We start from the raw sequence: 1099831 nt of genomic DNA, 5'->3' as shown, positions 1-1099831 counted from the left end.
AAGGAGGAGCCTGGCAGTGGTGTGCTGCTGATGGGGCCAGAGAGAGGGGAGTACATGTGGGGGAGGAGGTGGCACCTTGTGGGGCAATCCCTGCCCTGGCAGCGACACCAAGCAGGGACAGAGGGTGGAGCCTTTTGTGGTGTCTCTGATGGACCAGAGAGTCCATCCCCTCCTGTGTGTGTCTCTGAATCACAGAATCCACACACAGAGGGCTCCTCTGAGCCTTTGGGAGAGCTGAGCTCTCATCCTCTCCCACCTCGTGTGAGTTCTTGTGGGAGCTGTGTCAGTCTGGGCCCTTTGGCAACCAACAGCATGTCTGCAAAGCACTTCAGTGTCCTCACCCACAGGCATTCCCTCTGTCCTCAGAGCCAGGTCACCCTGGTGTCTGCATGAGCTGCTTTGGAGCTGCTGAGAGCATGCAGGACAGCCAGGCTGCCGAGGAACAGGGACACTGGGCCAGTTCCCATTGGTTCTGGCACCAGCACCTGCAGGTTTCAATGGCAAGTCTGAGTCCTCTCAAGTGCAGAAGTGGATCCCTTACAAAAGTTCTGGATAATTAGAGGATTGGTTTTCCCAGAATACAAGCAGAGTACTGTGGAGGGGAAGAATTAGGGAGTCTGCACTTCAGAAGCAGCTTAAAGAAGGAAACACTTCTCTGACAGCTCCTGCATGGTCCCACGGGGCAGTATCAGCTGCAGGGGTCTCTTGGCTCTGTACTCTGGCTCACAGGCAGCTGTGAGTACAGCACAAGCTGCACATGAACACACACACTGCCCCTCCTCTGATTGCACCAAGGAGCTCCTAACTGGGACACTTGGAAAGGCAAAGGAGATCAGTGGATGGGAGGGTGGAAGAGTCAGAAAGAGCATCTGTCTTCATCTCTGTAAGAGAGCTGAACCAAAGAGCTACAGCAGACAGAGAAAAGGTATTGCAAACTCTGTGTGTGTGTTCCAGTTTGGTGAGGGCTGTAGAATGAGGTTACTTTTAGAGAACATCTTGTTTTCCCCTAGCAGTGCATAAGCCAAATCCCATTTGTCTCCCAGTTCCAGTGCTATCCCAGCGCTGTTCCCAGTTCAGCTCGTACCAAGGCAGAGGGCAGCCCTTAGGTGGCAGAGTGACAATCTAAAGGGGTGACACAGACCCTGAGGAGCAACAGGGAGCTCATGAGAGCCCATGCTCAGGAAAAGCAGCATCTCCCCACACCCTGCAGCTCCGCAAAGGCCAAATCTGAGTGTGCCCCCCTACAACACTGCCCTGTCTGTGGAGGCTGGGGGTGACTTTCTTAAAGCAGTCACCCTGGGAAGGTAAACGTCATTCCAGTTTGCAAATGGGTTCCCTGCACAATGCTTAAAATGTCCTAAATAACCAAACCATATGTGTCCAACTGAATAAAATAAAATTCTATCAGTTAGTTAAGTTCTATTATTTGCAATCAATTATATTTTGATATCCTTAACTTAGCATAGACTGGGATATATTATGAGCTGGCTGACATGCAATTTAGGTTGAATGATTGTATCAAACAATTTAATAAATAAGTATACATTGCATCAAACCATTAAATAACTTTGTGTTGCAACAAAATAATTATAGATTTGTCACACAGCATAAATAAATATTTTTCATGTAATATCCTTCAAATTACCCTAGGATATTCCATTAAATATGGATATTGGATTTGGAAGGCAACAGAAATCTAAATGAAGAGCTGTGCTTTATGTTGAAATCCTTCTGGATTTCTCAGTTGGTGCCTTTGTAATTGAGACTGCTTCTCAACACAATCCCATTAAGCTGTGAAATTCTCTGTTCAGAAAGGCTTTATTTAGTAATACCCCTTGGCCACTGCTTATCCCTGGTTTCCTGCTTATATTCTTCACCTGCTTTTAATTAGTGCCTTGGGCTTTGCCTGCCTGTCTCTGTAGGATATGAAAAAATACTGAGGGAAATAATGAGGGAATTAGTAAGCAAGTTTATAACAGTATAATTAATAATGGACTGTGACTACAAGGGGACATTTTGTTACACAGAACTGCATTCATGAGAAGCAAATTGGAAATTAAAACATAATCTGAGTAATACACAAAATTGTGCTATAGAGGATGTTTGTGCTTTAGCCAGGTGATGGATTGGACAATTTCATCATTCCTGCAGATTATAGCTTCTGTTATTCAGATAAGTACCAAAATCGTATGGCCTGTTTCAAAAAACACTTAACTTGACCTTATTACTCAACAACAAGAACATGAAGAAAAACAGCGTTTCCCTCAAACACACAACATCTTTTAAAAATCATTTTAATTTTGCCTTTGAAGGCCATAACATCCTGTTTCTTAAGTTAGGATAATTTATCAATTTAGACACTCAAAAGTACCTTTTTGTCATTAAGCATATGGAATTAATATTTTTAATAAGTAGGGTTTTTTTAAAAAACCTCTTAAAAGCCCAGCATATACCTTGATCAATGTATAGCTCTGGTTGCTTGTCCTGATGCCCCAAACATGAGCTGAGAGCAGCTTGAAAGACACAGGGAATATTGGGGTTTTTTATCATTGAGGCTTAGTCCATTTCTGTATGACTTGAAACATCTCAGTTAAGGGTTTTATTTATAATTTTTATTTATAATTAAATTTATTTATAATTTTTGACTGAATGCAAGGCTAAAACCCCAGCCCAAGCACTGCTCCTGCCTCTTGGATATTCCATGCCCTGCCCCAGAGGAGCCTATGAGGGGACAGTCCCATGTCCCCACAGAGGGTTCAGCAAGGCTGCTGCTGCCCCTCACACAGAATTTCCCTCTCACTGCTGCTCTGTCAGGGCTGTGTCATAGACTTGGTGAAGTTTTCCCACTCTTTCAGCAGCTTACAAATTCTGAATCTTAATTTAAACCATGGGATCCCTGATTTTATTGATCCACTCTCATGATATCCAGCAGAAAAATACTTTACAACCCTTTCTGGCTTCACTGCAGTGAAATATTTAATTTAGAGCAATGCTTTCAAATATAATAATGATTTAAAGGATTAAAGTTGAATTACAACTGTTCTTGAATGCACAAAAATAAGCAGCAGGTATTTTTATGGTTCTGGTTCCTATACAAATTTACATGTAAGTCAAATATTGACTGGCATCACATAAACTGAGGCTGGAAGCTAGAAAGTTATTTGCAATAAGCAGAGGAGTGAGGTTTTGAAAAATCTTCATGGCATCTCTGGAAAATTCCACTTTTAGATTCCTTTTCATATGCCTTAGAAGGAGTCACATGTTAGAGTCTAAAGAAACAGGGAATTAGACTTCATGGCCCATACACTTGAACTTCCTCCACTCCCATCAGGCTATGGAATCTTAACTGCATTAATATGTCCAAAGTTTTGGAAAGAAACAGGAAAAGTTGGAAAAAGCATTATAAACCTATACAAATCAGAGATTTAAGACAGATGAACTAGTCACAAAAATCATTATGTTTTGATCTGTTGTCAACTGCTATTACAAAAATCACTATTAAAGCCCTTTCAGCTGTAGATTCAGCCTGGTGCTGCTCCATTGTGCCTGCATGAATGGAAGCTGCTGTGACGTAGATGCTTTGGAAGAAATGTGAGCACTACAAAGAGACTTTTAGTCTCAGTTCATCTTCTCCCTCTATTGTGCTCTGTATTCATCACAAGCCTGGAAAAGTTCTTCCAATTTCCTATTCATATAATGATCCATGAATAGTACAACTGTACTGCTATATATGTTCTCCAAATGTCTGGGCTGAATAGTTTATTTCCTCTGAGTTGTAATTATTCATCTCAGCATTTGGCAATGTTTTCAAGTGGTTTTAACTTTCCTCATGCAATGTGTCATCAGGCTTCAAAAATAGTAATTTCTTTGGACAATCTGGATACTGAAGTACTTGGTTGGCTCATAGGGTGGAAAATGGCTTCTGACCTTCACAACCAACTTCTGGTTGCCTGGATTTTCACTGCTTTAAAACATTTGGAAAATGTATATTTTCATATTAGTGAAAAATGGTAAATTAGAAGAAAACAGCAAGAAAAAGGATGTAAAGTTGGGGAAAAACATCAAGAAAAAGGATGTAAAGTTGGATGTAAACTGAGGTAAAAGCTAGGATCTAACTTTGAGGAAATACAGTTATGTTCTGGGACAGTGGAAGTGGAAAAGGAGGGTTGGTTTGGGGAGGCTACATGTAGCACAAAGTGGGGCAAAATGTTGTGATGGGAAGTGAGGAGCTGTGCTGAAGATCCCTTTTGAGTCATTCACTACTTGAGGACCATGTCATGAGGAACTGTGAATGATCTTGCTAAATATTTTACATTCTGTGTGTGTGAAGTTAAGTAGAACCTAAATTTTCAGAAACATACACTGCATATAAAACCTCTCCAGTTTTCCTCCAATTTGCTGTAAAGATACACAGTTTGAAAAACTCAGATGTTCAGGTACAATCCACCTATCAACAGATGGTCTACATTCCTGTTCTTTTACATAGAAATTTTACACATTTTAGATTACATGAAGGCCATTATTTAGCTCTCTACATATGAAAAAAATTAAAACTTTTCTGAGTAAATTAGAGAATTGGAAAGCACTGATTCACCTTCTAAGACAAAAAAGGCAAAAACCTTTTACACCACCAGACCAAGAAAACATTTTTTGCACCAATAAGCTAATAAGGCAGTACATTTTGGGGCATTAAACATAAATCATGAATCTTTGATCTCATTAACAAACTTAAACACTGTGACATTAACTGTGTCAGCTGATGGATTTAGTGTGCTGTGATTTCCACAGCCAAAGTCCCTAATGAAAAAATAATGTTCTCTAGACTTTCATATGTCTTGAATATTTATTTTATGATTCTCTCAAACTAAAAAACAATTATTTTGGCTTTCATTCTTCCACTAGTATCCAGTTTGTAGCTATTTAATTTCAAATGCTTCACTAAAGGTGCAATCCCAGTAGCCAGCAGGCTGCCAAGTATCAAAGCATAGCTCAACACCAGCCAAGTAGGAAGTCAATTTTTGAGCACAACTGATAATTTGCCCTTCCATTTTCTACTTGAAAATGGTTAGCATTTGGTTTTGTTATTAATACAGCTTAAAGTCTGCCATCTGCCTTTGTAAAACCATGAATTTTGGACATCCTGAGTCAAATTCCTGCAAGATGACCTGTGACCTATCCCAGCCTTAACTCTGTCTCTGCTGTTCCTGACATATTTATTCAATCTGTACTTCATGTATTTATATTCTTATCATATTAAATACTTCATATTTATTCAATCTGTACTTCATGTCCCTCAGCAACAGGCACTGAACAACTTAAGAGGGCAGAAACCCTCTCAGGGAAGATCTTTGTCACAAGCTTTGGCTGGACAAACACCTGTGTACAATTCCTCCAATGAGATCCACAGGTGTCACTGCATATATCAGTCGTTTGAAGGGAATTAATTGCTGCTCCAAAATAAGTCTCTTCTGCAATATGTTTTAGTTCATCTTCTGCAATGAGCCAAACCCACGTCAACTACATATTTGTTTACCATAAATTTTTATTGCTTTTAAGTATTCAAGTTTTCAGCTACTGTATTGTTGTTCTGTTGGGGGTACAAGCGACACATTGATACCAGCTAGGAATACGTGCCTGTCGCAGACGTATTTTATGAAAAATGCTTTTGTTAGGATCTTTTCTCCTGAGAAGCTGAGAGGCCTCAGAAACTAAATGTAAACAATGATTATCTGCTGCTGTGGAATGCAACAGGTGCATCTGTGATTGGTCTCATGGGGTTGTTTCTAATTAATGGCCAATCACAGTCAGCTGGCTCGGACTCTCGGGTCAGTCACAAGATTTTATTATCATTCCATTCCATTCCTTTCCTTTCTATTCCTTGCTAGCCTTCTGATGAAATCCTTTCTTCTATTCTTTTAGTAATGTTTCAATATATCATTTTCTTTTAATATAATATATATCATAAAATAATAAAGCAGCCTTCTGAAACATGGAGTCAAGATTCTCGTCCCTTCCTTCGTCCTGGGACCCCTGTGAACACCACCACAACATGCCCATTTCCTACAAAAGAACCACGTTCTCTCAGGCTTACTCAGGTCTCCAGCTGCACACATCTCAAGCTTTAAGCCTAAACTTAAGTCCTGAAACATCAGCAGAACTTAGGATGCTGATCTGGTGTTTTGCTGGTCATAAACACCCTTTAGAGCAACAGTGCTTGCTCATCCCTGCCTATGCTTTATGATTTCCATTGTGTAAATTATACATGATCTTGAGAATCCCTTATCAATACTTACCCATCTTACAGCATATTTGTAACTCATCTTTTGCACTTCACCAAGGAAACAATTTCTTCTTTTTGCAATATTGTGAATACTTTATGATGTTGTACATATTTCCCTTTAATTTATATGGACATGTTTGCTGACATTGTTATCTGGATACAATATTTATTGTCTCTTGTTGTTTTTTTCAGAATTGTTATGGCAGGAGGAAAACAAAATCACAGCCACAGCTGAGACAAGGCAGTCATGACACCCTTCAGGGAAGAAAGAGATTGGAGCACCGAGCCAAGAGTGCCAGGGCAGGGAGCTGGAGACCAAAGCAGTGTCAGTGTGCAGCAGGAGTGAGCCTTGAGCACCCATCCTCCAGGGGCAGCCAAGGAGGGGCCACAGGGGGCTCTGAAACCCCACAGAGGCTCTGAAACCCCACAGAGGGCTCTGAAACACTACAGAGAACTCTGAAACCCCACAGAGGGCTCTGAAACACTACAGAGAACTCTGAAACCCCACAGAGAGCTCTGAAACCCCACAGAGAACTCTGAAACCCCACAGAGGGCTCTGAAACCCCACAGAGGGCTCTGAACCCTCTCCTGAGTGATCCTGGTGCTGACATAAATTGACAGCCCACTAGAAGAGCATCAGGGGGGAGCTTGGATCAGCTGCTGCAGGGCTGAGGGAGCTCTTTGAAGGCTTTAGCTGATTTTTTTCCAGTGAGTGATTAAATCACCCTAATCTTGTCTGGGGCCATTGGACAGCAGAGCAGACAGCCCCAGACTTGCAGTGTGACCTCCCAGCTGTGGCTTCCATCAGGATCTCTGGCTCACACATCAGAGGGTCTCACTGTCTTTGCTCAAATTTTCTGTTTATTCTTTCAGATATCTCCTCACAAATGTTTGCTTTAATTTCATGGCAGTTACTTAAATCAAGATGGCTTTTATCATAGTTAATTACTAATAACTGGAACTTAGGAGATACTTTGAATACTCCTACCAGGCCTATGACTTTGTTACTGTAGAAGGAGAGATACTGAGTAAATTGAAAGCAGTCTCAGAGTTTGAGGATACAGAACCAGCAAAGATGCAGACAGGCATTAGACCCAATGCTATTTCTTCTTTTCTTCTTTTCTTGGTGAATAATAACTTGAAGCAAGCTTCTAGCTGAATTTAAATTGAGTAAGCAAGTAAACACTTAGACAAGTCCATCTAGGTCACAGTATCACTTAACATTCTTTAAAAATCAGACACTGTAATGTAGATGAGGAGTTCAAACAACTGGAGAGAGAAGCCCACTAGATTTTCCTTGCAACCTGCAATGCAAACCTACTTTTAAAATGTTTGTATGCTATGGATGGACAATAAGAACAGCAATCTATAGCACTATTTGTACAGAATGGTAATCCTGAATGACATTTGATATTAATTCCTGCTTTTTTTTCTAAGCTTTATTTCCAATATATAATATTTCTTTTGTCTTTTTTTGTGGCCCCCCACTACCCAGCAATATTTTTTGTGATTTATGACATGACGTTTTAGTACCAAATTAACAAACCCCAGAGATGATGCCTGAACACTGAAAAATAGGATTTAAACCACTGACACAAGACACTGAATTCATGCAGAAGTTTCTGTGCAATTAATGAGTGCACTCGAGAATGTTCAGTGTATTTAAAGTACTCAAGGATCTCCACTAAGTCATACAATCCAAATCCAATAATTGTTACTAAATCCATGTCTTGGACAGGGAAAATTAAGAAAGTTTGGACTTCACTTTCTCAAGTCAGCAGTGATGGAAATACATAGATTTGCTTTCAGATAAAATTAGTGTTCCAGAAATAGACAACACTATGGGCCTAAAAGTGAGGCTTTCTCTTTATCTGTACACTGTTCAGATTCTCATAAATTTACTTCTAATACCATTTTACTCAGAGAATCATTCAACTGGGTTCTATGAGATATCCCTGCAAAGAGAAACAATTGGTGTAAAATGACTACAACTGCCTTTTATAAACTGAGTATAAACTGTGTGTAGGTCTGCTAGTTTTCAAGAGGGTTTTTGTCAAGGTCATATTTTCTGAAAAATCCCTTCACCAGGATTCCTTCTCCTGGGAAGCTGGGAAGACTCAGAGAAAAATGAAAATAATAAATATCTGATTGCTTCTCCTGTGTTTTGCTGCTTTGGAATGTGGTTGGAGATTGTTTATACAACAGGTGGTTGTTTGATTGGTTTAATGTGAATTGTTTTGTGAATTTGATTGGTTTCATGTGAATTGCTTTTACTTAGTGACCAATCACCATCAAGCTGTGTCAGGACTGTGGAAGGAGTCACGAGTTTTCATGATCATTTTTTGTAACCTGCTGTCTGTATCCTTTCTCTATTCTTTAGTATAGTTTTTAGTATAGCATTCTTTAATATAATATAAGTACTTAAAATGATAAATTAGCCTTCTAAGAACATGGAGTCAGAGTCATCAATTCCTCCTTTGTCCTGGGGACCCAGCAAATACCACAGGATTTTCTGGTTTTTTATCTATTTGGAAACATTTCTGAATGCATTGCTGTATCATAGAGAGTACAGCATACCATCAAATCCACGGCCACATACAGCAAAATCTTCAGGAAAAACCCATCAAGATTTTTCCTGATCAACGTCTGCTTGGTCTCTTTCTAACCCAGAGGAGCTCCTGACTCAGACCCAGACACGCGAGACACCTTTCAGCTCTTTAACACTCTCCTGAGACTGATTCTCTGCTTGCCAATCCCACCCACTGTAGATTGTCCTTTCTAAAGGGGACCTTTCCTTTCAGCTCTGTTTGCTGAGCTGATCAGTGCATTCTCTAAGTTCAATAGTTCCTTGCTGTATAAGGCAAGAGTTGCATTAGTTTGAAGTCTCCAAATTAAGGTATTGCATTTCCTTATTGAATTCTGGGCTGAAGCATTTCCTGCACACCAAGACATTTTCTTTCCATTGCTGATGGCTGGAAAGTGCCCTTTGCCCTCCCCATCCCTAAGGATAGCAGTTCCCAGGCTGCTTACACAGATGAAATGAATCCCATGTACTGATGATTTTGTTCAGGATTTCCACTCCCAGAAAAATAAAAAGCTTCATCACACATCAAATGTCTCAGACTTTACTTTTTCAGAAACCTTACATGTTTGCAAGAACAAATAATATTGCAAATTAATATTATAATTAAATGTATTTAATTATAAAGATTTCTTCGGCCCCTTCATCCCAATGTCATTTAAGGTGGAATTAACTTTGGAAGTTAAGATGAAGTTTGAAGATTCCTGCCTTCTCTTGCTTTTTGCTCTCTATATAAACAGGACCAAAAACCAGAATTTTCTTTCATTCGTGCAAGCTAGAAAGCCTTGTTGTACCCATTTGTCTGCTACAAAACCTTGCTTGTTTGTTTCTGGCTGCTGTCTTATGATACTTATTTTCCCAATAAGGAAAATTTTCTCTTTGAAACTGTGTAATAGTTCCCATTTTATGCTTTTATTCACCTTTTTTTTTTTTTTGCTTTCATATATCATGTCCTTTTGAAAATGGTTAGTAAAACTTTTTGTAGCATCATATGAATAATTTTCAAAGCACTTTTTTTTTGCCAGATTCAAAGCTGTTTTCTGCCTGTGAGGCTGTAAAAAGATCTAAAGATACCACAGGTGGTGAAATTGAAACAAAGCTACTTAATTTGACTAATATTCCTTTCCCTAATACATGATGTTTAGGATTGCATTCATATCCTGTTCCATTCATGAATAAATCATGGGCATGTTGGCTGTGGTTGTGGGTTGCAGCTCTCAGGATTTATTTCTGAGGGTGACATCCAGAATTCAAATAGTGTGGCATACCCCAGGTATTGGCAGCTCTGGGTGGTTTTGTGGAAAGACCAGCTTACTTCTGTGTGGAGCTGGAAGGGACAATTGAACTGCTTTTGTTGGAAAGGAGCAAGACTGATCAGGCAGTTAATTAAGCAGTCAAACTCGTTGGTTAATGATCCTGCAGGGGCTGTCGATTCCCATTAGGTGTGAGATCAGTTTCACTGAAGTGGAGCTGAAAGCTGAGGTTGGTTTCTGCCTCTCCCTTCCCTTCAAGAGCAGGAGCAGGGAGGTGGAGCAGAGAAACCTTCACCAGACCCTGGGCCAGCAGGGGAGGGAAGGGAATGGCAGTGAGATTTAGCACAGTGAGTTTTGGCACAGGCACAAGATCTGCTGCTGACCAGTTCACCTTCTCTCTGGTACCTTGGCCAAGGCAGCATTCTGTCTGTGCATGTCTATCCCAAAAGAAAATCACCCTGAAAAATATGGGGTTTTTTATCTTAGAGCATCTCCTGGCTCTGTTTCATCATGTGCAGTGGGTAATTTGGCACACTGAGAGTTGTCCACAAAGGAAAGGGGATGGAAACAGGAGGCCAGAAGCTGCTGAAGCCAAAAATAAAGACTTGTCACCCTGTGCCCATGTGTGGGGACAATATAAAGTCCTACCTGTGGCCTTTCAGAGGAGCTGCAAGTTGAACCTCCATAGAATAAAAGTAATTGGTGAAGTATGAATATAGGGAAAATTTAGTAGCTTCAAGAGAAAGGGCTAGAAAATGGATGATGAAGAGACAAATCAAAGAGCCTTAATTTTACCAAGTGAGAGATAAGAATATACTAATATTTAATGGTTAAAATGTGGAGTGCATTAATAATTTAGACTCCTGCCAAGAGAATAAGTTCCAGGTGTAGATGCCCTGTTATGCACAGTGATGAAATATAATTTATATCCATTTTTTATGGCTCTATACTGTCTCAAACAAATATGTCAGTGTACTTGAAAAATATCAGTTAATAAATTCTCCCAGTTTATTACCTTGATAGAACTAATCACATTTTTCCTAGGAGAAAACTGAATATTTCTCATATGCTAGGATCATACAGGAAGTCTGTGGCAGTCCAGGATATAATCCAGATCTTCTGAATATCAGCTCTGTATTTGGCTATAAATTCAGCTTTCCTTAGACTTGAGTCATATTTTGTAATCCAAAAGAGCTTCCTTCTCCTGCCTCCTTCCTACCACTGCAACAACAAAAAAAAAAAAAAAAAAAACAAAAAAAAAAAAAAACCACTCCAAAATAAAACAACAAAAAATTATTCAAAATAAGAGTAACAGCATGAATTTTTTAAGATATTGGTGAAAATTTGCATGGACATGACCCCAAATCTAACAGCAGACCATCTGGCTTGACACTGAAAATGGAGAGAGAATGCAGAAACTTCAAGAACTACACAGACATTTTTGAAAGCTTTAAATGGACATGTTGCAGGGTTGCCTGCAAACCAATCAGCCATTGGTTTGATGGTTTTCACCTGTTCATGAATTATGTGCTAGTTTACTTAAACTTTTGTAGTCTAACTTGGACTATTCTGGTGAAATCTTTCTGGAGGAGAGATAGTCTCTGTAACCTGCTTTTCTTGAAAGAGGAAAATTTTTACTCTCTATTCTTTCCTTACCTGCCATCAGTTTATCAGCATGCTGGAATCTCTCAAATCCAAAATTATTCAGAGCTTGGAAGAAAAGTAAAAAGCAAAACATTGCAACTTCTCCTACAGTGCAGACTGGAGCCACCCCAGAATCCCTTCAAAATTGGGTTTCTTGATATTTCACTTCTAACTTATTTTCTAAAAATATTAATTTGTTAAAATTATTTTCCACTGGATCTTGAAATTTAGTTGAAAACCCTCCAAATTAGTTTTTGTTTTATGACACTTTCTACAATTCAAAGATCTAGGTAGGTGTATCCCAAATCCTGGCTGACTCCTAGTCCTATCCTGCCCTTCTAGCACATTTTTAAGTTAAAGCTCCTGAGCACATCACTACAGCAGCACGTCTCATTTGGAAACCCACATTTTCTGAAATCACTGCACCAGTGTTTGGACAGTGCTCCTGGGGCTGGTTTTGTGCAGGGCCAGGAGCTGGACTCAATAATCCTTGTGGGTCCTTGCAGCTCAGCAGATTCTGTGACTCTGTGATCAGCTGCTGTCTGAGCTCATCAAGGCATCACCCAGAACTGTCATATTTTATGAAAAATCCCCTCACCAGGAGTTTTCTCCTGAGAAGCTGAGAAGCCTCAGAAAGTAAATGATTATCTGATTCCTTGGAATGTGGTCTGGAGGTTGCTTACCAACAGGTGCATCTTTGATTGGTTCCATGTGAATTGTTTTAACTTAATGACCAATCCTAGTCCAGCTGTGTCAGGACTCTGGTTTTTACACACTCACAGGTTTTTATTCTTCATTCTTTTCTAGCCTTCTGATGTCTCCTTTCACTTTCCTTAGTATAGTTTTATTTTATCATTTTTTTATATATAATATCATAATATAATAAATCAGCCTTCTAAGAACTTGAAGTCATCTCTCACCTCATCATGGGACCCACAACACCACAACAATTAATAACCACACAGAAGCTCCTGTGCCTTTCTGCTCCCAGTGTCTTTTCTCCTTGATCACAGCTGCCTTTCCCTGTTGTGCTGGACTGGAAGTGCAGTGCGGAAGATATGGCAAGCTGTCTGTGAGAGGGATGCATTCCACCCTAAGGAAAGCAGGAGTTTATCATTAAAGCCTTCATAAATAATGATTTGCTCATAAAGAGCAAAAATGGAAGCAGAAACTCATGAACATTTGAAATGGCAGAAGCCATGTTACCAGCATCTGAATTACATTTAAATTGCTGTAAATGTTGAGGATCAAGGATCACTAAATTGCATACTGGAAGAAAGCTAGTGATATAAAAAGTAATGAAAAGAGCCAGAACTGAACATTAGTAATTTTCTTCATAAAAAGCAAGTTTCCATGACTCATTCATATACTATCAATTACATGTGTTTAGAGGCTGAATTTTAAGATTAAAATAGTCTACTAAATTTAACTGAGCTGTTATCTTTATGTTTTTGCAGCAATGTTTTCCCCTGGCAATTGCAGAGAATAGCAAGGTGGTTGTGAGCTTGGGTTATGATAACATCCTCCCATAATCTGCATTTACTGCTTACATAAATATGTGGAAAACAATGAGGATTTTTCCATTCTTCCAAATATTTGCTTGCGAAGGTGACACTGTTTAATTGCCATCTCCAAAGAGCTTTAGTTTTACAGATGCATTTTCAGTCTTTTCATGGAGATGTTATTTATGTGCAGTGTGAACTGAGCTTCCTGATGTCCTGGAGTGGGATGTTTCAAGGTGGTTGCAGCCACACCAGCACGTCTGAGACATGATGATTCTCCCTCCCTCAGTCTTGATTTGTGCTTACCTGTTAAAAACTTTGTGGAGTATAAGAACATAAATGCAATATTGTATTGACCCAGTGATCAGCCCAGGTGATTATTCTGCCTCTGGCAGGAACGTGTGGTGAATGAAGAAGGAAAAGGAATGGGAAGAATAGTATGAGTAAATGTATTCTTTCCTGAGTCCCTTCTCCCAGTTTCCATCTTATTATAAGCATGGAAACATCCTGAGTCAGAGTTGCATCCAGTGTTAGTCCTCAGTGTTAAACTTGTCCTCCATTACCTGAACTGAACACAATTACATCTTGACTGCCACAGCATCCTCAAAATCTGAGTACGACAATTCTGCTATGTATTGTCAGAAAAAAACAATTATTTTTATTTTAACACTGTAACTTAATTATCCAATTGTGTGTCCCTAAATTTTTCTGTTATGGGAAGTCATGAATAACTCTTCGCTTGTTGCCCCACTCACGAGCTGGCTCCAGAGTGATGAGTGCCTCTCTTCTAAACCAAGTGGTGCCTCTCAGCCCTCCTGGGTTTGGCTGAGACTGAATTAATTCTCTTCATGGCAGTCTGTAGGGTGCTGTTTTGGATTTGTGACCAGAGCAGTGTTGATAACACAGGAATGTTTCCGCTGATGCTGAGCAGCCCATGCACAGCACCAAGGCCCTCTCCAGTTCTCACACTGCCTCACCAGCAAGGGCTGGCAGTGCACAACTGGCTGGGATGGGACTCAGCCAGAACAGGCGACCCCAGTGACCAAAGGGATGTCCCACAGTCATATCTCAGTAATAAAATATGATATCTCAGTAATAAGAGCTGAGGGCAGAAGGAGGAAGGGGGTACATCTGGAATGATTGTCTTGCCAAGTCACTGTTATGTGTGATGAAACTTTGCTTTCTGGGTATGGCTGAACACCTGCTGCCTGTGGGAAAGGGGGAATGAATTCCTTGTTTTACTTTGCTTGTGTGTGTATGGTTTTATTCTGCCTGTTAAACTGCCTTTATCTGAACCCATAAGTTTTCTCCCTTTCACTCTTCTGTTTCTGTCTCCTTCCTGCTGAGGGGGATCCAGTGCCTGGGGCTGAGCTGCCTCTTGGGACCAATCCATGACAACTCTTCAATACATTCCAGTGCAGTGGATGCTCTGTGCCTCTGACCCTGCCCTTCTGCCCTCTCGGTATCATCTCTAGTTTTGCTGCATCTCCTTCCCAAAGGGAATCAGAGCGGCACACTGATAAAGAAATGGCTCCACCACTGATTTCTGTGACTTAGTTATGATTACTGTTTGTTAAGAAATACATACTAAGGGATCTTAATTGAAGATCCGTTTTTAATATTCTCTTTGGCTTTTGACCATTACTAAGCAGCAAGACAGCATTTTTACAAAATTATCTAAAGGCACCTTTTTGAGTGAACATCTTTGCCATATTTGTGACTCATTTTATGCCATGTAGATTTACAGCTGAGGGTTTTACTTCTTATCTTTTGACAGGCATACCTTCCAGAACAGAACTGACTTAAAGCAAAATGAACTTCAGAAGAGAATGCATCAGGAATCTCTGAATCTTGTTCATAATGTGTTCAATTTCTTCTCTTCAGAACATGCTACCTTGGAAGTTTTAGAGCACAGAAGTCCCATGAATTTACATGAAATATCTGAGCAAAAGGAATTACTGAACATGAATCTGAATCTCTCAGTCAGTAGAATATTCTTTTCTGCAACATTTGGTTTCTCTTTTCATTACATGACATAGCAGAAGTATTTTGAGTTGACTGAAAAGTCATTTACAATAAGTAGAAAACAGAATGTAAAAAGTTGTATATAATAATACATTTCTTTTTACATCTGTCTTTCTATGAGCCCCTCATTTTTTTTCTTATGTGGTTTTGCCCCCGTCTTAGGAAATACTGCAATTACAGTCAAGTAAAATCAATGCACCCCTTAATTAGAGTAATACGATTCTTAAGGATATTTAAAAAAAAAAAACCCTCACAACCCACAATCCAAGGCAAAACAAAACAAAAACCAACAAAACAAAAAAACCCAACCAAAAAAATAAAAAAACCCCAAACCAAACCCAATTACTGAAAACAGTTACTTGAACCACAGAGTTTTAGTGTGGTTGTATTTGCAGAGGTTGTAACAGAAAGCCTTTTCCTCTAATAGAAATTGTTTTATTTCAATAAATTAAACCAGAAATTTGAATTCTCAAATACTAGCCATAACTCCTATTCATTAGGAGTTCATTCATTATGATCAGAAATATTTAAGAGACCATGAGAGGAATTTCAGTGAAAAGCAATTCACGCTTATTAGATTATCAGGGATTATCAGAATAGTTTAGAAATGGAAAAAATATGAGCAGGAGAATAATCTCATAGAATTCTTTTTGGTTACATCAAAGTAAGAAAAATATCTAATGAAGGACTTTTCTAGAGAGACACGTGGTCAATGGTAGCTATGTGTTTTAAACCCAACAGAAACCCCACTATTTTTCTGTTTGCAAATACATAATAATTAATAATAAGTAAAAAGATAAGGCAATGCCCTATTTCAGTTTAACTGAGTGCCATTATCAGTTTGAAAATATTGTGGCAACTGAGTGTCTGTGGTTGTTTCCCCTCTCTGCCCAGTCTCAATAATCTTGAGGCACAGCTGCTTTTGGAGGCACTGACCTGCCAGAGCAATGATGTGGTGAGGAGAGACCTCTTTAATCACTGTTATTTTGACAATAAGCCAGTATTCACCTTGCCAAGTCCTCCCAAATTCTGCCTTAATCATGAAAACACTGGGTTTTTCCATTCTGTTTTTGTCTTCACTTTTATTTCCATATTACAGGTTCTTTCCTTGCTATTTGTTTTTTTCCATATATCTATGACTGATGATCTTTCCCACACACACTTCTATAGCTTTCTGATTTTGGCTTTCTCATAATTGCAGTTCAGGTACAGTTATGACATTCCATAATTTCAGAACTTGCAGGAAACAAATCTTGCACTAATGGAAAGGTCATTTTCTGCAGGAACAATGAGAAGGAGGAATACAGACTTTATTATTCCCTCTTTCTATAACTGGCTTAAAAAATTACATTATTTTATTCAGGGGCACTTCAGTCATTTGTTGCTGATGTTTAACTAGTTCTTGTGTATTTTGCCATTGCACTTACAATGATTCAACTTTTAAGAGAGTTTAGTACCATACACTCAAGTGAATTTAAATTCTCTGACGCAATAAAATTTATTTCTCCTTCTGTTCTTTTGTGCTTTTGTGCTTTTGCAATAAATATTTCTTGCAAAACCTTCGCTTATGGAAATAATGGGCTACTTTTCTCTAGCGTATTTCCCAGTACAGGAAGCATGACATTCAGATAAGCATTTCTCAGAAGAAGCATACCACACTATTGCCATGGAAGTGTCTGGCATCAGGCTCATGTCAGTTATAAATGATTTGTTACTTTTGATAAAGCAGGATTGTGATTTTCCCACCTTCACCTTTTTAATGAAAATCCCCAAATCAACCTTAAATTTGCAGTTTTCATTTGTATCTTTTAGCCACTTGACTATTTGAGGTATTTCTCTCATTTCTGCAGGGTTAGGCAGTGATTGAATTATTTGCAAAACAAATCTTAATGCCATATTAATATCTTAAATAAAATGTGGTGATCTGGAATTCCTCTGGCACTCTTAGTCTTTTCCACAGAATCGGGGGATTGCACAATTTTGTGAGTTGGACCCAAGGATCATTGAGTCAAACTCCTGGCCCTGCACAGGACACCCAAGAGTCACTTCCTGTGCCTTGTCCAAAGAGCATTGTCCAAATGCTCCTTGATCTCTGCCAGGCTGCTACTGTGACCACTTGTAGGGGGATAGAATATAAGTAAATAAAGGTAGTATAGAAAGTAATTTTACCCCTCTAAAGAGTTGCAGCTGAGCCAATTATTAGAGATTGGGAACAGGCCTGATTTTAACAGGCCACAGCTGTAGCCAGTAAGAAGAGTGTTATAAAAGAGTGGATGGGTTGGTTGAGGGAACTGGAGTCAGTTGGCTGCTGTGGGGACACGGAAGAGTCAGTGCCTGGAGGAGCTGCCTACAAGAAACATCAAGGAGGTGTGAAACTCCAGCAGTATGGAACCCTTGCAATATAAAGACAACAGCCACTGCCCTGGGGTGTCACAGACGTCTTTTCTGAAATAATCCTTTCCTTAGGATTTTTTTTCTCCTGAGAAGCCTCGGGAACAAAATGTAAACAATTATTATCTGCTGCTGTGGAATGTAACAGGTGGCTCTGTGACTGGTCTCATGTGGCCATTTCTAATTAATGGCCAATCACAGTCCACTTGGCTTGGACACTTTGTCTGAGACACAAGCTTCTGTTTTCATTCTTTCTTTTTCTATTCTTAACTGGCCTTCTGATGAAATCCTTTCTTCTATTCTTTTAGTATAGTTTTAATATAATATAAATAATAAATCAGCCTTCTGAAACATGGAGTCAGATCCTCTTCTCTTCCCTCATCCTCAGACCCCTGTGAACACGGTCACACTGGGGAGCCTGTTCCTTTTCCCAGCCACCTTCTGGGGGAAGAACCTTTTTCTAATATCCAACCTAAACCTGCCCTGACACAACTTCAGGCCATTCCCTTGGGTTCTGTTGCTATCAGCACAGAGCAGAGATCAGTGCCTGCCCCTCCTCTTCCCCTCATGAGGAGCTGTGACAGCACTGAGGTCTCCCCTCAGCCTCCTCTTCTCCAGGTTGAACAGACCAAGTGCCCTCAGCCACTTCTTGGTTCTCCTTCAAGGCCCTCCCCATCTTCATGTCCTTCCTTTGGACAATTTCTAATAGTTTTTCCTTCTTATATTGTACTGCCCAAAACTTCACACAATGCTCCAGGTTAGGCCACAGCAGAGCAGAGCAGGACAATCTCCTCCTTGGACCATGGACCTTGTGCCTGTATTCCCAAAGTCTGTTTGGTCCTTTTGGCCAATTTGAATCTAATTCTTAAATAGAGTCTTTAAATCTTCACTGATTGCTCCTGTCTGCCCACGCAGGCTCCGTTTGCAGGCACAGGGTCAGTGCCTTGAGGTCTGGCTCTCAGAGCCATGGCAGCCTGTTCTTTCAGGATTTAGTAAGGATTATTCCTGAACAATGCCAGATAATAAATTTCCTTCTTAATATGAATTTTTGTAGCCTTTTTCATTAAGAGCCCCTCACAGATCAAGGCTCATCCTCAGCTCCCCATTAATCATGTGTTATGCCATAGCAACAGCTCCCATGAGTGGGTTTGCTTCATTAAGGTTTCCATCAAAATGCAACTTGAACATGTTTTTAGCAGGCATTTATCTATAAATATTAGCACATGCTTACTCCAAAAGTAATCCATGAAATGTCTCATCTGCTGAGTGCATCAGTAAGTCAAGGCATAAGTTTCAAAGTAAATATATGTCTTCAGATTAATCCAAGCCTGCCTGCTCTGACAGTTTTTAAACAAAACCTGTAATTGTGCAATGTCTTGTGGTCTGCAGTTGTGTTTGCTGTGTGCAATTTGTAAAACAGGTAATTAAATTGCTTCTTGGACAGTCTCAAAATTTGCTCAATGAGTTTAAAGCAAAGTTTGGTTTTATAACCATTTCATATCTCAGCATTAAGAAGATAATTGTGAGATCAAACACCAAGAGAAGAAAAAACATAATTGATTTTTAAAAATAATTTCATTTACTGCCCCAGGAAAACAAGTGGAATATTTGGACTGTTAATCTCTCATTCAGTAACTCCAGTAAAAGACATCAAATTGTGGGGACACTATGGAAAATAAATGATGATAAAGATATTTGCAATACCAGCTGAATTGCTGCTGAGTTACCCAAAAGATATTTAAGTTAATTTCATGGCAAAATATCCAAGGTTTAGTGTATTCAATGAGTTAGTATTGAATTAGTTCAAGTTATAAGGAAGTGCCTCAGAAGCCCAGCAGCACAAAATAATTATCATGATGTGCTGACATGATAATCTGGTTTTTTTCACAGACCTTGACCAAGCAACTCACTCGTGCTTGATTTGCTGGGAAAACACATTTGATTATGAATCCCATGAACATGAAGCATGTGCCCAAGATACAGTATAAGCAATCATCACCTGGTTTTTCAAGAGATTTAAATAGACTTTGGAGCAAGTCCCAGACTGCAGTGGTCTACTTCCTTACAACAAACATTATCTTAACTAGCAAGAGCTTGAAAAGGTCCTGACATTTCATTTTATAGAAGCTACATAACTCAACAGAGTAAAGAGAGGGCATAAAACACTCTGTATGGTTAGTTATTAGAGGTCCTGAAAATAATATTATATACTGTTAAAATGTTACCTTCTGTTGGTTTTCTCTTCCAATTATTTGAGCTTGTGGTTTGACACTAAAAGTAACATTCAAGACCAGGCTGAGGTGTTCATTGTGTGCAAATATTCAGTGTACACCTCTCAAGCTGTATTTTTTTCAAGCAAACTGGATAAATCTTATAACTATAACTCATACTTTCATGCGTGCTAGAGCACAGTTCAATTATGCAAATATTAATTTGCATCATTTACATGACTCAGTGGTGAAGACTCTTAAAAATATCACCTACACAGAGCCTAAAATGAAAGTATCAGAGACTTACAGAATGACATCAGTAACTTTTCACAGTAACTGTGTATTGTATTTCTACCACAGCCAAATAACTCATGCAAGAACTGTTTCCTTTTTTATCCTTCATGTGAGATTTTCTGTGAATACAACACTGAGTGGATACATTAAAAAAAAATCAAGTAATTTCACAGAGAGCAGTCATTTAAGTGTTCATTTATTTGATCTTATTAAGAAGTACAACCCATATCCTTCCAGTGGTGAATTAAATTGATCTCTTTTGCCTGTTTATCTTGCTGCTTTTATGTTTGAGCTCTCTGACATCAAAGGGATGGATGTCTTTAGGCAAGAGACACTGGTGTTCTGCAGCTAAATAGCTGTGACCTACAAATATGTCAGCACTAGCATAAGGATCACTGTACAAACAATAGCAGAAGTTAATTTCCTCCAAATTTTGTTTAAAGAGTAATTTTTAAATGTTTGATACACGGGTGGCAAAGGCTTATATGTATGGTAAATTCTTCTTTAGTCAATTCTGGTCTTTTTTATGCTCCCTATGAGACTGTCAGCTCTCATTAACATCAACACTAAAGCTTTGTATGTCTTAGTTTTGAAGTTTAACAGTTTACAGGGAAAACAAACCTTTGGCATTTGTTTCTACAGAATAGACTATAACAAAATGAGATGGGCAGTAGACTTTTATAGAATAGAGCTATATTCAGCATTGAATGCCTTTTGGCTAATATGCTAACAAGCACTCCATGCAGTCTCAGAACCCTGAGAGAGGGAAGTATTACAGCGACCTGAGGAGGTCGCTTGGAGGTGAGAGGAAAGGACGAGAATCTTGTTTCTTGATCAGAAGGCTGGATTTATTGATATATGATATATAATACATTATTACTATACTAAAAGAATAAAGAGGAGAAGTTGCAGAGGCTTGCTAAGCTAAGAATAAGAAAAGAAAGAATCTAAAAACAAGAGAATTCTCTGTCCCTGTGTTCCAGGGAGCTTGCCCTGTGATTGGCTCTTAATGGTACACATGGAGCATGAACCAATCACAGGTGCACCCTATTGCATTTCACAGCAGCTGATAATCATTGTTTACATTCTCTTCTGGGGCCTCTGCTTCCCAGAAGATGGACAAATCTGAAAGAAAGTATTTCTGTGAAAAAATGTCTGCGACAAGGGAAGATCCTTGTATCCATAGCAGCAATTCACAGTAACCAGTCTATTTCTTTTTTACTCTCTATTGTGAGCAAACTGCATAAAATGATCTGCTCAGTAGGGAGGAAGGAAACCAGCATCCCATTTGCTGCTTTGTTAATAGGAAAGTGGAGAGATTAATCATTAAAGAACAAAATGCAGTATATTTTGTGGGAATGGTGATGCTATCAGTAAGAGCAACACAAAGAGCACCTACAAGAGTAACAAATCCACGTCAAACAGTGTTGGGGATTACAGCATTTGGGATAAAAGTCAAGATTGAATTCCTAGTAGTTTTCAGAATAATTAGCATGTTTCAAATTTCTATCTGTCTCAACGTAAAGAAAACATTTTCTACAACCTCTGCAATCAAGCTTTTAAATATTTTTAGGAATATTTATTCCCTCATTAGAAGAGTAGTTTAAACCTGCTAAATCTCAATGTTCAAATATCCCAGGCTCCCTCAAAAGAAATGGGATCTTTTGGGGCATGAGAGATGAAGCAGCCCTCACATGGACATATGTTGAGAGAGTTGGGGTTGTTCAACCTGGAGAAAAGAAGCCTCTAGAGAGACCTTAAAACACCTTACAGTACCTGAAGGGGCTGCTTGTGAGAACTGGAGATGGACTTTTTACAAGAGCATGGAAGGATAGGGCAAGAGGCAATGGTTTTAAACTGAAAGGAAGTAGATTCATATTAAATATTAGTTGTAAATTCTCCTCTGTGAGGGTGGTGAGGCCCTGGCCCAGGCTGGCCAGAGAAGCTGTGGCCCCATCCCTGGGAGTGTTCAAGGCTGGGTTGGATGGGGCTTTGACAAGCCTGGTCTAGGGAAAGGTGTTCATGGTAGGGGGGTTGAAATGAGATGGTTTGTAAGGTCCCTTCCACCCCAGCCTCTTCTATGTTCAGTCCTAGAAGAGTATTTCAATACCCCACTGTTAATGCATCTTTTGGGTTTCCTCTTGTGAGTTGTTTCCATCAGATCAGGTGTTCTGTGGTTACTGCTACAACGGCAGACCAAGCACACAAAGCCAACTCAGAGAAGAAGCAGATGACATGCCAAGATGCTAACACTCAGAACCAGAACCCAGGTTGTTAGTTCAGTACTTCAGGGTGGAATCATGATGATAAGCTAATGTTCCCTTATCCTTTGAACTGAACTGGAGACTGGGATGTTATTCACCTCCAGAAAAGCTGCTCTCAAAAAAACCTGTAGAGAGAGGAGACTGCTTCTTTTCTCATTCTCTGCAAAAGAATTTTCTCATTTTCTTTTGCAAGGCACAAATATAGAAATGGAGGTAATAAGATGAACACCAATGTCAGAATCACAGGAATACTGTGACTCTGGAACTATGGCCTTTGTCTCATCCTCATGAGTACAGGAATCCCTGGACCTCTCTTTTTCTTCGGGGAGGATTTTACATCTTCAAAGAAATTCTGAGTTTATAATATCCACAGATTTAATATTAGTAAGAAATTCTTCTCTGTGTGGGTGGTGAGGCCCTGGCCCAGGCTGGCCGGAGAAGCTGTGGCTGGCCCATCCCTGAAGTGTTCAAGGCCAGGTGGGATGGAGCTTCTTTTCTCTATAAAAAAAAAAAAAAAAAAAAAGCCAAAAGAAGCCAGAGACTTCTTTTCTCCAGGCTGAACAACCCCAACTCCATCCTCCAATTTTACTCTCAGGAGCACCATGTCCTTGAGTACCAACATCTGAAGGTTAATAGGACAAATCACAGGGTTTGGACCAGGTACAGGTTTGGCAGGGATTCTTCCTTTCCTAGAAACCATTGGCTCTGGAGTCTCCATAGCATGAGAAGACATCAGGGATATCTATTCACTACATTGCTCTGGTGCATGCTTAAGAGATGAGTTTAAATTATAGCAGCCTGGGAACTGCTCGTGTTATCTATCTGGAAAGACAGAGTTGTGTCAGTGACTTTACAAAGGAACAGACATAGTTGTAATATTCCCTGGAAAAGCGCTTCAAAGAGAGAATTCCTGGAAGAAGATCATGAAATCACAGGCGATAAATCCAACTAATGTTTTTAAAATATGTAGTTATGAAACTACTGAATGAAAAATGCTCTCAGAAGATCAAACACAAAGAAGACCTTTTGTTCTTGGCCTTGGGATTGTTTGGCAGTCCAAATGAAGTGTGGGGTGAGGGACATTCCCACTGTACCAAGGGCAGGAGGTAAACAGGTCATCAGTGTAGGAATGGGGTGCCCAGAGCCATGGCTAGGCTATGAAGCACAAAGAACATGAACAGTGAATACTTTGGTTTCTTTGCTGAGGCCCACAGCATTTCTCGCCAGTCCTGAGTAAGTAATTATGAACCAGATCCTTTCTGAAGATGCAGATATTACGAAGGGTTTTCTGTTAATCAAAGTTCAGAGCAAAATTTTCCACATTGGGTCTAGCTGAGAACTGGGATATCCCTCTCTGCCCATGTACAATTGCAGACTGAACATGGCCAGTCCAAAAGGTTCTGCCCACTGAACCAAGGCTTGCTAGATGAGAGGAGTGCTAAAACAGTTTTTTCTCAATTTGTCTAAAATACTTCTGTATTGGATGTATGGGACACAGGGGACTGGGGACATGACTGTAAGATACTGGCCAGGGGAAATGCTTTCCTTTGCAACCTCATGTGGGGACCTTCTTCCTGAAGGTCTTTATCTGTTGTTGATTCTGGGGATGTTAGGAAGTGGTCAGGTTTTGAAATCACTGCTTTTTATTTGGTTAGCTGGTTTTCAACTGAAAAAATTTTATGCTTGTTCATGGCTTGAAAATAAAAATTGAGTTTAGACCCTACCAGAAAAGTCACATCACCCGGTGAGAAGCTGTGCCTTCTCAGCAACTCTAAACTGCAGCACTCCACTCCCTGCCACCTCTTTTTCCCAGAACACTCACCAGGTAACTCACATGCTCTGCCTGTATCAGGAATCCCACACTCAGCAAGGATGTTGCAGTGCATTCCATTAGTGATAGGATAAAGTCTGTTTTTAATTAAGGCCATGCAGATTTCTGTGCATTGAAGCAAAGTATTAATATATCAAATATAATTTCCATTATCAGCTACAGAAACCTCAGCTTTTAAGCTGCTGATACAGAATGCTTTTTTACTTTCATTTATATATATGGATGTTGTATATTCACAATACACACACATATACACTACCTTAACAATGGAAAAACACTACCTACATCCAACAGGCGGTTTCTTAATTCTATTTTGTTTTGTTAGTAAAATATCTATTTAAACAAATAGTAAAGCCATAATTTCTTCAAGATAAAAAAGTTGCATGATAGTCTCTATAAATTAATGGAAATATTAACAAAATATTGCAGCCTCATTAATGGCAGAAAAAGAATTGAACATAATAACCAGTTGTAATTGAATGGAGGGCCACACATTCCAAGATTTTGTCTTGGAAATAACTTTTACATGAAAAACAGAATAATTCAAGAAATCAGAAGAAAGAAAAACACTACACTGCTCACAATTCAAGAATATTTTCTGCAGGAATCAGTGATAAATGTTTCTTCAGAGCTATTTCTGCCTGCAGGAGGGAAAAAATATCTAATGAAATACAAGCTTCTGCATAGGAAATTAATGAGTGAATTCATTGAGTAGAGAACATGGCATATACAAAAATGAATCAGATACAGATCAGCATTATGATATTTGCATTATTGTTTATATACAAGAAAAGAAAGAGAACTTCTCAGTGATATACACACCAAACCTAAAGAAAAAAAACACAGAAAGAATATTAGAAAATCTATTCTAGTTCTGAAGACTTCTGTCTTGTCCTTTTTTAAATCTTAATTTGACTGGTTTTTTTAAAAAGATCAGAGAATCAAGGAATCCTCTGTAGAAGACCGCATGAAAATAACTGACTTGCCACTCCTGTCCTCAAGGATCAGCTCAATCTATGTCATTAGTTCATCATCTTTGTGGAGTAAAGACTGAAGGACCTCTCCTGATAAGCTATATTAAACAATTTCTGAAACATATAGCTTCATCTGTATTAAAAATTTTCCATTAACAGAAATTCATAGAATCACTGAACAAAATTCTTATCAGGCTATTTCTTTTTATTTTGAAATATTCAATGACATTCCAGTGAGTAGTCCCCTGATAAACTATTTTCTGCTCTAATGGATATAGCAGTTTACACTCAGAAGTGAATGCATGCCATTAAATTACTTTAGGGATCCAGTGTACAGTTCATTTTTACTTCATTCTGAATTTTTTACAGAAATACCAAGCATCAACTGCAATGGAGATGGAAAACCTTCCTTAAATCATGTCATATGATTATCTCATAATATTTCCCAGGACATTTTAGTTCTGCTCATTTTTAAAATCTCCACAGAAGAGGGGAAAATGAAACAAATTACACCTTCTTAAATTTCTCACTGCTTAATTACTTTCCCTGACATTTGCATGGCAATACTTTTCATATATTTCAGTTTATTCAGTGCAGGACTGTTTGAAAAAATTACTTAAATAATCATTAGATCATTATCTCCATTCAGAGAGAAAGCATTTAAAATGTCATCACACCACTTATCCCATAAATAAAGCACTCCAAAACTGAGTACAGTTTTATGAGGGCCAAGCAGTATTCTGCAGTTAGTAACTTTTGTGACAATGAAATATAAAGGGGCATCTCTGTAAGGGTCAGAGATAGGGTTGTGTTTTATAGGAATATGATCTGTATCGCTGCCATAGCTTGACTATTCTCTAATTTAAACTAACCTGGTGCCTTGTTAATGGCTGCTCTCCATTTCTTGCATTTACAGCTTGCTCTTGGCTGTAACATTCATGCCATATATCTCCCATGGCACCTGAAGGCGTGCTACTCTTCCTGGGCACTTTTCCAGAGCACTCTGTAGCCAGGAGCCAAGGACAAACACATTTTGTCTTTTGGTTTGCTTCCCTGGGTTTTGAGGGTTTCTCTACAGAGACAGAGCTCAGCCAGTCAGGACAACCAACTCCTCCTCTGGCTCCTCCTGTCCCTGAAGTCACTCCATGCCTCTGCTGTCCCTGGCTCATTATAATTGCATTTCACAGTAATCGTCAACTCAGCAAGTTAGGCAGTGAAAAATTGCTCTCATGGGCAGCCTTTACTGTCATATCAAGTAATATTGAGTACTAATTTCTCCATTGTGAATGTTAAAGGAGACTGGGCTTTAGACCAGGTCTGGATACACATTTAACCAATGGTGTATTTCTATGGGAGAGGAAGAAGAGCAGAAAGTCTAGTCTGAGTGAGTTTGACCATAATGTCAATAAGATGGTGCAGTTTGGAATGAGAAAACATTAAAGAATTTATTTTTTTTTAGACATTGAGTTATCCTCAAATGCTTTGACTTGTGTTTCCCTTTCATCTACCAAGGTGATAATTACTTGGGATGGCTGTCAGAAGTGCAGCAGTGATTGCTTTTAAACAGTGTTCCTTTCTCAGATTAAGATCCCTAAAGTAGCAGCATCCATCCCCAGAGCACACTCCATGTCACTAAGGACAAGGCTCAGTGAGAAATGACTGCTCTGCCTGGTAGAAAATCTTCCATTTCCTTTGTTATGCAGGCACTGTGGCCAAGGACTGTGTGTTCAGCCATGGACACACACTGCAGGCCTGCAGGAAGGGGAAGATCCATAATTTATGCTGTGAGCCAGGACAGTGTCTCGCGCACTTTAAAACAAGCACTTCCTATTTCATGACTTTGGCCAATTCCACAGCTTCTATCCTGCTGCACATAAGCCTCCTGTGCATTTCAAAGTCTCAGCACTAGAGCAGAATTTCTATACTTTAATGGAAATAAAAGTCATCCATCTCAAGCTAAATGGGTTTTTTTTCTCTTTCAGGCAGCTGCAGAGAATAAGTGCTAGCACAGAAAGGGGAGGATACAGCCCTTGGTCCAGGTAAAAATTCAAATAATTGGACAGATTCTATTCTCTTCTTCAACACCAATTAATCTCATCTTCAAAATCAATTAACTTGATTTTCCTGGTTGCTCTGTCAGACCAGGTACCCCAGCTGCAAGAGAGGGTAAGTGTAACCCTCTCTTGCCACCCAGTGAAGTTAGTCAGGACAGAAGCCTAATCACTCAGTGGAAGACATGCAGGTATTCAAATGCATTCTGTGGCATTTCAATTTGTCTTTGCAAAGCCACAAAACTTGAAATTTTATGTCAGGACTTAAGGTAGAAAATAAATCAGGATTAAATGGTAGCCAGCATAACCGAAAGACTGGTCCATTTTTTCCTCTGCAGGGGCCAAATGGCACCACCCAAACTGATGCCATGAAAGTGTCTTGCTGGATGGGAGCAGTAAGAAAACAGAGAAAAAGGACAAATATTTTTGAATTGTCTTTTAAATAGCAACGTATAAAGGGGTCCTGTATTACTGGGAGCAGGTCAATCAATGACAGATTTGCTTTGCTCAGTGAGAATTGTGATAGAAATAGTTAATGGCTATTTGAAATAATTTTATTTTTTAGTGCAAGTCATTCTATATTTACATTCCCTTTAAACAGCTCAATTTATTTCACAGTGTTGTTACTGTAGTACAGCAATTTGCCCTGGATATTTCACTTAATACTCTAGAAAAATGAGAAGCACAAGAGGAAAAAAATAAAAAAAACCATAAACACTTAACTGAAAACTGTCTGCAACAATTCCATCATTTTCAGCTGTGTGGGAACACAACCCGCATTTAAACTAAATGAATAATCTGACTCTCTGTAGTCTGTAAAAGCTCATCTGACCAGACATGACAGCTGTGAACTATTTTCACTGCTTGATATAAGGCATACTGGGCTTGTGCACCATACCTTCACGTCCTTGTTTGGAATATAAGCAAGCTGCCAGTCTTTGTTGGCAGTGGCTGCATTTGGAGAAACTTCACAAAGTCAGTGGGAGCGAGAAGTCCCTGGAGATTCTCCTTAGTTCCCTTACTGGCCTTTAATATGCTCATTAAAATGGCAGAGCAGCCCTGTGCAGGTTTGTACACTCCTCTCATTTCCCAGCTCCTGCATCTCCCCACTGCAGAGTCAGCCCTGCCAAATGGCCCAGCCTGGATCTCATCCACCCCACACACACAGCAAGCACTGAAGGAGTGACATGAGATGCCACACCTGCCACCAGCACACCCCTGCCACCAGCACACACCTGCCCCAGCAGCGCAGCCCTGCCTGCCTTACCTGTGTGAGCTGGTGACACAGCCCAAGACAGAGGCAGTTTCCATCCCTGGATATACATTTGTTTGGTCAGTCTTGAATACAAAACCTGCTCCTTGGAGCTAATTATCCCAATGGCCTTTAATTCTCTACCTGGCAGTCTTTACAGGATTTCACCCACCATTTTCCCTTCTTACCAATTCCAGATGTCCCAGAGTTTGAAAACAAGTGGGATTTCCAAAATGTGCAGCTTGATCAAACAGGTTTGGAGACTAAAGAAAACTGTTTTATTCACCTCACTGACCTGCTCACTCTCAAACCCTCCTAAGGATCTGGCATCACAAGCCATGTGTTCCCTTCAGTTGCATGCAGCCAGTCAGGAAGTACCTACAAACTGTAGTGAGAGTCCTATGTATTGGATAAGTGGGTCCTAGCTATTCCAAATGAGCTACAGCTGCAAAGTCCACAGTTGGGCAGCAGCTGTAGCTCGTGAAGATAACTGGGATAAAAGGGGTGGGCTGAGAGCCCTGGTGGAGTCATGAAGAACTGTGCAACAGAGAAGAGGGACATGGTAGAAAACCAGCAAGAAGGTATGGACTTTAGATATGATTGCAACAGTATGGGACTCTAGAAATATGAAATACAATAAGATAACAAGCGGTGACCCCGACGTGATGGAGGTATGCAGCCTGAGGGCTGTAGCAGCCTGAGGAGCTGTGGAAGATAAGACAGCCTAAGAGCTGTGGGACAGCCTAGAGCTGTAGAGAAGAATATAGCTATTGAATCAAGGAGCTGTGGCAGCCAGGAGCTGTGAGAAATATGGCCTTTGAGTCAAGAAGCTGTGTGTGTTGTACATGACCTTTGAGTCATGGGGGAATGTGTGTATTGTACTTGTGTGGTGTATGAGGCCATTGAGTCTCGGGATAAAACATGTATTGTAAGGAAATGAATATATTGTACTTGAATAGAAAAAAGGGGGGAAATGAAGTGAGAGTCCTATGTATTGGATAAGTGGGTCCTAGCTATTCCAAACGAGCTACAGCTGTGAAGTCCACAGCTGGGAAGCAGCTGTAGCTCGTGAGGATAACTGGGATAAAAGGGGGTGGGTCGAGAGCCCAGGAGGCACCCCTGTGAAGCCATGAGGAACTGCACAGCAGAGAAGAGTGGCATGGTAGAAAACCAGCGAGACGGTATGGACTTTAGATATGATTGCAACAGTATGGGACTCTAGAAATATGAAATATAATAAGATAACAACAACAAACCTCTTTTAATCCACCCCAGCATGGTGTAAAAAGGAATATTTGAAAAGCCTGTTCTCTAAGGCTCCTCAAAATGCTCTGAGATGCTCAGACTAACGTTTTCTTTCACATTCTTGGGTATGTTTTACTGACTCCTTTTCACTTTTAATCTTTCTATTGTCTTTCTTTCATATTCTGAGCTCTTGACTTCTGCCTAAACTGATAGGTCTGCACACAGTGATGTAAACCTCAATTATTCTAACTTTCCAATACTTACTGTTGTGTATTAATACATTCAAAACCTCTGCATTATTCTCTTAAATCAATTTTTTTTCAAGTCTACTCCACTATTATCACTACAGATAATTTAACTAGAGTCATATGAAAGGGTTTCCCAAACCTTATTTATGAATTTCTGTTCTAATAATTTGAGGTACAGACTCTTAACAAGGTAGGAGATGCTAATTTTTATAATTAGCTATAATAAATATGCAAAGGGCAGCTTGGCTAAATTGTGTCTTGATGACGGAAATTACTAAATAGAAATACATTAAATCCAACATAGAAAATTAAGATAAAATTGTAAACAGCAGTTTGGCATATAAAAATAACCTTCCAGGCCTGTAGAAGATACATCAATAGTAGAACAAAATAAGGTAAGTAGAAACTGAGCCGAGTTAATAGGAAAACATTGTCTGTATTTTTAAAATAGTCAAACAAAAGAATAGTGGAGAAAGGATTTTTCATTTTATAAGTGGTTACTGCACTTTTGAATTATAAAATACTGGGAAGAAAAAGTCCTAGAGAAAGATATTGCAGGACCCATATGAGTTATGAGGTCAACTGGTTCTTAATCAAAACCTGTGAATTCCAGAAAATATGCAAACACATACAAAAAAATTGAACTAGCTTTCCAATCTCTTTGCTGCAACAAAAATTGAATCAGTAGGGGGAAAAGTTGTCGAATTTGCACACTCAGGTGTTTCATATTTCTCTGCTTGACTTTCCTTCATTATCCTCTGGAATATTCTGTAACCACCAGAAACTGAGCTACAGCTGCTTGGCTCTCCATCCATCTCCATTGCTGAGCCAACATTTGCTTTTTACTTCCCTTAACTGCAAGGTGAAATGAGTTAGCTTATACCACCTGACTTGTCACAGGACCTTTGGGACAGTCCCAGATTCAGAAATCAAGCCACTCCAGAAGCCAAAATTTGCTGTGCTGTCTGCACATGCAATGTGACTTGTTCTGATGCAAGGACCATCCTTGCTCAGCATTCGTATCTTCTCCTACCCATTTGACAAGAAGCAGATGCTTAGAATAATTTTTTATCTGAGTTCCTTTGTTTTGAACTCTCTGGCCCATCTGTGACAGTGTTGTTCCTCCTGGGAGCAGTTCACACAAACTGCCACCATGGCTATGAACATAAGATAAAGAGAGGAAGCTTATCAGCAGACTTTAGCATGTGCAAAATTATACAGAGAAAACTGGTCTGTTCTGTCATGGTGAGGCACAGTCAGTTTTGCAGCAAGATCTGTCCTCTTTCCTCACTGTTCATGCAAATATGAGCTGGTTCACCTTCAGGCTCCTCCCTGAAAGAGGTCAGGCAGCTCCAGGCAGGGAAATGCAGCTGGAACTGAAGGCTGGATCATTCAGAGGTTTCTGTTCTACATGTAGGATGTGTGTGAGTGGTGACCAATGCACAAGGTAAGTTATTCCCTCTTGAGCAGAGAAAAGGCTTAAAGCCACCTAGAAGAGACCCAGAGATCTGGTTGAGGTTTGGTTCTTTAATAGAGACCAAGCAATGATTCAGTCAGGCACTGCAGCTCATACTTGCTTTCCAGGGAATTCTGAAATTTACGCTTAACCAACAAACCTGAGTTCACCAAGGGTTTGGTGATCCTAAGCTAAATTAATGTCAAAGGGAGCTAACTTGGCTCTGAGGACTCAGAAGGAGCTAGAGAAAAATGTGTTTTCCCTTGCTTTTACCCAAACCAAGTTTTGTGTGCACTAATGAACTGTACCTTCAAAAAGCAATTGAAGGGTTGTACAGGGCAATCCCAGCCAGGCACTGATTGTGAAAACAAACACTGATGTACAGATATTCAGGATTCAGTTTATATTTACACTTGCAACAATGATCAGTGATGTTATCAAGCACACAAAAAAAAGCCCTCTTGAAATGATCTCTGTGCCACACAAAACAAAGGCAGCTTAACTTCCCTCCCTGAGTCTGCAGTGAGTTCATCCTTAATAATTGGTGCTGAGCTTATGTAGTTTTTCTTTCTCGTACCATGTGACCAGTCTCCAAAGGCAGCTGATGGGATCTGAACTTTGCTGGTGTGTTTGGGATATTCTGTTCCACAGGCATACACAGGATCCAGGACAGTTCCCACCTCCTGGGGCTCTGTGGGCCAGTGGAAGAAAATTTACAGAAGTTCAAACACCAGCAACAAGCAGAGGCACCAAGCTGTGCTCTTAGTAGCAAGTGTCAAAAGACATTTAAATGATGTTTCATCACAGCTTGTACTGCACGGTGGTGAAAAGCTGTGAGCTGAAAACAAGTGGGCTGACCTCTGTGTTATTTTTGCAGAGGGAAGAATTTCAGCACTCAGCAGAGCATCATGCAGCAGTTCTGTGTGATAGGTGGGTGCAGCACTATCATGGCCAGGAGGGGTGGTGGTGACATGCAAAATAAATGCATTTATGGCTTCAGGCTATCAACAAGCGCTATTCTCAGAGACAAGCAAAGGCCACACTTGCTGGCAGCAAACTGTGTACGTGCAAGCAGAGGTTACTCACTCCACTTAACCCCACTTCCCCAAAGGAAAAAACATTCCTGAGTTTCAATGGACCTGAATAAGGAGCCATGATTAGCCTGGCTGAGGAGGATTTGGGTGTGAGGACTCAGATTAGCTGAGTTCAGCCCCCACATTCTAAAAGGGAACTCCTTTCCTGTGCTCAGTTCCAGAGCTGCATCCCCTTGAGCCGGGTCAGGTCCTGCCCCTCACCATCCTCTGTCCCTTGGGCAGAAGTTTCAGAGAAACAAACCAAATCACAATCTCACAGCTGGAAAACTCCCATGATGCTGATGGAAGTATCTGGAATTTACTTCAAATTGTGCCCATGCATTTCAGAGGTCTTTCCAGCACTACTTACCAGCACCTGTTTTGCCGCATTTGTATGAAAACTGAAAAAGTCCTTCCTGTAGTTTTTCCCTTCATGTTGATGTTCATTTAAGGAGACTCTTATCAGCTACATTTTCCAGCCTCTCTGAAGATGTTACATAGCATTTTTTCAATTTAGGAACACATCTTCATTCTTCTTTGTATTATCTTGGCATTTTGGTTTCCAGGAGGTATTGAAAAATGAAAAGAAATGTAATTTTTACTTAAAATGTTGCCCATACTTTCACAGATGCAACCTGGCCTCTGGAGGAGACACTCTGATTTCAGCCTTCTGAGACAAAAGGCACAGGAACTTTTGATAGTTATCATGGAGATATGAAGGAACAGTTTATTCCATCTTAAAACAGATTTTGAAGGATGCCTCATTCCTTCCTTGCTAGACTTAATAGGATCAGCATTTATCTGCTCTAAAATTCTTTTTGCTTTTTTCCATCTGACAGTGGATCTTCTCCAGGTGTATATTTTGGAATATTACAGTTTATTTAGGATTATTACTGCTTTTGCATGCGTCTCCCCCCTTTATTTATAGTGATATCTTCAGGCACAGTCCATATAATAGGCACCATTCTCTGGGATTTGGTTCACCCTGGCATGCAGTCTCTCCCCTCTGGTTATGATGCTCAGAGGAAGGTCCTGTACCCCTCAGTGTCTGACATGTGACACTGCATGGTGTCACATGTCAGGGTGCAGGGATGATGTGGGTAAAGGAGGGCAAATCTCAGAATTCTCCTAAGTAACACCAGAATCAGTTACTGAGTTTGGTTTTTTTCATATTTTAGCACTTCTTGGCTTTGCAGAAGGCTGAGGGACGCATGATTTCTCCCACTGAGCTTTGGGGCAAGGTGACTGCAACCACTGTTGCTTTGCTGATGTCAGTGGACACCACAATCCCTGTGACTCCTCTTAGCAAACTTTCAGCCCTAAACTTCTTGTTCCAAATGTCAGACAGCTTTCACCACGAGACAGGTGCAGCCAAGATATCACACAGCAACATTTGGTGTGCAAAAGCAACTTTAACTAAAAGCTTTGAAAGTGAAACTTCAAGAGAAACCAGAAGGAGGGAGTTGTACAGTTCCAGTAGAAAATGTCAGTCAGGTTACTGTTCACAACTTGACACTTCTCACAATCTTCTAAGTATTGGTAGCACCTTTAAAATGGCGCAAAATTCACTGAAATGCTTTTGAAATTCCCACCTGCCTTTATCTGCCCATGTCTGTCACCCTGATTTTTTAAGATTTTCTAAGCCTTCTGATGTTGACATTCTTGTAGCGAACTTTCTCACACACTTTTTGTAAACAACTCATTGTTTTCCATTCTTTTATGGAGGAGAAGAAATTTGATGGGCTGTTGGTTTGTCCAGTGTCATTGGAGAGGTGGCACTGTCACCCTCCAATCCACTGTCACTTTTGGAAATCTATAAATGTTGGAGTCAGAAACTAAACTTCCTTTTTCTCCACCTTGAGAACAGCAGTGTGTGCGCTTGTGTTTTGTGTCCTGTAGCAACACATGTCTTCTGCTTATCCACACTTAAGGAAAATGGTTTTTTCCTATCTTTCTCCAATTTATCATTTTTTCATTCTCAAGGTCATTAAATGTAGGATAGTTGTTTTAAATATTGAATTGCAAACATGTTCTGCTGTCCCTGCTGTCAACAGCTGCTCCAGAGCTGCACTCAGTGCTCTTGCTGAAACAGAAGGAGATGGCAATAATCCAAGCAAAGTCACTGCAGGAGGCACCACAGGGAGCTGGCATCCACCCATTCCCAGGGAATGGCTCCTCTGCCAGCAGGCACCGTGCTGGCCCCTCTGCCCACTCCAAACACCTCCGTTCCTGAGCATTTGAAAGTCACATAATAAACATCAATGAATATTGTCAACCAGCTTCCTTCCTCCTCAAGATCAGCTTGCATAGGATTGAAAATATTTTGAGGTAATTTCATTATAACAACACGTTTAATTACTTCAGACATTTCGGAGTGTGGGTTTCAGCACAATTAATTGCTTTACATTATTCCACTTATTCATGACAATGACACAATATTTTGGTGATAAAAGGCTCTTAATCACAATTACTTGGTAGGTAAATGCAAAGGAAGAGCAGCTGACATCAGAAAGAAAAACAGCACAAATCCTGGCTGTCTGGGACTGCAGATGAAGGAAGCCACATGTCTGAAACCAGACCATGAAGCAGCCCCTCTCCACCTGCACATGCTGCTTCTTCCCTGTGCTCCACCTGCAGAGGCTGGGAGGAGGAGAACACCCATCCAAGGGGAGTTTTCCTGCATGCAGCTCCTTCCCTGTGTGCTCTCTGAGTGTTGAACCAGTGCTGGCCCCAGGAGCTAAGGACAGGAGTGTGGTGAGAGCAGATAAAGGATAAAAGCATTCTTTAACAATGCTGAAGTTAAAAGCAGGTTATGAGTACCAGGGTAAGCCAGGGCTGGTGCTTTGAATAGATGGTGCCCATTTCTCTGCAGAGCTCTTCATCCTGACCCTGGGAACTGCTCCTCAGCTCCCTCTGAGCTGCCTCCATGGTCCTTTCTTGTCTCCTCTCCTGATCCTGACTGGTCACAGACTGAGCCTTCACACTGAGCAGCAGCTGAGCCTGAGATGCTGCCCTCCATCCATAATGTGCACTTTTCCCACACTCCAGGTTTCTCCATACTGCATACTAACAATTCTTCTTTCCAGGAACTTTATTAGCTGGGACATAGAAGCACAAACTATTTTAATGAAGGATTGATGATTAGGCTTTCTTGACTCTTGATCTGTAATGTAATGAATTGGATCCAAGAACACAGCCATGTGCCAGTTCCGATTTTAGTTTAGTTAGAGCCTGACAGGACCCAGGTTCTCATAATAAGTTTCATGTTCCCCCTAGTTGAACTTATTCCTTATGTTTTTTTTACTAGAATATTTCTTTCCAGCAGTTCACATCAGTATTCTTTGACTGCTTCAATTACCAGTAAGTGTCCATCTCTAAAGTGTGCATTTGCTCTTTGATTGTGGATTTCCCTGTTTCTTACAGATAGAAAGCTGAACTGATCACCTTATCCCAAACAAAACTGACAAAGGAATGTGAAATTCAATCCCTGTGACTGTCTCTTGTCCCTGAAAATCCTGCAGGGATACACAAGAAAGGATGGCCGTGGAATTGGGGTCAAGTTAGTACCACAGGTATTTCTATCCCCTCCTAGAAAGGGCACTGCCCCCCAAAATCTCACATCCTTTGCAGCAGCCCAGATGTGCAGCCAAAGTTGGCATGCTCCACCATCCAAAGATATCTGCATGGGTGATGGAGTACCTGTGGGTTCTTCTGTGCAAGCTGAGTGGAAAAAGTTCCAGGAGAGCTGCACCACTGACAAGCCATTGGATGGTGGCTTTTTTGCAGCTATTCCAATGCCTCTGACCCTTTCTTAGCATTTTATAAATGGAAATAATGCAAGCACAGAAAAACTCAGAGGTGAGAGACGAGTTTTTTTTATCTGTGCTCTTTCATGGAACCAGCCCTCACTCCTGAAGATATCTGTGTGTTATCCATAATGTATTTACCTCCTAAGGCTGCAGCACTGAGCTGAGCAGCACAGTGCTTTGCAGGAGGTACCCATCACTTACCCTTTCCTACCGAGGCTGAAGTATCCCAGCAGGAGCTTTCCCCTGGCAGAGCAGCAGCCCATGCCAGCCTTCACTCAGTGCTCTCCCATTTTTTTGGGAGAGAATGAACAGGAAATATTGTGAACTTCCAACGAAAGTCATGCTCAAGCTTTGCTCCATGCCCCAGATGCAAAAGGCTGCCAGCACTGATAGCCCAGAGATAAAGCTTCAGGCTTGAGGCACAGGTAAATCTGCAGATCTGAGGAGGACATCTCTTTCATTCCACAGGTGGAGGCTTGTGAGCTTGGGTGGATGCCTGAAAGTTAAATATCTGTAACCTGAGGGCAAAAGCAAAAAGGTATTTAAAACCGTAACAGAGTAATGTTTGGAAAATTCTGGATTTGCTGATGGTGGAAAAGCACTGAATACCCATTATGGAATTCAGCAGCAGGCTGAAACATCAGCTTTTCATTGAGGTGAAAAAACCATAAATTTTCCATGTGCCATTTGCAAATCAGAATGTCAAATTCTGATTTACCTCACAAATGTTGCATCATCCAAATTCTCAGGAACACTTTTTATCTCTTTGGACAACTTAATTTATTCATCTACTTATTTTCATTGATGTGAAAGCAATGGGAACTGAAATAGGCAAGATCCAAAATGGTGAGAGGATAGATTGTAGTCACTGTAGCTGTATGGAAGGATTACTCTTTAGGGAAGCATTATATCTTAGAGGGTGTCTTAGATTATATCTTAGAGGGTTGTTGGCCTCATTTAGAGTACCTTGAGGATGGTTGGAGGATGCTGTGGAAAGACAACTGGCAGATCTGGGACCAGCCTGACAGGCTGTATGGTTGTACACAATGTGCTGGTGCAAGAAGGTGGACAAGGGAGTGAAAGCTGGAATGAAGACAAAACAAGGAGGAAAAACCATGAGTGTGAACAAAGAAAACTGCTGTCCAGATGAGAGAATTCCACTCAGCTGTCCAGAATATGCTGAGAAAATAGGCAAAGAGCTGAATCCTGCCAAGCCCATAAGCCCTGATCTGTCAGTGCCCACTTTGTCTTGGCCCTTTCATTCCTGTAGAACTAGAGGAAGGGAGATTGATAAAATTTTATGCTTATTTTCTACTTATTTGCAGGTATTTTATACTTATTTTTCACAGGTGTGTGAAAAATACCTTTACAGCACCATTACAGCAGCACATTTATATAGCTCAAACACCTGGGCTTAATTATTTTCACAGGCTCCCAACTTAGTGCTTGGAAAGGTAGATTCAATGAGCAGGGATGACTGTGCTGTTCTGGATAAGGCTTTTGAGGCAGCTGTTTCCATGGTGTTTAAGCATTAAATACAGTGAGTGACATTTCTGAAGCTCCTTGCAGGGTGACTGGGCTGTCACTGCAGTTAGGAGTTGGAAACAGAAGAACTTTTATTCAGATGTTGGTCAGAAGTTTATCAGGCAGATGGAGGACAAAGAATAGCAATTCCATGATGTCCTTCTGCATCATCCAGCCCTGCAATATTTTAGTTTATGTGTCTGTCAACACACGTCACTGAACTCTAAAACTCTCTATGGGCAACTTTTTATATTTGGATATATCTGCCTATCCTTGAAGAAACTTGCATAAAATATTTCCCCTTCCTTTCCTTCCTGCTGTGAATGATCTTACTCTGTGTTAGTGGCATTCTTTAACTAGCAATGGTAGCAATGCTATTGCTACTATTGCAAATTGATAGATGTGCTCTAATGCAGACAGCTTGTGAGACAATCCCTGTGCCTTCAACAACATTTTGAAGGCATCACAGTAATTGTTAACTAGTCCATTAGGGATGTTCTAGTTCTTAAAATTTATTGATTTAAATTATGTATGTTAATGTACCTATCAACATTACAAATGTAGTTTGCAGCAAACTGCTGATAATATATGAATGATAAGCCATAAATAATAACTGGGGCTGTAAATTAAATTACTTGATTAAGCTGCAAAGATTCACTCTAATTTGGAACAGAAAATTACTTTGAAGTGATTTCAGCAGTTGATAATTCTTTTAGAGTAGCTGAGTTTTAGGAGCCATAGTCTTCTTCATGTCAGGCATCAAACTTTCTGATGGATTTTGTCCACTAACATGGTTAGTTGGGTATTGCTATGCCTTGAATGCAACAGACTGACAAAATAATGAGTGACAACTATTTTAACCAAAATATGAAAGTGCTTGAAATCAAACACATTAATTCTTTTCTGATAGAATGTGAATAACCTTGGGTTGGGTGTCAGCAACAGCAAAGCCCCTAGAAGAGCCTTAATTTTGAAACACAGCAGTGGCAGCATATAAAAGGGTTGCAGTTAGTTTGGAATTTTTTAATAGGCACAAATAAATAATGGTATTGTAAAACCCCCAAAATCTTCAGCATAATTTAATATGAGGCTCTGAAATACAAGCTGAGCAGAAATGCAATGCTTGATCTCTTCTCACAACACGTCTTACATTGCTGGTACAGTAGATTAGATTCTGGATGAGTTTCAATAGATAGAATAACTAAAAATAACTTACCAAACATGGACTTCTGTACCCAAACCCGCCTTGATAGCTTGCACGTATCTAAGTGGAGAGGGATGAAGTTGTGGGAAAGTACTGGAGAGCTTGTGTTCCAGGAGCAGAGAGCCTTTTCTGGATATCCCAAGAGGAGTACTGCACCTCCTCAGAGCCACGGAGTAAAGCTGGCTCTGTAAGGCACAGCTCACTGCTCAGGGCTTGCCTGGAGCTCAGGGCAGGGGCAGCACTGCTGTGTATCCATCAGGAGACTCCTTCTCAAACCTCCTTTGCCCAAGGACACCCCAGACACGTGCTGGGGCACCTAGATTCCTTGGGGATTGTTACACAGTGCAATAGTGGGGTTTGAATTTGTGGGTTTCTCAGTTAGGGTCACCTTTAGCACATCCAAAGCAAGGTCACACCAGCAATGGTTCAGATGGGCTGGATGAGCAGTCAGATTCCTCATTACAAAGTGACAAAAAAAAGACACTGATAAATGAAATATAAACCCAATTCAACTTTAAGACTGGTGGGTACTTCCAGTTGTCTGGGTGCGATTTTTGAATAATCCAGTATTTCCAAATGTCCCAGCTATCTGAGGCTTGGGGTCCATCTCCCTCTTCTGAGTTCTTCCACTAGATTTCAGCTCATACATTTCTTGCTCTGAAAGCCAATTTCTAGGCACTTCAAGTGTGGGTTGTTTTTTTTCCCCTTTAATAAATGCAAATGATGGAAGATGGTGTGACCATGCATCACAGGACGATGAAGGACTCAAAGTGCTTTCAAGTAAATGAGACTTGTTTGAGTTCTCAACCTGATATTACAAATCATTCAACAGCAAAATTTGTTTTTTAAATTATAGTTTGATTTCTGCTCTTCTAGATCTGCTTGGGCAGAGGTGTCTAAGAGGTAGATACAGAGAAATATTTTTTTGTTTGTTTTATATATTTATATTTTCAAGTAGTATTAATATTTAAAACTTCCATTGATTGATATAATTAGCTCAAGGCTAATTTCAACACACATCTACTTTCCTTATCTAAACAAGTGTCTTTGGAGCAGGGTCTGATGCAATTTACTGGTATTCCCAGGCATGACTGTTACAGGAAACACCTTTGTAGCTGAAAGAGAGGTATTTGAGCTTAAATCATGGTTTAAATGAAACTCCTCTCAACAGAGAGGTGAATTTGGAAAAGTTTCTCGATAAGAAAATCAGAATAGACTTTTTAAAAGCAGATAAATAGACAGAGAAACTATGAGAAATAACAATATTCCTACTTATTTCCTGGTTACAATTTTCCTTTTCAGATAATACAAGATGTAGGACGTAGTTAGTGAACTGATCAGCCAGCAGGCTTGAAACAGAAGTAGTTATTTACACAGTCTAATGATTTGGTGGAATGTATTGCCACAAAATATTCTCAGGAAAACTCGTTTTTAAAAGCTATTGGATGAATCACTGGGAAAAAAATTCCTCCCTTAAGCACAGTGATCTGCTACCATCTGAGTCAGAAAATTCCTCTGCCGCCAAGGAATTGATTTCCAGATTGCCAGAAGCTTGGAAGACACACCAAACTTGGAAGAAAAGTGTAATTGCATGTTCCTCTGGCTTCCACTGTTACTCTGTTTTTCCTTCAGCATTTGCTTTTGGCCCCTGTGGGTGGGGTAAGATCAACCTGTTGTCTGAATACAGCTATTTTCATGTATGGATAGATTTTTCAGAAAGACATAAACTTCAGAGATTAGTAAAGACATTAAAGAAATGAAGTTTTTGGTTTTAAAGACATGGATGCAATGATATGAAGAAATGCAGTATATTGTGAAATCCTTATCTTCGTAAAGTATGAAAAGAATGCAAATCAGAACTTAAACAAATGTAAACTACGCTGGATGCCTTTGAAGATTGTGGATAGGTAGCTTTCCATTGGACCCCATGCAACACCCACATAATTAGTAATGAATTTGCTTAATGAACAAACCTTACAGAACTGCCAAAATGCTAAGTATGGAGCAAGTAAAGCAAAAGCCTCAGGGAATTTAGGGAATCTATAGTAATGCAGTGCCTAACCTATGTCCTGCATTCCACAGCACCAATAGAGAAATTTTCTTCTACTCAATGTGAATTTCATCATTTTGGGTGACTTAATCTTTAAATGAGGCCCTTTGACACTGTCTCATAATGTCAAAAATAGCTGGATATCTAAAGTAACCTAAGTAATTGTTAATTTTCTAAGTTAAGGTTAGAAGGGCAGTTTCACGTGCATTTTTTCCTTTATCCTACTTTTCTGGTGTTAATCAGCCTGTCCTTTGGCTCAACTGCATGGGCATTAAGAGAATCCTATCACCATTGCAAACAAATGGAGTTATCAAAAAAAAATCTTTTCCACCTACCTCATATAAACTCTGTGAGGCAGACTTTGCTTGGTCACTTATTTGAATACTGCAATAGAACTTGACTCCCAAATGATTGATAAAAGTTATTCTAGATGAGGAAAGTTTATTAAATTTTTCTCTTAATTCTTTGCCTTTGCCTTTAAGATATGGCCTTAGAAATCTGGAGTTCTGACTGCAGTCAGGGTAATGCACAACTTCATTTAACTCCCTGTAAACATTCACTGTTTGACTCTGCTATTTCAAAACTACAGCAAATGTCTGATTGTGGACTTATGGATTGTTCTCTAAACTCTGGAAGAATTCCCTATCTCCCTAAACAAAACTTTTTTACCCAGCTCTTATTTTCTCTTCCCCAAGAAGTACCAAGCAGATTAAAAACGTGACTTTTAAACTATGTGCCTAATGAACTGCTGTGTTATGCCTCTCTTTCTTCTATAACAGAGACAAAACATTGCAGTTGGAGTTTGAGGAAAGTTATGAAATCCCCGATATGAAACAATTGTGGGGTGGATGAGTTGAATGGTTTTTCCTGGTCACAAGACAGACAACATAAAAGAGGAACAGCAGTGAAATAATCAGCTGGTAGAGCAGTGCTTTTAGCTAAGAAAGGCCTCTTAAGAACACTGCAGCACTTCAAAGCCTGACTAAAAAGACTAATAATATATTCAACCTGCTTTTTATTTACTGTATTGAACCTATTCAGCAACAACAGATTGTCTGACCTGTGCATGGGATTAGTTTCCAGTGGAGCTGTTATATTTCAGACTGCTAAAAGTAAAACCCACTTGACATCTGGGAGAAAAGGGCAGCAAATATATCACAAAATTTAATGAATCCAAGGGAAGCAAAGGTTCAACTAAAGGTGAAAAATAATCACGTTTTAAATGTCAATGGGTAGTATAGGCTATTACTGTATCGCTTTACTCCTGCTTTTAATGGGGTATCATTGCAATTTTCAATTGGGTTGCACTAGGGTAAAACTAAGAAACAGAGCCCTTAGGCTACTTTAATTTATAATAGGATATAAATTGTTAGGAGCTGAAATTCCATCAGTTTAGTGGCACAGTGTTAAAAAGTTTAAGCTGCATCCATGAAAAATACAGATTTTTCTAACTATGTGCAAATGTTAGTCCTTTTGAGCCTGTATTTGACACTATGTCAGTAACCAATATGACGAAAAAAGCAGAGATTTCCTTGTGCTCAAAATCGAGCCCATCAATGCCATCAAACAATTTCAGTCTTACCTGCCTCCCTCCTCACAGCTGAGGAGGCTCAGAAACACAGACAAACAAGCAACTGTATGTAAATAGAATATAATAGAAGCTAATAATGAAAATATGTCTCATTGGCCATTTCCTTGTCCTGGTATCTTCACAACTTTTCCTGGTTTGCATTTCATGACTGATGGCCACGCTCTGGTTACATCCCAAGTGAATTCTGCATGGGCCTATTCCAACAGTCTCTGCAATTTAATGACACTTCAGTATTTGCTTTAGTCCTGCCAATTTCTACACCTAACACAGACCTAGATGGGCTTTCCAACTCCTCAGAAGAAAGCTTCTATTTTTACAATTTAAATGTGTTCTGGTAAAAATATTCCAGGTTGCAGAATATTCCCTTCCTTTGGAAGCTACAGAGCACCTGTATCCTTCAATATGACTTAATTAATTGACAGCTATACTTAATTAAGGCAAAATTGCATTGGGTAGGATGGTCACTTTCAGTACAAATAAAAATAAATGTTCTGGGACTAAAGAAGAGTCATTCTATTCCTGTTCCCCCAAGCTCTGCTGGAAATATAGGCTGACAGGTTAATAGAAGCATTTCCAAACAGTTGTGAGAAATCAGCCATCTGATTCAAGTACTCTGTTCCTTGGGTAACTTACTATTCAGCTACTGAAAACTTGATTTTCCCATCTGTGAGTTGACAAAATGGAATAAAAACAGTATTAATATTTATGTTCCAAATAGAAAAGGCTTTCGAAGCATGTTCATAAAGTGGAAAATAAAAGCAGCAGTTTATCCAAAACTTTCTGGCCTTTTGCAAATTTAAAATTTATCAGCCTTGCTGCCAGGATTTGCTGGTTTAAGAGCAAGTAATCATATTTTATAGAAGCTGTTAATATAGGTGAACTTCTATATCATTTTAATGCTCTCTATTATGTGGATCAATTTCAACTAGAGTTCATACTGTTATGAGTGTTTATTCCAAAATTGCCCACAGGTGGGAAAAAATGTTTACTGGGTCTGGTTGAAATGTTTTGTGATAGCAATGTTTATATTCTGCATAAAGATTGTTCAACTGAATATGTGTGCATAAGAACCAGAGGTACCAGTAAAATTATATCCAAATGAAAATACAGTGAACTTTTTTTTCTTTCACAAGATTCTCATTTCTAATTAATCATGTTGCCTTCTTATGAATAAAGTCCAGTATCTTATATAACTTGACAATGATTAGAAGTAGCTGATGGAAAATTAAATGTTTTGTTTGAAACAATTTCTTAAATCCTTATGCATGGAATTGATTTCTTTGTACTGTGGCCTGCCAATACTTCCCACTTTGCTGATATGTGCTCCAAAATGGTTTTCTCCAAATGTTCAGCTGCTAACACTGCATGGCCTGCACTCTTTACCCACTGAGAGCATGCAAAAAAGGACAAAATTTTTTCCTCACATTCTTGTACCAGCAACTCTTAGCCCAGGATGATTTTATTATTGCTGATATTCTTGCATTGGTTTCCAGTTCAAGAGAGGAAAATCCTTTAGGCAAGAAGCACAGGCCCACTGCAGGAACTGACTCTCCAAGAAGTACAAGCATAAGATAATAAAGTATGTTTGGATGTTTGAATTCAAGCATACCTAACAACAGCTGCTCAAAAGCAGTGACAGGTACTTCTGTGCAAAACCTGACACTATTTTTTTCCTTTATGCATATTGAAAAAACCCACCACAACTGCACACAGCACAAGGCAGAAAAATCCCAACACTTTTCTTACAGGTTCCATGTACAGAATTGGCTACAGTAGAGAAAATTCAGGATGGCAAGTCCTGAAAATGATGAAATTATATTGGATTTCTTTCAGAAGACTGATCTGGGAGAAAGGAGTGGTGGAGTGTGTGTCTCTCACTTTGGGATGCAAAGAGTGAGAGATTTGGGTTTGACTTTTTTATGATAGGTGTCATCAGAGATGCTCTGATATCTTATTGGAAAAACTACCTGCCCTTTCTTCATCTGGATTACTAAAGTTATTCTTATTTAACTTGTAATATATTGCCAGCAATGAAGATAAGGGTCACTTGTGTTTATGGACATTAAAAACAAAGCTCATGACTAATGAAGGACCTAGGATTTGCATAAATGGTCTCTAAAATATTAATTTCTCATCAGTTCTTTGGGCTCTCTGGATTTGTGCAATGGACAACAACAGACTCACTGCCCAAGTGGTGGATGTTGTTTTTATAAAGAACTCATTTTTTACTGCTGTGACTTGGCACCATCATGTGGCCACTTTGAGTTTTCTCAACTTTAGTAAAAATTTACTTAGAAAAACGTTTGCAATTAATTAATTTAAACTTAGAAATATTTCAATCTATTTCAGAAGGAGAAGGTACATACCTGAAATATATCTGTTTACTGAATACTGAATGCATTGTTTGTGAATTCTGCTTTTTTCACTAAATCTGAGCTTGTTTAATCAAGGTTTAACTCATGTTCTCTAAGCTGGCTTTTCTTAAGTTACAAAAGACATTTTCAGTCCTTCATCTTGGTCCAATCCTTACCAATAGCATACAAAAATTAGCATATTATAGACAGCTGTCCTCGTCCTCACTACAAGAGCTGTGGAAATTATGTGCAGAATTAAACAGGTAAGTACTTTCTGTTTTATGTCAGAAATCCCAACAGATTTAGAAGTTCAGTAAATCTCCCAGGCATATTTTTCACATAGCTTGATCCAAACAGGGAGTGTACATCTCAGAACCTGAGTTAGTCAGGTATTCCTTTTGCACAGTTTCAGGGTGAAAATCAGAAGATAGATATGTGTGATGTAATTTGTGTTTTGACATGTTTGCATTTGGTCTTTAGGTAGACACAAGGAAGTTTTACCAAGCATTAATGTTGAGGCCCAGAGGTGGAAATCTCCTCACATTCAGGTTGTACAGAAACACAACTTTATGTTGGCCAAAGAATTGCTGTGATTTATTTCACAGTGAAATAAAGAGAAACAACAGTGCAATTTATAGGAATGTATTTTTGCTATTTTTAAAAATATATATACATCTAGAGTACCTTCAATAATGAAACACAGCCATCACATTTTTAGTGCAATAATGGTAAATTTGATTCTGTCATTTTTATGATAAAATATATTGTTTCACTTGAAATATTGTATTGATAGTCTTTAAAATATACACAAATAGTTATATACAAATTACATTAAAATTTTTAATTGAAGTAAAAAATAAACTACACATTTTGCAATAAATTGTACAACCCTGTTTCTAAAAAGACTGCAATAAAATAGAATACAGTTTTTCAGATTCCTCAGGCCGAGGTAATGCCCATTTCTTCTTTACATACTGAATGTCTATGTGTCCAGATTCCTTGGCCAGCACAATGCCTAACAATCCATTTGCTTTTTCTGGCTCTCCCAGAAGAGTCATAGTTACAACCCTGAAATCAAAAGAACAAAGGAATGTTTTTTAAATGAGGCAAAATAAATAGAAATTGGTGATTTCAAACATGTTTGTATCAGGTTACTTACAGTCAACTAAATGATTCTTATTTTCTTCTCAAACACCATCATGTTCTTTAGCTTTTCACCAGTTGCAACCATTTAATGTAAATATAACATTCAATTCTTCCCCCATGCAATTCATCATCAATTTCTAATCATGGTTGTAAATTATTTCAAGCTTGTAGAAATGATCAATGTTTGACTGCATTTTACAGTACAGTGTAATAACTTAAAAAGTTAAATAATTTAAAATTTAAAAAAATTTAAAATTGTAGTAATTTCTCCAAAAACTAGCAATGTGTTGCTACAGTTAACAAGGATACAAGGAAAACTTTTAGTTAGAGGGATATTCAGTAAGACTAATTTCAGCCTAGGGAAGACAGTCAAAATTTAGCTCACTGTAGTTTGTTTCCACACCTTCAGCAGTTCACAGAATAAGAGTTAGAAAAGCAAATTCTAATGATAATTTAAAATCAAGCAAAAAACCCATGCAGCAATATTAATATTTTGTTAAAAAAAGAGCACACACCTCTCTGATGGCATAGTCTGCTTGGCCACAGGCAACAAATCATTTTCCAGAAGATCCCAAATGTAAATATTGGATGATGCATCCAGGGCAAAGAACACAGCAGGTCTTGTCAAAGCCCACTGCAGGGCAATAATTGGCTGGCCCTTTGTGCTGCCATTCCACTGCATGAGGGGATGCTCTGATGTCATCTGGTGTAGTCTAATGCTTCCATCTGAACAGCCAACCTACAACACAGAGAAAAAGAAAATGCCTTTTGGAACAAATGAACAAACAAACCAAACTAAACAAGATATAAAAAGTGGTGTTTAGGTACATGGCTTACTGGTGGACTTGGCAGTGATAGGTTAAAGGTGGATTTGATGATCTTGGGGGTCTTTTCCAACCTAAATTATCCTATTATTCTATGATTTTTTTTGTCACCCTTCATGGCAGATTTGAATTAGTGAAGTAAATCTACTAACACATGTAGTTAAATATATCAAATTAGAAATACTCCCTCAGCCAGTAATTAAAAAATGAAACTTCTATAAAATGTTTTCATACCAAAAACAGTGGCTTTCCAAAAGGGAAGAAATCAATTGCAGTGATGCTTATTGATCTCAGTCTGCTCTCCTGGGGCCTGAATAGCTTTGGAACAACTTTTAAATCATGTCTTGTACCATGGCCTACCAGACCCTGTGAACAATATAAAGAAAATTAATTAAACAAAACAACAAAAAAAGTTGCATTATTGGTATTACAGAAAAGAGTTAAATAATTCATGAGCTGATACTTAAAAGATCCTTAATAGCTAACAAAATTTAATAATATAGGCTCAAATTATAAATTTCATACAGTCTACTGGTAAAATTCCAACTAAATAAGGCAGCTTCCAAACCAAAAAACTAACAATGAGATGAATCCCAGGATGGTACTCACAATGTTGGTTCCAACAATGAAGTGATTGGGATTAGAAGACAGAAATTTAATAGTCAGTGTCTGTGGCATTCTCTGGCTAATATCCTTTGGGAAAAGGCTGAGGAAAATGGCAAAGGCAAAAGATGCATTAACACAGAGAATTCACTCCTAAAGCTGTGCAAGTACATAGAGAAACTCTTCATCTAAAATGTCTATGATTAGATCTAGGAAGCAATTTGTATTAAAAAAAAAACACAAACAGAAAATAATGTTAAATATATCTTATGCAACAGCAAATTAGTAAAGTATAGGAAAAATTAGCTTTGTGAAATAACATGTAAAATTGTAATGCCCCAGTTCTCCTACCTGTTACTCAATTCCATAGTTGAGCTATGTACTAACTTCACTTTCCCTCCAGGAACTAAACCTAAAATTATAAAAAATTATTATTTGAACTGATTTAAGCACTTTGCATTAAAAAAGTGCAAGCAATAAATTAAATTGTAAGGTAATAAATAAAAGGATGTTTCATAATTAGGTTACTGCAAATACAACCTTTGACATGTAAGAATCTCACATCATTTACAACTGTTTGCTTCAGAATTGAAATCTGAATAGTTACAGTCTTTGACAGAAATAGAAACATAGTTATACTTTTCTTTTTCTGCACTCTCTAAGACTCAATTGTAGAAATGGTTAAGATGCACATTTATGTTACTTGGATCTTTGACAATGAATTATAGGTATGAGATAGTGCAATAATGCATCCACAAAGTTGGTCTATGTTACTTGTTAGCAGAGAACAACATAAATAATGCAAATCCTTTAAAGACAAAACTTTTTTGCAGAGGAAAAGGTTTTACTGCTGGTTGCAGTAAAAATGTATCAACACATGACCACAGCTTTAAAATGCACCTCTCCACAGACATAATACCCAGCTTTAGCAGCTTAATATAGCCTGACATTGCACATGGGCTTGTAGAAACTAATCAAAAATTCTAGTTTGCTGCCATTACTTCATTGTTTATTTATGTATTTTCAAATGTAAAAGGATTTTAGTCACAGCCTTTTCCAGTTAGGTAAGCATGTAAGTGTAAATTTGTTTAAAGAACAAAGAATGTAATTTTCTTCATTTACATAACTCAAAAAGGGCTGAATGGACTTGGTTTTTCAGTGTTTCCACAGAAAACTCCTCATGCTAAATTAAGTATCTTACCTAAAAAAAAGCTTTCAGGACAATTCTCAAAATGGAGACACAGGCAACAGCAAAAGCACTTTAACGGGTTTGGTTAAAACTAAAGTACAAAGAGGAGGACCAAAGCCATAGAATTGCACATTCTTGGGAAAAAAACCCTACTGCTGACAACTCAAAAAACTACTCTGACATTGCAAAAATGTGTCTGTCTAGTGCCAATTACCAATACAGAATTAGCAGATGAGATTTCGATAGCAGTGAAAATTATTCTCCTACCTAACCAATAACCCCAAACATCAGCTATGAATTATTCAGAGTAAATCTTTTCCTCAGTAATTTTGCCTTCTTCTAAACTACTTCTTGGCATCACTGACTGTTCCTCTCTCTTTTAACTTCATAGTCTCAAAACTGGAGCATTTTATTCTACCTCTAACAGTAGTACAGTACTCACCTAAGTCAGTTTGTGAACCAGCTAGATCTGCTTTCTGCAATTCAACAACCACCTGAAAAATCAATATTTAACATTAATAAACAATCAATATTTACCAGAATTCAAAGTTATAATAGTAAGTAAAACTCTAAAGGGGTATTTGGAGAGGCAGGTCTAACATTACAATGACCACAGGTCGATTCTCTACTCCTTGTCAATGTCTGCAATTCTAAAAATATCTTCACATGCCTGCTTGATGCTCCTGATGGAAAGCACAATATGGAAAGCTACATTCTACACTTAATTGCTAGTTAGCATCTTGTTGGCTTGGTCAGTCACCAAAAAACCCACTTTAAACAACATTTCCTGTGCTTTCCTATACATGAATAAAATGAACTGTACATTAAATAAAAAGGGTAGATCATTTGGCCTGAATCTGTTGCTACTTAAGTTACTAAAGTAAGTTAAGGAACTTGATTACTGACACAGAGGTGAAATACTTTTATCCCTTTTTATTCACAGGTTCAGCAGCTGAACCAAAGCTGCACCAGGTAAAAAAAATGTGTAAAACATATGATAGAAGAGTTATCAGGACAACAATTAAGAGCAATAGACCTAGTACTTTCCTAACCATTATATTTTAGGCAAGGAAATCTTATCCTCTGATTTTCACTTTTTATCTCTTTAACATTTGTTTTATAGAAATTAGGAATTTAATTTCTCCCCTATATTCAGTATCATCTCTGACACCACAGTGATTTTAAAATTAAAGTAAGTGGGTGAAAGATAACTGAGGACTATTAATGGAGTACTGGAAATATTTTACCATATTTTTATTAAGTAATGCAATTTATTGCCTTTTTTCATGAATTCATGTACCTGTTAATACTTTTGCCAAAAGATAACATTAGGGGTCAGATCAAAACTTTTAAGGAGAATTCCAACAGAATGGTTAGTGTTGCTGTACTTTTCAGGGAGGCAATTCTCCTAAGAAATTCTGAATTTGGGTTATTGTATTTGAAGTATTTTATTATACATTATACTCTCTCCTTTCATGCATACTCACCCACATATTGAGGATTCCATTTTCATCCATTGAAGCTATCTGGAATGGAGGGCTTGACATTTCTATGGATGGAATAGCAACAATTTTTTATTCATACACTGACCTCCCTCCTGAACAATAGCAAAGGATTTGAAACATTTCCTACATTAAAACATCCTCTGAAACTTCTACAATCCTCTCATTTGCATAAAAAGGGAAAGTGCTCTAATTCTACCAAAGGAAAAAAAAGGCATGAAACTTTCTTTACTGACAGGGTGGTCAAATATTGGAGCAGGTTTCCTAGAGAGGTGATCAATGCCCCAGGCCTGTCAGTGTTGAGGAGGCATTTGCACAATGCCCTTAACACATTTTAACTTGGTCAGCCCCAAACTGATCAGGCAGTTGGACTGGGTGATCCTTGTAGGTCCCTTCCAACTCAAACAGTCTGTTCTATACCTCTGTCTATTCCAGTATGTGCAGCTTGTCCTACCAGAAAGGCAAATGATCTCAGTCTGCATCTTTTTTAAAATGTCTGGATTCTGTGTGGACTTTGGAAGGGAACATAAAGTGAAACAGATGGAATCTTGTAAAACCTGCAATAGGCAGCACATTTCTTCAAACCACTATGGATTTCAAAGTACAAATCTGCAATGGAAGTGATAATGTCTTCCCTAGCACACTGTCTGAGCATTTGAGGATCTGAGGATTAGAGTTTCTTTGCAAAGGTTGGTCATAAAAAGAACAGGCAAAAGGCACAGGAAAAGCCACCAATTACAGCCACATATTTTAAGTGCTTTCAGCTATAAGCAAGTTGCTCCACTGACTCAGACAGGGATTTTTTTTGGACATTAGAAAAGCACTAAGACTCTTCCAAACACAGTTTTTGAGTGATAACTTGTTTTATCATGGAAATTCTGCTTTCTTCTCTCTAGAAATCAGAATTTATAACAAGCACACAGCCACATCTGATGTGAAGCTGCACTGAATGAACACTACATAAAAATGAGAGCAGAAAACAAACTGCAATTGATACTACAGACAACTTAAGAAGCAGACTGGATTATAAACTGGATTTTGGCTATGCTAAATTTGTTTCACTAGATACATAAAGAAAGGCTCAGATGCTTAGAAGAGCAGTTTTGATGCTTAGAAGAGCAGTTTACATACCCTCCTGATAAGAGAGGCTTGAGAGCCCATAACTGTGGTCACTGCTGAGACAAGTTGAGACAGGTTCCACTGCCAGTATGGGAGAGGTGTGGTTTACTGAGTTTAGAATGCCATCTGGAAATGAGGATAATGACAGTTAAACATAGTACTTTCCACAAAAAAAACACAAACAAACAACAACAACAACAAAATCAGAAAAAATGGTAAATAATGAACTTTGCACAAGTCTCAAACACAATATGCAAACTGCTAAATTACCAAAATACTACTAGATAAATCAGTGTTCCAATATTTCTATTCACTTCTCATTTTCCAAATGACTGATGCACCATTTATGCCACTGTACCAGATATTTCATTAAAATCTGCCATTTCAGGGTTGGCATGGAAAGAATTATTTCAAGCTCCATAAACAATAGGGGTAGAAATAAATCACTGTTTACTATAAAAGAAGACAAAATTGAATAAAAATTACTCTTAGTAGAAAGTATCCTGAAAAATCCTGAAACAGTATTCACCACAAGAGAATATGTATTTGCCCTTTAATAACATTTTAAGGCTAATGTGTGTTTAGAGTAATTTCAATGTGTGTTCTTTGTCAGATACCCATGATTTCTGGACTTGCCCTTTGCAATGAACTTAATCTCATTTAAGACTGAAGGCATTAAAGCTTCCTAAGTACCCAGCATTAAACCTGCCTGCTTACATAAGCAACTACATGAAACTGTACACATCCATTTGACCACCAGCTTGCAACAGAAGACCAAGCATCTTTGACCTACTAAAAAAAAATTAAAAGTCTATCTATAACCAACTACTGTTTACTTTTACATGGCTGCTGCAATTAGAAACACTTGTGAAGAAAAGAGGATTTTGTAAATGTGTGTAGTGGGGTGTTTTAGAAAACTGGTAGTACTACAGCCAAAGTTAAATCAGAAAATCACAGCATGGTTTGGACTGGAAGGGATATTAAAGATCATCTCATTCCAGCCACCAGCCATGGGCAGGGACACCTTGTTCTAGACCAGGTTGCTCAGAGACCCATCCAGCCTGGCCTAGAACACTTCCAGGGATGGGGCATCCACAGCTTCTGTGGGCAACCTGTGCCAGGGCCACACCAATCCCACAGGAAAAAATGTCTTCCTAATAGCTAACCTAAACCTACACTCCCAATAAAACTATTTACAAAACTATTGCTGTATGCTATTCCTCACTCTAGGATATCTTGCATGAACATTACAGAAACATCAAGACTTAGGTGACAATTTCACTGTGCACAAAGTGCCTGACCAGCATGCACAGATGCTCACCTGTGGAAAATGTGGGAACTCTAAATGTCCACTCAGTTTCTGAGATCATCATACAAGGGTGCATTCTTGAGTCTTCGCGAAGATCCCACACCAACAATGAACCATCTGCTGTTCCAGCAAAAACTAATGTTGCTTTACTGGGACTAAAGCAGCAACACATCACCTGTAAAACAGTAAAAGCATGCAGGGTTGATATTATGATAAAGATCAATGGTTTGATGAGCCTGAAATAGGTTTATGAACATGGAAACCCAGGAAATACAGATCACACATGTTTATGGCACAAAGGAAATCTATTTTAAAAGGGAAGTAGGATATAAAACCTTCAGCAGGCCTCCCCTTTTCAAAACAATCACTGTGTAAGCTGAAAGCTGAAAGAAGTGACTCAACTGTATGGAGATGATGAGTAGAGAGAAGTCCTAACAATATCTGAACCAGATGTTTTACTTCTATTCATTCTTCAGCCATGAAATAGAGTCAAAATTAAACAATCCAAACAACCAACAAAACACCATGACCATCACTACAATCTGGTTCTGAAGCACAGAATAGAACAAGAACAGTCTTTGTTCACTAGGCTCAAATGTGCTTCTCAGAAGATAGAAGATGGCATATTTTGAAGCAACACAAAAAAAGTCCTCATGTAAAAATAAAATCTTTAAATAAAGTCTTGTATATTGATGGACAATATACATTGTATATTGATGGACAATATACAACGTTATTAAAACATACCTCTGAATCACATATTAAAACTTTCTGAGGACTGGAGGGCTGCCAGATGTTCCAAACACATATAAGGCTCTTTCTGCTCAGCAAACCCACACCTGCCTTTTCAGGTAATCCATGAGCAGAGAGCATTGTCTGCCTCTGAACTTGGGAGACATACAAGCAGGAGATTTTTCGGCCTAAAGCATTAAAGAAAAAAGCCAAGAAAGAAAAGCAATAAATGAAAAAGCATATTCACTGCAGATGAAAAAGCATATTCAGCTACTATAGCAACAAACAAACTAAGATGCAATTATGAAGAATATTTCTAATAACATTGTGTTGCTTTTGAAACTATACAATAAAAAAGTAGGGACTAGAGAAGGAATTCAAAATACTACAAGTAGGAAGCAAAAAGGAAGAGTCAAGAAATTAATAGAATAATTATTCTGGGCATAAGCAAGCCAATCTGATCTGATGCCAGTATTTATACTGAAAATTAATCTGAGTCTCAAACAGGAAACAGCACAGGCCAGGCTTTTCTAGTTTTATCTCCATCTAACATGTTCCTGTTAGATGATGTAGGGTTCTGTGTTATAATAGGCTTTCCTACCATAATTACAGATGCTCTATTTTTCACTTTTCATCTCAACAGCTATCGTTTATATGGATAAGATATAATTGCTTTACAAATATATCAGGCCACAGTATCCCTGTTGAATAATCTGCCTTTATTTGTAACTGTCAGCATAAAGAGCCCAAACAAAATTACATCCCTTGGGATGGTCCTTCAACAACAGGAATAAGAAATTACAAAATTACACCCATCATGTTAATTGCTGGCTTTATTTCTGGTAGGAAGAGATGAAATATATTTCTTGTAAGATGCTCTGATGTTCCCTATGTGAAACCAATCTGATTAGTGCAATGAAAAAGAAAGTGGGGTTTACATCATCTGTATATCCTGATATGTGCTGTTTGCACAGTAATGACAAAGAACATGGCACTTTGCATAAGAAAGAAGAGATCACTCTGTACACTAAAAGGTGTAGAATAAAGTTCCCTTACCATGGAGGAATGGCTGGTTAGTATTTAACTGGAAACAGCTATCACTAATAGACAGACTGGTTTGTCGAGATCTTAGTTTCCTGGGTTGTGTTGCAACTTGATCTTCCTCTAGCAAAACAGCAATCACCTTTCAAACATAATTACATTTATAGAAATAAAAGGGTCATCTTATCTTCCAGCTTTGCTATTTGTAGCTTTCTAAAGTTACATGGAATAATTTCATAAAACTTTTATCAACTGTCTTGTTAATTTTGTAACTTTGCAAATACAGCTTTACAGACATAAAAGTTGCACAGCCCTGATTCCATTCCTTTGCAGAGAGATTTTTCTCTTTGATAACAACTATTATTTAAGTAATTCATTTAAATTAGTCAGAACAAGAACTGTAAGTGATTTATCACACTGTATATTTATGCAACCAGCTGAAAGGGATATTAAGGATGTAAGTGTACCTGGCATGCAGACCGGAGAAAATTTGCTAATCTTTGTGAATCAATTTTAGGTGTTGGAGCTCCATTCACTGATGTATTCTGGTTGTTTATGGGACCTATGAAAAACAGAAAACAAAAAACCAAACCTGAGGCTTCAAAAGAGAATCAGTTAGGAAAAGTGTAAGGAGAATTTTTTTTTTGAGCAAGAGGAGAGTGGCAGGAATCCACTTATCTTCAGAAAGAATATAGAAAGAATAGCGTTTAAGGACAAGATCTGTTGAAGACTCATTTCTGCTGCCAATAAAAACATCAAGCCAGAAGGAAAAATTATTTGTGCCACTTATTTTTCATACTTTCCACATGAGGATTCAGAGTGCCTATGTCAGCTTGCTACCATTGCAGCCTGCCACTGTACAGATTCTCACAAGTAATGGATAGCAAAGAGAAAGTTTATATAACATGCACTCCTCTGTTAGTAAGGTTAAAATGTTCTTCACCTCCAGATACAAGAGCACTTTCTCCTGGATGCTGTGTCCATTTCTCCAGTGTCTCAACTTCCTCAGTCTGAATGTCTCTGTCAAGGTTGTCCTCATTACACTGAACATATGCCTAAAGTAGAAAGATTAAATTATCAATATATGGGGTGATACAGCTAAGACTGACAGCACATAACTGAATAGAACTTAGTAATTTTAAAACTGAAATTTAAAGCTTAGCCTCTTCTGTTTGTGAATTCAGATCTGAGCATACTAACACACTGTCACTATTTCATGCATGCACATTTTACCACATTTCACACCAGAGTGCTAAATAAATAATATTACAAAAATACAGAATGTCTTCCTAGGCATGTAAACACCAAACCCAGCATATCTGGGGACAGTGAGCCACAGACAGGTGAAAAGCTCTTCAGGAAATGGGGAAGGAAAATGAGAGAATTGTCTTCTAATACAGAAAGGAAATTGCCTGTCAGGCCAAAAGTTTTGAGATCATTGCTTTATAGTAATTAAAGCTGAGAGATCAATATGATTAATTTATTACCTTATGTGCTGGTAGCTTTAGAAACTTTATTTTTTAAGGGAAATTCTTTTCCAGAAGGAAAATCAGCCCTTTGAGAATTGAAACATTACTAGGTATTTGTTACACACCTGCTTAGTGTTCATTTTGCCAAAATTCCTGATATACATGTCGTACTCATTGACAGGGGGCAAATCCAGTAGTGAAAAACTAACTGAGAAATCCAGGTCAATTAGCGGGAGAAGTTCTGAAGTCCGTTTTCTTCAGGATAAATTACAAGAGAGAAACATAAAAATGGTTAAGAACAAATATTTGGTAATCCTAAAGAATGACAACCTGATTTTATATCTAACAATGCTTTAATCTATGGGAATTGAAGTTGTACCAAAATTAATTAGCAGATAAAAATGTAACTATAGAAATACATAGACTATTGTTTAGAGTTTTCATTTAATGGTACATTGAGATAATGATCATATTTGAAAATGCAGTACTAATTGCAAATGGCAAATGTCAAATGGTTTATTACTAAAGACAAACTATCAAAAGCTCAGCAGACCATCTTGCCTAAGTATTCCAAAGCTCTTCTGTGAGGTAACAGATGAATGTCTCTTTCTTCTATAGTTAGGACAGTGGCTAATTCTCCTAAACTCATTTCATTAACTCACATCACTCATATGTGCACATGCTTTATAAAGATCTTGTATGACATCCTAGCTTTGTTACATATTTGTAGTAAAAGACTGACAGTCCTTGTCACAATTCACACAACTATCTATCTACTTTAATGCCATAAAGCTGTTAAGATATTTCATTTCTAGAGTGAACTGCATGAATTACACAAAGATGTCTGCTTGCAAGTCAATTACAGGCTCTTGCTGTTATACAGTCTTTGATAATTAGACAATTTTTGCAGTCTCCCTTTCTCTCTCCTGCACTTGCAGGTTTTTAATGTACTTAAAAGTGATACATAAATACAAATCAGATAAAATTATGCATCTATAGCAATTCCATATCTAAACACTCTTGCAGATGCATTTTCTAGTTACAGCTTCTTGCTGAGGCAAGATGTCATTTGAAAAGAGACAAGACTAGAGGAACAAGAGCTAGAATTTCATCAGTATTTTAAAGTGAATTTTTCTTTATGCATAAGGACAATTTTCACATCTCCTTTTTGCTACTTGATGACATCTATTGCATATTCTTAGCCACATTTTACTTTAACTTGTGCTTCATAATGTATGAAGCTCTCTTCACAAACATGGGCATAGATTGCTGAGATATAACTCAAACATATAAAATTTTCTTACTAGTTTCAAAACTTAATGATACATGCAGATAAATCCTAAAAATAAACTAATGAGTTTGTATTTATAATTTACAACTCCCAAGTTCCAAAAATTATTTATGGGATGCTTTCAATCTATTTACTGGTAGTAATGTATTATCACAACATTGAATTCCACAACCCCTTCCTCTTCCCATGAAAATGCTCATTATCTTCAGGCTGTGTCTGCTGTCAGCATGCACAAAGAGTTATAAACATAGTCATAATCAGTCATGGAACCTAATCAGCAGAGGCTGACAAACATTCCAGAAGGCAATTCTCCAGAGATGCCTTTGTGAGTTTCTTAATCTGTCTCTACAGTCCAGAGAGGAAGCCTAGACAATGAACTTGTGTAAAATTTGAGCCTATAATTTTAGGCAATGTGAATTAAATAACTTAGACAATAAAATCTCCCTTATGTGAAAATTAGCCACTGATGTGAAGCCATGAAACAGTGGAGTCTGGCATTAACAATAACATTTAATAATGTTGCTTTATCATCCAAACATTGTAACAGAAAACTGGAGATATACAGAGTGCTTCTGACAAATCTGGAGCTCCTGTCAAGTTCCACAAAAAGCAGGCATCAATTTGTTTCTTTAAAATAAAGATATGCCTTAAGGTATCTCAAATCTAGATCAATTTTAGACCAGCAATAACATGTATTTACAGCAATTGATGTTATTCCTGAAAGGGAATGTGCTATTTAAGCAACTATATGCACCATATATTCTTGATTATTTCAATAAGTTACAGTTCTGCAGAGATCTGATGGTAGATAAAAGGATTGCTTTTTAGTACTTTAAGTCAGTATCTAATTAAATGACTGAAGCACTAAACAAAGAAATTACAATCCTGGCAACACGTTCTGTAATAAAATGATGCACATAAACTGATATATAGATACATTTCTCTTACAAAATGACATGTAGCAATATCTGCAAATTATATATGCTTAAAAACTAATTACTGCTAGTTAATAAAGTATTTGATTCAATAAGACTCAAGTTTATAAAAGTCACATACTTTAAACATAATGAAAACAACTGCATCTTACATAGTGAGCTGCCATTTTTTGTGGATTATTTAAAATACACTTACTTCTGCTTACTGGCCAAACTTCGGCTGCTTTGTCTTTGGTTTGCCATTTGGAAATCCATGAATATTCCACAAAAAGAGCTTCTGACAGAAGAATCTTGCCTTTCTGTGATATTGTAAAACAAAGTGTTACAGTTCACACTTAAAAGTGTATGAAAATGTTAAGCAGTAAGTCTAAAAAGCAGCAGATTTGTTACAACACAGCTACTGAAAGTCCCTGGTTCACATGTTACACAAAGGGCTCTGCCACCATTTTCAGTTTAACATCAGTAATGGGCCAGCATATACAATGGTTCTTTAGCAATCAATTCAAAATGACTGACCATTGTAACTTTTACTTTAGAAGACTTATGCAGAAAGTGTCTCTCTCTTTCTCTTGCCATCAGCAGGTGCTTTGTTCCCCAGTGTACAGCAAAACCCTCTGTGATCAGTCCTAAAGATTGCATTCAAGTCACACAGACTTCACCATGTGCATACTACACCTCTGAGTAACAGCTCAGGTAGAGGAGAACCTCACCAACACAGGCTTAACTAATATCCTGAAATGAATAAGGAAAACATTGGAAACTTCCTTGAAAAGCCACAGTTAACAGACCAACTACAACAACTGATGTCACATCTCTCTTACTCCCTTTCCTGGCTAGGTTGCAGCTAATTGACCTAAAGAGCCAACTTCCAGTCAGGACTAGTGGTGCTTCTCTTCCTCAAAGAATGTAGGCAATACTTGTAAAATGCTTTTTAACTTATAAAAATAATTGCCAGACTGATCAACCACCATTTTAGGCAAATGAGATCAAAAGTTCATCAAAAAAAGAATGTGTTGTGCAATTAAGAATAAACCACCAAGTGTTACAATTTTGAAATTTAAAAATCTCTATTGATTCTGTATTGTTGACTAGATAAATAATAATTGCCTAAATCTTCTGCAAGAAGAAATTCACATTACAGTATGCTGGTTCCTGCTGCAATGACCATTAACTGAAATCTATTGACAGAGACTCTTCTAGGCTGGAAAAGACCTTTAAGGTTTACTGTAAAGACTTACAGGAGCTTCATGTTATTCTTCCTTTCTGTAATAACTTTGTACCAGACTAAAAAGCTATTTAATATTCTTTTGCACAATGATTCTATGTGGTTGTTCACTTCAGTGCAGACTGCAAAGGAGAACAACAACTGTACTTAAATAAGCAGCTCTGGCACTCACAAGAGTGAGATCAACTGAATTCCAGACATTTCAGAAAGAGCTTGCATTTAAAAGTGATAAAGTGCTATATATTTGAGTAGTATTGATATTTTTCTAGCCTTCCCTCCAGAACAGTTGCTTCAACTTTGCTTAAAAGAAAAAGGTGAATTTAATGCCAGCGGAAGCCCCAAACTGTTCCAGCACTCCTCAAGTTTTCAAAATCCAGACTCTCATATGCTCCTCTTACCCAAAATAAGATGCATTAAATGTCACTCTGTACTTTTTATTTTTCACAATTTAAATGATTAGTAATGCCTGTGAATCGTTTAGTAATATGGACGTTACAGTGCTTACCACAAATGTACATGATTCATCCTGAGGACCAGATTTTGGTCGTTAGGCAGACTGTTAGAAAAAGTGGCCAGCTGACTTGTAAGTTGTATGTGTTACTCATACATTTAATATAAAAAGGCTGCTATCTAGTCACATACCCATGACTGGCTCCTTTTTTTCATTTTCCAGTTTCTTTGGCAATGGATTAAAAATTCTATCATTTTCTTCAGTAATTGCTCTTTGAATTTCTTCAATTTCTGATGTTCTGGAAAACTGAACCTCTCTTAGATTTTCTTCTGCATCTTCTACTTCACTACTTTTGTCTTCATCATCTTCAAAATCATCTTCATAGACCTTTGAAAGTAACAGAACTTCCAATACTTGGTAAACACAAACTATAGATACACTTTTCAAGATCTTTTACAGAAATTATAAAACGTCAAAATAAAAACCTCGTGCAGATATCTATAAATCCTCTGATTGAAAGGCATTCTAAAATAACTGATGGAAAGAAAATAGCATCTTTTCATTCTGCAGTACAGAACAATCTGATCAATTCTAAAGATTATCTTCTAATTATTCATAATTACCTTTAACTATTAAAATTACTGCAGTAATTTTAATCAAGAGAAGATAATCTCAGTGTTGTTCTACAGTGCCTAAAATAGTTTTTATTTAATATCCTAAAGCAGGCACTATAAGTTTAGGTGAATTATGTGTTCTTTAAAGAAATAATATAACAGTGTTCAGTGGCATAAATGTGTGGGCATGAATGAAGTTGTTGATTTGACAGTTTTACTTCAAGCTGTCCTTTAATGGCAGGCTCACATTTACTAAACTGCCATACTCCCTGTCTATGCCTAAGGGTCGTCCTTTAACAAATTCTCAAACTAAGACAATTCATGTCATGCTAAAATAACCATCTAACATGTATGAACAAGTCTTAAATGTGCTTATTTCTCTTCACTGAATGGTCAAGAGCTACTGCAGTGACCAGCTCAATAGTGGAAATCATCACTCCTGACATGAGTGGAGATGAATTCTACCCTCACTGAACAAAGATGATTTTAGTTCAGCTCACAATGAAAGCACATCCCACACACTCCTGTGTCTTAATAACTTTAAAGTAGACAAAATAGAGCTAAAAATAGGGAATTCAATGAAACAAATTAGTAAAGTGAATGCTGTGTGTCAATACCTTTTTCCTATGATAAATGAGCAGGCTTTTTTATATTTTTTATCTGAAATTATTAGCTTTGATTATTTAATTAATTCAGCATTCTTCACAGAAAGTCATTTAAATAATTGAAATCCACAAAGGCAGAGAAAACATTTTGTGAACACTTCAACTGAAAAAACAAAACTTGACTCCCAACCTCTGATGAAAACTAACTAAATATATAGCAGAGAGTCTCTACATAACATTTTAATTACTCACTATCTACTGTTAGCCACATTAAGGTCACTGTCACCAAAAAGTAACTAAAAGCCATGTAACATCCTGTTTATTTCTGTGAACAAAGTTACTCTCTTTTTTGATACTTAAGAATTACTTCAGACAGACAGCTGTATACTTTTACTTACTTCAAAGTCATCTTCATAATTGAGGGAAAAATCCTTAAATTCTGTGTCTGGATTAGAGATGTGTGTATCTTTCATTTCCTAAATCCAAAAAACAAATGAAACCATTAAATAATATTCCTCCTAAAAAATCTCTTATCTGACAAATCTTAGCATACAATAGATTAATAGTTGCTATTCTCAAATATTTTTACATTTTCAAGCAAATATATAGCATGAAGTTTATAGATAGTTTACAGATAATTATATTATCAAGCACTAATTGCTGAATTAAACTAATAGTACAGGAAGAAAAACAGAACTCAACTTTATCTTAGGAAGATCAAGTGTTTTTCTAACAGTATTTTTATTGGAAAAGATATAAAAACTGCTGTGCTGCCTACAACTTCTTTGATGGTGCTAACAACAATTAAGATTGCCCTACCCTTTTGAGGACTAGACAAAATTATCCCTACACCTAAGTTATACTGGAGGACTCACTCTTAATAAAATAGTGCAAATGTTGAAACCAGGAAAGCAGAGACATGGATGTAACAGGAGAACAAGATAATTTCTATATGTAAATAATTTTGCTAACCTTGAACCTTCTACTTTGTTTACATGGAATAAGATTTATGGTATCCCTGCAAGAACTTCCAATACATTTCCTTTCCCTAGATTATTAATTTGATTAAAATAATGCCATTTACTTATGGCAACTTTCCTGGTTTCAACATTTGTAGTGTTTAATTAACAGACTGAATCCCCCAGTATAACTTTAGTTGTGAGAAATTTCTCTGATTTCTTCTGCCTGCAAGATTGTAGCAACTAATTCATATAGTTTAATTTATACAATTTTTAAATAAATCCTTATTCCATTTAGTCAGACCCCTTTAGTAACACACTCAACAAAGGTAAGTGTTTATTAGCTTTTAGGCTACTTTGTATTTTTTATTACCTATGATCATCTCAGAAAATGTCTACAGAGCTGTCAGCTTTATTAATAACACAGAAGCATCTGGTACAAATGTGGTTTTTACACACTAAAAACCTCCAACTGTCAGTACTGTCTGGGTTCCTACTTTCAAGAATTTATAGAGAAAATCTATATATTGTCAATACAAAACAGGATTGGGAAATTATGCTGGAATATTTTGAAGGCTGTGGCATTTGGAGCAACAAATATACAAAAAAAACCCAACAACATAGAATGCAAATCCCTGGAATTTCAGTGTCCTTGTTGAGTCAGGTCTTGAGTAGGAATTTCTCCCTCCTGTGTTGCCTCCTATTGCCAATGAAGACAGAGAAGATAATGGAAAAGGAGACCAAAGATAAGAGGACTGAACTGCCTATTTCTCTCCACAAACTAGAAATGAAATTTAGGTCCTTACCACAGAAATTCAATTAAAGATGAGCTGAATCAATAAGTTGAAAACAACACAAAACTTTTTTAAATTGTTATGGTGGAGTTAGGCTGTATCTGCACAGACAGTCCCAAATAAGCCCAAGCTTATACAGCTTCAGACTTGCTGAAAATTTGGCTCTGTCTGCACATGTCCATTTAAAAATATTAAAATAAATAATTTCAAACTATAAAAATCATTTCCTCTTCTTTAGTTTTACCTCTTGTCTTGTGTCCATGTCCTCTGTTTCAATGAGTTTTCCTTTATCTTTTACAGTCCTGTTCATAGAGAGAACAACAATTTTATTGGTTAACTTATAAGAAAGCACTTCTGTTTCAGTTTTGGGTTTTGGGGATTTTTTTTGTTTTAGTTTAAAAAAAAAAAAAGGTTTTTTTTCCTGAACAGGAAAGAACAGTTGGAAATGTTCCACTTAACTGGAATATTTCTACAAGTATTTTTATAGATCTCTATGATACAAAAGGATAATGAAAGAACCAAGTGATTAACTGGCAAAGAATTGAGAAACTAATTTAACACCTATAATTGCATCAAAAGGCAAGAAAAAGTAGTGAGGAAAAAAAATTCATAACCCTACACATTTATCACTTGTATTAATATCTGCAGCAAAGCAGAGATGAAGATCAGGTTGGTGCAATATGTTCAAAATCCATAAATCAAAGACTGATTTCAAATCTGATTTTCATTCAGGGGTTTTATTTATGGGGACAATACAATCAGGGTCAGAGAGCAGGAGCAAGTCAACAACAAGCTTTGCTCCTCAATAATCTATTTGATTATTTTATACATAGAGAGTAAGTAGAGACTATCAAACTTCTAGAAGAAAATATTTTTACTTCTTATGCGGGTATTTGTATCTACTGCTGTTGGGATTGACAAACATAGGAAAAGGCAACAATAAAAATGAAAAATTGGCTGGATTGTGTCATAACATATTGGAGTGATTGAACATTAACAGTGCCTGAAGCTGAACCAGGGTTTCATGACTTCTCACCAAACCATACTGCCTTCCCTGCCACCCAGGAATGGCTAAACTCTCCTTCCCAGCAATGCACAAGCAATGACTCAGCCACAGCCCCAGCAGCAACAGCTCCAAAACATTGCCTGAATACTCAGCACTGCTGACACAGCTGAGTGCTGCTGCCAGGTAGCACCTCAAAGTGTGTATTCTGAAATATTTCATTTTTCAGTTTGGCATAGGATCACACTTCCACAAATTCACTTCAGCCAAAGTGGTTTGTCCCATGCTGAACATTAACAATACTCAGCCACTGGTGGTGACTTCACTGCCTGTGTCCCCAGAAGCAAACAACCCAGATTGTATTGAGCCAGCAAGATAAACTAGGGTTTAAAAGTGAGAATTGCAACCAACCATGGACCCAGAGAATTAGACTCCAGAAAGAATTTTGCAAGGCTCAAGAAATAAAGAATTCTAAGTACTAGAATATACAGGAAACTTGTCTGAGAGTTCTATTTGCTAGTACTAAAACTTAGAAATATAATCCTGAAATTAATTTAACTGATCCTACTGAGGGTATCTAGAATATTTCCTTTCATATTCAACTGCAAACTTGCTATATATATATATATATATATATATATATATATATATATATATATATATATATATATATATATGTATGTGTATATATATATATATATATATATATGTATACATATGTATATATATATATATATATATATATATATATGTATGTATGTATATATATATAAAATGTTTCAGATATCATCTAGGATAGGAGCTGAATATTGATACTCAAATTAAACTAAACAACAAAATAGAGTCCTGTGTAGTTAATCATGAACCTTACATGTGCCCACATGACTACATAGTGAATTTCCAAATGCTAAAATTCAGCATTTCTGTCTCTGAAACTAAGTGCCCAGATTAATATATACATGACTAAAAAAAATCTCTTGCTACCCTGATGAAGAAAAATAATCAAAGGAATACAAATACATCTTTTTTCTATCTGAATCATCTTAGAGGCAACACAGATTTTTTGCTGTACTATTGGGCCTATGAAAAAACATTATCCCCAGATATGTGAGATTAAGAATTTATGCTCATTGCTTTGGTGGTGACTGAATCTTAGTAGACACCATCTAGTATATAATTATTTTAAATCTCTGAATTTACCTTACAAGCTGATGGCTCATTTCTTCTTGAATCCTCTCCTCCTTTTTATATTCACTGCTCTGTGAAAGAAGTCACAATATTCATGAGTCAGAAAAGCTGGCAGGGAATATATATATGATCCTGTGTTAGTAGTACTTTCATCAAACAACAAAAAAGGTTGTTAATGAATTGTTTCAATTACAGATTATTTTTTATTTCAGTCATTGCTTGTAAGATGCTCTCAAAAACTGGTAGAGCCTAAGGGCTGACCTTGGAAGGCTGTGGCCAGCCTGTTCCAAAAAATTACAGTATGAGACTTTAACAGTATGTACTACAATTCACACAAACTGGACAGAGGGGACACAGAACAGTCTCAGACACTTGTAATCCCCAGTAGAGGGACTTGGATTTTAAATTCTGTATTATGCAGGTTTGCTTAAGTTTGGAAATGTATTCAATAGGTTGTTTAAGATAAAGGTCTTTGTCTCTATCCAGAAACACAAACCAAAATATAACTCTGGGACAGAGGCATCAGTGTGTGTGTTCTCTAACAGCAACCTGAGTACATTTCCAAGGAAGTCACACACTGAGCAAGCCCCTGATAGACTTTTGTTTTCTGCTGCAGTCAGTCAGTTACAGGAATCACTTATGGAGGGCCCCTGCACTGAAAATGACTCATTGTCACTAGAAAATATATTTCTGAATTTCTATTTCAGAAGATTGTACATCTTCACTCTTTAGGCAGCAGAAGAAACTACCTGAGACCATCTCAGCTGTTGTATGTCTATATGTCTATAGAAAATTCATTTGATTCTAAGAGCTACAAATTGCTAGAGATTCCTTCTCTCAGTTTTCTTGAATCAGTAATTATGAAACATCAGTTAAAAATTACAAATTAATGATTAAGTCTCTAGGATATAACATAATATTAAGTGTCTAGGATATAACATCATGCTCTGTATTAGAAACATAAAAGATATTCTATGGCTTCAGAAGTAGAGGCAAACCCCACAAATATAAAGGGTCTATATTCACCTGCATAGTTATGACTTGGATTGATGTGTTCCCTTCACATACAACATAAAAGTAGCATCTATTAAAATCTTTTTTGTTATAAAGGCAGCCAATAAATTTAATGGACCTAAAGCCTTATGACATCTTCACTTCAAAGTGTTTGCAAAAACTTCAAAAGTCATAAAAAGAAAGAATTTTGTGAATAAAAGATGTTTCTAACACATAGGCAATTTTTTTTGTTTAAATTTTAAGGAAGGAATCAATTCTGAATTAGCATATTTAAATGCAGATGTAGTGTTTTCATCTACCACTTTAGCCTCAAATTTTAGAAAATGTTGACTTAAAATCCTAGCATTTTTATCATTCCCCTATTGACAATATATTAATAATAAAGTAAGTGATAAGGTAATGTTTTAGCAAAACCTACCTTTAGATCATATTTCCTTCTTTCCTTTTCTCTACTTTTTACTCTCTCATCAGCTTCTGCCTCTGACCCTTCTCTGTCTCCATGGGAAGATTTTTCTTTAGATCTCTTTGTTTTATGTTTTTCCTCCTCTTCCTTTCCATAATGTTTATAACTTTTCTCTGTAGAAAGCCTCTCTTTTTCTGTCCCAGAAGAATGTTCTTTTTTTTCTCTGTATTTTCTTTCTCTCTCTTTATCCAACTCTTGATGTTTCTCTAACTTGCGCACACGTTCACCTTCTTCAATTTTGTAGGCCAAAAATTTTTCAATTTGCTTTCTTAAATCATTATCCTGCAAAGAGGAAAATAATATTAAATGTTTAAAAACTTCTCCAAGACAGTTCTATCTTCACAAATCTATCCAGATTTGACCATTAAAATGATTGAATTTTAAGTACCTAATCTTTGTGTCCCATGGATCTTCCAGCCACTTTTTTCATTTCCTATGATAACAAGTTTTAAATTATGAGATTCTGGTGTTTCTTCTAGGACACTGCACACTTTGCTACAGAAAATTCTTTGAATTATATGTTCTTCACACAAAAAATTAATTCTTGTCTACTAGGTGGTCTAAAGTAGGATGTACACTCATCAATTACCCTTGCAATAAGGGCATAAATAGTAGATGGAAACTTTTGATGTAGCTGTACCAAAACCAAGCATTTTTGCATGAAAATTTTATTTCATGTTTACTTAAAAAAAGAGAATAAAATATGTCCTTAAATTTGAGTAGCTGAGATATATTTTGGTTTTGTTTTGTACACTTGTCATCACCTTACTATCTATGCATCTCTTGGATTTCTTGGGAAACACAGTCTGATCCAGTTTCCTCATTATTCTAAAATTTTATCTTATTCTGGTAAGGAGACACTTCACTAACTTCCTTTACCTTCTGTACTTTATGTCTTCTTTCTCTCTCTTCAGCTCTTGTTTTCTCCTCCTCTAGAAAACAGATGTATAAATTAGAGAACAGATTTTATAATATTCAAACTCTGTACGTAATTAATTCTAGCAAGTAGAAAATTGTATTTTAGCAATGTGTTTTCTCTTACATAAGCTCTTTCTAAAAAGGAATTCTGTTGAAATTCTCTCTCCAAAGCTGGTTACTCCTTCTTCTCTCCTAATGAATCCCTCCAGTCTTGTGTCATGGTAAGAGTAATGACACGTGCTACTGATTTCAGCAACCACCCTGCAAGTGAAGGGATCACTCAGGACAGTGTCCAGGCACTGACCAACCAAACCAGTGACATCCATCCTCTCCTCAGAGGAAGTGAAACAAGCATCAGAATGTTTTTAAAAGCATCAAAATAGAACATGCCAGCAGGTACTCACACCTGCCTGTTTTATTCTCTCTGCACAGATGGGGTATGGTTTCAGAACATTCCTATATAAATATAAAATATTTCCAAGTTCAACAGCAACCCAAAGTTACTTACCCAAATGATGCCTGATTTCTCTTCTTCTGTGATGCTCTGTATCTCTTCCTTCAAATGATTTCAGATAATTTCGGGGATCTATTATCTCATATGTCCTGTGCTTTTTGTCTCGTTCTCTATCAGTGTCCCTGTCTCTGTATTTCAGTGCACTGTGTCTCTCCTCCAGCCATGACTCTGGCACCTTATCTTTGTGTCTCTCTCGGTCTTCTCTCTGCTGTTCTTTTTCCCTTTCTCTCCTTTTATCCCTGTCCCTTTCACTGGATTTAAACCTCTCTCTCTCTCTTGTTCTCTCCTTGCTCTTCTCTCTGCCTCTGTATTCATGTCTGTAAGGGTTTATGTCATGAACACTCCTCTCTCTTGGCAATTTCTTCTCTCTAGGTTTTTGGTCTTCATTTTGACTCTCTAGTAGTGCTGCCTGAAATAAAATTTAAAAAATTATCATTATAATTCAGCAATCTATTTTGATAGGAGTATATTCATGTGAAAAAAAAAGCTGGATTACTAAATATGTATTTAATTTCCCAAATAATTGTTAATTTCCCATTTAACAATTAAAATGCTGATATAGTTCTAGGCTTACTTTGTAAATACTAACATTATGCCTGTGCTTATTGAAAAAAACCTAGCAAACTGAATAATAATAACATATATTGGAAAACAGCTTTTAAAAAATACAACACAATTTCAATGTAAACATTAATGATGTAACTGACTGCAGCCTATTTGAATGCCTGTTTGACCAGGGGACAATGTAATTAACCAGTATAAAAACAAAAAACAAACATGATAGATGATGATAATAAATACAATACATAATATATATTTTAGGAAAGTGAATAATATATATAAAGCAGAGCTGTCACTTGGATTTGGGTGACCAGAAAATCAGATCCCACTGACTGCTGTGTGCTTACTGTAACAATGCATTATTTCCATTTATCTAATTTAGAACAAAGAGTTAACTCTTTACATTTAGACCACCAATAAAGTCTAGTGCTGTAAGGCATCTTAACATCAAGACTAGCAGAAATAAAATAAATCCACCTTTAGATGTTTCCTAAGTTCTTCTGCTTTCCAAGTGTCTTCTTTAGTTCTTTTCTAGAAGAGAAAATGCAGAAAAGACTGAGTAATCAATTTGCAGAGAGAAGTAAATCATTCAACAATGAATCATATTTCTAAGGAAAGGATCAAGGTACACATGGCAAGTCTCAGTGAAAGGATCATGCAAACAATAATTTGATTTAGCTATAATACCTATTTGCAGTTAATCTCACCTTCCTGGACCTGGAAGAAGCCTGAAGCTCAGACTGCATGTGTAAGTTGACTGCACATGAAATATTAGTATGTAACACTGAAGGTAAAAAGCAAAAAGATAATGAAACCAATCAAAGTACACATGGTTTCAGTAGAGTGCTCCCCAGTAAAATAAATTCTATTTCTTCTATCTGCATTTGCAGAGCTCCTTCACTTGGCTGCTTGACTGCTGTTACAAAAACTAAATAAAAATTCATATTCTTTGAGATCACTGAGGGAAAGGAGGAATTTTAATCTATTGAATATTTAATTAGTTCATTGCAGGATGATGACCATATCCAAAGTGACATGATCAGGCTATCCTTATTCTCAAATTTAGACTTGGCAAAAGCTACTGAAGATTAACAAAATAATCACTGATAAATATGGTAATGATAAGCTGCACTGGTGGAACAAAATAAATACATGGTGCCCATTTTTTTTCTTCTTTTTGGTAATTCATTGTATGGGAGCAGTATTTTAACAGTATATATATATTTTTAAATCATTCTACATGAAAAAAAATCATGGATGTTATAGAAGACTGTAATGGACTGTGACTTCTAAAGTTAATCAGAAGTCCCAAGAAGATAGAATTTGTTACAAACAGAAAGTGCCCTTTCAGTTTTATTTTCTTCTGATATTTAAAACAGGCAAAAAACCAAAGAATGCAAATATTTACTACTGCAGAAAGTCAGATGAGAAAGTAAAAACAAAGCTGATAATTTTCTTAAGTCAAGATTTAACAAAGCCTAAGAAACTCAACAGAACTTGTATGAATGTTAAGCTGAAAGGACGGATATTGATGGGAAGAGAGCAGAATAGTCCAAAAGTAACATATTTAAAATCATGTTTTGGATTTAGACAATATTTAGGCATGTATCAGCAAACAAAGAATGTTAATGATGTGATAGCATAAAATCAGCATGACCAACAGACAACATCAGATGAGGCTGCTTCAGTTTTATTTCAAAGCTGAGGCAAAAAGCACACAGCACACACAGGGGGTTCTCTGGCACCCAGTAATGTGCATCTGTCACTTTTCTGGGATCTGCAGTTTCCACCTCCCCACCACAACCAGAAGCTGTTGCTTTTGTGTATGATTTTCCACTTAAATCTCTGCTTTTGCAGAAGTATAATAAATAAACAGGGAAAATTAGATATTTTATAAAGGATTGAGTCCTTTGTCCCTCTGTAAGTAAATGTCCACACAATAATGTTTCAAACAAACTTTCAAAGGATTTATTGAATTGTCTCACCTGTCTGCTAACTTAGAAGTACTAATATACTCATTTAAATCCAGATTAAGATTTGTTACTTAAATGACACTGGGGTTAACTTAATTCATCCACCTAGAGCATTCAGCACACATGAAATGCCACACATTTACTGAACTCAAAAAGTTCTGCGAACATTTTTACCAGTTAAGAATCTGTCCTTTAATCTAAAGATAAAGCAGTCAGTGGAAAAAGAAACCTTGTTGCTTTAGATAAACTTTGAAAGAGATCGACAGGGGGTTGTTTCATCACTCATAACTAGAAAGATAAGAGGTTTTCAGAACATAATGTTTTTAACCAATTTAAGAACTCAGTTAAATGTGATTCTAAAGAAACAGAAGAGCAGTAAGACAAAATTCTGTCTTTAATTTTTAAGCCAGAGAAAAGTACTTTATTTTTTGCATGTAAACGTTTATCGTTCTTATTTCCAGTATGAGAAATAAGAAAGCTATGAGAGCTCTCAAATAGGCAAGAGCAGGATGACAGAAGCAGCCAAAAGAGGGTTCCTCACTCCGTGTGGCTGCTCCTGCCTCTGGCTCTCTGGCACTCCCACAGCGACACACCTGAGATATTTCGGATCAAAGTTGAACTTTTCCATCACAGCTCGCTGCCTTGGCACGCCTACTTCAGCCAGTGAAAACGTCGCCCAGTCATTGCTGCTAGCACGCCATGTGGTTTTGTTTCCTTTATTCCGCACTCGTACAAACCTTCAATAATTTAACACCTTAATGCAGAAGTTACGTGTGTTCCCGAAGAACTAAAGCTCGGCAATTAGCGGTTACAGGAGCATCAATTATTAAACACGCTTTTATCTAGAAGGTGAAACAAGGGGTATTTCCGTAACCAGCTGTCCCCTTCAGCAGGGGAACGAGGGGCGGTACAGCCTCCCCTCAGCCTCGGGATAAGGATTCCCTCTTGTGGGGGGATTCACCGCCGTGCCGACCAAACAAAGCGCCCCGGCCGGCCCCAGCAGAGCCGCGGGGGTTCTCGGGGGCAGCAGCCGAGGCTGCGGCGCTGTCCCCCGGCCCTGCCGCGCTCTCCGGCGCTGCCGCTCACCTTGTCCCCGTCCATGGGGCCGGGAGGCCGCGTCCGCCGCCGCGGGCCGGGATCGGCGCTGCGTGCGGGCCCGCCCGGCAACCAGGGCCGGCAGCCGCGCGCCGAGCGATGGATGCGCCAGCGCCGCCTGAGGGGCGGCATGGCCGCGGGAGGGGCGGCCCGCTCCGGCTGTCCCTGTGGCCGAGGACAGGGGAGTGCAGCAGGGAGGGTACTGCTAGCAAATCCTGCTCCTCTCGTCCGCTCTACTGAGGGACATTTGGGGTCTGTGTCCTGCTCTGGGCTCCTCAGTGCAAGGGAGACAAGGAGCGGGTGCAGCGGAAGGCAGCGAAGGGGATAAGGGAGCATCTCTCCTTTGAAAAAAGGCTGAGGGAGCATCTCTCCTTTGAGAAAAGGCTGAGGGAGCATATCTCCTTTGAGAAAAGGCTGAGGGAGCTGCCTCTGCTCGGCCTCAACTAGAGACAAGTGACAGGGGACCTCGTTAATGTATAGATATCTATGGGTGGTGCCAAAAGGATGGGCCAGGCTCTGCTCTGTGGTGCCCAGCAACAGGAGATGAGGCAATGGGCAGAAACTGGGGCACAGAAGCTACACCTGAACATGAGGAAGAATTTCTTTACTGGGCAGGTGATCATGCACTGGAACAGATTGCCCAGAGAGGTTGTGGAGTGTCCCTCGCCGGATATTTCAGAACCATCTGAACACAGTTCTGTGCTGTGTGCTCTGGGGTGACCCTCCTTGAGCAGGGAGGTTGGACCAGATGACCCACTGGACATATTCTAATTTCACTAACTGCAGTACATCAATCACCTTTTTTTGCTGAAAAAGGATGAGTTAATGATTTGTGATGGAAAGAGCAGGTGACCCACTGTGCTCCCTTCCAGCCTGGCCCATTCTGTGATTCTGAGCTGCTGCCCAGCTGGGTTTCTGCTCTCAGACCCTGTGAGCTGGGGATGGGGACACATCCCCACAGCCCTCAAGCACTGTTGTTCTCTGCAGCACTCACCTATTCCCGGTGAAGTGTATTATGAAACCATCCCTCGTCATGGCTGACTCACTTTTAATAAAGTTGTGCATAATTACTGCAGGGCAAAAAAACTGTGAGAAGGGTGTTATGCTTAATCTGCCACTTATACAGGTGCTGGGTAGAGGTAGGTATGAAGAAGAGTTGTATAAATTAAAATGCTAATAATATTCCCCCAGTGACAAGTACAAGAGCTGATCTCTGCAACAAAGCACAAGTGGCAGCTCACCAAGCACACCTGGAATGAGCTCGATGGTTGCCTGCAGGAAAGGCAAAAATATTCACACAAATATTTACAACCCATTAACACGTGCAATTTAAAAGGCCAAAAGAAAATTTGTCTAGGTTCTTTTAACTTTGTTCCCTATTTTCAGAGTGTGAAAAAAAAAAAGTTAATATGTAGCAGCTACTGCTAATATTGATGATTGTAGGAAACTGACTACTGGGGGCGGAAAGCAAAGAAAGATACATTTTTGCATTTTAGAAACATTCTTGACATAGTTCAATGGGAGTTTGTGGCTGACTTCAGAGATAAAATTTAACCCTTTATACTTGGCCTTAAATAGTCAGTTGACACGTAGGTACAAACCCATGATATCTCGCCTTGTGTTCATATTTCCAGAATAAATAAAAATTTTGTAAAAGTTTCTACTTGTCCAAACTGTGAAATATTTTCCTTTATCATATAGCAGAAAAGTAAATCAAGGATGCAATTATGAGGGAAAAAAAACCAAAAAAATTTTGATATTTTCTTGGAAATAACAAAAGCAAAAAAAACCACACAAAAATCCAACCAAAAAAAAAAAAAAAAAAAGCCCAAACACACCATTAAATGTAAGTATGACTTTTAAGGGCTAAATTGTATCCACTAAATATAAATATCTATGGATACTAAAATATTTATAACCTTTCTAATGGATTATTTATCTGGTTGTAGCAGAACAATAATAATCTATAAGCACCTGGTTTGGGGAAACCCCAATTTCAATCCAGGCTGTGGGTGAGCAGATTGGGAGCAGCCCTGGCCAGAAGGATTTGGGGGTGCTGTGGGTGAGAGGCTGGACATGACCCAGCCATGGCACTCACAGCCCAGAGAGCCAAACGTGTCCTGGGCTGCAGCCAAAGCCCCGTGGGCAGCAGGGCAGGGAGGGGATTCTGTCCCTCTTCTCCTCTCTGGTAGAGAATATTGCAACCAGAATATTGCATCCAACCCTGGGATGCCCAGAAGAAAGACATGGACCTCTTGTAGACAGTCCAAAGATGATCAGAGGGATGGAGCACCTCTCCTACAAGGAAAGGTTGAGAGAATTGCAATTGTTCATCCTGGAGAAGAGAAGGCTTTGGGGTGACCTTGTTGTGGCCTTCCAGTACCTGAGGGGAGCCTGCAAGGAAGGTGGAGAGGAGCTTTTTACCAGGTCCTGTGGGGACAGGACAAGGGGGAGTGCATGTAAACTAAAAGGAAGTAGGTTTAGATTAGATATTGGGATAAAATTCTTTACAGTGAGGGTGGTGAGGCCCTGGCACAGGCTGCCCAGAGAAGCTGTGGGTGCCCCATCCCTGGCAGGGTTCAGGGCCAGGTTGGATGGAGCTCTGAGCCACCTGGACTAGGGGAAGATGTCCCTGCCCATGGCAAGAGACTTGGAGCTAGATCTTAAATGGCCCTTCCAACCCAAACTTTCCTGTAATTCTATAATTTTATATTTTTCTTCCTTGAACATATAAAAATGGGCACAAAAGCCATCTTGGATTATCTCAGAGAGCTCTTTAGCTGTAGTGGTGACATTGTATAATATGGAACTGGGCATCTGCTTAGGAAGAGATCTCTACAGAAATGCTGTCCTATGTATAGACACTGAAGGACAAAACAACCTTCAACTGGATTTTTTTTAAACAACAATATAGCAAATACATATAACTAAATAAGCAAATGTGACAGTGATGCCAAAAACTGAAAAGAAGAAGCAGTTTTTTTTTCAAGTTCTGTTTCTCTTGTCTACTCTTTAGAACATGCACATGTATTTACTAGTAAAAAAAATAATAAAATACCAGTTTTGGCTGCTAATAAGTTTTCTTCTTAGCCTTATGATAGCATACTAGTCAGGCATCTCTCAGACAAGAAAAAATACAGATGTGGGAAAGTGCCACTAGAGGGTTTGGAAAGAACTTTTCAAACCTTAAATCTAGGGATCAAACAGAAGTTTATCTGCTGCATGAGAATACAAGGTAGAATAGCATGTTTGGAATAACAATACTAAAATTTGTGCATGCTTAAATGTATCCACCATATATTAAAATAAACTACAGTGTGTCACCAATGTAGTGGAGAAAATGAATACATCAGTGGTTTGACTGTTCTTATAAAATGTGTGTTAGACTCAAGTGAATACAAGCAATAAAATTTAAAAAAGCCATCATAAAAGGATGCCCTAGATTTTCTTTGTAAGAAAAGTGTTGCAAAACAGGGGTTTGGTAGCCCTGAGAATTTTATTACCATTTTAGCATCTACAGGTTTTTCTCTTGCCTGGCTTGGTACATATATCTCCTTCTTCACCCGCACTGTTATCTGAAAAACAGGGAGATAAAATAGCACAGCTTTTTATATTCTGCAGTAATAAACTTTTTTTATTTGTTTGTTTATATCTGCTGATGTTCCTCTAAGCCTGTGAAGCATTATTGCATATTTCTTCGCCTCTGTGGAATGACACATCACAGTATTATACCAAAAAGTTGCTGGAAATATTACCCCTCAGAGGGACAAATGGCAACTTTACACCAGGCTTGAAAATCAAGACTCTTCTGTTATTAGGAAAAAAACCACTTTTTAATTTTTTTTTAAATTTCATGAAGAAATGAACTTGTTAGGACCTAGGCTTTGTAGGGTTCCTCCCCCCCACCTTTTTTTAACCACATTTTGCTGAAGTCTTTTGAAGATCAGAAGAAAATTAAAATATTTCTATCAGCAGACATGCATAAATGATCTGCAAAATATCAAAATACTTTTGTTTGTCCTTCAGGTTCATAAATAGAAACAGAAAAATGTGGATTACTGCAGTAAAGTTTGTGTCTGTAGTTTTGAACTCCTAAGAATCCAATGAGGGGGAAAAAAGGAGACTATAATTATTGTGAAAACTTGTTAAGAAACACATCTCAGTGGAAAGTATTTCTGTCTTCAGTAACAATAAATATTTGAGGATCTTGTCATGAGAGTACAATTTATGCATTCAGTGAAACTGAAGCCAGCCTGGGTGATAGCAGGGATCAGACACACATGGTTTTTCTCCAAACAGAAGCTCAGGTATGTTAGAGTTTTTTGGCTCTTCTTTGTGCTATATATTAGATAAATTGAAGCAGGTAAAAAATATTTATGGTCTAGGGTAGATAACTTGGAGCAGGCTGTAACAGCTGCATAAAATCAAACACAGAAGTAGAGAGTATTCCATCATGAGAATCTACTAGGATAAAATTTCATGTAAATTATATTTTCATTAATAATTCAATTTTTTTAAGGATTATGTTCCTCAGCAAAAATTCTCAGATTTCTACTCAATAAAGATTTCTCTTCAATAGCAAAGTAGTCTTATTAGACTGAAATAATGCTGTTGGGTAAAATTAGGTGTAATACCATATATTATCCTTCAGGGAAATAAACTGTTACTGTAAATGGTCATGGAGTAACAATTAAAATTGCTTCCAAAACATGTTTTCTTGTGTAAACTCCAAAGAAGTTGGGAAGATTAGGTTTTCTTTTTTACCACATAAACTGAATTTTCCCAGTTTTTCTCATGGTCAAAAATGATGTGCAAACAAGATCTTTTGGGAAGTTATTTGGGAGAGTAGTGATGGTATTTACTGGCAAACAAATCATCATGGCAAGAGAGGCAAACACATATGGCTGAGAATGGGTATAAAGGGATGTTGCTAACAAAAAGTATGAACTGAAATTCTAATAATGTAACAGGCCTAAAAAAGGCAGGATATGGAAAGAATAAATATCATCTAAATGAAATAAATATAATCAGCTGTGCAGCTGATACAATTGACTAGAGGATACTTGAGAAGAAGCCAGAGCAATCTCTGGGCCATAAATTATTATCTTCAGGAGTCCCTAATGCACAAAAGACTACCTTTTAAAATTATATATTTTAAAATTTTACTTTTTTTAAATTTTTACATTTTTAAAATATTAAAGTATAGTATCAGGAAATATGTGAATTAACATTTCCAAGATTCTTGAGCAAATCATTAAACTCTTTATCCACACCAAAAGATTCAAATAAACAAATAACTACTGTTTATCTAGAACATTTTATTATAAATTTTATAATTAAGTAACTAACCCTAATTTATCACCTAGCAGCAGAGTTTATATCTTGATTTTAACAAGACTCTTTTGTCTCTATACAACAATGGCTATGCTAATTTCCTACCATCCAGTTTCTTCATCAAAATATTGTGTGGGCCCAAGTGAGTTATCTACAAAGGTTCTTAGAAGTCAGTGGTAAACTCCTTATCAGAACTTCCCCTTGATGTTACAGATAAACATTATCAAATTCGTGCTACAAGATCTTACTTCTGTTTTCCTCTTCGATTAGCACACAATCACCCACTTTTAGTTCTGATTAATCAAACTTCCACATTGATTAATTACTCTGTGCAGGACCAATGCTAGGCTGCCTGGTCTACAGTTATATTATGTTTGTCATTCTAAATGCTACTACAAGTTTATTTTTTATTTCCTGTTTTCTTTCTCCATTTTATTAAATTTGACTGCATGGGGAACTTCTCTAAATTCTATATCCAGCTCATTTTCAAAATACATGCTGGACATACATGAGAGCAGAATAATATGTAGCTTGTGGTAAAGTGTTACTTGCCAAATATCACATTAATTCAATCACTGTTTTCCCTTCATTTTGAATTTTCATTTTAATTTGTGGTACAGTTGTTTTCTGACTCAGACACTGTAAGGCCGGATAGGGAAATTAAGTGGACAATGGAGTCCAAGGCTGAGAACAAAAGACTTGAAAAAATGAGAGTATTAATAGTGTTGGTTGTAATGGAGGGAGCCAACAAACAATGTGGCCATTTGTACTAGGTGTTACTGAAACTCAGGAGTGAGTTACATTAAAGCCACATTATAAGCAGAGTAAATAATTAGAAGAGGAATTCCATAAATGACAAAAATCACTCAAATTTACTGTAGTTAATTTCACTGGTGTCCAAAGGGTGCACAGCATCATATTTGATACCCTCAGTTTAAGGTCACAAGCTTTCCTGGAGCCTTATGGTGCTCTTCAGTTCCTTCACAGTTACAGCCTGCAGGTGTTTTGAGTTCTCTAGAAGACCCAAACTAAATTATAATTTCAAAGCTTGGATTACCACCTAGTTGTAAATCACTGATTTTGTTACATCTTTTTGTATCATTTGGTTGTTCTGAATATTCATCCCGAGTAATCTAAATACACAGATGGAGTAAATTCAGTGTCTGTGGTAAAGAGAAAGTAAAGAACAGCAGGAGTCCATGGCCAGAAATTGTTTTAACTTCGAGTGCTCCATTGAGTCTGATGGCTGGCATGGAGGGATTTTGGAAAGATGAGAAAACACTACACCACATTCAGTTGTCAAAACATGGATTCTTTTTCCAATTCTGTTGTGCCACACTAACTCTAAAAAGCAAACAACTTTTCCTCTGATGCCATTGCTTTTTTGACTTTCTCTGGATAATTGAGATGAGGTTGCTTTCACTTCCTAAGAAAATGAAGCTTTTATTTAGCTTTTCTATTTATCCACTTGTATGTGTTTTCATAACTTTTCAGCCTATTGGCTAAAGTGATTCTCCCCTCTTTACTGCCTGCAAATTTGAAGTCTCAAAGTCCTACACACTTTGTGAAAATTGGCATCTGAAGAGAGGAGAAAGGATCCGCATTCCCACTAAGTGAAAGGTTAGCTATTTAAAGCCAAAAAAGGCCAAAAAAAAAAAAGCAAAAAACCCTCAAAACAAATAAAACCCACAAACTTCTGGTAAATGCTGAGTTTAATCTGTGTGTACCAGCAAACTGATTAGGACCTGATAGCTAAGGAAAAGCAACAGCTGCCTCTTACGAAACTCGTGACTATATCAAAGTTATTTGAAAAGGTAAAGAAATGGTAGGAGGAATGGTGCAAGAACCAGGTGTTAAAGGGATACAGGACACAAGCCTGTTATAAAATCAGATTTTTCGGTTTAACAAATCCCAAGACAGTGGATGCCACCTTCGGTACTCGTGTGTGTTAACAGGATGACAGAAGAGGCAGCTTTATGTGAGGATGTGTGAGCCAAACTTCAGGAAACACCTGTTGTAACTCAGGCGCGGAGTGACCAGCGTCTGGTTCCTCCGAGACATCGATCAGTCTCTCCTTTAATAACACCCATCAACAGCGAACACAGCGAGACAAGAAGGTTGTCATCGAAGGGCGTAACAGGTAGAAACATCCAGCCGCGAAAGTGACCGAAGAGAACGGGAGACGGAGTGGTTTGCCCGTGAGGAAGCGCACACACGCCTCGGCACGCTCTTTGTGCTCCGGCCACCCACCGAGAGCCCCTTTCCTGCGGTGTCCCCCAGAGCGGCGCTCCCCTTCCCGCATTCCCCATGGCCGTGGCCCCGAGCGGCCGCGGGTCCCGGGCAGGCCTGCGAGGGAGGGATGAGCGAGCGGCGGAGGGGAGGGGAAGAGGCTGCCCGGGGCGGGGGAGGCGGCGAGCAGAGGCGTTCGTGCGGCGGCCGGGCGCCAATAGCGGCGGTCGGGGCCGAGTCGCCTCCTCCCGGCGGCAGCGGCGGTCGGAGCGGGGCCAGCCGGGCCCGGAAGCGGCGGCGGGTGGTGCCGGAGCGCGGTGAGCGGGGCCGGGCGCGGGATGCGAGGAGGCGCCGCCGCCGCCCTGCCCCCTGCCCGCTCGCAGCCAGCGCCCCAGGAGGAGGAGCAGCGGGAGGAGCGGCAGCAGCAGTAGGAGCCGCCGCTGCGGTAGCATGAGCGGGGCAGCCGCTAAGCAGCCCCCCGGCGCGGGGTCCGCCGCCGAGCCCGCCGCGGAGAACGCGCCGGCTGCGGACCCCGTGCCGGAGTCGCCTCCGCCGCTGCTGAGCGTGGACGTGACGGGATTGGTGTCGCAGTTTGCGAGGAGCTTCGTGCTGATCTTCCCCGTGTATGTGCTGGGCTACCTGGGGCTGAGCTTCAGCTGGGTGCTTATCGCCCTGTGCGGGCTCTTCTGGATCCGCAGGCACCGCGGCGGCAAGAGCTCCCGCCTGGGCCGGGCGCTCGCCTTCCTGGAGGACGAGGAGGAGGCGGTGCGGCTCAGCGTCTCCTCCGCGGATCTGCCTGCGTGGGTGAGTGGCCAACACCCTTCGGCGCTGCCGCGAGCACCCGCGCCCGGCGGGCCGGGCCTGGTACCTCCCCGGGACCTGCGTGACACCCGGCCCCGCCGCGCTGCCCCTCCGCAGGCCGGAGCCCCGGAGCCGGCCTGGCGGGAGCGGTGAGGGCACTGCACCCCCCGCGCCCCATGGCTGCTTGTCCCGGTTCTCCAGCCCCTTCCGAGACGGTGCAGCGGCGGGAGCGGGCGGGCAGCCTGTCCCTTCCCCGCCGCCCTCCTTCCGCCGGGGTGGCCTCTCCGTGTCCCCGCCGGCCGCTCCGCTGCGCCCGCGGCGCTGACGGCGGTGACAGCCTGAGCCTGCCGCGGCCGGGGTTCCCCTGGGCAGGAATAAACTTTGCTGCAGGGTTTGGGTTTCCTTCCCCTCAGGTGCCAGTGGCGCGCACGGCTCGGTTCTAGCGCGGTCTCTGCAGACAGAACGCGGATGTCGCGGCTTGGGCCGTTCCTTGCAAAGTTGAGATGAGAGGGAAATAGAATCGGGCTCTTAATGCTGGCTGGTCTCTCAGTAGAGTGCTGCCAAACGTGGGATGAACCAGAGGTGAGGTGGTGTTTCTGAGTGGTTTCAGGGCTGTGACATGAGGACTAAGGGACAGGGGCCGTGGTGGCTTTATTTGTGCATTGATATGGTGGGGGTTTTTAAAGGCTTTCTCTAAATCTTCCTTTGGAAGTTTTAGGCTTTCTACAAGGTCTTCAGAACTAACACTACTTACTGTTTTCTGTTTTAGCTTAAATCTGGCTTCAAAGTTGAATACCTTTCGTTTGTAATTTCTGCTTTGGAGGATGAATGATGTTTTTGATGCAGCTGCCAGTGCCAGTGTGCATCCAGGCCTGCCTGTGCCCCACTCTGCCCCGTGATGCGCTGGGCAGAGCTCGCTGCTCTCTGTGCCCACACCCCAAATCCTGAGGGTTTCTGCTGATTCTTTCCGTGTGATTCCTTTATTGGCTCTCTCTGCTGCTGACCTACAGTCACCCACATCTCCCCTGGGGACTCTTTGCAGTGACTGTGCATCCAGCAGTACTGAGATGATAAGAGTGCAAGCAGCTGTTTTCATGGCATCAGATTGCAATACCTGATGTGACCTGTTCTAGCTCTACTGAGGAAATTATAGCAGAGAATAGAGTGGGTAGGTGTGAGACTGGAGGCTTTTACTCCTCTTCCATCATATCTTTTGCCAAAGTTCTGATGGAAGATCATTATAAAAATAAGTGCAGTGTACAGGAGAGATTAAATGTTTTTACCTCTTGAAGCAGAGATGTGAGTCTCAAATAATGTAGCAAATAGCTCTTACTTTACCTGTAATGTGTGTTGTGTTTGGTTTTTCCTGTAATCACACAGCAATATAATGGAAATGTTCTGACACTGCATTTAGAATGAATTAATTGAAGCTAGATTGGTAGTGGAGGCTTGTATATAGTAACAGTCTGCTGGTAACTAAGATGTAGATACTCAAACTTATTGCTGTGTGTAAGTTTTATTTTAAGTTGCAATTTGTTACCTTTGATAAAATGGCAATTAATTTCTGCGTGGAGTTGTCCAAATAACTAAAGATTTGGAAAGGGGCCTCCTGTTTGAAGTCAGAGGCAAAAAAAAAAAGTTGAGTGGTGGCTGCAAGCACCTGTATATATCCTATGGCATTGTGAGACAGCAACTGATCAAAATGCAGAGTCCCAAAAGTGTGACCCTCTCAGACACCAGCTGGCAAATGGATGTAGATTTTTTTTTGTTATTTTTTTCCTTCTTCTTTATCCATATTCTTAAATTTTAAAGGTCTTGGTTCTTTTCTTTTTGTTGATGTATTTGCTATGTTCTGGAAGCATCCTTCTTTCAAATCAAAGTAGCTTCCAGAATAAACATAATCTGGAAAAGAGAAGACTTCTGAAAAGCTGCTTAAATCAAAAGTGGTCTTCAATGTCTGCTGTCATAGTCCTTAATGCTGCTTCCATAAAGCATCTTGAAAAACTGCTGTTGTTCTTCCTTCTGCATTATGTGCATTTTCCTGGAGGTTTGTGAATTTCAGTCATATTTGAAGTAACAGCTAGTGGGTGGAACCTGACATTGCTGGTAGGGATGAGCTTTATCCATCTCAGTATGAACTCCAAACTGAAGGATTTTCCATTGGTTTCTGTTATGGAAATAAATTTTAAATTGCTTGAGTAGGACAGTGCTGTGGTTTAAATATAGGAAACTTTTTACTCTTCTGGGACTGATGCTGAGGTGTAATAAACAATCTTTCAACTAAAATTATTTTGAAAGACTTACTTGGTACTTGAAAGACTTACTTGACATGTGGTATCTTTCTGTGCCCTTGATTGGAGAAGAGCTTTAGCTTGGTGTGTTAGGTGTGATTCCCTTTCCCCACACACCTTGGTATTGTCTGTTGCTTTAGTGGTTCATATTAAGTACTCAGTAATACTGCATTGAGTTATTTATTTTTGAGAAAGTGATTATTTCAAGAGAATGTTTTTCTGCTGGCAATATGCTCAGTTGCAGTTTGGAAATGATACAGTTGTGCCACCACACTAGATAGCATTTGTAATGTTAATTATTAGTTTCCTAAATTAGACTTACTTCTTCCATGAGCAGGTGGTTATACATCAGGAATATTCTGTACTGTGCATATAAAATGAATAAATTCAACATGAATACAAGTTATGTCACTTAAAATGTCAACACAGGATTAACTACAAATAAGTATGCATTGAAAAATACCACATTTACTGTCTTAAAAAAATAAGATCTGTACTCATAGACTTGCTAAGTTGTAGTTATAGCTGTGCTGTGTGTTTGAAAGGTGTCATGGATTATATGGGGTAGGAGGGAGCAGAGATGGGTGCTCATTCAAATAATTTAGAACTAGGCAGCAGAACTTACAATGAGAAAGAACTGGAGATCAAAGTTGTCTTTAAATAGAGACATTTTAAGACATGAACAAGTCTTTACAGAAAGACATTTTCTCTTTATTTGCAGCATTTTATGCACCAGATGTATTTTACACTGGAATGAATGTAATTTAGTTACAAACATGTATATAGTGAAAATGGCAGTTTAGGTATCAGTACACAGAGGAGCAAAAGTAGGAAACTTAAAGGCAGGACTCTTGTTTTTAAAGGCCAGGTATCATGTTGCCTTTTATTTTAAAAATGGTAATGGAATTTAGTAATCTAATAATAAAAAATTTACTTTGTTCTTTCTTAGATCAGCCGAAAAAGTTAATCTAATTTTTCCATTTTAGCAGTGGTTCTTGTTGCTTAGTGCCACTTTCATAACATGCCAACATGTTCAACATGTTTTGGTTTAGTGAAACTTTGGCTCCTGTTTTCTTCAACATACAGATAAAAAGCCATGCTGAATTTGTTTTCCCCAGATTAAATGTAAATTTGGCCTGGTACCAGGAGCTGTATCTATGTGCAGTCTGTCAACAATCAGCAGGTGACCGAAATAGGAACAAATCTTAGCATTTTAAAAGAATTTATTCTGAAAACAGATTTAGACATTTTTTGGTAAGCCTAAGTATATATTATACAGAAACTGAAATACTGTATGTGATTGTAGTAAATGTAGTGGCATGGTAGAACATTAATTACAAGTCTGCTGTGCCATTTTGGGTCCTACACACTTAAATTTCTGCTCTAGTTTGGAGTGATTTTATGTTCTTTTTTTTTTTTTTTCTCTTATTTTATTTTCTCATCTACTTAAAAAAAAGGAAAAAGCCTGCCTAAATCTAAATAGTTGTCATCACCTTTTAATTTAAAGCTTACTTGAAGTACCATTTTAAAGAAAATGGTAGGTCTTCTTTCTCATGGGAAGCTGTATGACGTTTTTGCAGGTTGTGAGTATTGTGGGTCACCACTGAACTGCTGTGCCACTGCTTCACCTAGAGAAAGGAGATAATGTCTAATGATATGGTTAGAGCAACAAAGACTTTGGTTTTCACTGGTATTTATTGGAAAGGCAGAGCCAGTGCTTGTGGAAGAAAAGTGGTTTGGTAGCTCTAACTGCAGGATCACACCTGTACTGAGTGACATTTGCAGAGAAGGTTAAAGTGGTTCTGCTCTTGTGTGTAGCTGATAGGAAGATTTCTTGATGATACAGAATCAAACTTGCTATCTAAATCTCAGATAGATGTTTCAGGACAGGAATCTCCAAAGAATCCCTTGCTGATGGATGTTATGTACTCAGTAAACCTGATAAACAGGTGAACACCAATGCAATGTGTGCTACTTGCTATAGAAGAAAAAGATGTTCCTCCTCTCATACCTTTGGTTGCTGCTGCAGCTGCAGGAACTGTAGGAGGGTTTTTCTGCAGCATATGAAATTTGAAGCCACTGAGACATTGACACATTTTTCTGATCTGTTCTCCAGCGTAGCTGAGTACGTGGGATGGAATTTACCAAGGGGTGATTTATAAGAAAAATGACTCCCATGTACAGTGTTAGGCAAGATCTCATCAGTTTGGGTGGTGAGTACTGCAGGTGGCCATGGCTCTGGGCTGCCAGCCTGCATCTGGAAAGGGTGAAGAGGTGTAGTAATATAGAGTAGTAACATGTGAGTACTTAACACCTGAACTCTGTGTCCTTCTTCTGCCTGATTATTTTTCATTTTAAACTGTGCTCTGTTCTAGCTGATTCATAGTATATGAATATGCACATCTGTGTGTTGTGGGTTGTGTGTGTGTTTGTGGTTGGGCTTTCTTCTTAAAGGAAGAAGTTTAAGTTGTTTCGGTATTACTTCTTGAATTTAGGTAACTTGAGTGACATCCTAAGAGTACCCCATAGTTAGGAGAAATGTAAATGATGGGTTTGGGAATGGAGAACTAAAGGGAAAAAAAAAAGATATTAGACAATTGATCCTATCTCCCTGTTTCTCAGAGTTTTCAATTTGAGTGTGTTAAAGCTATGCTGAGACCATGTCTGTCCCAAAACACCTTCTCTCATGTAGTAATGTGGTGAGCCTCACTAGGTGATTCATTTATAAAGATCAATTTCCAAAATATTTATGGTAGAAACCCACATGTTGAGTTGCTGTTTTTGAACATGATATCAAACGACTAAAGGAAAACATCAACCTGAAAGTATTAGTACACCTCTTGAACTCTTTGTAGGTGACACAGGCTTTACATAATTTTTTAATCCAAGAAATTATTATTATTATGTAGAAATTACTACTGTGTTTTGGGACTACTGTAAATTTCAATAAGCAGTTTGTCTGAATAACTAAGGAAGATGTGTACATGTCTCTAGTTTTTTTTTGTTTGCTCATTTGGTATTTTTTTTATTTTGCATTTTAGTCTGCTAGTGTCATTTCCATGCCTAAGTGCCTTTGCATATAAGGACTGGCCCATCTTAAATCATATTTGAGATTGCAGGAGTCAGAAAGATCTTGTCTGTAGGGACTGAGATTTGTGGAAGAGAAAGAAACCTGGGATAACAGTCAACCTTTTCTGCATCTTCTACAAGATTCTTCTCATTTTAAATTACAACTGCTTTTTGAGATTGTTGGCATATCACAGTGTGGTGGGGTATGCCATCTAAGATTTTTTTTTTGTTTATTTTTTAACATGAGAACTTTCTGGGAAATAAAGTTGAATCAGGATTATTGTCAAAACATTTTCATTGCAGTTTATAGTAATGAAAGCCTGTTTTATACATGTGAAGTGTTCTTTGGTGTCCTGTTCTTTTTCTTCAAAAGAAAAGAAGAGTGGGCATGTTGTTTCTGTAAGATAAATTTCTTTGACTTAAACTTTAATACAAACCAAATTATTTATCTCCCATTTATCAATTCATCACTAGTTCTCTAGTGGTTGAAATTGCCTTTGGCATAGCTTCTTTTGAGCTTTGCTGCCCATATACCCATACTGAATATGTTTATTTTTAAAAAACCTTTCTTTTGAATAATAGCAAGTTTTAAAAGAACACTTATTTCTAAATATCCTCTGTAGTGTTTGAAATGAGCTTGTCACAGTCTTATAACTGTGTATAAGGTTCTGAAGGCAAAAGTTAATGATTATTAATTAATCTATCTATACCACTGATTTGGTATGTTCTGATATGTAGATAAAAGGAAATCAGTAAAAAGAATCATATTCTGGTCATGCTACATAAATAATAGATTTGGTGTCAAACACTGCTAGTTTAGGTACAGAGTTGTTTGACCTGTGGTATCTTATCTTTGTCTTTGCTTTTCTCTACTATTGGAAAGGATAAATTAAATCTGATCCTCCCCTTTCCTAAGGAGGTGGAGAGGGGACACCCCACCAGCAGCTTTGGAGCTTTCCTGTGGCCTAGCAGGGTTCTAAGGGTTATGTACCCAGCTTGAAAGGGCTGCAGAATTTCAAATGTAGGATGTGTAGGGCTGCTTTGGCACACTCAGGGTAAATACTGTGCCACTTCAAAGAAGAAAATTAAATCCTTATCTTTCACTGCTGTTTGTGAACACTTAATGGAAATAAAGGTTATACAGAGTAGGTGTGTTCAACGTAGATTGAGATGTGAATAACACTGGGGAAACAGTGTTTTGATAAGAATAGGGCAAGAGTGGTTTTATTTGAAACAACTGTTTGAATTCAGTAAATTCTGGAACTGAACTGTTTAGAGAAGTCTGACACTTTATCATTTGTATAGCTTTTAGATCATATGGTACTTTGATTCTGGGTAAGACTTTATTCAGTTGAACGAGGAGAGAGTTCTGTGAAGTTGAGAAAGAAAATGTTTGATAAGAAACAAGAGGGAGGAATTAAACCAAGCATTTGCTAAAAGTGTGTGAAATGGTGAAACCCAGTTGCCAGATTTGTGTTTTTTTTCTGGCATATGCCACATTCTCTCTGTTTCTGAGCTGGCAATAGTGGATCATCAAGAGTGGAAAGAGGGGTTGTACAAACTTGCCCCATCAGCTAGGGACATATCTGATAGTAGGCTTCTACTCCATTGACTGGAATTAATTCAGATTTAACTTGTTTTGTAAGGACCTCGTTACAAAAGCAAGGTTCAAGAGTTAGGAGTAATTTCCTGGCTTTAGGGGCCTGTGTTAGACCAGCACATCAGCCTTGGGAAGTGTGTTCCATTTACCTCAGCTCTGAAAGATACTCTTTGATCCCTTGTTCCTTTATAAAGACCTTAAAATTTCCATCCTAATGTCAGGGTTCAGGTAAGAAGCTGTGTCCCATCTCTTGAATCCCATTAATGGGGTGTCTGGGAGAGGGAGGAAAAGAGGTGTTCCTGAGCCTTCTTGCACATCATTTGATCCCCATCCCCAGTGTTTAATTCCCAAAAGCTTTACCAAGCTTCATGTACCAGTCTTTTTGTTGCATTGATGGAGTTTTAATTTCCTTTCATTTTAAATGGCACAGGGTTTTTTTTGGTTGGTTGATTTGGCTTAGTTCTCTTTCTGCGCTTCCTGTGATACAGTTAAAAGTTAGAGCAACAGCAAGAATATTAAAGCTTTTTTGACTTAGTCCTTATTTAGGATAATTTGAATTTTATTTGTAGGATCTTCTCTGCATTCCTGCTTGAGGCAGAGAGAATCAGCGGGGTCAGTAAAGGGACTCATTCTGCAGTTTCAAAATGAAGTAAATGTGCACTCTCCTGACAAAAAGAATGTTCTGCATCCAAATGCACTTTCCCAGTGCCACCTTGTGCCAACATTAGAATTTACTTGGCCAACTAATTGTGAGTTTTCTGCCAAGCTGGGTGTTCAGCTGGATGAGTTTCATGAGTTTACTATGAGGCCACAAAAGTGCCAGTGCCTGCAGAAGGGAAGGGGCGGAAGCCTGTGCTCAGGTTTAAAGTGAGATGGAGCAATGGCCTGCACAAAGAGGCTGTTCTTAGCCAAAGGGTGGAAAATAATGCTGCTGACATGTCTTTGTGGAGAAGCAAAGTTTGAATGGGAGCTGTTTATAAAGTCAATTTGCACATCTAACTTCTTTTATAACATTTTTTTATCATTTTGTCTAATTATCAGGGATATAAACTCTCAATATTTTGATTCAGCTTAATTAGTTTTTATCATGTTTTTAGTGCATGATTAGATTGGATCAACTCCAGAAGTCTCTTCATACCTGAATTATTCTATCATTTTCCTTTTTGTTTTAAGCTGTCATTTAAATTAGCTTTCAGTCTCTAATTATGGCTTACAAATGGTAAGAAATCTTTTCTGCATAAAATACAAGTATTTGCTTAAATATTAAGAAAAGAAATTAAAAAGAGGCTGTTTTTAGAAAGGTGTTTCGTTGGATGTAATGATGACACCTTTTGAAGGATTTGGATGCCTGTCAGCTAAGTAGATAGTATTAAAGGTTCTGTGCAGCAAATGTTAAAACACACTATTTTTCAAATGGAACTCCTGTTATATAAATAACCTTTGTAAGACCAACGTTCCCATATAATGAGTCATTGCACAAAGTTTTGTCTGCTACACCCTGATGTGACTACAGAGTTTTCCTTAAGACCTGACAATCTGAAAGAGGACTAATGGTTTTCAGCTGAAGCAGCCTGGATTTATGTGCCATGGAGTTGTTACTATACTAGAAACACGAAACTAGTTTTACTTGGCTGAAAATAACTGTCATATGACAGACAAGAATTGCATTGTCATTTGGCTGTCCTTATCGTATAGCAGCCTGGGTCGAGTTTACATTAGTTCAGTTGCTGCACTTTTACCTGGGAGATTTACATTTGCAGTGTAAATTGCATAACTTTTGGCATCTGTTTATGTGAAAACTTCAGTTGGAGTCTAGTAACAGACTACACTATTGTTTTCATAACCTTTGTTTGCATTCCTTTAGTTAGATACTGGCTCAGTGAATTATCCAAGCGGACTGAAATAGTTTCCTCTGAGAAAATTTTGAAAGATGCAACACAGAATGTAAAAATTCAATGTATTGACAATCCATTGTGTTGTGTTCTGTCATTGTCAGTCCTTAGTGGGAAGATGGGAAGAAGGTGAATGTCTAAGAATGCAGTGCTTTCCTGGTTCATTTTTAAAAGTAAAAACAGGCTATGCTGAAGCATGAAGGTAGCTGTAAAACCTCGCTTGCTCAGATTTGAATTCACTATGCCGTGTTATGATCCACAAATTCTGCTCTTAAAGCTTGTGGGTGATCTTTTTAAAAATAGCTTACTAAAAACAAATGAATTGTGTGGAGGAAAACTTTGCAGGGAGAGCTGAAATGGAACTTCACAGCTCAGAGAGCTCACAGCTTGCTTTATTTGCAAGCATTATTACTGCTTCTTTGTATTTTGTAGTTTTTCATGCCTTACTTCAGATCTGCATAGCTTGATAGAAAAAAACCCACGTGTCTGTGCTTTCTCAGATGCCCTTCTTCACTTAGCACACTCTGCAGACCAGTGAATAAGTTTACAGCTTCATATCCAAAAGCTCAACAAAAACTCCTGTGATTTGTTTTATTCTGCAGGGAAGAGTATGAGAAGACATGCTCTGAGCTGTGAGGTTTTGTGCAGACTTACGGGCAAACTCTCAGGACTTCTTGGTATTTAGGATGTTTGGGCTCTCTGCATGTTTCAAGCTGACTGTTAATGTAATGAATGTAATTATACAAATGATTCAAATGAGGAAATGTCTTCTCTTCATTTGTTAATATTTCCTAATGCAGTAAGCTTGCTGGTCCAGAATTTTGAAAAATTGTAATTTGTTTTGAGGCAAGTCTTCCCTCCTCCCCCAGGCTGTTGATTCATCTTGCTAATTGTTGAACTAGAATGCTAAATTCTCTCTTGTGTGTGGCTAGGAAGTTGCCTTAGTCTAGTGATAAATTTTATGATGCAGGCTAAATTTGTATCCTAAAATGTGGTGTTCCTCACTCAATGACTTTCTCCTAAAATACTTGAACTAGAAAAAGAATTCTTTTCCACCCACCCACCCTCTGCCAGTTAAATATCAAATGGCAGCCAGGAAATGATAAGAGAGTGTTTCATGGGGGGAACAGAAAACCAGTCCTCAGTCATCTGACTTGTATGTGTTAAAAGAATATTCAATAGAGATTGATATTAGATTAAATTGTGGTAATTTCTTGTTCTCTATTTGTTCATGATAATCTTAATATTGGTTTATATTTTAGGGGAGATATTTGGGCTTCTGAAAGTGTTTGGGTTTTTTTTTTTCTTTTAAGAGTGTGCTAGGTATGAGTACAGTGTTGATGTGAATGTGCCTAAGCTGTCTATGTGCATTTGATAAAATCACTTATTTCTGTCATGTTCATGTAAGTGTTTATAATGGGAATTATTTTTCTGGTACATTTGGCTATATATAAAGCTTTATAAGAAGTTGCATATAATATATGCTTGTTTTCAGATGTCTAATAACAGAAAACATATTTGCCAACAATTGTTTCTCAGGTCTTTTGTGTTTTGAAAGTTTGAAAGTTTTGCAGTTATAGTTGACTTTCCCTTGTGTCCTATCTTTTGTGTATTCAAGTGAATAACCAAAATGTTACCAATATGTTATTTTTGTTACTTTTGATTAACCAAAAGAAAAGCTCTAATGAAGTTTTCTCTTGTGAGTTCATTAAGATAATTCATTACACACAGAACCATAGTGACAGCCTGACAGCAGATCTGATTTGGAGGTTGCTTAGTTTACAAATAAAGTTCATTTAAGATTGGGTACTTTAATTTTGCTATTTGAGAGCTGAGGAATTACAAAAGTGTTCTTTTAAAGAATATTTCAGTGTTCTGTGATTCACTTCCAGTGCACACAAGTTGTTACTGTTCTGCCTGCTGCCTTTATGCTGAACTCCTTGGTTTTCTGGCACAGCCAGTGAGGAAGTCTGACAAAGTAAACCTGACAAAGTGCTTGAACCTCTGTAGGCACTGGGGAGAGGATCTGCACATTGGTGTTCTGGATACCATGCAGGAGTGGCAGGCAATTGTATGTGGCAGTTCTTGTTTGGGAATAAGTGTAGACAGGCCCATTGAGGACTAATGGGTAATTTTAGATGATATTAAAACATTTGCCAAGGGAAATGGGCGATAGGAAGACTTGAAGGGATACTGGAAAGCAGTCTGTATTGGCTCTGGTGGGAGACACCTAAACTTTCATTTTCATTCACTTTGAATGAGTTTGTATTTGCAATGTAAAATATTTAGCAGATATTTTGTAAAACTTTTTTAGTGTAAGTGGAGGTATTTGTGCTTGAAGTGAACTCTGCTACAGGGATGGAAGTGATTGGAGCTTTAAAGAATTTATCCTTGACTGAAATAAGATTGATTCACATCTCTGTCCTCAGGGAGAAGGTGGTAAACTGTAGGTTCAGTTTATTGGAGAGCAGTAGAATATATTCACTTGCCAGAGAGAGAAGATTAGTTCATCAGTGTTCCTAAAATTAATGGGTTTTAAGCTCTGACAAATCACTCTGGAATTTCCTTTGCTGTCAAGTTCTGAGTCTTGATTCCCATGTAACACATAAGATTCTAGTTTAGTTTTAACATGTAAGAACTTACAAGGTCATTTGCTTTCTTGCTGGCGACTTGCAGTGCTTGGGGAAATGGTTGAAAAGCCCAGTCGTCTGGAGGGTTTTCATTTGTTCTAGTTTTCTTTTCCAGCAAAGTTACGAACTCCAGCTCTGCTTTCTGCCACTGTGGTTGTTTGCATTGTCAGCCACATGGAAATAACATTCCTGTCATGTTCCAGTGGAGAAGGCAATGTGTAAGTAAAGCTCTTACACTGTGATATCCCACTGAATAAGTAAAATAGAAAAAGCTCTTGACTTGAAGCAGTCCAGGTTAGTTAACGACAAGGGCTTTGAGATGTCACTATTTTAAAAGAAACTAACTTGCTTGTGGCAATTGAAATAAATACATTTCCCAACATAATTTACAAGTTAATTTCAGTTGTTGTGGTTTGACCCTGGCTGGATGCCAAATGCCCACCAAAGTTGTTCTGTCACTCCTCTCCTCAGCTGGATGGGGAGAAAAGTGCAATGGAAAAGTTTGAGGGTTGAAATAAGGATAGGGAAAGACATCATTCACCATTGCCAGTATGGGCAAAACAGACTCAAATTGGAGAAATCAACAGAGATTTTTAGCAGTCCAATCAGAGTAGGATAATGAAAAGTAAATATTAGAAACACCTTCTCCCTACCCCTCCCTTCTTTCTGAGCTTCAATTTCTTCCTGATTCACGACCTCCTCCTCCATGGACTGCAGGGGAATCTCAGCTCTGGAACCTGGGGCACCTCTTCCCCTCCTTCTTCACTGACCTTGCTGTGTGCAGAGTTGTTTCTCTCATGTTCTCACTTTTCCCTGGACAGAACTACTTTTGTGAAATAATTTTTTGTTTTTCTTCTGAAGTAAGGTATCCCGCAGTTGCTGCTGGGCTCTGCCTTGTCCAGCAGTGAGTCCATCTTGGAGCTGGCTGGCATTTGCTCTATTGGGAGGGAAATAGGGAAATTTCTCTGTAGGGAAAGCTTCTGGCAACTTCCCACAGAAGCCACTGACCCTCCACCTGCTCTGAAAACCTTGCCACATACACCCAATACAATTTTAAACTGTTCAGTTAAAAGAGAACTCTTTAATGTATTTTTAAAAAATGAGAAGTTTGGCAGCTGAGTATTCACGTTGTAATGATTTCTCAAATACCTTGAGCAGTCAGGACTGTATCAGATAAGGAAAATCATATGGTAACAAGGGTTGTGGACCTGACTTCAGCATCCCTTGATGTTGTAAAGAAATAAAAGACTTGGTTGTTTGTTTTCTTCTCAGAGCCTAGTTGTACATGGAAAAGACTTTATCAAATTCTTGAAAATACTTTTTTGAGTTGGGAGGATATAGTTGCAAATTAGCTGCTATTTATGCAGATCTCTGAATATAACTATGGTATTTTACTCAAGGGGGTTGGTTTCATTTTAACTGTCATCACTGCATTCTTCTAACTCAAGTGATGTCTTTTGCAAGAAAGTTATTACATGTGATTAAAAGCTGAGTACAGATCTAAGACTGCTGAGAATATCTGGTAGCTGTACAGGGCAGGCAGTCAGGCCTGGAACAGCACAATGAACAGTAAAACCTGGAAGAGAATCTGTTGCCAGTTAGTACACACAGTCACACTTCTGTAGCAAACTGAAATTTAGGTTCCATACATGGGCACCTCATTCCAGAGACGAAGGTCTGTCCCTGGAACCTGCCTTTGATGAATGGGAAGGGGTGAACAGAGCTCTTTGCAGGAGGTCCCTTTTCTCTATATAATAAGAACCTACAATAATGAGGTCCTAACTACACTGCTGCTTTTTACATGCTTAAATTTATCAAGGAATAATTTGGGCCACAACTGTTAGATTTTAATTAATACGTGTAGTAAATATTCTGTGGTAGAACTTCTAAAAAAACTACTAGCATCTGTTACAAAATCTGCTGAGACTTTCAGAGCTGACAGTGACTTGGCTGCACATATTTTTCTCTGCATGGGCACAAAGATTAACCTGTCCAAGAGAAATTCAGCATAAGGAAAGCTCTGCTTTGGAGCTGTAAAATAAATAGGCATTGCCATGGGCAATATTTCTTGGAGCTAGATTTTAGACAACTGACTTACTAGGTGGTTGTTGGCAGTTCAGTCAGTTGTCTTAGAATCAACAGAAATTTATTTTTATTTACAGAGTTATTACTAAGTTGGGTTTTAGGCACTAGGTGTTTGGTTTCCCCTTAAGCTAGAATCTGCTGAACTTAAATTTAAACATATAGGTGCAAATTAGTTGGAGTTTATCTTTATGGTCAGTATACACATCTCCAGAGGACTGTACTGATAATAAGGAAATCTTCAACATGTCAGATACATCTCTCCAGAGGCCTTTATTTCTCTTTTATTGATGATAAAGCAGGTGTAGAGTGACTTGTTTATTCTTGAACATATAAAAGAATTTTGAGAATTAGAGAAAAGTAATTCATCAGTTGAAATTGCCTACTGATTAACAATATTTGAATCTTAAAATCTGGAAATCATTGAAATTGCTGTGAAACCATATATAGGTAAAAGCATTGCTGAGATGTAAAAAGTTTTTTTCATCTTTTTTTTGTCATGAACTGCAACCAAGATCTAGTGGGTATGATCTGATTATCACAGTTCCAGCTATGGATTGTACAAATACACAAAGTGGGACAGTAGATGCAGATTAAAATACAGAAACTGTGAGCTTAAGTATCAGTTATAAACTGCTCAGTCTTAAAAGACTCTTAGATGTGTAATGTTATGATTAATTGGAGGCAGTGTCTCTATAACATGACACAGCCTACTGCTGTCATTAATTAAAATGGTATTGATTTATAATGGCTACTTTTGCTGCTAAATGGCAAAGTGAAAGAACATTGTTTGTAAGAGTTGAGCCAGGAGTAAAGAATATTCAAGAGATCCCCAAATCCTTGGCTTATCTTCAGCATTGATGATAATCAGTAACAGGAGAGCTGACTGTTCTGTGTTGTATTTATAAGGGGGATAATGTATCCAATTCCCTTTTTTTCACTCTTGCTACCTCCCCATCCTGTCTGTCAAACACCCAACAATTCTAATGCTGGAACATTGCTCCTCCTAGGCCAAGGAGATGTTGAATCTAAATCACTCAGCTGCTTGCTGCCCATGGTTAGTTTGCAGGGCAGAAGTTGCCTTTATATAAGGGCTGTTTTCAGGTGTGGGTAAAACATAAGTGGTGCTGACCATAGGCAGTGGCTGTGTGTGTAGAAGCAAAGTTATGTCATTCAGGCCAGCACTGCACACTTGACTGCCCATTCTAGAGGTGAACTGATGGCATTATTGAAAGCCTTAGCTACAGACTCTAGATAGTAGTTTGTCTACAGTCTGTGCTTCCACTGAAGGGCTGCTTTTGTAACTGCTTCTGCGAAAATCAGATTACAGTCTCTCAAAAAAACTCAGGAACTCCTCTACAAAAATATGCAAATAAAATAAATGAATTTACATTAGAAGCAGAGAAATTTAAATGGAGTGTCATTTAAAGCATATATGGCCAAATGCTAAACTTCCCAAAACACTGGAGAAAGCAAATTCTTTGGTTTCCAGCATTGTTTTAAAAAGAGCTTAATTTAGAAAGAGGATTTACATTTTTTAGAATTTATGATCACTAACTTTGCATGCTTTTTTTAAGATGGAAAAGCTTTTTAACAGAGTCTGAAGAATGTTTTGATGCAGAGCATTGCAAGACAGCTACGTCAAAAGACTGTATCAGTGATGGTTTGCAGTCCTGACATGAGAGAGTCCTGTGTATGCTGGGAGCTGGAATCTTAGGAGATGTTTCCTGGAAGTAGGGCCTGGAGGAATTTTGGTAGGGTGAATGGGAGCATTGCAAACTGACTGAACTTTTAATTTCTGTTTAGTGTTTTGTATTTTTGTATTTACTACTGATGTCTTAAAAGATGACACCATCTTGAAACTTAATCACTGTTTTTCCTTTTTTTCCTCCAAAAGATGAAATGTTGGTTTCAAAGTCCAGATTTCCTACATATTAGCAGTATTTCTTTTCCCTTGGCTTTATTGATTTGTAAAGACGTGTGTGGTTGGGGTAAGTGACTGAACAAATGTTGCTGTATACACAAGTCCAAGGATCAACAGGACTGTCCAATATCCAGGTGTGTTTTAACTAAAATACTAAAACATGTAATACTGTGTTGTTGGAAAAAGGCACAGGCCAGCCTTGGGTGCTCATTTACTGCAGTTCCACTTGAGGGGCTTTATCTTCCTTTTTGCTAACTGTGAACTTCAATATGTTGCAGACTGTGATGTGTCTGCCAGGTAGTGTCCATCTGTTTGTGGATGAACAAAAATCTCCTAGTGCTGTGGATGGTGTACTTTGGTACTAAATGTACTTTGTGATGAAAATTATTGTACAGTTGTAGAGAGACATTGCAGGCCCAGGAGCTTTGCAACTTGCTGCATGTTCCACTGTGCAGATGCTGTATGTGCCAGCCTAGTAACATAAGCACATGAATTTTCCTCAGAGGATGCAGTTTCAGTAGCAGCCTGTCCTTGTGCAGGTTTGATTTAAGTACACTTACTCTGCTTTTTCTAAAATAGCTTCTTGGATAAGAGGTGCTAAGCTCAGTCATGGGATAGATACTCAGCTGGAAGATAGGCTGTCCAAATGTGATTTGTGTGAATTAAAGGCCATGGGTGCAAATTTAAAAATCTTTCTATGTCTTTGTAAAATCTTTTCAATAAATAATGAAAATACATTTTCTGTTTCAAAGCAAAAAAGCAAAATGGGGATTTCCTGGGTGGGGATTTTTGTTTATGTTGAACATTAGCTTCTGTCATTTTTGAGGATTTTTTTTCCTCTAAAGTACCTTTTGTTAACATATAGAGTCAAAATAGTAAGACTGATATTTAAGGATAAGGATAATAGTTAATTTAGCTGGGGAGGCAGTCTGGGTTTTGATTCCACCTTGTAGCTCAAACATATGATGTAGCATTCCTTAGTTTAGAAACTTGATTTAGCAGGGAGTGCTTTCACTGTCTTTCCTTAGCAACCCAGCCTACCAAAACACACCAGAGCTGCCCTTCCTGCTCTGTTCTGAGGAACAGTAGCAAACTCCATGGTTTTAAGGTGGAGTTTATAAACAAAAATAGGATAATGAGTCCTGCAATTGTAGGGGATTGGAATTCAGTGGTCAGAGTATTTTCCAATTACATATTTTGTTGGTCTTGTATTTTCAGTATGAATCTGTATGAGGTTAAGGGCTGCACTAAAACTTTTAAGTATACTTACCTGAAGAGTATTCATTAAATGGAATTGCTTGTGGGTTCTTTTTGCTTGTTTTCTTTGGTAGGGGCTAAGCATGCCTCAAGGCAGAAGGGGTGCTGGAGGATGCCAGCAGCTGCTAAGGGTTACAGCCATCCTTTGCACAAGCTGAGAGGGCATTCAGGGAAGGATAACTCCATAGTACTCTTTTAGTTTTGATTTTTCCTTGGACATCACTTCTGATTGCTGTGTTAGCTGAATGTTTGATCTTGCTTAGTGCAGAATTTGCAATGTAATATGTTGCCAGTGAAATGGCAATAGTTCTGTTACAGAACAGTGCTATACACACTGTTGAGGGGTGCTGATACACAGCCCATTGAAGGGGACAAAATTGTTCTAGAGAGAAAGGAGAACAAATCTTATAAACCTTAAAAATTTTAGCATCTACTTAGTTATTAGAAATACTGAGCTTTGTATGTGAACCTGGTATAAGAATTTGGTTAAAGGCTTGAATGAAAGAGCCAGGAGTTACACATGTAAGTTTGTCATCTGATGCCTGGTGCTGTCAGGTTAACTGGGGCTTTCCTCCCCTCCATTTGTCACTGCATTAACTGAGACCTGATTTAAACACTGCAGCTCTTTTTGCTTTCACTTTATTGGAATGCTCTGCTTTCTGTTACTTTGTCAGCAGAGTTTTTATAGTTTCAGAGACGGCTAATCTCTGATTATTTACAGGTTGCACAGAACTCCTGGTCTATTGCTCTGCATTCTTTATACTCTCTGAATTTTACATAGTGGGTTTCTAGTGTTTTGACTAGAAATGAAACAGGGAGTTTTAAATGCCTGTTATATCTTACATGATTTCTGATTATATTTCAAAAGTGTTTTAACATTAAGAATAAGCTCTAGCTGGATAATACTGGATTCAGTGCAGTATGTAGAAGTTAAACATCTTTGCTGCTGTTGGGTCAGAGTCAGTCAAAACAAGCATTAACTACTGAGTGTATTCTACAGACTTGTTTGACTTCTTAGGACTTCTAGGTTAACCTAGCTTGAATTTTTATGTCATGATGCTGCATTTTTTTGGATACCACCAAAAAAATAAAAATCCAAGTTCTCCATTTTGCTCTTTTGTATTTTCAAATACAAATTTGCAGTTTGCTTATTCCCAACAAATTCAAAGCTAATTATACTTGTCATAGATCACATAGATTTGTTTCAAATGTCTTGTGAATTATAGATTACATTAGAAAGAATAGAAGGTAGGGCTTCATCATGGAGATGTTTCAGGCTAAAGTCAGGGAAGAAGATTTAATCTGCCTGAGAAAGAGGAGTCTAGCAGGAGGTGATCACGGCTTCTTAACACCTGCCATTTCTGAAAGCTGATGCCCATTTTAGCTCTCACAGAACACCTGCCTGGCTCCCTTAGGGAGATGAACTGTGCAACCCAGTGAGTGCTGAAGGAATGAGCTCTCCCTGCTGCAGGAATCAGTCTCTGGGTCAGAGCTGACTGCAGGCTCAGGGAATGGGGCAGCAGGTCAGTGGAGTAAAAGGTGAAGAAACCTTCAATGTTTTATTGTAGATACCAGCAACAAGGCTGGCTGGCAATTGGTGCAGAGCCCAGCACTTCTTTTCACAGCTGTAGACAGTTCAAAGAATAGTGAGCTGTGCTGTGACACTGGTTGTATAAGCTGTTTTGAAAGCTAATGTTTAGCAGTCCAGAGAGGAAAATTTGTCTTCTGTTGACTGTCAAGAGAATAAGACACTCTGGCATGCAGTGGGGTGGGAATATGCCTGGATTCTCAAGGGAATTGAAAAGGAATTTGTTATAGAGACTTGAAAGTACAAAAGAGGTCATGTTTTTGAAATGTGGCAAATTGAAAATATCGTGCTAATGCTTTAATAATTTTATTTTAAAAAGCAAAAGCTTGAATTTCAAGGTGTTAAGACTTTATTTGTAGAAGGAGAAGAAGAAATTAAATTACTCCTGGGAATACAAGGGTAAAGTCAATAATGTCAAAAAAGAGTACTCTGCAAGACTTTTTTAAGCAGTAAAATTTGGTGAGTCCTGAGAGCTGTGGTTCATCCTATGCCTTTTAGCAGTTTAAACATTTAAAATCTGGGTCTTTGCTTTCAGTAATTGCAATGCTTGTGGGAATTTGGAGATGTGCTAATGCAGGCTTATGAAACATTAAATGTTTCATTTTGTAAACCTTGGTTGCACTACTTCTCTGTAACAGGCTGTGAGAGCAAGACTATGGTCAGTATAAATCCAGTTTTTGATATTTTGCTTGTATAGAGTCTTATGCTACTATTTTTTTTTAACTGTGCTTGTCCTGGCCCTCTGTTGGACATCAGCATTTATAAAATACAATTGTAATTGTTACTGCTGTAAATGCTTATAGAGGTGAGATTGGAAAAGGGGCATCCTGTTGTCCTAAGAGTTCATGTTGGCTTCTGGTCTTCTGAATGAGGAAGTGATATAGACAAAAACTTTTGTAAATGTGCATAGTAAACAGGTAAAATGTTAAACCTAAACTCCTATGTTTCTTCACTTCAAGATGTGCTCAAGAGGTGTGCTACATGTGAAAAATGTCTCCTCCTGTGTTAGGTTATCAGTCTGCTGTCAGAGGTTCTGCATGTCAGTCCCTCAGAACTGGAAACCATTAAAAGGTTCCTGCAACCTATTCCCCTCATACGCCTTCTACTCCTTTATTATTATTTTTACTGTCCTGTCTCACTCCAGACTAAGCACTGAAAACTTGCCTTTGTTCTTTTTGAGGTGGAAAGAGAAAAACAAATGTGAGCATGGCAATCCAGGAAAAATTACAAGATATTAAACTGCAGTGAAAATAAAGCAGTTTGGCTACAGAGTTGATGTAATCTCTATATTGAAGCCTGAGCTAGGCTATAATATTAGTAATATACAAGTACTTGAGGATAACTCTGAAATTAGGCTGTGAATTAGAAGGTGAATCTGTAGTAGGGGACTAAAAGCTTCAAGCTTTCTGTTCTGAAAGAGGTAACAGCTGAGCAAAGCAAACCCATGTGGTTCCTCTGACAGACATCCTGTGCTGTGTTTAGGGTAGATTCTGCACCCAGATAGCAGAGAAAACCATGCCAATGTACTTCCACCTATTTGGAAGGAAACTCTGACCTTTACTGGTGGAGAAGGAGATTTTTGTTTCATGTTGTTTGTGAGGTGATTAAGCCTGGTTGCTTCTGGAAGCTAATGATGATTGGTTTTTAATTTCTAGGCTGGAGCTCTTGCCTACAGCTGGGGCTGCAGAGGCTGAGTGTGAGGCTAGAAGCAGGATTTTCCAGTTCCCTTACTAGCAGACTTCTGTTCTGTCATTCTTCCAGAGCAGCTGCTTCTAATGCCTATCCCAGAGGATTTTGTTAGAGCAAGCTGCTGCTAAGTAGGAGGTCTCTGGGTAACTTTCTATTATGGCATGCTTGCTCCATCTCTGCAAAAATAGCAGCACTTAGGCAAATTGTATCTAGTTTTGGTATTGGTGAGTTGAATTGCTGAAAAGTAATGCAGCTTTTGACAAGTCACACTGCCACTGAGTGAAACATATTTAATAGATGTTGAAGTGAAAGATGTGCATAAAAAAAATGAAACTGCTGTGCTTTGAAATGGCTCAGCATCCTTCACTTCTGAATTGCAGCACTTAGTTCTGGGCTGCCTTTTCAGTCATATCAGAGCTCTGGAGCCTCTTTTTAGGCAGGGTTAATATTTTTCAAATATTAGCATTATTTTGCATTGCCAAAGACATTTTTTGCCATAGAAATTGGGGAGAATATCCAGGTGAGAATATTCTGGTGGTGTTGCAGGGCTGCATAAGGATGGATTTTGAATCCTCAGCTATAAGCTGATTAGGCTTTTGATGGGCTGCTAGCAGAAATTGGAGGATTGCTGATTTTCCAAATGCTGTTCCAATGAATTCTGCAATGAGAAGGAAAACAGAGAGACAACACTCTCAATTACAGTCCTGTATTTGTATTTAATATATAATATATTTTAAAAATAATCTTAGCAAAGTAGCATATTTTTATTATTTAAATGAGAAATACAGATACATTTCTGGCTATTGATAAAATGTAAAAAAAGGCATTTTATAGTTTGAATTAATGGCATGTGTTAATTTTAGCACAGCAGACAGGTTGGATATGGGATCCCTCTGTGGAGTTTGGGCTCTAGTGAGGTTCAGTGGGTGTGTGTATGGGCAGTGGTGGCTCTTGGCAGCGTTTTGGGAAGGTCTGGTTTAGCCTGACTTTACAAGACACAGCCTGTATGCTGCTAGTTGTTTTCCTTGTCCCCCAGATATGGTACTTATGAATGTATATTAAGAAATAATGTCCTTCAGGCCATACCAGGATGCTGAAATGTCCTGTTTATTCCAGGTTTGAACTACTCTGTATGTTAGGCTTTTCTTTAGACCTTTAAGAAAGGGAAGAGGAACAAAGATAACAAGGAAGGTTGTAAGGAAATAAAAATTTCTATACCTTACAAAGAATGTCAGTTTTGTTACTTGAGGTGTATGAATTCTATTGTAGCAGCTTTCCTGTGTTACCATTGAACCCTGGAGGTGTTGAAAAGCTGTTTGTTTCAATTTCTCCAAGCACCAGCGTGTTTTGTCTTTAATTGCTGTGTTGTTGAAGAAATTACTTTCCACCCTAGTGCTCACAGTGCCTGAAGCAGATAGCTCAGGGTCGGGGGGGATACAGAGATCACCCTGTTAAACTCGTGCTGAACAGCTGTCTGCAATTCACTGTGGCACCTCACAGGACTTGAACTGATAGAGGCAGCTCACGTGGGGTGACAGAGTTTGTGCTGGTACAGTGTTTTGGGAACATTTGGTGGGGTACCAAGTATGTGTTTCTAAAGCCACTCTTGTCTTATAGGTGCAAATCTGACTCAAAGGCCATGTAATTGCTTCTTACATAAAGGTTTATTTTGTTTTCCAATGTATTGTCCAAGCACTTAAATGGCTTATGTTCCAGTTTATAAATAAATGCAGTCCTTAACCTTGCTTGGTATTACAGCTGTTTCTTTCATTTAAGTATGTTTCCACTTTTTCCATTATTTCTGTTTTACTGTGAGGTTTTATCATGATCATAGAGGCATGGCAAAAATTTTAGGCTCCTTTCCCACCTCCTTTATATCTTACTCTCCGTGTGTACTCTCTGTGTGGAGGGGAGTCATTTTATTTTTTCCTCTACCCTTAATTCTCTTATGTTTGACTTTTTTAAAACTTTTTTTTTCTTTGTTTGTTTATGGGCCATTATTGTCAAAACCTCTGCTGCTTATTTTGTAACACTTTTAGGTTACTTGATACTGATTTATGTGGCTCTTTCTAGCTGGAATTCTGTGAAGTGTCCTATGGACATAAATAGTGTGCTTGACAAAACTGATTTTCTATATTCAGTCTGCTTCTGCACCTTGCAGAAGTTTCTGTTGAAAGATGGGGCACATGCAGCTCATCTGTAATGATTCTCAGGGAAACTGTTTTGAGAGTCTTGGCTTAATCTCAAACTTGCAAACACACCACATTTGTAGTCCTGAGCATGAATTTTGCTGTGCAAAGGCTGATCATTTTAAAACTGCGAACACAAAATCCATCCCAAGGCATGCTAAACAGAAACTGAATCTGATTAGCAGAAGTAATGTGACTAACAGTTGATTGTTGGTTTAGTAACGAGGGCCTGCAGGATTTCTAAGGTACCCTCACTATTAGAATTTAACCTTTCCTTTCAGAAATACTGCATCCTGCAGTTCTGCAACAGTAAATATTTTGTGGGATTTCCTTAGAAGAAGAGAGAGCCAGGGTATTTCTGGTATTGCTGGAAGCTGGGAGAATTGCTCAGTTAACCCCAGAGGTGAATCACTGAAGTGACAGAGCCTGGCTTTCCCTCCCAGTCCCCTTCTTTAGCTCCTGTCAGAAAGGAGGGGTCCTCCCTTCAGCCTGGCTGTGAGGAGGAGCCTCTCCAGGCTGTGGCAAGTGGCAAAAGTGGAAGGGAGCAAATCATTCACCTACTGCTGCTCCTTGTTGCTTCAGAGACTGAGAGGGGATTGCTGGCTGGAATACATGGGATTAAGCTATTAGCCCTGCTCAGCTCTATTTTACCTAACATGTCCTTAGGCCAGCCTGCTTTGCCAACTGGAAAACACTGGAGTGAATAGCTGTTAAATTGAGCTTGAATATCACTATATGACATGATTTATTCTATCTGTGCTGGGCTTCTTCTTTTATTTACTTTGTCTGGCCTTTTTGACTTACATGTGCAGTGAGTTTAGACAAACTGTCAGCTATAATTCAAAGGAAAATTTAATTTTAGTGTGTTTTGGTTTTTTGCCACACCACTGGCTTTAGGCTTAATGGTTAAATAACTGCTTATGCTGTACATTCAGAAGGTTTTAGAGCACCTAATTTGGGCTTCTGTCCTGAATCTCCTTCTGTGGTATGGTCTCTCCCTACCCACAGATTATGTATGAAGAGACTATGAAAACTTACTGTGATACCCTCATACGTTTTTACATTTAAACAAGACAAATGTACTTTTGCTAGAGAGGAGGATGGAGGATTTTTATATGTAATTTTAGCTTTCCAAAATAAGCAGAAGGGATCAGCATCTACTAGAAGAGATATTTGTGAAATAGCTGGAAAAGTGCTCAAGAATATTTTGCTGCTTTGTAACTATATAAAGAAACTTGGTTATACTGTGTGACCTTAAAGTGACTGGTATAGTTTCTTTAAGATTTACATCTGGAACAACAAATGATCAGTGCAAAGGGAAGGAACTAAGCTTAAGTAAAGTAATGCTGACTCAGATAAGTATCTGTTAAACATAGCTATCATAGTGCATTATGTTTTATGTAGAATATTCTACAGTGTGTGGAAGTGACTCATCAGGATTGTTGAGGCCAACTCCTGAACCTATGGAGAGCACCCCAAGAATCTCAAATGTGTCTGAGAGCATTTGAATTCTTACTTTTAATCTTTGAATGTAAAATGGAAGAAACTCAAAATTTTGGGGGATTTTGTTTGGGGTTTTTTATTTATTGTTGCTGGAGTTTTTTCCCTTTAAATATAATCTGCTTTTATTGCTTCCATTTCTTCCATTGCTGTAATACACAATTCATGAAACGTGGTTGGTTTGTAGCAAATTAAATTTTCAGTTTTTGGAACTCTGGTCAATACCTGTAGTTTTGTACTTTCAGTGTAGGTCCTCAGATTTTTGGTTGAATTATGTAGATAATATTTAGAGCCTATGTGTTAATCATAATCATCAAATAAATGTTACATTTAACTAGGGTTGTCTCATAAATACCTTTAAGGATGGAGAAAAAAAAAAAGATAATTTTTAAAAGAAAAATGTTTTACAATGAGGGTATCAGTGAATAGTAACAACTATTATGAAATTTATGTTTTAAAGTAGATTATTAGTACCTGTGACTGTGTTGAGAACAATTCAACATTACTTACAGAGGGGTATTGTCATGTCTTTCCTTCTGAATTTCTTGTCAATGCTTGCTTTTAAGGACATTTATGTAGATAAGTGAAACTTCCTTTATGTGAATGAAAAAATATATTTAAGGCATTAATATTATTTGCACTTTGAACCTCATTTCATGTTATTTGCTGGTTGCTATTTGACTCTTCAGAATTTCCCACCAATCCTTAGTCCATGGCATTTGAGTGTAATAGTTACTATTCTGTGTCTTGCCTTGTTTTCTTGGAAAGATGCAGATGATAGTCTGGCCAGAAAACTGAGTCAATTTAGCCAGTATGAAGAGAGTTTGAAAAATAAAATAATAAGAAATGTTTCTGCTGGTTTTACTGTTATTGTAAGTGTGGTTTTTTTTGTCCTTTTTTTCTTTTACTGTCTTCTAGGACAATAGAACTACATTCCTTGGGCTTTTTCTGCTCATTTATTGATCATTACAAAAAATACTGTGTTCTGAATTGAGTTTTTGAAAGTGCAGATCAGAAGTAGAAAGTAAATATGAAAGTTATTTAGAGCTAAGCACAAGCAGTTGTGTGAGAAAGCCGGATAGTGTCTTTTTAATTGTACAGAAATGCATCTTTTGAGCACTTCCAAATATTTTGCAAGATAACATTTAATAATAGAACTTTCCTGGAACATGAAATATTATGATGTTTTTGGAGTTGAATGTGGTCATTGGGGCATTTATTCCATCAGTTCTCTCTTGTTATACTTTGCTTTGAATAATGAATTGCTACACCAAGTGGTTGAAATGACGCTACTTGCCAAACCTGCATGAGTAATTTAACAACAGAAGCCAAGAGGGAAATGCTTTTAGTCATTAACTGTCTTAGCTGAAATCTTGACTTCTGTCTCTTTCTGTCGTGCTTGTCAATAGATTTTTATAAAAGAATTAACAGATTTTGCACATCACTTAGTCTGATTCTTGCTTCTGGCCATAAAAATGTCTGTGCAGTTGCTTCAATGTTCTTGTGTCAGTCCTGACTGATCCAGTGTACCAACTTCTATCCCTCAGGCTTTTTCCTGTTGTCTATGCATAGAATTGTATTTGAAGTCAAAAAGTCTTAGAGCAAAAAATAATTTTGCCACTAGTATTGCAGTCTCATATAGCAGGCTGAAAACATATGGGATTGGTAGATGGATAAATATTTTATTCTTTGTTTTCAGACAGCCTGGGTTTGGAGCATCTAAGGATTAAGCAAAGCCCAGCTTTTGATTCAAGGTTGGCTTGAGTGAAAATTTCAGAGTCTTGAAGAAAAAGGTTCTCTGCTTTCTGTTTTGAGTGTCAGAACAGGCACCAAACTGAACTATATTAAAATAGGAGTGAGCAAGCAGAAAAGCAAGAATGGAAAAGAGATGAGAAACAGGAATGGAAGATACTGTATTATTTGTTGCCTATTATCACATGCAACTGCAGGAGTAAACTAGGCTTACATAAATGAGGAGCAGGCTTAGTGCCAACTCATGTAACTGTAGGAGCATGATAGGTGTGGCACACCAAAGGACAAGGAATTATTAAATCTGTGGAAATATTAAGAGTCCTGTCCTGTTAAGCAAGGTCCTAATGAAGACTGCAGAGTAGATAAAATAAAAAATTAATAAATTAGCATATATGGGTAGATTTGAGTATCTGTGGCCTCTTTTTTGTTTCCCAAACTGTCTCAAGTGTTTCTGCATAAATTGGGACTGAATGTGAAGAGTGCTTGATAGGTGCAAGAGAGATGCTTCCTCTTTTCCTCATTGCTGTCAGCTGTGTGCATGGTGCAGGGGATGTGGCCTGTGCCTTCAGAAGTCTATACTCTGAGGCTGGGAAGTTGGATCACCCTTTGGAGGAAGGTGAATTTCATCTGGGCTGAGGTTATATTTAGAGCAGGAAGCCTCTCTCAAGTCTAGTGTGCCTTTTCTGTTGAATGTCAACTGGATACTTGTACAGAAGACTAAAAATGAATCGTGAACATGACAACTGTTATATCTTGCATTACTCACAGCAAACAGGTTTGCTTTTGGTATTTCCATGAATATTCTTTTCCTTTCCTCATCTGTATGTTAATTTGTTGTTTCTATTTATTTTACTTTGTTGCTGTTCATTGCAATGCCTGTAGAATCATAGAATTCAGGAAAAGACCTCTAAGATCATCAAGTCCATCTATTAGTCTGACACTGCCAGATCTACCACTAAACACTGACCCTAAATGCCACAGCTGCAATACATCCAGCACTGGTGACTCTACTACCTCCTTAGGCAGCCTGTTCCAATGCTTAACAACTCTTTCCATGAAAGAAGATTTTTCTTAAATGCATTTTAAACCTCCCTGGTGCAACTTGAGGCTATTTCCTCTTATCTTCTCTTTTTCACATGGGAGAAGAGAGTGACTCTCATGTGGCTACAACCTCCTTTCAGATAATTGTAGGGAACAAGAAGGTCTCCTCTGAGTTTCCTTTTCTCCAGGCTAAGCAACTCCAGCTCCATCAAGTGCCCCAGCTAAGTCTTGACCATTTCCAGCTCCACTGTCCTTCTCTGGACATGCTCCAGCACCTCAATGTCCTTCTTGTATTGAGGGGCCCAAAACTGAACACAGGATTCCAGGTGCAGCCTCACCAGTGCCCAGGACAGGGGGACAATCAGTGCCCTGGTCCTGCTGGCCACACCATTTCTGATTCAGGCCAGGATGCCTTTGGCTTTCTTGGCCACCTGGGCACACCTGGCTCATGTTCAGCTGCTGTCAACCAGCACCCCCAGGTCCTTTCCCCAGGGCCACTTTCCAGCCACTCTGTCCCCAGCCTGTAGCCCTGCCTGGGGTTGTTGTGACCCCAATGCAGGACCCAGCACTTGGCCTTGTTGAACCTCAAACCTCTGGTCTTTGTCCATCAGTCCAGCCTATCCAGATCCCTCTGCAGACCCTTCCTGCCCTCCAGCAGATCAACACTCTCACCCAACTTGGTGTCACCAAGACTGAGGGTGCTGTCAATGCCTTCACACAGATCATTGATAATGGCAGTAAACAGGAGTGTCCCCAGCACTGAGCCCTGTGGAACACACTTGTGACTGGCCAGAGTTACAGCCATGGATGTAGCTCCATTCCCCCCACTCTCCCTGGGCCTGGCCATGCAGCCAGATTTTTACCCAGCTGATTTACACTGATCCAAGCCATGACCATCCAGTTTCTGCAGGAGAATGCTCTGGGAAAACGTGTCAGGCTTCACTGAAGTCCAGGTCAGCACATTGACAGCCTTTCCCTCATCCACTAAGTCATGCTGTAATAACAGGAGATCAGCTCCACGGCCTTTGCTGGCACCAAGGTCAGGGTGACAGGCCTGTAGTTTCCCAGGCCCTTGTGGATGGATGGGGTTACATTTGCTGACCTCCAGTCACCTGGGACCTCCCCAGTTCGTCAGGACTGCTGGTAAATGATGGGGAAGTGGCTCTGGGAGCTCTTCTGCCAGCTGCCCCAGTACCACTGGGTAGATCCCTTCCAGCCTCAGAGACTTGTGCTTGTCTAAGTGGTGTAGCAGGCTGCTGAGCATTTCCTCTTGGATTACTTTGGTGTCCCCTGTGTGGAACAGCTGTGCAGCTCTCACCCTGTGAAACTGAACATCACTGATCTCCTCCTAAATCAGAAGGAAGCATGTTGATCCAGCATCATGCACAAGTCATTGCTGAGAATTGGCATTTTTCTGTTTCCAGACTCAGAGGCAAATATTTAAAGGAAAGATCTAAGTGTTATTTATTAGTGTTGGGGTTAACAGTGTTCATTCTTTCTGTTCGTTTAACTTCTTTACCATTGGAAGCAACATGAGAACCCTACAAGACAAAAACTGAGTGTAAACTCTGTTCAGCTCTAAGTTCATGCACATACTTGTAACTGCTTGTGTTGCAAAAGTAAAAAAAAAAAAAAAGTATTTTTTGTTTTCAAAAAGTGGACACCATCCCCAAGCCTCTTAAGTTCAGAGTCATGACATTCTACCCACCATAATTTTCTAGGAAATTAATTCTAAGCAAATAAAATTACATCGTTTCCAAATTGTTCCATCTGCTATTAATAATTCTATTCTTTTAACTTTAGTAAAATAAATGATGATATTTTTTCTCAGTCAAACAGATCACTGGACTTTAGTATCACTTGTAAAGCTTTTGAGAGATGTGATATACTTGAAAAAAATGCTGAGAACCTTTCTTGACAGCGGAAGACAGCAGCATTTGTAATTCTCTAGGTATCTGTAGAAACATGGGGCTTACCTTTGTTATTGACCTGGGATTGTTGAAAAATAAACAGACTGGAGAGATAACTCTGACACTGTTTATTATGCTGCTGATGGGCAGCATAGCAAAACCTATATAGCAAAAGTTTGGGGGTTTAGATGAAAATAAGGACTGCTCTGAGGGTAGATTGAGTATATGAAGAATATGTTAGTGCTGATTATTAATGCAAGAAGTGAATAAAAACTGAAAGAAGTCATTAATGGGCCTTGCTTTCAAATTCATCTTGTTGAAAATACGGTTTAGAGTAGTTCTTTCACTGACTCCTCACATCTGGGATATGCATAATAAAAATAACTGCTGTTGAGGCCGTGGTGCAATCTGTTATGCTATGAAGAGATTAAGACTTGGCAGTTCAGTTCAGTAGAGACACTGCTTCACAAAAGTCACCATATGTAGGTCACAGTTTTTTAGTGTGTTCAAAGGCTCTTTGTGTTTGGGAAGTGTGATCTGCATCTTGTTCTACAGCCTGTGAGTTTCTAAGGAAAGTCTTGTTAGCTCTGCTTATTCAGGGCTTTATTTTTGTGTGGAGGGGATTTTTGTTTGGGGCTTTTCTGGTGTGTGTATTTGTAAAAGGTAAAGCTACCACCTGTGCTCTCCTATGTCTGGAAAACTGTGTCTGTTCATCCAGCATTTAATTGATGTTTTCCTATTGCCATGGGCACTTTCTGCCCTGTATATAAACTATCACTCTGTCTCTGACTGGTTTCTGCAGTTGTTTAAAGAAAGAAATCACTAGAAATGTCTTTCAAAGGACTTTTGGCCAGACTTAAATCCATATTCCTGAGCTTCAACTTCACTGATTAAATATGTATAGCCATGATTTATTGCCATTGAAGAAGATTTGGCATGAATGAAAGGAAGTAGAAGTGCAGTCGGGACTCTGGCAGTCGTGTGTGTCGTGTTAATATTGGCTGACACAAGCTGGGTTGGCTGTGCTGGTTTTTTAGTTTGTCCATGGTGTTACAGCATTACTTTATTCCAGGTGCTGCTACTAGAAACAAGCCCAAGCATATATTTATTTAGTTCATAAATGAATTTGTATTTTAATTTGCTTGTATTTTAATTCTCTTGTCAGGATTGTTGACTGCTCAATATGTTGTCCACTGTCTAGAGAGATCCCTAAGCTTTCTGGCATTATAAATGACTGGACGCAATTAACTACAAAGTGTTTTGTATTTGTATTAATTTTTTGTTTTGTGTTTTTGGTTTTTTTTAGGTGCATTTTCCAGACACAGAGAGAGCAGAATGGCTCAACAAGGTAAGGAGAAGCATTGCACCTAAATGGGAAGGGGCAGGAGGGAGGGCTGAGATGAGAATAAAAGATGAGGCAAGAATCTGAGAAGAGAATAGTTTTGACTTCATGCTTTATACACTTCAAGTCTCTGGTTGTTGATCCAGTTAGTCACAAGAAAGATTAAATTTAGTTTCATGGTCCTGAAAATGTGAGTTTCATGAATGATTTAAAGTGGCATAACAGTAATGAGAGCTATAATTGCATAGAAGTCATAGCAGCTGTAAACACAATCTTTAATTTTCTACTTGTCTGGGATACTTTCCAGTTACTGTAGGTTCCTGACCTACAATCTAAAAATAAGTGAAATTTGCAGTTTTGATTTGTGTGTGTGATAATCTAAGACATAAATCTATGTAGCTTACTTTTTAAAAAATATCTTTCATTCAAAGAGCATAGAAGAACATGAATTAATGAGAAAATAGTAAGAAAAAAAGCAATATAGAATTTTCAGATAGAAAATTCAGATGCAGTGAAGTTCTGATTTTTACATTTATAACTTATTCGTGTATTTTAGAACTGTACTTCCATGCAGATTTTTTTTTTCTCTTTAGACTGTAAAACAGATGTGGCCTTTTATTTGTCAATTCATTGAGAAACTCTTCCGAGAAACCATAGAGCCAGCAGTGAGAGGAGCAAACAACCACCTCAGTACCTTCAGCTTTACAAAGATTGATATTGGTCATCAGGTCAGTGTCTGGGGAGGTTTTTTAAGAGACCCTCTTTTACACAACATTTTCATGTAGCCTGTTCAAATCTGCACAGAAATATTTCTCTGTGACACTTGGTCGTAAGCCTGACTCTGATTTCTGTTGTTACATTAAAATAAAAAATGTGTGGGTTTTTTAGCAGAGGCTTTATTGCATTTCCTGGGATCTATGCTTCACAAACTTGACTGAGAATTTGGAGATGACTCAGTGTAGCAATGCCTGGTCACATGAAGAGCTCACAGCAGTGTAATTTTAATATTGTTCATGTGAGCATGTTAGTGAGCAGGGACCATTATCCTTTTGGCAGAGGGTCCAAGTGCAGTTCTCTTGTCACAGATGCACTTCTGATCATGTTATGTGTGGGGTCAGTGACAAGGCTGCTGGCCTGGCTTCTCAAGGGCTGCACAAATCACAGTATAAAGGGGCATACAGATACTTGTCTTCTGTTCCAGCCCATGAAAGAAGGGGTCTCATGCCTGCAGGAGAGCCTCTTTGACCAGTGCAAGCTGAGAATGATCCCCTCTGCTTGCAGCAACTTCAGCACAACTCAATCATCCCTACGTTAACCAGAGCTTTACTGCTTTGAGATGCAGTTCAACAGCTTTTGTTTGAAGTTGTCTTTTGTGTTTCTATTGCTTGTCATAAATTGAATTTCAAATAAGGATTTAAAAATCAACACCCCCACACCCCACCCTCAAATGTTAGGAAACCTAAAATTAATTTTCAGGTGTGATAGAGGGGAATTGTTTTTCCTCTCTTTGTGACTATTTCATGTAGGTTAAAGTTCATTATGCTTTACTCCACCTTTTGTGTGTTTGGTTTATTATTTATTAAATTGTAAAACCTTGCACATGGGGCCTCTGTTCTGCCCTAGATATATTTGTATTATAGACTGAAGCATTCCTTTTAAGTAAGTTTTTAGATTAGCTCCCAGACCTCTTTGTGGTTCTGCAGCTGAATTGAGTAACCTTGGACATGACAAAGAGCTATTCTTACTTTATATTGCAGCCTTGATTGAGTTGGTTGAACTGCACAGCCCCAACACAGCAGTGAGATTTTGATTTTACAGAAATTATCAAAAAGGTGTAAATAGAAATATGAAAATTTTTCAAGGAAGGAAAAACTCAAATGTGAGGTTGTTAGTCATCCTCTCCTGCCTAGTGTTTGATGAATATTTGAGGCTTGAGTGTGTGATTGATATGTGTTAATTCTGTGTGAGGGAGAGAGGGGAGAGACTGAACAATGATTTAGAGAGACAGCACAGAGTGGTTGACACAACTTTTATGGGAATTACAGATTCTTTTCCATCTATTCTCACTAAATTCCACTTAAGGCAATTTTTTGTGAGCTAAATTTAGCTTGTTGTTGTAGTTACACAGAAAAGAATGCTTTGGGAATGTTAGACACCTCTACAGAGAAATCAGATATTTATGCAGGGGAGAGAGAAAGCTTGATATTAAATATTTTTTAAATCTTGAAGTTTAGTGGTCCATACCCAGGGTAATTCTGGAAGGATTGTGGTTAACTGGATCCCAGCGAGGTAATTTTTACCCTTGAAATAAGAGTTTGGACTAAATTGTGATAGTCTTACTTCACACCTTTTAATGTTTATAGTAAGTTCTTAACTTCAGACATGAATATGTCTATATTCACCTTTAATTCAAAGTTAAGAGTTTAATGTACTTCTGTAGAAGAATCCAACTTTTACTTGCTTCATTGTTCCAGCCTCTGAGGATAAATGGTGTAAAAGTGTACACTGAAAATGTGGACAAAAGGCAGATCATTTTGGACCTTCAAATCAGGTAAACTTTATTAATATATTACTATGGGGTCCCTCCTCTATAATTTGCACATTGTTTGATTTGGCAGTTACATTGGCCTGAAAGGAGAATTGCTTCATTATGCAAATATAGTTAGTTCTATATATGCAAATATAGTTAGTTCTAATTGTCTATGACTGGAGGAAGAAGATGCATGCTGTAAACAGCTTTTATCTGAGGGAGATGGAATATCAGCTCTGTGTGGTTTCATCATTAAAGTCATGTTCGTTAATAAAAAAATACTTTCCAAAGATAAAGCACTATCTTTGACTTTTTCTTTGATGTATTAATACTTTGCCATTACATGTAGTCTGAAATCTAAGATTTTGGGTATTTGACTTTTCTCAGTTACTTATTATTTTATAAGCGTAGTATTAGGAAAAATAGTGATAGGTACAGAAGAAATTGTGTTTACTTTACCAGAGTAAATCTGTGTGTTATAAAATGCCAAAACGACACTGCTCCATTGCTTCAGCTTTCTTTGCTATTTCATCATGACTCCTTTTATATAGGTTACTCAGTAGGTCTACCCTACATTTACCCAAGTCATTCTCAGCACAATCTGCAGTTGCAGAGGTTTTTGGAAGTTCAGTCAGTGAACCCAGCAATGTTTTTGCATTTGATCATCTTAGGTCTGTGTTACTGTGGCTACTTTTGCCTGTTTGTGGGTTATGGAAAGGCCAAATTTGTCAGTCACTGACAGTCCAGCAAGGAACAGCCTTCTGTGCTCCTCACTGCTTCCCTGCAGCAGCCAGGAGGGTCATCAGGCATCTCAGCTTCAGAGGCACCTCCAAAATTTGAACGTGGTTATTCTTAAATTTGAATTATTTGTGTAAAGCTCAGCTATGCTGAAGCCTTTGCTGCTTTGGCAGAGCTGGGCAGGCCCCAGAGTGATGAGAGAAAAGGCTGCTGTCTCCTTCCCTGGGTTCCAGAGCAGCTGGGGGCTGCATTTGTGAGCAGAGCCCAGCCTGTATTGAATTGAATCACTTTATTTCTGTAGGGAAAAGACAGCTGTTCAAACCAGGGATTGGTGTTGCTGGACAAAGTACAGCAGGATTGGCTCTTGAGAGCTTATTGCACTGGGTGAATGTGTTAGTCCTAATGGAGATACTTCCTGCAGTTTTCTCTTTGTTGCCACTTCTGACAGCAGCTGGGAGAGCAGCCTCACCTCTTCAGAGATAAGCCCTCAGGAAAACAATCTAATCTGACCAAACAGTCCATAGAAATTGTTTTTAAGAAGCTCTTTCTGTTCCAAAACCACTTCTTCCCTTTAAGGCAGAACTATTCACAGGAAGACAGAGTAAATCTAGTTTTGCTTTTTTTTTTTCATTTCTGCTCATCCTCATGAAGCAGATAAAAGTGAAAAGGCCAGTAGGTTTGTACAAAAATTTCAGGAATAATGTCCTGTTACACAGACCTGAAGGAAATCTGTCTTATTGCATTATCTTGCAATCTGCTTAGATGAGTGGTAGACAGCTGCAATAGAATCCAGTCTAAAAGGCTGAAATAAATTCCTTGAAGTGGTTTAAATAACAATAATTGTGCTGGGTCAGTTGGGTGCCTGTTGAGCCCAGCATCCTGTCCCTAATGCAGGTGGCACAGGCTTCCAGGAAGTAAATGGAAACGAGAGCTCTGGAGTGGCTATCACAGCTTCTAGGAATTAAGGCTTAGACAAAACCATCATCAAAGGAGTCCTGTTTCATATTTAAGACTTGTCCTTGTCACCTCATTCAGAAAGGGCTCTTTTTCAAAGGCTTTTAGTATGCAAGTTAAAACAGAGAGCCCCCCTGGCCCCCTGTAGCAGTTGTTACTGTTTGAATGTTGTTTGCTTTTTAGTAGCTTGATTTATATGTCCTCTGAGAGTCTTATCACTGGGATTGTCTCAGTCCTAACAGGAAGAATAGGTGCCTCTTGATACATTTAGATACAGAGTTAAATACAGATACCAACTTTAAATTATGTCTTCTATTGCAGTTTTGCAGGATTATAAAGAGCAGTCTCACTGCTGGAGAAAAGTCCATCCTTTGGAGTATTTATCCCTCTAGATTTTAATATCCAGTTAAATTAGTTTGTTATAACTTCAATTTATTTCTAAGTTTAAAATTAGGAGCTTCTATAAACCCTTGATTCTCTAAATACAGTTGAGCAGGACCTCTCAAACAATCTCTCTAAACATTCATAAGAATAGTTGTAGGAAGCCAAGCCCTGTGGGGTGTGTGGTGAGGGAAGGAAGGAAAGATTTTATTTATGTTTTTTTCAGTTTAAAGTACATTAATTCTTTTAAGAATCCCCTTTTATCCTGCAGTTCCACTATTGTGGCTTCTTTTAGCCCTTTCTGCTGTCAGTTGTTTGTGGTGGGGTGTGTGCATTTGCTTTGGACCTTCCATAGTGCATTTAAAAGTTTCAATGTGTCTCCAAAACTCAAGAGTATTTTTTTGCATCATCCTTGAGGTTTTTTTTTTTTTTTGTCTGCTTTTAATTTAAATTGCAAAAGGAGTGTGTTTTGGTTTAGTTTTTATTGTTTCTGCAAAGATAATGAGTGCATTATGATCACTGCTTCAGAGTATTTTTCAGAACTCTTTGGAGCACATTTTGTGCATCACTCAGGATCCAATTAAGAACTTCACTCTAAGTAGCTTGAATAACTAATCCACAAAGCACTGGAGAATGTATTTAAAGGTTCAGTTTGAGAACCATATTTGTGAAGGGAATGCTTTGCCTTTCCCTTAATTTGGAGTTTATGTTTAAAAAAATTATTAAAACTCATTACAGTTTAAAAGTCTAGTTCTTGATGACAAATATGGGCAAGGGAAAAATTTCAACCACTTAAGCAAATGAAGATAAAATCTAGAGAAATTGTTAATAAGAAATCTTACATTTGCTAAAGTGTGTGAATGTAGTAAATACTTGGGTAAAGGTTATGGATCAACAGAAAACAAGTTAAAGCCAGTTAACATTCAAATGTTAACTGTAGCAAAGAAAGCAAGAAGATGGAGAGATTGAAGTAGTTGTTAATAGCCTGAGTTCTTTCAATTTCTCATGACACAAAAAATTGATGCACTGAAAGAGTTTTAGGCTGCAGATTAAAACACATGGCAAATTTTTTCAAACGTGGAATACTTGAATGGGGAGACTCACTACATTATGCTGGCAGAGGACAAATGTAAAAATAGGAAATAAAGACTTTCTAAAAACAATTTAGATAGTCCAGTATACAGAGCCACATATCACTGTAATATAGGAAATATTTTTGCTATAACATCTTCTTTTTTCTTCTTTTTATTCTGGGTATCTCCCATGGGCTACAGTGACCACATGCAGTACATCACGCTTCTCTTTTGATTCAGTACAGCTGCTGTTAATATTCTTACAAGAGTGTCCTCATTAAACTGTGATCTACCTCAGTGTTCTGTACCTTAAAGGGATCATAAATATTTCTGGGATGTTATGATCTGAATGTATGGAATTTGCTTACTAAATGAGCTTTCAAGTTGTATGGTGTGTTACAGTGGAATTGTGTAGGCATCAGCTGTTAATGGACCCAGCCAAATATCTTGGGGGATAAAACCATATTTAGCTTTATTATAAAGTTAAATGTTGTTGACTTAGTCCCCTCAAATGCAGTTTGTTACTATTTTTACTTCAGTTTGTCATCATGTTGTTATGGATTTTCAAACAAGCATATTGCTTCCCAGTCTTCATAACACAAATAGTTCTGGTGCTGCAGAGTGCTGAGATTGAGGTTTCAGTTGCAGGTTTTAATTGACCTTGCTTCTCTGTGTCATGTTGTTATGCAATTATATATATATATATATGTGTGGGAGTGTATTTATATATATCTCTACTATCTCTATATATAGTTAGATAGATTAAAAATAGAAATTACATCGTTTAAAATTGTGTATTAAAAGTTACATACCTATTTTTAAACTGTACAGTCACACTACATTCTTTCCAAGGAAAGCAACTGTCACCTTCCTTTGACATAGACCCCATCATGTTGTTGTCTTCCAGTTCTCCAAACTAGCCATTAAACAAAAAAGATTCTGCAAAGTCTTTTCTTTTGAATAATTGAAAATAAATTCCAATGGTGGATGTTTACAGGAAAGTCTTGGTACTATTGTTTATTTCTGTTTAAGGGATTGATAAGAATTGCATTTGTTGGAATCCCAAAGACAGCACCACCACACTCAGAGCAGAGGAGGATACAGATGATTTGGATAATGGATATGTGGAATGCAGCAGCTCTCACCTTGTTTTTTTCCTTTGGTAGTTCTTTGTGCCCCTCAGGCTCAGGAGAAGGGAACAGCAATCCTGCTGTTCTGCTCTTACTGTAAAAGTAATTTATTCTATATTGACTTGAGCCTGGAATAGCCAATGAAGAGAGCAATTCCATTTGTTCACAATTCCCCAAACATTTTTGTAATAAGATTACTTCATACTCCCAAACACAGCTAACACTGTACAGGCCAGGTCTGAGGAACGAATGTGCAGAAACCTGGGCTCTGCTGCAGAACCTGGAACAGGATGCGCTGCAGAGGGAACAATTTCCCCCTCCTTTCAGCAGTGTCTGGCTTTAATCTGGCTCATCTCCATCCCTCTTGGCTCCTTCTTCCATTTTCTTTACCTGGGCAGTCTGTTCAGAAAGCTTTTCAGATTTCATTTTTGCTTCTGTTACAGCCTCTATCTTCTTAGAGAGTGTCCTAGTCCAGCTCATCTCTCCCTACCTGGAGAGATGATGGTACTCAACTGCTGGGTTTTGCTTTTAGCTCTCATTCTACAGAATCATTGAACAATTCCATGCTAAATCAGAGTTTCAAGCTTTCTTCCTGAATTCCTTGTTGGGTCTCAAAATTAGTTTGTTTTCAGAACCAATGTGTCTCACAGCAGTACCAGAACTTGGGAAAAGTTGCTCAGCTCTGCTGGTATATGGTTGAGGGAAAGCAGTTATAAATCCAAGCCTGAGTTGTGTGTGAATAATCTTGTAGCCTTGTAATATGGGAAAAATAGATGGGACTTCTTTTTACCAACTTTGACAAATCTGAAATACAGGGCAGCATCTGGAAAATTTCAATCACTTGACCTTTCATCCCCAAAAATGGGATGCAAGAACAGTTCAAGGAAAAATATGCATGATTTTTAATATACTCTCTAATTTGCTTCCTGCCTTCTCTCCCTTCAGAAAGGGCTCAACTGTTTTTGGCTTAGAACTTGCTTAGAAGATCATTCAGCTCAGCATGCCCTGCTTATTGAAATTCTAAACACAACTGGCTTTGCAAGTCTATGAATATTTCAGACAAGTTTCATTTTTAGCATAACTACCATCTCTGTCTAGTGCTTCTCATGATTATGTTAGATGAGAGTGGATTTGGGTGCATTTACTATCAATGAGATCTGTGGAGAGCTTTCCTGAAATGGAGTATGAGTTCTGTGTCCATTTTTTCCCAAAAGTAGGGCCTCTGGCTTGTTTCCTATTAGGCATCCTTCTGGAGATGGTAGCAAACCTAGGTATTAATTTGAGTGATTTTGATGACAATGATGTTTTGAAAGGGATGTTTAAGCAAACTGGCATTGTTTTATGTTCTAATATTTTAACATGCATTTTTTGTGCATATACTGGGAAACAAAATATGTCGTCATGACACTGCAAAACAGAACTAACAGTTTATTGCAATTTAGGTCATAAAAGTGAAATGTGTACTTTCTTTTTTGGTTTAGTTTTGTTGGAAACTGTGAAATTGATTTGGAGATCAAGAGATACTTCTGCAGAGCTGGTGTGAAAAGCATACAGGTGAAATTCAGTTTTTTTTCTTTTGATTTTCATATCACTAAATCACTATTTTCTGATTAAATAATCTATAAGAAATGAACAGTAATTGTGTAGTTTTCTAGCTTATTTTTTTTCTCATTTGAATAGTATTGATACTGCATTAGAATTTCAGTTGTATGACTTAACATAAGAAAAAAATTCCTTTAATATGTAGAACAAATATGTAACATTTACTACAGGAAGAGCTGCAGATAATTTCATATCAAGCTGATGTTTAAGTGATGTATCAGTTTATAAAGGCAGCACAGAGCTTAAAACTTTATTTCATGTAGTATCTAAGCATCAGATAGAATTACTGATGCAATTACTCTTAGTAGCCTTATCTTCTGATATTGTTTCTGAGATTTCCTGAACTTCCTGATAACAGATCTCTCCCTAAGGAGCAGAATTAGCTCTTTTACATGTGTGTCTTGACAGACCTGTAAGCATTTACCTGATTCTGCTCTGGTATCTGTGGTGGCACTGTGCTTCTTGTGTCACATTTGTTTACGTGGAGCTGTAGAAATAATCTACAATTTAAAAAAATACCACCAACATGACCCTGCATGATACTGATGAATGTAATGAATTTTTAAGCACAATTGTTAAATGCTTGTATGAATTTTTTGGGATTTGGATGACATATGAAGAAAGAATTTTAATATATACATATATAAAGTTTTCCCGTAAACAATAATTTAATGAATTAGACGTGTGAACTTTATTTGCCAGCAAATAAATTTATTTAAAACTTAAAAGTAAATTTCACTGTTTTTTTTTTTCTTCTCCTTTCACAGATTCATGGCACCATGAGGGTTATCCTGGAACCACTAATTGGAGACATGCCCCTAATTGGAGCACTATCCCTTTTTTTCCTTAGGAAACCTGTAAGCACTTTTACCTCCCTTTCCACTTTTTTTAGAGTGCTGATGATGGTAGTTAAAAATGATGGAGCAAGAATTAAGCAGCAAAAGGAAAGAGTTTGGGAAATCACTGTTTGCTTGAACTTTGACAAATAAGGACTGGAAAAATTATATGAATGCTAGCAGGATTCAAGATGGATAATAATTACCTTGGAATTTGGAAGTGTGTTTTGTGAAAGCTGTCAAACTTTTCTTACAAGTCCTATGGGTAAGGAAAGATAACAGATGCCATCTAGATTGGTTGTAAAAAAGCTTTTGTTACTGTTCTCATGATATTCTGTAGGTCTAACTTAAAAATTCCCAAAATCTGTGCAAGGTTGTTAAGAAAACCAATGCTGGTGTTAGCACAAATTAAAATGGGAAATTACCCTACTGTGAAGTTTTTTCCTAGATAGCAAGTGGCAATTTCTATTACATTTGCCAGTGACGTTCTATTACATTTACCATGAAGCACATAGTGAGATGGAATTGGAATTCAAAATAATCATGATAGCAGCAAAAGTGGAAAGCAGAGAGAAGGTCATAGGCCGAAGTGCCTGTTTGGGCAGGAATAACAGTGAAACAAAGGTGAGCCAGCAAGGTCTGGCTGGTATGAAAATGATACAGCCAAACTGGCATGTGTAAACAAGAGACCAGCCCTCAAATACTTTCAGTTTTAGGCACAGCACTTCACCAAATCTTTTTTTATAAAAGTATAAAGGATAACATAATACATATTGCACTTGGCTGGTGGAAAATTCTTTGATGTTGTGTATGTGTGTGTGAGGCACTTGCAGCAATTTGAAGTTTGGTGCTAAATAAGTCTCCCTAAGAGCCTAACAGAAAATGTGAGCAACGTGGAAATTCTTATGCTCCATAGACTTCTTTAAAGAAATTAATTGTTTCCATCTCTTACTTGAAAGTGTATTTTCCATTGGACGCTTTCCTTGAAGATGTTCTAATTAAACATTAAAACTTCCTGTGTCAAGGTTTAACAGTTTCAGACTGGCAGGTCACAGATTGCAAGTGCATGGGTTTAAACACTTGGAAGCATCACAAAGTGATCATCTTGGTTTCATCAGCAGTCTGAAACTCTGAAAAGTTATCTAGGCTTGGGGGCGTGAGATACATACCTCCTCAACAGCTTTAGGAGGTATGTTGTTACTTTCTTGTGAAGTAACAACATACATTTTTGTGATACAGTTCTTTTGAACAAATGTCCCATGATAAATTTTTGCTACCATGTTGAAAAATAGGTTTGGTTTTAGATGTTTATGTGTGGCCTAGAAAAAACTTACGTCACTTGTGTGTTTGTGTGACTTGTTTCATCTGTCTAAAGAAACCATGTGTGCTTGGGTAGAAGGAATGGAGACTTAAATCTCAGTAAAATATGCAAGAATTTGGAAATATTTTGTACCTGATTTAGTCAGTGTTTTTGTAAAAGTGAATTAGTTCATGCAAAACTGGTAAAACATCATTGCTCTTATTTGGAAATAGTTGAGAAACTACATTGGGATGAACTAAATTTGGATTTCCACAGATTTCTTTGAAATGAGCCTAAACACAAGGAGATGTCTGCTTAAGTTTCACTTCATTTTTAATCTGTGGCTGAGCCATGACTGTAGGACAACTGTTAATCTTCATGTTTATCCTAACAAAGTAAGCATGGCCCTGAAAAGGATTGAATGCTGTCTTGTGCTGGTTTGCACTATGTAATTGTTAGCATATTCTCTGATATAATTTTGCTATGTAATCCTCTCCTAAACAACTTCCATACACAGTACAGTCCCCAGCTCATTCCAGGGTCCATCCAATAAACAAGTTAAATGCAAACATTCTGGTTTAGAGGAGCAGGGAGAAAAGTGGAGCTGTGTGGACAGAGGTGCTGCCTCTTTTTGCCCTACAGGAATAGCATTTCTTCATTGTCTAGATGTGTTGTGTTGTCTCTCAGCTCTGTTTTGTACAGTCCTTCTGCAAAGCCATCCTGACACACTCAGTGCTGGAGCCATGACCTGACCCAGAATATCTGCACTGCCCTGGGGTCCCTCCTGCAGATGCTCCTGTTGGTGCCTTCTGGGGGAGAGATGGGAAAGCTGGCAGTGGCAGGAGGAGAGATCAGCCCCAGGAATCCTTAGAAGCAGCTCCTGGCACTGCTCTCCTCCCCAGCATCCTGCTCTGGTAGGAGATATCCAAACCTTTCACTTCTGGTTGTCCCAGAGCCTTCTCCAGTAGATTTGAACTCTGGTAGCTGTGCCCACTCTTCTCTAAGTGTGATACATCTGCAAACTGCTTAACTAGGACAATTTGCACCTGAGAAAAGTAACTGAAAACATGTCAAGTGAAACACCCCTCATTTGGGGTCAGTTTGTGAACTTTGGGAAATACTTTGTCCGTAGTAATTTTGTCTTTTGTCCTACCCCTGACACTTTATTAATAGGACAAAAAAAGGATGGAAGGTAGAGCAGAGTATCAGCTTGGACTAAAAAGTCAAGCCCTCCCCAAAAGTATTCAGTTACAAAAATGCTGAAAGTGGTTTTCACCCTCCGTTCATTTAAAAACTAAGGTAGTGGTCAAGGTCTGAGCAAACCTAAGGGTGAATGGTTAAAATAATCTAAGATAGGCCATTACTTTGACAGTTATCCATGGCTGTTCAGCTTTCTCCAAACAGACTCCTCTCCCCACCACAGTGTGTTTTCTCAGTGTTTATTTTTCTAACCTCTGTAGAAAAATGTAAAATAAACCTTATTATAGCAAGAACCAAATTCTGTTCTCTTACTAGAGAGCAAATGGCTGCAGCCAAAGAAAGCCTTTCTTAAATATTTTTGTTAGAAGAGAAGAGGAATTAGCTGGCAGCTGGCATTAGATTTTGTTCTCATATTTTCCAGTCTAAAGTAACTGGCAACAATTCCTCTTGCTCTGTATCATCTGTTTGCTGGACTTAATGACTATAAAAGGCAACATGGCCTATGAGCTTACCAGTCTCATATTTCTGAGTAATACATAAAGTTTTTGATCTTCCAAGAGTTCTTACATCTTATGAAACTTTCTCTATACTGTATTTTGTTGTTATTGTGAGGAAGGTGCTAAAAGTTTCATCAGCTTATTTTATAAATCCAAATATGTAGGACATTTCAAAGGAGGGAAATATGTGCATTCTAATGTTTGAAGTGGTCTTTTAAATCTCTGAGTGTCAGTGCTAGAGAGAAGGTGGCACTGGATTAACAGTCAGGATTTGTGAGATTTTTTGCATTTTCTCACTATATTAACATTATGTATATTTACCAGATTGATTCTCAAAGTTTTAGCTATCATTTTACTTTTAGCATGAATCAGTGCACAGTTATTTTGATTTGCTGTTCAGTTATAGAAGTTTATATGGCTTATAGTTGTACTGTAAATGGGTAATTTTCAGAAGCTTGTTCAGTGGCACACTCAGAATTGAGGGTGTGTCCTAACCCAACCGTTTTCTCTTAATAAAAGCCAAAACCCTCCCAATAAGGGAAACACATAAAAATACTAATGTTCCAAAAAGAACAATGGCTGCAAAACAGGATGTCTTCCAGGAAAAATGGGCAGCTCTTCCAAAGCTCTCATTTTCAGATTCACAGTTTTGCCTTCCACTTGATGACTTGAGTACTACTCTCCTTCTGCTCACTTTATAGATTGGTTCTGTCCTGTAGTTTGATTAATTTTTTATAAGGTTGAATTTCACTTAATATTGTCTCCCTTTGGAAAACTGCCTATATGGGACTTTCAAAATTATAAGTCCTAATGAAAATTAGTCTCAAAAAGGAGTGCTTGCAGCCATAATGAGTCCAGTGAAATGGCTGGAAATAAACAAAGTGGTCATGTGGAATGTACAGAATGCATCTAGAACATGTGGGACTGTCAGGTTTGTGGAACACCTGGGTAAAGGCTCATGCACAGCTACTGTTAGAATAACATTTGTTAAGAATTATTCTTGTTGCTTATGAAGTGAATGATTTTCATTGCTACTCAGCATACTTAAAATTTGCTACAACTTACATTTTTTCTCAGTGATTTTAGATTTTGGGATGTTTTAAGGGCCATCACAGTTGGTGTTTCCACAGTACCTTACTCTTTTCTCCCTGTGCCTTCCCATTCAATGCTGTTGTCTCTCTTAAACCAGTTTTGAAACTTCTGCTGCTGGAGGAAGCTGGCTAAGGGACATGAGCTGGCAGGATATTAAACACCATAAGAAAAGCCCAATTTCCTGTCCTTCAGATGTATTTTAGTTGCCTGAGCCAGCTCACTAAAGTCAGGAGACTGGTGTGAGGGTGTGAACCACAATGCAGACTGGTAGAAGGGTAGGAAGGAGTAGAGAAGGAGGAGAGAATTGGCTTGAATAAAGCTGTGAGTGGCTGACACTATGGAGAACAGCAGGTGCACTGGATTGTGCAAAGTCAACTGTGATCCTGCTTCTGGTCCCTTCAGCTCACTTGCCTACTGTGTCTTCTACCCCCTCAAGTATACATCTTACCTCTCTAGCAGTTGTCTCATGGAAATCTCCAGAGAGTTACCACTGAAAAACTTTTAAACACCGTTTCTGTGCAGAGATACGCTGTGTTTCCTGCACAGACCAGTGGGAATACTACAGCACCTACTCTGTATTGTTGTTTGAAAGGTTGAGTTTATTGTGTATTTCCTGGGAGATACACTGGATAATGTTACATATTAAATTATTACAGCAATGCCAGCACTTCAGTGTTGTAGGTGGTGATGGGCTTTGCTCTACTAACAAACAAATTGTACCATGTCTGGTATGGCCTTTCACAAGCAACAATAGAGGGCATATTAGTTCCCTTCTTGTAACACGTTCCTGGGAAGAATCACATCTTATCCCATGGATTTGTATCCTCATGGCCTGTAGTAGAGCTTCAGTTTTTCTACAAAAGTATTGCACTTCCATAACTCATTTAGCAGGAAGCTGTTAATCAGCATTTTAAAATGTGCTGTGGCTTCTCTTCTGAGAATTAGTATTGTTTATGGCAGCCAAATCAAGCCACGAGGTTGGCAGTGTTTAGAGGCTGCTTTTTGTATTTCTGTGAGCTTTATTTATGGAGCTATGTATTCTACATTCCAGTACATATTTTTGCCTTTGTAAAGGTTTCTAGGGTCTTGAGAACACCCAATGTGGATAGAGATGCTCATTAGTTTTTAGCCTATCTTCTCCTATTGGCTGAAGGGGTTTATTTTTTAATCTGATTTTTTAACCTCTTCCAAAATATGCATTGTGGTAGTTCTCAGTACAGAGCTTTGGTAAGATGTGAATTTCTTGGCTTTCAGGCAGATAACGAAATTTGTTTTCACCTCTCTGAGCAAAGGAAGAATTGTAAGAGGTTTGAGTCACAAGACACAGACTACTTCATTGGAAAGTGTAACTGGTGTCTGGAATCTGCCTTTGTGCAGTGAGCTGCTGGGTAGAGTTTGCAAGGCACATCACCTCTCTAGTTGCAGTGTGTTGTGGAAAGGCACCATCGTTTCTGGCTTCTGGCACAATTTCATTTACTTACAAATTCTGCCCACAGTTTTTCCAGTGTTCTGGAAAATTGTTCTGTTAGTTCTGCTGCAGAGAACCAGCTGGCATTCTCTGAATTTAGCTAAACTAAGAGAATTATGCATTGCTTAAAATGATGACAGAGGAGGAAATCATATTGTTAAGCTATTTCTTAAATATGGAAACTTTTCAGGTTTGGTGCTTCATAAAAGATTCATCAGCTGGGAGTCCTTTGCTTGCTCCCTTTTTCTCCAAAGCACTCTTCAGTTAGTTATGATGGCAACATTGCTGTAACTTCTGTCAGAATCACATGTTAGGGGGTCCTGTTCTTCTCCAGCAAGTCATAGCATGGCAGTGCCCAAAATACAGAGTGAAACCCCTTGTTATTTTGCTGGACTGTGGCTGGGGGCTCTCTCCTGCTTATGAAGAAATTTTTGCCTCCTTTCTTCTCACTCTGCTGTGAGTGTGTCTGCTGTCAGTGTTATTTCTATACTTTTGCAGATATAAAGATATTGGTTTTTTTTTCCCCTGAGTTGCTCTTTAATGTTTGGAAACCAAGAGCAGACTTGAAACAACTTTATTGAAAGGAACGATGGGGTGAGGACAGGGGGAGATAGAACACTAAAAAAACAGAAGAGGAGAAAACAAAAATAATTTCTCCCTAATACCTGTAGACCAAGATTAGTGTGTATGTTACTGCTGGGTGCTTCTGGTAGAACTGGAAAGGAAACCCTGTGGTGGGTGAATGCCAAAAACTTTATCTGACAGGGGAATTTACCTTTAAAGCCCAAACAGTGAAAGCTTGATTATGGCAGGAGTTTGAAGGCTCATATTCCTTCCAAAACATTTAATGGCTTAAGATTTATTTGCAAAGCTTTTTTAATAACCCTGTAAAGTTCTTAGCTGTAATAATGTTTTTTTAATTTATGAGCTTCAGCTTCAAATGGAAGAGGATTTGTCTTTAACATTTCTGAAATTGGTCTTTGTATTTATTCCTGTACCTTAAGTGAATGAAGAGAATTTCTGATATTATATGTATTTCTTGTCTAAATAACCACTCTTGGGTGCAAACATCTCGGGTTTTTTGTGTAATTGTTTTTCCATGTTTCATGCTGTAAGGACTGATGATGGAATGAAAGGGTAGGCTTGTTTTTTAGCAGAGGTGTGTAATAATCAAAATATTGACAGTGAGGCTGTATCATAGACCCTGTTTTGTTTCATAGGCCATGTTGCAACCTTTTGAAATGCTTTTTAGTCGCATCAATGCAAAGTGTCACTTCTCAGTGGCATCTCTTTGGTTGTTCTTGGCTTTCTTTAGGGCTGTGGCAGTTACTGCAGAAACCACTGTGATAAATGTTTCAGTCCAGTGAAGGAGATGTTTCCCAACGTTGAATTTCAACATGCATTGTGTTGCTCAATGCATTTATTCAGTGAAGGCTGTTTAGGAGGCAGCACAGGACATACTGCGTTAATTGCTGTATGCAGCTCACTGAACAAAATATGAAAACAAAAGGAAATGCAAATCTTTTCTCATTTGCTATTTAATCTGAAAACATGGTTATTTATGTAAAACTGTTAAATACAGGATGCAGGTATGAGCACCTCAGGATAGGGACCACTTTTGGAAGGTATTTATGGTGTCCATTTGCTTCTATTTTGCCTATGAATAAAGAAAAAAAAATCATATAATAAACTGGCTTCTTTGTCTTAAAACAGTATAAAATTACTATTTCCAGAAGCTTGGTAGACTGCATAGCTTTTTAAAGTGTCTTATAATGTACAGTCAAAACTTGTGATTACAACAAGAGAATTAGTCTGAATACTCAATTTGTGGTTAGTCTTATCAGCTACTACCAAGCTACTTGTTTGCTATATTACTTAAACATCTGTGGGTTTGCATGATTGAGGAAGTAGTATAAAACTGAAATTATTCACACTAAGTTGGAATTTTCGTCCTGGTTCAATTATTTGTTTCTTAACTTTTTTTTTCAGATTTAAGATAAAGAGGAGATTTGAGAACATATACAAATACAGTAATTTGCACAATTAATTTTTAAGGTGGAATCTTAGTTTTCCTAAATGAAAATATTCTGTGTTCTAGCTCATAGCTTTTGTAGAACTGTACAAATAAAGCTTGCATACCAGTGTAAAAGAAACCATTTTGCAAGAAATTATTTTCAATAAATAATTGATTTTTACATTTGTAAATTAAAAACCTCATAGCTTTAAATTCATAACCATGTAGAAAAGATTATAGTACCTCAAAAAGGAAGAATAAAAAGACTGTTCAGTACACAGTATGGGTTGTAGCTAAGAAATTATTGTCTTCTGAAAGGCAGTACTTCCATTTAGCCTTGCAAGTATTTCATAAATAAAGGAGCATTAACCTTTTCTCACTAAAATCCTGCTAGTGGATTAGAAATAGAAAGTGGGCAAAACTAGTTGTAAATGAGGTATTAAAAAAGATATTGAATACAAAGTGGTCCTGCAACCAGTGATAGCTTTGTGCTTTCACCTAAAGAAGGAATCAGTCAAGAAAGTCAGCAATCCCTGTAGAACTTCTGAAGATTTTTTTCACTTTAGATTCTTACAGTCTGATTTCATCTATAACAAATGTAAATGATCAGGTAGATGGCTTGGTCTGAGTTTAGTCTGAAGCAGAATCTCTGACTTTCTGGGGAAACTACTGGGTGGAATTATCCCATGATGGGGAAATATGGAAATTTTCTGCCCCAAGGAAGATGACTCCTACCCCATCTGCAGATTTGCAGCTGTGGGACAGATTTGGGGCCAGCGTAGCAGAGGAGGGCCTGGCACATCCAAGCCAGCAGAGCCTGAACTGCACTGAAGCACCAGGAGAAAGGGGAAGTGGTCATTTCTGAGAGACTCCTGGCCCCATATCCCATCCTGACCTGTTCTCTCTTGAGAAGAGAACAGTGCTTGCCTGGACCTCAGGTTCAGCATGTTGTTACAGCTTGCCTGGCCTCAGACCATTGCCCTCTGCTGCTCTTCCATGTGGGGATCAGCACCACTTCCAGGGTGTTGAGATCTGGAGAACATGAAAGGTGACTGCAGTGTGGCTCTGGAGGCAGTTCAGGGGCACAGGGGCTCAGGTGGTGAGCTCCATCCTGCTGGTAAGGTTGAGGAGGCAAGAAAATGATTGGGAGTAGCCAGGAGGGAGTCATGAGCAGGAAATCATGGAAACCAAGGCAATGATCTCTGTGATCAGAAGGTTGGCTGGGTGGATGAGGGAAGAACTATGGATACAGCTCACCCTGACTTCAGTAAAGCTTTGACACAGCCTTCTGCAACATCCTCTCAAGTAAACTGCTAAGTACAGAAGAGATAAATGGGCAGCTTGGTTGAAAAATGGCTAAACTCTTCAGGGTCAGTGAGCTGGGGTTAGCAACATGAAGTTTAGCTGGAGGACCATCAGTAGTGATTTAGCCTGGGTTAAAACCTGGGGCCAGCACAAATTCATGGCTGTCCTGGATGCTGGGACAGAGTGTGCTCTCAGCAAGTTTGCTTGCTTAAAACTGGAAGGAGTGCTTCATACACCTGATAGTTGTACTGATGTTTAGAGGGACCTTGACAAGCTGGAGAAATGTGCCAGCAGGAATGTCTGGAAGTTCAACAAATGGAAATGTAAAATCTTGTGCCTAGAGAGGAATAACCTTGTCTCCCATGTCAGGCTGGGGGCTGACTGGCTGGAAAGCAGCTTTGCTGAAGAAAATACAGGCTGATTAGTTGGATAGAAGGGGGAAGAGAAGTCAGAAATGTGCACTTATGGCAAAGAAGGCCAACAGCATCCTGGGCTGCAGTAGGAGAAGCGTTGCCAGCTGGTTGAGGGAGATTTTCCATTCTCCGCAGCACTGGTGAGGCACATCTGGAGTGCAGTGTGGGGTTCCCCAGTTCAGCAGACAGGGACATGCTGGAATAAGTCCAGTGGAGGGCCACAAAAATAATGAAGGTACTGGGCATCTCTCATGGCATCATGCTCCAGTCCCTTAATCATCTTCATGAGGCCCAGGACAGCCTGAGCCCTGTTTGTGGCAAGGGCATGGTGCTCATGTAGGTCCTTGCTCATGTAGGTCCCATGATTGGTGTTGCCTTTTGTTCTGCAATATCTGGTCTGGTTATTACGTCTTACTTTTTTCCTTGAAAGGATAATGATTTCCTTTTTCCTTGCTTAGTTGTTTGTTACAGGTAGGCTTGGTAATATTGTTCATAGGTAACATTGTTGAAATATTTGCCACCATTAATAAAGTGTATTAAACAATATACAGTGTTCCTTATATGAGTTAATCTATTATGTCTTATCTTTACTGGAAGTATTCACAAAGGAAATCACTAATTAAACTATTAATAGATCCTTTGTAAAGGAATGGTATGTGCTATTTTTAAAAAAGAAAGTGAAGTTAGGGTGATGATTCTCATTTGTTTGTGAAAATACACAACATTTGTTCTTGCAGAGGTTTGTTGTTTTGTTTTAGCATTTAGCTGGACTGCCACAATTAGTTTCTTAACTGAGGACTATCAAAATCCTTTTCTCATGCAGTTAGATTGAGTGAGTTGGATTTGGAAACATGTTGGTAACTGGGTGGGTTTGGATTTATGTGTTGCTTAAATACTCTGGTAACTTCTGTGACATTAATTGAAATAATTCAGTGAAGAGAGAACTATGAGAACTCAGATCTGTTGGTTTTGTTATCTAGAGTTAGAATATTATAGGATCAAAAAGGATGTTTTAAATTAGTTTTTAATGGCAGCAATCATGAAGCAGAATAGGTACCTTTATACAGCATAATATTCTGCAAAGATTTTCAGTGACAAAGTATGCATGGCCTAGCAAGGAGTTATCCCTTTTAATTATTTCTGACAATTTTTCTCTCTTTGATACTTAATCCTGTTGATGCCTTTCTCCTTTATCAGTGGTAAAATGAACTTGTGCCTTGAAAACAGCCTCTTATGTTTGAAAGCTGTTATCACATCTTCCTGCCACCTTCTTAATTCCAGTTCTTCATTCATTCTGTTGACTACCTCTTCTAGATCTCTTATTTTCCTGGTCTCATGTGGGGTTCTTTTTCAGGTTATTATAATTTGCAAATGCATGTTAATGATTGTTCATCTCTAACAGGTCTATGGTGACCCCAGAAATATTTCTCCAGAATATAGGATCACATTTCATTATTCTGTATGGATTGTATGGAGTAGATCCTGTATTTGTGTATATTGGGGGTGTATATTTATATGAAGAGTGGATAAGAGAATGGTGAAACTTTTTATAACATTAAAATATGTATCTAAAAATTCTTAAAAATGGAAGAGTTGTTTTGTTTGTTTGTTTGTTTGAGAAAATCCTGGAAACTGTTTAATTCTCCACTGATCAGAATCTGTAGCAATTGTGTTTATTTCTTCAGTATTACCAATTCTAAGCTGCTTTTCTTTTTTTTTTCCTGTCATTTTCCCCCCCTCCCTCTTTTCTCTGCAATTCACAGCTTTTGGAAATTAACTGGACTGGACTGACCAATCTTCTGGATGTTCCAGGACTGAAGTGAGTATACCTAAAGCAGTGTATCTGCACCCCAGTAAAGCCCAGAAAATCTCAAGACCATAAATTGAATAGTTTCTAGGTTAGATGACTCTGAGCAGTTTTCTCTTAATGTAGAATTATATGAAATTGCTCAATTGGCAGAAGGTAGTGATTTCACCACAGGTCAAAGTATGCAAAAAATATATCTAGTAGATCATGTTAAAAATAGTTTGAAAATATAATTTATAATGTACTTCTTTTAGTGTTCTCAGCCTTTCTAGAATCTTATGAATTTCCTACCTGCCATCTCCTATCATCAGAGCCTTCCTTTCATGCAAGTGGGTTCATGACATCTTGGTTCTTGGCTTTGTATGCCAATCCATCTCTATTTGCTTGTGTAAAGGTAGTTAGAAGTACCTTAAGACTATTCAAACTAAATAAAGTTTCTAACATCTTCCAGTGTTTACTTTTAAAGCTTTCAGTTTATTATGTGAAGATCAAGTGGAGTACCAAAATATTCACTGTATATAGCAATAAAATGTGTTAGCTTATTCAGAGCTTTTCCTAATACCACATGATAAAATCCCGAATTAAAAAGCATCAATAGAGGTGCAAATTAGGCTGCTTTCAATCATTATAAACCTGATTAAGTTAAATCCATTAATATATTCATATTTATCAGGTTTTAATAGTTACCCAAGGGCTTTTTATATGGAGACAATGGCAAAGGAGATAATGGTAGATCTGATACACTTGGATTTTGTGACTAGCCCTTTTATTAGATCCCATACTCTCAAGAGTTGGCTGACTCCAGAATTATTGTTATTGTTTCAAAACAGGAGTTTGAATTTAGTTATTAAATTAATCCCTTAGTAATCAATTGCATGACTGAAGTGAATTCTGCTTTCCTTAGACACATGGAGCCATTGCATGGAATCCCAGCTGAACAGTTTGAAATTAGAACTTACATTAAGTAGGTTAATGGCTCCAAGAATTTCTCATGTTTCAAGTCTGTCTCTGAGGAAAGAGGCTTTCTTGATGAGTGAGAGAAAATGGCTTCCAAAATACAGCTCCTGAGTAATAATTCCCCTTTTTGATATAACACGACTAAATTTACATTTAGCACTTAACTTTACTAGGCTTCTGAGACTCACATCCTGCTACATATTTGTCTGACTGCAAACACAAAACCTCAGATGTAAACAAAGTCTAGCTAAATATCTCAAGTTTATGGTTTCCAGAGCAACCAAACTTGGCCACATATGCACAAACCAGTGCCACCTAGACGTGGTATAGTTTCTATAGTAACTGTAACTGGGGTGACTCATGCTCTGCCTTGCCAAGAGGTTTCTTTGGTGCTGTATTTTTTTTTTTCTTATCTGTATAGATAAGTTGTGTATTTTGGTCTGACAACTTGACATATTGTAGTTGTTATAAACAATGAAATTGCTGCTGCCACAGGTACCTTTATAATCCTATGGCTTTTGGCTGCACACTGAACTGCTTATTGTACTCTGTTTGCAAATGTCTGCTACTAATTGAATTTCAGCATTAGCTGCTGGAAGCTTCTCTGTCAGCTGTTAGCTATTTTTTTATTGCTTTTCCTATATGACTCCACAAAGGAGAAGGACACACAAGGAATTCATATTCCATCATTAGTATAGCTTGTGGAGAAGTGGAATTAAAATCTCTGTGTGAAGAGGAGACAGGCTGTGAGAATACTCAGGTGCTTTCAGGAGGGGATGTGGTTGATGGGAAGATGTTTGGGTTGCTTGAGACACAGTGAAAACACTCAATGCAGTCAGAAATTTGCTGTGTCTGCAGTATGGATAAAGATAGCACAGGAAAAATACACAACTGGTAAAAATTAAGTAGAGCTAAGTAGAGAGCAATACAAAAGAGTAGGCAACTAACAATTATTTTTCTACAATGAAATTGAGCTTTTAAAGACAGTCTTATATGAAACATTCTACACTTCTTCCCTTTTTTGAACTGAAAAAATAATTGTTCATAGAATTGTTGACTAAAGTTTTATGATCTTAGGAAGCTGGTTTTTAATGATGCATCAACATAAGTGTTTATATTAATGCATCTTTCTCTGTTGCTTGCAGTGTTTTGTATCTGTTTTCCATAGATCAGACCACTTACTTTAGATAACAAAAAATGCAAAAGATTGTAATTTTTGCCTTGTATTCATGAGGAATACTTTGCATCTAGGTGCACCCCAGCTGGCTAATACCAGATGAGATTTAAAGAGCTTGAAAGCATCATGTTGTTTTAGAATTAATTTAATTCATTAGTTAGTTGCATGCAATCTTCAGTGTTCTTTTCCAGCTCCCTATATTTAAATTCAGGGCATCTGCTACATTCTAGGAGTCCAGTTTCTCTATGTAAAACTTGGTGAAACTTTATTAATGCTGCCTCATTTTTCTTAGGTGTTTTTTGTGTAATTCAAGCAGCAATGTTGGGATAAAATTATGATACTGACCTCTGGAACCAGATTTGGGGTTTGGTTCTGGCATAAAGGATTGTGAGTCCTTCCAGTACTTGGGCTGTGTTTCTTTCTCTTATTTAAGGAGACTTGCTGTAGCTCTATTTGAACATTAGTCAGTCTCTGAACCTTATGCTAGTCCAGAGGAGGTTTATTTATGCCTGTGATCACATAAAGTTTGTGATTTTAATGAAACACTAGAGAAGAGCAGGGCAAGCTCTGGTACCATTGCTTTCCTTGCACAGCTCCTTTGCTTTCTGTCACTTGGTTTTCTCCATTAGTCATCTGTTCTTAAGGGACTGAGCAGAGAGGCAGAGCTTTCTCTTCTTACCAAGTAGGGACACTAACAAAAGCAGGAACAAAAAAGCTTGCCTGGTCTCTATACTAGAGTGTTGTCATTAGACTTGAATTTTGAAAAGTGAGATTGTTGCTTGTGTGGTTACCATCACTTCAGCTTTGGTTTGGTTTTTCTTTTCCTTTTAATGTTAAGACTGGTTGAGATGTTTATCTTCAATTTTTTGTCACCTCTTGACAAAATAATGAATTCTATTTTGTTGGCTCATTTCAGAGAGCATACACTGAAAGTGAGAGGTTTGGCAGAATGAAACTTTAAAGTTTGAAAAGCAGTATGTTAAAATGATAGCTAAGTGAAGCTACTCTTCAGATAACATGTAGTATTTGTCTTAAAATTTACTGAAACTGAATTTCTAGGGTTCACATAGAATGACAACCTCTGTAAATGTGACTGGATAAGCTCTTCATGAAAGGGAGGAGAAGGAAGATTCTTTAGGGCACGTGTGAATTAACTCAGAAGTTGAGCGGAAACTTTTTTCCTCTGAGCAATATCTTAACGTTATCCACTGTTTCCTCTTTCTAACCAGAAGCCTGCACAGACCTGTCCATTGGTTTTGATGCAGCCTTGAGCTCCTTCTGTTCCTGTTGTTCTGAGCGCCATTACAGTCAACCATGTTGCATCATGTATTGTAGTTACCTGGATTTCCAGGGGCAGCCAAGGGCTTGCAGGCTGCTCAGGTTTCAGATCTCTGGCATGAAAATCAGTGTGCATTTCTAGTGGGCCAGATTGTATTTAATGGATTTGTTCTGCTGCCCATCTCTAGCATTATGTTAATTGCTCATCACTACATTTTCTTTCCAAATGAAACTGTAACACATATCATGTTTCACTGCAGTTTTTGTGTTTTTATATGCTAGCTCCTGAGTCAGAGTTATTCCCAGCTTCAGATTCAGTCTTAGAAAACTTCACAAGGTGCTCACACAGAAGTGCTTAATCCAAAAATGTTCCAAGTAATCAAACATTATCTTCATCTTGATTTGACAAAGACTGTAAAAGAAGAATCATGGTGTGTATTTAGGAGAATTCACAGCTCCACCAGCTTTAGTGAGAATGTCCCTCTGCTGTTCAAAGTATCTCAAGTATTGTTGTAACAACCTCTCTGAACCTTTGGGCATCCTCCTGGGATGTCCTGGGTGCTTGTGCTCTGTGTTCTGCCTTCTCCCTGCGCAGGCAGTGTGTGCAACCAGTGCTGTTGGTGTGACAATGATTTGTTGTCAGTTCAGACCTGAGCTGGGTGACCTTGTAGCTTAGGAAATTGCTCTCTTCTCTGTTTGTGGAGGGGTGTGGGGTTGGGTTTTATGTGATTCATTACCAGTGTGGTTGCACTGCCACTCCCTTTTCACTGAACAGAACCAGTTTTCCTTCCCTAGGCTACGTTTTACTGTGTTTTACACATTGTGTTCTGTGTGTCTGTGGTTTAAGTGATGGTCCTCCCAGCTCAAGAGGACAAGTGCTTTCATAACAATACAGGAAGGGGCAGCCAAACTTGCAAGGACAGATAAATCATTATTGAAGTACAAAAGTAATTAAACAGTTACCATCTGCTTGGTTGTATGCGTTAGAGGCAAGAGCATTTATGCAATTCCTTTTTACCCAGGCTGCTTTTAAAAGGCAAGGGTGAGGGGGAAATTTGGCTGTGGCAGGGAAATGGGAACTTTGTATTCATCCCTGTGGTCTCTGCTGTTTGGTGTCAGCTGCTTCCACCTGGTGGCCGTTTGGGCAAGAATCCTTTATTTTACATTTACAAACCAAATGTGTCTTCTGCTCTCCCAGGAAGGCAAATATTTTCTCCATTTAGGTTGTTAAGCAGCAAAAGGAATATTTTTTTAAAGTAACTGAGGATTCTTTTCTCCAACAGTGGCTTATCAGATACAATAATATTGGATATCATATCCAACTACTTGGTCCTTCCAAATAGAATTACAGTCCCCCTGGTCAGTGAAGTGCAGATTGCTCAGCTGAGGTTTCCTATACCAAAGGTAAGCAGGTTTCTGTCAACAGCAGTAATTGGGCATTTAGTTTCTTCTGTAGTAACTGTTCAAGGCAATCTGGAGGAGTTTTGAAATACAGTTACTGCACTGGTACAAGTTGCTGTGAATTCAATCACTGATAATAACCGATTTAAGTTATAAACAATTTCTGTGAAGTTAATGTTTCAAAAGCCACCAAGAAAGATTTATTTACTTATTCATTTATTTATTCTTTAAAAAAAAATCTTAAACTTATTACTTTTACAATCACTAGATTGCTACAATCTAGTTTAACTATAGATTAAAAAGTAGCATGTGTTTTATGTTATCATGGAAAATTACTATTAGTGTCCTTCACTAAACAGTTGTTGCTATTTTTTGCTACTCAGTTCCAGAAACCTGATATTTCTTGATGTAACTGGCATGTTTCTGATGGCTGATGACAATTTTTCTTTTCAGGAGTCTCTTGAGTGCTAGGTCTGTTGAGTGTGTGGATCATCACTGATATCTTCTATTTACAGTATGTCCAGAATAACTTTCATGTTAAGGAAATGGCAATGGAAATTATAAAACATCTTTGTGTAAATTGTGATGACATAGAAGATTTCAGATTACTATACAAACTCATCTTTTCCTTTTTCAGGGTGTTCTAAGGATACACTTTATTGAAGCTCAGGACCTAGAGGGGAAAGATACTTATCTGAAAGGGATTGTCAAAGGAAAGTCAGATCCTTATGGAATCATCCGTGTGGGCAACCAAATTTTCCAAAGCAAGGTCATCAAAGAAAATCTCAATCCAAAATGGAATGAAGTTTATGAGGTATAACCAATAAAAATACCTTGTTTTATGTTCTTCTTTATGTAAGAAAAAAAAGCAGAAACATCCTCTTTTGTTAAAGAGGTTATTAAGGGGTGTCCTTAAGGAGCTTCTTGATGTCTCCCTCTAGAAGCCCAAAGTTCTGTAACAAAACAGAAATTCTCCCTTTATTTACATACATTTTTTTCTTTTTTCTTTTTTTTTTTTTTTTTTTTTTTTTTTTGTCTTTTGTCTAGACTGAGCATCAGTAATTCTGAAAAATTAGTTTGGGCTTTTAGAGCCAACATTGACAAATTTTATCTGAAAAGCTCTTAAAATTGCTCTACTCATTAAATTGAAATTTTTAAAAGTATTTGCTTACTAATGTATTTTACTGTACAAAGTTACTGCAGCTCAGTGTTTTACTGTTATTATGCCATTTAACCAAGCTGGTCAGTTTTACTGATAATGCCCTCTCACTGAACTTCCAGGCCTTAGTGTATGAACATCCAGGACAGGAGCTAGAGATTGAGCTCTTTGATGAAGATCCAGATAAAGATGACTTCCTGGGGAGGTAAATGTTATGGAGAATATGTTTGTATGTATTGGAAAGAGATTAAATATTGTAATTTTTCTTCAGTTATTGTTTTTATTTTATTGCAGTTGTTCTGCTATCTAATTGTATTTATAAATCAATTATCTTGGCAGTAAGTAGTTTCCTAACTACTTCATATGTGTAAATTCATTTATATGCAAATGTGCCTGGGTGTGTATACACACATCTATATGTTTACATCTTTTCTGAAAAAAGCAGGTGAGTATTGTGGGTACCCAGAATTGTGCTCTAGCTTCTTTAATGTCTGTGAGCTAGCACTAAGTCTTAATTCTTTCTTCAGGCAAAGTTAATATACTTTTATAGCTCTGTATCTTCTTCATCTTCATAGCTTCTAAATGACTGTCTTGAGTTTGTTTTTCCTCTTAAGAGCTGATCTTAACTATTTTATTAAAGGAAAAAAATTACTGTAATGCTTTTACAAACATGACTCACTCTTTGACTCCATAGGCCATAGGTGTTCACTCATAAACATTTCATGGGTTTAGCCAGCTTTTTCTCCAGTAATTTGTCACCTTTATTTCTTGCCGAGTTTTGGAACTTCCCATTGTTGCTTTCCATAGTAGACCTCCCTTGTTTTTCCAGCTCCTCCTCTCTTAACAGGAGCAACAGTACCTACTTCTCATTAAAATTAAGAAGTAGGCAGTGCAAAGGTTTCTTTTTCTTTGCACTTCCCTAATCTTACACTGAAGTGATGGTGGGAGGAAGTGACCTAATGTGTACATCAGTATTAATAAAATAAGAAGCCAGACAAATGTTCATGCACTGGCATGCAGATGTCTGCTCTGTTTAATTTTTAGCAGATTCCCTGCTACATTTTTTGCTTGTGTGAACTAGAATTCTCCCAGACACTGCCAAAACATGAATTTGGTCATAGGTGCTATTTCCAGTGGGTAGTTTGGATGTGCTCTCTGTTTTGAGAGTTGGGTCATACACATGTGAGTTACATTGTTCCCTCATGGTTACAAAATGGGCTCTGTTGTAGGCATTTTCCTGAAACCCTGCACTCATCTTTGCTCAGCCATTTCCTTCTCTGCTCCTTCTTTTCTGAGGGGCTAAAAGAATAATATTGTGCTCTTTTGATGTCAGTGGTGGATATTCAGGGTGAGGCTTGAGTTCTGTGCTAGATCTTTTGTTTCTTGGCTAAAATACTGCTTCTTTTTCTCCATTTTCCTAGTTTGATGATTGATTTAATTGAAGTTGAAAAGGAGCGTCTTCTAGATGAGGTAATAGAGTTCAGTCATTTTTGGTTTAACAAGGCCCATATGTTGTACATGTTGTTGTTCTTGGGTTATTTTTTCCTGGGCATAGTTCCTCTATGTGCAAGAATAACCTTAATGCTGTAGAAATACATGCCCTGATGATCAGTACAGTGGTTTAAGAGCTATCTAAACTGGTGAAATCTGAAAAATAATGACATTCTTTGTTGGTCTTGAGGTTTTAAGGTTACTCCTATGCAAATGCAAAAAATAGTAATTTAGATATTTGGTGAGAAGTTTTTTTGCAAGAGAATAGTTAATTGCTGGGCAGACTAATTTTTATCCTATGTGTAAGAGAGATTTTGTAGGAACATTGTGCAGGGTTTGTTTTCCCAGAACATCTTTACAGAACTTTTAAGAATTTTCTTGGTATTTTAAAGATGCTTTTATATATAATGTATAATGTTTGTCTGGGTGGTTTTATCATTCTTTATTGTAATACTTTATGCAAAATATGACCTTTTAATGGATCAGGTCTTTTCAGGTTATGTGGACTCCAGCTCTGAGAGATTCTTAGCAGACTTTAATGCTTCCTAAATGTCCTGAAGAACTAATTGCAATCATAGATTTGTTTGCCAGATTATTTCACATTACTTTGCTTAATTTTCAGTGGTTTACTTTGGATGAAGTGTCCAAAGGAAAGTTGCATTTAAAACTGGAATGGCTCACATTGATGCCAACTGCTGACAATCTAGACAAGGTATTAAAGGAACACATTACTTTCCTTCTAATCTTAATTGTTTTGGGGTGATTTGTTGTGACTTTTTTGTTTATTTGTTAAGTGTGTAACCAGATCTCTAGCTGCTGTGAATTTGGAGTAACAGCTTTATTCCAAGCTGACTGTCTTTAGAAATCTCAAACCAGTCATAAGTGTCAATGGTTTAAATAAGATTTTCAAATGCTTTTGTGGTTCTCTTCTTTTCTCTTAATGTTACTGTTTGAGAATATCTGCTAACATTTCATTACTTGGGAGATAAAGATGGATATAATATTACAATCTGTCCGATCTAAAAAAATAAGTAGGAAATGGGGTGCAAATTTCCATACAAATGGTTTTGAAATGTCTGCATGAGTCTTGAAAACTTATTTTATGTTTCATGCTCTGAATTTGTGAATGTTTGCTTTTTGGAAGATGGTTTTTTGTTGGTTTTTTTTTTATTTTTTCAGATATGAGACAGAAATAGTAACACTTGTTTTCCAGGAAGGCTTACAGTGTGTTTTTGTTTTAGGTGCTAACAAGCATTAGAGCTGACAAAGACCAAGCTAATGATGGGCTTTCCTCTGCATTGCTTATTCTGTATTTGGACTCAGCAAGAAATCTGCCTGTAAGTTATGTTCTCATGGATACCCTTCTGTCTCAGAGTCTCTTGGGTACTCCCAGCATGTCTTGCTTGGTAGTGTGACACTGCTTTACTAACACACATTGTGCCATCTTCTCTATAATTCCTCTCCTTTCAAGACGTGTAATGTAAGGTCCACTTTTTTAGTAGCATAGTCTTTAGCTATATATTTAATAAAACATTATTCTTTAATCAGTGTGGTTTTTCTTTAAAGAATGCTCCTTTCCTGGACTTGAAAGGCTGCATGTTTTTATTCCATGATGTTTTCCATACATGGTATGGGATTAGCATGAGGAATTTTAAGGAACTAACTCGGAAACAACCCACTTCCGTAAGTTCAGGTGAACTTGCTTGCTTTGACTTAGGGTATTGCTGGAGATTTGAAGGTACTGAAGTCCTCACCATGAAGTCAATCCTGTGCACTTGATTTTACAGTGCCAGAACACTTGTATGAGATTTCTATCAGACTGTTTCTTGCAGGGTGGTTTATTTGCTTGTGCAAAACATAGAAATAAGTCATATTCTCGCTATGGATTTATCCTATGGAACTCTGAAATAACTTGTTTTGGAGTTTATTTCAGGTTAGTAAAGTACTGTTCCTGGTTGTAATTGATAGCAATAATAAATTTAACCCTACCGTAAAGAGATAAGTGAAACTTAACTGAGTTTTGCTGGTTTTCAGTATTGCTATTAGATGAGAGGTTCTGGAAGTGATGACTAAAATATTAATCAGAGAATACAGTTTTGAAGGTTTGGATTTTTATGCATGCATTTTGCAGATTTTTCTGCTGAAATTTAGGTTAAAATTAAGTTAAATCCTAGTGATAACAAATAAATTGCCCAAGCAATTTACATGACTGACTAGTGATTTCATGTCTGTTCCAGGGTGTATAGAGCAGAGTTTGGAAGTGGTATTTCTAGGCTATTTTAAAAGCTAAAAAGATTCATTTGGAATAGAGTTGGAATCCTCATGTTTCCTTTTTAACCTCACTGTATATTGAATTCAGGCAAAATCTGTAACTTAGCAGAAAAGAAGTTAGAATTACTACAGTACAGAGTAAGCAGGAACAGAATAGAATTATGGTGTGCTTAGTATCAGTTTCAGAGTACTGCAACAGACAGAAAAAGTCTGTCTGCCATCTGTTTTGTGTACTAGATTCAGTTGAACCGATTTATGTATCTTCGTGTTCAACTACTGAATTTTACTGAAACAGCCACAAAGCTAATGTTTGGTAAAATACACTAAAGCCTCTTACTTGAAATAAGTGGTGTAAAGTTCTCTCCTGCACCAGTTCCAATCTTTTCTACATAGCTCTGATTCTCTCTTACATGCTCCAGCAAATACTGAGGCTTTGTCATAAATTATTTTTTTTGTTTTAAACAAACATTCTCTAACATTGTTTGTTTTAAACAAACATTCTCTAACATTGTCTCCTTCCTTTGGAAAGATGAGGTTGCAAGTCTCAACTTCTGCCTGTTTTTGCAGACAGTATTTTAATTTCAGTGCATTTAATCAGTAGATCTCTAAACTCTAGGGCACAGAAAGGGGGAGTTCTTTGCACAAAGCAGATAAATTAGGAAATTTGGGAACAGCATCCCAAATTTCCTATTGCTGCATTTGATATTCTGTCTACAGTATAAGAATTGCCTGGGTGGGTGGAGAATGATGGTCATAGAGTGGGACCTGTTTAATCCTCTTTCTTCTTCCTCTACCAGCCCAGAAAAGCAGTTGCAACAAATGACTCAGTATTTAACTTCAAGTAATTTTCTTTCCAGTGTTGTAAAGAATATAACAGAAAGTAACATAGAACAATTGCAAATTCCATGTACAACTTTACTACAAAAGAATAATGTGATATTGTGCTAAATCAAATTTTCCAAAACCAGAGACCAAAAGGCTTCACAGTTATGTCAAATTGGGGGAAATGCCATGGGAATATTACTTTTATGCAGGAGAACTGAAAAGATTCCTGTGCATTCTAGAAAGAAAATGTCATGGAACTTCTACAGGAACTGCAGTTAATTGTAGTAATAGAGCTTTTTTATGGCCATAGGATTCTAATATGGAGCAACATTTACAAGACTAAAAACATGAAATTTGTTGGTTTCTCATGTTTCGCTCAAGTTCAGTCATAGGGGTTATGTAGAGAAATAGCAAATTAATCTCTTGGATTGCTTGTATTTATGGAGAACAGAGAATTCAATAGAATGGTTAAAATTACACTGACCCTTATTAATAGTTTGAAGATTTTTGTGCACCACTTTAATGTTACAGTGAAAAGTTTTCTACAGGAATTACCTTGAAAATTGCCTTAAGTGAATGCTTATCACTGGTACATTTTAGGTCATGCCTTCAGCCTTGTTTTGTTGGAGTTACAGTGTTGAGTTACCACAACTCAGGCCTTTCTTCTGCATCATAGCTGAGAGTTTCTGGCACACTGGGATGACTGATCTGGAAAAGAAATAGAAATGGTATAGAAGGCTGGTCTCTAAGTTAGTAAACATTAGTTGGATCTGCCATATAAATCTGAAATACCAAGTCTGAGCCTGGAAAGTGGGTTAATATATTTGAATAATTAATGAAAAAAATAAAATTCTAAAAGCATTCCACCTTGCTGTGCTACAGAAAGTCATTTAATGGATGAAACTATTTGTAATGAGAAATATTTACTTTTTGTTTCTTGCTGTTTTCTCTGGAATCCTTTGACTATTTTCCTTAACTTTTCTGTGTAGTAAAGCTGCTTATGCATTCATTCTGCCACAATCCCATCACTCTGCTTTCTCCTTCCATTTCCATCTTCCTAAGAGTATCTACGAGGGAAACTTTGGGTGTGGATACTTAAAAGAGAGGAGAGCATCTGGACTAGTCTTTTGTGAAAACACTACCTCACTCTATAGAGCACTATTTGTGAGTTCTCTGGTATTGTTTGTATTGTACCTTTTCTCTGCCAGAGTGTGGATTAGTGCTACTAAAGCCACTCACTCTAGTGGAATGAGAGCATGCAATTTGTTTTCCTGCATGGTTTCAACAAGTGTGCATTGTTTTTGTGCTATTTTTATTGCATTTTAAAGGCTACTTAAATTTCATTGATCAGCATATCATTGGGTAAGTAAGTAACCTTTTTTGATAAAACCCAAGATAAAGTTTGGTGTAAAAGCTCTTTACATTTAACTTAAATTGCTGATTCATTGAGAACTAAAATGAATACTGTACTAGCACACTACGTGCTTGTTAATTGTTGGCTTTTATTGCAAAGAAATTAAAATAATTAAATTGCAACCAATAGTTTCTTCAAAAGGTGACACACTCAATGTTTGTAAGCACTTGTAACCTCTCCACACTGGTTCAAGTTGTTTTAAAAATGGGTGCAGTTCTTTGTGCTTCCCAGACTATAAATTCCCTTGTAAATTCTATCTCACTCCATGATGCTCCTTGTTTTGCAAATTCCCAAGCTCCTTTTCTTTTTTGGAAATTAGTCTGTAGTTGGGAGAATCCAGGCTAGGGTGAACTAACAAGTAATACTTTCTTCTTGAATTTAATGTTACAAAACTATTAAAAACTGATGAGCCTCTGAGTACCTTACACTTACATCTGGAAGTACAACCTTGGTATCTTCAAAAAGACTGAGAATCTGCTCAGAATAAGTATCTTTTTTGCCAGACAGAGGTGGGTTTGTCTTTGGAGATTGTGCAGATAAATTTTAACTGGCTGGCCACATCATAATCCTTGATTTTAAAACACCTTTCCAAACCCCAGCAAAATCCTGTTCATTTCTCTGTAGAAGTTAATTTTAAAGTTTCTAAAAAGTTATAACCATTCTATAATCTTGTTTAAAATAAAGGAATGAGAAAGGCAATTTATAACCCACAGTTCCATCATCTTAACATCCAAAAATGTTAAGGAGTTTCTATTTCTTTTAGTTACACCTATACCAGATACATCTTAAAAGTAATTATCATTAAAAAAAAAAAAAAGCTGGATTAAGAATGTAGCCCTGATGTTTTTTGTGGATCTTAGGATCTTTGCGGTAAGACAGGTTGTCTGTATAGAGCATTTATTTAGAAATCAGACAAAACTTTCCAAATCCCCGAGTCGATTTGTGAGGCAGAGTGGAACAGCAAAGAAAGCTGGGTCTGGATTCCCTGCTGCAGCACTGGGAGCTGCCTGGCTCTGCAGCGTCCTGGGGGCTGCTCTTGCTGCAGAGGAGGAGGAGGAGGTGGCTGAAGGCCAGGGGACAGGACAGGTCGGAAATAGCCCAGGGATACAACCAGCTCCAGCAGCCCTGGGACTGCGCTTGTTCCCAGGGCATCCTTAAGCATTGGCTGTTATAAAACATTCCCACTGCAAGCCCAGTCTCTAACGTGGAACATGAGTGACTGGGGAAGTGTTGAATAGGGAGCTCACTTCCTATGGGGAGAGGAAAATTCTGAGTGATCTCTGTTCCTTTCTAGATAGTTTATTCACTGCTGCAAATCTAGGTTTGTGACACCAAGACATTCACCCATGTAAATCTGTTTAGCTGAAGTTAAGGTATAAGAATTGTGTTAGTTTAATTTCCAGAAGTAACATGAGTTTTATGATAATCAATAGTTTATAACAGTTTTGGTGTCTGTGTAATTTATAAATTATCCATATTTTAAATGAGCTCTTACAGGTAGTGGCTGTCTTCTGGTTATCCAGTGAGGATGCACACAGAGATAGCCCAAGCAACACTTAGTGAGTCTAAAGAAGTAATGAGTCATTCTCCAAATCATATTGAATCAGAGCTGGCTGAAAAACAAACCACTTTGTTACTTGTATAATTTATGGTTTTGTTATGAGGATTTACTGCAAATGTCACTGGCTGTTAGAGAATTCCACAGTGTCATTATCAGTGTATTTCTTGGATAACCCATCCTCTTTTCCTGTTACTGCAGAGACACTCAGAACCATACCAAGACTATTTTGTCACCCAAAGCAAGACCTTCCCTTTTTATATTGAGTATCCCCTTTCCTCCTCTGAATCTCCTTCCTCCCAGCCTTTCAGCCACCATCTTCATGGACCTGCAGCTTCTTCCCTTGAAACCTGAGGCCTGGCTTAAAGATATTTGCCCCAGCTGATGTCCCTGTTGGCCTATCCTTGCTATGATTCCAGAGGAATTGAGATATGCTCAATATCCAGGAGTCAATGGTTGCCTGTCCTTATCTATGATCACATAGGTTTGGTTTTGACTTCTAAAATTCCTTGAAATAATAAGATAGGAAGGGAAAGATTTGTATTGAATATGCAGGTGCAAATGGGAAGGAAAAATAGTCCAGTAAGTTGAGTTGCAGTTTAAGATTCAAAATAATTTTGGTGAATTGTAGATGCCATCTGAAATAATGAGGTTCTCTATAGAGGACAATCATTGCATCCTTATAAATATGGGACAGAAATAGAAAGAAAGATTTGAAAAGAGATCTTTCTACAGAAAGAGATTTGTAGTCATGCTGTGTCATGTTGTTATGAAAGAAAACACTGTGCTCTGTGTAGAAAGGAGGATTGCAGCCTGTGAGAAGCATGGCCTAATCCTTTTCTTATCTTAGCCATTACTAATGGCCTACTCTTTTTGTTTTCTTAGCCATTACCAGGGCCCTGATCTTGGCTGTAGCAATTTAAGGTCTGGAGCACAGCACTGATGATGGCAGAGACAGTAACCATGGCTGGCAGAGAAAGGGACTTCAGCCCATGGAAATAAATAATGGAAGCACAGAAGGGTTTGGGTTGGAAGGGACCCTGAAGATCATCTCCTTCCAACCCCTGTGCCATGGGCAGGGACACCTTGCACTAGGTCAGGTTCCTCAAAAGCCCCATTCAACCTGTCCTTGAACATTTCCAGGGATGGGGAATCCGCAATTGCTGCAAACAAAGCGACACTTTTATCTTTGTCAGAAAACAGGGAACAGTGCTTCAACTCCAGCAAAGAAATGTATGTGTTGAGCATTTAAAAATTTCTTAATGAAAACCAGTTAAGCATTAGTTCCAATGAGGAATAATAAGTTTCAATTAGTTTCAACTAGGGATAGTGTGCAGTCTCCATCTTTGAAGTTCTCTAAGTACAATACTAAGTTCCTAATGTATCAGGTAAATCACTGTGGAAAATTCCATTATTTTATTTTAAGAAATATAATGTCCAAGAAAAATACCCCACAAAAGTAGTCAAACCTTATTTTTGGTTTCTCAAGTTTAAAAGTTGGACTTGATAAGTTCCTTGCTTGTAGATTGCTTCCAACTCAAAATATTCTGATTTTGTCCTGGATATTGTATGTTCATTCTGAAATAGAAATTTTCAAGCAGGATGCCAGGAATCTTTGTAATATTTTGGCTAACTGGAGTATATGACATCCCAAAAGAAACTGCAAAATAATATTTCTGCATAAAGGTTAAATCTCTTCAAATTTTAGTCACTTAGATTTTCATTACAGAAAGGCATTTCTTTTGGCAAAGCATTAGTACCAGTTCCTGTTCATAAACCAGAATGTTTTAAAAGGCCACTGTGCAATTTTTATTGCCACAATCTACAGCTTCTAAAAAAGAATTATTCCTTGAAACAAAAATGTGTCTCTAAAGAAAAAGCCAGCCATAAGTACATAACTTGAAGTCTGTTTTATTTCCAAATCTTATTTTCTGAAATTATTTCTTATAAAGTGAATGCAATTTTTTCTAGACATTATTGCGTCACTTAAAGAACAATATATTAATCTTAAAATAAAATTCTAAAATTTCCATATTTAATGGAAAGCAGTGAGAGGTTTTGTCCTGCTTAGCCAGTTTAAATTCCTATTTTTAGTGTAGTTACATGTCTTCATTCAACTGAGTAAAGTAGCAGACCTTCATTCTAGTTAATATGCAGTGTTTGCATCACTTTTCTGAAGAGGCTTAAAGAAATTTGACTTTTATCATTATATAAATCCCTATCAATTAGGTGTTGTAATTTCTCCCACAAAAGGACTCTTTTGCATAATTACTTGACTTATCATCAGAGAAGCTTCTGGGTTGGGAAAATATGCTCAAACAAATTCTAAAAGGATCATTAAGAAGGCAGTTCATAGGGCATCAGGCATTAAATAAAAATATTTTGTGAATTATCTCTATTAAGGTAAAAAAATGAGCAGAGAAATAGAAGCAGAGGGAAATTGGGTATATTACTTTTAAAGCAGAATAAAATATCCAGAGGAGAAGAGGAAAAAAAATTGTCCTTTTTTTTTTTTTTTTTTTCTTTTGTTGTGGTGGTGGTCCTTCATTATTTTGTTTTGTTTGAAAGATGTTGTGGTTTTTTGTTGTTTTGTTTTTTTTTTTTTAGGTTGATTCTTTCCCCCCGTGCTTTGTCCTATGTTGTCATGTCATAATTAATTAACCTAGTGAAATTGCTTCATTGCATGTCTTATTAACCCTTCCTATGTTCATTCTCTCCTGACTTAAAAGAATAATCCATTAGAATTTAACCCTGATGGCTTGAAGAAGGCTGCTGTTCAGAAAGCCCTGAAGGTAACATTAATATAGTTGTCCATTTAAGGTCACAAAAGTAATTGGAAATGCACGAATGCCTGCAACACTCTGCTTCCAACACTGGATGGGATTTCTATTGCCAGATACAAATTTAGTGTAATTCTGTTTCACTTGAATTTGATTTCGAGAGGCCAGTGTCAGGATGTTGTTAAAATTCTGTGGTCTGCGGTAATTTGAACTCTAGATCAGATTAGTGGAGTGCAGGCTGCTCAGGAAGAGTGGGGAAAAGTGCTGGGAACTGATTTGTGGTAGTAACTAAAGAATGAAGGTGACATGAAAGCTAAGACATCTTCCACATACTGAGTGATACCTTATCACTCAGCTCTGAAGGATTGCTTTGGAATAATCTTGTTCCTGCTAGATATTTTTAGTAGGTTTTACATTTTTATATGGCTGCTAAAGAAATTTAGGCCAGCTTTTTGGTAGGCAAACTTGGAAAGGGCTAATGTTCAGCTGGAGGAACTTGAACAAGGGACAGACTTTATTAGGCTGTCAACAACAAGTCTGTCAGTACCTGGTCTAAGAGGTGCATTCTATGTGTGTGCATATTGCTACCTGCTTAATTTGATTTAAAATTATTCCTATTTACATATCAGCATGAGTGACAGGGTCTTTTATGAACTCCTGTACTTTCATCATTTTATGAAGAAAGTTTCAAGCATCATTTTGTGGACAAAAAAAAAATGAAGATAATGTCACCTACTATTTTAAAACACCATCAGTTGCAGTGTAATATGGCTTTGTTTCTGTTCTGTAAATCTTTGTATTCAGCTTTATTAGAGAACTAAATATTTTTTTCTTAGAAATCATAAAAAAAGAAAGGCAGCATTCATCCAAGAAAGGAGTGCTTTCTTAACAGCTTTATTTCTAAAGGAAAGTATGTGACATTAAAGTTGAGAATTATTAGTGGAAATATGATGTCCAAAATGTAAGTTCAGATAAAAAAATCTATGTGATGCACTTTCTTAATTTAAAAATATAAAATTTTTAATCACTTGGTTGTAATTGTGACCTTACATGCATTAAGAAGATTTTAACTAACTTTCTATTGATATACCTGATTTTTCTACAGGGTAGAACTCAAAGTAACCATGTATCCTACATTTTCTAGGCTTTTTAAACTGCATTAACACCCGCTTGAGATGATTAACTTTCATGTCTAAATTTTCTTTCTGAATTGAATTTTTGTTAGATTAAATTGAAATTCATGAAAGAAACATACAGTTGGAATGTTCCTTTGTATATATGATTTGTTTCTAAACTGCTGTTTGTTTTCACAGTTTGATGTAATGCTATACAGCTGATGAGCAAGGCTCAGATATGGCAGATGGTTGATTCTCTAATAAAGAGTATTTGGTAAACTGTAGAAATATCCCTCACATACATTATAGTGCATATTCTTTTTCCCCCAAACTGAAAAGTAGGGAACATCAGTGTTGGATACCACATCCAGTTTAATAGTTCTACAGCACTGTATATAAAGTTCCTGAGTTTGTGCTTTCTTCATATCTTCCATCTGCATGCAATATTCATTTTGCAGTTTTAACTATGCTTCATTAGCTTTGGGGATTGCAATGCTCATTAAAAGATAAGAATTTGCATCTTACCAGTTTCATTTAAAGAAAATGGAAATGAGTCTAAAACTCCTGCTTATTAGTAGCATTTTGCTTCAGCATATTCGGGTAGTTGGATGCCTTCATGTTGATGTGCTCACCAGCTACTCGCCCGTCTGCCATTCCAGCCAGCTGAGTAAAACACTGAGAATAATAGAGAAGCATGTAGTAGAATGCATATGATTTGTATTTTTAAGATGCAAACATTTAAGCTTCAGAGGGGAGAGGTTTTGCTTTATTCTGAAGGCAAAGTTTTTGCTTTTTCTTTACCAGTCAGGAAAGAAAATGAACAGCAATCCCAACCCACTTGTTTTGCTGTCAGTCGGACACAAGGCACAGGAGAGTAAGGTGAGTTCCTACTCTAGGCTTGGCTCTGTCTCCACGTCTTTGGTGGGTCTGTGAGCTTGGCATTTGGCTACCAAACCATGGAGCATATACACACACTAAGGTGCCACCAGAACTGAAATTGGCAATAAGCAGCCAAGGATTACAACCTGTGACCTAAAACCACTTTATCAACCAAACCATGGCACAAAGGGCCACATCCAGTATTTCTTAAACACCTCCAGGGATGGTGGCTCCACCACCTTCCTGGGCAGCACATTCCAGTGCCCAGTCACTATTTCTGTGAAGAATTTTTTTCTCATGTCTGGCCTAAACTTGCGCTGGTGCAGTTGCAGACTGTGTCCTCTTGTCCTGTTGGTGGTTGCCTGGGAGAAGAGGCTGAGTGGCTACAGCCTCCCTTCAGGCAGATTCCTGTCAGGGAGTTACAGAGAGCAATAAAGTTTCCCCTGAGCCTCCTCCAGACTCAACAACCCCAGCTCCCCCAGCTGTTCCTCATCAGACCTTGCTTCTCTGCACACACCAAATAAAATGCCAAAATGAAAAATGTGCTCATCTCTTGACACCACCTCCATTAGACAAACTGTCTGATAATTTGTGTACTTCCTTTTTTCTTAACTTCAGATTAGATACAAGACCAATGAACCAGTATGGGAGGAAAACTTTACTTTCTTTGTACACAATCCCAAAAGACAAGATCTTGAAGTTGAGGTATGTGTCTCACTCTCTTTAGATACCTTTCTTTTCTAGGATGTTGCAGCAGTAAAAGTCACACATTAAAGGCTGTTATGAAATTAGGCTAAATACAATGTGAACATTGTTAAAATTATACTTAAAGTATTTTTTTTTGACCAGGCAATGAAATGTTTATTTCCATTTACTACTAAAAGGAAGAAAGACTATAACTATGTTATTCACGTGAGAAAGGCTCTCACATGAATAACAGAGTTAATGGCTGTCTTTTCTAATTAAAAAGAAATCCAAAATTAAATTGGATATACCAGTTTGGAAGTAGGAATCTTTCCCCTCTCACACCAAGGAAGTATTCACTTTATCCAAATGTATCCCTTTACACTGTTGACATGTCCTTTACATAGTTCTAAGAGACTGAAGTGTAAATGAGTGAGGACTGTCTTAGTCACTCTTCCTTTAAAAGCTATGGGAATTAATTTTTACACAGACAGTTTGGAAACCCTGTAGTTATTCTGTTCATAGGTCTGGTAGATGTAGATATGATTGTTACTTTTGCTGTAGGAGGAAAGGTTGAAGAAATGAGGCATTGAGTATATTTGTCTTTTTCTCCTTCAATGTAATGTCATCTTAAAATCTGGGAAACTTGGTTTGAGAACAAACTACTTTCAATATGGTTTGTATTTTTTGTTTTTAAATAAAAATGTATTTTCTATCTTTGAATTCTTACAAAGCAGATGATACAAAGTGACTTAATTTCTGTGTTCCTTCAGGTGAGGGATGAACAGCACCAGTGTTCCTTGGGGAACTTCAAGCTGCCTCTAAGCCAGTTGCTGGAGAGTGAAGATTTAACTATGCATCAGCGATTCCAGCTGAGCAACTCTGGTCCCAACAGCACTATAAACATGAAGATTGCACTCAGGGTACTCTAAAACCTTTCCCATTGTAAATATCTGAAAGCATACTTAGGGCTGTGGTGACACCACTCCTGTGGTGACTCCTAGCAGCTTTTGAAGAAGCCAGCCATTTCCTTTGATGTCACCTGCAAATTGTCCTTGGGTGTGCAGTGCATCAGTACACAGAGATAGCCTCTAATTTAAATATATTCCGTTTGAAAACTGTAAAATGCTCAAAATGAAACAATAGTCACCTGCATTAATTAAAAACAACGTCTCCTGTGGTTTAAGGTTTGGAAATCATGTTTGGAATCTGAATTCCTTCAAATCTCTTTTGAACCCAGTGGGCTACAGATCAGTGAAAAAGCCTCTATCTAGAAATGGAACTGAGGTTTTGATGGTTTTAAAAAGTGAAGTGTATAAGGAAAGGAAGTACCTGCATAGTACTGGAAAAATTCAAACCAGCCTTCAGACATGTTGGAGTTTTGAAAACAAAACTTGCAACCTGAAAGTTGGTTTGTCTTTTTTCTCCATCTAAATTACTTGTTTAATGAGGTACTATATCTCTTTGCAAACAGTCACACCTCTGTTATTTTTCTTTCTAAAGCACTTTGTTGCTTATGAGTCATTAATAAATTAAAGCTACGTATAAAAGAGAAAGTAAGAACAATCAATGAGAAAAAAATTGTGATGTAAAATTAAATTTCAAAACAGTAGAAGAAAAAATTACAGAATATCTTTCCAGATGGCTGGAACTGCAAAGTAAATAGCATTTACACCAGAAGTGGGTAGAATATGGGAAGAGAATAATGAGGAGAATAATTCTTAATAAATAGAGAATTTCAGTTGTGAAATGAAGTTACCATGAAGAAGGTGGAGATGTGCTTTGTCATGTAAAGTATTTCATAGTGTAGAGTTAGCAATTGTAAATGGTTTTGGTCCTGCTTTAGTGTCCTAACTTTACAACATGTCACCAACCATTATTCTTGTCATTTGTATACTGCAAAATAGCAACACAATATGTATTTTCCTGTATCCAGGTCCTTTCTCTTGAAAAGCCGACAAGATCTCCAGATCATCAACACTCAGCCCAAGTTAAAAGGCCATCTGTTTCCAAAGATGCAAGAAAATCATCTTTTAAGCCTCAGGTTCCTGTCTCGCCAACATCTGACCCAAACAAGCCCGCTCCAGCATCCCCAGTGACTGACAGTGATAAAAAGACTGACGCGGCTGATAAGAGTCAGCCTGCCAACGCCAGCCCGCAGTGGCCGACGGATCTGAGCCGCAGCTCCTCCAGCCTGCAGGCCTCCAACTTCTCGTGCTCCCCCAGCCACCTGTCGGCGAAGGAGCCCACGCCCAGCATCGCCTCCGACATCTCGCTGCCCATCGCCACGCAGGAGCTGCGCCAGCGCCTGCGCCAGCTCGAGAAGTACGGGGGGCTCGGGGCTTCTGCAGCGCTTCCCAGCCCGTGCACAGAGGGCCCCCAGAGCAGGAATTCACATTTCAGAAATGCTCCTTACTGCTCAGTCATTGGGATTTTCTGCTTCTTCCTGGTGGCTCAGACAGACGCTGCAATTAGAAGTTTCTTACCATTGTGATCGTCTGCTAGATAATCTAAGTCCCACTTCTTCTCATAGCTGCACTTTGTAGTTTCATGGCAGTAGTTGCCTCTTTCACCACTGAATCCTATTAGCATTAATTAAGCCAATTAAGCTGGAAATGGTTGGTTTTTAAAATAACTCAGAGGGATGTTAGGCTATAAAGAATGTTAAATGGGTAGTCAGTTACTATGCAGTCACTGAAGATTGGTGCAGACATGCTTTCTTAAATTCTTGATTTTTTTTTACTTGCCTTTACTTACCAAGTACAGCCATCCTGCTCTGAATAGGAGACTAGAAACTATTCATTCCCTATTTATCGAGCTTCCCTGTGAATCCTAGTAGAAAGATTTTATTTTTTATTTGCAAGGCATTGAACCAATTCATCTTCTCTGTCAGAGGTCATAGAATCAACTGAGTCACGGAGGTTGGACAGAATCTCTGGTTGACCATCCCTCTGCTCTAAACAGATTCCTCTTCAAAGTTAGATTAGGTTTCTTGGGCCTTGTCCAAACAACTTTTGGGTATCTCCAAGGATTGAGATGCCATAACTTGTTCAGCAACTTCAGTGCTTAACCACTCCACTTTTAAAATGTTCTTCCTTATTTCTATTGGACTTTATCTTGCTGCAGCTTGACTATGGTCTCTTGTTATTTTACTGTGTATAGCCATGAGGATTCTGACTTGGTCTTCTCTAAAATGCCTACTTTAAGCAGTGGAAGGGCTGCAGCTGAGTCTGTTGTTGGCTCTCTCTACCATTTGTACAAATACACCACCTGCTTATGTGCTCCAGACCCCCATTTATCTTCATAGTCACATGCTAACTTGTCTTGACTTTGTCAATCTCTCTCCTGGTCCAAAACTGGGTTAGAGTTTGTTAATTGTGATAAAGATTAAAATACCACTCCTCATGTAATGCACAAATGCCATACTTTGTCATTTGGTAAGAGTGGTAAAGCTACAGGTAATGAGGTCCTTTATTGCATGATTTAGGCACTTTGAGTATTTTTTTCTTAATTTCAACTAAGAAAATACTGAAATTAAATCTTTATTCTATTTTTTTAAGTGAATGACTTGGGAATTTTAATGGATCAGTCACTTTGTAGTAGATATTCACAAAATAGGCACTCTTCTCCCTTGAAGAGAAGATATCCTTCAGGTGGCTGAGAAGTGGCAAATATGGCACACACAGTCCTGTGTGATATGGAAAATACTTACAGACAGCTCACACAAACTAAAATGAGCATTTCATGGAGATGAGGGAACTACATATGCTGACCATTCTGTAAAACACAAGTTCTTAAACATGGTGCTTGCTTTTTAGTTAAACATGACCTATAAGTGTAAATTTTTTCTAATCTTCTTTTCATAGAAGATTCTTATGAACATAGAAGATTCATATGAACTATAGAAAAGTAAAATGGTTGTATTTATATTGAGCTTTTACAACAGGAATTGTGGATTGAAATGATCACTGTTTTAATCCCAAGAATATATACATTTCTATGATAAGAGAATTCAGAAAATAATGGGCTGATCTTCTAATTGGCTTCTGGCCTTAGGTAAGAGTGGCCCATGCCTAAGGTTTTCATTGCAGTTAGCACTATTATTCTTTCCAATTTCCTAGATGCTGCTTTGATATTTATTTTAGGGCAGGCAAATTCTTTACTTGTAATGAAGTAAGTCCCATATTCCTAATGACAGGAATACCTTGCCTATTTTGGAGAGCAGAGTTGTTGGCCAAGGAACTGTAGCACAAGAATCTCATGTGCTCACAGACTTACATGGGTTCTCTTCTTTCCCATTGGTCTAGAGAAGTTAAATGGATAATACCTGATTTCTGGGAAAACTGCTCAGTTAAGTCTTATTTCTAATGTGCATTTTAAAAACTAAGCATAATGTTCTCTTTTTTCCTGCAGTGGAACAACTCTGGGGCAGTCTCCATTAGGACAGATTCAGCTAACAATTCGTCACAGTTCACAAAGAAACAAACTGATTGTGGTGGTGCATTCCTGCAGGTGAGCATACCATACACTATTTCATATCTGGGCATATTTGTCTATAAAGTTTGTCCTATCCTGACTTACTCTTAAGTGGATTGGTTAATCATTCTTCTTTTTGAAATAAAATATGCATAAATACAAAAATATACAGAGCTGTGCTCAGAATCTGGAAAAACTTTGTGGAAGATTTTGCTCTGATTTTATATTTGTCTATTATGCCTCTGTCAGATTTTAAATGAAAATGACATTTAGATTTTTATCAGCAGTATCTGAAAGCTGTTTCTAAGAGACTGATTATTTTACAGAATGACCAAAACACATGATTTCTAAAAAGCCATATCCAAACTTCAAATTAGAATTTAGGAAACATTGCATTCCCACCTCTGCTCTCTGCTTAGGTCATTTGGTGTTGTACAAGTCACTCCATTTTGTGCAGGGGTGCTTCATGTTCTAAATTAAATGATGGTAATGTAGACATTTATATTCAGCAATGTTTTGTTGATTTTCTAAGTGCTTTTCCTTGGTTTTCACTTCCCCAGAAATCTGATAGCGTTTTCTGAAGAAGGATCCGACCCCTATGTGCGAATGTATTTATTGCCTGATAAGAGACGATCAGGAAGAAGAAAAACACATGTATCAAAGAAGACATTAAACCCAGTGTTTGATCAAATGTAAGTTCTAAACTATGTGTAGTAGTTTTGTATCATGTAATTACAAAGCTGTCAAATCAAGATTTCTGTGCTTAGTGAAGGGTGAGCTGTTGAAGTTCCTGGTTGGCAGCATTAGACTTGATCATACTTTCTCTTCTGCTGTAAGAGCTCTTCTATCCTTTTCTATTCCCTGTTATCACTACAGCCCTTCTTGCTGTTAGCAGCCACTTCTGTCTTTGCTGCCTTCCTACACCAGTTCCATGGCCCTGTGCTGTAGCTCAGCTGCAGGATTCGCTCTCCTGGCAGGTGGTGAGAACACGAGTGCCTTTGGCTGGCCAGGGCTGCTGCTCTCCCTTCCTGCCAGAAAGCCTGGCTGGCTGAGTGCCTGGCTGATGCTGCCAGCCTGTGCATGCTCACATTGCTCAGTCACTCTGTGGCACTTCTCAGCATCCAGGGAGGCAGGAAATTTCCTTGTAGGTTATATCCTGGCCCATATGTTGGTAGTTGTAACAGCTTGTGCAATATTATATTGCATAAAAATCCTTATCCTTGCACTCATCTTTTTGAAGGTAGTTTCCCTCACATGTCTGCCCCTTATTCTCCCACTCTTTGGTTTTCAATAAAGACCTTTCTCTACTGACAGCAAATGAATTCAGGGAAAACACCACTTCAGTCCATTCTGTCAAATCTGTAAATCATTAGTTAGAGACTCCAGCAGATTTTCTTGGTAGTGCAGCTCTCTCCTGTTCATTCCAGGTAGTTGATTTATTTTACCATGCCTTTCCAAGGAAAGTGTATTGCAAAGCAATAAAGCTATTTAAGAACTGCAGTGACAAATTGATGTGGGTTGTGGTATAACCTTGTCCTGACTTTGTCTAAGTTGCAGCTCTAGCAAAGAGCTATCTTTGATACTTTTCTTTAGCCAGACAAGAAAGAAAAGGAGCTCTGGTTCTCAAGCACCAAGGATCAGTAAGACTGACCAGTCTTTTCCTTTTGGAAAATGCTAATACTGAGCTGTCAGTACAGTAGGATTCCACATTCTCTTTTCTCCAGTCAGTGAGAAAAGTTTCTCTTCACCTTTGCCTCCTTTTGTCTTGTTCATGGGTTTGTTTTGTTTTACCAGTGGTCTCTAGATGCCAAAGGTAAAAGAAGTCTCAAACATTTGATGTTGATATTGATCACAGTTTTCAAGAAAAAATTTAAGCAAAACACAGGAATTTTTTTAAATTTGTCTCAGACCTCACTTTTTAATTTGGGGAGGAAGATGGTTTGGTTTTGATTTGAGTGGCTGTTTAGCTGAACTCGGACCTCTGGTACAGAATTCCCTCTAATACATCTCTTTGCCTGTCAGGTTTGATTTCAGTGTTTCCCTGCCTGAAGTACAGAGAAGAACACTAGATGTAGCAGTGAAGAACAGTGGTGGATTCCTGTCCAAAGATAAAGGGCTGCTTGGCAAAGTAAGTTAACAATAAGCAAATTCTGTTAATCCAGCTTATTACATAAAACAAAAATCCTCTTGACATATGAGTTAGTGTTGATTGAAGCCTGATTCAGGAATGAAGCTTTCAAAAATTACAGGTGCCTGAGATGTCAGGCTTCAGTAAGGGAAGGAACAATCTGCAGAGCCAGACTTAGAAAGATGAGGCAGTAGTCTCTTCTAGGGAGTAATAAGTTCACAGTAACAAAAGAAATGTGCTTGTCAGACTTACTAATCGTGCTGTCAGAGAAAGGAAAGAACCAGTAGAAACCAGGCAATATTTCAGAAAATGTTCAGACAAAACTGGAAAGACAAGTACTTAGGGAAATACAGAAGTAATTAAATCCCCAGTTTGTAAAATCCATGAGAAGGAGCTGCTACTGGAGACATTCCCAAAGCCAACACCAGCTGCTGTGTTTGTGACTTCAGTGTTCTATAGGCACACGTTAAATCACCGAATTGCTACACACGTGATTTGGGGCATGAAAATGGAATAGTAAATTCCAACACCCTTTCAAATTGCCATTTTTAAGCTCTGTGAAGAGGATGAGAGATACAGAATCATGGTCTGTTCATGGTGAGCAGTGTCCTCAATTTTCCTGTTCATCTGGAAGGCTGTTAGTTAGGAACACATCTGCTGATTGCCACTGCCATGCTGTGGTGTGCTCTGGGACTGCACCACTGAAGGGTGAGGATTTTAAGGTCAAAAACAGCAACTTGAAACTTTAGGCAGATAGCAGAGAGCTGTGATGACAAGGATATAAAATACATCATGTACCAATGGCATTGCTTAACTGTAGTTGACAGGATTGTCAGGTTTTTATCTGTAATAGAATTAGAATGAAAGGCACACACAGTGCACTGATTGGTAATTTAACTTTCCACAGTTATTGATACCTCTGGCATCTGAAGAACTTGCTAAAGGCTGGACCCAGTGGTAAGTATAACATTTCCTTTATTAATAGTAATACTACATGCTAATGTTAATACCACTGTTAATGTTATATAGTAGTTAATGGTAATTACTTTGTTAATAATAGTTTTAATAGTACATGCTAAATGTAAAAAACCAATCCTTTGGTTTTTTCTTTTTCAGGTATGATTTGACAGAAGATGGTACAAGGCCACAGGGTGCAAGTTAGGCCCATGGACACCAGGAATTCCTCATGCATAATTTTGCCAACCTTTATATATTTTTAACGCGTTGTTTTCAGAGATGTACCAATGTTATTTTTATAGCTTTACTGATTTAGTTCTTAGACACATCCCCAATAATTTTATAACACTTTGTCATTTTATGTAGACATAGCCATCCTCATTGTTAAACTTTGTATTTTATTTTGCTAAACAGTTTTATGTGTTACTGTAATGTGCAATAGTACAGTAAAGTAACCTTTTGTGTTTCAATTGATCTTTATGATGGCTGTACCTATTAGAAAGTGAAAAGAACATGTTCTGCTGTTTTCCTGCCTTGTTTTATATCTCACCAAGGTATACTGTACCATGTAAATATATACTATTTTTTTATAATTCTTTCATGCTGGTTTGAATTCAGAAGAAAATTAGATAAAGGATAAAGATATTTTCTTCTAAATGCATGTTAATTTCTTCAGATGAATCTCTTTTGTCTTTGCAGCACAATGGTCTTAATCATTTTGTGATACTCTGCAAAATGAAACTGCAGAAAAACATTTTTACTTTATTGTGTTTCTGGCCCAGTGGGGCTAGCTTAAAATGTATAAAACATTAACATTTTAATATTTATATATAAATGTATTATTGGGAAATCATGCTATAGAATATTATAAATAAAAATGAGAATTCTATAAATATTGTATAAATAGAGGATGAGGTCCACAAATAACAGTTTCTAAATCTGAGTTTTCATTTAATGGAGTAAACATAACAAACAGTACAGTTTTATTATACAGGTTCAGTTGGATTTCGTTATTTATTCCTGTACTCTGGAGTACTAGACATGTGATCTTTTGAAGGTATGAGGACATGGATTTTTCTGTATTATAAAGATGTCTAGCCACTTTAAACTGTCCCTACCACCATGTTTCACTGATTTATAAGTAGACAAATCAGCTTGCAGGTTAAGTTCATATAGTAGGCATATGTACAAGACATATGTTATTTTTATTACACAGTACCGTGCTAAAATAGTATGTTATGTGATACCTTCTGTAATCCTCAAATAAACACCAGTAGGTAAGAAAGTGGGGAACTGAGATAAAATTGACTGTCTTTGACAGTTGCTTCATTGCTGCTTAGTATGTTTGGTGCATGAACAAACTGCTCATCAATGGTCCAGGCAGGTTTCCGAGCAATGCTGCTCTCCTGCAGCATTGCCCTGGGCTGGGCAGGAGGCAGCAGTCAGCACACACTGATCCAGGCAGGCAGGGTCTGAAGGGAGACTATCAGCCCCAACAGCTGAGCTCGTAACTCTAATTTTATGAATTATGGGACTTCTATTTTTGTGCTCAGAACTGATTTTTCTTTTTCTGGTAAGTTTTTTCAGACTGTTAGAAAAATGTGCATTAAGAATCTAAGAGAACAGCTTGGCTTTTGCAAAGCCAGTGTCCTCATCCTTGGAGAAGTATGCAATTTGACAAAGTATATTATTTAGCTAAGATTCTAGAATGATGTCTCAGCCAAGAAAGAATTTTAACGTGGAATGATAAACTCCTGAAATTAGCTTTATTGCAAGAAAACTGACAGAACCTTAACTCTAGATGTAGAATTTGTCTACATTACTAGATGTACCCAAGTGCCTACCATAGATGTAGCTTTTTGTCTTTTTCAAGTCTAAAAATTTAAGTTTGTCTAAATTCAATTTAACATGAACATTTGTTATGGTTATGTGTGACCTGCACCATACACCTCTATACAGTGATGGCCTTCCCATGGCCACGTTTTATACACAACAATTTTATCAAACAACCTTACATTGTAAATTGTACTGTAACTGCTGTTACTGGGCTGGGCAATAGAGATTCTTTGTAAGAAAACATTTCCATTTGAAGGCTTCACTGTATATTGGAATGTATGAGTAGCTATATATTCACTCATCAATTAATAGAAAATATATTATGAAATACATATTTTCTTTGCTAGTTCTCCATTAAGATGTTAAAAATGGAAAGACAGAGAATTGTTCTTAATGCAATGAAAATGCAGAAACCAAATGCTAATCTGAATAAATGAGGTCTAAGGGTGGCAGTTCAACATAATTGCCTTTTGCCTTTGTTCAGTCTGAGGTGGAAGGATTTTTTCTCTACATTTTGGCCAGTGACTGCACAGAGTTTGATCTGCAGACAAAAAATAGGGTGTTAAACTGATTCACTGTTCCAAGTCTTAAGTGAAGTCTGGGGACAGAAAACTGCACTTGAACAAAAAAAAATTCTGTCTTCTAAAGTTTGAAGGTGGAAAATAATGCTGTGTTCAGGCAAATGTGAAAGGATAGCACAAAGTGAGTAATTGAATAAAGAATATAGGGCAGGTTTTCAAAATAGCTCACTACCTAAAATTAGGGGTTGGTTCTTAGAGATACCATTTTCCATTTAGGAATCTGAAATGAAGAGACTGAACTGTCATTGCAATTCAGCAACTAGAATTCCCATAGTCTATAATCAGTTCTGGATGCCAGATCTTCAGAAACATTATCCTGAGTGAATTTGGATCAGACTGTGAGTGCCTAGATGAGATTGATTCTTTGGAAAGTGGATGCAACTTTTGTATTACCAAATTCCAGTTGTTCCATTTATATGGAAGTGGGAAGGACAGTTTTGCCTCTGGGCAAAAATTGCACCTCATTATCAAGTCATTTCTTCAATGTCAACTGATAGCTTTTCATGTAGTTCTTGTTATCCTGTGCCTTAAAATATGAACATATGAAGATGTTTAAGACATGGTTAAAAAATAAGCTTTGTTACCTGTATGTACCAACACATGTTCTGTACTATTGAAACTGTTTTTAGAATTACTCTGCTTCACTGACAAGAAAACCAGCTTTCTTAACTATAGCAGTGGTATAACTCAAACTCAAATCAGCATGCATATCACTTGGAGGTGGACTAAAGAGTTTTAATTTTCTGTCTTGAATCCTTTATCAGAGCTGCAGCAAATGGTGAGAGTTAAAATGAGAACAAAGGGTAATCAATTTTGTACAGATTGCCTTTTTTGCTCATGTAATTCTACATTATGATGCATGTATTTATTCAATAAATGGTTCATATGGAGGTTGGTGTGTTGCTTGCCTCTGCACACACACACACACACACACCCTCTCCTCTCTTGCATATCCCTGTTCTAATTGGTAATACAATGAACTGAATTTTCAGTCCTGTAGCCAGACTCCTGTGACCTAGGGAGCCTTGCTGTAAGGTCTGTGGGCAGATTTTTGGATCTTGCCTGAGAGAAAGTGGCGTGAGAAGTGCAGGACACCTCATGGGGATTTCTGTGCTTGTTGATCTGGAACAGATTCACACATAAGAATTTAGTAGGTCCTTTGTTCAACTTCAATGTCTAAATTTTATTTTTCTCTGAAATTGATCAATTGAACAAATTGTCATAATTCTAGCACTTGTTGTCTTTAAATATGCTTTCAAAAGGACCTAGAACTGTATTTAATTGCCTTAGATTTAGAATCAGCAGATTTCTACCCATGGCATTCTTTCCTATTCTTTCATTAGTATGGTAAGGTTAATTGATGAAAAATATGATGATGTACTGCATAAATAAGAAAAAGGCTGTTATATCCTCTATCTGTTCCAGAAAAAATGCCATAGAAATCATGCTCTTTGCATGAAAGATTAATTTATAATTCGCTATAATTCTATAATTACTTATGCTACCTCTTCCCATAAACAGCTATACTTTGTCTGAATTCATATCCAGTCAGTTTTCATCAGCCATAAGTAAAAGCTGCAAAACTTTATCAACCAGTCACTATCCCATTTAGAATGAGCCCCACTGGACAATCTTTAATATTACTAACTACAAAATTATGTTCCACTGTTATTTAGGGTTTTTTTCCCTTAGAAGGGGATATGTCCATTTCTTACCAGAATAAAAATCATCTGCTAATCAATGGGAAGGGAGCTAAAGCCTAGGAAAAGCATGGCTGTCTCCACATGTCCCTCATGGCAAGGTGGTTCTGGATTGCAGACTCCCTGGCAATGCCAGTACTGATCAGGTGTCAGCATTTTCCTCACTTGGGTCAAGATCAAGCCTTCCATTCAGTCCTGCAAGACAGGTGGTACCTGGACCAGCACTGCCTGTGTATTCAGAGATCTCATTGGAGAGCAGAAATAACTGTGCAAGGCACTCCTGCAGATGGCTTTGGTATTAATTTTAATGGGTTCACCCCAGCCCAGGATTCTTCTTAGTATTTGCTGTACTGTTTAAACTGGTTTGGCCTTTTAGTTCATCCAGCCCCCACCTAGGAGCAGTGTTTGCCAATAAAGTTACCAGTGTGGCTATTTTCAGTATTTTCTCAGCTAAGATTTGAGTACAAAATTTGTTTCCTATGAAGTACTTCTTTTACTCAATTTAATTGTTTATATTCTTACCCTGACAAACTCTGAATGTTGGATGGTACCTTTGAAAGAACCAAAACTGCAGATTGCCCTGGACCCATTTGTAGCTGGCTGCTGAAGCAGTCAGATTATTTAATCCCAAATGGTGGCTTTATATATCCTAAAGTGTCCAACTGTTGTATGATTCCCTACTGATTTCTAAGGCAGTCAGGCTTTCAACAATTTTCTCAGGCACCTTCTGAAATATGAGAAATGTAAAAATCCACTTGTATTTCTTTCAGTGTTATGCAGTAAATTTAGCTGCCAGAGTAGATGGCAGCTCTGGAGGAAAGTTCTCTAATCTGTATTCATGTGATAGAGGTGATACTCTCTGTTCTCACTGTCTGCAGGGAATATTGCTGCATGCCAGTCATCCAATGTGGAATCCAATTTGAGCAGGCTCCTGCATCTCAGTTTCCTTAGACACCACCAAAGTGAAGCCAACCTGTCTTTCATGTTAATCTTTGAGTCCTCAGTAGCTGTGAAATTTACAGCAAGGGAATTAAGGCCTAACAGTGATCATTCTTCCCTTTAACATCCATATAGGAACATGTCCAAGGACAGCCCAAAGCTAGGCAAGATTGCAGGCACTGGAAGGGCTGGTTCCAGCCCGGGGTGCTTTGTGGCCTGGAGACCCTTGGGCCATTCCTGCAGGGCTTGGTGACCCAACCCTCAGAGCTGGGCACCAAGCACCTCAGCCCCTGTGCAAGAAATGATAGAAGGAAGTTGTGATGTCCCTGCACCCAGCTGTGTCCTGTGAACACACTCATCAGCTATGTGGTAAGGACCTAATTGATGATCAATTTTATTTATTAATTATTTAAGCAAAGTAGCTCCTTTCTGCAGGATGTTGCACTAGATGACCTGGTGAGGTCCCTTCCAACCTCAATTCTATGGCTCTCAAGTCTATTTTTCTAAACACTAAGGTAAGCTCAGTAATTTGGAGCTCTGTGTACTCCTGGCCTGTGCTGTAGGTCTTCCTGGGCATTCTTCTTCCTGAGCCCAAGCTCTCAGGGATGGGCGTGCAGCTACCCCAGCTGGGCAGAAACAAGGGGTCACACAGCTGGGAGCTGCAAGCTCTGCTGAGTCAGGATGCAAAAACTTGATAGGAATTAAAAATACATTCAACTGTGCATAGAACTTGAGTTGTAACATAGATAATGCTAGCAAAATGGTAATTGTAGGTACTGAATGAAGGTCAGTAACTTTACTCAGTAACTGGGACAAGATCCTCAAACGCAAAAAAGGTGCATTCATTTAACAGAGGTTGTTTCCAGCATGAAATTTCAAACAAGTTTTTTTGTTCTTTTATTCTAGTTGAATTTGCAGGCTAGTGTGTTATTCTACAAACACTGAGAGCCTGACAACTAGAGCTTACTAAGCATGTCACAATGATTAATAATTTAATACAGAATATTTTGCAAGACAGTTTCATGCAGACTTCTCATGGGAGAAATGCTTCAACTGATAGGCTGAAATCCCTGATGTATTTTGCATGATTGTTGTTGCTATCTCTTGGGTTAAGTTGAAGTTACTGTGTTGCAATGTTTTCCACCTACAATTTATAGGAAAGTTTATCTAGTTTTGCATGAATCATGAAATTTTCTGAGCTCAGGTAACTATGATAGCCACTGAATGGGAGCTCTGTGGGAACTTTCAGCTCAGAGTTCCACTGGATACATTTGATAAATTGTCAACAGCATCCAAACAAAGGACTTGGATTGTCTCCAGACCTGTCATTTATCCAGGTGATGACAATGAAATAAAGGTAAAAATGGGTTAATGGAAATGGATGTTCATGACTCATGAGTGGTACTGGTAGCAATGTTGGTTCTTTGTTTTATTTGTTAAATCATTAATTAATTTCCATGTAAAATAAGTTGGAATCAAAAGTTGAAAATACTAAGATTAGCTTTTTGACAAGTTTCAATCTTAGTTTTAGGCAACCTTGATCTATGCCATATTTTTTATTCAATATGCCTTTTCAACTTCGGATTATTTGAGACCTAAAAATGCTTAATTTAAAACATTTTATTTTTGCTTATCTTGTTTTTCACATTGCGACATTAAAGTTCTTCCATGTACAGTCATTAGTGCCCAGTGTTTACTCCTGAAGGTACTGTCATATTCCACTAGATGGTAGTGCAGTCCCTATTCTCAGAACCCTTTTTTGCTGCCTGTGCACTTTCTTGTACAACAAGGAAGTGGTTTGGATGAGAGGCATGTTTGGGAGTGCAGCCTTAAGTCACCTTGGCTTAAAAGCAGTGAACAACAGGTATGGTCCTCACCGTGCTCTGCTCTCCCCCTTTCCTCTGAGGCACCAAAGATCCTAAAAGAATTGAGTTTCATAATGGGGGATTCAATTTGCCAAAATGGTTTTGTAGAGGTATTTAGTCATGAGGCACAGGGAAATTTTAAAAAATGATGTGAGGAAACATGAAACTTCTGGAAGATTAAGGTTCTCAGTTCATCAGAAATTCTACATGCTTCTGTCAGCAATTCACTGTAGGTGTTTCATGCCTTAGATACCAAATTAGATTTGATTCTAGAACTCCCTTGAGTTGCTGACACAACTTTAATGAGATTAAGAGCAAAAAGTTGAAATTAATCAGAAGCAGGCAGAAGTGAAATTACAGTTCAGGACATGGAAAATGGCCAGCCATTTGAAACATCCCTGTGCTTTAAGTATTTATTGTTGATTCAAGTATATGGCTAGAAACTCAGGATAGCTAACAATTAAATCCATCGTGGAACAGTATAATCAACATGGGGGTAAAGGGAAGACAGATAAAATTCTACTAGAAAAAATAAGAATCACTTTTCCTTTGTTTAAGGACATGGTAAGAAAGTTTGCTAAAACACAGGTCTTGTGACAATAAAACTGTTCGATGGCCAGAACAGGAATAAATTACAAATATGTCTAAACTTAGTGGAAATTGAAGCCCTCATGGGTGCCTGGCTCCACATTTCCCCCCAGGCTGACACCACACCACTGTCTATTCTGCAGGAAGGCAGCAGGACATGCAGCCTGTAAAAAAACCCAGTGGGCTTTGGTCAGGTGCCTGCTCTGGATCAAGGACAGGGGGAACAGCCCTGCTGACAAAGCCAACACAGATGTGAGAGACAAGTGAATGTTGGTAATGCCCAAGCAATGTAAAGTAGTTTGCTGTGTGTTTGTGTGTGTTTATATATGCATAAACTAATATGGATGAGCAAATCATGTCCATTCTGATATTTGTACTGCATTTTCATGTTTTGTGCTAGACAGATGGAACAGAGATGGTGTCATATCTAAGTGATGCATGTCTATCACAATGAAACCTCAAGAGCACTTGTAAAATTAATAATAACAGTGATTTTGTACCTTAGAAGCAATTTTTCTCTTAAAGACTAAAATAGAATGAGAGCTGCAAGGAGACAGGACACTTATAAGAGCAGTAAATCTCTATCAGAATGTAATTTAATAGGGTTAAAGTAATACAGACATAGCATTTGTAACTGCAGTGTTTTATATCTGAAACAAATTATCTGACAAACTAGTATTATAAATTTACTCAATGATACATAGTATTCTGAATGAGGACAATGACTTTATACTAGAAAATGTTTGCAGCAATTGTAATGAAAAATTCCACTCTCTTTTGTTTTTTTTTTTTTACAGTGGGATGGATTCAGCTATGCAAATACTGTTATTGTAATTTCTTTTTGTATCTTATAACATTTCAGAAATCTTTCCATTTTCATGGTACTAATAGTGGGCAGAGAAAAAATACAATGACTTGTAACACTTTATAAGTAATGAGTGATAAGAGTAAGGGCATAATAATATGGCAAATAATAATTATAGGACCAATAGAATGGTTTGGGTTGGAAGAGACTCTAAACATCATCTATTTCCAACACCCCTGCCATGGGCAGGGATGTCACAGACATCTTTTGTGAAAAATCCTTTCTTTAGGATTTTTCCCTCTTCTGAGAAGCTGAGGCCCCAGAAAGAGAATGTAAACAATGGTTATCTGCTGCTGTGGAATGCAACAGGTGCATCTGTGATTGGCCCATGTTCCATGTTTACAATTAAGGGCCAATCAAAGACAGGATCTCTCTGGGACGGAATCAGAGAGAGCTCCGTTGTTGATTCATTCCTTTTCTATTCTTAGCTTAGCAGCTTCTGAACCTTTCTCTCTATTCCTTTTAGTATAGCCTTAATGTAATATATATAATAAATTAGTAATTCCAGCCTTCTGATCATGGAGTCAAGTTTCTCGTCTATCTCTTCACCCTGCAACCCTTGCAAGCCCTGTAACACAGGGACACCTTCCACTAGCCCAGGCTGCTCAGAGCCCCAGCCAACTTCACCTTGAACACTGCCAGGGATGGGGCACACACAGCTTCTCCAGGCAACCTGTGCCAGTGCCTCACCACACTCACAATAAAGAATTTCTTCCCAGTATTTAATCTAAACTTGCCCTCTGTCAATTTAAAGCCGTTCCCCCTTGTCCCGTCTCTCCTTGCTCTTTAAAAATTCCCTCTCCTCGTCTGTAAACCCTTTAGGCACTGAAAGGTGCTTCAAAGTTTCTCCAGAGGCTTCAGGTCTCTGGGCTCAACACCCCCAGCTCTCCCAGCCTGTCTCCCTGCTCCAGCTCTCTTCATGCTATAACAGCTAAGCATTTTGTCATGAAGCATCACAACAAAGGCAGGAAGAAGCAGCTGCCGCGTTCTCCCCGCTCACACGGGGCCGGGCGTGGCTCCGTGCGGGGCCGGCAGTGCGCGGAGCTCCCGCGGGGCGGCGCCCCCAGAGCGGCTCCCCCGAGCGGCCTCTGCACCCCCTCCGCGCAATTTATCCCTTATTTTGGTCCGAGTTAACAAGGATACATTTTTTTTCTTCTGCAGTGACTTTTTTTCCCTAGTTAATCTCTTAAACTCTAAAATTGATTCATGTTAATATTAATAATTTAAGGGAAATAAGCCTTTTCACGGTCTAATCACACCAGCATTGAGAAGTGACAGTCGCCTCTGAATAAAGGATGGCATGATTGGCAGGATTACCTTCAGGCAAGGGGAGATCTGGAGAAGTGGAATAGTGTGAAACTTCATCTCTCTCTCATGCTGTTCGGATTATTTATCAAAGTATGTGAAGATCAAAAAAAAAAAAAAAAATCAAGGGAAATGCACGCATGTAAATTATTAACAGCCTGCCTCAGAGGATGAGCAGATTTTGTTCATACTGTATTAACTATAACAAATTTTATTACATATTCAAAGAAAAAGAAATAGAAGTTACAACTCCAGCATGGTAGTAGATAACGTGTGAAATAATCTCATAAGACACTATTATCTACAAAATAACATTGTAAATATAAGAAAATATTGTCAAGAAAGCATCTGATGTTCAGGGAACTACTTGTTTATTTTTTTATTTATATTGTTGACTCTTAGAGGTTGAAATGGAATGCTTGCTGTAGTCCAAACAATATTCTGGTGTGAGCCATCTGTGACTGAGATCTCTAATGCAGGCCACCAACAAGAATAAAGACTGGTTCATGAAGCAGGAGCACAAAAGCAAATCTTTATTTGCTGTTGCTCAGCAACCATGTGCGAAAGGCCCATTTTTCATTTTTGCCTTAACTTGACAGGAAAATGATAATAAATATGAGATTATTATCACAGGGTATAGATTATTTTGAACAGATGAACAGATATGTCAAAGAGAGGCATATAATTTGGTACTCTTGAAAGGGAGAATATTAGAGAAACTGAAAATAGAGTTGTAGGTTTATTACTGGCTTGCAGTTCATGCACAGTTCTTGAAAAAACCTAGAAAACATTATTCCGTCTCTCTGGTTTCTCTATATGGTCCTTTAAAATGAATCACTTGGTGTTATTCAGCCTGTTGTTATCTGTGTCAACTTCTAGTTTCAATACTGTGAAAAAAACCATTCTGTGGTTGCTATGCAACAGAAATTAAAAACTAAAATATGTTTTAGGTTGTTTGCTAAAATGATATGTGCCCAACTAAATAAACAGTAACCAGGTGACTAATGTAGCATCTAATTAAAAGACTAATCAAGGTATTAATGAAATATTCAGTCTACATGAGTCACGATGAATAAATCCATCAGCTTGGATCTAAAATGGCAAAGATTTTTAATTTATGCAGGAAATTTTTAATATAGGGAGGCATTAGCATAATGTAAAAATGTCAGGTGTTATACTTTTTTATTTGTTTTTACAATTCTACAGGTATGCTGATTGCTCATGCAACTTACTCCAAGCAAACTGTTCCACAGGCTCCTTGCACTTAGCTGGATACATGACTTGGGATATAAAGTCAGGTCCACAAGATCTGACACAAGCCAACTTCTCATATCAAATAAATGTAGCAGAAAATGCAAAAAAAAAATTGATTTTTAATGTGAACTAAAACTGTGAAAGGCAGGATAAATAAGGAAGATTCAATGTTAAAAATTAAAACAGCAGAAGATGTAAATGCTACTTTTAAAGGAGCGAATTTTTACATTTAATACTAAATGAAATCTAAATTATGTAATATTTTTTAAAATGACAATCCTGAAAAGTCTAACCAGATGTGAGAACTTATATAGAAATTATAGTTGGTTTTCTGTTTACACAGAAAAGCAGCACACACTGTACTGCTTCTACAGACTGAAAGTAAATTACTTTAGTTCTGCACCTCTCTCTTCTAACAGCCAACACTGAGAAATGCTACTGAAAATGCCAAATGGAAAGACACAAACTAAGCCCTTAATAAGAGACTTTGACTAGCTTTGGTTTGCAGAAGAGCTCAAACAAATGGAATGGGGAATATGATAGAATTCAAAATTTGACTCTAACTATTTTCAACACTGCAAAGAAGAAACAGAATTTCCTGATATATTAAAAAAATATTTAGAGTTAGTTATCAAACTAAGTATCATGTGGCTTACATAGCGTCCTATGCACTCTGGCATATAGGCTGTTTAACTCTTCATTGCTTTTGGATGAAGAGTGCAAAGTACTCACACTGTTCACCGGGACTGTGAGTAAAAGCATAGCTGTCAACAATAGCAACAATAACATTATTGGAGAAAAAAGCCACCAGTGTAATGAAATGCGTGATATTTTGCAAAAGCAGTTATGTTCACTTAACCAGAGATCCATGGAAGAAGGAATACCGCTCCTTAAGCACGAACATGAATTTAACTGAGCAGGTCTTCCCCCCATTTGGAAGCACTGACACTTGGCAGGTAGTACAGAAAGGGAACAGCGAGCGGGGCAGTGGGTTTGAACCGTGGCAGCTGCCTCTGGGGAACTGATGGATGTTCCCCCGGCACCAGCCGTGACAGAAAGCAGCGGACGAAGGAGCCTTTGAGGGCGGCCAAGCTGCCGGCAGCAGCAGCCGGGGCCGGCGGGGCAGGGGCTGAGGAAGCGGGGGGTGAGCCTGAAGAGGCTCAGGAGAGACCTTATGGTTCTCCACAGCTCCCGAAAGGAACGTGGAGCCAGGTGGGGTTCGGGCTCTTCCACGGCAGAGCCAGCGACAGGACAGGACACACCCTGAAGCTCCGCCAGAGGATGTTCAGGTGGAGCATTAGGAGGAATTTCTTCACAGAACGGGTGACTGGAATGGGCCGCGCAGGGAGGTGGTGGAGGCGCCCTCCCTGAAGGTGTTTAGCAAAGACTGGACGTGGCACTGAGTGCTATGGTCTAGCTGACCGATGATGTTCGGTCACAGGTTGGACTCGGTGACCTCAGAAGCCTCTTCCAGCCCAGCTGACGCTGTGCTGTGGTTCCCTGACATTTGAACACGATCCCCTGTCCCGAGGGGGTTCCCTGAGTTTTGAACACGATCCCCTGTCCCGAGGGGGTTCCCTGAGTTTTGAACACGATCCCCTGTCCCGAGTGCGTTTCCAGGGCCGCCTTTCCCCCACCCCGCCCTCAGCGGCACCGCGCGCGGGAAAGGGCGGAGGCGGCGGCCGACCTCTCGCGAGACGAGACGGGAGTTCCGCGGCGCGCGCGCAACGTCGGCCGCGGGAGGATTCGAAAAGTGGCGGGTGACGGAGGGACCGGACCGGGCGGGGGCTGGCGGCGTCCCGGAGTGCTCCGGAGCGTCCCCAGGTGCCTCGAGCTGCCCACCGGTGTCCCCTCCGAGCGGCTCCCGGAGTCCGTGTCTCCTCCGGCGGTGCTGCCGTGCGTCGCGGGCTCTTCTACGCGCGTGTCTGCCGGCTCCGTTCCTCTCCGCAGAGGCGGTGCCGCGGTGTTGGAAGCGCGTCCCGCGTGTCCATGAGGGTGCGGCCGCTCTGAGGGTCCCGCGGGTCCGTGAGGGTTCGGCCGCTGTGAGGGAGCCCCAGGTAAGCGGCCCGTCTGGCTCCCCGCTGCCTGCCCTGCCGGGGCCTGGCGGAGCCCCCGGCTGACTCGGGACAGGGCTCAGGAGCGGCCCCCGCCCCGTTCTGTGGTGCGGCTTCACACTCACTAAATGCTGTGTAAGTCGCTTTCCCACCTGGAGAATCACATGAGGAGACACTTGGGATGGAGGGAATGTTTATGTAAGCAAATAAGGCTCTTGGTGGCCTTGCCCATTTCCCATTTCCATTTCATTTGATAGCCGAGAAAATAGACCATTTTACTACCCCTCAGTGCTTCTGATACAAATAAATAGTGTTGTTATTGGGAATTATGACTAGCTTAAATAGTGGGTATGTGCTGGAGAATGCATTGTGCTTTTTAAAAATCAAAGTATCCATTAGCAATTTATTCTGCTTTAAGACTTACTAAAAAAAAAAAAAAAGACCGAAAAAGAAAGCAAGCCCTGCAGCCCAGTGATGTTGTGAATCCAAATACTGATTCAGATAACTAAAATATGTTGGAGGGGAAAACTACTTTAACTATGTAGTATATAGTACTATGTGTAACTACTGTAATATATAAATATATATATAAATGCTATGTATATAACTGATATATGATTTACAGTACATTGACAGTACCTTCTCTAATGTTATGTTTTGGTTATAAAGTGGATTCCAGGATGAAGCGCGAAGCATTTTTGCAAATTGTGTCTAAAGAGTCAATTGAAGACTTCCTGCGTTACACTCAGAGCCCTGTAAGTGAGCCAGTGTGTACATTTATCACTTCTGGAGTCGTGAGTCTGTTCCAGGTGCAGAAATCATGTGACAAAGGGACAGAAACTGTCTGTCTGGTACTTGCAGATGGGGATGATTGCTATACAAAATAAGTTCAAATGGCACTTGAAGGAATATAGGCTGAAAAAGTTGTGGAATCTGAAGAATGAATGTTTATAAACCAGATAATTTTCTGGTATTTGGTTGTTCCACATACTGTTTTTTAAAAGTAAAATATTAGTATTTGTGTAATTCTAAACAAATACTGATTACATGTTGTTGTTGTTGACATTGTTACATTTCAACCCATGGAAGAGTTTATTGGTATATAAATAAGAGTTAATGTACAAACATAGCAGAATTGTGTTTCACTAGTATTTGTTCATTCATTTGGTAGTTTGGGCTGTCCACTTGTTCTTTGGTCCGTGTTTAATTTTACTTGAATTGTTCTTTTTATCACTGAATGCTTTAGAGAAGGGGTGGATTGCTCTTTCTAAAGGAAGTGTGGAGAGAACAGGGAGGAACAACCAAACAAATCCCCTGGAATCTACTGTTAAAAGCTCATTCTCACTTTGTGTATATATTGCATAATAATGAGAAATAATAATTTGCACTGAGCTGTTTCCCACTCACCTTCAATCTGTCTGGTGTTAAATATACCTGAGCTCTTCCAGACATCTCTTGCTTGCTGCCATAAATGGTACTGTGCAGTTTGTTTCTTGAGCTTTCTTATGGGTATTTTCTGGTAGTACCTGTGGCAGGGTGAAGTGGATCAGTTGCCTCTGTGTGCCCAGAGGCATGAACTGATTTCATGTAGCACTGTATTAAACCCACAATCTTGTTCTGTGTAATAAGCTTACAGAGTTTGTCTCCCAGACATCCTTGAATCTTTCCCCAAGAAATTTGCTATTTCTTTCATTTGTGTGCCTGGGTGTACTTATGGATGATAAATTTATTACCAGACTGCCTTTGCCTAAAGTCTCCTTCCCATTTTTTTCCAAATCTAAACACTTTAGCAAAAAAACTATTCACTTTAGTATTCACTTGCAGTGTTTCCTTTCCAATTGATTTGGTTGTGTTGATTCTGCCATCTGCATTCAGTAATATATTTTAATGTGCCATGGGCTATTTGGGTTTTTTTCATCCTTTTATTTGCCATCACCAATTCACAGGAGTTCTCTTGCAGCAGTGTTCAGCTTTTGCCAATCTCTCTGGAAACTTTTTCACCAGCTACAATGAGTAAATTGATTAAAATTGTCTTCATGCCCTTGTAGCATAAGGGAACATGAATATCCCCATGACTTTTTGACTGTCCAAAATACTTCAATTCCTTTAATAATTTCCTTTTGAAAGCTGCAGCAATGGAGGATGTGTGACCATGTCTTGTCTTAGTATGAGGATCCTCCTTTTTGGGTCTCCCTTGAAAAATTCTTGATTGCTTTTCTGGAGGAGGCTGTGGTTAAATAAAACATCACTAAAGCTTCACTGCTTTCCTTAGTTTTTGTATTATATTTGCTACTTAGTTGGTGCTCTAGCCTTAGAATTTGCCTTTTAGACTCTTCAAAGTTCAGTTTTTAGCATCACTTCTTTCAGTGTCTGTTTTCTACACACATCCCAAACCCCCTTTTACTTCCCCCTTGAATTTTTCTTTCCTGCACTTTCACTGTTTAGATTCATCTGTGTATTCTAAAATTCCAGGGCTTTGCTAATTTTCCTTCAGGGTTGCCTGTGGGCTTTTCTTTTTTTCCTTTGTAATATTTTAACAGTGTCATATTGTGGTGCTGTTCATTAAGATCTTGAGCAGGTGCTGTTGGTTTTTTCCACTAAATCCCTTTCTAATTCAAGAAAATACAGAATTTCTTAGAAAAATAGGAATCACAGATATGATTATCATTCACTGTCACCCTTTGTCCTCATAGATTTTGGAATAATTCTGTCTCATATCATCCCAAAGAAAAATCTTAAAGCTCTGATCTTATTATGGATTCATTCTTTCTGTTTAAAACAGTACAATCTTAATATCCTGTCTTTTGGGTTTGTGTGAAGCACAGGGCTGCAGAACTCCCTGTGAGGCCTTTGGTTTATTGTATTTGTTTTCAGTTGTAGAATTGAATAGAAATTCTCTTATAAATATTAACAGGATCTTTCTTCTCATACCCTTCTGGGAACCTTGCAATACCTACTGCTGCTTCTTTCATTCTTTTCAGTTTTTACCTTCAACTTTCTCTTTTTGATGCCTTGCAGTGTATCTGCAAACTAAAAATAGATTTATTTCAAGATTATGGGAGTTCTATTTCCTCTGAAGTGTTTTGATCCAACCTTCACTCCTGTATTGGAAATTACATCTCGGAAATTATCTTTCTTTCTCTTGGCTAGGCCGGGTCTTCCTCATCTTCTCTCTGCATATTCCCTTTCCTAGCAGGTTGCCTACCCTTCCTTGATGCTAACAGACTCCTTGTGTCTCTGAGGTAAATTCCTTTAGCAAAGTTCTTTCTAGGAAAGAGTTCAGATCAGCCTGGTGGTGCAGTCTCTACTGGAGAGTGAGTGATGGTGCCTTCCCTGTCTGCAGGGCCTCAGCAGGAGCTGTGGGCTCAGGAGCTGGCTTTGGTGAGGGGCTTTAACACATGGCAGTGTGCAGAGCTCTGATGTGTGCACATCTCAAATCAGTGCTGTCACCAGGCTTGCAAGGGTTTGTCAGGGTGAAGAGAGAGGCCAGAATCTTGACCTCATGTTCAGAAGGCTGCATTTATTATTTTATGATATATATTACATTAAGATTATACTAAAAGGAATGGAGAGAAAAGTTCTCAGAAACTAGCTACACTAAGAATAGAAAAGGAATGAATAACAAAGGTCTGTGTCCAGGCAGAAAGCAAGAACAGCTCTGCTGTGAGTGGTGAGTAAATTCAAACATTCACCCAAGACCAATCATGGATCCACCTGTCGCATTCCACAGCAGCAGATAACCATTGTTTACATTTTGTTGCTGAGGCCACAGCTTCTCAGAAAGAGGAAAAATCCTAAAGAAAGGATTTCTATGAAAATATGTCTGTGACAAGTGTTGTCCCTATGGCTCTGCTGACTGCTCTGTTTCCAGTCCTTGCCTAAGGATTTTCTTTCAACAGCCATCATCAATTGATACTTAAGGGAGCAAAGACATAATCAGGGACTTAAATTCTGTGCAGTTTTGAGCATCTTAGCCAAGGGTATGGAATTGTCTTCATTGCTATCAAGGGTAAAGACTTCTGTCTTAAAGGCAGAACTCTTGCTTCATGATAAAGAGTTAACTAGCAGGAGTTTCTTATGCTATTTAAAAAAAATATAACTTCTAGAAGGTATTTTACCTCTAACTGGAGAGGAATATAAGTTAATCATTAATGTAAAAACCCAGATTAAATGTAGAAAAGATGATGATGAAGTATAAGCCACTTTGCTGATGTGGGATTGTGTGGTGTGTTCTGACCATTTATAGAAAAATACATGTGATCATTTTGACTTGAATGAGCTACTGCAAGAATTGCCAAGAAAGCAGAAAGAAGTGCTATGGCAGAGACTGACACAGCTGCTGACAGAGAGCTTGATGGAGAACCCTGTGGAAACATGGCACAGGACTGGAGATGATGAAAATGATGATGACATGGAAGTTGAGATAGTTCCAGAAATGGTAAGAATCTTGTAAAATGAAAACATGATGAGTGTTTTGTGTATTTTAGGAAATAAAATGGAATATTTCCATAACATCTGAAAACATGCAAGGGTTATGAAATAAGACCAGTTCCAAATATCACCTTCCTGCCCATTTTTTAAAAAGGCTTAATTTATTAATTAATTTATTAATTATTAATTTCAGTGTTAAGCTGAATTTATGATTGGTCCATGCTCTAAAAGACTAGCTCTTCTGATAATTTAAATTATGAAAGATGTGACTTAGTTTTCTCAGTAGAGTTGAATGGGCTTTTTCTATGTCTTATGTTAGTAAACAAATGTTAATGTTGCACATGTTAAGTTTAAGTAGCTGGCATATAAGAAATTCACTACCTGATTTTTTTTTCCCTATCTCATTTTATTTGATGAACATAATGAAATCTAGATTCAACTGTGCTTTCCACAAATTTAGAATACATAGAATTCTATGTATTCTAAATTTGTGGAAGGCACAAATTTAGAATTTTCTGTGCTGTAGTCTATGTAGCCTTGAGAATACTGGGGGAAAAGGTTATTTAATTTTGGGTGGAAGAAAAGAAATGCAGTGGGGAAATCATTAGAGAAACCAAGAGGCTTGTAGAAAAATCAGTCATCTGTTCCAAGGTCTGTAGAATCAACACTTGGAGTGAAATTCACCAGATGTACATCTCCGAGTTACACATGACCCTGCTGGTTAAGTCTTTTCAGCTCTGAAATTGATGTGTGTTTGAGTGGGTTTATTGCAGATGAGGATTTTAGTGCAGGAATGGAAACACATGCACAGTCTCAAAGTTATCTACTAGCTGGAGCTGAAACCCCTTTTCAAACTTTTTGAAAAGATGTACTTTAAAATCTGTTCTTTACCTCTTATTTGAAAGGTTTTGGTTGCCAGTATGCTCGTTCTTCAGAAAGGAAGCATAATAACATTTCAGCTTTGCTCTCTGTTGCTAAGGTTCATTTCTTGTTTGAGTTATTTTCTGAGCCCAAAACAACCTGCAGAAGTGTTTCCTCAGCATTGCTTTCTTTCAGAAACAGACTGTAGCAGTGATCCAAGGAGTGGCAGCTGTTGTTATTGCTTCCATACCTGCCGTGGATGAAAATGTAAACTACAAAGCTCTTGTGGAATGTGTGTTTATCCTAAATGGTGAGTGCCTCTCTGTACAGAATGCTGCATTTTACAGAGGCTGTTTGATCTGACTGTGAAACAGAATTCACAGGAGAAAAGTTGGTACTGGTTTGAGTTCATATTTATGAGACAAAATTAAGGCAATGTTTACCTAGAAATCAGCTGCACAATTTAGAAGTTGGAATGCAAATAGTTAAGGTAACTTTGATTATCCTTTGATTTTTATTACTTTTAAAGGAAACTCAATATTCCATTGTTACTGATCCAAAACTTGGGCCAAAATAGAGTTGCCTAAATACTGCAGTGAGCATAAGCCATGGAAGTGTGGCAGGAGCTAGCAGACTGCTGTTTGAATGACTTGGTTCATTGCAGTAAATAATTATCCCATTACTCTTGTAGGTATCCTTCCTGCATTATCTACATCTGAAAAAAACCTACAGGATGCCATCCAACGTGTGTGTGAAATGTGGTGGGAGAAGGAACTGGAGGGGAAGGAGCAGCTGGGGAAGACTCTGTTTGTCATTCTGCTGAGGAAAAGCCTGAATAAAGCTGCTGTGGTAGGCTGAGGCTGTGTTGAGGCTATGTTCAATAATAACTTTCAGGTTATTATTGAATATTTCAAGAGAGATAATCCCTCCAATAAACCACTGCCTTCTCTAGAACAAATTTTAAAGGTTTTTGGCATCAGTTTCACAAGTGAACTGGATTTTAATTTTTTTTTTTGCATTCCTTTTAATCTTTTCACTCTTTTGTCCAGTCCAATGGCCAAGGTTTTTATTGTAATTAACTTTTTGTCAACTCAGATATTAAGTACTGTGTTCAGCTAAGCATAGAAACAGCTTTTGTGGGAAGCTTCATTTTCTCTTGCGTTTTATCTTTCTACAAATAATTTTTCTTTCATTTTTCAAAATGTTTGAGTTGCTTGGTGCATTGTGATACACATTTTTTGCACTAATTCAATGGATGTATCCTTATTTCTTTCTACTGTTTTTCCCTGTTAACTGCATGTACTGTATAAAGTTTAAAAAGTGCAATGATGTGGTTTTAACATATTTTGCATGGAATGGCAACTTTTTTTCTTGAGCATTTCTTGAGCATATCTTCATTTGTTGGAAGTCAGAATTTCTGCAGTTACATGTATTTTTCCCAGTAATAGGATGAAATGAATATTCATAATTTCACAATCTGTAACAATGCATTTCAAGTTCATTATTTAAAATCCTTTCAATGCAGTTTTGCATTAAATCAAAGCTTTTTGCATTAAAGCAAAGCTTCTCCAGTCTAATGTGGGCTTCTTATTCCCTGTCAGGGTGTGGATATAGTTCGTGTATGGAATCTACATCAGACATTACTTTGTTTTGATTATGATTCAGATGAGAGTAATGAAGTCAAAGACTTGTTGCTTCAGTGTTTTATGAGTGTAAAACACATTAAGAAAGAAGAGGTAAGCCAGCTTTTATCTTACTGTGGTTTTGTGCCAGTGAGCTTTGGTTGCTTTTAATAGTTCTGCAGTTTGTCTTTTTTTATAGTACAGTAGGTAGCAACATGAGAGAAATCAGCTCTGACTCCAAGCTATAAATGGTTGATACTGTTTCATTTGGAAAACTTGTTTCTATTCCAGACTAAAGTGTGAAAGTTTATGTCTAAATCCTCAGTTCCTTTATCCTGAGGCAATAAGAATCAAGTGCTTTGCTTCCAGTGCATTTCCCTCGATACTTTAAATCATTCCCTGGTGTAATTCTTTTCTTTTCTTTTATAGCAGTTCTTCTTTTATTCAAGACAAGTTACTGTAGCAAAATAATTTTCCTTCTAAATGACTTCATCTAGAAGAATGTGTTGCCATATTCTCTTTTAAAAGTAGCATAAAAAGAACCCAACTTGACAGAAAAATAAGAATTACTTTATTTAACTACATAGATTTCTCTCAGTGAACAGTTGCTCTTTTGTTATTTAGATTGTGCCTGTGCTCCAGAATTGTGGCATCCAAGCCTTTTTTCTGGTTAGGTGACCAGACCACATTACTTTGTCTCTGAAGTTCTATCTCTTCCCTGCATATTTAAAATAAATATTCCTTTTCCTGTGGAATACATGAACTTCTGTCATAAAATGAGCTCTGAGATTGGTGCATGGTTGTGGTATATGTCGAATTAAAAATGGAGATAGCAAAGGAATTAGGTGAAATGGTTGATAGAGCAGGGTTTGGATACCTGCCACAAAGTTGGTGGGATTTTGGTTACTTACATATCATATTTTAAGCTGTTTTAGTTTTGACTAAAATAATGATGTACCAAGGTAATATGAGAGGTGGGAATGGAAGAAGAGAAAATGTGTGTGGAAAGAGGAAAGGTAGGTAAGGCTTTATTGACAGAGTTCACAATTGATTTTGTGTCCTTGGTGTATTTCATTTTAAGCCATTTTTTGCCATCTGGAAAAAGTGTGTACCTGTGTGTGTTCTTTGTCACAGTACTTTAAATGCATTTTCTATATTTGATTCTGTATTTTTTTCTGTTTTATTTGAATCCACTGTATTGTTTTAATATTTCATCTTCATATAGGCACAGTAAATGATTGGCAATTACATATGTAAAATACAACTGCTATCTAGGCTTTAGATGTAAATTATTGTAGTTCTTTTTTTCTTCCACATTATGTGAGACTTTTAGTAGAACGTGTTAATTACTACACAGCTTTTCTGAAGGAAGTTTGCTCCTTGAATCTTTGAGTGAAAGAGTATAAAATTGACGTTTTGTTGTGGGATTTTTTTAAATATGTGGGGGGAAAGTAGACTAAAAATCAGACTCAGTAATGTATATTTTTCCTGGCATATTAAAGTGAAAATTTATGTCTGCACAAGAATGTGCAGATTTGGTCACGCTTTGCACATTTCGCTTCCCTGCATGAGATTTTTCTCTTTGTTCTCCCAAGGATTTCTGGTTCTTGCCGTTTTGTCACCTTTGCATTATCATTATGCATTAATTGCCTGCCTCTTTCTAGGTAGATCTAGAGAGCACCTTACTGCACTCTCTGCTCATTAATAGTTTAGATCCTGGATTGTGGATTCTTTGCTTTCTGGCTGGAAGCACTGACTGAAAGCAGCAGCTCCCAGCTGGAGCCAAAGGGCTCAGCCTTGGCCAGTGGTGGGGCTGCCTTGGAGCCCTCTGGCTTTGGCTCTGCCAGCACAGGGAAAGCTTCTGGCAGCTTCCCACAGAAACCACCTCTGCAGCCTCCACCTCCAAAACCTTGCTGTGCCAGCCCCATACCAAGGCACTTCACATCCTGAAGGATAATAGTTCAAAATAAAAGGAGAACCATAACCCATTCTGGAAAGATCCCAGGACAGGGTTCAGTTAAATTAAGTGTGTGAAATAATTTTAGACATCTGTGCAGGAGCATAATCAGTACAGGTCCTGGGAAGGATTTGATTGCTTAAGTGAATGACCCATGCTGCATTAAATGACCTAAGCTGCCTCAGACATCCAGGTGGGGCTGGCACATAAAGCACTGTCATAGATCTCTGCCTTCTGGAAAACCATCTGGGCATGTGAAATTGCTCTGTGTGTAGGGTGTGCCACATTAACCCCAGTCAGCAGAGTCAACAGAACAATTCAGCTCCATAAAACAGTAACTAAACAGCTGATCACATAAAACACTCTTCAGACAATTAGCATTTCAGTGACTTAAACATCCAAATTCACATGTCTCAGTTTGTGAGCAGAAATCCAACTTCACTATATGAACTTCCAGTACTTATCCAGAATGGTAACCAACTTGGATTTTCCCAGCTCTGCAGACAGGAGATTCAAAGTGTTCAAAGCATTTTCCTGTTGCTGTGAGGCCATTGTACCTCAGTTGCAAGTCCTTTTGTTTGGCATTTGTGTGCTGTGGGAGTTCAGTTGTGGTAACATACCTCATGTATGTTCTCTAATTTCCCTTCCTGGTTCATTTCACTAATGTTAGATTTCTTCTGGCAACAAGAAACCAACCAACACTCCCCCAGTATCTCTGCTGAACCTTTTTTTGCATCCTGTATTGCTTCTAAAATGCATATAGTAACACCAAGTATCAACATGATGTATGAATTGCTTTGAGTTGAAAGTGAGCTTCTGTGGATCAGGCCTAATACTCCCTTTAATGCCTTCAGACTTGTTCTACAGTTCCTAAGAAAAGTAATGCTGGATTTTCAGAGTACATATCCCAGAGCACAGTAGCACAGTAGCTTAAGCTGCTATAACTCCAGGTTGCAATGATCCTGTGTTGCCATGGAATAGCATTCCTCTTTTCCTTTTCACAGTGTAATGTTCAAGCAGCAATATTGTGGGTTGATTGAAGGAGGTGGCTGTTTTCTCCTAGTGAGATTATTTTTCAGACAGATTAACTGTCTGGAATGGTTCATCATATGCAAGACTGAAGGAAGGGAAGGGTCAGGAATGCAGTGTATCTGTTCTAAATCAGATTAAACCAATAGAGAACTGCACATTTATTACACCTCATTGCAAGATCAGGGTGTTCAGTGTTTCTGCCTTCCCAGGCTGTGCTGTTTAACACACAGTAATATTTCTCAGAGGCTTATCATTAGTGGAGTGATCCTCTGAATTTCTCCCTCTGTGATTTATGAAAACATTCTTGTTCAGATAGGGTTTCCAGTCAAACAGCTGCAGAGCAGGTTCCTGTGTTTTACAGGTGGGTCTGTTGTGCTCTTTCCTTGCTCACCTTCTCTGTGTGTACAGAACAAAGTCATGTGCTCTGTGTCCACAAGCACAGCAGAACCAGACACCCAACACTGACACTGCATTAGTCCCAAAGATGACAGTTCACAGTCTCATTCACCTAACTCCAGGTTATCTCTCACAATTATGAGAATGTTGTTACCAGTAATTATTGCAGATCCATTAATCACAAGCAGCAGATTCAGTTAGAGGCACTTACCATTTTCAGGAGCAGGCTCAATCTTTTGAAACCTAAGGCTAAAAAGAATTGGTTGAAAGCTATTTTTTTGGCTTTTTGTCATCTGTTTTGCTGCTGGGGTTGTAGAAGATGAGATGAGTTTGAGTTTGTCCTCATCCTTGCCTTGTTGAGGAAAGAACTGAAGGTCAAAACTCCCTTGACCTTTTATTTTGTCAGGGATGTTGATGTGTGACATGCCAAGTGGGACTCCTCTATGTTTATAGAGACAACCCCTGTTGAGTTGGGAAGGTTTCCACCAGACCTGAAGCCAAAAATCTTGACATTGTATTTGGCCATTAGGTCTTGATTTCTCTGAGCTTCTGAGTTACTTCTTCACCCAAAGGCATTTCAGTTATCAATTCACTACAGTGCAGTTTCTGACTGACTGTACTTCCATCTCCCTCCTCTACTCTGTGAGATTCCAATTCCAAATGTGTCTGGCATTCAATTTTCTGTGTTTGGTCTTAGGTGTGAACACAACTCTTGGCCCAGCTCTCAATGGAAGTGCCTCTGAACCTCTGCTGTTTATTCAGTGACCTTTTGCACTTCTGTCAATGTGCTCTTTACTATTGCACTTCCTTTATTGATTCCTAATTGAATTGTTGCTAGAAAGCTGAGAGATACAAATGACCCTTACAACTGACTCACCCTTATGTGTGATCAGCCATTTTGAACTGTTACCTTCACCTGTAGGCTAAGTCAGAGTGAAGCTGCCTGTACAGATACTGTATAATGCTGCAATTCCTTGGGCAGAGTTTGCTGATTCTGGGAGATCATTGGCTTATTTCCTTCATCCACAGCCTTTTACAAAATCCTATTGCTCATCAGATTTGTCATCATTGTTCCTGACTTGTTAAAATGGAAGAAAACTGATTTGGGAAAAATAGTTTCTGTTTTCATGAATGAAAGCAGCTCCAGGAGGTTCACAACATTACCTTTCATGTGGCAGGAGGAAAGGAATTGTCCTTGCTGATCAAAACATAGAATTTCCTCAGTGGCCCAGCTGTTCTCTGTGGCTTGGTTAAAATTGTTTCTGCATGCAGTGCTGGTATTGCAATGACTTGATGAGGGTTCCTCAGTGTGACAGAGATAGAAGAGATCTTGCTTCATGATCAGAAGGCTGGATTTATTAATATATGAAATACAATACATTATAACTATACTAAAAGGAATAGAGAGACAAGTTGCAGAAGCTGCTAAGCTAAGAACAGCATAGAAAAGAATGAATAACAAAGTTCTGTGTCCAGCAGAAAGCAAGGCCAAACTCTCCCGTGAGTGGTCAGCAAATCCAAACACTCACAGAAGACCAATCCCAGATGCTCCTGTTACATTCCACAGCAGCAGATAATTATTGTTTACATTTTTCTTCTGGGGCCCCAGCTTCCCAGAGAGGACAAATCCTAAAAGAAAGGATTTTATGAAAAAATGTCTGTGTCAGTGCTGGTAGAGTTGTAGTGTTTTATTTATGCCTTCAGCATCATTTCAGTGTCACCCCAGGATGATTTTGGGATATTGGCACTTGACAGAGCTCAGTGCTGCAGCCTCCATGGGGGTGCTGACTGCACAGTGTGCTGCCATTCTGGAATGCTGCTCAGTTGAAGGCACACCAAACCAGAAAGGACATGGAAAGAGTGGAGGCAGATATGTGATCCATGTGTTCATTTGTTCTGTGTTCTTTCTACACTATGAATAAAAGGAGTGCTTGAATTCTGTTTAATAATTAAGAATCTTAAATAGTTTTTTTCCATTTCACCTATGCATTTTAAAATTAAAGATGTAATTTCCTTTGTATTTGCTGATTTTTGAGGTAGCTCTTAAATTGCATATTCTTCAGATCTTTGAGTTCTCTCTGTTTCTTCCTCTCTTCCCCGCCCCACACAGGGAAGAAGACTCTTGAGTTTTTTGTTCACCTGGAATGTAAACTTCATTAAAATGATACATGGAACTGTTAAAAACCAATTACAGTTCTTTCCAAGGTATGCATCCCAGTAAGAGTACTTCATTAGTAAGAGCTTGTCTAAAATCTTGTTTATCTCACTCTAAAAATACCTAGTGTATTGAAAGAATATATCAATAACCAGAAACCCACAAATCTTCTGAATATTACTGCTATATTGTTTCAGCAACTTCATTTCATAGGAGCTCTGACGTGCCTGGTGTACAGTTATAGGAGCAGTAAATGTTGATTTGCCATTAGCTAAAGCAAATGACTTTGGATAGAAATTGGACTGCATTATTTGCAGTGCTTCTGTGAGGGTTGCAGGTCCATTTCTTCTTTGGTAGGGTATTCCTATTTTTTCCTACAAGCAATCTCTAATTGAATTTTCTAGGTTTCTATGTAAGGCATTCTAATAAGAAGTGACTTGCAGGATAAATCATAGCCTGAGAACTTGGCTGATGGATGAAAAATATGGAGATTTTTTTTCTTTGATTATTTGGTGAAGTATTGCTGAAGTAATTCTGTGTATTAAAATCAGAGGCTTTCATGTAGAATAATATATTCCTGTACATGTCTATAAAGAATTCCAGGCATTCTTCATGACATAACTGGTAAAATATCTCTCTGAATGTTTTGACTCTCCCACCATAGGAGATATTTCAAGTATCATGTAATAGTGCTTGTGATCATTAATGAAGAGTTAACTTGGTAGTTATGGGTGTAGACTTGAAAAAGAGATTTTCTTCTAAAAAGCAATTTGCACAGAATTAAGAAGAATATTGATTCTTATACAAAACTTCATGTTTCACCTTTATGAATTGTGCATAGATATGGTTAGTATGCTTTCTTGACAGTGTTTCCTCTATGTTAATACAGATCCTTGGTGGAATGCATTTCAGAAGTTTACTTCAGGGCCTGGAAGAAGGTGTCAGGAGAATTCACAGAGGTAACACTATGCTTGAAATTTCATTTGGATGGTTTTGAATTTCAGGGTGGGAAAGACTCATGACTTTCCACTACAGAGAGGTTCCTTTAACAAGCCTTAAAAAATTATTTCCCTAAGGAAAGAGCCCCTTCAGCATTGTCAAGGAGCAACTGTATGTCATGCTTTGAATGTTTTCCCACTGAGATCAGCTTGGCTGCAGTTAAACACCTTTAATTCTGCTGCTGAAATATTGGTTCACACAAATATGCATATGCACAATGTTTTTCATAAACATGCCTGTTAGCTGAATGACTGAAGCTTTTATTCAGCATGTGCAAATCTGTATAGTTGATAGCTCAGGTATTTATCAGTTTTTGTGGATTTCCATGGAAATTATTAACGGCATAATTACAGATCACAACAATGCTAGAGCAAAATTTCAGATACCAAAGTACTTTTATTTACCCTTCTTTTAGCTTCTGACAATTGGATTAATTCTAGATTCTGAAATTTTGATAATCAGTTGAGGCAGACTGAGGCCCCCAGCATGGAAAACTTTGGGCAAGGCAGAAGCCAAGTAAGAAATAATAGCAGGTACTATTTTCAGTTTCTTGTTTTAGGGAAAATATAGTTGCTGAACAGCTACAGTACTTATTCTTGTTTTATTGTGTTAACAGGAGCATGTGTGTGTTTTACTGTAGGTACTTGAATATAACTGCATTCAGGATTTCATGCATCATGGAATTCATCTACCCAGAAATTCTTCTGTTCATTCCAAAGTTAGAGAGGTAAGTTCCAGGAAAGCATGACATGACCTAGTAGCATCAAAATGAGATCAGTTGCTACAAATTAGCAAATTTCCTTTTCATACTAAAATACCATACCAGGTGTGGCTGGGATGGAAATACTTTCATTCCTAGCAGGCTGTGTTTGGGGTGTGCTGGTGGCACAGCAATGTTCTGCCTGCTGCTGAGCAGTGCCTGTGTGCTTTCAAGGCTTTCTCCTCCCCGTGTTTTCCCTTGGGGGTGGGCTGGGCATGAGTAAGAAGCTGGGAGGTCACAGCTGAGACAGCTCTCCCAAATGACCAGGAGGATATTCCATGGCACACAACATCATTCCCTCAGCAAACTGAGGGAAAGTGGGTTTTGGGGAGGCAGCCATTGCTGGAATGCTGGCTGAGTATTGGTCTGCTTGTGGCAGGTGGTGAGTGGTTGCATTTGCATCACTCCTTTGGGGAGTTTTTTGGGCCTCTTTGCTTCATTCATTAAACTGTCCTTATCTTGATCCATGAACTTGCTTTTCTCTTCCAATTTTTTTTCTTCCCCACTGAGCAGGGAGTGTGTGTCACAGACATTTTTTCATAAAAATCCTTTCTTTTAGGATTTGTCCTTTCTGGGAAGCTGAGGCCCCAGAAGAAAAATGTAAACAATAATTATCTGCTGCTGTGGAATGCAACAGGTGCACCTGTGATTTGGCTCATGTTCCATGTTTACAATTAAGGGCCAATCACAGGTCCAAGCTCTGGAACAGATTCACAGAGAGCTCTCTTGTTTTTAGATTCTAATCTATTCTTAGCTTAGCAGCTTCTGCAACTTTTCTCTCTATTCCTTTTAGTACAGTCATAATGTATCATAGATCATAAATTAATAAATCCAGCCTTCTGATCAGGAAGCAAGATTCTCATCTATATCTCTCACCCTGAGGAACCCTCACAAGTTGCTGCAATAAGTGTGTGCATGGCTGTGGGTATTCTGCTGGTGACTAGAGCCAACCCACCACAAATACTTAAAAAATAGCATATTCTGAGAAATAATGTTAGAACAAATTATAGGAGGAACCTGCTTATAGTTTTGCACCAGATTTGTCTTTGCTGCTCAAAAGTAGAAGGGGATTTTCCAGTGTCAGGAATAGGTTTTGCTGTCTGTTGTCTAAGCTTTCTTTACCTGCAGAATTGACCTTTCCATAGATGATCACAGGGACGAAGAGTCATAACCTTCTTGAGGCAAACTTAGTGATGGGTCTGAAATGAAGCTTGGCTTTTTTCTTTTGATTGTGTGTAGGGGATTTATATAGGTTTATAGGGATAAACTTTGATTCTAGTTGTCTGTCTGTGGCTTTCAGTCATGAGCAGAGCATTTGAAGCAGAATGAGAAGTGCACAAGCCTCTTTAGGACATTTGTATTTGATCAATGCCCCTTCCCCTCCCATGCTTGCTCCAAATACCCAGACTCTAGAGTGTATGCTGTGTGCAATATTCAGCTTGACATACCAGTGTACAATTCTAGAGTGGGTTTTTTGTTTGTTTTGGTTTGGATTTTTTAGGGTTGGATTTTTAGGGGGTTTGTTCTGTTTTGTTTTCTCATAGCTATAGGATTTCCTTGTCCTGTGATTCCTGATTGATGGAGCAGGCATTTGACAGGGCATTTCATGTTTTACAGACTCTGGGGCTTATGATCTTGAAAGAGGACAGTGAATAAATGTCTTTGGGCTGCAGGAGGAGTAGGTCTTGGAATAAATTTGAACTGACCACTAGAGAGAGGGTCAGCTTCTTTTCAAATTTTGTGTAATCTTGTATTCTGTTTTCCAAGATCTTCAGGGAATTATCAGTGCTGTATTGATCAAGGCCAGAAATGTTCAGAGGATGATCTTGTCTCACTTTCTGATTAATTACCAACCTTAGAACACAGCTCAAACTGCTCAGTGTTTCAAAGCGGAGGAATTCTTCAAATCAAGTTACATTATGTCCTTTCTCATATTCTGCTCTGGTCTTCCACTTTCTCTTTCTTTTCTGCATAATTCAGATACAGAAAATAACAGGATTTTTAGCTAATTAAGCACAGTTTTGAGTTCCAAAGAGTGCTGATACTTGCTTTTCATCAATGCATAAAAAATGTATTAGGGTATGTGTATGTGTATTTGGGTAACTCCACTTACCAGATAAGTTCCTTTGTTCTTAACAGAGAAAAAGCTTATTTATCTGTAGTTCATAATTTCAAGTTTCAAAGTACTTCTACCAGCCACTTTAAAAATAATTTTTATAGTAACAAAAATGAGGTGTTGCTGTGCAATTCTCTAGCCATGTTTTTTTTCTTAGTTGTAGATCTTTATATAAACTTAATGACTCTATAAAATTATAAAATATTATATTAATTAGATTGTTTTAAATGAAATATTTTTGAGACTTCCTAATAAGATACAGGGTCAATTAGCATGTTTAGGTTTATCATTTTCATAGTATGAAAGCTCTAGTCTTACATAATTATGAAATGCATCAACTCCTTACCACTTCCTGAATGTAGAATGTTAAAATTGGCTTTGGATCCTGTTTTATTTGTTTTTTCTTAGATGCTGAGTTATTTTCATAAACAAAGTAAAGTCCGTCAAGGAGTTGAAGAAATGCTCTATAGATTGTATCAGCCCATCCTCTGGAGAGCACTAAAGGTAATTATCCTTTTCAGAAAATATAAATGTCTTTCTCCAGCTATTAAATTTTGGGTCCCTTCCACATCTTCTGTTTTTATTATTTGCTTTTAAAATGGATGGCCACAAAAACCAAAATGAGTGTTTAACATCACAGATGTAGCTGAGCAAGTTTTTAAGTTGTAATTAGACATAGCATGCACAATAATGTTCTAATTTGTTAATATAATTTACTTGTAAAATCCAGTTTTGTTTACAGGTACCTAGAGTGCTTTCCAGGATTGCAGTTGCCATTCTTATCTTCTCAGTCTGAAAATTCTGTGTAATCTGGTATTATCTTTTCCAAGATCTTTAGGGAATTATCAGTGTTTTATTCATCAAAGCCAGAAGTGTTCAGAGGATGTTTTAGTCTCACCTGTTGATTAACTACCAGCCTAAGAGTACATCTGAATGAATTTATTGGAGTATTAATTTAGGAAAACTTTTATTCTAGTTGGATTGTATAGACAGACATTAATGGTATGGATGTGCTTTCAGAATGACATTTATTATTTGTAGTTCTTTCATGGTGTGTGTGTCCTTCTGTGGACTGCATGCATGGACTAAGGAGGACCCACTGCAGTTTGTCTGCTCAGTTACACTCTGTGATCAAGAGGAGCCAAGCTTCCTTCTTTGTGACAGCTTTTATTTTGTCTGAAATTATGAAATCCCTGTTTGTGAGAGTGTACACATACAGCCAAGTTAATTTCTGGCAAACATTTACAATTTCATTTACTGGTTGGTCATAAGCATCTTCTCTAGACGTGAGAAAGGCATTTGAAATTCTCAAAGTTGAAAGTATTTAGTGTTAACTTCAGAAGTTGTTTATAATGGATTTTATGAGTTGCAGGAAAGAGTTGAGATCTGCTTGGTTTCAACAGAACCCTGTGGTGGAGGTGGGAATATGAAAAGTCATTGCTAGGCCAATATCTTGTTTGGTGTTACATTAAATCTTGGATCCCATCCTTTTAGAATTTATATGAACAAGAACCCTCTGGATGAAACATTTGTGTCCTGATGCCAGAGAATGATAGCTACAAATCATGGCTTCCTTTAATTTCTCCATTTCTGTCCCTAAAAAGAATAGAGGTTTTAACTGGTTTTTGGTAAGTTAACAAAATACACTGTTCCATTCTCAAGGGAGTTGCTGCCTGTCAGTGAAGGGTTGTAGTCACTTGCCAAAGGCCAGGACTCAGATGTGAGACTAGACTGCTTTTTGGAGGAAGATTCTGTCAAACCTTATGAAATCTGCATACATTAATTTGGAGGAATGTAACAGAAGATGTGTGATCTGGAAAAAAAAGGTCACTGATTGATTTGCAGTAAGACAATGGGAGAATTCCAGATTCCACAAGTAGCTGAAATTTTAACAGCTGTTATTCATAATTTTCACATCACTAATGGTTCCAAGGCTGGAACAAATCATGTAATACTGCATGAAGTGTTTGGTGGTTTGAACTGTGCTGTGACTCAGAATCACCAGTAGTTTAAAATACACAACTAAGAAGGGGAAGCTTATAACTGTTCTTATAACTGTTATGGATTCTACTCCAAAGCTTGAAGTGTCAGTTTAATTTCAGATAACTAGTTTGATGCTCCTATTTTAGTCAAATCCCTAATTTAATACAGAGAAGAACAAATTCTGTTCTAGAACACTGTTTATGAAACAGAAAGGACACACAAGGCCTGTTTACTCCTTCTTACAGAGAGCAAAAATACTTCAGTTGTAAGAACACAGTGAGTTCCAGAACTGTGGATGCTGAAACTACTTGATTTCATCTCTGAAATCTTTAAATTGAGAATGCACATTTTGTAATACAGTTCTCTGGTTTTTCTTCAATTGCTTGTTTTGCAAGTAATTAGATTGCACAAGGTTCTGTTGGGGCTTTTACCAGCACATTTTTATAAGCCTTTATGCAACTCTTAAGTTTTTATAATATAAGCCCATATGTAACTTCTTCATAATTTTTTCATGTTCTTATTATGAAAAGCAAGAGTAATACAAACATAAAAGAGATGTGCAGTGATTGGTTGTTAGTATGAGAAGATATATGGATATAAAAATACAATTATCTAGTGTAAGTAGTGATTAAGCTATTTCTTATCAAGCTGAAAAAGTCAAGAACCACTCCTCCAGGAATTCAAGCTGTTGAAGGAAGTGACTCCTTTAAAGTGTTTGGTTGTCTTTTTAAATATTTTTTTAACATCCCACACATTTAAACTAAGATGTCCTGGGAGAGCAGTGTTTTAAATAATATGAAGTTAATTTCAGAATCTGTAAGACCAGTTAAAGTTTAAAAGAAAGCTGTGAAAATTAACTGAAGAAAAAAGTAAATTATGTTTTTAAAAGGCTCTGGAAGTTCCTCAGAATAGTAAAAGCATAATGGTAAAAGAAATATTAGTTATTTAAATTACTGCAGGCTCTGGCATGGAAAAGTCAGTGTGGATTAAAACAGACCATGAATTTAAACTCTTAGGTTCTACCTCTGTGAAGACATTGTACTAGCCTGAATATGCAAATACATTTGGGATAAATTCCAGTTAATTAAAGGCAGGAATTTGAACTGTGGGTACTCAGTTCAGAATTAAAAGTGAGCTTAATAGAATTCAGTGTAATGCACTTAAAAAGTTTATGGAAATTAACTTTCTGGAATGGCTGTGGTAGACAAGGTCTAGGTTATTGCACAAAACCACATTTGAATTAATTTTCACATGCAATGTTAGTGCAGAAGAGCTATTTCACCCTGAATTCACATATGATCTTGTTATGTGTTAATTCTTAAATATAGACAGGCTCAGAGTTAAAGGATTTTCTATAACTTTATAGGATAGAATTAAGAATTAGGTCTTGTCACCTTTTAACTGTTTGCATTATCCATAGTAAATAAAGGAAAACACAAGTCCCTAACTAAAGAATGTATGTGTGTGCTTTGTTTGCTTTTGTAGTATCCAATTCCAAATTCCTAGTAATTTTGTTGACTTGAACAATTTGGCATGTTATGGTCCTACTCCACCACATCAGGCTTGGTCAAGAAGAGAAACCTAAACCAGATTGTAATTGAAGTAATTGTTACTATTGTGTTTTTTTCTGGTTTTATTTGTCATTAGTTTATTTTGAAGTAATTGTTACTATTGTGGTTTTTTCTGGTTTTATTTGTCATTAGTTTATTTAAGTCTAAATATTACATGGTTGTTGCCATGTTCCTTTTCCCTGCTTTGATCTCAATGTGCTTTATGACAAGGGAAGAAGATAATTAAATTATTAGCATAGTCAAGAATGTCCCTGAACTGTCTCATCTTGCTGTTAAAATTAGGCCTACTTTGCTTGTTATATTGAGAGCTTTTATTTTTTTATTGGACACAAGATCTGGACAAAATTCTTCCTTCCAAGTCTCCTTTCCAAGAGAAGTCGATAGAGGCTCTTCATCTCTGCACTGCTATCTTTGATAAATAAAATGTAGTTTGGTGGTTAGATTTCAGCTTTCTCCTTGAGATGCCTTGAATTTCTTCATGGTTTCATTGCCTGCTCTCTTTTTCTGTCCTTTGAGTCCACAGCATCAATTATCTTTCACTCAATGATTGTCTAAATATACACCTTTTTCTTTTCCCTTTTTTGTGTTTGTGTCTGTATAACCAGTAAAATACATGGTGGAGTACAGTGAAAATTGTTGAATGTGGTAAAATGTTGTGAGGCTTCCCATAGATTTTTGATGAGCTGCCTGGAGCTCAGAACATGTTCCTAATCCTTATGTGCAGGGATGCAGAACTGAATAAGTTTTTGCTGGATAAGTTATGCTCCAAGCTTTCTGGTACTTAGTCACTAAATACTGTTTTCTTGAGGAAACAGGCTTGAGCTTTTCAATTAAATCACCTGTCTCTTGACAAGCAAGTTAATTAATCCAGTCTGATTGAATTCAAGAGTCTTCTGTCTTGAAGAGGAGCTGTAAGGCCACCAAGAGAAATCCCAACTGCTTTTAATTTATTCACTTTACAGAAAGCAGAAGGGCTCTGACTGTGATTCCTCAGGGTCGTTGCAGCTGATGTGCTTTGAAAGCTGACTGTAACAATAACTCAGGTTTTACTGAATGGGCAGAAATGTAAATAAAACATTAAAACTCTTATGTGACTTTAAGTTCTTCCATCCATTTGTAAATTAATCTCTTCCATCTACTTAATTAAAAACACTTGCTGAAATGTTTGGAGAACAGTATTTGACAGGATACACCTTTGGATATTAACAGTTGATCCTTATGGAAAAATATCTTTTCTCCATTGTAACAGGCCAGAAACTCAGAAGTTCGAGCAAATGCAGCGTTTTTGTTTGTGGATGCTTTTCCTGTTCGTGATCCCAGTTTTACTGCTGAAGAGATGGACAGTGAAATTCAGAAACAGTTTGAGGAACTTTTTGTAAGTTTTAATGAAATGAAAATGTTAAAAATGAAACTTTTGTCAGAACTAACTAAAAAAAAATTGTTGATGCAATTAAAATGTATGGGATTTCTGAATAATTGTAGGGAAATAGAGGTCTGTGGTACAGAAAATACAAAATTAAACTTATATTTTAAATTTCTATAGTATGTTTTCTGCAGATGCTATACACCACTTTAAACTCTAAAAAGGAAATATTTTGCTTTGTTATTCGTTATTCTGTGAATGAGAGATGCCTTTGAAAGATGAAATGCATGAGTAATGATCTTGATCCTTGCTTAGCCTAGGATTGTGGGGGAGAGCTTCACAGTTACTATGGAAGCACTCAATCAAAGTTCAGTACTGTATTACTAAATACTTGTGAAATTAAGTATAATGGAGAGAACCTAAAAATCTCCTTACCAGTCCAGATGGGTGAGAATGAGCATAGTATTTTCATTAAGAAAATGTTGGGGGATTCCTGAGTTCACATCATATAATTGAAAGTTTCAAAGTTGTTATGTTGTTCCATAGGAGCAGTGATCAGTGTAAACTCATATAAATAGAAATCCAGATATTCTTCATTAAGTCACAAATGCAAGACTTGATTTATTTAAAAAGAAAAAATTCAAAAGTCCAATGAAAAAATTGGCCAGTAGTTACCTTAATTTTGCTTCTGGTTTAAATTTCCTTATTTTCTTCATAGTAAAATTCCTTGAGGGACTATTGATATTACAGTTCTTTTATTGTATGACAGTTTTCATAATGATTAAAATGTAATGGAATGCCTTTTGTCTATGATAGGCTCAGATCAAACAGCAGTAGAGTCACAATTTTCCAAATGCTCACAGTGTTGTTCTTTTGTTTGTTTTAGAGTCTCTTAGAAGATCCCCATCCAGTTGTTCGCTCTACAGGGATACTGGGAGTTACTCAGATCATATCCAAGTACTGGGAGATGATTCCTCCAACAATTCTTGCTGATCTTTTAAAAAAGATAACTGGAGATCTGGCATGTGATATAACATCTGCTGATGTTCGATGCTCTGTTTTTAAAGTAAATGTTTTTTATCATGATTGTCATTTTTCTGTTTTACTTGATGTACAGGTTTCTAGTATAGGCCACTTTAAATCAAGGAAATATCTTGTTCTTCAAAATGTCTGAGGCAACAGAATTCCTCCTACATGGAGGTTTTGCACATTTCATAAAAGCCACATGTTTGGAAAACACAAATGTCTTTTGAAATAGTAACTGATTGCCTTTCTGATTGTAAGGTTTTCAATTCCAGTTGTACACAGACTGTTTGGACCCAATAATTAATTTTTTTTAGCTATTAGAAATAACACTTTGACTTGAAAATATATGTAGGCAGCTCCAGAATTTCTTACATCACTGGCTTTAAGGCATCCCAAGGCATGCACAATTGGGATTTTGTTTCTCACTTTGTGTGTCTGAGGTTTGGATGGATGTAATTCCACAGCTGGTCTGGTCATGCCTCCTCCCATGCATTGCTCACTATGTTAGAAATAGTTCATCTTCATCTTTCTGGCATGTGAGAAATAACTGATAGCTTGGACAGAAAAATGAACTCCCTAATCAACATTTGCACTTGAAGATTTTGTCTGTGTCACTTCAGCCTCAGATTGAAGCTGTCATCCTGTTAATCCTCACTTGCTCCACTACTGCTTCATGGGGGAGCTATCCTGGATAAACAGAAAGTGCTGATTTAAAAATTAATTGTTAAAAAAAAAGTATTTCTAATTTGAAATCATCATATTTTAGAGAGCTGGTGTGTCCTCAGGCAGAGGGCAAGACCATGGTCTGAGTGTAGGTCTGAAGCTGATTCAGCTGAAGTGAGTTCACTGAACAGAGTTCACTGCAAATTTGAAGTAATCAAAGCAGATTTTACCAAAGAATATTACAAAAACAAGCATGCACAGTGTCTGCCCCTGCTTTGTTTAACATGACAAGTGTCACAGTCCTCTTCAACAATTTTTAGCTACACAGTTTTCAGCTCCACTCTCTGGATTTGATTTTTTTATTTTAGTGCCTGCCAATAATTTTGGACAACAAACTAAGTCACCCACTCCTGGAGCAGCTCCTGCCTGCAACCAGACACAGTCTGCATGATAATTCTGAGAAGGTGCGAGTGGCTTTTGTGGAAATGCTGCTCAAAGTGAAGGCTACCAAGGCTGCCAAGGTAGGATAATGGTACTTGATAAGTAGCAAGGAGACAAAATCATGGCATGTATTAAAAAAAAAAAAAAAAAGTACATTTTGAGACTGCTGCAGTGTTCTTAAAAAAAAAATAACCTGCTTTGCTCTGGTAATACTCTTAATATCTGTGGTATCCCGAGCGTTCTGTGGGGCCTTGTTCTCTCTGGATGGGCAGGGGAGAGCAGTGGGTTACAGCCACTTTCCTCAGCTGCCCAACTCTTCTAAATGCCTAACACCTTAACCCTAAGTAGCTTTTTTGCTCTGATTCTTCTGTTTTTATAATGTCTGCTTCTATTTTGTGACCACATCCTTCAGGATTTTCATGTCCTTTACAGTGATTTTTAATGTATTTTGTATTCTGCTGTGGACTCTTATTTAGGGTGCCACTGTCCAGCCACAGGCATTGCAGCATCTTTGAGCTCTTATTCCACTCTCTAATGTTTATAGTTTCCTAATTTCAATTTAATATTTTAATTTAACAATGGTTTAGTCTCTTGCTAAGATTACTAAAGACATAAAACTATTAGAAGGCATCCAGAGGAGGGCTCTGAAGGTGGTGAAGGGTGCAGAGGGCAAGTCATACAAGGAGTGACTGAGGTCAGTTTGTGAATTATTCTGAGTTTGCTGCAATTGAAGACAGAGAAAAAAGATAATACTCAATGTTAGGGATTTTTTAGGGGAAGGAAAGATCAGGTTTATATAAAGAAAAAAAATCCTAGTAAGTGTTAGATGTTTTTCAATAACTCTCTATTGATTTAAAAACTATAATGTGTATCTCTAGGAAGTCCTGGAATCACTTTAAACTTAGTTTTTATGACAGTTTTAATAGGGTCATCCATAGCTCAAATTCACAGGGTAATTATCTGATGCAAATATTTCTGCTAAAGAGTAAGATAGGTTCCTTGGCATTGAAAAATACTTTTTTGTTTGTTTTAATTTTAATTTGTCCAGCATAATTAATTCAGAATCTTCTCAGTAAAACTACAAATGTAGTGTTACAGCTGGCAAACAGCTGTGTAGTCTTTCTGAATTTCATAGCATTTGATTTCTGTGTTACAAATAAATTAGAGCTCAGCTAAGAATGGGATGCATTCAGTATTTAGTAATGTAAGCTTCGGGATGGTTTTGGAAACGGTGTTGATCCATTTAAGAACACAATACTTGTGAGTAGTTTAGACCTACTTTGTCCTGTGAGGAGAATATGAAACATGGCACATAATGGTAATAATTGTACTTTATGGTGATATCCTTGTAGTGTAAATAATTCTTCCCTGTATCTATGGAATTGCATTAGTATTGCAGGTGAAGTGGAATTTCTTGAACCACAATTTTAGCAGTGAGTCAGAGATACCAGGAGATTTTAAACATCAGCACAGCAGAATGATATTGCAGCAGAATTTGACCTCCAGTACACATTGGTGTAAGATTAAAAGCTGCTCATGCTTTCCTGGTTGATGTTCTTTATATTTGATTAGACTATTACCATGGAAATCACTCAATGAAGGTGATGTTTTTTTCCTCTGTTTTTGTTTCACTCCTTTGAACATCTTTTTACTCCACAAAGTTCTGGAATATCTGTCCCATGGAGCACCTCCTGGCCCGGCTGGAGGCGGACTCTCGGCCGGTGTCGCGGCGCATCGTGAACCTCCTGCTGAACTCCTTCTTCCCCAGCGCCCAGCCCGAGGATGTGTGGTGTGAGCGCTGTGTCACCCTCATCCAGATGAATCCTGCAGCAGCCAGGAAGTTCTATCAGTATGCCTATGAATTCACTGCCCCCACCAATATAGGTAAAGCACAAAACCTTGGGAGCTTTTGGGATTACTGATATCGTGCGATGTAAATGCTTTTTTCTTATTTCTGTAACAGGGGTACATTGTTGCTGGTTTTTTTGGGGGTCTAGTGTAGTATTAGTTTGTAGTTTTGGAAATTCTTGACACCAGCAATAAGCACAGCAGGCAAAGTTATCAGCTTTTTCAACATTGAGGAGATCAAAACTTTTCATCTCTGTTCTTATGATGCTGCACTGTGCACTCCCATGGTGGTACCTGGTCTATTCCCCTTTCTATTCCCCTTTCTCCCCACATGTACCTTAAAATTATCTCAGTTGATACCTATTTCTCATGTAGAATTAAGGTAGCAAATACCCTGATGCCCTAAGTGATTTGAGATCTTCATGTGAAAGATGATACAGAAACTGAAAAATGTTAACATCTGATAATCTGAGTGTTTGGGATTTGTGGACCAGGATTTTCAAGTTGCTCAGAGAAAATCTAAGAAGTCCTCCTTCAGAAAGCTTCTGAAAGTTTCAGTGAAGAGGGCATGTACTGCCCAGCATGTCCTGCTTTTTTAGAAAAGTTCTATTGAAACAAGTAAAATCAGGAAAATTTTGTTTCAGAGGAGTTCTGTTAAAACTCAAGTAATCAGCATGGAGTGACTTGGGTGAAATGCCCAAACCATTGCCTCTCACTGATCATCTTGATAAGGTTATGAAATCAGCTTGTTGTACTTCCACCAGAGTGGCATAACCCTTTCACTTTCTCTAGAGCTGAGCTCCTTGTTCAGGAGTGCAATGGTTGGGCTACATCTTTTCCAAAGGATGGGAATTGCCACAGGAGGGAATGGGAATTGACATAGGAATGAACATTGACATCGGAGGGAATGTGTTCTTGAACGTGGGTCATTAATTTAACAGCTGTGCCAGATTAGATGTAGGAGTTGTGGAAGCTTCTTCTGGTTCTGATTTGATAAAGTGGTGATTATTTGGGGTTTTTTAGTATACTGTTTTAACAGTAAAATTCCAGAACCTGATGATAATATTGTCATTTTTTCTTCATACTTAAAGATATAAAACATGTTCACATTTTTTCCATTTCCTGTACAAGGAATTTTGCTCCATTTTTTCCTAGCTGGTTCTGGTTCTGTTGCCTACTTTTTCATACTGGCTTTCCAGCATTGTAATTAGAAGCACTTATTACCAACATTTACAAATAGTAAATGTCTCATTTATTCCTGCTCCATTTAAATGTAGCTAAATTGATGCTCACCATTCGGCGCTGCTTGAACGCCTGCATCCAGAAAGCAATGAAAGCCAGTCTTCATGGCAGTGGGGATGAGGATGATGATGAAGATGGAAGTGAAAAGGAGAACACCAGTGTAAGAAAGTCCACTCTATTCTAAATTCTGATAACTACTTTTCAGTGGTGCTTAATGTGAGACAGAATATGGCAGAAAGTCTAAAGGAATGTCCTTGGGCGTCTCTGGAGTTGGAAGGGGAGAATTGCCATTATGTTTCAGACATCTTTTCATAAAAATCTTTTCTTTAATATTTTTCCTTCTGGGAAGCTGAAGCCTCAGAAAAAGAATGTAAACAATGGTTATCTGCTGCTGTGGAATGCAACAGGTACACCTGTGATTGGCCCATGTTGGATGTGTACAATTAAGGGCCAATCAAAGACCAAGCTCTCTCTGGGACAGAATCAGAGAGAGCTCCTTTGTTTATTCATTCCTTTTCTATTCTTAGCTTAGCAAGCTTCTGAGAATTTGTCTCTCTATTCCTATTAGCATAGTAATAATGTAATATCTATAATAAAATAATAATTCAAGCTTCCTGAACATGAAGTCAACATTCTCATCTCTCTCTTCACCCTGAAAAACCTTTGCAAGCCCTGTAACAACATTATTGGATTTTCATGTCCTGCAGTAGCAGAAATCTGATCAAGTAGTTAGAAAAAGATAGAAGGAATATGAAGCTTATTTTAAATTAATAGTTGCCTAATTCCAGTGTTGATTTTAAATTGGTTTGGTTTTGCAGTAAATTATTTTTAAAATTACTATTGCAAGATATGTGAAGTCAGAGAGATTAGAACTCAGTTATGGAGTTCCTGTTCTACAGCGACGAGAGTGTCTTTGTAAAGAATCCAGAAGGATTTTTTCTAGTGTCTTTAGAGCCTTATTTTAATTTAAATTTCTATCTGAAAATATCATTGGTAATATCATCTAAATGTTTGTATTTCAGGTGTTGAATAATGTGTTGTCAGTAAATGATGTGGCCAGCATGGCAAGTTTGTTGGAGATCACTGTAATACTCTGGAGAAGCATCCACAAGGCACTAGATCATAATGAGGATGCCAAAGAATATGCTATCAAGAAGTTTGCTTCTGTACTTCCTGAATATTTTAAAGTATTTCAGGTAAAGAAGGCCTAGATTTTCCTGAATTTTCTCAGTATTTTCTTCTGATGCTTTCATGTTTTATATCTTTTATCTATTTTTATGACATTAAGTATTCTTTTTCATTGTTGCTATAAACTATAAACAGCAGCAATTTTCTTGGAATCCCACAAATGGGCAGAAACTATTCTCCAGCTGCAGTGTCTGAGTGATGAACCATTATCCAAATAGTCAGCTCAAAAATACTTATGCAATAAATTGCTCTCCTTGTAAGGTTTTTCTAGGGTTTTATTATTTTGAATGTTTTAGAACTTTTGGAAAACAGTAAATACAAAAGAGCCATTGTAGAATTAATACTCAGTGTACATTAGAGTCCACATGTTTTTCTACCCATTGTCCTCCAGACTCTTCCACCAGCACCACCTCTATGATTCAGCTGCAGCTGAAGCAGCTGAGGCTCTTTTTGCACTGAATTTGAGCTGGCAGAGTGCACTTGCAGCCCAGAAAGCCAAACATGTCCTGCTGACCTCCTGGAGTGAGTCCAAAGGATGGCCACCAAGATGATGAGAGGGATGGAGCACCTCTCCTAAATGGAAAGGCTTAAAGAAATGGGATTGTTAAGCCTGGAAAGGAGAAGGCTTTGGGGTTTGCCTAATTGCCTGCAAGAAAGACAGAGAGGGACTTTTTACAGGGGAATGTAATGACAGAACAAGGGGAATGGATTCAAACTAAAAGAAATTAGGTTTAGATTAAATATTAGGAAGAAATTCTTTTTTCTGAGGGTGAGACATTGGCACAGGTTGTCCAGAGAAGCTGTGGGTGCCCCATCCCTGACAGTGTTCAAGGCCAGGTTGGATGGGGCCTGGAACAACCTGGCTAAGTGGAAGGTGTCCCTGCCCATGGCAGGGTGGTTGGAACAAGGTGATCTCTAAGGTCCCTTCCAACCCAAACCATTCTGTGATTCTGAGGTTTCTGCTAATTTAAATCTACTCTCTAATAATCTGTAGATGCATTTATTTTTTTATTGCCTGGATTCAATATAGTCAGTTAATTAAAATCAGTCATTTTCAAATTCTCAGTCTCCTTGCTCTGATTATTTCAGTGTAGTTCTTGAGGAGGATGCCATCCTGAGAGTGGCCAATAGTGGCTGCTGCACCCAGAGTGAATTTGGAAGGATTACATACTGGATATCTTTTTCTTAGTTGATGGCTTTTATGCTGAAGTGTCCTGAAATATGGTGGCTGCTCCACTGCAACTTTGCTTTAGATAATCAGAGAGTGAAAAGCAGCTCATTGCTACATATTACTCTGCAGCACAGAGACACAAGTGCTCTCTACCCTGAAAGCATTTGGAAGTTGTCAAAGACATTCCAAACTTTTTTGGTAGAGGATGTAGCATCCTTTCTGAAAGGGTCTGGTGAACAGACAAGATATCCAGCTTTAGCAAGCAACCTCTTTGACTTTGATATTCTTACATAGTGAGTATGCAGCTTGGATCTAAAAGGACCTGTCATCAGAGGCTTAGTTCCTAAAAGGCTACAAACATACTGAAGCTGCCTGTCTCTTTCCTGAAAAAGCTACAAATATATTTTAAAAGTTCTTTTAAAAATATGAGCTTTAAAAAAAGGTTTTAGATCTTGGAATGGCCAAGTAGATGATCATTTCATTTGACTGTTTCCATGAAGTTAGGACATAGAGATAAACCATTTTTGAAGAGTTCTTAACATAGATTGGTTTCTGTATAAGATGAGTGAGATTATGTTGTGGCCTAGACCATGTATTATGACATGTTGTAATGAATAACAGTGCATTAAACACTGCCATCCTTATATAACAACCTTTTTCTTTAGTCTTTTTAATAAGTTTGTCTTGTGAATGAATTTAGGCATTTAAGGTTGAGAGGAGTTAGATGGTGTCATGGCTGTGCAATTAAACCTTAGTCTCTAGTAGAAAAAAAATGATGAGGAGCTGCTATTTCTATTGCAATGAGTATTAACCTAATGGAGCCATGACTATTCATGGTAGTTGTTCTGGCAGTTTGTCAGAAAGTGAAGGATATGATAATTGGTAATTGACCTCCAAAACCAGGAATCAGACATTTCAGATTGCAAGCCATATTGTTTTGAGCTCCTTTCAGCTCCATTTGTACTGTAAAAGGGAAATCCTTAATTTGAGGAGCTGTAATCACAATTTTTCAGTACTGTCTTTAGTTTTGCTTGCATGTATGTACCTCTGTGTCATAGAGTGTCATTCTTTTATCCTAGGATGAGCGGTGCATGACTCCACTGATTATTCTGGCATCCTTTATGCCCCCTGCTGCTATTCCTACATTCAGGTACTGTTTGGAAATCCAAAATGCAAATGACAAGAAGTTTCTTGCTGGCTGTATTTGTTTATTTTTCGCAATCTGATATATTAAATACCCATTTGGGTAAATTAAGACACTAAAACTGTGATAAGTCAGTAAAATTTGTGATGTTCAAGTCTGTCTCATTGGTGAATCCTTTTTTTTGTATTTTACTAATTGTTTTCTGCACTTATGGGTGTGAAGATAATGTATCTCTTTGTCTGTTTTCTTTTAAGCTGTGGTGTGCTTTCCAGACTCAGAAATATTGACAGTGGAGCTGACCAAAACAAATATTCTATCCTGATCGACTGCCTGTGCCGCTGGGGTCAAGTGGGACACATTTTGGAATTAGCCTGTGATTGGCTCTCTGACTCACTCACTCCAACAAAGGTGTGCAAATGCATGTCACAGGGAATAGAGGAATTGCCAGACTGCTTTAAGGCATCATGCTTTTTAAGAATAGAACAAGACTTGTTAATGCTGTATTATTCTGCTTTGAAATCAGTTCTACAGTCAGATACTAACAGTGTTTGTACTGGTTTTGTGCTTCCTTCCTATTCAGAATGCTAAAACATCTGGGCGTCGAGTACGGATCCATGTACCACAGGAATCCAAGCCAGACCTAGCAATTGATTACATTGAGTATTTATTGACTCATCCTGTCAATTGTGGTTGCCTACTTTCTGTTCCTAAAAATAAACTGAAGAAGCTTTTGAAAATCCTCGGTGCTGCAAAGGTAGTTTTCTCCTTCTCATAAACAGTGCTTATAAAATCAGTGCTTAACATCATATATTGCCTGAGTCAAACTAAAATGCCTGCAAGAACAAATAAATGAGGTTCATTATGCCCTCTCCCTTTGTAAAAAGATCTTTTTTGTAAAAAAAAAAATCCTTTTGATTTTTATTTCTTTTTTATTTTTATTTCAACAAATACTCTAAACTAGAAGTATAATAGTTCAGAATTGTTTATAGAGATGGCAGATTTAAGCCAGCTTCTCAGTCTTAGATGTCTCAAAATTTTTTTGATCTAGTGTTGAGTGTTTTTAAGGGACCCGACTTTTAGAATATGCGAATAAGGAATAGTCTGAAAATCAGTTATGGCATTGAAAAATGGAAGTAAAGTATGCTTGTTGCTTATTTGGGGTTGGTGCTTTGCTGTTTTTGTGGGTTTGGGGTTTTCTTTAACTTTTGTTTAAAGCTATTGAGTAAAGAAACATTTGAAAGGTTTTTCTGAAAACTATAAATGTAAACCTTGATATTTCAGAAACTTCTTGGCTCATTTCTGGAAGGAACAGATTCTGGTGGCTGGAATCAAGCAACCAGCCTAAGAGCCTTCAGCCTCTTTTGCAGATTGACTGTTCATCTTCAGCATAAGGTATGGTTATAGCTTTCCAAAATAAGCTGGAGTTACAGTTGACAGTATAAGGAAGTTCCAAAACAACTGGAGAGACAATTGGTAAACTTCCCTTTGGGTTTTTTTTTCAGTTTTCTGAAGAAGGAGAAGATCACATTTCACTTCTGAAGGAGACAGGTGCTTGGATAGAAAGTCAAGTTGTACCTTTTATACTAGCAAGTGATCAAGAGGATGGTATTTCAAAACACAGTGATGTTTCTGAATTCATTATCCAGGTTAGATGATTCTTATAATATAAATCAAGCTGCTTTCAATTTGAAAAGCTGTAGGTGTAGCAATTTGTGTGCAGACAAACTGCACTGGCATTTGTGCCATCACTTGCAGTGTCCCTTACCCCTGACCTTGATTTGCCCTTCAAAGAAAGCATTTGATGATATAATGTGGGTGAGGTTTTAGCTAGTTCTGAGCTGTTTTCTGTTGCATTCTTCTGACATTTCATTTAACCCAAGGTGGATTTTTAACACTGAGCTTTTACCAGATTTTGGTGAAAGGAAAGATTTGGCTAACTTTGGTCCCAGGCAGTGTCTTTGAACAACCCAGCTCATATATACACAGACTGATTAAAAGTTCTTACTCTGCCTTACTTCCATCTCATAACCTGTTTAGTATGTAACAACTGTGTGTCTGTAGGGAAAAGCTCTTTTTGTCTGCTGGTTTTAATTTTGCTATTAAAGGCAGGTAGAGATGTCATATTTTGCCTCAGTAAATGATAAGTATCAATGCCTTTGATCTGAGCCTGAGTTAAAAAGAGAGGATTTGCTGCCTTTTGAGAAACCATTTACTGTTGGGAAAGGGCAATGGAAGCATTTGAAGGACTGGTTGGAATTCATGCTTTTCAGCAGGTGTGAACTGAGTAACTCCAGTTAGGAACACCAGCTCTCAGGGCACCTTGGCTAAGAGTTTGTAGTTTTATTATTTTTCAGTTTTACTGAATGATTACTTTACATGAAGTTTGGGTTTGCTATAATTTTGCACCTCTCTTCTAGGCCTACCTGACAGTGTGCAAAGATGTCATAATGGTGGGCCTGGGAAATGTCACATTTCAAGCACACCTGTTAGAAATGGCTCTTCAGGTTATGCAAACAGGTACCCTCTTTTGTACTAACAGCAACATCTGCATTTATACTTGGCTGGCTTTTCTTGGATTAGCAAATTAGTTAATCCCTAACTTTTAGGACTTGGAGGGAACACTGGATTCATACTTAAAATGTTAATTGGACTGTATGAAAATTTCAGCTAAGGGTGCTCAGAAATGAAATGTGTTGTCTACACTTGTAAACTCTCACTATTTGTTGTATCTAACTGAGTTCCATTCTAAGGTTGTACCTGATTAATATTGCAACTTTTACATTATGGTATTTATCTCTTTCTCTAGAGAGAGGTAGCTTTTGTGCTCCAGTGTTGCTGTGTGCTCTAAAAGAAATTATTGAAGCTTCTTTAAATCAGAATACTGAGACAGAGGAAGTGACAAATCTTTTCCACACTCTACAAAACGTCTTTCAGAAAATTTTAGAATGTGTGGCACACAGACTTAAGAAAGAGCAGGAAAAAGGAATTCAGGTATGATATTACAGTCCAAATTGATACATAATTGCTAATATGTAGATGAATCCATCATTTTTATGCAAAGGGGTATACTTAAAACACTTTGAGGTTGTTACCTTGCTATTACCAACTGTTTGGGTAGATGCATGATTAAATTTTCAGTTAAATTTTCCAAGTTTTCTTGTTACCAGGTTTTTTTTGTCCATTTTGGTCTCATCATGACATAAGAACCAGTAAATTGCAGAACAAATGCATTTTGTTGCCAGTGATTCTGAAACATGGTGATACTTGTAGGCTGTTAATCTTATCTGCAATTAGATGAACTTTCTCAATCCAGAGCAAAGGTTTTGTTTATATACATTATGATCTTGGAGGGAGGAAAATTTTTCTTTATTGTTTATTTCTTTTAGTCTGAATGATACCAACTTCAAAATATGAATGATGTTTTAACATTCTTGAAAATCTCACATCTTCACAGAAAAGTAGACTTCTTGTATTTTAAAGCAGATACTAAATAGTAGTGAAATGGGTGGATCAGTCTGGGAAATTTGCTGATCTACTTTTCAGGACTTGTGAAAAACATTCAGTTCTTTTTTGTAAGAACCACTGCTTTGTTTGTTTCTCAAATTTCTGAGCAGACTTCCTAGTTGTTGCTGATTCCCCTCTGATCCCAAGTGACTAGAATACCTCAAAAGCTTTCAAGGTGTGTGTGGTCTGCACTTCACAGAGAGGTTTGCTGGTATAGATTATTTATACTTAAGCAGTCTAAGAAAACAGATGTGTTTTTCTTTTTGGTTTTAGTTGATTCGCTCTATTCAGATGCCTCTTGGAGAATTCATCCATGCACTGCAGTGCTGGCATTCCACATTCCCAGCAGTTCACCAGGGTGTTCTCTCCACTCTCCTGGCTGCAATAGTAGCAGAGATAAATTGTGTGCTACAGAAGGTAAAGTGAATCCTGATTTTCTTTTTTCCATTTAACACCTTCTGCTTTCTAAATGTTATGTTGGAATGACAGAGCTTTATTCAGAAAATTGATCTTTGTACTGCAGATGAGGATTTTGTGTGTGTTGGCATGGAACAAACAGGAAACTTTATTTGCTATAATTTCATATTAGAGTTCATCTCTCAGATTTCTGACTACAGCTGTGTAGGAACAGACTTGTCCTGATGCCTATTTCAGTGTCTGCCTCTGACAGGAGAATTTGGCAGTAAGGCAGTGTTGGGGATTAATAACATGGATTCTGGGATATTTCCTCTGTGCTTTGTGCTGGCTCTGGCTGGGAAGGAGTCAGCTTTCCTCCATGTGCTGCTGTGGTTGGCATTTGTGGCCAGGCCATTGTTGAGGACACACCAGTTTGTTTTGGCTGTTGCTGAGCAGTGCTTTGCAGTGTCAATATTTCCCTGGTTCCTTCACCTTCACTCTATAAAAAAAGTGAGGCTGTCAGTGGGCAGGAGGCTGAGAGGGAACACAGCTGAGACCATGCAGCCAAACTGATCAAAGGCTTATGCCTCACCATGCAATGCTCTATTCAGCAATCAGAGCTCAGGGAAAGGAGGAGGACAGGACATACCTGACTTCATCCCACCCAGCATTAGGGAGTTTGGGAAGTGAACCTCTGATGTGTGACAGATTCCCATTCCCTGCTCTTGGAATGGTCCCAAAAGGTTCTGTAGCCCTGTTTCAAAGCAGGCTGATGCCCTGCTTGGCACTGATCATTTGTGCATTCTCTGCTTCCATACAGAGACATATCATGTGCTGCATCTTGGTTGTGGCTCCTTTGGTTTTCCAAATATCTGATCTGCATTGCTTTGGAAAGTCAAGAAAGAGTCTCTAATACTGAAAAGAATGTGTAGACAGAGGTTGTTTCATGTTCTGAAAGTCCCAGGAACCACAACTCTCCTTGAAGGAGAAGGGCAACATTCCCACCCCATTTTTCTAATGCAGGTAATGTTAGGGGCAAATATGATTAGTAAGATTGGAAGCTTTGAGAACTAAAAAGGAAGAGCAGAGGCTCTTCAGTAGAGGCTGTGCTTTTGCTGTGGGTTCTGGATGTGTCAGAAACAGAGCAAGGAACAGTTGCCAGAAGGCACCACAGAGCAGTTCCAAGGTTCTGTTGCAGGAGGCACTGCAGCAGTACCAGCTGTTTGCCTGCAGATACTGATGTCTCAGCTGACAGGCTGGGGGGGACAGATGCTCTTTCCACATGATGCAGAGGGAACATTTCTGGGCTTGAATATACTGGAGATTGATAGATTGAGTGTTCATTCCAGTCACTCATCTGAGCTGGGCTTTTCCCTGCCCCCAGGTTGTTGTAGATCAAAATTCAGTTCTAACTAAATATTTGTCATCTGTTCAGAACTTTACACCAAAAAGAGCAGGTATCCAGAAAATCACTGTCACTGAAGTTACATTTAGAAATCAGGGATGCACACTTCAGCTTGGAGCCACAGAGGGGACTCACTTGTGTTTAACAGGCTGTGCCTTTGTGAAGAGTGACCACCAGTGTAGATAAGTGAAACTTCTGGTGACAGCAACTGCAGAGAATATCTGTCTTGGTACAGATACTGTTCATGTGCTTTAGTTTCAGTCTTTCTAATTTAAATTAGTTTTGTTTATTTGGACACCACACAGTTGAATTAAAGCCACTCAAAGAATACTTTTGAATGTTCCAGTTGTTTAAGGATAGGTCCTGGTTAGTGTAATTATTGAAATACAATATTCTGCATACACATCTTTCTTGAGCTACAATGGTTGTTGACTTATTTCTTTTTTAGGCTTCCAGTGAAAATGACTGGACTATGCCAAAGGCTATTTCAGACCTTCCCCCTCTTTCAAGCAATTTAATGGCTGTAATTATGAAGTCAGCTAATGTTGTCAGGTAAATGTTTCTATATTAATTTTTCCAAGATTTTTGCTAATATAGAACAGTTTATGTGTTGTCAATAAGATTTTAATTTCTAAATTCAAATAAATCTTGAAGAACTGGTTGCTTTCTAAATTTATCTGGACTATTTAATAATCCCTTTTTAATAATCCCTTTTTCTTGACATATTGCCTGTAGGTATTGATTGCTGGGGTTGAGTCCATTTTTTAACCAAGAGTGCTTCTTATTTACAAGACTTAATCATTATGAGTTTTTTAATCATACATCTTGGCTTGCTTCTTTCATAAGACACTTATAAAGCTGAGTCCCCTCAACACAGAGATATTAAGATGAGATAAAATATATGCCAGAAATAGAATTAATCCTTTGATTGAACATCTGCAACAAGGTGGCATGTACTTATGGTTGTATTAAAGTCACAACATTCAAAATAGGAAGTATCTGAGTGCTGAAAGCCTCCAAAAGTGAGCTTTTGTTATTTATTTTTTAACACTTAAACTGGGAGAATGTTTGCTCTATTTAGTGGGGGCCCTGAATATCTTCTAAAATTGTCACGATTGAATTTCATTTTGCATGGTTTGTTCATATTCAATTTTTCTTAACATGACTCTACACACCAGACTTGTTTTAAATTACAAAGGGACTTAGAAGTTCTATTGCTCTCCCTGACTTACCACAACTAATTCCTCTTCTTTCATCTGACAGGCACTGAGTATCCCTGTCTCTGCTGTTATGAGGTGGTTTGTTTTCTTCTCAATCCTTCTCTAATTCTAGTTGAACTTGCAAAACAAAAGACTCCAGAGACTCAGCAATAGTCCACATAATGCAAATCTAGCCATGAGGCAGCAGCTAAAGGTGTTGTCTTCTAGTGAAACAATTATTTTACACATATCTTTTCAAAAGAGATGCAGAAAATCAGTTAATTCTTCTGAAACTTTTTCTTGTAGTAATCAAGGTGAATCTTGTCCATTCTTGGTGGAAAAAACTGCAAGTTTGGGCCAAATAGTTTCTGTGTACTTGGGGAAAAAAATGTATCTTCTAGTATTTCTCTTTTTGGGGTAAAGATTTGGAGATAATTTCCATCTGGTTCTACTGGTGCCTCAGAACTGAGACTACTTTTAAGGTTCTTTTATAAATCTGTGTTGCTAGGCCACAACTAGAGTCCAGTAGTGCATGGTTCAGTATTTCAGACATCTTTATGTCAACATGAAAGCCTCTAACATTACAAAATCTGATGTGAGCTCCTGCTCTGTGAGCTCAGAGTCATCTTGCTCTGAGTTGAGCAGAATCTGTTTTATTTTCAGTACTAACCAGTCTCTAGCACTGAATTTCAACCCCCCTAGCAGTGATAATACTGGGAGGCTTGGCAGTATCTGTCCAATTGTGTGAGTAGCCTTCATTTTAGTAGGGAATATCTGTATAGGAACCAATTACTTACCTCTGAACCTTATATGTATTTTTAAATAGCTTATTGTTCTGTTCTATTTTATCTTTGCCTGCAGGCTCATATGACCCTTTTTCAGAGGGAGGTGGGGAAAGGCAGCTTCAGTGAGTCTTGTTACAGGTTAATGAAATTCCAGTGTTCCTTCATGGAGGTTAAGAGTGTGCTTAGTGACCCAAACAATGATGACAACCAAGTCAGGACTGATCCCACTTCTGTCCATTAGCAATTTAAGAGCAAGCTGAATTGGAATCAATGCTTGGTCACATTAGTCCACAATGATACAATGAAACTGAAGCAATGCATGAGCAACTTCATAATGCTTGTTTCTGAAGCTGAAGATTTTTCATCTTTCTCAGCTCTTAGAAGCAATATTTGAATTTCTGCAAAATGTTTTTACTGAATTAGTTCTTAACTGCATATTTCATTTTGATATCTTAGCACAATAAAAGCCTGAAGAACAATTGAAGTCAGGACTGGCAATGTATGATGTTCAGTTTTCATAACAGATAATAATATTGCTAAAGGTTTTTTGAAATATGTTAGGGAAAGTTTCTGTAACATTGCTGCTCTCAGTTTTCCCTTTAGTTCTTCACAGAACATTTTGCTTTGTGCTCTGAGGAGTACCAGGATTGTGGATCTCTTCCATCTCCTCTTTTATCCCTCTTGTTCTTTTATTTTTCTCTGGTTTTGAGAATTGCTTCTCAAAGTTAAATTTGGGTTTTTTACCACAAACACTAATGACCAGTTAGTTTCCATTCTGTGCTATTGACTTATTCCCTACTGCAGTTTAGTTTGGTTGCTGGACCCCATCTGAGACTCATTTCATTTCTCTTACCTTGACATATATCCCAAAACACCACTAGAGTTTGCTGGTAATACTTTCATCTCTTGCTAGAAGTCACAAAATCTGTTAAGATACATATAGAGTTAGTATTTTACAAGGAGCTGCTGTCATAGTTCTATTATTCTGTCCATAGTTTCACTAACTAAAATGCTGCTTGGATGTGTTTCAGAGCATTGTTTAGTTATAAATGATCTTCACTGGGTTGTAATTGGAAAAACATCTATTTTAATATTTATGAGAAACACATTTAAGATCAAATTTTAATTAAGCCTGAGTAGGCACTAGCAAACCAATGGAGTCGTAGAATTTTTTTTTTCAAACTTTTGTAAGAATTTGAGTTAGAAATTTCAGTAAATTCTGGGAATTAAATTCCTGTAGAACCAGTAGTTTTTTCATGGATTGACTTTCCTAAAATGTACCACAAGCTCTTCACTTCTTTTAACAGCCACTTTTTCTGTTTGCAGACTTTTTTATTTTCTTCCCAAGCAATTTACCATGCTTTGATATTCTCAGATCCAGAGGCAGCACATAGTTTTCAGTTACCCAGTCATGCTGCTTTGTCCTGCATGGTGTCTTTGAAGCTGTGGTGGCAGACTAGCACAATTAGAAACATGTTCTGTTCAGTTCTATTTTGAAGGAAATGTGATTTATAACATATTTTTTCTTTATGTTTTTTCCTTAGGTCAATTTTAAATGAATTAATGGAGTGCATTCTCTCGGAAGAAATTGAAGGGATTTTTAGTCTAACAGCTACTGTCTGCATTGTGACTGTAATTAAAGGTCAGTTAAAACATTTTTGTCCTTTTTCCATCTTTCTTTTTGCTACTGCATTGAAATACACAGTAGTTAATCCAGGACAGTGAAAATCCAATTTAATCTAATAGTCCATTGAGCAATCTTTTCTGTTTAAAGTTATTTTATGAAAATATGGAAGGGTGGGGTTGGGGTTTTTTTGATAAATTATTATTTTTGTCCAACATTTCAACTCATTTCAAATAGGTAAGCACAAAACTTCACTTCTAAAGGATATTGCACTTGCCATTCAAAGGAAGCTGATAATGTGCAAGGATGCTGCCACAGAAGAATCCAGAGGCACTGAAAGGTGGGTGTGCTGCAGGAAAGGAGCACTGAGCTCTCCTATCCCCCCTCTGCAATAATTGGCTCTGTTCTGTACTTACATAACACTGTTAGAGTGTTCTGAGTGATTGATTGCAAGGTTTAACATACTGGGGGGGAAGTGGGAGGTATTGAGCCCAGCACAGTATTAAATTTCCTGCCCTTATATCTGCTGTGATTGCAATCTTTACATATTTAGCTTCAGGCTTTTTTCATTTAATTTGAATGTGTTATCACTTGATCTGTATATTGCAGGATTCACTTCTGAAATCCAGGTCTGTTTGCAGCTGGGGTAGAATAAAGCAAATAGTCCAGTTAGTAACTCTTATTACTAGGAGATTTTTCTCCCACTTTAGCATTAGGCATATGAATCCAAACCTATGCAGGCAGTAAAAATTTAACTGAATATAACAATGACTTTGAGACCTTTCCACAGGTGATTTTATTTTGCTCTTTTTGTTGGATGGTGGATTTCAGGTGTCATATCTTGTGTATCTTTTGTGAAAAGATTTTTGAAAGTGATTGGCTGCATTGTATTTGCAATCAGTTATCTCAGGCCTGTTGAGAGAACCATGATAAATGCTTTAGCCTTTAGTGTCTCAAACTTGATGAAGTCTTAGAATTTGTGAACAGCTGATTTCTGCCTAGTTATTGAACTGCCCATGGAATCAAAAAGTGTGCAAAGGAGACATTATAAGCTCAAATACAGAATGTGAAGAAACCAGACTGGGGTTATGGACATTATTCCAAAATTTCTGAGAAAGTTTGTAATGCACCACAGAGGCCTGAACATGCAGAGGCCCTTGCACAGTCTTTCATCCTTCAAACTAGTGATCCTTACTATTGAGTCAAACAAGGAATGTAGAGTAGACAGACTTTAAAATAAAGAAACCAAAGCAGGGACTCCCAAACAAGCCAAAAATCCCATTGTAAAGGAGCCTCATCGTATAGGAGCTTCATTTACTCAACAGTTTCTTGCACAGCTCTTCCCCAGTGTGCTCTTCTTGTGGATCCTTGGCCTAAAGCACTTTGTTCTCTGACATTTTAGTGACTTGACATGACATTGGTGGTTGAGCTGTGCCTCCATCCAGAGCATGGTGCTCTGGGCCCCTTCAGTACCCAAAAGAGACCTGCAGGAAAGCTGGAGAGCTGCTTGGCTGTGAACAGAATGTCCTTTGGTCAGAACCTTGCTTAGAAACAAAATCAAACACAAATAAACAAAACCCCATTCTTTTCCCCTTGAAATTATTTTACAATGGGTTGCCAAGTGCCCTACTAGAATATTTTTAACAATAATAATAATAATCATTGTAGAAAAGAAGGAGAGCAGCAGGATATCGTGTTTCAGTTTGCACTTCTTCTAATCAAGACAGTAAAAAAAGCTGTGAAATTAAAGTGAATCTTAACATGATTAAATAAATAGGCACATTAAAGTGAATAATTGCTGCCACTTGAGAGCACTAGTGACTATAAATTTCAGTGAGAACACAGATAATTGCTTTATGAATCTATATGATTGTCTCTGCCCAGTGAACTGGGACAAATCAACCTGCATGTTGGGGCAGATGAGGAGTATGAGATGCTACACAGTGTTTTAATTTTGTGATACATGAGTGGCTACCTTTGTGTAATACAACCCAGGAGGCAGTTGCAGACAAAATTCAAGGGTTAGGGATATGAATATGATAATGGGAAGACTTTTTCTATGAATTGGAATTGCACTATGATAAAATTCAGAAGCTGTCACACAGCTTTGCAGAATTTGGGGGGGTTTCATATTTGTACAGTTATGTTGGGGAATTTTTCAGTCCAGAAGGGTAAAATAATTGATGCTGGGAAGAGGTTTGGAGGGAGTTCTGCAGTGATCAGGTTCTGCACCATGAATGGAAGTGTTTGCAGTCTCCCAGTAAGACAGAACATCAGACTGGGCTGGGCCTCTGGTGGTTTCTGATGTGCCATTTGTAGTGCTGTGCTGCTGGTGTGCTCATGTAGCTAAAATGTGATTATGCATGCTCTAAACCATGCCCTGTTGTTTGTAAACTATTTTATCATCCTGCTCTGCTTACCAAACACCAAATTTTGTTATGGTATGCTGCAAGCTAGAGCTCTGGTCATTAATTTGAAGACAGTCCTCTAACACACATCACTGTGCTGCTGCTGGCTAAAATACATTGCTGGGTTTTAACTCATTCTTAATAGTATTACTATTTTTTGCTTCTGAATGCATTAGCTCCTAATAACTCCTTGAGGGATTATTTTATTCAATACCCAGGTATACCAGGAAATGGTGACATTCTTTAATTTCCCAAGAGAACTGGCATTCTGTGCCAGCATCTTAACTTCAGACTTAGGAGTAATCTCTTACATATTAGCAATGAAAGTAAAAAAGCTGTCTGGTGTGGTAATTAAGGTGCTGCCCTTATACAAGGAATTAGTGCACTAATTCAGAAGCAAAACTTTTCACTGCAATTTACTCTTCCCTCTTCAGCTGAGCTAGTGGTTTCAGATGGTCCTGTGGGTCTGTATTTTAAAAATGCTGTTCAGTGCATTTAAAAATTCTGGACAACATACTGTGTATTGAGAGAATTTCCTCAAGAGTAATGGCACACACATTAGTTTATAAAATGCAAATATTTATGCTTAACAAAAAAAATGCAGGTAAAGCTGTCAATGCAGTCGTTTGGAGGTTAGAGAAATATTAGATTCTGTAAAACCTAATGTGCTATAGGATAATAACTTAATACTGTATTTAAGTGTATTTATTTTATTTAGCTTTTTGATATATGAATATTAGAATTTAAATTTAGCTAATGACTGTGCTGAAATATTTTTTTAGTATTATCATTTAGCTAGCTCTCAGATTCTTAATTGCACTCTCTTGTGTCTGTAAATTATTGCTCTTGAATTGTTTTGGTATATAACTCTGGGCATGATTTCTCTGCCTCCCATCTTTAAGATCCCTAGGAAGGTACTTGGTAAAACTGACTTCAGCTTGGGAGGAGCAGAGTGAGCCCAAGTGATGGCTTTGGCCAACGTGCCAAGGGTCCCACATCACAAATCCATTGGCTTTTAGCCTTCAACTGTAAGGAAATAAAATTTATACAAAGCAGCATTGTGCCTAAACCCACAGAACATAACTAATTCTCCTAATTCTGTAGAACCTTGTAACGCTACCTTTAATTGAGACTGGAGTTTCATTCTGGCTTAAAGGCACTGCAGAGAGGGGTGTGAGATCAGAGACCAGAGCAGGGCTGAGGAGTGTGAGGGCAGCTCGAGGGGGCAGCTGCTAATAAGGACAAAATTGAAAGCTCAGGCTTGGAAAAAAGGTGCCACAGGTGAGAAGAAAAATTATAGTTATTGAAGAGTGAGGGAGAAATGAAGAAAGCAAACGAATGAAAAGTGGTCTTAGAGTGAATTTCTTGTAAAGGATTTCACTGTTTTGTTTAAACAAAAGAGTAACAATGCTCTGCAGAAAACGAGTGGGTTCTTTAACTAGATGATGAAATATTAGAAAATGTGCTTGAATTGACATAGTAATTTAAACTGGTTTGCTGTTGGTTATTCTAGAGACCGAGATGATCAGGAGAAAAATGGAAAAGTTGAAAGAAAACGAATCCAGCTATTTCAAAAGTAATTTGTAAAGGCATTTTAATAAACAAACACAGACTAACTTGTCAAAGAAATCATGTGGTAGCTGTACTCTGAGAATCAAATAGTTGAGGATTGATTTGGCATTTAGCATTTCTAATTCTGTTATGCATTCTTTTTTTATGGCATTTCAGATTCCTGTGTGAATCATCTCTGAAAATTTTGGATGAATTTTTGAATCCTTGACCACGCAGAAGCTTTCGTCATGAAAATTGAGGGAAGGTGTATTGCTTTGTAAAAAACTTACCTTGTAAACTTGTGAATTGCTTAAAACTGTTTTCTGTTATTCTGTACATTTAAAGCAAGCAAAATGTATAAAAGTGTATATAGAAATTATGTAATAGTAAAGATTCTTCAACAGCTGCAAAGGGGTTGTTCTGTATAAAAATGTCTTCTTGGTGGGAGTGTAAAATCAGTATTTTTGTATCTTTGTTTTTGTAAAACAAATAATAATTGTATCATAGATACTCTTGAGGCTGAGGTTGCATGTAACCTCAGTTCCTGGGAGGACTACAGCATATTCCTAGGGGTTATGGAAATGAATCTTACTTTGAGATGTGTGAGGGTCAAAATGGTGATTGGGAATAGCCATCATGGCTTTATCAGGGCAAAGGCTTTACCAACCTGACTTCCCTCCCTTTTGGAGAAGAAGAGAGAGCACAGCATGTCCTGTTTCCTGTCCTTGGCAAAGACTTTTACACAGTCTTACACAGTATCCTTACAGCCAAACTGGAGAGAGAGGGGATGGATGGTAGACTTGGAAGATGAGTAGAAATCTGCTCCAGAGTGGAGGAATAATCTGCTAAGGGGTGACATTGGCAGCTGTGGCTGTGGCACTGCTGAGGGCAGGCCCTGCTGCCAGGGCTGGTTGGTGACAGGGTGAGCAGCAGCCTTGGACTGATGGCAGGTGACAGCAGCTGGGAGCCACAGCTGACACCAAGGGGCATCTCCTGATGTTCAGCAAAGACTTGGAGCTGATGGACAAATCCTGCACCACCCACACAGGCACCTGCAAAAGGACAGCTTCTTGCTGCTTGCTCCTGCCTGCAGGAGGGTAAAGGAAACACTTTCCCCAGAGATGACTGGAGGAGAATATGAGGCTACAGAAACAACTTGAGCAAGAGAATTTCTTGTTGGATGTGAAAAACAATCATTATGAGAGGGAAATGGAACTGGAAGAGGTTGCTCAGAAAGCCTGTGGAATGCCCATCCTTGGAGATGTGCAGAACTTGGCTGACAAGGGGGGAGGGCTCTGACCTTCCATGGTGTCACAGCTTTGGAGTTAGCCCTGCTGAGCTGGGGATTGGATTCTCCCCTGAGCTTCCTCATGACTTGAATATTCAGATGATTCAGTACCCAGTACAATGGGGGGAAATGTCTTAACTATTAAACACAGGCTTGAGTAATATATAAATTGGTTTATATTTAACTATTTTTAAAAATTATAGCTATTTTGATCAGTTAGTACCAAGGATGCAGATAATGTAGGCATCTAAGCCACATATTTAATTTTCTTCTTGCAACCAGATGCTCTCTCACTGATGCCTTGTGAAGGCTGACCTAGAATAGAGGCTAGACAATGTTAAAGGAATAAAGTAGGTATTTATTAAAAGGTGTAATGCACCTTGGGTGTACAAGAGCCCACCTAGGGCTATACCCTAGATGAACCAAAATGGTCACAAAATGAATGACCATTATAAATTTTGGTCCATTAGCACATTGGAGTTAATTGTCCAATTACAGCTTTAGCCCATGCAGTCCCATCCTTCTCGTTTTTCTCTCTTCAGTCCACATTGTTTATACTCCTGGGCCTGAGATTTGGATTGGTTGTCCTTGGTCCCCAGCTAGAGAAGGAATTGTTGTGTCTGCCTGCTCTGTGAAGAGAGCTCACCATCCCCTAACATGAAGCTCAGAACTACAAACTAAAGCTGTACAGAATCTGAAAAACAGAAAAGCTAAAACCTGAGGCATCACCAAGATTAAAATAATGCTCATTGCACAATGTTTTTTTGCCTTAATGGAGATACCTGTAAATTGCATGTCTGAGGTCGTGGGGTGGTTCCAGCCCAGCCAGCAGCCAGGCACCACCCAGCTGCTCCCTCACTGCCTCCAGCCCTTCAGACATGGGGGCAGTCAAAAGTCAAAAAGAAACAGTTGAATAATTAAGTTAAAATTCTTCTTCAAATTGTGAGGAAAAGAGGTAAAAAGAAAGGGAAATAAAACCATCCAGCCAGTCCTTAGGCAGTGCCCTTCACACAACCTTCCGCCCACTTTATTCCTAAGAATGGTGCCAGATGGTGTGAGACAACCCTTTGGTCACTTGGGGTCCCCTGTCCCAGTTGTGTCCCCTCCACACTCGTGGTGCACTCCCAGCCTCCTTAGGGGTGGGGTGAGAAGCAGAGAGGCCATGAGGCTGTGTAAGCCCTGCTCAGCAATAGCTGAAACATCCCTGTGTTATCAGCACTGTCTCCAGCACAAATCTGAAATACAGCCCTATACCAGCTACTGTGAAGGAATTTATCTCAGCCAGAACCACAGCTCCTGATGCTTTAGTTTTGTCTGGTTTAAGAGATTTAATGGGAATCTCCAGAACCAATTCAGCCACAGACCAAAGTCGCATCCTCCAGCTTAGACCTGGAGACCTGGGCACAAAGCTCTTGGTTATGTACAGTTCAGTGAAGTGATTCTCAGGTGGGCCTGTGCCAATGGCTGTTGAGTCTCCAGTGTTGCTGAGGGGCACTGACATTGAAGTTAACCAATCTGGCCAAATTAAGACAGGCTCTTCATTCTTGATTAAGATTTGTGCAAAGCTGTACCTCCCATCTGTCTAAACAAGCATCTGCTCTGCTGGTTTTCTGTCCATGGGAAGAGACTGTAAGGTTTTTTCAATATCTGCTGTCAGTGCAAACATCAGATCCATCCATGCTTGACCTTGGTACATAAAACTTCCCTACTGGATAAAAGCTGTTTTAGCTGGAATGTTGATATTTAAAAGCAGTGCAGTTCTTAATAAACAACTGGCAAGCTTTGCAGCAGGATAGTCAGTGTGTGCATGGATTCATGAGCTCCAGATGCACCTCATCCACAACAGTGGCCTGACCAAAGGAACTAATGCTGCCCCAGCAGGTAGCTGCAAATCTGCCAACTGTTTATCTATCAACATCTTTATAAAAACTGTGTTCTTTGGCCTTCATTCTTCTACATCTGTTAACAGGCAGGTGTTCCGGTAATGACCTTTTAAATCTTGTGATTATACAAATTACTCAATGAATATGTAAATAAGTTTCTTTTTTTTGCTTCTCAGTCTCTCAGTATTTGCTCATATCATTAGATTAGAAAAGAATCCAAATTTACTGCCTTGTTTTTCCTCAGTGTATAATTTTGTTTTATTCATGGAATTCATGGTACGGATGCAATAGCCCTGTCAGCTAGGTAGGAAATAAAGGTCATTCCATCAACATCAGAAATATGTGGATTTCCTTTGGAGAACTCAGAGGTGATACTGCTAGGAAGGGTAAAGTATTTAAAGATAAACCTTTGTTTTCCTGGTGGCTGGTACTCAAGTGGTTCTTAAGAGGGTTGAAATAATTTTCTGTTAGTCTTGTAGCTGGTGAACATATTTCAGCTCAGTTTCTAGTCCGGCTCTACTAAACTGTTCTGCCATGAAAAAACATTGGCTTTCTGCAACACAAATAATGGTGTTGGCATTCCTCGAGTCAGGGTCTGTCAGGGCTTTCTCCTTAGGCCTTTGTGGCAAATTTCACCAGAATATCAGAGGGGTTCTGTGTTTCACTTGCTGTTCTCATTGTAAACTTTAATCATGCAAAAATTTAAATCTACATTTTCCTTCTTTTTGGAAGAGACAAATAAATAGAACATTTCTCAAGCTGTTATTTTTTGTAAACCTGTACAACAAATTTGTTTCATCTTATTAATCAAAAGTGCTGTTGGGGAAGACGTGGTGTTTTTTGGGTGTGTTTGAAAACTTGCCTTAATCTTGAGACAGACCCTTTGAGATCTCTTCAGCTTTTTGAAGAAATTGAACCTGACTTTCATCAATAAAATTTCTTGAAAAATGAGCAAGACAACACCAGTCTATGACACTCTTTTGGGTAACTGGCACTGGCAGGTGATGAAGAGCTGCCTGCAGAAGAAATGTTCTGGACACATTTGTACCTGTGAGTGCCGTGCCTGGAGCTCTTCCCTTTGTGCATATGCATTCAGGATCAATGAGACTGAAGAAAGCAATAACCTAAAACTACTTTCAGTAATCAACATTGTTTGTAAGGACTTGGGCCCTTTTTGTAATGACAATGTTCATTTGCTTTGTTGTCTGGATGGGAAACAAAGCCCTGCATCTGCCACCTATCACAGCTTCAACTTGTGAGCTAGGAAAAGGCAGGATAAATTCTCAAGCTTCTTCCTTAGCAAATAAATGCCTTCATGTACGGATCCAAGCACACAAACCTTCAGAATAGCCAAGGAAGTTAAAAAAAATCCACCTTGCACCTGTTGTTTACTCCATGAGAACTGAAACTCACTTTTTATTTAAACTCCCATGTGCTGCTCTCAAGTGTTCTGAGGTCTTTTGACTTTCAGAAGGAAATTGGACTAATTTTGACAAAACCTTTCACCTTACCTGAAGGATGCTTAGTAAAGGACACGCCTGATGAGTGTGATGTGAAACCAGGACACACAGCAGTGAACTTCCCATAATCTTTGCTGATCTGCTCCAGTCTCTTGCAGACCAAGACCATGGCAGAGTCCAGCTGTGCCTGTGCCAGCAGCCCCTGTTGTGGCCACTGCCTGTGTCTGAGAGAAGAGCTTGGCTTTGTGCTGGCACCTGCACGAGCAGCTGGCCAAGGGCAGCTTTCAGGAGCAGCTGCAGAATTTTCCACAGGAGGCCAGCAGTTCTTCAGGTTCATTAAACCCTTGCAAATAGGCACAGACCTTGCCTAATCTGCTCTGGATAAGAATTCTTGGTCCTGGGCTCTTGTCTGAGCACAACCTGAGGCACAGCCCCAGGCTTCCAGCAGTGCTGTAGCTTTGGCTTTCATTTACTCAGCAATCACTGGGGGGTTTTCACTGGGTTAGGGTGTTCAGCATAGATGTGTTCTGGGTCTTCTCTAATCAGAGTCCTTTGTCTCTCCAGTTCCACATCATGGTTCTTGCAAAGTTGCAAAAATGATATGCTGTGGCACTGAGGAAATTTCATTCTCTGCTGTATCTGTCACCTCTGTTTGAAAACAGTGGGCAGTAGGAGTTCTGTTACTTTTATTTTGTTACTGCTCATGACTCTAGTAAGCAGAAGCTGTTACCAATCTTTTTCTCTTGTGTCATTCTTTTTAAGCAGAGGACCACCTTTTTCTTAGCTAAATAACTTGGTTCTAAAACACATGATGTGACAATTATTTATTTCATTACTTAAGATGTCACTTTACTAGATTCTTCCTACGTAAAATTCTAGGATTTTGTTTTATACTCTGTCAGCTTGTCCCAGTTTCAAATATATGTTCAAACTCCATTAGTTTATTCTTATTTTTTGTGCTGTCATTAATAAAAACATTAAATAAGATGCTGTTCCAAAACATCATTAGTAATTACTTTTCAGTTAATCTCGTTCCCTCTTCCATTCAGTTGGTTCCTTACCCATCTCACTGCACCTACAATAAATCCTTGTCTTGGGTTAATCCATTTTTATTGTGCTGCAGTAGCAGATGCTCTGCTGTGAAGCTTTACATTTTAAGCAGGTACATTTTGGCAGTTCTTGCTGGAGAGGTACCTGAATCCTGTGTGACCCCATGCCCACATCAAAGGACACAGGGGACAGAGCCAGCCCAGCCTCCTTCAGAGTTCTCTGCAATGTGCAATGATGTATGCTTCCTGCCTTTTGGGGTAATTATTAAACATTTAGATAAACTGTTTTTGTTAGCTCAGCTTCCATCTGAATAAAGAATATTGATTTGGCTTTTTTTTTTTTAGTGTTGTTTCCTACTTGTTGACATCCTTACTTACCCACAGCCTAAAATGGTACCTGAGCACAAGCTTCTTAGTGAGAAATTCAGGCTTTGTGCACAGACCTTTCTGAAATCTTGTGGTGGCGATTAAAAAAAATTGTTTGCAACTTTATTTTCTTAGAACCGCCTCTAAAGGAAAAATACAGCATCTGTAAGAAGGTACAAATTCAATTAGACCACTCTAGGACAGTACTTAGAAACAAAACAAAAGAAAACAAAACAAAACAACCTGAAGTAACTCTACTTCCTGCTCTAGTTCGGGCTGTTTGAGGACAGTGTGACTGTCCTGCAGCGAAGGAAAAGCTCCTTTGAGTGGATAGGCTCATTTTGCTGATCACACTGCCAAAATCTCTGTCCTTTCTTACACCATCCTCCATGGTGGACACTACCAATATATTACCAATAGTTTTACTCAGCATTTTCCCAGTTCTGCACAAAGAGAATTTCTAAGGCTTGTTCTATATTTAAAAGTGATCCTTTATTAAAGGGGATCGTCCTTCCTGACAAAAATCATTATCTTTCTGTTCTGTCCCCAGTTTCCCTCTCATGGGCTGCTCTCTTGGTCTGCAGGACAGTGGTTTCCATGGGTCTGTCACCCCACAGTGTGTAAAACACTTGTTTGCCAGTGCCTGAGCTGGTCACTGGGCACAGCAGATGAGTTTGCCTCGTGTACAAGAGCTGCTGGGAAATGTGTAATGATCACAACAACCTATATTCAAACTCAAGTAGCAAAAATGTCTGAGATGGACACTGCATGGTGCTCTCTATGTCCCAAGAATCTGATTTTTAAAGGAAAGAAGTTAAAGGTGGGTTTACCATCTTCCAGATCAGATTTTTTTCTCCTTTTGTAGGTGTCTCTTATTGTCAGAATTTTAAAAGTTAATGTTATGCTAGGGCTCAAAAAGGATATAAAACCAGTCTACCTGCCATGAAATTGAGAAGTGTTTGATGCAAGAAAGAGCTCAAGGGATCTGATTACAGCCTCCTGGTTCCCTGATTTGATCTACACTGGAATTGACAGCAAACTTTGGTTCCTAAGCCATCCATCACAGGTCAGCCAGCCTCTGGGGGATTCTTATCTTCCCAGTTGAGATCACAGAGCCTTAAACTGCCTGAGTAGCACATAGAGATCAGGGAACCCAGCCTGCAGTTTTTAATTTATCAGTGCATCATGATGCATTGATTGAATGCTTAAAAGCAGGCCTGTTTCAGTGTGATCTAATATTAGAAAGCACTCTATCTGTGCTATCTGATAAGACTCTCCTGGGCAATTAGCACATCTGAACAGGTGTGATGCTCTTGACTCTGGAAATAAACTGACAGTGGAAAAAAAATACATGAAACCTCTTTTTTTGTTGGTTGGGGAGCTTTTTTGCTGGTTTGTTTGTTTTAATTATAGTGAGAGGGAAGCAAATTTTTTTTTTTCATAAACCTATTTGTGAACACCATCTTCATCCTTTAGGCTCTCAAGCTTCCTGTTGCAGGTCCAGTTTAGGACAGCTCTTTTATATCTAATTTTATTCATCTGCTAATGAAAGAAAATGCCAGTTACAAGTTTCTTTTTGTCTTGGTATTTTTTCTAATTGTATTTAATGTAATTCTTGCTAGTAGAATTTTGTGCCTTTACCATTTCTTCACCATAATTTTCCTTTTTTTATTGGCAATCTAGAAGGTGAAATGGTAGAATATTAAGTACCCATCTCACACCTCAGAGCAAGAACCTTGTTCATCTGTTTGTGTACCTTTTTGTCATGCACAGTAGAAGTTCTGTTATAGGGAGCAGAAAAGCTCATGAGAGATGCCCAGCCTAGGAGGGAGATTCCCTAGAGAAGCAAAGTAGGTATTTTTGTTTGGATTTTGATGCTCCATTGGAACACTCTGAACTTCAACAGGGAGCAACAGCAAGGCTTTTAAAGTGGTGATTCAGAACAGAAAAAGAGCATTGCCTTTTCTATTATTCAACTTTTAATATTTTCTCTAAAACCCATGATTGTTCTCAACATAATCTTGTACTTGCAGAGACACATAATGTAATTTCAGTGTAGCCTAAACAATGTTCCTCTCCCCAGCTGTCATTACCATGAACTTTCCCTATCTTTTTTTTTTCCTGATCACAGCATACCCTCAAAAAGTGACCTTCCTTTAAAAGAAATGCATCATAGGCCCAAGTAGTCTTGTACTCTGAGATACCAGAATGCTTGCAGCAAGAATTGCTAATATTTTAAACTGGAAATTATGTGCTTATTTTATTTTTTATTCCTTTTTAGCTATTCAAAATAACCCATGTAAAGAAACATTGTATAAAACTGCAGTGAAAAGGATCTGAGCTCTGTTGCTCCTGCTCCATTCTGAGTTGCTATCAAACATATTGGTCAATTCTACATTTCCTTTACAGTGTACCAGGAAGAAAACATCCTCAAGGATTCTCCAAGCTTATAGACACACAGCAGCTAGAGCAAATATTCTAACCTCTGGGCAACCACCAGGTTTGCTTCTGTGTTTTACAGTAACTAGGACAATAGAACATGGAGAACTGAATAGAACACTGAGGATGAGCTTACCCCCAAGGCAGATTGTCTCCAGTAACAGGCAGCCAAAGTCAGAGAGAGTTGCTGGAGAAAATAATGGAGGGGAACACAGGTGACTTTTTGACAGTTTGCTGTCCCACACTTCCTCTCACCAGCACAGCAAGGGGCTGAAAAATGCAAGAATCTGCACTTTGTGCTTTGTGAAACCAGATCCTCCCTTGAATGTCTTCAGGATGAGAGGAACAGACTCAAGCTGTGCCAGGTGAGGTTTAGATTGGATATTAGGAGGAATTTCTTCACTGAAAGGGTGGTTGATCATTAGAATATGCTGCCCAGGGAAGGGATGAAATTACCATCCCTGAAAGTGTTCAAAAGATGTGTGGTTGTGTCACTTGGGGATATGGTTTGTGGCAAACACAGGGTTGCTGGGCGAACAGTTGGATTCAATGATCTTGGAGGTCTTTACCAACCTTAAAGATTCTGTAATTCTTTGAAACACATAAAGACATGGTTTAAGAGTGTTATTAGAGCTGAAATTCAGGCACTCAAAAGTCAAGTGATATCAAAATGAAGATGTGGACAGCTTAAATGTCTCCTGTGATTATGTGATTATGTGTCAAGTGACACATCTTCAATCACATTAAGAGAAGTTACTCATTCCACACAAACTGTTCCTGTACCTGCTCTATGGATCATGCAAACCCCTTGCTGCTGATGACACAGCAAATGGGCAGTGTTTGTATCCCCTCATGGTTCAGCACACAGCTCCACACTGAGCCTGCTGCCTGCTGTGCACAGCCAGCTCCTTCTGCAGTGACATTACCTTTGCACTTCTCACTGCAGTCCCAGAATCTCACAGTGATTCACATCTCTTTCCAGCTCCCTGTAGGTTTACTTATCACCATCTTCAAAATGCACAGTGACACTAAGGTAAAAAATTTCCACAGATTTTTTTCCATGTTTGTCAGATTATAACACTTGTTGCCTTGAGGCACCCATCTTCAGCTGTGAGTGCTCAGCACTGGAACCAGGCTGCAGGCTCTGAGTCAGGTACAGCAAGTGGGGGACATAACCAGAGCCTCCCCAGCAGCTTCAATCAGCTACAGGCCAACTCTTTCAGAATGACTAAGTGCAGTAATCTCATTCATCCTTTAATTGAGTACAAGAGGAGTGGCTATCCCAGGGGATTAGTTACTTCTTGTAAAATCCATTCACCAAGTATCAAGTCTTACAGATTAACAAAACTGGATGAAAACAGAATTTTTAAAGTGTTTTTGAATTCCCTCCCATTAAAAAACCTAATTAATTTTAAAAATTGGCTCCCTATTGACATTTTAAATCCATTTTGATCAATGGCAACCAAATCTAATTATTCATTGCACACCTAAGGGTTTCAAGATGGGTTTGAAGAACAAGAACCAAAAAGCATTACAATTGTCTAATCCTTTCACTTGGATATCCCATCATGGTGTGCTCAGACAGCAATTTTTTAAGCTGCGCTGAGGCCTCTAAATGCCCATTAAAATCAGCAGATATTAATGTGGTTTTGTTTCAAAATCTGCCTCAAGAGACTGAAAACCAGGCAAGTCCCAGTTCAGCCTGTGCTGGACTGAGTGACAGTGGGTGTTAGCAGGAAATTCAGCCTTTCCCACTCAGAAGGGACCAGCTCCAGAGCGCCTCAGCCACCTGTGCTTGTTCTCACAGAGGCCATCCCTCTCCCAGGAAAGCCCAAATTCCCTTTTATAGCATGACACCAGATATGAAGATGTCAGAATGTCCCCAGAGCTGGATTCATCAGTTACTGCAGCCCTGCCTTGAGACACCAGGGGTTTGTTCTTCACAGGTTCTGGACATTGACTCATTTTTACTTGCTTCACTCCACCTTTGCCTTCTCTTCCATCAGCTTCACACCAAACAGCTTCAGCAACCTGTTTCCTGTAGGTATCACCAGCAGTGGTATTTGAACAAGTCAGCTAGAATTTTAGATGAGCCTTAAATGATTTTGGGTTCAATCCAGACCTGCAAATGCCTACATTAACAGAAGCTGCTCTCTCCAGCATCCCTAGCAAAGCAGCAGGAGAGATTATGGAAATTTTCCTCACACATGCACACTGAAGTGGCTGGTGTGTTACCAAGGCTTCTTACAGCCTTGGAAGTCAGCCCTGAGCACTCATATACAAAGATGTTTAGGTCTTCAGTTAATGTAAGTCACAGCTCCTGCTATTCTCACTGGTAATTTTCTCTAGCTGCATTTCATCTCTTAGGCCTTGAACATTCCACTTTAGGCTCCTTTCCAGAAACATAAAAACCATTATCATTCAGTTACAGCACAGGGAATAAAAGACAGGCTCACATCTTAGCAGTCATAACTAAAATCAACCTACTTTTTTTCTTTTTATTTTCCTTTTTAAACTTCATCAGTCATGCACTTGCACAGTTCTCTAGGATTTTTCCTTCTGGCTCTGTATTGAACTCCTGTTCCTCAGTGATGCTGAAATATCTAGAGTAAAACTTTTAGTGTGCACCAGAGCAAAGCCTTTTTCTAATAAAATTTTGGAAACAAGAAAAAAAACTTTAAAATAGCTGAGAACAGCCAGGCAACATCATTCTTAGATATAACAGAATTGCTATGATATTCATAAAGTTAATCATACCACTAGCTTCCATCAAACAGTCTGATATCTTCTAGACCCTGCAAATATTTATTTTCATGCTAAACTGTATTCAGTATGAATTCATTAAAAAATTTCTAAGGCTTTGCTAGTTTTATGGACATTAAATAAAAAATACCGAAATTGGTAATTTCTGTATCAAATGCTAAAATCACCTCAAATTATTTTAGTTACACAATTAATTATTCAACAATTGAAAAAGACCACAGTCACTGCAGACATGACCTTGGACTATACATTTTCACACCAGTTTAAGACTTTTCCCTTTAGGAACTTTCTACCCATTTGTCCTAAAACTTTGTCCCCAAATTCAGAATACAGCCACCAAACTGAAATTTATGGAGAGACTGAGGCTTTTGGTCTCAGTAGTCCAGCCTTCTGTAGAGCTTCTTATGCTATAAACATTCATTGTCTCAGGCACTGGGTGGCTTTTTAGACATATTGTTTATAACTATTGCAGAATAAAGTCTTTCCTTCTTAATTGCTTTAAGATATTAACTATTTAAATTCTATATTTAAAAAAAATGTTTACATGGAGTGAGTTATAAATTTTCTCTTACTGAAAGGATCAAATACACAAAGCTAGATAGACACACCTATACTTTTCAGCACAGATGAGTAAGAGAAGTTATGGTTAAGTGCATAGGTCAAAATTTCTATTAAACTTTGTTGATATTTTTAATACCAAGGGCTATTACAGCCTCTGCAATACAGTTGAAATACCTCCCCCCTCCCATAATTTGAATATAAATATTGTGACTTTAAACTTTTCATCAACAGTAGTGAATAAATGTAACTAAAGCATGCCAGGACATAAAGTGTGAACAGTTCTGCAGTCACTGTTTGGGTGTCTCTGTGAGATCACCCTGCAGGGTGCCCAGTGTGTGTCAGCTGCCAAAGCAGAGGTTATGACAGCTCACACCAACAACCTGCACAGTGGCAATTGCTGCTGCCCCTCTTGGCACCATGGCACCCCAAGATGTGGCTCTAGAGATGGGGTTTGTGGCCTCATTTTTCACAGTCTTGTGCAAGAAGTCCTCAAATGACACACAAGGTGCAGGAGGATCACTGCTGCTCAAGCAGCTCTTTCTGCCCTCCAAAAGAGCTCGCTCACCAGGTGTGGTGAATGTTACACGTGCATCAGAGCCTCCAAAACCTCCCTCAGTGTCTGTGGACACATCTAAAGGCTTTGAAGATTTTACCTCCATCCTCTCAGGCCAGAAATGGAAATAATAAAACAATATAAATTCTGTCTTTTCTGGGCACAGATACACCACAAGCCTCTCTATCTCTTCCTCTTTTCTTTCACCCTTAACCCCCCAATACATCTTAAAGCTCTGCCAAGATATCTAGGTTACTGAATCTGAGATAAACTGCCTGACAGGTATTGTTCCCTGTGGACTTTGGGCCCATTAGCAGGACAAATGATCTGCAATTAATGTGCTCAGAAGTTTGGATTTGGGGAGGGCAGAGTGGAGGGGACAAGAGGATGAGAGCAAGAAAGAAAATGAAGAAGATAATTTTAATGCTTTTTTTTCACTCTGAGGGTTTGTTTGTCTGTGCAGGTAGAGTGTAGTTAGCATAGCTGGCACTGACCTTTTGTTCAGGCTCTTCTTTATACTTGGATAAACTGACAAATAGCTCTGTGATCCTTGGATGAAACATGCACTTCTACCCAGTAAAAATATACAATTTCCACAATCACACAGGTGTGCCTATGCTTATAAATATAATTCCCATTTGAAATTTGAAAACAGACCTGTAAAGGCTTTCAATCACAACCTCAGTAACTAGGTACACAGTAAAACTCAGAGGTGACCTTTGTGTTGTAAGTTCTATTACTTACCCTCTAACTATCCTGTATTATTTAAATTCTGTTTACAACATTTGATTCATATCACAATTATTTACAATTTGAAAATATTAAGAGTATTTTCCTTTTGTGTATCTTTAGGCCTAACTTATTCTCTGGCAATGTTCTACTTTGACTGAACCCTGTGTTTCTTTTTTACACCCAATCAATGTCTGGTTTGTGTAATTTTGGCACTTTTTTGTTCTTACATCTCTAAAAATTTCTACTATTAACACAGTTCCCAGCTGATTAATTCACTACTCCTAATATTTAATTCTAAACAGTAATAAATCAACAAAAGAAGTCCTATAATGATCTTCTTGCCTCTCCCATGCTAAACTACTACCTACAAGGTCTTTTCTAGCAGGGCCATTTGCCTTTAATATAATCTTGGATAGCCCAGTGAAATTGAGAGAGGCTGACCTAAATATCCAGTGGTTAGTTCATGTCTTTGAATCAACCACAGCAAAAATTTAAACCTTTAAAATACCACCAGGCCACACAGGTGTCCTGGCTACTGGGGTAATTATCCATCCTGGGATCGTTTCTGGCCCCCTCTGGATCTTTTTTTCTAGCCCTCACTAGTGAATTTTTGATTAAAACATGAATATTTCTCATGAAAAGCCTTAGTCAGACAACACAGCATTTTCAAACAGAAAAGTGTTCCCTTGAAAAATCTCCTGTTCAGCTGTGGTTGCCATGGATAAGGATGTAAATCTTTCACATGCATAAAATCATATAGATTATCCAGTTCTGTTTTTACTTTGCCTAGCATGTTTTTCACATCTAAATGGGCATCATTAAAAGACTTAGCTCCAGCAATTAAGGACATGCTAAACCTCAGTGTGTTGGACTGGATTTTCACTGGGTTGAATTTTTCAGTTCTGTAATTCCCAATGTCATTCTTTCATGAAGCCTCACCCTCACCTCCAGACTCACTAGCAAGGAGAGCTGATACTCCGCCCTACCTTTCAATATCTTTAGAATGCCTCAGCAAAAATATTTAAATATGCCCTTAGAGAAATAATTTGCTGATACTGTTTTTTCAAAACTATGAAGTCCCACAGTTGTGTTTGAGCCCCACAATATCCCTGACTTCAGGAATGGAGTCATTTCTCTAGTCTTTCTAGAAATCTTCACAAATGACTTGCACACTTTAGGATTTCTTTTTCCACAGTTCAGAAACTTTTTGAAAATATAAGAAAGCCCACAATCAAAACAACCTCACAAGGTTGGTAGACCTAAGCATGGATGCTTAATTTATTATATGAACTATTGAAAACCTTGGCACTGATAATTGTCTTGATGAAATGACTGTGAAGCAGCAAGGAAGATGCATGTGACACGTTATTTACACTCTGGTACTGTTTTTCATCTAATTTGCACACAGACTCAAGCCTTGCAGTTTTTACACTTCATTAACAAAATTCATTATACCTAATACACATTACTTCAATCTGTGTGCTCCTGGGGCTTTAAGACAGATCTGTGTATCTTTGTTAGGTGAAGTCTACTACAAAACTGTAAAATACAGCCAGGCAGGGAATGCCTTGCACTTCCCAGTCCTGAGAATTGCTACTTGAGTTATCTCCAAATGCCTAATTCACCTACTGATTGACTCCTTGCTCTTTCCTTGACACCTGATTCCTGTTTTTACTGGATCTGGATATTCAAGGATTTCCTCCTGTCCTCAATGAATGCCCTTTCTTGTCCTGATTTTTCACATTGCTTCAAACGCTTTTGAACAAATGTCGTTATTTTGCTAATCCTCTGCACAGAGTGGTTATGAGAATTTTAATTTCCTTTTAAAATCTGCATAGTATTTGATCATAAATTCACAGGAACTATGCAAATCCTTCCTTGCAGAGCTGCACTGATTCCCAGCAATATCACTGCTGTTTTGTATTTTGACGTACAACTTGTTCTCTCGCTGTGCCTGCCATTTGCTGCTTTCTTACCTTCAGTTGTTTTGCAGTTCTCTGCTAATTCTGATGACCTTTTTCCTTGTTCCCACTACTAGCTTTTAAAGCCAGATGGTTTGCATAACCCATGAGAATATCCTAATTTATGTTTCAGCACTTTCATTTCTCATCTTGTCCTTTCCACAGAATGCTTTTCCCTCCTTTTCTCTTTCTCCTCTTATAGTACTCAGATTTCTCTCAGTGTCGTCAGAATTGATTTTTCTGAGGTAAAGGGACCTTTTGGCTTAGTGAAACCACTCTCCTGCAAGGCATAAATAGTCATGTAGCAGACCTCAAGAGCAGGAATGTTTGAAAAGACCATCCAGTATCAATACATTTTTTTGAAATTTCTGTTTTCTGAATCAAGTATTGCCCTTTTTGCATCTGAGTCACCAACCTTAACCACAAAGGAAAGGAGGTGACTTTGCACCAGTTCTAGAAGCAATGATTTTTTTTTTTTTCCAGCGCAGAGGTTCATGGTTTCCCACAGAGCAGAACTGAGAGGACAAGAGTTGTCTGTAGCTGTCTGTAAGTGCCCCTTGTTCTCCCCATGGGCTCCTGTCCAGCCCCCCTGCCCCAAGTCTTGGAAGTGAGCAAGGAGGAAGGTCTCTGCTCTTCCAGGGTTAGCCTGTTCTGTGGACTTTTGTTATTTGCTTTTCTGCTCTATGGCAAAGCCACTTCATGTACTAAAATTGTTTCTCTTTTTAAATACCTCGAGCATGTCTCAGTCTGGTTAAAGGCAGAGATGAAGCAGGTCAGGTGTAGTTAGGGCTGTCTACCTGAAGGTCGTGGGAATCTGAAACTTCAGGGAGGAATAAAGCAGATGTTTAGGTGACAGAGGGGGCTGGGACCAACATCATATGGTGTGGCATGGAGCTGGCTGTCCTGGCCAAAAACACATCCCCCTGTATGGAGACATGGCACCTGTGCTGTGTCACCTTGGTGGCTGTGATTAAAGGCTGAGTAATATTGCTACAGTGAATTTGTGAGAAAAGGAGAGCCTGTGAGCCAGGAGGGACTCCATGAGCTTGAGACTCCTGATCCCTCCTGGCAGCCTGGACTGATGCTCCCACTTGCACAGAGTGTTTTGGGGACAGGAGTGGGAGCATGAACACTTGTGGATGTCTCCCAGGAAAACTCACAGAGGTGTTTACCTGAAGGCTCTTTAAATCTTTGCAATAGCCAGCAATTTTCTGTGGAGGAAGCATTGGTACACAAACAGCTGCTGAGGAGACCACAGGGAGGATCCACTCAGCTGGCACATGCTTCAGGACAAAACTTTGATAGGGTGGACTGGTTTCACAGAATCCCAGAATTTGTAGGTTTGGATGTCCCTTCCAACATCTGGAGGGACATCTGGAGATCACCTTGTCCAACCTCCCTGCCAAAGCAGGGTCACCTGGAGCAGGTGACACAGGAACACGTCCTGGAGGGTTTAGAATGTCTCCAGAGAGGGAGACTCCATGACCTCCGTGGGCAGCCTGTTCCAGTGCTCTGACACCCTCAGCGCCAAGAAATTGTCCCTCTTGTTGAGGCGAAACTTCTTGTGCTTCAGTTTATGGCCACTGCCTCTGTACGGCTCCATTGTCTCCCCGTACAGGTGTGTGAAACAAGCACATTAACTCCCTTCCCATGCCCAGCCATCTTTACGGGGGCCGCCGGGCAGGATCGCGGTCTCCGCCAGGGCCGGTGCGGGCCGGGGGAGCCCCAGCGCTGCCCCGGGGAGCCGCTTCCCCCGGTCCCGGCGGGGCGGGCAGGGCGGAGCGGGCGGCGGGGAGCGCTCCCCCCTCACGGCAGCCGGGCGGGCCGGGGCGGGGCCGGGGGCGGGCGGCGCTGGTCGCTGTCCTGGGTGTTGAATCTGCTGCGGCTGCCGGAGCCGGGGAGCGGCCGCGGGAGCCACAGGGCGGGCGGGCGGCATGGAGTGAGGGCTGGCGGCGGCGGGCAGGGGAGCGGGGCATGCGATGGGCCAGGCATGATGGGGACGCTCGGCTCCGTCCTTCCGCTGCTGCTGCTGCTGCTGCTGCTGCCGCCGCCGCCGCTGCCGCAGGTGCTCGCCGCCGCCCCGCGCATCCAGCCGCCCTCCGCGGGGGCCGCCGCCGAGGCGCGGATCGGTGAGTGGGGCCGGGGCGGGGGGCGCGGGGCTGGCGGGGAGCGCACCCCGCGCTGCTGCCCGGGAGCTTCCCCGCTGGCGGCTCGGCAGGGCCCCGGGGCCGCGCCCGCACGGCGGACGCTGAGGGGCCCGTCCGCCCGTCCCTCTCCAGCGGCTCCGGGTAAGCGGCCCCGTCCGCCCGTCCCTCAGCGCCGGCTCCGGAGCTCCGTCCTCTGCTCCTCAGTGCCCGCTCCGGAGCTCCGTCCTCTGGTCCCTGACCGCCGGCTCCGGAGCTCCGTCCTCTGGTCCCTCAGCGCCGGCTCCGGATAAGCGGCCCCGTCCGCCGGTGCCTCCGCACCGCCTCCCGCTGCCCGTCCCCGGGTCTGTCACTTCCCGCTCCCGGCCCCTCGCCCCTCCTGCCCCCCGGCGTGTCCCGTCTCGGGGGACAGCTCTGCGGGCCGGCTCTCGCCCGCTGTCCCCGCATGCTGAAAACTTCCGCTCACGAGGCCCCTGAAATCGAGGTGCGCCAATGGCGAGTCCCCGAAAATGCTTCCAGCCTCCACATATTTAACTCTTCTCCCGGTTTGCTGGATTCAGCCCACCGAACTGCCCGTATATTTGGAGACAGGAAATCTCCGGGCCACAATCCCCCAGATGCTGCCTCTGGTGGAGTCCCCCCTCCAAGTCGTGCTGCTGGAGGTGGAAGTCAGCCCTGGCTCCGGGTTAAGGCTCTTTCGGAGCTGTCAGAAAATGCCCAGTGCTGCCCAGTGCAGACCATTAAACATCAGCTTTGTGTTGAGACATTCTTGACCGACCCCTTCTTCATTTAGAAGGTACCAGCTGCACTCAGCATCCCCACCTGGGAAGTGACCCACGCGGGCATGAAGGGATCCTGGAAACAAACTCTGTCTGTTTCACATCGATGCAATTCTCCTGTGACGCTCTCCCTGGCAGTTCTTTCCTTGCATTGAGACATTCTGCACTGTATGCTCACCTGAATTGTCTATTAATATTAATATCTATTTATAGAGTCAGTCTCATTTCACTTACAGTATCTTCCCAAAGCTCACTTTATGTCAAGAAGGTCATGACTAGGAGAATTTTGTATTTTTTCACATTTTAATGTCTGCCTAGGGTGGTTATGGAGGTCAGAGTGAAAGCTAAACAAACTACCCCTAAGAAATGTTTTTCTAAGACAAAAAAATTAAATTCCTTTAAGAAACAAAGAAAGCCTTCCAGAGGAATATTGCTGCAGTTTTCCTCATGTACATTCAGTTTATTAAGAAGGAATTAAAATCAGCTGACCATGTTTATAATGAGGCTTCAGTCAAGTGGCAATAAAAATGAGCTATTATGCTTGCTGTAGTGAAGGTAGTGATGCAAGGTTTTAAGGAGAAATGGCTTGGACTGGATTTATCCATCCCTCTTCTCTCCTGGTTGCTATAGATATGGACTGTTTCTCCTAATCTGCTGAAGGGAAAGCTTGCATAAAAATATTGCAAGTAATAGCTGTATTTTTTCCCTCTAATAATACAATAGCCTGCACTGTGCTTTCAAAGTAGTCAGATGTACACAAACTGCAAATCAGTTTGGGTCACAGGGTATTTTTTCAGTTTGTTGTAGCTGAAACACAAAAACAATGTGTGTGTTTGTCACTTCCCTCCAGCTTCCCCGTGCTCCTGCCTCAGCAAGGATCCCTCCCTGCCAGTTAAGGCTGTCCTTGCATGGAAGGGACTGGGGGAAGCACAGCCTTGCCTTTACACAGTGAATCCACTGCTCTGGAGGTAGAATTTGGAGGCATTTTAAAGGCAGCAAAACATGCTGAGCCTCCCTACTTCTTGCTGGGATAGGGAGCTCACTGATCTGTCAGAGATCTCTGTGAAGGATGGGAAGGGATTGATTGTGTTTGACAAGATGCAGGAAAATGTTTGCATTGCTTGAAGTGAAACAGTTTTAGCTGTCTCTTCCATTAGAGTTCCTTTGTTTCTTTTATTGACCAGTGTTTCAGATCTCATTAATCTTGAGTTCAAACTATTTATTATTGTAGATTCTGTTCAATTTTGGAGTACAATTTTTAGACATAATCAGGGGACATAACTGTAATTGTACAAGGTATCCAATTTTTGAGATTATTTCTGGTTATATGTGAAAGATACTAATTTGGTTTCTTCTTGTGCACAGTCCCATCTTCTGTAATTGAAAATTGAAGACAGACAGATGCACTATGAGACCTCTAGAATGTGTGCTGAAAACTGCCTTAAGAGCAAAATAATTATAGAAATGTATTTTTATTGGGTTTTTTCTCCCATTATTTCAGGAACTCTTCCTAAAAGTTGTTTGAGGAGCAGAACTTCGTGACCTTTACCATTTCATGGAATGGATTCATCCAATTTCATTCTTTCCCTCTTTTTTATGGTCAATTTTTGTCTGCGCTTTCCAGAATAGTGAACATCTTTAAATGTTGACCTTTATTTTGCAACATAATTACAAACCTTTTAAAGAAATTAGAAGCTTTAAAGTTGTAGATAACTAAGATTCAAGATTTAGACTCCTGCTTCTTCTGCCTCTATAATTCATGAAGCTTTGTAGATTCTTCCTGTGTTGACGTGTTTTGTTAAGGTGCAATTACCAACAGAAGCACATATTCTTCCATTTCTTGACATTTACCTTCATCATTCATCATTCTGTGATGATTTATAGTAGCATTTTAAATGTGAACAAATAAGGAAAAGTAAAGTCTTTTCCCTCTCTCTTTTCCTTGCCTAATTCTAGGCCAGGAGAGAGATTCTTCTCTTTTTCACAGAAAAAAAATCAACTGAGTACATAGTAGTATTCATTAGTCTTTAATGAAACTCTGGGGTTGGGAGTTTAATATTCCAAAGAAATCTTTATTAATTTATGAGACACAGTTCATTTAAGATTATGGAGCTTCTTCTTAAGTGTTTTACATATAATTGTCTGTGGAAAAATACATCCTGATCATGTTTGCTCAATTCCAAAGGTTTGGGTTATTCCATTCTTGTGTTGATGGTCATAACACTAAGCAGTACCTTCAATAAAAACTGCAGCTCCAACTACTGAAATATTTTCATTGTGCAGCCTTTTAAGTAGACTAATTGATTCAGAAAGTTGCAGAGGTACTTTATTTTCATTTTAGGTAGGCTGGGTGAGGCAGAGAACTCAATAACAAAGTAAGCTGTGAGCATTCTTAATCACGTTCTTTCATTAGTATAAACCACTGCTGCTTTATAGCAGGGGTTGTCCTCATATGTTCCAGAAGAGAGTAAATGTGCTTGCTGCAGTGCCTTCCCATTGACCTCTAATGTGTAAAATGATGCTTATAACCTTCAGTGAATATAATTTTGCAATATAATTTGATCTTTTGTGCTGTGTGCAATCCCATTTTTCAGTATGCATTTTCCTATTAAATGAGTACATGGATATGCTGTGGAAATTTCCAGAAACACTTGTTCCACACTCTACGTAAATTTATTCCCTACACTGTGTAAAAGTTCCTTCAGACTTGTATTGAAGTAATCACAGGCAGAATTTTTGTCTGTCAAATGAGTGTGAATTTACTTTTTTACTTGCTAACAAAAAGACAAGTCACATTTCAGCTTATAAATATAAAATATACTCCTTTAGCTGTGAGTTCCTGACACTTACAGTGTCTTACATTTCTCTAGGATTTAAATGTAATTGAGGATAGAAACTTTACTCAAAGACTTAAAAAATGTTGTATGTTAAGTTTAGTACTTTCACAAAATACTTTATGCATATTTAACCACTGAAAAAAATATTTTGGAGGTGGGTTAGGAGTTGCAAGTGGCTAAAGTTGATCAGAATTAAGAAAATGCAACAGCAGGAACTTCAGTTACTCTTGGTGAAAAGCATTTCTCCAGTGTTGATTCTTAAATTGCAAGAGAGTTAAATAAAGAGTAGGACAGGTGAAAAAATTATTTATTTAGATTTTCTGCATTTCATTCAGTGTTTTGAACACTATCCAAAGGAGGCAGCAACAGAGAGCTTCTGTCTGTGGATGTCACATGGGGAATGGCAAAGAAGTGTGTCTTGGTTGAGTTCTTGTTGGATGGATGTTACCCGAACAACACGACCAGAGCTGTTGTTCTCAGCCACCATTGTTATCTGCTCTGAAGGTCCATGAGGACTGAAGTTTTTCTTCTTGAAGTAATTGAGCTGAAGCTCACTGAAGCCAATGTCAACCTTCCCACTGACTTCAATAGCATTTGGATCAAAGTTCTGGTTTGGGGCTTGTAGCAGACTGGCTGGGAAAGGAGGAGAATTAGAGTTTTACAATCTGTTCAGTACAAAAAGAATTGCATGACTTTCCAGTTGCATTCATCTGGAACTTCTCATAGGCACTTTAGTTTTTAATAATGTCTTTAATGTAATTATTGATGGTGGAGTGTAATTTATGATATAATAGTAAAAAATAAAAATAACAGCAAAATAATTTAATTAAGACAAGGCTGTGTGCTCATGATGTGAAGGGTTCAGTGTAGGAAACTGGATTCTCCTCTTCATCAAAATATTTTTGCATATCCTAGAAATATTTCTTAAATTATTAGTTACATTAAAAAGCAGATTTAAGGTAGATTGTTATCAAGGCATATCTATCTGTCAGTTCCACTGAATTACAGGTAAGAACATGCATTAATATAATTGGCACCATGCCATGACTGTTCTCCAATAGCTTTTTTACTGTAACTTGTTTGTGTTCAAAGTTGCAGGTAGACAGGAAGTGAATTATTTTCTGTCAGTCAAAGGAAGCAGTTGCAGGGTGCTCTGAAGGCTGTCCATAGGATTGTCAGAACCCAGCACATCCCTCTGGCTGTCCTGAGCAGCCCAGACCCTGCCAGGGGGCTCAGACACCCTGGCACAGAGCCCAAGATGCCCCTGTAGGTTTGATTATGACCCATGGAGCAAATTACCAACCTTAGATGAAGATCTGCAAGCCACGAAAGTTTAAGTAGAATGACAGTGAATTTATCACAAGGTGGAAAAGTAGATTTTGGGGTTTTTAGAATGGGGGTTCAGAGGGCAAGATGGAGGGATCAGGGCATGTCCAGCCTTTCTCCTTCTTCTTCTTGGCCTCCATCTTCTGCTGTGATGTTGGCACTTACAGATTGGTTTAGAGTAGCAGCTCACTGTCTAACACAGGTGATGGGTATTGGAAAGTAACTGTAAACATTGAACATGTAGTTTTTAGTATAAAGACACAACACTGCCCTGGGGCAGGCAGAGTGCCTGGAACTGTCCTGCTGAATGGACCTCAGCTGGACAGAAGAAAATATTTTATAGATAAGGAACAATAAACAACCTTGAGACTGAGAACTGAAGAGCTCTGACTCCTTCTTTGAGCACCAGGCTGGGAAAAGAGACTTTCTAATATTTCTCGGGGTCACTGTGACCAGAGAGAGGCCCCAAGATAGGATGGGATTCCTTGGGAGTTTTTCTGTGTTCCTGTTTGTCTTACTGACTAAGAGAAAACAGAGAAGTTTTTGGCAAGATAATCTTGTCTCTGCTTCCTACCTGAGTGTGCCCCAGCCCTTCCAAAGCTCCCCAGAGCACACCACCACGGTGCCCTGACGTCAGCCAGCCTGCTGAGGGGGAATTGCTCCTCCTTGGATCCCGGAACATTTGGGCAGCTCTGCTGACACAGCCCAGGGCAGGTCATGTTGACACACTGCTGATAGGCAGGCAGTGGCCTGTGTACTTAGTGACTGTGAGCACTGTGGCTTACAGACAGCTCTGTGCTGAGCTGCCACAGAGGGAAGTGCAGCTGCAGTCCCTGGGGGTGCTGAGCTCATTGAGAAGCAGGAGCTGAGGTCCCCTGTGTCAGTCAGATTTCCACTGCCTGGAAAGAGAGCATAAGAACATGAGCTCAGATGTCGGTGGTTGCCATCATTCATATGTATCCAAGTCTGTAAGAAGGCTTGTACAAGTCAAAAGGCAGTGTATATTCCAGCTGCCTGAGAATGATACATATTTTAGTCTCATCTCACTGACAGTGTAGCCTAAAATTTAGCTAAAATCTCTGCAGTTATTCTTACAAAATCAGTGTATCTACTGTCCTGCTAAAACCTGTGTTTAGGCAACACAGGGAGATTTGTGAGGAAGTTCAGTAACTGGAGGAAAGATTGATTTGGTTTTGGTCATAAATTTGGCAGAGGATGGAACGTCACCAAGAGGCAAAGTTCACTGCTAGCTTCCATCACAGGAGTGCTGAGCTGGATGTGAATTTGGTTGGGCTCAGCATGGTCATTATTAATAATCCAGGAATGCAGTGAGTAATATTGTTGTTGGTCAAACAGTTTTATATTTGCAAAAGAGGAGTAAGCAGGTGAAGATGCAGATGAAAAAGGGAAGCAAGCAGAAGAGAAGCCAAGGAATAGAGAGAAGCATGTTGGAATGAGAAATTAAATCTTTAGAATAGGAGATCAGAAATGGAGATTAGTGAGTTATATATGATCTGTAAAGATGTAAATTTAAGATTAAATAGAGTTACCTTTTCTCTTGGAAGAGACAGTCAATTGCAGCAGCAAAATTGAGATGTTCAGTGTATCAGTTTGAGGCACGAGAAAATGAAGGCAGGTGACTAGAAGGATAAGGGATTTGCCAAATAAAACTATTAACTCATTCTTTCAGCCCAAAGTGGTGGCAAAAAAATGAAGTCAAGAAATGCATATACACTATGAGAAACTGCTCTGGGAATAGAAAGGATTTATTTCTCCTTATGTAAGGGTTGGGAATCATCTAACTAAATGTAATTAATTGAGCTAATCACTCTAGGCTCCTTTTAACCTATTTCTAGTTTAGAAATTTCAATTAATTTTACCCAACTGTACATATCCAACACAGGTCAAATAAATGTCTCCCTGCATGCAGCTATTGCTTTTCACTTAGTATTATCTCAATTCATTTCCCAGGCTAGGACAAGTATCTGTAAATGTCTACAAGGTAGGCACTGCACTTCAGCTCTTCAAAGATCAGATGCTCAGGTTAAATTTGGGGAGAGCTGAACACATTTGGAGAGTGATTGACCTGTCTTTCCCCACTAGATGAGACTAATGAAGTAGCTTAAACTAAAGTTAGGCTGCTTGAGGCTCACCTCCTAAATTTCTTCAGAACCTTTCTGAGATCTCTAGGTCTTGCCAGGGAGCTGTTTAGGGAGGTTCTTTGAGTAGCCAAGCAGGTTTGTCACGTAAGGGACCGAAGTGAGGTGGCTGATGGATAATTGTAATACTTGAAAGAAATTTCTCTGAGAAAATCTGCCTCTGGTAATTGCAAACAAGTGAAGAGGACCTCCAAATGAGACAGAGGAGAAATGAGCATAACAGAATGAGCAAGCAAAGGGGAAAAAAGCAGGTAAATGTGCAGGAGGTCTGCAGGCAAGACAGAGAAGAAGGCAGGGGAGTCTGGTATTAGAGACATGAAGGAAGGGGATCATGAAGACCTGAGTTATGGACAGTCATTATGTTAATGTGTATATAAATTAATGAGCTTTCTTATCTGAGTTTTAAGGCCTATATTTGTGAGGTGGTGGAAGGGTTCTATTTTTACCTCAACCATTCCACAGTGTCAATACATTCCTGCATTCCCAGTAAGAGTTTACCATTCAGAACGGCTGCACTCATCCAACAATTAGGGAGTTTTATTTCTTAAAAGATTAGAGGAACTTTATATATTTTATTCTTTTTGAGAAGGAATTTCTTGAGAAGTAGCTCAGTAAATTACCACAGTTTACTGTGGTTTCCCCCCCTATAGTTTGTTTCAGCAAATGGTACTTAAATACCACACCTAGTTTGTTGATACACAGTGTCTCTGCTCAGAGGGTTAGTGCTTACAATGCCTACTTATTTTGCTTCCAAGTAACACATTGATTAAACAAGCTGTTTTTACATATAAAATGAGTAACTAGAAGTTTTATGGGAAGTACAGCTGGTTGTAGTGGGTGTAAGGTCTCTTCTTTCAGTCATAGCTGAGCAGCATGCAAAGATGGTTACATAAACTTGAAATCACAGCCAGCAAGAACAAGGTAATGTGCAGAGATAGTTGTGCCTCCAAAATGTCACATACTTCCAGATGTCCTCATAGAAAACAAAGCAGTGGGGACCAAACACACTCTACAAACTGCAATGAACTTAACAAGTTCTACAAAACTAAGGAAATATCCAGATACCTGTAATCCCCCCTTTTTTACTCCCTCTTCCCCAATTAATCTTTGATCTCTCAAGTTTGAACCTCAACATATTCTACAAGGTACCTTATGAAAATCACTTGTGGATGCTGAATGAGGTGTTTTGAATTTCTGGTGCACAGAAATCTGCTCACATTATTCTGCAGGAGATGATTACCTGTCTGTCTATTGCTGCCTAAAAGATGTGAAGATATTATAACCTCTTCTCTTCCTATTCTGCTCTGCACCAAGAGCAGAAGTTGTCTTTTCTCTACAAGTTTTTAGTTGGTTGATGCAATTCAGTTAAACTCAGAGCAGTTGCTTCAGGCAACAACTTTACTTTACCTGCAAGGTCAAATCTCATCTTCAGGCCTGAGGAAGAGTTTGTGTGTTAAAAAATTGTCTGTGGTTTGTTTTTCAACTCCTACCAGCCTGCAACTTTGCAGTACAGAATGGCAGTAACAAAATTTTATGTTATTCCTGACAGTGACTGTTGATCTTGCTATTGAAATAAAAAAAAAAAGGACCTAAACCACAGCCATGCTTGCAGGCAGTGAAACCAGTGCTGGTATTGGTGCTGTTGTCCATGACATGGCAACAGGGACATGGGTTTTGGAGGTAGGATTAGTTTATGCCACTATTTCTCTTAAGGTCTCAAAGGCATGAAATTTAGACTTGTGTCTGTGTAAAAGATAGTCTCCTGTTAAGCTGGCCTCTCTTACAGAATAGATTTATAAGTCAGACATTCCATTGTATTTGCACGTCAGTGCTGAATTAAAAAAACTGCATAAAAGATTATAGGCCTTGATAATTGTGGTTAAATCACCACCAAATAATGTGAATGTCTATTCTATTTCTTTTAAGAATGTATACATTATTGTTTATTTCTCTTGGAAAAATGGTTTGTTGTAATTTTAATTTGTGGTGTGAAATACTTTATATATAAAATACTTACATTTCAGCTTTATTTGATCTCTGTTGTGGTAGATGTTAACCATCAAATACCTTTGAGCTATTACTCATGAAATCTTCCTTCCTGTTCTAGATTTCAGCAAAGCTCAGTAGTCTCAGTATGTAATCAGTCAATGCTTTACTCAAACTAGCAAAATCTCCCACCAAGGCTCTTCTGAGACCTGGCCAGCTCCTCAGCTGAGCACTGGCTCTTATCTTCATGGCCTCAATCTGTGGATTATGCAACTCCTTCCTTTTGTTGGAGATGGCTGTACTCACTGGTGACTATCCCAGTTCTTACTTTAACATCCTAAAGGAAGAAAAAAAGGAGGGGAAAAGGAAATTTGGGAATTAGTCATCTGTCATGACTGTTTGGAGATAGCTGTAAACAAGATACCAAGCTAAATATCATCAAGCATTTAGGTAGGTCACCTTGGAGGTAGCAACACAGTTGACAGACATAACTCCACCCCAAATATTCTTCAGTGCAGAGTATTCATTAAATTTTTGTGTCTCTTTGGCTGCGCTTCTTTTTTTTTCCCTCTTGAAAACTAGGGTCAGGTTCTGCAAATTTGTCTCACCTCAATTTTAAAGTGGTTAAAATATTCTTGTTAGTACTACCTACCTGGAAATTTATTTTAGTTAACTAGGTCAGCTCATAATTACAGCCTACCAACATATGTTAGATGCAGGGGATAAATTCCAAGGACAAAAACCAGCTATAAAAATTGTATATTCAGAATAAATGTGACAAGAATGAAAACTGAAATTTTGAAGGAAAACCCAAAGTTAACTGAAGCTATCCATTGTAAGAGCTGCAGAAAAATAAAACAATCATGTTCTTTGGAAACAATCACTCTCACTTTCAGACAATAGAAAATTTATAATGCTATAATCAAGTGGCATTTGAAAAGCAGAATGGGAAGGTTGTTTTAGTACTACATGTGCTGGGTTTCATGCTGCCCAGCAGAGATCTAGGGATGAGGGTGGGTTATTTTCTGTCCATTTGTTTTTTTTTCTCTGGGTAACACCTGCTCTAATGAGTTTGTAATCTGAAAGTAAATAACTGAGCAGGGAGGAGGAAATGGACACAACACACAGGCTTGAGAATAAACAGCTGTCAAATGGCTGCTGGTTCAGAAAGTGCAACTCACAGGTTTGATGGAGAATCTGATTCAGCTTGAATGAAGGAACTGATCACACCCAGTTGTTAAACTTTCCTACTTGAAGAATTACTTGAGAGAATTCTAGGACAATATGTTATCCTCTTCAGATTACGGAACTGTTTTCACAGTTTAGCAGGTAGGGAAGAGCTCTGAAAGGATCAGCTACCCACTGATGGCTGTAAAAGGAGTGTGGTTGTGATTCTTTCTCTTGCAGTTTAGGGAGGCTCATGCCAGAGAGATTAAATTAAATAGTAGGGCATTAAAAGGGGATGAGCTTTACCTAAGTCTGCATGAAGCTGCCAGAATCTGAATTATGCTACATATGTTTGGCCACCTAACACTCTTGTCATTCAGTGCCTTTCTTTTTGTCCATCTGGAATTAGAATAACATCAAGTTGTTTTCAGATGAAAGTTCATCTCTGCACCAGGAGACTCTGCCATGAAGAGAGGCATATAAAATACAACCTTTAATGAGTAGTTTCACCAGTTTTCCTGACTTTGTTTCTTTGTTTGGTGTAAATTAGAGGGGTTGCAGGTTCAGTTCCTTTTGATGCCACTGGTATTAATCCAGGGTTCCTGGATTTAAGGGGATTTAAGACACCAAATATTTAAAGAGGGCTTGCCTGATTTTATAGCATATGTTTAGCTCTATTTGAGACAAAGCATTACCAAATAAATATTTGAACATTTTCTTTATAGTCAGTTTTCCATTGTCTCTGTCATAGTCTGAAGATAAACTTGGCTCAGGAGCTCCCATGTTTTTCTTCTATTTGACAAAGACCCTCTCCTTAATTCTTCTCAGTGTGGGGAATTCTTCTTGTCAGATGATGGGCTTTGGTGGTTTGATGGAGTTCCCTTTTAAACCCTGATCCCACAGAATGGTGTGTGAGTGTTACCTTGTGTGGGAATGTCACTCTGGGAAATGAGGGCACTGTTCTGCTGGCCACACCTAGGTCACTCCCCAGGCCTAGACAACAATCATGTTCAAATGAAAAGCAAGCATTCTACTCTCTGCAGTGTTCAGTAAAACAGCTATCATACAAAAAATAGGTACAGAGAAGATGGCATAACATTCCTTAACCTGTAATCTTTACTCTTTATTGTCAGAGTAAAGTAATTATCAGAATGCTTAATTACATTTCCCAGGGACAGATTATTTTTGGTCAAGTCTCATGCCCCGAAATGCATACTGACTTTACATGGCAACCTGCCTTTCTGCTGTGGTTTCTCTTGGGAGAAGGCCCATTCATACCTGGAATTTCCACCCACCTTCCAGCCCTTCAGCTCCTCTCAGCTGTGCTAACAGAGCTCTGTTTGGCCAGCTTTGTCATTGCCATGGAACTTTTGGAAAGTCCTTCCCAGTTGTACAGATGTCAACTAAACACCACTTTGAGAATAAACACCCAACCAAAACCAAAAAACAAACCCCCCAAACCATTTACACACTGCCAGTACAACTCTTCCTGAGCACACATTATTCAGCTGGGAGTGAGAGTACTCTAATATTATCTGTTATGTTGGAGTCAGTATGCAACAGTTGCTCTTTTTAGTTTTTGTAAGTAAAAGTTGAAGTGGCAGCTCTGTTGAAAATGGGTTAATTTCAGTAATCCAGTTTCTTACCACTTCTTCCCACCACAGTATTTTACATTATATTTATTCATAATTCATTTTTAGTCACATTTCATTTGTGGATAATGTGTGTCAGTTATTATGATTATATTTTTTCACTTCAAAAATCAAAGAAGAGCTATTTCTGCAATAGTTTATTACCCGAAAGCTGTAATTAAGTCTGTCTGTTTAATGTTGGTACTGATTGCCAATGTTAAGAGTTAACAGTTAAGCATGTGCACAACTATAAGTAAACGCAGTTGTCACTTAGTAAATGTGAGTGTTCACCCTTTATGCTTTCAGCATGGAAAAATATAGGTCACAGCAGTTTTGTTCTGTGAATTTTTGTAGAGTCCAGACCTTTATTTCACTCCTTTAGTTGGTAAGTGAGCACTTGGGTGACATCAAAATTAAGCACACTAGAAAAACTTATAATTCCAACTTCATAGTGCTGTCACTTGCATGCATATTCAAGGTTACTCAAAGAATTCATTGCATTTCCAAGTAAGATAGTTACAACGAGGTTTCTAAAATGAGACTAGATAGAAATTCCTAAAATTGCCTTGAATCTGCTGTTTGTAGTGCCTTGTGCAATAAAAAGACTTTGTGTATTTAACTTACTTTTTAAAATTTGATATGGCATAAATCTAGATGAGCTAGGTTTGGTTTTCATTCTTCTCCAGCGAGTAGGATGTCTGCTGACATCCAGGAAGGACTGTAAAAAGATGCAAATGAATATTTCTCTGAAATCAGATTGGTGCCAAAAATCCACTAACTGATGCTTTACAACTGCATGAAAACTGAAAGAGGTTATTCCTCCTTTTCCCAAGATGATTCTCAGTATGCATTTTGCCAGTGCTTCCCCAGAAGAATGACTTGAGCTCTGGACCTTACCTTGCAGACCAGTGAGATAATTGCATAGTTACAGAAAAAATAAACATAAATTCCTGTCAGAATCCCCATGTGCCTCATGAATGAATTTTGTATTCACTCTGCAATTTCTCAGTTCGTACATTATCTGTGTGTAGTTATTCTCCATATGTGACAAATTAGAAATAGCTTTCTTTTTCTTGGTTTCATCTCAGGAGGTGAAAACTTATTTCTGCAAATATATCTTTTTGCAAATGTAAGCTTTTTTTTTTTAATGAAGATGATAAGTTGCTCTAGGATAAAAAATTAGTAGGGTATTATCCTTAGAGACCATTGAGAATTCTCTCCTCACAAGAGAGACTACTGGGTGGCTAAGGGGAAAGAAAGTAGGGCAGACCTCAGCAAGTGAGAAGTCATTATGGAAATAGATAAAAACTTTAGTTCACCTTTTCTGTTCCATCCTTACCCATGCTGAATATGAGCAGGATTCCTCTGAAGAGCTTGACTGTGCTTTTTAACTTGCCCTAGAACTCTCTTAAGACAGTGTTTAAATTTAAAGGTCTTGTTAGGAAGATGTTACTGTAGCAACAGGAAAGTAGTATTTTTCAGATTTGACAAAGAGCTTCAGTGTCCTTCTTGATGTATCTTCCAGATTTCACAGTATGAATTTCTTTCAAAGTCACATATGGTATTTGTTGGATGAATTACCAAAAAATAGTCAAGTGGTGCAAAGACAAAAAGGATGATTTCAGATAGTGATTTTTTAAAATTATCTTACCTTCAGAAGTATGTTGCCATTCCATTATATAAGGCTTTAAAATATTAACAAAGTGATGACTCCTGTTTTTTCATGGATCTGCTGAGGGACCCTCTGTTGGTGGATCAGCTCTCCAGCCTGGTATTGGGCCTGGCAGATCTGAGGATATTCCACAGTGATGGATGGCTGGCAGCTGGGAAGGTCACACCAATGTGAGTGTTACGATCTATTGCCCCATTCTTACCTTATTTCCCTCAGCAAATGCCACTGGTTTCTGTCAGAGAATGATTTGGTTTAATCTGATTTGATTCTTTGTAGTGTTTGCCCCTTTTGACAAGAGCAAACTGAGTAAGCACAAATAGCAGCCCTGAATAATGCTTGGGTTCCCTTACAGACTGATGGGGCCAGGAGGCTGCAGTGCTGAGGGCATTCTGAAGAATGACAGAACAATTCTGATGTGGACAAAGATTCTAGGTGCAGGAATTCAGAAACTTTCCTTAGAAGAAAAAGAAATAGATATATTCACAGTAATCGTGAATCAAAATTTATGCTAGGATTTGCTCATCAGGCTCTGAATAAGAAATATTTCATGAGAAACAAAATTCCATGGATTTTTGCTACTGAGCTGCTAATGCAGTGCTAAGTGTGGGCAGAAAATACAGTAGTTAAATGAGTTTTTTATAACTGTGTTCTGGCCAGAAGTCTCTATATTAAAGTGCTCCCACTGGGTACCTGTAGCCATGGAAGGTATGTAACTAACTTGGTGAGAGAAAAGCTGTGTATTTGCATTGTAAATTGCTGTCAGTCCAGGTAAGAAAGTGTGAATAGAAAAATGTCACATCAAGGCAGAACACACAGACTATTATGGTCTGCTGAGCTGGATCATTCTACCCAGCTAAGCCTCCCCTGCATCCTTCTGCTTCTGCTTTCAGGCTGGGTGGCAGTTCTGTATTCACCACTGTGTGACAACAGGGACTTTAGAATGTGCAAGTGCAGGTGGGATTTCAATGTGGCCTTGAGCTAATTTCTGTGCTTTAGGTGATGGGAAGGAACAGAACTAGGATTTGTTTTACTTCTTGGTTGTGAAATAATAAAAGTGCATCTTTGTGCATGACATCTATGTGAGAGGGAAGATTCAATTGCAAGCGTGCTGAATTTTAAGAGAAAATAGCTCAATAGGGCACTCAGAAAATAGGCAATTTAATAAAGTAGAAAGAGGTAAAATAAGTGTGCTGATTTATCATGATCCTATATAAAATTGGTGGATATTATAACCACAGATGAACGTTTTTTTTTTTCATTGCCTTGGTTTACTTTCACAAATGAACATAGTCTTAAAAAATTAGTGTGGAGACAAACAAACCAAGGATGATAATATTAATGAGGAAGGCAGTTCAGATTCAAGAAGATCTGTTATGATTTTGTCACAGACACCTTGAAGTCACAGAGTTTAAAGAAGCATAACTTTTGAAGGCTTCTTTAAAGGAGTAAGATGAAAGATTTTTTTTAAAAAATAAGACTGCTTTGCTCCTTTTAATAGCACTTCTAGTTATTGGAATATGCAGTTTAAAACAAGAGTTTCTCGGATCTTCCAGCTATCAGAACAGGTTTGTTCTAAAACAAGCTTATAGGAATGTGTTTATCACTTTCTTTAAAATTAAAATAATGAAGGAAACATTTGACTCTTCCTCAAAAATTACTGCAGTGACATAAAATGGCAGTTCCTCTAAATCTCTGGCTGTTGTATGTAGGTTATTTGAGCAATGATTGTGAATTTTTGCTTGAAGAGCAAAGGATCTCAAATTGCTCCCAAGTGCAGTGTGGCTGTGTAGGGCTGCTGTATTTAACTTCTTGAGCCACTGGTTTTGTGTGATCATTAGATTAAAACTCTTCAGTGTAGTACAGATACTAAATTTATGTTTTACATGACCCAACACAACAAGGAAATACATTGTATTTTGAGATGGTTTTGCCTGGATAGTTTTTGTGGCTTTTTGCTTTCGTTCCTTAATTGCAGCAGAGAGTATTCCTTGAAGAGGTTTTAGTTTTATCTGCTCAAGATGTGGAATTTTTTCTTTATAGGAACCTGTCATATTTTAACATTTGTTTTTGCTCCATCTCAGGGCAAAAATAAAATAGAAAATTAAAGTGTATTAATAGAATAAACCACTTTAAATATTATTTTTGCAACAGGTAAAATACTGAAATATTTTAAAATTTGGGGGTTTTGGGTTAACACTGAACTTTTTCAGCCTGAACTGCAAGGTTTGTCAGCCCAAGGGCAGAGGGAAGGATTTGCCAGTCCTCATCCTGGAAGTTGTATCCTCAGATCTCATGTGTCCATGATGGGCAGGAGAAGCCAATCTGGTCACAGGGCCAGGCTGCCCTGCTCACCTGATCAGGAGGCCTCTGGAAGGGGCATTTGAAACACCCAAAAGTCACAAAATCAGAATAGAATCACAGAAAGGTTTGGGTTCTGAGGGACATTTTAAAGGTCTCCTGGTCCAATCCCCCTGCAATGAGCAGGGACATCTTTAACCATATCAGGTTGCTCAGAGTCCTGTCCAACTTCTTTCTTTTATATAAATTCCCACCATTCATATATGGCTCAGATGCATTGTAGTGTTAAATTTACCTCAAATGAAATATTTTGATTCTATTATTTTTTTTCATTAGAACTATCTTGTAGAACCTCAATTTTCTGAAAACTACATTTTTCTTTGAAAGATCTGTTGACAGTCTCCACCAGCTTTTGTTTATATAATGATTAGAATGTTCAGAGAAGTCAATTGGTTTTGTTAAAAGTCCCAAACAACCCAAACTAAAGCAATCTTTTAATTTTTCTTACACAAGGGCAGAATGTGACTGAAATTTTCATGAAAATTGTGGTGTTTTTTACTTCTGCTTCTTGAGGTGTCTGCCACCTGGTCTAGTTTTTTTTTAATACCAGGAAAAGAAATCCTGTTTCTCAACTGTCTTCAAAGAATATGTTGATTTCACTAAAAAAATTCTGTGTTTTTACATGTTTTCAAAAGCTCCAGCTTTTACAAAATATCACAAAATGCGTAGATATCTGTCCTCTAGTGAGAATTACAGCAAAATGGGTTCTGCACAATTTTTCAATTATTTTCTAATCCCAGACAGACTGGAAGCTACACTTATTGACAAACCTCATGAGAAATAGCAACATGTACCAGATTGCTTTTCAACTCCAGCAATTTAGTATTCTCTCAGAAATAAGACTGTGTTATATTAGATATTTAAAAAACTGTTGTTTTTTTTTTTTTCCCTCAAATTTCTTTTGATAAGAAACATTTCCACTTTTTTTCTTTTGAGAAACTTGCAGGATTGTTAGTGGTGTGGTGTGGGATTTCTCTCCCATCAGATCTCTGCAGCTGAGTCAGTCACTCTGTCCCATTTATAGTCACTGAAGGGGAACAGGCACTCATGGGACTTATTTGATCTGACCTATTTTACGTGTCTGCGTCAGGAGGAGATGAGTGCTACTCCAGGAACATTTGGCAAACTGGCTTCATTTCCTTCAACTGCAGAAGCAGCAAAGTGTGAGCAAAGGCTGTGTTAGAGAAATGTTGAGAAATATGAGCTTCCATCCAAACTTTCTGAAATATCTCCATGAATTTTTTAAACTTCAGATCTGCATCTTAACTTCAAATGGGATAGTTTCCAAATCCTCTGTCTTAACAGTACTTTGTAGTGCTAAGGTTTGTAATATTTAATGGTGCCTTTGTTACACCTAAAAAGATATTACATTCTCATGCAAGTTTTGAAAACTAGAGAAGTTTTAAAAACTAAGAGAAACACAGTTTTTAAAAATTTTAAACTAGTTTTTAAATGTTTTTAAAATTAAGATAACCACAATAACAGGAGCTCTGTAAAAGGATAGCACTGTCTTCCTTCTCTTGAAGGACATTTTGGCTCTACAGTAATGGAATATCTTATGACTTGGGATTAAATGATATTTTTGAAAAGTGAATTATTTTGACTTTTTTAAACAGTAATCTTCTTGTTTGTAAATAAATTCTTAGTTCTAAATAAGCAATGAGAACATAATAAGTAATAAGCAATTATAAACTTTAAACTGAAAAGATGCAGTTAAATTCCAGTTTGTTTCTAAGCTCAAAACATTTTTAGCCATGGTATATAATAATGCAAATGCACCAGTGCAGACACACTTGGCTGCAAATGCATTCCTTCCTTCTTCTTCTACAGTGTAATAAGTTTCATCATTTCTGATGATTATTTTCATGCTTTGCTCATGTTCAGCATAGTTTGGTTTTTTTTCCAGTACTAACTTATCTTGGGTTACTGTAAAAAGTTCAGAGATATGTTTTAGGTATTTTTCTTTCAACTGTGCTTATTAGAAAATAATTCTGTCTTAAATCTAATATAAACTGCTTAGTATATAGAGATACTGCATTTTTCCAAATATCTATAGTGAAATATATAGTACTTTGTTGCCACCCAATGTGTTGAAAATTTTAAAGCTCTTTGAAAAGAGGCACTTCCAGCCTGAAGGGGTTGACAAATTAGGTAGGATGTATAATTAATGCAAGGATTTAGAGGTTGCATAAATTAATAGTAGTGTAAAGATGATTAACAATATGCTGGTTCTGTTAACTTAATTTGACAATGAATCCTTTTCTGTACTGTAGTAAGAAGAAAAATATTTAACTCATTGAAGAAAGAGCAATATTGTAGTTACTGTGGCTGAAAATCCACCTGCAGCAGGCCTGAGGGGCTGAAAAGTCCAAGGATATGGGTAGGGAAGGATTGAGAACTGGTCACACACAGGGACATCTGTGCTGGCCCCTGACAGCCCTGAGGGACTGGGTTTTAAGATGAGCATTAGTGCATAGAGGAGAAGCTCTAACTTGGTTCAGAAAGGGAACTCCAAATCTATTAACAGAAAGGCAACAGCAAATGAGAGTAAAATGAGTTGGAGGACTCAGGTTGTTTGACTGGAGAGTGGGGGTGATGGGAGAAGAGAGAAATATTAGGAAGCAGATTATGAAGGGCTTTGAATGTCAAGTGGCCATCCAACAGGATTTGATTCCTGTTTCCTGTTATGTGACATTAGGCAAATCATGACATTTCTCTGGTTTTTATGAGTTGAAAATGTGGGTAATGCTTGCATACCAAGTAGCAAACTGTGGTGGCAGCTCTGATCTTGGTGCAATGTAAATGAGATATTTAATTTACTAATTAAAAAAATTCCTAAATGAACATGGTGATGTAAAAGCATTAGATTCACACTATCCTTGAACTTACTTTTTGTAGTACTCATTAACATATTCTTCTGTAATCAAGATTTCTGCAGAGCTTGATTTCTGTATACAAAGCTTTTTATTTATGGAAAGCAAGGTGATTTTCTTTCTAATCTGTAGCCATATTGAATAGCTAATGAGGACATGTCCTTTTCTTTGTTCTTCATAATCCTAAGAATTTTTGAAAAATACATAGGTAGGAAATGATACTGTGTCACTAACTGGTACATTTAGTGTCCCTATCCATTACATAAGAGAAACATGTGCAATACCACTGCCAGCTGCAGAAGCAATCTGTGTATGTATTGATTTTATTTTCCAAATAAGATACTTACCACATAAGATACGCTCAGAGTGGTACAGTTTGTAAAAGCAAAATGCAGTACTGCAGAGAAACTACAATGTTCTCGAGGGAATACTTGGTTTTACACAGGTATTCCTTTTCCTGAAGGTTAAAAAATACTCAGAATTGAATCTGTTTGAAGTTCAAGAATTGTTGTTATATCCATGATGATCTCACACAGTATTATCTGTAAGAATTCCTGTCTTCCATGTCCAGCTGGCTATAATTCCATCTCTCATGCTGGTAGATGATGACCAAAGCTGGATTTTACATCCTTTCACTGCCTCTCATCTGGATTTCATGGGGATAATACTCTGTGGTTTAAAGTTACCCTTCTTTAGTACAGAGTTGCTAATCCAGGAGAAGGCACTGGGTGAATTCAGCAGCACAGGCAGAGGTGAGTTAGATTCCGTTTTGAGCCCTGGTTTCCTACAGACCAAGCTCAAAGCCTCCACCCTTGTGTATAAGAGTGCCACTGGAACTGAAATGGCGAGACTGAGAGAAATTCACACAGAAAGAGAGCAACAGAGAGAAAACTTCATAAAGTTACATATTAGTCATGTCAATTGCGCATGTCAATGCGCTGGAAAATAGTTGGATATGACAGCAATCCAAAACCACATAATCATAAGAAGTTCTTTAGAAAAATACCATGGAGCTCACTTCTGAAGATGGTAATAATTTTATTGACATTTGAGAAAACTTATCTTTTCTGAAGTTAACATTTTATGCAAAATGATTGAGAGATGTGGAGAAAACCTATATCTGAATGAGTCATTTTGTGGGTTGTTGAGTCAGTTGGTGGCTTAGGTAAATTAAAATGAAAACAGTTTTTCTTTCTGTTGGTATTTGGATACTTCCCTCATCTGCAGTAAGTAAACAATTTGCTGCTAATATCACTTGTATTTTTATTGAAATTATACTTTTGATTATGACTGGGGAAGCAAAGTGCTTCCCACTGTAGGTTAAGACCAAGTTCATGACCACCTAGGGAATCTGAGCATACATAAGTTGATGGGGCCTGATGAGATGGATCCCAGAGTCCTGAGGGATTTGGGTGGTGTAGCTGCCAAGCCACTCTCCGTGATATTTGAAGAGTCTTGGCAGCCAGGTGAAGTCCCAGGTGACTGGAAAAAGGGAAATGTTGCACCCATGTTAACCAAGGGTAAAAGGACCCTGGGAACTCTCAACCTGTGCCTGGGAAGATCATGGAGCAGATCCTCCTAGCAGATGTGCTAAGGCACATGGGGGACAGGGAGGTGATTTGGCCTAACCAGCATGGCTTTGCCAAGGGCAAGTCCTGCCTGACCAATCTAGTGGCCTTTAATGATGGGGTGACCCCATCAGTGGGCAAGGGAAGGGCTGCAGGTGTCATTCATAAAGCCTTGACAGAGTCCCTCACAACACCCTTCCCTCCAAACTGGAGAGAAAAGGATTTCTCTCTCCAATGATGTGTGGACTGTCCAGTGAGTAGGGAGTTGGTTGGATGGCTGCATCCAGAGGGTAGTGGTCTGTGGCTGAGATCCTGATGGACATCAGTGACAAACAGTGCCCTCAGGGGTCTCTACTGGGCCAGTGTTATTTGGTGTCTTCACCAATGCCACAGACAGTGACACTGAGTGCACCCTCAGCACATTTACACATGGCACCAAGCTGAGTGGTGTGCTTGGCTGCCTGAGGGATGGGATCCATCCAGAGGCACCAGGACAAGCTCCAGAAGTGGCCCATGGGAATCTCATGATGTTTAATAAGATCAAGTGCAAGGTGCTGCACCTAGGTCAGGACAAGCCCTGTTATAAGCACAGGCTGTGGGTGAGCAGATTGGGAGCAGCCCTGGCCAGAAGGGTTTGGGGGTGCTGTGGGTGAGAGGCTGGACATGACCCAGCCATGGCACTCACAGCCCAGAAACCCAAACGTGTCCTGGGCTGCAGCCAAAGCCCCGTGGGCAGCAGGGCAGGGAGGGGATTCTGTCCCTCTGCTCTGCTCTGCTCTGGTGAGACCCCACCTGCAGAGCTGCATCCAGCTTTGGGGTCCCCAGAATAAGAAGAACATAGAACAGTTTGAGGGAGTCCAGAGAATCAGAAAGATCTTCAGAGAGCTGGAATAGCTCTCCTATGAGGAAAGCCTGAGAAAGCTGTAAGTGCTCAGCTTTGGGATGACTTTATAGTGGCCTTCCAGTACCTGAAGCAGGGCCTGTAAGGAAGCTGGAGAGAAACTTTTTACAAGGTCATGTAGTGACAGCAGAAGGGGGAATGGCCTTAAGATGAAGAAGGGCAGATTGAGATTAGATATTAGGAAAAATTTCTTTATTATCAGGGTGGTGAGACAAGGATCAGGTTGTCCAGAGAATTTGTGGATGTCCCATCCCTGGAAGTGTTCAAGGCCAGGCTGGATAGGGCTTTGAGGAAGCTGATTTAGGGAAAGGTGTCCCTGCCCACAGCAGGGAGCTTGAGACTGGGTGATCTTTAAGGTCTCTTCCCACCCAAACCATTCAATTATTCTGTGATTCTATAACCCAAAACATATTTGTAATGTCCACTGTAATAAAATCTCTACTTACACAAAAAGTTGGTTTTGAAACATGGAGATCTGGACTGAGAAGACTTTGGGGGAGTTTACTTGACAGCTTTGTAGTTCTGATAAAGGAAAAACTTCATTAAATTTCTCAAGAAAAAGTTCATAATAAGTGGTGGAAAATTTAACCTGAAACTGAATAAATTATTGCTAGAAGATGAGGGTTTTTTAATCACTGGGATGATGAGCCATCAAAATTATTCAAATGGGGCATACAATACAGTACTTTAATTCGAACAGAAATTGTTTGACTGATTGCAGGGACCACCTGATGATGGTGGTGACATTCTCTGATGTTTTCAATGTAGAATGTGCTCACCATGGTCTTTTCTGACCTTGAAATCTATCAGTCACTCATTTGACAGAGTGCATTACTGTGAAATGTGTGCTGTACAGATTTTTTTCTTCCTCACTGTTCCTCCACTGTTCACACAGTGTGAATGGTAGTACCTATTAATTCTGGAGTAAAATGGTTTTATGGTGGTTTTATTATTAAAAGAAAGCAATTTTTAATTATGTCAAATTATAAGGTCTAAGAAAATCTTGCCCATCTTAGCAGCATACAAAGACAAAAATGCTTATCAGCTTAAGTTAAAATCTCATTTGATTGCAAAGTGTTGTTTTATTGAATGCATTTTATAATGGGTTGACTGTAGAAGTTGATGTGGATGGTAATTTTGTATTCATCCTTTTGTCATTTATGGCTTGTAGTCATGTAAGAAAGCATAGCTAAATGTTTCTTATTATTTTTGTACCGGCTGCAGAAGGAAAGGATGGAGGTTCTTATAAATAATAACAAAAGTGAAGTGGAAATTTTTCTTTTACCTTTTACACTATTTTAAAATTGATTTTGAAACCTTGCTTGTGAAATACTGAAGTACTCAAGGAACAAATAAAATCCCTGAATAGTAAACCAGAGAAATTATTTATTAAATTAACTGCCATAAGACATTTTTCTAGTTCGTGCTTTTCATCTGAGCAAGTCTTGGAAAAGAGTTCATTTTTCCAAGGACAACTTTGCCCTTGAGAACAGTGGTTTTCAGCTCCAGCAGAACTTTATGAGGTTGCTAAGTCTTTTATTGTTGTTCTGTCTTAGTAATGTAGTGACATTTCTAGTGGAGTTCCAACAGAACAAAACTATTTGCTTTGAGTTATTTACTCTCAAGATAGTACTCAAGTGAGAGCATCTAGTTGTTTTATGCTGAAAATCAGAATGAATGAGCATCACCTTGTAGCCCCCTATCACATGTCACTTGTGGTGCTCAGTTGAAGCTGATACATTTTGGGATAGTGCAATCCTCAACATGTGGCAATTTTCCATACATGTGCGAGTATGTACATGTATATATTACTAATATCAAATCAGGCCCAGAGTTCTCATGCTTTCATGTTCTGGTTGAGCAGTGCTCAATGCTACTCACTGTCCTTAGATACTCACTGCTTTACACACACCTCCACACTGAATTCTTCTTCAGAGCTCTGGTTGCAAATCCCAACCAGCATTACAAAGCACCAGAGCTACCTCTGCATTCTTCTGCACTTTTCTGTCAAGTTCCCTCTGCAGTGTTTGAGGTCAGACTGTCCAAATCAGCCCAGCTGATTTTATGGTTGCTATGAAGGAGGTTACACAGAGAAAAATCTGACTAATCTGAATTTAAAATATAGCAATAATAGCTTTTGACCCCAAAGCACTGTATGAATTTTTATTCTTTTGATGGAAAAGGGGTTGTTATTGGTTTTGGCCTGGTATTTTGCTGCAGTGCAGCTTTCTATGCCTTCTTCAGCTTTTTCTGTGGTGCTTCTCACTGACAAAAGAGAATGAGAGAGTGAGTCCTGTGACTTGAGGTCAGTACAGAATCATGCCCCAGTGGGCACTGTATCACTGGCTCACACAGAGATTCAGTCTTGTTACTCACTGCCAAACTCCACATCAAAGGGAAGGGAGGCAGCAGGTGTTCCCCATATTGCATGGGCAGAAATGATCTGACCTTCTGTCTGCTCACACTCTGCAACTGCTGCAGAGATTTTTAGGGAGCAAGAAGAGGCTGAAATACAGTCATCTTTCAGAAATGAACAGAAAGTTTTTCAGACAGTACTTTGTCCTCTGATTTTTTTTTTAATGATTAGACAATAAAATTTTATTATTTTTAAAAATGACTCCTTATGACTCACTCCCTGCTGCTGGCTTTAAGTTTCATACAAATTGCATGAAAAATTACTGGTAGGCAATACAGCAATAGCAAAAAAAATGGCCATGACCACAGAAGCATGAAAGGATTACCTGCCTTAGATTGTTTGAAATAGAATCTTATATGTAACAACAAAAGCATACCTAGAAAACAAATTAAACTGTGTTATTAAAAACATTTCCTTTCCATTGGAAATTCAGGCGTTGTAGAGACAAATGGAATGTGAGTCATTAGGAGCTGTGGTCTGATTGACACTCAGCTCATGTTGTGTTTTGCAAAAATAAATTACACACTTTTCACTAGCAGTAAACTTAAAATTTTCCTTTGAGAGCAGGAGCAATTGTGGCTTGGATGATAAAACTGGAGATATAAAATAATTTCACTGTATTTTGCTTCCATTTTATGGTGTAGAAATTTGTGTAACTTAAAATGTCAATAAGGAGATAAATTGCTGGCTTTCAATGTGAAAAAGTAATAGTATTATTTTCTTATGCCAAGAGCTACAGCAGCTATCTGTTAAAAAGTAAGGCAAGAGCAGCTATTTTGAAGCAGCAGAGGTTTCTTTTATTCCATATTCTTGCACGTATTTTTTCTAGCTATTGAAATTTTTATGTTATAGCTGTTGAAGTAATGAAGCTACTGATATATTTCTGTCCTTTCAAAATTATTAGAGAGAAGTGTCATGGTTAGGAGGTGCTTCCAGCCAGTGTGCTGTGCTAGCACATTGTCCTGAGGAAAGGCACGTCCTTGCAGAGCCAGTCCTAATGCATGGGCAGCTCCAGCTGGGCTGAGCTCATGGTGCAAAAGTGTCACAGCTGCTTTGCCAAATGACAGGAAACAAAAGAGAGCCAGGAAAGGTTTGGACAGAGAAGGCAGCAAAGAGAGAATTTATTCAGTGATCACTAAGGAAAGCTGTTGGAGATAAGTGCATGACTGGAGCTGCAGAGAATGCTGTTGTGTGGCTGGTGACATGGGAGACAGCTCTTGGTGGTGGCCCCATGTCACCCAAATACTGACCTACCTTTGCTACTCTTGGTCAGACAACTTGCTGGCTGTTTTATGGGGAAGATTTTTTATTTCACCTAGTAAGACCACTTCTTTAGTTTATTTTATAATATTTATTGTATTAAATTTTCCCAGCAACATTAGAAATACCAATATTGAGGAATGATTGCATGCCTTTTAGAGGGTCTTATGTTTTAGAAACTATCATGCGTCTCTTGGTGTGAAACTATCAAACCATTAGTTGTGATAGTTTCTATCACAAGTAATCACTTATAATCTATCACTTATGAAGCCAGATTTACTGGTAAGGTGTGCTGATTCTGGGTCTGATAGTTACTGAAAAGAGTGAGGGAATTGCCTTGGTGGGAGTTGGGAGATTTCCCCTCAGAATCATGGGGTAGTTTTACTGAAATCTTTGCTGTGATGCAGTGCACTCCCAGAGCTCACCAAGTGAAGGCTAAAACCATTATGGAGGGCAGTTTGGTGTAGGAAAAGAGAGAAAAGGAGATTTTTTAAAAAATATGAATTATGGAAAACCTAAATTATAAAGCACATATGTGTGGTTCTATCTACATAATTATGGGCATTTAAAAACTTTCCATGTCTATTGGTTTAGTTAACACTATTGAATTAAATCCAAATTACAAGATTTGTTTACCTAATTCCAGAATAGAATGACCCTTGTGGTGCAACCACCTGTGCTGGAAAGCCTACCTTCTGACAGAGGTGCCACTTTTTTCTAGAGGAGACATTTCTGCTTCTGGTAGTCAAAATTTGAGTGACTTAACACCATTTAAAAGTTATATCACTTTATTTAGAACATGAGATCACTGGAGATACAAAGTAAAATGCAAGGGTGAGACACTGTTGGAGTAGAATCCATAAATTTGAGATAGAAAATTGCTTTAACTGAAGCATAGTAAAAGGCAGTGTGGCCAGAACAACATAAATTTCTGGGGACTGATTTGTGACTAATTTATGTCACCCTGAAATCAAATTGTTTGACTTTTAAACCTGCTTTGTTAGATGCACTTTGAGGACTAAATGCAAACATTTTACATGTAAGAACAAAAAGAAATTAAGAGCTGGAATATCAAGAGGCTTTAGGCATAATTTCCAAAAGAGTGAAGATGATAAAGATGCTGCTTTCTGCTTCTCTCAACATACTCTTCAGCTGATCTATTTCATTCTGAGGTCTAAAGATACTCAAAGCTGAGCTTGAATCTTGAATTGAAGCTTGAATCTCTTGAATCTGTTCCTGTGGTCTGCACGAACCAACCAGGGGTTAACCAGTGGAACTGCTGCTGGTTTGGGTTCTCAGTGGAAACTGGGGTGCAAGTCTTTTGTCTCAGTGAGGCTGCAAGGACATTTTTTCTCAAGATCCCCACATTTTCTTTGCAGACCTCACTGCTAAGGTGCAGCATAGCAGAAAACCCCAAGCACATTGTGATTTCTCCATCAGGACTCTTTGCAATGTTCTGAAATTACTGAACTAGAGCTGGTCTTGAGATTGGCTTGAAATAATATCTTTGGTGAATCAATCTTCAGTGAAACAATTGGCTAGATCAAGTATTTAAAAACAAGGTGGAGATTGTTCATTTGTTTTTGGGGTTTTAAAAAAATTTTTACTTTTAAATTGAGGAATAAATCCATGATTTTCATTCTGGCAGTAATTCTGCCATGCAGCACTATGATGAGATTCCAGGAGTATGGCATAGGAGCACTACTCATGTAAATCAGGAGCAGCTCATTTTTTTCCAGGAAAGAGAACTACAAGCAGCTATCATTACTAGCAGCAGATATTTCCATTTTTTCCCAGTAGTAGCAGTACCTATTTTTAATTGCTGATAGTTAACAACTCCATGGGAAAAGGAAAAAACCTATAGCTAGTAATTACAGTCTTTTCTCTCTCTTCAGTCCTGAAGGAGCCTGTCCTCTGCTAACAATTATGAAATCTGGCACTCCTGGATCAGGCTGCATATTAGGTTAAACCTAAGTAGCTGTCAAGGAGGGGAGCTATCATACCCAAGACAGGCTACCAAAGGAGGGCTGCATTTCCAAAAAAGTTTGAGAATTGCTGCTTCACACAGTCCTAGAGGCACAGATTGGAATGAACTGTCAAATATGATTTTTCACAGGGTATTGTTGAGTTTATATAATGAGGAGGAACCTACCTGCAGAACAGGATGAAGAAAGAGAAGATTAAAGGAGACATTGAGCTCCACTGGCTGATCTACAGGACAGTAAGAAAAAAGCTGAATGAGATTTTTATACTTAGATGAAAACTCTGTATCTATTTATTTTACAGGCTGGAATAGTAAATGTCTGAGGCTTTAGTTTGAGTTGTTTTTTCTTTTCTTTTTCCAAAGCTTTTTATGATAAAGGGAGTAACTCAATAAAGGGTTATTTTAGGTGGTCTTACAGAACAAATTCCACCTTCTGCAGATACATGCAGTTCTTTGATGAGCTGGTAATGTGGACATACCAATTTGAGGGTGATGTCTAAGACTAAGTAAGTATATTTGGTTTTTAATAGATTTAATATAGAGCAAGAATTTAATTGTATGAGAGTAATATATAAATTTTTCCCCAAGAAATAGAGCTCTTTTAGCTTCCAAGCAAGATTTTGCTACTCTTACAAATCCACACTCATGCTTAGCTGCAATGTTAATAGTGATTTACCATCCCTGGCTCAAACAAATGTCAATTTTCCAAGTGTAAGCAGCTCAGAAGGAGACACATATGAAGGAGACAAAGAGATGTACAGAGCCTGGCTGGAGCAGTTATATCAGGTTGACTGATTCATGAACATATACTGAAAGAATTTAATATGAGGCAGTGATTTGTGAGAAATGACACATGTGGCCAGAAACACCTTACTGGGTGAGGTCTGAACATGGTGTTTGTGACCATCTGAAAGTGTTGTAATAAATGTCAGTGACAGGCTGTGTTTCATTTCTGCTGCATATCTTTGTTCAGGCAGTGTGGACTTGTCAATTGTTCTGATTTGTATAAAATTGTAGGTGGCCATGTACAATTTGGTTTCCTCTGCCTTCCTCTTCCTACAGGAAACTCACTCATAATTCAAATATTTCCTTTCATCTTGGAGTGAGGGACACTGAGTAGAAAGCCAGAACTGGCAGTTTGGCTTCTCTCTCTTGCTTAAGGAAGGAAATCTTTAGATGGATTTTGATACAGCTTTATGTGTTGATTTTTCCTTTAAGAATAGAAAAAAAGGTGCAAAATACAGCTTGTTGAGGTGTGAGACCTAATACAAAAGCAATGTGAGACAGACTTCTTTGCATAGAATTTAGATTCCCACTTGAAAGGCTGAAATACCCAGAAATTCTCCTGTGATTTAGTTGTAACTAGCTGGCAGATGTTGAATAATCTCAGGAGCTGTCTTTGTTGCTATTCCGTAGTAAATATGTAGCAGACTGACTGTTTATAATCTCTGTAATATGGGATTTGTCAGTCTTCCTTTATTACCTGTAAAATGGATTAGGAGAACAGTAAGATTGGACTGGTTCTCTGAGGAATGTGAGAGAGTTAAATGTCCATCCTTATTGGGGATTTTAATGAAAAATATGTCTTTAGTGATTATATTAAAAATAGCAAGACTACTGTCTCTGCTTCAGCCTTCTCTATTTCTCCTCATCCAACTATATTTTAGTACTCTCACAATCCCCACCCTCTCTAAAATTACTGGGAAATTACATTTATCTTTGGACAGAAAGTGCTGAGCATCTTACTAGAGCCATTTATGATTTAATGTCTGTTCTCAGTGATGCAGTAGTAATGAAGATGCAGATGTGGCTGGGCAGATAGAAAAGGTTTATTTTTCCACAGATGTAGGTTTTTCCATCTCTTATCTTTACATGTTTTTTTGTTTCAGGCTTTATTAGCAGTGAGTTGAAAAGATCAACATTGACATACGTGACGTGTCTGTGATCCCAAGCTGGAAACCATTTCCAGCTTCTTTGCTGGGGAAGCACAGCACTATTCAGCTGAAAAAAGCCCTTCAAATATGTCCACTCAAATATGAAGCAGCAGTTGCATGAGAAAAGTGTGCATTTTAATGAATTGATTTTCAGACATCACATAGCAACTGAGAAAAACCACACAATTTAAAGTGAGAAAGAAAAGCTAAACTACAAAGAGCCATTATGCTTGTCTGATCCATTAAAATGTACATATTGTATTGGACCTAAAGTATATACAAGTGAAAAAATGAATGCAGTAAAAACAACCCAATAGACCAGTGGGAATAAATCACATAGTTAATTATAAAAGATATTCAAGATTCAGGGTTTAATTTAATCAGTGTGAATAAATCATCCTGCAGTTCTCCTCTGGAATCCAAACCAGTTTGTCTTTCTTACCCACTACTGCTAATTTGAAAAAATGCTGTTCATGAGTTAATTTATATTAACTCATGAACTTAATATATGGCTTAGTAAGAGAACAGAAGATAATAAAATCATTCATTAGAATTAGTATAATCTATTTTGCTCTTGAAATAGAGAGTTCTCAGTGAAACACCAGAGTAAAACCAGTGTTAAGACTGCCACGCAAGTGAGGACAGCCTGATGAACTGTTTTTCTGAAGAGATATTCACAGATCCATTTCTTCCAAGGTAGCAGCTAAATCCTACTGCTGGCCATTGCTGCTGCAATGAACACAGGCAATGGCTGGCAGCCATGGGAGGTAGAACATAAAACTCGTTTATTTACTGAGGTACTAAGCAACTTCAGCAATCATTGTTAACACTTTGGACGATACCCAAGGCAGAAGACCAGAGTCCTGTTGGCTCAGGAGTATGAGGAAGCTTTCTGGAAAATTGGAGCATTAATGAAAAGCTTATCTTACATACCAGGACTTGAGCAAAAGGCCAGAGCATCTGATAGAAGCAGCCTCCTTCTGAGAGGTTTTTTTTCTGAGAGGGTCTGACTTCTTTTGGAATAAGACAGCAGGGGATTGGCCCACACCTGTATCTTTATACTTCAAAATCAGATGGAAGCTTTTAAGTATGTTTGCATGGCTGTATAAAAATCAATTACAATATGCCTAAAAGAAAAATATACCACAGGCATATCCCCAGCTTGGTCAACATTTTTCTTATAGTTCAAGGGAAATAGGATTTGAGGATAAGGCAGGTAAATGTTATATCCATAGTCAGGTGTGAGTGGCTGGAGGTTTTGTCAGTAATTTTCCACTTCAAAAAACAAACAACTGCAAAACTCATATGAAAATCTTGGGAATCTCATACCTTTTCCAGGCAGCCTGGCATGCATGTTGACTTTGAGGAAAAGTCATAGCTTTATATGCTGTAAAGTTGCACAAGTCATGGAGATGATTTGTGCAAAATTATTATGTGTGAATGCTGAATGGAAGGCAGCTCATAAGCACAATTTTCTTGCTGCTTGTGTTGATGAATATTTCTCTCAAGTGCTTGTGTATCACAGGGAGATCATATACTGCTGATCTAACTTATACGTGGTTCAACATGAGTAAACTGAGCCTCATCTCCCCAGTAAAACTGGACTGCTTTAGAGTTTCATTTGGTTTTACCCAGCTTTATTATTTTTGAGAAGATCTTTGTTTGTTTTCTTCATGCTTTCATTCTGTTGTTTCGATTATATTTCATCTGTTTTTCTGTTCAGGATTTTGGCACCCCTATAGGTTCCTTGAAGGGATGAAGGAATCTATACCTGCTGCTAAATCCAGCCAGTTCCATGTCATTCCCATGCAGATGGGCAGCTTCCTCATTCAGATGGGCTGTATTTATTCCTGAATCTGAAAAGAATATGGTTCTCTTCTGTTGCTCTATTTACATTAAAAATTTTATTTACGGTGAAGGAAAGAAGAAGTTTTTCCTTGCAGTTGTTAATGTGGATATTGTGGTTTAATCTCTGTATTTTGAGATTTTAGAAGATTAACTGACAATTTTTTGCATGTCATCCAGCTGGACTAGATGATTTTTGTGGGTCCCTACTAACTGAAATATTCTATTCTATTCTATTCTAACTGCTGAATGTATTTTTTGAGAATGTTATCATAAATATTAAGTAAAGCAAGTTTTGAAAAGATCGATGAGGAAATCATGAGAAAGGGCAAGCCCACATCACCAGTAGTAAGAAGAGGAGTGTGAGGATAGAGGGAAAATAGAAAGACTTATAATATTCTACTAAAAAATATTAAGATTATGACAGTATTGGAAAACATATAGGAAAATCTACAAGTATTTAAGAAATGTTGATGTATTTTGTCACATCTCATCGAAATGGATAAGGAATATTTTTGCCTATGTGATGTTTATTTTAGCACTAATGTATTACTGACACATTTCCTTCAGATACACGAGAAGCCATCTATTCTAAGCTGGAAGGCACAGTAATTTATTTTCTTTGACCATACTGCTCTGTAGGCAAGCTATCTCCTGAGCAAAATAGATTATTCCTAATCCACTGAAAATTATCGAAGTTTTTGTTATGAAAATAGTTGTGGAAGTGAAGTAGATGTCAAATGAAGTGCCTTTCTATGACTATAGTGAGAACAGGAGAGCAAAACTGCAGAAAGTGTTAATGGTAATTATCTGCTAATGATGAAATCCTGTGCAAAACCTGCAAGCCTGTGGAGCTACAGAAAAGCCAAAACTCATGAAAGGTCTCTTCTCTATCTCATTAAGTGAAAAACTAGAAGTGAACTGAGAAACTCGTTCTTGATTATGTGGCAAAACACAGTGATCAGAGTCTGCACTAATAAACCAAAAGTCTGACCCATTGTCTGACCCACAGTGACACACTATAGACAATAAACCAGGATTTATTAACTTCTGCATTTCACAGAAACTGCCATTCTCATTTCTGAAAGTAGCCCAGCTTGATCACTGCATTGTGGAACAAATCCAATATAAAATCAAACTCTGAATAATTTATGACAGTGCTTGTAAGCCTATATTAAAAAACTTCTCAAATGCACACGTCCTCCAAAGGCCAGAAAAGAGTAATGAGTTTATATTTGTCTTATTTCTGCAGTGTAGACAGGTTCTTCAGTGTATAGTGAGAGACTATTCATGACTTCAAATTATAGAAATTACTTTTTTAAATAAAAAAAAGCCAAACTCTCTTTTCACAACATTGTTATGAATTTTTCCTGATTTCATCATAATCTTTGACTAAGACCAATGGCATTCCAGGTCTGTTTTTATTGTTATTGGCATATGTGGATTGAAAGGAACTGTTTCAATGAAAACTTCACCAAAGTGTCCAAAAAACCCCAACATAGGCAGAAGAGCCTACACTTCCCAATACATCTAGGATATTTTAATCTCATTCTAGAATGGAGAGTCTAGCATTATAATAAGTTTCTAGATTTTCTACTGCCTAAATACAAAAAGCACAATAAAAATAGGACATAATACTAATTATACTGGTTAGATTGGCAGTACTGTTCTGGTTCAGAATATATTTCACCACTTATGTTGGCAGAAACATGCATTAACATTTAGGCTAAGAAAAAAACACTGTGAAGTTGGCAACCAGGGCCATGATTCTCTTCATGATTCTCACCATATGATTTGCAGGTGAGGTCCATGGCTACTTATTTAAGGCTTATTAAAAAGATGGATATTTTGCCAATAGGCTTAATAGCATTCTTCACCCTTGAGAAAAAAAAAAACAAAAAAACCAAAAAACACTTAGTGTTTTGTTTTTCTACTCTCTGTGCTTCCCCCCAGCCCCCACCACCCCTATGTCACTACATATTAAAACATTTGAGAGGCTGATCCATCATTGTGGTGAGGCCACTAATTCTCATGATGAACATTTCTCTGTCCTTTGCTGTGAATTATTGACAGAATTAAGTAAACTCAGGAGTCCTGCCTACTAATGCCCAGCTGCATTCTGAACACCAGAAGCAATAAGAACATTAACAGTAACCCTGTTCCACTCCCCCAGGGCTGCTTTGCACATGAGACCCTCAGCATTTTGCTGCGGCTCTGTCAAAATTTCTCCCAGTTCCTTCTCCCCTTCTTGTACTCAGAAAATAATTTAAAATCCCTGTTTGGAGCTCAGAAAGGGGAGGAAACCTGTTGGGTTTTATTTAGGGTTGTCCTCCTTTGCTTTCCTTTGGCCTGTATTTAACATGCAGAACATGGGAGAAGGTTGGAATATCAGAATAAGAAGGCAGAAGAAGGGTAGAAAAATGGAAAAAGGTACTGCATCCTCTGTTAGTTTTGCTCATCAAGAAAACCTCAAATTTGTCACCAGGTTTATTCATTGCTCTGAAAAGTAGATGAAGGCTTTCAAATAACATTCCCTTTGAATGTAATAATAATTCTGGTGTTAAAGATTAGATTTCAGTGATCATAAGACTAACATTTTCTAAACTGGGTCCCAACTGACTTCTGAAACTCAAAACCTTAAATTTCTCATGTCATTTGTCACCCTATTGATGAGTTTTGGGGGCTTGCTGTACTGCACACATATATTTAATGTCTCTTTTATGGTAATACAGGTTATGAGCCAAAATGCAATATAGGCTTCTTAAATCCATTATTCAAAACTTACATTTCTGTCACTGCAGTAGATTTGTGGTGAGTAATTTCAACATTTTGGAAAGTAGCCATCAACTGAATGACTCAGAGCAAAGGGTTTTACACAAATGCAGATTATGACGATATAAATTCTTTCATAAAAAGATTGAATCATTGACAGTAAATGTTCTTAATAAAGATGTGTTCCAAGGGCCCAATTAACACAGTCTTTTTTTATGCAACCTTTGTGTTGTGAAACAAAGAACTTGTTTTAAAAAAGCTAAAATCGCACGTACTTTCTAATTTAGTCTCCTGTTTTGCATAAGTATCCTTCATTCTACATAATAAACTTATGGAGAAAAGGAGAATAATGCATTCCTGGACATGAAAGAACAGGAGAGGCTTTAGAGAACCATTGAGGCTTTTCTGTGGAGTAAACAGTGAGATATTTGTACCTGATTGCCAACCACATCCTGGGCTGCATCACTGTGGGCAGCAGGTGAGGGAGGAGATTCTGCCCCTCTGCTCTGCTCTGGTGAGACCCCACCTGGAATATTGCATCCAGCATAAGAGAGACATGGACCTGCTGGAGTGAGTCCAGAGGAGGCCACAAAGATGATCAGAGGGCTGGAGCAGCTCTGCTGTGAATACAGACTGAGAGTTGGAGCTGTTCAGCCTGGAGAAGGCTCTGGGGTGACTTTATAGTGTGGAGGGATAGAATGTAAGAAAATAGTGCAGAAGGTAATCTCAGCCCTGAGGAGTTGCAGCTGTGCCAATCACCAAAGATTAGGAACAGCCCTGCCCTTAATAGACCACAGCTGTGTCCAGTGAGAATGAGTGCTATAAAAGAGTGGGCTAGCTGGTAGAGAAGAAAGTTGGCGCTTGTTGGCTGTGCTGTGATGAAGAAGGAGTCAGTGCTGTGAGGAGCTGCCTATGAGGAATTGCTGAGGGGGTATGGGAGTTTTGAAATAAGATAACGTTGTTATAGTGCCTTCCATTACCTGAGGAGGCTACTGGAGAGATGGAGAGGGAATTTTTCAAGGGTATGTAGTGGTAGGACAAGGGGGAATGGTCTTAAGATGAAGTGGGTCAGGTTTCCGTCAGGTACTAGGAAGAAATTCCTTGCTGTGAGGGTGAGTGCCTTCCTTACTGAGGCACTGGCACAAGTTTTCCAGAGAAGCTGTGGATGCTCCATCCCTGGAAGGCTTCAAAGTCAGATTGGATGGAGCTTTGAGCAACCTGGTCTAGTGCAAGGTGTCCCTGCCCATGGCAGGGGGATTGGAACTAGATGATCTTTAAGGTCCCTTCCAACCCAAACCATTCTGTGACTCTATGACTCCATGATCTTATGTTTCATTTTTTAAATTAAAAATTAGATAAGAATAATAGAAGGGTGTGATAGTGAAATAGCTTTTGCAACAAAGTAAGTTGGTGAACCTATAGTCTTTTGTATGGATATTAAAGGGAATAGAGGTTGTTGAAGTATAATCAAAATGGTAAAAATATATATAAAAAAGTAAAAAACAAGAGATAGAAAAGTATCTGTACCAATAGTAAATAACTGAAGGCTTCCTAGCAAGACCGGGTCTTGTAGGACATCTTCACATTTGAATTATAAGAGTGTAGGTGTACACAAAGTAATTTTGAGTAGTTGTAAATACAGGTGACAACTGAAGAAAATTAGGCTTTCCTAGATTATGTTTGTGTCCAGCTATTTCTTTCCAGGGAGTCAATACTAGTAAGCAAGGAAGTAGTAGTAAAGATAGTAGAGAAAGACTGGAAAGGCATGTTTTTGATTTAAGACTAGAAGCTGTAACTTTGAGGGGGAAAGGCATGTGAAAGAAGGAAAGCACTGGAAGGTGCTAAAAAGGAAATTGTTAGATTCAGGGGAGATGCCTATTAAAAAGGGAATAATCTCCATATTTCCTGAAGGATGATTTAAAGAGAAAAGCCAAACCTTCTGTCATCAATGCACACTATCTAAGTAAAGTATTTAAATCCAGAATAATGAAAGAAGCAAGGGCTTTTTGTATGTATTTATCTCTCACATGGTAGAAGCCAAGTGCTATTTCAGCAGAAGTAAAAGTCTGAATGAGGAATGGCTCAAAAAGAATCTGCCAGGGAACAGCAGAGGCAGTCTGCTCCCTGGGCAGCTGAGGAGGGGCACAGGACAGGGAGCCAGTCCCACCACACCTGAGCAGGCAAGCAGGACAGACTGATCACCCCAGCCGGGTTTAGCTGAGGCTCTGGGCCACAGCAAGCCTGTGGTGATGAGGAAGGCCTGAGATCAGGCTGACATATGAAATCTGAAGGTCTGGATCAATGGGAGGCATGCCAAGGCACTGATGTGGTGGCAGAAGAACTCCAGTGCAGTTCAGACCAGGGGACGAGGTCTCAGCTTAACAGCAGCTCCCAAGAGATGGACTGGGGAGTCCCCAGTTCCAGCTTTTATTTTCATAGCAGCTGAAAGCTGAACTGGCCTTGAGCTGCTTCTAGGAGGGGGGAGAGAACTCAGAGCCCTGAGGACATCGCGGTAAAATGGTGGTTTGCATAAGGAAGAACTCATATATAAAATACATGATTTGGATATCTAGAAGAAGATTGAGTGAAGGATAAAATCAGAATATAATAAGGCAACATTTTTTTTTTTTTAATATATGGCAGGAGAGACAGATAACAGACTTGAGATAAGGAACACCTTCTCCCAGAAAAGTTGTTGAAGGAAGAGGGGAAAGGAAGGATGTGGACTAACACAGCATGTTGTTTAAGGAATGTCTGATGGTTTCAAAATGAGTGAACTAAAACCAGAGAAATAAGAAGAGGCTGAGAATGACAATAGCACAGGAAAAGTGGAAAGTGGTATCAGGATTAGGCAAGAAAACGCAGCAAAAAATGTTGAGGTCTAGATCCAGAGAATTTGGTCGCTATTAGGTTCCAGACATACATATAAATTGTATGGCTAAGCAATTTCAGTTTAGGCAACTGAGTTTTCCAAGCAAGAAACAGGAAGTTAAGTGCTATAAATGGGGTTCTTAAGAATGGAAATACACATCAGTAATTGGGGACTGAGAAACAGCACTCTAAACTCTCATCTGGATTTGGCACCTGTCTCAGTTGTGGTTAAACTTCCATGTTGAGACTGCAAGCCTTCACCTTTAACTTTGACACTTACACTGTGATGGTGAATGAAACAGACATCTCTCAAAATATTGTTGTTAAGGGGTTTGTTAGGGCTGTTTTGTGGAACTGACACTGCCAACCCTGGGTAGAGAGAGCCCACCATACTTAGAGACAACTAAGTAATTTTTGAGTGATTTTTCCATTTTCAGAGAATGTCATTGTATCTTCAGGCTAAGAGAGGACAGACAAAGCTACTTCCCCAGGGAAGAATATAATTGCTTTATAAAAAAACCCAAACTTCAGTGAAATGCACCCATCAAGAAGTCTACTTCTCCTTACAGTTCCAGGGAAAAAAACAATCTGTCACCTAAATTGAACCATCCTCTAGGAGAATGAGGTTATGTCTTTGTTAATAAACTAATCCTGGGCACACTTTGGGCCTGAGCATGGATATAGGATCATCCAAACTCCTGCCAGCTTGGTCGTGTCCAGTGTGCAGTTTGGAGTGTTAAATAAGTACATTTGCAGAAAATGCCCAGGCAAAGTCTGGGAATGTATTATAGCCCAAGAGTCCAGGGAGGTAGGATGCAGCTCTTTTATTTTGGAGAAAAAGGAGACAGTGAGAGAAGTCAGCCAAATGCATGTGAGCCATGCTGTGCTGATAAATACCAGGGTCAGAGAATTGTTGCTGGCCCATTTCATTTATTTTTAGGAGCAGCCTGAAAGGACAGGTAACAGCATTCCAGAGTTATCTTGACATTTGAAGTTATGTATTGAGGAATCATACAGCTTGATAGCAAGATTGCAATAGTACAGGCACCAGCTTTGGTCGTGGTCAGGTAAGTAGCTCCTTGATTTAAAACCTGTCCTTTAAGCCTGGCTTTGTGTCAGTGAGTAACTTCTGTCTGTGTTGATTCAGGGCTGCAGAGTGTGAAAGCTTACAGGGGTAAGATAAGAAGTTTCAGAAAGTTAAAAGCCCAGTTCCCAGGGACTTTTAATAAGACCTGAGAATCCCTTAGGTCTCTTTGAAAATCCTATCTGAAAATAAAAATTGGATGAAGTGTAGGATTTATTGGTTCTGACAAAAAAAAAAAAAAAAAAGAAAAGCAGCAAGTTCTCAGACAAGCTGCAGACTGGAATAGCAGAAGAGAAGTGATATGAATTTTCTAACAAGTCTTGTCAGTTTTCTTGTCCTTATTAAGGAGAACAGAACATCTGCAAATGGGGCAGACATGATATTGAAAATAAGTCCTGAATCAATCAATTCAGCAAAGAACAATCTGTACTCATGATTTTGGTTTTGGCAAATCATCAAGCAGCTATTATCTGGAAAGCTAAATGGGGTCAGCAATTCAAGGCTGGCTGGAAGATAATAAAATCATAAAAGCATCATAATATGCATTACTTAAATGTGAATAGTCAAAGCACATTTGAATTAAGTGTGGCTGTTTCAGCTTCAGAATGAGACACCCATGTGTAGATGTGTCCTTGTAGGTGCCTGTAATGAATGAGCTCCCATTAATAAGATCCCATTATGGTCAATATGGTCTGTCAAGGCCAGAGGCCTTTTCAGCTGATCAGATGTGGGGAGTTCACTCAGAGGGAGCTGGAGAGCTGTGGACTTGTGTGACTGCTGTGTCTGCTGGTCACCCATCACAGCAGCTCCATTCTTTGTGAGAATGTGCCTTTTTTTGTCAAATTCATCACAAGAAACTTCTGCAACACTTGGATTTCAAGCAAAGGTTTAGAATTATCTCCAGCATTCCTTGGTTACCCTATTGACCGTTTCTTCTAATTAAAATACAAATCCCTTCCCCAAGATCTGTAGCCAGCTGATCATCTGTATCCATGTGCTCTCTAGAAATAGGACTTGGAATTGAATATCCCATGGAACTCCTATAGCTATTTTTGGTTTATATTTATTTGATTTAACCTTGGTTCTGTTTTTAACTGTAGAACATCAGTGCTTACCAGTGAACCTGATGAGAGCAGGTCCCACACCACCCATGCATTCTCTCTTGCATTTGGCATGTACCTGTAGCATTGTTGGCCTATAGCATTTACCTAAAGGAGTAAAAAAGAATAGGGCAAGCACATATTCACATTTCTCTACTTTACTTTTCCAGCCTTCAGAAATTTTCAGCTCAGGAAGTTCTAAATCAAAAATGATATCACAGTCTTGTTTATTAATTTCTAGAATTTTATGAGTCCTTTTTTAAAAAATGTTCTTGTGGCTTGACAGGATGGTGAACTTCTCTCTTCATGTTTATGTTTTCCATGCTATTTAGGAATTTTTAATCTTTCTGGCCCGAGTAATAATTCTAAAAAGAGGTGAACTTCTGTTTGTCTATCCTCTGTGTTGGCAAATAATCATTTACATGCTAAATTTTGTTATTCTAATCTTAGTTTGCACTAATGACAAATTTCATTAATAGCTAATAAAATGCTAATTAATTAATGCTAACAAAGGCAATATTTCACAATAGTGAAAATTCTACCTTTTGGACTTTAATGATATTGAGAAATATTTTGTAATTCTACTTTTTCTGAGAGGCAGAAAATTAAGGGTAACAAAGGTTTTCTAAATCAATAGGAAACAGATGTGATTCCCATGAAAACTCCTGCATTTAAGCTTCTTTATTATCTTGTTTATAGTGTTTAAGTAAATCAGCTCTAAAACAAGTAGTGCTGTGGGGCAGAGGACATTGATTAACTGCCTGAGTTTGGAGGGCAGTTTTACCCAAATCCAATTTCATAGGCATCAAGACAAGTGGAAGATTTCAACTCATTTCAACACTAGGAAGACTTTTTAAGACCATTTATACAAATTGAGCATGTTTGTCTTTTTTTTTTTTAATTACTGTAATAACAAACAAAAGATCAGTTTTTCATGAGATTACACATCGATATTAATGGTAACTAAAGAACAATGAATGGATGTACTTAGAAAAATTAAATTATAAATTAATGAGATGATGCTCTGCCCTGAACTAGTGTGGTTTTAAATCTCCAAATTTGCTGATAACTGCAAAAAGTAGGAATCAGTAGGTGTGTGTTGAGTAGAATTATATTAATTGATGTAGGTTGGAAAAGCTTGGTGCAGACAAAATGGTGGAGGTAAAAAAAGGCTAATATAATCTGTGAGGCTCTTGAATGGAAGTGAGTTGGAATATAGCTCTGGAAAAGTTTGAAATGAAAAACCTGGGGTTTTAAATGTAAGGAAATGCTGTCATATTGAAGAGAAATTTTCCTTTGAAAATGTTAATTCTTTTGTTTTGTCATGCTTCTGATTAGATTTATTCATATGAATAATAAATTTTCATTAATCTCACATGAAACTCAATTATAATTTTATTTTTCTACTTAAAAATGTAAAACGATCTAGAAAAGTTTTAGACCAAAAATGTAAATTCTTTTTGATTGCTTTGCCAGGATATTCTACTTCTCTTTTCATGATGGGATGTTAGGTTTAATTAATGTTATTTTTTCTTTTTGGGGTGTTTTTTTTTCCATTTCCATATAGCCTGGAGCAGAGCTGCCAGCTTTGGAAACAGAGGTTTTAACTAAGATTTCATATACCAGTTGCTTCTGAAGTGAGGTCATCTGGGATTTCTCACCTCTCATTTTGTGCTCTGGATGAAGCTCAGGATAGCAGATGCTCTCAGTCCTCCTTACCTGTTCCATCCCAAAGGATTCAGTTTTGTGGTTTGCACTGTTCCCTTTCATCATCACAGGACCAGTGACTGCTTTGATTTGCATTCTGCATAAAGTGTGTTGGGATTGAACTTGGCCAATTATATTTTTTCCATTGAGCAACAATAGTAACTCTCTCTGAGAGCTTAAGGAATAAACTGCACTAATTACAAGGTATTATAAATTTTGTATTTAGAAACTTTTTTTCAAAGTGGAGATAGATCACAGTGACAAGTCAGAGCAGCTGAGATGTAGTAGTGTGGAATAACTGATTACTTCTTGGCAGAAAGAGCAGTGATTTACTGGTGAGAAAATTTCTTTCTCTGTTCCTCTGACAATCACCAATAAATTACAATGTCTTTCCCCCCAACTTTAAATATTTACAAGCATCCCAGGAGAAAAATGTATTCTTCATTCTCAGAACATACTTTCTGTGGCTTGTATCATCCCTAACTGAAGGTATTATAACACAGTGCTATTTAGTATCTCTCAGAATCACAGCTTTAAGCCATCTCTGTCTTCTGTTTGGCTGTATCTCAAATCAGGTGACACGTTTCTCTTTCCTTTAAATCTGTCCCATGGATGTGTGATATTTAGTTGTTGAATTTACTGGAAATACAGGGATGAGTTAAAGCACTGACCTCCTGCAGGAAGCTGCTATCATTCATCTTGCAGTTTGGGACTGTCACATTTGGTTACTGAACAGCTTTTAAAGCAAACTGCTCCAGACTCCTACTGAGGTGAATCAGAGGGGACAGAAAGTAATTTCTCCTGTCTGCACCCTGGAATTTTTGAGGTTTATGAGTGTGCTAGTACTGCCACTCTCACTTGTTTACTTAGGTTTCTAAAATTGGAGTAGTGTTTAATTTTGGCAGAAACTGTGGGATTATTTTAAAATTTGATTTAGCATTTTAGTAAAAACTGAGGCCTAGACTGTAATTAATTCTGTCATTCCGTTCAATATTTGTCCCTCCAGTCTTGAATTCTTTTTATGTGGCTGTAGTTATTTCAATGTCCAGTTACCTTTCCTATTGTTCATACAACTTTTAGTTTTTACATTTTAGAATGCCATTCAAACACATTCTTTACATTATAACCTACTTTCTAGTGAAATAATTCTTAACCATAAATTTCAAACAGAAATGGGATAGACGCATGCTCTGATATGTTAGGATTTTAGAAATTTCATTCTAATAAAAATGGAAGTAAAATCAAGTAACATCTTAAAATATTGAAATAGGATTGCAAAAATTATAGACTCAGTATTGCAAAAATTGGAAATATTATGAGATGCTTCCTAAGTCAGGATCAATCTTGTACTGTAATCTAAATCACATTTCACAGATTTCTTCCATAATTGTGAGCAGTGGAAGCTTATTGTTGGAAACTAATACTGTGTAATTTTATCTTGTATTTCATTGCTGGCAATTAAGTTTGATGAGTTGGCTGCCCTGTTATTGTGCTAGAGTCATGGAATGGTTTGTATTGGAGGGGATCTTAAGGATCATATAGTTCCAACCCCCCTGCCGTGGGGAAAAGCATCCTTAACTTGTCCAGGTTGCTCAAAGCCTCATCCAGCCTGACCTTGAACACTTCCAGGGATGGGGCGTCCACAGCTCCTCTGTGCAGTCTGATCCTGTGTCTCACCACCCTCACAGTACAGAATTTCTTTGTAATATCTTACCTAAGCCTGCCCTTTCAGTTTGAAATCATTCCTCCTTGTCTTGTCACTACATGGCCTTGTAAGAAGTCTCTCTCCATCATCTGGTTTGTCCCAAAGCCTCCTTTGATAACTGTGATTTTTTTACCTGTGTAGTGTAGCTTAAAAGATTCTTATTTCTCAAAGTTTTCAATTGTGAAGCTTTCGACAAGTTACTGTTTGAGGAGTTTGTAGAGAATGTTAGACAAACTTTTTAAAGAAATTGGAAGCCAGATTTGTCCTTAGTTATTTGAAACAGCAAAATTCATACAACATTACAGAGTATATTTCTGTTTCCTTTATCATGAAAGCCTATGTTCTTTGTATGCAGTAGCAAACTTGACAAAACTACAGAGAGTAATGAAATTTCAAAGCAGTAGTAAGGCACTGGGCTTTCAGCAGAGAGGGTAATTTGCAAGGAATACAGCTGGCTTCAGTTTTAGTTTGGCCAGAAGCTGCAGTCAGGTACTTGGAATAATACATCTGAATACTCATCCTGTGGAATTATAAGGTTTTATAGGAAATGGACAACAGAACCAAATAGTACTCTTCAGTTCTGGCAACACGAGTATTAACAGTGCAGTTCATGCACACTTTAAGGCAGCACGAAGTTGCCCTGATGCTGAAAAAGCTGCCTGATGGATCTGTCTTCTCCTGAGCTGGCATTTAGCTCTGCTCCTGTGCTGCTCTCATCCTGCCCTGTCCTCTGCAGGCTGGGAGAACTAAACCCACCTAAAACCAGCCAGTAGTGTAAGAGGCAGGAATGAACAGTCAGGGCTGTGACCATGCACTCTATGCCAGTATTAAATGCTCATGAAGTCCTTTTCCAGTGGTTTTTTTTCCTTCTATCTCTGCAGATAATTATATCCTCTTTTTTTCCTGAGACAGAGCCACAGTATAAGCTCCTCAAGGCTACTCATCTTCAAGGAGATATTATATTCTTGTGTCATTAAAAGATTTGATCCAGGACAGATATTTTTTCTTAGAAAATGAAAGTAGCTAAAGGGGCACAAATGACTCTATTAACTTGTCAGGTGTTAGGAGTTCAGGAGATGGTCAGATCAGTTTCCACTGGCTCTGAACATTTTCTGCCAACAGTGTGTTTTAAAATCTTTAATTACATACTATTATTGTCTCAAACTATTAGGACTATTTTATTTTGCCCTCTGTCCTTTTGTCTTTAGTTACTGCATTGTCCTGGTTAGGCTGCTCTGGTTTCTGCCACCTAGCAGGTTGGTTTCAGTGATTTGTACAATGCTCTCAGGCACACAGTGTGGTTCATGTGCAGGGTGAGGAACTGGACTTCTGCGATTCTTGTGTGTCCCTTCCAGCTCAGGGTATTTGAAGGCAGAATGAAGGGGACAATCCAGCATTACCTCAGCCCACTGCCCACAGCTCTTTGAGAACACAATCCTTCACTGCAGAGCAGGGATGCAGGGAAAGTGGCCTGAGAAAGCCAAGGAAACAGTTGTTAAAATGCCCTCCTAGTGAGAAACATGGAGTCAACGAACTCGGGTACCTCCTAAAAACATTTTTGTGCTGCAAGTGGAGCCATGTACTCCTGATGAATCACGCTGCATCTGTAGTACATCCACGTCCCAACGTGTCACATCAATAGGGGATTCAAAGGGAATGACAAGTAAAAGCAAGGAGTAACAGTGTGATGGAATGTAAGTAACGTTAGTGTCTCTTTTTTTTCCAATCATGCTACTTAAGAGGTCTGTGCTTTGATGTATAATACAAAAGGGCAGTAGTGGAGGGAAATGTGAAGGATGGGTGGGTGTTAGTGATGTGTAAAATAGCAAGCTTGCCTTTAAATGACTTGGCAGGGGCCTAGCTGTGAAAAAAGGCACTGCTGACAACTTGGAATCCCCCTAAGTGTGATGTCCCTTCTCCTTGAGCAGTCTTAAAATTGAAACGGTGACAGGCTTTTAGATTTGTACATCTGCCTTCTCATTATTGAAAGTAAGTTAGGAAAATTTATATTAATTGATGTAAAGAAAAGCTGAAGAATGGCTTTCAGTTGGAAAATTGTTTCCATTTATAAATAAGGAAGGTCTTTCATTGACATGTATACCCGTTTTAAATAAAATAGATTAGTAAGTAAGGAGTATTTATTGTGATTTTGTTTTATTCTTGTTGCAACATTTACCTGGTTAATGTCTTTGCATTAGCTGGCACATGGATTTCATTTTGCTTCAGCTAAATTCTTGTAATTCACAGCTTGAGGTAGAAACTCCTTTTAAGGAATGCATGCACTATTTGGTATCTTTAAAATGAAAGTACAGAACTGCTCTGATCCCCCAATTTGTGGAATAATTATTCTGATGTAGTTAATAATCTAACTTTCACACAGATGTTTTGTTCAGGAAGTTTTCTTTGCACTTTTATCTCCAGTATGGAATAACACAATGAACAACCCTAGTGTAACTGCACACCAGCTTTGCAATCTTTGAAGAAGTAAAGCTTAAAATTTATTAAAGAACAATGAGAGGAAAGAAGGGACTCTTAAAAATTAATTCCAAGCTCAAGGTCAGCTTGAAGCAGTGCCAGGCTCTCAATCTTCTACTGCTCTTAGCAAAGGATATAGTCCTGTAGATTAAGTGGGAAGGGCCTCTTCAGCTGCTGATGCACAGATCTGCAGCAGTTGCAGATAATTTGATTTCTTTTCCTTAAAAAAAAAAAAAAAAGGTAAAGAAAACACATCCCCCAAATATTAATATGTTGCTGCTTTGGGATTTTTCTGCAAGTGCCTACATAAACAAGATAACCTGAATTATTAAAAGTGTGAATTTAAAGAGGATTTGTTGTGCCACATTTGTTAAACACCCCCACTCTGTGTGGGCACTCACAAGTAAAGTGATGTTCTTTGAGTTCAGCTTAACTGCTGACTCAGCCTTTTCTTCACAGTATGGTTGAGGTTGGCAGGGAGCTCTGGAGGTCCTCCTGTCCAACCCAGAGGCTCAGGCACGGCCTCCTCAAGCTCAGGATTGTGTCCAGTTGGCTTTTGAATGCCTCTGACAGAGGAGATGGCCCAGTCTCTCTGTGCCACCTGTGCTGGTGCTGCTGTTCCTTCTGGTGAAAATGTTTCCTGATGCGCAGGGGGAACCTCCTGTGTTTCAGTTTGGGGAACCTCTTGTGTTTCATTTTGTCCCCTTTGCCTCTGGTCCCATCACTGGGCACCACTGAGAAGAGCCTGGCTCCATATTTGCACTCTCCCTTCAGATATTTCTGCATAAGATCTCTCCCAAGCCTTCTCCAGGAGTTTCAGTCTCAGCTGTCCCAGTTTTCCTCACAGGAGAGATTCTCCAGTGCCTTCATCATCCTTGTGGCCCTTCCTTGGGCTCTGTCCATGTGCAGCAGTGCAGGTGTGGTCTCACCAGTGCTGAGCAGAGGGGAAGGATCACCCCTTGAATCACTGCCTTGAAATACTCCTCAAATGTAGCACAGCACAACATTAGCCTCCTTTGTCATATGGACCTAATCTTTTGTGGCAGCCTTTGGCACTTAAGGATTGAAAACTCCAATTTTTAAATTGCTCCCTTTGACTCATACACTGGGATAGTTTTTTAAATAAGCCTATTTTCCCCAGCTCTCTGTCTCAATGTCTCTTCAGTGAGTAAGAATTTATTTAAGATTGTATAAGGTCACATCTATCACTCTAGCTTTAGGAAGTTCGATTTAATAAATATCTGGAAATTAAATTTTAAAAAAATGCTAATATATAATTAGTATATATTCTGAGATGTGCTAGGAAGGGGCTCACTGTTGCTGTGTCCTTCTCTGTATTGGAATTTCTACACAATAATGCAAATTATGCCATGTTTTCCACAATACTTCCTTCATCTTTTCTGGCTTTGGGATTAGCCATCTGGTCTTTGGTCCAGTGCTGACTTCAGCCAGGTTGTGAGAACAGTAGGAGAACTGAAGCTATTGCAGTTACCAGTGCTGCTGGTAATTCAGTGCAATTTACCTCTCTGGCTTTCCTAGATATAATACAGCTCAGTAATATAGTAGCCATGGATCCAGGATGCCTCTCAGTCTTGGATACCCTGTTATCTCTCTCAGATGACATGTTGACCCTCCTTCCTATAGATAAAAATTGTTATAATCAAATGCAAATATTACTGCCCAGCGTGTAGCCAGTACAGCTACATGCTAACAAAGTGCACAAGTTGGGGTAATTTATCAGAATTCCAGTACATGAAGAACCCATAAAGACATTCCTAGCAAATTATGATGGTGGTGTTAAATGACACATGGCAAACATGCCCCTACATTTAGGGGGATAGAACACAAGTAAATAAAGGTAGTATAGAAAGTAATCTTACCCCTTAAGGAGTTGCAGCTGAGCCAATTATTAGAGATTGGGAGCAGGCCTGATGTTAACAGGCCACAGTTGTAGCCAACAAGAAGAGTGTTATAAAAGAGTGGATGGGTTGGTTGAGGGAACTGGAGTTAGTTGGCTGCTGTGGGGACAAGGAAGAGGCAGTGCCTGGAGGAGCTGCCTACGAGAAATATCAGGGAGGTGTGAAACTCCAGCAATGGAACCTTTGCAATGTAATGACAATAGAACCCTTGGACTATATATGACAAAACCTACATACCTTTTTTTTCTAGAGGAAAAGATGTGTGCAGTCAGAGGCATTGCCACCTGGTAATTTAAGAACTTGCTAGGGTGACTGGTGAAGTTTTACTAAGGGTGTAAATATTTTAAATACCCTTGGATTCATTAAGCATTTCTTTCTCTGGCAGAGCAGAGAACTTATCTCTTTATATATTTATATAGTAATTTTTCGTCTTGGCATGAAAAAGTAGTTGAATCTGGTACCTAAATTCTTGCACACTAGAAAATGATATGAATTAATTGAATCAAGATGAGCTTTAAGCATGTTGTTTACAAAGAAGTTTACATTCCAAATTTTTCTTTCAGAAGTCTCCTTTTCATGTCAGGATGACTGGGAAATGTATAGTGTACATTCAATTTAAGAAGCCTCTGGTAGACTCTTCCTGACCTGTACTCATACTAGGTGTATTATTTATCATCCTCAGTGTTCTGTTTCTGCTATTCTTAGCATGTGGCTTTGTTTCATTCAAGCAGTATATTGACTGTGAGGACTGGTTCGGAGCAAACTGTACAAGGCAATTAAAATCTCTTAATTTTTATTTTAGAAGTTCGTGAGGAAAATTATACTGTGCAAGCAATACCAGTTCAAGATTCCTTGCATTTTGGTTATGTATTAATGAAGAAAAGAATTACTAGAAATAAGAGTTCAGGTAAAAATCTTCCATTTTCCTGTTGTGTGTTTATCTCAGTTTGCACAGATGATGTGTACCATGAAATTCATCCAGTGGGCAGGAAAGTCTGGAGGTAATACAGATTCAAGATGGAGACAAGATCTTCAATGAAGTTTTTTACCCGATAGTAAAATGAGTTTTGAATATTTTTTTCAGTCACTAAGAAATAAAAGCAAAATAACTTTTAAAGCATTTCTTAAAAACCATAAAAATCTGCTGTAGTACTTAGGCTTCTTACAGATTTGCAATTTGATTCTTGGTTTCAGATTCCTGGGTGCTTATCCTTTCTCCCCAAGCAGTCAATAATACTTCTGCTTTGATTTAGCCCTCCTCCAGACCATTTTTTTTTTTGATTGGGTAATTTTTACTTTTCTACAAACTTTACTGCATTGCTTCTGGTCACTTGTGCAGAGTTATTACAGGGAAGGTAAACATGAAGGGTTTCAGTCCTGCTTGTTCCATAGAGCAGGGTTCTCTCCTGGTCTGTTTTCTTTCCTGTCTTATGGCTGTCACCTTCAGTTTGCTCCTGCTGTGCTTTCTATTCCATTTCTTGTTTGGCCGGTGTCAGGAACTTGGGCTTGTTACCCTGGTGGGGATCCATGCTGCTGATTAATAGCACAAGTGGCTAAAAATAGATGGAGTTCAAGCAGGAGACGTTTGCTGATAATGAAATGTTCTGCCTTTTGTCCCGGGCTCTCAAATGTGATTTTAATCAGGTGACAGAATGGCCACTACTGCTCACAAAATGAAGGAACTGATGTATCATTTTTTAAAGTCATCCTCTGCAGAATGGAAACTTCTTTTGAGGAAAACAGAAGGCACAAGCATGTTAATCAGTTTAAATGTTATCTACAGTTATTTTTTTTTTTTTGCTGTGGATGAGAGGCTTCGGCTGAGGGAGGCTGTTAAGAGTGTTGTGAAGAGCATGTGACAAATATCTTTTATCCCTTTTCAAAGTGGGAGTCTTGTGTCCTTGTTTAACTGAATATAAAAGGTTTTGCTTGAATTTGAAATTCTGAAATCTATATAGCAATCATAGGTGTAATTATTTTATTGCTTAACTGGAAATACACCTTCAGATACTTATTTTTTTTCCTCAATCTGTATGTAAGTTGTAATTACTCTTGCAATGTAGTTTAATTATGGTTGTTATTGTCACATGGAAAGCTGAATACAAGCAACTTCAGGCAACTCTCATACCCCTTGACATTTTTCATCAGTATTGCTACAGTTGGGTGCTCTGTGCTCTTTTATCAAGGATAAATATCAAGGATAAATTTATCAAGAATAAATTATCTTTCCACAAGGTGATAGACCTGTAATGAACAATTATAAACACTAGAAGTTACGCTTTATGTCGTAAACATTAGAAGTTATACTCTACTGGCATTAATAATTAATCCTCAGGGGTATTGAAAAGATTCTACTCACCTAAAACCTGAAAAGCAGTGCAGAAGAAAAGTGAGTGCTTTTATGGGAGTGCTGATGACACAGGTTATTTGGGGAGTATAAAAGGTGTATTCTTGATCTCTTTTGTCACATGCTAATACATTTCCAAAAGTTTCATCTCTAGAACTTAAACTAAAAGTTTTGTTCTTTCAAGAAGATTCATCTCCTTGGAAAAGCTGAACTGGCAAGTTCTTTGACATGCTTAAATTAGAAGCATGATGTGTTTGCCCACTGGAAAGGAAAAGCCAGAAATTTTACAATCATTCAAAGAAAAGTAAAACTTTGTGATTTTTTTTTAACATGCTCAACTTGAAAATATTGTTTTTGTATAAAGTAAGAAAATATAAGCCTGAAAAATGCTCCTGGTTGGATATAACCTATACATGTTTGCATTACTTTCCTCATTTGGGCACAAAATACCCTACCCTACCTAAATCTCCTTGGCATTTACATCCCAGAAGTCTGCTTTCAACTGAAAGTAAAAATTACTGTTCAAAGTTAGAGAGAGAAACACACTGAAACCTGATTTCCAGCCTAGACAAAATTCTAGTATTTGGCTCTTTTATACCTTAGGACTTATGACTGAAGAATAAGAAAATAATAAATTCACTTTACTGATGAAGTGATTGGAGTGCAGTGAAGATGGCCATGCTTTCTGCTGTGTAAAACAGTTCATCTTCTGCTCATGGCTTAAAAAAAATTCTGACTATTTTATGGTGGAAAGGGAATATACTGAGAAAGTAAGAGAAAAACAGGGAATCATTTTGATCTAATAGGCTTGTAACAGATATTGGGAGCCAGAGGCCTAATGCATTAAAGTAGAAGAAAAAAGCGGTCAGTACTCCTGTATTAAAAAAACCCAAACAACCAAAACCAAAAACTTTTACAAATGTCAGGCTAGACACTTTTCTGTTCTGTTGGAGTATTTTATGCCATCTGTCTAGACTGTAAGATCTTTAAGGCAAAATGAGATACACAAGTGGCACATGGACCATTGCTAGTACTGTTAATTGCTTGGTTTTCACAACATCTGGCACACATTATATAACACATTTTCTTCTGCCTGTTAAAAGCAGATAATATTTATTTACCTGCCTGTCACTAGGGCTTTGAAGAGTCTTATGGAAACCAAAGGAATAAATGAGCCCTGGAGGTGAATTGAAGCTTTTTAGACACTCCAGTCCAGACACAGCCTCTAACTCTGGGTTTTTAAGCAGTGTCTTGCCTCTCACTGGGACAGTTTTCTGATGCTCTCTCCCTGAACATCTGTTGATGGCCACTTTCATAGCCAGAATCCAGGGCCAGACAGAACTCCCCTGTTGCAAATGGCCAGCCTGATGTTCCTAAAATTTCCTCACTACTGTGGGACCCGTTAAGTTTCATGGTGGTGGTTTTATTGTGCCATCAGTGCCACCTCAGTTGGCTGAATGGCAAGAGTCATAAAAGGGGAAGAAAAACATTTTATCTTCTGTTGCCTGTTTCCTTCTACTGAACTGAGGAGATATAAAAGAGCCCTTGGAGTATCAGAACTGAAAAGGCCTCAGCTGGAAATGGTTGACAGCATTGCCTCCAACAGAACAGGAAATAAAATGGGACCAAAAAGTTGACTGTGTAGGAATAGCATATACAGAGTTAAGCTTGAAGTGGGTCACATAACAGGAATTTTTTCTTTTTTTCCCCCCCCATCTCATTTTTTCTTCTGGCTTTGAACCATTTATTTTAAAAATGAGACCTCTTCAGTTAGTCATCATAAATTAGTCATCCACCAGTGTTTGAGGAATTGGCCCTAAGTGAACTAGGCTGGTGTAGTAAAGTATAATTCAGCTCCTGTGTAGCCTTTCTTTGTGAGCAGGGCAAATGAGCTTGGATGTGGTCTCTGTTTCTTTGTGCTTGGATTCCAGCTGCTGTGACTGGGTATGGAGGGCTCCTGCATGGCTGTTCTCTATTAGGACCTCACTGCAGAAAGGAACCTGCTGGTGCTGTGCTTACATCTCTCTGACTGCAGGAAACATCCAGATCCTATCAAGCCATATTTATCTGCATGAAGCTGCAGAAGCTAAAAGTCATCCCACGGTGTTTTAGCATATGCTGAAAAATGAAATACTGTCAAACTCCTACAGTACTTGAAATAGACTTGAAATAGCCTTACAGTTTTGCTCCTTTACACTTTTTCTGTAGGGATCATTCAGGGATTCAGATGCAGTGGGGCACAGAAATAGAGAATGAATCCCTCACTTGTTGAAATGAAAATTAACCTTCTGAACTAAGATGGCTTTCATGCCTACTTTTTGTGCTACACAGAAAGTGCAGAATGAATAATTCAATAAGTGATACTCAAGTTTATAATTTGAAAAGAGAAATGTCTGGAAATTTTCTATGAATGAGATCTTTGTCATTTTTTAAGTCTGATTGCTACCAGCATAGATCTTTGTCATTTTTTAAGCTTGATTGCTACCAGCATAGATCTTTGTCATTTTTTAAGCTTGATTGCTACCAGCATAGATGATGGTCTAAAAATATGCTAACTGTTGTTCACACCTATTCAGTGTAGCCAACAATGAAATTTCATGTTTTGATCAGCAGTATTGTATCTGCAAAATAACATTCTTGGTTCCAGTTGCAACAAGTAGGAATTTGCCATTAATTTTAAGGTGGCTGAATTTCATTCCTCTGTGTACAATTAAAACAACTTTATAGATGGGAGAGGTATTGAACATCAGTGCCTTTTCATACACAATTATGAAGCCATCCATCCTGATTTGAGGGTGGTGGGTGCTTTCCTACTTGAATTTTGCAGTTTAATTACTTTTCCTGTTGTGTGTGTATGTGTACTTGATGAGAGTCTTCTCCACAGTCTGGTTTATTACCCCATGATGTCACAATGACTAAGTAGTGATTCAAAGAAGATTGAAATGTTAATTTCTTTTGTTCTCCTGTTCTTTAAGAGGCCAGCATAGGTAGGGTGAACACCACTAAAATAATTTTGGTTCTAATATTAACTGCACAAGTACAGAATGAGATTCTACCTTCTCATTGAGTTGAAAGAAGAAAAGCCCCCAAGCTAAGGTTCCTAAATCATCATCTTACTCCCACAGATGATAATTTTCAAGTGGCAGATGATTATTTCTGGAATCAAGAATCTTACTTACTTCCTGATGTGTCATTTTTTATTTTTTCTAAGTTGCATTTAAATACTCTTTAGGTATAGATATCACACATAGCAAAAAAATATAATCTCAAATGCCTAGGCTAGAGGTAAACCTGTGAGGAATGTTCTGTATTTTTTCATATGTGCAATGATTATTCAAAACCATTCTTTTCTGTATCCAGAATGATTTTTAGACTGCAGCTGTCTTGCTGAATATTCATTATGAAATATTTGTGTTTAAAAATAAACCCATTAGTTTTGTTTCTATCACACCAACTTGTCTTTTAATATGTGCCAGTGACCTGGCATGGTGACTGCATCTCTGAGCCTTAGGTCTCCAAGGAAAATCTTCATATGTTAGATTTCTTTTTTTTATTTTTTGGTAAAAATATCCAACAATATGCAGATAATGTCAAGTATTTTTAGCAACGTATCCTAAAAATATAATACAAAGTTATTTAGCTGTTTTCTACCTTCTCCTTTAAAAGCTCATGTGGAACTACTCTCTCTTGTCCTAGGCCCCCATCTCGACCCTCATACTTCCAGGATAAACTGTGTGCTTTCCAGCTTGGAGTTATTTCTGATTCACAGAGTTGCTCATTTAATAACAGAAGGCATTCACTGTGACTACAGCAAAATGTAGCTAAGGGGAAGCATATTTCTCCCTTTTCAAGTATAAAGAAAAGTTAATTCAGTTTCATATTCCTAATTTAGCTGAAGAGCAGCATCTCTTCTATAATGCAGCAGAAGCATTTTCCCAGACCGCTTTCATTCCTGAACATTTAGGATCCAAACTTCTTTTTTCAAAAATCAGTAAAGGCCTGTCAGTGCCTCTGCCAGGAACAAGATACCCCCTTGGTGACTGTTCCACTATATATTGTGGAAATATGACCACCTGAAACAGTGGAAAGGGAGGCACAGAGGAGCAGGCAAGCCAAGGTTACAATGCCCACAGAACTGGTGCCAGGCAGAGACATTCAGCAAACCTGGAAACCTCATGAAGCAGTTCAGTGTAGGGGGATAGAACACAAGTAAATAAAGGTAGTATAGAAAGTAATCTTACCCCTAAAGAGTTGCAGCTGAACCAATTACTAAGGATCAGGAGCAGGCCTGATGTTAACAGGCCACAGCTGTAGCCAAGAAGAAGAGTGTTATAAAAGAGTGGATGGGTTGGTTGAGGGCACCGGAGTCAGGTGGCTGCTGTGGGGACACGGAAGAGTCAGTGCCTGGAGGAGATGCCTACAAGGAACATCAAGGAGATAAAAAACTCCAGCAATATGGAACCCTTGCAATGTAATGACAGTAGAACTCTTGCAATGTAATGACAACAGTTCAGTACAATGTACAGGGCTTCCTTTTTTAGTTCTTCCTTCCTCTTGAGTGCTTGTATTGCCTGAATCTGTATTTTTCAAACATATTCAAGTGATTGAGTCTTGACAAAATTACCAGTTTTGAAGAGGCTGAATTTTGGTTTTCTGACATCTTATGGAACACAATAGAGAGGTCTCGTCTCAGGTAACTGGAATATCACTACGAGAAACCTGCAAGACAAGTTGAAAAAAATAGAAATTGTATGGCATGGCATACTTAGATTATTTTAGAAAAGAAGTCTGAGTTCAGTTGCCTCACAAAGGGCACCTTGAGTTGTTTCAGGTGCTGTGGGTATTCTGCCTAATGTCTCTGACACTCCAGAAAGGACTGAGTCTCCTACCAGATCTCTCAGTGCTGTGTGGATATCTCAGGCTGTGGTATCTCAGATGGCAGTAGAAGAAAATGTTTTGACAACAGATTCCAACCCCATTTTATTGCAGTAATAGCAATAATAACAATAATCATGAATATGTTTTTAATAAATATATCCTATAGACATGCTTAATAAATTTGTATCTATACAGGTATAATACAGACTTCTATACCTGTAGTTTGCAAAGACAGGCTCTGATACTGAGTTTTGCAGAGTGCCTCGTGCTGACTGGAGGTGGGAGAGCAGAGGTGCAGCAGTTAGTGAGATTAGCAATCCTCTTTGATGTGTAATTGCAGCTGTGTGCTTCGTGCTTTTGTGTGCCGTGCCTCCCGCTGGGGCAGGCGCTGCACACTCAGGAGCTTTGCAAGTGAAAACACAATGTACTTTATTATTCTCCAGAAAGGGGAGGGAGAAACCAAGCAAAAAATAACAAGAAACAAAAGCAAAGTACATTTAGCTTCCCTTCATCATAAAGGAAAAAAAGAACGCAGCAGGAAAATAGCTTCCATATTTTTAGGCATTTGTGAGTCACCCTAAATCTCTTAGGATATTTTAGTAAAAATTATATTAAAAAAGCTTCTATGAAGTAATGAACTCGTAAGTTTTTCTGTGTGACATGTTACAGTTGCTTTTTTTAATGTTTCTTTTTAACTTCCTCAGGGTAAAAAATCAGTTATCCACCTGGGAATGCAAGTGTTGTGAAGTGAGCGTATGGATTGTGAGAGGAAAAAAGACTGGGTAATCTTTTCTGAGGTTGGCTCTGGCATTCTGTAGTTCTACACTAGACTATCAGTAGTAGCAATAAAGGTGTTCACACCTCTGGAAAACTAGGGGATGGTGGGATAATCCATGGCCTAAGGTCACTGTCCTGCCCTTAAGGACCTTTTTGGCACTGTCTTGACCTTAAGGACCTGTAGGGTCTGGGTTTAGGCAGGTGTGGTGGAGATAGAGAATGGGTTAGAATAAAGTCATAGTGTTGTCAAAAAATGACAACAAGGGAATTGCAACTTTAGAGAAGGTTTTACCAACAGTGCAGGTAAAGGCTTGGAAGATCTGGAATGATAAAAGTCTCCAGTACCCAGCTGTGATTTGAAAGCTTGTGGACACTTTCATATCCATTATAGAATTAAAGTATTACAACTAAAAGCAGCACTAACTGAGCAGTAATTATCTTTTATATGTGCTCTACCTTTAATCCAGAATGACATAAATTGTGTGTTATTACATCATCAGATGTCAATGGGCAGAGCTGCTGAGTGTAAGGAAAGTGAGGATTTTCTGAGAGGTGAGGAGGATACAAGTATGTATGAGCAGCTCTCTCCCCCTTCCTCACATTTGCTCCCTGTCCTCATATTTTATTTAAATTGGGAAGTTGAATAGGCTGGGTTACTCTGATGTAACTCTGCAGTAGACTTGTGCCACTTGAGGACTGTTTGTTCATTGAACCTACATGTAAAATAATATTTTTAGTTATGTAAAACTGCTAAAAATTTTGGCAATTACTTAAGAAATGACACAAAAGGTTTTTTGATTTTGTTGTTCTGTCACCACATGAATGGCCAAAGGCAAGTTGAATTGATAGCCAAAATGTCTTAGCTGTAAAAATCCTAAAAAATATTCCATGAGCACTATTTCGCCTCCATGTACCTCTCTGTAAAAATGTTCCAGGATGTTATACAAAAGGAAGAGAACTGTAGATACAGAGATATTGTTCTGATCCTTGACCTGATACTTTCCAATTGCCTGCAGGAAACTGAAGCCACCTTCTCAAAACAGGCCAGTGCTTGATATGAATCTGATAGTTAAGTTTTATTTTTAACAAAGCTCAATGAAGAGAAGTAGATGAGTTCTGTTTCCTTGTACAAAGTAGTGCGTAATAACACTTCACATTTTAGTTTGACATACCAATAATGAAACAATTTCAGGTCTATCAGGCATTCTTGTCACAGTCCCATCTTGGTTTGAAAGAATACTTCAAATGAGGTTGCACATCAGAAAAAAAAATTCATTTACTCATCTGGGCCTAATTTTAGTATTCTTGTGCCTTTACTTCTGCTGCATGATATATAGATTGTAGAATAGAGAATTAAGGTCACAAAGCTTTGGATTTTTTGGGTGATTTATTTGTTGCTTTTTTTGGTGTGTGTTTTTTTAAGGTCTTATAATTAGGATGTTTTGTAAACACTGCATTGATGTAGAAAGCATTGCATACACATTGTTCCTTGCTTTCTGTAGAGTATTGGATTCAGAAACAACACAAAATTAGATTTGTAATTTATTCATCAAATAGAAACTCTCCAAGTATAGTTTTAAACATTATGTTTTAATGTTTTGGCTGAAATTCAAATCCTGAAGGAAGAAAAATATTTTTTGAATAATACTGGTTCATTAGAATAATTTAGGAATTTTTAAGAGGGCTCCCATATGAGGTGCCAGACTGATTCTAAACCTTGCTGAATATCATGTCTCATAGAATTATGCAAATGCTGGTCAACTGCAGACTGAAGGCTCATGTGTGGAACTTCATGAAATATTAACATCAAGAATTTTTTGGAGGAAAAAACAAAATCAAGTCTTTAATTAATGAATCTTTGGAATCGACTTGCAAAACTATCAATGGGATTATTGTAAAACAACTTCTGTTCTCAGGATGACTCCAAGAAATGGGAGTCCCTTTCTTCTAAATTCTCAGAAATCCCAAGACAGAGTCCTGTAAAGTCAGTGTAAGATGCTAGCAGGGAAATGCAGGGCTGTTCTTATCTCTGCCTCTGGCTTATCTCTGCACCTTGGACTTTTTATCACTTTTAACACATCACGCATTACAGACATTTCTGTGGAGATTATTCTCCTGCACTTCCTTTCTCAGACCCTCTTATTTTCTCCCATTTCCTCTTTTCTTGTACATTTTTCTTGTTCAGTTGTTGCACAGTGAAGTGGTCACTATTACCTCTGTTCTGCCTCCAGTATTTTCTTCTGAATTTGTACCTTTTACTGTTTCCAATTTTCTAAGTTTCCTCAACCCCCTGGATTCTCTATTTCCATACAGGGAAGAAAAGAAAACCAGAACAAAACAAAAAATCCCCTCTGAAGTCAATGTTGGTAATTCCTTTATGAATTAATAGGTCTCATTCTTGTTTTCATTGTGTATGCTCTAGGCTAGTTGTTGTTACTAGGGAGAGGCGGGATTCAGCAGACAGAACCAGCTCTGGAGTTCAGAGCAGCTTGGTGGAGCAGTGGAGGAAGTTCCTGATTGGTGAATAGGGATGTGAAATTCCCCATTCCTTTCTCTTCTCCATTATGTGCCTCCTACCCGGTAACTCTCAGTAGCAAAGAATATCCAGCAGAGGATAGGGAATGAGCACAGAGAAGTCTGTAATATGGAAATAAAGTTTACAAAGGAAAAACAGCAAAGACAAAAAAAAAACCAAAAAAACACTTAGAAAGAAAAAAATAGGTATTTGGGCCCTAATTCCCTGCTCAGATACTTCAATTCCATCAAAATCACCAGGCATTGGAGGCCAAGTTAATGAGAGGTGGTGTCTCTATGGCTACAGTGTAGCAAAGGCTTTTGTCTGCTCTTAATGGAGAAACGCACCTATATGAACTCCTGACAGCATCCTGCCTTCAAATTTTTTTCCTTCATAAATGGATTTGCTGAAGTGCAGTTTCTCCTTGGTGGTTAAAGGAGTGCAACAGATGAACTTCTAGAATCTGAGAGGTTCAGTCTTCTAATGATATTTTTCTTGTTTTTCCAGACAGAGAAAAATAGTCTTTTGTGTACTTTTTAGGAAGGAAACAGAAGATGAATTCTGGTGTTACTCAGCATGAACACTATTTGTCATATTTCAGAATCATCTCTAATTTTCTTGGCTTCCTCCCCAAATTGCTTTAATCATTAGGCTTTTTCTTAACTACATCTCTGATGTGTGTCATTATTGTGGCTGCCTCTCAACAACTAGCCTAGGGAAAAAAACATCTCACTGGTCTCACAGAGTAGGCAGAGCTGCTTCACAGACACAACAGCAGGATGTATTCTAAGACAGCTGGCTCTGCTGCCAGCCTCAGAAACATCAGGGTGAGTCAGGAGTAATTAGAGCTCAATTACTGGTCAAAATCAAGACCATTCACTCTCAGTTCTTTCAAATAGGTGTAATTTCACAAAAGTAAGTAGAAGCAGATCATTTAACTCTGTGATAAATTTAAACATCTGTCTGCAATGGATTTTGAATCAATATAGAATAGATTTAATACTTTATCAGCATAGCAGAGCATTGTCCTAATTCTGTCCCTTGTCATTGTGATGCCCATGTGGGGGCTTCAAACACAACAGCCCAACAGGACTTGAACAAAGCCACAAGGTGCTGCACATGGATTGTTTGTCAAGAGATAATTTGTATTGATAGGGACAGCTGAGTTCTTGGTAGCTTTTAAAAATATCTAGTAGATAAACACTGTTATTATTTTTATTTCCTGTGGAAAGGGAGTTTTGGGCATCTTAGTAAGAACTGTTAATTCTGTTGTGCTTCCAATATCCCTGTGTGACCTGTTTCTCATAACTCTGTTCCATCCTAGAGGAGGCTGCAACTTCATTCGCAATTCAAATTCCCTGGGCAAATTGTAGAGATAAATCTTGATGTCACAGTCCATTGAATTTTACCTAATATTATTATTTTTCCCTCAAGAACTCCAAGAGACTCTGACTTTCTTCATTGACTTTCATTATGTTTCTCCAGTACATGAATAATTAATGTGGATTACTCTGGACTGTTTAAACTCTTTTTAAAGAAATTACCAAGTGTATATAATAGTGTCTCTTCCATTAGATGAACACAGGTGATTTCAACACTCAAATTAACATTATGATTCAGAAATGCATGATAAAGGCATGAAGCTGTTTTTCCAAATAGCAATTTTTACTGTTTTCTACATCTATCAGACCTCCATATGGATACAGAGAAATAGACAGATTTAGACCAGTGTTTGGGTCCTGCCTTCCTTTTTTGGAGCTCTTCTGTAAGAGTAGCTCCCACATCCATGGGTGCTGTTGTCCAGATTAGAATTACTTGCCTGCAATAAATGACTCTGAACTAGCCCCTTGCACTCAGACTTCTTGGAATGATGTATTTCTTTTCTCCTTCCAACTTGTTTTCAACAAGTCCACACTGTCATTTTAACCCAAAAATTGTAACCCAGCTCAAATTAACTGTGAAATAGAGGTGAAGCAAAAAGGAGAGGGATTTTTTTTAAAGTCTGAGGAAGGAAAATAGAGGGGATCCTATGTGACAGGCGCTTGGTCATACTGCAGCTCTTGGTACAGGCATCTTTGGTTGAAAGATGCTGCACTGTTTTCTAAGTAAAACAGAACATAAAGGCCAATAATAGCAGAGAGGTCCTCTGCAAAAAATGGTTTCTGCCTTTGAAGTCTGCTTAAGATATTGTTGGGAGTGGAATATTACCCAATATAAATATTGGGTAATTGCTTAGTTTGAGGCAATGTAAGTGGATGAGAATTGCTGTAAATTCTCGTTATGTTTTTTTAAGCACCAAGAAGATACTCATTAAGAATGTCTGCCAAATAATGAAAAGAAAATTTTGGCACTTGTTAGAGGGAAATGAGAAACATATCTCTTTTCCTTCCTTTGATTATGGAAATAATGGGAGCTTTCCCAAATCAGAAAACATAACTTTAAAAACCATTTAAAAAAAAAACAAACCCCGTCACCGAATCCAGCTCTTAAAGATTGAGTACTTTCAGAGAATAGGACATAAGTTTCTGAACCATGTAAGTGTTTTGGATTTTTTACCTGAAAGAGTTATCTTCCAAAGCACATAACCTCCAGACAGAGCTCCTATTGCCTCTAGCTAATGGTTCATTACTTCTTTGACCCAGCTTGTCTTAACCCTCACTGTGGAAGACCATCTAGAATTATGTTATAATTAGGATTTAGAATTCACTCCTGTACTGCAATTTTGTAAAACAAGTATGCTGGAACAGACTGGCAGTTAGTGATGGGCAAAATGAGGTTGATAGATATAATGATGGCAGCAGCTCTTTCACAGAATAAATATCACAGAGGCCTCTGCAGTGCAATGCTTGCTGGCTTGTGTGCAATGATATTGAGGAAGGCAGTGCTGGTAATGTCACACTCTGCTGGATGGAAGCTTCAGTGTTGTATCTTTTGGCTGTGGATAATACCAGAAGGTTTTGCTGCCAGCAGATTTTGTGGGCAAGGATATTTTACAGGCAATGACAGGTAAAAAAATCAGGCTGCTTGTTGATGTATTTAAACAGTGAAATGGAATTTAGTCTCAATGGTGTTCAGCTTTTAGAATCTCTGCCAGGCACAAAAGTAAGTTTTGCTTAGTTGCAGTTGGGATTTCAGTAGGCATTGGATGATTTTAGTTCCTGCCCAGAAATGAATTTAATTTTAGCTATGGGTGACCAGAAGGTGTTTAATTGCAGTTACTGAAGGCCTGCTCTGACCCTTATGACATTATGTCTACAGTTTGTGAGTATTTCAATCAACAATTTTTAATTCTGAAATAACAGATCCTTCATTTTGTATTGTAAATATGCTATTTTTCCCATTATGGGGCACCAAAATGGCAAAAATCTTTTGTCTGGGGCTTGAGTAAATGTGATGTACTCGAGTAAATCATATTTGATGCCTTCTGCCACAATTAAAGGTAAAAGATTTCAGTCATGATCGTAATAGATAATATTTGAAATGTTTTAAAATTATTGTCTATATATTCTGCAAGAATTGATCTTTTTTTTACAATATAAATAGTGTTCAGTATAATTCAGTATTAGTGGATCTAATAGTTTGGCAGATTATATCTGTGCTCCCCATTTTCTTTTGAGAGAATGGCATTCTTGCTAAAGAAACAGAGTTAGACAGTGTAGCAGTGAGAGCATTGTAATTTTGCAGAAGAGACACTGTAGCAGTGAGAGCATTGTAATTTTTCAGAAGAGATAATGCAAGTTCTTTTAATGTTTACTGTGAAAAAATGACAAAATGGCTCATCAAATGGTGAATGAGCCACTTTCTGAGCCCTGGGCAAATGCAAATGCTGTTCTAAAGCTTTCTTAGTGATGGACTTTCAGTGTCTCTTCTCTTCATGACTTGTTATTACTGCTCACATCTCCAATTATTCTTAGTACTGACCTTTTCTCAGTGCTCCCCAGAAGAAAAGCCCTCCATCATTGCAATCATGGCATTAGTAATCAGATAAGCTAATGGTGTTCTCACTACAAAGCAATTCCTTTCCTTAGTGGTGAACATGCTCAGACTACTTACATGCAAAGGAAAAGATCTAATTTTTTCTTCTAAATGCAGAAAGGACAAAGTAGAGATTTACATAGTGAGAAATAATAATAATAAACACCACAACATGTCTGTCTATGTTGCCTATTTCATGCACTAATCCATGTTGAAGGGCAAGTGATATAAAGGAGGTAACTGAAGTTCTGCTGTGTAATGTCATTGAGGCTTCGGGGGCAAGTCTTGGCTGTAGGTTTAGTACTGAAATTTTTCCTAAATGAATGAAAACTCTATTCTGTGATGAATTATTCTGGCTAGAGTCATATTTCAATATACAAATCAGTGTGTATGAAAAATGATTGAAAGAAGGGGTAAATCTGAGATGAGGAAGTGTTAGCACCATATGGTAACACTTATGGGAAATCTTGCCTTACTTTACTTTGGAAACTTTTCATGTAAAAGATTGCACAGTCCTGCAGTTAACCACTGCAGGGATTTCTTTTGTCATCTTTATGACTGTTAATTTGGATTAGAGTAAAGCCTGGATTCTTCACCAGGGATGAGTGCTCCTTTGTATGAAGCTTTGTACATGCACATAATTAAAAAAGAATGGAAAAAACCCTTCTCTCAAGAGTTTGCAGTATTACAAAAACATCAGGCACATATTAAACTCATAAAAGGTGGAGTGAAGAAAGAAGATCAAAGCTCAGTATATTTTATGCTGACAATATTTTTCTCACTCTCCCTCTTGGGAGAAAGAACCTCTTTAGTATTATATGCCGCTTTAATATTATTCTTGACCACACTGATTTACTGTTCTTTCATCACTAAACTATTATCCAAGCAGTTGTTGATAAACTACCACAGGCTCTGAGAGCTTGATAAAGTCTCTTTTTCAGTGTAGAACATTCTGGATATCCTGAGACTCTCAGGAGACACCAGAATGTAACTGTACCTACACCTGCTCTGAAGAGCTCTGAATTGAGGTAGCAAGACAGAACAAATTCTGCCCTTCTTTTACCTCCTGTCCCCTAGTTCTCTCCCAGTGACACAATGGAAGGGAGAGAGATGGGGAATGGCTGAATGTGCTGGAAGGGAAGTGGAGGGCTGTGGCATTCACATTCTCTGAAAAAATTCCTTTCCCAGGATTATTCACCTGAGAAGCCTCAGAGAAAAAGAAAACAATTCTTATCTCATTTGCTTCTCCTGTGTTGTGCTTGTCTGGAACGTGTTTGGAGATTGTTTACCCACAGGTGATTGTGTCATTGGATTCTGGTGGGAGTCATTTTGACTCTTTGGCCAATCAGTGGCCAAGCTGTGCCAGGACTCTGGAAAGAGTCACAAGTTTTCATTGTTATCTTTTTAGCATTCAGTAAGTATACTTTCTATATTCTTTAGTATAGTATAGTATTCTTTAATATAATATAGTATAATAAACTAATAAATTAGCCCTTTGAGAACATGGAGTCAGATTCATCATTTTCCTTCCTCTGTCGGGGCTCCCTGATTTTACAATAGAGGGCACGTGTGGGCATGGGTGGACTGGACTGCCAGCAATAAACACTGACAGGTGACAGAGCTGCTCACCTGCAGGAGGGAAAGGAGAGGGCACAGTGTAGTGGGGGCAGTGCCTGGGAATGGCATGAACGTGTTTGGGAGGGCCAGGGAGGATCAGCTGCATCCTGGTGGTGGGACGATGTTTTCTTGGAGAGGAGGAGCTAAAAAAGAAACACTTCTCAGGAAGAGAATGGAGGAGTTTGGAACAGAAAAAAGGAGCAAAGGAGATAAGAATGAAAATTTAAAAGGTAGGGCCAAGGAGTATCCTGGTTTTTTATCATAGTGAATGCCAAAATGAAACTAAAGTAAGGAAGGCAGTTAATCTCTTGATTTTTCACAGGCAATTGGTAAGTTTTGAGTCATGAGTATATACTTACATTGCATGTGCACATACCTGTGTAACCCCAGGTTTTAGGAAATTGGGATGAAATTTGCTTAAAGCCTGTGATCAGCTTGATGTACATTTTCCCCAGATATTCTTGCAATTTTGGGTAATTCTAGACTTGTTAGCACACATGTATGGCAGACAGATGAGGATGTGTTGAATAGGTCACAGCTTTAGCAGACTGAACAAATTTATCTCTCACCTCTATTAGTGAGCAGAATATTTCTCTCTCTAACATATGACTTCTCCCATCAGTTTTCTGCAAGAAACCTCATTTCATTTTTCCTACCAATGTGTTCAGATTATCATTCATTATTGTTGGGCATCATCTTGGTTTCTTTAGTTAAAGCTATCACAGTTGTGTGAATTGAGCACATCTAAAATACAATTATTGGACCATATTTATTAATCCTACTATAGGAAAATAATGTGACTCACTATTTAGAGTCTTACATAGCTGGGGCTAAAGACCCAAGGAGGCATTGACCTGCCCAGGTGTTTCCTTGTTTTTTACCCTCACCAGCAGTGATGAGCTCACCCTGCAAGGTCTCCTGACCACATCTTGCAGCCAAATGTGAAATAAAGAGGTAAATGAGGGGTGCACTTTTATTCTGGACTATTAAAATGTTAAAGACTGCTGGCATATTTTGATTAAGGGAACATATACTGGCTGAAGTTGTGATGGGCCAGGGGTTGTTAAGGTCTGCAGATGTGAGGAGACATTAAGTGCTTCCATGAATATTAGAGTAAGAGAGTGAAAGGAAAAGGTAGAGATCCTTCAATAATACAAAAGATTTAAAAGGTTTGTATTTTCCCAATTTCAGAAGAAATGTAGCTGGTTTTGCCTGTTATTTGGCTGTTTTGATGATTATAAAACAATTTTTGATAAACAGGGAGTTTATCTATGACCTACTTTTAAATTTTAATTTAGAAAAATGCTTACAGGATTGATGGCATTCTTGGGAGAGGTGGTTAGTTTAGGATCATCATGAGTTGGTTAACAGGGGGAAAGGACAGAGAAATAAACATAATATAATCTGTTTGAATCATCAGTCAATGTCAGTTTTAAAAAATATTTTCCTTATAAGAGAAATTTTACAGTTTCTTCTAGATGAACTTCAAGTGACTTCATCTGCTGCATTGGCTGTCCTAACCTTCAGAGGCTCCTTGTATAAGTCAAAACAAACAATATGTTCCAGTGCAATTTAAACTTTCCTATTTTTTTCTTTAGGAAAGCAGAACTGCTGTATGATGAAAAGAAGGAGATAGTTTTATTAGTGTCTCATGAGAAGAATAAGTTGATAAAAAGAAACATAAACTTTTAGGTCCTGTACTTGCAGCAGTATTTTGTGATTATGTTTTGCTGCCTTTCTGAGAAATAGCACTGGAGATGTAGAGGGGGAGGAAAGGGAGGCAGAAGAATTTGCAAGGCCCTATGGAATCTCTTTTTGTGACTATTAAATAATACACCAGGTAAATATACTGTAGTGTATATTATATACAGTATATTAACCTGATCTGTCACTATTGAGATGTGGAGACCATGCAAGTGTTAATAAAAAGTTGAATGTCAGTGCAAGTTAGATAAGAAAACTCTAAATTCTACATTTAACAAGGCAATGCATGCTGGATAATTGTGTGGAAACTTTGTTATTTCAGGGCTGCTGTGTGAAGTGAGACTGGGGCTTTAGGTTTGGGGTTTGAAAGTAATGTATCAACAGTTTATGTGTACTGGGACATTTTTTGTGGTAGGGAGATTTTTTTGATAGAAAATGCAATGTGATTTTGCTCCCATAAGGCATGAACTGAATTAAATATATTTTGGAGATGATACCGCTTCACTCTTCAGAGTTGACTTATTACCACCATTACTAATGGTAGGTAGATGGTATTTAAAATGAAATATGATATTTCTTAGTGTTCCAGCAAATAGCAGGAGATAAATTAGTAGCTAAATTAGCATATTGACTGGTTGGGTGAAATATGCATAACAATCAACTCTAGCAATAAATAACTAGAAACAAAATATTTTTCAAGGCATTTTGGAGGTCCTTGTCTATTTTAGAGTAATCCTACATGGATACGGTTTACTATGCATTGACTTTTCTAGTTTGCTCTCCAAGACATGGGTTTACAAGTCTGATTGCATCAGATTCCTTGCTGCAGTGAGCATCAAATAAACAACAGTTATTAAAAGAGAAGCTAAAACGTGATAATGCCAGTTTTCTTTTATGCTTTTCCTGGAAAACTTATTAGTCAATAAAGCAAAATCAGAGTTCTGTAGAGAAGTAGCATGACTGTTCATTTCTTTGTACCTAAGCAGGCTTGTTTTGTTCATTTTCTATCTGTATTTTTCTGCTTCTGAGAATCTCAGTGCATTATTATAGGATGGCCTGTCTCTGGCAGGTGGCTACAGACAGCAGGTGGTTGTAATCCCAGCTCCCAGGCGCTTCAAATCATTGGAGTCAGGTGAACCTGTCACTGTTTGAATGTGCCACTCCACTAGAAATATTCCTGGCTGCAACTTCTCATCTGACACCTTTTGGCTCCACAGCACTGCAGGATGGGAAATGACTACAAAACTGTCTTCCCTCCATCACAGGACAAATTCAGCAGCATTTTCTGGACACAGATATTTCAGGTTTTTGGTTTTAATTCTTTTTTCAACCTCTCAGGAAAAAAAAAATACTGATTTTTTCTAGCCATGAAACCTTCTATTTTTTTTTTTGAAGAGTTAACTTCAGATTTCTGGAAACAGGAACACTGAAGTATACATTCCAAGTCTAGTTTATATTGGTGCTTGAAGTCTTTATTTATTTTTTTTTTCTGCAAGAATGCCTATCTAAAGTGAGCATTGTTATTCTTTTAATTAGACTCTTGTTCTGTGAGCTCTGTGTGGATGTTTTTGGTCACTGCCTCTCATTGTTCTTGTCTGATGCCCTTTATGAGTCAATGTACAGCTCAGGCATCCTCCTGCTTGGCTGGGTCAGTAGCAGGGCTGCAGTCAGGTATCTTCAGTGAGTTTCCAGCCACTGTTTCACATCAAATGGTTCTTACAGCAGACTTGTCTGGGCCAAAATCATCCACATCTCAAGAATATGTTACAAGCCACACTTTGTGTACTGTGTGGGTACATCCATTCTGCCATACTGTGTGTGAAGAAGCTTTCCTTGTCTGAAACTTCCCTTTCAAAAGGTGCCAAATGTATATCCACAGTTTACTGCCACATGAGTAAAAGGATGAGAGAACTCTTATTCGTGTGCATATTGTAAATCTGTGTACGGTTATGTGTCTTTGCAGGCAGGTGTGGGATGGATGTGAAGAACTGTTTGTTCTCCAGCATGTCTTGAATTCACATAGTTGGGTTTGTCTAGCTCAGGCCTAGCATGTGCTGCTAAATCCTGCTGAGACACCTAGCATATTAGTTCAGGCTTCATGATGTGCTAATATAGTTGTCTGCTGAAAGCCTTTTCAGAAATTCCTAAGTCACTCTATCTCACCAAAACTTCTCTTTTAGCAGGATTAGGAGCCAGGTAATTCATGGTCAGAGGGTTCTGAGCCTTTCAGTTCTTTTTCTAAGGATATTTTATATAATCCACTGGACTCCCTGGTGATTAGAGGTGCTGTACTTTGTGCTTTCATGGAGATAGGCATGGCTGGGGAGAGAGGATTTGCTCATTGGTTTGGGTCTGGTGTAGTTCCTGCTGGTTTCTTGATGCAAGGCGTGGAAAAGTTCAATATTGCTTAATATCATAACTCCATGTGGCCATTTATGAATAAGATATTTTCCAGGAAAATGAAAAGGTTTAATTGTGAAAATGTGTTCTTAAGGGCAGTGTTTGTGTCCAACATACAGCTTCATTCCCCAGATCTGCTCCAGTCCTAGCCCTTTAGCTTTGTCAGAAAATAAAGAAACTACTTTGGGGAAACAAAGCGAGTGCCCTTAGCAGTAGCAGGATATTTCACAGTGCCTTTGCACCTGATCCTTGTCCCTGTGTCCCAGTGTGGAGTGACCAGAGCAGGGGCCCATCTTGCCCACTTCCCTGCTGCCTTCACAACTGTCAGCAGGGACTAATTTTGGTTGAGGAAAAAAGCAAAAACAACTATTGTCTCAATGCCTGGTTGCCAGAACAGTTTGGTGACAAGGGAACAGAATATTTTATCCACAAAGATGTGTACAAGTGAAAGAGCTGGGATTGCCAGCCTGGATGAAGTTTCTAGGATGAGGAATGAAGCTTATGTTGTAGGGGCTCATCAAGCAGCAACTTCAGGATCAAATTTGCTATTTTAAATCAAAAATATCCAAGGATATTTTTCATGGGCCTATATTGATTTGTCAGCTGTCTGTGAGGTATTAGGGTGTTGGTAGGGGTGGCTTAATTTGGAAGCCTTTCTCCAAGGACTTAGCACTCCTGAAGTCTTAGGCATGGTCAGTGTTGCAGTTACTAAACCCAAGCTTAACCTGAGCAATTTATAGGCAGATTGAAAGGCTTATCTCATTGCTGTGGCAATACTGTCAGGATGCTCTTGGTTTCTTGGTGTATATTCTTGCAGTGTACTGCAGCATTACTGTGCTGCGGTATAATAATGTGCTCAAAATTAAGAGAACATAAAGTCCCTCAAATTAATAATGAGAGAGACATGCATGGGAAAAAACTGAACCTTCAGGAGAGAAATGAGGGGAGGAAAACTTCAAAGATTATTCTGGACATAGCCAGTTAGTTAGATGTGCTGTCTAATCAGACCTGTTCTGGACTTCCTCTACTGCCCAGTTTGAACTCCCAAGGCCCACCAAATGTCTGACTTTTTCACAGCATTAACAGGTCTTCAATGCACTAATTATCCACAATTTGACACCTCTATTAATTTTTACCTTTCTTTTGTGTTTTTAGGCTGCCTGTTTGAGGATGACCTTTGCAAGTCTTATGAAGTCTGTGTTAATGGTAAGTCTTCCAGGTTTTGTTTGCTGCTTGGTCTGCCCTCCACTCTGTAGTTGCTGTGTGTTTGATTCAGTAAACCAAATTCATATGTGAGTAAGAAGGAGGGGAAAAGGAAAACTACCAGGTATGACTATTATGGTCAGCAGTTAGGAAAAATTTAATAGATTAAAAAAGATTTCTCTCAACCCTGAGCAAAACCATTTATGTGACATAGATTTTAATTTAATTAAGCACACTGAAATATGCTAACATTTAATTTGTCTTAATATGGGTGAAAATAACTGTTTTGTTACCTTCAGTTTGCTCCTCTTTTTAGAGGATGATGTTGGGTAATTATCAGTCTCCTCTTCTTCAAAAGATTGTTATTTTATATAATAAGAAAGAAAGTCTCAAAGGAACACTGCAATTGTTGATCATACTGCTTCCTTTTTCTGTGTTTTTACTTGAATTATGCAGGAACAGCTTTCTTCTACTGTCCTGCATAATTCATTTTCAGTAAGTCCAAAAAGACAACACAACATATGAATGAGGCTAATGGAATAGTACAAAAGATGTTTTCTAATAATAGTTGAAGGTTGGAAATGTGCTATATGAAATGATTTAATTCCCAGTGAAGGACAGAGGATGTTTTGAGAGAGGTGCTTGAAGCAATAACTGCTATAAAATGTGTATATGTGGTGAAAGGAGGATGGGAGTAGTTTTTACAGTGTCATTTGACATAGAAATATATGGCAATATGTATATTTGTAATAAGGGAGGTTAATATTTAAATTAAGTATTGTATATGAAATTGTTTGTGACATCATATTATAAAGGAGAGGCTTTGTTTTCCATCAAGCTCAAACAATAATATGGGTCTATTAATAAATTAAGATATTAATAAGGTTTAGCTAATGAACATTTAGGATGAAATGAGATTAAATTTCCAGTACTGTTTAACATCAGACTAATGCAAATTTATAAGTCTTTTGTATTGACAATTCCCATCATTGACACCAGGAAGGGCAGTGACAGATTTGTACAGGTTGAATTTTGGTGACTATCAATATTTTCCAGTGCCTAGACTGGAGTCTTCCCCAGTGCAAGCAGATTTAATCAGGTTTAATCATAGGCAACTGTTATATGCAGCAGACAATGCATAGTGGGCAATTTATGCAACAGATGATAGCAATTTCTGCACTTTAAGGGATCTCTCTATTGAAGACTTTGCTGTTCCTGTAAATATAACTTCCTGACTTCTTGCTCTACTTGTTTTCTTAAATCACGATGCATTTCATCAAATGTCCATATGACACTCTTTACCATGCAGAATTAAATTATGGAAGTTGTATCTTTGAATTTACATGGGCCTTTTCTGTAGAACTACTCATGTTTTGGCATAACTAACTTAAAGAAATGTCAGTAATGAGTAAGACAGATGATCAATAATATTTTCTAATGTCTGATCTTGTTTTAAAAGAATACTTGCAGGGATTCTGTCCAAGTGTCTAAGGTAGCTGTAAAATATTTCATTCTTGTTTGTCCACTGGGAAAATGTTATCTAGCATGTATTTTAAATGCTCTCTTTGATGCAAGTGAAGATTAAGCCATTCTTGAGAAAATAAACAGGATCTTTGGCAGATCGTACATTGAAGTACTAAAAAACCATCAGAATTTTTTATATGTAGCAGAGAGGAAGTTGGCCTCTTGCTTCTGAGCAATCCTTCACATTTTTTCATGCCCAAAGTGCTGCTGATTCACCTGTACCTCTGAAATTTTCAGGAATTCTGATATATTAAAATTTGAGTGCTTTGCTGGGTTGAGAGTTCAGGAACTGAAGTTTGTGGAGGTCACTGTGATCAGAAGCAGAGCATACTTTGAAAAGCTTTGCCTCCTTTCTTGTCACACAAGTGGGTATTTCTGAAGTACAGTGTGAAAGTGGGTAAGAAGCAGCAGCTGCTTTTGGTAGCATGTGATCTGCAGATCTGCTTCTGAATCCTGCAGGAAGGCTGATAATTCTGATCTTTTTCTCTGCCTTCAGCAGAGGCAGAGAAAACTGACCACATTTGCAGAAATAAAGCTAAGTTTGCCTACTGAAGACATAAGTCACAGTATTTGCTGTCTCATATCTGTCATCAACTGTAGATTTCAAGTATACTTGTGAAAGCATAACCGAAACACCAATAACTGAGCTATTTCATAGCTTAAAAACCCCCTACTCTTCTTCCCCTCTCATTTCTTCTGAAGAGAGATTTTTACTGAAATATTTTGATAAATTTTCCTTTCCATTAAGAAAAAAAGGTGTTAAAAGAATGGCTTTTTTATTGTTAAAAGCAATGTAATAGAAAGGTGAGATAAGCAGCATAGCTGTTTATATCAGAGATAAGGGCTGCTTACATCTGTTTAGGTCACATGCCATTTTTGCAGGGCAAAGGACTTGCTGTAATAATGATTGTTGATTTTTCTGCCACTTTCTCTCATCATGTAAAGGTCTCTTTTGGCTTCAGTGATGGGTTCTTGCTTAGGCTTGTTTAATAGCTCCAGCAGCATTCATGCAATATTAATTTATTTCCACAAACCTTTTATCAGTTTTCTGAGCTGCACTGACTCATCAAGTGGTTAAGAAGGAACATATTGTTTCATGTTAATTTTAATGGCATAAGGATAAGCCAGGCAAAAAGATTGTTTTCCTGGACTCTTTCTTTGCAAAGCCAGAACTTTGAGAGGTGAATTGACTTAGATGTAATTTATTTATCTTCTGGTACATCACTGCTTCTTTCTTAGAGCTGGAGGAACTGACATTTTCACCCATCTAAAATGCTTGAAGCTTGAAAGCCTGCAGCTAAAAAGGGTGATGGGAAAGGTGGTGAATATGCCTGTGATCTGCAGTCTCTGATAGAAAGTAACCTGGCATACTATAAGCTTGGAAATTCTTGCCCTCCCCAATAAATTCTGAAAAGCTGTTACAGATACAACAGGAAGCAAATAATATCTTAAGTAAAGAAGATATATAGAAGAAAAAGAATATTTATATTATTATAGTTATTAAATTCCAATTAAGTAAGAATAGTATTTGCAGTGATGGTATGTGCAGTGACACAGCTGTAGGTAAAGGGGGTATGACTTTCACACCTTCACATACACTTTGCTGTCTGGGTTACAAGTTCAAGCAGAAGAGTTTGCCTGTGAGTGTATTTTTTCCTTAACAGCTCTGCCTAGAATATGTTTGTATGAAAAGGAAAGAAAAAAGCATCAAGAAGGAATTTTTAGAGGATCTCTGAGACAGAAATTCTTTGCTTACCCTTGAACAGTCCTTGTATTTATATACTAAATTTAGTACAGCTGGATAAGCAGGAATATGTCATGTTTTGTTTTGCATTTTAAGTGACAGATAAAGCAGTTCATGTAAAATATCAGCTTGTTTATCTTCCTTGTTGGAAGGTTTAAACAAACTGGCTCCTGTGAACAGCAAAACAAAGACAAGTTCTTATTCTTTCTCATGAAATTGTGCTATTGAATTCTAGCAGTGCCACTGGGAAAGACACCATGTGGTACAGATAGAAGTGTTCATTTCAAAATAACCATCCCTTATGTCCTCTCTTTATTAAACTGTTAGAGAACTGCTTATTTAGAAGGGTGCCATTCTTTCCTTTAGCTTTAATCTCCAGATATTTTGCTTCAGGAAGCAGTTTTGTCCTGTGCTTCATGCGGGCATGGATACCATGATATCTTTGCTCCTATCAACAGCTCCTTTACAAGTCAGGGCAGGTTTATTTACGAAAGAGGCTGTGGCTGCCATCCTCCATCCTGCATGAAATCAGAATGGGGTTCATGCAGACAAGATCAGATAGTGGAAAACATCTCTGTGAGGCCAAGCAAGGGAAGCTAATTAAATGCAGTGGTTGGCGCAGAGTGCGCGGTTGAGCCGAGCCTGGCTGACAAACACCTCCCCTCTGCTCGGAAGACAGCTCTGATGTCTGCAGCAGTGTTTGGAGAAGCCGTGCTGCTGAAAGGCTGGGCAAACAGCTCTGCACAGCTGAATCAATATTGCTTTATGTATGCAAGCTGCACTTGTTAGGAGGGACTTAGGTTAGCACGGTGTGGCAGAGGCACCCAGGCATTGCAGTACGAAATCATGAACCTTTCCAAGCCTGGATCTCTGCAGGTAGTTCTGAATATTAATGCATTTTCTTCCTCAGCTACAGAGCTCCTTGAACATTTGGGATATAAGTGATTGAGTGTGCTGGTGATGAGCCATAAACAGTAAACATGTGCTACAGATGATAAGGGAGAGAAGTCAGGATCCCTGAAATGGTTTCTTGAACTTAATGTGTTCTGCTTTGAGGTTTTCCAGACCATTGCCTGGTGGGGTGGGATTGCAGAGGGAGATGCACCTCAGCATTGTTGAGCTAACAGATGTCTGCGGCAACATCTGTGTTGGCAAGGCACTGCTCTCCAAAAGCTATTGAATTTTTGTCAAATGACACTATAAATCTGGGCCTAAGCTTTCTGAGCCCTTTCAGTGAGCATCAGTGCTTGTTATAACTAAATTCAGACTTCTGAGGGGTAACATTAAGTGGTACCTCTGCATGCGCTTGCTGTATTGTCTGTAGAGAATTCATGTGCTTTTCAAGGATGTGGGGATTCTTCACAAATACCTGAAGTTCAAATACCACCTGATGTAATTTCTTACCTGAATTCTGAACTAAATGAGTGTGTGTGTGTATGTTTGCACTTGGATGTTTTTTTGTTATAAAAACCTGACCAATTATTTAAATATTAGGATTTACTTCCCATGGTTCCTCTGTACCAGTTCAATGAAATAATGGGGCTTGTCTGACACTTTATTTATTCAAAGCATATTTTAAAATATTATGTCAGAAGAAGTCACAATCTTGTGTGGTGCTCAAGAAGTAAAGCTTAAAATCTGCCATTGTATAATGGTACTCTGAAAATCCACATCTTCAGAAGTATTTGCACACTTCATTCAACTGAAATCAAGGGCGAGTTAACACCTAAATATTCCTGAGAATCTGTGCATGTGAAAATGGTGTCTCAGTTATTAGGAATACTTTATAATTTTTAAGGAAATCCATGCACGTTTTGAAACAAGTTTGTGGAAATAAACACCAGGATTGAAATTGGCTCAATTTTTTGTTCCCCACACTTGTTCTTCATCAGGTTGTGTGACAGTTGTGTAATAGGAACAACTACATGAAATGGAGATAGTTTGAGAGGAAGATTCCCAATTTCCCATTTGCCTGTGTTCTCTTGTGTGTTAGCTCTCACTTCCTCTGAGCAATTTGAGGTACTGGAGGTGAAAAATTAGCATTTAAGTCTTAAGGTTAAAATGCCAGTGCAGTGGTGACTTCATCTCCTTTACTTTGAAACAGTGTGGTGGGATTTTTTCCTCATTGAAAAAAGTCTCATCTATCTTCTAAACTCTGTATTTGTGTCTTGTGTTTGTCTCAATGTGGTGATAAAGCAGCTGCCTGTGTGATGGTAGGACAGAAATGCCCAGCACAATGGAAGAATTAGAAGTGGAGTAGTGATCAAAGGTGAAGTTACTCCTCCTAGGAGGTGATGTTTAGTGTGAAAATGCAACTGTGTTATTCACTGTCCCTGCTGTTTGTAAAAACTTTTTTGTGGGGTATTCTTTATGTGGAGAATCTCAGGGTGCAGCTCCTGCAGGGCAGAAAAGCCTTGCCGAGGCTTCACTGGCAGTGTGCTGCTCAGCACAGGGGGGAGAGGCAGCCGTAAATCTCCCACCAGCCATAGGTAATCCTTTATATTCCCGTGTCCTGTGCTAGTAAATAAGTTTTGGAGCTGCTGAGTGCTGCACAGTGCTATTTCATGTGGACAGACCTGCTTTTGCTCAGAGCTCAGGCAAGAATTCTGCTGTGTTGCCACAAGGAAGCTTTAGTTCTATCTTAGTGTTGTGACTTGTGGTAATGCATTTTCTTGGCTTTCACAGAACCAGGGCAAGCATTGTAAGAAAATGGTTTAACCAGTGTGATTTTTGGGAGCATTTTGGTGTTCAGTTCAAGAATTTAAATTATAAGATTCCACCCTCCCCCCCTGCTGACTGGGGGGATGCGGGGTGTGTGTGGTGGAAGGTTTGACATCACTGGAGAATAACCACAGTTATCTGGTATCTCTCTATTCAAAATGATGCATTTGTGGTGATAAGATGAATGGATCTCTAAAATCTAATGTAATGGTCTGATATTAAGTAGGATTTAAATTCTGAAATTTTTGGAGTGGCCTTTTTTTCTTTTATTTTTAATATTTAGTATTTCTCCCTGAAATATTTGAGGTTTTATGAAATCTTTAGCCTTATGAGCTGTTAATTAAAAAAATACAACCAAATCTTATTTTTCTGCTGTTTTTTGGACATGTAGAAATTATATATACAATTTGGGGTAACTTTGAACATGTATGCTAAACTAGCATGCTAAATGTTCCATGAAAATATATTTGTGTATTAGAGATACTGTTTTTGTCATGTATCTTATCTGTGTGTGTGAACCTTTTTGTTAACACCTTTTGGGTAAACTACATAGCTGCATGTTCAGAGATGTTCCCTAATTCACTATTGTATTACACTAAAAAAAATTATTTTAACATTTGAGAGGTCATGGAAAAGTACAGCCTATTTGATAAAGGCATTAGGGAGTCTCAGAAAGGTTTGAGCCTGATGAATGATGAAACATGAGAGCCTGAAAAGGACAGTGTGGTCTGGAGAGAAGAAGAGAACACCAAGGTATAATGTTCTGGCAATGAGGTGGAAAGCAAATGAATCCTGGTTTGGAGGGACACTGCAGCAGTGTGCCTCTGCTCTAAATCCATCATAGTTTGTCCTCTTCTTGTGTCAAGGGATATTCACGAGCGTGGTTTGCTTTATGATGATTAAGATGTTTGGTTACAGCTTCTGAAAAAATAGAATAACTGTTTTTTCTTTAGCTCTTCACTTTTACTAAGAGAAAAACAAACCAAAACACCACCAACAAAGAAAAAGCATATTTTTTTTAAAATTAACAAAAGGTAGTAATGAACATTGCTAAAAGAGATGTGAAATGATTTGGCAGTGATGGCTACACAACCATATTGTGGTTTTGGGCAGCCCCAGATTTGAGTGAGACAGGACCTTTTCTCCTGGTGTTAAAGGATACTTTCCACTTATTATTCCAATTGATTAAAAACATGTCATTCCGAAAATGAAGTGCTTAACAGCTATTTGCTTATTTTGGGCTTTATCTATTCTCTGTCAGAAGGTGTTTGCCTTTGTCCCCCTAAATATCAGTGACTACATCTCAGTGTAGCAGTGGTTAGTTGGATCAATCAGATTAATTACTGAGGTACTTTGGTAATTAACTGAGGCATTGATAGGCGTGTCTAAAAGAAGACAGCCTAGAAAACTTTGAACCCATCCTCTGCTTGGAAAAATTGTGCTTCTTAAAATTCATGCTGCTTCTCTCTTTCTTTTTGAAAACTTCAGTAATCCTGTTTTATAGCACATAAGCTGAAGACATGAGGTCACGAATCAAATAAATTTCCAAATTTACCAATTTTGCAAGGACAATTATGAATGACTATTCACTCTGCATTTTCTTGAGTGTGTAGGAGGCAAAGCTGTCGATTTCTTAAGTATATTCTGAATAACATTCTTCTGGATGATTCTTCACAATAACAAGCTTTGCTGTGCAGAAGATCCCTTTTATTTTTTCCTGTTTTTCTGTCCTTTTTTTCTTCAAATTTTCTTTTAAAATTCTTCCCTGTTTGCTGTACAAATTCTGCATCACCTGACTGCTGTTGCATTACAATAATAATTTAGTGAACATCATTTTGTTTCTGACTTCATAGCATTTGACAAGCAGTAATAGTCTTTTGACTCTCAACCTGCCTTTAGGCAGTAAACATAATAGGAGAAAAATATTTATGGTTTTTTTGGGGGAGGATGTTGTGGTCTTGGCTAAGAAGCTTCTCAGAGACTATGGGAGAAATGAGTAGAAAACTTTACTGCATGGTTCACATGAAAGTGTATCCACTGCAGCAGAGCAAAAGTGATGAGTCTGCATGAAATAGGGATTTTTGTCTCAAGACAGCTTGTGTGTGAAAAATATGTGCAATAATTATTGGCATCCATTTTGTCAAGTAAGAGGCCAAAGAGGAAGGTATTCCTTTATAATATTCCAAAGGAGTTACACATTTATGCACATGGAAATCATAAATGTATAATATACAAATTTTCCTTTTTTTTTAATATTTAAAAATAAATAATGTGGAAGTTTATTCCCAGGTTGTGTACCTACTATTAGAGTTCCTGATTTGGATTGATTCTTCCAAAGGGAATGAGAAAATATATCCTCTCTTTATTCTAGTGTTTAGAACAAATGCTTTGTAATAAAGAACTGTGAGAGGCTTTTATTATTATATGTCCTCATTCAATAAGCAAGAACAATCAGTGCTGTTGATTAACAGGTAAAGACCTGTTAATGAAAAGTCATCCTGCATTATATGACATTCCAAGCCTTTAATTTAAACAGAGTTTTTCTTCATTCCCTCCAACCCCATGGCAACAGCAACAAAAGTTGCTCTAGAGGTAGACAGAACAATAAATATATTTTATGGTCCCAAACTATTTATTGTAATTTGGTCTTTACTGAAATAGCTTTGGCTGCTCTGCACAAATTGAGAATATTTGGTGGCTTTTGCTGCTGTGTCAGCATGTTCCTCTGGTGCCCTGTGGTAGGACCAGTGTGATTTAAGGCTGGTAACTGCAGTGGATGTTGAGGCTGAGTAAGAGAATGCAAAATTTCATGTTTGGACTCGTAACTCTTCAAGGTACAATGGAAAATGCTTTTAATGTAATGCACTAAACATTTGTGTTAGTAATGAATTTGCAATATTATGGTAAGGTTTAAAATGTGTACCTAATTAATTTTATTTAGTGGTAACTCTCTTAAGATTGTATTTAGACTTTTGACTGCATTATATCAATGAGTCTTCCAGACATAAGGTTGTACTATAGTTTTTTTCCTGGAAGTAACAGGACAGGTATGATATTGGACAGCTGCCCACTGTGCAATTTTTCAATGGCAAAAATGTCTATTTTTGGTCCTCTCTGTATGTTATTGAGCTGCAATTGCTGTTTTCTCTATCATAAACTCTACAGTAGATGAGAAAGAAGTGTATTACCCAACCAGAAACTATAATGGACTGGTGGGGAAAAATAAATTGAGGGGAGTTGAAAACTATTGAGACTTTCCTTCAAATTTTTGTCTTTGTCCTGTAGTCCTCCCTCTTTACTCCACATTATGCTGCTGCATCTCTATTTCTGTGGGGTTAAGATAGGGAAGGTACTGGGGGACAGAATTTTTAGATGGCAAGCCTGCTAACAGTTTCATAGGTTATTGAACACTTAAAGAAAGCAATCTGCAATACCCAGTCACAGTGGAAGCAGTTTAAATGGCTTTTGTATTTCCAAAATTAAATCCATTTGTTTTCTTTGAATGAGGAGTGGTTTTTCAAAGTGGCAGTGTTTTTGTTTTTAAATTTTAATTAATTTTCAAGCTTTAAGTGGCAAACTTGGCAGCTTTTTGTTTACTGTGACTTAAAAAATCCCCAAAACTTTCCAAATTATAAATGTCCTGTTAGTCTTCTGATTTAATCTCTCTTTCTAGGATGTTGTTTCACTTCCAAGTTAGAGATGTATGGATTTACTAGATTTTTACAGTAATTAAGACTTCCTACTCTGCTGACAACTTGCCTTCATGTTAGTGGAATTGTGGTGATAGCTTAAGCTGAGTAATTTAATGGAACAAACTGTTCTTTCACTGACAGTACCTGTTAGAAAAGTCTTCTCTCTATTTTTACCTGTAATTTGGATTGATGTGTTTGGTGAATGATTGCTTTAGAAATATTTAACTTTTAAACTCTTTCACTTCTTTTTTCCTTACTTAAAAATTTCTGTGAATACTAGTTGGACAAAAATGGATCAATATACAGTTAAGAAATACCAGTCCTATTCCATGTCTCAAATTCTTTTTTATTAATTTCAATTCTGTTAAGGTAAATCTAACTTTATATGTCAAAGTTCCACAGTGTTTTTGTTACAAATGTTTGAAGTTGTCTAAGATTTCTTTTCTCCATTGTCTTTCTGCTCCTGCAGTTAGAGATCCCCACCCAAACTCTTGAGGCAGAAATTATTTTAACTGAAGAAATGAAGAGCTCTGAAAGAAGTTTGGGCAGAAAAGGATCCCTCTTTCCCCACTGCTTTTCTCAGTGGCGAAGGATTGATGGATGTGCTTGATGCTGCAGTACAAATTATCAATGCATGTTCTCTAAGATGATAATCAGGCAGTTAGTGCCCATTTCATGTCCCTGGATCCACTGCATTCCCAATTAGAAGTCAGGCCTTCTCTCTGGGCTTTATTTCAAATATCTCAAGAGATTTATACTAGCCCCAAAATTTTGGTTATTCCCCTCCCAGAAATAAGATCATTGATTAAAATGATTTTGTTATTCTGTAAAATATTACCCTTCACATATGATGCCAAAAAAGATTTACTTGTCTCAATGTATTTTGTTGGCATGGTAATTGAAAATAAGTTATTACTGGCATAGAGGTTAATGGCATGTTTTAGAAGGCAAGAAAGTTTGGGCTTAAAAAATGCTATTTCATCTCAAAAATCTGTGGGAAGAATCAGTCTATCAGAAAGAATTCTTTTCTCTCCCCAAGCATCTCTTTGCCAACACAGTAACCAATTCTTGTATTCTGAGAGACCATACTGTGTTGGCCCGGGCTGGAGTTAAATTTCATCCCAGTAGCTGATATGGGGCTGTGCTGGATCTGTGCTGGAATCAGTGTTGGTAATTCAGGGATGCTCTCAGTGCTGGTGAGCAGGGCTTGCACAGTATCAATGCCTCCCCTGCTCCTCATACAACCCCACAGGGAGGAGTCTGGGAGGGGACCCAGCTGCCAGCTCTGGCCTCAGGCATGTCCCACACCCCACAGTGTCATAACCTGGGAGCTGCTGCTCAGGTGCTGCCTGGACATCGGTTGGTTGGTGGTGACAGAGTGTTTCCATTTGCATCACTGCTCTTTCTTGGGTTTAATTCTCTTAATTCTCTTGGTTTTGTTATCTTCTTTTTTTTTTTTTTTTTTTTTTTTTCCATTACCATGTATTTTTATTATTTTATTTCAATTATTTAGATGTTCTTATCTCAACCAAGGATTGGTTTTCCCAATCTTGCTTTTACCCTACTGATTCTCTCCCCCCCCATCCTGCAGTGAAAAGCAGCTGTTTGGTGCTTAAGTTCTGGCTGGGTTAAAGCCTGACATGGTTTCACAGGGCTGCAATGGCTTGTGAAGTTAATGTTGTGGTTCCTTCCTGCTTTGCTTAGACAAGATTCCTACAAATGATGCAGATCAGTTGGCTCAAATAATTCCTTATGATTTCTCCCCAGTTTTGGGGAGAATGACTTCATTAGATCATCATAGACCAAAGGAAATGATAGTTCAGAATTCTAGGGCTAAAGGGGTTTTCATCATGCATTTCATTCATGTACAGTAGTACAGGAATAAATATTTCCCTTTTTTTAACTTGAGTGTCTCCACAGTAGATGTAAAGGGGAAATGGGCATTTGTTAATTAAGCTGCACTAATTGCAAATTTCAGTGCCACTGCAAGCTGCCTTCTTAGGAACCATGACAATGACATTAAGCATTTGCTAAACAAAATCCACTCCTGTATGTCATGCAGTTCACATCCTGTTTGCTATTTAAAAGTCGTTGGCACAGATAGAAGATGTTTTATTAAAAACAAGGAATAAACAGAATTTTCTTCATCCAAAGAAAATATGGCTATTTTCAGAAGTAGAATTTTTTGGTGGAAAAACAAGTGGAGGCATAAATAGTTTTATTCTCACCTTTTCTTGCCAAATTGTTTAAATCTGAACCCGCTTCTTTAAGCAGAGAAATACTTTCTCATCGCACAAAAATAAAATATAGTCCCTGGCCACAAAGAAATCCTACAAGGAGCTCTTTATAGACAGCTCCTGCAGGATGTTGGGGACCATGGTTTTGTGTCTTTCTCTGTCTCACAGAGGTGGAAGTGTATTTCTTGCTCCTAGAACAGAGATCTAGAATAATCTCTGCTCTCCCCATGGCAGCTGGTCATCTTGCAGGCGTATAGAGAGGAATTTATGCATCCTGGAAAAAAGCAGGAGAGTCTTTAATCAAAGTGAGTATCCCAAAGTATATGCAACAGTGTATCAATACACACACTACAGAGAAAGCTTTTGGATTAAAAAAAAATAAAAATCTGTATGTAATACCAAATCCTCTGAGGTTGAAAATTGCACTTAGTCAGCTATGAAAAACCTCTTGTTTTCAAAGTTCTGCAAAACTTGGTCTCATCTCAATTCGTGTCCCCTAGACTGTTCTTAATGTTGTTTGAGCTATGCAGGAATTGCTCTGCAGTCTGAGAGCCCAAAGCTGACTCTTGTGCTGGAAAAAATTGCATGTTACAGCTATATAATCAATGACATAGTGCAAAATCACCCCATTAAAGGAGAAAAAAAAGTGCAAACAATGTGAGAAACTCATATATCTGTATAGATAGACGATTATGATGATATGTGAGGTTTTCTTGGTGGAAAATACAAATTAATGCAGGTAATTTATTTTAAAAAGCATTATCCTTTGCTAGACAAGGAGATTTTGTAAGCAGTCTAACATACTTGCAGAGGAGCAGAGCCATATGTCACTGCAGAAGGTTTGTCCTTTGGCTTCAGTAAAATGAGAATGTGAAGGATTTTATTACTTTGGGTGCTAATACAGGTCATAATCAAGGTGAAACCAAATTATCTACAGTATCAGTGTGTGAGATACTGCAACTCAAGTGGCAGCAATTTTATGGGGGAACAGACTGATTTATTTCTGCTTGTTTACTGCCTGTGCCCGTGAGCTGTGCTGTCTGGCAGGGCTGGGTCTGTGCTCTGCACAAGTCTGAGCTTTGTGTGCCCAGAGCTGACTCTCCCCCATCTCACACTGCTGCACTTGAAATAACTCTGAAAATATTGATTAGTGGTTGTTTTTATGGAAGGTGGAAAAGAATCTGGGTGAGATTTAGACTCAAAATTATATCTTTTGCTGTTGGCAATATCTGAATCAACTTTAGACTCAACTTAGGACTTCAGCTCATTCTCTCAAGGCTGGGAAGGGGGTGATGAGATGTTCTGGCTTCAGTTGTCCTTGCAGCAGATTTGGCACTGGGGACAGGGGCAGCAGAAGTTGTGATTTGCTCACCTGGGTCACAGTGAGCTGTTGTTCTGCATCTGACCATGCTGTCCTGGCCTTATCAGAGCAGAGTCTGACTGTGACCCGGCACCTTTTCTCCTTGCCAGAGCCTGGGATCCTCTCTGTGAGCAGAACTTGCTACTTGAGGAAAGAGAAGACAATAAATTTTGCAAATCAAGTGTGGGGATGCTGAAAAGATCCTGAATGGGGGAAAAGTAGTTCTTTAGGATTGTGGAGGGAGCCTTGAGGCATGCACAAGATGGAGGAAGAGATAAGGGAATGCCAAAGGTCACAAGAGTCTGGGGAAACCTTGATTTCCTCTGAGCCTCTTTCCCATGTGCATCCTCACCTTTCCATGCCAGGGTGTCACCAACAGTGAAATTTACTTTTGCCTCCATAGCTGAGGAACTCTGAAGCACTGAAAGGAGCTCAGAGTTGGGTGAGGAGATGTGAAAAGGACACCTATGGAGAAAACCTGATGGTGGAGCAGGGGGGTGGAAGTAACTTTTATTTTTGCTTCATCAAGACTGGCATAAAGAAGCTGTTTCTGTTGTGTTCTCAGATAAATCTACCTGCTGGCTTCTGCAGCAACCAAGTGGGTCAAAAGCACAGAAATTGTTTAGCATACCAGATCTCTTCAGGTAAATTTTGGACACTGTTTGCAATGACACTCCCTTATACTCTGCTTCCATTCTGAAATCTATGGGGTTGATTGCTAACCCAAACTAAAATTAATTTCAGATATTTGTTCCTGAAGTTCAGAGGAGCCCTCCACAGATCTTACTATATTAGTTCTTGACTCCTGAGTCAGGTGTCAGGGTAGATGAGTAGCTTAGGCATTTCTAAAAGCTTATATGGACCTGAAAGAGAAATAATGTTTGGTGCAACTATATCTCACCAGCAATTCTCAAGAAAAAAACTGTAAAAAAAAGGAACTTAATGAGGGTTTTTGTATATATTCAGAAATAAGATCTACATACCTTTTTCTGTAAACAGCCTTTAACTCCTATTTTACATTTAAATCAATCCATAATTTTTTATCATTTTAAAATATACCAAGTATTTTATTTTCATCTTTTTACATGAGTGTTTCCTTTTAAAATAGGAAACTTGCATTTTATGGGGGAAAAGTAAAAGGCACTTGGGAAAAATAATTTATAGAGTTGGTCCCTAATTTTATTCCATGAGCCACTGTTTGCTCATTTGGATCAAGGGTGCTTGTGTAAGCAAAGGGCCAAAAGTCTTGGGAGAAGTGGATGAGCTTCAGGGCCAGAAAACTGGAAGAAAATCCAAGATAGACACATAATGAGAAGAATGTTTCTTTTCCTGAATATTTTGTATCCTTTTGAAGTCTTATTCTGAGAGAATAAGAAGTATGAAAAAATAGGAAATTAAAATTTTGTCTAAAGTGAGAGTTTAAGCAAGAACATGTCAGAAAAGGCTGTAACATCAAACACTTGCATGGACAGACCTCTTGTCCTGTAGGTGTTGTGGGAGGTCAGCTTGGTTTTTTTGCTTGGTTTTTTCCCTAGTCAGTTAAAAAAGTAAAATTATGTTATGAGCTGATGTGGCTGTTTGTTTTTTAATGACTTTTACCTGATTTGTGGGAGTTGAGAGTCTGTCTGTCACCAGTGCTGGGTGAAGGCAGTAGCAGGCACAGTGGGTTCATTTTCTGTCTGCCTCTGTCAATCCCCACTCCTGTTCAGACAGGTTTAGTCTGTTCTCATTGCTTGCTTTGGCAATGGTTCAGCAGCAGCTGGGTGCATAAGGGAACCTCTCAATCCCATCAGCATCTCTGCCTGATGCCTGTGTGAGGTTGCCAGGTTGGGCTGAAGGGCGCAAGCAGGGCACAGCTGGGAGCAGGAGAGGCTCCAGTGACAGCCCCACAGTGTCAGGACAGAAATTACTGCAAAGAGAAGCAAAACCAGAGCAACATAACCTGTGAGTCTGCAGAAAAACCCCATTACTTAAGAGCAATGTATTCTGTCAGGGGTTGGTGCCAATGTGGAGTGGTGGATGGGTGCCATAAAGGCAGCTCCATTGATGCTGTGGGAAATCCTCGAGGAATGGATACAGCCAGATGCCAAGTTCTGCTCCAGAACTACCTAATGGCCTTCCTGGCATGTCCATCATTATTTCAGTGGCAGACAATGGGGAACTGGTAAGAAAGGAAGTTGCAAAGGTGAATTCATTATTCCAAAAAGTTTTACTCTCTTAAAAATGTGTGCTTTCAGATCAGCTTGATCTTCAAAAGTATCTTTTAGTACTGAATTTCTAATCCTTGATGTGTGCTCTCTTTTGTTCCTGTGACACAAGTGTATTAGCAGATGTAGTGGCATTATCTGTGATTGATAGGAAATCCAAAGGAATTTTTATGCTTAAGATTACCCTGAGAGCAGAAATGCTGGTTAATCTGTCATCTATTCAGCCATGTACCTTTCCCATTAAAATTAGTTGTCAGAGAATGGAAGTGAATGGGTGAAATTGTTTTGCAATCGCCAGGTGGAATGACATAATGGACTGTGGAAATCTGATGGGTTCAGGTGTGGTTTTGGTAATAGGCAGTATAGGTAGCAAAGAATTTCATAGCTGCAGAATATTCAGATAATTTGATAGAGCTGGCAGAGAACAAAGCAAAGAAAGAACAAATTCACCAATACTTAGGCAATTCAAGATGGCAGAGTTTTACAGTATTTGTGTGGACATCTGCAACTCTGCGAATCTTTGCTGTTTAGAATGATTCAGCATCAGCTGCAAGGGGGAGCAGTGACTAATACTGTGTTTGTTCAAAAGTATTTGGGTTCTTTTTGTAGGGTGTAAGGTCACTGGTACATCAGGAAAAATTTGTAAGTCTTAGAAATAACTTGTTGAAATGTGATTTTAATTATTTTTTGGTGTGTGTCATGCTATCAGTATTACAATAATGTTTATTTGTATTTGTAAGCAAATAAATGCAGGCAAATGTGATGTGCAAAAAGTCAAAGAAAGTTGGCATTGAGATGTTCTCTGACTAAACAAAAGAGACATTACTGCTATGTTTGTGTTATCCGTGTCTGTGATATAGTTACTACAGGTTTTGAAAACTCACATATTTAAAAGAAGTTCTTACCTGGGCAGGATATTGTGGTCTTGGGCACGGCCTCACAATTCTTGCCAAATCCACCTTCATGGCACCACAATTCTTTCAAATCTACCTTATTTGTTCTGTTGTGGCCAGGATGCCTCTTCTAAATCCTAAGCTTTGTTTGAGACTCCTGGCTGCTCTCTCCAGCCTCCTTCCTCATCCTGGCATCTTCATGAGCAAAAGCAGGCAGCCTGGCTGTTCTCATGAGTCTCTGCCTTTTAGTTTTCCTCCTCTCTGGTCAGAAATATTACTAATATGAAAGCAGCACTTGTGTTTTTCTGTTCCCTGACTGTTGTGGCTGGATTGTCCATCTCAGTGTCTGTGAGTGGTGCTGGCAGGCAGGATATGGGGTCACCTTTTCACCTTGTACCCTTCAAGAGTCATGTCCTATATGGGCTGTGCAGGCCAGTGGGCATGAGGATGAAGAGGGTGCAGTCCAGTGGGCATGAGGATGAAGAGGGTGCAGGCCAGTGGGCATGAGGATGAAGAGGGTTGCCTGGAGGGCTTGACACAGCTTGTGAAAACCTGTCTGGCCATTGGTGAGTGGCTCTTCCTTTCATCCCAGGAATAGCCCAAGCTTTTTGACTTTGCTTTTCATTGAAAAAGATGGACTAGGATTGATGCTTAAGCTGGGTTGTGTCTTCTGCTTGACCAGAGGCAGGTTGATGTGTCCATGTGTAGCTTGCCTGTGATCTTTGTGCCAATCTGAAGTGGTCAGCCAGGGGTCTGTTGTTTTGGAGTCCTGTGTGCTGACCTCAGAAATCTCTGAGCGCAGAGCTAAGGTGATACTGGGATTTAAACCCAGTTTAAAGAGTGTCTGTCCTGCTCTTCACACATCTCCACACTCCATGATGATCCAGATGATCATAAAATCCATAAGCAGGAACAAAAATCCCATTTTTGCTGAGGAATGTCCTTTTCCTCTCCTGACCCAGCAAAGACTCAGATTTGCAGCCCATCTCGGGCTACAGGAACATGATTGCCAGGTGGGCCAGAATTTGTGTTGGGGGTCATGGAGGCCTGGAACTGGCAAGTGAAGTTCCTCTGGGTTGTGCCTGGTGCTGGGAGGTGTCTCCTGGCTGCAGGTGATCCTGCCAGGCTGGTGATGGGGCTTTGGGAAATCTCCTGGGGCTGGATACGAGCCCACAGCACGAGACTGTTGTAACCATGTTAAGAACAGAGCAAAGGGGGTACTTTTCATATTTTTTTTTTTTCTCAACAGCAAACTGAAAACTATCAAATAGACTTTTTCTGAAGGTACCTTGGGAGCATAATTGGGACCATTACTTTGTCATGTTTATAGTCAGTATTGTGGGAATCCACAAAATTAGAGGGTTTTGGGAAAGCTGAAAAATTTCTGTTCATTTTGGGGGACAGTTCTGACCCTTCTTTCCCTCTCCAATACACACACAGGTTTATTCTGCTGTAATAATCACAGATGCAGAATTAAGGACCTGTTTTCAGAGAGTCCAGGGAGATGCAGCGCTCACCTCCAAGAGTATGGCTTTAACACACTAATTAATTTCTAAAGCAAAAAATACATCAGTGTTCAGCATCCAGAAAATGTACATCTAAAATGACTTATTTTCTAATAATTTTGTATATAATATAATGGTTATCTTGTATGAGATGAGAATATTGTCTGGGGAGCAGCAGCAGAGCTGCCCTGTTTGCTTTGCAGTTCTCTGACCTGCTTATTAGAGGACATTCTTATTAAACAGATGAATTTATATGAGAGGTGTTTAGGGGGGCTGTTGTTAAGGGTCTGTCAGCACTTTTCTTTGCAAGGTGTTACAAATATATGCAAACTGTGTTTTAAGTAGCTACTCATCCTTGGTCAGTAATAGGCAGAATAAAGCCTCATATGATCAAAAGTGTATGTTTTATTTGCTCTTTTGTATGAGAAATAGTTGCAAGTAAAAGTAGGGAAAACTAAAAAAATTCATCAATAATTTTACAGTTTTTAATATTTTTTTTCTGGGTAGTACTAGAGGGGAAATGAAATGTTTCAGCAAAATGTGATGTTTTGCATTATAATTATTTAGTGGGGTTTTATTTCATAGTTTTTCATTATAAGAGGACTACTTTTACTGAAAAAGAATTTGTGTAGCAGTACTGTTGTCTTGAAAAAAAAATCCAATAATTTATTTTAAGAGAAAATTCCTCACACGAAATTTAAAATAGCAAACAGTATGTTCTCCCCCAGAATGAACTGTTCTCTCCTCCTGTTCCCTTTCATTAGTCCCTCCTTGAGCACTGACCTTTTACTTTCTGCATTAATGCAGCTCTGGCTCCTCACCAGCCTCTCCCTCGTGCACCCTGCTGGGGCAGGGATCCCTCAGCAGCAAGAGCAGCCCTGGGGAACACAGGAGCCACAGCCCAGGGTCCAAATGTGCCCTGGGAATGTCCCCGAAGGGTGGCATGGGCAGGGCTGATTCACTGGCACAATTCATAGTCTGGGCCATTCTGCTAAATCCTGAAAGTGCACAAGGAAAGGGAATTTGAAACTCGAGTTTTGAAACCACAACAAAGCAGCCACCTCTTCCCCACAACCCATCTTGGTTCAGTTATTTAAGAAAGACTTGATGACTTCTGTTGTTTGGGGGAGAGGGTATAATTTGGGGTTTTTTTGTTCATTTTTTTGGGTTTTGGTTTTGTTTTTAATAGAAAGGCAACATACTAGAAGGCTGTGGAGCTGAGTTCTTAAGATTCTTACAGTATAAGAGCAGCATAACTGGCCTTTAAGTGTTCAAGGTAGCTGGAGCAAGTGGTACCTGGTAAATCTTTTTATTGTGTGCAGCCAGGGGAGCCTCCCAGAAAGGCTTGTCCACCTTAGGAAGACACTAGATAGCTTCATCTTAGTACTGATGTGTTACTTATTGAGAATTCAGCACCAATAGGTGTAAATTACTTTGCTGTAACATTTTGCTGACCCTGCTTATATCATAGATGAGCAGATGGTATGGAAAAATATTTTGTACCTGTGCCAGAGAAAGGCAGAGAGACTGAAAAGTAAACCTTAGGCTGAGAGGCACGATGAGCTCAGGGGGAGCATCTCTGGATGAGCTGACTGGAGAGCAGCCCAGGCATGGGGGCTCTGCAGCCTCTCCTCAGGAGCTGCAAATCCTGCACAAGGCACCTGCTTGCAGGCAGGGAACTGCCTTGCCAAAAGGGTTGGTGTAAGAGTCTAAATGAGAGATGTGGGACTCCAGGCAGCTCTCCAAAATGCAGTTTATTCCACCCAAGAGGTTACAGCAGTCCAGGGTCATGGGTGACAGAGCCTGTGCCTACAGCTGTCAGCTCCAGCTGCAGGCAGGCCTGGAGACCCTTTGGTTTTGATTATATTGCATTATATACTTTCCTTTGCTGAGCACCTTAATACAGCAGAACCAATCTATACCTTAACTTTTATCTATAGCCTCTCATCACTACTATAATTACCATATTCATGTTACTATTCTCCAATCACTAGAAGTTAGTACATTACAGTTAAAGCTAGAAGTTGTTTTTCAGTTTTCTTACCGTGGAAAATTCTGAGACCTTTTTTTCTACTTGCTACATTTTCTGACTTGTTTGCCTGTGGAATCTTTCTGCTTGGTAAAAACACCTTGTTTGAGGGATTATCCTTTGCTCTAAGTCATAAAACCCCTTCTAACTAACACACCCTTTGCCTTCTTGGTTATCCAGTAGGACTGGGTCAGCAATTCTTCTATATCAAAACTTGCTTCCATCTCTATTTCTTCATCAGACACTACATTTAAAAATCTTTCTGCTAAGCATACATATGTGATATTTTCTTGTCAAACTTTCATCCTTCCCAAGAGGTTGGAAAAGTGACAGTGAGCTCTGGCTGATCTGTACTGGTGTGAGGAGGCTGTTAATTAACACCCCAGCAGCCACAAGTGCCAAAGGAGGAGTGCATTCAGAAGGGTCATTTTGGGCTTGTCCTTTTTTACCACTGCTTTCCTTTTATCTTCATTTAGCTGTGTTTGGGAAAGCCAGAGTGAGAGTGGGGAAACTTTGTTCTTCTTGGGGTCCTGATGTGGTAACTGAATTTTCAGGTTTTGAGGTGAGGATTCCATTTGGATTTTTTTGTTGGCAGTGTAAAATGCCAGAGATCAAATGCCACTCTCTAACTAGCAGTCAAGTGGTAGGAGAGCACAAACAGAATATAGAAATGAGTAGTTTAATCCATATTAGCACAAGTGTGAAATGGGACAGGTTTCTACAGCTGGGGGTGTGTTCTGCAGTTGCAGATGTGTTTATCAAAAACTTGTTCAGGTGTGTGTCAGCACAAAGTTATACCAAGTATGTGTCATATAAATCAGCAGAAATGGAGTGTGTAACAACCATTAGAGACCCAGCTCAAACCACACAGGAGAATATTTACTGCTGAGGCTATTGGAATTGCAACCTCTGCTTACACATGTTCATTTATGGCTCTATCTTGCACTCTTATCTCAGATCCTATAGTGGAAATCCACAAGGAAATACAAGTTTTGAATTCACAAAAGTTTTATTCAGCAAGAAATAGTGACCCACCCTTTACAGCTACATTGAAATAAATGGGGGGAAAACTTTGAATGAGGGAATAGTTTTAGGAGATAAAACAGTGTTTCGTAACACATAGGTACAAAGCACTGGCTTAAGGAGTATAAAATATGTAAGTTTTAAAATTTTTTCAGTGTTTTATATAGCATGTAGAATCTTTAGGTGTAATTTTTGTGTTTCTGAGAGATACTTTGAAGAGCAAGAGCAGTCATATCAACTTCTGTATAGTAAATGTTTTAATTCGCAATGCTTGCTCTGTTAGTGAGACACTTGAAGTAAATGTAAATGCCTCCTGGGGCATTTCCACCTTCCAATTCTCATGCATGGGATTATTGTATTGCAAAGGAAGAAGAAAACTGTAGAGCAGAAGTGAGGAGGTAGGTTGTATTTCTAGCATGTATAATGTATCTTTATGAAGTTTGGTAAATACCTTAAATGAAGAAAAATATCTTTGATCAATCCATCTGAAACCATTCATTTTAATTTGAAATGAGAAAAGCAGTTGTGCCAAGCACTCAGCTATTTTTTGTGACAAATTCAAGTGTTCATTTGTTTTGTTTTGTGCTTTTTTCTCAACAGGAAAGCTAGAGTAATGATTTCAACATAAGCATGTAAATTATTAATTCCCTGTCCATTTTACTTTGTAAATTGCACCAATATTGAGCTGAGGAAACCATGCACGGTGCTGTCTGAGGGGGAAAGTGTTCTGTGAAAGAAATTTCACAAAACTAAGCGCTTTGCCTGAATTCTGTGAATGCTGTGCTACATTCACTAATTCCAGACTTTCCTTTAAATTTGCTACTTATCTTTGCAAAGTTAGCACACCAAATTTTGTCAGCAACAGACAAAAACTTTTGTTTTCATTTGTCTTCTGGCAAAATGAAGGTCTTGAAACTGGATCCTGTGCAGCTGCATGGTGCTGTTGATGTACTTGCCATAAGCAGCTCTCCTCAGAGGTGAATTTTAGGGTGCAATTCACATCTGGGATGATTCTTGTCTCTTCCTTCCCAACCCTGAGCACATGTGGTCTCCTTGGGTCAGATCTTTCTTCTCTGATTTTAGGGTCCTTTGGGATTCAGTCAGTTTGCCTGGATAAGGACCATGCCTGCATATTTCTGTGAGGGAGGGTGACAGGAGTCCTCAAAAGGCTCTTTGGGGAGCAGGGAACAAACCCTGTGTGTCCTGCCTGCAGTTTTCCCTTACCTTTGAGGCCAAGCATCTTCCTTATTAGCTCAGCTCCAGAACTAGAATTATTTTTCCATGCTTTGTGGGCATTTCAGTTTGGCTCTCACTGCAGAGGTCTGAGCCATGGCCTCTGTTCCTTCTCTTCTGCAACCTCATTTGAAATAATGGAGTTTAATGAACTTGTCGTCTGCATCGTGGTTCGTGTACTGCTATGGGAAGTGTGGGGTTTGAAATGCTCAATTTTTCCATATTAAAAACTAAATAGTATAAATGAATAGAAGGTCAAAATCAAATTAATTCTGTTTTGGTTTTTTTTCAGAGGAGGTAATTAAGAGAGACTTGAACAATAAATCAAGTCCTTACTATCTTTTATTAAATGTGTTTGAGTCAGCAACCTAAAACACAATTGGGAACGTGGAAAAGCTCACGATTGTCTGTAATAATAACATATTTTGGCTGGACTGCATTCTTCACAGAGTAAATGAGTCCTTTTAATGATATCATTAGGGAATAAATAGTTGTACTCTTAAAAAATCAAGTAATTCCCCCAAAGAGGAGCCTTTTTCTAAAACGGAAACAGGCTGCATAAAAATAAACTGGAACTTCTGTGCAAGAGTTGAGCTTTTTTTGTTTACAATCATGGTACTGTATTAAACTTTCTCTGCTTTGAGAATATGTGGAGGTTTAATATTTGCTAGGAATAGCTTTTTTGTTGTTGTTGTTGTTTGAATTAAGTATGCAAAATGGGTGATAACTGAAACTCTTCGCCTCACAGGGCAATTTGGTCCTAGCAGGGGACAGAACCAAATGGTGCTGTCTGTGCAATGAGTGTTGGACTCATGGCACTTCTCTGAAGGCTTTACGTGGCATCCAATCTCTAAAAGTGCAACCTGCTTTTAAAGAGATTATCCAAGGGTGTAATTAAATTACATAACCATTTTGGTGTGCTTGACTCACTGTAAGGTGTGTGGTGTAGGAGGATGCAGCTACTTAGCTGGCTACTTTCATCTTGCAGTGAATAAGGCTTGTAAAGGTGTAAGTCTAGTGCATAATTGTAATTCCTGTGGATCAGAGCTTGGGCAATGAAATAGGCCTGAAACTTTGGCCAGGCTTCAATAAAATTTCAGTAGTATTGGAATAGGTAAATATCTATTTTTAAACTGGATTTTATGGTTTCATTTGAATTTTGAAGAAAGTTTGGGGAAAGCTTTTCAGAGAGGATTCAGATTATTTAGAGCTGGGTGCCTCATTGTGGGAATGCAAAGATAAATCAGTCTCTGTCCAGGCACTTGCTGATCTCACTGCTGCCCAGAACTCCAGCTGGGAGGGATTGTTGCATGTCATATGTAGGTTAGATTGTTTCTGTCCCCTAAAGGCTGGAAGGACTCATCAGATCACTTTTCTATAAACAAGTAGTCTTAATGTTGAATTAAGACTACTCAAGTAGTAGTCTTAATTCAACATTAAGTAGAATGATGTAATGAAAAACCCAAAATCCAGTGTCCCAGTGTGGGAAGTGCCAACTGTGCACTGCCTTTAACTCCTGATACATTTGGTAGGCTCTGGATTGCTTCATTATAGTGCCAAAAATGAAACCTCAAATTTTTGCAAGTGTTTGCAAGCTGGTTATCATTAGTCTTCTTTGGAAGAAGATTGATTTTTTTACTTGAATTTTTTCTGAAATTAAAGCTGTAATAATGTAATAAATGAAAGAAATCTTGCTGGTAATGCAAGGGGCAGCCATGCCAAAGCACAAACCTTCTGGAGTGCAGGGTCAGCTTTTTCTCTCCTTTATTTTATTATTTTTATTTTCAGGGAGAGATACTTTCTGGCAGCAGAAAGAAGTGCAGGTGTACAGTATCATAATTAAATTTAGCAAGGTTTGCATATTGAATGACCAGGTGCTGCAAGCAAAAAATAAAAAAATCCAAACACCTTAAAATCCCCCAACAAATCCACCTATAAACACATATAGTTTATAAAAAAATGAAGAGTTTTTTACTAAGGTATAGAAGCTAAAAAAAAAAATCTCTTTAACTTCTTAATTTTCCTTCATTTTCAATAAATTAAGCTCCCATATTGCAGCAGCTTTTCTTCCCAAACAGACGAAAAGCTGAGGTTCATGCATAACTCAAGAAGGCAGGGATGACACTGAGCCAGAACTTAGTTCTGCTTTAATGGTAGTAGAGCTGACAGTTAAGAACAAATCTACAGAATGTAACTGCAAATCCTTTAACCAAGCAGCAAGCTGAACATCTGCAATAAAATTGGCACCTAAATTGAAGTTGAGCAGTAGTTTAAGTTCTCAGAAAGCAAATTAGGAAGCTGACTAGATCTGTAATTGCAACAGATATTGTAGTGAACAGAGAGATGGACTTGAGGATTTTTGGGGTTTTTGTAGTTTGGGTTTTTTTAAATCAATAGTAAGCAATTGTAAACATGTGAATTTGAGGGTATGGTGTGTGTTTATATAAATGCATAATCAACATATTCACATCTTGCACATTTCTGTGTTTTCACTGCTTGTACAGCTCCAATCATGCAGTAAATACAACACAGGCAAGAGGGAAAGGAGCTTCCTTGCCTCCTTCCAATGGACATAGGAAACAAAAAAAGACAGGCAGGGATTCTGAGGATGTGGAAAGCATAAATACAGCTGAGCAGTGATAATCTAGTATTCTTTGAGAACACAGTTATTTAAGCCAAAATGTGGGTTATGAAGCTTTTGTTCATTTTCCTTAAATTCTGCTTCTTTAATAATTTTTAATTTAATTAACATATAAAATATCAATTACATTATTTAAATCTATTAATGAACATAAATTTATTTTTTGAGATATGCAGAATGTAATTATATTTTCATGTTTTGTGCTCTCTCTTGCCTTCCAAGATCTCTGGTGAAGAAAACTCCCCTGTAATGTCACTGTAATCTGACTGTTAATATTATTAAGGGAATAAAAATTCTCAAAGAGCTTTGAGAATAAAAATTCTCAAAGAGGGACATGAATCCAGTATAAATATTGCTTTGATACAGGTTTTCCTCTGGCATTATGGCAAAAAAAAGGTTAGCATAATTCATGTTGTGAGAATGGAGAGTAACCTAAAGAGTAACTCTTCAAAGAAAGAGGAATCTAAATATGAACTGATGGGCAAAGACTGAGAAGATGTAAATAGATTATTTATGATTTGTCCTCAAATAAGCCTCATTGGTTTGTCTTTTTTTTAAATATATTTGAGTTGAATGTGTATTTTCTGCCATTTTGGGCAGTTGATAAGAAGAGAGGAGTGAAGCTGGAATGTGAGAGGCATGAGCAGTTTGGTTAAATGGCCAAATCATCTCTTCTGGCCTGAACTCTGGCTGTTCAATTTTTACAAAGCAAAGGGGCAGTTTGGGTCACTTGCTGTGTCAGTGCACAGGAGCACACAGACTGCAGTTCAGGAATAAAGGTTTTGTAACTGCTCTAAAGGGCATCTGGAATATAATTTTGGAACAAGACAAATCATGTTCTGCACTGTTTCTGGCCTGTTTCTGAGCTGCATACCGCAGTGGGCGACACAGCTTTGAGCCATCACTGTCCTTTTTAACATGGCCCTCATCAGATGTGACCACCTCAGATCTAAATAACCCAATTCCTAGAGCAGAGCTGCTGCATTCATCATAGCCTTGCCATTAAGAGCAGAGCTGCACTTTACATTAATGAGGATGGAGGAGGATTTTCATTAAAATATCCTGAGCAGGGGAGGTTTGGGAAAGACCAGGAGATTTCAGTCCTGGGTCACTTTGTAAATTAATCTTCTGTTCACTGCTTTCTTTGGAGTGAACTTTTTTCCTGGCCAAGTCTAGTGCCTCATTTTTGGAGGCAATCTATTCATGTTTCTTAATTAATCTTTTCTGCATAATTTTTTGTCTCAGAATAATTTATGGGCTTATTTCAGCTTTCTTACCATGTTAAAGAGTCTGGGTTATGTGTGATGGCCACTCCTAGCCTAGTCCATTCAATTATACTTTGTCAAAAACTGATGAGAATATGATTCCGGAACGTTGATGGTATAGGCAAGTTGCAATCTGACATTCCAGTTTGAAAAACATCTTTAACAGTTTAAAAAGTAGGTATGTATGTTTAATTTTCTTTGCAAAACTAGTGATGGGCTTTTGAAATTTTTCATTAGATCTAATGGGTGGACTGTGCTCTCATTTTTTCCTTTGGGTACACCATACAGATTTCAGTTTATGGCTGAGTTGCAAATTTGTGATGAGTACTTGGACTTTCTGATGATGAGAGTTACTTCAATTTCCTATTTAAATTAGTGAGAGCTGAGTAGGGAGTGAGATACTGGAAGAGAACCTCTTAATGGGATTTGATCCAGTGCTTACTCAAGCTGAAATCTACCCAAAGGGCTACAAAATAACCAGTGTATTTCAGGGACTGGTTTGTCCTCTGCTTTGGCCCAAAGAAGGACTGTGGTCAGTACGTTCATGTCAGCAGACAGAAGGCGAAAGGATGAAATCAGAGAAAGATTCAGGTGGAGGGGGATTAATCAGCCTTAACCTTAGATATTTGCATTTTGGATATCAGCCTCTGAGCTGGTTGCCCAGATGTTGGCATATAGCTGAGAGCAGAACAGGCAGGTGTTAGGTGATACTGATCTAACATGCTTTAGATCTTTTCAGTGAGAGAAGTTAAATTGTTCCCTTGACTGCAGCTCTGCAAACACAGTGGATAGGATGACTAGGTCTGCTGTTGAGAGCTGTTTTTAACCTTGTGAATCCCATCCATGCTGTCTTGGATAATGGCCAGTTCCTGGTACTGGCAGGCAAACCAAAAGATCCGGCAGGTACCAAGTGCCTGATGCAGTCAGCACTCCCCAGGATAACTCCTGTCTCCTTCCTTTGATTGTCTGAAAGGGAAATGGGAAACCTACCCCCTGTGAAGGAAACTTGCTCTAATTAGGTAGAGCAAGTCCCAGTCATGTTGGGCAAGTGAGCAGCAAAACACAGAGTAACCTTGGCCACAGTCTGGCACCACAAGCAAAAAGGGAGGACAGACCTTTGCTGGCACTGGGAGCTGTTGCCTTGCACCCTTCCCCTCTCCAGCCATGGTTGATTAGACATGCCAGCAGTTTAAAAAGTGTCAGCAGGAACGCCCACAAGTACAGCCCAAGATCTTATTAACTCCTGGGGCAGCACAATAATTGCTGAGCTCCAGACTGCTGAGAGCAAAGCCAGACTTTGCCTTTTGCTGAAGTCATTGTGTAGGAAAGACAAGATTTTCAGAGCTGGGAAAAGAAGACAAGGGAACAGGATTGTACCCTTGTGGTTATGCTGTGATTGAGTCCTGTTCCCAAGATTATGTCAAATTTTCACTGAATAGCTACTCAATGTACAATACATTACAATCCTGGGGGACGGAGCTGGAAATTATAATTGCATTCTCTCCAGCTGAATATCCTATTAGGGTGCAGAGTCATACTTTACCTCTTGCTCCCTTTCTGACTCCATGCAGCTTTTCTATTCATTGACATGGCTTCAGCATAAAGGAGAGTTGTCCCAACCTCTCTTAAAATCTAAAGGCCTGGGACTATCCTGTGATAGGGCAAATCAGGGAGTGAACCACCTTCAGACTGAAAAACATAGATTTTCTGAGTAAAAGTGCTAGTCAGTAGTCTCTCTCTCTATATATATGAAAATACATTTATTAAAAAAATAATGTATATATGCCTAAGTGTAACTTCCTCAAAGTTCCTGCCATCCAAGAGCTGCTTTTAAGAAAGGCACTGAGAATACCCTCCCTCTGTGCCTTTGGGTACAGCTGGTGCTCTCAGCACACTCAGTGACCTGGATTCCTGCCTTGCTCAGAGGCCATTCCAGTTTGTCTCCAAGAATGTGGGGATCATATTTTCTAAAATCAGAAAAATACAGAGCTTTGCTGATGTTTTCTGGGCATGGGGTGCATATTCAGTTGCACTCTGGCTCCCAGTGACTTCATACTGGGGATTTGCACTGGCACACAGTTCTCACAGTCTTCAAGTAAATGAGGGTGATCCTTGTGCTGAATCTGTGTAAAAATGTGTGCTGTAGTTTTAATTGTCTGGTTATTCCCACTGGGGGATGCTGCAATTCCTGCCCTGACAAGATACAGAAAAGGAATTTAATGCCTTTTTCTGAGCATGCCCATGGGATGTGACTGGCTTGGGCATTGTTGGTACACTGCCAAGTCACTGTGATATTTTTTGGATGTTAAGCATTCTGTAGTCTTTCAAAAGGTTTGCTTTTATATCACAGATTTGGACTGGAGGGCATGATTTCAGATCTATGATGAGAATATTGTAAATAAAGTAATTTGCCTGATTTTAATACTGCTTTTTGTACTGACTGCAGGTTGGAACAATTAAAAAAGTAAATAGCCTGTGTAAGAATGAGTGGCTTGGACAGTGTAGTTCTGGGCTTTTATACTGAGGTTATCATTATCTTTTGCAGTGCATTTTATGTTTTAACATAAATACAACTAGATTTTTTCCTGCTATTTTTTGTCCTGCCTCACGCATGGGTATAGAGTGCAGCAGGTGATATTCTTTACATAACTATGGAAAACTGGAAAAATAAATATATTTCCTTTTAATGACAAAACACAATGAGTTTGATGTTTGACTTGTTCCCAGCTGATTTTTAAAATGAATAAGTCTGAGGACATTTGAGGATGGTGCAAGGAGTGTTGCACATAGCATGTTGAAATTCCTGAGTAGAGCAGTACCTTGTTTTGGTGTTACACAGCAAACTGCTCTGGGTGAATCAGATATAAACATTTTGGTGAATGTTTATATCTGATTAAAAAGTCTTCGTTTCAGTGAAAGGGCAGCAATTAAGATAACTAGTAGCACATTTGTGAGTCATTGGGCTTTATACTAAATACATGGACATCAGTATTGTGGGAATTGCACCTACTTGTAAGTGGGTTTGTTGAAAATTTGTTGTGCAAATACTGAAGTGTTTTGTGGAAAGCTGTTTGATATTTCTGACTAGTTTGAATCATTTTATATTTTGAAGGTGGCTGGATTTAACCTTGCATACTGCAGCAATTATCTGTAGAACTTGATGTCATAACTCTCCACTGGTGTTTACCACAACACTAACCAAGGTTTGTTTGTTTTCAATATGTTCCTTCCTTCAACTACATTCTCATATTCTTTTTCAAAGCGTATAAAATACTAGTTATTTACATATAACAAGTACTGTTGCTGTAGTTCAAAGAATGAACTACATAAAAAACTCTCTTTATAAAAAATTTCCCTTTGTCCTACCACCACTAATTAATAGAATGTGAGACTCCATGAAGTTCTTGGTTTATTGATTTAAGTAGGTGAGGTGAGGTCTACTTTGCATTTTGAGGTGTAATTTTAGATTTAGTTTGTTTGGTTGTTTTTTTTTAATCACAGTACTTCATAAATTAGCAGTGGTCATTCACCAGCTGTCAGAAAACACTTAAGAAATTGTTACATGAATCCCTGTAGCCACTCCTCCTGCAAATTTTCTGGGTTAAATCCAAGCAGAAGAAATGTGAGCTCTGCCACTTGTCTTCCAGAGAATCTGCTTCTCTGCAACATAAGCACAAGAATTATCTTGCTTCTGAAGCAGAGAAGTAAAGCAGAAATAGCCCTCACAATGAGAAAAACCTGAATTTTGCTGGAACTGTTCCATTATAGCTTGGTTGGCACTGCACCAGGATCTGCTCAGAAACCTCTGCCACCTCATGTTTTTAAAACATTACCTGCAGTCAATATTTAGGCATTGCATTTCTTCTTTCATTTGCTGTAGTTGATAAATGTTTGGCTTATAAACCACTTGAGGATGTGGCTTCTTTGAAGCCACTGGACACAAACCCGCAGTGTTGCAGCTGGGACTTGTGAAGGCAGGTGAAGCCACAAAAGCTGAGATTGTGCCTGGATCCAGAGAGAACCAGCTCTTGAATCTCAGGGCTTGCAGGTGATCAAATCCCTTTGGAAGCTGAGTGTAAGTTGTCTTGTGTGATACTCACCTGGAAATGGGAGATCAGTGGACATTGAGCTCCTGCAGTTTGGTGATGTTGTCATCTCAGCCAGCACTGGAACTGGGAGCTGGCTGTGTGCCACCCTGCACAGGGAGTGACAAGTGTGATGTAATAAATTTGCATCCTTTTGCAGATATCTTACACAGGAAATGAGAGAAATCTGTTAGTTTACTAAATTATAGTAAGGAATTGAATATGTACTCTATAGCAGGTGACACAGAAGGCTCTGTTTCTGCCTGCCATGGGAATATCTCCCAGATCTTGAACTATATGTATTAATTCACTTTCTTGCTCTTTAAATTTTACATGAACTTAATGTACTCACATGTTGATTGAGAATGTATTACCAAGTTATATTAAGTTAGATGGGGACCAGTTAAATTACAAATTGAGTTCATCTTGTTAAAGGTGATCAGAACCTATTTTTTGGCACTTCCCCCATATTTTTAACTAGATAATTATATTCCAAAGAACCTGTTTTCTAAAAAAGGTGCTCCATTAAAAAAACCTACTGACTTGGTTTTCAGACAGCAGAAAAAAAGAAGCCAACAGTGGCTGCTACTGTTGATTGATATGGTTGTATTATTTATGTGCTATATGGGAACATAATACTTCTGATGGGAAAAGGTGTATTTTTAGAAGGTGTTTCAGTATGGCCTTTTTACATTCAAAAAAAAAAAAGAACAAAAACTTCAAGACCAACTGATGCATCCTCTCAAATATGAAGCACTTCTGGACAACATTTAATTTGGCATAATTTGAATTTTGCGTCTCACAATCAGACTTTGCTTAATCTGGTTGTCATCAGAACAGTAATGGACCACCTCAATTTGCAATTTTTTAGTTATTTACTTATTTTTTGGACTTAGCTGGTTTATCAATAAATGAACAAATGAGTTCTTACCTTTCTTAAGAGCTTCCTTAAGCAAACATATATCTTTTGTGATATTATCAACTTGTCAAATGTGCAAAGACTGCCTGCTATGATCACTGTTATTAACAAAGACCATAACATGATATATTATGGGTAAACACACTCAGTTTCCAAAGGGAAACGATTTTAATTGACATTCAACATCCAGTACTTCAATTACATGATGCATTTGCCAATAGCCAGCTTTTACATATTGACATACATTTTTATTTAACTTTACCTGGAAATGTCAGGAGGAGAGTTCAGGGAAAGCAGCAGAAAGATGTTAATTAATATTGCTCACGGTGGGATGCAAGCATTGTTTCAGTTTCAAATTAGAGCAGTGCTCACTCAGGCATGCACTGCTAATATGTTATAACTAAGGACTTGTAGAGCAGGGAAAAGTTAATGGACAGCATCTCTAATAAGGATGCTGTACTTCACTCCTGACTTGCACTGCAGCAGAGGGAATCAATGTGGCCTCACAGCTCATCCATCATTTGCCTTTGCTTCAGGTTGCTCTGTGCATGTGTACTAATATATCTGTGTGTGGGATTAAAACTCAGCAAAGGCCAGGAATTAGAACAGGTTTAGAGATGCAATGTGTGTGTATGATCATTAAATAATCAAAAGGAGTTTTTAAAATTCTAGCTGTAAGCTTGCATCTGCTATTTTGATGTGGAAAAAAAATTAGCAGATTTATAAAGATTTTGTCATCTTTTATCCCCAGGACTAAATATTTTCTCTGTGAAAATCTTTTTCTCTTAAAGAATCCTGGGAGTTGTAATCTTATAGATGAGCAGCTGGAAGTTACACTGGTGTGGTATTTTTGGGGTCCTCTGCGGTAGAAAGGCAATGATGAATCTGACTCCATGTTCTTAGAAGACTAATTTATTATTTTATGATATTTTTTATTAAAGAATGCTTTACTAAAACTATACTAAAGAATAGAGAGAGGATACTTATACAAGGCTTAACAAGATACAGAAGGCTACAAAGAATGATAATGAAAGCTCATGACTCCTTCCAGAGTCTCGACACAGCCAGACAGTGGTTGGTCATTAAATAAAAACAATTCACATGAAACCAATCAATCACCTTTTGGATAAAAAGATTTCCAAAGCAGCAAACACAGGAGAAGAAAATGAGATAATATTGGTTTCCTTTTTCACTGAGGCTTCTCAGCTTCCCAGGAGAAGAAATCCTGGCAAAGGGATTTTTCAGAAAATATGACAGTGACACACTGACTGTAGAAACTAAAGATATGAGGAGGACTAATTTTGCCAATTTTGCCATTCCCCTTGGTCTAAGTAAAAAACAAACTATTAATTCACAGATATCTGAAAATTGTAATAATTAAGTACTTTACAGAAAAAAAATTCACTGCAGAGAAAATAAGTCAGGTAAGGAACATTTAATGGAAGCCAAAGATATTTATTTATAAGCATAATTGTAACAACAGGAGGGATCCACTTTGCTTCATTTGTTATGAGGCAAGTTATTTAAATCTTTGCTCTCTTGAGTTTTGCTCAAGTTTTTAAAGCTACAGTTATCCAACTGGAAGCATTGCTTGTGATGAGCAAATATGCTCATGCTCTGTTGGTAATATGCATCTGAGGATGGCATTGCTGCTCCAAAGGTGGGAAAGTAAGTCTTGTACTTGATTTGAGTTATCAAGTGAGCATCTGAAATTGCTGCTTCCAGATGGCTACTAGCTGCTCCTCCATCTACTTGTGAAAAGAGATTGTCAGACCTTGTTTTGGTGATGATTCATCCCTGACTGATAGTTTTACATAATTATATGAGTCTGCCTCGCATGAACCTGATATTTTTGTGTTGTGGAAGAAAAAAGTACTTCACAAAAAATATACAGAATTATTATAAACTTGTGTTTTGTTTTCCATCCAAGGATTTCTAAGTATTTTGAACATTTAAATACATTAGGACTCATAACAATGTCTCTTTTCAGAAAAGACAAGTACCATTTTACTAAACTTTATACTTTATAAAAGTGTGATAATGTCTCATGTAAATAGTCCATTAAAATTCCTAAATTTCTCATCAGGAAGATTCAAGATGATTTTTCTGTATTTTATACAGCTGATAATGACTACCTAGGTGCAGGCATAGCATCTCAAATTTCTCCCTACTGAATCATGTCCTTTATATTATGCCATTTTTCCAATTTGAAAAGATTATTTTGATCCTAATCTTGTTTTCTAGGGGCTTGAAAGAAGTTGCAGGCCCTGTGTTGTGTGCAGAGAAATGTCACATTTGATAAGCATTCACTAGGTTCCATCATTTAAATGATTAATGAAATTACTGAATAAGTACTACTAGACCAGGGCAGACCCACTTCACAATCTGCCTTGATACTGCCTTTTCTGCCATCCTGTTTTGACATTTATCCATTTCTAGAGCTAAATATGTTTTTCAAAATAGTTTTACCAATTTTAGAGGGTTCATTTAGACTTGCTAATGAGAGTGTTGTGTGAGATGGTACCAAAAGCCCTGCTAAGGTGAAAATAAGACATTTACTGACTTGTTCCTTTGCACAAGGGCTCTTATCTGTCATGGAGAAAATCAACTTAATTTAGCAATCTGTTATTTAAAAATTCAAATTACTTATGTAACTTGTCCTATCTTCTGCGTGCTCTTTATTTGCTGCAGTGTTTTTCTGAGACTTCAGCTTGAACGGAGTAGTTTCTATTTCCCAAAACTTTCAATTTTCTCTCATTCTGAAGAGAAGTATTTTCAAAAAGAAGGGTTGCTTTTCCCAACCTCCTTGAGCTACATTTCTTTCCCACAAGTCCTCTTAAGTATTAAGTGTTCTAAATTTCCTTTAATGTGCTTTCTAAAAATTAATTTCATCAGGCCTGTGATTTGAAAATTTAGAATATGGTTAAATGCTCACTTCATTTTAGCTTTCATTTTCTTCTTTTTCCTACTGCATAGTAATTAATTGCCTGATTACAGGTTTCTTTCTAATGAAAAATGAAGCTGGAGCAGTTTGAGTGTTTTCTCATGGTCATCTATTTGTAATTTTCCTGAGTAATGTGCAATTCTTATTCTCGTGCACTTTTTTTATTAAAAAGGTCCCAGAGAAATCCATGCATTGTTTAATCATTTAAAAACAATCCATATATTTTTCCTGTGGAATAACTATGGTAGCTCTTATTTTTGAACCAACTGAAGGATTTTTTTTTCCATTTTTTTGTAGCCAGAAAATTGTACAAATATTTTCCAAGGCTACATGGGTGAATTTCATTGTGTAATGGTTTGAGTTGGAAGGGACCTTTAGAACTTGTCTTGTCCAATCCCCCTGCAATGAGCAGGGACATCTTCAACCAGATCAGATTTCTCAGAGCCCCATCCAACCTGACCTTGAATTTTTCCAGGGATGGGACATCTACCTCTGGGCAACCTGGACCAATGTTTCACCAATCTCCTTGCAGAAAAATTCCATCTTACACCTAGTCTAAATCTACCCTCCTTTAGTTCAGAACCATTAGCCCCTGTCACTTTTCACTACTGTTATTTGTTTTCTGAGGGAACTCTAGGTGATCTAGCAACCATAGAAGGAGAAACTGGGAAGGGTTGAACCATCGGTTTCATGACTGTTTTCGTACTATTCCTGTGTCTTTATAGCATGTCCTTTTTACCTGTTCCTTTAGGTTATATGCTACACTTTCATCTTTCTGATTTTTGTGCCATTGTATTGTTGCCATTTTTATATTCCCACTTACTACTTGGCTTCTAAATTGGTTTATTTTGAAGACTTTGTGATTTATCAACCTGCCACATCTCTAGGAACAATGAAATTAAGCTTTCCAGAATCCAGTCTTTACTGGATTTCTGTTAAGAAGAAATCAGGACCTTGGCCATTTTGCCATCTTTGGACCTATAGCTCCTATGACAGGTCTTGGAAAGCCCTTATTTTCTCCCAGAAGAAGCTGCTGAGTGTATTTCTCTATTGCTGTCACATGCATTTATATAAATAACCAGCCCAAAGTGTCCTGCTGTATTCTGCTTCCAGCAAGCATTTGGTAGCTCTCTTTAACTTTGTACTTAGTGTTCTTGACTTTTTTTCCTTTTTTTGATGTAATTGATTATAAAGCCTTAGGAACCTATAAAATGCTGTTGTTGGTATATATACACATACAAATATATGCCAATAGAATTGTGTATGCCTACAAAGTGCAAACAAACTGCAAGGACAGTGTTGATTTAGCTTTGTTTTGCACTCAGAATTGGCAAAGGTTAGTTAGTACCTGTTTTGCAGTCTAATGGTGTTACTTGAAGACTGTAATTTCATTATATCTGGTCAAGTTTTACCATTTGCAATAAACTTAGAGTTAAACACTAAGGCAATTTTAATACAATTTTAATAAATCTTTATCTTTTAAAAAATTTTTTTGTGGTAGAGAATGTTGTATGCTGATGCTTTGCCTTCCTCTGAGCACTTTCATTTTCCATACAATTTCTGAACAGCTGATTAAGGTATGAACTTATTTGATAGTAAAAACTGAGATTCTCATCTTAAAATGTCACAAGATTTGGCTTTGAGGGCAGCAAAATATTTTGGCATGTCTGGTAAAAAAATGTAAATTTCAAACAGCTTCCTAATCTGAGTGAACTCACATAACAAATAGTATTCTTTTATTAAAACCAGTATCTAATCTAGATTACATTATACAGATTTTACCTTTACCTCCAGAATCACCCTGTACCACTTCATAATTTCTACCCCAACCAGGTATAGTAGCACCATTCTGTTTCTGCCATTTTGACATCTGTTACTGGTGGTTTTTTTGTGTGTGGCAAGAATCACAGAACTTCAGTTGCTGACAAGTGCAGATGGGAGCTGAAAAAAATTGAAATTTAAAAATAATTAAATTAATTAAAAAATCATTAATATAGGGAAATTGGATAATTATAGCTCCCTTGCAGCTATCAGGAAACTGTGGCTTCATATCAAACACAGCTTGATGCAGTTTTCTCCCATGATTCTTTCAGGGGGCAAAAAAGGGAGAGCTTCAGAGAAGTTCAGGAGTTTGCTGAAAGCTGTAAAAGGCCTTCTCCAATCTGAGTTCTTTCTGTGATGAAATCATCACCTTTCTCTGCAGATTAACCCTTTTATCTGTACCTGATTTATGGCTTTTGGTCAAAGTAGAATGACCCTTCTCTCTTCAGTACTGCAGTCATGTAGTCTGCGAAAGAGAAATGTCATCTACTCTCTCTGTTTCTCCTGAGACATCCACCAAATGTGAGGGCACTGAAGCTGTTAAACATGACTGCATTTCTTGTATTTTCTTCCCTAGGTGAAGGGAAGCACCTTAAGGGTTGTGTTTTCTTGCCCCTCCTCCAGTGACACACAGAAGAGAAAATTGGAGGCAAAAAATAATTTCAATAGGGATGGTATGGACAGAGACTTCATTCTAATTTCTATTGCTACTGCTTACCTATGGCATTTCTATTCATACAGTCCCGGAGCATTAGCAACTGGATTTATGTATCCTCTGCATCAGCTGCCAACTGCCATTTATATAAATAAATGCATTTTTGCTTCAGCAAAGCCTCTTTTGGCTCCCTCATTTTATTTTCTTGCTGTTTTGAAGTTGAACACATTTCTGAGGTACCAGATGGCCAGGTACTAAGTGTATAAAATGTATTATTTCCTTCTTCCCTCCTCTGCAGCAGTCTGTTTCTGTTTAGCTATGCAAATAGGAGTGGTTGAGATTAAAAGCAGGAGTTGCAGCTGATATGGACCCCAATAAAATCAGGTGGCATTGAACATGTCTGAAAAGTAAGCAACTTTTGGCATTCTTAAGCTGCTTAGAATAGTGGTAAATAAAACTATTGGCTGAATAGATAATATTTATTCATTGTGTGTTTCATGCTGACTGCTGGGAGAGGACAGTTTGGGGGTAGAGGTCTTTTTTAGCTGGAAATAACATCTGCTACAAACAAGCTGGAGTGCTTCAGAGCTGATGTGACAGAAATCTTTCTTGGCTGTTAGTGAATTGAGGTGAATTTTAGCATGAGAGTGAAGAATGTGTTGGGAGCTCAAACAGTTAACCATGCTCTTGTGGACTTGCTAAAGGTATGGTAGGAAATTCGTATTCCCTTGCGGGGATTTAACCTTGTGAAATGCAAATAAACTAAAAACTCCTCACTGCTCATCTCACCTAATATCCAGAGTTAAGTCTTGTGTAAATGGGGTTTGTCTGAGTGGCAGGAAGGTACAAGTGACTTATGGATTTCTGGTGTTTTATAATTTACTTTTCAAATAAAAAGTAATAGAGAGTTTTTGAAGGCACATTTTAATTAAGCTTGTCTCAGTAGGCAAAGTAACATAATGATCCAGCTTTGCCAGGTAGTCCCTGTCCTCAGACTTTTGCTTCATTATTTAAAGCTGAACATTTCATGTTAGCTCTTAAGATTGTGCAAGTAAGACAATGTACTGTAGAAAGAAAAATGAGTTTAATAACTTTGAGACTTCTAAGATTTCTTGATCTTTCATATGAAAATATGAGGTATGAGTTCTTATGACTTTATATAACCAAATATCTGAGGTAAATTCCACAGCTTCATAGATGCTATTGGTTTGTGAAGTATTTTAGTAAATCTCAGGGAAAAGCTTCTGGAATGTATGGGACTTTCTTTATACAAAGGTTGTAGTATACAGGACCACTGAAATTACTTGTGACCTTGCCTGTCATTCATTAGTGAATGCAGCAGCATTAATCAAAACATACTCATTGGAGAATTTTCATCTGTGGCATATTGCTCCCATAACTCTTCCTGTGCTTTTCCTAGTGTCAGCAAGATCTGACATTTTTAGAGCAGATGTGTAATTTCTGAAAATATTTGTAATTCATTTTACAAGGCATATGTATGACATAGGAGATGTTACGATATTCAGGTTTTAGCATGTACAACATTTTATGGTTTGTAGGGGCTTGACCTCAATTTATTTGCAAAATAAGCTTTTGAATACCAGCATGGAAGCTTTATAATACCAAGTATTTGAGTCTCCCATACTAAGTTGGGTTGGTGATCTGTCATAAAAATAGCAAACAATACAATTTATTCCATGAGATTTGCTCTGTGGAAATGCTGAAACACAACACCTTGAATCAGATTGATGCATAAATCCTACTGATTTCAGCAAAGTCAAAATATTACCTGCCATCTCTCTCACCCTGTCCTGCCTGCCTGTGACACCTCAGGCATCATTGTCTTTTTGAATCCTGGTTCTGATGATGATGATGTTACCAGGCTTATGCCTTATTGCTTCTCATCCTACGTGTTTGTTCCAGCACCTCATCTCTGTACAGTAAAGTATGTGACAGAGTTCCATTCTTATTTTCTGACAAAAGTAGGTCAAGAGTAGTTCTATCCCTGTTGTCATCCATGGTTTGCACTGATGGAAGGAAATCTTTTAGCATCTCTCTTAATTCCTTGTTATTCTCACTTTCACCTCTTGCTCTCTGTTTCTTTGCAAAGAACAAAGGCTAACATTTGTAATTAGCAAGAATATTAAAGCATGCTTGTTTGGGAGTTTATTCAGGAAAATAGGTGCATTTGTTACTGGGCAATAAATCCTTTTAAGGATGGCCATGTGATGGGAGCAGCAGGAAATGTGAATGGAAAGCCATCTGGTCTGTGCCACAGCCCTGAGGATACGTCTGTGTGGCTGGAGTAACTCTTGTGCAAACTGTGTGCTTGTAACAGCCCTGCTGGGCTCTTCCTCCATTTATCCTACCTGTGCCTTGACCTTAGCCTGGGGCCTGGTGTGGGACAGAGCTGTGTGTGTTACAGCTTGGTGCTGCACTGCTCTTAGCTGCTGTGCTGAAATGTGAACAAATAGGATTGCTGCACTCGAAACACACAGTGGGAAAAGCGCCATTAGGTTCAAATATTGTCCTGCACTCTCCTGTGTGACTTCAGTCCTTCTCCCACAAGAGGGAGACAGAAAATGTGGTTGAATCTAAGGAAGAAAGTATTTGGTATGAGGAGATCCTAATTAGGAAGGAACTTTATCATTCTGGAGAGAGCAAAACTCCCAGAACGAGTAAATATCAATAGTGTGGGAACATTTGGTATCACAGAATGTTTTCTCGCAAAGGAAAGAGAAAGAGACTGTGTAAATGTGATTATAGATTTTGAAGGAAGACAAAATGTTTCTCAGCTAGATTCTGGCTGTGTTTATGTTTGCACATAATGTGGTGCAATTGGAGCAGACCTAGCAAGCAAAAGACTTGATTTGCAAACCTGAGATCCAGGCTTACACAGATTTCAGGAGCTACTTTCCCTTGGAAGACCTCTGGTCCAATGCCAGGACTTGAAAGCCACTGGGTCTTAGTTCCAAGAAAAACATGAGTGTGTGCACTCCTCTGTGGAAACCAAAGTGTGTTCAGAGAGGATGAAGCAGAGATTTGCTGCAAAAACATATGTCTTGTGAAATAAAACAGTACTGTAAATAGACCTTCCTCCTTCTATTTTTCTAAGTCTTTGTGCCAAAGATTGTGTTTGAAATGTGAAGTTTGAAATGTGAAACTCCATCCAAACTTACAATATGAAATTTCTTATGGAAACCCCATACAAACTTAGGTTTTGTCTAAAATATGTTTCCTAGTACAAAATCAAAGGAATTTCCTGACAGAAAAGCAATGAAGGTGCTAACACTAACCACACCACTACTAACTAACACCATCTTCTGTTACTGAAATTCTTACCAAACCCTGGAATATATACGACCATTTTGTGGAAAAGGAGGGCAGAAGAGGTGAAGGCTACTTTGTTTGTTTGTTTGGATATTTTTTTAATCATGCTGACATGTTGTCAGCGATTTTTAGTCCGTGCTGACAATATCCTCTAAAACAGAGCAAATGTAGAGGTGCTTTCAAAACCAAGTTATTACTGACCCTCACTGCTGCATCCTCAGTTCCTGAGGTGCTTTGCTGTTGTTTTTACTGTTATATTGTTGTTTTTACTGTTATATTTTTCAGCAGTATTCCTCCTTGTCAGAGTTATTGATTGTTTCCCACAATCATGGCTGAGCTGCTTCCCACAAAACTGTCTTACTGTTCTTGAGTTTCTGTTTCTGCCTGTTTTCTTTGTGCAGGTTTGTACATCCATCTGATTTCACTTTAACCTTTATCTTCTGTTGTGAAAAGCCTCTGCAGTAGCAGAGACCTGACGTTCGGGCAGATCATCCAGGGCTTTTCTATCTATTTTTTTCCAACCCATTTAGGGGTACTCTTTCTCATTAGGAATAAAAGCAAAGCTGAACAAACAAATATAGCCTTTCAATGCAACAAAATTGTGAATAGTGGAGAAAAAATGAGATCAAACTTCATACATATCTTACTTCATCCATGGCTGCATGGACTAATACAAAGTTGTTTTGCTACCCAGTGTAGAAATAAAAATGGAAGTTTATTGTGAAGACAAAAATGGTTTGCTCTCCCTCCATCAATACTATGTCTGCAAAAAATATTAGCTCTGCATAGTTAATGTATGCAGCAGAGGAGTAACAACACTGCTGTAACTGGGTAGCAGCAAAAGCCAGAAACTATTTATGTGAGATAATTTGAGATTGCCTCCCTTTATTTCCAGGTGCTTTGCAGTGAAATTTATTCAATATAGTCTTAGAGCAGCAATTTTTGAGCAGTCATAGAAAGGCTTCAGAAAAAAAATAACCTTAATTTCTGCGGAAAGCTAAAGTATGTGTACTTCATCTACCTGGTTATAAGTCCCTATCTGATTTAAAAAAATAAAAGAAAAAAGCAAAAAGGATAGCAACAAACAGATAAGATGCATTTGTCCAAAAAAAACTCCCAAAAAGATTTCCTATGACCCAGTTTTGTCATTTGACTGGGCTAAGCATACACAGTAAACATGATTAAATCATGAGTTTGTGGTTTTTGAGACTTGGATTCACAAAAGGAAATTGTACAGATACTGTCTGTGTGGAAGTCCTGAACCTGGTGGCTGCATCATTAACCTGGTGCAGCAAAACCACTCCAGGAGGGGACCTGCAACTTTTGGAGACCCCATGGGCAGCAGAATCCCCTGGTTTTGCTGGCACTGAGTCCTTTCATGCAATGACTTGAGCAAATGTCTTCCTGGGGGCAGTCACTGACCAGCAACTTCTTCTTGGCTGGAGATGCTTACCTGGTGCTTTTCAACATTTTGTAATGATTTGCACAATACACCTCAGAATGTGCTTATGGAATCTGCTGGTGAGGTACAGGTGGGCCTGGCAACATGGGAAAGGAGACATTGAAATCCAAAATGATTTAAAAAATATTTGAAGAAATAGCCCAAAGGAAGGGGCAAGACTCACCAAGGAGGAGGAAACACTCTGGGTTATAAAACGCATTGCTGAGTGTGCTGGGGTCAGCCCTGTCATCTTTTTGCACAAATATTAAGCATCCCAAAGGTATTTTAGCAGGGAATGTTATGGTGAATGGATGGGAGATAATACTTCCACTTCAGTCAGCATTTCAGTGAGCAATGCTTTTTTGGAGCTGGAAGGGATCTGCTTGAGCAATGAAGAAATACCAGTGAAAGAATCAGTGACATGAAAAAGAAAAGCCTGATAGCGAAGAAAAAGGGTCTCCCTGTAGTGAGAATAAAACCTTATAGTTTAAGCTACATCATGGGATATCAAGAGGAGGCACCAGGATAAATGTCCAAAGCTTGAGACAATGAGGATGTAAATAGATTCCTGGTGAGACACAGCCTATAGGAATGGATTAGGGATTTTTGCATCTGCCTGGAGGTGGGTGATGGGCTGTCTGCTCTCACCAGGTCTGAATGTACATCCCATTTTTCCTGAGCTGCCAGCTGGCCTGGGTGGAGACCTCGGAGAATCGAGAGCCAACTCGGAACTGTGTGGAGGAGACAAAAAATGGAAGCAAAATATGTTCAGCTTCCCAGGACTTTAATCTTTGAGTGGAGAAAGACACAGGTGCAGCCCAATGCTAGGCAGTGCCTGCAGTGTGCCAGAACACGGGTGTGTGCTGTGCTCTGCCATCTGTCACACCAGTGCTGAGCCTCCCTGCAGCAAGGCAGCCCTTGCTCTCAAACAGGGTTTGCCTGCCCACACTCTGCTCCTGCAGCCCAGCCTCCAGCTTTAAATTGTCTTCAAACTTCAGCAGGAAGTTTCCTTTGGACTTTTACATTGCAATTCATTTGGGATGTCACGTGGCTTGTGGGGGAAGTATAGAAATCTTCCAGATAAAGTGGTTCTTGTAGGGTTCCTGTTGTTGTTCTAATTGCTTCCTTGTGTGTTCTAAACTGATGTCTTAAGTACATAGTAAATCTAATTTTCTAGTCACTGACATTTGTATTCTGTATTGCCACCACAGGACCTATCCAGTTGGATGCTTCAGCTTTGAATGTGGGATAATTTCACATAGTTTTAGGAACTCAGAGGCTTAGGTATTTAGCCTAAACAGCTCTAGGTTTCTCCTTCAGGCAGTGGATGGCAATTGGTGCCTTTGGATGAGGATTTCAGGGTTAATTTTGAAGGAAAGGACTTTGCTTCTGGAAAGAAGAGAGAGTGTAAAAGCTTTGGTTACAAGAGAATGGGAAAGTGTCACTTGTATTTGATGTGGGACGTGTCTATTCTTTATTAATTAGCCATTAGGGTAATTAATTTTGTGCTGTTTAGGTTTGTTAGTTTCGGAATATGCATTGCTTAAGAAGATGAAAAACAGCTAAGTAGCTTTTATATTATAATTATGCTATGATTTGGTTATACATGTATTTAAAAGATATTTTTACTTATTAGGACATAATTAAGTCATTATTATTATTACTGTGATATGAATTCTAATGGAACAGCATTAGTAGTTACTTGTGCTTTGTTGTGGGTTCATTTATACAACCTGTGACTGACCCAGAATTGTGCAAATAAGCTGGATGGAAGTCTAACAAAGCAAAAAATAGCTTTTTAGCTTCTTTTTCCCTCAGGTTTCCTTATAACACCTGTAATTTAATCTTCTTCTCTGGTACACAAGGGCCTGAAAGAATTTGTCTGACTTCGCTAAGTAGAAGTTTCGGAAGATGAAGCCCATCCATGGAGTTGACATGCAAATATTTTGCATATTGCTTAAGGAGGAAAGTAAACTGTGCTAGTTTAAAGCATACTTTGCATAGTCTCAGCTAATCAGCAGTGTCAATGAAGTTTACTGGGGATTAGTTTTATCCAGCTTTCTAACTGAAATCTGGCTTTTAGCTGCAAACCTGTAAATCATGATTTGGTCATACATGTATAAAATGGGACTGCTTATGAGAAGAAGCATTTATTGATTTTTTTTTTTACATGGCAAATCTGGGAATCATTCTTGGATGATCTTACACGTGTGTATTAGTAAATTTTACCTGCCAGTTTTGCTTGTGGAATACTAATGTGCATTTTTTGCCTGTGGGAGCAAAGCCTCTTGAGAAGTCACAGGATGGGAATCTGCAAAATATTTTCCATAAGGTACTTTTAATATGCATTTCTGTTAATGAATATATATTAGCTTCATATTTACTTCTTGGTTTTTAATAGTTTTCTCAGGGATGAGTGCATATGAAGGAGATGGTAAAGCTTGGCCCCTTGCAGTCACTGTGGTCCATAATTATTGGAAGTGGTGTGGGGTGACTTCCTATTCCCTTTTGGAGGCTGCCATCTTGTGTTCTGAAATCAAAATTTCCATTTCCATGACTTCTCTCTCTCAACTACTGTAGTTATGAAAATGGGTATTACATTGTCAATACAGTGGGGATAAATGCACTAATATTTACTGTAATGAGTAGATAGTAAATAAACTCACATATAGTAATTTGTTTGCTTAAAACAATGTGATCCCAATAATCTTTGAAGGATGTTTATTCTGAAACTCATTGCTGGTCATTGAAAAGGCAACTGATATGAAGAACTTTGCAACAGACTGTGGGATTTAATGCTGAAAGATCATTTTCTTATAGATTTATGTGAGATCACTACCAATATTTTTTGTGAAATTCTTATTTTGAGATAACTGAAGTTTGAGGTATGCAGAATTTGATATTAAAAAACATGGTTTTGGAGTGCCTCTACCAACTTGCTCCATTAAATTTTCTTAAAAAAATGTGAAATAAAAAGTGAAATTTAAATGAAGATTCAAGTTTCATTAAGATGGGTGTAATTTATTCCATTTTATTGTTTTAGACATGCTTCTAGCTTTAGACTTACTTTATCTTCTGGGGTATTTTCTTGTGTGAAAAGTGGAATGAGCAAATGCAAAGGTTATCTCATGTTTACTGGTAGATTGTTAAATTTGGACATTTCAGAGCTTTGAGGGTCAGGGAGGACCCATAATGAGGCCTCAAATGTAAGAATCCAGCAGATTGGGGTCTACTGCCTTTTGGTGTTAAAGGCGCTGAGCATTATCTTTAATTTATAGCGTGAAGTGAGTTACATTCTGAAAAGTGCTAACATCACAGAAAATGCTTAGGAAAGTTTTCAATGTCTCATGGAGACAAAAAGCTAGAGCAAGACTTTTGAAAGTTGATGGGAACAGGAAGGTTTTGGGTATTTTTGAGCCATCAGAACTGATTTGCCTTGTGCTTCTTTACAACAGTCCCAGTCTCTTGACAGAGCGAGTTAAGCAGAACCCTGCTGAAATATCTACCACCTATCTTTCTGAAATGAAACTCAAAGTGATATTTGGAAATTCACTTCAAAGTGATATTTTTTCCCCACCTGTCAAGATGTAAGGACTGAATTATTCTTGATTCATGTATGAGGGGGAAAAAGAAAGTGTATGTGACACACTCGGTGGAGAGGTGTTACAATTGTTCTTGATTCATCCATGCTCACGATACAGTTTTTATTTTAAGAGAGCTGCTCCAGTCTATGATGTACTGTTGCAATGCTTTTCCTTTCATGTTTATTTTTAGCACAAATTTATGTTGGGCTGAACATGAAAACTTATTTAATGTTATGGGCTGTCTTCATAGTCAATAAATTAAATGCCCTTGAAGCAATCAATGGCAGGTAACAGAAAAGCAAGAGGTTTCGATTGTGAAACCATTAGGAAGCGTGTGAGACTGCTCAAATGCAAATCTAAACCCTCACTGAGTTATGAATAAAACATGGTTAAAAAGCAGTTAGCAAAGATTCTGTTTCCAGAGCCAGTGTATAGACTCTACTGCTGCTTTTAGGGCAATCTGTGCAATTTCAAAGATTCTCTGAAGGAAAGAAGGAAAAAGCAATTTGCAGTGCCCATTTGTGTACTTCCCTGGCCTAGCAAATCAAAAAAGAGTTTTCTGAAAATTTCAAGTGAAATGCACTCTCTTTTATTGGAGAAAAGAAAAATAAAAAAGAAGAGGGAAAAATTAATATCCCACATGGTTTGTGTTCTAGAAATGGCTGCACCCTCCAAGGTCTGCATGTCACTGTGTAGCTGCAGATCCCAAAGGGCCAGCTGGAATCCAGGATGTGTTTGTTTAACCAAATGTAGCAAGTTTCAAGCCTAGTTAGATAACAAAAACAGAGCTTGCAATGATGAAAAAACCAGCAGCTTTGCCAGTGGTGCAGCCTAAAATGAGGACACAGTCCTACACAGAATCGCAGAACAGGTCAAAATTGGGTACTTTTCAGTCACACTGTCTGATATTACCATAAGTGTTAAAGGTGTTTATCTGTCACCATCAAAAGTATCAGCAAACCCAAAAAAGCCCCCAGGCTTGCTGTTATGCTGGCAGTCCCGGAAAATGGGAGGAAATTGCAATCATGTATCACTCTTAAAAGACATTGCTAAAGGAGAACCTGCCACGAGGTGTCATCTTCAGATGCCAGGGGAGGGGATGGATGACACTGGAATTAATTTCAGACTGCTCTTGGGTTGCTTCACATTGGTTAAGTCAGTGCCTTATTAAAGCAGAGTGCAGTACTTTCCAAGGAAGAAGCAAGAGGAAACAAGTAGAGTCTGGAAAAATAAAAGCTGCTCCAGAGGCTTTCATTAATTCCATTTGCTTAAATCCAGAAATGGATTTTCTGCTGGGGAAAACGATATTTAGAACCAACTGAAGATAATTAGCAAGTCTGTTGCAAAACAACTGGAAATATGTTACACTCCAAATAAATATGTTACACTCCAAATACTGCAGGAAGGACTGGGGATATGGTTAACATTTTTCTCAAGTTCAGTAGTAGAAACAGCACTTTGGTTCTTTTGGATTAGCTAAAATGGAAGAATTGTTCATTTGACTGAAATTGCTGAACCCTAGTCCAAAACGCAGGAAAAAAGCTATTCTTTGTTCTTATCAGTATTCTGAAACTAATGTAATTCCTTTCTTTCAGCAAGCAGCAGTTTTCTTCTCACCAAAGCAGAGATCTTGTCTGCAATATCAGTTACTTCCTTGTATTTTTCTTTCAGAAGGAAAGAGATATAGCAATTTAAATGTGAAAATCTTCAATTTTGTAGGTAGAGAACAAGGGGAAAAGATAGAAATTAAATGTAATTCAGGCTATTACTTGATGCAGCAGGAAAGAAGTGAGTCTCAACTGTTGTTACAACAAACTTTATCCATCCATCCTAAAAAACAAATCCCTTCATCATTTCAGTGAGGATCAAAAGCACTGAGATGAAATCTTGTAATATTACTTTCCAAGGGGGAAGAACTCTGTCTAAAATCTCCCATGGGGTCTGTGATGAAAATTTTCTCTCCTTGGCTTGCTACACTGGAAAGATGAAAGTATGATCCAATAATCCCTGCTTAAAGAAACAAAGTTGTGGTTCCTTTTCCTGAACTTTAGAAGTTTCCCACAGGTTTATTTATTTTTTTTTCCCCCTAAACTTTCCCCTGTAGGGCATCAGGTTGCTGTGGATGGAGACCCATTGCAGCATCCTGGAGGCCCCCTGTCCCAGGGCTGTAGGTAAAGAGCAGGGTAAGGAGCCACTTCTGCTCATCCTGAGGCTGTTGCTAATTTTGTGAGCAGAGGGAGAAAATACAAACTCTGGGAGCAATGATGTCCCATGCAAGCCAGCTCTAATTTAGGGCACATGTCCCCTTCATTCAGGCTCTTAACAAGTGACTGTCTCCAAGTTGCTCTGCATCTCTTAAATACCTGTTAGTGGTAGTAAAGTGCTTGAAAAGGAAAAATAAAATACCTCCTGAGATGGGTTTGTGCCCGAGGCCAAGGAGGACTCAGATGTGAGTGTGCTGGTGGTTTGTTCACCACAGCATCCTGCTTTTCCTCGGTGTTGTGCTCACACAACACATCCCTTGAACTGGAGGCCTGAAGATTTACCTGACAGAGTTTTCCATCAGTGGGGCTGTGTGCTCAGAGGTGCATCACAGGGTAATTTGCTGCAAGAATGGCACAAGGGGGTGTCCCACTTGACACCAACAGACTGACAATGTTTGAAAATTCAGCTGATTCCTCTTTCCTGACAAACTGCCACTAGGTTTTTGTAGCTCTGAAGTGATTGTAAGATGGAAATGACTAGCCCTAAATCCACTGATAATTTTTGCAATGTTTCTGGCTTTTCACACTGCTGTGTGAGACCCTGCATAGAATGGACAGCTTGTGCAGTGCAGCAGAACAGGGGCAGCAGAGGATTCAGCTGGTTACAGGTTTTCAGCAGCATCTTGGGAATTCACAAAAGCAGTGAATTATCAGGTGTTCCTTCTGCCATCCCGTGGCAGTCCTGATACACTGCAAAGGGCCTGTCCTGGCTTGCTTCAACATGGACTAGAGAGTGATCCTGTAATCAATCACACCCTGGTCCTTCTTTTGCATGGAGTTGTTTTCCTGGTGTGTATCCATATGACACAAGAACTCAAACTTGTGGTATTGAGCATATAGATTTTTTTCTCCTTGTATATGTAATTTGGCACACACTGCAGCTAGCTGCAATTGTTTCTTGTTCGTGAGAAAATGATGTTTATTGTGCTTCCTGGGAGGAAAATGTGAAGTGAATTTCTTCTGACTACAGCTCTTTTGATAATTTTATATACTTGATGCATTTCTGAAATAAAAAAAGTTATATTAACTATTAATGTTAAAGTTTTAAAAAACCTCATGCAATTGAGTTCTACTTAATATGCTTAAAAGTATTTTCTATTTAACTTGTACTTTAAAAAGAATACTTTTAATGGAATTTCTGGGGAGAAATTCTCTTTTGGTTTTATATTCCCAGATAAGCCAGCATTCTTTTTATTGCAGTGTATTAATCTTTCTACTCTGGAATGGTTAATTTCTTTAAGTTGTCTTTGTGACAGATAAAAATTTGAATTTTTAATGACAATATGCCTTAAGATAGACCTCAGAACTTAAATTTCTTAACACCTCTGTGGAATAAGCCCAAAACATACATAATGAAAACATGAGATGTAGATGATTTTTTCCCCAATTACTGTTTTCTTAAATACCTTTCTAGAAGTTGAAATTGTACGAGTGGTAAAACCTGGAGCAGAGAGAAGGTGTTTGTGTCAGGCACTACTATTATACATTGAAAGAGATTAGTGGACTGTCTGAATGCAAAAACCCCCTTATCTCTACCCTTAAAAACTTATTTTAACTTATTTAAAAGCTGAAGATTATACCTCTGTTTATAGGTATATGTTTTATTGTGTGGCTGTGTATGTACTGTGGTGCTCTTCTAGAAATGTTCAGCTCCTGAGGGAGAGGAGAGATTGTGTCTGTTGAATATTAAACAGATCTGTGATATAATCTTGGAGAGGTCATTCCATGCTTTTTGGCACAGAGACTCCATACCATGGATGGCATGGGGATGCCACTCCAGGAGTTCTGTAGGCTGGGCTTTACGTGACACAAGCAGGTTTTCATTGGGATGCCCTTGACACAGCTGATTCAGTTTGTTCCAGGTGAGGTGTCCTGAAAGCCTTGGGTTTTCCAAGTCATCATTTCTAAATGGAAAATTTATCTCAAAAGGTTTGTTCCAGCCCATAAGAATTGTTAAGCTTTCCAGTACAAGACTGGAAAGCTTAACAAGACTGTTGGCCTCCTTACTCTTTTCTATAGAAGCACAATGAAACAGAGGCACAGAGCAGTTTTGAATCAAGGCAAATTCTGGATATGTAATATAAGCAGTAAAATACAAGGAAAGCAAAAGAAAACTGTGGCTGAATTAATTCCTTCATTCTGCCTTCCATATATTAAATATTTCTATTTTGACTTATGTATGTCTTAACAGGACTTCTGACCTTTTATTTTCTGACATTCACTACAAAATTAAGTAACTTAAGGTTTTTACAATCTTTATGGCCCAGGCACCCATATAGTTTATATTGTAGTATAATCATCCGGTTTGTTTGCTAAGCCACAAATAAATTTTCATTTTTACTATACAAATGTTATTTCTATTTTCAGCAAGACCATTCTGGAAGAGTAAATTGTTTCTCTGGTTTATGAATCCTATCTATACCCATGACATGCTCTTAGTTTAAATATGTATAGCTGTGCATTGGGCTTTATGTAACAGTGTGCATTGTACAGCAGAGGGAGTATTTTGTCAGGAATAGAGAAGGCAATTTGTCACTGTGTCACTGAGTACTTGGCACATCACCAGCTCCAGCAAGCTATAGGATATCTTCTTATCAGAAACAATCAGGCACTAGCAGGTTAAACAGGATAGAAGTGCAGAGGTTGGATGGGATACGCTTTGAGTTACTAAACTCTTGCATTTTGTCAACTGATACACAACAGATATCAACTTTGCTGAAAATGTGGTAGAAAATGAATATGCACGCTAAAATTTAAATGTTCTGTTGTTACAAGTATTTATGTTTCTGTTGGCTGGGATTTTAAAATGTTCCTTATGCTTTAATTATTTTTAAACAAGTTTTCTCCTCTTTCTGCTCCCGAAATCAGTGATTCTTAATGTCTAAGGTTTTCTGCTCTTTCTGTCTTTCATGTTAATTTGTAATAGTCCAACCCTACTGGTCATAATGGCATTTGCCACTCTTCTGCTGAAGTTGAAATGCTGTGTTGGGCATTGATAGGGGGCTAAACAGTGCCATGAGAGATGTGGGCAATGTCATGCATGATCTTCCATTCATGGGTAAAACAAAAAGCAAAAACAAACAAACAAAAAGATTTGGAATGAACAGATTGAATAGAAAGAGGGGTTGGAACCAAATTAATCCTGGTATTCTGTGACTTATCTTATTACATATTGGCCAAGATTTCGAATTTCTGCCTACTATCTTTTATAAAAAGCAGGTATTAAGTAAAAACCCCAAATGAACTCTTTGCTTGTGCTGTTAGAGGTGTTCATTTACAGCCCAATAACCACAAAGGTAAATTGACTTTAAATTGATGGTGCCTTTTTGCCTTGTCCCTGTGCTCCCCTCATCAAAACTGATTGTTTAATTCTATTGGAATGCTAGAGACCAAGCTGGATTTTCAGCTCTGTTTCTTTTTTATTTTTTTTTTCATTTTCATTAGAAGATATTACTTGTACTTTCAAATCTTGATACTGGCATCACATTTCTATTATTTCACATTTCCTATTAGAGTTTCTTTTGAGCACTGGATTTGCTGCTACCTGACATCACAACAAGAGCTGAACAAAACCCCTGTCTTTCCAGCAGGCTCTTGGCAATTCTGTCTTATCACAGAAGTGTGTGTCAGCAATGCAGGGCTCAAATCCTGGAGGAGTTTAAGTCTTCATTCTTCTTCCTGAGCCTGCTTCTTAGAAATCTGTGAGAACAACATGTGTGCAGTTCTGTGGTGATGTGACAGACCTCTCCTTGCCTTTTGATTTCAAAGATTTTTTTTTTTAAAGGAAGATAGCTGAATTAAGGTATAAAGAAAACTTATCCACTGGACAAATACAAAACTTCCAACTTATGCACAAAAATTGTGCTGACTCCTCTATGTGTATTTTATGTAAAAACCTGGAGTTCCTTTTATACAGTGTGTCAGATGGTCCCTTCTTCCCTGTTTGGTGCAGATCACTGTGTTCTGTGTTGAACCCACCTGATGCACAGAGTCCCATCTGTAACTGCATCCAGATTTGGGACCTGGCGTGTTTCCAGGGCAGCTGGCTCTGCTCCCAGCTCTCTTGTTGTTTTTTGGTTTGGACTCTGTGAGGTCTCATGCTGACACAAGTTTGCTCTCAGCTTTAACATCTGAAGCAGCAAAGGTGAACTCTCCTAAGCCCTGAAATTCGTGGTGAGATGTCCTGAGGTTGCTCAGGTTAACTGTGCTCAGTGCTTCACCACAGCACAGGAGCTCTGTTGGCGCTGGCAGAGTTTGAGACCTTGCCAGCAGAGTAAGGAACCTTTTGTTGTGCGCTAGCTTTTACTCAAAGCTGGTCTTCTAAGAAGAATGGAAGTTTGGAGCTTCTCTTTAGCCTTGCTTACCAATTTTTGTTTGTTTCTTAATGCCTACTGAGTGTGACATGTGCCTGATGAGATGATTGTGTCCACTCTGCACTCCAGTCCTGGGATATTTGTTCCCAACTTTTCTCTGGGCTACAGTTGTTGGTCTAGGGCTGGAATTTCCTACACAAGTGAAGATCTCAATGCACAAACATGATAATCCTTCATTTTGATGTCCTTGATAGATTAATTGAGACAGTGCTGTGCATCATGCTGCTATCTCAGAAGGATACATCCATTTCTCATGATTTTGTTTATAATTTTGAATACAGTGTGGGGTGTTGATCCCTGAGCTACTGCTGAAAAATTGAGCTCCAGAACCCAGAAGCAGCAGAGCAGTATCACTATGGTGCTGTACTGGGAGTAATTAGCTTTGCTTGAGAGGCAGGCCTAATTAGCCCATGCACAATGTTGCTCTAACGAGGTTATATTCTCTCTGAGACCTCAGCTAATATCCCTGCATGGTGCTCTATAAATGTACTGGTTTGGCTGAGCTTGGCTCTGACATGATGTTGCATTGCATTGAGTAAATATGCATTTTAAGGGGAAAATAAGGGTCCAGAAAGAACTTTTGAGGTTTTTCTTAGTTTGTTTGGGCTTTGGTTTTTTTTTTTTTTGTTTGTTTGTTTGATTTTGTTTTGTTTTGGTTTTTTTTTATCAAATGCAGGAATATTTATTTGTATCTGTGGGGTACTATTCTGTCATCCCAGCTCACTAGGAACATCCTGGTGAAATAAATCTGTGGAGCCATTAATTATAATGCGCTCAGGAACGAGCTGTGTCATTCAAGGTCTTAGAGCTTTAGACTTATGGAAATGCTACTTCTCATAAAAACATATATAAAAATGACTGTCTTATAATCATGCAAGTTATCTGATCTCTATTAACATGCCACAGTGACAGCAACAGACTTCTTTTTAATTCTGTCAGAATGTTAGACAGATGTGGTTTAGCCAATTAGGAAACTTCCCCTAATTTTTCTTGTGCCAAGTTGAAAGGCATGGTTGATGGCTTAGTCTGAGTACAGCCTGTCTTTCATCATTGCTCCCAGTTTTTAGTCCTGTACAGTCCTCCTGTTCTGCATAACTTTCTGGCAGAGACTTGTAGAAAAATACCTGCTCCAGTGCCTATTTATTATTGGATTAATTTGTGCTTCTGTTTCAAAAGGCTGATTGTTGAGGATGATTTAGGTTCAACTTGGATTTTGTATTTTTTCCTGCTATTGCTAAAACGTTTTTCTAAAATATTTAAAACCAGTCCCAAAGCATGTAAAATGAAATGCCCTGAGAGATGGGATGACCCAAGTAATCCCCAGATATTTGCTTTGTGAATTAATTTCTAAAGCTTTATTCAGACAAAGGGAAACATTTGGTGTTGGAATGCTGCTCTGCCCTAAGGCTGAACAGGGAACAGCACAGGCAGGGCACCAGTTTTAGGTGCTGGGCACTGTCCAGGTTGTCCAGTGATTCCCACCCAGATAAATGACTCTGACAGTAGTGCCAGCAAAATTATTTCAGAAGGGTAGGGAGGAAGGTAATACTGTCCCATACCTGTGCCAGGTTCTGAATCCAATTCATGGACAATATCACAGCACTTGTCATTTCCACTGAAATGCTGATTTCACTGTGTCAGTCCAGTCCTTTTCTCTTATTAGTGTGGAAATGACATTTCTACTGGCCCCAGCCCTAAGAGAACTGAGGGACCTTTTTGACATCTGTGAAAAATATCCCCTTTTGCACATGCACTGAGCAGAAGTTTCTCTTGTGTTGCATTTGGATATTATGTGAGGAGGATTATTAAGGTCACTAAGAAAAGATTGTGACAGTGCCTTAACATGGCAGTGTCTGAGATGTGGGGCTGATTTTTTGTTACATATACCTTCAAATTCTGCATCCAAATTGTTTATGATGTTGAAGAGCACTGGCCCTAAAATGAAGCCCTGCTGAACCCCACTAGTGACTGAGAAGAATTTTATAAACTAAATTTTTAGGCAGTAAAATGGAATCCCACTGTGAATGCATGTTCCATGGCTGAGATAAAAGTACTGAAGGGATTTACACTGTGCCAAAGTTTTTTAAAGAATGTAGTAGTATAGTAGTGCTCCAATATGCAGTATGAAAAATGAATGGTAGCATTTCTTTGGTGGCTTATGAAAATGTTTGCATATTGGTAAGAAAAATTGATTCAGTGTTCTCTTCTGTAACTCTTGCTTTACTGTTGACAGAATTTTATAAAATACCAGTATAAATTACAGTCTTTAATGAACTAACTTATCACATAGTGAGTGTACTTGAAATCTTTGGGTTTCTCCTATTACGTTTATTGTGTATTTTGTTGTCACTCTTCCAGTACATATTTGTATCAATTCTTACTGGTTTCACTGGGATCACTGAAAGGAAAAAGAGACTCTGAAGCACTAAATTATTGCTCCTGTTCAGTATTTCTCTCAATTCTTATTCAAGTGGGCTTTTTCCCCCCTAAATGCAAAGTTGCTTTATATGTCTTTTATCTCAAATACTCAAACACTTCTGAGATTTTCTTTTATTCTTTTCTTGGTCTATTTGATTATGCTTTATGTCTGTTTTCAAGGATAATTTTTATCTAAAAAATAGCCATGATGTCTTAGTATGAAACATGATTTATTTATTTTATTGTTGCTAACATAATTTGTGAATTCAGTCACACACTGAGGGCACCTAGCTAGAATATTAATTTCCTACAAAGATGAAAGCAAATAGTGAGATGTACTGTACATCTTGATCATCAGGTTAAGTGAATTCAGCAACTGTGGAATGGAATATAGCTGCACAATCCTAATTTTGTTTCTTCCTGTTGATTACCATATTTAAATCTAGAAGTAATGTTTTTACAGGAAAAAAGCTAAAGAGAGAGGAAAGAGTGAAATAGCACAGTAATTTTCTTATGTGAGAGCTAAGCATGTTAAATATTTCAATATTCACTTTTAAAGCAAATTAGATCAAACAAATCACTGTACTTTTGATCTGTTTCAAAGACTTCAGACATTTTTGTCATAGCATTTTGGCTCTTTTGAGTGTTGTTGATGTCTTGACTTGTAACAGAAACAAAACAACCCTGCAAATATTTCTAAGCAGAATACAGAACTGAAGACTATGGCTTTACTGACACCTTTGCTATGGAGCAAACACATTTGCTTTTTCAATAAAAGCAACCTAATTGATCCAAGGCATCTCTGCAACAGCATTGTGCAAGGTTAATATAGACCTGCATTCGCTGAGTGCCCCAGCATGTTCATTGTCCAAGCCTGAAAACATCTATATTGAGTTGGAAGGCTTTTTAAAATTTAACATTTAATGTTGTTGGGGTGATGCAGGTCAGTGTTCTCAGGGCTGGTAAATGGATTAGATTGCAGCTCACAACATGTAGTGAGTGTGTAACTGTGTCCCCACTGTATCTTCCAGCACCTCATTAGAAATGTTGTGTTGCCAACAGTTTTGGTAACCTACCAGATGATGAAAGGTTTGGTGCTGGGTTTCCTTGGGAACTCCTTGAGGACAGTAACTGGGTGTGCAACCCTGAAATGAGACAAGAAATTTATCCCAATGAAAGCCATGCAAAGCATTGTCTGCTTAAACAAGGATCTACTGAGCTCTAGAAATCTGAGGCAAGAAAGTCACAGATAAAAATATAAAAGCAAATTGTTGTAAATGATGATGGATGGCATGATTGTGCTTATCTGTAATTCTGTCAAGAAGCAGGGACAGGCTCCTCATACAAATACTGATGTGCACAAAACTTTGATTGCACAAAACTTCTCAATCCACTGCAGACAATGGGCATTTGTGGTCATTCTCCAAAACTTTCAGACTATTCCTCTACAGGTCCAATCCACCAAAGCCCCATGGGTTATCCCTAGCAAGACATGGGTTATCCCTAGCAAGACGTGGGTTATCCATAGCAAGGCATGGGTTATCCCTAGCAAGGCATGGATTATCCTCAGCAAGACATGGGTTATCCTCAGCAAGACATGGATTATCCTCAGCAAGACATGGGTTATCCTCAGCAAGACATGGGTTATCCTCAGCAAGACATGGGTTATCCTTAGCAAGGCATGGGTTATCCCTAGCAAGACGTGGGTTATCCCTAGCAAGACGTGGGTTGTCCTTAGCAATCCACGCTATTCCATACCCAGAGAGGGAGTGGGTGTGTTACTGCCATGTGCTCCTTGTGTCCAGCCCTAGAGCAGCTCTGTCCCAAAAGGATGCTTGTGCTAATATCCAGGTCTGCAAAAGATCATAATTCTTGGCGAAAAGCTAAAATTTAGCTCAGAGAAACAGTTTCTAGAATATTTTAAGGTGGAAGTAGTTAACTGAATTGAGGGGGAAAATTGGAATTGTAGTGAAGATGAAACAAGATTTTCAGTAGCCAACTGAGTTGTGTGGCTGGTGCCAGCAGTCTTGGGATAATACATGGAATCCTTTGCATATTGGCCAGCTGGGGCAGAACTGCAGTGGGTATGAGCTGAATGGGGATGTGCATTGTGGATACTTGGATCAAACTAAGACTGAATTTGGTGTAGCTCTGAGGTTAGCCCTAGAATGAAAGCTCTGCTTTAAAGATCATAGATGAATTTGGGAGTTGGAATTGATTATTATAATTTGGTCTCCCCTTCATAGCCTTTGTCTTTTCCCATTGTACTTGTGCCTTTTACTTTTAGAGCAGACTCAAAGGAAATGGGTCAAATTCCTGCAATGTTGGTATCCCAGCCAGCTGAAGGGAAGCAGTTTAGCAGTTTGTATCTTGCTAAATATTTTCAATATGTTCTGTTCTGGACGTAGTAAAAAAATTTCAGAAAGCTAGAAAAAACCTACTAGCCATATCTTTTAACTCTTACCCTTTGGTTTTTGAACTGAGTTAATGATTAATCTTATTTTTACAAAGGGAATGTTTGTAAATAAGTAGTAAACCCAAAAGAGTAGTCATATGGAGAAAGCCTGTTCTTCATGTCAGTCAGTCCCATTTGTAATATTTTTAGTAATGAAATTTCAAATGATAATCCAAGTCAGTCTTTCAGATCCTCAGTATCTTTGGTATTTAGTCTTAAACATCAGCTACAGAAATGGAAGAAAACTAGCACAGATTCTTGCAGGAACACTTCAGTTGTATATTTGATCTACAGGAATAATTTCATAAATAATATATGTATTACATATATATATACATAAATAGATAATTTAATAAAATATATCGCCAGAAGGGTGGTCTAATGGTGGGATGAAGGAATGTCTCATAAGTCAACTCAAGTTTGTGACCTGTCACATTACTTAATATCTTAAAAAATTTAAAAAGTTCCACAGTCTGGTGTTCTCAATTTTTCAGCCTAGGAATTAATTGAACTGACAAGGTAAGAAGAAAGCGTTATAAATCATTTTCTAATGAACTTATATGTCTGAAATTTAGACCAAAAGCTGTAGGCACTTTTAATACAAGTTAGGCTTGATGTTATCTTGGCAGTGAATTCACTAATATTCTGCTGCAGCCACTTCTTTTGAAGTCAGTATTTTTCCTATCGCTTCTTCTATATGTGTAGATCGCAAGGATACCTTTGCCATGTCAAATCTTGCTCCTTGTACAGCACATTAAAAATGCAAGGCAGGAGAGAAAATCTTTAGCAGAATTGTTGGCTGGTAAAAGTTCAACAAGAATCAATTTCCTTCTTTCTGCTAATGGTATTTCATATATATATTCACAACAAATATGCAAACTTGGGAGTTTTATTTCATCCTTTTTTTTTTCTCTCTCAGGAAATTCTTTTTACCTGAAAGCTTAGACATGTTTGGAAATAAAGCATCCCAGGCAGACATGATCAGTGGATTGTTGGTTTGGGTTTTTTCCCCCTTCTGTGAATAGCAGGTGTCACAAACTGCCAGCCATACTTGAGTCAGTTGTTGTCAGTTTGACTAACACTGTGGAGTTGTGTAGAAATGTTTGCAGCTACTGAATGAAACCAGCTTATTTTCTTACCATGAAGAGTCTGAAGAAAATTTAGAAAGAACTGTATCACTAGTGAGCTGTTGGCTTTGTTTGGAATTAATTACTGCATTTTGAATATAAAATGTGGTGCTTTTGTGCCAAAGTCCTTCCAATGCCAACAGTCAGAAATTCCATTTATGATTTAAAAATTATGTTGTTCCACTGCTGATGCCTTTGTATTTGCCTGAAGATATCTTTCTGCTTGAATTTAAGTTGTGGAATGCCAAATTTAAATTCTGCAAGACAGAAAGTAGATTTTTTGCTTGTGTCCTTAAACTAGAGTGTTTTTATTACATTATGTGAAATAAAATTACACTGAGTGAAGTATTTTATTTGGGATGGAGGAGAATAGAAGGAAAATAATGGAAATATATGGAATATTCAGCAAAAGTACTTAAGTGTATGCTACATTCTTAGTGAATACTTAATCATGGAATTCCATGGCTGTACAGCTGTATTTGTTTTCAAAAAACTAGGATTTTTCCTGAATATTTTATTGTGTCTGTAGAGGAATGAGTTACAGCATCTTAATTTTTCCTCCTGAACCTTAATACAGATTTAGAGTTTTAGGAGCATATCCAGACCAGTTCTTCTCACATTTCCTCTATCTTCCCTCTGTGGAAATGCTCTGCCAGTAAAAAGCTGCATGGGGTTGCCTTCCCCATTTTACCTGCCCTGAGTGGCTGAAGAAACACAAGTTGAGCCATCCCAGCTGCTCCATGAAAGCATTAATAGCTTAGAAGCCCCCAATCTGAATACACTCTCCAAAAAACAATTTAAACAGTCAGAGGGCATCAGGAGAATTAATTGAGGTGACCAATCATATCTATGACTGCAGAAAATACAGGGTTATTTTTAGGTATGTGCAGGGGAATAAAATCTCAGTACTATGACATCAGTTTGCTATCAGTAAAGTCAAAAGCATGATGTAACTTCATGGGCAAGAAAGGCCAAGGTCAAAGTACAAAACTTATGCTCAGAGTTTTTCTCGTACCACTTTTATTTTCTTTCCTACCTTAGAAAAGCTTTTAGATCACTGAAACCTATATTTTCCACTCTTTTTGAGATTTCTGAGTTGGCCTTTTTCCATCTAGTTTTGCTGGTGTGATGAGAAGTGCTGCTTCTTGTTGGAAATATTTCATTTCTTTTGTGCATAATAATCTTACAGTATCAGTGTATACCATTTCTTACTCTTTAACTTTTTGTTCTGTTAGTCTTACTATTCTTTTTCTTGCCCTCTCTGCTCTGGGGAAAAAGCAATTACAAAACCCTGTGCACTTTTTTGTTTTCTAGTTATGAAATTAATTATTGGAAATTAACAATTGCCCAACATTGCCTGGTGGAAAGTGAAGTGGTTCATTCACTAACAATATAATAAATCCTTCTTCAGTGAGGTGAAGAATATACAGGAAAAAAAAAAAAAAAAGAGTTCCAGTAGTGTTTTGATTTGTTTCTATTGAGTTACAATATTGAAACTTTTTTTCCTGGCTCCCATGCCTTTCATTAAGAGGGATGTGAATTTAGGAGAATTATTATTCATCAGAGAAGTCTCCCAATTACCAGACCTTTATTCTGATAATTAAGGTCAAATTCATTAAAAAAACCAAAACAAAATAGAGGAAAGAAAAAAAAAATGCAACTGAATACTCTATTGATGAAAGTAAAAAAATTAGAACTACCAAAATTATTCTATGTCAAACCCATATGCAATGTCATGAAAGTCAATCACCTCACATGATATAGTTTGGGATGAGCAGAACTATTTCTTTATTAAACTCACTGAAAGTCAGTCTCTATCAAAGAGATTTCTGTCTGCTGTGCTGAGTGTCAAGACCAACCCCAGAAGCATTTCAGGGCTGGGCATTGAGGTTCAGTGGGATCCCAGAGTCACATTGAATGTGGACACTGATCTTCGTGAGGGACTTTGGTTTCAGGGCTGGGGCTGGGACTTGTCAAGCCTAGAGCTCTCAGCAGGGGAAATTGCAATAAACAATGGAAAGTCAAATAGATGCCCTGGGTGCTTTGCTGATGAATATCAAGAAGAAATGTAGTTAAACAGTTCCCAAATCTACTTTAGGCACTGGTGACCTCCTTTTTTTCTCAGAAATGTTTACTGCCCAGGCATGTGCCATGGTCTGAAATCCATTTCCCTGCCCACAGGAATAAAGCTGCAAAGTCTATTTAAATTGGTAACAACAGTGATATTTCTTTGTTTCAAAACCACAGAGAATTTCAGAAATTGAATTTTTATATTGCTGGCTTCCAAACCAGTTTAGTAGATCTATAATACTATATTTTTTTTCCTTTCAAGTATTTGTATATTGTTGATTAAACCAAGGCATTTGCCCTTTTGAAAGATGATCAGGTGTGTGAATCTAGTTACTCAACACAAATGTTAGCAGATGTGTGTATTGATATTGGTTGGGATGCAAGAAGATATCTTTCAGAGAGACAATTTTTCTGTTAATATTAGAGTTCTGATTTTCACATGAAGACATTTAACATATTCCCATAGGTCATATTTTTCTCCATGTCTATTCATATAAATATAAATCGCTTCTTACCCTTTAGGATGATGTCACAAGTGATATTTATTATCTAACGTTCTGAATTTACTTATTTTGGGCATAAGTGGGAGAGAAAATTGCAGTTTTCTGACCTGTGGCTTCATACTTGGAAGAGGCTGAGAATCAGTGGACGAAGTCCCCAAAAGTACTCGTGCATGGTACCAGACCTCTGCTTATGCAAGTCCACATTTATGCAGCAGTTTGAACTTAAGCATCTGAGGGTGCCTCTCTGTGCTGAATAAATAGTACCTATTCTGTATTTCATAACTATATTTATTTTTATTGTCATCAGTCTGTGTATGCTGCACAGCATATCCAAACCCTGTACTAGGTCCCTAAATATTATTTAACTGTCACATTTTGCAATATTAATCACTACAGTACTATTTACAATTTTTCAACATGATTAATTAGTTCATTGAATGGGGAAAAGTGATATGTCACCAATTGGGAAATGAGGAGTAGGGAGAATAAGGCTGAAACTGTCAATACTGAGTATGTACAAATAATTTTTTTTTTTTTTATCCCTGAGGGTTGTGGATACATTAGATGAGAGGGAGTTTTCACAAAAACATCACTTGTAATCACAAATTAATGAAATCATATAGTAGGATGGAAGAGACCTTAAAGACGCTCTTCCAAGCCCCATCCTTGAACACTGCCAGGGATGGGGCATCCACAACTTCTCTGGACACCCTGTTCTAGTGCCTCATCACCCTCACAATGAAGAATTTCTTTCTAACATCTAATTTAAACTTGTCCTCTGCCAGTTTGTAGCCATTTCCCTTGGTTTTTCACTACATGCTCTTGCCCAATGTCCCTCTCCAGCTTTCCTCAGCCTGTTTTACATACTGGAAAGTGTTGCAAGGTTTCCCCAGAGCCTCCAGACTCAACAACCCCAAGCTCCAGCCCTCTGATCATCTCTGTGCCCTCGGGACTCGCTCCAGCAGTTCCATGGTTTTCTTATGTTGGAGGCCCCTGTTGGACCCAGCACTGGAGGTGCAGGAAACCAGAGCAGAGGGGCAGAATCCCTTTCCTCCCCTGCTGCCCACACTGCTGTTGATGAAGCCCAGCACACATTTGGCTTTCTGGGCTGTGAGTGCACGTTGCCAGATTGCACTGAGCTCCTCATCCACCCACATCCTTCTCCTCAGGGCTGCACTCATATTAATTCTTATTTGGTTTTGAGTGCTAACAGGTCTAGCCATAAACATTGCTGCAGTCTGGCTGAACTCAACCATTAAACTCTGTCTCATTTATCACACCTCCTCTTCTATGCCCAGCAAAAAAGGTTTTATTAATTATAATCACCTATTGGTAACAGGAAATCAGTCAGCGTGGCTCCTTCTCTTGGTAACACGGCCTGCAGGAATGCAAAGAGCAATGCAAGAGTAAACAGCTGGTGTGAATGGAACACCCAAAACTGCTCAGAGGTTGTTTGCCCAGAGCCTGGTAATGCTAAAGCAGAAATTAAAAATAGCAAAGTTTGCTTAACAGGAATATTAGCTGTTTGAAAGGGTAACTAGGGAGTTACCTAGAGACTTTTGGGAGCTTCAAAGCAAACAAACAAGAGGGGTAGCTTGAAAAGAAGTGTAAAAGAAGCATGAAAACCTGCTATAGGAGGGAGAGAAGTGGGAAGAGAGCAGCACCAAAATGGTGTTTGCCCTGCTGGAGGCTGCCCCAGCCTGTCCCAGATGGTGCTTCCTCCCTGCTGAGGCTGTGGGAATCTGCCACTGCTGGGACATGCCCTGGCCATTCCCACCTGCCTCTGGGAAATATTTCTGTTCCCTGCCTGCAAATTATGCAGCTGAAGAAAGCAGGATGGGTTTGTGCTGAGCTGGAGCCCCCACATCTCAAGGAGGTGCCTATAAATAGGAATTTGTACCCCAAAAAAGGGAGATCCTTGTTCACTGCCTGTGGGTGGCTGTGTGTGTGCAGGGAACTGTGAATGTGGCCCTGGGCATTAGAAATTTTGGGGATCTGGCAGTAGCAGACTGTTTAGAAAACTGTGAGCATTTGCTATTGTTTGGTGAGTGCCTGGCCTTGTGGTTTATCTGTTCTTTTGTTGATATTGATCCTGGATGTATAGCTCACTGATTGCCAGTTAATTATGTCCCATTAATAAATCAATAAACTGCTTCAACTCTGATTTCATTTTAACCATGTGACTTGGCCAATTTTTTTCTTATGACAGCACTGTATGTAAAATTAAGGGAAGGAAGATAATATAAAAGGATATATATATAAAAAAGGAAGATAATATAAAGGATATATATAAAAAAGGATATAATATAAAAAAGGAAGATAATATATCTAGAAAATATATGAGTGCCTGCTTTATTTAGCACATCAGTTTAGAGAGCGTGTTTTTTGGCATGATAGCTCAGGCTAGCATGTTTTGACAGCAACATGGGCTTTGTTCCTCTACTGATCCTGTTACTATGGGACGTGTGGCTGGTTCCAGTAACCCCCTCAGTGTTGGTTTTGTAAACCCAATATAAAATAACCGTAGTCTTTATTTTTGTTTATAAATTTTGATCTTTAATCAACAGTATAATCTTTTCTAATATTTCTGCCTTTTTTATCTTGAGCTTCAGCCAAACTTCCATGAAAAGTTCAAGTACCTCTTTGAGTTGGAAAGCACATCTAGGAATGTGCTATTCTGCTCACTCTGTGCTTATAGCCATAATCACTTTCTACCATGTCAGTCGAAGCCTAGCTCTGGCAATCAGTGTCTAGCCTTTGTCTGAAAGTGGCTAATTAAAATAAATAAAATGATCCTATAGGTATTTTTAGTAACTGGTGATAGACTTTGCGCTCTTATCAGATGAATTATTGTGCTCCACACCCATGGTATCTATCTCTGTATCTAGTTTGCATATCATGTGTTAATAAAATTAAGAAGGGTTTTTTCAGTCAAGGTTATATATAAAGGCTAAAGAATAGGGAAGGCATTCAAAAAGCATTCACTCTCTGGGTATGTATGCTATTTTCAGATACCGAGACTTACAATTAGAGAATTAATGGCTATTTTGAACTTTTACTGCTGTTAGTGGCATTGTGGTTTTATATTTCATCTAGGTAACACTAATTCATGCTGTGGACTTTGTTTCTGCAGTGAGGTGGTGTTCATAGATCCCTCTGAGACAGCATTGCAGAGAGAACTGCTTCATTATATTTGTCAGTCCTGGCTCTAAATGAGTGCCTTGAAAATGAATTCCATTCTCCAGTAAGAAAATGCTTTCAGAGATGTAGTTCATAAGGACTGTTCTGCAGGTGAGCAAAGCTAAAGGCATTGACATGTGTGTTGCTATCTCTAGCTAATGACTTGTAAAGGCTGAGAATATGGAAATTCTAAATTCATTGCTAGTGATAAATGATACCCATTAAATAATTTCAATAAAGTGTTTCAACTTTGTAAAACCTCTCTCAGAAAATACCAGAATAATATTTGGTTGATAAAAGACTCATGTTGGCTCATCTGCAGGCTGTGACTTCAAACTAAACTAATAAACTAGAAGGGCAAGGTTTAGAAGAAGAAGCAGAGTTCAATGCTTGTTAGAAGTATATGTGGAGAGAAAAAAAAAAAGATATTCAGGCCTTGGGATGGTTGTTGAAACAAAATGTTTAGAGTTGAAATATTACTCAGAGGTAAGCTGGAATTGTACCAATGTAGATGCTGTCATTTTGCTTAATGTTTGCATTTTTGCTTATGGTAGCTATCTGCAGGTGATTTTGAAAATTGAGAACAATACATGCAGGTGAGATTCTTGTCAGCAGGGTGCTTTTGTTACAGCAAACCTTCCAACTTGATTTAATAGCAGTCTGCCCAGTAAATCATCTTCACTCCATACAGTGTAACAGTGGCATGGACTGTGTAAAAGTCTGCTGTGTTAAATTTCATGACCTCAATCTATTGCTTGTGCATCAGCAGATTAATCTGTAATCAGGAATACTTAGAAGTTCTTTCTGGTTGGGATGTTTTTTTACCACTATGACTGTGGTTACTCCTCTTTTCTCATGCCACACACTACAAATTCAGCACAACCTTTCATCCTAATAGGCAAAATGATTCAGAGCTTCACAGTTTATGGAAGCAGAACTGCCCTTCAGTGGCACTGGGAATAGATTCAGGCTTGAGGCAGGCTGGTGGGTAGCTGCACAAAAAGGACTTTCTTCAGCTTGGTAGAAAGCTGGAAGACTGAAGTCAGGCCTGCCCAGAAATTTCTGAAACATTTGACAAAGTTGCAGCCTGTGAACACTTCCATGTGGACTTGGAAGACACTTCCTGGGGCTGCAGAGAGAAGTCTGTGTGTTGATAGATGCTGTATTCATCTTGGCAGGAGCCATTCAAACTTAGTTATTTGTATAAACTATGAGCATTTTCTATAAAGCCAATAAATGGTTGTTATAGCTCAATGCAGATGGCATCAGTATCTGGCTTAGGGCTTATGAAATGCATATATGTATTTCCATAGATAACATTTCTCAGAGTTTAACAAACTATTGGAAAGAGCATTAGGGAAGATTTGTATGCTGTGTACATATTTCTGAGACCTGAATTCTGCCCTTGGGGAATTGACACTGCTGCTGCTCAAAGGAGAAGCTATCAAGGGAAAAAAATATTGAAAATCCAAACATGAGTGAATAAGAGATGTTTTATTTCCCCTTCCCCCTTCTCCATTTGCAGAAGATTGGAAAATAACTGATATTGCAACTGTAGTGGCATAAGCCACTGAGAAGAAAAAGGGATCTGAGAAAAAGCAAATAATATTAGTGCTTTGCTTTGTATTATATCTTCATCCTAACCTGCTTGAATTACAGCTGTATCAGGGCTCTGACAATGGCAGGGTTGGGTTTTTTTCCTAGATTAATGTTATTTTTCTTTCAGTTGTCATTACAGGCTATAAAGTGCATATCTTTGCAAATTTTCTATAAGGTACTTTCAGAACAATATATTCTTGTAGTGCATGTAATTGCTGCTATTTTGGATTTCTTTACCCTATAACTTGAGTACATTCTTGATCCCATATATGACTATTATATTTAGAAATTTGTTCTCATGATTTTCCTAGAAGAGAGAAAAAGAACATGCAAGAGAAGGATAATTTACTCTGCATTTCATTAGGTGAGAACTTTGAATTTTCATGAAAGTATTTCTCTCCATTTCAAACATAATATCAAAAGACCTCAGTCCTGCACCTTTGTCATTTGGACAATACAGATAATTTCTCGTTCTACATCTTTGTGTGCGGAGAATTCATATATTTGTGTAATGAAATGCACAGGTTGTTTTAATGGCAATTACTTGTGATTTTCAGTATGCAGTCAAAGTTGGTGTGTTCCTGAGGTGCAGCTCTTGCTGTGAGAGGTGAGAGGCATACAATAAATGGATTTTGTGGCAGGACCTTGACATTTGCTGCCCCATGTAGCAATATTCCTTATTGTCAGCCCTTAGTTATGGTTTGCTGCTCACCAATTTGGAATTAGCCAGGGCCTCATTGAAAGCCTTGGTTCAGCCCCTGCAAAAGGGAAATTCTGTGAGGCTTTGCTGGTTTTAAAAGGCTTTTGCAGAATTGCAGGATTTTATCAGCACAATCTGATTCAAAGATGTTGGATGTAAGAAGAAAATTCAGATGTCTGACATGGAATGAAAATACCCAAGAGAAGGAAGAGTGTTTGGGGTAATTTTAAGCACACTTCTTACTGATTTAGTTACTGAATAAGAAACTTTTTTTTTTTCCTGGAAGCCTTGTCAGCTCCCACATTAAATAACCCTCCAGTACTCTGCTCCTGCTGCACCTTGTAGATTGAAACCCAGTGTGAATAAATAAATGGCAAGTCAGACAGCATCTGCTTTGATCCAGGGCACTAGAAATAGAGACATGACTTTTAATGCAGGCACAGGCACAGCCCTGGCTGTAAATGCTATATCAACTCCTGCTGCTTTTTTTCTCCTCCTGCCCCTATTTCACATGAATAAAGTCATGATGGAAATTGCACCACAGCTACATCTTCACTTGGGTGATTTGTCCTCTTTTGGCTGCTACTGAGTAATTCTGAGATGCAGACAGAAAGACCATCACAAATGGATGTCACTAACCTTGTGTAACACCACAAACTCAAAAAATGTGTGTTGTAAAATATTACTAAAAAATTCACTATTGTGGGCATTAAAGTTATTAGAAGTGAATATAAATATTTAGTTACTATACTCTCTACATTCACAGGCTCAGAACCTTTAAAATCTTTGAAAGATCCTCAAATCTATGTTTAAAAATAAACAACATGAAGGTCTAACATCTTTCATCTATATTTGTCAAAATCTCCTTTGGATGGTGGATATCTGCAGTGTCCAGCTTAGCAGACCCACCAAGAAGCTGATTTTTAAAAGCTTTTGGTTTTTACATACAGCTAGTAGTTGTTGATGCTGAACTGATATTTCCAAAATTGATGTCATTTGGGTGTTAGCCTGCATTATGCTAAAGGTACATAGTATATCTAGCTATGCTGTTATGCAATACATAATGGGTGTTTGTACAGACAATATCACATCACATTAATACCTACCTAAGGTATTGCATGTGAACTTTACTGTGGCAGATGTGTTGGAAAAGTTAAGCCTGCTTATAAGGCTTGCAGAGAAATATTTTTATTCTCAATATGTCACAGTGTTATAGGGAGAGCATACAGGATCCAGTGAGTGTGTGGAGCATGGCAGTACCTTTGCTAAGGTATAGAAGATTTCTGGAATAGAAATAACCAGGCAGTGTTTCTGAATGCCAAACAACTACACAAGAAACATCCAGAAGGCCAGGCATTAGAAAATCCCTTTTATCTGAAAAAGCAACCTTCCCTTCTTTTAAGTCTTAGCTCACTGATGTGAGCTAGTAGAAGCAGAGACAGAGCCAGACCACTGTTGAAAAACAGCTTTAAAGGGCTCTAACTGGAAGAAAATAAAATGCTTATCCTCCAGAGGACAGGGGGAGGTTTTTTCTTTCTCTTGTTGCCCCTTGCCTTTTTTTTTTTTTTTTTTTTTTTTTGTAGATATGGAAATTGGGAATAGATGGTATTTGAGGGGAGTGTGTGTGTTGCTTTCCAAGGCACCATATCCTTTGCTTGACAGTACTTGTGATTTGACCTTGAGTCATGACTGATTTTCCAAGATCTTTCCAAGTGCAGTGGCATCAAAATTCTCCCCAGTGCTGCCATTCCACTTTTGCTGTCTCTGTGTCAGCACTACTGTGCACATAATGAATTTAGGGTCAAACTGGAAACTTCTTATTAAACTAGACTACACTGGTGACATTGCATTGTGAGTGGTTAGCTGGTGAATAAAGTTTTTATGAGCTTCTGCATTAGCATTTTTCTGTCCTGGTATGAGGTCCCAGTCCTCACCCTGACTGTCAGTTTTCAGGTCCTGGTCCTTTTCTGCATTTTGGGATATAAATCTGAGGAGCACACAGAGAAGCACATAAAGTATATTCAATATCTCATGAAAATAGATTTTTAAATTAATTAGCAGATGGCTTTTCAGTCCCTCTGGAGTGCCTGGTTTAGCAACTTTGCATTCATGTGAGTGATCCCATTGACTTCAGTGGGAGACTGTATGAAAGGCTGTATGCTCTGGAGCCTTTTGCCAGCAGCTGGCAGGCCTTAGAAGGATATTTCCTTTTCTGCAGATATGAGAATAAAAAGATGTCTTTATCCAAGAGGCAACGTGCTAGAAACCTGCCTAAGCTCAGTGTCAGCCTATTGTTCTGCTGTTAAGAATGGGGCTGCTGACATTAGAGAAGGACAAAAAAGCAGCATAACACTTGTGGGCTCTACCAGCAGTAGACCTGTGAATTAGGGCAGGATGTTGACTCTGATATCTTCTTTTTTTTCCTCCTTAGAAGCCTCAGCCCCCCTTTGGAAGTGCTGTCTATATGCTATTAGGCAGTCAAAGCACATGTTAATAGCACTGATTAGTTTTTGATTCTCAGAAAAGTAAGGAGGGGGTCAGCAGGATTGCTGCCGTTTGGACTTGCAGAGGGATGACCTTGTCCTGTTTGTGAGAGGAGCTGACAGTGTCCCTTGGAAGACTGTCCTGAAATGCAAAAGGATCCAGGAAGGAAATCCTAAAGTTGCAGGAGCAGGCCATCCAGTGTGCCATAAGATGATCTTTGCTGGTGGTGAGGAACACCAGCCTGGCTGAACAGAGAATTTTTACTGGAAATCAAAAGAAAAAGGGAGAGTTTATGACCTTTGGGAGAAAGAGAAACTGACTCACATGAGTTTGTGAAAGTCAGGTCCTGCTTGACCAACCTGATGTCCTTCTCTGACAGTGTGACCCACTCAGTGGATGAGGGAAAGGCTGTAGATGTGTCTGCCCAGACTTCAGTAAAGCCTTTGGCAGTTTCCCACTGCATTCTCCAGCAGAAGCTGAGTGCTCTGGGGTGTAGTCTTTACTGGGTAAAAAACTGACTGGGTGGTCAGGGCTAGAGAGTGATGGGGAATGGAGTTACATCCAGCTGGTGGCTGGGCACAGCTGTGCTCCCAGGGCTCAGTGCTGTTTAATGTTGGTGTCAATGATCTGGATGAGGGGGTTGAGTACACACACCCTCATTCAGTTTGCAAATGATACCCTGTTGACTGGATGTGTTATCTTCTGAAGGGAGGGAAGGTTCTGCAGAGGGGTCTGGACAGGCTGGATTAATGGACTGAAGACAATTGTATGAAGCTCAGCAAATCAAAATTCTGGGCCCTGCACTTGTAACACAACAACCTCAGGCAGTGCTACAGGCTGAGGACAGAGCAGACAGTGGCCCTGGGGAAAGGACCTGGGGGTGCTGGTTGAAAGCAGTTGAACATGAGCCAGTTGGTCAAGAAGGCCAATGACATCCTGGCCTGTATCAGAAATGGTGTGACCAGCAGGACCAGGGCAGTGATTGTCCCCCTGTTCTCAGCACAGGTGAGCCCTTGGGCTTGGCAGTGCTGGTTACTGGATGGGCTCAATGATCTGAGGGTTTTTTTCCAACCTAAACAATTCTATGATTCCACCTTACTTTTTGATCCTTAGAGATTAGCAAGCTCATACCTAGAAGTGCTATAGTGAGTGAGAAACTGGAAATAAAAAAGCAGAAAGAAGGGAATGATTTCTTTAGTCACAATCCTTGTATCCCAACACCTGCCAAAGTGGCCATCTTTTTCTACCTGTGCTCCAGCAGAGAAGTGTCTGCCCAAACTTACAGAATTGCTCCTCTCTTTCAACATCACAGGCACAATGCTGTCTGTGTCAGAGCCAGAGGCAAACTTAAATAGCTGTAGATATATAAAGGAACAAAGTGAAGGAGTCTTTTGAAGCCCAGAAACCACTTTGAATAATTTAGGGGTTTTCTTATCATCCTACTGTTTACTTTGGCAGTTGAGATGTACAGAGTCAGTGGCTTATTTGTCAGAAAGATGTCAGAGGTTGGGTGACTTGGACAGCTCAAGTTTAGGTTTGTCTGTAGTTCATTATGCACAGTGTTTTTCTCCCCTCATTAGAAATAAGGGTTTTCTGAAGATTTGCAGTATTTGTGGACTATGTGGCATACTTAATAGAAAGGTTTGGGGTTTTTTTTTCTGTTTTTATTTATATGGTGCTGAGCTCTCAGCAAGTAAGTTTATGACAACAGATTTGCATTTTGCAGTTTCATGCAAATGTCTTTTTTCTTGCAAAATACCTTTACTTCCAGGGTGTATTTTTTACTTAAAGTTGATGATCTGTCTTTTACTGAACAAAGTGAGAAAGCTTTTGCAGAAGATGTGCACAGAGGTTTGAAATATTCATGGAAGTCTAAAAATGACGACTGACTTTTGTTTACTATAGATTGCCTTGACTTTCACAGAGATGAGAATTGGCTTTTAAAGAGAAACCCAAATCCCTCCCAACGCTTCATTTTGGGAAGGAGGGGGAGAAGCGACTCTCTGATGATTTGTTTTCATGAGATGTCTGCATTAGCTCTCAAATTACTGAGCTGATTTGATGGAAAATTGCAAGAGGCTGCTCATTTGTGACTGACCCTGCCATCTAACAAGAAGATAGATCTTAGGCATAATTGGGTTGATGCTGATTTGATCGCACACACAAAAAAAGCTTAAAATAAGTCTTAGATCTGCAGAGGCAAGGCAATGCTCCATCCTTAAATTGCCCCTTTTGTTGGTTGTCACAGGATTTTGCTACACTGGATGACTGCTTATTGGAAATCATATGCCTCCTTCAGTGGATTGAGGATAAAGGGATTTTTATTGATGCTTTGTGCTTCTGTATTTTATATGTGTGTTTGGAGAAAGAAGCATTTGCCCCACACCTTACACTACATAACTTGAGTGGAAGAAAGAAACCTGGTGAGATTAGATTTCCTGAAGGCTTCTCACCCACTCATTTCACATATCCTTGCACTAGGAACAGGTGAAATATTAGATTTGGCTAATGAAGGTAACGTGAGTCTTGAATAGTTTATGGGAAATTGATATTAAGAATTTGTTTCATTTTCACTGGAAATCCAAGAAGTGAGCCCACGAACAGGGAGTTTGTCTGGGAAGGAAGCACAGTGCTTATTTCATGGTGGATCTGCACACACCATGGAGGATAGATCCAGCTATTCCATGCTACCTCACATACATGGAGGCAGCCTGCATAATTTGGGGGGTCTGGGAGCCTTGTGGTGGCAGGGCTGGTTTTATAGAGCAGGGAATGAGGACTGGGAAATCTGTGAGATGTGTTAATTCAGCACCTCCCTGTGGAGCACGGCCAGCCAATTAAGCTGCCTCCCCTCAGCCACCCCGTCTTGCTCAGATGCCCATGTGGATGCAGAGGATTGCAATTTGCAACTGCCTATACAGGTGAAAATTTTATCCAAACATCCTGCTGCTTAAGGACATAGATTTTTTGCATCCAGAGTGGTTGGGAAGCTCACTGCTTGTGCTTATAATGGGCTTGCAGAAATATTTTGCATAAGGCTGGGAGTGTTTTGCTCAGAGATTTGATTAGACATGTCTACAAACCAAACTTTCATCTCAACACAAACTGGTATTTTAAATAGGTATTATTCTGAGGCCTTATAGATTGCAATGGAAAATATTTTTAAGGCTCATTCTCACAACATCCTGAATGATGCTACAAATAAGTTTCAACTCTGTTTTAGCATAGTGGCAGCAAGCATTGCTGTGTTTGTGACAGACTCCTCCCTTTGATAAGGGAGTGAATTTGCATGGCTGAGTTAAGCCCTCTGAAAATAAGGGCTTACAATGAATAAAACACCAATGTACTGTACCCCTTTAATTACCGTAGTTCTAAGACAGCATAGTTATAACATGTAATTAAATTTCATTGTATAAATGGAACATGGGCTGTGGTAGGCACATCTTTCATCTTTTGATGTATAATGACATTCAAAATATTCTCTAGTACTCAGTTGATAAACAACTTGAAGAGTCAGGGTCTACAGAGTAGCTTGTTTGATTTTAAATTTGTAAGATTGGCACGTGGTCTCTTTTGACGATACTGCATTCTGATGTGATCCATTTATCTAATGTCATTAACAGTACATGCTGAATGTACAATTAAGCCTCAAACTGTCAATGTCAGTGGCTGTTAAAAAAGGGTTGATAAAAATGAGAAGAGGAACCGCTGTTTTGTAATAAGCATCTGTGTTGCTTTTAAGTCAAGAAAAAAAAAATCAATGAATTTCAATATATTGCTGTCTTCATTGCCAATGTAATTCAATAAATATGTTAATTCACTTTTCTGAACACTGAAGAGAGTGAAAGCTTTTTGTCATTTATTTTTGTCAGTTCTGTTTTTCTTTTTTTTTTGTTTTAGTTAGACTTCCAGCTTAAGTCTAGTAATAAAAATGCTATTACATTGAAGTAGAAAGGAAATATTCTGTGTCTCAGGCTTTTAACAAACTGCAGGATTTTTTTCTTTATTTGTTTATCTTTGAACTTGCAAGCCAGCAAAAAATGGATGTATTCTTTTATCTTTAACAACTTTCCTCCTGATAGAATAAAATGAGAGCACTTTGAGGTTCAACAAATACAATTGTCAGTCCACATGCTAATTTCAATGCAGAAATTTCTTCCTAACCACATTGTGGTCTTTATCATGAAACATGATAGATTGACTTCATATACCTAATCCTATTTAGGAATTTTCATGTTCTTTAGTTTCATGAATCACAACTGAAGTGTTTCTTTAAGAACTCTTTGACATAATACCATTATCTGGTAGTGAATTACATAAACTGATATGAGAAATACCTGTATTTATATCTCTCTACAAGCATGCTGTTGTTTTGTAATAGTTACGTCTGTTTTCTAAAGAAATTATTAACATATTACTAAGTGCAGCCGTATAGGAGAGGCTCAGAAATCATGTTCACTATGGTAGTATCCTTTGCTGTAGTGGTTTCCTGAAAAACCAATAGGTGTGCAAGTATTGGAAAGGAGATGTCAGCTTGTGAGTGTGTGGAGCTGTGAGCTCCTCTTGCTATCAGCTCAGTTACTGTATTTTGGAAAAGACAGAGAGGTTTCTGCTGATTGAGTAAGAAAGAGCCTGTGTTTGAAGCACAAAATCTCCTCAGGGCATCTGTGTATTAGGCTTCTCTTTCAGCATGTGAAATCTGCTGAAACAATCACTGGTAGCATATCAGACCTCTTCTGATTCTTCCCTCAGTGCTTTCCTGTTTAATCCTCTAAGTACTAGAAACGTACTCTCAGAATAAAGATGTATGTACTATTTTATATATATATATATTCTGTTGTGTAGTTAATGGCTGAGGTTGTGTGGACATGTCAATAAAATATCCATCTGGAAGCAGTTATTCCAAACAAGGCCTTGTAAGTGCACAGAGATGTACAAAGTTACAGTTTCTACAATTGTCAGTTAATATTCCACGTGACAAGACAGCAACAGATTTGCCAGTGAAGGTTTTCAAAAGAGACAATACCATGTTTTTATTAATGCTTTGCCTTTTTTTTTTTTTATGATTGACATTAACTGAGATGAATAAGCACTGGCAAAACCAGAAATTACTCCAACTAAAGGAAAACCCATGCTGCTGTACAATCTCCATTCCACTTTGCAGGATGGTAGTTCTGGCAGCAGGTGTTGAAGAGACAGCAGCACAGGTGGAGCAGAGTGAGTTGTGCTTATGTTTGAGGGCAAGCACAAGCTGGGGAATCAGATCTGAGCTAAAGGGAAACACAATAATATAAATCTACCCAAGATGAATCATAGCAATAACCTGAAAAACTTTGCTTTGCTTTGTCCTCTTATTTTTGGAGGAAAACTAAGTTTCTAGACAGGAAATGGAGGCAATGGCTTCAACTGTAAGTCAGCAGAGTATTGGTTGGTCTGTATAAGAAACTTTTATTTAAATTTCAGAGTACAAAGTCTATTGAAGGAATTGGATAAAGTGAATACAATGTCTTAATAGAATATGTCAATGGGAAGTATTAATAGAGAAGTACTTGGACTGAGCTTTGTAAAAGAATTTCTGAAGAATTGATTTCCTAAAAGATCTCTTTATATTCTTAGTATTGGCTTTAGGGCCAATATTAATATAGTATTGTCTGGAAACAGTGCTTCTTTCTTGATAAGGAAAGAAGAATATTACAATGATAAGAATGTGCACCTTTGAGAAGTAGAAGGATAAACTCATATGGATAGTACAGAATGAAAGTTGATACAGCCAGGGACTAAAAATTTGACTATTATTAGAACATTCCCAGTTGGAAATGGTGGGAGAGAGGGGCTTGTATGTAATTTTCATTTATTTTCTACAGTGTTATTATGAAAGACCATGAACATTTTTAGAATGCATCTATCTGGGACATAGAAGAAGAGAGAAACAAGTAACAATGTGCATAACATTAACAAAACATCACCTGTAATACCCATATGGACATTTTGTTTTAAATGTACTGAAGAAAATTTAGTTGAAGCTGGAGGATGGGAAAACAAAGGCTGTTGATAAGGTTAGAGAGTGAAGTCTCTAATCAATGAGGAAACTGGAGGAGGGCATCCTCGTTGGCCTTGCACATTACACCTTGAGAGATTGTGCCAGATAGGCAGGTGATACAGGGGGATGTGGCTGATAAAGGATCAAGGAGATAACAGTTCTGTTTAAGGCCAGCATTAGCATGAGAGCTAATGACTCATGAGCAGGTTCAGAGCCAGACTTAGAGGATTCTTCCACGACATCTGGAGCCACCTTTCAGACGGGAACTTTGAACAAAACAGTGAGAAGGTGAAGCTTGCTGTATTTTTATGTCAGAGGAAATGTGTTCTATGCAACACAGAGGAAATTCCTTTCAGTTTTCTCATCCTTTGCTTGGCTTTAAACTTAGTTGCTAAGCTGCCTCTTACACAACATTGCACTTCTGTTAATGCTGTCAGGTACTTGTGAGAGGCTTATATGTTTCAAGGAAAACATTCTGGAGAGAATCAATATCCAGTGCTGTTTATGCTGTCTTGCTAAAAATACCTGGCCATAGGGGCTACAGAAATGCCTGGGACTCACTGTGTAACCCTACATCAGGCAGCACAGAGTGATCCATGTCCAGGCAAAGCCAACCTGAGGTGCACTGACTCCTACAGATGTGCCTTGAAATGCTGGAGCCCTGTGGAGCCCATGAACTGTCCAGTTATCTTTGGTGTAAAGCACTAGGTCAAATATTAATAGACTGTGGAATGAAACAAGAAAAAAATATATTTTTAAGAGAGTTCGCTACTGAATATTATACTATTATACTAGAAATCATGGTTTTCTGAAAGGTTTTCACTGTTTGCACTTGATTCCACTTTAGTGAACAAATGAAAATAATACTGAATAGCAACATCTTCTAAGAGGTTGCCAATTTGTTAATTTTTTTTTTTAATTTGAGATTTGGTACAATAGTAACAAATTTAAACTCTTTGTCTTTAGACATATAATTTGAGATTTTTTTTCTTATATTGAATACAGACTCTGAATGTATTAGGTTTCTTTTATAAAATAAGTAATGTAGGTTTTAATTCCTTTTTCTCATTTACCAGTTACTTCAGGATTTCTCCTCTTTGTATTCATTTTCAAATAAGCACCTTTGCCCTTCTCCCTCATACCCACCATGTTTGACAGATGCTGTTTGTAACCATTCATGAGCTGACTTAAAGATGTCCTTCAGATTCCTTCTTGAAATGCTCCTCTGTGGAGCATACAAAGTATGCTCTGGGAACTGGGCAGTGTTTAGTGTTACTGGCCATTCTGCCCGGTATTGCCAAGCTCTTACTTCATGGATCTGTGTCTGAATGCCATAAATACTCCTTGGGTGAGAGTATTTTAGATTGTTATTTTATGTGGGTATGTAATATGTAAATTACATAGTTATAGTATATGTCTATATGTAGAGAGAGACACACATACACTTATGTGTCAATATATAGAGATGGTGAGGTGTTTTTTTGTTTATATTTGTATTTTAAACATATTCCCTGAACAATTATTGAGGATGCTAGGCAGTACAATGATACCAATAATTAAAACTAATGATGTAAAAGGTGCGTTTTAAGACTTGTGGATCTTACAGCACATGTTCTTCTCCTTTGTGATTCGTGGTGGTATTTGATATATGCCTGTTACCTTCACAAACAGTCCTTTATGCAAATTTTTGACTTTGCATATAGTATTATCCTCCTATAATTTCTGATTTATTTCAAATTATTCAGTTCTGGCTTCAGCCACCATATTGTGACATTTTCCCATTTCCCGAAATGGGGTGCCCAAAATTTAGTGTCTCATGTTAAACAAAGCTATCAAGCTCATATTTTTAGCTGTTGCTTTCTTCTATAACAGATAATAATTATTTACCATTATTTGAAAGTGATAGGATTATTTGAAGGAATATCCTCATGTTCTGTATTTCATGTTCACTTATAGTATCAAATGCTCAGACCAATGTATCCTGTTTAGAATAAACACTTGATACTTCAGTGCATCCAAGTGATTCAGCTGTAGCACACATTTCTCCCTGGAGATTTAAAAATTAACTGTTAGAAATTGACTGTGGTAGAAATCAAAGAAAACCAGTTCAAGTTTTCTAAGAATAAGACTTGAAAATATATTTCAAACCCCTTAAATATCTATATTTAAAAATATCCTGCTTAATGCTAGGAAATTAACAGTCATTTTATTCATTTGAAATAGAAATGCCTTCAACCTTTTAGGGAAAGCAAGAGCAAATTACAGCCAAATTTTCATTTCACAAGTCATCTTCATCCAGGATAAGCCAGGGCCCCAAGGTCAATTCTTCAATTTGGTATCCTATTTCCATAATGTTATTCTGCAGTGTACTTTCATTATTACTGGAGCACTGCTCGCTTTCCTATTAGTTTTATAAATGGCTATGTTAATGCCTTTTTGCAGACAAAACCATCTTTTGTTAATATCCCAGTGGATTTCCTAAGGATTAAAATATAGTTTTAAACAGCCATTGGTTCTATTTATATTTTTTTCATTGATGATTAGCCCTTGTCACCTACCCAAAAGTGGCATTGTTCGAACAGAGATCGAAGCAGTTTGTAAGAAGATATGAGTGATTGGCTTGACTGACAGAAAAGAAATAATTAGAAGCTGAAAATTCTAGGAATCTTTGTAAAATTTAGTAATATCTAAGGCAATGCAATAGTAGAGAAAGAAGAAGAAAAGAGGTGTGGGGGAAAATCTATTCTGGCCAGGGAGTAGCCTTTGTTAATACAAGGAGTTCTGCAGATAAAACTGTTTTCTTTGTCTTTTCTGTGCTGTTAGTGGTGAGAAGATACCAGTGCAGCTCAACTGGGGTGCCACTCTTAACCCTAAAATCTTGCCAGTTTTGTTTTAGTTAGTTAAATATTTACTTCTGCAGTTATAATAAATACATACCTTATGTAATATCCAGGACAAAAATGGATGGAATACGCCTGAAGTGTTCAATAGTCTACATCCTTGATAGGAGGATTTGTGTTTACTGTGCATAAGTTCTCATCATACCTTAGAGAGAGTGGAAAATAGTATTTCTTGGGAGCCATCTTGATGAAATTTGATTTTTTTCTGGTGTATCTTTTGTTGGGGGAATAAATGATTTATGTACATAAAATGAAATATTTTCAAGAAAGAGGATAATGAAAGAAGCTATTGACTGGTTACCTTGATTTTCCATACTCTACACATCTTGTGAACACTGTACAAGCATTTCATTAGATATACAACAAAATGCTGTTTGTCGTAGCAGAGTATTCTGTTCTGCTTTAGAATAGGATATTGCAGTTGGAAGGGACCTACAGGATCATCCAGTCCAATTTTCTGACCACTTCAGGGCTGATCAGAAGTAAAACCAAAAAAGTTCTTAAGGGCATTTTCCAAATGCCTCTTAAACACTGACAGGCCTGGAGCATCAACCATCTCTCTAGGGAGCCTGTTCCAGTGCTTGGCCACCCTCTCAGCAAAGAAATGATTCCTAATGTCCACTCCAACCCTCCCTGGCACAGTTTTGAACCATTTCCATGGATCCCATCACTGGATCCCAGGAAAACAAACTCAGCACATCCCTTCCCAATTCTCCTCATCAGGAAGCTGTGGAAAATGGCAAGGTCACTCTTCGTGGTGACCCAAAGCCCTTCTCTGTTCTTCATAAGAAACACCTTCCATCCCTTTCACCAGCTTTGTTGTCCTCCTGTGGATGCATTCAAGGACCTTCACATCCTTAAATTGTGGAGCCCACACAGAACTGCACACAGCACTCCAGGTATAATTGTCTGTTTTGAGCAGCTGGTTGTGCTGTGTCCGTTCCAGGTTAATACATTTATGAAGTGGATTTTTGTAACAGAAGCTGTGTCTTAGCAGGAGCCTCATCTTCCTGAGAACATCCATCCAAACAGCTATGTTTAACTTCTGAAATTGGACTGATAGATGTTCCATACCTGACCTGCTGCATCTGGAACAAAAAAACCAGTGGGCTTAGCACCCTCAAGATAGAGCAGTCCTTTTGCTTTGCTCAGCAGAACACCAACTTTTTATAAAAGAGAAACCATTCTGTGTGATTTTTTTCCATGCATCCTGATATATTTGTAAGTCTTGGAGACATACAGTTTAATACTTGGTTGTGGACCTCAAGCCCACCTGACATATTGTCTCTGAGGAAGTTATTTTAGTTGAAATTCTCAAACTTGAATGCTTAAATATGAGTATATGTGACAACTTAATAGCAGTCTTCTGAGCATGGTTTGTTGTTGTGTCAGCTTGTGGTAGACACATACTTCAAAAAAGAAAAGAGCATTTTCACTTTAATACATAATAATAATTCATGTTTTCAAGGTATTTTATACTCGGATTTGAAGAAAAGTTCAGAGGTCCTTGAAGTGGTGGATACTTGTTCTAACATTCCACACTGTGCAGATGGAACCAAATTAGATCCTGAGCATACATGCATAATCTCAGAAAGGCTTTTTAACACATATGAAGGAGAAAATTATTGTGGCCAAATTGCTTCTAGATTTCCTCTGCATGCATTTAGCTAAGTCAGTGCACTTAATTTTTGGGCTTACCCCTGTCCTGCTCCTGTTCAGGTGCTGACGTGTGCACCTGCTTTGGACATCTGCTCCAGGTTCACCTGACCTCACTTCAGGCTCTCTGCTGAGGGTGAGCTGGGAACTGACAGGCTGTCCACAGCCAATGTAGAGAGGCACTTATGCAGAGTGTAATTCATCCTTGCTAAAATCAGAAATTGCTTCCAAATGTATTCCACTCTCTTTCTCTCTTGGAGAGTCTCCTCTTGGAGGCTTTCCCTGTGCTGTTCTTAATTTCTTCTAAAAATCTCCGTAGGTCTTGTGGCTTCCAGGGTATATGTGCTGCCTATTAGTTAAGATACTTTATATTAAAAACTGTCAAAGAAATGAAAGCAATTTCGCATGGTTCCTGATTTAATGACAGTCTGCTTGCACATTGGTTGCTTTCTGTTGGCATCTGGGTCCTAGTACAGACTGCCATTCTTAATCATATTTTAATTTTCAAATAAATTGCTTTCATTATCCTTTCATTTACAATACCATGTGTGCATTACTGCTCATTAATGTTTGTCATCTACTTTGCTGAGACTGGGTTTTTAAATAGCCATGGTTGCAATGCAGTAATTAAAGATGATCCATGTTGGTTTTGTAGAAATTATTCTGAAGCCTTCTTACACACACAAAAAAAAAGAAAGAAAACAAAAAAGAAAAAGGAAACACAAACCCAGAGTGCTGTTAAAATCAATTCCTTAAATGTAGGGAGGCAGCTCAGCACAAGGCATTGCCTGTGGGTAAGAAGAGGCCACTTCTAATGCTTCTGCCTGAATGATGGCTAATGATGGATCTGTGTGAAAACTGTACATCTCTGTAATTACTGTTGGGTTTGAGTATAATATTTTACACTTGAGATGAAGTAAGTTTTTTTCCTCGGTTATTTTGCAAAAATTTTTATTCCACTCTCTGTTTAGTAGTATTGGTTTTTATACAGCCAATTCCTTCCCACTTTTTTTCTACTTCAGATACCAAAACCACAAAGGGACAGACACAAAACAACAGGGATTTTAAAATTATAGTTTTGGAATAGAATCTCTACCAGACAGAAGTCAAAGCAATAGCAGTAACCTCTGCCCTGGTTGTAGTCTACCCATATTCCATGGGTAGCATATGGAAATGCTTCCCATATCTGCATGTGCAGTTAGTATTTACTTGCCTGTGACACAACCTGTGAGACTGATTTTATGCACACACAAAATTGTGAATCTCCATGTTTGTGCTTATCTGATATTTTTATTCCTTTGCTCCTTAAGTGTCTGTGCTCAGCTTTTAAGACCTGGCCCTTAGGGATCCTTATGTGAACGTTCAAATGGAATGTCACTACTGATATGGCACAGGAGTAAGGGAACAATTATACATTATTCAAAGAAATTTAAATGGATTTTTGAGATAGGATGCTCTTTATGAACTGCCAGAGAATTAGTTGGTTTTTTGGTAGTAATATTTTAAAAAACAACTTCAGGATGTATCCATCCTTACACAACTGCACTTGGCCCCAAGGTGGGACCCCTTCTTGGTGGGACTTGAAACTTGAGTCCTGCAGTCACCCACAGAGTTTTATGTGTGGCACTGTGTGGTCATAGCTGAAGAGGCCTCTCCTCTGTCAGGCTGCATTTTCTTCTGAGCTAAAGAGTTGAAACACATCCTGCTTCTTGCAGTCTGTATTATCATTTCCCTGCAGTGATGCTTGGCAGCTCTCCATGACCAAGGTGTTCACAGTCACTCCCTGCCTCAGTGCAAAAAGCAAAAGTGAGAAGAACCAAAATTAACAATGTGCCCATTTTTTTTTCCTATGGTTTATATATCTTCATGGAAGCATTGTGAAGCAAAACTATTTGAAAACATATTTTGGTGTTTTCACACCAAAAATTAAGCATAAATAAGACCAAATTATTTAAACAATAGTAATTCCAAATACATTCAATTAATGATAAAGCAATAGATTCAAATTTATGATTTTACTTATTTGACTGATAGAAGAAAACCCATTACCTCTCTACTTGAATCTTCTCTTCATGATTATAGTCAAACAAGTTGACATAGTGTAGCACCTCCTCTTAGCATTCATTCACTAAAAAGTCAGACTGGATGCAAAGTGATAGAAGCCCCTCAGCCAAGGCTGAATCCATGAAGTTTTTTTTAGTTTGTTCTTTTGTTATGGTTAATCCAGTCATCTCAGCCTCATACTTTCATTCGTATCAAGGCATTTATCTCTTCAGTTTATTGACTTAGTTTTTAATTTAGCCAAATGACCTACAGCATGTGCTTCTTTGGTATCTTTGGAGTAAATCTGTCACAAATATACCCCTAAATTACTTGTCCAATCTTGTATGCAAGGTTTGGTAAAATGTGTCAGACTTAAAAACACTTCTTTATAAAAATTAGGCCATTTACTATGAAAAGAAATGTTGCCCTTGTTTGTTCTTAGAAAGAATACTTTTACTTATTTGAAAATTGTCTGTTCTCATTAATAATAAAAAATTGAAGGAAATGAAGTAGAGAAGTTGATAACCCTGCACCAGATAATCTAAGGACATTTCTAGATAAAACTGCAGGTTCACTACTATGAGTGTGGTTAGCTTTGGGACGATATTTCAGAAGTTATTTGTCACTGAAAGGACAACAATTATGCCTTTGTTGAATGAATTCATCTATCCCATGCAAGAGCCCAGAGTGCCACCCCACTGTACCATAACCACACAAAGCACCTCAGCCCAAGCACGGGCAGTACTTTAAAATCACATCTGCAAAGGAAGCTTCAATGCCAAAAAAATTTGTGTTTCTACCTTATACATCTGTGTTATATCTCTGTGTTACAGCAAAGCTTTAACATTTCCTGAAGGGTGTGGTATGATTCTAGAAACATTTTGCAAATGCTTGTAATTTTTTGCATTTTTTCCTAAAACTGTGAAAAAACAAGAGAGCTGTGCTAGTCTGAAGCTTCAGTAAAAACAACTGCTTAGGCAAGTAGTTATGTTTAAGCATAAAAATGTTCCCCGTAGCCCCTGGGAGGCTTGCAATAAATGGAAATTTAGGCATATCTTGAATAGTAACTTGGTGAATTGGAACTTGTACAGAAAGAGCCTGGGTAGCTTGACATCCTGTAGAAGTACTTGCAGCCTTAAATGCTTATAAATATTTGTCTTAAGTCCATACCTAAACTTTGTGTGAGAAGTAGAGAAGTCCACGGTGGTAAAATGTGTTTCAGGATATTTCTTTCAGTTTCTGGACATCTATAAATATGAGGGCTCATAGCCCATTGCATATGTAGCCTTGAGGATGGTTAGTCATTTATTGGGGTAGAAAAAAGGTAAACACATTTATTTTCTAATTTTGGACGTACTTCATTAGGTGATTCAGTCTGATGCAGTGAATGTGTCTAAGCATCTTCTTTTACTTATTTGCCACTTTTTCCTGTGGTGGATAATGATATTCTGTATATGCTGATTATAAGATCCAAATACAATGACAGTTACAATTCATCATGAATCTGGATGGCCTCAGATTTAAATTTTAGTAACTAGATACTCAGGAAAGGTTATTATACTAAAAATTCATAATCAGAAGAGATGCAATAAGGCCTTTTTATTCCTGTTCAAGTACATGAAGACTATCAGTATTAAGCCTGAGAATCAAAATCTGTGCAGAAATGAATTGAGGAGAGAAGAGCAGTGATACTCTAAAAGAAACGTTGTTGGTTTTGCATGGATTTTCTTATTCAGGTCGTGGTTATCAAGGTTTGAGGAACATCCCTGCTCTTAGGAGAGGAAGTACCTCAAAGCATTGAAGTTGCTGCAATAGCTTTAGAATAAGCAGCCAACACTTGCTTTTCAGTAATGTAATAGGGGATCTACACAACCCTTGCCTTACTGTGTAAGAGGTATCAGTGATGCCAGTGAATTGCTGAGAACCTGCCAACAATGTTAAAAAAGTAATCTTATTTATGTAGGTATATTTTTCTGTTTGTTTTGTGATATTAAAGTAAGCAGAGCAGAAAATGATAGATGATTTTTTGATTTTTTTTTTTTCCCTGAGTAACAGTCACTGTCCAGATAAGGTGAGGGCTAAAAGACTTCTCTTCTTCAAACCACATAATATGCCATTTTCATTTTGTGCTGCTTATAACCCTGAGTGTCACAGCTTTCTATTCTAGTCTGAATAGTCAATGAAACATTATGAAGCCGATAAGAAAAGCTGGTCCCCGTTCCTTGGCAACGGCTGTTAAGCAGAGCTGAGTGCTGTTGATTGAGGAGATTAGCTGCCAGAGATAAACCTCCTCTTTTTGCTGCCCTGCTGCTTATCTTTCCACCCATAACAAGTTGCACCAAATATGACAGCAGTCAGTGGTTTGGGCAGAATATGAACTTTGCAGCAAATTAAATTTGTGCAAAACACTTCGGGTGCTGACGTTGAAATCTTGAATTTATTCAAATTTTGCAGGTTGTTTTATGGACTGTAGTTTCTTGGCTTAGGGGTGAACATTTTTATTTGAAAGGGTGGTGCTCCAGATGTGAGAGAAATGGGATGTCCTGTTGCTACACTGGACGTTCATAAACACTGAAGGTAGTAGCAAATATTAGTAACAGTTTTCTTTTGCTGCTGTTCTCAGTGACATTCAAAGAATACATGAGCTATAAAGTAAAATTACTGCAGCTACTAGGCATGCAGAAGTTGGATTAAAAATTACAAATTGACTATTTTGGTTGATGTCTTAAGGAGAAAATGCTACTGTATACAAAACAAAAACATTGGATAATCTAAATGTGCTTCTGTCTGTACATGGCTTGGAAATCTCTCTGGTTTCAGTATATCCACATTACATTTCATGACAGAAGCATTGTTGCTGACTGGAAAATTAGTGCTGAAATATGACTAGGGGGAGAAGCTGGTGACTTTTTCCTTTCTCAAAATTTGCATTTCTGTTTCCTTTCCCATTTTAAAAATATTGGCTTATCCCTCTGCTTACATGAGTCTGCAGTTCTGATTGTGTTTCTGACCTTGGGGAAGTCTCTGGTGCTGCCCACACCACCACCCTGGATCTGCTGGCCCTTTGCAGACCTCTCTGTTGGCCACGGCAGGAGCATGGGCTGGGCTGGTTGTTGAATGGCAAAGCACTGGCAAAAGAGTTAAACTCTTGAGTTGACATCCTTAAGAAAAATCATCTGTGTGCAGAGATCTGGGTGAATAGTTATTCATCTAATAAATGTCCTGAGTTCAGCATTATTATTTAAATGTGTGTGATTGGTGTAAATAATGCAGCAGAAGCTTCAGAATAATAGATTTTGAGTAGAGGCATTTTCCTTCAGGTAGGATTGGAACCCCTTTCTGTTAGATCTATCAAAACATTCTAAAAAGCAGTGATGGTTTCTGGTGGAAGAACATTCTGCTGGAATGGAGGAAGCAACAACAAACAGAGTTAATATTTTCTATGTGTTTTTTTTTTTACTCCAATCAAGAATCTGGCGCCTCATAAGCAATATAGTATCAGGAAGAATTTAGAAAGATACAGTTTGATGCTCAACAGTAAAGTATTATTTCACTGAGTAACTTTGCTGATTCAAAAGTCCTGGCTTTCAAGTTTTTTTATTTTGTATCTTTGATGAATGCTTTTTTGATCCTTTTGTAGCATGAATATTTTGTTCAAAATAATTTTTATTTATTTTGTTTTCTTTTAAATGTATGTGCTGAGTGTACAACTTCTGTACTTAACCACTTCAGTTGCAGGATATTCTAAGGGTGTAAGCAGCTTAAATCCAGCCCCCAAAGTCCAGGTAAAGATTGGGGCTTAATTGTATACAGTATTGTAAAAGCCCATTACAACTTATAAGTCTGCACAAATGTTAGGTATTTTGTGTCAGTTGTGTGTATTCTGCAAATAAAATAGGAAGTAATTTGGGGTTGCACATGTCACATATATTGAGGGATCTCTGTACACATTGCAAAAGCAAAAGAAGTCTTGCTTTTCAGATCCCTTCTTATCATAATTTAAGATATTTCTGGTCCTAAAAGTTATTTTGAATAGTAGCACACAAATCTGAGGAGAATTTCTGAAACTGCTCCCAGCCCTGTTCCCAATCCCTGTTCCTGTATCCTTCCATCTGTCTGCAGGCTTACTTAGAGAGACTAAAGATCATCTGCTGTGCTGGGGACTTCTGTGCTGGAAAAGGCATTTCCCCACAGGGCTTTTTCCAGCCCATAAATAATCTCCTTTGCCTCTCTCAATGTCCTTTCCAAAATTTATCATTCATCTTCAGATTTGGACTGCAGAACTGCATTCCCATGCTGACTTTACCAATGCTGCACACTGAATGATGTCACCTCCTTGTTCCCACTTATTGCTGTTATATGTTCCATGTATCCCCAAGCCCTCTTTGTGCTTTTGCCCTCACATTGTCCCAGGCTGAACCCTGGGGTTTGACCCAGGCAAGGAGGACTGTAACTTGTGCTGCCCTTCACCTGCTGCCATCAGCAAAGCTGCAGGCAGTGCTCTGGGTCTGTCCCACAGCTGGGGAAAAGCTGTGTCAGGACCTCAAATTAGTTGTAACAAAAATAACTTTTCTGAATGCAGCTTCTGATAGGTGGTCTGAGGTATGTAGCATCACATTTAGCTATTTCAAAGCACAATTTTCTTGAGAACTGTCAGATTTTTCATGTTCTTCAAACAGTTCAGTTGAAACTGTGGGCATCCTGATGCCAAAGTTTGAGTGAGGTGCTTGGCTGTTCCAGTGCCCAAGCCTAAGGTGCCAGAGGCAGCTTGATGTGCTGTGGCTTCTGTAGGTCAGACTTGAGCAAGGTGTGGAGATTTCTGAGATAGATCCAAACAGTTGTAATCAGGCCCCAGGGTGCAGTACTCTGAAGTTATCCTTGTTTATAAGGATTTGTCCTCCCCACCCCAAAGGATCACCTTTAATTTTTCTGCTGATGTTTCTAGGTTCACATAATTTTCCATATTTTTTAAAAATATTTTGCAGCTAGGGAAAAAGATGGAGATCTTTTTTAATATAATTCCATTCATGTCTGAAGTCAGTTCCATTTAGGAATAAATTCAGTAACTCAGCTTACAAAAGCAATCTGCTGTCTCAATAAATATTGTCCTGCAAAGATCTAGAAAGCTTCTAGTTTGGCAAAGGACAGAAATAAACCTAGTTTGCTCTATTAGACACTGCAGCTGTGAATATGAATGGAATGGTCATTAGTCATGTTTTCAAGAGAGCAGAGTCTCCTACAAACACATAATAACCAACTCTTAAAATACAAGCTCTTGGCACTTAGGACAAGTTAAAACTTTCACTACTTTGTTTTTAATACAAAATTAAAATCAATGCAGAAATGCATTTTGCTGAACATGTTTCCTTGCAGAGTTATTTTTGCCTTGGGAATACAGATGCAAGAGCAGCTACAGTCTGATCACACAGTGAAGACATTGCCAGAACCAAAGTGGTTCTTGGCACCAACCAAAAATGTAATGGGGATCCTTGAAGTGACTGAAGTACATCTCAGTGATACTTGGAAAATTAGTGTACATAAATAAGCATTAGTATATTTGCATCTCATTGATTCCATAAATAAATTCTTAGTCCCTCCAGTAACCTCTGTTCATAAATGAATATTGGGTAAATAAATTTTTTAAAAATGGTTCATTTTCAATTGTTCACCATTCCTTGTTGCTCTGGCTTCATTTTAAACAGTGCAAGCAGTAGGAGCTCCGTTACTCTTCCAGGAGGAAGCTGAACAGCTCCAGAATAGTTTCTCCCTGCTTGAAACTTGTTCTGATTCAGAATGTTCATTTTTGTCTTTTCACTCCATTTCTCCCAATAATGTCATAAATAATTAATCAACCAGGTTGCATAAATGTTGAATGTTTCTTGTAAAGAATCGGGTAGTTCAATGCTTAAGGCTCTATGTGACTGCCTCCTTGCTTTCATTTTTCTCTAAACTTCTCTAGTTTATTCATATCTTTCTGATAATGACATGGTCAGAATTGGATGCAGAATTCTGTCTTTTTTTCTAGGAAAAAGGCTTTTTCTAAATGGGGAAGGGCACATGGCTTAGATTTCTCAGTATTGAAATTACAATGTCTGGTAAACCTGCATGTTAATCTTGCAGTCCAGTGGATAAACAGGTTAAAGGAAAAGATAGCTTTATTTTAAGCCTACTAATACTTGATTTATACTTGAATTTAAAGTATTTACCCTCTTGGAGGAGGATTTATATGTTTAAATACTTCCTCCGTTTTCTCCTTACTACCAGTATTGACCAGAAAGGGAATTGCTGCACAGAGGGTTTTGATTGCAAGCTCTTCTTTCTTAGAAGCATCACAGCTAATACAGAAAGCATAGCTTTGCTTAGAAAAGCCCTCTCAACATACTACAATTAGAATTTCTTGGGCTTTTCCTCAAAGGTGTTCTGGATTTGCCTCTGATCAGAATTAGAGGCAGATGGTTCCTGTGGTTTACAGACTGTAGTGGTTATCTGGATGTGGGAGATGTTGATTCAGTCACCATTTTCTGATCCTTTATTATCCTCATCACAGAGCCAAAACACAACTTTCATGCTATGTGGCTACCTAAGCTGTGGGAAGTTCAAATGTGGTTCTCTAAGAAGTACCAAGTTATTGAAGCATTATTCAGCTTGAACATTTGCTCTAGCAGCAGAATGTTAAGGCTTGCTTTCTATTCATCTCTACTTTTTCCTTTCCTTAAAGTCCCTCCTGCCCTCTCCTCCCAAGGCATGGTCATTATTTCAATGTTTGCAAGGCCTAAGTATGGCCTGTTAAGCTTCATTTCTGTGCTCTGTCACATAAAGTAGGCATTGAAATCTGAACCTTTCAGTCTCTTAGTTGAATAACTTTGGGGCTTTTGGAAAGCAGGCAGTATTTCCTTCACGGCAAGCCTGCTCTCCTCTTGCTTTGTTAGCCTGGAACTCAGTTTTCACAGGCCTTTCCTTCCCTCCTTTTGCTGTGCTGAGGAGTTTTTAGAGACTTTCTCTAAAATTTACATATTTCTGTTGTAACTTAAAAAAAAAATCTCTAAGTGTGTGTAATGCTTTAGGACTGTACAATCCAGCACTTAAATTAGCAGGTTAACACAGAAATAGTTATATTTCTTTTCTGTTGAAGATTTCTTTTTTTCTGTTTTTTTTTTTGTTTTTTTTTTTTTTTTTTTTAAGGAAAGACTGAGTCCTCCAGAACTTGCAGTCCAAATTACTCCTTGAGACAAGGGGACCCTAATTCCCAGGGGAACTATTCATGCCTCAGAATGATGTGGAGCTTTGAAATCCCAACCCTCTCACAGTATTTGCACAACAGCTAACTACACAACAGCTAACTAATGCTCCTGTTAATGTTAGCTTTTATCTTTAAATATGAGCACTTTCATAATCACCAACATCCTTCCCAATTCTTTTAATCACCAGAAATATTCAGGGGTTTCAGGTTTGGGGAATTTTTCAAAGTAGACCAACTATCCACCTTTTCCCCTAAATATCTGGGTCCAGAGAGGTGAGAAGAGGCATTAGATCTTGTTAGAGTTCTTTTATAGGACTGTTTGGTGATCTGGATTGCAGCAGAATTTTTTAAAAGTTACCTTTACCTTCCAGGTAGCAATTTATTCAGTTGCTGAAGAAGAGTGGATTTACTGGACTCTTAGTTATCCACTGGATTTCAATTTTTTTGTTGGATAAAAAAAATAAAAAAAATCATGTTTAGACTGTCCTACTTCATTGTTTTCTGATTTTTATGGTGTTTCTATTATATTTGCAAAATAAATCTACAAAAATATGCCATGTTTTCCTTGAAGCTGAGGATTTACTTTTATTGCATAATGTTTTGTGCCTCACACAGTAGCAAAGGCAGGATGCCACCACAAACTCTTGTTAAACAGTTTCAATGCACTTTCCTTACTTGTCTTTTATTATGCGTTTTTCTAGAAATATGGTACAAATATGGTAGCCTTTAATTTTAAAATAATATCTCCTAATTTTAAAGAGCTGCCCTAAAGTCTTCCACCTGCCTGTCAGCCATCAGGACAGGGAAGGACAGCGCGGGTGGAGGGTGGCTGGAGGTGCTCAGTTCTGTCCTGGGATGATGGATCTGGAATCAGGGAATTCAGGGGTGAGCAGCCTGGGCTCCAGGACTGATCCCTGTCCACTAGATGCCACTATTACTGCTCCTAAACGGGAACAGCCAAGGGCCACTGAGGGAAACAACCAGGGACTACAGAGATAAGCAAAATAAAATGACAAAAAGGTTTTAAAAGTTGAGCAGGGGGATGTTGCCCCTTGGAAGGCTGCTCTCCCCCTGATTGCAAACAGCAGCTTTTCTGCTCAGCCACTGCAGGATTTGCTGTTGGAAGCACTGGACTCACATTTCCAAAACATTGTGTGAGAAATGACACTGTAGAAGCCACTGCTGCTCTATCTGTATTAGCTCTACCTTACTTGCAACGTGAATATAAAAGTAGAGATATAAGTTATGAAAAAATATTTTTAATAGATGGAATATTAAAATAAGTTGTTTGCTGAAGACTTTACTTGTAAATGTTGACTATGGATTTGTGGACTATATCTTTTGAAATAAGCTTCCTGGCATACAACTTAATGTCCTCTTCAAGGAACAGTAACATTAATTTTTTTTTTCTTTTTAATTTTTGAAAAGGGATTTTGAAAAGGAACTCCATACTATGGGAAACAGCAGGGAGAGAATAATAAAATACTGTAACAATCTCCTTCATACTTCCTAAACATTTAACATCTGTGACCTTGAAGTTCAGTGTCTTGAGACTTTTGAGATGCAAATATTATGCTTCCCATTGGAAAAGGATTTAATCTCTCCAGTAGGCAATTCAGGCTCTTACTGTGGGTTGTAACACTGACCTTTTTATTAGTCCTGGACCTTACAGCACCTTAAACTACTAGCTAGGGGAAGGAGTGTGATGTCCATATTCAGTGAGAAGAAAGGATTCTTTTCTTACAGAAGGTTAAGTTGCAGGAGAATGATGCCCGTTGAAAACATTACAGTATTTTCTCTCGTTAACTGCAAGAGCACAAATGATGCAAGCCAAGGTGGCAGAAGCTGCCATTTGACACACACCACTGGGTCTGTGGACTTTCTTTTTTACAGGAACAGAGCATAATGACTGCAGTATGGGGCAAAACTTGAATTTTATACAGAGCTTTAATTTGTTAACAATTGTCAGGTAATTAGTGTGAGGAAGCTGAAGCGTGGCTACTGACACTGTCTGGAGAGCTGCTCCTTTCTGCTGCTGCAGGAGTCTGAAGAGCAGAAAGACCCAGGTGCTTCAAAGCATCTGCTTGAAGGCTCCTTTGCAAAGGTCACTTGTCAGTGCCATGTGAAAGTTTCACTGCATGCAGATCTAAATAATTAATTACTGCACAGCACAATCTTTTAATTTACATATATCAAGCTTTCAGCTTCCTGCAGACAAACTCCAGTATCTCTATCAGTCTTCACACCTTTGCTCAGTAGCAAAAGACACTCAGCAAGAATTTTTTGCTGGTATTATTCAAAACTAAGCCATATCTTGGATACATCTTGGTTTCAGTCACCAGATTGGCCACACATAGTGATTCCAGGATGGAATATGTTTCTTGCCAAGGACAGTTTTTTTTAACATGATTTTTTTTTTTTTTGAGATATGACTTCCTATAAAGAACTGCATGAATCAGCTGCCCAATAAACAGTGCTGCCTTCAAGGTGAAGGTTGACACTCAGCACAAGTTTCCAAAGATTTTTTAGTAACTCTTAAGCACTTGATGCCCATCTCCTTTATGAAGTCAAGAAACTGGTGCAATCAACTCTTCTTCAAACTGTTTCAAACTATATTTTTTTGTGTTGTCCTTTTACATTATTCAGTACCTGGATGTCAATCATGAATGTAACATGGTACTTCCTCAGCAGGTAATGGAGATCATATATATGCACTAATTCAGGACAAATAGCCAATAATAATGAATAATGATGGGTGTTTTCCATTTCCTTTTAGACCTCTCTCGGTGATCAGCCTTCCAGAACCTGTGTCTTGACTTCCTCATGGTTTAATTTATATGTTGCATTTTTTTACTAGAAGTTGATAAGTATTCAGTGTGACTATGTTTACCATGCTCCAGGAAGTTGTCTTTAATAAGAGACATCTGACACTATTGGAGATCTAATTGGGCACTTGAGTTACAGTAAATTTGTGTCCTTTAATCTTAGCATCTAACTCTTCAGTACATAATAATTTGTCAAAAATCAAGATTTTAAATAAAAGCTTGTAAAAATTTATGTTTGTGTTTCTTCTCAAATATTAAGCCCATCAGCAAAAGAGCCAAATGGATAAAGAAGCATTTCACTGTTCCCTTGGGTGTATGGATGTATTATTCTTCTGGTTTATTTTCTTTGAAAACAAATCTAGCAGCTCTCAAAGAGCCAACATGAGCATGCTTTAATGCAGATTTTTCCTGGTCTAACTATAACTGTTAAGATATTATTATGAAAAATACTACTTTTTGCTGACAGCAAATGATAACACCTTAATAACAAACGTGTCCCTATTGCTCAGTCTCACCCTTCCCTCATTCTGGGCTGGTGTAAAGTGTAGATGTCCTTTGCATGTTATGTTCTCTCCTAACACAACTTCAGTGAAGTTCAGAATGAGCACACTCTCAGCAGCTACGGTGTTATTAAAACATCGCTCACTCTTTGAGTTTTCTCTGCCCTGATACATCTTCAGTTAAATCCAGGAGCTTTTCCACTCTCCTTTTTGCGTTATGCACAGCTTTGGACATTCCTCTCACTGTTTGAGGCCAGCTGGTGGCACAGCAGGGTCCAGAAGGATGCACCATGTACTGACTTTCTGTAAATCCCAGTGACTGGGATAGTGCACGGTAGACTAAGCTGGACATTTTAAATATTAGCTGTAATTTAATTTAATCTGTTTTTCAAGTAAAAATGAGCTTTGTGCTGGACCTCAGCCATTTCCTACACCGCATCTCCCATTTAGGTTTCTTGAAAGTAAAAGAGGGGCACTTCTGGCAATTTTTCTTGGTAAAATGGCTCTCCCTTGCCTTTTCTTCCTTTGCAATCTGTGTCATTGAAAGCGAGTTTATTTAAAAGATACCCTTAAAATTGAATGCTCAACCTCAATTTAATTTTTAGGTCTTATATCTTGCCACAGAAACCTTATTAATTAAAAAAAAAAATAATTAAAAAGTCAAAACACACCCAAAACCAAACAAACCAACCCCAACCAAAAAAAAAAGAAAGCTCCAAGCAAACAGAAAAATCTGGGAAAATTCCTACTTTTTCAGAAAAAGCAGCTGAACTATGAAATGTATTATTTGCACGACTCCAGTCCCACTGTAATCCCCGGCACAAAGATCCTCTGTATTTTAGAGCTGGTATTTGCCAACCACTCCTTGGGGCATTCTGCTCTCTCTCCTCTCTCCTTGTGCTGCATTTAGCAGAGCCCAGTGCTATTTGTGGTTGCAGCCCCTCCAAAGCTTATTATGCCCATATTTCAAGTACAAAAGCCAAAGTAACTTGCAGTTTCTCCCTAAGCTGTCCCAGTGTTTTTGGTAGATTGTATAATGCAGCTCAGGCTCATGTGCTAATTGTTAATTTTAGAATTTAAATGGGTTTTGTTCTATTCAAGGGAAGTAGGCTGAAGGTTTCTGAAAACTCTGAGTTTAGGAAAACGGTTTGGTCTCTTTTAGAGTTTGTGAGTGAATTAGTTTTTGCATCCATGGAGATATCCTTAAATGATACTTAATGCAAAAATCTTTCATTTTTATGGAATGTGTATGCTTTTCTGGACTCTAAAACAATATTAGAATTATTTTTAAGGTAAATTATCTCTAAAAAATGCATGGAATATTATTTGTTTATGTAAACATAGATTTTGTAGCAATTGTTTGTAGCCAGTAATGGTGGTATTCCAAAATACAGTTGGCTGTGTCAGGTTATGTTTAATTTTGAACAATCTTGTTCCTAAACACTGAGATGTTCTTCTGTTCCTTTCTGAATCAAAACCCTATTCCTGCTATCCATCCATTTACAAGTTGGCTGATATTTATATACTTTGCTTATTTTCAACTGCAGCAGGTTTTTAAACAGAGATGAATATTTTAATCTGCTGTTAGGCTGCTTTTCACATTACATGTCAGAAAACCAAACCCTATCTGTCTATGTGGTTTCCAAATTAAACCTAGCTTCCAATAGCAAAATTAGATTCAGATGTAGGGTTTTAATTTGAATTAACTTAATTTGACAGTTGTAAGTGACAGGAGGATTGGAAAGGAGAAGAAAGAAAAAGTTGGCTAATTTCAATGAGGTATTTGTGTTTAACAGTGAGGGCTAATAATGCCCTTTTTCTGCATCCTGGTTTGGTTTATTTTCTTTTATGCCATTATTTGTGTTTAGTGAACAGCTGGGCCAGTAGTTCCCATTTGTAGTCTTTTAGCTCTGTAAAGTAGCACAGAAAGTAATGGACATTTGCAAATTAATGCTTACCCTTATTTTCTGCTCATCTGATGCAGTTCTCCTTTTGGAGCATAGATGTAGTATCAGAGCAGAAGTAATTACTGTGTTAAAACTAGGATTGCAGTAGAATATTTTGCTAATTAAACTTGTTGCATTTAAATTGCTTCCTTTGGATCACTATATAGAAGAGAACTATTTTGAACAATAAATGAAACCACTTTCTTTCTCAGAGACCCAGAATTGCAGATGGTCAGATTGTATGTGAAGCACCTAGACTCTGAATTAGGCTTTTGTATGAAAGGGAGAAAGGTAATTTGAATGTTTGAACTCCCTGTTCCTCCCACACATACACAGGAAGCTTGCCTCAAAATGAACAATTCTCTAAATAAAGACTAATAAGAAGCTAAATTAATTAGAAGGTGTGATTTGAAAAGACATTGATGAGAAGAGTCTGTCATTTCAGACAAATGGAATGGAGCTAAATAAATTAGGCCACATTAATATCTCATTGTTCTGTGAGGAGCTTTCTTTTATTGCATTCATTAGAGGGTACTTCTTGAAATGAGCCTTTACTAGCCATTATGGATTCAGTTCTCATTTACCAATGCCTAACACACAGCTTCCACATTAAAAATGTTTCAGCAAATCCACATAGTTTCTGCAAATTAATATTTATATTTCTGGGTGCTGCACGTTTTATCCACATCAATAGTAGGCATTGTACATTAGGATTTTCTCTCACTGAATTGTCAGTAAAGAAGTCTTACATCTAAAGATTAGGGAAGCAGAAGTCTGAAAATACTTCATAAAATAAACTGTATGCCTATCTCATACAATAGGATATTCCTCCAACTAATATTCTTTCCAGTATTTATTTATTTGGATAGAAAATATTCTGTCTCATGACTTCAGTGGTCCTTTGATAGCTTTTTAAAGTGTCTTTTAAAAGGTTCCTTCAGTGTATAATTAGGAGACATTGGAAATGCGCATCTCATCACGCCCTTCTTCCTCTCAGGAAACCAAATGTGTCTTTTTCCTTTTCTTTTTTCTCTTTCCTGCAGATGGAATATTTGGGAGATGTCAGCAAGTGCCAGTAATAGACATCTATAAATATGACATTTCAGCCCCTGTTCTGCAGCACCTGAGGATCATCCTGGAGCAGCTCTCACACAGAGGTACAGTCAAAGCTCTGCTCTGGGGTTAGATGCACTGGGGGTTACAATTATTTGTGCTCCCTCTGAGGTGATGTCTCCAGAAGTTTTTGAACACATTTGTGTTTCAGCCCTGCTGGTGCACACTTTATAAAAGTCAAAAGCCTTTGGATTGACTGAATCTGCCAGGAGGAGCTGGGGAAGCAATTCCAGGAGAAGTGTTTCCTCCCAGTGTAGCACATGGCTGTGACTGACACTGCACTGGAAAATGTTAGCATCCATGAGTGCTGGTGTCACATAAATAAATCAGCAGGAAAGAAAAAGAGTTTGCCTTCTTCACCACAGCATATTTTAGGGTGCATGGGCAGAAAACACAGAACTTCCAGTTAGTTGAAAACAGTTCTGAACTTTCTAATAAATTCAGATAAAAAACTGCTCTGATTTCATTGCCAGCTACAGCTGGTCTGTTTCTTTTAATTTTTGTTCACCTTTCCAATGTTAATCTCTCTGCTCTTTCCAAAGCCAGAAAGGATTTTCTAGCTTTTGAATGGCATAACTTGAGCTAACAAATAAAAACTTGAATAAAGTGAAATCCAGTAAGGTGAACAAACCTTTCAGATACTAATATATGAACTAAACATCTCTTGTAGACAGTCACTGGACCAAGATATTCTTGTTATCCAAATTGTTCCAAGATTATTGTTGGAATGTTTAACTTTGCACTTGCATCATCTGTGTAGGTGTTGGTACCTAAATATTTTCCAGCTACAATGACAAAATAGTAATATTGCATTAGCATGATGGTAGTTTATTATGAGAAAAAATTGGTTTCTCAGAAGTTTTGGACCCTTCTTAGAGACTGAATTTCTAGTTGGGACACTTATTTAGAGCATTAAAAAATTTTCCAGGGGTTTATTTGCTGTCTAGTAGCCCATCCAAGTGAGACAAACTCAGCAAAACTTGATTGTAGTAGCTCCTGCCTGATTAACAGTTACATGTGAATAGTACTTGTGGCTCTTTCACTTGTCACTTTCTAAAGGCTAAGTAATGCAAGCAAAGTTATGAAAATACTCTGTTGTCAGAGCAACATTTTATGAGTGAAAAAACTTGTGTCTGGTCTCTGTTTGCATATAGTGAGGGAGGAGGAGAGAACACATTCATGTCATTAGGTCACCTAAATAAATACCTACAGTGATGATGCACATGGACAGGCAGCAGTTATTTACATCACCTGAATACAGGTCAGGTGTCCTGTGTAAAGCTTCTCTTGTGAGGATGTCAGAGGTCAGAGATCTGAGGGTGACTGATGTCCTTGTGAAAGGAACATTCAGAGGGGATGGGATACCCCAGGCCATCTCAAAGGATGCTCACCTGCCTCCACCTCCCTCCTAGCCAGAAGATTTTGGTTATTTCAGTGGAATTGATGTGGCCTCCCCTTTGAAGTGCTCCTCTGCTCAATAAACCCACCCTTCCTAGGACTGTTGTTATCCACAACCCACCTCCCTGCATTTAACTTTTTTGTTGCAGGAAACCATAGTATGCTTCTTTTAAGGAAACTTGCACATTGAAATTTAGTCTTGTCTCATAGTTTCTTATAGCAGGAAAATGATATGGAAAACACAGATTGAAACCATGGTGGAAATAAAGGACTTTTGCTTTTATCTGCTTTAGTTGTGATATTCATAGATACATACACAAATGTGTGAATTCAAACTGTTACAAAAGTTTTGCAAGTTGTTTTTGTGGTTTCTAGGTATCCCAATGAAGGAAATCTTAAATATATCTATGAAACATAAGAGAATGCTGGAATGCTCTTGCTAAAATAATGGATGGCATAAAATAACTTTTTCTTTTTACTCTTAGTACCTTGCAAATTTTGTTTAGCGGGGACAGAAATATGGAAGGAATAGAATCAATACTATCAAATTGATGGATTACTGACATAAGGTTGCTCAGACAAAACGCTGCTGCTTACAGGTGCTGTTAGATGTAAGACATCCAGCCCTCAGGTGGTGTTTTCTGGCTGTGATGGTCACTCTGACAGTTCTCCTGCACAGGGTGTTTAAAATGGGATAAGCATTTCTGCAGTAAAGCTGGACAAAACATTGTCAGGACATCACTAATATTTCAGGCAACTACCAGGAAGGGCTTAATTTTTTCAGAGGTCTTATTTGCTTTATTTGTGTAATACCCCATTCTTGTTATCTCCAAAAGAGTTCTGTCTAGCTCAGCTTGGTGGTGCTCACCTGCCCTGGAATGGGTAGGGGACAGCATCTACTCTCTACTTTCTGTAAACAGCAGGACAATGTTCCCATGAAAGACTGTACAGCTGGTGTTGTGATTAGTAAAAATTTTAGTAATGCCTATGTTGAACCCTTTCTATTTTTATTAGATGTATATGCAGTTAAGGATAAAATATTCTGAGGGTAATTAACTTGAGTGGTCTTCTAGGTTCTTATTTATTTAATTTTCTAATATGACTTGCTTTTTCTATTTCATTATATACATATATATATATATATATATATATACACATATATATATATATATATACATCTTCCTGATGTATTCTTGCAGAATTACTAAGATCTTCCTTTTCCTCCCCAACCCTGAAAATAGTCTGTTGACATCTCCTTCCATAGGATTTCTTTTTTAAAAGCAATAGAAGACCTTGTAAAATGTACATTTTTTTTTCATCCTTCTTTGCCGATTGCTTGTAAGTAAGTGTTGCCTATGTTTGAATCATGGCCCAAATGGAAGAGTGTGTGGTGAGATGTATAAAACAAAGGACAATGTGATGTGAATAGCAAATAGAATTTGTGACTCTGCCAACCCAAAATGTTTACTACAATGAGGAAGAATAAGACAGAGGCTTAGATGAGTGACACACCTGATGATAATCTATTTAATAAAGGACTTTGACTAAAATTGAATTCAGGTTTCATAATAATACAGATTTTATGTCTTCTTTACACATTGAGTCTTTCTTTGCACTATTGACTGGGTAGATGGATGATAGAAATGAATGCCTTGGAATATTAGACAGTTCCCTACAAAGAAATGATCTGTTAGCATTCAAATACCCCTGCTCATTTTCACTCACACTGTCCTTGAGTCCTTCAAACCCTCATGAAGATTTTCTGAAGGTTCAGTGTTTATAAATGGGTCTGTCTATATGGGAAAAACCCTTCTCACTGCTGCTGAAACATGACAAATCACTTTCTGGAGCTGATGGTACTTTATATTATAATCCACAATAATTTATGAGGAATTGAAACATATTTCATTGTCTGATAAACAGGACAGTCAGAAGGATGCCACGTAGATGGGTCTAAATCAATTGAAAATGAAAGTGAAGGAAGTATCAGTGTAGAGGGGTGAATGAGTAGTGCCTGAAGGAAAGGGAGATATTTATCCCTGTGGTTGGTCTTCTGCATCCTCTTGTCCAACTTGGAAGAAGATATTTTATGGAGTATACATGAATGATAAATCATGTGTGCATTTCCTTGTTTAAGCTAAGATGCAGAAAATACTTTTTCCTATTTTTTTACCTAAGTGCATTAAATTTATCAATTTTGTTTGTTTTCTTCTTGTGCCTACAATAGTGATATTTATATTGTAATGGCAAAGTATTCACTAAAATAAAATTTTCAACAAGGTTGTGGAAACAGTTCCACATTGATTATTGACCTGTACATCAGAGTCATGAAAAAATGAGATAGGAGAGCTAAGCATGGGACATCATAACTCAAACATGAAGCATAAACAGTACTTGAAATGCCACCGTTAGCTATAATAAATCAGAACAGTAGTATTTTTCAACTGCATGCTCCAAAAGGCATTTATGTGTGTTTCATGGGATTAGAAACAGTCCCAGGGGTTAGAAATAGCACCATGATAAGGTGGTACCAACTCTGTGAGTGTGAGCTGCCACAGCCATGGGCATTCCCTGAGGGACAAGCTCAGAGGTGAGGCTGAAGGACACAATTCCTTAAAAAAATCAGGACGAGAGGATTTGCTCAGGGTCACAACAAGTGCCCAGCTGACTTTGGATGCTGCCTCTGAGAGAGGGCTCTGCATGTTTGGGGGGAAAAATGGAATAAGATCCCAAGCCCAGAGAAGTATTTTGTGCATTTGTGCCTTCTCACCGTGTCTGTGGTGTCTCCTGAGCTGGAAGTTGAGGTTTTGTGTTCACTCCCTGCTCTGTGGACTCTGTTTCTAGCACAGCTTGACAGGTTGCTGTGTATTGAAAACAAAGTGTGTTAGACTAATAATCAGTATTTCAGCTTCTGTTTTCTTTTTTACTCAAAATGTAATTGAATTACATCTATTTTCACTTCTCTGCAGGAAATTTGTAGAGTGACTGAAAAACAGATCAGTTATGTATATTCTTTCTTTATTTTTATGTGAGCTGGAGTCATTCCTAAATAATTCCTCAGCATGCTTGCTGTCACTTAATTTTTGCAATAACACCTTGTTCAAAATAATAATTTAAAACAAAATAGTTTATTTCACTCTGTTATGAAGAAAGTCCTGCTTAAGATATTCAGATATCAACAGTAATATTAAGAGAACCAAAAAGACTAGGATGTGCTTTTAAATTCATGTAGCTTAAGTGAGCAAGAAATTCTGGAGAGATTCATGGACTGTGGAAATAGGCAACATCTTTACAGGCTATTTGAAAAAAATAGTATTTTTCCTTCTTGTTTGTTTTCTTTGCAATGCAGGAAGCTCTTGACAGGGAGAAAAAATTATCTGTCTTAAATTAATTCTAACCAGTTAAGTGTAAGGTGATTAATACAACTTTGCTAGAAATAATTTTATACTCTTACAGCAGATTTGTTTAAAAAATTGAAATGATTTACAATTGGTTAGCTTGAAAATTGAAATGAATGTGACCTGTCACATATAGCTTGTGAATTACAAAAGGGTTGCTAAATATTTTTTTCACTCAGGACTATTTTTCAAGAAAAAGTATAATTTTTTACTCCAAGAAAGGTAAGAGTTGAAAGCAAGTCTTTATAAGTTCAGTTTTGAAATAAACTTAAAAGGAATGGTGCAGTTCTTGCCCATATTTGTGAGGTGATTATCACATCATTATGGAGGAATACAGAAACCTGAAACCCTGAGAGGTAGGAGAAAGCAGGTTTTTCTTTAAATTGAAATATTGATATAAATGAAGGCAAACTCTTCTTTGGCAGAGAGCAGTGTGTTTACATCTAATTTCCTGGGCATCTGCCTGCTCCAGACATCTGTCTATGGAGCAAATTCTTCTCCTAGATGGCTGCTGAAGCCAGGAATTGAAGCATAACTCCCATGATGAGCTACACCAGAGGAACTCAGCTGGGACTGGACATATTTACCTTCTCCTGGTATCACTGTCACACTGCCTTCACTTTTTGGCTCAATGGACAAAAACCTGCTGAAAAGATTGCAAAAAATTCCTGCCTTTGTTAAGGGCTGAAGCACCACTGATATTTTTCAGTCTTCAAAGACATAAATGGAAGTTCAGAAAAGAATGAGTTTCAGAAAAAGCAAAAAGATTTATTTACAGAGCAGCAGATCCTGTTTTGGACGCCCATGTGTTACACAGCACAGAATCAAACAAAACAGATTTTATTTTTTTTTCTCTTTGCTTCTTTGTATGGCTGCTCTGCTTACCGGACATAATCTGACATGGCACTGACTTGTCAGATACCATATAATATAATTGTGAAAAATGATCTTTTCAGGAAATTGGTATTTATGAAGAGTGCATTGGAATTATGAAAATTATTAGAGTGAAACAGATTCCATGTATCCTGGGAAAGATATTAAAAATTACAGAGGAAAGCTTTTTGCAATGTACATAGTGTTTTATCTGCATCCACAACACCACTGCGTAAAGCTTTTTGATTTTGCACAATTTTATTTTTTATTGTTTTGGAAGATATATATGTCATTGTGATAGCACCACATTCTCCTGTTTAAATAGAATGACCAATCAGATCTTTTACTTGTGCTTTTGATAAACAAATACATTAACTAATGTGTTTGGTACAAAGGAGAAAAGGTCTGCATGCCTCCTTTGTGTCATGTTTACACCAACTAGCAGTGACAATTATATCAAATTCTTTGTGGCCAGGTAATTTTACAGATCTTCTTCCAAAGGAAACTTAGAAATTAGTGATAGTATAATGCAAATATTTAAGGCTGCTGATAAATTCCTGCCTTGCTTTCTTTGTTTAGATCTGTGTGGCACCTCAGGAATTTTAACCTTTGCATTAATGTTTTGTCTTTTCCGTGTGCTGGCTCTTTTGCAATTTGTTCTTTTTGTGATCTTTGAAAACTGAGGACTGTCTTTGTTTCTTCCTCCTGTGGAAGAAGCTGCACATGCCTCTTCTTTTTCCTTTTGGACTTCCCTGAGCAAGCTCAGCAGGCATCCTCTGGATGGTTCTCAGCATTGGATTGAGCAGCAGCTCAAAGTCTTTGTATTTGGGATATTCATGAATGTGTTCCCCTGTTAATAACATCACAAGGAGTTCTAAATTTCATTCTTACTCTCTTAGATAATTTTAAAAAATTAACCCCTTCCACAGGACCATTAAGTTTGAAGTGATATAGGTGTATAATATGTTTTTAAAACACACTTGAAAATGCATCAATCAAATTGCTGTTCATTATCAGTTGTTCCCACACTTGGAATATCAGCAAGTCTCAAATCAACCATGAGATTACTTCTTTAGGTGCTATATTCTCTAATAACACCACTTTTGGGGACTGTGAATAACAATATAGCATATCCAGACTAATTATGCCATTTTCTACCATTAATCTGTAATTATAGCCTATTTACATATTCAAAATATAACTATTTTTTTATCATTTCACTACCAGTGCCTTTTTTTTTTACTTGTTTATAACTAGGGAATATTTTCCTTTTCTATTTCTATATTCATTGCACATTCTTATCTGCAGTTCTAATCTCTATCTACACGGCTTCATGTTCTTTTAAGATGCCAGCTCTTAATGACAGTGTTTGACATATTTTTTTAGTTTTTTAATAGGTACTCTAAATTCTGAAACTTTTAGGCTTATTTGTCAAAGTCATTATTTAATTAATTAATACATAACTTCAGTAGGTAGATTTTGTCCCTCTCACAATCATGATAAGATTGAGGCTTTACTTTATTTTAGCAACAAATGAAAATTCCCACAAAAGTTCTTTTTTCCCCTTCTCTGTAGAAAAAGTAGAAATATTCACTTATAAAATATATATACACATAAAATATGCTGGTGGCTTTTTATTTTCCACTTAAGTTGTTTTCATTCTTTACCTCGTGGCTGTGTTAGAGTGCTTCTGACAAACACAGCAGTCTCCTGAAAAGGCTGAGTAATGTTAAATTTCCTTTTAAATTGTACATTTTCTTTTTTTCATGCTGATTCTTAGCATGTACTCGCTGCATTTCAGGCCTCCTCCTCTGTTTTGCTCTGCCTATACATGGATAGACAAAGCAGTTCATGATAATAAAATTGTAGTATCCCTCCAGTGTTCCATTGCTCAGTTTTTCTTTTACAGCTTCTCCCAGCCTTAAAATGGCAAAAAAGGAGTTTTCCCCAAATTTTTAGTGTTTTTCCTATTGTTGTCTGGTTTCTAATTAAACATTGCATGGATCTGCACTACATATTTTGCTAAATGATTTCCAGTCTTTTAGGAAGACATTGAATGTTCTTATTGCTTGACTTGGCATATGTCATGCATACATTAAACTACATTTTGTTTCCCACTTTGAGGTTTGTGACGTTTCCCTCCCCTGCTGTATTCTCACATTTCTTTAACATGGTAAGATAATTGATTTCCTTTTCCTTATTTTATCTGTGAGCTACTCAACAATGCAAAACCTCTGACTGGGAAAGAAAGTGTAAGGCTCCTGAGTCTGTCATGTTTCAGAAACTTAACTTTTTTGTTCCTTTTATTTTTATGTGGCTCTTTTGAAGAGCTAAAATTCCTGCCTGAGCATCCTCTGGTTCTTTGATACATTCCTAGAAAGCTGTATTGAGTCTTCAGATGTCTCTTCATCCCTTCTTCAGTAGAGAGAGTAATGAAATGAAAAGACTTCAGCATTCCAGCTCAGCTTTTTCTAATTGCTGATGAGTTTCATTCAAGTTTTTCCAGGTAAATTCTAACTGAACTGTGTTCACTTCTGATAATTTTATAGTTACTCACTATTTTATAGACACTCATAATAGTGTTAAACATTGAGCTTTTCATTGATTTTATAGTTATTAGGTTTTAGCAGGCATCCAGCTCATAGTCACATTCAAGATGTTGGAAGGATTTAATACCAGCCAATACTGCAAAATAGTGTAAAACCTAATTCAAAATTCCACATGGTCAAAAGGACAGTTATTTTGTTCACTCACATACTTTTTCTCTTTACAACTCTCCATCATAAAGGTCTGTTCTCTCTGAAATTCCAAGGTTCCCATTTGATCAGCAGTGTAAAAGACAAGTTCTAAAAGTTTGGACAATTGCTCTTTAAATGATCATATTAGGACTCTTCATATGTATTCAATACTTATCACCCATACATTTCTAACCTGATAGACTGATTATATTTATCAGCATTTCAGAAAAAGCTCTCTATGTATCCTAACTGTAAAGAGTATCATCATGCACTGAAAGTATTCGGTAAGGTCAGCTCTATGTGACTAAGGCCAGGCCACTCTTTTCTGGAAAAAAAAGAAATAGTGATAAAAATTCATTAAGTGAAAAATCATTCACTTTAACACCCCATAAAATATTTATGGGTAGTAAATACTTTTACAGAAGTTAGAAATGAATTTCAAACTATTTCTAAATAGAAGAAGGGTTAAACTCTCCACCCAATTAAACCATAATAGATAAGTCAATCAGCCCTACATAGGAAGGAAAATACATTATTTTATGTTTTGGGTTATGATGGCCCTGACATCATCAACATCTTCAACATTGAAAACTGCAAGACTGGGCATTAACATTTTTGCATATATGTGGGAGAGACAATGATACAATATTCTTCCCTTTTCTCCCATCAGTGAACTTTGTTCTGACAGTGCCTGCAGGCTTGAGCAGAGGGCACTCAATGCTCAGGAATCAAGACACTAAATTTAAGTTTAAAATTAAAATGTTCATCAACACGGAAAAACTTCTAACTACCCATCTTATTAACCTGTGAGGTAATTGCACCAGTCAATAAACGAAAATGGAATGTGGTCCTCAGTGGTAGTTACTTAAACTGAGAGAATTTTCTTTTAGCTAAGAATAACCTTAGAAAGAGTGGATACCAAATTTGATTCAGAAATGAGAAAAATACTCTTGAACCCATCTTGTAACTCTGCTTTTTCTCCCTTGTGGGCAGTGCAAAACCTGTCTCCTTTTAAATTTTAATTAAAATTTAGATTAGTTATGATCATCTAATCTTTCCTTTGCTCTGCAGTGTCTGATCACTGTGTATAAGTATCCAAAGTTTAATCTGCTTCTGGTCCTCCCAGATTTGGCAGTCTAATCAAGTGCTCAACTTTAGCACTTAGTATATAAGCAATCCCACTTCATGTTTTGATAAGATTTTAGATGAAATTGGTCACTTACCTGTTCTGCTGAAATATTCCTGAATAATTTTATTGTTTCATCTTTACTACTGCATTCATCTCCTTTAGGAACTAACAGATTTCCTTCCTGCATTATGCTAAAAATCTATTTGAAGGCTCAGCCTACCATTGCCAGTAAAGCATTACTGGCATTGTTCTGGGGGGTCTTAAAGACCTTCCTTCAGTGTGAAAATTAATATATAAAAATATGTCAACATAAAAACTCTAAGGTTGTTCTAAGGTTGGTGGTTCACTGTAAAATCCACTCTATTTTTCTCACCAGGTTATGGTGACTGAAGAAGGTGTGGAAATATCTTTGTGCTTTCTTGCACATGACTTTGTCCTTCTCTTTGTTCGCCTTATTGTTACTTTTCCTCTGCAATCCTTCACCTCGTTCCAGGTTCCTTGTGACTAATTGTTTTCCTTTGAGCTTTGGGAAGACATGACATTCATGTCTTGTTCTTAGGCCAGCAGCTAAGTGTCACAGAAAGCTGTAGCACAACAGGGAGGTAGACCTTGTTCCTTATGCCAGCTTGCTCAGTGTGTGGACAGGTGACCCACATTCTGGTAATTGCAGCTGGTGTTAAATGGATGAAGATGTTATTTCAATTGCTCTTAGCAGCTCTGTTGAAAGCAGGTTTACATTTGCTCCATGGGGGCCAGCTTGACTCAATATAAATAGCTAAGGGGTTGTAAATTTACAAAACTGTTAAACTTCCACCTCTTCACTTCCCATCCTACTCCTCCCATCACATCCCATTCCATTTTCCCTGCACATCCCATCCCATTCTCAGTGACAGTGACTTTCAAGGTGGTTCTGGAAGCCTGTGACAGTGACTTTCAAGGTGGTTCTGGAAGTCTGGTTCTTTGCCACCCTGGCTTGACCCTGCTGAGCCCACCCTGTGAGCTCCCATGGGGTGGGCAGCCCCAGCTCACACACAGAGGCCTCTGCAGCCTCTCTCTCCTGGGCTCTTTAAAACAATAGAAAAACCAGCACTTCTAGGGTGCCTAAAAGGGAGTAAATTCAGAAAATTGCAGGGCAAAGTGAATCATATCTTTGATTTCACTCATGGTATTGCTTTAGCTGTCCATTGACTGGGGAGTCCCTGGCTGATTACCTCTGTCTTTCATTTATTCACCTGAATTTGGTCCTTTGTGTCTCACTGAGTGCAGTATTTAAGTTCAGCCCCATATTCCAGGCCCTGGAGAGGTGTTTAGAGGAATTCCCTTGTACTCCAAGGATAAGGAGCTTCTGGGTACAGCTTCAGTAGTCCTATTCAGACTGAACAGAACCTGAGAAACAATTTTAAATTCCTGGTGCCAGGGTCACTGAAAAAGAAAAAAAACAACTTTGCTGCAGTTTGCTCTGGCCTTGCTCTTGCAACATTTTAATTATTTTTCTGGAATCCTCTGGGGTCTCATCAGTTATCCATGTAGCAGCATAAACTAATCAGTACTCAAATTCTGACCTTTGTTGAATCGCAGGGGCTCAGGCAATTTCTAATCCTGCTTTGTTATTTTGCCATGAACTTCTTTGTTCAACTTATGCTAGAATAGATCCTGTTTTTTTTCTTGAACTTCAGTTGGACAGATCATGGTACAGGTCCTTGCCTGATAACTGATGGTATGAACTCATCTTCACTGGAAGAAGTTCTGCTTTTAGCCTTGAGAACATTCTTGTGATCCTATAATTTCACTTATTTTTTTGTACTTCATAGAAGAAAAGATAACTGTTTGCATGTCTTTCATATTTTAGTGAATAAGTTGTGTAATATTATTTTTTGTGGAGAGAAAAAGCCATTTTATCTTTATAATTTTCACATAAATGCCGTAAAAGCAGATCTGTTGAAATAGTCAAACTGAAGTATTTTCCCTCTTAAAAATAAAGTGGATCTGAAATGTCTTTATTTAGTACTCTTTCATTAATTTTAAAATACAGCACCTATCTCTGTTTCTATGTTAGTCATTCTGTGCTAAGGCTATGGAAAGCATCAATTTTTATAATGAAACCTTCCATTTTAGATGCTTTCACCTCCCTGCTGTTTCTCTGAGCAAGATGCAGCTGAGGGTGGGTGATACTAAGAAGGAAATGACATTGATTTTCTACTTTTGTCATACAGGAGTATTTTAAGATGTTCCTCTTTATTTTAATTTTTCGTTTTCAAGGATTCAGGGAAAAACAGAGAAAAATACTCAGAAGTTCAAGTAGAGGATGCTGGAATCAAAACATGCCTGAAAAAAATGTCCTTATTTTCTGGCTGATCTGTGCCACGACGTTGGAAGGATTGGATGAACTGCCTGTTCCAAACTGAGTTTTGCAACACTATGACCAGTTAGGGCTTGAGGGATTGAAGGGCCAGAATTGAGTCTCTTGGTTTCCTTCCTGGATGGCTGAGCAATAGGCCAACAAGCTCTTCAATTAATATGTAACTTCTTGAAATAGTGTGACATTTTTTTTTCTGGAAAGCAGAGTATTATTAAGTCAATATGGCTTTTTGCTATTATACTTCCAATGTCTAGTGGTGTAGACACTGTTGGCATCAAGAACAAGGCAGAAATTTATTTTCACAGGTGTTATTTTATCAATTTTTCAAGTTTGTTAGTTTTTTTTTTTAAATTTCCCTTTCAAAATTTTCTCCTGCATAAATAATTTCCCAAATATATCTACTAAAAGGTCTGGCTAGCTGACTCTGTGTCCTATGAAAATGCACTTAGGTAAGTTGGTAAGATGCTTTTACAGGTAATTTCAGATATGAAAATCACGTATGATATCAGAAACCTGGTGAAACCTTTTGAGTCAGAGCATTGATAACCTTTTGTAGGAGTTTCCAAAGCATCCATCACTGCATAGATGCTACAACTTCAGTGGTGCAGTGAGGAGCAAGCAGCAGGTGGAGCATGCGTATTGATTTTGTCACTGCAGGCCTTTGAATCCCACAAAGCAGAATTTCAACAAAATGCAGGAGCCCTGAGAGTAGTGTCACCAGTTCTGAGATGAAGAAAAAATGTCCTGAGGCTATTATACCTCTTATGAATTGTAGTGTGGATGTAGCATTTCCTTCCTGGTGGTACTTGCTGTGTTACTCTATACTCTGAATAATGAATCTTATATTTTACATGTGCTCTTTCAATTTGTGTAGCCTTCATCAGGTGTCTGTGTCTATTTTTCAGAGAAAAATTACTCATCTGGAATTGAATCACAGATATATACAGAATAATCAACAATCAGTCTCTTTACCTGCTTTGCTAGGGTGCTGATTAATGGACAGTATTTCTAGATTTAGTTCTCATAATAAGCATAGTTTGTTGTTGCACAAGTGATATTTACATTCTTTACAACTTAGGAAATGCCTTCTGCAGCTCCTATAAATATGAGATTTAAGGAACTTTATATCAAATTACAGTACATCCCTCATTCCCAGGCTGCAGAATTGCTCAGCTTTGTTTTATTGAGTTAGTTAGGCAATAAAAAGTCAATCATTGCAGAGTGTGTGTATGTGTGTAGGCTGCTGTGTGTTGGGAGGAAGCTCCATTTGATCAGTGGGTTTGCTGTAGCTGGGCCACGCACAGGGGGAGAGCTACACGTGTTCATTCCATCAGGATTGGCCACACAACAGCAGTTGGGGTTACATGGCTCTTTGTGCCAGGAATTAGCTTGCAAGTCATAGGGAAAATTACATTCTCAACCTCAGCAATAATTTTCATTAACCTCTGTATCTATTTGCGTTGTTTACAAGTTGAAGATAAAGGGTCTTTGAACTTTTGGCCATTTCCTTCAATTGTCCATCATTGCATCCAGCATTTCTAATAGTGAGCATTGTGAACTTGACCTACAGAAGGATTCTTCAAAAGGAGTCCTTGAGTTCCTTGAGTGACTCATTTCTGTTTGGCTTCCCTTCTGTTTGGGCTCAGAAAGAATCCAACTTGTTTTTATGTCTTGGCAAAGCTGGGAAAAGACTTTGTCAGATGATACCTGGAAGATGTAAAAAGCACAGTCCCATCATGTAGCTGGTTTCTTTTTGCTGCAGATGAGTCTGAATAAGCTTTAATTGACATTACCCCATGGCAACAAAACACCATTAGGTTTTGTAAACAATTGTAAACATGTAAACAAATATTTACATCTGTCCTGCCCTTCCCTGCTAAGCCATTAGATCTGCTGACACATTTCTGCAGACTGAAATAAAAGGTCCAGAAGCAATTGTGTGGTTTAGCCAGCTAACAAGTCTGGATAAGTGTAAAAACCCATTGCTCTGGGCTGGTAAATGATGAAGTGCAGTGTTAGCTCACTCAGGTGATTCATCCAGCTGAACATCCTCCTCTGACAGTGATTGGTAGCAGATGCTTTGCGGTAGATTTCAGAAATGTAAGACACCAAGCAAATGTAAGTTTTTCCCTTGTATCATTTCTGAAACTCAGATTTTTTTTTTTAGGGACTTCACAATTCTTGTATTTTACTAAGGAAAAACTACTTGTAATACATAGAAGCAACTAAAAGCTGCCATTAAAGCAAAGAAGCCATGATGTGATGAAATAGGAGGAAAGATGAGAAATAATTACATCTTGTCAGCACAGGGGGTCCCTTAAAAGTGCTTAATAGAGCAGTGATAGTCAGTCTCCAAAATTCAGTCTCTGAATATTAGTGGCATTTTTTTGGAATACTGTCTTTCCTCAAGGAAAATACCCTTATTCATATAGATTCTTGAGTCCTCTTGAGAAAATGACTTGGCACAATTTTGGGATGGCTGTTCTGTTTTCCATTAAAATAACTTCTAAAATAGTTTCCTCTTTTGGCCAGGACTCCCAGAGTTCGTTGTGAACAATGTCTTGGCACCTCTCAAAGGAGCCTAAATTATTCTGAAGTAGAGTGACAACTGGAAAAAGTTCTGCATTTCCAAGGACAAACTGCACTGGTGCCAGAGCCCAGGGAGAGCTACTCCTCCACCTTCTACACCAGAGGACACTTTCTCCTCAATTGTAATTACTGCAGGATGATGTAAATAAAACCTGGATCTAGTATTTTTATCCTAATATGGGGCTTTTATGCCTATCAGGAGTAAAGATTGGTTTTCTTAATAAATTAAACTAACTGTTTTCTAGAAGGTTTGTAAATGGTGATACACACAGTAGGAGTGGGTTTCATAGGAGACTTGGTTTAGGTTTGCACAGTAATAGACCATTGGGCCACTGTCCTGCATCACTTTTTGAGATATCACATAGCTATGTCCACTGTGTCTTCTGGATCCTTCCTTTGGCTGTATCACCACTGATTCTCAGTATGAACTTTTCATACATCCTATGTTTGTGCTTTTAATGGAAAAGGAGAACACCAGCACCCTCTGGATTGGACAGGGAAACAGATGAACTGATTTCACTGAAATGATGATGATGATATGGAAAAGTACAGGAAAGTTAAGGGCAGAATGGAATCTGCCATGGACCTGCTCCAAATCCTGTTTTGGCAGCCCAAGATTAACTGTGATCCAGCTGTGGAAAGGACCCAATTATTTGCCCCTTAATCTTTTGCAAACTAAGTTCCTGGAAGCTGCATTCCATCTGCCTTGAAATCTGTGTCTTGGCTTATTTTTCACTAAGAAATTCTATGGGCTCTAAGGATGGACAGCTTTGGGATTCAGAGTGACTGTGCCATATGATACATCATTTGAATGTTAGAAAAGCTGTTTCTTTATGAACAGTATACTTAGAAGATAATCTAATAGGTCCATTTACCCTTTAATTTCTTACATTGCTCTTAATTAGTATCAAATTCTGGCTGTGTTGAAACACTGCTGTTGGCCCCATTTTCCATTACTGTCTCTGGGACTGAGCTTCTTTTTTAATGTTCTTTAGTGAATTTTCATTACTCTAGGAAAAGTGTTGTTTTTACTACATTAAAAAATGGGATTGTTTTTTGTTTTTTATATTGTTTTATTTATGAAATCAATGACAAGGCTGGTGTTCAGGATTATTTTTTTGGAAGCATTTGGTAGCAGAAAAGCAGTGTTGTGAACCTGCCAGAAAAAGTGTGCCAGTGTACTCCAGATGCTGTCCCACAATAGTTTAGCAGGATCTGGGCTAACTGTGTCTCCCTTCCCTAAATTGTCTCTGTGGTCATTTCTAAGGGGTGTTATTTTGGACAAGATGCCTTTTAAAAAAACATTTTTGGTTGCCCACTAACTCCTTATAAAGCTGGTTACCTGTAGTAAACATAAATTGGTAACAAGTGCTTTTCTCAAAGTGTTTTCATCAGTTTTTTGCCCAATGAATTTTTGTGGAAGTGCCCACATAAGAGCAAGACTTGCTGAGGGTGTGCTGTGCCTCCCTTGTGCTTGGAGAAGTGACAGAGAAGGTGGCATCAATTCATTTGATGCTGTCCACAGCAGAGCAGGCACATCTGGATGGGAGACACTTTGTGCTGAGGAGTGTTAAGGGTCTCTCTCCCTTATTCACAGAGATGTCAAAAATGTTCCAGGATCTCATAAAAACATGTTGCCAGGCAAATAATGCAGAACTGAATAAGTTTGACTATTTTGCTTCTGTGTTCCTGTTGAAGAAGCAGGTTCATCTAAATGAGGCAGCATAAACACGAAGCAGAGTGTTTGGACTTAATGTTACAATTTATGAAAAAAACCTTAACTGTCAAAGACTTAAAAGGTTCAGCATCTGCTGTATCTTATACTGCCAGCCTCTGTGGAGGAATCAGGGCAGCATATTCCAGAAAAGCAGCAATAAGATAAAAGCACAAGTGAAGTTAGAATCTTTACTTTGTATTTAGAAAGTTTGCACTGAAGGCACTGAAGGATAATTGAGCATATTTATCCCAATTTTAAGACTTTCCACCATTTAATTTTTTTTTTTTTTGATAGGTTGTTGGTTATTTTGGGGGTTTGTTTTTTTTTGGTTTTTTTTTTTTTTTTTAATATTCCAGTAAAATCTCAGCACCTTTTAATTTTCAACATTTGTGTTCTCTATCTCTGGTAGATAAAGGATTAATGTTATCCTCATTTCACAGATGGGACATGGAAGGACTAAAGGGTCAGGTTCACAGAGATATGTAAATATTTATATTTCCATTGATTTCAGTAGCAAGTCTCCTACCTACATAAGATGCTTAAATATGTTTTTGGTCACGGACCTTGGTGATTAGCTGACATTTTACAGGAAATCAGTAGTGACACAAGGATCTGAACCCTTTAGTGTTCTTTGAGTTCATCTTTTTTTGCTATGTGCTTGCTGAGATTATGTGAAGTCTAAGCCTTCCATTCTCACCAAGCTGGTTTTAGCATAATGGGACAGAGGTAGAGAAAGCTGCTTTGATAGCTGTTTGCCTTGGGCATTATAAAACAGAATTGACTTTAAAAAGGCATTTACAAGTGACCTAGTGCTTTCTGGGAGACGGGCACTGCTGTTGGATCAAAAGCCAGAGGAGATACAGCTTCAGGACAGAACTAAAATCTCTCTGTACTGCTAAAAGAATCAGTATCAGAAGAACTGCAGGGAAGGGGAGGGGGTGAGGGGAAAGCAGAGTAGGTAAAAGTGATAATTCTGAATATTTATAACCTCTTTTGTGCTGTCCCACAATTGAAAACAAAGGAGGTGGAGCCTGTGTTCATAATTAAACTCTAATTCTCCAGGTCAGAGGGTGAGGTGACCTGTCTGCACTATCTGCTTTTCAGGCCAACATATGGTGTGATTGATATTGGCTCTAGAGGGGTCCTCATACAGCTGGAATGCTGGGGATGTGAATGTGATATCAGTTCCCTAGGGAGAGCTGTAAATTTAACATTGGGGGATAAAGTGAATATAGTATCAATAAAAAAGATATTGCTGCTATTTTTGTCACCTGTGCACTGACACTCACAGCATTGGCAATAACATGCAGGTCAAAACACCTTCCAAAATGTGATGAAGAACTTACTCTGTTCTTCAGTTTCACCACTGGGGAGCACAGATCTGATTTGAAAATAAATAAGTAAGGTCTCTTTCTTCCACTTTGATGTAAGAGCTGTTGATAAGGGAACAAAAGTTACTTGAATTAATTCTGGAGAGTAATGCAAATACCAAAGTGTAGGATAACGGGATAATTGTATTGATTGTTACAGTAAGGGTATTTTCTTCTTCTGCATTAAAAAAAAAATAAAATTGTCTTTTCTGTGTATAAAAAGGAAGAGTAAAGGAAAGACTGTTTAAAAAACAATGTAGAAAAAACAGTGGAAAAAATTATAGAAAAAAGCTGCCTGGCATCAACTGTTAAGATCTCTGAGTTCAGGAAGGTAGTACATGATGCAGGCTTACTGATTTAAATTGAGGTTGGGTTGGTCCTATGAACAGCTTTTGTGTTGTCCTTTTCATCTTGAAGTATAAGGTTATAATTACTTATTTGGCATCTATATTTTTATAGGTCTTTGATTCCTGTGGTGAACACAGTTGTGAAAAGCAAAGCAGACTTTTTTTGGTTTCAATTAGGCACATTAGTATTTCTTTTTAATCAAAAGTGGTGAGTGAAAAAATTAATAAATTCCAAATAATAGAATTTTAATTCTTTTAACCAAATTCTGCTGTATTTTCATAGTGTTAGAAGCTCCTCTGGCAGACTTTGTGTTGTTTGCTACAGAATAGGCTCAGTACAGGCAGATTCTGGAGAACCTACAACTTCAGACAGCAGCCAGACCCTAAAGAGCATCAGTGCAGCTCATGGAAGCTCTGGAACAACGTGGGTCAGCACATGGACAGTAATTTTGCTATGGCAGGAGCCCTACAGGGATGAGAAAAGGGTGGTATGGCTTGGCATGCACAATTCATTCTGTCAGGGCTTGAACATACAGCTTCAGGCAAGAATTTTAGATACCTCAAGTCTGCTACATACAAAGGCATTTTCCTCAGTTCAATCACTTCTGTACTTTCCAAGTGATTGGTGATAGGAAATCAGTAGGTTATACCTGGGGTTTCTGGCTGATTTTTTCCTTCCATCAAAAGTCCAGAAAACGGAGAACTTATCTGGGGATTTTAATGGTGGAAATTCAATACTGCAGCCTCATTACCATTCTGTTATGGATTCCTTTCATCCAATATCTTGATATTACCACTTAGAGCAGTAAAATGGTTTCAATTTATTAAACTAAGTGTTTAGTTGGAGAAAATCAAAAGTGCATGCTAATGTCACTGTATTGACAACCCTTCATCCTCGCTGTGGAGCTGCCTGTATTTTTGTTACCATCCACGTGAGCTTCTGAAACGTTGGAGGCTGAAGCCATAGTGAAGACATTTCTGTCAGATCTCTGCTACTTAATTAGGCAGTGTTGCTTTCAACAGTCCTGCTCAATGGTTGTACTCCTGATATACCAGGATTTTCCAGTGTACATTGTGACTTGTGTAACACGGTCTCCAGCCTGAGTATTTATGAAAATTCAGTGTATAGATATTCAGAATGATTTTAAAAGTCTTTTCAGTTAGAAAACTGGCAGTATAGAGAGTTTTGGTTTGCCTGGTTTTGAAACATGTTTGCACATGTTTTCTAGAAATAAAATATATATGTTGCTAACTAATTGGCTGAGGCTTGATTGACAGACCAAAATATTTTTAATTGCAAATTCTAAATCCAATTTAAATCTCATTTCATCTGTTCTAAAGAAGCTTGACTGATTAAAGACATTTAATTTCACTGCCATGCAATGGATATGATTTTAGTGCCACCTTTTTTTTATCTGGCTTTTCAATGCCAGCAGTGCAAGTGATGCCCTATAGAAGGAGACAGGATTATACAACCTGAGTAAAAAACTTCAGTGTATTATCCACAAATAGAAAAGATAAACCTTAAAGAATAAAACAAATTGGTCCTTGTCTCCTTTAAAAATACACTTTGAAACTAACTCAAAAGAAGTTATTATCATAAAGCATGAGTGTCAACATCCATCAGGAGAACAAATCTGTTAGGGTCATGCTAGGTATGAACGCAACTCTTTTATTCCTGGGTTAACAGGCTTGGATTTACTGCAGGTGATCTGGATTTCCTTGTTGTCATATAATTTGGGCAGTATGAAGGAAATTATAGTTAATACCTCTTTGAGTGAGGCATGCTTTGGAGAAAGGGGTAATATGATTATTGTAGTAGCTGAGATACTCGGTAAAAACCAGCCAAGTTTCTGACATGTCAGCCTTTCTTCTAAAATAAATAGGGAAGGGGAACAGGAATAGTTGGAGTGATTTGCCCCTAGGTGGGGACAGACTGTCAAGGCATTGAAGGAACTGTGCATTCCTATTTCCCCTGCACTGATTGTTTTGTGGGTGAGGTTTTAGCCACTAATGTTGACAGTCTGGCAGAAATCATATGAATCTTTCTGGGGAGGAAGGAATATTTCTGTTTAAGTGCTAGGGAAAAAAACCCAACCCCAACAACTTTCTTACATGGAATTCTGTAAATGGAATAAAAATGCAAGTTGCAAAATGATCAGATAAATGCACTGGTTCACCTAGATCTGTGTACTTTGATTTTTCAGGGAGGTGAGAAAACTCCTATTCCTTATTGTTTTATCTAAGCCTGTACCTCATTTCTGACAGTGTCAGGATAAGATATGTGAAGGAGACTTTGGAGGTTCTGTAGATTCTATAATTTGGACATTTCCCCCTCCTGTGGCAACTGGCTCTGAAAAAGTGCTGCAGGGCAGGTGCCTCCTACTTTGCAAAGGAAGCCTCTTGCTCCTGTTTGATAGAACCTTGAATACCTTTGTATTTACTCAAACAAATGCCCTTTGTTAGTCCCCTACCAGAATCATTGAGTCAGGTATCATTGAATTCCTCTCAATTATTGATTTACCTGATGTGATTTTGCTGTTTGTTTTTTTTTTTAAATGTAGCATTACAAGGATAACCATTGCCTACCCATTGCATTCATTCAGCTCGGTGGTTCATTATGTTTTGAATTTTGACAAAAAGCCAAGGTCTGAAATGCCCTCAGTGTATACCTTTGGTGTTTGGCTCAAGGAGAGCTCCCAAGTGAATTCAGAGGATTTCCTTGATGTGCTTGGCTGGGTGATACAGATATTTTGAAACCAGCCACAAGATGCAGGGGAGCATATGAAAGACAAAGAACATTTTAGAAGAATGAGAAGGGTAAATAAAGGTGAGAAATACAGATTCTGGTGTAGGACCTGTGGTGACTCAAGAAGAATGGGATAATTGCAGGAGAAAGCAGCAGAGGATACTTGGAGAGAGTTGCTATTTCCATGGAGGTGGGATATAAACCTTAAGGAATAAAGAAGTCAGCTTTTTTCTATTTCTTTAGCCATTCTCATTGTCTAATGTTCAATCTGTTTCTTGTTTGGTTTTGGATAAACAGGCCAGCACTGCTCAGAGTTTTTAGTGGGCACATTCAGATATTTCAATATTTTAGGACTGGTAACAGCCTTCCTGTGCTCCTGTGCCCATAGCTGTGCATAGTGAAGCTTTCCATTGATTTCCCCCAAAAAGAAGAGGATTAAATTTGTTCCCGGCAAAGTATAGCTATAGGTTATTTTGTCCAATGGATACAAATTTCCATTTTTCAGCAGTTAACTTTGTTTTCTCAGATTCCCACATGTTATCAAGAAGCTGATTTTTGACAATGTTGTCAGATTTTCTTTAATTTCAGGGTATATACCAACCTGTGAAGATGGCCATACCACCTGTCACAGCGCCTTTGTACACCAATATTAAATAATCCTAAGAGTCTAAAGGACCTTTTATGTAAGCAAGAGAAATGAAATGGAATCAAAACTTATATAATTGTAAATGCAGGATGAAAATGGATTTCTTCTTAGTGCTGTTTTAAGTTAAATATCAACATATTCCATAACACAAGTAGCAAGTGAAAAATTTATTGATAGAAATGTTTAAAATAAACAGCAAGGAGGAAACACTTGCATGTGACTAAATGTGATTAGAATACGTTTGGCCAATCATTTCTACAGTCCAAGGAAAAAGAGAGGCAACAAGAGTGTGGCAGGCACAGCTGAGGGGGGCATCCCTCCCTCACTGAGCTGCCCAGTTCACCATTTACTGCCTCTGCTGAAGTGATCCTGCACATGAGAGCCCTGGACATGGATATTGGTAGGAGTTTCCCGACCTGCATCACTGCAGCAGAGATCCAGGGCAGCTGCAGGAGAGGTGAATTTAACCCCTATTCGTGCAGCTCCTTTCTCACTAAATGAAGATGTTCTTTGAGAAATAGAATGCATTTGACACTGTATTTACCATTCATGTCTACTGCGAACAGAATTATTTTATAGACAGACACATTGTTCTCTCACATATTAATTTTTTTAAATGCATTTCACTTCTGCTGACAAGCTATTAAAATTCAACATTTAAATGTCACACTATGGCATGTAATTTGCTGTCATGAAAACAACTATGGATTTATTTTCTGGTGAGATTCTCGTTAGGTATTGAGCAATATGTCAAAACCAAAAAGTGTCATCATTTCATAAAGGGGGGGAAAGGAGAAATCCCCAAATGGTATGGAATAATAAAAATCACCTGTACTGATAGGAAGAGATTCAATGGCTCTGCTTGTTATTTTTTTTCAATTTGGAAAAGGAAATATAATTATTCTGGTGGGTTGCAGTTTTGATATAATTCTGAATAGGTCAGACCAATGCAGGAGTTAATTATTGAAGCTGAGTTCAGTCAACTCTTGAATGGAGACCACCAGTGATAAACTGAAGATGATGTACAAAGCAGTTGTCTTGCTGCTGTTCCATTTTATCTTTTTTTTTCTTTCTGAGTCTGTTTAATATTAAATCCATAATCCAGCATGGCCCTAAAGAGGAATGTGCTGTTTCAGACACAGATGCCACTGCAGAACATAATGCCTTGATCCCCTCTGGATTTTAAAGATGATAGACACCTTTTGCAAGAAGCAGCACATAAATTTCAGTGACTGTCACAAACTTAATTTGGACAATTTTCTTCATCAAATTCCTCCCACACCCGTGTAAAATCCATTATATTTATTTAATCGTTGCCCTTATCATCTGTTCAGGTTTGTTTTTTGCTATCACACAAGCACTGTATTCCAGCCCTCAGAGGGCAATATATTAATCTCAGCTGAAGAAAAAAGCATGCTATAATTTTCCAGTGCTTTCATACTAAAATTTGTTGGTAACAGTAATAAAAATTATTTTATGCTTAATACTGCTTGATTTAGTAATATTGTGAAGGTCCAACTAGCAGCTTATTTTTCATTCCCACATTATCCATAGAAAATTCTTTATTCCTTTTATTTTTTAACACTAAGATATATCTAAAATGAAACCAAATAGCATATTTGTTATTTCAAAATATTTTCACTGGAAACTATTTTACATTATGTACAATAACATATTCAATACCAAAGAATGTGAATGCTTTCTTAGATAAATGTTATATTATCCTCCAGGCTTCTGTAAACTTCCCCATAAGTGATTTTTCTTTTTTTTCCCTCTTCTGTTTTTCATTTTTGCTGAAGCTCTAACAGTATGCATAGCTTCAATGTGACTGCAGAACAGATTTTCATGTGAAAAGTACTGTGAAAGATTTTTAGTAACTTTTTTTTTACTGTCGGGTTACCTGTCTTTCAAACAGCCCTTTTAGAAATTCTGTTAAAATGTGTGTGTCTGGTGTCAAGAGCATCAGATCCAGGCAGGGATGGGCAAGTGCTCAAAATGACCTGTCATTGCCAAAGGGAAGTGGTAAAGAGCATTGTGCTGCTCTGAAAGAAACCTGTCTGTGCTAAAGTCTGTATAAGTTCCTGTATGGAAAAACTGGGGGGAAAACCACGTCTCTGAACTTTTTAAATGAAATGTGCATTTTTATATTTAATATAGAATAATTTTTGGAAATAAAACAATACTATTGCCATTACAGAATGGTCCCAACATGGATTTTGCTTTTAAAGCCCTATTCTGTTACAGAAACAGAGTCTCAAACAAAGAATAAAACCTGTCTTGTCTAAGGAGAGGGGCTGCATTATACAAATTTCTGGTTTTAGGTGGGGCCCAGGGATTTGGGACTGAGGGCACTGTGTGGTTATTGCAGGCAAAGAGGCAATTGTGGAGCTGTACAAAGAAGTTATAATTGTTATTGGAGTTAATGAACAAAGCTTCTTCCCAAGGCCTCATTCATTGGTGGTTTTGTAACAAAATCCTGTTGCAGTTCTAGCAAATGTTTTGTTCTTTGAGAAGAAACAAATCCAAGTCTGGTACTGGCAGAGCAGAGATATGTAAAGAGAAGAGATTGACATATTCTGCTTTTAACTAGGAAAGGGAAATATGATAAAATGAGAGCTGCAAAGCACCTGATCCCCTTCACCTGATCTCAGTTTAGGTTTAATTGGCACGCTCACCTGCACAAGATTTGGAAGAACAAGGTGAGAAGCAGCAGGCAGCTGTATGACATCTCACTGTGATTGCAGTAAGGCTGCAAGGCTGATGGGATGAGCTCAGAGCACTCTAAATGAAGTCTCTGTTCGCCTCTTCCATCTCGTACCTGATTTTTCTTCCCCTTACTGCTACAGAGGGGAGTACACCAATATTTTATTAACAGGTCGTCAGGTTCATCTTTTAATGTGCTCAGCCACTTCAAGTGAGTGAATCTAGGTTGAAATTTTAATGTTAAAATAATTACTTAAAATGTCCAAGATGTTTTTGTCTTTGTTAGAGAAGCAGAGTATGCTTTTATGTCTTTGCATCCTGGTTATCCACTGAACAATAGGTGGGACTGGATGGGGTTCAGCATAACTGTGTCAGCACAGTGCTGCTCCTGGGTTAATTAGCCCTGCTAAGTTCTGCACTGCTTTGTTTTGTACACATTATAGCTTTCACAGTGCCACCTTAAGTATCTCTTTGTGGTAGTGCATTTATTGAGTAGATATGCTATTTATGGTCAATTTTAATCTCTCTTGGTGTTACGAATGCTAAGTCCTTACCTTAAATTTCTGTCTGATTTTTCAGGTTATCAGCTTTCTGCTTATCATGTTTTTTTTATTTCCTGGAGCTTTGCTTACTTCTAGTGATTTCATTGTATTGATCATTAGAAGTAGAGTGGGTTGAGTATTATTGCTTAAATAGATTTCTAAATAAGGCTTACACCTATTGACTTCCTGTTCTAAACTACCTTACAATGTGAAAGCCTTATCCAGTTTGCTGGCTTTCTTTTCTTTCCACAGAGGAAATATTTTGAATTTATTGCTAATTTACCATGGGAATCTAAACTCTTATGATAAAATTTAGTCTGCATACAATGAACCCAGACCTGTGTCTTCAAATGCACTATATGCTTATTTTGTCTGGTATTTCTCTGAGGAAATTTTTTTGTTAAGTGTGATAGTGAGTTTACCCATAAGAGAGTTATTTGCCTTTTATTTACTAGCAGATTTTTGGGCTTTAAAATTTGTCATCCAGTTCCAGATGGACTATCTAACTTCTAAAAACCTCCCTACCTAAATCTTTGCAGCTGTTTTTGGTAGAGAAGCTGGTGCATGAACAGTCCCTGGACTGAATGATGAACAGTTGAATTCACTCTTTTCTCAAAGTTAGTGAATCAGTACTTTGGTTGAAGTACAGTGTTCTTCTTCTATCTCTAGTGAGTAGATAATTCAAGGTTTAGATGCCCTCTAAAACAACTTTTCTTGCCATTCCAGCTATAAATAATTGGGCTATCATTGGGTGCTTCCCCATGGATGGTCTTAAAATGGGAAATGAGGGGGAAATTAGTCTTGTATCACCCTGTGCACAGGCAGGAATTTTGCCTAGGAGAAATTAAACTGAGAGGAAGATATAAAGATGGGGTTTTGTTTGTTTTTATTTTTTTAAGAGTGATGAAAGATAAGCTTTTCCAGTGATAGATGTTCTTCTGTCTATGTCTCCAAGGATTATAATGTTATTGCTATCTAATTGGTCCAAGCCTTTGCCCTGCCCATTTCCCATGGTGGTTGGGAAGTGCTCACCAGGGAGAGGCTGTGGTTGGAGTCACAGCCCTTTTACTTTTTTACAGCATTCTGCATCCCAAAACACAACCTATTTCCTCCCATTTACATGGCATAGACTGATACTTAGTGCTGTCTAAATGCTGCAAATGAGCTCCTTGCTACACTAGCATTCTCTAGGAGTCATAAATTATATTCCTAGGCCTAAAGCTGTTTACTGCATCCATCATCAATACCACTAAATGGTAGTTCATCTAATCTGCCTTAAGGGACACAAGGGAATTTTGTGGAAGTAGTCTCAGATAAATGATTGTACAATATACATTATTTCTCCACAGTTTTTATAAATACATTTTGAGGAAAAAAAATGTGTTGTGGGAAAAATGATTGGCCTCACAATGAGAGTAACAAATGAACATTGTCATGGATGCAGTGACACACTTCACTTGTAGGACAAGTAGCATAATGTTTATTGATATAAACCAGTGATTTAACAAAGTTTGATAGTAAATGCTACAGTGGTTTAACGAGATTCCATGGCAAAGCACACTTGATTATTTACTGCATGGAGGACAGGGTCAGAGAAAACTCCCAGGAAGACCCTACCACTGAGTAAGGAGGCTTATAAAGAACTCCCTTCTAAACTGCTTTCTGAGGGGAGTTTAGGTGTGGCTGGTCCAAGACTTAGTCACAGACTTGATTATTGGTTCATTCTAAAGGATTATTTGTGCACATTAACCCTTTATATCGCTTAGCTAAGACTCCAAAGTCTCAGCACTCTTATTTCCACTTCACTTGCTGAGTACCTGGTGTGATAAGCATTCCCTCAGTTTCAATGTGTGGCCTTGAGAGGTGTCCCCACTCAAGGGCAAATCCTGGCATGGAGGCCACTGCTGTGCAGGGCTCAGTGGGCCCTGGGCTGTCCCTGTCTGTGGGATAAGATGATTGATTTGCAGTCATATTCTCATTCTGGATGTATTTCAGCTGGCATGTGCTCAGCTAGCCCTCAGCTGTCACGTAAGATGTTTGGCCTTCAGATATTTTGGTTTTTTTCTGTCTTCCCAGAGTTCAGCTCAAGCCAGATACAGCCAGCATGGTGGCCACTGGTGGCTATTGCTTAAGTAGGAAAGGAAGGGGAGGGGAAGGACCACACCACCACCACATTCCATCACCTGTAAAACATCACATTCATTCCATCAGGCACTGCCAGCATGTGTGTCATGTTCATATGCTTGCATAGTAATGTTTTTAACTGCGTGAACACATTTAAATCTTTACTATTTTACGGTCTTAATTCAGAACTGGACATTGATTCCCTCACCTGAAAGGTTAGGGGTGATGAAGATGACTGGGGCTGAGCAGGACCTTGTTTCTGGAAGGCCCAGGATAAATCCAGTCTGAGCAGAGAGCATCAGCTCCCAGCAGAAACTGCTTGTCATTTTGCAGGAGAAGCTGCTGTGCCTGAAACTGAATTATAGAAATCTGTGTCAGGGAAGAAAGCTCTCTTCTCTCATGGGCATGGCAATAAAGTAAATATATCTAAACAAGTTCTTTGAAACATTCCACAGACTTTTCTGCAAGATGATGCATTGTTAGATGAAAGAACTGCTCAATGCCAGTTTTGGTTTGTTTGTTGTTGTGTTTTTTTTTGTTTTTTTTTTTTTTTTTTTCCAAAGAATTACTAGCGAGATCAAATCTAAATCCAAATTTCTTTCAGCACAAGATAGCATGATGGATCATTTTTTGGCTTATTTTCTATTTTCAGACCTCATTCTTTCATTTTTAGTGCCATTCCAGTGAGCCAAGTATGCATATAAAAGTAATGGTGGGATTTTGGCCTTCTATTGAAATGTCAATTAGGGTACTGAAATTCTTTTTAAGAAAGAAAAAGGAGTAATCTTAGAACCCCAAACCAAGAAAACATTGTTCCAAAAGGAATTGACATTCTGTGAAATGGGGACAGGGTAAAAGCTGAGAATAGGAATTATTTTCTAAGAAAAATGAGTGTATGTGGTTTATTTTTGTAAACTTTAATGAGAGAGTCTGATAGAGGTTTAGCTACACATTGGTCATTGTTTAAATTGTCTTTGAAAGTACTTTCCCTCAAACATATTGTGCAACTTTCATATTTAAGTAACCTGTGAGATGCACTGGAAAGGAAGTTATAATTCCATTATGTTGTCTGTTTTCTTAAATTTTGAGTAATGTGAAAAAATGTTCCACTTGTTTATCCTAACTTGGAATAAATGAAACCAGCAAAGTCATTGTAGCAGTATTGAGCCAGAGCAAATTGCAGGACAATGGATTTAGAGTAGAACTAATCAAATATTGGAGATTTTCATCTCTGAGAAATCCTCACATCTCAAAGACATTGTCTTGGGGGAATATGGATTGATGCTTGGGGGGAAACTTTGATAATTCTGAAATAAATTGCATAGAAGCCATTATTTTAGAGCTCTCAGAGGCTTGAGAAGCACCATCTACTTGGAAGTCCTCAGAGTTTCAGCTCCTGGGAATTGAAGAATTGTCAGGATTTCCTGTCTTTCAGCTGACAGGCTGGAGCTCCCAGAACTTCTTATACAGCTTTTCTTCCTAGGTGAAAGGATAGCAAAGCAGGTTGCTGTCAGGTAATTTCCAGAATGTTTTCTAAACAGAACCTGTGTCTGTAAACATCTAAGCTGTTACAACATTCAAATCATGCTTCTTTTTGAGTAGTCACTGTTACCTGTTCAAAACCAGCAGCACTACTGTAAAGCTCTGTGCTTTGCTTTTCCAACATTTTTTCTCAGTACACGGAATTGTCTCATTAGGCATCTTACAGACCTAAAGCTGAAATATCCTTCAGTAGAGCTGAGGAATCACCCCAGGTATGTGTACCTCTCTGATAGAAAATCACTGCCTCAAATGAGATGGAAAGAAGAGATTGTTGATTGTTGGAGTGGAGAGAGAAAGCATTTGGGTGAGGGAGCATTAAACTCTAAATTGCATTAATATTGGTTAAACTATTTTGTCTGGCAATTGACCAAAACAGATAACATCCTGCATGGTTTTGGGGATGTCATTAGAAAGAACGATCATGCTCTAGTAATGGCCAGCGATCATCTGGTGATTGCCCTTGTGATTTTCTGGTAAATTTGATGCAGTGCAGTTAAATTTTCAGTGACCTGAGTGTGGGCCCTGTCCCAGGGGCTGTTTGCATAATCTGAGTTACTCTTACATGGCACTATCTGACAGCAGAAATGTCGGTGCTGTGAACCACTGGGGTTCCTCTCAGCTGTCTTCTAGCAGGAGGAATGTCTTCCTGTGACAATTTTCAGATTTCTCCCTGCAATTTAGCACTTTAACCTCATTTCTGGCAGTGTTCAAGGCTGGGGCTTTGGGCAACCTGGTCTGGTGGAAGGTGTCCCTGCTTACAGCAGGGGATTAGAACTGGATGATGTTTTAGGTCCTTTCCAGACCAAACCATTCTGTGGTTTTATGGTGATTTTTTCACCAATAGAAAGATTTCCCAATCCCCATTGAAGCAACAGTGATTCTAGAGTGTGGTTTCAGAGTCTAAGATACTTAAAATAAAAAGAATTGAAAAATTAGCTCTTGTTTTATAGTGATTCTTACCAATTTGATCAATTTTCCTACTGAGATGGAGAAGATAATCAGAACCTTGCAAAAAATGTGTTTACTAGATAATGAAGGAAGCAGGAGCCCCTTTTGTGTCAATGGTTTACCTGCTGATGTAAATAGTGTTAATTTTAGCATGAAGATGGGACCTCCTTGTGTCAAATATGGTACAAATACTTAATGAGAGATTGATTCTCCCCCATTGACTGAATCTAAGGAAACTCTATAACAACTCATGGGAGGCATCATAATAGTGATGTTCCAAAACCCAGATATCAGCAGCACTTGTTCAGTGAACAGCAGTGTCCCTCCTGTTAGTGCCTCTTTGAGATCTCAGTCAGACATTTCATAAAAAAACCCCAACATTGATGGCAATCCTGGTTTTGCACTTTTGCAGGCTTATGTTCCCGGCTAATGATAGGATGCTCCTTTGATTCCCCAAAGGATAATATTCATGGAGTTCAAGTTGTCAAAACATGCTGTTAGGATTGTTGGAAGAAGAATATAAAGCTTTAAATAATCATAAGTTGGTGGTGCTGGCAATGAAACACACATAAAGAAACCTGTTTTGGTGGAGAAGGGAGAGGTGATGAAGGCTAAAAGTGAGAGGACAGTTGAGTAAAGGTGTTTGCTATTTTCTCCTTTCTAAGGATTCTGGGAATCATCTTAGCACAGAGTGACCTCTGATCTTGGAGCTCCTCTCAGCTGTTGCTGTGTGCTAATGGTGACTTCAGTGCACTGGAAGGCCAGGCTGGATTGCTGAGAGAGAGAAAGTTAGAGAGGATGACTGGGTTTGGGTCAATATTAATGAAAACATAGGAGGATAAAACTTCTTATCTTCAAATGGGACTTGGAGAGAAACGCTGTTTTTAAATTGTTCAGTGGAAAAAAAATTAGGATTATGGTGGGTTGAATCACTGTGAGTTTATAATTTATGTGAATAATGTGGATTGCCTTGTCCTCTGAGTGTGCAGCAGAGGTTGGGTAGTTTTAAAATCCACCTTGGTATCAGTGGATTCTTCAAGTATTCCTGCATACTTGAGTCTCAGTTAAATGTTGGTAATTATTGCAGCTTCTCTCTTGATTATCAGCAGTTTTCTCCTGTTGTCATTCAAAGTTTCATTTCTGAATGAACTTCTTTTTAGCACTTTTACCAATCAATACTTCAGGGTCTGAAAAAAGGGGAGAGAAACTGAACATATTGCCGGCATCCATAAGGTTTTTTTGTGTACAGAGGGCATGAACATGGTCTTGCTCCATGATCCATGTGACAGAATCTTCCTTAGTGCTCCTCAGCTCTCATCTTGCTACAAGCTGGGGAGTTGGAGGTGACAAGTTGGTGACAAACATGCTGAGCCACCACATGCTGCCCAGCATCTCATTGAAGGAAAAGAAAGCCAAAAAGGCTTTGACCCCAAACTACAGGATACATTGTCAGGCCTAACACATTTTTCTGTTCTGTATCGTTGGGATCATATCCCACTGAGGTAGATACAGCCAGAGAAAAGAGGGAATGTTTTCAAGTAGTTTACAGTGCTCTTATTGTTTCTCCTATGCACTGGGGTGACTGCTTAGAGGAAATTGTTGATAAGTTGAGAAACTTTCACTGATCTCTTGCTGGGACATGAAAGTTTCAGTTCCCCTGATCTCTGGTTCAGGGCAGTCAGAAGAATAATGCAATAATACAGGACTATTGAAAGGCACAGAGGGTGGCAACTTCAGGAAAGTAACTGAAGTGAACAGGGCTCTACAGTAGATTTCATAGTGAAAAATCCTTACAGGATATGAAGTTTACTGTGCACATTCTCTACAATTACATAAAGGCCATATGATTCACTCTGCAGGGTAAACACTTCTAATCAAGAGAAAATCTGAACTACTTAGCACAGAAATGTCATTGAGAATCAGAAATATGGAAAAGTAAACCAGGATCTAACCCCATGGTTTGGAGCCAGATGGCTCCTCTGAACAGAATCATGCCATGAGCAGAGGATTGGGGTCTGAGCACAGCACCCACTCCCTTGCACACCTGTGGGAGGGAACCTACAAGATGGAATGAGGAGAAGACAATAAAATTTCCTTTGACATGAGAGCTGGGGTGGGCATTTTGGGCTGAAGGCTTTGGAAAGAAAAAGGAACAGAAGGTTATTTCTTGAGAAATGCTCATATAACTGGAATTTAAATGAGAGCCTCATACAGAACTGACATCCCAAGCAACCAAATTAAAAGCAATCTGTGTGTTAAAGAAGTTGAGAATATAAACAGGGAGGAGGGAGAGATAAGATATTTCAAACATTTTAACAATTACCCTGAAAGTAGATTAGAGTGGAATCCAAAGAGAGATCTTTTATCCTCTGTGGAACAGTATGAGTAATTCTTGTTTTCATTAAAAGTTTTCATTTTTTTAATGATGTTACATTTGCATTTTTTCTCCCTAAAAGATAAGAGTTGATTAACAGCGCAGTGAGTTTTCCTTCTCCGTTTCCAAAGTTTGTTTGAGAAGTTTTGTGGACTTGTCTCTTCCCTTCAGCCACATTTGGCTGGTTCACAGACCAGATGCCATGGTCAGATTGAACGACAGGGAGAGGGATAAAGTGCTGAAGGTAATTCTGTGTCCTTATGTTTGTGCCAGCTGATTATATACATCTTCCTTTCACTGTGCTGTAGCTTAGAAAAGCCTCTGAGCTGTCCCTTTTTGTGTTCAGGAGATAACATTTCCTGAAGAGTCGTAACACAGAAGAGAAATGGTCAAAGTCTCCTGGGTAGTTTTGCATCAGATTAAATGAACTGTCCAGTCTGTGCTTTTATTATGTTTTTAACCCAACATTAATTCACTAGGGTGAGAAATAAGAAGGAAGCAAGCACTTTTAATCTCCTCCTCGCTTTCTTTCCACCTTTTTGACCCAATAGAAACTATTTGGAGCTTGAGAAAAGGCTGCATAACCTTGCTTGCAGCATTAGAAAATATATCAGCAAGTTGGTGTAATATTATGTACTTTACTGTCCCTTTAGAATTTAGGTTCAGCTGAAAAAAAAGTTGGAAAAAGACATATGGCTTATGGGGACAGGTTTACTCTCTAGTGAAAAGCAAAGTTATTAAATGAGCAGAGCCTGCCAATGGCAGAAAAGTTGGCAGGGATGGCTTGGCACTGTAGTTTTTATTTATTATTTAAAAGGCCTCATGCAGAGCTTCTGAATATGGCCTTAAAATTCAAGGCAGTTTGTGAACATAGAGGGTCAATGCACAAATTATGTGCTGTGTTACAAGCAGGAAGAGATTACAAAATGGAGCAGGAATGATATTATGAAAAATCCTCTCTGGAAAAATCAGTAGATATTGCAATGACAAGACCTCACCCTAATAGATTAGAAAAAGATTTCCTAAAGATTAAAACTAGTAAAAATAAAGAATTCCTTGTTTGAAGTCAAAGCAGAGAAGATTCTGTAATATTTTCTGGTAGTTACTATACAAAGTTGGTCTATTAGCAGAAAAAATAACCAAACAGGCAGTGGAATTATTTTTTATTTTGTTAGGAACAGTCGTTAAAGATCTATAATTATGAATTTTGGCACAGTTTTAAGAATCATAGATTGGTAAAGAAATTAATCACATTTTCAAAATAGAACCTAGCTGTTAGTGCAAAGGAATCCCAACATAGACAACAGCAGGTACTTGAGTTAAGAATCTGGCTTATTGTTAGTAAGAGTGGGATGTGGGTATTCATCCCAGGGAGCTCTTATTTCCTAAGACTGAAAAAATTTCAGACTGATACAGTCACGTAATAATTGAATTTTTACATCTCTGGGTAAGCCAATGGAACAAAACCAAATATTCGTTCAAAAAAAATAGGTCATTTAGTAGAGACATACCCTCTACAAAATGAATTGTGTAAGATGTTTGATTTTCTTAATATAATGAATCACTGAAACTACCATGAGGACTTCCTGGAAAGCATTTTCCAAGCAGGCAACAGGCACAAGTAAAACCATGTGGGGGCAACTTTGCATAGGAATGTTGTAACTGGTGATGCACACAGAGCTTCTCAGGGTTTGGCTCTGCAGGACTGCACTGCACACTGAGTGCTGCTGACCCAAAGCCAGCCCTGGGGGCTCCTGCAGCTGGAATCACCCTGTGACAGCAGGGCCCACGAGCAGAGGTGATTAAGGACAGCAATCTGAGCATGACCCTCATGCTCTGAAAATGTTGCGCTTTGTCTTTTTCTATTAATTTTTTGCAAATACTCAGACCTGTATTTTTTCTCCCATATTCATTTGACTTTTTTTTTTTACCTAAAAGGAGCTATTTCCTGGGGGTTTTGCACTTTGTGAGATATTTATTTTATCATATTTTCATGCTCAAAGTTTTCTAGGAAAGAAAAAAGATTTTTAGCCCTGAGCATCTGTGTAAAAATAAGATGATCATATGGTTTCTAATTTGCTTTTAAAACACTGTAAAGGATTGCCTTTGTGCAGGGGAAGCTTCAACTCTTTTGCAAATCCAGAGCCTTCACTTTCAGTGGAACGAAATATATCAACATTGGAAGAAGCCAGGTCCTATTTAAAGCTGAAAGCCTCCTAGATGGGACAAAACCCCTGCATTTTTAAAGGGAGAAAGAGGAGGGAGAAAACCATTCATGAGTAGTATAAAATGTAATTTTGTTTTAAAGCTCACTAAAAGCTATATAGGTCATGAAGACAATCAGTCTTTTATTCTTTGAAATAATTCACATTACAGCCCTATGTATTACCACCCTTATCACAGAAAAGCCTTTAGATATGTGTTGGCAGATAATTACAAATTGATTTCTGGACCCTCATTTTGACAATGGTTTTGAAAACCTTTTCTTTTTTTCTTTTCTTATTTTTTCTTTTTTTCTTTCTTTTTAAAAGCCTTTTATGATTTCTCCTGCCTCATAGTGGAGAAGTACTGTCATGATGAGCTGGCCAAGTGTATGAACCATTTATAAAAAAGAGCCACAGAGTGGCAAGACCCAAAATATTCTGGAAATGAACTGTGAAGTGCTGCAGGTAACTGCAGTGTACTTAATTTATGTCTATCTTCATCTTTCATCCCACTTGAACTTGAAATAATTTAAAAAATAGATGGTAATTTAACAAATGATTAACCTAAAATTTTACAACCTGCAGGTTGCTCCTTTCACTGCATACCAAATCCAGTTTCCTTGTTTTTTCAGCACTTATGACTGTCAAGAAATCTTCTGAAATGAAAGAGCTTAACTCTTTACTGCTCTATTTACCCTTAAGGGTCAATCTGACTCTGAAGATGCCATGCAGTGATTTACCAATGTCATAGGCTGAAAGTTTTAGTTTACAGTCTAAAACCCATCCTAGAGGTAGCAGCCAAGTTTAGCATGATAATCCCTGCCTTGAGGAGGCTCCAGTTAAAAACTCAGCCTGTTACAGCTGAAAAACACATTTAGGTAAAGTTGATGAGTAGGAGTGGAGAAGATGAGTAACAAAAATAACTGGATATCTTGGTGGAGATGTACTGTGTGCACAATCTGCAGTCGTCGGTGACAGCGAGCGCAGTAATTACTACTCACCACCTGCTTAGCTGTGCTATTTTTAAGGTATCACTGAATGACAGCAGTAGTGGGGCTTTTTTAATTGTTTATTATTCCAGAGATTTAAATAGAGTTATCTCAGCATTTGGGATGCATCTAAAGGATTTACAGCACTAAGAATATCCTAGGCATGCAGGTACGTGGAGTAGCCTGTAAAACATGCCGTAAACACTGACATAGAGTAACTGGAGGCTAAATTGAAATTTTTTAGTTTTGCAGACTTTATTGATTTGGTTTTCAGTTGTTTTCCTTTCTAACTCAGCCTTATGTATTATTAAAATGTTTGCAGAACATCAAGCGTGATACCATTTTTCTTTGGTTTATTTTTCTTTCAGGGGGAAAAAGGAGCCTTTCAGATATGTGGGAATGGTGGCCATTAACTTTAGCTAATAACCCACTTGCATGCCTTTGAAGTATAATTTTTTTTTATACAACTCCCAGAAGGATGTGATTTGTAAACAGTATTAAGAAAAGCATATGAAGTGCCACTGTCTTCAGTAATCTGTAACTCTCAAGGGAGGATGCATTTTGATCACACTTCTTGTTGAGCTTGAACCTGAATACTACAAAATTTAATTTTCTTTTTCTGTTATTTACTTTTTCCTATGTATTTATAAGTCATTTATTCTATTAACCATTTCACCTTCCTTTTACCTTTCAACATTTTTGTTCTTATTTGGGTGAAGAAAACTCTACTTTAAACCAAAATAGAAAACCAAAATTCTTTAAACTGACCACTGGAATACATTAAGTTATATGAAATAAAAATAATAGCCCTCCTAAATTTTTTGTATAATTAAAATAACTCATGAAAGGAGGTTCTCAGCAGGTTGAGAGGTGCTTTTTATTTCTCAGGGGCAGATCTTTAGCTGAAATTAATTACTGGAGTTCCTTTTTTTTCAAAGGGCATTGAACAATTTGCACAGCTTGGAATCTGTCTCCTGCTTTCCTCTGTCTTTTAAGAATATTTCTCACTTCTGTCTGTGCTGTGTGTATTTGTATGAATGATACTTGCCATAAGCTGTTTTTATTATTTCTAGACAAGACACCTTAGGATTCTTTTGGAGTATCACTAATTTGTCTCCATGAGGATGCTGCTGTCCTGTTACAACATAAACTGCTGCTGCAGGCATGCTCGCAAGAGGCAGGAATTTATGCCTGCATTTAAAGTATTTAAAATCGGGTGGGAAATAGGAGAATAATTTAGGAATGAGGGACAAGGAATAGGAATATTTTCATTCCTTATCCTTCAAATGAGATCAGGAAAGAGATGTAAGTGACATGGCGTTTTTGTGTAATTAAGGAACACCATTTGAAGTGAAAAGGATTCCTGTTTTCTGACTTAATCTCTGTGTGTTCTGCTGTGGACAGGTATCAGTAGGAGGGGTTGCGTGTGCTGCCTAACCCTGCTCAAGCCTCCCCATCCCTCAGACAGAGGGAAGGGAGCAGCACAGCTCAGGCTGGGCACACTCCTGCTCCTTTGGAGCAGCTCCTACGCTCTGCTAATGCAAATGCAAAGACTCATTACTTCCCCTGCAAAGCCAATGCTCAGACAATATTGCAGAACAAACCTTTCCTTGCACAAAGGTTATTTTCTCTCTGGAGCATTCTCTTTTTTACTGAAAGGCATTGTAGACTAGAAATTCTCTGAGAGTTCATGACACCCTGAGAGCCTCCTTTTCAGAGACAAGCTGTATAATAATAATGTGGTGACAGAAAAATCGAGGAGAGGTGGCTTTCTCTGATAGAGAATTTGCCTTTAATTCTACCCTGAAGAGATTGCAATGGAGCACCAACCTTTGTTCTTACTGTAGTGCTTCACTGCTACACCAACCATTTGTTACATGGGAAGTAATTGAGGTTGAAAAAGGATTGAATGAATAAAGCTTTTGGCAGGGAAGGGGAGGAGGCAAAGTATGGGTTAAAGGTTATTCCTAGCAGAAATTTCATAAAATGAGAGGTAATGCAGCTTTTGAGCTAAAATTGTTTGTGCCTCTGGAGGGGGAAGAGAGGGAAGAGAGCAGGCTGGGGGGAGGGAGACATAACCTGCAGAAGCACAATGGGAATAATAAGCCAGCATCAAATATTCAGCTTTGTGGCATCTTACTGATTATACGACAAATTTCACCCAGAGATGTCCTGCCTTGGCCCCTCTCTAGGTTAGCAGAGAGCAAAGGAGGAGGAAGTGAGAAGTCAGGAGAGTAACATGAATACCTCTTAGAAGATTTTTCTCTCCAAGAAATATTTTAGTATTGCTGTAAATTGAATTTGTTACATTGAGAGGAATGAATGGGCTTCATGTTTCAGTGCTTTCCTGAGTCATGCAGTTCTAGTAATCTGAAAATTAGTAAATATTTTGACTTCTTTTCCTGTTATGAACTCATATCTGTTTTCAGATTTCTTCTGTCACAGTGACACAGCATTTTTCCCTCTGTTTTTTTCCCCCTCCTCAAAATAAAAAGCCTTTTATGAAGGTTAATCTTATGCTATTTTGAGCCTGGGGACCCTGGAGACAGGCAGAAAGGATTTATATCCTTGACAGAGCCCATGTTGAAAAAAAATATCACTATTATGGAGCACCAGTGTATTTCCATCTACTATGCCTACCATACTGTATTGCAGTTACTTGAAATTCTTTGTTGATTCTTGTATTTGTGGTCCCAATGAGTATAAGCATATGCATTCTTTTTTTTGTTTGTACAGAATTATGTTGTGTTCTTATGCCCATTGAATTGTGAAAAAGACAAGACTTTTTTTCTGAAAAAGATTTTTTCTCCCTGATTTTAAGGACCGTTTTTGATTCACAGGTTCTATTTTCATACCCAGCTTTTACATTTTTACATAATTAAGCCTTTCATTTCCTATGCCTTGAAAAGAAAAGCTTTGCATATTTTTAAAATATTTTTAGATTTTTTTTTTACTCTTTATTTGGATAGAACAATGCTTTCCACTCCCAAAATAATAATGAGACCTAAATAGGATTGCTGTAGTGAAATTCCCTAGGGATAGATGCTGGCTCAATTCTCATCCACAATTTTGTCAATAAATTGGAGACATTCATACTCTAGCTGCCAATAAAGAAACTTCCAGATGACTAATATTGGAATGGCGAATAGTAATTGAGAATTCTACCAGAGAATTTAGACTTGTTGCCAACTTGGGCCATTCAAAAAGAAAAAAATAAGTAAGGAGAAAGGAGGCTGGAGTTGCAATGAGGATATCTGCTCTGTTGGGAAAAGTGTCAAAGCAGGCCAGCAGCTCACTGGGGCTTTCTGTGAGAGCTGGGGCAAAGAAGGCTGATGTGGGCCATGGATACACAGATTAAAACAGTGGTTTAGGGAGAGGGAAGTGATTTTTGTCTATATATGTTGTGATAGGCAACTACTGGAATATCCTTTTAGTCTTGTGTCCACATTTTTTAAAATTATATTGACAAACTGAAGAAGGTAGAAAAAAATGGGCAAGAAAAATAGTTTTGAGAGAATGCTTCTAGTGAGGAATTTAGAGCTCCATCTGTTCTGCCCTTCTCAAGGAAAGAGAGACAATTTGTTTACAGCTCAGAAGGGCCTTCATGTGTTGAAAATATTGGTTACCTCTATAATCTAGTAGAGAAAGACAGGATTTGGCTGAAGTAGGCTGGAAGCTGAATCCAGATAAATTCAAATGGGAAAGTAGAAACAAATAAAAAACAAAAGTAGCCTTAATCACAGAATAATACTTCATGAAAAATGAAAGTCAAGATGCTGTTTTATTTTTAATGAGACAGTATCATTATTGCCAAACATGGGAAATAAACAGTGCAAAGGATTATTTTACATTGAGAGAATATCATCACCAGTAAATTTTGAGACTATATAGGCTCCAATTTTGAATCTCACATGAATAAATCATACCAGACTAGCAGCCACCAGCATTGATGAATTTGATACTTCATTGTTTTGTACAGGCAGTGTGGCAACAACCAGTGTGAACAGCTTACCAGCTACAACTGGAGCTTTGCTGGTCTCTTAAGCAGGATATGGCCTTTGAATAAGACCATTTTGGGGAGTTAGGAAAGGCTTTTATTGTCCTGGAGAGGTGCCTGTGTCCTTACAACAGGGCCAGTGCTCCAGCACGAGTCCAGCTCTGCAGCTGCACCCAGGTGAGCTGGCCAGCGATGGGCACTGCAGCACCCACAGGATGCTGAGCTGGATTACACTGGTGCAACTTCAGCTGCCCCTTCAACAGACACATTTTCTTCCTGTGTGGTGTTCAGGAGTCCCTGCATCACCTCACAGTGCAAGGTCTATGTGTGAACCTTGGCACAAGTGCAGTTCTGTGCCCACTTGGAAATGCTCTGGGCAGGGGCTCTGGCAGCCAGAGCCTCTCTGCTTCCTGCTACTTCTGGAAAGCTGGACTCAGAAATGAGTATTATCATTCACAGCTGAAATAACTTTTAAAATTGGGGTTAACAGAGAGATACAAAAAGTGTTAATCCTGTAAATAATGTGTTACAATTAGAAATCATCATTAATTAAAGACATTCACTTACAGAATGAGGTATTTTCTCTGTGGCATATCCAGGCATTCTCTTTACTTACATTTTTATTACTTGCAATTACAATTTATTACTTTCCATAAAAATGATATTTTTCAGGCATACTAAGTTAAGTGAATGATTCAGTAATTTAAAACTGAGTATTTGTTATCTTTGAGGGCCATGAAATAAATCACACATTGTTGAATTTAAAATGCCAGTCTTGTGGATAAATCAGTCCCTGGGGGAGCCATGAGCAGCACTGTCACAAAGAGAGAAGGAGAGGGTTTGCAGGGTACAGATATTTACTTCTTTCATATTTATGGCCTGATAGTCAAAGAGGCTGAGCATTTGATGATTCAGCTGAAGTGAATCGAGTTGAAGGTGCTTCCCAAAAATCTAATCTTCATATATATGTTCACAGTTGACTGGAGGGAAAGAAAAGTTAAAGCAAAGAAATATAGGCAGGAAAGAGACTTGGGCATGAGGAGAATCTGAGTTGTATGAAGTTAAATGTGGACTGCTCTTTCATGTCTTGAGAGACCAGAGAGATTCCTTTTTGTCTAAGTGGAAAACTTCATGCAGGTTTTTGAGAGAGATGGTCTGCTGTCCTGGACCAAAGTCAGTGCTAGGGACATTAGTGGGCAGCCCTCTTTGTGTGACTTTTACTCCTTATGCCAGGGATCCAGATATTCCAGCATTCTTGGGGGTGGCAGGCGCCATATAAATGTAAAACATTGTGTTATTAGCAGCCCTGTCACTTCAACTACTCATTTGCAAAGAGTGCCCTGCATTGCCAACAACTTTGCTGGTGATTCTGGGAGGTTGGTTAAATGCAGTGCATAGAGCACATGGAGTAGTTTTGCTGCATTCAGTGAAAACTGGACCAGTTCCTGTGTAATTCCTGCAAATTAATTTTGCTGTCATTGCTTTTTTTCCTCAAACTCTTGTATTAACCCAGAACATTACAACTGAGATAGTTTGTTATAGCTTGTTTTTTTGATTAATGTAAAACCCAACAATCGTGTATCATGGGAGCAAACCTGAAGATGATTTAGCATAATTGTGCACAAGCTATTAGTTTCTGGTGGTCTAAACACTTGTGCAAGCACAGGTAGATTGTCAATCTCTGTGTGGTTTCTCAGTGCAGAATCACAGATTAAGGATTTTTACATGGATTTTCAAGGAAAAGGGGAAAGCTGAGGCTTTTGGCAAGAGCTGGGAATGTGGCAAAACTAATAACTGATGAATACAAAACCCAGCCTTGTGTCTTTACCTTTGTCTAGAAGAGGAGGAGAGAAGATTTTTATCGTGTATGGATACTGTCATCTCCTTTGTTGAAAAGATAATAAATATCCTGGGTAAATTATTTAAAAAAATTACTTCAGCTTTATCTAAAAAATGTACATTATTCCCTTTTCAAATTAGTCCTTTCTGTTACGCATGGCACCTCCTGCCATTCAATACCTTAATTGAAACTGTAATAATTGATGCCACCTTTACAGATTTATTTCCTGTAGAAATAGTTTACACAGAGTCACAGATTCAGAAGATAAGAAAAGCATTCTGGTCATGATGGCCTTCTCTCCTCGAGTCACTGTGATGATAAAAGTGATTTCCTGTTGAGCAGGCAGCCCAGGACCACAATTGCACGTGCACGAAGCTCCTGATTTACAGGGGTGCTTAGCACCCTGAACTCCAGTTTAATTCACTGGGAGCTTTAGCACCAATAAATTAAAGTCAACTATGTGTTTGCACATATTTTATATACTGTGTGGCAGGTTCTGATTACTTTCATTGTCAGCTAAACTCAAGCCTACATTTCCCCCCCCACACTAAGTAGTTTGTGGTGTTTCTCATGCTTGTATAAATTATTAGAAAAACCCCACAGCAACAATTCCATTTCCCCCAAAGCTCCTGCTCTTCTTATTCTATAGATGCTTTAGCCTTTGCTTTAATGCAAGCTGTATCATAGGGCACAGAACATTGCTGGCAGTGGTTCAGCAGTGTTTATCAAGGATGCATCAGGCTTAGCCAAGTGGCACAGGTTTACTGTGTTGTGACCAAGCTCAGAAATTGCTTAGAGAGTAATGCCTGTTTGCCACAGTGCAGATCTTGGAGGCACAGAAAATTCTTGAGACATCAGTGTTCATGATAATTAGGTTAAACAGTGTGTGTGAGGCAATCAAGTGGTCATATGCATGAGTGAGCTGATATACAGAAGATATTATATTATTAACCACTGCAATATCCACGTCCGAATAAGAAAAATGCTGGGGCAGTTAACAAGCAGGAGCTGCACACCAGAGGTGTCATTATTACCCAGAATTGTATCATATTTCCTGTGTGTTATACACAATAGTTGTGAATATTAAAAATAATATTATAAAAAGCTCCTGAGACTGCAAATCAAGCATTCAGAAGGTAGACAAATGTAATTCTGCCATTGCCTACACTGCCTTAATTCAGCATCTTTCTGCTTATGTGTTACAGTGTATTGTCTGATTACAGGATCGCATACAATTTTTTTTCCACATAATCCCTGCATCGTTTAGTGCAGGAGGAGAACTATTCTTTGGATCACCTGGGATCTGAAATAGCTCCATTTGCAAGCTGATAGTTTAAACTCCTAGCAACCCAGACATGCCTACATAACCAGCAAGCTTATCTAAGGTCTTCTGTCTCAGGGAATAAATTAACCCCTTCAATCCCAATAGCTGAGAAAGAAGAACAGAAATCAAGTTGGACAGGATTTTTATTTAAAAGCACTGCTGTCCTTTATTGTTTTTTTTATAATTTGAAGTGTCATTAATCTTTTAAATATTTGATAGCAGAAGGGTGTGAGCAAGAAGGAGTAAGTTGTCATAAATATATTGCTGCCTATTTGTTTCTTCCTTTGGAAATGGTAATTTTTATTTTTTGTTATGAAAATAAATAATTCCATATTGAATGTGGACTCCTGCATGGAATACAGGAGCATGACTGCCTTTCTAGGAATGTGTTAAATCAAAGGGGTATATTCCTGAATTGAGATTTTTTTTAATAGAAATTTAAGTGGTTTTGAAGCCCTGCTTACTGTGAACGCTGGAGGGAAGGAATGTGTTACTGTATCTACTTCTGAGCTGTATTTTGAGAGTCTGCATGAGTCGTCAAAGGTGCCTGTGTGAGATGTGACCTTTTCAGATCGTATTTATTATGTCTTCCCAAATACACACCGTAGCTGTACAGTGCCTGTCAACATTACATTTAGTGAAACTGGTTCTCTGAAGTGAAGAGTTCTTTTTTGATACTTAAATACTCCCCATCTGAAGCTGGTCCTGAAAAAGGTAAAACCACCATGAAGAAAATTGTAAGGAGAGAAAGAAATATGTTTAAACCTCTTTTCCCTCTTGCTATTTCAAAATCCTCCCTCCTCTTATCTCCCTCTTCTCATTGCGATCTATTCTTTATATTTTACTTTGTTCTTCTGAGGGCTTTTAAAATAAATGAAGTGCAAATATCTAATCTCTAATAAAACACAGTGAATTTATATTATGTTGCATATAGACCATGTAGGGCACCCTTCTCCTTCCCAGAAGTGTATCAGCTTCAGCACCTGGCTGTTGCCATCTGTTTTGGTCATGGAAGAAGGTATTAAGGCATATTCAGCCTTTCCAACACTTTTTGTGTCTCCTTCTAACATGCAAAGCTCTGATTATAGCCCCTAAGCTCTCACTGGGGCTGATGTCTGCATCAGGGATCAGAACCATGACAGGAAATAATGAAATGTCTATTAAACCTCGTGAAAACATGGAAAATATTCTGTTGTCTAACCCAAGCCACTTGATCAATATGCCACTGTCTCTGCATCATGGGAGGAGACCATTGTGACCTACATTGGTTTGGTGAAACTAGTCTCAAAGCTGAAGTGGTATTCTCCACTCCCTCTGCAATTTAAAAAATAACCATTAAGGGTAAATACAGGATATGGTAATCTAGGCAGTGAGTAGTTACTATTGAATTGGTTTTGATTCTGAATAGGAACATTTTGGAACCCAGCTTTTAACAAATGTTGGTCAGTAGTGTGAAAACTTAGTTTATCTGAACACCTGAAAGGGTCGTATCAGACAGTCTGATTTGTGTCATTGCTCTTCCTCAATTCTTGCAGTTAGGTCAGGCTATCAAAATCTTCAACAACTGTGCAGTTGGTCTTTACAGTAATGTGTCCTTCCTAAATCCCCACTGTGAGAAGAGTTGTCCTGGGTGGGCTGGATCTCATCTTGTCTCGAGCAGCCTCATCCATCTTCCTGCTTTGCACTGCTGCAGACAGGCTGGAACAGCTCTGATCACAACTGGACTCGGACCAAGGCCTTTGGGCAATCCTATAATGTTTCCAATAAATCAAAATAAACTGGCCAGCTGCTCTTTCATGTCCCCTCAGTGCGCTGTATGTCTTGTTTGAAATGGGAGAAAGTCTTTTATGGATTGAGTGTTTTGGCAGGGAAACAAAAAAAGCCTCCAGAGCCCTCAGGTAGCAAGCCTGGGTGATGGGAAAGCAGCTGGCAGGGATAAAGCTTGTGGATGGCTGGGGGAAAAAGGAATGATAGAAGAGCACAAGGTCTTGTTCCTGTGATTGCAGAGCACATCCTCTTCAGTATGGGGCCAACAGGAGGACCAGGGCTAATTTTTATTTTTAGGAATCATATTTTGCTTCCCACAAACAGTGCTGGTGAATGGGGAGACCAGTTTACTGGCTAAGATGTACCACTGGCTTGACTTTGCTATTTTTATTTATTTTCTATTCTTCCATGTAAGAGTGAAAATTGACCACCTGAAGCATCCTTCACAGCCCTCATGTGTGTACTTCAAGTGGGATGCTGGTGTAGATAAGTAAACAGCAGCATCTGTACTTTAAGTGCTCTGTGGGCCCCACTGTTTTTTGCTTTGCATGGGCTCCACACTCTTGTGGCTCTGTAGGATGGAAACTGGATTACTCTTATATTCTCATGTGTGAATCAGCAGATAGCCCTATTCTTTGTCTCTCATCCAGCAACTGAAAAAAAAAATACATAAGGTTGAAGGTAAACATTCCTTAACTTCTCTTTTTTTTTTTTTTTTTTTTTTTTTTTTTTTTTTTTTTTTTGGTGTGTGTTCTGAATTTCTACAAAAATTTCTGCAGGTCTAACAGCTATATAATGTATAAATCATTATAAACAAGGCATGAAAGGAGCTTCATTGTTTATACTATAACTTGCCTGCCCTTTAGCAGTGATGAACTGAAAATACCAGTGCATCTTGAATTCAAAGGAGGAAAAAAAAATAGATGAGAGATCATAAAGGGGTAACGCAGTTCAGCTAGACTCAGCGTTTGGAATATTAAGCAGATTTGACCCATGCTGAGAAGAGTCTGAAGAGCAAATTCTTCTCAGCACCATCTCTTATGTCAGGACCCTGATTAACAAAGACATTTAAATAATGTCACTGCACTTCATACAATTTGAGCCTATTTTCTCTTTTGTATAGCTTGTGAATGTAATCTTTTTTTTACTTGCCATATTTGACCTCTGTGTCCTAATAGTGGCAGGCAATGATACTTTGAATTATTATGCTGAATATAAATGTAAGCTTCAAAACTAACAAAGCTTTTGTTCCTTCCCTGATGAAAGCACAATTTTGCAGTTGCTTTAAATATTATAGCTCTAAGTCTGCTGTTGCTACTTCTACTGAGGATTTCTCAGTGAATTCATTAGAGGGGTCTGTTTTCATAGCCTGGCTTGTACAAATAAGAAGAAGGGATTTGCAGGTTCAGGGTGTATCTTGCTGTGCTTAAGCTGCAGCAGTGTTACATGTGCTGAATCTGGTTTTATGTTTCTAGTGAGGAATAATGCAAGCTGAACTCAGAATTCCATCATTAGGGGTTTTAGGTCTCTAAGGCTAAAACAAAGGCCAAGTTTTGATATTTGTTAATTCACCTGTGTGAATCAGTATTTTCTAGGGGACACACTAAATTTTGAAGGAACAATTCTAGAAACATAAAGGTAAGGAAAAGGCACATGTGTTTTCCAGGCATGTGAAAATAATTTCAAGGGTCAGTGGCTTTGCAGTTGGAATTAACAACATGGTAGCAGAAGTAGGAAGGGGAAAAGGCAACTGCATTTCCTTTTTTTTTGTTTTTGTGTAATGCAGAGAACAGTGATGTTCAAAGAATGCTGCTAATGAAATAACGTTTCTAGAAATAAGAGCTTTTTCTGTTCATTACACAGATTTCTTGGTTTTATTTTTCCAACTCTCCTAATAAAATCTGTTTCTAGATGAAGAAAGGATAGAGAGAAAAGAATGGACAAAACCTGTCTATTTCAAATTGTATCTAATGATTTAGGACACAACAAACTTCTGATGATAATTTCAGCTTTCAAGTGGTTTTCTAGATTACTCTTTTGGAATAATGGAAATTGAACTGCTGTTCATTTGATTAAAATATCTGAAGATGGAAGTGATTTTAGGGAGAAAAATCTTCTCTTACTGAGTATCTAACTCAGAGTTTGCCCAAAGCCTCTGTGCTGTGTTTCGAGGTAGCCTGAGCTGTAGGGAATGACTGCCAACTGCCCAGATGGAAACTCTAAATCAGGGAGCAGGCAAATGTGGGGTTGCCTCTGTAAAAAACATAATTTTTCAGTTGTTTTGCAGATTAGGAACCTGTCACACTTTGTTGCTGTCATACAACCCTAAACATTATTTAGGGATATACAGGAAGCACTGTGAAGAACATGAGATGAGTAAACACATTCTTGTGTAATAAGAAATTGTATCAGATTTAGATTTCATTGCAATCCATACCACAAACAGGTTGTGTTTCTTCTCTCCCATTTTATTCTAACCCTTTAATTAATTGTACTTGGGAAACATTAAATATTTCCCCAAATTATTCCAAGTCAAGGTTGTCAGTTACATACAAGTTGTATGGAGTCAATGCCACAGACTGGGAAGGAACTTACAGAGAATAATTTCCTTCTTCCAACAGGTTCTCATTTCCCTGTCACATAGCCAAAGAGAGCTGATGAAAGGGCAGCTTTCCAGCATCTTGACACCTGGCTTTCAGTAATTTTCAAAGAGGGAGCTGGAATATTTCTTTTTATCAGTTGAGATATCTTCAGGGTTGGTGGATGAAATGAAAGAGTCTTTGCATTACACATTTGAAAACTTTGTACAATGTGTGATGCTTTTGCCAATATTTAGTGGCTGCCATGTAATCCATCTCTCCTGTAAAGATCCAAAATATCCTGCTGTTGTTGCATTAAGACAACTATTTAACAAAGCATACAGGAATTAGAGAAAAAGAAGTGTGTGCTTAAGCAATTTTTATAAGCTTTACAAATCACTGTGTGCAGACATCAAACATAAGTCGAAATTGTAAAAGCAGTGGGTTTATCTTTTATTTAGAGTAAAACAATGCATTAATGTAATAATCACATTTCCTAAAGTCTCATGTAGCCCAAGAAACCTCTTTGTACCTACTACAAGATGCCATCCCCAGAGATTTTGCTGAATAGGGTAAAATTTCTGTAGGTTATTTATCCTTTTATTTTTTTCATGGGAGGTGGGGTTTTGAGAGGGAATGCGCTTTGTTTAAGTTGGAAATTAAAAGTAGCAAGTATCTCGTAATCTTTTTTTGTCCTTCATTTTCCTGGATGCATGCTTGAGAAGTCATTTTTGCTCATCATCACCATCTAGGCTCTGGGTTTTTTGTTTCCTATTGAACTACTCCCATTTCAAAGCCAGTTTTCCAATCTGAAGCAATTAGAAGCCTGACAGCCATCAAAAGATGGAGACTAATTTTTTAAAACTCTGATGGCTTCTACCAATAAACAGAAAGTCTTGATTTGAGGCAATCTTTTTTCCATTTCCCTTTGTATTTTATCAATTAATATTGCCCCAAGATCTCATGTGTCATTGCAGTGTCACTTCTATGACAAGCTCTGCCAATTATTTTCTGTTTAATTAACACATTCAGCACCATTTGAGAGTGAAGCAAATGTAGGTTTTGCTAAAAAGAAAAGAGATGCTCCTGCTGGCTAGTGAGGGAGGTGCCCTGAAGATAGCTGTGGGTCAAGTCAGGAGAATCACATATCCAGTTTCTCCCCAGAAGAAAATATTCTTATGAAAGGAGGGAGACTCTGTGTGGCTGGAGGGTATAAGGTGCAGTGGGGATTATAGCTCGGAAGAAGAGAGACTTTTCTCTGCTGGATCTCCATAGATTCTCTTTATCTGGTCTCTTCCCTTGCCCTGTGCTGACAGCATTTCTCCTCAGGGAATTTCCCCTAACTCTGAGAAATCCACCATGGGCAAAAAAGATGTTATAGTTGCAGCTCTTCCACAGAAACATGTCATTAGCCTAAGCCAGCTGATGTGCTCTTGAAGAATACTATTTGCTGTATAATTCAGAGCCCTGACTTGACTACCCCATAGCCTTTTAAACCATTGCTGGTACAAAACCAGATGGAAAACGAGGACGCTGCAGTGCTTTCCTTGGAAAAGCATTTGGGCTGTGCCATGTCAGGCATGACAGCAAATCTGGACTGTGCTGCTAACAGAGCAGCTCCACTCTGGAGATGGGCATCCCACTGACACTGAGCAGACTGTTCCACAATTCTCTGGCAGCATGCGAGGAGTGAGAGGACATAGAACATTTTCTTACTGTACTGCTCAGTTTTTGCATTTTCTTTCTCTTGGAAGTTGGAGATATAGTTTAAAAAAATCAGAATTGTCATTCATAAAAAGAAGAATACATACTTAGGAAACACAAATATGCAGTACGTAGCATTTGCCTGATGTTATGCCAGGATAGTTTCTACATGTTTTGAGAATTAGATATTAGAAGTCTATATTTGGATTTTTAGTTTATATATACTTATTGCAGGAGGTGTCTAATGAGGTACTAAAGCCACATCCAAATGAGCTGGTTGCTTTTGGGTAGTGTATGGATGACCACTGCAAAATATTACAATGCAGAATGGAAAGAAGGCAGTGAGCTTCAAGTTGTGAATTTCACAGAGCTTACAATGAAAATCTTAAAAAGCTATAGAAAAGCTTTCCTGTTTGTCTTGAACTTTTGCATTTAGAGTAACTTTTCCTTCCTTTCCTCAGTGCCTCTTGAGCATTGCATGTGCATTTATGTTGCGTGTGTTTCTGAACAGGTTTCTAGAATTTGGACTCAGATCCAAACACATGAATTCTTCAAGGGCAAAGGCAGCATCACTTGTCATTGATTCTGCCAAGCATTTAAGAAGAAGTGACATTTACCAGCTTGTTTTGAAGATTTATAAATGCAATATAGATTTGGCAGGAATATCTGCTTCAATAAATGTTGTGCTGTAGCATGTAAGCATGGGCTTTACCACCAGCGGATTCACAAGCGCTGCGTCATCCAAGTAAAAATAAATATTCAATAAACAATTTATTAGGGATGTGAGCTCACTTCTGCTTCATTCCACTTGGAAAGGCTTGAAATCTGTTGCCTACATAGTGGTATTAAGGAAACAATGAAATGAAGACAAATTAATTGTGGGGTTGTAAAAACTGTGTCAGGGAAATTTTCCCTGGCCAACAAAAATGATGCAAAGTATAGTAGGAGAAGGACTATATCCAGCTTATATATATGAGGGTGATTTGTTTAATAGCTAGGGATAACTGGTCCTAAACACCTGACTAGGAGCTGACTTCTGTTTTATGAAAAATGCCTTGCATTCTTCAATGCCATTTGAAGAGCTTGCTGCAAAAGTAAACAGGATTTACAACCATTATGATCATGATTTGGACTGGATCTGTTGATATGCCATTAATGTGAATGATAATGAAAACAATAAAAAAGTACTTTCTGCTTCCTATTCCTGTTATCAATGTAAGGCCATAATGTGGGGAGAGATGGAGTCTAGTTTAACTTTTTCAGTATAATATTTGCACAAGTTCCCATACAGGAGTATTGCCTTGCCCCCATTCATCCCACCACTTCTGGCAAAGGCCCACATCATCCAAGCCTGCACCAAAACTGGGGCAGGACCTGTTCTGGGCAACACTTCCAGCTCAACTTCTGTACTGGAGGAGATAAAGTGTTTTTGGAGTGTGTTTATCCACACAGCATAACCTGCCCAGTGTCTGGGAGAGCCTTGGGAAATAAATGGCCCTGCCCCTGTGCTGCTGGGAGCATCCCAGGGGACTTTGAGTGTGCAGGAGAGGAGCTCTGGGAACAGGGACACATGGGGGGTGCATCATGCCTTGCAGTGGTGGCACCTGCACAGTTGTTATCTGGAATGGTTGCACAGTCTTATTTAGCCTCGTTGTAATGGGGATCACAGAAAAAAAAACCCATAAAAAACCCTAAAAACCAACCAACAAGCAAAAAAAAAACCCAAACCAAAACATTACATCTACAAAGAATATCAACATCACAGTCAGCTAAACAGATTTTGTTTTACTAAATACACAACAGATGTGAAAAAGACTTAATTGTGGTTTTTTTTTCTGACATATCAATAAGGCTATCTTTGCTGTAATCTTGGAAATCTTGACCAATTCTAATGTACTTTCAAGCAAGCAGGTTGATCAAAAATTATCTAAGTAACATTGGATATATTTGGTTTCTAAAAGTATCATAGATTTAAGGGCATAGCTTGGTACTGCATAGAGCAAAATGAACCAAACCTGACTCACTGCTAAATATAATGTAAAGTACAAAAGCTCAGTCTTATCTGACTGTCAAGATAGACATGCTCAGTTCATATGTTTGAACCTTTGGCATTTGGCTGAGAAGTAATTGAGAGAAGGAAATATTTTCTTTAATGTCATATAATGCATGTAAATTAATATATACAAATACAGTTTATCTTTATGTATAGACATAGAAATAAATGGTGAGTAGGAACAGCAAATTAGCAATAAATCATTGAATTTGCAATGCCCCGTGCTTCTCTTTTATTTGTTATAGTAAATGAAACAAGTTAATCCTAGTTTTCTCCTTTCAACAAATAGTCTTGAAGTGTAAAAATAAACTGATAATTTCTTTAGATAAAGTATTTTTTTTGCTTTTTGACACTGCTAACACTATGTGAAATTCACTCATTGCTCTTTCCTTTCTAAGATTTGTGCCTTTTGGGGCCGTGATAGCAAACATTTTGTAGGTGGATTGCTTTAGTGAACTACAGATTTGGACAGCTAGACCACAAATATTTTGCAGTTAGAAGAGGGCAGTTCTTTGTTATTTTATTCTGATATTTGGAACAACCATGGAGGAGTGTGTGGAGATCTTGGACATTTCAGCTCTTGGTTACATTTACAGTGAGGATTGCTTATAATTTCTCTACTAAGAAATCTGGTCAGTGACACAGAGATCTTAATTTAAATAACAAAATACTTGTAAAAATTATGTGATATTCTGGCTTTTTAACTTTATGCCTTTTGTTGTGAATTAGCTTAAACTGCTCTCAGAGCAATCAGATTGATTGCAGCAGGTTTCATCTATCAAGACTGTTATAATATGGGGGGAGCACTGCTGTTAATTAAAGCTACATTACATTTTCCGGTATTATTTATATGTCTATTGGAGTAGTTTATAGATGAATAGAATAATCAATGTTCCTTTCTTATTGCATTTTGTGCCTCCCTTAAAAAGAATTAATATGCAGGTTTTGTTTTCTTAACATGGGAGAAAAATGCATGTGACATTTAACCAGGATACCCTGAGGACGTGGAAAATAAGGCACATGACTGTTCCACCACATCAAAAGTATGGTAATAGGTAGCAGTCGATTATCTAGAAATATATCATTATTTCTTAAAGCTGGGAGCCACTGATCAGAAGACTTATCCTCTGCAACAATACTAACAGTGAGACATAGGAGCTGCATCACCAGTGTTTTTGTAATGCTCTAACATCATTGCTGCTTCACTTCAGTATTGCTTTAAAGGAGGTTTGCTGCTTTTTACAGCATTCAGAGCTGCTGATGAACAAATTTCTAGAATAAATGGTGGTTTTGAAAATATATTAAATTCCTTGATATTAGTTGTTAGTCCTTAAATAGTAAAAATACACTGAAGTTCAGAAAAAATCCAAGTACCTGCCACTTACTTTGTGCCACACTGCAGTAGCTCCTGCTGAATTCTGGTTTTACCACTGTTCCTTGTTTATGCCTGCCCAGTTCTACAATATTCAAATGTCTCATGAAATGCAGTAGCACTTTAACCCCTGGAATTCTTTTTTTATATCTGTGATGCAGATAGAGAAATGAGCCACAGAGCTGGTGTTGCATTGCAAGGGGAAGGGCAGATCCAAGACAAGGCACGAGTGCTTCTGCTTCCCCCTCCTGGGGCTCAGCCTGCAGGTCCAGCCTGCACCCCAAACCATGATTTGTGCCCAGAGAAAGTTCTCTTAGTTCATAGTGAGCACACTGGGAATAGCAGTTCTGTGTAATTAGCGTTAGACCTTAGTGGCATGAAATTAGCAGAGCTTTTGTTTTAGAATATTTGGATTTTAGCTGAGCATAAAACTCACAAGGAAAAAATTTCTCCCAGGACTGATAGGAATTTTATGTCCCTCTGTATGCTTTATTTCAGTGTTGTGTCACTGTTTCTCTTTTGGAGGCATTTTGTTAATGTCAGGGTTTCCAGTAAATTACATTTAAACCTAGCTGCTCTTTAGAGTTATGAGCAAGAAACCTGACAAATCTTTTTGAATGGAGTGGTGTGTTATGACTTGATAGCACCAAATACTGTCCACATAAAGACTTAGATTTTAGGGGGTTTTAAGTTCATATCTGATGAGCTTGTGCCAGCTCTTCTAGTCCAAATATTTTAATTCATTGATAGTCTTTTTCAAAAAACTTTTTTAGCAGCATTGTGGTATACTGTGGTAAAACTGAGTCACAGCTCATATTTTAAGTGTTCAGAGAGATCAAACCCAGAAAGCAGTAAAGAAACAATAGTGTGTGCAGCTGACAAAGCATCAGTGGGAATCCATGAATCAGCACTATATGAATTGTCTAAAAATGTTATTAAAGCTTACTGAGGTATTAACTGCATGATAGAAGGGAGGGAAAATGAACACCATGTTGGAAATCATGTCAGTCAGAGATTCCCTCCTGAAATCCTTTTCATTGTTGGCTAAAATAATCAAATTATAGAATTTTTACCCATAGACAACAGCTTAATATATGGGCAGACACTTTACCTTGGCTTACAAGTGGTACAGTATTTTTTTAATTGGAATTGAGATGTAAATCAGAGCTCTGAGATGCAAAGACTAAAAGGGCTTTAATTAAAAACTTATCTGTCATTCAATGTACAGTAATTGCACCCTCCATTGCAGCTGCTTAGAGGATCAATACCCAAAAATTGTATGTGCACAAGAAAATAAAAAAGAAAATAATTCAAATACTCCTCTGGCTGAAAATGCCTTTCAGGGTTGCACAAATTCAGTGTGTGTATTTTCTCTACACAGGGTGAATTCAAAATGAAACCTGAGGAGCTCTAATCAGATTTTGGGGAACAGCATGACCTGCAGATTGTTCATCTTTGCTGCAGGCAAACTGACTTGGCTAGCTCAGTTCCCTGGAAAACTCTGAGCTTTCAGCCACCAAGATCCTCACAAAGTTCCTAAGGGAACCCTCTCTTGTGCAGCTGCTGGGCTTTTATTAATAATAATAGCAACAATAACAATTATTGTTATTGCTGCAGAAAGAGACTCTGCAAATATATGCAATATATGGCCTCTCCCAGGAGGAATTTGAAGTCTCAGAGAAATGGCTTAAAAGTGGAAAATGGTTCTACACAAACTGTGTAGAGTTTCTTCCAGTCCTTTAGTATAAACAAATTTCCTTTTACCTGCTTTAATTTGTATTTGTCGTAATGCAGCACAGAGTGTGATGAGTGGCAGACCTAAGGCCCTTCCTGGGGCAAGGGTTTCAGGAGTATTGAGTTTCCTGATGAGATGGACTGGGAGTGTCCTGGAGAAGCCTTTGCTCTGCCTCACTGTAACCCTCCCTCTGTGCTGCTGGGGCATTGTCTGTACTGTGGTCAGAGGGAATTTTGTTCAAAACCAGAGGTGGAAGTGCCCTGGAAGATGCAGCCTCAGTGTCCAGCCTGGGGTGGCACCCCTGGGATTGGCTCTGGACTTTGGTCAGAGGGAATTTTGTTCAGAACCAAAGGTGGAGGTGCCCTGAAGATCCAGCTCTCACTGTCCAGCCTGGGGTGGCACCCCTGGGATTGGCTCTGCACGTGCAGCTGAGAGCTCTGCTCTGACAGCCCAAAATTGATTTTTCACAAACTTCAAAGAGAGTCCAACAGTTACATAAAACAGGGCTGAGAACCACTGTGTGGAGCTGAAAGAACAGTTCTGCTCATAAGCATTTAAAAATACATGACGAACTGTAGGTCTGAGATGAATTTGCCAGAGTAAGTGTAACATGTATAGCCACTTAATTTTCTGTACTGATTTAAGTGCCAGCGCATTTTCAACCAATTTTACCTTGTTACAGGTGATGTTTTAATTCCCAGCTGAAGACACTTTCCCAGGAACTATATTTTTTTGACAATAAGGCTGTCATCCTACTGATAGCATGAAATGAATTGCATAAAATAAAATGAGAAGGAAAACCTGCTGGTTTTAAATTCATTGATAACTACTATTTGGACAAAATCTCCATTCTTAGCATTGTACAGTGTAGCATTACAACCAATTTATGCATACTTAAAGAGATCCTGAGTTTGAGAAAAACTTCGAGTTTGAATGAAAGTGTAGTGTAGGACATCTTGGAAGGAAATAATAAGATGGAAAGAGAAAGGAACAGAAAAATGAAGGTAATTTTGACAGGAAAAAAGTATCATCACTTCTTACTCTAAAAGGAGATTGCAGAGGATTAATGTATTAAAGAGTTTTGCAGTGTCAAAATAACATCAGACCTTTTTGTGTTAAATTTGGAATAGTTACACGCATCTTGGTGTGAGTGCCAGCTACTGCATTTGGGTTCAAAGCTTGGTGAAACAAGGAAAGTAATCTCATCTTTATTTTTGTGTCACTATTTTTAGTGCATGTGAATATTTCCTCATGTTGATGAAAACTCCTTGGGCTGACAGCACAGAGGAAATGTCTGTGCATAGTCCAGGGACAGAAGGAAATGGGGTGCACCTTTTCTCACCATGTATTAGAGTTGATTGTTTTTATGTCACAGCCCAGGCAGGACATAAGGATATTCAAGTCAAAGATGGGATTGGCCGTGAGTTAAATTAAAGTTGAGCATTAATGTGAAGTTGTAGCAATGCAAGATAACCTCCCTTCCTAGAAAGCATTTCTGTGTATGTTTTTGGGTTGAGGGTCAGTAGTTTGTGGGAAGGTTTATATGACATGGTGAATAGCATGGGATTCATCTCAAGGATTTGGGAATCATGTATCCATTCTGTTGTAGTCTTTGGAAAGTAACCTGCTCTGTGTGGAAGTCTGGAAATATATTTTGCATTATCATATTAGTCCATTATTGCTATCAGCTCCAGCGGCAGGAAAGTCTTACGTAACACTTAGAAACTTTCTCTTGTAGAAACCCAATTATTTGTAGCTCTCTGCAAGAGCTGAAATAAAGGTAAGGAAACATTACATACTGAGTCCTGTGAGAGCATTTTATAATCTTCTTGGCAAATGAAGCACTCATTTGGCTTTTTCAAATAATAGAAAAATTTCAAAAACTGAAGAGAAAAGCCTTCCCTCTACCTTCTGGGAGAGTTGCTTAGAGTAAATTAAAATCAGGACTGTAAGCAGATCATGGTTGTAATTTAATTCTATGGAGATTATCACTTTTATGTATAATAAAACAATATATGAAAAGTTGAAGCTGTAATCCTTAGGCAGCCCTTTCATCTGTTCATTCAAACAGAAGCTCTTTGCCTGTGAGTGAATTGCTGCTGAGTGCAGCAAATGAAATTCTTCCATATAAGAAAGGTCTCATTAGAAACTCCAAAAGAAGGCAAAAAAGTCACCAATGCAAACCTGGTACCTGGCAGTGGAAAAGGGAATGAAACAAAAAAATCTTTGGAGGACTTTCAGGAGAGGATGACCAGAGCTCCAGCTGAGATGGACTGGACAAGAGTTATGATAACTGCTTATAAACCCCAGTCATTTCTTCAAATAAATTCTGAACCAGGTTTGGTTGTCCACTAGAAGGCAAACAGAAAGTCAGACCAGAGCAAAAAAAAATAAAATAAGTTTTTCTGGAAGTGTAATACAAAGTGTTTGGGCAGAATTTCTTCCAGTTCTGTGGAAAATGTCTTAGTCAAAATTTTCACTAAAAATGAGTATTCCAATACAAAGAAATGGGAAAATTAAAAGTTTGTGGTGTAAGAGCTGGGTTTAACTTCCCTATTTCTCTTTTTGCCATAAACTTGTCATTTCAAGTTGTATTACAAATTCGCTTTTGGGTGAAGTTTTATTTCAAGAGCCAACGCCAGGATTTTATCTTTTGGCTGGGATCTTAGATAGGAAATACAGCAATAGCAATTGAAAGACTTAATTTTGTTGTACACAGCAACCTCAGCATTAAATCTGCAATTTTGGCTTAGGCAGAGCTGAAATAGGTGCACATTATTGGGTATGTCCTTGAGCTCTGAAAGGGGCGGTGTGGAATGAGAACAGAGCAGCTCCTCTGGAGAATGTGCAAAGGCAGCCTGCAGGAAGGCTGTTGTCTAGAAGTTACCCTGACCTGTCTGTTGTGAAAATAGGGAAGAAAGCAAATCATTCCCAATTCTGCAGACGTTCTGACAGCTAAAGCAGGCATTAACAATTTGCAACACATGGCATGGGGGATGAAAGTCTCTGAGCTCTACAGCTGAGAGTTTTCTGGCTGAAATGAAGTAGCAGTTGAAGGTAGCTTAGAGAAAAAAAAAATTTAATATACCATATAGGGACAAAATGCCTAATGTTACCAAAAACTAGAGAAAAAATAATGTCACAACTCAGAAATAGTGCATATCCTGTTTTTAATTCTGAATAATTCTGAGGATTTTGGGCTTTTATAAAGGGGAATTTCCTGACAAAGAAGAATCAAGTTTCCGTATATAGGTTTCTGCAAATATAGAATAATCTCCTGTCATTTTCAATGAATTTGGTACGTAAAAATTATTTTGTTGATAATATATTGATGAAGAACTAATAATTTTAGATTTTGATTGGTACAAGAGCTGGAGGAGTCAGACAAAAGTTCTGCTGGACTTTTCTGCAGAGCCCTGTTCAACATCAGCCATGCTGGTCAGGAAAAGGGTCAGGAGCAGCAGCAGGAAGATTGGAACAGCCACATCTCAGGGCAGTGAGAACTGTTGTTTCTGTAAAGGACTTATTTTGAGCTCTTCTGATTCGCACCAGAGCTCCTCCAAATTGTAAAAAAAACTTTTGGTTTTTCTTGCTTAGGCCTTCAGAGGGAAGGAAATTAATTTGTATGAGTCTGAACAGAATAAGTTTAACAGAGAAGTAGCAGATAAATGTTTTCAGAAGCTGCTGTTATAATTTATGTGCATTAAAGATGTTGTCAGGTATATTTGGAGAGACATCAACTTTCTCTAAGATGGAAAACAGAATCAAAACCACACAAAAAATGCAATTGCCGAGAAAAAATGGATCAGTTGGGGGAAGGAAATACATATTTGAATTTTAAGTATTTTTCAATAATTCTCTGTAACTGCTATAGCAGCAAAGGCAATTAAGCAGGTTAAGTGACATTTTATGTTGAATTTGAAAATAATTTTTATTTCAGTTTTGTAGACAGAAGCTAACCTCTTCACCACTCTGAATCTCTGAAACTGTTTTCTTCACTATTAGAAATGCTTGCTTTTGATTTGATTTCAGCTAGTAATTCTTAGAAGAGTACTTGCTGGTGACACAGCCATTATGTATAATAATGGGAATATAATGGGGATCTAAACAATTTTATTTTTTTTGTAGTTGTGGGTAATAATATTACTACTGCTGCTACTGCTGCTACTACTACTACTAATAATAATGACAATAATAATAATAGACTGTGATGTGGAAATAAAAGACCTGGAGAGATACCTGATGGTATGAAAGACTGTGTTATATCCAGATGACCTCCATTAGATTTGACCTTCCAGTTGGGTTTGATAAAGGTATTAATGTCTTCACTGTCTTTATACTGGCATTCCCCTTTCATGTACATTTAAATTATGGAGTTCCAATTAAATTTTCTAAAAAATTAAACATTGGGCTGACAGCAATGAAGATGGTGTAGGGAATGTAGGGAAAACTTGTACCAATGGCTGTTTTTTGTGGTGTGAAAAATGCGTATTTTATGATTGGCTTTTCGCAAATATTAAAATTAATAGTATATGTGTTGTGTTAGAAAGCTATGCTGTATTAATTCTCTTAAGTAGTGTGTTAAATATAGTTTTAGGTTATAACAAAATGTTATAATAGGAGCTATGCTATGTAGGATACTTTCTAAAGAAAGGACTTGCACTGAGATAGCAGTTGCAGGACACCTAAATCTTTCAGAGAAAGAGAACTTATTGCCCCATTATCAGGAGAAATGAACTTCTTCCTGTCTCACTCAGGATTGGATACACCATCAGGATTAAGAGGAAGAGTTGAGGATGACCAGACAGAATCCTGTGTTTGGATGGAATTTATGCATCATGTATGAGGTGCATGAATATGCAACAGGTTATTGTTTTTAAGGGTTAATCCTCTGTTAATGTGTGTCCTTTTTTGGGCTTGTGCTGCCCAGAAGTAGGTACTGGGACGTCTGTAACTCTTTGTTTCTATTGTCTCATATTGTCCTAATACAGATTGTCCAAATTATTATTACTCTAATTGTATTACTATTTTTATAACCATTTTATTACTATTAAAGTTCTAAAATTTTACAAACAAGTGATTGGCGTTTGTCACAGTGGGGTCTCACTCCTATCAATGACCTTCAATGACTGGGAGCAGTTTTGTGTCTGCTGCTGTTGTCACGGTGTTTGCGTCATTCCGGTGTCCGCCGGACTCCTTCTCTTCCCTTGACATTGTCCCTCTGTGGGAATTTGGGCTGGGAGAGCAGGGCCTGGGCCTTGCAGCCACGGGGGGGATGGATAATCAGGAGCTGGGCATCCCCCACATCGCTCCCCGGCAGTGACATGGAAGTAACGCGCGCACAAGGGCTCCGCTGTGATCCTGCTCAGCCGCTGGACACAAATCGCAGTAATTGGGTGGCCAGGCCGGGGCTGTGACGGCACAGGGACAAAGGACAAAGGGAACAGGAAATCGCCATACGGCGTCATATGCTCCTTCTCAACCCTAATTCTGATTGCAGCTGTCAGCCTGGCATTATGGCTCTTGAATGCGCGGTTTTATTCGGCTCAGTGTGTGGGAGATGTTTTTTTGAAAGTGAAACAATGCTGGAAAATGATTGGCATGAGGTTAACTTTAGGCAGGCTGCAGTTCCTGAGATTGTTGCATAAGAGACAGAAATATTGAATTACTGGCAAAGGGGATTTTTGAATTAGTTGAAATTTGTGTTTTTCATCCTTGTCTTGTCCTGACACTGAAGTGAGTTAAAAGTGCTGGAGATACAGCTGAGAGGGCATATTCCCTTAACTCTAGCTCTTTCTAGCTCTATAACAACTAGTCTGTTTTTCTTTCATCTATTTACTCTTTTTTAGTGCCATAGTTGCATTTTTTACAACATTAAGGATGATAGTGCATCTATACTGGTTTGAAATGCATTAGAAAAAGATGTTAAAATAGTGCAGCAGTAGAAAAAAAATGCATTGAAGATAAGAACAGACATACCATTCTCTTGACTAGTGAGAACAGGCATCTCAATGGTTTTGTATGCTCTTTTACTGAAATTATTGGGGTTTGTAGGCACAAAACTCTGTATTTCTCAAAATTCAGAGATTAATTTCTTATTTGTATGCAAGTACCATGGATGAACTCTTCTTCCTTTAATTTGAAAAAAGCTCTTCAGAATAATTAAATGTATTTTTCTTCAGAGTTTATGTTCTTTATTGTATATTCTTTAGCCTTTAATAGGGTTGGTGTTGGCTTAGAGAGTAAAAATTGTAGTAATTTTGGACTCATGGTTCATGAATTAGTAGTTTTAAGGCTATGCTAATGTTTTTACTATATATGTATTCCAGCTGAACTTTCTATGTTGCACATTCTCCTAAAATTGAAAGTTATTTTAGTTTTTTCTCCTTCATGAGATTATAAAACAAACAGAAATGTGTAATGCTAGACAACAGAGAAGTAAAGTTGAACATATATATATATATATACATATATATAAATAGGTATGGCATGTATCTCAACTTTGTTTTAAAAATCATTTTAATTACACTACATCAAAGTAATCATAGGTGCATGGTGACTCACTTATGTGTGTTCACATAAAAACATGTTCTGAGCAGCCTTAGATTTAGATTTTTGAAACTATTTGAATCCATCTTCTTACATGGCACCTTTGAAAAGGTGATATTTGCATTTGAAAAGGATGAATCAGAAATAAAACCAGATTAGAGAGAGACAGATATTCTTTCCCCTCCCGAGTGTCTAGAGTCATTTACTGTAGCCATTAACATCTAATATGGCTTCAGGTGAAGTGTTTCCTCAATAAACTTGAGTAACATTTTTATTTAAAGAAAGGAGAAAAGAAGATCACAAGTGGAATGTTAGAAAGCTTTTTTTGTTTGTTAAACCCTTCATGCATACTTACATTGGTTCAAATTTTTTATTATTATTATTTTCACTAATGAAAACAAAAGTTTGGGATGCAGCCCACTTAACTAATGCTCAAATGGGGCCTTTCTTTATTCCCCCCCCCCAAATCTTGTCTAAATCCAAGACAACAGAATAGTTTTAATACTTCTTAGCCCTGTCTAAACACATAGTGAACTTATTTAAGTATGTCCTCTCTAGGATGAAAATTTGATATTTATTAAAGTCATTTTTACTTCTGCACGCTCAGAATTGTCTCCTTTGGCAGAACGGAGAAATGTCCTACCTAGGCTTCTTTTTTAATTCTAGAATTTAGTAAATAGATAAATAATTCTGCTTTGATGCAGTGGAAAAATCCGAAGAGCCCAATGGATAAAGCACCCATCCCAGGTAGAGAAGTGGCCAAGTTCTGAGTTCTGCTGAGGCCGAGGATGCTTCATCTTCATCCCAAGGGTCTGCCTCCACCAAAAAACCTCATGTTGACTCCAGATGGTGGTGAAGTTTATAATTTGTACACAGAATAGGGGCTGAACCAGAAATCCTCCTTCCAAGTTCTAGCAACTTCCCTTCCTGCTTCTACCAACCAGATCTGCCTGCATCTGGTGCTAGAGAGGATTTTTCTTTAGGTGGTTTCTTACAGGAAGAGATTATCAGGATAACCATATCTGGAACTTCTATCAATATTCATTAAGAGATTTTGTGGTATTGGGCTGCACAGGGCATAACAGCAGAGATTCCCTTCAGTTGTGGGATATTTAGTTATTAGATATTTACAGAGAATTGCATCAGAAAGCTCTATGCTCTAAAGTGTTACTGTAACATAAAAAATCAGGTAACAAAGTAAAAAATTTGTAACTTTACAAATCAGGTAACAATTATGTTTGGGATTATATCATTATTTCAGGTGTAATATTGAGAGATTGGAAGTTCATGTACTTAACGAGTCATCACTGTAATTTGCCTACATAGTTGTGCTTACCCCTTAAAGTTAAAAAGTTCTTTGTTACAACTTTTAAATATAACTTAAATTGACCTCTAGGTGTGTTATGCTAAAATTTGCAGTCCTTGGTCCTCAGTGTTTGAAACCTTAATGTTTCATGGGGAAAACAGAGAGGGGGCAGTGTGCTGTGAATGGGAAGGACATGAAACAACTTTTCAACAGACACCAGCTGTTGGGATAATTTCCATAGCTGTCCAAAATAACCCTTTTTTATCTATTAAAACTGGTTTGCATCTAGCTAAGATTCTGCTAAGAACAAAGGCTTTCCAAATGTCCTTGCATGATTTACTGTCTTCCTTCCATTGCAAGGAAGTTTCATTAGCAAAATTTCATTAACAGAATTTCATATAGAAGAGAAGAATCTGCAGTTCACTCATGGGTTCCAACCAAGTGAGGCTTCTTTTTACCTTTTTTCTTTTTTAATGTTGTTTATTTGGGACACATTTTTGCCAAACTTCCAAGTTGTTAAATAGTGATTATTTTCCACTCTATTTTTGTTTGTTTCATTATTTATCAGGTTTTACCTGGCGAGATGATTACACCCAGCATGTTATTGGTCAGGAACTCTCAACCATTCACAAAATCCACAGCCGACGCCCTGATGTATTTGCATCTGAAGGATCTGACACAGCAAGGTAAGTCTTCTGTAGTGGTTTTTCTTGGGTTTTGGAAAGGTCTGCAAATGATAAGAAAGAGGTTGGCCCAGAAGCAGAATTTTAAAAATTTTTAAAAAGCCACTGTCTGCATGGTAAAGGTGTCCACCGGTGTTCAGAGGACAGAATGAATTAAAACCCTGGACCTTGTTCTTTTGTTTATCATCAAGTTAAGGAAATACACTTTCTCTCACTATTTAAGGTGTCAGAATTCAAAACATCATGCCTTTCATTCAATTTATGCACTATCTAGTGTCGGTTCAACCATCCCTACCTATGACTGGCTCAAAAAGGCAAACTTATAAAAGCTCAACTACAGTAGATATTTTATTCTGGACTAAGTATTGAATGACATTCTGAGTGATTAATTGTATTTTCAAAGTCAAATTCTTCCAAAACATATCTATAATTGAATTGCAGTCCATAGATTCTTAGTGGTAGTCTTGGGACATGGCTTGAAAGGTATTGAGGGTTGACTTTGCAGTAATTGGTTGCAAGACACATCAGTAATTTTGTAGAGTGATATGGTTGAACCTGCAATTGTATCACCTTCGTATACAGATACAAAAATAAAGAGACTCTTACCTGGTCTGTTCTGTCCTACAGGCTTTTAAGTGCAACCCAACCACACAAACACCTGAATGAAGTTTTAAAACAATTAAAAATTAGAAATTTTGCTTTCTCTTATGTGATTTTAAGAAATACATTCTCAAAACTAGTGAAATGGAAAGAAAGGGCTTTTTGTTAAAAAAACTTTCATATAGTGGGATAAATTTGAGCTTCTAGCCTTGATGGGCAAAATATTGGATGTTGGAATTCAGATCTTCATGTACTGCAATATATGGTTTCTATATACTGCAGAACCATTTCTTTTCTAGATTGCTTCTTTCTGGAAATAAAATGCTGTGTAATTGATACTTCCCAGTGTCTTCAACTGCATTTGTCTCACTTTTTTTTTTTTTATTTTATTCAGAGACTTTGACCCTGTATTTCACATGTTTGCTGATTCAAAAGCATTTCTTAAAATCACAGCACCATTCAGAAGTGCAGTAAGGTAGAAACTTAATGTCTAAAGAAGATAGTGATCTAAAGATTACCATGAAGGTGATAACAACATGTGGTTGAATCCATAAAAATGTTTTCACTGCTTAGATACACAAAATTTCAGTATTGAATGGATTACTCTCAGTAGATGGTATCAGAAATGATCTTCAATATCTTCTGGGGATTTTTTTTAAGAGAGTACCTAAAATTTTTATTCATGAGAGTAAGACAAAATAGGCCAGATTTTCATGATATCAAGGCCATATTCAGCAGTGTTCTCAATTTGTAGTTATATAAAAATATAAGAAGACATAAACAGTTATTTAAGGTTTAGATTGAAAGCAAATGCTCACTTTTAGGAATTCCTGGTTTTAACAAGTTTTAGACTATAATTTTTAACTATATATAATTTATAACTTTTAATATAATTTTTAACTATAACTATGTTTTAGGAAAAAACTGCAACATTTTGTATATTGATACTTCAAGAACATCAGAATTTCAAATGTGTTCACGTAAAGCAGTTCCTATTGTGGATAGATTTTCTGCAGTCACCAAGCTGTGCTTCTGAAAGCATTATCTTATGTGCCAACAGTTTAAAGCACTAATTGATTTTTCTGGTTGTCCATTTGCAACGTGTTTTGTAGGTCAGAGAACAGTAGGAAATCTGGTGTCTTGTAGATTCTGATCAAGTGTGTTATATGTTCAGTGTGCTCAGTGTGCTTGCTAAAATCTTATCAGATAATAATTAAATAATTTAAAAAGCAACTTAGAGTAGGTATCTAATTATCAAAGAAACATTATGTCAGGAAGACCTTTTATTAAGGGTAACGTGTGTAATAAGACAATATGAAGTCATACTAATGAGTCATTAATCCCCACAGAGCTGGTGAGAGCAAGAAAATAGACTCAGACACTTGAAAGGTAAATTGACTTAGGCTAAATTAGTGCATATAAAATCTGATGAAACAGAAGACATGGATTTCATCTCAAAAAAAAAATGCTGAAACTGGGAGTTTGATTTTAAGATGAAAGTTCTTTCTTTGTTGGCTAACTGGAGTGTACATGGTATTTCCTGGGTCCTTATTAAATTTCAAAAAACCCTCTCATGAAAGAGGGCTCAAGATAAAGGAAAAAAGTCCACTCTGCACAGAGGGAATAAATGTCAGTTGTGTTCATTGGTGCAATTAGGCAAAACCACAAACGTTTCCAGCAAACTTCAATGTATGAGATGGGGTATAGTATTATTTCTGTAATAAAACCATCATTAAGGCAGTAATAAGATACTCTCAGCATTTAAAAGGGAGGAATTTATTCTAAAATGTGTGGTTTCTATTAATTGGGAACATTCCAGAAATAGCAGAGGTGCAGTGATTTAGATATTTCCACAAAAAAAGCTTCTAAAATGCTAGTTTGTAGGAAATACATAATTATTTCTGTATATAAATAATTATATGTGGTATTTTCTTTATACTCTTAAGTTCATTGTATGCAAAGTCATCTTTCAGAGCAAATGAAAACTGAAAATACTTCCAAATAAGTGCACAAAAAGAACTCAACTGACAGTCATTTCTCCCACTCACCAAGTGCTTTTATATATTTGTCTTTCATCCATTTTCCAGCATGACTTTGTCATATTTAAAAGAAATATTTTAATTTAGTAGCAATAATTGGTTTGTTAATGCATTTTCATTCCTGAGTTAACAAAGTGATATAGTGGTGAACTGAAAAAATTTTTTTAAATCTTTCAGATGTATTCATATTATCTCAATAAAGTTGTCATCAAATGAAACTTAAAGCTTTGTAGTCTTTTACATTTTAATTGTTTAAATGTTTATAGCATAAAATATTGCATCTAATGTGGAGTGTAAATATGAGTGCAATTATTGTCTCCATATGAAAAATGAGAAACCTTAGATCCCAGATTTTGCTTCTACCACCAGTGACAGTGACTATATATTGTAAATAATGGTTTGAAAGGCCAACTTAAATCCTGTCCTTTGTCTGTGCATTCAGTTCCCATTCAGCTCCAGTGGAAATCCTTGGGGCAGAATTTGGTCTGGTTTTTTCTTTTCATTTCCCCTTCCTTTTAAAATTAGTGAAGAAATCAGAAGATAGGTGTTGGAATTATTCAATGAATGAAAGGTGAGTGTTGGCGACTGGGATCCTTCCTATGAAGAGAGCCTGTTTGGATTAGTTCATCTCTACTGAAGCAGAAAGCACAGTGCCCAGGTTTTCCTGAAACTGCAGAATAGTTTTGGTCTGGCTTTAAGCTGAACAGAAGGTGGATAATGTTACCTGCATGTCCACACTCCATCAGAAGGCAGAATTTAGAGCTCTGGAATAAGAAAAAAATGCAAATAGAATGAGAAGGAAGCAAGACTGATGGTAAATTATATCAGGTTTGCTGTAGTGCTCTGTGCAGTAACCCTTCTTTTTTCCCAGAGTTTGTGTCCCTGATGGGAACCTGCTGTTATACACTGGGGAGAAATAGAGGATTTTTCTGGTGTTTCAAAATGAGCAAACCTGTGAGCACTGTTGGTTGCAGTGCCACCACAGTAAATTAGATTATTAATTACATTTATTAGTGTTAAATTAGTAGGGACACACATTTGGTTCAACTGTGAGCATGGAAGGAAGTCTGTTAATTTTTGATTAAAGTAATATAATTAATCCCCAGCTTTGGAAAATGATATAATGGTGCTCTCAGGCTGTGCCTCTGCATTAGTGCCAAGATGTGGGCTGGTAGAATAAAATTTTATTTACAGTGGCACAGAGATGTTGAAAGTCAAATTCATTCACTGAGCTGTAAAGCTCTTCCACCTGGAATTCTTCTTCAGTGGAGAAGTGTGTGGGCATGTGAGTAGGAAATGGTGACACCAAAAGCTGATTTCCCTCAAGCAGCTTCACTCACAGGGAAGGAAGAGGGCTGGGAACTTTCTCTCTGCTTTCTTGCACAAGGAATGAAATAGTTACTGATGCTGACATTTAAATTATCATCACCATTTATGTGTTGTTGAGATAGATGAGGACAGCTGGTAATAATTCAGATTCATTGCACACAGCACTCTGAATCCCATATAAACACCTCCACACTGCCATCATTTAATCTCATTTCTAGCTTTTCTTTGCAAATGTCACCAAAATCTGTCTAAACCACTCAGGAAACACCACTATTCTGTGAATCCCAGGCACATGAGAAGATCAGAAGAGATATTTGTTCCATCTCATTATTCCCTTTTCAAGCTTTTCACTGGAGTTTACTGGCTCCATTATTTCTGCATATCTAGTAGTCTTTCTTCTATTCTTTACATTGGTGCAGGGCCAAATTGGCATTGAATCTCATCATCATTCAGCAAGTTTTTTAAATCTTAGAACCATCTCATATTTCTTTGGGGTGCAATCTAATCATGTGCATTTTCTTTTTACAGGCATTTTCTTTGCTTTTGAATATGGCTTTGCCTTGATGTGACATTTTATTTGATTTACTCTAGAATCATTAACTAAAATGCATGAGATAAATTGTTAATAGTGCAAGATTTTTTGACTGCTTTTGCTGAAACATTGAATTTTCTATACTTTTCTGGTTGCTAAGCTTTTGAGTGACTTTCCTGTTATGTATTGAACTACAGTGGTGTGCAGTGCCTTTTTAGTTGGCCACTTTGTACATTGGACAGGCTGGTAACTTTCTTTTTCTTGCTTTTGCTGTGCAGGACCTTGGGACAGAATGAAGATAATGAAAGAAATTATGATGTGGAAAATAATGTGAACTTGGCCAAGTCTCTTCAGCAATACCTTAAATATCTCAGAATTCTCTCCCAGTCTGCAACAAAAAATTTGTATCCAAGGAAGACAAGTGAAAAAGCTTCTGTCAAGGTAGTATTTTTAATGTGGTTCTTACATTCTGTGATTTTGGTCTCTGAGTTCTCATTTTTTAAAATTTCCTCTCTGCCTGAAGACCAGACATTGTTTTTTACTGCCTCCTCCAACTGATTATCATAAGTGCACTAAGTTTTCTCAAAATTAATCACCTTCAGCATTGTAAATGCTTCAGCTCATCAAATCTGGAGCATTTTACCCTAATTAGGGATGGATTGCATGTGATGAAGAAGGAAGAGTGGGATAAAGCCAGTAACGTTTTGATTGGCAGATCTGAAACTCTGCATCTGAACTATGCTCCAAAAACCTGGCTGAACTAGGTGTGAGTTCTTGCTGGTGTTTATGTTGCTGAGGGTGCAATTCATAAAATCTTTGAGCAGATTTTAATAATGGGTCTGATAAATTGTGCCTCAACATTTCCTACTTATTGATCATAAGGAAATCCTACTGTGACCAGTTAAGGTTCATATGTATCCTTTATAAATGTACAGATAGCTGGAAAGATAAATCACAACCATTAAATTTTGAGTATTGACTATGTCAAAAACTAAAAACATGCCTATTTGGGAAATAAAGCATTTTCCCCTTTCCTAGAGAAAATCTGTCTCACTCTAAGGTGCAACTTGATAAATTTATTAAAATTATTGCACAAAGGGGTTCCATACAACAGGCTCTTATGGTCCTATATCTTTTGCTCAAAAAGCAAAGAGTGGACTCTTTGACTTCAAAGAACTAGGCTGCTGTTGCAGAAATCCTTTACAAGAAATTGTCTGTGCTATTTCAATGAATTCAGTATAAATACAAAATCTGCCAAAAAATATACTGAAGTTTTAGGAAAAGTATCAGGTGAAGAAACCAAAGTGCAAAGCCAAACTGCTTTTGTTTAGTTCAGAGAATAACTTGGGGCACCAAATCTGCAACAACTCCTGGCAACAGCACCAGTTGTAGCAACCATTTAGTCATGGTTGTTATTCTTGTCAGAAGCACAACTTCCCAGATTCTGACTGACTTATTAGATATACTAACTGTGATTTATGGCACATAAATCTTATCTGGGGCAAGAGGAACTTTCAGGCAGCTCTGAGGAGGGACCAGGGACCACCTTGGTGCTGCTTTTCCTCCTCTCTTCCCTCCTGGGTGCTGGCTGCAGTGAGGATGCTCTGTTTTGAATCAGTGGCTTTTAACAAAAACTTGCTCAAGAAGTATTTCAGTGGGTCTGGTGTTGTCATGCAAGTTCATAAATAATCCATATGGCGGAGACCTTCTGTGGGGAAGCCTGCTGTGATAACACCACCCACCAACCTTATCGAGTGTTGCCATGGAGATGGGTACTCTGAAGCCTGGGGGAGTGGGATAAAGAGGAGAAAATCTGGAAGTGAAGCACGTAGAGGAGCAAACTGTACACTTCTATTTACTAAGGAGCATTTTGAAACAACAGACACTGAGTCAGATGTGTTACCTATAATTGAAAGTCAAAAAAAAAAAGAAGAAAAAAAGGAAAATTATTTTTAAAACTAGGGATCAGCCATGAATTTTAACTGATCCTGGAGATATTTCCCTATCCTAAGCAAATAAAACGCAACTGCTCTTCTTGAAAAAGCCAGAGGGAAATAGTATTTTTATCTGGATTCATTGTTTTGTTAGTGAAATAGCAATTAAACAAGAGACAAAACCAGAATTTTGCTGCTCCAAGAAGCAGAAAAAAAACTCATAGAATTTGAAAATTGGAAAAGAGAAGGCAGAAAAGTAACTGAATGAGCTACCTCTGACATGGTTGTGCCACTTGAAATTGGAGATAGCTACCTAGTGCACTTTAATTGCAAGCTTCCACAAAATATTGGTACCTTATCTTTTTACTTAATATGTAGATTACAAACCCACATTAAATATTTGTAGCAAGATCTGATCTTTTAAACTTTCTTGTCCTTTTCTAATTGGAATAAGCACAAGACAGAGGTAGTTCACCCTACCTAGAACTGAAGCTTTTGGGCTTTGCCCTTCTTAAAAATAATTTTCTTCCAAGTATATATTTACCTCTGTCACTTCATTCCTGCTTTTGGGAAGCAGGAGAGGTAACACTGCTTTGGTTGCTTTGATACCTTGCATGCTGTGAAATGTAGCTGAGTCTTGCAGAAATTTAGTGCTTCTTGACAGATTTCCTGCATGGATTCAGGATCCAAGCCTGACATCAGAGGTCTCTGGCCAAATGTAAAACAAAGGAAGATAAAAGATAAAGAGGTTTTAAAATATTCCTTATACTCTGAAAGTGTTATTTTGTATATTCACATTAATATATTTTACAAACTTTCAGTCTTCAGTTGCCCTACTCTCTTCCACTTGCATTATCAGACTAAAACTACAGAGCTTCAAAATTAGTGAATAGACACCTCACACAGTTATGCAGAAAATTGTAAAATAAAACATCACAAAACTTAAAGCAGGTAATTCTTTTCCTATTTCCCTTGCTCAAACAACTGTCAGCTTGAGGCTTGATGCAGCAGTGACAGAAATAACACCAGTAAACTTAAATCATGTGATTGACCAAAATTCCTATGGTGTCTACCATTTACTGCAAGAGCTTCTTTGGGTGATTTTTGAAGCACTTGAAGTTCATCACTGACTTAGAATTATTTCTCAGTATACAGACAGTAACTACTGCAGGCTGTAATCTAGCCAGCTGACAGTGACTCTGCCAGGAAATAAATAGAAAATCTGAAATTTGGTGTGCCTGTTTCCTGAGGGTTACAGCTGTAAAGAGCATTTCACTTTAGTTCAGCTGAAAAGAGTTGTTCAGGAAATGGGCACTTGGTGGCATTTGTTACTTAAGCATTAGCTAGTGGGATTTTATATTTGGTTTTAGTCTTCCCTACAGACACTTTATGGAAGGGCTTTATGAAAGTTTTACCATTCACAAAATACTGAGTTATCAGTCTTTGTGATTCCTTTCTACCAAATCTGGATGCAGTATGGAAAATAGCAAACAGCCAGGCACATATTTGAAGGAGAATTGGTTTATCTTAGTTACAGAGGTGAGAAATGCAGAGGCTTCAAATCATGTGTGAATTGCCCTGTCCTTCCCCACTGCAGCTGGAACAAACTCCTCTCATATCAAAGCACCCAAACCCCTGACAAACCCACTGCACTGTTGGCATTCCTACAGAAACTGAGGCTCAGGGTTTTGTTGGATTTGGAAGACAGCACATGGTTGGTATTGCTAAAGCTCAGAGGCTGTAAAGGAGCACTTGCTGCCTTTGCTGCTGGTCTGTGTGCCTGTGTTTGAATAGTTATGGGAGATTTTAATTGTGCTGCTTTCATCTGACTGAGAAAACTTTTACTCATCACAGACAGAAAATTTATTTGAAACCTAACGCAAATGTACTTCCTGCTAGATAGGCTGCAGGAATTAGGAAGTTCCCATCACACCTGTGCTGTGGCTGTATTTCTTGTTGCAGAAATCTCATGAAGATTTCATGAACCTTCAGGCTTGAAGATTCGTGGAATTGCTTTTTCTCCTTCCTCCTGACTTGGCCTCTGAGGGCTTCAGATAGGGTTGGTCCTACCTTGGGCTAAGATCTTTGTCAGACCAATGTGACATTCAGGTCCTTGTGGGTAGGATGGGGGAGAAAGAAAATTATGTCAGATACATTAGGGAATTTAATTAACTTTCTCTTGTTACTGTTTCTTTGTGTTTAATTACATTCATTTTCATGGTAGACTTCTTGTGCAGTTATTGTGATTACAGAAATCTCCACATCTTAGATATTTATGTAAATTTTAAAGCAAAGATTTCTGGGGAAAAAAACCTCAGAATCTTTACATCAAAGAAGGGGCTTATAAATTTAAAGGCCTTTTCAGAATTATGAGAGGCAAAACAAGGAGGTGAAGGGACAGGTTAATGCCAGAGAGTTGTGGCTCAGCAGTGCAATGGTGCTGAAAGGGGAGAAGCTGCAAGTAAAAATCATATCAATTATATAAACTAAAAATTCATATATTTGCTGGCCTAAAAAAATCAATTGTTTGAATCTTTGTAATTCATCACCAAAAGAACTAAGATGTGTGATAATTATTTAAAATAATTTTTTTTAATTTTAGAAAATCTGAGTGCACGAGTGCTGAAAGATGTACTTTGAGCTTATCTGCAAATAATTATTACTGTGATTAAGTAGAAAGAAAATACATTGCACATTTTAACCTTGAAATTTAATTCAAAAAAGCAGCACCTTTGTTTATCTAACATTGATTTAAATACAGGACTGGAAGAAGTTCATCAAAATTTTGACAAAAAGTAAAAAAGCTCCCTGCAGTGTGTACATTTAAACTCTATTTGTATAAAGGTAAAATTTAATATTTCATATATAAGAGACTATGTATAAAAATGTAATTCAGTTCTGCTTGAACACTTTCATAAAAATATTTCTGGAATAATTGATAAAGGAATGTCTCCTTGAAGCTACTGAATTGCCTTCTCTATTGGCATACTTATGCAATGATATCTGAGCATTTCCCAAGCATTGGTGTATTCATTTACCTGCAGCCATTACAAAGTATGGAAGAGTTAATGCCCCTGCTTCACAGACAGGTAAGACAGATTTTCTGAGGTCATGCAATAATTTTTTGGTAAAGCATAAACTAAAAGCTAAGCCTCAGATCCCAGAAGAGTATTTCATCTTTCAGATCATTCTCCTCTTCATGGCTCTTTATAGCAAAATAGAAACAATAAATACTCCTTAAAAAGGCCAGCAAACATGTACACGAAAAAACCCCAAACTAACCAATGAGAAACCCCACAAAATCCAAAACCAAACCAAAACAACCCCAAAACCCAACAAACAAAGCCCCATAAGCACTGGAGCAGAAGTCATTTGACCATATAAAGATGTCTGTATTGGTGCACATCAGCCTAAACTCATTCCATGATCAATGGAGGGGAAAAGAGAGTTTTCAAGTTGTGATTCATCTGTTTTAATTTAAGTATATAAAATGAAATGCTGTAATTTCCATCCTCTTGGCCGTTCTGCAGGAATCTGGTGTAGATTGCAATTTTTTCTGGAAGGACATATTTAAAGCTCAAATAGAATCATGGCTACAAAGCCTAGTAAAATTGCAATCATATTGTGTGTGGCATGTGTACACAGTCTGGTGATCTAATGTGGCTTGTGATTTGTTTTTTAAACAAATAATTTAGCAAGGAAGCATTCTAGCGCTAGTATCCTACTCAAGTCTTAGATCCAACATGTACTTTTACCCTCAGCCCATCAGTTTATGCAGAATATAATGACAGAGTTTCAACATCTAACATAGAAACCACCATTTCCCTTATCACACAGGTATCTGGAAAGGATTAATTATTTTTTCAATTATTAGAAGATGCAAGTGCCATAGAAATGTTATTATAAATGATCTGCGTCAAGTCTGGAGTCTTATTTAAAAGGGCAGTTAATTAATTTCTAGTAATTCCCAGATGAAACATAGATTGATATTTTTAAAATCTCAAATACTGACTGGATAGTAAGATTTAGTTCTTTTTCAGACCTTTCCCTTCAAAATCAACTCTTTTTTTTTCCAAATACCATGTGTTTGGAGTTCATTTCTGTGATTTTTCCTGCAAGTTTACTGTTTGTCTTCCAAATATTTACTTCAGTACATTGTAATTAGTAAATAGAAGATGATGGAGCTGATACAAATTTTCAAGTGCATTCTATTTTTTTTTTCCATTATAATTATCAAATGGGAGGGTAGAGCTCACAGAAATTTAAACTTACTTTATCTACCTCTGTGTGAGCATGTTGGTGTAGACATTTCAGGACAGTGGAACAACAATTTCTTTATTTTTAGTGTGGAAAAAGACCTCAGCTGACCTCAAGCAGTTGTCCAGCAAATGGAAGGTTGCTTTTAATGGGGCTGTAAAGCAATGTTGTGGACATCAATCCTGCAGGCCTCTATTCACTTGCATTTCTTAGGATAAAAGTATTTTCCAGATTCACGTGTTGAAGTTATAAATATATTGGATTGGTGTTAATGTGCTCAACTTTTGGCAGATGAAGATCATCATGTTTCTATGAAATTCATCTTTAGATAATGAGATAGTTCAATATACCAGCATATGCCTACAGAAAATGTGTTTAAACATCATTCACTGAAACCTTGAGTAACAGACTTATTGGCATATGAGCAAAATGTTCTCAGGCAAGGGAGGCCGATACACCCTGGTAGATCTGTCAGCACTGATCACCAGGCTGCACAATTTCTACCATCACTGTGGCTTCACTGTCACTCTTTGGTCTCTGCTGGTGGTGTCAGGGATCTCCTGAGTGCAATGGCCTGGCAGAGGTAAAGATGCCCCGAGTCTGGTGTCCCCATGTCCAGGCAGTGGCCAAGTGGAGCAGCTACTGCCAGGAAGCACCACAGGACACAAGGTACAGAACAGAGCTTCCCACCCAGGAGAATTGTTAGAAATGGAGTTTGTTGAGAAGACAGGAAAGACATGAGACATGGTCAGACAGATGTATTGGTCAGCTGGTTACATGCTGCCATTCCAGACTGCTCCTTTTTCCTAAACATCCCATAGTGGGCTTCAGACAATGACAAGATGGCACCCAGAAGGAGTCCTGCATCCCTTAAGGAGTCCCCCACCCCTGCAGATGTTAACCCCTTTCAGGGTGATCCAGAGAGCTTTTCTCATCAATCATCTGGTGGGTGCCACTCCTGGACCTGATGGCTGATGGCTCAGTGTCATGGCCCTGCATGGAGCTAGGGCAGGGGTCCCTTGCCATCAATCAAGTTATTGGGGGTCATCCACCCTTCATTTTTCCCAGGTGTTTTATCCTTTATCTGTGGAGACAAGCCATGTATCCCAATGTGTAGAGCTGACATTTTTTTGTTTATGACAAACCAATTGTGAATGCTGAGGAAAGACCACCCAGAACTCCTTCTACACCTAAGGAAATGTTTTGACCTCTAGGATGGAGATGTGTCAGAAGGAAGGAGAAAAAAAAGCAGTTATTTATGAAAAATGAAGTCAATAAGTTACATCAATTGACAATAAAATTATCTATGTAGGAGACTCTGTTGTAGGTAGTTGAAGGGTAAGCAAATGGATATGATCATTCCAAAGGAGATCAGGAATGGCTGGGAACATCTGAAACTAAAAAGTTATTTTATTAAGTAGTAACTTATACATAAAAGAATCCAGTGTATTGTCCTTTCTTTTCTTTTTCTTTTTTTCCCCTTTTTTCTTTTTTGAAGGTTTTTTTTGTTTAAGAGTGGAAGACAAATCTCTGAAATTCTGAAATCAACTGAAATTAAAGCAGTAGAGATTATTGAGTGCTGTAGAGTCAGATTCTGGACAGTCCTGTTGCACTGTGGTTTCACAAGAAGGATTAGGAAGTAAAGTCATGAATAGTTTCCATCAAAGCAGACTCTGAAGTCTCCTTTTGCTTGATCTAGTTTTTGACACTCTGAAGTACAGGATGTTAATTAACAATCTCTGTCACCTTCTCTGATGTAGTTCTTAAAAGGTTTCAAAGCTACTGTATTTTTCAGAAAGAAAATAGAAGATAGTTACAGAAAATTATCAATGAAACAGTAGGTCAGTGAGATGACTGTAGAGTTGCCTGTTGCCTTAAAGCTGTGAATCTGTGGAAAGGCCATGGCCTGATGTTGTCCCATCACTGCAGGAAGTACTGGTTGGGCTTCTTTTCCAGTTTCTGGATTCTGAATTAGTTTTCCAAATTCTTGAATATTATAATATTCTAGTATTATAATATTATAGTTAGTGAAAAGGTCATTAGCAGCTGGTAGAAAAAGCCTTTGCTTTATTATTACTCAGACAATTGAAAATGTTTATTGGCTGTAATTATTATTTTCGGATAAAGCTGCCACTGGATTTGGTGCAGAGTATGTAAGGTCACATCTACAGCACGCAGAACTTGTCAAGGGAGTTCCTCCCTTTCAGCCTGAACGTGGCTGGGAGCTGCTGAGATATCCTGACAGGACAGCACTGTGTGGGCACAGCAGCTCACCAGCTGCACGAATTAAGGCTTTGTTGTCACAGGACTTGCTGCTTTAGCTGTGATGCTCTGGGGACAGAGCTGTGCTGCCTGCTCAGCCCTACCCCAGGGACTTTCATGCTCCATCCACTCCATGACACCCGTTTGGCACTCAGGTTTCATTGTTGGGTGGATTTCTGTCAATTTAAAGGTGAATTGAGCAGTACAAATTCCCAGGCTTCCCTTTGATTCAGCAATCAGGTGGTGGCCCTTGTGCTGGTGTTTATTTTGGGGGTTCACATGAGTACAGGTAGCTCCCATGTGAGCGAGTTTGCATGAGGCAAGTTTCTGTGAGTCACAGAGCATCTAGACTGTGTCTGGTACAAAAACCTAAACTTCTCTCAATCCACACAGTGAGTTAAGCTCTGAGGTAATTTCATTTCTGGTAGTCTTTGGAAAATGTTATTTTATCCCACCATAAAGATGGTCCTTCCAGTGTTTGTTGTGGTTTTATCTTCTAATTTCAGAGATCATAATGTCAATATCTCAAATAGGCAAAGTAAATAAGAGTTGTAGGTGGAATCATGCTTCAACCAAATTTAGGTGGTAGCAAACATGGGTTAATATCTCAAATGCATCAAACAGAAAAACATAAATTAAATTGAGGGCAGAAGATTTCTTCGTGATGCATTTCAAAAGGATTTTTGTTAGCTCTATATGCCTTCTAGATTTAGTAAATTTATGTGCAAGAAAGGAAGTATTTTGTTATCAATTTGATTCCATTCTTTCTGCACATGGGCAAAACACTCAAGTCAATCTGCCCTTTAGTGGATAAATTGAAGAGCATTATGTTTTATGTATCTAGTCCTGCACAACTTTTTTAATTTGTATTTTTTTAAATAAAACATGTTGTTCATAGACTTTTGCATAGTGTGTCTGCATAATGTAATTTAGTGTGCCCTTCTGTGAATTCTCATGCAGAAAATGTCAGGTACTTACATACCTAAACCATACAAGACATTGCCCTAACAATTCCATCTTCAGAAAGATTAGTGTGTGTGATTTTCTGTAACGTGTGAATTATTGAGATAGCTTATTTGAAAGGTGGTGAAGGAGAGGGTAATCCTGTGCAGATGGAGAAATAAGATTTTTTTAAACTGAGGGGTTTATCGATTCAGAGTACTTTTCAAAGGCTTTGTATCAGTGACATGAGATAATTGAACAGTATTTTACTTATTAAAAAATGAAATGTTCCTCATAGCAACCAGGGCTTGTATTTCAACCCTTCTCAGTACAAACCATCTATATGATAACTAGTGCATTCTTTATTCTTGTGCATTTCACTTAATGTTTGTTTGGGGTGGGGTTTTTTTGTTCTGTTACTGACAGTACTTCATATGAGTCATGTGTAATCAATCCAGAAATGTATTTTCTTTCAAAAAATTCCAGCTTTATGTTTCCCTCTGCTTCCCCATAATGTCAGAAGATTCTCCAAAGGCACCAATATGGGAATTTACATTCTTTTCACTGAACATGGACTATGCCATTTAACTTCGACATTAATCAAACTAGCAATGTCCATGTGCAGGAGTGGGTTTTGCAAAACCCACTTCAAATGAGATAATCACAGTGCTCTGCAATTGTTATTAATAACTTGAGATGTAAATTGTCTCTGGATTCTAAATTACATATTACTGATATTTTTCTTCTATATTTTTCTGTAAAAATTAATTTTTTTTCCCCATACCACTTAGACAAACCCATAGTTTAGGATTATATTTATCAGTGCTGCAATTTTACTTGAATTTTATCTTGCATGTCACATGTACTTCTGGTGTTTTGTTTGAGATAGGAACAGCAAGGAAGGGGATTTTTTTCTCCTGCAGGTGGGAGATTGCCATACAGCTGTGAGACCCCTTTAATTAAAGTCAGAGTAAACTACATCAGAAGGGCTGCTGCCTCAGTGAAGACAGCTGAGCTACCAGTGCTCTGCTTTAATTAGAACTGTTAATATTTCATCCCTTACTGCCCAAAGTGTGACCTGTCAAGCTGCTGAGAGGCTGCCCCTTCCTGACAGGGGTGCAGCTCTGAGCCCAGGATGGGCACACATTAAATCCAGTTTGTGCATGATCACTTGGTGGGTTGGTGGTCTTTTCCTTGTTGATGTGCTCCTTGTCTGCAAGAACAGTAAATCACTGATCTGTTCATGCTAAAGGGTACTTGGACTTGTTAAATAGCTCATCAAAAGCCAGCCCACATCTCCTAACCCTAATCTTTCACATGGTTTGGGAGTGCCCAGCAGTTTCTTCCCCTCTAACACTTACTAGTAAAGCTTAAGAGGCAAAATAGAGAGCTGGATATAGGACATAATCCAAACTGGGGTGCAGTTATCAAGCTGGATTGAGTGATTTCTTGTCTTTCCATGGCTGAATGGGCAATGTCCTTTTCCCCCTGTTGCATTTCTCCCTTTCCCAGCTCCCTGTTCTTCCTTCCCTTGAGCCCAGGAGATCCTCTGGAAGGCTGCAAGGCAGAGAGAACAGGAGTGGGGAAGGCAGATGGCAGCTTATGTGAATTCTCAGTGAACTGCTCGGGGTGTCCTGGGCTGCTTTGTGTCATCCTCTGCAGCTTTCCTCACTCTGGAGTCAGTATCATTAGAGAGTTAATTACCCCAGGCAAAGACCCGTTCAAATAGGGAGATAAATGCATCTGACTGGAAGTTTTTCACATTTAGGCTTTGCTATTAAGCATGTAAACAGTGTTCAACTTGCATTTTGACAACTGGCTCCCCCTTGGAGCTGATCAGAGCAATGCCTACCCTGCAGCTGGAGCACTGAACCAGAGCTGCACTGCTGCTGTGTGATACAGTTCCCAGGGGACATTGAAATATTTCATACACAAAGCTGCTTGATCTCTAGCTCTGTATTTTTTGACACTGCTTCACTGCAGCCCAATTTCTTGGCTTTCACAAAGCACATTTCTGTGTTAAAGACCAACTGCAGAAATCCAAATCCTTGCCTTAGTAGGTCACAAGCCAAAGTGGCCAAAATGCCTTTTGTCTTTGTAATAAAATTGCCTATACCATAATTCTATTTAAATCATGATATGGAATCATGAAATGAATCTCTTCAATAATTTCTTAAGGGGAAGAAAACCCTCTTGGAAAGAAATGGGTATGAACATGTGTTGTAAAATCCACTGGCTGTCATCAGAAGAAATAAAATTGTTCAGATGGAAAGCAAAATTATTGTCCAGAAATTAGGACCTAGATAAAATCTAAAAGTAGTTCTTCATCTCTGGAGGAGTTTATCAATCTTATTTTGGTTTTACAAAGTAGATTAGCAAATACATAAATAATGATTTTTCTGTCTGAATCCTTCTAATTGCTGTCCCCTGGAGTGTATAGTGTCTTCACTCCCTCTGTATTTTGCAGCTCCCTCTGTCCTAAATCATTGTGTCATCAGTGCACAGGGACACCAGTGATTCACAGTAATTTATAGCAGTGAGTGCTGAAGTAGTCCCTGTCCTAAGGTTGCCACATTGTGATGGAGTTTGTGTGGCAGTTTAACCAAGAAAGCACAGCTGAGAAGCAGGACCCATCCTGCAGCACACATACAGAATGGGATGTAGCCTCATTTAATCATAAACAATCTAACTGGAATTATTCTGGATATAAGTAAACCTCTCAGTTCAAAGTTGTATTTAGCAAGAACTGAAGAAAAATTATTTTTGAAATTATTTAGGAGAATGGATCTGGTTTGTTAAAAAATTAAAAGGCCTGCCTTCAGGTTGTGATCATAGCAAAAATGTCCCTAGGATTAAGTGATAGTAAAAAGAATGCCCATCTGGTGTTTCCATGAGAATAGAAACTGAAAATAGAAAACTGTACTGCAAACCCACCCTTCCACTTTTTATTCCCCAGCACTTTTTCAGTAAAAATGTAGTTTGAGCTTGATTGACATGTTTTTAACATTGTTGTTTAATTTGCTGTGGTCTTTTCCCTGAAAATAATAATTTAATTAAAAAACAATTTAAACATTGTTTTGCCACAGTGTCAGATTATATATTTATTAAAGATTTAATTTAGTGGAAAATATTTCATTTAAATAGAACAAAGTACTTAATATATGCAAAAAAATTGCTTTACTTGCTTGATGTTCCTTTAAAAATGACATTTTTAATTTGACAAGCTAGTTTTTGGTAAGTAATCTGAAAAATAGTAATTCTCACAGGTTAAGTAAAAACCAAAGAGAAAGTAGATTTAATACATTTCCTTTATCTGTCTGAATACAAATAATTCACATGTAGTCAACACTGAGTTATGTTATTCTCTCTCTAATCTCTTGCTCTTGCTTTCTAATAATTTGATGAACTGGATTTTTGCACATTAAGTAGCAGTGCCTCTTTGAGGCACACTTAACATTTTGAGGTTTGCAGTTTCCATTTGCATGACAAGTTCCAGTTATTGTTCTCCTGGCTGGTAAAGCACTGAGGGTTCCACCTCAGATCCCGGCACAACAATAATCACAAAGCAATTCTGACTCCTTTCCTCTTGCCCACCTTCTGCTCTCTCTAGAGCTACATCTACAATGACCCTGCCAGGTACTACAGGAGGCAGAACCCCAAAGATCCATCCCCTGCATCCCAATCCCAGCAGGAATTCCCTGAGGGTGCCCGTGACAGGACGCTCCGCCAGCGCCAGCCGGACCAGCTCCCGCCGGAGCCGCGAGCGGGCCAGAGGAGCCTGATGGCCGCGCTGCACTCGTACATCACCCAGAACCTGTCTGCACACAGCGGTGAGAACAGCCCTCCCAGCAGGACTAAAGGCTCTCCGGTGTATGCTGAGAGCTTGTACTCCACACAGGGCAGTCCTTTCCATGGAACTTTGGCCAAAGGGAAAGCAGAAGATTTCAAGATGAGGAAGCTGCTCCAGCCGAGGCCTGGGCCTGGAGCGCTGAGGCCGACCCCCGAGGTGCTGAGTCACAAATCTGCTCCCCAGGATGAGCCAAAGGACCCTCTGAGCATCGTGGATGGTAAAGTTGATATTTATTTATTTTTTGTCACAGACATATTTTATAAAAAGTCCTTTCATTAGGGTCTTTTCTCCTGAGAAGCTTCAGCTTCGCCATGTTTTCCTGCTTTGGAATGTGGTTTGGAGAGTTGTTTATCCAGCATGTGAAATTGTTTTTACTTGGTGACCAATGACAGCCACCTGTGTCGAAGTGTGAGCAGTCACAAGATTTTATTATCGTTCCATTCCTTTCCTTTGCTAGCCTTCTGATGAAATCCTTTCTTCTATTCTTTTAGTATAGTTTCAATATATATTTTTAAATATAATATATATAATAAAATAATAAATCAGCCTTCTGAAACATCGAGTCAAGATTCTCATCTCTTCCCTCATCCTGGGTCCTCTGCAAACACCACTACAATTTTTTGCTTACCTGAAGTTTCCCTCACGTTTACTGAGTTTTTTTGAGAAAAAGAAAATAAAATTAGACATTTGATCTATCTCCTAGTATTGGCATATTTATATCTGCCATAAAAAAGTAATAATGTTCACCATTCCAGCTACTCTTTCCCTGCAAACATCTACCCACATTCTTCAGCCCACCTTCCATATGCGTGCAGAAATGTATGGCACTTAGTAAGACATAGCATTTATGTAATTTATTATATTTTCAAAGCATTTTACAAACAATGCATAATTATGGGTATATCTTTGCTCTCAAATCTGTTTTTATGCATTCATCCCACACTATATATATAGATGATACAGAAATGCCTGGTTTTGTTCCACGTCTCTTTATTTAACTAGAAATTCAAGGACCATGGGTAAAATTCAAAGTTAAGCACAGAAATTAACTGTGAGATGAATTCTGGTGCAGAACCAGAGGGAGAGGAGGAAGAAGGGAGGACAGGGGAGGAGTCTGTCAATTCCATGGACAGGTGAACAAGAAGGTGGGGTTGCATCTAGTTTTGTCTGAACATTCTGTAAAAAGGAACCCATTTCCTGGATTTTCATTTTTTTTTTTTATAATGCTGTTTAACAATGATTGTATCACAGTTTTTCTGTACATGAAAATTCAACAAATATTTAAATTAAAATGGAGGGTAACATCCCCATGCTGTGCTGCACTCAAAGCACTGCTTTATAAGATGAATCTTGGGGATCATGTAGACTTTATAATTCTGATTCATTTTGTTGTTTCTTTAAACTTATCTAACTATAGATGTTGTTCCAGTGGTTCAGGATGCCTGAAAAATGAAAGAGTTGATCCCAAACCATTGTCAAGCACTTGTATCTGTTACACTGAAGTCAGCACTTCCCCAATGGATTTTGGTGATATGTAAAAGGGTTCCTTTGAATCCCTCTTTATCATCCATAAAGTGCAGTGTTCTTTGATTTTTTTTTTTTGTTTTTTTTTTAATAATATCCTCCAAAACCAGAACACACACAAACACACAGAAATGTCAGAGTTTCAGCAGAGGAAAGATAATGCTTGCAGCCTAAAGGATGCTCAGAAGTGAAAGCATTCTTGGTATGGTGCCCAGAGATAATAGGTTTCAAGGAATGAACTATAATGTAAAATCAAATCCAGGTGGCACTGTAAGTCTCTTGCACAGGTTAGACAATTTTGTTGCTAGACTCAAAACAAACTAGGCACATGCTGGTTTCATTATCCTCCAGCTGTTCCACTTCACCTTTCCTGGTAGGAGCCAACTGGGAAAAAAATGCTTAACACTTACTGGGAATAACTTGTTTCACAATTCATTGGGTTGTACTACTTTGACTTCTCATACATAATATGCCCTATAGGAACTTCTGCTATTGCATTTGCTTTTAAATGTTGCATAGACAAGGCATAGACAAGGCATTATGAATTGTTTGAGTAGGAAATAATGTAGTTTCCTTTGTATTTTTGAGCCACTTAATAATCTCACAAGAAAGTGGTGAGGACAGACCCTGGCATATTCATTGCTTAAAATGCTATCCATTGGAATGAAGGTGGTTTGGATTCAGGTTTCCCAGGCTGACCACACAAACCTCTTTCTGCTTTTAACCTTTCTCCAGTCTCTCTTGTGTTTATGGATTATTTTAGGCTTGTGGGTTGTTTTTCTTTTGCACTCTGTGAAATACAGAACTGTAAAAAACCTGGAAGGATGGGGTGCTCAGTTCTCTGATCCATCTGACAGAGGATTAGACAAAGGCACTGGACTGGGAGAACAATCCAGACGGTACTGAGCAGATTAGTACTGAGAATTGCTGCAAAACAGTGGCAGGTAAATTCTCTAACAAGGCACCCTGAGGGAGAAATACAAAAGAAGGAAATGTGGAGTTATTTTTCTATCAGGTTTGGAAGTTGTTACCTCTAGGAGTAGCATGATGTGCGTGGGCACTGCCTTTGTAGTCACTGTGCAATACTGGAATTGTTAATCTCTCCTCTGCACCAGCCATATTTAGAATTTGGCTCAGTTTTGTGTGGTTTGTTCTAGTCTACTGATTTTTTTATATGTTAAATATTACAGAACACGTCTCTCTGTTCCTTTGAAAAGGTCACAGAATTAGTAATTCAGATGTCTTTAAAAAATAGCAAACTTCCGTGTTTATGGAACAAAAATTTTTTTTTTATACATCCTCGCTCTGGCAAAGCTGGGATCACCATTCCATATGGTGCTCAGCTGCTGAGGCAGCTAACATGTGGTCAGTAGGGTGATGGGGTTGAGGAAGACAGACCACACTGTGGAATTTCTAACAAAGTCACTGCTCCCATTCCATGAGGTTGTCAGCCAAGCTGGCTTTGACTCTTGTGCCAGCAGAATATGAGGCATCATTTATATGCTGTACAATAAAAAGCTGTTTTCCCTGCATAAGGTGCTGTTGTTACCTACTAGGGAATTCTACTGGTGGAGCTTATATTAAAAATTACATCTTCTAGGACATGTATGCTTTTACTGCCATTATGGTTCCAGGGTAACTATAAAAGGCAGTTTGCATTCATCAGTTGCAAAGCTGGAGCTAAGGGAGAAATCTGGTTTGCAGTTTGCAAGCCCTGTGAAACATGACTGAGCATTGCTCAGTCTACTTAGGAGGGAGTCAGTGGGAGACTATAAAAGCTGTGCTCAGGTAAATGCATGTTCAAGTACATGTGCTGCTTAAGTGCTGTGCCATTGCAGTATCCATCTGCTTTTTGGTCTTTCTCCAACAATATTTTCTGATTTTAATAAATACATCATATTAATCAAAGGTGTTTGTAAACAGATGCAATGATATTTATCTGTTTATCAATGTTATCCAGTAATTTACAAATCATTTCAAACATGGCCAAGTGCCATAACAAGAAGTGTAAATATCCATATTTACCATGGACAAGGATTAATACCATATCAGTAGCCACGTGAATTTAGCAAGACTCTTTATGCAGACCTGCATTCCACCAGGCTGTTTCAGACACTTTGGTGACTGTCCCTCCTGGTGTACTAAAAGCATGATGTTCCTCATATTTACTGGCTTTGCTTATTGCCTTTGGTCCTTGATGTTTTAAGTCACATTGCAGCTGTTCAGAAAAAGTAGATATAATGCCAAAGTTTTACTTATGTCAATGCAGTGTTTAGGAGTCTGTTTGATGAACTGTGCCCAGGTGGCAATGACCAGGGCAGGGATGCCAGTATTAGAGGAGCAGGATGCTCCTCCACATAATATTGAGGTTTTAGTGAGCCAGAGGAACCTGCACTGAGCCTGTCAGTATTATCTGGAATAGGGCCTTTGGCCATTCTTTTTTCATGTCATTCCTTGTCCTGTTTCCCCATTCCTATTTGTTTGAGAATAAGATTGCCTTTTTTGTTGACAATGGATATTAAAGATGAGTCTGAAGATGGACTGGAGAGGTAAGACTGGGCTAAGAATATAGGTAAAGAGAAAAAGCTAGTTTGGAAAAAATGGAATGGAAATGACAAGGGTACATTGCCTGCATGTTGTTGAGTAGCTCAGTAGTTGATCTTGACAGCTGGCTGTGAATCAAATGAAATAAACAAAAATCTAGTTGTGTTACAATAATATAACTCTTTTAATGATATATGTCCTGAAATACAATTCTCTTTTAAGATTTGTCTTCAAATGATGTTTTATTTGTGAAATTTTAGTTTTGATTAGGATCTGACATATATTCTGTCTTTTCGTTGCTGACTTTATTAGTTCTGCTTCAATAATTTAGGCTTTTCTGTCAAGATATTGTCCGACAGTTCTATAAAAGATAAGTTCACAAATGTACCTAAGCAGACACAAGGCTCCTGTGGTAATGCAACAGTAATGTTTTCTTCCTACAGCTTAGTTTTCTGCATTGCTGCTCTGCGTAACAACCTCTCCATCCCTCTGCCAGGTCACTCTTGTGCTTCTTGAAAAAGTGTCTTGAACTCAGGTTGATCAAGTGTATTTAAAAATTTTGTTGCAGTTTGGATTAATTTGCTCTTGTAAATTGTCTTCCTAAACTAAACCATTTGGTCTATGCTTTTACTAAATTATTAAATTCATAGCAAGTGATGGATACAGTAAAATGGAGGGAAACTTTTCAAAGTTTTCTCTGAAGTATTGCTAAGCTTCCATCAAACTTCAGTATTAATTTTGCTGCCTCCACAAATCTTGGCCCAGAGAGTTTGGCACAGATTGAGTTTACATCTTTGATTCTCATTTCTGAGCACTTGCTTTCCTGCACAAAGCTCTCTGCTATTCCAGCATGGTACCAAAATCTTTGTCAGCTGTCAGTTTGAAGTAACATCACAGATATAACCTGTCTTTTTTTATTGATAGTCACAATTAAGTATACTTATAACTGTGCTTTTTAAAGGAAATCTAAAAAGTTAACATTTTACAAGATTAGCTTGTGTTTTATATTACTGAATTTTATAATTAAATTAGTAGAATTTTGTAATGACATCATGGTGGATTGGAAAGATGTTTCCTTTTTACCTGGAAAAGAAAGTACATCACAGAAACACCTTCCTTGTGTGTCAACACCCTCTCAGACTCACAGTAAATCTATTATTTAAGCTGTTTAAGCTCTTTTGCTTTTTATGGCCTAATTAGTTAAGGGAAAATGGCATTATTTTGTTTGGTGAATTTTGGGTCAGGTCAGGAGAAATTAGTCTTTGCCTTGAGATGGAATTGGGAATCTGATGGTGAGATGCTGATGGTGAGCTCTTCAGTTAAAACTGAGGGGTTCAAAAATGACAGATGTATCCAAGGTCTTGGCCTCTTATTCCCAATGAAAAATAATCCTTAATGCTTGTCTCCCTGCAAAATCACAGATGTTCCACTGCCTCTTCCCTGAAGTAGAAATTTGTTAACTGCTTTTACTTCTTTTCTAGTCTCTATGTACTTCTTCCTCCTTTGCTGTGAGGAAAAAGAAAAATCCTTATTTTTAGCCCTTTTTATGACATTGTTTTCCTTGCTTCCCTACTTTTAAATTCACTTTTATGTGAGCCTGAAAGCTGACAGGATGATCCCAAAGTCCTGCTTACAGATGATGAAGATGTCCAACTACTGGGTTGATGTGGATGGTGTTATTGTTGAGAAAAAAGGTTGGATGGCACCTTCAAACTGCTTATATATAAATTCATACATTCAACAGAGATTTAAAAGCCCCCCTTATTTTCCTCTTCCTACACAATACTATGTGAAAGATTTTTCTTTCTTGCATGCATATGCATAAATATGTTAAATTTCTTATCAACATGAATAAGCAGAACAGAGGCATGATTGGAAATAGTTTTGGTGTGCTGCAGTAAGCACTACATTAGGCTGAATTTTTCAGAGTTCTACTGACTGATAGTGGAGATGCAATAAATGCAGTCAGAAAAGTGCCCTCCCTGGGGAGATGTTATGCTTCATCTTCTGACTCACCTTTAATACCCATTGTCCTTGAATTTCCTTACCTTCAAAACTTTTATCACATCAAAGGTGTTTTGCTCTTTGGTTTTGTTGTTTTTTTCTCAATGTGACTGGTAAAACATTCATATCTGGCAAACCAAAACAGGTTCTATATATCTCTGTATAATCTATATCTATCATCCATATATGTAAATATGTATTTGAAAAAATATATATGTTCCAAGAGAAATTGATAAAATTTAGAAATTTTGTCCTTGACATACCCATATATATAATGTACATTTATTTATATCCCCTTCTAATTGACGAGGACCTTTTTGATTGAAAGAAAAAATATCTGACTCATTTTTTCCCAGAACTCTGGATAAATTATATAGATATACTTATCTTGTGAAAGCAAATTACCAAAGAAAACTGATCTCTAGGAAACAGTAATGTTGTTTGTACTGTTTTGCAGCTTAAAAGAAAAGAAATTAGGCTACTTTAACACTTGCTTTCAGTATTTTGAGTCAATAGGAGGACTGTTTTCTTGTAAAGAAAAAGTGATAATTTCATGCCCTCTCTCTAGGAGAACTTGCTGGGTTATAATAGCATACATCCCCCTGTCCTGGCACAGATTCACCTGGTCATAAACTTTAACATCCATTAAGAATCCTGTGTTTTCTGTAAGGAATGCAGCACCTTTCTTTAAAAAGCAGATGCTCTCCAAGAACGGAAAGCTATCTAAATCTTTTAGGGAAAATTAAAAATATAAGCACACGTGTTTCATGTATGCAGTTAATGTGTTTATGTTGTTTTCTGATCCAGAGGCACTGATTAAAAATGTATTGAAGGACCTGGAGAAACACCAAGTGAAGGTGGAGAATCTCAGCTCGACAGAACTGGATGAAATCGCCGATGCTATCGCCACTGCAATCCAAAGTGTTGATATTCAACAAGAAACAGAAAAAAATGCTGGAAAAACTAGAGAAGACAAAACAGAAGCACAAAGGAAGAAAGGAGATGCTCAAGGAAGGGCAGAGCTTCAGACTGGATTAATGGAAAACAGTGTTAATATACCAGGTATTTATTTTAGAAGTGCAGCAAAAGACAGCTTCCCTGATTTTCCTCTATTGCTTCACCTTAGTGCTAGACTTCTAAAAATCAGTTTGAAAGAAGGTGTGAGGGAAAGTTTCTGTATTTCCCAAAAGGCTGTGGAATTTTAGATTGTTGTTTGCTTTTTACAGCAGGTTCTTCATTTACCAAAAAAAAAAAAGCCAACTGTTTATGAACACTTGGTCTTCAAGCTTCACAAACAAGATAAACCTACACACCCAATTATATTGAAATAAGAATTGCTTTATGCTGTGTGGTCTAATTTCCTATTCTTGAAAATGAGATGTTTAAGCAAAATGATAATGGAAATTATTATATTATAAGATGTATTTCAAAATATTTAGAGAGAAAAGATATGTTTTACCGATAATAATTTTTAACGTGCCACAGTTACTTGCAAAAGAAAATCTGTGACAAGTTACAGGTACAAACCTCCTCATTCCCTTTCCTTCTTAGGGAATAAGAAGAGTTATTATGGTTATTTGTTTCTGTCTGCACACATATTTTCCTGGTGATGCAGATTCAGGAGCCACAGTAATTGCCATTAATGAGTGAATGCCACAGTGGAACATAAGTTGCTGCTCATCTATTTTCTATTTTAGGAATGTTGTAATATCTAGTATACCAGAAATGTGAACTGTAAGTCATAAAAAATTCTTTTCACTGTTTTCATGGTGATATACTGAAATCCTTACTACTTAGGGATATTCTGGTTATTCTTATTGCCAGATTTTGTTGTAAACTAAAAAGAGTAAACTTGAGGATTTATCTTGAATCATGCTGAGAAAGATGAATGACATTCAGTTCATAAAGCAAAAACCAGTGCTATTTGACTAAGGTTAAGGATATGGCTGAATATTATCAGTGTAGTTAAACTGTAACATGATTTTGGTGAATGATATCTTTTGAAGTATATAATTTTCTCCCACCAAAATAGGTATGAGGAAAATAAATGTTTCATTTTCCTTCACCATAAATGTCCATTCAGCAAGCTAGAGCCATTTTATTCTAGGTTTTTTTCTCAGATATTGGTAAACTGATATGATGATTTGACACTTAATTAGCAAAATAACACTATTACATTGGCTCTTGAAGTACTCTGTTTATTGATCTCACATTAATTTGCTATCAAAGTGGGGTTAGAATAACAATAACAAATTATCCAGTGCTCCTTACTCTGCCCTTTCAGCTTTGATGTCTCAATGTTTAAACCACTGCTAAGAAGCAGCCTATGAGAAGTCTTTGTTTTGTATATGATGTTTGCCCTTCATAACTATATGTTTGTGCTTTTCATATCCTACAGACAATGGAGTGCACGAAGCCAGTGTGAGAAGTGATAAAGAGGTAGAGTACCAGTATTTTAACAAAACAAATGTTCCATCTCAGAATATCAGGTTTCTGTGCACTGAAACCTGATATATTTCACACCTCTGAAATATAAGAGTTGTTCTAAGTTTTGTGTGGCTATGATGCAATAACACACATGTTGTTTTGATGCATTGAAATATTAATTGAGCATTTATTTAAACCTTAAGCAAAATGGGTTTTGATGTTCAAAAATCAAAATCAAGTCCTTTTTTTCCCTCTTTCTCCAATTTTTAAATAGACAGAATTCAAAACAGATTCACAAAGTTCAGAAAAATTCAGGCTTTTCCTCAAATCCGTAGATTTTGAGCAGTGAGCTGTTCTTGAAAATGCTGTTCCCCCCTGTCCTTTGGCTCTTAGTTCTGGGGAACATTAGGTATTTCAAAATCTCTAGGCATTACATCTCGTGCCCTAGCTAGTAACATCAAAATTAGCATTTTAATCCAGATTATTTTTACAATATTCCTCCTGAGTCATTCTTTCAGATAACAACACACAATAATACAGCACAGTATTTTTTGTGGTTTCATTTTGATCTGAAAATAATACATATAGGACTCCAAACATCACACATGCAGCTACTTTGGAAAGAAAGACCTCATGCTTTCAGGTCATGCCACTAATGAATTTGACATTTAATACTAGACTTTCAAAAAGGCAACTTTAGCCCCCTAATGATGCACAGTTCATTACAGGATTTGGGATTATAGAACCATGTAGGCACTTTAACATCCTTTTCCCCTCTGTAAAACAATGTTTTATATATATATATATAGTGATCCTGATTCCTCTTCTGTGAGAAATTGGGAATTTCTAGGGTGAGCTTTCAAATCACACTGTCCAGCATCACAGAGAAACTGAGGCAGGAATTTCTTTAGCATGTACTGATTTGTTTGCCTCCTATGGACTGCTGTCCAATATTTAGCCATTTTTGAGGTATATTCATCTTTCTTTTTCTCAGTTTCATGCAGCAGAAAAATTTCAAACAAATATTTTTCAAAAACTGTATGAAACTTCCCCTACTATGTACTCTATCAAAAGCTAATACTGCATGACTCATTAATGGGCAAATCCTCTTGTGTTCACAATAAAATCTCTCTGGTCCTTCTACCAAGCAAGGGAAACACACGTAGATAGAGTGGCAGGAGCTTTAAACACCCACATGAAAATCAACAAGGAATGAAGTGCAGTAGTCACAACAGACTTACAGAGGATCTCATGTATAAATTTCCTAGTGACAGTTTGAATAGGGAATGTTTGAATAGAATTTATTGTGACACAGAGCACAAAGTGCCCATTAGCCATCATTTCCTCCCAAATGCTTGGCTGCAATAAAGTTATGTAATGAAACTAGCTAATGAATTTTTCCAGGCACCTGTTTTGACTTTGGCTCATTTGCTTATTGTTGATTTATTAGACAGATTCTGGTTTTCTGTGATCATATTTTTAGCTTGTTGGATCACTCACATACAATTTGTCACCATTTCTAGAGATGAAGAAGGGAAACAGAATTGGTCATATAATATCTGTTCCTTTTCTAGTGTTATAGCTTGTGAGATGAAAGAGTTATGAGTTTCCAGACCCAACCCAGGAATATTGATGGACATTCCTGTGTTTTCTCCTTTTCATTAACTTAGCTGATAACAAAGTTTCATTTTTGTCAATACTTAAACACACAGACACATGGAAACTACTGGAAAAAATATAGTGGCATAATTTAATGCTCTTTTATTATTACTGAAGAAACAGCATGTTCTTAACATAATCTAGCAGCTTAGAGAAATTAAGAAAATGACCATGCAACAGTTGGATGAGTAGACTCTACTATAGCAATAAGAGTTTGAAAAAATTATAAATTATATCCAGGTTTGGTGACTATAACCTTCCTGTGTTTAGTTTTAAAAATAATATTATTCTTTTAATACAGGAGAACACTGCAAAACTGATTAGATTCTTGAATGAGAATGCATTAGCTGAAAAGATGCATAAAGACCTTATTCCTGAAGAACCTGCAAAGACAGAAACTAAGAAATCTGAAGAAACTGACCCGTCTTCCTCAGAAGAAACAAATGCTGGTGTGGAAAATGTAAAAAGTGAGACTTTCTCAAGGGAGCTGACAACTGCAAAGAACAGTGAATCTGACTCCAAAGACCCAAGCCAGACCAGCTACTGGATCAAGAATACTTTAATGCAGGAAGGAAACTCCAATGAAAAGCCTCAGAAGAACACAGGACAAGGCTTACAACTTGAAGTGAAATCTTCTCAGGAGGAAGAATATGGCTATATTGTGACAGTGAAAGAGTAAGTACAACAGCCAATTTGAATGGCATTTTTAACTGGGGAAAAGATAACATCATTCCACCTAGTGAAATATGAATGTACAAGAGGAAAATGCCACAGGCCTAATTTTTAATACATCTGAAACTGTTTGGAAGCTGTTCAGTACTTTGATGAAAATACGAGCAAACAGTTCAGTTTTCTTACAGTTGCCTTTCCTTCCTTGCAGGAGACATTAAATTTGTAGGTCTTTCACTTAGACCTCTCTCTATCTTCTCATGTTCTAGTGACCTTCCAATATGTCAGTAAGTGTGCATATGGTTAGGATGAGAGCTTTAAATATTTGACTTGAAGGTAGTCTAAATATCAATGCCTGAGTCATTCTTTCAGAAAAACAACACACAATAATACAGCGCAGTATTTTCTCTGTGGTTTCGTTTTGATCTGAAAATAACACATATAGGACTCCAAACATCACACATGCAGCTACTTTGGAAAGAAAGACCTCATGCTTTCAGGTCATGCCACTAATGAATTTGACATTTAATACTAGACTTTCAAAAAGGCAACTTTAACTCCCTAATGATGCACAGTTCATTACAGGATTTGGGATTATAGAACCATGTAGGCACTTTAACATCCTTTCCCCCTCTGTAGAACAATGTTATATTTAATTACTGATAGTGATTCCTCTTCTGTAAGAAACTGGGAATTTCTAGGATGAACTTTTAAATCACTGTCCAGCATCACAGAGAAACTGAGGCAGAAATTTCTTCAGCATGTATTAATTCTTTTGACTGTCTTAAACTTATTAATAGGTTTGAAGGCAATAGGATTTTGGAGGATTCTTGTTTTTATTACACTGTGTTGCATTGAAATGCATGTGGCTGCACATTAGAAACAGACCAGAAACTGGTGGAATACCCTATAACTGCACCTCTTCATTCCTGCCTAGGAATGTTATGTGAAGCACTACAAGACAGTTTTTCCCCAGCTCAGCACTACTTCCCTACTTCCCCCAGCTCGTTTAACTCCTATCAATCTGGAAGACTCCTTTATTCCAAAGAGTTTCATGATGACACCATCTCCTTTGACTATTCAGATTTATTTGGCTTGTAAATGCAGTAAAGTTTAGAACTGCCAGAGCTCTGGGAAATGGGAGACATTCTGAATTTCAGTGTTCACAACCTGGAGATTCCTCACTGTATCATCTTACCTGGTTTTCTTCCTAGCTACTCTCCCACTGATGGCTTTTTCCTGAATATGTCTGTTATTATTCAATGAAACTTGCTGAAGAAGGTCATTTGTCCAAAAATTCTTGGTTCTTGAGGAGTTCATATACACAAATATAATTTACCTTCTTTACCGTTTTTAATGGCTTTTAACTGGGTGGATGGCCAGGACCAGAGAGTGGTTGGGAAATGGAGTTACATCCATGTGAGTTGTAACTCTGGGTGGACTCCAGTGTGCTCCCCAGGGCTCAGTACTGAAGCCAGTTCTGTTTAACATCTTTGTTGATGATCTGGATGAAGGGATCAAGTGTGTCCTCGGTCAATTTTCAGGTGGAAACCAATTTAGGAGGGAGCTTTGATCTTCTGGAGGGCAGGAAGTCTCTGAGAGAGAAAAGCCTCGACTTGCACCAGGGGATGTTCAAATTATATTAGGATTATTAGTATATTAGGAAAAACTTCACAGAAGGGTTGTCAAGCTTTGAAACAGGCTGCCCTGGGAAGTCACCATGGCTGGAGGTACTTAAAAAGCATGTCCCTGTGTCACTTAGGGACACAATTTAGTGGAGGACTTGGCAAGGCTGGGTTAACAGTTGGACTCAATGTTCTAAGAAGTATTTTCCAACCTAAATAATTCTATGATTCTGCTCAGTGCTATAGCTGACATTTATGGGGACATCCATTCCCTGTTAGTTTCTGAGGTTTTGCAAGCATGATCCAAGGAGGTATTAGCACTGCTGCACTGAAATCCATGAAATGCTAAGAAGATGCCAGCATTTATCTTTGATTTGTGCCACAAATCAAAGATAAATATTTCCATCTAATACGTGAAGTAAAGATTTGTGATACTTTAAAGACTTGTCAAAATGGCAGTCTGATTGTCAATGCAAGAACAGTGGGTCACTCCTGCTGTGTTTGTCAAGTGACCTTTCAGATGGTTGCAGCACTGCAATCCATACCAATCCATATTATCCATCAGTGCTAAGCTTTGGAATGAATTGACACTTTCAGTGTAGAAAATTGCCCAGCAAATCCTCCACTGTGCTGCTTCAGTACTTTGTTATTCTGAGAAACCAATCAAGTTGGTGATTTATTTTGTTTACTCTCTTCTCTTTCAGAAAATGGCTATTCTACACAAATCTTTGTGTAAGATTTTTTTCTTTTTCAGTGTAATTGCTTTGAAGTGTTTTATTAATTTTAACTCTAAAATTCCAAAGTAATCTTATTTTTAAAAAGTAATCCATGGGATATTATTTTCATTTTTGTTCTACTTTTGCCATAGTTATAAAGTATCTCTGTTATAGTTGGGATACATCAGTGTGAGCTCTCTAGTCAGAGAAGTCTTGCCTTTGGACTTTTTCTATTTTCTGAAGTTCTAGTTCTTCACATTTGGGAAACTTTTTTTTTTGTTAAAAACCATGCCAATTCTCCCATTTGTTTGGCAGTATGTGCTCTATAATGAGGGCCTAGATCCCACAATCAAAACATTTACACAGTGTTTAGCCTCCTGAGTGTCTCATGAGGAAACCCAAAGCCTGACTTTCCAGAAAATGTAGTTCTTGCCACCTCCAGTAAATCTAAATGTAAGCTGCTGCATGCTCAGCCAAGCTGGCGTGCAATTTCTCAAATATGAGATTGAGGAGCTAGACTTAAATGCACTAAGAAAAATCCTAGTTTGAAAGTTCATCTCTTTCCACTGCTTATCACAGAGTCTTTCAAGCTTCAAAATCAAGTCATGCTTGTCTGAAGCCATGCTTGGACACATAATGCAGAGCAACCCATCCTGTTTTGTGATTTATCAGAGGGCTTGTGCTTGAAGTTTTTCATTCAAAAACGAGATCACAGACAGCTCATGGCAGCTCTCTCAGCTTGTGAGCCAACTCCTGGCATTGTTGTGTTATGCATTTCCAGGATAGTTCATGTTTTGTCATATGTTAGCTCTCAATGCAGACTGTCTGTGTAAGATTGCATAGGTTGTAAATCTGTTCACACCACGATGACTGAGCTGGATGCTGCGTGCACGGCTCTGCATTTCATTGGAGGTGGCTGCAATTCTGCTCAGGTGCTGGGAAGAAAGGGGGTTTATGTTCATAGTGTGAAGTTGCTATGGAATATGATTAGTCTGACCCATTTAACGTGCTGATGGGTTGGGTTAATTGCAAATGCTTGATGTTATTTCTCCACCTTTACAAATGTGATAAATGGTACTGCTTTGCATATAATGATTACTTTCCTCAGGATGGCATTCGGGTTAGGACCCTGAAGCTGGGTTGTGCAGAAGTCTTGGTTTATTCCTCAAGTTTTCTGTTTTCCTAGGCATATCATTAAATAATTGTATTTTTATGATCTTCATTATTTTTTCCCCTACCAGGTGGAAACACTTTAATTGCATTTAAAAATTAAATTTAAAATAAATAGGAAAAATTAATCACAATATCTACAGCAATGAAACAGGGGTGATATCATTTTCAGTTACTGGATCTTGATATTTCTTAGAAGCTGAGCATTTATATTCCATGAGGCTTTGCAGCTCTTTCTAGAAAATAATAACAGAATGTTCTTGTTTTTAATACATCTATTCAAAAAGAAAAACTGATTTGATCCTCTCTGTACATCTCACTGTCCTTTATGAAATCATTATTGTACTTAAAAGTGCATTTTATTAAGGGAAAGAGATTTGTTCATATTCTTCACTTAATATCTACAACTGGCTTTAAAAACAAAGAGAAATTATAAATACACACAAACCAGAAAATCTGTTGCTACTGAAGTCTGTTAAAATCACCAAAGAACAGCATTGCTGACATTAGGGAAAAAAAGTAAAATTTTTATCTCTGATTTTTTACTTCCCTTATATAACTCTTCCCTTGTATAAATAAGTTCCATAAATGTCCATAATTGATTTTAAAGCCGAAGGTTTTGCTTCTGACAACATAGCTTGACCCCTTATCTGAAAAATACATGTAGAAAATCCTTTCCTGTGAAATTATCCAGTAGGTACAATTTGGTCTTTGTGTCTCAGCACCAAAACCTGTAGAGAGACATAATTTTAGAATTTTCTGTTGCCAACTCTTCATGCATAATTATTTATGGTCCCTAGAGTTTTCTAGACATGAAATCTTTCTTCCATCTATAATTCTCCAGTTTCCTTGTGATTCTTAGAAAGTGACAGAGATCATATCCCCCATATTACTGCTTCACTGCCTCAATTTTGATATTATATATTCCCATAGGAAAATGATGCTTCATGCTTCCTATTCATCCACAAGAAAATAACAGAAGCAGTAGTCAATCTGGCTTTGTCACAGGGAGCAATAAATAATGCCTTTTTTTTTTTTTAATATCTGTGTTCAGCTTTGTATATTTTTATTATCTGTTATATGCACAGAGATGTGATAATCTGTTCTACTTCAGCCGCCCTTAACTTTTGTGCTTTCACAATCTGTTGAAATACATCATAACAGAACATGATTCTCACCTGCTGATGTAGATCATTTTACAAGAGAAGAGTCCTTCCCAGTGTCCATCTTTCCCTCCTCGAAGGGCTTTCCTTTCACCCATGCTTTCCTCTCATTTCTTTGGGACCAGCTCTGCATTCTTACCTCTAGATGAACATAGAGAGAAAATTTTCTAATTAATGTACCTGGTGACCAGCCAATGTGCTGCACTAATGACTGATGGCAAGCATTCACCCTGGTCCTGATGCAGGGTGCAATTTTGGGAGTGTGCCTGGAGCCCTCTAGCACCACAAGGACTCCCTTGGATCTGTATTATTCCACTCAGCTGAACAGGAATGGCTGCTGGCCTGCTTTCCCAGGCCAGGCATTCCCAGACTCTCTCATTCCCCTTTCCATGCCTCCAGCATCCTATCTTTGGGTCTTCCATGCCAGGTCTTTGGAAGAGCAGCTGCTTCAGGTGCTCCACCAGCTCTCAGTGAGCAGGTTCAGGTCACCCTGCTGACTCCAGGCTATAGAACTGATCATGAAATATGCCCAAATTAAGGATGGGGCTGGGGACTGTGCTTTGTTTTTATAAACATTGGGAGTCCTTAAAACCCTGAGATGCTGCAAAATCTCATAATAACATATGGTCAGTTCTTCTATGATATCACAGTGCTTTTTGGGTAAGTACCATTCAGGTCATTATGAAAAAGTAATGAATTTTAAACTTTTGAAATTAATGAGAACAAGAAAGCCAAAGATCAAGATTCCTGGGAATGCAGCATACTGGATCATAGTGCAGTCTATTATCTGACAGTACTTTTTCATCACTGCTGTTCTGCCCAGTCCTGAGATGTAAAAATGCCATAATTTAATTTTCATCCTTTTTTTTTTTATTTCTTAACTCACATTTTGTGTACAAAATGTAAATGCTCAATCACTAAAAATTAGAATGAAGTAATTTCATAAATAGAAAATCAGTGAATAAATTTAAGTAGAAGTTCACTGGGCAGCCTGTGCCGGAGTCCCAGTAAAGAATCTCCTCCTAACATCTAACCTAAACCTATTCTCTTTTAGTTTTAATCCATTCCCCCTTATCCCTTCACTACAGCTCCAGGTGAAGAGCCTCCTCTGATTTCCCTGTAGGCCCCTTCAGACCTGGAAGGCTGCCTTGAGGTTCCCACAAAATCTCCAGGTTGAATAAACCCAACCTCCTCAGCCTGTCCTCATAGTGGAGAGGCTTTAGTCCCTTTATGAGCCAGTATTTATTTATCCAACTCCTTTTTTTGAACACTGTATTGTTGGATATGCTTTTTCATTTTGCATTATAAAATGGTCTGGGCTTTATGCTGCCTTGAAGAAAGATAGAAGATATGAAGCAAGGGAAAGAATTTAAAAGTCAAAAGTGCATTAAAATGTGTATCATCATTTTTCCTCAATCTCATTTACTAATTACTTGTATGAAGAAGTAATTTGATATGAAAGAACAGGTTTACATTTTCAAGGCTTTTTTTATCAGAGATTCAGGGTGCATGACAAGTGAACCCTGTAGCTGTTTCCAGCATTCAGCTTACAATGCATTAGGGAGTGCTTTGGTGGGGTCCATTTCAGCCTCAGAAGGGAGGGCAACACAATCATGGCACAGATTATTGCCATTATTTCTGTGCTTCTGCAGGCGACAAAGCATCTGTATGAATTTGTTACTATTAACACAGCTGGAGGTACTGAATGTTTGAAGTAATGCAAGCACAGGCTGGCACAGTGTCACACTTTGATTATAACTCCAGAGAGTTGGACCTTCTCAACTTCTCTCTCATTCTCCTGTTTCCAGGATGCTGTTATCTCCTCTGACCTTCATAGCCCAACCACTGCCATTGATTTTTAGTGAGTGTCATTTGTGTTACAAATTGGTCTGGACTTGAATCTGTCTGTATTAAGAGGTTTAGATTCACACTTACTGATGGTGGGAAAAGAGGGAAAAAAATTACAGAAAGTGGGAATTTGCTGAGCTGTCAAAACAGAAGTAAGCTTAAAAAGGTTTTATGGCTAATATAGCCTTTGAGGAAACAAGCATGAAAAAATGAAAGTGCAGCCCAATGCAATAAAATTGCAGTGTCCTTAAAATGATTACAATAACAGTGCTGTGAAGTCAGGCAGTTCTCAAACAATCCAGTGAATAGCTCTGTGCTTGGAAGTTATTTAGTTGTTCTCATGAATTCTGGATAAATGTGAACCATTACAAAATTAATCATTATTTAACTTAATGTAAGACGCAGACTGTGTTCAAATCAAAATGAATCCATGAAATGCATTCTCTCCCAAAGTCTTTACTGAAGATGTGTGTTTCAGGATATATGAAGTTACATTGAAGCATGGACAAAAACCTCAGACACACAAGGCAGGCTATTCTAACACCATGGACTTAAAGCATCAGTGCCCAGGACTTTTATTATAGATTATCAGATGAGTTACTCTCAGGGCACTTCCAGACAAGAGAAATAAATAAAATTTCAGTGTCTAAATTCTTTTTAGTCTTGGTAGGCTCAGAAAGAATTTAATGGCAACACTATAAAATTGGTATTAAAACTGTTCCCAGTACTCCTTTCCATGGCACTCACCTCCTCTATGACCTGCAGCAAAACCCTCTAAGGCCTCCATTTCTTCTCCATTGTATGGATAAGAGGCATTGTTCTTGTGATGACTGAGACTTCCTTTGTGTCTAGAAAAAGAGGAGTAGGAGCTGGGGAAGGCTGGATTTGATAGCTTTATACAGGTGGTTACCAGCCTGATGAGAACAGCAGTCATGGTACTGTGTTGCCCTGTCTTTTCCTACAAGCTGTGTGCTACCTGAGATGGCAGAAGCACTTGCTCCATCCTTGGGGCAGGAGTAGATGACACCCTTCTCCATTTATTCCCTCCTCAGGCAAATGTGGCATCCTTCCTTTGGATTGTAAGGTGTGTGGCTCAGAAGCTGGCCATTTCCAGGCTTCGTAAATGACCTTTCACATCAGAAAACAGTGGTGTTGGTGTACTAAAAAGTACCATGAAGCCAATTCTCAGGAGGCAGGAGTCAGAGGGAAGAGGGGAGTGAAAATCTCTCGTGGAACCTAGGTAAAGCTGTATCTGTTTGTTGCAGGACCATCAGCAGCCCTCCCATGCCTCAATTACTACTGAAATTCTCACACAAGGGTTTCACATCAATCTATTTCATACATCAGTAGCTGAGTTTCCCATTATTTTGCTTGTTAAAATATTTACTAATCTTAGCAGAGGAAAAGAAAAGACAGAAAAGAAAAGGGAAAATCAAAAGAACTAAACTGTGTCCTTAAAATAAAACATTCCCTATGTTGTTTACAGCTTCTCAGAGATGGAGAAGTGCTGTGGTCACAGACTTGAGACCACATTGATGATAAGCTGCTATTTAAAGCTACACAATATAAGTCCTGTCTATTTGTATGTGAGGGCCACTGAGCCTGGGCCTCCAGGAGGCAGTGCCAGGGACCCTCTCTTCTCCTTGGTGGCATCACCTCACATGGAAGACCCTCAGGTCCTCAGCATCTTCTGCTGAGATACATCAGACTCTCCCAGGAGAAAAGCTCCTGTCACAGCAAAACCAGAAGTTGTACCTACCCTTCAAATCAACAGGACATAAATGGGATGCTCTTCACACTGACTTTAAGGAGAGTGAGTCACAGAGCAAGGGGCAGGGTGTCACTGAGGATTAAGAGCTGGTTATGAGATAGAAGAGAAAGATTTGTCATGAGCTGCTGCTCCTCAGCGTGTACAGAGATTAGTGGTACCCCATCGGCAAATTGTCTCTGTTAGGAAGAACTATGGAGGATTTAGAAAAATTCCAGATGGATTTAAATACATTGAGGGATTAAGGAATACAATGGTAGATGAGATTCAGCTGGAATAAGTGTGACAGAATAATAGACATTAATAAAAATAATACTTTGGGGAAAAAAAAAAAAAGAAAAAGCAAAGGTATTCTTTAAGCTCCTCATAGTGTGTGCTCTGAGGCTGTGGAAAATCTGAAGAAAAGATTTGTTGTATCTCTATACATGAATCCTGCACTTCATATGATGGCACATATTTTCAGACTTGAAAATCTAAAAGAAAGCATGCAAATCCTGAAGGCAGTGGCCCATTTCCCAACATTTCTAAAACACAAAGTAGTGTAATACATATTGCAGGGAAATAGAATCTGAGTAAACAAAGGCAGTATAGAAAGTAATCTTACCCCCCTAAAGAGTTGCAGCTGGGTTAATTGTTAAAGATTAGGAGCAGGCCTGATGTTAACAGGCCCCAGCTGTAGCCAACAAGAAGAGTGTTATAAAAGAGTGGGTGGGTTGGTTGAGGGAACTGGAGTCAGTTGGCTGCTGTGAGGATAAGGAAGAGTCGGTGCCTGGAGGAGCTGCCTATGAGAAACATCAAGGAGGTGTGAAACTCCAGCAATATGGAACCCTTGCAATGTAATGACAACAGAACTCTTGCAATATGGTGGCAACAACAGATCACTGAGGTCAAGAGCTCGGGAGGAGGGATTTTTCTAACTTTTAAGCAGATACATGATCGCATTAACTAATTGTTTCTAAAATTACAACCATAATCTTATTTATTTTCAGAAGGAATACTCTTGCTGCAGGGTATAAAGCAAGAGGAATTCACTTCTGATATCTGTCTGTTCTTGGCACTAGGCCTATAGTGCACATGTTACACATGGAAAGGGCTTGACTGATACTCTTTTTAAACACAAGGTTCATGTGTTTCATGAGGATCATGTAAGGAAAATGTGGCACTGTTCCTGACCTCTGGAGTCAGAGAAAGAATCACTAAACTGATTCTTTCATGTATAATATTCTCATTTATTTGGTCAGGTGTTCCTAGTACTCCAGGAATAGAATATCTGTATTTTGCTACTTTTTGACTGGGTTTTGGGTAAGTGCCTGAATAATGGCAATTTCATAGACACCCTTTCACCATTTAAGTTTTCCCTCAGGGAACTGAGGAAATACTATTTTTTGAATACTATTACTGAATAACTCTCTTTGGGTCTTTCAGTCTTTCTTTCTTGATTGTTAGTGCTGTAAATACAACAATGCCCAAGCCAAATGAAAAGAAAACAGAAGAACTAATGTTCATTAGAAACTAAATTTTATTGTCTGTCCAAGCACTGTTTTTCCCAGGATAGATGGATTTTTAGGTGGTCCTTACTGAGGTGGATGCCAGCTGATCACTTCTTACCCTCCCTCAGAATTTTTACAGAATTATCTTGGACTTTATTTCTTAACACTTGCTTTTGGACTATCTTGTATTTAGTGCTAGTTTTAGAAAATCAGGCAGTAGCATGTTCAAGGTGGTCTAAAAACCTCCAGCCTTGTTCTGATGGCTGCTGCTGAGAGCTGACTCAGGGTCTGGGGTGAGCATGTACTGCTGGGAATGTGTTTTCTTCAGCTTGACTCTTCTCACTCCTTCTTAATCCCAGCAGCAGGAACTAGAAATTGCTTTCCTGCTCTTTATCCTTTTGTCCTGACTGCTTTTAGCAGGCAGAGCAGTCGTGGCTGGTGTGCACCAGCCCCTTGCCCATGACAGGCAGTGCCCAGGTCCTGGCATTCCAGATCCTCCACTTTTCCTTGCCAAGCAGTGCACTGAGAGGGGAGGTAGGATGGGAAAGAAATCAAGCCTGACACTGGCCCATGAAAGTGGGTGATTAAAAATGCAGGAGTCACCTGTTTCAACATTCCCCCTCTTTAATATTTAATATTTTGTATTCATTAGAGCAAGTAATAAGCAAATCGACAGTTCCTAGCACACCTGTAAGACATTTTACTGAAGCTCTGAAATACCTCCACACATGTCAGAGTTTCATCACTCAGCCTCAGCCCCATGACATGCTCTTTTCCAGGCATGGAGGAAGGATGGCCGCTTGGCTGGAGCTGGTCAGGCTGCCCCTTCCTGCTTCCCACCAGCAGGGATTTTGCCTGCACCAGTCAAAGTCCATACTGCTGCCAAATGGTGTTAGCAGCCAGAGAAAACTGGTTCTCAACATTATTCATCCTAAAGACAGACTCCTTATTTGACTCTCTAATGCATTCCATATGGTATTCCAGACTCATATTTCTGAACTTTGATTTTTCTTTTTTTAGGTTTATCTTTTTATCTTCAGTACTAAGGAGACTGTGCTGCATATTAAGAAAGTGATACCGTTATAGCCTGTTGCTCTCTCAGTGACAGGAAGCTGATTTGATGTCAATCAAAACAAAGAGAAATGGCCAGGTGGAACTTCTTTAAGTAAATGTTTTAAACTTTTAAATTCATCTTTCTTAAAATTCAGTATTTAAAAAGACTAGAGGGGAAAAAAATTACTCTCAGTAATTTTACTGTGTAAAAATTACTCTCAGTTCTCAGATCACTATTAAAAATATCTTCAGTGTGAAAAACATTCCTATTTGTGTCCACTAAGAGAATGATTGTTAAAAAATCTTAAATATAAACACTCAGAATAAATATAGTGGTAGGCAGGACCAACAAAATTATGTTTTTCAGATCAAAACTCAGATTAGCTCCTATGGTAAAGTGCCACCACAAGAAGCCATAATCTTTGGTGAACTCATCCAGGCAGGTCTTCTGGTTAGACTATTTTTTTTGCCAACAAGTGAACCTGTGGAGTAAAGAACCAAATGAGAAAGAATCTTAGAATTCTAACCCAACACTTTGGCCTGCAGGGCATAATCTGTGTGCAGCTCTCATTGTTTAATAAAAGCTGATTACTGAAATTAAATTCTTCAACAGATTTCATCCATTCAGCTTCTGTTTTCAAGAGCTTTGGATATGTGCTTTGTTACCCATGTGTTTAATATCTTTTCCCTTTAAGGCACATTTCTAGGTGTAAAGCTGAAATGTGGTTATTTCAGAATTTAGAGTGAAAGCCAGACTGACTCATTTAGGTACCAACCTGCTGGATAATGCTGCACATATTCCCCAGGGATGTCATCTACTTCATTTCACATCACTGAACTTCTTGAGAGACAGGTGAAGACATACCCACACGGGGAGGTTAGACACCTTCTTTCCTCCACTGATTAGAAGAGACCTTTGAAGACTCCGGAAGACAGCCCAGACTGTGAAACATCTCCCTGTTTCACTGAGACATGCCAAACAAGTAAGATGTTCAGGGATCCAGTGTGCCTAGTGCTGCTCTGCTGACAGGCACTGGGTCTAGCATCTTCTGTCTTCTGCTTATTACTGTGGGGCTTGGAAGATGAAGCAGGAGATGGAAGAGACCTTACTGAAGCTGGTCTGGGCAGTTTAAACTTCCACATGCTGGAAGAGTGCTCTGTGTACCAGAAATGCGAAGTAACACTGTCCATCATCCTCTTGATGGCCCAGTGGTTTGTCTTCAGGCCTAAAAGCATCAGAGAAGGACAAATAATGCACAGAAGAGGACCTTAGTCTTGCAGCACTCAGAAGTAAGGAAGACTGCTGGTCTAAACAGTTTTTTGAGCATGTGTGAATTGAAAATGGTTTTAAAGTCAGCATGTCTGAATAAAATGTCTCCTTCCCAAAAGTCCTAGATGCTGGTTTCAAGCTCTGCTTCATTCTCTGATTAAGATGAGTATTAAATACTATTCAAGCCAAGCTCAGGTGTAGCCAAACTTCTGAATATTCTCCATGGGAGATAAATGGCAGTGTCCGTGCCACTGTGCTCGGGTTTGGACAGCAAAAGAGGCTGGATGTGAGTGGCATTTACCTGCCCTGAAAATACATTTACTGCTGGGAGGATACTGTAGTTAAGCATTCAGGCAACTTTGAGTCTGCAGGGAAATGCCTTGCAATTTTATTGTAGTGCTCATCACTCTTGAAAATGGGCAAACTGGCCATCATTGCCTGTGTTCTGATCTAAGCAAATTTTAGGTGTGTTGAACCCTACCTTTCTTGAGATTTTACGGGGGATTAGACTGACATTTAGGTTTAAAGAGTGCAATTCCCAATGTCAGGCCCATTTCTGTACTGTATATTATTCTTCATTTTTGCAGAAAATGATTCAATTGAATTAATCTGACAGGGCTGACTGGATGTCCATCACAGTGCTGCATTACAATTTCTAAACAGAGTATTGGAAGGGCACTAGGTACAGTCTGGTAAAGACAATACATAATTTGAATAACTGCACTAGGGGAGCATTTCAGAGTTCAATAAGTGGGTTTCCAATGGCACTTGGCAATTGGGAGGAGGAAGAGCAAGTGAGAGCAACTGCTTGTGAGACTGACATAACCTCAGCATAACACTGAGCTACGTGTTGTTCTCCTTGGGCTGAGAGCAGGCTTGGCAAACGCCAGCAATCAAGCCATCTGTATAACTGCATCAGATTTCTTGCTACCAAAATGGTTCAATTTATGGGATTGTTTTGACAGGCATGTTGGGAAATACAGAACATATAGTTTTCATCATTGTTTACTTCTGTTTTTCCTCTTGTTCCCTTTGACATTGCCCACTGGCTCATATTAGAGTTTGAGCTCCATTTAGCTCAGCATGCAGAGCTGGCCGTGCTGCCAGTGTCCCCACAGAACTCCTCCTGTGCCTTCATTTACATGCTTCCTTTTTGTTCTTTAACCAGAAGGGGAAACTTTGAGCCTTGAATGCATAAATCATTAGGTCCAGGTCAAAAATAGGCCATTATTCAAAATGTTTGTTCTTGCTCATCAGATTTGTACTTAATCTTGGGAATTTCTTGAAAACGTGGAATCCATTTGTAACATTGTTCAGAGAATTGGAGCATGAAGCTAAACTGGTTATGAGATGAGCATCCAATATTCAGCACTACTTTTCTGTTAAAGTTGTCTAACTGGCCATTCATGAAGCAAGTCTGGTCCATTAGACTGGTCTCCTACTCTAATGGCCCACAGCAGGACTTCAGCAAGACTTCCAGCTCACCAGTGAGGCAGAGCTTAACTTCACTGGGATCAAGGTGCTCCAAAGATGCTCTAAATCAGCAAGATGTGCTCTAAAATCAGTCAGAGGCCCTGTGCTAACATAGTTTGGAACAAAACCTTTGGTAGGGGAATAAGTGAAGTTTTTAAGTTAATTTTCAGGTGGCATAGTATTTGCTACTACATCTCCTTCATATTTGGTAGGGAGTGGTATATAGATCCAATAGTGTTGGTGCCTCTGCTGTTAGATCCAGAATGGATGCAAGTCAAATAATAACATTGTCTTTTATATAACAATGCCAGGCAGATGACCAGGAAATTTGGTGTAATTGCCTTCATTTTATGGACAGTGGAATTGCAGATCAGGAGGATGCCTTGACTGGGGTAACTTGATAGACCTCTCCCAGATGAAGACATATTCTGTTCCTCATTAGTTACTTGTTTAGCTACAGGTATTCTCTCATTTATGTATAAAACCACTGAAGACAGTGGGATTGTTTAGACAGACTAAAAATAATAATAATTTTTTAAAAAAAACTAGCATTACTATACATTTTTATCTGGAACTGAGGAGAAACTCACTTAATGGGATTGTTCCAAGTTGTGCTAACTTCCTGGGAGCAGATTTTAAAAATTACTTCTCATCACTGCATTTTTCTTGTAAATTGAAAAGTTAAATCTTAATAGTCAATAGCAGAGGAAGATTATCATTCAGTGTTCTATTATTTAAATTACCTCTGTAAGTGGATTGTTCCTTAAAATATTTCTGTTTTCAGTTTTCTCACTGGGAGGGACCTAGACACTGGAAGATACAAAATCTTATTTTCACCAGACAATCTAATTTTCTGGTATTCAATGTCCAGTACACTTTGTGGAGACACTTTGACAATTACATAAAGTTGGGTTTCCAAATCCACTCCTGAGCATTTAAATGGATTGCACTAATTTTCAGAAGTGCTCAGCTGCTCGCATTAAAGTTAAGAGATATTTATTCCTGTGCTTTCATTTCAGACTCATCTCTCAATAAAACAGCTTTATAGGCTAGATCCTGCCTTTTTTGATTTGGTGGTTTTGTTTGGGTTTTTGAGGTTTTTTTGTGTGTTAGACAAAACTCCGTGTGAACTTAGAGGGAGCTGATTGGCTCAGGATTATTTTAGGTTAATCTAGTAGATCTCAATTGGATGATTTTTTTTTTTTTTACATTATTAAAATGGATTCAGAAGTTTTCACAACTATGTCATGATGTTAAATCATGAAATCAGTCTTGAACTGAGCTGGGGAGTCATTTCATCTGGAGGCATAATACAGTACTACCATATAATATTGTCTGTTTTTAGCAGAGGTATAAGCCATATTCTCCAGAAGGTATAACGGTGCAAGAGCCCTGCCCTGAAAAGTGAGATCAAACAAAAACAGTAGTGAAATATTTTGCAGATGACACTCTGAAAGACTTTGAAACTATATCTATCAATCTATGTATCTTAAAAAAACCCCAAAGGAAATATTTATATTTCGTTCCCCACTTATTTATTAATTTCATTAGTGTGTCAAAGTTATTCTACCAATAATATGAGATAGAAATTGGCATCTGAGTGAGCCAGAGTTCTGCTCCTGATGCAGTAGGGTCTGAATCTATCAACTAAAAAAATAACAATTAGGGTAGCCCTTACAGGTAGAGATGTTTTAGAAGATAAAGCAATGGAAGGAAGTACATTATACATGAATTTTATATACCTTCTGACTCTCTTTTCATCTTCCAAGAGAGCTGGAGATGGAAACTTAAAAAGGACCTCAAAAGAATTATTTTAAACAGTGAGATGTATCACATTTTCTTTTAGCTGCTGTTATTATAGTTACCTTGAAAGAAGGTGCAAAAGAGAAATCTACAGCAAATGGAATGACAGCAAAGGTAGGAAACCCGAAGTAAGCACTGTCTCAAGATGTCAGCTGGCAACATCTATATCATCTGTAAAAAGGTGCTTTGCCATCCAATAGTTGACTCTTCTTAAGGCCAAAATCTAGCCTGAAGGTGATCAGAAACCTTCAAGGCAATAAAAAAAAGTAATGGTAAAATCAGATCATAGAATCTTAGGATATCCTGAGTGGGAAGGGGACCCATGAGGATCACAGAAGTCCAATTCCTGCACCTGCACAGGACACCCCAAAAATCACACCATGTGCCCAAGGATATTGTCCAAACACTTCTTGAGCTCTGCTGAGAGTGCAGTGACCTGGGAGCCTGTTCCAGTGGCCATCCAGCAGGGTGTTGAAGGCGCTGCAGAAACCATTTGTTTTCCTGGACATAGAAAGGGTTCCTCAGGAGAGCTTGGAAAATGTAAATAGCATCCATGAGAGGTCCTTTTTGTGCTTTTGTTTTTTTACCAGCTCATGCTTTGTATCTCTGAGGCATATCTAAATTGTGATTTCTCTCTTAAGGATTCACTGTTACTGGTGTTCTGAACTACCTTATCACACACTCCTGGAAGAAAATGCTTTGAATTGGACCTGCCTTGGCCCTGGAATGTGTGGGGCCACAGCCCAGGGATTCCCTCTGTGCTGTACTGCACTGCTTGGAGTGCCAGCAAGGCCCAGCACCAAAGGAGTTCCCAGATACCCCACTGGGAGCTGCACTGACCATTTTTACAGATCAGATAAAGCAGTGTGAACACTACCCACAAGTTTTCTCCAAGTCTTTGGCCTTGATAAAATATTTCAGTTGTCAGGGTTGTCTAAAGAGCCTTCTTTCTACTGTTACAACTTCAGTCTAGTGTCTCACTATTTGTGAGACACTTATCTCAACACTTATTTTTGTCTTTCTTTATTGGTTTGCCTAACACTTCCTATTGAATTAATTCCATAGTTGTTGAACCCTCACAGTCAATAGGCAAAACATATTTCTAAGAAAAACACTAGTCTCTAATACAGAAACTGAATTGAGCAGGCTGAACACTAAGGATAATCTGTAAAAGATCACAAATATTATCTGTTGTATTGAGTTCTTGCACTGAGGACGAGTGGAGGGTCATGGTGGGAGAGCAGGTGATGTTTGAAAGATTGCCCTTGTGAAAGCCTGAAGTCAGATGGGTGATGTGGGTGAACAGTGCTGTTACAAGGTCAGTTTGGTTAGCACTGTGCTGGTGGGAATGGTGTGGTTCTCTCCATGCAAACAAAGTTAAAGGCAATCACCATGCAAACCATGCAAGAATGAGCAAAGTGAAACACTAAACAAAAGCAAAGCTTTAATGGAGCATGGAAAATCATGGCTGGGTATTTTTAGAGAAAGGTTTTGAATATTCTACTGTGCTACAACATAGCTGTCATAGAACTGTAATAAACAGTACCAGATTGTATGCTCCACTGTTGGGAAGTTGGAAAATTGCATTGGTAAATATCATGATTGTAATAATTCTTAATGGGAATCCTCAAATGTGACTGTGGGATCAGCAATAGTATTGGTTCCGTAGAATACTCATCCTGCAGCTTTCCTGTGCTATTATGAATGATAATTTTTTAGCCTATCAAACTGCATCTGAGTTTGTGAGCCTTTGTCTTTGAGTTTGATATTGCATGAGAGTTACTAAGACTGCTCTTGGATGCTCAGGTTTGCAAAACAATGGCCTTCCTGCACCATTTTCTCACCCATTTCCCCTCCAGCATTATTGCTGGTTTGTAGCATTCAAATGCTCTGATTACACTCCCCATTTACTGCTGCTGCATTGGCTTGTTGCACCATATCTTGTTTTTGAAGCTGGGGAATGCTTTTTCAGGGCAGTAGGGAGGGGTGAGCTGGGAGTAGGAGGCTGAGGCTCCCTTGGTTTAAAAGCAGCACCAATGGACACAGCAGCCTTGCCTGCATCAGACTTGCTATTACAGTAAAAGCCCACTTGCTGACACCAATCATTTCTGTAAAATTTAAGCCAGCCTCTTTGGGAGAAAAGATTTAATTAACACATAAACCCCAGAGTAACTATGACAATCTGCTTTCATAGTGATGAGAATAATCACGTTTCTGTCCACTGTCAGTCCTTGAAATATAACAGTTTTATGAATAATCTATAGTACATTTTTTTTTCCTTACACAATCAGATTCTTTTGTTACTTTCACAGAAGAACATTTCTGTCTTAGAAATCTAGAAAATCTCTATATTTATCTGGTGCCTAGAGGGGCTACCTCTGGTGGTGTGACAGGAGGTCTCCTGAGCATTTTGGGCTAGTAGCATGAAGGGAGGCTGAGCAATTCCATGCTAACCAAGATCCACATGAGATATCCCATTATTTAAATAGAGGTGCCCTTAGGGCAGTGCATGCAGAAACCAGGGAAAAAAAAATTCACATCCAAAAAAGAAAAGCAACAAAAAACAAAACCCAAACCCCCAGTGTTCATTGCAGACAATAAATAAAATAGTGGCAATGAATTACCATGATGTAAAATTCGATAAAAAAGCTTCAACTCTGAGGTAGAAATAGTGACCTTTGAAAAAAGCTTTGAGAAAAATCTTAGTCCAGTTGAAAAGATTGTGTCTAATACTACATGCTTTTTTGGCACCTTCTTCTATTTATTTTAAATCCTCAGAGGAACAAATACAGAACCTTTTTTCCTGTGAGTTAATCTCAGGAAAGTTGTTTCTGCTTTACCATGGCATAAGTTAGATATGCTTGTAAGGTATAATTTTTGGTCTTTGGGGCTTTAACAATATTGAGAATAAATCTATGATCACAATTTAGATAGAGAATGTTGTCTCTGTTGTTTTCACTGGACACTGTTATATCATTTCTGCATCTTTTTTCTTTCCTAATACTTTTTTATTTCCACAGTACTGAAAAACTAAGCAAGGTAGGATCTGTATATTAGGGATGGAATGCTCTAAATACATCTTTAGAGTTGTATCAGCTCTAATAACCTGAAATTTTTGCAAATACAAATTTTGCATCTGGATAAGTGCTTTTTAAAATGATAGCAGTCATATTGTGTTAGGCTTGATTGCAACCTGTTTTCTAAATTAAAAAATGTAAATGTGGCATTGACAAAGGTTAAAAAGATTTAAAGGGGTCTCTGTTAGCAGTGAATGCACACACCAAGCTAAATCCTATGTATCTAATCAGTATCCTCTGGACTGTGTGTCTTGTTCCATTGTTTAATTTCAAATCCATAATAATTTTGTATCTTTTCACTGGGCAAAGATTCATTTTAAAATCTAATGAGTTTAAAAATATGCTTTTCACTTGTCCATTTGATACCGAGCCTGCAATTTGACTTTCATTGTTTGTTTCCCTCCTTGTCTCGTCAATCCTTTTCTTTCTTTCTGTCCTTTTACTTTATTACATTTTTATTGAGGACTGAGATGAACTGGTAGCTGCATCATGGGCCCATTACACTTCCTAACAATTCCATTTGCACCTTATTGTTTGTCTTATTGCTGGAAAATTCAGGTGATTCATCATGCCTGAAGAAGCACCTGATCCCAATTCCCTTGATATCACGATCACTATGTGACAGGAATACAGTTAGTGGTGGCTTTCAGACTCAAAGAGGCCAAGGTGATAACTCTTTTGGGACCTTTAGCCTCTCAAGTATTGATGAGTTCCATTTTTTTAATGCTCTGTTTTCTTGCTCCCTTTCAACAGCCCCCTGAGTGTGGAAAAGGGCTTGGAGTTAATAAAGGAAGTGGCAGATCTCCTGAAGCTGCAGATGAGTGTCTTCGATGATGTCAAGTATGTACATGGGATTTTCTCCTTTTTTATTTTATTGGATGTCTCATTATTTTTGAATAGTTTGTCTTACAAGGAAATATCTGCTCTTTACTGTCAAAATTAAGGAGAACAGGCAAGAGGGGAAAAAAATATTGATGATCTTTGTAACGTTCCCTACACATGGGAACAAATTATTTTGAGAAAATTATAAAGAATTAATTTTTTTTCTTCTTTCATAGGGAAAAAATAATCTGTTTCAAATGCTATACAAATATTACCAACTTTATTTAAGTTTCTAGACAAGGAAAGTATTCTGAAAGGTAGTTTTACCCAGCATTGCCAGGGGAAAAAAAAACATCAGAGATGGATAAAACTTGGGTGCCTGTCTTTGAGTCTGGCACATGGCACACTAGGTCATGCTTTTTGGTCAGCTATTATTTAACAAGTCACAGGGAGTTCAGCTATGCTGAGCACTGGTTTTCCTCCTATGATTCATACTGATGAATGCTCTGCATGTTAATGTCATGAACTAGGAGGTTATGATCTGCCATGTCTAGTAAAGTGTTTTAGATTGAGGTTTTTCTGAAGGCATTTTGGAAGAAACAAGTACTTCACAAAACTTCATCCTCTCTGTATAAAACACAAGGAGTTTGATGTAAAGGTAATTGAAAAGAAGGGTCAGCTGTGGGAGGGTTTTGTGAAAGGAAGTCACATCTTGGGTACACAGGAAATACCTGATGTCTGGGTAGCTGAAGTGCAGCATCTGTCTCAGCCCCACCTGCTGCCATCAACTAGTGTTTGGTTTTCATTTACAGAATGGAATTAATTGTTTAATACTCTTTTTAAAACCATAGACTGATAATGCTTTGTCTTTAGTGGAAGTGTTTATTCTTGATTGTAAAAAGCAATAAAATTGTACCCCTTCTATATCTATATTTGGACGGAGAAATGGACTACTGGTGAGAAAATTTTTTCAGAAACCTGGAAAATACCAGGCATATTGGCTTTAGTTATTGAGAAGGACAATATTCCCATATTTTGTTTGCTTTGATTAATGTCTTTTGCTTGTATTTCATGAATACTGAGTTTATAAATTGAAAGAAATATGATATTCTATTATCTTTCTTGTAAGGAGACTTTGTACCCTTGACTTTGGACACTAGCAGATAAAGTCTACTGCACATTTAAAGGAGAAATCCCATGGAAAATTTCTCTGCTGAATCAGGAGGTTCAGCTTCATTAGCTTCATTTATTTACAGTACAAGAACACTTTCACCTACCTTTCTAATTTTTAATATGAATCCTTTTGGTTATTTTTTATCATTTGATAAATCACAACACTTTGCAGTTGATAGGCTGTAGACTTGTTCTTTAATGATAATGATAAAAATATCCTTCTGGTGGTATAGCCAGCTATGATGGACCTTTCTTTTAATGAGCAGAATTAGCTGCATATTTTGCATTTATTAATATGCAGTCACATGACTGTACTGAAAATATTTGTATGGTCAGTACCTTAAAAGTGTGGCATGAATTACAGGAAGTCCAAACAGGACTGGGCATTCTATCTATCCATACAATGTTTTTATCAGTCTGTGCCTTTTTAAAAATCTATAAATCTGGTAAGGCTTATCCTAAATCTCAAATCAATGAAGAATTCATCCATAATTAATTTATTTTTGTTCAAGAGAATGAGATGCTTTGACTCAGGTTAAACCCATAAAGTGCTAAAGGAAGGTGGAGCTGACCAGTAGGTAAACCAGTAGTAGAAGCTTTAGACAAAGACCTTGACAAGAAAAGAGTGAACACTTTTTGGATTTGTTATTTTCTTGACATTGCACCACTATCAGTGGAAAACAGTAAAAAATTGAATACTCTGGTTAGCTTCTCTGTGGTCTCATGGAGAGGAGTTCCATGAAAAACCTGACGTCATGTCAAAGTCACCACTGACATATCAAGAAATATTTCTCAGGAAATCTGCTTCTTACTTGGGATAAGGCATCATGGGTGATTTATTTTATTTCACTGGCAGCTAAAAGTACCCTTTTCCTTAAAGATTCTTTTTTATTGTTTTGTAAAAATGGGGAAGTTATGTAGAAAAAACTTTCAGTCAGCCTGGAGAAAGAGGAGTTATAAAAGGGGTGAGAATTTGTCATACTAGCCTCCTTTAACTCTGACCTGAGTATTTGCTTGGTCTGGAATTCTCAATTCTCTTTTCTGCCCAACAATTCACAATGGTTAGAAAGTAACAGTATAGACTTGGACTTGTTAGATAATTGCAAAGATTTCAGAGTAATAACATGTTTATGAGAATCACAGGCTAAATTTGAGAGTATAGAGAAAGTCAAATAGGAATAGTGCAATAACTGAGGAGAGAGGGTAAGTGGTGAGTTATTTTAAATTTCTTTAAATTCTCAGTTACCAGTTTATAGTCCTTTTCTCTGGAAAAAAAAAACCAAACCAAAACAAAAAAAAAAAAAAAAAAAAAAAAAACAAAAACAAAAAAAAACAAAACAAAAAAAAAAACCAAAAAAAAAAAAAAACAAAAGAAAACCTACAAAAAAGGGAAAAAAAAACAAAAAAAAAAACAAAAAACAAAGAGAATTTAAAGGAACTGCTTCACTACTAAATTACTGCTTTTAGTTAGTTTTCTCTGCAAAATATCTTTCCCTCTTGCCTACATTTTTAGTTTTTCCCTGTGCTTTGAAGTTAAGTAAGTGAACAATTGTCATGGATAGGAATCCAACACCCTATATTAGCTCTTGATTAGCTGGTGCTTGGTAGTAATCAGCTTATTCTATGAAGATAAAATTGTCTTTCACAATCCTGCCAACTTTAAGGATAGACTTCAGTTCACAGGATATCCCCAGGCTTGTCTTCCAGAGCATTCAGTCCATCTCTGCAGCTGATTTGTCGTCAAGTTCCCATTGACATAAACTTTGCTCGCCCTGTGAAGCAGATGAGTGGGAATAGATTTAGGGAATTCATAATTAGAAATATTTCAACATTGAAAATAAGATCCAACATGTTAGTTGTCACTTTTGGATACAGCCTGAATCTTTATGGAAGTAATAGTTATGCTTAATATGTTTTGTTAATGGTTATGTAGCTGTCAAATAAATTCCATTATTTCTTATTACATCATTAGAGACCATTAAAAGGATATTAGCATGCTGATGTAATTATGCAAGCAGACGTAAAATTACTATAGTTATGATTTTATAATCTAATTATGGGTGTCCAATGCCCCTGGTGATTGATTGTTGGACTAGTATCAGAGATTGAAGTCAGATGGGTACTTTTGTTTAGGAGGGTTTATATCTATTTTCTTTTAAAAAATATGACTTTGCAATCTGCAACATTGGTTTTCTTCATATAATTGAGTTATTCACAACATGATATTTTATCAAGAAACATCCAAATATAATAAAAATACCAAAACCTCCAAGCTCAACTTTGAAAGTAGAGGAAAGGACACAGAATTAATAGTCAAAGTCATTGATTAGTGTGGAAATTACTTAACTGGTTTCTGATGAGAATTCAAATAATTTTTGAATATGTATTTAATGTTCTCACATTTGGAGTATTTTCTGTCAACATCAGCTCTGACCTTAGGAGAATACCTTTGTATGGAAAGAAAACAAATTATTCTGATTTCATAGTATTTCAGGCCTTATATCCTACCATTCTCAGCCTCCGGTTAAGAGTGAGATTTTCAGCTGAATATTACATTCTCTCTAGACTGATATGATTTTCCCAATTGCTATTGAAGATCTTTTGCTCTAGGTGTCTCTTTTTTTCCCATTTTGTTCTGCTTTAGCTTCCCCCACCCATTTATCTTAATGGCGGTTTCCTCATTTGTGCTTTCTGATATACCAAAACTCAGTACTCAAAGAACTGAACTTCCAGGAGATGTGCTAACTTGGCCAGCATTTCCATTTTCATATATATTTTTTCAGCAGAAAACCTCTAGCAGAGCATTCTTTATTCATTCCATAAAACTACATTAATCTTAATCTGCTGCTGTTGTTTTGAAGTGTAACAATTCACTATATAACCATATAATCTATATATATAATGTTAAGAGTGAGCAGAACACTTAGGCTAAATATGAAATGCTAATATAAATAGATTTTTTTTAAGTTGAAAAGGCTGATTTTGATTATCTAATATAACATCCTGGGTTGCAAAGCCATTTCATTTAACCACTATTCCCCTATCGTGAATTGATGGATTTATATTGTGAATCCAAAACTAAGTTAAAAGACCAAATCTTGCATCTTTCAGAGTCTGAATCTCCAACACCCAGGATTCAGGCTGGTTGTTCATCTTTCCCCTCACAGTGCTCCCTACCCCCACTGGGACTACAGGTGGATTCAGGTTTACTTAAATACTTCATTATATGAAAAATGAAAAATTCAGGCTAACTGAAGCTATACAAGGAAACCATATGAAGACTTCAGCTGATAAATATCTTTCAAATTTTGTAGCAGACACAGCAATGTGATTTCACATTTTGAAAAGAAAATACTATAAATTTGAAGTAATAACGCGTTTCAAAATTTAACTAAGCTTGACTTATTTAGGTGATGAGAATAAACAAAAAATTGACTTTGGACTGAACTCAAGCCATTTTCTTGTTTTGTTTTGTTCAGGTGGCCAATCTTTTGAATAACACTAATTATGATAGACTTCTGAAATATTGAATCACATCTATATATTTTTCTATAGCCAAATGTTTCCTTTCATGAGCAGAAAAGAAATCCTCAGTGAATGAGTAACTCTTCAATGTTTCATTTTATTTTCATTGTTCAATGTGTGACTTCAGGTTTTATTTATTGCACTTCATTCAAATTCTGCTTTTTGAGGTCAGAAACCCCATTTCCTTCTGTTTTGGTTTGGATTTCTTTTCCTGTAGTGCTCTTCACTGCACTATCAAAATGCTTGGCAAACATGAATTGATATATTTAACTCATATGAGATATGGGGTTTTATTAGGACCATCCAGAGCTGGAGTTATGCATGAAAAGATTAGTGTCAAAGCTTCTACCACTACAAGGTGTCCAGTGTGATGTCTCACTGCAGGGCTTACTCAGCCTCTTCTGAAACAAACTTACCCTGAGACAGAATCCCATTGGCTCCAATCTGCTGAGCATTCCATTACCTGAGCATTCAGCAGTCCCAGCAATCAGCTCTCCATTCAGGCAAGGGCCTTTAACAGAAATAAATAAATAAATAGATTCCTGAAATTATTTTTCCTCAAATGAACTGAGAATGAGTCTAAGTCTGAAGTGAATGATTCCAGCAGAATTTAAAGTAACAGGAGGACCTTTAAATCTTTATTATTCCATACTTCATTTGCAACATACCTCCTGAAGTCTGATAAAATTGAAATGAAGGTCTTCTCTACTACTTGGCCACCATTTATCTTTGGATTTCAAGGATCCTATTAAAAAAACATTTGATAAAGAAAGGTTGCATTTCTGTGTTTGAAGTGTCATAGACTTTTCCTGTTATACAGTAGCATGTCCATAGTTTTTTAACAGTTATGTGTAAATGGTGATTTTAACAAAAGCTTGAATTTGGAAGGCTTTTCATGAGGATAGTTAGAAGCACATTCTTTTCATACTTCAAATCTCTTGTTTCCAAGAACTGGGGTTAGAGACATTTTGCACCTCCTTTTCAAAGAACAGGCCTTACACAACCAAACCCTGCCTACCATTATCCCTGCTCTTAGGAAGAGCTGGAACGGTTGGGCTGGAATAAATACAATTAGAAAAGCCAGCCAACCATCCCAGTGAAAAGAACCTGAACTGAGGAAAATCAAACCAAGTGGTGAAAGTTTGGAGCAGCTTAAAACACTTCCAAATTGGAAGTGTTGGGCAGGCAGAGTAGTGAGTGGATCTCCCAGCCTCACCTATTATAAACATGTGCATTGGCTGTACTGTCCTAATCATGCACTCCAGGTTTTGTTCATTGTTTGTCATGGTACTTTTATAACACCTGAAAAATTCAATCAACCAGTTAATCATATTCAGTCATCCAGAACCTAAACACTGGAACAATACTTGGCATTTTCACTCCATTGTGCTGATGGGTTATGACATGTGGTGTGTGTATGCTCTAAATGTGAACAACTCAGGAAATTATTGAGGGGCAGGACAGTGTGAGGGAGGATTATTTAACCACTGAGCAGTGGTAGGACAGGTACCAGGGTCTTGTTAGGTTTGTGTTTGAAAAATTCCCTCTATTGTACAGATTCTCCGTTATTTGGTGTGATTAATCTTTTCTTGTGTTGAATGTTGAACATCTGTGGATTGATATTCTTGCAAAGTTTTTTTTCCAGATTGATAGATTTTGGATTCTGTTGTCTATGTCATTTAGATTTACTAAGAGGAATGTTCTATAACTCATCCTGCACTTCTAAAGATGCTCCAAATTAACTAGAAATATTTTTTTATTTAAACTCCATTTATTGTCCAGTTATTAAGCAGGATTCATATTTCAATTTGAACTATACCATGCTTAGTCTCAATAAAAAGGTAGACCTTTCAAGAAAATTGAGCAGTATTTTTCATCTGCTCTCTGATCTTAAAAAGCAAACAAATAACTGTGGTTATTTGACATAATCTTGTTTAAAGTGTTATAAAAGCATAGCTCAGGAATAATGGAACCCCTTTTATTCAAACTTGACTTCTCCCACAGATTTAATGAGTCTGGGAAACAAATTATGTGAAAAATGTGTTGCTGTAAATCATTGCATGCAGGCATTTATAAGAAATTACATTGTGTTTTCTGGTACATATTGTCTTATTTGACAACTAATTTATAATATAAAAATTCATCACTTTTTAGAGGAATGATGATAGGGAAAAAAAAAAGGTGAAAATTTAAACTATGCATTTCCTTACTTAAAAACGAGTTATTCCACAACCTTAACATTACATTAGTCTTGTGGCTTTTCCCCCTGAGGTACAATACATTTGTGTTCTTTTCTTAAATGAATGTGCATATAACCAAGATAATTTTGCCTTCTCCACTGTAACTTTCCTCCTAGAAAAATATAAAAATCATTAAAGTAACAGGAAGGTTTTTGGCCTGCAGCATTTTATGAATTCTAGGTTGCAAAGAGAAAGACCATAAAAATCTAAGGAGATTCTTATAAATGATATGTATGGTGCTTGGCTTTCCATTACAACATTTCATCTCATTAAAACAGAGGGTTTGCACCTTTGTAATCAAAAGCAGAATGAATCCACTATTATTGATATATTTCCATGAGCTCCTAGGTCCCTGCTCAAGAGTAGGTTTTTACAGATATGTGAACTTCTGAAGTCTAAGCTTTTTTAACTTCATATTTCTCTGCTACTCATCTCTCTGTGTGACTGAGAATGCCATCATATTCCTTTTTTAATAAAATCAAAGTTCATAACATTATAGGGTAGGCAGGGTATACTCCTTTCTTTCAAGCAAGTCATTGAGTGTGTGCCAATGCATTTGATTTATATAACACTTCACATATTATTGACAGGTAATAATTCCCATGCTGCAGATGGGTAGATTGAAACCCAAGGCAGTTTGCTTCATTTTCCCTAAAATGGCACAGGGCTTGATGACAGATATGAGAATAGAAACAGAGAACTGTGATTCTCACTCTTGAACTAAAGCTTCAACCACAAATAGATTACTAATATTAGAAATGAAAAAAAGGTTTTCATGTAGGGATTTGTTTAAAAGAATAACCTCTTAGAAAAAATATAAAAAGAATTTTATATCTTTGTCTATCTTGATCCTCCTGCCCTTGCCTGCCTGATTCTCCTAGAAGTACAAACACACTTTTTTTTCCTCTCATTTTGTGACCTGGATGGCTGGATTGCATGAGCATTACAGACCTGCTGACCCAGCCAAAAAAGATAAAGGATTGTTTTGCATTTTTGTTACAGCCTAGCCAGTAAATATTGCATAAACAGGTCAATAAGTTGAATTACAACCTGCCTGTGGTAGGGTTTGTATTCCTTAAGAGCCATAACGACAGAGCAAATAGGCATTTGTAGGTGCAACTGAAAAAGCCCCAGTGTCTCCATTGCCAAGGAAATATCTCTACCTCACAGCTGGCAGGGGAGCCTCAAGAAAAAAATCTTCTCATTGTTGCTCTCAGAGCTAAGGGAGAAGCCAACAGGTCCTTATGAGGACAAGCAGGAGAGCTCTGGTTGTAGCTCTCAGAATTTTGTGGCCTTTTGAACTAAGACTGCAGCAAAGTTTGGTTTTTTTTTTTTCCCTTTGGTTGTGCTGCCTAATACTGATGCAAGAAATTTGTGTCCTACATGGATCCTATCAAAGCTCTGAACATTCTGAACCTGTCCCTCTGTAACAGCCCTAACATGTGAGTCATGCTCCTCATTAAGGATTGAAAGTCACTTGTGCAAGCAGAGCAAAAGGTGACTGTCATCCCAGCAGAGAAATTTTATATGTGCTTTAAGCCAGTTCCATTAACAACACAGGTGTGTACAGGGTGAGTAGGGCTGAGGCCAGTAAAATGCACTGAAGGCTTACTGGGTGAATATAAAAAATGTCTGTTGTTTGTAGATACAAAGGTATAAAGAAGGAGAATGGAAATATAAATAGAATGCTTTTTTTTTCCTTTTTTATGACACAAATTTTATACTTTAGCTTAATCCTTGGGGAGTGGAAGAATCACTGTACATTTAAGAAGCTTTTTGAGACCATTCTTCCACACTCACAGGGTTCAAACAGGTTTTTCTTTACTGTAAGAAATTATAGCACTTGTATGGTTTGTTCTTTTAAATACTGTAATTAAGAGCCTTATTTGCATGGCAGGCAAAGCTGGCAACTTTCATGCACTCAGTGTGGTGAAAATGTCAAGTTTCATGGCTTGTGACAGATTAATAGAAAAACTATTTTAAAACTCTGCAAATTATTCATAGATATTGAGTAATCATCAAAAGTTGCATTTTGTGAAGAATAAAAATAGGGCAAACTGAGTGTAGCATCAATCTCTAAATTAAGCGTTGTCTCTTTTTTAAATCATTTAAATTGTAGGCTTAGCAAAATAATCTTCACCTCAGATGAAGCAAGTTGTAAAATCTTTAAAATACTCTTTCATCATCTTTTGCAATGTAAATTAGGATCAGTGTACTTAGCACAATTTTGATGCATATAGATTAAATTATTAATACAAAATTATTGATTAATGTAAAATAATTAAAGCTCCATCTTTTAGTATCAGTATCAGAGACCCACCAGACAAGGATTGCTGTTATTGGAAAGTGTCCCTTTCTGGACCAGTCATCCCTTTCCTGTGACTTCAGTCTGGAAATTATTCTAATGACAGTAGTGTGTCAGGCATTTCATTATTTGAGCACCTTGTCGTGGCCTCTTCTCTGTCCCTGAAATGCTGCTCTGTGCAGTCACTCCTCAGTGCTTATGTCAGGGGGAGAGAAGAGGGCACAATAAGGTATCCAAGACTTGGACACCTAATAATTCATACCTAATAATTCACCATAAGTCACCTGATAATGCACCATAATTCATACCTGATTTATGAAGAATGTAACTTTCAGAAGTAAATCTGGGCTGCAGCCATCAAATCCAGACCTAAGTTTTGTTTCCATGTAGCTGCATATGTAAGATGTGATTGCTCTGAAACTGTCAACCTTTCTAATCTTTGTGGTCTACCTGTTATGCCTCCCAGCTGCCTGGTGAAAACCCCTGCAATGAAATTCAAGTGGTGATAGGAAATCAGGGACTACCTGGTGAGCAGTGCAATTAGTGTCTTTCCCTTAGCAGGGATTTTGCTTTTCCATCTTTAGTTCCTGGTCACTGTCAGACCAGGTGGAAGGCCAGGACAACAAGTCTTTAACTTTCTCTGTCTGTGCTGTGTTTAGGGCAAGAACACTTCAGAGAATGGTGCAAACTGTTCCTGCTTAGTGTATATGAAGGATATAAATATTAATAGATAATATATTACTTGCTGTATTGCAGGGTGTTCTGGAACACTGTGCATCATTCTGCACTTTAGGGAGCATGTTGAGAGTTTCGTGAGAAGGGCTCAAAAAACTCATTTTGCTAAAACTGAAAAAGATTTTTTAAATTGATCACTGGCTGTGCATACATACCTGTCAATAGGAATGTGAGAAGACATACAGCTCCACATTGATATTTCTGCAGTCCAGGTGCAAAGTGAAACAAGTCTTTGAACAGTAAAGATATTAAAGAGTGAGAGATGTGTGTCTTTTTAGTATTAAGTCTGAGTGATGATCAATAATTCTCTACTCGACAGTTCAGGGATGTTATTTTGTAGCAGATCAGCACAACACATCCTTTGCAAGCTTTCCTGAATCTTTGAAGCTCAGTCAGGTACCTGCTTGTGCAATTTAACTACAGTATGATGCAATGCTTCACAAAATAAACTCTGGTCAACAATTCTGGTCAAAAATGTTGGTCAAACTCGAATCAAGTGGTCAACTGATTTACAACTACTCTGAATATCAGAAGGAGAAAAAAATAGCCATTGTACATCTCTTAATCCATTCATGTATTGTGTGTCAATGTCCAGCCAAAATTTTCTGCCTTTGCTTTCCTCTGTAATTCATGCTGTAGAAACATAATGTAGTACAAAAATGCCTCTGCTAATTATGTGCTTTTTCCCATTGATTTGATTTGACATTAACTATGTTTATATACCTCTATATGTAATGTATAAAACATTTACAGCAACATGAGCATCTTAATTTTTCCAAAATTGAGAAGGTGAAAAGGAGGCTTCAGTGCAATATAAACAATGGACAAAAGCTTCAAATTCCTAAACACAGAAGGCATAGAAATGTGTACACATTGCAAGTCATTAGTTCAAGCCCACCAAACGTTTCCTGAGACAATTACCTTCACTGCTATAAAATTTGCTTTGCATAGTCCTCTGGAGCGTTACTAATTGCTTTTCTTAACCTCCAGAGATTAAAGGATTTTGAAATGAACATATAGACAAGTGGTGACTTTAATTTCAAATCTGAGCTTTATTAAGGCAAGCCCTGTTTTATTAAATAGGGTCATTAAGAGAATGTTTCATGTTGGAAATAGCCAATCCTAATCTCCCCATTTTCCTCCAGTCTTGAGACATTGCACTCTGCCTGTGTCTTAAAAATGAGATGCCACCTCAAATCATTTCCATCTGGCATCAGCTCTATGTCTCATCTTCAGGGGTGCAGAGAGCCATGTTGGCACTTGTTTCTGAGATCCTTTTCCACTAGGGGGTATGATAGACTGTGAGTGCATCTCTCAGTGAACGCACGGTGAGATCCTGCAGCGCTGGAGGACGCGCACACGAGGGAGAGGAACAGGCGTGCAAAGCCTGGCACATAATTTATGGAGATTTAAATCCTGTCATTCATAAATATAATTATAACCCACGGCTTGAAAGTGATATGGACCTTGCCATATTGATCACGCTCCAGCTCTGTTTATTCACATCATTCATTTGTTGACAGGGAAAATATAAGAAGAATGCTGTTAGTTGTAAAACAATTAACAAAAGGAAATACTTCTATTTTACACAAAGAATATTCTTTGTTTCTGTGTGTGCTGTGCACCCTCCTACCTTCAGATGGGAAATACAAACCCAAGGGGAGGGGATTTTATTAAATCAGCAATCAACCTTCAAGTCATTTTGGTATAAACACTGTAATTATTTCATCTCTAGTAAACAGAATAAAAGACAACAGCACATAAGGGTGACAATTTGCAATATGCTTAGAATGTCTTTGTTTAAAAAACCCTTATTATGACTGAAGGCACCATTATTGTAAGTAAAAAAAAAGGCAGAAGTTGTGACAGCCAACAGGGTGGGTAATTAGTTGGTAAAGTTCAAACAATAAATTTAGCAGGTCATTGCAACAGACATTACATTTTGTGTGGGGCGAAGTCACTATTTATTATCCTTGGAGCCAGAACTGCTTACCTTTATTTAAAAAAAAAAATTGTAAGAAAGTATAAGGAAAAAGTGATAAGTACAATTACATTGTATAGTCCAGATACCTTCTAAAATTCACAATCTTCACTTACTTGAGTATAAGTTCATTTGTGTCAGAATAACATTACTACAGATTTACCTGGGGGTGATTGTAGTAGCATGCAGCTCTGGGCAGGGATAGACAAAAACTCCTGTCTGGCATTTTTAACCCCAGTTGCAGTAGATGTCAGATGGGGGTGAGGTTTCAGCCTGGTCAATGGTTTCTGTGTGACTTTTGTCCTGCCCAGCTGGGTGAGTGCTGGCTGGGGTAGGGTACCAGCAGGAGTGATGCCTCTGCTCCCCCAGCACCTCCCTGGTCTGTGTGAATGGTTTGCTTGCAATTCATCAGCCCATAACCAAATGTGTGCACTTCAGTGAGCCCCTGTATTTAGAGCAGTTTCAAGACAATTGCCATTAATGGTAGCCAGGTTTCAGAGGGTCTGACACAGTCTCATCTACCCAACTCAAATTTCCTATCAGAGTTGCATTTTATACATCTTCAAACCTTTTTTCAGGCTGGTTGACCTCTTGTTAAAAAGCCTTTTAAAAATATTTTGCAGTCATATAATTACTGGTTTTGTTTAAATGTTCTCATCCAACACATAATGAACAGTGAGGAATTCCCTAAAGGGCATCTTTTGTTATTGAAATGTTTATTTATTGAGTGCTTTAGCCAGAAGCCCCCATGAGAAAAATCTCATTTTATGAGCTCCTGAAGCAGTCAGTTCCCAAAACATCAAGCAGAAATGCAATTTTGACCAAGTAATCTCAAGGTCTTTTGTTTGTTTTTAAATAAACAGAATGCCAATGTGCAAAAAGTTGTGACAAAAGCTGCTTTGTTTTTTTGTATTTTGCAAATATTCCTAGTGAAGCCATGCTGATCTGGTGCTCGGGTGATTTCTAACATACAAGAATTCAATTGCTACAGTAGAGGAAAGCAATGTCCCACAGAGCAACATATGAGTGGGTGTTTCAAATGATTCTGAGATTTATTCTTTCCTGCAAAAGAATGGTCTTAACTCAGTGGCATCCCACTTGCATGAGGAATTATTTTCCTTGCTCTGTTTTTGTTCTTGTTTTCCTTGAGCAGTGAGGAAGGAACTACAGTCCTTGTGGCAGCACTGATGTGGGCATGACTCAGATCTTGCCGTGTTCCTGGGTTATCCAGGTGGAGTCAGTAGAGAATAGTGGGATGGTTGCTGACAGGCTCCACTCCTTGGAAATGCCTGTCTCTCACTGCCTGGGCTGGGTCACTGAAATGATCCAGTTTTAATCTGTGATTTTACTGATGCCAGGAAGAGCAAGGCTGCTGGGAGTGCAGCAGGGCAGGACAAGTGGGAGGAAGTGGGGAGTGGCTGAGAGGGAAAAGTAAAACATCCCAGTGAGGGAAAAAGGGCAGGAAAATTTTTGTGTTTGCTGATAGAGCTGAAGTATAACTACCTTGTAGTTTAAATTTTGTGTTGGTTCTAGGTTCTCAGCTATAATGGACCATGCAGTGAAGATTTGGGGGGAATACCTGAAATTGGTTTTTCTTTCCTTCCTATCTTGGTGATGCAAGAGCTGCATGCTGGGATGATGCTGCTTTTATTTAAAGCAGACTGCTACAGGCACTGTAAATATCTGAGCACCTGAGAGGAATCAGCATTTCTCTTAGGCTGACAGCACAAAAAGAAGGACAATGCAAGATTACTTAGAGTCAGTGTTTGATATCCTAAAACAGGTGCATTTTATGGTTGATTATCTCAGGGTTAGTGACAGAACAGCCTGGACTTTTTACAGCAGTTATCTCAAATAAAAAGTACTTTGCAATTGTTGAGTATTTTAATCTATAATATTGATATGATGTTGAAAAATGTTTTATACTTGCCTGGCATTATTAAAAATGTTTCTTGACCATTAGTGACCAGGCTTTTAGAGTGTCCTTTAACAATAAAATCTGTTTTCTTTTTCTCCCCTCCCCCCGGGAGTACTTCAAGAAAAATGATTGATTAATGGCAGTCTCTGATAAGTCCAGAATAAAATGTGTGCAGTGCATGCTTTGCTAGTAAAAGATGAAAGGATATTTCTTATTCTTATTCTTCCTCCGATTCCCTTTGTAACCTCAAAGCCAAGTCTTATACTTAAGAAAGAGTTTTTACTATGTAAAATGGAAAAAGTTTAAAGGTATTTCTGTCTAGGATACATGTGATCCAATTAAGCACACTTCATTAAGTGCTCTCCATTCTGTGATTGTAGAAGAAGAAGATGTTACTAAAAGAATAACTTAATACTTTATTTCAAGCCCTGCAACAAAATATTTTTCAATTGATTTCTTTTATGCAAAAATTTTTCAGATTTCATTCTCTCCTAAGGCACTGCCATAGGAAGTCAAAAGCTGTTACAGGTACAGTTCCAGCCCATGCACTTCACCTTTTAAGCAGGGTTGCTCTTCACAGTATAAATATAATTCTTTTCTCTGATAATATGAGTTTAAAAAAGTTAGGAACTTGCATAATACATATTATGTAAGTAAATTTTATAAAATAGTGTCAATTTTGGGGTTTTTTTCAGACCCTATGCTCTTCTCCTCTGTAAATGCTTGCATTATAATTACTATAGTCTCTTGTTCCCCAGAAATTTTTATTCAATAATACATTCACTATATTTTTATGTGTATTTTTCTTATGTGTTTTGTAGCTAAGTATTTAAGTATAGTTTTAAGGACATGAACCTGAAATTTCTTCTTTCCTTTCATCAGATGTACATGTAGGATGTTTATTGGGATGGATGGAGAATGAATGCAACATTACAAATATAGATTTATTTTTCTTTAAAATTACACAGTGATATTTTTCGGTGAAGCCCTGAGTACATTGCCAGGCTAATCAGTTCCTTCCTCTGTAAACATCTTATAGATTTTAGTGCCATAAAGGATCATCAGGCTACATGCAGAAAGGTCTTCACAGAGTCAAATCGTTTCCTCTCAAAAGTTGTTATCCCCTCTGTTGTTAAATGATAAATACTTTGTGGTATTTTTCTGGTCAAAGCCAGCTATTGGATCAGATATGTCCAGGATCCCTTCTCCACACATATTCTTGCAGAATATGATTAAGATAAATATTCTGAGTTTTTATATTGTCCCTCTGACTTGCAGTTGTGACAACAGGAACTGAAGTTGTGTTGATATTGGGAATATAAATGTGAAAGTACATGTAATCTTCTTTGGATGCTGAATTCCAGTGATGAGCTATGCTGTACTTCACTGAATAGCAATTTCAGTGCCTCCATTTTTCCATCTTCATAATAAGAACAGTATTTACAGAAGTGTTCTGAAGTTTAGTTAATGTCATTGAAATTCTTTCAGACGGGCACAAAATACACACAGGAAACCACAAGAGGTATAAAAATGTATGCAAATGTAGCTAATGAAGCAAAAGGAAGAGGGCTAAATGGTGTCTTAATAGGTTCTCTTTAAAAACCTATTTTGATAAGGGATATTATGCCATGTCTCTTGATTATGAATCTTACATTTTTTTAATAATCTCTTTCAGCGTGTTGGGACCAGCTGTGACCTTCCGAGTGCGCTCAAACCTCCAAAATATTTCAACTGCAGATGTTGCCAGAGAAGCAGGTAAGTCCCTATCCTCCTTTCCCAGACTGTGACCTCCCACATGTCTGTTTAGCAGTCAGTACCACTGCAAACAGCACAGACACGTCCTGTTCTCCCAGAAGACTGACATTTAAAGGGGGAGAGAGTTGAGAGGTGAGTGGCATGTGAAAAATTGAAGTTTAACATCTTTAAGTCCATTAAAACTGTTTGAGACTTCCTTGTTTGTCAAGAAAACTAAATAGAGGCTTGTCATCAAGTTCCAGTGTGGTGAAAAACGCTTCAGTGTTGTCAAAACCTCATAAAAACACATTAGTCATTTGTAAAAGATTATCACTTTTCTGATACTTTTTTTCAGAGAACAAAAGTGTTATTACACCTTAGCCTTAATTTCTGGAACAAAAAATGAAAAGATATGCCTTTTTTGTTGTGCTGTTTCAACTATTTCAATGAAAAATTAATCTTGGAAGTAAAGATTGCATTTCTAGAATTAAGCTGCTTCTGAGTAAGTACCACTGTTCTAAAGACTCCTGTTGGCTCCTTTTCAGCTTGGCTGTTAACTGTATTATGGAGTTGTTGACTGAAAAAACCAATTTTTGCAAGGTATCTGAATTTATGACTGATTTGTTTCCAAATTACTCAATTGATAGACTTTAAAAATCAGAAGTAAACAAGTTGCAATATTGCTTGAAAACAGAAACAAGTAAAGTTCATGTAAATAAACACTGGGAGTTCCAATCTGTTTATTAAATTCTACTTTTGCTTCACCATGGATGAATGTAGTTACAGAAAAAACGAGGGTAGCTCCTAGGCCAGAATTTTCCTTTGCAGAACCATTTGCATTGCAGAAGGGTCTTGTTAACTGGTGATTAAAGATTAGCAGGGTCCAAAAACCCTAGAGGTGTAATGTCAGAACTACTAATTTACAATAAGCACTGAATTATGTGACTCATCAATGGGTATGATTATTTTTTTTCCTGGGAAAAAGTAATATGGCTTTTTCATAACAATGATCTTCCCTGTCTTGTAAACTTCTTGAATCTCTCTGAAAGGACCAACAAATACAATGCTGTTGGTAGAGCCTGCTGGATTGCCAGAGGCTTTTGGCAAGGTCTTCCCAGAAGTTTCTAAGGAAATGAATTGTTTCTTAGAATGTGGAATATGGAACAGAAAAATGGTGAATCACTAATTGGTTAGGAGGCAAGAAACGGAGATTAAGAAAAAAGTATTCGTTTTCTAAAAGGCTAAGATAGTGAAAAAAAAGGTGGAAGGATCTCTGCTCAGAGTGTAACATTCAACATAGTTATAAGTGAATTAGAAAAGAGAGTGAGCAGCATGGTGAGAAATCCTGCTAATACTGAATTATTCACAGTAATAAAGGTGAAAGTTGATCTTAGAAATGTAGAATAAAGCTGAGTGAATGGACTCAAAATGGCAGATGAATTTCATTGTAAATTACTGTAAAAATTTCATATGGAGAAAAAGTAGCTTTTCATACAAGGTCTACATAGTAATGTAGTTAGTGTAGTAATGGGTAATTTAATGAAAATGACAGTTCAGTCTCCATTATCAGTTGAATGAGTAAAAGTTTTTTTAAGGATTATTTGAAATGGAATAGAAAACAGAATAATATAATTTGTTCTTTTGTAAATATGTCCTTTGCCTTTATTTAAATACCACATATAGTACTGCTTCTCATACCACAGATGGATTTGAAATTCTGGTTGAAATGGAAAGATTCAGGGAAAGGCAGAAGGCATGGCTGTAAGTATGGAATGTCTTCCATATAACCAGTGGTGCAGTAAGAAAGGAAACTTTATTTTGAAGAAAAGAAAAAGAGTATGATATGAGAAAGGTCTGTCAGCTCTAGAGTTGCGTAGTGAATATGGACAGGATGGTATAATTGCTTTTGCAGTGCAAGAACAGATGAAACTGGCAGAAAGCAGGTTTAAAATAAATCAGAATGCAGTTTATAGTTTTTCCAGTTGAGGATAATGAGGCTTACATGTATTCAAAATTTACACGTAAGAAAATTAATGGAATTGACATCCACTGAAATTTAGCAAGGCTGTGGAAACATTATCAAGTCCAGAAAGTTCCTGATGTGCCTTGGCCTGTTCCTAACAAGCTACTCTGAAAAGTAAAGAATGCTGTGACTTGTTTATTTCAGCAAAATTCAAGATACAACATTCTGGTTTTGCTTACCAGTGGAATCAAAGTAGTTGTTTTCAACTTCCTTAACTTAAATGCTAATGAAAAAGTGAGGAGGTTCTGTGGACAAAATAATGCCACCCTAGAGAAAGGGCAACAAAGTGGTGAAGGATCTGGAACATAAACCCTGTGAGGAGTGGATGAGAGAGCTGGAGGTGTTAACCTGGAGAAAAGGAGGCTCAGGGGAGACCTCATCACTCCCTACAACTGCCTGAAAGGAGGCTGTAGCCAGGTGAGGGTCAGTCTCTTCTCCCAGGCAACCAACAGGACAAGGGGAAATGGCCTCAAGCTGTCCCAAAGGAGGTGCAGGTTGGATGTTAGGAACAATGTCACCGAAAGGGTGGTTAAGCACTGGAACAGGCTGTGCAGGGAAGTAATGGAGTCCCCATTCCTGGAAGTGTTCAAAGCCAAACAGACATGGCCCTTTGGGATATGGTTCAGTGGGCATGGTGGTATTTGGTTAACGTTGGACATAATGGTCTGGAGGTCTTCTCCAACCATAATGTTCTATGATTCTAAGAATTGCTGCAGATTCACCAATTTAAATTAATATTTTATCTACTCTTTATGCCATTAATATCCCAAGCATTTTTTGACTTCTGTTTGCTTAGTACATTAAAACTTACAGGATTTGATGACTGCAGAAAGAGGTTTATAGGAGTTTTACGTAAGTTCCTCTTGGTATTTCAGTGTGGCCATATTATTGTCATAACTAAACCTTGTGTTTGTCTTTTACATAAAAAAATATAAAAAGAACTCACAATTTTATCCATCCCTCAAATATTTTAAATTTAAAAAGTATCTTACTTTTCCTTTCTAACTCATGAAGTTGCAGTGCTTGTCAATGTACTCACTAATCAGTTCATTTATTTTAAGCAGACATCTTACTTCCAGATCTCTAGACCAAAAATAAATTCTCTTAAAAAATCAACAGCAGTATATACTTACATAAGAAGTTTTTTCAGGCTCTAGTTGTAATTATAAATTTTTAAAGTCAACAGTGTCTTGAAGAAAAGCATTCCAAGTACTTAATTTACCAAGGGAAGCCAAAGGAGAATAAATCAATGCATACTTCCAAGGCAGGCACAGGTGAATGCATAGTTCCATGCTGTACTGCTATTAGGGAACTTGACATCCCTCCAGGAGCTTGGAAAGCAGATCTTGTTTACAGAAAATGAACAGACCAAATGGACAGAAGAATTTCACAGTCTGTCACATCCTTAGAAATGAAAAGAATTTGGAAATTGAGGTAATCAGATGCCGTAATAAATATAGGAATGTAAATTATTCAGATTTGCAAAAAGGAATCTATTTGTGCAGGTGTTATGTACATGCAAGTCTCACTGATAGCCACAAGAACAGTTTCTGTGCAGCAGTTTGGTCTCATTATTCATGTAGCATATATTTTTGTAACCAAAATGGATACACTTCATATTTTCCTTGCACTATTTAAGGCCTAAATATAGGGAACTATATTTCAAGTTTTCCATCCTCTTCTGTGGATTTTGAAAAATGTGCAGGTTAGAGAAGTCATGGGACTATTTAGCAGCTATGCAGGAGGTGAAGGACTTAAAATATCCACTAGAAACCAGAGATATGGAAGTATGATAATAAAAATGGTTGTCTCTGTTGTCTTGGAGTTTGAGATTTATTCTTCTTGGTGCACACGTGGCATATGTCTTGAGGCAAAATAAACTCTCTAAAATCCTTTAGAGACATTCTTACTGATAAAACTTTTTTTTTCCCAGCAATTCACGGTTCCAATTCTGTGTACATGTTTTGATTACTTTTGGTTGTTTTTTTTTTTCAGTTTCTGGGGCTATATAATTATATGGAGAAGTTGACAACAGAGTAATTTAAAATTGTGAATAGCTTGTTTTCTTGCATTAACAATAACTTTATTTTTTCTAAAGCAGGACACCCAACATTTTGCCAGCTTCACACTCTTTGACATTCAAATGATAGAATACATCTTTCATCAAGTATCTGTCCTCTGGCCTATTTCTGTTTAATAAGTCAGGTTCAGTGGTACAATGTAATTTAATCTCAATGTTTTGAAGAAATAAAATTTCTCAGGACATAAGTTACCTGCTCTAGGAGTAATTACAGTTGGCATGACATCATTTAGACAAACAAATGTGTATTTCTTTTCTCTTCAGTTTAAAGGTCCGGAGAAACCTAGCAGAGAACAATTATCAGTAAGATAACTGTATAGAAAAAATTGTAATATTTTTGATGTAGAAATGAGGAATGAAATTACTTTATATGTAGTCTAGAATCCTATCATTTAGGCAAGGACAGTGATAATTAGAGAAGTGGAAACTTCTGAAGTTTCCAAGCACAGAATTTTGGCATCAGGTGCCTGTAATGGTCATATATATTCTGAGCACATGAAAAAGAGATGTAGGAGAGTTTTGGGCACAGATGCACAGCGCTGCTGAAATGCCTTTTAGTGTTAGAGTCATGCTCACTTTTCTTTTTGTATTGTATTGAAGTGCAACATTTTAGGTGTTCAGGTGAACACCGTAAAGCAAAGGACTGTGGGCATAGTGTAGGCGTGGTTGTGATGGGGACAGGCAGAATTAAAGGCTGTGCATAACCAGATATTAGGGAATTAACAGGTCTTGTGTGCATGTTCTTGTGCCTAAGATATCTTGTGATACACACCAATATGGAAGGTCAGAAATTTAGATTTATTTATTGTATATATGGGAACAGAAAAGTTTTCAATTTTAATTTCCATAACTTTTAACTAAACCATTGGTTTGGATGGTTTTGTGTTTAGCTTTATTTTTTTTCTTTTGGGGCGGAGCCTTTTTTACTTTTGTGTTGCCCTGTTGGTGAAATGCACATTTTCACATGGTGTATGGTCTGAATAGGACTATTAACCTCACTTAGAGAATAGGTTGTTAAATCATATGAACTTCTTGTCTAAAAATCATTTCTCTGTGAGGGATTTACTTCTGAAAATAAAGCATCACAAAATTAATTCTGCTGAAACACAAAAATGCAAAACATAATGTATTATTATTCAAATTTTACTGTATTATGCAATACAGCAAGCTGATTTGAATAAAAACACTGCCTCAAAGTTACTGGAATATATTAAAAACATATAGAATTTCTCAGCAGTTTTAAATAACTGCAAATGATTAAATCTGCAATCTTACAGATTTTGAGATTTAACATCTACAAATTTTGGCCATGTCTCAGCTGAGCTGAAATTTCCATGACAAAAAACTTCACTATCAAAAAGTTCTATTGTGTATGTGAATATTTTTGTTGAAGTAGGCAGCTTTAGACATACAAAATACCATCCTTAGCTTTTAGCCTTAAACAGCCTTTTGAGTTAAATGAATACTTTAAACCCCTAAGAGTTAACTTACCCTGTGTAGTGTTTCCAGCTGCTGGTGAGTGATTGGTTTGGATATGGTCCAAGATATCATGGTTCTGCTCTTAATTAGGATGATTAAATGGCCGAGCTCTTTGTGAGTCTGCATCCAGTTGGTAAAGAAGGTATTTATGCCTTATTCTGTCTCCAGTGTACTGCTTCTCTTGCTGACATCATGAAATTTTTTGTGCTGGTTTGCTAATAACATCCAACTTGTTTTTCATGGTATCTGTCAGTGCAGGAGATACGAATTCTGTGTCATCAAAAGGAGGAAATTTCAATTTCAAAAAGCAAAATCACTATAGCCAGCCTTGGTTTTCTTGTTGATTCTTGGCGTAAGCTTTGCAAGTCTTGTGAGAAGTGTCAGCAAGATGAACTCTTGCTTCAGGCACCAAGATGTCCATCCTGGCAGAGTGTCTTGGTTCATTTTTCTACCCCACAGCTGTGAGCAGTGATGGTTGTTTTGAAAGTATTCGTTGGTCAGTCACTGTCAGATCACAATTCAGCTGTGATGAAGTAAACAGAACAAGTTTAAAGTCTTCAGGTGAATTCCTTCTCTCTATCTAGATTTTTGTAGACTGTGCAATAAGATACCTTGCTCTCTGAGATGGTAAAAAAGAATGTGTCTGTGAATAATTTGAAGTTCATCTTTGAAGAGAATTGACAGCTTCTGTGTCAGAAACTTTGAACAGCATAGCCAGGAGGCTGTGAGGTTCATCTGATTTCACTTGCCATGTCCCTGGTTTATGTAGGATTACAATTCTTTGGTCTATAATGTGAAACGTAAAGATTTGACAGGTCTTTTTCTGTTCCTACCTCTCTTAAGTCTTGTGGTGTAAACCCTGATTTCTTCTACTCAAGCCTCCTTAGTTCACATTGTCCTTTTTCACCTCCTGAGCTCTCTGTACTGGATTGATTTCCTTTCACCTACTGGATCATCAAATCTGTCTGAATTATTTTCCTCAAATCCATCCATTGCTGAATAAAGGATATCATTATGGTTTTGAAGATTATTCAGAAACTGAACTGTCTTCTGCAGTACCAAATGTCTGATGCAATGATTAATGAGTTTTCAAGATGGCATTTCTTTCCCACCTTGTTCTTCTGTTGAAAAATAGAACAAGTGAGAAGCGCTGCCATTCAGAAAATGTGTCTCAATCTTGAAGAATAACAAGTACCTTTGGTTATGACTTTTCTCCGTGGACTTCCTTCTAATTATGGTATTCATTTCTGTGATAAGTAGGGGTAGAATTCACTTGAACATACACCCCTCTCCTCTAAGAATAACTGTGAGGTATCTAATTTTAGAGTGAAATATTTCTTGTCTTTAAAATCACTTTCTATTTTAATAGAAAATTGCAGAACTTCCTCCTGTTCAACTTATAAAGTCATGTCATCTATTCCAGCATAAACCCTTAAATCCAGCCGCTTATTGGGAATTGTAAAGCTACTTAATTTTGTAGAACTGGGGAGGAAAACAAAAAGAGCTAATTAGCATTATGTGGTTAATAGTCTTTAATTTAAAGCAATGATAGTTTATGCTGTTGCATTCTCATGCCTTTTATTTAGACCTATTATTAGAAAACTGTCAATTAAACTTAAATAAGGAGAAACACACCATTGGTGTAGAGTAGATATTAGAATATTGTGGAATACAATAATTAATAGCTGAAAAATAGTGTACCAAAGGTTCAATGGAGATACCAGAATGGAAGCTTAGATTGAAAGTCACGTATTTTGTTAGGGTTTTTTTTCTGAAAACTATAAACAAGCCTATGGAGACAGGTAAAATAAGTCTTCCATTTAGGTAATTTATGTCATGGTTTAGAGGTTAATAGAGATTTTTAGGCTGAATTTTTTTAAGAGCCCTCTGGTAATATATCTAAATGCATTTTAATAGTGGAAATAGAATACATCTAAATTTGTTGCAGCTGTCGAAATGTTAGGCATTTATTCAAAAATAGTTGCCTAGATTGCCTCTACATTAAAAGAGAAATGATAGATTATATGAAGTGATATTTGTCATAGGTGGGTAAAAGTTTGAGAGAGAAATCATCACTGATGTCCACAGAATCACTGAGACATTGTTGATGATAGAGCTGCCATACATAGATCCTGCGTGTAAATCTGGGGAAATTGGTGGAAGTCAGGATAGTAGAATTTAGTACACTGGAAAGCTTCTTCCTCTATTTGCTGCTTGGTAATAAACTCAAAAATATATTTTTTTCCTATTGATAGATCTCTTAAAGTGTTCTGGTGCAAATCCTGATTTCTTCCGCATATGTCTCCTTTATTCACATTGTCCTTTGCTAAAATATTTTAAAGCTCTTTAATAATTCAAAATTAATTTAAGAGCAAGTAAAAATACAAGCATTTAAATTTTGATAAATATTACCATGTGTGATACTATTAAATAACTGAATTCTTGCAGCTGGCTTCTTCACACCTACAGATCTGATAATCCAGGATGAAACTGCCCTATAGTTGGAGTGCAAGATGCTTTTTTTTCAAGCCAAAGAAATCTCCCAATACATTTTTGACTATTGTAGTGGAAAGTCTTTTTCCATTTAGACTTGCTGCAGATTTCCATGCACAGATGTTTGACCTGTACATTTTAGGTGTAGGAAAGTTTTCAGTTGGTGCAAATCAACAAATAGCTGCTCTAAAATCCATGGCACAGAGAAAGTGTGACTGAAACAAAATACTTCTGTTTTTTTGTATAGCAGCAGTACTGGAGGTCCCACTGTGTCCATAGCATCAAAAAGTCCCCACACTAAAATATTTGAGAACTAATTTTATTTCTGACTTAAAGCAAACAGAAATCCCCAGACTCCAAGACAATTGCTTAATGTTGTATTTCACCATATTATTTAGCCAAATTGCTTCTCTTTCGCATTTTCATGATAAACATCACATTTTCCAGGAAAATTGAAATATATATGCATTATGACATATACAGCAATAATAAATACAGTTCCAGACATCTCTAAATGTTATAGTCCTTTAATAAAGTTTTATGCATTTTTGTGCAGTACACATAAGATGCTCTCTCTGTTTATAGCAGATCCCAAGAATATGACAACAAATTATTTAGGAACGCAACAGAAGAAATCTGGTAATGCAAGATCATGCATTGATCTTTGAATGCATTGAAAGGCAGATTTTATATAAAGAATAGTTTGGCTATTTTTTGATGATTATGTAACTTTCTAGGTAACCATAAAGAAGGGAATTGTAGAAACTCTGATTTAGGTCAGATAGCATTGTAACCTCATCTTTACCCTGAAAAGAACAGTCAGTACCTTTTTTTCCTTCCCATTAGACAGATTGATTATAACTTCTCAAAATGTGGAACAACAAGATTAACCTAACGATTTTAAACTGTGCATGCAAATAAACACTAGGCACCATGTGGAACAGGGATAATGTGGAACAGATAGTGTTCTATTTCAGTTGGTACAAACAGGAAAATAGACTTTATCTGATGTAACTAAATATCCTATTTTTAATATATGAAATTGGATGATTAGAAGTCTTGTGATTTTAGCTGATAGCTTTCATATGAGCCAAAGAATAAAAATTGTGAGTGAGAGCAGTGCTACTTCAGGAGTCTATGAAGAATAGTTGTTATTTAAAGCACAAGAGAAAAAACAGAAAATCAATATACTCATCTGCGAATCAGGTTGTTTTCCCTTTTACTTGGAGAAAAGTAATAACATGAAAAGGCCCTTCTCCAGAAGTGTGGTGTTTTGGTACAGAGTGTAAGGACAGCTGCCCTGAACTTGGGAGCAATTTGTTCTCTTGCTAAAACATGATTTACAGGTTGACATCTTGGGAAGGAGGCACAAATGTGACCCTGGATGAAGGGGCAGGTGGGGGTTTCTGGCTGAAAAAGGCTTAGTTGGAAGGTCCAGGGGATTCACATATCATCTGTCTTGAAAATAGGCACTTGCACGACCTTCTGCTGCTGATAGCTCATGGAAGGATGTATCTGAGAGGGGAAGTAATGAGCTCTTGATAGTGGGACTAGGAATTATTTGAGAGCTTTGGGAGACTTTTTGAAGATAAGAGAAGTTTTTTGGCAGTGCTCACAAGGGCACACTTGTCAGCAGTGTTCAGACCTGTGTGTTAACATTGCCTTCATTTTAAGCAGTCTTTTCTCCTACAGACTGAAGGATCCTTCAGCAGCTGCTGCTCCTGCCTGGTACTGTGCACAGTTGTTAGGGAATGTTGGGACTACAAGGCAAGGGACTTGATTTGCATGAATTGTTTGTTTTCTGGACTATCCATGGCTAAAGAAGCATTTTTTTTTTCCTCCTTGAGTTTTCCTGAGCTCCACATATCCATTCTGACATGCAAGATAAGATTGAGTCGAATTTATCACATTTGATCTTGTTCTTATCTGGGGATGATGTTTTCCATTGTTTGACAAAAGTAGTTTTCAGGATTTAGAGATAATTGACCATTGAATAATCTGCAAATACTTAAATCGTTCTAGAATTGCCTAGTCCTCAGGAAAATGTTAAATCCCTTTGTTATGTTTAAAAGATATTTTCCATAAATTTGAACTTTTCAGATTAAGAAAAACTGTATGAATTTATATTGGCTGAAGTCAGAAGACATCTCTAGATTTAATCTAGCCGTAGATTTTTCAAGTAGTACCTGTAAATCCTCTTTTCTCAGTTTTCTAAATTGTAAATCTGAAATATGAACAGTAAAAGGCTTTTTATAAAAAAATAAGCTATAATGTATAAGTTAATTCAGAGGATAGGCACCTCACAATCACCGTAGGGTAATTATGATAATTTTTCTCTGTGCTACTTCTGCTGCTTTTAAATATATTTTTTCCTGGTTGCATCAGTGAAACAAAATCAGGATGACAACAGTGATAAAATGGTTTTGGTTGAAAGATCCATCTTGTAGGTTATTTAGACTGTCCCCCAGAATTGTGATGGGATTGGCTGGCAGGAGATCATATAGCAAATATTTGATAGTCTGTTGAAAAAAAAAAAGACCAAAAAAAAGACAGATGAGAAAAAAATGTATATGCCAAAATCCAGAGGGTGCCTCTTGGCAAAGTTTTATAGACATTTTAGATCAGTAACAAGAAAAGGTAGGTAGCTGCACCCCATTACTCCTTCCTAAACAGCCAGGTAATTACTTTTGGCATTTTGACATGTGTTTGCTGGAGTGAAGGTCAAAGCTGTCAGCAGAGAAGATCTATGCTAATCTGCTCAGCTGGAGAAGTCTCAGGTAGCTAATGTTTTGTAATTAGAAGTTGTGGAAACCAGTTTTCACTGTAGTTTTGCACTGAGCATAAGTGAACTAATAAAACAGAGTAATTTCATTTATCAGAGTTCACAAAAATTAGCTAACTGGGTGCTTAGGAGTAAAGATACAATATGAAAATGGAGAAATATGGGAGATCTGTGGTGCAGAGTAAATTTATATTTGTGTGTATTTATATGTGGTATTCTATATATATGTGTGTGGTATTATTATATAAATATGTGTGTATACAGGTGTATTTATCAGACATGTTTATAACATGTGTGTATTTGGCTATATATGTACACAGACATAAATAATGATAATATTTTTAATTTACATTGAAAAATATTAATAAAAAGGAAAGGGAAGGGAAAGGATGCGCTTATTCTACTTTAAAAAGGTGCTGGAAATAAAAAAATTGCTGGAAATTTCAAATACATGAATGCAAAACTTTAATTCAGCGCATGCAAAATATTCCCATTTTTCTTGTGGGCATTTTCACTTTATCCAGCGCTACTCTGTGAGTGGATTTGTTTAACTGAGAGCAGTTTTAAGCTGCTAAAGTTCTTTTACAAGGTATGAGAAAATATGAAAGAAAAAAACCCAAACAAATAATTGTATTGATACAATTATGAAAACAATGGAGATTTTTATAATATGTGTCATTTGTTTTATAATGTTGATTGTCTTTTCCTGGTGTTATATTTATGTCTTTATCAGACATAAACTAAACTAAACTAAACTAAACTAAAAATTATTGTTCTCGCTTATCATGGTGTTCTTTGTGCTCCTGAAAGCGTCTGTATTGAGTGTGTGTGTGTATATATATATATATATATATATATATATATATATATATATATATATATATATATACATATAAAAGACAGAAATAGGGAAGGTTTCAGTGGAGTTCAAGGTGTTCAGCTGGGCTCCTGAAGTCCAGACAGCCCCCCAGGTCTGCAGTGATTTCACACACAATTAAGTGTTCGTTCCCTCTGATTTTGCTTCATGAACTAAAATGCCCAATATTGATATTTGGTGACCATGAAATTCTTACTGTACATGGAGAAAGAATGCAGACCATCAAAAAGTAATGGTTTGGGACTGATTAGTGTGCACTGTGGAAATGAAAGTAAGGATTTGATGGCCAAATCTTAGACCTAAACCCAATGAGAGAAAGTTGCAATATTTCAGTGGTTGCAGTCAGAGCTGGAGTAGAACTTCATTGGTAGCAGTCAAAACATACTGGTGTTTTGCTGAGTAGTTTTTAACCTTGATCAGCTCTGCCACACAAACTATTGACCTGTTTCCAATCAGGAGCCATGGGGCTGTAGCACTGAGGAAAATACTCCTCTGACCATTTTTGCCTTTGCATATAATCCAGAGCAAAAATAGATAAAGCTTTAAAACTAGGTCTAAAGAATGGTAGGTTAATCTGAAACAAAGACTTTAACTGAGAAAAAGTTAATTTTTTTCTTCTGGATTTCATGATTGAGGTTTTATAGGAAATGATTAAGCCTTTTTTAAATGTTACATCATTTCAGGGAACCCACAACACAACTCATTTTGGAAAGAGATCAGAAAATGCTTCCTTTTTTTCCTCCCCATCCTTCCTTCTCAGAATGGATTTTGTGCATTATATTATTCATTCTGATATTTGTTTCCTTGGCATTTTTCCTCTTTATGGGTATCCCCATGTATTCATTCTCTTCATTCATTTAACAACTTGAGGTTATATCCTGCACTCATATGCAACAATTTAGCTGTGAATCTCATATTAACATTAATGGGAAATGTGCAGTGAAAATCAACCACACTGGGTCTGGTTACTGCACTTGGCTGTAAAATGGGTTTGCATAGGAAATCATTTCCACTTGAGGACTGGGAAGTCAGAGAGGTTATTACGTTATTTTATATTAAATTAAGAGTATTTTAACATTTTTTAAATATGTTTCAGATTGAGAAATACACCTGATATAGACCTGTTATTTTATGTTGCAACTTAATGTTTTTGAAGATAAGTCACAATTTAGGCGAGTAAATTGCTTTCACTTGGCAGCTCCAAATACTCTGCTTTCTTTAAGATTTAGTAAATCATGGTAATAACTGTTGTTTGTTGGTAAGTTAATATCTTTTTAACTTTATGTTGAAGAATCAGATGCCCCTCTCACATTTTATGATGTAAAGATTTATGGATCCAAACATTTGCAATGGTTTTGTCAATCCTCCTGCAATTCCGCTTTTTTGTCTGGTTCCTTTTCCTCTCATTCTATCCAAGGCTCTTTTTCCTGCTGGAAGCAAAGCTCTCATAGAATAACTAAATATCTGAAATCAGTACTGGGGACAAAAAAGAGCTGGAAGCTGGGAAATGTGATAAGGCTAGAAAAACAGGTTTGGGTAGATGTTTGCCTAAGTGACAGTATGGACAAGGAAGCTGATTCTCTTCTCTGATTATTAAAGTGGTGATGAGGCAGTGTTTGGATGTTTATTACGTATTTTCCTATATATTGCTTCTGCTTCTGTGATACTCTTTGCCAGTCTGAATAAGTGCATCCATCTTTCACTTAATATTGGTTTCTTGCTGTGTTAGATGTAGGTAAGGAGCATCAGAGAGTTTAAGAGTTCTAATTTGGTTAAACTGTTAAACTGATATCCATTATTAACTGATATCTGTTATGCAGCTAACAACCAAAAATGTTGCAGTTGGCAGATACTTCTGTGTAGAGGCGTATGTACCAAAATGAATTATAACTTGCCCTTAAGAGTTTTAAACAAACTTAGTGGAATATTGCCATACAGTTAAATAAATCTTTGCTTTAGACAGAAGGCAGTTAGCATCTAAGAATCCTCATTTCAAAATGCCTTTACATCTCTGATTTCTTCACTGAGAAAAAGCGGAAATGGGAGCTGTCATGACAGAATGGTCAGTAACACAGCAGAGAGTCACAGCAGGTTTTCACTACCCCACGGACACCTTCAAGTTCTGACACCCTTGGGAACAGGCTTCAATGTGGCTTTCAGTGTGCATCTAGTAATGCACCATCTTTCACTGGTGCCACTGATGAGCATCCTTCATGCTCCTAGTGCCTGTTCTGGATAAAAACTTGCAAGTCACACTTGTTCATTAAACCACCATTATTGGTTTAATGAACAGTGGTATCATAAGAGGTAAAACTGAGTTTGGGGTAGATCCCTGCAGGAATATAAAATCTGTTGTTGCTCAAGCCCTACCCTCTCCCAGGCAATTATGTGGGAGAGATGTGCTGAAGTTAGATAGCACGTTTATACCCTTCATATTTAAAGATACTCTGCATTCTTTTGACACCTTTATCACATTAAAGAGAGAATTCCTAGAAGTCAGTGTACATATTTTTTGAAAAAGGTGAAACCAGTTGTATTTGATTTCCATACTCTTCCTTCTGTGCACTGCTGGAGATATGATACATGGCTGAAGGAACCAGATACAGCCATTCATATAGAAACCAACTCCAGGGCAAAATCACTTTAAATGATTTTAAATGGACTCTGTCCTTCTCTGTGTTGAGACACAGAATTCTTTCTTGAAATTATTTTTCATGTCTGAAACTTCAGTTATAGGAGGGATTTCCACTCTTCACCATTCTGTTCAGAACTGTTGTACCTGATGGAAATGCACTTGAGTGCATCTTCTGTTTGTCAAGATCTTCAGGAGTTCTTGAATGTGTTCCAAAATGTGCAGATGGGTTCTGCCCTTGTGCCAAGGGAGGTGGAAGCCACAAGTCTCCAGCAGCATGCCAGGGAGACCAAGATATCACAGTGACTTTGTCAGAATCACTTCTGGAGGCTGGTATTTATCATGATAAATCAAAATGTTTATGATTTGTGGTGAAATAATTATTTTTAATTCTGAGAGATGTCCAGATTAATGAAATACAGCTATACAGAACCTCTAACACGACGTGGGGTAGGACACAGAGGAAGGTCGTGCCCCCTTAAAATATCATCCATCTTTTATTTCCAAGAGTCTTTAAACTTTCAAAATGCTATATATCTGTGGAGCTGACATTTATCTTTTCTCCAGAAGATTTCTGGGAAGATTGTTAGAACAAAAATTCCCTTCAATGTTTTAGATTTCTGATGAATCCTGACTGATGATTACCACATTTAGACATGACACTTATTTTGATTGTTAGCTAAATTCTTCTGACAGGATTTTTGTATATAGAAATGAGAGAGTTCCTTTAAATTTCTATGTTATAAACCTTTTCAAATTTTCAAAAGTATGCTTGGCTAGTTCATCTTTTATCCTAACCCTGGCATATTTCTTTTGAAAACACTACGTATAAAAACATGACATTCTAATTTCCTTTTTCATTAATATTATTATTTTAGTTTATTAACATTCTTTGCTGCTTTCCAAAATCTGCTCCATTTTTAATTTTTTAGGGCATAATTTCCCACATTTTAATAGAAGATATTTCTTTTTATCTGTAATTAAATCCATAACTTGTTATTCTCAGAAGGTTATTATGGATTGTGACTTGACTGTTACAAAAAATGACTTAAAGAGGCTCCTAATATCAATTTAGTGTAAGGATTTAATTTATTATTCATTAATTTTGTATTCATTGTAATAGCAGTAATCATTATGAACTCATTGGGTAGGTATGAGAATGTCAGGCACACTATATTTCCATGGAAATTTAGTTCATTAGTCATCTTTAGCAAAACATAAAATACTATTCATGCTTTATTGCTGTCACTTGTTTCTCTTTATAATTATATGCCAGTTATTTTACATAAATATCTTCACATGTGTAAGTGGTACTGGAATTTAAAAGTTTCAATACATGCATAAACTCCCTTCTCTGTGCTTATGGCAACATAAATTTTGGTGGTGTAAATCAAGATAGCTTCACTCAACTTATGACAGTATAAAGGCTAATTTCACATTTTATTTTAAAGAAAACACTTTCAAATATTGTCAGTTTACATTGGCAGAATGTGTTGATTTTTTCAGTCATACACTTCTACTTTTTTAAAAAAGCTTTCAGTTTAGCAATGCAGAATTCTAATTTTTATTTCAAACTAATTCATAGGTTCATCAGAACATTTGTAATTTCCTATTTTAAAATGGGAATTAATATCTTCTCTTCATTGCCATTGAATATTTTGAAATGTTCAGAATAGAATTGTAATTTTTTTCCATAAATACCTCAGGTGGATCATTTGTAACTGTCCCATATTTCTGAGACTGCATCCTTTCACTGGTAGATTATCCTGCTCATGCTAAAAATGAGTTGACTGAATGCCTTGGAAAAAAGCAAGTGTGTTTAGCACCGTGCTAACTAATTGCAGTGGCTACCTTGCAGCTCAGTGCTGAATTGGACTTGTCCTTCTGAGCACGGACCCAATCAGTCATGGTCAGCGTTGTGTCAGCTAACTCAATTCTTTGTAATCAAATTTAAATGTAAGAGTGGATTTCGTCTCCTCTAACTCAGGTGTCTTTTGTTTGAGCTGCTTTAAGTATAAGCCAGTCAACCTTGGCTCCTGTTCCAATCAGTGCAGTGTAATAAGTGCTTCCAGAGGCTAATACATTTCATCCCATGAGAGGTGTCTGTCTCATCTGGAACTCCTCTGTCTCATCTATCTCATACATGTCTATCACACTTATGATTGGTGTCTAAGACAGGTCAAGTGTATACCATCCCCCTGAGGATCCTGTTGTTCTCCATTAACTACAACAGGAGTCTTGCTTAGATTTTGGACTAAACAACGTCTCCCAGTGAAAGCAAATCCCTCAGATCTCTTTCAAGCACCCTTAGAGCACATTTCTGAATTAATATGGCCATGGAAATCTTTTGCTAAGGGAAGGGCAGCATTTTTTGGAGCAAGGAATTTCCACTTTCTGTTGTGCAAAGAGGATGGGTTGTACCTCACCAAACACAGCATGGTCTGGTAGCATTCTGGGCACTGAGCAATATTTTGGCTGCCAGAATCTCTTTCAGAAAAGTGGTGTTTTCTCATGGCCCTCAGTCACCTTTGGCCACCCCATACTGATATCTTAGGTGCTTGGGTCACCTCAAAGGGCATGTGCTGCTGTGTTTAGTCAACAATAAATAAGTGGGGGAAAAGGGCAAAGGGTAATATTTTGTTGCCAGTGGCTTTTAAAAGTAATTTTCAAATGGTTTATTCTACTTCAGTGCACATCTAGCATCAGCTAAAAGCAAACTCCATTCACTTAAAAAAATTAAGTAGGGCACTTAATAACCCTCTTACAGAAATGACTGTAGCAGTTTCAGTTCTGCAGCACTCATTGCCTTTGACTCCTCTCCAAACAGGCTGCCATTTTTTGGCAAGTGAATTTTGTGGTGGAAGTAATGTCACCAGTTTGCACATCAATGTGTGGGAACAGCAGGTCTTTTTGAAAAACGTTTTCTGGTAGGTTGCAACTGATATTTAAATTGATTTATTTAAAGGCTACATTAGTTTTGATATAAACTGTCACTTATTCTTACCTTTCTCTCCCAGCCTGTTTTCCTTCCACCTCTGCAGAAGTGCTTTGCATTATTGTGGCCTGGAGCATCTCTGAGTGTTCTTCTAGGAGCATCTGATTTTACAAAATTATCCAATATAGATAAGCAATGCTGTTTGCTGCACAAACTGCATATGTATAAGCAAATCTCTGTCTAAATTACTGACAAGAACAGCAGAACACAACAGTGAAACTTGAAATCCAAAGTGCGTGCATTCTAAAAGTCTCCTCTCAACTTTCTCCTGATTCTTGGAAAAGGCTTTTGTGATTTTAAAAGATAAATAATCCTTACTTCATTATTTCCTGACAATATTTGTAGCAATACAGGCAAGGAGAGCCCTTCAGGAATTGGCTAAACTGTAACTTGAGTCTCTGCTCAGCATCACACCATAGCATTCCCATCGTGTTTGTTTGTCCTTTTAGGAGAAACTTTGGTGTGTCTATCGCCTTTCCTGGATATTCAAGAAAACTTAGGCACAAAGCAGCAGCCAAGGGAAACCATTCTTACATCATTACAAACCAGTTGGAGGAGTGTGTCTAGCTCAGCCTCTGTTAGGGAGATATTTGGAGGTTAGCAGACCTTCTGTGACACCTTCTGGTGTATGCTTTGTTAAAAAAAACCCCAAAACACAACAACATTAAATTTGGAGAGTGAGGGAAAGTGATGTTCTACTTGAAGAGAACAAATATTTCAGTGAATGTAATTCTGTCAGCTGCTAAACTTAGACCATTAACCTCATCAAGTATGCAAGGTCTTTTTGTTTGTGCCACTTCCTAATATAGCTACTGTGTTATTAAACAATATTTTTCATTATTTTAAGAATGATTTCAATTTTAGTTGTGTTGTGAAAAAAAAATTCAAGGAATGCCATTTTGGAGATATCTTAATTAGCAGCTTTAAATGTCATTGCCTTTAAAAAATAAGGAAAAAGCCATATGCTACTAAATCACAGATGTGATATTTGTCACTTTTACTCAAAGTGCTTTTCAATTTTTCAGTATTTTCTTGTGATTTTTCTCAGCTTTAATAGACACAATATTACATGCATTGTTGGTTGAACTGTGACTGAATCATCTCCCTATTACAGGCAAATAGAGTCTCAAAGTCACCAGCTGAAAAGTTATACATTCTCTGAAAAGTACACAGTATGACACTTATGGCACCGAGAGTTAAAACTTATTCAACTTATACAGCTCTGTTAACTTGTGAAAGATTTTTCCTCCAATGAAGCTGGGTTTTGTATTTTTTTTTAATTTCTCTTTTTCATACAGTAAGGTAAATCATAAATGTAGATAAACAGAAATTACTTATTTTTTATCCACGTGATATGCAATTTCACACTGCTGTGAAAGAGAAAACCCCTCTAGAAAATTGTCTATGTATGATTCTTTTTCACAGCATATTTGGGCAATAGTGGAATTTTTCTCTCAATAAACAAAAGCAAAATCTCATTTTGTTAAGGATATTTACTGATAATATTCCCCAATTTTTCTGCCTTTTATTAACTACATTGGGAGCTTATGCAACCAGCTGATATGTCAGCATGTCTCTTCAGACACTCAGGTTTAGATGTCTCAATTTGAGAACTGAATTCCACCCATACCTTCCCCTGAATTTGATGCCCTGGCACTTTAATGCTTCTCAGTTATAAGCACCAAAAAGCTGGGGCCATTTTTAAGTGTAGGTCTTCCTTGGCTTTTCTGCACAAACTATAAGAGGCACATTTCAGATGGCAAGTTAGTCTTAAACAAGGCTTGGAGAGTGAAAATTATTATCTAAATAAGAGCTCATTTAGGGCTTTCTGTCAGTAATTAAAACATTGATAGTTCCTTGATGTTAAATAGTGATAAAGTTTCATAAAGGGATATCCTTAAATTTTAGGAAGGTAAAAGAAGAAAAAGTTTTCTTCTGGTGATTTTTTTCCTGTTGTTTTCCAGCAACGGTGGTTTGTACTTTTATTAAGCATCTGTACCACGTTTCCAGCAAGGATAAAATAAATTGTTAGATAGTTGATTGGAGTCTAGCAAAATAACAGTTTTCTTCTTGCCATATTTGAAAATTTTACATCACTTATTGCTATTAATGTTATAATGTTATCCTTTTGATAGCAGTTAGAGCTAATCAACAAATTCCTGTTTTCAATGGATTTTAGTACATTCACAATTCAGATTTCCATTAATATAGACTAAAGCTTGTGATATAGATTAAGACTTGATAAAAAGATTTTTCACATTTGGGTTTAAAAATAAACTGAATTTAATTCTGTCAATAGTAAATCTGTCAAAAAAACTATTCTAAATTTCTGATTTTAGGTACTAGAAAATGCAGAAATCTGTTCTAATTTTATATATATATATATATATATATATATATATATATATATATATATATATATATATATATATATAATGAAGTGACAGAAACAGTTTATGGAATCAATAACAACCACGGGCACATAGTTATTTTATACTATATAAGACCTGTCCTTTTTGCAATTTCAATATCAAGATGTTATTTCATTGTCCAGATATTTCTATTATTTCACTATTTCAACATCCTACATTTATTTTGAAGTGCCTCTCACTTATATTTCTTATTTCAGACTCTGAAGTGATTTATGTAGTTCATCCCTCTGTGCTACAATACACATCAGATGGAGTAATAAGCACATGCAATTGGGTAGATTATCTCTCTGGCAGAGACACACCATTGCTGTACAGAAAATATCTCTGTGCTTTTTGTTCTTTCCTTCCCTTTTCTGGTTTGTGTGAAATCAGAAGGAGATTATATGGATCAATTACCCACATTTTATTTACATGTGAGACCTCATTAAAGTCAGGGCTAAGGTGACTTTTTTTTTCCTGCCATGCTCAGTGGTACCTTAATCTGATTTTCATAGAAAACACTGGACTTCAACTTGAATTGTTTGCTGAATATCTCTAGTCATATACGCAGACTTTTGCTCTACAACTAATTGATTCTCTTCCTTGTGTGTTTATTCCCTCTGGCCTGTACTACAAACCATGATGCAAATCTATATAATCAGTTCTTCCTGATTAATTTCTATGGATGAAGTCTCAGTCTGTTATCAGAAATTCACTTGAATGAATATATGAATTCACCATTTTCCTGGGCCTTAGCAAGTTTGAACCTTTAATCACAATGCTAGTAAAGTTCCGGGAGGAGATTCTCAGCCTTTCCTATAGAAGTTGTTAGGCTTTGCATGGAATAATTGAACATTCACTGACCTGCAGTGCAGGAGAGTAAGGGTAACATTGCACTGGAGCAGTTTGATGAGTCATCTCCAAGTCCTTCCTTTTGTTGCATATTTAATGTAAATTGGTGAATTTTCATTGAAACAAGTGTTGAAACTGAATTTTTCTCTTTGCTGTTTAAGGAGAGTAGCTACAACATCCACTTGTGAGCCCAGTCCTTATTGATTGACCCCAAGAATTTTTCCTCTTTTGAGGGATCATTATGATCTATCTGACAACAGTGTCGTTTCTTCTAGTGTTTCATAATCTGTGCTAGCATGAATGCATCTGTAGAGGTCTTGGCTCCGTGCTTCAGAGGGGGTCCACTTACTTGTTTGTTTTTCAGTTGCAAGGAAGGTCAACAAGTAATGAATAAATGTCAAGAAAGATCACTTATGAGAAGTGGATGCTCTGCATAATAAACATTAGCACATGTTTAACAAAAAATTTCCTCCAGTAGAAGTCATTCCCATATTAATTTAATCCTGCTGTCTAAGATAATACAATCTCTTTGAAACAGTCTTGATTCTTAGTGCATAGGGACCTTTTCTGGATCAGAGGCCAAATTTCCATTACCTGATGAGCTAATCTGACGTGACAGCCTCATATGCAGATGGGGAATCTCTTGTCAATAGTTTTCTTCAGAGACAAAGAGAAACAAATGTCTATATTCATGCTCTCACTTCATGCATGAGTAACATTACCTTTCTATCTTCCTTTCACTCTATTCAGGTAGTCATTGAGAATTTAAATATAAGCTTTTGTGTTCCTGAGTTAGCTTATGAATGCAAAGCTGTTTACAGAAGACTGGCATCCTTGTCTGTTTGTTTAAGTACAGTATGTATTTTGACATGTAAATTTACATGAGGCATATTTAATCAGTCACAATGATATGCTAATTGGATTCCTGTATGAACTGCATAAAAACAGCATTTGAAAAAAAATTATGAAGGGAACTTATTACCAGCTGAGACACTTCCTAATCAGTAATATGCATCATCAAAATGCACAAGGATAAAAGTGGTAGATTTCCAGGACTTTTGTAACCAATTAAAAAAAAAAAAAAAATAACTAAAGAAAAAACTGTCTTTTTCTGAGCAGCCTGAAAGTTAGAAAACAGCAACTGAAATCCATAAATTAGACTGCCAAAAATCTCTCAAATGCCTCTGCAGGTTTTGGATGTTTTTCACTGACATAATTTGTGTTCTGATAAGGTTATAGGTTGATCTTGTCTCCAAAAGAGCACTGACATTTAGACTTCAGCTCTGCCTGCCCTAGGGATTTGCTCAAACATTTTGAATATAGTTTTTAAATATATATTTTTATAAGTAGCTCTGACTTTTTCAGGTGACAGTAGTTCACTTTCAAGCAAAAGCAAGACGCGCCAGTGTAAACTAGCTACTCCATATCTGCATGTATGAGCCTACAGTACCCTCCCATTTCTCTTCCATTTATGTACCTGAATTTCCCTGGTAATTAAAGTTTTAAAGGTGATAGTCTTTATCAGTTTTTTATTAAATGTATCCCTGGATCTATTCTGATCACATCAGACTCATTCTAATTTCTCTCTTGTGGATCACTATACCTGCATAACTTCTGGCATAACACAGCATAAGTTTAGAACACTTAGATTCCCAGACTGATTCAACTACTCATTTCTGGCCTTTACTGAAAATAATCTTAATTTCCAATATTTTACTTAGATTTGACTGCACAAATCCTAGACAATTACAGACACAGGTAAGGCCACAGGATCTCCAAATTCAGGGATTTACCTTGCAAGGAAAGGAAGCATTTTACCTGAATTCAGTCCAATAGAGAGGAAGCAGTGAAAAATTATGCAAAGCTTTTAAATAATGGGCTGGAAGCCACCAGCACTAGCTGGTGGGGGAAAATGGATAAATAGGTTATCTCAGTTTTCTTACCTCAGTAGAGTTTAGTTACATGGATAGAGCTGAAATATGTTTTACTGACAATCCTGAGAACTGAGCTCTTTCTGAAAATAAACGGAAAGAAAAAAAACATAATGAGTCTTCCCCAAAAAGTGGGTTCCTCAAGAGTCTGCAGATATCTCACCTTGGGGGGACTGGGAACCTCAGTTTCCCAGCCTTGAAGCTGACTCTGGAGAGTAGACTACTGGGAATTTACAGGGGAAAAAGGGGAAGAGAAAGCATCTCTTCTTTCCACACTGTAAATCCTGCCCCACCCATCTGGGAGCTGAACAATACTGGCTCCAGAGGTGCTCAGCCAGATGCTGGCCTGGGGCTTGGGGCTGGCAAAGTGGAATTGGAACAAAATTAGAAATTTGATTATTGTGTGTACTGGTTTTGTACCTCTCAGTGATGATGGAACATAACAATATATAGAGACTCTAGGAGAAAGGAATGCTTTTTCTTTACTGTTGGGTGTCCTAACTGCCAAATTTTGACTGTACCTATAGTTCCTCCCACATTCAGTCTAACATTCATGTTGTGAGTAATTTATTTATGTATATGTTGGATCGGACAGTTCAGGTGAATACATATGTAGCCTTTGTATTAATGACCCTAATTATAATTAGAGGACTGTTAGGAAGGAGCTTTTCCTTATATACTACTAAGATAGAAGGAGGAAGAGAGTTGTTATATTAGTGCTTTTTAGGTTTGGAGAGCTCCAGTGCTTTCTGGTAATAACACTAATATGCTGTGCTATTATAATATAATATTAAATTATAATCATATATAATTTTAATTTTCTTGTTTTTGCTTTAATTTACTCTTTAGTAATACATGTGTCGGGAAAGTAAAAGACTATTTGAAATATAAAATAAGGAAGTAATTGACTTAAATAATTAGGATGAAGTATTTTGGAAGTTACCTAGTTAAGATGTGGATTTTGCTGTAGACATTATTATTTTGTTTACAGTAGCTTTCTTTGCTTTGTGGCTGAGGACAGAAGCTGAGAAGACAGTAAATGTTTGGTGGTTGTCACAGTCTTCCACATATTAAATTCAATTTTGTCATAAACACCTTTAATTTAACCAGTGTCATTTCTGTGGCCTTAGAAAAGTCCCCTAGATCTTTTTTTGAGTGGAAAAAATAAAAGAAGGCCTAACACAGAAAGTTTTCTGAGCCTTAATAAAGATTTCAAAGTGCTGTGCAGGCCACAGAGGAGAGGAGTTCTGAAGCAGAAACTGTAGTATGGGGTGATGAAAAACACATCTCTGGTTGCCCAGATGCTTAATATCCACCAGTAATTGACTTTTATTTCCTATTCCTCACTATCTCTGAACAAAGTTAGTAAATAGTTACATTCCTTTATTCCCAGCAGTGTGTGTGTCAGCCTTCTAAGGTGGCAGGAAAGCGAGCACCTCCTCTGCATGCCATGAAGTGTGGGGAGGGTTTGCTGCACAATTTAATGTTTTGAGGTGAACATTCTGGATCTCCTTCAACATAGGTAAAGCCAGAACATGTGTTCATTTTTTTTCCCTTGAAAAGTAAGGATGCTCAAGTTATGGGAAATTGTACATTTTGTATGCATGTATAATGTATGAAAAATATATTTTACCATTTGGATCTTCCTGAGATTTCCATAGCATAGCAACAGCAAAAAATTGCTCAGGCTTCTTTGTATTAAAGACCTCTGCCTCAGTTTCTGCATATTTGTTGCCTGACTGCAATCTCATTAAAATCTCTACATATCACACTATAGTTTTCTGAACTGTAATAGTATTCTCATTGTTTCTGTTGGTGGATTGTGTCTAGATATATGGCATTGATCATTGGGATTATCAGAGGGCTGGAGCACCTCTCCCAGGAAGATGAGTTGAGAGAGTTGGGGTTGTTCAGCCTGGAGGAGAGAAGGCTTTGCGGACACCTCATTGCAGCCATAAGGGAGCTAATAAAAATGAGGGAGAGGAAGTTTTTGTGCAGGCAGATAGTGATAGGACAAGGGTTTTAAGATGAGAGAGGGAAGTTTTGGGTTAAATATCAGGAAGAAATTCTTTATTGTGTGCTTGATGAGACCCTAGCACAGGCTGCTTAGAGAAGTTGTGGATGCCCCTTGTCTGGAAGTGTCCCAGGCCAAGCTGGATGGGGCCCTGAGCAGCCTGATCTGGTGAAAAGAATTCTATGATTCTAAGACTCCGGGATAACAAATGTGCAAAGGACAGAACAACCCTTGTTGAGTTTTGTGGAGTTCTAGTTTCAAGTTTTTACATTAAAGGAAGCTCATAATCAAATCAGATTAGCACATCATGAAAAGCCATGTCAATAGTTATGACTGAAATGCTGTTCTACTTATGAAAATGAATATAGAAGACAGAATAAAAATAAAAATTAAAAATACATAAACAAGCAAGAAAATAAGAAAGATAGTAGGGGGAATATGATAGAATTGCAATGGATAGAGTGATGTGCTGAATGAGATTATAAATGCTCTGTCCTGTCTGGAGTAATTGCCATATCTGTGTTTTGTGACCCCGTTAATGACTGTTTGATAGAAGTAGGCAGCCAGGGAATCTGTGAGCAATTCAACTTGGTCCTGAGCACTGGTGAAAGACTTGACTGATAATGTTTCTCTCAATGAACTGCTCTGTAAGAGAAACCATGTTGTACTTAGATTCAACATGCCAGCAAATGAAAAAAAAATCTGCTATTCCTGTGCTTAATTTCAGAAGCAGAAAGCCCTTTAAGTGTAAATAAATAATATATATTAATATAACTAAAAATATACAACAAAAGGAGCTGTGAAAAATATTAAATGGGTTCCAGTTCTACAGAGATTATTTAAAGAAATCAGATTAGGAATTCAACAAAAATTCTTACTATGTAGTAAAAATACTTCAAGAAGACCGAAATCCAGACAACATGGTAAAACAGAATGAAAATGCAAGTCGCTTAAACATATGTCAAGAAATCTGAGATATGTTCAAGGGAAAAATTAGAAAGAATGTTAATTACAAATGAAGTATGAAAATGTAGTAAAGTAGGCAAAAAAGATCAAACAAGCAAGTTGCAGATTCTTAGAAACCAATAGTAAACAATTTTCAAACTCACTGGGGACAGAAAATAGATTCCATAGGACCAAAGGTTTTGAAAAGTAGCTCTATGAGAAGGACACCATAAATAAAAAATAAATAAAAAAAGAAAAATGTTGATTTGATAAGGCTATGCTCACTATTTAAGTATTTATCAAGGTTTTTAGGAACTAATGTTTCTTTATGGGAAACTTCCCAGACAATGTCTGAAATTGAATCTATGGAAGAAATAGACAAAATTAGGAATAATAGGTCACCTTTGCCAGATTATAGTTGCTCAAAATAATTCAAATTCTCCAGAATGAAACATCTGAGTCAGTAGGTGACATGGGGAAGCCCCATTGGTACAGACTGGAACACACTAAATATAACGATAGTTTGTAGAAAAGGCCACAGAGAAGATTGACAGAAATGACAAATCACTGAACCAAATATCTGTATTTTTATAAATTTGAATAAATGATTCCAAATACTAAATCAGTGGGCACATGGGTGTGTATGGCACATAAGGAATGGCTAAACTTTTAAAAAGAAAAGTCCTGCCTCCCAGCTTCAGGCCTTTGAATTCAGTAACAATTGTGTGTTAGATACTATTGATAATGAGTCCCATGGAATTCCAAATGCTTTCAGCAATATCTCTCAACAAAGCAGCTAAGTTGCTCAGGGATAATAGGGAGGTCTTCACATGGATAAGTAGTCTGTGAAAAGAGAGGCAGATGAGGGTAAGAATAAATGTTCCATTTTCACAATGCAGAGGTGTCACTGGCTGAATTCCACAGAGGTTTGTGCTCTTCAGCAGATTCAGAAGTGATCTGTGAAAAGGACAGAATAACTTGTGGAGGATGTTGAGGTATTCAAGCTATTCAAGACTGTTTAACATTGAAGAAGGACATATGAGTGACTGGGCAATAAATTAGCCAATGAAATTAATAAATATTGTAGGATACTTAGGGGTGAAAAACCCCTCAGTGTTAACTTTGCATACACAGTGATGGACAGTGAGCTAACTATAAGTACTTGGGAATGACATTTCTGCTTTTAATGTATAGTTCTATGAAAATACCAGTTCAGTGCTCAATAGCAGCAACAAAAGCAAATTCTTTGTTAGGGAAGGAAAGAGAGGAAAAAAGATAAGAGATCATACAAAACCATGCTGTGCCTGAGTTCCTAAATGCATGAAACTCTGTTCCCCTCCCCTCCAAAAAGTATATTATTATGGGCAGAGATACAGAGAGGCGTGACAAGGAAGATCAAAGGTATGGAACATCTGGTGTGCAGGGAAAGATTTAATAGAAGAGGAGCCTGCTAAGAGTGATATGACTGATGGAAAGATATGCTAGAGGCCTGTGAAATCGTGACTGGCATGGAGTCATTGTGTAGGGTTTGAATATTTCTTCTGTCTTCAGAAAAGGAACCAAGGACCATCAGTTTTGTTATGTTTTATATAGTAAACAGAACTAACATTGTATATTCAGCATCCTCATTGATAATTGTGTGGAACCAAGCTGTTACCAAGCAGAAAGAAGGAGCTTCGCAAACAGTGCGCTATCAAGCAACCAAAGACGTCGCCAAATTTTTTTAACACTAAAGTTTATGTTGATTTAAAAACCCTGATGGGCAAGTTAGTGGAAGAAAAATATATTCATTGACAAAAGGTAAAACACCACCTCTGACTTAGAAATTTCCTGACTTGTTTTGCAGCACTGTTCTGGAAATTATTTCTACTGGGCATTTTTTCTGCATAGGCTTTCCTTAGCATTTAGGATTAGTCACTGTTGGGGATAGGGTTTTAAGCAAATTATTTATGACATCAGATATTTTATCAGGTGGCAGACTTTTTGTATTCTTCCTGCTTTTGGCTTTTTAGCACTGTATTATTGCATTTGGGTCTCTGTGTTTAAGGAATGTTTGCATTTGCAGCTTGATATCATAATAATAATTTGGACTAATTAGTACATTCTTAAGTGCTCCTAACAGAATAATGCTGTCTTGGATGCTTTGTCTTGATTTATTTCTACTTGAATTTGTCTGAAATCAGTGAAGTAACAGTGGTAATAAAGTCTCCTTTATGATTTTTTTCCTCCATTGATTTCAAAGACTAAGATGTTACAGAGATGTGAATGTCAAAGCTACTTCAAACAAAGTAGCCACAGGGCAGTTACATATTTCCAAATCATTGGACCTGCACAATTTTCAGAGAAAGAGTAACATAGGAGGATAAACATCGGTGAGAAATGGAGAGGAAGGGACTTTGGAGCCTTTCAGTTTATGCTGGCAGATGGGCAGAACATTTGTCTTAGGAGACTAATACGAAAATAGACATTAAAATTATACTGCTTTTCCTACTTAAGACAAGTCATATGCTATCTATTTTTCTTTTCTTTTTTTTTTTCCCCAGGGAAAGTATCATATGTTGAAGTAAAAGTAGAATAAATTAGTATTTGGATATATGGGTTTTACATGTGTGTTTCCTGGGTGTGAAAAATTCATTAACTTTTCTTTAAAGGGATTTTGAGGCTTCTTGAGTGCACCAGGCCCAGCCTCCATAAATCAGAATTTCTTTTGGGGCCCATGAAGTACTTGGTTTAATCTGTCTATCAACCAAGGTATTTACAGAGGAGAGAGAGATGACAACTGAAAGTAACTGGATAGTAGTCAAAGGGAGTAATAAAAAGCCCCAGGGTGTAGCTGGGTTTCTGTGATTTCACAGGCATGAATATTAATTTCTGAAATTTTATTTAAAAATAATAATGATATTTGTAACAGATTTATTACTTTCTGAGCTATAGATTATGCTATGTTATAGATTTTGGTAAGAATAGCACTTGATATAGGTTGTTTTGAAAGTGTCAAAATTCTTGTTTGAGACATACATATACCTGTGACTGAGAGCTTATGGGTGGAAAGGCATTTTTCTAGTATCTTTCCTAATTTTAAAAGTTTAGAAAGACCACTGGAGGCCTTCTTACACTGGAAGCAAATGGTTTGTCCTGAAATAAATGGTGGAATACTCACTTCTGGACTATGCTCTGTGGTCTTAATGGTGAACAAAGAGATCACATTTCTCTAAAAATCACAAACTAAAACAACAGCAACAACAACAACCATTCTTTGGCACTGACATGAGGGTGCCACAGGCAGTGGAAAGGTTACCTTAAAGCTACTGTAGATAAGCTGCAGAGGATTCAAGGTGATGTGAAGTTACATTCCATCTTAACTTACTGAAAGAAGTCACAAACACAGAAAACTTCATAAAATCTGGAGTGCCAGAGCTCGTGTCTTGGGACTTCCAGTCATGAAAACTGACCACCTTTCTGGACTCTAGAGATGTGTGGCTTGTGTTTGCATGAGTCAGTGTACTAGCCATAGTTATTAGTAAGATCTAGTATTATAGGCTTGGAGTATACATGGATGTGAAAAAGAGCTTAATTAAGTATGATAAATATTAATATTGGGGAGAGAACAGTGAGCATTCTGGTGTAGCAAATACTTTAAATCTTAGTTTTCTTTGTTTTTAGACATGGAACATTTGGGGTTTATTGACTCACCTGGCTGATATTAGTTTTTCTTATCTTGGGTGAAATACAAACAAACAACAACTCCTACACCTTAGGAGTTTGAGGCACACACCTGTAGAAAATACTGCTCTGGGACAGGCAGAATGATCAAGGCATCATCCCTCCACATTCACATCCATGTGAGTAACAGCAGCTCCTCCATGCTCACTAATGCAGAGGATCAAATCCAGGCTCCCTTATTCTGAGAAGGGAACAGCCAGGGCTCTCAGGTTTCATTCTTGAGGCTTACTACAAGCAGTATTGTCTTGTCTGACCTGGCCTTCATATTTTATTTCTCTGTTGGCTGATTCTGCATGTTGGTTCCTGTTCAGACAGGTATTAGTGAGCTTTGGGGAAGGTGTTTGCGATCCCATAATTCCGGCCAAACTGTTCATAGGGCTAAATTAGAAGCACAATCACCTTACACAGATCTCAAACTGAGGGAGGATTTCCCAGAGGGCAATTGAGAGCATCTAAGTTAAGATTCTGCTCTGACTCACCCTGTGTAGGAGGTTCTTTCTCTCCATTCTCTTGCAGAGGTCTTTGGAAATTTAACCTTCTCATAAACACACCACAAGTTAGATTAATGAGTTAATCTACCCAATCAATAATGAGTTGTCCAGCAGTGAAATGCAGGTTGTTGAGACATGGGACAGCACTTACTTTCTTCTTTTGAACCTATTTTTTGCTAATAGACACTCAAAACTTTTAGCAGCTGTTGGGGAATTTTATACAGGAAAATTTAAGGTCTTCATATTGTTTCCAAGAGATGTGTTCACATCTCTCCAGCCATTCATACAGGACTGGCATAAGTTAGAGCAGTGAACCTCAGAGTGCTGTTTCTGGCTCATACATGGGGGTTACAGGAGCACTTCAAGCAAGGAGACACAGAATTTTGTGCTGCCCCTCCTTGGACTTCGCCTCTTCTGTGGTATTTCATTCCTAAGCCTTTGAAAAAGCAATCAATGAATAGACTTACAAAAGGGGCTTTTTTAAATTTCCTTTTTAACATAAATCTGCTCTGACCACATTAATGCAGTATTTTATGAGTGCTAAAACTGGAAGGTTGCACATTCCCAGTGGTATTGTGTTGTGGCTGGGAACCTGACATTCATTCCTTTCATTTAGTTTTAAATTAGAGGCAATGTGAGCCAGTTTATGTAAAAATGCTTTAATTAACAGGACCCAGATGCAGCATCAGAAGTTCTACAGGAATTTTAAAAATTATACCTAGGATTTAGTCCTCTAAATAGTAGGTGGGTTAAAGCTATCTGAATTCCTCTGGTGTAATGCAGGATGGGCCTGTAGATGCTGCCTTGCTGCCTTTTTTTTTTTACAGTAAGCTATGCTGGGCCATGATAAAAGGATGCCAGGGTTTCAATTTAAAACCATGGCAACTAGAAGGGGTGATTTGCATGTTTGCATGACAATGTGATCGTGTTATCTCAGGAGATAATGCACATACTATACATACTGTGGAACTGCTGTACCTACATCTATAAAGTGTGATGGACGAAGGGGAAGGGGAATCACCTCTGTTGCTGCAGGAATCATGAGCAAGAAATTAAGTTATTTTTTCCTCTTGGAAGGTCAAGAAACTTATAGATGTGTGTGAATTATTGTTTTTATTCAATATATTCAAATATTGAACTCAAGGACAGCTTCCAGGTACACCAAATAATAAACTCCTCAAACTTTTCCTTTCCCTTGATTTGTATATCCTCATTCATGAGTAAGGTAGCAGTAGAAAATTCATCCTACTATTGATCTAACTTTCTGCTAAAATGACTGTCAGAGAAAACATTTTGGAGAGGAACAGCAAGGAAAGTAATAGAACATGAAACTAAAACTTTTAGATTTGGTTTTAAGATCAAGTGTGAAGCTGTGGCTCTGCTGCCTCTGCCTCTGCTGTGTAGTAGAAGTTGTACTGAGTGACTGCTTTGATTAATTTGTGCTAGAGGCTGGCACAGGTTTGGCGCAACTGATGGCAGTGTAACCTTCAGCAGATTAAATCAGCCTTCCCAAACAGGAACCAGAAACTCTCATGGCAGCAGTGGATTGCTGTGCCATGAATTCTAAAGATGAAGAGCAAGAGCAGGGTATGATTCTTTTTTTTTTTTTTTTTTTTTCTCATTAATGGTGGAACAAACAGAAAAAGGTCCCTTGAAAGTTAAAGCTTAGCTACTGCAGAGTGTCCTCATGTATTATGAGTGAGAAACAAAGGAAACTGAGAAACTTCAAAGCTTTCTGTGGCATTCAGAGCTTTCCATCTTCAAAGCACCTCTCCCTTTTGTAGTTCTGCTCTGGGTTTAATTAATACATTTTAAATATTGTTACTGTAAACAGCGTCATCTTTGTTTTCTACCCAGTTCTTTTTCAGAGTAATTTAAATTATTTTATGAAGCTATCTGTCATCTTTATTTAGTGCCTCTTAACCTCTTTTCTTTTACAAATGAGTAGTCACCTCCAGTTGAGATTAAAACAACACTGGAAAGGGGTGTATGTGCATGTGAAGCAGTCCAGAAAAAAAAAAAAAAAAGATGTTTTGCCTGCCTTTTATCTATGTTCTCTAAAGTAAAAATAGACATAACCCTCTCAGTTCATGTACTAGCAATATTTTAATATTTTAAGATGGAAAAGAGAGATTTAGAAATTTTAATGCCTCTCCTTTTTTTTCTTTAGAAAGCTAATTCTAGAAAACTACATGAGAAAAAAAAAGTGTGAAAATTACACATCTGCATACTTGTAGGCATCCTATTTTGTTCATGCTGTCACTAATTTTTTTCACATGTATTCTGGGGATTTGGACACGGGGAGAAAGAGAAGAGAGGCAGACTGGAAGAAGTATAACATTTTGCATCTTATTAAGCTGTTTTTGTCTGTGGAGACTTGAGAAGTTTTATCTATTAAAATCATATATTTCTTCTGCAATTTTGAGGGGAAAAGGAAGACTGTAATATTGAGGAAATGTCATTTTGCCAATTAGTCAAAACACTGCCTTGTAGTTAACATTACTTAACTGTAAGAGTCTATATGAAGTGATTGTTTTATAGAAATATCACAATACTAAGAATTTTAGTATTTTTTTTTCTCTGTGCTTAATCCCTAAAAATGAAAAGAATAGGGAAAATAAGTAGCGAGGTAACGTGAGGAAAAACATAATAATGTTTTTAAACTCTGGTAAGTGATCTGAGTGTGATTGTGCTCTCATGACTGTGAGTTGCCGGTCCTTATTTCAGTCTCCATCACACAATTGTTACTGTGCCACACTTGAGGCAGAGAAGAGGCATTTTTAATGCCTGTGTATGATTTCAATCTCGCATCCTACCAAAACATAATCCTTCCTGCCCTCTAGAAGGTAAAAGAACTTGAGTCAGAGGGCACTGAAGCTAATGAAAGCATTCCTTTTGACATCCCTGGCCCTCGGTTCAGGCTTAAAGCACACAATGATTGCTGCTACCTTTAATTCCTTTTTAAGTCCTCTTTTCAAATCATGACTCATCTCTTCCCTCTCCTATCTGAATATCCACCATTATGGTCACTGCACACGTAAATGCCAGAGTCCCCAGTGCCTGGAAAGGAAGAGTATCAAATTTTAAATGCACTCTCATTGGAGAAACAGGCTCCCATGGGTACAATTTATATAATATGAATATTTTTAGTTGTGAAGAAAAGTAAACACTTTTGCATCTTCACTTTCTGTATTTGTATGTGCATGTAGAGAGTGATTTTTAGCTTGATGTCAACATTATAGCAGAGAAGGGAAGAAACACATACCAAAAATACAACGTGTGAATACAGAAAAATCAGTCATTGTTTACCAGACTTGTGTCAGGTGTCAGGCAAGCTCTTGTTAGTCCTACCGGCTCCTGCAAGGTTTCAGTGAAGTTATAAATGGATACTAAAAACTCCATTAACATGTTTCTGTTACTAATGGAAAATAAAATAACTCATACACTCAAAGCTGGGTTTGCTTTGTAAATGCCATTTAGTCACATTTTGTCTAGTCTGTCTTCATAGTTGCACAGCATCTGGTTTCTATTCATCTCTTACCTCTTACTGCAAGTTGCAGTCAGGCCTTAATCAAACCATCCATTTTAATTCTTCTAAGGCCCTTCCCCTTCCCCTTCCCCTTCCCCTTCCCCTTCCCCTTCCCCTTCCCCTTCCCCTTCCCCTTCCCCTTCCCCTCCATCACCTTTTCCTTTCTCTTATCTGAAAAACTTCTTTAAACATTTTCACTTAATTTCTATTTTTATCTAGTTTTCTGGTTTCCCAGCTCCCTCTTTGTGCTGATATTTTATGATCCTTCCCTTTTCATAATCCATTTTTCCTTATCTTTCTTTTTACTTCCCTGCCTCTTTACAATCCCAATCCTCACTCCTTCCTCTCTTTGGATCTTGTTCTTGTTGTTTTTGTTGTCTGACTGTCATTCAAAGTACTGTGGTAACATAACAAGAAGATCTCCTGAGACTCCATGAAAAATCCTGTGAAAGCAGCTGTCCTTGTGATGTTTTCAGCAGGAAAAGTGTGCAGAAAAGACCAGCAGGACCTGGGCTCCAAATTATGATGCTGCTGAACTGCAGCATCATAATTGTAGTGTTTTCTTCAAGGTCTAAAGATGAGAAAGACTGTTCTTCCACTCCTGACATGTCCATCTCCTTAGTTTTGGTTTAGAGCACTACATTCAGAACTTTGGCTTGCTATCAGAAATATTCTCCCAATAAATTTTTCCTATGATCCGGTGTGGGGTTGTTTGTGTGTAGCATACAGGAGGTTGGTTTGGTGGTACCTTTTTAGACAAAATAGGATTTAACCCACATTTAAATAATAAAGTACTGGATATTTAATATTTTAAATGCCATTTTGAAGTTTTGCTTGATATCAATTAAAGAATTGAAATTGATTAATTAATGTCAAGCAATCCTTGAAATCTTCAAGGGAGTTTTAAATTAAGCAATGGAAAATAGAAAAGAAGCCACTACAGCAACATTTTTGCATGCAGTTCCACAGCAAAATGTAATTTATTTGTCTACTTCTGTGTCAGAACCACCTCTAGTAAGTACAGAATAGTAACTTTAAAGATAAAACCTTAAATGTGCCCAGAACGATATTGTGTTTCTGAGTTATTTCCTAAATTATAAAATATAATTACCAATATTAATTATAATTGGAAACTTTTATTTTTTTATTAAAATAGGCTAGTCTTTATGCCATATGTAATTGAGTTTTTTGTATTCAGAAAATGATAATATTTCTTACTGTTATCATGTTTAAAAATAAATCATTGTCAGTGAAAAAATCACCTGCCATTACACATATTTTTGGTGAAATTAGTGTGTTGGGATTTTTAACCTCTACTAAATATATATGTGCAATACAGTTGATGATGGTGCTTTTGACAGATATAGTTGGGTTCTTTACCCTTAAAAGATGAACTCACTTGTCAAGTGAAGTGTAAGGTAATTTTTAACATCAAGTAAATATCTAATGTTCTGGTAGAAAAATACAACAGGAAACATTTAATTTGTTTATTAGAAAATGACTCGTTGTTGTTAGAAGGTTTCAGCTCTCAGAGGTTCTGGTGTAAGAATCCTCTGCTTGTGTGTGACTGGAAGTAAATGTTTCTGCCCTGCTAAGTCAAATAAGTGTTTCTATGTGAATATATTTATTTGTAAGCTTGTTATCAGAGCCGGTGCGTGTTTCAGTTTGGTCTGAAAGTGCTTATTCACACAATAATCCTTCTGATGCTAATACAGCTAATTAGGGATGCTCCTATGCAAATGGCTGGTTGGTCAGGGCCAGAATGAATGGATGAATATAAGGATAAAGGCCATCTTCTGAAACCTTAGAATTTGTCAGTCATTTCCACATGGCCCTCTTATAGTACAGAAGTTTGGAAAGAATTGCAAAATATGAAACTCTAAACAGAAAACTATTCAAAATATTTCTTAGTGTCATATGTGGGTTTCAGCTTTTTCTTGTGGTTATTTCTGCTTGTGGAAAATCTTGCAAAAATTATTGTAATTTCATTTTCAAGTACAAGATATGGACCCCCAAAATTATGATTTATGGTGATTTGAGTCTACTATTTTTCTGTCCCAGTTTAAGACATAGTAAGACAGTATGGAAGTAAAAATAAAACATTGGAACTTTAATCCAAGCCGTAAATATTGTGATCTCTTGTGAGTGTTGTTAGTGGAATACTTCTTCCTTGCTTTCTTCTTTTGCCTTTGTCTTCCTTGCTCTGTGAAAATTAGCCTGTTTCAGTATTGGAGAATTTGTCAATTAGTTGTGTCAAGTCAATTATTTGACATTCATAAGTAATAGAATCAGTGGAATTTGCGCGGTAGATTTCTCTAGTTTGACTCTCTGGGAACCAAGCAGCTAAGATGCTATTTTTCTTTGTTTGTCACAACATGGTACTTTTTCCAGGTATATTTTTCAGGCTGAAAAAAAATGGATCATCACTAAAAGCCATTTTTGTAGTAGCTCCAAGGAGAAATAAGCCATATCATTTGTATCTCTTTGGTTCAGAGGTAATTTGATGTACCTGTATTGAGCGCAGTGATACCGATTCTATAATTTTATCTAAATAGGCACTAACTTCAGATGAAACTATGAAAGCTAAATAATGCATACACATCAGAAAGCACACTGTGCCCTTTCTATCTTCCCCAGCTCTCTAGTCTCTATCTAAATCAATATCTGTGTACTGCTGTGATGGCTCACAGCACGACCTGCATTTGGCATACTGAAACTGTTACATGCTTTAAAGCAACATAGGATCTTTTGGAAAGGCACTTTTTCCCTCAAAATGCTACTGCCAATGAAACCCCATACAAATGGTCAATAACAACCAATTGCCTCTGTTACTGAAGTCACTGAAATGGAAAAGTAACCTATACAACAGAAAATAAACTGAAAGGAAATTTTTATTCTGGACCCATAGAGGGGTTTCTCTTTCACTAATCCATAAAGCTAGACTTTGCTAATATATGCTTCTTTATTTATTTACATTTCTTTCTGGTCTTTACTGTATAAAGGTTTTTTCACATCATACTTCATCCCTTCTAGAAATAAGTGTACTTGATCTCTGGAATTATTTTAGTCCCTGGCTTTGGTTTGCTTTTTTCCCCTCCCCTCCCCTTTTTAGCAATATATTGAGAAAATATCCATATCTACAGCAACAATTTGATTTTGAGCCAATCATTAAAAGTATGGTTACAGATCCATTCCTTACCTGACTGCATTCCTGGAAATATGAGGAAATTTGAATTACTGTTTGCAGTACTAGAAATGAAAACAGAGAAATAAAATGTAATGACTAGTGGCACATCTTCCAAGATGGTGCAATAAAAGAATTAGCTCTGTCTGAAATTCAAGGATTGATGAGGATTTCCTAACTGATATGTGGTTATGCTTATTTCAGCCAGGGCTGAAAATGTATGGGCGACAGAATGAGCCTGAAAATGTTCTCTCTAGCAAAGTAGTTTTATTGTTGGGGAAAAAGTGTTTCTGGGTAGAAGCTTTATAAGAGGTGAACTAGGTCTGTTTCCTCCTCTCTAAGACATCCTGATGTGGCTGAACAAGTAGGCATTAAATCTCAGAGCATTCCTTAAAGAACCACTCACCTGTTACGAGTGGTGAGGCCCTGGCACAGGTCGCCCAGAGAAGCTGTGGATCCCCCATCTCTGGAACTGTTCAAAGCCAGGCTGGATGGGGCTCTGGGCAACCTGGACTGCTGGGAGGTTTCCCTGCCCATGGCACTAGATGGTCTTTAAGGGTCCTTCCAGCCCAACCATCCTATGATTCTCTGATCCTGTATTTCTCTACTTTTAAAGGATATGTTTTTTGTATATAACCTCATGTTCCAGTTACAAACTTGTGAATTAGAACAACTTGTTTTCTGTGATCCAGATTTCAAAAAACCTGCCTTGCCTATTAAGAAAGTATCCTCTTCTATGTCTTGAAGAGGGCAAATTTCATCTTTCAGTCTTGGCTGCAGTCAATGTATGGCTCCAGTGCCCTGGATACAATTTTCTTCTGCTCTTATTTCCCTGAGGAGGGCTGTGATCTCCACTTCTACCTGGGCTGGGATATAGTGGAACATGTGGGAGGTGATAACACTTTTGTCAGTATGCATTTCTTCCCAAAATCTGGGAAGCTCTAGGAAATGTCAAACTTCAGCCAATTTGTGCTTACACTAGGGTAGTGGAACTGCAGGTTGGACTTTATTATAGTCTTGAAAAGAAAATTGAGGTCTGTGAGTACAAAGGTAGAAGTGCTGCCTTAAACTTCCTTCTTGTAATTTGTGCTCACAAAGTGAAGGTACTTTTCTGTCATATACAAAGGTCAATCAATACATGAAATGCACCGTACATCTCTTCTTGTTTTTACTTTCAAAATCTCATGACCGTTGCCGGAAAATACTTTTGCAACTTTTGAGCAACCGCTCTAGCAATCATGACTGTTCACTCTGCTGTTATTTGAGAAGATATTTTTTTGAAAAAGAATTAGAAAAAGGAAAGGAAATGGTCAAAGGGAATTGTTTGCCCTTTTGGCTTTCTTTTTAGTTTCTGTATCTGTTTTCAATTTTCTATTTAAACCTTACGCATTTCCATTCTTTAATTCTTTTCACTGGTTGCTTTGGGAAGACTAAAATGAAGATGTATTGTTTATTTGCATAATTAACATTGTAGATTGCTAACTAGAGAAATCTACTCTAAAAATTCTTTATTTATATGTCATATATTTTGCTAAGTCTAAAAGGTGCTACATGATGTTATCTAAGTTATGTGCAGGTTCAATAGCTACAATTACATTTAACCAATGTATTTTAACTGAATCTATTATAAAATAGATTAAATTATCTATAGATTCTAAAATTAGGTCAAAGCTTTTCAATGCAAATTTAAATCTTCAGTACCAACACCTCAAAAACATATTTCCAACTTGATTACTGAGTTTACCTGTGTTCCCTATTGTAAAGCCTGGTTTATTTTATCTATATAATCTCACCAGATGGTCTCAACTGAATGAATTCATTTGTTCACAGTGAGTCCACACAACCAAATCACCAAGCTTGTCACAAGTGCTGTGGCGAGCCTCAGGTCACTCATTTGGTTTGCCCTCCCCTGCTCAGAGCTGTTTTGCTCCTAAATCTTCACATTCACAGGGATGTCTGAGCTGGCTGCCCCTGTCCCCTCAATCACTCCAAAACTGCAAGCCAGCACTGCATTACTTTGTGTAAAGTTTTGTATACCTAGGATGTGAAATAATGTCATTCGCTAAAGATTCTGCCTTTCAGACTCTTGATAAATGTCATGGTCTTCAGGTATTGTGCACACTGGCTTGCTTTTGACATGGCAACCATATCATTTGAAGGAATGAAAGGCATAATGTTAACCCAGGTCTAGGAACACAGACTAAAAGATGCTCTTGCATCCCTTCTTTTCATTTACTTTTAACCTAGAAGGGATTTTTTTTTTCTATTTTGTGAGAGAAATAAAAGTATTCTATCCAATTCTATCCATTAGGGGTGAGTGTGGTAAACTCTACTTGTGGAAACCTTGCAAGGATTAACCAGGACTTTATTTTCCTCTATTACATCACATTGGTATAGACAATTATTTTGTAAGTCTAAGAAATACTTTACTGCTTTTTATTGTAAATTATACTACTTAGACTTATGCTGGACTTTGAGTTTACTCTCTCTGGAGTCTCAGTGATCCATAGAGGAAGAACTGTTCCTTTCACATTAGGATTATGAAAACTTTTTAAAGAAACAAGTAGTAAACCATGGGTCAGATTAAAAATTCCAATACTTCCTGATTAAAATGTTTCTCAAGATATACAGTCTTCAGCTTTTCTTTCTAATTTGACATCCAGTAGTTGTTTGGAGTTATGTAAATCATCAGATGAATTACTCCAATATATATTGGACATAACATTGTAATTCAGAAAATGCAAATTTTTCTTCAAGTCAATCAGAATTCAGAAGCAGATGTATCACAGCAATGGGGTTCATCTTGGGCCAGCAGTGCGTCTAGGTGTTTTACTTACCAGGTTTATCATGATTATATTGTGGTAAACCTTGTAGCCTTAGAATACTACAACCCCCAGGGCTAGCACAGCATTTGGACTTTGAGCCAAGCACAGTTATGTCACCTGTCTGTGGAAGTCTGTTGGAAGTGTCCCAGTTGGTTGAAGGACAGGAAGGATATTCCTGACTCATGCTGCTGTGGCTCCAGCTCTGTGATACTTGCATATAAGATGCTTGTTGAAAAAATTACAGTGAGAATTCTTTCCACATAATTTGAATCCAACTTTCATTGGTTTTATTGGCTGTGACTTACAGGATGCCACACTCAGATTTTCATTCATCTCTCTTTAGACAGTGCTTATTCTTAGTGCTGCAGTCACCATGGTGCCTGGGAGAAAGGAAACCTTTCTGTATGATACCAACTTGGAGAAGTTCCCTGTTGACATAGTAAAGATTGTTACCTTTGATATTACATCTTAAAAGTAGCAATATTGAGAAGAAAATAATAAACAATCAGATTTCCTCTATACTCAGGATACTTAGCTGTTGTGTATATACCTACTTCATTATGATGGGATTGCAAACCTGGAGCAACATGGAGGAGCATAAGAGTTCCACCAATAGACAATGTTAGAGTTATTTGATTTATGCATGTCATAGATGTATATAGATTATTGTAGCCACACCTTTCTTAGACTTCTTCAGATGGATGAACATCTCTTCCTAATTCAGGTCACTAATGTGAATTATTTTCTGGTTTGGAATCCTTTATATTAGAAGTCCCACTAACTCATAGCAAGAATTAGGAGCAGTATATCCCCAGGCAGGTGGATAAGCCAAGTATGTTCAAGGGTAAGCAACAGTATGACAAAACCTTGTCCAGTTACCCATTTTAGTGACTTTCATGTTTCATTCTCACCCTTTCTCTCCTCTATTGTCTTTATAATATCAGTCTTCAAGGAAGAGAATATTTTTGAGCACATGTATTCTAAACGTGGTAGCAACTTTTTATTTCTACATTATAGCTTTAAAAGGTAGGATTTTAAATGTGAAAACCAGAATTTTCCTATTTTCAAAAATAAAAAAAAAAAAAGAGAATAAATTAGGCAAACAAAAGTCATGCCTGAAAAAAAAGATAATTTTGAAAGATTCCAATTTTATTCTCTGAGATCTTCCATCCTAAATTGTTTCCTTGAGTTTATTAACCTGAGCATATTAATTATTCCCAACTGGTCAATTAAGCCTTGGGAATTCTCCTACATCTCACTTATTCTATCTCTAAAACCATAACTTGAAATACTTGCTCTTGCTCCTAACCCTCACATTTGCCTTCTATGGCCAGGAAGATTTATTCAAAAATTATGAGATTCCTCATACTGTGATACTGAACTGCTGTTCATGCAGTAATTTTAAAATAATGTTTCTTTCTCAGGAATCAGAGGATGTGCTGCTCATCTATCTTCAGGATTACAACTTCAGGATTACAAGGCAGATCCTAATTTTGTCATTCATTGCTAAGCTATCTTTTTTTTACTAATAGCCTCCACGCTTCCAACAATTTCCAGCAATCTGATAGCTTGTTTGCAGAGATAATCAGTCAGATTTTTCAGCACTTTATAATCTTCAGTAACAATTGTGTTTTGTTATCCTTTGATCATTATCTCAATTACTTTATTTTTTTCTCTTTCACTTTAATCCCAAGATCCAAGGTCTTTGAATTTATGCATTGCAACAATTGAAATCAAAATGATTTCTGGCCACATTTGAATAGCTGCTAAATTCTTGCAAAACAGATTTTACAAATCTGTGTCGTTTAACATTATGGACAGTGGAAGTGAACAAACCTGCAATAAATTCCTGGTTAGAAGAAAGTTCTGAAGAGAATTCAGATGTTCAGCTATCAGATGTGTGTATGCCAGTGGTATTGGATGTCTTTAGCATCCTGTGAATCAACCCACGAATATGAGAAGCTCAGGTAAATAAATACACAAAGGAATGGAGAGAAGCATGTCATTTAGATGCAGTTTGTTTCTGACATGACCCATCTGTCTTCTGGAGCTCATGAAAACATGTCCCTTCTAATAACCATTTTATCATGTCTGACAGAGTTTCTCTTGCTGTCTTAATGCTGGACTGATGTGGGCTAAGCACACCCTGGCAGCAGTTGCGATTCAAATTTCTATTTTGTCTTTTGCTGGAAAACAGATGATTGATTGCCAGTGCAGTTCAGAAACACATGGGCCATTCATTCCTGGCTAGTTTTCTTCATGCACTTTCTACAATTGTCACTGTTTCCCTCAGTTCTTATTACAGAGCAAATCATTCCCTTGCCCCTCATCCTGCTGTGCATTCAAGGTTCCCAGCTGTCCTCATTTTCTCTATTCTTTTAGGAAAATCTCGTCAAGAATCTGCTCTTCAATGCCTTTTTCCTAATTTTCTGTGGTTTTAGGATCTCTTGTGCAAACCCACATGGGATATGGTCATTTGCATTATTCAACCCTATTATCTTACTTTAAGCCATGCCACTTTCAATTGAAGTTGCCTAGTGTTTTACTCTAGTTGTGGTTATTCTTTGCAGTGTTTACTTTGATCCTCTTCTTCAAATGCAACATTTGAAAACCCTCTCTGCCTGATGCTTTTCTTTTCTCTCTAAGTGTCATGTACATGTGATTGCTGACCACAAAATACATTAATTTAGCAAATATTTGTGCTTTCCAATTGTTTGCTGGGCTGCATGCTTTGTGTTCTAAGATACAAAGGTACAGGCATAGAGATAATTTTATGACAAACTAATTGATGAGAGGAGGTTTTGTGTCTCTGAATCTCTGTGACTGACAGAAATTATCTAAGTAATGAGAAAGATCATAATTTTTTTTTTCTCATAAGCATTCAATGAAGAAATGATTAAATTTTCTAGAGCATTGTGGGAATATGGATCCCAAAATTATTGTGGTTTTTATCCTACCTGAAGACAGCTGCACATACTTATTCAGATGTTGTTAAGACCTCATTTTATTTCTCATCACTGTTTAAATTTAACTTGTCACAGGAAAAAATCAGCCAAGTAAGCTCAAAGTACCTTGAACTTCCAATGGTAATGGTAGTAGCAGTGTTTGTGGTTTAGTGTTATTAATGGCAAGATTTACTGTCTAAATATTCACCAGGTGCATATCAGAAATGTAATCTCATAATTTTGTCTAATGATAAAACTTCAGCATCCCATTTACTCGAGACAATGGTAGAAAATTTGATAGGTTTATTTTTCCATCCTGAGAAATCCCTGAGGATAAAATAAAATTTCATTGTTTCATCAAATATTTTATTAAAGGATTTAATTTAACTACTTTTTCTAAGTATTTCACATTGAGGGCTCCCATAACTGGGGTGGGTTTTACCCTTGGAGAAATAAGGCTTAACTTATGGGGAAGTCTAGATGAAAAATATCATTAGCCGTTTCCTATACTGAATTATTGCATTTAAACTTGAGCCAGTTAAATATGATGTCCTCCTCATAAGTCCCTATTCAGACTAGGATGTTTCCAAATCCTGTCAGCAGTCCGGGTTTTTAAATATTGGACTCCCCTGCTGTTTTTAAAGTATCTAATAAATCTCTCCATAAATATACTCTATCTATTTTTCTTAAGGACTTTTGATTCAAGCATTTTCCATCCTCATCCCAAATTTTCCATTGGAGTGATTCCCTCAGAAATCTTCCTATTCATTGACATCTTTACCAGTCTCTTTTAACAGGATGATTTTCAGTTGAGCTGATTAGATTATACTTCTCTTTGTTTTGTAACAAAGGCATATTTTCTTAAAAAATTTAAAAAAAGTTGCTTGCTTTATTTTTTGTTAGCAATAATTTGTTTGCTTTCCTTGTTACCTGTTTCTAATTTCCCTGATTCCTTATGTCCCCCAAAATTTGGGAGGGTATACTAAGGCCTGCTTTTTCTTTTGCTGTAAAAATTTATGGGCTATTTTAATACAGATTAGTGCAAGTGCAATACCAAAGCACTGTAGGTGGTAAAACCCAGTTATCATTTGTATGATTAGTTTCACCTTGTAGCCGTGTCTCTGAAAAATGCAATTAACAGTTTCATATTCAGCATAGCTGGCTTTTATTCCTGCTGCATGGTGTGCAGCATTTGCATCATAAAAAAAACCCTAATTGGTAAACACAGCCTTGCCAGATTCTCTGCAATTCACCCAATTCTCGTCCTGTTAATTGGCTCAGCTTCAACACCCGTTGGATGGGTTTTCAAAGGCAGCCGCAGATTAGAGAGCTTGCAAGCACTTGTGTTTCACAGGACTGACTCCAAGGAGACTGAGGGAGGAAAAAAAAATATTTTAAATGAATGCTGAATGCAGGCAAGCTCTCTGGTCCAAGGGTTGCCATGGAAACTGTTTTGTCTGCTAATCTGATAGCAGAGTGTATGTTTATTGGTACACATCTCTAATGACCTTCAGAGCCTAAACTCAGCTGGAAAGTAGTATTCTACCACTGTGGTCAGAGACAGCAGCTAAGTGATTACATCCTAAACTCTATTATTGTAGCTTCTACTGTTGTCAGGTGGGTTGGGGTTTTTTTCCCCTTCGTTATTGTTGTTCCCTGCTATGCATTGCCCCAAAAATGACAATTTGCAGTGCTTAGATACACAGCTTTGGTAGCAGATACCGTGTGTCAGATAGAGGATGTAAAGTTTTTAGGGTGAGGTCTTTAAGCTGGAAATTCTTGTATTGCTGAGCTGAGGGAATTTGTCACTTTTTTGTCTCTAAATAATGGGTTACTTCAAAATAGCAGTGATTCTAAAAAAAAAAAAGTTAGAAAAAGATATATTTAATAGGATGTGTTATCCTGGGAGAATAGGGAGAAACGTGATATTCATCTTCCTGATAAACAAACAGATTTAAACTCAATATTTTAAACCTAAGCAATTTTTTTTCTCCCAGCATTAGAAAAGGTAAGTCTCAAAATTCAAGAGTTATGCCTTTAAGTCAGAAACATTAATTATAGCAGCTTTCCTGACAGTTTTTAATTTTGTAGTAACAGTACACAAACTTATTATTGGAGCAATTTCTAGAAGCATACAAAAACAAATTGTATCCTAATTAACCAAGCAATCTTTCTTTAAATCTGGGGGTGTTGACTCTGCCATAATTACCAGCACTGCATGCATGGGTGCTGTATGATAGCCAATTAATAGAGGAGCTGTCATACAGAGAAGGATTGTGGGTTTGTTTTCAAATCCTGCAGCCAAAATGACACCTTGGCCTTGTGCACATTGTTCAGCTCAACCTCCACCAGGTATAATTTTGACCTTTAGGAATTAAGCATTAACCTAGTAAAAATCCTCAGCTTTGTGGTGAATGGGAAGGTGCCAGAGGAGCTTTGTTAAGGTGTGCATCTCTTCCCTCCTGGATGGGGGGGATGCATGGCATGGAGCTTGTGGGAGAGCTGGAGATACAGGAGATGGGCTGGCTGCTGCTCTGGGCTACTGCCAGCCCTTGAGGTTTTTGCTTTTTGCCCAGACAAGAAGAGATAAATCTATTGCCATGCTTCTCCTTCTCTGTGAGTGGCCTGCAGGCCAATCCCAGAATTCCCAAGGGGAAGATGGAGACTCCAAAGGTAGAGAGATTCAACAGAGCAACATCTGAGGATTTAAGACATAAGAAAAAAGGAAATTTAAGGAACACAGTAGATGAAAACAGGCAAGAAATGTCAAAAATTCAGAAATGATTAAACTACCTTCATCCACCTACATTCAATGAGTGTGAATGGTGAAGACCACCAAAAAGAAAGAAGGAAAGTTCTTGAAGCAGAGGAAAATTTATATAAGAGGCTCAAAGATAACTGCTATTAAATGAGGGAACTGTCTGAATTGTTTTGCCTACCAGGATGTTTGAAGTTTGATTTCCTCACTTTAAAATCTTTGATTCCAAAGTTTTGATCCCAGTCATTAATGAGGACGTAAGATAATTAGCATACTGGGGCTACATCTATGTTATTGTGATCTCATCTGTCATTTTGTCAGAGCTTAGGACAGTGGAAACACCACAGACCTGCAAACCTTCCTAGTGGTGAGGTCTTGACATCTGCAAATCTCACCAAGCAGCACCAGCCTGAACCTATGGTCCTGCAGACATCAGGCTTCTGCTGTACCTCTCCCAAAACAGCACCTTTTTGGGAAAAAGGGGTAAAAATGGTCTTCATGCTAGGATTCCAGGTGTTTCTTTAGCTGAGCTGCAATCATGTTTATGTCAGATCTTCAAACTGAGGTAGTGCAAAGATTTCTTTTTAGACATTTTCAGAAAGGAGCTTTCCATCCCTCCTGGTCATTCCCCTACTACTTGTCTCTGACAAAATTTGGTTGTTGAGTATGTCATCAAATCTCCTTGTCCTCAGAAAGCTTCATTTCTAGGCTTGACCCTCTCTCCATTCCAAGCTTTGATCTTTAAAAATTAAATAACTTGGAGATTAATATCAAGCCTTCTTTTATTTTCATCTATATTAGCTGTTATTTTCTTTTGAAAATATCAGTCCCTGCATTTTCTGAATTTGATTTGAGCTGCTGGCTGCAGCTGCTCCAGTCGAGCAGAGCCGTGAGCTAACTTAGCCGTGGAGGCAGTTCTGAGCTGTTTGTTTGTGCCAGGGCTTCAGGAAGGGAGCTGCTACCTGTTATTGGAACAAAGCAGGTATTTTCATGCAGGAGTTTGATTCTTCTCTTGATGAGATAGAAAAATGCATAAAGTAAAGGCTGGAGTGGTTTGGGTTTTTTTTATCTCTTTGAAGTTTTGCTGAATTTCTTTACAAGAGCTTACTTTTGTTCACAAAACCAAAAATCTTCAAATCACCATCATGTGCTTCTTTTTCACCGATTAAGGCATTTATCTTCATGTATGTTCAGAAAAATAATGACACTGCTTTCTGTTCTGCTGTGTGAAGAGTATCCAAGACCCTGGGCTTATCCAGAAATTGATTTTCTTTTTTTCTTTTTTTTTTTTTTTTTAAGTGGAATAAAGACGGTTGCAATTTTATTCTTCCATTTCTATCATTATTCCTTGAATGCAGTCCTCCAGTCTGCTTCTGAAAGGTGCTTGAAAACCCTGATTTATTCCCCTAAATTACCAAGTTATTAATGATCAGTAAGGAGTGCAGTTAGGGCTCCTTACTTAGTAAGCTGTTCAAAGCTAATTTCTACATCTCCTTTAGAGCCCCAATCCCAATGCAAGTGAAGTCAATTGCAAATCCTCAGTGCAGAAGGACAAAGTTCTAAATTGTCCCATTTCTTTCAGTTAGGGTTCTCTCTGAAAAAGCTCCTTTTTAAAAAAAACAATCCATTGGCTGTTTTCTGCTTGAAAAGCATGGTTACAGGAAATGTATTTGCACTTTAAAAGCCATAAGGGAGCAGAAATGGAAAACTGAGTTTTGTCCCCTGAATGAAAAAAGGATATATGTGAGTACTACTGCTTTTTACAGCTTGCAAAAGTGTATATTATGTTTCAGTAAAAAATCTTTCCTACATATCTGATTCTAAAATATATGTGTTCCATGTCTCTACTGCTGTAAATATTTTTACTGATATTAATTGAACAGACCACAGTCTAACCATTTTTCAAACATAAGGATACTTGCATCAAGATGCAATGAAAGTTATAGTCTTGTGTTTTAATAGAAAATTCATAAATTTGATTGGAATGAAAACATAATTAACTCTTTCATTTGATATAAAATATTTTATTAAGGTCACTTTAACAAAGCATTCCAAGCATTTTCAGTTTTCAGGCTGATGAGGAAAAAAGTGCCATTTTTCAAATTTTTTTCCTTTTTTACCATCTAATGTAAGAAATAACGAAACATCTCTGTGGAAGAATTTATGTCAAATTTGTCATGTGTTCTTATTCTTGAGCATGTACTTGTTGATACAACTGATTTCACTCTTCTAGTAGTTCAAGTTTTTTATTGATTCTCTAATATCTGGGAAGGGAAAGAAAAAAATCTGTTTCTAGTCCACCTGAATAGTCTGTTCTAGAAATTGCCTCGCCTATTTAAAGTGTGGAAAGAATTTGAACAATTTTTTGGTTTGTGTTAGCTATCATTGAAATTGAGTCATCTGTTTGATTTGGTGTTCACTTTGTTTGGGGATAATTATTTCTAGAAATCTTACTAGTTACTCTTTAGTTAAACCTTTCCATATAAGTTTATCTGTAGAGGAAAAAAATCTATAAAAGAGGTTTAGATGTTTTTCTATATTTTATACACTGTGGGGATTATTTTTTTTACAAAGACCCCAAACTTTTTTTTTTTTTTTTTTTTTTTTTTTTTTGTTTTACCCATATTGAGTGAAAACATATGGTTGCATTCAGGAGTAGTACTGGAGTAGTTTGTTCATTCCTTTCTACCTTGATGGCTGCTGTGGTGGTGAATCACTGCTGAGTCATTGCCATCATCAGTTTTGCAGCGCTTTACTGATTTTGTCCAGCTCTTGCATGGCTGTTCTGCCTTCCTGTGCAAGGCTGAGAGAGCCAATCATTACAGCACCCTCAGAGTAACCACAGCCACAGGTACCAACCTTAGATTTGTTTTAGGAAAAAGTGAAATGACCTCTTGTCATTTCAGAGAGATGAAGAAGTTAAAATGAAGAGAATTTGTCTTCAGAATGTGGCTGACCTTCAGTTGTGTTCTTACACATTTGTCCTCTAATAACTTATCAAAAAAATTTTAAGATACCTTTTATTTTGCCAAAAACAATGCCTTGTGAATTATTCAATAAATAATTCCCATATTTTTGGATACTGTTTAATGATATGCAGGGCTAACTTTCTCCAAAATCTCATTCTTAATTGTGTGCTTAACTTTCCGAGAGTTAAACTGTCTTTTCAGGGCATCAGTCCTGAATTGACTGCAGTAGAGAATTTCAAAAAGAATTAATTTCCAAATCATTCCACCCACATCTTCCTGGTTTTACAGAATCTCTTAGGATAAAAAGAAAATCTCTGTGTTTTCATGACCTTTATTTAAAGAAGGCAAAGCATTTGACATATATACTGAAATGAAAATGCAGATGAAATCTGAAATTCTTTTCTTCTCTCTGCATTCCATTTGAACATAACATCATGTGTGGTTTCAATGTAAAATTGGCTTGAGAAGCAAATTCAGACTCAAACCTTTGCCTATATATGTGCCCACACAAAAGAATATACTCAGCATGAGAAAATAGCCCTACAGTTTTAAAATTCTGTTTAAATCTTCTTTTGTTAAAGATGTCATTCTCTGTAACAGAAAACAGATAAATTAGTTGTGCTTATTTCCTCTGTAACATGTGTAATTATGTCCCTTAATTCTGTAATCTCTATTTTTATAAAAGTACAAATAAATGATCACATAAGTCCATCAGCATAATCCATTACATAGGAAACATCCATTGCTTTGTGACTTCTGAATTTCTAAAATAGATTAACCTATCCCCTATCAGTGAAAGGACTGTTTCACAAAAATACTTCTTAAGTGTTCTTGTTCATTCAAAACTTACTCTACCAACCAGCTCAGTGTGATGATGTCGCTGTTTGCACAGTTACCTTCAAAGCTGATCCTCCTCTCAAACAAGAAGCCTATTTTGAATTTGAAGTATAAAATATTCCCATTAAAATTCATAGAATTTGGCTTATCTATATTGTTCTGAGCATTTGGCATTTTAAATAATATAGTAACCTCCACAAAAGGCAAGATAGATGAAGAGTAATGCCAAAATGTCAAGATTATGCTGCTTCTTCCACTCTGTCATCACACTGCACAAACACTGCAGACAAGTTACTGCCAAGCTAAAGGGCCACACAACACGTGAAAACCACAGAAATACAAATATGTGCAATAATTCAGAATCTATGATGTGTGTATCCTCTTGACAGATATATTAGAATATCCATATAAAACCACCATTAATTTCTTACTAATTTTTCTTAGAAAAAAATCTTTTATTCTTTTATTCTTTTATTCATGCTGTTTCAAATGTACGTCTCAGAGTACACTTCTGCTTCTCTATCCCTAGCTCCATATATTGGGATCAAATTACAAGTTTATCCCTCTCTCAGGTAATCTCCTGACCCTATAGCTCCTAGTCATCACCAGGGGTTTCCACAGTGGATCTGCCTTGCAAACCCTCCACTTAGAGACACTGGTGGCACCCAAAAAATGGCTTGTAACCCATTTATAATTTGTTTAGAACTGAAGCATGTCAGAGGGCAGAGATTTTGTTTTAAATTTACATCTAAGTTTTCCCAGCCTTGACCCAAGACTGAGCAGTGTCTTTGGATGCATTTTGCAGTCCTGGTTCCTTTATCCCTTTCCCAATCCAGGCTGCCTTTGACAGGGCTTCTCCTCTGAGCTCTCCTAATTCAAACACTTTTCTATCCAAGCTCAAAAATGCAGGTTTGTATCCCTGCTGGATATCTCACAATTTGGTAATTCAGTGCACCATGCTGGGGTCTCTTCTCACCATTGCAGTGTCACCCTGTTGGCTTTTTCAATCACTTCCAGCACAGGCTTGGCTGCGAAACTCAAGCACAGTAATTTCTGTCACTGGTCTGGACAAGCACAGTTTCCATAGGACTGTTCCATCTAGCACTCATTACAGTGAGAGATGTCAGCTCCACTGTCACAGATGTATTCCTCAGTGACGTGTTATGGGGCTCCAGCCTTGTACTTTAAAAAGCTTTATTCAGTTTGTAAATATTTATTTAGTGATCAAAGTCTGAAAGTAGCTTTCCTTTCTGATTTTGGGGTTATTTTTTCTCTGTCTAAAGACGGTTTCACAGTTAAATGCCACTTCTAATCTGCTTTTCTGTGTCTAGAGTATATTTTATTAACCCTTTTTTTTATTTTCTTCAGTGATAGATTAGTAAATTCCAAAGTAGCTTAGAAACATTGCTTAGTGACCTTTTTGTTCTTTGCATTTTTTGAGGAGAAATCAACAAAAGACAACAATAGTAACCTTTCCATATTCATTACCATAAGCTGCACTGACCTTAAGAAGCAGTCTTATGATTCCACACTTGTATACAGGGTACGGCTGCTGTGCGGATTTCAAGACCTTGACAGTTTTTCTCTTCTTAGGGCTTTGAGGGAAAAAGAAATTAGGTATACTTTAGTACCTGTGCATTTGCACAAAATGGAATGATGGTGAATCTCTCAAATCTTATATTGTAAAAATAACTTTGTGTGAGTATTTCTTTACAAAATCAACTTCTAGGTGATAATAAGCATAAAATCTTCATTTTTGTGTTTAATTTAATTAAAAATAGGATTGTTGATTTTTATTTTTTGAAAGAATAAAAATTAATTTAAAAATATATTATTTTCTTTCCCTTCCATTGAGAGATGGATATGACAGATGAGGATATGACAGAAGATGAGCTCAGATAAATAAGTCTAATCTCAGCATTGATGAATTTACATTATTGGATTAAGCTTGATTTCTGGAGTTTCTTGTTATTTGATTAGTCTTACTGCTAAACTCGACATTCTTTTCTGTGAGATTTTCTAAAAGAAAAAAAAAAACAAGAAAAGTAAATAAAAAATATGTGTAATTTGTGGCCTTATCTGGGAAAATAAAAATAACATCTACCTCATGAAGAATAAAGTGATGCTAAAACTGTTGTATTCTATATGGAGCAGGCCTGTGGTTTTAATACTGTATTAGTTGGTGACAACTGAAAACAAAATTGTCCAAAAAATGCAAACTTATATTCTGGCAAAACTCTGAACTCGCTTCTCAGTCCTCTGTGTCATGATAACCTGAAAAATTACATTGTGCCTGTTTTTCTGGCTACCTACACACCATCCCTTTCTAGATTATTAATGAATCTATTAAATAGCCAGTGACCTAGAAAGTAACCACAGGATGGCCTGTCATTAGCCTTTCACCATGATAAAAATGCACCATTTAATCATATCTTTTGGCTTTTTCCTCCTCTGGTCATTTGTTCTCTGGGGCAGAGTTTTCTTCTTTACTTTCTAGTTTCTTACTCATCTATTATAACAGACCTTGAAAAATAATTTTGGCAATCCAGACAAGGTTTGTCAAAAGGTTTTTCTTTCTTCATTATTTTATCAACATATCATAAGGTTTCTAAGATTGTTTCTCTAAGACATGTTTTCTTTGGCATTAAACTAAACTTGAAAATCTTGTTTTTTCTGTTGTGCCCCTATTGCTGCCTCCTCCATAGTAAACATTATGGCAGCTGGGTTATACAGTTTTTGTTATTAAATAGAAATATATTTTTAAGGAAAATTTATTGTACTTGTAATCTATTTGAGGTCCTCCAGCAATTACAATGGCACAATTGTTGGTAAGGACATTACAATACATGTGAGGGGAGTGGAAACTGTGGTTTGGGGCATTTCAGATGGTTTTTCTAGAAAATAATACATAAAGATACAGTGTTGAGAAAAGATATGGTGTTTCTTCAGAAAACCAGCACTGATTAGCCCCTTTATCATCATCTTCCAAGTGTTTTGTTTTAGTCATTTGGGCTGCCATTTACATTCACTGGTCAGCAATCCCCTGGAGTGATTCTGAATCTCTGCACTGATTTTAAATACAGCTGCACTGTGCTGTACACATGAGAGAAGCATAGAGAGTGTATTTTATACACTTCAGATGACTTTAAGGTGCTTTTTCAGAAGCTTGATATTTGTTCCAGAATTTCTGGCACCTCTCTTTTGATAGAATTTATTCTTAATTAGTGGAAAGGAGCAAGGGTCTCCTGTTTCACTGAGGCAAAGGATCATTTGCCTTCTCAGATGGACCTTTCTCTTCCTTAACTGCTTCATTAACCTGTGATAGTCTTCAGCAAATTGTTCTCATTCTCCTCATTCCGGTGTCCTCTGAGTATTTCTTACTTGGTTTTCACTGAAAGATAAGAGTTTTAGACTCTCAGATTTTCCTCTTTTAGGGTATTTGCCATGGCTCTTGACTTCCATTGGGGCTCTACACTTTTTTCCCAGAGTTTAATTACCTTTTATCTGACTTAACTGGCATCTTGAATCTTGCCATTACCAAACAATTATTTTCTTCCTTATTTCTTCAATGCACTGGTTCCTTCCTGGAGATTTTATTTAACTTCTGTTTTTCCAGTTCTGATTAGCCTTTGGGCTATCATTTCTTCAAAATTTCTCCTTTGAAAGTTCACAAACATGGCATTGTTTTGTTAAAAGTACTCTACAGACTGTATCTGGAATGGGATTTACTGTGGTAGGACTGTAGGAGTAGCAAAACACTGTTATTGGCAGTGCTAAGTCTTCAATTGCTCAGTCTTAATGAAAACAAATCTTTGCTTTTTATGTTGGTTTATTTTCATGTGAGAAAAACAAATGTCTGTCAGAGAAGTAATTCTAGTTTTACAAGATAATTTTTCATTTAGAAGCAAAAGTGCAGGGCAATAGTGTTAAGCCTTGGCTTCTGTTTGATAGAGGAAATCCCACATCCTGCACTAATTCCACTAAAATGTGATCTTTTCTGTGTGCTGGAGCCACAGAAGCAGTCCCTTGTCACCCCAGAGGGTGTGTAAGTGTCATCCCTTGAGGTGCCATTCATCCAAGTGAACTCTCATTAGTAATTAGCAGCCCCTTTGTAGTCAAAGCAATGGAAGTGTCCCCAAAGAAGAATTCACAAAGTATGTTTTAGAATTCCTGTATTCTGCCTGAGACATTTATTTTAAACCCCGCTTCTGGAGCTGCCTGCCTGCCCTCCAGCAGCTGTAGGGAGAGCCAGAATAACAGGCACGTAGGTGGCAGAGTTCAGTGTAATTAGTGCCACCATTGCTGTCATCTCAGGCTTCAGTAAAACCTGCAGCTCCCAGTGCCACCACTGGCCCCTGGGCAGCCCCTGCTGTGTCCATGGCTTCAGTGGCAGGAGGAAGAGGGGCAGGACTCTCCCTTAGATGTTTTATGCTACGTATCTAAAAAGGTCATGATGTTATATCTGTTTCTTAAATGTTTTTTTGCTAGATATCTATAAAGGTCATGTTTTACCACAGCCTGAGGTGTCTGTCCTAACCGGGGAGCTGTGTTAGCCTGTTTCTATTCCCAGTCTGTCATAAAAGACATCCTGCAGGATAAGTTGTGTACTTAGTTACTGCAATGTAAACTCTGTTGTTCTGAAAACAAGTGTATCTAGTTGTTTCCAAGATGTTGATGTTGAATTCTGCATTCATGAAGTACAGATGGTGCCTTTTATTGGTGGGGTTTCTCTCAAAGTCTTGATGCTCTGTGATAATTTTGCAGCATTTTTTTGTTTGGTTGGTTGAGTTTCTTTTGAATTGCACAGATTTTAGATGCTGACCCATCAGCTATTCCAGGGGCTTTTTCAAGTTTCTGTGTCTAAAAAGAGAAGAAAAAGAAATTTGAGCTGGGGATGGGGCCTGATTTTACTGCCCTTCACAGAAATATTTAATGGATCCATGTTAATTGCTCTTTTGAAAAGGCACCTGTAAGGCCTCATGTCTGTTCCCTTTCTGGTTCTGGAGAAGTTGCCTCATGATACATCTACAGGAGATGTGAGAAATCTGCTATTTTGTACTTTTTGCCTTGGCAGGGGGTGTTAGGTTCTGCTACACTGGATTTCAAACATCCCTTCCTTTTGGGCTGTATGCATGGTAGGAATGGGAATTTAACTGTAAGTTCCCAGTTATACAACCCACCTTCAACCCGAGAGGAAAAAAAATCAATATAATTACCCTCTGGTAATAATTCTATCATCTTTTGTGGCATTGAGAATATACTTATAAAGCCCAGTGAACTGTCACTGTAAAGGTCCAGTGCTGTAGTTCCACTACCTGAATTTTATCAAATGCAGGAAGGAGCAGCAGCAAGCTCTGAGGGAGTAATTGCAAACAAGAGATCTTTCCCTTGATTTGATAGTATGGATTGGATAATTTTCCAAATCACTAATTCCTCAGTACGGCGTATGGCACAGGTGGCTGCTGATAACTCACGCTTGCAGAGAGTCACAAAGCTGACTCGTTTGTGGCATTGCTGCTGCTGCATATGTTGGTGTAAAATACACAATGATGCTCCTAAGGAGGAGAAGGGATGAGAAATGATAACAATAAATCAATAATCTTTATTTGACTTCTTTTATCTTTGTTCAGCTCAGTAGCACAAGAAAATGAAAGCAATGTTTTTTTTGAGAAATTTGGATAGCAGAGAGCACTCAGCCACCGTGAAAGTAATTTCATATCTGGAGATGAGCTGTGAAAGCAGCTTTTCTGTTTATTTGAGGGATGGAGCAGAGAGGCCCAATGTGACCAGGAAAACAGCAGAAAGGAGAAGCTGCACATTTCTAAGTGTCTTAAATCTCTTTCAGATTAGGAGGGCAATCTCAGGAGAAAGCATTAAATATGGCACACTTCTTCAACCTGCTAAATGATGGCAGCACTCATTAGCTATGAGTTTATTTTGGTAGCATGCAGACATCAGATTGTATAATTACTGCATTGGCTCTTGCAATATGTTATTGGCTCAAACCTTGGCAGACACACAGGAGCTGAGCAGACTGACCAGCTTCAGCCCCAAATAGTCTGATTTTTCAGGATATGCAAGCCATCTGACACACAAAACCCAAGGGTTTTAAAACTTTTTACAAATATCAGGTGTGAAAAGAAAAAAAAAGTTTTTACTCTCTCCACTGCCACAGCAGCCTCTTTTAATTTTTTGTTGTACACCCAGTACCTGAGTACTAACACTCCCAGAACAAGCATATTTCTTAATAGAAATGGGAGTTCACAGTCCAGCCATATTTTTATACTCAACGGTATGGTCATCATTAAATGCATGAGAACAGTTTATAGGCTGGACAGGGAAATATTTGCATGTGGATAAGGAAAGTCTGTTGTACTTTTTGACCCCCACCTAAAATCTTCCTGTCGCAATATGGTCACGTGTTAGTCTAAAGGGAGGTGGAAAAGGCCAAAGCAAAAATTCCTTCCAGCTGAGACTATTTAACCTGCCATCTGTTTCTGAGCTGCCAACTGGCCTCTGGTTACCAAAAAAGCTGTCATCCCATTAACCCCAGCGAGAAGCACGTTCCTGGACTTCGACTGATGGAAGCAAAGCAGGAAGAAATGCACAGATTTTAACTTCTGTGCTTCTTTTCATTGAGGGCACCCTTATGAAAGCAATATGGCAGCAGTAGCATTTCTGAGGTTTTCTTGTGTGTTATGGATTCTGTGCAAGTATTAAATGAGCTGTACTAGGATGTCAAACACGTGGGGGAAGCGCACATTCAAAGCAGGCTTGTTCTGAGCTGGCAAGATGATTTCTTATAGCTGCAGTATTAGAAAGTTTTTCAAACATCTCTTTTGTTTAGCAGCTTTGCTCTTATGTTGCTTCATTTTACATTTAATTTATTGGCTCTGAGAGCACTGCAGCTTGGATTAGTTAGCACTGCTAACTAAACATCATCATAGATGGTCTGCAGATGGAAAGGGGACCTAACACATTGAAGTGACTGCTCCCAGCAGTTCTGTAGGTGGCACTCTTTGCTCTGCATCTGTCTGAGCCCAGGCCTTTACACAGTGCAAGTGGTTTTCTATTCAGATACCAGAACTGGTATCTTTGTTTACACTCAATTTCAGTAGGCAGCCTCTATGCAAATGATACTTTTAGACTCAACTGTTTAATCTCTACATGCTGTCCTGGATTACTACTCTGTAGTGCTGTGTTCTCCTGAACTCTTAAAGGCTTGTAGCAGTGGTGATATTTATTGCTGCATTATTTCTTTTGTGATAATGAGTACACACACACAGCTTTATGAACATAAAAGTTGGTGAGTTTATTACTGCTGCTGTAATGATTACTGATGAGAGCTCTGGGTGAGTTCTGCTGTTTGGGCTCACACCAGGTGCAACCTGTAGCTGAAATCATCCCATTCAGCCTAGGTATGGTTCAACCTGGTGGGAAATGAGAATGGCTGATTCCACTCACTGCTAGGAGGCTGTCGCCTCTGAGAAGTTAAATCCTAAACTTTTCCCCCAGGCTTGAGCAGTTTGCTGGGCTGAACAGGAATGGGCATATCTCTGCCCACAGATGAACTTTGTCAGACCATCTGTGATGCAGTAACAGCTGCATCGTGCTTGGTGCTTCCAAGAAAGAATCTTTAAAGAAACCTTATCTTTTCATTAACATCTTGAGCAGGTTATAGGTAGAAGGAGGGCTAAAGATGGCATTCCCTTTATTAAAAATAATAATATTAAATAGGTGAGTTGGAAGCGAGACAGTTTCTCCCCCTGTTAACAGCTCAGTCCTCCTTGTAACACAAACTCCCTTGTTTGTGAAGTTCCTGAGGAGTGAATGCTGGCATTTCAGCCCACTTACCACATCTGAGATACAAACCCCTAACTATGTAGCCTTGGCTGAAGGGAATGACTGAAAGGAGAAACCATGGGTGCGTGCCTTCCTGAGCTAGTAACAATTTTATCAACTCACTGACATCAAGGGATGTGAGACACTGACACCACCTCAAAGGCTTCCAGCTTGTTAGCCTTTCACACACCTATTAGGATGTTCCTAGTCTGGCTCATTGGGTAAATTCAGTAATTGTCTTTACAAGACACATAGAAATCTGAAAGGTGGCTGTCAGCAGCACATTAGAAGCTGCAGGCTGGTTAGTAAAAAGGGCAGTGGGAAGCTGAACAAAGCAAAACCTTTTCCTGCAGACACAAACCTTTTAAAACTCCTCCCTGTTTTGGGCAGCTTTTAAAATATTTACAGAAATAATTATGTGTAAATGCTGTATAAAAGAACTTTCAGAATATTTTTTTCAACAGAGATGCAATAGAAGTCTTTAGGTAAATATCATAACTAACATTACATTGTATATTGGTAAAGAGACAGATGGGAAAACACATAAGGGTGTTATGGGCTGGCCCAGTTTATACCTTAATGACATTGCATTGTGGAATGAAATAGTCTTATCAAGGGCCTGTCATTCCTGAGGTAAATTAGATCAATAAAAATTAAGAGAAAAATAAAGTACTTTTTTTGTTTTAACTAAGCACCCAAATGATTAGCAAATGTTGAAGTTCAGAATGGAGATCTAGAAGACACTTTTACAGTTGTAATTGGGGAAAATCTCCTTTTTTTAATTTTAGAAGGTAGGAATTTCCTCTTTATTTTGACCTGAGTAGGCTTTTCCTTCTCATGTTGTCTGCAAAGACCTTTAGATCCACTTTTCTAATGCAAATTCAACTTAAATGAGCCTGAATAAGAGTAACTAAATGCAGGCTCCTGAAGAACAAGACTGAGACCTCTGTCTGTCCTACTCCTCATAAATGTGTGGCCACTTCTGTCATGGTGTGGTCTTGCTTTTAACAGAATATGAGATAGCTGGTGGTAGCTGCAGTGCTGAGGAAATACCACATGAGTTTAATGCTCACTGCCTCCACTGGGTGTAGAGATAATTGTAGCAAACTTCTCCTAAAGGCCTGGAGAGTCTAGCCTGTCTTTTAATCACAGGATTAAAGAGCAACAAGATCATAGCGAAACCAAATAAGAACTTAAGCCAAAATTTAGGCTTGATATTGCTGGGCAATGGTCCCACTGCCTCTTCCTTCTGGAACCCTTCAGGAAGAGTTTGTAAGTGGAATGTTGATGGCCTTGTCCTCATCTGTCCTTGGTTTCCTTCAAGCCAGGCTTTGGAAGGGAAATGGTCAGGATGCTTTTTTTTCAGAGGCAGTTTTATCCCTTGGAGTGTTTCTCCTTTTCTCTCCCACGTGTTCAGGACCATGGCTGTATGGCAGCCAAGACCCACGTGCATGGGATTTGGGCTGCACTGTAACACAGCTAAACTGATTAAAATTAGAACCCAGCACAAAAATTCATTCTTGCCTCCTCATGTTGACTTCATGCCATGACCAAGAATAAAACTCCCTTGAGTCTGTAAACTGGTTTTGGCTATCACATCATCTTTCTGTCTTCTCAGTAATTTCCCAATGCAATTAGAGAAAGTATTTTGGGATGAGTTGAGAGGCACAATTTTCTGGACTGTTGTACCCTGGTTAAACAAGGAAAAGATGTAACAGATGAAATTTGTTATCAGGAGGAGTTTGATAAACACTTCTGCACCAAAACAAAGACCTATTACAGTTTGGCTGTCAACAGTCCTATCCTTACAGCATTTAAATCAACTCGTTCATCTGGAGAAAGACAAATGTTGGGACTTGTGCACTGAAAAAATGTGAGCCTATCAGGCATGAAAAAGATACAATTGGATGGGGAACCAGATTTGTGAAGTTGATAGGTTTTGTTTACCAAACTACCATATGATGTACAGAGATTTTTTTAAACTTAGTTCAGCATGCTGTGTAATATAACGTGACATCTCTGTATATGACAGCAGAAGATTCAGCACTCGAACTTCTCACAGCATGACTCAACACCTCGTGACAACTCAGCAAATAACAACAAAAAAACCTATCCTTAATCAATTCCTTTACCCAGTAATCTCAGTTGTGATCATAAAGAATTACCCATTAGTCTCAACTGGGATCACACAAAATCACTCCAAGTCTTTCATGACTTCATAATCAGCTTTTTCCACCAGAAAAAAAAAAAAATATATATATATATATTTGCAGCTAATGAAAAGGTAAACTCCCTGTGCACACATTGACATAAATGTCAAATTTTAATGATTGCCCTCTTTGAACTTCGGACTACTCACACATACTGTGGGATCCTGCATAGGAAACAGTAAATGTCATCAAGACAGTGCATGGGATGTAATATATTATAATAAAAGGCCAAATGACTTGAAAGTCAGGTTTTCTTGCATTTTTTATGAAAGAAAAATCGATCAATTTTTGTGAAAGATGTCACTAAGCCGTAGTATATTTTTTGTAGCAAAATTGAAGTCAGTGACCAAGACTTGTGTTCCTAGAGACAACTAGACACTTCTGGAAATGCTTCTTCTAATTAAAAGATACCGACTGATTCAACCAAAAATGCTTTCATCTTTCATCCTGTAGAAATTGGTACACGGCCATGAAAACTGATTTTTTTCCCCCTCTTTTCTCTGAGCTTTTGCAGACTTCATCTGCAGTATGGAAACAGACTATATTTTTGGCTGAGCAGAGAGACCCTTCTGTTGAAAATAGCTTTGATATCTAGGAAAGGATAGTGGATGCATCTCTGCATTTGACATTTTTCTTGAAATGAAATCAAAGACATTCTTTATTTCACTGCCTCTGATTTTGATATAAAATATATATATATATGTATATAAAGGTATGTGTGCATTTGGCAAAGAATGAGGGACTTAAAGACAGAGAGATTCCTTTGAATTTTAACTTTTTCCTATCTTTAATGATTATCATTAGTGCTTCTTTCAGAACACTTCACTATAAGAAAATGCAAGCCAATAACTAATCTAACACATCATTTATTTTGCATTACCCAAATGACTGAAAACTGAAAATGGGAATGTAACATAAATAATCTGAATTCTTCAATAGATCAACCCTTGGACATGACTAAATACATTAATTGGTGTTTCCATTGTAGTGCTGTCAGTTATATCCTCAAATTGTAATTTTTTTTTCCTTGAAGTCAGCATTTTCAAGAAGTCAGGGTTAATCTAATTGATGTAAAACTGAGTAAGGAGGAAGATTTTGGAATTTGAAGATTTCCCTCCCCCCCTTTGTTTCACATACTGTGAATAGACAAGCATCAGTGGGTCCAAGGGAAAAAGGAGGAAGGATCAAATGCAATATTAATAGTTTCTGAATTCCTTGTCATGAAATTCACAGCAGAATGCAGCAAATTGGCCATGAACGTTGGAAAATTGTGTGCAGGATGCTCGTTTCTGGAGTTTGCCCTCTGTTTTAGAATGTAATATATATGAAATTGCTGTGGAAAGAGAAGAAGAAAGAATGCGACAGAACAGCAGGGAGCCTGTTTAAAAACACAGTTCAAGCCTCCCACGGTGGTACAGTTTAGCTGTGCAGGGAGAGGAAGCAGTTCCTCATGAATCCAAGCAACAAAAAGGGCATGACAGAACCACAGGCTTGATTTCAGTGCCAAGGGCTCAGCAGAAGCAGATCTCTTGGCTTGGCACCCCTTTCCTTGACAGCAGCAAATCGAGCTATCCTGCCTTCCCTGCGGGGGAGACAAGCTCCAGAAGAGCAGGGGCTGGTCTTGCAGAGCAGCTGAGCACTTGGAGCAGATGAGGATGCCGAGTTGTACCAGTGATTTCCATGGTGTCTCCAGTGCTGCTGGGACCAGTGCCCAAGGGCAGGATGCTGGGAGAGGGGAGGTGGGGATGGAGCTGTTGAGGACCAAGCAGGCACAAAAGCAAGGTTGGGAAGCCAATATCTCCTCAAGGACATCCTGATGTGTTCTGATTTTCTTTAGTGTTTTGCCTTGTTCCGTGAACTTAATTATTCTTCATCTCCACTCTTTGATTGTTATTTGCTGCTGTTGGTAGCATATGTGGAAGCAGCAGCATATGTGGGACTGGACAGGCAGCTCACCAGAGATGCTGAGCAGCACACACAATTCTCACAGGCGTGTACTGATACCCTGTGTTGGAGGCTCTGCTCATGTAGAAGCCAAACTTCACACTAAATAAAGGTAAATGGTTTTGACAGGAGTAGGAAAACAGATGCTGGTTTCAGAACCAGCCCCAATGACTTGGTTCTTTATAATTTGGAACTGCTGAAAAGTATGCCACAGAACAAACTCCTGTGGAAAGTAATGTTTGCAAAATTAAAATAATTCTTCTCAATTTTTTTTTATTGAAGTTTTCTGGTAATAATTGCTGTCCATATTTTCTGGAAGTAAATTAGCCATCCTTGGGCTTAACAAAGTGCTGTGGATTATCTGTGGGTTCATTCTGTTCATGTTCCTGTTCAGGGTCAGTTCAGTTCAGATGGTCTATACAGATGGTACCGTTTACTTTTGAAGAAACAGCCAACACAAAAGGAGAATGTTAAACAAATTTGAACTTAAAATCCTTGCACACATATTGTGTTATGAGTATTTTGTATTCTGTTTGTATTTAGTTTGATAATCTCACAGTTCTTTTCTTAAAATCTTACATTTTGAAAAACTGTTGTTTCAAAAGAACCCTTCCTCCCCCCTCCCTTAAAATATAGGAAATCAACTTAATCAAACCAAGAAATACAGGCAGAGAAATTTAGAATTTTTTAGAGTGGAGGGTAAGTGGAATTTGGGAAGAAAAAGGTAGCACTCTAGAATAGTTTAGAAGTTTGTGGAAGAATTGTGTGTGCAGAGTGCAATTAAATCAAATTAGTTTGGCACAAATTCAGGGGCCAAGGTCTCCAGCATTAGCAAAAACACCCAAGGTCATTCATGTCTACACAATGATCAGAAGATTTTATACCTTGTATGAAAAATGCCACTTCCATTGATGAACTCTTCATTAGTACTTTCCTGAGGCATTGACTTCAGGGACAGTTATCTGTTATTTCTGGCAACATTTTATGGTTTTCTTTAAGTTATACCACTCAAGTCCCACTTCAGCGCCTCCTTATCTGAAGACATCTATTTTCAGTTTCTACTTAGAAGGAAGTAAACTGCTCACCTTGGTATTAATTTTGTAGGTCTAGAAGTTGCTGTACAAATTGCAAATTGAATCATTCTGCAGTTATATTAAAGTTCCATAGTAGGAATTGCTATTTTTTTCCTAATATTTTACCACTTGAGCTGTAGGTAAAAGGCTTGGCCCAATACATCTCAGGGAAATATAGCCCTATTCGTCAACAGTTTGGTTAAATATTAACAATGAAAAGTACACAAAAGTTACTGCAAAACGATGAATACAAAATTCTCCCTTCGATTCCACTTTGCAGTAATGAGCATTTAAAAATGTTTCAATACATCCACACCATACACCACATTATGAATTGCTGCTAAACATTCCAATGTAAATTTCACATGAAAAAAGAAAACTGTGGTCATTTTGCACTGAGTATCAGCATTAGTATTAAAAGCAGTGAACAACTGAACTTCCTTATTGTCATGCAGGCTTAATTCATGCATGAAATAACTGTGCATGTTTGTGTTGTAGGACTATATGCATATTGAGATCCTTGTGATGCTGTCTAACCCTCCACTGCAATACAAAACATTGCTTTTTGTATGCCAGCAGTCCAAGGCTGCAGCATGGTGGGGCTGAGAGCTGCAGCTATCTGGGATGATGCTAGTCCTTGAATTCAGGAGCTTTTGTTTCTTAACCAGAAAAAAAAAACCAAGAAGTTGGCAGACAAACACAACAAAAAACATCTGCACTCTGCTTCTGGAAAGCAGAGTTATACAGAGGCTTGGTCTAAAATTCAAAGTAGGTAGTGCAAGGGTAGGTAGCTCCTACCCCAGGTTTTTAGATCTGAGTTGCAGCCTGAATGTATGACAGCTGTTCTCTGAAACAATTTTATGAGTTTTTCACCTAGACATGAAAACATCCTTGTGAGCTGGTGAATGTCATGGCTCTATCAAATGAAGTCAAATGTCCCCAGTGCCGTGTTTTCACATGGATCCAAAACAATTTGACAGTTTGTGTTAAGGAGCTTGGACACTTGCTCATCAGGATTTTCTGTTTATCACTCCAGACATTTATCAGATGATAGGACTATTCTGGGGAGCATATCTTAAGAAATTGCTTTGGTGAAACAAAAATTAATTACTTTTCTGAGGTGGGGTGATGGTTTGCTGTGTCTGCAAGTACCTCTGCATCATTTCACAAGGTACTGCCTTAAGTAGTGGGTCACAGTATGTCTTTCTTAAGAAGGAAAGATCCTACTAAATATCTAAAAATACTTGTTTCTGAAGTATCTCACTAGAGTTCTAAGACAGGAGGTGCCTCTTTGCTGTTGTTCAGTTCCCTCACTGGGTTCTGCTGTGCTCAGAGGTCTCATGTAGGTGTTTGTGCATTGGAAACACGCAGAGGGTGGCTGGGCACTGAACAGGGCAGTGGTTACAGTACCCAGCCTGACAAGAATTCAAGAAGCATTTGGACAGTGCTCTCAGGCACATGGTGTGATTTTTGGAGTGTCACATACAGGGCCAGGAATTGGACTCGATGATCCTTGTGGGTCCTCTCCAACTCAGGTTATTCTATGATTCTAGACCTACTTTTAAAGTGGGAATTGTGTTTTCTTCATCATATCAGTAAGATACCAGGTGAGAAACTTACATTGCATGTGGAGATGCATGCTTGGGTGAAGGATTTCGGTGGAATGTTACACTGATCACCTCAGTGAGTTCTCCTACACCCTTGGTATTGAAATGCTGTTCTGATTGAGGCATGAACACCAAAGGGCTTCATTGGCTAAGATACAGGGGACCAGATGTAGATCTGCTTAATGGTTTTTTTTTCTCTCAATATTGAATTGATGCATGTGATGGCTTCCTGATAATCTAGGAGTATCATGGCTGTGTTTACTCACTGCTTTTTAAACTTACATCTATTTGTTTGGTGAGATCCAAAATATAAAGCATTCATAAAGTACTTTATAGTAGCAATTAATGTGGAACTCAATCTTAACACTGTGGAAACTACCAGAAATGAAATTACTTCAATGAGTCCATGAAAATTTATGCCATCTGGAGTTTTGAATGGGGAAATTTCGCCCCTGCTTTGTCCTAAGGTCCAGGTCATAACTTCTAGTCTGCTCTGATCAGGAAAGCTTAGAATGAAGATATGAAATATTAAGAATGTTTAATTTATTCAGCATGTGGATTTAAGGTTGATAATATTTATGAATAGATTCTTAAATATTTTTTACTCTTCTGGCTAATCTTCTCTAGGCCAAACAATGGAATTCATCAGGAGACGATACTTTTAATCTCTTGTTTGCTTTTCTTTTCTTCTCATGCTCTAAGTAAAAGTTACTTTTATTTCCCTTAGTGATTGAAATCATTTTCTTTGCTGTACTAAATTGGTTTTGTATTTCATAATTTGCATGCAAATCTAGTGAAAATACATTGACAAATTATAAACCTCGTGAATGAAACTGCTTTAAGCTTTAAAAAGCAGGCATGTTGTCATGAAATTTTGAAGTTGCATATTTTTTTTCTCGCAGGCAATCAAATTTAAAATGTACCTCACAGCCTATCTTCTCTCCCAGTGTAACACCTGAACATAATGCTGAAATGGGCTGGCTCAGCTCATTATAGGAAACTTGCATTTTAACTTGATTCCATTATTTGCTGATATATGATCTTCCATGTGGCCTGTAATATATTTTGGCAAAGTGAGTGTCAGCTATAGCAAGTATCAGAAAATAGGAGACTGCAAGAGAGAGTGAACAGTAAAACAAGGCATTTGGCAGTAATCGTTTCCACCACTTAATATGCAGGTTTTATAAGCAAAGTCATGACCCTGTCACAATACTCATTTCTTTCATGCCTTTCATATAATAGGGAAGGTGGTAACAAGATAGAACTTTCCTGCACTCTGATTTCCTTATCATAACTGCAAGTTTTAGTGAATTGTCAAAGTATCTCCAGTTCTTTTTTTCTTCCAGCAGAATCTGTTTGTGTTAAGAGGAAAGAACAATTCTCCCCATGTTTTCAGTGTGTACAAGTACTGCCTCAGTGCATGCACAGAAGTGAGCCAGGTCACACCTCAGGGTCACCTGGCCACAGGTCCTGTCCCAGAGTGGGCACACAGAGTGGTGGAGTTGCCGAGGTCAGATGAGCAGTGAGGTAAAAGCCAAGCTCCAGGGCACACCTCAGCTTGCCCATCCCATCTCCCATGGACCAGCTAAGGTTTAACATCCTCATGAATTGAGCAGGGAATGTCCACTGGTGGCTTCAGGCATTGCTGCTCAGCCTGAGTGCTCTTCCTGAATGAAAGGGCTGAGACAGTGGGTCCTGTCCAGATAACAAGTGGTGGTTCTCTCCCTGCTGGAACATCTGTTTTTGCAGTCAGTTTCTGAGGACAAGCTTGCATGCAGCCCTTTCAGACAGTGGGGCCACATCCATCTGCATGCTCATTTCAAGCCATGTCAATCTGGAGGTTCATTCCCAAATCTAAGACATTAATCTTTATCACATTTGTCACCTTTTCTACACCTCTTTGAGATATGGATTTAGATTCAAGCTGCCATTTGTCTATGGCCTAGGTTAGATATGGGAGAGGGGGCAGGTGCCTGGATTCTTCTCTTCTCACATAAAACCTATAATATATATTCAACAACACAACTCTATATCTACATGAAAAGAGCAAAATCAAGTCCATACAGAAACTACATGCTACCAGGTCTAAGGTTGCTCTTGTGAAACTGAACTTAGCCCCTTGGAGTGCAGGAACTCTGACATACTTTTAAAAATTAATACCTTTTGTTTCCACATGACTCTGCTTCATCAGCAGTTAGTTTCCATCCTCTTCATGTAGGATGTGGCCCCAGGGCTTTCCTCACCACCACATCATTCAAGACCTGCACTGAATATAAAATTATTGTTTGCTTCATTGTTCTCACAGCTATCATACCTGAATGCTTCAGCACAGTAATGAAATTACTTGCATAATACCCTGGCCATTCATGGGTTTTTTATCCCTACAGGTGGAAGAGGAAAATAGTTAACAGTGTATCAGCTAATTTCTAAATAGCATTTCTTTCATAGTCTGTATAATTTTAATCAATCTGTATGTGTATGTGAATACAGTTTAATCTGTATCTATTGCAGCTATAAGTGTTCCATAGCTCAGCTCAGTTGCCTTGTATAAAGACCAGAAAACGAGGAACATCAAATTAATGGTCATCTCTGGGAAATGTGAAGTAATTTGTCCAACATCACACAGGAGCTCTGTGGCAGATCCAGAAATGGAATTCACTTCTTCAGTGGCAGCTGCCTTAACCATTAAATCTTATTTTCCCATTCTGTAGTCCCTTGTTGGTTCATTATATACCTTCCAGGTCCTGAAACAAATGAGGCAGAGAGAAATGAAAGCCTCATTCACTAGATAAACCTGATTCATTCCCCAAATACCATTTCTCAGAATACCATGCAGAGTGTGCATAAAAAGCACTGCAGCTACCATGGAAAAGTAGTCTGTATGTTCAAGGGGTCCAAACTGAGTTCCATAAGCAGTTTTAATCTGGCATTTCCCACCTCTTGAATATGTGAATTTGAGTGGTGACTACAGTTATTATTTCCAAGACTTTGAAAATAACTAGTAAAACAGAATTTCTACTGTGATGAACAATACTGACCTTGAGCTTAGATGATCAGAATTTATATCTTCATCTTTATAGTAGAGACAACTAGCACCTGAGGTCTTAAAGTAAACATTATTCATAGGTGGCTACTTAACTTTTATGAGAATCAATCACTAGAGTAAAAACAAAGTTCACCTTATTTTCACAAAAAACCCCCATCAAGTACTAAGTCTATACTATCAAATACAGGTCTAGGGAGGACCTTGGTGTATTTATATAGATCAGACCCATCAATTCTTGTATGTCAAGGCTCTATTTTTGTATATGTTTGTCCCTTTGTCCTGTGCGTGTTCAGCCCCTTATTCACTGTTTTTTTTTTTTTTTTTTTGCCAACACACAATTCAGAGCAGAATATTTTTCTGTGGCTGTGTGTATTTATTTGTGAGCAAGTTAAAAGAGCTGGTGAAGATAGAGGGTACAAAGAGTGCCCTATCTAGACATTACAAGTAATAACCATATTTGGACATTAGGAAAAGCACTGGATGGATCTGAAGAGCTTTAAGGTTTTTCAGAAGGCTGGAACATAGGGGAGTGTAAATGGAATTGGGCAACCAGGTGGGGATTCCCACTGTTATTCTTGCCAAAGGGAGCCAAAGTCTCTATTTCTTGACCAGCAAATCAGAGTTATTCCTTGGACACGTGTCCCAGGCTGTGTCAGGGTATTTTGTTCAACTCAAGGCAGCAGTTCAGGTGCAATCTGCAGCAGCCCACTGTAACCCTGTACTCCCATGGCATGGAGTTTCCTTCCAGGCTTTGGCTCTTGGCTTTCTGGGCCATGTAACATACACATATACGTTGACAATTTTTGCCAGTGGGACAGAGTATACTGGTGGGTCAGATTTCCCTATGCATTTGCTGGTTTTCAGTGAGTCATGGCTGGGTGATGAAGCATACCCTGTTAGGCCTGGATTTGTTTGCCATTTTCTTTAGTCCTCTGTGAGAAGTTCTAATGCTGCAGTGCAGGGGCTAAATGTCAATGAGGAGTCAGGGTTGGGCAGGGATAAATCTATTACTTTCCTTAAAGAATTTTTGCTTAGCTTTCTCACTTCACTTGTTAGGACATTTTTCAGTTTCTGGCTTCTTGGTCAGGAGCCAAAATTTCCTCTCCTGTTGTATCCTGGAAGGGTAATCCCTGTGGCTTTGGCAGGTGCCGATAACTTCTGAAGGGAAGTAGCTTTTGCAAAGGCATATTGTGACAGGGAGTGTTGCTCTTTAATTCATTCCTATCCCATTTGCCTATCATAATTCAGCCATGCAGGACCAGCTCATTTGAAAGAGCCTCTCATTTGTTAGCTATTAGTGCATGTCAGATCGAAAAGAAGCTATGGCTTGTTTGCATATTGCATATTTCCCCTCAAACTTAGCCAGGATTCTCCATTTGACTACTGCAGCTGTAGCTCACATGCAAAGAGGATGTCTTTTCTGTTTTCTGGTAATTCTTAATAACCTTACTGGCCCTTTTAAACAGAGTTTCTTCTGTTTTGTGCTCAGGGATGCAAACCAAGTTGATCTTGATTTCTGCTTTTGACACCTGTTTCTTTGTCTGTAATCCAGTTATACAATTTTTAGAAATAAGCAAAAATTTATTGTATCATTTAAAAATATTCTAGATTCAAACCTCTTTTTCAGATTTATCCTGGTCCAATAATTTTTTTCTATTTTTTTCTGGTTTTTTTTTCTTTTAATTTATTTTCTTTTCCTTTTTTTTTTCTTTTCTTTTTAAATTTCACTTTAGGATATGTAGTATAAAATTCTTGGTAAATCATGAGGAAAATGAATGGTTTGCATAGAAATTAATTCTGTCCCCCAGAGACGTGGTTTACACAGATATGAGAATAAGCCTCTAGCACAGCCCCCAGCACTTGTGTCCACTCAAGTCCTATTTTGAAGATTCTGTGAAAAGAGGAAGATGATGTTCTGATGGATTTTGCAGGAATAAAATTAGTCTTATCTAGGAGTAGAATATATCCATTTGAGGTCCACAGATTGAAAAAAAGAAAAGAAAATAAAGCAATTTTTCTGACATGTAAATAAGTAGAAATTACAAGAACTACAGATTCAAAGTTTTTCCTACTTTTTATTTGTATTTAATTGCAAACTATTGTTATGATTCTGTACAGGATGACGCATGCCTCTTTGTTTAGAAATTATTTAGATTTTTTCTAAAGATGTTTAATTGTATTTTAATTTCAAGAGATTATAAAGTACAAGACTAGGGACAGCAGCTGGCCAGACAGGTCATGGGGGCATGTTATCATTAGATCTCCATGAGCCCATGCTGTTGATAACACTCAGCCTATTCCCTCAAGATCAGAAACTGGCCCTGAAAGGTCAATCACAGAAATCATATTCATCAGCTTCAAAATAATGAGTTTCCCCCTGTTTTAAATATTCTACCTTTGGCTGGCTGGTATCCATTGCAAAACCTTTCCAACTTTACAGTAATGGTCACCTCACAGCCTGATTCTTTCACAGACTTTGTGCTAGTTTACCGTGTTATTATTTATAAAGCCTGTAACCCTTCCCATTGGATTATTGCAGGTTGCAGTCCTTGGCTCTCTGGTGGTTTGGTTACTTTAGTCTGTCAGCATGTTCAAAACTGTGGGGAGCACGCTGTCGTGCAGGAGGTATATTGCTCAAGGCCAAATGCAAATGTTCTGGTTTGCATACAGTCCCAGAGGTTTTAATTGCTGGAGCAAGGCCTCACACTTAATAAACAAGTATTGGGGATGCTCACATCTGGAGTAGCTAGTTGTGTTCCTCTTTGTGGGGGAAAAATAAACAAACAGGTCCAACAAAAGCCCCCAAACCAAAATGAAAACAGCATTTTATTTTCAATCTTTGGAGGAATTGATTGGTTGGAGCTATATTCCTGTTTATTCAGTCCCAAAAATAATCATAGCTTATTTCTGTTGTATGTCACATCTTGAAAGATTAAAAACTGTGAGAGATATTTCTCATGGACTAAGTTTTTGAATTAATTCACTATTCATAGAGAGGGTGAGAGTAAGGAATGGTTTAGTAAAATTAGTATATGCTGGCTGGGCTGTCCAGAGCTCTATGCAAATCTAGGCTTGATGCCACCACCACCACTTTTCTTGGGCTTACAGTGTCTAGAAACTAAGGATGGAAATGCTTCTTGCAGGTAGAGATACTGAGCTGTTAGCTCAAGGCTATGTGGTTCAATCTGGGCCATAGCAGGAAAGGAGACTTCTGAGAGCTCCTGAATATAGGCCCACATCTTAACCATCACAGCTCCCTGATGTGATACCATGATTGTCTGATGCATTTTGTGCTGCAATCAAAATGAAAGATTAATTACTTATTTAGAGACTGTTTCCTACAATGACAAACTGAATAAAATCAAAGAGGAGACATGCAAAAATCCTTCATCTGTCTTGGGTTTGAGCATGTCTCTATTCAAGCCATGATGATTTATGAAAATTAATCAGAAAGCTAATGATAATTATTATTTTTATTTGAGTTGAGAAGCCAGAAGTAAATTTTGAGCGTTGCTTAGAGTTCATGTTCTGTTTATAGCCCTCGAAATTTCTTACCAATTAAAGGCAAGCCCAGAAGTGCACAGAGAAGCAAGACCTTCGTTCTCAGCATTCCATTAGGTTGTTAATTAGCCATAATGTTTATGACTTTCTAAAGAAAGTTGCAGGAACAGGCTTAGAGTAACATTCATGTTCTTTTGCATCCTGGCAATTTATAAACTGCCGCTCACTCTAAGGTATACTGAAGTGTAGGGCTTAACAGAAGAATGAATGAATATGACTTTTACATAAAATTTCAGATCATAACATATGTTTTTCTTCCATTAAGTATAATGTGCCAAATGAATTTATCTGCTTGCAAATTTTTGGGAAAGTACAAGTTTCTGGTTACATCTAGTCAGGGACAGCTTCAGCTTCTTGCTGGAACTTGAGAGATTATTTTCTTCTTTTTCCCTCTTCTAACTCTTCATTTTGGGGTGTATAATTTTTTATTTCTTTTGCAACATCTCCATATGTCTTAAAATAGCCCTTTTCTAGTAAAAAAAAAAATTATGTAGAGAGGAGGGAGAGTGTGTGACATTTTTTATAACAAGCAAAGCAATTCTTAGTTCTGATGTGATGTATTTTGAATTTGAAAAGTAAATTTATTTTTTAAAATGTTATAGTGTAATACGTTTCTTATTTGGACAGATTACTCGAAAATAATAAATTTTAACCATTGTTAAAAAAGCTAGGTTCATTTTTTGCAATGTAAGGCCTGGGAAAAAACCTTATAGCTCAAATTTTATTTAATAAATAAAGTAAGAGCTCCTGGAACAGCTATGTAGCTATTTTTGGTGATGTTTAGTGAAAGGGTGACAGCACTGACCTTTAGAGTGTTTGTCGAGTACGAGCGAAGTCTCAAACCATTCAGTCTGGTGATGTAAAGCTGCCAAGAATATAACCTATGAGAATCAGTGCAAGTACAGTAATAATTCTTTATAGACCTAAGGTTTTGTTCTAGCATTTTTAATACTCTGGGTGTGTGTTTATCCTTTCTGTTCCCATCACATGTCCACTGACAGTAGAGTTCATGTGTGAGCTGCATTGTAGTGTGCCAAAATAATAGCTGAACTGCATGACAGTACACTAATCTACATCATGGAGTTGGGCTCATGTAATTTAAATTATGGCCAGAGGTAATAAAAATTCCTATTTCTGGTTTATAAGGGAACAACATGAACCCTAACAGCTGTAGAACAGTTCACAAGAGACAATTTACCCACAGATGTGCTGAGGCTGGTTTATAATGTATGATGGGCTGTCACAGGCTGGACTTCTCATTTTTAGATTGCCCTATTTCTTTTATCGGTAAAGTTAATAGTAGAATAGGACTGCCGCTATTCCAGAAAGGACTAATAAATGTAGGAGGCAACAAACTGAAAGTATACGGGTAAAAAGTATACATCTTGAGAAAAAAATGAACCTATCAACATTGTGATTGAATGCAATTACATATTTTCACACTCTGCAGTAAGTACTGTTAGCACTGAAAGGAATTTTAGTGAAAGGGGAGTATGCCAATATTGTATTATGTCATATTCTGCAATATGACAAGCTTGAGAGAGATTGTATTTATATTTGACTAAAAATCTAGTTGTGGTCCTTGTGAAGATGGTGATTGAGACTTCAGTTTTAAGGGATTAAACAGTTATGATTGAACAGCAATTAAAATGTTGGACTTCAGAGAGAAGTTGTTAACCATAAAGCCATTGTTTTAAGAAAACATGCACCTGTGGAAAATGTCTGAATGGCAAAATAAATATTTTCAAGAGAGAATGAAGAAGCAAATATTTTAATTTCTGTAAGGAAATAGCTGATTCAGGCTCAGCATTTTTCTTCACTATAGATTTAAGAAAGTGCAAAGTGCATTGGAAAGGAAGTAACAAATTAACAGGACATAAATGGGAAGCATGATACAAAATAATTAAATATATATTTGGGCCATAGAAGATCAAACTTTTAAAACTGAGTAACTTAGGTGAAAATTTTATTTTTTCTTCCTCTGATTCACTAAACTGTAGCATGTGGCACTAATCTCATCCAAACTTCTGTGCTTCAGGAGGTGTGTCCTGAAACTCCCAAGGGATGCTGTCCCTGTGGTGACCCACAGCAGCAGAATATTTCTCCAGGGTGGAAGTGCATCCTTTGGGTAGGAGGGCCCCAAACCCAGACTGATCAAGATCTTTGATCACCAGCTGGGAAAGCTGGAAATCAGAACTGTGTAGGAGCAGGAGGGTCTTTGGCAACCATACTTGGCTTCTGGTCAGGAGATATCATCCTCTGAGTCTCTGGTATCATTCCTTGTATCTTATCAATTTACAGAGGATCATGGCAAAATTTAGCCTGATCTAACCAGAATTTGCAACTTTGAGCAATGAGCCCATGAGTGCAGTTAGGCAGGCACAAGAGTCTGCACTGATGAATTCAAAAAGGAGCTGTGCAAGTTGTCCTGCTGCAACAGCAAATATCCTTACTCAACATGAGTGTGTCACTACCAAAATTCATCAATGTTTTATGCAAGATTGCCAGCCAGTGAACATTGGCCTTTGAAATATCCTTCAAAAAAAGGTGCTGTCCCTTGTGAAGGAGAACTAACAAGTAGAGAAAGAATACAGCCATGAAGGTAGTAGTGACAGATCGGGGGGGTGAATGAATCTTAAACACTGTACATATTTCTTTTCCACCAAGGGATTCTTATGGCGTAACAGTATTTTTCATCTCTAATCACCGGTGCTGCGTGTCAGTATCTCTTATTCCTTTCCCGATTTGAGTGACACAGTGTGATATGTCTAATGACAGCTAGAACAAATTTCAGTAATGAGGTCACCTTGGGCCTGTATTACTGTCTGACTGCTGTTTTCCATAGAAATTATTTGTGAAAGCAGACCACATGCTCTGCATAACTTCCTCTGTTTTACTCAGAGTGACGAAAAGGAGATCTGCTAAAACTTGCAAGGTGCAGATGGTTTGCATTGATCTCTTCCTGATTTTGAGCTGTAAATTGATATGTAATGAGAAAGCTGCCACTTTGGTCCCTAGGAAAAAGAAAAAAAAAAAGTTTATAGGTTTGGTTGAATTGTTTAACTTTTCTTTATAAATGTAAAAAAATGGAGATTATAACTGACAATAGACAAACACATGCCAGCAAGGAAATAATAAGAGTCCTAAAGATGAGGCTGAATGAAAATCTTTGCCTCCAGCTCAAGCTGAACTAAGATTTTGGAAAACAGTGCAGGAAGGTAAAAGTTCTCTAATTATAGTGAGTTCCACTGTTTGTTACAATATATATTTTATATAAATATATACGATATATTTGTATACATAGAATATACACAATGTGAAGGTCATTAAAAAAAAAACGAAAGTATTTCTGCTTTTGGTATGTAACAGAAAACTGGTTGTTTGTAAATTTCCCAAGAGAGGAAAGAACTAGTATCAGATCTGCAGTCACCGTGGTGTTCCCAGGACATTGGTTGTCCACCATGCAGAAATGAATCAGGAACACTGATCAGGACAGCAGGACAGCAATATCATCTAATTTAAATCAGGACAGCAATATTATCTAATTTAAATTGGATTCATTCCAGAGACTGTGAAGGATTTGAATTACAGTGACGTAAGAGATGAGAATACATCCACAGGGTATTCATTCGTTTTCATCATATCTGTTGAGTAACTTTATGGATTCTAAGAACAGGATTTCTGTGGCACATCTTACAAAGATATTGTCTGGTGCAGAAGACCAGGCTTTAAGATTTGAAACCAGATTCACAGACATGTAAGCAATCATGAGTGGGTCAAAATATAGAATCAGTGCTTCAAAGCAACACTTTTTTTTGATTAAAGGTCCAGTGAAGAGAGGATATATATTTAGAAATAGAGTATTTTGGTGAGTGCTTAGAGTTCAGTGCAAAAGAACTAATTCAGTTCTTCTTGTGGCTTTGACAGGAATCCCCTGCTACTGTATTTTTCTCCAAAAGTAGTGATAAATATAAAATTCATGTCCTTTACAGCACCATCATTCTCTCATTATTAAACAAGACAATGCTGTAGCAACAGATTATGCAATGCTTATGTAAAACTAGCCATTCATCTTAAAAATCTGCACCATTTCTCATGAATTGACTGATCACTGTTTTATTAGTTAATGGATTTCGTTACATGTTTGTGTCCATTTCAAATTCACAATACACTTAGAGAGCTACATAAAGATGATCACGAGGCTGAGAATCAAATTATAACTAAATCAATACATTGATCAGAAAGAACATTTCTAAATTAGCTCAATTAAGGTGGTTTTTTTTTCCTAGTACATGGTCTTATAAAAATCCATGCAAAGATTACACTCACTGCTAGGTGACTTCCACTGAGACACATGAAATATTCCCTAGATTGAAAGCTCTTTCCTCACAAGTAGTCCTGAGAGTTTTTCTGGCTCCTTGCAATACTTGTGCTCATTGAGGATAATTGGTCCTGATTCTGGTCTCTGATTTATAGTTAGCCAGAAAGCTAAATTAATTGAAATCAATGGAGCTATAACAGTATGAGATGTTCTGATCTCATATTAAACGCTATGAAGGTAAAATAAAATCCCATGTTTTCTCATCTGTAATTCCATTAATTTAGAAAATCAGTGTCCTTTGAAATTTATTATTGTTTTTACTAGTAATAAGACATTGAAGAGAAAATAGCTGCTTTTTTTTAACATGCCATGCATTGTCACTGGACTCTCATTTTTTGTTTTCTGATTTTTGTTTTTCTGATTCTTGTATTATAACATCAATTACTGCTTTGGTTTTGAAAGAACTATCACATTTGCTAACACAGAGCCTTGCCTAGTGTAATCAGACTGTGTCCTGCTGACAAATGCTGCAGTCTTAGATTTCACTTGAACTATTAAATATACTTTTCCCATGGAATGACTCCTCAGTATTTGCTGGAAATCTTCTGGCTCAGTTATTATATTTAATTTATGCAGATTGTACCCCAGAGTTGAGTTAAAAACTGAACAGCAAAATCAAAATATAGTGAACCTCTTCTCTTGGATGATGGCCTATAACTTCCAGGGAATTGATATGTGTTGGTAGCTAAGGAATCTTCCCCATAAACTTGGGTCCCATTTTCCTTTATTTTCTCTTGTTCTTTTTATTTTGTCTACTTTGTGCAGAAGTTTTGCTAACTCTCAAACATTTTCTCTTTGCATCTTCTCTCAGACCTAGCCCCATAGCTCCAATGTTTACCAAGTGTATCTGTTAGGTTTATTTTTGTAGCTTGTGGTTTGAGCAGTTCACTCTTCTCTTTAAGTAACTCTACAGACTTCCTTTGTTCCATTACACAAGTATACTTCTTGATCTTGTCTTTCCTGTTTACCTGATTGTGTCTTTTTCTCTATGTCATATTAGAACCCTTACAACTTTCCTGACAATGGTTCTTACTTTTTTTAACTTTTGTAATATTCCTAAGAATTTTAGTCTCCCTATTGTAGAGCTAATGTCTGAAATCAAGCTCCAAATCCATATTTAGATCCACATCTTAAACAAATCTTTCTCTTTTGAGGAACTGTGCATTTAGAATGCCCAAGGAAATCAATACTACACAAGACCGGAGAACAATTTTCTCTTGCTTCTTGTGTACTAGGAGTAAAATATTTAATTGTGGTAAAATTTACTTGCTTGAGAATTAATTTTGCAGCATAATGCTAGATTAAGAATAGTTGACAATATGTGTTGTAGCCAGTGACTGGACTGCAGCATTCTCAGAATCCCAAAGATTAGATGACATCTAATCTATGTAATGATGGTGTAATGATTCTTTCCAGAGTTTGGTTAGTGTGAGAGAGAATTGGTGCCAACTGAGATATTTCAGCTAAAGCTCTGGTGAGCTACAACACATTCCTTTTTCCAAGTATCTCAAAACTTCCCTACAAATATTAAATAGTTGCATCTTATGGTCACAGAGTAGTGCAATGGCCAAAAGGAGGCCCATGGCCAAGTGTGGAGGAGATTGGGCGGTGCCTCAAGGCTAAAGCTCAGTCACTGGCCGTGTTTTATTTAGTACGGTTGGAGTACCCATAGTTACAATAACAGAAGGATTAGAGTTCTTAGAATTTGCAAGAGTATTATTGTTTGAAGAGTGGTTTGTTCAAAAAGAGGTAGTAAGTAGTCAGTTTGAGTCACAAACAGAACATAGATGTTTAAATGCTAGGTGATACTGGGTGGGGATTTAGTAAAGTGATTCACTTAATGTAAAAATGTGATGAAGTATACACAGCAGAACAAAATAAAACTGCAGAAAATTGGGATGGAAAGCTTGACTTTGTGAAGAATAAGGTGAGAAGTTATCTACTGTTTTCCTAGTACAGGGAGGGAGATTAGAACAGTGGCAAATGTCTGTTTTAACATTATAATCATGATGGAAGTGGAAGAGTTGGAGCCCCAGGAGGTCCACATTTGTGCTGAATAGTCATGTTAAAAATGAGAAAGCTCAAGAACATTGCTGATTCACTAAATCCCCAAAGTTGTCTTCCATTAGTAAAGTTAGTGTTGCACAGATGAAATACTGAGGAGTGATTCTTGTCTTTTCCTCTAATCAGTGAATACATGCAACCAAGGAACATATGTGGGGTAATTATCTCTGGTTCTTCTTCTAAGGCTGTAAAAAAAAAGCCTCTTTATCATATATATATTAAGAAAGAAAGCATGCAAACATAGATCCCTATATTGGAACACAGTTCTTATTTTGAAACGCTAATGAAAATTTAGCTTCATTAGGCTATTCCTAGAAAGAAAATTATACAACACATTTGTTGAAAATTTTTCACATAGATACCAAAGACATGAATGATTAAAAACTAGAGGGAACAAACAAGACAATCTCATTTTATGCCTTAGTAAGAAATAATGTTATGGACATTTTGAATGGTCAGGAATTTAAATAAATTTTTTGAATATCAAGAGGAATTACAAACACTAACCTATAATAATATACTGTATTCTTAATAGTCTTAAAACATATTTATTGCTCTTAAGCTCAACAGAAACAGGGGGTTTACTTGCTGCTGTGTTCACAGAGGCTTATGTTCTTAAATGATTGAATAATCTTTACTTGAAATTCAGGAATGGTTTGAACTCCTTTTGTTTTTCAGTGTGGTTCAAAACATTTCTTGAGTGTCTGACTGTTCCTGAATGCAGGGAATAACTGAGGTTACAATATCTGAACCAACAGCACCCATGGTGTATTTTGTTGGTTGTTTTACAATTCACTAATCAACAGTGAAAGTCTAAGCTCCTTAGCACACTGATCAGGAGCAGGGTCTGCATGACATGTCCACACCTCATATCCTTCAAACCTAGAAAGAAATGGTCAGGGAGATCTAATTATAAATGTGTCATTCTGTATTTACTTTAAAAGAAAAGCTCATTGAAGGACTCTTAATGTAGATGACAAGTGAACAAACTGAAATGTACCCCAAGCTGATTGCTACCAGAGAGATTACAGGATTAAAGGAGCTGTGTTGCATTTCTCATTGTCTCGTGGAGAAATATTCTTTAAAAAAAAATCCACCATCTATTTCTTTAGCCTTTCACAATGTATTTCTAATCATAGAAAGGTATTTAATATTTAAGAGAAGCATTATAGTTTAGGTTAATGAACACAGATAATGCAAATCTTCCTCCTTCCCTTATTTTGCTATTGTTCTATTGTTAGCATTATTCTTTTCAAGGGAAGCAAAACTAGACCCAAATGCAGGGTACGCATTCTCATATGTAGTGCATCTCTTCTAAATAGTTTAATCTAGTGGGAGAAAGTAATTTTTGTCCAGTTATTGTGCAATGTAGCTCTCTTTTTTCTCAATGCAGGTCCTGGCTTTCTCCCACTAGGAAGTCTGTCTTCTTTTTTTTTTTTTTTCCATCTGTGTAAAAAAGTCTAAAAAATGATTCCTCATTTTCCCCTCTGCATTAACCCTTCCACAAATACTGTGTTTCATCAGAGGCACCATCTTTCTTTCAGCTGCAGGCACTGGCTGGAGTTCTCTCTGGAGCCAGGATACACAATTTCTGAACAGGCTGAAAGATGCCCTGTGGAGGAGGGTGTGCCAATTGCCCCCTGCTCCAGGGCTTTGCTGCTGTTTGTGCATCACCCCCCTTCTGGGGATTTAAACAGCCTGTGAAGGCCTGAGTTCCTTTGCCACGGTTTCCTCCTTTCCACGCTGCCCCTCAGCTGCACACCTTCCCCCTGGGAACAGCAAGCCCTCTCTATTTGCATTTTCATGTCCTTGAATACCGGTCAGCAATGCCGGCTATCGCACATTGATTCCAGCTTTCATTTTTTCCACTGTGGATATTATTTGTTATATTTCAGGTGCCAGAATGAGTGATTGTCATCCGCAGACAGATGTGCTTTTGAAGTAGCAAAAAAAAAAGATTGACATGACTTTTGACATGATTTTTGTCAAGACTTTAGCATGCCATTTGCTGGCATACCTAGTCTAATGAATACCTTTTACTCCTCCGAGATGTGCAATCTAATGTTATGCTATCTTTTTTCCTCTTTGATATCTAAATGTCAATCATCAGTGGAAAAATTATGTTAGTGAATAGGTAGCATGCAATTTATCCCATAGAAATTAAATATCTATCTGGGTTAGTGAAAAGAGTCTTTTCCATGCCCAAATGTAATTTCTGCATATAATTTTGTGCTTGCCAAAATCTCATTTGCACATATGGAACATTGTTTTTATAAGTCATCTTGGAGTGACTGTTTAATACATGTGGTGTTATTTTAAAAATAATTTTGTACATGTGCCACTAACAAAGGGAAAGTTACTGCCAGCAATAGAATTAAGGCTTTTTGTTTCTCCAGGGAGTGCTCTGACCATTGAGTTAAACTAGTAGCTATTGTAGCCTGAGGCAAGAAAAGCCTTGCTGTTTTACCACAGGCTTTCTTACAACGATGAAACACCTTTTTCTTTTTTTTTTTTCTTAATCCATGTATCTTAATGCAGATGTGAAATGTACTGTCTCTCAGCTGATGCTGAAAATTCTGATACTTTACAGTCACTTAATACTGAAATACTGTGGAAATGATGGAAATACCATTAAGGTATTCATAAGGAACTCCGTGTTTGCCATAAATGATTTCATCATGACTATTGCTATCAAAAGAAATACTAGAAATTATTTTCTTAATTTCAAAGCACTTTTAAAAATATAAAAGAAAAGCTCATTATTTTTAGTATGTATGCTCAAAAAGGACAAGAAACATTTTTTCTGTGTTCTACGGTATTTTGTCTTTTGTACAAAAGAAGCAGTAAAGCTTTTCAAATAAAATTTCTACTCAGTTTGGAGACTGTGAGTGCTCACCAGATCTATCTAGAATGTGATAGAAAGATGACTTTTTAAATTCACGGCCAGAGACATATTTGGGCTGACCCATCCTTTCTTTTTTTTTTTTTTCTTTTATTTTCTTTTTTTATCTTTTTTATCTTTTTTCCTTTTTTTTTTTCTTTTTTTTTTTTTCTTTTCCTCTTTTCTTCTTTTCTTCTTTTTATTTTTTTTTTTTCATTTTTTATTTCTAAGGATTAGGAACATGAATTTTGGCTCAATAAAAACAGAAAAACAAATCTCTCCTCTGAAGGATGAGAAGGTTTGGCTTCATATGTGTAGAGCTTAATGTTTCAAAGGCAAAGTAAAGGAGGAGACAGAGATGTCTCTGTTTACATTGCACCTACTGGGAGACTGGGCCACAGCACCATCAGTGGGTGTCTGAAACTTGGCAAAATCGTGCCTTAAATGCGTTCCTTTCTCCAAATGTTATCACCATTTGCTACCTAGGATAAAACAGGAGTCTGCTGAGGGATTTGGTATTTCCAGGCACATGGTGAGGTCTGATCCCTTCATCATCTTGCCTACTCGACATCTTTTTCACCTCTTCTGACCAGGGAATCAATCACCTTATGATTAGGCTATTTGACACTGTTATTGCAATATAAGCAGTGTCTAAGACTACCATAAAATTGTGTATTAATGCAGAAATCACAAGAGACAAACTACCTACGTGATCCTGTAGGTGCAGCTGCTTTGGCTCCAGCAAATCAATAATACTAGAAGAAATTTGGCTTCAGCTTCTGAAATATCATTTAGAGTCAAACTGCAAGACTTTCTATATGGGATTTGCCTAATTTTTTCCTAGGTCATCACAGTTCACAAATCATTACATGACGTATAAAACTGTGAGGGAAATATTTAAATATTTACTAAAGTAAATAAATGTGTAATGAAAATTCCTAACTATAAGGGTTTGGATGAGTATGAATACATACACAGAGACTCACACACAAATGCAAATATATAGGTTTAAACAATTTGCTACAACCAGTACAAATAGATACACTTTGAAATTCTTCTTTAAGCAAGGAAACCAGTAATGTGTGTAGCTTTCAGGTAATTCATATCTGAACATGTGTATGTGAAAATTATCCATGTGTTGTATGTATTTCAGAAGACATTGAACTTTCTGTGCCAAGAGAAAAAAAATCCCACTATGTATACAACTGTCTGCATGCACTTACCTACTTACATAATTATTAGACATTTGATCAAAAAATAAATTCCTTCTTCAGTGAAATATCAATATTTTAACACTGAATAAAACCACTGCAACTGAAGAACCAAGAAACTTTGAAGTAAACATATTTCTAGACATCTATGTAACTTACTAGAACCTCCATTTCAGCAGTGTCAAAAGAGTTCAGCCTGGCAATCTCAGAACATTAGAATATAATATTGAATTATAGGAAACAATGTTGCGTTATTTAGAAGTTAAGTTCTAAAACAAGTGCAAATAGAAATAGGACAAGACTGTATGATCACAACAAAATCTAGTAAGAAAGCTCAATGTTCCAGTTTTATTTGAGGCATTAGAATTTTTTTGTCAAATGCTATAAAACTCAACATATACATGTAAAACTTTCGATTTCAATGAAAAAGAGTTTCCTGATGGAGGATGGTACTTGGGGAAAATGTTGCCAGCTCAATCAGATAAATGCTTTGCGATAGGCACTCTTCTCTGAAAAGGACCATTAATTTTGAAGGTGACAATTTCTGCAGTAAAGAAATAAGTTAGACAAGGATTGACATTACCTCATCAAGAGGGAACCCAGATAACTTGTTCCTTTTAAAAGAGAAAGAGACCACGCATTTGTTAGCTTCAATAAGTTGGCTGCAGCTTTGTTTTGGGCTGGAGAGAAGGGAAAATTGGATGGAGTGAATGCATGCGAGAGCTGGTGCGGGGGTGTGTGTCTGTGTGTGTCTCCCAGTGGCTGTAATATTGTTAGGGCAAGAGGGGGGTGATGTGTTCTTCCACTATGCTGCTATTGTCTTAATATTATAGCAAAACTGAAGAGAAGGTTCTGAGTGACTCATGCTCCATGACAGAGCTGCCTGGCAAAGCCAGACACCCAGTGACTGCCAACTCTGCCCCTCTCTGAATGAAACTCATTTCTTGCATATAAATTTCCCATTTTCTATTGATGCAATTTCCATAACTTTTCCTTGAGTCTATAAAAGAAAAGACCCTCGACAATGGTGTTGTTTCCCTCAGTTAAAAAAGGCAAAAGCCCCACTGTTCCTTCATTCATAAAACCCCCTACCCCTGTAGGTGGACAGAACTTCTCATTCATGCACACATGGAAGAGGGGAAAGCACTTTGAACAGAAAAACTAATATGCATAAAAGTGGTCTCCAGAGTATATTTTCGAAGTGCTCAAATTCACGCACAACTTTGGTTAATGGAATTTCTGCACCTATCCCCCTGGAGGGCTTTCGAAATGTATTCTGTTTATGAGCAGCTAATTAAATGTGCTTTCTGGTATGCAGGTAATTACTTGTTTTTAACAATTATTCAGGTGCTGTAAGTAAAAGGTAACGATGAATTTTAATTTTAAAACGTTGATTATTTTCCCACACTGAAATACATTTGTTGAATGCTAAAAGGCAAGGGACACTGTCTTTCCAATCTGGCAATCAAATAACCAAAAAAAAGAAAAGGAAACCCATTTTTATTTTTTGGAAGTGTCAGTCTTAAGGCTCTTATCCATAATCCAGTGGGTTTAAGCAGACTTAGGTTTAGATTAGGACTTGAGTTGTTATAATTGCAGACACTCAATTAAAAAAAAATATGCATATATATGTATGTGTGCGAGCACACACTCTCAGCTTGAACTTAATCAAGAAAAATGTTCTTTGGTTTATTAGGTCAGATTAGATGCTCATAGTGGTCCCATCTGGCTTTACAATCCATGAGGTTAATTTCTTGATACAACTGAAAAATAATGTATAACTGCAAAATTAAATTTGATATATGAAGACTGATAGCTGCTAAATAGAAAAGGTAAATGAAATTTCATTAATAGTGACAGGAAGTCAGAGTTATTTGTTCCTTTAAATTTTATTTTCCTTATCCCCAGAAAGAGTATATTCTCATGCTGATAGTTTGAGACTATTTTTTTACCTTCCATTCAGTTAATTTTCACAATATTGTAGCTCTTGTTACTTCAGCAAAGCTGCTCTTTACAGTTTTTAGTCTTTACAAGGTCAGCATGTGTTACAATAATAGGGAGGAATTTTGACAAATGTAGAATAAAAATTGCTTTCTTAATTTGTGTTATCTTGTGTATCTCTAAAAAAATAATATCATCTACACTGGGTAAATTAACATTTATGTAAATTAAACATTTGCGTTTCTGTCAGAGTTCCTGCACCATATTGTTCTGCAGAAGACAAAGGTGGTTAAACATCCACAAAGGTGGATGTTTTGCTTCACCCTCACAGTGCAAAATAATCAGCATTTCTTGGTGATTCCATTCTATTCCTTCAATTACTGGGGTTTTTTTATCCTATAAATACTCTGTATTTAAAATAATACTATACAAGCTGGTGTGTGGTGGAATACCTTTCTAATTCTCGAAGAGCAGTGTTGTATGTGCACGTTCTCTTTCAGACCCAGGAAATCAAACCAGCCAAGCCAAGAGGTGACTAACTCAATAGGCTCATATATATGACTAATGCCTTGTCGAGGATGAAATGACAATCCTTGAAGGCTATAAATGATTGAATAATATGTTTCATACAATCCAAAATCACATTTTGGAGAGTGATGAGGTAATACCTAAAGTTTTGCACAGCCCAGGGAAAAGGAGGGCCTTCCTTAAGTGGAGGGATGAGCCACTCACATTCATGGAGTCATGAATCATAGAATTATTGATTTTGAAAGAGACCTTCAGGATCATCCAGTCCAACCATCACAGTTCCTTAATATTTGTGTTCATGAAAGGAAAAATATAAACACGGTTTTGTGTTTCAGAACAAAATGTACTTTTGAGCAATAGCTGGTAACATACATTAAAGTTTTGGATTGCTACATGGGTGCCCTGAAGCAGAGCTTCTTGCTACAATATCTCACAGATGCTGAAACCTGAAGATAAATTATGCCCAATTATTTGAAGATATCTCTTATTTCTAAGTGTATTCACTTTATTGGTCATGATGCACTTAAAAATGAGAAACGCATACACAAATACATTTATTTTATTGTAGAAGGCAGTGACATTGGTGAGGCATGTTTGGTGAATAATTTTGGTGAATTCCTCTTGGCTTATCCATATCCTTCTTCTTCATATGCCTAAAAACATGTTTCAAGAGGACTAATAAAGTTACAGAGTAATACTTTTCATACTGTTAAAGTAAATATTTGAAGTCATTTTAAATTCTAGATTGTGTAAACATTTTTACCTTCTACTTACCTGTGAGAAATAATGTCATAAACTCTAGAACAAAACATTATAACCTTTCTTTCCTATTCTATCCATCTTTCCCAACCTCATTCTCTTACATCACAAATATATATTTTTAATAGATCTGATTTCATAAAATTTTAAAAAACCCACAAAAAACAAGACAGTGTTTCCTCAGTTCGAGTTTCCATATTTGTTCTCTTCTTTTGCATTGCTGGCAATTGTTATAATGGTTTTGTGAACATCAGACCCCTGATGTTCAAACATGCTACAGAGACACTGGCTAACAAAAGTTCCTATTCACTCTTTAGTTAGCTAACCCCAAGATTTATGGGGACAAGAGCATCCATGGGACGGTTTTGCAAGTTATTGTAGAAATGACAAATCATGTTTAATCTGTGAGGTCAGATGAGCCTTGATGCCTCACACATTTTCAAATAGATCCTAAGCAGCTGTAAGTAGATCTGTAAACCTATTCCTTTGAAGTATATTGCCATGAAAAAGAGCTGTAGTACTGTGACTTTGGGAGTGCCTTTACTCCCACTGCAGTGCACAGGATATCCACATGAATACTTAAGTGGGAGGTTGAAATTGGAATTGTATGGTTCACAGCATTTCACTTTAGAGGGACTAAAAAGCGCCCTTCTCTCTGTACAGATTTTTTTTTAATTTTCCTCTGCTGAGAATCACTTGGCCTTTAGTTAACTGAAAGCTTTTTAGGCTGCTGGAATTAAAATATCAAATTAGGTTCAAATAGCTGCCTTTTTATCCTGGCAGCCGCAGCTGGCTTCCTCTCACCTGGAACATCTTTTAACTTGACACTAGTGGAAAAAACTCTTCTCCCAAACCTCACACAGTAACTTTTTTCACATCTATCTGCTTTTGTGTTCTCTGGGGAATGTCATTCCTGGGACGTGTGGTAGGGGGATAAAGCATAAAATTGTATAACCCATTGGAGAGTGCAGAAAGTTCTGTTCCTCAGCACCACTAGTGCAAGTCGTTGAAAAACAGGTACCTGGTAGCCAGGTGATGGTGATGGAGGTGTCCCTTGGGCCACCAACAGCCAGCAGAGCACAGCCACCACTGCTGCTTCTGGTCACTGTGATTCCCACACCATCACTGGTCTGCTCTTCCAGGTTCCTGACTTGGCCAGGCACTGACCAAAGCTGTTCTATCACTCCCCTCTGCAGCTGGACTGGAAAGAGATAATACAACAAAGGGTTCATGGGTTGAGATAAGGACTGGGAGAGGTCACTCACCGAATACCATCACAGGAAAAACAGACTCAGCTTGGGGATATTACTTGAATTTATTTCTAACAAAATCAGAGTGCAATAATGAGAAGTAAAATAAATCTTTCAAACACCTTCTCCCCACCCCTCCCTCCAGCCTGGGCTCTCCATTCCCTGTGCCAGTCCTCAGGAAATGGGGAATGGGTGTTACAGCCAATTCATCACAAGTTGTTTCTGCTGCTGCTCTGGTGTGTGTGCCTTCCACAGGAGACAGCTCTCCATGAACTGCTCCAATGTGGGTCACTCTTCCATGGGGTGCAGTTCCAACTCTTCCATGGGGTGCAGTTCTTCTGGCACAGCCTCTCCATGGTCTCCTTGATGGGCTGCAGGTGGATCTCTGCATTTCCAGGGACCTCCATGGGCTGCAGGGGCACAGCTGCCTTACCATGGTCTGCACTACAGGCTCCAGAGGAACTTCAGCTCTGGTACCTGGAGCACCTCCTGTCCCTCCTTCTCCAGTGACCTTGGTATCTGAAGTATTGATCCTCTCACATGTTCTCACTCTGCTCTTCTCTGTCTGCAATTACATCTGTGCAGTAATTAATTTTTTTCCTCTTAAATATGTTGGCACAGAGGTATTACCACAATTTCTGATTGGTCCAGCCTTTGCCAGTGGTGTGTCCATCCTGGAGCTGGCTGGGATTGACCCTGCTGGGTGTGGGGGGAAGAAGCTTCCAGCAGGTTCTCAAGAAGCCACCCCTGTGGCCCCTCTCTACCAAAACCTGGCCCTGCAAACCCAATACACTCCTTCTCCAGGAAATGCTGAAGGACCTTTTTATTGTAATCTCCATGTTTCACAAACATATTTCTGTTCTAAAGCAGATGAATTTATCCTCTTCTTTTCAGTTTACTCTGGGAGCCAAAAACCCCACAACCCAGTACATTCCCCTTTAAAGCAGGTTAAGAGAGTTTTTTTCTGAATGTCGCTATTTTTGATTTTGTGCTCCAATTTTTCTTACATATTAGATTTCTTATCAAAGTCCCAGCTGTTTTCTCTTATCCTTTCTCTATGTTTTTACAATAAAGAAGCCAATGATGAAGCACGATTCTATCAGACATGTGGCAATCAGCACACAAGGACTGAAGTGCTGGTTCTCCTGTGTGCTTTACTGGCAAAGCCATTTCTTTCACTTTAATCAGTATTTTTATTGGCTTTTTCGTCTGCCGTGAAGCTTATTGGACTCTGCAGTTCTAACAAATGCAGGTTGTTACAAGGGCATGCAGAAATGCATTTTTTCACATGTCCCATAGGAAGGAATACAGAAGGGATTGCTCTGTTGATTGCAGAGATAGGGAAGTGGTGCATGACTATTCAGAGTGGATGTTATGATTTGTCTGGTTAACTCTGATTCCAGCTGAGATTGCCAGGATGACTGGAAATGCAACTCCCAGAAGGTCAACTTTCACTTGAGCCGTTTCAGTAATGGACTAACAATATATTTTTGTGTCAAGACCTGGCTTGGTTTGAACTCTGCACTGATTGAATACTTGATGAGAACCAGCAAATGCAATGATTCCTCTTAGGAGTTTGTGTTTGATAGTACCCCAATCTCTAATTTACTGTGTGCATGTGCTGGAATGCAAATCATTCTCACAAGGTTGTATAATCAGTATTTATCCTGGCCTGTTATTTCGTAGTGACTCTGACTGTATAATTTTCTAATTTTTTATAAAAATAACTCCTTTCCTTTGCTAACTTGAGATGGGTCTCCTAGAACTAACCTGCTAGCTAGTATTTTCTTCTTCAAATGATTTTTCTGCCATCATACATCTTCTCTGTGTGGTAATATTCCTACAGTTCTGATCCTTAGGGATGTGAGAGGAGGAAGGATTCTAATGATGAAAATACTTTTTTTGGGCCCACTCTTGTAGCTGCAAAACCCCCAACTATATGATCTATTGAATTAAAGCTGTTGCCTTCTTTTACAAATCTTGTCTCATAATATGTGTCAACATAAATCACTTACCAGTGGGCAGGTTGGAGAGAGATGAATATAGATGGTGTTTACAATTCTTCTTATATAGTAATAAAAAATAATGATGCATATATTTGATTGTACTCTGCTCCATTCTTCTAAGTCACTTTTTTCTTTCACAGTATGGAGCGCATTTATCTGCCCTAATCTACACATCAAAAGTTAGACATGTAAGTTGGAGTTAGTCATTTTATATACTCTTGTAGTCTGTACAGAGAGGCAGAGAGGTAGATGCCTCTGTTTTCTTTTCTGATAGGTATCCAGGATATTTCAGAGCTTTTCCTTCTAGATCTACATATGTCTTTACACAGATGATAAAGTGTGGGCTTGAACATCTGTCTTTTGAACTGTGGTTTATTGTGAATCCATGATCCAGATTTTAAAGTTAGAGGTTTGGGGATTTTTGTCTTTGTATAACTTGGCACAATGGAATGTTGGATCTGAGTGTAGTAGAAATAGATGGTAGTGGCAGTATCTTTTCTCTAAGAAAGAGATGAAACAGTAGAAAACAACTAAATTTAAAATGTGAGCCATAATTATTAGTTAGGGCCGGTTTTCACATGTGATCTCTTCATGTCCCCCTCCTTGGCAGGAAACTTGCGATCAGGACATAAGCGTGCTTGCCTTGATCACTGTGAGGTTTCTCCTTCTGCCATGCCACAATTACTCTGCTCAGTTTTGGGTAGTCCAAATCATAACTCATGCAAAAGTTTGAGTCAAAGGCGATCCATGGAAAGCCCTAATCTCTGATGTGCCAAAGATTTCTTGGCATTTCCATCTTCTCTGTGTTTGGAGAGCACAACACATTGGTTCTCATGAGTGAGCATGCGTGCTTGTGCTAGTAAGGGAAGTGCTACTATGAGACCTGGTTGTTTGAGGTATAAAGCTTTGTTTCAGGGGAATCCTTTAGAGAGCCGTAGGATTTATCTTCTGATACAAGAACATTCTTTGAAGCAAAGAATTAAAGACTGTGAACAGATTAAATACTGTTCCAAGCAATTTGTTGCATTTTGAGTGGGAGTAGCAGCAGTAAAACCATGAAAGCATTTAGGAAGTGTTAGATGATCTCTGCAAGACAAGTTTCATCCATACAACTGAAAAAATGTGGACAAATTACTAGAGTAGTTTTATTTTTAAAATACTGAAAAGATACCAAAATAACCAATAGAAATAATAATTTTGTCATGTGGTAAGTCATCTTGTTGTTACAAATTTCTGAGCGACCCTGCATTCTAAGTTGATATTTTCTATGAATCAAACATTAAGTTAAATCAAAGAATCTTACAAGTTCCAGCATTTTTTGAAGGAATTAATAGTTATTATGACAAATGCAGAAGGAAAGTAAATAATTACTGGGATAATTTAGCATAAAATTCGAGCAGGACAACTTTACCATTTGCAGCCATCTCCAATTGCATGTTTCTCTCCTGGCAGTATCACATAGGACTCATAAAACTAAGTTGATCTTTTATAAAACTAAGTTAATATCCTAGAAGTATGCTTTTTGTGCCTCTTCCCTTCTATGGTTTTAGAAGCAGAGTTAGTATTTATGATACTAACTGTGATTTTTAACGTTAAAGTGATATCTTTTCTGTTCTGTGCTCATCATTGACTTCACTGTGACTTCAAAATCATTTATGTCCTGCCTATTCTCTTATAGTAGAATTGAATTCCATTGGTAGAAAGTGAATTAGCTAAAAGAGATTTCCAATTTTTTCAATTTCTACAATATTTTTCTCCATTTTCTGACCAGCTTTCTGTGTGAATTTGAAAAAATGCAGCATTACAATCCAAGAGAAGTTAGCAGTGGTGCTGAGGCAAGATTCATGTACCTGAAAATATATGACCTATGGATATTTTTGAAATAGCTCTAGTGATTTTCTGGGACAAATAATTTACATGACCATGATATGTATTCATAGAACTTCCTGCATGATTTTGCCTTCACATAACCCTAAGATTTGAAAATAGGGTTGTCCTGTCAGGAGAATCCACTTAGAGAGAGTGGTATTTTTGAGAGACTAAACACAAGGAAAGAAAATTAGTTTCTTACTTCTTTTTGTGCATTCCCATTAGCTCATTTCATTTGCCCTTTAATCTGTGGGCTGATGACTTTGGATACATCACTAACTAATATCCATCATTGCTGCACCCTGAACAGAAGCCTCAGGTAGCATTTCATGGCCAGCTCAGGTTCAAGGAGCAGGCTTGTTGCATTATGGTATCATGAACTGGTTTGCCCATCTTCTCTGTAGGACTAATTAGCCCAGGCAAAGCGCCAGGTTAAATGGTTTGGCTACAAAATGTAGCCTGTTAAAAGATACCATATATCTGCTGACAAATTTACTGTGAGAAATCTTCTGGGCTACCAGGTACCATCAAAGTGCTGCTGCAGCCCTTGAGCAGCCACGGGGAGCCAAGCTGGCAGAGGGAACTGAGCTACACTTGGTTTTCTCTTCTTGGTTTCTCTGGAACCCTTCTGGTCACCAAAGGCCTCAGCTGTCCAGGAGCTGCATACTGGGAATGACACATCCCTGCTCAAACAGATGTGTGCTTTGAAGGGCCCGTTGATTTTCTGTCCAATTTTATGTTAAGTATGTTTTTATATATACACAGAGTCATTTTTTCCCCAAGGAACTAGGCTACTAAAGTCTAGGCATTGGTATGCAACAATGTTAAATGTCTGTGTTTCCACATGTGTATATTTTTGGTGAGTAAAAATTGTGTTTATGAAATGTCCCATGTTTAGTACAGGATTGAGAGTGTTTGAAATACCAGTGTAGCCAAATGGCCATGTCAGGGCAAGAAGCATTATCAGTTTCCTATGGCAGATGTGTAATTTCTGTTGTCATTAGTGTCCTTCTGACTGCCATAAGAGGAGAATAGTTCCATGAGAAATATATTCCTGGCACTGTAACAGTGCATATTCTGCACCAAATTACACCTCAGCACTTCAGGTGTTCTTCCATTCAGGAAAAATAAAACATTCAAATTGCTGAAGACAATTTCATTCTGATCTTTACTCTCTGAAAGATGAAAAAAACCACCTGTGAAACTCCACATTATGAACACTCTGCATTTTCCAATTCTTCTGTCTGCCACCTGCATAAAAACAAAACACAACAAATAAACATACAAAAAGCAATACGAGTGTTCCCAATAGTAAGAAAATAATAATGTAGAACAAGTGAAAAAGTGAATAGAGTCTTTTGCTTTTCTAAGTGTAGAGTGCTTGACACACATATATAATAGCGATTTTTTTTAATGGAAATGCTTTCTGTTGACAGTGTGAATATGATACCATGTGAAGCATTTGAATGATGTAACTCAAACCATTTTGCACTCACTACTTTTAGCAGGAGACTGTTCCACAACCTGATAGATCTCACCTTTAGGAATTATTTTTTTTTCTTTAACTTAATGCTTCTTATCTGAATTCCACCCCAAGACTGTATAGAAATCTCTATGGATTTCTTTGGATAATTTCTCTTCATACTTACTTGTATCTTTCAGATCACTAGCAAAGGTTCTTTTTTCCCAAACCAACCTCATGGTCCTTCATTGGCAGCTTGAAATTGTGCCTTTTGCTTCTTCCCCTTCTGGCTCATCCAGTCAGGAACAGATCCATTAGTCAGGAGCACTGTGGGATGGGAGCAAGCTCTGAAGGGGATTTGTGTTAATAAAGTAAAGTCAAAGCAGAAGATCAACATGGGACAATTCCTGCTTGATCTATAGGGAGAGGTCCATATATTTGCCTTCTTTGATGCTTTACATTCAGGAGATTGGAATTCCTGTTTATTTTACAGATTTAAATTGTTTAATTAAAACAAAAACAGAACCAAACCACTGAGCTTGTCTTAAAGGTCATTTATCTGGCTTTTTTGAGCAGCTCCTTATACAACAGTTCTCAAAGTATTTATGCCTATCTGATGAAAAGGCTACAGCAACTGCTAGAGCATCAAGGGTCACATGCTGATAACTCTAATGAGACATTTATTTATTTGAAATGCTTTAATGAACTCTTGGCAAGCTTCATGTAATGAAAGACCAAAGGGGTAACACTTCTGCAGTTCCTTGATGTCCTCAGAACAAAAAAAAAACACATAAGTAAATGTAATAAATAAATAAGCAGATAAAGTTATTCAAAATGAGAAAAAGTCATCTTAGATTCTGACCCTGCATGTTCTAGTAATAAGGTCCATCAAAAGAGAAGGATTTTCCAAATCTAAAGCCTTTAAGATTAAGGATTTAAAGGGTTGAGATGAAAACCCCTAGAGCTTTGGGTCCTGAAAACCAAGTGATTTTTCAGTTGGACTGAATACTTGTTTGAAGACTTTGAAATTCTGTGAGATGATACAATGCTTTAAGGCCACAAGAGCTCTGATACCCCAGACATTGTTGTCTTTGCTTTCTTTGGGTTATTGGCCTGGATTAATTTAGAGGATGATGAACTTAAAAATCTTAAAATCCTCACAAGGGATAACTTTAAGTTGAGGAGAATAGAGTCCATAGTAACTCAGCTATGGTGAACTACAGAAATTTATTTAAAGCTCTTTAGAAAGGCAAGGAAAATCACTAAAGCAGTGAAACAGTGAGCAGTTCTGGATAGATTCAGCCTCACCAGGGAAAGACAGACTTTCTGAAATGTAGTCACCAGCAGTTGTGATAGCATTGTGTTTCATTGATATGCTCCTCTCCTGCCTCACATCTAATTAATTTATAGCTGTGCAGCTGGTATGATTTAAAGGCAAATACCTTGCAGAAACTGTAAATGACACCATGTGGTGCCAAGGTGTGGACTACTGCAGTGAATGAGCCCAAACATTGAATGTTGAACCAAAGAGGGAGTGCAGTCAGAGTTATGGAATATGTTCACAAGTGGTGGTTTTAAGGAGGCTATCCCAGACCTGTACAATGTAAATAAGTTGTACAATATAAATAAGTTACATGGGGAACCTCATGCCTAAAACTCATGGTGCTTCCTAGGCACAGGTTCCCTGAATCCAGTCCAAACACAATTTGAATTGAGAAGTAAAAGTGAAAATCCATACAGAATGCAATAAATCATGTTCCTGCACTCAACATATAGAATTGTATTAAACTTATGTTAATTAGTGACCTAGAAAAAAGGGAGTTCAAGACTGAGGGGAATGAGGAAAATGTGTACCAGGCCCTGGAGTTCAGGAGGTCAGGCTTTGGCTTCTCAGGACACTGGTAGGCAAGATCCTGTGAGAGGGAACTCTAAAAAAAAACCAGCTCAGGAGAGCTGGTGGGTATCTAAGACAGAAAGCTCAAGAATGACCTTCCCTGGTACTCTGGAGAATGAGATGTACCAGGAAAGTGGCTTGGGAGGTAAGGACTGAGTTCCAGAGCGAAAAGGGTGTATACAGGAAGCACATGTTAACAAGCAGAGCTTCTACCACTGTGTTAGAAATAACAGAAAAAGAAAAGGAAAAAAAGAAAATAAAAAAGGCCTGCTTCTGAATGGGGCAGGTGGTACAAATAGGCAAATGCAGAATAGACAGAAATTTTCAGTACCATCATTGTGACCTGCAGCAAAAATAAGTTCTCCCAAGTCAATACATGCAGACAGAGTTTTTAAGGAGAGAAACTGCAATCTGCAATAATAAAAGACAGCTGAGTCAAAGAGCTCTTATGAAATCTTAACACAAGAAAGTCCATGGGTCAGGACAGATGCACACAATGATGCTCAAAAAGGTGGCTAATGTCACTCTGTACTCTTTGAAAATTGTGAAAACTGGGGTTTAAGGCTGCAGGAAAGCCAGCGTCGCACACATCTTCAGGAAAAGCAAGAAGGAGCACTCCAGGATTCAGAGGCTGGTCAGCTTCACTTTGAACCCTGAGAAAATTATGGAGTGTGTTCTCTTGGAAGCTATTACTGCGCACATGAAGGACAGGATGATGACTGGGACTAGATAGCATGAATTAATCATGGGCTAACCATGTCTGACCAGCCTCATTGCCTTCTGCAAGGAAATGACAAGCTCTGTGGATAACCAGAAAAGAGGAGCTGTTATCTACTTTGACCTAAACAATACTTTTGATGTGATCTCCTGTAGCTTCCATGAATTTAAGTTCAGACATTTCAGTCTCAATGAGTGCATTAGTACAAAAGTGAAAAGCTGCCTGAATTGTTGGAATCAAAGGGAAATAATTAATTGTTTGTAATCTGCCTGGAGGCCTGTTATGAGTGGAATAACATTTGTGCAAGTGGCAATATTTGCTAGAAAAGCAGAAAATGTGTCAGCCAGGAGACAGCATTGGAATTAGTGGCTGAGATGTACCACTGTGTCAGTGCTCTGCCTGGCTGTCCAGAGGCTTGCTCATATTTAGAATAGATCTGATTCCTCTAGGAAAGAAATAGAAAATTATGGTGGGAGTCTTACTGCAATATTGAGTTCTTTGCAGCATGCAGAGAGAGAAGTTAAGGTGTCTTAAATATGCAGCTGTACCTAGAGACTCTTGGCATGATGACTCTGATGGGAGACTCTCAAGCCTGGCCTGTGAGTGGGAACCATATTAGCAACCATATTAGGATGAGGGTGATGAGACAGATGCATCAGGGATGGGAGCAAAGTATAATGTGATGTGATGTGTGTACTCCTGGTGGAGCTCCAAGACAGAACCATCCTGGAGGATGCTCTGAGGCAAAGGGAAGCCCTCAGACCATGGCAGAATTTCCTAATATATCATGGTTATTAGAGGAATTTAAGAGAAAAAGGCACTAAACTAATACAGCATCTTATTTTTCCTTACAGCAATGTACCAAGGCTCACTTCAGGATGAATCTTTAAATATGTATCCATTTTACCTCCAAAATCTGAAAATCTTCTCTCTCAACACTAAAGTCCATCATAACAACCTGTGGTGCTGTCCTGGTTCTGGCCAGGGCAGGTTTAATTTTTGTACACACACACCCACCAACCCACTCCCACACACACCCACTCTCTCTCAACTTTTGTTATTAGTATTGCTGTTGTTGCTGTTTGTTTTTTCTTATCTCATTGCTGTTTCCAGTAAATTGTCATTATTCAACCCATGACCTTTATCTTTTGTGCCTCCAACTCTCCTCTCCATCCCGCTGCAGGGGGCAGAGAGAAGGGAAGGTGTAGGGGTTAGAATATAAGAAAATAAAGGTCGTATAGAAATTAATCTTACCCCATTAAGGAGTTGGAGCTGGGTTAATTATTAGACATTGGGAACAGGCCTGATTTTAACAGGCCACAGCTGTAGCCAACAAGAAGAGTGTTATAAAAGAGTGGATTGGTTGGTTGAGGGAACTAGAGTCAGTTGGCTGCTGTGGGGACAAGGAAGAGTCAGTGCTTAGAGGAGATGCCTACAAGAAACATCAAGGAGGTATGAAACTCCAGCAATATGGAACCCCTGCAATGTAATGACAATAGAACTTTTGCACTATAAAGACAACAGGAAGGGGGAAGCGAGCAACTTGCAGCACAGTTTTGGTGGGAGCACTAAACCAGAGAGTTCCAAAGCCATTGCAGGTGTACAGACTTTTAATACATCATTGTTATCTTTCCTTGCTCAACAGAGCACAATTTGGAGGCTGTTGTGATTGGTGCTGTTTCTGATGGTGAGTAGTCCACAGCATTAATCCAAAAATTGCTACTACTCACAGGAAGGATGTCTCTGAAAATTGTTCCTATTGTCTGAGGGCTAGGAGTTGTGGTTGTAAGTCACATTCTCAGTCCTTAGCATATCTTCCTGAACTATAAAAGAAAGAAAAAGCCCCTACACCGTTCACTTTCAGTGAAGCCCATGGCAAAATTTCTGCTCTACACAATGGTGTGAGGATTTTCCCTTCAGCTCTAGAAATAAAGGATTCTGACAAAGTCAGTGTTTCAAAAGGTTTACACTGCTGGGGGGGATGCTCACAGTTTAGCTGTGGCACCTTGGACCTTGCCTCTCATTGTTGTGGTGACATGGCAGAGCTGCCAAACTCCCTGGGTTAAAATCTCCATTTTCTCACACTGTCTCTGAAATAACTGTGCCCATATAGGAATATAAATAAATAATACTGCATTGTTAATAAAGTCTTGGTTTCTCAAAAAAGTATTAATGACAATCTGTAAAGAAAATAAGTAGAAATAAGAAAAGAGACAGGTGAAGAATGATATGAAGCTGTTTCCCTACATGAGACTCCTGCCTTGTGCTATGGCAGGACAAGTTGAAAACCTGTAATTGTACTTGCTGACAGGCTGTCTCGAGAAACAAGCGTTTGATTGTGATCATCCTTGACAAAGATATAGGGCACAGGCACCCATGGACGCCTAATTTATGGATTTTTATCTTGTTTTATAAACTGTCTGTAGGGTTAAATTGCTGAATAGGAAATGCAAAGTGAGCTGGAGACAAGGTATTTGAAAAGCAGAATTCAGGGAAGACTAATAATAACGACAGACTGAGGAGATCAGAGAGCTAAAAGACTACTTCAGCTAAATAAACAAGGAAGCCTCTGACCCCTCTGAAATCCAATAAGCTGGTTATCAGTCTAAGAAACAATGTTGCTTTATCAGCTCATTTTTAAATGGGGCAAAGTATCAAGTACAATGAATTTTTAGATGTATTTATAAAAATCTTTCACATAATATGTTATTTTATTGTGCACTGATTGCTGCTGTTTTCCCAGTGGCGGTTTCTCTTTTTCCCACAGAAAATTTCCTTACTTTTCTTTGGGAAAAGGCTGAACACAAAAAAGAGAAAATTTTTAGCCCAGCTGATTTCTTTAGCTGTGTATTTTCATTTTACTTTCACTTAATCATTTTTATCCTGCATCCCTGGTAGTGTTTGATTACAGGTTCTCTACTGGAGTGGGCATGTTAAACAATGAGTATTTTTAGAAATATTTTTTCACAGCTGACATGACACTGAGGGGTTCTGGTTTTGGCAGCAGGCTGCTTGCTGACTTACACAAATCACTTTTATCTCACTTTTTCACAAATTTCCTGTCTTTTATGAAAGACAAAGGCTTTTACTGATGCAGGTATTACTGTATAAAGGGGATGTGTCTATATTATGCAATCTCTTTCCAATCACAAAGCAGAAGCAGCATGATATGACTTTTATGTCTAGCTGAAATTGATGCACAGCAGTTATATTTTGAGAGAGTTGAACCAACTGCCCATGAAAGTGTGACCGTATAAAATCAACAGGACATGGTTCCCCCTTGACAGCACCTATATGGAGCATGGCAGTGAAATCAGTGAGGTGGTTACGAGCTCACTCCAGCCCTGGGTGAACTTCTGAGTTATGGCCTGAGAGTTATGCACAGAAAACTGTTCTTCAAATTAACTCTGACAAAGCCATAGGATCAAGATGTTGGATACAACTTGCAAACGCATAAAAGAATTTTGTATGAATTCATATTTATATATTTTATACTGTGACTGTTTTGTACTATGGCTAGAGCCAAATATAGCTCAGACACCTTGGCTATCATCAGCCAAGTAACCAAAACTGTGCCTAGTTCATGAGTGCTCAAATAGAACTGCAAAACAGGAAAAAAACCTGCAAGCTCAGCAGGGAAAATACACTTTTTTCAGTGTTGAATTCTTAATAAATTGAGATTAATTGGGCTGTATTGAGATGCAGGGATGCACAGGGATGGCTTCAGCTATGGGACTGAGGCAGACATGCTCTGATAGCTTTGGCTGCAAAATGGGAAATGTTATATATGGCTCTTACTTGTTCATTTTGCCAAGGGCTATCATTGCCATGGCAGCTCAACAGGCTGGGGCATATGTCCAGCTGTCCCTTGTCACTGCCAGGCCCAGGGAGGGCAGAGCCTGCCAAGATGCAGAATTCCACCTTGGCAGCTCAGACACAAACACAGATTCTGCTCTAAGGTAGTAATTTCTGTGAGAGGAGTACCAGCTGCAACTTTTATTAGCAACATCTTAGGTTCCCCCAAGTATGTGCTCTAGACTGTGCCAGGGAGCTTGAATTTGGGTCAGATGCTGATTACATGCACAGTGGGAAGAATTGTGTTCATTAGAAATAGGTACTTTAAAATAAATCTGAAGCAAAATCTAATAATGGAAGGAAAAGACAGTTATCTACTTATTTTGTTTTTACTTTTCATAAAACCACTTTCCCTGGTTCTCCAAAAAATTTTGTTTAACATATGTGCTATGTTTCCCCCGCCTTGGGCGGGAATACTGGGAGTGTCTTCACATGTGGTATTATCTAGCACTCAGGTTTAAAATGGGATCAGCATCTTGAATACGACAAGAATCTCTTGGTTCTGCTACAAGTAAAAAAATAATAATCATGGTCCTTTTGAAAGTCAATATTAATTAATTAAACTAAACAGTATATGAAGTTAAAATCTGCAAGTGTGAAAAAGACAAAGTCAAATCCAAAAGTCACTTTAATTGCTTTGTAACTTGTTGAAGGCTGAAAATATGTTGTATAATATTAACTTGTCAGAAAAATAGGCCATTTAAGTAATTTAAAATAGGCTATTTTAACTTAATTCTTGTTAAAAAGCAACCTCTGCCCACCTTATGAAACATACTTCAAAGCAGCTTCTTCTTCCCAATTGTAAATACAAGTAATAGTTGTAGTTTTTCTAATCTCTGTGGTCCAAATGTGTCATATATTTGTCTCTGAATTACTACCATGCTTGCTGATAACAAGCCTAATAATAGAATAACTTGTATGTCCTTCTCAAATACTACATTTTAGTTACAGCAGCATTTAAATTCATTGGGGTCTGTTCAGACTTTCATTGGATCTGCAAACTATTCAAGGGAAAGGAAGCCTTTCAAAATCCAAAATCAATACAGGCATTCTGTGGCATCAGATGGTGGGGCCTCCTTTGATGCTGCTCTGCTCTTCTCTCCCAAGTACTTCATGTTCCACACCAAAGGCAGGGCTTCACTTTGAACAACTGCAGTTCAAACTGTGCATAGAAAACATATTTAGATACTCTGAGTGCTTTCCCCTTCAGATGTATTAGGCTTTATAAAATTGCTGTTTTCCTTTAGCACTACTGCTGTTGAAATAATTTTGAAGTGTGGCATGGTAGATGGTAAAAATACACAAGTAGTAGTGTGGCAGTTTAAAAGAATGAGGTAGGTGCCATAATATGATCTATATAATAATGGAATTATGTGTTGCAGTTATCTAATAGATGGTATATTGTAATTCCTTTTAATGAATTGTCAGCAGTGCCTGTAATTTGATTTAGATAAGCTTATGTCCTTAAAGTATTCTAACTACTAATGGAATTCCCACCAAGTAATACAATGCTATATTTAAAAGTTAATTTTATATTAATTATTATTTAAGTATTAATATATTTGGATTTAATTTAAAGACTGTAATTGATTCAAGAATATAATGCATTATTAATGTCTATTATTTAATGTAATTTATAATACCAAACATCTTGTTGGTATTTTTAAATAAGAAAATAGATGGGTAGATCATTATACACTGTGAAATTAGGGAAATGAAAGAGATGCATCTTCTCCCTGTTATCTGTGTTTCTCTTTCTACCTTTATTGCATTTTGTTTCACAATATTGAAGATCTAATGAATATTCAAATATATGCAAGTCCTACTGCAGCAGCATACATCACACACACAAAACACATACACCTTGCATATAATTCCATCCTACATTTATCTGTATTTTCAGGACCTTGGTGTTTTTATCCATTTAAGATGAATTTTTGTAGGATTTGCATTTCTAACTTGACCCAAGGAATTATCCAGATACAAAATTACAATTAAGTTAGCCATCACAAAAAGATGGGGAAACCTGTAAATTATCTTGCCTTCATCTCCTCACCCATCCTACACCTGGAAAAGAACCCTCCTTTCATCTTCCTATCCTCACTTGTAAGGCAGCAGTACATCCAGTTTCTCATCCAACCTTTGGTGCAACTAATTGCTTGAAATTGCTCATTTTTTATATTTGGCACCTGAAGGAGCATCAAGCCTTCCTGTGATGTGACAATGTAATACAGAGATTACTCCTTTGCTGGGGCCCCCATTTATATGAATTCCCACAACAACCAAATCCTTTCAGCATGACCCTGGAGGTACTTGTTCCTCCTGATGATTTGTCAACTTTGTTCAGCAAATTTTATGGGGTAGGAAGTTTTTTGTACATCTTATCAATCAAAATTGATTCTTGTAGTACAGATAATTCTGCTTTTTTTTTTTTTTGACCTCCAGTGGAAATACAAAAAACTTTAACATTCAATTAGTTTTGAAACAGGTTGCAAGTACTGAGTAAAACAGTTCATCTATTAAAGTATTTTGTAGCATAATTGCAGTACAAAAAAAGCATTTTAATTATTCAGAAAACAGAAGTAAGATGCTGTAGTCTGTACTTAGTAAAAACCATGCTCAATATTTTAAAATTAATTAAATATTTTACAACTGTCAATTAAAGTATTTCATTCTCTCACTTTGAATTTTTCTAGGTCGATTTTATCACTCTGTTAGTTTTACTCACTACTGTGTTATATTTTAGACTGTATAAAATTTAAAAAATATATAAATGGAGAAAAAATACTAGTTTGGGGGTTTTTTAGGAGAAAATCCGAAATTACTTTTGCATTTGAAATTGCACTTTCAGAATCATAGGAAATCACCACTCTGAAATGTTAGAGGTTTTTGTTGTAGTCTAGATGACTCAGCCTGTGGTTAGGAGAGATTTCCCCTTTTTTCCATGTTGATTTTCTACCCATTAGTTTGATATCCCCTTTCCTGGAAAGATCACCTACCTACTTCTGTATCATGAAAATCAGTTCCTGGAGTCTTTGCATCAGCCCCCAGCTGCTTTTGGGGTATCATGGCTGCATGTCAAATGGATGGTGACACTGTATGTGAATTAGAGAGGATGAAGCACTCTCTGGAAATACCTCTCTCTATCAGCTATAAGAGAAGTAGCAAAGCAACTTTAACTAAATGCCTGATTTTTGGATATCTAAAACTACATTTGGAAACTGCCATTGAATTACAGATTGGAAAGTGTAGGGAGTGGCCAGACCTAACCTGAAGTCCTGGGTAGTTTTTTTCTTACCCCCATCCCTCTGTGTTTCCATGGCTCCTTCTCTCTTTCTCCTTTCCCTTGGTGTCTGTTTGTCTCGTGCTTTGGCTGAGATAAAACTCAATGTGTCCTTTAACCACCTGCCATTTATGCAGTGACATCACCCTGCTTCAAGAAAAGACCTTTCTTTTCTCAAAAAAACTTTCCTTTTATTTTTTTCACTATTCACATAATGTTCCAGTTTTTAGTCCTTGCAGAATCTCCAGTTTTGCTGTCATGGCCTAGTTCAGCTCTGCTGTGATGTCCATGAAGATTTGTATGCCCCAAATGTTAGTTGGTTTTGAATTTTCTCAAATTTTTCACTTTCTCTTCACTCCAGTGCTTTTGGGTTGTGATTCATCAGCTGAACGTGTCCTAAAGTGCTTGGCTGCATAAGAACAAACTGATCCAGAAATAAAACTGCTGGATCTGACACATGATGGTACTTCTGAGAACAGCAGCCTTTCCTCATAAAAACATGTAGTACCTATTTCAGTACTTCAGAAATGTTGGGATGAAATAATAGTTTCTTGTGAAGATCATTGTATTAAATGTTTTTTTTATATGTATATATTTATAATTACAGAAAATTTGAAATCAGAAGGGACCTCTGGAGGTTATTGGGTCCAGAACCATTCTAAAGCAGTGCCAAATTTGAAATTTGTGTTCTTGGGGCCCTGCTCCACTTGAATTGTGAAAATATCAATGAATTCTACAGCTTCTTGTGGCAGCCTGTCCCAGTGCTTAGTCATCACTTACTAAGAAAATATTTTTTTCCTTCTGTCCAGTGAGAATTTTCTTTGTAGCAATTCGTCTCAAGTCCTTTTCGTGTGAGTCTCTGCAAAATTCTGGCTCCTTTTTATAATCCTGCCCAAGCAGCAGCCAGCAGCAGTTAAATTTCCATTTAGATTTCTGTGAAGTCTTTGCTAGACAAACCCCAGGCTGAGCCGCTGCTTGAATTCCTGTTTTAGTCCCTTTATTGGCCCTTCTCTGGACCATCTCTGGTTTGCTGATGTCTTTATTTTGTTGGAGACACAGAACTGGCCATAACAAACCTGAAACTGTTTCATTAATCAGTCACCAGGTAAAAAGGCAGTAGCTGCAAAGCTCTGCATCTGGCTAAAAAAAGCAAAATGCTGGTAAAGTTCTGCAAAGATGAAGAAGAAAAAGACAGAAATGCCCTTCATTCCCAGTGTTCAGCAAAGCAACAGAAGGGCACCAAGGAAATTCAAATTATGAAACATTCTTGATGAAATATTAATAAAACCATACTATGGTCTTAATTGCTATAATTTAACACCCTGTATGATATAAATATTTTAGAAACGTAGTAAAATGGAACATTAAGAAGGGGTCAAGGGATAATAATATACATTAATCTTGATGGGTGGAGATGTATACCTCATACTTAATTTATGTTTATACTACAGTTCTGCATTCCTTTTTGAAGAGCAGAGTGTGGAATAAGCTATATGCATGCATCTTATATTGAGGCACACATGTTTTGTGTGTGTGTAGATTATTGTGGGTATTTATAAAGTATCGGGCTCTGGTGTGTAATATAGATCTATAGGGATATAGATATGTAAAGGAATTTTAAAATACCTTCAAAACTGCATGGTCTCCTTTAGAAATCAGACCTGGATCCAGCAGTCTACAAAAGCAAGAGGGTCAGGAAATATGCAAACCACTTTCTCGCAAAATTATTTCCTGAGGAAGTCATTATCTATACTGCTCTTGCGATAGCCACCTTTCTTTTTCAGTGGCAAATATTTCTTTTAAGGCTAGTTTCCATATATTTCCATGAAGGGGAAACCCTAGAAACAAATCTGTGCTATGGCCATAGTGTCAGGGAGGAGAAAGCAGGGCTTTATTCACAGTTTTCGGGATACTTTACAGCCTGTCTTGGTGGGACAGTGTCTGCCTGACAAACACAGCAGTCAGACAGAAGTCAGAAAATGTTTCACTGAGATTTTAACTCTCCTATAGATTTTCACCCCATAAGAATGCTATTGTGCAGATTTTTGTCCTGAAAATAGCATGCAGAAATGGCTTGAAATTGCTGGCACTCTAATAGTGACCTGTGCCCATGTATGCATAAAGCAGATAGACGTTTCATTTACATTTCTCAAAAATTGTATGCAGTAATGATTCTTATGTGTTAAATTGCATAATCCATACAAGTCTGACAGCCTTATAAAGGCTGTGGGCCAATGTCTCCTTCTGAATGAGTCAGTGCCAATGAAAGGGGTTATCATACCCTTGAGAGAGGTTACTGCTGTCGTGTGTTGGCTGATGGAACTGCTCCTGTGGTCACTCTCTAAACCGTGTCAGTCAAAATTGACCAAGTAGGCTCAACTAGTTTAAATAATGGAGTTTTTACTAATGATGCACATTTGGAAAATACAAAGGATAAGGGGCTACTCATAAGAGGGTGTAGCTGGCATTTTGATGGACAGATTCATCAGCAGGGCAGACTCCTGATTCACAGCATTAGTCCACAGCCTCTCACTGTCAATTCACCTGTCTTCTTTAGCTTGAATATTTCTGCAGTTGCTTATGATATCTTTTTTAAAATGTAGCATGACAAAATGCTTTGCTTTTGGGATGTAGGATTCTCACACAAAGCACACAGGTCTGGGATGCAGAACAGTATTTTGCCCAATGAGAGGTTTATAATTGGATTTTTAACATGCTCAGATGGAACTGGCACCGTGGGGGAGTGGCACAGCCCAGGTAGCCTTTTCTACACATTGAAGGAAAGTCCTAGTAAATGTTTCCATAAAGGAGGAAAGGAGAGGGATGATGCCAGCAGAAACTCATTCCAGTGAGCACTGGGTTAAACCTACCACAAAGGAGGCACCTCTCCTTCACACCATTTGCAGAATGGGAAAGCTTTGCCTTTGCTTTCACACTTCTGGGAGAGCAGATCAGTCTCCTTTCCTGCCATTTCTCCTTATTTTAAACCCTGCCAATAAGTCTCTTCTGCCCCTAACAGCGAAATGGTGAAAGTGCTGCAGCTTTTAAAGGATTTATAAGGCTTAGCTGAACACATCACTTCCCATGCCAAAAAATAAGAGAAAGAATGTTGTGTGGATGGAGGCAGCCTTGGCATTCTGCTGTTCTCTTGCCCAATATCCATTCCTTGTTATCTCTACCCCTCTGCCACCAATTACTGTCTCCACTTGTTTGGTGGATATAAGCTCTTTTGCACAGGAACCACCTTTTAATAGCATGTTTGCACAGTGCCTTTGGCACAGTGATTCTGGCCATGAAAAGCATTGTAGGGAAGGTAGTAATAATCATAATATTTTGAGTACTGCAAAGCAGCCATCCTTCACAGACTCAGATCCTTCCTGTTATATCCTTCTCATTCCCATCAAATGTGCATACCTGCAGACACAGGCACATTCAAATCCTGTAAATGCATTTAGGACACAGTTATCTCTGTAGGCAAGCATTTATCTTCCTTATTTTGCACTTCACCCACCCAAGGATAAAAATAATGGATTTTTATGGCATGATTAAATTTATATTCTTCAAAAAATATTTGGCTTATATTTCTGAAATATAAGGGTTTTTCCATTCTTGCTGATTTTGAAGAATTCCTTTTAAATGTAGTGAAGTAACCTCCAGAATTTTCATGAAAGCAGAATTATGAAAAACTGTTCTGAGAAACAATGGGCAAGTTAACATTGTCCCTATTCACTCTCATCTGAAAGCTTTATTGTGACTCTTGTTACTAGTGGCATCCTTGGTAATAAATATTTTCATTTTATTCTGAGGCACAGCAAATAGATTTTGTTAGTGAATGACCTTGTGCATTAGCTGTGCTATTCATGATTTAGTGAGCCACTCAGTTGAAATATTGCTAATGTTTTTATGACTCAGTCTTGTTACATTTGTGCCACGAGGATGACATTAAGTGTAGTCGTAGAAGAATAACAAATAACGTGTCTCGAAGTTGTGTTTTGGATCATTAAAGAAATGAACCTACAGGGTGCTGTTTATTAACTGAGGAAATGACTGGGAAAAAAATGACAGTTCTTGAATGTGTATTTATTAAAAACAACATTTGGCATGCTGAGAATTAGTGATAGTGTCCGTTAAATTTTTCATAAACCAGCGCAAATGCACTGCAGTGTCCTTCCAAAGGTTTTGACAAATTTTAAATAAGTGTAAGAATAATTCATACATTTCTTACTGTTTCAGGCTAAGACTCAAAATGATGCAAGCTGGAGAATGATAAAAAAGTAGAGCATAATGCACATGAAGATTAATAATTAGATGCTAATATGAGTATTTTAAATATTATGTATATGAAAGGGGGTCAGTGTACTTTACAGGTAGACCCTAGGGGAGGTGTGGATTGCTTCTTTAAAAATGCAGCAAGTATTCTTGGATTTCTTTTCCTGAGTCTGCTTGTTTCTTTTGTGTTAAGAAATAATGGAAACTCTCAAAAAAGTATCTTGTAGACTTTTGGAGAGATGGTTTGGTCCTTTCCTTTGCCCCAGTAACACATCATCTATTCTAAAGAAATCACAGAAGGTCAGTTAAGTTTCAGATAACAGGGTTTCCTGAATTTCTGCAAAGGTACAACCGTAAGGATCAACCTCTGGATGATTTCAGTGGTTCTTTCTGCTTATTTAACACTAAGTAATCACAAAGAGGAGCTGCAATGGATATCCTGAGAGATCAAAATGAGTTATATGGAAAGAGAGACTATTTAAATAGAAGGAAAAAGCAGATACGAAACCAGAATATTAACTACTCTTGAAAAGCTGAGTTACTGCTATTCTCTGCTTGATTTTTTTGGGTAGTATTTTCATCCCAAGAAAATTAAAGCAATCTGTTGAATTCTTGACTATAAATAAAACAAGGCAGAAAACATGTTCCTTTATATTGTTATTCCAAAAACTTTTCTATTTAAAAGGAAAAAAACTTTTCTATTTAAAACATGTTCCTTTATATTGTTATTCCAAAACTTTTCTATTTAAAAGGAAAAAAACTGTAGCCTTAAGCTTGTCTTGGAGGCCAAGAGTGCTCTGCATGGGAAGAGCCAAGAAAGGCCCAGGTGGTTTTTTTGCATGTCCATCCCCTGGGACCACAGATCTTGCTTTCTTGTTTTTAAATGTTAAGGTTGGACTTATGATGGTGAACTTTGACATTAAGCTAAGGGAGACTTTGAAATGACAATTAATCGTTTATTAATAGTTTATCATTAGCAATCACCCAGAAATTACTCTCTGCAGAGAAGCACTGCACTGGTAGTCACACCTTGGTCTACCTGAACCAGCTCCAGTTTCAGCTCAACACTGTGCAGGTTGTTTCATCTGAATTTGCTGTTCAGAGCTGATACTTGTCAAGGAATATTTATGTGAACAAATTTTGATGTGAAAAGTGGAATGACACTTCTTTTTTTCATTTTCTGCTAACACTGGCTGAACTGGTACAACTTTTGCTATAAATAATGGATAAGTGTTTTAAGTATGCAAGCGAGTTGTTATACATACATGCATTGCACTCTGGCAAATAATGTGCAGCATTGAATTGTCACAGCTAAAATGGGCAGTAGTGTTAAAAATTGTCACTGTTAAGCAGTCATTGAAATATATTTTGTGTTTCTAAAGCATATACAACATATAACAACATATATATACATATATCCACACATATATGCATATATACAACATATAACAAAGGACACATATCCAGAGCATGGTTATTTTTGTTATTACTCAAAACTCTTCTTTTGATGGGCACCAATCTGCTCATATTATTTAACAGAATATTTTTGATATTGTGTTCCTTAAGTTCTGCCAAAAAGAAGTATTTAGGATAGATAAAGGTTTTTCATTTCCACAGTTCTAATTCAATTAAACTGGGTTTGTTCATACTTCAGAAACAGAATCATCCTTACACCACACCTTAAAAATCTCTGTAGCCATGGCATTGTCTGTTGAAATGTTTTACTGCTGAAGTATTTTGGAGGTTTTGTACATGTATTTCTTACAAGGAAATGCCTGTGTAAGCAAACAAAAAAAAAATAGGATTGGTTCATGCAGCAGGCATTTCCAGGCATATATATATATATGTGTGTGTGTGTGTGTGTGTGTGTGTAAAAAAAATAATACACTGTACTGATCTCAGGATGGGATAAGTAAATCTCAGGTGATATCTATTTACTTCTCTTGACAAGGCAGGGAATTTGACTGACTTCCTAGTTGAGACAGCAAAGTTTGTAGAGATGGATCCCATCATGAAGCAGAAAAAACTCCAGAAAAATAAAAAATTGTCATTTCATACATCCCAAACTCCTTTATTGCAATTTAAATATCAGATTTTAGAATAGCAGCGTGCTCATTTTAAAGGAAAGTTAAAGGAAGACATACAATTGAGCACTTATTTATTGAAGAAGTGGAAATAAGTCAACACAAGCAGTCATGCCGAAAGAATGTGTTTAAAATGCATCCCTGATCTATGCAAAGACTTAGGTACCTGAAGTCCTGCTGTATAAAATCATTGCTACTCTATCCTTGAATATTACCTGGCCATGGATGTAGGAGGTAGATGGTTTAGAGTGGGGAAAGTGACATTGTTTCAGTGAATAAGTTTTAAAAATATACAGGTCTTGACAGATATTCAAGTGTGGCCCCATTTCCATCTTAGAAAAACATGCAGTGTTGCTATTTCCCTGAGAAAGGGATTCTGTGTGTATTTTTTGTACAGAATTAAATACAAACAGAGATGGAAAATTCCTTGATTGTGAGCATGGAGATTTAGCTGCCTCATACCAAAATCTGTGAGAACGCAAAGGTGCTCAGGGAGTGGTGAGCATGGTCTGAATTTCCATCTGCTGTTTTTATTGGCTACAGCAGGTTGTAAAGGATGCGTGCTCTCAAAATTGCTGGAGATGCAAACAATATTTTAAATTACTCCAGGCAGCAAGGTACTGCATCTGAACAGATTGAAAGCTGAAATGTTGATATCAGAAATTAAATTAATGCACATGAGATTGAAACAATATCTAATTAAAATCACTTGAAAAATGACTTGAAAATTGAATATGACATAGTATTTAGCAGGCTGTTGCTAGCACAGCGACGTGGCTTTGACTTTTCTGCAACCATTTCCATTCCAGGCCTGGCTGCCAGTTAAATAGAAATTACACATGAAGCAGCAATCTCATGCCATCATCCTGTAAAGACTGGAGGACAAAATACCTTCTGCCTGCAGCTTGTGTACTTGTTCCTCACTAATGACATTGTAAAATCTAGTACAGGCACCTTTCTTCTCACTTTATCTGCCCACTTGATTTGGTCATTCTTTTTCTGAGCTGATGCATTTTGAATATTCCATGTTGTGCTTTTGACTTGCTGTGTACATGCATGGCACAGTGTGTGGCCCTGCCAAAGACAAAGCCACTCTCTCTGAACCATGCTATGAAGAAGCTTTCCAAATATTCAAGGGTTCCTTGTAGGGGAGGAGAAAGAAAATCCAACTTCATGTAAATAAATGTAACATTTGCTTGTCTTAGAGATACTTGTTAAAAAGCTAAAAACTGTAATAAGCACCGTCTCTCTGGAAATCCCTTCCTCCTTTCCTCAGAGAGGAAAATAAATGAAATTCTTCTAAATGTGGCTGGCTCTTTGAACAGAACTTTGCAACAAGCTCATGGGAAGAAAACAGTGATTGTAGAATTCATCTGACAGCCTACAGTAAATCTGAATTAGTTGCCCTCAATTTATTGACTGGAGGTTCAGTCAATATAGTTAGTTAGTCTAGAGCAGGAATTGGCTCATCCTAAAATGGGCAGGTAATAGCAGACAGGGGAATCATATGCCCATAAGTCCTTTTTACCCTACATTCAATTAAATACAGCACACACTCAAAGTCAGATACACACCAACAATCAAGTTTTCCTTGTGAGTGATGCTATCTTCCCAGAAACATTTTTCATATTTAAGGGTGGTTGCTTCTTTGGGGCAGGTAAATCCTGCAAGAGCCTGGGAGACAAACTGGGGAGGCTTCCTGCTGAAACCCTGCTGAACCTGGTTCCCTTTCTCCCACTGGTGCCAGTTTGTGCTCCCATGAGTCACCTGGAGGGTGCAGCTGTGCTTGGCAGCCTGCTTGATAAAAAACCTCCTTCCAGAAGTGCAGTAATGAGGCTGGAGCTCTGCTCAGAGCCCTCCATAACTTGCTCCTTCTAATTACTGATGGGCTCTGAGGTTAAACCTGCCAAACCTACGCACTCCAATTCCTGCCTGTGCCGCTGACAGATAACTTTGCTAAAGAAATAAACGTTTGCCCTCGGAAAACACATCAGACCTCCCTCAGGTTGGTGGAGACTGAGCAGTGACAATCCCTACCCTTAAACACTCAGTAACACCCTCATCATGCTCTCTAATAGAGCAAAGCCATTAAGTTGTCCCCATTGTAATTTAGATCACAGAAGAGACTTCCACAGATTCTTTCAGGTTAAAATAACTGGTATACAGAGAGTAGGCAAAATTATTCCACTGTAGCTACGTGCTTAATTATATGGAATACTGCATAAATTGTCAAGTGCAAAGAATTATTCTGATAAATTAAAATACTAATTAAATAGGCTATTGCAGAATTTTGAGAACATTATAGGGCTCCGCTTCTTCAGGTAATTTGCATATCCTTCATCTAGTGAATTTAATTTAAAGGCCTCCGTTTTTGTGTGTTTGGAAGCCGTTTTTGTTTCAGTGGAAGATTAAAAAATGGATTTTTGTGTTGCTAACTGGTTTGAGAGGGATTTGCTTGGGGTATTTTTCTTTTTCTTTTTTTTTTTTTTTTCTATTTTGAATAGCTTTTTTTGTGCCTCTTTTCTGATGAGTTTGTCAGTTCTCCATTAGTATTATAGGACTTTAAACTGTGACCATAAAAAAATAACTTTGATGAAATGTCCAATATACTGTGTTACCCAGAATTGTAATTTTTTCTTTCATAAAATTTGCTACTGAAACAACAGCTGCTATATACTGGCATTTGAGTAAAAGCTAGCAGTTAGTATATTAAGATATTTTCAAACATTTGGGCCAATTTTCAGAGAATTAGTAGCATGTTCTTAATATCTGAATACATTTTCCCACCACTTTTTCCATCTATCTCTATTGACTGTGTCTTCTTGTTTTAAGTTCTCCATTACAGTCCTGTGTAGAAAAGGTTAAGTGCTTGTGTTCACCGTTCCACGGCCTGAGGCAGCTGCTTGATACGTGGTTACTGCTTCAGCTTCAGCACCATTTTTGACAGAATTTCTTGACCTTCCTGGGCAACTTGTGGAGTTCAAGGTTAGCTAAAATTCTCAGCTGTACACGCCTGAGACTGTCGGCCGTGTCTCTCTCCACAGTCTGACAGAGCCTGGGCTTGACCATTTTCCAGTTATGATTTAATCAATAACACCTCGTGCCTTCCATGCCTCCTAATTTTGGCAGGGTTTGTGTTAGCATGGCTGTCAGACCTGTCCTTTGTGTTTCAGCCAATATCAAGGGGGAAAGCAGGGCTATTAAATAAACCTTTTTTGTTGTTGTTTTTTAATATCAAAGCTTCAATAATTAATGTCTGCAGGAAACCTATGAAAAGGAGGTCAAATCTGTAATAGTAATTATAAAATTCAGCGATTCAGCAGACCCAATATTTTCTATTAACTGTTCATGTGGTAAGAAATTACACAGTGGGATTTAAGCTTTGTTGTTTACTTATAACCATTTATTTTGCAGCCACTCTGCTGTGCAGTTTTCTTTATCCTAAGCTGCCAAAGAATCCTTTGTTGGACCATTCAGTCTCTTTGAAGGAGCCTGTGGAACTTTCTCATTTTATAAATCTTCAATTTTTGCACTTGGTAGAAATCTACCTTTAATGTCTTTTCTGGGTGCAAGGATGGTCAGTGTGGTAGCATGGCATATCTTTTCAAAGATTTACTTGTTTTTTTGGAAATTCATACTGCACAAAAAATACAACACTGCAAAACATGGTCTCGTATTTCATGTTTCTGTGAATTTGCCTTCTCGTGGTCCCTTTGGCTCTGTGTGGAATAAATATGTTTGTGAATGTAAAAAGCATGGCACAGGTGTTAAGTATGTGAGTATTGCATGCAGGTTTTAGGTTGTCATTCAGCAAAACATGCATTTAAGCTTTCTTAGCTTGGGACTTAGCAGGTTCCTCTCTGCTTAGTCAGCATATTAAAAAGATGCAAAAATAAAAGTGTGGGTCTAAAGTGTGTGCAGAGATTTCTTCTTTTTTTGAATTGAGGGCAATATTCACCCCTTGCAGAAGGCAGTCAGAAAAGTTTTTCTGTGTTGGAATTGCTAGACATGTAACTTCTTGAGTCTTTGCATGTAAAAACTCTTACAAAAATCTTGCCACAAGTGGTGAGATGGAGCCTAATGATCAGACTTACCTCTGGAATAAAGTAAGTCATTTGTGTTGCGCTTTGGACAAACTCAATAATGTATCAGTTCAGAATAATCTTCAAGTCTGCTGAAATCTGAGCTGTTTTAAGTGTTTCAAATGGCAACAATTAAAGGGAATCTTTCACAAATTTTAAAAAAAGTTAATTCCCTTAAGTATCTTCATGTAAATTTACAGTGTGCAGTATGTTCCTAGCACTTCTTGACCTTTCTGATTGGAAGGCTTGCTTCAGGCAACCAAAAGTGAGAAGCTGCATCTATCAAATTTTGTTCATAATCAAAGAAGAGGTAGATGCCTGCAGATAGTGTAAGATGTGTGGGGTGACTCACCACATTAAATGTGCAACCCTTTCCAAAGACAGCAGAGAGAACCCAGATGACTCACTTGGATTACAGGCAGCTAAAGGAGGGAGAGGTTAACAGGGCTGCAAGGCTCCCTTGCTACTCATAAATAAATCTAGCCAGGTGCCTGGGTTTTGGCCACGAGTCCAACTGACTAAGTTTGCATCTAGAAGGTTAAAATCTCCCCATCCAGAATGGGATGGCAGTACCCATACACCCAGCTAGGAACAATCTAATCCTTGTGTTGTTCCCAGAACTGTGGTTGAACACTGTTTTTTGAACACTTTTTTGGCCTGTGCTGACAGTCACAGGCCAAAACATTTCAGACCATGGGATTAAGGGAATGGGCAATTGTGCAGCAGTGCTCAAGCCCATGCACTGAGCTTGTTTGGGTTGCAAGTATAATTGTAGCCTTAGTGATTATCACTTTTATTTAACTGCTTTATGACGGGTTGCTTTATTGTAGTTTTTAATGCTTTTAGTGATATAGATGCTGATAAAGAGAAAAAATGAAATAAAAAAAAACCAATTGTGCATTGCATCCTGGTGGTGTGAAATAAACTCTTTATTTTACCTGTGAGATAAGAGTCTGTATCTGTTGTGAAAAGTCCTACACACTGACAGTGCTGTTCTCATGGTAAATTACTGCTCTGCTCTTCAATGCAAGCAAGTGGGAAGTATCCTCAGAAAAGAACTTGCCAAACAAATTCTGTATCTGAGTTAAATGTGTGTAATATTGTGGAAAATAGAATTAGCTTGGCTTTCTTTTTCACATAATAATGAGCAATTAATAGCATAAATATGCATTCAAAAAAACTGAATAGCAGAGCTGCTCTCAGGGAAAGATATTCCATAGATAGAATAGGAATGAACTGTAGTGAATATATTGATGAAGGAAAGAAGGTTGATGGGAAATGCTGTAAAATCATACATATTCCAGCTGTCCTTTAACTCTCTCAATCTTCATTTTTCCTTACAGCCATAAACAAAGAGAGGCTTGAAAAAACAACTGGACTGAAAATTCTGCAGACTGGTGTGGGGGAGGTAAGTGGCTTTCAGGCATTTTACATTCTCAAAAATATTTTCGTTATTGGGATTTTTAAAGAAACTCTGGAGCTCATGAATGTTTGTGAGCTACCAGTCTCATGGTGCTAAGGGCCTTTTTATGATACAGTTGCATCTGTCAAAATACAATCTGCTGCACAAATAGTACTGTATCCCACAGAGAAAAAAAATACCATCCTTATGAGAAAAGTGCAGCCAGCTTTAAGAAATGCAGTTTTTGCTTTGTTGTATCACAGGAAAAAAATCCCCAAAGATGAGCACAGTGACTGAAGTCGTCATATTATTCCCCTTGGTTTTGATGGAGTGCTATCTCATCTAGAACAGTGGAAGTTTAAATTTGGGGTAAAGAATCTTTAGATATTAGAGAGGATCTGACATCTGAATGTCTCGCTTATTTTGGATGTAACTTGAAACATAAATAAAACATGTGTCTGTTATTATAGTGATATCACTAAGCAAAAACTCCACTAAGCAGTTCATCATTTATTAATAAACATGATGCTATCTGCTAAGAACCTTGTATGAACTACAGTTGATTGCTAATTCTCGTGCTAATTTTGTGTACACAGTTATCTCTTTTTTTTTTTTTTTCATTTAAGTAATTTTGCTAGTGGTGAATGCTCACAGGGCTAGGCAAATGTCTTTTTCTCGTGATTGCATTATTCTCAGTATTAAAAATAATGAATTACTAACTTCTAATATACTCAAGGAATAGGTTGTTTTCTTTCTTTACCAATTTTTGGGGGTTGTATTTCTGATTTTTATCAGTTCATGCCTAAGAACTTGATGAGATTTGTGAGGTTCACAGTGCAAGTTCATTCACATTACTGAAAGACTTGGTCTTGGAGGGGTAATAACAGTGAGACCTGCTGTGATGCCGAGGGCCAAAGCTGAAAGAATTGCAACTGGAAACAAAGATAGGTGAAATCATCAGAAGATGAAAGCCATCATCTCTCCTTAACTGATTTAGCTAGGAATGTTTCTTATGGGTGGATAACCTTAGGAACTGTGAAGAACATCCTGGGTCATAGCTGTGCACCTCAGGCTGTGTCCTGACTTCAGGCCAGGCTGAAGTTTGTGGCTGTGCTGTCTGCAGCCTCTGGTTCTATTTAATAGCAGGAGAACCAGGATTGGGGTACAGGCTGTGGAAGCCACTCAGTATAATTTTACCCAATGGGACTCATCCATGCTAATAAAATACCTCCATGTATTTTGTCCAATTCCAGTCATTGAATGGATTCTAGTTTGCTGCAAAATCAGTTGGAGAATGAAAGCCCACTTCTGATGCTTACTGTTAAATCAGTTTTTGTATTATATGTGGTCAATGGAGGAAAAATTCCCTTTTGGATAGTTGGAATGCAGGAAGTTTTCACCTGCTAAACGTATGATTAATGCCCACTGTAGGAATAGCCTTGCTGTAACCATGGTTAGATAAGGGATGTGCTGGAGCTATAGCTTTAAGGATTTCCTAGAGCATGAAAAATTGAAGAGTTCTTAGGCCAGAGACCTCACCAGCCTGATTCTTGTGTTTGGTTTAGAAAAAGTCACTGTAGAACTCACCTTCCATATATTTAGGCTTTTTTATACAAAAACACTGATACAACTCGGATTAATGAAGATTTTGACAGAATTTTGTGCTTTACACTCTACCAAATATGTATTATTAGGAGGCAAAAAGTGAAAATTGATTAACCCAAGTGAAGCAGACATTTTGGCCTAAATATAATCCAAGTTATTTCTGAAAGAGGATGATCAGCAGAGAAAGAACCAAGTGGTCTGGACCAAGTAACGTGATGGAAGAACATTTATTCAGCTGCTTATGTATTTTTTTGGGTGTGAATTCTCCCAGCTGTATACATTCCCCTTTCTAAGTCTTATCAGATATGATTGTGTACATAATTAATACATTTCTGTGGTCTCACATAAATGAAAAATAGAGGAGTGCTGTGACCAAGCATTTTTTCTGTTGATACAGTATCAGATTCAGGCTATTTCAGGTCAAATTTAACTATGGTAATCAAGTTTTGCAGTTTGTGTTTTATTCACCCTGGTGAAAAATTATTATTGAAATAATAGAAAGTATGTATTTAAAGATAATGGAAGAGCTTCATGTTGAATAAGGTTTCTTTTTACTTCATACTGGAATTAGGAATGGAATTATATGTAATGGTGACAGTAAATCAAAGTCAAGATGCTCTAAACAAAAGTACTTATGAAAACTTTAGTAGAAAATGAGAAATGGCCTTTTTGTTTGGACACCAGGTGAGATGCATGACAAACTTAATGGACATATAATCTTCATATGCAGGCCTGTAAAATAAAAAGGATTGATTTTGCAAGGCAATTTTCATATCTGATATACCTCAAGAGAATATAGCCCAGATGGTGGTGGCAAATGGAGCTACTGTCCAAACAAATGCAGGAGCTCTCCTAAGCTCAGCAGTAATTCATGTGTGCCTCTGGATGGTGGAATCTGTTTTGGGAGTTGATCTGTGATAACAGGATTTGTGTCTCAGTAAGGAATGTGTGGACACTAGTGACTTCCCAGGTCTTGGCTGTGCTGGAAGGAAACTGTGTCTTCCTCTGTGGAGATGAGAAATGCTTCTCAGAGCTCCTCAATCTATCACTTTCTTTCCCCTATCTCAAGAAAAAACATTTCAAAAGCAACAACAGACTATGAAATTCACACCAAACTTACTGAGCCATTCAGCCAAGTCCAGGGAGAGCTGATGAATTGCTTTTATGTCACTGCATAAACATGTGCTATATAGTCATTAACAACATGGGTCTGGAGTCTACCACAGCTGCAATCCAGTTCATCATCTTTATGTCATGTAAAAGATTTCCACAGCTTGTGATTCTCCCAGCTAGGCCTGAGTTAGCTGTGTTGTGTCAGCGGAGGGTAGGCTCTGCTTTAGCTGCATTAAAAATGAGTTCTTAAGCTGCAACTTCAGAAGCTGCTCATGTTTCAGGATGTTGACTTAAAAGTTTTGTACATTTCAGGGCAAACGTGAATGAGAAAATGCAAAGCACTGTCTGGACTCTGGGCAAGCAGAGTTTCTTTCAGGCCATTATAGAACAGATTTCACCAGAGTTTCTTTCAGGCCATTACAGAACAGATTTCACCAGTGTTTCCACCATACATGCACCTCAGCATTGAATATTTGTAACAGAATATTCAACAGTACAGGGATCCAGAGAGTTAGATTAGAGTTTGATATGATGTGCAACACTCTTAAAATGAGAATTATTTTATCTCATTTTATCTTGTTTGCAAGAAGGCAATTATTCCAGAAAACCAGAATAACTCTGCTGTAGAGAAAACGAGTGCTGAGCTTGTAATCTTGAGGATCTGTGCATTGCTGTAGTACTATCTCTGGAATTATATTTGCCAAGATGTGGTTTTTTTTATTTGCAGCTTTCCAGCACCTATAACAGGAGCTGGAAAAAAACTAAAACTAAAAAGCCAGTAGAACTCCTCTACAGTATCCATGTGAGATTTGTTGGACTCATTGTCATGCATGTTTGTGCCAGACAAATCCTTCATGAGCATTTCACACCTTCTTGTTTATTCAGATACAATGAAGCTTTGAGGTATTTTCTTTTGATCTCCTACACATGAAATAAATCTCTGAAGTCCTGAGGTCATCTTCAGCTGTTCTGCTGTGTCTTTGAGGGTATGACTGCATGTGCTGTGTTATTTAGATGTCTATTTGCATAATACCATGAAAGACACAATACTGGTAAAAACTGGAGAGCTAAACAGCATTTAAGCAGGACCCATAACTTTTCTCCTCTGCCCCAGCTTGATATGAAGCACTACTTGAGTTGAACTTGCTGCTTTGAATGGCTGAGCACTCCTGCAAGGTCTTGGGGATCTCTTTGTCTCACATGAAGGGAAAGCCTCCTTAGCAGCTGCACAGCTCCACCTGACTCCTCCTGAGTTCAGGAATCTGCACAAGACCCCATCCCACACCAAAATTATTGCAACTGGATTTGTTCCCAGGAGTTTCTCTCCAGCCCAAGGAGCTCAGCAGACACCACGAGCCACAGCCCTGCACAGGGGTCACCATGTCAGGTATCCCTTCAGCATCATTTACTAGGATGAACTTTAGGAACTACTTCTATCTCTTCACATAAGCACCATTGAGTTATTACAGGAACACAGTATTTTTAAGTTCAATCCCATGCACAGGTTGGCTGTGACCAGAATTACTGTGACATGAATAAATGTTTATTCAGCTTTTTGCTGCAATTTGTTTTCAACCACAGTTTCAGAATAACAAGTCAGGCTCCCCAGTGGCTCAAGAAAGTGTAATCCAGTTTTGGGGTATAAGAGTCTGTGATTTGAATAATCAATTAATGAGGCCTGAAACAAACCCAGGGAATGGCACTGTTCCTGTCTTGAAGTGACAAAACAGCACCCACTTCAGAATAAGTTATATTAAATTACCTCTTTCAATTTCCCAGTAAGAATGCACAGAAGAAACTAATCATTGGAATCATAACTTCATTTGTAGGATTTGAATCATGGCTCTCATATGGCAGACATATAAATTAGAACAGTTTTCTAAAGCAAATGGAAATAACCCAAAATGTATGCAAAATGAATGCTTCACCATACCTCTAGATATCCTAAAATAGAGCAGTGATATTTTGACATGTTTCAGGATATTCTCATTTATAGATATTTTGATAGGTGTAGAATTATGTTGATGTTGCATAAAGTGATGTTACTACAATAAAGAAATCTGTGTTTAAAAATTCTAGTGAAGCTAGAGGACATGATAAGACAGACTTTCCAGAGATGTACAGGCTTCTGAGGCAGGTTTCTAGCTTCTTACCTTCCTTAATGTTGCCAGATTTTGTCCCTATACATCCAGATTTTACCTAGAATGATATTAGATTGGACATCCATAAAAAAAATTGGAGTTCAGAACTTGACAAATCATTTTCAGTTGTTGATCAGAATAAGAATTTCTGATCTTTGAGTACTAGGTAAAGTGCTAAGTGTTGGCTTTTGGGTTATAAAGACCAAATCAGCCTGGGATCCGCTCCAGCTGTCTCTGTTACAGCAGCACCTTGGCAAGCCAAGCTCCTGACCTGGAGCAGGCACTGCCCAGGGGTACCCAGGACTGGAAGGGATGCTGTACCCTAGATCACTTAGATGAGGTAGGTCTGAGACTGACCATGGTGTATGAACAGCAGCTGTGCATGTCCAAATACTCAAGTTTTAGCCCAAGACACAGCTAAGTTTTTCATCTTGCATTGAAACCCACCCTTCTTTGACCAAGACTCATGAGCCCGAAGCCAGGCACGGCACATGTGAGGGCAGACACCTCTGCACTACAGGGGAACGGTTCTTAGACCAGGGCTTTGTCTCTATGCCTGCCTTCAGCATTTTTTCTTACAAACCCCATGGCTTAGAGATCAGCAAGTTTATTTTTTCCTGTTATGTGAGATTGGAGTTCCCACAGACAGCTCTTGCTGTTGGCTTTTGCTGATCACTGGGGCTGTGTTGATCAGCAGACAAACATTTCCAGGAGGAGCAGTGTTTGGAGAGACATGAGATGTTGTGGGCAAGGCATGGATCAGGTCACTGAGGGGTTCTTTGCCTTAAGGCATGCAAATTTATATATAGAAATATGAGCAATTATATGAAATAAAAAGCTTTAAGGAGTACAGTCCTTGGAATATTCTGGGTGAAGGCATAATGGGAAAGACTTACCTTGTCCCACATACACAAATTACGGATTCTAAAGCTGTGTAACCTTTAAAAAATAGTAGATTATATTTTCCATAGAATTCTACTAGAAATATACTACTTATGTGAAATTTTACTAACAGTGAATAATATCTCACTATTACAGTTTGTAAGTACACATGAATAGTAAAGTTATGCTAATCAGAACTTAGTCACACAGTAGCATTTAGAAGTAACACTTCAAGAAATTTTAGGAACAAAGCTAAACAGAACATTAAATTTCTCGAAGGAGAATGATGAAGATCTATGGCTCATTTATTTAAGACCTTGTATGCTTTTAAAAAATACATTCTAGCTAATATTTAGATATAATGTTAATGCTATTTATTAACTATTCATTACAGTACATAGCCCACTAGAGGGCTGCTTTTCAAGTAAATTGCATCCAGAGTGTTAATAAAAGTGTTAAATGTTTAAAAACAAAAAATATGCAGCAGAAATATGTGTAGCATTTTACCACATTATTTTGTCAATTATTTTCTGCTACTGCATGTTATATACAGAGCATACTAAGACAATATAAGTCATGGCCCCAATTCTACAAACATTTAGAATATGCTTAGCTTTAAGTATATTGTTATTCCTTTTAAGCTGCTGCTAAGTTTAGAGTTAAAGAGATGCCTGGATGCTCCTGAGACTGTCTTCTGTCACATATCACACCGTCTCTGGTTGTGGAGGGGCAAAGTTCCAATGTTTATCCCCTGTATTTGATTTGAATATTGCATAGCAGAGGTATTTTGACATCTGAATGACAGGTCACAGCTTCAGTTTGGAAATCATGTGTCAGTAGTAATTTCTTTTCTTGTTCTCTGATTGTGACAACGCCCTCCATCTTCTTTACAAATTTTTAAAGAACACGACAAGGAAATGAGGAGATTATAATGTAAAGAAAAATACAGCAAACCTGATTTTCAGAGACACCTATCAGTCTATATTGATTTATGTTTTCCTCCTGAAACAGTATATAAAGCACAAGTATTCAAGTGTCACATTGGTTCATGAGTTCCTTTACACTAGCACTGTGTGATTTAAAGGAGCAGAAGTGCCAAGTGATGTGGCAGTTGCCATGGCAACTACAGCAATTCAATTTTTATTCAGTATCATGTAAAATGAAACAAGATACAGTTTGCCTTGTGGCTTCAGGAACTTATGCATCTACCAGTGTTGTTCCTTTTTGTCTTTTTTAACATTGTACTGGTTAAAAAGAAGCATGTGTTTGTTTTAAGGATTTATCTTGGGTTTAGGCTGTGTCATGCCATTGTTTTTAAAGCAGAGTTTTCCTTACAAACCATTATAAATCTGCAGAGAGGAAATTTAGACACTAGTACTGGCTACATAGAACAAACTGCAGGGTAATTCTGTTTAAGAAACCATGTTATTATTCACCTTAACTGTTATTTGGCAGCCTGCACTCAATATATTAATAGAGAATCTTTAAATAGGAGAACATGATTGTTTGTACTAGATATCTTACTGATTCATGAAATTCAGCAGCCTCCTTCTATGAGCAGCCAGGTTATTATGACTGAAAGGAAAAGAAAATCTTGAGTGGTGTAATGGGTCAGCTGGGGAGGCTGCAGATTAAATTCTTTTAAAGTGTCTGAAGTTTGAGGGACCTAGATGGTCAGAAATTGTAGAAAAGGGAGATTCTTCCATATCCACATACAGGAGCTTGATCCTGGCAGGAACACGTGGATTTCAAGCAATCTCAAACACATTTAACTATTTAAGGAGAGGAAGACGTGGCAGATCCCAGTCTCTCAGCCCTCTCTCTAGCAGACTCTGGGCTGGAAATGTTCCTACATAGGTCAACATGGAAACACCTTTGTCAGGACCTTTGCTCTGGGTCTGAAAGCATAGGAGAATAAGGGTCTGGTTCTAAGATTCAAGCTCTTGAGATATCCAACTTTCCTATAGGAATCCTTGACACCAGGGGCTCAGAGCTGGTAAAATGAACAAGACCAGGACCCAGACTCTGTCATGGTCCAACACTTGTCTGCACTGCCAAGGTGTTGTCAGTCACTCACATTGGGTCCTGTGCCAGTGAGGACTCTTGGGCTGTTTGCTTCTCCACCTAAGCAAGATCCTGGCCGGGGACCATTCACAGCAGGCAGTTTCAGTGTGGTCACCTTTGGAGCATGGGTGTAAAGGCATGTTAAAATTTAAAAATAATAGAATTAAAACTTCAGCTGTGGGTTAAAAGAATTGTGTCATTTATTATAGGTTTTTTAGTACTAAGCTTTAAGTACTTAAGTAAAACTTAAGGTCTTTGCCTTCTGGGAAAGCCTGAGAGCACATTCTGATTCATCCTTCCCAGAACTGCTTTGCACTTGTACATCACTAAGTTTCCACCCTCAAAGGCAACATGGCTGTAGTGTCCATCACTTCAGACTCCTTCAGAATGCAAGGCTTTATCTGTTATACATATTAAAGCAAATTTTTGTCAGAAAACTTTTGGCAAGTTTCTAAATTTAAACATGATGATTCGTATTAAATAAGCTTGCTGGAGCTTGCTTTTGTTTCTTTTTCCATTAATCAGCAGATTTATCCTGATGAGATAGTTTTAAGAAAAGTGTTGGGGTTGTTTTGACTAAGCATAGTTTTATTTTTGTGTGCACTTTGACTGGTATCAAAGGGAAATGTTGGGGGTATTTTTTTTTTGTAATAAGAATGCAAACATACTTCACTGAATTACTAAATCAAAGTTTCTGTAGAAACAACAATATAGTGGCTTCTGAACTGCATGAAGTCCCTGTGCCAGAGAAAAGTGACCCAGTCCAGGAATGCCCAGGAACCACAACAGCTCTCTGTGCACTCTGCTCTCCCAAAGGGATGGCATTCTGCAAACTGTCTGTCTGTCTGGTTCTTTACCTTTAGCAGGTAGAGTAATGACTTCATTTTAAAAATGTCAATGCTGCTTTTATGATATGGATTTCACTTGATTGTTTAACTGTTAATTTACAGATCTTTACTAAGTGAATGCAAACAAATTCTGGTCCTCAAAGCTCTGCTAATGCACAATGTTTGAATTTTAATTTCCAGTCCATCTTAGATTATGGTGATGAAAAACAATATTTAATCCCTCGTTAACACATGAATAAGCGGAAACTGTCATTTCCCACCAAACAATAATGGGATTATCTCAAGAACTGTCAGTTTATGTGAAAACATTATGTTGCCCAAATTTTCATAAAAATTAGCAGTGGGTAATATTCAAGATCAGAGCAATGGAAAGAGGGAAATCTGCATTCATGGTAATAAATATTCATATTTGTCTGCTCAGGAGATGAAAATCTAATCAAGGGGCTATTGATGCACTGGCTTTTTTTTTTTTTCTTTTTCTCTTTTTTTTTTTTTTTTTTTTTTTTAACCAAGATGTTTCATCTAAATTGGGTTTGATATGGAAATTAGTCTTACTCCAAGTCCTCCAGGCCATGAGCATGCTGGGATAACACTGGAGGTGTCCGGTACATCAGATGTTGCTGCTGGCATCTGCTTCCACAGACAACAAACACAATAAAATTAAATAAAAAATTGACAACATCTCAAGGGTCAAGCTCCCAGTGGTTCCGGGTGTTGTGGGGGGTTTTCCCCCCCCTGAACATTTTAATTTTATCCCAGTTAAATCCTCAGTACTGCAGGGTTAAAATTGTCGGCATTTTTTGCTTTTGTTGACAATTACCATAAATCAGAAGACACTCTGCATGAAGCTTAATGAAATATGTATGATATAAAAATGGGAAGAAGATAAGTGCAGTTTGCTGCTTCAGGATTTTGTGTGTGTGTATCTCTGTATCTGTGTGTGCACATGAACAGCCTGAAGAGGTGACTTGTATTTTGTGTGCTGTACACTGAACAGAATAGTCAGGCAGTTACTGACTGCCAACATATAAAAAAGCATATAATGTGAAAAAAAAATTATAATTTTTCCAAAAGTGAGAGTGGGATATTTGCTATATCAGGTAATTTGTTCAACTAATAGACTTGCATGGTAAAATATTCAGTTTAAAATATTTCTTCAAACTTCTTTTTGTGTTTACTAGCATGAAAATCTGGTTTGTCCAAAAAGAAGTATTTGCCTTAAAATACTTACTATTTACTATTACTATTAATATTACTGTTATTATTATTATTATACTCATTAGTTGCACACTGAATCTTGTTCTTCATTGTGCTTCTCAGGGGTTTTATGACCTTTTTAAAAAAAATAGACACATCATTAAGAAGCTACAAATAAACCCATATAGATATATATATATACACACATACATACATGTATTTGTGTGTGTGTATAAAGAAACACATCCTTTTGTGGAAGGGTCTTGTGTTTTCTGACACCCACATTTACCTGCCAGACCTGTGGATGCTACTGGACACTGGGCAATTCACACCCACAGAATCACACAGAATCACACACACAGAATAAACAGAATCCCACACACAGAATTCACAGAATCTCTGGGTTGGAAGAGACCTTCAAGATCATCGAGTCCAACCCAGCCCCAACACCTCAACTAAACCCTGGCACCCAGTGCCACATCCAGGCTTTTTTTAACCACATGCAGGGATGTTCCATTCAGCTCCTGATTGTTGTGCAGACACCAGGAATGTGTGACTCAGTCCTCTTAAAACTCGAAATACCTGCACCGAGTTTATTGAATTCCTGGAGAAATTGCCATACAAAAAGCATATTTTTTAAGATTTGGAACTGAGCAAAAATATATCAGCAGCATTCAGCTATATTGCCTGTAGCAGAGGAGAGCAGAAAGGTAAGCAGAGCCTGCTCTGAAAGAAAGGATATTCCTACTGACCAAAAAAAGAGAATAGTCAGAATAGAAATATTGCTTGTTACAGAGATTGCACCCTTTCTTTATGAACTCTATACTAAATAGGAATATGGAGATATGGCATATTTCAGAATTCCAGTAATTTGTGCAGTAAATTGTTGTGAAGCAAGTATAAGCAGCCTGCAGAGTGTGGTGTGCATGTATTGGCAGACCTGATATCTTTAACTGTACAATCTGTGCTGGCATCTTTGTCCAAAATGTTTTTCAGAGACCTTATCTTCCTAATCAACTCCTTTGCCAAGCTAAAAAAAGAGAAAGGAAATGCATGCAGCATATATAGCAGATGGGTGTTCAGCTGTACAGGTGTCTGGTGTGCAGATGCCAGATAATGCAAGATAGTTAGATATTTTCTGAGAAATTCCATTACTTATTCCAAAAAGAGAGAGTCATCCATTCTTCTAGTGCTACCTGCTGCAGCAACATGCACGCCCGGGAGTGTGAATGACCCCTCTTAACTCTTTCCCATTTGATCAGAGGGGTTCTTAGAGAGCTGCCTTTGGTCTTTGCATTTTCCTAAGACCCTGAATTGACTCTGAAGTTCATCAGTTTCTGCAGCAGAACAGCAGCAGCCTGCATTGAGGTTAGGCAGCATCATTTGAAACAAGTTCTTCTTTATTTGCTTTGCCTTCTTACATGGATTGGAGAAGCATCAATCATAGAATCAGGGAATCATGGAATGGTTTGGGTTGGAAGGAACCTTAAAGATCCTCCAGTTCCAACCCTCCTGCCATGGATGGGACACCTTCCACTAGACCAGGTGGCAGAAAGCCTCATCCAACCTGGTCTTATATATTTAAGCCACAGATCTATATTAAGGCATAATTCATCTCAAAGCAGTGTCTGGAGATAAGCAATACAGTGCTACCTGTAAGCAATATATCCAACATCATTTGAGCACTCACACACCGTGCAGCCAATTTTAACTTTTTAAGGTGGCTGTGTATTAAGGTGCTTCATGGACCTCAGCTGTGGTCCTGGGTCCCATTTCCAGTCACCTTCATGCAGGGAGCTGCTGCTGCACACTGCTGAGGTATCACAGGCACCTTATGGATGTGCACTCTGATCTTCCCCACCAAAGGACCCACGTGCACACTTGGCAGTGCTCAGCAGGAGACAGTTCTGTGTGCTGCAGAGCTTGTTGATAGTGTGGAGCACTACTGCTTTCCCATTTGGATGAATTTTTTCATGACAGAAACACAAGAGAGACCCAGATTTGGGTCTCAGACTTGAGGGGAGGTGTAGGCCCTCATGCAGAAGGAAGGACACCCTGATTTTCTGCTTGGGTCTTTTCTGTGACCTGAACCTCATTAGCTACACTGAGTATTAGCCTCCTGGAATTGTTTCTCTTTTTAAGCTGTTTTAATATTCCAGATAGCTTATGAGACCCTGGGTATGACCCCAGGTATTTGTTCAACATAGCTCCTGGTTTATATCAAGATTCTTGTTTGGAGTCAGATGGGTGAAGGCTTGGACTTTGGGTTCCCATAGGAACACTAAACTATAGATGGTGGTAAAGCTTTCTGTAAACTGAACATTAATAAAAAAATCATGCTTTTCACATGAAAAGAAATTCCCTGTTCTAAGTTTCCCTAAAAATTATGTGGACCTATTAAAAATAATTCTGCAGCAAATTATATTTCTTTGCATAAATCATTTAATTGAAAAAAGGCTGAGTAGTTTTGATTAACAGAAGCATTACGGTAATGCTTTCTAGACAGGATTGGAATCTCACTGGGTACCTGCCCACACATAAAGTGACAGGAAAGCTGTGTCTTTGAGTGATTAAGATAATCACTGAAAAAATACAAGATTAGGAAAGAAAGGGAATAAAAATTATCACCTTTCTCATTTTAAAATAAAGTATATAAGCTATAAAGATACTAAATGAAATTACCCAGATTTAAAAACAAGCTCATGAGAAATTTTTAGGACCCAAAGTCCTATCCAGTGTCAGAACCAGACACTCACATTTCCTGCCCATGAATGTGCAATTCCAAAATCATCAGGATGGAAGCTTATCTTCAGACTTGACTTAACTAAATGTTTTAATAATCCTAGCTGTGAAATGCTAGGAGCTGATCTTGGATTTTACAATAAGAAGTAAAGTAGTTGTGATACTCTATGTTATGTAAATTATATGCAAAGTATATTGGCATGCAAATTTGAATGCTGAAAGAAAATCATTCTTTTATAAACCAGAGAAGAGAGTTTTTCACTCAGATAAGCCAGAATCTGCAGATAATTTTTCGAACATACTGATGGTGTTTTATTACATATTTAAATATATAATAAATATATAAAATAAAAATAATTGTGTCTCCTTTCTAAACAAGTTCAATTTCTCTACTTTGCTGGTACCAAGTAGGCAAAAATGCTAAAAGTCTGTCAGATAAGATCATATCAGGATGCCATAATATTAAAAAATGTATTATTAATGTGTGAAATTTTAAATTGGCATTTTAATACTTTACTATTTTGGTTTCAACAGTCAAAGCTTGGAGTAGATCCAGGTGTTGTTTGTGACCCTGTTGGTCAGTACTGTCCGCAGCGGCTAATACCAAGTTGTTATTGCTGGTGTTTACCCATGTGGCAATGAACTGTTCCTCTGTCTATTGACAGGTTGAACTTTGGAAACTCTAATGGGCAGATACAGAATATTTCAGGAATAGATAATGTTCACAGGACATGACAAGACACCTGCTTGTCCCTCTGGCTCACCAATAACACAACAGCGCTATTAACCATATTTTGTTAGGTCTGACAAGACAAAACAGAGCAATAGTGGCTGTGTCTGCTGTCTTTTCTCTGTTTTATCTTTTTCATTTTGAGCTTGAGTTTTGTGCCAGACTAATAGCCGGTGGCAATGGACTGGGGAAATGAAACTTTTGCTAAGATTAGGGACTGTGCAGAAAACAATGTGTGAAATTCTGATTTGACAAGGATGAACAGACTGGTGAGGGCAATGAGACATTTTGTGAAGTGAAACCATGTTTGTACTCACTGTGCCTTAGAAAAAACAGTGACAACAGAGGTAGCAAAAGATCCCACCCAGGAGACAATAGAATGGCATCCTCATTAAACCAGTCAGGGAATAAAGGAAGTGTGGGGTTTATTCTGCCCTTTCCAATTACTGGTAGCTTATATTAATTGATGGTATTGGAGCAATGTGTGTGGTGTTGTGCTCTGGGGTGAATATCCTTGTGAGACTGTAAGTTCAACAGTTGTCATGCAATTTGGAGTTGCAGACTGGTAATTTTCGTAATTGAATCTCAGGAAATAAACAAAATATGGCAACTTGATACATTTTGAGCAATTAAATTTCTGCTGAATTTTCTGCTTCATTCTTGGGACTCCCAGATTCTCAGCCAAATTCTGTCTCTGATTAAGAAATAGCAAATAGCCAAAAGAAACAGAAGAAGGAAGCCATCTTTGATATAGCTGTATGTCACAACAATATATTGTATTGGTACCTGCCTTTAATTTAGAACATAGTCTAAAACAACTGCCAGCAGACCACAGGTCAGGAGAGCAGAATGAAAAATTGTGTCAAGTGTGGCTTTTCTGGCTCAGGAGAACAGGAACAGGAACAAATAAACCATTCCTCTGTAGTGAAATGGTTTATTTGCAGGATTTGAATTCAGTATTCCTGCTCAGCTGTGCAGAGGATGTACAGATTTCAGAGGAAGATCCTTTCCTTGCTTCATGCCAGGTCTCTTTAAATGCTTATTATTAATTACCTTGATGTAGCAGGTACAGGGAACCACCAGGGTGCATTCCCTCATGCTAAATACCTGACAGATCAGCAGATGCTCAGGGGTTTGTTGGATCATTTCCTGAGAAGGTAAATGGTACATGCATGTTATTTCTTGGGTGCAGTCCTGCTCATTTACAGAAACTTTACCCCAGCTCTTGTTGCATGGGACACTGGAGGAGTGGGCAGTGGCAGATCCATGGTTTCCAGGATCTCAGCCCATAAGACTGGCTCTGGCTTTTCCCAGGGCTTTGAAAGACTGGCTCAGTTTCCTGCACCCTTACCCTCCAGAGAGATATGAGCCCACTGATTAGAAAAGTGACATTATCCACCCCAAACTTAGCTGTACAGACACTTAACTAAATCATCTGTGATAGGAGTGTAGTCAGCTGAGCTCTATAATCAGCAGAGTCCAGCTATGATTGGAATTGCCTTTTATTTCCCATCACTGATTAAAGGGAAAGTCAAAAGCTGGGGCTGCATAGTTAAATGGAATTCAGTTTAAAAGCTAAGACTGAATAGGTCTCTGTTACATCTAAGGTGTCAAGATGATTCTGTCATATAAATAACCAAGTAAACTAGGATATCACAGTCTTCAGTGTTGGCTGCAGATGCAAATGATGCAAATAATGTTCACCAAACTCCATGTCAGTCTGATAAGCCTGTCCCGGGGATTCCTGATTGATCTTTAACCATTTGTGGCTATCTTTGACAGAGCACTGAGGCTGTGTCCACAGAGTGTGTGAGCACACTCAGCTTGAGCAGTCAGATCTCAAAGCCCAGCAGGTCTCCCAACCTCTGTCCTACACTTCATGTAGCACATGCACTGATGGCCCAGTGGGTGATTTACCTTTCAGAGCAACCCTCTAACCCTCTGACAACTGCTGCCTTAAGTAAGCGGTGAATAGTTTGTAGTCTGCATTAGTTTCATAGCTGATCAAGAGTCTTTTCTAGTAGTTTGAAACCCTCTCTTTACTGGCAAGTTCTCTAATATCAACTTTTGAACACAAAGAGAATAAAGAGTTCATTCTTTTTTGGCTGATGTTGAGAAGTGGTATGAGGTCAGCCATGCTGACAAGGCACTTTGCAAGGGAAGAGGAAGGCATTTGCAATATCTAAAGGATGTTTTCTTCTTTTCTTTTCCTTTTTACTTTGTGTTAAAGATGTATGACTTCCCAGTCAGCGCAGCTTGCAGTGCGCCTTTGTTTTCCAAATTAGAAAAACCAAACAAGCTGTTTCTCAATATAGTTGTTGGGCAGTTTGTTGCATCAAGCTGTGAGCAATGTCTGCCATGGAAAGAGCCCTGGCTGGTGCCAGCACAGGAGGTGTATGATGGGGATGCAAAGATAGTGGTGCCACTCAAAGTGTATGCAAACAACTGTGGTTCTCTTCTGGTAGTGTCGAAACCCCTGGTGGGTCCTTGAATCTCAAAGCTAGCTCAGAAGAAAAAGATAATAATGTTGTCATCTCTTGTTTTTGTACTTTCTTTCCAGTGCTTCCTCCCTCCAGAAGAGGGAGACAACTCTCCCACACTGTAAAATTCAGACGTTTAGAAGGATGAAATACCTTTGAATTTATCTTTATTGCTTCGAAATAATTTACGTGAGAGTGTATGATTTTCCAGGGCAGGTTAGGCATTACAGGTCCCTGTTAGAAGTCATCAAGTCTTTTTGCCAAAATAGTTTGCAGTTTATGGATACTACATTGAATGCTAAGCAGTTGGATAAAAAAATTCAACCTATTCCTTTCTGCCAGTAGTTTCCATGTGGTTCTTGATATTGGGGATGTCTTCTCTGTTTTGATTTTAAACTTGTTTTCATTTCTATTCAGAACAAGTCAGTGTAATATTTCCTCAAAAGCTATTTACTGAATTTACTTAGCATTCATTTTTATTTAATATCAACTTGGTGAATGAAAATAAAGAAAAAAAAAGCTCAAATGGAATTGAATTTCAGGTTTCTATCAAACACATAAATGTGATAGTCTGAAATAGAGTAAAAAGTGTTAAAAAATTGTAGAAGGGAAGCACTGCTCATATATGCCAGTAGGTATCTGTTCCTCATTGATTTTCAGAGTCAGCTTCCAGTCATCTGACTCTTTACATCTTATGAAATATAATGCAATATATAAAAATAAATCATCTGGATTGCAGCATGCAGCATTATGATGTCAAGAGTAAATGAACCCATTGAAAAAGCAACAAATGCACTTCATTGATTGCATTTTTTTAGATTTTATCAACCAGCGTGCAGATTGCGTCTGTCTAAACACAACGTAGTCACCATTTATCTCCTATAAAATCAGTCAAAACAGAAACTCCTTTGTAATCAGTTTGACTCAGTGATGGTTTGGGTGGTGGTGCTGGCAGTGGGAATCACTTTTCTCCAGCAATTCTCAGCCAGCCAATGCACACATCTTATCAGGGGTTACCTAGCAACTGTATGCTGCTGTTAGTTGAAGTATAGTGATTAGTTAATAGCCCATGACTTCGCAGGTTACTTTCATTACAATTACATAGAAGTATTTAGCATTTGATTTCTTTTGAAAACCCTTTCTCATGCAGAAATTAATATCAGGTCAGATTATGACTGGCGTTTATCTAGCCAGTATAGAGTTAGCAGTAAGTGCTTCCTTTCCTCCACCTTCCCCATCATATTTTATGTCTTTCAGATGATTGTTACAACTTAAGTACATTGCCAAGGGAAAATTATGAAGGGTCAAAAAGACATCTGTGGAATTTTCTGGAACTTTTTATAATTTAAATTTTAACTGTGAATTGCATAATGAACTGACTGTTTGCGTCTCCCAAGTCATACTAGGACTGGGCAAGAGAAAAGATCTTTCAAATGCAGCAGCATCATAGGGCACATTCATGACCCACTATTTCAGATATTACAACATGGTGTAGGTGGGACTTGACTGCCACACACACTTTTCTCAAGCCTTCAGCAGTGCTTGAATGTTTTGGTACAACCCTTCACATGATATTTTTCCTTGGGGTACTTTTTTTACCATTTTTTTGACCTTTTAACTTTCTACTAAAACCCTGCCATTTTCTCTTTTTTATTTTTTTTTTTCAAAGATCAGTTCTTTTTTTTTTTCAAAGATCAGTTCTCTCTAAAATCCTGTAAATCCTCCCTCTTTTCTGTATGATGCATTCGTGAAATTTGGAGCAGTGCATTCTCTAGATTAAAAACACATGTCTGTGCTGCCCAGGTGAGCCAGCCATCCTTCAGGCATGCAACATTTGGTTCTGTATGAAGCTCCAGAGAGGGACAGAGGTGAACTGTCAGCTGCACTTTATTCTTCCTATGTCCCGAATGACCATGACTGTAATGCCCATCCATGCTGACTGCAAGGTTGTTTCTCTTTTTATGGTCAAGTTTCCTCATATTGCTGTCATATTTCAAAGCCTGTCTGCTTCTACGAGCATCTAGAGAAACAAAAACAGTCTTGAAAACATTGTCTGAAGGGACCCTGGATCCATCTTGTCTCATCTCCTGCTCAAAACGAGGTGGTTGCCAACCCTGTATCAGATTTCCTTTCCACATTGGCACTTTGAGTGCCATTATTAGAAAATGAGAACAAGTTTTTGAAGGCAGAAAGAAAAGGCAGGACTTACCCCCTTAGCTGTAAGGAAATATCCTCCTTTGGGTGCTACTAACTTGCTTGTGCAATCTGGTCTCATGCCTTTTCCAAGGATTTGTTTTCTATCCTTTTAATTTTTTGTTGACTGATGGTGATATTGGTGTGTCCCTAGGAGAACCATCTTGGTTCTGGCATTCCTGCCATCTGGCACATGATAAATAACGATGATTTCTCTTGTCTTCCTTCACCTGCTCAAAACCATGCATCAAACACTCTACATGTAATAAATGTATCTGCCACAGATGTCTTTGGGGTGACAATCACCCATAATCACATTCCCTGTCCTGCCAGGCCTGGGCAGGGTGAGGGATGCCATCATTTTCATGGCTTTCTCTATACCTTGTGGACTGGCTGGTTGAACTAGCTTGATACACAAACTTAAAGTTCCCTGCAGCTATTTTCCTTTTATATATAACCAGAGGCTTTGCATGAGGGTGCAGTCTTGTTTGGTCCTAGAGAAACTTTTACAATTGACTAGAAATGTTCTGGACACAGTCAGTGACAGAGCTTATTCCCCTGTTCCTGCTTCCAGCTCTGAAGGAGCTCAGGACCATCTGCTTACAGCAGTTGTGATTGAAAATGCTGAGGAAGAAATGGAGGAAATGCTTTGATTAGGTCTCAAACAAATACATTAGAATCATTAGGATGGAAGATAAAGCACCAATAGTAGAAAGTCAACTACACCCATTTGTTTCTGCATGCAAGGAAAAGAAGGAAAATTAAGAAGCTTTCCTATAGTCCTTGAGTTCACTTTCTTGGTCTAATTCCATGTCATTAACCCCACTTGGCAGCTATCCCAAAAGGAAGGGCACAGCCTTGCTTGCCAATGCCCTACTAAGCGCTGTCCCCTTTGGAAGCTGTGGTGCAGCTGCCCATGGCATTGCTGTGGTCTCTTCAGAGATCCCCCTGGGATTTTGTTGGTGTGGACTCCTTGAGTACAACCTTAGTCTGAGTTCCAAACACCCACCACAGAGCTTTTGCTAGTCTTAAAAGCACAGACCAGCTTTCATATAACTTGCTTCAGGTTCAGGGCTTCCTTAAAGCTTCAACAAATTGCAGTTGGTGTCTCACAGACCTGTGCAAGTTATTCTTACAAGCACAGGGAACAGCAGGCAGAGTTCTGTTCTGTTTGTCTCTTTTATGGGACTTAAATCTGCTACTAATGGTTATAAGGTCTAGGAGAATTCACAAAGAGATAAATGTACAAAATGAATTTATTTCTACTGGGAACTGAAGACAAAAATATATTACATGTTTATTATAAGTTTTATGCTCCTATTGTAAATCCTATTCCATGGACTACATATATCTGCATCACATAAGCCAAATTCCTATTCACATGTTAGCAGAAGATAAAACCCAATCCTTTTATAACTTAGTAAAATTCGAAGTGTTTTATGGGTGCAAGGTTTGAATTTTATTAATGGTAACAGCACAATAATTTCCATCACTTAGTATCTAGTAATTTTAAGCTTTGATCTCATTAATATGGTCAGATTTTGTTATTGTTGGGCAGGACCCTTTTAAAGATAGCTGCTGCAGTTTCTGAATAGAGATCATAGAGGTTGGGTTTGAATATCACAATGATTTATGTGACTTCGGAGATATTTTATCATACAGTAGTAAATACAAACTGCAGGTACAACAGATGGCTTTTGCCCTACAATCCATTTATGCTTCATTCTCTAATGTGTGGTTATCACTGCATGTATACAGGATGTTTTGTCTTGCAGAAGTTTTCCTAAAGGATTGCAGCAGGATTTGTGCTGTCATTTATTAAGCAGCAGCCCCAGACCACAAAGTGGTGCTGCACCGTGGCAGCTGCCGTTCTCCACAAAAATAACATTTTTCACGTGTCTGGCTCTTTCTCTCAGTCAGCTCTACACCATCTTTAAATCATTAATCTCTTGCTTTCTGTTTTGAGGGGCAAATATAGCTGGAGATTGACTGAAGGACCATTTCAGCATGTTTGGGTCTCTTAAAGAAGCACCATGTTCATTTGTAAAGTGGATGATCAGTCTAGTGGAAGGAGCTGTTGCTACATCCCTGCCTCATTAGCTTTTTAACTGACTGCGTTGTATGTGAGCCCTGCTTGAAAGTACAGGGAGGTGTTTTGCTTCTGGTTTCATCAAAAGCAGCTTTCAAGCAGCAGCATAAAGATATGGGAAATTATTTGTTAAATTGAGCTAATAAGACCAAAACTGGGACCAAAGACTCCTGTCTCTCATTCCCATGTTCAGATACCCTTGGTTATTCTTTTCAAATAAGTGGTGTTCAAGTCCTAGCAGGCAGATTTGGAGTTACTAATGACATTCTGAATGGAGCCTCCCTGTCATCCTCAGGAGAGTGCACACAGGCATGAACTGGCGGAACATTCTCTCGTTGGTGAAGTGACAACATCACATGCACAGCTTGTCTGGCACTGGTCATATTGTTTCTCAATTTGATGTGAGCATATTAGTTAACACTGATTGCACTAAGGGTTTTTTAGCTCCCAGAAGTGTATTTTACTGCATGTTTGATCCTCTTTTATTGCCACATTTCACACTCAACAAAAGCTTTGAAGTGAGAGCCTCTGCATCCATTGGCATTAGGTAACAGCAGGTTTCATTCCCTTCTTTTACACACCTGTTTTACAGCACCTAAGTGAATAATTTTAAGAATAGATCCTGTATATCCAAATCCCTCCAAAACCTGAACTGCTGTAGATACAAATGTCATCTAAATAGCAAGTGGTTTATCTGAAGTCTGTGCTGTGTGCTGTGACACAAATGCTTGTCTGGCAGGTGTGAGCAGCACCTGCCCCTGACACCTTTGCTTCACATGCACTCATGAACTCTTTGTGGTCTCCTTTTGAAAATTGTATTCCCTGTGAAAGGACTTGTCAAAAGTTAAATTATCTGTGAGATCACTAACTCTGCCTCCATCCTAGTGTTAAATTCATAACAATTTCTGTCAACCCTCAGTATCAACAAGGACGTTTAATAAAACTCTTACAGTAGGAAAACCACATCATTTTGGCACAGGTGATGATGAGCCAGAATACAGCCCTGGACCATACCATTAACTTATCAACTAGAGAATTCCTACTGGGACTGGGCATATCCCTGCTTGTAGAGCTTTTTAATTTTTCTTCTTATTTTTAATCTAAAAGAGTAAACTTTGAACTGGTATTTCTGTTGACATAAAAGATGACTGAATTTGCATTCAGGTCTGGAGTTTATTTCTTCCAGGGTCCTTGCAGATCTTACAGTAAGGCATTTTAAACACTAGTTATCTAAATTAATAATCATGTTTTGCAGATCACAGTGTAAAGAATTCTTCCTCCTGTGGCATTTCTTTTCCCTGATATTTTCATTCTGTTGTTGTGTAACTAAATCCATCATTTAAATGTGCCCAGTGTGAAAAAGAGACCAAGGTGCAAATACTACCAGTATTTTAACAAAGGTTTTGTTTGGCTAGGAGGAAGATGAATGAATATCCAAAGGTTCAAAATTCAGGAGAGGTAATTAGGAAAATTCTCTGAGTAAGTGACCATTGGGACAAATTTGCCTTCATAATTTATGAAAATGTGACAGTGGATTCTGTATACCACCATTTAGGCATCTGCTTTCAGCCTTGCTCTGCAATATGTATTTAAATGCTACATCTTCACCATCAAAGTGCAAAAACCACTGCAAAATTGGCACATAGTGCAGCAGGAGACAGCGTGTCCCTATTTCCAGCTCTTTGAATGTATCAGAGTGGAAGCTGCTGGCTCTCAGTGTAGGATGTATGATGTTACTCTGCAGAAATTAGGGGTGAATTCTGGTCTGGGGAGCAGGCAGGAGACAAACTCCTCTGTTTCTGCCTGGAAGGGATCCTGAGCAGCTGTAAATTGGGCACAAGAGCTTTATAGTGCAGGTCTGTAAGCATTAAACAAAAAAAAGAAAAAACAAAGCAAAAAAAACCAACCAAACAAAAACAAAAAAACCCACTCCAAAATAAAACAAAACAAAACAAAAAAACCAAAACAACAACAAAAAAAACTTTAAATGGGCATTGCAAAACAGAGCTGAACAAAACTGCCTGCAGTCTCACCAGTGACCCTTCCTGAACTTGTAATGCTGGGGCACTCAGTGTGCACTGACTCCAGTTTAGCCTCTGTTTTCACCCAACCTGCTAATGGAAAGAGCATGTTTGATTGCTGATTATCAGGGAGATACCTGCCCTGCTTCCTGCAGTTTGGTAGTTAATGTTTAAAAACATGCTATTTTAATAATAAAATAAAATAAATAGTATCCACCAGGAATAAACATTATCCTTTAATTTCTAAAAATAATTATAATATCATCTTAACATTCAGAAGAGTGTGTCTCATGAATAGGAATCTAATTTCATGATTTAAATGCTGATGGTACAGCTAGAAAGCAACTCAAGTACATAATACACCAACCTAAGATTCTCATATTTTTCTGAAATATCAATTCAGCATTAGCAACGCTAAGCCACCTGCTTTTTCCTTAATAGTGCATGAGTTATTAAGATCAATGTTTTAAATTATGTTTATGCTCTAATAGAAAGGATCTGGTTTCTTAATTTAAGAGGTGATTTAGTTTACCTGCTTTACTTGGCATATTAATTAGTAAGTCACTGTCTGTGTGTCATGTAAGATTAAATAATGCTGAATTGCTTTGTGAGAAAAAAAAAAACAATCAGGAAAGATGGGTTTAAGGAACAGCTTGGGTGAAAGAAATTAGCATAAACTAAAGCAGATCATGACTGGGGGGTAAGAGCAGTCTTACCCCCCAGTCATGATTGAGTATTTCTAGTTAGAAGACTCAGAAATTTTTCTGCACTGTGTTGAAAACTTTATTTCACTTTTATCGAGGCTCTTACTAGAGTTTCAAAAGTACTTTTTAATTTTGAATTATTTAGATTCAGGGCTCAGTGTTTAGCATGTGTCAATGTCATTTGATTTTCAAAGCTAGTCAGTACTCAAAGCTACAGTTTGAATCAGATGAGATCCAAAATGCCAGGCAATTTTGAAAACGAGGCTTCATTTTTGGAACTTTACAGCATAAATTTTTTATACAGTAAACTGTGGATTTAGGGTAGAAATTCCAGTAATCTGTTTTTCTAACTCATGCATTACCTAGTCATATTAATCAAAACATGTATTTTCATGTTTAACTTTTAAGAATAAGTTTACTTAAATTGATCAGGATTTTTTTAAGTTACATCGAGATGAAGTGCTAACATTTGAGATAATAAAATATACAGTTAGAAATTTTGAGATTTAATAACTTTTATGGAAAGGAAAATTAGTCATTCTGATTATTTCTGAGTGTTGTCAGTGGCTTTGATGTCTAGAAAAGATTTTTACTGAGGAATTTTCTTTTGGTGCTACAAGTAGAATTTTCCTCATGTTGTATATTTGTCAAGGGAAATTCATCAAGATGAGTGAGTTAATTTTTATTGATCTTATGAATTGTCAGAGCAAAGCAGAACTCTGTCAAATTTCTTGAATACCTTTGTGTCATATTGCAGGATAATATGGATGAGGAGACAGCCTGCAGAACTGCAGGAGCCATTGATTTGTTGGTTCAGCCTTTCCTTGTCCTGCTTTCTCATCTCCAGGAAACACACAATTATGCTTGGGTGTTAAATATTGAATTCCAGCTCCCCTTGGTAAAGCATAGCAACCAAATTTCCATCAGTAAAAAAATTCAGATTTTCCTGGACATTTTATTAGGCAAGACAAAAGTGAATGCATTAGAACTTGCTTTAAGTCTCTTGACATCTTAAGTTTGGAAAGAGTTGGGACGGTTCTGACTTGTCAAGAGATTCCAAAATTTCAGTGCATGAAGACAATTTAAATGGTATGCCTCTAGAGTTTGAGATTCAGGAATGCCCTTCCTCTTCTCTCTGCTTAGAGGCAGGAATGGAGGCTTTCACATCACAGGAAGTTTCAGATCAGGTGGTATCCACAGATGAGCTCAAGATCCTGAGGCATCCAAATTAAACCCCACCATGTTACAGAGTGGAGACTGAGAGAGGATCACCACATGGCCAGTGTTGAGTGCAAATGTCCTGATTTACTTCTCCACCTGTTCACCTGTTCTTACTCTTCTCCAAGCACCCACCTCTGGTTACTGCCACAAGAAGAATATTCAATATGAGCACTTTTGGTCTAACTTGGTTAGATCACTTCTATGTTTTTAAAGACTCAGAAATCCACATCTCAGGTGTTTTGTGGCTATTAAAAAATAGTTTCTCTTGTTGGTCAGATCCTAGTATTGTAGATCAGTGTTTATATTATTGGTGCAAAAATGGAAAGACGGGTCTTATCTAGCAGAATGCAAAAGAGAAAGCTGATAATGATGTATATGGTTTAGACTATGTAGTTTTTGTCTCCAAATATCTCTTCTGCCTGTGTCCAGCAGAAAGAGCAATAATAAATCTTATTTGGACAGCACAAACTGTGATTTCAAAGGTCAGCAGAAGTCCAGCTCTATGCAAAATCTGACAAACGCATATATTTGCCCTCAGTAGTGAAGTTTAGTGAAGTCATTGCTCTGCCAAAACAAGATATGATCCTGCCCAGCCCTCCCAGCAGCCTTGTGCCACTAACTTCAATGGGATTACAGGGTAGTCAGTGTCACAGAGAGGGGTCACAGAGCTTCAGCAAAACCAAAATAGAAAATTAGTGATCTAGAAATACCAAAACTACTGTAAGACTCTCTAGCTTGCACCAAACCAGTCCCAAACTCACTGAAGGAAGAAAATGCACTGAAAACAAAACCACACTTTTAAAAGAAAAATTTGGATCCTCTCTGGGGCAGCTGACAGCCCTGAGGCCTCAACCAAGAAATGATGATCCTGTTCCCTTTGATGCCTTCCTGCAGACACATGAGAAGGAGGCTGCTTCAAGCAAAGGCTGGATCAGTCTGGATTTACAGATTTCAGAGATTATTCAATGTAGGTGACTGTTCACAGGAAGGGGCTGTTGTTGCCCAGCTGCACCTCAGTCCTTCACACACAGACACTACATGTGCAAACACAGTTTTCACCTGTGATGTTTATTCTGTTTATCTCAAAGCCCCATCACTGCCACTGAGTGACTGCTCCAGCCATTAAAGGAGAGGTGATGGAGCCCTTCTGAGGTACAGCCAGTATCATAACCACTGCTACAGCTGGGAGCTGGAACATAGAAATGATCTGTGAGTGTCCATAACCCATGTGGAAAGGCAGCAACAGACTAGAGAATGGGCTTGATACCTTCTCAGTCTCATTTCCGTACCTTCTTTGCTTTGTTCTGTCTTGTTCTTTTTCCCTCCTTTCCCCAACTGAGAGCATTATCTGGAGGTGAAGAGAGGAGCTGAGCTGAGACCTGAACTACCCACAAGCAGATCAAGTCCTGGAGCACCACAGACATTGTGGGAACCCAGCCTCTGCCAAACTTCTCACAGAAAGGGCTCACATTTCTAACAGTGGCATGTTTTAAAAGGATTCACCCATTTTTAAATTTAAAAATCTCTACCTTATTAGCCATACAGCTTTTAAAGCTTCTATCTGTACTACTCACCTTTCTGCTTATTTTATAGCATCCATCTGCCTGGCAGCCTTGAATGCATTTACTTTTGTAAGGGTTCACGAAGGTAGGGCAGTAATCTGCATCCTTCAATTACCAATGATGAGCCAAGTCAGGGATGGGCTATTGGCCCTGGGGATGCATTTGTTATCCTGGATCTCCTCAGTCCTAAGCCAGCATCCTCTTCTCTGGCCCATCCTCTCAGCCCTTCCTTGAAGGTTTTTGAATTCTGGGACTCTGTTGTCCTAAAGAAAGGAATCCTTTCATCCATCCCTCCATCCGTCGTGCATTGCTATCACGTCTAGCAGCAGATGCACACATTTGAACCCCACGACAGGAAAAAAAAAAGGAACAAAGACCAATGTTTACATACCATGGTTTGAAATCTTTGTAGTTGGCAACCAAATCAAAGGAATGCTTATGTTTTGATGTACAGCAGTCTTAAATCATTTGTAATTTTCTATCACCTCATTTTATCAACAAATTAACATCTTGATATATAAGATCATCAGTAAATTAGCAATCAGCACCAGAACACAAATTTATTTTTAATGTGTGTACAAAACAAAGGACAATTGATAATATGTGGTGTAGCACTTTACATTTTAAAGAGAAAATTAAAATATTTATATATGTCAAGATATTTTTAATTTATTCTGGCACCTGCAATTGGTGAATTTCTCTAGGCTTTGTGTCATTTTGATGTATGTGCTGCCCAAACTCTTCTCCCTGCCAAGAGTCCTCAATTTTCATGAACAAGAGAGGAGGATGGGGAGCTTTATCAAGGAAAAGGGAACACATCTACATCTTTCTTGAGGAAAACATTTCCAATGTAATATTGAAAAAAATACTAATTTCAGAGATAAATTCTCTATGTGTGTATGGTGAGGGTATTTCCTGTAAACAAAGTACAGTAATCGTTTAAGCATAGATTTAAAGCTAACATCTAAAATTGCAGATCCAATCCTCCTCCCCCAACAATCATTAATTCATTAATCCTTGAAACCATCACTGCATTGTTTTCTGGGAATTATACACACCTCATATGCCAGCTTTTTAAGACATTAATTGCATGATTAGTTTTATGATTTCTTCTGATTACCAATTAAGTTACCTTTTTCTCTCTTTTTTGTATTTCATACATACCATTAGACTTTATAGTGCTTCTTTTTTAATTTCTCACCTAGCAGGGGTTCTCACACATTCGAAGACAGCATTATCCACTCAATAAACAGAGAGAGAGTTTAATTTTCTGTGTAAAGTATTGCTATGGACTTGGAAGGATGATGTTTCAGATATTATGCTATCAAGAGTGACATTTAATTTTACAAGGAAAAAAATCTTGTTTTTCCCTGTCATAACAATGTTCACAGAGCATGATTTTAAAGATGTGCAGAGACCAAATCAAGTGATTCTGTCTGTTGGTTTAGCTGAAGTTGTCACATCTTCCTTTTTTGCCCAACATGTATTGCCAGCTGGTCTTCGATTATATTAGTCTAATTTCTTGTACAGAGTTCTCTGGGTCTGTGTAACCTCCCATACACCATAAATCAGATACACAGGCACAAGGCTGTCTAAGACTCAGGGGGAAAAAAATTGATCAGTAGGAGTACAAGTCTGAATAGAGCTGAATTTCCAAATCCCAGTTTAACTGCATCCCAATTATCTTGTAGCCTGCATCCTTCAGATGCTGAGAAGTCTCAACTTTTTGACTTTCATTTCATTCAACACAGTTGACTTTCGGCAAACAGGGCTCCTATCAGCTGCAGTGGCAATATGCTAATGCCTGTACACATTAGGTGAAGATCCTGGAGGTGCTTTGGGGGATTTACAGATGAGACTATTGCACAAACCAGAGAAATACAAAACCAGATGCTAAAAATGGGTTTTCCTCTCTATATTGCACATACATGGACAAATATTCATCTTGGTATGTGTTTCTTTCTGTGTATGTACTTGTGTGCTTGGTTTGCCAATTATTCGTGTGGGATTCATATACATATTCTTCATCATCTTTGTTGTGTAAAAGCAATTTCATTTAATAATCAGCACCAGATAAGATGCCTAAATGGAATTTAATTGAGAAAGGAAACAGGGAACTGACTCATAGACCTTCTTGAAGAGAATAATACAGTCTAGAGCATATTGTGTGAGGGGTTTTAAGGCAATCTGGTATGGATTTAAATGAGCACACACTTTCAAATTCCTGACAGCTATGGCAGGTGAGAGAATAGAAAGACGTTGGGAGTTGCAGGGTAATTCTAATTGGACCAACACAGAAAATAAACTCCTAACTTTTCTGTTGATCCTTAAAATGCTTGCTTGCCAAAGCTGTACTGTGGTTCTCTAGTAGGGGGGAAAATTGTCCAGAGTGCACCATATGTTTTTCTGCAAGTACCCTGTGGACAGCAAGTCAGGATTTAGAAATGTGCAAAGTTGAAGGTGTTCCTGTAATAAGTAAGGGCATCTCCAACTCTATGAAAAATGCAATTTTTAAATAAATTATCGGGGAAAAATCTGATTTTCTCATTAACCTTTTTTTTCTGTCATGGTTTTTGTTTTTAAGAGATGTTTTAAATCTATTTCATTTGTTCCCACTTTGTATTGTATAATACAGAAGATAGCAAGTGACTCTGTCAGGCCAGAAAGCAGAGGACTCCAGGGCACTGCCTGACAGGGTCAGGAACAGAGTTGAAATGTCCAGAGGTTGCAATCACCTTGGTTACAACTGATAGTACCTTCAATACTTCACTCACCAGGTGCAGTTAACTTTGATGTCTTTAGAAGTTTTTTTAGGCATAAATCTCTCTATTGCAGTCATGTTTTCTATTTAATAACCAGTATAAATTGTTTGAAATATTTTCCATTACCCAAAAAGAGGAATCTGTATTTATGCCACATGTCTGCTTTCCAGGCTTTGTCAAACTCAATAATCAAACTATAAATATTTCCTTCTAATTGCTGCTTTGTTTTTTTGAATTGCACACTTCTGCTTTTAGCCATTCGTAAAAAGTGATAGACACAGGAGGCTGTGAGATAGGACCAAATGTTGTACCTAACTTGAAGAAAAAGAATTAGCAGCATAGAGATCTCTGGTTCTTTCCCTTTGGCAAAAGTTACTTGACTGCTGTTTTTGAAGCAAGAAAAACTTTGAGAGATGTGGAGTAAAGGCAGAGGGGAGAAGCCATAATTTAGGCTTGTTCTTGTATAAAGTTTCTATTGGTGACAAGGCAAGAAGGATTCTCTTGAAAACACACTCAACATTTTTTCCCAAAAGACATTTAGAAATTCTCTCTTTTTTTTTTTGTTTTAATTCTGTTTCTTCTTTCCACAAGTGTCGAAATTGTCATTTGTCTTTCTGAAGGCTCAGTCCGTGACATGTACATGCTTTCTCTGTAGGAAGACAGTGCCTACAGGCTAGCCTTCCTTCTCTTCTGGCACTCTGAGAAGAATTCTTGCCTCCATTCCTAGAGTAAGGAGGTTAGAAGTTAATAGAACTACTTCATTTATAGCATGTCAGGATTCCAATCAACTACTATAGGATCAAATGCTGATCCCACTTAAAAATTTAGAGCACTGCATGGAGATATGATCCTGGGTATCATGGACCATCTCCAAATAAAAATTGTAGAAACACCAAAACCCAATATACAAATCAATCAATACAACAAATATATTTATATATTTAATAGTGTATATTTATATTGTCCTATACTATTTATTATTTTATATATCATTTTATTGTTATTTATAGTTGCAGGTAGAACTCCTTGTGAGAGGAAGAGGAGGAGCAGGCACTGGTGTCTTCTCTGTGGTGACAGAAACTGAGGGTAATGGCCTGAAGTTGAGTTAGGGGAGGTTTAGGTTGGATATTAGGAAAAGGTTCCTCCCCCAGAGCGTGGTTGGGCTGTGGAACAGGGTCCCTAGGGCAGTGGCCACAGCAGCAGTCTGGCAGAGCTCAAGGAGCCTTTGGACAATGCTCTCAGGCACAGGGTGTGACTCTTGGGGTGTCCTGTGCAAGGCCAGGAGTTGGACTCAGTGATCCTTGTGGATCCCTTCCAAATCAGAATATTCTCTGGTTCTGTTATAATACTGCTGTGCTGAAAGTGTTTAGTGCTGAGAAAATGACTTATTGCCCTCAGAGAATGCTATGAGTTTAAGAAGTTTTGTTGGTATATCTGACAAGGTGATTTCAGAACAATATAGCACACCCTTAAACTAGAAAGTACAGACAAGCAGCAGGAAAATACTGTCAGCAAGCTTTCAGGTAACCTCCAGGCTTCACATTTTAATAGAAGTATGAATAAATAAACCAGTAACAATTCCAGTTTGGCAGACTGGTGTAGCCCAAAACTTTAACAAAACTTTAGCAAATAGTGATTTGAACTATGTATTTTCATCCTTTTGCACTTTCTTCATCTGTGGGTTTAGTTTTCACCGAATACATGAATTGCTGAAAGTGTCACGAGAGACTTTTCTCTTCCTGAGGTCATTTGCAGTTGTGTGTTGTGTAAAGCCAGGAAGTTTGGATAAACAAATATGCCAGTCCTTTTCAAACTGAACTGCAGCTCCAGAATTTCAGTTTGCCCATCGCTAATGTTCATTCAATCCATGTTTAAATTGGGAACAAAACTATCTGCAGTTTACAGAAATGTAGCCATCCATAGCAGCCCAAATGGATTAGGATTGCTGCATCAGAGAAGTCCATTAGTGTAATGTAAAGTACAGATACAGTATAAGCCATTTCAAAAAGTACAGCTCCCTCTGATCAACCCAAAAAAATCCTCTTATTTCTGAAAACACAATGTTAAAATGCACAGCAGGCTACAGGCCAGATATGTCAAGTATGTATTTTTTAGAAGTTGAGTTTAACCCATATGAGTCATCATTCATTCATTCTTAAATTTCTATTATTCTGTTATTCTTGATATCATACCAGTTTTAATGGATACTGAAGGCCACAATGGATGCCTCATCCATTTCTCTTCCTTGAAGCATCCAAGGAACTTGATGTACTTTTGCTGGCTGGCCCTGCCTATCACATCCTGACCTCCTGTCCATTAATTGCACACAAGCATGGCATGCAGGTGCCAAGTGCAGGCATTGGAAACAGGACTCAGAGAGGAAGCAATCCTGGAGTATACTGTACATTTGTTATAAGGGGGATGTCTGAACTAGAATCTCAATATGACATTTCTCATTTCTTCAATCATGAGAAGGGGTGAAATAGACACCTTCCTTTCTCTTGCAACATTGTCCTTTCTGTCTTTGCTGCAGTGTTCATTTGCTGCAAGGAATGGACCACTGAGAAAGTCACCCCAGTCCAGGCTGCATGGATTTGCTGAAAAGGGCTGTTTTTCCTTGATGGATTTCCTCAATTTTTCACACTCAGAGGATGAAATCCTAAGCAGTGCTGAGGAGCAGGGGGGTGGATGGGCAGCACCTAAAGGCAGATAGATGTACAGCAGCACCTGATTTCTGTCTGTGTTAACATCCAGTCCTAATCCCCCTGATTGTTCAAGTGTCAGTAAAGAGAGTTTATTGATGTTATCAGTCAGAGTGAAAGGACATCATTGCATGACATCAAACACTGTATTCTACATCTTCTGTGGAAGCTCTGAACAGGAGAAATACAGTTCTCGTCAGGTACTCTGGAGAGGAAAGAGAATTCAGATTTGGAAAGCACAGGGGCAGCTTTCAAAGGGTCAGGACTGAAATGCCACACTAAGCTGCACTGGCCGGACATCTCATTTGAGATCCTTTGCCCCTTCGTCCTTTTCCAGTAAAATAGTCCTGAAAACTTGTTTCAGAACACAGTATATCTATTTATAGGGAAAGTTGTTGGTTTTTTTGCAGGAGCAATCTTTGATATCAAAATTTGTTTGATATGGAAATACTGTATACTTGCTATTTTTTAGCCCACCTACATGCACACCAAGTTTCTGAATTACCAGTAAAAATCTTTGTTTGAGCTTTTGTGCACAAACAAGCTCAGCTTTTTAGTATGCACCTCCTTAAGCAATTTCTTTGAAACCAGCATACTTGGGTTTCAGTTTTTTGCCTATAAATAGCCTTGCTTTGTAGAATGTAGTTTATTGCAGGCTCTTTTAAATACATTTCTAAGGGGAAATATGTGGGGAAATTTTAATAAGTTGTCCTTATTAAAAATGAATTATATACATCAAAATTATAGTTGTTTGCAATAACACAACATTTCTCTTTATCTTGCTCTATCAGCACAATCAGTGGAAAGCATAAAAGGAGATATCCCATACACATTTGAAATTACAATTACAATATCATGGGAGGGGCTCTTTTAAGTCAGAACTTTTTTCCTGAGAACAAGGCTAATTTTCTTAAGGACTTGCATTTCCTACAGACTCCTGGCTCCAGCACATAACTCTGAATCAGCTTTGGAGCAGGAGGCTGCAGGAGGAGGAAGTCCTGCCTCACACATTGGGAGATACCAAATGCTCAATTTAAAGATACAGTATAAAATAAAAACAAAGCAAAACCTGTTAATAATTGTATAATTATCTTTGCATCGCTTTTGAGACACAAAACACATTTTCCTACTGTCATATGCTTTTTCAGTTTTCTTTTAAAGTGCTATGCAGATAAAATTGACTCCTGGGACTATTAAAATAATTCTTTGTGAGGATAGTTCATGTTTTGCTGTAGTCAATGAGGAATACATGTTCCAGGACACTTCAGTGGATCCAGTCAACTTGTTTGACTTTCTCACAAAAATTATTTAAAGTTATACACTGCTGCTTGGATAAGATCTGAAAATGTAAGTGATATGATAGTTGTGTTGTACCTTCATAATTGACTAATTCTGTAGTGATCTGGTATTATTGTAGCAAAGATCAAATTTTTGGACTGTTAGTAATTCAATTCACATTTTTTTCATTATACCAATGATAGTCAATAACTGATAGACTCAGTAGCAACACTAAAGTTCATCTCTGTCTTTGGATGCATGTTTGAGTTGTACATGGACATCTCAGGAGTTGGCTTTAGTGTAATGTTACCTTCTTGGAGCCTTAGTAATTTTTTTTTCTTTAATGTTTTTCTCATTTCTAGATTGTCATTAAAATATTTCAGCTTCCCAGCAGCATTAGATGAGCAAGCCTATGATCTAGTGTTGATAGACACATCAAAGTTAATCACACACTTAATTTAAAACACATAACCCAGAAAGCATAACCAATAAATAAAAAGCAAGGTGTGCTCCCATTTTGAATCGAAATCCTACATCCATTATCATAATTGTACTCAAGACCAGTCTGATATGAGGGCCCCACAAAATTCATGAAGTTTTCTTTTTAGTTTTGGGACTGACAGAAGTACAGGTTGGTTGTTACACATGCACAAGTCTTTGAGCTGGCTGTCCCCACCAGTCCTGAGAGCTTAACAGAAAATTGTGACAACTGCACTTGCTAAATGAATTCACTTGAATCTGAAACAGTGCAGCACATGAGCTCAAAACTGTGCGATTCTACTGAGTATTTGCTCTTTTTTTTTTTTTTTTAATCTGTTTTTTAAGTTCTTCTGCTTTTGGAAGCAGAACAGAGGATACATTTGTATGCTGTGTGTTTTCTCTGGAAGATAAAAGGCACTTTTGATGGAGGTACAGACTGTCTCTGTTCATGGTAACTTTCAGGATATGGTGAAAAGATGCCACATACAAGCATACTGAAATTTCTTTCTTAGTTATTTTGTTTATAGCTTATACCTTGGACAAAATTACCAACCATTAAAGTTTCTTGGCACTTCTTGTTAGAAATTTCAGCTGCAAACTTTAATAATTTGAAAGTACCTAACTTACTCTCTGCCTCTGGCTGAATTTTCTTAGGAAAATTACAATAAAAACAACTCAGTCATTTCTGAAATTGCACTGTTGAAAACTGAACCTAAGCCAGTATGAAAAAGTTAGGGTGCTTTTTTCTTTTAACTGTCCCAGTGATTCGTCCATTTCACCTTTGATAGATGCTGATGGGTAGGGGAAGCCATGTGACAAGGATTTCTCTTTTGCCCCTTTTTAATGGAAATCCAGGAAATCCTTTCCAAAGTAGTTATAAATCTGTGTATATCTGTGTTTTGCACATGCCCTGAAGAAGTTTGTGGCATTTTAGCATCTGAATTCACCTGGCAATACATCCCATCCCATTTCGTAGGGTAGCCAAAAGCTTGTTGAGGGCTTGTGGACCATGATCCTGCATGATCAGGGTGAGAAATAGAAGAAATCTTTTCTAAATAAACAAAGGACGTTTCTGTAACACAGACCTGGTTATTAAAGTGGACCTTGACCTCCCTGCTGCTTCAGCAATTCCACAGGACACAGTAGTTAAGAAGATTTTGGAAAGGTGTCAGGGATGACATCTTGTAACAAGAAATGTACCAAGGCCACCATGGATAATACAGACCTTGGTCTGCAGGAGAATTAGCCAGGAAAGGCACAACCAAGACAACCATGGAGAGAAACTTTAATACTGGGGAACTGGGCAGGCAAAGAGCCAAGGGTCTGGGAAAAAGATGGGTTCAGGTTTGGAAGACATTATGTAGAGTACCTTCCTTCACAGTGAGTTCTGAAGTTACTGGTTTTTGTTTGAGACTCCCTGCATCAGCAGAGAGATGTGGAACCAATGGTTACACAGTGACTCTCCTTCAGGGAAGTGCTGAAATCACCATCTCAGGAGGTATTTAAAAGATGTGTAGAAGTGGAATTCAGGGACATGTTTTAGTACTGGATTTGGAAGTGCTGGACTCAATGCTCTTAGAGTATTTTCCAGCCTAAAGGACTCTATGATTCTTTGATTCTTTATTTGATTCCAGTAGCCTAAATGACATAGGTCTGGATGATGGATATTAAGTCAAGTGACAAAAGCTATATTTGAGTTGGTATGAAGACAAAGATTTAAACTACAAAGGGGAGAGTACTTTTTTCTCAGAATCAAAATCTTGTGGATATAATTTTTTATTCCAAAAAGAATACTTTCTTTGGAAAAAGAATTCAAAGTTGAGCCCTCAAAATTTTATGCCTGACTTACATTTTTTTGAAGATCCTTAATTTGTCTCATTTTTCCATGTATATTAAGCTAGCATATTTAATTAAAGAATCATGCTTCATTCATATGCAGGAAGAGTCAGGTCTGGCAGTGAACTAGGACTTTGCAGTAAAGCAAATGATTAATAGTCCTCCACCTCCTTTGTTAAGTAAATCAGAAAGTGTAGAGTGAATGAGAGAGGATAGTCTCTTGGTTAAAAAATTAATTTTGTTTTCACCAGAGAAACTTTTATGACAGTAGGCAATTTTCTTACACCAGTTTTGTCAATTTTTTCTCATTTTCTAGATGTACAAGACCTTCCATATAGGGCTTGACCCAAGGTTTTGGTGAGCACTGGCACAACAAATGTATGAACTGAAGAGTGTATGTGAATATATGAAGTATTAAAAAATATAGAGACAGCTCAGACTGTACCCAAAATTTATGAGAACCTTTTGACATAAATCTCTCTGTGCTTCAAATCCACTTTGTACAGAGGGAATAATACCCACATGTACTAGCAGGATATGAAATTCATTAAAATTATGTAGTGTTTGTATACTGGGAAAATGAGTACCAAAGAATGAAATGAAAATATTGAAAATTATTAGTCTATCCTTAGAGCTGAGATCTGTCATCACAGAGGGCATTGTGTAATGTGAGCTAAATAATGCCAGTGGCCAAATGCAAATATAGGTGCAAAAAATACTGTGCCCTGAGCAAAGAGGAGCACTTATAAACCACCATTTCAAAATACATGTAGAGGACAAGAGAGAGTTGATGAGGCAACCATAATCCTGGCTTTTCCTGAAACTTTATTTTCCAAATTTAGTCCAGTAATTAAAGAAAAGCTTCCCTGGATTCTTTGGTCCAAGCAAGAACAGTGGGTAAATCTATAAAAACCCTCATTCCTTGGGCATGCAAATTGATTCAACCTGCACCCCAGATCCAGGATGCAGAGCCCAGATTTCCCTCCCCGTCACAGCACCTGACCCACCTGCTTGGCCCCCCTGGGTGTACGTTCACCTGACTGTGTTGGGAAATCCATCATAGAAAATGCTTCAACATCTATGTAAGCAGAGATGGGACTCTGTCCCCTGGGACTGACAGAACTACTGACCTACAGTGGGATGCTCACTGCTCTCTGGCCCAATGAATATTTAATTGGGCCATACAAAGTGGAAGAGTATGTAATTTGCAAGGAATGCCCCAACGAGGGGAGAAGAATGATGAGGAGGACTCCATCTTGAAGTATTGTATCCAGTTCTGGGCCCCTCACTTCAGGAGGGACATCGAGTTACTTGAGCGTGTCCAGAGGAGGGCAACGAGACTAATAAGGGGCTTGCAGCACAAGCCATACGAAGAGCGACTGAGGGAGCTGGGGTTGTTCAGCCTGGAGAAAAGGAGACTCAGGGGTGACCTCATCACTCTCTACAACTTCCTGAAGGGTGGCTGTGGTGAGCTGGGGGTCGGCCTCTTTCTCCGGGCGACAACAGACAGAACAAGAGGACACAGTCTCAAGTTGCGTCAAGCTAGATGTAAGTTAGAAGTAAGAAGGAAATACTTCACAGAAAGAGTGGTCAGAAACTGGAATCATTTACCCAGTGAGGTGGTAGAGGCATCATCCCTTGAAGAATTCAAAAAAAGACTGGATGTGGCACTTGCTGCCATGATCTAGTTGAACAGTTAGAACATCGGCTGGACTAGATGATCTTATAGGTCCCTTCCAGTCTTGAAAATTCTGTGATTCTGTGATTCATCTTATCAGAAGGCTAATTAATTACTTTATTATACTATATTGTTCTATATTATATTACACTACATTACATTACATCTAAACTGAATCTGCCAAGCACTCAGCTGCACACAACTGCACAGAACTCATGACTGTCAGCCAACAGTCCCAACACAGGCCAAGGAAACAAAACACCATCACTTTGGGTAAACAATGTCCATATTGCATTCTACTTTTGCACAACACAGGCACAGCAAATGAGATAAGAATTGTTTTGATCATTCTCTGAGGTTCAGAGAATGTGAGTCCCAGAAATATTCTTGGAAAGATTGTCTTGCTTTCCTCTGTGAGGAGAAATGTGGCTGCAGAAGAGTTCCAACAGAATGGACCAAGAGGAGCTTCCATGGGACACTCCAGCTCTGGAGGCTTCAGCTGTGTGGCAGGAGGGATCCCTGAGGTGGAGGGGAAATGTTTGATCAAGGCAGAGACCCACATCATATGGTCAGATGCTTCAAAAACTGATCTGCTGGATGAAAAGGGGCGCTATCATCTTGCCTTTGGAGAATCCCAGATCTCCTTTGCTTGCCTGGAGAATCAGTTTAGCTGCCTGAGCCCTGATTGCAGCTGAGTGCCTCTGTGTAAGTGAGGCCCTGAATGAGGAAGGCTGAAGTCATATCCATCTTCTACTGGCCAGGCTGGGCAGATCCAGTGATGTGGTAGCTGTGCACCCTTTTCCTTACCCCCAAATACCAAATTTAGAGCTTGGCAGGACAGTATCTAGGAGGCAGTTGTTGCAGTGAATTTACCAAATGCCCTTGGGCTACTTCAGCCCAAGGGAAAAAGAAGGATATTTAGGGATGGCAAGATGTAGTCCAGACATTCTTAGGTAGCATCTGCAGGGAAATATGCATAATCTCAAAGGAAAGATTTTCATTAATGTAAAATACAAGGTTGCTTCAGAGAAACCTTTTCTGAAGTGTGTTTAAACTATGCACTTCAAAGCCTGCTGGTTCTTCTGTGAGCCCTGGCTTCACAAGAAACTTTGCCATAGATACAAAGAAGGAGAAAATCTCCAAAGTAATGTACGGAAATAAGAGGAAAGGCTGTTTGCTCCTTTTGCATGAATGCACCAGATTTTGACACAAGAAAGGAAACAGCAGACAGAAGTTCAAAGCTCCCAGTTGCAGCCCTTTTACAATAATAATAAAATATGGGGTTTAGCCAAAACTCAACTTTTTCCATTATTTCTGTCTGCTGCTTTCTTGCTCATGTGCTGCCCTGCTTGTATCCCAGAGCATCATTTGTGCCCGTGCTTTAAATGCCATAGTTACACCCCTCTCAAGCTGAGTACTAACAGTAGGTGGAGATACAATCCAATTGTTCTGTAGTGTTTCCAAACAATCTGAAGCCAGTCTGACTTGCTATTAATTTTAATTAAGTCTTGCAATAAAAACCAACAGAACAGTGAAAGCCATGTGCAAAAATAAATGTATAGGTCATGCCTTTAGTTCCTTTTATGCAGTAATCTGATAGCTTGTTTTGGCATCACAGGTGGAATATGTAGACTTAAGTTTAGTCTCTGCTGTTTGTTTTTCTCTCAAAACCCCTGTCTTCTGCTATTCTTTTCCCTCAGTTAAAGAAAATTATAATAAAAGGGAGATGATTCTGAGACCAATTCAAGCATCAGAATATAAGCTGATTAAAAAAAATATCTGTTGGGTTATTCAAGATTCCTAGTTGGTGCATCTTATTTTTTACAGGAAAGGCAATATGAAATACTGACATTATATTAATTAAACTTTTACCATAGCTGGATTTGAAAGGCTGTCTCTGATCTATGCTTCTACAAAGGTGAAACAAAATGGTGACTGTGTTTCTTTGCAGGTTTAAGCTTTGGAAAATGAAGGTCACAACCAGTTTTTTGCCCATGCAGCTATACTCACTTTGCTCCCTGAGCAGCAGGCAGTGAATATTGACAGTTCTAGCAAGAACTCTTACTGATGTTTTTTAAGTGCTCCCAGACATGCAAATCAGTAGGAAAAGCAGCATTCCACCCCTGGGAATATACCCCTGAAGAGTTTATGTCTGTCCATTTTGATGGTACCTGCTGTCCAGTTTTTCAGATCACTGCAGGCTTAATATTTAAAAATTCAACTTTAATTTATATCCTTTTCACTCACAATCAGTGAAATCCAGCTGGATATCAGGGAACAATAGTGTTGGGGCTTTTAAAAATCAGAATGGTGCCATAGTTGTGCTCTGGCAGTGCGTCTCCTTCAGAAGCCTCCAGAAATACACCACCATGAAAACCAGCCAGCACTAGGCTGCAAGATGGCAGAAAGACTGATGTTCATTAGGGTGCAGGGAAGTGCTTTTCTGGGAATAATTCTGTTTTCTGAAGGTACCTGCCATTTTGCTTTGTGCTTTTATGCCGTTTGTCATACACAGCCTTTATCCTGTCCTCTTTTTCATTCCTATGAAATATCTGATGATATGCACAGCTTGGTTTACCCCTAGATCTTCAGCTTCAGAAGGAAGCTCTAAATAGAAGTGAGGGTATAAGGGAAACAAAGGGATGAAGTCTCTTGGCATACAACAGACTGGGGAATATCTTATGGAGATGCCTGTAGGTTCTGAAACTTATTTACTCCTCTCAGTAGCCTCTCCCAATTCACAATGTCTTATACCCATGGCAGATTGGTCAGATATGTTACCAAAGATTATAGTAAGATGACAAAATGATAGTTAATGGAAAGCTATTAAATAAAAGGTTTTGTCTTTCACATCGTTAGTTTGATGAAGTCAATTTTCAGAGGAAAGCACCAGAACACCAGGAATCACAGTGAACTTTAGAGAAGGTGCAATTACCTCTCATGTGAAAGTCACATATGTTTCACCAATGTTTTTTAAATCTCATGCAAGATAATTGCTCCTACTGGAAAATATCTGTCTTTCAGTGCTGTGTATCATATTCATCCAACTTGTAGGACTTATTTCATTAATAGTTGCATTAAAATACCGCCCCACTCATGTATTAAAGCAGCACTCAAAACTTAGCAATTACTGAATTTTTAATTACATGATTTTCTTATTTTTTCACTGTCTTTAAATTCTTTGCTTATGCTAATTAAAACTAGGAGAAAAAAATTAACTTTGAATGAAAGAGCACATGGATCTTGTGTGTAGATATTTCTGTGTCTGCCTTTCATTTAAAGAAACTGAAGTTTAAATGAACAAAAATAAATTTCAAGAGACATCCACATCTCACCAACACCATGCTTCTAGAAATTTAGGGTATGATTCACCATAATCCAAAATCCTGATAGGGAAATACATTTCTTCCACAAATGTATTTTCTGTATTGCATCATTTGGTAGCACATTTTGACAGCAGAACCCCAAACTGCAAACTACCAGAGCTCTTTTGTGCCCCTGTAAACCAGAAAGGAACCTGGTTTTAGGTGAATTAACTTGATCCTGGTTGCCTCATGGGGTTACCAATTTTCTAGCACTGTATATATATACATAGAGAGAGAGAGAGAGAGAGAGAGAGAGTATATGGAGATATATACACTACAGAGTATTTTTTATATTACATTTGTTGTATTTATTGTATTTTCTAGCATTGAGTACATATATATGTATATAGTCCATAGCAAATAATGATAATTCATCGTGCTTCTCTCACATCAATGAAAATTGTGTTCATCTTATGTTTTGTCTCCATAGGAAAGTACCTTTATAATCACACCAAAATTTTATACCTTATTTATTTCATATGTTTGGAGCAGCATGAGCCGCTCAGGAATCCTTGAGTTCAGTTTTACATGGTCTCAAGTTGATTTCCACTTGCATTCAGGCAAATTCAGCTAAACCAGAAAACTTAGAAGAGCATTTTGTGTTCAACACAAAGATGTCATTAACCTGATTTCCTCAGTCTAGGTCTGTGCAATGAGCCAAAGAGGTTCACCTTGACTTTCTAGGGGCTATCTTACAAAGCAGAGGCTGTGATTTTTCCTGGCGTCTGGTCCCACACAGAGGGCACTGACCACCAAAACTCTGTCATTTTGGCCAGGATTTTTTGTTTGCTGGTAGTAATTTCAGTGTGTGATCCACCTGTGCCCTGTGGATGTGTTTATAAATTGAAAGATTTCAGACATGATAAACTTCATTTTAACAGCAAATAGAGCATGTGGTGATGTTGAGTCTTAATAGAAACAACTCTATTGGAAAGATTTCAGTCTACCAGTAATGGAAATATGACATTTGTGCAGGCTTTGTATTGTTTGAAGCTACTGGCCATTGTAGCTGAATTGCTGTATGGCTCCACTCAGCCATTCTCTTTCACAGATGTTTTTCTTGAGCAGGCAGCCATTTCTTTTCTTTTTCTTTTGTTTATTTGTTTGTTGGTTTGGAAAAGGCCTAGTGAGTTGTGTAGTTTTCCCTGGGAAGCAAAAAGGCTTGCAAAGACTTATTCCTCCCTGACATTTCAAATCTATGTGGTTGTGGTTAAACATTTAGTTACATGGCAACTTTTCTAACAAAGCACCTTGCTTAAAAAGGAGCTCTAAAATGCCAGTCTGCTTTAGCAGCTATTTTATGATCAAATTCCCTGGTGAAGTATGTGCAACTTGCTGACTTCAGTGGAAGCAACATCCATCTGAGGGCAAAATTTGTCTGATGGATTGACTGATTGTCAGCTGTTTGGTGCTAGTGCCAGCTATTCAGAGGCACTTAGTCCCCAGCAACTCTTGCAATGAGACCTCGGGCTGAATTTTCACAGGCTTTTTGTGAATCTCACATACAATGTGTAAATAAAAATGGGCCTGAGTCCTTATGTTCAATGGGAAGTAATTTATTCTCAGGAGCAGTCCCAATGTGTATCCAGATCCTGTTGAGATGATTAAGTACTTATTAACATGAGCAAGAGTTACAGATTACAGCATTCTGTTGACTGTTTAAAAAATCACGAGGCATGATTCATATTGAAGTCAATGGGCAGAGGCTGGAGGAGGAGGAAACAATCATTACAGACATGGACTACACTGGGGTCTCTGCGAGCCTGTGTGTGTCAAGCTTGAGCTGGGATTTTTTAATTGCATCTTTGGTTTGTGGGTGCCACTTTACACTTGCAACTACTCGTGCCCATAATTTTGTACTGAAAAGGTATCTCACGTTCACTCAGCTTTTTATTGTGGGTGGTTAATCTCACACACAGAAGTAGAGTGCAATTTAGGAGTAAATCTAAGAAAGAATATTGTTTTCCAAGCAGACTGTCTTTGTAAAAACTGATTTTTTTTTCTCTATGCTCCTCTACTATAAGCAAGATATTAATATTTTCTTTCCTCAGGTTTACAGTTTGGTAAATCATCCCAGGGTACTTGGGACTGGTTTTCAGCTGCATTTCAGGGTCACAGTTTCTGCTACATTTCATAAGGGGTTTGAGAAGTAAGAGAACCCATGACTGGGAATCAAGGTTTTGTTCACCCCCAGCCAAGCACTGGTGATGCTCTTCAAGGCTCAGCCCAAATTCTGAGCTGCCTTCTTCACATTTAGACTAAGGACAATATTCAGGCTCTGAGGTATGAGCTTCTTTATGAAGTGTTTCTGCATAAATGGAACATGTTTAACAGTTTTTAGAATAGAACCTTTTAAATTACAGGCATCCATCTATCAGTCCCACCACCCAAACAGAATGACAGGGCATTTTTTGACATTCTGGGCTCATAAATTAATTGACTTGCTTGATGGTGAATTATTTTTATTTTGAGTTTGTTAGAAAACAGAACACATTGAGCGTTAGTTTCATTTTGAGTCTAATCATCATTCATTTATCAAATGAGGTGTCGCTTTGTGTTGGTTGATGGAGTCACACAGATTTGTGGGCCAGACAGTTTTACTCTTACAATTTTGCAGCAGCTAAGACCAGAGAGGTTTTTTTCCACAGTAGAAGTCATTCACACACTCTTATGAACAATATCATCAGTAATCTAAGAAAAAAACATACTGTTCCTTATCTTGAACTAGCAGTAGTATAATCAAGCTGTTGAACATGACATCTGGGAGCTTGAAAGTTTTGGAATTATCTGAGAATGTGGTTGTTTATGTACATAGAATATAATGACAAAGGTGGATTATATCCCAGGCTAATATGTTCAGGCTAAACACCTCAAACTGAGAAGCCCTGTGACATTTGCATGTCTTTTCATCATGTCATACATATATATTTTTTTTTTTCTTTTCATTGTAAAGAAATCCAGAGATCTACAGATCTCATGTTATGCAACCACTGGCAATAAATATCACATGAATCCCTTGTGAATATAGCTCAGTCTGTACTGGAAATAAAAGCCAAAGATTTTGAAATTCAAAGGAGTATCATGTGATTGTTAGAAAACTTAAATCAGCCCATTCCACTCATACAGTCAAGGAGAAAGGTGTATAGATCTGGGTAACAGCTGAGCATATTATTCCAGAGTTTAATCATAACAAAAGAGGCCATCATGAAACCTTAGAGACCTAACTTCAAAACAAAATTAATAGCCAAGGGGGTAAAAAGCTCTAGTCAAATTCAGAATCCAGTTCTAAATAGGATCTCCACTTCAAGAATGAATAATAGATGGAGTCCAACTGTTATGTGGTTGAGCACAAATTAGTGATTCATTGATTGTAATCAAAAGCAGCTGCTTGTAATCAAAGCATAGGTTTTGATAGGTCATTATCAAATGATATGCTAATTTTCTAGGTATATAAAGAGCAGAGATGGAGCTTTTCAAGAAAGGTCGTGACTATGTGAAAGATGAATTTTGTGAGAAGTTTGCCTTGGTGTTTTCTTTCTTACCTGTCCTTTTTCTCAGTCAGTATTTTCTGCCTCCATAATTAGTTTTAGTTTTGCAGCAGCTTACTGGAAATGTCACCAACAGCTGGTTTGATGCAGCACAACACAATAATGCATTTATTGGAGGAAAGGAGGTTTTAGCCCTTCCTTTTATCATTATTAACTCTCAATGAATGTTCCTTCCTATGGACATAAGTTTGTGAGTCTGAATTTTGCTAAGTGCTTAGGCAAGTATTTTCAATTTGACCTGTTTTAATTTACAAGACTTCAGTAAATGTCAACAGCTAGCCAGTAGTAATTTGTGGATGAGAATTACAACTATCTAGAAATTGAAAATCAGATGACTATTTAAATTCTTTAATTTATACACACATTTGGAGATACCTTGCCCTCAGGTCTCATAGTCCTGAAGTTAACTGGGACAAAGCTCCATGCAAAATTAGTTTCCCACATATTTAATCACAAAATATCTTTGAAGTCCAAAGTCTCCTTGACTTCCCTTCTTTTTCCAAAGAGACGTTATTTTGCCAGTTCATGGCTACGAAGGATTGCTCGTGTCAGGTAGGTGTTTGGCTATTTCCCTTCTTGCTCTCAGCACCCTTTTATGAACCAGGAGGTTGATCTCTGGGTTTGAGCTCCAGCTCAGATTTTTGGAACTGAAACAGAGGAGGTTTGAAGGCCAAAAAAGACAGTTGCAATTCCCTAGTGTGAATTCTAAACACAATAGCCAATTCAATGGAAATAAGCCAAGATCAGTGTTCCTCTAAAGGAGACCATAACTGTCCCTTTTTACCATAAGTTTCATTTGCCATTGATCTTGGTGTTTGCAATCTGAAGTTATTGTTCCTCCCTAGCTGCTTTTAGGTGCTCAAGAGGAGTTTTCCATATCAATACAAAAAGATTTTTCCATTTCAATACAGGCAGAAAGTAACTTTTTTTAGCCTCAGACCTTGATGCTACAAGCCATTCCTCATATCAGTTCCAGCCAGTCTTTTTGTGGTTGCTATTTAAATTGATTTGGAATCTGAAACTATGACACCTCTGACAGAAAACTGCCAATCTCAGCTAGTGACCACTGGATAAGTATTAGATTAATATGAAGATGATGGCAAACAGACAGCTCTCAGACATTCTCTGGCCTCTCAGACAGGTTTATAAAGTGTGCTGCTTGTAGAAGCACTGACAACCTGGCACATTAGGTTGGACTTTTGAACTACCATTTTTTGTAACTGGTGTGGTTTTGACATTGGGACTTCTTTTATTGAAGTGTTTCTGACAGCAAGACATGGCTGCAACAGGAGGAGTAAGGAAGGAATCCCAGCACTCTTGCATTGGTGGGTGCATGTCTGACCTCTGAGACCAGATTTGCAGAATTAGGAGTTGAATCTTCCTTAAGAGGGATGTTCTGCCCTTCTAATTGTGGGATTTTGCATGCAGGATGTTGAAAGACCTGTGCTGTGATCACAAAGGGGATCAGTGACTCAGGCATTGGTACTGTCAGGTGAGGAGGACACCAGCATCCCACATCCCTGCAGGGACCCACTGCCCCTTCCCAGCCCCTCTGTGGAGGAGTGTCAGCATGTCTTACTTGTGGGCAAACAGCTCTCTGGTTCTGTAACTAATCCCAGTAATATAATGATTATTTCTAGCTTATCCTCAGATTTCCCCCTGAAACAGTCCCAGTCTTGGAACCATTTTCACTCATCAATATGTGCTTATAAAGCAAACACAGTCCAGATTATGCCATGATTTCTGAATGGAAAATCATAGCAAAACAGAGGATTCTTTTCTCACTAATCATGGGTTTTGTGAGTAAGACAGCAAATGTGGACAAAAACAGAGAAAAATTACCACAGGCAGGGTGGAGTGATGGGGTTTTTTTTTCATTTTCCCTTTCAAAAATGGGAAATAGTTTTCTTCAGTGAGGCAATTTGAGGTATTTTGTAACTAAATTGTGAAGGTATTAAAATAATCCCCTCATTTATATAATGTCTGAATTTGGTCTAAAATATTTACAAATGTAGATGGACAGAAAATATTGATGTCACAAAAATAAATAAAATCTCGAAGAACTAATTGTCTTTTTGCTGACCATATTCTCAGTCTTCATCAGGAATATGGCATGAACTGAATGACACTTATTTGTTTACACTGTTTCAAAGACCTTAGAAATATCTGTATACAACTGATACTTTATTTTTGGAATGGCTGTTGCGTGAGTGTTTCAGTTTTGGACAATATGAGTGGGGACAATTCTGATTTAATTTAATATCTATTTTCAAAAATGAGCTAGTAAACACATGAAAATATATTTTCATTATAGTTTTTCAAAGTAGAACAATGTTCAGTGTAGTTGTTCTCTATTCTTAAACTCATCTTCCCAATATTTCTCACTTTTTACTCTCTCACAGCAAGTTAGGGGCCTGATTGTCTAACTGGGAAAATTAGATGGTATAGTTCCTTCTATCCTATCCTTCAGAGGTTAATACATCAAAAATGGAGCCACCATTTAGTCAAAAAATTTTTAAAGTTTTTTTAAAAATAAAAAATTTAATTTTGCTAATCCAGAGTCCAGGGGACAGTCCAAGTGTGGCAAAGAGATGGAGAGAGAGGGTGAAGCCCTTGCTGCTGAGATGTGAGGAACAGATATGGACACAGTGGAAATAGTGTCCTCCAACCTTCCCTCCAGCAGGAGTCACATACTAAATTTTCCTTTTCTGGATGGTCAGTGCTGATGCCATGGCCAAAGTGGGCAGAAGGACCAAAGTCCTTTGATTATCTCTGGCAGTGGTTGACTTAGCTGGCTTTGCCTGTAGGACAAAAATGTACTCACAATAAAGGATAAACAAGAAACATGAATTCAATTTTAAAATAACATTACCTTTCTTTTTTACAAAGGTTTTCTTTGGGGAAAAAAAAAAAGAAGATAAATGATAGCATCTCTCTTATTTTCCCAGCCTCAGCCTCAAGCCATTATAATTGCTGGAGCGAAGGTAAACAGCAAGCCAAACCAAGCCAGGCATTTGGCTCCCTGTTCTGCTGACTGATGTATTGTTATTTGAAGTGCTACATACCTCATTATCTGCAGTTAATAAAGTAGTATTGTGGGCAGATCTGCAGTGCTCTCAGATCTACAGAGCAGGTTAAAAAGTGGACTAGCACTTAAAGGTTGCGAAGCAGAGAAAATGATCTGCAAAATTCACAGTGAATAACAATGCATGTCTTCCATCACTGTGTTGCCCCCTGTTTTCTGCTTTTAACCACAGCCAAAACAGGCCATTCTCCTTTTTTTTTTTTTACTCTATACATATTCACCTTGTCATATTTCTTCATCTAGTTGTATTGTATTCAAATATTCACGCTGGGACCACAAGGCTAAAGTATCATTTTCATTCTCTAGGTGAAAATGTCTTTGCAATAAACAGGGAAGGTAAGATTTGCACCTAACTTCAAAGAAGGAGTAAAACATTTTTTATCAATCTGGAATTTGATAAAAAGTATGCTACAGGACATGGCCTTTCTTTAGTTGTTAGAAAAATCAAAACTTTAATGATTTTTCACACAAGATTCCAAGTAAAGGGATTTCATAAAAAGGTTGCAATATGAATTTCAGAACTTTCCACATCTTGAAAACAAATGATTTAAAAGAGTAGAACAAACAAGTAAGCCTAAGATAACTTCAGTTCATAGGATCCCATGTCTACTGCTGCTGTGGCCAACAGTAATTGTCAGAAAACCAATAACATGGTCGACTGTGCTGGAAGATGTTGCATTTCCCTCCTTGGCCACTTCACTTATAAACTTTTCTCTCTGCCTGTTATATGCTTTTACACCTCTGCACTCACAGAGGTGCAGAGTGGGACTGGGACAGTCCTACAGCAGATGTCAGAAGCACTGAGGTGCTCACAAGCTCTGTCCCCAGGCAGCTCAGTGACCCTCAGGCTCTGACATCCTCTCCACCAGGCCCATCGGTGCTCATCAGCACAGCAGATGAGAGAGCTTTGCCTCCATTCCTATTCCAGCCCCTCTGAGGGGAACATTTGCCCATCTCACACATCCTGCACACTCACTGAGTAGTAAGCTCCAGCAAGTCCAGACATTTTCAGACTTAGGACCACCAAAATATGTCTAAAGGAAACAAGCTTATAGATGTTACAGGCCATCCAAGTAATGGTTTGTAGCTCACTAAAAATGTTTTGGGCATCCAGGTCATAAAGTTTGAAGCCACCAGCCAAATACAGAAGCTTTAAATGGACAAAAGGGATACTAGAAGAGGAGGATTTGTGAAACAAATACACAAAAATATTTTCAGCCATTTCTTTATTTACATTGAGACAGAGTGGGAGCCAATATAAGCTTTAGCTAGCTGTCTTGCTTCTTGTTTGTCCTACAGGCCTCCTTTATGGAGAAAAAAAATGGGTAAGGCACAGGCAATCAATTAAACAGAACTAAATTAAAGTTGTTGACAAAAAATCATAATGTGCATTTGATTATTCAGCTTCGATGAAACAAATATCTCAGACAGCATTCAAGCTTCCATTGTTTTTATGGCCAGTATGTTTGCTGTCATGAACTCAATCACAGCACAATAGGAGGTGAGACTAAATGGTTTGACACATAACAAGTAATCATGATAAAAGAATTGACACTCTATGCAGTGCAGAGGCTGTTACATTTTTAAATGCAAAGTTAATTTCGAGATTGATTGAAGTCTTCTGCCTTTCTTCTAGCAATGGAATTAGCGCATTATTGTGGGCCTTCTGCAGCTCTTTGTCTGGTGTGTGGCATCTGCAGTGAGTTCAGCAGTGTTTAAAAATGCATTTAGATTTGAGCTTTAGAATAACCTTTGTGAGTACTTTTCCCCCTTGAAACTTCACAATGAATTTGATATGGGAGACGGAGGAGGAGGAGGAGGAGGAGGAGTTGGCGTTAGAGCTTCACAGGATACTGAAGGATTCTGTTTACCCGAGCCCAGGTAAATTGCTGGAGATTTAGCACACAGCTCATGCCATTTGTCTGAGCATGACCTTGAGAGGACACCTTCTTTCTGGCTTGAGGGGGGTAATTTTGTTTCATGCACTTGTCAATCTTGCAGCTATTTCTCCAAAAGCAAGCAAGCGTGCTGAAGGAAATGTGTGACAGCTCTGAGAGGTGGCCCTCCAAAGTGTAAGGGTTGATTGTTAATTAAGCTGAGACTGCATCCAAAGCTGCAGTGCTACAGTACAGAATTATTTCTGTTGTTTTTTGGGGAAGGATTTTGTGTGCTGGGCTAGCACAATTCAGATCTTGCACACAGGATTATTTGTAAACAAAAGCAATCATCTATATGTGACACTCTACACTGTGTTTGCAAGTCCTCTTGCTAAAGGCAGTGATGAATCCATGCTTGCTGGAGGTCTCTGCTGGAACAGATCTGTGCTAATCAAGATGATTTTTTGTCTCTTGGGTAATTCCTACGGTCTTAACTAAATCAGACTTTAGGGCACTTCTAATTGCTTCCCCAGCACTGATTTACAGCTGCAAATGAAATGGTCTGCTCTAATTTCTCTGTTGAATATCAACAGGTTGTGAGGTGTTGGTGTGTGAGAGGGAGGTGGCATTGTCAGGGTGGTTGGTGCTGGAAGGAGATCAGCTGCAGGCTGAAGTCCCCACCCTTGTCCTTGGTATGCAAATGCTCTTGTTCATTACCTTAACTCTAGCTTTGCAATTAAAAATAAGAAGAAAGAGACTGGCAATAAAAAGAGACTGGCAATAAATAGTGCAATGTCTAAAATTGTGAGTTACAACACACCCTAAATCTGTTAACCTTTATTAATGAAAACTCAGATTAGCCAAAACCTGCTAACATTTATTCATGCTGGGAGAACAATTTCTCTGCATTTCAATAGTTTCCCCAAACTGGACATATTTCCTTGTGCTTCAACTGGCCTATAACAGAGCTACATGCAGAATGAAGATCTTACCACTTCAATGATGCGACCAACAGAACTTATTCTTTAAGATCTGTTCAACTTAATTTTACCACAAGTCCTGTGGTACAGTCACTGGGAAGCTGAGAATTGAGCTGGGAAGGCTCATGGCAGGTTAGGAAACCACCAGATCTTATGGCAAGGAATGCTTCTATTAGTAACTAAGATTTTTGTTGGAGTGATGCACAGTCAGGTGCTCTTCACATGACTTCCAGTTTGCCAGGAAGGCAGGACTTGGATGTGGATATTTATATAGACCTGAGGTCCCAGCCAGGCACTTCTGGATGTTTAACCCAAACCAAATGATAATAAAAATAAAATAAATACAGCTATAAAACAGTCAGAATTTTACTTTCCAAGCTTGGTAAAAAAAAAAAGTAGAATTAATACTTAGGTTTGTGCACCATGTGTGGTACACTTCACAGGACTAGTCAAACTTTTTTAAATTGTTTTAGAGAGTGGTTTTAAAAGTTTTCTATGGAAGACAATTTCAAAGAATTATTTGAATTCAAGCTTTTTTTAAAAAATAAGCTTTGGAATTTTGAGATGCACACATGGGTATGTTTTCATAGCTGCATGAACTTTTTTCTGGAATTTTATAATAATTCTAATCTAGAACTTCAAAATTGCCAAAACAGTACCTTATTTGAATGAAGTTCTTAGTGTAATTCAAATAATTTATTAACATTTGCTGTAGGGCAAAATGCAGATTATTATGTTGGAATTAATGAATACAATTTGGTTTTTGAAACCCCTTAATTTTTCACCAGGCAGAAAAGACTGTTTCCAGCTCAGTTCTGCTGGTTTGTGTGTCATGTAGTGAAGAATCAAGTACTGAAAAGAGTTAAAGCAATTTAGGGCTCTATCTTTTTTCTCACTAATGGCATCTTCACTGCAAATCAAGCCTGAACACCATGTGAGTCACCCTACTCCTAAATTTTCTTTAGAAATTCAGTAATGCTGAAGTGAAACCTGTAACTTTCTAGCAACCATAATGGGAGCAGTATTTCACCCCAACTAACCAGGCCAGTGAAGCATTGTTGTAATCACTCTTATGCATGGTTCAGCAGTAATAATCTCAATTACATATAGATAACACTTTTGTATTCATAAAGACAGCTCTAAGTCTTCAAAAACTGGCAATCTGTATTTGCAAGTTTGAAGCTGGTTTTGTTTTATCTTTTTTGCTTTTGAATTACTTTTATACAATTATGTCTCCCCATAAAAACTCCTTTCTGTGTTCATTGAACATTGAACAGCAATGTGTTTTCGTTTGAAAAGTCTTAACATTTCAGATTAAAATAGATTCATTAATTACTCTTTTCCCCCAAATTAATTTAATTTACCTGCCTCTATATAGGCCTCCGTCTTTATTTTTTCAATTGGATTTAATTCTAGGGAATAAATATAGGCAAAATATTCAAGACATTTAATGCATAGGGAGAAATGGCAGCACTGTCTACCACTGAAGTTGCCTAAAATGCCCGGATTGGAAAGGACCTGGAAGGATCATCTGGTCTATCCTTCCATGGGAAAGGGAACCAGATGAGATTATCTGGCCCCCTGTCCAACCACAGATTGAAAACCTCCAGCAATGGAGACTCCACCACATCCCTGGGAGGTTGTTGCAGTTAATTATTGTTCTTACTGTAAACAATTTCTTTCTTATATTGACATGAAACCTTTCCCCTGGAACTTTTACCCATTGCCTTTGTCTTCTCCATGTGGCTCCTTCTGAAGAGAAAGACTCCATAAGTGCTGGAATGCTGTGACAGGGTGCTCCCTGAGCCTTCTCTTCGCCATAGACAAAAGAAATAGCTCCTGAAATCTGTCCACGTAGGGCAGGCTCTCCAGCCCTTTGACCACCTTTGTGGCCCTCCTTTGGGCTGTCTCCAGCCTATCTGTGTCTTTCTTGAACTGTGGGGACCAGAACTGGGCTATGCTCCAGGTGCACTGAGCAGAGTGGGACGATGACAGCTCTTGTCTCTGTCAGTGCTGACCTGGGGATGCAGCTCACATCTGCTTTGCCTTTGTTGCTGCAGAGGTGCCCTGCTGACTCCTGGCTGGGGTGTGACCCACCAGGATCTCCAGCCCCCTTCAGCAAGGCTGCTCCCCATCCCCAGAACCTGGTGTGTGCTGGGCTCATCAGTTATGTCAGCCCAAGTGCAAGACTTTGGACTTACCTTTGTTAAGCTTCATGGTGTTCTACCTCACCCACTCTCCCAGCCCTGTCCAGGCTGTCTGTAAGGTGAGTGACCCTTCTGCCATGTTCATGGCACCACCTGGGCTGGTGTCACCAGCAAAATTGGTGCTTTCAGTCCCATCAGCCAGTTTGCTTAGGAAGATGGGGCAGCATCAGTATCAGTCCCAGGAAACCCCTTTGGGGACCAGCTGATATTTTCCAAGAATGCAATTAATTGGGTAGGTTACAGGAGAGTTACTCCAACTGAGCAAACCAAAAGCATGCTCAGTTACTTCACAGCAGTCATTTCCTCAAGTATTTTGACTTCATGGGTAATGCAGGTTACCTTCTCTTGCTTTATCCCCAAGGGTTAGTGCAAAAACTACATTGTGAAGATAAAATATTCAGCAGTTGCTCATTCAGAGAGCACCAGCTGAGGACTTTTTGAAAAAGGGGTCTGTGATCATGTAATTAACGACAGGAGCAAAATACATATTTATGAGCTAGATGGATTTTGGTGTTTCCTAATTTTTGAGCACTTGTCACTGTAATCTTAATATTTAAAACATTTCTTCTGCATGTGTAGCATGTCAGTCAGTGTGGGCAACAGAAGGCATGACTGGCTCCCAAACCTGCTCCTTCTAAGAGCCTACCTGGCTTTTAGGCTACAAAGTAACATCCAGACTGTCTTTTTGTGTCTCCAACAGAGGAGTCAGTCCATGAGGACTGTCCTTGCTGATAGAAGGCAGAGGGAAGAGTTTTATGGATTGTTTACCCCATGATCCAACTCACAGAAATTTGTCTCTTCCCACTCTCATGCAAGTTATCTTACAGATGTAGGTGATGTTAAGAAATCAGAAATCAGAATTGAAAGGGACTAACTAGAGCATTTTAAAAAGAAATTTGGGGTGGCTGTCACCAGATTTATTTTAATTAATAAACTGAATGGATTTAAATATCTAATAAGTATCACCTTAGATCTTAATCACTCCAACTCCCTTTATTTATGCTTGCACATTCTCTGCACAGTGGTTATTTCAGTTGTAGTAAAGGCAAAGTACTAGAAACAGAAAAAACATGCAAATACAATTCCTGCACGTCCTTCAGAAACTGTCTGTGCAGCCTGTAATTTCTAGGGCAAAGGTTTGATGTCTGATGCTTCAAGTGAAGTTTGAAACTGAAACAAACCCTGGCTCCTGTGGAGAAGAAAATGTGTCGACGAAGTTTGTCCTTTTTAATCAGAGCACCTAAGAGAAAGTGTTAGATCTAAAATATAAAGGTTTTGTCAGAAGAGGCTTCTATAAAAAAAATCAAGACAGAGAATTTTTTCTGCATTTTTAAAATAAGATTTACATTGAAAAATAAGATTTTCAAGGTCTCTCAATTCTACCATCCTGGACAGAGTAGTAAGGAGATTAGCTGTTTAACTGAAGATAAGAGAAATGCAGAATCACAATACATACCCATGTAACTTTCTTCATACTATTTTTATAAAAATATTTTGTCAATAATTTTATTAAATTTTCACTTAGAAATAGGGCCTGCCCCAGTTTCTGTGGTTGTTGCGGCACTTTTATCCTCTGTAAAACTGTAGAAAATAAATGAATGAAAAACTGGCTATAACTGCTAGATGTGAGCCTCCAAACAGAGCACCCAAAATCAACTTCCTGTTTCATTAGTGGTTTATTGTGTTGAAATAAACATCATAAGGGCTTTTTCAGAGGATTACATGTTTTTAAGCAACTACAATTTCAAGGTAAAATCTTATAAAATATATCAGAACTTTCCCATGTGCCTATGCTTGTGAGTGCATATCATGAGTGTAAACACATATATAAGGCCTTCTGGGGAGATACCATCTCATTAACTCTCCTAAATCCTAGAGAGATGAACACATGCCAGTGTTGCAGATTTATTTAAAGGAGAAAATGTATATTATTGTGACAACCTCCACCAATAGAAGGATTAAAGTCAGAGGCAGTAGCAGTTACAGTGAACTTTTCCATCAGATTCACTAAGTGTCAGGTATGGCTGTGCCTAAGACAATATTTTGCATTTGCAAAAGTTTGGATCGCATATGACATTGTATAGAAACATGGGGGTGGAGGGGGAAGAAAAAATAATTATCACCTGTGTGTGAATGTTTGGTTTCAATCTTTGACCTTCCTTGAACTCATGGGTGCTGAGAGTTTGTAATTTTGTCATCAGTTTCATTATTTTATGCCTAAAGGTAGGCAATTATATTTTGTACTTGAGTTTCAAATATCCTCCGAAAATCTAGTAATTTATTTCAGTGCTTTGCTGTGAACTTAGCCCAATTCTGTTTCTAAGGCTGGAATATATTGGCTAGTGTTCTTCAAAAGTTTGTTTCAGAATTAATAGGCATATGCAAACAGGCATATTTTGATCTGTTCAGTTTTTGTGTTCCTGCTTCTTTTAATAGGTACTCAGACATCACATACAACCTTTTGTCCATCTCCTTCCCCACAGAACTATATTTATAAATGGCTTCACCTTTAATATGGCCCAGCTTTCCTATTTTAGAGGACAGAAATGACTTATCAGCCTGGTAGCAGATCCCTATTTTGTCTGCCTCCCATAATCCATCAGGAGAGGGTTAAGAAAAGGACCAGTTATCTCATAGCAGTCAAATTCTTTGTACATCATTGAGTTTTACATTGAACATCTCTGTGTGCTGTCAGCTGCAGAGAAAGAAGATTACACTGTGTGTCTGCTACATGAATACCCTGTAAATACTGCTTTGGTGCAAAAGGCAGATTTCTAATCAGCTATGAAATAAACAGAAACTGCTGGTCATTTTAGCATTCAAATAGCCAAATTTGGTTGCTTTAATGCACAGCAGCAATTTACTTCATGTGTTAACAGAAAGCTAATAGCACAACAGCGAAAATATTCAAAGGAGTAAAACAAACCCTACAAATGAGAGAGGTTATGAAAATCTTGAAGAGCAGTCCTTCATATGGGCTGCTCACCAGCATTTTCAGTGCAAACAGTTCTTTTTTGAATCTTTAAATGGTTTTGAATCACTGACCCCCCAAGCTGGGGATGCAAACCGTAACCATTCTTGAATGTATGTTGTCACCCAAAGCATGTCTATATAGAGGAATATGTGAGGTTCTAGTACATTCCAGAAGAGAAAAAAATCTGAATTAGAGTGGTGGAGGTTTCTTGTAGTATGTTCTTGTATCTTTTGAGAAATGACAGGCATCTTTAGGAAGAGATACAACACTCACAGAGTCACAGCAAATGTGCAGATTGCTCATTCTGCTGCTGGTGGGGATTGTAATAGTATAGCCTGCATGGGGCTTTGTTTTCACAGCCAGACACAGAAACAAATTCAAACTTCATAATTAGGGCATAACCCAAATCCCAGGCTCTTAAAAACCTCTATTTAACTCTGCTGTTTATTATGTTTCCCCAGGGACTCAATACTGATCGATAGCTGAAATTTGAATGCTGGTCATGGGGGGCTTGTACAAATAATGGCCCTTGTAAAGTCCATAGTGCAGCAAACAACCTTAGAATCACAGATCATCACTTCAGAGATTCCTGAATTTAGAATGTGCCCCTTTCCTGTGGCATGTGGAAGTATTATGATTTAAAAATTGGTGTAGACCTTTAGTAAGAGGCTGGACTATTTTAAATGTCAGAGAGAAAATATCAAATTCTATATAGAGTGATCAGGTTTAGTAAGTGAAAATCATATAGCAAAGAGACAGCCATCATGATGGGTTTATGCCATCTCAGTTTAATACAAAGAAAATTCTGCACATCACTAGTTGTTCTTTGACAGTTTTTTGTTATTTCTTCCATTTTCATTTCAATGCAGAGAGAATCTTCAGGTTTTTAAGATACATTGGTTGCCCTCCATTTCTTATGCAACACTGGAAGCATCACAAGGGTCTGCTTACAAATGGGAAGGCTGTCCTGCCTAATGAGTGCTGTATTTTGTGGCACAGGATTTTGTTGAACTTCCCAGCTCTGTTACTGCCCTGCTTGTGACCACATGACAAGGATGCATCTGCATGTGGCTGCATCCTTGGTGGAAACAATAGTCTAGGTCAGTGTCTTTACATTAAATGGGTGAAAAATGCAGCTTAGTTATTGTGGTTTCAATTCTGATCCACATTCTTTAAAGAATGAAAATTGCAAAGGCTAGTGACTCTGAAGGAAAATGATACTTTTCTTTTTCTTAGGTATGCAGTCTCTCCTGCTGTTGCTAATTAGAATTCTACATGTACTTTCAAAATTGTACTTCAAATCTTGGGCATGGCATTTTATTCCAGCTTAGCCTATAAGGAAAAAAAAATGGCTTTGAACTCTTAACCAGGACATTTTAAGAGGGAAAGAAGGAAAAAAATTCTTTCATTCTTGATATCTGGCATCCTTTCTTTTTTTTTGTCTGAGCTTTGAATTACTGTTGTTGGGTTGGGTTTTTTTATTTCTCTTTTAATGAAAGTGTTGTGGGGGAAAAAAAGGGAGTCCTTTCTAGTACATGACATAAAAGAAATAATAAGTGAAACAGAATATAGCTGGAAGAAATGAAAACTCTTTTGGTCTTAGATTTCTCTGGCTTCAGCTTTCCATCAGGGCAAGTCTCTAGCTTAGCCTGGGCAATGTCAGTCACATTAGAATTTGCTTTTCCTAAATCCATTTGTGAAAACACTTGTTATTTCAACTGGTATAAAATTTAACTACACATTTTTCTTCTATACCAATTAATTATTTTTTTTTCTAGAGCTATTTGTTAGAGACTGAGGTCTTAGATTTGTCAGTCAAGCCATCTCTCAGACAAAGATGTACATTGACAATAAAGATCAGGAGTTTCATGTGAAAATAATTTACAATTTACACACTCTTACAATTCTTTTTTTCTTTCAGTTTAATAGAAAAACCCCATAGCTTTTAAATAATATGTAACCTCTGATCATGGGACTGACAACAATCTATGCTGGCTCCAGGCTTGAGTCAACTGCAGGTCTGGAGCCTTGTTTTGTATTTTCAAAACAGTGAGCATCCCATTTTCCACACCAGCATATAGGAACACTGGCCCCTCAGCTTTGGTCTGTTCAACCACAGATAAGCAAGTCATTCCAACTTTAACTAATAAGAACTTGAATTATTGCCAAAAGATGTGTTAAAAGTACAATAGCAAGTCTAAAAATCAAAATACATCATTCATTCCCTCTGGAATGGATTCCTGATGCTCAAAGGCTTCATTTCAATCCCAAAGCAAATATGAGCGACTTTGAATAGCTGTGTACCATCTTTTGAAGTTATTTTTATTTTAAAAAAAGGAAGGAAACTTTTCTTACTATGCTGTATCCTCAAATCTTATTAATCAATAAAGCCTTAAAGTGGCAAGTCAGTCACATCCTCCTGCTAGGGTAAATGATGGTTTAAACCTTTTCTAAAAATTGCTTCCTTTTTTCCTCTCTTCTCCATCATAACATTTGTTTTGTTACAGGCTGCAAATGTGCTTTTCTGACTGCACTTTGTCACCCACAGATTCCACTGCACAGTGGGTGGAGAGCTGGGGATTTGTGTTCTGTTTTCATGCAGAGCTGTGCATTAAAAAATGTGCTGCTGCTATTGTATTGGGAGTGGAACATCTTACACAAACAGATAAATGAAAGTCTTTGCAATCTAAATAAAACTAAATAAATCCATTTGGTTACTTTCTATGCAGAAAATTAGAATACAATGGAAAAAAATATAAAAAGGCAAAAATCATAGGTGCTACCTATGCATGTATATTTGGCTATGGTTCCATTTATCATAAACTAAAGTCTTGTGCTTTAATGAGGAGACAAGAGGCATCAATTGTGCCCCTTGTTATTAGTTCAACTTTTCATTATGAGTAATTCTGACCTGTATAATAAAATCAGATTATGTGTGAAAAATGAAGCAGTGCAGTACTGAAATGCAGTGTGAAGGTCAAATGTGGATTTGTAGCTGTGGGAGACAACTTTAGCTGTGAGAGATGACTCTTTTTCAAGTAGACTGAGCAAAACATTTCTGATTCTGAAATACAATTCAAGAGGGAGATAAAAGGAACAAGGAAAGAGAGGTATGGCTTGAACACCCAAAAAGAGAGGGAACTGAAAAATGCCATTTCCTAAGACAACCTGTGACACAGAACTTGATTCCAGTCACTAACTCATCTTCTGTTTTGTTTTGTGTACACAGGGAATTACAATGCTCATCAAGGGTCTGGGTCAGGCCCCTAGTGCTGAGAGTGAAAACACATCCACTGCCTGTAGTGGTAGCTCATCATTCAGGGCTTCCAGAGGTTCATGCTTATTTATAAGCAGATTGTTCCCGGATTCATTTGTATTATTTAGAGGTGAAAAATGTCACACTGATGCTTAGGAAATGAAATTATATGACAATATTTGCTCTGCATTTAAATGTTTAAGTTCTGTGTGGTGCACTTTAAGTGAAACAAAGACATTCTGAGAATGATTATGGCATTAATCAAATGCCTTCCTTATGATTTGTATGGATTTAATACATTTAAAACAAACTTTTAAGAGTTTTCTTTTTCTTTCTTTTCCAAAATTTTAATTTTGCAAAAGGGCAAGAAACATTGGAAAAAAATCTGATTTTAATATTTCTGAATGTAACTGAAAAAAGTCAATAGAGAACAAAACGTATTTATAAATAACTATTTAAGGATGAAAATCTTTAAAATATGTAAGTGTTACCAGGAATTATCTAGCTTGCTGTAGCAAGTAGTCATCCTCTGAGAGATTGATGCTTCTATTCAAAAAAAACCCACATTGTAAATGCACTCTCAATAAAGACTGCAGGTCTGTTGAAATATAGTGAAAAGAATTACAAAGTTCAGAAATTATTCCAAAAGAATGGAACAAGCAAGACTTGAACTGAAAACTCTGGGTCTGGGAACATGAATCCTGCAGACCATAAGGAGCAAGGTCTCAGATACAAATTTAGGTCCTGGATTGTCCTTTGTTTGTAAACCCAGGAAAGGACAATTCCCATTTTGATCAGCATAACTCACACCCCTCTGCCAGCCAAGGCTCTGCTCCAATTCACCTGCTCTGCCCCAGCTGCCTCCACTTGGGAAAGGTTCATGGGGCTGCCTCCTTCTTCCAAATGGGACCCATCCCAGGCTGACATTGGGATACCCCACTATCAGTGGGAGAATGAATCCCACAAAAGGTCAAGTTTTCATCCATTTTCCATCAAAGCTGGAAAACTATGACTCTTAGAAGGGGATGTTGGTCCTGGTAAGTCATCAATGACTGAAGTGTTTTATTTTTACTGGCGTTGATGTCTCAATTTATTTCATATTTTCAACAGACTATCTTAACTGCTTCCCTTGCACTCTAAAAAACTCATCTTTTTCCATTCATTAGGGGTTTATTATGTTTTGCAGAAGCAGGTATGAGAGTACAAGATGATTTCTTGTTTAGTGGTGTGTGTTGTTAAACCAATGCTGACTTTCAGTAAGGAATTAGTTCTTGTCTCTCCAGCTGGAATATTAGTTTAATTTGTGAGGGACTGACATCTTTTAGATGATATGAAATTTATAAAATTGAGTTTTATTATGCAGATAAGAAGAATAGACCCTAAAAATGCTTTCACACAATCCCACACGACTTCATGTGTTAATATGAGGAGCTTGTAAATTGCCAGCACTAACAAAATCTTCTGCTGAGCTGCCTCTTTAGGCCAGTTGTGCATTACTGGGATAATAATTTTTGGTCTATAAATACAATTCAACGTAAAGAAATGTCTATGTCAGTAGATATCACTGCAGCAGTGACATCTCTTTATTGAAATTCTTGGTTTAAAGAAGGTGTTTCTTATTTTAATCTGAAATAAGATCAAAATAAAAAAATGCAATAGGGAAATGATTGCTAGTCTTGATCGTGTTTCTGTCCCCAGAGTAAATCAAAACACAGTTTACTACGAAAAGATAAATATCATGGATTTGAGGGTATGGGGAGCTTTTCCAACTTTTTAATTAAAATATAGGGAGTCACACTTAAAGCTTTAGGAAACAGTGGGAGAAGAGGCTCATGAACTGCTCCATTCCACACAGCTTACACCTCTTCATGGAGGAATGCTGGTTTCCAGCAAAGACTTTGCTTATGCAAAACCTTTCCTTTCCCTGATCATGTCAGTTTGGTCTGAAATGGAAGACTTTTTATCAGGATGTCTGATTAATTGTATATCATAATGTCTGAGGCAGCTGTAGACTTCAGTTAGATGTCACTTATCCAAGTTTACCCAAAACTGAATGGCAACTCCTCTGGCAACTAATCCTTTATTATATTAGCTCAAAATGAAACGTTGCTGAAGAAAGGATCTGAAATTTGTCTCACTCTGGCAAAGTTACAATTAGCTGGTTTATTTGTTTGCAGGCTGTGTTGTGTTGCATGCTTTAGTTAAAATATGAATGAAAATTTGTAGATCTTCATCTTGGCTGATCTCTCCAAAAAGGCTGTTCCCTTTTCCAGTGGCAGAAATCAGGACACCAGGTCAGGGACTCCAGGTGTAGCAGGGGTCAGAGGTCTGCTGCAAGGGTAGTGAAGGGAGATGCTTGGGAAGAGGAGGAGACCTGCCTGCTGCAAGGACACTGAGCTGTAGAGATTTGTATCCAGAGCTGTGTGTCAGGGCTGGGTTGACCCAGTAAGGCCCTGAAAGTCACTCTTTTCAAAAATCTTGGTCTCGCCATTGCTGAGTGTTCACTAAATGAGTGGTTACTGCACTGAGGTTAGTATTTAGCACTGTCATAGAAATCAGTCCTGAAGAATTGGAACCTTTTGCTGTCTCTTCTCATCTTGGTGAACACGTGGTCCCTTTCCTCACAAGACTCTGGCTGCCCAGGAACATTCTATCACATTCACCTCCAGGGTGAATTTTAAGTCTAAGCCAGAGGTGCAAACATCTGCCTTTTGCAGCAAGAGGTGATGAGCTACCTCTGGGCAGCTTCCTTCCTTGTGGATTTGATTCTGGTTCCATGTCCCAGGTCAGCTGGAGGGAGGCTCCAGCCCAAAGGGCACAGGGATATCCCAGAAGCCCAGGACTCTGTTTAACAGCAGCAGATACAGCAAGTTAGAGGCTGATGATGTGTTTGAGAACGAGGTGTTCCCCATGGGAGCTGACTCTGGACTAACAATTTACAAGGCTTTCTCAATTGTGATGGAATGCCTTTCTGTTAGTACTCAGATTATTTCTTTTACAAGAACTCACTGGGAACCCCATGAAAATGGGTCCCTGTGCCCAGAAAGCGACCCAGTTGTCTCCATTTTATTGATTCATACTCAACAGTGCAAGGCCTGTGGTCACTGAGCCTTGGCAGTGCTTGCAGAGGCTGACCCATATTGTCCCTGGCAGCCCTAAAAAGTAAATTTTGTATAGCCCACCTAATCCAGCCTTTTTGGGATTATGTAATTTCAGGTCGACAGCTCTGTGGAAGCTTCTGGAACTGAAAAATTGCTAATCCTGCATAAAATGCTGGAGTATATTAGTTCTTTGTGAAGTCCTTATCCAGTGCTTCTTGTACAGTGACCCTAACAGAGCAGTGTTGGGGAGGAAGAGGATTGTAAGGTGAAGGCTCTGTTTTACTGAATGTAGAGTCCTAATCTCACAGAAATAATCTATTTCCATAAGTCAGCAACCAGCAAAATGCTCCTCTGATTTTTGTATCAGGCATCAGTTGGTGTTTAAATGATTATAAGCATGTTATGAAAATTGATCTGTGCTCAACTTGCTTTATAGTTGGAACTAAATCAGTATTGATTTTATATTTTTGTATTAAATTATATACACAGCTTTAAAGTGCCAAATGTATGAATAAGTAGAAACTAATTTCAAAGCAGTTTGTGGCACGTGTTCTTCCAGAAGGTGGCAGCTAGGGAGCTCATACTACTGCATGGTACATTCAGACTACTACAGTGTGAACCCTTTGTGTAGGAGAAATAAGATTATGACAGAGCAGAAAGGGGACACTACACCTCTACTCACCACCACTCACATTTTTGGACTGGGAATTGCATCAGAATCTTGTTCTGAACTCTTCTAATGGTATGAATGTTTTTTTTCCCACAAGAAAAAAAAATCAGATTATTTAAGATATCTATGTATATTTATTTAAGATATCTCTATATGTTCATTTTTCTATGCATATATATATACACACACATAAGTATAAATGTAAAAAGCAAAAAGTCTGCAGAGGGAAGAGATGGGAAACCAAGACAAAGCAGGGTGGGGTAGGTCCAAGGGAGTGAAATCCAAAGAGGAGGCTGATGTGGCAGTTAGGTTTGGGTTGAAAGAGTCCAGTGTAAGGCTGTAGAACTTGTGCCACAGAGCAGAAATATGCCCAGTGATCAAAAATTATCAGAACAAAGTGGGAAATAAACAGGAGAAGAGAGGGAGACTGTGGTGGTGATAGAAGCAAATTTCCACACAATTTTTAAAATGAGAGGATTTTTTAGACTGATTTTTTGAAACTATAGGAGAGTTTGAAGTGATGACTTGGCATGTGTGAGAAGGTGGGTGGCAGCTCCCAAAAGCTAAAAGCTGGAGTATGCTGAGGTTAGAAAGAATTTTGCAGCTGTTGCAGGCAGCTTGGTGATAATACATTGGTGTAGTCTGGCTTTTCCTTCTCCTGAGCATTATTTTGAGTGAACCATGAAACACTTGCAGCTTTACAAGTATGGCTGTTCTTTACTGGAGCAACAGCTGATCATGTTTTCTCAAGAATGACAAACAAAAAATTGGCAAATGCAATTTTTCATTTTGGGGGGAAGGGAGCAGGGGAGGAAATTTGACTAAAGGGGGTGTTTAATTATTAATAAAACTAAAAGGTTGTTATTTCCAAAAGAATGAACTATATATATATTTAGGAATTTAGTTTAAACTTTCTTCTAGGTTAATTTTCTTGAATGTTTTAAACTACAAACAATTGAGAATATACCTGTTTCACAAGTAATTATGAAAGGTCCAGTAGAACAGTCTGTGCGTTGCATCAAAAAGAGAAAAATGCATTTCAATGGCCATTTCCTGGTCTTGGTAGCTGGAAATATGAAATACCAAGTGTTGACAGAAATTTCTAGTTAACTAAAAATGTTGTACATTTATGTGCACTGGAAATCAGAAAATAGTCTTGCTTGTGATGAGCAGCTTTGATGTTACTGGACTATTAAAGTCAGTTTTGAGAACAGACTTTGCAGACAAAACTTTGTTAGCGGACCTGCCAAATCAGCAGCACTAGTTTCAAATTCTGGTTGCATTTGTGCTCCCTCTTTATTAAGAACAATTATAATTAACGGTTTCTGTGGGAGACTCTTCATTTTAGCTTTAAACCTTCACAGGAATCTCCAGAAGAGAGCAACTGATCTCAGTTCTATGAAATTTAATTGGCTTTAACACGGTTCCTGCTAATAAAATAGAAAAGTAATGTATCAGTAGGTGTCCTCCCTTGTTGCTTTCTCCCATTACAGCCATCCCACATTGGACTGTGAGAGCAATTTGATTCACAAGTAAATCAGGAACACTTTCTTAAAGGGTGGTTTGTGAGGCACGGCACTGCTGCAGAAAGTAGCTTTGATTAGTGAGTAGTTGACATCCTTCCCTGAAAAACCTCACGTTAGAGAGAGCATTTTACAGTATTTCAGGTGCAGAAATTAAAAGCCTATTGATATCTTGTTCGTTAACGATCTTATTACACTTCTGCTACACTGGCTGCCTAATGCCCTGTCAAAATTTCCCCTCAGCTGCCTGTCATACAGCTGCATACTTTCCAGCATCAGCCCTGTAGGATAATGCAACATTTTTTTACTTTCTGTCTTAAACTATTATGAAATCTTGTCCTGTGATATTTACACTTATCTAGAAGCAGTTGCATATCAGCACTTAGTGAGAGATTCCCTAGACACACTTGAGTTGTACAAATGTTAAGGCCCCACACTTACAGTAAATATTCCAACACTCATACAGTATTAATAATACAAATTCATAATATTTATAATATATCCCAGGGGAGAGGAAGGGAGGTTTGCTTGAGTGTATTGCACATCATATCAAAAAGATTTGGAAACAGCTGCTTTTTTCCCTAACTCATGGCTGCTGATGGATGCTGCTGCTCTTGGAGACAGTGCTGTCTGACATCAGGTAATGGATGTGCTGCTGGAGAGCTACAGCATCCCTCAGGCCACAGGGAGCCTCGTGGCACAGCCATTCTGTGTGATACAACACCAGCACAGGTCATTAACAGTGCAGGAGTAGCAGCTGCAGGGAAGCCAGTACACCCAGTGCCAACCCTGATGGTGATTTTGCCACTGGAAGGTCACTGGGAGAAAGCAGTGAGTGAGTCACACCTGCTGGAAAGCACTGTGGCATTTTGATTTCCCCAAAACAAATTGCAAGTTGATCTGTGACAAATCAGTCACTTTTGAGAGCAAAATCTTGGTGACCAGATGCTGCATTTTTATTCTGAGTTCTATTAGATGAGGCCAAACCTCAGCTCTGCTACTTTATATTTTAAAAATAGTAAAGATAGGGTATCCAGAGAAAAGCCCCATCAAGCAGTTAGGATTAGGGTTTATAGGAAAGATCCTAAATGGACTTAGAGATTCAATCTTTTGAAAATCCTATCTTAAGACTTCATGAGGTTTCAGCTTCCAAAGGACAATGTGTTCATAAACATTCAGAGCATCTGCTAGGTGACCCAGGAGAAGACAGAAGACAGTGGTCTGTATAAACACAAGTACAGTGCAAATTCATGTGGACTACCATTTCAAAATACCTTTCCTTTTCAGTTTGCAAGAAGGTTTTGTTCAGAATAGCAACATTAATTCTGGCTTTCTCTTACTTTTGACTAAAAAATCTAATTCAAAATGTTTTACTCAAAAAATATTTTAAAATAAAAGTGTTCTGCTAACTTAAATCAGGTTGGCTGCATGCTAGTTCTTAGCCTTGATGCAGGTTAAAACTCAAGGATGTTTTATTAAGCCCACCTGCAGACAGTTATAGATCTTTTTAGCTTTTTTTTTTTTCCTCTTGAGTACCTCATCTTCCTCCCAATCTCCCCATAATGCACTAGTTTGTGCTTTCTAATCAAATGGGGCCTTGGTTAAGATTTTCTTTGACAATGGCTAGGATGCAGCAGCTGGGGGACTTCGTTTTGGTAGATTTTAACCAGAGATAAATCTTTGAATCACACAGTCTCTGATATTTAATTACTTGGAATAATTGTAGACAATAGGACACCTATAAGTAGCTGTAGGTCCTGGGACATCAATGAAATGGTAATTTTATTAATATATCCCTGTGTATAAGCAGCAGAGGTAAGAACTAAACCAGTGCCTTCATAATGCCTTGTGACTCACATGAGTTGCCCCCTGAGGTGCATCACAGAGATGCAATAGTTCACTCTTCTGTGTTAAATTTTGCATTTTGGTGGAGATTTAACATATATATTAAATATGTTTCTATATAACTTGATGATGTGTAACTATTTTTCAGCTAGCTCTGAAGCATAGTAGATCAATTTAGGTGTTGCTGTTGAGAGGGTGTGGATTTCTCTGGGAGTCACAAAATACAGCAATTTTTCCAAAATATCAGTGAGTGTACAGCAGCCATCCAAGCTGATTGAAGCTGACCAGAGGGGTTATGTTTGTTTGAGTTTGGTGCAAAGATCCTGCAAATTTCTGTTTGCCCACCCTCCTAAAAATGAGTGTAAACATGTGTTGACGCTTATAAACTGTGTATAAATTTTTTAAAAGGGTATAAAGCATATAAACATGGTCTTTTTCCATTCTCTGAAGGGGTGAAGGCTGATTCACTTTTCCAACTCATTTTTTAGAGAGACTTTGGACAGAGGGAAGGGAAGGGGGAAAATAGTTTCCAGTGGTGAAGACAAGGATGCTGATGCTGTTTTTACTCTGTGGCAGAGTGGGTAAAGCTCCATTTCTGCTGTGTTTGAAGGACAGGTTTCAGAGAAAAGGGATGAGCATTCTTTTTACCCAGGCCATTACGACACAGTGGTCCATGAGTGTGGAGGCTGAGAACCTCCCCTGGAATCCCAAATGCCATAAGCAGGAGTGCAGCAGATCCTAATCCTGTAAGCAGAAACTTGGCTGTTCTTTTTGACTGTGCTGGTGGGGGTGGGAAATAAAGGAGATGAGAACATTAAAAATAAAAATTCCAACTGAACAGTAGAAAGGTGATGTTTGTAGCACCTACTATATGCAAATGTATGTGTGCCATCACAGGTTACCAAATGATTATTTAAACAGAGTTGTGAAGGAAAAACCTGTACCTGGATTTTGTCATAGTGATGGTCCTGGAAATGCCTTTATATCTCTTCAGATTTATCACTGGAAAAGTCCCTTTGCTGTCATTTTGTGCTAGTCTTGGGGCTCAGCTCTTAATGCAGCCCTATAAAAACACAAACCTGTAATACATGCCTGATTTCAGCTGTAAAAAGGCTTTTGTTCCTACAAGTGGCCTCCCTTTGCTGAAAGTCTGCTTTGCCTGAGCTTTCTCAGTGTGTAATTACTTGAGGATCTATAGGTAAGACTTTTCAGTGCTTAAATAACCACTATATGAAAACTCCATGGTGAGGCCTTTCATAAATCAGAGGAGGCTTTGGTGCAATTGATTTGATGATGCAGTTCACTCTGGGGGCTGTGAGTGATGGAGTCTAATGAAGAATATTGAAAAATTTACAGAACTTTCTCTTGCTCTGTGTCCTTTTTGTTTTGAGGCTAATACTTGAATGGTAGAAACAGTCAAGTTATTAAACCCCACACCTTTCATTTTTATTTACAATACATATTTCTTCATTTCTAAGCACATATTTGTCCATATTTTTTCTTTTGGCAGTGCAAAAATTGTGATTTCTGACTAACCATTATAGGTTTCTCTTTAACGTTTTTTCTCATGCACTTATTGCAAAAAATATGCAAAAATTCAGAGTAGAACTGTGCTGTACTAAGGGGGTTCATAAAAGAATATACTGCTCAGAGATCCTTTGACTGCTGTTACTTTTTTGTTTTCCTTTCCTCTTCCCTGTCTTGCAAGGAGGTCTTGGGGCTTGCCTGAGTTTTGCATTGCACTGTGAGGGTAACATTTAAGCTGTGACATGGATGCATTGCAGCAGAATGGCAAACAGCAAACACTTCTCTATATGGCATTTTAGCATGAAATTCTCTGAAGGCCTCTGGATTTTCTCTTTAGAGAGAGAAAGCACAGTGTTGTTCAAGATTGGGCCAGTTTTCCCACAAGGTATCAGTGAAGCCCTTTCTGTGAAGGACAGGGCTCAGCAAGCCTTCAAGCAGCAAAGCTTTCCTTTAGTGAATGTGGTTCTTTTTGATGTCTGTCAGTCTTTTCGGAATTATATGTCTGGATTTAAGTAAAATATATAGTAATGTTAACTTGTATTTCTTCCTTTAGTCAAAAGGCTCATATTTCTTTCAATCCTTCCTTTGTTGTTTTTGTGAGGGTTTTTTTTTTTTTTCCAAGATAGAAGAAAAGACTAAGTCAGTCTTATTCTGATTTGGCTGAAGAAATCTTTAGATAGCAGTGTTAAGATTATGGCACAAAGGCAAATGCCATTGCACTCATACTGCTTTTATACAGCAATCACGTTGTACCAGAAATAATAATCTCTTGGTAAGCTAATTTCAAAATGATGATAATGACATTGATCTCCTTTCTAAAGTGCTTTGAGATTTACTGATGAATGTCTCGATGCAAGAAATAGATATAAATTATCATCAAAAGCATTCATGTACAGAAATTCCAAGGAAAATTATCAGAAAATTTAGGTTCCAAAGTTTAATACTGCTATGGAAATTCTGTCTTCTGCCATTACCATCAGTAAAGAGTGAAAATGAAGATGAAAATATGCAAGGCCAGCAAAGTAACCCTATGTGTGAGCCCCCCCTGCTGCCTCTGGCTGCCATTGCCCGGCAAGCCCCTTGCCATGATCACTCCAGAGCTCATTTAGGAGCTTCAAGGAGAAGCAGAGGGGACACAGTGGGTGGAATGAGGATCAAATTCATTCACGACAAAAGTCAAACAAGGAAAGGGTACTTTTTTTATTCCTTCAACCAAAACTCTAAAATATATTTCCAAGAAAGGAAATGCTTGAAAAACTTTATTAAGGCTAATAATATTGGGTTTTTTCAAAGTGTAACTATTATTTTCAGAATTTCATCAAATGTAAAAAATACTATTAAAATTATACAGGACTCTTTGAATTTTTGAAATGTTGACAGAAAATTTTAATTTTTTTGTCTTTAAAAATAACCTCTTCTCTTCTAGGACTTTTAAATGCTATGTTTCTGATAGAAACAATTTGGAAATGCAAGTGTAAGGATTTATAGCACTGCAGCCTTGCAGCTTCTTTGTTCATTTTCACCTGCTCAGCAGGAGGGGAGAGTGGAGTGAGTGTTACAGCAGGAAGAGTAGCACATTTTACCTTTTGTGCAAAAGTATCGATATTGAGGCAAGGCAGCGAAGGATCAGGTCCCCTGAAAAGAGACTGCACCAAAAGTTGGGCTCCTTTGAGTAGAAGATGGGTTGCCCACAGAAATTGTCTTTCAGACTAGATTTAAAATTTGGAATCTGTGGCTAGAAATAAGACCATGACACATGCTGCAGTTCTTGGATGTGCTGTTCTATAAATGATGCCAGTATAAGGCATGGTACAAGTGTTAATGCTCTGTTCTGGTAATTCTGCAGAATTAATATTTGTATTTTTGCTTTCCTCATTTAGTTCCCAATATATGCTGGGGAAAAGAATCTCTCATAAAGGAAATTGGGAGGAATCCTACATATATTTATATCTGTCTGCTCTGGTGTCTAACATCTGTCCTCTGATTTGCCATGAATGAACTCCTGTAGAAGAGCCAGAAATGAACAAACACACTTGGATGGGCAGAGAATAATGGAAAACCAGTAGAAGGAGGAAAATACAGATCTAGGTTGCCTACTACTGCAACTAATGAGCTGCAGTGTTAACAGTGTAGAGATAATGATGGCTGATTTGGGGAGGAAGATGAAACTGGGAAGTTACAGGAACTGAAGCAAAGAGCAGTGCTTAATGCCAGCAGCATGAAGGTTTCTTTTCTGGAAAACCTATTCTGAACTGCTGTGTCATTCCCTGAAAGCTGGAGACTTTACATGGATTTTAGAGACTTTGGGATTTACTGAGAGAGCTGTGGGAGAACAAGGTAAAGCTTTTTGAGGGACCATCTTTAAAATAATAATTTTAAAAAAGAGTTATGTAAGGCTGTGTTCTCAGAGGGACTATATAGAGATTGAAGGCAAAACATATGCTGTTAAACTGTGAAAGTGATTATATTGTACCCACCTAAAATAACCCTGGAAATGCTGTTTTAGAGTAGACTTTGCATTTGCTTTTAAAGAAAAGTGTAGGTTTGCTCTAAATTGTTAAATAGTTGCTGTATACTAGCTTGAAAAAGCTGCTGAACTTTGCCAGTGTATGGAGGTGTGGGATGCTTACATGGCCTCCAATACGAAAAGGACATTATGGGTTTTCTCTGAAAGTCATTGGTAATGTTGTCAAGAGTTTTATGGGCTTTGACTTAGACTAAGCTGTTGTTTATAAAAGAAAATGATGGCCACTGTTTGGCAAAATTTAGCATTCCTGGTTTTGGGAAACCTTTCATGGCTTCACTAATATGGCTGCCAAGAATGAGGCCAAGGTTCTATAATCTCCTTCAGATGTCTGTGCTGAAAGCCTTGAAACTCTTATGCTGTGGAACATGTGGTAATTTCGTGTCAAGCTGGTTTATGTAAAACTTTTAGCAATTTGAGAATCCATCACTACTGCTTAAGAAAACTCCTTGAAGGCTACAGTTGACCTTGGATTTATAACTGTCATGTTTTTGACATTCTCTTTCTTATTAAAGGTGTATATTCACTTTGCACTGTCTTCATCACAAATACAAGATGAGATTGATGAGACCCATCCATTAATTCCAACTTTTTCATGACACGTCTTGCACATCTCCTGTCCCATCTCTAGGCTGTGCTTCTCATATTAAGTAATAATGTGAACTTGCATAAAAGCAGTCAACTTGCAGAGATACAAGTGGAACTTGATCTTTCCCGATAATAGAGTTTAACCTTTTGATTTCTTGATGTGATTCCTTTCAGGGATGCAAAGTGGTGATATTTCTATTTGACACTTAGAAAGTCATTAGAACTTGAACTCCTGAACAGGAAAGAACACAAACAAGGGACACAATCTAAGGACTATAAAAAAATAATACTGCAGTCAAAAAAAGGCAGGATATCATCCTTATTTTAGCCAAATCCTGAAATAAAAACCGTAATTTATTAACATTCTTGATCACACTGCAGAACGTGAAGGACACTTCTGGGGTATGTTCAGCAAAGGATTATGGTTACAGTTGCTCTGGTTTATTTAATCAGCCATTTTTCCTTTCTGACCTGTCAATAAACACTTTATTGCAAAAGTTGATGGAAAGTGAACGCTGCTGTTAGTGAGCTGGACATTCTAATAGTGGCAGAACCCAATAGACTGCTGGGCAAATGAAATGCTGGCTTTAGGAATGTGTTCTTTGCCTTTCTCTTGGGTGAAATAAGGAAATCTTGGCTGAACTGAGCACAAAGAATGTGAGTGTAGGGAAATTGCCTTTATGTCAGCTCAGTACACCTATTGTCATTTTTCTGCAAAGAGTTAAACAAGGCCTTTAGAGGAGGGAAAGGGGAAATGGAAGAAGGACAATCGAGTACAGCCTGGAAGAGGTCCCTGGTGATACCTGGGTGCTTTTAATTAGGAAAGGCCTCTAGCCTGGCTCAATCCAGCCTGGAAAATCATAACCTTTCTGCCTGAATCTATATCCATGTAAAATCATGTAAATGTGTCTGGTGTGGCATGAGAGTGGGGAACTGCCAGAAGTGGCCAGTCCTTAGTGAAAGGGACCCCGAGAGTTGGTTGCACTTTTGCATCTCACAGATAGAAAAATGTATTAAGGGGCAGGCAAGGCTGAACATGCACAGACACCTGTATTGATTTACCCCCTTGGGGAGTAAATACTCTTCTCATAAATGTGCTAGGGTTTGGGGTTTTTTCATTCATCAAAGAAGTTTCTAAAATGTGCAGAGCTGCTGGATGCTGCTCTGACACCCAGACTAGCCATGGACTGTGAAAACTTGCGTGATTAAGTGAGGACACTTAAGTTGCTATGGCACTTATGTTATATTTAATTTTAGGGAATCTCACTCAAGGATTTTTGAATTTTTAGAGAAAAAGGGATATTGTCCTCCCTCTCACTCAACTATCACCTAAACAAAACAAAGAATGTTTTATTCTGCAAATTATTTTTATAAAATAAGGAGAAAAGAGCAAATAGATAAAGAAAATATTATCTAAAGAGAGAATATATATAAATAGAAAAGTGTATCCATTAAGGATATAGTACCATAGCACTATCCTGCTGTTGGACATTGGTGCAGAACCCAGAGCCTGTGACTGTTCAGAACCACAGGATAAAACTTGAAAAGTATTGTGAGTTTTTTTATTTATAGCTTGCACATAAGAGGTTTATGTTTTTTCTCCCCCCAATTTGGATTCTTTATTTCAGGGCTTTTGCCTTTGGTGAGCCAGCCAAGCTCTGCCTGAGCTGAATGCTGGGTGTTGCATGTGTGCATAAGCACGCAGCAAAAGCTTAGTTATTGTCTATATTATCTCTGTGCACTGGGCTGTGATTTTTCATTTCAGAGCTCTGTCACAAATTGGTGTGCTTGAACTGGTGACACAAAGGAAAGGATTTGGACATATATTGGCATGGGTTTCATTAGCCACTGCACTGCCCTGGTCTGAGCTGGTTTTACAGATAAATCCTGCATTCTTGCCCCAGAAGTAAGCATCAGAATAATTCTTTAGGGGTCTATTTTGTGTAATCCCCATATGGGAACAGTCACATCTTATTTCATTTTACAACAACCATTTTGTTCTGCTAAATGCTTTCTTTTCCAGAGAGGTGTGAAGGGTGAAAATAGCTTTTCTTTGGTTTTTAACCTATGCTACATGTCCATGTCAAGTTATAGAAACACCCAATACTTTTGCAAGCCACAAACTATGCGCTGGTTTATCTGAAACTTTGCTAGCCATTGTTTTGGTGCCTTTCAGTTTCCTTAATTTCAGTAAAACAGAAGGGCTCCTCATATCTTGTAGGATTTTTTGGGGATGGGCCAAGTGAAAGGTGGAAGTCATGAAAGGAGGTTTGCCAACATGGGGCAGGTCAGGCTAGCTGAGCCTCCTGATAGATGAAGAACAGAAAAGGCATCATGACATTATTCTTCTGCCTGCCCAAATCTGAAGTGTTCTGGATGTTCATCACATTTCATCCCTCAGCTATTTTTATTCTCTGGCCATTACAATTCTTTTTTAGCACAAAGGCTGTATTTACTGTGTTTATGCAGATATGAACACACTTCCAGAGACAGCACAAACTGGGAGCTCTGAGGCTGTGTTTCTGCGGACGTCGCTCTTGGCATCAGAGGCAGCGTGAGCTGTTCCCGCTTTTCTCCTCTTCAACTCCATCTGTTTATTCCATTTAGCTCCAACTGTTCACTCCAGGGGTGGCTCCTCAGTTGTGCCATTGCCACTTTTTGCAGGGCTATAGATGAACTGGTTGACCTCAGCTCTATTAAAACTATATTCAGCCTTTTCTTGTGGTTCTTTAACAGGAATGGTTGTAAGTTCAGTTTCTTGATGTAGTTCATCACAAGGTCACACAGACAAACAACTGCAGGACTGAGGGACAAAGAGAAAGAGCCACATTGGCCTATTTTGCCTCCCAGAAATGTGTCCTGAAACTGTGCCATAAAGCCCAGTTAAGTGTCAGAACCAAGTTTGTGATTAGGAATTTGCATGATTAGGAATAACTATGGGACAAAATCCCACATTCTTAACACCTCAGAACTGCAGAGAAGGTAAATGGGCATTTACAGATGTGCTTGCCTTATTGTTATCTTTGGTTTTAAAACTGTCTTCTATCCTCTTGTGCAATATATTCTAATTCCTCTTTATTTATATCCAGTACTTTGTGAGATTGCCTTTAAAATCTGATTGTTATCCCTTTCTCAGCCATGCAGGAACAAATTTTGGCTTTCTTTGCTGGCTCACCTTTTAACTTCTCTTGTTCCTGTGTTGTTTGCCTTTTTCACACTGAATGCTGATGAGGTACTATTTGGTCTGTCTTCAGCAGTCAGTTTCTGGGTAATTTCTTTAAGCAGCAAACACTAATTCCTCCCACTCTTTAAAGTGCCATATGGGATCAGATTACCAGATTAAACATGAATCCATTTTTGGATGGCAGTTCTGTCCCATGCTAGTTCTATTAAAATTATTGACTATCTGGCCAAAAGTACTGCCTTCTCAAGACTTACATGCAGCTATTTTTGGGCCAGAACAAGAAGGGCAAAGGGCCATTTTGAAATGTTGTTTCTAACATCTTTATCTCAAAGTTTGCACTTATGCAAACATTGCTAAGTGGTTTCCATTTGTTCATGTTAACAGGAACTGCTACAAACACAAAAATATATTTTTAGCAGTTATCCTCCTATGAAGCATTTTCAATCCCAGCTGACACATGCAATAATTTGGAAAGATCATGTGAGGGGCCACAGCAAGAGGATGTGGCCCTAGGGATTATCATCCTCACTGAGATAGTAAAGTTGCACATATTTTAGGAGAGGTTGATAGTTTACAGACCGTGTCTGATAGCCTTAAAAGAAGTAAATATTTGTTAAAAGAACTGGTATGTGTAACATGTTTAAAGGAATAACACTCTTCTCCTGCATGGCTGTTTCTGATGCATTGCTCTATAGTGGGTGGACTGGGTTGGATAACCAGGGAGGAGCAGCCTGGTTGTAAGGGATACTTTGTGTATCTCTCTTGAAAATTTTATGTTTATTTGCCAAGGCTGGGTAATGCATGGCTCAACAGCATGGGTTTTGCTCCAGAAAAGAAGAACACACTGTTTAGTTGTGGCTGAAAGGTGGCTGCCTGATTTTCACACCCTACTGATTGGCTCTCCTCTCCCCTGCCCATAGGTGTTATGGTGCAGTGTGTGGGAATTCCTTCACACTGGAGGCCTCTTGGGGACAGGGGACTAGTCCATCAGCCAAAAATGGCATAAACAAGATTTAAAATCATTAGCATGGCTTCTGCTGTTATGCTCTCAGCAGATATTGTAAACTTGCAGGATTTGATTCATCATTTGCATTGGTGCAAAATTGGCCGTGACTGCCAAAAAACAATTGACTATTCCTTCCCAGCTGTTTTCTAATTACATTAGAATACTGTGGTGTCTAATGCAGCTGCTCAGCCATGGTGTGGACCTGCCTTCTCCCACAGGGACCTTTCCAGAGCAGCAACACTTGCTTTGAGATGGTATCTGTAGCAGAGGTGGCTGGTACACAGGTAGCAGTGATGCTTCAGTCATGGCCAATTCATTTCTTTCCCTGGAAGCTATCCCACAGGACACATGACTGCTGAGAAGTCAGGGTTTAGAAGAATAATACTAAAAACATCAAGTCATCTCACATCAAGCTGGCACACAGCCCAGAAGCTTGTAAAAATGCAACTTCATCAGACAAAAAAGGAGTTACCGGAAAAGGAACAGAACAGAAAAGAAAATACCTTCCAGCTCTACCTTGTGATGTTCCTGTGCTTCATCAGCTATGTGCAGCTTTTGTTACCCTGTCTCCAGCTGGATGTGACAGAACTGGAAGAGCTACAGAGAAGGTGCCAGCCTGAACAGGGGAATTGAGCAGTTTCTGTACAGGTAGAGACTGAACGCACCAAATCTCTTCATCCTGTGTAAAAAGGAGTTTTATGATGTGTGTGATGGTGTGAACAGCAAAGATGTAAAGGCAGGTACGACATTATACATGATCCAGAGCATATAGGAAGGAGTTGTTTTTCCCCTCCTACCACAGAATAAGAAGCAGGGGCACCATGAAATTGCTAGGCAGCAGGAAAGCACTTTTAATTCCTAATGCAAAATAAATTGAGGATTTCATTGATACAGGATGCTTTGGATACCACATGTTTAAAGAGCTTTAAGAAAAGATTGGACAAATTCAAGACAGAAAGGTGCAGCAAAGGTTGATAAATACAATGGTCTGGTTACAACTTCCAGCGCAGAAAAATACAAAATCTTTAATTGATGGAAACTAGAAGTTTATGTTAGGGGAATATGATCTGGCAGCTTTGGGCTAAATGAGGACATATTAGTAAAAGAATCCTTTTTTCAGCTATCTTCCATTGTCTGGATATTTTACATGCTTTCTTTGATGAGAATGGACCAGCCTGGCGCAAGCCAGGAAAATAGTATTACCCTTCTTTTTGTACCTTTCCCATCTTTCTCAAGGGAAGAAGTTCCCATCCCACTCTACTTTCAGTGTGTGCTCTGCTGGTACCTCAAGAAACACAAACTGGTTCTCCCTCTCCCCATCTTTCAGGCTTCCCAGACAGTTGTTTTGGGGAGTTTTGTTTGTTTTTTTTTTTTGGTCCATCACACTCCCTTGCTTTCTTATAGTTAAGCTGAGGATTCTTGGAGGAAGACTGGAGGCAGGAACAGGCATATCCTCCAGCTAGAGCTAAAGAGCAGTTAAAGTGGCTCAAGTAACAGCCACAAAGAGGCACAACTCTAAAAGTGGTCATTGGTGAGGGGCAATTTACTTGTCCAGTAGCCCAGGTGCCTTTGGCCTAAGGCAAAGGAGAAAGGAGAAATATCCTTACAGTGTGGTCTAGATTTTAGTGTGTGTGAGTGCGTGTGTGTGTATGTGTGTGGTTTACACAGGCAAAGACAGACTAAAAGTATCTTAACCAGGAGATTATTTTTCTTTTTGTCTGCAGGGAGTGTTTTGTGTCCAGAGTCTCTATTTATGTAGCAAAGAAGTTATCATCTTTTTATGCTTGAAAAGATAATGAGGCAAATTAAGTGTAAACCAACGAGATGAGATTGTCTGAGTCACAGGATGGTCTAAAACAAGAGAGAAGCAGACTGCCTTCATTGCACTAATGAGTTACTTGATGTCCAGCTAGGATGATATTGCCTCTTTTACTGCTAAGGAAGATTTTAAAGGAAACAAGCAGAGAATATTAATGCACAGAATATAAAGTATAAAATGTTTATGACACTGCCTGTTACCATCCACTGGTGTTGTTTTAGCATTTCTGGGAAAAGAGTAAAGACAAAACAATGCAAAAATAATTCATTGATAGCAATTAAGCTAGGTCTAAACATATGTTACATCTCTAGCTATGTACTGAATCAAATGAAGATACCAAACAGGGAGCCTAAAGATTGCTCATGCACATTTCTTTTTCATGTTTGCAAGTAACATATATAAGAAAAATCAGATCTCTTCTTATTTGAGGAACGTGGGTTCAAAGCTTAACATTTAAAAATTACAGGGCATGACTTAAAGAATTCTAGATATGCTTAATGGTGTGATGGAAAGAGTAACCTGAGTTAGCTTTTCTGAAGGCGTTCATTATCCTCTAGATTATATTGACAAAGATGACTCAGACAACATACTAAAAATAATTTGAAATGGAAGGTGTGTGTTTGGTTTTCTTTCTGTCCTACAGAGATTATTGTAGAGGATGATGACACTGGCTGTCATGTGAGACAACTAAATAGTGGGGCAGGTAGAATGGCCTGACTTGGCTCATCATTTCAACTGAAGTGATTAAACAGTTTAGAATTAAGAATGATTTTTTTTTTTCTGCTTTATATATATAAATACCCTGGAGCCTCTTCTCAGAATTGTGCTTCAGTGCCTTCTGAATGGTGTTAGGAGAGATGGCTCCTGCTCTTTGTCATTCCTGTGGCTCACTGGCTAAGCATGGCCATCTGCTAAATGTTGGGGCTGCAGGCTGACAGACTCACCAGGCCATGTAAGTAGAAGTCTTATTCAAACCTTATTTTTGGGACCACACAAATAAGGACAGATGCAGCTACTGACACCTCAAAACGTGACTTTGTGAATACTAAATATTGCCACAAAAATGGCAGGGAGGCTGCTGGCATCCTTTTCAAGAGCTGCTGTTTGGTACAGAAGGGTTAAAAAGGAAAAATTGTGCACAGAGGCTTCGGATAACACAAAACAGTTTGCATCTGAGCTACTTTGTGCCACATTTCCAACTCTGCAAAAGTTTTGTACATCCATTTAGAGTTGTTGTCACTGATAATGATGATGACCTTGCTTCTCTCTAGAAGTGGAAGGTCCTTTGATCTTCTTCCTTCTCACTGATGAGAAGCAAAGTGAGGTTCTGACTCTGGAATTGCACCTGGTGAGGTAGAACTGGGTAATGGACAGTTACACCCTATAGGATCCCAGGAGGATGCACTGCACATATGAATTATATCTAAATTTTCCAGCCCACACATTTTACTTACTTGAAATAAGACCTGAACCTGACCAATAAATTCACACTATAATTTCTGTTTATTTTTCTGTGCAAGAGAGCTGTGAATTGTGGTTATGGTTATCCTGCCTTCCAAACAAAGTATTCAGTGGAAACAGCAGGTGTGCACCTAACATTCAACTAACATTTTTCTAAAATTATTTAAACTATCAAACAAGATAAAACTATAATTCAGAGATGTTGGTGGTGTGGTGTTAGAAATATATTGTAGATTTGTTTCACTTGTAACTTCATCAAGATAAAGAAAAAGCTGCAAGCAGTCTTTGGTATTTAATTGTTATTATAGTGCGTTGTTGTTGTTGTTGTTGTTTCAAAGGTGCATCTTGTGAGATGGGGAAATAGCTGATCTCTATCCCAGGTAACTGCATGTGATCCCACACAGAAACTAGAACTTCCAGATGACACTGGGCAGGAGACTGTGAGAAGGATATATCTGGATGACATTTTAAAGCGTCTTTACTTTCTACTGTGTCTTGCAGATGAGGTAGACAGCATCATCCTTTAGAGAAAATTGCTATAATAAAGAAAGTGTCTGAGAGTAGATATAGGATCTTGTGCAGATACTCTAGAAGGCATTTGGGAGAAAACACACAGTGCAAAGAGGCAGCTTTCAGCAGAGTAGGGAGGATGAGAGCAGCACAAAAGAGTCAAAGGTTGACAATAGCATCAAGAAGTGATGAATTTTTTCTCACTGTATTGTGATTCAGAATCATCTTTGAGCAGTAAAATTCTGGTATAATCTGAAAGATTATTTGCTGAAAAACTGCATTGATGAATTCTTCCTATTATCCTGCATGCTCTTCATAATTTTACAGACATAGTAACACCATGACTCCTAGGGTATACAAAATAACAGCAAGTAAAATTTGAGACAATATGCAACCACCTTGCAAAAAACCAAAAAAGTGTTTGTAATTTTAAAATCCTAGAGTTAAAATGTAGGTGTTAAGTTCAGAATAGCACATATTTACAAAACTCATAATCTGATGAGTTTTAAGTGAAAAATTAATGTTCCCACCTTATATATGTCCATGTGCATTTTAGTAACAGCTACAATTCCCATTGGTGCCAGACCTGCTATGGAGTTCTCTTTCATTTCTCTTTGTTGTGTTTGGGTGGTTTTACAGTGTTTGTCAGTAGCACTGAACAAGTTTATCTTTCAGGGCTGTATCAATAGATATTAGATTCCTGTTCACTGCTAGGAATATGGAAATGTGCAACTCCCTAGATCACACATCATTGTTTAAAGAGAGCCTTGGCTTGGGATGCCTCTGGTTTTACCCCTCAAATGGCACACCATCAAGGGCACTTGTTTTTAGAAGGTGCCTAGCCCAAATACATGAAAATCAGTACCTTTTGTAGTATTTTTTAATTATTTTCTTTTATCATTTTGGGCACACAGGAGGAATTATTCCAAAGAACAATTTTGAAGACTAGGATGAAAGCCTAGCCTTTAGATATTAAAGAAATTAAAAGCCAAGAATGAGCTTGCTTTTGCTTGCTGTAGCAAGTGTTAAGTTTGCCAGTGGAACTGTATGAATACAGAACACTTCTCTTTATGCTCATGACTGCTAAAAGAATATATGGCTCTGCAGAGCAATGTTGGGTATCAATATTGTATGCCTTTTCACTTTTTGTTAGAGAATGGATAATTTAGGTCTAACTTGAAAGAGCACTTGGCGCCAATGATTCTGATAATTGAAATGTATGAGAATTCTGTTTAAATACAAATCTAATCAGGATATCACTGGTAGCCCAAGTGAAATTCAGAGCACTCTAATACTTTGATCTATGAAGGTCTTTTCTAACAGGAAGGGGAATTAGTCTTGGTGGCTAAACAAACCAAGTTTGCTTTCTTTTATTTTCCTTTGCCTCTGACGTTTGTTTCTGTTTGAAGATCACTCCAATTTTATTCATTTTCATTTTCTTCCTTTGTGTTCACTTCAAATGCCCCCTCTCCTGACTCTTCTGTGTGATTACTCAGATCCCTTCTTTTCCACAGCAGTGACCTGATACTGCAGTCTCACTCCTGTCTTGCAGTAAAAAACCTCAGCAGTAACATTATTTTAGAATAATAGAAGGCAGTTGCTTTATTGTAACTTAAAAATCGAGCAGTTCTATCTGTGCAAGAAGTGCAGTCTCAGCAGCTCTGGGTCTGGCCTCTATGGTAGATTATTATCTGAGCAGTTCCTTTTTGGAGGAGAGTACCAGGATGCCAGTCCATAGCTGTCTGAAGCAGATGACCTCCTAATTCACCACATCCGGAAGGAAATCAGCTGAGATTTCTTGACAGTCTGTTCTTTGGTTTTCATTGCCTCCATGTGATTAATGTGTCCCTGCATCATTTTTTAGAAGTCTTTTCTCATCATTGTGTTTCCTTTGTCACGGGCTCCATCACACCACTCTTCACTAAAATACCCTACATTTGTTAATGACATCTCTAACTTGATGCTTCTATCGCTTTTGTAACAAAAAGGCTTTCCACTTCTGCTAGTAATTCCCATTTATGGGAAGAGAAGGATAATTCAATGGCTGTGGTACTTTCCATTATTCAGAATGACATAAAATTACTTCTTTTCACTGCAGCTTGCTCTCTTTGACCCAAATTTACAAGGCCTCAATTTTGCCTAAGTCCCTGTGTTTGCTACTTACTCTTGACTGACAACTCCTTATCAACCTAGACCTTCTGAAGGATATTCAATAAAAAAGGACAAACTACAAATAAGAATGCATATTTCCTTGCCTTCTGTGTCAGAGTGGGTATATACGGACAGTCCACTGCATGCTAGACATAAATAGTTTAGTTCAGAATGAGGTAATAGGGGTGTAAGTGGAAATCGGGTTATTTGATTCTCATCTTAGAGTTGTATGTTGTTGTTGTTGTTGTTATTATTACTATTTTTATTATGCTCTTTCTCTCCTCTGCCTGTTTTACTGATACATTTGGGGAGTTTCTCAGTGAAACAGACCACAGAATTTAGCCTTATATGGAAATGTTAGTTTTATTTACAGGGCTTCCGATCTTTCATGTAGCTATACAACATCAGTTTGGTGGCATCTGATTAAATTCTTGCCATATAGAACCATTCTAAGGGAGAAGATAAGAGAATTGTAACTCCTTCATAGCAGTTTGAATTTTGCTCCTAGGAGCTGTGCTATGGGAGACAAGTGATTTGGACCTAGATTTTTTCCTTCTTTTATTTTTTGCCATTTGTTCTCCATAACTATGCTGTATTATAGTCATTCCATCAGACTTCTAGTTCTGTTTACCTGAGCTGTTGTTGACAGGATGTTTGTTTTGTTTGGTTTTTTTTAGTGTAAGGTTTATGGCATAGTTTGACTACTGCCATTTTAATGTCTGTGTCTGTAGGGTCTTAATCACACTGAAATCTCTGGATCTCTTAGATTTACCAAGAGTTCTCTGAGGAAATCAGAATTGCAAAGGCTGAAGAAAGCCCTGGAGGCTTTCCAACTTAATTAGGAGTGAACTCCTTCCCTGTAAATGAAGTGGTTCTTTAAAATGACTTAGAGTCTCCATTGGCATCTTCTGACAGTGCTATGATGAAGTACAAAATATTATTAGAATGATGTTCCCCTCTTGTGACACTCTCTTTCTTCATATATCTTATGGAAATAGCCATATTTTGTGAGTACCCATAGCATTATTTTCCTTGTACTGAGACAGAGTAAAAAAAAAGGGAAAAAAGAAGTTATATATCTATTTTTAGAAGAGTGCAAAATAAAAGATCTCTGTAGCATTACAATCTGAACTTTTGTAATTTTGAATACAACATTGTGAGTGTGAAACAATCATGGATGGAAGACCTTTTTAATGAATGGATGAGATTAAATGATTTATAATAGACTTAATCTTACAAAGGACCATTGTCTTGCTATATTACGCATTTAAATGATGCTGCTGTAAAAGGCAAATCCTACATCCTAATATTTACTGTTTTATTAAACATCTTTTTCTGCAAAAATGATGTGGTTTTGTGCACTAGTCAGGTATTCCTAGGTGCCACAAAATTGTGAAAACTATTTTCCCTCAGGTTAACTGAGCAATACCAAATTTCAAGTAATGGCAGATAAGCTTGAGATAAGCACAAGACAAGCAGTTCATATTCTTCAAAATTTGCTCTAAACTCTTTTCTTTATGGAGGATTTCCCTATACATCATCTTCCCATGGCATGTAACAAGCAAAATATTGCCTAACCTTCTATTCATATATCATGTATCACACACAGTAGCAGCGAAACACAGCTTTCCTTCTTCATTCCAAAGAGTAAGAGTTCTATTCCAAATAAGTCACATATGGCTCACCAGAGTAAACATGGAATATCTCCATGAAGGTGGCTGAAGTAGCCTGGATTTACATTGGTGCTGGGGCTCTTGCTTCTAGTAGGTGACTTTCTGTTTGGAGAGTCATTAGAGAGTGAAAGGTTTTGTATCAAAATCAAATCATCAGAGTGAAGTTTGGTAAATATTTTAAATTTAAGTTCTACTGAGGAAGAAAAAAACCAAGGAAAATTTCAGAAGAAATTTCAGAACCTGCAGGATGTATGGAAAAGCAGACGTAAGGCCCACCCAATAGTTTTTATTTTCCTACAGTTATTCCAGGTATTTGACTGGCATGATTGACAAAAAATCAGTTCTGAAGATTTTTTCCATGCTTTTCTTCAGCTTTATTTCAGCAATAGGAGACAAGATCAAGAAATGGGAGAATGTGCAAGTTGCTGCTATCAGATGGTGCTAACTGAAGGCACGGGTCATTTTGCAGGGTGGATTGTTATCCAGATTTGTAATTACAATAACTCCCTTTCTCGGTATTCTAGGTTCTCTTTTGCAGTGCCATTGGAGATATTTCTATTTGCTGCATAATTCAGTGATGCCCAGCTGCAAAAATCAAGGAGACATCCATCCAAAATTTGGGCCCAGTGTGCCAGCATGGATGTTCTGCAGTTGAGCTAGTGATCTGCTAATGAGTTTTTTCTAATTATTGATCCTTTTCTTGACTCAAAGCTGTTTGGAAACTAACATTAAACAGAGGTTTAAGTGACAAATATAAAGGAATCTTATAGTCTGCTTCTGAAATAACACCAAATTATACATGAAGCTCATCTGTTCTTTCTCTGCAGTTGTGCAGAAAAGGAGAAATTACTTGCTTATTTCTGGACAAGAGTGTTTTAATAAAAAAAAAAAATGAAACAGGGTGAGTTTAGCCATTACTGCTTTGATTGCTGCTGGCTCATTAGCATTGGCCACGCTCCTTCAGATTAGCAGTAATTAAACTGTGAAATCAGACCGATTGCCTTAAGCTGAGACACCATACCAGGCTGTCAAGAGAAATCACAGGGGATAAATCAAGGGCCCTGTGCATCTCAGATCACCCTTGGCATGGGTGAGAGTGTGAGAAGTGGAATAATGAGGACATTCAGTTTTTTGTATCTGGTGAACTCTCGGCAGACAAGCTTTGGAAGCGTTGTCATGACAATGACAACAGCAAGGATAAACTCTTACTCCCACTAGCTGTGGTTAATGAAGATGATAATGAAAAATTATGCCAACATTACTGCAATTTTTTTATTCCGACTGGCACTTGTAACCTTACGCCTAATGACACAACACAATAGTGACAGTAATTGTGCATTGATAAATGGGGTAAAGATGCCGAAAAAATGTCTGACTCGAAGATATACAAGTTTAGTTAGCTGAGTAATTTCTTTCAATAAGCATTTGCTTTGTTCTTTGAACTCTCACTAGGTGGTTTTGGACCGTGCATGCCAAAAAACATCTCTAATCACTTTTCATTGTTTACTAAAGAATAGACCCAGCAATTAAGGCAAAGAGCGCCTGTGTTTTATTTCTTCTAAGCAGAACAAACGCGATCAAGATAAATAACTGTAATAAAACAACAATACTTTTTACAAATTCTGAATGGGTTTACAAATTCAGTGTTTGTTTAACTGCTGGTTTCTGGGACACCCAGTTTGTCCCACTCCAAGTGTGAAGCTTTGGTGGATAAATCTCCAATTACATTATGTAATGGCTGTCTCACCCCCACATTGCCCCTGCCTAAATGCCACCATTTATTCAGATTGCATTAGCACTTACGTAAGTGTCTCTTTCAACCACAGCTCCTAAATCCTGCCACATGGGGGAGGATAGATAGATAGATAGATAGATAGATAGATAGATAGATAGATAGATAGATAGATAGATAGATAGGCAGATAGATAGGCAGACAGACAGACTGACAGTATGTTTTATGAATATAGTTAAACCATTGTAAAAACTTTCTTCTGACCTATCCCAGCTATCTGCATCCTTTTTCCTTCTTACATTAAACCTCTGATCAATCATGCTGAACCAGTCCAGGATGCTAAATGCACAAAACCTCATACTCTTTGTGGTCTGTTGGTTCAGCTCCCTGATAACAGATGAGGGCCCAATACGGGGCAAGAGAAGCAGCAAGAGCATTTAGGCAGAAGTGGCAGTGGCAGCCAGCCTAACCAAAATCTTCCCATCCTACCTTGAAGCATGAGGGCTGTTCATGTTGTTATGGAAGGATCTGCACTACAAACTCTCATTGCCTTCCAGTTAAGCACTATGAGACCATAATCCTGAAGAGGCTTATGGAAGCTGTTCAAAAAGTGCTCACAGCGAGAATAGAGGCAGCCACCAGAGCTTTTGCAAGCACATCTCAGAGGGATTCCCAAAGGGCCACATGGCACCTCAGGAATCCCTCCTGCTCCCCAGGCCACCCACTTCCCACTGCTGAAAGGTTGATGTTCTTTCAACAAGCAAGTGTGATACAGACAATAAAGAATAGCCAACTCTTTCAATTTATGTAGTGGATTCCAATTCTGCTGCAATCCAGCATCCACACTCCCACTTTAGAAGCCACACCACTTGGCTTTAAAGAATAGCCCAATTGAATGTGTGAGTATGCTACAGCACAATAACCTCTCTGGGATTAGACAAATAAATGCAAATGAATCATTAATGCAAACAAATCACTTAAAGGAGTAAGTGTTGTTTTATTTACCCCAAAACTACCTAAAAGAATAGCTCTTTTGATCGCTTTAGTAAAGTGTTTGGGGTTTTTTTCTATGTAAAGTTCTACTGTTGCTCACCAGTGGCCTCATTCCATCAAAGCTTTAGAAATCTAGATTGTCGGATGTGGGATTTTTTTGTTCAATCACTGTTTGTTTTGTTTTGTTTGGTTTTAAGAAAAAAGATTAATCACAGAGCATTTGGAGGTGTATCAGATATATGAGGGTTTCTCCTTGACTAAGTGGTATTTGTCTTTTCAGTTCTTGAAAGGCAGTATTAAGACAGCACAGTAGTGTTTGTGATTCATGGTTGCAATTCTCTTTTTATTGCTGAACACCAGCAGTGAATAGGAGCTGCAGAAGGACACATTTCCAATTACTCTATCTCGGAGTTCTCCATTGCTTCTTAACAGAGACGTCTCTATCTCTGCGAGTGTAATGCAAAAGTTTATACAAAAATAAATGTGTGTGTGTATATATATATACACACACATACACTGAAGAAAGATTTCTTTGCTCTTTCAGCTGTTCTGTCTTAAAGTTGATTCAGTGTCTGCTGCTTTGTTGCCAGTCTTGTCACTAGAAGAATAGAGAGGATTTAACCATTAGAGAAAGGTATTACACAAAGCAATGTCTAAAGAATACTGAATGGGATTTTTGGGAAGAGATGGCCTGACTCTTGAATCCAAAGTGGTGGAATTCTTGCACAGAATGACAGAAATGGCTTAGCCATGCAAGATCATATTTCCCTCAGCATGCAATAGGTTCAAGTAGGAAATTTAGAAATGGAGTACTGCTTCCTAAAGAGAAACTTCTTCCTGGACTGTGGTCTTTGGTCCTTTGTGACTTTGGGCCCTAATTATTGTAGTGGCATGAACCAAAGATAGTTATCTGTGCAGGTGAAGAGGTTGATGCATCTCAAATGGAATCTCTGGACCTTCAACATTTACTTGATTATTTCTTCATAAAAGAATAAATCAGGGTGCTGATGGAGGGGGAGAACAAAAGTCTGAATTACATTTTCCTTGAGTATCTTTAACCTTTATCAGCACCAGTTTTAGGAGAGAATTTTTTGAAAAATGAGACAAGAAAAACATCAAAATACTCTGCCTAAACATTAACACAGGGCACAGCTCACAAATTGACAGAGAAATCAGTGCTAGGGAAAAGTCAGGAATAAAGGATCAAAAGCAGACACAGTCTCTGAAGAAAGGAGAATAACAGTACAGAGCACCATGCACTGAGTGAGTTTGATTTAAAGCATTTTAAAAGAAAACTCCATTTACTTTAGAGACTGACAAAAGTTTATACATTCATGAATGAGCTCTTTATGTATTTAAGAGGGATGACAGCAGACAAAGGGAATATTTGATGAATGTTAAGGCAAGATTCTGAAAGTCAGAGATCATTGAGAGAGGACAGAAGGTTTTGGCTTTTTCTTACAAATAGCTGCATCTGTTTGGCACTTTGTGTTTCCACTCTGTGTGCTAGAATTGTGAGAGAACTAGAAAAGGTATTTGGGAGCTGAGTTAGGAACTTAAAAATATATAAATTTTATGAAAGCTATGCTTCACATCCTTTCATAACTTGCTTTTCATCTTGCCCTATAATGGAGTACCCTGGCTAAAATTAGCAGCTAGCAGAGACAGGACAGTTGCACAGATACAAGGCTGTGACTTGAATTCATTGAGAACAAGTGGGAAAGAAAAGTGAGGTCATTTTTATATATTTTTGGGGTTATATATTTTGTTATTAAGGCTTTTGATAGTGGTATTTATTTCAACTCTGCCCTGCGTCAAGGTCAACAGAAAAAGACTGGACACCTGTACTTCAAGGACATCCTTTTGCACACTGATGTCTCATCAGTTTGAAGGGGCTGTCTGAGATACAGGCCCAGGTTTTAGTTTGTCCTTCTGTCCAGGGGCAGTAACTTTGGCAGAAAGATGGGAAAAATAACTGAGAGCAGTAATATCTAAACCACCTCAGCAAAATTTGCTGAACTTTATCTGCTACAACATATCTTTTCTGTTAAATCAGCAAATCTTGAGGTTTCAAAGTTCTTAATTATTTATGATGGAGTTAAACTTGTGTAAGACTAGGAGACCATACACCAAATACTGCAGGTAGATTTTTAATATGATGACCAGTAAAGGTATTCAGATACTCTCTTGCCAGACAAAGTATTTACTTCTTATTTTAAAATATTCATTATGACCTCAGGTAATCAGAAGACAGAGTTGCTGGTGATGTTAATGAAGTATCATGGCACTGATGTTTACCAGACTTCAGGTAGCAGGCGTAGAGATCTCTAGATCTGTAGAGTAGGCTGAGAACCAAAGCTAAAAAGGAGCAACCAGATTATATAAATCAGTGATTACTCTACATCACACTGCACCAGTTCTGAATTACTAACAGTTAAATAGATAATATTCCTGGCTGGACTGCTGTTAGCAGACCTTGTGCCAGGTTAAGTAACATTTGCCCTGCCCAAGTTTTGCTGCCATTGTTTCCACACAGGCCTTTTCTTCTGACCCACTTTCTGTTCTCGTCATGTAATCATTGAATCACTGCACAGGGATGTTCCTGTCCCTCTTGAAATGCAAGGTCAATGCAAGTCACTCCACAGAGTCAAGCTGTCTCACAGTATAACATCCCCTGGATGTTATACTGTCTTTTTTAGTAAACTGAGTTAGGTTTTTTTTTTTACACCCAGTAAAGTGCCAGTCTTTCTTTGTTTTTTCCTGTCTTGACCTGGCAAAAGATATCAAAATACAGGATACCTCTGAAATGAGGAAGATATGATTATCACAACTTTCTGTTTTCTGTGGTGTGCACCTGTTCCTGTTACCAGGGCAAATAGTCCCTTGTCCCTTTGTGACCCCATACAGCAGAAGGTTGCCAGAAGTCACAGAGCAGGAAAGGCACCGAGGTTGTAAACAGCTTAACACAAGCTACATGTGGAGGAGAAGCCATATCAGCAAGCTCCTAGCAGTCATCAAACTGGAAATCATGAATACAAAGCATCACAGAATTAGTGTGTGTTAGAAAGGTCTCACAAGAATCATCAAGTCCAACTCCAGGCCCTGCACAGGAGGGGACAAGAGTCCCACCACGTGCCCAAGAGCACTATCCAAAGGCTCCTTGAGCTCTGTCAGCCTAAGTGCTGTGTGGGGGAATAGAATGTAAGAAAATAGAGGGCAGAAGGTAATCTCACTTCTGAGGAGTTGAAGCTGTACTAATTACCAAAGCTTAGGAACAAGCCTGCCCTTAACAGGCCACAGCTGTGTCCAATAAGGATGAGTGCTATAAATGAGTGGGTTAGTGGGTTGAGAAGAGAGTTGGAGTTTGTTGGCTGTGCTGTGAGGTAGAGGGAGTTAGTGCTGTGAGGAGCTGACTATGAGGAAATCACCAAGAAGGTATGGAACTTTTGCAATATGATGACAACAGTGCTGTGACCATTTCCCTGGGGAGCTTGCTCCACAGCCCAACCACTCTCTGGTTCTACAGCTTTTTTCTAATATCCAACCTAGACCTCCCCTGACACAACTCCAGGTTTGGGCCCTGTCACTGGCCACCACAAAGATTAGTGTTTGTCCCTCCTCTTCCCCTTTACAGGGAAGTTGGAACTGCAATGAGGTCTCCCTTCAGTCTCCTCCAGGCCCACACCAACTTGGACCTTAGCTGGGAGCATAAAATAACCCTGTACTTGTTCATGGGATGTCAAAGGGAAGGATGGCAGCAGAGGAGGATTGTCCTGCACACGCTGTGCCAGGGCTGGAAATAGCACTCTGGGCCTCAGTGTCTTTATCAGCCAGAGATCTGGGCCTCAGTGTCTTTATTAGGCAGAGATCACAGGGCTGAGGGCTCACTGCCATGGCTGCTGTGCTTCCCCAGCTGTACACAGCCCCTGTTGCTTGGGCACACCAAGGTTTGTGCCCTCTGCTGCAGGTGGGGGGCTCAGAACTGCCCTGCCAACGTGGCAGCCCTGAGGCCAGAGCCAGCAGGCAGGAGGAGCTCATGGCTGGTGCCCAAGCGTCCGCGGAGATGGCGAGCGCTGGCCAAGCTGGCAGCAGTGCAGGATGTCAGCGCCGTGCCCAAGGCTGGTGCCACTGTGTCAAAGCCTCCTGTAGATTTGCACATTTGGCAATGGCTGTGCAGAGCGTGGCTGTGGCACCAGGGCACGAGCTGCCTTGGCCTGTGTTGGGCTCCTGCCCGCTGTCTGTGCTGACTTTGGACACTGGAGAGCAAACACTGCAATTTTCAGTGACACTTAGGCCTTGCTTAGGTTTCAAAGTTTTTAGTCATGAAGTAAAAAGGCAGTGCTGTAGCACTTAGAGGCACCTCTTTTGGTAGAAAGTTTTGGACAAGAATTGTGTACTCGTTCCCCTGTAATTCCTGCTTACCCTCCATTCCTTTCATCCATATTACTTGCTCCTTATTATGTCGAGCATTTAGAAACCTAACTCCATGTTTTATGATTATATCATAATTCTTGCTATTTAAGGTGTATTTAGTGTTCAGATTTCTATGCTAATTCCCAACACTCTCCATCATGTAACTTGCATGACCCTTCTCAACTTTTATATCAAAACTTCTGTATTGGTGGATATAACACTTTGGAAACAAACAAGAAATCATGATGAAAATTATAGTATATTGTTTTCATATTCATTGACCCCAGTGATAATGCCTTTGCAAAAATCATTTATTGTTTTTCTTATCTCAAATTTCTTCCTCCTTCTTCTTGCAGAAATAGTTGCATAGAGATATTATAACAACTTATTTTTATTTCACATTCTGGAAAAAAATCTTAGATTTTTAATTGTTCTAAACACTGAAAGATTGAAGTTGTTTTTGATTGAACACTGAAGATTGAATCAACTGAAGTCAGTGACAGCTTTTGCTGTTAACTTCACACATCAGGATGTTGTCTAGTTGTATTCTGCGTTATTTACTTTTGCATATTTAGGAATACCACCACACAAAACAAAATTAAAGGGAAACTTAGTTCATAACTTAACCTTGAGAAAGAAATGTACCAACATAAAAAATGTGTTGTCCTCTTGGTTTTTTTCTCCTCTACTGGAACTGCCCCTTCTTTCAAGTAGAACTCAGCTGGTTTAGTGGTGGTTTCCAGCCAGTCCATTGTACAGCAGAACACAGAACTCTGCCCACTGGTAGCCAACGCTTCATTTAATAAGTTGTCTTTATCTGCCCCATGGAACTATTTGTATAGCTAGAATTAAGCAACTGCATGGAAGGTTAGATCCCTTGGGAATGTTTTGTTCAGTTTTAGCTGTTTTGGCTGCTGTAATGTCTTTCTGGAGTTCTGCCCCAAAGCTAAAGTCTCAGGCTGGGAGTTTCTTTTGGCAAGGATTTGACTACTTTCTAAAGTGGGCAGCATGTCGCATAAAATAGTCACTTTCTAGCACTAATAGTTACCTATCAGATGTCAGGGGGGAAAAAATTGTAATTGCAGAATTGGTCAGTTGATCATTTTGGCAGAAAATAATCAAAACTACCCATTGCCTTGTAGCTTTCTACCTCTGAATTAATCACCACTGGCTCCCTTTACAGTCAGTGAGAGAAACGGGCATTTTTCAGATGTGATTCTTCTGGCCTATTTTAGATATCTAGTTTAGGACAAGATGAGCTACAGCCTAGAAGTGTCTATTTCTCATTGCTGATTATAAAAGGAGTCTAGACATCTCTGGGAGAAGTAGGCAGCCAGATTGCAGATGTTTTTATTTGTCATTGTGTGTCTTCATGTGGCATGGGTGACTAAAAAGGCTTCTAAGCTCTATTTTGTTAGAATTATTCCAGTACAGTAAATTTAAGCCTCACTACTGAAAATGAGAGATCTTTTTATAGGTTATTATTTTGTAGATAGCAATTAACCACTCAGAAGAGCTGCTAGCTTTGACACGCACATGCTCAGCCACTTCATGCTTTAATGTTAAATTATATTTGACATTTAATTTAAGCTCATATTGCCTTCATTCAAAAATAAACCCTACTGCATTAGTAGTGAGAAGGTGGAGGGATAATTTTTCTCCCCAAATTCACACTCAGTGAAATCTAAACTGATTTTTCACGCTTAGTTTTTCAAGTATATTATGTGCATTCTTCTGAATAGGTCTGTGCGATTGCTTCTCAGATGTGAGGGAAAGAAATCGATGCATCTTTTTTAGTGAGCAATTACAACATAAAAGTGTATTTTTAATAGGTGCTTTGAAGGCTGCACACACTGTGTGGTTTGTTGCCCCCTTGAACCAATTGTAATCAGAAGTGACATATACCATTATTTGCTGGGCAAAGCTGCACTGATTTTGTGGCTGTACCAGTGCATAATGTGATCTCTTTAGTCTTATGTATTAAGCAGGATGAAGGCTTAGCTGACTGACACAAATGTAATGCCAGGGCACAGGAGGAGCTACTGCCTGGTGTCCTGCCAGTGATATTTATCCTCCCTGAGTGGCAATGGAGAGCTGTCCCACCAGGTCTCTGGTACAGGGACTTGAAAGGATGCCAGAGGGAAATGGATTCTTCCTCAGGCTAGTGGGAGCCATAACTTAGGGCTTTCCTTTGTAGAGTCCATGTCAGTCCTTGGGTCCTTCCTCAGCCCTTCCTCTTGTCCTTAGAATAGCCAAACCACGCTTAATATTGATCTACCTCTTACTTAATAGCTATTGCCCATCACCAAACATGCTGCCATTCCTGGCAAAGAAGCAAAATCTCTCTCTTCTGGGGCCCTGCAGCAGCTCTGGTTGAAGTTTGACGTTGGTATCCTGAATGCTGGTGTCTGTGAAAGACCCCATGGGTTGCTCAGGAGCACAGTTTATTGAGCCAAATTAGAACTAGGGCTGCTACATTCTCTTCATATTTAGCTCTTCAGCTCATCTTGGCTGCTTCAAGCTTTCTGTGCAGACCATGACCAAGACTTGATGGGAAATCTTGGTAATGGTGAAACTCTTCCCGTGAGGTTTGCAGTCATGGGACATGAATGATGATTATTTGAGGTAGCTGGTGATCTCTAGGAATTGCTTTATGCAAACCACCTAGTCACAGAATTTCCTGAGTTGGAAAGGACCAACAAGGATCATCCACTCCAGTTCAGCTCTACACAGGACAACCCCAGAGTCACACTGTGTACCTGAGAGCATTGTCCAAATGCTCCTTGAGCTCTCTCAGCCTTAGTGCTGTGACCACTGCCCTGGGGAGCCTCTTCCAGTGCCCAACCACCCTCTGGGCACAAAACCTTTTTTTAGCATCTGACCTGAATCTCCCCTGACACAACTTCAGGCCATTCCCTCAGGTTCTGTTACTGTTCATCAGAGGGAAGAGATCAGTGCCTGCCCCTCTGCTTCTCTGCATGAGGAAGCTGAAGCCTGCAGTGAGGTCTCCCCTCAGTCTCCTCTTCTCCAGGCTGAACAAGCCAAGACATCTCAGCTACTCCTCACATGGTTTCCCCTATAGCCCTTCTTCATCTTCATAGCTCTCCTTTGGGTGATCTCAAACACCTTTACAGCCATCTCATGCTGAGGTGCCCAAAGCTGCCCCAGCACTCGAGGTGACACCGCCCCGGCCCAGAGCAGGACAATCCCCTCCTTTGCCTGGCTGGAGATGCTGGGCCTGGTGCACTTCATTGTTTTCAATGATCAGGAGTCACTGCTACACAAAAACAAAACAGACAAAAACCAAAATTAGACCCTCCCAACAGCAAGTAAACCAGTGTAACTACAGCTCTTCAGCACATTTGTCTTTGCTGTTAAATTGAGTGATTTATCCACCTTGCAATAGACATTAGCATTAAGGGACATGGTTTACTCAGATGCAATTCATTATTAATCTTAATGGGATTATGCTTCAAAGACCACTAAATGCACATCTTCAAAGTACTTAAATTGCTCTTTATTATTACTTTTGACAGTAAAATAAATAAAGCTTAGTTAAATTCTACATGCTAAACCCAAATTACTTTTTTTGCTCTGCCAACCAGAGTGAAACAGACCACTAAAAAAATCAAAACACCAGGAAACAAAAACACCAAAACCCAAACTCTCCACTCAGAACCTAAATGGTTTAATAGATTGTGATTGACAAACAATCATAAAACTAGGTTGAAGACATTTGAAATTGCATTTTTTCATTTTAAATGTATGCGGCATCAAAAGTGTGATTACAGGGAGAGAAGAATAAATATTTATCATCAAACAAATTTCTTTATTAATATAATTACATGGTGTAAAGTGAATTTCCTAATATTGCTTTAAATAAATTTTAAAAATTCATATTGCAAAGCTAGCACTATCAACAACAGAATCTAGATAATAGGTAAATAGCTCTTCGGGTGGCACTTCCTTTAAAAACAGCAGTGAAAGCCAAAATTTCCATTTGTCTCTGTTTTCTAATGCAAATTTTTCATAAGCTTTGCACAGAATGAACATGTTCAAGCTGTGCCCTGGCTGTATGGAGTTGTGCAGCAGGGAGACGTTTTCTGATGTTCCTGCTAATTGCATTGGAGCTGGACTCTTCCTGGGGGTCCACCAGGTCACTGCACAGAGTGGCACAGAGGGAGAGAGGAGAATATCCTGGACAAATGGTGTAGAACATTGCAGCAGATAGACTTGCCAGATGCTCAGGTTATCCCCAGGCAGCCCCAGGCTATGGTACGTGTCAGCCGCCCGCGCTGTGGTGTCTCCACACCTGCCTCAGGCACCTCCTGCCCACGTCTGGGCCTGGTGGCACCCTCCTGTCCCCAGCCCTTGGGGTCTGAGATGAGGAGCAAGCACGTTCAGGGCATAAAAGAAACGCATCTGCTTTCTGGAACAAGTGTTAGGGCTCAGGGTTTGTGCTACCCCAGCTCAAATGATGACTGATCCTGTCCTTCTTTGTGAAAAGCTGAAACAGGCTCCACTGCTCTGTCAGTGCACAGTCTGGCTCTGTATTTTGCAGGTTGTTCAGAAATGGAGTGATCTTCTTTAGCCTTTTAGCAAGTTTCCACGTGTTTTTTAACTCTGCACCACCTGCTAGGGGGGCTTCAAGGAGTGACATCTCCTGATAGCAGGGGTTTATACCCTGCATATAGCCTCTATCAGGAGGCTCCTCTCTGTTGGGGCATCTTCCATCCAAACTCATGTCCCTGCTCAGTATTTTCACGTCTTCTCTGCTAAGAGGCCTTAAAAGTTCAGCTTTCCCTTTGTTCCTGGGACTTTGTTTGCTCTGTGGTGCCTCTAACAAAAGACGTGTATTCTGTTGGCAGGGATGGGGGTGCTGTTCCAATTTGTCCCCTTTTTGCCCCCCTTCAGTTAACTCAGTGGATTCTGTAGACCCCCTGTTGCCTTCCCTTTGACAGGGTGCTTGGTGTTACCCCCTCTTCCCAGCACCACCATCTTCTCTCTGGCTAGGAGGCAGTCATTTGGAAAGGTATTACCTTAAACTTCATGGGGAGACACCCCTGCAAGGATAGTACTGTTCTGGAAGATGTCTGCTGGTGCCATCAATCAGTTCTTTGGCATTGAGGCCAGGTACCTCAAGCAGTGATTTTATGAAGCAGATGGTAGGAGTCCCACCTACAGCCCTCCCAGTTTCTTCCCCCACACACACTCCAACCCCACTCTAGCAAAAAATGCATTTAATTATATTGATGGTGATGATTTGCCCCCTGTCTACCTGGGCACATAAGAACATCTTTCTTGGACTGTGGAAGTCTGTGTCCAACTGCAGGCAGCAGCAGGATGGAGTAGGGCCAGTGACACTTTGCTGATGTATTTCCCCATCTTCTGGTGATTTGAGGTCCAGGGACTTCCTGCACCAGAGATGGTATCTTTGTATTTAATAGCCTTTAATACATTTTTTTCCTCCCTTCAACTCATCCCCAACATTCCCCTTGATATTGTGGAAGAGAGTAGATGTACCATTCCCAAAATTCATCATGTTACATTCAATTTAAAAAAAACGCCGCAGAGCGGAATGTAGATGCTCCCAGTCTCAACAAATTTCTTATATTTTACATTTACAGCAGTCAGGGCTCTCAAACTTGGTGGAAATCAAGCTGTTTGATTCAGTTTATGTTGACTGGGGCACAGGTGGTCCTGCCTGTTGGTTAAACTCAGCTGAATCAGAGTGAAAGACAAATGTTGACAAACAAGAGCCAGAAATGGAGAAGTCTGAAAGACAAAGGCAAGGCAGGAGTGTGGTAGGAGGTGAGAAGTTCAGATATCAGCAAGATACGAGGGGGCCTGGGAACAAATACTGGCATTACAGGAGAAACATACTAGGGCCTGAAGCTGGTAGTCAAGGACCTTTCAGATTTCAGATTCTTAGGGTGTTTGTCCCATAGATACTTGTTCTGTGTTTGTCTTAGGATTGTGCTTGTCTTACATGCTCCCTACCCACTTGGAAAGATGGGTCAGCCCCAGCTGGTCTGTACAACAACACAGCTGGGTTGTTGCTCACCATCCCTACAGTCTTTAGGCTTAGGTCAAGCTCCCATTGTTCTGGAATGCAATTTTGACATTAGGGCTGTGTATTTTTTAGGCCTGGTCAGTGGGATTTACAGCTACAAGCCCACATTTTTAACTGTGGCAATCAGGTTGGGCAGCAAGGCTTGCATTTAAGTGTTAAAATAGGCATAATTCTCCAAGTGCTCATTACCCCATGTCTAAAGTTAGATGAGTTGTGTGGTCCCACCAGCTTTTTAAATCAGAAATCAGCTAAATTTGAGTGATTTTGGTGTGGAGATCAGACTGCTGAGATTGGACAGTTTGAGTATGGCATAAGGCTTCTCTCCATTTACACAGGTTTTATCTGAACCAAGTGACTTTAGATGTTTTAGTAAAGGTATCAAACCGTCCAAGTGCATCTAGGAGCTCCTGTGCCAAGGCTGAATGAAGTATTTAAAATTTTCATAGATGCCTGGTAGAAGACATTTGCAGTGGCTGAAGTCAGTGTAAAACAAAATATGTCTAAGCGTGCCTGGTATAGAGGACATTTGGGTTTTAAAAAAAAAAGTCTTGTGTTTCTACTTTGCAAAATTTAAGAAAATGTATTTTTGTTTTGCATTTATTTTTTATTTTGAAATGGTTTAGCTGCAGTATATATAAAAAAATAATTTTGGTCAGATCTACCAGCTTTTGCTTTATACTATAAATGATTCCTGGGAGGGAAGCACATCACAATACAAACATCAAAACTGGACTATTTGTCAGAGCATCTAAGATTTTTCATTTTACAGTGTAGAGAGAATATAACTGAGGTGTCAAAAGCACAGAGGAAAAAATTGTTGCTGAAAGAGCTTCAGTGAAAGTTTTGCATTTATTTAGGCAAATGGAAATGTGCACAATGAGTGCATAGAGTTGAACAGCTCTTGGACACAGGGTTGTTAACAAGTTTGAAAAAAACTGCATCATTAGGAAGACAAGAAGTAGGAAAGCAGGATCTAGCTTTCTTATTTCTGGATATTCATGGCTTGTATAAATGTCAGAGGCCAAATAACTGACTTTTATTGGTAATAGCCTGGACTGTATTACAATGTGTATACGTGGCTGTTCCTGCAATATATCAGCAAGCTGCCACACTGGGTCAGAGCTGGTTATATGGATTATAATGGGGTAATATGCAGGCTCAGGAGTTCTCTTTGGATGGGACCCTTTGTGCCCTTTACTTGTAAAACATATAGATTTATGTAGTCAACTGCTATAATGAGGAACCATAAAACATCTAATTCAGCAGGAAATGTAGCATCTTCTGTTCAATCATACAATCACTGTTCAACAAATAGAAATTGAAGAAGAGACTTTTCTCCTTGTAAAATTTTCTTTTGTAATACGTGCCTCATCTAGAGCATGTACCGGTGAGTCAACAGTGAAAGAATTTTGTGCAGCTTATCTAAAATCATGCCATATTGTGCTCTGTGCTGTAGTTTTCTGCTATTTCAAAGATCAGGGCAATTAAGATTGCTCACCTGTGATTAAGGATTGTTCCTCTCCACTGTTAAAGACAGCCTATTCCATTATGCTGAGGTTTGTCTGTACTGATTCTTTCCACATTTATATTTTCAGTACGCAGGTTTCTGATGGAGAAGTGCACATAGACTTCTTAGTGCTTCAGAACCTATGGTTCCTGTGCAGTTATTAGTATCCTAGCACCACATAAGTTCTTTGAGTTGTTACTTCTAAGATCTTCCACTGTCCAATGCCAGGTAGCTTTACCTGCTGGAACTCATGGTCTTTCTTAGAAATGCTTGAAACCCAGGCTCTCTCTTTGCCACTTAGTGTTTCATACTTTCGGAGTACAGGAGCTGAACACTTTCATTTTAAAGATGCTTTTGTTCAAAATGAGGGAACTTTCTGATGGAATCCATATGGAAAGCTACATGATCAGAAACAGAGTTCCTGCACTGTCCAGGGAAGTGAAATTCCCCCCACAGCTGCATGGCAAGTGTGAGACTGTCAGTGCATTGGACCTGTGGGCACTGTCACTTGCTGTAACCTTTGGGCTTAGAGTTCAATATCACACCCAATGCAGAAGAGAAGATGGAGAGAAAAGACTACATAGAGGCTATTAAAGGGTGAGAATTCCTCCTTTTCTGTTAGTCTTGATATCTGTAGAACTGAGGTTAGATCCAGCAGACCCAGCTGACAGAAGATTATACCTGAAAGAATATGAGAAGCAAGGCAGTTTATGATAAGGAAATATTTTTTTTTCTCCAATGCTAAACCACACTCAGTGCCTCTACCAAGCTTAAGGAAAATTTTACTGCTCCTGATCTAGAGCAATCTAGACTTCTCCTTTCTAATTATATATGTTCTAAGTGCACTGTATCTATACAGTTTAAAATTAAGACAGATTTTAAATCCAAAAATAAAGATGAGGTTTTTGAATAGTCTCAGAAAAGAACAAGTTATTTTCAGAACTCATTCAACTTTTATGATCACTTCCATGTAATAAATTAAAGTTCTCCTAAAAATACTGATGTACCATTACCTAATTAAACTATTTCACGCAGTACAACCTCAGAAGCCTGGATGCTTCTAGATTCAACCTCTAGTAAATGTACCTTCCACTGATAGAGCAGGGAGCTGGGAAAATACCTGATTTCAAAAAGGGCTGCAACTGAAATTATGCTGTGTCTCATGCTAATACAGATCAGTCAGAATGGATGGAAATAGAAAAGGTCAACTCAAAAAGAGGAAGTTTGTTGTCTTGCCACATGCCTTTATTTGCATTCCAATTGAACCTGTTTTGAAGATCTTTTTCTGTGAATCTAATGAACTCTTGTATTGACCTGTGTAGAAGTGTGGACTTCAGAAATGTCCAGAGGGCTCAGTGGAATGAGAACATCTTTCCTAGGGATAGGATTCAACCTTTCTCAAGGACTAGACAGAGGAGACCTGGTATCTGATTTCATGCCACAAATCTCCATGTTTTACTACCACTTGGAATCAGGTTCTTCTGGGATCTCATGGGCTGTTCTCTGAAGGGATGGGTATGGGGCAAAACCTTTCCCAGGAAATAAATCAGCTGCACCGTGACATAAGTCTTACCTGGCTGTTTTTTGCTAAACTTTGCCTTCTCTTGGTCACAGACTCTATAAAGGAACTGTGAAGGCATCATAGAAAGGCCTCAGTGGCACCACCAGGCTGGCAAGGTCACTTGCAGGTGACACAGCACAGTTCTGTGCTCAGGTGGGCCATCACCCCAGGTGAGCTTCTGCAGCCAGGGACAAGATGTAGCCCCTCTAGCCTCTTCAGGTCTGACCAGGAGAGATCAGGTCTGGCTCTTGGCACCTGTACGCCTCAAAGAGAGGGAGTACTGCCTAATCACAACCTGCAAGGGTAGTGCTACTGCAGTTCTTTTAATTTTAACGTATTTTGTGTTTGTAAGTAGTCAATGGCATGCAAAGATTAATGCTTAAAGCAGCATATGCTAGCTGTTTGTTAGGAGTAGAGCAATTAAAAAGTGATAGTGCTCCAGCTCTAAATGGATGCAATTTAATGGATAGTATTAGTAGCAGAGCTGTTCAGCTGAAGCCATGGCTAAAGGGACTCTGGTTTAATAACTTTCTAATTACATCTGTATAAGCTGGGTCACTTAGCAGCAAACTGACAGGTTTACATTTCTTTATATACTAGGTATTTCTCTGTGTATTAGCCCTACACTAGAATTGCAAATAGAAAATAATTTGGTTGCTTTTTTAGCCTCCCTAAATGGTTTAAATTAGTGGCAGTGCAGATCAACACAATGCCTTCATGTGTGTGATTTTAACCTTCATTGATTTTCACAGTTCCAGGGCAGCATGACATTGGCTGGAGAGCCATGCTGATGGGGTGGCTGCCGAGCTGAAAGGAGGTTTAGGCAGTGTTAGATTAGTTCCTGGTATTCAAGAGCACACATTACAGAAAACCAAAGGTTTTTTCAGTTCTTCAAATTCTAAGTGTTTGGGGTTATTCCTCAGGGCAAAGAAATTTAGTGTCATTCTGTTTATGAACGGCTGGCAGCAGCTTTGCACAAAGGCTTGAAATCCCTTAAGGAAATCTCATGCCCAGCTGAGATGTATCAGGAAAGTTTTTACATAGGATAAGCAGGAAGGCTGCAGTAGCTATAAACAAACAGGTGGAGATTTTACCTACCATCTTCCACATATAGTGCACTTTAAATTGTATTAATTGCAGTCATGCCTGTTACCATGACAGCCAGGTGCTGCAATTACCTCACACCTCGAGGAACTTCATGCTTAGTACAGCATTACAGAGTCTACTTCCTGCTATTTTGTTTTTATTTTGTTACTTTTTTTGTACTTTGGAGAAGTATTGTAGAAAGCAGAGCAGAGATGTGCCTTGAAAGAAAAATGCATCTTTATACTCCCAAGGCACTCTGAGCCCTGTTTAGCCATGTCCTGAGGAACCAGTAAAACATAATGATCTCTGTGGGGATCAAATGCAGTGACTGAGGCTGAGTTATCCCTTGTAACTGCCTAGGATGACCAGGACTTGTGAGAAGAGCTCCTCAGTGAGAGGGACATGCTGCATTGTAAAATGACTTTGACAAAAAGCTTTACAGGGTGAAAGCCACAACATCCCCTCATCCAGAGGGATTAGCCTGAGGTCTGGCTGTGAGCTTCTGCATAATCTAGGCATTTCAGCTGCAGGGTAAGGCCACAGAAAAAAATATATTTAGAAAGTATGTCCTTTTCCATTGGGGTGCTTTTGAATTGGAAAACTGGTTGCAGTAACCAGGTGTGTTGGGCACTGGGGTATCAGAGCAGGGCAGGGACCACAGTGCTGCAAACCCAGAGACAGAAGGATAGGAGAGGGAAGGAGGCTCGCTCACAGAGCTTGAGAAAATACATCTGTTAATCCCTTCTTTAAGGTGTTAAGCAGGCTCAGCTGTCATGCAAGCCTTGTGCTGGTGATCCACTACAGCCTATTTCCACAAGTAGCTGATTTGAAGCTCACTTACTGTACAGTATCACTTTGAAGAGTGTTGTAAACAAAAAGGTATAGGCTAGGCAACATCCTCTGGGCAAACATGAACCCTTTAGACTGAAGCTGGAGGTTCAGGCTCAACCACTCAACCAGCAATAGTTCATGGATCACGTTTCCAACCTGCCATAGCAGCAGTGCTGTTTTATTTGAGTCTGTCAGCATTTTCACATCATAAACCTCAGTGTTGCAGTATATCTCAGCTGTTTGTAATCCCTGAGAACTGAGACTTGGCATATGAATTGCTAACCCATATATTAATTTGTGTAGAAGAGGATAAAGCTATGTCTAAGTTATACAACAAATTATATTGATTTTTATTTCAGTTACACGCACACTGTCTGCCAAAGTCCTGTAGAATATGTTTTCACTACAAGGAATTGCATGTTCATTGTGTTTTACATTAATTGATGTATTTTATATTGTTTTAAATGCTTTTGAAATAGCCATTTTGTTTACATCAAATAATATTTAGCTAATATTCTGTTTTGTACATCATTATTCACTAATATTAGAATGCCAGCCGTGAACCAAATGTAGACTCTTTGGCTTTGGCCTTGTTCTTAATATACTTAAAGGTTTGCTAAAACTATATTTTGAATCTGAAAGCCATGTATCACTGTATTTGCTGATAAAAATGCACATGTCAGTGAGAGCCAAAAGATTATTATTGTTCAAATGTCACAGCATTCAAATACTGGAGAAATTTCTAACAGAAATAATAAAAATACATTTTTTAATCTTGGGTATTTACAGAACATTGGTTATGATTTTGACCTTAATCCAGTTGCTGGTACATTTATTTACCTGTGTGCTAGGAGGGGACTTGATTGATTATTTCTTTAAAACTGTGGAGGAAAAATCCCTGGCAGACAGAAAAAACCTCCAGCAAAGAGAAATTACATACTTAGGGTATGCAAAACATAAGTGTGCTCCATTCTGTGTGTAATACTGCACTCACATGATAGCTTCACAAAATCAAATTTACTTCACCTGCCTTCTAATGAATTTTTCTGCATTCTAAAGAGATAGTGCTATTGTAGCCAGAGTGAGTAACATTTGGTATATTAGCATATACCAGTCCAGAAGCTGCTGTGTTTTCTCATGACCAGGGAGCTTTTACAGAGATGTGAATTCAAACGTCACAATTGTGAGACAAGTCAGATTCTCTGCTGATCTAAATCAACTGAGGGCTTTCTCTTTCCCCCCTCAACCTGTACTGCCCAAATGGACTACCAGGAAATAGCAGCTCTCAGCCAAAAAAAAATCACATGTCAAAGTCTTAGGGATGAGCTGTCAAGTAATGGGTGATCCTGAGCTCCAGGTACTGTTACTTAGCAACTTCTAAGAATGGATTAACCTTCTATGGGCATCCCTTGCACTGCTTTTTGTACTTGTTCATACACCCAGGTGTAAGTCTCCTGCAGATCAATCAGAGATTTCCCTGAAAGAAATCCAAGTATTGCATTGCACAACCTGTGCAGTGAGCTGGATGCAGCTGAGGCAAACTGAGCAGCAGTCCCAGCACAGCAGAGTTGATCTGCCCATGAACAATAATGCACATGTACCTCAAACACCTTTTCCGTGTATAGATCATCTTACAGGGCCTAATCCAGGGTTTCACTACTATAATCATTCTTAGTTAAATGTGTTTCAATTTATGTGGTAATGTATTTGTCATAGCACATAAACCAGAATAGCCTGATAGGTGTGCAGTTAGTTTTTCTCTCAGATTTCCGGGCTATGCTTTGGTCAATCTCACCAGCTGTTTAAAAATTCTCAGCAATAAAACAACTCTCCTTTTCTTCTGCTGCACCCCCAAAAGTGTGTACTTTGGAAAGTCATATGTGGCAAACTATGTTAGATAATAGAGTGTGGTGTGGAGGCTCTGTTTGAAATGATACTCACCTGTAGGTGAGCATTGTCTATTATTTTATCTGCTCTTCTGATGTAAATATAAAATCCCCATGAATATTAATGGTAGTTTCTTGAGAATTGTCTAAACAGGAAAGAACAGACACTACAAAAATCAATTCATTTGACGTGAGTGGTAAAATTCCTTATGCTGTAGTAATTTGTCAGAACCATTCTTTATCCCTTAGAACAAAGTTACTGCTTTCACAATAGCTATACTTTTTATTATCTTTGGTGTAAATACTTATATTCACCATGTTAACTTTCACTTAACATGATTTGGGGTCACAGAAATGGTGATTGGAAGGGACATGAGCAGTCCTTGGCTAAACTCCAGTTCAAACTGCAGCTACTGCTAATGCATTGTCAGGTCAGTCCTGGTTTGGTCCTCCTAAATCTTGGAAACACCAAGGGTGGAAATTCCACAGCCTCTTTTGGGCTGTCCTAATCTCCCAGGCCATAGCTGGTGACCACTGTCCCCACAGGTCATCTACCACTGCTGCAGAGTGTGGCTTTGCCACCTCTGTCATTAACCCTTAGGTAGCTGCAGGGTGCTATAGATTGCCCTTTTAACCCATCTTTACCAAGTTTTCAATTAATTTAGGAGTACAAGCATTCCTAATGTGCTTTTTGTTCATGTTGTTGTTTCTGGCCTGACTGTTCAATTGCTGTGTATGCTCTGCTCAAGCCACTAAGGGGAATTTTCTCTTGGTACAGCTTGTTCCCACAGTTTCCTGTACTACATCTTTTCTGGTGCCTGTGGGGAGCACAAGGCTAAAAGCATCTGTGCAATCAAAAGGTTCCTCCACCCTCTGATAACTGCTTTCACTAGGTGGAGATAAAGATTTCAGTGATAGAAATAGGAAAGGCCAGGCCCAGGTTGTGAATGCAAGTTAAGAACACTACAGTAATATTTTGCTCATCTGTTTTGGCACAGAAACAGTCAAGAAAGATTAGGCTCAAAGGCTTCCTGCCTTATTTTTCTCCCTGCCTTTCATTAACCTGGATGGCCAGCAGGTGATAGCAATTTATGCAAATCCTTTTCTCTATACAACATTTTACCTTTTGACAATAGGCAACCAAGCAGATGACACAGCTACAGACAAGTGGGTTTTGAAGACCCAATTTAAAATCTGAGATACCATATATTTTTCAAAAGCTTTTCTAAGGATAAGATAAGGGTATAATCCCTTAGTTTGGTGCAAATATTTTAAGACTTTGTGTTTCTAAAATCCAATTTGAATTAGCCTTGAAATTTAAAGCTGTTTATGTCTACTGAACCAAAAGGCACTGTGTGATGCATACAATAGAAAGTATTGTACAGTTTCTCTATTTCTCCTCCCCTTCTGACACTGGTCTATAGTATTTGCCAAGAAAATCACCCAAAGGCAAAATGTCATAACTTCAGAAAAAAAAAATTTAAAGCTAGTCCCTTTGCAACAAAGGACTTACAAAGCTTCCTTCTCCTTAGGCTTCTCTAGTCTTACAATTTATTAGGAACTCTTTGTCATCAAATATACTTAGGATAAACTTGACATTTTGGGTGAAGTTATTTCCAATATCATGTTATATAAAATGCATCTTGATGTTCAGAACAGCTTGGACAAGTCTGCTGCGCCTTTGAGAATCAGCACTTTGGGAATCTGCATGCTGATGTGACTTGTAAGAGGAGGGCCCAGCATATAATGAGACGTTGACTTGCTCTCACTTCAAACCACACATTATTTGAGAATCAAGAGGAAAAGGTTGGGCAAACTGTCATGGATTCCTTCACTCCCAGTCAGCCTGCCTATAGTTTTGCCTGGAATGGGCTTCTCTGTCGAAGTTTGCCTACTTTCAGGATCTATCACAAAACTCCTGATTCTTTAGCCACTGGAATAAATTACCTCTTTGTGACTTAGATTATTCCTTTAGATATAATGCAGCTTTAATTTCTCACCAATGTGGTCAGAATAACAGCCACACATTTCATAAGCACCATTTCTGAAAGTAACTTTCTTCTATGTGTTATTAGTTAAGAAAACTCTCAGTAATGACAACTAGTTATTAACCAAGCCTATATGTGAGAAGTTCACCATGCAGGTTACTCATTCAGTGTGTAGGGTTTGCAGATCCAGCAGATGAACCATAAAACTGACCAGGAACTGCATAAGGAAGCCAAAGAGGATTAAGTCACATATATTTAAGGAAACACAAACAAATCAGGAGATAAAGATGGGAATTAAAACCTTGACCCTTATTCTATTTGTAGATTTTTATCTATCAGACAGATCTCAAGAAAAAGAAAACAATAGTAGTTGGAGACATTGTCCATGGACAGTGCCTTATCTTCTGACCTGTAGATCACCAAGGACATGGGACAAGTCCTTGGTGATCTACAGATTCAATTTCCATGCTTTGAGAAATGTACTGACATGTCTGGTCTCCTGAGAGTTTGTAACTCACCAGCATGTTCTCATTCTTTCTTTCAAGCAGTCCTGTTGAAGTTGTTCCATTGTACATGGAGTAATTAAATGATTGTTGGGCTACAGGGGGCCAACATCATAAAATCATATATTCATGGACTGATTTGGGTTGGAAGGCACCTTAAAGATTACCTAGTTCCAAACCTCCTGCCATGGGCAGGCACTGTGGGGGCACCTTCCACTAGATCAGGCTGCTCAAAGCCCCATCCAACCTGACCTTGAACATTTCCCAGCATGGGGCATCCACAGCTTCTCTGGGTAACTCATTCTAGTGTCTCATCAACTTCATCATAAAGAATTTCTCTCTTATATTGTATCTAAATCTATACTTTTTAAATTCAAAGCTGTTACCCCTTCTCCTTTTTTTAGAATTTTTTCATCTAGTTTAAGTGCCCCTTTAAGAACTGAAAGGCCACAGTAAAATCTTCCCAAAGCTTTCTATTCTCCAGGCTGAAAACCCCAACTCTCTCAGGCTTTCCTCATAGGAGAGGAACTCTACCCCCCGATCCATATGTGTCCATTGCTAAACAAATATACACGTGGCTAAAACAAGATAAGGTAGGAAACTGTGGCACTGCCTTTGACAGCCTTTATAGTGGCATCTCCCTGAGTGTTTTTGTTATTTCAAAATTCATTTTAGCATGGATGACAGTATAAACCCTATCCTGGGTGTCACCAAATCCCTTTTAAAAGTTGCAAGGCTCCTCCTGGCAGAGCACAATGAACACACCTGCTATCTGCTTCCTACGTCTGTAGGTGATGCTTCTGTTCAAGGACCAGTACCTGGTACAGCTACTTGGATTAAATGGCAGAGATGACCTACAAACTGGTGGCTTAACAAAAGAGACACTTAAAGCAAATGGATAATCAACAAAGCTTTATTTACAGAGTACCAGGCCATTATATTAATGTTTTAAATATATGGCTTTTTGTCTCATTCATCTGTGCCCAAGTGGGAAAAAATCTGTAACAAGTGTAGCTGCCTAATGAAAATAATATGAATAAGAAAAAATCTTCTTAACTTTAAAAGTAAATGTCATGATCTATGTAAAAGTTAGTCTTTTGATACTGTTTGTGAGACCAACATCTTATTGAATTACCTTTGTGCTACTTTTCCACTCTCTAAACCTCACTCTTCAAAGCTTTCTGGCTGCACATTGCTGTGTGAATAGGCTTATGGATGCTATGAACTCTTAACAAAAAATCCATTATAATGATACTTTGCTGTTTCAGGGATATTCACTGTATAACAATCCTAATGGTTCTGGTGAAGCAATAGGTATGGAAATGCTGGGTAGAAGATAGCTTCTCCCTGAGTTGCTATATGAAAGGTTCTGGCTCAGGTTATTGATGATCTAACCACCTGCAGCACTTAAACTTGCTTTTTACTTTTGTCGCCAGCAGTAGTCCCATTGCATTCAGTAGGACTGCATACATGATTAGTCTGATCAAGGTCTAATTAGTGAAAGAAGTGCAGCCACTGGGGCTGCAGACAGAAGGCTGTGCCCTGAGCCTGTCTTCCAGACACATTTTTAACCCTTGTACCTCTATCCATGCACCCATACAGGCACAAGCTGCATGCAGAATGTTATTCTGAACAAGCATTTAAATCCAGATGTAAAATAGATTCATAGTTTGCATCCTCTGGAGAACCAGACAAAAAAATGTCAATTTTGATTCTAGAATATTTCAAGAGCCTAATCAGAACCATTTGGTGAATGCAGAGATCCCTTTCAAGGGGAAAGTAAATATTCAAGTGAATATTTATTTGTTCTGCTTTTGAAACAAGGCCTTCTTTAGGCAGCAGTTAAGGACTCAGTTTCTCCATGAAGTGATCAAAGAGCAAAGTTGCTCTGGCCCCATGTGGAGCCACTGGAGAAAGAACAAGATATGTATCCTCAAAACACTTTAGCCCACAGCCAGGGCAGATTCATTATTTTTCATAGCCCAAGAAGCCTACAGAAACCAGTTCCCCAATTTAACCAGTCAGGGAAGGTGCCTCAGGTTGGATAATCTCAATCTTTCAAGTCTTTTGCTGCTAAACTTCATTGCAAATGCACACTGATGGAGATGATTGTCTGCAGTATTTAGCACTGCATGTTTTGCAGAATAAAAAGCAGTGGTTGAGTTTTGGGGTCTGATGTGCCAAAGGTACTTTTGTCCCATTTCCTAATGGGAAAGGCATTTAAGTTCTTGGGGAATTATTAAATAAATGTTTTAAAGGGTTTTTATTCCCCTGTAAAAACTGTTACTTTTTAAAGAAAAAATATTGCAAACTAAATTTTGATTCTCAAGCTCCAAATTATCATGCAGATGTTAAATAGTTGAAGTAGGTAAGCACTGGTAGTAAACTGGAGAACCAGCTAATGGAACAACTGGGAAGTAGGAGAGTTGGCTGATGAAGTCTCATAGTACAAGTTTACATGACATGGGTAACTGCACCAAGATGACTCCATAAATCATTCTGTTCATGAAAATGCTGGTGAGTCCTCAAAGCATTGTGAGCTTTTGTGGGCACTGAAAAGTCATGATAAGTGAATATTCATGATTTGGTGTTGACAGTGACTTTCTTTCCAACCTTTGAAAAATTTTACTCATTCAGGATAAGGAACATAATACTGTGTTAATTACATGCCCAACTAAATGACACAAATTGTGAGTATGTAATAATTAAAAGGAAAAGTTCATAAAATAGTTCAGATAAAAATTTTCAGACTCTGAATATTTGGAAAATATTTATGAATTATAAATGAACAGCTAGAAAATTAATTATTGACTTGTGAATTATTTACTAACCAGAACAGATGTTAAAGTTCTGCATTATTTATTATGATGCATTTATTTCAGTGCTGAGTATAACCTATGAAAATAATAGTGATATTACAACTGTATTATTTAAACAGGTTGATCAGTTGTAATTATTATCCCTATTTAACAGGGGAGTCAACTTAAAAACACAGGGAGGGAGATTTTCAAAGTACCCAAGGGGTGAGGGTTCCACAAGTCTAATAAAAATTAATGAGAGTTGCCCTTCTGAATCCCTCGGGTGCTTATGAAAAATCTTTCACTGGGAGGTTAAATTGCATTCCCAGGAGAAGTCAAGAGCTTTAAATAGAGCTGATCCCAACTTAAATTTGCTACTCATTGTATCTGGTGTCTCCTCTGTTTTGGGGCTGGGTTTTTTGTTGTGGTGCTGGAATGTAAGAGTCATTAGATATCAGGCTCTCCTAGCTAGAGCAGCAGTTCCTCCCTCTGACCCACCTGAAGGTAACAAATTCATTGTACAGACATTCATATGTTTGGGGTTTGCCAAGCCATTATTATCTCTCTATTTTTTTTTTCTCCCCAAAGCTGCATTGAAACAGAAACAGAAAACAGAAGTTTCTTTTTGTCATTTTTTAATGGAACTAACTATCCCTTAGCAGCCATCTCATTAAACTTTACATTTTTCATCTTCTGGGTGGAGTTGACTTTGCATATCCATGACATATTGTAAGATCTGAGGAAGATTATGAAATTGCAGTGTTGGCACTGCAGTGATACAAGGAACCATTCAGCCATCCTGAAGATCTATTGGAATCCTCAGACACAAAACAAACATCCCCCCACCAAAAAAAAACAAAAATCATTTTTGTCCCTTAGTGTTTTGGGTTTGGTATATTTCACAAAGACATTTTTGTTTATTCCTGCTTTGTGGCATTTGTTACAGGAGTCTGGCTGAACATCTGTCTATCAGCTGTGATATTTAAATTAACTGCATTGTGTCCTTCTTGCTTATTGTTCATCCAGGGTAAAAATACTTGGAGAATACTTGCACATCTTGCTTAATTTAATTTTACTTTTTCTGTGCCTGGTCCTAATTTGAAATTCTTGTTGGTAGTATCCTATCAAAGTCTTGCAGTAAGCTTGGAGATCTGACCTTACATTCAGTGAGCTCATGTTAGTTGTGTTTGCTAGAAATCCATGCAGACCAGAGGCAGCTCTCTTTGGTGGTCCCAAAGGGGAGTTACACTTTCTTCAAAAAGGATGTGCCAGTTTCCAATACCCGCCCATAACTTTTCTGCTTGGGCCACAAAGAAAAATGTAGAAAATGGCTATGGTAGCACAAGAAAACCTGTACATGTAATTTTTATTTTTCCTTCTGTTACAATCTTCACCATTTATATGGTAACTTTTGGCTAAAAGCTTGACTGCATCTTATAAATTTTAATGACTTGATCTCTACAACAACCTTGTGAGGGATTGAAGTTCTGCCATGTCCATTTTACAAATAAGAAAACCAAGGAACTGATAAATGTAATAACAAGAAAGATTATACCAAGTGTCATGGGCAGACATGGGAAGAAAGCTAGAAACTCAATGCCCACTTATCACTTTACCTTCCCAAGGTCCAAAATCATATGGAAATCTGTGGAAAAAAAAATCACTTTGCTGACATTGCTAGCTCTGGAGGGCTTTTCATGCTGCTTTGATGAGATCTGGCTTGAATTGAATCTGAAGATGGAAATCAGCCTGTCCTCTTCCCATTCATCCTTTCATCTCCATCTGACCCACTGTGTGCCAACAAAATACTTTAGTTTGAAAAGGAGAGAATAATATATGAAATTAAATATTTTAATTTGGAGATGAGCACCTTGGAGGACTCAGAAAGGACTGATAAACCCTGTACTTAAGAAAGGTACTGATTTTCCCCCTCATCTGGAGTAGGTGTCCTGGTACCAACCCCAGCTGTGGATTTATTGGTCCAGCTCTGTGATGGTTTTAGGTCAGTGTGATTTGCCTTTTTGGCCAGGCCACAGGAGGATGAGCAGGGCTCTCCATGAAGGTGCCTTGTCCTGACCCCAGGCAGGCATCTCGATTTCTCCTTCAAGAGAAAGGAGAAATCCTCCTTCTCCTTCCCAATCAGTCCATAAAATCCACTATTTCCCTCCTATCTGCCTAAATACCCCCAGCTTTAGCCTATACCTGCCAATAAAAGCCTGTGATATCAACCTCAAGGCTTTAAAATAAACCTGTAGTTGTTGTGCTGACAATACTATTAGGCACATTTAAGGAAATAAATAAAAAGTTTGCATCTTTTATTTTTCCAGAGGTCTCTGTAATCCTCTTTAACTTCAGTTGTTAAAAAAAAAATCCCATCTTTTCTTTAAAATCAAATGGAGGCCTATTCTTATTGAAATGAGGTGCATAAATCATTCTGCCAGGACAAGTTGTTCAGAACTGATCATCACAATAAAATAATAATAATCTGCTGTAGAGAAATTAGTGTGAGCACACATTTTCTACTGTGAGGGGCAATAGTGATCTACAGCAAGAAAAAATTCTCTGCTGGGATCCTTTTTAATAAAGAGAAGCAGCAAGCCACTGGAGAGGTGTTAAAAACATAGCACATCTTAGTCACAGGGTTTAAAGCTGAATTCCAACAAAAGAGATATTAAGGAATGGTTTGGTGTTCCTCTAAGTAAAATCTGTTTGCACCACACATATTTCATAACCATTTAGAGAGTTTTACTGACAAATAGATTTATATTAATATTTTAAATTAATGTATAACTAAGAGTCCTTGATTTTTCTCAATGATAAATAATCCAGCAGTTCAGTAGATGATGAATGTCCCTACTCTGAGAAGCTTGAGAGCTGGCACTCTGAGGAAAATGCATAATGCAGCTGCTGCCCCAAAACCTGGGACTGAATTCAGTGCAGGATTTAGGAGCCTGCATCCAAAACTGTAGTGCAGCTGCCCTCACTTCTCTCTCCCTCAGTTATATCCATCTCTGTGTGATCATGAAGGTCTTGCAGCATTTGTGTTTGGTTTCTTCAGTGGTCACACACAGTCAGTGCCTGGTGAGGGCAGCCCAGTGCCTTTGGGAAAGTTTGTCTGCAGCACAAGAGAGCACAGCTTCCAGTCTGAATCTGTGTATGTATAGGAAAATATCCACTTTTTAAACTGCATCTGCAATTATTTGTGTTATCCACATCAGGTCTCTCTGGCAGTGAGTCTGGCTGCCCAGTTTTCCCCGTGGTGGCCATGCAGTGTTTCTGCTCAGAGGTGGTGATGGGCTCCAGCACCCAACTCTGAGTGACACCAAAGCTGTGCTCAAGCACGAGCTCTCCCCACTCCACCCTTACACAGTTTTCTGATGCGTGACGCTCAGCTTGTGACAAAAAGTCACTTCTGGGTCTGAGCATGGGCTGAGAGTAGCTTTTAGAGGCGCAGAGGATGGTTCTGAGGTGATGCTTTGCTTCCCTGCTCCAAGTGCCTTGGTGTGCTGGAGCTGGGCTGGGCTGGAGCTGCAGAGCTGCCTCCTGCCCTGCTGCTCAGCGCCGTGCTCATCTCGGCTGCGCGAGTTCCTGGCAAGTCGTGACTGCCCTCCCTGCGAGCAGCACCAGCATCACGTCTGCTCCCAGCAACCTTCCCTCTCTCCTGAAAAAAGGCACAGCAGAGTGCCTAAGGAGCCCTCCCCCAAGGAAACACCACGAGGGAGTGGGAAGGAAGGAAGGAATGTCCCCAGCTCTGAGCAGCAGGAGAGGAGCTGCAGCATCCCTGCAGCCTGCAATTAGCAGTGACCTGCTGATGCAGCCACAGCAGCTGATAGAGCAACTCTGGCAGTCCAGGTTTCCTCAGCATGAGCCTGAGACACAGTAGCTGAGCCTGTATTCACCCTTCAGGGAATACACCCTTGAAAATTATCATTTGTAATTGTTGCTCTAAACCATACACCATATCTGTGAGACAGTACAGTTGTCTGATTTCTTCTCCTTTAAAAAGCCCTTTGGATTTATTCCCTTTCTTAGCCACTGGGAAGCAATTTATAACATTATTGTTTTCTAGCTCTTGAGTACAATGAGGTGCAGCTCTCTGGCCAAATGTAGAGTTTGTTTAACATCCATTTTGATAAATGTGTTAACAAAATTGCAATCAAAACTTTATTTTGTTAATACACTCTTGGGAAATTCTCTTCCCCTCCTTAGTACATCATTAGTTTGACACAAAACCAGGACTAAAGCCTAACTTTGGATCTCTTAATTCAGTGTTGTAATACGGTATAAAGCAACAGAGCCTTCATAGTCTTGGATCCATAGTCTTCTCCTTAAATTCTGTTCTGCACAACAGAAAGCAAAAGCCAGGGCTCTGTAGGAAACCCGCAGAAGGACAGCAGCTTGAAAATAAATAATGACCTTGATGATCTGGTTGTTAGGCTTTCTGCTCATTTTCCTTCAGGCGGATGATTTGCCTTTTAAAATCTAAAGTGGTATGGAGAGGTTGTTTCAAAGATATAAATGGTGAGATGGAATGCCAAGAGAAATTAGAAACTGGTCTGGTATTCTACTAGAAATTGTCTGATAGGGCAAAGAGTCAGAGCTTGTTCCAAAGCATCTCCCCTCTACTGCTCCATCAGCTGAAGTAACCTGGGCTTCAGAGTAAAAGCTTTGACATAACCAAAGTCCTACAAAGGAAACTGGGTAATATGGTGTAATTTAGCCCAACTCTGCATTTATTGCAAATAACCAAGTGCAGTGGGGAAATTTCTTGTAAAAGAACTCAATTGTACATGGAGTCCGACTCATTGAACAGACAGGTGAAGTGGTTGGGATGAGAAGTCATTTGCAAGCTTATCCCACCTCTTGTTTCCATGTGGATGAATGCTCTAACTCATTAGGAGTATGCAGGATTCATAGGATTCATGGATAAGACAGGAGAGTTCTGGTCTTCTTCCTGACACATTTCCCATTTTGAGGGACCACTCAAATTGAGAATGGAGGTCTCTACAAAGTTCGATGTTCTGGTTTTAAGGCCCTCATGTTATGTTCCTGTCCTGGAGGATTGGCTTTTCTATAAAGGCTGGGAGGAATCCATACACAGCCACTCTTCTGCCTCTCTGATGGAGGGGGATCCTCGAGGACCTGCCTACTCCAGTCCTGCAGCTGGTTGAAAACTGCAGTGTCACAAAGCAACTGGAGTGGGCCAAGATCCAACACCCACTCATGGATGAGATAAACTGATAAAGAAAGATACCATTTTTCTTTGCCATACATATGATAGTCATGTTTCCAAACCCTGCAATTTCAAAATTGTGTAATTTTCATATAATGGTAATCGTGGTTGTTACACTGTGTTATGTCTAGGGGGAAAAAAGGATAGGAAATTTGTTCTGCGTGAAACTGCCAGATTAAGGTATACGGCAGACACATGAGCTTGTGTCTACATTAATTTACCCACTTGACTGCTTCCTAAATTTCATATCTGTTCTATCATCCTCTTAATTAAGCCCTAAGTAATTTAAAGCTTTGAGGTGGACTACTGTTTTATTCCTAGCTGTGGTGCATGGAAGTGTGATTCATACGTGTGAATAAAAATAGATGAGGACAGACCTTCCCCAGTGTAAACTGTTACAGCTCCAGAGATTTGTCTCTCAGAGAGGAGACAGGAGAAGTGGCATAGAGATTTTTGTCATGTTTTAGGGCAAGGTTTGTTACTCATACATGGCAGAGGTACGGGACCACGCAGAAAGGGCTTCGGGGCTGAAGCTTTGAGTTAATCCCATTTTGTATCTATCTAAAGGCATATGAATGACGAGGTAAACACAGAGAAATTCTCACAATGGGGAAATTAAATGCATCCTGCTGAAGAAACAAGGTGAGGAGGGCTACTGAAGAAACTAGCACCTCCCTCTAGCAAATTTCTCACTTCATGTAAAAATAGCCCAAGCTCAGGTGTGTGGTCAGTGGGAAGCTCTCTGCCAGGGCAGCTTCAGCACGTAAATCAGCTCCCTTTGATATCCAGATATGAAGTCCAGCTCTCATAGGAACCCCAGAATGTTATGGCACTGAGTCTATGAACCAAAAAATGTGTTTTGCTGTTCCAGACAATGTTGAACAACTGCGTTTTGAAACAAACAGATCTATTGCTATGTGAAACTCCTTCTGTGGCACTGAATAGAAGCATAATTACCAAAGATTTGAAATCAACTTCCAGCTGAAAACCTGCCACAATATGCTTGTGTTTCATAACTAAACCTTTCCCTCAGTCCATGCTGGCAGTGGCAAATTTCTGCCTCTTGCTAATGCCAAATGAGCTAAGCCTGTTAGCAGCATGGCTGGGCTACAATTTGGGGCAAAATGCAGAATATAACCCTTCATGAGAATGGTGCTGGTGAAAAGTTATATCCAAGTATATAAATGATATCTAAATATTTCCAAAACCTGTTCTTTCATTTTAGAAATAGTAATAAAATAAATCAGAAGCCAGATACCAAGGATACCTTGGTTACAGCTGCTGTGTGCACTGCCCTTCCTGGTTTTAGGATGAAAATTTATCTTTCTGAGTGGCAGAAAATTTATAATCAAAATCTTTAAGTTAATTTAAAGAGTGGGATCTCTTCCAGAATATGTTTCTCTGGTGGTGTCCTGATAAGATACTGCTCCTCACCTTCAAATAATCTCTGTAATTCCTTGGGTTCATTTTATTTTTCCATGTCATACAGTTGAGGTGGGAACACAAAACCCAATTCTGATAGCAGAAAACCTGAAGCTATATTGTAACAATCAGAGTATGCTGATTATATAAATTAACAAGTGGGTAGTGGCAAGTTCCCCCTGCACATGAGGAAGAACTTTTGTGTGAGGGTGGCTGAGCACTGAAGGAGGTTGCCCAGAGAGTTTGTAGAGTCTCCTTCAGTGGAGGTATTCAAAAGATGTCTGAACATAATCCTGAGTAATTGCTGTAGCACAACCTGCCGGAGCAGGAGGTTGGACTAAATGACCTCTATTGGTCCCTTCCAACCATCCCCATGTTGTGATTCTGTGTAAAAAAAACAAACAAACAAACAAAAACCAAGCAAACAAAATAATAAAATAGTTCATTTGAAATTTCTCTTTAATTTGGAGAATTTTTGCAGCATTTTTGGCAAATCTATGTGCTCAGTGGAAGCTAAATATTGAAAGGAAGAAAAATAGTTTGGTTTGGTGCTTTTTTTTAACTGGGTTTATTGTTTTCCTTATAGCTGTCCTCTGATGGGTTTTTTTCTCTCTTTTATTAAGGGAGGAAAAAATAGAGAAAGCAGTAGAAAGAAAGGAGGAAATAGGGCTAAGCAAAATTGGGAAGACTTTTAGCACTAAAAATTCAGAAGCAAATTTCTGAGACTCCCTGCATTAAGAAAAAGAAATGGAACATTTTTATAAGAGCCTGAAGAACAAAAAAATAGTTCAATTTTGTTGTTTTTCCTCATTTTCAGGTTGGCTCTACTACAAAGAAAATGAGAAAACTGTCATTATTATCATTAATCTGGTTCCATTCAGCCATGCTGTTTATCTACAGCAGACCCAGTAATGCAAAGGGAAGGCACAATGCCTTTATATTATTATCTCCTCTAAATATGCAAGAGTTTATGAATAAACTATTTATCAGCTTTCTTTGTGACCAGCTCTGAATTTTCTTTAAATTTACATTATTATTGCTTGTGAAGCACCTTCCACTTTGACTACAGCTTATTTTCTTCTGCTTCCATATGATCAAAGTGTCTAATGCAGAAGGACCTTCTTGTGCTCTGCCAGAATATGTCAGAGTTTGCCAGCTATGCCATGGAAGGAGGATGGAGCAGCATCATATGTGAGATTAATTTTATGCTACAGATTGGTACAAAGAAATGAACACTAAGTTATAAAGCCCAGTAGCATGGCCTGGATTACATTAAATTAGGACATTTTTCAATTGAAAATTTTCTTACTTTAAGGTACAACATTAAAATTCTTTCTATCTGCACTGTGCCTCATTTCAGACAATTTTCTTTCCATTAAACTTGTCTACTACCATGTAAATATGTTCTCAAAGTTATTCTTCCTTTCCGGGTAGCTTTTGCTGGCATTGCTTACATTCTGTGTGTTTTGTCACTCTTCATTTTTGTTCTCTCCTTCCTCAATCAGGTGTTTGAACAAGAGACAACAGTGTTCAAGTTTTCTCTGGGGATGTAAGGTAGAAAAGATAAAATCAAAAGTTGGGTCATGTCATGATATACATTTACTGAGACAAAAACATCTCTATCCTAAAAGAGTGTATGTTTGTAGATGTATTTTTAAACTAATGACTCACTGGATGTGTTGCCATTTTTAATGGGGCATGAGTAATGCCTGGGAGTCTGTATTTAAATGTGAGGGAAATCTTGACATTTTTAAAGGGAATTCTCTGGTGTTGTTTCTATGGTAACTTTTCTAAGGGGATGACATTTTTTCATTTGATTTTTAATTGTGATCAACAGTAGAGTAACTAAAATATTGAACATAAAAGAAAAGAAATTATATTTGTTGTAAGCCCTTTAAGAGCAGCAGGAGACCAAGGGAGTGGTTGCACCTCACTTAAACCTTCAGCTGGGGGCCTAAAGAGCTTTCTGTGCTTCATGGACTTGACTTGGGGTTTTGGGGGCAGGGTGAAGGGCACAAGCATGTTTTGGGGAACATAGATAGTGGGGTTACAGCCAAGAAATCCCCAGTAGTGCCAGTGAAGCTTAGTGAAGACAGAATAATCAATCCCAAAGTAGCTAGAGAAACAAAACTATTAAAACTAGTGAATTAGAGATAAAGAGCATCTTCACACACCCTTTCATCAAAAGCATCTTCTCAATTTCCTTGAAGAGCTGAACAGTAGAATTTTTTAATTGATTGAATTAATTAATAATTAAGCTACAACTCTTAAAACTTCCTGTATGTGTATGTTTTTAAACAGTGCAATACTTTCAGGCTTAGTTTCCTTTTTCCTGTGAAGCCAGACCCTACAATGCTTTTTTCCTAGCAGCAGGGCCAGGCAGTAGGAAAAGGTGCAAGCTTTGGTTGTGGCACACATTTCCTGGCCTCTGGGGGAGTTACACTTTCATGCACCAAATAATTGATCCAGACACCAAGCCTGTAGCTCTTCCGTGGGTATATTTAATATCTATCCTGAGATCTCCCTGGTGCCTTTGGGAGCTCTGAGGCCAGGACCAGAGGGAGGCTGGAAGGATTTCCAGATGAAAATTTTCCATAAGTACTGTTCCCCATTAATTTTCTTGATTTTAAAAGAAAATGTAACACATAAAACCTAGGAGCAGCTGTGTTGGAGACTGTCTATTCCATTGTGAAAAACTAAATGCTGTACATAGTTTTGGATGGTAAACCCCTGAATTTTCCTGAGCTCTGCATCTGAAATGGCTGCATCATATGTATTACTGACAATTTAAACTTTGATATTGAATTAAGAGAAATCTTTAAAAATTATTGAAAAACTTTTTGTACAAAGTTATCATACACAGAGTGATTAAAAGGAGGGAAGAGGCAAGAAGGTCTTTCTTTCAAAGGACTGAGCAAATCACAAAAAAAAGGTGATAAACAGAACATCTTCTCAGAAGTTCTGGCTTTCCCTCTGCAATTAGTGTTGCATGAGAGGCTTGTCAGTGCATGTCTACTCAAGCTTTGACATGACCCCTCCACTCTCAGCCCTTCTGAAACTCTGACAAAGTTATGGGAATACAGTGATGCAGCTCTTGGTGTCACTTGTAAGACCACAGCTGAAAATGAAAGCTTCTCTTTGTATAAATTGCACCACTGTTCTTCTTCTTCCACTTAAAAAAAGGAGACTTCATGATAATCACTTCAAGCACCAAGTGTCTGAGTCCAGGTAAAAGCTCAGGGACCATACCTGCATCTACTGGGGATTAAATGGAATTTTGAATTTGAACTCTGTTTTGAAATCAATTGAAAAACTCTTCTGGGTGTGTGTGTGTGTGCCTCATTAAGTGGAAAACATAGGATAGGTGCTTTTTCATCAGCCTTTCTGATTTCATATGTAATCTGAAGCTACATATTTAAAGCACATATTTTAAAATGACTATGTGACCCATTCATGGTAGCACACTATCATTAGCGTGCTATCACACATGATTGTTTTTCTAGGTTTTATAGCTTGTGGTTGCATAAACTGATGCTGTCACCTTCTTTTTATCTGGAGTCAGGAAAGGCAAAATTTTTCAATATTCTCAAATGCTTGTATGACTCAGAAAAGAAAGGGACTTTCTGAAAGTTATGTAGTCTCTATCCTCCTTCCTATAAGTGTCAGGATCTTCCTTCTCTTTTTGGTAAGTGTTAATATTTTCAGGATTCTAGTTATATTACAAATGCCACAGATACAGTGCCCACTTGCTTCATTGGCTAAGGGCCTGTTTCCAACGAAGAAGGGACATTTTGTCATTTCTTCAGTAGGAGGAGAAAAAGAGGAAAACCCTGGTAAATTGCTTTCTAAAATAGAGAAGTGGGGTGTGAGTGGAGGTGGTGTCTTTATTAGGTACAGTGAAAGTACATTTAGGATTTTATTGGGTGTCTGCCATCTTTGCCAAATCATCCATTGAAGCCCAGCTCCAGGACCAGTATTCCTGGTGATATTTCTAATGCTGCTCAGACTTCTACTGTTTCTGTGCGCCACAACATGAAATCAAGGCTTTTATCAGGGACCTTAAACCAATGGTAGCAGCAACTAGAAATTAAAATAAAGTGGAGTTCTACCAGTACATGAACTTCAGTTGGTCAGACAGTGCTCTGCAATTGTGACTTTTCTCAAAACTTTATACACCAGTTTATATGCTGTCTCCATCCATTTTCATAGAAGGCATTGCTGAATATTCCACAGAGATGATTGTTCTCTGCAGTCAGAAATGGAAGGTCAGTGCCAAAAGAAACTCAGTAGGACTGTATGAAGCACATAAGAACTTTGTAAACAGTCTGCTTCAGAACCTTAAACTATTTATAAAAGCATTTTATTAATTTAAATTTATAATGCAAACAATTTAAAGCTAATAAAAATGTTCTAACATCAGATTGAGGCAGGTTGGAAGTGAATTTGGATCAATATAATGAAGGACAATTTTCTAACATAATCTATGTTTTTCCTGAGGCTACCAGTATTAGGAGATAAGATAGAAAGAGCAATATCTGTGTCAAAGGCAGAAAAAACACATCTTGATTTCAGATCTCCTTCAGATTTGCAGCACTAGCTACTGTTCTGAAAATACTTTTTCGTAGTTAAACTGTACTCATTTGTTTTCATCTCAGGAAAGAAGAAACAAACTCCCTTTCCATTATGATATTAAAATAGCACTTTAACAAACTCATCTGCTGATGTTTCAGTGGAGAAAACTGATACCTCCCAGTTCTCTGAATTCTTGGCACATACAGTTCTGATGCATCAAAGGAGTCCAGCATTGCAATGATAGCCACATTTTGTTATAACAAGATCACAGTGTAAAATCATGCATTTCTCATCTCGTTTTGCCATTAAACATGTTTTAAGTTGGCATTTTTTAGAAGCTTCTTAACCAGGCTTTCATAATAATAGTATTTAGTCTCATGTTAAAACAGATTAATATTTTTATCTATATTCTGTGAATATAAACCTAATCACAATGGAATTAAAGTTTCAATAGTGCTTTTTTTTTTTTTTTTTTTTTTTTTTTTGTGAAATACCAATTTACATAAATCCTCACTCTGAAAACATTTGCTGCTGTGTTCCAGGTGCTATTCTGTTTAGTTCTGTTGATTTGTATTTGATTTCTTAAAATGAAGGGTGCAGGATTGGGCCCCACAAAGACACTCAAAATGTTCTGTATAAAGGCCAGGTTTCAAAACTCCTGCTGTAACTCCTAAGGTATTTCGAAACTTTGTCTTCAATATTTAGTTTTCCTTCATCTGATGCTGCTGCTCAAATATTTGAAGGATAAAATTATTACTGAATTAGGTAGAATTACACTTATTTTTTGATGTAGCTACTAATCAGACTCCTCTGCCTTGTCCTGTGCTTTATCTCAAGAAAGATGTGCACCTGCAAATCTAGAACACGTCAGCTTTAATTAAATTGATTATTAAAAATGCAATTTATCCACTAGTCTTGTAATATTTTGTTAGTGGATCAGGAAGCATCACAGGCAAGTGGATCAGAGCAATCCAACAGCTTTGGGGTTTTTTCAAGTTTCCTAGAAAAATGTAATACAGTCAGATTTTCATTTGTTTAAAAATGTCTATAAATTCATTCAGTTTTATCTTACTAATTACCTTAATAAGCAATACATTATCAGGATGCCACTTTTACAGGGCTACATCAGCCCCCTGGAAGACTGAAATGACCTTTTCAGACTGTTGGACCTCACTTTGCTAATGGGAACCCCCAAACATTTCTGCATCTCTTTCCTATTTAAAAATAAACAGTCAAGAGGGCCAATGTGAACAGAGAAGTAATCAACAGGAAAATTTGCATCTGAGTTTGTTTTGATGAAGCATAGAACTATTTTATTTATTGAAACTGTATTAATGTAATTAAAATAAATGGAAAATGCACTCTTTACTTAATTAATATTTTAAGCTGTCTCTGAAGAATAGTATGCAGCTTGAATTTAGTTATCATTTTTAAACTGCAAGACAGATTAATTAGATTCAAATCTTAGCCAGAATGAAATAATTTTCTTAATAAAGCTAAGAGCTCTAGAATTTGCTAGTAGAATGTGTCTGTTGTTGATCTTCACAGATGAGCATGAGAAGATAAGACATAAAACTCAGTGGAGTCTAGAGGTTAAAATTCTGCTAACTCTGTTTTTAAATTATGGTCCTAGAGATATTGGTTTTATTTATAAGAAAGGTGTGATGTTTTCAAGACATGAGAGTTCTGCCTCTTTCTTAATACATGTATTCCTAAAGTTAAAGTAATTTAAATGCATGTGGTATAGGAAGTTAATATTTGGAAAAAATGTTTTGTTCATCAGAATGAAGGAAATTCAACTTTGATTTCAATATCCACATGAACAGAAAATCTATGGAAAATCCTCTGCAACATATTTGGATCTGTATTTAATGAGCAAGGCTCCAAAGGATAACTGATAAACAAAACAACAGATGAGATTAAATGGTGTTTTAGCTTTATCATACATGCTTTAAAAGAATGGAAATCTATTTCATGCTGTGCATTGTGCATGCTTAGCAGAATGAAGTGGCTGAACTTAGAAGTGCAGACAGATCTGTAGTCAGAAATCAAGGCAAAATGGTCAGTGTGGTTTTCAATGTCCAGTTATGAAGAACAGATTTTTAGGGAGTCCTGACAAATATTGGTGGTTCTCAGGCAAGTTTTGTTCTGTGCAAAAATGGGAATACGTTTCAGCATCATTCTCACTGAAATTGCAAGATTTAGAATATTTTGAGTTTAGGCATAGTTCAAACACAGCTCTTGAATTTGGATGAATGTTAATGTGAATCTTCAAAATACCGGTATTTTTAGATGCGCTAAACCCAAAGAAACTGTCTCAAAGTCATTTATACTTTCAATGTCAACTTTTTTTTCTGAGAAAAAGACATGAAACTTTCTAGAAATTTTATAATGAAATGCTGCTGATAACAGGGGGGGTTTTGTTTTCCCATTTTTTAATTAATTAAGTCATATAAGAAAATTTATCAGTAAGTCAATTCACAGATATGTGACCAACAGTTTTATCGATACTTTAAAACCGATTTTAAATTTAAAATGAGTAAACAATTGAAAATTATTTCTTCTATCTCTCAACACCTTCTAGATTTTTAATGAATAACACATTAAACAATCTATGTTTAAATAATTTCTCCCTGTGACATAACCCTCACAAGTATCTATCATTGCTTCAAAGGTCATATTTAGAATGGGATAAAAGTAATGAAAATTACATAAACGTGAAAAGTTTTTTAAATTTCACCACAAATTTCTCAAAATCTCACTGTTAAAAAACAATAGTATTTAACTAATATTTTGCTGTCTCTTGACACCTGGCCAGCCAAATTCATGTTCAACCCATTCAACACATGATAGTTCTAAAAAATCCAATATTATTCCAGGAAATGTTAATTAATATATTTTTAAATACTAAATACAAACTGCAAAGCTAATGGAAGTATTTATCAGTTTCAGACAGTTCATTAGAAGGATCAATATGCAAACACACGTGTCCTTTTAATGAAATCACTTGGCGGGTTCATTTATCTTTCAACTTAAGCAATGCAGGTTAGTGAGCAGCTTTTGTATGCTCTGGCTTCCAGGGGCAGGAGAACATCAGACTGAGAGGGTCCTCTCAGCATGACAGACTGACAAAGCAATGCTTTCAGTCCAAGCAATACAAACGTGGCTGAGGAAATGTTTGGAGAAGCCAAATTTGTGTTAATCTGTGGGAACATGAAGGATTTTGTATGAACAGCAGCCAGGTGAGGAGAACCTCTCCTGCCTGGAAACCTTCTTTTCAGAAACGGTGGTGATGTAAAGAGCATCTTCCTCACCCTGGAATGGGAAGGCTGGGTGTGGGTGAGATGTTAGTGGGGGTGAGCCCATGGCAAAACCACTCTGCACTTTCAGGACCCGGCAGGAGGACGCTGTACAGGGGATGGTGAGGACATTTCGGTGCTGTCCTGCAGTTTAAATGAAGTGTCACTCTGGTGCGGGCAGGGATGCTCTGGGAACTCAGGCGGCCCTTGCCCTTCCTTGGTCCCTTACCCAGGTGCCGGCTGCCGAGGGGGGCTGGAAGGAGGAAGGAGGAAAAGGGGGCAAAGGAATTGCTACAGGGCGCTAATGCAGTGTGCCCGGGACAGCCGCGGGGAGCCAGGGCCAGCCGGGAAGGCAAAGCCCGCCGGGGCCGGGCAGGCGACCGAGTGACCGAGCCCCGGGACAGCAGGGGTGTGGGGTACGGGTGGCCATGCCCGTTCCATGCCATGCCATGCCATGCCATGCCATGGTCGTCCCGTCCCTCACACTGCCTCCTCCGCACCGCCCCACCGCGCGGGTCGCTCCGCGGCTGGGAAGGGTCGGGCGGGGCTGGGGGTCCCTGCCGAGGGGAGCTGTGTGCAGTGCCCGCCTGGGGGTCCCTGCCGAGGGATGGTGTGTGCAGTGCCCGGCTGGGGGTCCCTGCCGAGGGGAGCTGTGTGCAGTGCCCGCCTGGGGGTCCCTGCCGAGGGATGGTGTGTGCAGTGCCCGGCTGGGGGTCCCTGCCGAGGGGAGCTGTGTGCAGTGCCCGCCTGGGGGTCCCTGCCGAGGGGAGCTGTGTGCAGTGCCCGCCTGGGGGTCCCTGCCGAGGGGAGCTGTGTGCAGTGCCCGGCTGGGGGTCCCTGCCGAGGGGAGCTGTGTGCAGTGCCCGGCTGGGGGTCCCTGCCGAGGGATGGTGTGTGCAGTGCCCGGCTGGGGGTCCCTGCCGAGGGATGGTGTGTGCAGTGCCCGCCTGGGGGTCCCTGCCGAGGGGAGCTGTGTGCAGTGCCCGGCTGGGGGTCCCTGCCGAGGGGAGCTGTGTGCAGTGCCCGCCTGGGGGTCCCTGCCGAGGGATGGTGTGTGCAGTGCCCGCCTGGGGGTCCCTGCCGAGGGGAGCTGTGTGCAGTGCCCGCCTGGGGGTCCCTGCCGAGGGATGGTGTGTGCAGTGCCCGCCTGGGGGTCCCTGCCGAGGGATGGTGTGTGCAGTGCCCGCCTGGGGGTCCCTGCCGAGGGGAGCTGTGTGCAGTGCCTGGCTGGGGGTCTCTGCCGAGGGATGGTGTGTGCAGTGCCCGCCTGGGTGTCCGGTGTGTGCAGTGCCCGGCTCGGGACGGTCCTGCCCGGGAGCAGCCGCCGCCGCTCGGGCCGGGGCGGGCCGGGGCACAGCGGCCGCGGCGGCGTGGGGGCGGGACGGCTGGGGAGGAGAAGGGGAAGGGAAAGGGGAAAGGGAAGAGGAAGGGGAAAGGGAAAGGACTGCCCCCTCCACGGACAGAGGAGAGCCGGCTCTGCCCTGGCTGCCATCCCCAGCCGCAGTGACAGCGGGAAACAATGGGGACAGGGAAGCGGGAGCGCTGTCCACCGGCGGGGGAAGGGGGATGGAAGGGACCTGCCACCCTGGCGCTCCCCGCCCGCTCCTGTCCCGCTCCCGCAGCCGGGGCACTCCGTGGGCAGATGCTGGATGGGGGGAGGGAGGGGGGGGGCTCAGCGTGTTTGCCGGCGGCATGAGGGAATTTGAGGAGATGGGGAAGACTGCAGGGTCCGCTTCGATCCAAGGGTCGGTGCTGCCCCGGGCCCCTGCGCGGGAGCGTGGCTCTGCCGGGGAGTTACGGGTGCGCAGCGCGGGCACGGCACGGCCCCGCTCGCCCGTCGCTCTTTATCGAGCTGGACTTCGTTACTGTCCCGGGGCTGGTCGGAACACACTCCTCCTTCCTAATTTCTTGTGTCATTTGGAGAACGAGGAGGAGAGGGGAGAAAGTTTGGGTCTTCTTTGCTCGGCAATGTGTAGATTTTTTTTTTTTTGAGGAAAGTCTTTTCAGGAAGAAGCGTTGTGGGCTCCTTTGCCGTATTGTGATGCAAATGATTTGTAGCTTTTCCTTGGTGTCCTTGTTTGATTTTATTTTTGGCTTTCTGTCATTGTTCTACCCTCCACTTCCATCTTGCAAGAGAGACACCAAGGGAAAAAAAAAAAAAAAGGAAAATAAAAAGAAAAAGATGGGGGAAGGTGCACGTAAAAAATCAACCAAAAGGAAAAAAAAAAAAAAAACACAAAAAAAAAAAAAAACGCATATCCACAACAGAAACCCCAAACAGCTTTTCCAAATGAGTGACACAGCCCGTGTCCATTCATCGCCGCACTCCGGCGAAGGATTTCTGCACAGCCCAGACCTCCTTAGCCAATTGCTGCCAGCAACATGTGGAGGGGAGGCATCGCTATAGCAACCGGTGGATGGGCCATGTGCGGCAGCCGGCAGGGGCTGCGAGCAGCCCAATATAAGGAGGGCAGCGCCGGGGCGCGCCGGCATCCTCCGCCCGCGCCCCGCGGGGACCACCGGGCCGCCCGAGGCCGCCGCTGCCCCCGCCGCACCGAGCCGGGAGGCGGCTGCGGGCTGCGAGGGGCGATTGCGCTGGCCGCCGTCTTTGTCTGCGCTGAGGAGGGGCGGGGGGGAGAGGGGGAAGTTTTGGCACCGGAGGAGGATTGCTAGAGCCCGCCGACCCCTCGCAGAGCGGGGCCCGTCCCGGCACGCCGGCAGCAGGTACATGCGGCGGGGACGGGCTGGGGGGAGCGCCCGCGGCTCCCGAGGCGGCCCGGCCGGGACTCGGGAGAGCCTTGTGGGCAGCGGGGGCGGCCGGGAGGGATGGGGCAGCCGCTGCCGCCGGGCGGGGCCGGGCCGGGTGTCCGCGGAGCAGCGCGGGCGGACGGAGGGCTCGCTTCGCCTCCCTGCGCGCCCCCGGCCGAGCGCAGCCCCGGGGATGCTCCCGGCCCGGGGCCGTCGAACAGGCGCGGGCGGAGGGGGCAGCGGGCCCGGCGGGGCGAGGACGCGTTCACGGCTCGGGGCCCGACGACGGGACCCCGCGGGGGTGTGGGCGTGCGGCCGCGGAGCCCCGGCCCCGGGCGGGGACGGCCGAGGGACCGGGCCCGGCTCCCTGCGAGACGGGGCGGCTGCTCCGTCGACGGACCCGCCGGTGCTTGCAGCATAACCGAGAGCTGGCTCGTTTGCAGGCACTCGGCTGTAAGGTCGCCTTATCTAATCCCTGAATTATGTGCCTTCAGCATCAGCATTAGATCAGCGCTGGCGCTGCGGCTCGTGTTTCCCTTGCTAGCTGAAGATATTTGATTAAACTCGGCTATCGCTGACCGACCTCTTGGCTCGGGCTCTGACACTCTGTGACTTAGACCCGCCGAGTCCCTCACTTTCGCGGTTTTACTCCGGCTAACAAAGCCTGGGCTGCGGAGGAAAACCTGGTTCCTGGTGCACCCACTCTGCTGCTTTGCCCTAACTGCCCCCGAGTCCTTAGAGACGGGGATCGAAGTTTCTTCACCGTGGTTCCTTCGCCGTCTCCGCGCCCTCCTCTTCTTGCTGCCACCTCAGAGGTGCACTGTGCGGCTTCGGACAGGATGGGCCGTGCTCCTCCGTCTCCGACTCACCTGCCTCTTCCACAGGCATGGATGTGGCTGTCCGGTTTCCTGAGTTGTGTGTTACCCCTGCGCTGTCTCAGTGATGCTGTAGGCTTTTGTGCTTTACTCTTTACCTAACTGCTGACTTCAAAAAATACCCAGATGCTCATGAACATCTTGAAGCTCATTGAATTTCCTCTTTCACAACCTTACTCCTTCCATGCCACAAACTTCTTCGGGGTGCTTGGACATTCTGGCATTTCAATACCGCCTTGTAGGGGGATTCAGAATAATAGCTCTTATTTCTTGTAACTCTAACCAGAAACTTCACTTCTGTTTGCCTTTAGGAAGCCAGAAGAAAATATCTACCATTGATCAAGGGATCTTTGAACTCAGTGAATTCTTGATTGTATTCAGTCATTGTTCATGGTATTAATCCTACTAAAAGGTATAGAGACGCTCCAGAGTGCTTTGTGGTGTTGAAGGTTGTGGAAAGATCATTGTACCCCTACAGATGAATAGATCTGTGGCTTTTGCAGTGACCTTTCTCAGTGATTTGAATAAGCTGCAGTTCCCAGAAATCCATCTGCCTTTTGTGTTTGTCGATTTGTCTAATCTTTCCGACCCCTAAAAGAAGCAAAAAGTACCTTCCCATCCGATTTCATCCTCCCGAGTAAAAGCATTAAATTGACCTCGTTTCAGGTGATGAACTGACATTTGCTGAAAGTGATCCTGGCATCAGGTGAGCTTTCCGGGGAGAGAAGGAGGGTGTGTGAGCAGGGAGTCAGAAGGTAGCGGCCCTAGAAATCTCTCAGTAACTACAAAGATAGTATTTAAAACACCAACAAGTAGCTTGGGCCAAACAGCTTGGGAGTGCAGTGCTGAACACAAGGGGTGTTACAGCACAAAAGGTGATCATCCCCAGGCCCTGCTGCCCCAGCCTAACCTGACTGGGAGCACAGTAGGGGAGGAGGCACAGCTACCAAAGCTGGGAGAGATGCTGCTGTCCCTTCTGTTTTGTTTTCTTACTTTATGAAAGGTAAAAAAATCTTCTCTGTAGCTTTCCTGGGGACAGATTATGGTAGCCAGCCTCCTCCTGACGTAAAGTGTTTCTCTGGTTTTCTAGTAACCTATCAAAACTTAACCAGCAGAGTGTATCAACCTATGTCTCAGATAACCTCTGGGAGAGGGAAATTACTAGAAGTGAATTTAAGTTTAGATTTATATAAATGAGCAGACATACAGGGATGTGTGTGTACATAGATATGAACACGCACACACACATTATATATATACACACCCACACACATCCATCCCTTTCTTCATGCTTTCTATATAAGGAAATAATATGCATATCCTTTATATTTTCATGTAATGTCAGTGGCTGCAACTGTTAGCACAGGATATTCCTTAGAAAACAAACAAACAATGAACCAAAACTTATTTTAGAGAAGTTTATTTTTAAGACTAATGATTTTCTTGTAGAATTCTTTTTTTTTCTGCCTAGGTACTTTTTTCCCTCCTTGAATGGCATATTTGCAAGTACAATTTCATCTGCACAGAGGAACAATAGCTTTCAGTTGCACAAAGGATTTCTCCCACCCTGAATCCAAACCACAATGCCTCTTGCTCTGATAATAGCTTCTGAAAAGATTTTGTAATGCACAGAATTAATACATGATTATTTCCGCCTCACTTCTCTCATTTATTAGATTCTATAGTGAATTCCAAATTAAAAATAGCACCTCTTGAGTTTCTTAACGTTCTAATATTTTGAAACAAATCATAATCTGAAGTTCCTCTTTTTGCCCATATTTACTAAGAAATCTTCAATTTTTTATTATTGTTCGGAAACAAAGCTGTGTAATATAAATGTAAAAATCAAAGCATGAAAAAATTGCAAAAAAAAAGATAATGTTGAGTTGTTTAAAAATTAATTGTAGTGATTTTTTCCATTGCTAACTGGAAGAGTGGTCAGGTGCAGTAACTGGCAGATTGGGTTTGAAATCTTTTTAAATTTATGAAGCAAAACAAAACCTCAACTTTAGTTAGAATTTTGCAAGGACCAGATTCATGCCCTATGTCCTAAAGTAAATAATGAAGTGTAATTCTGCTGAGGCATCTGGATGGTGAGTTTCCACATCACTGCATGGGGAGCTCCTCTCTGCTCTTACAAAGACTTTCTCCAACACTTCCAGCATAGGTGTGAGAACTTATTTACATGAAAGCGTACATTAAATATTTACTGACATTTGCCTGGAATTTGTTTGAAACGTCGACTGTTCTGCTGCATCATGGGATGACACCGCGGAACGGGACGCTGCGCTTTGATTAGAACAGTGATTTGTGACTCCAGTGTTATGGCTGCTCTAGTTAATGACTCACTTTTGGGTGTATATAAAATGTGTTCTGTCGAGGGACGGGAAAGCCTACATGAGATCAGACACTAAGAATTTTTCTTTCCTCTTAAAAAACCCACAGACCCTCACAGAATCAGTGCACTTCAAGTAAACGCTGTGTGTGTTAGGTGTGCTGTTGTTCTTTGCTTTCTAGCATTTAAGCTAGGTCGGGCTGTTTCAAAGCAAGGCTGGATGAACACCTCCAAAGCCTCTTCATTCAGATTCACTTTCTAAGCCATTCATTTAGGAATTAGTTGTTTTTCCTTCATTGGGACTTCATTGATACTCCACACTTTTCGAAGGAGAAAATCATTCAGTGGAATGTCAATATAATCTCTTATGTGAAGTTTTAAAAATGCATACTTACATGTAGCTGAGTTTAATATTTAATTGCGTGTAATTTATGTGGTCTATTTATTTGTTAAGCCTTGGGTGGGGAGGTAATTTGTTTTTCTTGTTATGCAATAGCTATTGTTCCCCTTCCACCCCAGGCACACGCACCACGGCAGCCCCAACCAGCACAGGGAGAGGTGTTCTGCTTTAAAAGACATCCGACTGTAAATGTCAAATTCATAAATATTTAAACACTTTTCTTTCAATTTCAAGTCAAGGCTGACAGGACGCCTCTAATTAACCCTGGGCTCCGTTTCAGGCTGGGGCCTTCTTGCAGGGAAGAATCAGGGGGTTAGGCGAGGTGGGGAAATCTGTGCTCTTGGTTAGAGGCAGCGGGGCGGCTGGGGGGAGAGGTGGGAGGAGGGAAGGAGCTGGTAACTAACACGTCGGATTAATTTTTACCCGTTTCATAATGTGATGTTTGGTCATCGAGCAGGATGAAAAGGCAGCGGGTTCCTCCAGCTGCCTTGGGGACAGTGGGGGCTGTGTCCTGATGGGGCGTGCTTGGGGACCGGGCTACCCTCTGCGGTTCGGGGTCCAGGGACGCCGCCGATGCGCGGCCCGGGGTTGGAGCCGGAGCCGGGCGATGGGGCTTTGCCGTCGGCCGCACCCGGCGCTTCCTGCGGGACGGCGCGGGGGGATCAGCCGCTGGGACAGGGGGATCAGCCGCTGGGATAGGGGGATCAGCCGCTGGGACAGGGGGATCAGCCGCTGGTCCCTCCCGGCGGCGGCATGGGGGCTGGCCGAGGTGGCCCGGAGCACCAGACCGCGCAGGCAGGGAGGGGAGAGCGGAGTCGTCCGGGCCCCGACGGCAGTGGCTCTGGAGCTGCTCCCCGTGAGGCGGGAGGGAGGAAAGGGATGGGAGAAGGGCCGGCGGCTCCCGGCAGAGCCCCTCTCCCTTTCCCCTCTCCCTTCCCCTTCGTTGGGCGCCGGCGGGCAGCGGGGAGCGGCCGTGCCCCCGGCCCTTGGCCCTGCCCTCCCGCCGCGGGGCCTCCGTCCCCTCCCGGGGCACGGGGGTCGGGCCGGGCGTGGGCGCCGCTCCCCCTGGACGTGCAGGGGCTTTGCAAGCCCTCGCTGGCTGAAGCCTGTCACAAGGGACAGGGCTGCACAGACTCTCCCAGGGCAGACTCTTGGCAAGGTGTAAGCAACGCCGAACGCCCCACGGAAGGTTTCTAATTCTTCCCTGTGCTTCAGGCTCCCGAGTGCAGTTGTACGCTGAGAATATGTAGGGGGGGGGCTCTTCGAGCAATTCTTTTGTCAAGGGCAGCTAGCTCCGAGGACGGCAGCCCTGGATTTGCGGGGAAAACTGTCTGGCGAAGTTGGAAGCAACATCTAAAATAGCTCTAACTCCAGTGGGAGAAAGAGCCTGCCGCCCTTTCTCTTCTGCATGTTACTCGGAGCTTTTGACAGCACTTTGTCAGCATCATTGTCATCGTATCTCTCGCATAGCCCTTTCCCTGTGTGCTTGGTGCGGCTCTGTCACACGGCACCCGAAGAAAAGGAATCGTTTAAAACCGTGGTAGAGATAACAGAGACGTAAGGCTCAGGAGCAGTGCCCGAAGGTGCCCGCCAGCCTCTTTCCTCCCGTCGGTGCCCCGGAGCCCAGCCGGGGGCCGCCCGATGAGCGGGGCCGGCCCGCGGGGGACTCCGGGGGTGCGGGGCTTGTCCCTGCTCGGCTGACGGGGGGCAAACACCGCGGCGACAAGGATTAACGTCCCGGGGCGCAGCGCTCGGCGAGGGGGCGCCGGCACTTCGGCGGGAGCCGCCTATTGAGATGCAGATCGCGACCCTTGGCCCCGGGGGGACGGGGCCTTTCAGGGAGATGCTAACGGCGGAGCGCAGCAGCCCTTCACCCCCCCGGGGCCGAGGCGGCTGCCGTCGGTGCTGCCCCTCCCGGTGCCCCCGCCCGCCGCGGGCCCAGGGCGCGCTCCCCCGGGGCCGGTGCCCGGCTGGGGCCGCGGGGGCGGTGGCGAGGGGGCGGCCCCGGAGCCCCCCGCGGCCGGGGCGGGGGGGGTGGGGGTGCAGCCCCCTCCTCCTGGTGGCTGTTGGGATTTGGGGGAGGGGCCGTGCAGGGGAGGGGAGGCGGCGGGCGCGGCGGTGGCCGCGCGGACGGACGGACGGACGGACGGACGGCACATGGCCGGTGGCCGCGGCCAGCCCTGTGCCCGCCCCCCGCCGCCCCGCCGGGGCGCACGGAGCCGCGATCCTCCTCCGCGCGGCGCATCCAGGCAGGAAAATCCGGGAGTCTGACTGAACCTGCATTTCCATTAACTCAGCCTCAGCCCCGGCTAATCCGCAGCACTGAAGGCAAGGAGGCTAATTAATGACAAGCTTTTCCAGTCAAGACCAGCGATAATTGCTTTGGTGGCCTTTATGATTACAAGATAAAAATGGACCGGGCCTGACATAAGAGCCACTGTGTACACTGCAAGACAGGAGGAAATTAAGAGCTGGCTAGCTGAATACGGAGCAGAAAATTACTAATAGAGGAGAGATAATGAATAGGCCGGCTAGGCATTCATGGGGAAAAATCCATTTTGTTACCACGCGAAATTAGGTGGTGGAAAGGAGTTTGCTAATTGTTCTCGTCTTGTAGCAACCAGGACTGAGGCAGGGGCGTGCTTTTCAATTCATTTCCTTGGTAATTGTGAAAGGGGGAATGCAGGCCAAATGAGTCTTGCTGCAATTTGCGCGCCTGGTCTTTTCATTTTCATGTTGCGTTTTTAATTGTTGCTAATATAGGTTATAATGAAGCTAATGAGGGGAAATTATTGTACAACTTTTTAGCACATGGAGACAAGTGAAATGCACTAGAAGGATTCTCTCCTATTGCTGCAAAAATAATAGTAATCTGGAGGAGTTTGGAACTATCGGGTTTTTTTAAAAACCGCTTCCCTTTACAACAGACAAAAGGAAGGATCGCCACCTACTTGTTTTGGTTTTTTTTGGGTTTTTTTGGTTTTTTTTTGTTTTTTTTCCTGTGTTTTATTTTTCACTAAGAAAAAAACAATACCGGATTTTCCCTTGCTGCGCCCCTCGCAGCCCCTGGCCCTCGGTGCGGTGCGAGCGGAGCCGCGGGGCGCTCGGCGGTGCTTGCGCGCATCCCGCGGGTCCGCCTCCGCCTCTCGGTAGTTGAGTGCGAGCCGCCGGAGGGGAGGGCACGGAGCGGGGCACGGCAGCCGTCCTGTCCCTGTCCCTGCCCCTCCGTTTGCCTCCCTCCCCGGCCGAAAGTTAGGGCTGCCGGGTGCTCCCCCCGACGGGATCCCCGCTCCGCGCTGCTCCGCGACCGCGCAACTCAGGCGCTGCCTCTCTCTCCTTCCCTGCAGAAAAGCAACGTCCCGCCGCTCGCTCAGCGCGGGGAGGAGGCACAGTCCGCGAAATTCCTCCTCCTCACCCTCCTCTCCCTCGCCTGCATCGCCGGGGTCCTGGCGGCGTCGGGGGTCGCCTACTGCCTCCGCCACCGCGCCCACCACCGCCTGAAGGAGAAGCTCTCGGCCCTGGGGGCTGACGCCGGCTCCGATGCGCCCGCTGCTTACCAGGTAAGAGCGAGCTCTCCTCCGCCGGCCCTGCCCCGCTGCCCGCAGACCCCCGGGGGGGCCCCTCTCGCCTTGGGAGTCGTGGGGGTGGGTTTGTTTCCGACGCTTCCCCCTCGCCCCCGTTCCATTCATAGTCCCGCGGATTCGGTGTGGCAGCTTTTTACTACTGGGTATTAATCTTGGCTATTCTGGTAGCTGCTGTAAATTCGTGCCTAATTAGAAGCATAAAAAAAAAATAAAATCCCAGCCCTTGCCATTGAAATTCTCAGAAAAATAACATTAATATCCATAATCTGTCACCCCTGCCACTATTAATAACGAAAAATCTTTAACATTTATGAGGAATGGATTGCACGGTTATCTGAAGATGTCTCTCTTTTTGAGTAATCGACTTCTTCAGGGTCTGATATGAAAAGAGCCTTTGACCCGATCTGTTGCCACCTTCTGCCATTATTCAGATAAAATGAAATCTAATGCTGATAGATGGGAGGTAAACCAGGACTGGTTCTAGGAGAACAATGATAGCAGATGTGTACCCAGTAATGCTGGAGGACTGCACTCAGCTTCTCAGAAATAAATCAGAAATCCCCAGCTTTCTCTTTCAGTTTCAAAAGTGTTGGGTGGAGAGACACTGTATCTTCCTGAAGTTTGTTTTAGATCATATGGCACTTATTTCTTGGTGTGTTATTGGTGTGGTAGTGCATGTGTTATAGTCATAAACCAGACAGCCCTGGTCTACCCACCCAAGATATTTGGAGTGTGACCAGGAAAAAGAATCTGAGAATGTGTAAACATTGTCTCTGTAGTATCTCTGTCTATTGTGCACCCATGGGGCCTCGCTAACGGCACTTTTTTGTCAAGTTTTATTTTACTTTCTTGTTCTGCTTAGGATCAGACATTCTAGCCTTTCTGTATCCTGGAGCTGAGATAGATTTAAATTGGCAGTTGAGAGTATTATGGGAATAAACTCATATTTCCTCACAAAGTTTGGATCTGTCTGTACCTCTTAGATATTAAAGATGTAATGCATTAAGTATATTTCCACAGGGTGGGTCTAGAGAGAATTAAGTACAGAATAATAAATATAAATGTTTCTGTAACAATTAGTATCTTCAGGAATGGTTTTGGTTTACACTTTTAAAGACATGTTTACTTTAAAAAAAAATCATTGGATCACATCTTTGCATTTAATGACTTCCAAAGCAAGACAGAGTGAGACCAAGAGCATTTCCTGTAGACAAAAAAAAAGGAGTGTTCTCTGGGATTAAGTGTGAACAAAACAGCAGTTTATCAGTTTTGTTGGCCAGTGAGATTGTGCCCATAAATATTTTTGTTTGATTTTAATAGGTGACTTGCTGTTGGCTTATTTAAAGCACAGAAGCAATAGGTAGGCTTTCTCTTCCATTAATTGTGAATACAGGAATTCTTAATTTTTTTGAAAAGCCCTCCAGGTTCCAAAACCACACTTGAAACTGAATTTCTGATAATTAACAGGACAATCTTCCTACTGACAGCTCTAATTAATAGTATCTGTAATTAAAATCGTGCCCTTCCAGCAGGAAAATTGTTTGAATTTCTTGGAGTGACCTTTTTTGCCATTTCTCCTGGGAGTGTAGTGGTTGATATTGATTTTATAATGAGCTCGGTTTGTTTAATAAGAATCTGTAATCCAGACATTAAATGAAATATGTGCTTCCTTTTTTCTTCACAGATTTATATGTGTTTTAAAATCTTCATATTTAAATCTAAGAGTGACATTTTCTGTTTTGAAAACAACAGCAATGCTTCGAGGTTGCTGCTCAGTTTTTCAAAAGCAAGACTGTATTAATATTCTTTGTTCCTGACCTCTAGGCCTGGTCCTAACCACCTGACTTCTTAAACAGTTCCACTGGGTTTTCAGGAGAACTGTACTCATGAGTGGGAGGAAAAATGTTTTTCCTTAAAAACAAAGGTTTATAAGAGCTTGGCTCTCCACCCATGGAAGTAAATGGGAATTCTGCCATTTGTTTCAATGGCAGCAGTAGGAAGCCCTACTTCCTACTGACAAAATGCTCAGGCAGTTTTGATGCTGCTAAGTAGCATTTTATCAAAATGAATCGCTGTGCCTGGTCTGCATATAATAAACTATTCACGTGGATTTGAAGAGAAATAGGATTGAGCCCTGTTCACATTGTCAGAATCACCTTACGTTGAGCTGTGTTAAGTGTAATGGATATCTGATGTAATGCATGTTTTGGATAACATCAATTAGGTTTCAGAGGGGCATCTGCTATCTTTTTCCTCATCTTCTCTTGATACTTATAGGGGAATAATATAACCTCTGTAATATGGGGGTAGGAAAGAGGCAAGCAGCTTTCAAAACTGTACCTACTTGGTTCTGTTATATGTTTCCCAAGTAGCCACTCAGTTAACTCAATGTTTTTTAAAAATATGAAATATATCAGGGCTGCTGCCACTAGGCTTTGAAGCACAGTACTCCAAAGTGTTGCTGCTTACAGCTGACATGACAATTCAGATTTATTTTTTTATTTGAAGGGGAAGAAATTGGTTGGTATAAAAGGGCCTGGTGGCCCAATGTGATTCAGAGAGAACACAGAAATATCACTTCGATTCACATGCTTCTCAAAATGTCAGTTGTTTATATCTTCACATAAACAAGACTGACCTAAATTTTCAGCATTTAGTAGAAGCATTTTTCATCCTAACCCAGTTTAGCCAGGGGAGTTCATTCAGGGTTTTACTCCTTCCTTACTTATCCTGTGAACTTGGAAGAGTTTTTTCCCATGGCTGTTTATTGGCGGTCCTTGGGGGTTTTTTCATTCCCTTTCTGGTTTGTGCAGTGAAATGCCATCTTGAGAAGGGGAAAAACAGACAAACCATATTATCAGGGAAACAGCAGGTTGGCTGCTAAGTCTCCCCCCGTTCTGGAGGCGTAGCACTTGTCATGTAACATCACCCTCCCTCAGGCACGAGCACTCCTTCCACTTAGCTACTAACACAAGTATTTCTTGTGTAACTGTGTGAAGAGGGCAGGACAACCAGTACTGGATAAAAGTTGAAGCAGGCAAATTAAACTGCTGCAGTGCTCCTGATAAGCTGCCAAACCTGGTTATTCAGGTGTTGGGGTAAGGCAAGCAGCTGGCCCTCGAAGTGTTGAGGTAGGGAAAGCCTATTGAAAGACTAAGTAACAGGAGGAAGGATAGATACACAATTGAAACTTCATTTATCTTTGAATCACTAAACAACAAAATTACAGGCTGGTTTAATTAGACAGTAGCTGAGGAGCTTTTCAAAATTAATGGAAATAGTGTGTCTTGTAAAATGTTACGTTTTATCCCTAAAGGCGGACAGTTTTTGTGTCTCTCACAAACACATCTCCTGTCCTTTCAAAGCACACGTGGAATGATTAGATAAGTCAGCGTTAGCATTCAAGGATGACTAAAAAGAGGCTCTTGGTGCCTCCGCGGAGCCCCCGCGCATGCGCGCACCTGCACCCCTGCTTTTAATTGTTGCTGGCATTGCTTTGATCTTCTTTGAAAAGCAAGTTTAGCATTCTGCAAGCCCACTCTCTGGTCCAGGAGATTAGGGCAGAAGCGTTTTAGGAATTTTCAGCAGACGCTCTTTGATTTATTTCACAACACTGAGCAGATTTTCTTCATGCACTTTGAAGACTTTAGAACATAACCCAGAGAAAAGCGGGCATTCAGGCATCAGGAGCAGGCAGCAAACAGGGCCACTAAGTGCACATCTTACTTGTCACCGCTCCCATTAGTGAGCAATTTATTAATGTGATGAGTGTGTGGTAGTGACTGCTACGATTTAGGGATGCTCTGTTTGATTCAGGGTGATGTATTTGTGAGTCCAGCTGAACCCTGGCTTTTGACCCCTGTGTGGGGAACGCTGGGGGTGTGCATGTTAAATCATCAACATATTTTATACTTTGCACTGCAGAACTTTCCTATGAGCATGGTCTTCTGCATCACTGATAATGCTCAGCAAAACCTTGCCCATAATGGAATTAAAAGGCAAAAGTTAAAATGCTCTGAAGCTGGCTTCAGCAAGCTTGCCTTTTAATATTTCATGTCAATAACATTCTTTTTAATTTTCCTTCATCTCAAAAGAACTTCCTTTGAAAAGTGAGGAGGAAAAGACCAAACAGTTTACAATGAAGTTCTTTCTCAAACTGCCTGAAGTATTCAAGGTTACATGCAGATGGATTACATCATCAGCTGTTTTAAAAACTTGTCCAATTAACTTGATTTGGCAGGCATACAGTTGTAAATTATATGTTAAATTCTACATTATTACATGTATTGTATTATGTATAAATTATATATTCCTTTGTCAAATACAGTCTTATTAATTACATTATCCTGCTGGATTCAAAGCCCCTAAGAACGTCTCCATGCTCTTACCGATTTGATCCCGCTGGTATTTTTTATTAGAGATGTTAAGAACACACTATTTGCAACAATTACAATAAATATTTTGCTGCAAATATTTTAAAAGACTCCAACTGAAAGAATCTGCTGGAAACAAACCCTCTATTTAACCATCATGCATGGTTTGTGTGTTTAAATACAGATAACTCATTACCTCTAATATGGCTTCATATTTTACACTCCAGACTGAATTTCAAAAGCAAACTTCTTATTATAATATTAGACCTTAATGTTATAGTAATACTGTATATCAGCTCCTTAGAAATTGTGGGCTAAGTGACATGGGGGGGAGGGGGAAAGGAAAATTTTGCTGTTCTTATTTATCAAGTTGTCAGTAATACTCCAATTAACATCACCTTTATTACCAAGGGAAGCTGGTAAACTGAGGATAATTTGTACTATAAAGTATTACCTTCTACCTTTATATCACCTAATTTTCAAGGACCCTCCTACACTTAAGCACAAAAGATATCACTGAGGATGAAGTAATTCAGTACATGAGTATTTAGTAAACATTTCAGAAGGAATACATTTTGTAAGGATTTTGGATAGATGAAAATTTTGCCTTAAGGCAGAATGCTGTGAAGGCTTGCTTGTGTTCTCTACTGGGAAAACAAAGGGCATAATGCATTTTTAATCTTTTCTTTTCCTGTGTCCTTATTTAAAGAAGCAAAACGATATCATCTCATGACTACGTAAAGCTACAGGATAAGCTGTAATTTTTTGTGATAAAGCATATATGGCATGGTATATGAATTAGAAGAGTTGTTCTTGTTCATTTAAGTCTGCTTATTGTGTATTATATGAACAATTTTGTCTATCTTTGATTGGCATTTTGTCTCAGAATAAGTTCTCAGGAACCTGCAGATACTTTGTACATAGAGTAGTTACATAAACCACTGTACTTTAAGGTGAGACAGTTTTCACAGTGTACAAAATATGTGTGGCTACACAGAATTCACAGTAGTCACACACAGCGATTCTGGGAGAGGAGAAGGGGGAGTGTTTCAAGGTGATTAGAAGAAGAGTTTGCCTTATGTTTAAACACTTCCTTGAAGTCAGACAAGTCAAAGCAGAATGAAGCAAAACAGGATGTGTACAAATCTGGATTTAACTTTTAGTCAATTTTTTATCTGATTAGTGTTCAGAGCTATCCTCCATTCCTGTGGTGCAGTGGACTCTGCCGTTTCCCTGACCTTGCTTCCTGTGGTAGTCATAAAATTGAGTTAAATGGTAGCAGTGCTCTAAATGGCATTCCAAAATACTGCATGAATCTATAAAGCAGTAGAAATTTATCAAACTTGCTTGGTCAATAAAACAGGATACAAATAAATAGGGGTTTATTTGGTAACACAGCATTTAAAATCAACTTTGAAAAATACTGCTCAATGAGAAATGCCCATCTTAAGGGCTGGAGCTTGATGGCAGAGATTTCAGAGGGCACTTCTGGAAGTCTTTATTTGAGCCTGTGGTGTGTGTCTGGAGGAGCAGGGCTCTCCTGTCACCTCCTGTCCCTGCTCTGCCCCTCTGCTCCAGCACACCCAGCCTGGCCAAGGGGCAGCCCTGGGGGAACCACACAGGCTGTAGGAATGGGGCTTGCTGGGCTTTTACTGATGCCTCTCCTCCAGCCTTTTCCTGTCTGCATGAATAACTTCTGTGAATTACTCAGTGTTGGACAAATGGACTTGCTCTTACCAGAGGGGGTTTCACTTCCACAGCCCAGACCCTAGGCTGTTGCAGCAGTGGCAGTGCAGCAACACCTTGGAGTGAAATACTCCTTACATTAGAGTAGGCAGGTGAGAGAAAGGGCTTTTTGCAGGTGTGGAAGGAAAATATGCATATATGCAAATCCTGAAGTGCTTGGATGACATGATGCCATGCAGGTCTACAATTTCATTAAAAAACTATCTTTTTCAAGTAGTTGTCCATTTTTCTGCATAGGACTCATTCAAAGTGGCAGAGTGAAGGTGATGCTGACCCTCTCCTCTTAGACAACTTTATTTTTCAAAAGTATGATGCTTGAGTTTGGTGTTTAGTGAAACAAGGACAAACGTGCCCCAAGCATCCCACAGGATAATTTCTGTGTATCTAGGATGTAAGAAAATGCTAAGTAAAAATAGTAGGAGGCAAAATTAAGTTAGTGACTCATTTGAATTACTGGGAAATCCAGAGTCCTTACCCAAACAGGCATTTCTTAGAAAATGTGCTGGAGGTGCTCTGGACTTGCAGGCTGCATCTTGCCTGGTAAATTAAACCAGTAAATATTTTGAATGGTCCTGGCACCGTTTCAGGTCATGCCACCCAACTTTCCCCAGTTTCTTAGCAGAGTAAGCACAAACAAAGAAAAATTAATGAATTCACTCAATAGGCAGTTTTATTAATAATTTGGCTGTAGCCACCTGGTTTTAGAGGGTGAGAATTCCTTCTGCTTTATCTACCCTAACTTCCTGTCCTGGACCACCAAGGTCCAGGCTCCTGCTCCCAGGATCCAGCTCCTGAGCATTCTGCTCCTGCTTCAGAGCCCCTTTCACCCATCCCTGTGGTGCCACAGGCTGTTTGCCAGCTGAGCGTGGGCTGGTTCAGGATAAGTACAATGGATTGTCTCCCCCTGGTAAATTGATTATGTCCCAGAGCCTGTATGTTATAAAGAAGCCAAAGATAACCACAGCCTTGCCTAATGGGCTGGAGAGTATTTGATTTGCAGTCCTAGGCCGTACATCATCTCAAGTGTCCCGATTTCTTTCTGGAATAACTATACTGTCTTCAATGGCTTTTTTTTCCCCCCGTGTAATGTAGAGGATAATCAGGCCTGTCTTTCCTACACACTTCTACCCTTTTTTCTGTTTTAAGATTTTCCTTTTTCTTTTGCAGCATCTCTGTTATCACGTTTCAGATTTGACACATTCTTCTATTGTGTGTTCTCTGAATGCTCAGCAGCTAACACTGCAATCTGCCTTGCTGATCCTTTCATTTTCCTCCAGAGTGCTGCACTGGAAGGAAAAAATACATTTTTAAAAGTTTTTAACTGGAAAGTTTTGGGGTTTTTTTGCAGGATAAATCTTATACCAGGGCCTCTGAAAGGGAATAGAAATTTTGTGTAAATAAGCAACTGTGGTAGATGATGTTTGTCAGTTCTTGTAGGACCATGTTGCCTGTGAGCAGGAACAGGTTGCAGTTCATTCTCTGAAGTCTGTAGGTATATAAAAGCATTCTTCCTACTGCTTTCTTGTTAGCACATCTGTTCCTCCTGTACACCAGTCTCACAGGATGGGGAAGGGAAGAGGGACAGGGATGCTGTGTTGCTTCCTTTCTCCTCTGTGTGTGCAGGGAAGCTGTGCTGTGCTTGGCTCTGTGGGCAGAGCAGGGCTGTGTCCTGCCCAAACCACCAACATCTTACCTCCAAGATCTCTGTTCCTCCTGCACTGTGTGTTTGTGCTTCACCTTTGGGAAGGGTTTGAGGCTGACTGCAGCCATCTGAGGTTTTTCCCTGGCAAGCCCACACAGACTTGGCTGCTTTGAGACAGGACAGATTTGCTTTGCTTGGGACAGATGGACAAAAAGTCTCAAATCTCAAATCCTCTTTCCTCTGCCTGTAGCCCTGTGGGGACCCTTGTAGGGATGTTGCTAAGAGGAATATTCAGATTGGACTGATAGTTTTGCTTGTTCTACTGTGATATAAACTATAAGACAAGTTTGGGTAGAGCAGGCTGGAGCTCTCCTAGGGCTGTGCTGCTCCAGTTTTCTTAAGGGCACAAGTGAGAGGTGTCACACCAAACAGCCTCGTGGGTGTGTGTGACATGTGAGGGCAAGGAGATCCATGGAAGGCCTGTGTGCTGAGCTGCAGCAAGTCAGACATTGAGAATGTGATTTGGATTGGCTGGACAAGAGGCCCAATTTCATTTCCCTCAACAGAGAAAAAGCTCTGGCTCCAGGGATGGGAGCCTTCTATCCAAGATATTTTCTTTCTCTTGTAATTTCATGCACAACAGAGATCTAAATTTTTACAGTTCTCTAAACCACTAGAAAAAGACAATCTGAGTGATTTAATGCACACCAGCAAGGCATGATAAAGGACTGAGACAGCTTACCTGACTTCTTTGTTCTGTGGTTTTTTTGCTGTGATATGTTCTAAGCTGTCAGTGTTGCTCCTCTACTCAAATTCAGTTGGGGCATTCCTGCAGCTCTTCTCCTTCCAGTTCAGGTTTGCAGCTTTCAGTTTTTATCACTTGTGTTCTTAACAAACAACCAAACCAAGACTAAAGAAGGGAGACTGTAAAAGGATGTTCCTAAACGTTAAATCCCTCAAAGAAACAAAATTAATTTGGAGGATGAGAGACAATAGCTTTTGAATGGGAGAAAATCAAATTTAGTGTAAGTGGCTTATCCAAAGGAGAAAATCCATGAGGTCTTCTCTAGCTTTGTTGACCAATTTCTGTACTTCTTACTAAAGACAAACAAGTGATGTTTTATTGATGGTTGTTTGGGATGGCTGCATTCTGAACAAGCACAGATTTTGACCAGGGCAATAGTTTTTTTTTAAATTTTAATCTTTCATACAGATAAAACCCTGCTGAATTTCAGTGCAGTTTTTATTTTTCTGTTTTCCTGTCCAGCTGACATAGTTGCAGGCTTCTTGATGATTCCAGCATTTTCCTTTTATATAGGATGGCTGTTGTTTTGCAGAACCACATTTTGGCAGCCACTCAAGAGATCTCAGAAAGGGCTGATCTTGCTCTACAAAGTGAGAACAGCTCAACATCATCCTGATAAAACTCACTTTTGGTATTGGGATTACATGCTTAGCTTGGCTGATGACAATCACTGTTTTTCCCCCCATCAAGAGTTGCCTGGCTTGGGGAGCCAAGGAGCCTCCATGCAGGTTGGGGGCTTTTCCTTGGTCCCACTGAGAGCAGCAGAGGTGCTGGTTTGAGGTGGGCTGCACTGGAGCCCTAAGGACCAGCACCCCCCATTTTCTGGTACTGCTGCTCTCAACACCCCCCTCATCTTCAGCAGTGCACTGGGGAGAATATTCCCATGTTGGAGACATACTGATCTTCCCCACTGCTTAGAAAAGAACAAGGGAAAGATGAAAAGGTAAAATTTGCTATGTTGGTGCCTTTCTGACAGCATGGGCAAAAGAAACTTGGATTTTACCATTTTTCAGCTTCTCAAGTGGAGTTCATTCTGGCTTTCTGGGGAGGAAAAATGCCTCAAATGGAGTGATTTGCTGGAAGAGGTTTTGCTGCAGTGGCTCACAGCACAAGGTGCCAGTGGCTGGCTATTTACATCAAATAGAAGGAGAAATGTGATGGGGCTGAATGTATTTTTGGAAGCAAAACAATGTACACATATAAATTTATCATATATAGAGAAATTATTTCATACATCTCCCTCTGTACTGTGTTATAGCAGTATGTATAGTAACATGGGAATTTGAGCATGGAAATTCTGTGTATTGTGACCCCCAAGAACAAAATAAAGAACTGCAGCTCCCAGTTAACCTCACTGGAAAGCACTTGGGTGTGAAGCTAAAACATACATAAGGGTTGCCTAGCAAGCTCTTCCAAATTTCAGCTTCTTTTTGGAGGTCTGAGTCAACCCCATTGCTCTGCAGGCATTGTTAACTAAGAATTTTGTTTGCTTCTTTGAGGGCTTTAGAAGTTAATTAAGGATAAATCAATGCTTGAGCCTTCTGTGAGTGCTGGTCACTCCATCGCCAAAGGGACAATGCAGAAATGGAGGGAGCAAGGAAAAGGTGACAAGAATGATTAAGGGCATGGAAAATTCATGTGAAGAGAGATTGAAAAGACAGATTATTTCTTCTAAAACAGTAACAAGAAGTAGTATAGAAAAGAAAATAAATATATAAAATGAGAAACTAAAGAAAAGAGTGAAACTTTTATTCTGTCTTTGGCCACCAGGACAAAGATTTTCAGTTACATTAAGTATGTTAAATAGAAGACTAATAGAAGAAAAGCTATCAGCAGAATACAACTGCAGCAAGCAACACTTTCTGCAGAATGTTGTTGATGCACAAGTTGTTAGCAGGAATATCAAAAACCAAAGGAGCCACGTGAGAAAAAAAATTCTGTGATAAAAGAGCTAATAATGTTTTAGAAGATGCCTGTAGCTTCATGCAGGTCTTAAGATAATCCCAATATGAGTGTGACCATTTAAGAAATGGGCCTACTTAGAACTTGTCCTCTTGTGCTGTTCCTGTGCCACATCTTGCAGACAAACTGGTGCTTGGTGGAGAGGTCCAAGGGAGAGAAGTGACCCCCTGTGTTTGCATGGCTTGGGAAAAGAAAATACAGGAACCTCAGTAATGGCCAGGGAAATCCTTTTATTTGAATGAACACACACATTAAACCCTTGCTGCTGCTGCAGGGTATTTAGTGGAACTAAATATTTAGGATATTTAGGTGCCATGGGACAGGTCAGGGACAGTGGGGAGGGCTGCAGGTCTCTTCTGTCCAGGCATTCTCAGGGCACAGCCCTGATCCAGCTGTACACAGCTGTACAGAGAGACATGGCAGAGCCCAAGAAAAATTGTGCATTTTTGCTGCTGCTGTTGCTGTCCTCTCCAAAATATGAGGTTTCTGTATGTCTGACCATCAGTACCACATTAAATCCCCGTTAGTTTGTCCAGTATTTTCTATGACGCCAATACAGTGAAAGTGTAGAAATATTGACCATTTTTTAATCCTTGAAGAAACTTTTGTGATGTGTGATAGAAAAAATGTCTGTACTCAGAGATGTGAGGAAACTCATACATACTATTTGTTCCCATAATTTAATAGGGTTTCTCTTTATTACCAAAGATTTGGCTCTTAATAACCTACTGTGACTTAGTAGCAACTTTGTTCTTTATAGATCCTTTTTTAACACTTGTGCACTAAATTTGCATTTGGTCTTCCCAGCAGAGCTGATGAGGGAGTTTAAATTTTTTTCGGTACAGAGTGGGTGAAAAGCAGTGAGTTTAGTTTTCATATCAGGAGGGGGTAATGACTGGCAATTTTGACTATCATGATAGATGATATTATTAAAAAAAGTTTGTCACTGATGGCCATCTTTGGTAAATACTTCCTTTATCCTTGCATCGCCTCTGGTGTATGTCTGCCTTCTGCGGAGAAAAAAAATAAAGTATTTGGGGATTTTTAGAAGTTTTAGGATTTCTTTTCCCATTTCACTGACTGCTTTTAGAAACTCTGTTACCATGAATGCAGTTACACAGATTTAGGGAGAAGCAATATTAGTCTTTGCAGTGGGGTAGAATAACATTTTTAGACATAAACTAGTGGCTATTTTGTTTCTCTCCAGGCTGGAAGTGCTCACTGAGTCCTACTGGCTGCTGGGAATTCTTATTTCTAGCAGAAATGATCTTCCATTTTCAGTCCTGCAGGGCAATAAAATAGTGGACTACACAGCCTTAATGTATAGCTTTGCTGAGAAACTACAGCTGTCTTGGGACTGCATTTTTTGCCTACTTTGGGCCCCAGGCAACTATAAATGCTGGGAGTGAGAAAGGAAGCATTTGTGGCAGTTATCTTTAAGAGCACTGGCATCTGCTGGAAGCTGGTCAGGCTTTGGGTGGGTTAGACAAAGGCAAAACGCACGATGGATTTACATGTGGTTCTGCGTGGCCTTTCAGGTTAATTCAATTGTTGCTATGGTTTATTTGTAACCCATACTGGGCTCTGTGGCTCTACTGTGCTAGTGGGGAATTTTCTGTGCCAATTCATATTAAGGAGCAGCTGTGCCCTCATGAGCATGTATTGGAGTTAGTTAAGATGCACAAAACATGGCAAAGGAGAAGTTTGTTATTTTTTATCTCTCTGGTTACTCCTTTAAGAAATCTTTCCTCTTCCAGATTTATACTTGCCATATACTCATATACTTGTAAAACATTACATGCAGGCACAGCTGAAATGTGGGAAATGCAATTTAGAAACCAGCACTGGTTGAAATCACTTTTTTTGTGGCAGGTAGGTCAGTGTGATATACCATCACTTCCAGAATTGCAGTTGTCTGAACTGCAAGGCCAGTAAAACTCTGACAACCTGAGAAAAAAAAAAATTGGGTGCTTTTACACCAGTAGATCTCAGGTGACTTCAGGTGCACATTTTACAGATATATCCTATTCTAAGCACACACTGATTTCCTTGGAGTTATCCACGAAATTTTAAATTCTTTAAATTCTTTGGGAAGCTACCATGATGTCATCATGCAAAGATACTCTTCCAAATCAGCCTAAAGAATCGCAGCCTTTCATTGTGTATCTCCTGTTTGTGAAGACCAGGATGCTGGAGTCCTGTTTTCACAAAACTTTTAGAAATAAGGGCTCTAAACTGTCATACTCATGCAGTCCCACTCAGTGGTCTTTTGTGGTTTTGTATAGAAAAACATTCCCCAGCTGAGTAACCTAAACATGGTCTTCAATTTTACTGACCCTCTGGAAAGCAGTATTATCCCCAAAGATACCTGGGCTTTCCTGGCGTGGATAGCAGGGCAATATTATCATTATTTCAGAGAAATGTCATTAGACCTATGCTGTCATGTCTTCCTTGGCAATGTGAGCCTTGTAGGAGATATCTGCCTCCTTCAGGAGCTTCTGGACTATTCAGATTGCTTCTTCATTGATGAGAGGTTGCTGAAAGAATAAAAGTAAAACTATTTTCTCAAGCTGTATTGCATAGGCAGGATCTTTGGTTCTGTGCAATTTTTATGTCTGCTGGACACCTGGAGATGTGTACAAGACCACGATGGCTTCTCATTCAATTTGGTAGGATAAGACTGTGCAAATGTGTGAATTTAAAGAGAGGGAATACAACAAAGAAATCAAAGAAATTAAAAAAAAAAAAAAAAGAAGGAAAACTCATTTTTCATTTAAAGTTAGCCATGGTTTCTTTGCCTTTCCCTTTCTTCATGGCCTCGACTTTTTTGGGGAAAGGGGAATGATAATGACATGAGTCATCACCAGGAAACACACACGATGCTAAAATAATTGAAATTTTAGGTTTCACAGGCCACAATCAAAATTGAGGTTTTGTTAGGAGAATGATTCTCAAGCCTGTATTTGGCTGTGATGCTCTCAAAAAGAAACAGCATCCCTGGGTTTTAGATCATTTAAAAATCAAGCAAAGTAATCCCCCCTGTCCCAAGGTTCAGAGTTATAGTCAGATATAGAGAATGTGGTACAAGAGGGCAGATAGTGAACTGAACTGGACACATGAAGGCTGCATTGACAGTCAAAGAAATTTATTTTGCTTTCTTCTTTTTTCTTTCTTTTTTTTTTTTTTTTTTTGTTTCTGTTCCTCCCAAGATCTATCACATTCAAGTCTAGATAAAAACGATTTGTCCAGAGTGTGGATGTGTAATGTTATGTTTGATGCTGTGTCTTTCAAAATCTTACTCTCAGTCATTTTTTCAATATATCCCTTTATCCCTTTTCTGAAGGGACACAGATATCAGATATAGTTGCTTTTTCTGAGAAGGATAGAAAATATACATGCAAATATTCCCTGTATGTAAGCAGCTCTTTTATTCCTGGACAAAAAGTATGCTAAAATCAAGCTAAAGCTTGAAAATATGTTTCAATAACTCAAAAATAAATGATAATAAAGCTGTAATTATCCCCAAAGCTACAAATACAGTAAATAAGTTAAAGCTAAATTTATAACACCTGAAAGCTTATCAAGTATGCAAAAGCAAAACAAAGGCAGCCAAATGACTTTAGCTTCACCCTGTAGTAACACTAAGCAAATTTAGTTAGAGAATAATGATGTTTATAGTCCTAGGTCCATTTGTTAAAAAAAAGAGCTTATCTTATTTTTTTCATTTTTAAAATCTCATTGTCTTATGCCTGCATCCATTGCAGAACAAATTAAATGTACTAACGTTGAGGAAAAAAAAAAAGGTGTTTTAAAGGTCTTATTCCTCCATACCTAGCATATAGATTACATATATTCTTAATCTTCATTATGCATTTTATTAAAAAGTGTAGTCTTGAATAATTTAGAATTGTCAGCATTTTAATTTAAAATATCTGAGCAATATGTTCATTTCACAAAAAAATTAACACAGTGTTCTTGTGATCATGCCTGCTTAAGCAGATTTGTTTCTTGATTGATAGAATATTAGGCAGGTCAGGTTGGAAGGGTTTGGTGTACACTCAGCTATCACTTTTAATAAACAGTAAATTCTTTGTTTAGTGTCTCTGCATTTTCTTAATAATTATCCATGGAAAGCTTTATTCTTTCTTATATTTTGCTAATTCTAGAATAATTTTGTCACACTTATTTCTGGACTAACTCAAGTGGTTTCTATTTTAATTTGCTAAACAAAAAATTCTTTAAAATGTGGAAATATTAGCCCTGTTTCCTGGACTTAATTTTTGGTTTGGTGCAAATTTGGGGATCAGTTGCAAAATCTATTTTCATTAATATATAGTCATGAAATTATGTTTCTTTTTCTAAATAAACTGAAAAGTTGACATTTCCCTCAGATCCTAGATCTCCTGTTAGTCAGATCTGAGGTGACAGTGGCTAGGAAAGAAGAGCAGTGTTTTAGATATGAAATTATTTTTGTTTGCTTTGGACTGAACATTTTTCATGCTCCTGGTACCAGCTAGAAGAGAATGATTCATGTGCCATCATCACTGGCTGGACTTTGAATACCTGAAGGCATTGCTTAGAGAATTTGCATTAAGTATTTGCAGCATCCTCTCTGGAGGCAGCTTTGAGGGGGAATTGCTCGTGTTTAATGACTGCAGAGCTCAGGTGAGCACTAGCCATGTTCTTAAGTGGGATGCTCCAGTCAGCTCTCCTGCCTGTACTGTGTCACCTGAGCTTCTCAAATTCCATTTTTGCAAGTAAATCAAGAGAAAAGATTCAATATTACTCATTAGCCTCCGTTACATCTGATTTTAGTTCTATGGTTACCTATACTCATAATCCTTACCAGGGCATATACATATATTTCTCTCTAAAACATTTCAGTAAACACTGTAGCTTCAATGGATTTTCCAATTTCCTTAAGTGGATTTTCCAGTAGATGACAGATGAAGATTTCTCTGAGCTCTCTTTTGCTGCCTTGCCCCTCTGTGACACCAATGGGTGCTGAGTATCACAAAGCCATGTGGCAGAAATCACAGCGCCTGTCACTGGCTGGTGACGTGGCCTAACACTTCTGCTGGTAAGCAAGGCACACCTCCAAACCAGCCTGGACAGGTATCTGTGGGCTCCATTTCTGGACAGACTCGATGCCTCCTTGTTTGAGAGGAGAGTTTTTTACCTCTTTAGGTTCAGAGACTCACCTAACAAAACATGGTGGCAAGACTGGCTCTCAGTTTTGTCAATTAAAGAAATACAGCAAGTCTCTTCATGCCCTTCTTTAAATGTGGATAAGCTGCCTTTATGCTGCAGAGTGCTTCATTCACAAGTGGAGTGCATGGATTTGAAAATCTATGTGTTGTACCTGAGGAAATAGTTGCACTTCATGCTTCTCCCTGTCTCTGTGTGGACAGCCAAGTATTAGGAATATTTTAGAACCTCATTGTGAAGAGGATTGAGGGGTTTCCAAGAATACTGTTTATGGTTTGTTTAAGGTTATCAATTGTGTGTCAAATAAAAAGCTCACTGAAGATGATCATGGTGCAGTACTTTGAACTCATTTAACTCAACATTATTTACAGAATATTTATCTTGGTTATAGCAGTTTTTGTCATGCAGCGATATTACTTCTCCATTATATACTGCATGTGACCACCATATAAGTTTGATAATAAATGTTGGGAAATAAAAAACAGAGTAAGTGCCTCAGTATGATAGCAATTCCCATGTGATGGGAAATAATGTCATAAACTTCAAATTACCTTTTAAATAAATGTTTATGTCCAACCCATCCATTAGATCATAGCCTGAAGGTCAGGAGGATCGTTTCTTCATCTTTCACTGTATGCATTATGGTTGCTTTTTTAGGTGTAAATGATGTTTTTAAATGAAGAATGGCACTCAAACTATACACAAACAATGGCTAGACATTACTGAGTCTCAGCATGGCAGAAATAGCCTCAGCCACTCTGCTAAATATAGAAATGCAGCAGTAAATTGAATTCATTCTTAGAAAATATTTTTAATGGCTGAGACAATACAGAAATACAGTTTGTGTCATTCTCACAGTATGAAGCTTTGACATTTTAGTCAAGTTTGAGTTCTAGTTGTGGTTTGGTAAATGGCTGATTTGCAAAATGCTTGTGAGAGTAAATATTTTGGAGAGGAAGGCAAAGCATACCTGAGCATGCGGAGAAGTGCACGGGTGACAGATATTGTACTTACGAGGGTCTGAACCATCCAGGGCTTTGTGCATTTGTGAAGAGATGCCCGCTCAGAAAGTTCCATGGGATGGTGTGAAACACCCCACACTGTGAGACCCCACTGTTCCCAATGTCTTTTGTAGGAGGGGAACGCTGATGACCCATCTCAAGGCCAGATTCCACATAAAGACATTTCCCTGCTTTGAGCTGGATGTCCCTCGTCCGTATGTCCTGGGGGAACCCATGTGGCTCCCCAGAACACCCTGTGCACCAAAGCTTTTACATGTGGTGGTCTGGAACATGTTATCCCTGCAGTGCCAGGCTAGAAACCCAAGTGGGAGCTGGAATGGCTGGGCTGGCAGAGAGGTGGCTTTGGAGACGCAGAAGCTGGAGCTGTGTTGAGGTGGCTGATGTGTGTGTGGGGATGGGGCAGGTTCCTCACCCAGGGCTGGGCTGGCTGGGAGAGGGGGAAGGAAGAGCTGTCGAGGGCTGTCAGACTGATCTGGAAATAAATTCAAACCAAAAACTTCTGTTTACAGGCAGGGGAAAACCCATTGTCATGGAGATTTAAAACTCCAATCCAGAAATTCAGGGGCGTTTTTGCTTCAGTTATGATTTGACCTTCCTGTTTACATTTAACATTTTTTGCAGCAGAGTGCAGTGACGTGGTTGCTTTGTTTGAGGTATTTGACAGTTACAGCAGTTCTGGGAATTATTGTTTTGGCTCTATCTATGTCAGGAAAGAAATACGTTAATATTTGAGATAAGGTATATGTTTTTTAAACATATTTAAATTTGTTATGATTCTCAACTTCACCTTCTTCCACAAGGTCCATGAACATGTTAAACTTCATTATAAAACAACATTTCTTAGTAACATATTAAATAGTTTATGTACAAAAAGATCTTTTGGTTAGAGGTTAATCTGTTCTAGAACCAATTGTCTATAATATTGTTTCTTTTGTCATTATAATTCATGTACAAATGGTACATTAATTTCTTAGAGATCGCTTGATCTCAATTCTTTTTTGTTAACAGAGGTCTATAATCCTTTCTACAGCAACCACTTGTAAAAGCAGAGGATTATGACTTGAGGCAGGATATGAACAGCAGGAACAGATCAACTTAAAAACAAAGATCCTGTTTGAGTACAAATGCTATTGTTAGCACAGAGTTGGGGTGAGTCAAGTGGCAGGATGTCTATTAGAATATAATAAATTCATATCAACGCCGCATGGCATGCTAGCCAGAAGACAGATCCTTCTAGCAATTATGTGACAGACTTCTTTTTTTTATACCTTTACTTATTATACTTTTGCTTAGTCCAATAAACCATTCCCTCTAGGAATGGCTGATGTCTAAACATCTGAGCAGCTTTTTGGTTTTTTTGTCAGTTTATTTTCCTGTCTAAAAAGCTTCCACTCTGTTATACTTTTTTCCAAAATCTGCTAAAAGCAGGGTTTGAAATTACACTACTGCAGGGTCATTCTGAGGTTAGTAATAGACATTGAGGACTATTGCTAGCCTTTCTTATAAAGTGTGTGATCCTCCAGAGAAAAGGAGGAAAAGAGGTTTTTCCTTTGTTCCTATATATAAAAATAAGAGACACACTGACATTTTTTCCTTTATTAAAAAATAAAGTCTTGGGTTTAATACTGATAGTTTAACTGACCTATCTAACACCAATATATTGTGACTCAATTCAGCATATTTTTGAAGTTTAATTTATTTTTCTAATATTTTTCATGTTAAGGTTAGTAGGAAGCTAAAAAGTACCAAGTGACAGAATAGATACCACTCAAGTGTGGAAAACACCTACTTTTGGTAAAAATTAGAAAAACTCTTTCATGGCCTAGACAAAATCAATAAATATACAAAAACACAATGATGGAGTCAGGTAGCAGTTTCACTTGTGACAGTCTTCTGTACAGTTATTCCAACAACTGACACCACATAGAATTAGTAATCTTTGCTTCCCAAGCTTCTGTTGACTGTATTTTTGTAATAGACAGTGAAATATATCCTGTCTATAAATGATACAAATTTTATCTCAGTGTATCTTAATTTGTACATGCATGCATACGTGTATGTATATATGCATATACATCCTGTATTAGATGCTATCAAATAGTAAAAGTCGACATAAGCATCTCTAATGGCAAATAAGACAGAAATTTTGGTAGAAAAGAATATTTGAAGGGGTCTTTAATCATTGTCATGTGGTGACAGGAGGACACTCTGTACAATGGTTTCAGGGAGTTTGTTTGAATGCTTGCTGCTGCATGGATTGGGATCCCCCTTCAGTCTCCTAGAGTTTGCAAGGTTATAAAAAGCCCCAGACATAGTCTTAAGTTATATTTCAAACTCCTGTCTGAAAAAAAGATTTTATTGCAGTTGATAAATAATGGTTTTCAGATCGTCATACTGATGGCACTTGGGCTGCAATTAAATTATCAATGAATAAGAAAACAAAAGCCATAGCATTCCAATGGTATGAATTTTTCAGCCTGTATTATTTTGTTAGCCTGTGGCAAAAGATTGAGCTCTTAGTACTCATCTGTGCAGAATGAGTAATCTGAGACAAATGTGTACCCACACTGGGTGTGCAATTTGGCCACATCTTATAGACTTGCCAAGGGGCCTCGCAGCCAAGGACCCCTCATGGACAGTAGTCATATGTTAAAAATGATCATTTTATTACAATATCTGTGATCTCACCACCACAACTGATTTGAACAGCATTACAACATGACAGTGTGACTGTGGGTCTGCTCATCCTATAAGAATCAGAATTTTATATTATCAGGAGTTGGTTTTACCAGCAGGATTTTCTGCTACCTAACCAGAATTCTGTATATTTGCACGAATTCTGTGCATAAGAGCAACTGAAAATACGTATTCCCAGTGCTATCTATTTTGGTGTTTCAACATGACTTGCATTAGTGTGTGTGATAGCTTGAATTTTCTTTCTTTGCCAAAGCTGCTTAAACAATACAATGACAGATTTCTGCTTTTATTCTTTGTTAATGTCATTCTTCATCCTCTCTGCCCCACATCAGGGAGGAAGTGTTGCGAGTTTGCTATTTTAATGAAGAGAAATGAGGCATCTATCAAGGAGGATTTACACTGGAGAGCACATCAATTCAGTTGCCTTGAGCTTGCTGAGTTTGCATATCCAGGGCCAAGCAGTGCTCTCAATTACTCCCGTGCAACCCCATTAACTTCAGGAGGTTGTGTGGTTCAAAAGTGGCTTTGCAGAATGTGGGGGAGAAAAGAAAATATATATTTGCTGGAGTAGTCAAGCTCCAAAATATGATTTTTGGTTATCTATATGGAGATGTGCATGCAGTCATAATTGCACTTTTGAAAGGTTAGGGCAGTGATCGTGCAGTAATTTCATTGAGCGTCCCTTTGTAGCTGTGCTTAGCAGAACAGACAGCCACCCAAAAATTACTGCAGTGAGGGGGGAAACACTTCCAGCCCTGGGAACATATTGTAAATCATATGTCTTTAGTAGACTCTGTCCTGTAATTACTCTTAACTGTGGGTTGTTTGCTCCTCTCTCTCTCTCTAGGAGCTATGCCGGCAGCGCATGGCAGTGAAGAGCTCTGACCGCCCCGAGCCCCTGCACTCCTCCCGAATCAACAGCGTCTCCTCCCAGTTCAGTGATGGGCCCATCCCCAGCCCCTCAGCCCGCAGCAGCACCTCATCCTGGTGTGAGGAGCCAGCCCAGTCCAACATGGACATCTCCACCGGTCACATGATCCTGGTAAGGCACTTTCATCTTCGTGGCACCAGAAACTTCGACAGAATTTCAGGCACCTGCTCAGCTTTTGGAAAGAGAGAGCATTAAATGACAGGGAAGATGCGTTTTCACAGGTGGAAAATATTCCTGAGCTTCACTGATAATCTTAACTTTGTATAATTAAAACAGGCATTTTTATTTCCTTTTTGTTTTTCATTATATTTTTGTTTTTCTTCTCTTGGGAACGTTCTTTTAACGTGAACATATGAATTGTTTGCATGCTTACTTTTAAGACAAAAAAGCCCTGTGGTGTCCTCTTGTCCTGTTAATTTATGTTTAGCTCAGCTTGGACAACTGAAGAAAGCTGCCAAATTTCTGATCAGCTCACTGCTTTCTCTCATGTCTTTCCAGTGTGTGGAGGTATCTGAGCTGAGAAGGCAACAGAAGATTAGTGATATGGAGCAATTTATTTCTGTCACCTTAGAAAAGGGATCTGAATTTTAAGTCTTGCCTGGATTTTTTTGTTTTGTCCTTGGATGAATTTCTTCCAAGCTGGATTTCTCGTGTTTGAAATGATCCAAATATATTCTATTGATGGAGTCTATGTTGGAAATCTTGGGTTACTTCCAAGCACAGCTTGACACCAGTATCAGTGTAGAAGATGGACACATTAGGAGTTTTTTGTGTGTAAGAGTCAGAGTCCAGTGGTTGGGACTGATGGAGCTTGTTTCTGTCCTGCTGGGAGAGCTGTAGAGTAATCCTCTACTTTTTGTGCCTTATTTTCATCTTTCTTTAAATATTTACTGTCTCTCTAGAGTGCATTGACATTTTCTGAGTAGAAGTTAGGTTGTGGTGAAGAATTTGACCAAAAGTTGTGTTATTTTGCTTGTATATTTGACTTCTGTTTTTACCTAAAATAAGCATCTTTTCCAGTTGATAGTTTGCCGTGTTTTTGGAAACCTCTCTCCATCATGCCATACTTTTAGGTCATAATTTTTTAACTTCTTTCTTTTTCTGGACTTATATTTGAAGGTACTATCTTCTGAGGTATGTTCCAAGTTCTTACAAGACAACCCCATGTAATGGTGGAAGGAATAAAGGCAGGCAAAACCCAAAAACCAAATTTGACCTCAGCCAAGTTGCTGACCTTCTTCAGCCTTGATTCAGTCAGCTATAAAACTGAGCAAAAGCAGGGTAGGATTTTAAACCAGATGCTTCCTCAGAGTTTATGATCCTGGGTAAATACATTGCTGCCATCCCCCTCCAAAAGTAATTAATTAATTATTATGTTAATATCCGGTAGACAAGTGCAGTTTGAAAGGGTTGTTACCATGACAGAAAAACAATTTGTTACGGTTTTGACTGTTCCACTATTGCCAAACCATAATTAAACTTCACTTGATTTCCTTTCATAGTTAAGTAAAATACTTGGGGCCTGGGGGTGGGAGGATTTGGAACCCCAAACATTTCCAGTTGCCCAATCTCAAAATAAATACAAATTTTGAGGCAAAAAAGGTTCAAAAAGATCTAGGTAATATATTTGTATGGAAATTAGAGCAAGATTTCCTATGTAGTTGGAAATACTCATTTAACATTTGCAAACAGTTTCAACTACTTCAAATTGAGCAAAATCATTTTCAGTGATATTATTGGGGAACATAAAAAGTCATCTCAAAATCATGCTTAAAGGAGATAAAGTTGCCTAGGGGTACCACTTATTCTGGCTCTGCAAATTTCTGCAAAATTGCAATAAGGAATTGTCTTCATATGGCAGTAAATAAACTTCAAAAAATAGTCAGATTGGTCAAGATCACTGTTGTGGTGTTCAGTGTCCATAATTCAGTCAATCCTGTTTAACCCTGGATGAGCTCATGCATATGTTAACCATCTAACAGCAGATGTTATATCTTACATGGTGAGGGTTCAAAGAAGGGTAAAGAAATGCTGTAGGGTTTTAAGAGTGCAAGCCACACAGAAAGAGTAAAAACAGTTAATTTGTTAAGTCTAACCTGAACAAACAAAAATCAGTGATTCAGGGGAGTCTGCCTATGTGCTGTGACATACAGGATGGGGAAAAATTGGTCTTAATGGACTCAGATGATACAATTAGGGAGAAAATATGTGTCAGCATCAAAATATGCATTTATCTTAGCTATCAGGGCAAGCCTAATAGGAGGGTCAGGCAGGCAGTGGGGTGTTTACTTAAGGAAGCAGTTAAACCATAAATACAAGATTTGCTGAAGGCAAAGCTGGGTTAGGTTTACATGGAAGGATCAGCATCCCTCAGCTACTGCACAGAAGCAGATGATTGGGCTTGATCAGAAATGCTCATGTTTTGTGTCACTGTGGGTCACAATGAAACCAGAGAGCTGACCCAGTTTATGTTCTGCTCAAAATTAAATGCACAGCTCTGTAATGCCTTATTTACCTGAATTTCTCTCCTTCTGGGGATGCTGTGACTTGTTGGACCTCAGCAACAGAAGCAGCTCAGCAGAGGTGAACTCTTCCTCTCTTTGCCTTGCAGATACCAGTGGAGGAGAGTGAGGAGACAGTTTGCAACTTTTATGCCATTCAATAAAAGACATTTTTCAGTTCTTCTAATTTCCCTCTGCCAAAATCTTCTTCCTTTTAAATTTTTTAGGTATTTTCTTTGAAAAATATCTCAGTGCCCAAAAAAGCCATGACAAATATTAGCAAGGGGCCTAGTAAGAATGGCAAATACCCTTTGCTTTGCAGGGTAAATGCACTTATAAGTCTGCAAATGTGTTTTTGAGCTCCACAATGTGCAGTGAAGGGGTAGTTAGCTGAGCTAAGGCTTCTCAGTCCTTATTGCTCATAGGTGCAAGAATCTCCCTAGAGAAAGTAAAACAATGGATTACTGTATAAAGTGGCAGCAGGAAATAATTTCTTTTGATTCATAAACAGAATAAAACTTTAATGAAAATAGCTTAGAAGTGTGTGACTGCTGAATGATTCCATGTAATCATATTCAGAGGTAGCATTGATCAGAAATACTTCTATAAAGCTGTTGAATTTGCTGGAAAATGCTATCAGTCATACCTGCAGTCATATCTAAGTCAGCTCAGCTTAGGGTTTGTTGGAGCTTGGGTTGGCCACAGGTACTGTTTTCTTGGAGTACTTTCCATTTGTTAGCCCATTGTTTATAGTGCTCAAGGTGTGCAGAAAGCAGGAATCTTCCAAGCCCTGTGGCTGTGGGGCAGTCTCCTCACTTAGACTGAAACCAGCCTTCCAAGGGAAAAATCCTGCATTTCTGCCACTTCCCTGCGCAGCCAGGCAGTGCCTCTGCACTGCTGCCAGCAGCGTGAGGTGGTTTGAGCTGTTGGCAGGAGGAAGCAGGGAGGGCTCAGGAGGCCCAGAAGGACAGTGATAACAACATTCAGAGGGTTTTTTTTTTTTTTTTTTCCTTTTCACTGTCTTTTTCATCACATTTCTAACAGGAGGGTGGCGCATATGGCACATTTTGATTCTGTCTTTCTAAAAAATCCAAGCACTTTGGGAAGTGTAATTAGAGGAGCATGTTTAATGCAGTCATGGTTGTGGCACTGACTGGCTGGTTTCAGCCTGAGCAACAGCTCAGGATGTGTACCCTCATTTTGGTCACCGCTGGTTTTGCAAGAAAGCATCCTTCAGAAGGTCACAACCAGGGAAAGAATAGGAACTTAAATTTCCACCCATTTTATTCTTATATGTGTGTCTATTGCGGCTGACAAGAGAAGTTCCAATAAAGGGCAACAATTCCTTTTGTAGTCCAGCAAGAAAACCAGAGGGGGTTTAAAAGTAATCAGGAGAGATTTAGTCTCCCTAACTTGGGCTCCTGTGTTTTAGGCATTTAATGAAGTGTTGGTGTTGACTTGAGTCCATAAATTCCCCCTTGATGAAATGAGTAGGTGGCTCTAAAGGTCTCCTGAGAATTAGGAGACCTTGATGTTTGCTGCTTACGTGAAGGAGTCTCTCTTGTTTGTGCTGTAGCACAAGCTCAGCACCAAGGTGGGATGGATCCTACACCTGCTTCATGTGTTACCATGCTTTTTTTGGTTAAAAAAAATGTAATCTTTTATGAGGTTTTAAATGAAGAAGAGTCCTGCAATAAGGGAATGTATTCTTTTTGTGATAACATTATGAGCTTGTTATCTGAATACCATATAAGAGAGGGTATTTGCAGAAGCAGAAGTGATTTTCTGTGTTTTGCAGGATTTTCTGTGTTTTGCAGGTTTTTTCCTTGTAAAGACAGATGTGCAAAATTTGGAGCATTATGCATAAATTAGAATTTCAGAAAGTGTGAATTTGCAAAAGGTGTTTTTCAGTATTTTTTGCAAGCTGAAGTCTTAGGTGTCCTCTCCCAGAGGGTATGAAACTGCTTTATGTATTGAAAGCAATAATAATATGTGATTGTTTGTGATGCTGTACTTTTCAGAAGGAGAAGAAATTTTCATACTTGGGCTGAATGAGGTGATGGGAACAGATGAACAGAGCCTGAAATCTACAGCCTTTTATCTAAGAGATATAAGTCTGCTTAATCCCCTTGTCTTTGGCAATATGCCTGTAAAACCAGGAGGACATTCACCACAGAGGAGTGAAGGATGGCCTCAGGTGATAACTTTCTGTCAAAGTCCTGGGACAGGCTGTGTCCCAGAAGGTGACAAAATCTTAGCTGGGGACATGGGGTGGGGGCCTGGTGCTGCTAAAATGGGCAAACCCCAGGTGCTGAATTTTGCATCCACTTAATTTTGATGCTGAATCACTGGCAGGATTGCTGTAGGACTGGGAAGGGTAGCAGGGAGAGAATAGTTTCCAAGATTGAACCTGGAGGTTTTTGATGATATTGGTATGCTGTACTCTCTGAATAGTAACTTTTTGATGGTTTCTTAGCAATTTCCCCCTCACTCTTATTTTTTGAAGTGAATTCTTTTTTAGATAAGCTCTGTGGGGTAGCAGCTATAGATTCTTTTTAATTGAATATGGAAGAGTGTAGAACTGAGTGACTGAAGACACATTGCAACAAGAAAAGGTATCTGCTAGGTCCTGTACTACATCTTGCTGAAATTCCTTCATTTTATCCCTAAAGCTGCAATAAAATTGGGAGCAAAAGGCAACTAAACACTTCTCTAAATGAAGAGAGAAGCTCCAGCATGTAAGGACATATAGCACTGAGCTACAAGCAGGTGTACTTTCCACCTTGACCTTAATCCATATACACACTGAGCATCTCCTGAGTGAAGCAGCATGCAGTGCACTGCCTGGGGACACAGATGCTGCAGAGGTGATTAATGCTGGCAGGGACAAAGGTGAGGAGTGCAGGTATGGAAAACAAGGTCTTTGTCACAATCATTTGTTTGGTTATTAAATGGATTCTAATATTTTTTTCTTTTTCCCACTGTCTCCTTCTGCCAGCATTAATACCTCTTCATGCATCTCAAGAATATAAATACCCTGTTTAAAAAAAGCTTGCCACTGAGAAAATGCAGAAAAAAAATCCTCCCTCACATGGGAAGGGAAAAAAGTCAGTGGCAAAGTTAAGCTAAAAGCATAAACTCCTTACACATGTGCTAAGTGGGTCTAAATCCCAACTTATCTTTCAGCTGTGCCAGTATAAATAGCTGTAGAAGTCTCACAAAATGAAGTCCCAAGAAAGCTTTGGCCCTAAAGGCCATTTCATCATGAACAGTTGGACAGGAGGAGTCACAAGGGAAAGGGTTGTTATAAATTATGTTACTCTGTGACAGGATAGCCAATATCCCAAAAAGACATAAACACTGTGGATGGGAAAATCTTTACCCATCTCTCCCTGAGTTGACATGCTTTTAGGGACAAGCAGAGCTGGCTGCCTCCTGAAAGATCTTCTACTGATGTAGGGTTTATTCCTTCATTTTACATCTTTTTTTCCCTCCCTAAATGTTTAAGTTGTTTTGAAACATTTGCCTGTGTTTGTCTAAAGCTGGGACTTGAGATACAAGAGCAGAGAAAAGCTGCAAAGAAAAGTGAAAAAAATCTCGTGGCATATGGAAACAGCTCTACTAATAGAGCCATAAATCTAATAAATGGATGTATGTACCACATAGATTATATCAATAAAACTCAGAAAAAATATTCATGAACACGTTACCCTTTGATTCTTCCATTTTATTTGTTTCATAATAAGTTGCTCCCCATTTTCTGTATTAATTTTGTTATATGGGCCTTATGAAATAATGACAATTGCAGAGTCAGTATTAAATTGAGAAAAACATTCCTCTTGAACATGATATGAAATTGATTTCGTAACATTTTTTCCCTAAATTCTTCCATGCCAGTTGTTTTCCCCTAATGTATTCATTATTAGAAATAACTCACCAAATTTCTGTGACTACATCTTACTCTGTCATTTGACTGTAAAGTGTTTATTCCAGCTTTGTTTAAGCTGCTTTGGTTGAACACTTTTATCCAACTTACATCATTCCCTAGGGCTTTTAGTAGAAAGATGAAGAAAACATTTAATATTCTAGATTACTGATTTTAAAAGTGTTACATTGGGAGAAATATGTGACACAAAACTAGGTTATGCAACTGTGTGCACCAAGGAAAAAGTAAGGATCATTTTCTTGGCTGAAACAAATCTTGGTGGCTATCTGGACTTTTTTCTGTTTCACCCAGCTTTCTTGCATTTCTAGAGGACATCCATGTAATGTCAAGGCAAGACAAGTATCAGCTGTAGCAAGTAGCAATAGATGGGGATTTAATGAAAATTATCTGAGTTTTGATAGATCAGGTTGAAGACAAGGAATGTTACTGCACACTCATCTGCTTCTGAGAGTCTCATGAACTGTGGGGTCTCCTGGAGATGAATATTTATCTGGGACATCTTGTCTTTTGGCTTCAAATGCATCCTCAGAGATGAAGTGCTCTTGCTGTATTTTTCGTATTGGGCACGCTCACATCATGCATTAAATCCTTGATAGCTCATTGTAGCAGATACAGCAGTTAATAATATTTTGGATTTAGCAGGTGGAAATGCCTGTTTAGAAGGATACTAGAAAGAGGGCAATTCAGAAAGACTTCTCAGACAGGAGACCCAAGATGATAATATATGTTACAGAGTATTTCTGAGCTGGTGGCAGAGTTCAGATATGAGCAGGTGGTGAGTTTTGACTCACTGTGAGGTAAAGAAATTACTCACATGGGTTGCTAGACATGGCACACTGCTAAGATCAAATGACATGTGGTAAATGGGACTCCAGCTTCAGAGCTCCTCAAAATGTGTAAGAGTTCAGGGTGAAAGTGGGACTTGCTTCATAACTTCCAAAGAGACATAATATTGGCGCTGTGTTTTTGCACTGCTGTGCCAGTTGCAGTTTAGGATGCCCAGAACTCACATTGAAATTTTGGAGAGCTCTTTCTCTTTGTGTGGGCCATGCCAGCAAAAGTTATTGAACATGGCCTGGTTATTTGTTATGAAGACAATTCAGTCCCTCCACTGACTCAACAAAGTTCTTCAGGGCAAGATTAAAAAAACTTGTACTTTTCTTTCTGCAACTCCTTCTGGGATTAGACCATAATTTGGCAGTGTTTTCTGAGTAAGGTAACAGAATTTGGGTGGTATTTGGAAAATTTGATGTGTAGGACACAGACAAAATGCTCCTGTGATGATCAAATTTTGCATATGCACCCACGACGCAGCTGTGGAAACATTTTTAAATAAGGAGATAAACATTAAAATAATCTGTGAAGTTTGCTTGGAAGTGGATGACATAGTATTTGCTGTTCAATAAAAGAGGACTGGTTTACTTTGTGATCAAAACCAGGTAAAGTATTCCACCCTCAAATATTACATCCTTACCCCTCTGGTATGTCTTTATAAAAGAATAATTTTACTGAGTTTGTCTTCTTTATGTAACTGTCCTTTTGTTTCAGACCAGAGTAATATCTTACTTTTTTTTTTTTTTTTTTTTTAGTTGGCAGCTCTCCCTCAATGCTGTCATGTCTCCCTTATCCTCTTCTAAACTCATGAGCTAATGCTGCTTTAGGTTGCCAAGCTGGCCAAGAAAACCCTATTCATAGCAAGGGAGAATTATGAGCTGCCTCTTGTTGCTGGCTGTATGCTGGACCTTTGCATTGAACTAAGAATAGGAGGGAGGGGTGATAAACTGCTCACAAGCATCACCTCCTCCAAACACAACCTGCCATTGCTCTAGGAATTATTCTCTGGCCTTTTTCTTCCTGGAATCATTATGAGGGTTGATGTCCAGGTCCTCAAATGTTTTTGTCCTCTGTCTGCTAAGTAGTAAATCCATCGATTTTTGTTAAAGATGGTTGGTTTCTGGATTTGACCCATCTTTAAAAAAATATTTCTCTGACTATGTATCACAACTGTGTTATTTTTAAGATGATTTATGTGAAGGTTTGCCACCTTCTGACTGGGCTGTTTGGAGCAACTAAAATATTCCCATGAACATACAAAAACTCCGCTGCACACAGCAACTAAGCTCTAGTAGCTGTCAGACTGCAGTGAATTGAAGCACATTTCTGTACATATTTTATTAAATATATGCACATGCAGCACATTTCTTTAAGGAAAATAAAAGATGACAATGTCTCCTTTTTGGATGCATTATATTTGTACTTCAGCATTGAAGAGAGTCTGGTAATTATAAAGCTGTTTAAGCAATTTTATTTTAAAATTATAAAGGTAATGAACTTGAGAAAACAAATGCAGTCAGTTATTTACTACTGACTACTTCTTTCATTCTTTCTGTATTTAATTTAAGTGGACTTTAGCTGGTTGCAAATAAAAATACTAAAGGACTAGCAATGCACACCACGATTTGTGTTCTTGCTGTCATGCAAATTCACAGAAAGAAGGAAACATATTAAAGAAATTTGATAAGACCAGGTGGTCTGAGTGAATAATTTCCCTTTCATTAACATATTCCCCTTATTAACTCTGTAATTAATTGTACATAGCTAAGGAAAGCTATGGAAATTGCATTTTGAGATGTATCAAAGCTGACTTTATGCTTCAGACTTCCATGCAATTTACTATTAATGAAGCAAGAGATGGAGGCCCCAAATCTATAATTATTACTTACTATTTGAATGACAAGCAAAGAATTTTATCAGCACAGTTTCAAATGAAAGGGGATTAGCAGCTAATGTTGAAATTGTTAATCTTTCTTATTAAAATAATTTTGACGAGAGTGTTTAGCCTGAAAGAGGTTTCTGGAACATCATTTACCATTAAAACAGCTATTTTCTGAGGCTCAGTATGAATTTGTCTAAGTTTGACAGCAGGGTGCAAATATTTTTTAAATGAATGAATATTTTATGGGAGCTAAGGCTGTTCATGTGTGAGCTGATGCCGAGCTGCTTGCTGTGTGCATATTCCTAGAATGTGTAGCAGGATGGTAGCTCAATATCCATCTCAGCAAAGTGAAGATGTCTGCTGAGATAACAAGGGGAGAAAAGCTACAGCAGGAAAATCTGAGAGCTGAAATTGCACCCACGGCTGTGTCTGCAGACGAGTGATTAGCGGGTGGGAGCCCAGGCAGAATCAGGCCCTAGATCTTGGTGTTATATTTATGACACAGTGTTACTTCATGTTTATTTAGGCCTTCTTATGCCTTTAAATACTGGTATATTTTTAGGGTTTGTATATTGGTTCTAGTATCATGTGCCTTGAGATGACTCTTCAGTGGTGGGTGCTTCATACCCACATGTGTGCTTGTATACAAATACCATGAACTGCAATAGTATCCTCTATAGGTATAGATAAATATTTGGGAGCAGACATACAATATATACAACTGTTTTGTGTTAATGGAAAATTTTTTAGCATTTTAAATTTTAAAACTTTTCCTTGCAATATTTGCAATTTTTGTCTCTTACAGCAGTGAATAAGTGAAGCTGACAAGGCTGTTTGTGCTCCTTGGGATGAGGAAATTGTGAATATATAGTGACATAAATGGTGAAAAGCACAGCAGTGATAATTTATAAAATTTAATTTGCAGTGGTCTCAGCCACATCAGTACTGGAGGAGATGTGTGTTAAAGAACCCTTTTAATCTGCCTGTGTCACATTACAGAGAAAAGCTAATGGAAAAGATGTCACATGTCTTTGCCAGTGACAAATTTTACCAGCAGAATTGATAGAGATCATTTAAATGCTTTAAGACATTATTTGCATGAGTAGATGGACTGTGTGTAGAAGTACCATCAACACAACAAACCCTCATATACCTGCTCTACCATGAGATTACTCCAAGCTTTACCTCTGTGTAGAGCACGTGAAACTTCACTGGGCTCACCCCAAAAACTGCAGGTTGCAGAACTACCCTTTTATCTGTAGGCCTGCAAGATTCCTTGGAGCAGTCTTGCAGAGGGAGTACTGTTGCAGCAGGACATGTCCTAAAGTGGTCATTCATGTCATTCATCAGACAATTCCAAAGGAGCTTTAGCTTGAACATAGCAGTTAGTAAACAGCATGCAGTGATGATAGCCAGAGAAGTACTTTCATATAAAATCATGTTTTGTATGTATTATGTGTTAGGCCAAAGGCATCAAGGGTGCTTCTTAACCTGTGAGAATCATAACAAACTGTGTAGACTTTGGCATTAAGAGACAGCCACAGTGTGGTAGGCTGTGGTGTAGTTAAAAGATGGAATTTTTCAAGAATGAAGCTAATGCAGAATCCAAACCCAAAGCTTTTCTAAATGCAGGAGTATTTCTGATGCAGCAGTTTATCTACTGCTTTATCTGCTGCTGGGGAAGGCACCTGGAAGGGTTGGGTTTATTAACCACAGCAAGCTAAGATGCCCAAGGCAATGCTGGCTCACAGGCAGGGGGGTGTCCTGCTGCTTCTCAGGGGTGTGTGTGTGTGTGTGTGTGTGTGTGTGTGTGTGTGTGTAATGCCTGCCTGAGAAAAGTGCTTTCTTCATTTTTCATTGCCTCCTTTCACCTTTTGGTGTCTTGGTTTGCATTGGACCATTTTGATTGAAAACATCATGGTAGTGTCTAGTTGCTGTAGTAAATGTACTAATGGTGCCTAATACAGTACTTCATCTGGAAGTCCATAAATGGCTTTTGTTTCATTTGAAGTTCAAGAACCAAGAAGTTCAAGTATCAAGAATACTCTGTGGTATCTGAGGGTATCCACCAGCATTTGACTTAGCATATGTGTGTCCTCATAACTGAATTTTGAAAAACATTGTCCTTCAGGTAGGATTCTGGGGCCTGATAAAAGAAATGTTGATTAAAGCCACCAGGATCCTTTCAACTCACTTTAATAACCAAAATAATAATAAGCCAATGATTATATACTACTTCAGATCAGTAGATTCAAAGCTCTTTTTAAAGGTTGCTATCATTATCCTCTCATTTTTTGTCAGGAAACTCAGGCACTGACAGGGAAGCATGTTGACCAAGACAAACCTTAAGGTTGGAAACAGAGCCAGGAGTAGACCCCCATTCCCTGGTGTCCCTGTGCTGAGCTCTCACAATTCATCCTATTGGCTTTAACAGAAAAAGGATTGTGTTAAAGGACAGTATTTTTGCCCTTTTTTTTCCACTCATTACACTTTTTTAAGACATGAGAGTATAAAGGAATTCTGGACTTGGGTTTGTCAGATTTCATTCTGCCAAGTTTAGTTTTCACCTTATTATCTAAGAGCAAAATATCCCATATTTGGAGAGCTGACCGAAAGATATTAAATACATCTTGAAAAAGCTTGAGAAAACCAGAGGATGTGCAGTCTATAGTAAATAACAGTATGATGGAAAAGGATGCCTTCCACACATTTTGGAGTCTCTTCTGAATTGATTACAGTTTTCTTCAAACCCAATCTGCTAAATCTTAAGCAATCATGCGCATGCACCACATTTTAAGTTCTTTTTCTTTCTGTTTTAGAGTCAGCTGTACTTTTACTGTCTACTCAAAACTACTGCTGTCACCCCCTCAATGTATTCTCCTTGTTCAGCAGTTGAAGGGAAAGGTTCCAAGGAAAAGAAACAGCATGCAAAGAAATGTTGGGACCTATCGTTATGACCAAAATTTGCTTCTTCCCATAGCATTTAGCCGTGTTCTGGTTTTTGTTTTTCTGACTTTCTTCCTTTGCAGTATAGGGTCTTCTTTCATCATTTCACTTCTTTATTGACCTCTAGAGTGTGTTCTTGGCTTCTTCTTCTGTCCTCTTTCACATTGTTTTTCCTTTGTTCTTATTTTGCCCTCTGTCACTTCAAATGTTTTCATCTGTGGATTAGACCAGTGTTCCTCAAACTTCTTTAAAGTGTTATTCTTTACTGGCTTCCATGGAAACCCAAGAGTCCCAGGAGTAGGCAGGATGTCTTCAGCTTATGCACTTCTAAAGCTTTTCTACCATCACTTCACAATCCCTTTTGAATGCTTTCATGAGAAAAATATTTGAGAATCACTAAGCTAGGCCAGCGTCGGTTGGAAATCCCATGGTGCATAGATAAAAGGTTACCTGAAAAATGGGACACTTCCTCCAGATTTGGGAGCTGGGCAGATGCCAGCTGCATCTTGCTCACAGCCAGCATTGCTTATTCTCCTACTGCATGTTGTTTCAACATGGCTGTGAGTGTGACATGGAAGGTGTAGGGCAGAAGTGTCTTCTCCCACAGTCATCTCTTTTAAGGCCTGAAAGGACTTCTGTGAAAAAAGAGTTTCTTCATTTCCTACTGTTATCAAATAATTTAGGTTGGAAGAGACCTCCAATATCAAGTCCAACCATTTAAAAATCAGTTTTTCATTCCATCTGCTTTCTGAGCTGTCTTCTATAGTCAAGCTTGTTGTTTCTACTATTGCACTGGGTTTGCTCTGCATCCATGGGACTGGCAGCTCACTAATTGTGTTGCTTCTCTGTGTGCAAACATGGAATTTCTACGGTTCCAAAATGGTCCTTAGTGCAAGGATGTGATCATTGAAGATGTTTGTGGAGTTTGAAGTGTCTGGTCTCTGTTACAGGAGATTTCTAATGAAAAGGCTGATTATCCAGTCTGTTCCTTTCCTGCTTTTTCTCCCAGGTAACCTGATGGTCACTTGTGCTTATGTGCAGTCTGCCTCTAGGCTGTGGGTGTAGCATGAATTGCAAGACTTCTTGGATTTCATATTGCATGTTCTCAATTTTCTACAACTTCTGTGTGTGTTTAGGTACAAACTCTATTGCTTCAGTATCTTACCTTGACCCACCACCCAAAAAAAAACCCCAGAAGAGCAGATGGGCTTTCCTTTATGAGTTATTATTTTTTCCTGGAGAAGCCCTTTTTGACTTTTATTCACACTTTTAAGAGTAGCAGTAAGTAAGTACTTATCCCTTTGCTTTAGCAGTGGTATTATATCTATAAAAGAAATATTTTCCTGTCTGTCCTCAAGATGGCCAGTGTTTAACATAGTGATATTTTTCCAGACTATCTATAAATCACATCATGTTCTGTATCACTTGGATATACTTGGTCATGGTTGCCTGGGTTTTACTGGTCTCATTATCTCTGTAGAACTTGACCACGCTTGAAGAGAGGATTATTTTTAAACATGATGTTTTCAGAATTCTTTATTTATCTCTTGGTAATTTTTATATATATAGTAAAGGAAGATGACTATACAAGTGCTCTGAAAAGAAACACAGACCGTAATTCATTAAAATTTAAATTTGGAAATACAGTATCCAACAGGGAACCCAAATTTAGATGCTTAATTGAGTTAGCAGAGCTGTGAGACGAAGCCAGGGAATTTGGTTTTGTGTTTTCAGCCAGGTAATTAGTGTGCAGTAATATATTTTTAAAGTTTTCATTTCAGACACACAACAGACGTATAAATGAATCACAAATATGTCTTGGATTGTGGTATGGTGTTAAAATATTAGTAAAAAATGAAGTGAGAAGGGATCATTAGAAAAATTTATTTAATGTGTAAGAAGAAAATAGCAGTTTTCTGTGAGAATGGTGTTGGGTGTCAATATTTATCACAAAGAGTCAAAGGACTTGATTTGTATATTTTTGTTCAGTTTTCCAGCTAGTTTTTACATGCTCGTGCTTTTACATTTTAACAAAGCTACCAGAAATGCTTCCCAAAATGTCTCAGTTGATGAATTCAGCTGACACTCTTCTTGGTGCCAGTTCCTGTACTGCAGAGCTGTCTTTAATGGGGAGGTTTGGACTGAGTTTTTTCTTGTTTTGGATTTATTTTTGGTTTTACAAAATGTCACAACATATCCCATGTTGTGAAATAGCAGTAATTGGCTAAGAGGTTTAGACCTTAATTTTTTAAAGTAATATTATTCCTTTTTGTGAAGGCTATTTATTATTTAAGATTTTTGTAGTGAAATCTACTATAAGAAGTACAGAAATTTTAGAAACTGCTTTTGGATAATTCATCTTCTACATATATATTATTTACATTGGCATGTCTTTGCATAAACAGCATTCAGCATGTGAATAAATTTATCTACTCACCAGACACTTAAACCATGTACTTCTAAACAAAATCCCCAACCTAAAATCTGTATTAATTCCATCACAGTCAGAACATTTTGGTATACTTGTAATTACAAAAATATTCTCAGATATGGATTCATTAAGGTGCCCTGACTTTCAGCCATGTCTATAAACATGGTCATGGGGTTAAAAAACAGCTGTCAAGAATATTCCTGCAAAAATTAGTGTTTCAGGAGCATATTCTGTGACCCTGGGAAATTCATTTCAATGTTTGAGCCCTTCCATTTCCCATCTGTGAAGCAGCAGTGATACTTGCCTCCCCTGCAGGAGTAATGTGAGCACTTTCAGACAGTTGGACAAGAAGGAGCTATAGAAATACAGGGATTGTAAGGGAGCAAATTATATTCCTTTTATGGCAATCATCTTCCCTTTTTTGTGGAGGTTTATTTAAAGCAAAGTAATTGCAGAGGTGAAAATTCAGAGGCATAATTTAGATTTCAAAAAGGGGGTAAGGAGGAGGAGATGAGGGTGGTTGTATTTTAAGACCTAGAAGACACCATTAAGTAGCTGATATTCCTTAAGAAGGGATTCCTTGTGGAGTAAATTTCTTTATCTTTTGCTATATTTAGAGAGCCAGGTAGAGTAAATATTTCATAATTAAGCATTCAATTTTTTAAATGTTTAACTTCATAGCTGCATTTCTTTTTAAAATATACCTGCCTCCACCATTCCAGCTGAAGCAATTCTTAGCAGCACATGTATTTGGCAAGATCTCCTCCAGAGATGACAACCTGTGTCAGTCCAGGCCAGGTTGTATCCATCCATTTCACTGGGATTTCATTGAACACCTTTGGCAGCTGGGAGCTGTAAGAAAAGGGATTAGCAAGTGTTTGTGTGACACACACTGATCCCAGCACCTGCTGATTGGATTGAAGTAATCCTTTTACAAGTTACAAAACTCTATTATCAGAGCATTAGGAGAAGGAGAGATGGTGATGTACACTGCATCAAGGGTATATTAATTTAGGCAAACAGAACATAGGTTGCCATCTAACATGCTTGTGAATTACAGCCTTTCTTGCCATAGTTGGACACTGGTCCAGTCTGGTAGAAAATGCCTTGCACTGCTTGTGCAGAGGTGATACTTCTCTAGCAAACCAGGGACAAAAATTCAACATTATTTAAGATGGCATGCTGAAAATACAGCTGCTCTCTTTGTGCATGCTTAGGTGTCTACAATGAGCTTTACATCTAAAAATATGAAACTGAAACTATGGAATGTCATTTTTATTGTTGGCTGGTATCACCATGGAAGTTAAATTATTTCTGAATAATACAACCTATTTGAAGCAATCTAGGGATATTATTCTCAACCACACTGAATAGTTGCTTTGTCAGTGAATTGCCTCACTCTGGCTTTTTTTTTAAGTTTTCCTTCATCACCTACCACATTATGTATGATATTAGTAGTGTTTCATGCCAAATTACAAGGAGAGCTCCATAGTATTTTTCAGTACCTAACTGAAAAGCTTCAAAACTATTTTTTTCACTGATGCAATCATGTCCTGAGAAATACAAGAACTAATAGATCAAAATACATCATGGTAGTAATATGGCTGCAAATGGAGGAGGAAAAATAATTTCTCAGTGTCTTTTGCAAGAGAAAATACAAATTCCCAAGTTTTTATTTCCCATATTTTTTCATTTGTGGTTACTGTAAGCAGGAGATCTGAGATAGCACAGGACAAGTTAGAAGAGAGAAAGGAGCTTTTAGCCTGAAATGACTGACTAATCAGGTGATGAAATCCTGGTTCCAGTGAAGTAGGGATGCAGAACACTCCCCAGGACTGAGAGCATGTGAGACTTTATAGCCAGATGGTAATTTACGGAGATTTCTTCCAGATACAAGTTCTGTAAGATACTGACAATGAGCTGCCACAACAGAACTTTTCATGTTATATGTCTGTATAAGCCAAATATAACTACCCCTATAAAGTCACACTTCTTTGCAGTTAATATTGAGAACTTGATGTTTAAGATTAAAGCTGGTGTTACTAACATTTATAAATTGAAACTTCAGAGATGGAGCTGGTCTTTGTACCAGTTACAGGCTCTGCATTATTGGGGGTTGGTTGGATTAGAGCACCAGAAACAACTGTGGGACTTCCATGGAACAGCTAACTATTGGCAAAAAATTATTTTCTTAACATGCTAGTTGATGCAAAGACTGAAATTGATTGAGATAGTGCATCCTCTATTTATTTAAGGTTTGCTTTGCTAAGAAGAAAAGTAGGAGAGCATGGGCATAGTTTGGCTCTGCTCCCACGTTTCAGCACCACTGGAAGTTTCTTCATGGAAATGTGGGGTGAGATCTCAGCCCTGTGCACCAGGGCAGCTCAGGAAGAAAGACTGATCTTCTGCATCAAGAAGATGCAGAAGACCCCAGAGTAACTTCAGTGTTACGCTGAAACTGGTGGGAAGTGAGAAATGCTTAAAAAGTGTAGAAAAAACATTGTGGTGCTCTGCAGGATCTGAATATGGCTCAGAGTTGTAATAGTGACTCTGATCTCAGGGAGTTTTATTTGATCGGCTCTGGGCAAGTTTGTGTGCGCCAAAATAGAAGAATAAATTAATAATTTTGTAAAAGAAGAATGGGGAGCAGGAACAGAGAATAGAAATGAACTTTTCTGTTGCTATTCCCTGAGTCTAGACTCCAGCCATAGAAAATAATGGAGCACATATTAAAAAAGGAGTTGCTGATTATCTAGAGAGAGATTTTTCAAGGGCATAAAAGGAAAATAAATGTAAGGGTGTCATTTAAGAGGATGGGGAAGGCTGGAGTCTTTCCTTTGTGTGTTTGCTAATCTCCTTCACCCTTTCCATTGGATAGTTGAACAATGAGTAAGAATATGCATAATTTTCTAAAGAGCAATTCTTGCCTGGACAAACCTGATTGCTTTTTATTTAAGTAAAACTACAAAACCCAGTAGTTGAAGTGAAAACGATGGATGCTATACTACAAATTTTAATAAAGTCGTGACACTGTCTCATGAATAGTTAATTGAAAAATTAATGCCAGTTTTTTAGAGGACAATTATGTGGATTGAAATGAGGCAAAAGGTTGATATACAAAAAGTAATGATTGAAAGCTATGTCTAGGAGTGTCTGGCAGAGCACAGGAATTGCTCTTAGATCCAGTTATATTTAACTTTTTAAATAATTATGTGGAAATGAGTGGAAGTGACAATGACTTTCATCACAGTCTAAAGTTCTGCACAGATGTGATGACAGAGGAGTAATTCAAAAGTTTGAAAGCGTTAAACCTGAAAACACATACAACAAAGAAATTATCTTTGAAGAAAAGTCACAAGAAGACATATCTATAATTTGCATAGATCCATTAATTCATGATCTGTGAAGACACTGGAATATATACAAGCAGAAATTGTGGAGAACAGGAATATTCTGAGCAAACAGACTAAAGTTTAAATACATGGCTTGCTGAAAATGAGTAGCAAATTAAGTTTGAAATAGAAAAGCAATGTTGTTGACATCCCTATTAAAAAAATCTCAAATGAGAACTAGTGTTCCTTATTTAAAATATTTGTGTATTTTCAGGTATACAATGTATAGTTCAGAACAGTCAGAGTCCAAAGAAATAGTAATGAACTGTGCTTTGGGCTTCAGTTTTCTAACATTTGGCTACAGAACAGCCAAATGTTAGAAAAATCCTAGTGAAGTACAAGAAATGACATTATTTGAAGACCTGGAAGCAAGTAATCAGATAGGCTGCTTCTGTCTCTGAATTCTATAGCACTGTGAGTAATATGAGTGGGAACAGAGAAATTTACTGTGAAGCCACTAATGATAAGGTATTAAGCCAGAAAATGGAAGGACAAAACCATATGTGTTGTTAAAAGCAAATTGGATTTATGCAGAAAAGTATTGCTCTTACATGTAGTCAATGCAATGTGTACTAAAGAACACAAAGAAGTTCAAGCAGAGTAACAAGAATTCTGGGGCATCCTGGGCCAGAGCGATACAACCCATGAGTTGGCAGGGTACAAAGGCAAAAAACCACATTATTTAAATTAACTGACAAGAATACAAAACAAATTTTTTCAAGTATAGTCTTTTTCTGCACAATTTGCTATATAATAGCTAAGACAAATTCCTCTAGAATTTCCTCTCCTCCTTCTGAGGAAGCCTGGGAAGCTCAACAGCACTGCCTGGCCCTCTGCATCTCTGGAAAAAGCAGCAGCAGTTTGAAAGCAGTGGTTCCCACACTGTTGGGTGAACAGTGTGGGTTTGAGCAGTCACCATTCACACGGATTAAGATAATTTCACATCCACATCTTCAGCTGACATTTGAAATTCGATTAGACCTGTCAAGGTCTGTCAATTTGAGAGCTGCTCATGTTTTCACTGAAAGATGCATCCTCAGTCATGGGAAGGGTTTCTACTCAAGTACTGTATTGGAAGTACGTTGTCAGAAATAATTGTGGCAATTGAATGTCAGCTAATAAAATAGGAATTTTTAAAACAAATATCTTCACAGATGCAAACCATACTATCTCTGAAGAAAGTACTGTGTCTCTTCAACCAAGTAAAAAGTGATAGGAGAAGAGGAAGTGGCCTCAAATTGTGCCAGAGGAGGTTTAGATTGGATATTAAGGAAAATTTCCTCACCAAAAGGCCTGGCAAGCACAGGACCAGGCTACCTAGGGCAGTGGTAGGGTCACCACTATCTCTGGAGGTATTTAAAAGACATATAGATGTGGTCCTGATGAACATGGCTTGGTGGTGGACTTGGCAGTTGGACTTGATGATCTGAGAGACTTTTCCAACCTAAGTGATTCTATGATTTAAAGATTGACCAGTCAATTCGAATTTAATAGTTTTATTTTTAACCTTATTTAGTCACAGGGCATGTGTTGGACACCGTTCTTGATAAAAGAGTAGAGAAAAAAATAAGGAAAACCAAAGTAGTTTGACACCCTATTACAACATCAGCTGAGCACACAGGAAGCTCTAACAAAGCCATGTTCTACCAAAGCCAAACCAGCCCACTGTGCTCTGTCTTTGTGCCTGTGTTCAGGCACATAAAATCTGTCTTAATATGTGCCACTGGCAGTGTCTCTTCAGCCCATTCATTGTCCCTGGGACAGCTTTTCATCCTCTTGCTGAAAGCTCCCCTTTTGCCTTACAACTGGCAGGTCTCACACAGTAATAATGGATTTTATAATACATCCACTCTGTCCTCATTACATCAGCACATCCTCCTCATCCCCACAGCATCTTTGGCAGCAAGAGTATCTCCTCTGTCTAAACAAGAGAAAGTAGGGACTGGGCTACCAGTTGTCCTCACAGGTCAGGCCCTGTGGAAGGAAAATTAAGGTTAATGGAATTTAAGGTGCATCAGAAGACCTGTGCAAGCAGATGGTGTTTGTTTAAATAATAGCATATACTTGGGATTACAGGATTTGTTGTGCCCATATTGGTGAGGCTAGACCTCTGCTTTTTTCAGCAGGCTTGAGGAGCATTGCAATAACAGTGGTGATAACCTCTATTTATTTTACCTGCTACTCTGGGACAAGGACAATCATGTGCGTGTTTGACACGTTGGTAATGAATTTCTTTTGCACCAGGCAAACATTGCAGAATGTCTCATCAAAACATCCTAATTAAGGAGTGGATTTGAGTAGACATACAATCTCTAAAATATCAGAAGTTCCACTCAATTTAATGTACATCTAGCAGCTCCCAAGGGAATGTTTCAAAATCACTAAGCTTCTGTTTAGCAAAGTGGGGATGAGCGTTGGGGCTCTGAAGGACTGTAAATGAAAGATTACTTAACTCTGAGGGAATTGACTGGCTCCTGAATGTTTTAAAGCAAGCTTCTTCCTCAGCAGCTTTTTAAAAAAGTGTGTAAAGCAGATGTCCATATTGGGCAGAGCCTTCCATGGGTCCATTCAAATAGTCAAACCCCTCCTCAAGGTCTGTCAGGAAGTGCTCTGTGAATCTGATCCGTGTGATGTAGGAATTGAAACCACACAAGAAATGGTTGGCTAAAGTAAAGATTTCTGTTTGTTTCCATTTGAAAATTCATGTATCTTTACACTCAAGATTGCCTGGAAAATGAAGGTAAAAGTAATAACTTTTAAAGAACATTGAGTTATTTGAAAGTTCATGTGCAATAAAAGCAGTCAATTTACCTTAACTGTAAACTTTACCTTAACTGTGACAGATTTGATGATTTTAAAAGGAAATTAAATTTCTTTTTAAAATACAATCCTTGAAATCATCAGAGAGACAAGCTGGAGTCAACAGAAAGCTCCTTACTACATTCAGTTCTTCCTTAGGAATCAAATGTTCATGGCCCTTTTCCTTTCCTTTGTGGGTCTACCAGGATTTTGGAGAGATTCAGTGTTGGCAGATCTGTATATCTGCATAAAATGTCCCTGAAGTCTGTGGGACATTGGTGATGGGCATGTCAAAATGAATGAGATTATAAAACTGTGGTTTAAAATGGGAAGATGCTACAGGCTGGTCCTTGACTGCCTGATCTCTGCTGCATGCTAAACAGCTGCTCTGAAGCCAGCAGTCTTGGCTCTGTGGTATTGTAAGATTTTGCTATTTTTTCCCTTTGCCTCATAAAAATTCTTATATACCAGCAAGTCTCTGCTCTGGAGGGATTATTCTTTTTTTTTTTTTTCTTTTTCCCCTATGACTTCAGTATACATAGCCAGGCACAGAATTGCTAGGAGAAAAGAATAGGATCTTTAGCCTCCCTCCTTTGCCAGTAGCAACAGCCTTTTGACAAGGATAAATAAACTATTAGAGGATGGTTTTCTCCTGTTAACTTGCAAGTTAATGCTGGGAACGTGTTCCCAGACCCACACCCTGACACACACCGGGTCAGGTCACAGCTCTTTCCACGGCAATGCTTCTGCCTCCATTATAGAGGAAAAGCAATCACACAGTAGGTGTTTTGATTGTATCTAGGCCACCACTATTTTTTGCCTCCTTTAGAAACCTTTCTTCTAATGCAATATCTTTCTGTGTCCTTAAAGACATCCCTTCTGAAGCGTCACTTCTTGAATTGGTTTTTCAGTACCAGGTTTGATTTACAAACCTCGTGCAAAGACAGCGCCCGACAAACGCTGCACCAAACAAAGCTGTGTGTCAGGGACTCTTTGTCATCAAAAAACTGTTCAAGCTGCAACAGGGAGCTGTATCCTGCCCTGGCAGCCAGGTGGGAAGCACAGTGGCACAACAGATTTGCAGAGCTCCTGTTTGGCAGAGGACAAGCTGCAAGCTTTTTACACCTTCTGTTAAACCTGTAGAGAGGGCACGAGAGCCTTTCTTCTTTAAAGCACATTTAGGAAGAACAATTCAACATCAGAAAGATTGTCTAATGGAAAGGGTTTTCTAAGCAATTAAAGTAGTTTTTGTACTTTGCAGTGAATCCTTTCTGGGAGTTTTTTCTAGACAAGGTTTGCTATAGATTGGGCTGTATTAGTTCCAGCAATACCTGATGTTTGGGCAAGAAGCTTTGCTATTGACGCCACCCTGAGCCTGTCTCCTGAACAGTCTGTCCTTTTTAAATCTGTTTAGGAATGTTAATTTCAACCTACCTAGTACAGGCAATATGGAGTTAATTTACAAATATGAACAGGTGTAAAGATGTTTCTTGCTTGCTGTAGAAGATGGAAGGCTCTGTAAGGTGATGAGCCTGTATAAGCAGGCTTAAAGTACCAGGTGGTCACTCTCTTAATTTTCATGTTAAAGGGAAAGGAAGATTTCTGGGTTTCCCCACTCCTCCTCCTTTCTGCTCTCCTCCCCTCACCTACTTGGATTATTTCTGATCCATAGGGTGAAGGAAAAGGGTTTTGGTTCACTTTTCTCAAATCTTTGGAGCTGAATTCCTATCCTGCTGGAGCTCTAGCCAGGGGAGATCTGCAAAAGCTTAAGATCAGCACCAAGATACTTTGAGGCCCATAATCCTGCCACAGTTTTCTTTGGTGATGCTTTTCCCAATACTGTTAACTGAATGCAATGTACAATCCTTAACAACGACTATTAATATTAATTAACAACACCTCCTCAGTTGAAGGCCCTCTCTGTGCCTGTTCATCTGCAAGATGAGTTTCTGATGACCCAGTGCTTGGCCACAATAGTTCAGCCTGGCAATTTTTTTTATTCTTTTCAATATTTCTATCACTGTTGTGACATGCATATGTGCTTGAAATTTGTTTGTAAAATCCTTTGTTTTGACAGAAGTTGTTGTTTGTAGTAATTTTTGGTAATGGAATTTCGTTTCTTTTCCATTGCCTGATGAAAAAGACATTTGGGCTTATGTTTTCTAGGTACTGAAGAAGGAACAATTTTCTCCTAAAGCTCAGTGACTGGATGTTTCATAAATTTCCTCTCTGTTAGCACTGGTACATTATATCATTCTCATTTTTTATAGCACAAATAAGCTTGAAGTCAACTCTCTATTAAGTAAATAAATGAACCTTAAAACTGAGCCAGTTTTTTTTCCCCAAAGCTCAGGATTCCCATGCTTTGAGAAACATCCTTTAAGCTTAGCTTGCAGCCTAGCTAAGCCATTGCTTAATGCAGTATTCTTTTCATTCCAGTCCTACATGGAAGATCACCTGAAGAACAAGAACCGTCTGGAGAAGGAATGGGAAGCTCTGTGTGCTTACCAGGCTGAGCCCAACGAGAGCAGCGTGGCACAGCAGGAGGAGAACGTGCCGAAGAACCGCTCCCGGGCCGTGGTGCCATGTATGTACACTTCCCTTTGCATCTTGGTTTTTTCGTTCTGCATACACTCCCCAGTATTCTTTGCACAGTGGTGTGAAAGCTGCAGAAGGCAGGTAAACAATGTGGAGTGGTTTCTGTGTGTACTGGAAGCTGTGGCTACAACTATGGGCTGGGTGCATGTCCTGTTGTCTTATCAGACCCTGTTTATCTCCTTGTAATTTGCATATATGTTACAAAAATACACAACTGTGGCCACATAACACTGCTGCTGCAGCTGTGCTGTCTCACCAAATTCCATAGCCAGAGTGATTGTCAGTGCTGTAATATACTGTCTGTACAAGAGTGGCATCTGTAGCTATTCAGTAGAAATCTCTTCTCCTTCTGACCAAGACAAGTTGGTCTCTTGTCCATCCAGCAGTAACACCAGCAGTCTGTAGGCAGAGCCAGATAATCTGTTTATCAAATACTCAGCTGTACTGAAGGAGCCCCTTTAGGCTTCAGTGGATAAACTTGCTAACTGGCTTCTCTCTGCAAGGCTTCTCTAAACACACAAAAATAAAAATAATTATAAAAAAAGGAACTGATGTTTATATTCCAAGAATCTGCTCTTTCCTGTAAGCAGCCGCCTTTTGAGCTTGAAATAAAAGTAACATAATTTTGCTATGCAAACATACACACACACACATATATATATATATATAAAATATATATATCTCATAGATTACATTGGTAATGTATGGATACATATTTCATTAGGCAACCAATGAAACAAAAATGAAACTGAGAATATAACTGAGAATATATGCACAGTCCACAGCAACCAAAATGCTCTCAATCAGCGTGCCCACAATCCAGCTGGATAGCTTGGCAAACATATATAGCTGGTTTAATTTTTAAGGTGCCCTGAAAACATTAATTTTCCCTAAAAGAGCCTTGAGTAAGTAGTATTCCTCCTTTAGGGATGGAGAAATGACAGGTAACACGTTAAGTAAATGTCATAGCCAGATTTAGAGTGAAGATTCTTTGGAAGGGTATGGTAATTTAACTGAGCCCATCAGTCCCTGCATATTTGCTTCAGCGGGGTTTGTCTCTTTTGTTTATGTAGTGGCTCTTTCTGCAATACTTTTCCACTCAGGAAGGATTACAGCAACTTAGCAGTATTAATTCTCCTGAGTAAATATGGTGCTGGTCAAAAGCCTTTTGGGGCAGCAGCAGCAGTTTGCTGACTTTCATGTGGCTTGGGATCAGGCTTGTGAAGAAGTTCTAAAGAAGTCACCACGAAAGTTGAAGTGGTGCAAGCCTCCTGTGCTCTTTTACATCCTGAAAAAAAACAGCACTTAACTGACACGATAGGCAGTGAAAATTTTCCATGAAAATATGTATTGATCCAAGTTAATCTTCCTGTTTAAAGTGTTCCATCAATATGGACTTACAGTCAGACCATCTTAAGATATTTCAAGTTCCTGCTCATAAATTAAGCTAGACTGGTTTTGGTTGCTGCCACAGAGACAGCATGGGAGCTATGGATGTTGCCAGAAATTGGTGCTGGTTATTTGACTGATGTAGAAACTCTGTCTTCATGATTCAATGAGCTGTAAGATAGAAACCTTCAGACTAGACTTTTCTACCTCCAAATCCAGACATATCATGGCTGTGACAGTGCTAAAGAGCAGAGATTTTTAACTTAGGTGTCATAGAATCATTTGGGTTGGGAAAGACATCTGAGATCATCACTGAGTCATTAACCCAGCACTGCCAGGTCACCACCAAACCACATCTCTGAATACCACATGTACAAGTCTTTTAAATACTCTCAGGGATGGTGACAGCTAGTCTGTCTCTTTTCATCATATTGTACCTCCTGGATGTGTCAGCCAGCCCTGACCAGGCTTTGTTTCTCTGCCATTGCTTCTTTCATGGCACGTTGTTATGCCATTGAAGTGATTTGGTGAAGGTATTTGGACATGGGCAGGGTGACTGCAATTTATCTGAAGTTTTAACTGTAAGTGGTTTAGTACATTTAAAAGGGTAAAATGATTAATGTGCTTTGTTTCCTCAATGTGGAAACTTCTATTACAAATATTAGCGCACTGGGAATTTTCCTTTTTGACTGAATTGCACAAAATTACCTGCCTTCTCTTCCTGCGGTTATTGTGCACTGGTAAACAGCTGTCATATTATATATGTTTAAACTACTTACTACTTTGTTGATGAGTGGAAAGTATGGCATAGAGTTTAAACAATATTAAATTTTGATAAGGTGTTGGTTATTTTAGACTCTAAGATTAGACTGAGATGAGAGGGCCCAGTTTGCCCATTTTTTTAAACTGTGTTTAGACATTAAAACTATAGCAAAAAAGCCATATATTTGCTTCATAATGTATGAAGAAGCAAACCTGATATGCTTTTGATATTCTGCAGAGCTGTTATGTTATATTCAGTGTATTCTCACAGAGTAAGTAATGCCTTGTTAGTGTTTCCTCACTCCTTTCATATTCATAATCACCTTGACAAGGTAGAACAAGATTCACATAGAAGATTTCCTCTTAGAAAGGCTTCAAATAAGCTTTAATATGTTGTATTTGCTTTGTGTTTTTCTTTCTGAACCAATACAATATTATTTTTAGTGATTATATAACTGATCTAGTTATTATCACTATTTTATCATAGTTTATTCTTGTGCCTAACTTTTCTATTTTCTATACAAACTTCTAAAATACTTGATAGCAGAACACCTTGACACTACACTTAATTAATTACTAGTTAAAAAATGCTAACAATTCAAGTTACCTGGACCTTCTAGATTAACAAAACTGTATCCTTTTATCCAATCAACAAGCAGATTGCTATAATTTAGGACACACGGTGTTTATATTTAGTTCTATAGTTTAGTGATGCCTATTTTGTTTATGAATACATGAGCAGATCCAAAAAAGCTTTCCAATTTTTTTTTCTCTTTTTGCATCACTGAAAAGTGAACCCATCTCAACAGAGTCAATACTGTATGTTTTTATTTATGTACACCATTAATATATACAGGTATTTTAAACATTTGGAAAACAACTTTTTGCTGTGAACATCTATCAAAAGCTGTCCACTATATCCATGGGATGTGGCGTATATTTAAGCAACCTGGTTATCTCTGTGCTTTGCCTTTCCTCTAAAGGAGAGCAAAGCATTTAGGGGCAGAACATGCACCCAGATTTGAGCCTTGTTTGCCTTAAGGGCACAGCCTGGGGTTGTGCACCAGAGATGGGAACACCTGAGCAGAGGGTTGTGTGCCTTATCCATGTTATGAATGCATGTGCAAATAGTGCTCTGAAATAAAGGAAGTTCAGAGCAAAGAAAAGTTCCATTTTCTGCCGATCATCTATGAACAAAATAATGATAATCAGCAGATTATAGTTCTTCATAGTCTTCAGGCTGCACCACTTTCATTTCTCAGTAGTTCCTCACTTCCTTAATTGAGTGGAGTCCTTTGTATTTAAAAATAGTAGTAGTGCTTTGTATTTAAAAAACCCCAAAAATCAGTCTAAATCTAGAAGGAAGAAAATTATGATCCAGGCAGGATGTGCCAGGTTGATTGCTGTAAGATTTGCCTTATTCTGTGATGCCCAGATTGAGACAACCCAAATTTGCCCATATTTCCTTCTTTTTTAACCTTATATTTGTTGGTTCTATTTCTTCAGAAGTATCTGATAAAAAGGAAGCAAAAGGCAGAGGGAGAATGTAAGTCTTATTTTTACAAGTTTTCAATGTCCATCTAACAACAAAAATAATCTTCATTAAATTGCAGGGCCACTGTGAGAGAAGTAAAAGATTGAGATGACATACTACTGTAGTATTGGTCAATAATAATAAATAATAATTATTCAGATAATAATTCAGATAGTAATGACATTTTGTGCTTGACTAAGTCATTTAAGCACAGGAATCCAGTGTTGTTTGAGATGCCCAAAGTACTCAAGGTACCCAGGCAGAGCTAGTAGGTGTAACACCAGCTCTGTGGGAGACTTGTGACCCTCCTGCCTGCTAGCCAAGTGTCTTTAGGACTCTCAAATATCAGTGGAAACCTACATTGAGGCATTGAAACCAAGTTTCTGGGCATGAGTCAGAGAGATTGTAGATCAGGATGCCTGAATTTAAGTGTCTCCATGTGAGCCAGGTGTCAAAGCCCCTGATAGAGCCAGTGAGGAGCCAGTCAGTGCAGGGACATCAGGAGAGCTGTGCAATGGCTGCAGCTGGTATTTGGTTTATAGTGAAATTAATAGCTTTGAGATGCCACTGTTTATCCTGTGTGAGCTTCAGATGCTGGTCTAATAGGGTAAAAGTCTTGGGGTCTTGTGTCCTGTCTGTTTTCCTTGTGCAATGTCTCATCTACCCTACAGTTTCTCAAACAGTCCATGTTCTAGTTTAACAACCTATATCAAGCTCCATTAAGCAATTCACATGAATATATCTATGTGTAGACACTAAAACGTAGCTTTTACAGTCTGTAAATGAGATTTACATACTGCAAACTCATGTGTGTTTGCTTATATCATGTCCTTGATGCTCTGTCCTCTATATTTTATGATTTATATTGTACATGTATATAAAATCCAACATTGTGCTATGTTTCTCTGAAGCTACAGGTTAATATTAACCTTTTTATTTAGGAAGCCTCCCTCTGCCACATGTATCCGTCTGTACATTTTGCTTTTCCTTCAGCTGTAGCTTGGCTGGAGCAATAACAAATACAAAGCAGCTCAGCATTCAGCAGCAGCTATTGTAGATACTTAAAATGATGCTGTAGCTTGGCCAGATTGCAGTAGCTAGTAACAGCATTTGTTTGTCTTTTTTCTCACTTCCTCATTACCACCCCTCTCCTCTCCTATTTCTTCATTCATCTTTCCTTCTCGTTATTTAGATTGATCTTGTGTATCTTCCTTTTCTGACATACCTTCCTTCCTTGTATTTCCGGCATTTCCTTCTTCTCACCTAATCAATGTGCAGTTTGCCAAAAACAAAATGCTGTACATTCAGCATTTTCCCCATAGTTGCTCACTGTTAACATAACAATCTGGTGTCCACGGTATTCTTTTGGTTTCTTTTTTCTTTTCTTCTTCCCCTGCCTGTTTCAGAAGAACTATTATGCCAGTTCCTAGAAGCTTTGAGGTGATAACAGGCATAGACAAGCACAATCTGTTCATTGTCAATATGAATGTTTGATGCTGCAACTGAAGCACACATGGGTGCAAACTCCTGATATATGCAGAAAAACATGTCCAACCTTTTTTGTACACTTCCTTTTTCTAAGAGCAAATACAAAGTCTCAACACCTTTTCACTAAGCCTTGACGTGTTTTGCCCTCTAATAAACCCTCCAAGACTGCAAGATAATGACATAGCACACTAAATCAGAGGGTCTGGATAAAACTCTGTGTTTAAAAAAAAAAAAAAAAGATCTATTAGTTACTGATCTCACACCTGACTCTTATTGGAGAGTCACCCTGACATCTGTTTGCTAAGTACTGATGAATCACTGTCTGCTCTCTCTCCTTCATCCCTCTGAAAACATTTCACACGTTTCCTTTGGTGATTAGTTCAAACACTTTTGCTATTCAATGAACAGGGCTTATCCTGAGTGCTTGCTTAGCTTAAGGTTTATGACACCACATTTACTGCATGTAACCTGTGTTCCTCCTGCAAAGCCAGAAGGCTTCAGAGCTGCAATTCTTCAAGCACTCTGTGACATTGCTCGTTGCAAAGCCTCCTATAAAAAATATCAGGTAGCCCAAGATCTCAGTGTCAAAGGTTCATATTGATGTTTTGGATTTTTTTGTGCAATGGTGCCAAAGTGAGGTGGAAATGAATAATGTTCATGGGTGTGTTCCCTTTCTTCTCTTCTTCATCCTCAAACCTTAGCAGGGAAAGGAATTTTATGTGAATAGTAAAGCATATCTCTTCAGTTATTTGACATGACTTGTTCATCACTAATCTTATTCCAGGAGAAGATTGCTGATGCTGTTGGGTGAGATTGAGTGACTATAAACAACACTCTTTGTCTTGCTCATCTACTGAACTGCCATGGCATTGCTGTTAAATAAGCCTAAGCAGAGCCCAAACTCTCTGTCTCTACCTTCCTGTATGGTCCTTAGAATGTTTGATAATTCATTTCTTATTCCTCATGATGAAAATAATGATTGGTACTTAACAGCCAACCTGGAATCCTGGTGTTGAGTGGTGTCTCAGGCCACCAGACAATGTGCTCTTACTTCGTCTATTTGAAAAATCAGTGGAAAGATCCTCAGCCCTCTCAAAACATCATTGTCTGTGTCCAGCAGTAGAGGGTTAGAAAGGACAGTTCCACAACCTGTTTCTACCATATACTGTGCAGGGTAGGTTTCCTGAGGAGTATAAATTGTGCTGGTTATATATCAGGTACAAGTTGTTTGGGATTCATATGTAGACTTAGACATCTCTAAAATTATCTCAGCTGGGTCTGGGCTTTCTTTCTTTAGTCAGTGGAAAGAAATGGCATTTCTTGAACACAATTTGGCCTGTTTGTGACAGCTAAATCAGGATGAAATGATTCATCACATAGAAACATTTCTTTTCTCATAACAGAAAGCGAGTCTGGATGATGGGAAGAGATGCAGATATCTGCATTGTCTCTGCCTGAGTACAGACAAATAAAACCCATCCATTATATGTGTTCTGATGTAGAAATAATTAAAAAAAAAAAGACTAAAAAGACTAGAGTTTGGGGCATACCAGCTTTAAATATAATTGAGCTAGCACCAGTAAAATTACAAGTTAAAAAGTGATAAAGTAATTGTGAACATGGGCAAACAACAGGAGTGAGTCTCCTATGTCCAGAGCTGCTGTTTTCTTTACTGGTGTCTGAAGTGTAAGATGTTTCTGTGTGCTCCAGTTGTACTTTAAGTCAAATTGTTGGCATTTTTTCTCTTCCATGGTCATCTCCAAGTCAGATTGTCTCCCCACATCACTAGTGGAACACCACACAGCACTGGTCTTTGACCAGGATAGATTAATTTACTGTCCAGCTCTCAGCTGTACTTCCATGTCCTTGCTGCTCATATTTTAGAGAAGCCAGGTGGACAAAGTCCCATTAGCTTCCTTCTTCCATGACCTGGCAAGCTCAGGAGTGTTTGTTATAATACTGGGGGGTCTTACTGATTTTAGTGGTTTGCCTAGTTTAAATCTTAAACTTCCTGAACAGAAGAGATTCTCTTTTTTTCTTATGAGAGGTTGTAGCACATCAGAGAGCATCACATGAAGACAGGTTTTATGATACTGAGCTTCTGGAATATCCCATTGTTTCATGCCTGAGTCAGGCTGTGGTGCTTTGGCTGTGTCAACCCTATGGCTAAGTTGGGAGTCAGAAGGAAATATCCTTTTTGCTATCTTCCTGTCTTGGAAAGCACATTAATGTGACTCTGAATTGTCTAACATAAAATGGGTGGAATACTGGTATAGAAGCTTCTCTTGTTTTGTCCTTTGCAGATGACCATTCCAGGATATGTCTGAAGGGTGAAAGTAGCCACGACAATTCAGACTACATCAACGCCAGTCCCATTGTAAGTATGGTAACCTATGAGAAGTATTCCAAACAGTTGATCCTTGTCATTCCTTGTTGTCAAAATAGGGTCACTCCAGGGACCTCACTGCTAATCTCAAGTTGTGAGAACCTCAGAACACTGGTGCTTCAGTCTGTCCTTTAAACTGAAAAGAAATGTATATGCATGCAATACCCTTGACGTTTATTTACTAAGAAAAAGTCACTAGATAACCTTCATTCTACCTTGTAATGCTGTCAGTTTTCTGTACTTGATATTAGATTTTATTAATTTACAGATTATAAATTTCAATGCTTTATTTTACTAGAGCTTCTCCTTCTCCTGAGAGGAAAAAATAGCTTGTTCTTTTTTGCATTGTCCTGCCAGCTACAGTAGGAGGAATGGTTTCTGTAGGCATGGAGGGCTGAGTTCCACAGATTTTTGAGCTTCTTCTGCATTAGGAAGTGACATTTCCTCTTACTTTCTTATTCTGTTGACCCTAGTGAAGCACAGTCAGGTGGTTCTGTAGCTCTCCTTGTTCTTCCAGGAGCTTTCTGTTTGGAAAGCAAGAACAGGATTCCCTAGCCCCTGTACATTCATTCCAACTGCAAAGTAAGTCAGTCCTGTTTTTGGGTCCAGATGCTCCAGGGTTGCCCAGCTGCCATGTCCCATGACTGTGTGAGCTGAATGTGAATCCTTTTCTTGTCCATGAAAGGTAATAGGGAGAAAAGGTCTCTATTTGCAGACACTGAACAGGTACAGTCATTCCAGTGGCATTGCCCTGTCATAGCATCTCAAGGAAGTGTCAGGATCTCCAAGTGAAGGGGAGAAAAGACACTGTGTCCTTGACCTTGTGGGACTGCTGGTATGGCAGTCACTTTTTCTCACAGTTCTTATTCACATTAATTAGCCACCAAAAAGTTATTATAGGGCAACTGTGAGAAAGAGCTTAGGATGGAGAATAAGATCTCACTGCAGTGGGCTGTATTTGCCATTACTGGCTCATTTTCCTGGGGAGTATCACTCCCCCAGTTAAATGACTTTGTGTGGGCAAGGCAGCTGACAATTTGCAACAGCATGAAATTACAGGCTGCATCCTTCCCATGTTGTTGACAATACTTTTTTCTTTTAAAAAAACCCAACAGCTACATAAAAAGTGTTCCCTGATCTTTGTTTCAGCAGAGTTCAAAGCTTCATTTCCTTCAACACATAAAAGCACTTTATTCAAAGAGTCAAAAAAACACACAGAAGCCAAAAAACACCTTTGGGATATTTTTGTCTTTGGCTTAGGTTAGAGGGGAAACCAAAGCACCTGCATGTTGAGGGATTGCCAGTTCCATTTCAGAGGACAAGGGTAGATAGGCACAGATTGGAGCTTTTAGGCTGTTTTTAGGTGTGCCTCTGACTAGACCAAGCTCTGTTGCGTAGCAGGATCTGGGGATCACAGTAGGTCATGTTCCAAGGAATATCCATCCTGCTTGTAAAATCGCACACAGAGGTCCAGCTCCAGGGCCTCAGTGCTCTGCCTGTGTCTTCAGGACCCAGCTGGTGAGTTATGTTTGGTCAACCCTTCATCTGATAGTAGAAACTGAGAGGTTTTGTGGGGAGGACGGGAGTGGGAGGTGATAACTGGAAGTGAGATATTGTATTCTTGTAGGAGCTTGGTTGTAACTCACATGGCAACAACGTGGTAGCAAAGTGGAATTACAGCATCTGTAGACAGTGCTAAGGCGGGTTCAGTGTTGACACCAGTACAACTGCTGGGTTTTCACTGAAAAACTGGGCTTCTGCAACCTGCCCAAAAGTCTGTGTAGACACAGTTTAACTATTTTAGTACACAATTTCAGCTGGAGAGGGGGGTAGATTCTTGCATGTGTGTATATGTCTGTCGCAGTTGTAGTTTCGGATTATAGTGTAACTGTTTCTTTAATAACACTGAAGAGTAAAGTATTAGATTTAGTAGTGTTGTAAGTGAAGAAACAGGACTAAGATATCCCACTAACGAAACTGGGAAGAGGCTTGCTCTCTCAGGATTCCCAAGGCTCATGCAAGCACAGGGTCCCTGCTCCCACAGCTTTACCTCTTGTGTTTTTACAAAGGGTTGTAATCTTGCCTTTCCATCCAGCTGTTAATAAGGGTCCTTCTGCAGGGTTAGAACCATATTTATTTTTTTGTTGCTTTCCCAGACTCAAGAGTTCTGTTCAATACAACAAGTCACACTGATGAACCAAAAATTCTTATGGCTGCCTTTGTATCTCTTACAGAAATACTTCTATGCCCAGAAATAAGTGGGCTCACAAGTGTTTCATTAGATTGGGATTAGTGCCCAGTAACTTGCATAGCCAAGAAAAACTGCCAAGAAAAAATTTCAAGTTCCTCTTCTTTCTGGTAGGATAGAGACCCTAGTGTGAGGAGAGAGTGCCACAGCTGACATTTGTGTAGACCTGCTATTCCAAGGAAAGAGATGCTCCAGTTAGTTACGTGAGTTTTTTCCACTAAGCCAGTAGTCATTTTGCTGTTTTGAAAGCAATAGGTCAAAATGTGTTTCCTGGGGGTGATAAAGGGGGGGGCTGATAGGAAGAAATCCCTGCTTTGCAAGCCCATGGTCTGGAAGGATTCCCTGCAAACTGCTGAATTTTGAGCCAAATTAAATATCTTCAGATTAGTGTTAACATATTTGTTAATCTGGTGTAGTTTCAGTACAATGAGGTTTATTATAGAAGTGGCAGAGATATTTAGTTTCTGTTCTCCCCACTTCAAATGCCTACTGCAATATTGAATTGGGCACTTGATTCTGCAATATTTGCTGTGTTTATAGAGCCAGTGAAGCCTAAGTTGGACATTTGTGCTATTTCTGCTGCTGTTTACTCGGGATCTTTCCTGGTAGCAGGCACACATTTAGTGAGCGTCCGTGAGAGCACACAGTGGATGTGGAGTATCGGCACAACTGCTTTCACTCACTCTTGCAAAAATCCTACCATTTCTTTCCTTCAGACTCTTTCAACTTAAATAACCTCACTAATTATCCTGTCAATACAGTGATGCTCCTGGTGCATTTGCTCCTTGCAGAGCCTGGGTGAGGAGTGAGCAGTGTTGTGAGTTGGGCATTGATAGCACAGGATCAGTACAAGATGAACTGACTGCAAGAGGCTTTTTCCTCCCTGTGTGTGGGAGCTGTCTGGTGCAGGAAGAGTGGAAAATAAAGTAATTCTCTTTGAGCTTCAGAGAGGGAGGCTGCCAGTGCCATACGTGTTGCTGGGTATCTCCAGCTTCTGGGTCAGTGGTCCAGTCTCCAGCTGGGGCTCACTCAACCTTCACTGAAGTCTAAATGAGTGCAGCAGCACACCGTAAAAAAAATCCCCGTGCTAGACAATGAGCTGGCCACCTGCCCACATGTTTCTTCCTTTGAAAAAATGCTGCCCCCCCTCAATACCTCAATACTTCACAGTAGGATGTGAAAACTGGGGTTATATTGGTGGCCCCACTGCAGCTGGGTGAAGAGAATCAGGAAAGATTTAGTCCAAATTCTTCCCATATGTCTTTTATTTAGCTGTAGCATGAGGCCAGGCAAAATGAGTCCTTGGGATAAATTTGCAGGGTAAAAGTGAGGTAGAAATCTGTTTCCCTCCTCTCTGAAATAACATAAAGTACTATGATAATAACTCTGGTATCGGCAGCTGAATGAAAGGCTTGCAATTACAGCACAAGGAGACCCTGACTGTGCAGAATAAAACTGTGATAATTACTTCTGTCATATTTGTACTTAGTCCTCATTAAATTTCAGGAAAATCATCCAGTAGTAAATAATGTGCAATCTTTGCTTTTAAATCAGAGGTCATGAAAGTAAATGGGAAATTCTGTTTTTCCTCATAGGGTGTCTGAGAGGGAAAAAATCCCATCAACTACATTTAAAAACTCAGTTTGCTTATTATTGAAGACACCAGACTGAGGAATGTCATTAGCATGACAGTTTGTTCAAATACAGCATACAAATTTCATCAGCAAGAATAGACTCTGAAATTCATAATGGCATAGGCAACCAGATTTGCTTCTTTCATTCCATTAGGGGCTTAAAAGGAAGGATTTAAAAATTGTTTTAAATTTTAATTCAAACATGAAGATGAGGACTAGTCTACCTTTTTAATTTTAATGCTGAGGTGAATGATTACAAAGTTCATCTGCATTTGCTGGATATACTTTCTTTTGCAAAAACAAATACACTTCTTCTTTAAAGACTGTCTATATTTTGTGTAATAAATATATGTATGGAAGTAGATTTTCTTGGTGTTGTAAACACATCAAGTCTGGAAACCACACAGAAGCTTGAATCCATACAAATTTTTAAGGCGTTAATCAGATTTCAACTTCCTTTCTGTTGCATTTGGTCTACACTGGATTTCATTCTGATCTCATGATTTAGGAATATATCAGATGGACTCAGAGGTTTTAAGTGAAGGTAAATATGGTAAATGTGGTATGACTGAGACCACATCTCACCCAGCATCCTTCTCTGTGGAAATTGAAGATCTGACAAGCTGAAAGGGAAGGTAAAGGGAAGGAATTCATCAGTATTATCATTTACTTGAAATTTCAAAATAGCCATTGATGCCTATTGGCACTTTTACTTCAGATTGCAGTTTTACAAGACTGCTTAACAAGAATCTACATGTACCACTCTCAAGGATTTACTTCCACAATGTATTGACTTTTCTGTATTTCATCAGCATTATCAGTGAAATCGTGCAGCAGCACAATCTCTATCACAAACTCAACAAAACTCAGCATTCTTCAGGGAATTCTTGCAAAGTCTTAGAATAAGACAGCTGGATAATAGAATTCTTGAGGGGAAAAAACAGCTTTTATTCTGCAGTAAAGCAAAGGTGGAATCCTTGTCTGATGTTACCAAGATGCAGCCAGTTGTGATAATGTTCTTCATATATTTTCCTACTTTAGGGTACTATAAGTCAGCTTATACTACAAAACCCTGTAGGAAAACAAAAGTTGTGCCACTAAAGTTTTCTCTAGTTTTTCTTTTTCAAGAAGAAATCTCAGTGCTCCTCATTTTTCTTTTCTTTTGCTTTTGATACTGGTAGTGATGCAAATCAGTACAATCAATTGCATGGCCCATTATAGAAATCCTTGACCCCTAATATAAAATCATGGAAAAATAGATTGAAACATTATCACCAGACTTGCCTTTGCTGTACTGCAGCAGAAAATGAGAATTCCACCATAGTAGAACAGCTGCAATAATTGTAGGTTTTTCTTTCCAACAATGGCTGTTCGATCCCATTCTGATGTAAGCCTTGTGAACTTGGTGCTTTGATGGGGAAATAGAGGGAAAAATCATGTTCTTTTTGAACAATTACTATTAGGGTGATTTCTGAAGGTTATTCTGATGTAAAATGTTAGCAAACAATCAATTTTTGTTTTAATACTTGATTGTATGGAGTCTGGAGTTCTCCATTCTTCTCTGGAGAATACATTTTCTATTTTATTTTCATGGAGTGAGAAATCTGAGGGATCCTTGAAAGAAGATAATGACTACTGACATTAAAAAAAAAGTCTTTTACTGGATCCTTGATTAGTTAGTTTAAAACCCATTACTGACTTTATTTCTTTATTCAAACTTCTGTTAACTTTGATAGATTAAGATGCCCTTGGTGGTCTTGCTGACCTTGAGAGAATAGTAAAGAACAAAGCAAAAACATTCAAGAACTGTCCCTTGCCATCACCTACTCATATTAAATTGAATGTGACCAGACTAGGGATTTTTCACACTTTTCTTGAAATACATGGTCTTTTAAACAGTGCATGTAATACAAAATTGATGAAACCAGGAATTTCATTTAATTAGTTTAAACTTTGCTCTTATTTTCGTTCAGTTAAAGATCATTTAATAGTGTGATAGCATTTTCTGCCATTTTCTATTTGCTCCAAGCAAGAAGAGTTTCTGCTCATAATTGTTTTTTGTGCAACACAATGTGCTTGGAATGTAATAATTGTAATTGTCTTTTGAATTATTGTTAAACTGCTGATATACTTCACCACTCTGTGCTTATTGTAATGTTTGCCACGTTCCAACAGCACCTTTGTGACAGAGGTTGATTAATGCTGAAATGCCAAGATTGGCCTATTCCTGATTTATCAGCTGAATGTTGAGATGTATTTCCTCCGTGACAGCACTATTTGCATCATCCTTGATTTCTTCTGCCTTTGTTTTCTGGCATATCTACATTTGAAAAAAAAATCATTTAGAAGAATTCAAAGTGAATTATATTTTTTCTAAAGTTTGGTGCATTTACTGTTGGTTACATTTCCAAGCAAAGCTCTAGCCTGTGGAGAAATGACATCATTTTTGAGTGGATGCAGCCCACAAAAATTTCCACTGAGAGTAGCACATCCTCCTTGGTGTAGGTCAGTTTTTCTAAGTTAAGATTTTTAGTTCCAGCATAGGAAATCATTTCACCACAAATTTAAAACTTGTAGATCTTTGGGATTCAAAAAAAAAAAAAAAAAAGAAAGAAAAACAAACAGCAACAAGAAATCATTTCAACTGTAATGGAGAATAAAAACAACCTCTGCTTTTAAGCTTGACTTTGCTTGATCACATTTGCTGTGGTTTTCAGCTGTGTTCAGTTCAGTGTCTCAATTCTTACAAAACAAAGCAAAACGAAACCAAAAAAAAGTTGCTCCTTTTGAAATGTTTCCTAAGGGCTTTTTTTGTTAATACTGATTTTTGAAGGAAGCTAGTTTTCCTTGGTCTCAAAATACCCACAACAGTAAATGTCCTGCCATCAGAATTGCTTTTTTCAAAAGGCAAAGAAAGTAAGGTTGAAATTTCTTGTGAGCAATTGCTTGTTGGGAAGATTTACTGGCTGATAAGAGAAGCATCCCAATGAAACTTGGAATAAAATGATGCTCTTATAGACATCCTGGTCAAGTTTTTTGTGTAACTATGGGTGGTGAATCAGAAGTAAGCTTTTAGTCTAAATTGATTCAGTGACTTTTACCTGTGTTGTGTTGTCATGGAGAATTTTAATATTAAGTCCAGCTTAATTATACATCAGAAAATTAGAAACATAAAAGTGTTCTCTTCCTTTTTGCAACATTCATCATATTGTTGTTCTGTTAGAATAACTTACATCTGTTCTTTTATGGTTCTTCCCTCTTTTATGTTGCTCATAATTATGAGGTGCCTTTTTTACGCTGACATGTACCATCACTGAAGATTTTGATAGACTATGAATAAATTCAGGAGATGCCTGTTAATGCAAATGTGACTCACATTCATTCTTATTCAGATCTTTACTTATAGGACAGAACTGTGTATTGAGACAAATTCTGCCTTCAGCTACATGAGTATAAGTTAACTCTCACCGACTTCAGTGTCACCGAGTCACACCCACACATCTCAGAGCTGAAATGGGTCTCTTTTCTTTATGTTCAAAGTTTTGTCCTGCCCAGTTCAGGGTTAGAATGAGTTTGTTTGTTTTTTAATCCTATCAGCAGATCTTCTTTTTCAGCAGAATGGGTCCTAAGATTTAGAACCAAGAAAACCACCCATCAGTTCGAAAACATTCATTGTAACACACTAATCCTATTTACTCCTGATGGCTTTGTTTCTTAGATTCTTTATTTTTTCTGCTCAGTGAATTTTCTGCTCCTTGAATTAAATGTAATAATTAAGGTCTTTAAGCAGAACTTCCTCCATTGAGGCCAAATCCATGCATTTAGATAAATCAGCTAACCAGAAAAAAGCCAGAAACTGAATTTGTTCCCCATTTTTGCTGGTTTTTAGTTACATGTGCCCTTGACTGGCATGGTGGAAATGGAGAACATATTTAGATGTGTGGAGCATTCTTAACATTCAGCGTAGAAAAATGTTTCAAAAGGCCCTAGGTTGCTATGAAACCACAAGTACTGATCTCAAATAAATGCCTTTGTCAGCCACCATAAATGATCTTTCTCTGCATGTTGAGGACATGGGACATTGCTCATCACCTCTGGTGTCATCAGTCTTTTGGGGGAAAATTCTCTGAGCTTACAAATAGAAATAAAACACTTTGCTTGCCAATAAAGGGTGGAGGGACATGACAGTCCTTCAGGAAGTCCCTTATTCTGCCCTCACATACTTTCTGTCTCTAAAACTACACGGGATTTCCTTTAAATAAATCCAGTCTGTGTTCTTCTTCCTTATTCCAGATGGACCATGACCCCCGAAACCCTGCATATATTGCCACCCAGGGCCCTCTCCCTGCTACTGTTGCTGACTTCTGGCAGGTAAGTTAAAGATCTTTTTGAAAACTGAATTTATGTCACAAGTTTTCCTGTGCTTCTTGAAATGTAATTTGTGTAAAAGTATGTTGTGCTTGAGTCACTGCAGGTGGAATAACCTCAATTCAAATGCCTTTTTAAAGTCTAGTACATGGATATTCAAGACATTTATATGTAATACAAGCCCTGCTAAGGAATGGTTTATCTGAGAATTATACTGAGAACCTCTGGGCAAAGTATTCATATTTTAGTGCCTGGTCTCTGTAACTAAATTACTGCCAGGGATTCAGTGATTTTCAGAAGGCCTGAAGAGTGTAGCCAGAAATCATTGTCATTTTTGAGATCAGAAAGGACCTAACACCAAGTGCCATGAATTTTCCATTGAAATCTATTCCACACATGTCCCAGTTCTCCAATATGCCTCAATCCTTATGCATTTCCCATGCCACAGGCAGTTAGGACCCAGCTGCATAAATTTAAGCAGGGGCAGAATTCTTTGCAGGACTGGGGCTAAATGGAGCAGTTCTTGAGGCACAATTAGGATTTTACTTTACATGCAGGTGTTTCAGTGCTGGTGCAGCTCTCAGGTTTGGACCAACACACACTGTCAGGGTAGATGTGTGTGATGGTGTGATGGATACGAGTGTTAGATATTCCTTTGGAAGTACAGAACTGTGTCTGAAAGTTTACAGAAGCTGCCTGGGGAGGAGGCCAGCTGGGGCTTATTATCAACAGGAACATATGCTTTTATTTTTTGTTTTGCATTATGAATTTAGAAGTTTTTGTTCTGAAGATAAGGGACTGTCTGTGTGACAATTTCAGAAGTGTCATTGTATTTTAGGAGCTTGCATCTGTTGAAATCAGCTCTTCATCTGCATCACTTGACCTATCCTTAGAAATTATTAACTGATCCCTATTGAAGACTCTTTTCATGTCACAATTTTTCTGATGAGTAATCAGGACATTGTCAAAAAAGTTGTTGAATTTTGGGTGCGTGGATATTGAAGTGCTCAGTCCAAGATATTTTGGGACTGTTTTCTAGAAGGGCAGAGCAAATGCTTTCTTCTTGAAGTCAGGTGAGCTTTTGGTCTGGCTTAAATTTTCAAGGAGCTTGTGATTTTTGTCCTCATTTTTTGGTAATTAGCTAGAATTGAGAAGACTGATCTTTTTTGCTTGGCACATGGGTTCATTCTAGCAGGCATAATACTTGAAAATGCATTTTTTTAGTTACATATGCAAAATCAAATAGTATGTTAGCTCTTCTTTAATTACATTTTATGATTTTTATGGCATAGGTTTTTAATTATTATTTTCATATTTGTACATTTACATTGTGTGTACTTTGACCGGAAAATTCCCCTTTACACGTTGAAGAATATATGTTCTCATTTTTAAATATGGCATTTAAGAAGCCCACTTTGAGTAAGCCTTGCAGAAATCAGAATTAATTCAAGCATAGAATGAAGGATATCTTTTGTTCTTCTCCCACATCAGTTTGAAGTTAGGCACCCTGTTTGCATGGTCACAGAGACTACAACTTTGTTTCTTTGTTCTGTGGTGCAATCTTCTTCATTCTACTTCATACTTAAAAAATCTCTTTCTTTACTTTCTTTCCTCATTTTATGTTGTGTGGAAGAGTCTTCACTTTCCTTCTGCACTTTTTGCTATTTCTCTTCCAGTGTTCCATCAGTGGAAGTTCACTCCAGCTCCCCACCAGATTTGCTGTAAACATCTTCTCAAAAGATGTTTGGGAGCCATGGTTCAGATTTGGTTTGAGCGTGGTTGTGTGCATTTCTGGTGTGATGCTCTTTTACTATTTCTTCTGTTAGGTTACATAGAAAAGGTGGTTTTTGACGTTTGTTTTGATGATGTCTGTCACTTCAACATAACAATCTACCTGTGCCAGTGTCCTGGTTTGGTCCATGACCCACTTTTCTTAAACTTCCTGCTGATCACAATTCACTGTGCCAGTTCTTGTCCCAAACCTTTTACACAGCCCAGGGTATCAACCAGATATAATAAACAGGCCAAGAGAGAGGAGCTCCTTGCCGAACACTGCATCCACGACCACAGAAATGAAGATCCTGTGTACAAGTCAAAAGCCATGGCTTGAAGGTTTTGCAGTTTATGCCCAGTTGCGGGAGAAAAGTTAATTTCTATTTTCACCTATTTGTGCCTATTTTAATGTAAAGCATAGGAAATCTAAACTTGCTATGGAAAATAATCTTAACTGCTGTCAGGGCACAATCAGTTGATATTTACTTGAGTACAGTTTTCTGTAGTTTAAGGTGCTTCCATGATGCTGCCACCAGGGATTGTTTAATGATTCAATTATTCATCCCTGATACATCTTCTCAGTGGTTCTCCTCCCTCTCCCTCCTCCACTTAATGCCAGCTGTTGCAGAGTTGCATTGCTGTTTTTCCCTTTTTGTGCTCAGTGAAGCAGTTTTCTGACTGATAGTGAGAAGAGCGACTGACTCCAGAGAGATCTGGGACTGTTCTGCTGTTCCTTGTCTAAATGCACAATGTCATGCTTTAGCAAGTCCATCAGAAACTCTTGGAGCTTGACATCACCTTCATGGCAATATTTACTGGATGTATTGCTTCCTATTTTTGCAGAGATTTGGCTGCTGAGATTCCCAACAGTCAGAGTGCACAGTGGGCATCAGCCACTGCATTGTGTCTTGGCTGAAAGGTTGCCCCAGCAAGAACCTGTTGTAATTGTTTCCATTCCTGAAGGCTTTTCAAGCTGACTTCTAGAAAACTCTTCTCTACAGAGCATTTGTTTTACTTGCAAATGTAAGGCAACTTCCTTGGCATTCACAAGACAGCTGATACCCACAATGAAATCCAAACTGCTTCTGATCTCTGCTGATTGTCTGCATTTCATGCTCTTATTCCAGATATAGTTTCTAAACCAGCTTTCTCTTAAGCTTTCATTATATTCTCCCACCAGTCAGTGACTACCTCTACAGTAGGAAGCAGTCTGGCCTGCTATGAATGGATTTGTGGAATGTCACAATACTTTGTACGTTTTACCAAACAGATAATTTAGTTTTGGGCAATCTTTTTTTCTAGTTTTACTGACAGGCCCCTCTAAAACCTGTTATGTTGATCCAGTGCCCAGTATTTTAGTGCAAGTGCTGTTAGACACTTAGCAAACAAATTTCCATTTACTGTATTCAAGTTGCCCAGATCCAAGCAAAGATCATGGTTAGCTCAGTGCCTTTGCTTTCTCAAACTAGGCAGAGCTTTTTCATACAACATTGATGGTGCTTGGTCCAGGCTCATGTAGTTCAGCATTCTTAGTACAGGCAAGGTCTTAAGCTGCACCAAGAGAAATATAGGTTGGATATTAGGAAAAAGTTTTTTACAGAAAAGATGATAAATTACTGGAATGGTTTGCCCAGAGATGTGGTGGAGTCACCATCCCTGGGTGTGTTTAGAAAAAGCCTGGATGTGGCATTCAATGCTGTGGTTTAGTTGAGGTGTTAGGGCTGGGTTGGACTTGATGATCTTTAAGGTCTCTTCCAACCTGGTGATTCTGTGAATTCTGTGTGATCCAAGCCTACTACCACTATGGGATTGAGAGGCACCAGCTCCACTGATCTCACTCGTGACCACTTCTTGGAAGATAAGTCTTTTTGGTAGGGTGGAGAAGAGCAGGTATCATTCTTCAGTACCATTTAACTTGAGACACTAGAGTTGGCCATCAGTCTCAAAATTTTCTGTAAAGCTTTCTATTCATTTGGGTTTCCTGTAAAGCTTTCTATTCATTTGGGTTTCCAAGCTGACCTGAGAGAGAAGCTTGAGAGAAGTTTTTCTTTCAAAGGCACAGTGTTTGAGCTGGAGATGGTCCAAATGCCTGGGTATTGGTTTTTTTCAAATGGTGTTTGAATTTGTATGTGTTGTAAGAAAAATAATGATAAAAAGGAAATAGTCTTATACTGACTCTTCTAATGGCAAAAAACCTCCACAGTTATCTGTGTCCCTCTGGTTTACTTCTCCAGCTCCTTAGATTCTTGGCATAGCTTCTCTAAGTCAGCAAGTGCCAAGTTAGTTCCAACTTTCCTGGCTTACCTATTTCTTTGAAAACTTTCTAGCCTGCAGGAGTTGTGTTGTCAGTCATCTCATTGATCTGTTTTGCCACGGGGCTTCTTAATCTGTCTGGATGCTCTGTGTTTGCGGCTCAAGCAGAGATTTCATCTCTACCCGCTTGTCATCTCTTGGACCACTCTGGAAATTTTCCAGCCACTACTTTAATTAATTTTGAAAAGCCTCCAGCTGATTTAAGTCTTCTTTTAATTTTATCTGGTCTTGTTTTCATCTTTTACCAATTACTATTTCTGAGAAATACATCCTTCATTGATTCTATTCTTGTTCAGTGGGAATTCCACCTCACAATTCCCTTTCTCAAAAACTGGAAGACTGTTCTCACATGGTATTAATCCATTTTTACCTGAGTGGTTAAACAATTTGTCAGGTCTGTGGGTTGTTTTCTTCTCAGCTGGAAAGAAAATTCATCCTCAGGACAGGATTTTGCTTTGATAGAGTTCCATTTTATTTACAAAGAAAGAACTGAGTTTTATTTCCTTGAACAAAGGCAGAATCAAATAACAGTCAATAACTTCTATTTTCCAAACCTCATTCACCCAGTGTTTTACCCCCAACCTCTCTTTCAGCTTTTCTTCTACCAGGATCACAATGCTAGTTTGTTGAGCTGTGCTGGTGGTTTCTTTATTCCTTTTACACATTTATGCTGCTTATCAGGATTAATCATCTTGCCTTGATTAATGCTCTCTCTCTGCATTAAGCATATCAGTTTCTAGAGAAACTCGCGGGTCCATATACTTCATGTTTCTCTTGTTTTTGATGATAACTTCTGTAATTTCAGTTATCAGGCTTCATAAAAGAGTTTGCTTGTTTCTTACATTTATCTTGAATGAAAGGTGATGATTTTGTCCAGCAGCTTCAGTGAGATTTCACTCAGCTCTTTCACATAGCGCTATTAAAATTCAACATCTCTTTGAACATAATTCAAAAGAAAGAGGATGTGGAACATTTCTGATCTATAACAAGTTTTCGCAGCAGGAGTTCCATGTTGTGAATAATTCTGGAGGCATAAAATTTTATTATTTTCAGTATGTGCTGGGTTATAATTCCACAAAATATTTGACATGAAGTACATGTCTTAACTTGCAAAGTATTCTAAGAAGCAAGGGATGATAATATGCAAGAAACTATTTCTAAGAGTCAGGATACTTAGAACCAACTGTCCTTTCACTGAAAAATTGTTCTTAATTATTCTGGTTTTATAAATTGCATGTCTGCTAAGGTTCATCATCTCCAAATGGGCATTTCTGTAGGAGGCCATAAATTTTCCCTCTGAAAATACCCCTCTGAAAAATATCATGTCTTTCTTTCATAAACCTACCCACGTTTGCCCTTCTTTCCCCTCCTTTTTGGAGGGAAGTACTTTTTCATGTTTTTTTTATTTTACCACATTAAGTGAAATAGGGGGAGGGAACAAGCACTTCCTACCATGCTTTATTTGCCTTGGAAAATGAAATAATATGTGATATATATACTTCTGTAAGCATTTGTTGTGCTCCTGTGATGTCCTCCCTCCATGAAGAACATAATTAATCTGAACATTATCTGAACATTAGAGAAGTTGTGCAGAAGGGGTAGAGAAATAGGATTTTCCTCATTTTGCAAATGCTGGGTAAGGTACAGTGCATTAAAGTCACCTGGTGACCTAAGTCATGAGAGTAAATTAAATACAGTCCACATTTGTAGTGGACACACTCGTAGTTTAGACCAGAAAACCCCATGGGTTTTGCCTAAACACATCTGTAGCTCAGGCTACATAGATCCCCCAATGCCTCAGTCTGGCAATGGTGACAGAGCTGACACCACTCATGAGCAGCACCAAGTCAGACAGGAGGTGGAAGGCAGACTTCAAGTGCTGCCCCTTTGTGGCTGGGGCGCTCCTCTAGGAAGCAAGGAAAAGCTTCATCATCCTCCACATTCTGAGTCAAACCCATGCTTTTCTTTACCTCATCTTGCCTCCACTACTTGTCAGTACATGAAATAGTCTCAAAACTGGAAATCCTCTTCAGCCTTCTTGTTAATGCTGCCTGTCTCTTGCTGACAAACGGAGAGAGACCTCACTGGAGTGGAGGTTTGCACTGTGGTGGCTGTAGTGACTGGGGAAACCTCATGTCTGTTCCCTTGATTATTTTTTACTTTTATTGCCAGACTGTTAAATGTAAAGTGCAGAAGAGGTCCCAAGAGTAAAGTCCATAGCCCTAATATGAGCCAGGCAGTTCAACTGCCATTTGCTTTTTGTTGCCCCAGTCCTGCATTTCTTAATCTAAAACTATTTTTACTTTTCTCTACCCCTGTTCAGGAGTAAGTTATCAGCATCAGTCAGAAGAACTGACTGTTGGTTTCCTCCCAGATCACAATGGCATATTAAGAATTGATTCCTGAATCACAGTCTAGAGGACATGATAAATGTCTGCATGTCTAATCACCAACATTTGCTTCTCTCTTCCAGTTTTGAAATTCAGCAAAAGAAATACAGAATACTGGCAGTTGACTGTGTCCTCTGTAAAAAGGATTAGTAATCAGTAGTCTCCAAGGGCAAATCTCAGTAGCAGGAGACCATGTCCCCATAGCTGAATGAGTCTTCCAGCAAAATCAGTGTTCCAAGCCCATGGGCTGAGTAGGAACAATTGTACTAAACCCTTGTCTGCTCTAAATGCTGGTTTCTGTGCTCCCAGTTCAGCACGTTTTTGAGTGCTGAAATTAATTTACAAACTAAATTATTCTTCTGCATTTTGTTCTGTGCAGACACAGTGCTTTCAAGCAGTTGTGATTCCCAAGTTTTATTTTCTTTGCCTGGAATGGGACTTCCTGCATGTCTAATCAGTTCTCACCTTCAGAAAGAAGAGCAGATGAAAACCAACAGAAAGCAATTCAATGTGTAAAATATGCATATTTTAATTTAATAAAGGAAAAACAGCAAGGGAGACATAGGCACAGAACAGTAGCCCCTAGAGCTCTAGTAACTTGTCAAGCCATGAGAAATAAATATAGCATTAGAAATTCCATAAGCATTCAGTGAAGGAGTCTGCTTTTACCACACTCCCTCTAATTATGGCTCTGGTTGGAGAAGGTACTTAGAAATGGTCCCTTAAAATTTGTATCCCTTTATTGTTTAGTTTCCACATTTTCAATACTAAAGGAAAACCTAATTTCTGATTATTTTGGTGGACTTTTGCTCCTTAATGTGGTTTTGTCAGCAGTGCAACTCTAAACAGAGCTCATATTTAAATTATTTAATAATAAGGCTCGTTAGGAATCTACTGAGAAGAATAAGAGCATTTTATGTCTCTATGAGAAAGCAGAAAGAGAAATTATTGCAACACATACAGACATCTTGATTTTGCCTTTTCCTATGACTTCCAAACAAGTGCTGCTAAAACAGCAGGGGACACAGTACAACTGTCTACTTATATATGGTTCTCTCTGAAGACATTTTTCCAGTTTCTGTTAGATACTTTTTTAATGAAATACAGATTGTTGACCGTTAATCATCCAGCTTACAGATTTGCTTAACTGGCAGGCACAGTTATGATTTTGCAGATGGCCATTCTCACCTTGCCAGATTTGACCCATTTCATATTAAAGTTATGTCATTTGCAAACAAAATATTTCACAAAAATGTTTGTATGACTTTCTGATTGGCATGCATTGTAAAGCTGTAGTTGGTAACAAAAATCTAAATTCAACTCAAATTTTTCCTTCAGTTAAAAGATCCTCTTTTTTTTTTTAAGCTTGAAAGGCATCAGTTGAGTTAATTATTTTCACAATATCTAATGGGATTAATATTATCTGATGCAGCAAGGGTTAGTATCTCGCTTTGTTGTTTTTTTAGGAGTCCTGTTTATTCATATTGAGTTTTTGTTGTCCTCAGAAATTATTTGGGTTATCTTAGCTGGTTCATCTGCTTTTCCAAGTCTTTGCATTTACCAGTTATACCAATTGTATGGGGAGCCAAAAAGACTGAAAAGGTAAATTCTGTCGTTTTCTGGAGGTCACTCCCAGAGAGCAGCTGGTGTGATTTGCAGGTTATATTTAGTGAAATGACTGGATTTGACTGATTTTCCCATCTATTTCCTACTTTTAAATCATTGCATTTTAGAAACTTCTTCACTAGTCCCCATTAAAAGAAGTGTGTCTGGGCAGAGCTCCTATCTTGTCATTTCCCCATCACCAAAATGACAGAAATGGCTGGAAAAGGAGTTTGGGGAGAATCATTTATTATAAAAAGAAGCTTCAAAGTGATGAAGTGTCTGAAAAAAAAAGGGCGCTCATATTAACCATTTTATTTACAAGCTAGTAAACAAGGACATTTTAAAGTATAAGCTATCAAAAACTGATGTTTTATCAGATTTATGGCATTGTTGTAACACTGGTTCTGCTATTTGTGACTTTGTTTTTCTCATTATGTGAAAAACCAATTCTGTACTCCTTTTCAAGTAATTCTACTAAATATAATTCATCCCAATGTGGAAGCCCTTTATATGGGGCTGGCAATGCTGGATAACCACAGCATGAGGTCTCTACACTTGGTGGATTTCATCAACAGGGAATTCTGAGGATCACAATGCTCTGCTCATTTTGGCTTGCAGGATTCAGCCTTTAATTTGCAGCAAATGGAACAGGGTGGTGTTATTCTTGTCCAAGAAGTGTTCTGAGAATGATGCATACAGCAGAACCTCATTAAAGATCATTAACATGTTACTCTCTAGGCCTGCAGGCTGAAGGTGGAGATGCCACACAAAATCATGCAGTGTCCTCCCTTTTCAGCAAGGCTTTGCAGTGAGCTCCTGTACAGAACTCAGGCTTTATTGCTCCCATTCAACATTTCTTCTTCTGCTGAAAGTATTACCATAAATTACAAACATGAGCCTGCCTGTGCTAAGTGATGGAAATAAAATTAGATTTATATATTGCAAATATATACATGTGTATATTATGTGTTGTATATATAAAAATATATTTAGTTTTTGTAGAAACTTAATTTTGCAGGGCTCTACAATAAAAAGAAAAACCTCGGCCCTGAGGACCTGAAGTTCTCTTTATTCTTCTATCACATTGTGCAAGCATACAAAGTTCAGAAATATGTGAATTAGTGCATATTTGCAGTTGAACTACTTCCTCCATTCTCCAAGGCCAGCTCAAATGTCCCTTTGGCACTTCTTCGGAGGCTGTGCTGGGATTGTGCAGACCAGGTCTGGTCTACCTGTTCTTTCTTTACCAAGACACATTCTTGGGGCCACTTTGTAGTTTATGGGTGTGCCTGGACACTGAGCAGAGCCAAGTTTGAACTGCTGGGAGATGCAGCTTCTGAAAACCCCAATAATTTCTTAAAGATGGGGATGTAAACAGATGACAATGTAAAACTCTGTGAACTGCCTTTGACTCATCCTGCTTCCAAGTTACTTGGACATATATGGTAATAAATATCAGGCTGATTGCCTTATATTTAAATTAGCAAGGAAACAATGAAAATGCTGTAGTCCTCCAGTCACAGGTGGTGAGCCTTAGTGAAAATCCCATCTCAATGGTAAGCACAGAACGTGCAGGGACAGTTGCTTGTAACAGGAAGGAAGGCACTAGACTGTATTGCCTTCTTGATTTAGTAGATTTGACTTCTACTTTTCACACAATGACCTAAAAGAAATATTACACCCCAGAGTAACTTTGAAATTGTTTGTTTAAATTAACTTTCATTTGGATTTATGCTTAATGAAATCTTCAGAGATGCAGACAGCCCCTCTCTAATGAAATGCTCTGTCTTTGAACCAATGAACAGGGTTGCCAAACTGTAAGGATTCCTCTCTAAATGAGTGGGCTTTTATAATGTTACACTTGGGTGGCACAAGCAGAGTGCTCGATGATTAGTTTATGGTCTAGATCATTGTATTTTTATTACACTCATAAAAACTGTGTTTCTCCTCATTTTCGTAATGGCTTCAATGAGCTTCTATACCTTCTAGAGGCACATTAAATCGTTATGTGATGAAAGTACTGATTTAGTGGGGCTAGTTTTAAAGTAAGATGCATGTTTTGAATTCTTATCTTAGTCTGATTGCTGGCTGAAAAAGGTTTAGAATGAAAAAAACTATTTTAGAATGAAAGAAATCTGTATCATCCTCCATACATATCAAGAAGGTTTCCAGCTGTGGCCTGAAACAAACGCAGTACAAAAAAGATACCAATGATAAATATACATCTGTCTGTAAAGTGTCTATAATTTTAAAGTATGTTTAAATGGTTTTGTGGCATTGTGAGATTTTAAAGTGAGGAGGAGGAAATTACAGACATTTTTATTTAAAAAACATTTTTGAAGGGGTTAAAAAAAAAGATTATTCTTAAATTCCGCTATAATTTTTTTACCCCACTTCTTTTCAAAATGATAAATAACCCTATTCTGTGTATACCCTAGATTCATTTCTCTAAATAATTCTAAGCCGGTTTTAAAAGTAGTTTTAATTATGTTGCAAAATGAAAAAAGGGAAGAAAAACGTTATTTGTTTCTCTATATGCAAGCTATTCTTAAAAGAGAAGACAACATCATTATCCATGAATGGGAAACCTTTTTTATTTGATATGTAATTTAAAAAATAATCCTTGAATTGAATGTATCATCTCATCTTTGCACAGTTTAGACAAAGGCCTTTTTTGTTGACAAAATTTACATGTCAATACAGTTGCTTATAAATATTTCTGTGAAATAAACATAACCCTTCACAAAAAGAGCAGTTTACTCTTCATTTAGTAATTTTATATGCTAGCAAAAAGACAATGAAAGTTGTATGCAAATATAACATCAATGTACAGCATAATAATAACAGTTTTTAGTGATTATACTGCTTGGTATTAATTCATAGGAGCCTTTTTGTTCAGTCATGGGCTGTGTTTGGAACAGAGATATGCCAGACCAGAGCATCTCTGCTTGTCTGCTGTTTATGAGAGACATCCACAAATCCTTTAGTTGAGGATGTGCTTCATTCTTGTATCCTACTCTGTGGCTGGTCTAAATTATGAAGTGATCATGCTGACAGTGAAGATACTCTGTTTTCCTCTGTTTCTGTACCTGTGCTCTGTGACTGCACTGTCTGCAGCACAGGTTGGACTTGCATTCTACCTCCAGGAAAAAAAATAAAAGGAGAAAACAGAACTAGAAAAAGAGGAAGGAGAAGGAGAGTGGAAAAAAAAGTGAAGGAAAAATGAAATAGAAAAGAGGGAAAGAGAATGGAAAATAAAAACAAAATTTTAAAAAAAGGAAAAGGGAAGAAAGAAGACAAAGGAAAGCTGGAAGGAAAGAAAGAAGGAAAAAGAAAGTAATGCACGAAGCTTTTATAAATGTGCATTTGGAGGGACGACTTCTCCATCCAAAATGTTCCTGGAAAAACAGATTTGCTTTGAATTTTCCCTGCCTTTTCTTCATTACTGTTGTTCAGATGCAACTTTCATGTTTGTTTCAGCAACGCTGTGCTTTAATGGCTTTAGCTACTTGGCAAAGTGAAAAAAGACATGGGGTTGAGAACACAAACAGGTTTCAGTATATGTGACTTTAGTAGGTCTGTGCTGCTTCAGTGTTAAATATCAAATCTTAAATGGATGGGTGTTCTGCAAGCACCACTCAGTGTTCCTTCAGTGGATCTAAAAGTTTGCCACAAAAGCAGTTGAACATGGTACCGGGAGCAAGGAGAGATTTTGGGGATGACCTGAATTGAAATCGCAGGAAATTCTTTAATATTTCATGGACGCCTGCAAAATATGGTGCCAGTTTATTCAGGGATTTGAAAGCAGCTGCAGAGTAAAAGTGTCTAATGAAAATGAAATAAATTTCCTGTGAATGGAATAAATTTTGATTGTGTGTCTGAGTGCAGTAATTATACATGTCACGCAGTAATTAGGCAGTCACAATGTGGCCACGGTGTCTTTCTTTGTCTGCAGATGGTCTGGGAGAACGGCTGTGTCGTTATTGTCATGCTGACACCCCTCGTGGAAAACGGAGTCAAGCAGTGCTACCACTATTGGCCGGACGAAGGGTCAAACCTCTACCACATCTACGAGGTACCTGCACAAAAATTCTGCTTGCAAACGTGACAGTAAGTGCTGATTCCATCCAGGGCAGAAGGATGCTGGAGATGTTTTAACCCAGAGGTCGAGCTGCGGACTCAAATTCTCCTGGTGTGCCTTCGGGTAGTTCTGTGTTTGCAAAAAAAATTGGAGTGCAGCTTTAACAGCAAGGTGGTTTCCACCAAGCATAGAAAATAATGAGTAAAATATTGCAGTATTAAAAAGGACAATAATGTTTGCATTTTGAATGGTTTTGCAAGTGTTTGATATACGAAAGCGTGTATTTATGTTTTATAGAAAAATAGTATTTTTGGAACTAGTGGATTTTGCCTTAGGATAGCCATATGTAAATCTTTGTAGAAAAAACCTCTATATTGCTGTAGTAATTAATCTTATCTATATTTATCTCATGCCTCAGTCACAACAACAAATATATATTTTTATTTTCTGCTTTGCATTTCTAGCCCAAAATATCATATCACAAGTTATGTTGCAATGCAACATTGACAACGACTGTCAGATTTTTCCAGTGGTCCAGCTGTGTAGAGGAAGAAATTAATACCACAATGCCAAACACAAAGAAATGTGGAGAAACTGTGAAGAAATGCTGTTATTTAAACTAAAATGGGAATAAAGTCATTTTCTGAAAAGATGAGCTCTGCAAATAAACTGCATTTTTAAATGCTTATTTTTCTTCATAGCAAAAGAAACTGAATTTTTACTTCTCATGTGAATTCAACTCAGATTTTTAAGACCTCTGAGAGTGGGCTGGGCAATGCATTTGTGGACATTTTTGAAAAGAAAGGAACTGCCAGTCTAACACATTTTCAATACAAAATATCTTTTGTATTCACATAATGTTATAAAAATTTAATTCAGTGAATTTTTCTTTTGCGTGAAAATTGTCAAGATTTTTCTTATGTTTTCAATGGAAGAGCAATGGCAGCTAACCCCTTTCTGACAGCTACATTGATTGCTAAATGAATTTTTTTTTTCCCTCCATACTGGCCAATTTGCTAATAAAAATAAAATTTTCATGCAATTCCTTCATCCCAGAAATCTTACACGTGCAATCCCGGAGACGTGACTCGCAACCAGAATTGCTGATCTCCGTTTGTTCCCTCCTGTGGGTGTGTAGGTAAATCTTGTCTCTGAGCACATCTGGTGCGAGGATTTCCTCGTGAGGAGCTTCTACCTGAAGAACCTGCAGACCAACGAGACCCGCACAGTGACCCAGTTCCACTTCCTCAGCTGGAACGACCAGAGGGCTCCTGCTTCCACCAGATCCCTTCTGGACTTCCGCAGGTAAAGCACAAAGTATGGCACTTCTTCTAAGATGACACGGATCTGAGGAACTAGGGCTTTTTTTCTTCCTTTAAAGAATTTTGGGTTGAAAGGGGGCTCCTCAGCCTGTGATGCCACAATGCTAGACTAAGAGAAATATCTTCACTAGGTTGATGTTTTTAGTGTTGCCTTACACAGAGATGGTGCCTGGGTTTAAGACATATTCATTTCACATTTAGAGATCAATACCTTTCCTCCCTTTGTATAATCTCAGTGCTTCTGTATTTCTTTGTTTTTCAAGTATTTATTCATTTCTGCAACTTCCAGGCTTTTTGTGTAGCTCCCCCAAGATCCTTATATCAGGACTCTCACAAGTAAATTAGGAACTGTGAGCTTTAAGAAAAGAATCACAATGGAGTCATATGGTGATAGCATCATTCCCATGGTACCATTTGCTCATAAGGATCCAACAGCGAGGTCTGCAGACCTTTGGCTGCAGGAAGGTGGAAGCTTGAGGAAGCAGATGAAAATGTTGACATAGCATACCCTTTGGAACTTTAAAGAAAGTCAGTGTGCCTTTAAAATACAAATATACAAAGGCAAAAGCTGTGAAAGTCCTCGCCACCTTTTCTAATGTTTGCTGTGCCTATCTAAATTTTAATTTGAAAATTAAAGCCATGCATGATAAATACTGGAGCGAAATAATCTTCATTTGATTGCAAACCGTGCCCAGTGCATCACGTGTAGGTGTTAGCGTGTACCAGCTAATCCGCAGCGACGCGCTTATGACTAATGAAAAGAATCTCCATGAGGTTTGGGGAGTTGGTGCTCCATCCACCAGCGGCCTGTGGGATCACATGTTGTTCTCTCTGCTCTACAATATTATCTACAACCCCCCAAAGTGATTATACGGGGCTCAGCGCTCAAAGATCCAAAGTTTTTTCTTTCAAAGAGTGCTGGGAGCTTTGACTGATGCCAGTCGAAGTCGTGCATCTGCACCCGAGGGGAGGAGCTGGCATACAGCCAACAGGAGCTGGTTGCACAGTTGTCTGTTGGCAAAATCCTACCCTTAAAAATTTAGGGCTAAATGCCACCCTTCATCTACTCAGTATTCTTGTACATATTGCAAGGCTTTTCAAAGCAGAGAGACATCTCACACGGTGCAGGTCAGGTAATGGAGTGCAGCTGCTCTGAGTCACTTGGAGGTATGGCTAGGTGAGGATGTAGGATATACTACAGAGTCACAACACAAAAGCAGTAGTGGAGCAAGGAAGCACAGCCATGCGATGGAGTTGAAATTGTAATTGAATTTTCAAGGTTTTCTTCTCTGGGTTCAACTTTAATATGATTTTTATAGGTTGATTTCCCTTTGCTTGTGGTACCGAGGAAGTTGCCTGTAGTGAATTTTTGCAGTGACAATTGTGACTCGGTTCCATTAAGCTGTGTGAGGCTGCAGCACAGAGCCAGTGCAGCATCCAGCTTTGCTCTTTTCAAAGTTAGTGGGAAATCTGCTAGCAATTCTAACTAGAGCATAAATGAGCCTGTACAGCCAGGACATCTGAAGCTCAGAGCACCTCGCCTCTGACTTGTTTCAGTAAGGATTGAGGTCCCTGCATGAGCTACAGGATTAGATCTGCAGTAAGTCACAGTTCACACTGCCAGGAAAGAGCCTCTTAGAGTGACATTGTGTTAAATGGGTTAAAGGGTTAAATAGCCGTGTGGAAGAAGTGTTGTGCAATACTTTGAAAAAGAAAAATGATAACTAGATGAGAAAAGTAGCAGAGCTGCCATTCTTTGTATTTTAAGCCAGTATGGGAATGAACCTGTTAAGATTTAATTGAATTCTGAGTGTTCATTTCACATGTATTCACAGTCCAGTGTAGGGTACTGTAATCATTTGCTACGTGCAGATTTTGTACAATGAACTCATAGTACTGAATGCATAGTAAAATTCCGCCTGAAAAGGAATTTTGGCATGCACAATAGCCTGGTCTATGAATCTCAGTTTTCTTGGTCATCTGATCTTTGGGTTGTTTTTTCTTTTTCGTTCTTTTTTAATGACAAAAAAACTAATGCACTATCGCTAAAATAATGTATTTGGAATTCATTTATACAATCCATGTTTTGCACCTGAAGCTTTCTATTGAAAGTACAGACTCTGCTGGATTACAACAGCTGAGTCATAAAGCCCCCAGAAAAATGTCTGACAGTGCTACCATACTCTTAGTAGGGTAGTGCTAGGAAGGGGCTGCTCTCATTTCTTTTAATCTTATCTATGTTTTTATGTGCATTCAGTGTGTTTGTATATATATATGGATATGTGTGTATATTTATATATTCACATACATATATGAAATTAAGCATATACATAACCAACCCTCTATTTTTTTATAATTCATCACCAAGAAAAATTGGATTCCCAAAATTACCTTGCCCAGAGTCTGTGGAAATATGGACCTAAACATTTTTATTGAAGTAAATTTTGCAAGTCTCTTTGAAAACTGAAAGCTTACATTTCTCTTACTTCGTATCAGACAGTGATTTAGATGATTTTGCATCTAGCAGATACATTAAACCTTGCTGAATAATCTATCATACTTCCATAATGTAGGAATCAATTGTCAAAAAGACATTATTCTATATATTTTACAAATCTGTACAAAAGACAGTCCCTGAGAGGTGAGGCTACTACGGAAACCACTGGTCAGTTTTAAATGCTTCTGGAGTCCTAATTTCATTTTGAACAATAGACCAATCATTATTGCTCTGGACTAGCTTGTTAGTCATGCACTGATATGTGTCATTAAATATTTCTTAAGCCCAGAGGGAGCACATTTACACTTTAAAGAGGGACTGCTAAGCTAAAAGATAATTAGCATCACATGTGAGGGCTTTGCTTAAAATATATATCTATTATGCTATCACTTCTCGCTGTGTGCAATGGCATTTACTAACACTGCTCACTTTAAAAATGGACAAATTCTTATTTTGCCAGCTAATTAGCGGTTGCCAGTGTCATTTTTGTGATGTTGCAGCTAGTAATATGAGCCCAGTTGCATAGTCACAAAAGTGATCATTGGAAACTGTGACTCTGCTGCAGGGACAATGTGGGAAACCCCTTTTCTGAGCCTCTAACGACCTCTGACCTTTGCTTGCTGATGGTTTGCATGATGATTTCTTTTTCACTCAATGAGCCAAGGGTTGGTTTGTATTACTAATCATTCTTTCTAAGTTAATTCTTCCTGTATATGTATATATTTATATATATAATATATATTTTCTTCAACATTCAAGAACTTTGCTTACTGATGAATTTTCAGCTCACTCTCATTAGCCAGAACTAAGAATGAAATGAGATGTTGCTGCACTTCTAAATATTTTCAAAAGCTATATATAGACTAAGCTATGAACCAGCTGGATTGAAACCCTTTGTTTTAATGTGTTTTCTGAATTGTGTGATAATGAAAATGTTTGAAACGCCTTCAATAAAACTGACAAACATAAGGTGTCTTTCCCTAACATGTGTCTCTGGCTGTCTGATTTACTGAGAGGTCTGATAGATTTAGATCCAATTTGCCATTGAAATTATATTAGGACTTTGGTAGAGGGCTAGTCACAACATGCAAATATCATGTTAGTGGTGCCACGCAAGGAACAAAGGAACCACACAAGCAGAAAGAGAAACGGTAAATACCCCTCTGTAGTGATTAGCTTTTATTTAATACTTGAAATGGAAAAACAACTCTTTACTAATGCACTTGATGGGGGTGGGGGGAGAGTGACCAGATGCGAGTTGGGGAATGCAGGCTGACTGTATCAGATGTTGGTACAGACATTTCAAATATAATTTACTGTATACATTTAAAAAAAACAAAAAAAGCCCCACCAAACCAGGCTTGATATCATGTAGAAGGAACTGATCCCCAGGATATGACCATCGGGAATTGAATGGTTCATTCATGTGAAAATTCTTCTGTAGCCCAAGTTGTTGAAGTTTTGTTTGGTACTGCCTGCATATAGATATATTTATGGACATATAAATGGTCCATTTAACTTCTGAGGTCATGTGCTTCTCAATGACTTACCACTCATTTAATGAGAACATTGTTCTACTGCATTAATTACTTATATCCAGGGAATATAAATAGACACAGAATGTCTCTGCAAGTATGATTTACATAATTAAGCAAGAGAGTAAGAATTGTGAAAAGTCTCTGAATTCAAATGTTTAAAGGGAATCCCAACAAGAACTTAATATTGGTCTCAAGTTTGGTTAGAATCTTAAGTCACAAAAATAAGAATATGAAAACATAGTTTCATGTGATATCATCAATACCTCCATAGACCATTTGGGTTGAGTTCCAGGTATCCCAACACCCTGTCAGAAGTTTAGGCATCTTCAGGCTATACTGTAAGCAGTGTTTAAAGATATGTGCATGTTTTCACAGCACAGATGTTAGTGAATAGATGAACAGCCAAGAACTAAATGATTCAGTAGGTTAGTTATGCTTTAAAATTCATAATAACATCACACCACTGTTAAATTTTAGCAGCTCCCTTTAGTTTAGTTATCAGGATCCTGTGTAACACTTACACTGAGCTGGGGACTATTAGAGCACCCTTTGGAAGCTGCCTTATGAAATTATTTTATAGGAGACCTTCTAGCTCCCGTAAACTCAAACTCATCAAATAATTTGAATGAAAGGTTTTGATTTCTTGCAGCAATGCTTTCCCATTTTAGCCTTTATTCATCTTGCCTTGTTAACATATGTGTGCATATTTTATGGATTTTTGGCCTGTAACGTTCTTGACATGCAAAATATATCCTAGAGCAAAAGAGAGGGCTTGGGATTTTGGTGTTTGTAAGGCAATTTAAATAGATTTAAACCAGTTTTGTGGGCTCTATTCTTAGACTGAGTATCTTGGTTTGCTTCAGCACTAGTTAATTCCTTCATTGAATTTGCACATCAGCTAACCTGTTCTGTGGTTATATTCTATTGATTGATTCCACCTATATTCTCTTGCCACTGAAAATGTTTAACCAGGAAGCTGTTGAAGACAACAATGTGTAAATATTAAATATATAACACTTTTGCAGTAGAACTGAAGCACTAGAACCAAAACTTACTGATGGATTTAGTTATTTTTACTATTATAAGATTACATTTTAGAATTTTTAAGAAGCATTTCAGGAGATTTGGCATTTGCCTTTCTGGGAAGAAGTGGTGTTACAGATCAGCACACATTGTACAAAGTGTAGTGGAATAGCCTTTTTTAATTTTGTATTCAGTTTGATGACCCTTGATATTTCCTTGAGCAAGCTCATGAACTCAAAGTTTGCCTCAAAATCAAGGCATCTCAAGATAATATTAGTTTTGGAGCTAAGAAATGAACCATTTGAGAAAATAGCTCATTTGTTTTGCCCAAACAACAGTAATAATTGAATGTTTTCTGGGATTTCTTAGGCAGCAAACCAGAATCAAACTTTAGAGAAGATTGTCTACCTAATTGCTTGTTATATTAGGAAACTATCAACCTGAGTATTCCTTCAAAGACAGTAATATTTGCATTTTCTTATTGCTTATTTTTGACAGTTGGTGAAAGAAACAGTAAATAATATGCTTAATTAATTTCTTGTGTCTGTTTTATTTCAGAAAAGTAAACAAGTGCTACAGGGGTCGCTCTTGTCCAGTAGTTGTTCATTGCAGGCAAGTACAATTTCTAAAATAGCTTTAGACAGATCTGTATGTATAAGAATTTAATATAGATATAAACAAAGCGGGCAAATTAAAGCTTTACATGAATCACTAAACAGTGTGGTAGGCTAAAAGTTTTAAGTGTAATTCAATTGAGTTTTAATGCTATTTAATACTTAGGATGTGTTTTTATCATAAAATTGTTCTTCCATATGATGTTTTAGATGTTGAGCCATGAGTTAACAATGGATGGCCACACTTTCTGTATAAGCAGCACTTCAATTACATACATCTCCTTCAAAATTATGGATGTTCTTTGCATGCCGTCCCAATTTAGTCTGCTTTATTTTATTAACACTCAATTATGTTTTATTTCTTCTTTACTTGTTTTTAGCAATCAGGGCAGGAAGAGGGCAATGTCAGGGAGTGGAAACCTGCCCAGAGATTGAATAATTCTTTAAGCACAGACTATTTTTAGGCCTGACAATGTGATAGATGCACACGAAAGCTGTCAGGCAGTTCAGTGGAAAAGTTTACCATAATAACATTAATGTTGGGGTTTGCCATTGGGGGTTCTGACTTATTTATCAAAAATATCCTTGTAGATAATGAAGACAGAAAAAGAGCCCTGCTAAGTGGCAGAATGTTTGCCATGTGGCACTTCACTGTGGATGGGGGTGAGGAGGGAGGGGATGTGTCTCTCACGCGTGGCTCAGCCGAGTGAGGATGCAAGGAGCTGAATGCTCCAGAGGGGGCTGCTCTGCATTGCCTTCAGGAAATGCAAGAAAGGAACAATTTGATGCACAATGAAGAGCCTTCAAATTTCTTGCTATTTCCTTACTGTGATGGATGGAAATATCTACCATGAGCTCAGGAGTTATTGTTTTTTATTGGGCCTGATTGCTGTCTTGTCTCTCATTATTCAGCTTACCTAATAAGATTGTGTCTTTGTTCCCTTCATAGACAGAGGAAAAAATTTATTATCACTAGCTCCTTTTCTCTAAACAGTGATCTAGTAACTGAAAAAAAAAATCTCTGTCTACAGAAATTAAGTTTCATAGCCTGACTGTAAACAGAATGCAATAACGTGCTTCGTGCTGTTCTATTATTTTTTTTTCTTTCATTAATTCTTTTACACAAATTGAGCTATCAATAAAAATAATGGCTTAATTAATAAAACTACATACCAGCCTAATGGGTCACACATGCACCTTTGTAAAAATTTTGGGGAGGGAAAGAAAAAAAGCTTTTACTTAAAGTCTTAATTATGTTTGCTAACAGCAGCTCTAAAAGAGCATCACGCTGGCAATTACACGTTGCTCTCTGAAAGGGACACAAGCTGCATTCAGATTAGGGAGCTTTGCCCCTCCCGAGGCTTGGTCTCACATCTCTGAGGAAGGGCTGTGGATACACAAAAGTAAAGCTATTTCTTAAAATTACAAGATAATATTTCTTTCTGGTCATTGTTTCTAGGGAAGAATTGAAGGGAAAGGGACAGAGAAAAAACAAACCAGTCATATGTAGTGAAGAAAGATTGCAGTCCTCAGTAATTAAATATTTGTTCTTGAGCAGATCTCTGCATTCCCTGTCACCACTATGCTCAAATGCAATCTGCAGCATTTTTGACTGTTCTGGATAATGTTCTAGTCAAACTTACTCTTGAGTTCTTAATCTCATATATAAGTGACTGCAAGGTCACTATATGTACACTTTTTTAATTGAAATGGTATCCTGATTTAGGGTTTTCCAGTGTTGTTCAAAATGTTTCTCTTGCATGAACCCAACTTGGCTTAAAAAAATCAAAACAAAGCCCTGCTATCCATGCAGGGTAGTAGTTAATCTTCCACAACCAGCTTGTGTTTATTCAGTGCAAGCTTTCTCTCCTCTCTCAGTACCCTCCTTTAACCCCTCATTCTCTCCTCTCCCACCATGTGTAACGCTGTAACACTAAGGGCAGGTACCTTCATGTTGAGTCTAGATGCACACTGATAGGCTTTATTTTTTCTTTTTCCTTTTCTGTTGGCAGCGATGGTGCGGGAAGAAGTGGAACCTACATTCTAATTGACATGGTTCTCAATAAAATGGCCAAAGGTGAGAATCGAAAGGCTTGTTACTTCCTCACTACTGAAATATGTGCTTGTGTTGCCATGACAACAGTGGGGGAGCAATATTCACAGAAAATCTGAGAATAAATTAGAGGCAAATTGTACTCTTTCCTGAATGTTCTGTATTTTTGTTTTCATACCAAACGCAAATGCTTTGTGAATGAGAGGTGTGTTTGTGCTGTTGAGAAGTAGTTGAATTTTTAAATTTATCATTTAAAATAGTTATTGCAGTTTTTACAAGAGATGCCTTGGGGCTGTACAGCCCTAATTTAGTGGTTACAGGAGCTAGGTCCTGGGCTGTGTCATGGCTGTTGCCCACATGGGTGTTACCTGCCCCACCATGACAGTCAGATGTGATTATTTTCCTTTTTGGAGCTGCCCATTGCCACCAACACGTGTAGAAGTGGTGGTGCCAGACAGGACCTCGTATCTGGCACAGATTTGTTTCTTACAAGGAAAAAGACTGTAGTGAACAGGACAGAGAACTGAAAATAAATCTCCATTGCCAGTTCTGGCACTATCTATTCGACATTGAACAATGTATTTAACTTTCCTGTTTCTTAGAAGTCTCATCTGTGATATGTAATTTTATGACATGGGAAATAATCTGTCAACTAAACATAAACTTGTTTGTTAAAATGAACAATCTATAGATACTCTAGAGATTGGGGCCATTCCTTTTTTTTCTTGATTGGTAAATTGTTCATGGTGGGAAGTACTTGAAATACTCGGAAATAATCTTTGTTCGAACAAAATTTTAATGCTGATACTCACTTCAGAAGGAAGGAAGGTGAGAGTGAGCATGTAAAACTGACCAAATAAACAAAAAGAAATTTGCCTTTATTGACTCTTAACCTGAGTTCTTAAGCCGCATCTGGCATTATGCACACACGTGTATTTAATGAAAAATACATACTAATTTATAGAGAGAAACAATATTTAGTTCTTTGAATTCTAATCACTTTACTGCATTTTTTAATATCTTCTAACACACACATATTTTTATATGTAGTTTAAAAATACTCTCCATGCTTTGCAGTCATCTGCTGCTGCATCCTGAATATTCCAGTCCTCTGGGACATGGTGGTATCCGGTCTTTTTAGAAAGAAGATTTTAGCTTTTTTTTCTCCCCAGATTTTGTTAACATGTCTCATCAAACATGGACTGAATTTTCTGCCCGCAAGCATCATGTGGAACTTGCCACTGATGCTAAAAGAAGTTGTATGTTTGCCTTCTCCTTTGCGCTGTACTGAAAATAAATTTTTCAGTGGGATGAGATTAGTTTTTCATGCTTGTTGGAAAATAGGTTTTTGCTCTGTGAAGGAATATGGAGATATTTCCAATGCTTGTTACTTGCCACGTGACAATCTAGACCTTAAAAATAGAAGCAATGGTGCATCGTAAAATTAATGTGGACCTTTGTTAAGTGTTTGTTCACTCATTTCGGCTATCAGCAGTGAGAAGCCATAATGAAAACTAGATTTAAACTATATGCAATTTATTGGCATATAGAAGTAAATGAGGAGTATTTTCTAGCTCGAGGCTTTCAGCCACTTAAGGGAGGGTTGACTTTGTTGTAAAAGCACTGAAGAATGCCATTTATTGACTCCATTGTACCATGTAATGTCAAATTCCATTTTAAGTGTGGGCTTAGCGCTGCACAATGCCAGACAAGTCATGTGAAACTGGCCAGAGAAAGGCGTCACAGGGCTTTTTGGAGATCGGTCACCCCCATTTTGTTCTTGACCTGCTCCCCTCTGCCCGTGGGGGTGTGCGACGCGAAATCCCCTGACCTGGTGCTTTGGCTGGAGTTTAAATGAAAGATCAAAGGGCAGAGCGGGCATCTCAGCCCTGCTGAGGTGGGCCTTTCCCAGGCTGTCACACTGTGCGGCCGCCAAAGGTTTTGTTCGGGCGGGAGCCGCGGCCCAGCCTGTGCGGCCGGGGCCCTCTTTGTCTGGCCTGAGAAGCTGGAGGCCCAGGTTGAGGATCCAATGTTCATCAAATGATCAAAGGCCTGAAGCCCTGGACATGAAATCTTTCTTTCCATTTCCTTTTCTTAGAGAATGAATTGCACGAGTGGCAAAGAATGCCCTTTCCAAAGCTTTTATGTGCAGTGCGAGGGCTAACTTCAGAGTCCTTCAGCGCTGAACATAAAAATGTAAGTGCACTTTCAATCTGGGCCCAGCTGCAGGGCCAGCATCGAGGAACCCTTCTTTCAAAAAGGCTTTTAAGGATTAAGGCCTTCAGTCTTTCAAAAAAAAAAAAAAGGCAAAAAAAAACCCCAACCAAAAAAAAAAACCACCACGGACTTTTGAGAATAAACTTAGAATAATTTGAGTTTCTTGTTCCATGGTCTGGTTTATTAGAAAGTAGACAATAATGCATTTTTAAATCAAAGTAAATAGAGGGGTACTTAGTTTCAGCAGTGGGAAAGTAGAAAGCAATCAATAAATACCTTGGTTCTTTAGTGGGGTCTTTAATAGGTTGGGCAAAGGAGCTCCTTTTTCATGTAATGATTTACTTCCCTGCATTCTCTTAGACAGTTAACTGTAAATGCCTTTGTCATTTACAATTTCTTCTACTGCTCATTGAATTAGTGCTAACACTTAGTCTATTAAACGCGTTATAAATTCATATCTTCTACTACCCTGCTGTTGCCAACCCTCATATTATTTTAGATGCTGAAAACCACCAACAAGGGACCTGTTCCTAAAAGCTAAAGCAGGGGAAAAGAAATCAAGTTGGGGAGGATTTTGTGTTTGACATGTGCCACATCAATTTGACGGCCCCAACCCCTTTGAGGAAGGGAATTTTGAGGAATGAAAATTTAAAGAAGCAAAGCATCTCATCTCAGGGCACTTGCAGGACAGTAAAAGTTGGTAATGAGGGCAGAAATGCTCCCATGGTGTACTTGGGGGATGAATTGAGCTGGTGGAAGGATGTGCAGGACCTCATAGGGGCACTGGGACAGATTTGCTGTTGGGGGAGGTTCTTAATGAATTTCACTGTCCTCAGTGCAGTAAATGCAATGACTGTATCTGTGCACTTATTCCCAACATCCACATGAAATAATCTGAGATACTGGAATAGGCAGAGAGCAGCAGTGTGTATCCTGTGTCATGTCAGCTGGGAGTTTCAATGCAAAGTAGGTCCTTTTGTTTCATTGTTCCAATAATTAATGTAGCTATTTATCATGTCGTTTATTACTATATTTTTTTTTTCTTCCTAACTTCATATGCTGTTGCCTAGAAAGTTTAGACAAGTTGATCCTTGAGGTCCCATTCCAACCTGGTGTTCCGTGATTCTGTGATATGCAGAGATGATGATCCTGTATGCATCAAGGCAATAAGAAAAATGAAACAGTGTTAAATCTGGCCTTACAGTAACACATTTTAATGCCATTTAACATGTTTCAACTATGGTACCTATTTAACTATGATAACTAATTGTACATGGGTGTTGAAGTTTTAAGACAGTTACCAAATCACCTCTCATTTCAGTGACAGCCATCTTAGAACAAGCTTTAGTTTTGAGTTAAAAGCTGAGAAGTGATTTCGTTCAGCCCATGTGCATTTTCATGATTTAAATAAATACAGAAAATGATAATGGATTGTTTTTGTAGATAACAATGCTAGCTGGATTTTTCATAGGGTCTGTTTCTCTGAGGCTGATTTCTGCTGAGAATTTCAACGTTCCTGATGTATTTACAAGTTTTATCCTTTGTTACTAGGGAAGATAAGATGATTTAGATTTAGTCTACTTGATATTTCTTCCTCACCTCAAACTCACACTAATGCTGAGCTGATCAGATTTTTTTTCTTTTTGTGTGATCTAGAGAAAAGTTGAGAATTTTCTCATTTCATGTCTTTCCCGCAGGCTTATTGTAGTGACTAAAAGTGTGATATATTGCAAGACATTTTTATTGAGTGTTTTTGGCACACAAACACACACACACACACACACAAAAAAAAAAAAAAAAAAAAAAAAAAAAAAAAAAAAAAAAAAGAGAGATTATGAGTCTTCCCATTTCCATTTTTCTGAACTGTGAGGCTTGGATAGTGTAGATAATAGTTTGATTTTTAGATATTCATTCAGCCAGCAGCTGCTATGGGTTTGCTGACCATCCATTTTCTTGTGTTTGAACTAGCTGAAACGAGATGAGTCAAAGGGAAGGCGAATATGAATTTTAAAATCCTTTTAAAGTATTGATTTCCAAATTCTAAAACCCAGCAAAAAAGATTCGATTTAGCAAAGCCGAACCAACGGTTTATTCTCCTGCATTCAAAAGCTTGGATTATAATTGATGAGCACACACACTCTGGCCAGCCTGGCTCTGGAGGTTATCTCCCCAAGTCCTTTCCTTGCCCCTGCTACCCTATTGTCTGAGGGTCTTGTGAGTCAGCTCCTGAGCAGATGCAGTTTATACCGTGACATTTTAAGGCAAAACAAAAGATTCCTTAATTCGCCTTCTGACTCATCGTGATCAAATGATTTGGGCTAATCTGAACCCTTGCTGAGGTTTTGCTTATCTGCTGTTTGGATTTAACAATCATAATGAAGTTGTGGGGTTAGCTCCTCTCTGAAAGGATTTTATGAAAGGAAATGCTTGCCCATACTCGTGTTAAAATGGATTCAATCTGCTTATTTTTGAGTCCTTATGCAAAGTCTGAGAAAATTCTATTGTTCTGTTGTTCTGATACAAGTCTAGAGCTGACTATTTCTGACATGCTTTTGGTGAATGAGGGAATATTTCTTCAGCCAGGATCAAGCTTCTCCCATGACAACAAAATTTAACATACCGCTTTCCTTCGGAGGTTGAGAGAATATATAGTGTAAATGGGAGATTTCTTCTTTCCTTTTTTTTTAAGGTAAAAATGGTTAGAAGGTCAAAAAGTGGGATTAGAAATAGTGGTATTCTGGAAAAAAAATTACAGCAGAAAAATTCAGGACATAATAATTGTTTTCAGGGTCTAAGTTTGAATTAATTACATGGCTGGTCTTTGAGATTTGGGTGAGACAGATTATTATCTCTAGGAACACAGAAGAAAAAATACAGAGCCAAAAAATTGGGGTTTGTTTTGTTTACTGTGGTGCTGTCCACAAGACTGCCTCAGTTCTCAGCAGCAGTACTGCCAGCCATGTAAATGTGAAATGCTGCTGTTTCAATTTCCAAAAGAAGATGCTCGTGTCCATGTAAACATATCGTATGTTATAGGGCTGGTTTTTCCAATGAGCTGCATTTATGTATTGTAACTTTTATGTAATGAGTTACCCTGGAAACACAATTAGGCAAATAGTGCTCATTCTTGCAGCCTTTCCCAGCAGATAATTAATCACTATGAGAGCTGGGCCCCCAGCTACATGCACAAGTGTATAGGGAATGTATAGGATAGTTTTTCACGGTCCAGCCTGAGGTGCTCAGCAAACTCTTACTATTTAGAAAAAGCTGCTTAATATAGGGTTTATTTCCTTTGAAAAACACATTTGGGCATCTGATGCTTTAAAGCTTTTTGCATGTTATTGCCTGTATGGAGTCATCGATTAATAGTTCATAAAAAGAAGATTAAAATGTAGCATGTTCTACAAGCTTCTGTCTGAAATGAATTAGTGACCATGGAGAAGGTGTTCTTGGTTGATGTTTCCCACTGTATGTTGTATGGTCTGCATTTTTAGGTGGTTTCTTTTACAGAATATAAAAATTTCAAGCAAAAAACAAACATTTTATTGATAAAATTTCTTTAGCTGTTTATATATATATATATATATATACATATATATAATTGGTCGGGGATTACCCTAAAAGTGCCATATTTCTTTAGTTCCTTGCTATTCTGAAGATTTTATTGGAAACTACTTGGGATTAGGGAAGGTAGAAAGCAATCCTAATTATCCAGGGTTAGGGGCAAATGAATTGTGAAGAAAGACTGATCAGGCATGGGCTATTCCCTGGGAGAGGGAGCACGAAGGGGGGTCCCCATAGAGTGCTGGAAGACCCTGAAAGAAATGTATTGATGTCAGTAAGCAGCTTGAGATAGTGACTAATTTGAAAACAAGAGGTCATTGACTGAAACTAAGGAGGAGACAAGCAGATAAGGAATTTGTGTGGCGTTTTTCCCACCATGGGTAGGTTAGGATATGGAAAAGTGAAAAAGCTGGGTTGTAGAAGCACTGTGCTGCTGCTTTGAAAGCAGCTGGGCACATGTTTGGAAAAGGAAGTTTATATGCAGAGAGTAAAACTGTTTCTTTTTCAGTAGCTAATCTCATGCAGCAGAGGAGTGTTCAATTGACCAGTGGTGGTCTTCTGGCTGTAAAGGGTACAATTTGGTGGCTAAAGTGTGGTTATTCCACAGTTTCTAGAGCTGGATCAGTTTAGTCACTTTTAAGGATAAACTCTGTTTAAAGAGTGAATCCGTAACAGTTGCATCTTTTATACAGGTCACTCCATGTACTGTCTTGTGAGAGCTTTACCACCTACGTGCAACGTAAAATGAATCTAATGCAAAATGGAGTTCTTACAATTTAATAGATTTATGTAGGCGAGCTACTTCTGTGTCTCCTGGAAAGAAAATGCATATTTTCCAAAGGGGACTTCAAGATTTTTTTTAAGGCCAAGTGAGACATGTACTCAAAAATGTCATTTTTGCAATAAGCATCTTAACTTTGTTTGTGTTTGATTCATCACATGGAGATCAAATGCCTTTCAGGTAATGTACCAAGAGTTTCTGGAAGAGATGCTAAAAGCAGCAAATTGTGTAAAACTCCATGGGAGCTGATCCTGGGCAGCATCTATTAGCAGGAAGCAACAGCACATTCACAATACTTGCTCTGTATGTGCTTTGTCTATATGTGTGCATCTGCACATGCACATGTAAGTTGAATTTAGATGCATGCACTGGTATTTTCTACAGTGACAATAGGTGATTATGGGATGTTTTACCCCATATGGAATAAAATGCATTAGCACCCATTTCTATAGCAGTTCTTGTGTAGTAATTTAGGCATATTCATTTTACTTTTAACTTCTGGAGAGGGTGGAGGAAATCTAATTGTAAAAGAGAAACAATTCCTATCATGTATAGAATGTGATGTGACAATTCTCACACACAGTGGAAGTGAGGAAGGATTGGTCCTCAAATTAGCATCCATTTGCATTCAGTTACAGTGAGTGGTTTATGCATGTTTTTTTCTGCATTGACAAAGGATATTAACTTAAAAACTGACATGTCAGCAGTGAATTTCTATCCCTGCAAGGCTGTTAAAATCAGTGTAAAACTTAGAAGCATTATTTCCCTGTATAATTTTTTAAAATATTAGATTGTACCTATGTCTTCCATCTGCAGTGTCACCTTCCTTTGGATTGTGTACTGACAAAGCCATATCACATTTGTACATTTATTACATGCAGTCTTAAAGTATTAATACAAAATGTGTAAACAATAACATGTTATGTAATGCATATATGTAATGTATACTCTATGTGCATGACTGTCACTATCATTTTAATTACTTCACTTTTATTACTTTAAGCACTCCCTTCTCCACTTACATGCTTGCTTTGCCCATTGGGTACTTTTGTTGAAGTTGTTTTGGTTTGGTTTTCTTTTTAATAAAGGTAATGAATTTTTAATTTGGGTTGTTAGGTGCATAGAAGCACAAACATATTTTGTCTGAAATTACAGACAGTTCACTGACTCAGGCATAGGCTGGGTCCATCCCTAGCTACACACACATGCACACAGATTTTTTTCATCTCAGAGAGTGAATAAGCTTATAATGAAAATGCCAACCTGAATACATTAATCTTTTTTGTTATCTTTAAAAGTGTACCCCTCACTAGGATTTTGCTGACGCTTTTCTCTTTCCACAAAAAGTGTCAAATGATCCTCCTGGCCAAGAGCAGAGCTGCAGCAGCAGACATCTGGATAGCTATAAATGAAAATTGCTTTTATTTTTGTAGTTTCTAGCTGATGGTCAGACCTCTTTTTTTTCTCTAATACTTACAAGTATTTTTTATTTAGTGGGCTCTTAGACAGTGCAAGTTGAAGGAAGAAAATACTCTTGCTTCTTTGCAGCAGAGCACTTTAAAAACAGCAGTTACTCACAGGACACATTTTTCACTTCCATGGCCTTCACTATACTGTACTGCTGGTTTATCTTTTCATTGTGGTTCCATATTGTCTTTCTTCTGTCATTTCCCTCAAAATCACCAGTGTGGAGGTAAGGAAAATAGGGAAGGCTACAGACACAAAGCACAGATCTCAAACACCGTAAGCTTTAGCAGATTCTAGCATTTGTGAGGCCAGAAGTGAAGAGCAGAAACTCAGCTCTTTTCAGCCCAGGTTCATTCCAGCTAACTTTAGGCACATAAAACATCCAGTGTTAAGCCTAACCTAACCTAGTTGTCTGAGTCTCCTCTGTCATCAAGGATCGATACACACCTCTGGAGGATAATTCTCAGGCAAATGAATTGCCCATCTGAGCTTACCCTCCCTCTCTTAGCTGTTGAGAGAGGAGATGACTAACTCCAATTCCAACTTCAAGGATGGCTGGAGTAGATGAGATGAGGTTGGGCCTTTGAGACCAAGCTAGTTAGTAAATATTACCAGTTTGCTATTAAAACTAATGGTCAGTGAAGAAGTGGTGTTACACTCCCCCTAGTTATGAGCCTTTTCTCTTTAATCAGATTGAGTTTGCCCCTCATATGGTGTGATTAAATGTTTTGCTGCAACATTAAGTACTCAATGGGGCAAACACTTGCTGGGGCAGCTACATGAGCCTTCCTTTAGAAGCTCTCAGTGGGAAGCTGGAGGCATGTAGGGCTTTAGGAGATTTGCAAATCTTCAGCATATCTGTGCTATGTCCAGCTACATTAGAGATTGGAAACAGCATGGCTGTGACAGTGTAATAGTCCATGAGTGCTGATTTACCCCCCTAACTCCCCAGAGAGCCCACGTCTGTCTCTATACACTATATCTATGGCAGACAGAAGTGTAGATGGGTATGTTTGTGTGTTAGGTGCCTGACAGACTGGGATCTATTTACTGACTGTCCTGTGATCTCTCTTAGTTCACTATCCCCTTGCTGTGGCAAAGCTGAATGCAGAACAGGGCCAGAAAATGCAGTGCCAAAGAAAGCCTCTTTGTGAGTTTCAGATGGGGAGGGAAGGAAGGCAGCCCAAAGCCGCTGCGCGTTTGCTCTGACCGTGACGCGCCACGTTAGACATGAGTCATGCAGCCATCACCCAAACATGACAAACACTTGTGTTCTTCCTAAACACAGGCACACTGTGATGAGACAGATTAGTGTCCTCACTGGCACTGTGTTGTTTCCCCTTATTTTCTTTCTCAAGTGTGTTTTTGCTGTTTCACGTTATGACACGTGTATCTTGCGGTGCCTGGGAATACTGAGCCGTGCAGGATCCGAGGCTAAAGGCTGCGATCAGCAGCATCCTGCAAACACTAATTGGCTCTTTTTCACCTTCTAGCAACAGCAGCATAAAGAAGTGTAGTAGGCACTGTTCCTTCAAGATTTTAACAAGCTAGTTTTTAATCTTAGCTAACAAGTCCCTTTGCCCTTCAAGGCCTAATTCAAAATCTATACAATATAATAAATATAAAAAGATGCATTAGGCAGGTAATATCTGACTAGAATGAAGCTGAATACTTTCTGCTACAAAAAGAAAGGTCATTTCTGTATTACTCTTAGTACTCTCTTTTTTTCTGTTGGGATAAATGTTTATCCCTACACTGATCATCATAATTTCCTGAAGGAGAAATGGTAAAGGTGCTAATAACCCCTCCTTTACAGCTGCTCAGCACAACTCCTACCTCATATATTCAGTATTGTGATCACTTTATGGTCAAGAAGAACAGAAAGAGAACTGAGAAAGGTGCAAAAGGTATTGAAAAAAAAAAAAAAAGAAAAAGGATCTATCTAGGTGTTCACCTCTCTAGTGTCCAAGTACCTTATAATCATTAATGGATTTGCTTTCATAACAACTCATTAGGTATGGGGGGAAAGGGTTCATTTTATAAATGATGGTGTGAAACATAGGGTGAATTTAATGATTTAGCCCAGGTAGCTAAATCATTTAGCAGGAAGTCAAAATCTCAGTCTGCAAGAGAACTGAAATCTATCTAAGCATAGCCCCTAATGACCAAGCCATCCTTTAGGAATCACACTAACAAATTTATATCCATTCTACAGAGTTATAATCATATCTTTTTGAGGTATATCTGGAAGTTTTTCCCAGCTAGAAAAATCCTTTTTAATTTAATATTTATGAGCAAAATGCATTTGTGAAACATTCACAAAGAAAATTCTTCAGTTTGGGCTATTTAAAAGGAAACCCCCCACAAATAACTGCTTTGATGAAGTATTTAAACATCATTTTATTTTTATAAATACACAGGAAATTCAGAGCATCTAGAATCTAAAATATTCCTTTTAAGACAGAGCTTTAATATAAAATTCTATCAGCCTCACAGAATCTACACTACACTTTTCATTAGTACTGAATAAAATAGAACATTTGAACTTGCTTTCAGTGTATGCTGAAGCCTGTTACATAAAAATCTCAAAGATTACCTCAATTAAGCTAAAACTTCTCATGCATTTATGTAAAAATGGTGCTTGTTCTTATAACTGAAAAAAAACAACCCAGCACATTTTCAGATACACAAACTCTATAGTTTGCTGAACCTGAAAAAAACTTTTTAATGATATGTCTTCATTTTTTCTTCCCAGCTGATCCATTTTAAGATGCTATTCTCTTGACAAACATTGTCATATTCCTGTGCCATCACAGTGACAGCAGTACTGCTACAATGTGGAAGGGACCATCCTCCACAGAGTGTTTCTCATGTGTCTTGTGCTTAGCAAAATAGGACCCCTGCCATGTCTAGGGCAATGAGAAGAGGAGGGAAGCTTTCATTATTATAGTCATAAAACTAACATTAGGTAATTCAGGGTGATTTTAAATATTGTGAGCGGCTGGTCACCTCATGGAGCCTATTGCAGCAGAATTAGGCTGGGTCGTTATTTATTGCATAGAAAAGAAAGAAAAGGGGAATTTACCCATGTTTTTATGACATGCTGGATCCTCCACTTACACAACTGTCTAAGGGCAAACACTTTAACCCCTTGAGATCTGCTAATCAGGAGCACCAGCTGTTAAGTGCCAGCGTGCATCCAGCATTCATGCCTGCGGGGAGAGAAAGGCTTGCAGAGGATATGACCCTAAACTTCAGAAACCTCTTCTCTCCTTGGGGGCAAAATATCATTCAGCTTGCATCTTCTCCTCTTTTCTTTTAGTTTATCCAGTTAATGTTCCTGATGTGGGTTGTTGTGCACTCACTGTGAATGCTTCAAGCCTTTAGGAAGATGATAGTTAATTACTGAAGTTAAAATCTGGCTTGCACTGGTGTGGAAGTGCTTTCAGAGGTATTTACTCAGCCAGCTCACTGAGCTGCTAGGGGCAGGGGAAGGCTGGCAGTATCTGGCTCACAGTGAATTACTGAAAATGTATGTTCTGTTTAAAAAAAAAATAGCACATTGCACAGTCATTTTTCCCAATACTGTTGGTACAATATTAGCTCAGTCTCACACTAAGTTACATTTGTATGTTCATTTAAAACAAGCAATGAAATCCGTTGTGAAAAAGCCTGTCACAAACACAACCCAAATTTATTCCTTGCAAAGTAAAATACAGCCAAAGGTGAAAAGACCATTCCTTATTTTTTAAATGCTTCTTTTATCGCTTTCTTTAACTTCTGAAACCAGTGGCAGACACATAAATATTGGTGGGAAGAAAAGATAGAAAATACTGTATTTTTGACATATTTTGTTTTCTTTTCCAAATGTCACTTGCTGTCCAGCCTAGTATTTTTAACTCTTCCTGTAGATTGTTATATGACAATAAATTGACATCTGCATCTATTACTGAACTTAATAGTTTAGAAGCCTAAGCGAAACACTTCTAATAATTGGATATCATTGGAATCTGGATCAAGCTCTTCTAGCTTTTGCTCTAAACCACTGCATCAAATTTAGTTTGTGTGGGTTTTCCAGATAAGCAGTGTTTCAAATGCCTTAGCAGTGTGTGGATATTTTGCAGCCATCTCAATTAGAGCATGATTTGACCCTAATGTCCTTAGATGCAATATTCCTCTTTCCTGATGTCATGTAGCATATGCTGTATTTTTTGTCACCTTAACTGGCTCAAAAGCATAAATAAATTGTTATTGGGTACTGTACAATCTAATGCCATATTGTCATATTCCCAAATGAAAGAGGAAGCCTCAGCATGGCAAAGAAATTGTTGAATTTGTGTCAGATTTCAGCAAAATAATTCCAAAGAGAGTTGAAGGTTCATGCTGCACTTAAACACTGAGCTCTTCTCACCTGTGAAGGCATGTTGGGTTCAGACCTCCCTTTGTGCCTTGAAAATCTCTGTCTGTGTCTGTCACCAGAAAACTTTTTACAGACTATTGCACACGCCAGTGGTAGTGAGCTGAATTTACATAATCCAGCAGCAGAGTATCCTAAGCTTGAATAGAAAAAAGCCCTCATCACAAAATGAGATTTAATAGAGGACTAGCAATATATATTTAAACTCATTTGTTTTAGCCACAATAAGGGAATAGATGCAGAGTATGTAGATGCAGAGGAGGAAGAGAGGCTTACACATGCAGAGAGAACAAGTCATGCTGGCTTTTTCCTATACCATTGATTTCATCTCCTGTCCTGTGAATTTTCTTGTTCCAAGGTGTTTTTCTTCTGAAACAGTGTCCTGTCTTTGCAGCCCTAAGTTTCATTGATCATTCTCTCCAGGCACTCACATATTTCCCATCACCATAGTATCCAAGGCATTCAGAGGTGGAAACAAACCAATGTAGCAAACCAATCCTTGTCTCTGCTTTGGATTGCCTCTAATGCCTTGGCATCTCAACAAGACACTTGATTTGCTCTGCTTTTCCTTAAATTACCTATGGCTGAGGACATCTGAAATGCTTTTGGGTGAGCTTCTGATCACAACACATGGGCTAGGGACACTAGTGAGTAAAGACTGATGTTTTAGGGACTTTACTGACAAAACACTTCAGAACAAGCTTCCCCTTAAGCACACCAGCCCACTAAGACTGTTCTCATGTTCCAGTGCATGCATATGCTTTGGTGTTTTGCTAAATCAGGATTTTTTAATCAAGTGTTGTTCATACTATTAGTCATGTCATTCCCTTAATGATGACAAAAAAGCAAACGTCAGTTCACTAGTAAATGCTGCAGTCTGCATCACAGAAATGGAGGAATTAACTCTTTCAAAAACTAAGAAGCCTGTCTGGCCACTAAAGAGTGTAACAATTTTCTCTTTTTGTTCTGAGGGTTGAGTATTTTCAAATAAAGATCATCCCTCAGTGGTGAGGGGACAGAGATGTTACACTCATGGGCACTTGAGCCTGCCAGCTGCAGTGGAGGATCTCTGGGTTCATCTTTGCAGCATACACCTGGGAAGCTCAGAACTGTGGACAGCCTTGTTCATAGATAGCAGTGTCTTAAATATTTCTCAGATTTTAATTTCTGAAAGGAGAATTCCTCTTATTTTAAACCAAGATGCTGCTGGAATATTTTGTTTCCTGGAAATCAAGTGAGGCTACAAGTGAGGCTGTAAAGCATGTGCAGCACTCACATAGCTCTGCTTCCATCCACAGCTGTGGTGGAACAGGAAAACCCCACAACATTGCACATGTGTGTGTGAGATTAAACACTGAAGAGAGCTACTGTGTTTTACCATTGTTGGGGTTTGTGAAGAGGGTACCTTTAGTGATGCTTTCCAGGTGAATTGCCACTGCAAAACCTGCAACAGATTTAAGGTATAATTACTGTCAGTGTTATCAGACTTTACAGTGTATGTAAGTATTGCTTTGCTCTGTTGTAAGGAGATTTGAGGGGTTTTAATTTTCAAATAAAACCTTCTATTTTTTTTCAAAGCTCATCCCTGTAAATCCTGGGGAGGGATGGGGAGCAAAAGGCATGCAATGCCCCAACCCATGGTAATTAGCAAAACTGTCTACCATTTCTTAGTTGTCACTATTATATTTACTGAAATAATTCATTCATTTTCTAATACAACTGAAGAACATATTTTCATTTATTTGAAGAACATACTCCAAATAAATTATTCCTGTAGACTTTATGATATTTTTAAATGTAATTTCATATATTTTATCAGGGAAAACAAATGAAATCATTCACTATTCATTGCTTTTCTGAATTTTTTTAAAAGATGGTGCTGAGCTATAAAGTTGAGTTGGGTAAATGAGGAGGTGCATGATGTTTGCATTGATATGAGCCCAACTACAGGTAGACAAGCCCTTAAATTACAAGAGTTGTAGAAAAAGTGGTAAGTGTTGGGTCCAGATCCAGTCGAGGGAACTCAACAAGTGTGTGTTCTAGATGTGCAGAAGTTACATTGCAGCAGCAGTGCTCTAGTGCATGGCCCAGGTTGGCCACTGAAACCCCTGTGAATATTTGGGGATATTTAAATGCCTCCAGAAGGAAGTCCTAGATTGGCAGGGGGTGGCTCGGGAAGTTTTTAGGACCAGGCAACTGGAAGCAGTTGACAAATCTTCTTCAGAGCCCACCACTGAGTATCCCTTAAAACAGAGCAGATTCCAGAATTGTGGCCAATCCCTGCCCTTGATAAACCATCCAATGGCAAAAGTGAATGTACAGAAAAGGAGGGACCTGAGGTCAACACATTTCCAAGCTCCTGTAGCTGTGGGCCCACATCAGCCCCAGGAGGATGAACAGCCACCCAGGGCAGTAGGACACAGGGGAGCAGGGATGGGGTGGTTACACTTGCATTAGGATGACCCTCTGCCCATCTGCCTGGTGCTTTGGCACCATGAGATGTTCTTGCAAGATGCAGAAGGGAGAAGATACAAGAAAGCCAAATTCTGCATGTGACCTTTTCACCTCAGAGGATTTCCAGCCAGGCTTCTATTCTTGAAGCTCATACAGGAAGGACCAAAATTCTGATTCCCTCTCAATCCCTTCCTAAAACATCGGATTAGGCACTTAAGGAAAATGAGAAGGGTGGTCTTGAAATATCAGCACTGGAGGAGATTGAGGAGAAAATCAGCATCTCCCTATCCCCTTCAGTTCTGTAATCTTTGTGGATTATAAGAAAGGGAAGGGGCTCAAGTACTTGCTTTGATCTCCATAGTTCTTGTATTGAAGAGAAGCTCCTCCATGTGTGTGGGGCAGGGAGCCAGCCCCAGCCAGGCTGTCTGTGCCTGTTTCACCTGCCCTGTGCTACCCACGGCTGCAGGGCAGCTGTGTCCAGACACCCAGAGTGGAGCCCAAATGCCACAGACTGGCCAGGTGAAACAGTGACCACACAGCAAATTGGTCTGACAGGTCCTGAGCTAGGAACCACAGACAGGTTTTCTGGATGTCAGCTGCAGGTGACAAAAGGTCACCTAAATCTTGGTTTTACAGCATTAATCTTTGTGTGGTTCAGGCCCTTAATTCAGTGCATGCTCTTAGAAGTGACAAAGGGGATGCTCAGTGGTATTGCCATGACAGATCCTCAGGTTCCACAAAATATATTCTGCTCTGGTGCAGAGACATTTTTAAGAATTTGTTTTTCTCTGGCTTCTCTTGAATTAATGTTAGTAAAAGGTGCCCCAACCTCTTATTTTTCTATATGAAGACAAAAATTGCAGCTGCCTGCCAAGTCTGCTGAGAGATGGATGTAATAATTTTCAATTGGACTGTTAGCCCAAAGGGAACCCGATAGCAAGAGATTGACAGATGCAGCATGGATTATCTTGTGCTCTGAACTCAGCCCAATTTGTGGTTTGTTGCAGGTGCTAAAGAGATTGATATTGCTGCTACCCTGGAGCACTTGAGGGACCAGAGACCAGGCATGGTCCAGACAAAGGTACTGTCAATAAATCCACTGGGATTTTAAATACATTAAAGGTCTTTCACAGTAGTTGTTTTCATGACAGAAGAGAAAGGGTATGACCTAATTTAACGCAGGTCGCTTGCTGATTACTCTGTTTGGCTCCCTCCCAACTGAGGTTTATTTATGCTGAAGATTTATCTAGGTTACTTTCTTTGGTGTTTACTGTTCTTTCTTGTAACATCTCCAGCATCTATCTTGATTACCATATATGAAGGGCAGTCAAGACAACAATCTATAGCCTGCTAAAGAAAATGTGCATTTGAAAGAATGTTCTTGCTTTCATCCTGAACTATGGATTATTTTCTTAGAGTATCTGTGCTTAACTGTGCTTGTAATATTTTTTTAAAGCTTCTACTCATTAAAGAGAATGTAAGTGCTGCATTTGATATTTTTTTCTGAAAAAAAAAGAACTCAGAAATGTTGAATTAAAGGAAATAAAGTTTTGCAGGGAATCAAGTAATTTTTAGTATCTTTGAATGAAGGAGCTTGCATCAGCCTTTATGGATGTAACATGGCAACTATATTTTCACACTTTGGTGAGATGAATGCCTTACTCTCAAATTCCTGTCAGTTGTAATAGTTTTGACATTTTTCTACAATGTAAAACTTTTAAACATAGTAGCTGATTGTGCAATTCTAGTCCCTTAAATTAGAAATGAAGTTTTCTGTTATTAACAATTCCAGTGATGTATGGAATGATATTGTGGGATATGTGCTGCAAGTTAAGAGCTGCAAATATGACAGTAAAAAACTCTTTCCTGGTATGAAGGTGAAATAAATCAGTTTATGGCCTTATAAAATATCAAATGATAGTTATAGTCCCAAACTGAGCAACAAGAGCAATGTGACAGCACTGGGTCTTGGCCAGGCTGGAGCTGATAGGAAATTCTGCAGTGTTTAGGGAGCTGAAAATGCTGAGGGGCAAAGGTGAAATAAATATGTGTTGCAGGAATCATTGGTTCATCATTTTTCCTGAATCTCTTCCCAATTATGTTATTTCCCACTAATATTAGGGGAAAGCACTGCTGAAGAACAGCTTGGGGAGTGTTAATTATTATTTATCAATTAAGTAAATGCTTGAAAAATAAAGATGAGCCAGTCAAAACTAACTAATCTTTATCTGCAATGAAGACATAAAATTGCACAAGTCTTTCTTCTGCTTTGATTGTTCCAACTGGAACAAAAGGCAAATAGCACACAGTATCCAATGCCATATATATTTACTCTGAGGTAAGATGCAAATCCTGGACTACTCTGCAAATGCATTCAAAATATGTAGCAGCTCTGTGGCAACATAGAGCTCAGATTCCAGTTTCCTTTTCAGGGCAGAGAAATTATGGCTTGTTGCCTTCAACAGAAGGAAAATCATCGCTCCTGAAGGAAAGAATGAGGTTATGTGAACAACTTCTCCTACTTAGCTCAGCAGCAGTTACCTGAGTTCCATGAAAATCTCCCTCTAGACATGTTTTTTCCCTCCAAACGTTTGTCTGGAAGAGCTTCAGAAAACAAATGTACCCTGTGTTTTCCATCCAGGATGAAAAATTTTCTCAGGATATTGCTTATCTCTCCTCTTGCTCCTTCTTCCATCATTGTCATTTTCTCAAAACCACCCAAATCACTTATTCAAGCTAATGTCTTGCAAATTATAAATATCTGGTTACATGCTAGCAATGCATGATCCCCAGAGAATTTTTCTGATGGATTTAAACAAACCCCTGTGCTTTCCCAGCTGAATACAAATGAGGAATATTAGACTCTTGGAGTAATTTAAAACGATGGATTAAAAGTCAGGTTAGAAATGCCAATTACAGAATATCCCTAGGCAAAATAAACACCAACTTCCTTCAGCAATGTTATTTTGTTTCCAGCAGGCAGCGCTCCACCTTTCCAACAGGCATGGCAAAGATTTCTTTGCAGCATTTTGTCTTCTGGAAGGGATCTTTAATTCAGAAGCACTGTATATAATAAATTGTAATGAAATTATCATAACCACATTCTGCATTTCTGAGAAGCATAATGGAGGGTTTGTGGGTTTTTTGGATTTTTTTTTTTTTTTTGCAGGGGAATTGTAAAACAGAATTGATATGTCACATATGAGAGGAAAAAGTAATGAAGGAGGAAGTGTATTGTCTGTGATGGGAAAAAGATATATTTCTTATTTTTCCTGTCTCCTCTATCCTCTCACAATCTATAATAGTAGATAGATTCCTTACTGTGTTATATATGCTACATGAACTCACTGTTTCCCTGGGAATTTTTATCTGTAGACTTAATGAAACATAGCCATAGTAACTTTTTATTAAGTATATTCTATTTTTAGAGCAGAATTTTTAGAATCTATTTTTTAATAATTACATTCTATTTATTAAGTATATTGTCACCTCTGCATTATAGGTAAACTGACACCACAGAATGCCTGTCCAGCTCTGTTTTCTAGGCAAAACTAGATGTTAAAATTCATCTCCAGGCAGAGATGAATTGTATATGCAAATAGAATATGTGAATGGCAGTGTAGCTGTACAAAACAACAAACTGATCTCCTTAAAAATTACTGACATTAATTTGCTCTAACTGCAGTTGTCCTCATGGAGAAGTGTGGAAGGTGTGGGAAGGCTTTTCCTGGGAGGGTGGGGATGCCCACCAGTGGAAGCTGCCCTCCCTGCCTTTCACCTGGGTGTGTCATGCAGAAGGATGCAGGGGAAGAGCTCAGCTGGCCATCCCTAACAGGCCATGTCCCCACACAGCTCGTGTCTGCTCTCCTGTCCCTTCACTGCAGTCAGTTCTGAGCTCTGGCTGTGCAGATCATACCCTGTGAATTGTTTTGCTCAGTCACTGAGGTCACCCTGCCTGTTGCTCAGTCCCTGGGTGAGGCAGACACTCTTCCTCAGGCTTTTTGAGCTGCTACAAGCACCCAGTTTGGTTCTGCCCCAAAATGGCCCAAATTTGCCCTCTCTGACCCTGCTGCTCTCCAGCTTCTCTCACGCTCATTGTGCTCCAGGTAAATACAACTGATGCTCCTGGATGGCCCCCAGCATTCCCAGTGTTTCCTTTAATTGCAGAGCCCTTAGACAGTGCAGGGAGCCTTAGGCAATCATGCCCACCATTTTCAGTGCCTACTGAGGATGAGTCCTTCCCTTTAGGGTGAATTGATGTCTGATTAAAAGCTGTTGGCTGCAGTCCAGCAAGTGTACATGGATGCCACTTTGACAGCACCAAGCAGACAGCAAAATTCTTGAATGGCAGTGTCGCTGAGAAATTATTCTGAGTTTTATTCTGCTTTTTCTGCTCTGGCACTGTGCCCATCATTGGTTCTCTGAAGCATCTCCACATGGGAGCTGACTGCAGTTGGGTAAGACAAGGCAGAGAAGACTGGCACTGGATTGCAGGAATTAAGAGTCAGCTGCCTTTCTGAACTTTGAGTTGTACATCTGTAGTTTGTTCTCTCATCCTCCCTGTACATTTCTGCAGTAAAATGAAACACTGTGGAAAATTAATGTTATTGGTTCAATGATCACTTTTGGGGGTGGCTGTGTTCTGTAACCGTCCCACACAGCCTCTGGCAGCACCAACTGAGATGCCAGAGGTACAGACCTCCAGTTTTCTAATGGGACACACAGACAGTATCCCAGCAGTGATCTTGGGATGCTTTGCAGGGTGCATCTCAAACCTGCATCCTCAGAGTTGATTCTTCAGCAGCTCTTGACCCCAGTTGGCTTAAACCTCTGGAGTACTTCCAGAAAATCCATTAATTTCTCCACAGTCCTTATCAGGTGCCTTTGATTTGCCTATATTTCGAGAAAACTTTCCACTGGAAAGTTTCAAACTCCAAATCAGCCAGTCAGTTATTTCAGTAAGCTAAATTACTGAGAAAAAAAATCACTTGCTTGGAAAATATAACACCTGTTAACCTTGAGGATTTAAAACTGCTTTGTCCTTCTGTAGGACTGCACAGTTCAGGAATATGTTAGGGTTGCACTCTGAAGAAGTAGCCATTCGTGGCTGTGTCCTTCACACCTCTGCCAACCCAGCACAGAAGCTGGTAAATCATTTGGGTGTTGAGGTTACAGTAAAATAATAGCAGAGAAAAGCCTTCCCAAGTATGTCTTAACAAAATTTAGTAATTTGTGAGTGTGGAAAGGACATTAAAAAGAGAGGTTTAAAAAGATCAATGACAGGTATGCCAAAAACCAGATATTGTTCTGTATAATAGATATCAGGGGAGAAGATACTTATTTTAGATTCTTTCAACGAGAAACAGTCCTGAGAAAAGCCAAAGTCTGTGCTTTACAGCGTCTCACTTACTTCATATTTCAGTAATGTACTGAGTTCCCATCTCTGTGTCAGAAGGAAATGGCTGGTGATCAGCTACTCCCAAACCCTTCTGACCATGCAATGGCAATAAATCATCATGTCCCAATAGCTTGGGTTCTGCCACTAACATTTTCCTCCATTAAAATGACTCCAGCTTCGAGATGCTGTCAAACATATGACATCAATAATCCAAGAACATTTTGTTCCTTTCCATTGCAGTGTACAGTTCATCCTGCATATTCATATTTTTAACAATGTCTTGAGGAGGTTCAGCTGCAGAACAGAGCACCAGGCTTTGTGGGAAGTGTTTTGTTTTATTATTCAGGGTGTGCGTTTGTTCTCTCCGCAGGAGCAGTTTGAGTTTGCTCTGACAGCGGTGGCAGAGGAAGTGAATGCAATACTCAAGGCCCTTCCCCAGTGAGCAGCTCAGTCTCCTGAAGGTTCCTGCAGAATCCATCCCTCGTTTTCCTCATCCTCAGTCCCTGTGAATGTTCTTGGAAACCGTGACCTGACCTTAACTGTGTACCTTCTGTTGTAACCACATAGTGATAGGGTCCTTACAAACTGCTTTAGCTGGTAAAAGTTCAACAGTTAAAATGCGTATTCTGTTTTTTTGGGGTTTAAACAAAATTTTTATAGTACATCAAAGCCTCGGATTAAGTGACAGAACAATCCATCTAATTCCTCCTACATCCTCGAAGCCCTGAATGTCACACTTTGAAAGCACACATTCATGTTCTTAATAGCAAATATACAATATTGTGGGTAATTAGTGCAGTCAATATAGTCTCAGAAAACAGTGTTCTGTTATATTTTGTAACTTCTCAAAGGCTGAAAAAGAGTGGGGGCCTAAAGAGGATGGTGATTGTTCCCATACAGTGCCAAGCTGGAGCATGAAACTGCTGTGGGTGTGAGCAAACACAGGTCCAGGCTCTGGCAAGGAGAGCTTGCACCTTCTCATGCCAGGCTTTGGCAAGCAAATGTTTTCTTAACTGTTGTTCACTTTTCAGCTTTGTGCCATGAGAGGAAGAAAGTCTGAACTTTGAATAAAAGAGGCTTGCATGGTTGTTGCAACTGGGGAGAAAACATGTTGGTCACATTTATGGAAAGCCAGGGATAATGAGCACAACTCTGGCCATGTACCTGGCACTGACAGCACAGAAAAGGAGAGCACAGGCTCCCCTCAAATGATGGGAAAGGTCCTGTCAGCAGTCAGGTAATTGTCTGGAGCTGTTATGGAAAGAGATTGTTGGTTTTATGGGATTACTGAGGAAGAAAATGGGATTCTCCCCTTTATACCTTTGCATTTCCCTCTGTAAAGCTCCGCTGTGCCATCCTTTGTAGCTAGGAAAGTGTATTTCTGTAAAAGCCTGGCTGAAGAAGAAATCTCCAATCTGCATTTTATGACTCTCATCGAGTCTGTCTGATCCAGGCATTTGTTGCAGCTTTCTGCAGAGGCTTTGCTCACTCCTTGTTCTGCAGGACACCTATTTGAACTGAGCACGAAGGGGTAAAGCAGCACAAAGATTTAACTTCAGAGATTCATGTGTTCTCAAAAGCCTAATGCCTACTGTTGCAAAGTAATGGTAAAATATGTCTGTAAATGGTTTGGATATGCAATCTTGCTTCTGTGATTTCACAGGTTCAGTTGTGGCACTTTTCTAAAGGAATTTACATTATTGATAGAAAGTACTCTGATATGTTTGAATGAAGGGTCTGAGAGTAAAATTATTGAAGGTACCTAAGTGATCTAGGCTATTAATTTCATTTTCAAAAGTGAATATGTGGATGCTTTTTCATCTGCTATCCTACATCTCCATGATGTAAGAATCTGGGGTGCTTTTTTCCCAAAATCTTATGAGTATTGTGTGCTTGAAACCATATTAGGCTAATTGTTTAACTTCAACACTGGAAAATATATCATTGAATTTAATTTGGGAAGGGGAGCTTTCATAAACTTCTAATCAGTGAAATGTTAAAAATAACAGTATCATACAGTTTTGCTGGCACAGAGGTGATGAGCATCAATCAAAATCAACCACGTTGCAATTTTGTGTTGTAGGTGTGGATATTGGTGATTTCTTCTTTTTAGCAATTAAAGAGGTCCTAAAAAAAAAAAAAAAAAAAAAAAAAAAAAGCAGAAGGCTTGTTACTTTTTGCCATACATTTTTGTATGCTTTACTTGATATATACTGTTGCCTAATTTGTGCATCCCATTACTACAGCAGTGCAGAGCAGTTACTGCAGATGCCATCATCCTCTTAAGTACACATACTGTACATTAAGCCACATGTTTATTTTATGGCCTAAGCATTTTAGAGCTTTCCTAGCAATAACTAAAAAAACTAATGGAGTATAAATGAGAAAATTGCCTTTTTCATTTGATAATTTAGGTTTACCGGGATTCTTTTATTACTTTAGCTAACACAAAATTTCAGATCAGGGCATATGAGATCAGTTTGAGCTGTATCAGCAAGTGTTTGAAGTAGATTTACTGTGAGCCATGTACTGCAGCTTTCTGAAAATACAGGTGTATGCAAACAAACTGTCCAAAGAATCAAAACTGGGGCATCCTAAGCCAAGCCCTCTCTCTGATTACTGGGTGGAATTATTTTCCAGAGTTAGATGCTGTGCCACCTCCCACTGCCAATGGGCTAAGGGGGTTTTACCACAGATTTCTGCCCTGGGATTCATTAGTGTTTGCCTCCTGACTGTCCCTGTGCATACCACCAACATGACTGACGAGCCTTTCGTTGCACTTCAGGAATATTTTTTAATTGTTCTTTTGCAAATATTTGCATTTCATAATAGCAATTTCAGGGTGATCCCTATTAATTCACAAGCAGCTGAGTGTGGGACTTCATGCTTCAGAGTTTATTTAGCGTAGATTAGAGGGCATTAATCTTCCCCAAGGCTAATGGGGCAGGAATGTATTGTTTTACTCATCCTTGTAGAGCAGTTTACACAACAGAAAGATGCAGTTTTACTCAGAGGGTTAGAGTATCTCCCACTGACTGTCATCGACAATCCTGTTATTTCAGCCATGTTTTGTACAGTTCTTCCACAAAGAGGTGCAAGGCTTATTCTGTTGACTGTAAACAACCACACAGAATATTTCATCTGTGCATAGCACACTGTTCACACCTCTCAATAAATGCCCTGCTTCTGGGGGTGATAATCTGCTGCAGGGTCAATTAGTGAAACGCAGGTTTCAGGTGCACCAGGGCAATCTGGAGGGATCTGACTGTCCATTTCCCAGGAAGATGCCAAAGCCATGGATGAAGCCACAGAGATGGATTTGCCATGCAGGGCAGGTATTTATTTTCACTGAAGTTAACTTAATCCTTGTGATCTGGTGAAGGATGTTATTCGGGCCAGCCCCCAGTCACTTGCACTAGACGTGGGATGCTCCCCATGTTCACTGTCAGGGTGAGCTGAGCTTCTGCCTGAAGACCAGGATCACCTGAGAGCTCAAAGTCAATGAGACCCACCACCCTTCTCTGTTCAATTTTCTGCTGATTTTTAGTAAACTCATTGCCATTGGAGCTGGGGCTGGTGCCTGACTTGGCCACAAACAGCATGTGTTTAATATTGGACACACTCACATTCTAGACAAACGGAGTGTACAGGTTCTGTTTGTGTGCTTGAGTCTTTAAATTGCATTTTAGAGGGCAACCTGAGGGAGGGCAATTTAACCCCACTGTTCCTCACTGGTCAGAGGCAGAAATCCCTGTTGTCCCACAGGCAGCACACAGAGCTGCTGTCCCTGAGCAGGGACCTGAGCAGAGCCCTGCTGATGCAGTCAGTGTGTCCAGACAGGAGGGACAGAAAGGTGGATGATACCAGAGTTGATATTTCACAGGAGTAAAAGCACAGTTGCTCCCTCCAGCCTTTGCCCTTGCCATGACACAGACTGGGACTTAGAGGAATGGAAAGGCAGGACAGCCCCATTCCCCAAATCCCAGATCCCTAAGGTTCAGCCTGAGGCACAGGGCTGAACAGCAGTGTGGGGTTTGCTGTTGGCTTCAGGTGTTCAGGTGTGACCTGTAACCATTGCTGTTGGCCACTGCCATGGGACCTGCTGCAGCCCAGGTAAGTCCCATCCCAGTGGAAGTCCCTGGCCAGGAATGAATTTCAGCAGAAAATCACAAATCCAGATCTCAACCCAGTAGCAAAACAAGCCAGATTATTTTTATAGAAGCTACTAAATGTTTAACACATTTCAAAATATTTTTAGAATCTACACCCATGACTAAACCTTGTCCCTGTCTCCAGCATGCATGCAGAACCAATCCCCATCCATTCCCAGGGGAATGACAGCTATAGTACCTGTAAGGAGTTCATGCTTTATTAGTCAAGTGGAACATTAATAAAACCTGGCCCACTTCATAATTTCCAGAATAGTCATTAATTAAAAAAAACCTGTTTATTGGAACAGAAAACAAGAATTTGATTAGCTTTGTTACAGAACAATAGCTCTCCTCATTTTTATTCTGCATATTTTATTCTTTCTTTAGAAAATTCTCTTAAGAAGCATTTGAGATAATTCGCTTTTTAAAACTGTACAGTTTCTATGGTTTTGCTTTTTAAATGAGAGTACACTTTGTAGATTTGATTATTATATTTTTCTGTTAATATTACATTGGGCATTACAAAAGCATTCCCCACCACAGTGAAAAGAAAGTGATCCTGTTGGTTTATTGTAAAAGAAAAAAAAATAATTAAAACAAAATTGCAGAGCTGTGGCATACTCAGTCCAATTAGAGCATGACTCTTTACTACTTTTCATTTACCACATGAGAAAAAAAATAGTTACACCAGCAAGATTTCATTTGAAGCTGTTCATGCATGCTGTTTGTACTGTATTTGATGGCATAATATTGTTTTGTTTACAACCTTTTCTTTCTCGTCATTCTATTATATTCTTTATATGTATATAGTTTAAAAAAAAAGATTATACAAAGTATTTTGTTCTACCTCTGTAAAGATCATATTTGTGAATAAAGTCACGTTGTCTGTGCAGTATGGTATTGTGAATACAGCATTAAAAGCTGGTGCTTTGCTTTTATTTGGGGGTGGGAGTGGTGCTGATGTCTCCTGCTGGGGGTGGGGGGTCTGACTATCCAAGGTGGGAACAGGAGGCTCACAGGGAGGGGCACAAATGCCCTGCTGGTGGCTTGGATATGCACATTTCATCTGCTCTGAACAGAGATTGCAGCCAGCTCTGGCTCAGGTGTATGGCCCTTAGTACTGCACCTTACAGGATTTTGATTGAGATGGATTTCTGTGTTCAGGCCAAAAAGAATCACAAAGTTACAGGGACCCTCCTTGTACTGCCAGGAAGTGGAAAAAAAAAATCACCTAGAACTTGTGCCACAAAGTGTACAAGTTAACAAGGAAATTAAATGGAACCTGCTTTCAGGAAAATTAAAGGCAGGAAAATGTTTTTGGGAAGCTGGTGGATCAGACCATCAGAAAATGGCCAAGGATTTATAGTTTTAAAATAGTAGAAGTTCATAGGAGTATTTGAACAGGTAATGGAAACTTCTCACTGTTACATCAAATAAGGTTATGAGAAATAAAGTATAAGGTTGCCACACAAATACAGCATTCAATAAAGGGTCTTTTTCCTGGTGTAAAGGAAGTAATTTTCCCATAAGCACTGTTCATGATATGAAGGTTTTGGATCTTCCCATTAAATACTTACTGTCAGCTGTCAGAGCAGTCTTTGGGTTTGGACAGCCCTGGTATGGCAGTTTCCATGGTCCTGTGTTATGTGTTGAAATTTCACTTGTGTTTTGAAGAAGACTTAAAATATGCTTTCCACTTTCTGGAAATCACTAGAAAAATGTAAACAGAAACCTAAAGTGGTCCTGGTCCAGCTTGCTTCCTTCCCATTAGAATAATCACATTTTACATTCTTTAACCTTGTTTATGTAGTTGCATGTTTTAATATCTATGCCTTTCTCAGTGTAAGAAGGTGACTTTCATCTTGGAAGCAAAATATATGCACCATTACAGCTATTTTCCTGTTGGTGTAATTTAGGAGGTCTTTCATCTCCAAGACAGCTTTCTGAAAACTCCAGTAACATCCGATGGAGGACAAAAAGAGAAATGTGTTTAACTGTATAAATACTGGAGCATTGTGAATCTTCTAGATGAAACCAAAGCCACCAGTTGTGCATCTTTCATTCATGCAGGCAGTGCTGTGCTGGCCTCACACTGCACAGGTGCACACAGCTGTAAAAACAAGTGGGATGGGACTGATATTCCTGCTTTTGGATGCTGAGCAAAGAACTGCACAGCCACAGGGAGGGGTATCTAGGCTGGGTTTATGTGTACTTGAAACAACTGAGTCCTTGGGCAAACTCTTCTTAAGTCAAAAATTAATTTCTCCCCTTGAGAGTGCACCAGTTAACCCCCCACATGCAGGAAATCAGCAATACAGATAAAAGATTCAGTGTGGCTGACCAGTCTGGGAATTCAGACTTTGTAAGGCTTGGGCTATTTGGCTGATATTCTGTTAATGTTACATTGCACTGCCCCAGAGTTTTCCTGCAGTAGCTTTGGTCACACTTCTCAAAGATACAGGAATGTGTTGCTCCCATCATTTCCAGCATATAGTACAGGTGGGATTCATCTTAACCAGCCACTGAGCAGCATTTCATGAACTTCCACAAACCACCCACTCATCATAAGCTTCCTCTGTGGTCAATAAAGGAAAACAGAGCATTTTTAGAGTGGGAATTACCTGGTTTGGCTTCCACTTCACCATGAGGTGATTCATCCTATTCACCCCATACCCTGAAACAGGGAATATCAAAATTTTGCTATGTGCTAAGTACAAAAGCATTTCCGTTCTATACTGTAAACCTATTCCCTCAAAACTGCATTGGATCACTTGTCAGAAAAAGTGAAGTGATTTCTGGTTTTATAGACCTTGAATTTATAGACATCCTTATCCCATTCCTCCTTAGTTTCTCCTAATCCATACAGATGACTCATGTCCCCTCTTACAGAAGCTGTCCTGTGCCTTTGATCACCTTTGCTACCCTTCACCTTAACTTGTCCAATTCTATTTGTACTACACTCTGAGGTACACAGGGGCCAGGCTGTAGTCCAGTGTCACTGTGATGTTTTTAGATATTTTAGATATTTTCCTCTTCTTTGGAATGTCTAACATTTTGTTGCCCCTCTCCATTGCTGACCATTGAGGTTCTGCTCTCAGACACTCATTCACAGCAATACCAAATGCTCTTCTTCAGGTCATCTTTATATCTTTATTGTTAAGATGTATTTCATTATATGAATTACTTCATCACCAGTAATTTCATCTGCCATCCTCACAGTCCTACAGTATCACAAGGTCTCTCCATGACACTTCACAGCTACTTTTGTTTTTGTAATGGTAGGGAACAATGTGGCATTCACACTCTGCCACCTCGGTATCACCTCTTCCTTTTTCCTATTGTTTAAAGTGAGGAATCACCATCACTACAAAAACTGTCCCTTTCTTCACAACGTGTTTCTTAACTTTTAATCTTTCATTAACCCACAAAAAATCTAACCCTTAATGCAATGGCAACTCAGTTTCTGTAAGAACCTTTCATGATACAGCTTTTGCAAAATGCTTTTAGGAAAGCCAAATACAAAATGATCACATACATCATCAAACTCACTGATTTTTTCAAAGTCTCTTAGGATGCTTTTGCAACACAACTTGACCTGCAAAAGCCTTGTTGCTTCTTCCTCCTCTTTACACCATCAGTCATGCAGGATCTAGACAGTCATGCAGGGGTGTGGATGGTGCTTATAGAGTAGGACACCATAAAATAGCTTTGGTATCCTTATGGAGTCAGTGGAGAGCTACTGGATGGGCTAAAAATGGAGCTGTGGAGGTCAGATAGTGCAACCCCCACTCAACACAGCCCTTGGAGCACACAGCTCAGGGTCGTTCCCAGGCACATTTTAAGTGTCTCCAGAAATGCAAGCTCCTCTGGGTCCTCTTTGTAAAAAATATCTTTTGAAGATCTCATTGAAATTTCCCTTGATGCTGATTGACTGCCAACCAGCTCCCCAAAAGGAGATGCCTTGTGCAGACAAATCCCTCTCTGGGTTCCACCACCAAGGTTGTCATTGTAGAGCACACCCAGGCAAGCAGCACACATGGAAGAATTTATAAATAAATTCTTAATCTGTGAGCTGAATCCCACCCTCTGGGCAGGATTCAGTGCCTGCTGGTGAGTGGTTGATGTCACTGCAGATGCTGTGGGTCCCCTGCCCAGCCTGCAGCTCTCCTGCCAAATGGCTCAATCTGAGGTCTTGTGCTGCATTTGCCAGCCCTGTGCTGGTGGCTGAAATCTCCTGAAGTGCCTCAAATCATGTTGGATGCTTACATTCAGGGATCTGAGTCCCACATCAAGTGTCTAGCAGTTGGATTCTGCATTTTCTACCAAAATTGAAGGTATGAGAGGGAATTTGACAGGACAGCAGCTTCCCAGATAACCCACGGATCCAAAAGAGGCAGCAGCTTCTGAAAACACTAATTTTGCTGTCAGAACTGGATTCAATGCAGGGCTGTGACTCCAGCAGCTTTACCTGAGCGTGTGCCAAGCCCAGGCACGAGGTGCTGCAATGACCACAGCAGGGCACAGCTGGAGAGCTGCCCTTGTGCTGGGCAGCACTAAAAGGCTTTGTGTACCTCACAGCAGTGACAGCGGTGTGTGGGATCACAGGCTCTGTTGCTTTCCAACACAAGAGGGCAAAAAAGGGAAAACTGGCCAAAAGCATGAGTTCACATAAAATAAAACCTAGTGTACAGCAGTGTTCCATTAGCACTTGTTTCTAAATGTGGCATCCATTTCCTTCATGCAGGAAGTCTGCCCTGATTTCCAACAGGTTTCATTTGTATTGTCCAAGTTAGAAATGTTTGTTCCTGAAGGTGGATATTACAATAGAGAGCATCAGCAAGAGCAGTTCTTGAAGTGTTCCTGATGCTGCACCTGAGCTTTTGAGCAGAGGCCAGAGTGGACCCACAGCTTTGTGATCCTGATAAAAGCATTGCCAAGGCTGAAAGGAAACCAGAGCTCTGGAAAGTGGCTGAATGGGAAAAACAAACTTCCACTTTTTCCAGAAAAACCTTTTGATTCTTTAAACATCATTTCCATAAGCAGGAATACTTTTTTGCTTTTTGAAAAGGGAGATTGATTTAACATCTGGTGTGTCTAGCTGCACCTGGTTGAAGGAGCTGGGTAAGTGACCTCACTCAGTGAGATGTTCCTTGCAGAACAGAAGGTCTTTAGCATTGACTTTCTCATCTGTTCTACTCTTCATTCTAAGACATTTTCATTATATTTTATTTAAATATGGTAATATAGAAGCTGGAGTAACAAGCTGGGATCTGTTAGGGTTAATCTGAAATTAATTACCTTTCTGCCCATGCCATATATTTCCATTACAAAGACCCTCAAGACAGGCAACCAAGCCAAACTGTGCTCCTAAGCAGTTAGGTAGGATTTGGCTTTCCTTATGGTTATAGCACTAAATGCTGAGCTTTTTGAAGAAACACTTTGATTATGTTTGTAAAGTTAAATTACCTTCTTTATTTTTTTTCTCTGCAGTTCAGAGAATAAAGACATTGTGACAACATGATGAGCTAATGAACTGACTTGGGAAATAAAACATTTCTTGATGGCTCATAGACATTCAGGTATTTTGTTCTGGAAGATTTTGTTATGTCTCTGTTTGCTGAACCAGACTTTGTTAGATTCTCCATTGTGCCAAATTCTTGCCCTGCTCAACTTCCACCTCCTTTATCCTCCGTGTCCAAGAGGCCAGATGGAGATGGATGTGCTTTGTGGGCTGCTCCCCCTCTGACATAAGGATGTGAGGCACAAGAATAGAATCTTGAAGGAAAGATGCTCTGAGAGATGCAGAGAACTTACAGCAGAGGTTCCTGTATCATCACATTCACCAAGGAATGGAATGGGTGGACATCGGAGTGATCTGCCAGAGCTGTCATCTCATTGCTGAGCAAGTGCCAGTCTCTAATAACCTTGCTCTTCTCAGTAAAAAAAAAGAACACCTTTTTTGTTGTAGGTATTTATCCTGGGAGATCTTCACAGATCTTCTTTTTCTGCATCTAACTTTCTTTTCTGTAAGACACACAACATCTAATGTGAACAGAACCATGTAAATGTCCACAAAAGTTCTTTTTTTAGCAGAATGCTGGCCTGGAAAAGCTTACTCAATTCTTTCTGGTGATTTCCAGTCCTGTAATAGCAGGATTTATGTAAATGGCAGACACAAGCAGCCCTGCCATACACAACCAACGCTGGTCCCCCCTCCTAGAGCAGACTCCTGTAGCTATATATACAAGTCTGGCTGCATCTGACCAGTGTGAGTCACTGAGACCATCCCATTTTAAATGTTTCTTCAGAATGGATGGCTGATGCTGCACGAGTTACACTATTTCTAATGCATGTCAATTAATTAACAATTTGATGCTGGCTGAAAATGCCATTATAGCTTTTACTTTTGGCTTCCGTGAAAGCTCATTTAATATTATTAAGTATTTTAAGTCAGGGAAAAGTAATTTAATTACTTGTCTGAGTTTCCCCTTAATGCACAGTGAGATATAGAGGGTTGGGCAAGAAGGAAAGGAAGCATAAGGATAAACTTGATAAACTCTTCCTGCCCATATCCAGGGTCAGGGAATGCCCTGGCAGGTTAGACCTTCCAGGAGACAAGAGGTACAGCAGTGCACCACTAACAGATATTTTCCTAAACCCTCTAATAAGTATTTACCTACACACTTTCCTCTCCCCACACCATCTGCTCCCCTACCCTTCAGTAAGTAATGTAAGTGTAGAAGGTGGGATTTGCTTCCTCTAATCCAAACAGCTAAAAATTAAGTAGTAGTCCCAGATAATCCTTTCAGCTTTCTTCCAAATCAGCAGAGAGAAAGAAACAGTGGTAAATTACTTAGCCCAGAATTACCTGTGGACTAAGAGCAGAAAAATAGTATTCCCAGTGGAAAATACAGGCTGGGCAGGCAGGCAGGATGTACCTGAATAGCCTCCCTTGCAGAAGGAAAGCATCATGAGATGTGGAAGGACTCCCAGCTGGCCAGGGGCTGTAGGTCTCCCCTGAAATCTGCCATTCCCCAGTGTGTTCAGGGCTCTGAGCAGGGACACTCATCTCTTTTGGGAATGAGGCACTGCCAAAGGCAGCTGCTAGACCAGCTCCCACAAATCCTCACTGTGTGCCAGCAGGACTGCAGCACAAAGCTGAGAGGGAGGATTGCCCCTGCACAGGCCAGATCTGTGTGAGGATTATGGATAACTGGCACTTTGAATTTAGGGGAAAAACGACATCTGTTTTTCTTTTTTAGCTAGAGACTATAAAACCAGTACCAAATAGTGCTCCAGGACTTAGGTCTGCCCCCTGTACTGTGACACAGGTTTGCTCCTCAGCCATCTTCACCCTGAAATTCACCAGGTACCCACAATGAGGGTGAAGGTGGTAGACAGCAACTCTGGATCCTGAACCAGAGCAGAGAAGCTGCCCTGGCATGGTGTGAAGTGGCTCAGGAATAGATGGGGATGGAAGGCAAACTGTCTTCAGCAAAGTTTGAAGCCATCTGGGGGATTTTGTTGCCATATGGGTATGCACTGTGTCCATGCCAGAGATGCAGAATCACCTCCTGGCCCACAGTCCAGCCTTCTTTTCACTGTTTTGGCCCAAATTTCACTCTTCTTCAACCTTTTGCTGAAGGATAGGGGAGTGTGTTCCACTCACTCCATGCCCAAGCTGAGCAATGAAGGAGCTTTTGTGCAGTAACAGAATAAGCAGCTCCTGGTGTGAGAAGGGACAAAGGGGTGAGGTTTTCCATTGCACACTGAGGCCTCTCCTCACCCCAAAGGCTCTGAGACCAGACAGCAGCCCTTGAGCAGAAGAGGGTTGGAGCTGAACAATGGTCTGATGTCTTACAGCACCAAACACAGGAGGAAGGAGAGACCAGCACCAAGGAAGATGAGCCGGGATTTCTTTCCTTGCCTCACCTCAGCATGAGAAATGCTGACAATGGCAGCATTTTGTAAATGGCAAGATCTTCTTCCCCCAGAGACAGAGGCATAAATTCATTAGCCAAGCAAAGGGCTCAGAGGTAAATCATGACAGGCCTGGTAATCTGATAAAAATAAATGTTTCCTTATTAAAATACAAATGGAAAACTTTATTGTTATTATTTAAAAATCCTGTCTGCCCCACTGAAAGGCCAGCAGGTAAAGGACATGGTACAGATATTTTTTGTTGGCTCTGGGAAAAAGTGAGCTATGGACAGAGGGGACAGGGCAGGTTTGCACTTTTCACGTGGCTGGTCTGGAGACTTTATTACTCCTATTCCTTAAGCTCCTCCAAGTCTGCCAGGCTACAATAATCCAATCTACTTTCCTTTCATATTTGACTTAACATCAGAAGCTCTGCTGTCTCTGAGCATCTTCTGGCACTTGAAGGGCAACCAAATGAGTTTGTAGTGCCTTGCTAACTTTCTCTCTGACATTTTTTCCCTAAGCTTTGTTTATTTTTGAAAATGCATTCAGTTGACCAGTTGCAACTAATAGGCCTGTGCCTATTTTGTGTTGGTTTCTCTGCTAACACAGTGTTTTCTCTCTATGGACCATACCTTGCAACAGATGTTTATCTGTGCAACTACCTCTGGAGCTGTTGTAGAGAGATATATATCTCTTGCAGGTCTAGACATAAATAAACAACAGAAGAAAAAAAAAAGGGGGAGAATAAATAAGAGCACAGCTATGTGGACAGCCAACAGATGGATAAATGTCCCTCCAGACATTTGGATAAAATAGCACAGAAAATAGCTGGATAAAATAGCATCACAGAACTCCTACCAGGCACATGTTCACTTACTCATGGTAGGACATCTGTAATTTTTGGTGTAGGAGACATCCAACCCTTCACTATCACATTGGCTCTGTTGGGATCTGGGAATTATTCTGGATCTGCTGGCATCCCCACACCTGGCTGGCAGCAGTGCCTCTCCCACCACAGTGATTCCACCAACACAAGGTGGTTCTTACTGGTAGGAAACTGAAAATCTGATAGGAGGGTAAAAGCTGGCAAAGTCATGGGTTGAGATAAAGACATTTCAACTGGCAAAGCAAAAGCCACACCATGTGCAAAGCAAATCAAAGAATGCATTTACCACTTCCCATGGGCAGGCAGGTGTTCAGCCATTCCCAGGAAAGCAGGGCTCCATCACACATAGCAGTGACTTGGGAAGAAAAACACCATCCCTCCAAATGTTCTCCTCTCCCTCCTGTTCCCCCCCGTCTGTACTGAGCTTGATGCCATATGGTGTGGGATACCCCTGGCCCAGCTGGGGTCAGCTGTCCTGGCTGTGCTTCCTTCAATACCTTGTGCACCTCAGCCTCCTTTGCTGGCAGGGTGATGTGAGAAGCAGGAAAGGCCTTGGCTCTGTGTTTGGCCCTGCTCAGCAATGACAAAAACAGCTCCACATTATCAAAGCTGCTTTCAGCACAAATCCAAAACACTGCCTCATACTAGAAACTGTGAAGAAAATTAACTCTATCCCAGACAAAACCAGCACAGTGATACACACCTTACACCATCCTCCCTTAAACTCATCGCCTGACAGATGCATTTACTGGGCATTTATTTTGATTTTCTTCTGTTTCTGAACATTTAAGGGAAGGTTTGGGTCTCACTGCAGTACTCACTGCCTTTGGAGCAGGCAGGACAGAGGGTTTTATTATTCCACATCCAACCCTGACACTGCCAGGTCCCACAGAAGGGTGGTCAGGGGTTCTATCCCCACACAGCCATTCCACATAGGAGAGCAGGTTTGGGACCCTGAACTCTTCTGTCCCACCAGCTTCTGCCTGGGCCAACATCCCACATGCTTCAGTAACCAGGGCAGTCCTTCCCACATTTACTGGGACAGCCTGGGCTTGCACATGCTACTTCCTTTGCAGCCAACACTTGGAAAGTCACCCCTGCTGGCTCCAGGGAGCAAAGTCCTCCTCCTGCAGCCTTTCAATAAGGCTGACAGGACACTGCCCTGACAGTGGATTGCCCTATCTCCAAGAGCAAGGTGCTCTCCTTCTCTGGCTGTTCTGTGGGAGGTGTTCCCACCAGCTTCTTTCTGGGTCTAAAGTAGCAGCCTGAAGTTATTCACCCATCAGTAGTGAAATGCTGGACCCTGTGACAAAGCCCACCTGCTCCCACGGTGGCAGAGGGAGCTGAGATCTCACCTGCAGCATTTAACCCAGACATCAAATTTTGTGGGAATGCTGCTTCTCTCTGAGAGGGAGGTGAGCCTGGGCATGTCCCTGCCAAACCCCTGACCAGTTCATATTGGCTTGGCCAGCCCCAGTCCATCCCCAGGGAGGGCAGGAGGCAGGCAAGCTCCACTGCTGGTTATTAGAGTGGGAGAATGAATCATTTTCACAGGTTCAGTTAGGAGATTTCAGACAAATTGCTGAGACATATCAAGTGTACGTGATGGAAGACTAAAAGGTGAAACTCTGAAAACATGAAATTATTCTTGCTCTTGGCTCCCCTGGGCCTTATCCAGAAAATGCTTAACTTGGCTTTTCCATATAGCACTATTCAGGAACGATGTTCACAGCGTGTTGTATGGAGCTGGGTCTTTATTTTATCCATCTGCATTTTCTCCTCTAATTTATTGACTTCTCCAGCTCTGATGATTAGGTCAGGCAGTGTCACATGCTTCAAGTACTGAGGCCAATTAACACTCTTTCTGGGTGACCAGGATTGCTGATCGATTAAGCTGCTCCATCCCACTGAGATTCCTTGCTGTTGCAAAGGCAGGCACACAGTCACATAAAATACATTGAAATAGAATTAATGAAAAGGCAGGCCTGAATGACAGCCAAGATGGGGTTTTTATTTTATTTCTGGAAGGAACCTAAGGAGGGGTTTATTGGACTCCTCTTCCCAGCTGTTGCAAAGAAAAAAACAACTGTTATTAAAAGAAAGCTTTCTGGGGAGGGGGGAAGGAAAATGGATAGAAGCAGCTAAAATAATCTCTGAACAAAACAACCCTGTTCCTTCCAGAAAATAGTGAAAGTGGGAAATCATAGCAATGATAAAATTTAGGCTTTTTCTAAAAGATACACACATTTAGTACACTCCCATCTACCCAGGAAAAATGTATTTTTAAACAATATTCAAAAGCAGTATAGCTTAAGTTCCTTCATTATTTACATACCCAAATGAAAATGAAATTAACTGGGCACAGCAAAGTACATGACCTTGAAGTACTGTGCTAACAATATTTGATTTTTGGACAAAAGACATTCCAGCTTGCATGACGTTAAGAGGGGCAATAGTCTGCTGGATATCCTTGCACAAGGTAATGAGGGTGGGGAAGAAATGGAGAGGGGGTTTTGCTGCTGGAGGTGACTCTGCCCACATGGCACTGCCTGGCAGTGGATCAGACCAGCCTGATCAACCACCAGAGACACCCCTCGGACATTGATTCCACTTTCTCTCGCTCCCAGACAGAATAGCTTAAAAAGCAATCCACATCATTGCATCAAAAGCAAACTCTCATCATTTTCTCTGACTGAATACATCAGGAGAGCACTGGGCATTTGCAGAACTAACACTTCAAGGCAAGTGAAACTTGAATGAATAGCAGCACTAACTACCAGCCTGCATCAGAATCACTGGCTTGTCAAACAGTCTGGTTGGAAAGAGCCTTTAAAAGCCCATCCCCACTGCAGTAAGCAGGGATAACTTCAACTGGATCAGGTAGCTCTGAAAGCCTGTACAACCTGACCTTTAATGTTTCCAGGCATGGGGCATCTACCACATCTCTGAGCAGCTTGTGCCAGTGTTTCTCCACACTTAACCATTAAAAAATTCTTCCTTATACCAAATTAAAATCTACCCTTGCTTTTTAAAATCATTACCTCTTGTCCTGTCACTGCAAACCTTGATAAACCTCTGTCCTCATCTTTCCTGCACACCCCTTTAGGTACTGAAAGGACCCCAGAAGTCCTTCTGAAGCTTTCTCTTCTCCAGGTTGAACAACCCCAGCTCCCTCAGCCTCTCTTTGTAGGAGAGCTGCTCCAACCCTCTGATCATTTTTGTGGCCTCCTCTGGACTGACTCCAACAGGTCCATGTCCTTCCAAGGCTGGGGACCCCCAAACTGGACACAGCACTCCAAGGGGAATCTCACCAGAGCAGAGCAGAGGTATTTACCCAGGGGCACCCATGATGGTGTCCCACCTCAGATTAGCACCCTCTGGAGCAGGGACAAACCCAACACAAACCTTCTCCAAAGAGTAAAGCCTGACTGCACAAGAAGCATGAGAGCTAAAAATGGAAGGAGGCAAATCATTGCTTTCGTTAAGGTAATATAGAAAACCCGAAGAGGTTCCTGGGCTGATAGACTGGCTTTAAGTGGCAGAACATCTTTCTGTGGGACAAGGTCCTGTTTCTAGCCTTGACCCCTCATCCTGGAATTTTCATGCATGGCAAATCCTGTCTCAGGCTGGCTGAAGATCTGACAGGCTGTGCATATGCAGAATATCCTGTTAGCATCACTGAAGGTTTGGATCCAACAGACCCACACAGGACATTGTGAAAATGGGATTGCACTCTCTCCAAACCTTCTCTTGGGTATGTGAATGATTTCCCCTGTGACCTGTACCTTCTGGCTCCTTGGGCTGGATGGTCTCTAATGCCAGTCAATTCATCAGCTTTCTGCAAAAAGAGAGTAATTTTGGAAAGCTGAAACATGGTCTTAATTAACACGCTATTGTGGTTAATCTGTTTTACCAATCCCTTAATGCAGAGAATCAATAGTTACAGACATCAAAGTTGATGAGTTTCCTCACAGGAAAAGAAAAATCTATAAAACATAGATGGTTACACTTCTCAAAGCTGCAAATTAAAAGCAATGAGTTTCACTAAACCTTGCACCAAGGTGAAAGCTGCTGATATTTTAAATAAGCCTACAGCTGGCTCCTGGGCCAAAATTATTGCACAGCCCTTTGAGCAGCAGGAAGACTGGGACAATTGCCTTCATAACCTTCCTACCTGAATGGCACCTCAGTACATGGCTTGGTGGATTTGCAAAAGTAATATTTTTCTTAGTGCATGCTAAACAAATGGCTGTGGTATTGATCTAAATACAACAAATCTTCCAGACTTGTTGAGAAAATTTACCAGGCACAGCATTAAATGGTCTAACAGAAGTACAGTTATTGATGAAGGCCAACTGTGAATAATAAGATACTTAACTGCCAAAAAGATTCTATGTCATGGAGTATAATATTGTTTAATTTCAAAGTATGCAAGAAAGTTGTATCTTTGCAACAATTTTTCATCTTCTTTAATATTCTACAGATTAAAAAAACCACAGAGACCTGGCTAAATTCTACCTGCCCTGGAGGAATGGAAACCCAGACATTGGGGGCAAGAGCTTTGTCCATCTTTGCAGTTAGTTGTTATGGTCTAGCTAAGATAAATGGCTCTCAAATTCATCATCTGCATAGGGTTTGCTCCTTTGCCTCTGGCTGATATGGCCACATTACTTGTGAAATGTTTTTAAATGTTTCCTCATAGCAGATTTTATGCAAAAAAAATAATTCTCTCAACCTTCACAAAATATGCAGGAATTCAGGTTTACTATCTGTGTGTAATCACATATAATTTTACACTTACAATTTATTTAAATATTTTACTCTTTAGCTCTTCTACAAAAGAAACAATAAAACAATACCCATGCTCCTCAGACAATCTGAATATTGGAGAATTCCTGTAGGGAGGAGTTGTAGTTCTGGATCTGGGGAGGCAAACACCCATTGAAAAGAAACTTGCAGCTTCAATGCCAAAGTTTTGCTGGATTCCTTGTAGCCTCCCTATGCTGAAAGGCATTTCTATTAGGTATTTACAGCTAGAAGAAAAGAAGACTTAATCTGGTAGGGTTTTTTATGGATATTCAGTGGGACACAAGGAGATTTATGGTGCCTTTCCTTGGACATTTGGCAGTGGCATGAATCCCTTTTGGTGTGAAATCACAAGATCAGAGCACATTTACCATAAATATCTGGGTTGTAGCAAGCAGAGGTTTGTTCTTATGTTAGATACTTCTCACATAGAAATACTGAAATTTTCTAGCCTTTAAAGATTTTATATTTTCCTTGGAGAATAAATTTTACAGAACTGCCTGAAAGCTAACCAAGAACTGAGTACAGAGCTCTGGGTAAGTGCAGTAGTCAATCCCTGCTCAGAAGAGCTTTTGCAATTTCAAATACCTTGTTTAAGCCTTTTTTTTTTCAGCTGTTGCTGTTTGAACATGGCTTTCAGTGAGGAAGCTGAGCAAACAGGTACCTTCTCTGTAAAGGAACAGCAGTTTTGGGGGTCTCAGAACCGCTGGGCAAATAGCAGAGTTCATGGCTGGAATTCTTGCTGCTGCCCCTGGAGCATTCAAGTAACAAAGCTTTTGGTGCCTGACTGCCTGGGAGGGGCTCCAGGTGAGTGAGGTGCAGCACCACAAATCCAGGTATCAAAGTAGATACCCTTCCTTGCACATCTCCTGTTAGGGCAGCTCCTGTGTCACAAACATTCTCTCCCAGTTTTCCAGTGAATCCTGACTTCTCTCAGCCTGAGTTGGTGATTTTTCAGCTTTTTTCAGATTTCAGATTTTTTCCCTGGGAGAAGGACCTTCCCAGTGCGGTCAGTTTTACTGGACTCATATAAACACTCTGGTTTTGGTGAATCTCCAGCCTGGTGTGCCTTGATCCACATTTCCTGGGCTCCCACCAAGACTGATGTCATCATGACAGCATCTGAGCAGGGAGTCCCAATGGTCTAGCTCAAGGGACTGTGTAGTCACTGGGGGAATTACAGATGTTCAAAGTGAAAAAAAAAAAAAAGACAAAAAAAAAACCAGTTAAGTACCATTCCTCCTGGCACTAAGCAACCATATTCCCAAAGGATTTTTGTAAAGCATCCCTCCTAATATCCATCTCTTCATCTGATTAAAACCCCTTCTTTGTTTAAAAATAAGTCTTGAATCCTTTCAGTTTTCTAAAAATATTCAGTCTTTTAGCTGAGATGCTGCTAATTGGTGACAACTTTGTATTCTGAGTCTTACTCATTTCTCATCAAATGTAAGAGTCAGGCTTCACTGATTCTTTATGCTGGTGTTAAAAGCTTTACACACTGGATGCACCTTGCCTGCTTTATGAAAAACACAGCTGGTTTGAGGTTTTTCCCCTTAATGTCCATGAAATTTTGAAGGTCATCTCCTCCTAAGGCTTCTGACCTGCCTCACTATTACAGTTTTCATATGTTTCTGTTCTCTTTCTCTGGCATCCTCTTTGTAACAACTGAGAGAAGACACTGGGTCTTTTTAAGGTGTGCTGGTGAAACAAAGTCACGTCCATGAATAATTGAGCCCAAATCCAGTGCTATAATCTATGTGAGCAGAATGCACATCCATTAATTCCATTAGGAGTCTGTGTGTAGGACAATCCTGTGAACAAACCCAGGGAAATCAATGATTTCTGGTGAGTTAAATTCATTGACAGGAAGAGGACTTGCATATGGAATGGAAGTGACAGCACATATAGGATGAGATCCTGGCACTGTCCATGGCAGGGATGGGAGTTTTGAGTCAGTAGTTTAGATTCCACACATGGCTTGCTGTTTTCCTCCCTCCAAGTTTTACAGACATGCAATTATTTGCACAAGTAGGACAGGACTGGCAAATTCAATAAGGCAAGTTTTTTATAAAGGTCTTTGGCTAATTTAGTGCCAGACTTGGAAAAAAAATATAGCCTTAGGTTGTTGAGATTAATGAAGTGCATTTTGGAGGTGTCCTGAACTGGATGCATTAGCAAATAAGCCAAGAAAGCAGCAGCAGACAAATCAAGCAAAATGCTTGACTTAGGGACTCCAGCAACTAAAGAGCTCACTGAGGAGCCAGAAGTAAATAAAGCCACAGTAAAAGAGGGATGCAATGGGCTCCTAATTGCTCTGGGCTGAGCAGATGCAGAGCACCCTACATGGAAAGAGAGAGAAAATGGGAAATCCCTCTAGAAGGTGCCAGGCTGACGTTGCCCCTGTACAGCAGAGCAAGCCATCTCTTATTATCACTTCCATCTCTCATGCTGTGTTTTTTAGTGTGATAAAGAATTAGGTTTAGCAAATTAGGTAAGGGAAAGGGAATTTGGAAATGACATCCCCAGTGATTGATGATACTAATAAGTGTTGTGTCAAGGAGATCCCCTTCCCCCCTCACACAGGGCACAGCCATGCTCACTGCCTGAGCACAAACGTCACTGCACTCCACATATATGGAGCTATTTAGGGAGGGGAAATAAAAAATGTACACAACAATATTTATGCATGCAAAGTCTGTGCAATGCTGCTAAGTATACACACACCATTCATCCAAGTAGAAGAACACAAAGAGGGACACAATTTATATGCACAGAAATATGTATATTTTAAAAATCCCCCTGCGTACATATCTCCCTTTACAAAAAGATAATGGAACCAAACCATGACAGATGATTGTTAATCTTGTGCTGCAGGAAACTCCAGCTCAGTTCCCTGGTTTTGCTTCATTTGAGGCAAAATTTGAACCATTCCCCTGAGGGGAAGGTGTTCTGCTGAGGAAATTTTTTTGCTTGAGCATGTTCATTCAAACAGGGAGAGCTGGCAGGAGGGTTATAGTAGGATGTGGGAGAGGACTCATATTTCTCTGCATCAAATGATTCAGAGCAAAATTTGAACTCACCTGTCACACATCAGTTCTTTAACCAGCAAGCTGGAGGGGGCTGCCAGGGTGGCAAGAGTGGCAGAGGTAAAAATGAATATAGGGCCATATTTGTCCCTAGGCTGTCCACTGGGTGAACCACAGCTCATTTAATCATCTTCCCAGGGTTTCAAAGGTACTGGATAGTGAAGTGAGGAAATTCTGCATTTGGGGATCTTTAAGTCTTGTTTCAGCTTGAGCTGGAACACAGCATATTCTCAGCTATGGGCAGCACCTGTATCCAGGAACTTTGAATAAACACAAGAGTGTGTGGAAGCTTAATAACCTTTTTGTGACTGCAATAGCACCCAGCTGACAGATTTGGGTGCTGAAGGATACCTAAATTCCATTTGAAGAGCTGGACCTCTGTTGCTATGGTGATGAGAACTGTATAAAAAGCTACACAGAATGGAATAAAATATTGTATTTAAATAGACCCATGGAGGTCTACAAGTTTATTTCTTTTTTAGGTTTCATACTCATGCACACTGCTGTGTGCCTGCCATAGCTGCAATTTCCTTCTTCAGTTTGACACGTGGGATTAGGTGACACGGAGTGTCAGATGGGCAAAGACTTGGAGCACAGCAAAACCTGGAAATGCTACTTTTGCCCACTCATGAGGAATGTGTTCATCACATAGGAAGTATGTGGTGAGTGGTGCTAGAGGGTATTTGAACGATTGTGTGTGTGTGTGTGTGTGTGTGTGTGTGGACAGCAGACCGCCTTGTTGCAGACTAAATTGGGGGCTATCACCACATCTGCAAGCCTAAGATTTCAGTATTGCTCCCTCCAGAACAGAGTCACAGTAAAATAAATGCTGACTTCTCTCCTCAAGGTATTTCCTTCCCTCTCACCAATATTTTATTCCAGAGCACAACCACTGTCAAGAGATAGAAGGGGCCCCACACACACACTCACCCCTTGGTCTTTGTGAGAATCATTTTAGAGCGTAGAAAGACTTTGTTCTGCTGTCAGGTGAGGTAGATTTTCACCACTCCAGCAAGCAGAGTTTCCTTCTAGCAGGCTCCTTCTGAAGTTCACATCATGATGAGAAACTCACAGTCAGCCCATTCAATGTAATGGCAAGCACCCATAGCATATGGGTACAATTCCTTCAATTTTCTGCTGCATTGGTTTTTAGAGCAAAACTTTTGCTCTCTTTTCTTTGTGTTCTAGTCTCCTGCTCTGACTTAGTCTCACTTGAGAAGTCTGGAACTGCATTTCAGCTATAAAATGTGCTAAAAATCTTCTAGGCCACAGAATCACAGAAATGCTGGTTGCAATGGACATCTGGAGATCTCTAGTCTCCATCATTCTACTCATCACCCACAAGGGACCAGCCTGTGGCTTTTTGTAGCTAAGATGTGCCAACTTCAAAGTATGGAGGTTGAACAACCTTTCTGGCGAGCTCTTCCACTGCTGTGCCTCCTGCTGAAATCTTTTCTTAATGTTCAGACTGAAACCCCAAATCTCATTTTGTGGTCTTAGCCCTTCTTATAGTGCCTGGAACTACTAAGAAGGGTTTGGGTTTCTGTCTTTGCAGCTGCCCATCAAGTCCTTTTAGTTACAAGGGTGTCCCTTAGCCTTGTCTCTACAAAGGCAGGACAGACCCAACTCTCTTGGCCTCTTCTTGTGAGCCAGAGCTCCCAACCTTGTGCCATTTTGGTAGCCCTCCATTACATCTGCTGCAGTTTCTTCCTATCCTTCTTCAGTTGGAGCCCAAACCAGACACAAAATCATAGATGGGATTTCATGAGAGCCCAGCACTCTGTTCACTGCCAGCTATCAGCCAGACATCAAACCACTCATTTCTCCCCATCTCTTCATGAGATCAAGGGGCACCTAAAAATCTGCAGGCACCACAGCCTCGAACACCAGTGTTCCTGAGGCAATTCATGTTGTATTTTCAGCTGTGCCCAGAAGTTTCTCAGTTTTAACAGATCTGAGCAGTTCAACATTCATCTAAGACATGACTCCTGTTGGTACCCACAAATGAGGCATCTGCCTTGCATGCAGGGGAGCCTAAGCCTGTGATCAAGGAGCAAAAGACCAGATGATTCACAGAAAGACAGCAAATAACCAGCAAAGTCTACTGTGACAACCCACGGCCAGTCTGCTGTCAGTGACCCTGCAGATCTTCTCTTCTCCAGCATACTGGCTGCCTCTGACATTTTTTCTTCATCCAACATTCAAATTAGAATGATCAGAGGCTGACCCACACAGTCTAGTTCATCCTGAATTTTTTTCTTACTGATTTCATAAATAATCACAGGCAGGAAAGTGCCTTTTACAACAGTACACAATTGCATAAGCTTTTGTAAGAACATAAGGAGGAGTATGTTGAGTGGTAAAGGCATGCTTGAATTGTCTTATTTATCTTGTAAGTCTAAAGGCCTGTCATCTGCAAAGTGACAAAGCTGTCTGTTTAACCTAGACTCATCTCCATTTTCTAACCTATTAATGCATTTGGAGTGCATGGGTAAACAACAGTATTTAACACTGATGTTCTTTGGGATACTCTTTTCTCTGGGTTCTGAGAGATTTTGTATATTTTGCACCTTTTTTTTTTCTTTGTGGGATTATTGGCAGAATCACGGGCAAATTCAAGGGATTAGGATGGGATTCTTTCTTAAACAAAAGAAATGTGCAAAAGCAAAGGAATAGGCAACCTGCTATGCAAATCAAAACTATGAGGTTAAGTACAAAATAGACACGGAATTGCCTGGAGGAATATGATGAAAAGAGGCACAGATCTGTGAAAACATGACAAGGATAAGGCTATCAGCTTCCTGCATTCAACAAAATATAGAGACTGTACTGTGAGGTCAGACTGATGGAAAAATCTGCCTTTTGTGTGACCCACCTCATCTTTGGTCTTCAAGGAGAGATAGACAAATGCAGCACAGAGGTTGCTTCAGCTCGGTTAGTGAAATTTCTGAATAAATTCTCTCCATTTCATCCGAGTGACGTGTCTTCCCAACAGATGATTGAAGGTCATAGGAAGGAAGATTGGAGACTCTGTTTGGTTATGCAGTTGGGGTAGCAAATAGAGAAAATGAGTCACAAGCTCTAATATTAAACATAGATGTCTTTCCATTTCCCAGAAAGTGGTCTTTATACGCAGGCTCTGCAGCCACTCAGCCAGCTGGCACAGGAGCCCAAGACACCTTCTGAGCATTCTTTCATGTCACTGTGGCAGAATTTTCCTCTGTTCCCTTCTTTTCTGGCACAGCTATGGAGCCTGCTTGTGGCTGGCCAGTCCCTTCAAGCTTCAGATCTGTGCTCAGCATCACAGCTGGGCCCTGCTGCTACCAGAGCTAATTAGAGTCCTGCAGGTCACTGCCTTCATGAAGATGTTTTTGTTGTTTTGTACCAAGTACCCCATTCCCTGGCTACTGGCACTTATCCTGCTTTCAGCACTGAGCCCTAAAGCTCTAAGACACCCGAGAAGCCAGATTCTCAGTACAATAATTAGGCTGAAACATAGAAGAAAAGCAATCCATTTTCTCCTGTCACAGCTAGCATCACGTCTTAGGTCCTCTCTCCCACTCCCCTCCCAGATTGCTGTGTGGTGTGTGTAATGGCAGCATGCTCTAATTAATGCATGCTAGATAGGGAGCTGTGCTGGAAGGCTTGTGAGGTGGATCTTACAGAGGAATTGCACTTGTCCACCTCTAAGGGAAAAGTTCCACAGGCAGGGAAGGCAAGTTCACAGCTCATTTCTCTGGGGTACAGCCCCTATCCCTGTGCATCCCCTCCTGCTGGCAGTGCTGGCCCACCATGTCCCTCACACAGGCTGAGCTAGGGCAGTAAACATCCATTTCTGCTTTTCTTCCTGTATGTTAATGGGTTTTTTCTCTGTAGTGATACAGACTGGTTGCTACAAGGTCCAAAGACCAGAGTAAATGCAAGGGAAGCAGTTAGACCACAGTATGGGAGGACATAACATTTCTGCAGAATGTGAACTGAAGGCTGAGCTGCCTCACAAAACCTTATTCTAAGTACCTGGGCTTGATTGATTGGAGGAAAAAAAATTAAAACCAACTCTGCTCTTAACCTTTTCTTGGGAATATTTAGCATTAAAAAATGTGCATGTACTAAGCAAAGATCAGCCCGAGAGAGAGATGCTATACCTCTCCATAAAGTATTTGTGGCATTTACTTAAGGGTGCTACACTTATATGCCATATTTTATGTCAAGAAAATCATAGACTCATCACAGAATCACAGGATAGTCTGGTTGGGAAGGACCTTAAAGACCATCTAGTTCCAAATTCTGCTCTAGGCTGGGACACCTTTCTCTAGACCTGGTTGCCCAGAGCTTCATCCAACATGGCCTGAACAACTTCCAGGGATGTGAAATGAACACTGACTTTTGCATCCTGAGCACAGGTAACATCAGTAAGAGACTAGCAAGGAAAGAGTAGCTTTTTATTTTTTGTGTAAACTGTGGAGCCTTCAGATATGCAGTGAATGTCTAAAGAGGAAATGCTGTGGCAATGGTAAAACAAGAGACACTTTCTCATGCAGGTGTATGATAGTCTGATGACAATTATCTGGTTAGGTGAGGAACAAATCCCATTCTCAAAGAGGCAAAAGTGAAACACTGTTTTACTGATCAGCTTCAGTGATAGTTGCCAAGGGTTATATCCATGCAACATCCAGAATTAGGCCCTTTGTGCGTAATTTCCAGGCAAGGTAAAAACCTTTTTGAATAATGAAAATATGTGAATATGGATTGCATACTGTGCTGAAGCCTCTGGGGCTTGATTCACTGGGGTGCTGGAGGTGTCTAACTGCTGGTCTATGTACTAACTTCCAAACCAGCCATCTTCCAGACCTCCTTGGCACCTAAATTATATAGATACCATGGCTCTCCTCCTGTACAGAAATCCCTGTGGCACCTGAATTTCAACTACTGCTGCTCCCTATCTCAGGCTCACAAATCAAACATTTCCCTGCTTGCTGTGCTCATGGGACCTGAGCTATTCCATGCTGCAATAAAAACATACATATTCATTAAGGCACAGGAACAAGAAGCTGTAAAGAGTTGATTCTGCAGCCTTGAGGGTTGGATCCTTACCTGCACTGGAGGAGAAGCAGGGCTGGCTGTCTTAGTCTCTACATACTGAGTTGCAAATGCAAAGGAAAATTACATTGAGAATAATTTATGGGTTGACTGGGACAGCCACATTCTATCTCAGTCAGTACCCCACGACAGAAAGTTTCCATAAACTGGCTGTGAGTTTCTGTCCCAAAACACACAAAGGGATTTTGTCTCAGGGATACTCAGAAGAGCTGGGGTTTGCATGTGTAGCAGGGAGCAGCGTTTGGCTGTGTTTTGTGAAAAGATGCAGGGATATGGAGGAAAAGGATGGCTTCAGGATTTGGTACTCTGGGAAAGAGAGAAAATTTGTCAGTGAAGCAGATGTCAAGCACCTCAAGAGTCATCAAATTGCAAGTGAAGGTCTATCAGTGCAAGCATAGTGCCATAGCACCTGGAAAAACTGTCCAGTGGAAACTTTTGTATTTAGGGAATTAAACATTTCCTGTTTAAATAAATTTAATTAAAGGGAAGAGGAGAGCATTAACAAATTTACATTTAGACTTAGAGCATAAAATGGCTGGTAGTATCCTGATCTGTCCTTGTAAATCCGGCCCCAAAGCCTTTACTCACTTTTTTTATTTTAAGTTAGTATTTATAACAACTTGTTCCTTCTCTACAGAATTTTCTAAAAATAGCAAGGATAACAATATGGGTGGAAAAAACCACAAAATCCAAAGACCGTAAGGGGCAGAGCCAACAGCACACAAATGATCACCCTCACCCCTGAGTACATGGCAGGCAGTTATCAGTGCCAGCCTAATTCTCTGTCTCCACTCTTGTGATATCAGCAAAACAAGAGGGGCCAAGCAAATCCCTGGTGTCACTCCAGCAAGTTGCTGAGCTCCCTGAGGCCTGGGTTTGCCCAGCACGTTTAGCAGAGTGATGTATGCTAATGTGCAGGCATCTCCCCTGGGCATCTGCACCTGGCCTCGGGTCCACACAGAGTGTCTGTCCCTCACTTGTGTTTTGGATTCCTGTGAAATATATTCTTGCCTCTTTTGTTTAACCTTTGTCTTCCAGTTTTTGTCTGCCTTGTGAGTTTTGCCTAATTAGGAACCTTTCAAATTCCCTTGTGGCCTTTAGTTTTCTCATGCAGAATTTGGAATTAGTGTATTATTTTGTGGCTAGTTTTCAGGGCCAGGTTCATGCTTTTAAAGTGCTAAAATAACAATTAACAATACTTTGCACTTCCATACAATTTTTTTTCCTCTGGGGATCTGAAAGCACTTTATAAGCAGCAATTAATTAAGATTCAACATTATGAGGGGAGGAATGTATAGGGACACATTTCTACTGTAGGAATGCAGCCATTTCTGGGGTAGCTAGTAATAACTAGTTTAAGAGAGTTACTACAACATATTCAATACCAGACAGCACTTTTTAGACTGCAAAGTAAAAGACCAATGCAATACCCAGCTGAATTTTCAAAACACATTTATAGAATCAGAATGAAACTACAGAAGTTAATTTTGACTACGATGTCAAAGTCAAGACCCCTCTCACCCAGGGCCAGAAGTGCTGCTTCATGTCCTGCACAGAAGCAACCAGCCCTGATAACTGACTCAAACTGGGCCTCAAGGCTCCCACACATGGCGCTGGACTCAGATTTGGTCCTAAATCCAGAGGAAATAGTGCCATCTACTGAGGCAGCACCCCACCAAGGACCAGTGCTCAGGGTAAATTCCTGCAAGGAGTGATACCCACACCAAATATGTAAAATCCAGCATATTTTCTAAGTGATGTGTATACAATACACATACATATAGACAGGCAAACAGCAGAACAGTCAATATGCCAGAAAAGATGCAAACTTGGGCTTGTGTGATGATATCACTTTTTTATGACAGCAAGGAGAAAAGACCTGAGTGTGGACTGAAGCACCAGCTGGGAGCTGTGTATTTTGAGGCACCACAGTAACTAGCAGTCGTGTCTTGCTTTTGCTTCCACAGCCTTCAGCATGTTAATGAAGGAAAGAGTGTTTTATTATTTTGAACACTCCTCCTCCCTACAAGGATAGTATTAATGATGTAAGGAAGTAAACAACTCACTGAGCCACAAAGCTCTAACAGTTATTAATTTCCAAGGAGCTATCCTCACACCAATCTAGGAACTGGAGCATTGAAAAATGGTGTGAATAAATATGAACACAGACACATGCTGGTTTACAAATATCAGACACTGGTCCAGTTTGTCAAAACTGCTCCTTTTCAACAGTTTCATATTTGGATGATGACAGCTAAATCCACACAGGTTTAGCCTCAGTTTTGCCCACAGTCTTTGCTGCAGTGGCTGGTGCAGGCAGCATGGTTGAGATTACTGATCCTAAAGCAGCCCAAGCACAGACCAGCAGGCACCTGCACCCTCTCTCAGCTTCCACATGGGCCAGGACTTCTCACACCTGCACCAGGGTGGTGCAGCCATTTCCCTGTTGCTGTTGTGGCTGCACCATGGGGGAGTACAGAGTGACTGGATAAAAGCTAGGAGAAAGCCATGGCACAACTTGTGCATGCCTGATGACAGACCATGGTGTGGCTTGGAAAGAAGAGTTGGTGATTGCTCTCACCCAGGATACAGTAAATCAGTGCTGGAGATCTGGGAAATGGGAGGACATTTAGGACATTTTTTTCCTGCATCAGGAGAAAGCTGAGAGCTAGATAATCCCCATTTTAAATCAGTGCTCTAACTTCTGCCACATAGTTTATAACATAACAAATGGCACCATCCAGTACTAGAATCCTGCCTTTCTAGAAAGGGGTGATGGAGCAGATTTCAAAGGCACAAAGACAACTAACATTTCCAGTGAGTCTCCTCTTCCTTCCTCACACATCACCAGTATGGGGGTCAGGAGCAACCTCTGGAAGTCTTTATTGTTGCTTATGCCTTTGCATTGACTGCAATCTAAAAAAAAAAAAAAAAAAAAAGGTCTAAAAAGGATTTGGGTAGCTGCACCCATCTCTTCTTCCTTCTATCCAGGCCCCTAAAATTTCAACCATACATGCAAGCTAGAGCAGCTGGATTCAGGCCTCTTTCATAGATTCATAAAATCACAGAATAGTTTGGATTAGAAGGAACCTTTAAAGTTCATCTAATCCAATCCCCTTGGAATGAGAAAGTATATTTTCCACTAAATCAGGTTTGCTCAGAGCCCTGTCAGCATTCCTATTTCCAGGGATGGGGCCTCTACCACCTTTCCATGCAGTAGTGCTCAGGTAACCTTTTGTGGTACCTCTTCAGGGCTTTTTGTGCAGTGTCAGGAGGTCTAGACCTCAGAGAACTCTGCAAAATCCAGGCAAAATCTACAATTCAGGATCAGCTCTCAGCAGAGCTTAAGAGTGCAAAGTCAGCTCAAGGCTGATCCTTACTACAGGTAAAATTCAATTCTGCAAAACCAAAAGAAAAATATACATATATTTAGAGTATTTAGAGGTATGTGTTCACTACAGGAAAAGCTGGGAGACACCAGTTTAGGGGAAGATTGCATTTCTAAATTGCCTCTGAGCCATCTACCTGAAAACTTTGTGAGTGGAAACAAGAGATGAGGTGAGAAAGGGACAGGACAAGCCTGGGAAGGAGAGTAATCATTGTCTGTGACAGTATCTGCCAGCCTCTGTGCAATAGAGACTGGCCAGGCAGGGACTAGGGACAAGGCACTTTGTCACGTGCCTGGTCCAAGCAAGGCAGTCTGCCAGCCACTGCTGCCACAGGGAACCACCAGCTCTGCCTGTCTGCAAAGGCAGTGCTGGAGGAATGAAGCCAGAGCAGTAAGTTTCTATCTTGGAGCACATTTTTCCCCCAAAGCTCTGTGTTACTCACCTTGCTGGAGTCTTTTAGAATGTAGGATCCTTGTCAGGAAGCTCTGCTGCACACCATGGCAGCTATCTCTTCTTTTCAACCACCTCTGTCTGAGGACACTTATTGATGTGTTGGGAAAGGAATTCAATTTTTCTGAAAGGGAGTAGTTTATTCATACATTTTCTTATATATGAATCCACATTTGATTGCAAGCTGTTTGTAACATGGTACTGAGCACAGACACCCTAATCCTCACCAAAGCCCTTGGGCATGTGTTCACTACAGGAACAAACAAAAATAGTGATTGCACTAGTTACCCACTCAGAAAACCTGGCTGCCTTTTAAGGATGCTGCTTCTTGCTGTCCCTCTGCAGAGCACTAGCCTCAAAAATGAAAATAATTTCAAATAATCATTTCAGTTTCAGGTTGCTCAAAGCCAGGCACTTGTAAGGGCAGGCTGTCAACTTTCCTGCACCAATTAATGTATTGATAAAGCTTCTGGAGTAGTGACATTAACAGCATTATCCTACAAAGATACCTGCAGGTAATATCAACACAATTACTATTGAATCTGAAGTGGGGAAACTGGTGAGCCTGCCTTAACAGAATTACCAAGATACATTGAATTATTTCTACCAATATGGAATCTTATATAAGAACAAAGCACTGAGTGAGACGTATTTGTCTTTGTTGAGCAAAGCTGAAGCACAGATGTTCCCCAGGCCATTCTGGCCCATGCTGGTGATATATTCAGAGCCCTGGATGTTTCAAGTAAATACATCTTTAGCCACACTCCCTCCACTGCTCCTACTGCTTTTGCTTAAAGGAACAGATCCTTAAAGTAAAGAGTTACCCAGCTACAGAAGGTGATTTATATCTGTAGCACCACAGCCAGGGGAGGAGGCTTAGCCCCGAGGTGGGATGTCAGAAGAAGGAGCTCATAGCAAGGTATGGATGGGCACAAGGCATTCATCCACTTTCACTCCTGCAGTAAAAGCCAGTGGCCAGACCAGTGTTTAACAGCCTTTGGACTTACTCCAGTCAGTGCAGAGATGTTAACTTCAGGGTGAGGAGAGTGGGGAATGTGATCAGACAGGAGCAGTCACAGGGCATCTCTGTGAAAACAAAGGAAAGGATGCTGGATGAGAGAAAGTTGGGATGTGTCCCTCTTAGCCCTATGTAGCAAATGCCTCTACTCTCAAAATTTGAGCATGACCTTATAAAATCTTAATGTGTCTTAGGCATGATCTGTCCCTTTCTCATTTAACCCATGTATGTATACATGTACATATACAAATATATAATTTTAATATGCAAGAGACCCATTGAAGAAACAAAGAAGCAAACACCACACAGGGTAAGCAAACCTACTCAGAGACATTGCTTTCCCTGTTTCACTTGCTTTGGTAGATTGCTATATTGTGCAGAGATATCTCCTCACTGTTTCCTCTTAATTATCCTTAATTCTATTAAACAGACAAACATCAACTGCAAATAATGCATGCTTAATTATGCAGTGTTGGTGGTTGATACTGTATTATCACCAGCTTTTCTTTTAATATTTTGGCAACACTCAAATGAAGCTGCTACAATGTGCTTAAATAGCCTCTATCAGAGTGATGGTCATGAATCCACTGCATGCCCAGTAACCTCACCTCTGCCCACAGAAGGCCAGCAGGGGTGGTGAAAGGGAGCAGTTTCCATCCCAAACGAGCTTCCAGATGCCCTTGCTTGATATGGAGCTGATGGCAGGAGCCTTGCAAATGGTTGCCAGGCGACCCCAGAGAGAGGCAGGAAGCACTACCATACAACACAAAACAATCATTTTCAAAGTAAAGCAAAAATTCTCTGGGTTTTGTCATCATTATTATTTGTAATCGCTTCTGAGGATGGAGAAGGCTTGTCAGACCAGATGGGACCAGAATATATAATGAAGGACACAGTACATTGCACAGGAACCAGAGGTAGCTGAGAGCAATAAGGCCCCAGGACTGTCGCTATTGCATTAGTGACAAACAAAACCACAGGGACACCAGTAAAAATGCATCTATTTTCACAATGACATTGCAAAGATGCCATATGACAGACAGCATTTTTAATCACTAAATAATCATCTCCTACAGGCACTCTTTACCTGTCATGGTAGACTTGGTCTGGGCCTCCAAGGGTCTAGATCTTCCTGGATTTGGCTCTGTGCATCATATTTGCCACAGAACCTGTAATTCAAACCAAAATAATTTGTTTTCTATGTTGAATACTTCTAGGAACAAGGTGTAAAAATCTTGGTGAAGTGGGATTTCTTTTGCTAGATGCTTTACTTTGCTTTCTTGCCTCTTCCACCTATGTACTGCCCAAGCAGAAGTGGTACATTTAAGCTGTTACACAACAGCTTAAATAGATCCATGAGCCACCTCCCCATTTCAGAGGCCACAAAACACCTGAGGCATGGCCCTGTGCTAACATCCAGGTAATGAGAAGAGCTGAACCAACTCCTAGTGGGCCCAAAGGAGGGTTTGGAAGTATTTAGATAGAACAGTCATTTTACAGTGAATTGGTGAAACTGCTTCAAGTAGATTTGTCCTCACGTTGATTTATAGGAGTCCAGCTCAAAGACACTGCATTTGCCCAGAGTGAGGCTATAAAGAGGATTTGACCCTTGATAAGTATTCACCTTTCCAAACATAACAAGCCAGGTGCAGCTCTCCTTCCAGACCTCTCCTAAATACTGGAAATGGGTTGGGTGAAATAGGTCTCAAGCCAGTGCTGGCCCTGCTTGAAATGGGAGTTTTGCCTGGGTAATGTCCCAAGGCCCTTTTGCTGTGAACAGTGCTGGAGTGGTGCAGTGATGAGGAGGAAACCTGGGCACTGGGAAGCCCCTTCAGAGCCCTTGAAGCATCCTAAATTCATACTGGCAGAAGTGCAAGGAGTAGAGATTCCTTTCTTTGCTGACCGAATCAGTCAAGTGCCTGAAACACCTTCAGGGTGCAGAACAGCTCCTGCATTCCCATGGCTGAGTCACACAGGCCAGAGACAGCCTTGTGCCAACGTGGGATTGGCACAAAAGCTGAATAATGAAGAGATGTTTACGCTGCTGCTGCTGCTGCTGCTGCTGCTGCTGCCTTTACTCAGGGACTGGTTTTATTCTTGCAGGCTCTCAGGCACTCACCATTCATGCACAGGTGCAACCATAAAGGGGCCAAATGTGGAAGGCAGGGTGTGACTAAGCCCAAAAATGAGCGACACAAATGCATTATTCATGCAGAAAGCTTACAATGCTCCACAATTCCTTTCTTCAGAGCAGATCACTCCACTATCAACGTCAGCTACACGATTCTTCATTTCTGACACCTGCCTTTGTTCCTTTTCTACCTCAGGAGTGAGGTGACCTGGGTGTTTGCCTGAAATGGTTGCTCAGGACAAATTTTCCAGCAATGCTGGGTAACAGCCTGGGACATTTAGGGGGTAGAAGTGACACAAGTGACAACACGGTCCTGCCCTCTTATGCTGTCTGCCCCTCCTGAGCACAGGAGTCTGTGTGATGTCAGGAACTTTGCTGGAGAAATGTATTAGAGGAAAAGAAGGGTTTAAAAAAGAGAGAGGAAGAGAAAGCAAAAGGGAAGGTGAGGATGGGAAGAGAGAGAAACTTCCAATCAACATTAAAAAAAAAAAAGATGGCAACTTGACTATGTTGTTGAAAATAATGGGGGTTTTAACAGTTAAAAGGTTTTAAAAGGTCATTATGCATTTAGCAGCAAAAGAGCAATATGAATTTCTAAGCAGCAACATCTGGAAGATCAAAAGAAATCATACTTCAATCAACATGAAAATCTCTGCTCATTACACACAATCATATTTAGTTATTAATAGACACAGGCTAGACACTGACATTTTATACATTTCATCCTATGATGCGCCAGGGACACTTCTGGCATTTAGTTTATCATTTTCATCAGTGTCATGGAAAGAGTGACCGATATGACCCCAAAAAATCTCACACTGTCAGTCATCGTAAGTGAATTTATCAACACATATGAAATCAGAATCCACATGAGAGTTTTAACTGTTTGCATACTAAATTACTTCATTCTTCATGCTTCAAAAAAAAAAATCAGTTTTGCATAATAAATAATGATAAGGGCCAGTGGACAATTATATAGGTGGAAACAGTATGCAAAATACTTGGAATTCAAATTTGACGTGTGAATATACCCAGAAGTTGCTTAAGTAATCAGCTCAGCAGCTGTATTAGCCATTGTTAGAGCTTAATACAAAAGCTCTTCAGCTTATATTAAAAGCAACCCAACTTAAACTGCACTTGGCACATGTCCTGTTAGTATTTTTGCTTTGTTAGACAGCTTCCAATGGATTCAGATGTGCAATTAAGTCAATATTAAAATTAAATGGTCTGTTGTTTTAAGTCAGAATACAAAGAGGTCTTGGGGAGGAAGGAGTCAGTCCAAAAATAATGTTGACTCCAACATGAGCACAAAAACAAAGTGCTGGAAGCCAGCAATGCCAGCCTAAATCTGTACCTTGTGGTGTGAGAGGGAAGGCTCTTAGCTGAGAATTGTTTGCTAAACTGGCATATTCGATTTCATGACTGATTTTTGTGTGTAATAATTGCATTAAAAAAATAATGAGAGTGGGTTTCTTTCTAGTTTTAGCAATCACTATGGCAAACATGCTGAGACGCTTCAGACAGAAATGTGATTTTACTTCTAATGACAATTATTTTTGGACTGAATTGTAATTTAGTTCGTTAATTAGATCTGTCACTGCATTTTCTAACTCGGTTATTGCATCCTTTGATGATTTTACTAGAATTATACTTCTATTTCTGCCACTTTGCATTCTATGCTTTAATAATTCTTCAGACAAGTATGCTAGGCAGTTGATTACATTTTGTGGCAGCAGTAATGTAAACCCTCCTCTGTGTTACATTGATTCAAAAATCACGATGGTCACTGAACCAACGCACTAAGCCAATGCTGCTCTGAATGAGTGAACTATTCAGAGGAATTCAGCCAGGGACAGATTGTGGACATGCTTTTTTAGTCATTAAATGGACATAAACAATTATGAGGAATTGTAAATGTAAACAAGATTAAAAAAAAAAAAAAAAACCCTGAATGTTCTAAAACTCATTTAGTTATCAGCAAAATGAGATCTTATCTACTAAATTATTTCAGGGCAAGCTGGCATAGGTTTATTATATATTAATGAACTGACAGATTTTTAAAGATCTTGCCATTTCAACAACTTTAGAAAACTGATTGTTTTTATGCAAGGTCTGGCTTTTTATTCATCTAGAACTGTGGGTGTAGTTCACTCTTGGAATAAAGAAAATGTGATCAAAATAGTCACATCCAAAAAAACTCCAGCACTCCCCAGCTACTGATTCCCCCCAGCCTCCCTGTGTACCCAGACATCTGCCAGTCAGGTGCTGTGTGACGTGGATTACAAGACAAAATCCTGCTGCTGAAAATACCCACCACTAAACATAGCTGGTAGGGCAGCGAGCAGCCCACTGGACTATGCTGGCTGTAATTCCACTGCCTGCCCTGCACAGGAGACAGCTTGGAGCTGCCCTGCAGCCCAGGCAGAGCAGGGAATGATCACAGCTTCCCTCTTCTCTTTGCTTGCTCAAAGGAGAAACATTTGCTCTGCTTCCTTTCCTGGAATTAAACTGCTTCTGTTGTCTCTCTTTCAAGAGAGGGATCACAGAGCCAGAATTCCAGAAATTACCTAGTTCTGCCTGACATGTCTTTACTCAGTTCTGTCCCACTCCTAAAAGAATGCATTTGATAGAAGATTTTTATTTAACACATTCAGGGATATTTTTAATGCCAGTTTAAGAGCATTTTCATGCTTACTGTCCAGCTGGATTTTTTTCAAAGTAGCTGTGCAGGCTCTAGGAAGACATCCTGTGCATCCAGTATTTGGTTACTTGGCTTTAGGAGTGCTATGAATTTCCTAGCAGTGACTAACCAGACTTCCAGGACAGAGGGATCAGCTAATCACTTCCCAACATTCTTCTTTCCACATTTCATTTAATTCGTCCAAGTGGGCTCAGTTTTCAATCCACCAAGCAACAGCACAGGGTAAAAATATTTGTAATTCTAATAGTTGATTTGTAATTATTTCTTAACCTCCATGGATTTCTTTTCACTTCTTGAAATGTTGGGCTGCAGAACAGAAATGGATATTGCTTTAAAAGGTTCCATAAGCCTGGAAAATGGATCAATGCCCACATACCAGGCTGGTGGTCAGAAAGGCCTTGCTGGGGTATGAAGGAAACACTGAATCAACAGTGTTCAGCCCTATGAAGAGGCTGTCCATTATTCCATAGACCAGCCCAGAAACTGAGCACTAATTTTCTTTCTTTAAATGCTCTCCCATATGGTTTTTGATCATAAAAGTGCACCTTAAAATAACTAGGCTTAATAATAAACCATTTGAATCTCAATTGTTAAAATTTCCAATAATTTTCCTAAAAATAACCAATAATTCCTCATGAAGGTGCTTTCCAGTCTCAGAAATACATCCCAAGCTGGTGGGAATGAGTTCATGGCTTGGAAGTGGAGTTGTAAGACAGGATGTCTAGGAATTTCTGCTTTATCATCTCCATGGGTTTTTGTCATGTTATCAAGGTTTAATTTTGGCAATTTACCTCCTCTACTATAAATACAGTTTAAAAACCTAAAAGGCAATTCACTCATGGCTTTTCTGAACCAGTTGTTTGTTTTTTTTTTAATCTGCTAAGCAAAAATACTTGAATGTCTACAATGCTTTTTGACGAGGCAAGACAGAGAAAAATAAAGCACATGGGCATGAAGGGAGAGGTGGGATATTTGGCCAGTTGCTGCAAAATTAGACACTTGGAACAAAACAAAGCTGTTTAAAGTATAAAGCTGTAGGAGCACCATATGAGCAGGGCAGGAGGAGGGTGGGTTTGAAGGGCAACACCAAAAAAAATAATTACTTATCTTTTAACAACCACTACTTATAACTATTTAAAACTTGGAAAAATCATGTGCACAACTTTGGGTGGAGGGAGTAGCAAGAGAGCATCTTTGTATCACAGTAAAGCCACACGTACTCCTTGGATGCAGTGGGGTGCTGGCCCTTGTCCCCACAAGTGTTTTCCTCTTGCATGTTCTGCCCCAGACACTGGGAGGTCACAGCAAAGAATGGATCCAGTGAGGACTGGACATGCTCTTTTCCTGGGAGAGAAAAAAGCCCTGAGAAATCCTGAGGCACGACAACCACACTGGGTCAGTAATTGAATGGAAGAGGGGAGGAGGGGGAAAAGGAGCAAGAGGGTTGTCAGGCAAGCAGAAAAGCAGAGGAGAAAAAGCAAAAAAGGTTTTCTCTTGGCATGAAAAGTGCCCTGTGACATCTGTTCAGATGTTTGTGGAGCAGTAGGATTCATGCAGGTAAAATAACCTATCCTGATGCAGGCCTGAAGCAAGGCAAGGTGGGCTAGCTGTGGGAGGACTGTCAGAAGGGATGTAGTCACTCTGAAACAAAGATGCCTCTGCACAAAACTTGTACCAGTGCAACTCATTCCAAAACAGAGTCATGCTGCTTCCAAAGTGGTTTAATTAAGGCAGAATCAAAATGTCAGCTTAAAATAAAGGAAAAAAGAAAAAGAAAAGAACTTTTGTATGAAGACACAAGGCATCCGATGCCAAAAGAGGCACAAAATTACAGGGGAGGAGAAAAAACATCTCAACATTTCCATCTTGCCAAAGACCTTTCTCTCTGGAGGGAATTTCAGTTGAATTGTTGCCACTGCCAGCAGCTGGAGTTGCAAACTGAGCAGGGGAGCAGCAGGGTTCTCATTCTCTTGCTTGCTGACCAAGGACTCTGACAATCCAGCTCATTATTTTCAAAAGCTCAGCTCAAAGCAGCAGTCCCACACTTGCTGGGCCCATATTAGTCCATTTACAGCATTTGTACCATCCAGCGACAGGAATTCTGGCAAGAACCAAGATAAAAACCATCTTGGAAAGGAGGTTTGGTGAATGGCAGCACTAAAAAGCACTTCTGGTTTTTCTGTGCAAGAGAAAATTCAGTGAGAAATCCAGCACAATGCTGCAGCCAGATGCAGTTTTGGGGGAGCAGTGTAAAGAATGGGAAGCAAGAGCTTCATTCCAAGTGGAGAAGCCTTATGTGCCCTTCTTCCACTGAATGTTTGCTGGAGGTTTGTGAACCTCCACCTGCACTTCAGAAGGGGAACTGAAGAAACTGAAACTGTGATTGCTGCTTTTGCTCCAGACTGGCTTGGGCACCTGGGAAGCTCCTCAAATGCAAAGCAGCACCTGCCTTGCCCTCATGCAAACCACAGGCAAAGGTCCAGGCAGCAGCTCCAGAGATGGTTTTGGAAATTTTATCCCAATGCCAGACTGGACCAAATCAGTTCACAACAAAAAGAGACTCAGAACATCTGCAACAAATGTGGTTATTGTTGTTGGATGTTGTTTCAGCTTTCCTAACCTAAAAACAACAGTTAATAAAACTTAGCAAAATCTTCTCTGATAAATTCCACCATTGTGCAAATTTTTATGCCTGAGTTATAAGCCTAAGTAATTAACAGCAGCACTTCAATGGAAATGATAGTAAAAACCACACTACAGTAGTGCTATGGGGAATGTTTTCCCTCTGTCTTGTTACAGTTCTTTTTTCACAAGTTGGAAATAAATGTGTAAGTTAAACAAAATAAAAATGCCCATCTAATTGTGCAGATGCATAGTTAATTAGTCACTTAATTTAACCCACTTAGCTTCAACGGGAAAGAAATGCAATCTGACAGTCAAGGCAATATTTTTCCATTCATTCTAGTGTTTGAAAACATCTACTTTATTTTAATAGCACCTGAATTCAATGGATTGATGCTAATGTTTTTGCTTAATTTGGTTTTAGAAAGGTTGTATAACATTAAATAGGTAAAGAACATACCATGGGTAAAAATAACTGTCATTATGTTTCTAGCAAATATTTTAAAATGTTATTAAAAATAAATATATAAACATTTGTGAATAGATTGATTAAAGAGGTATTTAGCTGGGAAAATTTGCTTTGGGATGAAAGTTGATTAAAAATAAAATCATGTGCTTACAGCTCCAAAGAGGACACTGCTAGAAAACATTGAAGTGTGTGGTTTGTTATATTTGCAATCCGAGATTCCCGTGTTAATGGCTCCCTGGTATTCATTACCATAATGCAGCATTAAACAAGCTATGCTACACTGCCTCCACAACACTCTGCTGTCCATCAGCAGGGAGCAGGGCACTGGGGACCTGATCTGCAGCTCTGTGCAGCCAAAGGCTGCTCTGCTTGTTTTCCCTGCCTTTCCTGTCACCTACAGCTCGAGGTGGCACCTGCGCCCCAGGAGCGCTCACGCTGGGCATCGCTGGGCAGGCTGTGCTGCTCCTGCTGCACCTCTCACTCCATACACCCTGGATCAAGTCCATGGATAAAGGCAAAGGCAGCCCAACCTGACCCAGGAGGCAGGCAAAACTGAGATACAGCCCCAGGGCCATGTTGCTGGATTCATGCCCACCACAGAAGGCTTGGAACTGAATTTATCTCTGCTGATATTGCCAGGGATGGCAGCAAGAACACCTTTTCCAAGAGGCTTGGAACCACTGCCTTCAGCATCCTATGTACCACTGCCAGCACACACAAGTATTACATCACCATGGCTGCCAAAGCAAAAGACAATTTGGGGATTGGGGGACTCTTAAAAGGGTCAGAAACAAAATCCACACTGTGTATTCATGGGAGATTGTTGGGAAAGACTTAAGGAAAACTTCCACACAAAGCTCAGTGCAAGCACTGATGTACTCAAATATAACTGTGTGCTTAAGTCTTGGCCTGAGTCCAAAGCTGTAAAGAAATAATATCCACAATAATGCTGACTGCATGCCTCTCCATGAGCTATATGGAGCCACTACATCTGAGGGCAAACCCCTGTGGCACAATGCCCTTGTTTATAAATATCTGCTCATGCTTTCATATGGGTGCATATATAAACACACATACACATATATATACTAAATACACGTGCCAGCATCTACCATCTAAAGATCACAAGATGCTTTCAACATAACTCTCATGAATTAGATTTTCTAGTGTGAGCTTTACAGATAATGGGTTTTTTATCTCACTAGTGATTCTGAAAAAATGATGTTGAAATGACTGTCTCATTTCAAACTACTTTGTTACTTATCTGCAAACAGAAAAATATTTTAAAACCATTACATCAGGTAAAACAAAATGCTTCATCTATGAAAATATTTTATTTTTCATCTGATGTTAAGAATTTAGAACTTTTTTGGAATAAATTTTCATGCCATTTTTAGCTAAAATGTACTTTCTAATTTAAAAGAAATGAAATATAGCACCCTGACAGTATTACAAAGAAGCATACTTCCTATGAAATTATAAAGCAAAATTCACAGTGAGATGACTTTTTTTTTTACATGAAAATATTTAGTATCATGGAAACTTCTTGGTACATCAGAAGTTTTGCATAAAATAGTTCATCCAGTTATATATTTGGGCCATGCATATGGTTCTTGGTTTTGAAGTTGTAGACAGACTGGAAGCAGTTTAAGGTATGTCCTTAGTCCTCCAGCCTTTTTTGTGAAATTAGATATTATATGCTGTTAGGGTATGAGACATTAGGGAAGGGAATACATATGTCCTTGGTTCTTGAGCTGCATTAGTACTGGGAAATGAAATATTTACTGTGGCAATGAATATATTAACAGTAAAAAGGGAAAGGAGAGTCATTACTTGTCTACAATGTAGCAAACTCCTTTGCTGAACCTGCTTCTGGTACACACCATGGAAAACAAGTTCCTGCACTTTGTCTCCCTCCAGCTTTGCCTTTATCCAGAAGGAAACAATGCAGGAAACCCAGGGAGTGAGTGCATCCTCCTGCCTCTGTCCAAGGGCATGGCAAAGAGGCTGCTGCCTGCACACTGCCACAGAGTGCAGGTAAGAGGAGGATAAACTGATGTGGCCCAGCTCTCCCTGGGATGCTGTCCCTGCATCCAGCTCTTCTCCTCTCATCTTCACTGTGCAGCCAGGGAAAAGGGAAGGGAAGAAAAGGAAGAGGCTCAAAACCAAAACTCGCTGCTGTGACTACAGCAACATACAAAAAGCTGTTTATGCCCTGCCTCACACACACTGATGTCACATTTGTCAGACATCCTTCTAGGATAAATCATGGGACCATGGTTAGTCCTGGCACTCTTGGGATCTCCAGCTGACTACAGCAATGGAGTCCAACAGTCCCATGTTCAGGGAGCTGAGAAGGAAACCAGTCTTGAGGAGCTGGAGACAGGGGAAGGAAATCAAAGAAAACCTATAAATTGTTATTGCCATAATGCATAGCAATAGATTTTAATGACAATTCAGCTGAAAAGATAAGTATCAGCACGTGGAAGAAACTCTGAGCAGGAAATAACAAAAAAAAAAGAAAGGCCAGGTTACACTATCATTTGTTTAATCATGAATATAATGGATGATGGGGAAGGAAAAGGTCTTGCCAGCAAGGCAGTTTAGTTGGATCCTTAGTGAGGCATCAGTTTTGCTCTCAATAAGTCTTTCTTGAAAAAGAAATTCATATTGGCTTGAATACAGGCACTGTCACACAGAGTGACAAGTGGCTGAGTGGCTGTAAACAAAAGGTAAAGATAAATGACACTATATCAGGTTGGTGTGCCTGCATGGAAATGATGGCCAACGAGATACCATCGAGGAGAGGCTGGAGCTGTCAGAGAGCTACCCTGGCTTTATTTCACATCTTTGCTAATTATCTGCAAAACGGAGAAATGCAGTGCATTTACTTCATTTGATTTTCAAGAAAAGAGGCAAGACTCTCACCTGCTCCTGGGAGACCCCTAATACCAAAGCAGTGTCGGCAGGGAGATGGATTGCTCCGAGGCTGCTCAGGCAATTGTTTGGGAAAACGCCCGATGGTGGAGGTGGTGGCAGCAGTACAAAAGAATATGTAGCAATTATCTGCCTGGCGAGGGGGCTGTACATGAGCAATCCAGCTCTTGACGTAAGCAAAATGCAGTAAAGCAGATAAATAAATCTCTGTGTGTCGAGGGGGGTGTTTTCAATAAACCTGCACGGATTTTTTCTCCAAATTATTTTAAGTATCTGTGCTATTTCCATGGGGAATTTCTTATCTCCTCCTTCCATTGTGAGGGCGTTCATTCACCTTGCAGGCAGATGAGTGAGAAGAAAGAGGTGAGACAGCATTCATTACTTGGATGTCGAGGTTTTACAGCACAAGGAGGGGGAAGAGTAGCAGGAGGAGTGTTTGAGTGGGCAGCCCAAAGGAGGAGCAGAAGCAGAGAAAGGGAATGGTGAGGATTAGGCAGAGATCTCACAAAGTATGTTAAAGCCAGAAGGAAAAGGACTCTTTTCTTTCTGCCTTTTAGATGAAGGCAGGCCTGGCTCTGTTGTGTGCTGCTCTCCTTACTGCCAAAAACAGAGCAACACTGTTTAAATAAGAGAGGGAAAAACTTCAAGACACGGGAAATAGAGTAAATAGTAGATAAAAAGAAGACACAAATAACCCTTCATGCTGGAGGAAGGGATAATCCTTCCATAGGACAACAGGCTCTGGGGATAGAGATTGCTTTGGTCTCCTGTGGCTAGAGGAAAGAGGAGGAAAAAAGCAAGCAAGCTCTGATAGATTTCTCCTACACTGCATCCGAATTTTCTCATTCAGAAGATGTTTATTAGCAGGCTGCTCAAGAGGCAGATCACCTAACCATTCCCCTGATTTCTTGATCATTTCTGCTGTATTGCATAGGTGGTTCTATTGTCAGATGCTGAAGAGAGACAGAGCAAGGCTAGGAAAACAAAAACAAATTTTTAGTAATCTCTTCAAAAATTCAGCAAGTAACTCTAGAAAATAGGTCTGCACTTATGTCCAAGTTTTAGCAAATTAAGTGTGCTATCGCCTTTTCTCAATTTTGTCTTATTTTCTGATAGGTATTTTTAAGTTATTTCTCCTATAAACCAGGGAATAATATCCCTCTATTGAGGGAGTTCTGCCATTTCATTACAATATGCAGAGGGAAGTCTGTTGTTGCTCAAGGTCAATCTACTTGCAAAACCTTGAGTGTTGAAGCTGAGAGGCAGGGGATGTTCCCAACAGCCTGAGTCTCGTCCTCAGGTTGCAAAGGTAGAGCAACAGCTGAAGTGAGCTGATGCTGCTTCATGGAAGCCAGTCTGGCTGTTCCCACACCTGCCCTGAAGGCTGGAAATGATGGGCTTTCAAGCAATGTCACCCTGGATGTTTGCACTAGACATATGCACTAGTAGATGCCATTGGAGAAGAAATAATTAATAAATATGACCGTGAGTGTGTCCAGTAACTGCTTCACCAAAGAACCTCAAGCATCAGTATCCAACAGCCTTTCAAACAAAACTTTCTACGTTGCCACTACAAAGTGAAAGTGGCCCTTGACTTTTTAAAAGGATTTTTCCCCTCAGCTCTGAGTGGTATAAATGCAATATGATTTCATATGACTTTAGACATGTGATACTGTCCAGAGCAGGCTGCTCTGTATCACTGAGATGCCAACATTTGGCTAGCAGAAGTGGAAACACAGCAGGTAACAATCCAGCAGAGGCAGGCTGATGGAACTATTTTATTCTGTGCTGTGACCCATGTTACAACAGGAAAATATATTGGATTGCTGGTCTCTCCTTGTGATCCAAATGCAGGGAAGGTTGTCAAGACACAGTCACAACCCCAGGTCAAGAATTACTGACATGTTGGTCTAATAAAACTTTTCTCTTTCCCTATGGCAATCAGGTCATGCTGGGAAACTTCCACCTCTCTTGTCATAGGAGATTCAACAGTCAGAATTCAATCCTATTCCTATTCAAGGGCAGAGATTCCATTGGCATCAATAGGAGCAGCACTGGTATGAAATAGTTGAAATGTCAAGTGTGTATTTGCAGAAACTGATTCTGCTGAAGACTATGCAGATATAATTATGCTGCTCTTTTCCCCATTGCTCTCCTTTTACATTATCTAAGGCAAAGTGCCCACAGAGGACACAGATGCACTCTATTAGATGTAGAGTGAGTATTGTTAAAAATATCCTCTCTAAAACCAACTAGATATTTACTCCTTTGTAACCTCATCAACTGTGACACAATGTAATTACAGATTGTTCAAGAGTCTTGTCTGCCCACTCAGTGCCAGACTGAAAAACAACTAAAGAAAACATAAAAAGCAAACCAGACAACTGAGCATGTGCTCTCCACCATGTTCCCAGGAGTCTCAGTAACTGAGTATACACCACACATCTCAGGGAGGAGAGTGCCCATCTACAGCATTCTTCTCCATGATGTACTTTTACAACACTAAAGTTGATAACAGAAGAAACAGCAACATGTGGGAAAGTAAAGTTTAGACACAATCAGTGTGGATGAGTCACTTTTGGTTTTTTATTTCTGCTGCACTAGCTTTCAGAAAAAGTCTATGGTTTTTTTCTGGGTAGTGATTTCCTCTCTCATGCTGTGCTGGTGTACCCAGTGCTGCGCCATGGCTCTGCCTAAAGGCCCCAAGGTCTGTCCCTGTAGCACAAACCTCAGTCCTTGTCCTGTAATCAGCCCTGCCTGGGCAGAGCATCAGTACATGCAGAGCTCTGCTGAGTTTTGGGAGCTCTGCATGGATGAGACAATCTTCCCACGCAGATCAAGGATTGAGAGTGGGGCTTAAGAGAGAAAATAATAAGCAAGAGGATAAAACCCACTGTGAAATACTGGGTAATTTTTTAAAATGTAATTTAGCAGGTGTTTAGTGATTACCCTGAAAATAAGGCACAAACACTTTCATGACTCATATTTGTGCTTCAGTTGAATTCTCTCTTCCATGCTACAGCTGTAATTTAAAACATTTGCTTCATCCTGAGAGGAAAAATGAAGATGTTTGAAACAAAGCACTGCTGCAGAACTTACACCCGTAGGGTACACACAGAAACTACACCACCAGCAAAGGTTGAATTCTAATCATGGCTCCTCCTTGGGGGAGAGCTGCATTCACCTTCTTATTTTGAATTCCTTTCTCCTTTTACACTAAATACTTAGCCCTGGTCAGCTACAAATAGTGAATATTACAGTATAAATAGCTAATATTACAGATCAACATTTTGATGTTATGGGGACTGCATCACATTTTTGTCCTGATCTAGTGATGCTCTACAATGGCAAGTCTGTCCTAAGGTTTTCATCATGTGAAAGGTAAATGCTGATTATATAAATTAATAACTGGAGGGGTAGGGTGACCCACGACTTCTTGACAGCAAATTGGTAGTGAAATTGTAACTGTTCCTTTGTGTTTAACATGACTTGCTAAATTAAGTGGTTGGGGTTTTCTGTGATTTCACAGTGACTCTGCAGAGCACCACACAGGTTATCCCTGCTTTAGCCAGTGTTCCTGAACCTAATCCATGTGCTTCTCTTTAAAGCACTTTCTACATCCTCAAGTGCTATAAAGAGCAACAGGTCCCCAGAAAGTATCTGACCCCACTGCTGAAGGTTGGCTGGTTTATGCCAGTTGTGGTCTAGGACATGGCACTGCTTATCAGTATTGCAGAAATGAGTTGCAATCAAGAGAAAATGCCACTTCCAAGAAATTCCTTCTGAACCTCTCCTCTTCCTTTCTTAGATAATTACTTCATCTTTCCTCCTCTCTTATTAGAAGACAGCATTAGAAGACAGCATTTCTCACCATCAGCATATAGTATAAAGAAATCCCTGGCAGAAAGATGTGGGGAAAGCAAGTGTTGGGAAGTGATTTTTTAGAGGCAGAACGTCAGATAAGTTATACAATGAGTCTATCAGTTTATATAGGTATTCCCTGGTGGAAAAGATACCTAATAAAGGGCTTTCAGTCTTTGTTGACAAAAGCTTGAACAAGATTGAATGGCTGGAAGTTAGACAAATCCAACCTTGAAACAAGATGTAACTTTCTGGCTGACAGGGTAATTAAACACTAAAAGATTACCAGTAAAGGTGAGGGTCTCACGACTGACTGGAGGTTGCAAGCAATACCACACACCTTCCTAAAAGATGTGGTTTCAATACAACCCAAGAGCAAGCCTGGGCTCAGAGGATCCCCTCCCCCTCTCCCTCTCGTGCTCAGTTGGTCAGAAGGAGATGACTGGGCATTTGGAGATTGGGGGTTTTTTATTTATTTGACTGTTTGGGGGTTGTGGTTTGCTTTCAAAATTACAAACTTGCTGTAACTGACACAAAGGCACCAAAGATCTGGCTTCTAACCAGACAGAGACAAATGTTCCTAGATAGTATGTATGTATTTCTGGCTTAAATGCACAGAACCATATTGATTAGAGCTGGAAATAATTTCTCAGGTCTCTCAAAGATGGGAGAAAGCACTACTTTTAGTAATTGTGATCAATTAGGCATATCCCATTTAATAAACTTCCATCATCACTGAGGCTTCACAGATACCTGGCACTACAGCTTGTTCTATCTGTTATGCCTGTGGCATGCAACTGCTACCCCCAGAGACTTAAATTCTTTAATCTAACTAAAAACTTCATTTAAACCATGAAAATATTTGTGTATCAACTAAAACTGAATAGACCATATTATACAGGAGATCAAACTGCAGGATCTTATGGTGTTTTCCTAGTTTAGAAGAATTACTCTTAAAAAGTCAAGGATTGATGTTGTTTTCCTTTATCACAATATGAGTTTTGATACAATGCCAACAAAATTCCTATATATGCACAGGGATATTCAAACCTGCCACTTTTGCCAGTAGCTTTAAGTTCAAGATCTGATTAAAAAGCTCAAACAATACACAATGTAGCAGCCCACTGCATCACACAGGGATTGCGGAAGGTAAATTGGAGCTTTTGCTTGCAAATAAGCTGAGTAATGTTTTAACTATTACACTCCAATTATCTATGCTGCTTTTATTCACACAACCTGTTACCATATCAGCATCTCTGCAACACAGGCATTTATTCTCTATGAAACATCCATAATTCTGGTACCATAGTCCTTTCTCCAGGAGGAACCTATCCATCATGGTACCTTTTCTTCCCAGGCCATACATAACAGTAACTGTTTGTAATCTAGTAGAATTATGGCATGCGGGATCCATATCCAAAGTGCTGTTACTCCTCTTATCTCACTGTTTTATTTCAGTTTTGGATAAATGGCAACATCTTGACTGATTCTATTTGATCACAGAGCATGGACAAAACAGTGGGACATGTCACTATGGTAATCATGGCAAACACACAGTGATTTCTGGAGATATATTAGACATCTCACTGCTGGCTGGCTGCAGTTTCACAACTCAGTTGCCACCTGTCTTGGAAAGCTCAAGCAGCTACCAAGCTGCAGTTGAAGCAGATTCTGTGGCTCCACTTGCCATGATCCTACCAACAGCTGCTGCTCAAATAGTGGGGAGGCCAGTAACCAGTTGCTTTGGAGTAACTGTTCCTGGCTCATTCAGAAAAAGGCTCTTTCCAGTCTCGTAAACAAGTTTTGTGTGAAAGAGGATTGTGTGGCAGACAGCAGAGTAGCAGGGATGAGATGTTTCACAGAATCTTTTAGGCTGCAAAAGACCTTAAGATCATTGAGTCCAACCCTTAACCCAGCACTGCCAAGTCCACCACTGAATCAGTCCTTAAGTGCCACATCTACACATCTTTTAAATACCTCTAGGGATGGTGATTCCACCACTTCCTTGCTTGTTCCAGTGCTTGACAACCCTTGAAGAGAAAATGTTTCTCTTAATACCTGGTCAAATCCTCCCCCGGTGCAAGTTGAGGCTGTGTCCTCTTGTCCTGTTGCTTATTCCTTAGAAGGACAGACTGACCCCACCTGGCTGCACCCTTCCTTCAGGCAGTTGTAAAGAGTGATAAGGTCTCTCCTGAGCTTCCATTTATCCAGGCTAAACAACCTCAGTTCCCTCAGCTGCTACTCATAATATTTGTGCTCCAGACCCTTTTCCAGCTTTGTTGCCCTTCTCTGGACAATGTCTATCTTGTAGTGAGAAGCCCAAAACAGAATCCAGGGTTAGAAGTGCAGCCTCACCAGTGCCCAGGACAGGGGGACAATCAGTGCCCTGGTCCTGCTGGCCACACCATTTCTGATTCAGGCCAGGATGCCTTTGGCTTTCTTGGCCACCTGGGCACACCTGGCTCATGTTCAGCTGCTGTCAACCAACCAGCACCCCCAGGTCCTTTCCCCAGGGCCACTTTCCAGCCACTCTGTCCCCAGCCTGTAGCACTGTCTGGGGTTGTTGTGACCCCAATGCAGGACCCAGCACTTGGCCTTGTTGAACCTCAAACCTCTGGTCTTTGTCCATCAGTCCAGTCTGTCCAGATCCCTCTGCAGACCCTTCCTGCCCTCCAGCAGATCAACACTTTCACCCAACTTGGTGTCACCTGCAAATGGACTGAGGGCACACTTAATCCACTCACCTAGATCACTGATAAAGATATTAAGCAGAATTGACCCCAGTGCTGAGCCCTGGGAGCACACTTGTGACCTGCCACCAGTTGGATGTAATTCCATTCCCCACCACTCTCTGGGCCTGGCCATCCAGCCAGTTTTTATCCCATAAACAGAGCACCTATTCAAGATTTAAGCAGACAGTTTCTGGAGGAGAATGCTATGGGAAATGGTGTCAAAGGCTTTACTACAGTCCAGGCAAACATCTCCAGCCTTTCCCTCACCACTTAGGTCACCTTGTCATAGGAGGAGATGAGCTTGGTCAAGCTAGGCCTGCATTTCTCAAACCCTTACCAGCTGGGCCTGATCCCCTGGCTGCTCTGTACAGAGATCTTTTGAAGCAGATATAAAGTGAGTTTCCTGAAGAGCCTGGATTACCATAACACACTGACAAATTCCTCATTTTGGCCCTGTGACCCCAACACACCTACTTCCAGGACATGGGCTTGTCTCAGTCCAAGGAAGACAGAATTAAATAGATCAAGCAAATTATGTGCCAAATAATGTTTATCTCCAGTGCCTGGGCTCATTAGATCTGCTGTAAATTTCTCCTCTCTAAATATCTAACATATGATGAAATAAATGCTGTCACTGTGGAGAGAAGGGTTTGGATCCATGGTAGATTGCATCACATTGGCTGTTCTTTCTCACAGGACAATTATTCTGCAAACAGTACCAAATCTGAAAGACTGTCTGGCTCTAATAACCATAAAGTATTATGGCACCAGCAGCCTCTGAGTCACTCATCTGTTTCTTCCCAATCTCTATCTCCCAATATCCACTATTCAAACAATAAAATGTGAGAACATATTTGCATATTATGACAATTTCTAAATGAGGCCTTATCAGATTGACTAATGCTCTGGCTGAGCTTATATGCTTTGTACTGAAGACGTTTTCCACCTAATGCTTTATCAAAAAGATGCACAAGTCATATCCCACAGAACACTTACAGTTTGCATGTTACAAAATACATTGCAGAGTTTTGTACAGGGATTTTTCCCTCTGGTCCAAAACACAGCCTTCAACGATGCATTTAAAGGATTCCTGAAAATTTGAAGAGATTAAAGAACATCAGCAAGAAAAGAGTCATACTGTGCCATTAACCTGAACAATTCTGAACAATCATTGCAAAATTCCTTGCATTTTTTGGTGCACGTCCATGGGACATCTAGAGCAAAGTGCCTCTTATGGCTCTGAATTCCCAGAGCCAAGCTGCTTTGCTGTTCATTCCAGAGTGGCTGTCAACAGTGTTCTTATTTTGCTGGGGACATTTTCTCAAGCAGTATCAGCATATACAATGTTCATTCTCCCACACCAGCTCCTCTTCTTCCCAGTCACATGAAAGAGTGCCCCATTCTTCATGAAAGGGCTACCAATAGAGAAGTTCATCCAGTTATTACCCAGCCCACACTTTGGTCCTATTTCCTCAGATGTTCCACTGGTCAGCTTAGTGTTGTATCAAGAGGTAAAACTCCCTAAGGTGGTGATAAACAAGGTACACTCACAGGTACATGGCATAAAAAAACAGGGGTGAAGAAAATCCTTGCTGTCAAGACAAGTGAACAAAAAGAGCAGTTGCCCACAGTTTTGTTCACTTTCAAGGTCTGGCAGTGAGCCCACAGATCTCCTAGGAGGGGGATTTTCACTGAAATCCTGGCCTTTAGCAAACCTGATGGGGAACATTAGAGAGAGCAAAGAGGGTATGTTTTGAAAAACTCCCAGCAATCCCACAGAGGTGAGCCCAAATGGGACGAATTCATGCCTGGGAAGCCAGAAGGAGGCCCGGGGGTAGATTAAAATTAACTCACCATATCCTTGTTCATACTAATAACAAGAGCTGCCTGTCTTAGGGTTTGCTAACAGACTGTTCCCAGTGCCCTTGACCTGAAACTCACTTTACTTTTGACATTTCCTGAGCAGCTGGCATTAAACAGAGGGTTTCTTTATCTGGGCTGCAATACTCTACTTTATCCTTTGTTGATTCTCATCAACTTCATCACACTATACAATGTTTGTGGATTAATGTAAACTCTATGAAGATTACTGATAGCATAAACTGGTTGAAATTACTTCAGAAAAAAAATGTTTTAAATTACAGAAGGATCTTTGTGAAGAATATGTTTGTACTAAAGCACTATTTTAAAGCTATTATTGATAAAAATGCAAAGCTTTTTTGTTTATACAATCCAAACAGAAAAGGAGCATTAGAAAGTTTGCATTTTTTAAAGCAAATTGAAAGAAGCCTTTTGTTTCTAAAAGAAAGAAACTTCCACTGGAACAATAACAACAATAACATTTCAAATTTAGAGGAAAATATAACTTTGTTATTTTCCAATAAAATAAAATTGATTTTTTTTTTCAATCAGATGCCACAGGAATGAAGAAAAAAAAAGTTTAATATTTTTCCTTTGTTTCTCCTAGCTGCTCCTGCTTTCTGAAGATTCCCTCTTGCTCCACCCTGGCCACACACCAACCTCCCTCTCATCATGCACCAAAATGTTCCCTTTCCTCATTCAGCTCTTTCTTTAAGAGCTGCTTCTTTTGTGAAAGCTTCCTGCATCATTTTTCTCCCTGTTGGTGACTCCAGACCTTCTCACACTTGAACTATTGTCCAGCATGTATTGTATTCATTTGAGTCAGGTTGTTAGGTCCATACCCCAAGGGCCTCCAGCCCCTCCTTCACCCCTCAGCGCACAAACACAGCAAAGGGAATTATAAAATCTTAATCAGGAGAACTCAGCAAGGTTCCTCCTGAGGAGCTGCCTGCAAAATGTCCTGGGGAAGGTGCAAAGCTTGCTGGAGTTGAGGTGTTTCTGCCCTGAAGGTTCAGGCACTGTTTTGGTGAAGTTTGGACCGATGGAGGAAGGCAAAAGCTGTGCTGCAAACATCATTACAAGAGCTCTCCACAACCTGACAGCACACTTACAGAAAGAGCTTGGCTGCTGCTGCTTGAATTTCTTGTGATTCCTCAATAGAAAGCATGGGAGAGATGCTAAGGCCATTTAAAGCACCAGAAATACGGATTTGTTTAAATTGCTTATGTGCTTAAGAAGTTGTTTGCAGGCTCTCTGGTGACTATTTAAGCTACCCCAAATCTCATGGTACGTGCAGTATGTATTTGAATGGGTGTGGGAATAATCATCTTCCAATGCCTTAAAGTATTGTATACAAAAATGAAGATCAATAAATGAACAGTGTAAGCCACAGTTATTTGGTTCACAAAAATCATGACCTACATTCCCTGCAATTGCAAACTGTTAACATATCTTTTGTTTTAGTGCATGTTGCAGGGAACAACTGACACAAAAAAAAAATTAAAAATGAACAAAATTAATACATCCATATATACAAATTTTAATACTGTGTTTTCAGTTAAACATACCTCAGATATTTCTCAACTTTAAGCCCCATGGGTTCTCTAATTCTATAGTCTGGATTTTTTTTTAAATGGAATTTGCAGAAAGCTCTTTTTTTCTTCAATAGAAAACATTTTAATAATAGAAAATAATAAAACATAAGGCCCCTTACAGCTGAAGCTCTTAGGGACTGCCTGATGGCCAGAGCTCACCATAAGTGTTTTCTTCTTCTGTATGCAGTGTTTTATAGACTTTCTTATTTTTTAAGTGCCCATTGGTTTTTACACAACAGAACATTTTGTTTAACAATCCTAGAAACAAGGCATCACTCTACTCTGAATCACAGGAGGGTTGGATACATTTTGTCTTCATCTCAGAGCTCTTACTGGAGAATTTACTTCGCCCAGAGGAAGAACCACAAACCAATCAGGATCTGAGGTACAAAAGGCATAAAATTCCACAATAGAAAATACGTAGAAATTCATCTAATTGCTCAGTAATTTCCTTGCTGAGCAAACTGTTTAGTGTGGAATTCTCTGAAAAACAGGGCTCTGAGGAGAAGCAGGGGTATCTCATCTCTCACATCAGTGATAAACCTTCAAGGTACAAAGAGACCTCTGCTGAGGTCAATATTTGGACAGCTAAGGGTGCCCACTCTAAGCTGAGTCTGGCCAAAATTACACAATGCGATTCAAAACAAGAATCAGGTTCATTATTTTTGCTATAATTAAGAATTCTTCAAGTCACATTTGTCCATGCAGGCTTGACACAGAAAAGGTTGAAACGATTTGTCACTAGTTTGAAAAAAAAACCCAACCAAGACTAAACTCTGCATGAGCACAAGAGAGGTGTCTCTTCTGACATCAGTGTTCATTACATATAGGAAAATATTATCATTTCTGGAGCCTAACACCCACATTACTTCTTATTCAAAGAAGATTAGGGGAAATAAATGCTTTGTAGTAACCTGTGTGTTCAGGTATGAAGCACCAGAGGTTTTGTTCAAGTGGGGCCAGGGGGTTCCAGCTGGGGAGCAATCTGTGGGGAACAAGGTCCAGTTTTGCTGGAAGTGAAGCAGACATGTTACAGCTGTGGCACTCGCTGGGAATCTCCACAGCCAAGGGATCCTGGCACCATTTCCAGAGACCTGAGCCACTCAACCACAGTGATGGAAGGGCTTGGGTCACATCTGGGCAAAGGCATCCTTCAGGAGGCCAGAAAAGCCAGCCTGGCTGCGGCGTTCCTCACGCACCGAGGGGACAATTTCCTCTCCAACTGTCAGAAAATGCCACTTCTGGTGTTTGTATCCTATTTTGTCTCCAAACCAAAGAGGGGGGAAAAATAATACCCCAGCAGGTCATGGAGTTCAGTGAAAAATCCTACAAGCTTTTCCTGAACAAATAACAGATAGTGACCTCTGGCCCTGCCTTTGCATGAGAATTGCCATCGGCTTCGGGAGCCGCTGCTGCGGCGGGGGACGCGCAAACGGCAGATTCTGATTTAAAACTGATTTCCCCCACACACCCGCCCCGAATTTTTTTTAAACTATTTTTTTTTTAAGACCCTAGAAGAAAAGGGGGGTGGGGGACGAGGTGGGGGGGGAGGCCTGGCAGCTCATCTGCATTACAGATCAGGCCCTCTTTGAGCAAACCAAGCATCCATAATTCATTACATGTTTCCTGCAGGGCCTGGAGACGGCAGAGCCTCCCTAGCAACAGAGCCATGGCAACAGCGCGTGCCGCCCGGCCAATCCGCGCGCGCCTTACAGCCGCAGCCGGGCCAATCAGGAAGCGCGACACAAAGGAAGGGCGGGTTGTGCGGGGATTGCGTGTTTGGGAAGTGTGTCTGTACAATCCTTGACTGTTGTGAGGGGATTGCGTGTTTGGGAAGTGTGTCCGTACAATCCTTGACTGTTGTGAGGGGATTGAGTGTTTGGGAAGTGTGTCCGTACAATCCTTGACTGTTGTGAGGGAATTGCTTGGTTTGGGAAGGGTGTCTGTACAATCCTTGACTGTTGTGAGGGGATTTGCGTGTTTGGGAAGTGTGTCCGTACAATCCTTGACTGTTGTGAGGGGGTTGCGTGTTTGGGAAGTGTGTCTGTACAATCCTTGACTGTTATGAGGGGGTTGCGTGTTTGGGAAGTGTGTCTGTACAATCCTGAACTGTTATGAGGGGATTGCTTGTTTGGGAAGTGTGTCTGTACAATCCTTGACTGTTGTGAGGGAATTGAGTGCTTGGGAAGCGTGTCCCTACAATCCTCGACTGTTGTGAGGGGATTGCTTGTTTGGGAAGTGTGTCTGTACAATCCTTGACTGTTGTGAGGGAATTGAGTGTTTGGGAAGTGTGTCTGTACAATCCTTGACTGTTGTGAGGGGATTGCGTGTTTGGGAAGTGTGTCCCTACAATCCTTGACTGTTGTGAGGGGATTGCGTGTTTGGGAAGTGTGTCCCTACAATCCTTGACTGTTGTGAGGGGATTGTGTAGTTTGGGAAGTGTGTCCCTGCTAATCCTTGACTGTTGTGAGGGAATTGTGTGTTTGGGAAGTGTGTCTGTACAATCCTGAACTGTTATGAGGGGATTGCATGGTTTGGGAAGTGCGTCCGTGCAATCCTTGACTGTTGTGAGGGGACTGTGTGGTTTGGGAATGTGTCTGTACAATCCTTGACTGTGAGTGCTGCATGACACTGAGGGAAACTTGAGGGGTTCAGGCACTAGGAAGCGGATTATTTATCTCCTTGTTTGTTTATTTTTAGGAATTTCAGGATTTTTTAATTTGGTCTTCGCGATGCAGAAATGCTGCTTGAGAGTGTGCTGTACTGCTCCCTGAATGACGCATCACTTTTAGAGAATCAGCTTAAAAATCAGATTATTTCTCCCTCCACTGCACCCTCCAGCAGTAATCATTGCGTTGCGGCTTTGCCCTTCCAAGCCCGTGGCTTGTCTTATCACACGACACAGTCATTGCTCTCGGGTGACATACAGGAGAACAAAGCAGAAATACAAGTGACAGAACAGTGGCGGAAACAACCCAAAAATTTGCTGTAGTAGAAGTTGTACCTGGAAACAAAAAGTGCTGAAAGCATTGAGCCACATTGTGTGCAATTCCTTTGTGGAGTTCTATGAACTCTTGTTGTACTACTGCCACACACGAAAAATGTGTAATTTCCCTTCTTTGAGGGGGAGGAAAGGGATTGAGCTTTGTTTCGATTAAATAAGAGCAGTGAAGGCAGAAAAGCTCACTGAAGGCACACAATGGTACCTTACTGCAACCATCCCGTTCTGTAAAGTATCATTTCTCTCAGAATGGTGTAAGGAAATCATTGCCTTTGAATATTTGTATTTAACATACATTTTAAAAGAAACGCTTGATGTCCATGTGGGTAGAGAGGTTTGTAAATCCTGGTATAAAACTGTATCTTTTATCTTCAGGGAAAATGAAAAGCAATCATTTATCCAAACCTGAGCACTGCTCTTGAAGCTGAGATACTGTGGGTTATCTAAGTAAGCGCTTCACCCCTCAACCTAAAAGCTGATCTCACATTCCACTCTAATGCATATGTTGCTCAGATAGTGAGAGCAGAGATCAGAAGATTTGCTATGGATGCTTCAAAGTACATTTTGGGACCCAGTGCCCCGTATTGAACTTCAAGAGATGATGCATAAATTGAATAAAGCCGTGAAGGCTGCCAGGGGAAGATTGAAAAATACATTCCAATCTCCCCTCATATATTTTATAAAATGTTGCAAACTACCTGCCTTTTCAAGGCCATGCCTTCTGAGATGCCAGAGATGAAAAAATACTGTATCACTAACTTTTTTGATCTAATAAATGGCTGAGAACTCTTCTTTATCTTTCCTTTCTTTCAACAAATTAGTATGACTAATTACTATTTTTTCTGTTCAGAAGTGGCAGCTTCCCCCTTGTTTGAAGAGAAGCTGTGTTAGGATTTTCACAGCAGCATTTTGCAGCAGACAAACCTGAGATCAAAATATTTATTTTAGCTTAAAAAAAACCCTAATAACAAATAGTCTGAAAACATAATTAATGACCATAATTTTTTTCCCATGTCAAGAACGATCAATTTACCAATTTTATATTTTGCTTGTAATTAGACACAAATGAAGATTTGAACATCAGGCCTGTGACTGTTCATTAAAATCATTTAATGAACCTTGTGGTCTGCATAGTTAAAAATCAGAAATTGCCTTCCAAGATGGTGAAGTTGTCCCATACCTTTATCCTTAACTTTGACAGGTTCTGTGTGGGACGGAAGGCATGCTCAGTGTGAAAGGCACAGTGCTCTCTAATGAGCTGTTACAATCACACAACTTAAGCTAATGAATTTCTTATCCTCTTATGTGGATAAAAGTTCCTGTTAGAAGTCAAAAGATGTCTGCATTTTAAGTGGATTTGTATTTGCATTTGAGGAGGGAGAGGAGGAAAGGATACTGCAATGAGGGAAATTCATTGTATTCTTCTTAACAAACAGCACTGTTTGTGGCAATAACGAAACCATCCCGATTCATAAAGAATCTTCACATGCTCCATTTGAAGTGTGGAATGCCGCAGGGCAGAGACATGGATCCACAGGCACAGGTGGAAATAGGAACTCACGCTTGAATGAGTCAAGTGAGTCTGTGCAGGAGAGAGGACCCTGTCCCCCTCACATCCATGAATGACTCCGTGTGTGGGGAGGAAGGCTCAGTGATGGCAGAGGACCCCCACCTGTGTCACTGCAACACAGTGTGTGGAATAATCTGTCACTTCATGTGCAAAGGCTAAAATCTTCATTTGTAAGGGGGTTTTCTGATGCACCAATGAACAACATCAGTCCCGAGCTTCACAGTAGTGAGATGCTGTAAAGTAACAATACTGCACACTTAGACAGGGATCTGGAAGCATTTTGTAACCATTTACTGCTCACACCTCACAGCATCACAGAGATATTTCACCTAGACCATAAAAACTGTGTTGTTCCACATTTAAGTGCTGCTGCTCCTATAGAAACTCTGTGTAATGTCAAGAGCTGGAAGGAAAAGTCCTGAATTATTTCAGTGCAGACTCTGATGTGCAGGCTGCAGTCTGAAGGCCAGGGGTGCCTTAAGAAAGGAAGGCAAGAAGGAAGGCAGGGAAGGAAGCGAGGGAGGAAATGAAGGGGAAGGGGAAGGGGAAGGGGAAGGGGAAGGGGAAGGGGAAGGGGAAGGGGAAGGGGAAGGGGAAGGGGAAGGGGAAGGGGAAAAGAAAGAAGAAAGGAAAGAAAGCCTTGACTACAATTTTGTCGTCAAGGCTGTACATGGTCTTGGAGTGTTTCAAAAGGAATTTTCAATCTCGCCAATGAGTTCACATGGAGATTCTGCACATATGTTAACTCATGCTGCTGAATTAGTTTCTCTGCTCAGAAAGTGGAGAATTGTTTTCTCTGCTCTTGTCTTAGGAGTACATAGAGAGCACATCTCTTTTGAGCAGTTTGCTGTTTGCGTAATTTAAAATAGTGAAGGCTGAAATTGTAGGGTACCTTAACAAGGTAAAAGTATTTACTAGTTACATCTTAGGTCCAAATTCTTGTTCCAAAGTAAGCAGCTAAACCATGCTTATTTCCCTGGGATCTGCTTTGGAAGCAACAAAATCTTGCTCAGTGAGTTCAGTGGGAACTGCAATCCCTATCTGAACAAAATATGACCCAAAGACTTGAAAGAACAGATGATGCCTCTGAAAAGATAGCTCTTGACTCTCAATTCCACATTTGCTCCTTAAAGATCTGTCCAGAGACTAATGTAAGGACAGAAGCCCAGTCATGGCCTGACTCAAAGCCCATAAAATTCAGCCAGAACATATAAGTTATTTCAAAAGATTGAGATCAGGCTCTGAAGGAGGCAACTACAACAATTCAAACCCCAAACAAGTAGGATAGGTGATTTTGTTTACTGTTTCCTGTCTGACAACACAGAACCTGAATTTTCCAGTGTATTTCATGTGATCCTTGCTTTCTTAAAGTACTTCATGGAAGCTCAGTGTTTCCCCAAATTTCAGGCTGATGTATAGGTAGAGGTCAGTGGATTTGCTGTGGATTTGCAAAGAGTGTCATCAAAACCTCCAAGTGGCTTGAAACCTGTACTTCAGCACTTCACTTTTATTTGGATTTTAAAGCTTTGCTCAGCTAATCCTACTGTGTCCCAGCAGCCTGGAAATCCCCAGAAAAAAAAAAAAAAAACCCTAGGGACTCCCCTTTTGCTATTGTCTCTTTCCAAAAGAGGCCCAGGTAGTGACTTGTGAGTTCCCTGTACACAAAGCAGAGAGAGGAAAAAAGAACTAATCTCCCCTGCCCCCCGTGTGCGAGAGAAAGCCGGGGCTCAGCAGCGTGTGTGCGTCCCAGCGAGAGCGGGGCTGGGGCACAGGATGACCTCCGGCTGCCTACCCGCCACAAAGGGACCATGGCATTGACACAGCCTGACTGCTCTCCTTCGGAGGGGACAGATTGAGAGGAAGTGACCCTTGGTGCCCCCCTTCTGCAGGGGACCTTGTGAAATAAGTGTTGCTCTTCTCTTCCTTCCTTCCTTCCTCAGGCAGCTCAAAGAATTTAACGATGAGAAATCACTCGCTTTTACTTCATCATTCAAAGAGCAAGCAATGAAGAGACTTTTCCTTGAAAGGGGTGAGGAGGAAGTGTAGAGGAGCTAGTCTTAACTATTTACTTCTGTCTTGGGAAATCCAAAACTGGTCCACAGGGTTCACGGGTGACAGGGCAGCAGGCAGCAGCAGCAGGAGCTCTGGGTGAGGCTGTGGGAGTCTGTCGGGGGTTGTTTTCTAAGGGGACTCATAAAATGATCCCTGCGGCCCCATTCCCAAGAACCAGGAACATCAGGATGTTCAGAGCTGTTTAACACAACTCCCCGATGGCATCTGGTTAATTCCAAGTGAAAGCCAGATCTGGGAGGACAAGAAGGATTCTGGGGACTGTGAAAAGGAAAAGACTGATTTGGGGGAAAGGAGGCAGAAATGGTTAGGCCCATGTCACAGCTGTGTGATCAATCTCTGCTCATCCCTGCTGAAGTTCACAGTGCCAAACTTAGAAACCAAGGCCGGTCCTGGGTAGGTTTGAGCATCAGGATCCTCTGAGGGGCAGCTGGGAGTGTTCAGCCTGAAGAATAGGGGGGCCTTATAGCTATCTACAGCAGGAGAGCTTGTAGCCAGATGGAGGTTGGTCTCTCCTCCCAAGCAAAAAGTGGTAGGACAAGAGGAAATGGCCTCAAGTTGTGCCAGGGGAGGTTTAGATTGAATATTAGGAAAAATTTTCTTCAATGAAAGGGTTATCAGGCATTGGCACAGGCCGCCCAGGGATGTGGTGTAGTCATCATCCCTTTAGGTATTTATAAGACATGTACATGGTTTAGTGGTGGACTTGGCAGTGCTGGGCAAATTGTTGGGCTTGATGGTGTGAATGTCTTTTCCAACCTAAACAGTTCTGAGATTCTACGGTAAACATTTCATGTGCAGCTCTGGTACACATCTCCTGGCTGTTGAGGGACAGTAGGTAAAGCACATGGACTTGGTCTCTTCCCTCCCTCTTCAAAAGAGTTTTAAATGTCTCTCAGATGCACTTGGGGTGGGTTGGGGAGGGAGGGAATGACCTTTGGATTCTCCCTCCAGAGGGAACCTGAGAAAATGACCTTTTGGCCCTCAGCTCTGCAGGGGCTCAGGAGAGGTCGGGAGGAATGACTCTTGGTCCAATCTTGCTCACCACAGGGGCTAGGGGAAGGCAAAAGAGAAAGAACTCCAAGAATATGTGATCACGGGAATTTCTGTCGTCTTCTGAAAAAGAGGCATGTTTACTTCACAGCCCCTGCAAGAAAAATAACCTGCCAGTGAGAAACAAGCAAGTCCATTTAAAGCAAGAAAAAGCCTCAACTCGGTGACCTAGAAATCAATGCCAAAAGTAAAAGCTGATAAATAAATAAATAAGTAAATAAAATAATCAGGGATGTCGTGCAAAAATCAAGGGGTGCCCTCTGAAGAGGTGTAATCAAGGCTCTGAGCCTTCAGTTATAATGGTTTTGATTAAAGAAAGCTGTGCAGAAGTAATCTATTTTATTTTTAAATGGCCTGATTTTCCCTCACTACTCTCTTGGAGGCTGAACCTAGAACAATTTGGAGGAGGACATGAAGTGTTCAGTGAAAAACAAGAAAAAAGGTATGCATTTAATAAAAAAGAAAACTGACATCTGCTTAAGTTACTTTTGGGGTTTGATGGCACACATTAAAATTCACTGAAAATAGCAGTGCTCTAATAATATAAAAACATGAAATCATGGCTGATCAAGCCACACAGTTCTGCACTTTTTCCCCAAAACCTGCAATATAATTACAAGCACAATTGTCACCCAGAGCTGGGCATGGGGCTCATCATGTGCTGTGTACCTGGGGGTTTATTTACTCTTTTTACTCTTCCCAGCATAAAAAACTTTAAAACTTCCTTCCCGCAAACTTTATATTTATTCACAATTGTGAACTCTTTGCTTGTTTCCATTATAGCTGAAAACTTCTTCAAGTTTGAAAATCTTCTGTTCTTATATAGGGTCAAACATATTTTCTTTGCTTGGTAAATAAAGACAAATAGTAGAAAAGAACGTCAGAAGAATCCCAGCTTGGGAGGGAGGGGAGGGAAGTTTACATTTTCTTCCTCAAGAAGGTCAGATGTTTATTCAAGCCTATCTGAGCCTTTTGAACAGAGCCTGGGCTGTGCTGGAAATCTCCTGAGAGCAGCTCTCCTTAGAGAATGGAAGGGAGGGCTGCCTTCAGAAGGGCTGGCCACAGAGTGCTCTGCTGGCTTCAGAGTCTGGCAGTGCCAAAGGTGCACTGAAACAAAGGATGCAGAAACAAACTTTTGAAATACTGTCAATGCTCAGCTCTTTCACACTTTATTTCTTTTATTGTTAAAATAAGCTACATTAACTATTAAAGCCTGAAAAAGCAAAGGGAATCCAAAACTTCTACCAAGTGTGCAACTTTGGTTTGCTAAGTTACATGTTTTAGTGGAAACCCAGGCCACATCTTCATTTGCCTGTGGTCAAATTTTTGGGAAGATAAAGCAACTTTGATTACGATTGGTTTTCTTTTGACACCTCTTAATGCTTCAGGCTTACAACAGTGTTATTTTCACATTGGAAGTTTGACATACAGACTAATGTACACAGAAAGAAAAACATCATTTTGTAACTTGGCCTATAAAAGCTTCAACAGCACGTTTACAGCACAGCAGAGCTGTTTAGAGCTGAAAATATTAATGCTCCTTCATGGGAGGATGGCTGTAAACACAAGAACAGACAAGATGCTGATGTCCTCTTTGCAAAGGTGAACAAGAGCATTAGACAGTGCCTGCAGCCTCAGCTTCCTCTGCCAGGACCAGGGGCTGGAAGTACTTCTCTCCTAATAAAATACAGGAGTCCAACAGACCTGCAAAATACAATTTTTGTATAGGCTTAGAAATTATCTTTGGCCACAATGAACGGGCAAAAGCTTATTGTGTCCTCCAATCCCCAGTCATAATTAACATTTGATTTCTAAAAGCAATCTTGTATGTTCTTTGCAGGAACAGCATGAGTTCTCTATTCAGAGGAAATCAAAGTTGTATGATGTTTACATTTCAGCAGCATGCTTCAGAGAACAAATTTAGTCATTCAAGCAGAGCTACTTTTAAATAATATTAAGATAACAAGGAAGTCGTGGAACAGAGGACCAAATGAAGTTACATTTCTCACCTGTTAAAATTACTTTTATAACAGGCTGTCTGCTGCCTTAACTTCTGAGGTCTGCAGGTAAAACAAGGGTCTAAACCAAAAGTTACAAAGCCCATTTGTGAGGAATAATGTCATGGCGCTCATGGCCTTGCCTATATGTGGACTATCCCTTTCCCAAAGTGAGACTCATCCTCTGCAGCTCTCTGGGAGCATCCAGTACAGCAGCCATGTAGCACTTTTTCTGCTGGGAGATCATTTTACATCTTGTAAAAAAACCTTTTACCAGGTTGGTGTGCTGCCCAGTCTGGGGGACAGTAATGGGAAGGCAAACCAGATGTCATTTGTAAAGCCTGTGGTACCCTAAGGTTGCCTTGGTTATCTCTACATAATGCTGAACCATCCTGTGTAGGCACATCTTTGTGTTGCTCTTCAGGAGAAAATTTACTCCATAATGATGAGGAAAAGCTGAACAAAACTTGATTTATCCAGAAATAATGTCCTTTTTTGTCCTCTTGAAGTCACGGTTTTTTATGTGGTAGCAAGAGGCCACATTCACAAGGTGTAGCCAGGAGAAGAACAGTCAGCTCTAAGAAACAGTCACTTGAAATAAACTAGAATTCACCACATAATTTTCTACATCAATGTGGTGTACAAATGCACTGGACAGATCCCCATGTTCATTAAGTAGGGAGAAATTTCTTGGGGTGTCACCTACATAGCTCAGGCTTCAACAAATGGTTTTTCTCCTGGTTTGTGTCCCATGCTTGTTTAGTTCAACTTTACAGGTTATTCAGGAATCCCTGGAGCTCACATTCCCTGTGGATGAAATGTAAATCCACTGAGTTTTTGCTACTGATGATGAAAAATGTGTTTAGTACATTATTATTAAGTGAGAAAAAGCAATGTGTGATGGAAATCCATGTCTTTTACACCATTAAGATTCTTCTGTTAATATTGTTGAGCAGTGGTTGTAAATCTGCATTTGTGTGAACAGGATGAAAAATAATAAAAAGATGACTGGAATCACAGAAGTGCAGGGATTCTAATACAACCAGCATTCTTGTAAAGGGATTGGCTGCCATGGCCCTGGCATGTGTTTTTTGCCAAAATACCACTGAGCAGTGCATGTTTGCTGGGTAGGTATTGTAACACATCCCAACACAAAGCAGGGAGGGGGCATTCCGTGACACATCCTGATTAATTGGTTAACAGGAGCCTCCTCGTACTCATTACAGCTATTCAGCCATATCACTTTTGAAATCTGAAGGCACAATTTTATCTGAGAGTCCATATGGCTTATTAGGAAACTGTGCATATAGAAAACTACCACTATCCTGAACCAAAATAATATTTATCTAATAGACCATAACAACTCAGAGACAGTCAATATGGTCTCTCATTTGAGCATGCATTTTGATATGCATTCTACCTATGCAAACACAAGTCATTTACATTGCAAGCTATCTGTCTGGTAAATCCATGTTTAGGTAATTCTTATAGCAGTGGGCCTTTTCTACAAGAGAGATTATGAAGATGACTTGAATGTATTGTAGTCCATGGACTAATTTGGAAATTACTGAGTATTTGTCTGATAGATTGTAATGGACTCTGATGGAGCTGTTGGCTTTTATCAGCTAAACCCATATTTTGGTATGTAAGCAAATTTGAAAAAGCAAAATATTTGCAGAATAATCAACCAGGCTGCTCTGTTTGACTTGCAGCATCCTGCCTGCTTTGAGCCACCAGGTTGATGGAGAGAGGGACTATCTGCTACCAGGGTACAGACCTGGCAGAAATGAGCCATTACTGTAAATTCTCTCGTGTCCCTTCAACTCTGAGCAGCCTGAGAGTGTGGAGAGCAGATTGCTGCAGGCTAATGGCCGAGGAGAAAGTGAAGAGGTAACCCTGCTCACTTAATCCCATACAGCCCTGCAGAGAATATCCTATGGTGAAGCCATACTTGCCCTGAGAATCCTGAGCAGATCCCTGGCTGAATGTTTAGAAAGCCTTTAACAGGTTAATTAAATAGCCTTAATCATCCTCACACTCTCTGTTTTCTGTTCTACTTTCCTTCCATTGGAAAAGCAAAGGAAATAAAAAAAAAATGGAGAGAAGGCAGAGGGTAGTGGAATATGGAAAATATTGTTTAGGTATTGTTTAGGTTTCATTTCAGTTTGGATACTGTTCAAAGTGAAGGATCAGAAAATTTTCAAAGAACACGGGGTTTTGTGAAAAATACACTCAAAGAGATTTTTTTTCTTTTAAGACAGCATTTTTGGCAATTCCCAGCCAAGAAAATTAAGTCTTCCTGAGGAAGGATTGCCAAAATCACAGTGGCCCCTCAGCATAAGCTCTGAGAAGCCACAATAAGAGGGATGAAGGTGTCTGTCCTCTTCACTGAATGTAGAGGGACCCCACGTGGCTGGTGCAGACTATGTGCCTGCTTCCTAAATTACTCCAGTTCGGGGAGTTGCAACCTGCTTAAATTCTGCTTTTTCACCACATTGTCTCGTTGAAGAATAAAGGAAAAGCACTCAGGCAGCACCAGCCTTTCCCACAATTTTCTATAAGCTACCCCAGTGGCTCTCCTCATATATCAGTGGGCACAATCTCTTTGATTAAATTGATTTCAGTCATGTTTATACCATCTCCAAATCATTTGGTGGCTTTTCCAGAAGAGGCAGGAGGTGCTGACATCAGATGGAGTAGAGAGGGAGTTACTCTGTGTTGGAGCCACACAGAGAATAAGTGATGCTGTGTGCTACAGCTTTGGTAGGTCTTCTTGCAACTGTGCAGAGAGTTGCAGTTATCATTATGAGACATTTATGAAGTCTAAACTAAAATTCTGATAAAAAATGTAAACTGAAATGCGAATTTTTATCAGATCTCATTTTTCTGGAGGAGTGTCAGTAAAATAGCCATTGACATGGTGCCAATAAGACAGTATAATGAGAGGTAGTATTTAATTTCCTTGAAAATTAATTTAGATTTGATTTTTGAGAGTCTGTCATCAGCTGTTAAGCTGCTAGAACAGGCTTCAAGACCTACTAGATTGACTACATAACCCAAACCTTTCCTTTTAGCTAAATAAGTAATCTGTATTCCTCTGTAGCTATTAAAAAACAAGTTGGTGTGTGACAGAAATGAAGGTGTCGTGAAGAAATGAAGATTCTGAGCATAGAGCTTGCACAAATCACTGCACAGGTTTGTCTTAGTTTTTAAGAACAAAAGGATTAAAAGGAAATATACTGAAAAGGAATGTGCTGATTTCTGCCCTGCCAAGTCTTGCCCATCTTCCAAAGTGAATGAGGGGAGATGAGCCTTTCCCCAGTATCCCTCACTGCTGCTGATGCAGCACAAGGCTGTCTGGGAAGCTCCAGGCTGGTCCCTGTGTACTCTGCATGGTAAATAAGCATGCTGCATTTCATTTCCATTGAAACAGCAACACAGATTCAACGGTGCATCTTCCTGAGGCTTCCTACATACTTTTGTATTTCATCTGTCACCTCCAGTCTCAGTTCTTGCTCTTCCTCACTTCCTACTGCCATCAAACCCCAGTGATGGTTGTGCCTGATGTTCTCAACAATATTTCTGTCTCAACCCATCTCTGACTCTCTCCTGGCCTTCAGCCATATGTGTAGCTTTTTACTCACCAAACTAAATTGATGCATACTTCTAACCATAGAATGATTCTAAGCACAACCATCACATCTCTTTTAAGGAGTAGGGATTTGAGACAAACAGTTACTGAGTTCAGGAAAATAATGTTTGTTGTCAGTGAGGATGTCCCATGTTTGAAGGATATCTTTAACTGCTTTGCAGAATCAGAGTTCCAGTCAGTCACCTATGTGCCTCAGTTTCCCCTCAGTTTCCTCAGAGGAGCTGCCATTTACTCACATTACTGATGTGTGGTGAGCTCCTACTGACTGTGTGTTCATGATGTGCTTGGGAAAATGCCACTCACTTTTCCAAAGGTCTGAATTGCCTCTCTTTAATTTTAGCTGGTTTTGTTCGTAGCCTCCAATGTTCTTTCCCTGTAGATTGTGTCTGTGTGATTTCTTTATGGGTAAAATTCAAATGCATCAGGAAAGTTCCTGAATAACAAAATGCAGCACTCCAGCCACCTGGAGTTTTGCTCTATTTGTATGCCCACTCCTGCTCCAGTGACTCTTTCAGAGGTTCCCACTCACAGCTGCAGCTAAGTGGGCACGTCTAAAGGTGATAGATTGAGAATGTATGTTCAAGTACATGTATAAGTGCATATATATAGATTTCTATTCCTCCTTTGTTTCTTCCTCCTGTTCACTGACGTTAAAGTCACACACTTGCAATTTAAACCCCACCATACATTGTTGTTTTGTAAAGTAATAAAAATATTGCTCACCTTCATCCCTTCCCTTTCACAGAATTTCACATCATCATTTCCCTCACTCCTGGTTGACAAGAGACTCTCACAAAGCCAGTGATCCTCTTCTTTGACCATATCCTTGTCATCCCAGCAGAAGTATTATCTGCACCAGCATTCCCATGTAGGTCTAAGCTGACAGTTGACTAGGAAGGCTTCAGATCCAAATCAGACTTTCTGACACAACTGATATGTTCCTCACAGGACTCTGAGGAGTGTCATGGCTTGTACTGCATTACATTTACCTGAAAAATTCAGAATCTGATCAATACTGTAAAGCTCTCAAAGTTGAAGGCACTCACAGTGGTGAGGGGGGGAACCGTGATTCTGGGCTTACGTTTTTACATCTGTTCACTTCAACCACCCTTGTGCTGCTTTTGTGTTCACTTTCTTTGAATATTCATGTGATTGAATTCTGTGTCCATTAACATTCACAGAAAGTGAACCTCAGAGCTGCACATATATTTGCAGAAGCAGCGGTTTACATTTGCACACTTAGGTATTCATAGCTAAAAGCACTCACTCGAGGAACAAAATCACTACCATTTACCCAGCCAGTCCCATGCAAAACTGTTTATTACTCACAAAGAACTGATTTTTGATCCTGCTATAGAATTTTTTTTTGCTTGCTTTTAGAAAAAATTGTGAATGTAAATCACTACTTTCCATACATTTGTGCAAGTAGAAGAAAAGCTTAGACAGATTATGTATTAGGAAGTATTTGTTTAGAATTTGGATACTCCTGCCACAAAAGCGTGACCTCTAGTAGATCTTGGTGGTATAGAAGCTATGACACACAGCTGAGCAGATACAGGCTTTTCAGCAGAGATGTTACACATCCACCTGACGCAGTTAATTAAAATGTCACTTGTATAGGAGGAAAGGGAGATGAATGTGAGCCAAACAGCTGAGCAGAGAATTTTGTTTTGCCTTTGAGCAATTCACTGTAATTTTGTTTAAACACAGGATGGGGGGGGGCAGGGGGGGAGTTCTATTGTATTGATCAATAAAAAGCTACAAAATTTACCCTAAAAAAACACTGGCATATTCAAACTATTTTCTTCACAACTTAGACTTATTGGTCCCAAACTTTCCAGCTTGTTCTGCACAGTGGCCTGACACACTCTCATCCCTGCCAAGACCCCTTGTGATTTCAGTGGAAGTTATAACAATCTTGCCAATCTTGTTTAACATCCAAGGCTTCACTAAGTGACAGCATGGGGTTGAGCCATACTCCATCAGGGTACGTGAAGTACCATATGGATTGTTGAAAATGTATCCTGAATGCAAACACTGAGTTGGCACAAATGCCAGGAGTATTTGATGTTCTCTGTTGACGGCAGAAAGCTGGGAGGTGTTCCCAAGAGAGAAGAGCTGATATGGGGAACAAGGAGGGGTTGCATGGTGCATTGGACCGAAGTGATGGAAACAGGGTAAAATCCATTCAAGGTGCAAAATATTCAAAGATATATTTGAACTAACACCCAAAAAATAGCTCCCCATAAGATGGGAGCTCATCAATGGAAATGAGTGAAAGGTCATGAGCTGATTGTGTGCAGCTGTGAGCCACCAGCCCTAGGGCAGGTCTGAGAAGCAGTTCTGCCTTCAGCTGTACCAGGAGTGAAATTCCTAGGAGAGCTAAGGACATATCAAGGTAAGAGTCATGGTCTTCTGGGCTGGTCTAATGGCTCACTCCTGCCTTAAAAACAGATGTGAGTCTTGTGCCCTTTTCCTACACTCAGAGATGGCTCCCACTATCTCCTGTGCACCATCTCTGTTCTCCTCAATCCCTTCTCATGGTCTTCTGCTGCCTGTCAGTCCAATCTCCTGCAATTTTTTGGGAACCAAGGAACAAAAAATGGTGTTTTTCTGAGTGAATGAGCTGCATCCATTTGCAGAGGGATTCAGAGAGCCACACACCTACCACATGGTTAATGGCAAGAGTGTGTAACAGACAGCAGAGATGGGGGAAAGGGAAAGGAGTAGGCACTGATTCTACTGGGAAGTGGCTGTCAGGTTGGTTTATCCCATTTTGGGAAAACTCTTGCCGTAGTGGGTTTGAGTAAGGCTTTATCTGAGAGGAGGTCATCCAAAGCATTGCACACATGTGATGGTCACACCAAGATGGGTCTTTTGGTGGTGTCTTTGTAGCACAGCCCGAGAAAGGAGGTTCAGGCTGCCTCACTGCCCTCCAGAAATACTCTTGGGACACTCAGGGTTGGGAGTTGCCTGCCCAAGGTGGAAAATATATTGTGCCAGTTGGCAGCCTCAGTGAGAGGCTTGTTCCCAGATCTCCGGTTTGTGATAGCAATTTGTCAATGAAAAGCAGATTCCAGAGTGTGCCATGCCAGCACACAAGTGCTGCAAACACCATTACATGGTCCTCTTTGTAAGCCTGGTAGGGTTTTTTGCCCTCAGCTGAAAACCTGGTCCAGAACCTGCCTCCTCAACTCAGTAGAAATGTAGTGATTTTCAGCTAAGTGTATTTAAGACCAGGGTATGCAGGGGGATCAAGTAAACTCAATGGCAAAACAAGAGAAGGCAATTAGCAGGATATATGGCCAAGCTCTTAATTACCACATTGAAAGCAAATGGTCACAAGGATACAAATACAAAAGACAAATATGCTCAGGGATAGCAACGAGCCTCCAGCTCCTAGACACCCAAGAGCCTTTTCAGCTACCAGACCTGGGAATCGGGAGCTGCTGGAGACACCCTGTCTTCCAAATTTCTCTCCCATTTCCATTTATCCTTCTATTCCTGGTGCTGTGCCAGCTTCAGGAGCAGGTGAGCTGTTTTTATCCAATAATCCTTTCCTGGGCATTCCTTCAGCATCAGATACTTTCACCATACAGAATCTCACCTCTCTTTGTCACAGAGGCTTTGACACATATTGCACAAATGATGTCTGTCTCAGGATCTATGAGAGGGATCCTTTCATCCTTTCCCATGCCAGCACTTTGCAGGAGCTGTGCCATGCAGTGCTCTCTCCTCCTGCAGATATTCCTTCACTGCTGTGCCCAGCAATGCAGGTCCCAGCATCCTGGAAGTGGTGTCTGAAAGGATCCAGCACAGTGATGAGGAGTGCCAGGGAACACATCCAACCAGTGCAGGAGCATGAGGAGGCTGGGGAAAACATGAAGGATGAGGTGTTTTCTGCTTTTCAGAAAGAGAACTGGGAAATAGGTCTGGGAAATAGAGCAGGAGGTGTGAGAACTGGATGATTTATGTGTATGTACACACGAGAAAATGAGAAGCAAAGTTTCAAACTGACAATTCATTTGGGTTTTTTATTGATTATAAATTGAATCTGCAAGCTATAATTAATAACCTGAACCTGAACCATACCTGTTATAGAGAGTTGCTAACACATCTCTATAAAATGTCTAGCAAGGCAGTAGCTAAACATAAATTCTGTGAAGCTTATGATTCCCAGCATGTTACCAACTTCCTATAAAAGCAGTCTGTTTTTATAAAGCATGGCAGCAGGCATGGTCATGAAATGCTGCTTGGAAACATCTCTTCTAGCAACTATTTTCAGTGTTGCTACACTTCTTGTGTAGCCTTTGTAAGGTTTCTGTGGCCCATTTTACTTTTTTCCTCTTTGTTCTTGAATAAAATAAATGCAATAGTCGTATAAGTAAGTATATTCAAAGATCAATAATGTTATTTTAATGCCTGTGTTTATGTCATAATTTACACTGTTTCCTTTGGACACAGCTATTTATACCCACAGCTGAAAATTCAGCTTTGGGCTTGGGGCTGTGTGATTTGGGCTGAAGGGGCATTGCAAATTTTGACTTTGTGGATGGGGCCTTTTTGTATATACATATATAGACAAAATTCTTTTGCCTTGACAGGCCTAAAAAGGGGGCAAAAGCACCCAAAGGCTTTTATCTCTTCTCTTACACATGACTCCAACAATAATATAATAATTTTCATTTTAAAGTGCACTAATGCCATTTTAATCATTTTTTGAGCAACTAATGTAATACAAAGGAAAGGATGAAATGGAATATTTGTGGCTGCAGAGACAGATATCATTATTCAAGGGTAGAAGCATGTGAAAGGGTAAAGGGGGTTTAAAGAGATACTCTTTTGTTGTACTTAACACTGATAAATGACATACAAGTCAGGATAACAGGGCAGAGCTCCTGTCAGGGAGACAGTGATAAATGTGGAGGCTGGGACAGAAAGGTCCACTAAACAGAAATCTGTGTATGACACGTTGTACATTTGATAGACTTGTCTGCATGGTCTGAGCCACAAAGTGTACCTCTTGGCTCAAATTATGGCCCTTGAGCACATCTTATACAACCACTGAGCTCATGTTTGTTTTCCCATTTCCGTGTGGCAGCAAAGATCAATTCCCCTTCATCAGTGCAACACACGGGGCTAAAACCAGTGAGGGGAAAATGTTCTTATACAAATATAATTGATATCTCTTTCAGGCAAATCATTGTATAATATGAAACTAAAAGCAAACAGACCCTTTTATTATTACTGCTATCTCCTTTTAAAAAAAGCCCATCATCATCCTTTTAATCAAAAGATTTATTTAAGAGAAAACAAAATCTCCTCTTATTTGTTTATGAATGAAACAGAAGGTCTGTGATTTGTGCATTAAGCTTCCTACATGCCATGCAACATGACCTGCACTTCTTGAATGTCCTCAGCATCAAAAATGAAGACAGAGGAGTGGAAACATCAGAAAAGGCATTTATGTCCTCCTGAAGAAACTTTAACAGTTCACAAAGAAAAACAATCCAAGACTTCACTCATGTAACATTCACTGTGCCCTCCTAAGAGGTGACCAAGGCTTGTGCTTTCAATAGGACAAGCATGCATGAAGGACTCCATGTGATACCAGGTACAAAAACAAGGAAGATTGAATGAAAGCAATTCTGCAAGACCGGTGGAGGATTAGAGACCAATGGTCAGTCACTTTTGGGTCCCTTTAGGGACATTTTGACTGCCATGTTCTGCCAGTCCCGTTGAGCGCTGTGAGTCTGGTGGTCCAGTGGAGAATTGCCAGGTTCTAGGTGGGAACCCTTGCTCTGTTACAGCAGGTTGAGGATGTATCATGGCTTGGGTGGAGCTGCCATAGCAGTTGTGGGGACCAGGATCACAGGAGCATAGAATGGTTTGAGCTGGAGGGGACCCTGAAGACCACCTAGTTCTGAAGCCCTTGCCATGGGCTGGGCCACCTTCCACTCAGACCAGGGTGTTCAGAGGCCCATACAACCCAGCCTCAAATACTTCCAGAGGTGGGGAATCCACACCTTCCCTGGGCAAGTTGTGCCAGTGCCTCACCACCATCACAGTAAAGAATTTCTTCCTATTACCTCTTTTTAACCTACTCTCTCAGTCTGAAGCTGTTCCCCCTTGTTCTGTCACTTCATGTCCTTGTCAGAAGTCCCTCTCCAGCTCTCTTGTAGCCCGTTAGGAACTGGAAGGTGCTCTGAGGACTCCCTGGAGTCTTCTTTTCTCCAGACTGATCAACCCCAGCTGTCTCAGCCTGTCTCCATGGGAGAGGTGCTCCAACCCTCTGATCGTCTTCATCACCCTCCCCTGCACTTGCTCCATCACGTCCATGTGCTGACACAGTTCAACAAAGATGAGTCACAAGGGCAGTGTTGAAACCTGAATTTCAAAGTTATCCTGCTCCGTATCTGCAAGTGTCACCACTTTTGTCCCTTGCCATCTCCAGCACAGTCCCAGGGAGTAGAGAGGCACATCTGTGCTCCAGGCCATGTTCACATCTTCCTTACTGAATTTAGGGCTGGAAAAAGAGATGGGAAAGAGCTCTCCTTTCCAGCACTGTGCAGAGGAAACAGGGACAGCAGCACAGGTATCTGTGTTCACTATTCTGCTGAGAACTCCCTTGTTCCAAAGTCTTCTGGGACTGTAGGAGGGATCAGCAACATTGCTGTCAAAAATGTTTTATAGGGAAAAAATATTGGAGGCCTTCCACTAAAGTGGCTTCACTTTGCAAGCACTCACTAAGTTCAGAAACAGGTTGTCCAAACTGTTCTGCAGAGCAGAGAGGGTAGAAACCATCTCTGCAGCCATACATTGAGTTGAAATTCCAGGGCAGGATTCCCATGAAGGTGGCCAATCTCAAGACCCTCTAATCAGTTTTTAGTGTGGGAGGTGTAAGAGCCACAGATTTTAACACAGTGAGGCCAGGCAGATGGGTGCCCACACAGAAACTGTGGGTTTGGGGGTAACCTTAAGAAACAAGACCCTTTAATAAATCCTGCCATCTTTCAGACCCCTGCTTTACAGGAGCTGTGTTTAAATTTAATCAGCTGCCCCTTCAAAGCATTCCTTTTCATAACACACTGCTCTGACACCACAGCTGGCACAGTCCAAACAGATTGACTTGGAGAGGGAAGAGGGAGAAAGGAGGAAAATAATGTGTTGTTCCCCACATGCTGTTTTCTGTCTTAATTTGCTACCTCTTGCAGTGTGGGTGAGAATTGGCATCCTGATACAGAAATCTCCTGTTAGTCCCTGGAATCAAAGAGAGCATTAAATAACAGACCTCACCTCCATGGTTTTAAAACTATATAACAAGAGTTTCTCTGTTTAAAATGTATTTCTACTACCGAGACTAAATATTTATTTCAGGCCAGAAAATTTTGCATGTTAGAATAGAAAGAGAGAATATGCTGCATTTTCCCATTTTTGACTATTACATTACTTTTTTTGTTATTAAAATAGTAAAAAAAGAAGAATTTGTCAACTGTTAGCTGTTGTATATCTTGTCTTTTTTCCATTTTAATCCAGTAAATTTTTGACAGGAACTGAAATAAGCTCTAGAGGGATTTTTTGAAGAAGCAAAGTCTATTCAATCATAATGTAAAATGCAAATTAAATATTTGTTCAGTGTTTAGTCATTCCTCAGAGACTAAAAGAAATTCTTCATCACGACCTCTATACTGACCTTCACATCAAATTAGAAAGTTATAGTGTTTATGTGGAACCATACACACTGTCCCTGTTTTAAAGAAGAAATGAATATTTTACAGCAATTGCAATTTGTTTCAAGGATCATTTTCTGAGATCTCTGCTTGCTGAAGACTACAATTTACCTTTTTACAATTTCATTTAATGATCTGACATTTGAGACACTTCCTAATTAATTCTGTCGCTGCCTAAGCCAGCTGTGATAAATATAACCTGTGCATACAGGATTACATTGTGGCTTTCAGAAAATACATCCAGTGAGAAAAGGTGAAGCTTCCATGATAGGACATTTGTGTTATCCACACTGGAAACAGTGAAACTCTGCAGTAGCCCCTGCACTGAGGAGCTGGTGTGAAAGGCTGCACAAAGTAAGGATGAGAGCAGAGACTGCTTTGTGCTTTCATGGTTTAAGTTGTTTTTTAGCACACAGAACCAGCTGTTTCAGAGTTTGGCATTTGTAAGATGCTTCTTTATCAGTAGTTCTGGAATGGAGCTCAGATGTGGTCAGCCTGAGGCAATCCAGCAGGAACATGGGGTGTGTAATCCCCTTGGAAAACCAGAGGGAATGTCCTGAGCTGGCCAGAGCGTGGGCTGCAGCTCATGGCTGGGTCAGCTGAGGGATGCTGTGGTTAAAGAAGTCAAGCTACAAAAATGGTCTTTGCAAGCCAGCAATGGAGTCATTTTTAAAATGGCTTTGCAAGCAGCAGCTGTGCCAGCTGATGACACAATCCAGAGTGACCACTGGGCCACCAGGCTGAGCAGATTCTTTGTTCTGTGTACCTTTGTTCTGTGTACCAAGTCATGGACCTTGCTTATCAATCAGAAAATAAAACAGCATTTTTAAATCTGACAAAGGCTCCTGGATACTGCCCAAAAATTATGCACAGCATGTGCAAACTTCTTCTTTATATCTTTACTTCCAAGTAAATATTTCAAACGTTTTTTCTCTTTTTGATCAGTGAATTAAAGCAAGGATGTGAAAGGAAAGTTTTTCATGCCACAAAAGTTGGGAGTTTTCCATTAAAGAGCAAAAATGTCTAAAATAAGATTATAACAGATCTTGAGCTGTTCATTATTTGTAATATAACAGATCCTGCTGTGGAGGAAATAGTAATTGCAACAACTGGAATAAGTCTAATACTTCCAAATTTCTGTTTCTATGGTGACTTCAATAAATATTCTTTTCAAGATAAATTTAGGTACTCAGGAACATAAATGCTTCCTGCCTTCTGTTTCAGACAAAAATAGAATCATGTTTGCACAAAGATATGTTTTAGATACGTTTGGCATATTTTCACCAGATTTCCACTTTCTTGGTGATTATTATTTTTTTTCTGGAAAAGTAGCAGATAGCCATAAATATTACTTCATTTAGATTCGAGAAACGTGATTGCAATAGCAGGAGTAGACCTGGTGTGGAAAAGGGAAAATCTGCAGCTTCCAGGGACCCAGAACGAGATAATTTCACTTCTGTTGTGGCTATCACTCACAAAACCCTCAGCAGCAGGAGGAGCAGCCTGGCCATCAGAGATTGTTTGGCTGCCTAAATGTGTCTGGTGGCTGCAGACACGAGCTGTGGCTGTTCCCCAGTCAATCTTGGGTTCTTTTCTTGTGCCAGCACAGGTGCCTGCAAGCCGGGCTTTGCCAGAGCAGGAATTCCAGCATTGTTTCCCCATTGTTAAAGTTGAGAGCTTTAACTCTGGTCTAAAGTGACACAAACATTTTTCCTTTCTTCTTTTCCTCCTATGCCTATAGAACCAATAACTTTATGTCATGTTAGTTCTCTGATTTTAAACCAGAAGTAATCTGTAACTGGAAAAATAACAACCGTGTTTGGAGTGTTCCATCCGAGGGGGAGCAGGAGAGACGGGGCTGGAAGTGCTGGAGCAGGTTGCAGCTGAGTTTGGTTTTATAGTGGAGGTTTCCCTCCAGTGGCTTCTCCAAAAAGTGCAGCGTTGAAGAAGCAGCTGGGGTTTTATGCTGAACTAAGACTGAATGAAATGAGGTGCTCTCACATCTCCCAAGGCTCACCCCATGCTCTGTTACCCTAGGAAAAAGCCAATGAATGAGGTAAACTGATGTCCACATTCACGGGTCCTAGGGGAGATCACAATATCACAGGAAATTTAGGCCTGTCCTTCTGTTGAATGAAAAAGTTATTACCCTCCTTAATTTATCCTAATGATGTACTTTGGTTTTCTCTAATAACAAACTCCTGAATGCAGTTCATACCCCAAGGAGCTTATAATCAACAATAAAAAATATACAGGAAATAAAAGAAATCATTCACAACTACATTTATCCTGTATAATAAAATATTTGTATAATGTACTATGTCAAAGATGAGGGGCTTTTTCTTAAGCCTTATGGCAAAGTATAATTAAAGTAAGAGCTCTGAAGGCAGATGATGATGTCATGTTGTGGCTGCTTGCAAGATGTCTCTCCCAAGCCCTAGGGCCTATGGAAGAAAGCATCCAGGTTGTTGTTGGAAAAGTGAACCAGGAATGATGGCACTCTGGCAGGGAGAAGGGCCTTGACAGGCAGGGGAAGCTGAGGCAGAAGGGTGGGAGCTGGCCAGGCTGTGCCCAGACAGTCAAGGCAAGAGGCTGATGTCCAGTGTCTGAGAAAGAGGTGTCAGTGTGGAAAAAGAAAGGTGAGAGGCAATCCAGGCCGGAGAATCACTGGAATTTTGTAGGCCATGGGTAGGAGCAGGGTAAGATTGAATTTCTCAGGGGTAACAGAAAGAAACCTGCAAGGATCTTAAAGCGTGCAAATGGGGTGCCTGGAGTGTGGGCAGTGCTGGGAAGGGTTGGCTGATAGAGAGGTCAGAAATGAAGAAGCATTGAGATTTCAGTAATCACAGCTCAGCCAAATCCCAGCTCATACAATGGCTGGGCTGGGAACCTGAGTGACAGGCACAACAGCCTTATCGCCTGCCATGATTAGGAAAGGATGTGGAAAGGAGGAAACACTGTGAGGAAAGATTAAAAACTGAACAAAAAGCAACTGACCAATCACAAAGCTGTGCCAGGGTTTTAGTCTGGACAGCAAAGGTAGGATCCAAATCCTGCTTAGGACACAGAATCCGAGGGATCTGCCAGGGTGACTGTGCATAGGGCCCTGCTACATTCACTGTCAGGGTGAGCTCTGGAGCCCAGAGGGGATCATGTGGCCAAAGGCAGGTCAGAACTTCAGGATGAGCTCCAATATTCCTGTGAGTCAATAGATTGCCCTGACCAGAGCTCCACTGTCTGCTGTAGGTGCTCCAAGGACACAGCTACCTATGGGTAATTTCCACCCTAGGAACCCAGTAATCCAGATGTTGTCAGCATTGGGAGGACACTGGGATCAAAACCAGTGATGCCCCAGAGAAGATTGGAAAGAGAGCAAATGGAGGTAAAACAGGAGAATCAGTAAGGGACAATGTTTAGTTTTAAAATTTTATGTAGCCTGAGTGAGAAGGTTTTGAGTCCTAGGTGGAGTTCTTTGAAAGGCAGTTTTTGGTTTTTTTCTCACTTTTAATCTATTTATTATATTTTAAATAGACACTTTAATCTAGAGACATTGTTTTCACATCACTGGCCAGGTGAGAGAAATTTTGACCACAGTTTAGCAAAGCACAGCACACTATATGCAACTTAAAGACTGGTCCCTCTGGAAGCCAGGAAACAATTCACACATTTGAATGCATCTAAAGACTTGTTTCTAATCATAATCAGAGAAAATTACTCATTTAAATACTACCAGGGATTATAAGTCTCTTCTCTACGCTCACTGACTTTTACAGCACTTGATTTTTTATCATTTAACATTAAAATATAAGTGTTATGATTTTTATTTTTGGATGTGCTTTCACTTTGCTCTAGAGCTGCTTAATTCTCTGCCATATCTGGAATGACATTTGCCATGGATGTCAGCCAATAAGTTTGTGAAAGTTTTTCTGGTTCCCTGGAAACCTTCCCTAACATCCCACCCTGCCCAGAGTTTAGACAATGACACATCTCAGTGTCACATACTTCCCATGCCTCAGTTCTGAAGGGATTTTTCCCCTTTGCATATGAAGAAGAGCTGACATAGCCTAGATTGGCTTTTGAGACATTCTTGGAATAGTCAAGATGCTCAGTGTTTAAGAGCAATATTTATTTTACAGTTCACAGCCAAGGGCAGCTGGCCTGGCTCAGAACCCGTTGACTCCACGGGGAATTGGCTCTGGCTGAAAGAAGCTGCTCCCTGCCTGCCAACAGATACATGGCCAACCAAAAGTGTAAACCTGAGAACTGGAGGATTTGTGCTACCACTTAATAAAAAATATGACTTTATACAGATTACACTAAGAGAACAGTGTAATTGCTTGGGCTGCAATTTTAGGAGGATTTCCTTTCCCCAAGAATTAGAGAGTGTAAGAGCCCTGAAATGCAGATCTGAGCCCCAGTCTAGTGCACCCTGGAAGGAGAGACACATATCAGTAGCATTGAGTACCAGACTCCAACCTGAGAGACCCAAGCAAGGGATAAGCAGCCTCTGTGGCAATATTTCCAGAGGAGCACTCAGAACAAAAGGAATTCAAATCAGAATACGAGTTGGTGTACTTCAGGGGAAAAAAATCAACCCACAATATGATTACTGATCTATAATAATATTCCTCAGGTTTTCTCCACATAGTCAAGTCTTCCTGCACTTCCTATGACTGTCAGAGAGATTTCCAGCAGATTTCCCAATTCCCAGCAGATTGCCCAATTCCCAGCAGATTTCCCAATTTCTAAGCTTTTTGCTCTGTCTCCTGTTTGCAGAGCATCTGTTTCTTCCAAAATAAGGACTGTTTCCTGCTGCTGCTATCCCTTTTACACATCAAATAACCTGGGTAGAACAATAACAACCAGATGTGATATATGATGTATCATAATCTGTAACAGCAACATCTCTCTCCAGCCCAGGAGGGTTATTTCATTCATCAGGTGCAACGAGTGTTCAAGCAGTTTATGACACATACTGCTTCACACAATCTAAATGCACCTATGTCATTATATCAGATAAATCTTCCTAAGCAAGGATCTGTGTTATCACACACACACAAAAATGGTATCTGTGCTACTCCAAGGGCTCAAGTTTTGCCAAATGAATTCAATTGGGATTTAGGTTAATGGTTTTAAATACAATTATTCTACACTAAAAGTGAGTTTAGGCTTTCTAATATTAATTCTGCTCCTGTGCTGGGTCGGTAGGAAGGTTCTGAGGCCATGCAAAGAGTAAGTAACTCCCATGGGACCCCTGGCAGACAGACTTTGGGGGTGTCCTGCTAACAGCATGATTTTATTCCAAGTCTGTGAAATCTGTAAAGTGTATTTAGTAATAAAACCTGCACAGATTAGAAGTAAAGAGAAGAGAAAACATGAAACTTAACAATATTGTGGTTTCCAGGCAGGGGTCAAGGTCAAAGAGCATTTTCATAGTGAAATTAGCAGCCATGATTTCCATGTGCCCATTTCTTGTTCCCAGCTATACATGATGCTGAAAGTGCCACATATACATCACCATCAGACTGGTGAGAGTTTCTGGCAACACTCCAAAAGTAGGCTATAATGAGCAAATGACAGCTAGGAACTTGCAAATTTCTGGTTTCCTTCTAAGATTTTAAAATATGAATGGGTTTTCCAGGGAGGGAGGGAGTTACCAGTAAAATATTTCCCTGGCATCAAAATTATTAATCTGAAATAATTCAAGAATGACAGTAGTGGTCTGCAAAATCCCAGGTAGAAGAATTTTTAAAACAGGAAAACTAGGAGTAGTAGGGGTTAGAATCACTTTAATAACAATATGGAACAATACAGATATGTTTATTTTGAAAGGTTATCATTAGTGCCAGTCATAATAAAATGCCTGGAGCTAAACATGTAAACTTGTAAAGATATGGAATCTATTGTAATCACATATTGAGCAATGAGCAATGGATTCTTTGATACAGTTTGCCTCAATCCAGCCCTATCTAGACCAATAGCATCCTTCAAAATTATTTGATAACATAATATTCATATCCTGAGGCAATTGTTTCTACAAGTCTTGAGGTTAAAAAGAAGTGATGTAAATTCAAACCGGATTGATAGCTTCAGAATAAATTCCTATTTTAACTTGGACGAGTTACTTAGATTTATAAGCAGAACTTGAGCACTCCAATGCCTAAAAAGCACTGTTGCAAATCAAACACCTTAAGGAATGGCATCAGGATAAGGTAAACTGTCCTCACAAAGTGTTATAGGGGAAGGGACTAAAACCACAACTTCCATATGAAGGTCTCCTATGGAGAGGACTCCACTGATGCCAGATGTTAAGGTCAAGATTTCCCACATTTATGAAATCCTGGAATTGCTGTCTGAGGTATACCCAGTTACTCTTCTCCCTACAGCTGCAGAGCCTTGTGGGCAGCAGATGATGCTGCTGAAACCTTCAGGCAGCTGAGGGAGGTGAACTTGCAGCTACTCCACCCCAGCAGGAGGTTTCACCCCCTGAGCATAAATCCAGACCCCCTTCAGGCATGGGGCCTTTTCAGGGCTGGCTCTGAGGGTGAGAATGGGCACGGAGCACCTTGGTGGTGACCCCCAGCAGGAGCTCAGGCTGCTGCCCAGACTTGGTGGCTGTGTGAATGCAGAACACACAGTTTTCTTTAACACAAGAGTGTTAAAGGAAATCTCCAAGGAGAACCTGGTGAGGCCCCAGGCTTTGGACACTGTCAGATTTAGCCAAGGAGGGTTGGTGGCTGAAGGCTAGGCAGGTAGACTTTGAGCTTTGGCTTTGGAATTACTTTTTTATCTCTTTCTTGCCCTGCCCGTAGGAAGGAGATAACAGGTTTTTCTCCAGCTGTTGATAAAGTGGCAAAGAAAATTAAAAAAAAAAAAAAGGAAAAAAGAAAGAGAAAGGGAGACAGTTATATAAAGCTAGACAGACAGAGACACATTACCTCAACAGCACCAGAATCTGGGCTGAAAAAGAGAGAGAGAAAATTGTGTTTGTCCTGGAATTAATAACTTTGAGAAGAGCAAGTTGAAAGCCCAGTAGACTACAAATTAAAACCCTATCTGTTCACTCTTTGGGGGAAAACTGATTAAAGGACTGACTCACAGAGGGACAGTGAAGGACCAGTCACTGAACACACAGGTCTGAAGATGGGCAGGTGAAGATGCTCAGTAACACAGCCCTGGCACAGCTCACTGTCCAATGACAGCAGAAGCCATACAACAAGAAAGACAAGGGATGCACCAACTTCTCTGTGTCCCTGGAAGGTGCCACCAAGCCCAGCCTGAGAAGTTGCAGAGATGAAGAAGAGAGGGCTGGAGCTGGGCTGAGCCTAGAGGAGATGGTCCCTGGAAGCACCTTGTGAAGAAGGAGAGGACCAGAGCAAGGCGGGGATTTGTGCCAGAGCAGGAGTGCAGAGCAGCAATGTAACCAATGCCCTCCCCTCAGTGCTTGGACCCAAGGACACACGTGAGCACAGGCACAGTCTCAAACTGAGGGCTTAGTGAAAAAGTGCTGACTTTCAATAAGGAATGATTTCTATCACTGCAGTGATAATTTGCCCAATTTCTGCTGCTGTAAAGCAGTGATGGTGTCTGTGGGACAGGGAGGTGCCCGGGGTTGAGCCTGGGGCTCTGCACAGAGCTCAGGTCATGTTCTCCCAGCAGAGCTGAGCCAGAGGGCTCTGCTCAGGCCATGCCTGGTGTCTGTGGAAGCCTGAGCAGGTTCAAATAGCTGAACACTGATGTGTCTGGGATCAGGAGCCCAGGTCAGAGAGGATTAGGAGGAAGGATTTGTGGCTGCTTCCAGTTCTCCTGCTGAAACAGCATCTGGGAGCCTTTGTCACCAACTGTGTCCTGTCCTCACAGCCAGGCCAGCTCACTCTGGTGTTCAGCAGCATGGGATGTGGGTCCTAAGAGATTTACCCAAAGATGTCAGATGTTTCACACTGCCTTTGGTCACTGTGCAAAGCACTTTTAAAATGGTTAAAGTGGACCTGGAAGGACGACACAGGCACCGGTCCTGCTGGAAAGACATCACTTTAGGGGTAATACTATGTATTTTTTTTCCTCCAGTCTTTGCAACAGCTGGAAATGATAAAAAAATCCAAACCCAAAACTCCACTTTCTGTTTAAGTTGCTGTAAAAATCCAGTCCCTGGGTGCTTTGATAGGAGATAGCCTAATCCTCTTCTTGCTTGAGTAGTCTCTCCAATTTCTGCTGCAGAGCTGACAAGTCCCTTTGGGGTTTATGGTGAGGAATTTTTTTTTTAGTCCATTTTTTTTCCTTCTTTTGCTCTACTGATTTTACCTCAAGGGAAATCACTGAGGTTTTGAGGTTTTTTACAAGCAATAGCTTCTTATTTATTTAGCTAAGATATCTAATTCCATTAAAGATAGCTGCTTTAAGGGTCTTTTTAAACATTCCTCCTTTTGCCCTGGATTCTTGAGATTTTGCAGCGTCTTTTTACCACACTAGTTGGCTTGGATAGTTAGAGTTCCATTACATTTGTCTAATAAGCAGGAAAATGTATTTAAACCCTTAAGAGAGGAGAGTCCCAAGCTTTGTTTCACTCCAGTGGGACTCATCATGCTGGGGCGGGGCTGAGGAAGAGCCAGAAGACAGGTGGGTACTTTGCCTCTGCACTAACCCTTGCCCCCAAAATGCGTGTGCCTACAAAAGGGCAGGTCACAAATACAGAAGATAAACAACTGAAGGAGTTTAATAACTTAATTGGTAATGGATGTGCTGAAATTTTCCTATAAATCCTACAAAGATGGTGTTTTCCTGTAGCACTGCTCCGTGTCACATCCCAGAGTGGTGGACATCATGGCACAGGGACAGCTGGACAAAGAGCTACAGGCTCAATCATGCCAAAGGGCAGGAATGTGCTGCTCCTCCAAATACCATTTCAGCTGCTCAGTTTTGTTTTCTCTTGACAAACAAGGGATAAATTAATTACATTCTATTGCAGATAGCTGGGGATGGAAGTGAAATAGAGCCCTTTATCTCTGGGAAAGCCCTCGGATGTGACTGTGGCTGTACAAATACTTGCACTGCAAATACAATTACTCAGAATGAGAGGGGATGCCAGGAGAGCCATGGGCAGAGGGTGGAGCAGGGCACTTAGCAGACCTCACCCATCTCCCTCTCTGGTGTGTGATTTCAGGGAAAGGGAGAAATGTGCTGTCTCAATGTTGGCTCTAAGGAGAAATACCCTACAGAGCTTAATTTCATCTTTATAAGCTGAAACAAGGCTATTTATTGTGTATTATTCCACATTGTTTCCCTGTCTGTTTGCCTTGTGAAGCAGCATTTTTGGTTTCCTGGACTGAAAAATTAATGAGCTAAATGCACTGAATGAAGTGCAATAAATTTACAGGGGGAACAGAGAGGCCGACTGGAAACCACTCTAAGATTGGCTCAAGAAATCAGGAGCAGAGTCAGGAACTGCATGAAAATCCTCTGAGTCCCAGTCTCCTAACCCTGAACCCCACCTTGTAAAGGACAGGGTTCTGTTTGTAATGAGGCCATGCATCACACATTAAGCCACTTCCTGCCTCAGGTTTCATTTTCATATCTATACGGGCAAATTCCTCCAGAAAAAAAAAATGGTTCTCCCAAAATAATATGCTCAGCAACCCCAAATGCTCAGGAATTGCAGAAAACCAGAAAGACTCAAAAGAAAGAAACACTTTTTTTTTAACAACGCTGATAAATGAGGCTAATATGCTGGGAAATTCAGCTGTATCAAAAGGGAGGTTGAGGTAGCAGCTTACAAAGCAGAAAGCACTTGGCTGATGCCAAAAAGCTGTTTCAGTATCAGTTTCCTTTTGACAAGAGTCAGGAACAAGCAACCTCTTCCCAGGGGGAAGGCAGACCTCGGCTTTATTTATGAAGTTAGGAACCTGACTGGAGTACTTCAAGCTTTGTGGAGCAAAGCTCCTTACAGGCTCATAAATGGTGTCAGGATTTGGGGGTTACTGTGGGGTTGGAGTTCACTCATCACAGCAAAGTGCTCCACATTTGGGGCCATAAAAATCAGCTGGTGAAGGCTGATTTAGGGTAAAGGGCCTTGATGGGATGGGATTTCTTCCCCACTGCACTTGGAATGATGCATCAAGATTTAATTCACTGAATATCAGCATATATTAGTGCAAATAGCACAGCAGCTGGCAGGACTAAATTAAGGAATGGTTAGCTCCATTCAGAAAAGCATTGTGCACTCCACAAGGTTTAATTTAAATAGGAAGACCTTTTGGGGATCTTTTATGAGGATACATCCTGATAATGTCATCAAATTATGACTGGATTCTGAGGTTGCAACATGGTATTTCTGTTACTTCGTTTCTCTATTTTCTGATCAAAATAAAATATCCCTTAAGAGTGAAATTCAGGGTAATGATGCACATAACAACACTTGATGTTACATGCATGAAGCCTTAAGTAATTCCAGAATCTGTGTTGGTATAATTAATGTTTAACACCTCTATAAGCTCACATGTCATTATTCCAGTAAAGGTCTTTATCACTAGAAATGCAGTGTTAAACACACAGTGCTGAGTCCTGCACCAGGTGAGCACACAAGTCCGCACACAAATACATCCCCTCCAAAAAGGGGCAGCAAAGTGGGAAAAGCTGCACCTGCAGAAAATGCATCCACGTGACAGAAATCCCAGACAGAAGGCAAGGGTCTGATATAAAAAGCATGGTATTTATTTTAAATTAATCTTCAAAGTGTAAGAATACAGCTGTGTCCTGGGGCTCTAATTTCAGATAAGGAAACAAAACTGTGCACTCCCTTTGACAGCTCTCTATCTCTTATCCAGCTCTTGCAAGTGGAAGAAATAAAATACACCAAAATCCCCTTAACAACAGTGTAATTATGTTTATCAAAGTCTGTGTAATTATAGCTACCCTGGAAGCTGTATTTATGCCATTTCCCCCACTAAAACCCATTCCTTGTAGCTAACTCAGGACAACCCCTGCATTTAGTCCTGGCCAGAGATGCTCCTACCTGTGCAAAGACCCTGCAGCCAGACAGGCAGATGTGTAGAAGCTGCTGTTTGAGGCACTGAGTGAACTGAAGTGCCTTCTGTATGGGATGATGCTTAAAAGAGATGAGTATTCCAGTTGTGGATGGGTGTTTCCCTATGAAATACACTCATGAGATCATAACTTAAATGCAGGCATCATTAAGTGAAATTACATGGTCCCATGTAATGTAGCAAATCAGATTATCATCATATTCTCCTCTTGACCATAAAACCATAAACAAAGACCACAAAACAAAGGAGTTCCACTGAGAAATCCCAGATCAGGCTTAGATCCCTCCAATGTTTGGCACTGCCTGAACATAAACTCAGAGGCCTGAAAAATAAAAGCTCTGCCCAAAGATATTCAGAAAACTGCCGATTCCATTGCTTTAAAATTGATAAAGGCAATTCCAGTTTGCTTCAGCTCCCTAGCTGCTAGGACAGTATCCATCTTCTTGGCCTAATAAAAGTAGATAAAAACATCCCAAAAGATGCTTAAGGTCCATACACATGTGGATGTGTATACTTGAATATTTATTTCTGTGAAGAAAGAAACAACTTTAAGGTATTCACTTCAGCTTGAGCAGAAACTGGCCCCAAAGCAGAGCAAGCAGGCTGGCAGGAAGGTGTAGTAAAACCAATCCAAAATACAACTTGACCTGACATAAAATTGGTTTTTTAAAATTAATGGTCCAACTCTTCCTGTGTGATGTACCTGCTTCCTCTAGAAGCATTCATCTTTGTCAAAATACCTTAATGAAAATATCTTAACTGTTTTTCTGAGCAGCTCAGTTGTGTATAGAGAAATAATTCGGTGCCTGTGTCATTAGTCCTTTGTGCAGCAGTATTAGGTGTATGTTCAGTTTTGAGCCTTTCCTTACAAATGTGCAGGTGAAACCTCTTTGGATGTGGAGCTTTTTTACCAGTAATTTTGCAAAAAAAATTTTTTGCAGGTAAAAAACTAGTAAAAAATTTTCCCCTTATGCATTGTAGGACAGAAGTTGTTGACTGATTTGTTGATTCCTGTAAGGTGAAAATTCCCACCCTACAGGAAGGGCTTCTCTAAGAAGCTTCTCCTGGGTCCAGCAGAGCCAATGCCCCATGGTTCCAGGATGGACATGCCACTGGCCAAGGCTGGAATTCCAGTTAGGAATCATAGCAATGCCTCTGGGATAGCATATTCTAGAAGAGAAAAAAGAGTTACTGGGCAGATGTAATTGTGCCCCGAGAAGAGTGGGGTGAGAATATGTAAGAACAACTCTGCAGACACCAAGGTCGCTGGAAAAGGAGGGGCAGGAGGTGCTCCAGGCACCAATGGAGGTTCCTGTGCAGCCCTGGTGAGGCCATGGTGAGCACAGCCCCTGCAGCTCATGGGGATTTAGCCATGGTGAGGCCATGGTGAGCACAGCCCCTGTAGCCCTTGGGGATTGAGCCATGGTGAGGCCATGGTGAGCGCAGCCCCTGCAGCCCATGGGGATTTAGGCCTGGTGAGGCCATGGTGAGCATGGCCCCTGCAGCCCATGGGGATTGAGCCATGGTGAGGCCATGGTGAGCGCAGCCCCTGCAGCCCATGGGGATTGAGCCATGGTGAGGCCATGGTGAGCGCAGCCCCTGCAGCCCATGGGGATTGAGCCATGGTGAGGCCATGGTGAGCGCAGCCCCTGCAGCCCATGGGGATTGAGCCATGGTGAGGCCATGGTGAGCATGGCCCCTGCAGCCCATGGGGATTGAGCCATGGTGAGGCCATGGTGAGCACAGCCCCTGCATCCCACAGGGATTTAGCCCTGGTGAGGCCATGGTGAGGATGGGCCCTGCGGCCCATGGGGATTCAGGGGGTGCAGGGTCCAGGGGAGACCCATGCCTGGAAAGAAGGCTATGAGCCCATGGAAGGCCCCTGCTGGACCAGGCTCCTGGCAGGACTTGTGACCTTGTGGGGGACCCACACTGGTGCAGGCTGTGCCTGAAGGAATGACCCCATGGAAGAGTGACCCCAGAGCTGAAGCAGTTTGTGGAAAAGTGTCTCCCTTGGGAGAGACCCCACAATGGAGCAGGGGAAGGACCTCTCTCCCTGAGCAGCAGCAGAAACCATGTGGATGAAGGGACTGTAACCCCATTCCCCAACTCCTGAGAGTTGGCAGGGGGGAGAGCCCAGGAAGAAGGAGTGGAGGAGGGGAGGGCATTAAGGGAGGGAGGAGACCAGGTGTTTTTAAGATTTATTTGACTTCTCATTATCCTGCTCTAATTCTGATGCGTAAATTCAATTAACGTCCTCAAGTCAAGCCTGTTCTGCCTGGCTGTTAATCTGTGTGTGATCTCTCCCTGTCCTTATCTCAACTCCTGAACCCTTCCTTGTATTTTCTCTCTCCTGTCCAGTGGAGGGATGGGACAGAGTGGCTTTGGTGCATGCCTGGCATCCAGCCAGGGTCAACCCACCACACCATGGCTATTTTTAATTTTTAAAAAATCCAGACTGATGCAGGTGATTTCTTAGTTCATTTGCCCTATGAAAGGTTAAAAGTGTTCCCAAATAGGTGAGACCTTTATTTGTTTGTCCTTCAAGAAGCACAAGACATTTTCAGCATTGGCATTAGCAAGGAGAGGGCCCACTTCTGCTCTGGCTGGGGGAGAGCTGGCCCAGGACAGCCAAGGCCAACCAGCTGGCAGCAGAGATTGCTGAAAAGGAGCAAGAATGAAACAAAAAACAGAAACAGCCTCACTGATCTCCTCAGACATTTCTGGGTAATGTCTTGCGCAGCTCTTAGGGAAGAGGTTCTCCCTCCCTACAGTTACATTGGCCCATTTTTGTTATCAGTACTGTGGGATTTTAGTAATAAATCCTCAGTGCTGACCATCATCTCTGCCATGATGAAGGGAAGTGACAGCAGCTCCCAGGTCAGCTTTCCCCTTTCCCCTCCTCCTTCCACCATTTCCAGCATCCACAACACTGGCAGTCCTTCCCTGCCACCCTGCTCAACTCCACACCTACACAACTGCTCCCTGCACAGGCACCAAGCCCTTAAAATGATAACAGATGTTTTCCTTAAACATCTGTTTAAAACATATTTTAAAACATTTTTAATGAAAGCTGAGGTTAAAAAAAACATATAACTGCTCTGCAGCACTAGACAAACAGCCTTCATGCTCCAAAGGTAAAAGCCTTATTTCAGGAAAGCAAGCACACTGATGGCAAAACACAGACCACTATCAATTGATGCTCCCATAAATCACATTTATTTTCCAAATAATAGGAAGATTCATTGTTTTCTGCCAAGAAGTGTCACCTGGTAATAGGAGCCAGTCAAAGCAACAGTAATTTTCATGCCATAAAAACAGTATCAAGACCATTCACTGAGTAGGATGAATGCTATTGACTGTGAGGAAAAAATACCCTATAAAAACAGGAGACAAAAGCAAAGAAATTAAGTAATGATGTATCAGGTGTGTAATGAAAGGCCTGTTAACATTTCCATTATTCAATTTCCATCCCTGGATCCCTCCTCTGAAGCATTTATGACCCCACTAGGAAACCTTCTCCTCAAACCAGGGCTGTAAGGGGTTAATGGTGTGAGACCAGCACTTAGAGAAGAGCAGTTCAAACCACAGTACAAAAATGAAGGGAAAGGTCCTGCCCTGGCCTCTGTTTATTGACACAGCAAAAGCCCCAGAGCATTTCACTGAATTGACTTTTTCTGCAGCAAAAAGACACAGGGCTGAAGGGAGGGGACTGCAGAAGAGCCGTGGGCAGGACAAGGCACAGGGCTCTGGGAGGGAAGGGATAACCCATGCTTATCCCAAATCTGTCCCCTGCATGGGGGGCTGGAAACTCCAGGGCCCCTCCACTGAGTCCACTTGTAGTCAAAACAAATAGCACAACAAGAAAAACTGAGCATACATATCAGTGTACGTTCATTAATCTTGACATTTACCTAAACTTCTACCAAAAATTGCTTTTCCACTATGACCAGATACTTCCAGACTGCCTGACTGAGGGGCTGTTTGTTTGTGCAGCCTTGGCAAATCTATGGCCATTTCAGCTGGAAGCCAAGCACCTGGCTGAAGGTCTCACCAGACCAGTGGTGGAAAGGGACCAAGACCCACTGGTTTGCACCACTGCCATCATCCACATTCCACAGGCATGATTCATACTCAGACTTCTGCAATGTCCTGCAGGAATGTCCTTTGTCCTTGTGAATGACCACACAGGGACAGAAATGCAAAGCCTACCTGGGGCACTTCTGCCTGGGTGCAGGTGTCTGTCCCTGTCTGGATTAAACTGAGAAGAACCGGGGCCTGTTCTGTAACCTCCTGGCTTTCCAAATGGTACCTTCATAGTCTCACTTCTCTGCAGCAACAGGTGATGGCAGCATCACCCCCTTCTAGTCAGTGCCAGCAGAAGGTACTCCTAAAATAAAGGCCATCTCAGAACCTTTCCCCTCTGCCACGAGAGAGTCCCATCCTGATGATTGGAGTTTCTGAGCACATGTAACCCTTTCTAGCAAGAGACTTTTCTGGGTGGAAAATAGATTCTGAGGCAGCTCATTGTTAGCAACTTAACCACATTGTTAAATGACAGACCAAAACCTATCTGCTCAACTAACCTAGGAAAAACTTACTAATTCCTGCATGAACCAGTGGTTTCATAATTGGGCTAGTGGAAACACCTATAGCTCTCTGCCTTTCTCAGCTGACACATCACAATAAAACATGATATGAGGTGACTCATTACCATCGTGTTCTATCACATCCATCTCATCATGCAACCTCAGACTTGCATTACATGAGCAGAATAATGTTTTCCTAAGAAACCATGATAGAAAAATCTGTGGTTCCAAGGGAAGTAATTTTACTGATTAAAGAAAATGCCACCACCAAACCTGAATCCTGCTGAGAAAAACAGGGGCTCAGGTGCACCCAAAAACCTCCTCCCTGTACATCCCAGCAGGGCTGTCTGCTGCAGCAGAGGCACAGCAGGCAGTGGTCACCCATCACCTGAGTCTGTGTCTGCACTCAGGGCAAAAACATATTGAGCAAAATTGCATTTACAGCAGACCTGGATCTGACCCAGAGCTGCAGAGCCAGACACACTCTGGGCTTTGACAGGTCCTGACACAACCTTTTGGGGGCTCAGCTCAATGAGCTGGTTTTGCTTTTGCGCTTTAGCTATCACTGTTTGCTGTCCTGTGCCCTCCCATCTCTCTGGGTGTTCCTTCCCTGACGTTTCCTCATAACTATTTCCCCAGACATTTAAGATTTCCCAGATGACGTGGATGACCCAAAAACCCAGTAAGTGAACGCTTGCACACAGCTGTCCCTGCACAAAATATGCTGATGGGAACAGGGAAACTCACAGCCCAGATTGCTTGGAAGGAAGGAAATACCTTCTACATATTGAACAAGAAGGGGTTGGCAGTGCAAAAGCCATTGCATTGCCACGGGCAGTGCTGCAGAAATCGGGGACACGTGGTGTGGCACCACCCAGGACTCCCAGCACTGCCTGCAGGGATGTGTCACTCCAGGAGCACAGTGCCTTCCCAAGGTCACTGCAGCCATCTCCCTGGCTGGCAGGGATCCCTCAGGCAGTGCCAGCTTTGTGTGGGAGCAGGCAGCCTGGCAGTGGCCACAGACCCCAGCCTGGGTGCTGGCCAGGCAGAGGCACAGACAGCGAACGCTTGGAGGAGCAATGAGTGGAGGCAGGAGCTGAGCCTGAGCCAGGAGGAGCACATCCCAAATGCTGCCAAGGAATGTCCCATGACGTGATTCCAGCTGAGGGGGAGGGAAGGTGTGTTGGGACCAGGCTCTGGAGATACCATCACTGCCATGAGCTCATGCATTCGCACCCAGAGCCTGTGAGAGCCTGGTGAGACTGAGGGCAGCAGAGCCTGGCCCCAGCTCTGCCCTTCCTGCATCCCAGGCTGTGCATGGCCCACTTCTCTTCCTGTCAGTGGAGTATTAGCAAGCTGATAGCATGCTACTCATGCTTGTCCAGATGGTCAGCACAATTTATGGAGCTGAGCCACTGTTTAACCATCTTTCCCCTTTCTGAGAGGGTGACCAAAGGCAGGAAATGCTTTCTGCAAGGAATGGCTCAATGTGCTGAACCTCTTGAGCCATAAAAGAGTTAACCAAAGGCTGGCATGAGTGTAAAATCACGAGTGCCATGGAAAAGGTGAGTGAGGACAGGTGGTGGGCAGTGGCTCTTCCCATGAAGGGATGGAGGAGGGGAGGAAGCCAAAGGAAGATGCAGGAGAGAATTTTAAAGCACAGCACCTATCTCATTACCCAGTGGAGTCACATGAGGAGTGCCTTGTCACAGGACAATGAGTATTGAGCAGCTTTCTAGGTTGACAAGTCAATGGGGGAAAAAAATACTGGTTAACAAAAAGGCCATTTCTGGATCCAGGAGCCTCTGACCCGCAAAGTGCCACGGCTGGGAAAACACTTTGGTGAGGTATAACACGCTCAGCCTGTTCGTGTGCTTTCCCCTAGGCAGCCACCATTAGTCACTATCAAAGACAGGACAGTGGGCCAGGCAGCTGACAGACAGATCCTTTTCATGGGCACAAAGGGTGACTCACAGCCCGGGGAAGGCTCCAGCGCGGGCACCTCCTCCCCTGGCGTCCCGCAGCGTGAAACCCGCGCTGTCACAGCATGGCAGGTTGGAGCTTGTGTCTGCTGCCAGGATCAAGCCAACCACCTGTGGTGAATGTCCCTTCCAGGAAGTGTGGGAACTGTTTTTTTAGTGCTTCAAAACCTCTCCTCAGTGCTCCTTCCCCTCCTTGGCTCTGAGTGTGCAGTCTGTTACAGAGGCTGCAAACCCTCTCCTGGTCTGACCTGGCAATATGCAACAGCACTGCTCATCTAAACATATTGAACTGTCCAAAAATGCCCCACATCTGAACTCAAAAAATCAGGCAGAAACACATATTTTATAGGTTTAACCCCATTACATTTGAGGGGTGTATGTGCATAAAAGCTTTGGTGTGATCCATGATTTTGCCATCTCGGTTTTCATCTCAAAAGCCTGGAAGTAAGCTTTGGTTTTTAAGTTAATTTTCCTAGCTGTAATCTCTAACACTGAAATAATGTAAAAAAAAACCATCTGCCATAGAAGACTTCATTAAATTTCAACCACCAGCAGCCTAAAGAACAAGCAAATTGCTCAGCATTGACCAAAGGATGAGCACTACCCAAACAAGGGATGGAAAAAATGACATCTGCTGTTTCAGTAGAAAGGTGCATGTGTGTGCCAATGGAAACAGACACTGAAGAGATGCAATCAGACATCCAACCACTGCAGTGAGGTCCCTTTCCCTCCTTGAAGACATCCTAGAAAATCCATGATTGCTTCCAGGCAGGTATTGAGGCGTTTCCCTGAAATCAAAGCATTCAGACTCATTATCAGCACAAGTGTTGTAATCTCCCTCTCACACTCACTTCTTACTTTTTGGGCTGGTTTTGCAGTGACAACATGAGGCCTTCAGGAAGAGGCAGGATCCTGCCTATGTCAAGTCTGGGATACTTGAAACTTTAGTTCAGGATATGCCAAATGGCATGGTCAGTCTCTTTTTGTCATGGTGAGAGCAGAACCTGCCCCATGCTTGGAAATGTCATCTCATGTCAGCTCAGCCACTTTGTAAATGCTTCACCCACTGTCAGGAGTTAACAGCTGGTGGCTAAGAGGGCACCAACAAGGTACATAACAAATCTGACACTTCCTAACGCCCCACCTAATCCTTTTTGGCTACAAGAGCTTGTGAAGAGACAAAGTGTGCTGACACAGGGCAGGTCAGTCGATCATAGCTCCAAAGATGAACTTTTACTGTATGTGGCTCTAAGTGCCCTCTTAATTCTCATCAACGGGGAGAAAAGTTCCCTTGCCTAGAGTTTTTAGTGCAACAGGTAGCAATGAGAAAAATTTTGCAATGAGTGGTAAAAAATCTCTTAAGAACAACTTCCCCCTTGGAAAGAAGAGAATTAAATATAGCTAATCATGGGCAAATGTGCCACCCCCACCCTCCCATCAATGTGTGAGTTACAGAGCAGCAAGGTGTTCTGTGGGCAAGGAAACGTGAGAGAGCCCTAAAATGTAAGCTCAGTTTGGACATAAATGAGAACTGTACAAGATAACCAGGTTCTGAAATGCAGGAAGGACTAACCTGTGCATCCAGGGAATCCTGTGCAACTAGCACACAAAACAATAGGGGAAAAATGGAAATTAATAGAATTCTTCACAGGTAGAATAAAACAATGACATTTGATATAGTAACAAGCTAATCCCACCACTTGATAGGCACCAGTTTGGTGGCACATGGTGGGGAACATTCCTGAAGAGCAAGTGGGTACAGGTCACACATTTCAAATGTGGTTGGGAAAACATGCTTACCTGATGATTATTGCACATTTTCTAGATATTTGACTCATCACCTTTTCAGTGTGTTATTTCAAGAAATACATACAAAGGCTCATGAGGTAGTTTGAAAATTGGGGAAAAGTGAAGTCTCTGTAAATGCAGCCAAGCCGACAGATGGAAACAGAGCTTTGTGTTACCTCTAGGAGCAGGATGTACAGGTCTGCAAGCTGCTCGTGAAGGTGGCACCAGCACGGAGTAGCTGAAAACTTGAAAAATACTTTTTTATCGTTCTGACACCTACACACTCTGAGAGCATTTATTTCAGGTCAAAGTCTTGCCAAATCTTGGTTCAAAGAGTAGACAGTGAACATCTCTGAAAGGTGTGGAAAAACAACTGAATTTAAACCATTTTCACAGTGGCAGCTTCCAAGTGAAGAGCAGGAACATTTATCTATTTGTTTGCAATTGTGTCCCCTTCCATTGCAAAACTGGGGCTTTTCCAGTGTTATCTTTTTAAGGAACACCTTTCTGTGTATCTCTCCTGTTACTCAACTGTTATCTACCCTAGTAAATGTATTTTCTTATGGATATATTTCAGGTCTTGGTATCTGCTCCATAAAGAATCATTTTGCAATTCATCTTATACATCACATCAGGCTCTGTATTTAAACTAGCTCTGTTTCTGTTCTCAGCTCTTCCACAGAAATACTGTGGGATGGGCAGGAATCATTTCCCAACTTTCACAATACATTTATTCACAGCCATTCTTGGGCCAGCATCATCTGTTATCAGTTGTGGTGTCTCACACCCACCTGCATTTTTTCCTACCCTGACACATATTTAAGTGTCCACATCATCAGGCAGCCTTCAGCTGTGGCAGATGGATGCACTGGGACACTGAACCATGTGCCTGCTCCTACAGACACAGCACAGCTCCAGGCTGACCTGGAAGCAGCACAGCCATGAACACAGTGCTACAGACACGCTACACTTGAACAGCTCCCCTTCAGCTAAAATCCGGAAATAATTGGGCTGAGAAAGGAGGAATAAGGCTCAATGGCCATGGGCTCACATCTCTTAATTTCCAGGCAAGCTCGGACAGATTCTGGGTAGTTATGGGAGAGATGACGCCCGTGCTTCCCTCCTCTGGGGACTCTGTTTCCCAGGAGTTTCTCCCAGGGCTGTAGGAGGCCACCTGTGAGCAGGGCAGCACCCTTCCAGTGGGGTGAGGATGCCTCTGTTGAGACAGGCTTTTCCTCACTAATTCAGAGCCTGCCTGCAGCTCTCCTAATTAATGCTGTGCCTGCCTCCATCGAGCCTGACACAGGGATTGAGTCAGGGAAATATTTATGCACCAAACCCCTGTCTGCTCTAACTCTTCAAGGCACATTCCTGATCTGGAGCCACTCTGTCCCATTACGTGAGGCTGCTCCCAGCACAGGGACAGCCCTGGGGAGACCAGCCCTGTGCTGGTGTCACCTCTCCCTTCCTCCACCTCTGCTGCTTTTCCAGAGCATGCACTGTGTCCCCAACAAAAAATGAGCAATAACAGCTTTAAACTAACATCTGTATGGGGGCATTTCTCCTGGAATATGGAAAGCAACCTAACCAGGATGCAGTTCAATGTTGTGCATTATCCAGGATGAATATTCCTTGCATGGCAAATGTGCAAGCTCTGCTTGAAGTATACACACACTCCTCATAGTGATGTTTCCAGCCAGAATGAACCCTCATTTTCCAGTATCAGCCATTTGACACAGGGACTGTATTGACTTGCTCATGGATTTAACAAAAGGAATTACCTGGAATGCTTGTGGGCGTTGTGTGAATGAGGACTGTCCCCCTACGCTTACAGCCTGAACTTTAATGGGAGTGAACCAGACAACTGATGCCAGTCTACAGCACAGTGCAAGAGGACAAAGCATAAAGGCAGATTTTCTTTATTTTTAAATATTAGTAACACTGCACAAAAAAGAAAAAAAAAAAAAAAAAAAGTGGTACTTAAGTGACAGAAAACCAGTACTCAGTCCTTATTTAATTTTAACCATAATTTACAGACCTTAAGAGAGTTCACAAATGGTTATTGTGTGTTATATGGTGCCTGCAGAGGGTTACATTGGGTAACTGAAGCTAAACCATTCAGATACCAGAGACACCAGAATTTGTTATATCAAACCATGCCAGAATGCAGACTTTAGCTTTTCTGTTTAGCTCCTCTCTTACACCATCATTATGTGCATTCCTGCATCTTTGAAACATTAGGATGAGTGAGTTTCTCCAGGAACTGTGGACTTTCAATATTGCCAGGTTTAAGGCTGTTACATCAACAACATATTGGCAAGAGGAAGACAAAAGAAACAAAACAAAACCATAAGCTGCTAACTCCTACCTGGAGGTTAAAAAAGGAGACAACACACTGACAAGAAACATGCAGGTGAATGCTTAAGGCAACAACAGAGGGGCTCTGTACACACTAAAAGGTTAAGAGAAGCAACGTGTCATGCACATGAGACGAGTATGGGAAGCAAGGAAGTCATCTTGCCAGGAAATATGTATTTCTTTTAAATCTAAGACATCTTTTCAAGCCAAAAAATGAAATAGTCCTGCAATAAAACTGATGCAAAATGCTTTCATACATAAAGGTATAAGTTCTTTGCAGAACAAGTTGATAAAATCAAAAACGGATGCTGAAAATACGTTTGTTATCTAAAACCTACTCAGGAGAAACAAAGAGCAGTTTTAAAGTAGCACTTGGATCATTTGTCTCTAGGTTCTGAAAATAAACTTTTAAAACAAGGAATGATTTCACTAAATGATTCATCAGGAGTCAACTAAGACTAAAGAAATCAGTAGGAGTGCTTACAGGAGACCATCATTACTTAAAATCAGAAAATATAACTTCAAGATGCAATTTAATATGAGGGAACATTTTATTAGGGAGAGAACTGCCCAGCCTGGGGGAAAAAAACCCAAAAACCCAACCATAAAAGTCACTTATTAATCTTACATAAATTACCCTATAAGAGCTCATGTCTCAGTCCCACTCCCAACAACATGAGTGAACAGGACTCTTCTTTCAACAGGCCTGATTTGACGCCAGTGACCAAACAAGCAGGTATTTGCCTTTTATATCCTACAAGACAAATAACAAACACTAGACTAGAGTTGCCTTAGTCCAAGGGAAGGAAGAGGTAAGAAATTCTGTAACTCTTTCCAATCTTCCAACATGACACAGTCTAACCACGACCTGCCTCGTCTGAATTCCCCAACCTGAACGGGCAAGAAAGCCACTCCGTGAAACTAAAAGGAATAACATAGTGCAATTTTAGTACAGTTTTAAACATGAGTCACTTCCTTGGTAGCAGTGTGAACAATCAAAAAATATACACAAAAAAGAGGTGTGCTCGAAGGTACATGAAGTTGTTGTCATTATTTTAAAGGTATTGGCATAGCAGAGAAGTCCATTTTAGTAACTCGCTTTGGTTGACTTCTTCTTCTTCAGTTCCTCTCTCTGCTTCTGCTTCCTCCTCTTGCTGCCTTCTTTGTATCCTGAGGAAACATGGCTTGTAAAACACTTTTCACAGCATTCACAGACTTTTCTCTCTAGCAAAAGCACATGTTCTCTGAATGGTTTAAAGAATATTAAAGAAAAGGTCTGGCTTCCTAATGTGTTGTTTTTTGGTTTTTTTTTAATTGCCATTTCCACTATATGCCCCATTCTACTGTATCCCTTACATAGGATAGAAAGAAAATATTACCAATCTTTGAAGTTTTAAAAGATCTGGAGAACTTTCAAAATACTTCAAAGCCATTCAGGAAAAGCTTCAAAATTAGAGCACATGCAAAACCAGAATAATTTTCAAAAAGGAAGCAATAAATAAGACTTATGCAGCAGGAGCAATTTAAGTACTGGCATTTCCTGCTCACAGTAGTCAGAGTTACCACTATATTTGCGTTTCCATTTTAAGACTAGGGAATGCCAAGAATCCTGAGTATATAAGAAGGTGCTCAGTGTTTACCAATATATGTTTTATATGCTGGTCATCAGCCTGCTCATGCTTAACTATGCACCACAGGTTATATTCAACTGCAGCCCCAATGGTGCATGAAAGCATTGAGTTCAAGCAACAATTATTTGCTACAGGTTCAGTAGGCACAAGCTTCCAGCCATGTGATCATCATTCCAATGGTTTATTACCCCCACAGAGATGTGTGTAAAACAGGTCTTGCTCAGCATCACACCTTTTCCTCCAAACTTGCAGTAAAATCAACTTGCTGGCAGACTTGCACGGGCAGTGAACTGTGTGAACCACCACATCTACCTGGGTGCACTCATAAATCTAAACTGAGAGCCAGTAAACATTTCCCTCAGACAATCACTCTGTGATGTTCTGAGGCAGCTGGAGGGATCTTTCAGCTCAGTGGTGCTCTGTCACTGGAAATCAGCACAGTCCAGTGGCCAGGGCAGGCACAGAGCAGAGCAGCCCCTGCAATCCGGCCGAGAGGCAGGGCTGGGAGTCAGAGGAATGGCTCTGTGGAAAGGCACAGCTCTGCCTCTATGGAAATCTATTTTTCTCCTCTGTCCTGTCAGTAGGCAGGCAGAGATGGCCCCAAGGGAGCAGTTTCACCAGTGCACCTGGTTCTTCATCAATTTTTCAATAGCAAAATTAAGATAGGAAAAGGAAGTGGTGGGAGGCCGGGGGAGCACAAAGCCACACTGTGGCTGCAGTTTGCTCCTCACCAGAGCTCCTCCCAAGCACAGTTAGAGATGTGCCCTCAGCAGAGCTGAAGTTCTTCAGTTTAAGTTTAAGACTTGGGGAGAAGCACAAGCTAAGTCTGTTGGCTAAAACCATTTGAGACATTACCAAAAGCTTAGAGGAAATACACTCATTGTAGCAACGGGAAACTGTTCTAGGTTATCACTCTAGCTCCTATGCTGTACCCACAGCATGACTTCATCTTTTGTAATTACCTGAGTCAAGGGGCAGGATATTTATTTAGAAATTGTGCCATGAGCGATCAGCCTGCACAAAGTTAGAGTGGAAACCAGTTTTCTTGTTTAAGGAAGAGAGGAACTGGTGGTGCTTAGCAGAATTGCAGATGACACTGGGTTTTCCCTGCACTCTGTCACCCCTTGAGCTAAACTCCTGTCCCTGTTCACTGTATGAACATCTCCTCACCAGGAACTCCATCCAGGAAGTTTCCTTCAACATCAGCCCCTTGGTCACCTGCACATCACCAAAAATAGGATCCTTTTGCATTCAGTTCACTGAGTAAGGCACCCATCCCTGAGGGACTCAAGCATTTCCCTGCTTTCCCACAAAGGAGGAGGAAAAGATGTCCTGATTCCTGAGAATCAGTCATCTGGGGGTGTTATTCAGAGGATTCCTCCCTTTACTGGAAGGAAAACCAGATTCATATCAGCTGATCAGAACTAGCTCACGTAATAACTATGAAACAATAACACAGATATTTGGGAAAGGATCGTTAAACCCTAGCAGGTACTAGCTTCATAATTTGTTTCATTTTTCATTCTCAAAACAGTGTCAGTATTTCTAAAAGGTTTCCACAATCAGGCATGATAGCATTTGATGCTGCTATTTTATATCATAATACTATTTTTTTTCCATTTTCTTCAAATGCTTGAGATTTTGAAAGCAATTCTAGCAACTGTTTCTTAAAAATACTGAGTCAATGTAAATTATGACTTGAAGTGAATACCACATAATTTATTGTCTTATAAATGAAACAACTCAAATGTTAAAATATTGTGGTATGAAGATATTTAGGCATTTGACAACATGGCCTCCTACCAGCCTCTGGCTTGATAAGGCTGAAAAGTGGAAATCTTTCAAGCGTTATCACTGACACACAGAAAGAGATTGCCCAAAGTAGGAGATAACACACAAACACAGAGTATTCCTCAAGAGAAAACTGCCAGGGCTTTTCTGTTTTGAGCCTGCTGTGATAAATAATTTCACTGTCTGCCATTTCCTTTTCTACCCCCACCTAAGAAGAGAGGATAGGTCAAACTTTGCCAGTCTGTTCCTCCAGTGATGCTGGGTGATAACAGCCAAAAACTTGATCCAAACAAGTGAAGCAGCTCCTAACATAAATAAGAATTGCACACTAAAGATGTAACCCTTCAGTGTCTATTTCACTCCAATGCTTCAACCAGCACTAATTAAAAGTATATTTAGCTGCCTTGGTTACAAGACTAGCCCCAAAGTCATGAGACAATAAAATCTGAATTAGAAAGCAGCAGCCCCGTGACTGATCAGTCTGCAGTGAGCCTGGAGAGCCGCCAGCATCCCAAAGTGTCCATAGAAACTTCCCATAGTAAGTGCCAGGCTGAACTGGCTCCAGCCAAACTGTGCTGGCCTTGGAGAAGGCTGCTCACATTTCCACCCTCAGCAGCAATCTTTAGCCACCCAAACTCTAGAGATGCCTCACGGGGCAGAGGGAGAACAGGTCGCCAAGAGCTTCACCAAGCTGTGACGTTTGGAAAACAGAGTCACTCAAATGCAGATAGAAATCTCCCTAAGTTGGGATTTCTTGCTTTTGTCAGCTGCCAGGGGCAGAGATGGGTGAAGCAAGAATCCACACCATTTGGAATTACACCTGCTTTACTGCTTGGATAATTCTTGTCTAAAACAAACAGCATCAGCTAACCCACTCCTTCCATGTCATCCCCTTCTCTCCTGCTTCAGGAAGAGCCATGAGGAGCACATTCAGGAGCTATTCCAGCTTTCATGAAGCTGCTGAAGGCTGAAAGCAACTTCCAGAAACACTTAGGTGCAACTCCTTCAACCATCACTCAGCAAGGACCCAAACAAACTGGGAAACTTCTCTGCTGTGTCCCAGATTGACTTTCCTTCTGGCTTTCTACTTCCCTGCCATCTGCACCTTCCAAAGTCATGAGCTGGTTCAGTCACTGGCTGTGAAACTCATCACATTCCTGGGTGGCAGCTGCAAGGGAGGCAAGCACATTGGGAGGCACAAGTGTCCTGGGGAAGACACTCCTACCCAGTGCATTTCTGGTATCCTGCTTCTTCCTGCCCTGCCCGACATCTGCCTGCCCTACCAGGATGCACAGAGTGGCCACGGGTCTGCCCCACCTTCCTTGTGCCAGCACAGGGCAGCGTAGGAGTGAGCAGAAGGAAACAAGGTGTTCAGTCACAGCTGACAATCAACACCCAGCATTGCTGCTGCTTGACCCACACCAGTGAGCAATAAAGGCACAATTTTTATAGAGGATTTGCCAGGGTGAAGACTTTGGAGGAGCCTCCTTCCAATTTCAGAGTGAAACATTGAGGCTGGGGTTGGGAGAGATTCACAATTTCTGCTTAAGTTCCAAAGAAAATGTTCTCCAAGATCTACCAACTTTTTGCTAAGACTGTGGCCTCCTTTCAAAGCATGGAAGCAGCCAAGTCCCCAACACCCACAGAGCTTTAAAAGGACAATGAGGAACTTTCAAGCTGGGTTCTTGTAGTGCTCTTTCTAATTTTCTGATCTTAGAAATCTCTCTCTCTAGTCAAAACAATAAACTGCTATTTCAAAGGCAGCTGGCTTACTTCTGAATTGCAGCCACCCTCTGTTATTTTATACTGACCAGACTCACACAGGCCATTGTAAAAATTCACCCCAGATCAGAGCTTGAGTATAATTTCATGTGTGACTCAATTTGCAATTACAACTTTGCACTTTCACATCCCCTCCCCTCAGCCTGAGCCACTGCCCAGCACCCAGCACAACCTGACCTACTAATTCCTCTCCTCACCCACAGCTCCTGCCTGTGCCACTGAGCATCCTGGAGAGGGAGCCTTCAGTCAAGGCCTGCGGTGGCAAAACATCCCACCCTGTCTAGGTATGCTGCTCCACTGTTCAATTGTCCACACTGTCAAATCCAAGGGGTGAGTTCTCCAGTTTCACTGGCCAACCTGGTGATGTAACCCCAGCTTTGATGTTTTAGGGGACTGAAAAGCTTTAGCAGCTTGCAGGGGCCTTCCTCTTCCTGCTTACTCACCACACCATTTGCTTTACCAATTCTGCCTAGAACTGCCACAAGAACAAACCAAGCCAGATACCACCTGTTTGACTCCTGTTAATTAGGGTAACACAGGCACTGAATGGATTTCCAAGGTGTTACTCCCAAATGGCAAGCAAAAGCTTGCAAGGCTCTGCAGCCATGGAAACCTTTCCACACACAGCCCAGCTGCCTTTGATGGGTAACAAGATAATGGATGGGTAACAAGATGATTTTGCACCAGCAGCCAAAACACCTTGAGTGAAGGCAGCTCTGGGCTAAACGTGGGGGCAGCCAGGCAGTCTCCAAATCCATCAGCCAGTCTCCAAATCCATCAGCCAGTCTCCAAATCCACCAGCCAGCCTTCCCAGCCCTGCCCCACACGGGTACAGCTGTTATCCCATCCCACTTGCACAGTTACAGCCAGGGGATGTGGGGCAAAGGGAGGGAATACTCCATCTCTGCACCTCCTCATGTATTAGAATTCCACAAAAATCAGTGGCTTTGCTTTCCTTTCTCTTTCCTGTACATGCCCAAAAGGAAGTTTGTGATGGAATTATAAAGTAATTAGTTTGGATAACAAAGCACATCACTGTTACTGGTTAGTAAAGTGTAATTCAGGAAACTGCACATTGGTAAAAGGAACAGAGACTGAATTAAAGATGAAATGAACTACAAACAGCTCAACTTTCCAGCAGAGGAAACCATGCCAGGAAAGGATCAAGATTAGTTAAGCTAGTTCTTTTAGAGTGGTTTCCTCTTCACAGATGCCAGCAGATGAAAATGTAGCAAAAAAATAATTATTAATGTTGTAAGTTGTAGGTTAATGCAAGCTATTTCTTTGAAAAGGAAGAGCAAACCTTGCAATATTATCTTCCAAATAATGAAATTTGTATCATATTTTTTTTGCCATTTAAACAATTAAACATTTCAATCATTCTTGCTGGATAAAGGTGAAAACTCTCAAATCCAAAGCAGTAGTTTTTAAGGGGTAGTTACCACTACCTCTGGCATTAAGAGCTGCCATCCCCAGGTCTCTGCTGGCATTAGCACCACTTTGCACAGTCAGCTGTATATCACACTATCAAGGAGCACATCAATTGTGGTGTCTGAATTCTTATTTCAAAAATTCCTTTTTGGAGCTAGAGAACTGTTTGATATATGCAGCAACTTCAGAGCACGAGAGGTGAAATTTTATTCTAAAAGGCCATTATGAAACCGAGAACAGTTTCCAGAGCAATTTCTACTAAAACACAAAGCATCCATGGTAGATGGAGAATTAAATTAAACTCTCAATTTTTTTGTTAAATACCCAGTGTGATAACTGGCAATCCTGACTAAGGAGAGGATTCATCTCACCTCTGGATATTGCCAGTCTAAAGGAGCTGGCCAGCCTTTCCTCTTGGGCACTAGAGAGATGCCACTTCCAGAGGGATTCCCACCACATAGTCAAGATTAAACCTATCCCCTTCTCCTTCATTTAAATTTCCTACAGACTTACAAACCAAAACTCAAACAGTCCCATTCTCAAAGCTGGGAAAAGAAAACCACTTCACTGCAGGTGAATCATCAATGACTGAGGGTCCGCTTGAGAAGCTCCAACTGGGACAACATCTAAAACTGCTGCGTGGCCCTGCTGTCAAGAACCCCACACTGGTGGTGGCAAAAACAACTGATTCAAGGTGGAACTGCACCTGGATTGAGGCCATTGAACTCAACTGTTTCCCAGTGAGCTGGGAGGGCTTTGGAGCAAGGCAGAAAGGATGCCATTCTCTCCCGCCGCCGGCCCGTGTAAGCTCGGCAGTGATCGGTGAGGAGCCAAGCGAGCCGGGCGCTCTCTGCAATCACAGAGCTGTGCTGGTGAAGCTGCTGGCTGGGCAAGGCACTCAGCAGAGGTGAACACCCATGAAGGGAAATGGCATTTCTGGCCAGGGCTCGTGCACACACTCCCCAGGGAGGGATTGAGACACTCACGTAGGTTTTTATGACTGACTCGACCAGTCCTTCAGCAGCCCTGTCCATCAGAGGAACAGCAGGCAAAATATTTAAAGCAACAGTAAAATCTTAGTCTTACTGCAATCAAGTTTTCACCCTGAGTCTGTTTTGGCAACTCACAATCTACTGGTAAAAGAGAGCATTTTGTGATTGCACTAATACTTCTGGAAATTAATTTTAATTGCAAACTTGTGCGTCTTGGAGCATAAATAAATTCACAGCAGAAAGACCTAAGCAATCTTAAAAATTGCTCCAAAAATTGCACAGTGCGTGTCAAACTCAGCTGCTCCTTGGAATCCATTGCAAAATATTGTGATTGCAGAGGCCCTTGTGTGTCCAAAGGCAGAGCCAAGGTTTTGTTTTGCCAGCCACAGACACAGGAGACCAAACCTGTAGCCCTGGCATGGGAGGCTTCAGCCCAGAGGTTACATTCGGGCCTCTAACTTTTTGCCTTTTTTTTAAAAAAAAAAAGAAAATACTCAACTTGGTCATCTTTAAAGACACAAACAGCAACTTGTCAGGAAGATATTAATCTAAATTGTTCTATTTTTTCAATGTGCCATCTATCATAATATCCTTAGGCCTTCCATACAAAAGACATTGTTGGGTTTAAAGGCTCATAAACACATTGGTAGTTGGTATAGCACTGGGAGCACATGAGCACCTGTTTTGGGATACAGTGCATATTTTTCATGTGCTGTGTTTACCCTGAGAAGCCTCATAGGCTCACACTTCCCAGCACTTCCCCTGATTTCACACTACTGAAAAGGGTCCTTGCTTTGGGCATCCAAGTAGAAAGGCATCTTTCACGTATCAGAAAAACCTGTCCTTGCAGTCCTGGATGATCTCTGACCACAGGTTCCAATTAAATCAAGTAATTACAAGGACTTCATTGTCCAAGATAGCCTCTGGACTACATTGCCAAAAAATTACAGACTGGAAATATATCAAAGGACTAATTACTTCCAAAAATAACCCGGACAACTGCCACGTTGCCACGTTTGCCTGAACGTTCTCAGCCTCCTCTATTAGGATCTAGTTGACTAAAACTGCAGCTTCCAGAAATAGTATCAACTTGCTGAACTTCTCCTTAGACAAGGAAGCCAAGCACAATTTAAGTAAATGAATGTGCAAAGTACTGTGATGAGTTAACCTCTAAAATGCCTTCACTTTTAACAACAAAGAGCACAGGCACTTCAGCAGCACAACAGTATTTGCCCTGGATCCTTAAATATCTCAGGGCGTTAGTGAATCTAGGCTAAATGGAAGATCAGAGCTAAAGCAGGATGAAGGCAAACAAGCTGCTGTTTATTATCTACCAGGGCACTAACATTAAGTCAACACACAGCACCAACTTCTTGCATGGCTTTTTGCATGGCTTTTTGCATTTGGCTTTTGACTATGTGATGGGTCCTTCTCTGCACCTTTCTCACCAACATGCTTGTGCACACCTGATAAATAAATAGGGGTCTCGAAGCTGCTCATAACGCGGCTCTTGTCCTGCTCTTCCAGCTCATCACTACTGTAATGTGCGAAGCGGGGCGAGCTGCCAGGCTTGTGGGGCTTCAGCAGGCGCAGGTTGCTGGGCTGGGAGGGCAGCGCGTGTTGTCCTCTCCGTCTGCACTCCTCGGCAAAGGCTTCTTCATCTGCCTCCCCTGCAAAAAGCAACAGAGGCAAGAAAGGTGAGCTGCACCCAGAGTGAATGCATTTAGCCTGGAATAAAAGCCCTCGGAAATGGGCTGGGCGTTAGGGGTCACTAAGCTCATGTCTTGGGTGTGGTTGGTCACCGACAATCCTGGGTGTCTGCGGACTGGGGAGTGTCTGGAGCAGAAAGCTCCATCAGCGGCACCCAAAAAGTCCACGAGATATGGTGACTTGGGGGCCACTGTTCCCTTTTCCCAAAGGGCAGGGTGAGGGAGCTGAGCACATGGCCCTGGACAGGATTTCTGTGCAGAGCTTGTCATCCCATCCCACCTCACCTGGACTGTCCTGCTCAAGGAAAAGGTAAAGGGAAAGGAGAGATCAATACCCAAGCTGGCTACAGGGGTGGTGGGACAAGAATTAAGCCAGCATGGGTTCAGAGGGGCCAGATGTTGGACATCACAGCTGGAAGGATGGTGGAGATGTGTGATGGAACACATGAGGACAAGAAATCATGTTGAAGCTGTGAGAGGTAAACACGGCCCAGGAGCAAGGCAGGCACACACAGCACAGGCCAATGCACACAATGGAAATAAAACCCAACGTTTGCAAAAAGTGGCATGAAAGATGAGATACTCCTGTCATACTCATGCTGTGTTGCAGATGATACTTTCCTTTGCTGCAGAAACTGTAACAGCACCACTGCTGCAAAGCAGAGAAATCAACTACATAACACACAAAAAACCCAGCAAAACCACACACTGGAAAACAAACAGATCCCAAAAAGTCAACAAAAGATGTTCAGCAGGGAAAATAAGGGGGGCAGGGGAGAAAGACTTGGAACAAAGGTGTGTACCACATTTGTCTCTTAAAGGCTTTTTAAAGTTTCATTAGTTCAATTACTTAAGTACTTCTAATAGAGCTGATGAAATATGGCATCATTTTATTTTCATCAAAAGTGGTGTGTCATATTCTGGAAGTTTTTCCTGGGATGTGGCCGGCATCAGCTGCTCAGGGAGGGGTGTGTGCTCCCAGCTAATGCGTGTGCTCTTAGTTCATGGCTGGAAAATGCTTTGAAGATGAAGGAGGCTCCACGTACGCAGGACGGGACAGAGCAGGAACCCCCACTTTGTGTGTGCCCCTCCCAAACACAACGGGCTGCATTGTCTTTACCTTGTAATCCTACACCGGGAGATGCTTCTGAGGGCATGAGGAAAGGGAGGCAAGGTGTGTTTAAAAAGTCATTTCACAGTGCATTTCACAGAGGCCCTGCAGCAGAGGAGGACTCGAGCACACCATGGGCTGCGCTGGGGTGTCAGCAGAGGAGGCTCCTTCCCGAGTGGTCAAATGCCCATCCCCACCCCAACACTGCTGCTTTTGTACCCTGGAGTCCCCCACACTCCAAAGGCACAAGCAAACACCACAGAAACACCAGTGATGGCAGGACAAGGATTCTGCATTTAGTCTCTGCCTGCCTGCATCAGGCCAGTGTAAAACCCTGTGTAAGGTTCTCCTTGCAGTAGGAGAGGGCTGTGTAAGGCTCTTGCAGTAGGAGAGGGCTGTGTAAGGCTATCCTTGAAGCAGGAGAGGCTGCCAGGGTGGCACCACGACTTCAGCAATGAGAGGCAGGGAGAAAGGAAAAGCTCAAGGAAGGCCAGATGCAGAACTGCCATCATTACCCATAAGAGGTCACAGGATTTTACACACTGTACAAACAGCACTGAAGAAGGTATCAGGCTGATGATACCTATGGAGATAAGCCCATAAAATGCCAAGACTAAGAAAAGAAAGCACATGGAACCTGTTTACATCAGCTGCACATACAAAAACCAGTCAAGAGAGTTCACTTCCTAACAAATTACAGTGCACCAGAAATAGGAGATCCCTCCTCTCCCATGGAAACACAGTGCATGGATTTCTTTTTCATGTGCAAAGTTCTGCTTAATGTATGTTTAAAATTTATATTCACAGATAGATGCAGGAATGGGAAACATGCTGAGGGCACCCTTGAGGCTCTGGGTGTGTTTGTGCATCACAGAGCCATCCCAGCCAGGCACGCTCACACAGCTCCTCAGCTCTGGGCTCAGGGAACCCGCACAACCTCTGCAATCACAGAACTCTTCAGCTGCAAGGAGCCTTTAAAGCTCAGCTGGTCCAACCCTCCTGTAATAAGCAGGGACATCTCCCACTAGATCAGGGTGTCTCAGGGCCCCATCCAAGCTGACCTTGAATGTTTCCAGGGATGAGACACCTACCAGCTCCCTGGACAGCCTGTGCCAGTGTTTTACCACCCCCACTGAAAACATTTCATTGTTGTGTCTAAGTCAGCCCTCCTTCAGTCTAAAACCATTACCCTGGGTCCTGTCACTACAGGTCCTACTAAAAGGTCTGTTCTCATCTTTCTTATTAGCTCTCTTAAAGAAATTGAAAGGATTAAATCCATCCTGATCATCTAACAGAGTCCTTCAGTCTTCTATATCCCCAAAGCAAAGGCAAATTTTAGTTCAACAAAATTGCCCGAACTTTTCCCTCCTTATGAGTTGTGGGAGAGCACGATGGCACCAGAAATTAGTTAAATAGTGCAACATCACATCAGCTGTGATTTAAACGCTGAATTGACTGCAGTGCTATGCATGGCATGAGCTGTCACATCTTCCTCTGATCATCCACCTTTAGCACACCTGGCACAGCAAAACTGAAGTGGGATTTGCATCACCTGTTCTCTCCTGTTCTACATACTTGAAACGTTGAGCCAGACAGAACCACTGCAAATAGAAAACTCGACCAGAATTTACTCTGGGAGAAGTCAGCCACAAAGGACATCACCGCCAAAAAAGTGCTTAAATTCTGCAGGAGCTTTGTCAGCAGTGATGTTTGTCCTGGAAATGGCTTTTAGGAAGAGAGCAGGTATTGGGGATGGGGGCTGGGTGTGGAACTCCTGAGTTCTGGGCAGGAATATCCACCCAAGGAGCTGGGTGTGGAATTCCTGAGTTCTGATCAGGAATATCCACCCAAGGAGCACCTTCCAGGAGTGCTCAGGTTTCAAGCAGCCCTCAGCTCCCCCAGCACCTCCTTCTTGCCATCCCCTGCTCCTCCACACCCACGTGAGAGCCTGGGCAGCCGGGCTGTGACCCCAACAGGGACTCAGGTTAAAAATAACCCTTTTGCCAGCTTATTTTTAGCCCAGCTCAGGGCCTGCAGCCAGCTCAGTGCAGCTGCCCCAGCTGGGGCAGGGAAGGGGGGAATTTTTGAGGACAGCTGGAATCAGCATCCAGGTTACAGTGTTAAGCAAAGGATCTTATTCTACTAATGCAAATAATAATTAAAAACCTAGCAGTTGCGTCACTTGCAAAACCAGTTTGGAGAAGTTACATTTCTAAGAGTTAGTTCTGAAAATTACTGATTTGGCAGTACCAGTAACATTTAAAAACAATAATTAAGATTTGGGTTTGTGCTGCAGCAGAGAACTGCAGCTTCCAGGGAAGAAAAAACCAAACAGGAGCTGCAGCATCCTAAAAAGCTGTGTTGGGGCTAACAGCTAGCAAGAAGGGCTGGGGAATAACTCCTCACAGCAAAGAGGAGCTGCATGGCAGTGGCAAACAGGGCTCCTTGGAGCTGGGATAAAACAGCAGAGGGCAATCTCGGCTGTCCCAGCGGAACAGGCGATGCCAGCCCGCGCTTGGGCGGTCACACGGGGACTTTACAAACCTGTCACAAACCTGGGCCTGGTGGGGGCCTAGGGGAGCCCCAGCTACACCAAAGGCTCTGTGCGTGATCCTGGACATTTGTCTTAGCACAGTCTGGTGACTTATAATAGAGCAGTGTCCTGGGGTGACTTTATGATGCTTGAATCCCCAATTGTCTGTTCTGTTTATGCTGTATTATATTCTATAATGCTATATTATATTCTATCTGCTATATTATATTCTGAGGATGACACACAGGAATATAAACAGTGGCAGAGACATGCAGATGAGTGTGACCGTGTTCACAGGGGTCTTAGGATGAGGGAAGAGATGAGCATCTGGCTCCATGTTTCAGAAGGCTTGATTTATTATTTTATTATATATATTATATTAAAACTATACTAAAAGAATAGAAGAAAGGATTTCCTCAGAAGGCTGGCTAAGAATAGAATAAGAAAGAATGGTAACAAAGGTTTGTGGCTCTGCTCTCTGTCCGAGCCAGCTGACTGTGATTGGCCATTAATTAAAAACAACCAACATAGGCCAATCAAAGATCCACCTGTTGCATTCCACAGCAGCAGATAACCATTGTTTATGTTTTGTTCCTGAGGCTTCTCAACTTCTCAGGAGGAAAAATCCTAAGGAAAGGATTTTCCACAGAAGATGTCTGTGACAGGTGAGTTGGGACAGGTGAGTCCCAGAGCACTTCACAGTCCTGCACAGGCTACCATTATTATTTTGTGTTACATTTAAGTAATGTCCCTGTATGTCCAGGAACTGAACTGAAATCCTAGCAGGAATCAGCAGTAATTAATGGCAAGACATTAATGACAGAAGTATGCTGAACAAACCAGGGTAAACATCCTGAGGAGATGGAGCTGCTGATTTGCATTTACCAGCTCACTTCCCACACTGCTGCCTGCTGTGCTCTTACACACCACACCACAGAAATACACCTGGAATTGGGGTTTTCCCCTCTATTATGAAATAAAAAGCAGGTGCAGCAGTTGGCTCAGGAAAGGAACACTCCCCTGAGGCCACAGGCACCAGAGAGCCCCTGGTGCCTCAGGCAGCATCAGGAGATGCAGCTGGTGAGGGACATGGGGCTGTGTCCAGTGACACCACAGCTCCCAGCTGAGCTCCTGCCCCTAGGGATTGGCTTGCAGGAAGCTTCCTCCACCCAAATCTTCTTTAAAGGATGGCCTGCAATGTGTCTTTCTAATCCTTCAAGACTCAAAAGTTAAGGGGCAGTGTAAACTCAGAGCAAGGCATCATATTGCTGCTTCAGCCAGTCTGGGGCTCCCCTGAGCTGGTCCTGATGCAAGCTGACACCACAAAGAGTGCAGAAAGCTGGGGAGGAAGCTTTTCTTGAATTTCTCTCCCCCTCTTGTTACAAGGGTTTGGAATTTACCCCGTGCTCACAGAGAACCTGGAGTTTCTGATGACTCACCACATCCGCTGCTGCTGCAGAGAGCTGAACTGCAATGGAAGGAGCAATCAAAAGTGAAAGAGAGAGATCCCCACTTAAACACATTTATCTGAAGTCGTTTGCACTGTGATCTTTGTAATCTGTTGATAAGATTTTTCTACCCATGTACTTTTCCATTGTTACAGCAGGTCTGGTATTAATATTTACCTTGGCAGAAGCTACCAGTGTTCTTCCTAGACTGAAGTCCACCAGTTGCTGGGAAATCTCAGGATTTACAGGAACCAGCTCAACCTGAGAACTCATCTAACAGATCTGTCCACAGGCCTGGATTACCCTGGGCTGAAAAAATCCTGGAGAACAACTGGATCTTCTGTTTCTTATGAAATCTAATGTATGATAGCACAGAGAAGACAGCAGGAGACCAAGTGACTCTACCAAAACACAGAATTTAGGGGACCACACCTTGAAAGTTGTTTTCATAAAGTTGCCAAATCATCAGGTTTTTTTAATTCCTGTTGGAAACTACAGATGCTCATTATAAAACACCCAGCCCAGGGTATTTTCCAAAACCACGTGCACACACACACCCCTCACCTCTCCTGAAACTGTAGACAACATGCTCAGCCAAGAAAATACTCCCTCACCATTACTAGAGGCTATGTTGAGCAAGTTCTTCTGATTAATTGGTCTTAAACCTGTTTCTAAATGCCAGGAAACACGAACACAGTGACGCTCAGCAGGAGTTATAAAACCCTCCTTCAGCCTGGGCTCTCTTGGGTTTGTCAGACTCGACAGAAACCAAAATTTGCATTGAGCCCTCTTTGGTAAACGTCTGAGTTTGACAGTGACAGCCCTTAAAAATCTCCCTCTTGCTATTTGATGTGATGCTTCCAAGAAAAAGCAGCCATTTTAAAACCCTCTGATTTAAAAGATGCACATAGTTTTGAAAGCTGAAAGAGCCTGAAGTCACTCAGAAACTATCCAGGGAATGCTGGAGCAGCTGCCCCATCTGCACCATCACTTTTGTAAACTGTAGAGGGAGTTTATTTCAACAGTGACGTTTATCAGCCAAAGCACAGGGCAAACAACGAGGTTTTGAGTCAGCTCACAACAGATCAGTGTCTTTCACCAGTTATTGGCAATCATTTAACTTCCAGAGCAAATGCACTGGGTGTTACAGAGAACACAAGGTGATTCAGGGTTTCCTGGTGTCTGTCTGAGACTCCTGTCCTGCAGAATCCAAGGAAATATTTATCCAAAGTGGTGCCTGGAGTGCTCAGCTGAGTAGGAACTGAAGATGCCAGCAGCTCCCAATGCCTGCCCTGCAGAATCCTGCTCCAGTGTCCCACTCCCTTCTCTCACATCCTGCACTGGCTCTGACAGCTCAGCTCCCTCAGCAGCGATGGCACTGCACTCTGATGTGGGTTATGTCTCCCTGCTCCAACCCAAAAAACTCATATTAAGTTTATAATTAGGGGATTTGGGCTGGCCTTTCCCAGGCCAGGACCAGCACTGCTATCTCGCCTGCCATGCAAGCCAGGCATTTCCTGCCAAGGGGGAAAAAAATCCAGAAGTGGCAGGAGACAGCAGGGGAGGTGGTGGCAAAGTCCTGGGAAGTGCTGGAAAAACAAGGGTGTGGGATTTGGGAAAAGGAACAGGCTGATGGAGTGCTATTTCTGTGCTGGAGAGGCCTGGCTGCAGCACCTCCAGTGCCCAGGGAAGGGCAGGGCTCAGGGCAGATTTCTGCTCCGTGCTGAGCCACCCTCTGCCCTCCTGGCTTTAACAGCTGGCAATGGACCTGCTCCTTTCATTTCTGCCCTCCTCTTCATCTCCAGTGCCAGCTCCCACTGCTCCTGCCCAGCTGTGGCACAGACCAGGGCAGGGAAAGCCCCACACTGGGTTCTCTCACCCTCCCTGCCCTGCAGCAGCTCCCTTAGACAGTTGCAACTTTAGATTTTCCTTTTTTTCTTTAGGTGGATTTTACCTGCCACCCCACCCACACCCAAGAACCCCATGATATCCTGCACCCAGCTCAGCGTGTACCAACATGAATCCTGCATTCCCAGCACATCACAAGCTACTCAAGGCTCATTTCACCACAAAGATTCCCCAGTCTGCAACAAACTGGTAAAATAAAGTGAGTTTTCAGCACACACCAACCACAAGGTGCTGCTTTGGAAGGAAATGTGGTCATGCTGTTCCCCATGGTGGCCATCAGGGATCAATGGCTGCAGCCACTCCTGTTGGACCAGGGGCTCTGGAGCCTGGCCCAAAGAGAGGGAGCTGCTGGGAGAGCCTGGAGTTACCTCCTCCTGCCAAAACTTCCTCACCAGAACCTTTGAAAGCCCAATGAATTGGTCCTGCATTGTTTCTGGGGCAGGAGAGAAGGCACAGGCTGAGCACACCCAGCTTTCTGCAGCTATTTTCCTTCTGTTAAAGCACACCAGGGGCATCCATATGGACAATCCAGTTGCTCTCATCTTAAAGATCTGGGATGTTGGAAATGCAAATGGCAGGAGGTAACAACATGAATCCTCACGTTTCCAGCAAGCAGAGAGATGACCCAATTTGCATGCTCAAAGGGAATTTTATTAATTTTAAAAGATTTTATCAAGCAGGGGCCTTTTATTCAATTCTGCATGAATTTTGAAAGGAAGCAAAGAATGAGGAATGAGCTGCACAGCTTGACATATATAAATACAAATTAGCAAGATTTCAAGCTCAGAGCTTGACCAAATGGACCTGATTTTTAAACAGCAATCAAGATTACTTAAAAGATTATATTTTCTACACTCTTCAGGGTCATGTCAGAGGTCTACCCCAGTTTCCTGCAAGTCTCATTGCACAGCACTACACTGAAGTGCCCAAACCCCTTTAACATCCTATACCAGGGGCTCCTGCTCTTGGGGTTTCTCTCTCCAACACAAATCATGGCTGAGGTGGATTTCAGAACACTGTACCTCTGTCTGTCTCTTACATGCCTCCTCTTCCTCCAGAATTGTATCACTGACATCAAGTTCTTTGATTTGGTTTGATACTGCAAGGGCAGACAGTGATAGGACAAGGGGGAAATGGCTTTAAACCATTGAAAGGGGCAGGTTTGGATTAGATATTCAGAACAAATCTTTACTGTGGGGGTGGTGAGGCCCTGGCACAGGTTGCCCAGAGAAGCTGTGGATGCCCCATCCCTGGCAGTGCTCAAGGCAGGTTGCACAGGGCTCTGAGCACCCTGGGATGGTGGAAGGTGTCCCTGCCCATGGCAGGGGATCAGAACTGGCTGAACTTTAAGATCCCTTCCAACTCAAACTGTCCTGAAACAAAGAGGGGTTTTTTATCTCAGCTCTACTTCGACCTCAGACAGAAATCCCCGTGGGTTTCATCTCTGCCATGAGGAAGCCTCACAGCCCAAGTTTCACTTTGAAATTGTATTTGAAGTGCAAACCAAAATCCTACTGAGGAAAAAAAAAAAAAAAAGAAACCAGTTCTCATAATGAAACTTAATACTCATTACTAGAGGAAAACAAAGAAATAAAAATTCCACAGTGCAACTGCATGCAGCCCTGCCAGGTCCTCCATGGTGCACCCAGACATGAGGCGCCTCCCACCAGTGTTTCCTCTGCCCCTGTGCCCAAGCAGAGCCCCTTGGACCTTCACATCTCTCACATTTGTTCTCCAGAACCTCCCAGTTCCACATGAAACAGCTCCTTCACTGCCCCCAAAGACAAAACTTTGCTTCTTGTCTTCAGCCCTTCTAGGAGTTTCCACCACCAGGTCAAGCAAAATTGGCTTCTAATTAAAAAGCTCTCCAAACAGCAAAAGCAGAGGAAAAGTACTCTTCTACTTTTGCAACAGATCTTTATAACTCTTAAAAACTAATTAGTTGAAGTATCAAGACGTCATCTTATATTCCCATTAGTGGCCCTCACTAAAGGAGCAACTTCAAAACAGTTCAGAGCAAGCCCTAATTTGCAAATTGTACAGCTGTTACATATTTTTCTATTGATTATCAGCTTTAAACCTGTCTTCAAAACCTTGATGCACAGCAAACCCAGATTACCGTAAAAGAAAAAAAAAGATACATCAAGAAAAAGCCATGCAGTTAAATTTAAAAAGAAAAGAATCTCATGAGTGACTTCAGAAAAATGTGATGAATGACTTCCCCAGCTGTTTTGTCAACACTTCCATAGTAATTTGGCAAAAGCACAAAATCACTGAGTTTATACTTTCATCAGATGGCTATTAGTGCTGTTGAAATATCACAGACACGAGACAGTGAGTGCAGCCCCACGTTTCATATTGCACTGTCCACACTCCCTTTGCAAGGTCTCATCCTTTCAGGTTCATCATTTGAAAAATATTCTCCCTTCTACCCCGAGGTTTAAATATGACAGTGTGGCTCTGACACTAAGGGTTCCACGTATTAATTACAAAAAAAGAAGAGATACCTGCCCTCTCCAATTATACCCCCAACATGCAATTTATTCCTCATCCATCGATCCCTGTACGACTACAGCAAGCAAATCCCATCTCCCAGCGTGAGCACACATCCCTGATTTACAGAGCTCCAGAGACCATCATCTTTTAAATGACCCTGAAAGCATCACATGCTCACAGTAACAGGACATCTCTGCTGAGGCTCAGGAGGTTTCAAAGTACTTCATGAACTTTCACCACAAAACCCAGTTCCCAATGACAGGAACACTAAGTTGTTAGCTGCTGTTCCATTTTTGATACAAAAATGACAATCCTGAATTTTTTTTTAAAAAATAGTGTTTCAAGTTGACACTCAATGGTAGTTTTGATGAATACTATATTTAATTATGAAACCTGTACAACTGGCCTTAGAAGAGCCTCCCAAGCTTCACCAACTTTTGTTGTTTGGCATCTCCAATCCCTCTCAAAAGTTTCCAAACATTCTTCTTTCCCACCCATAGCCAAGATCTATGCCTTAAACCCACCACAGTTTAAAAATATAATTTTTCAAATCCTGTCAATGTTTATAAATGCAATGTATACACACATATACATGCAGGTATTTAAACAGATAAAAATATTGTTTCATGTATTGTAAAAAAAATTGTTCCATGTATGCTTCTCAAAATGAACTTCTGACCCAAAAAACCAATAAAGAGAGCACAGAAATGAAGATTTTCTCAACTGAAAAAAACCCAAACACCAACCAGGAACATGACTACCACCCAACACTAACAATACTTACAATTCTCTTTTGTGCCTGGAAACAGAATCATCAGTTTATACATTCCTTCTGCAGAGATCCGGGGGGAGCAGGCAAGATTTCACCAAGACAGCTTTGTGAGTTTTGGAAAGAGAAGGAGAGTTTGAAGAGTGGCATTGGTAGCTCTGGGTGCACCAGCAAGGCCAGGAACCTTCCAAGAAAGCCACCCCAGGGCTGCTCCCGTTCTGTGAGGCTGCAGTGGCACCATCCCACCTTCTCCTCTTCTCACACACCTCCAGAGCCGTGGGATGAAGCACCAAGGACAGGAGCAACCACAATCTCTGGGGCCAAAGTAAAAAAGGGGGCTCCAGTATTTCAGAACTTTCCATAATGGCATAGAGGCTGGAGTGCTCCACATTCCAGAAGGGTGGAATGCACACTGCAGAGCCCACTGGTTCTTGTGGAGATGTGGATGTGACCTGGGGAGGGCTGCACCCACCAAAACTGCACAACTCAACACCTGAAGTTGCCATAACCAGCTTCTGCTCAAAATCACCCAGCATAAAGATGTACCCTCATCTCCTGTAATTCTGTAATGGCACTGAAAGCTTTATGGAAGAATGTTTGAGTGACTATTTGTCAGTGGGATCAATATATCACGGTATAAATATTTGAAAAACTATAAAAACAAGTATCAAAGCTGCTGTGGTTTGAGCTGTGTAACTACAATTTTGTAGCAGCTCAAAGTGCAGCATCCAGCAGAGCTGCTCCACCTCCTCCCTGAACATCAGCAAACTCAGAATCTTCTCAGAAACATTTGCCAAGAGCTTTACTGAGTGTGAAGGTGTCAAACTCAATTTACACAAAAGCATTTCTGCTCAGCCTTGTGACCCAGGGTGGGTCCCTTTGCAGGGCTGGGAATGTCCTGCAGACAGCACTGTGACAGAGAGAGCAACTCTGGAACAGTTCCACAACAGGTAAGGCTGATGTTCACCTACATTTGGTATCATGCAAGTCAGTGACTGACAGAAATAGCCCCAGATTTTGCACATTTGAGAACATTTTGTCACTTTCCAATTGAAATTCTGACCTTGCTTGAACTGCCGGTATTGGATACAGCCTGGTATCTCTACAGAAACAATCTCCATTTACAGTAATATTTAAAAATACTAAATAAAAGAATCATGAACTGTTTTTCTAAGGAGAAAGTTGCTTAGAGAAGACTGAATAGTGGACTGGAAACAGAATTGGAGCCAAAAGGGCAGCAAAGTTGCCTTCCAGGAGATGGAATCTGTTTGCAAAAGCCTTCAAAGCACTGAATTCAATTGAGAAAATAAATCAACAAATAAAACCACACTGTTGTGACAGCAATAAATAGACACTGATGACAGTTCAGTTAAGACCTGAGTGTCCACCTCTACTCCAGTTTAAACTGAAAATCTAGAGGACCTAGATTTTAAAAGATTAGCCAGAATAGTCACAAAAATAGAAAACCCAAGAGGCTTTGACCTCTGTTAACAATCTATCATCTAACCTCCATGAAAGCTGCACTCCAAGTTGCCAGCTTGGCTCTGAGCCCCTTCCAGGCCCAAACCCAACAGCAGAGACACTGACAATTTGGGTAATTTTGCCACCACACCCAGAAAACACAACAGCAATCTGAATCTAGAGCCCAGCATGAACCAAGGGCTCGTTCCTGGTTTCAGGAGGAGCTGGGAGGCGCAAGGCAAAATTCCCCCCCACAAACAGCTCTCATAAAAGAACTTTCCACTACTGGAAACTATTCTGTGCAGGGCAGCAAGCACCTCCCCTGAACAGAGCAGCACGAGCATGCACTTGGCTTTGTGATTTATTCCACAAAAAGGGTTACCAGGGATGGAGTCATCACCTTCTATAAACATTTCGAGGGCAAAACCACACATGTGATCCCAGAGCAAGTGCTAGAGGAGGGGGAAGAGTGGAAACCACATAAGAGTAATCAGTTAATGTTATGTTCTCAATTTGGTTGATCAAGAAGAGCAGGGAGGTTTGAACACCTGTGTCTTCTCAGAAAAATGTTTTATTTCCCTGAGCTGAGTTTCTTGGTTTGAGGAGTGATTACAAGAAGCATCTTCTCAATTAGTCACTGCATTAGAAGCCACTTAAAAGTCACTTTCTGTTCTATGACACTTTTCGAGACAGAGTTATAGCTATTAATAAATAAATTATTAATGGCTACAAAACTGCCATGAGAAAGCTTCAGGACAAATTACTCTACGTTCTTTCAACCTTTAACCAAACAGATTTTCTTCCCATTCTTTCAGGCTAATACTTTCAATATAGATCAAAAGTAGGTCAATAGCAATAGATCCTCCAATTTAGATACTATATAGGAGCAGCTGACATTGATACATAACACCTCTAAAATATGAATATTCATAGTAAAGTACACATAATTTTCTTTTTATTTAACAGTGGTAAAAACCAATCATCTACTTGTAATTTTCTACCTGCTTCTCAAAAGGGTGTTTAGTCTACAAAGACCAGGCAGTGACTAACAGAGGACTTGATTTGTACAGTAAACAAAACTGCATTTTCCATCTCTGGAAAAGGTTCTACACAGAATACAACTCAAATCTTTGAAGGTCCTTGGAAAATACAGATAAAATTGATGGAATTGTTTTGCTTCGACAAGTTCCAGTTCTGGTACATTTAAAAACAGTTGCTTTAAACAATTTTTAACAGTTTAGAAGCTGTTTACTGCTAACAAACATTCAAGGTGTGCACTGGCTACACACTTTGCAAACTACAGAAATGTTTTTGTCTGAGCCTCCTTTTAGGCCAGAAGAAGGCAGAGCAGTACAGCACGTACACTTGTTTGCTTTTCCATTAACAAGATTCCTTGTGTCACTACAGCTGGCTCTGGCCATGCTGGTGACTGGAAAAAGTCTTACACTTTTTATTACTTGCTCAGAAAGGAGACTGCACAAGGGCTATTTTCAGGCCTGAATATTTACATCTCAAAATATGGTTCATTTGACCATTGAAGAGTAACATTCTGGAGTTGCAGTGCTCTTCAAGCAGGATACCTTTCCCAGAAAATTTGGGAGGACCTCAAGAGATACCAGGATTTTACCACACAATAGCTTACCTTTCAGTTTTGTTACAAACTTGTTTGTTCCTTATGTGACCCAAATGCTGATGAATTTTAATTCTAGGAAGTTGCCTTTCCTCAAGTCCTCCTTAGAAATGAACCTAACAAATGCAGCTCTGGGTATATACAAAACCCAAAATATCACCCACAGAGAGGTTTTTCACACACAGCCCTATAGGACACTTCCCTGGCTACTCTGTAGAAATATCTGTCTGACACAATGCAGTTTTAAGCATTGAGCACAATACCAAAGGTGATTCCATTAACAAAAAGCCAGCTCTTTTCATCACAGTCACTTAAAATTCAAAACACATGTATTGTTACCCACTTGAGATTTAACACACAGTAAAAACAAAAAACTTTAGATCATTAAAACGTTGCCAGCATTCAAGAAAATGAACAGTTTACTCTGAAATGTGGATCTCTGCTGTATCATTACACTGATTAACAAGAGACATCCTGATCTTCAGCTGAGGAGCTGGAATTAGGCTGCCTCAAGGTGTGCAGCCAGTAGCTGGTGAGAAGACAGGACATACACAAGGGCTCATTGTATTGCAAATTCCAAATCTAACTCCCTGGCACAGTCATCACTGACCTGCCCTGGTTCCTCCTTCTCCTCCTCACTTAACATCCAATTCATCCAACAACAATAAAGCCACTTACCTGAACAGATCCAGGATGTCTTCTCCCACACGAAGTCCACTCTTGGCACCTACACATCCCAAACTGGATGCTTTAGGGCAATAGTCATCAGGCTGCCCCAGGTGCACGTGGTGTTGGCTCCTCTCTCTCTTCCCAGCTCCCCTGCTTCCTCAGCACCTCCCAAGAGACAAAGCAGCCCCCACATCACAGAATCATCCCCCAGCCTGAAAACCACAGTAAGGGAACATGACCTGCGCATCAATGTCAGCCCACCGGGAGGGAAGGAGCCAAGTACAGCCCATGGAGGGGGGCTGGAAGGAGCACTGTGCTCCAAGGTGCATCTCACTCTGTGCCCCAGGCTCCCAGAGCTTCCACTACTTCTCTGTAAAGCCCAAGCAATCCCTTCTCACTCGGAGATATTTTTCAGAAAGCTGGTCTTTAAGACATGAAAGCCAGAGAAACTACTGCTCTTGGCAGCTTCTTCCAACAGTTAATCATCCATGTGTTAAAAATGTGTGTTTATCTTCTCATTTGAATTTGTCTAGCCTGATACAAATATTTATACTCTTCTTCCAAACAAGGCGACCTCTGATACGCTCAGTTTTTTCTAACTGTTGTACACATTTTTTAGAATCAAAGTGGAATTTGGCACAGCATCCTCAGGCTGCAGAAGCACCTCCCTTGCTTGTGCTGGCCGGGGAACAGCCTCCAGAGCAGGGCTGAGCCTGGGCAGCCAGAGAACAGGCAGGGTTCACTGGAGGAGGAGACACAGACAAACACCCACCACTTCTGCATTCACTGTGATAACTCGTGATCGTGTTTTCCTGATGAGAAAGGCAAAAGCCAAATGAGGAGAAAAGTCCTTGAAATTTATGTCAACAGCACAAAACAAGCTACATTGTTTTCCTGCTTCTCCCTTACTGGTTTCAAGGACCTTAAGACTTGCTGTTCTTCTCAGGGGTACACCATCCAATCCCAGAAAAGACAGAAGGAGCACTAGAGGTGTTTAATAAAAGAAACATTTTGGTGGTTGTCCTAACTCTCAAGGTGAATGTCCCCAAAAGGAAAATCTTCCACCTCTTTGCAATAACTCAGGAGCTCAGTCAAAAACCAAGGGCAGGAGGCTTGTGAATGCTACTCCTGCTTGCAGGCAGGACCAGATACAGCCAAAATAGCTCCAAGTGAATTTCTAGCTCTCTACTGCTCTCCTGGACAGCCAGCTCCCACCTGGTGTAGAAGAGATGAACAATGCCCTTTCATTATCCAAGTGCAGTACATTTGGTTATAAGGACCTGCCTGTATTTCCACAGGCACCCAGCAGTAAGGAATGAGATTAGCAGAGAAATTCTCAGGGGTGTCTGAGTGAATGCTCAACAGCAGATGCCCAAGTAACTCAAAGCACCAAAGTGCCTTCTCACAGGAGGCAGTGATATTACAGAAAGCCTGGCCAAAGTCCTCTACAGACAGAGGATCTTGTCCTCTAGCTAAGAAATGCTGCAGGAAAGGCTGAGCCTTGGCCATGTGAGTTTTCTCCATTTTCCTTCAGAAATACTTTCACAGAGAAGTTCAAACCAATTTTAAAACATCCACAGTCTAGCTCCCCCTGGAAGGAGAATGACAGTGACTGATACTGCAGAATGCTCTTACACAAAAGCAAAGCACAGTATTTCCATTGCTGAGTATGACAAATATCACAACAGGATGACAAATGCAGGTTTAGTTTCTGTGAAGAGTAAAAGGCAGCCTCCAACTACATGTCTAGGAGAAAACTTTGCCAGAGGTGGCTATGGTGACAGTTATGCAAATGTGTGATAAATTAGCAAGTTAATCTTACTCTATATATCAGTTACAAAGATTAACACAGGCTTGACATGTATTTCTGGAGGGAAACCAAAAGATGGATGAGGCTGCCCAGTTTCTCTATCAGATGTCTCAAAGCCTCTGCAGCCTTATGACTTTTTTTATTATTGGGAGGTAAATTCCCCTCCTCCACCACAATTCAATCAAGCTTGTGACTGGAACCAAGACAAAAGATTCCAGAGCTACTGCTTTGCATTTTCAGCTGGTTTAGTAACACCTTCGAGCAACTCCGTTACAGACACAGCCAAGTAATTCTCTTTTCTGGCCATCACAAATCTGTGTTCTTCAACATGAATACTCTGGCCAGTCACCAGGCTGGATTCCTCTCTCATTCCAGTAACTTAAATAAATTCACAAATAAGAAACAATGCAGGAAATTTCAAATTTGACTTTTAACTTCAAAAAGAAGGAGGAACTGGAGCATTCTCAATGTCAGGTAACAGAGCAGCAAGCTCACATGAGCTTTTCCAAATGAGGTGTTACTATTTCATCTCTAACATTCAGGTGAATGAAAAGATTCAGCTTTACTTTCACTGCTGGTAAACTAGCAGGTACACAGTTTTGTTTGTTTCTATTTTTATGAAATTCACTTGAAGTTGGTTGCATTGCAAAGAAGAGCTAGACAAGCCCTCATTTGAGATTCAGAGGTAAAGATAAGCTATAGGCCAAAGCCAAATTTTAAGTTATTACCAGAAGCCTCTAAAAATATTTTTTCTTGACTGTCAGTTTTAAGTCAGGTTCAAAAATTACCTCTTTTTAGTGAGTTTAAAATTAACTCAATATGCTGCAAAGTTAATTTCATTGTAAAAGCCAGAGAAACTACAGAGAATTCTATTTAATCGTGTCCCTCTGATAAAATGTTTTACTTATCTTCTCAATTAAACATACTTTAATCCCCACCACAGCATTTTGAATCTGACAACATCTGAAAGTCCTCCTTTATTCTTTCAGAAGGCAATTAGCAGTCAGGCCATCAGTGCAATCTGCCTCACACCAGGACAGCCCAGCTTTCAGGCATGGGCACTATCACCTCCAAACTCCTCCTATCTTTTGGCCACAGCAGCATGACAGAGCATAAAGTACTCGTGTGGGGTTTTGATTAACTTTCTACCAGCTGTTGTGAGATAACACCTAATGCAGCACTGAGTCTGCCACAACAGAGTATTCAGAGAAGTTTCAGTGAGTTTAAATCAGCACAGCTTGCAGAGGTTCATGGTTATGGCTCTGATCATCACAGGATTTTCATTCTTTCGTGATTTTTTTTTAATTTGACAGCAGCATCTCAAACATAAGGTTTACTATTTTGTGAATGCATGACCTATATAGCAGAGAATAAACCAACCATCTTCAGCTTTAACCTTTCAGGAGTGCACTTCACTCAACAACCAACTCTAGCCAAGATATATTTTTCAAAACCAAGTAGGAAATCCACTAGAATTACAAATTCAAAGGTACAGTTTGTAACACTAACAAAGCCAACATTCTTCATTCCAGCCCTGGTGCAATGTAAGGACCATTTCAGCATTTCAGGTGGAAGGTAAGAAGCTCTGTACCACAACGACCACTTTAAGACAAACAATAACAAGAAAACCCAAACTGTCTTTGTTGAGGCAAATCAAGTCTGTGGTCATAGCTCAATCGTAAACTAAACAAGCCCTGAGGGAGCAGACAGTGCAAACAGACTTTCTCCTGTTAAAAAAGAGAAAGTTTCAAAGTTTGGTTACTGCTGACTGCCAGATTACTGATGTCCATACTGCCACTAGCCCATGAGAATACCATGACTTAAAAATAAGCCTTAATAACCAGAACATCCAAAAATCACAACCAAAGAGGCACATTTTCAAAAAATACTAAGAAACACTTCCACAAAAAGGTTAACAAGTATTTTAAGTACTAGGCCCTTTTTTCAAAGGTTCTCTGACCCCAAGCATCAAACAGCTGTAGCATTCATTATGCAGCACAACCATCTTCAGAAGCACTATCCTGTTACAACCACAGATTAAACTCAGGCAAAGGAGCTCACTGCTCAAACAGAACAGAAGCAGATTCAGGAACTCACATTTCCAAAAATAAAAACTAAAATCTAACTTTATCACTGGACTATCCCACAGATGGTCTGAAACACAGCACAGCTCAGTACAAAAGACAAACCTCCAGTTACACCTAATGCCAAAACACTGAAGGAGTCAAGGAAACAGGATAACCAAACACAAGCACTGAGAAGAGATACAAACCCTCTGGGCTTAGACATGATGGGTTTTTAAATCTTTTACAATCATGTTTTCAGCATTCTAACTCAGCTCATCAATTATTCACAAGTTGATACAGGATCCACCTGACAAATGCTACGCACACACTCTCTGCAGAGCAGCTCTGTCACCTCCAGCACCAAGCAAGCCCTCTGATCCCCAGCAGAGAAGGTCTTGTGAGAACTGAGCCCTGCAGGAGTGCAGCCACTGAACCGTGTGAAGCATTCCAACACAAAATCCCAAACTCCTTCAGGAAAGCCAAGTGGAAGGGGCAGGTGCCATGCAATCTATAGAGAAACTGGGGTTAGTGTGCTGCACTGGGATTACTGCCATGCACGAGGGACTGCAAAGAGGGTGCACCACGAGAAAGCATCACAAAGTTCTTGTATCCACCAATGAACTTTGAGCAGAGCATGAAGGACTAAATGACTTAGCAGGTTCAAAAACTCCATCTTGGTTTTTCCAAATCACTGTTTTTCCAGGAAGCTTAATTTAAATGGGATGGTGTCCCTAAAAATTCAAAATTAATCCCTCATGTATGAAAAGATGGCACTTTTAATCCAATAGCACCTGGTTTTGAAAGCTGCCTCATCCCACTGTATATTTGTACTTAGCATTTGCTATCAGGAACTTTTTCTGTTGTTAATTATTTTGTATTATTTTGGCCAAAATTGAAGTGTAAGGAAATGTGCTGCCCTTGATGATCTATCACTTCTAATAAACAGGTCTTGTACAACTATGCAAATTATGGATTAGAAAGGAACAACATTAAATTTTTTTCAAAGCAACCTAACAAGTGGGTTTTCAGGAGAAAACAACTAAATTCAGCAAAAAAATTCTGAATAAAACATGGAAGGTGAGTTTATTTTGTGTTTTAAAAAAGGAGTTGAATGCAAGAAGTTGCATTAAAAAAATGTTGGATGTGACGTTATTTCAAAAAACACTGAAAGAAATGGAGACTGTTAGGTTTAGGTCAAGTGAACAATGACAATTTTTTAAGCCTGGAACTGGAATTGCTGGTCCAATGATATATTTGGATGAAGACCACACATCCAGTTCAACTACCAGCCCATGGAAATCCTGGTGTGTGGGTATCTCACTCCTGCAGGAATCTACTGCCAAATTCTGCCTTCTGCTGACTCATTCATTCCCTGTGTTTTGCCAGTTCCTACCAAGGAAATGCAGCACTGCCACTTCAATGCTGCATTTTGGCCACCTCTGACAAGCAGCTTCAGGGATCTGAAGGCAGAACAGAGACTATCCAAAAAACTGGATCCTGAGCACATTTAGTGTTAAAAAATTCACTTCAGAACCCTGGTGTGACCTGTTGGTGTGTAACACAGTGAGAGGGATCACACTTTCCTAGGTAAGAAGATAAACTTGTGGGTACAGATCTGATACCCTAACTGTGTTCCTAACCTGAGCAAGGCAATTGAAATGTTAAAGATAACTTGGAATAAAACTAGAAGGCAAAGTTTGGCACTTTAATATAAAATCTACGGGTATCCAGAGGAAGGCATTCAAACTCAACTCCAGATTGTCCTAATTTTATTTAACTTGGTTAATCAATTTTAAAGCACTTTTTACAATTTACATAATTTAAAGGAGCACACTGCATCCTATAAATATAAATTAACATTTTTAATAACTCAAGACATCACAACAAAGCCAAATTTTGAAATAAATGTCATGTTTAGTTATCTGGATCAAGAAGTAACATACATGGGGAGGGGGAAAAAACAGCATTAACAAGAAAACACTGTTATTTCTAAACTAAGTTTGTGCTTCTACATCAAAAACACAACACTGAAGTGACAGGAACTCTGCAAAGAACTTGAAAAGGTATATAACTGCTTTAGTCCCAAAACCAAAGTATATATTTATTTTTTCTTCTACATGTTATTTTTTTTCAGTTCTATCAAATTAGTATTAATGGTAGAGGGACAAAAGTACAATATACTAACTTTACTGCAAATACAAATTCTGTTGTAGCAGTTTGTTAGCTTGGTTTGGCTTAAGTTGAAATGGTTTTCCTGCATGAAAAACAAGAACATATCTTTTCAATGTATTTAATAATCAACACATTTGTTAGTACAAAGCAGATGGTGTTCAGCAAGAAGGCATTAGGTGATCATTTGAAAACACCATGCTTTTTTTTTTTTTTTTTTTTTTTTAAACCACTAAGCCACCCTGAAGAGTTTTGTGCAGGCCAGATGTTCACAGGTGGTGCACAGATGAAAGCTGCACATCCATGATCTATGCATGGAAGTATCCAGAACCTGGCAGGTGTTAACATATACCATTAGTTACCTGCATGCTTTCTCTGTGACACACCAAAACCAAATCATCTTCCACTAAACTTTGAAAATCTGGTCTTAGCTACAAATGAACACTTTATTTCACTCCATTAATTTGACAAAGGGTATTAATCCATCTTTTGATTTTTGGTTGAGGACTAAAAATAAGAGTGAGATATCATAATCCTAACAATTTTGTCCAAATCTTCAAAGCAATTACTTGTTCTCAAAACAGCAAAAAAAAACTCAATTCTCAGTCTTTTTGTAATTATTAAATGTCAAATAAATAAATTTATCAAATGTATATTTATATTTACTACAGATTATTTTTTAAGCAAATCTCAGAATAACTTTAGAAAACTTTTTAAAACAGAATTGCTTTCGGCCTAGACTTAAAATAATTACATATTAGGGCAAAAGATGGAGTTAAAGAGTCAGCCTCTGAATGCTTCTTAAAAATAGGTGCTTCAAATACAGGTTTAGAAATGAAATTAAAAATAATGTTTTCAGTCACACTGAAGAAAACATCTGCAAAGAAAAAAGGCCCTCATCCTTAAGATTGAAGAAAAAGATGGTAAGGGGAAAAAAAAAAAAAAAGCACCGTTTTCCCAAGTTGCCCAAATCACACACAGACACAGGAAGGTTACAAATGCCATTCATGAAAGAATGCACCACAAACATCAGCATTTATTCATTTTGAATTTTTTTTAGCAAATGACAAAAGACTCAGCTCACTGGCTTCACTTTTGTTTACCTTTTGCTTACATTACACATTTAAACATTTGTCAAAACTTACTAAAGTTGTCTGCATTCATGCACAACTAGAAAACATCCTTAATTTATTTAAACCAGAAATGCATTACCAGAAATGTATTAACATTGTTCACTACTAAACATTAAAAAAAAAAAAAAAAGTTGAAATTATTAAAAAGGTTATCCTGGAACTGTTAACTTCACAGCAGACTTGAACTACTAATTGGCTCACATTTTAAATTGGAAAAAGCAAGATTCATGCTAGTGTTAGTGTACATCTCGCCCTAGCACTACTGAAGGATCATGGTTCACCTTGATCACAGATAAGAAAAGAAAAGTGCATACAGAAGTTTACAACAATTTAAAGGACAAAAAATGGTCCAATTGATGTGGTCCCAACGATTAACTCAAAAGTCTATGACAAATACGAGCTTCTGTGAGCTACTTATACTACTTAAGATTGAGTACGGATATACAGAAAGTTGAATTCGTTTGAAATCTTCAAAAAATGTTCCTGTCAATCCTCAAATGGTGGCTGTTAGAGCTTAAAATTTCTGTTAAATGCGTGCGTTGAATTACTTGTTATCCAAGCGTAGCAGCTGCTCCTTACCATTTATTGTTAGCGACCTTAACTGGCCATCTTCTTCAACTTCTACTCTCTCATGTCCATTCTCAACAATCCTGCAGGACAAAAACACCATGAGCAGTTCTGAACACACACCAGACCTCAGGTTTAGATAACAAACTGTAAGGGAGCAGCACCTGCTTAATGCAACTGTACTTGGCAAGCTTTGGTATTTACCAGCACTGGAGCTGGCACCAGCACCCAGCTCATTTCCCCACTGCTTAGTCAGGAAAATTGCCTTCTGCAAGCTGGAATCCTCCAGGATGTGGAGTTCACAGTTACAGCTGCCACCTCATACACTGTCACAGCTGTGCTCACACTACACACTGTTATCTAGGCCTAAATGCCTTGAGAGATCAACTGCACAACCTTGACACTGCATTTAGTTCCTTATCCATTTGTTAAATGTGTGTTATTCTAGACCAATCACAATTTTGTACACAAGACAGTCTAAAATCCATTTTTAATTTGATCAGAGCAAGTAATTTGTAGCCTTACTATACACCAACTTTATGACCAGCCTGCATGTTACAAAATTCAAGTATCCCTGATTGAAAAGAGAGATTATTAAACAGCTTTTGAGTTTTCAGATTTTTCTGGCATACACTCAGAAAAATATTATGACCACACCAGCATGTGATCCAGAGGCTGTTTGTGTTATTAAGTGGTCAGGATGATAGGAGCTCTCCAGTACAGGAGTTCACAGAAGAACCTTGCACTTACAAGTACGGGACCCAAGTTAATAGACAAAAACAATTCATACTGCCTCACTTTTTTGTAATTTTCTATTAAGTAATGAAATTACATTTAACTACTTGTTCAGTACTTCTATATTGATTATAATACTCCATGTAGGTTTTTTTGTAGTTAACTAAGACTTGGGTTTCCCAAATGCAATTATTTCCCCATCACAAGCATGAAATGGAGAGAAAGTACAGTGTACAGGACTTGAAAATTCACTTTCCAACAAACAGGCACATTTTTTCTCCAAAGCAGGCTTCAGTTTCTTATTTCATTTAACACACAGAAAAAAAATTACTAGAAAGACTTCAAACACTGCCTAGGGAAGCACACTAAGCAGATGCTAGAGAAAATTCTTTCATAACATCTGCAAAACTAAAATTCTTCCCAATTTCTAGTCAAGAATTCTAGAAATTCTTCCCAATTTCTAGTCTAGTCAAGAAAATTCTTTCATAACATCTGCAAAACTAAAATTCTTCCCAATTTCTAGTAATAAAAGGTGCAGCCCTACACAGGAGGTTCTGAAGCCTAAAAGAGCTCCAGCTACAGCATTAAGTAACTCAACAATGCCAAGAAGAGACAGAGAACCCAATAATCCAAGTAATACGATGAACATAACAACAAAAGTAAAACATAAAAACATGTATCATTATATGTTTGTGTGCAAAGATACAATATATTTATATGAATGTAACTATAGGTATTTTAATCTCTACATATAGTTTCATATAAATATATTTACATCACTTACCTCTTTGTAGTAATTTTTCTGCCATTAACTATTTTAGTTGAGGTTGATACTGATTTGAAGTTTCCCATTCCACTGCCACCAAATGACGTAGAGGAGAATGATGAAGTAAGGCCTCCATGTCCCAGGGAGCCAAACGAAGTAAAACCTATTGAAAAGGAAGGCATTTGAATAAAATGTAATTTTGCATGGCTGTGGGATCCAAATTTACCATCCACTCAGACTTCATCCTACTTTCAGCTGGTTTCATCACACAGCATCAGTGACTAGATGGCATTAACACCAGCCTGAGAATAAAACCATGGCTCCAGCCCCATCCACTTCTCTCATATGGACTCACAGTTCCAGGTCCAAATGCACAGCATTGTCCAAAAACCATATGCCAATTCCTCCCTGAAAAGGCATTCAACCTTTATCCACACTGCACTCAGGGGGAAGCCAGCAACCCTAATGAATGTGATCATCAGCTTTAGTGCAGATGCTGGGATGCCCCAAGCTGGCAGACAGAACAAGTCCTGTATCAGCAGCACCCCAACCAATGCCCAGCACTCTAAGCAGCACCATGGGGTTTAGGCACATGTTTTTCAGGACCTGTAATTAAAGCCATCACACCCCTGAAAGCAAACAGAACAAAAGAATTCTAATGCCATGAAGAAACTGTAGCACCAAAATAAAGAAAACAGAAAGTTCTACTTGTTAGAGATCTGTTCACTCTATATGAACTTTCAGGTAGCCCAAATACTCTAACAGTGGCTTAATTTTCATTTACACCTTACAGACACCATCTTAATTTAAAAAAAAAAATTAGTCACAGAATTGCCTGAATGGAGAAGCCAGCTTGTTGTATTGCAATCCTTTGTGAGCCAAAATTGCATTCATTCTTAAATGTTATGATATTTACCTGTGTCAAATGGAGAGAAAGCACTTCCAAAAGCAGGGAATCCACCAAAGGCAGAGAAAAATGATCCACCACCACCTCTGCTTCTGTTTCCCCTCTGACCCCGCCTGCCACCGAAGAAGTCCTCAAAAGGGTCTTCTACAAAACAGAAGAAAACATTTAAGAGTCAATATTACGGAGTGATTCTGTATTTAATCATTAGGGATTATTTATTTTTAAAAAAATTGTTAACAGGTAAGATTCTTCCTTTGAAACATTTGAGGCTACTGAACTAAGACTCCCCCAATAATTGCCATGCTCCTTCTGGTCTAAATTCTGCTTGCTTCTGGACCTAAAAATAATTTTTATACATATAAAGTAGCTGACTTTCTTATTTTACCTGTTTGAACATTAAAAACTAGTAATCCTAATGCATTCAGGTACCTGAACTTTCTAGCTTATTTGTATTCATGATTTATTGTGGATCACCATGATCTGAAAAGTAACTTCCAGGTAGGTTGTATTAATTATTGAAATCTAAAAACAGCAGCCAGGGATTGATGACTCATAACCCTAAAGTGTTCCAAGTGTTTAATTTAGCACTTGCCACATTAGATACTCCAAACACGAATTCTGCTGCACATTTAGCAGCAAAGCATGGAGGTTTCCACACAGTGTCCCAAGGAGGCATTCAGTCTGTACCAAGCAGGAGGGAGAGGGCAAAAATAGAGAAAGGGGGTAATGGATAAAATGTTATTTTAAATTCTAGTTCCACTCTTATGTCATTGAGAACAGCTATTGTTCCATCCCCACCAGGAAGACAATAGTCTCTTTCCAAAAAGGGAAAAAAAAGATGGGGGAGGTGTCAGGCCATGGGGTACAACACCAGCACCTATACAAGCAGTCTTTATTTACTAGAATTACCAGAAAACTGGTTTTCTCTAATTCTTTTGAGACAGAGAACAAAAGAAAAGAACTGAAATCATAAACCAAAAAGTCAATAAACATAATACTTGCATTAAAACCAGAAAAGTTTAGGAACTACTCTCTTCATCAATCACAACTCTTCCAGAATGAGTGTTATTGGGAACACCAATGATTTTACCAAGTTCTTCAGTATTGAAAGTTCAGAATAAACTTCTAATGAAAACTGCAGAACCTGGTGATAGCAGCAATAGAGGTATAAAAGCAAGGAAAGACTTGTGACTGCCTGACTGTTCAGAACTACAGCTGACAAAGTGAAGGTCAGAAATGCAGTATTTGTTCCACTTCTGGTACCTCCACAAAAATCCAAGCTGATTTATGATAAATCACCAAGTTAATACAATATGCATTATGCATCATTAAGTAATCAATATGATAATAAAAATATGTAAGTTACCATCTGTTTTTGTGCAATTACTTAAATATGAAACGTCACAATGTATTTATGCTGAACAAGGGCAGCTGCTAAAAAAAAACCCTACCCCCTCCCAACCTCCACAGTTATTGAGTAAAACAACACAGGACCTAACTTTTATCTCACATACACTGGCAAGCAAGTGGAGGGACTTTTTCTACCTCAGACATTTTTTGTTTTGTAGTTTCTTTTTTTCCATGTAAAGCAATTTTTTCTCAATATAAAGATGACCTATTAGTACCTTTATAGAAGTCAACGAACACTTAAGCATGGAAATATGGGAATTATTATCATTTCCAAAACAAGCACTATGTCCATACTTAAAACAGGCCAGTTTTGTCAGTCTAGCATATCAAGCAGCAAGTACAAGCAGAGCAGTTAATTGTTTTGTAGCCCAATTTATTCTCACAGGAATGACTCATAGGTTAGTTATGAAGGTCATTCACTCACGTGCACAAATGATCTATATACTGTATTACTGCCACTGTTAAGCTTTCTATTTATAATCCAAATTTTCTCGTTACCTGGAGTTTGAATAAAAACAAAACAACCTATCATGTAAGCTCTGTGGTTTTAATCTCTCACAGTGTGAGAGAGATTCTGCAAGTTATTTAAGGGAAGATCATGGACTCTCCTAGAGATCCCTGATATCAACCCAGCTTCTCAGTGGATTATTGCCACACCAAAGCCTAACCAAGACCTGGCCATGCCTTATCAGCCTGCCCAGCAAAGGAAGAGGTCAGACTTGGTATCAGCACGTGTTCAGACGCCAGGTGATTGCTGTCAGCAGCCTGGGAACAATTCTCCACAGCTCTTCCTGTAATTCTCTCAAGTGAGACACAGCAAGCACTCCACCGCAGAGCACTGCAGAATGCTCAGCAAGATGGATTATGCTGAGACAGGAAAAGGGGCAGGACTTGTCAGAGAAACTACTCCTTGTGATTCTGACAGCCAAGTACAGCAGGCAGAAGAAAAAAAATACCAAGAACACAGAGAGAAGGCAGCAGGAGGCTGCTGCACTATCATTTGTTGTATCTACCACAAACACACATTAATATAGCAAACTCACCCTGTTTATGCTTTTACTCCCCAAATCAGGATGATTAATGGCATCACTCAGCAAAATAGTAACATTTCAGCCCCCTAAGTCTATTTAAGCAGAGCTTTTCCATCCCTGATAACTGATAACCTTTTCACAAAAAAGACCTTTTCCAAACAGTTCAAATGCAGGGTGTTGGGTTTTTTTAATGATTCCTCTTACTACAGTCACTTTGGTACTTCCAGTCCATTTTTTACTGAATGTGAGCAGTGTATCAGATTAAGAAAACTAAGCAGCAAAAAGAAAAGAAAAAAAAAATACAAAAATAGAAGTCATGGCCTTTCTAAAAAGGGGAAAATACTATATAAATACAACTTCCAAGCTTCAGAAAATCAAAATGTTAAACCAGTGATACTTAAGAGTATTACCAACCACTGTCTGGAGATAAATTCAGTATATTATAATCTAGGTATTACCAGAAGCTTATGGGAGGACAGAGTATTACACTCAGTTTCCCTAAAAATGTTGGAGTATACTTCTAATGCAGAATTTGTGGTGCTGTAAGAACAGCAAAGATCAAGAGAGAACAAAAGCTGAGAAACTTCAAGGAAGTCAATGAGAAAGACTTCTTATCTATCAACAACAGCAGATGACATGAAACTTCTGGAAAAAGGCAAATGCTTAAGCAAAGAACTCATGGTAGCCCATTACCAGAATACCAGGCAAAATGAAGGACTTCAGGACTCCTGCTATAACTAGGTAGTAAAACTGAAGTTACAGAGGCCAAAAAGTTCATGTGGAGATTGGAACCCCCGGCAACAGAAGATTGTACACTAACAAACCTGTCTGAAAATAACTGCATTGGAGGTAATGTTTTCAGGAAAATTTAATTACTTTAGAAAAATCATTCCCAATTCAAATGCAACAACTGTCTTGATCCTCTGGGTAAAACATTAAACCTGCTCCCTGAAAACCATGGAATATTACCTTGCTTTTCTGTAGTCACAAGAAAAGCATTTCACCTCTAAACAGGTCAAACAGCAACAACTACTGTAATAAATATCACACTGCAGCTCAAAATAAGGCAGGTGGTGACCTCTCCACTCTGAGAGGTCCCCAGCTGTAACACAGAAACAGGATTTTTTTCCCTTTCAGCTCATGGCAGAATAGTACTTAAAAGATGTGATTGTTTTCCCTTCCTGCCTTGTGATCATAGAACCAAATAAGTTGTACTAATTCACTGATCCAAAAGAAAACACTGAGTTGTTACTTTCTGTTGCACCCATGAGCTAATCTCTTTCAGCACTGGAAACACTCGTGTATCAGAAAAAAAATGGGCAGGAAAGCACCACACAACAGGGGAGGAGGGGGAAGGAGTCAAACCCCACACTTCGAAGCAGTCCACAATGCAGCTAAAACTCAAAATTCATTATATCAATCTAAGGCATTAGCTGCAATTACAATACATGATAAACTGCAAGTGTCACATTTCCTATGGCAGCCACCACTGCCAAGACCCCTGCATCCTGGCTGCTGCTTGGGGAACTGGACCAGGAATTGATCTGCTGAAAAGAGCATCTCCACAGGAAAGCAAGTTCAGCCACATCAACTCTTTGCTAGAGTTCACAGTGTGGCTGTAAAAGCAACTGTGCTGGTTATGAGACAGGCAGCAGCACAAGTGCCCAAGGGTCACAGGCAGCACAGGAGGATTCTTTCAGGCACAGAACGATGGCACATTCCACTGCAATGCCATCATTCACCTCCAAAAATCAAAGGTGTTGAGATAAATGGTGAGCTGTCAGCAAATGCTCTCCCATGCATGTACTGTCACAGTCAGAGATGTTGATAATCCTCTCAGGACAGTGTGCAAAGGGAATTACCCTGTCCAAGCAGGGCCACTGCTCTGGCCTCACTCACTGCAGCACCTCCCCAGCCAGTGAACCTTCTTTGCTTTATTCTCCACCACTGCTCTGCCAAAACACAGCCCCTGAGCTGAGTGCTCCTGTGGCACTGGCACAACACAGGATAATGGAACAGGATAAAGGATGCTCTGCAGCCCCTAGGGAAGGGCACAGCCAAACCCACTGGCATTGAGCATGGCTGCAGTGTTGCAGTAAGCAAAGGCTGCCTGCCCCATCCTTTCCTTCTATCAAAAGCATCCTGAAATGGCTTTATACATCCTGCCAGAAGAGACTCTCAAATGCAGGGCTGAACAATGTGTTTACAGACACAATACCCAGAATACAACAGAATTCCTGGAGTAGGTGTTTTCTACCTTGTATCCTACCTGAAAAAAGTTTCAAATATGCATATTTGCAGTAAACACACATAGAACCTCATGCTACAGCTCTGGAGAGCACTCAGGCACTAAAAAATACACTATGAGAACTGGAGGGGACACCTGTAAGCACTTTTGCATGGAAATATTTTCTTCCTTACAAAGTAAGCACACTGTTGATGCCCCTTACTAAGGAGAGACACCAAGATGTTGTTCCAAGCATGGTTGCTTCATGTGCCTCATGTTTCAGCATGATCTTTGTAAATTTGTCTTTGGTCTTTCCATAAATTAGATGTGAAACAGATGTTTGTCCCACTCATATAATAAATTACAGAAGAAACATTTGGAAGTCCTTCTAGTGATTTATAGCAGAGATCTTGGGGTTCACTGGTTTTTAGAAAAGGAGACCTAAACATCACCTTTGAATGCCATCTATATGGTAACTACAGAAATGCTGGAGTACACTAATCAGCATTTCATACTTATCAAATGAATGCTCAAATTTTCAGGCACACCTTAAAAATGGAGGCAACTTCCATTACCTTCCATTCCTTATGACCTGCTCTCCTTAAGATATTCAGCATTTGTGCTCTGACCAATTTAACCAGCTACCTGTCCAAGAAAAGCAAATCAAAACATTTTCTTGGGGACTAACAACCTCTACTGGACTGGGATTCCCAAGACAAACTTTGGCTAGTATGCTATCAATCAGTTTCTCAATCTATCTAATGGGACATTAGACAAAGATTAAAGTTTTAAGATACACATAAAAATTTGAAGTAAGGCCTCCTCCTTTCAGCAGGGCTAATTATGTATTAGTTTGGCCATGGAGCCACAGCACTACCTACTCCTGTCTGATAATGCTGTCTGGGTGAGACAACTCCTGTGTTTCAAAAACCCTCTTTGAACCTATCAAGTTATTTCTGAAAAATTCATAGTGAGATATGGACCATTCAGTGGATAATTATGATCTAAGACTGGTGGTTATAAAATAAAACTGCACATTCATACCAAAGCAATGAATGCACATGCAAATCTGTGAGCACTTCAGAAACTGCACCAAAAGCAGCAAATTTATATCAACAAAAAGATTAATTACCAAAAAGACACTGCTGTTCAAGATAGCTTTAAATGAAAGCCACCTCTATTTTCAGTTTTAATAATCCATTTTACTAACAAATACATTTTGCATTAGAACATTTAAACAATCAATTATCAGAAATGCGACAGCATGTGAATTAAAACCATGATCTGATTCTTATGCGAATATTTTGCCACAGCAGGACAACTTTCTGTCCTTGAGACAAGTACTTTGATGAAGCTGTCCCATTCAGGAAAAACATCCTGAAACACCTATAACAAAGAGTTTGCAATGATTATTGCACATAAAATTTCCTCTCTCTTGTAAAGTTAAGACTCTTTTGCCTGGATACTAAAAGTAACTCGCTGTACTTTTCCAGAACAGTTCTGCTTCTCTTTATGTAATCAATATTACAGCAGTCAATCTGAAGTAATTCTGACCTTTGATGGAACCAAAGTACATACCAGAAAACCAGCTAGCTGACATTCTCTGTGACAAATATTTGTATCTAACTAGTTGTATGAAGCTTTTAAGTCTCATTTTATCTTTCATTTCCAAGAGTAATTTTAAAATATCACATAAACCAGGTAACCAGAACTCTCAAGGGAAAACTCCACAGAGTCCCTATGGGCATATAATGCATCAAAGTACATTGTGAATTCTACTTCACAATCTAAAAAAAATTTAGATTTTATTACCATCTCCAAATGTATGTTTAGAAACCACAGCAAAACTGTCAAGACTACAGTGATGTTTAAAGAGATCCCACAAACAGACTTCTCTTGGGACATCAAAGTCCAGAGGGGAAATCCACCAGGACCAATTTATCATGTCACATTAGAAACACATTCTGCCAGGGAGAGAAGCCTGGCTCCTTGTGGGATTCATTTAACTGCACACCCAGGCACTGGAAGCAGTTTGAAATGCCCCAAACCATCCTGTCAAGCTTGTAGGCACTGCTGCTGGAGGATATTGGTCTGCTGTAGGCCCTGAGTTGTTTTTCCTAGCCCATACACAAATTACTCAGGCATCATTGATGCATCTGGAGTCAGCTGAGATGGTTTAGGGTCTGTATGCAGCTTCTAGTCTAGGAAAAAAAAAAAAGAATTAACTCCTTAAGGAGTTTCTGTTGGGTAATGTTCTGATCTTGTTATATACCAATTCCATCTTCCACAGTAACTCCTCACTGGTAACACCTTCCAACACAGAACTTACTCTCAAAGTGCAAATCTGAGTGCACTTTGTGCAAAGCCTCTAAACCAAAACCAAATCAATTCTTTAACAGCCCAGAAACACAGCCCAGCCTACACCAAAGCACATCAATTTCTGTTTCTCAGCCTGAAGCAGCAGCCACTCATCAATACACTTCCATTACCAGTGGTAACACTGGGATCCTTCCCTCCTGTGAACTGTTAAATTACAGAAGAAAAAAGATCCTTGAAAATTTACAAGTAAAATTCAAATAAAACACAACAAGGAACACAAACCAAATCAAGGCAAGCATCACATATAAATGGAATAGGATATAGCTATATAGCTGAAATATAAAAGTTTAAGAATACTGACAAGAAAAACCAACCCTACATTAAGAGTAAACAGAGAGGCAGAGGTGGATGGCACAGACTGAACAGCAGATCACTGCTATACCAAGGCAGTACTTTGCAATGCAAAGTGTATTGCTGCACAGGAAGCACCAACTTTTCTTCCTGTCACAAGGATCAGCATCCATCCATATGTGAGAGGCTAAAAACTATCCCTAGGACAGCTCACCAGGAATACACACTCTGCTGCAACCATGTGCCACAAAAAGCAAGCCCACAAATCTCAGAGTAAGAGCTCAGCATCTGTCATAGCACCAGATGAAGTTTTAAAAAGTACTTGCCTTCATGCACCCCTAGATTTACAAAGAATTTGCCTGGGAAGAAACAATGAAAATAATCTGTGACTGTCTCCAGTGCAACACACAGCACATAACATTAACTCTGCTCCATTTGGAAGTGTTCAGAGCTTTCTCCAACAGCATTATAAATTTTCATTTGAAAAGTCTGAAGGGAGACATCATTTAAAAATTTACATTCTCCTCTTTCCTACAGATGAATAAAGATGTCTCTGTTTATAAAGAAAACTTTCTGTAACTGCAAGAGCAGTGCAGTATAGTTCAGTAGAGTTTAACAGACTCAATTCATAGCACCATTTCAGAAATTTTTCACATCCATAAATTTACAGGAATTATGCATATGAATGCTGCTCTTTACATACTCAATGACAATCAGGATATAGAGAGTCCCACCTGCATTCTGTGGGCTTCACTACATGCCACTTCAAACTGCATAAAAAGTACAAATGTTTTAAAGTATTTATTCAATTTCATCTTTGATTCCAGCAGTACACATTTTTAGAAAACATGACCTCAGTACTTATTTAGTGGCTTAGAATATCAATTATAACCTGAATAGCTCCTCCAGAAGTTACTAATTCCACAGAAAACTCATCAACAAGTTGACAACTCCTCATTTTAAGAAGGTAAATTCTGTTATTATTCAGGACAGAACTGTTCCATTAGTGTTCCAACACAGCAGAACCTGTAAGGGCTGCAGTTCACCAATACAAATATTTCTGCTATATATGCAATTCTACTGCTTGCTTTTGGAATCACAAAATGCACTACATTCAGATGAAAGCACACATATTTTTATGTTGTACTACCTTGAAATATTCATATATGTGCAAAGACCAATTCAAGTACTTTTTACAGAAATTTTTGAAAAAAAAAATGTCTGGAGTCACAATTACCCATGTTAGAGAATGTCTTAAACATCTTAAAGAAAAAAAAAAAGTGCTCACTTTGAAACCTTCCAACTAGAAACATTTCAAGAGCTTATGCTCAAAATCCAAAGCTTAACTGAGGCTTTTAGGCCTCTGGTCACTGACACTGCAACTATCCACATAAAGCAGAGAGGCAGCTTAGCAACAATTAGTTTCCATTAACTGGAGTGCACACAACACTGCTGCCACTGCCAGAACCTTGGCAAGAGGCAGAGCCTGTGCTCAGTGCTCTTCTCTTCCAGCTGACAAAAACAGTGATGAATACATGAAGTAGATAACCTGCTTCTGAATAAATAAATAAATAAAGCTGTGTGGTAAGCAGGGGAGAATGTCCCTCTAGGTCACTAATGCAGAGGTATGTTGCTAAGCCCACTGGTGCCCGAGGGAAGATGGGGCAACAGAACATGCAGTTACCTCAAACAGATGCTGGAAGGTAAAATACTTCTGACTAACAGGAATTAAAATCCCAGCCTCTACAGAGGGGCTCATTGCAGCTGCAGTACCCCATGGAACACTGGCAGCAGTGGTCCCTCCATTGGATAAGCTGGAGAGCTCTGTGCACTGTGCTCTACAGCCTCCCTTCCAAGGAACCCAAAAGGCAGGGCCTCAGCTTTCTTCAAGCCTATCATTTATTTAACAGCAGAACTAAACTTCATGGCTTTAAGGTTAATCATGAATACTGACATTTTCAGGGACAGCAAGTGAAGAGTCTTTTGCTAGTGTTGATGAAGTAAATCTAATCAAAATCAAACAGAGCCTATGTCAGTCTCCCACTAGTAGCATCTCACCTGTACAATTTACTATAAAGATACTTGATTGAGAACCAACTGTTTTGTTTAATAGATCTTCAATCAAAAAATAAACAAAAGAACTGAACACTCTCTCCCAGCTCCTCCACAGTAGCTTCCTACTCAACATCTTGCTCAGATTTTTCCAGGTTTTCTACCACACAATCACAAAATAACTGAGTTTGACAAGGACCTCCAGAGCTCATCCAGTCCAACCCCCTGCTCAAACAGGACCAAGTGCAGGGGGATTTCCAGGACTACTCCATATGCCTTCTGGCTATCTCCAAACATGGAGATTCCACAACCTCTCTGGACAATCTGCTCCAACACTGTTGCCCTCCCAGTACAGTTGTGCTACCTTAAGTTCAGGCAGAGACTCCTGGGCTTCCATTGGTGGTGATTGCCTCTGACCTCTCCACTCCCTTCCCAATGCACTGATGAGACTCTTACCCTGAGCTTTCTCTACAGTGAACAATTCCAGCGATTCCCCAACTTGCTCTTCATGTGAGAGAAGCTCCTGTAATTATCTGGGTGGCCTTTCACTGGACTCTATCCAGCAGCTCTGTTTTTTTACTGAGGAGCCCAGAAGCAGACGCAATACTCCAGATGTGTCCTAACCAGTTGAGATCACTCATCTAAATTGAAATCCCTGTCTTGTACTTCCTAAAATTCTTATTCTCTGCAGACAGTGAAGAAGTTGCATCTACCCAGTTCAGAGCCCATTCCACTCATCAGTATTTTGCTAGAAGCTTCCTCCAATCTTCCCTTTCCTACTTTCAGCTGATTTCACACTGGATCCAACTGCCCAATTCAGCTGCCTGTCTTCCACCAGATCCTCCTCTAGCTGCTCATCTAATTCATCAACTACCATTCTACTGCATTCAACCTCAAGCCCTTCAACCCCCTTTCTAATCCTTCATTAGTCATCTAACAGCTGATGATCCTGAAATAGCAAACCAAAGAAAGATATAATTAAAATCTGAAAGGCACTACTCCCTTAATGCTGCCAAAGAAAATAAATTACTTTTAAAAATATTAAAACATTTGCAAACATTATTACAGAGCTAAATCAATATCTACATACTGAACAGGAAGAAAGCCTGGTTTTTCAAGTACACTTCTTGCAGTTTCCAGTATGGAACTTTCTCACAGTAAATACTGAACACAGGATCAGTTCTGCTTTATAGGTCAGCATTTTGCTGAGCTGAACATACACAGAGAGATTGCATAAGAATCCCAGCACCTCTGAAAAGACCTTCACTAGAGCAAGCAAGAAGACCTTCAGCATGAGGGCAAAAAGATTCCTCTGACAACTTTTATCACATATTGCTTCCTTTAATGAATGCTTCCTAAATGAAGAATACAAACCTCAAGAACCATTTTATCTGAGTCTCTAAAGGCTCTATACCCCAAGCAAACAGGTGACATGAATTTGGGAGAATGTTTAGATTATGTATGCAACTGTTCCTATTCTGACAGGAGAAAATCAGTCCTGCTAGGACACAAGTTCACAGTGAGAGTTATGGTGTAACAGTTATAATTAAGCTGTCCCATTCAGAAGCTCTCAAAGTTTTAATTTATTTACAGATCAAAAGAGAGAAATCAACAGACTAAGTTAGCCTGCTTAAATTCTTGAGAGGAAATTCCAGTAAGCACTTTTTCTGTTGAATATTATTTCAACTTAGAGACATTGCAGACATCATTTCATGTTTGGCAAACCAGGCCTTCCAACAAAACATTAACTGGCAAGCCATACCTAGTTTTGTACAATAAAATTAACCAAGAAACAGGTATGAAACAAAAATTTCAAATACAATACAAAATACCAGTTGTCTGCCCCATTTTTAGAACTATTTCTATTAAAACTACATTAGCTCTGTTTGTTTTGTAAGAGTAAAGTTTAAGCCCCACTTTAGACACATGTTACTAAAACCAGGGGATCACTTACCAAAGAAGTCAAATGAAAAGGGGTCCCTTCCACCAAAAAACTCCCTGAAGACATCATCTGGGTTGCGGAATGTAAATCCAAAATCAAATGGACTATCATGATGATTTCCACCTGCAAATAAACAAAAAAAAAAGGAAAAAAGTTAAATTTCAGTTATCTTCACATATTCTTACTAATAAGAAAGTTGAGGCCTATAGGGTACTTGAATCATCTAAAAATATAAACAGTTTCCAAAATTTCTCTTTCAGATATAATTTAACTTAAATACACACATTACTTCATCACTTTCCGTAACAGTTTCTCTGTTTTGAAATAACAGCAATACCTTTTATAATAACCAGAAAAACTGTAAAACAATTGACATCTTGATTTTTAAAAGACTGAATTTTAGGCCCTAGTACAGGCATTTCCAGATTCCTGTCTTGAAAAGAAAGCTACAGAAAATAGAGAAAGCAAAAAACTGCTGATTGTCAACATACCTCCACCTCCATTTATTAGGCCTTCTTTTCCATATCTGTCATAGATGTCACGTTTTTTAGCTACAAAGAGAAGTTGTACATCATGTCAGTAAACAGGTTTGTTGGTTTTGTGAAAAAATAAAACCACTTAACCAGCATTCTCAGTTAAGCATCTTCTCAAAGCTAGTTTATTTAGGGAAGTTCTCATCTATAACTGCTGAGCATCTTCAATTTAGTTCAAAAAGAATAGCTACTGAACTTCAAACTTAAGACCAGTAAGCTGTAGAAGGTCCAGTCCTGATGTATGAGAAAAATTTTGGTTTAAGGACAAACCTCATGTAGAAACTTGCCTTTAAGAAGAATATGGCAGATTTCTTCTTTGGACAGCTACCATGAAAAGCTTAAAGGCTGTGAAGGATCTCTGGACCTCAACCTGCTCCTCCACACAAGTCTAACTGTGAAGTTGGTCACAACTTGCCTGAATAAAGCTGTGATCACATCAATTTCTGAGATAAGATTCTACAGGCTCTCTGGAGAGCAGTTCCAGTGCTCAAGCACTCCCTTCCTCCTCTCCCACTTGCCAACCTTGAGCATTGCCTCTTTTCCTTTTCTTGCACAAGACCAAGCCCATTGTGGGGGAGTTAAGAGAACAAAGACCAGTGTTTATAAGAGTGACTGCAAAACCCCTAAAATTAATTATAACCATTTTTGCTGGCTTAATTGTGGGATATGGAATGGAGAATGATGTTCTAAAAAGCCAAGGAAGGATGTGACTCAAACTGCTTGCTCTCTATTATTTCAGAAGGCATGGAATGACTATTAATTTCACTGTAAACCAGCCAGTATTCATGAGAAAGGAGAGAAAAATGAACTCCACATTATTGCACAAGATCAGATGGCACTTTGGTACTGGAAGGGAACCTGAAGACCTTAAAGAGGCAGACAGACAGCTCACTTTGCCTGCACTGTTGTGGAAGTATCAGTCAAAAACCAATCAGGGCATTTGATTTTATTCTCTTAATATTATTATGCTTTTCCCAGTGGAATCTCTTCAGTGAAAGATGTTTTTAAAATTTAAACAGCATCACTGAAAGAACACGCAGTTACCTCAAACAGATATTGGAAAGTAAAACACTTCTGACTAACAGGAATTAAAATTTTATATAATGGTTATCATCTCAAATAATAGGAGCTTGCAATAGTTTCACAAATCCCTAAAGCTTGATACATTATCTGTACTGCCTTTCTAGACAGCAGCTTTTAAAGAAAGGAATTTAACCTACCCATCCAATTATGAAGAAGAAAGCAGCAAGGCAGATAAACTGTCATGGGCAGGAAACAGCAAGGGGGCCCTTAGGGCTCACAAAAACCAAAATTCATCTTGAAAAATGTTCCGTTTTTGAAACCACAAGGTTTCCCACAAGGGAAGTGTGTTCAATGATCACCCAATTTCAGTATTTTTTTTTTGCTTATGTAATCCCTTACAAAACTATTCTTCTGCCAAAAATCTGTCATCATTCAAGCCTGTAATGGTGTCAGAAAATTTCATTAAGTTTGCAGAACATTTGACTGCCTCTCAACCACTGGGCTGAAGATTCTGCTATCCCTGCTGCACAAATGATTGTTAAGACATCAGTAACTTAGGATTTGGCATAGATCCAAAAACTGGCAGCACTTTTAGAAGCTGTTCTAAAATTCTAGCACTGTACTGTTTCCAAAGAACTTAGAGATCTGTTTAACAACCAGACCAGTATCCTATTTTTATCCTGCTCAAAAAAATTAGCTTAAGAAGGATAAAGCACTCTAAAAGACAAGCATACAATGAACTAATGATAAATTAAGTTCTTTTTCTCCCCTGTTAATTAACTATCAAAACCAAGCAAAGAAACACAGTGTACAAGACTGCAGCTCACTAAATCAGGCTGAACTCTGAGAGGTAATCTAGATGCTGCTAGAGCTTTAAATATAGCTTTCCCATGCTCACTGTCTCAGGTGAAATCAAGGACACTTCAGAAATAGCATATAGACAGCTGCAGTCAATTACAGAGGAAAATAATCAAAGTAGCTTAAATCACTTTGTTATGATTCAGGCTGCTTTTGTCAGAACACTGGCAAAAGTTAATGATACTCTTCAAGCAAAAAGACATGGGTGAACTGTAAACTGCATTCCTGCACTGCATGGGTCAGGCTAAACACCTCTTTCAGAACAATTCAAAATAAACATTATCTTTAGCATCACAGTTGACTGAAATTACAGAACTCACTCAAATGAAATCCAAACTTTCAGTAAGGTTTACAGTATGCTTGGGTTTTCTCAAGACTAGTTTACTGTTACAAAAACTAGAAGCTGTAGGCCCAACAGTGGATACTTCAGAGTTGGTCTGGCCTGATTTTAGAGGATAAACACAATACCCCTATACTGACTGTAACACTGGCCTCACCTGCTAAGACAAAGTTAATCTTGAGATTCACAGAAGTCTACAGAAATTTCTAGCAGACATTGAATTTCAGTTTCTAGTAGTTTGGTTATGTATCTAGGGAGATCCTGAAATTTTTGTTTCAAAATTTCTGCTTATTCTGTCTCATCTGCAAGCATCTTTCTCTTTCCTTGCCTTTGAAAAGGAAGCAGTCAAGTTGGCTGATGAACCAAAATTACAATATCCCTTCAAAGCACCATAGATGAACATTTTCAGCCTGATCCCCAGAACAGACAGGCAGTTCAAGAGCCCTTGTGAGATACCTACCATCTGACAAGACTTCATAGGCCTCAGCTACTTGCTTAAACTGCCGTTCTGCCTCATCCTTATTGTCTGGGTTTTTATCAGGGTGCCATTTCAGTGCCAACTTACGGTACCTGAGTGGAAGGAAAACAAAGGATACTTTACTCTGAAATAACAGAATATGCTATACAAATAAACACAATGTTGTCAGGTTAAACAGGTTGTCAAGGATGAAAATAAGAAATTCCTGGTGCTTTGTATATTGCATCTAGATATTGGGAGCAACCTGCAGGTACACAAAGAACCACCTACTCAGATATGTTTTAAATTAGAAAGTAGGTTTGGGGTTTTTTACTTATTCTGAAATTATTCTTGTGTATTTCTGATGATCAACATCTGCGAGACCTAAGAAAAACATTCCAAAATATCTCTGCTGTGGGCTCCTCCTTAGAGCCCTGTAATTACAACCAACCAAGGGAAACATCAAGAGGAATCTGGTACATTAGAAGTTGATAAAGCTCCAAGAACACATGGATTGTGACATCCTAACATCAATGCCTTCTTTGCCAGCTGCACACAATTCCTATCCTCAAATGAAACACTTTAGGCAAAGTGTTCATAACTTCTTACTTAGAGGGGCAAAGCTAAGCTTGCCCCTAGGTTGATGTGCTTTGCAATTATCCAAGATCACAGTTCCAGTATTTGAGTTCATAAAGCAGCATGGGCAGGAATTTGCAAAAGAAATGGGAAGACAACAAAGTGTGACTACAAAAACCATGTAATTATATCTGTCCCTTAAAATCCAAAACATCCACACCAGTGACACTCACGCTTTTTTGATATCCTCTGCTGAGGCATGCTTCTGCACTCCCAGAACTTCATAATAATCCACCATGTTTCAGGAGTTCTTGTGGTAACAACAGCTGAGCCTTTCCAGTCCTGTAACAACAACAACAACTTGTAAATGAAGCTTGTCCAGTACTGCTACTCAGTGAAAGTCAGGTAGAAGCCTGGGACGGCCTTGTATCAAACTTGACCCAAGAAAGACAAAGTTCAAACGTTCCAAATTGAAAATAAAACTGCTTTACTTTAGGTCAAGAAATCAAACAATGACTTTAATTCAGATTTTTAAGTTCCTTAATCCCACTGAAACACAGTACACAAACACACAGAGATACAGCAGTTCCTGAAACAGATTAGAGTGATAAGCTGAGTATTTTAAGAAGGGTATCTGGATTACAGTTTTGATGTAGATATTAATAACTCTGAATGCAAAAGTTCACCTGTTATCTGTGACACCTGTCATGTCTAAAGCACATATGGGCATAAACAAAGGGACCCATCTTTCACATCTGTTCTTCAGAACATTACTTCCACTGACATGCTCCCTCCAGAAAAACAATGTTTGTGCAGGGCTTGGAAATTTAAAACTCAATCTCTTATTGAATCCAATAAGCCTTTCTTGTACTCAGGCTTTGACAAAAAATGTGCATGTTGCCAAAACTACTGAATATCATTTGCCTCCTTTACATTTCCCAAGACAAGCACACAACCAGGCAAGATTGCTCCAACTGCAAGGTAACCAACCAATTCAAGTGCAGAGGCACTGAGTGTTTGTTAGTATAAAAGAACAGTTATCACAAGAGTCCTGAGAAACCCAGAAGTTAAAAAAGCAGTTTAAATATTGACAGTTTCTTGTCAACACTGGAGAATAATTACAAGGAACAGTTTCACTGACCATTACTCCAACTAAATGACCACTAAGATGAAAGAACCTTCCTAAAAAGTTTCAAGAATGTTTCATGTCTTCGTGCAATGCTGTCTTTCTCTCTACCACTAAAAAATCTCCAATCCCCCTTCCATCCTACCACTGCTGGCTTGTTTCAATTTAAGGAACAATAAACAGTGACCCTTTTCCAGTAGTTATCAACTTGTTGCAGGGAAAATCACCCAAATACACTCAGAACATAATACAGCAATGTATTAGTCACATTTTCTTATCTTGTGCATCAAGAACAAAAATTCATTGAAAGAACCTTTCCCCCCCTCAAGTCATTCAGTGTTTTTAATTTTAACCCAGGCAGTCTAAGTTTCCTTTTCTTTCCCAAGAAAACCAAGTATGATGTAGCCTAGTGAAATATTCTAAAATTAATTTATTGTACTACTTTTACATGTATCTTTCAACATCCTGGGATATAAACACTGAAAAAATACTTCCTTTCAAAATAAATTGGTACATCTTCAAAATATGTTCCTGCTGTAGGTTAAAGCTTAATTACCTTTAATTATGGATTATGGTTACACAGACATTTCCTCAAATGGCAGAACCAGTTTAAGAGATACCCTGCCATGCTTCCTCCCCTCTCCAAACCACTTACAGAAGCAAATGTACTGGAGGACCCACGTGTTTAAAACTTGGGTGGTTTTAGCAATCCCCTTAACCATACAGTCCCACAAACACAAAATTAAAGTGTAGCAAGTAAATAGCCCTTTGAAGAAATCTCCACATCAAAAAAACCATAAGGTTATAGTTAATACTGTGACCAACACCAAAGGAAGTTGGGGGACGTGCACTAAAATTAAGAATGCCAATGATAATAATGTACTGATGGCAGTGTTCAATATGTAAACATACAGATTACCAAAAATATCCCAGGATATTTGCTATCAACTGGCCTCTCTAGCTCTGCTGTTTCCCACACAACAATTGGAACAGCTCTGTGAACACAGAGGCGAGGAGCAGAGTCAGTGTGGGTAAGTTTGTTATCAAATCCCACAGCCAGCCTTATGAGGAACAGCACATTTGGAATGTATTTCTGCAAAGAAATCAGGGGGAATCCAGCATGAGTGAAGCTTAAGGCTAAAGGTCAGAGTCCCTCCTAACAAACCTAAAACCAGCAAGCAACCAGAAAAAAGCCTCAGGACAGGAGCACATACCATAACACTAAATGTCTTTTCATATTCTCCTTTTCTTATACAAGACCTTCATTAGCTCTCTTCTCAATTCTGGTACCTATCTTAGAGGGAAAACTTAAAACTCAAACTTCTAACTAGAAAAAGCATGTAGGAAAAGCAACTTAGATGTAACAAATAAATCATATCTTTCCCTAGAGAACTTTGTGCACACAGGTAGTCATATTGTTTTCAACACAGTATTTTTTTAAAACTTTCCTGCTTGTTTAAAAGCAATGCTGCAGATCTGTGAAGTTAAGACTCAATATAAACACCATATATCCCAGATAACAGAAACCTGAAGTTGGGACAAAAAAACAAAGCTGAAGCAGCATGATCACCTCTTAACAGATGACTCTGACCCTAAAAAGCTATTCCTTCAAGATGGAGAAATTATTTGTTTCAAAGAAATGTCTGGGGATTGCATATTCTGTCTTTAGTGAGTGTTATTGCTCAGTTTTTACTTGTCACTAGCATAAAGTCTGGAATTAGAACAGCCAGAAACCTGCTAAAGAAAACAAATTCTTAATATTCTCCTTCTCCTAATCAAAGTGTCACCAAAGTCAGGTGACAGGAAGCATTCATCTCTAATATCCTGTTATTTCTATCTGCTAGTTATCATAAAGCATAAACTGTACTAATGAAACTTCAGTTATCAAAGGAAGTTTTGTATATAAAAAGGTTTTAAAAATATTTAGAAGAAAAAAACTCATCTTCAGCTTCTTTTGTCCAGCTAAAGAAAAAAAAAGTCAGCTAGTATTTAGCCCCTGAACAGCCACCAAGACTGACCAAAAAAACACCATGCACACCCACAAAACCCCCCTCCCCCCAAAATATCCAACAATATTCACAAACTAGAAAAGACCTCTATCTGCAATCTTTTCAGGACAGAATTATTTAAAATACTCACTGAAGAAAACAACCACCATCAGCTTATAATAAAGCAGAATATGGATCGCCATTGACTTAGAAAATAGAAGATGGCCAATTAAAAAAAATAAATCAGTACTTCTAAGGCTAGTAGGAATGTGCATGGTGAAAATGTCTACATGTTTCAGAGATGCAAACCATACACCTCCCTGCAAGAAACCACCCAACTGTCCTAATCACAATGACATGACAAAAATCTTCTCCAAACACGCAATCTGTCAAATAATTTGTCTCCAAATATACAAGCAAGGCTCATTAATTAGGCACTTGAGTTTTTTCTAAAGCAAGGAAGAAGCCAGCCCACATTAGCTGATTTCCTGCCTCCATCCACAGAAAATCTTCAAAATTTCAGAAGAAAATACAAGTCAAAAAAAAAAATAAACCATCTGAAAGAAGATGTTTCATGGCCTTCGTGTTTGCTCACAAAAATCTGCAGTTCCCTGAGCTGGGAACTGCACTATGTTTACAGTGTGCTATCAGCTACTCCAACTCCTTCTTTGGGGCATGAAAATCAAACAGGCAATGTTTATGTGAACCAAAGGCTTCCATAGTCTATAGATTTCCCAGGCGTCACAGGGAAGGCAGCTTTGTTCTGGTTTACAGTGGCCCTGAACTACATGGACACAGGACCAGGCTCAGGCCCTCCCCACACAGCTCAGCCTGAGTTACTCAAAACCTGGCTCACAAACTCTTTACAGCACAGTCCTCAGCTACATAAAAAGCATGAGAAGCATTACAGAAGACAGATATATAGAGAACTCCAAACTTTCATAAGATCAGATGCCAGAGAAAAGCAAGTAATCGGACAAACAAGCGGCAGGGATGACAAAGCAGCACCCCAAACTAAATAGGGAATGGGGGAAAGCATCCAAACAAGAAATTCTTCAGAGCAGCCAGGAGGGAATTCAGACAGCAAGGGGCATGCGACCTTTGCAGTCAGCTCAGTCAGAAAAAGTTATCTATTTCTGGCCATGAAGCAATGGGCAGCACAGAGAGTCCTCAGAGATGCCAGAATAGCTCGAGCTCAGTGACTCCAGCAGTCACCTGGAGAGCAGGATGGAGCTCCAAACTCCTGATTCACAGAGTTCACAGAGCAGGCACTCATCAACATCCTCTGCAGGCCCCACAGCCACCCAGGTGCCAGCACCTGCTGCTTTCCATGGAGTTAGCTAAAGGATTGCATCCTGCTGTCAGCTCTGCAGGAACAAACACCCTGCTCTGAAGGGTGAACTCACAAAAATCCATTGTGCTAACACAAAGTTTACCAGAACAGTTTACCAGAACATTTTTTAAGAGTAAGAATGCTAAGGAACAAATAAAGCTACCTATGAGTACAAGAACACAGAGTAAGAAAACCTGTGTAAGTTTTGTGATTAATAAACCTGACAAATACATTTAAACAAGGCACCAGCATTAATTTTTTCCTCCCACTTATACATACACAGTGCAGACTAAAGCACATTAACAGCTTCAATACTTTTAGCTTTTACTTACCTAAGCTTAGAAAAACTGTCACAGTTTAACTTCACAGGCTCCTGAAATTTATTGTTTCATGGAAAAATGTCAATTTACCATATAATTTAAATTAATACGATGTACTTAAATAGCCATGTTTATGCTCATTATTTTAATACTCCCTCAGTATCCTCAGGAGATGAATTTAATAAAATGCACATTCCAAAAAGCTTAGTTTAATCTCATGTTTACAGCAAACATCCTGCCTGTATGTCAGACAGCAGAGTGGATCTGGATACAGTTGTTGTTATTATTATACCAGTTCACGCAGGGAGAAGGCAGCTGGGCTGGCTGCTTTACCTTGCAGCTCATGTTCCATTGTGGAAAAGCCAGCAACAATAAAACTCCAGCACAGCCAGACAAGAGGCACCTGACCAGGACACCCTCACCCCTCAAGGTGCTACCGAGAGTCCTGTCCACTGCTCTCCTCCCCAAGGACAGCAAGACAATTCTGGCAGGAATTACAGACCTGGTCTGCACTGCTGCCTGGCACATGGAAAGCCTGAAGAGGGCAACAAGTGAAAAACCATTAAAAAAGAGTGAACCAACCAAAAATGGAAACAGAAGAAATACCAAAATCTTCATCTGTGAAAGAAATGTAAGGTGGCTAACAAAAACCAGGAAAGGATGCTGATCAGTCAACAGGCCACCCTCTCTCCTGCTTATCCATCTCATCTCTGATAAAGGGGGACTTATTCATGATCTTTCCTTAAAGCAAAGGAGCACTTTTCCAAAACAACTCAGGTGTCCAAATTTGGAATTGTGTCACAAATATCTGGAACACTGTCACTCTCCTAAAACTCACCATAAAAGGCTATTTTATACAAAGTAAAATAAAACCTTATTTTAAAATATATATGATCTGCCTATGAGTAAGCAATTAAAAACAGTGAAAGCCTCAACTGAAAAACATGGCCCAGAAAGTTTTAGGCAAATAATCATATCAAACAGATGATCCTTTAGGGAAAAGAAAATAGTTCAAAGTTTCTACACATTTCCCCTGAAGTGTTTTTGAGTCATGTTAACTTTATTTAACCCAAAGAAAAAGGAAAAAAAAAGGTTCATTAAAGCAAACAGCAACTTTTGATAGGCTGTCACAGATTCAGACTACATTTTAAGAGAGAAAAAAAAATTCTAATCAGAAAAATTAAAGTTTTAATAAAAAATAGCTGCAATGTAGCTATGAATGGCTTCAGACTTACTATATGGCCTTTAAGGTCCTTGTTAAGTACTGAGTCCTCACTAATACCAGGGGGATTTCAGTATTCAGAACAAAGAGAAAACATAAAATCTACAACTAGTAACTGTAGGAGTGAAATGCATATGCATGAATTATTTCTTCTCTAGCACTTAAATAAATAAAGCAGAACGATTTCATTAAGTCTAAAGTAAGGAAAACCTAACATCCATTCAAATGTATTTCATTCAAAAGAAAATAGAATTTAAACTACTAGCACCCTCAAATATAATTTTATTTTAAATTTATCTTGAAAGAAACAATCATCATATGCAAGATCCAACAAGTTTTGACAAAGCTAAGTAATTTCTCACTAATCCTTCCATTGCTTGAATAAGACAAAGGAAAAGCTTTGTCATTAAATGTTTCCAGGACACAACTGAGGTTCTTTTACAAATGCTATTAGAGAAATGGAGCACTTCCTACTTAAGGAGCACAATGCTTGAACGTAAACCTCACACAGCTAAGTCGAAAATTACAGCAACGAGTTCCCTTCAAAGCCAGCCTGACTGCATGGCTCAGGAGCGGTGGATGCGCTCTGGGAGGCTGGAGAGCCTCCTGTGCTGTGCTGTGCTGCCCTGTGCTCTCCTGTCCTGTGCTGTGCTCTCCTGTCCTGTGCTGCCCTGTGCTCTCCCGTGCTGTGCTGCCCTGTGCTGTGCTCTCCTGTCCTGTGCTGTGCTCTCCCGTGCTGTGCTGTGCTCTCCCGTGCTGTGCTGTGCTGCCCTGCCCTGTGCTCTCCCGTGCTGTGCTGTGCTCTCCTGTGCTGTGCTGCCCTGTCCTGTGCTGTGCCCTCCTGTGCTGTGCTGTGCTGCCCTGTCCTGTGCTGTGCTCTCCTGTCCTGTGCTGTGCTCTCCTGTGCTGTGCTGCCCTGTCCTGTGCTGTGCTGTGCTCTCCTGTCCTGTCCTGTGCTCTCCTGTCCTGTGCTGTGCTCTCCTGTCCTGTGCTGTGCTCTCCTGTCCTGTGCTGTGCTGCCCTGTCCTGTGCTGTGCTCTCCTGTGCTGTGCTGCCCTGTCCTGTGCTGTGCTCTCCTGTCCTGTCCTGTGCTCTCCTGTCCTGTGCTGTGCTCTCCTGTCCTGTGCTGTGCTCTCCTGTCCTGTGCTGTGCTCTCCTGTCCTGTGCTGTGCTCTCCTGTCCTGTGCTGTGCTCTCCTGTCCTGTGCTGTGCTCTCCTGTCCTGTGCTGTGCTCTCCTGTCCTGTGCTGTGCTCTCCTGTGCTGTGCTGTGCTGCCCTGTCCTGTGCTGTGCTCTCCCGTGCTGTGCTGTGCTGCCCTGCCCTGTGCTGTGCTCTCCTGTCCTGTGCTGTGCTCTCCTGTGCTGTGCTGCCCCGTCCTGTGCTGTGCTGTGCTGCCCTGTCCTGTGCTGTGCTCTCCTGTGCTGTGCTATGCTCTCCTGTGCTGTGCTCTCCCGTCCTGTGCTGTGCTCTCCTGTGCTGCGCTGTGCTGCCCCGTCCTGTGCTGTGCTCTCCCGTGCTGTGCTGCCCTGTCCTGTGCTGTGCCCTCCTGTGCTGTGCTCTCCCGTGCTGTGCTGTGCTGCGCTGCCCCGTGCTGCGCCGGCAGCAGCCCCGAGCGGCCCCGGCCCCCGCGCTGACACCGCCGCCCGCTCCAGGCCAGGCCGCGACACCTCCGGCCCGGGGACACCGCAGTCACCGCCCCCGGGCCACGCAAGCTCCGCTCACAGAGCTCACTGCGCCACCGAGCTCGGCACAGGGGCAGAGCAAACCAAAAACCCGGTATTGATATCTCACGTACTGTTAGGAACTCCTGTATCCTACATATGATAATTATTCCATACATTCCAAAACTTCTAATGGATAAAAGCAAGAACACAGTCGGTAAAGAAATCTGTTTATCTATTTAAAAACATCAGTTGCAAACCTCATTAACCCTCTAACTAAAACTTCACAAAAGTAAAGCCCTTACCTCCTTCTTCCCAAGCCCAGCCAAGATAAATGAGCAAACTGCATCGATCTGGGAAGGACAGAGAATATACCAGAGAGAGAAGCTGCCTGGGTAAGAATCTGCTGCAGTTTGAAAGCACAAGTACTTAAAAGACAAGCTCGATGGAACTCTGCAGTTTACAGATTTAGTTTACATTATTAGCAGCACTGCAGTCTAAACAGTGCTGCCAATAAAAGCAGCAAGTTAAACTTCTACTCCAATAGAGATTCTTTAAGAAAAATTAATACTAATTTAACTTCCATTTTCAACACACTCTTATTCGCCACTGAGAAGTCAGCACAGGCGCCGAGGGGAGTACACAAAGTTAGAATAGTGTTGTGCAATAGTTAAAATTCTGGTTGTTTGCAATAAAAAAGTAATCACAGAGACAAAATCTGTAAATACATTTACTCATTGGTCCAAACGAATACATTTACTCATTGGTCTAAACAAATCTTCTTTGACAACATAATCCATCAAACTAAATGGTATTTTCACTACTAGGCTCTTGATCACCAGCTGAACATAAAATCCCTAACTGGAGTACAAGGATCTCCAAAGAGTAAACAAAAATTAAGGTCAGCAGGCAGCAGTGCAACCTCTGCTGCAGGACCGGAGAGGCAGAGCCTTGCTTCATCCCAGCTGTTCCCTTTGTGTCAGCACCTTGTTCTTATCACTTTTTGACACTTTATACCCTAAAAACTCTTGACTTTGATCACTGACTATGCAATGACACAAGCCTAACCATTTGAACATTATAAACGCAGCTTTCATGTTACCGTGCCTAAAAAAGTAGCAGTTTATAATTATTACAATTTAGAACTGATTTGTTCAGTATTTAGAATTATTTCTAACACCTTTTTTAGCACACCAAGGAGAGCTCAGGCAGCAACACAACACAAAGTGTTGGCGCAAACAAGAACGCGAGTTCTAAATCCAGCCCACAGCCCCCTCCGGAGCGCAACAAATACTGAGGACAAACAGCGTTCCTTACCTGGCAGTGTCAGCTTTCAACTCAGCCCGGAACCTGGCAACAGCGAACTCAAAACACCCGACCTCTGCCGACCTCACCCACAACAAACCTCCCTGCTGCCCCTATCCCGAGCAGTAAACACTGAGCGAACGTATCGGAACTGCTTCCATCGGGGGGAAACACAGCGCGTTTGGCTTAGGATCATCAGGGGTGGAAAATGCCGCTGAGATCATCCAGCCCAAACATCCCCCGGCACCGACCGCCACTGTCCCTTAATCACTAACCCAGCCAGCGCCACATCCAGGCGCTCCCGAACACCTCCGGGGATGGTGACCCCGCCGCCGCCCTAGGCAACCTATTCCAATGCCTGACCACCCTAAACGCGAAATATCTAACACATTATCTAATCAAATATGTAATACATTATCTGGTCTGATCTCCCCCTACTCATCTCAAGGCCGTTCCTCCGGTGCTCTCACTGCAGGCACGGCCCGCAGCTCACCCCCCTCTCCGTTCAGGCACGGTAGAGAAAGGAGAACGCAACACCGCTCGCAAGCCGCCAAGGCAGCACCCCGCGACAAAAAGCGCTTTAAGGACAAGGTCTGTTCAACGAAACGAGGCTCGCCCTCATCCCCTGCGAACTGACACCACTGTGAGCAAGGAATGGAAAGCCGGAATTTATTTTCTGCCTCGCGGCGAGCAGGCGGCAGCGCGGGCTGGCACCGAACGTCCCGGGGTTTGTCCCGCTCCGAGTGCCGGGGGGAGCCCAGGGCAGCCGCTCCCTCCCCGAGCTCGCTGCGATCCCCGAGTCCCGCCAAGGCCGGGCAGACCCCGCACGGCAGCCGGGGCCGATCCAGCACTGCGGGGCCTGCGCCGGCCGCGCCGCGCCGCGAGGCCCCGCTACCAGGGACGCCGCTGCCGAGCACGGCAGCCCGGCCAAGCGCCCGCTCCCCGCTGCCCCTGCCTCCCGCACGGCCGCGGCCGGGCGGCCCCGGGCCCGTCCGCCCCGCACTCACCCGCCGGTGTCTGCCGAGCGCGGCCGCCGCTCCCGCCGCTTCCCTCCCGCCGCTCCCGCCGGGACAAACGGCAGCGGCCACAAACAGGAAGCGCCGCCAGCGCGCGCCGTCACTTCCGCCCCGCCGCTTCCGGAAGCTTCTCGAACGGCCCCGCCGGGTGCCCCGTGCGAGCGGAGAGCGCCCCCTGCCGGCCGCCGGCGGCGCTGCACCGGGGCGGGGCAAACGGCCGAGGGAAGGGCGGGGCTGCCACTGGGGGCGGGGCTTCGTGGGGGCAGGGGCGGGGCTTCGTGAGGGCAGGGCTCCGGCGGGGCAGGGTCATTGCGCGTTTGTTTGAGCGCCGCGCGTTTTAAACAGCGACGGCTGCTCCCGGCTCCACCGAATCACAGCCTGTCTGGTGGGCATGGTTGTGTTCGGTCACGGGCTGCAAACAGCCATGGCTGCTCCCGGCTCCACCGAATCACAGCCTGTCTGGTGGGCATGGTTGTGTTCGGTCACGGGCTGCAAACAGCCATGGCTGCTCCCAGTTCCACAGAATCACAGCCTGTCTGGTGGGCATGGTTGTGTTCGGTCACGGGCTGCAAACAGCCATGGCTGCTCCCGGCTCCACAGAATCACAGCCTGTCTGGTGGGCATGGTTGTGTTCGGTCACGGGCTGCAAACAGCCCTGGCTGCTCCCAGTTCCACAGAATCACAGCCTGTCTGCTGGCCATAGTGCTGGTGTTCAGTCACGGCATGGACTCTCAGAGGTTTTTTCTGACAATGTGATTTTGTGAAGCAATGCTCGGGTGGGCAGCTGAGGGGAAAGGAGAAGGGAAAAGAATAATGTTAAGAAATATTCTTTGATTAGGGTGAGTTTGGCTGCTAGAAGTGAGATGACAAAATTTCTTCCCCTTCTGGGTCTTTACTCTCAAAAACTGGGATTGCCAAGAGGATGGGCCAGGCTCTGCTTGGTGGCTCCCAGCAACAGGAGATGAAGCAATGGGCAGAAACTGAGGCACAGAAACTCCACTTGAATATGAGGAAGAACTTCTTTACTGTTTTCTTCTTCTACTTTAATTCTTTACTTCTTTACTGCACTGGAACAGATTGCCCAAAGAAGCTGTGGAGTCTCTCCCTTGCTGGATATTCCAGAACCATCTGAACACAGTTCTGTGCTGTGTGCTCTGGGTGACCTTGCTTGAGCAGGAGGTTGGACCAGATTGACCCTTCCAGCCTGACCCATTCTGGGATTCTGTGGGGAGAAATGCAAAAAGTGATGCCTAGGTGTGGTGCTGTAGGAAAAGTTGAAAAACCAATAATTTTAAGGAACACTCTTTGAATAGGTGAGTTTGGGCGCTCAAGGTGAGATGACAAAAATTTTTCCCCCTTGTGTGTTTTAGCTGTAGTCTCAAATGTTATATAACTCTGGCACACAATTCCTTTGAGGTCAGATTCCTCTCCATGCACGCAGCACCTGGACAGAGCCCTGTGCTGGGTGAGTGTATTGGAGCATCCTTTGTGTTATATTCAAGTATGTGGTCTTCTGAGTGCCATGGCTGACAGCAAAGTTATTATGCTGTTTTTAAAATGTGGACTTCATCCATGCTTTAAATTGCTGTAAAATTATATTTCTTGCTCCTTATTTAAAAAGTGGAGGCATTAATTTATACATCACCAAAGAGAAGTTAGAGAGTTTCCACGCCTCAAATGCATGCTTCCCAAATAAAGTCAATTAAAAGGCTTAGGAAGTTCATTATTTAGGAAATGTTTGTGCGGGAATGGGGTCAGTTCAAAAAGACAAAAGCCAGCTTGGAATAAGGCAGAGTAAAACCTAAAACAAATCAGCAGGACAAGTAGTAGGACAACCCTAAGTATAGGTTTGGTGCTTTGGGGAAATGCAAGCTTCAAAAGAAATACTGTTGATGCTAAGTTGTGGTTATGGAAACAATTCTTCAAAATTAGAGCAGAGGGACACCTCACTCCATTATTAGTTTCTCATCAGCAAGGAGCTGTGGAGTCCCAGTCGTTGATCCACTTGGAAAGACAAAACCAAAGGATTTGTAGGTTAGACTGGCTCTTCCTATGGGTGAGGTTCACACCTCAGCATTCACAGCCTGGCAAAGGCAAAGGCAGGTCAGTACTGTCAGGTGTGGGAGGAGACCATATAAAATTTTGATTTAATCCTTTAAACATTTCTTGATGTGGAAATAATGGTTTTTTTCCCCCAACATTTCATAACTGATTACAGGGGAGAAAATGAAGGGTCCTGTTGCAGACATTTTTTATGAAAAATCCTTTCCTTAAGATTTTGCCTCCGGAGAAGCTGAGAGGCCTCAGGAACAAAATGTAAACTTTGATTATCTGCTGCTGTGGAATGCAACAAGTAAATCTTTGATTAGCTCGTGTTAAATGTTTGTAATTAATAACCAATCACAGCCCAGCTGGCTCGGGCTCTCTGTCTGAGCCACAAGCCTTTGTTATCATTCCTTGCTATTCTATTCTTAGCCAGCCTTCTGATGAAACCCTTTCTTCTATTCTTTTAATACAGCTTTAATGTAATATATATCATAAAATAATAAATCAGCCTTCTGAAACATGGAGTCAGATCCTCGTCTCTTCCCTCATCCTCGGACCCCTGTGAACACGGTCACAGGGTCCTAAAACCTGAGCTGCAGCAAACAAGACAGAAGTTGCACAAGGCAGTTTCTTTCCTTTAATAATTTAAAGAACAGATTTTATGTTTACAGTTAAGTTATGATGGATGCCAACCATAAAACTTTCTGTTTATCCAAGCAAACAGAACATGGCAAAGAAGCATGATTCCACATGGAACTAGAGGGTTGGAATCCAAACACTGCCTGCATCAATGCAACCAGGACCATGGCTTCTTTAACACAATTGTTATCATTACATTAATCTGCCCAGAGATTTTCTAACACTGTTCTGACTCTAGACAGAATAGCCCTGATTCAGCATCCTTCTGATATAGGAAAAATATTTGGGAAGGCTTACAGACCAATTTTGCATTTGGAGAAAGGAAGGTATGAGAAGGTAAAGTGCCTCAGCAAAACACTGAGAATGTAAATAAATGTTTCCTAACAAAGTTATAGATGAAAACAAAAGACTGTATAATTATTTTTAATAAATCAAAAATATATTTTAATTGGTTTATGCTTTTCTTTGAAGAAAATATGAAGGCATTTCCCAAGACTTCTCAGAATGGGCATTTTACAGAGCCACCAATTACAAATATAATTTAATAGGGCACTTCTTTTTTTAATTTATGATCATTGATAGCTCAGATTATCACTAATACTGAACAATAATAAGAATTATTTACTTTTTTAAAGTTTGCTCCAATTGTGCACATGATATTTAGTTTTCTGGTCTCTGTTACAGGGAAAGGCAGGTGATTTCAATTAAAATAGCCCATGGCAAAGCCCAGCAGAAGAGGCACTGCAGGGGGCACTGAAGCACATCCATCCAGGGCTGCCCTGGTTGAACTTCATGTGGTTGGTGATTGCCCAGCCCTCAGATTTGTCTGGGTCTCTGCAGAGCCTCTCTTCCCTCACGGGAGGCAGCAACTCCTCCCAGTTTAGTGTCCCTGGCACACTCAGTGTCCCTTCCAGCCCTGCATCCAAGTCATTTGTGAGGATGTTGTTCCACAGACCTGAGGCTGGGCCCTGTGGAAGCCCAATGGGGACAGGACACCAGCCTGGTGTGACCCCCTCCACTGGAACCCTTTGTGCTGACCCTGAGCCCATTGCTCCCCCAGCCCAGGCTGTGTTTATCCAGCTGTGTGCTGGACATTTTGTCCAGAAGGATCCTGGGAGAGACCCTACTGAAAGTTTTGCTGAAATCCAAAAGGATTACATAACTGGCTCATTAACATTTTTAATTAGTTCTATTTATAGGACTAATAAAACTGAAAAGCTTTTAGATTCAGAAAACCTTCAAAGGTATTTGCAGAAGTATGAAGTCCAAGTGTCCTGTGTTTTTATGGCTTGCTGCTTGCAGCAGAAGCCTGGAGAACTGTGTTGAGGGACATTAAATCTGATGTTGCTGGCAGAGCATCAACATTCCAGTAACAAAAGTTCTGGTGGGTCTGTTAAAGCTGGTATCAGAGATCCAGGCTGGTATCCAAGTGCTGAGCCATTGAGTCAGGATAAACACTGCTATCAAACAATCTTAATTGTTTGAGATCTTTCAACTCTCCTCTGGGAACATGAGGGAAAGGTCTGGTCACTTCACCCAACTTCAGCTGTCTCACACATCCAGTTTGAGGCACTGACTGTGAAGAGAGAGGAGAGGGCACCTCCAGGGCACAGTTCATCCCATCCTCTTTGGAGAGGGTGGAATTTTTGCTTTTGTGTCTCAGCACAGAAGGAGCCTCCTGCCAGAGCTCTGTCCTGGGGCTGCCTGTTCTCCCCAGGTGCCTCACAGCCACCCCACAGATGCCTGAAGCTCAGTGAGATGAATTCAGCCCTAACTGGGAGCTATAACCTAATGATGGAAATCACGTGGCAGCATTCCAGGAGGTATTGGCAATTCACATAGTTCCCAGATTCTTTTTTTAAACCATCTTTTATGATTTGTGGAGGTCAATTATATAAAGCCCATCAGAACACAAGAAATGCTTGAAAATGCTGCATTAGAGAGACATTAATATTAATCCTCCTGAGGTGGAAATGGCTGTAGCCTTCCCAGCCTGCTGCTCTGCCCTGCTGCTTAATGCAACTGGTTTTTCTATTTACAGATTCTATTTTTGCTGTTAACAAAGAATATGAGCATATGTATCAAAGACTGTTCTCATGTCATCTAATTATAGCACTGCTGGCAAAGTAATTCTGGAAAGTGGCACTTAATTAAATACAAGCATTAACTTTTTGCTGATAGTTTATCAGAAACAATTAGACTTGAAATATGGGCAATACACCTTGAGTTTGAAACTTTCACTAGAAGCATTAAAAGCACAAAATAACCCATTTTCCCCAGCATTCTCCAGTGTTTGCCTGTCAAGCACAACCTCAGTTTTCATTGGTACAGTGTGTCTTAGGTAATCTAGAGGCTGCAAGTTTATCTGGACTCCTCTTTGTGTGCAGAAGCCTGAGCTAAGTGGATGCTTTTGAAAGTGGTTAAACAACTTCAGCATAGTTGATGTTTTTGCCAATTCCTCCTGAAATATCAGGTGTATTCTGCTGATTATTTGGGATCTGCACACAACAACCCAGCAACTACTGGGGACAGTCAGAGGATCTCACAGCTTATGCCAAGTGCTTATTCTTTGCAAGGACAGCTTGATCAGCACTTATGTTCATTACCTTGATCAGGGATATGCTTTTTTCTCCATATGACAATGTGAAATATCAGTTAATTCTATGTAATTTTTCATCAATAGCCAAATAGATCTACCAGATAATTATACCTGAAGTATCTCTGTAGAACTTTGAGCTCTGCTGCCTTTTGCCTGAAAAGTGAAAAGGGGAAAAAAGAAAAACAGAGCTTAATGAAAATAATTCTTAAGACACAAGGGCTAAAAGAAACAATTCCTTCAGCAGGTTTGTTTGACAACATACAGCAAAACTACATAGCAACTGAGGAGAGATGCTTGTCCCAGGTCTAACATTTGGGCAAGCAGCAGTAGCAGGAGGATCTGAAATAACACCATCTGGTGAATGCCTGCTTCTCTCTTCAGCAATCAAGAACTATGTGTAACTATAAACAAGGAATAAAATAGAAATAATGCAAAACTACTTTTCAGTTAAATGTTACACAGAATGAACAAACAGCTGCTCTGGGAATGCAGAAAAGAATGATGTTAAATATAGTAGGAAATTTGAGCACGCTGCTCCTATAAATACATGAAGCAACTCTGCAAACAGAACGTGATTCTGCAGAGCTGTGGACAGGGAGGCTTAGACTCAGACTGGAGAGCAATCCTGGCAATAAATGTGGCATTGATTTAACCATCACACAGGAAGAGCTCATCCCTTGACAGTGAAATCAAGCTGCAGGACATCTGTGCCTGCCTTTATGTACCATTTTTTGCCAGTCAGAATTCCCATGTTTCTCCTGTTTGTCTGTTGTGCTTTGCTGAATTCTGGGCTACTTGACCTTCAGAAGAGTCAAAATACAGGGGTTTGCACAAGAGGTTGCACTTGGGTGTTTGACACTGCTGGTGGCAGAAGCAAATAGACATTTAGGTGTTTTAACATTAGTCCTATGGTTTTTATATAAATGTTTAGCATCCTATCTATAAAAATTTGTGAAAAAATAATTCAGAACTCAGTTTTTACCAAGTCTGTTATTTTACATTGATAAAAGATTTGCAAAATCCTTGGAAAGTCAAAGCAGCAGTGGAGGTTGAAAAAGCAAAGCCACAAAATCTTAAATCCAACCTTACCTGGTAAGTGCCACTGATTAACAACCACAGGAATGTGACAAGGAGGAGATTTACTGTCACTTAACTCAGTCCTCAGTCACATCAAAGTCCACAGAAGGAATTTTGAAGATGCTGCTGGGGTCACTAACAAGCAAGGCAGAGAAAGATGGTTACAGTCTTGGAAGCTGTGTCATAGGATAGGAGGAGAGGCTGAGAGAGCTGATGTTGTTCAGCCTGGAGAAGACTCAGATTCCTTAATATTGCCCCACAGAACAAGAGGCAATGGGCACAAACTGGAATACAAGAAATGTGTTTAAACCTGATTTAAAAGGTTTTATTGTGAAGTCAATTGAACACTGAAAACAAGTTGCCCAGAGAAATTGTGGATTCCCCATCCAAGAAGACATTCAGAACTCCACAGGTGAAGGTCTTGCCCACCCTGCTGTAGGTGACCCTGCTTTGAGCTGGGGTTGGAGTAGGTGATCTCCAGACATTCCCCTGACTTCAGCTACTCGGTGCTCTCTTTAATGGATTCAGCTTGTGTAACTTCATGATCACTTCTTGCCTCTCTACACACATGAGAAATTTAATGCCCTTTCCAGACTACCAGATACATACTGAAAAACAGGTCAGATACATGGGCATTTGTGCTTTTATTAATGTTACAAATTAGGAAATGCCCTACAAGAGGAGTTTTCTGTAGTTTTATGTTTACCACATTTTTAGTAGCAGGTAAGCTGAAGCATTTATGCCGCTATTTCTAAACAGTCAAAAAGAAATATGCACAATACTAACTTTATAAATATTAAAGTAGAACTAAAAGTGTATTTAACAATGAAAATAATAAATAAGCAAAGGGAAGCAGGTAAGTCTAATTATCAAAGGAGATAAAACTAAATTGCACCTTCAAAGGAGCCCACATGTGCTAGAATTCCAGAAGCTGAAAGAAAATTTCGTGTTTGCTCACAGTAGCATTCCTCACTATCAATTACAGCTTCTCAGACTTCTATCCATGGAGTTTTATTCTTTCCAAAGATTCTGAAAGAAGTTTTTACAAAACAGAGCAAGTGCATTGTTTGGAAGACACCCTGAACAAAGGTAACCCTCAGAGCTGCGGCTTCCTTGGCAGAGTGGGGAATCACAGCTCAACAGCTGAAGGTAGGAACCATCCCAAAGCAGAACCATAGGAATGTTTGGAAAACAGTGGAGACTGAGGCCAGCCATGAACCCAGCCCTGCCAATCCCAGCACTGAACCAAGCCCCTCAGTGACACATCTCCAGGAATTTGAAATTCCTCCATGAATGTGACTCCATCACTGCCATGGGTGGCCAGTTCCATCAGTACTACCTTTGAAACCAACTAGCAGTTTAATATTAGATTTAGAAACTATTCAGAACCATCAGTTTTTAACAAGAGAATGCCCAATTTACTGCAAAAAAATGAAAGAGTGTTTCTGCAGAGTTTCAAGAAAACTCAAATTATTTTATTCACAAAAGCAGAAGTCAATAAAAATATAGATATCCTGATCAGTTTTACAGACCATGTTAATTTCTTCTCTCCTTCACTGACAGGCAAAAGCATCATGAAAAAAAAGTAACAAGCATTTACATCACAAACCATTATTAACACAGATTCATGTATATGAGCAAATATTACAGGTCCAACAAATATTTCTCTTTTTCCTTTTTTTCTGTGCTGTAGTGCTTTTCAGTGGTGGCAAGAGTATGTGCTGTCTCACTGGTATTTAATTAACAGTTTTTAGTAGAAACTGAAATGTATGAACTCACTGCACTCAGTTTTTTCTCTGAATTTCAAACCCCTTTATAGGATTTATTGAGAATTTTTGTGCTATATTATTCAAGTGATGCCAAAAAAAAAAAAAAAAAAAAGTCAACACTGCTACTAATAGCATCAGGAAGCTCATTTTTTATTATTTTTATGGAGCACCTCCTCAAAAAATACCTGAAGATATCCTCCTCATTCAAATTAAACATCTGTCATCTCAGTGTTTATGCAGGGAACTGGAGGAAAATCTTCCCTCTTCTAAAGATATAGAAATGTTCCCTAGAAATCAGCTTTGTAACATTTATACAAGTCTGGCTTTCAGGACCATGAAGGAAGACAACAGAGATTAAGCACAAGGCCAATTACTCCTGGTTTGGTTTGCTGTGCTTTGTTTTATTTTAATCCACCTAACAGGACTGAAACCCCATCTGGAAAAACTCTCACTGGAAGAAAGAGACCAACTGTTAATTTTATTTCTTTATTCCACTTTTAACACCTTTGAAATCTGTAGAGGTGAAAAATTTGTGAACTCTTCTATCATGCAGACCTTGACAAAAATGTTTGTATAACAGGTTGTAAAATTACAAACCCGAACCTAGTTGAAAACAAAAACCAATCAGAAAATGCTTGCTTTTTCAAAAGCAAGTACTGAACTAGGAGGAAGAAACACTGTAGTACAGAAACTTACTTTAAGGAAGGTTGTCTTGTACAGAAACCAACCCCAAACTCATAATTATTACTGCTGTAATTCTGATGATCAAATCTACAATAAAATTCCAGGCTGCTTGCATGCAGAGTGCTCCTGCCTCTGCCTACCTCAACCCTGGGAGCATCACCACTGGGGGACAGTTTGCTCTTTTTTTAAAATCCAGAAAACTCAGTTTCACATACAAACAATTCTTGCTACAAGAGATCATTTCTACCCCCCTGCTCCCCAGGACGTGTCTGTTACCCTCTCACACCTTTACCTCCTTAAACATCCAGCAATAGATGATAGAAAAGCAGAACTTGTGCCTCCCCCTGCCTGCCTGAGAGCAGCTGGCAGGGCTGCAAGCACTGGCTGCCAGGGAAAGCCCCGCTGTGCTCTCAGTGCAGCCTGGATCTGAAGGGGTGAAGCTGCACAGTGACACACAGTGACACAGTGCCTGGGCACAGTGACACACAAACTGCTCTGATGGCTGCCTGTGCCAGTGTCACATCCACAGGGCACAAACGTCACTGAGTGCTGCAGGACAGAGAAATGAAACACCAGAGTAGTGCCAGCAAACTCCAGTTCTCTCCTGGGGGTTTCTGCAGCTCTGTGCTTGCTGCCATTACAGCCCTGTGCAGTCACAGTCCCCCAGCCTGCCCTCCCTGTGGCACCCCTGCTCTCCTGGCCACACACAGCAATAGTGGGCACTGGCTCCTTTTCAAAAGCACAAAGTGCACAGTACCAGTCACCAGTACTTGGCATGACTCCAACACAATCTTCAAAATACAAATATTTAATAGAAAAATTTAATTTAATTTTACAAAATACAGATACAACACTACTCGATGTAGCAAAATAATGGAATTGAAAAATAATTTCAAAATATTTAAAGCATTAGGTTCTAAAATAAATAATGCTATCTAAAAGAAGTGTTCAGGTTTTGCAATTAGGAGGAGGCAGTTTCACTATTACTGATCTCTTCAACTTCTTTACAAGTTTCATAATTTATGTAGAAAAATATACAAGAAAAGAATTTGGGATAAAGAATAAGTTGAGCATGTAACGTTTAACATAAATAAAAAGCCTAAAGCAAAACCAAAAAGAAAACCAATCATTTTATTTCTGTACATCAAGACTACAAATAGTATTTTAACACTTCATTTATTACCCAAATTAAGAAATTATACATTTTTATATGGTTACTAGTAAACATCTTAAAACCACTCAGTTCCCCCACATTTAAAAGGATATTGCTGGTCACTGCTTATTAAATTGGAAATCCAGCAGAGTTTCCAGTAACAGCAAAATATTTTTTTGCATAAGAGATGAATACAAATTTGATTGTAATTTTTGATGATTTAAAATATAAAAGTAAAGTTCAGAGGGATGGACTGATGAATCTTACAGTCTGAACTATGACTCCTTTTCTAAACTCCCTGGAGTTTGCATACGAAACCCTACAATGTGCCTACTGGTAGAGGATCAGCTCCTTCCATGTGAGAGCAATTTTTCTGCCCAGATATCAAATTACATTAAGCAGCATATTCCCACTTACTTTTCTCAGCAGAAATACTGCAGGGAAATGGATATAAAAGCTGTTTAATCACAAAAAAAGTTAATTTGTTTAGTATCTACGGCACAGATATGGCATTTAAGATGGAAAGAAATGATAGGGAAAAGGAATGTGAACACCACAGGCTTCAAATATAAAAGATAAAGCCTGATAACTTTGGTTCAAATAACTTTAATTATTATTACATGTATATTTTTCCAAAGTGGTGATTTCTATATGTACTGTATGCAATAGGAGACTGATTCATTTAAAACCAACCAACCATCAACAAACCTGTACAGGCACAAAAGACAGAACAGGACAGAGAACACCTGGAAAGTCACATCCATTCAGAACAGTGTCCAAGTGATAATGATGCAGCAAAGGTTGAACTTAAAATAATGCAAATCTGTTTTCTTCAAAGTGCTTCAGAAAGCACAACTGGAATATTACACCCATTTTATCTCAGTGTCTACCATCTTGAGGGAAGGTGGTATGAAACAAAATCAGTTCTGCAACAACTGTCAGAGCATCATGGACTATGCTGAGTTGGAAGGGGTCAATCGGGATCATCCAGTCCAACTCCTGGTCCTGCACAGGACACCCCAAGAGTCACAAGTGTCTGAGAGCATTGTTCAAATGCTTCTTGAACTCTGGCAGACCTGGGGCTGTGACCACTGTCCTGGGGGAGCCTGTTCCAGAGCCCAACCGCCCTCTGGGTGAGAAACCATTTCATGACACCCAACCTGAACCTTCCCCAGTCCAGCTCCATGCTGTTTCCTCAGGTCTCATCACTGTCACACAGAGCAGAGATCAGTGCCTGCCTCTCCTCTTCCCCTCACAAGGTGGTGTTACTGCAGTGAGGTCTCCTCTCAATCTCCTCCAGGCTGAACAGGCCAAGTGCCCTCAGCCACTCCTCACACAGCTTCCCCTCCAGGCCCTTCACCACCCTCATGGCCTCCTCTGGATGCTCTCTAATGGCTCAATGTCTTCTTTATATTGTGGCCCCAACACCTGCCCCCAGCACTCGGGGTGAGGCTGCCCCAGTGCACAGCAGAGGGGACAATCCCTCCCCTGCCCAGCTGGCAGTGCTGTGCCTGATGCCCCCAGGACAGGGCTGGCCCTCCTGGCTGCCAGGGCACTGCTGGCTCATGTTCAAATTGCCATCAAGCAGGACCCCAAGGTCCCTTTCCACAGCTGCTCTCCAGCCTCTCACTGCCCAGCCTGTCCACACAGCCAGGGCTGCCCTGTCCCAGGTGCAGAACCCAGCACTTGTCCTGGTTGAATTTCATATGGCTGGTAATTGCCCATCTCTCCATGATTTGTAAACAACTCTACAATATAAGTTACAATGTCAGGTTGTCAGAAATGAGCATTTTCATCCTCTCAGTTCTGGGATATCTGCAAACATCTGCTTGCCTTCCTTCTACAAGATTAATTACAGGATGTTAGCCCTGTCTCATCCCAATGCACCGCACAGTACACAACTTTATTGCCAGTTTGCAAAATTATTTATGTTTGAACAGCACATAGCCAAAGCTTCATCTTTGGTTAATTTCACTGAGATGTCACTGTTCTTTAAATGTGCTCTTTCTCCACACCAACACAGAAATCAGCCACGCTGCACACAGCATTCATTGTTTTCAGTCATAAAGCAGTGTCAACGCAATATTCAGTAATGGAAGCTAACTAAGAAATCGTGTTTAGAAATGAAACCTATTTGAGGGCATTTGGTAAGACACAAGAGCTGCAGAAATGTAGACAGAATTCCCTTAAAACTGCTCGGGTATGGGGGCTGCTTATAGAGTAGGCACTGGTTCGTTCTTCTGCAGGTCATCCACACAAGCATGGGTTGGACTCAGCTGAGTTCAAATCCAGCAGCACATTCAATGGCATAGAGGAGCTTGCTTCGCATCAGGTTCTCATCATAAAACTCAGGAAGCTTCAGCAAGTTCATGCAGGTACTGGCAGTAGGCAGCCTGTCTAAATCTGATCCTCCATTGTGAATGCAAAATGCAGGATATAACTCCTGGAAGATGCAACCAAAACAAAAAACAACCACATATCAAAAAATGTATACAAGCCACAACCATACTGTAGCAGCTGGCACACATTTCTACAAAGTAAATGACTGGATGAAAACCTGTCACAATGACACTCAAGTGGCATTTCTTTCACTCCTCATACCACCAAAACCATTCTTAAATTGTGCAGTGTCTCCCTCTGCCTTGTCCCAACAAGATCCACTCATTTGGAACACACAGAGCAATTTATGTGATTCTAAGGAAAATACAATGATTTGTTGTTGTTCATACAGTCTATGGTAAAAATCTGCAGTGCTACACAAACATAAGATCAATGTGCATAGTGAGTCTGTAATGATAAAAATTTGTCAAACCCTGATTGTTCTTTGATGCATTAACTACTGATCTGAAGAACATGCTTTAAAGACATTTTGTATGTAGTATTTAATTGGTTTAATAATATCCCATCTTCCAAAAAAGTAGTATAGTGAAAAATGTATTTATTTGTTACCTCCAAATCACTGCTTTTGCTGGCAACACAGTATTCATTTTATCAAAAGCTTGCCTGAGGTAAAAAAGTTCTGATTTCAGAAACTGGAAAAAAATTCCAGCTTCAAAGGCAAAAGGTCAATGAGATTCTAAGCTAAATTATTGTTCAAATGGAGGCCTTAAAAGTATTTCATGGCTAAAATGTTGCATTTTTAGTGTTCCTTTCAAAATGCTAATTGAATTCCCCCATTCTAGCTTTAAAAATGGAAAAATGGAGTTCTAAATTGAAATGTCATGCCAAGGGCACCATTTGTTGCATAATTAAATACTGTACAGCGGGAAACTGCAATAGTTTGGAAGGGAAAAGTATCATCAATTTATTATGTGACCTGATTGGAACTTAACAATTTTCAACCACAATTTAATGATTTTTTTTTTAATCTGTAACAATCACATTTATTAAACTTATTAAACTTTAATTAGCTTTAGTAAATGTTATTCTGAACCTGACTCTGGCAATGAAAGTTAAACATTTTTAAATGATGCAAAGCTAAACTATGTTATCGATAAGCTATGACTGTCAAGATATTTCCTAATCTTAAATTAACATGCACTGACTTAAAGAAAACATTCTGGTCCCACAATATAATGCATACATAGAAAACTTCAGAGTGAGAACCAGAAATACACAGAAGACTTCAGAGTGAAAACCAGAAATTGTGTTTCTCTCAGAAAAATACAGCACACACACTTTGAAGATTTTGAAGATGGTTTGTCTTCATGTTTCCCATCAACATAAACATGTTCTCATGCTTACTTGGCTGGCAATACTCAGCACTCCTGTGGCTTCACACTCTGCACCTTCCAAGCTCCAAACAATGCCCTGTCAGGGGCTAGCAACACATTTCTGCTGATAACAAACACAGTCACCCACTGCCTTTCCAGGCAAGCCCCTGCTCTGGAGGCAAATCCTTGTTCACAGGTCCTGCTGCAGCCACCACAGCTGCAGAGCCAGCAGAGCAGCTCTAATGCCCTTTCAGCTGCTTTCCTCTGCCAACACTGCTGCATGTGGCTGAGCATGCAAGCCCCTTGTGCACTGAATCCATCTTTTAACTTACTGCTTTCATGCTGAAAGTCTGGTGACTAATTTTCATTTTTTCCTAGCCATGTCTGCTACAGGCAGTTTGGGGCCCATCTCCCAAGTGAACACACACACTGCAGCTTTCCACATTTAGCTTTTGAGTGTGCCACTGTCAGCCTGAATATTTTTAGACTTTTGATTCACTTCCTCCATCTCTTCACATGTCACACTGGATACCTCAAAGCTGGGTACCTACATCTGCATTTCCTCCTCTCCCCTTGTAATTAAAGAGGATGACAACCAATGGGAACTTCTGCTTACTTGGTTTCCCCAATTGTTTCCCAGTTCTCCCTTCTGATGTGCACTGTTCTATCCTGGTCTCATCCCAAAGTTTTCCAATTGCTCTTCCTGCTGTCCTGTAAAATCCTATTCATTGCTAGAGTACTGCACAGTGATATCTGCATGGACTTGGGGGGTTTTAGAGAAAAGCCTGCAGATTTTTAAGTAAGGAATCACATAAATCAATAGATAAATACCAGAGACAGAATTCATGTGATTCAACAGCCATGTTCCTTGTCTCCATATCCCTATCTATGGACACTCTTTACTGTTAAAGGGGATCTGGTTAGCATGTTTTGGGGAGTCTGAGACATGACTCATTTCATCCTGAAGCTGACACATGAACAGTCAGACCAATCACCAACTGAAAGTGCCAGCTCCAATCCTAGATGTCTATAAAAGGAGTGTAGCTGAGCTATAGATTACAGATACTGAAGATGGAGGATGTTGCCCATCCGTCCACATGGTAACACCACCACACAGCACTGAATGTTCCCACATTTTAGAGGAAATTATGTGATGGCTGGTTCTTAGCCAAAATTCTGAAGTCCACTGAAATTCATAGGTAGAACGACCCCAGAATTTAGTTTCAAAATGTCTTCACCTTGCCTTGGCCTCTCTTTAGTTTTATCAGCAATACAGCAGATTTTGATACTCAAGCTTCCCTGTAAATCTGGAGACTGCAGCTGAATATTTTGCTGCTAAGAGTAATGAGATGTGAGCTATAAGCAGATAAATGGCAATTACAAGAAAATACATGTCCTGCTTCAAATGGTTAATTTAAGAGGATCAAATTTCATAACTGCTTTCATATTTTAACTTCTCTTTTGCCTGACTTAGAAGACACTAGGCTTAACCCAACCTGTTGTGTGAAACTGGTAGCAACTCTTCTTCTGCACAACATGAAATGGCAGCAAGGACCTTCCATCACACACAGCAAGTGCTCTAATCAGTGATCTGCAGGCTTATCAACTTTCACAGTTAAAACAGAAAGCAAAAGAACACTTCATTACATATTTTAAAACTGTACTTATTATACATGCAAATGCAAACACTGAAGCTGTTTCTGTAGTCATGGATGAGAATTCTCAAATTGTAGATTCCCAGACAAGAAAAACTGGAGCCAACATCTGCAGCATTTCTAAAAGCTTGCCAGGAAGTCAGAGGACATACCTTGAACCCCAGAAGGGGTGGTCGAGAACAGCTCGTTACAAATTTGAGTAGTTTGCGTTTCTCTTCATCAGTGAAGCTTTCTACAACCCTCCAAAATATTTTAATTACAGGATGGTCTGCTGTGTAGCCACCTACAATGAGATTTAAATGATTTACAGCTAGAACAGTTTTATGTAAGAAATAAATTCTTCAGAAAACCTAGCATCAATCTTGAAGGTTTGGAGAATATACTATAGCCAGCAGGCTTTTATTGCTAACTTCCAGTACCTACAGATCTGTCATCACTGCAATTTCAGTTTCATTGCTTAGCTGTGGCTACTTTATCCTTCATCTTCTTAAATGCAGTTTTCTTCACTGAAGCCTATTTTAATTTAGTTTTATTTAGTTTAGTATTTAGCTAGTAACTTCAGATTATTGCCTTTCACTCCAAGAGTGTGCAAAATCTGCAAGACCCAGGATGTTACTGATTAATCTGCTAACCCTGAGGTGAGCCCAGATGTGAACTGATGATTTGGTAGCTACTTTTTGATTACATTAATGGTAAGTGCAGGGGACAAATGAAGTAAGATACCTTGCATTTTTCACAAGGAAAATATATGATCTCTATTCAGACTGTCTGAGAAATGGTAAGTATCTAAATGAGGCAGTAGAAACTACTATCCCAAAGTAATTTGCAGACTTATTTTCAGATTGATCAGACACAGTCTAATTTTAATTTAGAAAATAAATGCCCTCAAATTATCTGGCTATAAACTTGCATTTAAGCATGTGAAAAAAATAAACTGTGTATCTCAATTTCCTACCATTTATAGAACTGGGTTGTAATTTTAGCCAGTTTTCTGAATTTGGCCAAAGGTAACAAGAATGACCCTGCAACTTTTTCTTAAAAGGCAGAATGAAAAGCAAGTTCAGTTATTCCCAAGTCAGTCATAACAGATTTTTTTATTTAAGTAAAATTTGCTTACCTGAATAGTTTGTGAAAGACTTAAGGTCATCCAAACTAATCGGAACTTGTGCACCAGAAGTCAGAACCTGAGGGAAAGGAAATGAGAGCGTTCCATTAGAGGCCGAAGTGAGCGATGATTTCTGTTAGGGGCAGTTGCTCCGTGCAGCTTCAAGCACAGTACCTGTATCTCCTGCTGGTCAAACATGCGCAGCCACTCGAGGTTGACGACGTTGGCCAGCCCCTGGCGGAAGGCCAGGCAGTGCTGCCGGATCTGCTTGTTCAGCCGGTAGTCGGCCACCAGGTGGATGTACGCGATCCGGTTGGCGCTGGTGACGGGGATGTCCTTCCCACCTGGCTTCAGCTCAACCACCTAAAACACAGCCATTCTCATCACCTGGCAAACTGCACTTCTGTGCCCTAGCTGGGAAATGGGGCTGCAAAACATTCTAGTCAGTGATGTATCCCTTGGAAGTTAAAACATTCTAGTCGGTGTTGTATCCCTTGGAAGTTAAAACATTCTAGTCAGTGATGTATCACAGAATCACAGAATTTCAAGACTGGAAGAGACCTATAAGATCATCTAGTCCAGCCGATGTTCTAACTGTTCAACTAGATCATGGCAGCAAGTGCCACATCCAGTCTTTTTTTGAATTCTTCAAGGGATGATGCCTCTACCACCTCACTGGGTAAATGATTCCAGTATCTGACCACTCTTTCTGTGAAATATTTCCTTCTTACTTCTAACTTACATCTAGCTTGACGCAACTTGAGACTGTGTCCTCTTGTTCTGTCTGTTGTCGCCCGGAGAAAGAGGCCGACCCCCAGCTCACTACAGCCAGCCTTTAGGAAGTTGTAGAGAGTGATGAGGTCACCCCTGAGTCTCCTTTTCTCCAGGCTGAACAACCCCAGCTCCCTCAGTCGCTCTTCGTATGGCTTGTGCTCCAAGCCCCTTATTAGTCTCGTTGCCCTCCTCTGGACACGCTCAAGTAACTCGACGTCCCTCCTGAAGTGAGGGGCCCAGAACTGGATGCAATACTCCAAGTGAGGCCTCACCAGTGCCGAGTACAGGGGAAGAATGACCTCTCTGTTCCTGCTGGCCACACCATTTCTGATACTGGCCAGGATGGCATTGGCCCTCTTGGCTACCTGGGCACACTGCTGGCTCATATTCAATCCCTTGGAAGTTAAAACATTCTAGTCAGTGATGTATCTGTTTGAAGATGGCTATGATGACACATTCAGGAATATTCACCTCAATGAAGACAGAAGATTAGGAGGAGCTACAAAGGTGTTTTCTCTGGTTATGTGTAAGAGCACATTCTGTGCACTCAGACCTCCACTGCCAATACAGCTCATCACACAGCCCTATGGTTTATCATCAGAAAGCTGGATTAGGCAAGCTGTGCTTGACTGGCTGGGCTCCTCCCTAGCTGCTGCTGGTGAATTCTGCAGGGTCACATTATGGTAAAGCAATGGCCACTGGGCAGCCCCAGAGCCTGCAAGGGCTCCCTAGCATTCAGCAGCCTAAGATAGGAAATGCCTAGTCATGATGACTGGAGCTTAGAAGCCCCTCTCTTCCCCCTTTGGAGCCTTGCTTATCTCTCTGTAAGACTATAGGCCACTTTCCTTTGACCCTTACTACTGGACAATTTCTAAAACCCCTGTATCCTATAAAAACCTCTACTTTTGCCCAGCTCAGGAGAAGAGCTGTCACTGAGAACCTTCACAGAAGATTCAATAAAGACATCGCTGTGGAACCTCACACAGCCTTCTCTCTCTCCCTGCATCTGCCTACTGGCACCTAGCAAGCAAAGAGCTGAAATCACAATGCGCTGATAATCTCTAAAAGAGCTGATACCACTTAAGCTTGCTAAGGTTGCCTGAGGCTAAGAACTGCTTGGGAACTGGGACAGGTGGGCAGCCTGAGCAGGGCTGAGCTATCCGGATCCACTGCAGCCCGCTGGGGACACCCTGAAACCCGGCCGGAGGCTGCGTTACTGCTGAGTCAAAATTGCAAGCTCAGCATTCACAATTCATCCTGTGGAAAATGCACTGTTGTACATACTCAGCATATTCAATCAAAGTAAAAAACACAACCAAACAAATCAAGTCTTACTGGGAAGCTCAACTTTTGTCCTTCAAGTACACTAAGGTACCTCAGTATGGGAGAATTTTTAAAGAAAAATCCCAAAACTAAAGATGCTGTACTTGCATTAAGATATAAACCAGGTTCAAAGATAGCTGTAATTAGAACACTATAGGCCTTCACATATCCTACTCTTTACTACATGGGGTTAATTCAGTCAAGCAGCAGCCCAATTGGAAGGTATTATTAGAGTACTTAAGAGAAGAATTAAAAAAAACCCTAAAAACACCGTAATACCATCACCTTCTGAACTCTTCCAAAAATGCTGTTTTTTTCCAACACTCTGGACTCAGCAATTTCTTCATTTAAACCAACAGTGCACTTCAGTATGTGGTAATAATGGCATTTTTAGAGCACAGATAATTAAACACATTAATAGCTTCTTTTCTAACATGTTACCTAGTAATGCAGCTGCTCATGTACTAAGTAAAATGTGCAAAATGGTATGATTAAAAATTCACAGTACTTTTGAGCATTCAGACTTTTTCTTGATTCATAGCCCTTTAAGACAAAAGAAACCATTAAGATCTGTGAATTCTGACCTCCCAGATGACACAGGCCAGAGGATTCTGTCTAGAGATTCCTGTATTCAACTCCATAAATCCACAGATGAGTTAGAGCACGTTTTTAGAGACGTGCAATCCTGTGATTCTGCATCTACCACTTTCTTTGATAAGCTACCACAAACTGAATTACAACAGGTGTTAAAAATATGTCTTACTTCCCACTTTAATCCTTCAGCTGCAAGCTTCTGGCTTTTGTTAGTTCCTGCAGTAAAAAAACTCATCACTACTCCACCATGTCTGTGTGCAGGTACTGATAATGCTTAAACCCTACTCCTGCAAGAATTAAGTAAAATTAAGGTGTCAGTGTAGGTGGCACCATTTCACACCCTATACAGATTACTTTGTTCCTTCCACAAGAGCCAGGAGGGCTCTCTCTGGGATCCACCCATCACAGCACCAGGCCTGGGACACAGTCAGGGATCATTTCCAGAGGGTACAGGCCAGTGCCTGGGACCACTGGCTGGCCTGAGGGTATCTTTACTGGTCCTCAAGGAGTATGAATAGAAGTATGGGACATGTTCCACACCACAATGGAAACAGCTGATGGGAAGGGGCTCCTGCACTGCTGAGCTCTCTGTGTTTCATCCACTGTACTAATTTTACTACTCTTGCTGAACAGTTAATCATCAGATTAATCCAATTATTGAAAAGAAGCATTCTAATTAACACTTCAAATCCAATGGGTAAAGTTTGTTCATACCTATTGTCCTTATTTCAGTGTTGAAGAGTTTAATCAGCTCTTTTCTTCCTCCTCAAATATATCCATGATGTATTACTAAAGGGTAATAACTTCATTCATCTTCCCAGAGACTTTTACATGGAACTAAAGACAGTTCTTTTAATTTCCTCTTATAAAATACCTTTTACAAAGCCTAACAAGACCAGAAAGTTTTCTCTTACTTCTTAAATTCTCATCTCTTTAGCTTTACAAGATCAGAGCAACCAGAGATGTTCCACATGAACAGATCAGTGTTGTGACCTCAGTATTACTAACACTTCACTTACAAACCTTCTCTACTTGTTTTGCAGAACTGCAGAATCCCTTGGGTTTCTGACACCAATTAAAACACTGAGGCATGGACACACTGAATTAGGCCATATTAAAATGCATTAAAGCATATTTGTATCACCTAACTCATCAAGCATCTTTTAAGAATATGCACACCAACAATAAACTAATAGATATCACTCCATGTGCATACAACAATTTCTGTGAGCTCAGTATTTACACTAAAAATGCTTGAACTGACCTCTTTCCTAAAATAGCCCAAGGGAACTACTGGCAGGGTATTCTAGAAAACTTCTGTATTTTAAGTTCATCCCAGCACTAGGTGAAGTACAATGTCTGACCTTCCTTGCAGGCCAGCAAACAGAAATCAGGACACAGATTAATTTACATTTGCATTGTAAGAGCACTGGTCCACAGTGCTCTAGGCATGTCAGGAAAGCTGCATTCATTCTATAATAAAAAGCTGTTCTGTTCCTATAAAGTTCTTCCTTCAATGCAGAGAAAAAAAAAAGGTGAACTCTTTCTGACCACTATTTTTAGAAAACAGGACAAAGTTGTTTTGTTTTGTTTTTTAAATCCTATTATTCCTTTCATTTTTATATTTTAAAGTAGCAAATCTTGATTTCTGATCCAGCAACATTTCTGTAGCTGCCCTTCCTCCCCAGAGCCCTGCACTGCCACAAGAACAGGCACAGCACTCAGTTAAGGGCATTTCCTGGGGTTTTCCAGAGACCCAACTATCCATTTTCAGAGTCTGTCAGTGTGAGGTTAATTTTACCACTGTTGTGTCAAAGTATCATCCAAGACCAAAGCAAAAGGGATAACAGACCACAAATAATAAATATATTATGCCAAAAAGGCCAAGAAGGATGTAAACCAGAAAACAGTAACACCTGGTAAGCATAAAACTGAAGTAAAGGTAGATGCACTCAGTGTGTTAATGGCATTAAAGGAACTATTGTAGAATTCTCACTTAATTCTAAAGTCAGGAATGATTGTTGAAGAGTTCCTTTTCAAAAAGGCCATAGCACAACTTAACAGGTCAAAAACACTTTATCAGCTTCATTTTTATTTTATCCATCCAGTCTTGGCCACTAGATGGGGCAAGCCAATAACCCAGGTTACCCGGGACGGCCACGCGAGGAAACCACAGCCCTGTGTCCTGTTTCTATTCTGCAGATCTAAGTTTAAACAAACAAACAAAGAGCCTTTTACCTTGGTTTGTAATCAAAATCGCATGTACTAAAGGCAATCAAACCATAGATATCCTTTAGGTGAGTATTCAGATTGTTCAGACAAATTTGATTCCCAACTCACAAAGTGCATCTTCAAAATGAAGGGGAAATACCAAAAGGGGACAGAAAAGTCCCGTATGATGAAGACATAAGACACTTTATCTCTTCACAGAATCACAGAACCTCCAGTGCAATTTCATACAGATCTTATAGATAATCAAGAATTCCTACAAGATGAGAATCTTTTCTCTTGGGCTCTCATCACTTTTGTTTACATCACCCCTACAGTTCTTCCCCCTTTTGAAAAGAAGACGATGAAGTTTCTTTTCCCTTTCCCTGTCATCTGCCTACCAGATGTTCATGCAGGAGTTCCAGGTAGGAGATTGCCAATGAATGCCTAAGAATGCATTTTCTGTAAGTGTTATGAGTCTGCCTGAGAAGGCTCAGCCTCAGCTTAACTACTTTGCTGCTGAAAAACCTCTAAAATCATCCTTCTAAGCCACCACATCCTAGTAAAGAGGTTGTCAAGACAAACTTTCAAAACTCTTTTTAGGGCTTCAAAATTTTCCCCCAAAGAAATTTAAAAGCAAAGAACTCCCCTTTGGTGAGTCAGCATATTTTCAGTGACAACAAGGGCATTCACACCTGCTTAAAAAGCCCAAGGTGTCCCAAAACCAAGTTCTGAATGATATGGATTTCATAGAAACTGAATATTTATTATAGTGCTTCTCTGTGGATTTGTGCCTTTACACTTTATTTATGGAATCTTCTGATCACACTCAGCTTGTGATCCATGTACTCTCAAGTACCAGTGTGAGACTGATATTCTCAAGCAGATTTTTTAAGTACAGCATCCAACATTTCTGAAGGAAGAGGAATGAGTGCTTGCATCTCCCTCTTGCCCTGGGCAGCCACAAAACTTGCTTTCCTCACTGAAAGAAGGGGAGGGAGAAAGGTTTGAAAAGAGAAGGTATTTTCTTGAATTTGCTATCCTTATTCTTACAGACCTTTCATAACCATCTCATCTACAAGATAAAAGGAAAAACTAGATCAATATACAGACCTGTAACCACAGGCTGACCTCCTCTGAGACTTTGCTACTGGCCACCATTTTCTGCAGGAGACCCAACAGCTGAAATGTGGGCTGGTATCACTGCATTAGATAGATCTTTATCAAAAGCTATTTGGGCTTGGAAGATAAGGTTGATGGCATAGCTCCCCTAATTAGCAGGTCTAATGTGCAAATTATTAAGTACCTTTTTCAACTTCTGGTGAATGCACTTTGACAATAGTTTAATGGGGTCTAAAAGCACATTACAGGATTGGAATCAATACACTGATAATAGAATCTGTACCTTCTACTGGTGACAGAGGCAATAGAGCCCCTTTTGAATGTGTCTTTCATTGCAGATAATGCTTTTGTGTCACAATTGGTGGATGGACACTGCCATGAGCAGAGCTATTTACAATGATAGATTTATGATGCATTTATTGGGCACTAATTTATTAAACACTAAAGTGGTTGTTTAGCTGAAAACTACATATAATGTACATTCAACCTAAGGAGTGCAAATTAAGCTCTTTTCCCAAAGTGAATTAGCCTTACCTTGGCACAAGCAATTAGTATGCAATGGTTACAAGTCAAACAGCAGATAAAATGTATTTATCCATATGAGGTTTATTAAGGTAATGAAATGAAGTATAAAAAGAGACTTGTTGCATTGAAGGGCAGAAGACAGTGACAAGAACCAATGGGTTCTGTTGAACTACACTAACAGGCAGTGACCCTCATAAAAAGATGGCTGATACTTTGTGGGTAAAATGTTCAAGTATAAAACCAGCAAACCATCATCAAAATATTTATTTTAACTGACATTTCATCTTGTTATTCAGTAACTCACTAATTCATTAAATCTTCCTTTTAAAGTTAGGCCAAACAACTACAAATCATAAGTCTTGAAAATAGCAGCCACAGCCCTCATTTTAGTTAGATACTAAACTGGATTTGTGTTAGCTGTGACCAACAAAACTATTACTTTAAGCAGAATTAAATAAATAGTTTTAGAACTCAGACTTTCCCCCCAGTATTAAAAATCTCAGATAATACTGGAAACAGCCATTTGGTGTGCTTTGCTTCCTAGAACCCAACCTCTGGGTGCTCAGTTCAGTACCAGCCACACAGAGCACTCAGAATGTGCTTTTGGGTACATCTGTATCACATCTTTATCTCAAGTTTTTAAGTGTTTTTCTAAAGACAGTGCAGGTCAGATGTTTTCCTATAGGGAGTGTAATCCAGGAAGGAAAATGACACATGATACTTGTTTAATATTAAATGTTATTTACATCAGTCAACAGTTGCCTCTCCCCTTTAGTATGCTTTAGGAATCCCAAATCTGAGGGTACTATTTTAAAATTTAATTCAATCCAGATTTTAGGATCTTCTACAATGACAGGAAATGGATGACAGTAGAGTAAGATAAAATCCAAGCCTGACACTGTTCAAGCAGAAGTCTTGGCCAGCAAACTTGCCCTGACTTAAAGAGCCTCAGAGAATTCCACTCCCAGTTTCCAGGACAGGTCAGTGCACCTCACTGGTGCTGCTGCCCTGGAGATGTGCTCAGTCCTGGCCCCCTGAGCAGCAAAGCCAGAGCACTGCTCACCCCCTCCTGGAGTCTGCTCCTGCCTCACAACAGGAGCTGAATTCAGATGCTGCTGCTCATCACAGTGTGGTCAGGTCTACTTTTTTCATCCAATTATTTGCCATAATCGAGTGTAAGTTTGGAATCCTCAATTTTAAATCCTCAGAAATGAAAGAGGAAGCATGACAGAAGACTTTACCTAGGAGGTTACCTGCATTAGCACACTAAGGCAGGCTTTTAGAGCTCTAGTGATATTTATTTTCTACTATGAGTGATCTTCAGTAGACACAACAGAGCAAATATAAGCTGTAATCAAATTATAGGGTGCAACTGCTTAAAAACTCAGACTTAAGGACCTAAGTAACTGCTTTTCAGAAGCACTGAACACCATTCATCCCCTCTGACTAATCTGGTATCTCAAGCCTTAAAAAAAAAGGGTGGGGGCTAATAAAAAAATTAAGGTTGATCAAACTTCAGGCTCTCTTACTTTGTAAATTACAGATAAATGAGACAATGCTTATCTCACAATAAAGGGTCTTTACTAACAGTATCATTTAAAACCTCTCTAACTATTGCTGACTGCAACTCTAAAACTAGGCAGTACTTCTGTAGTTTACACATAATCTAAATTTTGCTACTATTACAAGTGCAATTGAAGAAACAACAGATTTTTTCAGGAAACATTCTCAAGCAATAGAACTTTATATGTATGACTGTTAGAAAATCACTGCAGTTCACTCCTTAAAAGACCAGACCTTTAAGTAATCAAAAGTTATTTAAGTACACAGTTAGTTACTCTCTACTCCAAATATTGAACCACAATTCCAACTGATGACTTACAGCACCTTTAACAGTTGTTTCCCATCATATTTAAATTAAAAAATTAATTAGCAGGGATAGTAAAGATTCATCAGTCATAGATGAAAAGAAAATACAATAAAAAAGAAACTAAAGAAAATAAAAATTCAAAGCATTCTTACCTGTGCTTCCCCAAGGTCATTATTTACCACGGTGAAGTTGAGTCCAAGTTCTTCCACATCCCCTTCATAGCTCTTTAGAAAAAGCAAATTTTTGTACATCTCTGGGTCTAGTGAAGCTAAATGATGGATGTCAACATCAGCACTTGTCCCTAATAATTTTGAGAGGAAGAAACTAGCAAATGGCAGCTCCACCAGCATATTTTCATAAAGAGCCTGAAAAATAAAGCAATTAAAAGCACATTAGATATAACTGTTTGTACATGCAAGAATTCAGAAGGTTTCTCAATTTTTGAGTAATTCTGTCCTAATTTGGTGCCTGAGAATGTTCTTCTAGCATGGAAATAGCTCAAATATTGCATAAATTTAAGAATATTCATCCAAAATTTGAAATGTGAATATTCTTGTGAAATATCAAGGTCCCAAATCTCACAAATTAATTATGTCGCGATTTAAAATGCAAGGTCATTGCTTATCTGCCATCACTCTTTATCCAAACTGCATTTATTTTCAGGAAAAGCAAGGTTTGCTAAAGGACAATGCAACTGCACCAATGCAACTGCACCAAGAATGTCTTACAAAAGAAGTTTACACCTCTACTTCCATTAGCACCATCACAAGCAGCATTATTCCACTCATATCAATCACTGCATGTAGAACTGTCATCCCCCTCACCCCCTTAGAGGAACTCTGCAAACCCAGCACATTTTAAACTAATAAAAACTATCTGCTGCATGTTACACAGATTCACCTTTGGTGAATTTCACTGCTCTAATGACACAGTCAAAATATCCTTCTTTCCAAGCCAAGAGCTGACCAGTTCTGTGTCACAGGTCCAATCCTGCCTGTGCCTGACTCTGCTACAGATGTCAAAAAATCCATGATCCAAACCTGACCCAAATCTTTTGACTGCAACCTCAAATTATCCCCAAGAATTTTCACATACCATTCTAGGTTCATCCATTGTATGAGCACATTTCCATGCAATGCAAAGTATCTTTGCATTGTTTTTTATAAGTCAGTAACAACTGCTTGCTTGGAAGAAAAATTTACTTATTGTAGCTCTCAGAAGAAGGAGAGGTGCACCCTTCAGGGCTATTCTGAATAAAGGACCACTGCTTTAAAAAGCCCATTCCTGGTACAGGCTGCCCTTCTCATTGTCCACTCTGTTTGCCACATCAGCATCTCTACCAGTGACAACCAAATCTTTACAGAACATTAACAGCAATGCCAGGCTGATCAGACAAGGCATCACCAACATAACATCACTGTAACATCATTGTTTGCTCCCTTTTAAGTCTCCAAGAGCAGAGTTTTGGTGTTACTGAATTCCTCCATAATCTGCTGCAAACTTAGAAATGGAATCCCACTGAGGGGATAAAAAAAACAAAACTAAAAAAAGATGAATAGATGTAGCTCTAATCACTCAATGATATTGCAACAAAGACTTCAGAAATAATATACACAATTCCTTAAACTTCTGAAAGAACATTTTTCTATGAGGTGAGTTAGACCTTGCAAAAAAAACCTGAGAATAACGAGTTCAAAGCCAAAGGGTGCATTATATTTAGAGCCATATGATTTATTCAAGGTGTAGAAGTCAAAATCCTCATTTGTATAGCTGACTTTAAAAGCAAACTAGAGGGATAAATCATTAATTTGCAATGTGTAAGGTCAGTGTTTGCTGTTCCTGCATTAGTAACAATAAAGCTATTGTAATTCCTTAAATATATCAAAGCTACCCGAATTTAAAATGGAATTCCATCTGTGACTCATAAAATGTAAATGCAGAGGTGTAATTTTTTACACAAGGCAGGTTTAAGCCTTTAGAGCATTCAATATACAAGGACTAATAAATGATAGCACTAAAAACTATGATCACATCAGCTAAATGGATTATAAATTAAATTTCCATAATGTATGCAACTGAAATACAAATGTAGACATAAATCAAGGTATTTTCTAAACACAGGTTAATTACACAAATTCAAAACCTGTCTATTTTTTATGCAAAATAATCCACTTAGCATTTTTCAAACTGGTCTTAAGTCTTCACCACTTGCAACACTTGATCCTAGAAGCCTATCAATAATTCCTTGTCAGGAAGAAAACAGCAATAGGTATATTGAAGAAACTTGTACGTTATTTTTCAAGTGTCTGTCTTTTATGAGTGTTTATTGCAAGAAATTGTGCCAAAATGATTTGAAATAAAAAGGATTAATTATGGTAGAAGCTTTTTAATATAAGTGAGTGCAGCTGCAATGCAATTAATGCAAATTGTGATGCTATCAGGAAAATAAATGTGAACAACATCACTGGCTATTTCTGTTTGCTGCCAAATAACTTCAGTAATTTACTACATTAAGAATCAATAAAAAAATAATGCATTTCAAATGCATCACTATTAATCTTCAGGTAGTTCCAAAGTGAACATTTATAACTTCATCTAAAAACTATATAAAGCATTTTTAAATAAACTAAATTGTGCAACTTGAGAATATCTTTAATTACTCCCTCTCTTAGCTAAGTGATTGCAATATTCAAAATAAAGTATTTTTGGAAAGAAGACAAACAGTAGTGTTTTAATTAGTTTGAAAGTCAAGCTATCCTAATAAAGTTTAATAAAAAATGCACTAAAACTCTGGTGAATAAAGTCACGATGAACTTTGGTTTTGTTTCAAAGAGGTGAAGGCCACCATTACAGCCCCAGCACTGCAGAGATGCTGAGAAGTACTGTGAACAATATGAGTAAATAACTGAAACTTTATTTTCTGGATTCCATCTAACTGTTTCTCAGCACAACTGATCAGACTGCCTATTCTTGCTAAAAATGTGATTCCATACATTCCTGCCAGGGCAATAAAACCCTCAGCTGATTTCCCTGGGTTTGTTTGCAAGCAGAGCAGTTGTACAGTGGAGGGTACAGGGTACAGGGTCACTACAACCAGAATAAGGTTCACAACTGGCAGATTATTTGTGCTGCGCTTTGTTTGGGCTGTTGGATTTGGGGTTTGCAGGGTGGGTGTGTGTTGGTGGTCACAGCAGGGACACTGAAGTTTCTTCTAAATCAGAGTAATATCCAGCTCACAGCTATGGCTGAAACAGGGTGGGAACTGCAGAACAATTTGTTTCCACCAGGAGCAAAACCTGCCAGCTGCCCATGGAAGCTCACCCTGATGGGGATTTTTCTAAAGCTAAATCTAAAGGCCAAGAGGGAGACTCCCCTCCTTCCTTGTTTTTCCATACTGGACTCCCTTGGGAAGCTGTAAGTTACCCTGTTTTAAGCTTAGTTTTTTGCCTGTCTGAACTCTCTGAACTGGCTTTCTACAACATCAACATCAAGGAGGCAGGAGCCCAGACCAGCAACAGGCAAGGGAATGGTGACCACCTCTCTCAGAGGAAAGCAGCTCTGCCAGATTAATCAGCTGCAGTGTGAAGCTGCATCATTAGAGTGTACTAAAACAGTCCTTTCATACAATATATGGCCATGCTGTCCACACAGATCTTGTTCTCTTTCTTCCTCTCACAGCCAACGAGCAACAACACTGATGGCAGAAACTGGCTTGCTCTTGGACAGAGATGTCTTCTTCTGTTTGGCTAAATCAGAGCTTCCTGTTCATACACTGCTTCAGGAGCTCAAAGCCAGCAAGTTCACCCAGTTTAACCAATGTCTATTTTAAAACGAATGTTTAAAACTTCGAATACTCTCACCCTTTCAGAAGTTTCCTTTCATTATGCAGCAATCACCAATGGGACTGATGCCTTTCTATGCTGAGCTCTGACAGTTCCCATCCCCAGCTTTCCCACCTGAGCCCCTGACCCCACTGGCTCTGCCCTGCAGCCCATGAACTGCACAGGCCTATGGAGGGCAGAGAGTGCAGGTGGGAAGTCATGAAAGGAGCAAGTGGTGGCCATGGATGGCATCAGATTTCCACCTTCTAATGTTCAGACATGGGGGTCAACACCAACAACCTCAACCCATCCTGCAGAGCTCTGTCTCCCTGCAAGGCTGGGATATTAACACTCCAGCTGGACAGAAGGGTAATTTGAGGTACAAACTTGGGGTAAGAGGCTGGTCTGAAGCAGAGGCAGTGATGTTCACATCAAGGGCAATCCCAAAAGCACAGTGATGCTCACAGGGTGACACATTCCCAAGTAGCTAAAAGGTAATGTCTGTGAAAAGGCCAACTTGGATTTCCCAGCACTCTTTCAAACTCATGTAGATTAGGAATTTAGGTCCTTAGTTAAAAGTTGACATCTCTAGAGATCAAAAAAAAAAAAAGTTATTTAAAAGCTTCTGAAATGACTAAAACAAAAAAAATTTCTATTTCGGTAACAAATAATTTTCAGTACTCTCCAACCCAGTGTTCTAATTATGTCAAGTCTTTTCTATTTTCTGAAGAGATGGTTAAAATAAGAGGTTTTTTCTTGTTAAAAGGTCAAGAGCAATTATTTCACTATGGAAAAGGTAGTATTCAGTGAAAGGAACTTCACCTACCTATCTCCCCCATTGTGAGAATGACTGCAGAACACACCAGAATATTAAAAACAACTAAAGTAAGAGAAAGCCTCGTGTGGTTAGGAAGTTTTCACTTCACATGCAGTCTGAAGTTGTTCCTCTTTTAAATAATCTCAGCCACCTGTGATTACAGTACAGTTCCACAGTAACTGATTGCTACAGGGACTGGCCTTTACTCAGTTTGGTGACACAGATCACAATGTGGGCATTTGAAGTGATGAAAAATATGATCTTCAGACACAAATATACTGAATGCACTCACTACACATCTGTGATGTGGAGGAACAAGAACCAATTCGTCAAGCAAGCACCTTTCAGAACAGAGGCATGCAATTAATATCTGTAATACATTATGGAAGAAGGATCTGGGCTGAAGGACAGCTGTACATAGTGACAGAAAGAGAAGGATGACAGCTCTCTGGACAAGGAGGACTTCTGTTATTCCAACAAAATAACAATTGTGCCTGATAGAGACTACAGATGTAACTATCACAACACCATTTAAGTACTCCATTGGGTATTGTACTCCAATACAAGGTATTGTTCAAGTATGACCCCAAGATTGGGGAATTGCTCTTCAGAAAGAGAAGATTCCACACCGTGTTTTAAATTTGGACAAAATGTAAGCTATTGGAGTAATTTCAGCCAGATTAGCCATACACAGCAGAAGTTACACAAGCACTACAACATGCTGAATAAGGTTCAACAAATTGCACAAACAAATTTACAGATGAATTAATTAAACCTCCCTCCCTGTAAGGCAGTTTTAGTGCCTTCACTTATACTTTCAGATCTACAACTAATTCTCATTTATTATTTCAAGTAAAATCTTTCTTAAGAAAAATAATCAGTCACTGCTGCTACTTTCCATTAATGCCTCACAACTTAGAACTGTATTTTAAAGCATAAACAATGCTAAAGTCATATCCCTAGAAAGATGGGATAAAGCAGTAAATGACTGGACTTAAATTCAGTTATTTCCATAATCAGTCTCCAAGACCATAACCCTTTCTATTTCAGTAATTTTAAACAGTTACTATTAAATAATACTTAGCACTTACAGAGTGCAATAGATCTTCAAAGCTGTACAGAACCATTAATAAAAATGATCGAAAAATAGCAAAACCATTAGAACTTCCTTCTACCTTATTATTTATACCCTAGAAATATTTCATCACACTCACAAAGCTATTGGGGGCAGCAGAGACTTTTCAACCCTAATAAAAAAGATTAAAAATTTATGTTAAATTAAAATCAACATGTACTCATATTTTGAAGCATTTTTAGAGCTAACATTTAGTAATCTCTAGATAAAATAAATTCTTAAAGATGTGCTTAATAATGTGTTTAAAATTGAGGAAACCCCAAAATATATTGTTTCTAATGCCAATACAGTAAAATAAAATTATTCCTCCCAGGTGTGCGTCCCAATGCAATGTGTCCTGTTACCCTGGAGCTCTAAGCCACTGTTTCCAAGCCTCTGAGCAGTAGCAGATGTTTAGATGCATTTGTATCACCATAGTAATGGAAAATCTGGTGCATTATCTTCCCTGTATTACTGTGAAAATTCATTGCTTGCCTTTGTTCTGTCTTTTAAAAGAACAGGAGTCCAAAATTCCACAGCTTGATGCCTGTAATGAGGCTTCAGCAAGCTTTAACAGCCCTTGCAGCAGTGTGAATATCATTACATTTTAAAATTTTTGGGTTTGTTGTTTTTTTTTTTTAGAAAAAGCCTTTTAAAAATTGGTTTTACTTCAGATTTCCCACTCATTGTGAATTTGAAGGTCAGTAAGGACAAGTTTATAGAAGTCTCAGAGATCTGAGGTGGCATGACTCAGGGATAAAGGACGGTACAAATCCCTGAAATGGATGGCAGGGGTGTGGCAGCACAGACCAAACTCCTGAACACAGGAACCTGGAAAATGTAAGGATCCACTCCCAAAGACTTCACTGGATCATATCAACTATAATGACCTTGAGTTAATTTTTAATTTAAAAATAGAAAGTCATGCTAGTGTTTTTATTCTAGGAATTTAGGATGCCCTTAATAACATTAATGTTTGTTACTAAAACAGAGTGCTTCAGAAATGCCAGCACGTGCAGAAAACTACAATTTCATCAGCTTGATACTTTCTTTCTCATTTAATAGGAACAGTTATCTCTGTAACTTATGCCATAAATATGATATAAATTGCTATCAATGTCATTTGGGGGTTTTGAATGACGAGAGAGAAAAGCACTGTGGATACCTGTAGATGCACTGGATAAGTGATAGTTATCATTCATTAGTGAAGTTCAGTAAAGGCTTAATAGATTTTTTCTTGTCTCAAATTTAAACATAATTTAGGAAGAACTTGAAGATAAAAGGAAAACTTCTTATTTAAACTTAATCTTCTGACATACTGAAACACTTAATACTATCTAACTAACCTCTGGATATGCTTCTAAGATAAATCTGTATTTTAAAAGCAGTGAAACAAGTAATTTCTAAAGTTCAAACCAATTTAAGAATTTCAGTAAATATTCCAAACCTAATTGATTGAAATGGATGTAGGTGTTCCCAACTGTGAAAAAAGATCAGGATACCATTACCACACACTCTTAACTGTTTATTTATTCCCTGTCCAGGAACCTGATTTAGAGGCAATAAAATGCAATCAGTACACAAACCAGAAGCAGGAATCATCTGCTAATGGAACTTTTAATTGAGGAGTGACCACTGACATGAGGTAATTCTTTCCATGCAGAACTCCTTGCAGAGACCTCTATGCACTTTATCACGGTAAACAATCACTAACATATGCATTAAAGAAAATTTAAATACATTATGACCCAATAAATATCACAATCCATCAATAAACACTTTTCCTCCCTAAAGATTTAGAGTTAAAATACCACATTTCAGTAGTCTTTTAGCACTAGACATATATTTACAGGGTTACTACTAACATAGCTATTTGTAATCAAAAGATAATTGGTTTTGTTAAATGCACCAGTACACAAAGGAATTGTCAAGCTGAAGAACTGTGTCAGAAAGTAGATTCAAATTAGTTTACATCTGCATTCATAAATCATGAAATAGCTTCCATAAGGTAGCAATTCTGCTCTCTTAGGATTGTGTTTCTGCACTGTAGGTACATCATTAAAGGACCGTGCTACTTTCCATGGAAAATTCCTGTTTTGATTCCATATCAGATGATTCAGGATTTTCTGAGACAAATGATCATCAGCTAACTTGCTCTTAAGTAAAATGCTGAAGCTACAAAGTCATGTGAGAGCTAACTGAAATTAATAAAACCAAGAGTTTAATCAATTACCTCCTCTTTGCATCAGTATCACCAATCCCATAGCTACCATTCCAGGTACCAGTAATACCAATTGTGGCTGCAGAGCAAACTAATTAAGGGTGTACTGACTTAAATCAAGCCAAAGAGGGTCTAATTAAGAGAACAATAAGAAAATTGAAATAGGAGGCTAAAAATCAGAAGGAAAAAACCACCACCAGTCAGAGTGGCAGTGCAATGCTTGACACCAAACAATCCAGTATATGAAAGCCAGTTCTCATTGTAATTTTCTTGCTTTGTTTTCTTTCCACAAGCTTTTGGTGCATGAATGGCACTCAAACATGTCATTAGAAGCATCACCTTGAATGTTTTAATTCCATACATGCAGCTTATCCATAATTAAAGAGTTTAGGATCTGATGCAGATCTTGCTGTGGGAAGACTCCCGTGAATCAATACTTCTTAGATAAGGCCCGAGAATGATTAAGAATTACTTGAGTTTTTCTGCAGAATGGATTCTACAGACACTGCTCATCTCAGAATTGTACCTTCCACAGAGGCACAATATTCAAAGTTACAAACAGAAACCATAAGGCATACTCTCTAATACACAGAAGAATAATCTAATCAAAAATTAGGTCCCATTCATTTACTTTTAGTGTAATAAATTCTGTATTTGATCTACTATTACTCTTCTAAAGCTTCATTTTACTCAAGGACTTAGCATGTATCTATTTTTTTCAATTATATATATTTAATAACATTTAGATGTGTGCTAAGAACAGTCTGTTAGATCTTAAATCAGTAAACTACAAAAACTCATAGGAAAATAAACAACTTTGGCTTTCATCAATATAATATCCACAAGTCCATGCAAATTACTGACCTCCTATATGCCATTAAATATTAAAGATCAAATAACAAAACCAAGATTGTATCCACCATCAAAATAATGCTGAAATTTGAAATTAACACATTAGTTTTTCCTCAATCCTTGCTGCTTCCTCTATGAAACTTCTTTACTGGGTTCCACAAAAGAAGAACTCAGTTCAAAAACAACTCAAAAGACATTTTGTTCTCCATATTGCTTTCCCAATCACTTAAGGCAGAAGTTGGGTCTTGGCAAAACAAATCAAAATCTTTTCAGAAAACCTTAGTGTCTTCCAAGGACTGCAGGTTCTATTGTTTAGAAAAGGGGACTTCACATTTTATTTCAAAAATAGATGTTCTTCAGCAACATGAATGTGTGACTCACAAGTGGTATTTAATATTCTGGAATAAGAGAGGAGGTAGAATTCAGTAAATTCAAAGGCACTGAGTGTATAATACAAAAATCTCTGTCAGAGTCACTCTGCTTAACATGCAAAGACAGTCACTGTAAAACAAAATAAATGCAAGAACTAGCAGGTTTATGTCAAAAAGGAAGAAGAGGAAACCATAAAAATTATCATACTAATCTATCTATGGATTTCCTGTCATATTCTTAAACTAATGCAGATACTTCATGAAATTTAAGTAAATTATCCTAAGAATTAGCAGCTTGATGTCAAAGAATTCCAAATGCAAATAATGTCCTTTTCCACAACATCTGTCACAGTAACAGGACTGAATAAATGCAAGTGTGAACTGGAAATGGAGAAGTAGGTTGTGTACTAGACTGAGTTTAGGTCAGAACATGGTGAAGTTCAGATTTTAATTCTGTCACTGTTCTTCTACCTGGACACTGTTTCTGCCTGAATGGTTAACCAGTGTTTGCCTCTTCTCAGTCCCAGCTCTGCTTCCAGTGAACAACACTGAGAGGTTCAAGCCTCCAACCCCTCTGGCTGTAGGAGACTCTCACTGTGCACAACAAACTGAGCTCCAACTTGTAAGGAATAGAAAGGAAAATGCTTAAAAGGCACCAGTGTCAAGGTAATATTTACATTTCAGAGTAAAGTCACTGACAGTTGAGAAATGTAAACTTTGGAAGTGTTTGAGTAGCTGCTGTTTAAGCAAACTCATTTCAGGTTTTTTTAAAGGATGATTTCAGACAACATATGCAATTACATGATCACAAAGTATTATTTCCACAAGACCTTTTGCTCATCCAGTGACTACAAAAGCTGCATGAACAAGCTATTCATTTTGTACACAGATTTTCATTTCTTCATTAACTAGAAAGATATCCCAAAGTCAGTAATTTATTCAGGATTAAAATTATTTCTATTTTCAGATATACCATTTCTCAAGATATGTTTTATATTTTAAGATGTTTCTGCTTCTGAACTGACCAATTAACAAAGAAGATGCCAAGCTGTTAGAAACTCCTGATGAGAAGAAAAACTGAATTAGGTATAACTTCATGGAGCTGAAAGTTAAATGCATTTGGATATTAGTATGAAGTGGTTACCAAGAGACAGAGAATTTCTATAAATTATTATATTTTAATGTATTTGTTTTCTGATAACATTGAAGCCTCCTACGTGAGAGTTTTTGATGGCAGCACTCTTTGCACACTGATTTCCACAAATAAGAAATTGCTGTGGATGCCTCATTGCTTCCGTTGCATTTTATCTACTTTGTTTGCAAAGGGGCTTTTAATAATTCCCTATTGCTCACAAACAGCCCTGTGCAAAGCATAAAATGGGCACATTTTTGAAAATGGATGAGTGGGTATTCAATCACCTAACCAAGATCACAATACCAGCAGGTTTGGAATAGTATGGTCGTGCCTTATCTTTCTGTTTAATTCATCAAGTCTCTAAACACACCACTAAAAAGGTGTCTGTGCACCTGGGCAAGGGTAATTATTAAGTAGCACTGTCAGTTCTTACCTTATCTACACATACTGCAAATACAAAAACAATTTATGCTTTCAAAGTGTTAAATAATAGATTTTCTGATTTAAAAAAAAAAAAAAAAAAAAAAACAAAAAACTCTACTTGTAGCACTCTGTGAGATAAAACACATTTTGCAACTTCTCTCTCTATGCTAATATCTGAAATTCAGTTACAGAAGGCAATGTGTTGTTTTGACAGAGGAAACAGAAGACTCAAAATTATTATTTTTTTTTTTAATAATGCTTCAAACTTTCCCTGACAGATGAGCCCTTCCTAGATATACACAGAACACTTTTGGGGTGAAGTAACCCCCTTAACAATACCACAAGTATTTGCTTTCCCACTCCAAAAATCAACACATGCAGAAAGAAAATGAAGCTTGGATATGTAGTATCAGACATAATTACCAACTGTTGTCTTAGTACTGAATCCATCTCGCAACAGGAGTGGGAACATCAGTCAAAGATTATTTATTGAAATGGCCAATCTGCAATTTCATTCTTTAGGAGATTTGGATATGGCAGTAGCTGGGATGCATTAGCAGGGTATTTGCTTACAAAGAAGCAGTTTGATCTAAATCACTTGACTGGCAACTCCCAAGCACAGCACTGGTTCAAAATTTCACTGTTTGCCAACAACATCCCTTGAAACCACTTCCAGCTATACTACAAAGAAATCAAACCTCATTGAAAGGCAGTAGCAAGATTTTAGCCCCCTAAATACTGCAGACAATTAAATGAGACTTCTACATCTTAAATACCTTCAGTACTAGACAGCTAAGTAGCAGTTAATACTTTTTTTTTTCTGAAATGGAATTTGTATTCCAAATTTTGTTTTGCAATTATTAGCTTTATAAAAATTATTTCGAGTGCTTAGAATGAAATAGCCTCAGTATTAAACCTGACCATAAAAGAAAATTGAATGTAATTAATGTTGGTAATGGTTTCTGTCTTTGTTCTTCTCCCTCCATTTTTCATCTAGCTCAACAAGCATCTATTAGCCTTTGAACATTCATATCACCGAATTATCAAGCACTAATACTCAAGAAATATGCAAAATGTACAAAATCCCAAAGAGAATATGTGAAAAGTCATTGCATGTGCCTCTTAAGTATTTTAAATGCTGATGGCAAATTTTAAATGCTATCAAAAATGGTATACCTCATACAACTAGTAACTTTAAAACATTCATTTCATGTATTTCAAATGATGGAAATGTAAACTGCAGTCATAGTCCTAAAATCTCCAGGTTGAAAATCATTATATGCAGAGTAGAGCTGGTGAATTCAATCAACTTTACCTTAAGCATGAGGATATACACAGAAGCACACATATGTAAACTTCACCATCCTGAAGCAGGCCTAGATACAATTTATTAACTATTGTTACCTAACTCAACTGGCAGTCAGGATAACACAAATTTCCTGCACTTCCCAAATATATAATTTATTAAAATCAATCAGAAATTTAGTAGTAATATTCATACCCAATATCTGAAAGTTACTCTCTCTCAAGTCTGGGAAAATCTGTTTTTCCCCATCCACTCCTAATTAGAAAAAACCATTACTGATTCATTTCAGTACTGCTATAGCTTTGTATTCCAGACCACAGGTTTTACCTTTCCAAGCATTCTCCCAAGGAAGTAGTAATGTCGGGCATACGAGTCTCCAACCAGCATCTGTGCAGCAGGGTTAGGGTAAAGCAGCCCCTCATTGGTGGTCTTAAAAAAACCCTGGTTAGGGTTAAATCCTGATTTGAGGAGTTCATTCAGAAATTCTCTGAAAATTCCACCACCATCAATGCCAGCTTCATCAAGGCCGTGTGCATTCAGCAAGTGAACACGAATGCGCTTTTTTAGGTCAGGCTCTGGAGGGAAAGGAGAGAGACAAACTCAAATGCAACTGTCTGCTTCAGTTTTGTATGGATAAAACCACATGTAAATCACACACACAAACTATATATGCTAGAATAAAATCTGACCTAGTAGCAAAATAGTAGCTAAATGCCTATTACTGGCTTGAATTTTGGAATATTCAGTTTGTGAAACGCTCACTTTGTAGAAAAGGTATTGTTTTAAGAGTCATCAAAAAAAGAAGTGGGTAATACCATAGGTAGGGGAAGAAAAAAAATCCTACAAAATATTAAGAGAGACCAAGGAATAATTTGAAAATTTTATTTATATAAAATATTGTGAGCACAAGATCACATAGATTCACAAAAACGTGATTATTTCGATGTAGTGAAATTTATAGTACTACATGCCATCAATAAAAAGAGCCCTGCATTATTATCAGACACGTTGTACCAAGCAAATCCTGTTCAGTCCATATGTATTTCTTGGCCAAGACTACCAAAGCAGATAATATCTAATGAATTATATAGAAAAATATACAAATTACAATTATTTGGACAAGCAAATGGGAAGAAAAGCACCATAACAAGAGGTTGTAAAGAGATCATTCAGACTGCAATAATTAGAAAGAATATGGGTGAGAATTACTTCTGTAAAAATAAGGAAATGTAACTTTTAAGAACTTTCACATCTCAGAGCTGATACACCTACAGCATACCAGTCAAATAAGCAAATATGAAACTACATAATAAGAACAATAAAGTGTTGTAACAAGCTGATAACTGCAAACCTACCATTCTCAGGAGAAAGTTTATCATAAGCATCCTCATAAATATAATTTCTTCTGATAGTGACATTAATTCCATCCAAAAATGGCCCATCTCCTTGAACTTCTTGTTTATCAGCATAGATCAGTCTTTGAAAAATCTGTTTAAATGAGTGAAAAGAGCAATCATGTCATTGTGCAGATCTAAATATTCAATGAGAGATGGTTATTCACTACTGTTACTGTCCTTTGAGCTGCCTCTGGCATTCACTTTCAAGTTATTTGTCTTTTCTCTCACTGAGCTGCAGAAACTTAATACACGACCCATGGAAGAGGAGGAGGGGGACAGAAATGCAAAGAACTTTCCTGTGCTAAAATAACATCCTCAGGTTTTTTTTCATAAAGAAGCACATCTACAGACACTGCGCCAGTGCTTCCAGTTTCCTCTCCCTAACTTTTAGAGTTCTGAAATGCAAAGTACTCAAAAACAAATTTAAAAAGTCCCACGAGTATTTCACACAGACAAAGGTTATTCACAATGCTGGTAAATAATTTTTTGTTGCTGTTTACAATAGTCAGGAACACTCTCAGTAATAAGAAAACAGGTACCAGTTCCCCTTGTATAAGCAGTGAACAAATAATTCAGATTAAAATAATGGATATTACCACCATATTTTTAAAAAAAGAACCAGAGCATCATAAAAAATTCAAAACAATTATGCCAGGTGAAGCACAAATTGAATTTCACACAGTCCATTTTCAAGTCTTCACAAGAGGAAACTGTTCCCCTGAAGAGTAATTGCAGCTCACTGTGCTTCTATACCAGGATGTAGCATGGGAGGGGGTTGCCTAATGTAAAATAATATTCCCTCTATCCATGGAGTGCAGGCTTACTATATTCTCTCTTGCCATCATTCCCATATTTAATAAATAGTCTAGCACATTATCCAAGGGATATAATCTCCCAGAAATATGTCAGACCATTTTTTAATTAAGAACATTAAGTAAGAGTCTGCAGGGATTTTTAAAAACAAAAAAATTACCATGAAAGAGAAAATTTGACCACAGCAAACAAAGGTAGAATAAGGTCTCAAATATACTGTTTTTATGTGCAACTGTTGCTAGTGGAGAAGATGCTTTCCAACCAGGAAGACTACAGTACAGACCAAGCAGGAATCTTTCCTAAGGTACACAGCAGGAAAACAAAAGAAAATAGTCCTAAGCTGCAGAAAGAGAAACAAGGGATGGGCATAAAGAAAAAAGTTCATAGTGGGAGTGACTGGGTATTGAAAAAGGTTAGAGAGTGAGAGTTTGTGAAATCTCCATTTCTGGACATAGTCAAAACTCATCTGGACAAGTCCTTGTGCATGCTGACCCAAGTCTGAAGTTATTCTCGTGTGAGGAAGGATGTGGACTAGAGTACCTCCAGAGGCTCCTTCTGGCCTTTTCTGGCCTACTTTTTCTACAGTTTTATAACATCCAGACATGGAGTCACAGGCTCCTTTTTTATGTACAGAGCATGAGAATATGCTCACCATCACTCTCCTTCCAGAAGCAGCCCTAGATACAGTTTATTCATTATTGTTACCGAATTCTAGATGGAAAAAATCACCTGGTATTACATCTCATAGAAAAACTCATTTTGGTACTGACTCCCTACAGAACCCAACGTTCATGGATATGTTAGTCCTGAAAATGAGAACCCTAATGCACAACTGCAGAATTTGCAATGACTTCAGACAGAGAAAAACAAGCAAGGCTGACTGAAGCACACACCATGGAAGCAGCATCACCATAGGCAAGCTGACCAAAGCATGGCCTAAGGAGGTGAGAACCAAGGCACTGCTACAAATTGGATTCATTTCCTCCCACAGACTGGACGGTGCACCCCAGTGTGCCTTAAGGTTGAATGGAAAAACATTCCCTGGGGCCAGAAAGCTCCAGAGCCCACCATGGAACTGGACTCTGCAATTGCTTGTTAGACTATCTGTTATCTGGTGAGTCAAGGTAAAAGTGGCATGAGGAAGTCAGAAAATGAAAGGGCACATGGAACAGCCCCCACAGACAAGCAGCACTGAGCTTACATAATAAATTACAGAGCAATAGACAGCAACTGACCAAAAGGGGGAAAAAAACCTTATTATGATCATGGTATTTTCTTCCCTTATTGTTACTTGCTCTGTAGAGGCAGTGGGAGACTCCAAGGAATGCTGACTCCCACTCTTACACAAAAAGGACTGTACACACTTGTTCCAAAACACAGTGTAACAGGATCTCCTCCTTGAAATGTGGAAGATCAGCTGTAGCTTTATCCTCATCTCCAAGCTCTCATGCCATTGTTACTTCAGTTTTTGTGATAAAAGCATACAAGGTTCTATGAATTCCAATTCCAAAAAAGCTTTATGAATTCCAAAAGCATAACATGTGTGCATCTCAACACAGCTTTAAGAAGTCCAGAGGTTGGAAGGCAGTGACTAAGTCATGACATAGAGATCCCTGCTTGAGATCAGTTCCTATAATTTCCCTGTAATCCTGGTGTGCCATTGCCATACAGTAATAAGATGTTTTGTTGGAACAACTGTTTCATAGAAGCCTGAGAAAAAAAACCACACATTTTCTACCAAAGTTACCTCTGTGTTTTGACAAATAAAGACTGACTTTCCCTATTGAATTACTCTTAATTCCTTTGATGGTGTCTTTAAAAGTAACATTTCCAAGACAATTTGGGGAGCAGTTTTGAAATAATTGATATTGTTGAAAAGGAAACCAGTTTTTAAAAAATGTGCTTAGCAGAAAAAAGAAAGCTTTAATAATATTAATGATGCAAACTGAAATAGGTAATGGAACTAACAATTACATCTATAAAATCTCAAAACCATTCATAAGCAAATCCAATCAATCAAGTACAAGAATCTTGCAAGTTTAAAGTATACACTCTAATAAAGTTCAGCTACTCAGCTATGAATGCAGGAACTCAATCTGTAGGTGTTAATTTCCCAGAATGGAGATCCATGATCTCATTTGGAGCACATGAGTGCTCCTGAGTCCCCAGCTGTGACCCTGCACTCTGGCACAGCACACAAGAGCCAGTGCTGTGCCACCACAAGAGGGTGCAATCAGGTAGAGCCATCTCTGAGCCAGGACTGCAAACTGCTCTCAGCTGGCTCAGAATAAATGTTCCTAACTTTAATGCAAATATTATTAAGGGCAACATAAGCAGGAAAGTAAAAGAGAAGTCAGGAACTTCAAATGTTCAGCTGCTGCATGAGTACTGCAGAAAAACAGAGCAGAATGCCATATCCTTCTGTAGGGAATCCATCCAGTTTCTACTTCACTAAGTGCTCTTTTTACACTTACTCAAAACAAAAAACACCAATTGCATATTAAATTAGAAATTAGGTACCTTTACTCTTTCTTCAAAAGGAACTACAAAAGGTAGCTCTGTCAGAATTGCAAGTTGTCGTTCTTCAGATACAGAAAGAGGTGCTGGCTCCAAACCCACTTAAAACAGAAATAATAATTTTTAAAATTTTGGAAAGAACATTTTTTTAAAACAATTTCTTTTGTATCAAGTGACTCAATCTACTTTGTATAAAAACACATACATTAAAATAGTTTATTTACTGCATACTCACTCAAAGCCTTACCTTTCCTTAAACATTAGTTGCTACAAGCAAACTGAAATATAAGTATTGAAAACATACAAAATCAAAATGCATATAAAAATATGTACTTCTGTACCTCTATTTTTATTCAGAATAAAAATCTCCTTAGGAAAAGCTTAGGAAAAAATGCATGACAGAAGACAATTAGTAACTGATGATTTAGAATTTTCATTGCAGGAATAGACAATATTCCTATTCTCATGTTCAGAATATTTTACAGTTACTGTGCTTTCAACTACATATTCTAATTCCAATCAAGTCATTTTTGGTAAAAACTTTAAGAATTAAACCAAATCTAAGGAAACCAACAGAAAGATAACATTTATTTCAGTGAGTTTTCTCCCCTAACAGTAAAGTCACAGAGACCACATTAAATCCCAGTGACTGCAGAAACAGTGAAAGCACCATCATGAACCTGTATAATGTATTTAAGACAAAAATCTTGGAGAAGAATCCAAGAAGCCACAGCAGAGAGACTAATTCATGCAGTTCCCAAACCACTGTGCAGCTCCTTTGAACTCACAGGGTATTTTTAGGAAGCAACTGAACTTTTGGTGATGCACAGTAGAAATGACAATCCTGCTCTAACTTTATGGGAGGAAACTCAGCTGGTGAGCACACACCTGACTGTAAATTAATTAAGTGCAGTCAGTATTGCTCACTGATGAGCCACTGTGGCCAAAGGTGCACCTGACTCCAGTCTACAGAGGTAACAACACCCACAGTTCCCTGCTTGTTTCATTCTCATGTTTAATAATCACCTCTGAAAAAAGACTCCAGAGTCTGAACACACAGAATGTATTACAAAATAAGTAAATGCTTCATGTCACTACCCTGTCTATAAGTTTTTAATTACAGTTTCTAAGTTTTTTCTTTGACTTCTACCCATGGTGACAAGCATCTTCTGCAATCTTCTGGACTGAACACTTCAATGCTCTTTTTTATTTCTTTTTTATATCCTCAAAGCACATGAAGTAGGGATATTTTAAGACCAATTTAATAGGATATGACCCTAAACATCACTAATCTTGATATATATTCATTGGGAGCAGGTTTCAACATTGCAAGCCTTTGGAATTTCTGACAAAATGCTGATTTGTGATTATCTTTAGTTTACTTAGTAAACATTTTTAAAGTCAATGTATGAAGCCTATTAAGCTAACAGTTAAAATCATTTTAAATGAAAAGTGCATGTACAGCAAAGGTAAACTACTACATGACTTCGACAGTTCAATTATTTCAGTCAATTAGTCAATTTTATCTGCATTTCTCCATCACAGCTTCTTTCTTTAGAGAGAAATATGGGATGGAGTCATCAATACAGAGGGCATTTAGAACTCACAAGTCTGCCATTTAAGTAAATGAAAAAGCACAAATAAACATGGCCATATGTGATTCAGCAGTACTTTCATGCTAATTGGCTTTAACCCATATGGAGTCAAGAGGGATTTAACAAGTCATGTGCACAAGGTTACCTGCTTGTTTTCACACATTCATGTTGACTGCACTCTCTTTTTAGCCTGACTTTGTATGAAAACAAGGTTTACATGAACACACTGTGCCATCTTTCCTCCAACACACCTCTTGAGTTCATCAGCTGAACTTCAACTTTGGCAGAGAATAGGAAATTCAAAAATACCAAATACTGTGAAAATTTTCACAGGCCAGAGAGGAGAAATTCCTTTAGCAACAGCCTGGAGAGCAGTGCTCAGTGTGCCAGCTCACCCGGAGCCAGCCAGGAACAGGAGGGCACACAGCTGCTCACACCTGCACAGCACAGGCATTCCTCATCCCTCAAGTGCCCACAGCAGGAGAGGCATGAAATGGAAAGAAGTGGAGGCAGCTGGAGAAGGAAAACCTCAATGCAATGTAGGTGTGAAGGCAAGGAGAGCAGGAGAATGTGGAAGTGATAAATGTGGAATAGGTTTGGCAGTGGAGAACATCCAGACAGTATAAACAGCTGTGGAGAGTCATGTAGGTCAGTGAAAGAAACAAGGATTGCTGATGTTGAGAAGCAGTGACTTCCAGAGAAAGAAACCAACTGGAAAAATATATAATCAATAATTCTCAGCAGTACTTGAAGTGAGCCAACTAGTTATTATCTGGCAACTACACTAATAAGGTAATCAAAATTAACTTTTACCATTGTAGCTACTCAAATAAAAATTATCACTAGAAGTCTTTAGGCTTCCCCTCTGGCCAAAGCTTTTAATTCTGTACAACCCTACAGCAGCATTCAAAGGCTACAGTCCCTCCATGATCTACTGGATCTGGCTAAACTAACTCAAACAGATTGCATCACCCTGAAAGAGAGCAAGGACTTCTTGTAGATGAATCATTTTGCTGCTTAAAGGCCCCATTTTAAAATCATTATTAATTCTGTACAAGTGCCAGTGATCTAATGATTATTTTACCTGATCACAGAGAGGTAAAATTCTAGAACAGTGAAGCTGAAAAGGTTTGAAAAGCTGGAAGAAACTGACTGTCTACATGAGAAAGCATATTGGAACAATCTGGTGTAAATTGCTAAATTTGTCCCATTCTCTAATTTTTCTCTGCAGTTCCATAAAATCCTGGTATTTTGAGTACTTTAGAGGTTTACATTTCTGCCTTATCTAATTAGATAAAATATTTATAAACAGTAATTAATATTTACCATACAAAGCCTGTTTGTAACAGTTTAATACATAACAAAAATGTTTCTTTAGAGTATACAGTAAAAGCAAAATCTCAATGCTTTACATCTTCTGTTCTATGCAACTGCCTATTATACAAATTAATACATTATTTTAAGAACACATCATTTCTCCACCTCATCAATGCCAGTGGAAGCTTGGGCAAAGAAATTATTAAATTAAATAACATGACATATTCTAAAGATTTACACACATGCATACAAGTACACAATTTTTAAAAATATCTTAACCAAAATTATGGAAGATTGTCTTGCTTTTGGTTAGCAAGATTTTACTACAAAATGCTCAACTGCATTCTAGAGAAGACAGATTTCTTTGCATAAAGCAATCTCTTATTTTGACTTAGCAAAGCTGAAATTGCAAGGACAGTGTCTCACCATCCAGAGTGGACTGCAGGGGTCCTATCCTCCCCATCCTCCTGACTCTCCAGACGTGTCTGGCCGATGGCACGTACAGCTGTGTGACCTCACAGATGAACAGGATTTCACAGTTAAACAGGACTAATTACACATTATCATTTACTGCTGCATACTAAATACACAGAGCTGTCACATGCAGGAGTGTGTCTGAATGTCTTAATTCATGGAATTCACAGAATCACTGGGTTGGAAGAGACCTTAAATATAATTGAGTCCAACCCAGCCCCAACACCTCCAACCCTGGCACCCAGTGCCACATCCAGGCTTTGTTAAACACACCCAGGGATGGGGACTGCACCACCTCCCTGGGCAGCCATTCCAGAACTTTATCACTCTTTCTGTGAAAAACTTTTTCCTAATATCCAACCTATATTTCCCTTGACACATCTTGAGACATCTTCATTTCTGCTGATCCCTCCTTACACTTGTGCCTTACAGGAGTGCTGCACAATTAACAACAGTACAATATAAATGCCCTGTATTTAAAAATACCACACAATGTTACATTCAGTTCTGGTATTTAGGACACTAGAGAAGCCAAATTTGAAGTTTGAGATATCAAATATTCTGTTTATTCTTTACTGAGCATGTGTCATGATTCACAGGAATCTAGTACACAGCAGGTATTAGCTTTTTCTTTTGCACACACATACACACTTTTTGACATCAATGTCATTTTTTTCAAAAGCTCTTAGAAAAATAAAGTCATTTCTAGGTGAAGTAAGTACAGAAAATGCTGCTGAATTTTCTTTTATTTTAAAAGAGATTTTTCCCCACTATGGAGCAATTATTTAATTTAGCATTTTTACTATGAGAAGATGCAACTATGTGCTACCAGATTCCCCCTTCTCCTCTGCTATAAATGCCAATGATTTACAGTCTTGCACTGTAGGGCAAGTTCCCCTTTACTGATTAGAAATGTGCTTTAACATACAAGTTTCTTAACAGAGACAAGACTCCTACATTAGAGAAAAGCAACATTATTCCAGGTGTTAAATCATATAATCTGTGCAGCATCAACATCACTAATATTGTCAGGAATCAAAGACTTTACCATTGAAAATTTGGCACCTGTAAGGCTTGGTGGAAAAGGACATGACTCTTACCTTATCTGCTTTAATGTTTTCTTGTTCTGACAGCCAGTGATTTGGTGGACAGAAATTTCTCCTTGTATCTCTAGATTTCAACATTTTCACTAAGTTTGTGATGACCTAGGTGTCAGAAACACACACATTCAGAATACACTAAGCATTGTGAATGAAATTACATAATTCACAAAGCAAAAGTTTAAAAAAAAAATCAGTAACATATAAAATTGCCATTTATTTTTTTAACTCACAAAAACTTGCTGTTAGAGTTAAATAGAATGAAATTAAGTAATCATGGCTCACCTGCAAGACATCAAAAAACTTGGCTTATTAACATGTGATTCCAAAATCTAGGAACCAGCAGTACATAGGATTTAGCAGTACTGCACACCTGAAGTGCTGCATGCCAGTTCAAGGAAGCCCAAACAAATCATTATCAACATTAAACTCCTTATTTAAAGAAATAACACCAAATCAAGTATACACACAATGTATATTAGGTATGTACATCATGTTCTTTTATCTTTCTAGCAAAATTGAGAAGCAAAATTGTTATAGTGATCACTAGGGTAATCTTTTCAATTTTAGTGTTTTTCCTGGAAGTTTCCTCCAATCCAGAAAAAAATGAAAGTAAGTAGAGAAACCAAGCTAACAAATTCTCCACCTCAAGCAGAGCTGCCATACTCAGCTGCATGCCTTCTGTCCAAAGCTGAATCAAGTTCACCCACCACTACATAAAACATAATTAAGTGGAATCAATACAATAGTAAATTACTAGGCTAAAAAGACATTATCACTGCTACAATGATCAGCCATCTGTTTGGCAAACTCAAAGTACAGCACTTGAAAAATGAGTAAGAAAAAAGTGTACACAGGGTTTTTCATAGAAATAATCTTGCTAAAAGACAGTCTTAATAGACAGGTGCCAACAGTAACAAAGTTCAATGGGCCTTCTAAAAGATTCTGGGTCTAGATGCTACACAAAAGAGCTTTTAACATCCAGTCTTTAAGGTAATGTCTTTATTCAAGACAGAACAAAGAATGCTATTAAGTGAACTGTCTGATTACATGGGAATTTTCATCACCTTTCCCTTATAAAATTCAGTGCAGGTTACATGAATCACTGAAGCTCTATGGTCCCATTACCACTGAGAGGCAAATGTTTTTTAAAATGAAAATAAAATCAGAAAAGACTATCTACATGGAGGCAATGAAAATACAATATTTTACAAGCAGCTAAAGAAACCTTAAAGGAAGCTGAATCAGATTAGATGAAATTGGAGTTTCTCCTGCAGAATGCATTGGTACTGAGAACACCAACCCAGCTGGCACCACAACTCAGCATTCCTTTGTAAAAACTTTCCTAAGTATGTATTCCATGGAAAGGAAAGATGTACTACAATAAAAATATTAAAATGGGGATTTCTTTCCAATAAAGTATCCAGTGCAAGCAGCATTTAAAATTAAAATTCAACAAAATTAGAAACTTGATTTCACAGGATTAACTCAAGATGGTGAAATAATTCTTCTGTTTAACAAAGTTATGAGTATATGAAAATGGATTTAAGATTTTCTATGGAATCTGTATAGTTGACTATACTATCATTCTACCAAGCCAAAAATGGAGGAGTCTGTTGAAGACATTTTCACATGTAAATCTTACCAAAGACCTCCAATCTGTTAGCAAATATGCACATCATTATCAGCAGCCTCACTGTTTCCAGATTTACCATTATATAATATATTAAATAATAATATATAACATATATATATTTATATATAATTTAATTCACTTCATGTATACACATATGTATTTTATTAGACACCAGAGGTATTGAAAATACACAAAAGAAGTGAGGAGTTAAAAGAAAAAAGAGAAATTAAAAGCACAGATTATAAGGAAAAAATGTGCTTTTTTTCCACCAGCAGTTTGCAAAAGCTTTAGCAAAGATAAATCCCATATATTTGATAGATATATTTGACATAGTGCAAAAGAAAGAAAAAGCAGTTTCTACTTGAATTTATAATTAACTACTTTAGCTTTGTTTTAATGATTTAGAAGAAGGTACTGCTGCCTGCTTACTGGCAGGAAGCAATTTTTTGAAGCTGCTGTCAGGAAAGACTCAGAGCCATACACAGGAGTGTTCTTGAGGACATTAACTTTAGCCATGTTCAATTTTTATCTGTAACAACAAACGTGCTTCTGAAGAAGCAAAGAAGGGAAGCTTTGCTATTATATTCTTTTCTGGGGTAGAACTGGAGCCTTCCAGATACCCTCAAGATTTATATTTCCAGTTCAGCTGATGGAAGACAACTCTGGCTCCTGAACATAGTAAGAGTACACCCAGTTTTGACAGTTCCACTACAAGTTTAATTTCAGACTGCCAAAGTGGGACAAAGTAACTCAGAAATTTACAGCTCTCTGAATGACAGCAAAATATGATCAAATTCACCTGAAATCCACCAACTTACACAAAGATTGATTAAGCATAACAAACTAAAGCAAACAAAAAGAAGGAGGCATGATTACAAACTGCATGCATGAAAATACCCCTGATCTGACATCTTTCTCAGAAAAAAAACACATATTGGGGGTTTCATTAGTGACCTTTAAATCAAAAGTTTATTTGGCAATTTAAAGACAAGTAATTAAATTACATTGTGCAAACACATATTAGATCAATCTGTGCAAATTACAGATTCAGTGGTGCATTAGGACTGTATTCAAAGCAATCAAAACATTATCAGTTACTCTCACTGCTATTAATGCTTATGCTCATAAGTGAAATGTGTTGTAAAATCAGGCAGAATAGGCTGGATAGAGGCTACCTTAGACTTGTAGAATGAATAAGCATTCCTTAATTAGCCCATCAGGTTAAGTGCAAGCCTTAATGGGCCTTTCCTAAAGTCTAGCATGACATCTTTCTCCAAACATGGCCAAGAAGAAAGTTCCATTAGCAATATTAATACAAGCTTAGTTGATCATTTTCATTCAATTAACTTCTTTCAATTAAATAGATAGCTTGACAAAAGCAGTGATAAAAGACCTGAAGGGACAGCTGATGACTCGAACTGAACATTAGTGTGCGAGAGGTCGCCAGTATTAAACAGACTGTAAATCTGGCATTCAATTTGGAAAATGCATTTCTTCTGCTCCCACTTCTTTAATGAGCAATTTTAGCTGACTAGATGTGTTTGCTGCAGAATTTTCATGACAAGTCAAGCACTCCTTTTTCTCAGCAATAGTTATATCAGGGGTTTTTTTCTGCTAACGTTTTCAGCTTCTCTTAACTCATGTCTTCACTAGCATGCCACGGATAAAGCCAGCAGAAAAACACTGGTAGATACCCAGAAAGAACATACATTAAATTCACATTTGCTAAGCCAGATTCACCTTCCCTTTAGATTCCAGCAAACCCAAAATGAGGAATACCAACAGGTTTTAGAAGATTACAAAAAAAAACAATACAGCATGGTACCAGTATAGTGAAGTCTCTAATACAGAAGTATCTGATAATCATTAGATTTTGTTAGAATTTCACACCTATACAAAGTCATGATAACATGCTTAAGCACCTTGGTTAATGAGAGTCCAAGTTAAACCCCGTATTTTACACAGTAACTGTTTTATAAACAAGACAAGCAAGAAGAAAATTAAGAATTGTCAGAAGAAAAAAAAAATTTATAGTTATCAGAATTTAGTTACTTGAAGTTTAGCATATATGCCAAACAGCAATCTTCCCAAATCCATATTCCTTGTTGCAACAGCAATAAAATTACAGGGACAAAAACCTAATTTCATATCTTCAGCAGAATCATTACAATTTTACTCAGCTATGTTCTGAAAATTGCCAGAATTTACCTTGAATAACTGAATCCACCTTTTCTGTTCTGTCTGTATGCACTGCTGCATTTCTGTGTTTTTTGTCACTCCAACACTTCGAAATGCTGCAATATATTCCTCCCGAACCTCGGGCTTGGTTTCTGGGTAAGCCAGCTTGATGATTCCCAGACAGGCATCTCGAAGGCAGCGGGACAGTATTACAAGCTCTTCTAGTGTAAAAGGCATCATTGATGATTGTCTTTGACCTACAACTACATGAAACACAAGCTTAAGTTTCCTTAAATTACTTTTTAAAACCCTAATTATTTAATTCAACTTTAATATTCACACAAGTAATCTAGAGAAAAGAAACATCATCCAAAAAAAGAATGAGTAAAAATTTAGAAAGGAGATCAAATATTATTGTGTGCAGTTACAATTATTTTAATTACAATATCCCCTTGATCTCTTTTGTGATTCCTGCTATGTTAAATTTATACATTAAACTACAGGTTCAGTCCAGAAGAAGTTCACTCTCTTCACTAACTCATTAAAAATTATCATGATTAAGAACTTCCATATCAGACCCTGTGTAAAGCTAGGGTTCCCAAGGTGCAGCCCATTAATTTTTCTCTCTTTTTTTCTAAGTGCAATCACCATAAAAGAGCCAGCTGACAGCTGAGTGCTCAGGGGACCATCAGCAAGCCAGGCCAGAAGATCCTTCCTCCCAGATGTCAGCAAATCATTGCCCAGGGAGCCCTCCAGCCTCAGACAAAAACATTTTACAAAGCACTGCTATTTAGCATGTTTGAAACTCACCTTCTATTGGGTCACCAAAGAATTCATTATCATGAATAGAAATAAGTGAGTGACTAAACAAAGAACTGAAAAGGTAGAAGAGAGGGATAATTCGGCTGGAGTCCTCTAAGGACATTGGAGAGCCTCTTGAAATCACTTGAAGGAGTGGCACCATAGACCTTAAAATACAAAATGCAGTGTAAAAGAGAGGGTTAGTAAAATACTCTATGACAGTACTACCTTCAGCATTCTGGTAAAATAATGTGGTAGCAGCTCCAACAGCAGTGTAACAACGGTATTTTCTGTTGTTAAATAATTATTGTTTTCAATTTCTGAAAAATAAGGTTACTCCTCAGAAGTTCTTGTTATTGGTACCTCAGTGTCTGCATGGCAAATTAACTAATACAGACTGCAGATACTTTGGAGACACAAAGCAAAGAGAATAATCCTCTGCATGTCAGCACTGAACACACCTGTACTGCCTCAGCTCCCAGGAAAGTGCTTCTGCCACCATCTATTTCTGGACTAAGAGCATGTGAGGTAAAACTCACACACTTGGCATGAACCACCTGGAGCTTCGGTGTTTGCTCCAGTGATGCTTGTAAGCACTGCAAGAACTACCAAATATTACACTCATTTTAAGTAAGTCTCTTTATTCTATCTGATTTCCAAGATTTTGCTCAGTGTTATGAAATCACAGGAGGTAAGTAACCATACCTCTAAATGTCCCATTTCCTCTTCACCAGATATTCTACTTTAACAAAGAATCAGCTCCAGAGATGGTACAATACATACCCTGTAATCATCCGTGTAGTCATTGAAGATATCAAATACCAAAGATGCCTCAGGAATCTGGCATTAAAGGCTAAACTATAAAGCAGCCTGCAAAAAGAAGTTAAATTAATTGGGTCATCCAAAATACTCAAAATTCACAAGACACAAATGTTTTTATAAGAACTTTCCAGTCAAGCATTTCTCAGAAATAATTTAAATTTACTTTTTCCACATGAAAGGTCTTATTCTGATCAAGTATGGAAAAAACCCAAAAAATGACAACTGAGTATGTAAAACCTTATACTAAAAATAACAACTTTCATTATCTCAGCAACAAACCATACAATATAAATAACAGCTTTCATTATTCCAGCAACAAACCCTACAATATAAACCCACATTTCTAGTCTTTTGCTGAATTCAACATATATTAATAATAATAATGTAACAATGAATTAATAATCTGGGACCTTTTAAATTCTAATACAGAAAGTTAAACCAAACTAGTTAATAGGCCAATTCTGTGGTTCTTCTGACAGTAACAAATATAGCAATTTTTTGCAGAAGGTAGATTAAAATACCTTCATTTATGTCAGAACTATAGCAATTTTACTGATATACTCAGCTTGGCAGAGAGAAATAGAACATCAATGGAACAATGTCAGGACTGCTACATGTGCACTAATCCACCTGTAAACTGAAAATTGCTTATTGTTAGAAAATTTCTTACTAGTTTGTAAATGTGTAATTTCACAAGCCAGTTATACACAGGACTGACTTTAACCATATTACTTCAGACATGATTACACTATCAAAAACTTCTTATAGAAAAGAGAAATAAAAGCTTCCTGAAACTAAAAAGTCATCCCTAGCATTTTCTTCCCCTTGTAGGAAACAATATATGAGACACAATCATTTAAAACTTCTAGGAACCAAAATGGATTTCACTGACCAAACAGTCATTTTTTCAGGTATCAAAGAACAACACTCAGTTATTTTTTCTAGATGCTACTTTCCTAGGTCTCCTAATGTCTGTTAGGAAGTAAGTAAAACAAATACTGAGGTCAACATCTCTCAGTGGCCAACAGTTTTGTAACATCAAAATTCTCTGTGACCAGGCATAAAAGAGATGGGAGGCTGGGAAATAGGAGCAGGCAGGGGAGGCTATCTGCTGCCAGAAAACAAAATATTATTGTGGACCACATGGAAATAAACATTTGCCAGATGGCAAAAGGAAAAGAAGCACACATTTCATTAGAGAAAAAAAAAAAAAAGTAAAATATCATTAAAGGTTTTAAAACACTGGAGAATGGTTTAACTCCCACACAAGAACACCTACACACCCTCTCACAAACACCCCTGGCTCCTGCTGCCTTCCCACAAGCACAGCCTCAGTCCTGAGCTGGCCCCTTCCTCGGGCTCCCAGCTCACCTGCAGCCCCCAAGACAGACCTGGGATGCAGCAGCAGCAGGCAGAACTCACTGAGCACAAAGGATCCTTTCACAGCTACGGGGAGCTCTGGAAACAGACTAGGGCCATGCAGGAAAATGGGAAATGAAACAAGCAGCCTTGAGTTTGTAGTGTGCCTCTTTGAATTTTAAATGCATAGATCATTACATTTAAAAAGATTTGGGAGCTTCACTTATTTCAAAGAAATTGCACATTGGGAACATTACCAAGTCCAAGTCAATTTGAAGCAACTGCAGCTTATGCCAGTTTAAGATGAGCTTTGCTGTTACATTAAATTCTACTGTGTTTTTTTCAAAAAAATTCAAGCTGAATTTGATACATGAGAATTCCATTCCCTTCTAAAGTCACATTATTTTGACATTTGGTGAAAATTATGCATTAACATGTAAGGACAGCCTTATCATACCTAGCTAATTTAGAATAAGGATTTGTATTTTACTGTTTAAATATCTGTATGATAGCTCAGATGTCTTGGTTTTTGAAATGAGAAATTTCCACAGTGACCTTCAGTTTTTCAGCCTCACATTTAAAATGAAAAGTAATTTGGCACCTTGCCTTCAGGTCTCACGCAGCTTCCAAGTAAAAACTTGTTAATTTCTCAATCATCCCTGGAAATTATGTACCAGTTTGAGCAGAAATGAACAAACATTATGGACAATGAACCTATCATAATGTAATTCATTTTTTCATTCCAGCAATATTCAGCAGTAATGAAGGGGAAAAAAGGACAAACCTTAAGAGCTTATAATAATAACCTTTGCCTAAGTTGAAGCCATTTTTATTCCATATCCGTGATTCAGGCAGTCAATTGTAGCAACTGCTCTGTTTCATGGCTCAGATCCAGAAATGCTGAATTAATTCAACTTTCACATTTCCCTTTCCTGAAAATCTGCTTAAGTACAAAAATGCACATTAGGTAGAAGATGGCACCAACAGCCTGTTTCATTAATATGAAATAACTGTAACTATGAAGCAAATGAATTCATCTGCTCTAAAGCTTCCACTCTAAAGTTTCTGTGCTGTGACCAGAAAACAAATACAGAACTGGAAATTGAACACAGAATGGTGAATTGGGCAGTGTGTTAAAAGGGATTTGCATTGCTAGATTCACCTGAAATTTAATCCATTGCAAAAGTAAAGATGGCAGAAAAAACCAACTACCTTCCCACTCCAAGTACAGAAACTGGCTTTCAAAGTTCAAAATGACAACTGTAACCAAAAAATACAAAAAAGAAAATAAACAAAATGCAAGGATGACTTTGGAAAGTTGTAGTTACACAAAATCAGCTATAATAAAGTTTCAAAATTTTTGGCTTCACACTGACAAAAAAAAAAAACCACCGTGAAAAGCAAAAAACAACTTAGTAAAAAAAAAAAAAAACAACTTGGAGAATCAAAATAGGTCAAAATCTACCTTATTTGATCTTTTTCCTTGGCAGATGAAAGATGTTCATCTGTTTAAAAACAGCCTTTCCAAGTAGAGCTACATTAAAATGACACAGTGCAAAAATTCCTGATAAACTGAAAAAGGGTACAGGGATGGCTCATACATCCTGAGGAAAAAGCCTTAGGAATACACAAAATTTCAAGATCAGCTAATATATATATATATATATATATATATATATATATATATATGGTTTTGAGAGTCAAAATAGTCTTGACCACTTTTTCTTTTTAAGAAAAAAAAAAAAAAAAACAGAAAAAGAACTAGAAATAAAAAATATTACAGGCATTTTGATTTTTATGTTAACTTATAAAATCTAACTCAGGGGTTTCATTTTCAATATTTGCACTATTCTAAAAAAACTGAAGCAGCTAAAGTTTAAATTCCTTATATCTAGAGGTTTGAATTTTCTTGAAAATCTCACTGAATGCCACCAACTTCTTCACTATGAGATCATTATACATGTTTTATGCAATGGATTCATTAATAGATTTTCTGTAAAGTCCAATATTAAGATTTAGCACAACAGTTTGGAAGAAAGCAACATTTCTCTGCTACCAGAAAGGATAAACTTTTTTCAAGTGCAAAAACACACACTGCCTCAACCTCAGGCTGTGATAGAGTTAAATTCACTTTAGTGATTCCTGTTAAGTATCAATTTTAATCATACCAAATTAAATTATCTGTTCCCAAAAGTAAGTACATAACGATCATTTATTTAGACCCTTGTTTCTCTCTCTAGGTATCTAATTGTCCACAAAGGCCACATGATTTATGTCTACTTGCCACATTAGCATTTTGAGCACCTCTGGTTTAAAAAAAGTGTCAAATTCCTCCTGTGCAATGGGACAGATTAAATGACCCATTAAGCTTAATTTAGCTGAGGCACCACTACAAGTTAATTAGTTAAAGGCAAGATTTTCAGTCTAGGTCATAAATTGGGCTCAGTTTCCCACTGAGACCATTTAAGTTAATGAAGAGAATCCAGCAGAATGAGAGGAGCTCATACAGCCTGTGACAGGTCACTGCTGCTGGGGCAGAGATTCTGTCACTGCTCAACTGAGAGGTGTCACAGGCATGAGACAGCAGCACAGCCACTGCTAAATGCACTCTCCTGATCTTTAGGCTGCTTTATGCTTCTACCTCTATTTGTATTGGACCATGAACATAAAAGCAAAGTTAAAAAAAAGAAGATTAAAACTGCATATGCAATGATGTTGGCTTTAAGAAAAACACCACAGTGTCAGAATGCTGCCCAAAGAATGACCATAAACCTGGGTATCTCAGCACACATGTGAACACAGGCTGCTCACACCACAGCAGAGAAGGGCTGAGCCACAGGCTGACATGAGCAGTTGCAGTGAGGAACAGGGACTGTGCAGCTGTTAACCCAAGGCAGTGAACGCAGGGCACTGCTCAGGCACTGACAGCCACTGACATCCCAGCACCAGCACAGCTTCCACCACCATTTAACACCAGCTGGAACAAAGATGAAGTCTAAGGTATTAAATTACACCCCAAAATATCTTACAGAAACACAACTTACTTATTTAAAGCATTGGTTTGATAAAAAAGTCCAGCAAGTCTCTCCAGAAGAACTACAGTCCAAGAAAAAAATTCTCTCCTTTTTTTTTAGAAACAGTATTCAATAATATGTAGCAACTTCATCCTGGAAAGATTACAGCCCATCCTTTTTGAAAACAAGCAGAACTCTTAATGGCTCCTTTACAATCAGGATTTTATTTTACATCTCTAATGTTACTGAACACAGGGTACGGGTTTTTTTTTTTATTTGTAGTTTTTACAGGTTTTTCTTGTATTGTGACCCTCTTCTTTAAGTTGGCTTGATTGCATATTTCCAGAATTATTTCAGAATTCATCAAAATTCCTAATAACTAACCCAAAGCAATGAGTTTTTCCAGTTATCCACCTCTGGATCCCACCACCCTGTCTACAGCATCAGAAAATAACTTTACAGGCTTGCTCCTTTCAAAACTACATTATTATACTTGTGGGCATCTTGTTTTGGACGTGGTCTCTGTTACAAAATCAAGGAAAACACTGAGCTGATTCAGCAAAACCAATGTTCCTAACATCACACAATATCATCATCATCATCAGTCAAATTATAAAAGCATATTATAATCATCAGTCAAATTATAAAAGTATTGAGAAGCCTCAAGAAAAAAAAAGCATTCAGCAATAACAGTGACACAAGTCTATATTGTGAAATTCTCATCTTTGTCCAAGAGGGAAAAAAACCTCAGAACTATTAAAACAATACTGAGATATTTGTCATTTGTTCCCTTCAAAATCCTGTGTCGATCTTAGCTCAATTTTCTTGTTACTGAAAAATTATTTTCAATTATTACTGTATTTATCATCCCATTTTTCAGATTTTAAGCTTCTGTTTTTATAATTACTTTATATCATAGATATGCCATTAAATAAACTACAACTCCTATTTTAAACCCAGTATGATTTCAAACACGAAATAAAAGAGTACTATTGGCTCTTAGTATATTAAAAATAATTTTAGATAAATTATTTTTGCTTAATTATTTCTACATGGTTTTATTAAGCAGATATACTTCACTCTGGATATTAAGTAAAAGTTTCAAAGCAAGGGTAGCATCTTTCAAAAGACTAGAATTAAATTTGATAAAATTTGGGAATTAAAAAAAGTCACCAGACAAAAAAAGTGAAACTTAATGACAAAATGTCTTTTAATTATCTTTCTAAATTCCACAAATAAGTATCATCTGTCCTTCAAAAAACACTCAAAAATTATGTTTAGAATAGCTACTTGGTAACCTAGGCCACATCTAAAATGCACTGAGAACAGGACAAAAGACTGACAGCTGCTGAAATGATCCTGGGCAAACCCAGCACTTACAGCTGACTTCTAAGTCAGAACCAGTAATTAAATGTCTACTTTAATTTACCAAATATCTGTGTAAATTAAGTTCATTTTGACCCCAAAAGTAATTGCACTGGTATCATTGAGAGAAATCTTCGTATCTACTACTCATTTCTAAAATCCAGCTACTCAAAAGTCACAATTTGTAAATTATTTTCTATTAGAAGATGCTGAGTAGAATTTCATAACTCCTGAATGTATCCAATGTGTAAATAGCTTGTTATCACAAATAATTGCCAAGACCCAACAGAGCTTTTCAGAGGAAATAGATGCCATACTCCTACAATTAAAGTTGGGTGACTGCTTTATTCATTAAACACCCTTTTCCACACAGTTCACCAGCAAGCCCCCAGTCAAAGCAGTGATGCATTTAAGCTCAGTAATTACTATCCAAGGCAATGTACTACTTGCAACAATAAAGCTGGCACACTAATTCAACTGCTGCTATGATCTTCAGGTCTCACATCCTGCTCTAATGCAATTAGTCTACAAAGAACTAATTACCCTAATCGAGCAATCACAGTTTCACTGACATCTCACTTCCTCTAGCAGCTATAAACACCATTGGGCTAAGATAGCACCTAATTAGTTTTCTGTATCACTGTTTACAATGCAGTTTGAATATGTTTACAACATTCCCTGAATACTTACTTTACTACCAGCAACTACACAGGTACTCCAAACTACTTGCACAAGAACAGTGTTAATACTTATGGGTCTCAGTCTGACAATAAAAAGGTCAAAAATCTTCTCCCACTGTTCTGACATTTGTGGTTTGCAATCTTTGTAAAAGAATACTGCACAAATGAACATGTCCTTTGTTTTTATCTCAGGTGCCAAACCCTCCCCAAAAACCAGCAATTTTCAATAGTTAGGAATTAATTAACTGCACAAAAGAACATGTCCTTTATTTTCATCTCAGGTGCCAAACCTTCCCCAAAAAACAACAATCTTCAATAGTTAGCTATTATTTTAATAGGCAGCAAGACATTTTGGTATACACTAAAAAAGGGTGTGAATGAGTTGGTTTCAGTGCTCAGCTAGCCAGAGAGACTGGGGAATTCAGAGCACTGAATGTTTTAGAAACAAGGTAGTCCAATTTGTACTAGAATGACACTCAACACCGCCTCTGAGCAAGGGAAGAGATAAAATGCTTACAGGAATCCTGAGAGGGCATAGTGACCAGCAAGAAAAGTAAGAAACAAAAAATCCACTCTTTGGTTTGCCTTGAATTACTGTTTAAATTCTGAAATTCTAATTTATTTTGGTTAGTTATAAAAGAAAATACAGAAAAAACTCCACAAGGAACTTAAAACAAGTCTATCTAAGAAAATTTTAGATGTACTGCAGCTGAAGATGACTATTATTTCTACTTGCCTGACTTTTGGCACCATCATTCGGTGTTGTACCATGAGTGTGTGGCAAATTGATGCCATCAGGGTAAAGACCTCTTCACTGGCTGAATCTCTCCACACCATGTTCAGCAGAGTGTTTGTCTGCTGCTTGGTGTCCAATTTCTTGAGGCACTCCTCAGTTATGTACTGGACTGATATTCTCCCATCACCCTACAAACACACCAAAGGAAAGTTTACTTTTAATTTTTTTTACTGATATCCCCATTTCTATTAAAAAATACTTCCAAATTTAACTAGAATGAAGTTTTCTTGTACAATAAATAAAAGAGAGGCACAGATGTATATCCAAGTTTTAAAATTATCAGATCCAAGAACCAACTTAAAGTCCCAGGCAGGTAAGTGTTGAGCTTTGGTATCCACCCTTCACTGAGGCCAGTGGAAATTCTGCCTTTACTATAAGTATGTTCTGTAATACTTACATACAATTAGGCAAAATCTCTAACTGGCATGAGAATGTGAATAATCACCTCTTCTCCACTGACATCAGTCAGCATTGGACATGAAACCCAGAAATGGATGTCGACTCTAAATCCCTTTATAAGGAGTATTTTCACATTCACAATTCTTGGGTTAACAAATGACAACAAAGTTCAGGGTGGTCAGTGCATGTCTGGGCAGTACCAGCAGTGTGTGAAGAGGAATCCTTTCTCTTGGCATGCAACTGAGTCCACCTTAACCTTTTCCTAACTTCCTCTGAGCAAAGCTCTCAGGCTCATTGAAGGACACAAGTGAACCAGTTATAAATTTTTAAGAAAGAGGGGTTGCCCACCAACTCATCTTTTTTTTTTTTTTGTATGATAGGCATGCATGAAAATACCGAATACATACACAAAAATCACAGGAGAAACACACAAAAAAACATACTGCAATAAAGAGTATTATTTATATAAAGCCTTCTCAGAGCAGATATTTTTCTAATTTAAAGTTATCTGTGAACAGAAATTACTGCTTTGTTTTTACCTAATCACCTCTTAAGCATCACCCATCTCTGAGGCACAAGTAGAATCTGCCAATATTTACACTGGCAAAGAAAGTATTGTGTGCCTGGCAAAGAAAGTGTTTTATTCACACTACACTGGTAAAGATTTTGGTGTGACAGTAACATGCAGCATCTAAAAACACTCAAGTAAAATGCTGCAAGTACTCCCTGGCAGCATGGCTCTTCCTAAGTTGTTTTTTTTTTTTTTTTTTTTAATGGACTTTAAATATGGTGAAATTGCTCAAATTCTAGAAAGAAAGCATGCACACTAAGTCCTTTGAATGACTGTGTCTTCTGAAAGATTACATAAAAACCAGTAAGAAAATGCTGAATTTACATCTGTCCAACTTTGGTTAGTCAAAGTCTTGATATGAGTAACAGGAGGCTAAAGTCAGCACAGACTTATTTATAAGTTTAAACTATAGTGAAAAAGTCCTATGTATAACAGTGTCTCTATGTATTATTACAGGAAGCAGGTGTTGGTTTCCCTTTGAGGACTTTTGAGTTAGTGGGTATGTACTGACCTATTCTACAGCATAAAAATTGTAGTTATTTCCATGAGGAAAAAAAAACCCACTAAGTTGGAGTATCACTGTATTTCGTGATATCTCAACTACATTGTGGACTTACAGAATACAGAGAGTAAGAAAATCTCTGTAAAATACAAACATAAAAAGGCAATTTTAAGCCTCTTTTTAAATAAAAGCTTTGTACTTTCACAGACATGCTATCTGTAGTTTTGGATCTATTGTTATAGTAAGGAGCTTGCTTTAATGTAAACAATCAGTTCCATTTGCTTGCAGGGAACAGACACCAATTTTTAAGAAGCAAACAGGCTCCCTTCTACACCTACAGAAAAACACTGGACTTAAGAGTGATCATGTTTTTTCCTATCTCTGCTGCTGTTGCTGTGGCACAAATGCATTGACAGGAATTCTGCATTGCTTACTGGTGTAGTTGTCATTTTACTGATCTCTTCATCCTCATCTTCAGAATCACTGTTTGCATCTTGACAATCTGTACCAGCAGCAGACACAGGCAGCTGAGAGAGAAAAGTCTGGAGTACCCTCAAATACACAAGAAGTCCTTCCTCTGAAAGGGATCCTAGTACATACAGAGAAATAAATCATCATCAGTGAGAGCACAACGTGCTATAAAAAATATTTTACCAGAAATGCCTGACCAAAACAAGTTATGCCAAATCTTATCAAATTAGTGCATTTTTATAATGAAAAGGCTAAGAACAGGTAACAGAACAGATCTCTCCAACATTTTCATCCACAAACTGTCCTTTTTTCTTGGCAATGAACCATGCTGAGGAAATACATAACATATTAACTCCAACATGAAAAAATCCATGAATTGTCCACTCAGCTTGCTCACCCAAATGTGTTTCTCCAACTGTTAACACAAAGTAGAAAAGCCATGGGGCTTGATCACTTCCTCTTGAACATCCACTTTCTGCTAATAACAGTGCATTCAGAAAGAGTTCATAAGGGAAAATGGTCTGCACATCAGCAAGCGCTGGAATGATGAAATGGAATATCTGATCTGTAAAAGGTGCTGCCAGAAACTCCTCTGTGAAGGCTGCAAAAATCTGCTGCCTGAAAGGAAGAAAAATTGTTGCTATAGAAAATACAGGCAAAATTTCCCACAATTATACCAATAGAACAATAGATCATTTTACAAGTATGAACATATCCATCAAGAGGACTGCAAAGATGTGCTCCATTAATTCCATCCTAGTACATCAGATTTCTCAAAAATTAACTTCTTAGACTAAATCCTCTTCCTAATGATCTTACATGCAATTTTATCCTTTAAACTTTTCATGAACTGGAAGAAAACTATTCTGAAATAAAATACATTTTTAAAATATTGAAGAAAAAAAATACATCTAAAAAAACCCTTTTACACAATATCCTATTGTAACGAAAAACCCTACTGCATGTGATACAACCTGAATTCATGTTCTCTCTGTCTACACACCTGACTCTTTCTGCTTGCAAGCTGCCTTAGTAATTTCTCTCCATAAACCTCAGCTCATCTGTCACAAAGTTCTTTTGAACTCTGAAATTCTTTTCATCTACCCTTAGCTGCATCTCTGCTCTCATCTAAATTTTCCACACCCTCATTCCTGTGTGCTGATACCTGCTATTCTCTGTGCTCTGTTTATTGCAGCATTCAGCATTTTATTGCCTTTTTCTTAAAAACACCTGAAACTACATTGCTTCAGTGATGTACAGCGCTACCAAAAAATCATTACTGTACAAATAAATCAACAAGCTGCACTGAAAAAATGGCTGGACACTAGACAACAACAAACTGCACATGTGATTATACCAAATGAGTACACAGGTGTTTCATATTATCTTTATTTACCTTGCACCTTCTGGACAGGAGCTATATGTAAAGTGCAATGGCTTCAGAACATTCTCCAGAAGTATTTTTGCAATAGGGACACGAGAAACATCAGAATACTCAATACTCGAGGGAAGCTTATTGTTAATTAACAAATAAAGCGACTTGTAGTAGCCTGCAAGCAAAAAACATCACTTTTAAACACAGCATTATTTTTCTTCTTTTCCATATAAAACAACAAATGAAGTTGAAAAATACTTTCTAATTCATTACATGAAGCTTGACTTAGGAAGACATTTTACAATAGTCCAAGTCACATTCACATAAATAACAGGCTGTATCAGCAATCTCTCTGGAAACATCACATTATAAAATCATTCATAGATAACCATATTCAGAGACAGTTTGATTATGAAAGACCAATCAGCTCTTACTGATGAAGTGAATGAAGTGAATACTTTGATTTTTAAAATAATGATTTATGCAAGGATGTTCTCCTCTTCTTTAAGTGACTCTAGTCGTGTTGTCCTTTCACTGTTCCAGAAATGAAGAATTTTCTACTCTATTCCAAAACATGACTGCACCATAAGGCAAGAGGCCTGCTGGCAGAATGTCCCAATTCTGTGACCACCCTGCCTTAGCAGACTGAAGAATACAATCACTGTTTCCAGAGCAGGGCCCTCTCAGACAGTAATAAAATGCATTATCACCCATGCCATAAAGACATGTATAGAGAGGAATTTATTTTTGTCTCACTGAAGTACAAATGGAACCACATGATTTCATTCTTCTTAAAGCAACTTCCTTCATGCTCAATGAACTCCTAAACTAAGACACAAGTCCCACAATAACAGGAACACTGTAAATGCATAAACAGTGTCACACCACTGAGAGTCCAGTCTGAGAACCCTTCTCAGGGACCACCTAACTTGTTACAGTGGAAGTCCCATAAAGGAATGACTTAGCAATGAGCAGAGACACATGGAAGGCCAATTCTATCCAAAAACATACACTAATGAAAACTGTAACAGATTCTTTACAAGTTCAGCATCAAAACTTATTAGGAGACAGAACACTTGCAGTTGCACAAAACCACTTCTTTTTGTTTTCATTGTAAGTAATCAGAAAGCTAAATTTTAGTAAAAATGTATGATTCTATAATCTCAAACTTTCATGTATCAGTTGTGAAGACAGAATATTATACTAAAAGAATAAATACATGCATATTTATTATACAAAAACCAACGTGACAGAGTTTCTGTTAAGCCAAGGCAAGTAAAATAAATGTGCTACATTAAGAATGATTTTTTTTCCTCTTAGTGATTTCAACATACAGTCCTTAGTAACAGGATTAGGTATTCAAGTCCACTGAACGTACTGTAAATATTATATAGAAATATTCCAATAACCAATGATTGGAAGATGGACTTTGTGCATTTTACACCAAAGAGGCTGGATCCAAGAGATTTATTTCAAAATGCTTTTGTCTTTCCTCACAATTCACAAGTTTTGCAAACTCAAGCCACCATATCAAAAAGGCAAAATAATTTATTTTGGACATTCCCAGAGCAATAAAGTTTCTTTGCAACTAAACATCATTTTGGTGCTAACTATCCAATTCATTAACTTTTGGTATGTTTGCACAGGTGTCACTGACTGCAGTTTAGCAAACAGTTTTGCTGATGATGGCAGGAGAGAAATAAAAGCCAGGCCACCATCCCTGCTAAGGTGTCTGAGTGCTGGCAGGATGAAAAGCTAATGCCAATCTAGAATAATAATGAATATTAACATTTACAGAGAACAGTACTGCATCACAATTATCAACTTTTACACAACTGAGGCCTAGATCTGCAACAGTATGTGTGTCCATGAGAGTGTGTCAAACATCTTCTGGAATAAAATTTTGTTAGGCAATATCCACCCACTATCAAAAGTTGTGCTACAAGTCTCTGTAAATAACTCAGTAGAATATTCAATTTATAAAGAGAATTTCCAAAGAAATCAAGCAGCAATTTCTCAAGCCATGACCTCATTACAAGGACAATATCCATTTAAAGCATAGGTTAGAGTATGCAGCACTTTATTCATCCTGACTGTGGTAAAGACAAAAATTTTATTAAACAATATGAGCTTCAGGTGTTCAATTTTTTATTATTTCCCAGAACTTCTGGTTCCTAGCCACTCACCTTTTTGAACCATGTAGTGCAAAATTTGTTCAATTAATGATGTCACAAAGCTGACATCTTGTAAAACAGGCAAATACGTATTCTCAGATGAAAATACCTCAAGCATTCTCATAGGAAGTGCAACATTCAGACTGTCATCATTGCAATTTTGCAGTAGCCTAGAAATGAAATTAAAATTATTTAACAAGATATTTCTCCTATTTCACCACACATTCACCTTAAAGTAACTTATTTCTATCTACTTGGTTTCCAGGTGCTCTCAGTGGTTTAGCTACATCTTTTTGCTGGCATCTTTATAATAATAAGTCCTATTTTCAGGTAGCTATGAATATGGCATTTTACCTTTAAATCCTATTAAATTCTTGCTCTGAGTGGTTTGAAAATTTGGAGGTCTACTGCATAAACTAGGAGAGAAGCAAAGAATAATACATGTTTTACCAACATGCACCACTAACCACATTACAAATGAAGCCATAAAAGCCCCAGAGCAGCACAAGCTGGGAACGGGTGTTAGGGAACATCATGTGCACAACTAACACAGTATGACTTGGATTACAGACTGAAATATTAAAACTACAACCATTCCCTCCCTTTTAACAAGTTGCTTATGTAACAGCTATCAGTAACCACAGAAATTATGATGACTAAGAGCCTATTTAGAATTCAAAGTATTTTTTAGTGCAAGACAACTGACTTGTCCTAACAATGTGCTTTCTTCCCTGTCCATATTAAGAGCTGCATTTACAAAAACACAATTTGCACTGTAGTGAAATGTACAATTCCATGCAGTGGCACCACATCTGTGTCCCACTGCACAAGGACTTTAAAGTCCACCACCCAAGTCTTCTTTAGAATCTGGTGTCACCTTTTATCACACATACAGTTTACACACTACACTTATAAGAACACGAGTTTTAGTGACTTAAATTAAACAACTTTCATAAAAACAAGTATTTTAAAGCTCTGCAGAGTGTAACTAGTCCCTATTATTGATAAGAACAAATATATTGTTTTCTAATAAAAGAATAACAATAGCTGCCAGATATTCAAGTCACCTTAAAAGATTTATCCTTCTGTGATTCTCCCACTACAAATAATAAATTTAATGCTGAAGCCAAAATGTGACTGCTCAATATGTCTTCAGTTCAAAATAAAGAGTGAGGAAAGCCATATTCAATTATATTAGCTTTGAAACAACATCTATCCAAAGCATATCCTTGGAACATTAATCTACTTCAGGTAATAACATTAAAACACTATCAGTTCCCAAGAAAACCTGGTTTCCACAAATATTGTCAATGATATCACTATACAAAAACAGTTAAGAACAGACTCAGGCCTATCCTAGGAGAGCATCCTTAAGTACATGTTGAATTTGAAAGTCAACAGAGCTTCAGAACATTTGACTATTCTACACAGGAACAGGTGTCCTACACCAGGGATGACACATATATAATATAAACAGTCCTCTACGTAAAATAATGTACATTTAATACTTGACTTGCTACAAAAAAAACAAACAAGTGCTCATCATAATTTCTGAACACTTTTTAAATAGTAGCACATAGAAAAAGAATAAATTACCTGCAACACAGCCCCAACAGTCTTTTTATTTGGAATAAGCAAGTAAGTCTGTCTAGACCATCCAATTGCTTAACAAACTGAGAACTCTGTTTAATTAAATTCTGACACATCCATACCTGCAACAAGATATGCACAAGTTTACAGTTTATAATGACAAGTTCTATCATCTATGACAACTCAGTGATATTTCAATGCTGTTATGGATACCTTTGGAGGACTTACAAACTCAGACTGAATCATGTTCAGTTGAGGAAAAAAAAATTGTTACTCATTATAAACTCCACAACCACTAGTACTAAACTTTCAGAGTTAAGACTGAGTTACACCATCTGGTAATTTGTTTCTTTTTAAACAGCTATAATTCTTTAATGTCCATTATTAACAGCCACTACAAATCACACTTACTCATACATTTGTGAAGCTGGCAGTGACTTTGCAATTGATATGCCAACAATACTGACAGTGAGAAAAAAAATCACCACCCAAACACCTTGGGAATGACCACGGGGCTAAGTAGAAATACTGTCTAAAAATTAAAATCCTAATAGAAGTACATTGTTTTTTAAAACTTACTATGAATAGTACACATAGGATTTTTCAAGGCTTCACTTGACATACTATAAATGTGTGTGGGCACACACGCTTGTAAAATACAATTTTAAGTTGTGACTAAATGAAAAAGAGCAGAGTGCAGTGAAAAGTGCACTCTGAAGTGAAACACTGTTGTGGTGTGCTGTAATGTCCCATTTTGGCCTTCCAGGTCACTTCCCCAGGTGTGCCTGTACCTCTCTCCCTTCCCCCTTGCCCCCACGCTGAGTGAGTCCTGTCAATCAGGCTGAACATTCCAGCAAGGTGTCGTGTGGTTGGTCAAGTTCAAAGGATGCCCCTCAGCCCAGGGGTCATTGGCCTGTCTGGGTGTCATCTTCCCCTGAGACCCTGCCCCTCTCACCTGGTTGGTGGCTCACCTGTACCTCCCCTCCCCCTGTCCCTGAGCTTAAAAAGGTGATCAGACCATGCGGCCGTGTTCTGTTGGAGCAGTTGCTCACGTTCAGACCTCTGTAACCATGGAATAAACCTCTGGACATTAAACCCTCCAGCAGAATCCTCTCCTTTTTCTCTTCACCATCGCCTGAAGCCATTCCTCTTGAGGTAAACGGGGTTCCTAACAAGCCTGGACTTGTTCAGTGCCCAGCTGCAATCTCCAGCAAGCCAAGGTATCTCTGGGGTGATACACCGCAGTTGCTGCCTTTGGCCCGGCAGCAAGGGTCAGACTGGCCCAGGCACAATCTAACTGGTAATATTGGGAGCCTTATTCCAATAAAACACTACTCTAAAAGTGCATGAAGTGCAAGTACCACACAGTACTCACCAAACGCTTGGAGTCCTCATTCTGTCTGTAGAAAAAGAGCAGCTGGCGAACCAAGAGAGTCAAATTCGCTCCATTAGCAGTGGAAAAGGCTCCTCCAGACTGAGCCAAACTAGCACAGCGATCAAATTCACTTCTTTGGATAGAGTACTTAAAAACAAAACATGCATCAATACATCAGTAATGGCTGTGATTTACAACAGAGCAAAACCTCAGCTTCCCATCCAGTGAGGCTGCAAAGCAGTAAAACAGATACAGCACATATTTGTACAGAGATCAAAACATACACATGATATCACAGCTGAAGCCATAACTCCATTCTGGAACTCAGCACAGTTGCAACAAATCTGCTGCTTATCAAGCATTATCACATCAAATATTTTAGTCCAGTTTCTTCCAATTAATGAATTTAAACAAAACTCTTTCTTAGGAGAATCTATCCAACAGCAACCTAAATCACCTTTTTGACTCAAACTACTACCTTAACCACACTGAAAAAAAAACTAAAAGCTCCACTGGTGTGTGAAAGTTCTTACTACTTAATGCTTTTTATCCAATTTTTCAGCTAAAAAAACATTGCAGGATCCCAGCCAGGTCCAGTCACATCCATGCTTTGCAGACTACACATCTGTTTACTAAAATATTGAGTTTGAAATGAAAATGCCGAGAGGAAAAAAAGAACTTCCAATTTCTCAAATACTCAAAACAATTTTTCAATAAATTATTTATTACAAGAAAATCTCATTTTCAGCAAAACCATTCAGCATCTTTCTAATTAAATAATCAGGTACTGACTTGATGTTTTCTGCCTCTGTACCCTCTCACAAATGACTGGATTATTATTGCATTTTTCAGCCTCCGCCTTTCTTCCTGTAAAACAAAGCAAGAAAACTGAAATCAGTATCACAGGACTGACTCTAATTTCTACCACTTCATCCAATATATTTGTATTCAATATGGCTTTTTAATGAAAATTAAGCAGCAATCATTAGTCAAATAAATTTTAATGCTCATACCCAATACACATAAATCAGTGAGAATGCTTTTCATTTTTAAATGAAAATTTACCATTAAATATTGCAAAAGAGTATTTAATATACAGTAAGTATGTAATACTACAGAGATCAACATAAATTTTTTATTATTTTGCATCACTTTATTGTTAATGCATTTTATTAGACAAAGTCTTAACACTGTTGAAAAATTCTGAAGGATTCACCAAATTCAATTACATCATTCTTCTTTCTGCATAGAGCAGCAAACACTGACAATCCACTTATTTGTTTTCACTCAAATAATATAAAAGCATTATGATGCTGGCACAATTTAGATGTGGGGAAAACAATAAAAAATCAGTTATTTGGAGACAGTACTGCCATCAAAAGGAAAATGAGGCTTAAAGCTCACTGTGGCACAGAAGCAAAATAAAAAAATTAATAAAAATTCTTAGTCTCTTCTCCAAAACCAGACATAAGTAGTGAATCCTTTTATAACATCATCCTCAGAAAGTGGAAAGAGTAGCAAAAATCACCTTTTTACAAAGGCTCTGAGGAACTGAAAGCCAGTTTGCTCGAGATGCTGTGCAAAGAGCTCTTGGAGGGTTCCCTGACAACACCCTGGGCATATCCCATTACAATAAATATCTATGGGAAGTGGCTACTGTAATTATATTTCTAACAATGTCCATATGGTTTCTTAGGGAATAAAAGAGGGGAAATAAAGAGTTGCTCATGAACCTAGAGCTACAAAGCAGTGGCTGAAGGAAAAGTACAAAGATCAAGAAGCCTGCTTAAAAAGGGGAATTTTAAACTAATCAATCCTTAAACTATACTGAACCTATAATTCTGAGGGTCACCAGACAAAACAAAACACCAAAATGTTTTCATAAATTTCATCAAAATACTTTTGGAAAGTTCATATAAACTTTCAAGTCCCAAATCCTTGATTTCCAATTTATTGTCCTATAAAGACACATCCAAGTTAAAAGCAGGACCTGAACTGACCAGAGAGAACATCAGACAAAATCACTATTCAAGGCCTATTTTATTTTTCTTGGAAAACCTTGGTTCTTAAAGTAACTTATGTGAATACGCAAATTCTTGAAGACTAACTGCTTCTATATCATGGACCAAAATCAAAAGTTTGATAGGCCTAAGGGTATTTCTCTCTCCAAAATACTGACAGTGAAAGTGCAATCAGGAGAGAGTTTCAGAGAGGTGGTGTCTCTTCACAACCATAATGTAAGGCTCAACTAAAACACAGATAATTTCTCCTCTTCTCTAGGTACTGGTTTTATCTCAGAACACACGATTGTCAATTAGAGACTCCCAACTGCACAGGTTTTAAGTCTGAGGTCACTGCTAAGATTCTGCTACAGGCAGTTTTAAAAAGCCATGGCTGATTTTATTCTCAGAGGAGCCATTCATTTAGTGAAAATGTGCTCCATGCCACAGCAAATCACTGTGTGCACATGTGTACCTGCACTGGGATGAGTGGTGGCTCTGCATCAGCTCTGCACAGGACAGAGACAAGCAACTGAATGGGTTTATGGACCACAAAGAATTTTTACATGTGTTGCTAAAGACTCATTGATCATAAAGCTGATCCATAATATGGAATTCTGAACTAATGGATGAAATCCTGGTACTTTCATACTTGAACTTAGTCCATAACTACAGATCCATGTTGCAGAGAAAAAAAAAAAGCAGTAACTGTCCACAGAAACTGCAGAACTTGAGATTAATCTAGCATGGGTCAAACACACCTTTAAGGCCCAAAGAGTTGTTTTCTTTATGAGCATGAAACCTGCATAGTTACATTTTTTAATGTACTTAATGTATTTTATTGGTATTTAACACTTTTTTTTTTCAACTTACATAGGAGGGGTGGGGGGGGGAAATGACAAAATTAACATATTGAGTCTAATTCCATTCTGCTAAATTTTGGGTTCTTCATTTCAGTGCCTATTCCTCCTTTGCACTATTCCAGCCTGAATTTTCCAGAGCAGTAAGTTCCCATCATAAACCAGTATTAAGGTTGCTTAAAGCCTCTCACTTCAGCTTCTCACTGGTCCTTCACTATCAGGTGATTTCAAAGCACTTGAGGTTTCTTGAATTCTTTTCAAAGAATTCAAGAACCACTGTTCTGATTTTACCTTCACAGAAGTGAGGTACACACTGGGGAAGTGAAGTACTAAAGGTCAGCCAAGAAACCACAGCAGAACCAGGAGCCAAAGAAAGTTTGCTGAGACCAACCCATAGTAATAGATTAAGAATAAGGTAAAGTTTCCAATTTACTAGCCAAATCCTTATCTTTTCTCAAAAAAGACTAGATCCAATAAACACCAAAATAAAAGGGAAATTTCCCTTTAAACCCAGTGCATGCTTATCTTTTGAGATGAAAAGCACTTCTAAGGAACAGTTAAAAGCACTTAAATTCTTTTGCCAATTATAGCATACTTTAAGACTATACAGAACTTGCAAATTGGAAGAAAACATTCCTGAACTAAGTATGACAGCAGCAGAAGTATTTAGCACTGTAAATGTACCACCAAAGGAAATTCCAGCAGGCAGCAAACGCTTACAGGCTACTTTACCTCTCGTTTTCTCCTTTCTTCCTGAGTTCGATGAAGGAGAGAAGCCTTTTCTTCCTGGAAGACACCAAGAAAGATAACCCTGCATTTTCATTCAAACACACTTCAGCTGTGTTCAGGATATTTAATGCAGACTTCAGGGATTGCTCAAAACGCATAGCACATAAAACACAGAGCAAAGTGGGTGTTAATCATTTTCTGAGCTCACAAATACATGGCAGGCAGCCCTCCCAGAAGAACAGTGATGGAGGGAAGTCATGTCCCTATGAAAAGGGAGCAGCAAAGAGCAGCAAACTGTACTGATCCCTGTCCATGTTTGTGCTCTCAGCATCCCAACCACCCTGGCAAACGCCAGCCATTTAAAAATGGCAGAGCTGCAGCACAAAAAGGTCCCAGTCCCACCAGACCATACCAAAGTGTGAGTGTTTTCCTTGCCTGGAGGGTACATAAATCCCTGGCCCAGGTGCACGCAGCAAGCCGTGGCACGTTCAGAGCAATCCCATCCTGCTCCAAAGCCCCTTGCTTTTGTCCAACTTACAAAAATGCCAAAGCTCTTGTATTTACTTATTCCTTTTCTCAAAGCTTGTCCAGAAAAGATGTCAAGAGATACACAGCATAAATGGCAGGAATTTTTCCTTTAAAAATTTTGAACTCTTCACCCTAATTAAGGCTATGCATTAAAACTTTCAGGACAGTGATCTCACCAACAGAGAAAAAGACAAGAATACTAAAGTGCTCATGAGGCCTCAAAACCCAGTATTGTTACAACAGCAAAACCATGCATTAGCTTTTAAACCACAGTTTTATACAAGTACTCACAGATTATAATATATAAACAAAACTTTATTTGCAAGAGTCTCTTACTGGATGGTTCTGGGTAATTTCCAAGGAAATATACAAAATAATTCAATTTTGATGCACAGTATTCAATTCCCACTGCAGGCAACAGGAGATGAAAGCACCCAAGCACCTTCCCAAATCCAGTCCAAAACACACAGCAGATTTAAGAAAACTATTTTCATTTTTTGACACTATGATACAAATGACAACTTTGTTCTCCTATGTATGCCCATATTAGCCTAGAGAAGTTAAGAAATTAAAAAACACTCAAGCTGAAAATGTACTGTATTTTAATACAGAAAAATCAATTTGAAGTTGGCAAACAAATGTTTATAAAATATTTAAGTGCAGCTAAAACAACTGTCCTGGAATTGTTTCAGTGTCTATCTAGCAGAAACAAAAAATGAGAGCAAAACTCTTCAGCACCGCTTTTTTGAAGATACAGAGGAAGCAAAGTCATGATTCTCTGGGTTTCTTTCATGATTCTCTGCGTTTCTTTAGGATAGAAAATACTCTTACAGACCACCAAGAGTGAAAAACAAAAAAAGCCCACAAGGAGGTTAACCATCTTTCCTCTAAAGACAGTATTTATGGCCAAAGACACCACTAACTACAGCTACTGCCCTCTAAAGACAGGGTTTGCTCCATGTGTTAAACACAGAACAAACAAACTCAAGGAAATCCATACATAGGGATGATGTATCCACACTCAAGCAGTACAGAAAGGCACACACAGACAAAACAAGGTACTAAATTAATAACCAACAAATGGCTTAAAGTTTCAGGACTTTTTCAACAGCTGATACCTGGTGCATTAAAGAAGGTGGTGAAATATCCCAGTTTAGAAATGACTGTGCTGCAGACAGCACCATGTAAAGTGCATTTCTGCTTAGAAAAAATGTTTTGTAATTTTTCCTTACACTTCAGAGAGAAAGCAGGAAGAAAAAGCAGAACAAAATACAGGAAAGGGAAAACAAATTGCTACGTGTGAATAGAGAAGAGAATGGTATGAAAAAACACAAGCAAAGACAGACAGTACAAATTATTAGTAAATACAGGAAAATAAGTGGTCAGAGAACAAACAATCAGAAACAATCCATTTTAAATCATTTGACGAGGGAGGGAGATGTAAAAGGACAGTGTATCCTTAGTGTATCACCAGCTTTTCATTGATGAAGAACTGGGTTTCTTTGTAGCCATCAGTCTCTAATTCAGTCCACTCTGAAACTAACAGAAGTTTTTAGTCAGCCACATACTTGCTTTGTGTACTTGTAAAGAAAAATGCCAATTTGTTAGAGTATAAATTAAACAAAATAGAAGATATAAATATAAAATACTCAATATTCAAGATATAAATATAAAATACACAATAAAATACTCGGGTATAAGTACATCCCACCTTTACAAATTATTATGGGTAAAATAATACTGTTACTCATGTTCACAAGATATACACAGATCATAACTATGACTAAAGAACACATTTAAATTAAACTCAATAAAAATATATCCCCTTAAAGAGTTATTAAATCAAGCTGGAATACACTGCCACTTCAGAAATTAAAAAGTAACTATGCATGTGCAAAAGAAAACAAACCTGCAGTAGGAAAGAGATGAAAAGAAACATGAAATAATCTTCTTCCAATACAAAGGGCATAACAGCAAAATCATTTCTTAAAGAGAGTTCACTGCAGTCACCTCTGAAATCCCCCCTGAATTGGCCCTTGACAGCCAGCACTGTGAAAGGAGCTGAACTCAGCAGCGGCTGCTCTGTGGCTGGCTCCGAACTGCAGCGACACCCGCGCGACACCTCCACCCAGAGCCTCCAGTGACAGCCTCAGCTCGGGCACCTGGCTGCTGCCAGAGCTCCTCACTGCAGGAGAGAGCCCAGAACCCCCAGAGATCACACCTGGCTCTGCCAGAGCTCCTCACTGCAAGAGAGAGCCCAGAACCCCCAGAGATCACACCTGGCTTTGCCAGAGCTCTCACTGCAGGAGGGAGCCCAGAACCCCCAGAGATCACACCTGGCTCTGCCAGAGCTCCTCAGTGCAGGAGAGAGCCCAGGAACCCCCAGAGATCACACCTGGCTCTGCCAGAGCTCCTCAGTGCAGGAGAGAGCCCAGAAACCCCCAGAGATCACACCTGGCTGCTGCCAGAGCTCCTCAGTGCAGGACAGGGCCCAGGAACCCCCAAAGATCACACCTGGCTCTGCCAGAGCTCTCACTGCAGGACAGAGCCCAGAACACCCAAAGATCACACCTGGCTCTGCCAGAGCTCCTCACTGCAGGACAGAGCCCAGAACACCCAAAGATCACACCTGGCTCTGCCAGAGCTCCTCACTGCAGGACAGAGCCCAGAACACCCAGAGATCACACCTGGCTGCTGCCAGAGCTCCTCAGTGCAGGAGAGAGCCCAGAACCCCCAGAGATCACACCTGGCTGCTGCCAGAGCTCCTCACTCCAGGAGAACCCCCAGAGATCACACCTGGCTCTGCCAGAGCTCCTCACTGCAGGAGAGAGCCCAGAACCCCCAGAGATCACACCTGGCTCACTCCTGCTCCCTCCCCTGCCCTGACCCTGTTCTGCTCACGCCATTGTCCTTCTCCTGCCAGACAGGAACACGTCTGGTGTTGAGTCTTTCTTTCAAGGTAGGCAGGCAGACAAGGTAGGAGGAACAAAGCCTGAGCTTGTCCTGACTCTGTCACACCCCTAACTCAAAAGGAGTGAAAGCCATTCCCTGAATCACAGTCCTGACTTTTTATCAGCCCTTCTTCCTTCGGGGCTTGCCCTCCCAAGTGCAGAACATGGAATGCACCATCCATGAGTGTTCACACAGTGTAGGACACATCTGGCTGTCCCTTTCCTGCCTGATGCTTTCTCCAACAGAGAAAAGACAACCAACCTCCTGCTCAGCCCCGTGAAAAACCCCATTTGAGAAGTTTCCTGTGGGGCACAGCACAAAGAAACAAGAAAGCAGAGAAGTACGTGACAGCAAAACACAGAGCAACAGTACAGAAATGACTCTGAGGGTAAGACAGAAAGAGGAAAGAGGTGAAAACAGAGAAGCAGAGGGAGGACAGTACACAGACAGGAAAACGTGTGACTGCCACCACAGAAATGCTGAGTAACACCTGAAATGTTAATTTGTCCATGGGATAACATCCATGTGCTGTGCTGTTCATCACAGCCAAGCTCCTGGTGGCAGAAGTGCTCTAAGGCAGCAGTTGGGAACAGCCACATCTGACAGTGGGACAATGGCAATGTCACTGCTTCAAAACCAGCAGCTCAACCCATCATACAAAAAGAAAGTTGAATTAAAGTTGTTTTCTTATCCCTGTTTTGCTGAAATACACTTTCTAGTTGCAGAAGTTCACACATCCTAGCCAAAGGCTGAACAAGGTACACTAATATAGAAACTATCACTCTCTTCCTTCTGCGTTTGAACACTTTGTCTTGAGAGTAATAAACTTTCAGCACACTTGGCTCAAAATCCAGATTTATAAAAAACAAAATGTATACATAATTAAATCCTCTTCAACACTTCTAATATTTGTTGACTCCTAAAATCTGAAATTGAAGACTCTTGGACAGCTATTTACTGGCTATCTCATAGCAAATAAATTTAAAACCTAAATATGCCCAGATGCAAAGATGAAACTGAATAATTATTTTCAGGTACTAGCTAAACACATATTTTTTTTAATTAATAACAACACAATGAAGCAAAAATTTAATATTAATAAATATTTGATGCTTCTTTATAAATTAAGAGGGTTTATTTTGGTTAATAGCTGAGAATGCTTCTTATTTCACATTACAAGAGGTCACACAAAGTACAAGGCATGATTTTTTATGAAATTTTCTTTTAAAAACAAAAAAACACTTGACCTTTTTTAATTTTTTGTGGACAATTATAACAACTTGTGTGGTTTTCATCTGCAAAATCCAGGAACTTGAATCTTTTTTTCTTTCCTTAAAATGAGGAACACAACTTTACAGCCGAATTGAACTTGAACCACCAAAAAATCAGTAACAACTCCCAAAATAAATGAAGTGACCTAAGCAATTTATAGAATAAAATTCCTTTCAACACAAGTATTCAGTAACTCCAGCCAATAAATGGAAAAATTTTTAACATATATTTTTACAGAATAAATGTGGCCACTGGGAAATATCCCCCACCTTCTCAACAATGTTTCAATCTCCTGACATTATTTTAGACAAGATGAACTCCAAGTGGGTTTTTTAGTCTGAACAGTAAAAGAAATTTGCATTTTAAAAGGCTTACAATGCCTTGAACTGAACCTCAACAATTTAAATTCCATTGAACATGTCTGAGTATGTTCAGCAGCCTGAAATCTGCTTTTAACCAGTCCGTGATTGTTGTTAACAATGATGTAAATAATCAGGTAAGTTTATATGTAGAGCAGACAATCCTGCAGAAGAAGGGAGTGTGAGCTATGCCCAGGAGAGGCACCTGGCCCTGCAAAGCCTGGCCTCACTGAGTCACTGCCACAGAAAACACCTCAGCTGAATTCCAGCTGACATTTACTGCGGGATGTAGGGGGGTCTGGAACCTCTTCCATCATGGTACCCACAGAACCACACAAGGGGGAGCCAGGATTTGATTGGAGGCTCCAGAGGCAACTGAAATGCAAGAAGCTGCTTTTGCATTTATGCTGTTTGTCCCTGTTATGATTTTTAAGATTTACATTACACACAGATCTCTAGGTGAGCTATTTCTAGTGGAAGGTGGCCCTGCCCAAGGCAAGGGGGTTGGAAAAGGATAATATTCAAGGTCCCTTCCAACCCAAACCATTCTGTGACTCATCATTTCTCAGGAACAAGGGGAGAAAATGTATTTAGAAAAGCAGAAATTCTTGATTTGAATCTGAAAAAATAGCACATAACTGAAAAGAACAGTGCAATCACTGCTGTCAGCTAACTACAACTCCATCTTTTATAGCTTGCTTTCAAATGAGGAGAATTTCAAATGTTACAGAGAGAAAAAAGCCTAAGAATCAAGGATGCATTAACTGTGTAGTTTCCTACTAACAGGCAGCCATTATTTTACAACATGGCAGTCTCCTCATATTTTCACACCACAGATCTGAAAATCCAAGAGTATTTCAAGACTTGGGCTGTGACACTGCAAGATCCCAGCTGACCCAGGGTGAGGTGTGCACCTGCTACACCATGTGCCTGACAGGACAAAGGTCTGCAGGGAGCAAAGCACTGCAATTCTTTCCATTCAAAAATAAACACTCAATTTGTAATTCTAATCTACAATTCCCCTACTATAAATCCTTACCATCATTTCACTTCCATTGTGGCATGGTGTAGGGTCAATAAGTTATAATAAAATAGAAATTATTCCTTCTTGAAAGTATTAACTATTCTCCTCAATCCATCAGTAAGAGAGAAACAAAACTGGTTTTTAAGTGTCCCATCAATGCTTATCTCCTACAGACATCTGCCAATCCCAACATGGGCAGATCTCTCCATGCACTGGCAATTTTACAGCCTACTGTTTGTAAAATTTTAATTCCACAAGAAGTTATTCCATGTGTAGAATATGGACAACAAAGAGCAAACAAGGTGCTTCTGGAGTTCTACATCTGCACTTCAGCTGAAAGCAGAGGGAATAGAAACAATAATCTAATGTTTAATGTCATGCTACTAATTTAAGAAAGCAAATCAGAAACTACTAAATTAAAATCTAAACTTTGCAAATTGAATATCTCTGATTAGTAAAAGGTTCATATTAAAAGAAATCACTAAGACTTGTTAAAGTACAGATGGAGTCATCAGTATTTGTTCATTAGTAAGCTTCTATGTCTTCCACAAAAAAAGCCAAAGGTCAAAAAGAAACCCAAACTCAATGAAGTTGTTTTCACTTTCACTTTTGTGACCCTGCTAACTCATCTGTATTACAAATTCTAAAAAAGGAGGGTTTTCTTAAATCTTCTCATAATGCATTATAATTTAAAATATTTTATTATAAACAGTCTTGGGATTTGTAAAAGCATGGTTTAGATAGCTCCAGTGATACTGAACATTTGACTTAATATTCTTTTACCCAGTTTTCCTGTTAGACTTCCAAGGTGTCACTCATACATTTCACAGCTTAATCAAACAATGTGGGACTACAGAGCCCCTTGGACTTCCCAGCACTGGCCTGGGGATGCCCTGCATGGATGCACTAAAGCATTGCTACCTCAAATTTTCCTTAATATTACTGAAATCATTGAAGTAACACTAGGCCTGAGTGTCCCAAGCCAGGCTGACGTGGTTAAACCAATTCTGTGCTGTGTTCAACTCATGCTAAACTCAGTGCCAGCTGTCCCCAGAAGGGCAGGTGACACTGCACCTGGCAGAAATATGTTCCCTGCAGACACAGGGATGGAGCAGCAGCCAGGTGAAGGCACCATCTGCTCCAGTGCCCTCCAGTGGGGTTGGGTGAGGCCAGGCTGAGCTGCAGCCCAAGGCAGCCCTCAATGCACAGCTCTGCATTTCCTGCCTGACACCCACAGGCTCTGCAGCCTCCCAGGCACAATTACTGCCCTGCACAAAATAAATTTGTCCCACATGAGCGATTCAAGACACAACTCCAATATCAGCACTCAGTTTTGGAGGCTACTTTACCTAAGAAGCACAAAAATATGGTTTGCCAGTACAATTAAAATAAATTTGAAAATTTCTTCTGAAGAGCCTCATAAAGCAAAGAACCATGTTTTAAAGGTTCTTTGCTTTATGAGGCTCTTAGTGCTGCAACCCTCAGACCAGTTAGTCTGAGCAGACATCTTAAGAGACCATCAAATCTCCTAAATCAAGCATCAGATTGTTAATGTTTTTCTAGGAAAAGTCTGGGTTGTATTGTCGTAATACAATTGTCCAGAAATTGTATTACAGATGAACCATTTGAAAAGACAGCTTTATCAGGACTTGTTGGCATCTTCCACACACACAAAGCTGTGTGTGGTTTTAAAGGTGATGATAAAACTACCCCAAAAATAAAAATAAATATATAAAGCCCTCTAAAATTAGAATATCACATTGTAAATAAAACCTGTATCTACACACTCAAACACATACAACAGGGTCAACAGTCCAGATGAATCAGCAGATTCTTAAAAGTAGGTACAAAAGGAAAAGTTTAAGCACTGGCAATACCACCTACATTTTTGCACTTTTGTACAATGCATTATTACAAAGCTACAATAACATTCTGAAAGGATCAGCCACTGAGGTAGTAATTTTGAGAACATTAATTTGCAGCCTGTGACTAGAACAAAATCAAGTGATGCTTGATATGGGTGGACTGAAGTGCCTCCCAAGAGCATGCACAATTCAGACCATAACACACATGGATATAAGATATAAACAGCTCAAAAGCAGACCCAAAGCTCTCTGGTTTTGTAATTCAGAAATTCCATACAAGCTAGTGATGAGAAGGCACACTAGATTCAATACCTAACTGCCACAATTATGCAAGCCCCCAACTTTACTTCTATCATTGTGCTCCTAATGATAGGACTTACTGAAGTCTGGCCCTGTGGGGCCCAAGGGAACACTACAGACACACAGGGCAGTGCCAGACAGGTGTCAGCACATGGGAGCTGTGACCAGCACAGTCACTGTTTGAGCTGCAGTTCATCAGCAAAACCACACTTCTAACAGTGTTGCTGATCACTATTTAGGTGTAGCTGTATTCACATCAGGCCCCACTGGCACCTTTAGCACTGACTGGCTCCTCAAACAGGAGGTTTTTGTCATTGTTCTGCAGTGGGGAAACCACTCTGGGAAACTTCCCCAAACTGGGTACAGAGTTATTCTTAGCAGTAAGCAGCCTGCATGGCCCCAGTGTTTCTGAATGATGCCTCCTTCCACCAAAGGAATCACAACAGGCAGCACTAAGCATGCAGCCAGCTGCCAAAAGCATGGCAGAGGTACAGCACTGACCCTTCTAAAGTTATACACCATTTGGGAGGGCAAGGGCATTCGTCAAAAAAATGAGTTTTTTTAGTATGTGCACCAAAAGCCGGAAGGAAATCATTCACAATTCAGCTTTCTGTAAAAATGAAGCCAATACATTTGAGAACCATGATCCCAAGGAGCTTATGATATGAAATAATGAGAAACTCACATGATGACTAATGCAGGCTTATCTAGAAACAGAGACCAGACTAAGTTAAAAGATAAAAGCAGATATATTTAATGAAGGGCCTTCAGGTACATTAAGAGCAGATAAAGCCTCCCCAAGGGGCTACACCCAAAATGGACAATGGTCATGAGTTTTTCAGACAGATATCATTTTAGTCTGTTTATATATCAGGGGTTAATCCTCCAATTACAGCTTCAGGTAATGAAGTTCTATTCCCCCAGTTTGCTCCCCCCCAATCACTTTTGTTTATACTTTTCAGGGCCTGAGGCTGTAGGATGTCTTTGGATAACAGACCCAGACAGACTGTTTTGTCTACCCAAAATGTGAAGACAGTTAACTACAGTTTTTATGGAGTTTAGAGCTAATGCACTAATGCAGTATAGAATCTGAAAAATTCAAAAGCTAAAATCTTAAGGCATCACATAGTACCCACAGACACTTCCCACAGCAATTTCTGTTGCAGTACATTTTCACAGAAGTTCAGCTAAATTGCATTTAGAAGTAATTTTTATTACTGTTTAAATAAATTCTTTCTTTAGTACTGTACCCAGCTTCTGCAAACCAGCAGCTCTCTCAAGGACACTCTAGGATGTGTGTGTAACCACGCTGCCCAGAGCTGCATGTAACTGATTTGCACTGATGCAGCACAAGCACTTCAGTGAACCCATGTAGAATCATGAAATCTGTGCACCAGTCAGTATCAATCTCATCATGAACCACAACCTCTGCTGCACACAGTCAAGGTAATGCATCAATTTCAGTTTCCAGTCCTTTACATGCTAATATTTGCCCTTGGAAAATTATGCCTGCATAACATTAATAAATTTGTCCCATATAATTAAAATAGACATAATTCTGATACATTTTCATGAATTGCTAAGTGTAAAAGAAGATGTTATGGCAGTTCCTTACTTCTGTAGGAGGCAACACGTTCAGTAAGAAACACCATGAGCAAGTCAGGGTCAAAAGTTGCAAAGTACCTGAAGTGTACAGCTGAGGACCAGGGCATGCTCTGCCAACTCCTACTTAAGCTGGGGAGTATTTATGGCATTTTGACTCATGTAATGCCAGTTTACGTGACCTAATGAACAGACATGCCTTAAGATAAACAGAAGATGAATCAGAGGAAATCTGCATAATCTAAGTACAGTTCTCTATACAATCTCTTAATATTAAAGTCAATACACCAAAATGCAAACTTCACTGTGATTTTAGTATCACAGATTGCAATATTTTTGTTCATTTCCTCACTGTACTGCCAAACCATAAAGGTTTCCAAGGATCAAACTTGCTTCTAGTGCACAGTGATAAAAACTTTTTTTTTTTACTCGATTAAAATTCAAAAATACTAATGGAAACACTCATTGGCTTCCCACACAGCCATCTCCAATGACAACAGGGAGACTCGGTATTTTCAGAGTGAATTAAAGTGACCCCTACAGATCAGGCCACTTCTAAAAACACTTTGTCCTTTCCGTCGCTCTTCCGAAGTCCTGCGCCCTTCAGCGCTCGACTAAACATTTGCTGACCCTGCGCAATGAGCAAGATCTGAATAAATCATTCTGCTTCTTTCCCCATCAATAAACACGAGGAAATCAAACAGCCTGGTGGAGCTGACAATTAATTGCGACTAACCCTGCGCACGACAAATTGACCGAACCTAAACTTGACAAGAGACCAACGCGGCGGCCGCGGCTCACGTGGATGAACCTCCCCCGGCAATCGGGGTTGTGTGAGGCTGAGCGTGTCCCACATCCCCCGGCGAGGCAGCTCCACGCCAGGCATTCCCTCCGCAGGGAAATGACAGGAGGGCTCCGAGTCCTTTCCCCCTGCAAGACCCGGAGAGCGACAGCCGGGGAGGTGCCACCGGCCACGGCAGCCGGGATCGATCGCTCGCCTGCGGGGGGGACGAGCCAAGGAGACATTTCCTCGCTTCCCACAATTCTTACTACACTACAAGCCTGGGATGGTGTGGCCTGATTATACAAAAAAATAATAACAACAGTGAGGCAGGGAGATCAGAGATAAACACATCATGGGGAGGGGAGGGTTCTTCCCCTCTATTAAACCTTAGTCATCGCTGCTCCCATTTCTGAAGGCCCGACAGTAAAAGCACCGATAGCAGGGCGGGGGGCGACAGAACCGACACACACACGGGCACGGCCGGGCGCCGCTCCTTACCTTCCTGCTCGCTCCTCCGAGGGACACCTTGGGCCTTGTTTTGAAATCCCCTTCAAAGCTGAACATGTTTACAGCTTATCCCATGGGGAGCGGGGCCCGGCCGGCCGGCAGGGCGAGCGGAGGGGCCGCACGAACCCCCCGGGCTGGCGCCCCGCGGCCCGCCCGCCCCCGCGGGGCTGCTCCACCGTCCCCCGCCTTTCCCGCGGCCTTCGCTATCCCGGTCGCCCCGTTCCTGACCGGCGGCGACGGAGGAGCGTAGTGGGAGGAGGGAGAAGGAGGAGGAGGGAGCGGAGGAGGGGGCAGAGGCAGCGCTCCCGCCGGCCGCGCAGAGAAGATGGCGGCCGCCCGCCGGGCGCGCTCCCGACACACGGCCGCGCCCGCCGCCCCGCCCCGCGCCGGCTGTCCCGCCTGTCCCGGCGCTCCCGGCTGCGGCTGTTCCACGGAAACTTCCCTGCTCTGCGGGAAACTTCCGTGCTCCACGGGAAACTTCCCTGCCCCGGCCTCCACCGGAGCTCCCCGCGCGTGTGCAGGGCCGGCTGGGGCTGCGCTGCCGCATCCTGCCCAGACGGGCCGTGCTGAGGGTTTTGGCATAGGGCTGCCCTCCTCAGCGTTGTTTGGTACGGGAACACAATTGCTACACACACACACATTTGTGTACGCATAATTTCTAGTTTTAGTAGCATATCACAGAATAAATAGGGTTGAAAAATACTTCTGAGATCATAGAGTCGAACTTTTTGACCAAACACCTCCATCCAATAAGTGCCACATCCAGTTCCTACACAACTCCAGTGATGGTGACTCCACTTCCCCGTGCAGCCCGTTCCGATGGTTAGTCAAACTTTTCTGTGAAAAAAAATCTTCCAATGGCCTACTTGAGCATCTCCTGGTGTAAATTAAGTCCAGTTCCTCTCGTCCTGTGCTGGGAAAAGAAACCGACCCCTACTTGGCTATACCTTCCTTTCAGGGGGTTGTAGGGAAAGATAAGAATTCAGAGAATTTACAGAATCACTGGGTTGGAAGAGACCTTCAAGATCATCAAGTCCAACCCAGCCCCAACACCTCAACCAAACCCTGGCACCCAGTGCCACATCCAGTCTGTTTTTAAAGACATCCAGGGATGGTGACTCCACCACCTCCCTGGGCAGCCATTCCAGAACTTTATCACCCTTTCTGTGAAAAACTTTTTCCTAATATCCAACCTGTATTTCCCTCGACACTGCTTGAGACCATGTCCTCAGGTTCTGTCAGTGCTGCCTGGAGAAAGAGCCCAGCCCCAGCTGAGCACAGGCACCTTTCAGGAGCTGCAGAGAGTGACGAGGGCACCCCTGAGTCTCCTTTTCTCCAGGCTAAACACCCCCAGCAGCCTCAGGGGTTCCTCACAGGGTTTGTGTTCCCAGCCCCTCTCCAGCATCGTTGCCTCCTCTGGATGCCCTCAAACATCTCAACATCCTTCCCAAACTGAGGGGCCAGAGCTGGACACAGCGCTCAAGGTGGGACCTCATCAGTGCCAAGTACAGGGGAAGGATGAGCTCCCTGCTCCTGCTGGCCACACCATTCCTGATCCAGGCCAGGATGCCATTGGCCTTGGCCACCAGGTCATTCCTGAGCTGCTTTTTCTCCATGAAGAGACAGACATGATCCTATTGCAAAGACTTCTTGTTTAGGGTGAAGACTAAACACACCAATACAGGCTTCTGTGTAGCCATGACAATACACTTGGGAAAATACACATGATAGAGGTGGGCTCAGGACCTCAGCTGATGAGGAGTGGAAAAAGAAAAAAGCTGTAATGTAAAAGTAGCAGACCCAAACATGAAACTACACCTGAGGCTGCTTTACATTTCTTAGCCCATTCTCCATTTTTTTCAGCGTGGTGACTGCATCCCTCCAGACACAGAGGTGGTGCAGCCAACAACAGGAACAAAAAGCAGTTACTCAGTCTGCAGCTCAAGGTGGTAAATAAATATAGGTAGCCAAATCCAGCTCTCATTCCCTTCAGTGGAAATTTGATTTCATGAGCTGTAGCTTGTGAATTCTCACATCGGCATATCACAACAAACAAATGGCAAGTACCCACGGCAGGAGAGGATGTGTGTGCTTTGCAGCTGTTCATACCAAGAGTATAATGCTCTTTAACTGTTGTCAAGCTGACTGGCAAATGAAATATTTGTTCAGATTCCATTGGATTTGGATGATTCAGAAGAGTCAAAGTTTTAAAATTTCAGACTTTTCATAAGGGAATGAGGGTTTAGCAAGAGTAAGCATTAGCCTGGCATTTCCCCAGATAACATCGTCTCAGTATAAGCAAGCCTGGCCTCCTTAAATACTGTTTACAAATGCAGATGGGGTTTAGGATATTGTGAAATACCATGTCAAATGTTTGTCCATAGTTTCAACACATTGCATTGCTGATGAAATATCCCATCACTCTATATTGAAATGATAGTAAGTTTTTTTTCCAAACATGACAAGATTCTTTTCAATTTGACTTTGGCCTTGATAAACTTTATAAGTCTCATACAAAAAAGGACTAGTCTAGGTGTCCCTAGCAGTTATTAAATTAATTTTCATTGGCACAGAAGCAATCTGTTAGGTTATGAGTTTGTGCCATCTTTATCAGTAGCAAAGACAGTTTAGGGATGCAATCTCTCCTTATGTAAGAAGCGAAAGAAACATGAAACTGCAGAGAGCGGAGTTTCTATGAAGTAGGGTTTTCACTAATACACATTTGACATGTTCCAGCTCCAGTATCAGAAAGACACAAGATCTTCTGCTGACCCTGGCTGTTACCTTCTGCAGAAGTAGTTGGCAAATGACACAGGCCCAAGTGATGAGTGTCTGAGAAGTCTTGGTGATTTCTGGCATCCCCAGCACAGGAAGAACATCAGCTTGTTGGGTTGAGTCCAGAGGAGGCCACCAAGAAGATTAGAAAGATGAAGTACCACCCATATGAGAAAAAAGTTGAGAGAATTGGGGTTTTTCAGCCTGGAGAAGAGAACATTGTAGAGTGACCTCATTGTGGCATTCCAGTACCTGCAATAAAGACAGAAAGAACATTTTTACCATAGAACATAGTGGCAAGATAAGAGGGAATGGCTTTAAACCAAAAAATAGTAGGTTCAGATTAGATACTAGAAAAAAAATCTTTTCATTGAGGATGGGGAGGTGCCACAGCACCTGTTGCAGTCAAGACAGCCACAATACACAGAGTGCCACTACACACTCTCACAAAGCTTCAACTCATACAAAGTAACAGCCTGTCACATCAGAAGGCTGCAAATGTCTGCCCTTCTTGCTCGCTATCTCAACCTTTTATACCCTCCTGTTCATGCATTGCACCTGTGTGCCCTCTGTTCCTTTGGTGGTTGCTCAGTGCCCCTGGGCACTCCGTGGCTCGTTGCTGTCAGTGCTGCTCACCTGCTGCTCACAGCTGTGCCCATTGGGGATGAGGCTGGGCCCAGCCCCACTCCCAATCCTACAAACTGTGTACCTGCATTGAGGCACTGGAGCAGACTGCCCAGAGAAGCTGTGGATGTCTGTCCCATCCCTGAAGGTGTTCAGGGACAGCTTGGATGGGACTCTGAGCAGCTTGGCCTGTCCCTATCCATGGAAGGGAGATTGGAACTGGGTGATCTTTAAGGCCCCTTCCAACCCAAGCCATTCTGTGATTCTATGATTTGCATATGCCCCTCAAGGCCAGGACGTGTTTAATATTCTCAGGAAGCAGCAAGAACACGTTGTTCCCTGAAGGAAGCAAAATGGATGCCCCCAGCACG

General features: G+C 39.1%; 6 protein-coding genes across 13 annotated transcripts; 3 read left to right on the top strand and 3 right to left on the bottom strand.

Moving 5' to 3' along the window:
- Positions 1-45696: 45696 nt before the first annotated feature.
- On the bottom strand, positions 45697-71707 carry DYNC2I1 (dynein 2 intermediate chain 1). The gene is made up of 24 exons (XM_063147702.1): positions 71635-71707; positions 69053-69106; positions 68009-68423; positions 67462-67514; positions 66538-66864; positions 65118-65176; positions 63159-63216; positions 61560-61637; positions 60134-60329; positions 58463-58565; positions 56166-56295; positions 55515-55626; positions 55039-55133; positions 54587-54713; positions 53546-53718; positions 52811-52973; positions 51502-51615; positions 50356-50417; positions 49311-49362; positions 48031-48091; positions 47686-47782; positions 47311-47442; positions 46768-46991; positions 45697-46174 (listed from the first exon to the last, which is right to left on the bottom strand). Exons 1-24 carry the CDS (start codon positions 71647-71649, stop codon positions 46003-46005), a joined length of 3072 nt encoding a protein of 1023 aa, XP_063003772.1. The 5' UTR covers positions 71650-71707; the 3' UTR covers positions 45697-46002.
- Positions 71708-79641: 7934 nt separating this feature from the next.
- On the top strand, positions 79642-159960 carry ESYT2 (extended synaptotagmin 2). 4 transcript variants are annotated; one of them, XM_063183146.1, is made up of 24 exons: positions 79642-80010; positions 109728-109769; positions 110357-110491; positions 112238-112314; positions 118051-118123; positions 118939-119028; positions 130060-130115; positions 134799-134919; positions 135554-135730; positions 136198-136280; positions 137497-137545; positions 138189-138278; positions 138808-138903; positions 141725-141826; positions 146364-146426; positions 148334-148408; positions 149027-149113; positions 149866-150015; positions 151029-151417; positions 153506-153604; positions 154129-154260; positions 155591-155696; positions 156604-156653; positions 156813-159960. In XM_063183146.1, exons 1-24 carry the CDS (start codon positions 79657-79659, stop codon positions 156856-156858), a joined length of 2742 nt encoding a protein of 913 aa, XP_063039216.1. In that variant the 5' UTR covers positions 79642-79656; the 3' UTR covers positions 156859-159960. The 4 variants fall into 4 exon arrangements, with proteins under 4 accessions (XP_063039216.1, XP_063039340.1, XP_063039287.1 ...); XM_063183270.1 differs by lacking the exon at positions 141725-141826; XM_063183217.1 differs by lacking the exon at positions 146364-146426.
- A 9642-nt stretch (positions 159961-169602) lies between these two features.
- Positions 169603-212889, top strand: NCAPG2 (non-SMC condensin II complex subunit G2). The gene is made up of 28 exons (XM_063176377.1): positions 169603-169643; positions 170310-170395; positions 173887-174078; positions 175128-175242; positions 175624-175781; positions 176534-176668; positions 182050-182144; positions 182984-183053; positions 183734-183820; positions 186378-186473; positions 190773-190898; positions 191773-191952; positions 192944-193096; positions 194678-194900; positions 196142-196266; positions 197129-197302; positions 199545-199615; positions 199864-200017; positions 200190-200363; positions 200891-201001; positions 201112-201255; positions 202027-202126; positions 202416-202600; positions 203387-203530; positions 205363-205466; positions 208443-208540; positions 208760-208862; positions 212659-212889. Exons 2-28 carry the CDS (start codon positions 170321-170323, stop codon positions 212708-212710), a joined length of 3444 nt encoding a protein of 1147 aa, XP_063032447.1. The 5' UTR covers positions 169603-169643; positions 170310-170320; the 3' UTR covers positions 212711-212889.
- A 16494-nt stretch (positions 212890-229383) lies between these two features.
- Positions 229384-865950, top strand: PTPRN2 (protein tyrosine phosphatase receptor type N2). Its single transcript, XM_063183049.1, has 23 exons — positions 229384-229665; positions 297378-297428; positions 391645-391758; positions 453248-453365; positions 458141-458303; positions 470868-471324; positions 477987-478241; positions 479578-479618; positions 481567-481940; positions 501144-501230; positions 516765-516844; positions 628762-628826; positions 759625-759837; positions 780164-780358; positions 803418-803565; positions 811053-811126; positions 819311-819388; positions 831422-831541; positions 832686-832852; positions 838486-838539; positions 840554-840618; positions 856502-856575; positions 861263-865950. The coding sequence occupies exons 1-23, from the start codon at positions 229527-229529 to the stop codon at positions 861332-861334; spliced, it is 3204 nt and encodes a 1067-aa protein (XP_063039119.1). The 5' UTR covers positions 229384-229526; the 3' UTR covers positions 861335-865950.
- A 90020-nt stretch (positions 865951-955970) lies between these two features.
- DNAJB6 (DnaJ heat shock protein family (Hsp40) member B6) lies at positions 955971-1014131 on the bottom strand. 5 transcript variants are annotated; one of them, XM_063182964.1, is made up of 11 exons: positions 1014034-1014130; positions 1004305-1004413; positions 1003499-1003608; positions 1000776-1000835; positions 1000297-1000407; positions 988962-989096; positions 988064-988208; positions 986557-986627; positions 964532-964735; positions 963060-963099; positions 956468-956608 (listed from the first exon to the last, which is right to left on the bottom strand). In XM_063182964.1, the coding sequence occupies exons 2-10, from the start codon at positions 1004367-1004369 to the stop codon at positions 963068-963070; spliced, it is 933 nt and encodes a 310-aa protein (XP_063039034.1). In that variant the 5' UTR covers positions 1004370-1004413; positions 1014034-1014130; the 3' UTR covers positions 956468-956608; positions 963060-963067. The 5 variants fall into 5 exon arrangements, with proteins under 5 accessions (XP_063038967.1, XP_063039034.1, XP_063038790.1 ...); XM_063182897.1 differs by lacking the exon at positions 963060-963099 and having other exon boundaries at positions 955971-956608; XM_063182720.1 differs by lacking the exons at positions 956468-956608; positions 963060-963099 and having other exon boundaries at positions 963565-964735; positions 1014034-1014131.
- A 9837-nt stretch (positions 1014132-1023968) lies between these two features.
- On the bottom strand, positions 1023969-1096188 carry UBE3C (ubiquitin protein ligase E3C). The gene is made up of 23 exons (XM_063182622.1): positions 1096053-1096188; positions 1084872-1084925; positions 1082072-1082146; positions 1081280-1081426; positions 1079911-1080026; positions 1078327-1078484; positions 1076162-1076315; positions 1075163-1075383; positions 1074729-1074883; positions 1072763-1072950; positions 1065570-1065656; positions 1064796-1064953; positions 1064016-1064248; positions 1060172-1060276; positions 1059024-1059111; positions 1055689-1055786; positions 1052314-1052446; positions 1051286-1051533; positions 1039051-1039263; positions 1030657-1030845; positions 1030495-1030561; positions 1029530-1029660; positions 1023969-1026452 (listed from the first exon to the last, which is right to left on the bottom strand). The coding sequence occupies exons 1-23, from the start codon at positions 1096116-1096118 to the stop codon at positions 1026282-1026284; spliced, it is 3255 nt and encodes a 1084-aa protein (XP_063038692.1). The 5' UTR covers positions 1096119-1096188; the 3' UTR covers positions 1023969-1026281.
- Positions 1096189-1099831: the final 3643 nt, after the last annotated feature.

This window comes from Melospiza melodia, chromosome 1 (genome assembly GCF_035770615.1).
Source record: "Melospiza melodia melodia isolate bMelMel2 chromosome 1, bMelMel2.pri, whole genome shotgun sequence".
Taxonomy (NCBI): domain Eukaryota; kingdom Metazoa; phylum Chordata; class Aves; order Passeriformes; family Passerellidae; genus Melospiza; species Melospiza melodia.
Note: the sequence above shows the minus strand (reverse complement) of the source record. Positions and strands in the feature narration are given on the sequence as shown.

Excerpts from the sequence above, each read along its gene's own strand:
- UBE3C (XM_063182622.1), bottom strand. The coding sequence starts at position 1,096,118 with ATGTTCAGCTTTGAAGGGGATTTCAAAACAAGGCCCAAGGTGTCCCTC. Across the intron at positions 1,078,485-1,079,910 it reads CTGTTGGGGCTGTGTTGCAG|GCTACTGCAAAATTGCAATG; the intron begins GTAATTTATTCT and ends TTTCATTTCTAG. Across the intron at positions 1,029,661-1,030,494 it reads GTCTTTCACAAACTATTCAG|GTGGCTACACAGCAGACCAT; the intron begins GTAAGCAAATTT and ends ATCTCATTGTAG.
- ESYT2 (XM_063183146.1), top strand. The coding sequence starts at position 79,657 with ATGAGCGGGGCAGCCGCTAAGCAGCCCCCCGGCGCGGGGTCCGCCGCC. Across the intron at positions 119,029-130,059 it reads TTTTTTTCCTTAGGAAACCT|CTTTTGGAAATTAACTGGAC; the intron begins GTAAGCACTTTT and ends TGCAATTCACAG. Across the intron at positions 148,409-149,026 it reads ACAAGGCACAGGAGAGTAAG|ATTAGATACAAGACCAATGA; the intron begins GTGAGTTCCTAC and ends TCTTAACTTCAG.
- DYNC2I1 (XM_063147702.1), bottom strand. Across the intron at positions 65,177-66,537 it reads GAAGGAAATATGATCTAAAG|AGCAGTGAATATAAAAAGGA; the intron begins GTAGGTTTTGCT and ends CTTCTTTCACAG. Across the intron at positions 51,616-52,810 it reads AGTTCCCACATTTTCCACAG|ATGGCATTCTAAACTCAGTA; the intron begins GTGAGCATCTGT and ends CCTCATTTCCAG.
- NCAPG2 (XM_063176377.1), top strand. The coding sequence starts at position 170,321 with ATGAAGCGCGAAGCATTTTTGCAAATTGTGTCTAAAGAGTCAATTGAA. Across the intron at positions 186,474-190,772 it reads TCCTCTGGAGAGCACTAAAG|GCCAGAAACTCAGAAGTTCG; the intron begins GTAATTATCCTT and ends CCATTGTAACAG. Across the intron at positions 208,863-212,658 it reads GAATCCAGAGGCACTGAAAG|ATTCCTGTGTGAATCATCTC; the intron begins GTGGGTGTGCTG and ends ATGGCATTTCAG.
- DNAJB6 (XM_063182720.1), bottom strand. The coding sequence starts at position 1,004,369 with ATGGTGGATTATTATGAAGTTCTGGGAGTGCAGAAGCATGCCTCAGCA. Across the intron at positions 989,097-1,000,296 it reads CTTTTCATTTGACTTCTTTG|AAGACCCTTTTGAGGACTTC; the intron begins GTAAGTGATCCC and ends TCTGTTTTGTAG. Across the intron at positions 964,736-986,556 it reads AAGGTCGCTAACAATAAATG|GGGAGGCAGATGAAGAAGCC; the intron begins GTAAGGAGCAGC and ends TGCTTTTTGCAG.
- PTPRN2 (XM_063183049.1), top strand. The coding sequence starts at position 229,527 with ATGATGGGGACGCTCGGCTCCGTCCTTCCGCTGCTGCTGCTGCTGCTG. Across the intron at positions 481,941-501,143 it reads TATATTGTGACAGTGAAAGA|CCCCCTGAGTGTGGAAAAGG; the intron begins GTAAGTACAACA and ends CCCTTTCAACAG. Across the intron at positions 759,838-780,163 it reads ATGCGCCCGCTGCTTACCAG|GAGCTATGCCGGCAGCGCAT; the intron begins GTAAGAGCGAGC and ends CTCTCTCTCTAG.